The following is a 1,033,094-nucleotide window of genomic DNA, read 5'->3' as shown; positions in this document are numbered from 1 at the left end:
CAGAATGCCTTTGGACGCTTTGCGGGGCTAAAGATAAACACGGACAAGTCAGAAGCAATGCCGCTGCCTCCCTTCTCGACGGAACAATGGAGCGGAAACTTCCCGTTGAAATGGGTGACGGGAGATATGCGGTATTTGGGTATCCGATTGACAGCAGAGATTCCACGGCTATATAGAGCTAATATAGAAGGGCTAATTAAGAACATGGCACGCAGACTACAGCTTTGGTCTACTTTGCCCCTGACAATCACTGGGAAAATTCATTTGCTAAAAATGATGGAGCTCCCTCGCTGGATCTATGTTTTACAGCAATTACCCTTATGGCTGACGAACAGAGAAATAAACACTATTAATAAATTGATTAGAAAATACATATGGGGAGGACACAAAGCACGTCTGCCCTTAGCAGTATTGATGAGACCCAGAGGCCAGGGGGGACTAGACTGTCCGAATTGGAGACACTATAATTTGTCCTGCTTAATGCGCCATATATATGATTGGGTTAATGGGACGACTGTTTACTCTCCGTACTCTTTCATAAGCGCTTGGTTCTACCCATACAAACCGGAGAACCTGCTACAGGTGAGAGGCAACGCAGTGATCGGCTCCTACAAACATAGTTTGGTCCTTCGTTCATGCAGGACAGCTTGGCGTTATTTATGCCGAGTGAAATTGGGGATGAAGGGAACAACATCGCCTTTTATGTCATTGGTGGGGAATCCAGAGTTCCCGGCAGGATTGACGCACTCGATCTTTACAGTCTGGGAAAGACATGGCTTACGAACGTTGGAGCAAGGTTTGGAGCCCATGACTAACCAACTTAAAAGCTTCCCGGCTCTCCAACAACAATTTGGCTTGGAGGTGAAAGATTTCTTTGGATATCTTCAGATGAGACATTACTTTCAGGGGGAATGTGCAAAGACTCCAAACTGGGAGAGGTCCTGGGGTCTGCAAGACTTCCTTAAATTAGGGGGGACCAAACCCAATTCTTGTCGGGCATTTTCAAAACTGATTAAATTACTACCTAATGTTGAAGCTATTCAACAGATACAGTGGAAATGGGAGAAACAAGCTGAGTTTAGACTAACTCCTGATGAAATTGTACACATTTTAGACAAATGTTATGTATATACAGAAAATGTGATGTTGAGGGAGGTGGGGTTTAAGGTAATACAATGTATGTATATGCCAAGAACATGGATGTATGCTGCAAAATTATGTGACTCCAATGTATGTTTGAAATGTGGCCTACTACCGGGTTCCCTGTTTCACTGTTTGTGGGAATGTGAAGTGATACAAAAGTTTTGGAGTGAGATCGGGCTTGAATTACAAGCTATCCTGGGGCAGGTGATTAAAGTTACATATAAATTATGTCTATTCAGATTGTTTGAGGGACAGCTGGGGGATGTGCCTGACCAGATGAAATTATTTTTGGGTAAGGCACTTCTTGCAGGGCTCCAGACAATTATGTCGCTATGGATCACGGCAGATAAACCTTGTGTACCTTTATGGAAGACTCGGATGACTAACCACTTACAAATGGAATATTTGACGGCCAAACAGAAAACAGTGACAGCGTACCAAAAGTGTGAGGACGTCTGGCTCCCCTATTGGTCATCACTTCCGCAGTCTACGAAAGACCATATTACATCTCTTTTAAGGTGGGACTATAAAGCTAAGCAGCCGGAATGATCGGATGTGAGACTGTTGGTTTCTCTTCTGTATTTGTCCTCTCTTCAGGATGGACTGAGGGGGGTGGGTGGGAGGGAGGGGGGAGGTTCACCCTGTTCACTAAAAAAGAAAATTAGGGGGGATGTCTAACACCCGCTTGCTTTGTTACGTTGACTGTGTTCGGTAAGTCTGACATGCATAGAAATCTTGTAACTTTTGTTGGTTTCTTTCATTGTTGTGTTACCATACCCCTCAATAAAGAAAATTTACAAAAAAAAAAAGAAGGTAGACTAAACTGCACAATGTATTAAACTGCAAGGCAGTTCCCAGACTTCTTTTTGTGCAAAAAAAAATATGAAAGGGCAAAAATGCGCAAAATGACATTTGCCAGATATAGCACGCACGATTTTCTCAGTTTTTATGCAGAATTTTTAGCTTTTACGAATTGCCCAGCAAAATCTATGCAAAATAGCCCAATGAGCTGCATAATTATGTAAAGCAGTTTGTTGCATTCGGTGGCTTATGAAAGCCGCCTCATTCACCTCCAAAGTGGCCGGACCCATCCAGCGGTCAGCACGCAGTCTCCTGCTCCGAACAGCATCCAGCGTGGCCCGAGATGCCTCCAGCCGCCACTAACGCTGCCTCGCCGCAGCCTTAGGCTTGCATGCGCGCACATGATATGGGCCCTGTGGCGGAAAATGCTGAGCAGCGCCCTCCGATGACATCAGGCTGACTGGCCTATTTTAAACAAGGGCCTCGCAGCATGATCTTGCCTCAGCAACGGGTTTTTCTGCCTCAGCAGTGCGTGCTGCCTTTGAGCTCCTGGTTCCTGTGTCCTGCATGCCTGATTCCTCGTCCAGCCTTGCCTCATTCAAACTTGTCTCTCCAGTCTTCCTTGTCTCGCATTGCCCGTCTCATCCGGTGTTTTCTGTGCGTCTTCGTCTACCCTTGGTCTGACTTCTGGATTCTGACCTCTTGCTAGGACCTAACCACAGTTGCCTGCTATCTGAACCTGATCTCGTGCCTGGACCTGACCATGATTGCCTGTCACCTGGACCAGACTACCTTGGTCTGCCGCCTGCCCCAACCTTGCTCTGCCTCTGACTCCATTAGGCTATTGCCTGCCCTGACTCCTGCGTGCCATTGGAATCTTATTCTAGTCACCAACCTAGGGGTCCTGCCAACCGCCAGAATCCAAGGGCTCAACCAGTGAGGGGGGTGGCTAGCAGAGGTGAAGCTCCAGCCTGTCCTGCTACAACTGCAGCGTAGGCCTTGTAGCTTCACCTGCGAGGCTGCGTCAAGTGCACCGCAGCTCAAAGGCCTCACACCCACCCCCACCCATCACGCAGCTCATTAGCTGTGTTTTCATAGATACATTTCATGTGAAACTTACCTACATCCTGAGTTATTTGCAGTAAAGTCCATGCTTTTGTGGCAAGCTATATTGCAAGAAAACGTTCGCAGAACTGCTTATTTTAATGGGCCATGTTCTCGAAAATAACATATGAAAAGGACCCATTTCTGCAAAAAGAAAAAAATCTACTGGTTAGCACATCACCTTCTACTCGACAGTCAAAATGGTCGTACTCATCAAACCTAATTGGAAACCACAATTTGTCATGCTTAAAAAAAACAGCGAAGCCAGCTGACACTGCTTCAGCACTTTTACCCTTCAAATGGTTCTGTGTCAACTAATGTATCAGCGTCCCATAAATATGCATGTGGCCGTATTGTCCCAGGTCTTGCTATGCGGCGTTAATAGATGGGCCCATCTAAAAATGGGCACTTAAGATAACCGTTTTCAGCTCTTCCCCATCTGACCAGTACACATTTCCCACATTGCATATATTCCCAATGGTACATTGATGGGCATTAGAGTAATTCTTTTTGTCCTTGAAAATAATTTTGAAAGATTACGTTGGAAGAGGTAAAGTGTAACTAAATAAGCAAAAATAAAGTGTCACCTTCTTCAAGTTAATTTTCAGATTATTATTTTCTTTATTGGACAATAGAGTACCTTTTATCCGAAGACTCGTTATCCAGAAAAACTAAAATCATGCTCTTGGCCCTCTTTCTGTTATCTGGAAAACATTGGTTGGTTTCCCATGTTCTTGTTATGACTCCTGCCTGCGGTTCCCGCGAGCAGGCACCTTACCTCTGCTGCTATGCTGTTGCCGTTCCCGACGCGGCCGGACGCCGCCGAAGTCAGGCCTTCTGCGTGGCCAGAGCCGTGGACTCTGCCGCCCCTCGTGGCCCGGATGCGGTCCATCTCGCTCCTCTTCACTGCTGGAGCCGCTGTCAACATTGTTGACATCTTTGCGGCTGGAGGCCGCAATCCCCGAGTTAGCTTGGCGGCTGGAGCTGCCCTTGGGGCCTCCTGCAGCGGCAGGAGTCGCTGCCGTCGTCGGGGCCTGCTTCTAGGCCCAGCCCTGCTTCCTCTATGCAGACGTTGGTGCAGGGCCGCTATCCACAGTCCTGCACAGCTTCCTGCTTCCTCTCTAGGCGCACGGCCGTGCCTCTCTTCAGGATTTAAAGGGCCCATGGCCGGATATGCCCTGGGCCCCACCTTCAGACTGTTTCCTGTGCCAGCCCTATAAAAGGGCTGTTCCTGCATTTTGTCTTCGCCTTGCATTGGAGTTACTTCGCCTCTGGAGGCTCCTGCCTTCCAGCACTCCGTCAGGATCTTTGTGTTCTTCATTGGAGCTCCACGTCTCGTCCGCTTCTTGTGCCATGTCTTCGTCGCCTGAGGTCTCGTCGTCTGATGTCCCGCTTCCTGATGTTCCAGGTTCCTTGGTGTCCTTCTCCTGTGCTCTTGAGCCTTCTGTTCTGCCGGCGCTTTGGATCTCCGGGTGACGCATCTTCATCATGGGAGTTGCCTGCAGTGGACTTGTGTCCTGCGCTTCTGAGCTTTCCTGTCCTGCCAGCCCTTGTGGTTCTCTGGATGACATTGGCTCCGTCGTTGAAGTCCCGCCTCAGCTGGATTCCTTCCTGCGCTTGTCCCGCTTTCCGCATGGTCCATGACCAGCCTTCTCGGGCTGTGTAGGGTGCATAGTGGGACATGGTGGTCCGCGACCAGCCCATTGAGTCCACCCGTGAAGGTGGGCTGAGTAGGGCGCCCTGAAAGACAGTGCCAATGTCTACCTTCCCAGCTTCTTGTCTTGCTTGTGATGCCGTCGCATCAGTCCTTCATCTGTGATGCCGTCGCCTCAGTCATAGTCTCAAGTCTTCGTGTCAAGGCCTCCATCTGCCCTCATCCTCAGGCCGGCCTGCTGCTCCATGCCGATTCTAAGTGGCAGGTCTGAAAGGGCTTGGAACGGTCGGAGGACTGTTCACCTTCCACATCATCTTGTTGGCCCCGGGAGCTTGCAGGCCTGGCAGAGGGTAAGACCGTGTCTCTGCCATGCTGGGACACGCCGCCAACGCTCAGATCAGTCCTGGATCCGTCTGGGGTCGGGCCGAGGCCCAAGGGCACACAAAAAACCCACATGCAACAGTTCTGGAAAAGCTCCCATTGTCTGAAACTTCCATTATCCAGAATGAGCTTGTCCTGAGCCATATCAGATAAACCTTAATCTGCTGAGTTGGATTGTTCCTTCTCCCAGTCCCAACATGATGATGATCTCTAGAATGTCACATTTCCTTCAGGGGCAGACGGTGTGCATCCATGTGTACCGTACCATCAGAGAATGTGCACGTTTCTGAACATCCTGTTCTCAAGTCTACCACCTTCTCATGCCAGCCTTTGAAGATAGGAGTCCAGCTTTCATGCCTATAATCCGCAGCAGGCAAGAAGCCAGACTTTTGACGCCACTAGGATCAGTAGGGTGATGACAGCATGATAGTGAGAAGAATAGGTTGCATTTCTAGAATCCCCCAGTGTTCTTACTGAGTCAGATACTCCAGTAGATACTCCAGATACTCCAGCAGGCTGCAAACCAGGGAAGCAAGGGCTCAAATCCCATGGACACTCTTTGTGACTTTAACCAAGTCACTTCAGTCGCCGTTGCCTTAGGTACAAACTTACAGACTGATGCAATAATCTTGATGCTAATAAAATGTGTGCTGGTTTTCAGCACACATTTTAAATGCTAAGATAAAACGCTCATTCACCAGAACTTACTATGTCAAGGACACATCAACTATAAGAGGAAGATGAACAGAAGTGTTCAACCTCCCACGTCATCTTGCCGATGGCTGCAGAGAAGCAGTCCTAGAAGCCAGTGTCCTCCCTGAATTCCCATACCCAGTAATTCTTGGTCGGGATTATCCCCATTTTGCATTCATATGGAAACAACTTGTGAGCAGTGGGGACAGTACAACAGGAGGGAGAGTGCACTGGAAGCCAAGCTGGAATGTACCCCGGGCACATATGGATGCTCAACCTGACAAGGCCAAGCTAAAGGGAAGGGTCTGTGACAGAGTGTACCGACAACTCCCTCATTCTACCTTAAGGAGCCTGGTTTACGTATCTAACCCAGTCATCCTTAAGGCAGAATGCCGCAAGGGATTCTGGATGAAGGGAGGTTCCCTTCATTCTCCATAAGAACCCAGACCTACGGGCTGATACAGTACAGTGCGCTCCGATGGAGCGCACTGTTAACCCGCCATTGGACGCACGTTTTCCCTTACCCCTTATTCAGTAAGGGGCCGAAAATGCGCGTCCAATCCCCCGAACCTAATAGCACCTGCAACATGCAAATGCAAGCCAAGCCACACATTTTGCTTTCAGAAATTATTTATTTATTTATTTATTTATTTTGGAGTTTTTATATACCGACAACCGTTTGCACATCGTGTCGGTTTACATATAACTTGTAACTATTCGGCAGTGCCTTTACATAGAACAGAAACTATGCGTACAATAAATTAACAAGGAAATCTAGAAACAGAGTAACTATATACAGTATTCAAAAGGTATATCGTCCTTAAATTGGTTAGAGCTAGAGTCCATCAACTGATTGATTATCTGGGAAGGCATAAGAGGGCTACAGTATTTGCAATAGAACAATATGGTAACAGAAGGAGGTTTCAAAAGAGGGTTTAGAAGAGGGGGGGAGAGAGGGGAGGAAGGATTGGTTTAACTAAGTGTTGGCACAGAGGGAGGTAGGAGCATATTGCAAAAGGTAATACAGTACGAGGGGCGGTAGAAGCATATTGTAAAAGTGATACAAGACGAGGGGAGGTAGAAGCATATGGTATAAGGTAATACAAAGTAAAAATACTATCCGCAGGTCAGTGGGTCGTCAGGAAGGTGGTTATCATGGGATAACCACCTCATGGGAATTAGCGCCTACCCAAAGGTAGGCACTAATTTCTTCGGGCACCGACTTAATATCATGGCGATATTAAGTCGGAGGTCCCGAAACTTTCCAAAAGTAAAAAAAAAATAAAAAAATTTGAAGTCTGCCCTTGGCTGTCGGGTCAAAAACAGGATGCTCAATTTTGCCAGTGTCTGGTTTCCGAGCCCATTGCTGTCAGCGGGCTCGAGAACCGACGCCGCAAAATTGAGCGTCGGCTGTCAAACCCGCTGACAGCCGCCGCTCCGGTCCAAAAGGAGGCGCTAGGGATGCGCTAGTGTCCCTAGCGCCTCCTTTTACCTGGTTTTACCGTCGGGCCTAATTAGCATACTGAATCGCGCGCACAGGAGAGCAGGAGTTCGCCCGCTCTCCCACGGACTTTACTGAATCGGCCCGCTAGAGAGCTAGAATAGACCTCAGGGGATCTGGTATGCTCCCATGGGATAGCTGTATGACTACCTAATATATGTGGCTGATGCAAGGTGAGTGATTACTTTGATTTATGCACTTGTGATGTTCTGTAAATAAATAATTGCACCTGAACCAAGTCTTGTGGTATTCCTGAAACTGTTCCTGTGGCCGCAGCCAATCTGAATACCTACAATTGCTAATGCATTGGGTGTTAAAAAAAAAAAAGTAAAACTGTAAAATGTGTGTTTGGCAGAGGCCAAATGCATTTTTAACTAGGGAAGGGGGCAGAAGCATCCTTGACAAGCTATCCAGGTAAGTGACGGCAGCCATGGTTGCCACTTCCCCAGATAAATCAGTACATATGTGGGGAAAGTGCCTGCAGCTGCTGCAACTTACCCAAATAGTTATTATCTGAGTAAGTGGAGGTGGCTGCCAGCAGTTACCCACAGAGGTGTTTTTTTTTACTATTTGTTAAACTTTTTTAAAACTTTGTAAATTCTATTTTTCATAGCACTGAAAATTAACTCCAGCTCTAACCAGGGTTAAGTTTCCAGTGCTAAAAAAAAATGTGCACTGGCCAGATGCAGTCTCTCTGTATAGGGAGGTGATGCTTAATGCCCTCATTTACATGGGATTTCCTGCGAGGGCATTAAGCAGTGTTTTTGTGTGGAAATGTGCATTTTCTGCGTGCAAAACTCCTTGCGGCATTAGCGGTACGTTTTTTGCCCGCATGAACTGCGCACAGACAGGTGCGTTTGGCTGAACGCTCCTTTCTGCATTGGCCTGATAGATTGTAAGCCCTCTGGGGATAGGGAAATACCTGCGGTATCGGAATAAAATCTGCTTTGAAATGTCTCGAAAGGCAGAATATGCATAAAAAAAATGCTGATAAAGGAAGATGCAGATTGTGTTCTGCTGGAAACCGAGAAGAGCCTGGTGATCTGGGCCAATGCTTCCATTAGGCAAACGAAACGATTGCCCCTGGAGCACCAAATTTTGGGGGCGGCAAGTTTCCACCAGTGTGAGGCCCAGGGCTGTTGGTGGAGCCCATCCCTACAGGAAGAAGCTGGAGCTACCACATTGGGAGGAGAGAGAGAGAGAGAGAGACATGAATGCTGGGTTGCACGATGATACTGCGGACTGTAAGAACAAATAAATAAGTGTAAGGGTGGAGAGAGACAAGGTGCTGGGTGCAGAGAGAGAGAGAGTGTGTGCTGAATGGGCGGTGAGGTAGAGAAAGCAAGAAGGTGCTAGGCAGTTGGCCAGTTTGGGGGGGGGGGGGAGAGGATGTTGGATGGATGAGGAAGCAGGCACTATTTAAAGAGGGCAAAGAGACTGGGGTGATGCCGCTATGCTGGACACTGAGTGGAGGGGGTGAGGAAAATGTGCTGGTGGGAATAGAAAAGACATTGTGCAGGGGATTAAAGAGCATGGATGAAGGGCAGGGGGCAAAGAGATGAAAGGTGGGCTCTGCTACGGCCCATGCTGCCAAAGAAGGGAGCGCTGTGCTGGAGCTGCCGTCGGGATGTAAGCTGGGCGCAGGGGCAGCAAGAGTGAAGGTTCGCTTGGAGTGACTAATGCCCTGCTGGTGATGGACTGAGGCAGCTCCAGAGGGGAGGCAGAAGGGGACCCCCACACACACACAGACAGGAGCTCGCCTCTCTCCAGCTGCAGCCCCCACCCCCAGTCTGATTGGACCACTTTTGTTAGATGGCGGGGAAGGCAGCTGCCGCTGGCCTATCCTGAACTTCACTGTACCCTACCCTCCTGTATGCCCTCTACATAGAAACATTCCTGGGGCTGCCGCTGGTGGGACTGAACCCAAACCAAAAACTGAACTGGTACACCAGACTGGGCAGGGGAAATTTGCCTCAAACCAAATCACCAGAACGATTCCTATGTTTTCTTTTATTGAATCCAAGCAGGAACTCACCTGGAAGATTGATGCAAAGTTTTGGGCCGTGACCAGAAGTTTTGTAACAGCAGGTTCAAAATGCATTTTGAATCAAGAACTTTGGTTGGCATGTCAGTTGACATCAGTGCATAGAAGCAAAAGTCAACGTACATGTTTTTTTTGATTGCCTTCGTTACTTAGATTTCCTTTTGTGCTGACCTCATGATGGCAGCCTGACCCCGGAACGCTGGCCATAAGTCTTGCATTTTTTCTGATGTCTGTTCTGAGGGCAACATCAGTCTCAAATGATTTGATCTGGAAACCAGCATGAGACTGAGACTATGCTATGCCCCTGTGGACGAATAAAAGCATATTGTATGCTTTGCTTTGTACAGCGTGAGTCAGCTTAATCTGAGTTATCCCATTTGGATTACTGGAAATTCATTAAGTCTGTGTTTACTTTTCCTCCTTCACATAGGAGGGCATTTTGCTTCCTCTGTTTTAAAGGAGAATCCTTGAAGGATGGCCCAGTTAAACATGATTTGACACAAATCCATGTTGAGGTCCAATACAGTTTGGCACACTGGAGCTTCCATTAATTAGCAAATTAAATGCTGGTGACAAGTCCATGTGCTGGATGTCACAGCAGATAAGGAAGGGAGAGCAATTAACGACACAAAGCACAAGTACAGTCCCTACTCTGTATCCCTCTGCCTAATTGTTCACGTGTGTCAGCACAGTGAGGAGGCATGACAGGAAAATCAGCCTGTGCGGGGCCACCCTTCACATTTGCTTTATGATTAAAATGAAGTAAATGTTCTCTGCCTGCTAACCTGCAGAGGAGGGGGAACCTCTGACTGCCTGGCAGAAAATGCACAAAAGTGGGGTTTTTTTTTGTTTTGTTTTTGGTTTATTTAGCCTCATTTTGATTATTTGAAACAAAATACACATAAAGGAATGAAAACCAAAAATAAGAAGAGTCCGGGTTCCCCTGGCTTGCCAGTACCCTTTCCCAACCTCCCAGGTCCATCTTACCCTGACCTTGCGTCTTTAGAAATAAAAATGGGGCAGGAGCAATCCTCTGTTGCTCCTGCCTTGCTGGATCCTTATTCAAAAGGGCATGAACCTCAAGGCCAATGGGCATCATTTTGAATAAGGACCTGGCAAAGCAGGAGTGATGGGGGGAATCACTCCTCCTCCATTTGAATTTCTTAAAACCCACAGGCAAGGTTAGATGGGTCTGAGGGAGGGTGTGGGCTTTAATTTTACAATGTTTATGGAGTGCTGGTGCAGATTTTTTTTGGTGTGGCATGGGGGAGGACCAGGGCTGGTAGATCCTTTTGGGAAATGAAAACAAAATGAAATTTGTGTTTCGGTTTTGTTTCTGAAACGAAAGGAAAACACTTGCTTACCATCTGGTGCCATTCCCAACCTCTTACTGTTTGAACCCACAAATGTATATGGGTCCCAGAATGGTTCAAACTGCAAAAGGCTGGAGTGGTGCCAAGTGGCTAAAAGGTGGGGGGAGGGCCCTTGCATAGGTGAGTGGGAACATTACTTGCTGTGATGTCGAAACACAGAGCACTCCAAAGAACGAGGCACAGGTACTGGTTGCCCCGTTTTTTTGCCATAATCTAGGGCTAGCCCTACCGACCTTTGGAGACCTATGTACTTATGGTATCACTACACATTGTGGTACTGTACAGAATCATTTTTTTCTGTATACTGGAGACATTTAAAGTATGTGTGGATGCGAGTGTGAGCGAATGGGAAGGGGGAACTCACCAGAAGGCACAAGGTGAAAGTCTGATCCAAGAGCAGTATTTCTGCCCAGAGAAGATGTTCTGTCCTTGCCAATTTATTCTGCATCAAAACTTCTGAGAATCCAAACTTAAGCACCAACTCCTGTGGAAAGGCCTAAGGTGGGGGTGACCTGCCAGCACTCCTGGTTTTGGCCTCACCCAATCCAGTAATAATATATCAACCCTGACAGGATGCAGAAGCGCGCTGACAGCCCCTGGACGTACTTTTTGCATTTTTCTTGGCTCCTCGGAGTTTACACAGACACATAATTTATATCGAGGTGTGTCCCTGATTTCAAAGACTTCTGAAAGAATCCAGAGAGCCTTTACTTTATTTATTTTTTTTACCAACATTGTTCACGAACATTTCAGTTATCCATATATTTAATGCTGCTTATTCATGTATCAAGCAACCTTCCCTCAGCATTGCATCGACTTTACTAAGTAGTAAAGGAAACCAATAAGTGACCAAGGGCCTTATTTAATAAAGATTTTTTTTTTCAGATGCATAGAACGGGACAAAGTCCTTTAAAACCCCCCCCCCCCCCCAAAAAACCCAACATAAGGCCTCTCTTCGGCTCTGAATCCTCGATGAACCTGCAGTCGGGGTTTCTTCCCTGGTCCGTTCTTTGCTTTTAGTTTCAGCGCCGCGCAGATTTTCACAGACACTGGGGCCGCATGCACGGGGTGCCTTCGGTCCACAGCGAGCGGGACAAACAATTCTATCGGCCTGAGCACGAGTTGTGGGTTCATAATCCAGGCGAGTGCCAGCAAGAGAAACGTACTGCCGGGAAGCACAATGCCAATCAAGGTTAAACAGTGACATTTTGAGAGGCTGAAGAAGCTTTTAATAATTTAGTAGTACTTAGGATAAACGAGCATAATATCTTTGACTTGCATATTATTTTCCTGGCATGTCAGTTTTAAGGAGTTGGTGGTAGAGGAAAATAACACTTCTGCACACCCATGTGCAGATATTTTAGTTCCAGATATTTTATTAGCTTTACTTTTGGGCACTATCAGCACCAGTTTGGAAAGAGAGAAACCCGTTGAATTTATATTGCTTGGTTTCTAGGTTACAGTGTTGTCTGCTTTCTCGTGCCTTGCCACCACTCGCTCCCTCCAAAAGTAAACTCAATTGCTACATTAGAGTCAGTTGGAGGGCCCTCCGATGCATGGAATCCCTTCTCCTTCCCCCAAGACCCCTACACCATCAGTGCTGAGCCCTTCCAAAATCAACAAGTGGGATTAGAACCTCTATGCTCTCTTAAGATTGTGCTAAATTTATTTATTTATTTATTTATTTCTTTTGTATACCGACATTCGATCGAAATATCACATCGGTTTCCAGATAACAGGTTGAATAGGGCGAGAACTGCCCTATTTTACATTGTAACAAGATAACAATTAATTAATTAAACAATTAATACAAGAAACATTGTAACAGCTGAATATACTTAAATGTGGGTATAGAGAAATGGCCTATAGCCTATATAAAAATGTACAATATGATTTGGTTACGAGTAGAGAGGGAACAGGGAGGAGGGAGTGCAGGGAGGGGGAGAGGGAGGGAAAGGAGGGGGGAGCGGAGGTGAAGGGGGGGGAGGGGGGGTTATGCGTTAGTGCAGGGTAGTAGTCAAGCGGAGAGGCTTTCAAGAACATGTATTTTAGGATGTTGGGGTTCAGGAGGGAAGGCTTTTAAGAACAGCCATGTTTTGAGCTGTTTTTTAAAGACTTGGGGTGAGGGTTCGTTTCTGAGAAGTGTGGGGAGGGAGTTCCACAGGATAGGGCCAGCAGTTGAAATGGCTCGTTTGCGTGTTGCATTGAGGTGAGCATTTTTGAGATTTGGGATGGAGAGGAGACCTGAGTTGGAGGATCTGAGAGTTCTTTGTGTGATATATGGTTGGATGGTGTTGTTTAGCCAGACCATTTTGTTGTTGTTTATTTTTTTGTGTATAAGGGTGAGTGTTTTATACTGGATTCTTTGTGTGATGGGCAGCCAGTGGAGGTCTTTGAGAGTGGGAGTGATGTGTGAGGATTTTCTGTGGTTGGTGATGATTCTGGCGGCGGCGTTTTGTAGGACTTGGAGAGGCTTGATGTGGATTTCCGGAAGTCCAAGGAGGAGGGAGTTGCAGTAGTCGAGTTTTGAGAAAATAATTGATTGCAGTACTGTGCGGAAATCATGCGGTTGGAGGAGAGGTTTGAGTTTTTTAAGTGTTTGAAGTTTGAAAAATCCATCTTTGATTGTATTGGAGATGTGTCGTTTAAAGTTGAGTTGGCTGTCGATGGTAACTCCTAGGTTTTTTGTGGATGGTGTGAGAGAAGTTCTTGATGAGTTTGGCATCCCCGTGTTGTTTGAGCTTCCTGGATCGTTTGAGGGGGTGCTCTCGAGGGGGGAAGAGGGACGGTCGTCCTGGATGTGAATGATTTCTGTTTTAGCTTGGTTGAGGCAGAGTGATAGTTGGGATAGCAGTTGTGATAGTTTTGAACTGAGTTTGTTCCATCTTTCCATGGTGAGTTCAATGGATTTGGTTATGGGGAGTAGAATTTGAATGTCGTCTGCATAAACGAAGAAGGTGAGGTTGGCATCTGAGAGGTATTTGCATAGTGGAAGGAGGTAGATATTGAAGAGGGTCGAGGATAGTGAAGAACCTTGAGGGACGCCATGGGTGAGGGGCACTTGGGAGGATTCAGATGAGTTTGTCTTGACAATGAAGGATCTGTTAGTGAGGTAAGATTTGAACCAATTGAGTGTAGTGTCTTGCAGACCGATTTCTTTAAGCCTGGTGAGGAGAGTTCTGTGGTTGATGGTGTCAAAGGCGGCTGAAATATCGAGGAGGATCAGGAGGAATGTTTTGCCACTGTCACGACCTCTGAGGATGGTGTCAGTGAGGGTGAGGAGGAGAGTTTCTGTGCTGTAGAATTTTCTGAAGCCGTGCTGTGTTGGGTGAAGAAAATTGTGGGCGTCAAGGTGGTCTGTGAGTTGATTGTTGACAGTTTTCTCGATGATTTTTGCTAGGAATGGGAGGTTGGAGACTGGTCTGTAGTTTGCAGGATCTGATTTGTCGAGTTGCGGTTTTTTGATGATAGGTTTGATGATGGCATTTTTGAGTTTGTCTGGGAAGATTCCTTGCTCGAGAGATAGGTTGATGATTTGAGTTATAGGTTTGGCAATAATCTCTTTGATGAGTTTTAGAGTTTTGATGGGGATGGGGTCTACGGGGTGGGAAGCTGGTTTGGTTTTTTTGATGATGGGTTCAATTTCTGTAGATGCAACGGGTGTGAATTGGGTCCATGTGTGGGTGGATGGAGGGATGTTTGTTGAGTCGTTGTGGGATTGGGGAATCTTGGCAATGATGTTGTCGACTTTGTCCTTGAAAAATTGAGCTAGTTTGTCACTGGAGATGTTGTTGGAGTTTGGCGTTGTGTCATTCTGGATAGGGTTGGTGAGTTCTTTGACGTATGAGAAGAGGGTCCTCGGGTTGAATTGGTATTCATGAATTCTAGATGTGTAGAAATTGCGTTTTGTTGTGTTGAGGTCAGCTGTATATTTGTGAAGTAGTGTTCTGTATTTGTCTTTCAGGTTTGGTGTAGGTGTTCGTCTACATTGTTTTTCGGTTTGTCTCAGTGTTCGTTTGGATGTTTTCAGTTCAGGGGTGTACCAAGGAGCATTTTGTTTGGTAGATGGTCTGATTTCCTTTTTTATTGTGGGGCATAATGTGTTGGCTATGTCAGCGTTGATGGAGATCCATGAGTTTGTAGCTGAGTTGGCATCATGTAGGTTAATTGCTTTTAGTGCTTCTGGGAGCATCTCTGCTAGGTCTTCACTGGAGCAAGGTTTGGTGTATTCAATGAAGCAAGAGTCTGCTTTCGCTGTGGTCGATTGATGTTGAAGCTTGGCTTGAATGAGGTAATGGTCGGACCATGGAGTTGGGGTTGTAGTGGGTGGTTCAGTAGTAGATATTTTATTGTTAATGAAGATTAAATCAAGGGTGTGCCCAGATTTCTGAGTGGGGGTGTTAATGATTTGGGAGAATCCGAGGGCAGTCATGGTGGATAGGAGCAGTTCGCAGGTGGGAGATGGTGGGTGGGTGTCAATGTGGAGATTAAAGTCTCCTAGTATGATGGCTGGTTCTTGTAGGTTGATGTGCGTTGTGATGGCTTCGACCAGGGGGGATAGGTTGTGCTGTAGGCAGCCAGGTGGAGCGTAGAGGAGAAGTATTTGAAGATGTTTCGATTTAAATAGGTTGGTCTCGAATGGAGGAGGTAAGTTTAGGGGGAAGGAGGAGAATTTAAGTTTTTTATGGGCTAGGAATAGTAGTCCACCTCCCTTTCTTTTGCTTCTAGGTATGGAGAATATGTTGTATGTGTTTCTGGGCAGTTGATTGAGTAGGACTGTGTCAGTGTGTTTGAGCCATGATTCAGTTATACAGAGTATGTCTGGTTGGTGGTCTGAGAGCAGGTCATGAATGACTGGGATTTTTTTGGTGATAGACTGAGCATTGATGAGGAGTAGAGTGATGAGTGTGAGAGTATTAAAGGATATTTTAGGGTTAGTGTGGACTTTGGTGAGACGTCTGGTGGCGGGAGTGTATTTCGGAGTGTGGTGCTTGTTGTAGTGGTGGGGAAGTTTGGGAATGTATTGGATTAGATCCATTGCGTGTGTTTTTGTTGTGTGAGAGAGCCTGCTTGATTGCTGCGTGGCTGTTTAATGATGTGGGAAAAACTTTTGTTAGTAGCGGTTGCATGGAAGATTTCAAGAGTTGAGAGAGGGTGGACGGGGTAGGGTAGGTCGGATGTTTAGGGTAGTGGGGAGGTCTGTGAGGAAGTCTATGATGATTGGGTCACATAACGAGGTTGTAGAACATAGAGGGAGTGCACAAAGGGAGTGCACTAAGGAGCGCACAAAGGAGCAGGCTCCTTTGTTGTGCTCCTTAGGCGCGCGGCGCCTGGGTGACTCTCAATTTAAATTTAAAGTCTAATCAGGGCTGTCCCCTGATTGGCTGTGCGTGGTCAGCGTTCCCCTCGGAGGCGGAGGAAGGTCCGGAGGATGGCGTCAGCGTCTGCGGCTCACGGAAGACGGCAGGGGCTGCCTCGTGGTCGGGGTCGGAGGCGGCCGTGGGTAAGTGAAATAAATCGGGCCTTACCCCGGCGGTAAATGAAAGGTAACCGAGGAAACGACTGCAGATAAAGTGTAAAATGGTCCAGCCAGTCTGCCCATGTGAGATGCATCCGCTTTAGGTAAGTGTGCATATCAATTCTGTAATGCAACCCAACACCAACATCAACTCCCCGCCTTGCCCATGTCTTCCTCATCTCTGGCCCGAGCATGACCAAAATGTGTTTAGAGGTGGCCTACTCCAGTGCTTTCTGGGAGCCCTGAAATGGGTTGAATGTAACCGTTTTTGATCAAGTCTGTCATGAAACAATAGACACAGCTTCTTCTTTCAAGAAGATATTTAAGATAAATGGACTTTTAAATGCAAACACAACTTTTTGTTTTTGGAAAAAAAACCTTTTATGTTGTTGAAACCGATGATTAGTAGATATTGAGAGCATGATGGAGTCAGTTATCATAAAATGAATCAGATAATACTGGTGCAATGCTCCTATAATATGCTCAAGTTGTATAACAGTCTTTTTGTATGATTTATTCTTGTGATTTTATATTGATTCTGTGTAACTGGAATTATTTTTATTTTTTATTTCAAGGTTCTTTTTACTTTACATAAAAGAGCATGCTAGTCATCATAAGCACCAATTGTCCCACATCAACACACAAAGGCCGCTTGTGCTGATTCCATAATATGTCAAATAAGCCCCCTATACATCTGACACAGAATATTAGTTGCACTCATTGACTAATGATGCCAAAAGCTTGTTGAAAAAAATCAAAGTCCACGTAAAGGCACACACATCATGCCACATCAACAAGTAGCACACTACCCTTCTTGGATGCACAGGGCAGTCATACTACTCGGTGCAGATTACTCTAGGGATTCATTACCATCCTCTTTTCACTAAGCATTCCCAGAGGCAAAAGTTATCCTTAATATTCAGTGGGATAAATGTCCTGCTGCGTATCCTAAATAAAGTTAATCCAAGTAAACCTACTAGGATAGCTTCTGTAACCTAATCAGCTATTGGTTATCTTTGAATATCACCTCGCATGACGACAGGAGCTCGGAGCTTCTGGATGCACCAGCTTCTGGTGCATCCAGCCTTGCTCTGCCAGCAATGCTGATCACATAAGCAACCAGCATTGCTTCTTTCCAAAGATTGTTTTGAAAGCAATGTTGGTTGCTTATGTGACCAGCCTTGCTGTCGGAGCAACACTGGATTCACCAGGAGCTGGATCAAGCCATAGCTGCACTAGTCCCTGTGCAGAAACTACATTTTTTTTTTTTTTATCATAAGGTAGAATAGTTGCTAAATAGAACCAAGATGGTCTCTGAGAGGAACTACAGTGCCCATCTTCCCTTGCACCTAGTTTCTCAGCATGTGCAGGAGAGAGCTCAGTCACAATGCCTCAGCATCATCACCCTAACTGGCTGCCAGGTGTTATAAGACAGGTGAGATTCAGAGAGAGAGGAAATCCTCAGGCAGCAAGCAATCCAGTTCCAGCATTCTTGGAAGGCGAGGAGGATTGTGCCTAGGCATTAATTTGGCCTAAATCTAAGCTATCCCTAAGATGACTTTTCACTTCCTATTATCCCTGCATGTGAGATAAAGGGCAAGGGTGCCTGCTTAGAGCCTCTAGCACTGTTTCACCTGAAAGGGAATTGTGGAGGTTGCTAAGAGCCTTAAGAAGTTAACATGATAGTTTGGGGATATTTTACCATGGCTATGAACCCTGCTGGGAGATTATGGAAAAGGATTATTGGTACTAAACAATTGGAGCTGTTAAGGAAACCAGAGCATGTTTAGAAAGCTGGTACCATTAGTTACTATCTTGGGGAAAGTTTAAAACACTGAAGGTTTTATTTTTTATTTTTTTTAAATTTGGAGACGATAATTGTGTCTAAGCAGCTAAACCAGCAACTACTAAGTTTTATGCAGAAGCAGCCTATGTCGCCTTAATTTTCTCTTGTTTTAGTGCAATTGTGAATACAAAGTTTGGGAGCTCCAGCACGTTGCAGCAGTGGCTCTTAATTACTATTGAGATGATATTTGAGAGCTGCAACTGTCAGTGGTTTTCTTAACTTGAAAGCGTATGTGCAAGAGTTAAATGTCATGGTAAGCTTTAGATGAAAGTGAAACTTACACTAGCAGGACAGTTAGTGGGGTTGAGTGCTACTGCACACTTCATGTTAGGAATTATAATTAAGACTCGGGAGTTAACCTGGTGAATTCCTGAAAATAAAAAAGTGAGACCAAATATTTAACCTGCGTTACTAGATGCTTATCTGTGGCAGAAGAGTGAACATAGGAAAAGAAGGCTGATGTTTTGCTTTAATGAACTTAATGATCAACAGTGAGTTAGAAGATAGGAAACCAAAACTCATATCAGTTAGATGATTTTGGTTGTGCTGTATATTGTGCAAGAGTCTTGGCATTTGTTTTGTTAGTTCATATGGGGCATCACTCTATTTATACCAGCGCAGTAGAGGATAAAAAGGAGAATCCTACTCTGGGTATTGTGAGGAATCCTATAGAGAGGAAATTTAAGTCCTACCCCAGCAGTTTCTCTCAGTGAGACCATCCCAGTCCATATAGCCCTCTTGCATAGAATCCAGCGTATCCAGCCTCACCTACAGGGGGAGCCGCAGTGTCATCGCCAAGACTCGCTACAAGATAGCATGCTACAGGGGGCAGGCGTGTTAAACTGGGATGATGAGGGGAGGATTCCCTTATGTTGGCAACTTTGTTTGTTGTTTATTACTTGATTAATCGCAATTAATTACATTGGTAAAACAAAGTGATGTACAAATAAAATTTGAACAAGACTTACAAGTTAAAACTAGCAAACATTTACTGGCTTAATAGATGTTTGGAATTTTATTTAGTGGGGGAGGAGGTAGAGAGGCTTTTGTTCCTATGAGCATGCAATATTTGATAAATGCTGGAGATATTCAAACATCTGTATCTAGCTGGAAAAGTCACTGGTTATCCAGCTAACTGCCTTAGAAAATCAGCTCTTCTGTGTTTATCTCACCCTCCTTAAAATTCTCTTCCAGTTTTCACTGACCCCTTTCTAACTAATGGGCAGGAAGCCACTGCATTTATGAATGACAATTCGCCATCATTCTTGGAAAATACAAGACTTTCCTTATGGAGCACAACTGTGGCCCTGTTTGCTGACACCGGAATTGTATGTCTTATATTGTTAATGTTTACCTAAGATGATATCAAGATCTTCGCGAGGCTCGTGATAGGTGAGATTTTTTTTTATATAAATATCAGTACATGTTTCTTATACTGATTTTGGGGGTTTTTTTTAGTCTTTGTTTTTATAACATTCTATATTTTTATTAAGTTGTATGTGTTAAATTATAAATCACCTAGAACTTCGGTAAGGTTATAAAGTATTTAGTATTTGCATTTATTCATTTTACAGCACTTCTGTTCCCTCTGGTCCTAATTTCCACCTTCAGCAGATTACAAACTGAAAACATAAACCTTCAGTTTCTTGCTATAAAGGTACGATGTGGTAATCAGGAGCTACTGCAATAGTTTCCTTCCTTATGCCTTTCTCTTAAGCTGCTACTTTGCTGCATGCCCCAGGGCCACAGCTAAATCTGAAATGCTGACAACAGAAGAGCCAGCGCTCTGGTGAAGTTTGGGGCTTGTCAGCAAGACGCATGGTTTTCCATAATTTATGGTTTAGCGGGAGAGCGGTGGTGCTTCCTCGGAATGCAAATGGCGGCAGCAGCAGCCATCTGGGATAACATAAATTAGGTTGCATTGTTCTCCTCTGGCCGATTCTAGGCTCCCCGAGCAGTGCACTGCCTTGAAAACCAAAGCGGAAGAAAGTGAAAGGAAAGCGCCACAGAGCGCCGAGAGTTCTAGAACGCTGCCCTGGTAAACTCTCTGGGCGTCTCAGGACAGTAGGAAGAAAAGCAGAAGCCTTGATCCTTATGAAGCATCGGCCACTATCCCTTCACTTAGGAAAATACTTCTCTCATAAACATGGGGGACCAAAGACTCACGTCCTGCTGACCTCTTGAAATGTGTAGCTTCGGAGTTCCCAGTGCCAATACTTTAAATGCATCCCGCCAGACAGCAACTCTGGTCCATTGCTGAGTAGCAGAAGATATTTAGAGTATTCTAGGGGTGTGCAGGAAAAAAAACTTGTTTCTCATTTACCTTTGTCTCTATGTATTTTCAGTTTTTCTCTTGTTTTGTGTTTTATTTAGTGTACTTTAAAACCATTTAATGCACGCACACATTTTTTTTTGTTTGTGCTAGAATGATTCAGCAGGCACTAAATTTTATTTTTTTTTTTTTAGCACATATCAATCAATATAGTTCCAAGTTACTGCCCTACCCTTTCCCATCCCTTCCCTCCCCCCCAGTTATAATATCAGTTACAATGTAAAGCCCTGTTGGCTGAATTTGCTGTTATCTGGAAACCGATGTGATGTCTCGTGCGAATGTCGGCATAGAAAAATGTTAAATAAATAAATAAAATAAATTTTAGCATATGCTAAATAACATGAATGAAATGAAAGCACATCTTTAGTGAGATTCTGGGAGAGAACACAGCTTGGGATATTAGCCTAGAGCACTGCAAGGATATCCGGCTGCTTAGGCACTTGCGTGCTAATCTTATTTGCATTCAGAAGAATGTGACTGAATGAAAAAGGTCAATATGTACTCATTACATATACATACCACATCTGCAGCAGGCTCGCCAATAAGTAGTGCATTTGTTTTTAAATGATATGAAAAAACACTCTGAGGCCCACGTGCTTTGTTTTGTTTAAAACCAAAATAAAACACCCCTCCCATCCAAAATTTGGCTTCCTTTTGTCAAAATTCCCCCATCCCGCAATCCCCAGTTGCTCTTGCCATTCTGGCTTCCAGTTCAAAACTGGTGCCAGCTGGCCCTGAGCTGGCCATAAAACAAAATGGGGCCGGTGTCAACAGCTGGAGGCCCAACTGGCGCTATTTTTGAACCAAGAACTAGCAGGGCAGGAGTGATTGTTATGGTTAAGCGGTGTTTGGCTGGATTCTTGGTACTGAGGCAGATGACCACGCCCACGGGGAGGAGCCCCGTGAGGCGCCGCAGTACCGGGCTAAACGCAGACGCACAAACACAGAGTTTAGCTCTTTTATTAAAGAGCTTGTAGTGTACCACCAGAGGTGGCAGTAGTGAGGTAATCTGGATGTAGCAGTCTCAGGACCCTCGGCAGAGGGGACCCTTCTCACCCCGTTGGTAAAGGGGGATTCCGGTGAGGATTTCCCAGCAAGGCAGCACTGTGGATGAGAGAGACTGAGAGATTACTCACAAAATGGTTGCTGTTAGTATGCGATTCCACCAGGCTGAAGAAGTTGGTAGCGGCACCGAGGCAGGGAGAGCAGGCCCTCGAGGAGCGAGTACCTGATCCCTGTAAGGCACCTGAAATAAAGCAGAGGGCCCCTGAGGAGCGGGTACCCAGGTTAACAATACCCCGAAGGGCAGAGAGAGAGCTTCCAGCGGCAGCACGGAAGCGGCAGAGTAGCTTAGACCGGCCGAGACCAATCCTTTGCTAACTCAATGAGCTAGCAACAAAGTACAGGTTATATACCTCGATGGCGTGACGTCAGTAGAGGGGACGCCCCCGAGGTTCACGCCAATGCTGGAATAAAGATGTGGGTGGCATGCGTGCGCACACCCTGGTAGGCCCTTGGGAGGAGCATGGCGGGAGGCAGCACCATAGCCCTTCCGGGGACGCCAGAGAGGTCGGCTTGTAGACGCGCGGTGGCAGCCATTTTCCCAAGGGAAGCGGGAGGAGACGTGAACAAGGTGAGGCAAACAGGACGAAGCCGTCTAGCACCGACGGACGCAACAGTGATCAGGTATTACTTCTGCCCCTTTCTACATCAGAGACCCCAATGGAAGGGGAGAAGAGAGGATAGGTGGGACCATTTTTGGTTTTTCTTTGGAGGAGTGATTTTAATTAAATTACTTTAATTAATCAAACCCAAACGACCCCCAATCCCTGAACCAAACACATTTTTTTTTCTTTTCACATCCTTACTAATAAGTGAGTAGCTATCAATAAATTCTTTTTTTTCTCATTTTCCTAAAGCATATTACTAAGAAGTCCTGTCGTAAATTATTCAATGGCAAACTAAGCCAGAATTTCAATAATTTCTAGGGTTCAGGGCTACCATCTACTTGCTATCAAAGCAAACATTTCATAGCTGCATCAGAATGCATGTCTATTTCACCCATGGATAATCCTAATATATAATTGTGTTTGGCCTTTCCAATGTACATGAACTAAAGACAATCCACAAACAAGAAGCAAATACTAGTATGTGAAATGCACCTCAAGTTCTGCATTTTACATTAGTGTGTTGCACGCTTCTTGTTATTATTTTTGTTGAATCAACGTTTAGAGCATTTTAAAATCGCCTGGGTGTGAAAAGTCTTGGAAAATGGAAATTTGGTGGATCGTACATTTGGTTGTTCTATGAACTCTGGTCTGCGTCCAGTCAGCTACTTATTCTACAGTCCATGTTTACTGAAAAAAAACCAAAACCCATGGAACATGAAATTCAGAATTAGCTTTTTCAAGGAGGCGAACCCAAAAGGCGAAAGAATGCAGAATAATGCTATTTCCCGTCAATAATGAGGCATGTTTTCAGCAACTCCATTGGCTTAAGTTTATTTTGGTGGCCATTGATGAGATATAAGACCAATCTTTGAATTCAGATGAGAGCCCAAGTAAAATCTGCAACTGATGGCTTGCGGAGTTGGCTTTTCTTCTCTCATTCATTTCCTTTTGCGCTTATGTTCGCTTGGTTTCTAGGCTTTGGACAGCCAAGTGCCAACAGAGCTGTCTCCACCTGTCCCTGTCCTATCAACTGTTGAGGTCTAAGTTTCTGACTTTTAAGGGTGACTATGAAGCTGTCCTTGAATCTAAAGCATGGTCTTTCCTGTGAGCTGCTGAGCAAACAGAAAAAGGTTGGATTCAGACTTGCATCCTAAAGCAACTATCTAATTGGTTCTGTGCACACCTCTTCTTCTCTCTGCATGCTATATTTCAGTAAAAATATTAATTGTTACAAATAACTTAAGTAGCTACTCCTCAAAGTTACAGAAGGAGGATCGGCGATTTCCTGTTTTGATTGCCACAGTTTTAAGGATGAGCTCACCTCTCCTGCTAACAGGAGCTGAAAATGCAATTGCACAACTTGGTGCATCAGGATGTAAGTGCCGGTTATCTACGTCCCGCCTTCCCTCCTGCCTGCATTCTTCTTCCCGCTCCATCCACGAGCTCGAACTCTGGCAGCGGGTCACTGCATTTGGGGCCGTTCCCTCCCATAAAGATGAACTCACATGCTGGCTTTACGACAAGGCACATGGGGCAGTCTGGTGCCAATTTGTAGCAATGTGGGAACCTGACCCTGCCTCTCGCCCTGGCATGCTGCCAGCCTTGCTGACGGCGATCAGCGCACAGCTGTCCCGGATCTGTCCCCTGGCCTAAACCAAGAGGTTCCACCATAATAACGATCAGACTTAAAACATTTAGAGGAATAATACACATGCACAGAGCTCCCATAAATAAAGAGTCATCTCCTTTTGCACAGGATGACCCTGAGCTGTGTACAAGCCATTTACCGTTCCAGTAAATAAGGTTATTAATGAGGGACTGTGAGCAGTTTTGTTCCAGACAAAAGCAGATGGAAGGCAATAATTCATAAAACAAATTAAGAGCAAGGACGTTTAACGGGAAGAAATGCATCTGAATGCATGCTGCTGCCTCGGAGGGGTGCATGCGCACGTCGTAGCCTGTGCTTTGAGAGCACTGTCCAAGAGCAGGGAACAAAGCAGCTGCAGTGCAGCTCCTACAGAATCGATTGTTCTGCTTTGGGCTCAGGGTCTGAATTTCTGGGCTGCAGCACGGCTCCTAAAGAATGGATCATAAGGCTGTAGGGGTCGTAGGCTGCAGCATGGCTGCTACGGAGTAGATTGAGCATTAGGTTAAGGGTCCGGGAGCCTGGAGTGTAGCTCATACAGAGTAGATCATTTTTGCTTTGGGGCAAGGGTGCAGGAGTCTGGGGCAGCATCACATCGGTCTCAGATTGTCTTTTGAAGTGACAGTGCATGCCTCCAGGTAGGCCCAGGCCGGAAAGCTGCACCCCTAAGGAAGACTGTTGAACAAATTCAAAGAACAAAAAGGAACTTGAACTGTTATTTATATGATTTTCACCATATCCTGGGCCACTGAAAAATTGCAGAAGTAAAGCTGCAAATTTTGTCAAATATCTTTTTACATTTTTTTTTTATTACTTTCTAGCTATGGCAATCCCATTGTGTGATGTGTTGTGTGGTCCGCAGGCTGCTCCCACCCCCGGCCGGGCTGGCCCTGCTGCTCCCCGACGCTGCGAATGCTGTTGGCCAGCCTTACAGCTGGATTCCGCTCTTTAACGCAGCGAGATGCTGCTGACAACACAAGCCGCGCCTCCCCCTAGGCGTGAGTGAGCGCCACCTTCTGGCATTTAAAGGAACCATGGCAGGAAAGTCCCCGCGGCCCCTAGTGATGACATCAGCATAGCCCTATGTAAGGGCAGCTCCCCAGAAGCAACTCACCTCAGCCACAGGTCCAACTTCTTCCTAGTAGTGCGTGTTGCTTCCTGCGTTCTAGTCTTCATCCAGCTTGTCTTTAGTCCTCGCCCTGCTGCCTCAGTTTGTCTTCTGTCCTGTCTGTTCCATCCACGTTGCTCGCTTGGTTCTTGTTCTTGCCTGTCTGCCCTGCTTCTCTCAGACGGATGCCGGGTTTTTACCTCAGCCTGGACCCCGGTTATGACTGACCGCCGCCTGCCTCTGACCATTGCCTGGCCCCTGGATATGACTGACCGCCGCCTGCATCTGACCATTGCCTGGCCCCTGGATATGACTGACTTTCACCTGCCTACAACCCTAGCAATCTAGGGACCTTCTCTTCTGCCTTCAGCAGAGACACCGCCTGAGTCCTTTTGGCCCCGGCACCCAAAGACTCCACCTATTCCATCCCACATTCCCCTTGGGTTAAGGTCCTGACAGGTCTCTGCTTCGCTTGGGTCTGCCTGCTGATGGTGGGAACCTGCAGGGCTCCTCCCTGCAGGTAGAGCCAATCCTGCCTCAGCCCAAGGGTCCACAGATACAACGTCGTACTTATGTCAGATCATGCTCCAGGCTGTCAGCCCTCGGTGAAAACAAATGCATGACTGTCTTAAAAGAAGAAGATCCTCAATGAATCCCCACCATGAATTTTTCTTGGAGTTTTATGACAATTTTCAGCTATTCCATCGTGGCTTTGGTCATGGTTTCCCATGGCCTAGTACCTACCTGGATGACCTTTAACCTTCTCTGGGCATGAAGGGAGACTGACCTGAAGAACGGCACTTCCCCAGATCCATCCGGAAGACTGAGAAAAGGGCCAAAAATAATTCTGCTGTAGAGGAAAACGAACTTTTAAAAATGTTAAAGTTAACCCTTTCCTCAGTAATTGGAGCACTATACAGTCCCAGCTGTGCACCTTGCTTTCTATTATTCATGCCTATGCTTTAATCATCGTTATTAAACAGGTCTGGATACCTGTGTCAAAAAGGGACTATAGAAAAGTCACAGGCAGTTCCAACAAATTGTATTTCACAAACACTTTTTAAGGATATATTCCAGAGGATCATGTCCTCATCTCAGAGGGTTTTTTTTTTTAAAACTTTGTATTTGCAGGACTCCCAGAAATGCATAAAAATGATTAGACATTAAGAATACAGTGCAGAAGGTATAATAACAGTAATCCTTAATATTGACTATTACATAAAGACTTGCACCAAGGCCAATATTTTCCCCAAACTTGTTCATATTCTTCAGATTAAGCCATCTGTCCCTCAGCACGGCTCCCGTGCTGCTGTCTTCCAATAGAATGCAATGGTGATTCTCACTGTGTGTGGTGAATGAGATATCAATTGTTTCATACTGGCAGCATCCTCGTATAATTCCCATCTCCTCAATAAACAACAATTGCACAGTCAGAAGAAACGAATGTTCAGTTATTGATTGCATATCTTTCTGTACCTCTGCCCAGAATTTAACTACCACTGTACAATCCCACCTCCTATAAATCGTGTACCAAACTTTCTCCAGCACAAAGGATTGGAATTGCTAAATATAGAAAAGATGAGCAGATATCTATACATTCAGAGGGTAGCTTTCAAAACTGCTTGCGTGCGCCCATCAGAGCCATAGTGTGCCTGTAGCCAATATGGCCACAGCCCTAGGCACTGCTACCAAAAGGTGCCATAGCGCTGCCATGTGCCAACAAGAGCAGTGCAGCCGGTGGGTCCTCAGCAAAAGAAAAACCAGTGTGGCCCCGTGAAAATCAATGGACTGGTAAACGTGGCCTTAGTGGAAAAGCAGCGTGGCCCCACTGGCAATGCTGCTGATACTGGCGGGGGCCACGCTGCTTTTCCACTTACTAAGGCCACGTTTACCACGCCATCAATTTCGGCCGGGCCGTGCTGCTGCTGCGGAGTAGGAGGAGGTGCGTGCCCTTCCCGAAGTAGAGCTGGCTCTGCCCAATGGCCGGAAGTCGATCCCTTGGCCATGAGGGCTGAAGAAAGAGATTGCTGCTGCCTGCTAAGTCAAGGAGGAAATGAGAGAGAGCATGTGTGCATGTGTATGACAGGGAGCATGTGTGTGCACAACTTACCCAGTTACTCACTGCCTGCTAATCCATGACAATTTCAGGGCATCTGGAAATCAAAAGTTTCAAGGTATGGATAACGGGGAATTTTTTAAAATCCTTATTTTAATTGTTGAGTTATTTTATGTCTGTTCTGCAATATTTTAATGATGTTTGGAAGATTTGTAAGAGTTTTTTAAATTATTGAATGTTCTATTCATTAAGGGGCAGATTTTTAAAAAATACGCGAGCGCGTACTTTTGTTCGTGCACCAGGCGCAAACAAAAGTATGCTGGATTTTATAAGATACGCGCGGCTACGCGCGTATCTTATAAAATCCAGGGTCAGCGCGCGCAAGGGGGTGCACATTTGTGCAACCTGCGCGCGCCGAGCCCAGCGCGAGCTGCACGTTCCCTCCGAGGCCGCTCAGATTTCGGAGCGGCCTCGGAGGGAACTTTTCTTCGCCCTCCCCCCACCTTCCCCTCCCTTCCCCTACCTAACCCACCCCCCTGGCCCTATCTAAACCCCCTCTTACCTTTGTCGGCAAAGTTACACGTAACTTTGCGCGTGTCGCCGGCAGCCCCGCTCCATCCTCCGGTCCCGGGGGCTGGTCCAGAGGCCTCGACCACGCCCCTGGGCCCGCCCCCAAAACGCCACATCATTTCGGGAACGCCCCCGGACACGCCCCTCCCTCCCCTTTTCGAAAGCCCCAGGACGTACGTGCGTCCCGGGGCTTTACGCGCACCGGCGGCCTATGCAAAATAGGCCGCCGGTGTGCAAGGGCCCTGCGCGCATAAATCCTTCCGGATTAACGCTCGCGGACCTTTTAAAATCCGCCCCTAATTGTTTGAATTATTCTTTTTATTGGTATGGTTTTACTAATTTTGTTTTGAGGAATGGTAATGGTTTGTTTTTTACATTGTTGCAGTGCATACAGAATTTGGCTTGTTGCAGTTTCCAGTTCAGTTTTTGTCTGTACATTTCTATTTATACTGTATGGTCTCTTTATTCTGTATTTGAGAGTCTCTCTGTATTTTTCATGTGTGAGTTATTCTATTAGTGTGTAGCTTATATGTAGGAATCTATAGCAGCTTGGATTGTTCTGTTTTTCCTAATAGGGGGTTTATTACTATTTTAGACCTGGTGTAATATTTATAGTATTAACTTTCATAGCTAGAGTTGTTGCTGTTTGAGTGCTGGCAGTTAGTGCTGTTTTGATATAGAAATTTTTTTCTCGTGGCTCTCTGAGGGTCATGCCCATGCCCAAGATGCATTACAGTAGGCCTAATAATATATAGGTTCCAAGTATCTCTTGCTTTTTTGCAGGGTTTTCTGGTTGGCGCCTCAGCAGTGCATGTAAATATAATATACATATTGTAAGTGATATTTTTACCTCGGAGGATTGTACTTTGAATCTTCTTTTTTCATGTAAAATCTGTACTATAAATGCATAATCTTTAATTTGTTTGCAAGGAGGAGGGTGTGATGGAGTGCAAGGCTGTAAAGTTGTCCTAGGGCCTCTAATACCCTTACACTGGCCATGGGCACTGCTGTACAAACATTGAACAGAGTCTCCCAACTCGCGGTGTCATGTCTTGTGTAAAGGGGGAGGGCGCAGATTTTCACTTGGCCATAGGCGCCAAATTGCCTGGCTCCAGTTCTGGTGCCCGTATGCGTGTGTATGCGGGTGCACGATAACTTAATACCTTATTTTATACCTGCACGCAAATGATATGCACAGGTTACCAAACAAGACTACATATTTGTGCACACATGCTCACATATGTAAAAACCATGAATGGCGCAAGTTCAGACTTATCCGGCTAAAGCAGTATATAGCCGGATAAGGACGCAATTTATCCGAATAAGTTCAAATTTGCCTGTCTAATTAGCGGGAAAGGTGCTACTTAGCTGAATAAATTGGAAATTAGCCAGATAAGTGTATGCAACTCCTATAACCACACATTTGCCCTTCTAATTTTAACAGGATGCATGTGTAGATTTTAATTGCATTAACTTGACATCGTTACCCTGCCATGAGTTGGCTTTTACATGTGTACTGTATGTCAGGAGATTTTCTAATATGCGCAAGGCAATGAATTAACCAGTTTTACCAATTAGTCTACCAGTTCTCCCAGCCCTCCTGGTTCTTCAGCCTGAAGACCCCCCCCCCCCCACGCTGTCATTTTTTCCACTTTTACTATGCTTTCAATCACTTTCACCTGATATTGAAATGAAGTAAATATATGCAAATAAAAGCCATAGATGCATCACTTTGGCAGGTTCTTTGTGTGAAAGCAGGCCCCGCCCCTTTTTCTGTCCATGCTGTTTTGCTCACTGTTCCAGAATGCATGCGCAGATGCTGCCATTTTTAAAATAGCGTATTCTCGTGTGTGCGCCATCTTACCCATGCATGGGCTCTTTTTTGCTCGCCCATCTTTTGAAAATCTACCCCTCTGTGTAGTAGTTTATGCATTAATTCTTCGCCTTTGGTACAGATTAGAAATCTTGGGGACAGAACACCAAATTTCTTTATTTTTTTTTTAATTTTCAAATTTTCACATAATTCACTTGTAATATTTCTCATATAGAGCACGGTATATATACTCAAAACATAAATATTTCCAAATGTATTTCTATACCATATATAACAATTCTAAGAATATATATACCTGTTGCGGTCCCGGTCCGTGGACCATTTCCCCTGCCTACCTTTGTTGCATTCGTGCCTCTTCTCGCCCCTCACTCCACCCTCTCTACCGGGGATGCGACTCCCTTCGGCTCTGATGGACAGTGCAGCCGCGGCTTCTCTCTGCCTCCATGGTCCCGGTTCCCCCGGGCTGGCCTGACGCTACGGATCCGCCATGTTCCCGATGACATAAGGGCGCGCATGCGCTCCAGACTTTGTACCAGCAAGGGCGCGAACCTCGGGGGCGTCCCCCCTTAGTGACGTTATCCATTTGCACTTTAAAAGATCTTTGTTTGCTAACCTCTAACGAGTTAGCAAGGAACTCCAACAGGACTTGCTTCGGCAGTCCACGATACTTGCAACAACGATCCGAGTCAGCTGGGGACCCTGTCCCCACTGCTCTGCCTTTTCAAACTTACCAGGAGTACCCGCTCCTCGGGGGTTCCACTCTCTCTTCTTGATTTCAGATTGCCAGAACACTCGGAAGACTCCTCAATTCCTGGAAGCGATTGCGGTCGTGAACACAGTGAGTTCTATACATAGGAATCGGTACTCGCTCCACGAGGGCCTACATTCCTATTGCTCTGAAGACTCCCTTCTGTCCAAGACGTTATCGCAGGTACAGAGATCAAGAGTTACATTGGCAAGATTACAAGAATCTTATACAGACTCTCTTCTACTTTAGAAGACGTTTCATATACAGCAATTGTGAGTTCTTATTACAGATTGTTTGTGGGAACCAGTGCTCGCCTATGGCTCCTGTTCCTGAAAATACTGAAGACTCTCTGTGGCATAGAGACCATTGCAGACATCTACTATTGTGCGTGTACCATCATGGATCCAGTATACCCTGTCTACTCACTACTTCTAGTCTCTCTCTACAGCTCAGCGACCCAGAGATTATATTCCAGTCTCAGAAGGACTTCTGCCTTGCCGGACACAGCGACTCACTACTGCCACCTCTGGTGGTCCAGCTTCCAGTCTAATAAAGAACTATTGTGTTATCTCATATTCTAGCCAGCCGGTGGTTCCTCTCAGGATCTCCTCCTGGGGGCGCTGCCATCGGCCCAGGGATTCACCATTTCCTCCAAGTGGTCATTCCTTTCACTATTGTCACCTTGTGGGAGCCAATCACTACAGACCACTGACTCATCTCACGGAAGTATTATATAAACAGCTACTCCTCTTTCTCTGAGACTTGCCAGCATACATACACATATACAGATTGCTACTCCGTAGCGGGGGGCATGATAGATTGCTATCTCAATAGCGAAGTACTATATACCTATTACCAACTCCTCCTCCTGGGATAGTTGATCCATAACAGATTGCTACTCCTTAGCAGATTGATACAGCTTGCTACTTCCTTTCCTTACAGGAGTATCTACAGCAGTTCGCTAATAGAATTACAGATAGCTAACTCCTCCCCTCTGGAGGAGCAGGTCATGTCATATCGCTACTCCTTCCCCTTTCAGGAGCACAGCAGAACAGCTTGCCAACTCCGCCCTCCTGGCGGAGTGAGCGACGGCAGATTACTAACTCCTCCCCTCTGGAAGAGGTGAGCGTAACAGATTGCTAGCTCCTCCCCTTTGGAGAAGGAGAGCGTAACAGATTGCTAGCTCCCTAGCAAGTCTACAACAGATTGCTAACTCGCTAGCCAGTCTGCAACAACCTTTGAGCCACTCTGAGCAACCGCAGTATTTATGAGGCCTGTTTGGACCTGGCTGGCCCCTTCTCATGGCGCTCCCTCTGCAAGGGAGATGTTCTCTGGCAGGCCCCGCCCTTCTAGGTGCACGCGCAGGGGCTCCAAAGTTAAAGGGACCAGCGCGGGAAAGATGGCTCCGCCCCCGGGAGGACTTCAAACGCCGGCTATTCTCTAAGTGAACTTAATAGCAGGTACTGGACTTCTCCTCCAAGAACTTATCCAACTAGTCCAAATATTCCCTAAGGTAATTTTCTCAGGCTGGCCAAGATGGATACTCACAGTCCCAGGGTTTGGCTGGTCTACTCTCACCTCCCCCGGAGGTTCCCAGGTGCTCCATGGCCATCGTTGTTCCTATAGGCCTCTTTTGACTCTTCGCTCCATGAGAGCCAAACCTCTGCTCAGACTGACTGTCTCCTCTTCCCGGTGTTCCTCCTCCTTCTTCCCCTGTCGCGGTCTCAGACCGGTCAAGCTCCCCGTCTCCTTGATGGAACTCTTTCTGGGGTTGTGTTGTTCCCGGGGACTCCTCGGTATGTGCGGGGTGCACCGGTGTAATCGGTTCGCCGGGGCTCAGAGTAACATCCAGGGTCAGAGGGGACGGCGTTCGCTCCATTGCCGCCCCTCCGGCATTCGAGCAGCTCCCTCAGAGGAAAAAGCCCTCAATGCGTGTCTGGAAGGGGTCCGCGTCGGGTAAGCCAGACACTGCTCCCCTTACTCGCCCCTTCCTCTTGGTATGAGGTATTTTGTTTTCAGAAGAAAAGGGTTATAAGGATAAAACGCCAAGAGCCTCCTGCCCCAGCAGCCAGAACACCAAATTTTACTCCAGTCATCAAGATCCAAGGAAAGATCAGCATTCCATTTTCCAGTTAAATTGATACTGGTTTCAATTGTCTCTACCTTCTGCATAAATTATAAATTTGGGAGGTTATTTTTACCACTTTTTTTTTTCCCAACTCCATTATTTTTCCTTAAGGTATATAATTTTCCCCTTTGATAAAAATGTCCCTTCAGAGTTACAAAAAACATGTAAAGTGAGTGGGCTGGAATGCCAAATTCTTCTACTAAGTCGGGGAAGGATTTAAAATTGTCCCCTTTCCATATCTGACCTAAATTCTTGAGCGCTCTAGCAAACCAGCTCTGCAAATCTAACAAGAGCATAGTCAGAGGGATTTGGGGACTGCATATTAATAATCTTCTCAGAGTTTACTGCTTTCATTATTCTGCATAGAAACACAGATTCTGACAAGGACTGGAAAGCCTATCTAGTCTGCTCAGTTTATTTCCTGTTACAATGCCAGGTGATTTCTGGCTTGCACTTCCCACCTGAAAATCCTTTTGGCCAAGCCCATGCTTCTGGAATTATGTATCTGTTTTTCGTTTTTGCATCCACCACCCTTTCTGCGACTGATGGCTTTGCAGGGTTAGTAGTCAGTTCTGGAGGCTTCAGATAAACGAAAATTCAGCACTTTACAACTTAACAGTGGAAGTCACTCTGGCTTCCATTTCAACAATGGGGATTGTATGACATCCAAGTGTCAAAAGAAGGCATTTTCTATATTCTGAGAAAATGTTATTTTAGATTGTGGGTGACTGATGTCAAAGAGTTTGACACATATATACCAGCTGAAAAAGGTTTTTTATAGCAGGAAAATATATCAGCAAAATATCTGCATAAGATGAGTGATTTCACATGACTAGTTTAGTCTTAGCAGAGCTGCAGTCACAAGGTTTGCTGAATGCTCAGGTTTGCTGTAAACTCAGTCCTTGTCTGCAGCCATTCCTTGTGCCTATCATCACCCTGGGTAAAGGTTTAACTACATCAGGGATTCATGCCAGCATTTGTTTTTTTAGAAAAATATAATCCTGATAGCTAGAAAATCCAGGGATCCTAGAACATGTTTCTCAACCAAAGAAAAAATATCATGGATACTTGTGCTCATGGAAAAACCTGGTGGTGATAAAGTAATAGGGATGTATATTCATTTTTAACAAATGCCAAATATACCATGAATGAGGCCAGTCTTGGTTTATTCCAAATATAGCAAACAAAAAATAGCCACTTATAAAAATACCTGAAAATTTTCAGATATTTTCTTATTTGTGGTATACTAAAAAAAAAAAAAAACAGGCCTGCAGTGGCTTTGGCTGGGCCTTCCTGGTCAAAAGAAAGCTCTGGCTGGCACAGAGGCCTAGCGCCGAACCAGGCCTGATGCTGAGGTGTAGACCCAGTGCTGGGCCTGGGACTTGGTGCTGGGGTCTAACCTTTGGCTTGGGCCTAAGTCTCTGTGCCAGGTCCAATTTGCACCTACTCCTAGGCCCCTGTGCCAGGCCATGCCTGTTTTTAATTTTTCTTTGGTTTTTAATCATTTTTATTTATACATTTCAAGCAATTATACAAGATTATCCTTTTGTTTTCTGTTGAAGGCAATGGAGAAAGCAATCCCTAGGCCAGGGCCGCGGCCTGAGCACCAGGACTTGCCTTGGTTTTGGGCCTCAGCACAGGGACTCACCCTGAGCCTAGGTCTCTGTATTAAGTAAGGGGTAATAGCGCGTCCAAAACGCGTGTCCACCCCCCCCCCCCCCCCGAAACTAATAGCGCCCGCAACATGCAAATGCATGTGCAGCTTGGCTGCACATTTTACTTTCAGAAATTAGTGCCTTCCCAAAGGCTGGCCTTAATTTCTCTCGGCACTGGGAAAGTGTACAGAAAAGCAGTAAAAACTGCTTTTCTGTATAGCCTCTGACTTAATATCATGGCGCTATTAAGTCAGAGGTCCCAAAAGTTAAAAATAAAAAAAAATAAAAAATTTTAAATCAGCTCATGGATTGAAAACCGGACGCTCAATTTTGCTGGCGTCCGGTTTCCGAACCAGTGGCTGTCAGCGGGTTTGAGAATCGACGCTGGCAAAATTTGAGCATCGGCTGTCAAGCCCGCTGACAGCCGCCGCTCCTGTCCAAAAAGAGGCGCTAGGGCGTTTGCCCGCTCTCCCGCAATTTTTACTGTATCGGCCTGTATGTGCAGAAAGGTCCTTTTGAGTTTGGAAACAAGTTTTCCTTTCTGTATTGCAATTCATAAGAGTTAGAAATACATTATCAGAACATTAAAGGCCGGCTAACCTATAGCTTGGGCAATTACTTCTCTGGTGCTAAACCCAAATATGTCTATGAACCAAACTTACTGGGAGGAATGAATCCATTGTAAAAGAAGTCCAGAAAAATTAAAAAAAAAAAAAAAGGTAACCACATTTTGCTCCCTTTGTCTCCCAGCTGGAATTCCTGAGACCTTGTTGATGTTTTCATAATTCATGATTTTATCAAAAGGCGCTGTCCCAATTTTAGCATAAAGTGGATGACATCAAGGACTCCGACAAAGATTTGATTTGTTTCTCCTTTCCTTACACATCATAGAGCAACGTTTGACCTGACGGGGACATCTACTTTTATGGCACCCAACTTTCAAAACTATCCAGAGTACACAACTTGTGCATGCTAAGTGGATGAGCGCAGATTTAAGCAAGTGATTTACAAACTGTGTGGCTGGTACCGTATAACTTGTAGAATATTTGTATTTTTGTCCTCCAAGTACACCTGCATGTTGTAGTAAATGCAAATATTTCCCATACCGGAGCATGCTTACTTTCTTTACCTATTTTATAAACATACGTGTGTGTATATGTTAGGCATGTAAAAATATATAACGTCTGCTTAATAGCCTTGGTTTTAAACACCGAGGCAGCCACTTTGCAAACCCTCTGAGAGCATGGACCCATGACCTGGCTTGAGAGTAGGATGACCCACTGAAGAAGCCGACAGTGGCGCTGGGAGGTGGAACTGGACTAGGAGACCTGACAGGAACTTCACCTATACCAGCCCTCGTTCCCCGCAGGTTGAGCCCTTGGGTGCCGGGGCCGGCAGGATTTAGGCACAGGTCCCCTAGAGGAGGCGGTCCAGTGGTCAGTCCGAGTCAAGGCAGGCGGAAGACAGGAGAGATGAAGACGGTCCAGGAGTCGCGGCGGAGGAACAGCACAAGGAGCAGGCCAGAGGTCGGGGCAGGCAGCAGGCAAGCTGCAGACAGGAAACACGCCGAGGGTCAGTTCAGGCAGCAAACAGAGGAATCCAGGAGCCAGGCCGAGGTCAGAACCAGAAAAACAAGCGAACCCAGGAGCGGAGTCAGGAACACAGGAACGCTGAAGCAGGAACAGCAACTAGCTTACTCAGGGAGTCGACCTGTTGCCAAGGCAAGGTAGAGGTGCTAGAAGTGGCCTATATATAGGCCTTTGAAGATGATGTCAGATTGGGGGCCGGGCTGAGGTTTCCCGCCACGGCCCTTTTAAGTTCAGGACTCCTGCGTGCGTGCCTAAGGGGCGGAGTCCCCAGAAGCATTCGGTGGTGTCTCCCTTGTGGTGAGGACGCCGAAGGAAGGCCTCACCGTGGGTCTACCCGGCACGGGGAAGACAGCGGAGAGCCTCCGGGACTTCGGGTATGGGAAGGGAGGGCCCGACCGCGGACCACCGCAGCCGGGTTTCCCAACACCCTCTGATAACATTTACTTGCACATGTACTTCGACTCATCAGTTGGCCAATACCTTCACCAGTTCACCCAGTCTTTCTCTAGGCCCTCTAGCACTCCACCCCAAACTACAACCAGTTCAGCCAGACCTCCCACCCAAAAACTGCAGACAAAAGACAAGTCCAATTTTAATTGCAGGTGGAGAAATATTCAGACAAGTTCATAATATATGTGCATATACCTCTTACAAAATAGCAACTTGCAAGCATACTTCTGAAGCCCACTGTGTAATGGCCTTCGACTGCCCCTTTTTATCCCCAGTAAAACACATGTCATACTACAAGTATGTGTGTACTCGCTAGGTTTATAAAATAGCATATATGTGTGTATATATGCTACTTAAATGCATATATGCTATTTTTGCACACAAAACCCCTTTGAAAATTCACTTCACCAATTCAAGACACCACAAATTGTTACTTTCGTCAATTTTGCTCACTTTTCTGATTGGTAAACTTTTGTAAATTTGAACGAATGATTTCTCATAAAACATTTAGAACAGTAAGGTAATGTTCTGTATGTACTAAGTCAGAAGCGTCTCTGGATCATGCCATATTGTCTAGTGAATATAAGTCATGTGGGTCTGAAGGCTAAACACCACTTGACTACATCCCGTAGGTTGCTGGCACTATAATAAATTGCCAGGGCTCTTTGTGCGTCAAGAACGTAGGCATGCCTAGAGCATAAATATCTCTAAGAAACTGAATAAAAGTTGAAGGTTCTCAGTGAGGCTTTCTGTGATGCAGGGAATCTCATTTTTAGCTCTCTGAAGGAGAAAGGACAAGGCTACAAGATGAGATCTTGCGTGCTCGGATAATGATGTTGTCATAGCTACAGGCACATAGCATTCATAGGCACTGAATTGCACAGCTGCCTAATTGCAGATTTCAGTTTCTACACAAAAAAACTCAGAAGTCTGACATCAATGGGTGTTAGAATCCCTCTGAAATTAATAAATAAGGCTGAGCTGAGATAACAAATGGGATGAAACCGTTCTCTGTCTGAGGCTAGGATTCTGTTATTTATAAAGTGCTATTGATCTACTTAACCCTGTACAAAGTAGAGACAATATACCCTTGAAATAAAGATAGTGAAGTCCTACATAAGAAGCAAAAATCGAAGAAGGAAAAATAAGTATTAGGTACCTACAATACTACTCAGTGGAGGACTCCTTCTGCATGGAAATGAGAATTATCATTCATAAAAATGGTTGGAGTACTGTCCAGATTTAGAGTGCATCATTTTTTTAGGGTTTTTCTTGGGGGGGGGGGGGGGGAGCAGGAACCTTTGGCCTTCCAGATTAATTGGAATGGAGCTCGGGATCTGGCATCATGAGCCTTGACTTGGAGACTTCTCATTTTTATATATCATTGTTGCGTCCGTCGGTGCTAGACAACTTTGCCCCGTGTGCCTTACCTTGTTCACAGCTCCTCCCGCATCCTTAGGGAAAATGGCTGCCGCTGCGTCTACAAGCCGACTTCTCTGGCGTCCCCGGAACGGCTATGGTGCTGCCTCCCGCCATGCTCCTCCCAAGGGCCTACTAGGGTGCGCGCGCGCACACCACCCACATCTTTATTTCAGCTATGGCGGGAACCTCCTGGGGCGTTCCCCTCTTCTGACGTCACGCCATCCGGGTATATAGCCTGTACTATGTTTGCTAGCTCATTGAGTTAGCAAAGACTCGGATTCGTCCTGCCTAAGCTACTCTGCCACTTCCGTGCTGCCGCTGGAAGCTCTCTCTCTGCTCTTCGGGGTAACTGCTAACCTGGGTACCCTCTCCTTGGGGGCCCTCTGCTTTATTTCAGGTGCCTTACAGGGATCAGGTACTCACTCCTCGAGGGCCTGCTCTCCCTGCCTCGGTGCTGCTACCAAACTTCTTCAGCCTGGTGGAATCGCATACTAACAGCAACCATCTTGTGAGTAATCTAACTCTCAGTCTCTCTCATCCACAGTGCTGCCTTGTTGGGAAATCCACACCAGAATCCCCCTTTACCAACGGGGTGAGAAGGGTTCCCTCTGCCGAGGGTCCTGAGACTGCTACATCCAGACTACCTCACTACTGCCACCTCTGGTGGCACACTACAAGCTCTTTAATAAAAGAACTAACTGTGTTTGTGCATCTGCATTTAGCCCAGTACTGCGGCGCCTCACGGGACTCCTCCCTGTGGGCGTGGTCATCTGCCTCAGTACACAGGAATCCACCCAAACACCACTTAACTATAACAATCATCTTGCAGTTCATCCATCTTAGTCATTGTAGCAACAGCTTGGGGGGGGGGGGTGACATGCCAGGCTCCCCTCTGGAATTGCAGCTCTAAATCTGGTTACTAGGGGATGTCCGTGCATGCTTGCTGTTAGTTTGTTTCTCCAGTGGCCGTGAAAACTGCCTCCGCACCATCACCAGCCCCGGCCACCTGGAGAGGAGATGACCTGAGTTGAGAATGGATCTCAAGTCCTCCACATGGCCGTGCACTGCTACTGAACCATGTGACTGGCCCAGGCCCATAATTTCTATTTTGGTATTTACATGGCGCACTACCCAACGTGCCCTACTAAACAGTGCATGTATATAACCTTTGAGGATTTAAGCAGGCAGATAATATCTTTGCAAACTTACAGGGCCATTCATCAAAATGCGTTATGGCGTTAATGCATGTGACAGCATGTTAATGCATGCTTTAACGCCATAATGTATGCGATAACGGTAGAGCACGGCACGAACGCACATTTTTGGAAGGGGTGGGATCAGGGAGGAGGTAAGGTTGGATTTAGGAAAATCAGAGACAATATCACACAGTTTTAATGCTGGAAATAACTACACCTTTTTTCCAGGCATTAAGCTGTGCAATATAGCCATAATGCAATTTGTGATAAATTTGATAAATCTTTAGAATTGCATTTTGGCCATTTCTGAGAGAGCCTCTAGGGAGGCCCTTACAGTATGCAATTATTTATAGCTCTATAGGAGGGCCATCTAATAGCTCGAGGTGAGGTGTTGGTGGTTTAGGGGCCAATTTCTCATGTAGTGTGACATATGAATAGCATAGTACACCTCTGTGAAGATTTGATGTTATTTGGAGTGAGGAAAGTCTACAAAGATGAAATTTTGTACTATGCTATCTCGCCCTAGCTTGATGGTACCCTGTTATAGAGTCCATCAAGCTAGGGCGAGAGAACATAGAAGAAAGGCAAAGCGGTATGTTATGCATAGTGTGGTAATTGTAAAATTTCCATAAACATGCCCTTTTTCTTATCATGGGCGTTATCCATGGGGTTAGAGCCTGATTTACTAAGGCTTTTCACCCTTTCTGCATCTATGGGAAAAATGCTTAGTATATGAGGCCCTCAGAGAATATAGTGTGCTGCCAGTGTAGCACAAAGCTATAAACACAAGAGATCTCAGTTCAAATTCCACCTCCTTCATTCTGTTTGAGACTGTTAACAAGTCGCTTAGCTTCCCTGTGATGAAAGTATTACAAGCTGCAACAGTTTGGACACACCTGAAGGAGTAAAGAAAATAAGCGATCTAAGAAAGCTGAAGGAATGGTTAAGGTCTGGCAGCTGGGATTCAATGCCAAAAAGTGCAGAGTCATGCATTTGGGGTACAGTTGTTGTGAGAGGACTGCTAGGAGAGCGATCCCATCTTGAGGAGATTGTGTGCCCAAGGGCCTCAGCACGACCCCAGAAGACTCCAAGACAGTGCCGAGGGTTGGTGAGGCATGTCCCAGCATGGGTGAAGACAAAGTCTGACCCTCTGCCAGACCTGCATGCTTCTGGAAGCCACAACACTGTGTTGGTTAGTGAACAGTCCTCCGACCGTTCCCAGGTCGGAGGACTGTTCACTAACCAACACAGAAGCAGCAGGCCAGACTGAGGATGAGGGCAGACGGAGGCCTTGTGATACAGAAGACTCAAGACTAGATGAGAAGACTCTGGATGTGGACAAGGAGCTTGGAAGACTCTGGACGAGACAAGAAGCTTGGAAGGTTCGGACATTGGCACTGTCTCTCAAGGCACCCTACACAGCCCACCGACACAGGCGGACCCAATGGGCTGGTCACGGACCATCCTGTCCCACTGCGCACCCTACACAACCTGAAGAGGCTGGTTACGGACCATGTGGAGAGCGGGACAAGTGCAGGAAGGGAATCCAGCTGAGATGAAACTCCAATGACAAAAACAGGAACAGACGAGACAGATTTACCCCAACAAGGTGTCATCTGGAGAACCAAAGGAGCTGGAGGGTCAAGAGGACTCGAAACAAGCGAAGGAGGAACGAAACCTCAGAACATCAGGAAGCCTGGGACATCAGGAAGCCTGGAACATCAGGAAGTGGAACATCAGGAAGCCTGGACTAGGAACCTTAGAACATGAAGACATGGAACATCAAGAAACCACAGGAAGCAACGAAGACTCAGGAAGGAAGACGAGACATGGAGCTCCAACAAAGAATGAAGACCTGACGAAGCGCTGGAAGATGAGATTTCCAGGAGTAGGAAACTCCAATACAAAGCAACACAGGAGTGCAGGAGAAGCCTTTATATAAGGCTGAACCAGGAAACAGTCATTAGGTGGGGCCCGGGGCAATCTGGCCTTGGGCCCGTTAAATCTTGTGAAGAGGCGCGGCCCGCGCCTTAGGAGCAGGAAACAGGAAGCTGTGCAGGACCATGGTCAGCGGCCCTGCACAGACGCTGATGACGGAGAAGCAGGGCTGGGCCGAGGAGCAGGCCCCGATGCCGGAGACGGCTCCCTGCCTCAGAAGGCAGGCTGAAAGGTGGCTTCACGTCGCAAGGGAGCCTGAGGACCACGGCCTCCAGGCTGCGAAGTGGAGGAAAGCATCAGCGGCACTCCCTGTCGCTATGAAGAGCAGAAACTGTGGCTCCTGCTGCGAAGAATGCCGACGGCCCTGCAACATGCAGGAGAAGCAGCGCGGCCAAAACAGAAGTGAGAAGCCTGCTTGTGGAGGGAAACTCCACGGGCAGGAATCATAACAGCAGTAATCCAAAAGAGCTATCGGCAGGAGGGGCTGAAAGATCAGTGGGCATGGACTGGGAGAGAGACCTTGGGTGATAGTGTTGGACAATTTGAAGGCAGCAAAACAATGCAGCAAGGCAGTGGGGAAGGCCAGAGGGAGGCTGGGCTGTACAGAGAGGCATAACCAGCAGGAAAAAAGGAGGTGATAATGCCCCTGTACAGGTCATTGGTGGGGCCTCAGCTGACATATGGTGTTCAGTTCTGGAGACCTCATCTCAAAAAGAAAAAGGCAACCAAAATGGTGTGGCGGCTGCACCGAAAGCTGCAGACTGGATGGACCATGTTGGTCTTCATCTGCCGTCATTCACTATACTACCATGTTACTTTCAGACTTTCTTGGGACAGGGACCTTGTAACGCTGGGACTTATTTTTCTGCCATCCTCTGTGCAACAGCAGTATGTCAAAAAAGCACGAGTTTAGAGAGGCTGGGATCGGCTTTCATTCTAGGAATGATGATCTGAGGGGCGGGGAGATCCAGGCGTAGTGCAAGAATTTATTTGTTCGGGAGGGTGGCGGCTGAAAAGAGCCAGCCTCCCCCCCCCCCCCCCCCCATAGAAGTGAGAAAACGGTATTGGAATTGCATTTCCAAGCGGCCTGCCTCATTAACGTGAAGTTCAATAACAGATGAAACTCGTCAATGGCACTTGACTGTTTAAAGTTAAACAAATGGAAAACAGCAACGTGAATCATCGCTGTTTAGAACATTGATTATTTTTAAAGTGCCCCCGGGGCCGGACATGCGATCCTCTTGCGTCCTGATGCACTATCCCTCGTTGTCTCGGATTTAATACTCAAGGGCTAGCGTGAGATGTTAGCTGCTCTGCTTCTGTTTCTCATTATTATTAGATTTCAAATCTGAGCTCTCGGAATGAAAAACTTTAGACTAAGTCGGATCATCTTGCGGAGGCCGAGTCGGGACTCTGCTGACAACGAAGGATCAATCATTGCATCCCTACAGTGAACTGCTAATGTTTGAAATATGAGTTTCTTCTTGTGTAGTGCCCAGCAGTGCACCGAAAAGGCTGATAAAATAACTAAAGAAAAATCGAGCACTGCAGTTTGTCATTGTGCGACCCTGCAATGAAAAAGTCTGCAGACCACAGGCTGGCTGAACCACACATCTTGGTTTACCAATAAAAACAGAAATGTCCTAGGCCCCAATCTTTAATTAGGAATATATATTTTTTGAGGATTCTCAGTCGGGATCCACCCAAGAGTTGTTGCTTCAATTATGCGGTAACCACAGGAAGAGAGCACAGATCTGCCTTTGCCCCCAGCAGGCAATGTACATGATAGGAGCTATGCATGCTCTTCTAATTCTGCACTCTGGAGAAAGAAACGGATGTTGAATATTACAGAAAAGGCAGTAAATATCATATTTTATTATAGCATGCATCAAAGTGCTTTTTCAAATGAGCCTTCTAGAAGATTTCAGTTAAATACACATCTCCTATCCAATTAAAATTTCCAAGTCCTAGTTATTTATCTATTCATGTAGTCAGTAGGGGAGGCTGCAGGAAGAGGCACTGCGAATCATTCTCTTTGATTTTCCATTGAATCCGGTACTTGATCTGAGCCCAAGGATTTGAAACACCCAGCTTTTAATGAGATCTGAGCCTGCAGCTCTGTAAAGGCAGTGACCTTAAGCAGCCTTATCGGCTGACGGCGCATTGAAGGCTGCACAAACGTTCAGTTGCAGGGAGTACTGAATAATATATTAATGCTACCTCGCAGTGCTGATTTTCTGCCAGCTTATCGACCTGATACTTCTTTTCTTTTAAATCACCACGGTTTCTTCCAGGAAACATAGAATCAGGATTCATCCAGGACTGGCTGAGGTTGTCATTCTAATAAACCTCTTCTCTAGCTTGGAAGCAGCAACTTCTAACCTCGTTAACTTTGTCTTTGTCTTCCCCAAGATTACATTTTGCTGCTGCATTTGTTTTTCAGGGAAAGGCCTGGTACCTATAATATCTGAGTCTCGTACCTAACTACGATCCTGTGACCTGAGGATCTTTGCAGCATCAGGAACTGAATTGAACACACTAATAGGATCATTTATCAAAATGCATTATGGCGTTAACGCGTGCGAAAAGTATAGTAGCGCAAATGCAAATTTTTGAGGGGGGTGGCCTCGGGGGAGGAGTTTGGGTGGTTTTGGTTAAATTAAGGGCCGGGGGGAGGGGGGGGGGGAGAGAGAAACTTTAGGGAAGGCCTAACTGTGTGCACCTATTTATATCTCTATAGGAGGGCCACCTGATAGGTATGGGTGAGGTGTTAGTGGTGGTTTAGGGACCAGTTTTGCATGTAGAGTGAGACGTACAAACAGCACAGTACATCTTGGTGAAGATTTGACATCATTTAGAGTGAGGAAAGTCTCAAAAAGATGAAAATTTTTACTATGTTCTCTCACCCTAGCTTGATGAAAATAACTACATCTCCCTCAAATGTGCTAAAATAACATGGCTGACTTTTTTCTAAATCAGCTCCATGATTTTTTTAAATATAGAAACATAGAAATGATGGCAGAAAAAGACCAATCGGCCTATCCAGTCTGCCCAGCAAGCTCCCATACTTAGCTGTTTCACCGACCACCAAATTCAGGGCCCTTGTTGGTAACTGCTTGATTCAAATTTCCTGCCTCCCCCTGCCATTGATGGAGAGAGTAATGTTAGAGTTGCATCAAAGATGAGCATAAGGCTTAATGGTTAAGGGTAGTAACCGCCACATCAAGCAAGTTACCCCAATGCTTGTTTGTTTACCCATACTGCACAGATCAATACCTTGTTGGATGCTGTCTGAATGTATATCCTCTTTTCCACATTTCCCCCTGCTGTTGAAGCAGAGAGCAACGCTGTATATGCATTCAAAGTGATGTATCAGGCTTAATTGGTTTAGGGTAGTAACCGCCACAATAAGCAAGCTACCTGCACGCTTATTTGTTTACCTATGCAGAAACTGCATTGCATGCATTTAGAAATTTTGTGCATGAAGAGCAGCTTTTTTCGATAGGAGGAGCAAATCTTCTGGTGTATTGTGTGATAAACAGCACAACGAGCAATACACGCTGTTTAACTCATGATTTCGCCATATGGCAGCTTAGTAAATCTAGGCTTATTTAGCTGGGATATTCAGTGGCGTTAACTTAGGTCTGGATTCATCATTTCGCTATAATTATAGTGAAATGATCGCCTGTGGGGGAAAAAGGGGCGGGAGGGCGAAAGTGAGCAGGCCGCCGCATTGCGGCGGTGCATTATCGCCTGCTGCAGTTGCAGCCACGCTGCACACTATCGCCCCGAAGCGCCAGTGAAATAGCTGTAGCTATTTCTAGCGTTTAATGCAGGCAATAATTTGCGACACATTATCGCCCGCAGCACTACAGGCCCTTAAATTTCCTAAACCCCACTCAAACCCCTCCCCTTTCTCTAATTTGAATTTCCAAATCATGATAATGGCCCATTGCAATTTGATTAATGACCCTATTAGCCAGATAAGTCTAAATATCTGCCTGATTCACTAAGGCTTTCTTTCCATTCTGTGTCGGTAGAATACTTTGATGAAGCAGGTTACGTAGTTCCTCCCCCATATTGTTCCTGTCCCACCTACCTCTTAGCTGGCTAAATACTTACGGCTCGATCCAGTAAGGCCGCGGTAAAAACAGTGAGGTAGTGTCAGGCGCACCCTTCCTCCCCGCACGCACAGTTCTCTTCACTAACTCCCCGATACTCTCCTCTAATCGCATGCAAATGCATGCCGCGGCTGTGAAGCGTTAGGGAAGGGTTATGCCCGCGCAACCCATTTTACTGTATAGGCGCTGTAACAGCGCCTATACAGTAACCTGGGTGCGCTGGTACCTGTCATTTCAAATGACATTTGAAATGACAGGCACCAGGAAGTGTAAAAAAGTTTAAAAAGTGTAAAAAACAAAAAACCTGTGTGTTATATTAAAAAAAAAAACAATTTTAAATACCTGTCGGAGGGCCGTGGGTCCAGGCGGCCGGCAGCCATCAGCGGCATCCGGTAGTCCCTTCTCCCTTCCTCCCTCCCTCCCCTGCCTGGATGAGCGCCAAAATCGCACGGGCGGGTTGGCAGCGGGGGGGGGGGGGGGGGGGGCGGCAGCAGGATCCGGGAGCGGCGGGTAGGCAGCAGCGGGGTCCGGGGGGGTAGCGGCAGCGGGGTCCGGGGGGGTGGCAGCGAGATCCGGGGAGCCAGCAGCGGCAGCATGTTCGATCGAGCAGGCAGGTAGGTGGCAAAGTAAAGATGGCCGCCTGCACGGGAAAATCGTGCAATTGGCCGCTGAAGACGTGACGTCACACCCCGTGACGCCAAACGTCGTGACGTCACGTCTTCAGCGGCCAATTGCACGATTTTCCCGTGCAGGCGGCCATCTTTACTTTGCCACCTACATGCCTGCTCGATCGAACATGCTGCCGCTGCTGGCTCCCCGGATCTCGCTGCCACCCCCCCGGACCCCGCTGCCGCTACCCCCCCGGACCCCGCTGCTGCCTACCCGCCGCTCCCGGATCCTGCTGCCGCCCCCCGCTGCCGACCCGCCCGTGCGATTTTGGCGCTCATCCAGGCAGGGGAGGGAGGGAGGAAGGGAGAAGGGACTACCGGATGCCGCTGATGGCTGCCCACCGGCCGCCTGGACCCACGGCCCTCCGACAGGTATTTAAAATTGTTTTATTTTTTTATATAACACACAGGTTTTTTGTTTTTTACACTTTTTACACTTACCATAGCAGGCCCGAGCCTTGCTACTTTTTCGTTTGTTTTTTTTTCCCTGGTCCCGTCCGGTCTCCTGCAGCCCCGTCCGGTCCGGACGGGGCTGCAGGAGACCGGACGGGACCAGGGCGGGTAAGCAATGTTTTTACCCTACACTACACTACACTACACTAACTCCTACTAGGGGGAGGCGGTAAACTAGCAGGTTAAGGCCGCGGCAGAACAGCGGGTTACGGAGGAGATAATATCAGCGCCCGTTACAGTATCGCAGGGGAATAACTAATTCCTTCATTATACAGCTTTTTCGTTCATTTACATGCCGGGTGCGGAAAGGGTTATGCGTCTGTTTTCAGAAGCGATACGGACGCGTGAAACTGGAGACTGTATCGCCGAATTGCCTTGCGCGCCCGAATTGTGCGCTACGAGCACGTTACAGACGGGCAATCCTCGAGCGGACGATACTGGATCGACCTGTTAGTTATTAAGTTATCCTGCTAAGTGGCACTGCTGAACGGAGCCAGATATTCAGACTCTGTCACTTAGCTGAATAAATGCCAACTTATCTGGCTAAGTGGTGGTGAGTATCAACCTCATTCATTTTTTTCCCCAAAAGTATCTTTCTTTGTTTGTTTTGCAATGCATTGAAATGAATATATTTGTCAATAGAAAAATGTAGAGTTTTAGTTACCTTTTTTTAAAATCTTGTACCATTGAAATTGTATAAAACTAAATAAAAGCATCCTGAGAGTGAACTGATATTTTCCCGGGTCCAACTTTCGTATCCTTTTCTCCTCACTCCTGCTTCTGACAACCTGCTTAAAATATAACCAACAGGAGCTCTCTCACCCACTCCCACCCACTCCCTGCCTGCCTTTAGTGCAAGAGACTGAGTCACTTTCAGTCTGATGTACTAAAGGGGTTTTTCCCATTTTGTGTCTACAGGGAAAATTCATAGTACATAGAGTCCTTTTTTGGATCTACTCAACCTGTACCCATAGGACCAGGGCTAAGCCAGGGTGGGGGGTGTCTTTCTGGGGGGGGGGTGTGACTGGTGAGAGGGGAAGTGATGGGTGGGTGTATGGGGTGACGGGTGGGAAGGTGGTGACTGGGGAGGTGGAGGCAGCCTGGTGTGTGTGTGGGGGGGGGGGGGGAGACCTGTCATTCCATACAGTTACTCCAGGCACCCCCCATACACACACACCAGACTGTCTGTCTCTCCCACGTCACCCCAGTCACTTCTTTCTCACCAGCCCCACCCCATACACAACAGGCTGCCTCTCACCAGTCAGCACCCCAACCAATCCCTATCCCACCTGTTACCCCAGTCACTCCCCCTCTCAAAATTCACCTCCACATACCAGGCTTCCTCTCTTTCATCAGTCACCACCTCAACCAGTCTCTCTTCCCCATCTGAGACACCATACAGTCACCCCAGTCACTCCCCCTCTCACAAGTCACACCCTACATACTAGGCTGCATCTCTCTCACCAATCATCAGTGCCACCTCAACCAGCCTTTCTTCCCCACTTGACACACCATAAATACACTAGTCACTCCCCCTCTCACAGGTTGCTCCCCACACACAGGGCTGCCTCAGTCTCGCCACTCACCACTCCAGCCGGTCTCTCTCCTACCTGCCATTCCATGCAGTCGCCCCAGTCGCTCCCCCTCTCACCAGTCACCCACACAAACCAGGCTGCCTCTCTCTCTTACCAATCATCACTCTAACCAGTCTCTCTTCTATCAGTCATCTCATATAGACATCCCATTCATTCCCTCTCATCACTCCAGTCTTTCTCCCACCTGTCACACCATATAGTCATCCCAGTCACTCCCTCTCTCACCAGTCAACCCCACACACCATGCTGCCTCTCTCTCTCACCAGTCACTACTCCAACCAGTCTCTTTCCCATTTGTTATCCCATATAGTCATCCAGTCATTCCCCCTCTCACCAGTCACCCCCACACATACCAGGCTGCCTCTCTCTCTCTCTAGTCACTGCCACAACCAGTCCCTTTCACACCTGCCACCCCATACATTCACCCCAGTCACTTCCATTCTCACCAGTTACACTCCACCCCCACACAAACACACAAATACCGGGGGCATTGGGGGCATGTATGGCCTGGGGTGCAGAGGCCCCTTTCCTGAAGTGCAGAGGGACTGGAAAATTTGGGGTGTGCATTTGCATTGCGTGCTTTTGCAGATCGGAAGTTGGTATTGTTTGTTTGCATTTGTTGCCAGGCACTGGCCATCCCCCCATAGGTATCACCTTGCAACCTTGGCAACACAAACAAGTAACTATGGGAGTGGTCCCCAAACCTGTACTGGAGGGCCACCAGCCAGTCGGGTTTTTGGGATATCCACAATGAATATGCATGAGAAAATTTGCGTGTTATGGAGGCAGTGCATGCAAATTTTCTCTCATGCATATTCATTGAGGATATCCCAAAAACCCGACTGGCTGGTGGCCCTCCAGGACAGGTTTGGGGACCACTGAACTATGGGAATGTAGAACCATGACTCTGAGAAGAGTCGGCTGAGGATATGATAGAGGTCTTTAAAATCACAAGAGGTCTAGAATGGGTAAATGTGAATCGATATTTACTCTTTCAGATAATAGAAGAACTAGGGAGCACTCAATGAAATTAGAAAGTAGTACATTTAAAAGTAATCGGAGAACATTCTTTTTCACTCAACACACAGTTATGCTCTGGAATTTGTTGCCAGAGGATGTGGTTAGTGCAGTTAGTGTAGATGGATTTAAAAAATGTTTAGATAAGTTCATGGAGAAGTCCATTAACTGCTATTAGAGAATAGCCACTGCTATTACTGGCATCAGTAGCATGGGATCTACTTAGTGTTTGGGTACTTGCCAGGTACTTGTAGCCTGGATTGGCCACTTTTGGAAACAGGATGCTGGGCTTCATGGACCCTTGGTCTGACCCAGTATGGCAATTTCTTATGTTCTTATGAGGATGGGTTCCTCTCCAGTAATGAGGTTGAGGACCATCTCCCTCCCATGAAGTGGCTGTCTGTCCCATCCCCCTATGATACTACAACTTACTCTCACCGCAGCAGCGCTAACAGGAAACCAGCAACATCATGGCACCCTCATGCCCCCCTGGCTTAGTGTCTCAGGCAGGTGTCATCCTTGCCCATCCCTTCTGACCACCCCATTTACCCATTTTGGGTTCTCAAATATTAACACTGAACTTCAGTGTCTTCTGTTGAGTTAATAGAAGGGCCTGATTGTGTCAGAAAAATTTGCCATCTGAGTGCACTACCTTTGCATGGTTCCTCTTTTCCAAGGAGAAATAGATGTATTTAAAGTAAAAGATGCCTGAGATTGAGAGAAGACTCAAGTAGCTTGATTTAAAGATTCCCTTTTCTGAAGAACAGTAATGCTACAAAAACAGACTTTTGCTTATAGCTATTTACATTGGCTTGCCAGAAGGATGGATTTGCATATACGTAGTTAAGCCGGATCTGAGTGGGTTTATGACGCAAAGGCAACAGAGTTGATAGCATAGAGACACACATGATCACTTGAAGTCTTCTTTCTGCCATGACAGCAACTATGTTTATGATATAAAAAAGGAAATTGATTGAAAAGGTTTATGTGTGCCCAACACAAATGAATCAAATTATACTTGCTTTATCAAAAGGGCAGTCCAGTCCTATGGATTTGTAGGGACTAGATGGTAGGGCACCACTTGAGAACTGCCTCTTCAAAGTTACATCACACACCCTTTGAAAAGTCCTCTTCTGACTACTTTCCGAAGGAAAAGTTTTATGAGATTGCTATGCATCTATGTGCATGTGTCCCCCTAATACCTGCTTTTGCGTTTGGAGTCCTATTCACACCCAATTTTCAGGACATGTCTAGTGGGACATGACTGCTCTGACAGAGGTGGGGAGGTTTTTTTGTATCCACACCTAGCCATGGCCTACAGACACGTGGAAAACAGGCTTCCTTACATCTGGGTGTAGATTCTTCTTATAATTTTTTTATGCAGCTACAGCTGGATCGCTCAGCAACAAAATGGGAGGAGGAGGAGGGAAATATCAGATACTTAACTTCCTATGTAATTCAACATATCCCAACCAGGCTGAATTTTGGCAGTCAGGAGCTTGTTTTTCGGATATAATAAGTTATAATCCATAAAGAGCCATTAGAGTATTGGAATTCCTTCACTTTCCTCCACAACATACCATGCTGGTTTACCATTCTGTTTTTCTAATTGTTCATCTGCTACTTTTCTAATTTGTGATATTATATTAAATCTCTAAATTTGGGACAAAAAAATGAACTGAAAAAAATTTCAGCTACTAGGAAGTCACATAAGTGGAGTACTACTGCTTTATATTTTTAAATTATTGACCCAATATATGCAGCTGTCTGATATTCTCACTGTATGTAGGGTAATCAAATAGACTGACCATATTTAAATTGATTAAAAAGTTGCTGTGCACGTACAGTCCACTACTGGAATTACTATTAAACAGTAAGGACCATTATCATGATGACCATTTATTTTGATTATATAAAAAATAATTTTACATTCACAGTAAATGTTGAAAATGGGCCCCATGTGCTAGAAGCCAAGGGTACACTCAGCTTAGCTTATTTGCAAAGACAGGGACCAACTCGGTTGGAAGAACCTGCTGATGGCTTCCTTCAGTTTGGAGACTGTGAGGATTCTCTTCATAAAGTGCACTTTTCATTGCTGGATAAAAGTCAGGAGATGTAAGATCGGGTGACCATGGTGGCCAAATGTCCTTTGAAACTAATCTGGCACCATAGATCTTGTAGAGCAGCATCATGGAGCCCTGCCCTCGGTTAATTTTTCTTTATTTAACTGTCCAATGAAGGGGAAGAGAATTAATTCACAATAACGTCCCAGTTGATAGTCTCATCGAAATTATCTGCCCACATGACATTACACACTGCACGCCAAATCTTCTGATCCTGTAATGGTGTCTTCAATATCATGTATGGATTTTCCACCTGCCGGAACAGGGAGCGTTCACAACTGAACCAGTTTGATGAAATTTGTCAGTTAACTGCTGTACTGCATCCTGATGGTGAAAGTCACTGCTGGACAACTTCTCTGCAAACTTCAGTCTGTTACACCTCTTGTTCTGAGAGGGCATAACTTTCCAGCGTGTTTATTAAGATAAAACAAGGGAGGGTAACTAAAACAAGTGCATGTGCGTCCATATATACATATACATGGGTGCGCGGCAACATGAGCTGAAATGAAAGATAGGTCTTGCACGTGTATGTGTGCTCCTAATTTAAGCATGGACACGAATAGCTGGGAATTGTCGGCATTCACATGCATAACCTAGGAAATTTTATAAAGTGCGCGCGTGACGGAAATGACCAGTTTAACCAGTTAGTCCACCAGTTTGTCCAGTCTATATCTAGGTCATCAAGACCTCCCCCTGGTTCTTTAGCCTTCACGTCCCAGTCTACCTGGATCCCTCAAGCACTTCATATGTGGCTAAAAATAGTTTTATTCAGACTTACCCCTGATCAATAGCAGAAGTACATTTTGCAGAGAAATGAACCCGAAGCGCGCATATGCACATATCTTTTGGCCCCGCCCCGGAACGCCCGTGACCCACCCCCATTCCACCCCTTTTTTTTTTACTCGATGTGAGATATTCACTCATCGGCATTTGTGCGCGGATGTGACAGGCTTAAAAAAATCAGCTGGTGGCAAATAAACGATACGCACGCATGCATCTCCTACTTTAACGCGTGTATCGCTTTTAAAACTCACCTTTAAGTGCGTAACTGCCAACTCCACCCCAACTGTGTTTCCCCCTCCCAGAAAGCCTTTCCTCAGTTCTCATAAAGTATGTGTGCAACCCGGTGGTTCAGACACTTCTGCACACAATGATCCCGGGTCAGTGTTAGAATAGCCATTTGCACACATAAAACTGAGTTTTATGTATGTATAACAGCTTTGAAAATTACCCCTGTAAGTCTAACTGAAAAAAAACATCAAGGCAGAGAAGCCAGATAAGGATGCACCAGCCATGAGGCAATTGCTTCCATGACAATAGTGCAGTAATTCAACTTTCATTCACAACCCTGTGCACCTGACTTGAAGAAATCGTCCCTTGATCTAGAAAGATAGATTTGTGCTTTGTATGCCCAGCTCAGAGAGAAGCAAGAGGATAATAGGACAGATACAATTGTGTTAATCAAGGGGTTTTCTATATCTAGCTTGCTGCCTAAATTGAAGCGAGAACAAAGAGTGGGGGAAAAAATATTTGTGATTAACACATTATGCCATGAACCACCTGCAGATGAAAAACGGGGACCTGGGGTTACCCCTATGTGCCAAAGAGTCAAATGGAGATAGTTAATTTTGGAAAAAGCAGCCTGTCGCCCTGCACTAAAGTGACTCGGGCAGATTCATTTAAGACCAGTTACATTAGCTTAAAAAGGCAAAAGCTCTCCGTTAATGTAGTATGTCTCAGGGCTCATTTGTAACTGCTGACACTTCCATCCACCGCTTTATTCGAGAGAACAATCTGGCCGACTGCAGACATGATTAGTCATTGTCACAGCAGTCATTCACTGGTCTGACCTTTTCAATGCCCGTAACTTGTACTGAAGGAGTTATTGGCTTGTATTGTATCAGCTAACAATGTCTTTCCCTTTTTCTTTAATTCCTAGGATTCTTTTAATTTGCCTAATTTTTACAGGTCAGACTGTTTGCTGTGACTATGCTTAAGCTGGTCTTATTATTAATGCATTATTCACTTTACTGCACCATAGAGTTGGCCAAACAGGAGTTGAGTTCAGAGGGATTTGAAAACCTGGCTCTATCCCATGTGGAATGTAGCGAAGGGTCAAGTGCCGACTTTGCATTAAGTGTAAGACCAGATCTTGGCCTTAAAGGGATATGGTAAAGGAAAACTGAAAAGAAACAAGGTCAGGAGTCTGTACAACAGAGTAAAAAAAAAGAATGGTTGACATGGACAATGAAAGAAATTGCTTACAATAAAATGTCCCCATAGTATATCAGAATATATCCCAGATATAAATATTCAAAGGCTCTCAAAAGCTAGGTTTGAAGGCGAAAAGAAAGGAGATATATATTTTTCTTATGGAAATATTTTGGTTCTGCAAAGACCCTCTCATTCTCTGGAATTGTCTACAAAGTTCATTTAAGAATCCAGAAAGTCTTTGCTGTAAACGGTGAACTTTTGCTCCTCTCTTTATCATTACCAGTTCTTTAGTTCTACACAATTAATGTTTACTGCGTGAAAAACTTGAGCTCACTTGTAAGAGAGAGAGAACATGAATCCAGGCATGTCAGAAGGTAAAGGTTTTATTCTCCTTTGGATATCTCGAGAGGCTTAGAGAGTTGATTTCACGGTTGGTAAATTATTGGTTCACTACGTTGAAATGTGCAGGATTTATGAAGTTTCGCGTTACGATTGCAAAGGGATTGTTCTATATGGAGATGTGGTTTGATTGATTTTGTTTCCATGGGAAAAAAAATGCTTTAATCCAGTGTACGGTTTCAGCTTTTTCATGGGGATGAGTACTGGAAGGGGGTTGAACTGATTCCTGATGATTTTAAGCCTTCTCAACCCAAGTTTCAGGTAAAGATCCATCGTTGCGTACTCAAGACTTCTCTTACAAGGGAAAAAAATTAGATCACAATGGAATTAACTTTCAAAGGCATGTAAAAGGCATGTAAAAGTAATATATACCTGCATAAGTAGCTTGTAATCACATACATGCTATTGTATAAATATAAAACATTTGCATGTATTTTCAGATTAACGCGCACATTTACCTGTGCAAAAAAGGGGTGGTCTAGGAGCTGTCTAGGGTGGGACCAAAAGGAATATTCATAAATCGCTATTTTATAAGAGTTATATTAGGCAACTTGTGGGCCGGATTTTAAAAGGGTTACGCGCATAAGGAACGCGCGTAACCCTTTTAAAACCCCCCTGCGCGCGCCGAGCCTATATTGCATAGGCTTCCGGCGCGCGCAAAGCCCCGGGATGCGCGTAAGTCCTGGGGCTTTCTTGGGGTGGGCGTGTTGGGAGGCGTGACGCGGACAGCGCATCATCGGGGGGCGGTGCCGCGGGCGTGGTTTCAGACCGGGGGCGTTCCGGGGGTGTGGCTGCGGCCTCCGGACCAGCACCCGGACCGGAACACGGCGCGCGGCAGCCGGCCTGGCGCACGCAAAGTTACGCATGCTTCGAGCAGGCGTAAATTCTGCGACAGAGGTGGGGGGGGTTTAGATAGGGCCAGGGGGGTGGGTTAGGTAGGGGGAAGGTGGGGGGATGCGGAAGGAGGGAATGGGCAGCGCGTGCAGGGCTCGGCGCGCGCAAGTTGCACAAATGTGCACCCCCTTGCGCGCGCCAACCCCGTAGCCGCACGTATCTTATAAAATCCGGTGTACTTTTGTTCGCGCGCACGTAGAATTATAAAATCTACCCTTATATGCGCAATTTTATATCTGCTAATTATCTAGTTCAACTGATATCACACTCATCTGTTGCCAGCTATTGGTTAGGCAGGAGGTCTGGTTGAACTGAGGGGAGTTCACGGTGAAGAGCTAGGAGGGCCTTAATGACCTGGAAAAGGACTGGGTGAACTGGTGTTGGTATTAGCAAACTGGTGAGGTCAATTATGTTCGCATATTTTAAAATATACCAATTCTGCAAATAAATCAGGGTTTTACATGAGCAAGTTACATTGTTTTTAGTAGTAGGTTTTTAGTAGTAGGTAGGGTAGGTATGTGCTTTCAGTGCATTGCAGGTATTCACATGTAATCAAATGTACGTGCATATGTTGGGGATGGGCATGTGCCTATTTTATAAAATATTGTAGTAGATCTCTGCACGGCCATATACGTGCGTATATAGGACCATGCAGTTTTTTTGAAAGTTACCCTCAACATGTAGATTTTCAGAGACTGTTTACTATAAACAGGAGGCTGGACTGAACAGGGGAAGATTCCTATTTCCTATAGAGTATGGTGGCAATTTTCAAACAGTTCTCATTGAGACAAAATCTGTGGGTACTTTCTACCAGTGAGATTTGCACCAATTTTCAAAGTTTTAATCTTAGCTCTTATAATCCTGAGAAGATATGATCCATCTTATCTGTTTAACCAGTTGTCTTTTAATATTCCTAACTGAATTTTACATTTCTTCTTCAGTAAACCCTTTCAGAAGTTGCCTTTAGGAAAATAATTCTTCCTTTCAAGCAGTTGCACATCGGTGTGTTCTGGAGTTGCTCCTCAGGTTTGGAACTCCCTGTCTAAAGAGAAATGCTTACCTGAAGATCCCTTTCAGATAAAAGGTTAAAACATGTTTGTGAGCTGGCTTTCAAAGGTGTTAACCCTTCATATGCCTACCTGCTGTTTTCCAATTGCTGTTGTGGTTCTCAGGTTTTATTGGTGTTCTGTTATCCTTTTAATTGTGGATGTTGTTCTATGTATTTTGATATGCTTTATTGTGTTTTTGAGACATATTTTTTAGGCATACCATGTTTTACTGCAATATTTTGCAACCCTCTCCTGGAGGCACACCTAACCAGTCTGGGTTTCAGGATATTCACAATGAATATGCATGAGAGAGGTTTGCATATTCATTGTGGAAATCCTGAAAATACGACTGGCTAGTTGTATTTAACCTTCCCGAACTCCACCTAACAAGCACCATCAATAATTTCTCTGCTTAGGAGCTGTATATAGTGGACTCCATATTTATATTGTACATAATTAACCTCCTCTATCTTTCTTTATTTCTTACAATCCCAGTTCATTAGCCCTTGTTAATTGTAACTGCATCTCTTCATCACCTTTATTTATGTTTTTGGTTGTATTTCTCACACCCCTGTTTTTCTGTAAACCGACATGATGTGAACGAGTTCTTGAATGCCGGTATAAAAAAACCTTAAATAAATAAATAAATATATATATATACATATATTTTTTTTTTTATAGCAACAGTGGAATTAGGCAGCGCTGCACTATGGTGATACGTATTCAGGTACAATAAGTCCCTTCCGCAAAAAGCTTACAATCTAAGATGGTAACTTTCAAAGCGACACCACATGGGCGCACATGTTTGCATGTTTGTCGGCCCACGCCTGGGACGTGGCTATTTTATAACATACTTGTGTATATGCGTTCATGTTATAAAATAGTCTTCCTGTGCTCACATGTGTGCTCAATGTTAAGTGGACGTACGCGCAAATCCCTCTTCAACCATGTAAGTGGGGAAAATTTTAAAAGGGATGCGCGCCATCATGATTGACCGTTTTCCCAGTTTGTTCCCAGTTTGCCCAGTTAAGGGATAGGACTTCCAAACCTCCCTTGTTTAATAGCCTCCCTTCTCCCCTGTTAGCCCCAACCTTTAAAACCTCACTCTTCTGCCTAGATGTTTTTGTTTTATAAGTTGCACATCATCCCTAGCAGAAGTAGAGTTTATGTGGCAGGGGACCCTGGTGTGCACCAGAGCGCGTAACTATTTACACCCAGATTTCATGGTAAAATCCCAGAACGCCCATGCCCCGCTCCTTTTTATTTGTGTGCACAGTGGCATGTACGCGAATATCCCGGCGGCTTTTAAAATCCGCTTGGCGTGCGCTGACCCAACATATTCGCACAGCCCCTAATTGGTGCACGAGTCTGGCTTTTAAAATTCACCTTTAAGTGGGTACCTGAGGCAACAGCAGATGAAGTTACACGCCCAAGGTCACAAACCGTGGAAGGTGGGCATTGATCCCTGGCTTCTGCTGGTTTTCGGACCAGTGCATGAACTGCTAAGGCCGTTCTCAGAAGAAATGATTTGTTGGAAAAAGCTACCCGGGATTGTGAAACTGCTTGTGAAGTAAAGACTCTGTTTCAAGTTTTCTCCGTGCTGAATCTGGAAAAGAGGCACCGCAGAGTCCGAGCAGCCTTGGCACTAATGTAGAGCCTTGGGTCAAAAAAAAGCCTCCCCAAAACCAGAGCACTGTCACAGCCCAGCTACCAGAACCTCTCAGCCCCTGAAGCAAGAAACCGGACTCTGCTTGGTTATGCTTGGAAATTTCATGCACTTAGAAGGCTAGAGGGCTTGTTACTTTTATTCAGTCTCTTAAATAAAACATTCTGGCAAGCACTGGGACTTCCAGTTAGAGCGGTCTTGGCTATTTCCTTTCACATGTTCTGGGAGTGGCAAAGGACATTCTCTTACTGCTGCTCTACAGTACGCTGTGTTACAGAACCCTTGGGGCGCCTTTCAAGCTACACTTATCGCTAGGATATTGGATTTAATGGGTTTCTTAGTTTTATATTTTATAAAATATTTATGTCTGTACCTATTTCTTTTTTTAAAAAAAATGTACCCATCATCAGGACGGCTTCAGTTCTTCGTGCCGTTTGCTGCTGGAGAGAGTGATGAAGGGGGAGATAATGGGACATGCAGGGCCTGAGATGAGCCTGTCCGTCTTCTCTCAGGGCTGCTTCCTGCAGGTGGGATTATCAGGCCATCTTTCTGGTTGAGTATGAAAGACCTGCAGACTTCCTGGGCCCGTGCACACAGATTTCAGCTGCCTCCCATGTCCAGATGCTCGGCTCTTATGAACGCCCAGTTGTCCGTCTGAGCCAGGCAGAGGAGATGCTGCCATCTTCACCAAAGAGAGATGCAGGTGGAGAGCCTCAGTGTCCGGGGGGGGGGGGGGGGGGGGGCGGGCGAGGGGAGAAGACAGGCCTGGATGATGAGAGAAGGAAGATTGTGCAACCACCCATATGCATACAGTTACACATAAGTACAGGTCATTGATATGCAACCAGAAATGGTTTCAGCTCGTGTTTGCAGTTTGTCAGGGTGCGACATGTAAGGATGCCTGTGGGCCCTGGAGGCATCGTCAGAGCAGGGCATGGCCGTGGGGTGCTGAGGGAAGGAACCTTGTGAGGTCAGCTGCAGCTATGTTGTAAAGGTCAAGGATCACAAATCTTTCTAACAAAAATAATCAAGGCAATTGATAAATCCCCCCCCCCCTGTCTTATAATTTTCATTTATAATAAACCATTTCATGGTTTACTGGTATGACCTTTTTAATTCTTAAGACACTTAACTTTTGATCACCTATCTCACCATGCACCCGTGATATACAGCATTGTAATACTTAAAGAATAGTAAGAGAGGTCACGTGATGCAGTGTAGGGGAAAGCCGTGATTTTCTCCCTCGCAGCGCCGACCCTCCTGCATCCAGCCTCATCCACGGCTAATTTGGCTTAAGCACACTACGAGACCTTTGGGGAACACGTCCTGATAGTTAGCCTGCCCGAACGAGCGCCATGGCGGCCCGTTTGAAACAAAAGGACAAGGAAAAAGATAAGCCGCGAGGCTCCGAGGTACAAACCAATATGGCGCCGGCCACCCCGCTCCCACCGACAAAGGCGGCGATCACTGAAATTAAGACTGCAATTTCGGAACTGCTGGGTCCGGAACTGAAGGGGATCTCCACTAAACTTACAGAGCTTGCTGCGGCGTTTGCGGGCTGTGAGACCCGCTTTTCGTTGCTTGAGCAGAGGGTCTCTGATCTGCATGATGGCGCGCACAACGTGGAGGCCGAGGTGACGGCCCTAAAACAGGTGGTAGCAAAGCAAGCAGACCGTCTGGAAGACCTGGAGAACCGGTCTCGCAGGTCCAACCTGCGCTTCCTGGGCCTCCCGGAGTCTATCCCTGATCGGGAGCTGGTGACATTTCTGGAAGGCTGGCTGCCTAAGGAATTGGGCCTTACACAAAAGCACGGGCCCCTGCGTGTTGAGAGGGCACACCGGCTGGGCCAAAGGAAGGCATCAGATCCCAGACCGCGTATTATTATAGCAAAAATTTTTAATTTTGTGCACAAAGGGGAGATTTTACAGGCGACCAGAGCGGGTAAACCGCTGATGTAAGATAGTAAGAAGATAATGGTGTTTCAAGATTTTTCGACTGCCCTCTCTGCGAAGCGCCGCGTTTTGGCCCCGGTCTGCACCCAGCTCATCAATCTGGGATATCGTGCCACCTTGATATATCCAGCTCGGCTCCGCGTGGTTACCCGTGAGGGGGTCCGGTGGTTCACCGAGCTCACGGAGGCGCAGGAGTTCGTGCGCACATCGACCTCCGGGGATCACCAGAGCTCCCCCAGCGCCAGCGAGGACCCCGATTGAGCGCAGTGGAGTGGCTAACCATCGTTGTTTGGAGACCTAGCTGGCTACATTGGGGGTTTCTTTCCCTTTTTTTTTTGGGAGTTTCCTCCTTCTCCTGTTGCAGTTATTGAGCTGTGCTGGGCTGTGGTTTTTTTTATGCCCTGGACTTTGTTACAGCGGCTCTTGATATTGGACTTCCCCAAAGTCTATTCGTTCTTCAGTTTTGTACTACTACTATGTGTGTGTCAATGTATGGACCTCAGGGTCCTTGCTCGCTTATACCTGTGTGGATGAGGCTGGAATGCGTCGGGTAGGGGGGGGTGGGTGTTTGTATGCATGGTGGTGACTTCTTCTATTGTACGAATGTTGGGGTGGGTGGGTACAGGGAACGGGGGGGGGGGAGGAGGAAGGGAGGGGGATATGGGGATGTTCATATTGGGTTCAGTGTGGGTTCCATGCACGTGGTTTTGGGGGTTCAATATGGTCCAACTAAGGGATTGTTTTTACAGGGAGGTTTTAGCTGGGAGAACCTTCCTGTTTCTGTTCTATGTCTAATCATTGCACTGTTTGTTTTCTGTATAGGTCATGTCAGTTAGTGGACTAAGGTTCATATCCTGGAATGTCTGTGGTATCAATTCGCCTGTTAAAAGGTCAAAAATATTGAATCATCTTAAGAAAAAACAGGTGGACGTAGCTTTCCTTCAAGAGACCCACCTTACCGATGTGGAACATTCCAAACTTCGCAGAGGTTGGGTGGGGGATGTGTATTATGCCTCGGCCTCATCTAAATCTGCAGGGGTAGCCATACTTTTTGGTAAACATGTACCCTTCACCATATTGCGGGAGTTGAAAGATCCGCAGGGTCGCTATCTGCTCTTAGTTGTAAAATTTTCACTGTATCAATAATACTTTGTAACGCTTATGCTCCAAATAATGATACGGTGTGTTACCTACGGGCCCTGCAGGGTCTACTGCTTCCCTACCTTGATGATTTTATTATCCTGGGGGGAGATTTCAATGCGGTTCGTGATTTGCATCTTGATAAATCCACTAGTGTTCCGAGGGATCGGGTTGTTAGCTCTAGTCTAGCACAGCTTGAGCAGTCGATACATCTTTTGGATGTGTGGCGGATCTTACACCCGTGTGAGAGGGACTTCACTCATTTGTCTCGCGCACATGCGACATGGTCGCGTTTGGACTATTTCTTTATTAGTGATAAATACTTTACAAAGGTTAATGATGCTTGTATTGGCGATATCCTTATCTCCGATCATGCTCCTATTTGGTTGGATGTGCAGGTCTCCCCTTCTGCTCCCACCTCACGACAATGGCGGTATCCCTATTTTTTGGCTGATGATCTTCCCTTTCAAGAATACTTACGGTTACGATGGCAGGATTATGCGACTCTAAATGAGGAACATAAATCTAACCCTGTACTTTTCTGGTACACTGCTAAGGCGGTGCTACGTGGAGATATTATCTCCTATGTTGCCCGTCGACGGAAAGTACTGGATGCGAGTCTCCTTACTTTAAGCACCCAGTTGAGACAGCTTAAACGGCGTCTAGCTAGTACTAATCTCCCGGAGGACAGGGCGGCCCATCGGGTATTACAAGGGAAAATTAACACTCTACTTCACCAAAGGGAAAAGAAAAGTCTGCTATATTATCAATATCGGATGCATAAATATAGTAATAAGTCGGGCAGGCTGCTTCATAACTTAGTGAAGGCATCTCGCTCATCCAAGCACATTCCCGTAATCCGTTCGGATGCGGGTGACCTGCACACGGATACTAAAGCAATTCTCACCCAGTTTCAGACTTTTTTCTCTCGCCTTTATACTAAGGGGGATTGGGAACCGGATGCCTGTGCTCAATTCTGTGCCCAGCTAGATTTACCAGCTCTTACATTGGCACAAAGGGAGAAGCTGAATCTACCCCTTGAACAGGAAGAAATTCATAAGGCGATTCGGCAGTCCAAGCGGTTTAAAGCGCCAGGGCCCGATGGGTTCACTGCTGAGTTTTATAGAAGCCTGGTGGACTTAGTTAGCCCGGTCCTGGCTCAGACGTTTACCACCCTAATCGCACAGGGACAATATCCCCATCATGTTAATCAGGCTCATATCACACTCATAGCTAAACCGGGAAAGGATGCCACTTCTGTGGCTTCCTATAGACCCATCTCGCTCCTCAATGTTGACCAGAAGCTATTGGCAAAAATTCTAGCCGACCGACTGGCGGAGGTGCTTCCTTCTTTGATTGGGGACAATCAGGTGGGCTTTGTGCGGAAGCGTTACGCTTCAACTACTATTAGAAAGATTCTGGCGGCTATGGAAATGAGTCAAATGATGGAGGAGCAGTATCTTCTGGTCAATTTTGATGCGGACAAAGCCTTCGATCGTGTGGAGTGGGGTTATCTCTTCTTTATTCTGCAGGAGTTGGGATTTGATGGCTGGTTCCTAGATGCACTTCGTTTATTGTATCATGAGCCCACTGCTGTTATCGTAGCCAATAATGCTCACTCCGAGGTGTTTTCTATAACCCGTGGTACCAGGCAGCGGTGCCCCCTGTCACCATTGCTCTTTCTCTTACAGTTAGAGCCATTATTACTGTCCATCCTGGGCACGGGGCAGATACGGGGTATTCGTATGCACCATGAAATTCTTAAATATGTAGCTTTTGCTGATGATGTGATGCTCTTTTTGTCTCGGCCACAGCGCTCTTTACCTCCCTTAATGAAGCTTTTTGCAGAGTTTGGCTGCTTTGCGGGCCTTCGCCTTAATCCTACTAAGTCTGAGGCATTGGCCTTTCCGGCTACCCTTAGAGAGAGCTGGCAGGGTGCTTTTCCCTTAAAGTGGGCTGATGGCTCCCTTCGATACTTGGGGGTGACCCTTACATCCCCTCCCACCAACCTCTACGTGGCTAATGTTAAGCCTTTACTTCAAGTGACCCTGGATAAACTCCGCACTTGGCATGCCTTGCCTCTCTCCCTCTGTGGCCGTCTTAATTTATTCAAGATGGTCCTTTTGCCAAAATGGCTATTTCTTTTGCAAAATTTGCCACTTTTGCTTGGTCGTCAGGATCTTAGATCCATTGACAAAGCTCTACGTTTTTTTTTATGGAAGGGAGGTAAGGCGCGCATTTCGTTGATGGACCTTAGGGAGCGCTGGGGAGAGGGGGGATTGGGAGTCCCGGACCTGAGACTCTATAACCTGGCATGCAATCTCCGTATTATCAGGGACTGGATGCTAAATCAATCTTCCTATGTTCACATTACAGCGGAGTCGGCCTTGGTGGTGCCTTTTGCTCTTTCTTATGTTGTTCAAGCTCCTGCCCGAGAACTCCCTACCGTGTTACTTCAATCTTCAGTTGTTACCCCGATTAGAGCTACGTGGCGACTGGTCACCCAGTTGTTGCGGCTGCCTCGGTTATGTGTGCCCCTGCTGCCTATTCAGGGGAATGGTGCTTTTTTCCCGGGCTCCCAGACTAAGGGGTTTCAAGATTGGCGGGCGCAGGACCTTACTCGTCTGGGCCAAGTAATTAATGACGATGGTCAGTTGCTTTCTTTTGCTGACCTGCGATCTAGGTTTGGGTTGACTATTTCACATGTCTTCCCGTACCTCCAGCTTAAGCATTATTTTCAGTCCCTACCATTGGACCCGGGCCCGGTGGAGGTTCTTACCTCCTTAGATAAGGTGTTGCGGTTTAACGCCCAGAGGGGCCCCACGGTGTCCCAGTATTACAAGATTTTAAAAAGTGTCACGAGAACTGAACCATATGCACTATTGCTTGAACGCTGGAATAAAGATGGGATATTTGCTCTTACCATCCCCATATTGAAAGCAAGCTTTGGACGTATTAGTCACATTACGGTTAATATGTATTATAGAGAGATGCATTATAAGTTTCTGCGAAGGGCTTATATTTCCACGCAATTGGCTCATCGCTCGGGGCTGGTCCAGAGTGAAATTTGTGGTAAATGTCATGGAGCTATTGGGCATCTCTCTCATGCTTTTTGGGCTTGTCCAAAAGTCCGCAGATTCTGGGGACGAGTCGCATCTTATCTAATGGATCTTTTGGGGGTTTGATTGCCTATAACGCCACTACTTTTTCTTTTTGGTCATTTCCCACGGGTTTCCTTGAAGCAGGGTCCCCGCTATTTCGTACACAAGGCTTGCTTGGTGGGGAAGAAGGTTATCTTATTGTACTGGCGGGATGCGGGTCCCCCCTCTTTTTGGACTTGGCGTAACCATTTGCATCACTTGTTACGCATGGAGGAGATGGGCTCCCGTGTGGATCCTCGCTCCCGGAAGAGATTCTTACTGATTTGGGACCCTTATTTGCAATCACTATCTCATCGGTCCAGAAGTTTGGTTATCAACGATTGCTGAAGTTGCTGTGGACTCCACCTCTTGAAGGTTCGCCTTGACCGGCCGGCGTCGGGGTCCCCCACCCGGGGGACCGGCGTCGGGGTCCCCCACCCGGCGTCGGGGTCCCCCACCCGGGGGACCCCGACGCCGGCCGCGATCGCCGAGGCCGTTTCCGGCGAAGGAAAACCTAAAAAAAACCACAAAATACGCGCCTAGGCCCGCCCTGCAACTGAAGGCAGCCAACCAGAGAGAGCCCGGCAGGGCTTTAAATCCTACCCTGCTCGGCGCCCTCTTTCTTTCCTCTCTCCTCCACGCGGCGACCGAAGACCTGCGCGGCCGGCGCCGGAGCCCCACCGGGGGAAGGTCAGGTCAGTTTTCGGCCCCCCCACCCGGGGGACCCCGACGCCGGCCGCGATCGCCGAGGCCGTTTCCGGCGAAGGAAAACCTAAAAAAAACCACAAAATACGCGCCTAGGCCCGCCCTGCAACTGAAGGCAGCCAACCAGAGAGAGCCCGGCAGGGCTTTAAATCCTACCCTGCTAGGCGCCACGCGCCGAAGGAGCGCGACAAAGGGGCCTGCCCCTTTGTCTCGCCCCTTCGTAGAGCCCCTAGGAGGCCCCGAGCCACACCCGCGGAATAACCAAAATCTTCAACAAAGGCAACAGCCAGCAAAGATACAGATTTAACCGCTTCAGCCATAGGGAATAAAAGTCCGCCTCGCCAGCAAGCTCTCCAGCAAGCGTCCAGCATTCATCCAGCCGCTCCAACAAGCATCCAGCATTCATCCAGCCGCTCCAGCAAGCGTCCAGCATTCATCCAGCCGCTCCAGCAAGCGTCCAGCATTCATCCAGCCGCTCCAGCAAGCCACAAACATTCATACAACATAGACCGCACAAATGGCCCCATTTTTCACAATTCCAATTCTCCAACATAATACTCCACCTAAAAGAACTTCTTTCCGACTTGCCCAACAACACAACCTTAAATCCCTCTCTTCAATTCCAGTCACTCCTTCCACACAACTTCTAGGCCTCACCCTTTTCTCTTTAAGCCTCTTCAATGCTCAATCCCTTACGAAAAAGTCTGTAATATTGAATGACTACCTCATCGATGTGAAACCGGAGATATGTGCAATCACCGAAACATGGTTAAAACCATCAGACACAGCAATAATTAATCAACTACCTACAGAGGCGTACGACTTCTTCTCGCTACCTCGTCATAAAAAAAAGGGAGGAGGCATTCTCTTAGCAACTAAAAAGGACCTCAGATTCTCGCTACAGCAATCCAATTCCAACTCAAAACTTGAATTCGGCTTCTTCACCTCAGACAAGCTTCAAATCCTCCTCGTATATGCTCCCCCAGGACTCTTGGAATCAGATGCCTCTCCACTGGTTGAACTAACCTCTTCCCTCATCAACTTTGACTCGCCAGCCATCGTTCTAGGGGATTTCAACATGCACGTTGATAACCCTACCCCATCACCTAACTGTGAAACCCTCCTCACAGCTCTCACAGCGCTAGGCTTCACTCAAATAGTTAATAAACCTACCCACAAAGCCGGCCACACGTTAGACTTGATCTTCGTTAACACTGCAATCAAGACAGTATCTATACCTAATTGCACAAAGGTCCCGTGGTCAGATCACTATCTCATAACTACTTCATTCTCTATAAAAGATACCAACCCGGCCTACATTCCTTTGCCCTCCTTCAATTACAGGAAAACCTGCTCCCCAGAAGACCTTAATAATCACCTATCTCCACTACTCCACCAACTGGACCTGACAGATCCGAACGCAGCACTTCGATCATGGAACACAATCACCGAAACTATAGCCAACAAACTATGCCCTCTTATTACAAAAAAACCACACCAGAATTCCTCCAAAAGACAGCCATGGTTCTCAGCAGAATTAAGAAAGCTCAAACTCCATCTAAGACAAAACGAGTCTAAATGGCGCAAAAACCCAGGAACCAACACCCTTTCAATCTACAAAGCATCTCTGCATCAATACAAATCAAGCACCCTAAGATCCAAGAGGGACTACTACGCCTCAAAGATACACGACCTTGTTTTCGATGCCAAAGCCCTCTTCAGCTATGTAGCCAACCTCACACAAGTTAAACAACCTGAGATCTCACATGACCAAGCTCAATCAAAAGCAGAAGAACTAGCTCTTTTCTTCAACAATAAAATCAATACTCTCCTATCGCAGCTCCCCACGAACCCCACTGTTCCACTAACCACTCCTCAACCCTCAATCAACTACACTCGTTTAGAAGAACTCGACACAACTTCATCCGCTGAGATCCAAGGAATCCTAAGGAAAATGAAACCTTCCTCTCATCCTTCGGATCACATCCCAGCCAAACTACTACTAGCAATTCCAGAATCTATCTCCAAAACCCTGGCAGACATCATAAATTGCTCCCTCACACAAGGACTCTACCCGGACAACCTCAAACTTGCCTCACTCAAACCCCTTCTCAAAAAACCAAATCTCGACCCAAACGATCCTAAAAATTTCAGACCGATAGCTAACCTCCCATTCATAGCCAAGATAATGGAAAAATTGGTAAATTCACGACTCTCAAACCACATTGAAGACAACAACCTTCTATTTCCATCACAATACGGATTCCGTAAAACCTTAAGCACGGAAGCCCTCCTCATCTCTATGACTGACTACATCATCCTAGGCTTAGACAAAGGACAAGCCTTCCTTCTGATACTACTTGACCTCTCGTCTGCATTTGATACGGTCAATCACTCCCTTCTCATCAACCAATTATCAGCCATAGGTATCTCAGGCACTGCCCTATCATGGTTCAGAACCTTCCTCAGCAATAGAGGTTATAAGGTCAAAATTCATAATAAAGAATCCTCTCTACACCCCGCAGCAGTAGGAGTCCCTCAGGGTTCATCCCTGTCTCCTACCTTGTTTAACATTTATCTGTTACCCTTATGTAAACTTCTCACTGACCTCAATCTCAAACATTTTCTATACGCCGACGATATTCAGGTACTGATCCCCATCGAAGAATCGCTCGCAAAAACACTGTTCTACTGGGAATCCTGCCTCCAAAATATCAAACAACTGCTTACAAGTCTCAACCTGATAATAAATTCATCAAAAACGGAACTTCTACTCATCACTCCTGAAAACAGTTCCATCACATACACTCATCCTATCGTACCAAGCACTACACAAGTGAGAGATCTTGGAGTTCAAATTGACAATCACCTAAACCTGAAAGCCAACATCAACAAAACCACCAGAGACTGCTTTTATAAGCTCCAAGTGCTGAAAAGAATACGACCTCTCTTCCACACACATGACTTCAGAACGATCCTACAATCAATCATTTTCGCAAAGCTGGACTATTGTAACACCATCATGCTTGGTCTCCCTTCATCACATACCAAACCATTACAAATGGTACAAAATGCCTCCGCCCGTATACTCACCAACACCAGGAGAAGAGAACACATAACACCCATCTTGATGGACCTCCATTGGCTGCCCATCCACTTCAGAATAATCTACAAGGCCATTCTCACCATTTTCAAAAACATTCATCAATTAGCCCCAATCGATCTCCATATTCCTCTCCGATTACACCATTCCACAAGACCGACAAGAGATGCTTACAAAGGATCACTTCAAGTACCTCCAGCCAAGACTACCAGACACATCACGCTTAGAGATCGGGCATTCTCCACAGCCGGTCCAACATTATGGAACTCCATTCCCCCCGATCTTAGAATGGAACCCAACATTTCAACATTCAAGAAAAGACTCAAAACGTGGCTGTTCACACAGGCCTTCCCCAACTCCAACTCCATCTAACTCCCTTCATGCAACAAGCTCCGCTAGCATTAGCGTTAATAACCACCTTTCACAATGTTATTTATACTTGTATATAACTATCTGATCTTCATTTCCTCTCTCATTCCAAGTTATTGTTTTCCTTGTTATATGTAACTGCTTTTCTGCACTTTTGTTTAAATGGTAAAGTTTATTATAATTTCACCCCTGTTTCTTGTGAACCAGCATGATGGGACCACCGTCCTGAATGTTGGTATATAAAAAACTTAAATAAATAAATAAAAATATAAAAATATACCACAGGAGATATGCGTGCATGGACTTTGCCCTTGGACATTTATCCTTCAAGGGGGGGGGGGGGGGGGGGGGGGGGTTTGGGTGTTGTTGATGTTTGTGTGATGTGGAACAGATGTTCTTAAAAGGTCAGTGTGGAGGTAAGTGTGCCACCTCCCCAGACCAATATCTTGGTTATATGCTTGACTATGGCGATTGCATAATAATAATAAAAACCGTTTGAAACTAAAGAATAGTAAAGCTACTCTCTGCTTACACTGATAACTTAAGGGTATGTATAGTGTTACTACACCATGAGCACTTACTAGTAAATCATATTTTGTTTGCCTTTTGACATTTTCTTTGGATAATTCAGTGCTCCATGTTTTGCAGGGTTACTGTTGCCTTACAGAAAGAATATATTCTTGTTCCGTTCATATAACTGTGCAAATGTAAACAAGCCCTGATGGCAGTTATTTGCAGAATACTAGACCCGGCAGAAAGCGTGCTGGGAGGCAGAGTGGATGGGTACAGCCTTCTGTCCCATGTTAGGATGTTACCTTAATTCAATGACCTGCAAGTGAGAGTGTAAAACTCAGACGAGACAGATCTGAGAGCTCGGGAATCAAGGAAATCTCCAACATTGAAGGTGAAATAGTCTAAGATGAATGGAGAAGAGCGTAGGAAGACAGACGTGTTGAGTTTAATTGAATTGTAAACTAAGGGGCAGAGAAAGCTCACTAGAGGTGAAAGTACGAGATAGACCGAGCCACAGGTCAGGCTCGAGACTCACAGCTAAGTTACTCAGGGACTGCATATCCCAGAAGAGTTTGCAGCACAAACAGCCTAAAAGATCCATAGAAGCGCTGGGCATAGGCAGAAGGGGTTGACAACCTCTCAAAGATGTAATTAAGCTTTGCCCGATATTTAGTTATGCATAATTAACATAAGAACTTAAGAAATTGCCATACTGGGTCAGACAGAGGGTCCATCAAGCCCAGTATCCTGTTTCCAACAGAGGCCAATCCAAGTTACAATCACCTGGCAAGTACCCAAGCATTAAATAGATCCTATGCCAATAATAGCGGTGGCTATTCCCTAAGTCAACTTGATTAATAGTTTATGGATATAACCTCCAGGAACATATCCAAAACTTTTTTAAACCCAGCTACACTAATTGCACTAACCACATCCTCTGCCAATGAATTCCAGAGCTTAATTGTGTGTTGAATGAAAGAATTTTCTCTGATTTATTTTAAATTTTCGACTTGCTAACTTCATGGAGTGCCCCCTAGTCCATGTGGTTCCTGTTCCTGGTCTCCTGTTTCCAAATCTTCATTCCTGGTCCAAGTCTTCAGGGTCCTGTCCACGTCTTCGCCACTGGTTCAAGTCTTTGGAGTCTCATCTGAGTTCCTGAGTCCTGCCCCTCGTCTCCAGAGTTCTTGTTCCAGCCTCCTGCCTGTTCCAAGCTTTAGCCCTTGTCTTGTTCCTGTCTCAAGCCTAGTGGCTGTCTTCAAGCCATGCTTCAGCCTTCATCATGTCCAAGTCTTTAGTGTATCAATCACACACTCTTTTGGCTCTCACACCTTATGTATTCCGGGCACCGAAATTGTAAACAATATCCCAAGATGCTGGTACACCTGGTTTCTTCTTTAAAATTTTTGGGAATCTTGGGATATTGTTTACAAGTCTTTAGTGTTACATCCAAGTCTCCAGCATCTTGTTCATGTCTCGAGAATCACCTTCGAGTACCCTGCCTCGGTCTATCCTCACACTCAAACTGTTTCCAAGCAGCAGTCCAAAATGGCTTTCGGAGTGGCCAAAGGGCTATCCCAGAGACCAGCATGAGCTGCTGGTTCTCTGTTCCTGGTGCACATTGGATATCCAAGTTTTCCTGTTCCAAGTGAAAAGTGTTCTTGTTCCAAGACAAGTGTTCATGTTTCAGCCAGCCAATGCCCGGATGCGCTTGTCTGCCAGCGACATGGACCATGGTCAACCTCAGGGTTGTGTCAGTCATGTCACGGCACAGGGGCTCCCACTCTAGAGTGTTTGCCTGTGCTCACAACAGTCATATTCTTTTCCAGATCATTTATAAATATACTGAAAAGCCCCAGTCCAAATACAATTCCCTAAGGCACTCCACTGTTTACCTTTTTCCAGTGAGAAAATTGACCATTTAATCCTATCGCTGATTCCTGATTTTAACAAGTTTGCAATCCATGAAAGGACATTGCCTCCTATCCCATGACTTTTTAGTTTTCTTAGATGTCTCTTATGAGGGACTTTGTGAAACGCCTTCTGAAAATCCAAATATACAAAATTTATGGGTTCACTGTTATCCACGTTTATTCACCCCTTCAAAAAAATGAAGATTTGTGAGGCAAGACTTCCCTTGAGTAAATCCATGCTGTGTCTCATTAAACCATGCCTCTATATATGCTCTGTAGTGATTTTATTCTTTATAATAGTTTCCACGATTTTTCCTGGTACTGAAGTCAGGCTCACCGGTCTATAGTTTCTCGGATCATCCCTCGAGCCCATCAGGGTTACATTGGCCATCTTCCAGTCTTCAGGTACAACAGATGATTTTAATGATAGGTTATGAATTTTAACTAATAGATCTGAAATTTCATTTTTGAGTTCTTTCAGAACCCTGGGGTGTATACCATCTGGTCCAGCTCATTATCTGTATTGTTTAGCAAGCATGTGAAATCGTGTTTGCGAACTTCACTGGGCTTTAGTACGTCAGCCTTGATATTTCCTGGAATGGGCGAAATCAGGTTTCTCAATTGTGGCAAACGAAATAAGCCACTGAAAAAAGTTTCCTCCAATTTGCGTTTTGTTTCCGAATTCAAACAGCTTTTCTTCGGGGGCCGAATGAGCACTTGAAAATGATGCAGCACCGCACCACACCATGCTGTCATGTCAGGACGACTGACGGCGATGAAAACACAGGGAAGAGTGTGTGACATTAATTAATTAATTTGTATTCTATGCTGTTAATGACACTTTCCCTGCATATCTTAAGAAAATTCAAAGAATTTTAAAGGTTAAACTATTTAACTGAGTGAAAGACCTTTACTGAGCATTTATTATCTTGGACCTCAGTTAGTGCTGCTCTGCTTTTCATAAGCAATAGAAAGTTGTATACATGCTGCTGAGTTCAAACATGTTTCTTCTGGATATAAATGAATGGAGCAGACAGGAAAAGATGGAAGCAGAAGAAGATTTAGTCTTCTGAGTCACCTTGTGATCTTCATTTCCCTTGACTTGTAGCCCACAACTTCCAAATCAGTTATTTGGCATGGATGACGATCAATAATTTTCAAAATCAATAAACAATAAAATAAAGCAAGATTTATATATATATTTTGGGGTTTTTTTTTAGAGTGGATGCTTTTTTCGGTAAAACTGTGACATTTACCCTCAAAGTGGTCACTTGAAGCATCTGTGTAAGGCAGGGCTTCCCAAACTGGCCTTGAGGACCCTTCAGCCAGTCAGGTTTTCAGGATCTCCACGGTGTCGATGCATGAGATTAATCTGCACATGCTGTGTCTCCAATGTAGGAAAACATATCTCATGCACATTCCTTGTGGATATCCTGAAAACTCAACTGGGTATGGCATCACCAGGACAGATTTTTGGTATAGGAAGTGCCCACACAGAAACAGTAGGTGTTTGTTATAAGGTACCATGGACAAGGCATCGTATAAGAACCCAAATTATTATTATTATAGACAAGCTAGGAAAGCGACTTCTGCACTGCAATTAAATCATTCTTTTCTCTTCAGATTTCTCTGGGACAGAAAAAAAAAAACCAGAGCATAAAAGCTTCTGACTCATCCCAGTGCCTCCTCATCCTTCTGACTGCTGAATCTCAAGGACTTGCTAAGTGATCCATTCTTGGGCGGGCGTCCCAAACTGTAATTAAAAGCAAGGCTACTATTTGTTCAGGATGTGTAGCATCATGCAGTTTGTATCATTTAGGGCCAAATCTTTCAGGATTGCATTTAAGTGCAGGTGCATAATTTTGAAACCCGCAGAAACCAACTCGTTTTGCGGATGAGAAGATACGATCCTAAAACGAGACTGAATGCAGAAGCATAGGTGTACCTTTCTACTTCTATCCAGCACGGGGTGTAAAAGTTCTGTGAGATAAGAGAGGGTCATTTTGAAAGTGATTTCCATGGGGGTAGAGCCTCACCCATAGAGACAGGTGACGGATTCACGTGCAAAATCGCCCGCAGCCACGCTACATGCGCACATTTCCACGCACACAGGAGAGAGACATTCAAGGGGTGAAGACGTCTGGCTGGAGTTGGGCTTATGTGCATGCTTTCTGATTTTAAAGTTATGGCATGTGAATTCTTTTGGTAAAAGGCGTCACGGTGAGCATCAAGTTTTACTGGGATCATTTTCAAAGTCAAATTAAAGACAAAAGTTCTCTTTGAATGCGGGTGTAACGTGGGCACACAACAACCTGACAATTTTATGCGGCCTGTTATAATGTTACCCATTTAGCGCGTTGTTAAAAAGAATTTTAGTTACCCGCCCAATTTCCTAGTGTGCCCCAAAACAGCTCTCCCTCTCCCGCCCCCCTCCCAGAATGCCTTCTTTTTATGCAGCCAAATTCATTTTGTTGTTGAATGCACTTTTGGGTGACTTAAAATCCAGGGAAGTTCCTCTGTTTTCTTGCAAGTTGTATGAGGTTTTACGTCGTAGTCGATTTGTTCTATTTTTTAACTGTGGTGATGGAAGAGGACCTTTGTGCTGTGGTGTGGTTGGTGCAGCCCAGGGAGCAAATCCTCTAGGCCTACACCAGCAGCTGGCAAACGTGCCCTGGGACAGGACTGGGCGGAAGCTTCATTTTTACCAGCCCCTTTCCTCGCAGGTTGAGCCCTTGGGTTCCAGTGGCCGGCTGGGCTTAGACGATGGTCCCATAGGGCAAGGAAAGAGAGAGAGTCCGGGGCCAAGCTGAAGTCTGGGCAGTCAGTGAGCAAACGTAGTCCAGGTCCAGGCAGAGATCGGTGGCAGGCGGCAGGTAGAAAATTAGTCCAGGTCCAGGCAGTGGTCATTCAATCAGAGAAGACAATCCGAGGCTCTGGCAGCAGCAAGACAAGGAGAACTAGACAAGTCAGGGCAGAAGGAGGAGGAGGCTAGGACTGAACAGGCTAAATGAGGCGAAGACAAGGCAGGCTGGACGAGGCAGAGCAGGACACCTGTTGCTGAGGCAAGGAGAGGAGCACAGTGGGGGTTTAAATACCCCGCCGTGTGACATCATCAGGAGACGCTCAGATGAAGGGTTCCTGCTGCAGAGCCTTCTTTAGTCAGCGTGCGCCATGTGCGCAAGCCTAGGGACCAGGTCTGCTGGGCGGGAAGAGCCCGAAGATGGCAGCGTTCATGCCATGAAGATGCTTTGGTGAGGGCGGCTGGTCATGGAACACCCTGCAGCCTGACTAAATGTTACAACTATGTTATGTTTTGTGACCGGCCTTGGGGCCATGTAGGGGAAAGGCATGGTGATCAATAAATATCTAAGTAAGGAAATACAACTGACTCACTTGCCTGCGCTCCCGTTTTCACATGACTCAAGCTTTTGGAAATTTACCCCCTCAGGTACTGTCACTTAGCACAGTTTCGAGCCAGCACACAGCCTCCAGTCCAGCTCTGCAGATGGGTGCCCTGAGTGCAAGCCGGTCTGGGATAAAGCATCCCCCCTTCCGGTGCTCATGGCCACAGTAGGCCACAAGTCATTTCTGCTTCTGAGTTGCTATGTTCGTTTTTCTTGTGAGTGGTTTGTTTGTTGTGATCCACGTTGGACAACGGTATTGGAACCTACAAATACAATCAGTCAATAAATAAAGATGTTCTCAGTCCTCAGGGAGTCACATACCTGCCACAGGTAACCCTACTGTCATAAGAAGTGGAATGGTATAGGAAGGACAAAGGGAGTGGACGTGTGGACATTGTCGGCTGTGTTAGGCTTTAGCAAAAACTCATGAACAGAAGAATAAGGATAGATATTGTTTTTTCATCTCCTTTCCCCCCTCCCCCCCCCCAATTTTTTTTCCTGCATGCTCTCACCTAAGGATGGCTGTCCAGTGTAACCTGGACAATATTGTCTCCTGGTTTGAATCAAAATGTTGCTTAAGAAAGAGAATGAATACAGCTTGATGACTTCCCCCCCCCCCCCCCCCCAGGGAAAATAAAAGCAAAAACCTCTTAGCCTGGCTCAGATAATGTGTTGGGGTTTTAGTTTCTCCTTATTTTGGCTAAGAACTCTCCACATTTCTAGTCTGAGTGATTCTGCTGCTCCTTGCAGTACACTGTGAGCTGTTCCCCCCCCCACCCAGTGAACTCTCTGAACTGGGCATTATCATTCTTTCCAGGAGGGACGTCCTCAGCTGTTGCTTGCTACAAGGAGCTTATGGGCCTCAGCATTTCTAACCCCGGCTTTGCTGAACGGTTTGCTAATTTTAAAATGTTGAGATTATTTCCGAGCAAACTGGCATCTGACAGAGTGTTATGGTTGTGAGGTGTTGGAGTGGATTCTTGGGTACTGCAGTGATGGCCACTCCCACGGGGAGGAGCCCCATGAGGAACTGCAGTACCAGGCTTGACTCTTTGCACACAACACAGAGAAGATAGTTTTATTGTACAGCAGGGTGGCACTGCCCGGGAAGCGGACAGCAGTGGTAGATAGCTCCAGCAGTGGTAGTCCAGGGATCTTCGGCTGAGAGGACCCGTCTCACTCTGTAGTAGGTGGAGACAGCGTGGAGAGCAGGAACAAGTCCCGGATGTAGAGCGCTGAAGCTGTAGAGGAGATAGACTGGTATGTTAGTACTCACTGAAGCAGAAGCTGTATCTTTGAGAGTCCTGGCAGGCAGAAGTTGTAGAGTGGCAGGCACCAGGTTAGGGAGAGCAGGCCCTCGAGGAGCGAGTACCTGGGATCCCAGGATAGGCACCTGAAAGAAAGTAGAAGGGCCCTCGAGGAGCGGGTACCCAAATTAGTAGAATTACCCAAAGGGCGAAGAGAGCTTCCTGCGGCAGCTAGGAAGCGGCAGAGCAGCTTAGACCGGAGCAATTCTAATCCTTGCTAACTCGGTTTGTTAGCAAATGAAGGGCAGGCTAAATACCAGGACGTGCTGACGTCACTCAGAGGGGACGCCCCCGAGGTTCCCGCCATGACATAGATAAAGACGTGGGTGGCGTGCGCGTGCACCCTAGGAGGCCCTCAGGAAAATCATGGTTGTCCGATTGTATTTGTAGGTTCCAATACAGTTGTCCAATGTGGATTGCCGATCCGGGGACGCCGGAGAGAGAGGCATGAAGACGCGACAGCAGCCATCTTCCCAAGGCTTGAGGAGAGAGAAGGAAGAAAGGTGAGGCACAAGGGTCAAAGCCATCTGAGACCGACGGACGCAACACAAAGAGAGTTACGAGGCCCCAGAATTTAAGTGCAATAACATCAGCATATAATATATATTTTCTTGTAGTCCCAATTAAAGATACCACAGAATAACTGAAGCATCCTACTTTTCCTGGCAGCAATATGGCAACCAACATTTTGATTCATGACAAGGCTAATAAAGTAAGCTTATACCTATCGCGCTGCAGCAGGTCAGATTACTCACAGCCATGCTTTCTCTGCTTATTTCATCATTTTCTCCAGCTCGGTCAACCTATGGCACAGGGACCTCCCATCTTTGAAGGGTCTCTAGGCACTTGCCTTTTGGGTAATGCAGCACTGCAGTTACAGCCCAAAACAGCAATGATATGGACTGCATTCTGCTTCCCAGAAAGTAGGGGGTCACCCACCTGGAGCAGCAGTTACAGCTCTAGGAGGCGCATGAGGAAAGGGGAGCGAGTGTCTGGTCCCATGGGGGAATTTGTGTTCACATTTACCCAAAGTGGGCAGGTTGCTACTGGGCAGACTGGATAGGCCCATGTTGGTCTTTGTCCCCCATTCTCTACTATGTTGCATGTTCTTCTGTTAAGATGGGTCTCCGATTCCTACAGTCCTGTGCTGTAGCCATAACCTGATGTCATAACGTATACGGTTCATATGAAATCATTTTGCACAAACTGGTACCAACTGCCAGCTTGGCGTCGCCATGCGAAAAGGGTTTTGTACCTGAAGCCTTTCTGAAGTGTATGCTTAATGCAATCGAGTTGATTGTTTTGTAAAACTGGATTTCCAGTCCAGATGAGCTAATTTTTTTTTTTACTTTTTTTACTTCCACTATTCATCATGTGCTCAATGATAAGTCACTAACACAAGGAAATTCTCTAGGGAGTAGGCATGACAAACCCATCAGACTATTACATTTGTAAATGACATCCTTCCCATCCAGAATGAATGCATTCCACTGCAGTTGGTCTGCTATATGCTTTGTCATCTGATGCTGGATGCAGTGCACGCAGATGAAATGCTTCCAGTTCACAAACCTTTTTACACAGCAGTTTCCTGCTCCTTTGTACTTCCAGCTCACTCGGAATCAGGGCTGGGATTTTGCACCATGAGCCCTCATTTGCAACTATTACAGGATTTTTCACCTATTTTATATTACCTCCCCCACACCTAACCTGGTCATTATAGCAGTAGTACTGAGCCAAGAACCATACACTAGGGCCCCTTCGAGAACCCTACAGTCAGGAGACCCGAATTCAGATGTTATATTATGTTATCCTCCTCAAAACAAGTATAAACCAGGGTGGTATACGTCAAGCAATAAACACAATAATCAAAATACACCATATAAATAACAAAACAGCAATAAAATACACTATATCAATAATCTAGAAAATATATATATATATAAAACAAAAATATATATATATAACAAATATATATATAACAAAAAAATTGAAAACAAAAAAACACTCCTTACAGAGTGGGATACAAGCACATACCAATACTTTTATACAATTTCTATATCACAAAACATTTTTATTATTATTCAAAAGGTCTAATACATACAGAACAAATTGCACTTTACATCCATTAAATTTGTGATTATCAAATACCCTCAATCTCCTTTCACCATACATACTCACACATACTAACAACGCACCCATAAAACTACCGGTACTCACATATCCATATTCCATAAACAATGATGAAACTACCCTCTTTTTATAACTTTTTTCTAATTACACAATATTAAGCAAATTCATTCAACTCGCCTTATTCATGCGACTATTATTTCTTATACATTACTTAAATAGCATATCCTCAACGATCTACCTAGATCCCTGATACCAGTTTCATATTAAACATCATTCGGTCCTATTAGTAATCATTCATTTAGAATCCCCAATTCAAATAATATATCAAATATTACTAAATCCCAACAAGGCCCTTGTTTCGCCTAGCGACTTCTTCAGGGGAGTTTTAAATCGATGAAATTAATTGTTGGCTTTTGTCAAGTAGCAGGAACAACTTCTCCACTCATTTCTTTATAATAATGTATAAAAATGGCAAGTCTCGCTTGAACACAGGCACCACTTTGATTGTGGACAAAACCGCTCTGTTCAATCCTTCGGATTATCTTTAACTCCTTCGTCGTCCTATTTCTTCTAATCTCGGTTTTTCAAACGCAGGAACGGCCTCTGCTTAACACCACTGCTAAACGGTCTTCGTTCTCCAAACTCAGCTTCACCATTTTCCACAATCAGCTTCCAATTTACCACAAGATTATTCCTGGTTATTCCTTGCTGAATTCGCCATTACTCTCTGTCAAAAACACTCACTGAGCTTAATATTGTGTAATTAGAAAAAAGTTATAAACAGAGGGTAGTTTCATCATTGTTGATGGAATATGGATATGTGAGTAGTTTTGCGGGTGCGTCGTTAGTATGTGTGAGTATGTATGGTGAAAGGAGATTGAGGGTATTTGATAATCACAAATTTAATGGATGTAAAGTGCACTTTGCTCTGTATGGATTAGACCTTTTGAATAATAATACAAATTTTTTGTGATATAGAGATTGTATAAAAGTATTGGCATGCGCTTGTATCCCACTCTGGAAGGAGTGTTTTTTTTTGTATTAATATAAAAATAAATCATCAGAGCCACAATCCACCTAAACATTTATCGGTATAACTACTTCACTTGACCATCCACTGTAATAACTCTCCTAAAAATTCACCCCCGTACCCTCAGACAATTCCAAAGGAGCTCCCAAAGGCTGTCTCCTTCCAGCAATGACCACAGCTCCCTCCCCTCCTGGGACTGTAAATGCTGCTGCCACGGTGAGCAGAAGACCTGGTTCTGGGGGTTTCCACACACCAGCTAGGCCATCACTAATCATTTTTGACAGCTGGGAGCCCAAACATAAATACCTTTATATTGCAATTCATACTTATTAAGGATCCGTATATCTGGCTGGCATTAAAGGACAATACGTAGGATTGGCATCATGGCATGTTTCTGGAAAATTCATAAATCAATCCTGAAAACCATCAAGTTATAGAAAGATCTAGAAAATCACGGATAAGATATTGGATGACAGGTTAGAACTGGCTTTGTTCTGCAATCTTTGTGTTCAAACCACCTACAATCCATCTGAAAAAAACAAAAACCTTCGGAAAAAGTATCAGTTCTTTAATGTATTTGAATAAATGTGCTTTGGTTGTTATTAGTAAAGGGGACAACTTTCTCAGATTATTTTGGTCCCTGGAAGGGATCCCTTTCTCCCACTAAAATTATCCCCAGTGACTCAAATTAAACAAATTAAAGGGCTCCTGGGCCTACCCCCCCCCCCCCTTTTCTAGACAGTGTTTACCCCATCTTTAGCCCAATTGAGGGGCAGGAACGATCCCCACTCACTCACACTGAGGTCAGCACCATGAGGGGCAGGAGCGATTCCCACTCGCTCACACTGAGGTCAGCGCCATGAGGGGCAGGAACGATCCCCACTCGCTCACACTGAGGTCGGCACCACGAGGAGCAGGAACGATCCCCACTCGCTCACACTGAGGTCGGCACCATAAGGGGCAGGAACGCTCCCCCATTCGCTCACACTGAGGTCAGCACCATGAAGGGCAGGAACGATCCCCACTCGCTCACATTGAGGTCAGCACCACGAGGAGCAGGAACGATCCCCACTCACTCACACTGAGGTCGGCACCATGAGGGGCAGGAACGATCCCCACTTGCTCACACTGAGTCAGCACCACGAGGAGCAGGAGCGATCCCCACTCACTCACATTGAGTCAGCACCACGAGGAGCAGGAACGCTCCCCACTCACTCACACTGAGGTCGGCACCATGAGGGGCAGGAACGCTCCCCCATTCGCTCACACTGAGGTCAGCACCATGAGGGGCAGGAACGATCCCCACTTGCTCACACTGAGTCAGCACCACGAGGAGCAGGAGCGATCCCCACTCACTCACATTGAGTCAGCACCACGAGGAGCAGGAACGCTCCCCACTCACTCACACTGAGGTCGGCACCATGAGGGGCAGGAACGCTCCCCCATTCGCTCACACTGAGGTCAGCACCATGAGGGGCAGGAATGATCCCCACTCGCTCACACTGAGGTCAGCACCACGAGGAGCAGGAACAATCCCCACTCACTCACTCACTCACACTGAGGTCGGCACCATGAGGGGCAGGAGCGATCCCCACTCGCTCACACTGAGGTCAGCGCCATGAGGGGCAGGAACAATCCCCACTCGCTCACACTGAGGTCAGCACCATGAGGGGCAGGAACGATCCCCACTCGCTCACACTGAGGTCAGCACCACGAGGAGCAGGAACAATCCCCACTCGCTCACACTGAGGTTGGCACCATGAGGGGCAGGAACGCTCCCCACTCACTCACACTGAGGTCAGCACCATGAGGGGCAGGAGCGATCCCCACTCGCTCACACTGAGGTCAGCACCATGAGGGCAGGAACGCTCCCCACTCGCTCACACTGAGGTCAGCACCACGAGGGGCAGGAGCGATCCCCACTCGCTGACACTGAGGTCAGCACCATGAGGGGCAGGAACGATCCCCATTCACGCACACTGAGGTCAGCACCACGAGGGGCAGGAACGCTCCCCACTCGCTCACACTGAGGTCAGCACCATGTTGCTGTTCAGATGTACAGAAAGATATCCATGCCTGATGATTTTAATTCATCCTGCATGGGTTGGACATTGATAATGTCCACAAAAATATGGTAGCTGCATTCTAGAATTACTGATACTTGGCCAGACTGCAAAGGGCATTGAAAACAAATCCAATCCTGGAGGGATGGTGAAAACAGAGGAAGATTTTAGGAAGCAAATTGTTACTGAAGAAAATCTTTTGAGCTAAAGTTGTATTTTGTCTCCCCTCAGGGAATCTTGGAAGGTCAATATTGACTTATCATAAAAATTCAAGCATTCATTTGCATCTAAATCCATTATTAAAAGATAATTAAAAAGTATATGTATATTAGCTAAGACTATTATAGTCATTAGCAAATAGCGAGGTAAGTGTAATTTTAAAGATTTATGATAATGAGCCAATAAATTATTCTAGTCTTTGGGGTCATGGTATGTAAATGTACTGAACTAAACATTTCTAGTATCTTGAGGCAATGTAAGGAGAATTTATTTAGCAGCCGCAAGCTGTAGGCCCTGTGATTTCCCATAAGAGTCTCAGAAAGCATATTCATAATGCAGTCTACATCAAAAAAATATAACGAGAGGTTTTCATTCCATATCTGCAAGCTGGTGCATTCTGCTTTGCAATACATAGTATGCCAAAAAAATAAGTGTGCTTGGGCAAAGCTCAAGCACTGTGATTTATCAGAGAACATCATGTGATTATGCATGTTCTATGTATTTAAGGAGAACCAAAGCCACTTTTAAAAAGTATTCCTGTTACACGCGCTGGCCGCAGCAGACCTGCGGCTCAGCCCCCTCACCTCTTTCAAAGTGATCCGGCACCTGGTCCCTCATCTCTGGCAGCTGTGGGCCACAGGCTCCGTCTTCAGGCCGCCCCTGGGGCCTCCGGCTCTGCTACAGCTCCTGATGCTCCGTGTTGGGCCTCTCCACGTGGCCCGCAGAGAGACGCCATCCCGACTAGTGCTGCACCCCTCCCTAGGCGCGCGCGCGCGCACAGCTAATCCTTTAATAGGGCCTGGGATGGGAACCTGGCTGCGGCCCCGGATGATGACATCTGCTGAGCTCCGGTATATAAGCCCGGGCTTCGCTCTCTCAAATTGCCTTTGCAACAGGTCGCCTCACTAGTTGAATACTCTTTGCTTCTTCTGGTCCTGGTTCCCGATCCTGATTGCCTTTGTTCCTGTTTCCTTGTTCCTGTTCCTTCGTCTCTCCTTTAGATTGCTAACCTGGTTTGACCTCTGCATCGCCTGAATACTCCGTTGCCTCTCTCCTGCCCCAGACCTCTGCATTGCCTGACTACTCCATTGCCTCTCTCCAGCCCTGGACTTCTGCTTCGTCTGACCATCCTTTTGACTTTGTCCTCGTCCAGACCTCAGCCTTTCTTGCCACTGCTTCCAGACTGCTGCCAGCCCTGATCCCACTTGCTTCAAGACGCCTTTTCAGCCTTTGTCCTGGACGTTGTCCATTCAGGCTTCGGCCTGCTCTTGCTCCTGCGCCCTCTGTCAGACTGTGTCCCTACTGGTGCCCGAGTCTCCGGGACTCCGCCTCATCCAGTACAGATGATACCTACACTAATTGCTGCCTCTGGGCTGACTTCGATCCACTGACGGAGGCCACCTAAGTGCAGCCAGCCCCTGCACCCAAAGGCTCAATCTGTGGGGAACGAGGGCTGGTATTGGTGAAGCGCCAGCCGGTCTCCGACCGTCAGCCCTCTCTGCCTGCCGACGGTGGGGACCTATAGGATCCCTCCTACAGGTAGCGTCAATCCCGCCTCAGCCCAAGGGTCCACCTTCGGCGCAACAATTCCTTATTTCACAGGCCAATGCAATAAAGTGTGCACATCCTAGCAGACAGATTTGTGCGTGGTTGGATGCGAGTTTTGGACGCGCTAGACTAGCACCCAATGCAATAAGAAGATAAGCGCATCCAAAACATGTGCCCAAACAAATGCATAGCCAATAGCACTTATCACATGTAAATTCCATGTAGATGAGGCTATTAGCTACCACCCCCTGATGCAGGAAAGTGCTGGGCACTCAACACACCCTTTTTAATGTGGCAAATTTAACTCCAGCCCCAGTGGTGGAGTAAAGTCTATCTGTGAAAGGTGTCGTAAGAAATGTAAAAAATACTGTCCTCTGTGGTTCCTCCTACTTAGTAGCATTGTAATAATTAAATCTACTGCTTGCACTGTTAAAGAATAATGGTATAATGCAATGGCTTGATGGAAAAAAAAATTCACACAATATTCACGTTCAATAGATACACACCAGGCTGATTTCATCCCTTGCTATTCTACGTGTATACTGTGTATCCAGAATGTTTTTTTCATCAAGTCGTTGCATTATATGACCTGAAGCAGGATAAAATGGCCACTTGCATTGAACACCTATTGCAATTCTGGGCGCCCGATGTACTTGACTGCTAGGGACGCATAATTCTTGCTTAGCGCATCCTTTTTACCGCAGCAGCTCATTTAAATATTGCATCGGGTGCCCAGAAGATGTGGCTATGCATGGGTTAGTGTGGGAAATATGCGCTTGCCAGCAAGCCATTTCATCAGGGTTAAACACTAACTTCCCTTCTCCCTGACATTTGCCTGAATAAAAGCATCACTTGTGCTTAAGCCTCTCTGCCTAGGAGAGGATACCTGACTTCATGTATTTCTCTGGCCTATAATTAATCCTGTTAGCCTGAAAGAAGGGCTGGGTTTTCCCTAATCAGAGGCAGGACAAAGTCAGGAGGTGTAGATTTCAGCAGCCAATGAAATGATCCGTGCACACCCCCTGAGCCAAAGCCAATGGTGTTATGACTCTTCTGTTGCTATGGGAAAGTAGCCAATCATGTAATGACACATCACCTGCCTTTGTATGAATGTACAATAAAAGGAAGAGGCTCTGAGGACAAACCCTCTTTGCCTCTTTGCCTTCTCTCTCTGCCTGCCTGCCATGAAAGCTGTCTGATGGGCCTCTTCATTACTGCTATAGTTAGGAAAACGGGCGCTCAATACGAGCGCCTGTTTTAATGCGCATCTTATTCAATTGGCCCCATAGTTAGGTTCAGAATGTCTACTGCCAACCAAGGAAAGACAGGAGATATGGGAAGGCACCAATCGAAACATGATCAGCTTGGCTGAATGTCTCAAGTTGTTTTTATGGTTTACTGTACTTGTGTTGGCCATGGAGAAAGTGGTGTATGTTCAAGCCATATATTGCAATAAGTTTTATACTTGATTTTTTTTTTACAAGCTAAGGGCCAAATTCATTAAAGCTTTTCTCCCATTTTGTGTCTATGGGTGAATCAGATACTAAGATCCTAACTTTCAAACCTATCCGCAGTTCGGGATTTGTGTGCATAAATGGGTGCACAGAGATTTATCCTAGCATTTTATAAACTGTGCGGCGGGTTGCACAATTTATAAAATACAGCATAATTCTGCTCTGAAAGTACGTGCGAATATTTGCTTACTTTCTCTACCTATCTTATAAGCATACACATAAAAAAAAGAGTATACATAAAAACCCTGATTTATACATGGGGCAAGAATATTTTAAAGTGTGAGCATATACGGATGTGCAGGTGCCACAAATAACTGGGCACCCGATGCATCCATTTATTTATTTATTTATTTATTTATGTACGTAAGAGTTTTTATATACCGTCATTAAGTTCTTCACCATCATAACGGTTTACAGATGGGCACCTATATCAAAGGAAAATATAGTTCAAAAATAACATGGGTGGTGCCATTAGTATTCGGTAACAAATAAGAGTTAATTTCAAAAGACATTGCTTGTGGTTGAGTGTTTAATAGAAATTCATCCTGCTGGTTGATTACAGTTAAAATAAGTTGAACATTTGAACTAATTCCATTAGTCGCCGGAATTAAGGCGTTGGGTGCTTTAAGCCGCTATCCCTTAATTAATTTATTTTCTTTAATTGCCTACGACGTTCTCCTTCTTGAAGGCTTGTTTGAAAAGCCAGGCATACCGGTTGGGTGTGGGAGGGGGTCGTCGTGTGTCCCCCCGCGTGATGGCGATGATGGCGCCAGATAGTGTGGTCAGAGCCCCGGGGGGCGGTGCTCCCTCCTGCAGAGGCCGCTTTGATCATTGATGCTGCTCCTCCTGGTTGGTCTGGCTTTGGGCGCAGTGACATCTTAATGCGCCCCAACGCCAGGCCACTTGATTGGACCAGAGCAGCGGCGCAATGACGTCCTTGGGGGGAGGCAGCCGATGGGAAATTTAAAACCTTTTGGCTTCCTTTTGTTTGGCCTCTTCCTCCTTGGCCCGATGCAGCGCGATTCAACGTTGCTCGCTGAACTCGCAAGATCACGCAGCACTTTCCCCATTCCTAATCTTTAATTAAATTTAAAAAAAAAAAGTGATTTTGTTTAAGCAGCAGGCTTAATTTAGCTGTCTGCTTATTTCACCCCGTCTCCCCATGCCATTAACCATTTTCTGAGGCCTCCCTATTCCGCATCATTCTCGCTCCTATAAAAAAAAAAAATAATAACATAAAATAATAATTTGGGATTTGGTTGATCTGAAACGGGCTTATGCCTAATCGAAGCGGAGGTAATGGCAGTGTTTGACACAGATGTCCCTGAGGTCTAACTCCTCATCTGTGGCTCGGCAGGCCCCAGCACAGTGTGCTATGGAGGTTCTTGGCATCCCCATCATTGAGGTGCCCATTGGGCCAGAACCTCAGGTCCTGACCCTATGGCCCTTCCGCCCACTGGCGTTTCTGACCAGAGGGGAGCTAGAAGCCGGGGAGGAGGTAAGGCATCTGGGCCGCCTCGAGGAGCAAAAAGCGGGTGCAAAAGGTCCGCAAAATGTGGAGAAAGGGTCAGAAAGACTCCGAAAAGTAAACACAATACGGCTAATTCTACGAAGGGGGGGGGGGGGGCCAAGGAGGAAGAGCACAGGGGAGATGTAGCAGCAGTTCTGGTGTGCTCAGCACCGAGACGCCACAGTTGACATAATCAAGGACCAAGTGGTTCTCTCGCTGGAAGTTGTTCTGCCACTCCTTCCTACCCTGGTACTGGAAACAGGTTCACAAACCCCGGCCAGCTGCGTAGAGCACCTTCTCGTGAGCCTAGCGTTAGGAATACGTACAGCCTAAGGGAGAAATCGCGGTACAGGTCCCCATCCTGGCCGGCTTCCCGTTCATCTTCCGAACGTTTCCAAGGATGTCCTAGTTCGTGACACAGGGCCTCTACCTGAGGTCAAACGACAGCAATTACTCCCCAAGAGATCCGGATGGTTTTAGACATTATTGGAGGTATAGGCCTTTCAATTTTGATACCTGGCCCATGCAGGAAGAATGGTCTCATTACCCCCAACCACCTTCAGATCTTATTACTACTGGGATTTCTCGCCCTATCCCGACAGTGGTAGGGAGAGCCCAGTCACTGCAATCCTTATCACCTGAGGCACAGGCGTGGTTGCAAGGAGGCCCCTTCAGAGCCTCCAAGCAACTCACATCAACCTAACGATGACGATACACGCAGTCGGCGTAGGCATACGTCATTGGAGTGCTCAGTCGAGCCCCATCTCAGCAACACTGGTAGCAGATCACAGACACCAAATCCGCTGGCAGAAATTCCCACACCAGCCAACCGACAAGCATAGATAAGGTTTCTCGAAAGGAGCACAGAAGAAGGGATAGGTGCAAGCGCGTGAATCACAGGCAGTCTTCGTCTTCCTCATGTACTGGATCATCCAGATCGTCTTTCTCTTCTTCCAGAAATTCGTGTTCCTTCACTCTATCAAGTAGATTAGACTGGGATGACACTATACGGCCCTCAGAGCTGCCTGGAGCAGTGCATGAATTCTGGGAATCTGTGCCCAAAGCCCTCAGACATCGTCATGGACATAGGCACTACATTGATTTGTTCTGGTTGTTAGAGGGACATAGGAAGCGGGGCCACACTAAATGGGAGAGGAAAAGAGAACTGGATGCAGCCAAGCCCAGATAGATAGAGAATATCAGCTGGGTATGTGCATTCGCACAAATGGCTTCTGTAACTGTGCATGCAGAGCCCGCTGCAGTGCAGCCCTTTTCACATACTTGGACACTATCTTGGGCGCTTATAAAGAGCACAGCGGATTCGCATGGCTTAATTAAGATGAGGCCTTTCGTGAGAGAATGGCCAGTAAAACTGCTACGTCTTGGGGATGGCTCACAAAAATGACGGTGCGGGCGTTTGACTCCAAAGCGAGCTCACGGTGCTTTCGCAGAAAGCAGGTGCGTGGCAGGCAAGCCAAGCGCAAGCAAGTCCCTAGTGACATTTTCTGGAGATACAACTAGGGAACCTGCTCCGCTGCTGATTGCAGATTTAAGCACGTCTGTAATCGGCACGCAACATTTCATCGAGGTAACAAATGCTCGCGAAAGGATAAGTAAGGGGTGTGGCCGGGTCATCACCCCAACTCCGATAAATTGGCAGGCAATGCTTCCATGGTTGGCATGTTACCCCGATAGAGTGGGGGCAAATACTGTACTGAGCGGTTTCTGAGTTGGTTTTCTTATCCCCCACACAGGTCAGCTGCAATCCATTTAAGGTGGTTAATGCCCCTTCAGCATACAATCTGGCCTGCATTATCAGAGAAAAACTCAGAAAGGAGGCTCAGCTGGGGCAGATTGCCGGCCCTTTTGCTGAGCCTCCACTGGAGCATCTCGTCTTATCCCCATTAGCAGTCGTCCCAAAAAAAGGAGCCTGGAAAATACAGACTTATACATAACCTTTCCCACCCTATGGGGGCTTCTGTTAATGACCATATTCCCCCTGAATTCTGCTCAATATAGTATGCATCCTTTGATATCGCATTGGATTTACTATGATCCTGTGGACAGGGCACTCTCATGGCGAAAGTGGACATTGAGTCTGCTTTTCGTCTACTACCAGTACAGCCAAGCAGTTTTCCACTACTCAGATTCCATTTCGAGGGGGCTTTCTATTACAACAAGCGTCTGCCAATGGGATGCTCTATTTCGTGCACCTACTTTGAAACATTCAGTACCTTCCTACAGAAGGTCGCATCTGGGCTAGTGATCCTAGCCCAGATGCGACAGAAAAGGCATCTGGGTTAGGATCACTAGTTCACTATTTAGACTATTTCCTGTTCATAGGAAGAGGGGGGTATACTTGAATGTTTTAAGTTGTTTGACACATTTTATGAACTGGTGCACAGGTTTGGTATCCCTTTGACAGAGGACAAGCCTTAAGGCCCAACAACAACAACTGTTCTTACTTTCCTGGGGATCGAGCTTGATTCCATGCGAATGGAATCCAGGATCCCAGGGACAAGCTAGCGAAACTGACCAATTTGGTGTCTATCACCATGCACAGCAAGAAAGTATTGCTGAAGCACATGAGGTGCCTTATAGGCAGCCTGGCTTTTGCCATGCGAGTTATTCCTATGGACAGGATTTTCCAGCACCGCTTAATTCAGTCCACGGTAGGTCTGGTTTGCGACCGCCAGTGTTTGTGGATAAGCAGGCCAATTAGGGAAGACTTAACACTATGGTCTAAGTTCCTCAAGGACTTTAATGGACAGCACTGGACAGCAGGCGACCCAACCAAGAACATCACATTTCTTGAGCTTTATCCCATTGTAGTCACCGTACACATCTGGGGTGCGGTGCTTAGCTGTCAACGGGTGGTGTTTTGGTGTGACAATGCAGCAGTCAATAAACAAATAGAATTCCAAGTGCCTCCTGGTGTCAGAGTTGCTGAGGGAGATTGTTTTATGCTGTCTGAGCTTGAACATTGTGGTGCGAGCGAAGCATGTTCCTGGAATGATTCTCTCTCTCATTGCAAGTGGTCCCTGTTCAGGAAGCTGGGGCTATAAGCAGAGTCGATTGGCAGAGAGGTCCCAGAACAGCTATGGTCCTTCGGAACCGGACGGCGCACAAGATGCTGCAAAGATCACTCGCTCCAGTCACCGGGTTCCAGAGGATCTCTTGATTAGCTATATAGTACATGCCAAACAGCAAGGGTGTCCAGGAACATGGTTCGTTCACACCTAGCCGCCCTAGCATTCTTCTCGAAGCTGGAAACGGGCTGCGCAGAAGAGAATTTTGCCTTTAAAAGGGTAATGTTGGGCTGGGCCAGAGAATCCTTGCTTCGACATGACACGTGGTAACCGCTGACCCGCGATCTCCTGATGCTGCTTTGGCACGTTCTGCCCTCAGTAGCAGTTGACGAGTTTGAGACTACGCTCTTCCTGGTTGCCTTTGCTCTAGCATTCTTTGGAGCCTTGCGTGTTAGCGATTTTACAGCGCTATCGCGAAATGCATCACAGCTATAGGGCTTACTGTGGGAGAACATCAGCATCTCAAATGGTACTTTATACCTAAGATTGAGACAGTCCAAGACTAACCAAGGGCATGTGGTCAAGTTATCACATTGACAGCAGTTAGAAGTTTAGTGACATGTCCGATTGTAGCCATGACTCTATACTTAACCTTATGCCCAAAAGGGGGATGGTTTGTACTTGCTTCACCGGGATAAATCCCCATTAAGCAGGTACCAATTTTCGGCAGTCTTCAAGAAAACTTTGGCGAAAGCCGAGCTGCAGAGTGAATGTTTTGGCACTCATTTATTCCGCATCGGAGCAGCTTCCTGTGCTGCCTCTGCTGGTCTCCCACGGGCTGTCATACAGCAAATGGATCGATGGAGGTCTGGAGCTTTTGCATCATATATTAGGCATGATAATGGTTCCCCTGCGCTGGCGCCTAGTCAGGTGCATACTAAGATTTAAGATTTCCTCTCACTGCTGCCATCCGTCGTCATTCTGCGTGGATCGTTGGCCACTCATTCATCCAGCATGCCCTTAAAAGAGCCACGAGTGGGAAATTTGGGCATGACCTTGGGTTGTCAGGAAAAGGTTGGACCATCGAATAGCTGGGTCAAGGAGTCATGCATTGGCACCAACTTTGGCCCATGTTGCAATTGGGAAAAGTGGGTCTTGCACCACCAGACCTCTTTATCATACACCTTGGTGGCAATGATTCGGGAAACGATGCTGGCCTCACTCTATTGAACACAAGGATGACTTGAGCTGCCTTGCCTCATCATGACCATCCTCAAAAATCTGCTGGTCCAAAATCTTACCTCGGTGGAAATTGTTGGGCATTGGATGATGGGGAAGATACTGTGCCAAGTTCAATCGACCTGTAGTCAAGGCCATTCAACGCATGGGTGTTTATCATTTTTGAGGCATGAATGGGTGGACGTGCATTGTGCAGAATTGTATGCTCCAGATGGAATACATTTGTCAAATATGGGAAATGATCTGTTTCTGCAGGCTATTCAGAGGTTGATCATTGATTTGATACATGAGCCACAGCTGTTTTGTATGGAGGGAGCCCATCCTGAGTGGGCAGAAGGTACTTCCTGGCCCGCACATGATGGGATCCCTGTGGCGACGGCGGCGACAGAGTCCAATAAAGGTTATTGTAATACGGGAGGCATTAGAAGGAAGCAGGGAAGTGCTGCTAAAGAAGAGAGGGGCCTTGGGACCACCACTCAGCGTTTGGCCACAGATGATGAATGTCAGGCCCGGGGATTGGGCCTTGATGGATTAACGGCCAGACACGTTTGCAAGGGGCTCTAGTGGGGCCTGCTGCGTGGCGGCCTTCCTGGGACCCCTCCGGTGAAGGCGGTCACGATGCCTGTCTGGGGCTCGCAGAGAGTGAGACCCCTCAGTTCTGCTTGGGTGGAAAAAATCTGAGATCGGCACCTGCCCGGTGATTGAGAATAGTCAGTGGTGGCAGGACTCAGCACCTAAATTAGACTCCCCTGTTAGGGTGCTCTAATAAATGGCTGCAGCCATTTCACCCAAGTTATGTGCCATGTTTTCATATTGTGTGTGTGTAATGTTGCGGTGTTCAGCCGGGATGGGTGGGGATTGCCCAGTTAATGAGATGACATCCCTTTGCGACAACCAGCAATAATATGGCTATCTTCACTTCATGCTAATGCTTATTTTGTTAGGTTTGCTTTGCTGGGCTCTCCTTATCCCTGTTAATAACTTGCTAATAGATAGCTCAGAGAGAGAGGTTAGTAATTTGTTATAAGATTCTTGGTTTCCAGCTCTGCCTTGTGCAGAAAGCAACATTTTTCTGCTTTTCCTGGCCCAGAGTTGTTCCGGGTAATCCCCAATGTATTTCTCTTTGCAGTGACTTCAGCAAAGAATTCAGGGTTGGGGGATCAGTCAACTCTGCTTTAAGACCAGATATGTCAGTCGATAGCAGTGATGTAAGCTGAGATGATATCGCAATGAAGCGCCAGCAGTTCAGTAGAAAATCCATGTGCTTTTCCAATCAAACAGCTTTAAAAGAATGAAAAATTATACACTTTTTTCTGAAAATGTCTGTGGAAAGTGTTCCACTGAAGTTGGAATGACTAGTTAGTTTGCCAACATATAATGGGGTTAGTATGTTACTACTCATGCCACCTTGGGAATCACAATCCCTCTGCTCATTGCTCTCACCAGTCGTGTCTTGTTAGACTGGTAGTATAATTAGCACCTAAGAGTCCAATTCAGTCAAGAGGCTTATTGTTGGCATAAGCGCCTCCTTACAGATTAGGACTATTAATGAGGTAATGTAATTTTATATGATCAGACAAAAGTGTTTGTCTTTGAGTTGTAAACTTTTATCTAAATGTTGTTTGACCGTATTTTGTATACACCCTTGGCCATTACCTTGTCTGTAGTGGCAGTGCACACATATAGGAACATTAGGCACGTGACAATGGAATTCATGCTGCAGGCCGCTCTCTGTTACCACCATGCACCCTTGCAGGATTGTAAACCAGGAAGCTCATTACAGAAGCAAAGAAACTGTGGCACTCAAACCGGGCAGGATTTCAGCCTGGTTGGAGGCCATTGTGAAAACTTGGCTGTTTATTTTTTGCAGCGCTGCTTGGCAAATCTGTCATTTTACTGGGGCAAATTGGAGGGAGGGAGGGAGGGTGGCTCGTGTGGTGGATCCAAAGCAGATCCCGCCAAACATGAAAAGAAATCCCCAACTTCAGGTTTTCCAATAATTCGCCCAAAAAAAGCCCGTTTGAAATCCATTTGAATTTACATAGCCAATTGTAAGAATCCTGAAGGTTTTCAGGTTTTGCAAGAAGAATCGCAGCTTTTCCATTAAATCAATTGCTGAAACGTTTGTGTGTGTTTAATGAAAGCATCTGAACAAAAATAGGGAGGGTAATTTTAAAACAAGTGCATGTACACCCACATAATATGTGCATATGGACGTGCGGCAACATGAGCTGAAATGTTGTTATATTCTTCACGCAGGTACGCATGCATGTTAAGATAGACCTTGCGCATGTATGTGTGCTCCTAATTTTAAGCGTGTCTGGGTATTGTCGGCATTTACATGCATAAGTGAGCAAATTTTAGTTTAAATATCTTTATTTTAGCCACCAGTACATAAGAACAGTAGACTGTCATCACATAATTACAGGCAGTATTGATAACAGTACAATCTGACTCTGTAACATTATCGTATAACATGCTTCATAGAGGATTAGTTGGATGCACACTTTTTTGTTTTTCTAATCTCCCCTTCTATCTTCCACCCTATTTGTGCATTCAAAACGGTTCAGATGTCTTACATCTTGTACATCTATCGAACATGAGTCCCTTTATAAGGGTGGGAATTTTAAAACATACGTGCATGAAGGAAAAGAAATGACCAGTTTAACCAGTTCATCCACCGGCTTGCCCAGTCTATATCTAGGTCATCAAGAACTCTCCCCCCTGGTTCTTTAGCCTTCACGCCTCCCAGGTCTTACCCAGACTCTTCAAGCACTTCATATGTGGCTAAAAATAGCTTATTCAGACTTACCCCTGATCAATAGCAGAAGTACTTTTGCGCTGAAATTAACTGTGCATGTGCTGCATTCGCCGTGCTACTTATGTGCATGTCTTCTTGGCCCATACCCTGCCCCCATTCTACCCCCTTCTTTACTCAACGCGAGATATTCGCTCATCGGGACTCGTGCGCGCATGTGGCAGGTTTATAAAATCGATCGGAGATGCGCATGTGCTACATGTGCACACATCTGCGCTTGTTGACGTGCTCACCTCTTTTTTTTTTTTTTTTTTTTTTAATTCACTTTTAAATGCTTTATTCCAGTCACTGGTAAACACATTTAATTGCCTGACTTTTTAATGTACTCTGCGTTCCATAGAATGAATATGCAGGAGATAAATTTGCATGTACTGGGCCTCTAAATGTATACAAATTTACAGGGCTTTCTTTCAAGGGTTACTTGCCAAGTTACCAAGTACCAGCAGCTTTTCTCTCTCCACCTGCTTGAGTTGCCCTGTGGGGTCTCAAAAAAAAAAAAAAAAGAAGCATCCTATATGTGACTGGTTGTGGAGTTGCCAGGATGGGTCCTAGCTCTGTGTCGAAAGGCTGAAGTTTAGCTGCACTGCACAGGGGGGGGGCGGCGGCCCTGGCTCTTCCCACCATGGAGATCTATAGCCTCCCTAGATTTTGTTAAGGATTTGACACAGCAGCACCGGCACCCCCCCTCCCCCCCCCCTCCGATTTTCTTTGATTCACGATGGTGAGTACTGTTCAAGAGCTCGGAATGCTAATACCTCCCAGAGGCGCAGGGCAGAAATTAAAATGAAGAACGCGGCTCGTAATGGTCTTCTCTGCTTTAATTGTCGGCTGAATTACCCAGAGCATTTTTAATTTTGATGGTAACTGCTGTTTTTTTGTTTGTTTTTTTTAAATTCCTGCCCTTCTCTGAATGACATACGAGGAGCCCTGGTTATGATTCTTGGCCTAACCAACCTGCCAGAGAGTGACTCCCAGCTGAAGGGAGTCCTCCACCTCACTTCGTCTGTGTGCTCAGGCAGCGTGTCAGTCAAATAAAGTAATATTTATGCAGCCTTTAAATAGAAGGGTTTGACTGCATCATTAGTATAAAACAGATTTAGTGAGAGAGCGTGTGTGTAAAAAAAAAAACAAAAATCCCCTCAGCCGACAGATAATTTTTCCTCCAAATGAGAAAACAGACTACAATGATGGATAAGCAAATTCGGAGAAATGATCTTCCATACAGAAATCTAATCAAGGGAAAAAAATAGAAAGTCAGACGCCCAGACTTTGGGGAGAGAATGGAGGCTATTGACAGCTGGGATCCTGGGCCTCACCAGGATTGCTAGCACAGAGCATGATAATGTTTATACAAGAGAAAAATACATTTTGGCACACGATAATAAAGGTTGTGTGTATGTGGGGGCTTTGGGATGCTCTAATTTTTTTTTCTAAAATGACATTTTCGTAAGGGATCTCATCTCTCCAAAGACAGCTTCCAAAACCCATTGTGCTCCATGCCAATATCTTCAGCAGTCAGAAGAAAACAACTTCAGCAAGTCAAACAAGCATTTGAGCAAACACCATTTAACTACGGATTCTCGGGGGGTGCTCTGGTGTTTTAGTTTTTGACTTGGCAGCTCAGACAGAACCAGGGCTGGGCTCCTGGTACCTTGAGCCCTCATTAGCAACTACCCAGGGATTCTCCCCCCCCCCCCCCATTGCCCTTCCTCCCAATCTATTCATTCCCCTTCTGGAACCCTGCAGTCAGGGACCCCCTCAATATGCCCACAAGGTGTTTGCCTTCAGCAAGGGCAAATGTCTCCTTTCCTAGCGTGTAGCCAGATGGACTCATGACCAATGGGTTTATGCTCCCCTGCCAGCAGATGGAGACAGTCAGGTTTCAAAGCTGATGTCCTCTCACATTTAGCCCTGCAGTGACCTCAGCTCTTCAGTATTCTCTGTCTCCAGCAGATGGTGGACATCCCTCTCCCTAAGGGGATTGTTATATTTTTGGAAGGAGAAATTCTACATTTTAAATTGAAGGAAACTGAGCCCTGCTCTCCTGTGGTGATACCTAAAGGTTCCTCCCCGAGTTGAGAGAGAGTGGAGGAGTAGCCTAGTTCTTAGAGCAGTGGGCTATGAACCAGGAGACCAGGCCACAAGTCCCACTGTTGCTCCTTGTGGGCTTGGGCAAGTCACTTTACCCTCCATTGCCTCAGGAACAAACAGATTATAAGCCCTCTGGGGACAGGGTAATACCGCTTTGAAGTGCTGTGAAAAAAGCAGAATTCCTCAGGCAATTTCCGAAATCCCTTGGCCGGTAGCTGGTTCCCAGTGTGGACTTTGCTGCTTAAGCTGAGCACCAGTGACTGCCAAAGCCTTCACACCCCACAGCCAGAGACTGTCTCTGCCTCAGCCAGTAAGCGCTAAGCCCAGGTAAGTTTAAAAAAAAAAAGACAGATTCCCCTCTATCTCTGTGCTTGGGGCACCGTACTGATATCGTTCTCACTTCCGTTGAGGGTAAGGGGAAGTGAGCTTCTGAGCTGGTTGAGCTAGGCCCTGATATAGGCTTGGTCGGTAGGCCGCGGCGGCGCCATCTTCTGTGTGTTTCTGTCTGCCCTGTATTGTCCTCCATAGGATGTTACTGTGTGCATAATGTTGGGTGAGTACCTGCTGCGCACAACTTTGAAAGCGCACGATATAGGAAGGGCTGTGCATGAACCCTGCCCAGACACTGAATTTGTATGCATAACTTTTTAAGTGCGATCCGACAGAACACGCAACTACTGCTGCCAATGGTGCCGCCAACCAAGAAAACTAAGCAGCACTGCGAGGAAGCCCAAGGAGAACTGGCTTCCTTGGACTTTGCTAAGCCAGGCTCCTCCCATTCAGATGATGGGCTGGTCAGTGCCTTAACTTGAATTACGCCAGACCTCTGCCCCTGACTGGATCATCCGTGGGAGAGGGAAATTCAACTGGTCCCACCCCAGTAGCTCCTGGATTAGGCATGGATCTGGCTGCCTTTCCCTGGATGGAGTTTTTCCAGGGGCTACAAACCTTCGTGCAGGCGCAATCTATTGCCTCTCTTAACCCTGTATGAATGGAACCTCAGCCGGTGGCTCCTCCCTCTCCCACTCCTATCGGCAGACCCTGAGGTATGCCTCGCCTTTTTGAAGGGTATCAGTGGCAGGGACTGGGACGGCACAGATGAAGAGGAGGATACAGATTCCTCGGAAGATGGGGAAATCCATCCTGGGTTAGAACCGTATCGGACCATGTTATGGTTCTTTCATAGAGACAAATTGCCGGCCCTGGTTTCCCAGACCCTAAAGATGCTGGGAGTTCCTGGGGCGGATTCTATGATGGAACCAAAGAAGAATCCCATTCTGATTTCCCTGCAGAAGGCCTCCTACTACTTTCCAGTGATGGATGCCATCCAGGAGTTGATTGTTCTGGAATGGGATTGCCCCAGAAGCAAGTTTTAAAGGGAGCCAAGCGTTGGAAGCTCTATACTGCCAGCAGTAAGGGAATGTTGGTATTTCCCTAAAGTGGATCCACTGGTGTATGCCATCTGAAAACGAACAACTATTCCAGTGGAAGGAGGAGCAGCCTTAAAAGATGCGCATAATAAACGGATTGAGTCTTTCCTTAAACAAGACTTTGATGCCGTAGCAATGACCTTACAGATCACTTCTTGTTGCGCTCTGGTGGCTCGTTCGTGTCTACCTCTCTCTCAGGAGATTAATGACTCAGGGTGAATTCCAGAGTGGTTATGGAACCCGCTGCTGCCTTTTTAGCAGATGCAGGCTCTGATTTAGTCCGTACTTCTTCCAGAGGAGTGGCCTCAGTGGTGGCAGCCAGACCACAGCTATGGCTGTGGAACTGGTCAGCTGACGCAACCTCCAAAGTTAATCTTACAAAGATGCCCTTTAAAGGATCACGCCTATTTGGGAGCAAGTTGGAAAAGCTGGCCAGTGAATGGGGCGAGTCTCCAGTCTCCTGGTTGCCGGAAGATAAGAGGAAGCAACTACAGTGCCCCTTACCTATGAGGGGTCATTCCAGGGGTTCCCAGTGTTTTTGTCCCTATAGAAATTTGACATTTCAGAAGTCTCGACCCCTTGGGAGGTCCCAGTAACCAGCAGCCCAGGAGAGGGGCAGGTTCAGGTTCAGGCTCGTCCCGAACCCCGCCAGTGAAATTTTACCGACCCACCTTCGGGACAAGGAGATAGGGGGTCGCCTGTCTTTCTTTTACCAATAGTGGGTCGAGAATACTTCGGACAAATGGGTACTGGAAGTCATATGAGAGGGATATGCACTGGAATTCCACAGCACTCCTTGGGATGTATTCATGATATCTCCTTTCCACTCCCAGCACAAAAAACAGGCAGTGGAGATTACACTTCTAAGACTCCTCAGGATGAGAGCTGTGATCCCAGTACCTACACCCCAGGAAAATGCAGGGTGTTATTCCATTTATTTTGTCATACCCAAGAAAAAAGGTTCCTTTTGCCCCATCCTGGACCTCAAGAGCGTCAACCATCACTTACGAGTAACTCATTTTCACATGGAGTCCTTATGCTCTGTGATAATGGCCATAGAATCGGGCGAGTTCCTAACCTCCCTGGATCTATCCGAGGCCTATCTACATATTCCAATCCAGCAGGAACACAGTTTCCTATGCTTTGCATCTGGGTCATCATTACCAGTTTTGAGTGCTACCCTTTGGCTTAGCCACCCCCCCCAGAGCCTTCTCCAATATCATGGTGGTTATGTTGAGAAAAGATGGGATCCTGGTGCAATTCTGTGGAAGAGAACCTCCTGGTAACCAACAGAGTGATCTCCCTGTTACAGAAACTCAGTTGGGGGTAGTAAACCTGGCCAAGAGAAGCCTCTAGCCTTCCCATTCCTTGGAGTATCTGGGAGTCCAGTTCAACACCAGGTGGGGCAAAGTCTTTCTTCCATCCACACAGATACAGAAGTTAATGTACCAGGTGCATCAGTTGTTGAACATGGTATGCCCAACAGTGTGGCGCTATCTCCAAGTTCTCGGGTTGATGGTGGCAACCCTGGAAGTAGTGCCATGGGTGAGCGCACACATGCGATCTCTTCAACGCTCTTAGTCTCAAGGCTATTCGATTCATCTCCACCTACCAATCAGAGTCTGCTGTCACCTCCAGTGGTGGTTACAGGAAGCTCATCTGAGCAAGGGTGTGCCCCTGTCCTCTCCGAACTGGCTGGTTCTCATGACAGATGTGAGTCTCCGGGGCTGGGGAGCTTACTGTCAGGAGCTGATGGCCCAGGGACAGTGGACAGAAGAAGAGGTCCTCTGGAACATCAATCGCCTGGAGGCCTGGAAAGTCAGATTGGCGTGTTTACAGTTCAGCCACAGACTACAGGGTCAGGCAGGCCACGTGATGTCTGACAATGCAACAAAGGTATCCTACATCAACCGCCAGGGACCAAGAGTCACAGGAGATAGACCTCTTGATGGAGTGGGTGGAAGTACATCTACAGATGATCTCAGCTTCCTACATCATAGGAAAAGACAACGTCAGAGCAGATTTTATAAGCAGGGAGAGTCTGGACCCAGAAGAGTGGGATTTGTCGACCAAAGTGTTTCAACTGAAAGTAGATCATTGGGGCCTCCCGTCAATTGACCTGCTGGCCGCATCCCACAGTGCGAAGGTTCCTAGATTCTTCAGTTGCAGAAGAGATCTGTGGTCCCTGGGAATTGACACTCTCTCCAAATCTGGCCGGAAGATGAGTTGCTGTACGTCTTCCTTCCATGGCCCCTGCCAGGCAGGGTCATTTGAAAAATCAAATGCCACAGGGGACTAATCCTACTGGTAGCTCCAGATTGGCCCAGGCGTCCATGGTATGCGGACATACAGAGACTCCTGGTAGAGAACCCCCTGCGCCTCCCACTGCACAGGGACCTGTTACAGCAGGGACTGGTCCTTCACGAGGATTCAACTTGATTTTGTCTTACGGTAGGGCCCTTGAGAGGGCTCGCCTGATGAAGCGGGGATATTCTGCATCAGTAATCGTCAGCTTATTCTGAGCTTGGAAGTTCTCTACATCTCTAGCATATGTGCAGCTCTGGAGGGTATTTGAGGCCTGGTGCGTGGAATTCAGCGTCAACCTTCAGGTGGTCAAAGTCCCCCTTACTCTGGAATTTTTGCAGGACGGATTGAATAAAGGTTTGGCCCTTTCCTTGAAGGTGCAGATAGCCGCTGTCTCCTGTTTCAGGGGTGAGGTGAATGGGGTCTCCCTGTTGGCTCATCCGGAAATGGCTCGTTTTCTGAAGGGAGTGAAGCACCTTTGGACTTCCTTGTGGTTGCCAGGTCCCTTGTGGAATCTTATCTTAGTGCTGGAAGTTTTGGCAGGTCCTTCCTTTTGGCCAATGTGCAGTCTTTCCTTGCGTTTGTTGACCTCGAAGACTGTGATCCTAGTGGCTATATGCTCGGCACGTCGCATCTGTGAATTGCAGGCATTGTCATGCTGGGAGCCATTCCTCTGGTTGACTCCAGGGACATTACAGCTACGTACTGTTTCATCTTTCTTGACCAAGGTAGTCTCAGAGTTTCATTTGAATTAGTCATTTTCATTGCCATCCCTAGATAAACTCAAGGACGCGGAGGAATATAGTCTACTCCGTCATTTGGATGTCAAGAGACTTCTATCATGGTATCTGGAAGTCTCAGAACCAGTCCGAAATGGTAGAAGGAAGCAGGGTGAACCAGCTTCATGGGCTATGATAGCTCGCTGGATCAAGGAGGTGGTCATGGGAGCCTATGTGGAGGCTGGAAAGCCATTACCTTCTCAGATTAGAGCTCATTCCACTAGGGCTCAGGCAGTCTCTTGGGCGGAGGCCAGACTGCTGCCTCCCATCAATATTGGCTGGGTGGCGACATGGTCCTCCTTACACACCTTCTCCAGGTTTTATTGCCTGGACGTACAGGCCCTAGAGGATGCTGCCTTTGCACGGGCGGTGTTGACCGGACCATGGGCAGCCTCCCGCCCTGATCGGGAGTAGCTTTTTTACATCACATTGGTTCTGAGTCCATCTGGTTACACTCTAGGAAATGGAGAAATTACTTACCTGATAATTTTGTTTTCCTTAGTGTAGACAGATGGACTCAGCAACCTACCCTCGACTGCCCAAGATCTACGCCATGGGTTTCCCTGTGAAATGAGCCTCGAATCCAAGGGATTACAAATAAGTGTTCATTCAGTCCCTAGATTAAGGTATCTATATTCTTAGTGGAGTTCAGCATTTATAATTGGTTGAGTATAGTTACGGTTATCCATTTTTTAATCATATTTCAATTGTCCTTTCACTAGTATGTCCACAGTGGCTTTTGAAGAGAATATTGGAGAGCTGAGGTCACTGCAGGGCTATATGTGAGGTGATGTCAGCTTTACAACCTGACTCCATCTGCTGGCAGAGGAGCATAACCCATTGGTCCTGAGTCCTTCTGTTTACACTAAGGAAAACAAAATTATCAGGTAAGTAATTTCGCAATTCCCCTTCCTCCAGGGGCTTTGAACACTGCCTCTGAACCATCTCCTGCTAACTAGAGGAGCAAAAGACCCAGCTGTGGGATTAAACAAAGGACCTTGCATGTGGCACTGCGTGGCGCTGCCACCGAGCCTGGATTCTCCAGTTTTTGCTGTGGTTCCTGGCGAAAGCTCCTTTCTTACAAATAAAATTAAAAAATAAGCACCAGCTGGGATAATCACAGCGTGATCTGCCACCTGGCCACCTAGTGAGTATCAGTGGAGGTGGTTCCTGAGAGAATTGCATCTGTGCCTCTCTTGCACAGTTCAGAAAGTGAGGGTTGTGATTTGATCCAGACTGAGGGGCACCAACATGAAAGCAGGCCACTTTAAGAGTTGTTCGAGCAGTCCAGGTGAATTTGGACAGGTGAATTATCATGGCGATATTAAGTCAGAGGAACCAAAAGGTTAAAAAAAAAAAGTTTAAAAATAAATAAATAAATAAATGTGCAGGCGGGTCAGGTTAGGGAACCGGACGCTCGTAAAATTGAGCATCAAACCCACTGACAGCCACCTCTCCTGGGCTTCCGCTGCTAAGGAGGCGCTAGGGGTGCACTATTTTTTTTATTTATTTATTTATTTATTTATTTATTTAACAACTTTTTTATACCGACATTCGTGGGTACATCATATCGGTTTAGCGCCTCCTTTTTAGTGCGACCCTTCGTCCCCTCATTTAAATACAGTATTGCGCGTCCAGGAGAGGTTGGCTGGGCGCACGTAAGGAAAGCGGGTGCTCAGCACTGAGTGCCCCCACCCCCACCCAGATCTTCCAGGAGAAAGGGGAGGAAAAGAGCAGGTTACAGGGTCTGGCCCAATGGATTTGCAAGGCTCTCTTAAAGAAATTGGCACATTCGCACTTCTCTCTCACCTTCCTCTGTCATAGACTCTCAAATAAGCTTCACTGCTTCCAGCTAGCTCACTCCGGGGGGGGGAATCCACAAAAAAAAAATAAGGCTTATTGTATGAATGTGAGGCTATAAAAGGATGGAGTAAGGAAAGCTGACCTTCTAGGTACAGATTAAAAGAAGAAAATCTATTTCTAAACTGTAGCATTTCATCATTCCAGTATCAAATCCAATTACCAGTTGACCGTGGAATGGAGTCTGGCTGGTGAGGCCATGACATAAAGATTGCGTGACTTCACCTTTTTCAATGCTGACTTGCTATGTAATGTAACAGTACACACTGTTATTTACACATTCAGGACACATCAGTTTTGTGACAGATGAGATACTTAAGTACTTTGAGGAGAACAGAGTGAAAGCTCTCCAGGGGAGCCTGTGTTCTTTTGCCATTAATTAGGTGCAAACATTTAATCCAACTTAACCAACTCAAGAGGAAGAAACGACTTTTGCCCTTCATCAGCAAGATAGATGCTGACTAGTGGAAAAGGAATGTTTACCTTTTTTTAATTAAAAAAAGAGGTAACCGAAGAGAACCGATTCTTTTTTTTTTTTTTAATGTCATAAACCCCAATCCTCAATGGGTTTGTTCAGTTCTCAGGAAGTCAACAAGGCCTCAGCTCTGCAGAATTAAAACTGCAACATCTTTTTCTCATGCTGTAAAAAATGTTTAAAAAAATGTATATTTGGGTTGGTTTGAGGGTAGAAGGGAGGGTATTCAGCAGTACCCTGCCCAGATTAGCTCACGTGCATGATTTTTCATGCATCTCCAAATCTTGCACCCTAATGAACATTTGTCCTTCTAATGGCCATGTTAGTCCGAACGTGTAAAGCCAAGAGCTTCAAAGAGTTACTGGTGAATCAACAAGTTAAGAATTTTGCTGAAATCATTCAAATGCATGGAAATCTATATAATATATATACATGTAAAATCTTCTTTTGCTGTAAAATCACTCTGTAACAGAAGTGGAAAGTGCTTCAAGCTGCTACACTCCAGAAGCCTTTTTGTGGAATATGGGCATAGATACAGAAGCAAAGCTGATTGAAAATTAAAAAGATAATGTTCAAAAAAGATTTAGCCTGGTAACGTAAGTTGTTATGCAACTGGAAGGCCCCGATTGAAAATTCTTCCCGTCAACATGGAGTGGAGGAGTAGCCTAGTGGTTAGAGCAGCAAGGTTCAAATCCCGCTGCCACTCCTTGTGACCTTGGGCAGGTCAATTCCCCCTCCAGTGTCTCTGGCGACAGGGATGTACCTACAGTGCATGCATGTAATCTGCTTTGAAGTGCCTGAAAAGCAGAATATAAAACATGGTTAAAAAGAGGGGGAGAGGATGGGAGCATAAACAATGCCAATGCATCTTTGGATTTTCAAATCCCCCTGCAGATATAGGGGATGCAAAGTACGCGGGCATCTCTGTGGCAGTGGAGCATGCAGGCAGTTCTGTGCAGTTTCCCTTTGAAAATTGGCTGCAAGGTCCGAGGGGGGACAGAAGAGCCTGTGCACTTTGCAACAACATTGGGCTGCTGAAAGTTGCCTGGAAATGACACAACATCACTATCTCTGTCATCGTCCTTGTCTTAAGGCCTTTCCATGTCGTCTCTTGAAGTGCCTATAAAAGTACTTCACGGCGTGCTGTAAATATCAAAGCCCATCACTACCACTTACCTTGGGTATTTAGATAATCATGTAGCTTTGACACTAATTCTTACCAGATGAATTTGCTGCGATTTGTTTGAACTTTTGGTACTCAGTCGACTTACAATTACCCCTTGAAAAAAACGTTATTGGGCATGAATGGCGAGCTCAGAAGTGGCCGTTGTTTCCGCTCTGGCTGTGGCATTATATTTCGCCAACTAGCGGTTGCTGTGATGGCTGGGTCATCTCCTTTGAGTGGGTGGAAAACGAATTTGCCTCCACTGGAACTGCTTGGCTCTAGGATTTTCCTTCCCTGCTTTATCAGCGGTTTCTAAGTGTGTTCTTCTCTATGGTGAAATTGCTGATTTGCAGATAGCCTTATCAGTACTTGGGTGCACGTTGGCACGCTTTACATCTTACAATTTAGAAAGCAGATTCCTCGCAGCACAACGTCCTCGCTAGAGGAGAGGTTTAGAACCGATCAGATAGGCAGAAGCCTCAGAATCAAAATGTGTGCCTTGATACAAGGATTGTACAGTAACAGGGGAAAATGTTGTATGGGAACCATCCTGTTGTTATGACTGTACCAGTAAAAACGTGGGGGGTCTCTTTTTGAGGTTGGTTTCAAGGCAGAATCTTTGTTAAACCACCCCCACTCCCTCCACATAGTTAGGATTTAGTGTGTGTCTCAGCCGAGGTCACTAGACTAAATAAAATTTCCTTTAAATGGAATGGAAAAAGTTTAAATATGAGTTGGCTGCATTACAAGATGACATTAAACATTTGATAGTGTGTTCTAATGGCAGGTCTTTATGTTTCTAAGCCACTGTCAAATGGCTGTTTAAAGTAATAGAAATCAGAGTTAAAGGCGGATTGCACCAGGGCTGAGAGTTTCCGGCTATTTCTGCTGGCTTTCTAACAGCTGTGGTTTTAACATAGCATGCTCCTGCTCCGCCCATGAGCTGTACAGATGGACTGAAGAGGACATGTACCATAACTGCTGTCTGCACCAATCCAAGAAAGTGAAGAGAGAGGACTGGGAGGGAGACTGGAGAGGGGAGGGTGGGTAGAGCAGATGAGAGAGGGAAAGGAGAAGGAAGAATAGTAACGTATATAATAAAAAAAATTGACCCACAGTCTGTTTCACTATTCCTGTCCACACTGTTAAGGCTACATCCCAGTTGCCAGACATAGAAGCTGGATCATTGTAGGATATTGATCCTTTATCAAATAATTTTGTAAAATCTTCTTCTTTGGTTCTCTGTCATTTTGGGTAGATGAGCATGCAACTTCCCATGCTTCATCCAACACACAACAGCAGAGCCGGTAGAAGAGTATTTGGTGCTCTAGGCTGATCTTCAGTCTCGCACCCCTCACCCCAACTTTCCTATGGGTGGGAACTCCAGCACAGTGCTCCTTATTCTTGGGAGAAGCAGCTTGGAATCTCTCTACCTTTTGGGATCCAACCAGATACTTGTGACCTGGCATGGCCATGGTTGGAAACAGGATGCTGGGCTTGATGGACCTTGGACTGACCCAGTATGGCACATCTTATGTTCTTTCTTTTGTAGGATTGACTCTTCCCCTCTGGGCCTTATGCGGGTGGGATTTTGTTACACCCCAGATGTTGCTGCTCTAGGCGACTGCCTGGTTTGCCTAATGGAAGCGCCAGCCCTGCCCAGCAGTACATCTCTCAGCCCTTTCACCCTGTCTTACCACCAAGCTCTGTAAGAATGAGAGACTGGAAGAGAAGGAGGGAGGGTAGAGAGGACGAGGAGTCCCTTTGGGTAGGAGAGAAACTGCCTGCAGCAAGAGAAGTTACAGTCTAATAAGGGAGAAAAGGAACCAAAGGGAAAAAAGATTTAAAAGGCAAAATAATTCAGTCGCACACAAAAAAACAAAAAACTTTGATTTTTTTTTTTCAAAAGAAAAATATTTTTAAAAATTATTAAAATTTTCAATGAAAATTTTTTTCCCTATATAATTCTGTAATATCCAACTCCACACAGAATCTTGAAAACTGGGTCCCAGACTGCTGTAGTACATGAACTGCTGCAGAAGACCAGGGGCCTTGCCTAGAGAAATATTACACCCCCACCTACAAGTCTGCTCCTCCTATCTCTGTTTGCTGTCTTTTTGCAGATAAATAAACAGCATGCACTTTGACAGCAAATCCGTGACAGCAGCCGATAAATGCAGATAATCTTCTTTTTGCTGGTTTTGCTCCCTGTGAGTAATTGCAGACGGTTTCAGTTCCTTCAGCTTCTCTCCCTTCCTCCCTTTTGAAAGTAGGAAAGAAATCTGAGAGGGTCAGAAGTCTGGCACAGGATCCTGTTGTCTGCTGTGTTGTAACTCAGGCCTTGAGTCACCCAGATTCAACAATTTCCAGCAGAGAAGCTCTTCCACGACCAGCAAATGAAAAAGAAACCCTGTGCTTGACAAAGACGCCCTCGAAACCTTCCCAGGAATCAAAATCTCTGGAAAACTGAATAAACCCCTTCCAGGCAGCCCTTGCTCTGAATCGATAAATACTTGATCCATTTTATTGCGGAAGGTACGATGTCATGATTCCTTTCCTGATAGGCACAATCGCTCTGATGACATCACCAACATCTGGAACTGGGTGGAGGATGTGCACCGTGCAGGCTCGTGGCATAATGTCAGCTTGAACCGAGAGAGAGAGAAAATTAAAACACTCATCTGCACATCAATCCCACTCTCCTAACTATGTTCTGAGATGCTCATGCACCCTCAGACAAGGACATGGCAGATGCAAGCAAAAGTATGAGAGCTGGTAGACATGAATAGCAAGGCGCATATACATCTGTGAGTGGAAAAGGCATTAATGAGCCAGGTCTGTAGGCTTCATCCTCTGCAAACGAAAATATGAATATACATTACTAGCAAAAAATGCATGGTTTTGCTCAGGAAGTCTAGCATCTATAATAGCCTATGTGTGTGTGCTTGTGCCTGTATGTGTTTGGGGGAGCATGTGTGTGTGTATGCACCTGTGCGTATGGGGTCCTGTGTGGATCCTATGCCTGTGTATGCTTGTGTATGTGTGTCTGGGGGAGCACGTGTGTGTATGCCTGTGTGCATGGAGGGCTGTGTGTTTAGGGGAGGCTGTGTATGTGTGTGTTTGTGTGCGTGAGGCCTGTGACTGTGTGTCTTTTTACCTGTGTGTGTGCTTGTGTGTAGGTGTTTGGGGGAGCCTGTGTATGTGTATGCCTCTCTGCCTGTGTGCGCCTGTGCCTGTATGTTTCTGCCTCTGTGTGTGGGTGCCTGTGCCTGTCTGTGTCTGCCTCAGTGTGTGGGCGAGTTCGGACTTAGTTGGACAAACCATGTGATTTAAAAATCCTGCTGATTTGACCACCCTTGACATAGTCAGATATGTTGTTAGCCAAATAAAAATCTATCCAGCTATGTCAGGGGTGTTCCAGGCTGGAGAGGTGTTATCTGCCTAAGCCGGATACATTTGTCCTAAAGTTAGCTGGATATCCGGCTAATTTTTAGAAAGCTGGTTATATTTACTGCTGAATATCCTGGCTATATTAGCTAGAGCAGCGATTCTCAACCAGTGTGTTGCGCCACGTCAGTGTGTCACCAAGCACTGGCAGGTGTGTCGTGGCTCCCGGTGTCTCCCAGCCCCAGTTGTGCTTCCCTTCTCCCCAGGGTCGGTCTAGTCTATTAGGGGATCGATCATCCCCTGGTGGGCCAATGCAGTTGGTAGTGGAGAGCCACTGTGTGCTGCTGCCAGAGGCCAGACTTATTGGGCCAAACAATGAGAAGAGGCTCAATGTGAGAGAGGAAACTTGCTTTTGTGTGTATGTGTGGAATGAGAGTTTGTGTGTGTGTGTGGTAAAATGAATACCTGGGTGCGTGAGTGGCAGGGAGGAAGACTTAGAACCAATGTCAGGAAATATTTCCTCACTGAAAGGGTGGTGGATGCCTGGAATGCCCTTCCGGAGGAAGTGGTGAAGACTAAAACTGTGAAGGATTTCAAAGGGGCATGGGATAAACACTGTGGATCCCTAAAAGGCTAGAGGAGCGGCAGTTATTACCCTTAAGAGAAACATGGGGGTAACCTGCACAGAGCGGTAGTTACTACCTTTGGAAGCTTGCTGGGCAGACTAGATGGACCATTTTGGTCTTTTTCTGCCATCATTACTATGTTACTATGTGATAGAATGGAAGCAAGAGCATTTGTGTGTGATTGAGAGCTTGTATGTAAGTGAGAGAGCATGTGTGTGACTGAGAAAGAGACTGGCTGGAGGTGATGTGTTTCTGTGTGAGAGACAGAGACTGGTCAGGGAAGTGACTGGTGTGTGTGTAAGAGACAGAAACTGGTCAGGGAGGTGACTGGTGTGTGTGTGTGGGAGACAGAGACTGGTCAGGGAGGTGACTGGTGTGTGTGTAAGAGACAGAAACTGGTCTGGGAAGTTACTGGTGTGTGTGAGAGACAGAAACTGGTCAGGGAGGTGACTGGTGTGTGTGTGTGTAAGAGACAGAGACTGGTCAGGGAGGTGACTGGTGTGTGTGTGTGTGTGTGTGTGTGTGAGGAAGAGAGACAGGTTAGGGAGGTTACTGGCGTGTGTGAGACAGAGACTGTGTGTGAATGACTGGTTGTGGGCCCTAAGGAAGAGAACTGTGAGGACAGAGCTTCAGCAGCCACTGCTGCTTCTGGTGAGTTATATTGGCCTGCAAGGGAAAGGAGTAGGAGAGTTGCTGGAGAGGGTAAATCAAAGTGGCCTTTTAAGTTTATTTTTCTTGATTGACTGCCATTTTAATTATTGGGTATTATGTGATCTGTCTGCTGTTTTTAAATATTTTATTGATATTTGGACAATTTTAAATTTTTATGAGTTTTTAATTGTTGGATATTGTTCTGTTCATCAGCTGTTTTGTAACTTTTATTAATATAGTTTCACAATTATTTCTGTGTGAGGATCTTTAGCAGCTTGGCTTGTTCTGTTTTCCTAATAGGAGGTGTATTAGTGTTTAGGGCCTGGTTTAATAGTTGTATTTCTTAAATAGGATTGATACTGTTTGAGTGTGTTCCATAATGTAGGTGTAACTTTGTACTGATAGTTTGTGTGCATTATTGCAGATCCTGGGACTATGTTAGGTGCTATATTTCTCTTTTCATTTCTCCAGGTTTGCACTGCATGCAGAGTGGCTTTTTTGGTTTTCCGTTCCAGTTTCTGTCTCCATATTTATAATTTGTGGTCTTTTTGTACTTGGTGAAGGTCAGTTCTGGTGTGTAATCAAGGTGAGGTATTTTACTAGCTTGTAGGCATTTGTATCAGTCTTATTTGTTGTGTGTTCTCAATAGGACATGCATTAGTGCTAAATTATTGTCTTTTCATAAGGAAGGCTATTGTGCCTGCCAGTAAAGGGAGTTTGTTTTGTTTTTACTGAGATGTCATCAGAACCAGAATATCGTTTTTTTGTATGGTGAGTTGGACGGGGTAATGCCCTAGTTCTGCTCTGTAATCATTGTTCAGGGTCAAGGGGGTTCCTGAGGATTCAGAATGTATATTTACATTTAGCCCCATGACGGTCACATGTTCAGTGTCACGCATGTGAGAACCATCTGTCAGGTGTGTCCCGGCCGAAAAAAAGGTGGCGAACCACTGAACTAGCGAAGAGGAGGCGGGAAGCTGGGCTTGATGGCTTTTATTTTGTTCTTATGTTAAATGAAATGAAAAACCAAATAAATCAACATTATGGCCTCTGGAGTAAGGGACGTGCATGGAAACAAAGATATTGGCTGACCAAGTCTATAGTGTAGGGGAATAGTGTGCACAAGGCGACCACAGGTCTACTGCCAAACGTCAAGGCTGGATTTCCTGGTGCACAATATTGCCTGATAAAGCAATAACTCAAACCTATTGATCTTGTCAAAAGAAGTAATTCAAGAAAGCAATTTAAATTCATGAGAGGAAGCATCTGGAAAAGATTATTATTCATTTTTTGTTATGGCAGTAAAACCAAAAGGCAGTCTCTTTCGTACATAATTTTTGTGTGGCTGATTAGTTTCTAGAATGGCTTAGATTCCAGCAAGCGGATCAGTTTTTACATTGGGGGTGGGGAATGAATGAAAATCATGCTCTGAAAAATCTGGATCCGTAAGTGCTGGGTTCATGTCAAGCATCTTAGATTCATATTGCATGTAATCCAGATATATCCCTACAAGGCACATATCTTTCCTTAATATATCAGTCCATAATATTATTATTGGCGCTACATATATGGCTTAGTATCCGGAGAATTTTTTAGCCCTTCAGCTTTTTTATTCTCATGTTCCAAAAAGACTGGAATATACTGATCTGTGTCTTGTAGAGATTTACATCTGTGCATAATTTTTCACACACCTCTGAATTTCACAGATTAGAGGCCATTTTGACTTATGAGAATGAAATGGATTTTCTTTTTTTTTTCCCCAATGTTTACACTAGAATTAAAGCTTGGATGAAATTGAAAGTGCAGTTCTATTGACTGGTAATAACACTTCTACATGGCAGGAAAAAATGCATTAAACCTTCAGTACAAACTGAATTTGTTGGATCTGAGCAAAAGAGAAATTCATCCTCTAGTATTTGCATGGATTATACTTCTAAGGATGAACAAAAAGTTAAATCTTCATTTTGTGACTAGAGTGACTATTTTACAAAAGTCATGCATTAATGAAACTATCTCTGTTCCCAGACCTTCTTGTGCTAGTCTGCTCTGTATTGCATTGTGTGGCGATATCAGTGTGTGCTACCCTAGGAGATGTGTGGTGGACCCTAATACTTCTTTGTTGTGGAATGCAGAGAAATGTTATTTATGGAGGGAATGATGCCCCTTGATGAGTTGGTTTTTTTTTTTAAAGCTTGTGCCTTTAGTGATCTTTGCTGCTTCCGGGTACGGCTGCTCTGGCCTGTATTTTAGGTAAGGCATGTATCTCTCAAGGTAGTGATATTAGCCCAGAGTCTCCTAAACCTGGCCTGGTGACCCCACAGCTAGTTGAGTTTTTTGGATATACACAATGAATAGGCATGAGGTAAATTTGCATATACTGGTCTCCAATGTATCTCAGGCATATTCATTATGAATATCCTGAAAACTCAATTGGCAGTGGGGTCACCAGGACAAGTTTAGGAAAGTCTTGTACTAGCCAGACCCTTTCCAGGGTCTCTCTGGCCTTAACCCTTTTCCCCTTCCCTCACCTAAGTCTTAAAACAAGTCTTTTATTCCTTCTAAAGGAAAAAGCCCTATCTTGGAGGGGAAAAAAGAGGGAAATCAGAGTCTTGGGCCGCTTGCTTAAATTTTGATTCTGCTGGGGCCCTTTCCTGTACCCTGGATCCAGCTGCTTTCTGTTTCCCCCACCTTTTGCACAGCTGGATTTTGTGTCCCAGCCCCCCCCCCCCCTCACCTTAGGACTCCACTCCCCAAGGCGCTGCTGTGCTATTCTCCTGTTTCTTTACCTCTTGTCTTTCTCCCCAGGAGCTGCAGTCAGGAGGTTTCTACTGCTCTGGTTGGCTGTCTCTTATAGCAAGGGGGTGGAAACTCCCTGCAGTATTATGTAACATCATCCAACTTTTCACACCATCCTCAGGCTACCCTTGGGGCTGGGAATCCCACACCCAGGGACCCCACTGGGAATACAAAGCACAACTGCCAGCTGTTTCTCTTTCCCCTCTGTAGGCTTTCACCCAAGTCCTTCAGAAGGTCTTGAGGACAATGGTCTCTTCCAAGGCAGGCTAATCTCTTACCGAGCTCTGCTGGAGACCTTCAAGCAATGTGTGAGATCACCTATACTTCTCCCCCCAACACCCAATGGGAAGTTTAAGCATGTATGTGTAGAGCATGCCCTGACCTTGCTGATTGAGGGGAGCTGATCCTACCACGAAGCAGAGCACCATTTCCAAACCACAGGGCCTGCAAATTGTGTTTTGCGACAGCATTTCAATGAAATCCTATAATAGGAAACCTGAGTCCTCACAGCAGTGAAAACACAAAAAGAAATGCTGTTTCCTACCAGTCTGGAAAGCAGCGCATGCTCTCGAAACAATCAGATATACTATGCACGATTTTGGGTGACTCTTCAAACGGATCAAGGTAAAATGAAACATTCCCATTCTTCCCAGTTGAGTACACGGTCATTAAATCTGCTCAAGCCAACTGCACACAACTGGTACTTTCTGTTGTCAGGTGAAATTAAACTGAATCACCTTCTACACCCCAAACTCCAACAGATTATTAAGCTTCCGAGGCCTGATAGTCCCTCAAATTTTGATGTGTCATGCGGTTTCACAATTCTTCTCCTATCCTGATTGGCTAAGCTTGACTAGAAGAAGGAGGCCATCCATCTTCCTAGACAGAGGAGTGAACAGCATGAATCACAGCTCAATGACAAAAACAAAGCTTGAAAAGGAGTTTCTTTCACTTGATAACTAGGAAAATAACTTTATATCGAGAGAGGCATAACTGACAATTAAAGCTCTATAAAAATATGAGAACTATTCTTGGTAGAAGTGATTCATTTGCCATTTGGGCTTCTTTACTGTGACAGTATTGACTGACTTCTGGGGTTAGAATTCCTATTTACAGACAAGAGTTCCACCAGGCACATCGACAAACTTAATTGTTTAACTCTGACCATTCACACAAGACTTTTTTTAAAAAAAATCTAATTTCTTTATTTATTTATGATTCACCCTTTCCTGATTTAGAAAATCACTCAGAGGGATTTACAGAAATAGCACACAATACAATAAACATATAATACTAAAAGTGAAAACTAGCACATTACATAATGACGTGTTTCTGTATCCGGTCGACATACAGGACGCTTTCAAGCAGAAGTCTTTTGTTAAAGTTTTGGACCACAGGCGTCTGGATGGTGGCTAAAATCAAATAATGTCGGGGGGGGGGGAGAAGAACTGAAGGGAGAGACATTTCTGGAGAAAGCACCGGGTGGAGCCTCCAAGCAATGCTCTCTGTCCGCAATAGCCCTCCGGAGAAACTAAGCAATAGCAACTTCTTTTTGCTATGAAGTTTGATCGTGATTTATTGCTTCGGTATCTCTCCAGCCTGGGACCAAAGAGCATATTAAATCAACCCCTGTGCGCTCTGAACTGACTGGGAGGTGGTTCACGGCATTTAGGCCTGCACCTGGCTAATTTATAGCCCATCGTCCTGGAACGTGTTAGCTGGAGTGTAGCAGACACGTTTGCCCTCAAATTATCGCTCGTAACTGGTTAAGGAATTTCTTTTTCTCCATAATAATCTTTTTCTTCATTGTAATGAAGAAACCTATGTTACTGGATTCCGTAGTAACTATGTAAACCGGTGTGATAACACTAGTTGAACATAGGTATAGAAAAACAAACAAACAAATAAATAATAAAAGAAAAATTTGTAAATCAAAAATGTCACAAATGCTTTTATTCTTTTAAAATAATCTACAACTGCAATACTTTAACAACTGTGATAAGCTTGTGACTGATGATAAATTGCAAAGGCACCTATTCTCCCATTTTGTGTCTATGGGAAAAAAAATGCCCAAATTTATTTAGGCTGCTTGCATATTTGTTTCTGTCTTTCTGGAGCTTGGTGTTATCAAGAGATTTGGTGGTAGCAGTTTTTTTGCGGTAATTACTATTTGGTTATTATTTCCAGAAATTAGCATGCAGTTGCTGACTGGAATGGCTTGCTTCTTAGCATTCTTTTTTGGTACTTGCATGGTTTACAATCCTGATAAATGGTAATCATGCCAGAAAACCCATCTAATACAGGTTTTGTGTAGACAACTCACTGAATCCTGTTTAAGAAAGAGCGTTAATACGAGCATAGGTATTAATACGTGTTAAACCTACATCATTGGTTAATGCACAGAGTTCCCCATTAACGCATTGAAAAATACAATTATGCAAAGTAGCAAATGTAAATGTAGCATGGATTATGTTTAATGCATGCCTCTGCAGTAATGCCTCCATTAATGCTAAATTTTAAATTCATCTCTGCAGGTGTAGTTAAAGTTATTTTTTTATCCCAAATTTTAATGCATGTTATTTGCAACGTATTTAACCCGCTATTCATGGGAAGGCTTTTATGCTCTTTAGACAATAGCTCATTGAGCATAATGCAATAAAACACGATTAATGCATTTTAGTAAATAGTCCCCAATAGTTTCATAATTTTCTTTCCTCTGCAAAAAAAAAAAAAAAAAAAATTATTTGATGAACTTGAATAGCTTGGATACTATCAGGTCCTTCAGTTTTAGTTATACCCCACTCACTTTAGCTGCCAGGGCATCTGTTCTGAGGTCTTGGCATGTCAAATGCCCACCTTTGAGCACAATTTTATTTGGCACATGGCTTTCTCGATAAATGCCCTAGGTGAGAATACAGCGTACACAAATAATAATCTCTAACTGGAGGGACAGGACCGCATCCAAGAACATAAAGGCGGTGAAGGGTTAAAAACTGTTCCCCCTAAATAATTAGGTTGAGTCATGCCTTAAGTCAGCTAGGCCTGCAGTAAAAGCGTCAGGGCTCATCCCTTCTGCTTCTGAAGAGAGGAGCTTGTCCTGAAATATTAAGGAGGGAGATGAACAGTTGTTCGTCTGCTCCTTCCAATCAATACCACAAAAGTGGCCCACGGGATTCTCCTGGGGAATAGAAAGAAGTCTTTATTGCTATTGGCATTCTCTCCTGTGTGACCAAATAGCACTTCAGAGGAAGCAAAGCCCAGACAGCGGGGTTACGTTTTATCCCTCCTGGGCTCTTGCACCAATCCAGGCCAGGAAATGTGTGATTATTCCACCCAGCGGTCAGTCTGTGAAAACAGAGGAATCAGTCCTGACACCCAGACACACTGCAAGGGCTTTCATCCTCTCTGGCAGGAAGACTTATGCCATAAGCTCCTGGAAGGGCGCCCAGGGGAGGCTGCCAGTCCAAGGCCCTTATTACTTCCTTGCCGAGATGAAAAAAAGCCAGAGAGCCATTAGCTGAGAGCATTCTGCACAGGAGAGTGCAGGAGATGAACCCCTTTCTCGCTTTAATTCCAAGAAGGTAATTTAAGAAATAATAACAATATTAATAACGATGACAGTGCCGATTACGCTGCACATCAATCACAGGGTTTCACGGGCTGTGCGCCCCCGAAGAGACTGCAGTCTTAGCCTGAGCACAGGTACGGCGCTTTCAAGGTAACGCCGTGATCCATGGAGGTGAAATTTTAAGCCTGAAGCCCGCACAGCTCAGCTCTTTAACCACTGGGCTTGACTGTAAAAGAGGCAGAAGGGATGTCTTTAATACACATCCATCTATTTACTATAAACAATTAAAAAACAAAATCCCTTCTCTTTCCATTGGTTTTATGGTTATTTAAATACATAACACGGTGTTTGGAAATATGCAAAATATTTTCAAGGCCTGCAAAACAAACCCAGTGCTTTCCTTGTCAAACTTGCTGTGTTGTGGTGGTGCAGTGCCATGTGAGGCAGTTCCGTATTAAATAGTAACATACTAATGAAGGCAAAACCCCCCAAATGGTCTGTCCCGTCTACCCAGCAAGTTTCTTAACGGTCATAACTGCTGCTCCGTGCAGTTATCCCCCACCCCAGCATTATGTTAAGGGAAGTAACGTTTTCACAGGGTGAGCAGCCTTCCTGATAATTCAGACTGCTGTTTGAATGTGCTTTGCATTTGGATTTGGCTGCAGAAGCTTGTTCCCTATCAGTACCACCGGACTGTAACAGTCAGGGCCTCCCACCGGCTGTTGCCTGAATCCAGTTCCTCCCTTTGCCCCTACCCTCGAAGCAGAGAGCAATGTTGCAGTTCCGTCAAAGTACTCCACAGTAACACCAAAGTGAAAAGAAACCAAAAGCAACGTCTTTATGAGGCCATCATAGAAAAAAGAGCCCAGTGGTGTCCACATAAGAGTGGTTAGCCAGTGTTTTAAGTAACACACTACCACTTAAATGACATATGGCCCCAACTTGCCAGTTGCATCAAGAGCATCAAGGCTAAATGGTTAAGGGTAGCAAGCCCTATGCCTTTTGTTAAGGGAAATAACTGCTGCTTTGGGAAGGTTATCCCCTATGACCCTTTTTCTTCATTTTCATCTTCAAGCCTTTAGGGATCTGCAGTGCTTATCCCATGCCCTTTTGTATTCGTTTACTGTTTTCGTCCTCACCACCTCCTCCGGAAGAACATTCCAGGCATCCACCACCCTCTCTGTGAAGAAATATTTCCTGATGTTGGTTCTGAGTCGTTCCCCCCAGAGTTTCATTTTGTGACCATTAGTTCTACAGTTTGCATTCTAACAGAAAAGGTTTGAAGTTTATGCATCATTAAAACCTTTCAGGCCTGTATCATATCTCCCCTGCACCTCCTCTCTTCCAAGGTATAAATATTCATATCCTTTAGTTTCTCCTCATAAGGCTTCTGATGCTGACTCCACACCATTTTGGTCGCCCTTCTCTGGACCCCTTCCATTCTGTCTAAGATACGGGCTCCAGAACGGAACACAGTACTCCTGGCGAGGGCTCACCAAGGACCTGTACAAGGGCATTATCACTTTTTCCTTACTGGTTATTCCTCTCTCTATGCAGCCCAGCATTCTTCTGGCTTTAGCTATTGCTTTGCCATCTTCAGATCCCCAGACATTATCACTCCAAGGTCCCTCTCTTGGTCTCTGCACATCAGCCTTTCACCACCCATCACATACAGCTCTTTTGGATTACCACATCCCAGATGCATGACTCTGCACTTCTTGGCATTGAATCCCAGCTGCCACATCTTTGACCACTCTTCAAGTTTTCGTAAATCACTTTTCATTCTCTCTACTCCTTCAGGCGTGTCCACTCTGTTGCAGATCTTTAGTATTGTCCACAAATAGACAAACTTTATCTTCTTCTATCCCTTCCGCAATGTCGTTCAAAAAAGATATTGAACAGAACTGGTCCCAAAACCGATCCTTGTGGCGCTCCACTTAACACCTATCTCTCTTCAGAGTAGGTTCCGTTTACCATTACACATTGTCTCCTGTCAATCAACCAGTTTGTAGTCCACTCCACCACCTTGGCACCCACTCCCAAGCTACCCAGATCCAGGAGGGAGACTTTTTGGACAGTCCTGGTTTTGAATTTATATTGTAAAGCAGTGTGGTATTTGCAGTCCCTGATTTTTATCCACTGAAATCAGTGCTGCAGGTCTCATAGTGCAGCAGAATGTGGTGGTCGGAAATCCAGGACTTGCCTAAAATCTCCCTCCTGGAACTGGGTAACTTGGCAGCCATGCGAGAACTGGAATGACAGAAAGACCAGTGAGACAGGCCTGAAAAGGGATACATGAAATAAACAGAAGCTGCATCCAATTTGGTTCAATGACATCCTTGAGTCTGCCTGAGATACAACTGGAAGATCCATTGGCTTTGCTCTGGTGAATCTCGGGAAGATCTAAAGCAGAGCAGGGGAAATGCACAGCAGGACCGCCAAGTTGCACGGCCCCCACTGAGGTTCTTGCACCTTGGTAGAGACTGGCAGGCAGACTTTTGCAGCTCTGCCATGGATTTTCAGTTTGCCAGCCATCTTTTTTTACAAGGAGATCCTCTAAAGCCACCTGACAGTCTTGTGAATTTGTTTGGCCGATTTGGCAAATTGGTTCCGATCTTTCTTTTAAGAAGTGTACACGTCCCATAGATCAGAAAGGGGAATCGTGGCTGATCACTTGCAGAGGTCAATATACAAAAGACATACAGGGTTTCACCACAGGCCATGATCACATGCAGGCCTGGATTTCCCAGCTGAGGAAGCTGCCTAGGGGCATGGGTCGGTGAAAGAGCATTTGAGTATTTAGTGCCCTAGGCGAACCTTCAGTCATGCACCGCCCTCCCCCAACTTACCTAACGGCAGCAGTTTTAGCACATCGTTCCCTCCTACGGTGACAGTGGCTCCAGCACGGTGCTCCTTTCTTTGGTGTTGGCTTTGGCGCAGCACCCCTCTAGGCCCTTTGCTGGCTGGATTTTGCCACCCGGAAACTTTGGCATTCTAGGTGACTGCCTTGCTTGCCTGCTGGAAGCACCAGCCCTGAATGGGCACCGGGCTGGAAGGAGCCCCTCCTCCTCCATCTCACTGGCACTTTCTTCTGACGGGTTTTCAGAATCACTGCAGGTCCACCCCCGAGCTTTCATGGGGGGACAGCAAGTCCAACAGGAGGCTACTGCTAGCCTTTTCAGAGAGAGGGTTGCCTGAGGGAGCCTCTTTCTCCATGATGCTTCCTTAGGGGTGGGATGGGCAACCCCTGCGTGCCTAGGGTTGCCCATCCCACTTGTGAGAGAGAGTAGTGTGAACCGTGTGCACTAATCTGTGCAAAGGAACACGATTTGAGGCTTTGTTCACTAAATACTTCTTCCCTATAGGTACAGAATGTGGAAAAGTTATTTCTGAATAAGGCTCTTGATGTGAAAGCAGCAAGCCCTGAGCTGGGGTTTTTTTTGTAATTTTAGTTAACGAGGCTTCAGAAAATGAATGCCCGTCCTACACGGATCCACATGCAGACGAAATGAGCTGATGTTGTGCGCTCCAATAGTGAACCAGATGTTACAAGCGATTCTGAACCTTGAGGCATTTCAAAATCAGCATAAAAAGGTAAAAGTCCACGTATGTGTCTTTCAAGCTGCTTCATTACGGTTTTCCTGGTATGTTTGTCTCTTTCTCATTTTTTTGTGTGTGTATTGGGGAGGAGGGCTTTCTAGAAATCTTTTAATTAATTCCAGGGTTATTGTGCTCCAGTAGCTGGCGACTGATTAATGGGGCAAGGGAACAGCTTCTGGTTCAGGGGGCACATCCGCTGGGTTAATGAACCGTGATCTTTTACCCTCCTGAGGACACAGCAGAGAGCGAGGAGATTATTGCCACCAGGCTGAGCTGCCGGTATTAACATGACAATGCCCAGATGGGATGTGAGCTGTGCATACAGAACAGGTTCATCCTCTTACATAAGCCAGCAAACGGTCGTATGCCATTTGCATATTATGCCATTTGTATATTGTATATTAAGTATAGGATATCATGTATATATTTGATAATATTCAGTCCTGAGTACAAGTGATTATTATAGTCCTAAGTATATGTCTAGATATTATTTATTTCTGAGACTAAATATTATTTATTTCTATGTTAGCCATGACTCTGGCTTTTCCTCCTCCCAGTTCAAGTGCCCCTGTTTTATTGTAACTTTCATTCACTTTTCTCTCTTCATCTATTGTTCACGTTGATGTTAATGCTATTGCACCGCTGTTTATTGTAAACCGATACGATATGATTGGTATCATGAGTGTCGGTATAAAAAAAAAGCCCTAAATAAATAAATAAATAAAATAATGCCCCTCGGTCAGTTTCCCAGCCAGGAGGGGCAGAGCTGGCCTACCTCCCTGGCAGTTTTCCTGCCTTAGCTGAAATTTACAGGAGAAGACGCCATTGCCAATAAATCAGATTAGGAATACGTAGTTTTTGTAGTTTGCACCAAAATACTGCCGTGACTGTTTTTCTTCCCCTTATATAATTCAGTTGTCAATTGGAATGAAAGAAAAAAATCTCCCAAACATTGACAGATTTTGAGTGGGTAGGGTTAGCCGCATATAGGAAGGGAAATAAAACCAAAAAGTTACTTATAAGGGCCAAGAGTAACAGCTAAGTATGAAAAAATAAGTGCGAAAGTTTGCTGGGCAGACTGGATGGGCCATTTGGTCTTCTTCTGCCATCATTTCTATGTTTCTATATTCATCCACACAACCAGCTGCTGAATATCCATGTAAAGATAACCAAGCAAATTTATCCTGCTTGGTGAATTTTTTTTTTAATTGACCCTTATGTGTTGGAATTAGAGCTGCACGTGAACAGTTTATTCATTTTCAATTGACAGATTGTTTTGTGGTGGCTCATGCAATTATAAGCTGGCCCGTGTTCCTCCTCATTGCAGTTCCCACCACCAGACTCTCTGTGGGAGGGCAATGGAGCCTTTCTGACATCCTAGCATGAAGTCAGCCTGCAGCTGACCTAGATCTGACCAGGTGGGAACCAGAGGGGCTCTGGACCACAGCTGGGTCAGTTGGACCAGTCATGGGTGTACACTGATCGCTCCTTAGCAAGTTATGGCAGAGGAAGGGGACCCAGCTTATATCAGAATTTTCCCATCCTTCCTTCCCACTTCTAACTGCAAACTAATTACATATAGCAGGCGAGATATAAAAGGAAAAAAAAAACCCTTCCTATTCACTGTAATGCAAGTCGCTACCTTGAACAGACATCAGCTTAGTTCAGGTTATTTCAGAGCTGTGTGCTCAGTGCAGTAAACCTGAAAGACAGTGTCTTCAATTGAAAGTTATTAGTGAAGGATCATAGTAATCCAATTTCACATGTAGTAATATAATTTTCTTTCGACTCTATGCTCCTATATTATTAATAAAACTGGGCAGATTGATGCGCTTTCACTACACTTATAAGTCTCAAGGAATGTTTTGGATGAGAATCCTGTGATCTCATTGGTCTAAACCAGTGGTCTCCAACCCCTATCCTGGGGGCCGACCAGCCATTCGGGTTTTCAGGATATCCACAATGAATATGCATGAGAGAAAATTTGCATGCATATTCATTGTGGTTATCCTAAAAACCCGACTGGCTGGTGGGCCCCCAAAACAGGGTTGGGGACCACTAGTCTAAACAGTTGGGTTTAAGACCAGCAAAGGTAAGGTACAGTAGAGGGTTTTTTTTGCTTTCACCGTTCGTTCTTCCCCATCCCTCTGTCTTCCACCAACCCATGGAGTATTGGCCTGGGTATTCTCCTTTCAGTTAGAGCAGGCTGAGCTGAAGATGGATATGGTAGGGAGAGTCATTAGGGGTTGCAAAATGACCTCAGTTATGACCACACCGTGTTGTTCCTTCTGCATTCTCCTTGTGTTACGTACCAGAAAGTCTAGAATTTAGTGGTTAGCAAGGATCTCATCTGCGTCAACCGTCAGACCCAGTCATAGAGCAAAGGACTTTCCCGAGACAGGAAAAAAATAAATGTATTAAATAAGCAGAACTTCCCGGAGGCCCAGTTCCTGGGGGAGACCTTAGACTGAACCTGTCTATGCGTCCCCCGCCCCCGGCTTCTGCTGCTACTTCTGCTATTAACTATTTCTATAGCAGGGTCAGATGCACATGAGAGTCAGTCCTTGCTCTAAGATAAATTTGTTCTTCAAAGTCAGGTGTACCTGCGCATTCACATAACCTGCATTCACACCAGCTTTTTAAAGAGAATTTACAAGAAAAAAAAAAATGAACAACATTTAAACAAAGCAAGTTAGCTTGGCTTGTAAGGGTTTTGGTACTTGTAGTGCTAATTTCACAATAGAAAAAAGAGAACTCTGAATACCACAAAAGCCTGAACCAAGAATAGCCAAAAGTCTCCCTTGAGAAACTGGGTCATTTAGCAGCTCGGAAACAACATAAGAACCTGCCATACTGGGTCAGACTAAGGGTCCATCAAGCCCAGCAACATGTCTCCAACCGTGGCCAATCCAGGCCATAAGAACCTGGCAAGTTCCCAAAAACTAAGTCTATTCCATGTTACCATTGCTAGTAATAGCAGTGGCTATTTTCTAAGTCAACTTAATTAATAGCAGGTAATGGACTTCTCCTCCAAGAACTTATCCAATCCTTTTGTAAACACAGCTATACTAACTGCACTAACCACATCCTCTGGCAACAAATTCCAGAGTTTGTTTTAAGATATCCAAGAGATTTCATATCCGTATAGAAGTCATTGCCACTACCCAAGATAAAATATTGCAATCTTATAAAGTTTTATCACCATTTTCCCATCTTTCTACAACCTTCCTACTGATTTTGTATAATACTTATCCTGTATTGTTCTCAACCAAAAGTAATGTTCCTTCACTGGAATGACCTGATTCCAAATACATGGGTTCATAAGTTGATGGGAATTGGAAGATCCCTGACAGGAGTCTGGTGAAAAGATTTGCTGGTCACATACTCAGGAAGGTCTGATGTTAAACCGGATCATCTAGTGCTGGATGTCATGGTGGAGGGCAAAAAACATCAGCTGGTTAAGATCTGGGAAATGAGGAAAGCTGAGCCCAAAATGAGATATGGCACACCAGAGTTGGCATCTCTATCACCTATGGCTTAAAACCATTCATATTAGAACAGAGGCAGCAAAGCCATAAAAAGTGTCCTATATGCAAATTGTCCTTGAGACAACATTGTCGGCAACTTGTAAAACTAAGCAATGGAGTTAGGGAAAATAGAAAATTCAAAATGGTCAAAACGATGGACATAGAAATGCCCCAAAAAGGTATCACTTTGCCTACTTGTAACATAAGTGAATTTAAAATTCACATCACAATTGTTTAACCAAATAAAGAATACTAGAGTAGCCATTTCACATAATAATGGAGGTGGGAGCCCCGTCCTCCTCCCCATGGAGATCCAAAATCTCATGAATAAACTGAATGGCACTATCCCGAGGAACATTGATATACGCTGAATATGAATTGCCTCTAAGGTCAAGTCTAGCGCTATCTGTAAAGTCTTCATGATGCTATCTGCCAAATCCCTCATAAAAAAAAAGGGAGCCTGAGCCCCAACAGAATGCAAAAACTTAATAAATATTAAAAGTGGTTCCAAAAGAGAACCCTTAGGAAAAAAAAGTTACATTGCGTTCTGGAGGATTATCCAGCGATTTGTGAACTCTGGGTAAAAGATATAGCACAGGCATAATCAGAAAGTATTCTTTCAATAAAGAACATCCTTTTGCCATGAGAAACCCAGCCTCCTGAGCTTTATTTAGCATCACGTTTGCTTTAATAATAGTTGTCTGATCATAATCCAGCCGCTCGTAAAATCTTGTATCTGCTAGCTGACGAGACGCCTCTGCAACACATAACTCTGTTTATTCCTCACAATAAATTGAACCTCCCTTATCAGCAGATTTTATAACAGCCTGTAAAGAACCATCGGTCATCATAGGATAAATTCAGCAAATTAGGTTTGGAGATGGATGGTAAATGAATCGTATTCCCTGCATACAAGCTGATAAAATGCACGTATGCCAGAATCCATAGAACTGAGATGTGCAAATGGTTTTACATGTGTGGAGGCTTTTGAAAATCAGGCACTTTATAGGGAGCTTTCTTTACTTCCTTTTTTTTTTTTTTATATAACTTGAGAAAAGGATTTTGAGGTCCACATTCAAAAGCATTTAGCTGGCTAAATGGATATTTGGGCACACATCTGGCTGAATTCTAGCTGGCTGATAAGTTAGATGGGTAGAATTTAGCTGGATAGGTCAGGAGCGTTCCAGGGGTGTGACTGGGAGGAGCTGTTAGCCAGCTAAGTCTGCTCAGGCAAAAGAGCAGTGCTTAAGTTAGATGGTTATAGTTAGGCGGCTAACTTAAGTAGTGGTGCGGCAGCACTACTGAATCTACTTCCAGGGTTAGCTGGATAAGCTTATCCGGACTGCATCTGAATATGGACTTCTCTGTTTTTTTTTCTTAAATAGCAAAAACCACCTGGAAAAGAGAGCCAAAAATAAAAGAAAGCTGAAAGTAAAGTTGACCTTCCCTGTTTGTTCTTGGAACAATTAGGGATCATTTTCAAAGCCATTTGCGCATAAGACACTGGTTTATGCACACAAATGACTCTTTATAAACCCGCATGAGGACTGTGCACACAAAAGTATCGCAAATCCTTTTATGTGCATAAGACAGGCGTTGCAGTGGGCGAAGCAGGGATTTACACGCATACCTTTGATGTTAAGCAATATGGGGTTGTTTTAAAAGGACCATGTGTGCAGTTCCCGGCATGCGCACATGGATGCATTGATTATATAACATGCGCGCGCCAGTACTCAAGCTAGCTAGAGTTCCAGCCCCATAGAACCTCGCTCAAATTCTTTTATGGCCCCACCGGAGTGCAGCCCGCTTCTGGAGGTGGGGTTACATATGTGTTTTAGCAAGGCATAAGTTACGTGGGTGGTTATCAAAATGAATCCTTTCAGACATTTCATTTGTCTCATTTATCAAATTGCTATAAGGCGTTTTCGCATGTGTTAAGGCCCTTTAACTCCTGCGAAAGCACCATAACGCATGGTGCGATGCAAAGCAGAAAAAACTGTCAGGGCCCTTCTACAATGAGAGAGAGCGAGCATCTAGCCGTAGTGCCCTCACACTAAGTAGATATTTATATCTCTATAGGAGGCCCATCTAGTAACTCGAGGTGAGGTTTAGGTATTAGTGTAGGGGTTAGGGGCCACTTTGACATTCAAAATGAGGCGTGCGAACAGAACAGTGCTCTCTTGTGAAGATTTGATGATCTTTGGAGTGAGGAAACTCACCCAAAGATGAGATTGGTGCAATGTTCTCTCAACCTAGCTTGATGGACTCTTGATGAAATTTCATCTTTGGGTGAGTTTCCTCACTCCGAAGGTTATCAAATCTTCACAAGAGAGCACTGTTCTGTTCATACGTCTCACTTTGAATGTCAAAGTGGCCCCTAACCCCTACCCTAATACCTAAACCTCACCTCAAGTTACTAGGTGGGCCTCCCATAGGGATACAAATACCTACCTAGGATGAGGGCATTATGGCACCAGCCCCCAGTTGATTTTCAAAAGGTGATTTATGTGCATAGACAGAATTTTATGCAAATAAGGCTTTTTGAAGATAAACACACCCTCCCCCAGCCCCCAGCCCCCAACAATGCATGCTGTCCAAAGATTTGGTCACAAAAGAACACAATATATCACAATTTCACCAATTTTTATTTTTTTTAACATGTTTTCATAGTTATTTAGCAAAGTTTTTTAAATTGCATTTCTTGTAGGATTGTACCAAGTAGAGCAGAAAATGTTCTTGCACGCTGAATACTTCCTATGCTCCATTCTGTTCATATGTTTTCATTCCTAATACATACTGGTTTTCTCATGTTTTAGGGGATAAATGCCCATCCCCCCCACATAAAGCTGATGTGTATGTCCTGAGTGGGCAAAGAGCTTATTCCATACTATGAAAATCACAAGGTTTCTTCAGTCATAGGGTTGCCAGATGACTCCAGGTTACATAGGTCAAGCTGAGAAATTAGAACCATTGGCCTCTTATGCAACTGGGGAAAGTCCGGGCTGACCCATCCTGTCTCCTTTTGACCTCATATCAAAGCACAAGACTGAAATTGATGACACTGGGGATGCTAGGGGTATCCAAGCCTGTTAAAATAATATGAGACTGATTTCCAATGAGCGAGTGTCACTCTTAATGAGCTTGACTGCAAACGCCTGTAGGAATCAAAGTCTGGTTTTGTCTGTGTGTGTTCAGGTCCAACAGGTTCTCAGTGGAAGCAAATCCGTTACTCAGACTTTCAAGTCATAAACCGTGACTGTGTACACAAACCCGACCAGCCCAAGACAGATGAGAGGCCCACGAGTGAAAGACCAAATGGTTGAACTGACCCCTGTTGCCACCCTAACAAAAACAAGAGCAGGACTTCCCTTCCCTTTCTCTGTTTGTTTAAAGAGAGCAGGCTTCTCACCGTTTTGTTGCCCATCAGGGCCGGCTGTACAGGAGCACCTGAGGAGCTAGGCATGAGCACCACTAGCCGCCGGAAAGAATGAGCCTTTTTACTGCACAAGATTAATACTGCAGAAAGCTCCGGCAAAGGCATATGAAGCAGAATCTTCCTGCGTCGGTCTTCTTGACCTCAAACGCTGTGTGTCCTAAGAGCAGACCAGCAAAATTGGGGAAATCATCTGGAACTGATGAACAAGTACCTGAAGGAAGAGGCTGGAAGTATGAACTGGATGAGCTTAAATAATGTTTTACTTTCCATTTATTTATTTATTTTAAAATGTATAAACTGTGCCATAAGTAAAACTATCAGCGTGGTTTACAATAAAACATCCTAAAAAATATGAAAACAAAGAACAAACATAATCACTGCTAAACCCTTCCCCCCTGCAACCCTACTCACTCAAACACTAAGGAACAGGAAAGCCTTAACCTGTTTCCAGAATTTTTTTAAGAATTCAGTTACGACCGCCCTGCAATTGGTGACATCTTCCATGCTTGTGAAGCTGTGCTGATAAAAGCTCTTTTACAAAAAACACTGCAACCAAAATTCCTATCCCATTGAAGTTGACAATGGGAAACCCTGCAAAGCCCGCAAGGCCCAACCTGATCATACCATTCCAACTTATCATACAAATAGTTTGGACCATTACTCCGCAAACAGCAAAAAGACACTGTTAATAATTTATTCTCTCCATTACTGGTAACCAGTAGAGGTAAACTAACATTTCTTCACTTACCACAAATTAGCATAGCCATACTGTTTTGAATAAGTTGGATATTCTTGATCACAGCAATCGGCATCCCTATCAATGAAACATTACAATAATCTAATGCCCCAAGAACTGAAGATGAAACCACTGTCTGGAAAATAAAATTATCCAAATAGGGCTTCAGTGGCCTAACCATTTGTAATTGCAAGTAGGCACACCAAGCCACCTGAGAAATGTATGGTACCAAAGAGAAACTGGAATCTAACTTCACCTCCAAACTTTTAACACTATCCGAAATCTCTATAACACAGGCATCCAAGACAGGCCATACAGTCTATCTCTTCAAGCCATCAAACAACTTCCCTATTCCAAGAATTTTGGTTTTGTCATTCATCCAACTAAAGATCCTTGTCAAATAGTTATTAACCAGATCAACAGTTGCAGCTATGATTAAATCAATAGGCAGTGGGCCATACAAACTGGATGTCATCTGCATAAATATATGTAGTGACATCCAGCTCCTGAAAAAGAATAGTGTTATGGTTATTGCTGTTTGGGTGGATCCTTGGACACTGTGGCAGCTAACCAAGCCCACGGGGGGGGCAGTCCCATGAGGGACCACAGTGTCAGGCTAAACTCCAGACAGACAAACACAGATTTGAATCTTTTATTAAACAGTATTTGGAACCACCAGAGGTGGCAGTAGTGAGTAGTGGTTGTAGAGCCCGGCTAGGTGCGTCTCACACAGAATGCTGGAACGGTTCCTCTGTAAGCAGTGTTGTAGTGGAAAGAGACTGAGAGTTATGAGCACTCAATAGAATTAGCATTCAGAGTCCCAAGTAGAATAGGAGAGCTCCAAGACAGGGAGAGTATTATGATCTACTCCTCCAGAGGGGAGGAGTTAGCAATCTGTTGTAGAGCTGAAGCCGAATGGGCGGAGACATCAGATAGGAGTTAGCAATCTGTAAAGGATCTGCTAGGGAGTTAGCAATCTCTTATGCTTCGACTCCTGAGAGGGGAAGAGTTAGCATTCTTGTTATGTGCGAACTCCTCTGGAGGGAGGAGCTAGCACTCTGTTATGGTTAAACTATGAAGGGGAGGAGTTAGCAATCTTGTTAGGAAAGCTCTGTGTTAGAGCTAGGAGTAGCAAACTGTTGTATACTAGCTCCTGAAGGAGGTGGAGTTAGCAAGTGTTATGAATCTGTTGCTGAAGACTCCTGGTAGGAAAGGAGTATCCATCTGTACCAGCAGAGTGCTTGGAGAGGACACTCGGCTGTAGAGGAATGTAGATAGGTGAATCCTTGGGCCAATGGCAGATGACTGCGCCCCCAGGAGGATATCCTGAGTGGGACCACTGGCTCGGCTTCAGTATGGAGACAGACACAGAATTCTTTTATTAGACAGGTAGTAGAACCACCAGAGGTGGCAGTAGTGAGCTGCTACGCCCAGCAGGGCTGAAGTCCCTCAGGTACTGGAACCACAATCCCAGGGTAGCTGAGCTGTAGAGAAACTATAGATAGTGAGTAGACAGGTATACTGTGTTCATAGCCAGAACTGGATGACAGATCTCATATAAGGTCTTTAGAAAGCTCAGTAGCTGGAAAGGGTTAGGCCCTTGGAGAGAGTACCTGGTTCCAGGGAAAGCTCTGAGAGAGCGATGGTAACTCACAATTGTCTGTATCTGTGATAGCTTCCAGGCAGTAGAGAATCTTCAGAGTGTTCAGGAACATGGGCTCTCGAGGAGCGAGTACCGGTTCGTATCGGCAATCTGAAATAGAGAAAAGAGAGCGAGGCTCCCGAGGAGCAGGTACCCCTGGTAAGTCCGAGGAGGCAGAGTAGCTTAGGTATCGAAACCCTTTGCTAACTCGATCTGTTAGCAATTTCTGAGACCTTTTATATTGGAAGCAGATGACATCAGTTCAGGGGGACGCCCCCGAGGTTCACGCCCTTGCTGGTATATCATTCGGAGCGTGCGCTCTACATCATCAGGAACATGGCAGATCCACAGCGTCGTGCCGCTCCGGGGACGCCAGAGGAAGACGCAAGAAGACGCTGCGGCAGCAAACCATCCATCAGGCCCGGAGGGAGTCGCCACAGTGGTAAGGAGGGCGGAGTGAGGGCATCGAGCAGCGACAGACGCAACAGAGAGCAGGCCCTCGAGGAACGAGTAGCTGATCCCTTAGAGCAAAGAGACTCGGTAGCATTGTACTCACTAGCAGTAACCAAGATTCCACTAGACGAGAGGTCTGGCACCGGAGCAGGCGGCAGGCCCTCGAGCGAGTACCTGATTCTGGTGAAGTGGTACTGTAGAGAGAGATGCTTCTTGTACTCACAGATGATGACTGTAGTTAGTTCTTCCAAGTAAAAGGTAAAAGTTGCAGGCAACGACACAGGGAACATGGGCCCTCGAAGAGCGAGTACTGGATTCCTGATAGCACCTGAAAGAAGCAGAGAGGCCCCTGAAGAGCGGGTACCCCGTTAGTGACCCCGAAGAGTAGTAAGAGTTCCAGTAGAGAGCTGGAGTGGCAGAGTAGCTTAGGAATGGAGAGCGAATCCCATCCGTATGGATTCCATTGCTAACTCAATGAGCTAGCAAATGTAGTAGGCAGATATACCCTGGAGTCGTGACGTCAGAACAGGGGGACGCCCCTGAGGTTCGCGCCAACTTGGAAATAAAAAAGAGGGCGGCGTGCACGTGCGCGCCCTAGAGGTACCTTGAAGGAGCATGGCGGGAAGCAGCACCAAAGCTGGTCTGGGGACACTGGAGAGGTTGGCAAATAGTCGCCACGGCGGCCATCAGTCCAAGGTGAGCGGGAGGAGCTGCAAGTAGAGAGAGGTAGGCGGGGTGAAGCCGTCAAAGACTGATGGATGCAACAAATAGCTACAGGACACATGAAAATATAAACAATAAGGGTGAAAGGCAGGAGCTCTGAGGAACCTTTATCCATAAAACCACTGGTTACAAATATGCCCTTGCCACTTGCACCACCTGTCTCCTTCCTTCCATAAAGGAAGCAATCCATAATAACACCTTCCCACTCAAGCCCAGCAGCTCGCATCTCCCCAAGAGTAACTGGTGGTCTACCAGATCAAATGCACTGGAAAGATCCAGCAAGATCAAAAATACCGACCAACCAGCATCAAGGTAGCGAAGGACATCATCTGCTAAGGACATCATTACCAGTTCTGTGCCATGTCCACATCTAAAATCTGACTACCTATCCAATAAGCCACCAGAACCAAAAATTCTGATGATTGACGAAGGACTATCTTTTTCTATGATCTTCCCTAAAAAAGCAAAATTGAAATTGGCCTATAGCTTTCACATTTTGTTGGATCCAAATGAGAGTTCTTCCAAATTGGCTTTACTACAGATCTCTTCAAACTCTCTAAAGGACAACCTCCCTCCATGACACAGATATAATCTTAGTCAACCATTCTAATCCTGACAAGTTTTTAAATTAAATATGATGTGTACCACTGTACCAGACAGAAGAGAACTGTGACTAAAGTAGGGCCGAAGTGGAAGAAAAAAGAAGGGATATATTCACCCCCTTCCTCCTGGGCCCTAGGACCGACACTGGGATAGTAGACTAAGCAATGGTTTAGGTGCCTTAGCAGCTGAAGATTCACTTTTTAAAATTATTTTCTATGTAGCCTTCCCTCTTTTCCTCTCTCCCTCCCTCCCTCCTCCCACCTACATAGGATACCCAATGGGCTAGCACCGCCTCTGTTAGGCCCTGTAATCTCTGTTCCCACCTTCTCTCTGTCTCTTACCCTTCTGACTCCCTCCCCCTCCCCTCCCCACACACATATTATCAGCTTCTTCCTTCCTGTCCCTTTCTCTCACCCATTTTTTCCTGCTCCTCACTCACCCCGATCTTCCCCTAAACCTCTGCCTCAATCATTCCTCCTCTGCTCCCCTTCTCACTTGATTTAAGTTACATATTTATATTCCACCTTCCCAAGCTGGTGACGCCTTACGTCTTATGTCTTAAGACAACCATCCATGAAAACAATAAAACTGACCCACCCACCAATACATAAAAGAAAAACCCAGCCCCCCACAATAAAATAACATAAGACCTAAGCTCATATAAAAAAAAGAAAATAGCTAACATAAATAATAAACTTGTAAGTCGTTATCTATTTGACTAAACATACCATATCATATATAACATTATCCCCGTCCCGTTTTAGTCAACCTACCACCTTAATGACTAACAGACTGACCCAAGTTTATAAAATATTTTTTAAACATTAAGAGTAAGCCCCCCTCACTCAGGCATCCTCCAGATGATATCTTCCCATCTTAAAAATTAGCTTAAAAAACCCACTGACAATATAACTTACTAATCTGATGCTTAGTACATTCCTTCTTCAACATGAACCTATTAAAACAGCAATATTTAACTTTTTGTATTGACTTTTGCTGCTGCCTTCTAAGTTTTAGTAGTAGTGTAAGGTACACGCAGCTAAAACCCAGGGTGGTTCTCTCCAACGGGGCCTGTGTATTAAACATGGTTCCCCATAGATGCAAAATGGGAACTAACTTTCAGCACATCAGTCTCACCATTTTAACTTAGATTTAAAATTAAAGTGCATATTGAGAACAAAAAAAATATTTTTAGTTTAATTTGAGATGATTACAGTTTGTCAGTAGCACCTCTCAAATAATAATCGTCTTTTGGACTGAATTATCCAAAACATTTTATTCATCTATTTATTGATAGCACCAATGCTTTAACTGCTGGGGTCCAAATGGTACTTTGTAATAGGAAACGTAACAATATCCAGTTGTTCCAGGCATGGAAACATGATCATCGCACCCTGCCACAGCGGTGACAGGTTAATTATTGTTTTGACTGGGTTCAGTGAGGCTATGTTTGCTTTGGTGCAGCAATTTCTAAATGCTGTTAATTGTAGATTTCCCACATGGAACAAATATATATATATATATATCATAAAAGGAAGCAAAGAAATGGTGCCTGATCTAGACTTAGAACTGCTGGAGTCACTAGGACAGGCTACTGCTAGGAGCAGGGAGGAAATCACTTGTGAATTTTATTACCACATTAATAACAGGCAAGACAAAAACCACCAAGGCTGTGCATGCGAGGGTTGGAAACTGTCCGACCTGCAGATTTTACACTTGGGTCACTGGGGAGTCTGCGTAGGATTTTGGTAATGTCGTATTTAAGTCAACCAGATAGCTGTGCTATGAGGGGAGAGGCTGAGTCAGTCCCGGCTCTTCTTCCTCAGATCTGGAAATGTTTGCAAAAGTCTTGGCAGCAGATGCTGTGAGCTGCAGTTTTGTCACCGGCCATGACCTGGGAGGTTTTTTTTTCACACCTAATTCATCTTTTCATCCAATGCTGCTGCTGCCTATTTTAGCTTTATAAGAAAGCAAACAAATTTGACAAATAAAGTATCTGTTAAGACAGGAGAAGGATGGCATTTTCCATGGCTATCCCATGTCATCATGGGATGGGTTTCAAGTTCTCCATCGTCTGCCAACTTGGAGCAAAACACCATAAAGGGAGGGGTCTTAATACAGCAATTCATCTCAGCTCGAAATTTCAATTCAGTGGATCCCTGCCCAGATGTGGTTTTGGCCGAGCTAAGTAGAAAATTGCAGTGGCAAGACTGTCTACACAACACCATCTCGATTTTTGTTTTCAGGGAAAATTAGATGAGGGCATTGGAACCACGTTAACTAGAATAATCATGATTCAAGGCTATGATGGAAAAACCCCACTGAGCAGGTAAGATAACAGGGTAAATGTAACTGGATATCTGTATATGGAGAATCAAAATGTATTAAGCTAAACTGACTACCACTATTATCCTAATTCTCCAAGCCACAGGAGCACAAAAGAGATGCACAGTACGTATTCAGTCTTAGAGTAGGCTACATCCATTGAGGTATGTGGACATGCTGGAAGTCATACAAAAAGGAGTTAAGCAGAGTGGTGCACGGTGTAGACCATAACCTATGGGAAGTCTGTAATGACTTAAATGCCCATACCCTGGAGGAAGCAATGGAAAGAGGACCACATAATGTAGAAATGGAAAGCAAGTTTTTCAGGGAAAAAGATATTCCAAAACAAGGGGTCATGAGATGAGGCTGGAAGGGGATAAACTCAGCAGGAGTGAAATAAAGAAATATTTTTCTTTTCCCAAATATATGGAACAGCCTCTCAGAAGATCTGGTGGAGCCAAAACTTTGGAAATTTGCCTGGGCTGTACCTTGAAATGGGGATAAAGGCATTCACTAACACAGAGAATGTTCGAGCTGGAAAGGAAGATGTCGTCTCTGGCAGTAGAAACTCCAAGGGGGTAGGTTCAGGGGCAACAGCGGGAAGTATTTCTTCATGGAAAGGGTCATGGATGCCTGGGACGCCCTCCTGGAAGAGGTGGTGAAGAGAGGAACAGTAATGAAGTTCAAAAGAGCATGGTATGAGCACCGAGGATCCCTGCTGGCTGGAGCAGCCATTCTCAACCAGGGTTTCTCGAGAGATCAGGATTGTAAAAAAATGAACATCGGTTTTTTCAACTTCACACGTCATCCTTCTTACGTGCGTGAGCAAGCTTTTTCTTGTTTAACAAGCATCAAGAATAAGGAAAGAAATCTCATTTTAGTTGATGATGAAATCAGTGTGCGCTTATCTCGTTTGACACAGAATTAAATATTTGTGCAGCAGTAAACAAGCACAGGTTTTACATTAAAGAAGTAAATTTCATTCTTTATGTTTAGTTTTCAGAAATAATTTTTATGCATATATAAGCCTATGCTGCCAAAATAAACAGAACTACAGAAAAATATCCTTTTCTATTTAATAGAGCACTGACAATTATTATTGAATTATTATATCTACAACTTACTAACATACCAAGAGCTGTAGATATAATAATTTTGTTAAGCCCCTCACCTCTGATCCAAAGCGACTCCAGCATAGCCTTCGGCAGCATGCTGTTCCTTGGACCCGGGGTAGAACTTCCTCTAACTCTGGACTGCCTTTATAGGTCCCCTAGCCAGGACTTCCTGTGGTGCTGGCTGATGATATCACATCCTCCAGGACTATATAAGGAAGTCTCTTGCATCCAGCCAGTGTTTCAGCAGGTCTGCTGAACAGCCTGTTTCTCAGTGTGTGGTGCTAGTTTGTGACCCTGCCTTTTGCTCCTGTATTCCAGCTCCTGGCTTGTCTGGTGTCTGCTTCTTCCCTGTCTCTTGTCTTCTTGTGCATCCTGCCTCTGTTTCTTTGGATTGACTTCTTGGACCTGACCTCGGTTTTGGTCTTGACTACTGCTTGCCCGCTACCTGCCCTGACCCTGGTTTGCCTCTCAGATTCTGCTTTCTGCTGCCAACCCTGACCTTTGCTTCATTCTCTGGACTTCCTTGTTCGCTGCCTCTTGACCTTTGTTTGGACCTGGACATTCTCCCTTGCATTGCCCCTGGGATCCGCCCAAGTCCAACTGGCCGTCCGCACCAAGGGCTCAGCCTGCAGGAATGACGGTTGGTATAGGTGAAGCTCCAGCTGGTCCCTTCCCGGCACTTCCGCCCGTGGCGCGAGGAGCCACGCGGCACGTTCCATTACCTCACCACACAGGGGTCCACATCACTTCCAGTCAGTCCGAAAGGCTTCACGGATTGGCTGGAGGGCCACCTCTCAAACAAAGTTTTATGCAGATGTCCCCTGAGACCTGAAAATTATTTCAAGGGGTCCTCCATTGAAAAAAAAAAAAAGTTGAGAGAGGTTGGACTTGAGGATGGAAATGAAGAAGTGGGGTAACCTGTGGTTATATTTCTTCATGGGGAAAACCTGCAGGGAGTAGCAGTTACCACCCTAAACAGTAGGCATGGGGATAATCTGCAAGGAGAAGCAATTACAGCCCTAAATATTTTGCTGGGCAGATGGACCATTTGGATCTTTATCTGCTGTCATTGACTATGTTGCCGGGGGGGGGGGGGGGGGGGGGTAGTTGCCAGAACAGAGTCTCAAGTTACCCCTCTGTGGGTAAGGAACTCTCTGGTGTAGCTCCCTTTTTTCCTGTGGTCATAGACAGAGGTGTAGCTCCCTTTTCCTGTGGTCATAGACAGAGGTGTAGCTCCCTTTTTTCCTGTGGTCATAGACAGAGGACTCAGAGTTCAGGGACCGAGCTTATGTGGGAAGTGTGAGCAGAGTGCCAGGGGAGACCACTTGGTGAACCAATATGGGGCCTGAGATTCTGTAGGGAAAAAAAACCAAGTGTGCCCTGGGACCTAATGAGAAGGCAGCTGACCCTAAAATCTGGATGGTTCCCACAACTGCAAGCCAAACTTTGAACATTAGAAAAGGAAAGTGATGTCTAAGCAGTCATTAGGCAAGGAGAAAGTGGGTCTGGAGATTTTGCAGCAAGCGATCTGTCTCTGACATCCACGGTCCCCTGCAGTGGGAAAAAGATTTATGCTTTTCTGTGAAAAGTAATTATAATTTTGTCTCAGTTCAAGTACTGTAAGAGAATGCATAATTTGTGCCTGTACAGTAACTGTAAAACCATCCTGCTCTATGCTATGGGAACAGGAACGTAATTTAACTGGGACCTGTAACTATTTTCCTTGTTGCAAGTTTCTTCTGTAAGAAATATATATATATATATAATTTTGGGAACCACCACCAGCGTGTTGTTGGAAGAGAGAGACCGTTGAAGTTTTTTGTGCATGCTGTCCCATTTCACCGGACAATGATACATTTACATTCTGCCCCACAAGAGAAAGAGCCATGCACAGAAAAAGATAAATTTTTCTGATGGACTGACCAGATGGTTGCATTAAAAAGGCCAGGGGGAATTCTAGAGGTGCCAAAGCGACAGATCAAGCAGGGCCTGTGGTATTGCAGTAGGAAGGGGAAATGGCCTGGTAGTCTTTATCCACAGTCAGTTTCTATGCTAATCGTCACTTTTCTTTTTAACAACGCTCGGCTGAAAAGGACACTTGGTCTCTGACATCCCAGTATGTGTGCTAGGCTTGCATGTCTCTGCCTGACTTTCTTTTTCACGTGTTAAAGTGTGCTGAGATCAACACTGGGGCCTGAAAGTAAACCATATGGGTACGTCATATGAACAGTTGGGTTATTGTATTCACACAGTATGTCTCTGATTGCTCGATTCTCTTTCCGCCTTTGTAAGATGAGTCACACAAATCTATTATGTTTCACATTTGTACTTTCACTAGAATAAAAAGATTTAGAATGGTGTAAAAAAAAAAAATCAAATTAGATCTACACAAATATGTTTCAAGCTTTATCCCCCATCAGGAAATCTGCTGAATGAATCACAGGAAATTGTTCCATGGAAGGACAGCCACTATGGGGGCTGATGCACTAAAATTTGTTCTCACTTTAGGGCTAATTCCTCCTGATGTGCCTGTGGGGAAAATGCTTAGTGCAGGGCTTCCCAAACTTCTCCTAGGATTTTTAGGACATCCACAAGGAATATGCATGAGATAAATTAGCATATACTGGGCTTCCAGTGGAGACAAATCTCTCCCATGCATATTCTTTATGGGTATCCTGAACATCCAACTGGTCCCCAGGAGAAATTTGGAGAGCCTGCCTTAGTACCTCTGGTCCTATATTTGCAACCCAGCCACTTTTTATCTCATAGGAGATGTCCGAGAGTCCTATAACTTAAAAAATCCTAAGTTATATTCACCACAGTAACTAAACAACTTCTGCAGAAAGTCATAATCATTCAGAATATTTATACACGCCAGTACTCCCATCAGTGTTATAAATGTAGAACTCAGGCATGTTTTCAAATGCCATGAAGGTTAAGTTCATATGATTTGTGGCATGTCACTGATCCTAAAGTCTTATTGGTGGGGGTTTCTTATTTCAGAGAGAGTTTTGTTTGAATGTCACCTGCAGCTTTGCCTTATATTTGCAATTCTTTGTTTAAAGCATTAATTTTAATGAAGGGATAATGGCAGCTCTTGCATAGCATTTCAGTACTTCCAGCATACACTAAATTATCCCCAAATAGCTAGCGATAGGCAATAAGATCGGTCTTAAATTGGGATCATTATCTCTGCTATCATCTCGGTGCTATGCTATGGATCTGGATTGCAGGAAAAGAAGAGAAGGAAAATAAGTTCCCAAGCAATCTGGGGACTTTGCTATTTCCCTCTCCCATTACTGATCATCGTCGGCCTCTCCCGTGGGCTGACACAATAAGATGCACATTAAAACAGGCTCTTGTATTGAGCACCCGTTTTCCTAATGTGGGCACAGCCACATCCCTTGGGCGCCTGATGCATTATGTAAATGAAGGGCTGTGTAAAAAAAGGACGCACTAGGGGAGACTTGTGAGTCCCTAGCGCTCAGTTGCATCGGGCGCCCACGGTTGCAACAGGCGCTCAATATGAGCGTCCATTTTTATCCCACTTCTGGCCGAATTTGCTGAGGTTGTTGGACGCCCATAGTTAAGCACTCTTTGCTACTGTGCATGTGCATCCAGAATTTTCTTTTAAATGTAATCAAGCCCATATACCTTTAATTTTAAATACCACAAGCAGAAATGTAAATGTCACAACGATACAAACTAGGAGGAACCATAGAGGACTGTAATTTTTCATTACTCATGAGCCCTTTACTCGCAAATTGACTTAACACCACCTTCAGGGCTGGAGTGAAATTTGCTGCGTTAAAAAATGTGCATTGGGCACCCAGCGATTTTCTGCATCAGGGCGGGTGATAGCTAATAGCATCATCTATGTGGAATTTACATGTGATGAGCACTATCAGCTACACATTTGTTTGGGTACACATTTTGGATGCGCTAATCTCCTTATTGCATTGGGTCCTAGTCTAGCGCGTCCAAAACACGTCTCCAACCGCCTGTAAACCTGTGCGCTAGGCTGGGAGCACTTTATCGCATCAGCCCCTTGGATGGCAGTTTAAGACTAATCGGAGAAAATTCTTTTTCTCTCAACGCACAATAAAGCTCTGGAATTTGTTACCAGAGGATGTGGTTAGTGCAGTTAGGGGCGGATTTTAAAAGCCCTGCTCGCGTAAATCCGGGCGGATTTACGCGAGCAGGGCCTTGCGCGCCGGCGCGCCTATTTTCCATAGGCCTGCCGGCGCGCGCAGAGCCCCGGGACTCGCGTAAGTCCCGGGGTTTTTTGTCGGGGGCGGGGCCGATCGCGGCGTTTTGGGGGCGGGATGTGGCGTTTCAGGGGCGGGCCCGGGGGTGTGGTTTCGGCCCAGGGCGGTCCAGGGGCATGGCCGCGCCCTCCGGAACCGCCCCCGGGTTGCGTCTCGGCGCGCTAGCGGCCCGCTGGCGCGCGGGGATTTACTTCTCCCTCCGGGAGGCGTAAATCCCCGGACAAAGGTAGGGGGGGGTTTAGATAGGGCTGGGGGGGGTGGGTTAGGTAGAGGAAGGGAGGGGAAGGTGAGGGGAGGGCGAAAGAGAGTTCCCTCCGAGGCCGCTCCGATTTCGGAGCGGCCTCAGAGGGAACGGAGGCAGGCTGCGCGGCTCGGTGCACGCCGGCTGCCCAAAATTGGCAGCCTTGCGCGCGCCGATCCTGGATTTTAGCAGATACACGCGGCTACGTGCGTATCTACTAAAATCCAGCGTACTTTTGTTTGCGCCTGGAGCGCGAACAAAAGTACGCGAACGTGCCGTTTTTAAAAATCTACCCCTTAGTGTAGCTGGGTTCAAAAAAGGTTTGGATAAGTTCTTGGAGGAGAAGCCCATTAACGGCTATTAATCAAGTTTACTTAGGGAATGGTCACTGCTATTAATTGCATCAGTAGCATGGGATCTTCTTAGTGTTTGGATAATTGCCAGGTTCTTGTGGCCTGGTTTGGCCTCTGTTGGAAACAGGATGCTGGGCTTGATGGACCCTTGGTCTGACCCAGCATGGCAATTTCTTATGTTCTTATGTTCTTATGTAATAAACGCCATCCAACGCGACACACTCAGACAATGTGTGGGATTTAGGGTCACAATCATTTCACCATCATTGCCAATTGCAACACAATTGCCTCTAAGCCTCATCAACTTCTGGGGACTGTCTTTAATTAAACAGCCATTCTCCTCATTATAGAACATCTCTGGTGGTGGTTCCGATAGGGGATCTCTGAGGGAGTAGTAGGGATTGTAGTTGGTATAGATAGGCAGATTAGATAGGCCGCATGGTCTTTTTCTGCCTTCCTGTTTCTATGTAACCTGTGATCTGCTTCCAATTTGTATGTTTTTGGAGGGAGAGAGAGGAGCTGAGAAGAAAGTTGCACTGCGCTTGTGCAACATAGCGCACAAATAGAGAATAGTGCTGTGAGTAATTGTGCTAATGCTTGATTGTTAATTTCCCCACAGCGTGCCCTTAAATTTTTAGAGCCTAACTTTCATACCTATCCATGGTACAGCATTTGCTGTACCATGGATATTTATGAAACGTAAACTTTCTCTACCTATTTTATAAACATACATGTATGTTTTAGGGTAAAAAAAAAAATGTGACACGTGTGCGTAATAACCCCGATTTAGATGTGGAGGCAGGTATTTTGTTAACTATGCGTGCATACCATTTTGAAAAGACTTACTTGCATTTGTATCTGAAACCACCAGTTTGCCGCTACCTCCGCCGATTCACTCAGACCCCTCTATCACTTCATGCTGAACCCCCCATTAACTCACACAAAGCTCCCTCACAAAAGCCGCAGCAATCAGGCCAGTTTGATTTCATTTGCGTGAGTCCATTAGCAGGTGTAAAAGTGTACGAATGTTTGGTACTGTATATCTCTTGCAAAATAGCCAGCTACTGTGTTTACTTCTGAACCCCACACTGGAACATCCGTAGCCCATCCCTTTTCTGCATCAGTAATATGTGTACATTAGGGATGTGAATTGGGTGCCCAATCGTTCCCACTTTCGGATTTGCCTGGCCGTGGGAAAATCTCGTTTTCCCGTGGATCCCCTTTTTTTTTCATGAAAAATCGTTTTTCTGGTTAGCGCGCACTAGCAAAAAGTAACAAAAAATAACAAATAAACTGTTTTTTGTTAGTGCGCGCTAACCAGAAAAACGATTTTTACGAAAATTCGGGGGGAAAAGTTATTGTTTCTTTTTTTATCCGATATATAACGAATTTAGAAATATCGTACGATATTTCTAAATTCGTTAGAAAAACGATTCACATCCCTAGTGTACATGCAAAACAGAAAATATGCTCATACTCTCGATGTTTATAAATAAGCACATGCACGAGTATATGCGACTTACCTGCAGAAATGCTATTTTTGCACATGAAACCCTTTGAAAATGTACTCCTTAGTGTGCACGTTAACAAACGTGGAGCTTTCATTTTAGCTAGTGCGCCCTCTGCATAATGTTCTAGCTGTATTAAGAGGTATTTTCAGGGGCATGTCCAGGTCAGGGAAGGAAATTGTAGTTGTAGATGACATTTCCAACTCTCCATACATAATTTTCCCTGAAAAAAGTACCCGTAGAAAAAACAGAGGCAAATGTCCACGGGTACTTTGTATCCACAGCAAGCTTCAAAAAGAAAGAAAGTGTTGCCTTTCACTTTGAAAACTGGAGAACGGTCTGCGGGTTGTAAGCACTCACAGGTTTACTCCTAATAAATTAGATTTTGAAAAAAACCGCATGGGCGTCCATGTGCGCGCGGTTCCCAGCGGGTGCACAAGGACACAACTATTTTATGACATGCGTTGGCGTGCGCATGTTATAAAAAAGGATTCCCACGTGCATGTGCAGATGGATGGCCTCTCCTGTGCGCAACGGGGGGTATTTGAAAAAAAATACACACGGCGGCATGAGTAGGGTTTTCCCAGTTCTCTCCTAGTTTGCTCCAATTAAGGAGCGGACTGGGAGGGAGATTCCCTATGCCCCTAACTAGGCTTCCTACCTTTTCCCCTCTCCTCCCTGACCCCTATCCCCTAACTAGCTAGTTAACATTTTTTGGTTTTAATACTTACTGCTCCTTTGGAGCAGAAGTAACTTCTGCGCGCCAGCCGGCTGCTGGTGCATGCTTCCCCGGGACAGGGCCTAATAGCCATTGTCCCAGTCGGTCCCCGCTCCATGTCTTTTGCTTGGCCTGGCACTTCTGCGCGTACCGGGAAATATGTGCGCACGGCCAGGCTGTTTCTAAAATGCGCTCAGCGTGCACACAGCCCGGCCACGGGTGTATCTCTCAGATTTTACGCCTGCTGGGCTTCGAAAATTTGGACGAATATGGAAAGTGTGAAAACTGTCCTCTCATGACATAGAACTATGCCTTTGTCAGCTGGAAGAGCTTTTTAGTGACATTCCATAATTTCAATGTGTAGTTGACCTACATAAGAATCTTTTAGCTTAAAATCAGAAAAGAATAACAAAAGCTTCAGGAATTATAATTAATAAAGCACTTTTATAGTTGATTAATGATAAGATAAAACCCCTGGGGGCTAGGTATTATACTGAACTCAAAGTTAACCCTCAAGGTGCAGGTTACGAATGCTATGAAGCTGGCCTTTTTTAAGCTAGACATTTTTAAATCATTACAGGCTTTGCTGTCAACTTATCTTTCTACATCTGCATTGCAAGCGCTGTGATTTGCACAGCTTGATTACTGCAACAGCCTGTATGTGGACATGCTGAAAAATGAAATTTGTGAGTTACAGTTAGTGCAACATGCTGCTGCGAGAGAACAGGGCCTAGAGAGCCCGACTCTCCAGTATCACATAGCCCACATTGACTTCCTGTAAAATGCAGAATCCAATTTAAAAATTCTTGTAATAGTCCATAAGTTGCTTTACTCACAGGCCATGTTCCCTGGGGTCTCAGTTCCAATTATAGGTCCCTGCACATCTTCTGAAGTCCTCTGAGACCAAATTGCTATTTATTCCGCCAAACTGAGAACATAGGCTGCAACAGATTCCAGCTCGGACTTTTTTGCAGCTGAGATTCGAGGTGAGGGTGATATCAAAAGCTTTAGGAAAAAGGTAAACATGATTTATTTTACTTGGGCATATGTATGACTGTATGATGTTTGGCTTTTATCTCTGTAATTTTTCAATACATGTGTGCTTTGTATAGATTTGTATCATTATAAATGTTTTTATGTTATTTGCTTATTTATGAATGTATTTTATGTAATGTGCATTGGACAATGAGTTGGAAGAAGTGGCATATAAACATTTTAAATAAATAAACTGTGTGTCAAATGATCTGCAACACATAGCATTTCATGAGGCCAACATATGTGGAAAAGCAGCATTTAGAAGTTCACTGTTGCTTTCACTGATGGTCTGTCATTGTTCTGTTCATCTTTCCTGGAGCAGTGGAGGGATCACTAGTTATGCAAATGATTGTGCAATGCCGCACTGCAGATCCCCCTACCAAACCAAGGAATGCTCAACCAGTCGAAGAAGCTAAGCCGTGCGCATCAATGCGAGGGATGCGCGTTCGTTTTAAAACAAATGGTAATCCAACTCAAAAATCCGGCATTTGTGTTTTAGTTCATTTTACCCCAAAATGAATGCATAATCCCCCCCAAAATTTGGGATTTAGTTGTTTTGGAAAATAGTGTGCCCTATTTGCAAATAGGGCACACTATTTTCTGAAAGAAAACTATCTTAAAACAAGAAGAACATTTCCCTGTACATTCCTAATGCATGCAGGAGGGACTTGAAGAACTTTCTGTACAAGACTTGGCCTGCAGGACCGGAGCCAGGGCAGTTTCGGGAGCGTCTCAGGAGAAACAGGCACTCTCTTACATTCCAGAGAGTATTACCAAGTGACCTAATTTTCTACGGAACAGATTCAAATAGAATTATTTCATTCAGCACATAGGGAATGTGGTTTGGCTATCAGTAATGTTAACTGCAGAGAGGAAGTTAAACACTCCACTCCATTTGTTGAGCGAGTGGAAAGGTAGAGGAAAAAGCCAACAAAACAGAATGACTTAAAGGGTAGCAAGCTATCCAAGACTGGGAGTGGTGTCTGCATTAGCATAGTGGTAATGTCTTGCATTCCACTCCTGTCTAAAGCTGAGACCTAAAAGGCCTGGGTCATGCTTTTGAATCCTGTGCCCTTCTATTCCACATCAGACAGCAGAAAATAAAAGGGAGACGGACAGATTGCTGGCACAGAGGTGACCCCCCCCCCCCCCCCTTAATCTAAATAGCAGAAATAAAAGATCAACCAACAAGGAGGCCTTTTGAGTGGACACAACTGAATGCATTTCACATTGCCCCAGTGAAGGTAGCAAAAGTTCTTCAAAGCTGGTCACCAATGTATTCAGCTGGGTCCAATCCAAAGATGGCGCCTGCCACTTGTCGACCCCACTTTCTACCTGTCCAAGCGGACTAACACGTCAACCGCCATGCAAGCTAAATAGCAAAAGGAGACCTCCCTTCCAGCTCTTTCCTACCACATCTTGGTTAATCTAAGGAAGGTTAAAAATAGGAGAACATCAACAAAAAAACACCCTCCCCCCCCCAGAAACATAAAGAAATTGCAAATAAGCAAGACCTAACTTCTGTATTTTACGAGGGGTTAGAGAAGAGGGAAGGTTGTTGGGAAATACTTGCACATTCCCGTTGTGATGTAAAAGCATCACTCACTATTTGTGGACAAGCATAATGCCCCAAAAGAACAGAATATTTGCTTGCATTTGAGAAAACCTTTTTTTTTTTGCCTGTTACCCGATTTAAAGAGGTACAGCCTGCCTAAGATCAGCCAAGTACAATCTGCAGCACTCAATCCATTAAAGCAGAAGGAGTTTAATTTAAGATGCGCTTATTTGTGTTGATGTGTTAGCGAATTATTCCTTGGGAAATAGCTCGGTGGGGAAATCATTGAATTGGATCGTTCCATCCCAGCTTGGTCTGCCTTGGTTTTTACACTTCCTCCCCTCTCCCCCCCCCCCCCCCCCCCCCCTTCTCCCTTTGGTTGCCAGTCATTATTCAATAAACTCAACTCCTGTGTGCTGGCCGGCCAAAGCTCAACATTGATGTGCAGCTGATGAATTACAAGAAATCATTCCTAAGGCAATTACAGGCAGAATGTCAGCACAAAGCATTCTTCCCAGCTCTGGATTAATTGTCAATGAGGGTTGGGAGTCTGACTGCGTAGTGGTATTCTGCACTGCCGTGGATATATTCAGTGCACTTGAATGACCTCTCTTTGAACAGATGGCAGCACACTCTCCTGCAGCTTTCTTCATATCCACTCGTTTGCAGCTGTAGTTGGGGGTGATATGTGAGCCATATGAAACCAGGAGGAGGTGTTAAAAGCAGAAAGCTTTCTGAGACTAAAAACGTCAAAAGTCTGAGATGTGAGAAGGCATTTCTCAGTTTATTTTTTCCCAATCTGATGCTTTTCGAGAGGCTTAAAAACCTTGACATGGATAGCTCAAAGTGACAAAAAAAAAACCAACAAAAGAAAAAAAAGCTGTTTGCTATCCTAGGATGGTAATATCTAATCCCACTACTGCCTGTAATGCTGCCAATTGCTGCCTGAAAGCTACATTATAAGATGAAATGGGATCGGCCCATTAGCTGTGGTGCCAGAGCCACTGCCTTCTCAACTGCTGCCTCCTGGTGATCTTGCAGCACGCGAGATGGGCAAGGCCCTGCTTTGTTCCAGGATTCTCACATGGCCAGGGGTGGTTCTATCCATAAACAGAGTGAGGTGGCCTCTTCAGGTGGCAACATTTTGAGGTAGCAAAACTGCTCCCCCCCCCTCCCAAAACACTTCTGCGGCAGCCGCCTCACCCAGTAGCCAGATACAAAATACCCGCAGCAGGAAGAACACACCAGTGGCTCAGAGGTGCACATAAATCCCACACATTTATGACGCATCCGCGGGGATCCCAGGACCCACGGGTAGGAAGATGGCGGCAATCGCGTACCTTTATGAAGTGCCTGAAGGGATCCCAGCCCTCATGAGCGGGAAGATGGCAGTGGTGGCACGGATATGTGATGCGCCTGCAGGGATCCCAGGTCCTGTGGGAAAGAAGACAGAAGCAGCTAGAATAATGGCAGGCCCTTGGGGATATCAGGACCTGTGGGGCAGAAAGAAAAAACCTCTGGCCAGCGTTGGATTGTGATGTGCCCGCAGGGTTCCCAAACCCTGTGGGCAGGAAGAAAGAAGAGACCCAGTGGGTGGGATGTGAGGGAAGGGAAGGGGAGAGGAAGTGAGGGGGAATGGCATGGGAGAGGAGGTGAGCGTGTAAGAGAGCGAGAGGGGCATAAAGTAAAGGGGGTGAGTGAGAAGGGAGAGAAAGGGAGAGGTAAGAGTACATGAGAGGGCAGGGAAGGAAATCAAAGGTGGCTCAAAGACTGAGAGGGCATGAAAGAGAAGGGGGTGAGTGAGAAGGAAGAGTGAGCGTGTGAGTGAGAGTGTGTATGTGAAAGCATGTGAGAATGTATGTAAATGAGCTTGTTTGTCTGCGAGTATGAGAGTGTGTGTGTGAGAATGAAAATATGTGTATTAGAAAATGTGTGTAAGAGAGAGTGAACAAAATTTGTGTGTAGCCTCTCCTTCCCCCACTAAACCAGGACAATTTCAGGGTGACTAGAAATAAAAAAAATTCATAGATATGGAAAGCTGTAAATTATTTTATCCTTATTAGTTTTAATTATTATTCAATGTTGTTTGATGTCTGTTTTGACATATTTCATTGCTTTTTGGGAATTTTAACATTTTTATATGAATTTAATTTTAGAATGTTATTCTATTCATCAGTTGTCTTGAAATATTTATCTTTTTTATTAGTATGGTTTACTATTATGACTGTTTTGTATTTCCTGACTTTTATTGTTTTATGAGGAATAGTAATGTTTTTGTTCTTCCATTGTTCCATTGCATACAGAGTGTGGCTTTTTGTGATTTCTAGTTCAGTTTTGGTTTGCATGTTTCTATTTATGCTTTATGGGCACTTTATTCTGTATTTGGTGAGAGTTTGTGTTCTGTGGCAGTGCCAGTGCCGAGGGTCTGCTGCCGCTCCAGGCGGTGATCACGTGATAACATCACATTCTCTCTCTCTCGCTCTTTCGTGTAATATTGCATTTTCATGGGTTGGGTTCTTACTGTTTGCGTGCTAGCAGTAAGTGCAGTTTTAGTATGGAAGATGTACTATATTGTAATTGTAGTTCAGTTTATCCATGGCTCTCTGAGGGCTAAGCCCAAACCAAACACACTTTACAATAGGCCTAATACCATATTCACTCAAAGTGCCTTTTTTGCAGGGTTTCCTCATTGGCATCACAATAGTGCATGTAAAGATAATATCCATGTTGTTATAAGAGATATTTTTACATCACAAGTCTGTACTTTGAATATCCTTTTCCATGTAAAATCTGTTGTTGTTAATCCATAATTTTTAATTGTGTGTGGTGAGAGCTGGAGGAGGGCTTTAAGGTTCACTGAGCACCTAATACTCTTGCACTGGCCTTGAGAGAGTGCACCAAGCACCCATCGCCTACTTCCCCAGGGTGCAACCCCTGGGTAAGGGTGAGGCTGGGCTCTGAAGAGTGCGGCAGGATGGCCAGCTTCCTAGAAATATTATCTCTGACCCTCTTATCTGACACGCCTCTGACAATCTGACCCTATCTGCCCCTTCTCCAGCATTTGTAATCATCAAAAGGGTCAGACTCCAAGGGGGGGCACCACCTCCTTGTCATCTCGGGGATTTCACCTGCGCTGCGCCTCGGAGGGAGGGCCAGGGGGAGGAAGTGCCATCTCGTCCCTCAGCTCAGGCTGCAGATTGCCTTGAGCTGCCCGTCTGCATGGCAGCCCTTTCTCAGTGAGAGAGTGACATCCTGCCATCTCTTAACCCAGAGCTTTCCAAACTTTTCATGTTGGTGACACACTTTTTAGACAAACATAATTTCACGACATGGTAATTCAGTCTACTAGTAAACCAGAGGTTAAAGGTTAAACAAACGAAACATATTTCGACAATTTATGTATGTTTCCTTAAATATATACATAAATAAAATGTTTCACGACACAACCTATCTCATGAAAACCTTAAATTTATATTAAAAATATATATTCCAAGATTCATGTTATTGTTATAATTTATGAGAAACAATAATAAAACAAATTGTCTGTCCCCCTCACACTCATCTCTCTCCTCCCCCCAGCACATGTCTGGCCCCCACAGACTCATATCTCTCCCCCTCAAGCACATGTCTGTCCCCCCAGCACGTTTGCCCCCCACTCACTCATCTCTCTCCCCCCAGCACATGTCTGGCCCCCACACTCATGTACCTCGTCTTTTTGATTGTTGCCAGTTAAGTGCTTCACTCCCTTCCATGATCACCAGACACTGCTGCTTGCAGTCAGTACTCCTCATGGCCAGGCCTCATCGGCAGCAGCAGCCAATGCAAGGATGGCTGGGCTCGTTCCACCCACCAAGCCCCCCCAAAAAACGCGATTGACAGCAAAAATCACCCAATAATAAGCAACCCATAAACTGAAAAAAAAAAAGTGAATCTCTAGAAAAAAAAAAGCCCAAACTCGCATCAGAGTTGACCAGGCTTGCGCGACACACCTGCACACTGCAGGCGACACACTAACGTGTCCCGACACACAGTTTGGAAAGCTCTGTCTTAACCACAGGCAATAATGTATTAGAAGGTAAAAGAATCAGACATTTTATCTGGACAATGTCATGCCCACGTTTTTGATGCCACAAAGCCTCCCTTCTTCGTGACTGGAGTAGGGCCCTAGGGTGGCTTTGAGTGCTTATGTTCCAACAATTCTTCCATTGGCTCAATAAAAGGTCTGGCAGTGGCAACCTGCAAAGAGCCCAGTTTTCTCCTGGACTAATGTGTCTACTATAGGGGTGGGAAATTCCGATTCTCTAGGGCCGCAAACCGCTCTGGTTTTCAGGATATCCCTAAGGAATATGCACGAGAGAGATTTCCACGCATTCTGCCTCAGCTGTATATAAATCTATTTCATGCATATTCATAAGGGATATCCTAAAAACCACATCGGTTTGTGGCCCTCAAGAAAAGGAATTGCGCCCCCCCCCCCCCCAACCCGGTCTACTAGAACAAAGCCAACCTCAAAACACAGAATTCAAGCAAAAAAGGGGTGAATGCTTTTGTCAAAATTTCACTTTGATTACAATTCACCCCAGCAGATTTTATCCACTGAAGACAGAATAGCAAAATAGGTTGTTTGGGAGGGGGGGTGGGAATGTTTAATAGCAAATTTCATGAAAGGAGAGAGCCGCAAGAAATTTGTCACAGAAGAAGAGATATTCGTCACAACCTAATGAAAGTTGGCCAACCAAAATATGCTTGCCCCTATATTTTGCCAAGCGGCACGCTCACCTTCATCCCAATATGTGTATGCGTTTTATTCTGGCAGCTCTCAGATATGAACATATTAGCTCCTGCTTCAAGCTGGCATAAGTGCAGGCTAGGAAACTGCCTCAGCTATGAAGCTGCCATCATATTTCTTGCAGGAGTAATTTTGACATTTGAAAACTCTCTTTATCATCTCTCTGTGTTAGGTTAGATGAGGAAATACCTTCCACCACTCTAGTTCAAATTGCACTGCATATTGTTAAAGTGTTCTCAGTTAATTAAGGAAGTAACCATTATTTGCATTTCGGTAAGAAGCGAAGAGATCTTTCCTATGGATGTTGCACTCAGGTGAAAATAATTTGAATACTTTTAATTAAGTGAAATTATGAAAGTGGACCCATGTAACAAGTTGTCTGCTTCCCATTGCATAGAAGAGATTAATCATGACCCTCAGAAGTAATAATAAGTCTTGTCACCTGGGTCGAATTTAGGATCGTTACACCAAGTGAACAGACGTGGTCCGCTTTCTCTCTTTGCAGAACCCAGGGTCTATAACATCACAAGACATTACAAGCACAGCAACTGTGGACTGTTAGCACTGCAGTGCCAAGCATCAGAACCTGAAGCAAAGACCAAAGCGATAAGCTTCCTTTCCTACACAACGAGAATTCACAACTGCCACAGACAGCACCAGAGAAGAACAAGGCATGAAATACCCGGACTACAAAAATCTGTTAAGCAACAAAATAAATAAATAAATGGTTGTATTGTTGCAGGATGAGCGAAACCACAAATTATACCTCCCAAACGTAGCCCAGGCAAAGAAAAGACCCATAATGTGAAAAAACAAAGTAACATCTAGGAACACATGCAACCATGCAAGTGGTCAACAAAGGATATGAAAATAGTACACGCAGGGGGGTAGAAAACACCATACCATACGCATTCCCAGAGGACACAGCATCTCCCTTCTCCCTTTTCTACCATACAGGTACTCTCCCACTCTGCAGTTGATCCACATTGTTCTAGAGGGGAAGGGATACTCCTGCACTATCAGGGTGCCCCCGAATGGTCTTCCTGTGCTGCTTATAAGGAAGTTAGGTCAAGGCAAAAGGATATATGAGAGTTTGCATTAACTTCCTTCTAACCATGACTGTGATTTTCAATCAAAAAATGAAAGATTCTTGTGTTTCTTTTGGTTATCTTTTGTCCCATTGATTCTTAGAAGTTGGGATGGATAATTATTTATAATATGATATATATTATTTTATATTATATGAAGATGCTTAAGTGCTCTTCAACATATCTGAGGGAAGCAATGTGGTGACTTGGCGCATACGCATCATTTTTTATTTGTCATCATAATGCGAGCATGCTCATTGTGCTCCCTCACTCAGTTCCAGATGTTGATGACATCAAGAGAGTGACTGCACATTTGAAAAAAGGAAAATGAGATTGATGTATTCTGTGGTGAGGCCAAGAATGTGTTGCACAAGTCAGAATAGGGGCTAGATCTAAAAATCTGAATGTCGCAGGATGGTTAACAAAATATTTTCAAGCTATGCAGGCCCTCTGAGTCATCCCTTTTCTAAAGATGTAATTATTTTTATTCCACAACTTGCCAAAGATCTGTTGGTTATAATTGTTCATAAGTCATGATCTTGGGTGAATACATTAGTTAATTGCTTGACGATTACACATTGAACATCATGATCGTGTGCTCTTGAGAGATTTCTGTTGAAAAGTAGCATATGTTCATTAGAAAGCAAGAACTCGCATATCAGAAGGCTTGTATACATAAAAGAAAAAGGTGGCATGGCTTTATTCACTGGAAACTATGTAAACATAACACTGATGTATCAAAAAAATCAGTGGCAGCACAACTCTAACAGAATAGTGAATACAGAAGTTGTGATCACCTGGGACATTCTTAATCCAACTGATAGGAAGATCGATGCTAGAAAACCAGATATTGCGGTGAAGAAGAAAAATACAAGAATGGAATTGCTGTTAGAGGTGTCAGTACCCAGTGATTATTCTGTGAACTGTACAGAGAACGTGAAGATCCTCAAGCACCATGAGATGCAATCGGAGACCATGAAAATGTGGCAGAAAGATACAGAAATAGTCCCAATTATATTGGGTGCCACTGGCCTGATTAAGAAGAGTTTCCAAGTTCACCTTGATAAGTTGCCTATAAAAATAACACCCTATGAACTCCAGAAGGAAGCTCTCTTTAGTAAAGAGATTGAGATCATTCCCAACATTAGGATCACTGTCCCCAAGAGAAAGACAGGGTAGAATTATTTGACGTTAACTGCTAACAAACGCTTCTTACTTATAATCTGAACAGCTGGAGAATTCCAGTTCTTGCATTGTTATTCTGGCATTATTGCTTGTTATGTCACCATTGCTGGGGTGATTCTGTCATTCAATAAGGTAACAGTATGTACCAACACCACCACAGTATGGGGGCAATTATTAAAATCCCCACATTAGGAATGAGGGATAATACTAATAGATCCTTTTCCTGAAAGGATGCTAGGAATTCGTATGTATAAAATGTTTAATTCTTGTCACCATTAGTAAAACTTCAACATTACGTCTAATCAGGACCTGCCAAATCTTGTATCTAATTGGTTATCTGTGATACTCCATTCAATTTAATTTAAAAATGTTTAGACTCTATTCAGAAAAACTGCCCAGGGCAATATAAACACCAATAACAAATACATACCCATAATAAAACATAAGAACATAAGATATGCCATACTGGGTCAAACTAAGGGTCCATCAAGTCCAATATCCTGATTCCAAAAGAGGCAGTTTATAGACTTCTCCTCCAGGAACTTACCCAAACCTTTTTAAAACCCAGCTACACCAACTGCCTTAACCACATCCTCTGGCAATGAATTCCAGAGCTTAATTATGCATTGAGTGAAAAAGAATTGTCTCTGATTTGTTTGACATGTGCTACTTGCTAACTTCATGGCGTGCCCCCTATTATATGAAAGAGTAAATAACCAAATCACATTTACCCATTCACGTCCTTTCATGATTTTGTAGACCTCTATCATATCCCCCTTCAGCCATCTCTTCTCCAAGCTGAACGGCCCTAACCTCTTTAGCTTTTTCCCATAGGGGAACCGTTTCATTCCTTTATCATTTTGGTATTCCTTCTCTGTACTTTCTCCAAGGCAACTATATCTTTTTTGAGATGCAGCGACCAGAATTGCACTCAGTATTAAAGGTGTGGTCTCACCATGGAGCAATACTGAGCATTATGACATCCATTGTGTAACTACAGCAATTTGTACACCCAGTCTTCCAGTCTCACAAGGTCCTCCTGCAATTTATCACAATCCATTTGTGATTTAACTACTCTGAATATTTTGTGTTATCTGCATATCTGATCACCTCACTCGTCGTACCCCTTTCCAGATCATTTATATATATATTAAAAAGCACCAGTCTAAGTACAGATCCCTGGTGCACTCCACTGTTTACCTTTTTCCACTGTGAAAACAGACTATTTAATTTAACCAGTTTGCAAGCCACAAAAGGCATCTCCTTTTATCCCATGACTTTTTTTTTAGTTTTCTTAGAAGCCTTTGTCAAATGCTTCTGAAAATCCAAATACACCTCAGTTCATCTTTATCCACATGCTTATTCACTCCTTCAAAAAAGTGTAGCAATGGGGAAACAAGATGGCAGTTTGAGGTCTATGAGTGAAGCTGTACCTATCTTGCTCTCCTTCAGTTTGTTTTCTTGACTGGGTTATGCCTCCTAAATGCAAAGGGAAGGCGAAAGTTTTCACTTCTGAGCCCTCTCGTCTTCCTTTTCAGCTTTCAATATTATCATTCATGGCCCAGAGCCTGGTGTTAACAGGGGCCATGTTCTCCATTGCAGACACGGGTGGTGGAGCACCCAGTTCGCTTGGAGATGAGGTCTCTCTCAGCCCCTGTTGTTGTGAATCCGAAGGAGGACCCCTGTTCCAAGGTAGAGTCAGCGCTACCTAAAAGGAAAGGATCCCCTTAGGTCTCTATCGTCGAAGGGCAAGGCCCAGTGCTGTAGCTGTAGAATGAAGACTTCGCCCTGGAAGCTCAAGATCCCCCCAGGAGAAGCCCGTAGGGACCCGGCCGCTAGGACTTAGGAGACTCCCTTGAAGACTGAAGAAATGTCTGGATGAAGGCGCCTCCAGCAGGTCATGGTAGTCTTGAGGACAAAGTCACAGAATAGTCCAAAGCCGGTCCGAGGGTTCAGTACACAAGAGGGGTCGAAGTCCAGGCCAGGATCAAAACAGGAGAAGGGTCCAAAGCCAGTCCAGGAGAAGTCAGGAGAAGAGTCGCTAGCTGTACCAGGATCAAGCCAGGGAAACACAAATGCCAGTCCAGAAGTCAGAAGCCAAGAGTCAATCCACGGAGCAGGGAAGCAGAGCGGGACAAAGAACCAGGAACAAGAAGCTCAGAGCCAAACACAGCCTGGAACCTTGATACCAAGGCAAGGCCTGAGGATTACACCTTGCCTTAAGTACAGGAAGTCAGGGGAGGAGCCCCAGGTGGAGCCATGACTATTTCCTGTCATGGCTCCTTTAAGAATAATCCTCAGCTGTGCGCGCGGCTCTAGTGAAGGCAGAGGGGGAGAAGCCGAATCATCCACGGAGCCACGCTGCTGAACCTGGTCATGGCAGCGGTCGCAGGAGAACGCTGAAGAGGGCTGCCTGCACCTGCAGGAGCCCTCGACGATGCCTCAGATATTTCTTTATTTCACAGCCGCCGACCTGACCCTGGTCACAGCCCGCTGTGGCCGGCGGCCATGACACCCGGCCGCGGACCATTGCGGCAGCCCGCCGTGGCCAGGAGTCCTAACACCTGTGATCGCATGCCATCGCTGATTGCAGGACGCACTTTACTGGAAGGGTCTGACGGGGCACTGGAAGATAACGTCTTCAGCGTGATGGAAGCAGAGGGGATCCGCAGCGTCTCGGCATCCTTGCAACTTTCAGCAACATCAGGGAAAATAGATGCTCATGGGTTGTGTCCTGTTTCAGTGCTTCAATCGTCAATTACAGAAGTGGGAGAAATGGACTTTGGATCTGGAAGTTGTTTCCTTCTGCAGCTGCTTCTGTAAGTTTTGACTTTTCCTGTGAACTTTCCTTCTTTCTCCCCGAAAGACTGGCTGTGGTTACTTTGGATTCAATTTGGGAACTGGTCTCAAGTTTCAGGAATTCCCTCAAGCTTTGTGGAAAGAAAATTGATCATATTTCTGGTTGATTGGAGCCCCTTGTGCTTCGACATCAAGGGTTGCTGGAAAGCCATGGCGTTAGAACAACTCAGGCGGAAAAGGTCAGTATTATTCATAAGTTAAATACTACTGCGATAAAAGAACAGGAGTCTTTATCTCGAAGGACTGAGTTCTTGGAAAATCAAGCTAGGCATTTGAACTTGAGATTACTTAATTTTCCAGAAATTATGGGAGAACTGCCTCTTTTCACTTTAAGGAAATATTTTTCTAATATTTACAAATTTCCTCAACTGATTTTCCTGCTATCAATAGGGTGTTTTTCCTTCCCAACTGTTCAACTGCTCAATCCTCGACTCAGTTTTCCTCTAATGAGTTCAATTTAACTGCTTTTCTAGAGGCTCAATCCCTCCTGAAATTATTGAACGTTCTGCTCTGTTGGTTTCTTTTATCACTGAAAAGGATTTGATTATGGTTATGAAAAATACTTTCAAAATATGAGCTTTCAGGTGGCAAACTCCAGTCCTCGAGGGCCACAAACAGGCCAGGTTTTCAGGATATCCACAATGAGTATACATGAGATAGTTTTGCAAACATTGGAGGCAGAGCATGCAAATCTATCTCATGCATATTCATTGTGGTTATCCTGAAAGCCTGGTCTGTTTGTGGCCCTTGAGGACTGGAGTTTGCCACCCCTGTTCTATACTGACCCACTGAGGAGAGGGGAGCTCTTAAAGCTGGTCACAAGTGTGTTTAGGGGTACTCTGCATATTACCAGCATAGCTGCCAAGTCCCCAGGTACTTTTTATCCAGGGACCTTGCAACAGTTTGCAAAGGGAAAGTACACGATGGACTTTCACTTTGAAAATTGCCTATAGAAAAAGTGGAGAGTCTCTCTGAAAGGCGGAATATAAATCAAACACATAAATAAATATCTACGGTCAGATTCTTAGATCGAATTATGAATGTATGCAAATGATGCACAAAAGTCTTGATGATTGGCGCTACTGCTGACAAGTTTTGAGCTTATACTAATTCAACCCCTTGTTGTGCTTGATAAAGGGCAATCTCCTACTCTCTTCCTAGCATGAATACTGAGCAAAAGTACTTCTTTAAGATTTTTGTTTTCTTCTCATCCTCCTCTTCACTAAACCAGACCTTCCCTTTTAATTCTTACTATTCCTCTTTTGATCTTCCTCCTTTCACTTACTGCATGTATCTAAAAAACATTGTACCCTCTGCCTTTACTGATGGGTGATATCCTCCTTCAACCTTTGCCTAATTACCATTCTTATGTTTCTCTTGGTAATTTAGAACCTCCTTTTTTAGTTTATAGTTAAGTTCAATATATTTATTAAGTGGTCCAGAAATGAACAATATACAACAGGCAAAAAACCATGGTATCAACTAATGATACAACAAAACAATGAAGCACAATATAATTACCTTGCACATTAAAGCATATGACTACTCTACAATTTTATCCCAATGAAAGGCATGTCGCAGCTCAACTCCATTATATCTGGAGCCCTAGTATCTGCCCCTGTATTCTCCGGGCTCCATTAAATACCCCACAAAGAGTGAGACATGCCCCCTAAAGTTCCCTCCTCCAACCCCCCCCCCACCCCCCCTATTCAACTCCAGAGATCTATAGCCGTAAAACAAATAATTCCAGGTTACATCCATATGAAACAGATTCAACTATTAAGCACCAAGCTCCGAGCTCTGTAGGGTAAGCATTGGATATAAGCATCCCACGTCTGAAAAAAAGTGCGTCGACGTCCCGTTGAAGTCCGAGATGCCAGATTTTCGAACTGCATCAAATGATGAAAATGGATTCTCCAGGTCCAGAATGAAGATCCTTTCTGATCCCGCCAATGAAGGAGAATTACTTTTTTCCCAACTAGTCCAGCTTTTTTTAACAATGTCCTAGGTCCAAAATTGGGTACCAAATATTGCGTTACACAGTGAAACAACCACAGGTATGGCGAGAGAGGTAAACGCACCCCAACCAACACTTCTAAATATGCAGTAATTCGTTGCCAATACCTTTGAGTGTTTGGACATGACCAAAAGGCAAAACGATTACCGTCATGGTTAAAAGGTGAGGTGAAAGAGGCTATTTTAGCCAAAAAATCATCCTTCAAAAATTGGAAGAAAGATCCATCTGAAGAAAATAGGATAAAACATAAGCATTGTCAAGTTAAGTGTAAAACATTGATAAAACAAGCGAAGAGAGAATTTGAAATGAAGTTGGCCATAGAGGCAAAAACTCATAATAAAAACTTTTTAAAATATATCCAAAGCAAGAAACCTGTGAGGGAGTCGGTTGGACCATTAGATGACCGAGGGGTTAAAGGGGCTCTTAGGGAAGATAAGGCCATTGCAGAAAGACTAAATGAATTCTTTGCTTCCGTGTTTACTAGTGAGGATGTTGGGGAGATACCAGTTCCGGAGTTGGTTTTCAGGGGTGATGAGTCAGACGAACTGAACGAAATCACTGTCAACCTGGAAGATATAGTAGGCCAGATTGACAAACTAAAAAGTAGCAAGTCACCTGGACCGGATGGTATGCATCCCAGGGTACTAAAGGAACTCAAAAATGAAATTTCTGACCTATTAGTTAAAATTTGTAACCTATCATTAAAATCATCCATTGTACCTGAAGACTGGAGGGTGGCCAATGTAACCCCAATATTTAAAAAAGGCTCCAGGGGTGATCCGGGTAACTATAGACCAGTGAGCCTAACTTCAGTGCCGGGAAAAATAGTGGAAACTATCCTCAAGATCAAAATTGTAGAGCATATAGAAAGACATGATTTAATGGGACACAGTCAACATGGATTTACCCAAGGGAAGTCTTGCCTAACAAACCTGCTTCATTTTTTTGAAGGGGTTAATAAACATGTGGATAAAGGTGAACCGGTAGATGTAGTGTATTTGGATTTTCAGAAGGCGTTTGACAAAGTCCCTCATGAGAGGCTTCTACGAAAACTAAAAAGTCATGGGATAGGAGGCGATGTCCTTTCGTGGATTACAAACTGGTTAAAAGACAGGAAACAGAGAGTAGGACTAAATGGTCAATTTTCTCAGTGGAAAAGGGTAAACAGTGGAGTGCCTCAGGGATCTGTACTTGGACCGGTGCTTTTCAATATATATATCAATGATCTGGAAAGGAATACAATGAGTGACGTTATCAAATTTGCAGATGATACAAAATTATTCAGAGTAGTTAAATCACAGGCAGACTGTGATACATTGCAGGAGGACCTTGCAAGACTGGAAGATTGGGCATCCAAATGGCAGATGAAATTTAATGTGGACAAGTGCAAGGTGTTGCATATAGGGAAAAATAACCCTAGCTGTAGTTACACGATGTTAGGTTCCATATTGGGAGCTACCACCCAGGAGAGAGATCTAGGCGTCATAGTGGATGATACATTGAAATCGTCAGCTCAGTGTGCTGCAGCAGTCAAAAAAGCAAATAAAATGTTAGGAATTATTAGGAAGGGAATGGTTAATAAAACGGAAAATGTCATAATGCCTCTATATCGCTCCATGGTGAGACCACACCTTGAATACTGTGTACAATTCTGGTCGCCGTATCTCAAAAAAGATATAGTTGCAATGGAGAAGGTACAGAGAAGGGCAACCAAAATGATAAAGGGGATGGAACAGCTCCCCTATGAGGAAAGGCTGAAGAGGTTAGGGCTGTTCAGCTTGGAGAAGAGACGGCTGAGGGGGGATATCATAGAGGTCTTTAAGATCATGAGAGGTCTTGAACGAGTAGATGTGACTCGGTTATTTACACTTTCGAATAATAGAAGGACTAGGGGGCATTCCATGAAGTTAGCAAGTAGCACATTTAAGACTAATCGGAGAAAATTCTTTTTCACTCAACGCACAATAAATCTCTGGAATTTGTTGCCAGAGGATGTGGTTAGTGCAGTTAGTGTAGCTGGGTTCAAAAAAGGTTTGGATAAGTTCTTGGAAGAGAAGTCCATTAACTGCTATTAATCAAGTTTACTTAGGGAATAGTCACTGCTATTAATTGCATCAGTAGCATGGGATCTTCTAGGTGTTTGGGTAATTGCCAGGTTCTTGTGGCCTGGTTTGGCCTCTGTTGGAAACAGGATGCTGGGCTTGATGGACCCTTAGTCTGACCCAGCATGGCAATTTCTTATGTTCTTATGTTCTTAAAAGACATGTGCCAGGGTCCCCTTCCCTGTCCCACACCGCAGACACTGATCAGTCGTGGTTAGGCCTGATTTGAATGCAATGTGAGGTGAGACATATGCTCTACGCAAAAATTTTAAATGCATCTCACGAAAGTACATATTACTAGTAACAGGTAAGATCCCCCGCACACTGCCCGCAAAAATACATGGCGTCAACCTAAAACTACCATCTTTATTCCAGCGGTCTACTGAAAGGGTATATGTGTCCATGAAAGTACGCCTGGCGAACCCCCGATAATACATGGAGAGGGAAGGTTCCTTATGGGCATCAAAGTGAAAGAACCCATCAAGCGCCTTGAAGGTCGCCAATTGCTGATCTGGCCGCCCTAGGGATCGAACATAATGACTCAATTGCATGTAGCCAAAACAATGTTTATCGGGGATCCCATACAGTTCCTGTAAATTCGCAAAGGACATATAACTCCCCTCCACGTCAAACACATGACCCAGATACACCACCCCCTTGGTCTGCCAATCAACAAAATAGGTAGTAGTGGATCCAGGGAGAAATCCGGATTACCTCTTAAAGAGGTTAAATAGGTACATTGTTTAGTTACCCCTAGAAGTTTAGTAAGATGAGCCCACGTCTTTCAAAGGGGAAGTACCAGTGGATGACGAGTCAACAAAGGTGGTATTTTATCCCCTTTCCCCATTGGTACATAGCTTAAAGACAAGGGGTCAGTGAAAGTAGTTTCCGCCAATATATAGTTTATAGTTATATTTTTCCTGGTTTTTTGTCTATTGTTGGTATGTATATATTTTGGGGTAGATTTTATAACATGCATGCGTGGCGTTCATATGCGCGCTACACGGCGCGCGCACATGTACAACTAATTTTATAACTTGCACGTGCTGTTATAACTTACTCCCGCTGCTCTCCTCCGTTCCCTCCCAGGCCGCTCCTAAATCGGAGCAGCTTGGAAGGGTACTTCCTTTCCCCTTAACCTAACCTTCCCACCCCTTCCCCTAACCTTTCCTTCCCCTAGCCCTACTCTAACCCCCCCAAAATCTTTATTTCACCTTTTGCGCCTGCCTGGAGGCAGGCGCAGGTTGCGCATGCTGGCAGCCTGCCAGCATACGATCCTTTGACAGAGCGGAAAATAGCCACTGTGTCAGAGGGCTCTGGCCCCACCCCGCCCAGGACCGCCGATTCTCCGCCCCTTTTTGCAAACCTCGGGACTTACACGCGTCCCGGGGCTTTACGCATGTCGCCGAGCTTTTTGAAAATAGGCCCAGCGCACGTAACCCTTTTAAAATGCGGTGTACAGGTGCGCGCGCTACCTGGTGCACGCACATGTACACACGATTTTATAACTTGCGTGCGCAAGTTATAAAATCAGGGGTTGGCGCGCGCAAGGGGGTGCACAATTGTGCACCTTGCATGCCCTGGGCTGCACTGCTTTCCCCCATTCCGTCCCAGGCCGCTCCAAAATCGGAGCGGCCTGGGAGGGAACTTCCCTTCTCCCTAACCTGACCTTCCCACCCCTTCCCCTAACCTTTCCCTCCCTTAGCCCTACTCTAACCCCCCCCCCCCCAAATTTTTGTTTTACCTTTCGATCATACCTCCGGGCAGGCGCAAATTGCGCGCACTGGCCGAGTGCCAGCACGCGATCTCTGATACAGCGGCAAATGGCCACTGTGCCAGGAGCTGCTGACCCCGCCCCCGCCCCTTTTTGCAAGCCCTGGGACTTACATGCATCCCGGGGCTTTACGCGTGCCGCCAGACCTTTTGAAAAAAGGCCCGGTGTGCGCAGGACCGGTTACGCGCATAAATCCTCTGAAAATCCGTCCCATCATGTTTTGTAATCCGACATGAATTATTATTTGTCATATATGCGAACAATACATTTTACAAAATACTAAATACTAATACTCCTTTTCTGGATGTTCCTATTTCCTGAATGCTATTCTGTCTGCATCTAGTTCTTTATTGAACCATCGCAATTTCTTCATTCCCTTCCCCTTGCTAACACAACAGTTTCTTGCCATCGCAACAACAGCACACCTTTACCAGGTTCACCGGGGCTTCTTGACGCTATGTTTTCCAGTCTCATGTCTTTATATTTATTATTTTTAAATTACATGGTCTTGTTACATGTTTCAATGGCATTCGAGGATGAGGAGGTGGTAGGCTCTTTACACTGTTTGGCACTTCTCCAGCAAGGTCTATTCATAAGCCGGGATGGAGTCAGAATAAGGTATCCAAGGAGAAGGCATTGTAACATTCATCTAAGTCATATGTGCCACAAGGTTTCAAATTCTTTTTTCAACTTGACCATGAGGTGTAAGCCCTATAGCAACAGAAGTACATGCAAGTATATAAATTTAGTCAAGAGTGAAAATGCACCATATATGCAATTGCAGATTGACCGTTTATCTTGTTGGTTCTAATTATGTCAGGAAAGTCATTATAATTTTATGCCTTCTATCTAGATTAACATTGTTGCTCAAGGGCACCATAATTAGTATACGGTTTGTAGTTTAATGATGCTAGGCAGAGTCTAAACAAAGTTTTGGCAGTAAATCAATGTAGGGGATTCAGTAGAGTGGAGACACACCACCAAAGCTATAAACTTGGAAGAAACCTTTATTGCTCTGCAAAGGAAGCTTGATTTGTAACGTTGTAAGAACAACAGATAATCATTACAAAAGAATCCTAGAACTTGCACAGAGATAGAGAACATTACTGCTATCAGTGCATGGTTCGGAGGGAGATATCTTCAACAGAGAGGTTCCAATAAAAGCAAACATAGTCCATGTGCCTGTAAGTAAAGAATCACCTGAGCTAAAGGATTCTAAATTATCCTTATCAACTGAAAAGCAGGTTGTTAATACAAACAAAAAACACACTTTGAAATGTCTGTATGCCAATGCCAGACATCTAAGTATGATGGGAGAATTAGAGTGTATAGCAGCAAATGATGAGATTGACATAACTGGCATCTCAGAGACTTGGTGGAAGGAGGATAACCAATGGGACAGTGCTATATCAGGGTACAAATTATATCGCAATGATAGGGAGGATCAACTTGGTGGGGTTGTGGCACTTTATGTCTGGGAGGGTATAGAGTCCAGCAGGATAAAGATCATATAAGAGATTAAATGCACAGTAGAATCTATATGGATAGAAATCCCATGTGTGTTGGGTAAGAGTATAGTGATAGGAGTATACTACTGTCCACCTGGTCAAAATGATTAGATGGTTGATGAAGAAATAAGGGAAGCTAACCAATTTGGCAATGCAGTGATAATGGCAGATTTCATTTACCCCAATATTGACTGGGTAAATGTAAAATCAGGACTTGCTAGAGACATAAAGTTCCTGGATGAAATAAACGACTGCTTCATAGAGCAGTTGGTTCAGGAACCAATGAGAGAGGGAGCTATATTAGATCTAATTCTTAGTGGCATGCAGGATTTGGTGAGAGAGGTAATGGTGGTGGGGCCACTTGGCAATAGTGATTATAACATGATCAAATTTGAACTAATGACTGGAAGAGGAACAATATGAAAATCTACAGCTTTAACACTTAGGGGCGGATTTTAAAAGCCCTGCTCGCGTAAATCCGCCCGGATTTACGCGAGCAGGGCCTTGCGCGCCGGTGCGCCTATGTTCCATAGGCCTACCGGCGCGCGCAGAGCCCTGGGACTCGCGTAAGTCCCGGGGTTTTTCGAGGGGGGCGTGTCGGGGCATGTCGGGGGCGGGGCAGATCGGCGCGGCGTTTTGGGGGCGGGACGCGGTGTTTTGGGGGCGGGCCCGGGGGCGTGGCCGTGCCCTCCGGAACCGCCCCCAGGTCGCGTCTCGGCTCGCTAGCGGCCCGCTGGCACGCGGAGATTTACTTCTCCCTCCGGGAGGCGTAAATCCCCTGACAAAGGTAGGGGGGGGTCTAGATAGGGCCGGGGGGGTGGGTTAGATAGAGGAAGGGAGGGGAAGGTGAGGGGAGGGCGAAAGCGAGTTCCCTCCGAGGCCGCTCCGATTTCGGAGCGGCCTTGGAGGGAACGGCGACAGGCTGCGCGGCTCGGTGCGTGCCGGCTACACGATATCGGCAGCCTTGCGCGCGCCGATCCTGGATTTTAGCGTACTTTTGTTTGCGCCTGGTGCGCCAACAAAAATACGCGAAGGCGCACTTTCTTAAAATCTACCCCTTAATTTTCAAAAGGGAAACTGATAAAATGAGGGAAATAGAAAAAAAAACGGAAATGTGCAGCTGCAAAGGTTAAAAGTGTACAACAGGCATGAACATTTTAAAAAATACAATCTTAGAAGTGCAGTCCAGATGTATTCTACGTATTAAGAAAAGTGGAAAGAAGGCAAAATGATTACCGGCATGGTTAAAAGGTGAGGTGAAAGAGGCTATTTTAACCAAAAAAACATCCTTCAAAAAATGGAAGAAGGATCCATCTGAAGAAAATAGGAAAAAGCATAAACTTTGTCAAATTAAGTGTAAAACATTGATAAGACAGGCTAAAAGAGAATTTGAAATGAAGTTGGCTGTAGAGACCAAAACTCATAATAAAAACTTTTTAAAATATATCCGAAGCAGGAAACCTGTGAGGGAGTGAGTTAGACTGTTAGATTACTGAGGAGTTAAACGGGCTCTTAGGGAAGATAAGGCCATTGCAGAAAGACTAAATGAATTCTTTGCTTCTGTGTTTACTAATGAGGATGTTGGGGAGATATCGATTCCAAAGATGATTTTCAAGGGAGATGAGTCAGATGAACTGAACAAAGTAACGGTGAACCTGGAAGATGTAGTAGGCCAGATTGACAAACTAAAGAGAAGCAAATCACCTGGACCAGATGGTATGCACCCCATGGTTCTGAAGGGACTCAAAAATGAAATTTCAGATCTATTAGTTAAAATTTGCAACCTATTATTAAAATCATCCATTGTACCTGAAGACTGGAGGGTGGCCAACGTAATCCCAATATTTAAAAAGGGCTCCAGGGGTGATACGGATAACTATAGACCAGTGAGCCTGACTTCAGTGCCGGGAAAAATAGTGGAAACTATTATAAAGATCAAAATCACAGAGCATATAGAAAGACATGGTTTGATGGAACACAATCAGCATGGATTTACCCAAGGGAAGTCTTGCCTCACAAATCTACTTACTTTTTTTTAAGGTGTTAATAAACATGTAGATAAAGGTGAGCCAGTAGATGTAATGTATTTGGATTTTCAGAAAGTGTTTGACAAAGTCCCTCATGAGAGACTTCTAAGAAAACAAAAAAGTCATGGGATAGAAGGCGATGTCCTTTCATGGATTACAAACTGGTTAAAAGGCAGGAAACAGAGAGTAGGATTGAATGGGCAATTTTCTCAGTGGAAGGGAGTGGACAGTGGAGTGCCTCAGGGATCTGTATTGGGACCCTTACTGTTCAATATATTTATAAATGATCTGGAAAGAAATACGACGAGTGAGATAATCAAATTTGCAGATGACACAAAATTGTTCAGAGTAGTTAAATCACAAGCAGATTGTGATAAATTGCAGGAGGAGCTTGCGAGACTGGAAGATTTGGCTTCCAAATGGCAGATGAAATTTAAATTGGACAAGTGCAAGATGTTGCATATAGAGAAAAATAACCCTTGCTGTAGTTACTCAATGTTAGGTTCCATATTAGGAGCTACCACCCAGGAAAAAAATCTAGGCATCATAGTGGATAACATATTGAAATCGTCGGCTCAGTGTGCTGCAGCAGTCAAAAAAGCAAACAGAATATTAAGAATTATTAGGAAGGGAATGGTTAATAAAAAGGAAAATGTCATAATGCCTCTGTATTGCTCCATGGTGAGACTGCACCTTGAGTACTGTGTGCAATTCTGGTCACCGCATCTGAAAAAGGATATAGCTGCAGTGGAGAAAGTGCAGAGAAGGGTGACCAAAATGATAAAGGGGGCGGAATTGCTCCCCTATGAGGAAAGGCTGAAGAGGTTAGTGTTGTTCAGCTTGGAGAAGAGACGGCTGAGAGGGGATATGATAGAGGTCTATTAAATCATGATATGGGGTGGAAAGGGTAAATGTGAATCAGTTATTTACTCTTTTGGATAACAGAAGGACAAGGGGGCACTCCATGAAGTTAGCAAGTAGCACATTTAAAACAAACCAGAGAAAATTCTCTCTCACTCCTCACAATTAAGGTCTGGAAGGGCCGGGGGGGGGGGGGGTTATTGCAAATTTTAACTAATAGATCTGAAATTTCATTTTTGAGTCCCTTCAGAACCATGGGGTGCATACCATCTGGTCCAGGTGATTTGCTTCTCTTTATTGTTGACAGAGAATGTGCACGGGTGGCTCAAGGCAATCTGCAGCCTGAGGCGAAGGATGAATTGGCACACCCCTCCCCCCTCCAATGGCCCAGTGCAAGTGAAATCATCGAGGATCAGGGCAGGGGGAAGGCAATGGAGGGTGAAATGACTTGCCCAAGGTCACAAGAAATGGCAATAGGATTTGAACCCTGGCTTCCCTTGTTTGCAGCTCACTTTTCTAACCACTCAGTTTTTGGGCCTGTTATTTATTTGTTCTCAGTCTTCAGTGTCCACACTAGGGGGCACTGGAGAAATGTTTAATGGAGCGGGGCAACCTTTAGTCGCTCCATCTCCTGGGTCTAGAAATAGAACTCCTGCATTCCCTATTGCCTGCCTCCCACCCTTCTCCAGGATCTGCCCCCTGGGGGTGTAAGAGGTTGGTGAATGGTGGAGTCTGTGTGTGTGTGACACACTCTCTCTTAGGGCTGATACAAGGGTATTAGATGCCCTACACACACCTTACAGCCTTTCATTCCCTCTTCCCTCCCTTCCCCACATAATTAAACTTATGCATTCTTTTCCATTTTAAAATGTATTAACTCCCCCAACCTAAAAAGGCAGATTGTACTTTGAATGTCTATTTTCCATATGCAATCATAGTGGATAATAGATTGTAGATAATACATTGAAATTGTCAGCTCAGTGTGCTGTGGTATCAAAAAAGCAAACGGAATGTTAGGAACTATTAGGAAAGGAATGGCAAATAAAACGGAGGATGTGATAATGCCTTGTATCGCTCTGTGATGAGACTCCACCTTGAATACTGTGTGCAATTCTGATCACCGCATCTCAATAAAGGACATAGCTGCACTGGAGAAAGTGCAGAGAAGGGCGACCAAAATGATAAGGGGAATGGAACAGCTCCCCTATGAGGAAAGGCTAAAGAAGTTAGGGCTGTTCAGTTAGGAGAAGAAACGACTGAGGGGGAATATGATAGAGGTCTACAAAATCATGAAAGAACCTGAACAAGTTAATGTAAATCGGTTATTTATTCTCTCAGATTTTAGAAGGACAAGGGGAACTCCATGAAGTTAGCAAGTAGCTCATTTAAAACAAATCGAAGAAAATTCTTTTTCACTCAGCGCATGGTTAAGCTCTGGAATTCATTGCCAAAGGATACAGCAGTTGGTGTAGCTGGGTTTAAAAAAGGTTTGGATAAGTTCCTAGAGGAAAAATTCATAAACTGCTATTACACTAATTAATAAACAGGACTTGCCAGGTAATTGTGACTTGGATTGGCCACTGTTGGAAACAGGATACTGGGCTTGATGGACCCTTGATCAGATCCAGTATGGCATATCTTATGTTCTTATGTTCTAATCTTCTGAAGAAAAATATCACTTACAACAACATTTATATTCTATAGGCATACACGGCAAAAAAACACACTTTCAATAATAATAGTTTAATAGACTTAATAATATACCTTTCTCATAGTAATCAGGGCGGTTTACTGGATCCCATAGGGTATTAGGCTTATGGTAAAGTGCACTGGGTGTGGAATTGGCCCATAGAAAGCCAGGAATAAACTGAAGTACAATTCCAATATAGTAAGCCTTCCATATCATAATTGCCAGCACTCAACCCTTGAAAAAACCATGCTGCAAATATTACATCAAGCCCTAAACACCAATACACCTCCTATTGGGAAAACAGATTAAAGCCAGATTGTTGTAAATCCCTACACAGAAATTACATGCTAGCAGAATACCTAAAGCCTCAGTCACACAAGCAGAACACAGATAGACTCTCACCAAATATAGAATAAAGAGATCATAAAATATAAATTGAAACATGCAGACAAAAACTGAACTGGAAATCACAAGAAGCCAAACTCTGTAAGCAATGCAAACACAATCAAGAAATATAAAACATTAAACATACCAATAAAAAGAATGTCAAATCTGCTGATAAATTCAGCCAATTAAAAATATGTATAAAAATGTTTAAAATAATACCAAACACTAATAAAATATTTCAAAACAGCAGATACATCATATCCCATATTCCCCATGTTCTTTTATATCTCTTGTTAACAATCCTCATATTTAAATGTTATGCAGTTGCCGGTTCCAGGCCCATAGCGTCCACTGGCCCTACTTCCACTGCTCGTGACCCGGAGGCTTCCCTCTTCTGCCACGAGCAGGAGGGGCTCTGCTCGTGGCTGCTGATTTCCCGGCTTGCACCCCTCTCCTGGCTGTCATCCGGGGTGGACCGAACCCCCCCCCCCCCTTAGTACACCACTGTCATTGGATCCTGTTTTTGCTGGCGGGGAGTGGGAACATTTCTTATGCTGGCGTGGAGTGGGAACCCCGCCAGCATGTCGCTGCTTCACGTCGCCAGCACTGCAGGTTTTCCTGCTGCCAGAGTTTTCCTAAATGAAGGGTGAGGCAGCTGTGGCAGGAAGGTTTCAGTGGCAATTTTACCGCCTCAAAATCTTGCTGCCTGAAGCAGCCGCCTAACCCTGCCTCATTATAAAACCGCTCCTGAGGATGTGGTTCGTGCAATTAGTCTGGCTAGGTTTAAACAAGGTTTGGATAAGTTCTTGGAGGAGAGGTCCATTACCTGCTATTAATCAAGTTTACTTAGGGAATAGCCACTGCTATTACTGGCATCAGTAGCATGGGATCTTCTTAGTGTTTGGGTACTTGCCAGGTTCTTATGGTCTGGATTGGCCACTGTTGGAAACAGGATGCTGTGCTTGATGGACCCTTGGTCTGACCCAGTATGGCAACTTCTTATGTTTTTATGTTCTCAACAGCAGAGCTCCTAGGGTCACTCTGATTATATCATACCTGTGTACATCTGGTTTCCCTAGTTTTATCTTTTCATAGATTTGCTGCTGTTGGGACAAACCTTACTTAACCATTATATAACTGTATCATGTATACTTTGTTTTCTCTATCTTGTTTGCCATGTGAATGAACTCTAGTTCATTGACTCTGTGGGGATTCCCCCATCTCCTTCCAGTGTTGTGTAAGCTTAATGTCGTCTGAACATTATTAAAATCATTGTCATCTACTAACTGTAACATTAGGGGCTGCTTGAGAAAATAGCTAGGAAAACCGGTGCAGACTACTCAGTCACATAACCCAACTATAATAAAGAGGAAGTGTCCTGCACCTGTATCGCCGCTATGGAAACTGAGCTCTGCCCCTCTCCCTTCCTAAGCTCTCCAGCCCTTCTTTCTGTAGGGGAATTGAGCCCTGCTCTTCTCTTCAGCTCTGCCTCGCTCTCCAGCTCCACCCCTCTCTCTCTGTATTGTCCTTTTCATTAGACTACCACATATGGAAATTGAGCTCCGCCCTCTCTCTGTCTGTAATCTCCAGCTCCGCCCCTCTCTCTCTGTATTGTCCATTTCATTAGACTACCACATATGGAAATTGAGCTCCGCCCTCTCTCTGTCTGTAATCTCCAGCTCCGCCCCTCTCTCTCTGTATTGTCCATTTCATTAGACTACCACATATGGAAATTGAGCTCCGCCCTCTCTCTGTCTGTAATCTCCAGCTCCGCCCCTCTCTCTCTGTATTGTCCATTTCATTAGACTACCACATATGGAAATTGAGCTCCGCCCTCTCTCTGGCTGTAATCTCCAGCTCCGCCCCTCTCTCTCTCTGTATTGTCAATTTCATTAGACTACCACATATGGAAATTGAGCTCCGCCCTCTCTCTGGCTGTAATCTCCAGCTCCGCCCCTCTCTCTCTCTGAATAGTCAGTCCTCTCTGCTACCACACAGTACACCCGAGCTCTGCATGCACTCCCTACTACCATACATCTCAGTTAGACAGTTTCTACACTTCACAGTTCTAACCCGGCCCTTGGATGGGCTTTCACTACTAGTATAAATATTATATGGGCTGCAAGACCTGATTAGCTAGGGGAACACCCCATCTGCACATACGGACAATCCACATGATTTCCCTTTGGCAGTGCCTTAAACGCATGGCAACCCAGCGATAATGAATTTGCAATTATGCAAATCTCTCTAGTAATTACAAAATTCATGCAGACCATTCGATACGGTAGGCTTGGGATCCCATACACTGATATTAAAGTTGGCCCTGAGGTTTTACATAACTTGTATTAAATCTGGCAAGTTTTGTCAGATTAAGGGGCCTCTGCAATGAAATCCAAGCTAAAATATTTTCAGTGGCCGATTTGCTAAAAATGTAACATGCACAGGAAAGCCCCACTTAACATGGCATCCAGTGAGTTTTACCAATTGCATGTTACATTTTTTGCATACGTGTGCCAGGGGGTGTGCAGGAAACATTTTTCTCCATTTCACTTTTTATTTTATTTTTTTTTTGGGGGGGGAGGGTTATTATTATTTTTTTTAATGTTTATTTTGCTTTGTATCATTTACTAAGCCAAAATAAGTATTATATTCAAAAACCTCTCAAAACAGAAAAAAACTGTCCACCTAGCACCCAAAAAAATTAAAATTATCTCCCCCCCCCCTGACCTTCCACATAAGTCCCCCACCCGCTCACCGGAGGTAACTTACCCCTTACTAGGGGGGGGGGGGCGGGGGGCGTTCAACTTGCCAAATAGAAAGCAACAGGAGCCATCTTCAGTTGCTCCTGCCCCACCGGGTCCTGGTTGGAAAGTGGCATCAGCCGGGCCTGAAGCCAGCGCTGCTTGGTTGAACCTCCAGGCCGGCTGGTGCCATCCTCCAAGCAGAGCTGGCGGGGACAGAGCAACTGGGGATCAGTCCTGCCCCTTTCCACCTGGCAAGATGTCACACCCAGCAAAAGCTTAGGTACCTCTGGGAGAGGGCTGACGGGAAGGCTTGCGGGGAAGGGAGGGAATTAAATTTTCTGGCAGCTCTTTGGATTTTTTGTTAACTTTTCAAAACAAAAGTCAATAATAAAAATAAAACCTGAATTTTTTTTAGTGGGGGGAGGTAGATTTTTAAATGAAACAAAACCCAGGTGTTTAAAAGCTTTCCGTGCATATCACTGCTATGCCATGAACGCTTGCTACCTGCCACAGTCCCCTATATTAACCGTCCCTTTCACTTCTGGCCTGTTAGCTCAAGGAATTCCATCCCTGGCAAACAGAAAGTTCCCCCTCCTGAACTGCACACCTTTCCCCTGGAATAATAGGAAGCCCCCCTCCAAGAGGCATAATTCTCCCCTGTCCCCAAGAGGCATCTCTCCTCCTGCTCTGAGAGGCTTCTCCTGCCCCTCCATAGCAGAACCTCCCACCCAGCTCTCCTGAAACAGGCCTTAGGGGCGGGAGGAATGTCAAAATCCACTGCAGCCGCCACCAAATTAGCATTACAACCTGCAGCATTAAATATTTTAGATCTCAAGAAGTCGATCCCATAATGAGAAGAATATATAATCCAAATTATGCTCTTATGCCAGATAATGTTTTGATTTTATGTCAGAGCAAAAGAGAAATGTTGGATAATGCCTACCCAATAGCCTTAAAGCCAAATCAATTGACCATTGTTCCATACTTATCAGTTACAACATCAAGTAGACTCTCTTTCTCAAAGTAAAAAGCATTTCACCTTGAAACTGAGGACATGAACTAGAATTTCCTCTGCCTGCTTAGCATGCATTTCACGACGCTTCGTTTTACATGAGTTTATCATAGTGATAAATATTGGTGTTGCACTTGTCCAGGGTTAAATATGTCATGAGCTAAGAGACTCATGTAAATAAACTGGTGAGCAATTTCAATATCCAGTGGTTAATGCTTTGTAATTTGGTGTAGTAATACATGACAGAGAAAGAGAAACTTCTAATAAATCACTTATTTTTTTTTTTGTAAATATCCCTGTGGGTTGGCCTATTGGTTTCAGTGTACTTTCAGTGGTTTCCTGAATCCATCACATCTCCACCTATGAAACCCTCCTGCCAGTTACATCACCCCCCCTCCAGGCTCCTCGCTCACTCCCTCCGTACCCCCATTCCTGCCCCCCTGCCCCCTCACCACCCCTCCCTACCCCCCATTAACCGTCCCTCCCCTTCCCTGCTCACCTCACCCCCACCCCCCTCAGAAGCCTCCTCCCCAAGCCTCCCTATGCCTCCTCCCCAGTCCTCCCCCTCCCCACTTCCCCAATCAATATCTCCTTTTCATTTTAGAAATGTTTCCCCCAGTCCTAACACAAACTACCTTGTTGCAATGTAAATTGTTAACTACATTGTATTTCCGTATTTATTTTTATTTTAAATGTTATATTAAATACTATCACTTTAATATCTTATAAATGTTAAAATCCTTTAAATGTTAAAATATATACCCTTCTCGACAGTTCCTTGACAAGTTACCATGTTACAATGTAAAATAAGGCAGACCTTGCCCTATTCACTCAGTTATATGTAAACCGATGTGATATCTCGATTGAATGTCGGTATATAAAAGCAAATAAATAAATAAATAAATAAATAAATACTAAGCCTAATAATGTAATATAGCAACAATGCTATCTGTAATTATTGTCTTGGTAACAATATGATCCAAGAAAGTGAATTCTTTTCAATTTTATTTTATTGTTATGCTTTTGTTTATGAATCCAAGAAGGCCCAGATTTAACTTTACTCTGTCAGTCTCCAATCTGAACTTCAGATGCTTCCGCCTTGATTCCACGAGAGAGGTGATATATTAAGCCTAATAATAAGCTAAACTAATAGAAGAGAAATACATCATACGTACAGAAGAGGAGGAATAGCCTAGTGACTGAGAACCAGGAAAATCGGTGTTCTCCCTGTGACCTTGGGCAAGTCACATTAGCCTCCATTACCCCAGGGACTAACTCAGGTCGTAAGCCCTCTGGGCCAGGAACCTACTTACTGTACCTGAAATTTAACTTGCCACAAACACGGAAGACAAGTAATTAAATCCAATATCCAGAAAAGAAAAAAGATACACTGCCATACTTTCACATAGGTCTGTGATCCAAAGAATAGTAGCTTTTGCAGTAGCAGAACAAAAACACAATGAAAGAAGTGCCTTGGCTGAACTGTAATTACCATACAGGATCCCAAATATGGTAATGATAGCAATGCTCCCATTATGCTGTTACAGATGAAGCTGAGGGGACAGCACACAGTTGTCAAGCTGTAGGCATCATAGCATTATTGCGGTGAAACGTGCTGTACACAGATGTATGTGTGAATATTAAAATTGGAAGCTCTGGCTTGTTGCCTCCTGCCATGGAATATACATCAGCCGCAGACACTAAGATGTCTTGTCTTTCTTGTTACCAGCACTTAGTGAAGTACACGTGTGAGGTATTAAATTTATTACCGCATGGCTTTAGGCCTGCCACACATCTGAAATCTCCAACTCGCTCATACTGGTGTTTGGTTGTCAATTGTTGCATAAACCACATATCCAGTAGACTATGTATCATACACGTCTACTGAAGACTGGCAATGCTTCATCACTGCTATTAATAGTTGTCTTTGAATAAACTCCTTACAAACAGATTGCTTTATCTATCTATATGCTATAGATACATATAACATATAAAGCTACTATAGTTTACATCTAAGAGCTGGTAAAATTATGTTCCCATTTTCTATTATGGAACGGTTTACTCCGGGATCTTCGGTCTGTAATTTTTTTTATGTTTAGCCCATAGTACCAGAACCAGAACTGTGATACTGGCACATGGAGCTTTATTCCCAACCACCCAGGAGAATTTAGCATTGCGCTAATTGTGAGTGATTTGTGAAACAGATGAAAATAGCTTCCCGTAGGCCATTTAGCATAATCTTTAGATGAGGTGGTCAATGAGGTCATGTTAAAGATTTTGTGGAAAAGTTGTTAGAAAAACTACAGTGTGCTTTTTCCACTGGGCTTGTTTGCAAAAAAAAAAACAACAAAAACCCAGTGCGTGCTATTTATTTGAGGGTGCCCAAAGTTCGGAGCACATTAGTGCATCAGCCTCCCTGAGTGAAGAAATATTGGCATCTGAAAGGATTCTGATTAAATGCAATTTCAGCGCACTGTATGTTTAATTTGTCTGATTGCTTTTCGCTGTGCTATGGTGCTATTTCATGCGTGGGAAAGGCGGTTACGCTGATAATGAGACGTCTGTCTGAAGCACCATTATTGACAATGCTGTGTGACAGGAGGAAATCTTTGCCAGCAAAACTGTGCATGAAAAGGGCTAATCTGGGCCACTGAAAGGAGGAATTGCGGTCTGGTGGTTCGAGTAAGGAATTTAAGGGAAGTGTCCTTTGAGGCTTCTTTCTGCTGCTGATTCATTTTGTAACCGCTGGAAAGCCCCTTGCTTTCCATGCACACCAGTCTGCCTTACTGTATCTGGGTCAGAAGAGGAGTCAGAAGAGTGAATGCTGGCTCCGCTCCTTTTGGGAAGCTCACACTCAGTCTAGAGCAGAGGTTCCCTACTCTGTCCTGAGAATGCATATTCATGGTGGAGATCCTGAAAACCCGACTGGCTGGGGGTCTTCCAGGACAAAATTGGGTACCACTGGTCTAGAAAAACAGAAGGGGTATCACCACTCCCTGAACCATCAAACCCGGAGGTGGCTTCGGAGGAGTCCTGTTTGGGTGGGGGTGGAGGGGAGCCACATTCAGCCAAACTAGTGGGTTTGTCATTAATTTTATACTGAGCGCCAAACACTAATTGTAAAGCTTACAAACTGGAGCTGTTTGGTGTCAAGAGTCTTGGTAGTTTCTGTTTGCTTAGTTGCTGACAGAATTCAACAATGCAATTAAATAAGGGAACAAAAGCATTTTTTCAACTTAGTGCATCTAATGATCTTCATGTGACTTTATTTTTTAAGTGCAACACTGTTTACAATCTACTTTGTTTGTCAACATTTGATGATTGTAATCATTAATTTATCAAGTGCTGCTTGTTACGTTCCAGACTACAAAAGAAAACAAAGAGAATCCAGGCATAGGGGAAAGAAGCATCTTGAGATTCATTGTAAAAGATAAAAAGGGAAAAAGCTAACTAACAGAGGGGAGCTGGAAAAAGAAACATAAACAAAAGTTCTCAATTTTGCATCTTTTCTGCAAAATGTGAATATTCATGGCATGGGGTCATTTTCAAAGCCACTTACATGCACAAAACCTGGATTTACATACATAAATGGCAGATGCCAAATCGTCTGGGGCTCTGTTCACCCAGCAGTTGTGCCCTGCGTGGAGGAGGTGCAACGTTAAGCGCCTGAATCTCTGCGTGTAATTCCAACACGAATGGCTGCGCACAAGTTTGCTTCAAAAAGCTTCGGTATAGGTCTCCATGTACGGTGGCCATTAGCGCTATACGGGTAGTGATAGATTTCCATGTTAGGGGGCGATTTTGAAACTGATCGCATTGGGGATCAGGACTGCATGAAGTATTTTACCTATCAGCTTTGCATCAGTTTTCAAAATTAAAGCGCATGTGACCACTTGCATCTGTTTTATTGAGTGGGTAGATTAACAGGTTTATGAGCGGCTGGGTACGTGTTTTGGGCATGCAAGACTAGCACCTGATGGAATAAGGAGATAAAACGCGTCCAAAATGCACGCCTAACAAACGCAAACCTGATAGCACCCAACGTATGCAAATTCTCCAGTTCCTCTCTCCTTTTCTTTCCCTTGACTTCTGGTTTAATTGCAGTGTTCCCCCCCCCCTCCCCCCTCCCCTTCCCTGTTCTATGTACTTTCTACCTCAGGGTCACCCACACAGTCTCATACCCCACGGATGCGTCCATTTCCGCAACTCAAAGGAACTGTTATTCGACTAATTGCTTAATTCATATACTCTATGTAAATTTGTACATGATTCTTATTATCCTGTAAGCACCCTCTCCTGCTTTTTGCCCTTCTCTCCAGTTAGAATTTGTTTAACCTATCTTTTCTCTAACAGCCTAGTTCCACGTTCCCTGTTATAATGTAACTTTTGCTTTCTCTGTTAACTGGTTTCCCCTAGTTTATTGTAAACCGGTACGATAAGACCTGGTCTTGAGCATCGGTATATTAAAAGAATTTAAATAAATAAAATAAATACCTGCAGTTCTATGTAAACTGATATGATGTAACCCACTAATATCGGTATAAAAAAGTTTCTAAATAAATAAATTGCCCGATGCAGGAAAGTGCTGGACACCCAACGCACACTTTTTAATACAGAAAATTTAACTCCAGCCCCAGAGGTGGAGCAAAGTCAACTCACAGTCAAGGTCTCATGAGAAACATTACAAAACATGGTCCTCTGTGTTGCGATAAATGTGTCCTCTTCCTTGGTATTATCCCGGCTCTTGAATTTACTGCTTGCAATGGCGAAAAATAAATGTATCTTGATTGGTTCAAAAAGAAGTGCATGTTTCTTAGGATCGCACAGTTTAGACATCCATAGTTAATGGACGCCTGATATCATAAACTGCAGCATGCAAAATCAGCGCCTCAGCAAAATAACCAAAGCAAGCGTGATCACAACAGACGCTCATATTCAGCAGCCATTGCAATTGTGGGAGCCCGATGCAATGACCTCTTTTGCGCACCAGAGATGCACATTTTCCCATAGCGCACTCCTTTTTTTTAAGCTGCCTCTCATTTACATATTGCATTGGGGCAAACAGGGATTTGGCTGCGTGCACATTAGGAAAACAGTTGCTCAATACCAGCACCCGTTTTCAGCGCGCATCTTATTGCATTGGCTTCAAGTAGGCGTAAAGATTTGAAAAAATGCCGTTGATGCACATAACCCTTCCTTCCCCCACCTCAGCACCCCGCCCTGGGAATGCCTCCTCCTCAGTGAGGCTGAAAAGGTACCCACATTGTTCCTCCACACATAAACTTTTAGTCTCATTGAAAAAGGGCAATTTTTTACACAGTTACCCATCTAAATCTTGATGGAAACTTTCCTGTAAACCATCCACCACAGATCTTGAAGGAAGAATTTCCAAATGAAAGGAAAACTATATTTGCTAGTACTGGAATATATCATTGGGTTTGCTTGTATATTTTCCAAAAGGAGAGCGTTCACACATGCAGGGAAGCAGGGGAAGTTTCTCCGTTTTATTTTTTCCCGTTTAGTTGAAATGTTCCTCTTGGTTTGTACGGTGGAAAACATTCACTGACATAGACCTTTTATTAACGGAGACTTACATGGATGTGAAGGCTCTCTAGCTTTTGCTGAGAATGTTTTCACACATCTCTCCTAACCAGTACGACATTAAAAAAAAGAAATGTCCAAACTTAGCCAGACAGGCCCCTGGTGCACAGCTGGAAAGCACCCCTGGTGTATGGATCCTGTAACATGGCACAGTGTAGACGCTTGGGTCAATGTGAGGAGGGTGTACCATGAGATGACTCTCTCCCCTGTGGCAGGCTGCAGGATGATAGTAAAGCAAGATCAGTCAAAGTCCAAGCTGAAGTTGTAGCAGACAAGGAGAGGTCAGTGTCCAGTCCAAGGTCGAGGCAGGCAGCAGGAAAATGCATAGTTGGAGTTCAGGCAGGGTCATGGCAGGTGGTAGGTAGTGTCTGGAAAAAGAAATGAAGACCAGGAAGACACAGGTGATGGAAGACTGGCATACGATAAGGCAGGAACAAGGTAGGCTAAGAGCACAAAGCAATTACCGTAGTACTACAGGCAGGAGCATAGTAGGAGACTTGTTGTTGAGGCACTAGGTGGCAGCACTGAGCTTCCTTTTATACTAGGACTGAGATGACATCATCAGACAGCGCCATTCAGAAAGTGCTGGCTGTATGGCCTATAAAAGGGTTTCCAGAAGTGCAGGCAGTTTCAGCCAGGCCCTAGAATGCAGCATGCTGCGGAAGGCTACGCTGACAGTGTCCAGAGGGGCATTACAGAGCCCCCTGGTACAGGCCTCTGGACTGTTACTGCAAAGACCAAACTAGAAAGAGTGGGAGGGTAGGGTCTGTTAAAAGAGAAGGAAAAATCCCCAGGTAATTGCCAGTGAAAGTTCATGGTGCAGTTCCCAGCCCTGGTTACGAATGAGCTGGAATAAAAAAAAAAAGAGAGACGAAGAATTGCTGGGCCATAAGATAAAAAGGATATTAAAGATAGGTGTCACCTCCCCATGCAAGATCTGTGATTGGGTTGCACAGCCTCTTAGTTTTACTGTGCTGGAGAGTGAAAAAAAATTCTTTGCAAACGGCGGAAAAAAGCCTCAGGCACAACCGATTCAAAAGCCAAGAAGTGTGTTTGTCTTTGTAGGCACAGTTTAGTGTATCAAAACATGCAAATATGTCTCAGTAACTTTTGAGACTAAAGGTCAGGTTGTAGTGCTTAGCAATTAGTAGAGACAATGACTAAGTGCTTAATTTTCATTGTGCAAATTGGTGGGAGAAACGTTTGGATCCCTTGACACCAAGGGGTGCTAGCAAACACCTTGAGATAACTGTGCAGATGCAACACGCAGCAAGTTAACCGGAAGAGCTAGGGCATTGGTCTGTGAATGGGGTTAGCCTCCTCGCCCAGGAGAGACTGAGCCAGTTTTCATTATGTCCCATTGCACTGCATGGTGCTGCGGTTCTGACAGAGAAATGGGGCAAAGTCGATGGGACGAAACCAGGACTGGTCCAGCCTCTCTGGCTTGACCTAGATGAGGGGGCAGCCATTTCCAGAAAGGACCCTGATCACGGTGGCCAACACAGAGTCTGAATCCTAAAGGACTTTTCCCCATTCTGCACTGGTGGAAAAAGGATTTATTACATAAGACCCAATAGATAGATAGAGGGGGATGGGGACCTGGGAAGGCATCACTGTGAACCAAAGCAGTGAATCCTTACCTACAGAAACTTCATAGTTAAGGGGGAATGTCCCAAAACGTTTACCTAAGTTTGTTCATAACCTACCCCTACTACCCCTAACATAACCTACCCCTACTACCCCTAACTAATCAAGCTAGATATTTCAATGGTGGGGGTGGAAGGTAAATAGAACCAAGAGCTAAGAGAAACAGATAAGTATGAGAGAAAAAATGTGTGAAGCTTGCTGGGCAGACTGGATGGGCCGTTTGGTCTTCTTCTGCCGTCATTTCTATGTTTCTATGTTTCTATGTTTCTATTAATGAAACTGGATTGCAAAGGTTGATCAATGGCATTAACTATAAGGCACCCGGTTCAGAAAGAGACAGATTGGGCTGAGGTCTGACGCAGAAGACCAGGCCTTCTGAAAGGTCTCTACACTTTACACATTTCGAGGCATTTAAAACATATTTTTGTATTTGCTATTATTTTTGGAGAGGCTCACAGTAACCTATGAAAGTTCAGTATGAATGGCCTCGCTCTATGCATATGATTCATGGAGGATATTTGCCACCTTGGTCAGGGTGGGAGATCTTCATCCACTGTTGATTTTTTTCAAACTGGAAGCATAGTTGTATTTTGAGCGCGTGTAGAACTGGCTCATTTTCAGAGAAGAACCAATTGGCTAGTTTCTCTTTAAAAATTGTTAGGATAAAGGCCGTGCACTAAAAGTGGCTGGGTACTCTGTGCTGCTATTTGTGCAGGTGGTGGAGGGGGAGGGGAAGGGGGAAGGCGTACAATAACGTGCACACCAGCTACACACACACACCCGGAAAAGCATCTTTTATAACCAGCTAAAAAGCACTGTGGAGTCCCACGGGTGCCCTTTAAGTGGGTAAAAAGGGGCACTATTAAGACAGACCAGTTTACCGGGGTAAATAGTTTTGAAAATTGTCCTGCATGCACGACTTCTTTTTATAAAAAAAATTAATTTGTTTACTGTTTCTCTGTAACGACTATCCAATACCCCCCCCCCCCCCCAGGTATTAATCAGCAAAAGCTTGGTGGGGTGTTTTTTTTTTTCAAGTAAAACAAAAGTCTGCACTTCTCTCTCCCATCTCTGAATGCTTTCTGCAGTTCGGTCAACACTGCACATGACAAAGGAGTGCAAGGACTTCAATCCAGAAATATCAATTAGCACAATCTTTAGCCAAAACAATGTGCGGTTGTTTGCTCCTAGCACTGGGGTTGCCAATGAGCTGATATTTGGCCAGCTTTGCTGCTTTTGCTAAAGGAAGGCCAGCAGCCGGCATAACTTGAAAACCAGCAACGTAAATGCCACTAATTTTCTGACCGCCCTTAAGTCAGATGACACTCCTCCGACTCGCCAAACCTTCCACCCAAGCCTCAGACACGGCCCTGCTTCTCCCTCCCCTTGTTCAGCTCTTCCTTCTGGCCATAGCAAGGGGGCATGGAAGCCCGGTGATGGCTCAGAGGCCCTGCAATGGCTCAACCCTTGCCCCCGTGTGAGTTTTTCCTATTGGAAAGGAAACCCCATTTCCACACCACCCCCCCCCCCCTTGCATATGTAAGTAAGTTTGCTACCAACCCATATGCCTTAGCTTAGCCTCATTGCATTTGCACTCCTTATGAGAGATACCACAGTGCGCATGATACCCAGTGCCAACTGAAAACCTGAATTTTCATCCAGTTACGCTACAGTCCCAACAACCTTCTTCCTGATAGCCACCAAAAGTTACGTGACAGACTACAGAGGGCCAAACCCCTGAATCTGCAGACTCCACTTCCAACAAGGGACCAGAGCTTTTCCTCAGCGCATCCTTGTAACCTGGCTTCCATCATTCTGAATGAATTATATCTGCTGTTTCAATGCTGTCTGTACTTCATGCACTGAATTTATTTCCTACCTTACCACTGCAAGCTTGCACTGAATCTCTTTCATGGATTTTAATTTGCTAGCGACTCGGTTATGTGAGACGGTTTTCTCTGCTATTTGTTATCCGCTATCAAGTGGCTGCCTAGTCTTTAAAGGCGGAATAGAAATCCAAAAATGAAACTAAATGAGTAGATTTGTATTTGTATTCTTTTGCTCATGTGACTCATAAGTGAACCACACATACGCCTCTGACTTGGAGACATTTCAGCCTTGTCCTCCACCTCCCTTATTCCTTCTTGAGTTGAGTCAAATTCAACTAAAATCCAGACACCTTATGTCATCATTTTAAAGTCTCAATCCCATTTTCTCCTTGCTCTTACAGCAATACACTGTCAAGGCTCTCAAAGCTATTCTGCTTAGGACTGTAATTTAGGTAATGGAATATCTGATTATAAATGTTCAAGATCGGCAGCAGCCGCCTGGAGAGGTCACCCATCCACAGAGAGAATGAAAAGCGGCCTATTCAGGGGCCTCAGGCCCATACGTCTGAACACAACAACAGCAACAAAAAGAAATCGTGAGCGTGGGGAAGGAGGAGAGGACCTAATGCATTTTGAAGTTATAACCTAAGCATTGCCTTCGGGCTGTTACTGAGAGAAAAGGTGCGGTTCTGATTGTCCATGGGGGCGTGCGCAAAAGGGCAGTTAGGACACCATCAGACCCAGGAAATCTATCAGAGGGATAGATAGATCACGCTTGCAGGGGAAAAAAAAAAAAAGGCGTATAAAAAAAAAATGGTTCTCACAAGTGATGGACTGCTTCCATTTACACTTTTCTCCCTGGTATGTCGAAGAAAGAGCATCCAGCCCCGGAGTCCCAGGGGAATGCGACACTTTCATCTCATGGGTGATGTCTGCTGCATGAGCTGACGGGACCTCGCCAAACCAGCCCCCCCCCCGTGAACAGTCGCCACGAGGTAATTGACTCTGACAGGGAAAGGGAGATTTGGCACTTTCCCTTCCACGCCCCCTTGATGGGAGATTTGTTCATCTGTGTTAGTATCCAATGGATATTTACTGGAACTGGACTGCCTAAAAACCCAGAAAAGCATTAATAACTGTCCAAAGGTCAAAGAGCACAAGGCTGTTATAGTGCAGTGAAAAGCCATCAAAGGGTTGGAGATCCTCGCTTTAAAGCAGACTAATTTGATGAGGAAAGGAAATTAGTTCAAGACCGTTTTTTTTTTTTTTTCAGTAGGATCAGATTTTTGGAAAAGCTTGGGGATGTCCCTGAGGTAGAGCTTCAGGGCATTTGGTTCCAGGGGTAGGCAATTTCCAGTCCCCATGGACACTAATCTGCTTGAGTTTTCAGGCTATGCTTGTGATAGCTTTTCATACAATTGAAGTCTTATGCGTGGAAATCTATCCCAGGCTTAGCCTGAAAATCCAAGTGGACAGGTGTCCGCAGGGCACTAGATGTTGCCTAACCCTGTCTGGCACCAGCAGGATTTGCTCTTTATTACTATTACTACTACTACTACTACTACTCCTCAATACTTATATAGTTCTACTCAACGCATGCAGCGCTATACAAAAACCATATAAAAGACAGTCCCTGCCATGTAGAGCTTACAGTCTAATAAAGACAAACATACAGGGCAAAAGAGACTGCAGGAATTTCATTTATTAAAACAATGGTTAAAAATTAATAAAGCTATAAGCGGGACAATCAGGAGTTAAGATTTAATAGCAGGAGGGGTTTTATACAGGATTGAAATAAGGCAAGAGAAGGAGTATGCTGCACCAGCTCAGAAGTCTATTCCAAGTATACGGTGTAGCTAAGTGGAAGCACGGAGTCAGGAATTGGTGGTAGAGGAGAAGGGCATAGATAGGAGTGACTTGCCTGATGAGCAGAGTGCATGAGAAGGGGTGTAGAGAGAAATATGAGAGGAAAGGTAGTGAGGAGTTGCAGTCTGAAGACTCTTGTAGGAAAGAGGAGCTTGAATTGTATGCAGGAACAGATAGGGGGCCAATGTAGTGACTTCAGAAGAGGGGTTATATGGCCATCTTTGACAAACGATAAGTCATGCAATTGAATTTAGAATAGATTGTAGTGGAGAGAGATGGCTCACTGGGAGACCTGTGAGGAGCAGGTTGCAATAGTCTAAGTGAGAGGAGAAGAGAGATTGGATAAGTTTCTGGTAGTGTGTTCAGAAAAGAAGGAACAGATTTTGGTGATGTTATAGAGAAAGAAAGGGCGCATTGTAGCAGGGTTTTGGGTATGCACAAAGAAGGAGAGAGAGGAGCTGAAGATGACTCCAAGGTACAGACTGAAGGAACCGAGATGATGACCTTGTTATCCACAGAAATAATGAAAGGAGGAAGAATGGAGATGGTCTTGGGGGGAAAGATAAGGAGCTCTGTCTTGGCCATGTTGAGTTTAGAGTGATGGTGAGACTTTTATATTCCACTCTTTGGCACTTCAAAATGGGTTACATTCAGGTACTGTAGGTATTTCTATATCCCTTGAGAGCTTACAATCTAATTTTGTACCTCAGGGTAAAGTGATTTGTGCGACAGCAGGATTTGAAGGTTGGTTTGCCTGGGTCATAGCCCACTGCTCTAACCACCAGGCTACTCTTCCACTCCAGCCACTGCCGCCAGACAAGCAGACTGAGACCTGGGCCTGGCTTCCTGATGAAATTTCTGGCGTAGAGCGGTAAATCCGGAAGTCATCAGCATAAAGATGATACTGAAAGCCATGAGAGTTTCCTGCCTGGGCCTCAGTTTCTCCAAGGTCAGCTTTGTTGTAAAATAGATTCTAGAATTAAAAATCCTGGAACTTTTCATGACAAGTAGCTGATATCTCTATAATAAGGAACTGTAAAGGTCTCAGGAAAGATGTTCAAACCTCTTCAGAACAGGTGCATGGAGTCAATTCCACAAACCTGGAAAAAAATCTGGAGGCTGGTTTGATGAACCCTTTTGAAGTGAATTCTTTGGAATCCACTTCAGGACTTGAAAGATCCAAAACCGATTTCAGCAAATTGGCTGATCCAGATTTCTCCCCCCTCCCCAACCCAGTAGATCTGGAAGAGATCCAAAAACTCCGTGAAACTCAAACCAGGCTGAAATTCACCTCTTTTGAGTCCGACCTCAAACTTTCTGCGCATTTGCAGCTGTGGCATTATTAACAGCACTGGCTGTTAAAAGATCCACCCAGAAAAAAAGGAGCCATTCAGTAATCAGGCTACCAGATGCTTCTGGAACAGCAGTGCCAGGATGGACCAGTTTGCTTTTATGCAACTGCACATTAGGAGATCTGAAGTCATTTGAAATGACTTTGGGGAAAAAAAACCAAACCACGAAATGGCATTTGTTGTTTCATTCCGTTTCCAACCCGAAACGACAGAAACATTTCTTTCATTAAAATGGTTTAGTTCATGGTAAAACGCAGAAACAAAATGAAATGAACAAAAAAATAGTAAAAGAGAAACAACATAAAACTTTTTCCCCGTACAAACTGCGATAGCACATTATGGGAAAACAGGAGAAAAAATTTTTTTTTTTTTGTGACTAACAATAGACTCTTCCTTTGAAGGGGAAGGAGCAGAAAGCCATTCAATAGCTACAGCAAGTCATAGGTATAGCAGCTTTTCCTTGCTATAAGTTCCTTGTCTATTTTTGTAGGCTTTGATGACCATCGACAAGATACTGCAGAGACTTGTGTTCTGTAGCCCCCATCACCTGATTTTCCTAGGTGGTGTCCTAGCCAGATGCTACCTAGGCCCAGCTCTGCTTAGCTTCCAGGATCACATAGCCTTGGGCTCACCTAGAGCAGTATCACTGGACACCTTGGTGTAAAGTTAAAATACAATTGGAGGCTACATTAATACTGAAGGGGTCAGCAAACTCAACCACTTGTCCTCATGGACACCGATCCACTTGGGTTTTCACAATGTACCTAATGAATACGTGTCAGATAGATTTGCATACGACAGAAGCAATCTGCACACAGACATTTATTTATTTATTTATTTATTTATTTAAAGGCTTTTATATACCGATGTTCATGTGCTGGTACATATCACGTCGGTTTACATAGAACCAAAGTTGGAAATTACATCGAACAAGAGGGTACAAATAACAGGGCTAACTTCGTAAGAACTTATAGATAAAGTTGAGAACGACTTAAAATTATTACAAATAACAAATAAATAACAGTCAACAAATCAGATATATCTCATGCTTATTCATAGGGACATCCTGAAAACCCCAGCGGATTGATGTCCATGAAGACTGGAGCTTGCCCACCCTTGCATTATCAATGTAGCATCCAGCAGCATTTTAACTTTACATCGAGGTATCCTGCGGATACACTGCTCTGAGTAAGACCAAACCTCGCAGAGGATTGGAGGTTGCCTACCCCTGATAATCTGTATCAACAAGTTCTTAATGGGCTCCTAGATGCTCTCTTATCTGAAAGTATAAACGACAAATGGAAAAATAAGAATAACGGGCTATACTAGCAAGCTGTGTTGTCAACCAGCTCCATTTTATTCAGGAGGGGCTGCACCAGTCCATGGGTTTGTTGTTCTGATTTCTCCTAGGCCAAAAAGGACCACAGGTGATTGTATGCCGGGGGATATAATCATAACTGGATTTTGACTTTCTTGAAAAAAATATATAACAATTTGGTGGCCCTACAACTAATACAGCCATGTTGGCATCAATGGATGGCATCAACCATCTTGAAAGTTTGACATGTGTATCAAAATTTCATCTCACCCAAGGGTAATTTCTAGTCCAACCTTTTTTTTCCTCATAATATCAGTTCTATTTCCAATGGTATAATCACAAAATCGTAACATACTATGATTTCCGCGATTAAATATTCATAGCTGGCTTTTGACACATTGTGCCTGACCTTTGTAATTGGTAAAAAGCTGGCACTTGCCCCTGATGGAAAGCGTATGCAAGGCAGCTGTGGTGGGTGGGTGGGTGGATGGAGGGGACCCAGAAAAGGCAGCTTACATGACTACCTATCCTATCCGTAGGCACTAAAGGTCTAAAGAGCATCCAGATCTGTTGCAGTTGGGTTAAAAACATAAAAAGCACTAAGTGGATAAAACGCTGGTGCTGATCTTTTTTTTGTTGTTGTTGTTTTACCACATTCCTTTTACTGTAACATTGTGTAGGAAAAGAAACTCAACGTTCACAGGCCAAGAATAAAATTGTGATTCCAGCAGAAAAGCTGGATCGTAGCCTAAAGCCGCAGCTGTTACATTTTTTTGTGCTTATCTCATTGGAAAGCTGCATAATGCATGTTTTATTGGAAGTACATGTCTGTGGGACTCAAGTAAAGCGCCTTCCACTTACAGCACTCTTCATTCCTCACTGCAACCTGAAAGTACAGTTTTCAGAACGGACGTTTTGGAAAATATTAGCGCCCTCCCCCCCCCAAGTCGACAGCATGTGTAGATTTCAATGGTACATTATATTCTCCCTACCATCCCCACTCCCATTCCCTTCCCCTGCTCATTTTCTGTTGGTGAAAAGCTTGGAAAGCAAACACTTCCTTGGTAGGCTTAAGGGTTCCTGTAACTTTGCCTGTCCCCATCCCCCCCCCCCCCACACCCACATCTGGAGTCCCCCTGCAGGGTCTGTTCGTGCAGGCAGGATTCTGTGCTTCAGTCCAAAAAGATCAACCATGCGGAAATGCTTGACAGCTGGCAGAGAGCACGAATATCTAGCAACCCACATACTGTGGGAGAAAATAGAAATTTTAGAAGTGAGAGCACACACGAGATTCAGGGGATTTAGCAAGAGGAGTTACGCCTTTCGTCCAAACCCCTTACCTAACCTCTATTACATCCTAGCAGCAGACAACCTCTGAGCTTCTTGGCCAGGGTCCACCAGTGGGCACTGCGCGCCTCTCGACTAGCGTCCTCACATTGCTAGAAAGGTTTCAGAGGGTCGTGTGCAACATTATCTGGGTAATTCTTGCATTGGTCCAATGGAAACAGGGCCAAATTTAACTTTCACTCACCCTAGAAGGGGAGGAAAAAGCCCCCACTCAAAGCTGCAGGAGTGAGGGAGGAGCAGGTGTCCCCCTCACAAGCTGGTAGAAGGGGGAGATATGCTCTGAACAACAGGCACTTCTCCCTCCTCCTCCTCCTCCTACTCCTCCTCCTCCGGTTTAGCCCTCTCTCCCCCTCAGACAGCAGGGGCCCCTTCTTGCTCGTTGCCAAATTTCAAGGGAAGAAATAACGGTGCCGTTCAGATCTCGAGAGAGGCACTGATATATCACAGACAACGTAACCCGCTTTCAAGGGATCTAAAGCAGGGGCGTCTTCGAGGGCAAACAAACCGGTCTGCTTTTTCAGGATGTCCCTAATGAATATGCAGGCACTGCCTCAGTTATATGCAAATCTCTCTCATGCATATTCTTTCAGGATATCCTGAAAAGCAGACCGGTTTGTGGCCCTCCACGACTGAAGCAAAGCAAACTGGTAGCTTACTTTCTTCTTTAATCTCACTGTTCCTGTAGATTTCCCCATCTGGCCCTGAAACAGTGAATGGAAGAGTCTGCTTAGGTGATAGACCGCATGCTTACCAGAAAGCCATGTCTGAACATATTCTGGAATGGATTGTAATATCTAGCCCCCGGCAGGACAGCCTCCATGTTTCAGATCTGAGTACCCTTAAAAGTTAAGTCAGATAGAGCAAATTGTTTATCACACAGTCACATGTGGGATAGGGTAGGGTAGAGCAGGAGGACCCAGTCGTCCCAATACCTAAATTAACCGGGTATAACTTATCTGGCTAACTTAGAAGGGATATTCAGCGTCAAGGATAAGTTCTGGTAGTCGGATAAAATAGATCTGGCTATCTTTAGACCTGCTTTTGAGCAGGTCTAATTTATTTGGTTAACTTAACCGGATAAGTCTGAATATTGACACTTATCCAGTTAAGGTAACTGGATAAGTAGCCCCGCCCCAATCCACCCAGTAGCCGCCCCCAAGATATCTGGCTATCTACTTAGTGACATAAATACTGAACATGACCAGATATTCAGTGGCTACCACTTGGCTGGATGAGTCCCTATTTATATGGCAATTCTGCCATTCTGAACTCACACAAGTGCAGAGGAAGATAAAACCTGTTAAGCGAACATCGTTTTACAACCTCGTGAATGCCGACGCAGAACCCTTGGCTCTTGCTGGCTGTCCCTCGCCCAACAAACACGTGCACTCGAGAGGCCGAAGGACAGAGCTTCCGGCAAGCTTAACTCTTCCCAGGGAGCCGGCAGGCGCTTTCCTTGTATTTTAGCAGAGTCACTTCCAACTTAAACGAGCTCGCTCGGGGACTCATCACCGGTAGCCTGGGGAGTGAGCTTTCCTCCATTCCAAGTCATTAAGCTGTCAGGTTGCAGGGATGTACAGGCCACGAAAGAGACATGGAACCAGCTTCAGACCGCATTACTTTTTAATTTACACCAGTTTCCCAAAATAGAAGTATGCATTTACTTCGTATCCGTGAAGGTTTTACGGCCCATTTTTTTCCCCCGGGCACTTTTTCCACAATGCGAGATAATGTGCATTATTTTCTCACCCCCACCCCCCTCTAACCTTAACACACCTCCTCCTTATTTGGCTAAAAGTCTGCGCACCGTGGAGCCTCGGGCTTATTTTTAGCTGGGCTCAGGGTGGGTGGTTTTCAGACTGCCCTTTTAAATTGGTACTTACCTGGGTTAATGGCTTTTGAAACTTGCCTTTGTTACATCATTGATCTGTAAAGAATGCCTACAAGTCGTTCCGAAATTACCAGGAACTCATTTTAGCTAGAGCGTTAAGTCCAGGCAACCCAGAATGTTGCATTGGAAATAATTTAGGATTTAAAAAAAATAATAAAAAAAATTCATATTTTAGGATGCCCAGGGCATATAAATTATTTCAAATTCAAAGCAGAATTTGTCAAGAAGTATCACAGCTTCAAATCTGCAACCACCAGCCCTCCCCATCCTGAAGTTAATTTCAAATAAAGAATTAAGTCTGCAGTGGTACAGTTCCCGTCTCACAAAAGAAAATCTTAGCGTTGTACGGTTTCCACGTCGCAAAGGTTTATAATAGTTATATTGGAAAGGAAAAACTTGAGAAAAAGCCACTTGAGGAATATACAGCGGAGTCTGTTCAGTTGTACTATTTTTTTTTTTTTGCCATTAGACTGCATGATTTATGGAACAGCATTTAGGGTTATAGCAAGGGCTGCTCCATGCGGATTACCCCAGCCTTCTTGGAAACCTAAAGCAATTGTGCTGCTGATGTTAGGATTATACCCATGGCTGCTCCGTGCAGGTAACCACAGCTTTCTTGGAATACAATCCCATGTGGGGTTTTTTTTTTGGTTTTTTTTAAATCGGTTGCAATTCATCTCCTGCTTGTCTGACTCAATCAAATGTTCAGAGTAACTCTCAGCAAGGGCAATAATAAGACCAGACTCGCTGTCAGGTGTTTTTATCACCCTGTTGGTAGAATTTTGACATTCATACCCTGTTACAAAAAGCACACGCATTCATAGTGCCCCCAAAGAAAGAATACTCTGCTAGACCTTTCCTATGAAGTAAAACATTGACTATAGATAGCAAAGTAGACAGGGCCAAAATAATGACTCACTTTTCCTTTCCAGGCACCATCCAATTAATTTAAGCCGGGCCTCTTCAAGAACAAACCAGACTTTGTTTCAGTTCGAATTAATCCAACTCCTCTAGGCTTGTTTTTTGCTGGTCAATAATTTCATTCAGGTCGCCTGCCCCAGCAGGGTTTCCTCTCTGCCAGGAAGACTCTATTTTTACATATCGAGCAGCGGAAAGTGAGCAGCCCCCTCTCTATTTTCTGCATGTCAGAGCAGAATGAGAGGCAGATCCTGCCTGGGCAGAACTGCAGGAAGCCTGCCTGGAGGCTTGGTCACTTTTTTACAGGATTTCATGGTGCTCCACAGGAACCCTAGGCAAACCTTCAGTCAGGCACTCCCCCACCACCAGCTTACCTATTGGCAGCAGCTCCAGCACAGTGCTCCCTCCTACGGGTAGCAGTAACTCCAGCACAGTGCTCCCTTCTACAGATAGCAGTAACTCCAGCACAGTGCTCCCTCCTACGGGTAGCAGTAACTCCAGCACAGTGCTCCCTCCTACAGATAGCAGTAACTCCAGCACAGTGCGCCCTCCTACGGGTAGCAGTAACTCGAACACAGTGCTCCCTCCTATGGGAAGCAGTAACTCCAGCACAGTGCTCCCTCCTACGGGAAGCAGTAACTCTAGCACAGTGCTCCCTCCTACGGGTAGCAGTAACTCCAGCACAGTGCTCCCTCCTACGGGCAGCAGTAACTTCAGCACAGTGCTCCCTCCTACGGAAAGCAGTAACTCCAGCACAGTGCTCCCTCCTACGGGTAGCAGTAACTCCAGCACAGTGCTTCCTCCTACGGGAAGCAGTAACTCCAGCACAGTGCTCCCTCCTACGGGAAGCAGTAACTCCAGCACAGTGCTCCCTCCTACGGGTAGCAGTAACTCCAGCACAGTGCTCCCTCCTACGGAAAGCAGTAACTCCAGCACAGTGCTCCCTCCTACGGGTAGCAGTAACTCCAGCACAGTGCTCCCTCCTATGGGCAGCAGTAACTTCAGCACAGTGCTCCCTCCTACGGAAAGCAGTAACTCCAGCACAGTGCTCCCTCCTACGGGTAGCAGTAACTCCAGCACAGTGCTTCCTCCTACGGGAAGCAGTAACTCCAGCACAGTGCTCCCTCCTAGGGGAAGCAGTAACTCCAGCACAGTGCTCCCTCCTATGGGTAGCAGTAACTCCAGCACAGTGCTCCCTCCTACGGGTAGCAGTAACTCCAGCAAAGTGCTCCCTTCTTTGGCAGTATTAGATATGGCACAACACCACTCTGTGCCTCACACTGGCAGGATTTTGCCCCCAAAATTTTAGTGCTCTAGGCACCTGCCTAGTTTGCCTCGTGGAAGCACCATCCCTGGTGCTCCTCCTGCGGTAAAGTGCCTTCTGCAAATGGCTTATCAGCTCAGATGCAACGGGTGACTCTTTCTGACAAGGAGAGGCACCTTATCCCCTTTCTCTTTATCTAATCAACAAGGAGATCCACCAGCAAACCTACTGCTGGTAACCAGTAAATTGGATTTAAGATCTATATTCCGCCGTAGACCATTTGGGCTCCTCTGCATGCCCCAAGGGTTGTTAGGTTTTCAGCAGCTCCCTTTGACTAAGTTTATTTATGAACTGTATCAGGTGACCTGATATAAGAGGCAATCCTCGACCCTCAAATGAGACCACAGTTGATGCAGGTGTTGAGCAGTTAACTGCATTGCCTCTTGCTGCAATGTAACAGGTTAAACCCTGATGCAGGAAGGCCTCCATCCTACATATTCAGGGTCTGAAACACGCCAGCATGAGCCACAGATGTCTTAAAGTAATTAACAGTCCTTTAAAAATGGATGCTAAAACCTTTCTGCCTGCATTGCAGGCAATAGCGTGTGGTGAGGTGAGGGATTGACATGCCAAGGGAAGGGGTGCCTTGGCAAAGTATAAAAAGGATTTCAAGTTATCAACAGTTTAGAAAAGCAGAATGCTGCTGGGCCTTATTTTAGTAAATAGATCTATGTGTGTTTGTGCTTTTCCTGCTCCTGACCTCGAGGTAAATTATCTGACCACTGAATGTTGCGAAAGCAGAGGAAAAGGAATGCAAATCAACAAGGCCTCCAAAACTTTACAAAGTGCTCTGGAATCTGAGCTATGGGTCTCTGCTGACCTGCCCCAGGCTTCCCCAGCAGATGTTAAGAGTGCTGAACATAGAGGAATGTAAAGTGTAGAACTGGACTTGGAGCCAGCACTAAGGCAGACAATCGGGCTCTAATTAAGAAAAAAAACAAAAGGATAGAACAGACTAATTCCGAGGTCTCCACTATCCAGTCAGTCCCTAGCTTACGCTCTCGGCAGGGTGAGTAGTTTGCAGACCGTCCCTGCAGGCACCTCCACAGAGGCGTGTCTGGATTGGTCAGCAGTGTTCCATAAAAGCAGGTAGTGCCCGTTGGAGAAGTGGGGCATTCTGAGTTGGCATTTGGTACTTCGAGTTGCAGTTGTGAGTAGCAGGAGGGCCCCATTTTTGGGGCCCCATAGCCAGATACAGGGGAGTGGAGTTTTGTTAGAGTTGGAGAAGAGGAAAAGTGTTGGAGAGATTTCCCATACTGGGCCCCCAGCCTGCAATAGGGGAAAAGACTTCCACACCCCCCACTCCAGCCTGAAAGGGATTGTGTTAGAAGAGCGAGAGAGGAGTTTCTGAGCAGAGCCGTTTGTTTTCTGAGGGATTCTGATTTTTGGGAGCCTGCTCCGGCCTAAGGAGGATTTGTCACCCTGCCTTGGGAGATTGGGATAAGGTGCTGTGATTCCTTCTGCCCCAGCTAAGGAGGGAGAACAATGACTTGCCAGAGAAGAGAGAAGTATTTTTGCAGACAGTTTTATTCTTGTGTTTTTGGGAGGAATTCTTGTGCGACCAGTTCCTGCCCACTGAGAAGGAGGAGATTTCTTTGGATTTTGAACATTTTGGGGCTTAGGCTGCCAGAGAGGGAGTCAGGAGATCCCAGTCCCCACTAGGAGTGCTGGGTTTACCCTGGTGCCTGCCCCTTCAGGGACACAGACTCTAGCAGAACTGAGAGGGGAGGCACATTTGGCTTCATTATTTTTGTGAGAAGATATATTGGAGAATTTTTGTTGTGACTTGGTCTTCAACTATTTGTGGTTGCAGAAAATTTTTGCTGAGCCCCCACCAGAGCGTCCAGATACTTTCTTCAGAATCAGAGGTGCCCTAAAGCAAGGACATCAGAATAGTAAGTTCACAAAGGTGAGAGTGCAACCGAAGAGAGACTGAGGAGGTCCCCACTCCCATAAGCTTGGGGCCTCAAAGTTTTATCCTCCTGCCCCCTGGAAAGAACCTGGACTATGTTTGATGGAAGAAGAAAGAGAGTTGGGAGTAAGCGTGGTCCCGGGGACAACAGTGTGCCCCTGCATTCCAGGAGGTCCCTGAAGAAGGGGTTACACTGCTTATTAACAAACGTAAGGAAGAGTTATTGGAGATCCCCCTTGACAGACTTCCCTCTAGTCTATATCAGTTCTTCTCAACCCGGTACTTGGGGCACACCTAGCCTGTCAGGTTTTCAGGATATCCACGATGAATATACGTGAGAGAGGTTTGCATACAGTGGAAGCAATGCATGCACATATTCATCGTGGATATCCTGAAAACTTGACTGGCTAGGTGTGTCCTGTGGATTGGGTTGAGTAGCAGAATGGATGAAATCTACAGGCCAACGTGTGCCACTTTCATACAGGCCGATACAGAACGCTGCGCTCAGCCAAGCACACCGTTTAGCCCCCATTTGTTTTATACTGTAAGGGAAAATAGCGCATAGAAAATGCGCAGCCAACCCCCCTGAAACTAATAGCGCTCATCACATGCAAATGCATGTTAATGAGCCTATTATTTATCCCCGTGGGATTCTGAAAGTAAAATGTGCGGCCAAGCCGCACATTTTACTCTCAGAAATTAATGCCTGCCCAAGGGCAGGCGTTAATCACGGACAACACCGGGAAAGTGTACAGAAAAAACCAGAAAAAACTGCTTTTCTGTACATTCTCTGACTTATTATCATAGCGATATTAAGTTGGAGGTCCCAAAAAAAAACTTTAAAAAAAAGGCTGTCCACTGGCCCGCGGGTTGGAAAACGGACGCTCAATTTTGCTAGCGTCCATTTTCCAAACCCGTGACTGTCAGCGGGTTCAAAAATCGACGCCAGTAAAATTAAGCGTTGATTGTCGGATCCGCTGACAGCCGCCACTTCCACTAATGATGCACAAGGGACGCGCTAGTATCCCTAGCGCCTCCTTATTAGCGCGGGCCCTAATTGAGAATCACGCGCCCAGGAGAGGTGCCTGGGCACTTGTCAGGAGAGCAGGCGCTCAACACGGAGTGCCGGCTCTACCACAGGGTTTTTTGAATCGGCCTGATAGTCTCTTTCCATAAATGATTGCATATCCTAAAGCAAAAGGAAGATCACAGGGCATTGAAACTCATTGTGTAGCACCAATGTGGTGCATACTCATTTTTTTTCTCTGTTAATTTAAATATTAATGAGGTACATACATTCATAACACTTCATCAGCATGATAATGGCACTGCTGCGAATGGCGTGCTATAACTGATAACTGGCAAGGTACCAATCTGTCTCCTTCACTTTATCCAGGAATAAAATAGCAAACCCGTTTAACTCCAGAAATGCTAATCATCACAAGAAAGGATATTGGCAATTGTGAAATGATGATCTGGGGCTTTTATTTATTTATTGAAACATTCCCCAGGCTGATGCCCATCCAAAATGGCCTACAAAGCTGACATCAACATAAAAATCCATCCTCACCTTACAGGTGAGGTTTGTGAAATTTTTGACTTTACATTCAAATACTTTACTATATCTGTAACAGAAGTGGACCCTTGAACCAGAGGCCATCACCGCCTTTTGAGTCCTAAAGGATTCCTCTAGGTCTTGCAGGCAGTTGGCACTACCTGCAGGGAGGAGTCATGCAGGTCCCTACCATCGTCAGGCGGAGCTGGTTGGTGCAGGGGCCCAATTGGAGCTTCACCAATGCCAGCCCTTGTTCCCCTTAGGTTGAGCCCTCTGATGCCAGGGCCAACTGGGCTTAGGCACAGTCCCCTGTGGACGTGAAGATCCAAAGAAGCAAGGATGTGACAGGCCAGCAAAGCGTGAGACAGGTCAGACCAGCAGCAATCGACAGCATCAGAACAGGCGAGGATTGGAGGCAGGCAGAATCCAGTCAGAGTTGAGGTCCAGGCAGAAGGTCAGGGCAGGTAGAGTTCAATCAAATCAGAATCCAAGCAGTGATCAGTGGTAGGTGGAATTAGAGTAGAGGCCGAGGTCAAAATCAGAAATCTGTCCGCAGGGCAACAAAGGGTGGAGAGAGGGACAGAGGGCAAGGAGCAGCCCAAGCAGGAACAAAGACACTGAAAACAAGGACCAAAGATTGACCACAGAGAGAACAGGAACTAAAGGAGATGAAACAGAGGAACCAGGAAGAGCTCAAGAACACCAGACGGAAGACAAACCAGGAACCAGAACAAGCAAAGGCAAAGTACTACTTCAAAGAAGCTGACCTATTGCCAAGGTGCTGAAGGAGTGAAGGCCCCAGTCTTTTATAAGGCAGAGCTGTTGATGTCATCAGTAGGCACCATTGGGAACTTCTCACCACTGGCTCAATAACAGCTGAGCCGTTGGCGCTCGCACACCCAAAGGGGGGCTGGGTTCCATAGCTTCAGCGGCCCTCCACCACACGGAGAGAGGATAGCCTGTAGTGGCAGCACAGTGTGGCTTGCCATGCACAGGAGAGGCAGCGTGGCACCAGGAACAACGACAGGGACCCAAGGGTAGATATCACGATCACCTGCGCTCGCACAATGAGGCCGGCCGCGATGCTGGGAAGGCACTTGGTCAGACCCGAGCTGGAGGTAAGAGCAATGGGCCATGGGTTGGAATAGTGGCCCACCAATTGCTACAGTATCCTCTCAGTCCCGTGACACAGCCAACCGAGGTCAGTAATGTCAGTCCATGAGGTTCAAGGCTATATTCAACAAACCCATCTACAGTGATGTAATGAGGTTAATTAATACAGCACTAAGAGTTATAAAATTCACAGCCGTTCAGACCTCTGGTGTTGAGTTTGCTGGGCAGTTTTATAATGTGAGCAACAGCCCTTTGCAAATTAAGCACTTAAACTGCTAACATAGTTCAGAAAGGTCACCTGTGCTTCAGTTTTATAACAGTCTTTAGCTGGGGGTGATAAAATAAAATCTATGTTTCAAATGCTTTCCTCTGGAAATGATCAACCACCCAAAATATTAAGCAAACAAAAAGAAGTCCTAATTTCTTTTAAGGCCAAAAAAGGATAAAATCCATTTCTCTAAAAAAACTTCTTCATACTTTCTGTTGGGCCACCATGAGAATTCCCTATAGATGACATTGCTCATGGTCTTTCAGGACCATGAAAGGCTCTTCTGAAGAAAGCTCATGACCTTAACATTGCCTCTGCAAAAGATATATCAATCTGCAAAACATCCAGGATACAACTGCAGGAGCATCCCAGTTTGTAACTTGTTTTTGTACCTTCCTGTTGTGGAAAAGATGGAGCTGTGTGGCCTCCACAGCCATACACTACAACGGCTGTGGTTTTGTTGATGTTATGAAAAGGGTCATAACGTTCAAGGATTCGTGTTCTGCAGGTTCAAAATGGCTGCTTTCCCATAAGATAAAATGTTATGGTGAGAGATGCGTGAACAAATCAGACTTGAACCATGTGGATTTTAATCCGATTCAAGGCTGATTGGATTTTTGGACTTTGCCCAGATCTGCTGGGGAAATCCATCTAATTTTGACTGGCGAATCAGGGGAAAATTTGAAAGAAATTTGAGAGATCTAAAGCAGGTTGTAAAAATTCTCTTTGGTTTTTTTTTTTTTAATTTGATTTGAAGCAGATCCACAGTCTTATTAAGCTCTCATCCTTTCACTGAAAACCCAAGGTGAGTTACATTCAAGTACTGTAGGTATTTTTATGATTTGTTTTCTATGGTTTATGCATGTGATGATTGTAAACCACTTTGGATTGCTCTTTTTAGAATTGGGAAAGCAGTAAGTAAGACATTATAAATAAATAAATATTCCCTGTCCCCAGAGGATTTACAATATAATTTGTATCTGAGGCAATGGAATCTGAAGAAAATTGCTTCCATTGTTTTAAAAATCTGAAGGAAACTTTTCAAATTTGCTTCTGATCTCTTCGAAAAGGTTAGATGAACCTTTTTGAAAATGTCCAGATTTGTCGAATTGCTTGCAGGAAGGGAGAAGGTTATAGCAGCAGAGCCTTCCGCTCTTCTCATGAGCGAGCTGTGAGGATAAAAATGGTATTCCAGCGTTCACCGTGACATACTGTTTTACACCAGAGGGCACTAATAAAATAAGTTGCTTTAATTGTTCGAATGCAGCAGTTCACCGAGTTTAAAGGGATCCCATGGTGAAATAATTCAGTGCGCACTGGAAAATGGAGAAGTTCACCCATCTCTAGCGGTGGGTTCTTCGGACCCACAAAGGGTCTATCAAGAGGTTGGAGATAAGACGAAGATCGCGGCTGTCCCAGGATGGACTTAGCAGCTACAACTGAAGCAAACTAGGGCGGTTGCTGCTTAGCAAATGGAGGTGGGGGGGAGGGGTGCTCTTTTTTTTATGGGTTGGACTGCTGTCTCTAGAGTCTAGGGATGTGCAGAGCAAAATTTTATGTTCATATTTTTTATGTCCGAAAGGGGGTCCCACTTGCGGCCAATATGGACATAAAAAAAATCCAATGAGTTGGGTATATGTACATATGTGCAAAAAAAAAAATTAAACCCCCTCACCCTCCTTAATCCCCCCCCCAGACTTACCACAACTCCCTGGTGATCGAGCGAGGAGTGAGGACGTCATTTCTGCAATCCTTGGCGAGAAGCATGTGACGTCGGTGGCATGTCGAGTGACGCGGCGTCACGTGATTCCCGGCTCGTTCGCGCCGGACGGCTCGTTCGGCCCAAAAAGAACTTTTGGCCAGCTTGGGGGGGCCTCCTGACCCCCCCAAGCTGGCCAAAAGTTCTTTTTGGGCCGAACGAGCCGTCCGGCGCGAACTTGCCGGGAATCACGTGACGTCGGCGTCACGTGATTCCCGGCTTGTTCGCGCCGAACGAGCCGTCCGGCGCGAACTTGCCGGGAATCACGTGACGTCGCGTCTGAGTGACGCGGCGCCACGTGATTCCCGGCTCGTTCGCGCCGGACGGCTCGTTCGGCCCAAAAAGAACTTTTGGCCAGCTTGAGGGGGTCAGGAGGCCCCCCAAGCTGGCCAAAAGTTCTTTTTGGGCCGAACGAGCCGTCCGGCGCGAACGAGCCGGGAATCACGTGACGCCGGCGTCACTCGACGTGCCGCCGACGTCACATGCTTCTCGCCAAGGATTGCAGAAATGGCGTCCTCACTCCTCGCTCCATCACCAGGGAGTTGTGGTAAGTCGGGGGGGGGGGATTAAGGAGGGTGAGGGGGTTTATATTTTTATTTTGGCTCAACAATCGCGATTTCCCACATATCGAACATATCTATGTTCGATATGTGGGAAATCCGATCGTTTATGTCGAATCAATTTTTTAAGTAAAAAAAAAATATGAGTTGCGTTTTACTAATGCGGTCAATCCGAATGCACACCCCTACTAGAGTCTACGCCAGAAGCTTGCTGGCTCTGGGCCCAGAGGAGACGTTTCCTCACACCGGGTTCCAGACTCTCCTCTCTTTGCTTCTACCAAAGAACAAGCAGGTCCTTTTCATTTGGACCCAGAGGGAGGGAAAAACTCAAACAGCCAAGGCTTTCAGATCTTTCTCAGTATTCCACACACAGGTCCTACTGGTGTATCTAAATATATTTTTTAAATGTAAATCAGCTAGGTAGGGAAAATATGTGCTCCATGGAAGTGGTTTACAGTTATTCATCTGTTTTCTTTCTTCGCACAGTTCCTGGTAGCAGAAGCGAACGTTCCCTAGATATTTGGAGTTCGTCCATATACATCTTTATGTTACTACTCCCGTCTGGCTTTCATTTCATTCCTGCTTTTCTGTTTCTTTTTTTTTTTTTTTATTTTCTCCCAAACAGTTCTGGGAACCAGCAGGTCGGAATCTCTGAAATTACAGTCAGAGACCAAAGGAGCAAACATATCTGACATTTCAGTCTATTTGACTCTGCGGTAAGAACACATTCTCATTATCTCAAATTGACTGGCAATCAACGAAAAATCAAGTTCCCTACAGGCAAAAAGCCCACATCATATACAACGCAGAAGTAGGCAATCCCTCCCCGAGGAACAAGCAGCTACCCCCCCCACACACACACACCCACTGCCCCCATAAGCCGGACCCAGCAGGATGCCAGGAATTCAAGTACCAGAGAATTAATGACCTGTCAGTTTCAGGGTATCACTATCACCAGGACAGGGTGTGCTCTCCACAACAAAGAAATCTATTTTTTACTTTGCTGTTTGATTTATCAAGTTGCACGCTGTTCTGTCTCATCCTTAGGGATCAATGGAATCAGGATTTATTGATTTTTTTTTCCACACAGAAATTCTTAGGTGATTCATTTAAAAGCAGTTTTTTCAACAAACTATGTCTTGATATTCGTTTTACTTAACACATGGAAAATGCTTTGCTCTTGAGGATGTTTGCATTCTGTGCTTATATATATATATGTGTGTGTGTGTGTGTGTGTGTGCTGTGTGATATTTTTATCTTCAAGGTTTATAAGTGCAGGAAGGGAGAAGGTTATAGCAGCAGAGCCTTCCGCTCTTCTCATGAGTGAGCTGTGAGGATAAAAATGGTATTCCAGCGTTCACCATGACATACTGTTTTACACCAGAGGGCACTAATAAAATAAGTTGCTTTAATTGTTCGGATGCAGCAGTTCACCGAGTTTAAAGGGATCCCTTGGTGAAATAATTCAGTGCACACTGGAACATGAAGCTCTGAATGGGTCTGTTAGGAGCTGACCTCATCAGATGGTAGGAAGACTTCTCTCCAGTGATGGCAAGTCCTGAAGGAATCATCCGATGCAACTTTGCTAGGCAGTTTCTCAGCATGGGAAAAATTTTATCTCGGAAAACAAGCGAGCAAATACGTCACAAAGATGTCTCATGTAGGCTACACAAGGTCATGTTTTTACAAGTACACATAACCCTTTGCTGGGGTTGTGCTGGTTCCCTTAGGGCCTTAAAAGTATTTATAAGTCGGGACTGCAGGGGGTGAGTTCTTTCTTTGGGGGGAGAGAAAAACCTCTGTGGCCCAGGTGATGGGGAGTCCCTTCAATGGTGTGTGTTTCTCTCTGGTGTGGTGTTCTCCTCAAGGACAGACATGCTGGACCCAGACTGGGTGTTCAAATCATATTTACTGATCATTTCCAAACGGGCAGTTACTGACCCCCAAACATTCAACAACTCAAGCTGTACAGTTGAATTATTTACACGGTGTCTCTGATGGGGTGCTGGTGTCCATCTCTCTCCAGCTCCTGGGAAGGAGCTTGCCACTGCCTACTCATCCGAGCAACAGCCCAGTAGAGGGGGAATCCTATGGGGAAGCCCCACACCATGAAAAGATCCTACCCGAGTCCAAAGTTCAGTCTGACGCCCACAACCTGTGTCCTGGTACCTTTGGCGTGGGGATCCCAAGGCTTGATGGTATAATCTTGAAGGACCACTCGGGGAGAGAGGCCAAATGTTCCAGTTCAGCTTACAGCTCTCCAGGTTGTGCAGATGGGGTGGGGAAAAAACTCCACACGAACAAAAAGGGGAAAAATCCAAAAGTCTCAATCCAAAAGTTCTCACTCTGGGTAGTGCTGTCACTGGTCTTGCTTCCTCTATGGGCTAGAGTGGATTGCTCTCAGGTCTCCAGCCCCTGCTCTCAGGATTAGAGGGGGTTGCTCCTTTCCCAGGGCACAGGGAATTCCTTAGAATAAGAAAACTTATCAAAACTGGACCAAAATCTACAAAAACCTTAACTCTTTACAAAAAAGGAGGCAGACCCTCTCAGACAAGGAGTGTATTGAGAAGGGATCTCCATTAAACACAGGAAAAAATACCAAGCTGGTTTAGTGGGCCCAGATCAGCAGGGAGAAAACAAAAACCGTTCCTTACTTCTCAACCTCTAACTCAAATTGACCACACTCTATAATTTTCTGCTCCGCTTTATGCCCCTGGAATAGCCAATCACAGTCAGCTCAGTGGAGAGACTGAAAGAGAATGGAAAATCCCATGCTGTTACCAGTCCAGATGGTAAGGGACCTAGGACCATCTAGTGACAAACAGAAGGGTAGGTCACATACGCCTTACCTTGATTGCCATCTTTTTCTAAGTAGGACAAGAATGACTCTGAATCCCCAGCTCCAATAGGCCTGGAAATGATTTGGCAGAGAGAACTAAGCAACCAGTAGAGGTGTTTTGAGTTCTGATGTTGTGTCCTGCCTCTGCCCTTGCTCCAGTAGGTCAGTCATGCACTGTGTGCCTCCTGGTTTCTGTCAGAACAAAAATGCTCTCCCATCAGCACCAAAAGAAGGAAAACTATTTAAAAGTCTTTAGGGGCTAAATAAAGTGATTTCATTGTCTATCAGTTATGGAAGTTTTACACCCTTGGAAGGGGTGTGTATTTTTTCAAAGAAAATAAAGTGGAAGAGAAGGCAGAGTTTAGAACTGAAATGGTGCTATTGATTGGTCCGTTCTGCCTGTCATGGGACCAGGATGGTGTGGAATTAGGCTAGTAAGATGGATTCTTACTGGCTGATCTGAACTTTTCTCTGCTGGTATAAACGTGATCACTGATGCATGTGCAGGTGTAATATACCAGCGGCCCATAATCAGGGTCTTCTGAAATAGACAGATTAATGTTAATGTAATAAGAAGAAGAATATTTACATCCGGTTCTATAGTATAATTGCATACACAGAATCTCTCCATACTCACAGGGGACTTGCCTGGATAACTTTTCGAGTTACCTGGGCAAAACCCGAGACTTTAATATTGAGCCAGATAAAAGGAGGCGGGGATGGCGGTGTCCCATGGGGCGTGGTTAAATTTGCGCCGATATTCAGCACTGCCCAACTAGAGTCAGCCAGATACATCTGGTTAGAAAAAATACCCCAGTATCAAAGTTACCTGGGTAGCTTTATACAAGCAACTTGATCCGGGTGTATTCAACAGACCACATAATCCAGCATTGTTCCGCTGAATATCTGGGTAACTTTCCCTTTCCTCAGGCCTGCTGAATATCAGCCTCTGGGTGTCTATCTATGCCAGTTTTCTCCTAAGTCCTTTGGGCTTACAGCTCGGTATGAAGCAGCTTCCACCGGGGCTGTGATGCCACGATCCTCCATGTACAAACTATCAGGCGTCTTCCACCCATTTTTTTTTAACCTCCTCTCCCTCACCCATCTAACCCAGACATTGTAGAGATAGCCCTCGGCTGGGGGAGGCCCTCCGAAACCTTTCACCGATGCACCATGAACCTGGCCACCAGGTGTTGCCATTGTGTAATGGCTGAGTTTCCTCCCCTCCCCATTTCCCTGGCCCTGGATGCGCATTTTAAATGGTATCCGATCTCATGGGTGTGAGGAGGGTAGACATGACAGTGCCTCTATACAATTTAATCCGTGCAGGTTTGCATCGTAGTAATGAGGCTGGAAGTCGATATGTAATAACCAGACCTCTCTGCGCAGCTAAAGCACAGAGACCCCAAGCCAGCAGCAAACTGAAACTGAATGTAACCCTGGGGGTCAGAGGTGAGAGGGGCAGGAGATAAGAACCACAGGGAAATCCCATCCGTTCAGTGGAACCGTAAGAGCTTCCCAGAGCAGCTCTGGGATCCTCTCTTTAAAGATGGCAGCGCGCTGGGCGAAACGGGTGAAGAGGAAACATCGGTGCAGAGTAATTAGAATTAACCCCTGCAACAGCGCGCTGCGGTCCATATTAGCACGATAATGAATGTTCTCACTCAGAGCTTGTAATTATGTTGTGTGCGGGGGGGGGGGGCTTTCCCTCCCCCCCCCCTTCTCAAAGCCTAATTAATTATGAATAGCTCAGGATCCAGTACTGCACTGCCACATTTTTTATTCTATTTCTGGATGCTAAAATATTGATGAAGGGGCTAGAGCTACACTTGTATCCCCAGAAAACGGTTTCTGCAGGCCTACAAGTCCATTTGAATTCCTGTAGGACATATTTAAGGATGTGCTTTTTGAATTATACCATCTGACGTATAAATCTACAAGGTGGAATATTTTGGGCGGAGGGTCACGTCTGCCACCTGACTCACAGCACAGGTTCTACAGGCTCACGGTGAAAGGATGCACTGTTCTGAATTATCTTTCATAGCACTGGCAGTCACCAGAGGGGAGCATCTATTTATTTTTTCTGTTTAGATTACTGAAGAAAAGAAATCAAAAGGCCAAGTCCCTGGCCAGAAATCTTTCAGACCACGCTTTTAATTCGTTCTTGACTAGAGCAGGTAAGCCCAGGGGTCCCCAGGCCTTCCAGGGCAGTGACAAAGGGAACATGGACGATACAAGAGGAGGCCAGAGAAGGAGGGAGAACTAAAGCACAGCGAGACTAGGGGTTTTTATTTCATGTTTAAATACCGACCTCTAATTTAGCACTTTCAAAAAAATCACATATATTTGTATGTACATTATTTAACGATATAATCAGGCAAATGGCAGGATTTGAAAAGTCCTGCTGGCTGACCGCCTTTGAGTTCACTGGCTAAGCAGTTAGCAGCAGAAAGCTTAGCTGGATAACTTGAAGGCATTCCAGGGGCATTACCCGAGCGGATTGAAGTTGGCCGGATAAGTTATCAGGCTGACTCTGAGAGTGCTGCAGAGTAGCACTAAAGTGAGCCGGATAAATTGATGCGGCTAACTTTAAAATAGTCAGATAGAGTCAATATTTGCAGCCATGCCACTGAATAATATCACGCCAGAATCAGCCGGGTAAGTTTATCCAGCTAACTTCGCTTGCCGGGCAGCGGCTGGAAATGGGCCTTTGCATGTGCTGTTCTTTAATTGTTCGAAAATGATAGCTGTGGTAAACGACGTGCGGCTCCGTGCCACTCTTTTATTTTGCAAACAGTGAGAGGCCGATGCAAAACAGTGTGTTCAGCCACGTGCACTGTTTAACCCGAGCTTGGACGCGCGTCCACAGTCCAAAACCCCCACGAAACTAATAGCGCTCATCACATGCAAATGAATGTTGATGAGGCTATTAGGGATTCTCCCCAAATCTAAAAAAAAAAAAAAAAAAAAATGTGGGCCCGACCTGCACATTTTTATGCTCAGAAATTAACGCCCGCCCATAGTTTCTGAGCAGCCCAAAAAAAGTGTCCATCCTCCGACTTAATGTCGTGGCGATATGTGTACCAAATGTGCGCCCCTAGCACCTCCTCGGCAGTGGGCTCCCATGAGAGGTGGCTGTCAGCGGGTTAGGAAAATAAACGCTCAGTTTTACGAGCGTCCTTTCCCTACCGTGGCGATATTAAGACGGAGGAACCAAAAGGTTAAAAAAACAGTTTTTAAAAAGTGCTGGCGGTCAGGTTAGAGAAACGGACGCTCAATTAACGAGCGTCCATTTTCCTAACCCGCTGACAGCCACCTCTCCCGGGCGCCCGCTGGCGAGGAGGCACTAAGGGCAGGCGCTAGGGGCTTGGAGCCCACCGGGCATCCCCCGGTGGGCCGGTCGCGCTAGTCACGGACAGGGCCGCGCTCAGCAGACCACGTGGTATCTCCTGGGCCGGCCTGGGTGGCGAATCCCCGGGCCGGTCTTCATTGGGAATCCGCCGCTGGCTGGGGGGGGGGAGGGGGGGCCTCCCTGATGTCAACCATCCAAACTTTGGGCTGCCTGCTCCCGTCACTGGATCTTGTCCTCTGCCCATGACTGCAGTAGGTAAAAAAAATGAGAAAGGGAAACGGGGTGGGGGTGGCCAGCGGCGAGATCACCGGCCCCCGTTGCAGCTGGCCGAATCTGGGGAAGAACGGCTCCACCGCCGCCCAACTGGCGAGGCTGTGGCGAAGCGTTTGCTGAAACCTAAGCCTGCTAGGATGCAGCTGGTTATCTGCTGGGCGGCTTACGGAAATCGCACCCCTTAACTCTTTTACCACAAGCATACATAAAAGAGGCAGACCTTGGCCATCTTGTGCTGGTCAGTGTAAAGAAATCCGACTTTGGTGGCTGGACAGGAGGAGAAGACGACCGTCCTGCGGTGGGGCACAGCTTATCTGTGGTTTCCTTTCACAATGCAAGTCGCAAGGGAAGGCGGCTCTCTGCTTCTTTTTTTTTTGCCTGGGCTGCAAGAGCTTTTTGTCATTTCTACTAGCTTGTTAGCAGGTTAGGTCCTAGGCAAATAAAACATTAAATGCATCTTTCTGGTTCATCAAGGTTTCCTGTGGAGCCAGAAGCCCTTAAGAGTTCTGAGCTAGAAAAACCAGGAGGAGAGCAAAAACAAACTTGGCCCCTTAGGTTAACAAACTTACCCTAATACGCTGTAGAAAGAGGTAGAAAATGAGGGAAGCAAGAATCTTAGAAACCTCTGTTGTGTGAGAAAAGCAAGCGATTCAGTGTGTTGCATGCCTTTAATACCCCACTCGAAATCAGGAATTTTACAGGACCCTATGGACAACAGGCCACATGTCCAGCCTCCCCTCATCAAGGTGTCTGTCTGAGAGTCAGGCTCGCCAGGGTTTGCACCACTTACTAGACATGAATACTAATTAGTTTCTAGGACAAAGGAGAAGCAAAGCAAAGCAAACAGTAGCACACCTCAGTGTCCAGGGAGACCCAGGAGCTCAAGCAGGGCTTTATTCTTCCAAGGCTCTATTTCACAGCAGCTGTCTGGATGCAAGTGCTCACTCTGAACAAGGAAGTATTATACTGTGCAATGCATTAAGTATGGCAAGACAGTTTACTTGGCCGCCAATAGAAGGGTCCTGGTGCACTACCAGTTGCAAAGTTTCAGGCCTTGGAGTAAAATAATAGGCACATGCTAATTTTGTTAACGCAGGCCATATGTAGCAGCCACAATCACAAATATTACAGTCCACTGGGCAGTAACTTTATGGCTTTGTCTCCAGTTGTATTCCCTTAGAGGCCCTGATGTTGTATCCAATTGGTTGGTCTGTAAAAGCAAGGAAAGTCAATAGCTCTTTGCACATGGTCCCAAGCTGCCTTGTAATTCTGCCAGGGCACAGGGCTATGCCCAAGTGACTTTTCAGCTCGGGAAGCGTTGGAGTGGTCAGATTATTTCTGATGTGGAGTATCTTAATGCTACTAACTATGCAAGGGATAATAATCCAAAAATTGTACAGTTTTAAGCTCTATTTTGCAATGTTTCTTTTCCAGGTTTATACAATGGATGCCTTCAGCTTTATCAATCAGACCTTACATGTCCCTGAAATCTGAGTTATTCCCTTTTTCTAGTCCCTGTTCCATTGGCTTTTTGGTCCTGCTGAAGTGGGAAGTCTAGGACCAGAATGCACAGTGGTGAGAGTCAGAAAAACAGGACTGTAGTAATCTTACCGAGCACCCATTTTACTCAGTTAAAATGTATCGGCTCAGTACATCCCCAGGTTTTTCCAACTGAACTTAGCCGGACAAATCCTTTGGAATGTGGATCTCCACATTTTTAGCCTTTTTTTCCCCCCCTGAGGATCAGATAATTAAGTTCCACCATCATACCAGCTAGAAGACCATTCCGCAGAAGCAGGGCTGCAAGTGACAGCACCCTGGTCCTAAAACATGACCTTACTGAAGGAAGGTTCAAAAAAGCACCTTGGCTGGACCAGAAAGGATGACTGGGGATTCACCACTGCAACCTCTTAAAATAGAGAAGTGGCTCCATTGCCCTTAAAAACCCCAAACCCCAGAATCATGAATTTGGTACACTCAGCAGTAGTGTAAGGAACTGCGTGGCTTAGAATCCTTGATTTTGTGTGTGATGTGAGGCTGAAGCCCTGCCGTAGGAGCTATGCTGGCTCATGAGGAAGGGGGCGAGCAAGGGTTTAGTAGTATCCCAGGTACTGTGGGCGGAGCCAGGCCCGCCCAGACTCCCATTGGCTGGGAGTAATCCCACCCCAGTTACACAGCTGTGCTTAGCCTGCAAGGAAGTGGCACTGCTGGCACAAGGTCTCCTGAGGATTTGCAGTGGGCTTTGAGTTAATGTAGCACCAGAAGGCCAGCTAGCTAGCTGTTCCAGGTCTTTCCCTCTCTACCACTGGGTAAGGGACTCTATACCTTGTCTCCCATTCCCTCCTATAGCCATAAGTCGGGAAATATCCGTTTTGTGTTTCCTGCTTTAAAAATTCCGTGCAAGTGCAGCTACTGTGATACTTTGTTCCCAGACAAGTAGAAAGTCAGTGCAAGCTATATAACAAGGGAGTGGCACCGGGACACCCCAAAACCAGTTTTTACACCATATTCTGGACTACCTGCACTCTATGTTGAACACATTTTAAGCAGTCAGACTGTAAAAACATCCTAATGAGATGTTGATGAAAGTGTAACAAATCCCCATGGTGCAAGGCAAAGGCAAACACTGAATCAAGAAGTCAGTGGAGAAAGCCAGGTGAGGAAATGCACATCTTACCTACGCACGTGCAGTTGTGTATAGGAGCTATTGGATGCACACACATCACGGAGGTGGATTTATTTATCTGCTCCTCTCATATGTGCTAATGTCCTGTACTGAAAATAACTTTGGGGTTTTTTAATTATTTTTGCATTTCTGGAAAATCCCAGCCTGCACCGTACACGGCCTGTGGTTTCACAGCCTTCTTTTAAAAAATCAGAGCCTTGTCAGTGAACATTCTGCATGCCCTGTTTTTACTGCCCTAGTCTCTTGGCATGGTGGTTACGGCAGAGCTCTTTCCCCTTGTCCTGGCAAGAAGCCTAGATGGAGCCCAAGGAGAGTCTGTGCTTTCATAATAGAGCCCGTATTATGCACCCCCGTGGGATGAAAGCACTCTGCTCTCTCCACAGACTGCTTGGATTTGCATTAAAGAAGTTTGCCAGTAGACCGTTCATTAGAAAAGACAGTGCCCGAACAGAGCTCCCCAGCTGCCCCTCTTCACATTCACTCTTGTCGCCTATCCTGCACAACAAATGGAGGGAATATGAATAAGCCAGCAGCTGGACATGCCACCAAGTCACTTTTCTGTCTTATAATAAGAATCAAAAAGCTAAATAAAGTTATTCTCTTTTTTTTGGGGGGGGGGGGGCCTTTATCCCTTTTTCAATGCCCTCCATCTTTGACCCTCCCCCAGTCACCAGATTTTCAGAACAGACTGATCCAGTCCTGGTTTGACCTCACTGCATTCAGGGACTTGTAGTCTTGATTTTCTTAGGGACTGCAATAGGGAAAATCTGAACTGTAAGTCCCTACTCAACCAGTGGGGTAAAATCGGGACCGGATCGATCCCATTTAACAATCTGAAGCCAGTTAACAAACTTTGCCTTCCCCCTCCTCATCAGATGGCATGCCTAGGCAGCTTTGGGAGCCTTCGTTGGCTGGAGGCCTCCTCCGAGGTACAGCCTAAGCGTCATCCATGGGCCACAGTTACAAGAGCCAGCGTCTCTCCCACCCAGGCCTGACCAACCTTGAGGGACAGGGCTGGTCAGCCTCGCAAATCTTTAAGAAAGGCCCCTTCCCCTTCCTCCACATCTTCTTGCTTTAAAAATAGTTCTACTAAGTGGCAGAATTGGCGGGCAATAACATGTTCCTCTAACAGGATAGAAAAGGATAGAAAAGGGGGAGGTGTGGCTCTTTATGTCAGAAACAACATCCAAGCAACTGAGCTACAAGGAAGTTGGGGTATTGAAGAAGCTCTATGGGTCGACCTAAAAAACGATGACGGAGCATCCATTTATATTGGAGTGGTTTACAGGCCTCCAAACCAAAAGGAAGAGCTGGACAGAGATCTGGTTAAAGACATCCATAAGATAGGTAAGAAGGGAGAAGTGGTGATCGTGGGTGACTTTAATATGCCAGATGTAGACTGGAAAATCCCATCTGCAGAAACTAAAAATAGTAGAGCGATAGTGGATGCCATGCAAGTATCTTTGTTCAAACAAATGGTGTTGGAACCCACGAGAGAAGGAGCTATACTCGACTTAGTGCTCACTAATGCAGATAATGTCTCAGATGTCCAGGTGGGCGCCCACCTCAGCAGCAGTGATCATCAAACGGTATGGTTTAATATCACTAAAAGAATAGGGAAAAGAACCACAAAGACCCGAGTTTTACAGTTCAAAAACACAGACTTTGAGGAAATGGGGAACTACCTGGAGGAAGAACTTAAAGGATGGGAGAACGAGAGAGATGTGGATCAGCAGTGGACCATCTAAAAGGAGCAATCACCAAGGCAACTGCTCTATATGTTAGAAATGTAAAGAAAAGCAAAAGAAAACTGAAACCTATCTGGTTCTCAATGGAGGTGGCTGACAAAATTAAAGCTAAAAGAACAGCATTCAAGAAATATAAAGGATCCCAAAGGGAGGAGCACAAAGAAGAATATTTGTATCAACTGAGGGAGACAAAGAAATTAATCAAGTTGGCAAAGAGTCAAGCGGAAGAGAGGATTGCCAAGGAGATAAAAAATGGTGACAAAACATTTTTCAGATACATCAGCGAAAAGAGAAAGGTCCAAAGTGGTATAGTGAAATTGAAAGGTGGTAATGATCAATGTGTAGAGAGAGACGAAGAAATGGCAGAAATATTAAACGAATACTTCAGCTCTGTGTTCACTAAAGAAGACCCTGGAGAAGGACCATCTCTAAACAACAAGAAACTGGAGGGAAGGGGAATAGATGAAAATCCTTTTACAGTAGAAAATGTGTGGGAAGAACTAAAGAACCTGAAAGTGGACAAAGCCATGGGGCCTGATGGGATTCATCCAAGGATATTGAGGGAACTCAGAGAGGTTCTGGCGGGGTCCGCTGTGTGACCTGTTCAATAGATCCCTAGAAAACGGGAGTGGTGCCGAGTGATTGGAGAAGAGCGGTGGTGGTCCCGCTTCACAAGAGTGGGAACAGGGAAGAGGCAGGCAACTACAGACCGTGTTAGCCTCACTTCGGTGGTGGGAAAAGTAATGGAGTCACTGCTGAAAGAGAGAATAGTCAACTATCTACAGTCTGGAGAATTGATGGACCAGAGGCAGCATGGATTCACCAGGGGAAGATCCTGTCAGACAAATTTGATTGACTTTTTTGACTGGGTAACCAAGGAATTGGATCAAGGAAAGAGCACTAGATGTCATCTACTTGGATTTCAGCAAAGCTTTGATACAGGTTCCGCACAGGAGACTGGTGAATAAAACGAGAAGCTTGGGAGTGAGTGCCGATGTGGTGACCTGGGTGGCCAAATTGGTTGACGGACAGAAAACCAATGTGTGATGGTAAATGGAGCCTTCTCTGAAGAGAGAGCGGTTTTTAAGTGGTGTGCCGCAAGGATCGGTGTTGGGACCGTCCTGTTCAATATCTTTGTGAGCGACATTGCAGACGGATAGAAGGTAAGGTTTTGTCTTTTTGGCGGATGACACTAAGATCTGCAACTAGGAGTGGACACGCCGGAAGGAGTGGAGAGAATGAGACGGGATCTAAGGAAACTGGAAGAGTGGTCGAAGATATGGCAGCTGAGATTCAATGCCAAGAAGTGCAAAGTCATGCATATTGGGGAGTGGGAAATCCGAATGAACTGTACTCGATGGGGGGGGAAATGCTGATGTGCACGGAGCAGGAGAGGACCTTGGGGTGATAGTGTCTAATGATGTGAAGACAGCGAAACAATGCGCCAAGGCGATAGCAAAGCCAGAAGAATGCTGGGCTGCATAGAGAGAGGAATATCTGAGTAAGAAAAGGAAGTGATTATTCCCTTGTACAGGTCCTTGGTGAGGCCTCACCTGAGTACTGTGTTCAGTTCTGGAGACCGTATCTACAAAAGACAAGGACAAGATGGAAGCGGTACAGAGAAGGGCGACCAGGAAGGTGGAGGATCTTCATAGGATGACGTACGAGGAGAGATTGAAGAATCTAAATAATGTACACCCTGGAGGAGAGGAGGAGCAGAGGTGATATGATACAGACTTTCAGATACTTGAAAGGTTTAATGATCCAAAAACAACGACAAACCTCTTCCGTAGGAAAATAATCAGCAGAACCAGGGGTCACGATTTGAGGCTCCAGGGAGGAAGATTCAGAACCAATGTCAGGAAGTATTTCTTCACGGAGAGGGTGGTGGATGCCTGGAATGCCCTTCCGGAGGAAGTGGTGAAGACCAGAACTGTGAAAGACTTCAAAGGGGCGTGGGATAAACACTGCGGATCCATAAAGTCAAGAGGCCGCCAATGAAGAGTGGGTGACTCGCCAGAATGATGGCGTATGACACAATACCCTTATTAAATAAACCATAACACATGCTTACTGTGACTCCTACATCGCTCTAAGCTTCAACAGCAAGAGGTAATGGAAAAAAGGATTTGCACTCACAAAGAGGGGAGTAGCTGGCTTGTTACGGCGGTTACTACCCCAACCAAATATGCCTGATACTTCACTTTCAATGCATATACAGCATAGCTCTCTGCTTCAATGACAGGGGAGAAGAATAACTGATACTTCACACATCCAGCAGAGCTCTCTGCTACAACGGCAAAGGAGAAGAAAAAGGGTTCGCACTCAAAACGCGGGAGTAGCTGGCTTGTTACGGCGGTTACTACCCCAAAACCAAATGTGCCTGATACTTCACTTTCCATGCATATCCAGCATGGTTCTCTGCTGCATCGGCATGGGAGAAAGACTGATACATCACGCATTTCCAGCATAGCTCTCTGCTTCAACTGCAGGGGGAAAACAAAAACAAAAACAAAAAACTGATGCTTCACGCATATCCTGCATAGCTTCAACGACAGGGGTGAAGAAAAAAAAAGGATTCACAATCACAAAGCGAGGAGTAGCTGGCTTGTTACGGCGGTTACTACCCCAACCAAATGTTGCCTGATACTTCACTTTCAATGCATATCCAGCATGGCTCTCTGCTTCTACAGCAGGGAGAAGAAAAAAAAAACCAACAAGAGCTGTACAAACATAGTCTAGGTAAAACAAAATAAGCATGGTTGTAGCTTGCTATCGCGGCGGTTACTGCCCCTACTACCCCTAACTAATCAAGCTAGATATTTCACTTGCATGCAGCTCCATCACTGCTCTCTACATTAATGGTGGGGGTGGAAGGGGAATAGAACAAGGAGCTAAGAGTAACAGATAAGAATGAGAGAAAAAAATGTGTTGAGGCTTGCTGGGCAGACTGGATGGGCCATTCGGTCTTCTTCTGCCGTCATTTCTATGTTTCTATGTTTCTATGTTTCTATGTAACAGTTGCAGTTAACGAAGATCACAACAAACGAGGAAAATAGGGACGTGCATCCATACTGGCAAGATAATTAACAGATAATTTGAAAAGAAGCTTGCCATAAAGTTAAAAAACAAGTAATACAATCATTCTCAACTACATTTAAAGCAAAAGGTCTGTGAGAGAGTCAGTAGGGGGGGTCATAAGATGACCAAGGGGCAAAAGGGGTCATCCATGAGGACAAGGTAATAGCACAAAAACAGGGAGGATAACTTTCAAAACTACTCGCATGCAACTGAGGTGCTCAGGTTACAAAATACGAGTACATATGCGCATATACACTCGCATAAGTCTAAGAACCATGAGGGCGCAAGTTCAGACTAATCCAGAAAAGTAGCTGCATTCATCCAGATAAGTTCCGATTTATGCAGCTAAATAGTTGGTCCTTACCCAGGAACAGGTCTGAAGCAAGCATACTTGACTGTTTTAAGTAGCATTTTTCGGACTTTATCCGGGTATGTTAGATAGCCAGATAAGTCCTAAAAAAAAAGCACTACTTATCCAGATAAGTTCAAATTTCTCCGTTAAGTAGCAGCAAGGATGCTACTTAGCCAGATAAGTCAGAATCTAGCTAGATAGCGTGCCACAAATGATATACCCCACATATTTGTACTTTGAATTTTATAGGGATACATGAATGGATTTTACTCGCGTTATTTAGACAAAGTTTTTCCCCCGTAAGTCTGCTTTTTCACATGGAAGTCAGGAATTTTATAACATGCACATGGCAATGAAAATAACTAGTATTTAACCACTTAGTCTACCAGATTGTCCAATTCATCTGCAACTCGTGAAGACCCTTCTGGTTGTTCAGCCTGAAAGTCCCCCCATGTTACCCAGACCTACCCTACCCAGTCATTGATCATTTTAAAGATGTTTATGATCACACCAGATAATATTGAGCAGGAGTAAATATATGCAAGGCTTACATGCATCATTGTGGCATGTTGTAAAAACAGCATCTTATGTACATAAATGGTGTCCCCTCCCAGAATGTCCCTGGCCTGTCCCTTTTTTACACACACACACATTTATTTGCAGTCCACAATGTACACATGTATGTTGTGGTTTTTAAAATATCATATACTCACATATATGTCATTTTATGAGCACATGTGCTATTTTTTTTAATACATGCATCTTTTGAAATTCTACTCTAATTCATTATTTGTCTTTACTGAGTAGGATGTAGGGATCATACCCACGCGGGAAACATTTTTTTGATGGTGATAACTCTGAGCAAGTAGATGGAAACTGGAGGTCATCATATCTCAGACTGACAGGACTAAAGAGTAATAAATCACTGGGACCAGATGGCATTCACCGCAGAATTCTAAGAGAACTCGAAAAGAAATTGCAGACCTATGTCTGGTGATTTGCAAACTATCATTCAAAACAGCCATGGTACAAGAAGACTGGAGAGTGGCAAATATGATGCCAATTTTAAAAAAGGCTCCAGGGGTGATCGGGGAAAATATAGACTGGTGAACCAGATGTTTATGTTAGGCAAAATGGTAAAAACTATTCTTAAAAATAAAATCACTGACCACATAGATAGACATGGTTTAATGAGGAGCAGTCAGCATGGTTTTTGTAAAGGGAAGTCTTACCTTACCAATTTATTCAATTTTTTTCAGCATATAAATAAAATGCCGATAAAGTGAGCCGATTGATATAGTGTATTTGGATTTTCAGAAGGCATTTGACAAAGTCCCTTATGAGAGACTCTTCAGGAATGTGGGAGATCATGGGATCAAAGGCAGTCTCCTATTGTGAATTGGTAACTGGATAAAATACAGGAAACAGAGGGTAGGAATAAACAGTCAATTTCCATATAGAGAAAGTGAAGTGCTTCAGGGGCCTGTATTGGGTCCTGTGCTATTTAACATATTCATAAATAATCTGGAGAAGGGAAAGATGAATGAGATCACCAAATTTGCAGATGATTCAAAATTGTTTCAAGCCGTTAAAACAGCAGTGGATTGTGAAGAACTGCAGAAGTATCTTGTGAGACTGAGAAACTGGACTTCTAAATGGCAGATGCAGTCTAATGTGGACAAATCAAAGTAATGCATGTAGGGAAAAATAATCTCAACTACAGGCACACCATGCTGGATTCTGTGTTAGGAGTCACCACCCAGGAAAAAAAACTCAGACGCCTTGTAAAGTCTTTGAAATCTTTGGCTCAGTACGCAGCAGCGGTCAAAAAGGCAAATATAATGTTAGAAATTATTTGGAAAGGAATCGAGAACAAAATTGAAAATATCATAATGGTTTTGTATAGCTCCATGGTACGACTGCACTTTGACTATTGTATGTAGTTCTTGCCACCCAATCTCATAAAAGAACATAAGAAGTTGCCATACTGGGTCAGACCAAGGGTCCATCAAGCCCAGTATCCTGTTTCCAACAGTGGCCAATCCAGGTCACAAGCACCTGGCAGGATCTCAAAAGTTTGACAGATTCCAAGCTGCTCATCCCAGGGATAAGCAGTGGATTTCTGCAACTCCACCTTAATAATGGTTTATCGACTTTTCCTCCAGGAACTCGTCCAAACCTTTTTTAAACGCAGCTACACTAATAGCATTCGCCACATCCTCTGGCAATGAATTCCAGAGTTTAATTATGCACGGAATAAAAAAATATGTTCTCCTATTTGTCTTAAATTTATCACCTAATATCTTTATTGCATGCCCCCTAGTCTTTTGAAAGCGTAAACAACCGATTCACATTTACCATTTCCACTCCACTCATTATGTAGCAGACATAGAAAAGGTACAGAGAAGGATGATAAAACTGATAAAGGGGATGGAAAAGCTCCCTTATGGAGAAAAGCTAACTAGATTAGTGCTCTTTAGCTAGAAAAGAGATGACTGAGTGGGGAATATGATTGGGATTTATAAAATCTTGAGTGAGGTGGAACAGGTGAATAGGGAACGGTTAGTTACCCTTTCAAACAACACTAGGACTAGGGGATGCTCCATGAAACCAGCAGATTTAAAACAAATCATAGGAAGTATTTTTTCACTCAGCGCACAATCGAGTGATGGAATCTGCTGCCAGAGGACGTGGTCAGGGCAACTAACAGTGGAGTTCAAAAGAGGATTGGGCCAGGTCCCTGAAGGAGGCATCCATAAACAGTTATTAGCCAGGGAGAGTTGGGAAAGCCATCACTTATCCCTGGGAGTGAGATACAAGGAATAGATCAACTATTAGGGCTCTACCAGCGTAGTTGTGACCCAGACTGGCCACTGTTGGAGACAGAATGCTGGGCTCGATGGACCTTGCTCTGATCCAGCCTGGCATTTATTTCTTATTACACCGCCTAACAAGCTTGCTGTATATAAAGCAGCCTTTTGACTACCGATTTCAGATGGGCAGAGTATAACATAGAAACATGATGGCAGAAAAAGACCGTATGGCCCATCCAGTCTGCCCAACTGCTCAATTAATTTAGCTTTATAATTTCCACACTTCCTCAGACATCCTCTGTATTTATCTTGAATTCAGGTCTTCACCACTTCCACTGGGAGGCTGTTCCACACATCCACCACCCTCACTGTAAAGAAATATTTCCTGAGATTACTCCTGAGTCTACCCCCTTTCACCCTCATCCCATGACTCCTCATTCTAGGCCTCCTTTCTGTTGAAAGAGGCTCACCACCTCTACATGAAAACCTTTGAGACATTTATTTATTTATTTATTTAAATGTCTTTATCATGTCTCCCTGTCTCACCTTTCCTCTATGGTGTGCATGTTTAGATCTCTATCCCCCTATGCCTTAGAACGAAGACCACTAACCATTTTAGTAGCCACCCTCTGGACCAACTCCATCCTCTTTATTTCCTTTTAAAGGTGTGGTCTCACCAGGGACCTTATACAGGGGCAATATTACCTCCCTTTTTCTGCAGCATCCTACATAGATTCCTCAGTCCCAATGCAAATGAAAGCAAATCCAAGGAGGCAAGAAGCAAACTCTATGCCATAACCCTGCAGGCGATTAGTTGTGTTGTACTGAATGCTGGAGCTGATGCACACTGATACGTTAAGTGCATGTTTTTGTTACCTCTTGACCGCTTGGCTTCCAGCCCCAGTTAGAATCCAGCACATTACTGAAGACCCACCTCGGTGCCAGCTCACAGAGGAAGTGCCATGGCATGGCAAAGCAAAGATCTAAACAAGCTTTGGCTATTATTTTAGCAAACTTTCTGTAAAGAGGAGCACTAGGAAAACACCTTGCAATGACTAGGAAGCCACCAAGCTTCCTCCTCAGAAGATTTGCTGAGCGGGTCTGCTGAAGATCTCTCAGGTGTGACTAACATTTTGATTGAAATTTCACTTTAGCAGGTATTGCATAACATCTGAATATATCCAGGCCATTATAATAGGCATAAAATGAAACAGGGTTGCAAAGCAGCAACTTGAAAGAGTAAATTGAGAGGTGCCACCAACTTTTAAATTCAACTAGACTTGTTTAAATATGGTTGGCAGGGTTCTGAAATAAACAACATTCAGAAGGAACTACATATTTACATATAAGTGCCAACATGCTGTTAAATTCTGATAATGCTGTAAGCCACTTTGATCTTATTTGGAAAGGCAGCTGAAACTGCAAATAATAAGAATAATAATCATGGGGGAAGAAAGCTGTTTCTCGTGCAAGTAGTAGCTGCTCACTTCTTCTTGTAAACAGTAACAACAACTTTGCCCAGCAAATAAATCACCAGTGGCAAAATGTTTCAGAAACTGCTCCCTTTTCTCCAGCTCTGAGCCCCTGGATTGTTGCATTCCGCAAGGTGTGCATTGGCCATTCATTCAGCACATAAACAATCCAGTCCTTGTCAATGTCAGATAAATCACAGGCTGGCAACTCAGCAGTGGAGTTTCCTGCTGCTAACTTAATTAAAGGCTAACGGATTTTTAAAACCTCAATAGAGAAAGGTATTTGCAGGCCCACAGGCTACCCAGCGAAGGCAGAGTACGGGATCTGATTCAGGGCCGCCGCGTCCTATTAGGCGAACTAGGTGGTCACCTCAGGCGCCAACCCTTAGGGGGCGCCGAAGAGCAGCCATGTGGGGCCGCGAGGGGAGCCGATCCCGCTCGCAGCAGAGGAATAGAGATTCAGTGGGCCGCGAGCAGTGCCCATCCTACTTGCGACCCAAAGAAGCATACACTTGGCAGGCGCGAATGCGTTAGGAGCCGAGGCTGAGACCAGGGAGTGGCGCGATGGGGGGGCAACACGACTGGGGGGGGGGGCAGATGAGACCGGGGGAGTAGGTGCAAGGCAGAAGGCTCGCCTAGGGCACCTAATACCCTTGCACTGGCCCTGATCTGATATGAAACATGGTCATGCCAGAAAAAAACATATCTGTTGAATTTGCAGAACCTGTCTTGTCATCCTATCGGATTCCTGGGATCGGGCTGAGATAAAGACAAGGGAAAGTGTTCAGAGAGGGACACGCTAGTCATGGACAGATGTAAGGAACTCCATCAGGAACTCTTCCTCAGGTTTCAGCCAGGAAGCATGCACAAACAGGTAGTGAGATATTACTCCTTTCTTGCTTCAACTACCTAGCAAATATTTTTTTCCTTTATTTTTTATTAATTCCCCCTCCCCGCCAATACACACACACACACACACACACACACACACACACATTGCAACAACAGTACTGAGGCTAGGAGTTATGCATCAGTGTAGCTTCCCAAGTCTTACATCCTGAGCTCTAAATGCAACCACTAGGTGTCACCTTTGTTTGATGACCATGACTGCCCCCTCCCCACCCCCCCCCCTCCGCCAGGGGCTACGAGCACTACCTTAACAGCATCCCCAGTTCAGTTGGTCTGGAGTGCAGATTTGTTTTGGGTACGGGGCCACCTTTTCTCCACCTGTCCATCCATAGATAGATAGATAGATATATAAGGTCAGGATGTACGTGCATAATACCGAGTTTTACATGCGCAAATGGGCTTTTGAAAATTGCTACAATAATATATGCTACTTTTGCGAGCGAAACTCCTTTGAAAATTCACCCCTGTTTATATACACATCTTTTCCTGATCTGCTGGCCAGTATGAAAACATTCTTTTTTGCAAATCAACTACTCAAAGTCTAAATATCTCTCCCTGGAGGATCTCCCTCTATATCTCATCCTGTTCAATATGTTTTATTTCTGGCCAGTGGTAAGATATCTGTTGATATATCACACAGAGAGCGCAGAAAATAACAAATGCCACATCTGACATCTATGATTCATTTTATAAGACCTTCTGCTCACAACGATATTTTTATCTGCTTAAAAGAAAATGTCCTTCCAACTGGAATCGTGTGGTAGGTTTTAGAAAAAAAATCCTTGAGTACTGTAAGAAACCTTCGTGAATGATATATTATGTAAAATACCTGAAATCCTTTGAGTGCCTCTTCAGCTTTCCTGTGTCTTTGGCTTGCATTTCTGTGGGAATAATTCAGGCTCAGTGTCTGGAACATATTTCATCACTGACAATGTTATCTCAAGCTTGGTGTTCCTTATGTAGAATAATTATATTACACTTTGATCCAATTTTTTTTTCCATTCCCTGCTCCAGTTTTCTAAGGGCTCAGCTCTTCAAAATTCCTTTCCATGTGAAAATTTATACACGGAAATGTTCAGGGGAAGGAAGGAAGCTCCTGTGAACACAAATATTCGGCACTCGGTTATAATGTCATTAAAGGTGCCCTCCGTGCTTTCCATAACTGCCCTGCTCCAGCTCTCAAGCGTGGGATACATTAGCAATCCCATTTCACTCTCTGCTCCCTTCAGTATGAAGTACATGATAGGACAGAAAAAAGACCAGCTGGCTCATCCAGTCTGCCCACTTATCTGCTATCCACACTGCCAAGGATACATCCCAGCTGGCAGGCAATAGAGCACGACTGTTTGTAGGATATCACCTCTTATCCAGGACAGATATGGCTTTCCTCCTCTTTGGTTCTCTAGCATCCTGGGGGAAATGTGCATGCAAGTTCCTAATCTATCTCCATCGCCCAGCCCTTGCCCTCCTGTGTGTTATCATGAAGATTTGAAATATTCTAATGAGCTTGCAAAACTAATCAGGCTGTTGCCTACGCATCTCACCTCCTAGGTCTCCCATAACCTTGATTGGACAGTACCTGGCCACCATCAACCTGCTGGATCAACCCGGTTGGTTTCTGGAGACTTGTAGCCTGCTAGTACCAACCTGGCTCCACCACTACCTGCTGTGTCATGTGCCCCTTCCTTCCAACCTTGAAGACATCATGCACATCTGGAAAAGGGGTGGAACGATGCCGCTGAGCACGCCTTAGCTTCTGAAGGCACCACGTGGTAAAGGCATGAATTAAAACAATGGTTATTGCCCATATCTGAAGAAAGAATGAGAATTTTCTAATTTTCTGCTCAAAGCACGGGTGCATAAGAGGGGTCGCATTATTTGGATTACTAGAGATAATCACAGAGCTTAATGCATGCAGGTGCCCATTTATACGCCATGTCATCTTGGTTATCTGTCCATCTGGTGTCACATGGTTCCCATACTCTGAGACGATGCCACCTAATAGTGTGCCCCGGGAGATTTGCAGGGTGGCGTGACGAGGCAAGCTGTCGTAGTCAGAAATGGTCCAAAGATGTAAGGAGGATGGGGCATATAGAGCTACAGAGGGCACTGCACGGAGGAGCCAGGGCAGGTTTTGGTGGAAAAGACAAAAGTAAAAAAGCACAGCAGACTTCTGGGTGGGGCACAGATTCAGCCCCCAGGGACTGACCCTTTTGAATTCCATATCGTTTTGTTTGGTCGGCTTCATTTGGTATTCAATGCATTCACTCACCTTCTAAGCTATTTGATTGACCCTGAGCTCTTCTATTTCCTTAGTTATGAGCTTCTACCTCTTTGCTTTTTTTTCTTTTAGTTTCCCTTCTATACCTGCTTTACTAGTATCCAACCAGGGTGTTTTAGAGTCTTGTGAATCATTGTCTTTTATGTATGCAGTATGTTCCATGCTTTCTGGTTTTTTTTATGATCATGGTGTTCATCCTCCATTGTTGGCTATCCTGCTCTCCTAGATCCAATGGCATAGTTACCTGTACGTGATGTGAGATCATTATTGGTTGAACTGATGTCTACGAGGGCTGACTGTGATTTTATTTAGCAGGAATAAGCCTAGTCCTGAGAAGGTGTTGTCTCCCTCCCAATAACACATGTAGTCCCTCACTTTCCAACTTTTCTAGGTGTTTCTTTTTGTAAAAGGATTCCTTTGGGCTGTTTAGTGCGTATAGGTTTAATACAGATACTTCCTTGTCTGCATTCCTTCTGTTTGCTGTGTCTAGCATAGTTTTGCAGTGAATTTCATGCATACTTTTTAAAATCGAAAATTGCGCTTGTAAGGTCCAACTCCCTCACAGACTCCACCCCTTGTAATGCCTCTCACAGGTGACTTTTCAAAGGAGTTATGTGTGTAAAAGTAGCAGATTGTTTTGCAATTTTCAAAAGTCCATTTATACACATAAAATCTTTTGAAAATTCAGCCACCAGGAATGAATTTTCAAAGGAGTTAAATGTGTAAAATTAGCAGTTTTCAAAAGCCCATTTACATGCATGAGGTCCATTTACGTGCCTAAAACTCGAGTTTACGTGTGTAAATCCTTTTTGAAAATTACCTCCATAGTATGCACATAATTTTACATGCATATCAGTTGCAATTTTCATCAATAATACTGCTTGCAACTCATTATAGGGAGGTTATTTTTCAAACAGCCCATATTAAGAAATCAGCAAAAACACAGGTGAGTGAGTCAAATTTTCGAAGAGGACTTACATGCATTATCCCACAAAAACTACCCTTCATGAGTTACAGCTGCTGTTTGGTGTGCACAAATGTTTTAAAATAAAGGTACACACATCTTCCTAAATTTTTTAAAGAAAGCATGTAAATCCAAACTCCTCCCCAGCTCCACCTCAGAAGCACCTCTCAAATCAGGTAAACTTACGCATGAACATGACATATGCCCCCCCCCATCCCATTAAGATTATTTTTGTCAGGACCAGCAGTAAGAATGGGTGCTTGGGTGTTTTAATATTTTTATTATATAGATGTGCACAGGTGTTTTAAAATATTTATTTTATGGTTACTTTTGTATTGTATTTATTGTTTTATTTGTTTTTGTATTTTCTGTTGTACATCGCTTTGGACGATTTTATTGTAAGATCTGGAAAGTGATTCATAAATTTTAGAAATAAATAAAAGAGTTTGGTGGGCTATGTCAGGGGCAGGCTGGTTTGCAACCTCTGGCTTTGGTGAGCCCTAGCACAGTGGCACATGGACAGTATTGGCTTGGCTCCTGCAGAACCCACCAGCCCTCCAATTTAAGGTGCTGGTGGTGATGGCTGTAGGTCAAATAAACGAACCGAAATAAACATCAAACAAAGGAAAAAATATATATTTTTTCCTTTGTTTGATGTTTATTTTTTCACCATAAACAAACTTTGTTTCACCATAAACAAACTCGCTACTCAGAGACTGTACATATGAGACACCATATTTATATTGAACTTTTGTATATAATTATTCTCCTCTATCTCTTTCTATTTCTTACATTCCCAGTTCATTAGCCCTTGTTAATTGTAACTGCTTCTCTTCATCACGTTATTTATGTTTTTTGGTTGTATTATCCGCACCCCTGTTTTCTGTAAACCGACATGATGTGAACGAGTTCATGAATGCCGGTATAAAAAAACCTTAAATAAATAAATAAATAAATATATCTTTACATGCACATCCCTATCAGTGTTACAGCTTTAGGGCATCCTGGTGACAGATATGGAGGGTAGAGACAGAGTTGAGATTTGATGAGAGGAGAGTTGGTACTGAATTGTATATCAAATTCCCCTGTCTCTTTGTCCTATATATTTGCCTTGATTAGATTGTAAGCTCTTCAGAGCAGGGGCTGTGTACATTGAGTAGTGCTATAGACGTGATAAGTAGTACTGTTATTAATTTATCTGTTCATTTACACAGCCTTAACTAGGCAGACTGGATGGCTAGTTTTGGTCTTTATCTGTAGCTATTTACTATGTTATGTAAGTCGATGTGCTCCCGAGTTTTCTGGCTTTCTTGCTGTCAAGACATATTTTATGTTTTAATGATGGTGCCTCAAAGGAATACCCACTAGTGTGAAGGGGTTTGGAAGAAGGTTCTCTGCAGTCAGCTCTTGCTGTGTCTCTTCTGATATCCAGTGTTATTTATTGAATGGTTAACAGTGCCAGAGCTGAGCAAGCTCTCAAATGCAGCCATCACTTCCTCAAGGGACTCTGAAGAAGTGTCCGGTCAGCACATACCCAGTAGGTTACCGATAAAACTTAGCCAGAAGAATATCTCAGCTTTAATGTCAAGAGTACAGCAGGCTGAAAAAAAAACCAAAAACGTGTGGTACATGCTTGGAAATTGTTCATCTTCTACGTAGGATGGTTTGTCAGATTATGATGTGATGGTAAAGCACATGAAGGGTGAGCAGGGAGAAATAAAGCACATAGTTTTTAAACATGATATAATGGCCTAAAGCATAAGCAGTGTAAATTCAAGCACTTTCCCAATCTAAGAAACTGCTGTACAAAGCGGTGGCACAGTCACAAACATGTCAACGCGAGCTAAAACGGCAAATAATGTGCTACATGCCATCTAAAAAATGTCCCCGTTGTATCTGACCTTTGAACTGGATGTGATTCCCTTTCCAGTAAAAAATAACAAAACAAACACTGGTGCCTGGTCCATCCTTTCTCTTTCTACACAGAGAAGTGCTACGGCGTATGAAACACTTGGAAACTCTTCCAAACTCAAGACCCAGATATGGTGCGCTCTGCGTTCACAAACCGGGCCCGGTTTTACTAAGTTTTTTTTTCCTATAAACACAGAAAGGAAGAAAAACCTTAGGCTGAATGTCCTCACTTTTCTCGCCTACCTAAAATCAGTCACTCCCATCCACTGGCCTGCTACTCAAAGGAGCAAGATGTGAAAGCAACTGGCTTAGCTATTGAAACTACCTTATCTAGTAAAAAAAAATGTATAGCTACTAGGTTCACAATTGAGGTGAACGATACAACCTCCAACCTAGCAGTGGCTTTCTTGTTAATCTGACTTTGGGCTAAACTTCCAGACTCGTGAATTACCGCGTGGTTGTCAGCAATGAGCCCAACTGCTTCCTCTCCGAGGCCATGCAAATGAGGGGAAAACTTGGCCAAGAAAACATTGCCAGTGACAATAGTGAACAATCTTTAACCGTTTGGCTTATGAATCAAAAAGAAAAAAAAAAAAGCTAAAGCTGTAAGTACTTTGTCCAAAATGCATCAGGTTGTAGTCGCGGCGAAAGGAAGGACAAATCGTGGAGCCGTCCTCATCTTGCCTAAAGCAACACTTCATTTCACATTCTTATCGTGAAGCATGCTGGGAAACGCACCATGCGAAAAAAAAATTGAAAATCAATATATAAATGTTGCCAATCTTTAATTTGTATATTATCTCATGAGCACCAGCCACCGAGCACCGCCGATGTTGAATTCCAGCTATGTAGCTTTCATTATTCATGTGGCACCAGTGGTAGCAGCCGGATTGCTCTGATTCCAGAACACAATCCTTCTCTGCAAATATTGTAATGCAAAAAATTAGTATGAAGCACAAACTCTGCTCTTCAGAATCCCTCTTGGGAAATCAAAGGAAATCATGGCACACTTCAGGGAAGAAAAATGAGGCTGAAAGAGCCCCTGCCAACGTATTACCGATTCCTTCCTGCATAATTAGAGGGGGAAAGTAAATCATTTTTAACAGACTTGGTTTGTGTGCAAATGCACAGAAGGACGTGGTGGTCATTGTGGCGCCCTCCAGATTCCTGGCTTGCTGCGGATCCTGAAGGCCAGCATCTCCAGGAGAGACACCCACCACCGCTGCACCACCACGGGCTGTCCTGATGTCGTGGTCTACCTCCCCCCCCCCCCACCACCACCCCCTTCCTCTCTGAAATTTCACAATAAGATCAGCATGAGCTGAGGTCAAACACCAAAAAAAAAGTAATCGTCAATGTCACAAAGACCCCTGTTTTCTATCGATAAATAAATAGAACAGTTCCAAATGTGGATACCTGAAATGACTTCCGAGTATTTAAAATTTAACTCGACCCCCAATGGCAATGTGGAAGCGCAAGTGGAATGAACTTGGTTAAGCAGAAGGCTGTCAGATTTAGTCCAAATCCGAGGAGTTTTCATTCTGGTAACATTTGCTCTGTTTCTCTGCTATTTTTCAACAAGTTACATATAATGAATGTGCCTTCTTTTTTTTTTTTAATAACAGAAGGTTTAATCCTTCCAGTCTGGCCATGGGCCAAAGAGCTTTGACTCCCCACCGGTGTTAGGTGGCAAGGCGATGGGCCCCTCCTCCCTAACTATATGGTCAGAAAAAGGCTAGGGAGGACTCTGACGGCGCCTTTCACATTATATCAGTCTGGGATCACAGAAGTGATTTTGTCACAAGAAAATGAGGGATTGTGAAATCAGGATGACAAAAGCGGCCAGAGGTGTCGCTTAAAAACAATATTTCTTTTTCCCAGAAAACAAAAAAGCAACTCACGGCTCAGCCTGCCAGGCAACAACAACCACAAAAATCTCAGTCAAAATGGCTTGACTGAGAGCCAGCCCAATGGCCCAGGTGGTAAGGGCTGTGCACCTCCATACAGAAGATCCGCTGGGTTGGGTCTTCCGCTCTTTGGGTCAGCTGGGGCTGAGGGGGGGGGGGGGGGGGGAACGCCTTCCCAGTCCTTGGAGGGGGGGGGGTTAAGGGTGACATTGCTTAAGGGTGACATCTAGTGGCTGGATTCAGGGCCACGAATTGTAGAGTTCCCGAAGGAGACCTGGCCCCCAGCCCAGGACCCACCACTGCAAGTTGGGAGTAGATGGGGGATAGAAAATAGGGGGGAGGCAAATCGAAGGCTCATGGAGCCAGATCTCAGAGAGAAGCAGGAGGAAATTGCCAGGTGACACCCCCCCACCCCCCGACAGCTTGAATATCAATCAATCGTTAATGAATTAATAATAGGACAGTCAGATCAAGTTTTAGAATCTGGAAATGATATAGTGACAGCACGTGTAGGCAAATTGGGGATTGTTCCCTCATAATTTTTGTGAGTCAAAAAATGTCCATGGGTCACAGCATATTTGTTTTAAAATATATCATAATATTATGTTAATGAAGACATTAACTCAAGCCAATACCTGCTGGCTTCTCTTTCTGGCTGGGGGATGAAGAACAGACTTTTTGCATTTTATGGAAAAATTCATGAAAAAGATACAGAAATGAAGCTCTATAAAGCTGGCATATAAGGTGATACTTTTTATAGGACTAACAAAGCATTTTTTAAACCAGCTTTTGGGAACTGTACTGCCTTCCTCGGGCCCGCTTGCAGGAAGGGAGTCAGTTCCCGAAAGCGAGTCCAAAACTGCACTGCTAGTCCAGTAGAAGAGGAACTGCCTTATCTGCCTTTCCTGTTAGTCTTTAGTTAGGTGCATTCAAGGGAGTTAAAATGGAAACCACACTACTTTATACACAAAAAAACTGGAATATTTCAATGACAAAATCAGTGAAGTTTACCCTTTTTGTTGCTTATCTAAACTCTCTTCCCACCACCCAACACACGCATACATATATATATATATATACATGATGCTTTGATTCATTTAGGCTTAGAATTGGTAAGGCAATGAATAATTATAATGAAATAAATAGAAAATAGAATAAACACACAGGTTCAATTTTTGGCTCAGGTATTCTGCTCAACAGGTGGGCAAGAGATGCAGCATTTGCAGCTCCCGGGAGAGGGGTGGTCACCAGCTTCGGGCAATGGCGACATCTTGTGGTGGGATTTTGGGTCCATGATTGCTGGGTTCCAGGAGGAGCCTTGAGGTATGGACCCCGGCCGAGGACCCCGTCACTGCAGTGACTGAGCTAAAGGTGTTGAGAAAGGGGGTGTTTAATGTGCCCTTGGGCCTCAGCCTGACCCCAGACGAATCCAGGGCCGAACCGAGGGGTGACGGTGTGTCCCAGCATGGCTAAACACGGTCTTACCCTCTGCTGGGCTTGCAAGCTCCCAGAGCCAACAACAGATGATGTTGGTAGGAGAACGGTCCTCCGACTGTTCCAAGCACTTTCGGACCTGCCGCTTGAATCGGCAAGGAGCAGCAGGCTGGCCTGAGGTTGAGGGCAGACGGAGGCCTTGACACGTAGACAGGACTAAGGTCGATGCGACGGCATCACAGATGAAGACACTTGGTTGATGCGACGGCATCACAGACGAAGACACTTGGAACTTGACAACAGCTGGCAGGAAGGACATTTGCACTGTCTCTCAGGGCGCCCTACTCAGGCCACCCGCAGGACTGAGTCGTGGACCACCCTGTCCCACTTCGCGCCCTACACAGCCCTAAGGCTGGTCATGGACCATAAGGAGAGCGGGACAAGCGCAGGGAAGACCCAGGCAAGGAGGAACTCCAATGACGGAATCGATGTCACCCGAAGCTCCATCTATGGCTGGTGGGAACAGAGGCTCCGGAGCACAGGGACCAATCCCACCTGCAGACCGCTCCATTCTCGGGCACCCACCATCCGAGAACCACAGCTCTACAGGAACAGAAGGCTCAGGAGCACCAGACGAAGATGCAGGGAAGAACATCCTGGAAGGCAGACACATCAGGAGGTGGAAGATCATGATGAGACATGGACCGGGACCTCAGGCAAGACATCAAGACACGAAGACGTGGTAGAAGGCAGACGAGACGAGGAGCTCCACGAAGATCAGAAGACCTTACTAGGCTCTGGCAGGCAGGAACCTCCAGAGGGGATGACACTCTGATGCAAGGCCTCGACAGACTGAGAAGACAGCCCTTTTATAGGGCTCAAGCAGGAAGTCCACTCCCTAGGTAGGGCCAGCACACTTCCTGTGCCAGACCCTTTAAATCATGCAGAGAGGCGCGCGCCGGCGCCTAAGGAGCAGGAAGCAGGGCTGTGCAGGACCGTGGACAGCGGCCTGCACAGCGTCTGTGCATAGGGACGCAGGCAGGGCCTGAGAAGTAGGCCCTGACGTCGGCAGCGGCTCCAGCCACTGTGGGGAGCCCCGGGGGTGGCTCCAGCCGCCGGATGGAACCGGGGCTTGCGGCCTAGCGCCGCGAAGATGGCAATCCCGTCGGGGCGGTCCCGGCCCCGTAGATGGCAGGAAAGTCCGCAGCTCCGGCCGCGGTGAAGAGGACGAATCCGGGCGGCCTCCGGGCCGCGTGAGCCAGGTGAGACCGCGGCTCCAGCCGCGTGGGAGAGGCCCGACGGCAGTGTTCTTGCCGCGTCGGGAGAACAGCAGCGTGGTAAGTGAGTCTGCTCACGGGGGAACCCGCGGGCAGCACAGTCATAACAAAAGGAAGTTGGAAGAGGATGAAATATAGGAGGGAAAGACGCTTGGGTGATTGCAAATGAAGGCTTCCAAGGCGCTGGATTGCAGCTCTGGTTGCGATTGAGTGGGAAGCCTTAGAGGAAAGTGGTGAGTGAAAATAAGAAAACAAATGCTGTGGGACTTGGCAATCGTGCCATGTCCCATCTTTCATGGGAATGCTCCTGTCAAAGTCAACGGTGAATAGTTTTTCACGAGACCCTGAGCTTGGATACCTTTCCGGATAACACCAGTGGGATGTGTGACAGATGTAATCTGTAGTTGGGAGGTTGCACAGGCACGTTTCAGTATGTGTAATGAACCCGTTAATGTGTGGTATTGCCACACCGGAATGCAAATCCCCACCCCACAATAAAATAGAACCAATAACCTCTCTCACAAAGTTTTCAATCATATTATTCACGTCTTCGGAGTACTCATGTCTAACCTCTCAACCTCCACCTCATTCTGTTTGGTTTGCCTGCTGATAGTAGGTCACAGACAGAGAGATGGACAGGATCCCTACATAAGGCATTCTTGCCTTTACTCCTTACAGAAACGCCTACAAAAATTACAGAAAAATCTTAAATGAAAAGATTATAAACAAACCATCCCTTCAAAGTGAAGTTCTTGAATCGGTAGATACAGCTTGCTTTAGTGCACATCTTAAGATTTGGCTTTTGAGATATATATATATATATGAGGTCAATATTCAAAAGTCATTTAGACGGATATAACCTTTAAGTTATCTGTCTAAATGGCAAAACTGGCACATTCAGCCATTTATCTGGTTAAATTATAGCCAGATTAAAAAAGGGGCATTCCAGAGGCGTTTTGGGGAGGGGTTGAGTTATCCAGCTAACATCGCCAAATATTGAGTATATCCCGCCGGATCACTTTAGACCTGCTTCAAAAGTGGCTTAAAAGTTATGCGGCCCTGTGTGACCAGATAATTTTCTATGTAACTAGATTTCTTAAAAGATATCCAGTTAAGTGGTGCTGTCAGTATATATTTAACTGTCCTGTCGGGCCCAGCGGCCCTCAGCCCCAAAACACACTGGATCCCTCTCCAGCCGCCTTTCACTGGTTTGAATATAAAAGTTCCAATCGGTGGCCCCTCCTCCACGGTCACCCCCAGACTCCACATCCCCCCCCCATTGCCAAAACCGATCCCTGCTGGGAGCGAGAGTCTTACTCATCCGCTCCCGGCAGCTCCAGCACTGATTCTGCTAGGAAGCGCTGGAAGTGCAAGCTAAGCTCAAGCTGCCGAAACCTCAGCTTGAGCCTGCCCTTGGTAAGACCTGCCCACTGACCACTGCCCACTATTACCTTAGAATCCATTTGGGAGGCCAGAGAAGGATTGGGACTTTCTTTAATGGCTCTCAGTTAAACCCTCTTGCCCACTAAATGCTCTGACTTGGAAGCTCGGGTCCAAGTTTTGGAACATTTTAAAATAAATACTGGGCAGCAATCTGTCTGACCTTATTCAAGAACAGGACCCCATTAAATCGCTACAACAATCTATTATACAAGAAAATCTGTTTCTTTTAATAAGATGGAAAACACTGATCGTTCTGCAAGAGCCAGGAGTTTGAGATTCATGAATTTTCCTGAGTCATCTCTTATTCCACCTAGGGATACGATCAGAAGATATTTCCTGGAAATGTTGAAGGATTCTGAACAGGTTTTGCCTGCAGTCTCTAAGGTTTACTATTTACCTCCTTTTAAACATGATTCTGGTGTACGACTCCTGCAGTTGAACTGGATATTATATCTCAGCACCACTGGATGCCTCAGACAGTGAAGGGGTAACCCCTGCAACTTTAACCGTCTCATTTGTGTTAAGAGCCAGATAGAGCCTGGATATTGAAGTTGTTCTTTAGACACCGGGCCGGGACCTTTTTCAATTGCAAAGTTAGAATTTTTCCAGAGGTGACTAAGCAAATTCAGAAAAAGAGGCAGCAGTTTGTTGTTATGAGACCTAGGGTGCTTCTGACAGGTGCCCTTTTCTTTCTAAAATGTTGTGTTAGATATAAAGATGCATCTTATGTGTTTTTTCAGCCTGCCCAGTTGTCTCAGTTTCTAAGTGATAAGACGCCTCTTGGTGATGTGCTTCCCCAGTCCACAGTTATGTGAGTTTCTTTTTGGATGGTAGATGAAAGAGCCCTTATTATTATAGAGCACCTGTTTTGAATGCTGCGTATTTCCTTTTTACCTTATTGTCCTGGAATTGTGTCTGGATCCCTTAATTTGTGGACTTGGATGGAAAAGACATGTATTATTACTTGATTTATTTTCAGTTTTCTTATTCTGTAGATTTATTTCTGTTTTCAGCTTCAAGAAATTTTCTTGGATACTGTACAATATATATGCATAAATAAAAAGTAAAAAACAAAAACAAAATATACTCCACACCATTGGCACGGCTGATCCGAATCTTTGACATAAGAGCCTACATGGATGTGGATGATATCCAACTCATGCTACTGATGGCACCAGATCCACAAAGAGCTATAAATAATCTAAGCACTGAGAGGTAGATCTTCAAAACATACGTGCGCGCGAACAAAAGTACACCAGATTTTATAAGATACGCACGTAGCTGCGCGTATCTTATAAAATCCGGGGTCGGCACGCGCAAGGCTGCACAAAATCGGCAGCTGGCGCGCGCCGAGACGCGCAGCCTGCCTCCGTTCCCTCCGAGGCCACTCCGAAATCGGAGCGGCCTCGGAGGGAACTTTCCTTCCGCGTCCCCCCATCTTCCCCTCCCTTCCCCTATCTACCCCACCCCCCAGCCCTACCTAAATCTCCCCTCCCTACCTTTGTTGGGCAAGTTACGCCTGCTTGAAGCAGGCGTAACTTGCACGCGCAGGGCCGGGGGACTCGGGACCGCCCTCCCGGCCCGCTCCCGAACCATCGCCAAGCCCCAGACTGCCTCCTGCCCCGGACACGCCCCCAGACACGCCCCCTCCCGCCCCTTTTACGAAGCCCCAGGACTTATGTGCGTCCCGGGGCTTTGTGCGCGCCGGCGGCCTATGCAAAACAGGCGTGCCGGCGTGCAGGGGTTTTAAAATCTACCCCTTAGTGCCTTCCAAAATGCACAAAACAACCCAACAAACTCCATCTGAACCCCGACAAAATGGAGATTCTCTGGATGCAAAGCATGCACAGGCTAGTTCTGGACCTCAAAACCCCATTTGGAACCTATAAACTCCAGATAAAAACACAGGGGTAGATTTTAAAACCCCTGCGTGGTAAATCCTCCTGGATTTACGCACGCAGAGCACTCACGTGCCGGCGTGTGGCATAGGCCGCCGGCGCGCGCACAGCCCCGGGACGCGCGTAAGTCCCGGGGCTTCGTAAAAGGGGCGGGAGGGGGCGTGTCCGGGGGCAGGGGGCGGTCCGGGTGGGTCTTGGGGCATGGTGACAGTTTGGGGGCGGGCCGGGAGGGCGGTCCCGAGTCCCCCGGCACTGCGGCCTGTGCCGGGGGATGCCGGGGCAGCACGCGCAAGTTACGCCTGCTTCAAGCAGGCGTAACTTGCCCAACAAAGGTGGGGGGGGGGGGGATTTAGGTAGGGCTAGGGGGGGTGGGGTAGATAGGGGAAGGGAGGGGAAGGTGGGGGGACGCGGAAGGAAAGTTCCCTCCGAGGCCGCTCCGCTTTCGGAGCGGCCTCGGAGGGAACGGAGGCAGGTTGCGCAGCTCGGCGCGCGCAGGCTGCCGATTTTGCGCAGCCTTGCGCGCGCTGACCCCGGATTTTATAAGATACGCGCGGCTACGCGCGTATCTTATAAAATCTGGTGTACTTTTGTTTGCGCCACCGGCACGAACAAAAATACGCGCGCGCGTATGTTTTGAAGATCTGCCTCACAGGTTTAAAGCCTTGGTATCCTACTGGACTCTGAACTCACCATGCTCCCCCAAATCCAAGCAACAGTAAAGAGCTCTTTACTGTTGCTCTTTGTGAAGACAAATCTGCTCACAGCTAGGCAAGTGGCATAGGCTGTGGCATAGGCATAGGCAGTGGCATAGACTGTGGCATAGGCGCGTGGCCTATGCCACAGTTGTCGATAAGTTGCAATTATGCAACTTATCGACGACTGTGCCCGCTCTTTGTGAAGACAAATCTGCTCACAGCTATTCATGCCAGGGTTACCAGACGGTTGGATTAGTGCAGCTCATCATGCAAGTACCTAAAACAGCTCAGGTCCTCCACAAGCTCCAGATAAGACAAAACTCTGCTGCAGGACTGATAAAAGGATGTAAACGGCACAAGCACATCACATCGGTCCTACACAAACTACACTGGTTACCAATACTGTAGAGAACGAAATTCAAATCTTTTGACACTGATATTCAGGCTCTCAGAGGAGATAGGCCTATCTGGTTGTGCAAAAAGCTATCCTTATATATGCCTTCCTAACCAGTACACTCTTCATTCAGAATCAACAATGTCAATTGTCATTACAGGAAATAAAAAAAATCCAAAAATCAGACACTGGCAACAGCCCCAGCAGGGGATCAGTCCCTGCAGTTTGGATCTCCTTCCTAGAAGAGCTCTGACAAAATATATATGATTATTCCACTTTCAGGAGGCAAATAAAAGCCTGGCTCTTCTGTCAGGCCTTTAATACCCAACTCGAAGCTGCTAAAATGACTATGGAGACTACAGGAAACTGCCAGCATCATCCGAAGTGGCTTAAACGTGCTGCTAAAGACTCATGTTTTGCCAGGGTGCTATTTATTTTTTAGTTATAGTCACACGTATTCTCGTGGGCTGCTGGTAAACCTTAATCAGTATTATCTATTTAAAGTTAGCCCTTGTGGAGCACCTTTAAATTATCCTAATGTGATTTTTTTTTGCTGCTATTTTAATTTGTTAAACGTCTTTTTTTTTTTAAATTTATTGCGAAGCTGCAAACTACTTTTGCTGGTCTGCTGCTATTCTAATATGCTATAATCTGCTAATCTAATATCGCCTGCATTTATTACACGCCTATTCAAAAAGGCGTGTGATATAGTGCATGAATAAACGAGAGAGGTGACAGCAGGCAGTGCTGCAAGCGTGCTGTCCGCACAAGCACTGGCACACAGGGGTGACCCTGCCAAATGCAAGCGGGGATTTAGATATTAATGCGATCCTTGCCAAGGGCCAGCGAATAGTTTGCTTCGCTGAAGGGACATCTTAGGACGGAAGTCAGCAGCGGCAGGTCTCCCGGCCGGGGCGCGGCGGCCCCTTTAAGAAGCCGGCAGAGGGGGAGGGAGCGGATCTGTGTGGTGGAAGCCGCGCCGGGAGCTGGAGCGCTGCTGCCGATCTCTTTCAGAATCGCAGGAGGAGCGGCGGAGGAGGAGGAGGGCGAGGAGGAGAAGAGAGCGCGCGAGAGAGAGAGACACCCCTCCCCCCCCAAGAGCGAAGCATGAGCGCAAACTTGCGGCGGCTTCCTCAGGGCTCAGAGCGGGGGAGCGGCGCAGGCAGCGAGGAGAAGCCGGGGCTGGAGGCGGCGGTGGGCGGCGGAGCTTAGGATTCCGGGCAGCGCTCCCCGGCCCCCCCCACCCCCGTGCGGGGAGATCTGGCTCTCCTCGCCCGGCACTTTCCCGTATCCCCGGCTGTTGGCTTCGGATTAAGTCGAAAGCCCCCCCCCGATGGCAAGGGAGCCGCTGCTCTTCGCTTTCCGAGGTAAGGAAGCTGCCGGCGGCTGTTTTTTTTCTTTGCGGATTGTTTGTCGATCTTTCCGGGCACAGAAACCAATAATAGGAATAATTCTGCAGCCAAACGCTAGCGCCTCTTGGACGTATTTGTGGTGGAGGGGGGCAGGTGGTGCTGGTGGTGATTATTTTGTATTTTTCGTTCCTTTTGCAGGGCAGAAAGGATCCGCCGGGGCTCAGGAGGGGGAGTGCGAGATCGTAATTTAGGAGGGTAATTAGGGGGGGGGGGGGGGAGGCTGGGACGGAGAGCAGACGAGATCGGGCTCACCCCGTCTAGACGAAGCCCTGGGTGTGATTTCCAGGATCAGCTGCTCTGCCGCCTGCCTAACTCGGAACCAGAAAGTCCTGCTCTGCTGCCAGCAAAAGTGCTGCCTGCCCTCCTCTCGTTTCTAAGTCTGTCAGGACACAATGCAATGTCTGACCGAGGGAGGAGGGGGGGTGCCTGTTACAGTTTTGCCAATGGGCAGCCTGTGTGAACTGAGAGAGACTTGGCAGGGGCAGAGCTTGGCACCCGTCCACGGTAGTATCCCGGTGGCACAATCGCTGCTCTCCTGCCTCTGGGAAGGCCTATTGGGAAGGTGGCACCCTGCGAGCTTGGGGGAGTGGAGAAACGAACGTGAGCCACTCATTTAGTATCTGGCGCCCGGAATCTTGTATGCCACATGTTCTGTACACGGACTCATACGTGCCACACATTTTGTATCACACGCACAGTCTTGCATACACAGGGCCAGATTTAAGATCTTAGTGCCCATAGGCAGCGTGCCAATGTGGCACCCTTTTTGAAGCTCTGAAGTAAGCAGGCACAGGCTCTTCTGTAGGCATTTGATCCCTTCAAAATTTGGGGCTCTAGACAGTTGCCTGTGCTTAATTTCGAGCCCACGCACGAGGAATCTTGCAAGCCAGGTGTTGTCACATGTGCAGAATCGTGCATGCCATGTGTTAGATATATATATATATATATATATCTATCTCAGGATCATGCATACATGCATGTACCACAGAAACAGAACTGCATACACAGAATCGTGCCCGCCACGTGTTCTGCATCACTCACGGGGTCTTGCGTGCCACGCATGCTGTCACACGCAGCCTGACTGTGCATGCGCACACAAATACTGTCCAGTATGCATGTGATCACGCATCCACGTGGATTCTCAAATGTTAGGGACTTTTTAAAACTTGGTGGACATGAGGGTCATCATTGTAAAATCCCATTAAAATACACCAGATTTAATTTTTTTTTTTTTTCACATGACAGAATGAAAAAAGGGTCATTTATTAACTAAAATGAGAACTGGCCTTTTCAAATGCAGGATGCTATCTACCCTTATACGCCTGTCCAATTTTGGTAATCACATAATTACTGAGAGCTCTAAGACATCCATTATAAGATGTGTGAAAGGCCTGCTAGATACAAAGCACACATTTTAGCTACAGTAAAGAGTGGCTTTAGCGACTTAAATACTAATTACCATCAAGAAATAAAGGGGGAGGGGAGGAGCTGTAGATCTCGTTAGTTTGGTGGGAGGCAGAAGGAAAAGGCCCTTGTCAGACTGGGTTCCTTTAACCATTCCCCAAAGTTGGGGCTGGTTCTGCTGTGCGTTTACTGTGGGAGGCTCTGACAGGTACTTTATCCTTTTGTGGTAATGCAAGGAAGCACATGGCCGCTTTGCTGCTCTCAGGAGCATGCATGTTCCTCTCTCAGCCGTCAGATTTTGAAAATAGGGCTTTAATTTTCACTCTAGACGTGTGTGTGCTTTGTCCAACGTTCCCTGCTTGAGAGAAAAAGCAACCCCACTCTTTATTGCTGTAATCATTTAAAATTATCAGGATTTTACTTGAGTTGATGGAAACTGGTAATTTGTGGCCAGGACCAAATGCATTGCTTTTTTGAAATGGTCAGGGGTCGATATGAAATCTCTCACTCTCTCTCTCCCCTGAGCAGCTTGTACGTTTCTAAAACCTGCTTCTGCTGCCCTTTTCGCAGCTCCAGGGAAGTGTTGTTTCTGCTCTCCTGTGCTGGAGAAGGCTTGGCTTCTTGCTCCTAGGTTAAATGTTTATATCTCTGTGAGCTCCTGCTGCAAAAACACTTGACTGGTAAAAAAAAACCCCCAAAAAACCACTCTCCCCCCCCCCCCCCCCCAATGGTTAAGGCTTCTAATTGTACATGCCAGCGGCTGCTTGTTCCTGTGGTTGCGGTGTCCATGCCACCCATGGGCATGTGAAAGCGTGAGCCCCAACATGCTAAGATATTTATCTCTTCAGATACTAAATCTGCTGTATCTGACAGGGCTGCCGGCTCCTTCTTTTGCAAGTGTAATCTCTTGTAGCCAGTTGACAGAGGCTGTAAATGGCAGTCATGATGCTGAGCACCACAGAGTCCCGCGCACCTTCCTGTGTTGGTGTGCATTAGTCTTCCATCCCGTGTCACCGATGACTTCCAGAGCCGGTTTATACATTGCTCCTTTTTAACTATAATGCTTAAGTGCCTTTTTTTTTTTTTTACAAGTGTTTAGTCCTCCTTGCTGCCAAGTTGTCGAGGGCAGGGGCCTCTACAAAGGGTGGCGTCATGCTGGTCGCAGGTCAGCTTAACTGCTCGTACTCTTGTGCTGTGGCTCCCCTTCGCTTGAGGGTGTGGGCAACACTAGGGAAGCCTAGAGCTTATAGTAGGATAAACATATCCCATTCCCATGATGTTGACCTCAACGTTCTATGTTGACACTGAAGGGTTTTTTTTTTTTTTTAATTTTTGTCACACTGAAGTTTCTGTGGTTCAGAAGGGCCAGGTTTTAAACATTTTTCTCCTTAATGCCTCCTGAAGGTAGCCCTGTTTGAGTAAAGTCAGTAGGCATGCACTGGTCGTTGGTTTACCTTTCCGCTGTCATTGTACGAGTCTGGTGCCACATCAGGACAGCAGTGTGTTCAACTCTAAATAAGTTACTTTGGTTTTGGCGATCAATATGATTGATGGGACCGTATAAAATTATAATACAGCTGTCAGCTGTTGAATAATAAACGATACTCCCTTTCCTATCTGTCATCACCGGGTTGGTTTTATAAAGCCTTCTCTTGTAATCTGTGTACACATTTTGTGACCTTAAGTGAACCGGTTCTTAGATAGCTGCTGTCTAGGGTTTTCCTATTATGATGCACGTTAGTGTATGTGGCAGCGTACGAGCTAGAAGCATTGAACTTGAGATCCTGCCCCAAGCAGTTATTCTCAAAACTGAGAGCGGGTCCTGTGGGTCCTCAAGTCAAGCCAAACAGTAGTTGGGAATTTTAAGTATTGCAATGATAAACTCCATTGAGAGCCATCATGTACCTGCTGTAGGAAGGCCTCGTGTACCTGACGGTTTGCCATTCTGTAGCTTTTCATCTGCACATGTGAGGACATTTAGATATGTAAATTTCCAGGCTGCAGAAAATTACACAGGTAATATAAAAGTTTTATATATATATAGGTTTTCATGCAAAAGCAGATTAAAACTGGTATAGAACAGCTGGAGTGCACATGCACACCCATGAATCCTGAAAAAAAACCCCCCAAACCCACCACACAAATGTATCCTTATACATCCTCTACGTATACCCTTACCCACGCCATCTGTACGCTTACTCCCCAGTGCACACACCATCCCCAAAATAAAGAGAGGGACACCCACACTCCCAAATGCATCACATACAAAGATGGAGAAATGTATAAACGCACGCTTATATTCTCCAGCATGAAGCCATGGTCTTCCTACCCATCCAACCTTCACAGTACATTCCACACCAAGGAGAGTGGATGAAGGGGGAAAGACGACTGCACCAGGGAAGGGTGGGGGAGGGGGAATTAGGGAAAACTACATTTGCCCTGTTCTCCAGACAATCAACTACCCTTAAAACGATTTGTGGGAGGGTCAGCAACAGAGGTACCTGATGAGTACATTTAGGTCCCTTGGAAATAACTGCTGGTGGTCATGAATGCCTTTGGAAATTGTGTGTAATCCATGGCATAGCAAATCACCCGGGCCAGATAATATAAACCCTAGGGTTCTGACAGAACTCAAAAATGAAATTTCAGACCTGTTACAAGTAACTTGTAACCTATCTTTAAAATCATCCATTGTACCTGAAGACTGGAGGGTGGCCAATGTAGCCCCAATATTTAAAAAGGGCTCCAGGGGTGATCTGGGTAACTATAGACCAGTGAGCCTGACTTCAGTGATTGGGAAAAATCATGAAAACTCTTATAAAGAATAAAAACACAGAATATATAGATACACATGTTTTAATGGGACACAGCCAGCATGGATTTACCCAAGGGAAGGCTTGCCTAACAAATCTTCATTTTTTTGAAGGGGTTAATAAACATGTGGATAAAGGTGAACCGGTAGATGTAGTATATTTGGATTTTCAGGAGGCGTTTGACAAAGTTCCTCATGAGAGGCTTCTAAGAAAACTAAATCGTCATGGGATAGGAAGTGATATCCTTTTGTGGATTACAAACTGATTAAAAGACAGGAACAGAGAGTAGGATTAAATGGTCAGTTTTCACAGTGGAAAAATGTAAACAGTGGAGTGCCTCAGGGATCTGTACTAGGACTGGTGCTTTTTTTTTTTTTTTATTCTTTATTTCTGATTTTAATTCACAAAATAAAATCAAAACATTTGTTATAATTCCATACAATGAAATTATTTTCGAGGAAAGGGGTTAACATAATTCTGATAACTTCCCAACAACTCAAATTTAACATTACGTAAAACGAATCTCCCCTTTCCAATTACCAAACAATATTGGGGAACTGTTAATGAGCATAAATTCTAAGGAAAAATTAGTACAATCGTATAATAACAGAAACATGTCAGGCTAATTGACTAAACCAAACAGTTATTGCTGGCTAACATTACTTTCCTCATCACCTCGGGCCCTTTGCCCTTCTAAGAATTTTTCCAAATCAGAAGGTTCATAATAAATATATTTTTTTTCCTTCACCCACATCACACATTTACAAGGAAACCTTATTACAGTTCGTTCCCATAAGTTTTAGCAATATTTGCTAAAGTAATAAATTTTTTCCGCCTGACTTGGGTATCCCTTGCTATGTCTGGATAAATCCAGATTCTCTGGCCCAGGTAGAGCGAAGTCCTATTTAACATATAAACCTTAAGAATTTTATCTCTGTCCTCGGACCGAGAAAATTTAACCACAAGGGGTACCCCTTTTCTCCACTTGGGCACTAAGAGATGTCTCAATTAATTCTGTGACATTTAAAGTTAACTCCTGCTGATCTTGATTTATATTTCCATTTTGGCTACTCTGTGCTATAAAATAAGCTTTAGCAATAGAAGGTAAATCTTCAGATGATAAAGAAAGAACATTCAAAAAGTAATTTTTTAATTGTTCTCTTGATGAGATTAATTTACACTTGGGAAAATTTATTATCCTAAGATTTAAATATCTTACTTCATTTTCCAAAGACTCCACTTTTTTAGCTATATAATTTTCACCTTTGATGATACTGGCCTGTACATTTTTTACCGATTTTTAATTCTTCTTCAACTCTTACTAATGTTAAACTATTGCTAGTAACCAATGGATTTATATTTAATATCACATTTTGCATCTCCTTAATATTCCCGACGGGAGATCTAAAATTGCTGGAGAACTTATTTCCTCTTCCGATATTGGGAACTTTGACAGACAAGAAACAATTGTGCAAAATGTTTTGTCCTCAACTCCTACTTATACATTGTCACCTCCCAAACAGGTTTCCCTAGAAATGCTATGGCAAGCAATAACAGCTTTACAGACTAATATTACAAATTTAAATGTGACTGGTGCTTTTTAATATTTATAAATGATCTGGAAAGGAATACGATGAGTGAGGTGATCAAATTTGCAGATGATACAAAATTTATTCAGAGTAGTTAAATCACAAGTGGATTGTGATAAAATGCAGGATGTGCGAGTCTGTAAGATTGGGCATCCATATGGCAGATGAAATTTAACGTGGACAAGTGCAAGGTGTTGCATATAGGGAAAAATAATCCATGCTATAGTTACACGATGTTAGGTTCCATATTAGGAGCTACCACCCAAGAAAGAGATCTAGGCATCATAGTGGATAATACATTGAAATCGTCGGCTCAGTGTGCTGTGGCAGTCAAAAAAGCAAACAGAATATTAGGAATTATTTGGAAGGGAATGGTGAACAAAATGGAGAATGTCATAATGCCTCTATCGCTTCATGGTGAGACCACACCTAGAGTACTATGTGCAGTTCTAGTTGCTGCATCTCAAAAAAGATATAGTTTTGTTAGAGAAAGTACAGAGAAGGGTGACTAAAATGGTAAAGGGCATGGTTAGGACGGTTCAGCTTGGAAACGAGACAGCTAAGGGGGGATATGATAGAGATCTACAAAATTATGAAAGGATGATTTACTCTTTCTGATAATACAAGGACTAGGGAGCATACCATGAAGTTAGCAAGTAGCACATTTAAAACAAGCCAGAGAAAATTATTTTTCACTTAACACAGTTAAGCTCTGGAATACATTGTGGTTAAGGCAGTTAGTGTAGCTGGGTTTAAAACAGGTTTGGATAAATTCCTGGATAAGGCCATTAACTGCTATTAATCAATAGGGAATAGCCACTGCTTGTTGCTGGCATTAGTAACATGGGATCTATTTAATGCTTGGTTACTTGCCAGGTACTTGAGACTTGGATTGGCCACTGTAGGAAATAGGATATTGGGCTTGATGGAGCTTTGGTCTGACTCAGTGTGGCAGATGTTGAGTTCTTATGAGTGCACCTTGCCGATCTTGTTTTTCCTGCTTAGCCACTGTGGGTGTCATGCACCCCGACTTAGGAAGCCTTGCTCTGCCCTCCAGATCAGAAACTGGTGCATCATGCTAAACTCTGCTGCTGCTTTTCACCATTCAGGCAAAACTGGATGGGCTAATGGAGAGGGGGAGGGCTCAAAGGGGTCCTTAGATTTAGATGCTCACATTTTTGGCATTTGATGTTTTACAACTTTTGTTTTTCTTATGGCCAGGGACCTGCAGACTAAGGCACGAGGAGGTGAGGAGGATCCGGTTGTACCACATCTTCTGTACACTTTGTTATATTGGTAAATATCCGAAAACCTTCAATAGCCCTGTGCTCTGCCACCTGTGTAGGGTTATCCTGCTTCAGGAGAGGTGAACGGCTACGGAGTGGCTTTAGTTATTTTCATGCAGGTACCTAGTGTTTCTCTCCCCCCCCCCCCCCCCCCCCCCCCGTGTTATTTCTCCTCAACCTAACTACAATCATGGCAGGCACATCCCTCCGCCGAGGGCCACACACCAGGGCTCCTTCTGCAATGGTCATCAGATGTCTCCTTTGCCCAGTTGCCATGACTTCCTCTGTGAACGCTGCCTCGGAAGCATCTGCAACCCCGGTTGACTTGGGGAGCAGAAGACCTCATCCGGGAATCAGAACTCAAATCCTTCCAAATAGCAGTGCCCAGCACTGCGACCGTGCCATCAGCCTGGCCTTTGTGTTAAAAAGTTGTTTGTTTTGCAAAAACTTTTTTTTTTTTTATACCACCTATCTGGACCTTTATCAGAATGTCCGAGGTGGCTTATACATGCAATATAGTGAATAGCATGCAAAGAAAAATACATTAAAGATGTCATGAAAATAACTGCAATTGCTGTAAACATGAATGCCATAATGCGGGGATTCAGTTTGTTTTTAACAGTTTGCCTGCAATTTAAGAAAAAGGAACAGTTTTTAGCTGTCCTTCATAGCATAGAAGAAAGTAATCCAGAATACTGTAGCAGCATTGTCAGAGTCATGGCTATGTGTCTACTTTTAATCTCTGTTTTCTGCCTTGCCTGATACCGGGTACTTCAGCTGCTGTTATGGATGAATTATCCCCCCAAACCTAGAATTACTTGGTAGGATGATTCATGAGCCTGACTCATGGGAGAAGAGGACTGAAGTGTGTGTGTGTGTGTGTGTGCGCGCGGAGAGAGAACCCACACCCACTGACCCTGGAGAAAACCGGAGGCTTCGTAGGTTGCAATACAACTTTTTATTTTACGATGGAAGAATTATCCAACGATGCGAGAGTTAGAGGGACGGCCACCTCCAGGGCTACAAGGATGGCTGGTTTTCAGACTGTCCGCCGTGAGCAAGCATCAGCTTGTGAAGGAGACCTGCTGATGTGGTAGTGCATGAACTTTTGGCTTTGCAACACATCCCTTCAGATGCCCCCAGCACCTACCACCGTATTGTGGATTACTTGATCCGATCGACGGGCATCATGGCCTGCAAAGAATCCCAGTAAAAAAAAAGAAGATGGGGTCTCTGGCAACCCAGGAAGGCATTGCAGGGAAAGTCCACTGGACCCAACATATCCTTATCTGGAGAAGGGGCCTCTCTGGTTAGCTCGTTTGCTGATCTGTTGAAAGAGCCCAGCAAGGAAGTGCCGGATCTTAAGATCTCTGGGTGTCACCTGCATGGAGTGACCGGCTTGGAACTCAGACTTTAGAGAGCATGGGGAGGCTGGATGTTTTGGACAGCGGCTTTTCCATGCTTTAGCAGCTGTGTGGATTATTACAAAACTTGGCAATAAGACACATAAAGGAGATACGGTTGATGTCCTTTTCCTCTATGATTCTTACGAAATCCAAGACCTGAAATGGCCCTAGCAGTGGAAGTGGTGGAAGCCAGGACTCGCAGATTCTGGGCACAGTTGGGACCCGATAATGGAGGGCAGGGGTAGGAAAGGGGGTGAAAGTTCAGGTAAAAAGGCATTAGGGGATGGAGAGCAGAGTATAGGAATTTGTCTGTCTGCACATCCACCTCAAGTGGAAGAACTGCAGCTGGGCAGACTGGCTGGGCCAGCTTGGTCGTTTCCTGCCATCCTCTGCTGTGGTAACAGCAGTGCTTCTCAGCTTGGTCTCTCAGGACCACCCAGCGGGTCTGGTTTTCACGGTATCCACGTTTGCGCGTGCCGTCTCCATTTATATCCAAATGTATCTCGTGGATATCCTGGCAGCCAGCCTGGCTAGGTGCCTGCTCCTCGAGGACCGGGTTTACAGCAACTGCTTCACGAGATTACAGCTGGCTCCTGAAACTCCTTGGAAAATATCTGCTGGTTCTTGTGACTGACAGTTGCCATGGCCTGCCTGCCTGCTTCAAAGATGCTGGGTCCAAGGCATACATTAATCTCCGTATATAGGGTGGTTGTATTTTTCTTTAACAAAAGTCAGGTCAACCGGCTTATGGCTTCAGCAGAGGTGCTGTGCACTGTGCCAGGGGAGGCCTGAGCTTGTGTGTCCTATCCCGACTGGACCGATAGGGTTCACGCGTGCTGCAGAGGCCCAGAGAGGAAGGGAAAGATGGCTGCCACGCCTCTGGCAACCCTGCCAGCCAAAGAGCAGTGTCGAAGTTAGGACGCCTCCTAGTTAAGGGCATGCACGGAAAAAACTTGCATTTTCTGTTTGTTCTAGCGCATGTTAAATGAATGACATTTCATTGTTTTTTTTTTTTGGTTTTGTCATTTTTGATGGGAAATGACATAAAACAGCAAATGTCATTATTTTCGTGTTTTTTAAAACACTGCATCCCTAGATGATGGTGGGACAAATTGGAAGGGGAGGGGGAAATGCAAAGATTGCATAGGTTATAATGGAACTTATGTTACTTTTTTAAACTTCCAGATTCATGAGCACCCTTTTTGTTTTATTTTCAACAGTTAAAACTGTATCCTCCCCCTGGTTGGAGGAGTAGAAATGACTGGAAGGTTTTTCCCCTCATTTTCGCATCAGCAACTCGGGATTTTGATCCATGGGTGCCTGCAAGCTTTATCCGCAGGCAAACTGCATGCTTAACTTGCTCAGTTTATAGTCTAAATAAAATTATCCAGGCAGTGCCAAAAGCCGACCTCCTGCAGCGTACCAGGGCTGTGGGAAGGGGGAGATAACTTCCACTCAAGATTTCTTTCCTTAGCTTGGAAAATGCAGCTTTGTGCTGAAAACCCAAATCGCCATCACCTCATTAGCTCTGCATGAGCATCATTTTTGTAAACACGCTTTCTGGCACATTTAAGTTGCCATGAAAGGTTTCTTGGAAACCCAGTACCTTGGGCATCCAGCTGGATGAATTTTCCCATCTTTTATCCCTGCCAACCCTGTGGGCTCTTAGCCTGCATCTGCGATGCCTTCCGTGCTTGTGGCTAGAGATCCGCTGGCCCCTGGGGTCCGTCTGGATGCCCGTAGGAACTTGCTGGCAGGAGGGAAGCTGGGTGCTTCACACCCTGGGTGGAAGCACACTAGTGCACGGAATCGTGAAATCCTCTCTTTGGAGTACAGTGCCAGTGTTGCAGAGCGAGGAGGAAGGTGTGGCTCTACTTAAAGCAGCAGTGCCCGCTTGCTCACAGACAAGATTTCAGTGTTATGATGGTTTTGTAGCTCTTATTGTAGTGAAGGAGAAGGAGTGAACAGCGTTTTGAATTCATTATAAAAGTCAGTTATATTTAAAAAGGCTGGTTCATCCAGTTTCCAGGCCACAAAGCAAATTCTTCATTGATCTACAGGGCTTCCAAACGTTAAGGAAGAATGGGGGGTGCTGATGGTGCAGAGGTGCGTTCAACTGCATCTCTCTCTGTCGCTGACCGGTCACCGGGAACCTGGGAGGCCGGCGGAAGCATTAGGTGAACCAGATGGGTGGTGGCCTAGCCAGGGCTGGCCCGACACGGACATAGGTAAGCCTTGGGTGAGCCAGGCTATTTTATAACTTGCGTGCATAAAATAGCTGCGTATCTGGGCGTGCGCCAACACAAACACACAACAAACTGTGCCTGCGTGCTAGTTTGAAAGTTACTGTCCCTATACAGGCACTCTTTTTTTTTTTTTTTCATGGAAAATCACGCACTTTCAGGCCGATGCAGTATCTATGCGCATAAAACGGGCACTCGTGATCCACCTCTCCCAGGGCCCTGATTTTAAATGGGCTGCCGCAGTAAGGAGGCTCTAGGGGAAATTGATGCCCAGGAGGCGATAGGGAGGCACAGACACCCAGGAGAGGTGGCTCTCAGTGCAGGTTAGGAAAACGGATGCTCGTTAATTGAGCATCAATTTTCCTAACCTGGCTGCAGGTGACTTTTTTTTTTTTTTCCCCGTTCTTTTTTTCATTTCCTCCGACTTAATATCACCATGATATTAAGCCAGAGGAACTACAGAAAAGCAGTATTTTTCTGCTTTTCTGTTAACTTTAGGGGCTCCTCAAGAATTAATGTATGCTTCGGGGCAGGTGTTACTTTTTGAGAGCAAAAGTTTGTGCATCTGGCGTGCCTCTTTATTATTATTAATTCACATGTGATGAGCTCTATTACCTACGCGTTGCTTTGTACATGCATTTTGGACTCGCTATTCCCCTTATTGCGTGAGGGGTTTTGGAAGCGCGTCCAAGCGCATGTAAAACAGTGTCCTCTGCTGAGCGCACAATATTGCATCGGCCTGATTAGATTTTTGAAAAATAGCAAACCACGTGGATACTTTCCTCCCCCAACCTAAAAATGCCCTCCATTTCCTGGAATATCAAGGTTGTGGAAGAGCATGTGGGCTTTTAGCCAAACGTTCCTCCTGGGTGTCATTGTGACCGAACACTGGAGCTGGGGTTTCTGTCACTTCTTCCTCAATCAGGGGTCATGCCCTGTCCTCCTTCATGACTGGCTGACAAGTGCTGCTGTCCTCTGCTGCCTGAGGATTTACTCTGATATAAGAGAAAAGAAGCAAGTGTACCTGACGTCCCTGGTGACTGCTTTGCTTGGGAGGCTAGAACAAACGCCACCGCCCGAGCTGGGATGCGCTCAGCTAGCTTACGCCTTCTGAATCCACAGCATAGCACTTTACAGAATGAGCACTGCCTGGACACCAATAGGCCCTCGTCTGAAAGTGAAAGTTCTTTCTATCCTTCTTTGCTATTAGGATGTGAAAAGACTCTGCCTCCCTCACTTCCCCCTTTGTGGCTTCTTTTTATTCATGAGCAAACCTCCTTTTATAACACACGTAGAGGTGTGGTTGCTCAGTCTCATGAGTCAAGAACATGCTAGGTTTCTTGCTTCTCCGGCCATGCTTTCTTCCCATTTTCATTCTTTTCCTATCTGGCCCTCACCAGAAAAGTCTTTTTTTTTTTTTCCTTTTTAATTTCAGTGGCTGTCTTCATCCTGTTATGATGTTCATTGACGTGTCTCTTTGCTCTCTTTCTTTTCAAGCTTAGTCATTGCCACTTGTAGCAGTATTGGGTAGGGCACCCATCGTTGACTTGTGTGTTCTCCTATTGATTCTAAATGGCATAGTCAGATCAGGCGGTTGACTTGGTCACCACGGTTCGTGTGGTGGCTGTCTAAGGCATGCCAGAGATTTTAGGTACTCCGCCACTGTGCTCAGAATTTAGTAGAGAGATACTGTCTGACGTTGCTGGGGTTTGGCATCCGCATTTGCTCAAAAGTTAGGGTATAGTAACCACAGTAGAGTGCGTGATCCGGTATAGCATGGCTTCCAGTTGGGTCAGGGCCCTGAAAGGGCCGTTAAGGAATTTCTCCTCAGTTCTGTGAAAAGTTTTGAAGAAAAGGAATGCATAGAGGTAGATCTATTGTGAACAGAGGCAAATGTTCCCCCAATCCAACCTGCACAGCTTTTTCGTAGCTTGCGGGGGAACAAAATAATGCCCCAGGCTGACTATCTCCAGGTATGTGGCTTAGGATTTTTTCAGGTTTGAGACCGCTGTGAGCTGCTCGCCCCCACTGCACTGCAGCAGGTCTTGCTATTTCCGAGGTTAGCAACATGTAGATTTATTAATTAATATGGCCTCTTATGGAGTTGCAGAAGTAGTAGTGCAATACGCCCTCCCGAAGCATTTCAAGAATGGTGAAGGAATAACAGATGCAGTTCATGCTAGCTGCCGTGTCTATTGGTTAACGTTCTCAGGCCGATGCAATATAAGCGCGGCCCTTCCACCTCTCCGGGGTGCGCGATGCAACATGCTAATGAGCTGCTGCATTAAAAAGGACGCGCTAGGGATAAATTGTGCGTCCCTAGCGTGTCTTTAGCATTGGGCACCCAGAGGATGTGGCTGAGGGTTAGGGAAATGGATGCTCAATACGAGCGTCTGTTTTATCCCGTGGCTGCTAATTGAGCGGCACAATATACATGGCCTGGAGTGTGTATATTGTGTGCCCAGGAATTCAGGGTTTTTTTTTTTGTTTTTTTTTCAGGCAAGCCTTTATAATTTTCCATGGTGCTGCTTTCTGCGATGATACTAAGTAGGAGGAACCACAGAAAAGCAGTAGTTTTTTTTGGCTCTTAAGTTGAGCCCTTGATGCATGGCAAGACTTTACACCTGCTCCGGGGTAGACGTAAAAGTTTCAATGTTCAAAAGTGCGCGTTGGGCACACGGCAATTTTTTTTTTTTGCATTGGGATTAATAACTAATAGCCTCATCTACGTGGCATTTCCATGTGGTAAGCGCTATTAGCTGCACACCCGTTTGGACGCACTAACCACATTACTGCATCGGGAGTTATTCTGGCGCATTCAAAACGCGCATCAAGCTGTGCGCCAGGCTGCGTGCACTATATTGCATCGGCCCCTCTATGACTCTGGCTAGCTCAGTGACTCAGGTGGCTAATGCTCTGCACTGCCATGTGGCAGGTCCCTGGTTCCGATGCCAGCTTGGGTCTTCTGGTCCCCAGGGTGGTTGGGAATGACGATGCCAGCAGGGGGAGGAGCAACTGGGGAGCCCAAGATTTCAGGTAAAAGGGGGAGTGGTTAGGGAACTAGGTTGCTGGGGAGGGCAGCAATTTTAGACTTTAGAAGTGAGGGTGAGCAATTTGGGAAAGGGGCAGAGCTTCATGGACATTTCTTGGTTGAGAGAGGGCGGGGGGGGGGGGGGGGGTGAGGACCAAAGGGTCATTGGCATTCTAAGGGGACTCGTGGAAAGGGGTCAGGACCTTTGCGTTTTTTTAAATTTAATTTTGCATTTTATTGATTTGTATAATTGTAATACTTTATAGGATTATTTGATGATTAGTGTGCAGTACTACTCTTTTTTTTTTTTATGTATTATGATTGTTTTGCTGTAAATCACTTTGATTTTATGGAAACGTGGTATGATAAGATATTAAACTAATTTAAACTTTAACCAGTAGAGCAATGGTGCCAGGAGCTACATAACTTATAACAACATTTTGTTGTTTTTTGTGTCATTTCCGATGGAAAACGAGACAAACCGAAATAACAAATGTCATTGGTGTGTTAGTGTTTAAATGGCACATCCCTTCCTGGTTGTGCACTAGTGGACATATCCATAAGAGGACCATTGAAAATAGGTGTATTATGAGGATGGAACAAAAATTGCTGGATTAGTCGGGGTTTTTTTTTCTTTTTGATGCTGTTAAAACTTTTTGTAGAAATTTTACAATCTAGGAAGATCTGACTTAGTGAATTTTGTTTATAATTACTCAAGGTGAGATGTTTGAGTACATTCTATACCTTTCTCTTGATAATAACAGCAAACAAGGGATGATACATAAAACTGGAGGAAAAATATTGACACAGGAAAAGGCCTTGGGTGCAATAAATATTAACACATCCAATTCATGAATTCTGATAGTTTAAATTTATTAAACCTTTCCGTATGTAGATCTAGGTCAGATCAGATATGTAAGATGTGCAGAACTATAATTCTGCCACAACCAGGTTTCAAACTGACTTAAAATACAGGCGAGTTATGTCCAGTCGTAGTCCAGCTTGAACACCTGCAACAAATCAGATTCACTGGGGGGGGAAAAAGCTAACATGAGCACAACACAAAAATTTGTTAAAATAAAAAGATTGTGAACTACTCCACCGCGCTTGCATTGTGATGAAGGCTCTGTCTCAAGTGTGTGGAAATAGCAGTTAGCAGGGGAGGTCAACAACTTGGTTTGCCGGTGTCCCACAGGAACCACAAATCCATTTTTCTTGGCAAAATATTGTTTTTCTTCTTGCTAATTTATTCAGGGGAAACTTTCTAGCCCAGCTTGATCGGTGATTTGTAGGGACGTCCTATAGTCTTGAGAATGTCTTATCTGGTTGGATCACATAGCGGAAAAAGCGTTTATTTAGCTAAGCAACATATGAATCTAGTTATTATTGTTCTGTTTTTATATTTTATCTGTTTTTTCTTTCTTTTTTTGATAATTTTACAAATGTTCGTTTCATTTTCTGCTGCCTAGAGCTAAGGCAGTAAATCCTGGTAAAGAAATAAAATACTGTGTGCCGAGATCCACAGTGGTAGCGTGTTAAAATCAAGTGCAGAATGGCAGAGATATTGCAATCTGTGGCTGGTAATGGGTGAAATATACGAGATTCAATCTATTTGTGCTACCTTAACATTTGTAGCATCTCACGATCATATGAACGACCAAACCCTACTATTAACGGCTGCTTAGTTTTACATAACAAGTAGTGGGCATCAAGACCTCTTTGAACCCTCTCTTCTGTGTTTTTTTTTTTTTTTTTATTGTCTTAATGCAAATAGAGAGAAGCACAGGGAGAGTCCTTTTAAGACATTTCCCTGGCAGAGGAGTTCCTGGGGAGGTTTTGGACTTGACGTACATATTTTTGGTTTTTCATAAAATATGCCTCCACATTTCCCCCCTCCCGCCAAAGAATCTGTGCATAAGTTAGCAGGTTTAAATGTATTTGAAGAATTTTTGATGGTGTAATTTTGAAAAACAAACTTTACAAAGCGATGTAATTTATTTGTGTCTCTTCCCTCTTGCAAATCCAGTTACCGGGGGGGGGGGGGAGGTAATTTTGTATTGGACAGTCTGATTGGTGGGGGGGGGGTCTCATGGCTATCCTCAACAGCTCCAGGCAAGTCTGGTTTTCAGATCCAAAAATGTATTATTGTTCCTGATTTCCTTCCCAAGAAACCATTGTACTCTGTATTCTTGCTGGTCTACAACACAAATAATAGAAGAACTACTGAGATTCTTCTTGGGTTGGGGTCCCTGACTTAAAAAAAAAAAAAAAAAAAAAAAAAAAAAAAAGCGAAGAACTTCTTCCAGGGAAGCCACTTTTACTTCTCTACAGGTCAACAGATCCACCCAGTGGCATGCGGTCAAGGCCTTCAAGGGAGTCTGTGAATCCCCAGCCCATAGGCAAGCGTCACCCCCAAATGTATATATCTCATCGGGCAGGGATAAACCAAAACCCTGCTCGATCCAATCAACTGAATCACATCTAGCTAAATCTCCCCCTCCCAGTGGGCAGCAGGAGTCGCGTTTATCCAAACGTCATCTCCTGCTGCTGCGGGGCCAGTCTTGTAGCTCTTACCGCCAGACCGGCCCTGGGTCTTTCCTGGGTAGAGTTGATGCTGTTGAGTCCAGGGAGTTAGTGTTGTGTTGAAATGGTAAATTAGTCTCTTGGGGTAAACTGTATTCTTGGCAGGCTGCGATAGCTTTTATTGGAGCTATGTAAGTAGACAATATAGGACCTGTCTTTTAAATGTGACTGTCTTTGATTTGACGTTTGAAGAAGGGATTTGCGTTGTGTTAAAAGCTTTTGTACAATATTTTTAGGTACATGTATTTTAGGCAGCCTGGCTTGTTTAGTTTTCTAAGTAGGCGGTATATTGGTGTCTTAGAGCCCCCTTTAATATTTGCAGTGTTGCTTTTTCATAGGAAAGATTTACAGTTTGAGTGCCGGCAGTAGTGCTGTTTTTGGTATAGGACGTTTACTGTATTGTAATTGTTTATTCAAGGCTTCCTGAGGGCCAAGCCCAAGCCCATTACGTGTTACAACAGACCGAATGCCATATGGGTTCCATGTGTCTCTTGAATCTAGGGGAGAAGGATTGAGGCTGCTGCAGACTGGGGGGAGGGGGGGGACAGGCAGCGTGTGTAGGAGAAGAAAGCAGACTGAGGGAGTGAGACTGAGTCCCCTGCTATAAACGTCACTGCCTGCCACTGGATTCACCACTAGCAATGGCTTCTATAAAATATGTACAGTGTGCAGATCCCCAGAAACAAGTTTGATTGAGGAGTGGGCATGAAATAATTCCGGTTGGAAATGGTTATTACTTTTCTACACACTCACACCCTTTACCCGTATGAAATCCAAGCAGCTAATGGACTGTAAATGACAGGCAAACGGGTTTGCGTGCACAGCGCGGCCATAGGCGTGAGTCAGGATCCATATATTTACTTTCTTGTGTAATGTGGTACCTTCTCTTAGCTTGCAGCTTTGTTCTAGCACTCGTGGCTTATTGAGACATCAGCGGCTTGTAGATAAACAGAGTGACCTCAGTTAGCCCATCAGCTGGGTGCTTGCATGTTGCTGTACAGATAGCAACACAGGCTATCTCTTCTAAACCTTTTTGGATTTCTTCACTGGTTTTTTAACTAAGCTGCAGGGCAGCATGGACTAATTCTTTGGTTTTGATTTTTTTTTTGTCTGAATCACTTATTGTTAAAATTACTGCCCTCCACTCTCTTCTTCCCTCCCCCCCCCCCCCCCCAAAAAAAAATATAAATTTCTGAATATTGTACAGGCAGCTGAAGAATTGGAAAAAGAGCTTTTTAGAACATAGAGCAGCCGTGAAAGGAGCAGATTGATATTCAGAATTTAGGGCCAGAGGTACTGCAGGGCGTTTTTGTACGTCTGGCCCTCTTGCTAATACTGCAGCTTGGAAGTGTGTCGTTTTACCTTAAATAAGAAGAGACGCAATTCTATTTATCTCTAACTTCAGGCAACCCTTAAGCTCTTTTTCCTTGTCTCTTCAAGCTGGAACTTGGGGGAATTCCTAAGAGGATTATCTGGCTTTACTTCATACAGAACCTGAGCTGGAGAAACAGCTTATCGGCGAGAGTATCCCCCCACCCAGTAGAAATGAATTACACGACAAGGAGTGCTCTGAGAGCAGTCCCCAAAGGCCTGCCCGTTCTCTGGGCATGCTCCCTCTGCATGATGGCAGTGTCTAATGGCATGAATGGCTTGGCATGTTCCCTACTAGTACAAATTGTATCAATTTGTTGTTTGTAGGGGGCACCCTAGATGTGAGGCTGGAGATACAGGCCCTGGGATGGATATCTTGGGGGGGGGGGACACGACATTTTGCACACAGCAGGTAATGACTTTTTTGAATTCATCTGAAAGTCTCTATGATTGGCAGGGAGTCGTCATCAGTACTGGAATACAAATTAGTGCAGGCTAGAAATTCTGATAACTAAATATCACTATCTTCAGTTCTAGGTGGGCAACTATTTTGTATTCCACTGCCTCCAAATAAAAAATGTTCAGAGCAGATCACAAAAATAACACCCATAAAATCATATAAAAACAGACAGTAAACATAGCATCCATGAAATGAAAATGCATACAGTATAAAGCCTAACATTGTAGACAAACCCCCAAGCCCTTTGCTGGGTAATTGCTCGGCATTGCCAAATAATAGTTCACATACCAACTAACGCATGGCCCTTATCCACCTTTTATCTCTAGACTCTTCCATTGCCATTAAATCACAGCCCATGATCCAATGCTCAGTACTAGCAACTGTAACATGGAATAGACTTAGTTTTTGGGTACTTGCCAGGTTCTTGTGGCCTGGTTTTGGCCACTGTTGGAAACAGGATGCTGGGCTTGATGGACCCTTGGTCTGACCCAGTATGGCATGATCTTTCCCATCTATCTAGCTTAGCAAATGATTGGCTAAATAGGTAAAGACTTTAGCTACTTATTAAATGTGTTGAATACGTGATCTTATGGCAAGGAGCTCAGGAAAAGGGGGCCGGTAACCACAGGCATTTTGGCAGCTATGACCAAGTGGGGAAAAAAAAAGAACCCTCACTCCATACACAACATAAGCTTGAAGGCTCTCTTAATTTTTAACTTAAAATTTAATAATATTAAATTAATCAGGAAAATCCTTAATCAGGAAAAGACTAAAAACATGGCTTTTCATGAAAGCATTTCCTGACGTAAACTGAACCTTAATCAGTCTTTGACTAATCACTAACTCCACAGCATTAGGGCAATTCGTTATTACCTCAAATGCATTGATAGGCATATATGTATCATATGTATCTAGTTAAATACCCCTGCTTCTTTTCTCTGCTCCAAGTTATATTACTACCTTGTTTTATTGTAACTGCAAACCTTAACTTTCACTTGTATATTGTTACTATTACTACTACCTTTTTAATTTATGTTATTTATTGTTATTTATGACCTCTTGTTACCTTTTCACTTGTTAATTGTAAACAGACATGATGCGATACCCATCGCGAATGCCGGTATAGAAAACTTAAAATAAATAAATAAATATTATTTATAATCTATAAGTTAGATATGTGACCCTGATCCCAGAATTGTGACCCATAGGTCTGTATGGATCTGACCCTTAACCCAACTGATTATTTATTAATTTATTCTTTCAATCTAATATACTGCTTGTTATAAAAAAAAAAAAAATAATAAAAAATCTCTAAATGGTGCCGAGTAATTCTAAAATCTGCAACCCATTCCACCGTATTTTAAAACAAAACGAATCTTTCTGGTATATGCAGTCATGCCTTTTTCTCTTCTATTGAATTGTAGGATTTTTTATTATATTAAACTAATTAGGGTCTATGTACTTATTTAAAATATTTATCGTACACCTATACTGGCCCACACCATGCTAAGCAAATTACAGTTCTAAATGCATCACAAATCCTAAAACACGGACATCAAAACTCTGGCTCCACCACCAGGCATATTATGATGCACTACAAGACCTTGCTAAAAACATCCTCTGTAGCAAACTGCCATACTATAACAGCAAGAACCTTCCTTATGAGAGGGAAGCACTACAATTACTACTTCAGGCCCTAGAACACCAAATTACCTCCTACTGGGAAAAATAGACCAGGCTGTAGATCCTTGCACAGACGCTACAAGCACAACACAGGCTAATCCCTACCTAATACAAAATAAGGGCCCAAAGAAGAGTCAGAAACATGCAGACAAAAACAAAATGGAAACCACAGCGCAACATAGAAATGCAACATATAGAGATAAGAAATGGGCATTCCCAGAGCTTGACACATTCCTCTCCTCTTGTTAAACTGAAAATAAAATGTTTTGTGTGGGCAGTTGAATTTGGCTCTGGTCTCCCAAGTTCTCCATTTTCCACTTCTTCTCGCTCCTCCTGTCTTCTTCCTTTCCTTTCCTACATCTGTCTCAGACACTGATCTTTCTCTTGTATCTTTATTCTTGATTTCTCTCTTCTCTACCCTCTAATCTGACATATCATTCAATCCTCCAGCTTTCCATCTCACTCTCATCCCTTCCCATTCCTTCCATCTTTCATGCTTCCCCAGCCTCTCATTCCTTTTCTGTTTTTCACCCATTCTTTAGTCCCGCATTTCCACCTTCTGTACTCACATCCAACCCAACCCTCATCTACCTTCCTCTGCCTCTCTGCTCCAGCTCCCTTCCTTGTCACACTTTTCCTCCTTGGGCCCCTATGTTCTGTCTCTTGCCCCTTACCAACTCTTCTCTTGCTCCTCTTTCACTGCCTTCTAAGCCCCTTTCCCACCCTCTCTCACCTTCACAACACCCAACTCCTTCTCCATAGCCTGTCATACTCTCTCCAGTACTCCAGGTTATTCATACCTTCCCTAGCTCATCTAATACACCCCAACTCACCCTCATCCTAATGACTACTCAGTCTGTGTCCCTGCTCTTGGCATCTCCTGCTCCTCCCCATCCCCAGTCACTGAGTTCCTGCTCTTATCCCATGGTCACAGAGTTCCCATTCTCTAAGTCCCTGATCTTCCCCACTTTCCCACCACCCAGTATCTGAGTCCATATTCGTTACCTGCTCTTTCTCCCAAGTCCTCAGTGACAGTTCACCCCATGCTCTTCCATTCTTCCCCTTTGTCCCACATTTCAGTTCCCTAATCCCCACCTGAACTCTCCCATGGCAATGGACCACATGATGAGACAGTCTCCACTCCTCCTATCTTGCTGTCCCCCAGACCCCATTCTTCTTCTGCTCTCTCACTCCCCATTTCCCCAGTCAACATTCTTCACCTTATCTTCCCATAAATCCCTACATCCTTTGTTTGGCAGGCTTCTTCCATTATAGATACTATACCTTTTTTCTTCTTCCAGCCCGCAGTTGAAACCTCAGCCCCGTAATTCGAACTGCGGGGCTCTGTCTCTACGGGTTCAAACTGCATGTGTTTATGTTTGAACCCTGTGGGATTCTGTAGAGACAGAGCCCCGTAGTTCAAATAGTGGGGCTAAGAAGTAAAATGTAAGACCCGCACACATGTACGCGCGTTTGCTGGTGTATGTACATAGATACGACTATTTTATAAAATAAGCTATCTATGTATATATGTGTACATATGTGCGCAAATGCTGTCTAGAGTGCATAAGTGGGGGGGGGGGGGGTTGTTTAGTAAGTACGCGTGGAGATGCAATAGGCTTCTTTACCAGTTTGCTCCCAGTTTGACCCAGTAAAGGAGAGGTCTTCCTAAACCACCTAGCTAACTTGCCTCCCTTTTATCCTATTAGCCCCAAGCCTTTCTTGACTTACGTGATGTCCATAGCAGAAGTAAAGTTACGCGTTAGGACCTCTGCCCATGTTTGTGCACGTGACTACTTACGTGATGACGTCATGGTTCAGTCCTGGCCTACCCGCGCCTCGCCAGACCACGCCCACCCCTTTTTGAGAACCTTTTTATGCGCGTGCCAGGAGATATGCGCCTGGCCGTGGGCCTCTCAGAATCTGCCCGGTGCACGTGAGTCAGAGTCTCATGCATATCTCCCGGGTCTGTTTGCCCGCAAGCCTTTGAAAATAAACCAGTAAGGTTTTAGTCGCGGGGTGGGAAAAAGCCGACTGCCAAGGTTGGGGTGGGAAAGGGAAAGCACACGCTTCTCTGGTGCCGCCAGCCCCGCTATGGATTAGTCGTTCCCACTGTGGGCTGGTGGCGCCCTAGAACAGAAGCACCTATGGCCACGGCCATATTGGCCATAAGCTAACTACTGCTGGTAACTGCAAGCACCCTAGTTTGAGTTTTGCATAATCAGAATAAGCGCATAGATGGCACATCCAGCAGGATGTGCTCGGAGGATCTTAATGCATGTTCAGATATACGGGTTTGCAATATTATGTTGAGACACATAGGGGTGTCTCCACTCTGAGCTTTACAGATAAGAGTCATAATTTTGGATCTTATCCACCATTGATCTGGAATCCAGGGCAAGACGTACAAGACTGAAGTGCGATCTCTGACTCAGAACACCTGTCCGGGAGCCAAGCAGCAGCATTTTGAACGGCCTGTGATGCTTTCACAGTTGTTGTGGGCAATCCGAGATAGAAAGAGGCCTGATTACTACAGGGGCTTGAAAGACCATCCTGAAATCGTCCGCCATCAAAACGGGTTTCGATGGTAGCGCGTGCTACTTGAAAGAAGCGCTCTTTACAATGGATTTTTGAGGCTGTTACTAGATTGTTGGGGGATGAGCGATTTCAGAGGAACTTGTGTATTCTATTTAGGAACAGCAGCCACTTAAACCACTCAAGCCATCCTCTGGCTAAAATAACAGTAATGGCACTACGCAACTGATTTATTCATTTTTTGTGCATTTTGATATAGCTTGCCAATCTGATGTATACCTCTTTTTTTTTTTTTTTTTTTTTTACCTTTATATTGGAACGAAGTTCATGGAGTTGAACTCCTTGCACAGTAGCTGCCTCACGAGTGTGCAGTAAGTCACAGTTGATTTTGGTGGTGGTGAATCTTTCGTACAGGAGCTTTCTTCAAATGGAAGTTATCTATTGCCAGAATTCTCCGCAGTTAAAAGGGTAATCCAGAACAGTAGTCTTCAACTTGATCTCCAGACCACCCAGCCAGTCTGGATGCATGCACGGTATGCAAATAATATCTCATGCATATTGCCTAGTAGATATACCATGAAAACCTGATTGACTGGGTGGTATTGGCAGACTGGGTTGACAAGCGCAGGTCTAGAACAACAGGATGGAGACTTGTTAACTATTATGCAAAATAGGGGAAGTGCTGCCATTGGATCAGAAATGCTGCAGAATTGTCAGCTTGTGTAAGGAAAACGCTAGCTCTTAATCAAATTACTCCCCTCTCTTCAGGCACCAAGGGTGCATTCTTATATTTGGAGATTTTGATTGACTTAAATTAGTTGTTTCTCATGTGGAAAGATCAGTTTCCATGTCTGAAATCTCATTAAAAGCATGTACGAAAGAAAACGTGTCTGAGATGCACACATTTCTGCTAGTTCTGCATAGTCTCGGCATAATACTTGATGCGACTGAGTCTCTGCACCCACAACTCTTATACAGAAATTGCTCCTTCCTGCTTTATCTTAAGACCCTCTTAAAATGAAATACCATTTATGGTGGTTGCAGAAAAATACTTTTGCAACCTCCTGTTAAATTTCTAGCACCTCCTTCCCTCCGCTGCATATCCCTACCAAATAAATGTATTTAGGTAATCCATACAGTTTTTGTTTTTTTTAAGCTAGACAGTAACTATGGCCTCACCATTGCAGAAAAGTATTTGAGTGCCCATTAAATCTTTTTCAAACAGTATTAAACAAATGTTCAGGAATCATATTATATTATAAATCAAGCTTTTTATTTTATGAAAATCCTCAAATATAATACCCCAAAAAATGTTTAAAACATCAAAATTCCTACACAGTGCTCACTGTTTCTGAAACGGTGGCTACCAGATTTAATAATATCCTGGACTTTTTAGCCCATTGAGAGTGCACTGAGCCCTTGGATGTGCTCTGTCGCCGGGACCCAGCGGAGGTGGCAGGGCAGAATCAAACCGGCATTGGAAGGCCTGAATACTGATGCCCTTAACACTGCTGGATTGGCTCCTCAGTGCCCAGCAACCAATGGGGGGTGTGGATGGATGGAAGTGGGAGGATGGCATTGACTGGATTCCATGGCAATGGACCACATGATGAGAAATAGATCAATATGGCACACTAAAGTCCGAGGAGTACTGCCCGTAGGGTGCCAGGTCATACGGCTGAGCATGTGAGAAGACACACTGCTGAAGAATTTGTCAGCAGGGTCTTTTGATAGCCAAGGCACTGAACTTCATTTACAGAGTGCATGTGTGAAAGTGTTGTGTACTTCCTGGCGGCAACCATCCAGCTTTCTCTGCCAAATTTGTCAGGCCTAGAAAACCCAAGGAATGGGTGTCGCTGACCAATGTTGTTTTGTTGCTGCCTGTTTGGTTATGCCTCATGCGTTTCTGTTAGCCCTCTGGCTTTCTTTAACCATTTTTATTAAAAAAAAAAAAAAAAAAAAAGTTCTAACTCTAGAGGGCCACTCCCTTCGCAGCTGACAAAATTTGGCGCAACAGCAGAACAGGAAGTGGCTTAGCATGCGAGCCAGTCCCGTTCCTTCAATTTTGCATATGTTTGCTGCTGTGCTCTGCTGGCAAACCAATGTCAGCCACTACCAGTTTTTTCTCTGTACCCACCTTGACTGTGATCCTTTCTCAAGAACCTTCTCCCCTTCCTTGTGTATTTAATTTATTTGAAGGAATGGCCGCATGTCTATGCTTCTCTCGTTTTTTTTTAATTTTCTTCTCATGCCATGGCTGCTGTTGCTGCTCTGGCAGTTCCCACATGGCGTCTGGCATGGTGCGGAGGCGTGGAAGGAGGGAGCTGGAGTGCCTCTGGGCTGTCTTCTCACGCCTGGGCTAAATTTACCACATTAAAAAAAAAAAAAAAAAAGTCTGACCTACTTATAAAGTACCAGGATTATTATTTCTTCTTTTTTTTTTTTTTTATTCTGCACTTCAGCTAAATCTGTCCGACAACTCATAGCAAATGTTAATTTTGCTTCAGATATGAGGCATGAATGTTATGTTACATGTATCAACTGATTTTTCTGGACTGGCAGCAAAAAATAAAAAAATTAAAATGTGAACACAACCAAAATCTACTAAGGCACTGTTTCAGACCATTAACATGGCTTCTAATCAACTGATTGTCAGGACTTTATTTACCAGGAAAATCTAAATTGCACTATTCATGTGAAATGCATGCACACTAATTTTTTATTTTCATCTTCATTTTTTTTTTGTTTTTCAGAGTTTTTGTGGCTTTTATTTATTTATATAATGCAGCAGTTAGGCCATATCCTGAAGTGTTCTAATACAATGCTACAAACATTTCATGAAAATTCAAACACTATTGCATCATTAACAAAAAAAAAATGTTCTCATAAAAACTATTTTTTATTTTTATCTAAAATAAAAAAACATTGTATAAAAATATTTTGACACAAAATTCAAAAATAATAAAATGCAAAATAATCAATCCATAATATATTCATCTCCTTATCTTTAAAAAAAGAAATGGAATCTCTTGTAAAATGACAATCCTGTACAATCCAATAGAATAATATACACGCGCTTTACTTGAACAATAGTTATTCTTCTGTATATTGATTAAATTTGCAAGAAAACATAGAAATGACAGCAGAAGAGGACCAAACTGCCCATCCAATCTGCGCAGCAAGCTCTCATTCTTATCAGTCTCCCAGACTGCCAAGGAAAGGGCTGTTGGTTATTGTTTGAGTCCAATTTTCCCTCCACCCCCTAATCGTTGAAGCAGAGAGCAATGCTGGAGAAAGTGCTCTTCTTATTGTATTATAAACAGTGTTGTTTTATAAATTTCATCATTAGCTGCTGTGATGGAGACTTTCCTCTACTGTATCGATGACTTTCCCTAGGGCCCTTTGTTGTGCTGTGCCGGGGCTTCATCAGGAGGTGAGAGAATCCTAGTATGGAACCAATTCATTGCAACTGCGAGCCAAAATGTTTAGATCTCAGTATCTCATCTAATTATTTAAAAGATTTGTATCAAAACTTTTAAATATGCACCTACCATTTGCAACAACAAAACTGTAGACTGCAAATTGGGTACATACAGGAGAACAGATGGTCAACAATTGTTATAGTTTCTTCACCAATGTTTAAACCGAAGCCTATAAATGTAGCAACAATAATGAAATTCTTACAAAGTCTTTTACAAGAACGAAACTAAAAAAAAATAGGACAGGCTCATTTGTATAAGAATTGCATCAGCTTACCTTCCTTTGGCATTCTAAATAAGAAAATCACAATGAGGCCTGTGAATACTAGAGCTAACTGATATTTATACGCATTGGGATACATTTTAAAAAACAGCACGCGCGCGTAATTTTGTTTGCGCACCAGGCGCAAACAAAAGTACGCCGGATTTTATAAGATACGCGCGTAGTTGCGCGTATCTTATAAAATCCGGGGTCGGCGCGCGCAAGGGGGTGCACATTTGTGCAACTTGCGTGCGCCGAGCCCTGCGCGCGCTGCCCGTTCCCTCCGAGGCCGCTCCGAAATCGGAGCGGCCTCGCAGGGAACTTTTCCTTCCTCCTCTCCCCACCTTCCCCTATCTAACCCATCCCCCTACTAACCTTTATCCGCGAAGTTACGAGTGCCTCCGGGCAGTCGTAACTTACGCATGCCAGCTGTCTGCTGCCGCGGCAGGCCCCAACACAGGCCGCTGTGTCGGGGCACTCTGCCACGCCCCTGACCGCCCCTTTTTGCAAGCCCCGGGACTTAGTGCATCCTGGGGTTTGCGCACGCTGCTGAGCCTATGCAAAATAGGCTCGGCACGCGCAGGGGTTTTTTTTAAGGGTTACGCGCATAACTTATGCGCGTAACCCTTTAAAAATCCGGCCCATTGTGAAATACGGCTGTTAAAGGGCTCTGAATGTTAACAAGGAATTACGTGCTGATATAAATGATGTCATTGAGCTCAGTAAGGTACAATATACTGAGGGTAAATTATACTTCCAGTTCTCTCTCTGAATAGTTAAATGAACAATAAGAGAACTACAAAATCTATCCACATTCAATTTCAACAAAATGTTTGTTTATTCATAGGATTGTTTTTATATATATTTCTATCTAAACAATAAATGCTCTCTAGCACAATCATTCATCCATACCTCAATCATGCAACACATATATAAAAACATTATATCATAATATGATGCACCATCCCCAGGTTATAATTTCAATCCTGCTAACAATATAAAGTGTCTCATGCAATCTAATGTAATCTAAATTTAAATATATTTTTTAGAACCCCGCCAACATATTCGGTTCTTCAAACTTTTATCTACTCATATTCCGGCAATGAACACTTTTCCATTCCAATCATCACAGCCATAAAGATGACACCGTCCGCTGGACCTGTCCGACAAGGATTCCTTGTTTCGCCCGACTCATCTGGGCTTCATCAGGGAAATTCTCGCCAACTGTTCATTTCTAATGCGTTCTTCTCACGCTGTGCAATTTATCACCGCTTAATACATACAACCACCGTTGTCAAAATGTAAATGCTCTTTAATCCATTCAATTTTCAAAGTACTGGAAAAGATAACTTCACATCTAACACATCACTTCGCTAATCCCGGTAGCCAACCGCTTCCTCCGGAACTGACAACATCACGTACATGCCGCTGGAAAATCTTGCTTTGACTTTCTGGGGGAGAAACTGACTGATTTTGTGGTTGAGGGGAAATCCAAACTTTCCCAGCAAACTTGAGCCAGACTGGAATCTGCCTAGCTTGAGGTTGATTTTAAGTTGTGTGCATGCCTCTGCTTCTAATCTTACTCCAGATTCAGTGTTATGAGCTAGAATGTAACCTGGTTACAGGATCATGGCAGAGCTTTGTAACTCCCAGAGCCCACAGTTATTCTGTATGTAACATTGGCCTAACATTGAGCATCTGTTTCAAAGCTATGGCTCATCTTGCAAGATTCTGACACACACAGCCACATAAGTGCTTTGCTGCATCGTTGTAACATCTTCATGAAACACTGATTACGCAGAGAGAGAGGCTCTCAAAAAAAGCTATTTATTTATACCACTATAAGAGGGGGCACAAGTAACTCTGGGTGAGGTTTTGGGGGGCAGTTTTGTATGCACAGCCATATGTACAAACAGTTACCATCGGTGAAGATTTTATGTGATTTGGAGTGATGAAAGGTGAGAGTAGATTTGTACCATGCACGCTCTACCTAACTGCAGTCACGATAGGAAGAGAGAACATGGTACAAATCTATTCTTTTACCTGTCATCACGCCAAATCACATTAAATATTCACCAGTGGTAACTCTGCTGGTTGTACCTATGACACTGCATGTAAAACTGCCCCCTCTTAGAGTGGTATAAAAAGTTCAAATATAAGCGAGCCTCCACAGAGGCTTTCTTCCCTCCGAACTGTCATTTGCAATAAATACCGTTTTGGCTAGAAACGCACAGCTAACGCAGGCATAACGCAAAGAAAAAAAGGTGTAGTTAAATCCCGCAATAATATGTGTTACTTTATCGCACGCCACGTTAACTGACCCTCATATCCCTTTAACTCCATCCAAACTCCTCCCACTCAAATACTAATTTTAAATTTGCATATGCATTTAACGAAATGGTATTATGTGCACTAGGGCCCTATCGCGTGCAATAACGCCCTAATGCATTTTGATAAATGAGCCTGTTTGGCAGCGGCATCCATGCTCTGTGACGTCAACTTGTTTTGGTTGGTAACGTGCCTTTGCCAAACCTTAAACCAAGTGGTGATTCATGTACGTGCTATCTGCATGTAAAACTCCGTAATGGGTGCTGCGGTGCCACCAACAGATCACATGGTGAAGCTGACTTTTTTTTTTTTTCCTCTGAGGTCTCCTAAATTAATTCAGATTGGCTTCTGCCTTCTGAGCACCCACTAGTTTCTGAAGTCCACATTTTTTACCTTTCCAGAAATATATATTTTTTCCCACCATATGAAGCAGCCTCAAGTTGGTATCTTACGCGCAGGGCGTGTTAGATGAGGGATGTCAAGCTCTAGGTCGTAATTCCCTGAGGGCTATCTGCTACAGTTTGTATTGTGTACATATGCAGGGAGAGAGTGAGAGTGTATAGATAGCAATGTTTAGCTTGCATAAATCACAAAAAGACTATAAATGACAAACAACAAATGAAAGAAAAAAGAAATTAAAAAAAACAAACAAAAGGATATCACTGTTCCCTCTGATCCCTCCAAGCCACCTACTTCTAGGCCTTCCTCCTGATTTTCCCTCTTACTAAACTGATGTTCTTCACAGAGGAGCAGCAAGTCCTGCTTGCTCCTGCCCTGCAGACCAAGACTGGTGCCATTTTTAATTTCTTCCATACAAAATGGCACCAGCTTGAGCCAGGTTCACCACCATTGTGTATAGAGGAAATTTTAAAATGGTGCCGGCCATGTTTAATTGCAATGCCAGCAGGGCAGGAGTGAACCAAGATTGCTCCTGCCCCTTGAAGAACAACAGCTGGTAAGAGGATTCTGGGAATAGAGTTTGGTGTCATACTTTTAATTTAAAAAAAAAAAAAAAAAAAAAAAAGGATGTTGAATGTAACTTTGTTCATTCTTTCATTTTTATTTAAAAAATGAATTGAAACAAAATGGAACATTTTTGTTAATTTCACGTTTCATTTCAAACACGAGCAAATCTCTGATCTCAAATATAGCAAGTATAAATGTACATATGCAATAAAAATGTGTGCATATGTGTATCTATATAAAGTATATGTCTAATTTACTATGTATCTGCACTAGGATTGTCAATTGAGATCTGAATGCTGATCAAGTACCGTCTCCTACTCCGTCTTCCATCTAGATCGCCACCAGTGAGAAAAAGGTTAAATGTTATGGGAATTACCAAGGGAAAACTGCTGCTCTTCCCCTGGGCCTGGGCTCTAATGAGCAGGACGACTGAAATATTCACTTATCCCCCACAGTGCCCTTCACATTGTGCCGGTTTAGTGCCACAGACCCTGTCCTCTTGTCGGGTTAAACTTGAAGCCTGCGGTGTATCCGGTAACGGGCCCTCCGTGCTGGAGGTTGCTCTTTCGCAGCTTAATTGCGTGATTCCCCTTTTATGTTTCCTCGGCTCCACAGCCCTGTCTTCTTTTTATTTTCCCTCTAGGAACAGATCATTAACGGATCTTTGGAGCCGCTGTCTGGCAGAAATTGCTAGCATTGACTGCTGTCCAAAATCCACTATTTCTTTTACTAGATTGATCTCTCTGTATCTTTATGGCTAGGAGGGTAGACTCTGCATGTGTGGGGGAGATGGGGGAATGTTGTGAAGGATTATTCTACCAGGGAATTTCTTCCTTCACCTTTCAACAAGGAAAAATATACCCTCCCTAAAGGCTGCCAGCCATGTACCTGAGTGTGACGGCGCATTCAGCCTGAGGGCCTTAATTTTGCACAGGCACAGAATGGGGCAATATCGGGGGGTTTGTTTTTTTTTTTAATAAGCCCCTTAATCGCCTGTCTATATCACTGGACAATATCCAAAATAAAGCAGGAAACTTCAGGCATTGTAAATCATTCCTAGCCACTAGTCCAGCTTAAAGGTGGTATGGCTCTCTGTCACGTTTATTTTTTTGCTAGGGTAGAGTCATGGTAAGAATATTTCTAAATATTAACAGGTGAATTTTGAAAGGAATTACAATTATCGCAAGTAACATACAATTGTAGCAATTTTCAAAATTCATTTACGTGTGTAAAGTTCATTTGCACAAGTAAATCCTATGGATAATTCATAAGAACATGCCATACTGGGTCAGACCAAGGGTCCATCAAGCCCAGCATCCTGTTTCCAACAGAGGCCAATCCAGGCCACAAGAACCTGACAAGTACCCAATCACTAAGTCTATCCCATGTTACTGTTCCTTGTAATAGCAGTGGCCATTTTCTAAGTCAACTTAATAGCAGGTAATGGACTTCTTCTCCAAGAACTTATCCAATCCTTTTTTAAACACAGCTACACTAACTGCACTAACCACATCCTCTGGCAACAAATTCTAGAGTTTAATTGTGCGTTGAGTGAGAGAGAACTTTCTCAGATTAGTTTTAAATGTGCCACATGCTAACTTCATGGAGTGCCCCCTAGTCTTTCTACTATCCGAAAGAGTAAATAACAGATTCCCATTTCCCATTATAGACCTCTGTCATATCCCCCCTCAGCCGTCTCTTCTCCAAGCTGAAAAGTCCTAACCTCTTTAGTCTTTCCTCATAGGGGAGTTGTTCCATTCCCCTTATCATTTTGGTAGCCCTTCTCTGTACCTTCTCCATCGCAATTATATCTTTTTTTGAGATGCGGCGACCAGAATTGTACACAGTATTCAAGGTGCGGTCTCACTATGGAGCGATACAGAGGCATTATGACATTTTTCCATTTTATTCACCATTCCCTTTCTAATAATTCCCAACATTCTGTTTGCTTTTTTGACTGCCGCAGCACACTGAACCGACCAATTTCAATGTGTTATCCACTGACACTTAGATCTTTCTTGGGTGGTAGCTCCTAATATGGAACCTAACATTGTGTAACTATAGCATGGGTTATTTTTCCCTATATGCAACACCTTGCACATGTCCACATTTAGTTTCATCTGCCATTTGGATGCCCAATTTTCCAGTCTTACAAGGTCCTTCTGCAATTTATCACAATCCGCTTGTGATTTAATTATTCTGAATAATTTTGTATCTGCAAATTTGATTACTTCACTCATCTTATTCCTTTCCAGATCATTTATAAATATATTGAAAAGTAAGTGTCCCAATACAGATCCCTGAGGCACTCCACTGTTTAACCTTTTCCACTGAGAAAATTGACCATTTAATCCTACTCTGTTTCCTGTCTTTTAACCAGTTTGTAATCCACAAAAGGACATCGCCACCTATCCCATGACTTTTTACTTTTCCTAGAAGCCTCTCATGAGGAACTTTGTCAAACGCCTTCTGAAAATCCAAATACACTACATCTACCAGTTCATCTTTATCCACATGTTTATTAATCCCTCCAAAAAAGTGAAGCAGATTTGTGAGGTAAGACTTGCCTTGGGTAAAGCCATGCTGGCTTTGTTCCATTAAACCATGTCTTTCTATATGTTCTGTGATTTTGATGTTTAGAATACTTTCCACTATTTTTCCTGGCACTGAAGTCAGGCTAACCGGTCTGTAGTTTCCCGGATCGCCCCTGGAGCCCTTTTTAAATATGGGGGTTATCCTCCAGTCTTCAGGTACAATGGATGATTTTAATGACAGGTTACAAATTTTTACTAATAGGTCTGAAATTTCATTTTTGAGTTCCTTCAGAACTCTGGGGTGTATACCATCCAGTCCAGGTGATTTACTACTCTTCAGTTTGTCAGTCAGGCCTACCACATCTTCTAGGTTCAGTCCATCTAAATCATTACCCATGAAAACCTTCTCCGGTACGGCTTATTTTATAGCAATTTTCAAAAGCCCACTTACACAAGTAAAGTGCATTTGCATGTGTAAAACCCAGTTTTAAGCATGTAAATGCTTTTTAAAATCAGGCCCTCTTGAGTGTAGATGTAATTAGAGGTAATGATATAAACGTGCAAGTGTTAAACTAGGAATGACATCTTTAGGATACAGGACCCAGTCCACCTTGGTTTATGGTATGCCTTTATGGAAACTGAGCTGGTGTGGCATCTTTCCAGCCCAGACCCCTATTCAACACAAGGGGCCCAGTGGGTGTTTTGCATCCGTTGATTGGGTAACTTGTCCTTGTGTTTACAAGTGTGTGGCTCGTAAGGCACAAGCTGGATTCTTCCTCTACCTACCTCTCACCTTGGCACTGCGAGCGTGTCAATTAAACCTCCCTCCTCCCGCACGAGCAAAAAATGTTCTTTTAATTTGACGAGTAATGTCACAAGACACTGCTGCTGTTTTGTTTTTTTTTCTTTGAAGACCCTTGGTGTAAGATTCAGTGCCAGCGTAGTAATAAAAATAACCCTCCCTGTCAAATTTGTACAGATGTTTTGTGAAAAATTAATAAAGTGAAAGGGTCATTGATAACATGTCTAGGAGTCTGAACTGAAAACTTAGCTAACAAATTATAGTATTTTGTAAGGGCAAACCCTTCAGTTTGTGTTACTAGCACAGACCTTGCAGACGTGACTTTGTTCGTATTGTATAGGACTCTTGCAAAGAAATATGTGCTGCAGCATATATTCATGTACAAATTGCGCATGTGATATGAATGTGTTGAAGCCACGTATATCAATGCACTGAGCGTGTGTGTGCTTTACCAGTCTATTTTAAAAAATATACATGCGTATACTTCATGTGTGCAAATAAAATAGGACTTTTGTAAATCGACTTTTACACGCTGAAGTTTTGCTATATTTTAAAACATATGTGCCTGAGTGAAATTACCAGTTTGCCCAGTTCTTTCACAGCTCATAGAGACCCGCCTGGTTCTTCAGCCTGAATTCCTCCCCCATTCACCCAGACCTCCCACCCAACCAATAGTACAGAATAAACGTTTTCTTAGTGTCCAGTCAGATGAATCCAGAACAAGTGGGTTATGCACCTCTACCAGCAGGTGGAGACGGAGCAAACTGAAGTCACAGTACATATACCTCTGCAGTGACATCAGATTGCCAGTATTCTCAGTCTCCAGCAGATGGTAGACGTGCATCTTCCTATTAGGGATTGCTTCATTTTAAAGAAAAGGAGAATTGATTAAATGAATTCTCCCTGCTTTCCTGTGGTGATAGTTCTCCCACAGCTGAGAATTCCTGAATTGATCTCCATGGTCCTTCAGATGAGTGCCTTGGTCCGGGAGCTGGTTTTTCAGCTGGCGTGGACAGCTGTTTAAGCAGCTAGAAAGCAGAGTGCGGCAGTGACGGCAGATGACCTCTCCCCCTGCAGCTGGAGACAGTCTCTGTACTCAGCCAGGTAAAGCTGAGTGCCGGTAAGTTTAATTTTTTTTTTTTTTTTTATACAGAGACTTGAAGGAGTTTTTTGTTGTTGTGTAGGACTTCCTCCTTCCCCCAGTCTCTGTGCTCGGCGCTCCATGGAAGGTCGAGGGATGTGGGCAACCTGGCGGGTTGAGAGGCCTCCTTAGGCTAGGCCCTGCTCCGAGGCTTTTCGTTGCACACCAAGTGGTAGGCCACAACAGCATTTCACACACCTTTCTCTGGCTGCCCTGTACAGGATTGTCTGTCCTCCATGTGCTTCTAGTTGTACATCCAGGTTGTGTGCTCAGTTTCTGGATGCACAGTTGGGCCTTGTAGTCTGTGCATCCACGTTAAGTGCTGCCATAGTGGCCACATGCTTACCTCTGTGCACAACTTGTACTGTGTGCTCCAAGTTTTTTGTGCCGCTTATTTTTGAGCGCCTAGGTGTATGACGCCTAAGTGTTGGATGCATAATTTTGTGTGCCTAGGTTGAATGTACATATAAAAAAGAAAACCAGCTAGATGTATGCTTCTGGCTGCCGCTCAGTGCACCGTCGGCTATAATAGCTCTTGTGCCTCGGAAGGCTTAGTGTCCTTCTTGCACTACTTGTCATATTTGGGCATCTCAGCCTAGGAGTGCCTGCTAATTTGTGCCAAACCAATCAACCACACAAATGTAGATCTTATGGATTTCACTATATATAAATCAACTATCTCAATTATATCACCTCACTTGGTCATTACTCAAAATTTAATTAGTTAAAAACAGCGCCACTTAGGCCCTTATGATTTTACTGCATAAAGTTGAAAAAACTTTGAAAAAAATATTTTAAAGGAAGTAGTGGAAAGTTTCATACATTGCCTGATGGTAATGGCAATGCAGTAATGTGCATCCACTTTATAATCATGAACTATCCACCACCAACCTTTTTATTTGATTGTTTAAAATGTGGTCAATGTACACATTGTCACGATTGCATTGAAGGAGCAAATTGGATTGACCCGGTGACAAAGTATAGAGTCTTGCCCAAGTCGCGCACCACCTGTATTTCCACCTTTGTGGTTTATGCCTTGATTTGGCCGTGCCCTAAAGTTTGTCGGGAGGACTACTCGCAGTATGTGGACGCGTTTGAATGAACACAAATCTCGGCTGAATAAACAACAATTGACTGCTCCCATTGTATCACATTGTCTACAGCATCAGCATTGTTTGTTTTTCACAACTGAAGTGGACGATTTTGGATCAAGTGAAGATTTCATCTAGGGGGGGTGATCGTACACACACTTTGAATTATCAGGAGTCCTTTTGGATTTTTACATTGAAGACCCAGATACCATCAGGTCTAAATGAAGAACTGAACTGGAATTCTTTAATCTAAGCGGGATGAGTTGATGGACAGAAAGTGGGAGTATCTGTGTTAAACTGACGTAATTTTGTATGGTGATTGGATAGTTTGAAGCAGGCAGTAGAGTATAAGGATGCCAGTAATTTTGATGTGCATGAGAGAGTCTTGAATTTGAAACCGGAGGCACTCGGAGGAACATGTGGGATGGTGACAAAAAACCTATGCGCTATAAGGAACTGGTAAAGCTTCAGACTGTATTAAGCAGGCTGACATCTCCTGAGGAAAGACAGTGAGGTCTGAAACGTGGCCCCGTTGGGCGGACGGTAGTATCACCAAATTTACGTCTGTATTGAATACTTAGAGAAGCGCATACTATATATGATTTGGTCAAGTGTAGACTTGAGCTTTCAGCGCTATTATGGTAACACTATCTCACCAGTGTTATAAAAATATAAAACTTAAAAAAAAATACACTATTATATACAAGAATATGGAAACCTTTTTTGAAGATTTTTTTAAAAAGTTTTTTGCACGCTCAAACAATCAAATAAAAAGGTTGGTGGTGGATAGTTTGTGATTATAAAGTGGATGCACATTGCTAATTTGTGCCAGCACTGTTTGGGGGCTCAGGGAGACTTCTTCCTCTGATTTCACTGTCTGGTTCTTCCCAGCTAAATGTGAGTCTGGGTAAAGACGACTCAAGTGGGGTGTCTGATTTTTGAAAATTCCCTTAACTGGTTCCTCAGCAGGGGATGGTAGCTCAGTGAGTATTTCTCAGGTAAGAACATAAGAATATGCCATACTGGGACAGACCAAGGGTCCATCAAGCCCAGCATCCTGTTTCCAACAGAGGCCAATCCAGGCCATAAGAACCTGGCAAGGTATTTCCTGGTCTGGATACTTCTACTTTTTCATGAGTACAATTTTTTTCAGAGATTGCAATCCTTTTTTCAGGCATAGTCCACAGCCCTGTCCAATGTAAACTGTTTGGTATAAAACTTAACGACAGTATAGAAAAGACTTTAAATAAATAAATGCTCCCACAGCAGAGGTGCAGGAAGGAACTTTGCTGGACCTTCTGTTAAACACTGGAGTACTCCTAGAGCAGCAGCAAGACCTTCGGATTGAGATCTGGATGGCACGGATGATGACACTGATCCCGACTCTCTTGAGGATAGTGAAATACCCCCTGGATTAGAACCATATAGAACTATGCTACGGTTCTTTCGTAGAGATGTACTGCCAGCTCTGATTTCCCAGACCTTGAAAACGCTTGGAGTTCCTGAGGAAGATTCAGTGTCTGAGCCAAAGAGAAATCTGTGATGGAAGTCATTCAAGAATTGATTGATCTTGAATGGGGTGCCCCAGAAGATAATTTCAAAGGGGGTTGGGTTTTGGAAGGCCTATACCCTCTGAAACCAGTGGTAAGAGAGCATTTACGTTTTCTGAAAGTAGGTGCACTTGTGTATGCAGTCTCCAAGTGGACCACTATTACTGTGGAAGGTGGAGTGGCCTTTAAGCTCATGATAAAAAGATTGAGACTATCCTTCAGCAAGCATTTGAAGCAGTGGCAATGTCCTTGCAGATCACTTCTTGTCCTTGGTGGCTCGCTCTTGTTTGCTTCTCTCTCAGGAGGTTGATGTCCCCTGGGGTAAATTCTAGGGCAGTTATGGAACCAGCTGCTGCCTTCTTGGCAGATGCAGGCTGTGATCTGGTCCGCACTTTAGCCACTGGGGTGGCTTTGAAAGTAGCAGCCAGGCTACTATCAAAGCCTGGCTGCTACTAAGTTGAGATATTGGTCAGCTGATACAACCGTCAAGGCTAGCCTCACCAAGTTGCCCTTTAACGACTCACTTTCGTTTGGAGCAAGTTGGAGAAATTGAACAGTGAATGGGGCGAATCGCCAGTTCCTTGTTTGGAGGATAAGAAGCAGGCACAGTGCTCCTTTAACATGAGAGGTCATGCTAGTGGATCCAAGCATTTTTGACCCTATAGAGGAGCAGACTTTCAGAGGACACTGCCCTTCGGTAGGTCTCAGTCCTTTTGTCCCCAACAACCCAGAAGATGTGCAGGCTCGGGTAGTGGAACCTACAGAGTCTCTCAATAAAAGTTTGTTGACTCACCCCTGGGAACAGGAGATGGGGGGGGGGGGGGAGGCCTTACTCTCTTTTCAGAGGTGTGTCGCAATCACATCGGATCAGTGGGTCCTGGAGGTGATATGAGAAGGATATGCAATGGAGTTTGTGTTCCTTGGGACATGTTTATGGAGTCTTCATGCCATTCACCACAGAAGACTCAGGCAGTGGAGGGTACATTAGCAAGGCTCCTCACTCTGAGGGCTGTGGACTCAGTGCCCAAGTCCCAAGGAGATTCAGGACAATATTTCATTGTGCCAAAGGAGGAGAGATCTTTTCATCCCATCCTGGACCTCAAAGGCATCAAACGTTCTCTGCGAGTGAAGCATTTTCGCATGGAAACTTTGTGCTCAGTGATAATGGCTGTGCCGTTGTGAGAATTTCTGACCTCTGTCCGAAGTGTATCTCTGCATTCCTATCTGACTAGAACACAGTTTCCTGCAGTTCTAGGATGCCATTTTTAGTTTTGGGCACTGCCTTTTGGTCTGGCCACCGCTCCCTAAACCCTAAAGGTAATGCTAGTTGTTGTGGCAGAGTTGAGAGAGGATGGAACCCTAATATACTCATATTTGGATGACTGGCTTATTAGCGCCAAGTCACTGGAAGAGAGCAGCCTGGTGATTCGGAAGGTGATTTTCCCTGTTGCAGGAGCTCGGCCGGGTATTGAATCTGGCCAAAAACAGTCTTCAGCCTGCTTAGTCATTGAAATACCTATGGGATCGGTTACTCTCAAAGTTGGGCAAGGTTTTCCTACTGGAAGCTTGAATTCCGCAGTTGCTGCACAACTCCGTCTGTTGGACACTCTGTGTCCAACCATGTGGTCTTACCTGCAGGTACTTGGCTTAATGGCAGCGACCCTGGAAGTGGTGCTGTGGGTAAGGGTGCATATGCGTCCTCTGCAGCACTCCCTGCTGTCTCGGTGAAACCCGCAATCTCAGGACTATTCAAATTTGACTCCACTTGCTGATGGAGGTCTCCTCCCAACTGTAGTGATGGCTGCAGGCGGATCTTTTAAGAAAGGGAGTCTCCCTAGCCCTACCAGACTGGCTAATACTGATGATTGATGCGAGTCTCCTTGGTTGGGGAGCTCACTGTCAGAAGGTGATAGCACAAGGACGCTGGAATGGAGAAGAGTCTCTCTGGAACATCACTCATCTGGAAGCCAAGGTGGTCCAGTTGGCATATTTACAGTTAGGCGACGGGTTGCAAGGTCAATTGGCCTGAATAATGTCAGGCAATGCAACAATTGTGGCAGAAGTGCATCTCCATATGATCTTAGCCTTGCACATAGCAGGAAAAGACAATGTAAGGACAGACTTCTCAGCAAAGAGTCTGGATCCAGGAGAGTGGGAGTTGTCTGACAAGGCGTCTTACCTGATTCTGGATCACTGGGGTCTTCAGTTCCTAGAACTCCTGGTGACTTCGTGCAGTGTGAAAGTTCTGCGATTTTTCAGCTGCAGGAGAAATCCAAAGTCATTGGGGATTAATGCCCTGGTGCAGGAGTAGCTGGGAGACAAGTTACTGAATGCTTTTCCTCCCTGGCTCATGTTGGGCAAATTGGTATGAAGGATTGAGCACCACAGAGGGATGGTGCTCTTGATAGCTCCAGACTGGCCCAGGAGACCATGGTACGCGTATCTGTGGAGGCTCCCAGTGGACTTGTCTTTTCGACTTCCGGCACACAGGACCTAGTTGCAGCAGGGACCTGGCTTCACAAAGATCCGACTCAGTTTTGTCTTATGGTATGGCCCTTGCAAGGGCTCGCTTGCTGAAGCGGGGATACTCTGTGGTGGTGAATTCCATTTTACTGAGAGCTAGAAAGTTCTCCACTTCCTTGGCCCATGTGTGGCTTTGGAGAGTGTGTGAGGATTGAGGTACTCTTCCTTCCTTGGTCAAGATTCCGCTCATTTTGGAATTTTTGCAGGATGGCTTGAATAAAGGCTTGGCTTACATTTCCTTAAAGATGCAAGTAGCGGCTCTTGTCTGTTTCAGGGGTCAGATAAATGGTGGTTCCTTGTCGGCACATCCTGATGTGGCCATTTTCTGAAAGGAGTGAACCATCTTCATCCTCCCATGCAGTTTCTGGTGCCCCTTGGAGTCTTAATTGTTGTTGGCTTTCTTGGCAGAACCTATGTTTAGACCACTGTGTACCTTGTCCTTGAAAACTGTGCTCCTTGTGGCAGTTTGCTCTGCACATAGGGTTTCTGAATTCTGGGTCTTGTCTTGCTGTTTACCATTCCTTCAGGTGACTCCAGGAGCAGTACAGCTGCATACAGTTCTTTCTTTTTTATAGAAGGTGGTTACTGAGTTTCACTTGAATCAGTCCATCTCCCTGCCATCTCTGGACAGAGAGAGATGCGGAGGAGTATTTTCTGGTGTGACCCTTGGATGTCAAGAGACATATTGTCAGGTATCTGGAGGTTGGTTTATTTATTTATTTATTTATTAACTTTTATTTACCGACATTCGTGAAGCACATCATGCCGGTTTACAAAGAACTCAGGTGGGAGATACAATGAAACAATATAACAATATAATATAATATAACAATAAAACAATAAAACATTATAACAAAGTGAACAAATAAAACAGTACAGAAAAAATGAAGCCATGGGAGCCGAATTGAGGGGGGGGGGGGAAAGGGGGGGAGGGGAGGGGGAGGGTGGGCAAGGGGTAGGGGAAAGCATAGTTAGAAGGAGGTAAGGGGAGAATACAAAAAGAATAGGGTGAGACTATGTACAGGAGAACTGTATAGGTGTCATTTAACTACGTAGAATTACGGAGACATCGAAAGTTGGGGAAGGCGGTAAAACTGGGAAATAGTTACTTCAGAGGGTGTAAAAAAAGGGGGGGTGGAGGGGGGGGGGAAATAAGGTTTCTAAGCCTTTCGGAAGTCTGATTGCTTGCTTGTCCTTCACGGTGGTACTAGACAGGGAGAGCCAGCCTTGCATGCTATGATAGCTCGCTGGATTAAAGAGAAAGTCACAGCTGCATATGTGGATACTGAGAAGCCATTCCCTAGTCAGGTTAGGGTTTATGCCACATGGGCAGATTGTTGTCCCCTGTCAACATTTGCCGAGCTGCAACGTGGCCCTACTTACATACCTTTTCTAGGATGTTCAGGCCCAGGAGGATGCGGCCTATTTGAGAGTAGCTTGGGTACATCCCACTTGTTCTGGATTCATCTGACTGGATGCTAAGAAATGAGAAACTACTACTTACCTGAATTTCTTTTTCTTTAGGACAGTCAGATGAATTCAACCTCCCTCCTGTGGCTGCTAAATAATTGCATAATGGTCCTTCTGTGGGCCTACGTGTTACATGGATTACTGGTAAGCGTTAATCCGGTCCCTAGACTAATGTTTATATGTTCTTGACTGTGCTCAGTGACTGTTAGCTGAGTATTCAAATGGTTACTTGTTTTTAATCAAGATTTTTGCTAGTCTGTCAATAGTTGCTTTTGAAGATAGTACTGGCAGGCTGATGTCACTGCAGGGGTGTATGTACTGTGACAGCTTGCTTTGTCTCCATCTGCTGGTAGAGGTGCATAACCCACAAATTCTGGATTCATCTGACTGTCCTAAAGAAAAGGAAATTTTCAGGTAAGTACTAATTTCTCATTATTACTTAAGCCAGATAATCAGCAGGTGTAAATGTATGTGAGTTAAAAATATACGTGTGTGTGTGTCTTTTAAAATAGCAACTTTTGCATGTAAGTTTTGATTCCACCCTGGAACACCCCCATCCAGCCCCTTTTTTACATGACTCGTGTGCACCTGAAAGCGACTATATGCATGTATATTTTAAGCTTATAAAATACAGACTAAACACGAAGATGCTAATTTTATGCCCCTTACGTTTTGAAAATTCAGCCCTAAATGAGAATTTGTAATTCAGCTCAAATCGCTTTCCTTTAGGAAGGCTGAGCAGGATTTTAGCTTTCTTTTCGGTTTCAAAGGACCGATTTAAGGTAAGTCTTTTTTTTTCAAAAGTTTAGTTGCGGTCTACGTGGGTAAAAATGGGAGTTGTGTGGGTAGCAGGGCTAGTTGAATCCACCTAAATGAATTTTCAGTTGCCTAAAAGTGTATTCATGCTTTCAGTAAGCAGCAGCTTTTAGCCACTGTAGAGGCATTGCGGGGGAAGGGAGGGAGTGTTTGAAAATGGCACGTTCCTATTACATTTAACAAGTATGAAAGATGTACCAGCAAGCGTGTGGGGAAATGGCGCGCTCGTACTCTGGGGTGTTCTGCACACCCCCCCCCCCCAGTCTGTTCTGCTATCTGCTTACCTTCCCTGTGAAGTTGGTGGAGTTTGCTTCTCTCTCCAAAATTTGGCATCATAGGCAATTGCCTATACCTACTTCCGAGTCCAGTATACTATTTTTTTATCCATATAATAGGCCGATCTACAAACACAAACTATTGTAGATACTTTGGTGTTTGAGTATCCGGCTGGTTTCCATAATAGAAAAGTCCATATTTGCTTTTGTTGGGTGCCTTATTAAAAAAAAAAAAATGTAACCCATAAAGTTAGTCTGTGTAAAGGGATGGATTGAACTGCAGGACTGGACTAGATTATAAACAAATTCAGTCTGTCATCAAACCAGACCCAGTTGTCCACACATTTTACTCTTGTAACAAACTTTCCCCTTTTGTTTTGCTCTCACATTTTTTGCTCTTATTTTAAGGAGCAAGAGAGAAGCTATACAAAGCTTTCTAGGGAAGCAGTCAAGCTATGAATTTTCAGCCACTTACTACATCCATGTTTCCCATCCCGGTCCTGGAGGCAGACCTCACCGCTCTGGTGCTGTGAACGGCCACAGTGAATATGCAGGCAATGGATCTCCAGAGTATGCCAGGATAGCTCATGCACATTCATTACAGACACCCTGAAAACCAGACTGGTCGGTGCACCTCTTAATTCAGGATGGCATGAAATCGTTCATTATACCAACAAATGCGTTCCTTTCATAGCTGGCTATTAAAACAGTCGTGAGCCTGTTATCTCTATCAGAAAGCACAGTGGAATTTAGATAAGAGGGGCTAGCCTAATTTTGATCCAATACCAGTTCATGTGTGAAATATTATTTGCAGTTTAAATTTCAGTGTATTCATTCAGAACAAGATAAAAGCCTAAATATGACCGAGGGGAAACCCGAAGACCCATGTAGTCAATCTCTGTTCCCTTCCTTCTGCAATAACACAGATCCTACTTGAATTTTCCTTTTATGTCATGCTTGCTCCAGTTAATATATGTCGGTAATTATGAATTGTCCATTCTAACAATCGATTTTGTCTTTACTGTACATTTGTAACCCCTGTGTGATATGTTTGAAGTATAAAGTCCATTTGTGGTCCCACACAAATCAAATCCAAAGGGATCTGCTGATCAGCTGTAAAAATATAGAAACATAGAACATGACCGAAGATAAAGACCCTAAGGGCCCATTCAGTCTGCCCATCTGTTTCTCTGTTCACTTTTATATAGTGCCTTCTTCTCCTTCACAGATCCTCTGTGCTTCTTTCATGTTTTCTTGAATTCTGATAATGGTCTTCTTCACTACCTTCACAGGGAGGCTGTTCCATGCACCCACCACTATTTCTGCAAAGAAATATTTCCTTAGATTGCTCTCTAATCTACTCACTTTTTCAACCTCATCCCATGATCCAGAGCCTCCTTTCTGTTGAAAGAGGCTCACTTTCTGTGCATTTATTTCTTGGAGGTATTTAAATGTCTCTCTCATATCTCCCTCCTTTCCTCCAGAGTATAAATGTTTGTTTAGATCTAGTTTGTCCCCATATACTAAATATTGAAGATAATTATTCAGTATCCTGAATGGTACATGGTAGTACAAATCGGGTCTCAGCAATATCACCGCCTCCTTCCTGTCCTTAACTAAACATTCTTCTTGCTTTCACTGTTACCTTAGCTACCTGTTTGGCCACCTTAAGGTCATCAGATATCACAGTACATCCTGCTCTTGTTATGAGCATAGAACAACTTAACCCCATATCCCAGGTATCCCCAAACTATGGCCCATGGGCCAGATCTAGATCGTATGTTTTTCTGATCTGCCTTCCTGCCTGGAGCAAAGTATCCAGTGTTACGTGGCCTGGGCAGGTATATCATAGCACATCACAAAACGCATCCCTTTTGCTTGCAGCCTGAGCAATATATCGTTGGAGGGTGTATCATTGGAAGGAGATTGCCAGGAAAAAGGAAAATTCTGCTAAGGGAAGTAGAAGGGAGACAAATTTTATATAAAAAAAAGAAAATTAGGTCTTTGCAAAATTTCTATCATTCATTTCAGCCCCCACCTCGGCAAGCTCTGAGGGGGTATTCTCTGTCCGTCCCACTCAGTGGTTTGAAATATATTTAGCCCTTCTGAAAAGTTTGAGAACTCCTGCTCTCTCTTGGGTTTTTGCAGTCCGAATGCATAACCCTGCATTTTTTTTTCAGCATTAAATCTTAGCTCTCAGACCCTTAGACTATTGCATTGTTTCTGCTTTATTAAAGCAATAATTTTACACTGAATTACCACCATCCTGTGTATTCAGTGTTCAACGTTTCCTAAGCTCTCGTAGTACAAGGGCCAGAACCATTAAATTTAAGGAATGATAAACAAGTAGGGTACAGGCTTGTCGGCTCAGGCCTGCAAAGACCCAACAGTCCTTTCCCTGTCTTCTCATTTGTATAGCACAGGCTGGTGCTTGCTACCTGGGCGGAAGGGGGTAAAAAAAAAACAAAACAAGCTTCTGAGGACGAAGGAGAGTGCTTCGAGATGAAGCAGCACTTCTCTCCCGCCTGAAAGTGTCACTTTAGCATTCTGAATAGGATTATGCCAGCGAGAACGCCTTTGAGCTCCTGGGCTGCTCTTTTTGATTAGGGTAATACGGTGGAGAAGCTACAGTATTCCCTGAGGGGAAGCAGCTTGCGAACATCACTGTTCAGTCAGTCGGAAAAGGTCTATCACAGAAAAGATTTAAGCCAGCCCCTGCAGATTACTGTGCAGAGCGGAGCCTTTTCTGCAATATTTACGTCGGCAAGGGAGTGCTGTGGATGGAAAGAGCTGGCTACAATTAATTTTTTGTCTAATTTGTTTGACAAGAACAGAGGTTAATGCACATTGGCTAAAATTTGCCCACCAGGATTCTGTGTCTAGTATTTTGAGTTTTTAAGCGTATACTTTAAGCTGCATTACTTTTTTGTATGATGACACTTGTTTCTGAGGTAATATACATGTCACTCTCTTAACCATACCTAGAAGTGCCCACGTACTGAAAGAAGATCTTACAAACTCTAGCCTTTTTTTTTTTTTTTTTCCTTTCCTCTGGAAAAATTCTCCAGTGCAGGCAGCTGAAATAGAGTGCGATTTGCTGAACCTTGAACATAAATTTGCATTTGATACTTATTACCCATCTGGATGAAGACTTGTCTAATTTAATCTCTGGAATAAGCCAAAACTTTCTTGTGCTCTTGCTGTCAACAAATCTGACAGATATGTAATGAGCTGGCGCTGAGTTCTCATAGCGGTGGCAGGGGGCAGACTTGATTCTTGGTAGGTTACAATGCGATTTTATTATTACACCAGTGTAAGAATTATTGGTTGGTGCTTTTTGTGGTACCTGATCTCTGAAGACCATGCATGTCCCTTCGTAAATATGTATTGAATCAAGTGAAAGCAGAATGGATTGCTGACTAGACATAGTTATTCAGGGAATATTGCACTTTGCGGCCAATGTACTAAACTACGGTAACGTAAGCATCACACACATGTAAAAATGCTTGCGTTATCTATTGCATGCAGCTAATGCACATTCATGGCTTTGACGCGCAAATTAGCTTGCATTGGCATTATCGCTAAATCTGTGCGAACAAGGTAAGGAAATGGCACAGCAAACCATAACACACTTACCACTCGCAGAAATTAATGCAAACAAACCTTAACTACACCTTTCTACCCTCACTGTGTGTACTCAGGTCTGTGTTTAACATGTACTTCAATTGCATATCGTTAACATCGCTGGTCAATAAGTGCGTTAAACCCTGTGTTAATGGCATATCTTAAGAGTTGAGTTCATTAGTTAGATATACAAGTTAACTCTGGCTCCTGTGTGGTAACAGAAAATTTGTTAGTTTTCGTTTGCCTTTACATTCCACAGCTTTTTTGCTTTCTGTTTTTCTTTTTAAATTCATAGTGGTCCCTATAGCTCTACTCAGCGAAATGTCTTCCATGACACATGGTGCCTTAGTCACTCGGTCAGAGAGATTATTAGGAAAGCTATCTGGAGAGCTTCAAGAGGGGAGCAGCGAAGGGGCCAGTAATAGCCCCTACTTCATGCTGCCGGAAAGGCATCATTCAGATCTTCCCCCCCCCATCTGTGATTACAACCATCCAGGCAGCTGCTAGGGAGACTTGAGAGGCGAGAGAAGGTGGGATGAAGATGGGAGTAAGAGAGCTCCATTTGATAGACAGAGTTAGGGTTGGCGATGGCATTGTAGTTTTGATATAAGTTGCATCTTATTTGGAGAATTTTTCTCCCTTTTGCATGTATGGAAATATCTTTATGAAATAAGGCCCACTGAATGCCACTTCAAAGAATGATTGGAAAAATTGCTAGTCTGAAATAATGTAATTTCTAATACAGTGCAATGGATAGTGCACTTAATTCACTAGGAATGGTGAACCTCTCTCCTCCTTACCTGCCCCCATCAAGTCGCCTTCTACATGACTGTTCTGGTTAATTTGGGTCATGTTATGTTACTTCTTTTAAGCATGCTGTTTTGTATTGTTTGCTGAGAATTGTGGATCATCGGGTTACAAATTTTTTTTTTTTTTTTTTAAATAAATAAATGCACCTCTGTATTTGACTTCGCTGCAAAATGACTGATACGCAAAGAAGCCATGGCATTCACTGCCTGATCTAAAATAACAAGTTGGAACAAGTTATGCATTGACTAGCATACAGGCACATTTAGAATTGGGCTGATTCCAAAACCCAACCAATCTGAATCAGTCTGGATTCCCCCACAACTTTCAGCATACAACTGTTCCAGTTTTCATGTGGATTGGCATAGCAATTGTGTCACTGCAACATCATGGGGATGGACGAACAGATGGACCGGTCGTTGCCCATAGGTTTTTTGCACTGACCAGTGAGACTAAAAATGACTTAATTGCCTGATGTTTTGATGTGAGAGACAGCAGAAATTATATTGCTTTTTCCTGTAGCCCTGGGGTGTGTTGTCATTCTTTATTAATGATTCCTTGTCTCCTAGTACAGTAAGCATCCAGGCAGAGAATTCTCACCATACAGCCTTTTGTTTGCCTTCCATTTCTCTTTATTAATACTACTGTGAGGGAGAAAAAAAATCCTCTTTAATGCACATAGTCAAAATAGCGCCACAAAGTACAGAGGCCTACAACAAAGGGAGGTGAAATAGGCATTTCCAAGAAGCCTGGAGTGTGGCTTTTGTACCAACTCAGTCCAACAATCCAATATGTGAACATACTCTTCAGAAGTACATATCCTATCATTGGCACAATAAATCTCTGGAATTTGTTGCCAGAGGATGTGGTTAGTGCAGTTAGTGTAGCTGGGTTCAAAAAAGGTTTGGATAAGTTCTTGGAGGAGAAGTCCATTAACTGCTATTAATCAAGTTTACTTAGGGAATAGCCACTGCTATTAATTGCATCAGTAGCATGGGATCTTCTTGGTGTTTGGGTAATTGCCAGGTTCTTGTGGCCTGGTTTTGGCCTCTGTTGGAAACAGGATGCTGGGCTTGATGGACCCTTGGTCTGACCCAGCATGACAATTTCTTATGTTCTTATGGTAACCCTTATCTCTCCATCAAAGCCATTCTAACGTCAACAAAATTAAACAATATGTGTTATGCTCAGAACATCTGAAGAGTACTCGCAAACAACTTAGTTCATCATACATTGAAATGCCTTCTAAACCTTTGATACAGTAGATTTAACAAGAGTCCCATTCCAACAGGATTAAAGGGATGACCTACATCCTTCCTCCCGAGACACTCACTGGTTCTTGTGTAGAAGCAGAGTTAATCTGTCAAAATCAGTCATATGTGGGTACTTTCATAATGAGTATAATATTGTCGTCGTCCCCCCCCCCCCCATTTAAAAAAAAAAAAAAAGTGCATTCCAGAGGAAGGTTTGGCGCTATGTATTAGATGTATGCACATAGATAGCGTCCTCCTAATATATAATTGTTTCATTCTGCGCAGGCTTTCAAGTACTCGCACTGTCTTTGCAGTTTCTCGCCTTGCTGGCAATTTACCCCATATCCAGTGTACTAATGGGAGAAAAACGTTCCACGGTATTCGGTGTTTTAGTGTGCAGAGTGGACTTTGCTACATTTTTCATTCTTTTGTACATTGGGCTTATTGTGTGGAACTTACCATGTGGTGTTGGGGGAATATAATCTAAAAATGATTTCTAATGCCATCAACCTTTACTTTTCTGTTGAGTTTTGTGTGTGTGTGTCCACATGGTTGCAAGGTTTCCTTATGTTGTGTTTTTGTTCATTTTTAGTAATTCTCTAGTATGGAGTGGGGGGGTGGAGTGAGAAGTAAGGTCACATGGATTCTAGTTTTAGGCTGCAGCGGGAGGAATGCAAATGATATTAAAGCAATTTCCTTTTCTGAATTTCAGGCTCTCTTTTTCATGGTAGTGTTTGTTTAAACCCTGGGTGAGAGACCTTTACTTCAGAAGATGCAAAATTGACTCAGGGTTGCCTAATCCTTATCTTCATTAGAGGAATCGGGGAGTCTCCTACCTGCCAAGCTTGTGTAGGCAAAGTAAACCCATCTTCTTTTCCATTGAGATCCTTGCATGCAGGTCCCAGATTATATTTTTCCGGGGTCCCGCCAAAAAACAACAACCTGTGGCTGCTATTTCACAGCGTGAATGTAGATTACTGCCTTGGAGTGCCGTGTCAAGCAGATGTGTGCACTGTCAATTGGAAATACCTTTTGCTTTGTTGATGATGCTCCAGTGTCGAGCCAAGGATTTGCTCTGCATGCCGCATGGGATGGGCATAGCCTTTAGAAAACGTTTGTTTTTAATTTTTACCTGAGGAGCATGAGTGACTGAAATTTCACAGGATCTTTTACTTAGGGTTTCCTCTTTGGTAAGACCAAACATGAATTGTCTTGGTACTCAGTTACATTGGCAGTTTGCCTCCGTGGGCCTGACTTACAAAGCTTTTATCCTGTAGATACTGAATGAGAGAAAAACCTTAGTAAATTTAGGCCTTCTATGTTTAAGGAGTTTTCCAGTGTATCAAGTCAAACTTGGGGTGGGGAGGGGGCATCTTAAGATTTATTTCTAACACCAGAGTCCACTAGGATCAAGGAAATTCATTTAGACAACTGCTTGGCTTGCTTCCATGCTAGGATTAAAGCCCTCTCATGTGGTTTGGCCGTGCAAATAACTTGAGTGACACGAGTCCCAGAAATGGGACTCATGTAACCAGAAGATGAGCTCAAGAGAGCCTCGGTACTTGCACAGCAGAGATGCTATTAATCTGCCCTCTGTCTGAGAACTGAGTAAAGAATTACACTAGTCTTTGTCAGGTCACTCTAGCTTGGGGGTGGGCAGTTCCAGTCCTCAAGAGCTGCAAACTGGTTGGGTTTTTAGGATGTCCCCGATGAATATGCATGAAATAGATTTGCATACAGTGGAGGCAGTATGCCTGGAAAGCTCTGTCTCCGTCATGCATATTCGTCGGGGGGGGGGGGGGAAATCCTGAAAACCCGACCGGTTTGTAGCCTTTGAGGACAGAAGTTGCTCATCCGTATTCAGGCTACTGCCTTGCTGTCAGTCTCCCCAGCATTTAAGCAGATCCACATTTTTCAAATTTACACCAAGTGAACGAGAAGTGCAAATGCCTACAAAGCACTAAAGTAATTGTAGTTGTGAATCAATGGGTGTTTTCATCATCTGTCTTGCCTACAGGTAGGTCTTTCCATTCTTTCTATAATTATGAAATTACAGAATGTTCACATGAGAGCGTAAGTGTCATTAATCATATTCAGGTTCAGTCTAGCTCAGCTCTTTCTGGGCTTCTAGTCTTTTGCCCTTGAGGGCACAGCATATTCTTCCATTAACTGCCTCCTTTTCTGTTTATCCAACTAACTTTTTGACTAAGGAATATAGTACCATGGGGTACTTCTTCCTTAAAGAGTTGACTGGAAACTCTAAGGACCCTGTGTACAGGGCATTTACCCCAGAGGAGAAAATGTCTAGACAGATCCCGTTTGAAAGCCTTGTATAACACTTTTTTTTCTCTCCCTGTCTTGCTGTTGAAACAATGCAGAATACATTAAAAAGCATAAAGCAGATTTGTTTAGCAAAATATCTGTCCAAAATAATACATTAATAAAATCACTTGCTTTACTTTGTCTTATTATAGTTCTGTGGTTAATATGTTAGGAAATAGAGACCAACAACAAAAATCAGAGAGAAATATTTTCATTCTTCTTTAATAGCTGGAAGCTGTGATGCATGATGTCCTGAACTCCCATCTTTGAGATCCTCAAAGAAGCTATTAGACTACACTTTTATACAAAGAGAGCTCATGAATATTAATTGTTCCTATCCTGAAAACTAGCCCTAGTTTTGGAAACCTGTGGTATCAAGTATGATTAAAAAGGGGTTAGATAGGAGGTTGAAGGATTGGTTAACAGCTAGCAATACTAAATTCCTACCCCCTCCTACTTGTGAAACAATATTGATATACAATGGAGTTTCTTAAAAAAAAAAAAAGTCTTAATTCCATTTTCAGTGAGAAACTGCAGCTTTGGACTTTATATTCTGTAGTTATGGATTGGCTTGCATTTGGAAGATACTCTAGAAAAAGCCAACGTTGTCCATGCCCAAATACATTTACCTATTAATGCACCTTACAATCATTGAGATTCATATTTTAATAAGAAATAACAGCTTCTAGGTCCTTCATTAAGTAAAATCCCTCTCCATTTATCTTTACTGTTTAAATTTAGTCATGATAAAAAGTAATCCAGTCAGGGTCCCTATTCAGGGTTGAATTTTCAAAACGTTACTTGGGTGACAATTAGGATATATGTGCAGAAGTAGGATCTGCTTGCGTATTCTGTATTTTATAAAATTGGAAAATACGTGTGTTCACTGGCCAATATACGTGGAAGTTGAGATTTTTTTAAAAGACACGCACATACATTTCCCAACTTACTGGCATATTTTTACACCTGCTAACTATCTGGCGTAAGTGATATTAAACGTGTTAATTTTGTAGCACTGACTGGGTGGGGGGCATGCTGAAGAGCCAGCGGGCCTCTGCCCTGGAGAAGGACTGGGTGAACTGATTAATTTCATTTATATTTAAAATCGACCGATTTGTGTGCGTAAATCGGGACTTCAGTAAGTCCCACTCTACTTTTGCCCATAAAACCTATGCACATGTATATTTAAATAGGTAGTAAAATTACGGTTTAATGAATTGCTGTGTGATTTGAATGCATTGTATGTATATGTGTGTAAGCCTACCAATTATGTGTATCTAATAAAACATGTATGTCATATGCATGTGTTTATAAAATACTTGTATAGATCTGCTCGTGGTCATATACGCACATATATGCCACTGCACACGTTTGTTTGAGACTTATCCTTCCTCTGTATTTGCTAAATAAAATACCTTTTGAATTATAAAGATGCAAAATGTTTAGCTCTCTCCACCTCCAAAAGGAAAGATTAGTACTTTGGAGTGATGTGGAACCCAGGAAAAGGATCTTGGTATCATCGTGGAAATCCTCTGCACAGTGTGTGGCAGCAGCCAAGAAAGCTAGGAATTTATAAGGAAAGGCATGGAGAATAAAACAGAATTTCATAATGCTTCTGTATTACTCCCTGATGCAACTGCACCTTGAGCATCATGTGCCGTTTTGGTCACCAAATCTCAAAAAAGATATAACAGACTTTGAAAAATATAGAGAAGGGTGACTAAAATTGATAAAGGGGATGGAATGATTCCCCTTGAGGAAAGACTAAAGAGGTTAGGACTCTTCAGCTAGGAGAAGAGATGGTTGAGGGGAGATATGATAGAGGTCTATAAAATAATTAGTGGAATGGAACTAGTAAAAGTTAATTGGTGGTTTACTCTTTCGAAAAGTACAAAGACTAGGGGACATGCAATGGAAGTTAAGACAAATAGAAAATATTTTTTTATGCATATATTTTTTTATACATAATAAAACTCTGAAATTTGTTGCTGGAGGATGTGGTAAAAGCTGTGTAGCTGGGTTTGAAAAAGGTTTGGACAAACTCCTGGAGGAAAAGTCCATAAATCAGTATTAAGGTGGAGTTGCAGAAATCCACTGCTTATCCCTGGAATAAGTAGCTTGGAATCTCTCTACCCCTTAGGATCCTGCCAAGTACTTGTGACCTGGATTGGCTGCTGTTGGAAACAGAATACTGGGCTTGATGAATCTTTGATCTTACCCAGTATTACAAAGCTTATGTCCTTTATATTCTGATGATTTAGCATGGGCACAATTGTTTTTTCTTGGCAAGAACCAGTAGAGAAACACAGGTCTTTATGCTAAAATTGATTTGGTACAGAGAACAGGAATTTGTGATTGCAGGGATTTTGCAGAGCTTCCTCAAGATCCATATCAAATTCCTCCTTTTGTTTTTAAAGAAGAATCTTAAGAAAATAAGGCTCAAGATAACACCAAAAGCTGCAATATTTAACTATTAGGATAAATAAATTCCTGTTGGTCAATAAAAGAAAAACAATTTTAGTCAAACTAGTTGTAGATGGTACCTTCTTATTGGACTAATTCAGTACGGTACCGAGTTAGTCCAATGAATAGATCTCGCCTACGCTTTGTTTCCCGACCCTGATTTCTGTGTATATAAATGGACTAGCACGACAGCCACAATACGTTTACTTTTTAATGAGCCATTTTTCCAAACTGACTAAAATTTGGAAAGAGCTTTTTCGTTTCTCCAGGCTTGCTCACAGAATGCTGTTTTAGAGCTTGCATTTCTGCTGGGCCTGCATGTAAGGAAAGGTGGCTATTTGCCTTAGTCAGACGGTGTGTGTCTTATCTGTCTGTGACCTGTGGTTTGTTCTGCTGCTGTCTGCTGGCTCATGTCCTCTCTGGGGGGGGGGGGAGGGCAGATTGCAAAGATGAAGTCATGTGCTGGGTGTGGGAGCCATGCAGGGTCACATCCTGCTGACTCTGGTCTGGGTGAAATTCTGCTGCTGTGCAGCCCGGATTCTGTTTCTGATAACCACACATTAAACATGACCCTGGAGCACTGAGCGCTTCCAGGGGTTCATTGTCCTCCCTCTTCCTCCCCCATTTAGCATGCATAAGGGGTGTCTGGATTTAAAGCGGCAGCCTCTTTGCAGGGGTATTTGTTTCGTTTCCACCAGACAAACAGTGCCAGACCTTGTCAGGGAGACCTTTTTTTTTTTTTTTTTTTTGCCATTTTTAATTAAAACCAAATAAGTGATTATGGCAAAACTGACTTTTTTTTTCTAAAAAGCAGCAAGGTCTCTCGCTTCCAACTGTAGGCTGAGCTATGATTTGACAGTCAAAAGGCAGTAGTGGTCCAAGGTGAGCAAGTGGCTGTGCATGCTCTGGCTGCTGTCTCCTTTTGCACAGAATAAACACAGGGAAGGTAGTTTTTAAACCATGCTTTGTCTGCGGAAATGGGCTTGCTTTTTTTTTTTTTTTTTTTTTTGCCGGCCTGATATGTTGGTAAACTTATATGAATTTTGTCCTGTTTGCGCCATAAGTTTACCTGCAGTGAGCAGACACATTCCCAGGCTGGGGTGGGATTGGAATGGGGGCTTGCACTTACACGCCTGCTTCTGAATTTTCACAAGCAAACATAGAATGGTTTCCCCCCCCCCCCCCCCCCCGAAAACAAAAATAAACTACATGCATCCATTAGCTGGTGTAAAAGTGTGTGTGTGAGTAATTCTTCATGGGATAATTTCCTTAAGGGAAGTGCTGTGGATTTCCCCTATTGAAGGTGAGTGTAAAGCCTGTGGGGATAGCAGTGCAGGCTGTTGTAAAATTGCCCTGAGAGGGCAGTATTCAAAGCCCTTTGGTGGGTAGGCATCGTTCATGGCCTTCGGGAGGGAGTCCCAGGTCAGCGTTCAGTGGCGACCTCTAGTGGCTGGATTTTGAAAGGAGCTTTGGTAAATGGGCCATGGCCAAGGATGGTCACTCTGGTTGCTGGGTAGAGTGAGTTGGGAGGGGGGCTAGAAAGAGAGGAAAGAAATGCCCTTTGTAGTTGTGAAAGAAGGCTTATGGCACACTGGCCCAGTAGAGGCTGGAACCCCAAAGGAGCAAAACGACACTCCTTGGTGGTGGTGGGGAGGAAGAGCAAGCACCATGTTGGGCAACTGTGAGTCCTTCTTTTTAGCTAGCGTATTAAAGGGAAGTTACCCACATGTCCCCAGAATTACCCGTGGACCTTTTTTCACCTGGAGTAGCTGCATGCTAGGAAATGTGTGCTTGAAATTGAAAATCCAAATCTACCTACCTGGTTTACCCTCTTCTGACTCATTCTTGCCCCTGGGATTGTCTCTCCCCCCACCCCCCCATCCTAAGGGGTGCAACCGAAGAATCGGGCCCTTAGAATTTAGTCATCTGCCCAGTCGGCCGACGTTCTGGCTTTGCTTGAGGGCCCCGAGCCTTTTCAGGCATACGCATTCCACGTTTCTTGTGAGTCCGCAGGTCCGTCAAGTCTTTCAACCGACTTGCACATTTCACTCTGGTATTTATAGAAGACAAATTGTGAGCTAAGCTAAAACCAACTCGCTCAGCATTCCAGTGCTTGTATTTTTGCCTTGGGGCTGCCCTCTCATCTTCAAATTAAAAAGTGGCTTTGAAAATGGAAACCTCAGCAACGCTTTGTTTTCATAAATACACATTTCAGGACTTGGGCTTCTGTGAGGTGACTTATGTGGGTTGTCATGCTAGTGGCCCACTGGAGTGCCATTAAACTTTTTTTTTTTTGTCTGGAAACGGTTAGCATTCCTGCCAGGGGAATCCATCACATTAACGGAGAGAGAGAGAATAAAAAAAAAATAAAGTTCCTTTCAAACAGGCTTGCACTATTCATTGCTGTGCAAATACATAAGCTAAGAGACCTTCCATCTCCCTCCCATCATTTGTATCTTCTCCTCTGTCCTGCAGACTGTAAGGAAGAAATTCGTTGTTAGGCTTGAGTATGGGTGGGATTATCTACCAAGGAATCTAATGAAACCTGACAATTTGCCAGTAGAAGAAAAATATATAAAACGACAGTAAAAAGAAAACTGAAAACTTCTGTATGCAGGATATGTTTTCTGTTGGACTGTGTGAAGTCTTACCTGAGGAGGCCAAGGTTGAGGTCTTTCTCAGACCTGCAGTGGAGGCAGAGTTTGACAGCCCCTGGGAGGGAAGGAATCTGTCATTGCAGAATGATGACGCTTGGTGGCTGCTGTAGAGCCCACAGATGCAGGATTTCAGAAGATTGCCCCTAGATAGTAGATAATGAAGGCTTGTGGGGCCAGATCCCAGCCCTGGCTTCAATTTGAGCTGGAATTACAAAGGAATGGGTAGAAACTAACCAGCCACCTTCCAAGATCTTCAGACCTACAGAGTGACCTGTACTTATCACTCAGGTTATTGAGAGAAAGCAGGCCAAGGTAATCATTGTGTTCCAATTCATCTCTTACATAGAGAACCCTGTTATTACAGGACAGCCTGGTAGTTCTTGCTCTTGTAATCGACCTTAGCGGGAACCATTGCTTCTATTTTGCTCAGTATGAAAAGGTGTTTGGGACATTTTCTTTTCTTAATCTGCTTTATTCCATTGCACTGGAGCTAAGAGATGTTAGCACCAGGTGTTACAGTGCCATTATCTGTGGAGGGGTCTAGAGACCTTTTGCTTTTAATTGATGTTCAGAATTGGCTACAGATGTGCAGGACGTTTTTGCTTTCACCTGGTTTGCCACCTAGGGAGAGCTGACGGAGAAGGCTGGATATGATAGACCGCTGGTCATCTTTCAAACTAAGTTCATATGTTACTGGGTCAGTAGTGAGACATCCAAGAGAGATTGCAGAGCCTCGCAAATGTTTTCCTCAATAAGATCTCTCTTGATATAATAAGGCCAGCTTTCTGGGCAAAGGGTCATTGGCGTCTGAGTTATGACATGTGACTTTCTGTTTGGGATTGCTCCTGGTGTGGCATAATATTGTCATAGCTCTGACAGATAATGCTGAGTAAAGTGAATTGAGTCCTAGCCAAGCTGATTATTACTGTCTGCTTTACCAAGGCCTTTATTTCATGATCCTATCTGAAATAAAAAAAAAAAATAAAAATTCCCCAGTTTGCAACAACAGACATGTTTGTGTTCTGGCAAGTTCTACAGCTCTTATCTGCATGTGTTCGACATAATTCTGATGTTGCTTACCTGCAAGGGTGAAAAAGCTGCTATGCATACTTTATATCTGTCTGGAGGCTTATCGCCTTCTATGTACTCTCTCGCACACTGAGCATTGCTGCCTTTGCATATAGGCTGCTTTTTATTCTCTTGCTCAGCAGTGGTTCTTTAAATCTCTGCCATGCCTTTTGGTAATTCCACGTTGACCAAACAAAAGTGTTCATTTCATTTTCTGAACCCCGGGACACGAAAACCGGTTTCTGATGTCTAAAGCTGCTAAATAAATTAGTCTTTAGCGTGGCGGAATGCATGCATTTATTTATATTCCGCTTTTAAAGGTGCTGTGAAACCAGCTTTAAATCTGTGGTGAGAAATGAGGACTATGCTGTGCTTGTAGCATTTTGTGACCTTCTAACTTGAGGTAATGTTTTGAACTGCTTCATACCTGTGATAGTCGTGATTTTTCTAGTGCAGAGAACCAAATTCAACTCCGTATTTATTGCCCTGTGCTTACCAAAGAACTCGCATTAGTCTCCAATCAATCAAACATTCAGCACAGAAGTGCTAAGTACAAATCAACTGCTTTGAAATATAAATCAATTCCTGTTGTGGGCAGATTATTTTGGTGAATTCTTTTTTAGTTTTATACAATGGGATGCTCTGAAAATCTTAGTTGTCGTTCCTAAGAAGACACCACTCTCTCTCTCTCAAGCAGTCCTTAGGGAAATGTGTGTCGTGGAGCATCATTTTCTCGTTGTAAAACAGCAGCTAAAGGGAAGGAAGAAAGGTGATGCAGAGTAGTGATCGGACAAAGTTCTTGGATGTCATAGCCTCAGTTCAGTCGTGTCCTTAACTTCTATTTTTTCTCAGCAATGCAAGATTAAAGAATTGCCGGTGTCAAGAATGGTCAGCAACTAGGGTAAGGATTTTGGATTTATTAGGATTTAATTATTCGCCTTTCCTAATACTTGCTCAAGGTGAGTTACACATTCAAGTACAGCTGGCGGGCAATCTAAGGCCCTCATTTACTGAGCATTTTTCCCATAAACACAGAATGGGAGAAACGTCTTAGTAAATCAGGCCCTTAGCTTGTACCTGAGGCAGTGGAGGGTAAGGAAACTATTTGTATGGTGTCATACTATGCCTGCAAACTCCCCTGCACCCTCGCCTCCAAAATGTGAAACTCCGCAAATCGATTGTCGCGCTTTGTTTTCAGCCACTGATTGGCCAGCAAAGTTAGCAGGATAAACCTATCCAGCTAATTTTGATGGAATATTCAGTAGCACACCTCACCGATGAATATGCCTGTCTATCTTAAAGACAGCCGGATAATTTTAGGTCTGCTCTAAGGTGTAATCAGTTAGCTAGGTAACTTCTCCTATTGACTTAACTCTTCCCGAAATGCCCCTATATAATCTGGCTAAATTTTAGCCAATAATGAGTTGCAGTTGGCAAGCCTCGTTATTTGTGCGAGGGTGGAGTGGGGGAGGGGGAAGGAAAGAGGGTGGCAGGGGCACAGCTCGGCCTGGCCTTAGTTTACAGCCCCCTAGAAAGAGCAACATTGTGAAAATCCTGGCCTCTAACGATCTCTCCTCCCCACCACTCCAAGTAATGGGGTAGATTTTCAAAGGTACGCGCGCTACTCGGCGTGCACGTTATAAAATCGGGGGTCAGCACGCACAAGGGGGGTGCACACCTAGTGCATCTTGCGCACGGCAACGCCCACGGCCTTCCCCCTAATCTAACCTTCCCAACCCTTCTCCTACCCCCTCCTCCCCCCCCCCCCCCCCCCCAAATTCCTTTAACTTACCTTTTGCGCCTGCTCTGGGCAGGCGAAAGTTGCGTGTGCCGGCAGCCTGCTGACACGCGATCAGCAAATGGACGCTGTGCCGGAGGCCTCTGGCCCTGCCCCTTTTTCGAAGCCCCGGGACTTAGACGCGCCCCGTGGCTTTATAAAATAGGCCCAGCGGGCGTAAGGCTTTTAAAATCCAGCCCAATTTGTATGCCCACACGTCTCCACTCAGATATTTTCTTTGTTACCGCAGTTGACGAGATACAAATACAAGCGCAGTTGCTGCTAAAGAATGGATATTTTTTTCATAACTTGAGTGGAGGATAATAATCTTAGGTTCTTCCTTTTTATGATTAATGCGTCTGCATCGTTCATGAAAAAGTAAAGGTGTGCATATTGTGTTTGTTTTTTACTTCTCAATCATGGTAGATATGAAGTCAATTAGATTTTCAGCTTTTGAATGTTTTGTTTTTGGACTTGGAGTTAATCTCCCACCTTCCCCCCTGCAATCCACTGTAAACAGTGCCACGACAGTCCTCCAGCTGAGAGCCACGGTTCCTTCTCAAACCAGGCACAAGTGTGCTCTTCACCCAGTGTGGTAGATGTTGCCATTTTGCAGGGACTGAAACTCTACAGTGGGGATCTTCATAGAAAAAAAATTGTCATTTTTGGATTTATGACTTTTTTTAATTCATTTTTTTTACATGTATATCGCTTGTTTTGATGTGTGCTGTATCTTTTTTTTTTTTTTTTTTTTTTTACAATGCACACTCTTTTCTAACGGCACATACTAAAACAAATTAAATTTCGTTTTGTGCCATTATTTTTTTTTTTTGTATCTTTTTTGATGGGAAAGGATGCAAAACGATACATCAAATATTGTTCATGCTTTTAAAGGACAGAACCTTCCAACTCTGCAGCATTCCCAGCCCCAGGCTACCTGAGGAGCAGAACACCTAGAAAGGAAATCCATTCTGGGTCTCTCGACTTCAGCTTTTACTCCTGATTTTTTTTTTTTTTTTTTTTTAGACAACCGGTACGCTTCTAGACTACACTATAAAGATCATGTGGAGCAGAACACATCCTAACATAACATTTACTGTATATATACACCCCTGTTTATATGTAAACCAGCATGATGTGATCGTTTCATGAATGCCGGTATATAAAAATCTTAAATAAATAAATATACTCGTGTATAGGTCAATCTCATGTATAAGTCGATGGGCGATTTTAAGACTAAAATCTATTGAAATCCATTGGCCCATGTATAACTCGAGGTTTAAAATGAGTGATCAGGAAGATAAGAATTAAAAAAACAAAAAAACAAAACAAAAACACCCCAAAATTTACCCCAACCCTTCAAATTTCATTAAATATAAACTCCCCATCTCCCCAAAACTCACACAAAGTCCCTGGTGGTCCAGCGGGGGGGGGGCCTGGGAGTGATTTTTCCGGGCCGTCTGTTGCCAGTAATCAAAGTGGCACCGGCGGCCCTTTGACCTTACCATGTGACAGGGGGCCGTCATATAGGACTTCTATGCACAGGTTTTTTTGTGTCCACTATAGTATGTGTTTAAGTCGCATCAGCTTTTTTGGGCTTATATTTTGGCATACATTTCTCGACTTTTATACATGAGTATATATGGTAATTGCTGATAACTGAAAATCACAGCTGTGGTGATAATGATAATACATAGGGGAATTTCAGTGGCAGTGGAGGTACGGTTCTAGGTTTCCAGCCTTCAAGTGCTATGAATCTTATAACTCGCGCAATACAAGAATTCCATCTGATGTGCGGGACACACAAATATCCTTTTAAAAAATAAAATATTACCACCCTTCTTTCTTTCAAATAAATCTAGCTGAATGACTGATTTCATGATGTATTGGACACTTTATAGCCTCACAATTTAGAGCTGGTTCTAGCCCCTGCCTTGGATGTCTTACTTCAATGTGTTAGAGTTATGAATTGGCAACTGCATGTTTCCTGCCTGCATTTAATCCGTCTGACCCGTTTTGCTCATTGGAAGCCTTGAGCTTCAGAATCATAAGTTGTCCCATTGTGTGCTCTGTGCCTCCTGAACACATGGTCGGTTGGGATATACTCAATAGGAAGGGACTGCTGTTGAGGGCAGTAATAGCTGTCAGTTGCCCAGAGAAATTTCCAGAAGCTTATAAAGTGTTTGTTTGTGTTTTGTTTTTTGGGAGGGGGGAGAACAGCAGCAGCTGGTATTTTTTCCTTGTGCTTGAAGGTTTATTTATGTGACAATAGATCTGGACTTATTTAGCAGTGCTATCGACTTCTTTGCCATTTGAAAGGTAACAATATATATATATTTTTTCATTAGAAAGATTAACCCTTCAGGGACTGTAGAGGAGTGAGCCTGCCGACTTGCCTGTTGGGTGCAGGGGAGTTTTCTGTGGTTCCTTTCATGGCTGTCCTGGGCGTCTGACGTCGTCATCCTGGGATGCCAGGAGGGGCCCATAACTACAGACCTGCAGTGGTGTGCAGTCACTGCTGGCGCACGCGGCTTTGTGAAGCTTTTGGATGCTGTTCTTCTGATTTTCTTCAGAAGATTGTTTGTGTTTTTGTTTTTTCTTTTCCTTCAAGTAAACGTTTTTTTCCTCTGATGTTTTTTCTATTTGCTGTCCCTCCTAGTCATATGGGGAAGAAGAGAATGGGAACAGTATGATTTCCCCCCCCCCCCCCCCCCCTCCAAATCCTTCAGTTCCCTCTTTCTAGGACTCGGCCAACTATCGAGGGATTTCTGCAACCATCAGGCTCTAGTACTCCTCCTTCAGGGCTGGCTCAGCTTGGCACAGAAGCGGCAGGAAGACACCTCTCCCTCAGCCCTGATCTCCGCTTAGCACAGAATCTAATCCAGGGGCTATCAGGCTCTCAGGTGAACCCGGTACACTCTCAGGATGTTCTGAATAATTCACCTGGGGGGGGGGGGGGGTTGGTCCTGTTTTGATGGCCTCTCAGGTTTTAGCTGGGACAACCAAATGATATTTTGGAGATCCCTGCTAGTAGCAAATTGACACCAGCCACCTTTCCTGCGAGACCTGCACAGATAACTATGGAGGCACTTTGGACTGCTACTAAGGGTTTGGAGCAAACTTTAGGCTCTAACTTTGAAAATGTAACTGCTGCTGTTGGCCAAATTCAAAATCAGGTTAACGGGCAAGATCAAGATATAAAGGGGACCACACTGCGTATCTCTCTTTTGGAGAAACAGTGTGAGTCATTGGGCCAAACCGACGTGGCCGTGATTAAAGGTCAGGAATGTTATCAGCGAAGACTAGAAGCTTTAGAAAATAATTCTAGGAAATTACACCTAAGACTACTTAATTTCCTAAATCGGCTACCATTTTCCTAATTGAATTGCTCAGGAAGTCCTTAAAGTTCCTCAGACTTCAGTTCCACCAGTTACCAAAGCTTTCTCTACACCTTCTAGACAGGTGCCTTTATCATCTTGTAGCTCTTCTTTACAACCCAATCCTACCGATTAATTTAACAGCTATGCTCCAGGAATCTCAGATCGATATTCAAGGTTCCGGTACTTTGCTTGTTGCATAGGCCTTAGAGCCTGATAAAATATGGACTATGAAAATGTTGTTTTGTGTTTTCTGAAAAAGTTTTCTTGGCCAACAGCTGGCAATCTTTCCTGATGTCGCTAAAGCGACTCAGCTGAGACGGAAAGCTTTTATGCTGTTAAAAACAACGTGCGATTGATTATAGGCGCATCATTTCTTCTTCTTTCCTTGTAAATGTATTAAACTCTGCACACTTAAGTACCTTTTCTTTGATCCTAACCAGTTAGGATTTTTGCAGAATAGAGAGACCCTAGGCTGTATCCCCTTAGCTTAGTTTTTCCATTTGTGTCCATGATATAGCACAATAGTTATTTGTGAGACACTTTTCTCTTATTTGTTTCTGTTTCCTCTATTTAATGTGTAGTCTCCAATTGAGGTCTTATTAGACACATTTTGTTTATATTTTCTTTTTTTTGTGGAATGTTTATTCTTTTTACTTTGTTAGGTTGTCTAGCGTCTGTAAATGTCAATTTTTGACTTAAAATGTAAAAATTTGGAAAATAGATTGATAGGTTAATCTTTCTTTTTTTTAATTGATTTGAACCCAGTTAGGTTATATAACACAAAAAAATAAGAGTGGGCCCTGTGTATTAAAGGCTTTCTCCCATTTTTGTCTCTCTGGGGAAAATTGCTCCATGCATAGGGCTTTATGCACTGTGAACCTGGTACGAAGGCTGCTTATTGGAGCAATTTCGTCAAGATGTTATCAAAATACTACTCACCTGGTTGTGTTCAAGGCCTGTGTAAAGATCCATCTTTAGGAAATTGCTTTTTAAATCTAAAATCCTCAGCTGGTCCTAATGTTGAACTTCTCACATTAAACATTTTTACCTTTGTATTTAAGTGATTTCTAGAAATTATTTTTCTCAGTCTCTCAAACCAATTTTAAGTTCCATGGAGCAGGGCCATTCTATTTTATGTATGCTGTGTATGACTAGTAGCACTATATGTTAAGTAATAGTAGCCTTTGTGTCTATGGGAGGCAAGAGAACATTTTTTTATAGGTTCAAATCCATCTTCTCCCCCAGGTTTGAGGTCGTTGCCCTCGCTTTTGTTTGGCCAGACTGGAAGGAAACTAGTGATGAAGAATTTGACCTCTCAGGTCCTGTACCAGCGAGAGCGCCTGCTCGCATAATGCCTCTGTGTTGGTTTATGTGTGATCTGCTGCTGTGAATGTAGTGCAGAGTTCTAGTAACCTGGGAGAAAATGCCCTCTGTCTTGAATGTCTGTGTACGTCATCTTTCGATAACTGTTACTGTGGTATGGGAATGGAAGCATGCAAAGAAGCCATCTTATGGGAAATGTTTTTTTTTTCTCTAGCTTTTGGAAAGGTTTCCGTGTTTAAATTAATTGTGTTTAATTGTTTATAAGCTGAGATGGTGCATTTTTCCAAATTTATAGCTTATGGTCGCCTTGCTTTTTATCCACTTGTCTGCGATTGAAAAGTAGGATTATCAAATAAACGCAGGTCATCAGGAATGTATTAAGCAGCCCTGTTTTTTTTATGTCCCACCCTATTTTATGAACCTTTTTATGTATTCTTAAGCAACTGTAGACGGGATGAAGTATAAATAGTCTGTCTCTCCTTCTCTGATAACCCAACTTTATTTGGTAATGTCTGCCATGAGGTACCTCCTTATTATATAAATGTTGCCTTCATCAGGTTAACAGCTAGCTACAAGCCATGAACATTGTTTTTTTTTTTTTTTTTTTGAAGTCTTAATTTGGAAGCATTCTGTAAGCCTACGTTTTTGTGCTGACAAATCCAGGGTTACAAATCCCAGCGCGATCACAGATGTGATGAGTAGAGAAGGTTATGAGCTCTGTATGGTTTTCTCCAGATGAGCCCGTCACAGCTGTACGGATGTTTGCACCACAGAGACGTCTTCTGACTTCTAACATCCGTGTGTGGTTTTTATTTTTGGCGGGGAGGGAGGTGGCTGGTGTTTCCTGGTATTTTGATACTGCTCTAGTTATGAGAAGTATTGCTATTTCCGGGTTTTTTTTTTGGTTTTTTTTTTTTTTTTTTTAATGTGACCTAGAGGTAGATAAACACAAATGTTTGCCATAGCTACAAAAAGTGGTGGTGTGCTGTTTGTCCAGGATATGAAGTGCTGAATATTGCACAGTATGGCTTGGCCTATGCGGTCTTCTCTAATATTGGCACCTTCTGGAGTTGAGAAGCACATGGTGGGTTCGTTCTTTCTTTCTGGTAAGTAAGCTCATTTGGATAAATCTGTGATCAGTGTTGCTCTTCTGTGCAGAGGCTTGACTGCTGGCAAAATGGTTGACATTTCTGCCATTTTACTTAACCTTTTGTTAAGAAGTCACATTTTCAGAAGGATGTGGCCAGGTAACTAAAAGCATTTCAAACCTAGCTCCAGCAGGATAAAAATTATTCCCTGCTGAGTGAGTAAATGTATTGTGGGGGGGTGGGGGGGAAGGCTGTTCCAAGAGATTCGAGGGTTATGGAATAGGTTCCTGCATGGGTTTAATTTTCAAATATTTCTGCATATTTTCAAGCATACAGCCGACCCGCAGAGACGAACAAAGCATGCAGATGCCTTTCGTAGCTAAATTTCAAACAGGCCGATACAGTAAAACCCGTGGGAGAGCCGGTGCTCCGAGGCGAGCGCCCGCTCTCCCGACGCGCGCACAGGCCACTCTCCTGTGCGCGCGATTTAGTATGCAAATGAGGGCCCGCGGTAAAAAGAGGCGCTAGGGATACTAGCGCGTCCCTAGCGCCTCTTTTTTTTTTTTTTTTGACAGGAGCGGTGGTTGTCAGCGGGTTTGACAGCCGACGCTCAATTTTTCCGGCGTCTGTTCTCAAACCCACTGACAGCCACGGGTTCGGAAAACGGACGCCGACATAATTGAGCGTCCGTCTTCCGGGCCAGGGGCCGACTTCAAATTTTTTTTTTTTTTTTTAAATTTTGGGTGCTCCGACTTAATATCGCTATGATATTAAGTTGAAGGAAGTACAGAAAAGCAGTTTTTCTGCTTTTCTGTACACCTGGTGCCAGCAGGTACACCTGGTGCCGGCTTTTCTGTACACCTGGTGCCGGCAGAAATTAAGTCCAGCCTTTGGGCAGGTGTTCGAAGCCGCACATTTTGCTTTCTGGATCGTGCGGGAATAACTAATAGCGCCTGCAACATGCATTTGCATGTTGCGGGCGCTATTAGTTTTGGGGGGGGGGGGGGGGTTGGGCCGTGCGTTTTTGACGCGCTGTTACCCCCTTACTGTATAAGGGGTAAAGCTAGCGCATCAAACGCGCAGCCAAACCCGGTCTAACAGTGCGCTCCACCGGAGCACACTATACTGTATCGGCCCATAAGAGAAACAACCCGGCTATCCCTTACTTTGTGCCTAAAGTTTAAATTCCGAGGCTGAGCATGGATACTGGATTACCCGGAGGTGCGCACGAATACAACCGAAGACCACATGCACGATGACAAAAGACCCAGAATGACTTAAATGAAGAATATATGTGAAGAGAAGCTCAAAATGATGACCTTTTTTAAAAATGATTTTACCCGGGTAAAACCCTCTCTGGTGCAGCGTAGTTATCTTTTCACCCACTCCGCAAAAGGACGGGGGTGAGATGAGGGAGGAGCTGGCAGACAACAGGTGGAATTCAAATTTTTTGAAATCCTTGCCAGTGACTTACAGCGTGCAGTTTGCACCTGTCAAAGAGGTACAGTCCTAGCCATGTGCCGGGCGGCCCGGAAGTTTCAGAGGAAAACTCTCTGCAGAGAGATTCCCTATGGAAAATTTGCTTGCAGACCTGTGGGTACAAAATGCTAGCAGGCCTACAAGCAGCGTGGACATCTTTAAAAATCGCTCCCCTGTGTATTCTGCTGCCAAGCTACAGATGCAAAAGTAGTCGCATGAGCCAAATGTAGAAATCTTTTAAATTGATTCCAGAGACGATCTAGCAGTTCTGAGCCACTCGCCATATTTGGGGGTTGGGAAGGAATCTTTTTTTCTTTGCTCCAAATCGACTACAAATGCATGGTAGTATTTCATTGTCCTCTGGATTGCCGTATAAAGAGGTGCTAGGCAATTGGAAGAAGGCCAGAGTTGATGGACTTCAGGTCCAATGTCTGTCTAACCCAACTGTGTGTTGGTGAACCCGACACTGTAGAAGGTTAGCAACTGGAAGCGAAAACGTTGACACCAGAAGCGAGACGCACAGAACATAAGGGATTTTTCACCTCTGTGCATTATTTATAGAGTGAGCATTTTTCATTTTATAAGACTTCTCGTTTCATTTTTATTTGCTGCATCTTTTTTCTTCCCCCCCATATCGTCTGGCAGTTTTCCTCGTACTTTTTTTTTTTTTTTTTTGGGATCTGGTGCCAGGTGTTAGAAGCAGACTTCAAACCCCTCAGTCTGTCATGCTAATCACTTGGCTGCTTCCAAAGGGTCACGTTGCAAATTAAGCTCTGAAGGCAGGACCTGTTGCCTGTCCCGTTTCCTCCCTTCTCTTTCCTGTCCACCTGCCATGCACAGGGACTTTCCTTTTTCTTTGCTGAAATATTTTGGGTTTAGATGGAGCGCTCTCTGAGAACAAATGAGGTATTTTTGCCACTTTGGAAAGATTCCAGCCAGCTCCCTTAGAACAGAAATGAAAGACAGGCCCGCGTACTATGTACTGTGGCAGTAAAGAGACCTGCAAAAGGAATCCTTTTTATAGACCCTGGCAGTAAAACAGGCATTTTGCTGAAAACTAGAAACTTGGATTTGAAAACTGTGGCGCTCCCCTCATTTTGTTGCTTTTGAGACTCTTATCTGGGCGTCACCACTTAGCAAACATGAAGATACTGTGGGACGAGCACAACATAAGAACATGCCATACTGAGTCAGACCAAGGGTCCATCACGCCCAGCATCCTGTTTCCAACAGAGGCCAAAACCAGGCCATAAGAACCTGGCAAGTACCCAAAAACTAAGTCTATTCCATGTTACCATTGCTAGTAATAGCAGTGGCTATTTTCTAAGTCAACTTAATTAATAGCAGGTAATGGACTTTTCCTCCAAGAACTTATCCAGTCCTTTTTTAAACACAGCCATACTAACTGCACTAACCACATCCTCTGGCAACAAATTCCAGAGTTTAATTGTGCGTTGAGTAAAAAAGAACTTTCTCCGATTAGTTTTAAATGTGCCCCATGCTAACTTCATGGAGTGCCCCCTAGTCTTTCTATTATCCGAAAGAGTAAATAACCGATTCATATCTACCCGTTCTAGACCTCTCATGATTTTAAACACCTCTATCATATCCCCCCTCAGCCGTCTCTTCTCCAAGCTGAAAAGTCCTAACCTCTTTAGTCTTTCCTCATAGGAGAGTTGTTCCATTCCCCTTATCATTTTGGTTCCCCTTCTCTGTACCTTCTCCATCGCAATTATATCTTTTTTGAGATGCGGCGACCAGAATTGTACACAGTATTCAAGGTGCGGTCTCATCATGGAGCAATACAGAGGCATTATGACATTTTCCGTTTTTTATTCACCATTCCCTTTCTAATAATTCCCAGCATTCTGTTTGCTTTTTTGATTGCCGCAGCACACTGAACAGATGATTTCAATGTGTTATCCACTATGACACCTAGATCTCTTTCTTGGGTTGTAGCACCTAATATGGAACCCAACATTGTGTAATTATAGCATGGGTTATTTTTCCCTATATGCCTCACCTTGCACTTATCCACATTAAATTTCATCTGCCATTTGGATGCCCAATTTTCCAGTCTCACATTGGAATCTTTCCCTCAGTCCTGTGGGGACAGCTCAGTCTTCTGCTTGCTTAGACGATCTTGTATGCTCAGGTATTTTAAGAGTTTTTTTTTCCTCTTGCTCGCATGATTTAATTTTTTTCGCACAAGGTCCTTCGTGCAAAGGTGAGAGGCAGCGTGTTTTTTTTTTTTAAGAAGTCTTCCACCTGTCGGCCTATCACAAGGATGCAACATCAGTGATGAGCTTGTATCAGCTTTATACCACCTTGGCTTAAGGATTGCGCTAGCCCTCCAGAGAACGTTCAAGGCCATTTATCATCAAAACTCTTGGATGCAAGATCAAATGAAAGAAAGCAATATCTTTAGTGCAATGGGCGAGGCCTTCTGGGTTGTTATCTCTTCTCTAAATTTTGGCCTGGCAGTTTCCTCCTGCTCCTTCTCGACTTCCAAATCTGGTGCCTTGAGCCTGCGTTCACAGAACTTTGTGATTTTCTTTGTTCCCCGTTTCCTGTTCAGTCATGGCAAAAGTCCTTGCAGCAGGTCTCCCTGAAACTACAGGCCCTAAACCTGGCTACCAGGTGTCGCTGTTGCAAAATGACTGGGACTCTGCATGTTGCTCTTTGACATGGATTTATGAGCTTGGAATGATGGCTATTCTTCCTTTTGTGGCCTGGTAGTTTACTCCTTTTTTTTTTTTTCTTTTTTTCTTCCAATTGTACCAGAATCAGTACTGGGATTCTGGCACCTTGGGCCTTCATTCACAGCTACCTGGGGATTGTTCCTCCCATTTTAATAGACCCACACCCTCCTATGGTCCTGAGGCAGAGAGCTGTGCACTGGGCCTCCTGCCAGAATCCCGCATCGTCGGCTCTAAATCTGGCCACCAAGCGTCGCCGTGGTTGGCGGCCGTGACTCCCTCCCATGCCTAGCAATCAAACTGGGGGCCCTCCACATGGCTGCGTAGAGCGCGGCCACTGACTCGCCAGGCCTGCCGACCAAAGACGTCCTAAACAAGGAAATCTCCGTGGTGGCCAGAAAGGGCTGCAGGTTTCCAGGTTGGGAATTCTTTTCCCTGGCAAGGCTCATTGCTGTTAAACAGGTAACATGAAAATGCATTTCTCTAGTGTTGAATAATTAAATGTTAACACTGTCCTTGACCAGTTTAACTCTTAATCATTTGCTAAGTACTGAAGAAAACCAGTAGAAAACGTTTGCTAGGATAAATCTCTTAAATGGAAAAGCATTCCGTGAAACTAGCATTTGAAGGCTTAATAGGACAGTTTGCCTGTATCAACATTTATTAAGAAAGTTGAAAGCAACTTTTGAGGCTGATGAATAACACAGCTGGTGGCAGCTCCCTGTAATGCACATGCAATTAGCATAGGCAGCTGATTTCCAAGGAGCTACTTGAGTGCTGCCTTCATTTAAGTATTCATGTTCCCACACTCACTCTCTCAAAATTATTTGGCTTTGCAGTCTGTTTTGATTTGAAGCATAATATTTTCATAAGGAAAAATACTCACATGGCATAAGCCTAATTAACATTTTTTTGCTGCTTTATATTCTGCTATGGCCTCCAAGAATTTTTTTTTTTTTTAATGTTTGCCATTTTCATGCTTTAAAGCTGCAGTGCTTTCTAGAATCTCATCCAGAATAGTAGTTCAAATAGCTTTCTTCACCCTGAGTAGATGAGTAGAGGTCTTGTGTTCTCGCACACTTTCTGATTTTTAAATTGTTGCCTAACTTTACATTCTGGTCATTCTTGGTGGTGATTAGGTTTTGTTATTGTAGTATTCCTAAATTATCTCCAGATTCTGTGGTTAGCACGACCAGGCATGCAAGCCCGTCTGGCCCACATTGAGAGCTGGTGGACGTACCCCCTCAACGGGCCAGACAGAAGCTTCATTTACATCAACCGTCTTCCCTGCAGATTGAGCTCTTGGGTTCTGACAGCCTGGCCTTAGAGTCCCAGGGGAGGTAGCAAGTGTGTGAGTCCAAATCCACACTAAGGTCAGGGTAGGCAGCAACCCAGAAGACAGGCCAGAGGTCGGGACGGGCAGCAGACAGGCATATAGGTCAGGTCCAAAGCAAAGAGTCATGTGCAGGAAGCAATCGGGAGGGCCAGAGGTCAAACAAGGAAGTCAAGCCAAGGGCAAGGACAGGAACAGACCACAATCAAGACCTAGCAGGAAAAACAGACTGACAAGCAGGAACACGGGAACCCAAAGAAACAGGAACATGGGCAAACGATGCAGGAAGAAGCAACATGCACTGAGGAGCAGAGTAATCAGGAGACCTGTTGCAGAGGCAAGGAATGCAAGGGAGAGCGGCGGGTTTAAATACCAGAGATGGGTGATGACATCCAAGAGCAACTCCTGCCCTTTCCCGCATCGGTGCGTGCGTATATTGTGTGTGTTCTTGTGTGCGTGCCTATGGTGTTTGTCGAGGGGGCCCCACAGTCTGTGTGTAAAGGCAGCATTCTGCTGTAAAGACGGGGCTGGACGCTGGGGGAAAGCATCTGGGAGCTGTGGATTCAAACGCTCCCGACTTTGAGAAATCTGCCCAAAATACCACACTTTTGCCAAAACAGTTCATTTTTATTTTATTTAAAGAAAATCCAGGTTGGCAACAAATGTACTCCTTAGATCTGCAATTGTCCAGAACAGATTGAACTTGGCAGCCCCCAACTTCTTTGGATTGTGGAAAATCAGCTTTGGTTTCCGCCCCCCCCAGATCCACTGGAAAAAAAAATCTGACCCATCTTCCCGCCCCCTCAAAGAGGACTGAAAACTGCCTGATTTGTGTTCGCACTTCAAATGATGTGTGCGCTCTTAATCGCGTTTCGGAAAGCTGAAGGAGAGGCAGGGCTGCAGACTGTAAAAATCCGAGAAGTGCAGTTACCTTGGCTCCATGGACGCCGCTCGCTGCGAGGCAGCTGTGCGAAGCTCTTGTCCTTGCGAAGTGCCTGTGCACCGTTTTGCAGTGAGAGAATTGGTGGTGGGGGGGGTTTTCTTAGAGGGTCAGGTGTTCATCGTGGGTCTACCAAAATCAATCCCGTTGGAGACCGGGCAGGTGTGCTCATTTCCCAGTCACAGGTTTGAGCTGCCTCCTGGAATTTCTTCATTTATTCCTGTGATCCGGCAGAGAATCCGTTCCGAGGTTATCTCAGACTGTAATATTTTGTGCCTACCTGACTCCCTTTTTGGTAGATCTGTTGGATGTGTTATATTCTGTTATGTTTGTAGGCCCTGGATCGGGGTGAGAGCTGACTCCACCCACAGGGAGGAGCCCTGAGGGGACTCACCACAATAGGCGTGGCCTTAGCTGAGACTGACATAACAGCAAAGAGACTTTATTGTACTGGAATGTAGAGAAACCACCAAGTGGGAAGAGAGAGACACAGTCCAGAGGGAATGGGTAGCTCAATGATGATATCCCCGGTAGTGGCCCATAGCGCAGGGTACGCAGAGAATCACAGGAGAGTGTTAAGAATAGAGCAGGAGGTCAGTAGAGTTGAATAGAAGACGGTACTCACTCTGACGTGTGCAAGGAAGGTTGCTGAGGCGATCACGGTAGTGGCTCAAGGCACGGGGTACACCGGAGGTTCCATTAGCTGAAGGTAGCGAAGTCACAAGGCTGAACCAGACAGAGTAGATGCAGAGAGACTCCAGGCAGGAAGGCCCTCTGAGGAGTGGATAGCCAGAACATGACAAGGCCCCCGAGGTACCTAAGGCGTTCAAGTCTCTGGGTCAGGAACGAGTTCAGCGGAGTGGAGCGAAGCATCTCCGAAGGAGTGGCATTCACCAGGAAGGAATTCCTTGCTAACTCGTAGGTAGCTCAGACCGGCTGGCTCAAATACACGCAGGCAGATGACGTCATGTGGAGGGGACGTGCCCGAGGTTCCCGCCATGACGTGTATAAGATGGGGCCTGGCGCACACGTGCCTTAGGTAATCCTCGATTCAAGATGGCGGACGGGATTGCCCACGCCGTCCCAGGAACGCTGAGGAGAGCGGCATGCAGAGGCAGAGGTCTCCAGTTGTCCGAGAATTACTGATGCAGGAAAAAAGGAGGTGAGCAACAGAAGTCGCAGCCGTCTGTGACCGGGCGCAATGGGATGATAAGTAATTTTAACTTGGAGTTTACTAATCTTCTTGCTTGCCGCATTCTTTGTGCCTAAAGTTCATTATGAAGGTTTTGTATAGTGTTGGGGTGGTGCCAAGTTGCTCAGCTCTGCAGTGTGTAGCCTAGGCATTCTTTGGCACCACATCCTGTTCCATGCAGGGATACGTTCTGTGTACGGAACTGCATAGAGTATCCTCTTTATTTCTGTCTAATCTGCTAATATAATTGAAGTAACAGTCTCTTATTTTCCCATTGCAGTTCTAGTTCTGGTTAGGTGTGCATAGTGTTTGCTTGTCCATTGGTGGCTTCCCTCCTGAGCTCCTCTGTCAGCCAGTGCTGTTCTAGTGCATTGATCTTGAGTAGACCCAGGGGCGGATTGGCCTATCGGGGCTTCGGGCATGCCCCGGTGGGCCGGTCACCCCAATCACGTGATAGGTGTTGGTCACGGCGACCATTTCTCCCCCGAGGCCCTCCGCTTAAGTGCTGCTTTTGTATTTTCCCCGCGGCACCAGCCCCGGTTTCATGGGCTTATTCCCCTCACTTCTTCCGTGCCCCATCATCACAGAGGCCCCGCCGCCTCCATTCGCGCCTGCCCCGCTTGCGTTTTTGCCGGCGGGAGGCAGCCAGCACACTTCCTGCTGCTGCCTCACCGCGGGCTGAATGCCTGCCTCCCAGCTCCCACAGCTTTCCTCTGCGGCAGGCTCCTTTAATTCTCAATCCGCAGCAAAAATACATATAAAAACACGAGTTTCAGACCTCGGGCCTTCCCACACCAAATGGCCACCCCCTCCCTCTAAAGCAGCGCTTCTCAACTGGTGTATCACGTGCTACCGGTCTCCCGCTGCTCTTCCCCCCCCCCCCCCCCCTTCCTTCACTGAGCGAGAGAGGGACAATCTTCCACTGCTGCCGCCCGGGCTATCAGCACAATCAAGCCTGGATGGGAATGGCAGCAGTGTTAGTGGAGGCTGGCAACTGTGGCTGGGCCTTTTCTTCTTCCCGCACCTGCCCCCTGGCCCGGAACAGGAAGTGATGTGCAGTGGGATGCGCGGGAAGAAAGACCGATGCTGCACCAAAAAGTATCGTCGGGCAACGTTGGCCCCAGGCAATAGCGTGGGCCCAAATCAAAATCAGAAGCAGTCAGAAATCGGCACAGGAGACAGCAGAATTAGCCTCTCGTGGCCGATGAGATTCTTCTTTCTTGGCCTGCGGGGGCTAGAGAAGAAGACTGCTGCAGCTACCATTTGTGCTCGGGGGGGGGGGGGGGGGGGGCAGGAAATGAGAGAAAGAGACAGCCAGCCAGCCTGTCTGTAAGTAAGAGAATGTATGTGTGATTGATGTGTGTAAGTGAGAGCATTTGATTGAGATCTATGTAAAGTGTGTGAGAGAGAGCATGTGTGTGTGATTGAGAGAAACTGGTCAGAGAGGTGATGTGTGTGTGTGTGTGTGTGTGTGTGTGTGTGTGTAGGAGAGACAATGGAAGTGACTGGTCAGGGAGATGACTGGAGTGTGTGTATGTGTGTGAGAGAGAAAGTGATTATGGGAATGAGAAGCCTGTGTATGTGGAGAGAGCTAGCATAGGAGTGAGAAACATGGGTGTGTGTGAGACACAGCATGGGAGTGAGAAGCCTTATATGGGAGTAGGAAGCCTGTGTGTGCATGTGAGAGAGACTGTTCAGGAAGGTGACGTGTGTGTGTGTGTGTGTAAGAGACAGAGAGACTGGTCGTGGGCCCTAAGGAAGAGGACCATGAGTACAGAGCTTCAGCCACTATTGCTTCTGGCCTGCATGGAAAAGGAGTAGGAGAGCTGCTGGAGGGGGTTAGTAAAGGTGGCTTAAGTTTATTTTTCTTGATTGACTGCCATTTTAGTTACTGAATATTATGTGATGTGACTGCTGTTTTGAAATATTTTATTGGTGTTTGGAGAATTTTAAATTTTTATGAGTTTTTAATTGTTGGATATTATTCTGTTCATATTTGTTGTGAAACATTTATTCTGCTTATTAGTATAGTTATACAATTATTTCTGCGTTGGGATCTATAGCTGCTTGGCTAGTTCTGTTTTCCTAATAGGAGGTGTATTGGTGTTTAGGGCCTGATTTAATATTTATAGCGTTGCCTTTTCATAGATAGGGTTATTACTGTTTGAGTGCATTCCATAATACAAGTGTAACTGTGTGCGGATTAGTTTATGTGCATTACTGCAGATCCTGGTAGTATGTTAGGCTGGTTCTGTGTATGTGACCAAGGTGAGGTATTTTACTGTATCAGTCTTATTTGTTGCATTTTCTCAAGAGAACATGCATTAGTGATAAACTGCTGTCTTTTCATAAGTAGGGCTATTGAGCCTGGTAGTAGGAGTTTGTGTTGCTGTTACTGAGATGACACTAGAACCAGAATATCTTTTTGTAAGGTGAGTTGTATGGGAAATGTCATAATTCTGCTTTACATCCATAATTGTGGGTCAGGGGGGTTCCTGTGGATGCAAACTGTACTTTTACATTTAGCCCTATGATGGTCATGTGTTCAGTGTGTCACGCATGTGAGAACCATCTGTCAGGAGTGTTCCGACAGAAAAAAGGTTGAGAACCACTGCTCTAAAGCCCACTCAGACTCTCCTCTCTTAGGCCCTGCCTGGATTTTCCGTGACCACCAATGTAAGTAAAAATGTTTTTTTTACTTATTCACAGACAGAGGGGGAGGAAAGCAAACATAAGTGAGCATGACTGAATGTATGAGGCAGTGAGGTTATGTATGTCAGCATGTGTGAGCGTTAAGAGTGCAAGTGTGTCAGTGAGCATGTGTGCAAGGGAGAGAATGACAGCATGTGAGTGTGCATAAATCTGAGCAAGTGTATGAGCGTGACTGGACAGATGAGTCAGAGTTTGTGTGCCACTGAACATGTGTGAGTGTCAGTAAGCTTGTGTGTGAGGGAGAGTGAATGAGTCAGCATGTGTGTGAAAGCATGCATAAGGCCATGAGTGAGAGCATGTGTGTCAGTAAGCATCTGTGTCAGAGCAAGCAAGCACATCAGTGAGAGAGGGAGACTGTGTGTATGCATGAGTGAGCATATGAGGGTGATGTGTGCTAGAGAACAACTAATTCATGACCATCTCAAGGTGACGGGAATTAAACGTTCCCAGGAATGGAGAACTGGGGATTTTTTTTCTATCCTTATTAGTTTTAATTATTGAATATTATTTGATGTCTGCTGTGTTTGAAATATTTTATTGGTGTGTTATACAAATTTTTGAAAATTTCCCTAAGTTAAATTACTGGAGGTTGTATTCAGCAGCAGTTTTGAAATATATATTTTTAGTATGATTTTCCTATTGTGATTGATGTTTTATAGTTCTTGATTTTGTTTGATGTTTTATGAGGAATGATGGTATTTTCTGTTTTTCCATTGCTGCATTACATACAGTCTAACTTGCTGTGATTTGCAGTTCAGTTTGTCTGTGCATTTCTGTGTATATTTTATGGTCCCTTTATTCTGTATTTGGTGACTCACCAAATTGTATGTGTAATTGGGTACCCATGGGCCAGTATGGAGAATTGGGTACCCCCGGGCCACTATTTTCCCACAATCCGCCCCTGAGTAGACCTGTGTGATGAGCAAACTCCCAGGTTTTCAGCCTCTGTCAGTAAGCTTAGTATCCTTTTGTTTTATTGTGGTGTGGATTTTGAATCTCATTTCGATCGCGCGCGCGTGTGTGTGGTTTGTATATCTATATATACACACACATGCATTCTCTCTATATATCTATCTATCTATCTATCTCTATCTATCTACATATATACACTGAGATTTTTTTTTTTACTATTGCCCACTCTGTACCCCAGTAGCCCAGCAGTGCTGGCACTCTTACCCATGTAGTTCTGGATGCATTCCTGGGGTGGGATCAAGTCAAACAAGACTGGCAGGCTGTTTCTGATTTTGCCCGAAATAAAGCACCCGCTGAAAAAATAGGCAGAAACTTGCATGGACGCTTTTTTTTTTTTCATGGAGGTAATAATCACAGTAAAATTACCCACACAGGTTTTATCCAGGGAAGGTTGCAAAAAAACTACCTGAGGGGCTTGCCTAGATTGTGTTCTTAAAATCTGGTCAGAGGGATTTTGTGTTTTTATATTTCAGATAAAAGTAATTCTAATCCCAAAAAGAAGTGATGCTGTAGAAGTCAGTAGAGAGAGAGGGTGATTACACTGGTTCAATGAAATATAAGTACATAGAGTGACTGCTGGATAAGAATGTGTGCAAAAACGTGACATTTTTCATGTCACAGACTGCATCCTTGATGTGGTACTGATGGAGGGAGGCAGGAGAGCAGAAACTTTTTAAAATTGCCTTCATTGGTGCAAAGGCTGAGGATACTTTTTATACCCGCAGGATATGTGCACAGATTTTTAAAGTGAAAGCAGATGCATGTTTTGACTTTGAAAGTTATGCCAGCTAAAGTAACTCACAATCAGTTCAGGTAGTCGTGCGATCGGTTCCAAGCTCCTTCTCAGCTCTGCTCCCCCCCTCAGGAATGCCTTGTTCAAGACGCAGACACCCTGTGCCCATACCTCTACCCACAGAAATCCGTTTTTAACATTACCCTCCAGTTGTGCAAATTTTGTGAAATTATTTGCCATGGACTTTAATGAGTTGATATTTACCTTGAAAGGCGGAAAACTGAAATTCTTCAGGGTTTCACTGTTTAAAAAAAACAAAAAAAAAAAGAGGGGCAGTCTGTGATCAGTGCAAAGGGTGCTTTGCACCATCTTGATCAAAATGCATTTATTTTGGATTTAGGTCTCACCTTTTTCTCAGAAGCTTAGGGCGAGTTATGTTCCGGTAGAGTAGGTATTTCCTCGTCCCCCAGAGGGCTTACAGTCCCAACATTTATGCATGCGTAAGCGGATGCATACTGATTTATCGTATTTTATAAACTCTGCCGAAAGAGCTGCACTGTTTTATAAAATACCGCGTAGTTCTGCTTAGAAAATACATGCATATGTTTCAGCATACACACAAGTTTCCAGTGCAAGAAAATGGCTTGCTTTCTCTACATATTCTGTAAATGTACACATGTAGATTTTAGGAGCGTACAAAATATAGCCTGTACGCATATTAAGCCTGACTTACAAAGAATATGCATAGACCATTTGGAAAATACTTGTGCACGTTCTTGAAATCACCAGTTTGCTAATATCTCAGAGTTCCTCCACTCCTCCCTTAAATTCATCTGGACTCTAGCACTTCACCCTGAACCCCCCACCAGTTCTCCCACCCAAAAAAATTGCAGACAACAAATCAGTTTGATTTCACTTGCGTGCGTCAATTAGCAGGTTTAAAAGTCTACAAAATACTGTAAGTTCAGCAATGTATATGCATATATCTCTTACAAGATAGCAACTACCGCATGGACTTCTGCCCCTTTTTTCCACTGGTAGAATATATGCGTGAAATGGAAAATCCGCCCATATTCTTAGTGTTTATCAAGTAGCATATCTGTGAGTACATGCTACTTAAGCGTGAAACCCCTTTGAAAATGTACACTCAAGTTTCTTCCTGAGGCAAGGGAGGGTGAAGTGACTTGTCAGAGGTTACAAGGAGCAGCAATTCTCAGCCTGCCGTTCTCACCATGAAATGCTAGCGTGAAAGTGTTTGCAAGAAGCAGCCTTTTTTTTTTTTTTGCCAGCTTTCTCACAGATCCAAAAAAGCCTGGTATTGCTTTTGCTGCAAATCCTTTTCACAACACATCTAATTACATCCTGTGCGATGACTCCTGCTTTCACGCTTGCTCCAGTTCTGCCAGAAAAGGGACTCTTTTTAAAAACGAAAGGAACTGGCATGCATCGAACGGAATGGGAACTGTTCAGGTTGGTTTATCTTGGCTGCTGATTTAATCAGATCCATTTTGTGAGCTGTTGCTGTAGTCTGGGGCTGCACTAGATACAGTTTTTACTTTTATGACCTGTTGCTTTTATAGAAACATAGAAATGATGGCAGAAGAAGACCAAACGGCCCATCCAGTCTGCCCAGCAAGTTTCACACCTTTTTTTTTTCTCATACTTATCTGTTACTCTTGGCTCTTAGTAACCTTTTGGTTCTATTTCCCTTCCACCCCCACCATTAATGTAGAGAGCAGTGTTGGAACTGTATCTAAGTGAAATATCTAGCTTAATTAGTTAGGGGTAGTAACCGCCACAATAAGAAAGCTACACCCATGCTTATTTGTTTACCCAGACTATGTAATTCAGTCCTTGTTGGTTGTTGTCTGTATATAGATCCACTTTTCTTCATTCCCCCTGCCATTGAAGCTGAGAGCTATGCTGGATATGCGTTTCCACACAGAGCTCACAGATTCCAGCATTTTGAAAGCTGCAAGAGAGCGATTTTGGAGTAGAAAAGAGCGGTGGTCTCCTCAATATTATATTCTGAAATTTTTTGGGCAAAATAAAAAAAAAATCAAAAAAAAAAATCAATCTTTTGGCCCTGGAAGAGGGGGAACCTTTGTCTTGTTTATTGCTTTAGAACACTTGGAGCTTTCTGCTGCCAGTTTGCGTGATTTGCTGTCTGAACTAAATAAGCCGCCTTGAGAAAAATAACGCATGAGCCATGAAAATAACAGCGAGGTCTGCCTCTCTCCCCTCCTCCCGGATGGAAAGGAAACCCTGGTTGAGTTGCAGTCCTGAGGATGACCTCCTCCCGGCAGAGGGCTCCACATTCCACCAACCCCTGGGGGTGGGAAAATGTTTAGAAAACTTAAGAGGTAAACTGTAAGACCCGCGCGCGTTTGCTGGCTTGCGCACATGGCTGCGGCGACTTTAACACATACATGAGTGTGTGTGCGTATTCGGGCGTGGCTTTTAAAATCTGCTATTTGTGCGCACATGTGCATGCAAATGCCGCCTTGCATGCGTGAGCGGAGGGGGATTTTACTAGACACGCATGCAGACACAATTACCTCTTTTCCCTGTTTGTTCCCAATTCGCCCCAGTAAAGGAGAGGACTTCCTACCCCCCCCCCCCCCCCCGTAGCTAACTCTCCTCCCTTTTACCCTATTAGCCCTGACCTTTAAAACCGCGCTGCCTAGCCTAGTTTTTTATTTCACAACTTACCCGCCATCCATAGCAAAAGTAAAGTTACATGGTAGGGGACCCTGGTGCGCACCTGTGCGTGTAAAGACAATGTCCCACCCCTTTTTGTGAAAAACTTTTTTTTTTTTGTGCGTGTACCCGGAGCTACGCGTGTACTTGTGTGGTTTTTAAAATCCGTGCAGTGCGCACCGGGCCGAGTCGCGCGCTTATCTCCCAGCTTTGGTGTGTGCAGGGATTTTAAAATCAACCAATTAGGAGCCAGCAAAATTTTCCCTTTTTTTTTTTTTTTTTTTTGGCTTTTTTGTTTTTACTTTTACTTTAGTTTTTTCTTTTCTTTTGCTCTCTCCTATCCCCTTCTCCCCCTTTCCAGACCATTATCCCCCCTGCTCCTTGCTTCTTTCCCCCCCTTCTCTTCCCCTCTACCCTTCCCTCCTTTTCCTCTCCCCATTCCCATTTCAGTTTCCTTCTCTCCCCTGCTGATGGCAGCAGTAGAATCTCAAATGGGCCTCTCGTGACAGTGGTGGCAGCAGATTCTTAGGCCAGCCTCCGACAGCAGTGGTGGCGGCAGATTCTTGGGTCAAGCCAGGCCCCCTGACATCAGCGGCTTCTCCTCCACTTGGACCTGTTTCCAACAGCAGGTGCCCGGCACTGAATTGTAGACACCTGGGTGACCTGGTGCCTAGGTCTTTATCCCTCTTGCTCTACAGTCTGTAACTGCAAGTGCATGCCATCCCAGGAGGGGTGTAGAGCAGAATGAAAGCACAGATCTGTTGAAAGCTGCAGTGTGGGAAGTAAATGTCCCTCCCTAATGTACCATGCAGTTGAGAGAGAGAGGCAAAGTATGTAATGTGCATGAATTTTCTTTCTTCTTGATCTTAACATCCATCTGGCATTTTACGTTTCCTTTCTCTCTTCTGCTTCCTGTGGAATTGGAGCACGTAAGTGCTTTCAGGCTTATAAAAGTGAGGCAGTGTGGGCAAATAGTTTGGGTTTCTGACCTTTTAGGCCGAGCTGATATATAATGGAGCATTCTTTCTGTGCTGTTTCCGTCCAGCTGGTGACGAAAGGAGAATGACTTCCTATTAGGGAAGGGATAATGAGTTGTGCATATTATAATGAAGCTGATAATGCGTTACAGGAATCGGGTCTGGGGGGGGTGTTTAGCTACAGAAGGCCCCTGAGAGGTTGGGGTTTTTTTGTTTTTTTTTTTACATAGGTTATGGTTTTATTTATATTTACCTAAGTTTATACCAGAAAACGTGTCAGAGGAGGATGTTGTGCTTCTCTGCCATCACATTGTGTCACCCATCTTTTAGGCATCCAAATTTAAAATTCAGTCTTGCCCATTTTCAAAATAGGAAGGAAATGGATAACGAAGAAGGTAGAAAAGATTAAATTCATGCTTCTTCTAATAATTGGTTGGAAGAATTAAGTAGGTGGATAGAAATGGAGCTTTTATCATCTAAGTGGGAAATACTGGGGGGTGATTGTTTTTTTTTCTTTTTCTTTTTTTAGATAAACTGAATGTAAAGCACCTTTAGAAAGTAGAAGACAGCCTGGTGCTTTTCTGTAGTTTATATTTTAGAATTCTATATCTTGGGCGGGGATCGGTGAGGTGGTGAGGGCTGGTGGGTGCGGTGGGAATAGATTTACGAAGATGTACTGGTGAGTTATTCCAGTTGTATTTGAACTCATATTTGCATGCTTCGGGTTCTCCTAGTTGCTGGTTCTCGGCTCGATGTTGTATCATGGACATCAATGTGCCTTGATGTTATGCGCTTCATATTGAATTTGCTCAATAAACAGTAAGTTTAAAAAAAAAAAAGTAGTTACCTATGAGATAGCTAATAGGGGGTTATTGAACAGAGCTATAAAAAGGCTGAGGCTGTATTTCAGCTCATCTAGTGTCTGCTGGAAGCCTGCCAGTGTTCCCATGGTTACCTGAAACTACTGGGCCATGCCGGAGATAGAAAAAGAGCTTTGGTTTGTGGCTGGAAATCCACAGTGTTTATGGGCTGAGACTGGCTGCAGTTCTCAAAAATATAATTACAGGGTCATCGTTTTGCTTCCAGCCTGTTCTTAGGCTGTGTCCTTCCTAGCTTGGAGTTTCCATGATATCCACTTGTATATTGGCAAACGTGCTACTTCTCACCATCTGATGTAGGGGGCAAATGCATCAGAACATAAAAAGTGCCATTCTGGGTCAGACCGAGGGGTTCACTCGAGCCCAGCATCCCATCTCAGACAGTGGCTAGTTCAGATCTCTAGAAAGTATCCATCAGATACCCCATTCCCACTCTCGGGGAAAAGCAGTGACTTTCCCCAGGTCTATTTTTAATTACTTTTTAAAATTTTATATCCCACATCATCCTTTTTAAACTCAACCAGGTTGAATGCCTTAACCGCATCTTCCAGCAATAAGCTCCACAGTGAGTGGGAAAAAAACAAAAACCCTTCCATTTGTTTTAAACCTCCTGCCATTTAGTTTCATGGTGTTCCCTACCATTTATACTATTTGAAAGAGTAAATAACCATCCCCTATTTATCTGTTCTATGCCATTCAAGATTTTATAAGCCTCCATCATATTCAGTCTCTCTCTTCTTTTCCGAGCAAATAGCCCCAACCTGTTTAGCCTTTCTTCATAAGTGGGTAGAAATCCCTTGTGTGTTGGGGAAGAGTATAGTGATAGGAGTATACTACCGTCCACCTGGTCAAGATGGTGAGACGGACAGTGAAATGCTAAGAGAAATTAGGTAAGCTAACCAAATTGGTAGTGCAGTGATAATGGGAGATTTCAATTACCCCAATACTGACTGGGTAAATATAACATCTGGTCATGCTAGAGAGATAAAGTTCCTGGATGGAATAAATTAGTTTTATGGAGCAATTGGTTCTGGAACTTGACTAGAGAGGGAGCAGTTTTAGATCTAATTCTTACTGGAGCACAGGATTTGGTGAGAGAGGTAACAGTGGTGAGGCTGCTTGGCAATAGTGATCATAATATGAACAAATTTGAATTAATGACTAGAAGGGGGACAGTAAGCAAATCCACAGCTCTCGTGCTAAACTTTTAAAAGGGAAACTGATAAAATGAGAAAAATAGAAAAAAACTGAAAGGAGCAGCTACAAAGGTTAATTATGCAAGAGGCATGGTCATTGTTAAAAATACTATCCTAGAAGCACAGTCCAGATGTACTCCACACATGAAGAAAGGCAAAAAGATTACTGGCATGGTTAAAAGGTGAGGTGAAAGGGGCTATTTTAGCCAAAAGATCCTCATTCAAAAATTGGAAAGGATCCAACAAAAGAAATAAAGATAAAGACAGGCTAAGAGAGAATTGGAAAAGAAGTTGACTGTAGAGGCAAAAGCTCACAGTAAAAACTTTTTAAAATATATGCGAGACAGTCTGTGAGGGAGTCAGTTGGACCGTTAGATGATCACGGGGTTAAAGGAGCACTTAGAGAAGATAAGGCCATCATGGAAAGATTAAACTATTTCTTTGCTTCGGTGTTTATTGAAGAGGATGTTGGGGAGATACCTGTATTGGATAATGATTCAGATGGACTGAACTAAATCACAATGAACCTAGAAGATGTGATAGACCTGATTGACAAACTGAAGAGTAGTAAATCACCTGGACTGGATGGTATACACCCCAGAGTTCTGAAGGAACTAAAAAATGAAATTTCAGTGCTATTAGTAAAAAATTTGTAACCTATCATTAAAATCATCCATTGTACCTGAAGACTGGAGGATAACTAATGTAACCCCCCATATTTAAAAAGGGCTCCAGAGGCGATCCAGGAAACTACAGACTGGTTAGCCTGACTTTAGTGCCAGGAAAAATAGTGGAAAGTGTTCTAAAGATCAAAATCATGGAACAAAGTCAGCATGGCTTTACCCAAGGCAAGTCTTGCCTCACAAATCTGCTTCATTTTCTTGGAGGGATTAATAAACATGTAGATAAAGGTGAACCGGTAGATGTAGTGTATTTGGATTTTCAGAAAGCGTTTGACAAATTCCTCAGGAGAGGCTTCTAGAAAAAGTAAAAAGTCATGGGATAGGTGGCGATGTCCTTTCATGGATTACAAATTGGTTAAAAGACAGGAAACAGAGTAGGATTAAATGGACAATTTTCTCAGTGGAGGGGGAGTGGGCAGTGGAGTGCCTCAGGGATCTGTACTAGGACCTGTGCGTTTCAATATATTTATAAATGATCTGGAAAGGAATAAGACGAGTGAAGTAATCAAATTTGTAGATACAAAATTATTAAGAATAATTACATCACAAGCGGATTGTGATAAATTGCAGAAGGACCTTGTAAGACTGGAAAATTGGGCATCCAAATGGCAGATGAAATTTAATGTAGACAAGTGCAAGGTGTTGCATATAGGGAAAAATAACCCATGCTATAGTTACACGAGGTTAGGTTACATATTAGGAGCTACCACCTAGGAAAGAGATCTAGGCACAATAGTGGATAATACATTGAAATCTTTAGCTCAGTGTGCTGCGGCAATCAAAAAAGCAAACAGAATGTTGGGAATTATTAGAAAGGGAATGGTGAATAAAACAGAAAATGTCAATTCCTCTGTATCGCTCTAGTGAGGTTGCACCTTGAATGCTGTGTACAATTTTGGTCGCTGCATCTCAAAGATATAGTTGCGATGGAGCAGGTACAGAGAAGGGAGACTAAAATGATAAAGGGGATGGGTAATTGCCAGGTTCTTGTGGCCTGGATTGGCCACTGTTGGAAACAGGATGCTGGGCTTGATGGACCCTTGGTCTGACCCAATAAGGCATATCTTATGTTCTTATGAACAGCTCCCCTATTAAGGAAAGACTAACTAGGTCAGGACTGTTTAGCTCGGAGAAGAGACGGCTAAGGGGATATGATAGAGGTGTTTAAAATCATGAGAGTCTAGAATGGGTAAAAGTGAATTGGTTATTTACTCTTTCGGATAATAGACTAGGGGGCACTCCATGAAGTTAGCATGGGGCACACTTAAAACTAAACGGAGAAAGTTATTTTTCACTGAATGCACAATTAAGCTCTGGAATTTGTTGCCAGAGGATGTGGTTAGTGCAGTTAGTGTAGCTGTGTTTAAAAAAGGATTGGATAAGTTCTTGGAGGAGAAGTCCATTACCTGCTATTAATTAAGTTGACTTAGAAAATAGCCACTGTTATTACTAGCAACAGTAACATGGAATAGACTTAGTTTTTGGGGACTTGCCAGGTTCTTATGGCCTGGATTGGCCACTGTTGGAAACAGGATGCTGGGCTTGGTGGACCCTTGGTCTGACCCAGTATGGCATGTTCTCATGTTCTGCTTCATCCCATCCCTTATTGGTTTTTGTTGCCTTTCTCTGCCCATTTTCTAGTTCTATGTTTTTTTTTTTTTTTTTTTCAGATGGGGCAACAAGAACTGCACACAGTATTCAAGGTGCAGTCACAGCATGGATTGCTGCAGGGGCATTTTTACATTAATAGTTCCTTTCATAATAATTTTCTGTTTGTGTTTTTGGCTGCTGCTGCACACTGAGCTGAGGATTTGAATGGCTCCAAGGGCCTTTTCATAGGTGGTGACTCATAAGGAATGTGGTATTTTATATCTGAAGTTAGGTATATTCTTCCCGGTGTGTCATTATGCACTTGTCCACATTAAATTTCATCTGCCATTCAGATGCCCGGTTCCTTAGTCTGGTTAATTTAATTCTGCAGCTCCTCACATTCTGCTTGTGTTTTAACTATTTTGAGGCCAATATTTAGTACTACTTAGCCTTCTTGGTATGTGGACTTTGGAGAATGTTTTATGTCCTCGAGATTATGAAAATATTAGAGTGGCTCTGAAAAGATTTAAATACCTTCCTCCGTTTTTAAACACTAGCTAAACTTTTCCATGCAAAAGTTGATTTTTAAAGGGCCAGTGCTGCATTTTTTTGCCTGGCTTGCAGTACATGATTTTTTATAAACTCTAATTTGGCTTACCCTAACATCACTTAGGTTATTCTAGCAACAATGGCTTGTAATTCCTTTCACTCATAATTTTACACGCTCTGTCTCATATATTCTTGTATTCTCATGCCTTGCGCTAGCACTTCATACATTTTGTACATGCCTACCCTTTCAAAGATATACATCTTTCATCTTATCTAATACATAGCATGCATCCATGGCGGCATGTACACTCAGGACTGTTGGAAGCTCTGAAGATACATAAAATATTGTTATACAGTAATGCTGTGTTACCAACAGTGATGCATTCAACCTAGTGACAAATAGCACTGCTATTCACTATCGTTTGTTGATCACACAAATAATGATGTAAATATAATTTAAAAAGTTAACCTCTTAAACTATTGAAATTTAAATGGTTAATTTAATTAAATGATAAATACAGTGAAGATTGAGCCGCTTGCAGCGGTAGGAGGACAGCCTCCTGACATGCCATGTGCTCCCTGGGCAGGCCAAGAGCAGCCCAGTCTGTTCCAGTGTAGGGAGCTACACGGCACACCAGGAACAGAGAACCCGGAAATCGGTGGTGGGGCCAACCCGAGTAACTCCCCAGCTCATGGCGGCAGGCGTTAGCGTTTTAAAAGATTTGAAATGGTGACTTATTCATGACCTACACCCAAGCTAAATTACCTGTAAATCATTCGCCACCATTCACACCACACACAGTTAACCACGTAATATTTTCAGTCGTGCCCAGCACTGCAAGAAACACATCATAAAGAAACTTGACATCGTATATTAGAAAAAGAGCTAACATGAAGCGCACGGGAAAAGTGAAAATGAAAATGACACCATTAGCTGCTTTTTAGGACATGGTAGAAGGGAGCACCTCTGCTGTTGGACCCTTTTTTTTTTTTTTTTCCCCTTACATTTTCCAGACTGGAATGATGCTTGGAAGTGCAGGTCCGTCGCAGATCGGTTGAACCCGGTAGTCTGTAACTTGGAATGGTAATCGGTAGTACTTAAAAGAAACAATTTCAAAAACAATGGAATTCTGGGACAGTTGCCTTCTACAAATTAAACCTCTTCTCACTAACCTAAACCTCATACTCAATGCTTCAAAAACAGAATTCTTGCTCATATCACCGGAAAACAATAACACACTTCAAAAACCACCCGCACTCCTGCAAACAGTCCACGTAAGAGATCTAGGAGCTATCTTAGACAATCGTCTCAACCTTAAAACATTCATTAACCAAACCACCAAAGATTGCTTCTACAAATTACATATTCTGAAAAGAATTAAACCACTTTTTCACGCTCAGGACTTTAGAACTATATTGCAAGCAATAATCTTTTCCAAACTAGATTATTGCAACTCATTGCTACTAGGCCTCCCAGCTTCCTATACCAAACCCCTACAAATGGTTCAGAACTCTGCAGCCAGAGTCCTTACAAATTCCAGGAAAATGGACCATATCTCCCCTATCCTCAAAAACCTCCATTGGTTACCAATCCACTATAGAATCATGTACAAATCCATCAACATCATATTCAAGACCATTAACCAACACACGCATCTCGATCTACAAATACCATTCAAAAAATACACCTCCACCAGACCCATCAGGGAATACTACAAAGAGTCACTCCAAATTCCAAAAGCCAAAACCTTCCAACATAAAGCCTTGAGTCTCAGAGCCTTCTCGTCAGCTGGTCCAGCGTTGTGGAACTCCATCCCTCCTGATTTGAGACAGGAGCCATGCGCTCTAACATTTAAGAAAAGACTTAAAACTTGGCTTTTTAAAAAAGCATTTCCAAGCCTTGAATAAAACCCTTACTCATCTTCATAAACTTGTTTACAATAACTGGATCTAATCAAGAATCCACCTACCATAAACTTATACTCCTCTTTACCTGCTGAGGACTATCGTCTTTACCTGCTGAGTATTATCATATCATTACCTTGCACTACTGTGTCTTATTTATTTATTCTCTTGGTTACTCACTACCGTTTCATTTTATTATCATATCTTTCCAGGCACTACTGTGTCTTATTTATTCCCTTGATCACTTATTTTACCGTCTCTTATTTATGTACCATCACATGTATCCACATAGGCTTATTTATTTACTCTACTATACTATTTCATTAATTGGAAGAAATGTATATATTGCATTGTTCAATTTTCCCCCTATTCCAGCTCCAAGTTAATTTTCCCTGTTTTATTGTAACTTTCTCACACACGGTATTGATACACTGTATTTAAAGTTTCACAGTTTATTGGGAATATACGTTACGCTATGCTTTACACACATTGTTAATTGTAAACCGGGTTGATGTGATATCTGTCATGAAACTCGGTATAACAAAAATAATAAATAAATAAATAAATAAATAGTACCTTGAGCTCACTGCCCAGAGCAAACAGAAGTAATATTTTTAGCCTTTCCTGTATTACAATTGCAATAACGTTTTTGGTAGGGAGGACAGCAGGCTGCTTCTGGCCAGAGGCCACTTGTTGATTAACCAAACCCCACCTCGTCTTTGCATTTCATTATTCACGTGTTGGAGCCCCATGTTTGAAAGTGGCGGAGATTTAATTCTGTACATTTCTTTGTAATCTGGAAGGGTTATTCCCTTCTGTGAAATAATCTCTCTCTCTTCTTACCACAAGTTCATTCTTCCTACTGGCATTTCCTAATTGCAGGTTTTAAAAATGGGTTTCAAGGTCAAGCATAGCCTAGGATCCTTAAAAGACCTTTCTCTCTGTCATTGAGCTGCACAGACCTCTCTTGTTCCCAGATGTGAAGAGAACTGCCTCATGATCCCCAGGTACGTACGCTGCCTGGTAAGACAGCGGTGTGTTAAGACGCATTATGCCTGCAAGATTACATTTCTTCTTGCTCTGAAGAAAAATGGATGCCAAATGTCTGTTACAAAAAAACCCAGGCTACTCTGAAGCTTACTTTCTCTTATTTTTGAAAATCCAAACTACTTAACTGTAGAATAATGTCAGACTCTGCTGCATAGCGTGTGCAAGCTGATAAGGCAAAACGGTTTAATCTCGCTCTGTGCTTTGCCAACATGCAAATTGTGACGTGAATATTTCACGGCTTTATGTGAACTGGAAATCTAGTCTGGACCCTAGTTTGATTGCTTTAATAGGGGCCAGTATTTCACGTCTAGAAACTATTACAGCAATCATGAACAGTAACACTCTGCTGGGAGTTGGTGGGTTTTTTTTTGGTTTTTTTTTTAAATATATGATAAATTCTCTGCTGATCAATCAGAATGTGATCGTAAATTTTCAGTGGGCTCCAAAGACCCAGCCTGGTGTATAGTAAATTGGTAGTGCTCCTTGGTGTTGGCCAGGACATCTGACTTCATCTTGGGCTCTAGGGGTCGCAGGACTTAACAGTGAGCTTCAGAAAATGTCTAAGCTTGGCCTGGTGGGTCGGTGACGGTCCCAGGAAGAGGTTTGTGCTCATTACTCCAGGGTGACCTCTAGGGTTCCAGAAGGAGCCCTAGTGCAAGGCCCCTGCTAGGCACGGTTGCTGCAATGTCTGGATTGTGTATGATTTAGAAAATATAAACTAGGGAAAAAAAATCCCTGGGTAATTACAAACAAAGGTTTTTGGCACCAGATACAAGTCCTAGTTAGAGGTTTATAAGGAGCAGGAGGAAACTTTCAAGTCCAAAAAAAGTAAAGATGATAAACATAAGTGGATCTGCCCAGGTTGTGGGAAGATAGAGACAGCTAATGTAAGTCGTGCACCACGCGGCCCCCATGCTGTATACTCTGCCCTCCCCACCTCCAGACATATGCATGGGGGTGGCCACAGGAGCTGCACGGAGGAAGGGAGGGGTGGAGAGGCGCTGGTAGAGCATTGTCTGAGCAGCATGCTGGCATTGTCATGACTTTGTTCCAAATTGTTCCACATCTTTTTTTCCCCATCTTTCTTGCATCCATGTTGAAGTCAATGACGAGATGTGCAGCAGAATTCACAGACTCACAGGAGTTGGATAGGAGCCACAATGTGAACGCTTCTGCTCTGACACCCGCAACTGACCTGAAGTAACCGTCTTGTTTCACGTAGCCCATCGGAACTGGGATTTGAACAGGGGGCCCTAGAGGTGAAAGTCCTTGTAAGGCTGTGATCATTGCCCTGCACCATACATTTTTTTTTTTTTTTCCCCCAGTAAAAAATGCCTGAACATCCTGAAATCCTGAAGCTTTTTTTTTTTTCTTTTTTTCAGGAAAAAAGGGTAGAATTTGAAAAGGAAGGAGCTTGTTGACGCTCAGCCCTATTGACTCCAGGGTTTAGCCATATGATGCTGTGTGGGTAGGACAGAAACAGCCAGAAATTTTGATCACTTTCTGAATAGGTCACAGTCCTGTACAGTAGGGTAGATTTAATAAAATTATAGCAGGGGAATCTAGACACCTCATTCCCAGCCCGAGCTCACAATAAAATAAGATATAGAGGCTATTTCACAGGATCGAGCCTGGAGATTTTGTTTTGGGCATACAGGAAGTAAAACGGTTTCCCTTTTGGTTTTCCCCTCCTGGCTGCTTCGTAACCCATTCAAGCATAGCGCATGATTGCGTGCGTGCCTGTGTGTATCAAGAAGAAACGCGGAGAGGGGAAAGCAGGAAAGCACAATCCCACAGTCCCAAACAAATATGGACATATTGGTTTAGTATCCAAATGTTTAGTGTTCTTGAGTTTTCTGATTTAAACTTATCTTGGCAGCATAAAGGTGGAGTTGATCTTTGACCCGACAGTTCGCTCCTGCTTCTTTTGGGCTGCCGGCTCAGTTGGAACCAGGCCTGGGATCCTGGTGCCATGAGCCTCCATTTGTCACCACTAGGAGGATGCTTCCCAAGTTGTGCCCTGAATCTGTCCAGTAGGTGTCACTGATGTGTGGTGAGTGGGGCTCCCTTACCACTGTGAATGCTGCCCCTATATCAGTCTAGGGCTGGCACAAGAACTGGAAGCCCCGAGCCGGGACTGGAACCCAGGTCCCCCGCATGCAGCAGGGCGTCTCACTGCTACAGAGCCACCTGAATGGGCTCAACAGTAGCTTGCAATGACCAATGCACGTTAGGTGCACGACATCCCTTGTTCAATAGGAAAACCATTTGTGGGCCTCCTCAAGTGGGTATCAGTTCAGAGACTATTAATGTTCAGTTTATGACATTTCATCCCACCTTCGCCTCTTGACCCGCTCCAGGCTGTAACATGTGCTGGAAATAAAGGACTCCAAAAAAAAAACGTGATGTCTGTTCACAGGAATGCAGCATGGATCTGTGCTTCGTCTTGGGTACTTATGGACGGGCACTGCTAATGCTATTGATTTTCCGCGCCGCCATGATTTACCTGCAGGTACTCTCCAGCTCTCTACAATTGTGGCTGTTGCGGACGCACAGGCACTTCCAGCTATAAAGCACCCGTTCCTTTGCTTTGCTTCTGTCACTGCTAAGCTGAGGGGATTTTCTGCTGCTGCTGAGTATGAAAAGACCAACGCTGTGCATCCTAGGAGGAGAGAGACATTTAAACCTCACGCTCCCCTTGTAGTCCTTCCTCTGGCTTCCCGCCCCCAGTAATCCCACGGATTCTGGTTCAGTAACGAGCAGTGGGAGCTGTAGAAATCGCTTTCAAGGAAAGGAGCATCAGAGCCGTGTAATGATCTTCCCGAGAGAGAGCCGAAGCATTCCCTCAGGCTGTAATAGAAATACAGAAAGGGTTCTCTTTCTCCTCCCTTCTCATACATTCATCTAATTTTTATTTATTTTAGTACAAGCTTCCCCCCCCCCCCCCCCCGCGGGGTCTCTCTCTTAAACTGCAGAAATAAAAACATCATCAAGATGTCTGAGGCCCTAGTCGGGTAAAGACTATCAGTGTTTTGACACCTGGAGGAGCAATTTCTATTAGCTTTTATATAAAAACAACAGCGGCTTTGCCGGCCCAGTCTGGTTAAATAATGCATGAGGGCTTTGCTTCTGACAGTGAGCATCCTTCTTGCAGCTTCGCAGATGGGTTCTTGGATAATGGCTTCAGCCCTTGGCGGCCGGAGCTGGGGCGCGCAGCTGAGGCGCTGCTTACCTCCTTGTGATGGAACTGACTCCTGGGCTGGTGAAGGCTCTGCCGTCTCTCTCTCTCTCTCAATCTGAGCGCCCCCACAAAAAATGTTTCTGGAGGGGACTGCAGTAGGAAGCACAGAATTAGATGTCATTCCTGGGAGAAGCGCGCACAGTGTGAATCAGGGAAGGAAAGCCATGGAGGGGAAGACTTGAAAGTCTCTAGTTAGTAAATGTCATAGGATGGAGACTGCTGAGTTATCAGCTCTTTGATGAAACACTGCTAGTGGGGAAAAGATTGGGGATTTATGGTGGGGGGGGGGGGGAGTCTGTGACAGCGAGTGAGCCTATGGTTGACCCTTGAGCAGCGTTTCCTCTGCTTTCTGAAAGGCTTAAGGCATGCAACGATTTTCTTTTTGTGCAACTTTTTACAAGCGGAGCTGAAACGTGTGTGCTGTGAGCCAGTATATAGTGCAAAGACTATTGGGATTTCTTGCGCGCGCGCTATGTTTTGCTGTGTGCGCAGGGTACATGGCCTGTGTGCAGAGCTCAGAGGGCACGGTGCCCTTCGGGGAAGTGGTAGTGTGCCCCAATCCTTTGACACCCCCCCCCCCCCCAAAATGTTCCTTAGTGCAGAGCTTACCGAGCCTGTCCTGGTGACCCAACAGCCAGTTTGATTTTGAGGATATCCACGATGAATGTGCCTGAGAAAAACCTGCAATACCAATAAACTGGATGCACTATCAATTATATACAGAGGGATATATATCTTAAGACTCAATTCCACAAAATATCACCTCTTTTTTCTAATTTTTTACATTTTTTTTACTGTATATGTTTGTCTTATCGATCACCCACGTGAATGTATACTTATGAAACCTCTCTTCTCTTTCCTTAAAAAATGTTTTTTATTATTTATTATTTTTATTATACCGAGTTTCATGATAAGAATCACATCAACCCGGTTTACAATTAACATGTGTGTGGAGGCAGGGAGTAACATAGTGATAAACATTTCCCAATTCAACATTAAATATAGTGTGAAACTTAAAAAATATTAAAACAATAATTAGGACGTGAGAAATTTGAATGTCACTTAAAAATAGTGTAAAAAGATAAGTATACATCCACGTGGGTGATCGATAAGACAAACATATACAGTAAAAAAAATTTAACAAACATTTAAAAAAGAGACGATATTTTGTGGAATTGAGAAAAACCTGCAGCACGTTGGAGACCCAGTGAAAGTTCACAAAATGTGACTGGTGGTGGGGTTCACCAGGCCAGGTTGGGGAAGGCCCTGCTCGAACTATTAATTTTACACTCGCACCTGCTTCCTGACCACGAATTCCACAAGGTTCTCCCACTTCTGGGCAACCTTCATCTCACGGATTCTTAATCTCTCTCACACTGCTGGTATTTAACTTTTAGATCTATTTGTTTAAAAGGTCTTATATTCTGCTTATATTGGACCTGCCGTGCTAGGTGGATTACAAAACAAACAGAGACAAAATTAAAACTTATGCCAAAGACAACTACAGACCTACAAGCTTGCACATTCCCAGCAATAAAACCTATCACTCTACCCTGTACGTCCAGAAGCTGGTCTGCAGCCATGCTCTCGTGAAAAAGCAGTGTCTCTTAACTTTTTCCAAAAAGGTGTATTGAATGAAATTCTCTTTACAAAGCACTCCATAAATACAGGTCCTGTGTTTAAAAACGCTTATCGACGGATTTGTTGACGATTGACCTCTTGTATGGTGTCCAAGAAGTTGCTTTTCCCCTGAACATAGGGAGTATAAAGGCATGTAGCTAGAAAGAACGGCTAGATAGGATGGTTCGTCCACCAGATATAGAACCCTGAAATCAATCTGAAACAACACATATCACTAAAAGTAAAGGAAGGGTATGCAAAGCTCATGGTACTCAGAAAACTTAAACCACTACTAACTCAAAATGACTTCCGAACAATACTACAGGCATTAATTTTCTCCAGCACGGACTACTGCAACGCCCTTATGCTAGGACTACCTAATATGACATTAAGACCACTGCAAATACTTCAGAACACAGCAGCCAGAATACTAACAGGAAAACGAAGAAGGGACCATATAACTGAAACCCTAGCAGAGTTACATTGGCTACCAATTGAACACAGAATTTAAATACAAAACTCTTTGTATCATTCACAAACTAATTTATGATGAGAAATCAGATTGCACCCGTAATGCTGTGTTTAACCACACTCCACACAGGAACCTCCGATCAGCAAATAAAGCACTCCTAAGCATTCCATCAGTTAAAACAGCAAGACTGACGCAAGTGAGAGAGAGAGCCCTATCACTAGCAGGACCCATAATCTGGAACACAATGCCTCCAGAGATCAGACTACAAAGTAATCTCAAGGCATTCAAGAAAAGTTTAAAAACATGGCTTTTTATACAAGCATTTTACAAAGAGACAGGAGAATAGAGAGAAATTATTCAGGAAAAGACAGAGAGGCACAGACACACAGTACTTAGGACTTTACAGTAGATTAGTCTATGAACTCTACACCACAACAAACATAACTATAATACTAGGTGTGATAAAACTACCCTTGTAAGTACCTTGGTACAACTGGTCATGAACTACTTCGCTAAATGTCTATGTCTAATGATATATTGTAACCGAACCTTTAACAGCACCTGTTAGAATGTACTATAGTACACTTTTATTGACATTAAATATGTGCCTACATGTAAACCGTTGCGATGGTATTTAACTTAGCAACGGTATAGAAAAGTTTTTAAATAAAAAATAAATAAATATATGCAATTTATACAGTATGCAGTTTATAATTTATTCCTACCTAATGTACCCTACTTCTTATCTATTTCTTTGCAATGTACCTCATATCTGTACGTATCTTGCTTATGTGCTCCGTGCCATGTTACTTTATGCAATACACTGTGGGCCTAATTTTAGAAAAATGTTTATAAATATAAATGAAAATATAGAGGCCAATATTCAATAGGCCTTTTAGTGGACAAGTTATCCTGCTAAAGGTAGCCAGATAACTTGTTACATATATTCAGCAGGATAAACGTCCTGTTGAATTTAACAGCTTAAAGTTATCCGGCCCCCTACAGCTGGGTAGGTTTTTAGTTATCTGGCTTAACTGGACATCTTTTAAAAAATATCTGGCTAAGTAGCGCTATCAGTACAGAATGAAAAGGAATACACAAATGGGCCAGTGGCCTAATCCCCCTCCCCATCCAAAAAAAAAACAACTTATAAAGGCCCTATCGGGCTGTGTGCAACTCACCCCTAAAAGCCGTCCAATTTAGAAAGAGACCTGGCCCCCCCCTTCCTTCCCACCTACCCATCCTCAAGCATGGAAAACATCGTGGCGACCCATCCCACCCCCTGATACCTTTCTATCCATTGCCGGGAGCAAGGGGCCCTGCTCCCAGCTAGAAGCAGCGCTGGAAGCGTAAACGTGACAAAAGCTTACACATCCAGCGCGGACTCCCTCGGAGCAGAGCGGGAGGCTCCCTCGCTCCCGGCAATGGATAGAAAGGTATTGGGGGAGGTGGCCACGATGGTTTCTGTTTTATGTTCTGCGTATTTTCTTTACAGCTTGACTTCACTGTTGGGTAACCCACTTGATTCACTGGTGATTGAGTGGTATTAAACTAATACCACTTGTCCAACAGCATAATTAATTTTTAGAGTGGAGGAAGAAGAGTTTATTATGGCCTGAACGTTAGGAATAAAATCTCCCTGCGCACTTGATTTACAGTAAACGCTTTGGCTGGTTATGGGATGGCCCGCGACTGGCTGCGCACACACTCCCCGCTTTGCAGCTCACACTCGCCGCCAACACGACTGAACTGCCGCGCTAGTCCCAGGGTCTGCTAGGTGCGCATGTGCAATGCCTCTTTTAAAGGCTCCACGGTGGGAAACCCTTCACTTGGCGCTCACTGATGATGTCACGTGACTGGGTATTTAAACCCCAGCCACGCTATGGGTCAATGCCTCATCTATAGGTCCTCTTGTTCCTGCAGTGTATGATGCGGTCTTGTGCTTACCTTGCTTTGTTTCCCTGTCGTGCCCCTGATGTCTCTTTGCCTCTCCTTGCCTTATTTGTTCCTGCAGTGTCTTGGTCCCTCTGCCTTTTTGTCTTGTCTTGTCTGTCTGTCTCTGCCCAACCCTCGCTTTTGACCCTGGCCTCGGACCCAGAGTACGCGTCTGGATTGCTGCTGCTCCTGACCTTGGCCTGGACCTTGATGTCACTTGCTCGCTGCCCAGCCTGACCTTGGCCTGTACCTTGATGTCACTTGCTCGCTGCCTGACCTGACCTTGGCCTGGACCTTGATGTCACTTGCTCGCTGCCCGACCTGACCTTGGCCTGCTATTCGACTTTGTCTGACCGCTCCTCACAGGACTCTTGCCTAAGCCCTGCGGGGCTGGTATAGATGAAGCCCCGGACCCAGCCTTGCGAGAGTGAGTCCACCTGCTGTTTGTGTGGGCCTAGTGGGTTCACTTGCTAGGGCCGCGTCAAACATGCCACAGCCTAAGGGCTCACATACCTGACATGTACTTTGTAGCAAAAAGGGTTTCATTTTAGCACACAGTTCATATTTTCAGTTGTTGTCCTTCTGTGCCTTAGTCCGGTCAGTGATGTTTTGGCATAATTTAATAAGCAATGCATGTAGAGGAGGTGCAGGAAAACAAATCAGTATCATTGCCTTGTTCCTAAAATATAGGACTGGCAAGGGGGTCCATTGTACCGTTGGGGATGTTACTGCCTTGCTGCAAAATCCTACTACCAGGCTAAAATTAGGGGTGGGGGACAGGCAGGACCTATGTATGCCCCCCTCTTCCCTCCATGTCGCAGTTTCCAGCTGCTTGGGAGCAGCGTGAGTCGAGGTGGTGGTTGTTCTGGAATGTTTCTTATTTCATAAATTAATGAGAAACCCATTAAACATGGTGACACAGTGCCAATCAGAGGACCAGTTGATATTGTGAGGGAAATGTGTGCTGCTTTAGCTTTAAAATGCTCAGTAAGCGAAAGCTCTTAAAACTAGGCTAGGACTGGCCCGTTCCTTTCTCTTCTGCAGTGTCGTCTGTCTTTAGCATTTCCTGTTCCTTGCTGGAAATGACGGGACAATTTGGCAGCTCTGCATGCAGCTTTAATGCTATAAGCTTGGAATATGGTATTTGACGTTTCCAGCCTCGCAGGCTTCATTGTACTCCAGATCCAAACTTTTATCTTGGAGGGAGATCCCATCCTGCTGATAGTGGAGTCAAGTCAATTTGCAGTGGCAGGTCAGCCAAACTCTGACAATCCTTCCCTTTTAATCAAGGAGAGTTATGACTTCATCTTGTAGTTGTTAGTGGCTTTGGCTGGTTTATTGTGTGTGTGTGTGTAATCATTTGAATGTCGTTTTGCAGAGTTTTAAGCATGTCTCTGATCACTGATGTAACAATATTACTCAAGGGAATTTCCTAAAGAAGACTTAACGCGATGTTGAGTCATCCATACCTTAGACCGATTACAGAGAGCTAGCTGTAGGGCTTTCTCTTTTTCCTAATAATTTCCAATCACTTGGGTTTTCAGTTTGAGCATCATCCAACAGACCAAAGTTGTTTGCGTTGGCAGTCGCAGTGCATCCTCTTTAGAAGACAAAACAAGAATTTGCACCTGGCATTAACGGAGCCCTTCTCAGCATGCTTGCATCGGCATACGTACACGGATGGCAAAGAAAATAATAACCCCTGTCGAGATCTCCGTGGACACATCCTGAACATTTTGATGTGGATAAAACCCAAGACACACGCACACAACCTCTTAAGCCTTCTTTTCTTTTGGAAAGTAGGCTAAAAATAAATTTGTTATAGTTTTGTGGCTAGAATATCCATGTGGAATGAATTTCTAAATCCTCAGCCTAGATTTTTCCAAAGAATTTCCTGAATCAAAACCTGATAGCATGATCTGGAGACCGGAGTAACAGCAGAGTTGCCAGTCAGGATGGAGGTATGTTAGGAGATTTGCTTGAGATTGTTAGCGCAGACCAAACTCATTCACTTGCTTAAGAAATGAAAAGACGTTACCATCTTGACAGTCACTCACAGGCCGATACAGTACAGTGAGCTCCGGAGTGCACTGTTAACCGGCATTTGGACGCACATTTTCGACACGCTAGCTTTACCCCTTATTCAGTGAGGGGTAATAGCGCGTCCAAAACATGCGTCCAACCCTCCGAACCTAATAGCGCCCTCAACATGCAAATGCATGTTGAGGGCCCTATTAGTTATTCCTGCACGATTCAGTAAGTAAAATGTGCAGCCAAGCCGCACATTTTACTTTCAGAAATTAGCGCCTACCCAAAGGTCCCCGCAGGTTGAGCCTTTGGGAGCTGGGAGGACAGTGGGGCTCGGTTGAGGCACTGGTACATCTTGGTGAGTGCTGGCAAAGGAAGGAGCTGATACTGGAACAGAGTGCTGGTAAGAACTGGATTTTAAATGCAGGCAAGGACTGGAACCGGAGCTGGAGTGCAGGCAAACAGGCCAAGGACAGGACACATAATACAAGGAACATCGAACATAAAGGCTCGAAGGCACACTGGGTTAAGGAGGCCTAGATAGGCCGCAAGGCAAGGAGCGAGAAGGCCAGATGCCCACAAGGCAAGTGGTAAGGGCAAGGAACCAAGGCAGACTTGATATGAAGACATCGAAGCAGGGAACAGCAAGGTTTATGTAGGGCTGAGGCTTGGGTGTGGTGCAGGCAAGGAGGAGTTTGGCAAAGCTGGAGACAAGGTTCGCCGAGGACTTCTGATGGCTAGGAGGCTGCAGCACAGGCTGAGTTGAATGAGCTATGAGGAGCTGATGTGGATAGCATGGAACGGAGCTCCAAGGAGACCTCTGCTGGTGCGGAGGTGTCATAGTCGGGATGCGATGAAGCTGCTTAGCAGATGAAATTGTAACAGTATCCCACCTCTGACATTTGCCATTCCACTGCAGGTTTCTGCTTCCTTTAGGCTATCCACAGAAGATGCACTTTCTTTTTTTTGGGAAGACACTTGTTTGTATGAAGAAATATCTTCTTTGGGTGCTCTACTTTGCCCTTCTGAGACAGGTCAGAGTTTGCAAGTATCAAGATCTGAATTTATTGATAGAGGTCTCATCAGGTCCCAGTTAAAGACCAACATGGTTTCAGAGTTGAGAAAAGGCCTAACACATTGGAGGGCACAGGAAAAGTCTGGTCTGATTTTTATATAGCGCTTCAGTTAATGTTGTATTTTAAGATATTTTATGTAGTTGGCATTTGCATGTGCAGAGAGAGAGGAAACCAGGCCAAAGAGAGAGGCACATCTGTTGTATCCATGATTCCTGGCTGTGTTCAGGAAACAGCAAGGGGTCTTACTGTTTATCTTGCATGGCTTTGCCAATAGCTGCCATTCAGCCAATGGAAATTCAGTTCATATTAGTTGATGGCTCAGCTCATCCCATTACGTTTAGGTAGCAGTTTTGAGTAGAGCCTACGATGACCCTCAAAGTGGGGATCCTGGTAGAGAGGGGTGTGGAGTGAAAGCAAGGCCCAGATTTACCTTTGTAAAGGAACCCGCTTCATGCAGGAGCAGGGTCAGCTCCCTTCCGAGAATGCAGGCTGGAGTTCCATTCGAGATTGTAAGAGTTGTGGTGTCTTCATGCGAGCATGCATTGTTGCCGAAAAGGTCGCCTTTTCCCTCTGCCTACTGGCTGCATTTCCTCATAAGCGCTGCATAGTTTGAGCGGCAGCGCCACATCAGACCCCCATCCCTCATAAAGGTGCACAGCCAGCAGGCGGCCTGTCTAGTCTTCAGTGCCCCAAATGCTGCCAGTCCGCAAACCCCTGCGCTTTTTAAGGAGGGGGGCAGGTCTGATGGGGCATTGCCATTCAGGCACTTTGATTGCGAGAGAGTGCCGCTAGGAGGTGGTGCCCCCTTTCGGCCAAATAGTTGAAGTAAATTTGACGTGGAGATGATGATTAAAAGGACTTTTGACTCTGCTTTATTTGAAAAAGAGTTTCATTAGTGTAAGACCCTATCTGAGCAGCAACTTGCCAAGCTTAATGTTGTACGGTGGGATCTGCGTGGTGATTTACGGACAAGGGCCATGGGATGGACCTTTGCTACTGTTAGGGATGCAGTCTCTGATGTTAAAGGAGCAGCCAGGATCTGATGAAGGACCCGGAGCCAGGGCTGCATTTGTACAGCACTGCTTGTCTGATGCCAGCACTATAAAATCAGTAATGACCTGTGTGGAAGCCTGGGATCAGCTAAAAACCAGGACCTGACCAGCCGTGGGTCAGCTGACGTGAGAAGCGATGTGCTCACTGCCTCTACTGTGTGCTGAGTTGGATGCAAAGCTTCATGCATACTGCAGCCTCATGCTGCTGAATATTCTGTGAAGGTAGATTGTTTGAAGTATTTGAAGTGAAGGGGAGAGGAAACATTTTGGTTGTGAGTCACTTTAATTTTTTTCCCTTTATTGTGCAAATGAGATTTGGCCTTTAGTTATCCTAGGAAGGGTAAAGGACCTTGCAGTGGTCCCTATGGAACTGAAATGGACCTGGGTCTTTGATTGTACCCCTCTGTTCCCTGCCAGTAGGCTACACCCCAAATTAATGGTGCCAGTCTAAAGAATTGAACTAGTTTTAGTTTATAAGACATTTAGGGTTGATATACAGTATGTTTTGTGGTATCAAAGTGCTGTATGACTCATTGGAAGTGCTAAAATGCATTGCATATTTTTGAGGAAAAATCAGCAGTGGTGGTGATGGTGGGGGCACTGATGCAAATTTGTACTACAGCATTCAAAGCTTAGGCTATAAATACCTTTATGTTCCTAAAAGTCCTATGTAGGGCATTTTTGCTTATGTTATGATCGGTCACGAATAGTGTATGGTACCAGGTGACAAATGGGAGGAGACGGGCAGAGGATAGAGGGACAATGGATGCATGATTCCTCGGTTGAGTTTGCCAGCTATTATTTCTTTGCCAGATGCTTCTGCAGCTTGCTATAATGAGAATTAAATGGGATTATTAGTTTTTTCCTCAGGAGCAAACAGCCAGAGAAGTACGGGAAACGTAATGCTAGACAGCAGCAGGAACAAAGTAACCAGTGGGTTTCTGGTGCTAGGTTGCAGTGGCTCTGATGGATCACTGCAGATGGGCAGTTTTGGGGGCAGTTTTGGGGGTTAGCTGACCGTTCTGATTAGGGTTACTGTACTTGCTGATGTGTGGGGGATCTGGTTCTTGCTGCATGGAAGGTAGGTGTGAAGAGTCGGCCAGCCAGTGATTTAATGTCCTTTTGGCACCCCTGATGCAAGCTTTTTTGCATGAGCTGAAACATGGCCATGTTTGGGGGTTCATTAAGATGTGCTAACTTTTTTTTTTTTTTTTTTTCCTCACTGCAATGAACTGAACGACGTTTCAGTGCAGCGGAAAAGTTTCTGCGCATTGTATTTCTAGTGTTTTAGGATTTTGCCGGAGGATAGAGCACTGTGGGGCCGATGCAGTATTTGTGCGTAGAAAACGGGCACCCAGCCACCTCACCTGGGTGAGGGATGCAATATTTAAAGGCGCGGTTGCCCTAAAAAGGAGGCGCTAGGGGAAAATTGTGCGTCCCCGGTGCCTCCTCTGCCTCTGGCACACAGGAGAGATGGCTGTCAAGTGCAGGTTGGGAAAACCTCGATATGAACATCCATTTTCTCTGTAGTTCCTTCTACTTAGCATCACAACCATACTAATAGGAAGAATCACAGAAAATAGGATTTTTTTTTGTTTAACAATGAGCCCATGAGTGTGGCAGACCTTTACACTAGGCCCGGGCTGCCGCATTGCAGTGGGCGCATTGGCTGCGCGGGAAATGTTTTGCATCGCGGGTTTTAGCTAATAGCCTCATCTACATGGAACTTACGTGTGATGATCATAGCTATGCAGTGTTTTGGATGTGCGTTTTTTGGACACGCTAATGCCCATTTATTTTTTTTTTGCATCGGGGGGGTTATAGACGCACGTCCAATCACATGTTAAACAGTGAGCTAGCCCTTGCGCGCGGTATTGCATTGGGGGTTATGGCCACACGTCCAAAACGCGCATCCATTTGTGTGTTAAACCGCGCACTAGCCTCGGCGCATGATATTGCATCATCCCCTGTATGAGAAGGGGGGTCAATGATTTAAATGGGGTGGAAGCAAAAACAGTAACAGAGTTTGAGACGGCACAGGATAGACAAAGTATTCTTAGTTGCAAAGGGAAAGCTATAGATCAGCTGGGGTGCATGGCATTGTAACAGGAGGTAATCTGGGTAGACTGGGATGGCCTTAACGTTCCTTATACAGCACCATATTCTGTATGAAATTTATAAGCCACCGTCTTATAACCACAACAGTATTCCATGTGCAATAGGATATACTTGTCTCTTATGACTGAGAGAGCTTTATTTTATTTTGTGTTTTTGGACAACTTAGGCCAATGTAAAAATAGCCATCAGATATGATATTTGAATTTTTATGTTCTATCTATTGTACACCACTCTGAGCGATTATCGTATTGGGGAAAAAAAGTCCCTAAAGTACTAATTTATCATTATTAGATGATGCAGATAATACGTGATATGTTCAGACCACATGGTGGGTGTCATTTTCAGCTGCGACTGCAAGGCTGAAGGAAAGATTTATGTTGTGGGAGGTGAATTTCCATGCTAGAGGTCTTTGGCAGGTGTCAAGTGGAGATTGGATTAGTGCCAATTAGTATCAATTAGCAGAAGCTTAGTGACTGCATACCTTAAGAGGTACTGGGTATTAAGATAAGTTTCTTATTAGAACTGAAGGTGTTAACAGCTCCCATGAATCCAATGTCTCTGTTCAGTTTATTATTTTTTTAATCTAATAGGTGACTCTCTTCCAGTATTCATGGTCTCCTTTCTTGCCTGTTTTTAAAGCTGTCTTTAAGAATCAGTACAGATAAGTCGTAGACCGGGTGTCATGATCAGGAGCAATACTGTCCCCCAGTTGGGTTTGGGGGGGGACCTCTGCAGAGGTCCCCATCATAGTCGCAATTGCCTTTCTTTGCTGGGCAGACTGGATGGACCATTTGAGCCTTTTCTGCCGTGAATACTGTGTTGCCATGTTTTTCCTACAAGTGTGGCACATTACTTCTGTGGCATGCCGTGTCGCTCAGGATACTGGGACCGGAGGCTGCCATCACCCTGTAAGGTTGGTAGTCCCTTACGTTTCCAGCTGAGGCAGCTGTTTTGTACTGCATGAAATTATTCTGAGCAATTTAAAAAAAAAAAAAAAGAAAGAAAAAAAAAAAGCCTGTTTTGCCACGTTTAGAGAAGATTGCTCATTTAAAGGGCAGCTAGAAGTGGAAAACACACTTCTCTTGGGGATGCTCCTAATGTAATGTTAAAGAACCTGGAAAACTCGAGGCTAAAGTTCGCCAAATACCAGAGAAGAAACCGCTCCACTTTGTCCAGCGTTCTTTGGGCCTTTATGGGAAGCAAATAGTTGTCGTCATTTGGATATATTTTTTTTTTTGGTCTTTTTCTAGTAATATGAAGCCATGGTGCTGCTAGGTAAGGACTCTGCTCCTGCCAGTGCAAATGCCAAAATCTTTCTCCCCCCTCCCCCCGTTTTGGTGTTTATTTTTTTTCTCCCCATGCTTTTATTGGAATCTGTTTTGCTCTTAGCACCAAAGGATGTGAATCTCACCATGAACTGTGCGGAGGAGGCACAGGTAACAGAGGGGAAGTCTGGTTCCTTTTTTTTTATCCACCTTACAATCGTTTCAGCGGCTCCGCCGGTGTAAGGCTCGGCGTAGCAGAGGGTTACGCGCTGACGTTGTGGGATGTGTGGTGCATGCAGTACGCTTTCTGCAGAGCCTCTTAAGGGGCTCTGGTGCCATGGCCTTCCCTTTCCGAGTTGCTGCGCAGTTGTGCCCCTGCTCTTTGGCACTTATAAAAGTTTGGGGGGTGGAAATGAGCCGTGCAGATTTTGAAAATGCAACAGATGAGCATTTTTTATTTTCTGTCCACCTCCGAGCCCCCAGACTTAAAGCTACCCCTGGGATGCTCCGCCCCCCCAAAGCAGGGTGCGTTGTGGAACACCGTGCATATTTAGCTCGATTGAGGGGGGGGGGAGATATTTTCAGATACAATTTATGCATGTAAATGGTTTTGAAAATTGCCCTGTACAGACAGCACAAGGAACATGCAAACAGTTCAAGATCAAACTGTCAGCCTCCTTTGAGTTTGATAGACTTTTTGGATTTTCCCCAGTTTCAATGGGAAAAATCTAGAAGTGTTTTTTTTTTTTTTTAATTTTCTATTTATACAATTTACTAAGGACCCTGTTCGCTTTGTTCGCCAACCTTGCCAGAGAGGCGAGCCGCTCTGGACTGTCTGTGCCCCGATGTTCAGCATCATTTAGCCTGCTGAGTAAGGGGCGGGGTGGGAGTCACTCGTCTAGCTGTCGTAAGCCGTATAAATGCTGATTATTCAGGGTTATCTAGCTTACAGGCCAAGCTGCACATTTTACACTCAGAAATTAACGCCTGCCCAAAGGTAGGCGTTAATTTCAGCCGACACAGGGAAAGTGCACAGAAAAGAAGTAAAAACTGCTTTTCTGTGCACCCTCAGACTTAATATCCTGGCGATATTAAGTTGGAGGCCCCAAAAATTAAAAAAAATCTGCCCACGGGTTGGAAAACGGATGCTCAATTTTGCCAGCGTCCATTTTCCGAACCCGTGGCTGTCAGCAGGTTCAACAGACGCCGGTAAAATTAAGCGTCGGCTGTCATACCCGCTGCCAGCCGCCGCTTCTGCCAATAAGGAGGTGCTAGGGACGCGCTAGTGTCCCTAGCACCTCCTTATTGTTCAGAGCTGTGGCAGTTGGAAGGATCCCACTCACAAGATGCATGAATCACTATCAGATTGATTTAAACCCAGATTTTATTTCTTCACTTCTTATGATCCCACCTGATGGGGAAATTCTGTCTCTTTATTTTGGTTTGCATTAACAGATTGTGATGTCTTCTGTAGCCTCTCATAGCATTCTCCAAAATGGATTTGCTTGGTAATTTTTTGGGGAGTCTTTTTTTTTTGCATAACCAGAATGGTCTTAGTTGTCCTATCTTAACACTGTTCCATAGCTCCTGTCCTCATTCCTTGTACCGATAAGCTGCTATGTTTCAAAGGGCTGCCTAGATCCATATGAATATTAGTACTGCCTGGAAGCTGCTGGTCGCCTAGCGGAGGGTTACAAAGTGCAGAAAATTAATGATCATGGAGAGAAACAGCCGAACGGCTCCTAGGGATGGATCCCTGTGTCCCAGAGAGCCAGAGCATGCTAATGAGCACGGCCAGTGACTCTGCATCCGTGGGTGCCGCAGCTCCTCCTCGCTGTTTGCTGCATGCAAATGTAAAAATGGTTTTATTTTAATTTGGCTGCTTATTACTGAATTGTGAACCAGAACATGTGCTGTAATAAACCAGTTCTTGATTAGTTTACAGACTTGACACCTGTTTAGATCTATTTTAAATGACCACTGACTGCTGAATTTTATTTTATTTTTTTAAGTCAGGTCAGTAGAATTAGAGAAGGGGGTAATATTTTGTACATACACACGCACACACACACACATCCATCCCTACTCGTCTGTGTTATATGAAAAGACTGCTACCTCCTGTAGGTCATAATGGACTGTGGTATGGGGTATTCAATTCTCAGGAACACTCGATATCCACAGCCTCATTATCATTTTTCCCGCACATGCTTGATTGATATCCACAGCCTCATTATCATTTTTCCCGCACATGCTTGATTGATATCCACAGCCTTATTATCATTTTTCCCGCACGTGCTTGATTGGCTGTCACAAGGTTCTATGGATACCCATGGGCTTGGCCAGCTCCATGAAGAGCAGTGGCACCTCCTAGGTTTTCAAGCGTTATTGAAACTGCTTGTTTTCATGTTGTCCTAGCTTTTAAGGCTTAACAGAGATCTCCGTTCACAGGGCCAGGTGCACTGAACATGAATAAACTTACCTGTTCAGGTGCAAACCATTACTGGTTGTTTATTATTATTGTTATAACACTTTTTGTAAGCAGCTGTAATAATACATTCATGAACAGAGTCAATTTCTTTGCCGTTTTGTGTAAATGCTGAACACGTGCGTGAAGCATGAAATTGAGGCGTGGTCTATTGTCACATGATGTCCTATGTGGTAGTGTGCTCGCAATAACGAAGGAAAATAACCCTGAAAGGCTGAAATACAGAGAAATCCCCAGATCTGTGCAGTGATCCCGGCGGAAGGAAAGATCACTGAGGATTTATGCAGGTTGTGACTGTCGCCCTTTAGTCTGGAAAATACACCCTCGGTGATGTTGATGTCTCCTGACGAAAGCCAGGGTATACATACATTTACAGCCAAGTTTAAAAGGAGTTAAGGGAGCTATCTGCTTGTCAATTGATTTATTCATCCCATGCAAACCTATAACATTATTTAAAGCCACCAGCAGGAGTTTAAACTCTTGAGTACTTACCAGGCAGAATTATCAGTCCATTTTTTCTTCTCTTTGTTTTGTTTTGGAGGAGGTCAAGGAGAGAAATGCCAGTGGTTTAATTCTGAATCTCAGATTTTGAAAGTTAAAATTATGTAAACCGTTATGATGGTAAATAACTTAATGACGGTATATAAAAACTCTTAAATAAAAATAAATAAATAAAATGATAATTCCACCCCTTAAATGGACGTCATTTACATCCATGCTTGACTTCTGGGACTTTTTAATTAATGCACAGTTTTGTAAGAAATCTCTGGGGCGGGAGACAGCAAAGCTATGACTTGAGGTCAATGTGTGATTCTCTCAATTTTTTTTCCCCTAGCAAAATGGTGGCCTGTCCTTTTACCTTGGTATTTATACTGGCAGTCTCCCTTGTCCCATGTCAGTACGGGCTTCGGTGCTGGGACCTTGACATGTTGTGACCCTAGTAGGAAGCGTTTCTTTGCATGTGCCGTGGAGAAGTAATACGTGCTCTTCTTTGGAACCTGCTAATGAGGCAGTGGTTCGTTTTTATTTAGCGTTTCCTTGTTGCTCTGCGACGCATAAGTTCATGGTTTGAATTACAAATGGTTTGTCAATACCTTTTTTTTTGTCCCCACTGCTCCTATTGCAACACAGTAGTTATCTTTTCAGGAAATGGAGTGACAGTCTGTCTGGGTTGAATAGGAAAACATGCCACACTGGTATCCACTGATTAAAAACTGCCACGGTTTATGTAAGCTATAGCTAAATTTTGCAGAATTGCAGATTTTTGTGGCCCTTAATCTTTGTTCAATGCTGCTACAGTTCTGTAATGCTATTAGGTACATGCAGCACTATACAGATACATTAAAAGTTCCTGCTCCATAGAGCTGGTAATTTAATTGAGAAACACAAACGAGACGTAATTCCTAGCAATCACTTAAGTATGTTTAATGTGAGAGAAGATCAGGAAGCTGTCGGGCGGGAGGGTTTTGGATTTGAAAGCAATCTGGGAGGTGGGGCTTTTAAGTGGGAGCACAGCCAGAAACTGAGCAAGACGCACCAACTCGGGAAGATTGTTCTAGGCCCTGGATACCACAGGACGGGCATCGAGGACTCTGGAGCTGGCAGTGGAGAACAGCGCAGGAGCAGCTTGCCTGACTGAGGGCACAAGGGTGGCCACAGGGTGAGATAACGGAGCTAGCGTGGAGCTGCAGAGAGAATGCACTTGTAGGGGAGCAGTGGTCTGAGCTGAATGCAGAAGCAGACAGGGAGCTAGTTTAGGGCAATGAAAAGAGGGCCAGCATGGTGGTAACGATGCTAGAGGAGCACGGTTTGCATAGCGGAATAAAGTCAGGAGTCTCTCTAAGAATATCTGAAGTCTTAAACGGGCTAGAATTGTTCTATGGCAGAGAACGTGAGATGTTAAAAACTCCATCAGGTCGACTGGAAAGAGTTGGTGTCTTTGTACGAAGGTTTAATACTTGGCAAAATGTAGACTTGCCTCTGCTTCTAACCTTGCTCCAACCTCTGCCCTCTATATCTGTCCCAAATGCACTTGAATTCTGTCATGCTTCTTTTTGTTACTACTTTTGGCCCAAGCATCCATCACCCTCTCAGTAAAGAAATATTTTCTAATTTTTTTATTATTAAATCTTCCTCTTTGCAGCTTCAGATCATGACACCTCATCCTAAATGGAAACTTTCTCCTTCCAGCACTTTATTGAAACCTATTAAATATTTGAATGTTCCTGCCGTATCCCTTCTTTCCTTGCCTCAGTATATTTTGGGGTGTTTTTCAAGACTCTTTTTGTAGAGTTTGTACTGCAGGCCCTGTATAATCTCTTATTGCCCTTCTCTGAACCATAGTAACATAGCAAATGATGGCAGAAAAAGACCAAATTGTCACATCCAGCATGAAACTTCCCCTACTCCAAAGTAACCCCAGCTCCCCCCTCCATGTCTTCACCTGACTTTTCAACCCTTTCTCCCACCGCCCTCCACACCAGTCCAAAGCAAACCCAGAATCTGTCAACATGCTGGCCTCCAACACCACCTCTGCTTGACCATTCTAATCCTGGTCAGCTTCCTCTGTGATCCATGCAACATCCAGGGCCCCTACTGTACCTTATTACCAAATTTTCTAATAATCTGCATAGTTGCCAGGACTAGCGAAGCCATTATCCCAAACATCTGGCTTTCTCATGCTCATTGAAATTTGGGTTTTAATTGTGGTCATTCCATGCAGGTCAACTTAATGCCACCTTGGAAACCCTGTGTAGCCATACTGCTGCTGTCGGGGCTGTAACCGCTGCCCCATGCTGTTTACTCTGCCTGTTTGTGTGAAGGGTGGCGTGGGTGTGAGCCGTTTTGTGCTGCGGCCTAGTTGATGCAGCCTCGTAGGCGAACCTACGAGGCCTAGGCTGGCAACTGGTGAATATGCTGTCTAACGGGACAAAGCTGAGCCTTTGGATGAGGAACTCAAAGGCAACACGCACTGCTAAGCAGGAGACCCGTTGCTGAGGCAAGGTAGTACTGTGAGGCCCTTGCTTAAGTAGGCCTATCAGCCTGATGTCATCGGAGGGTGCCGCTCAGAGGATTCTGCTGCAGGACCTATATAATGTGCGCGTATGCACGCTCGCCTAAGGGACGGCAGGGGGAGCAGCGTCTGGTGGCGTTTTGGGCTGCGCTGGGCAGTATTCGTAGACGGAGGCTGTGTGCTGACCATGGGATGGGTCTGGCCACCTCGGGGTGGGGGGGGGGGGGTGAGTGAGGCGTCTCCTTGGGTCTTCCCGTGAGCCACTGAATGTAACATTTTGGAAGCATTGGCTGTTAAAGTAATCACTGCCACTCACTGCAGGTTACCCCATCATACCACTGCTGTTAGGGTCATAACTGCAGGCTACCCCTAGGTTAACCCCATAACCCGTTGTGCCACTAGCTCATGCTACTACTATCCCTTCACTTTTTGCAAGTAAGGATCTTCTGTGTTTATCTCCTGTTTTGAAGTCTGCTACTGTTTTCGCGTCCACCACTCATTTCAGGAAGGTGATTCTATCCTCTCGATGCCCTTATAGCCTTCAGAACTAAATACAGTACTCAAGGTGGGATTTCACTATACAAAAGCAATATTACTTTTTTTTTTTTCCATACTGATAATACCCCTACTTATACAACCGAGCATACTGCGAGCTTTGTGCATCTTGCTGTATACCATTGCTTAATCTATGCCGGGGCATTTCAACACAAGTAACCTCATTGCATAATTTTCTTCTGGAATCTCTCATAAACTCTTTGTATACAGTCTTTGTTCTCTGAGGGCACGGACTTAATCTCTGCATTATTCCCAGTAGTAACAACTGGCTCTATAAGATCCCCATTAAAAAAGCCTTTAGTTTTTAATTGAATGAGAAGTCCAGCAGAACTCACTCTGATCATCCTGCTTTAATTAATATTGATGAATTTTAAAATGGCTGTTTAAGTCTGGGAGCAAGACTATTATACCAAATTATATTGTGCTGGAAGTTTTATTCTTTCAGAAAAAACCCCCCTCCTAATTGGATTTGTGTGTGAATCCCTGCATTTGAGATGGGAATGAGTTTAAAACAGCATGGCCATTGGAATTCCATTACAAATGCATTAATAACCAAGTGCCCCAATCAAGCATATGTCGTGATGATAAAACCATGTCTTCTGCTATGCCCAAAGCAGATATGGTAAGATCTTAAGATTCATTGTAGCAGATGGGAAAATAATGTAGATTTTATTTTTTTCATTACAGTCTTAAGTTTGATAGCAACAGTAGAACTTCGTGATGTACTGGAAGGTGTCGAAGTAGTAATATAGAAATCTCACCGCATAGGAAAACACCTCTATGGTGGACAGGGACACAGCTCTTCACAGTCAGTGATGGGTGACTACATGATTCTTTAGTTCAGTGTTGGGCTGGAGACACAAAGCACTGAGGTTGCCATGTTGGGCCACTGAATGTGTAGAATTAAGCCAACAAACAAAGTTGTAGATGAGACATTACCAGGCCGATGCAATACCGTGCACTCAGGCTAGCGCACAGGGTTAACCCGCGGTGGGACGTGCGTTTTGGACGCTCTGTCCATAACCCCTTGTGCAGTTAAGGGGATCAGCGCATCCAAACCAGCACGCGGCTAATGGCGCTCATCACATGTAAATGCCGTGTTGATGAGGCTCTTAGCTAGTACCGCCTTATGTGAAAAATAAACGTGAGCCCGATGTGCACATTTTTACTCTCAAAAATTAACGCCAGCCCCGGAACTGGTATCCAAGTCTTGAGAGCCCCAAACATTAACAGGCAGAAAATACTGCTTTTCTGTAGTTCCTTCCGACTTAATATCGTTACGATATCTAAGTCGAAGGAACCGAAAAAAGAAGTGGCGTAAAAAAAAAAAAAAATTCTTTCTGGCGGTCAGGTTGGGGAAAACGGACACTCGTGAAATCGAGCGTCCGTTTTTCCAAACCCACGCGCAGCCACTTCTCCTGGGCGCTCGATGCCGCGGAGGCGCCAGGGACGCACCATTCCCCCCTGGCGCCTCCTTTTTTAACGCAGCGGCTCATTTTCTGCCTACTGCACCACGTGGACGGGTGCAGTAGGCGTGTTACGGAAGCAGGCGCTCCATCACGAGCGCCCGTCTTTCGCGGGCCGACACTGCGTCGGCCCGTGCACGTGTGGCTAGCTTTTGAGAGCTATGCTCACCTGATACAGGCATATGTAGGGCTAGTCCAGACACCAAAACCAGGGGGTCAGTGGCATTGCTTGTCAGAAGGGTCGGTTTGTAGGCTTTTAAGTATTCACAGATTCAGCTTGTGTTCTGTGTGAATTTAAATGAAATTACAGAGTGGTGAAAAGTGTATGCAATCCCAGCTGTCTTTTTTTTTCTTTACGAGGAAAGGATGACGCTTTGAGTACCAGCTGCCAAGTTCCATTGATGAAAATGTTTGCGGTTTGGTGGTTTTTTTGACTAAAAGCTATTATTGCCCTGATCTGCTTCTGATGGAAATATGGAAGGCTTTCAGGTTCAGGAATAGGTTTGGCCATTGATGAATCATAGGTGAAACCCATTAGCTAATTTGTTCCTTAGCATATGAGTACAGGCATTGGCCTGAAATGACCATTCAGATGGGAACTGCTCCCCTGAGCTCCTAAGCCCAACCCTTTTTCTTTTAAATCTGTTATCACATCTGGCTTTTAAGGATGATGAGGAATCCCGTTTGCTGACCTGCCAGATTTAATTTTAGAAGAGAATGGAGGTGGTTTGGCCTGCTAATGGAACCCCTTGGGGGCAGGAGTGTAAAAAATTGATTTTTTTTTTTTTTTTTTGCTGGTACATGCTGGACCAGCTCAGTAAATATGAAATGTGTCTGAAAATTTGGTTGCCCAGTGTGCTGCCAAATGTAAAATAATTCATCTAGGCTGGCCCTGTGGCTCAGAGCTACAACTGGGGCAGATGGGGTTCAGGTGAAACCTCAGTCTGGATGTGCTGGGTGCTCCCAAGGGAGGGGAGGAAAGATTTTATCTTGTAGAAGCAAAAAGATGCTGAAATGGTTCAACTATGAGGGTTCTCTTCAGCCCTTGACCAGAAAGGGATTTTTCCTGCCCACTACAAGCAGTGGGTGGGGGGCGCAGCCTCCCTGGCAACCCGTGCATGCAGTCTAGCGGTTGATCCCCCTCGCAGGCGTGGAGTATGTGGAGATTTGGGGTGAGGGCCCTGTGGTGGGAGGCTAAAGGGAAGGATGGGTCAATACCTTAGCTTCCTGCCTCCCTCCCATATTACTGTAACAGCTCTGCCTACCCTCCCTTGACTAGGGGGTCCCATCCTTTGGTTGTTTGTGTGTTAACTAAATTGTTGCTGGTTGGGTTTCACTCACTTACTATTCTCATACTTGACAATTGTTTCTAATTGATACTTCGTTTGTTTTTGTTTAATGCCTGTACTTATTTGTTCTGTTGCATGAGTTTGTTTGTTTGTAGCTACAGGGGGGCAGGGGGGTATGCAAGCCAAGGGGGGGGGGGAGGGTCTGAGCAGTTCACTGAGTGGAGCGCCAGCCAATGACAGGACAACGAAACCACGACTCAGGCATGGTTGTGGTTTAGCTGTTGCCGGGGCCAGCTTGACCCTGACAGGGTGGTAGCTCAGTTGACCGCTGTTGCTGCCATGGGCTGGCAGCCTTGCTTTCTGAGCAGGGCGGACTGTCTGCCAGTGCCCAGACATGGCAGGCCTTGGGAGCGCAGAAGAGGCTTGCCCTTGCATTACCATGAGTGGGGCGAGAGTTGGGGGAATGAGGAAGCATGCAAGTGAGAGAGGCTCTGCCATCTGGGCTTGATTCTCTCTCTTGTTAAGTAGTTTAATAAAGCCATGGCCTTTATTTTCTACACCCTTAGTGCATCGGGGTGTTTATCCGTGTCCTGTATTATTTGATTGATGAGGGTTAAGGGAGGCTAGGCTAGACTGTTTCTCATTTTAATAGAAATCAGAATCTGAGCATTGTATGGTTTGAAGTTGAGAGTCCTGCTGTAGTGAGCCCAGAAGACCCTATTTCTGTGGAGGGTTGCAGACGGGGGGTAGTTGGGTGATTTTGAAACTGCAGACAGAACCACCCTTAAGCGTTTTTTCTTGCGGGCGCTCCTCATCTGGTTGAGCAGGGAACATTTGGAGTTCATACGTGAGCCAGGGATGCAGCAGGCACTTCAAGCAGTTCCTAACAACTGCAGAGCGGGGAAGCCATTTCCAACCCTGAAATTTTAAGAGAGGAAAAATGCTTTTTGCTGTGAGCCAGCAGCTGAAACTTATTTGGGGTGAGGGAAGGGGAGACGGGCAAAAGACGAACCAAAGGAAAGATGGTTGCCTGCAAGGACATAATTTGTGCTCCTTGGCGTCATCCTTTTTGTCCTTTTCTATGGTTGGGTTTTTTTTTTGTTTTATTTTCTGAAGCTCTGTTGCTTTGCAGCACTCGAGCAGGAAAGAGAAAACTGCACATACTTCAAACAAACGCTACCAGAGAGAGGTTACTCTACTCCCGTATCGGGGTGCCAGCAAAATCGCCGCTGCTGCAGTTTTTCAGCTGCTGGTTTCAAGATTATTTTGACCTGAAATGAGTGAGAAGGAAATTCCTTATTTGTGTTCGGCTTTACGTAATGTAAGCTGCATTCCTTCAGGACTGATCAATGGCTCTTTATGGAAGTGCAGCTCAGGTGGCTCTGGGGAGAGTCACGTCCACGGGTCAAGCTTCCCTGTACTTGGCAGCAGGCAGCAATGTGCCTGGGGGCCTTGTCTCAGTTCTTCTGGAAAGGAGCAAAGAGACCGAAAATTAGGAGGGGAAGCAGCTCGGAGGTCACGCCTTAAGTGTTTCATTACAAAACTGTCAGGCTTAAAGCGCAACCTGGGAAGAAGGCTCTGATCAAAGTGTGTGTGGGTTTTCCTGAAAGTTCGCTTATGTTCTTCTTCTTTTGCTCCATAAGTGAACCAATTAGATGAGTTTGGAAGGCGGCGCCTACGTTGATACTGGAGGAAAGTGCGATCCCTTTTAAGGAACCTTGAACGTTCAGGACCTCAGAGGGTCCCCTTCATGAGATGCTTTGTGGAAGAAATGCTGAAGTCCTGCCTCTGCGTTATTACCTTGGAGCAGCATTGTCAGCTGACTTTCTTCCACCGTTGACCATTTAGTGGCCTGTTAGTCAGGCCCTAGCCATAAACCATAGAGCCCACGCGACTTGAGACACATAACCACCCTCCTTGTGTTCAAAATACACCAAGGGACGCCCCCAGACATTTTAAGAGCAGTCAGATGTTCAATGTTTGTAAAAAGAAAAACCAGCAGTGAGAAGTGAGCAGATTCCCCAAGACCCTCAAAGCCTGTTGCCACTCTCTCTCCAGGATGCTTCTGGACAATTTCCAGCAGGCCGTTGCTACACACTGAGCATTAGTTCTAGTTTTATTTGCTGTTAATTGTATAGATGGATGTCCCCCTCGCCTCTGTTTTGATTCCACTGGTTCATTGTATCGCTCCCGGGCGAATGTTGCAGTTACATTGTAAACCGATGTGATTTGTATTTTTTTACAGGAACGTTGGTATAGAAAAGTTAAAAATAAATAAAGAGCACAGTAGGGGAACTTCTAGGGCAGGCCTAGTTTTCTTTATGGTATGTGAGAACGTCAATGCAAGAGCAGTAGGTGTTGAGGTAGATGTTTGCCTTCCAGGTGTTTTTTTCGCTACCAGGCTTTGCTCAGAAGTGTATGGCTGTGCGTGTGCGTGTCTGCGGTTGTCAAGATTGTTGAGGCAGCTGACTTAGCTGCCTTTTGCCCTAAATCTCTTGTCAAAGATGATTGGCTCGTTTTTCTTTCCATTTCCAATCCTAATTAAATTAGCCCTTTGCATGCCTGCTCATAGCTGATAACCGAGCAGTTTATCAGCAGCGGCTGATCTGTGGTTTAAAGACAAGCTTCCTCTTTTTCCTTGGTTTTGCACGCCAACTGCTGTTTTCAGTTGTAACTTGCATTGGTCTGCGCTGCTCTCGGGAAGGTTAGCAGTGGCTGCTGCCTGTGTTTTTACCTGGGGGATCACATCCTCGTGTTGGCGAAGCGACAGACTCCTTCTAAGAAAGGTTTGTGAATGCTGTACGTTAACAGGTGATAGGGAATTTGAAAGTCGCGGAGATAAATTTTAGCAAGCCACGAAAACTCTCCGGCCGCTTTTCATCCTAAGTGAAACCTGATGACTTTATTTCATTGCATTTTTAGTGGGTTTTTTTTTGGAGGGGGGTGTTTGCATTTTAAAGTCATGGGTGGATAGATAAACATCATGTTACTGGCATCCACTAAAACAAAAAAACATAGGGGGCAGCTGGGGATTCAGTAATTTAACAAAGATGATAGGACTGATGTGTGATGGGGCAAGCATTTAACAGCCATGTGAAGCTTCAATTCTGTTGCTGTGTGAGAAAAGCTGCTGTCCTCCTCCGTAAACTTTTGATATCAAGCAATTTTATATTTTCACACATGTTGTTGTTTCTTAATTTTTCAGTGCTCTTTTTCACAGTATAAATGTTTATACAGTGGAATCTTTACATGCATTTATGTAAGTAAAACCACAGTCATCCTCTCTGGAAGAGTTTTTTTTTTCTTGTTAAGACTGTGAAAGTGAAAGTTCGTCTGGATGCGTGTGTTAAATTGTTGGTAATTGTTAGCATGGTTTGGAAGGATCACCAGCATTACCACAGCAGAAAGAACAGAGGCTGGGTTGATAACCTGTTTGGAAGCTGATGGAGATGCGAGACCTATGTCTCCTCGGTTCTTATGCCTCTGCTTGCAGGTGTCTTGTGCCAAGGCATGCAGAAAAGATCGTACACAGGAATAAATCTCCACAGGACACAAACATCTCTTGAGCCGGCATGCATACATTTTTTCTTATAGATAACATTGCTGAGGGCTGAATGTCTGCAGGTATTTGACTGAGCAATGCAAGAATTCTGTAGACTTCATTTAAGAGGGTATACATTTCCCACTTGCCCTGTTCTCCTAGTTAAGAACGCAAGCTGTTCAACTGACTCACTCCCCATATAGAACCACAGATGGTGCACTTCAGCTGATATTCCTTCTCCATGCTTCCGAGAGATAGCTTAGCCCCGCTGTCTTCATACCGAAAATTATTCCAACAGATTTACCTTCCCAAGTGAAGGGGTGCCAGTGGGGTCCTGTCTACTCGGTTACCTCCAGTAGGGTACCTTCCTCTGCCTACCAGTGGAGTGCTGTGGCTTCTACTCTTTTCCAAGTGAGCCCGATCCTGGGCTGATTTAGTAGTGTTGAGCTTGCATGGGAGATTACTCATAAGCATATCCTTGATCTCGCTTCATATGGCACGATCAGCTCCCTCAGCCTCTTTCTGCTATGTTAAGATTCTTCTCTTCTTCTGAGCAGAATTTCTCAATAGACCTCTCTTCGGGATCTCTGTGTGATGTAATTGGCAGGCTCACTAATGGATCTCCGCTAAGACTGCCAACTGAATCTTTTTTTCACACTCTACGCGACGTAAGGTGTCTGTCTCTCTTCCAAAGGGACTCTCCTTTTCCCTTTAAAATCTCCAAATCCCTGCTCTCCACCTCCCACCCTCCCCTACTGGACAATTACAGCTCTTCTCAATTTAATGGGTGTGCTGGTGACCCCAAAACCCTGTCTGCAGCCATTGAGGAATAAATTTTTAAACATCCATAAAAAAAAAAAAAAAAAAGATTTGAAAAAAAAGTAAATTGCCAAGGGTCCAACAAACCCAGCATCCTGTTTCCAACAGTGGCCAATCAGGATACAGGTATCCAGACATTAAATAGATCCCATGCTACTGATGCCGGTAATAGCAGAGGCCATTCCCTAAGTCAACTTGATTAACAGCAGTTTATGGACTTCTCCTCCAAGAACTTACCCAAACCTTTTTTTAAACCCAACTGCACTAACCACATTGTGATGGAGTGCATGGGAAACTCCCTCAGTCTACCTTAAAGGACCAGGCAGAGATATCCCTCCCCATCCTCCTTGAGAGAGACCCGCAGGGAATCCTGGTAAAGGGAAGAAGCCGTCCCCAGAGCATAAAACCGGAGACCCTAGAAAGGTTAGATAGGCCCTGAGGAGCTGATACGTCTCAAGGTTGATAAAAGAAATTTTCCCTTGCGTAAAGACTTCACTGCGTGAAAATCTCTGTTTTGCCTGAGACTAAGGTGAACTGTTATCGGGTTTTTCTTTGTTTGTACTGCTGTTTTGAAAATACCTGAAGTAAAGGTGCTGCCATTTTTGTTAATCTCACTGTAAATAAAGAGCACTGAAGCACAGCCGGAGTCTGCGTGTGGTGTCCTCTGGCTGTGCGCAAGCCTCTTGCCGCTGGAGCTGCCACACACACATCCTCTGGCAATGAATTCCAGAGCTCAATTGTGCGTGGAGTGAAAAAGAAAGCTTTCAGTAGTGGCCGAGTCGTGCCTTATTTGTTTGCTGAGCGGGCAGATTCATCATTCAGATAGGTGCATGCACTAATAGAAATTGCACAGTTTGTGAAAAATAAGTGTGGAAGTGGCCGAGGGACCTGTAAAACCTGGCCTGTTTCTTGAACATTTAGTTTGACTTCCTTTGGGAAAACAGAACCCTAAAAGGAAGTTAAAACCTCTTTCAACATTTGTTTGCTTTGTAGTGTATCTTATGGTTCATTTATAATACAAAGAAGAATATCTTCTGTGAGATAAACTAAAGAATTGCCCAAGACATTCTGCACGCCAGCTGGCCCTGTACCCTTTCTCTCTCTATACAGCTAGCCAGAAGCTTCAATGAACTTTCCGACATTTCATTTTTAAGTTTTCTCATCAGTCTCTTTGGACTTTGCCAATTTTATTTGGTTCACTTGTTGACTTGAAGGTCCACTGGCGTGTATGATGACATTTTCAGGGGGTTGAAGGTATGTCTATATCTCAGGAAAACAATATTCAAACAGACCTAGCTGGCTAATGAAGGAATTGCCCTGCACAGCACAACAGTTGCCGCTCAAAAAAAAATAAAATAAAAAATCCAAAAACAAATGGGCATTTCTGGAGGCCGACTTGAGCTGGCAGTAAACCACATTGCCTATATTGAATTTTTAGATATCCACGCATAGTGTAACTCCAGCTGCTGATAGTGTGAGGGTACTTTTGTATCCACGTTAGCGAATTGTAAAGAGAAACTACCCAGATTCAAAAGGACCCACGTATCTTTGTCGCTAGACCGCGTAGTGAAAATTGTTGCCCTCCGCCGACTAAGTGTTCTGCTTGTTAGCCCTTCCTCAGACTAGTGCACAACTCATGGCCCATGGTAGAACCTTTGGAAGCCTTTTCCCTTAAAACAAAGTGTGTGTATGTTTTAAATACAGGGTACTTGATGTCTGAAGTAGGCATCACAAAATGTAGCCATTGCAGGATCCGTGAGTGGCATCACAGCAGAATGCATTGATCCTTTTACAATAACATTTTTGGATACTAGAGCTCCATAGTTAGCAGAGCTCTTTCCATCAAATATTTGCCTTGTCTGACAGCTTATGTTGTCAGTAAGGTCATCGCTAAGTAATTAGCCTTATTAAGCAACTCTGTCCTTTGACGTAACCATCACGCTTGGAGCTAGTCTCTCCAAATGGGTTTGTTTTGTGCATACCATGATAAGAGGAAACCTCATACATAAGCCAGGTACTGCCAATGCGCTTCTGAATACTTGCATTCCATACATATAGTATTAGGGATGTAGTGATGCTCTGGACATGAACTGAATTTAAGCATAAAGAAATGAGCTGATAGGTTTCAGAGAGCTCTTAAAGGCAAAAGGGAAGTTTATTAGAACAAGAGGTGCAATTTGTGTCACATGGTGTTGAACTGGGAAATAACCATCTTTGCATTTCTGTGTCTTGCAGCTTTCCTGGTAACATGGTCATGAGTTGACTGATAAGCGAATCTCAGCTGTCCCAGCTCAAGGTCTGGATTTTAGTCGGAAGCGCCTTGTACCTAATTTGCCAGTATGTCCGGATCTACTCAGCCTGTGACCAAGAGCCAGCGGACAACAGAACCACGTTATCCACCACATGCCATGTCCTATCCAATTCAAATAATGCGACCTCATGCGGTAAGTCTTCCTTCTTGCTCTGTTCCTTTGCGCTTCCCCTCTCTCTTGTACTGCTTTATGTCCTAATTGCTGTCTTCATGGCGTGTACTCATTTTGTTGACCAAAGCAAGATAATATTATTTAATGGGGGGGGAGCAAAAACCATAATACAGTAAAATGTGGCTAACTACATTTCTAGAACTGTACAGACGGGGGTGAGAGATTGTGATCCTCAAGGGCCACCAACCAGTTGGGATTTTAGGATATTTCTAATGAATATGCATGAGCTAATTTGCATACAGTAGAGGCAGTGTGTGCAAATTTACCTCATGCATATTTATTGTGAGTATTCTGAAAACCAGACCTAGCAGTGGCACTCCAGGACCGACGTTGTCTTCCCCTGGTATAATTGTTTAATAATTTCTTTATGTATTAGATCCACCATTGCACTGGCAGCCAGTGTAGTGATGATGATTTATTTATTTATTTAACAGTTTTTTATACCGACCTTCATAGTAAATTACCATATCGGATCGGTTTACAGTTTAACAAAGGGAAAAACTAGAGTAACAAATTCAAGTAAAAACGAAAGATAACAATAAGTAGGAATAAGTCAGTTACAATCAACAGGGGGAGAGAACTTGGAAGCTTGCAACAAGCTGGAAAGAAGAAAGGCCGGTAAAAGTATTTTTACCATAGAGTGTACAAGTTAAAACTTAAGAACGGTGCTTTAACCTGAAAGTCTCAGAGTCCATTTATTTATTTATTTTCTTTGAGAAACGGAGTGCCAGACCGGGTAGGAATGAAAGGCCAACTAGTAATTGTCTGGTGGTTCAGGGAAGGCTTGGTGAAAGAGCCAGGTTTTAAGTCTTTTTCTGAAAGTTAAAAGGCAAGGCTCCAGTCTGAGATTTGATGGGATGCTATTCCAGATAGATGGGCCTGCTATTGAAAAGGCTCTGTCTTTGGTTGTAGCGAGGCGTGTGGCTTTAGTGGGGGGAACATTAAGAGTGCCTTTGTAAATGTCTCTAGTTGGTCTGTTAGAGGAGTGGAGTTTGAATGGTATTTCCAGGTCAAGTTGAAGTTGATGATGGATGGTTTTGTGGATTAAGGTGATTGATTTGTATAGAATTCTGAAATTTACTGGTAACCAGTGTAGGTTCCTGAGAATGGGTGAGATGTGTTCGTAGCGGCTGGTACTGGTCAACAATCTTGCTGCCGCATTTTGAATCATCTGCAGAGGTTTGGTAGTGGATTTGGGGAGTCCTAGTAGAAGGGCGCTGCAGTAGTCTATTTTGGCAAACAGTAGCGCTTGGAGGACTGTCCTGAAGTCATGGAAGAATAAGAGTGGTTTAAGTCATTTTAGGACCTGTAATCTGTAGAAGCAATCTTTAGTTGTTGTGTTGACCATTTTCCTTAGGTTTAGTCTATTGTCTAAAATCACCCCAAGATCTCTAACCTGCTTACATGTGATGTGAGAGTTGAGTGGTGATGGTTGGGAGATATTGTTATCATTTGAGGAGATGAGGAGAAGCTCTGTCTTAGAGGCGTTGAGTAGATTGGTGATGGATAGTAGGCAGTTATTCCAATGGGTGAGCGCTTTTGAGATTGATTCTGTTATGGGGATTAGAATCTGTACGTCGTCTGCGTACAGATAATGAATTAGGTTGAGATCTGTTAACAGTTGGCTGAGGGGGAGGAGGTATATGTTGAAGAGGGTTGGGGATAAAGAAGATCCTTGTGGTACGCCAAGATTAGATTTTGTTAGGGGTGACTCTTTATTATTGATTTTGACTTTGTAAGTCCTATTGCTGAGGAAGGACTTGAACCAGTTGTATGCAGATCCGGAGATGCCGATATCTGCTAGGCGATCGGTTGTATGATCTCTAAGAACATAAGAAATTGTCATACTGGGTCAGACCAAGGGTCCATAAAGCCCAGCATCCTGTTTCCAACAGTGGCCAATCCAGGCCATAAGAACCTGGCAAGTACCCAAACACAAAGAAGATCCCATGCTACTGATGCAATTAATAGCAGTGGCTATTCTCTAAGTCAGCTTGATTAATAGCAGGTAATGGACTTCTCCAAGAACTTCTCCAAACCTTTTTTGAACCCAGCTACACTAACTGCCCTAACCACATCCTCTGGCAACAAATTCCAGAGCTTAATTGTGCATTGAGTGAAAAAGAATTTTCTCCTAGGAGAAACAGGATGGTAGTCCTCACACATGGGTGACAGCATGGGATGGAGCCCTGCACTGAAATCTTGTTTCTAGGGACTTTGACTGGCATTCTGAGCATGCCGCTATCCACACGTCCACGCGGGATCCTTCTTCAGTCTCTTCTTTTCTGCGGAGCTGGCTTGCGGTTGTGGAGCTTGTGCTTTTTTCTTTTTTCCTTCGGAAAGTGATTTTCCTGTGCTGGGTCCCTTTCCTTCTCTCCCGGCCTTAGCGGGCCGTGCGGTAAGTTTTTTTGTTTTTTTTTTGTTTTGTTTTTTTGCCTTCTGTGTGGTCTATTCCCAGTAACGGCTAATGAGGTGGAGACTATGAGCAGTATACAAAAAAAAAAGTGAAAACCACACTAGTAGACAATACAGCGCTGATTAAGCTCATGGAACCTTGTCTTAGCTGGCTCAATAGATGAGACTTAGAATAGAGTTGATTTCAACATATTCATCGTTTATTCACAGTTGCTTGAAGAGAAAAAATTTTTGGTTTCCCGACACGGACCGTGTTTCGCCACATGGGCTGTGTCGGGAGGGACAGGAGCCCAAAGGATAAACAATGAGGCCAGTTGTGTAGGCATGATGAATATGTAGTGGAGCCCTGCGGAGGGAAATCAGAAGAGCTTACAGCATTAAAGAGCAAGTGCAGCAGTGTCTCATGAGAGTTATTTTTCAAGTTTAATCCGATATACAAGGGACGCTAGCAAAATTTATTCCAAGTGAAGTAAACACCATAATGGCTCCGCAGGGCTGGTAACGACATCCTCCGGTCTTTGCTGGTCATCGACTGCTCGCCGGCCTTCTTTTCGTCATGGCGTCATCGGGTTTTCATAGATGTCCCCAGTGCCCTCAGACTATATCCCTTATGGATCTGCACGAGGTGTGTATCCTTTGCTTGGGGGCATCGCACAATGTCTGTGGCTGTCGTTTTTGTGACCAGATGATCCCTAAGGGCCGCCATGCTCACCTGGACAAGATGGAGAAGCTGTTCTGGTCCAGGAAATCCAAACCCTCGTCACCGGCATCGGGGGCATCTACGCTGAAGGGGCAAGGAGAACCGATGGACACCGATCCCTCTGTATCCACCCCACCTTTGGGGTCTCTGGTGGAGAAGGATCGGCCTTCATCTGTCTCCTCTTGCTCGAGGACTTTGGAATCATCCCCTTCATCCTTGGTCCTGGAGAAAGACTGGGCCGACCACCGTAGGAAGTCTGAAAACACCGCCACTGGTCTCCATCCTTGCATGGTGCTAGGCTCAGGTTGGCACTGGCGCCTGCTGTGATGCCCCCGAAGTGACCATGTGGTGAGGAGGTATCTCCCTCCATCGAGGCGGGAGTCTGAGGCATTTCCCACTGATTCGAGTGCCAGTTGCTGATTCCCCTCGGGGGATCTTGCTACGCCTTCTCCTCCTCAGGCTGTCCTGTCCTCAGCGGCCCTTGAGGAGAAGCTTGAAGTGCGCTGTTGGCGGTTGTTTGAGCCCTGTTTGGCCCCACCAGTGCCGGAGCTTGCCCCTTCAATGTTGGCACCGCTGCTGGAATGCCTCGAGGCTCTGCATTATCCCCATGCAGCCGATGCCAGTGGCCATGGTGCCATCGATGCCTCAGTGGCCACTGGTGCTGCCTCCTCTCAATGCTATCCCCATTGTGGGGTCCTCTGAGGAGGAGGGGCCGTCGAGGCCCTCTGTTCCACGACTAGCATTACCTGGTCCAGCTCAGAGTCTTTTGGGATCCTCTGTGCTGTTGGGACCAAGCCATTGGGCCTGGGAAAGCCTCCCCCTCAGGTGTCTCTGGGCTATCTTAGCAATGATGATACCCTTATGATCCGTGGGGGGGGATGATATCTCAGTCTTCTTCCAATGACTCCGGTGACCTTCCCTCAGTCTCGTCTCTTCCAGAGGAGTGGCGCCAGTCCCCGCCTGAGGACTTTACCTTTGCTGGTTATGTGCGGGCCATGACTGAGGCCATTCTGTTCCAATTTCTTACAGAGGGGGATGCCAGACACAAGATGCTGGAGGTTCTCCAGTTTGTGGATGCCCCAATGGAGGTGGTGGCGATTCCTGTCCATAAGATTTTCAGGGAGTTGCTCCTTAGAATTTGGGAACACCCCGTCTCTGTGCCTCCGGTGAACAGGAAGGCCTATGCAGTGTATTTGGTCTAGCATGCTATGGGGTTTGAGAGGCCTCAGCGTCCTCACCAGTCGGTTGTGGTGGAAACCGCCCTTAAGAGGGCCAAGTGCTCTCGTACCCACACCTCTGCCCCTCCAAGACTGGAGCACAGGGCACTGGATGCACTGGATAGGAAGGTGTTTCAGGGTGCCATGTTAACGCCTGGATCGCCTCCTACCAGCTTTATATGCTGCAGTATTCTTGGAACCTCTGGAAGCAGATCCAGGAGCTGACAAAGCGCTTGCCTCAGCAGTAGCAGGATGCCTTTTTAGCGGTCGTCCAGCAGGGTCTGGCATGCGATAAGCATGAGGTGCATTCAACTTATGTTTTTGAGATGGTGGCGAGGGTGGCAGCTGCAGGAATTGATGCCCACCGGATGGCCTGGCTTATGGCCTCAGAAATCCACCCAGAGGTGCAGGAGAGGCTCGCAGACCTGCCCTGTACTGGCGACAACATTTTTAGTGACAAGGTGTGGGATGCTGTGTCTCAGTTGAAAGATTATCATGAGACCCTGCAGCATCTCTCGGCCAATACGTCAGACCCACCATCTTCAATCAGGAAATCCTCACATCAGGGCCCAAGGAGGTCGCTCTACCGTAAGAGGAAATACTATCCTCCCACTTCTCACATCTGGGCCCAGCGGGTAGGTTCTAGGAGCTGCTCTAGACAGAAGTAGACCCCCAGACCTCAGCCAGTGCCCTAGACCAGTCCTGCTATGGGGTTTTGACTGGCTGCGAGGGAGCATAAGCCTACTGCCCATACCCTCCAGTCGGGGGCTGACTACTGTTCTTCCTGGCCCATTGGCCCCAGCATTACATCAGACCAGTGGATTCTGCCCATTGTGTGTCAAGGGTACTGGCTAAACTTTCTGGGTGTCCTTCAGACTCTCCCCCGTGCCCCTCGGGGTCAGTCCTTGCATCAGTAAATACTGTTGTCTGAATTTGCCATCCTTGTAATGGCCAGGCCCTCAAACCAGTTCTGCTGAATCAGCAGGGGTGGGGGGTTCTCCCGATATTTCCTGATTTCAAAGAGAACAGGGGGACTCCATCCCATTCTAGACTTGAGAGCCTTGAACAAATTTCTAAAAAGAGAAAAGTTCAAGATGGTTTCTCTGGGCACCCTGATTCCCCTCCTGCAAAGAGGAGATTGGCTTTTCTCCCGCAATCTAAAAAGATGCCTACACCTACATCGAAATCTTCCATGGTCACAGGAAGTATCTGCAGTTTGTGGTCAGTGAGCAATATTTTCAGTAGAGGGTGATGCTGTTCTGCCTGCCTCAGCTCCATGTGTCTTCATCAAGTGGCTGCTATGGTGGGTACGTACCTCCGCAGTTTGGGGGTGCATGTGTTCCCCTACCTGGATGATTGGCTAATCAAGAGCCCCACCCAGGAGGGAGCGGTATGGTCTCTGCACTTGACCGTTCATGTGTTTAGAGTCCCTGGGGTTTATTATCAACTACCTGAAGTCCCATCTCGACCTGTCGCCTCAGTTGAACTTCATTGGTACCAGGTTGGACATGGCTCAGGCCAAAGCATTTCTTCTCCATGATCGGGCACTCACATTGGTGTCCATTGTGGGAATGATCCATCAGAACCAGCAGGTTTCAGCATGCCGCATGCTGTGACTCTTAGGTTACATGGCAGCAACCGTCCATGTTACTCCCTTAGCTCGCTTGCGTATGCACAGTGCTCAGTGGACTTTGTGGTCCCAGTGGCGACAGGCCACCCAGGACCTCCACATCTGAGTTACTTTGCTTCTCCAGGACTCCTTGTCTTGGTAGGAGAGTCTGGCCAACTTGGAGCAGGGGGTGCCTTTTCAAAGACTCCCTACCCAGATTGTGCTCACTATGGATGCGTCCAACCTGGGGTGGGGTGTCCATGTGGAGGGGCTTCACACCAGGGCTTGTGTTCCGCCCAGGAAGTAATGTGTCAGATCAACTTCCTTGAGCTCTGCGCGATCCGGTACATGCTCTGGGCGCTCAGGGATTAGCTGATCAACAGTGTTTCTGATCCAGGCAGACAACCAGATGGCGATGTGGTACATCAACAAACAGGGAGGTACGAGGTCATTCCTCCTGTGCCAAGAAGCCATTCAGATCTGGTCTTCGGCTCTGTCGCAAGGTATGGTGCTTTAGGCCATGTACCTGGCCGGGATAGAGAATGTGGTGGCAGACAGGCTGAGTCAAGCCTTCTGACCCCATGAGTGGTCCCTGAAACAAGAAATGGTAGATCGGATCTTCCACCTCCTGGGAACCCTGGCCATGGATCTGTTCTCAACCCCCTGCAACAGGAAGGTGGATCAGTTCTGCTCCCTGAACAGAATGGATGGCAAACCAGCTTCAGATGCCTTTACCCACCATTGGGGCAAGAGTCTTCTGTACGCATCCTCTGCTTCCCCTGGTGCTGAAGACTCTCTCCTGAAGCTTCGACAGGATAGGGGAACTATGATCCTCATAGCCCCTTGTTGACTGAGGCAGATCTGGTTCCCACTCTTGCGGGATCTCGCACTCTGGGAGTTGATCAGTCTGGGGACGCTGCACCATCCCAACCTCCGAGCCTTGTACCTGATGGCCTGGCTGTTGAGAAGTTTAGCCCCCTACCTCTTGTGTCTCAAGTCTTGGTGGCTTCCAGGAAGTTTTTCACTAGAAAGTCTTATGGCCTGAAGTGGAAGAGGTTTTCGATGTGGTGTGAGCACCGTGGCCTGGATCCGTTCTCCTGTTCTACACCGAAGCTTCTTGATTACCTCCTGCACCTTTCGGATGCTGGCTTAAAGACCAACTCCATTAGGGTGCACCTGAGTGCGATCAGGGCCTACAACCGGGGTGTGGATGGTTCACCCATCTCTGTGCCACCGATTGTGGGGCACCTTTTGCGGAGCCTGCTTCAGCTGAAGTCTCCCCTGCGGTCTCCTCTGTGTCCTGGGACCTCAGTGTAGTGTTGGCTCAGTTCATGAAGGCTCCTTTTGAGCCACTGCATTCTTGTGACCTCAAGTACTTTGACCTGGAAGGCCATGTTTGAGCGCTGACTGTGACCGCAACCAAAGAGTCCGTGAGCTTTCAGGCCTTAGTGATGTGCCCACCCTAAACGAAGTTCTTCCATGATAGGGTGGTTCTGCGTATGCACCCTTCCTGCCTCAGGTGGTGACAGATTTCCATCTTAACCAGTCAATCATCCTGCCCACCTCCTTTTCCCAAGCATCATTCATACCAGGGCGAACGGGCTCTCCACAGTCTGGATTGCAAGAAAGCCTTAGACTTCTACTTGGAGCAGACAGCAGGTCATAGGCAGTCTCCGCAACTCTTCATCTCTTTTGACAAGAAGAGATTAGGAGTTGCGGTTGCTGAGCAGCCAATGTCCAACTGGCTGGCAGATTACATCTCCTCCTTCTGCACCCAGGCTGGACTGCAACTTGAGGGACATGTCGAGGCTCATTCTGTCAGATATGGCAACCTCAGAGGCCCACTTGAGAGCGGTCCCTGTGGACAAGATCTGCAAGGCTGCGACTTGGAGTTCTCACCACACTTTTCCCTCTCACTACTGTCTCAACAGGGATGGCCGGTGCGATAGCAGCTTCGGCCAGTCTGACCTCCAGAATCTTTTTCAACTGTAAAACCCAACTTCCTACCTATGGCCCTTTTTTCGTGTTCAGGCTGTCTCCCTTTGTTACCAACAGCACCACTGTTGTTGTGCCCTTTGGCACATGGTTAGGTGTCTGTTGGTCTTTGTCTTCGGGGATAGCCTGTAGCTAGGGATTCACCCACATATGAGGACTACCATCCTGCTTGTCCTAGGAGAAAGCAGAGTTGCTTACCCGTAACAGGTGTTCTCCTAGGACAGCAGGATGTTAGTCCTCATGAAACCCGCCCGCCACCCCGCAGAGTTGGGTTTCGTTATGTATATTTTATTTTGTCATAATTCTATGTTACTAGACTGAAGAGAAATGACGTTGGATAGTGGCATTTTAGGCATGCTCAGACATAAGTTTTCTGTGCCAGGCTCCATCTGATGATGTCACCCATGTGTAAGGACTAACATCCTGCTGTCCTAGGAGAATACCTGTTATAGGTAAGCAACTCTACTTTCTTTCTGACTTGTTTTAAATGTGCCACTTGCTTATGTCATGGAGAGACCCCTATCCTTCTATTATTTGAAAGAGTAAATAACTGATTCACATTTACCCATTCTAGACCACTCATGATTTATAGACCTCTGTCATATTCCCCCTCAGCCGTCTCTTCTCCAAGCTGAACAGCCCTAACCTCTTTAGCTTTTCTTCATAGGGGAGCCTTTATCATTTGTCATCCTTCTCTGTACCTTCTCCAATATCTTCTTTGAGATGTGGCAACCAGAATTGAACACAGTACTAAATGTGTGGTCTCACCGTGGAGTGATAGAGAGGGTTTATGACCTTTTCCATTTTAATCACCCTTCCCTTCCCTAATAATTCCTAATATTCTGTTTGCTTTTTGACTGCTGCAGGACACTGAGCTGACGATTTCAATCTGTTATACACTATGAAGCCTAGATCTAATATGGAACCTAACATCATGCAACTACAGCATGGGTTATTTTCCTCTATGTATATCACCTTATACTTGTCCACATTAAATTTCATCTGCCATTTGGATGCCCAATCTTCCTGCTTCACACGGTCCTCTCGCAATTTATCACAATCCGCTTGTGATTTAACTACTCTGAATAATTTTTTCATTTGCAAATTTGATCACTTCACTTGTATCCCTTTCCAGATCATTTATAAATATATTGAAAAGCACCAGTCCAAGTACAGATCCCCGAGGCACTCCACTATTTGTTTTTCCACTGAGAACATTTACCATTTAATCCTACTCTGTTTCCTGTCTTTTAACCAATTTGCAATCTTTTTCGTTTTCTTAGAAGCCTTTCATGAGGGACTTTATCAAATGCCTTCTGAAAATCCAAATACCCCACATCTACTGGTTCACCTTTATTCACATGCTTATTCACCCCTTCAAAAAAAGTAGCAGATTTATGAAGCAAGACATCCCGTGGGTAAATCCATGCTGGCTGTGTTCCATTAAATCATGTCTTTCTATATGCTCTGTGATTTTGATCTTTAGAATAGTTTCCATTATTTTTCCTGGCACTGAAGTCAGACTCATCGGTCTATAGTTTCCCAGATTGGTGAGCCTGACTTCAGTGCCGGGAAAATGGAAACTACTATTGAATATCCTAGAGTGGAGTTCTGTACTATTTGTAAAGCATGGAATGAGTTTACTTGTGTTTAGGCCTAATGGCAGTTACAATAAATAACCAAGTCCATTCAATACCAAAGATTGAAGGACAAATCTGAAGTCATGTGCCTCGAATAAAAGTTTGTCTTCTCCAAAGATATAATTTTGTAAAAAAATAAATAAATTTACAATAGTTCTAATTTGTGCTTTCATTAATAAATTTGTATTGATGATCACCCCTAAGTTTCTTACATTCAAGGCCTATGCATCCCGATTGCATAGGCCTTGAAAGTTAAACACAGACGGAATCTTAAATAAGGGAGATTTGTTATTAGTAAGAATAGTTATTTCAGTCTTTTTGACATTGAATTGTCATCTGTTATGAAATATACATTCAGTAGGTGTTGGCTGAATAATGAAACCAAATTGAAAATGTCGGGCCAAGAAAAATTGTATGGAACAAAGAATTGGATGTCATTCGTGTAAACTATAAAGTTTTCGCCAGACATGACAATACCTTGCATAATGGTGAGCGATAAATATTAAATAGTACTGTTAACAGGGATGACGTTTGTGACACTAGTAGCGCTTTTTGCTGACTCTTAAAGACATTTTCTCGACTGATTTTTTTTTTTTTTTTTCAGATTTCATTTCTTGACGCCATGGTGCCGCATTTATTTAGTGTTATTGTGCCAGACACCAGTCGTGATGAACAATTAAAAATTAGCATGTTTCTCCCCACTTTATACGGTATTTTCCCTCTGGAATTTGAGTTATTGTATCTTCTGTTTCGGGAATCTTAACTCCGTCCGCATTTCTTCCGTGTGAGTTTGCAGCTGTCTCGTTTGAATCGTCCATTGACGCCGTGTCATTAGCTTCGTGCTTCAGTCCCTCCTGATGCAGCCTTTGTAGCAAGACATCCGTGTTGGGGGACCGAGACAAACTGTTCCTTGAATAAATGATTTGGAAATACTCCTCAATGAGTCTTAATTCTCATCACTTCTAGAAGGATCCTAGAACTTTTAGCGCTATACTGCGCACATATGGTTTGACACTAATAGTAATGTCATTCCAGTTTGGGACTGTTTTCCTGATTCTGACTTGTTGGGGGTGGTTAGTTAAGTAGGAGGTAAAACCATTTCAGAACTGTACTGGATATTCCATAGCATTGAATTCTAGAGAGTAGTATTGAATGATTTAGCGAGTTGAAGGCCACTGATATGTCAGACATAACCATTACATATTCAACATTCATGTAAAATTCTCTGATTGTATCAAAGCTCGAGAGCAATAGTGTCTCTGTACTGAACCCCTTCCTGAAGCCAAACTGAAACTGGTCAATAGTAACATGTTGGTTATTGAAGGTGGTAAATTGTTTTAAAACAGCTGACTTAATGATCTTTGTCAATGGCAGATTGGATGGAAGCTAGCCAAAACAGATGGGTCGGCATGTGTGGGGTTTTTTTTTGTTTTTTTTAAATATAGGCCTAACTGAGACTTATTTTACTGAGTTTGGCATAATTCCAGCCAATAGAGAGAGGTTAGTGATTCTGGCAGTAGAACTGCAAATATCCTGTTTGGCAGTTGCAGTACAGCAATGGGGCAGTGATTGATTGGACAAAAGAATGAGTTCATTTTTGTAATAATGGAAGGGACATGACTGCTGCTCACAGGCTCATAATAGCCGTCTTCTCTCCCAGCAGCAGGCCTCTGTCTAAAGTCTTCTACAGATGACATGAAGGGGGCAGCTTATATCATGGTTTAACGCAGCCTTGAGATTGGCCAGTAATACAAGTAATGGGCATCCTATATTCTTATGAGTACACTTTATTTACTGGAGCATGCATTGTCAGCCAATCAGTTTCCAGGATTTATACATCCATATTATAATGTACAGAGTTGCTTTGAGCTTCGGAAGACCCAAAAGGATTTTTCAATCTTCGTTCTAGCCATCAGCAGTGTCTCATCTTTTTTTCTTTCAGGGCATTTGTCTTTAAATTCTACATTTTTTTTTTCTCATATTGAAAATGGATGTGCTGTGCACATGCCAGGTCTTTTTTTTAAAACGAGGAGCCCTGTAGTGCCACTTTTTCAGTGATCTTGAATCTTTTCATGTTTTTTCAGTGTGGTGTTGGCAGTAAATATGACACTTGCGGCCCCCTTTCTTCAGAACTCAAATCCTCGGGAGTGGCAGGCATGCCCCGTTCAGAGAAGCGGTCCTCTACAGTGTCCTGAAACGTGACCTGCGCTGGTTCCTGAGTTGCAGGGGAGATTTTTCCATTTTGATTGTGCTAACACACACAGAGCATTATAACGTATTCAAGGATTCAAAACCCTCTTCTGCCTCATTCTGATGCTCATGCAAATCATGCTCTATAGTGTGTTAGACTGAAGCAAGGTTTGTTAATAGACTTCTGATAGAGGAACGACTTCATCCTGAACTGTTCAAAGGGCACAGAACATGTTTCTAAAGCTGTTCTGCAAGCTGTAACTGTTCTGGAAGAAAGCCACTGTGCAAAGAATATTTATGCGATGCCTTAATGTTGCTAATGTGGCCTTTCAGTGTGAATTACGGGGAAAACTTTCTAACAAAGGTGCTATAGACATAACCCCATGTTCCAGCTTATAAAAGGACCTTTAAAATAAAGTGATAATTGAATGCCGCTGGAAGGTAATTGGAGAACCGCCTTGGTGCAGAGTTAAATGCCACCTGTGTTTAGTGGTATGGAATTGGTTCTAGCATAGATTAGCGCTGTGCTGATCCAAGCTGAAAGCTTTTGGCTCGCTAGGAATATGCTTCCCCCACTGGGGAAGAGGTTTCTTTATGACTGTATGATGCTGGGGGTTCTAAGAGCTGATTGATTTTTTTTTATTTTTTTTTATTTTAGACGTTTTTATTTAATGGGCTTATGTAGGTGTATGTATATCTGTATTATGACTTCTGTCTTAAATGTCTATACTTGTTTGTGTTTTACTGTACCCACCAGGAACCAGTATTTAGGACTTGGCAGTTTAGAAATATTTGAAATAGATAAGCTGATGATTCCCAGGGATGCTCCACTGGGTGCCATCTGCAGTTGACCGCAGGTTCCTACGGAGATCCATAACTACTTTAGCAGCCACGTTTGGAAGGAAGATTGCAAGAATAAAGAACCAAGCAGTCTGCCTGTGGCTCTTTTGTGATAACATGTCGGAGAAAAGACTATTCCCCCCCCCCCCACCCCCCATCACCCAGCGTTATTAAGGGATGGTAATCCTGGGACCTGTCGGCCAGAGGTTTTGTGGCACGTCCCATCCCGAGTTGGGAAGAGTGATTGTTTTTATAATTTGGTGTTAACATAAACCTGAATTCCACTTGCGCTGCATCCTAGTTACATTTCTTATTTTACATCTGCCTAAGGTTTTCAACGTTTATAATTGTAAGACCAAGTTAAGTCACAAGGAGGGGAACTTTCATAGAAACATAGAAATGATGGCAGAGAGCTATGCTGGATATGCGTGAAGTGTTGGTCTTTCTCCCCTGCCGTTGAAGCAGAGAGCTATGCTGGATATGCATTGAAAGTGAAGTATCAGGCTAATTTGGTTTGGGGTAGTAACCGCCTTAACAAGCCAGCTACTCCCCGCTTTTTTGTGAATGCAAATCCTTTTTTCCACATTTCCTCTTGCTGTTGAAGCTTAGAGCAATGTTGTTGTCGCATTAACCGTGTGTGTGATTATTGAATAAGGGTATTATCTCCACGCAGTAGCCGTCATTCCCACAAGCCACCCACTCTTCATTCATGTCCTCTAGACTTTATAGATCTACAGTGTTTATCCCATGCCCCTTTGAAGTCCTTCAGTTCTGGTCTTCACCACTTCCTCTGGAAGGGCGTTCCAGGGCATCCACCACCCTCTCTGTGAAATACTTCCTGACATTGGTTCTGAGTCTTCCTCCCTGGAGCTTCAAATCGTGACCCTCTGGTTCTGTTGATTTTTTTTCCGACGGAAAAGGTTTGTCGTTGTCTTTGGATCATTAAAACCTTTCAAGTATCTGAAAGTCTGTATCATATCACCTCTGCTGCTCCTTTCCTCCAGGGTGTACATATTTTAGATTCTTCAGTCTCTCCTCATAAGTCATTTGAAGACCCTCCACCTTTTTGGTTGCCCTTCTCTGGACTGCCTCCATCTTGTCTCTGTCTCTTTGGAGATACGGTCTCCAGAACTGAACACAGTACTCCAGGTGAGGCCTCACCAAGTACCTGTACAAGGGGATAATCACTTCCCTTTTCTTACTCGATATTCCTCTCTCTATGCAGCCCAGCATTCTTCTGGCTTTTGCTATCTCCTTGTCACATTGTTTCGCCGTCTTCAGATCATTAGACACTATCACCCCAAGGTCTCTCTCCTGCTCCTTGCACATCAGCCTTTCTCCCCCTATCGAATACAGTTCATTCGGATTTCCAATCACCATATGCATGACTCTGCACTTCTTGGCATTGAATCTCAGCTGCCATATCTTCGACCATTCTTCCAGCTTCCTTAAATCCCGTCTCATTCTCTCCACTCCTTCCGGCATGTCCACTCTGTTGCAGATCTTAGTGTCATCCGCAAAAAGACAAACCTTACCTTCTATCCCGTCCGCAATGTCGCTCACAAAGATATTGAACAGGCCCACTCCCATCACCGATCCTTGCGGTACACCGCTTAAAACCGCTCTCTCTTCAGAGAAAATTCCATTTACCATCACACATTGTCTTCTGTCCATCAACCAGTTTGCAATCCAGGCCACCACCTTGGCACTCACTCCTAAGCTTCTCGTTTTATTCACCAGTCTCCTATGCAGGACTGTATCAAAAGCTTTGCTGAAATCCAAGTAGGTGACATCGAGTGCTCTTCCTTGATCCAATTCCTTGGTTACCCAGTCAAAAAAGTCAATCAGATTTGTCTGACAGGATCTTCCCCTGGTGAATCCATGCTGCCTCTGGTCCAGCAATTCTTCCGACTGCAGATAGTTCACTATTCTCTCTTTCAACAGTGACTCCATTACTTTTCCCACCACCGAAGTGAGGCTGACTGGTCTGTAGTTACCAGCCTCCTCTCTGTTCCCACTCTTGTGAAGCGGGACCACCACCGCTCTTCTCCAATCACTCGGCACCACTCCTGTTTCTAGGGATCTATTGAACAGGTCACACAGCGGACCCGCCAGCACATCTCTGAGCTCCCTCAAAGGGACTTTTATGGATAGAGCTGTGCTTTACCCACAAAAATGGTGCCTTTGAAAGCTGCGTGCCTGATAATTACACGCAGATAACACCCTACATGCGTGTAATTTTTATGCATGTAGTGGGGAGGCCTTCAGGGGTTGGAAGCTGGGTGGGGATTTATACACAAGCTTTTCCGTTTTGAAAAGCAATGTGTGTCCGTTTTCTCAGACCCTCCCCCCTGCACACACACACACGGATTAGCAGGTGTAACTTGTGCGGGGAGTGTTGCTGGGGTAGGCTCGCATTGAAAACTGGTGTGATTTAATGTCAGCTCTTACAAAAGAGCCCCCTCCCCTTTCCCAAACCATCAAAGGCGCTGGGTACTTTTTTTGATGCATTTTGCATCAAATTTCAAAGGGAAAATACAAGCATTTTTATTTTTCCCATTTTAGGTCTGGGTGGGTAAAAGTATCTCTGACCCAATGTAAACATAATTTTCCTAAATTTAAAAAAAGTTAAAGAAGAAGAAAACCCCAAAAACCAGGAAAGATTTCCAGTAAAAAATAGGCAGGAGAGACTTTAGGCTTCAAGAAAGGGAATGTGATCCTGGGGGCCACCAGTTTTCAAAGGCCTCCGACCTTGCTTAATTTGGATAAAAGCAAGTGTGGTGTTCTAGAGTGCGTGCTTTTAGCTCCCCCGTGCATACCCAGGGAAGCGTTTTGAGCATCTCCCAAAACTTTCACAGGTAGGTTGAAGCTTCACATCAACATGAGCTGGTTTTTCAGCAAAATGCCCTAGTTTTGAAAATTGCCCTATGAGAGATTTGTTCGTCGCATGCGTATTTTGTGAGGGCCACAAAAGTGGATTCAACTCGCTGCCAGTATCGTTTAATTCTCATTCACTCCGTGGCCCTGTCAGAAAGTTGTTCTCCCCCGAATGCAGGAAAGTAGACCTCACGCCATGTGTTTAACACAGAGGACCTTTTAAATCTGTGCACTTCCTTACTGCTCCTGCCCTTCTCTGCACACCTTTCCCTTTAACACTGTTTCTAGGCACCCTGTCTCTACAAATTAGGGGTGGTCGAAAAGTTGTGACTCTGTTAGGAATGTTACATATTTCCAAGGATCTGGAGTCGCAATCCAATAATTTCTGCGGGAAGGTTCCCAAGATTGTGGTGTGGCGTTGTAGAGTTGTTTTAATACCAGGGCTTTGAAATTGCAAGCTGGAGCTTGGCAGCGTGCACATTGGTACGCATTGGTCTGGACATGGTGGCCCATGGTCATTGGGTTGCAGGCTCCTACAAGCTTCTGCTTCTCCACCAGGTTGGAGATCTTGCTTCTTTCCTCTTGCCAAAGTCTCTTTTTATACGTGCTCTGTGTATGCCACAGTTGATGCCACTTTGTAAATTGCAAAATAAAACAGCAATCAGGAAAAAACAGGTGGCCGTGTATAGCTGGACCTGTGCTACTGGGCTCATCCGTGCTGCTTTCCATGCTGCACCATGGGCAAGTGAGAGCTCAGGTTTGATCACCGGAAGGGGATAAAGGGAGACGGCAAGAAAAACTTCAATTACTTTTTTTCTTGGGGGAGAAAACGATTGTGTTTCCTCCTCCTGCCCCCCTTCATAATGAACTTGAACATGAGAAAAATTGAGGGGTCTTGTACAAATGAATTGTCTGCCTAGAAGGCTGTTTGACGTAAATTGGTCAGCATGTCCCGGTGACAGATTGGATTAATGCAGCTCTTGTGGTTCGCAGAGCAAACTGTCTCAGATGGGTTTTTTTATGGTCTCAGAAGTCGGGAATCGTTGAAGAGCCCGAGCGGTCTGGTGAGACCCACACCACTGTACAAATGTAAACTGCCTTTATTGTGGAAAACACTCTGCCTGGCTTCCTTTTGGGACAGAAAAAAAAAGTAACTAGCCGTAAAGCATCGTTTGACTAATACGAACCTCTCTAAAAATACACGAGTTAGTCAGACAACGGTAGAAGATATTCAGAGCCTGAGTTATGAGGCATTTTATCTCATTCTGTGACCATGGGAAAAACCTTGATAGATCAACCCTTCAGTAAACTATTTTGTATAATTTATCCACAAGCTCTACTGAACTGTGTCTCTCTTTTTTTTTCCTTTTTTGGCCCTGTGGCTAAACTGAATCCTGAAGATAAAAGCCTAGGTGTTAAAAAATGGACTCTTATTCACATCTCCCAGTAGTGATGAGAAATAGCAAAGGAGGGAGAAGATGTGAGGTAGGGGGAGTTGTTCTCCTGTAGTCACCGCACAAGTCAGTCTGTGGTTGCAGGGCCCATAGCTGGTATTCATGGGAGGGAGTGGAAATGTGAGATCATGATCAGAGCTTAACTAGCACCAGACTGCTGCTATGTGTGTAGCCAGGGTGTTAAGTGCCTTAGGTGAATAATTTCCCTTGAGCCCCCAGCCCCTCCTTCTGCAGCGTAATTATGATCATTACCACTCTCCCTCAGTTCACCTCTGGCCGGCAGGATGAATCGCAGGAGGAGCAGCGGATTCTTGCCGCCTCTGCCAGCTGCCAATTTGCTATAAAGTCGCAACCCCGCGGAGCCCCATAAATCTGGTGACTCCCATGCATTCCAAACTTTAGATGAGAGGCAGTTTATCAGTAGAGGAGGCGGCAGCAGGTAATTGCTGCCTCATCAACTCCTCCTGCTGGCTGGAGGGGGTAGTGCAGAGGGGGCAGGAAGGATACACTGTGTTTCAGGTGGCTGTGACCTATGCCTTCACCTCCTGTTCTTCACTCTGCGTTTTCAGCAATTTCGCAAGGTAGTTTATGCCTCCTTCCACATTTGGGCTGCAATGATCATGCTTTCCTTATCCCTCCTGGGGTGGGGGGGGCCTGGGCTCCTTGGGCTGCAAATTGACCCGGTCTTTTCACAGTTCTCCTTCCTACAGGAATATTTTTCTGCGGCTACCACCCCCCAGATTCTGGCACTCCAGGTGATCGCCTCGTTCACCTAATGCTTAGGCCGGCCCTGTGTGTAGCAGAAGGTTTGAGTGCACATGTTGGTCTGCCGCAAAACAAATATGCCGTCCCATTATAGATTAGCGATGCTATGAATTTTCCTCCCTATGCCAACCTGTAGCCTTTTTTTTTATGTATTTCACCCTTTGTTTTGTGTTATCTCTTCCTGTCAAAAGCAATTTCACATCAAGCACTTTCTGTTTGTTTATACTCTGACAACAAAGTAGATTGCAATGCAAATCAATTAAAATAAAGAATTTACATACATACATTTTATAACTAATATAATTTGTAACATTTCCAGCCTCAGTATAACCTGCATTCCTTTACTCACACCAGTCCTCAAACACATACAGCAACCCAGTACCACCTAATTCACAAAAACTTATTCAACTATGAATGGTATTAGGCCTCAAAAGCCTGATCATAGAGCCATGCCTTTTGACACATTTCCAAAAAAAATGCAAATGGTGGTTTTTGCATTCGGATATTGTGAGGAATCGTATTCCAAATAACTGGAGCCACATAGTCGAATGCTAACTTAAGCACAGTGTCCAGCCACACCATGGAAAGAGGAGGGACTACTGGCAGGTCCTGCTATAAACCAGACTAAGGAGGTGACAGTTGGGCTGTACAGCCTTGACTGTGACATCTCTGGCATGCATTACTGATCTTCTGACAGCACCTCTCTAAGCTGCTCTCCATGCTTTCCACGATGGGAAAGACAGCGTCCGACAGTGGGTTAAGCAGTGCGCTCGTGTGAGCGCGCTGTATTGCATCGGCCCCTATGATATGCCAAGTGTATGTGCTGTTTTTGCCCCCTCACCCCTGACCTAAATGCCACCCTTCCCCCACCCCTGGCTCGCCTTCTCTGGACGCCTAAATGTTTGTGTGCAGTGAACCTCCCGTGCGTGCCAGAGTTTTGCAGATGGTCCCGGGTTTTCAACCAGGTAATTAGCAGCTCAGCACAGAACATTTTGCTCCTTACAGGGATTTCTGACTGGCCTTTTTTATTTGAGACAACTTGGTAGGTGGGGGGAAGATGCGGGGGTGCAGACAGCATGCTATCAAAACATCAGAATATTTCCATGGGGGCCTCTGTGCTGCTGGAGGCTCTCCCTAATGCCGAATCCAGCCTCTTTTCTTAGACAGCCGGGACTATTGTACCAAAATGAACCTGACACTTCCGGGTTATTCAGGGTCAAGAGGACTTATACCCTGGAGAAGAAAAAAACAAACAAACAAACAATCCCAGGCCCTCACTGCTCATTGAAATATACTTGCAGAGGAAGCTAAGAGAACAAGAAGCTTATTGTAGCCTGGCCAAGGACACCTTTTTAGAAGCATTTCAGATCTGATTGCACCGCAGAGCTGTGGTAGCTGCCAGAATCATTTGAGCAGCTTACAGCATCACGTTTGACACTGGAGAAGAAACAGAGGCTACATGATTTTGTTATTTATTTAAAAAAGAAACAAAAGAGTTCATTATAGACTCCCTTTGCCCCCATTTTGAGAGGTTCGGGCAGGAGCCACTGGTGCAGGTGACATTGGAACACACAGTGCTCGTATTGTCTGGCGCGTTGGAGGCTGGGAGTGCCTCGTTTGCCAAAATTAAAGCCTGCCAGACGTTTTCATGCTATTTATATACGGCAATGCAAAGCTGGCGGAGGATGGAGTAAGCGATTTGATGGATATCCTTCCAGAGCGCACGGTGCAGGGGTGGGTGCTCCGCTGGTGTCATATTGTGGAGCTCCAGAAAGAATTTTAATGTTTGAAGACCAATTTTATCAAGATCTGGATCGCCATGGGTGGAAGAAGAGGCGGGAGGAGGACGAGGGTGCGACGATTCTCAACCCACTTTTTTGGGAGCGCCCGGCTAATTGGATTTTCAGGTTGCAGTTTGCATATATATTCACAGTGGAATAGCCAGGAAAACCCAACTTGTTGGAAGAGCCCTTAGGACCAGGGCAAGGGCTCCTGGTTTGCTTTGTTGTCATTCCTCAGGAAAAAAAGTTAATTCAAACTCTCTCCATGCATGTAAAAGGTCAATATTCAAAAGCCCAGTGAGTAGCAAAGTTATTTGGGTAACTTTGCCCGAATATTCAGCGATGCTTGTCTGGTTATAAATGCCCACCGAGTATACTTGGCTAAAGTTCCTCTAATAAAAACTATCCAGGTTCACTACTGCCACTTACCAGGCTTTTGAATATTGAACCCACAATAAAGTAGTGGGCCATGGCACTAGAACTGCCTTCCTTCTTACCCCTTAAGAGACAAAAATGTATTGGACCGAGCCGCTCCAATCCCTCCATCTGAAAAAAGTGCCCCCAAAAACCCAGCAGGATAATGACAGGCTTGGCTCACTACATAATTTTTCTCATTGGGGGGGGGGGGGGGAGATCAGCGCTGCATCCTCCCCCTCCCCCCCCCTCCCCTGCATCTGTCTCGCTGGGCCCTGCTATATATTTTGTTTTCCTCTTGGTTATCCAGCTAACTTTAGGCTCATCATCGGCCTGACCAGAGTTACCAGTGTAACTTTGTCTGGATAGCGCAGGGAAATATCTCCAGCACGGTCTCTCTTTATCTGGCTAAATTTTGCACAGGTAATGATTCCCCCAGGCAAAACGTAGCCAAGGAGCAGGGGGGCATTTTCAAATCTCAGGTTTTTGTTAGCCAGACCAAACACTTTGAATATCGACCCGGTCTCCAGAAAAGTGATCTGGATTGCTTAACGTGTGATTCGGTTGACTTGACCTACTGGGTTGAGTCTATACCAGACCTTTTGATTGACATTGAAGTGCGCAGGTTGAATGCGCTAGAAGTCTTGAGTGATCGTTCTAGCCCGCCAAGATAAAACTGGCATTCTAAGTTCGCTAAGGTTTATTAATATAATTTCCCTGGTATTTATGCGGTTTTATTATCCACATTTATAAAGTTTTAAGTCTGTCTAGGTAATTTTACACAGACATTCCTTGCAGTTTTTATTCCTGTTATTTTCTAAAATTATTCTGGTAATTACGGGACCCACTGGACTTGGAACCCCAGTGCAATTGGATCTTATTTACCTCCATTAATGTAGGGCTGCTCTTCCTGTCCCCATGGTACCATAGTTTCTGGTGTTGCAGACTGGGCACCTCCATGACATTTAGTACGGTTTAGTACATGTTCTAGGCTGGAATAACCTCCCACCATGTGTTTGGCAGCCAAGGGCAGGATTTCTTCTCCCCCCCCCCTGTGTCACTGTGGAGGACTGGAAAGCAGTGGTGTAGTCACTGCCCCCTCATTTTTGGCTCAGGGTCATGTCTCATCTCAGTCATTAGAGGTCTGGAGGCAGTGGAATGGCAGCCAGGCCATGTCCCCCTGTGCCTTTAAGGGGGGAATAAACGTGGGGGAATCCCCCTGCCTCTGGGCTAGACAAGTACAAAGTTGAGGCCATCAAAGTCTTCCTGTTTACTTTTGGTAGGAATTATCCCCCTCTTGGCAGGCCTTGAAAGTTCAGGAATGCTGGGGCTGGGTGGAAGGCTGGAAGTCTATTTACATAATTGCTCTTCAGCAGCCTGTGAGATCTATCTTGTATTAAGTCTCTGAACTTTTTGTTTTTAGATTGGGGGGAATATGAGAATGAATGAAAGTTGCTGCATTAACCACAGAGGGAGAAACAGCAGCAGCAAATCAGGGAGAGGTTGAGAGCCTGGAGGCGATCTTGCCAAGTGGGTTATGCAGGGGAAGTGTTAACTTGAGGGAGCAACAAGGCACTTCCCATCGCTGCAGCCTCAAATTCTGGGCCACCGTGTGCTTGGGGTAGGAGCCGCGCGGCAGACCCGGTGCCTACTGAGCGCTGCCGCTCGTGCAAGCGGTTGGATTTATCGCGAAAACAGGGACCCTTCCAAACCAAAGCAAACGTCTTTGTGGTGAGGCTTGGCTGAATTAGTCATGAAACGCTCTGCTCAGGGCAGTCTTAAAAAAAAAAAAAGAGAGAGAGCGAGAGCGGGGAAAGGTGACCTGAAGCTGAGAATCAAAGACCGGGTTGTATTCTGCTTGAACTGCCTTTGCTTCCCATGGCCTCCTGAAGCCTTCGTGCCGCGCTCTTAATACTTTTCTACAGTTTTAAATGTGGTTTCTTTAAAGCCATTGTTCAAATGCTTTCGGAAGTTGCTGCTTTTACCAGACCCTGGGACTTCCTAACTTGGCAGTATTCGGGGGGGGTGGGGGGGGGGGGGTTTTCTTTTTGCTTATCATAATGAAGCAAAACCGAAAGGTGTTATTGAGCAAACCCCGTACCATTTTTTTTTAATTTTTTATATTCATTTTATTTCAAAGTACCAATTGACAAACAATCAGGTGCTTACAAAAACAATACATATTACCAATACAAAGTCAAAGTACAATTACAAATACAAGTCCGAATACAAAGGTAAAATACGTATATTGTAGTAACTCTTGAGCAATATACAAGTAATGCTGGGCAAGGATAGTAGATATCTCCGTTTGCCTCTGGCATATCTTCTTGCTGTGTGCCCTCTAAACCTCCAGATGGCAACTGAGGAAAGCTAAGTGACTCTTGGATATTGGAAACACGCCTAGGTGTATCTCACCGGAGCAATGCTATACAGAAATAGCCCATTTTTATATAAGATAGACACCATTATAAAACCCCGTTATAAACATGTTGGTTAAATCCAATTCAAGACTCCTGAGTTTAGTGGGTGTCTATAACTGTCAGGATTGGGTATTTCTCTTTTTTCTTTTTGTTTTCCACCCTGTATTCCACCAGATGTTTCTCTCCCCCCCCCCCCCCCCCCCCCCCCCCCCCACACACACACACTTTCACCATCGGTTAAAGGAGATCGAAACCTTATATTGGAGGATTAATAGTAGAGTAGATTTAGAAAGACAGCCATTGGGAATGAGGTTACAACCTGGGGTGTATTTAAGTTTGCTTTACATAAATCAGCTTAATCTTGGGAGATAGATAATCGTATAAAGGCTTCCACACTTGCAGCAGAGATTGGAGCCGCTTAGTGGAATGCTGTTGTGCCGACATATATATTCTAGAGTGAAGAGTCTAATCAGTTTTTGAAACCATGGTTCCGCTGAAGGTGGGGGATGCCGAGATCCATACTAGTAATATCTTTTTTTTTTTTTCCCCCCAAAAGACTCATTTTTGCCAGCAAACTAAGTTGTGCCCGCATCCTATCCCCCAGCACCCCTGGGGGCTGTTTAACCAAATAACCATGCATTTGGATCTAGGGGGCACTATAAATTTCAATAATGTCTGAGCCTTCTTTTGGATCTTTTGCCAGAAAGAATGAACCATGTTTACACTTCCAGAACATATGAATATAGTCCTCCTATCTCCATCTCACATTTAGGACAACAATTCGTCTGGGATGTCCGGGCTTCAGATGCACTGAGAGGTGTCCCATAGAAACTGCCAAAGAAACTTCAGCTGTGTTTCTCTAAGGGCCACATTCTCCGATATTTTGGGGAAATCTGAAAAACAACTCTGAAACTCTGGAAACGACAAAGTAAACTTTGGCCAAGTCCCCCATTTCTGAAAGAGTAGTAAGATCTGTACTTGGGATGGCCTGTGAAAGGTTTTTCCGGATAAAAGCAATTGAGGGCCTCAAGGATGTTTTGGGGCTCATAATATTAAAGTCCGCAGAGCTAAAGAAGATGGAGATTCACTTAATGTCATACCAGAAGATTCCGCATATGTGCCTCGCCTGCAGGTATCCATAGAAGTGTTTAGGAATGTTATATTTCTCCTGCAAGCCCTTAAAGCTAAAAAAAAATTGGTGTGTCAGAAGAGTAGAGTTGGTAAAAGGTAGGTTAGTCCCAAAGCTTTCCACTGGGGAAAAATGGTTGTGCCCATCCCCGGAGGAGAATCCGGGTTATTGCTTATTATACTCGGTGTCTATTGTAGGGGATGCAAACTGTATTAACTGGCATAGAAACCTCCTGCATTCCTCCCCGCCACCAGTAAGATGTGGGCCCCGCAAATGTCATGCAAGGACCCTGAGTTTGCCAAGAATAAAGAGGTTTGAAGTGAGACTTCCCATACCAACTGTGCATATGATTGATAGGGACAGAATTGTCTGTGTAAAACCAGATCTCTAACCCATCGTAACATAGCAGCTAAGTTGTAAAGCCTTAGATTTGGGCAGCCCACTCTCCACTGCGTAATGGGCTTGGTTAATTGCCTGAGCGAAACCCAAGCTCGTTTCCCAGACCATAAGAATCTATTGAAGCAACGGTCTATTTCCTTATGATTATTTTTTGTAATCCATATCTGTGCCATCTGAAAGTATATATAACCATTTGGGTATAATAATCATTTGAAGTAGCTGTATTTTCCCCCACAGGGAAACTGAGGGAGAACCCAATTGTTTCAGGGTAGCCTCAGTAGAGGTTGTTTCAGGGTAGCCTCAGTAGAGGTTGTTTCAGGGTAGCCTCAGTAGAGGTTCGTAAAAGTTAGTAACATCTGTCGGAATTCTTACCCCTAAGTATCTCATATCGTTCGTTACCCATTTCAAAGGGAATGTCCCGGGCCCAATTGCTCTGCACTCTGCCACCCACATCTAATGCTTTCGGACTTGCCTTTGTTAATTTTAAGGCCTGCAAATGCCCCAAAGTCTTCTTGAATATGCAGCAAACGGAGAGAGAGAATTGACCTGGGTCTGTAAGGAATATCAAGACATCATCCGCAAAAGTGGCCACTTTAAATGTAGCCCCATTCCGCACTATGCCTTTGATATCTGTGCCATTATCTTCCTCAGTAGAGGGTCTATTGATAGTATGTACAACAGTGGTGAAAGGGGGGCATCCCTGCCTCATTCCCCGACCTATATGCATGGCTTGTGATTTCATTCCATTAGCTAGTATATAAGAGATAGGCGATTGGTATAATAGAGAGATGTAGCATATGATATTTCTTTGAAAAACCGAAGCAGTCCAAAACCGAGAAAAGATAGGGCCAGGAACTCTATCAAAGGCCTTCTCTGAATCAAATCCTATCGCTAAGGCTGGTTCTTGTTGGAATTGACAAAATGTCATAGCAGAGAGTAATTTGAGAATGTGAGAGCTAGCGGATCTGCCCTTGACAAAACCCACCTGATTGCCCAAGATCAAAGAGGGAAATATGGTACTAAGTTTATTTGCTAGCACTTTAGCCAATATTTTACATTCACAATTTAGTAGGGAAATTAGTCTATAGGAGGCCGGGTTTGGTCAGGTCCTTCCCAGGCTTGGGAAGAACTGTAATATGTGCAGTGTTGCATGCATCGGGGAATTTCTCAGCTGTTAGCACAGACCTAAAAAAAAAAAATCTGTGAGTAACGGCGTAAGGTTGGGATTAAGAATTTTATAAAAATCATAGTATAGGCCATCGGGTCCCGGGGATTTCCCAGATGTAGCTTCAGCAATGACCTGAGAGACTTCTTTTTGGAGAATGGGCTTATTTAAACTATCTAACTGCTCTAGAGAAGAGTTGCGGGATGCCCAAATCATGAAAAAACTTATCTTCCTCTGGACGACCTCCCAGAGCATCATCTGTATATAGGCTGGTGTAAAACGCTTGGAATATTGCACAGATTTCAGCTTTAGAGTCTGCTTGGTTCCCCATTGTTTTCAGTTTGGGTAATAATTGCATTACTCCTCGCTGTTCTTCACCACATTAGCCAAACATTTGCCTGCTTTGTTCCCATGTTTAAAAAATGTTAGCTCAGAGGCTTGCATGGATTGACGTGTTTAAGCTTTCTAAGGCCGTGAGGTATCTGTCTATGGTTCTCATTAGGATCAGAGATAAACACTAGCCTCACAAACTTGTTCTTGAAGCTGTAAGATCATCCCATTTGTTCTCTTCTTTCTTTTACTCAAGAAGACAATAATTTCTCCTCGCATGACCTCTTTCGTGGTTTCCCATAGCAGTTATGGGTTGTCATCATGTACTTTATTATTTAATCTAAACTCTTCCCATTTATCCCTCAGGAACATTTGAAATTCCATATCAGTACTCAAGTGACTGGGAAACCGCCAGTTAGGTGTCTGAGCTCGCTCCCCAAAGGGAAATAGTTCAACTGCTATGGGGGCGTGATCTGATATCACAGGTTGACTAATAACCGCTTTCTTAATTATAAAGAAGGAAGCCTTAGATATCAAAATATAATCTATACGGGATGCCGTGGCATGGGCTTTGGAGACATGTGTTAAAGTGCCTTCCTCCGGGTGCATAGTTCTCCATATATCAAAGCAGCCCAACTTATGACATAAGTAATTCGATCCTTTATTAAGTAGTGTTTTTCCCCCCATGCCCTCCGGGACACTTATCTAATTGAGGGTCCGCCGCCCAGTTGAAATCTCCTAGCACAAATAAATGCCCTTGAGAATTTAACACGAGTATATTAAATACATGTTTGGAAGAAAGTATGGGTACTTATTTGGGGCATAAATGTTACAGATGGTAAATTCCTGGTTCTGTAACTTTCCTCTCAGAAGGATGTTACCAGCCCTCTGGATCTGATATCGTGTGGGATACCTGCAAAGCCAAGTCCCTATGGATCAGGATGGCACCCCCACTTTCCTGCCCCTTCGCCGCTGCATAGTGACAACTCCTGAACCATTCTCGCTGCAATTTTGCACTCTCCCCATCAGAGAGATGAGTCTCCCTGCAAGCATGCTATGGAAGCAACCCCTGTTTTCTGAGATGATGCAGTATTTTCCTTACGTTTTATGGGGAATGTAAACCAATTAACAGTCCATGAAATATTTGGACACTCATTCCTCCTTGTGGGATTCCCCTAATGGTTCTGAATCTCTTGAATGGGGAGGTCTCCCAGTTAAACCCCACCGTATATACCTCGGGTCCCCTGCTATTGCAAATCTTGAGTTTATGTCATCCCAGTGAACACATACATAGCCCAAAGACCGTTTCTCTCTCCCATCGCAATCTTGGTATTATCTGTGCAAACCCATGGTATCTCCCCCCAACCCTCACAGCCCAGTTTGGTCTCTTCTTCATGTACCCTCACCTTATGTTCCCCCTCCTCCCTCCCATCCACCTTTCCCTCATCTCCCCACATGTAGAGCTCTTAAAAACCGCAAGATTAGAGCGCCTTGCTCTGTTCTCCAAATCATCGATTTTTAGAGCCTGCTCCTCTAATACTTTCTCCATTTTATGAGTTGGTAGTATGATTCAAGCATCGTCTTCCATGGAGGATAATGCGTCCCTCCACATGGTCCATCCTGGGCCCCAGGTCAGCCAGCGCCCGACTTCACCTCCTCCCAGTTGGGTTGCCGATAACCGGACAATTTTTTATCCAGCGCTGCATGTCAGATTTCTTAAATTTCGGATAGCAGATGTTCCATGCGATTAGGGTTTTCTGGAGGCTCTTTCACAGTCAGCATGCCAGTCGCCATTTTATCTTCCGGCGCCTTGCTTTTTTCTTTTTTCTTTCCTGCCTCCCCGAGTGAGTTTTGCTGGCGGGGTTTTGGCTCATATATAACTATAGACATGAGCAACTAATCTCTCCTTCCAGAGGTTAAGTAAAGCAGCTAAACAGCTAGGTTAATAAAGAAACTGTGGCGTGGCGTCCAGAGCTGTGCAGGGAGCGTCCTGCTCAGCTCATTCACATCACGTGACTCTCAATTTTTCTTTTTTGCTACAAGTTTGCAAGGTTTGTGTATTTTCCGGAGAAAGATACGTTATGTAAGCGTCGCCAAGTGGATGCATTACAATTCGAGGGTCATTTCTTTCCTATAGCAAATAAGCAGCATAGGCTTGAAAATAAAATAAAAATTCGTGTAGATTTTATTTCCAATCTCATAACGCGCCTCCCGGGAATGCACACATGCACTTGCGCTCTCCTTCAGTATGGCTACATTTATCACATAAAGCCAGTTTTGCCCACGCCATTCTTAATTTACAGGGTAAAATGACTTTGAAAATCGCCTTCTCAAGGCTTTGCCCGCGCAGAGTTAACAGCGGCCCCGACGGAGTAAGAAGTCTGCAGGACTGCACGTGGAATCTTCCTAAATGGAACCTGGGTGAAGTAAAACGTCGGAAAGCATTAAGATGTACGCGCTTATCAGGCCAATATTCGAAAGTTCTAGGGTGCCGATGCATACAGTGCGCTCAGCCGGGCGCACTGTTAACCCGCAATCGGACGCGGGATAAATAGGCACTAATCCACCCCTAATGCAATAGCGAATTGAAAAAAAGTACAGCAAAGCAGAAAAAACTGCTTTTCTGTACTTTTTTTTTTTTTAAAGTAAGAATTAATAAATAATAACTCGGCAGACCGCTGAGTTATGAAGACAGGACGCCGGTAAACTCTGTGTCCTGTTTTCATTACTGGCAGACAGACTGGTTATGAAAACTGAGGCAGAAGTTTACCGGGTCAGTCTTCATACCAGCAGCTGCGGCGGTCCGCGTTAGGAAAGAGGCAGTAAGGTCGTGCAAGTGACCCTAGCGCCTTCTTCCTAGCGCGGACCCCCTAATTTGCATATTGCATGCGTTAAAAAAAAGCGGCATCGCCCCTAGGTGCCTAACTTGAGACGGGCTCCAGAAGTCGCCCTCCCGCTGAGGCGCCTGTGTTTAGGAGTGAGGGGGGTGGAGCTAGGGCAGGAGAAGTAACTCGCCTAGTGTTGATTTTCAGACTTAGGCTCCTATTTAGCTGCATAATCGAGGAGAATAAATTTAGGAGAATTTTCAGCCCAAAACTTACTTGCAGTGTTCAGCTGAAATGTCTAACTTTTAGGTTGGTTGAAACCTAGTTTAGGTGCTCAGCTTTCTTTAAATTCAACCATCTAACGATGCATCTGAGTTTTGCATTCCAACACAATCAATTAAAAAGTCAGCCATGTTTGCATTTAAAGCAGTGAGTATTCTACGTATTGTATCATTTTATTGCATGGTATTGTATAATATTCATTATACACATATTGTAGGTAGAATTAGATGTGAAAGCCTGGAGAAAAAAATGGAAAAATTGAGAAAAGCACAAGTGGAAACTTTTAGAAAAATTAAAAACAAAACGAAAAAAACCTTTTCAAATGCTTTCTCTCTTAGAACCACCTGAGAAATATTTTTGATTTTCAAATAGCATCACTGCATGCTCATTGCTCTTTAAAAATGTTCATTAATCAATGGAGTGAATTTTCAGAAGAGTTACATATGTAAAAGTAGCACATATCGGAGCAATTTTTGAAAGCCCATTTACAGGGGTGAAACTTTTTGAAGGTTCAGCCCTGTGGAGTGGATTTATAAAAGTTACATGCATAAAAATAGCAATTTTCAAAGGCCCATCATCTTCCAATATGAAGATGCAAGGACCATGAAAAGTATGAGATACTTTATTCAGGATTGAAATATTAATTATTGTAGTTCCTGTGTTAGTCCACTAGAATATATAACAATAACAGTGACATGTTTAGATTGGACTAAGTTAATATATCTGTGATTGGCTTGTAGGTTAATCTCTAGCATTGGACACATTTGTAAGAATTTTTTGATATTTGTATGAGCCCAATTTTCAGTAGTTTAAGTCACCAGTACTTGTATAAGTGGGTGCATGGAGATTTATGCTAACAGGAGACACATAGTTTTAAAAGTACTATGTATTTCTGTCCTAAAAGTATGTGCATACATTTGTAATGCAGGGAAACATATATGTTCTCTATCCATTTTATAAAATTATGCACAGAGGGGCCTAACTTTAAAAAGCAATGACACACTTAAAAACTGGGTTTTACACTTGTACATACACCGTACTTGTGTAAGTGGGCTTTTGAAAAATTGCTGCAATATATGCCATTGAATTGTCCATAGGAAATTCACGTGTAAGTGCACTTTATGTGCGTAAATGGCTTTTGAAAATAGCTACGCTAGTACGTTACATTTATATGTGTAACTCCTAAAATTACCTCCTTATTTTTTATACGCGTAACATGTGCCATGGCCTAACCCCCGAGTTATAGACAGAAGCAGGTGTTTTATGAAGAAAGCATGTACATACCTGCTATTACCCCTACCGCTTCCACCCTGACCTCCAGGCAACCTTAACCCAGACCTTCCACTCAAAAACTGCTGAGAGAAGGCCAGGGTGTTTCAACGGCACAAATCAATTAGCAGGGTGTAAAAGCGTGTGGACAAGTTTCAGTGAAGTGTGCTCGTCTACTGCGTACAGTACAGCAACTTGTGTGTGTGCACTTCTGAACCCCGCCCTCAGAATTGCCCCAAAAACCTTTCCCATAAGGACATAAGAAATTGCCATGCTAGGTCAGACTAAGGGTCCATCAAGCCCAGCATCCTGTTTCCAACAGAGGCCAAACCAGGCCACAAGAACCTGGCAATTACCCAAACACCAAGAAGATCCCACGCTACTGATTCAATTAATAGCAGTGGCTATTCCCTAAGTCAACTTGATTAATAGCCGTTAATGGACTTCTCCTCCAAGAACTTATCCAAACCTTTTTTGAACCCAGCTACACTAATTGCAATAACCACATCCTCTGGCAACAAATTCCAGAGCTTTATTGTGCATTGAGTGAAAATTATTTTCTCCGATTAGTCTTAAATGTGCTACTTGCTAACTTCATGGAAATGCCCCTAGTCCTACTATTATCCAAAAGTGTAAATAACAGATTCACATCTACTCGTTCCAGACCTCTCATGATTTTAAACACCTCTATCATATCCCCCCTCAGCTGTCTCTTCTCCAAGCTGAACAGGCCTAACCTCTTAAGCCTTTCCTCATAGGGGAGCTGTTCCATCCCCTTATCATTTTGGTTGCCCTTCTCTGTACCTGCTCCATCGCAACTATATCTTTTTTGATATGCGGTGACCAGAATTGTACACAGTATTCAAGGTGTGGTCTCACCATGGAGTGATATAGAGGCATTATGACGTTTTCTGTTTTATTAACCATTCCCTTTCTAATAATTCCTAACATTCTGTTTGCTTTTTGACTATTGCAACACACTGAGCCGTTGATTTTAAAGTATTATCCACTATGATGCCTAGATCTTTTTCCTGGGTGGTAGTTCCTAATATGGAATCTAACCCTTGCTATAGTTACACAGTGTTATTTTTCCCTATATGCAACACCTTGCACTTGTCCACATTAAAATTTCATCTACCATTTGGATGCCCAATCTTCCAGTCTTGCAAGGTCCTCCTGTAATGTATCACAGTCTGCTTGTGATTTAACTACTCTGAATAATTTTGTATCATCCGCAAATTTGATAATCTTGCTCGTCGTATTCCTTTCCAGATCATATCTATATATTTTTTGCAAGCACCACTTCTGTGTTTACTAATGAGGATGTTGGGGAGATATCAGTTCTGGAGATGGTTTTCAGGGGTGATGAGTCAGACGAACTGAACCAAATCACTGAACCAGGAAGATGTAGTAGACCAGATTGACCATCTAAAGCGTAGCAAATCACGTGGACCAGATGGTATGCATCCTAGGGTACTGAAGGATTAAAGGGATCCTACTCTCTGTTTCCTGTCTTTTAACCAGTTTGTAATCCACGAAAGGACATCTCCTCCTATCCAATGACGTTTTAGTTTTCGTGAAGCCTCTCATGAGGGACTTTGTCAAACGCCTTCTGAAAATCCAAATACACTACATCTACCGGTTCACCTTTATCCACATATTTATTAACCCCTTCAAAAAAAATGAAGCAGATTTGTTGGGCAAGACTTCCTTTGGGTAAATCCATGTTGACTGTGTTCCATTAAATCATGTCTTTCTATATGCTCTACGATTTTGATCTTTACAATAGTTTCCACTATTTTTCCCAGCACTGATGTCAGGCTCACTAGTCTATAGTTATCTGGATCGCCTCTGGAGCCCTTTTTAAATATTGGGGTTACATTGGCCACCCTCCAGTCTTCAGGTACACTGGATGATTTTAATGATAGGTTACACATTTTAACTAATAGATGAGAAATTTCATTTTTGAGTTCCTTCAGTACCCTAGGATGCATACCATCTGGTCCATGTGATTTGCTACGCTTTAGATGGTCAATCTGGTCTACTACATCTTCCTGGTTCAGTGATTTGGTTCAGTTCGTCTGACTCATCACCCCTGAAAACCATCTCCAGAACTGATATCTCCCCAACATCCTCATTAGTAAACACAGAAGTGGTGCTTGCAAAATAGCATGTATGTGCCTGTGTGCTACTTACATGTGTATATGCCGATCTTACACATGTAGCCACAACATAATGCTCTGAAAATTACACCCTTAAAGTATAAATGCCTTAGTGGTTTTTTTTTTTGTTTTGTTTTTTAATTTTATATAAACTTAACAACTTTGTGATAACTGATACAAATATAGGCAGTGGGCTGGATTTTAAGACTTACGTGCGGGCGTAGATTTGTGCGTGCAACCCGGCACGCACAAATCTACGCCCGATTTTATAACATGCGTGCGCAGCCACGTGCATGTTATAAAATCTGGGGTCAGTGCGTGCAAGGGGGGTGCACACTTGTGAACCTTGCGCGCACCGAGCCCTAGGGGAGCCCCGATGGCATTCCCTGTTCCCTCCACCCCCCCCTCCAACCTTTATTATTTAAGTTTCGCCTGCCTCCAGGCAGGCATAGGTTATGCATGCCAGCCGAGCAGGCCTTCGGAGGGCTCTGGCCATGCCCCCACCCCCTTTTCCAAGCCCTGGGACATATGTGAGTTCTGGGCCTTGTGCGCGCGCGCCGAGCCTATGCAAAATAGGCTTGGTGCACAAAACCCCCCTGCACCCTTAAATCCAGCCGTATTTACATGGGCAGGGTTTTAAAATCTGCCCCATTGATATTTAAAATATCCATTTTTGTTTTCAAAATTTCTGGAAATTTTACATCTCTAGTTAGAAGATAAAACAGTTTTGCAAAACCTTCTCATCCCCTGTGTTTTTTGGGTTCAAGCGTGAACCAAAGACAGTTTCTCCCCGTTCCTTGCGGATCTGTGACTCAATCAGGGCGCCTCTGATTGATAGGGGTTAGAGAATTGGGGAGGAAGGGCGGGAAAGGTGAAATACACGCACGCACTTCATTTTAAAATCTCTGTGTGTGCTCTACTGCACTAACTTATGCATTTGTGTTCCCCGCTGACCCTGACTTTTCACAGAAAAATACCACGGGGGGGATATGGGGTTTCCCTTTTGAAAATCAACTTCAGAATTGCCCCCTAATAGTTTCAAGGTGTGTTTTGAAATAACACCAGGTTTATTTCAGTCTTTATCGTAGCTACTCTCTAAGAACCTGTACAATATATACTAAAGAAAATCAGACCTAGGAACAGGTGGGTCTGCCACGACCTTTCTCTTATTTTGGACAGGGAATGGGCATCGTCTTATCCCTTCCAGAAAAGAACTGGAGACGGTGCATCCACCGCCAATCATAGGAGCCAACTTTTCAAAATGGTAGGGGGTTGCTAAGCTCAACGCTGAACTCTGTGAAGGTGCTTGCTGGATATTGAGGGGTGCTCAAGCACCCACAGAGCTGGCACCTGTGCCACCAATGCTTTGCTTCCCACCCTAGACGGTCAGAGCCTGGAGAGGCAACCAGGTTCCCGCCAGTAGATCTTATGGTTAAATGAAAGTGTTAAGATGGGAATGAACATCCCAGGCAGCTGTACACCTAAAACGACTTATTTTACTAAGGATTTTACTTAATTAGACAGAACAACAAAGCGGTTCTGAGGTGCATGCTGATGTACTGTGCAGTGGAGAATGGAGAGTGACTGAGGGAGGAGGATGCTTGTGGGACGTCTCGCCCTTTCCCAAGCACGCCTCTGTGCCACAGGGCAACGAATGGGTTACTGCCCCGGGGTACCCTATTTACCACGAACATAATAATCGTTTGGTGAGCTTCCCTCCCCCTCTCCCGTAGGATATTTTGCTAGGGTGCACTCTTGTTAAGCAAAGGGCGGGCTTTGGAAATGTTTTGTATTTTTCTTGGCGCCGGCCACGGGACTGCCCGAGGCTCTCTTTCCTGGTTTTCCATGCGGTTGCCGTACAGGCATGTTGTTTTGCCTCATGACATCCCCACAGTTCTGCACTGGGATGTTTCCTGACATTTTATGCTAATTGGCAGTCCCAGATGGAGCTGGAGCTTGGCCTTTTGCCTTTTTCTAGTTTCTTTTCTGGAAAGATATAGTCACTGGTGCCAAGTAGATATTTCTTTTTCGGACCCCTTGTCCCGGGGTGGTTATGCAGGCGGGGGAGGGGGGGGGAATGGGGATCTTTCTTAACTTTATAGAAATAAAGGACCTGATGAAGGGAGTATGTACAGCTCCCAAAAGCTAATGAAGAAATGAATTAAACCAGCCCAATAAAAAGGTATCACCATACATATATATATATATATATATATATATTTTTTTTTTTGTTTTATTAACCTTCATTTCCGCATATTCAAGTGGACCTACACTACTGTTCCTTTATTTCAGAAAACAAGCTGCGTGCTCCCTTTTTATTTGTCCTTTAATAAACCTACATTTACATTTCTAAAACGTATTCATTTCTCCGTTTTGCCCAGAAGATTCTTCCGGTAAGAAGGACCAGCTGGTGCCCTTTCTTTTCCAGGCAGGCTGATCCTCTCCCACCCACCCCCTTTGGGGCAGATGCAGTAAATGCGTGTAGAAAGCGGGTGCTGAACAGTCGGTGTCCGCTTTCTTATCGCGCCCCCAAGGGGGGGGGCGCCAGGCAATATTTAAATTAGGGGGTTTCGTTAGCAAGGAGGTGACTTTATCTGTGTCTGTTTTCCTAACTCTGCTGTCCGCTGGTTAGGTGTGTCTGTTTTTTTTTTGTTTTTTTTTTTAAAGGTTTCTTTAAGTTTTTTTTTTTTGCTCCTACTTAATATCGCAATGATATTAAGAAGGAGGAAGTACAGAAAAGCAGTTTTTTCTGCTTTTCTGTACTTGTTTTAAATGCGATCAGCTATTAACGCCTGCTCCATCGGGATGGATTTGCATGTGATGAGCACTATTAGGTTCACTCCGCGTTGGACGCGTGTTGAATGGGCGCAGTGTATTGCATCGGCCCCATTGTATGCTGGGACTTGTAGTGCTGATTGTATGCAGTGGAGTAGAAGATGCACTGCTCAGTCTGTTCCTGATGGACAGGAGGTGTAATAACTCTAAGCAACTTTCACCTTGCCTTCCTGTGCAGAGGTAAAAATTCAGTAAGTTTTCCTGTTTCAGTGGAGGGATGAATGCAACATTTTAAAAGATTATTTTTTTTTTTATCCTACACCTTCCTAATGATCCAGGAGCATCTTGATTGCTACTGGAGCACTCATGCATGTGTATCTTGTTCCCACCCCCCCCCCCTCCCCCCACTCTTTTTTTTTTTTAACCCTTTCTGCATGACAGCAACAAATCTCATCCAAGGGCCATTGAGCACACTCTGGAATCCAGTTCACATACACCCTGAGCCTGGCCAGTAAGATGTGTGTAGTGACTGGAGACCCCTCCCCTCCCCCCCCCCTCCTCCGTCAGGGACTGTGAACTCTCCCTCTGCAGCAGCCCCAGCCTCTACCAGTCAGAGTACGGTCGCCGTCTATTACAGGTCAACCCTGACAGGTTGATCCCGTTCTGGATTTTGTTCCCCCCCCTTTAATCTATTGACTTCCTCTTCCAATTTCTCTACGAAAGGGGGCTGGGGCTGCAATACAGCGAGCCAAAACCAGAACTGGGTTTGTCTGCTGGGTCCGACCTGGGTCCAAGTGGGGAGCCGAAGGTCCCACTTGACCCAGGGAATCAAACCCGGTTTCTTGTATAGTAGTTGAGCCATTAGGCTGGGCCCCTGCACTGTGCAGAATTGTGCAGAGAGCCATAATGCTTAGGATTTCACTACAAACCAAGACTTGTCTGCTTTTTGCTAGCATTTTACAGCCCGAAACAGGTAAACTAACTCATGAGATTTGATGCTTGATCTTGGAGTACACAGTTGTAACCATAAATATGTTTATCCTCTGATTACCTTGAGTCTGCTAACCTAATTTCTTTTTCTTGTTTGTGCAGGATGTCAGCCTCCTGGAGTATCAGCACCATTCCCGGGATTACAGTCCTCACATGGCACATGACCTATCCTGCAGCCCCAGCGAAGGAGACCTTCTCTGCTCTCCGAATTCCAGCCAGGGGGTGAAAGGTAAGGTTGGACAACTTCAGGGAGCACTTTCCGGGCTCCTCCACTTATTTTTTCACTCTGGACGGGCTCGGATATAAACATGGCCAACTGCCTTCGGGTGCCAAACTCTGAAGGAGCAAATACCAAGGCCAAATAGAACCCTGCTCCCACCTGCACTGGTGCCACCTTTAAAGGGGGTAGCACCTTGGCGCTCTACCTTTTCCCCCCCCCACTCTGCTCTTTGGGGACTTTCCACCCTACTCTCAGGTCCTGCCTTGAGCACCAAATTCTTAAATCCAGGCGTGACGCTATAACTTTCTTATAAGGTTTTCAGAATCCAGGCCAGGTGCAATCATTTTTATGAAGGGGGTGAATAAACATGGATAAAGGTGACCCGGTAGATGTGGTGTATTTGGATTTTCAGAAGGTGTTTGACAAAGTCCCTCATGAGAGGCTTCTAAGAAAACTAAAAAATCATGGGATAGGAGGTGATGTCCTTTCGTGGATTACAAACTGGTTAAAAGATAGGAAACAGAGAGTAAGATTAAATGGGTCAATTTTCTCAGTGGAAAAGGGTAAACAGTGGAGTGCCTCAGGGATCTGTACTTGTACTGGTGCTTTTTAATATATTGATAAATGATCTGGAAAGGAATACGACGAGTGAGGTGATCAAATTTGCAGATGAAACAAAATTGTTCAGAGTAGTTAAATCACAAGTGGATTGTGATAAATTGTAGGAGAACCTTGTGAGATTGGAAGATTGAGCTTCCAAATGGCAGATGAAATTTAATGTGGACAAGTGCAAGGTGTTGCATATAGGGAAAAATAATCCATGCTGTAATTACACAATGTTAGGTTCCATATTAGGAGCTACCACCCAGGAAAAAAATCTAGGCATCATAGCGGATAATACTTTAAAATCATTGGCTCAGTGTGCTGCAGCAGTCAAAAAAGCAAACAATGTTAGGAAGTATTAGGAAGGGAATGGTTAAAACGGGAAAATGTCACAATGCCTCTGTATCACTTCATGGTGAGACTGTACCTTGAGTACGGTGTACAATTCTGGTCGCCGCAATCTCAAAAAAGATATAGTTGCACTAGAGAAAGTACAGAGAAGGGCGACCAGAATGATAAAGGGGATGGAACAGCTCCCCTATGAGGAAAGGTTAAAGAGGTTAGAGCTGTTCAGCTCGGAGAAGAGACGGCTGAAGGGAATATGTTGGAGATCTAGAAAATCATGAGAGGTCTAGAACAGGTAAATGAGAATCTGTTATTTACTGTTTTGGGTAATAGAGGGATTAGGGGGCACTCTATGAAGTTAGCAAGTAGCACATTTAAAACTAATCAGAAACAAATTATTTTTCACTCGGCGCACAATTAAGTTCTAGAATTTGTTGCCAGAGGATGTTAGTGCAGTTAGTGTAGCTGGGTTCAAACAAGGTTTGGAGAAGTTTTTGGAGAAGTCCATTAACGGCTATTAATCAAGTTGACTTAGAAAATAGCCACTGCTATTACTGGCATCAGTAGCATGGGATCTTCTTAATTTTTGAGTACTTGCCAGATTCTTATGGCCTGGGTTGGCCACTGTTGGAGATAGGATGCTGGGCTTGATGGATCCTTGATCTGACCCAGTATGGCAATTTTTTATGTTCTTAATCATTACAGCATTGTACTTTAGATGGCAATGTCGTTTTTGGTTTTTTTTAAACTTTTTATTTGGCAAGTGCTTTGATTGTTGGCTGATATACACTGGCTGTTTATCTGTTGATTTTTAGATTTGTTTCATCAGTACAATGACCCTGTTGCTGTCACTAAGGGATGACCCTTCTGTCATGATTCATGTATCAGGGGCTCGCCTTGAATGAATTTGGCTGAAATTTGGTAGGAGAATCTGATACTGAGGTTCGGGCACTCCTGCCAAATCTCCATCAGTCTGCACATGGAGAGAGGGCCCTCCAGAGGTGTGCAGGGAGGGCAGGTTGCTATTCCCTAAGTTTGCAGGAGCGGGCGGCACTGGCACTTACAATACAAGAAGAGGGCAGAGAGCTCCGCCTGTTAATTATCTCTTAAGCATACATGTCTGCAAATTGTCTTTGTTCATTTCCCTTCTTTGTCGTCCATTGAGAAATCCATCTGGGGCCAGCCCAGTGGCTCAGCAGCAGCGCTGCCATGCGAAGGGCTCCAGGGCCTTCCTCTCTCCGGGTCACGTTTCCCAGGGGGGAGGACGGCAGGCGTCGTGGTCATCGTGCACTGGTAGCACCTGATGATGGAGATCTGGAGTCCTGGAAGAGTGTTACTGCCCTTACTAGGCTAAGTGAGTTTGGAAGGAGCAAAAAGCAGAAGGAAAAATCGCCTGCGAGCTCATGATGCTGGATTCCGGCCCTGGTTCCCACTGAGCTGGAAATCCTGAGGGAGGAGGAGGAGAAAACTGCAGGGTCTACAAAAAAAAATTAGAACTCACCTAGACCTGATGGTCCGGAGGCATTGGGCATGAAGGTGGATTGTCCTGTTAATGAAGGGAAAAGCTTCTCTCTTTCACTTTACTTGGATAACAAACACCACCTATTGGGGAAACTTGTTCGAAAAAAACTGCTTCCTTTAGGATATTCTCAGTCTTGTAGAACCATGAAGTTTTTTTGTATGCATGTTTATTTCTTTCGCTATTTACATGGGGCCTTTATCCAGGCCATGTTTTGTTTGTTTTTTAATTTCTGCCTTCAAACGTTTTGATTTTGCTAGCCATGCAGTACTAAAACAGGGAAGGAAAAGCAATCTGGATTTATGTAAACATTAGTGCTGCGTCCCAAGCAGAGAAACACAGGTGAGCACGGGCAGGATGAGGTCAGGGCTGCAACTGTTTTCATGCCTCTGTGTGCAGAGCTGCCCGGTTCCCACAACCTAGGGAATTGCTCCAGTCATATACATTTAATCTGGATCAGTTATTCCTGCCAGACCTCCAGCAGGCAGTCAAGAGGACCGGCTAACAGCTGGGAGATCACCTTACCCCAGCGGATGGTGGTAAGGGCAAGCAAAAGTGATAATCAGAGTGAGAGCAGTGTAGGGAGAAAAGTTAGAACAGCTGATAGCTGGGACATATCCTTAGCAAGGGCAGTATGGGTTAGAGGGTAACCAGTAGGGGTGGGAATTCATTTGCAATGAAAAAGGAAATACTGATATTTTCTATTTTGTTGCATTTTGGAAATTAAAAAAAAAAAAAACTGATAGGAAAAAACACAAAATTATATATTTTCCTATCAGTTTTTTTTTTGAAGGGGGGAGCCAAAAAAAAAGCAATACTTAAAAAAAAACAAAAACCAAAAAGAAACCCAAACCAAAAATCCCCTCAGAACCTGCCCCCAACCCTTCCTATGTATTAAAATATTGAGATCCCCCCACCCCCAGGACTTACCCAAAATGCCTGATGGTCTAGCGGGGGTCAGGAGCAATTTCCCGCTCCCGGGCTGGTGGCTGCCATTATTCAAAATGGCACCAACTGCCCTCTGCCCCTGTCTTCTGACAGGAGCTACCAGTGCCATTGCGCAGCCCCTGTCACATGGTAGGGGCAATAGGCAGGCCATGCCATTTTTCAAACGGAAAAAAAAAATGATATGGGGATGGACCCAAAATGACCCCAGTCCTAGAACAAAAACAGCACGAAAAATGTTAGTAACCAGGCAGACTTCTTCCTGCCTTTTAGGACCATATTCACAACTAATTTGTTTCAGTTTGCTTTCCCTTGCAACTCTGTGTCTGTGTGTGTGAGTGAGTGAGTGAGTGATTATAGAGAGAGAGATGGAATCTGCAGACCCAGCAGAGGAGATTGTAATCTGTGATGGGAATAGCTACTGGGGGTCACGTAAAGTTGTCCTGTTATACTTTACTCTTTACATCGTCCCCTTGAGCGTGTCCTGATGGTTGGATCGAGGCATTTCAAGTTGTTGTAGTTTCTCCTGTTTATGTGCACTGAAATTGATTCACATTGCTCTAGTTTTTCTGTGACTCAGCTGATGACATGATTGAAGGGACTTGGAGGAACATCCAGCTTCAGGGAGATTTTAGTGCCAGCAGCTGGCTTTTTAACGATTGTTTGTTTATTTATTGGATTTTATATACCGTCATTCATGAACCGTCACAACGGTTTACAGCAATATTGTGTGCGCAGAATGTTTTTTCTTTAGAGCAGTGGCTACCAAACATAAGAACAGAAGTGCCATGCTGGGTCAGACCACTCAGCCCAGCATCCTGTCTCAGAGTTTGTCACTGGGAAGTACCCAGTTATGCCAGAAGTAGCTCATCTAGCAAGGTTTTGCCCTGGCATCCTTTCATATACATTTTAACGCTAGAGTCCTGGCTTCTGTCCAGTGATCTGGTTGTGGTGGAAGGATCAACAGACTTCCTGTTAACTTGCTTAGTTCCTGTGCCACGTAAGATGCTGGAGCTTAAGTTCAAAAGATGTTTTTGGATCAACTGTTTGCACGAGGCATGCCAGGACTATGCACGAAGGAATGTGCTGGCCTGCTTACCACGCTCTTGATTTGTCATCCAGAGGACTAATTAAGAAAAGGTTTTTTATTTTATTTTATTATTTTTGCAGGCCTGTCCTGCAAATCTAAAATACAGATTTTTTTTTTTCAGAAGATGGAGGCTTGCCAGGGAACTCCTGGAATTAAGAACATAAGAACATAAGAAATTGCCATACTGGGATGGACCAAAGGTCCATCAAGCCGAGTATCCTGTTTCCAGCAGTGGCCAAGCCAGGTCACAGGTACCTGGCAGGATCCCAAGGGGTAGAGAGATTCCAAACTGCACGTGATTGCGTGTGATACAGAACGCGTGGCATGCAAGATCCCGTATTTAGCCATTTTTTAAGTTAAGATAGAAGCGTTATAAACTTAAATTAGCCATTGCATAAGGAAAACGATAGCAATTGAACCTTGTTTAGAGTGACATCTTGCTGTCATAAAGAAATGTTCTCTTTAATAGGCTGTTCCCTTTTTTTTCAGAACCATTTAAGGTCTGATTAATGCATCTAGTAAGCAGACTCTGATCCATCTCTCAGAGCGTACCTCAGATACCAGGTTTGCTTCTCTAATCTAGAATAGATAGGTCCTATAGTGTGGCTTGTTTAATTATAGTAATCTGTTGCATAAAAGACAATCATTCCGACAGTTTTCAGTTGCCCAGCGTACTGTAGTGCAGTGATGCTATTAGATGTTTGTTTAAAACAAGGGAAAATGTTGCTTACAAACAGAAGTTGAAAAGTTCAAACCGGGGCTCGCTGCAATAGAAATGGTCCCTTCACGACCAGAATTCTGAATCCCGCCTGGCCAGTTGCGTTTTCAGGATACCTGTAATGAATATGTTGGAGATTAGATTCGGCATGCATTGCTTCCTCTGTAAGCAAATGCATCTCATGCATATTTATTCATGGTGGATATTCTGAAAATCCGACTGGGTAGGTGGGGCACTCAAGGGCCAGGTTGAGAACAACTGTTTTTAAAGAAACCTACAAACCAGGCTGCACCTTTTGGCCAGTTTTGACTTTCAAAAATATGTCTGTTAACAGCTGGCACGCTGGCGAATGCAGAATGCTTCCAACCTTGGATGAAGCCTAGATCTACAGCCTCGCTTTCCATTGCCTCCCCAACTGTGTGGCAACCCTGTATGTACAAATTAATCTAATGCATATTCATCGTGGCTACCTGGAAAGCCAGGTAGGTTTGCCTTCAGGCCTGGGCGGAGAGCTGCTGCCTTCATGGTTACTCTAAGCCAGTGGTACAGCCCATGGGGATATAACCCTTAGAAATCAAGAGCTCTGGGACTTTTCTCAGTAAGAGCCATACTAAGCTTTTTTTTTTTTATTTCCCCCCTCATAACCACAGAATGGGGGTAAAACAACCATGGTAAATCAGCTCTTAAAACTGTCGTACCACAAAAACCCATTCCCTTCCTCCCTCCCCCAGCATGGTCTTGTGCATCACTTACGCAATGCTCTGCACTATTGGCTCATTCTTAGCAGCAGTTGAGTTGTCAATGCCCTCTCTCTCTCCATCATTTTTAGTGCAATATGTTTCCTTGTTAATAATTATATTTAGTAAACACTAACCAGCTGTTCTGTTAACTATAGGCGTTTCATTATCCCATGCAGTAAATTACATGCATGACCTAATTTTTTTTTTTTCCCCTTGTCGGTATGGTTAATTCTCTTGATATAGAACAATGTGTGTTGCCCCATGTCTAGAAAGCCAGTGCAACACATGGATAAGGAAGTGCTCTGTGACTTTAACTCATTTGCACCACATGATGAAGACATTTTGCAAATTGTTTTTTGACATCCATTTCTACTGGTTTAAATCGCGCTGAGAGTAAGAGATTGTAGGACACTTGGAGGTGAGCAGGGTTTGATAGGTTAAGTGGGAATGTCTTCACCTCCATGCTCTTGGAGGTTTTTCATGACCACTGCTCCTTTTTACTGGAAGGACGGGGGAAAACAGGTGATGGCAAAAGCTGTTGACATCTGAGCCATTTCCTAGCTGGTAGCATTCTCTTTCAACATTACACTAAATTTTTTTTTTTCAACTTTAGTGGGCTTTCAGACACCTAACTATTTAGCTATGAGCGGTTTCCTCTTCCTTCTCTCTGAAGGTTCCATCTTTATTTTATAGATTTTATTACAGTTGCGTTCTTTACATTTTTTATGTTGCTGGTCCAGTTGGAAGAGCAGGATGTAAGAGACCAGCTCTTGCTACAGATATTTTGGATCTTCCATCAGAAACGCCAAGCCTGTGTGTAACCAAACAAACAAACCCGAGAGTTCGTGGAGAAGATATGGGGCTAAGCTGCGCTGCAGTTGGTTCTTCTGCCAAGATCCAAATTGGAGTTGGAAACCAGAACTCTTCTGTGATGAATGATCAGGCTGTTTGACATCGTACTGAGTAAGCACCGTTTGTGTGCTGACGCAGTTCTTGCTATCAGTAGGGTTCCCAGCTCTCTCGCTCTGTCTGTGAGGGTGACGCGCTCATAGTAAGACCCTCGGTCTACCCAGACTTCAAAGGCATCATCTTGTTTTGTAGCAGACGCCTCTCTGAATCATGCTGCCTTACTGTTGGGGGGGTGTAGGGTGTATGCATCGTTGAACGTGAGCGTTGAGATGCTTTGGGAAGAGGTTACCTGATGGGGGGGGGGGGGAATGACCCGTCGGGACACAGCAGTTTTTCATGCCCTGGGTTGCTGCTTTTCTTTCCCCTTACTTGGTACTGGTCGATAAGCTCCAAAGTGAAAATAATAACAAGAGGCTGAAGAGAAACACGCAAGGGGGGACCAGGTGAGAGATGTAGAGGAAACCATCACATGATTTTCCATGAGGTGAGATGGTTCAAAGAGAAAGCTGGTGAAATGGCAACCAGGAATAGTTGACTAAGGGTGTAAAGTGAAAACAGAAGTGGAAACGGTGCCCACGGGCACTGGAGCGCTTGCTGGTGGTTTGCCGTGTGGTGTCTGTCTTTCAGCTGTGGCTGGAAGCTTTGCCCCTTGACGTACGAGCGCAGGCATGCTGGTGCACTGCACAGCACAAAGGCGTGCGCTGCTTGCAGGAAAGGTCACATCAGTTGAGGCATGCCTTAACACCTCCCACCCCCGATTAATGATCTGTACTCCTCCGGAGGGGGGGAGAAGCTGTTTTGATTTCCAGTGTTAAATTCCTTGCATGCCATGCCGATGTTTCATTAGCTGTACAGCTATGTTTGAATTGTACTTGCAAGAAGAACTGAATGAAGAAATGTTATGGTAGTGTACTCTGCAACTATTTTATTCTCTGGGTCTTACCTGTAACCCTTTTCTACCTGTTTTGCCACCATCTTACTCCCGTTTCATTCCAGCAGAACATTAATAACAACAAGTGAAATAATGTGTCCCCTCCGTGCATAGCTGAGCCCTATCTTATTTACCTTATTAATCGTAGGTTCGGTATCTGGATATTACAATATATGACTTTAAAAAAAACTTATAGAGAGACATCTGTTAGTGATACCACGTGATAGTGTGAAGATGAAATTATATTTTGGGTGACCTCACCAAGTAGTAACACTGGCTCAGATGTGCATGCATCCTCTTAATGTTGTTGGCGCCTCTGTAATTAAATTGCACTCATGGCTCTTGTTTAGCTGTAGTACTGAAAGCGCATCCATATAGAGTGATGGACTTGCGGGAATTAAAAGGATGTGGGTTACTATGATGAATCATTTTGGGATTTTTTTTTTTTAATTGTGCATTTTTAGCCTGTCTCCTGGAATGACGCTTAAGGTGGCTTACAGCGGTCATTAGTAATTCATAAGTCCTTTGCCCCAAAGAGTTTACAATCTAAGACAATAACTTTAAACAGGTGCGTGGGCGTACATGTACGCGCGTATGGCGGCTGACGCGAGTGGACGTGGCCATTTTATAGCATATGTGCGTATGATATAAAATCGGCTGAATGCACGGACATGTGTGTGCAATTGTGTATGGATGCGCGCAAATGCCGGCTTTACCGTGTTAAGTGGGAGATTTTATTTGATACACGTGCCGACTTTGATACACGTGCCGACACAATTGCCAGTTTTCCCCACTCCCCAGGTAAAGGCTCCCGACTTCCTAACTGCCCCCCCCCCAAATTAACCTTCCTCCCTTTTACCCAATTAGCCCTGACCCTTCAAACCCTGCTGACTAGCCCTATTTTTTATTTTAAAACTTACACAACATCCATAGCAGAAGTAAAGTTACCCCGGCACACGCTTATGTGCATAAATACTTGCGCGCATGTTTCAAGTCCCCTTCCCAGAACACGCATGTACTCGGGCGCTTTTAAGATCTGCGCGGCGTGCACCAGCCAGAGACACATGCCCATTTCCTGGCTTTAGCACGCGTAGGGCTTTTAAAATCCACCTTTAATATGGTAACATTTAAACAGGCGCATGTGCGCGCATTCATCGGCACGCGGCCATTTTATAACATATGTGCGTATATGTACGCATGCTATGAAATAGTCTGAACACATGCGCATGGGCGTGCAATTTGAAGTGGTCACGCGCCTATGCATATAAATGCCGCTTCTACCACGTAAGTGGGGGGATTTTAATAGATAACGCATGCCGGCGCAATTACCAGTTTTTCCCAGTTTGTTCCCATTTTGCCCAGGTAAGGAACAGGACTTCCGGACCCCACTAGTTTAAAAGCTTCCCTTCTCCCCTGCTTACCCCAAGCCCTTAGACAGACAGCTTGGCTGGATTTTATCTTTTATTCCATACACGTCCTCCATAGCAGAAGGAGAGCTGTGCGGCAGGGGACCCCAGCGTCTGCCCGTGTGCTTGTAAGTATTTACGAGCTGGTTTTTGAAGCTGAAATCCGGGAACGCCCATGTGCTGCCCAGACCACACCCTGCCCCTTTTCTGGAACTTTTCATTTCTGCACACAGCGGGAGATAAGGGCCTACTCAAGCGGCTTTTAAAAGCCACTTTGTGCATGCCGGCCTGACATATTCACGTAGCTCCCAGATTTGGCGCGCGTTGAGCTTTTAAAATTCCCCTTTATGTGGGTGCCTAAAGTAGTGAGAAATAGAGGGACTCGCCGAAGGTCGTAAAAAGTGGCTGGTGGAGGAGGGGGGCAGGATTTGAACCTTGGTTTCCACCCACTAGGCCACTCCTTCAGTAGACCAGAAGAAAAATATCGCATGCTGTTTCTTTGTTGATAAGGAAATGTTACCTTTAAAAATTTGTTTTTTTTAAAATCAGATATGCCCCCTTCTAGTCTATAGACTTTTTTGTGTTGAAATAGGATATCTTTGGACTAAAGTGACTAGTCGCTCTGCATTTGGAGGCGCAGGATAATTTTGGGGTTAAAACATGAACATTTTTCTGCTCTGCTCTAGACAAAAACTCAGTCCAGAGAATTTCAGTGGATCTTAATCATACATTTCCCTCCCCCCCCCTTTTTTTTTCTGTGTGCAAGGTCCAGAATATCCCAAACATCACCTCGAGCGCTGTGCACTGCAAATTGGGTATTTTTTTTTATGAGGCGAAAACACTAACAGCTCTTATTGGCCTTTTGCTTGATTGTTAAGAATGCCAGAGGGATAATTGAACAGCGTTGGCGTGTGCCTGAACCACAGAAATTAGGTCCTTAGCAAGGAAATACTAAAGCGAGAAAGTGGTGATGGTGGTACAGAAGCCGACAGAACGATCTTCCGTGCAGTATACCCAAGATAAGGCCTGCACGCACATTTATTTCCACTGTTGACAGTGAATGGCTCTGTGCTGCCACACACTGTGAAGGTTTAATGTTTGCAGCAGAGAGAGGGGGGAAGATGAATAATTTAGACAGCTTATGTAGAACTCTTTTGCACACTCATTTTTAAACCGGTTTTTCAGCGGAGAGGGCGAATTCGTCCAAGTCGGAAGCAGAAGAAAACAGAGGGGTTTGTGCTCAGATGGCATCACCTGCCCTTTTAGTAGGACGTCCGGCGATGGCCTTTGAGGTGGAGAACATGATACTGCCAGGGGCTGGAGGCAGTAGAGCATCTGCTTTGTGCTCCCGATTCACAGGCCGATATGGTAAAGTGCGCGGGAAAGCGGGCGCTCAGTGTTGAGCGCCCGAAGATGGAGCAGGCCCCATTGAGAGTGAGTGTGTATGTGTAAGACAGCGAGCCTGGGGGATGAGAGAGAAGGCATGTTTGAGGGTGTGTGGGTCTGGGTGCTAGAGAGAGGGAGCTTATGTGATGAGATTGTGAAGGAGTGTGTATATGTGTGTGAGAGATTGGGAGCTGGTGTGTGTGTGAAAAAGGGATTGTGTGTATGTGTGAGGGTGCTTGCTTGTTTGTGAGAGAGGGTGCCTGTGTGAGGATGGGGCCTGCTCCATCTTCGCCACAAGCTGGTCGGCCTCCGCTCGCGACACGCCGGGGCCCTGCTCCATCTTCGCTCCACATTAGCGCAGAATTCCCCCAGGACTAAAAGGTGATACTGCATCCAAGTTTCAGACGTGCTAATTCAACCCCTGTATGTGTAAATACACCAAAAATGGCTCTTAAGCTAAATATGATGAACTTGGATTGTGACAACTTCATCAAATTAATTTCCTGAATCGCTTCTGGAGAATTTTCCACATTTTCAACAGTGATCAAGTGCTGCTGGAGCAGGAGGCACACGTAATACCACCTCTTCCCACTCCGCCAATTACCCAGCACATCTGTATGGTCTTGGATTCGGAGGTATAAAATCCATAATCTGTGATTGTACTGCCTTTGCTGCTACACCAGAAGCACTAATAGAACATCATAAAAGGAAATAAAATCAAGGAAGTGCGACAGATCATTGCTCATGGCCTGCCCTGGATTTCTGCCAGATGGCCGGAAACAGCTACACAGTCAAACACTTGCAGTGAAGTAATTCCTCCATTTCCTCTGATAACCTGTCCTTCCCGAGGCAGAAATAAAAAAGTTCCATTCCCTGTAACCGCAGGGCCTGCCTGGCAGTACAGTCCAGCTTCCTGTGTGCAGCAACCAGATGCCTTTCTACAGCGCCTTGTCCAGGCTGCTACATTTGGCAGGATGACTCTTAGTAACATAGTAAATGACAGCAGATAAAAGGCCAAAAAGGTCCATCCAGTCTACCTAGCAAGGTGTATGGCGATGTAACTCCACTCCATGCAGGTTACCCTGTACAGAAATGTTATTTACAGAAATTACCACCCTGTCATCCACAGATATCACCACCTATGTAGGACCTTTCAGCTTATGTGGAACCCATCTTGTCAGACCACAGCCACTCCTGGCTCCCTTACATCAGCTGCCTTCTCCAGTTTTTCCAAGGCACTTTTGTGTGAGTCTGTGTGAAGGGATATGTGTGAGAGAAAGAGAGACATAGGTAGCCTATGTGAGGGTGTATGTGTGAGAGAGAACATGTGTAGGGATGTGTGCAAGAGAGAGTCAGGAGCCTGTATGAGGGGTTGTGTACGTGTGAGAGAGGGAGCCTGTGTATGTGTGTGAGAGGAACAGAGGGAGCCTGTGTGAACGCAAGTATTGAGAAAGGGGCAAACTCTAGGAATGGAGATAGAGTGGAAGAGGTTGAGCCTAGATGGGAAGGGGAAAGATAGTGGCAGGTGTGCTGTGGCCGTCAAAGAAGCAAACAATGTTAGGATTTATTAGGAAGGGAATGGTAAATAAAACGGTGGATGTTATAATGCTTCTGTATTGCTCCATGGTGAGACTACACCTTGAATACTGTAAGCAGTTGTGGTTGCCGCATCTCAAAAAGGATATAGCTGTACTGGAGAGAGTGCAAACAAGGGCGACCAAAATAAAGGGCATGGAATGGCTGCCCTATGAGGAAAGGCTAAAGAGGTTAGGGCTGTTCAGTTTGATAACGAGACGACTGAGGCGGGATATGATAAAAGTCTACAAAATCATGAAAGGACTTGAACAGGTTAATGTAAATCGGTTATTTACTCTCTCAGATAATAGGACTAGGGGGCACTTCATGAAGTTAGCAAGTAGCTCATTTAAAATAAATTGAAGAAAATTCTTTTTCACTCAGCGCATAGTTAAGCTCTGGAATTGATTGCCAGAGGATGTGGTTACAGCAGTTGGTGTAACTGGGTTTGAATAAGTTCCTAGAAGAAAAATCCATAAACTGCTATGACAGTAATTAATAAGCAATAGTAGCTTGAGATCTGTGTAATGTTTGGGTACTTGTGATTTGGATTGGCCACTGCTGGAAACAAGATGCTGGGCTTGATTGTCCCTTGGTCTGACCCATTATGGCATGATCTTATGTAGGTGGAGGAGTTGGGGCCTGAGAGGGTAAAGTGAAAGGAGCCTGGTCAGGGGAGTAGGGAGAGAGGGTGGAAGAGATGCTCTTACAGTGAACTTGTAGGGAAATTCTGCTCAAAATATTTAAAACTGCATCTTTAAGAAATAACTTTTTTGTATTGCATTTTAAATTAATTACTTAGACTGTCTTGCATATTTTTGTTCTGACCAATATAAAGTATGCAGAATTTTGCAGAATTTTAAATTTTTGTGTGCAGAATTCCCCCAGGAGTAACCTTTCACATATTTCCTGCTAGTACTACAGTTTCTTGCTGGACAGACAGGCACACGGACTAACAGCATGTGCAGTACACAGTTGTATGTAAAAAATTTAAACACCTCTGATCAAATTGTATGTTTTAGTGCTCTCTAAGTGAACAGAAGTTGACACAGCCTTTGCATGGTACAAAGTTAAATGGCATTTTTCTGCAATTTTTAATTCAGAACTTACTATTTAGGTGCAAATTTTAACAGACTGAAAATAAAACTGTGGCTCTGGCATGTGCAAGAATGTGGTCCCTTCCAGTTCATCCATTACTACTTTCCTTAAAAAGTTGTTGTGAAAAGTCCATAAAGTTTGTTTGTTTATTTAATTAGAAGAGTTTATATACCGAGGTATAGCAAGCTGCCTTCACTCCGGTTTACATTTTAAACAACTTATTACAGGAGAAAAATATAATTGAGAACATTAACGCACAACAAAAGTTGATTGATGCATTGGGTCTTCAGCTAGGTGACGATCATTCCACGGCTGACTCGCAGCTTGTGATTGTTGTTTTGTCTGCTCTCGACAACCGTGGGGCTCCTCTGAGCAAGGAATTGATACGGAATGCGCATACTCCCATTTCTGAAAATACTTGTGCATTTGCCTGGAAACCCCAGTGCGCCCTCTCCTTTGGCACCGCCTGCCACCGGAAGAGACAGGAGAAGTGCCCTTTCCACGCTGTGACTCCATCAGCTGGCGTAAAAGCATGCAGGCGAGTCTGGTAATGTGTGAGGGCATGGACCACTTGCAAAATAGCAACTTGGAAGTGAACTTACGAATTCCAGCCTTAAATTGCCCCTAATCCCCTCTTGTTTTCCTTTCACATCTACGCGTGGCATTGCTAGTATGCACCTACTTTTTTTTTTTTTTTTTTTTTTACAAGCTACTTGCACATGGATTGCCTTTATGCACTGAGAACTTTTCAAAGTTCACCCCAATAGTATTTTAAAAATACGGATAATGGTCCTGATGCACTTAGTTGGAACAAAATAATGTGATCTGCCGCTGCTTTTGGCAAGGATGACACCCTGGCTATTCTGCACTCCTGGTAACTTGGCTGTGTTAAAAAAAAAAAAAAAAAAAAAAAAAAAAAAAAAAAAATCTGTTTACATTCCCTCACCAAGGTGTGACTGGAATAATATTTTTACATCCTCATTGTGCTGCAATTGCTAGTGTGAAAAAAAAACAGACAGAGGAAAAGGACAGAACACTTCAAAGATGACATAAGTAGGACTTGGATTTCTTTTGGCTGGTAGGAGTTTGGCATTTGAATCTGGCTTTCTAAGCTCCTCTGAGATCTACAGTACGAAAAGTGACAATTAACCTATGATGGAAAATGTTTCTTGTTTCCTGTTCATGACTGATTTATGAAACAGGTGCATTGGGTGCAAAATAAATTTAATTGTTTTTAACGTATACTATAACGATCATGATTAAGTGCTGACATTAGTGACAGCTTCAGCTAGAACCTGTTTGGAAAGTAGCAGGATAAGTTTCTGTATTCAGGAAAGGTTCTGGTTCCGCTTTGGGGGCCTTGATGATGTCAGAAGTGGCAGAGTTGGGCATAGAAATATAAATGCAATATAAAAGCAAGAAAGGAAAATGCTGTGCATGCATTTTCCAACCATACCCAGTAGAAAAGAACCTTGGATGGTAACTTTTAAGTAGGGGCGTGGGGTGTTCATTGGCCCATGCACAGGGATGCGGTCATTTTGTAACACATGCGCGAATATGTGCGCATGTTATAAAATAGCCTGACCATGCGCATGTGTGAGCAATTTTAAGTACAAATGCTGCTTCTACCACATAAGTGGGGGGATTTTAAGAGACGTGCACTGATGCCATTAGCTGTTTTCCCAGTTTCACCCAGTTAAGGGATAGGATTTCCAACCTCCCTTCTCTGTTAGACCCGAACCCTTAAAACCTCACCGATCTGTCTGGTGTTTCACAACTTGCATGTTCTCCATAGCAGAAGTAAAGTTACATGACACTTGCGCCTGTAAGTATTTATGTACTAATTTCAAGTTGAAATTCAGGAACGCCCATGGACCGTCCAGACCATGCCCTGCCCCTCATTTGGAACTTTCCATTTTTTTCCTAAGATGTGCAACACACACCAGAGTCTGCATATCAATCTGTAATGACCCTTGGTTTGATAAACACACCTGTTGATGCTTCCTGTCTGTCCACCATAGTCCTGCCCTTCCTGGAACTATATCTGCAATGCAGGTTTCAGGACTCCTTTGTCCTGCCAAGATGATTTACAGTCCCCAGAGGTTGAATTTAGGGGGACTTCCATAGCATATGGATTACATTAACCTCTACTAACCCCCTCACACCTAAAGCACCCTACCCCAGGGCAGGCTGGGAATCTTGAAGGCGTATGCTACTTAGATAGAAACATAGAAATGACGGCAGAAGAAGACCAAACGGCCCATCCAGTCCTGCCCAGCAAGCTTTCACACTTATTTTTCTCATACTTATCTGTTGTTCTGACCGTTGAAGTCAGGGCCCTTATTGGTAACTTTTTGCTTCTAATTTCCTTCCAACCCCTGCCATTGATGCAGAGAGCAGCAGTTTTTCAGTAACCTGCGTGATCATAAAGTCTGCACACACGATTAATGCACACACACACTTTGTAGATGTATTTTGAAGAGAAATCTCCCCAGGTGGTTTCTTTTTAAAAATTCTCTAGTGTATAAGGTATGTGCACTTAAATTGGCCCTCATAGTATCCATCCAGATAGTTTTGCTTTCAGTGTTGTCCCCCCCCCCCCCCCCCCCATCCCATCCCAGGTAAGAAAAACAAATTACCCAGAGAGATTTGTACTTGCTTTCTCCTTGGTTACATTTTTCCCACGTCTGATTTTGATTATGCAAAACTACATGTGGTGTTGCATCGCCTGCCTCTCCCCTCAGCCGGGAACACCATTGAGTAGTGCGGACTGTGGATGTAGAACAGTATGGGTCATTTGTTTGCACTGAGGGGGGACAGTTTGTCAATGCGTCCATTTCCCCACAAGTAAAATGTGTTTTTGTTTAATTCTTAACCCATGAAAATGGCTTTGAAAATTGCCTTCGTTAGCGTGTTTATAAAGCACTGCTTTAGTCTCAACGGTAGCAAATATATTTCATTTTTGGTATTTTGTGTGTTGTATCGTGCTTATATTTATTGATCTGTATGTTTAAATATTTATGTTTGGGCTGTATGTTTTGTTTTTTTTTTGCATACATTCATAAATTTTTTTTTTTTTTTTATTGCAAAACGTGTTGAACACTGGCTCACAGTAAAAAGGTATGACCCAAAATGAAATAATATTATCATTATTTGATATTTTCCCTGCATCTTGCTTCCATGAAGAATGGGATCCTAGCAATAGAAAACAAAATAGGCCATTTGAAAATTTGCGGGTTGCTCGGGCTTTTGAGCAAATGAATGTGGCCATCTGGAGGCCTCCCTAGACCGTTTTTCAGCCTGGTGCCCACTGAGAAATCCTGTGGCTTTCCAAGACGGCAGCTGCCATTTGTCTTTCTAACCTTGTTCTCCCTTGTCTCCTCTGTGCCCAGGTCTCACGATCTACACGCCAGATGCGACCCACATTCCTACCTGTCTGACCTGAACAAACAGTCTGAGCTGGACTACGCAGAACGAAACGGCCGCGGCTGGAATTGTTGCAGGACCAGTTCATGCGTCACTCTCCTCTGCTTAACCAGAGTCAGCGTGGAGGAAGCGAAAACCTTTTGAAGGTAAAGGGTCACATCAGGGTTCTGGTGGTCACAGCCCATGTTCCAGGTGTCCTGTGTGGTTAATTCGAGATACCAGCAGCCCCTGTCAGACCACTTACATTCTGGTAATGGTTTCTTTCTTACCCTTTGCTGTGAAGCTGCAGGGTTATAACCTTTGCAGTGATGCATTCCAGTTAGTAGCAGAAGTCAGGTATTTTTCTTGTTATGCTGTAGCAGACCTCATTAAAGTTCAGAAACTAGAAATTATTGTTCCCACAGGAAATTGGGCCTTCCATTGATATCAAATGACGTCGTATTGGCAAGAGCTTCTCGCTGGGAATTGACCAAGCTTTGTAGGCGTGGGACTGCATCTCTCAGAATACCTGCTTACATTTTTCTTGATTCTCTGACCTCCTTCTCCAACTATTGCCCTGTTTCTCTTTCGGGGTTGGCTTTTTTTTTTTTTTTTTTAAACTTGCTCGCGATTCCACATCCTCCTGCCCTCTGCCTCCTTGGGCATTTTCATTTGTATGGGAGAGGCAGCATTAATACTCTGATGTTACAGCCACAAACGGTACAGGGATTTCTAGTTTTAAAAAATCACAGTTAATGAGGCTCAGGAGTGAGATTCCTTCATAGAAAAGGAGGAGGTTGCCTGGAAACAGCCTCCTGGTGGAGGTGATGGAGGCCAAAAATCCCAATTAAAGAAGGCCTGGGGTGAGTCCAGAGGATCCCAGGTTGTGAAGTGAAGGGGGGGGGGGGGAGGAGAAAGGGGTGCCAGGAAGTACATTGGGCAGACTGTATGGGTCTTATAGCCCTTTCCTGTATCATACAGTGCTGTGCTGATGCTAACTCAAGAGCTTCCCAGAAGGATAACAGTTTATTGCCTCATCTCAGGATTGAAATGTCAAGCGAAAAAATTCATCCTTACAAAATAAAAGATATTCTGCTGCATTAAAGCTGTCAATCTCTTGTCTCTGCACGACTTCAAGGATCAGGAGAGCTCAGAAGGGGGGGGGGGGGGGGAAAAACAAAACAAAGAGTATTTTGGAAACGGCCATTTAAGAAAACCGAAATGTTGGAAAGGGTCCTCTGGGACCTGAGGCAGTGCCAGTGGCGGGAGGGGGTCATCTTCTATCCGCCTTGGATTCTGTTGGGGTAGCGGGCGATTGGCGAGCCGGCCAGTGACCCTTCATGGAGGAACTGAGAGAAATCCTCCCCCCCTCTCCCCCAGCTGATGCCTGATAGAAACAAGATTATTACTTTTTAAAAATGATGTGGGTTTTTAAAGAGGTTTTTCCAGATCCGTTTCTTATAATTGTAGCTCGGATATGGTAAACGATGATCTTGTAATCTTTTGATCTCCTAAGCTTCCTGCTGTCTGGGAAGCTGCTGCTTTAAATGTTTTGTTAGTGGCTGTAGTGCTGGGGAAGCGGGTCATGGGGGGGGGGGGGAGGGGCACGGTGTTTTGCTGAAGTGTATGCAGTGACCTTGCTGCTGCTGATAAAGGCACCAGCTTGCATACTTGCTTCCCCGTCTTGCCTGCTTGGCTTTGATGGCAGTAGTGGGGCGAATAGGGGAGATCTGATGGGAAGCTGGTGCCTCTCAGTACTGGGGGGGGCGGGTGCTTGAGCCTCCACGAAGCTGAGGCCATCTCATTTCTGCTTCTGCCGGGATACGTAGCCGTTCTGTGCAGGCTTGCCATTAATTATTGACTTGAATGGACTGCTGGATGTGTGAGTGTAGGTTTTTACTTCAGCTGAATCTGCATTCAGAGAGCGTAGGAAAGGGAAGACTCTCTCTCTCTCATTAAAAGCCGCTTGGTGTGCGGATGGAGGTGGAAAGCGAGTGGGGGATAGTGCAAGCTCTTTTGAGTACTTGCATGAGAACTGAACAATAGGACCAGTCTCGCTTTTCTTTGCGATGTCCTCCTTTGCGGATTAGTTTACCGATGTGCAATTTGAACCGAGTTTGCAGGTTGTGTGGTGAAAAGTCCTTTCATGTTTCTTTCGGCTGTTGAGATGCTAGAATGCATGCGGGTAAATTATCAGAAGCTTAGTCAGCACTCGGGCTTGGGGGGGGAGGATCTTGGAGTTAAGGGGGTTGCATGCATGTAACTCGGCCCTGCCCGCTCGGTTTAGATTTTCACCCCTCTATGCTGTGGTGCCATCACTTGCAGAAATGTTGCCTGCTCAGAACAGGGGGCATTCCGGGGGGGGGGAAGGAGGCAGAGTAAATGGTTTGGCAGTGCATTTAAAGGTTTTCTGCTCACAGCTTGAATTTTCAAAACCGTTTTGCAGCAGGTAGGGTTATAAGCTTGGTATCTGGCCACTTAGCAACCCAAAGTCAACGTGCACATGACGCCTGCTGTTTGAAAGCTGGGATGGTTTGGTGCATGCCTGAGAACACGCGTGTCACGCCGGCAGGCAGGGCCACAGCTGAAGCTTGATGAACTATGGCTTGGTTGGGCATAGAACAACCATATTCATTGTTTGAGGTGCCAGAGGGTCATTAATGGAGGTGAGGTTAGCACCCCCTGGATAGCGATCTCCTGGCACAGTTGTTTTGCTTTGTAAGGCCGCACTAAGTTATTGCTTCAAGTTTAGGGCTCTGCATGTTTTGAGGGGGGACCTCTGCTTTCCCCTCTGCCCCCTCCTGATGGCACCGCTGATTTTGAATATAGGCTTGTTAATGGGTTGCAAACGCGTCGTGAACATGACTTTGGATACGTGGACTTTTTTATTTTACTGTCTGAGGACTGAATTCAAGCCAGCCCTGTGGTGCTATTTCTTCAGGTGGCAAGGAATTTGACAGGGTGGTAGGAGGGCGCAGAAAGATTATGAATGGAGCCTGGACATTTCTTGCCCTGGCACGAACTGTTTCCTACAAGCCCCCCCCCCCTCCCTTCCCCGTGCTTTTTCTTCCTCCGTGAAAAGCAGCCCTCCCCGGCAGTAGGCGGCGGGACGGCGTGCACCCGAGGATCCCGTAATCGCTTAGCTGGAAAGAGAGCCCGCTGTAGGAGTTGAACTCCTTGACCTCTCAGATGCCAAAAGCTCACCCCACCGAACCGCTGGCAGACTCTGTGAGAGAGAGAGATCCTTCCGCGGGGCCTGCCCTGTCCTGTGAATGAGAACAAGTGGCGGGCTGAGCCGGGGCTATCGCAGACCTTGTCACGCTGGGACAGAAAGGCTGGCCAGGCCGATCCCCAGGGCGCTATTTCTGCTTTGCGGCCCCGCAGCGTAGCTTTGTTATGGGAAACACTCTTTAGTTGCTGGGATTGGAAGCTCTCAGAGTTTCCAATGGGCTGGGTCTCGCAGCTATTAATGAAACCGGCTGGAACTTGTGTTGACCTTGGCAGGCATCCCAGTTGGCTAGGAGGGAACTGGCAAAAGCCTGAGCTCTAATTGAGTAATCTAGAGAGCAGGGAGTGGGGCTGCCGCAGCGTTTTAAACTGGTAAGGCAGCAGCGTTCAGACAGGATGTGTGGGAGAGAAGCATTGGTAAACTAGTTTGTAGCAGCCAAACCTGGATTCAAATGTGGAGGAAAAACGAAGACAGTAGCTCCAGTTATGGTAAAGCGTTCACGACGGTTTTTTAAAATGAACTTTGGAGCAGTAAATGAAAAGCTGGGTCGGTGACATCAGTGCTTCGCATTAAAAGCCTAAGTAGTCCATATTTACCAGGACTTAGTTGTGTGCTCTCCTTTTTAACCATCTGCATTGGTTTGTGGCAGTGTAATATTAAAACCTCTGCAAATTAGATAAGTTTAGAGCCAAATGAAGGGTGTGTGTGTTTGCTTTATTTTTGTTTTTGCAATCTTCACAAAGCCATCTACTGGCAAAATAGACCAGTACGTCTGTACCTCTGTATCTTTAGCACATTTTGGGAGTCTACTTGGCTATTTGCCTCTTGAAAATTCACTAATATGTAAGCAGATGTGAAAGAACCCATGCACCTTGCCCCAGTTGTGTCTGCGGATTGGGGGGGGTCAGGCAGGGGAAACTGCACGCGTCTGTGGAAAGGTTTCATAGACCTGTACGGTTTTCTCCTCTGACCAAGTTACACCCCTGCGAGTGCCTGCCTTCAGAGGACTGTTTCATGAAAGACATTGACACCACATGCTAATGCAGTGCTTTCCACCCGATGTTTCTTTTTGAAAATTGGTGCAAAGTTGGAGGTAAAATGTCCCCAGATAGTTAGAAAATTCCGTCCCCCTCCATAGTGAATACTGTGATTAAAGCGGTTTTACCCGAAGCCAGTAGCATGTACACGTTACCAGATGCTTCCTTCCTCCTCACTCCCATGTCCATGAAAGGTCATCTCTGGCAGGAACAATCCTGCCCCTGCCTCCCCCTCCCCCAGTTCAGAAGGGGCCGCTGAGGGCGCCGAGTGATTCCTCCTCCCAGGGTGGAGCAATCATCACCCCTGAGAGGTGTTTAATTGGGTTCCAGGCTCACTACCCCCTCCTACCTCACATATGCATGTTCCCCCCCCCCCCCCCCTCCACTCCTGCCTTTTACTCCCATTTCTAGGGATGAGCGATCCCCATTTCCCCCTGGCCCATTTGCTCTGAGGCATCAAACTTCACTGCTTTATCTGATGGCTCTTGTCACACAGTTGCAAGCCCTCAGTTTGCCTACATGGTGTGAATCTCGGTTTTTCTTAAATAACAACTTAGGCAGCCTTCTTACGATTAAAGAACTCTTATTATCGAGAGGAGTAAAGGAAAGAAACTCAGAAAAGTAAATTTACGAAACGCCGCACAGTCATTTTCTGAGGTCCTGGAATCAGATCGCTGCCTGCAAAGTAGCAGAGAAAAGGATGCCCGTCTGTGGAGCACGACTTATACCGTTTCTTCTCAATATTCCACCTGCTCCGTATACGGTATTACTTCCCGTTCTTTCTTTCTTCTTCTGTATTCCTGCTTCCTGAGACACGTTCATCACAGCGCTTGTGTGGTACTTAGCATGCTAACCCTTGGCTATCCTGGCCTTCTTCCTGTGGGGCTCCTGCTTCCTTTCAGGCTTTCGCCCCAGCAATTTCCCTCCCAAGAGAAATTCTCTTCTCTTTAATAAATCTTGATTGGCCCCCACCTGCTTCCCAGTACTATCACATTCCTCTTGGGTCAGTTCCTTTCCTCTTGGCTGTCGGTTAAGACTCTCTGGGACTAACCACTTCCAGTATCCTCCTGTTCTCTGTGTTCCTCTTGAGACTACAACTCCCAGCGGCTTCTATTTTCTGTTCCTCACTGAAGTTCTCTTTACAGCACCCTCTGTGTCTCTGGCTGGTTACTTCTTCTCCATCTTGAGTTTTTCCTGGCTGTGTGAAGTATCCCCTTCATCGCAGACATCCAGCCTAATCTGCCGTTCAATTTGTGGCAAAGGAATATCCTTAGCCTTCATACTCCTGTGTTGCCTGTAATTGGAAGATATATTGTTGCATTTTTTGTCTGTGTTGGGGAAATGTCATGAGCTGTATTTTAAAACTGGCGAAACATGCAGTGCACAGAATGCTACTTCAGGGTCTTGCAAACAGCTGGTGTGTAGAAGGCTTCCGAGCTTTGGATATATTGAGATTATGGATGATGCTTAAAATATCTAAGCAAAGCCATATATTATTTATTGGCACCAGTTAGACTAGGTATTGCTTTATTTAAATTTAGCTCTTGCCTGTTTATTGGTTGTTAGCAGAATTTGCCGCCTTTTCGCAAATGTCACAATTCAGCCAAGGCAGGGGAGGACTCTTTTATTTTTACTGTTGGTTTTTAATGAAAACTGTATTAGTTTAATGCAGTGACTGCTTTAGCCACTTAATAGGACATTTTAAAAGAGGACTTCCCATGCCAGAGACCCAAATTTTTGCTGGTGTTCTGGAAAATAAATCCTGGCATCATATTAGACTGAGATGCAACTGGAAGATGGTTTTTGCAGTTGGTGTTAGTCTGCAAATGAGGCCTGTAAACATTCTGTAACAAAATGGCTTATCTTCAAACAGCAGAAGCAGAAAAAACCAAAGATGGTGTGCCTTGTGTGCCGGGAATGCTGACTCAGCGCATGGTTGTAAAGACATTGATTTCAGGACATGGTTTGTAGTGTCTCATGAGCATGAGGCCTTCGAAAATCCAAAGTCAATACGAATGAATGTGCAAATCCTCAAAAGATCAGTTCCTCGGAAGAAACGAGCCCAACAGGAAATAGCAGTAAACAGTGGAACTCCCACTGAATGGGTCACTGTGTCGCAAAGAAAATTCTGTAACTCTGAAAAGCTTCACTTATGTATTACGCAGAAAAGTAGGTGCGCATCTTGGACACGTGGTAACAGACAAAGGGGTTGAATTTAGCACATGTTTGAAATTTGTGTGAGGTAGCACCAGATGTCAAGGCTCCTAGCATTTTTATAAGAGGATTGAATTACAGATGTCTTATGAAAATGAAAGATACGCGAATGGACAATAGCCAGGTAGAAGAAGCCTTGACAAATAGTTAGGGACCTTCATTTTCAATTTTTTTTTTTTCCCTGGGAGTTTCAGTATGTATTATAACAAAGGATTTAGCCAACTAAGTGAGGACTTAGCTGGCTAAATCAAAGCCTTTGAAAATTGGTCATAGTTGGCAGCTAAAGTTGACAGATGAAAAACAGAGGGGAGGGGATCCCAGAGACATGGTTGGGTGGGAGATAACTTAACTGGCTAATACCAGCCCTAAATGTATCTTTGTTTTGCTGGCTATGTGTATTTGGGTGACTATTTTTATTTAGCTGGCTATCTTTAATCATTATCTGTGCTTAACTGGCTGTCTTTAGCCAGCTAAGAACCACAGTAGATGGCTAAGCTTTTGAAACCAAGTGTGAGCACTTCCATTGCCTTCAGCTTTTGTTCTGAGAATCAATAAGTTTGCTATAGCTGACTTGTTATAATATCATTTGACTGGCATAAGAAATACCAGATGACACTACTTTTGGGAGGATAGGACTTTGTTGTTTTATACTGTATGTCTTGCTAAGAGTAAGTAATATTAATATATAGTAGCACTGCTTGAGTCTGCATAAGAGCTCACCACCCCAGAGTGACATGAAGCACTATTTAAAAGTACACAGTCCTGGATTGAAGTGGGCCAGTGTTTCTCGAAAGACTCGTGAGGGATATATCCCTCATGCTGTTTTCCAAAACGTTCATGGCATCATGTCATTCTTGGCAGGAACTATAAGTGGATGCAGTCGTTAGCACAGGAAAAGTAACCGCAGGTAATTTTTTTTTTTTTTTTTTTTACATGCCTGCCAAGCCAAAATGAAAATTCTTGTGGCAGACTGCTGCCTCACTAGCTGATAATAACAGAATGCTTGTTGGTGATCTCCTCAGTAAGAAATTATCTTTTTACTTGGTCAGGAAAGGAGGCTTGGAGGGGTGGTAGTTTTGCTGGAAACGAACATTCCCACATTTACCGGGTTCTCTTCTCTCTCACTATTTCAGATCTCCGGTGTTTTTCTGCTTATCTATCAGCAAGAGGAAGTGGTTGAAATGCCACAGGAAGTGCTATAAGCCAAACAGTGCAGGCATTCAGATTGGGGTTGTGTTGACTTTTTTTTTTTTTTTTTTGTAATTTTAATTATTATTTTTCAGGTTTATCTCCATGGCAGACCACAAAATAAAAAGTACAAATAACGAAACAAATTTCCACAAAGTTTTGAGTGGGCTTTGCTCTCGCCACTTCTGAGCATAATGTGGTAATATTAAAATGCCTGATTGCTCAGGCTGAGATTCTCTTCCAACTCAGACAAGCAAAGCAAAATGCTACAAGTGGATACAACTTAACTACTTGTTAGTCTGTGCTTTATTTTGTTTTCCTCTTTAAGAATTGACAAGCATGCCAAAGAAAAGATGCACGTTTTAAGAGAGCCTAGCTATGCTGGCATGCATGAATATAAACCAAGAATCTTTTCTCTCTCCCTAGACCCGTTAGAAGTTTATTAAGATGCTGTCCTTTAATGGACAGAAACCCTGTTTGGTTGCCGCACTATGACATAGGTACCCAGGATGCTCTCATTCCTCCCTCCACCCTCCTTACAATGACACCCCAAAAAAAGACAAACGCAATTCCTCTTGGGATCAAAAGGCTGCAGCTTTAACACGATAAAGATAACAAGCCAACAAACATCTAGTTTATATGTACCCGAGCTTGAAAGCACAAAAAAACCAGCCCCAGTGGTAATCTACCACCCCACCAGCAAATGCAATTCATACCCAGGCCCCAAAGGCCTGTAGGCTCAATGACAGCACTAGCTTATCCCCAAAGCAGTCCCTGCCCACAGTCCAGCAAGGAAACTGCCCACCCCCGAGTGACCGAACCCAGTTTCAGCAAAGAAGCCAAACTTCATCTCTGACCAACCAACTATCCAGCTGCTTGGTCTCTGCAACCTAATCAGTAACCCAAGCTTGGGTAACCCGCCACAGGCATGGGAAAGCCAAAGGCTTTTCCTATGAACCCCCCCCCCCCCCCAAATAAGACGCGGCCTATGATTCCTGAAATAAAATTTCCTCCAAGGCCTCCTGCACGTATTAAAACATAAATCAAACCCAACGTCAGACAGGTGAACACCATCTGAATGATAAAGGCCCATATGGACATCCCATGCCCACATGTGCATAATATGCCTCCCCCTTGCGCACACAACCATGCATCAATCTGTCAATGCCCCCACAAAACAAGTTTTGTGGGGGCATTGACAGATTGATGCATGATCCATCATAGCAGGCCTTGGAATGATATCAGACCAACAAACAGCAAATGGAAGCCAACCCAAAACCACAGAAAAGTCCTTACACAATATTAAACCAACTGTGACAGCAAGACCACTGGCCCAAATCATTTCCAATAAGATGGATCAGCATACATCTGGTGAGGCCCTTGAATTTAATAACCCTTGCAGGTAAGGCAGCAACTCATTCCAATGCATTCCTCTGCGACCCAGCCAGTGTACCACTACTCCCCTAACAGCCAGTCCAAGATGAGGGCCATGTGGACGCTGATGGGCATACTTATGGGCCTGAGCCGCATAAAAATGCCCAACGACCCGCACTGTGCAGTTGCCAAAAGAAGAAACTAAGAAAGACAGTGAAGGTATCTATGAATCAACCAGTCCCAGCCTCACATATTCTTCCACTTGCCAGTATTTGGGTGACTATTTTTATTTAGCTGGCTATCTTTAATCATTTTCTGTGCTTAACTGCTGTCTTTAGCCAGCTAAGTACCACAGTAGATGGCTAAGCTTTTGGAACCAAGTGTGAGCATCCTAAATCTAGCCAGCTGACTTTAGGATGATTTTCAGCTGAAACTTCAGTAGGTGGCTAGGTTTGGCTGAAAACGTAGTTAATGTAGCCAGCCAAAATTTAGCTGGTTAAGTTGTATCCTCGATGCCCTCTTGAAATTTGATCCTCAAGTGTCTTAAGACTTCCATTGCCTTTAGCTTTTATTCTCTGAGAACCAATAAATTTGCTGTAGCTGGTTTGTTATAATTGACTGGCATAAGAAATACCAGACGGCACTACTGCTACTTCCACCTACGAATCCTGTGAAACACTTCACCCGAAAGCCCTGAAGCAGCCGCCAAAGTGGCAGCACCAATTTGAAAAGAATGTGTGCCAAATCGCGCCACCTCCAAACCAATGGCCTCTAACACTCTCTTCAAAATAGCCTCAAACTAATATCACGTTAAAGGTTTCAAATTCTTATGAACTAAGTCATGTACCCCCGTTCAGGTCTGACCCGCCTTTAATTCCATGCATTGAAAACCGGACAAGTTTTCAAACCTGCCACTGCTCGCAACAGCTTGGCTGCTTTCCCTTGCTGATCCACCTAAGACCTGTGAATCTTCAACTTAATGTACGTAGTCCTCATAAAAAAAAAACACATGCTGACGAAGAAGACCCGTGTTCTCCGCACTACTGCTAGCCCTAGCCACCAACTCCCCAACCCAAAAAGCCCCAAGTAAAGGCAAACTGAAACAAACATGACTCATAATCTGAGACACAAACGCCTAAGACCGCATAACCCAAGTCCTGCAGAACCTCATGAGTAACGGGCAAACGCCATTCACATGCCATGGTGGAAGATCTCAACTCCAACCAACAATAATTTATGTATAATGAATCGACCTGCAGGAAACCCCTAACCATGTGCCTGAATAAAAAAAATGAAAACCCCGCAATATACCTGCTAACTGCTGTCTTATTAAAACCTGACCTCTTAGCATGATCGGTATAGTCCATTAACATTACTTCAGGAACTGGACCCCAAATAACCAAAGCTATCACTATAGGAAATAATTCTAAAAAGGTAACATTCTTTGTGACCCCAGCTAAAACCCACTCCTATGGCCAAATACTAGCACACCAAGCCCCCTGAAAATAAACCCCAACATCCTACTTCCCGGCTGCATCCGAACACAATTCAATATCCTGACTAGACACCGGATCAGCTTGCCACGTGGAGATACCATTAAATTCCACTAAAAAGGAACTCCAAACCACTAAATCTTCCCTGGTTTGCTGTGTTATTCTTACATGATGATTCCTTTTCTCATCCCCCGCCATTGCCCCAGCCAAACGTCGCAAGAAAATTCAACCCATGGGTATCGCCCTACATACAAAATTCAAACTCCCTATCAAAGACTGCACCTGTTGCAAGAACATCTTCTTACTAGCTAGAGCTGCATCAAACAATTGTTTCAACTTAAATACCTTATCCTCCAGGAGTCTGGAAACCATCTCCACCAAATCCAGTTCAGTACCCAGGAAAACAAGCTTAGAGCAAGACTCTTCGGTTTTGTCCTTTGCTATAGGGATTCCAAATAAATGCGCTACTTGGAAAAAACTTTACAATATGAACACACAGGACTCTGCTCCATCCTGACCCACAAATAAAATATCATCTAAATAATGTATAATATTGGACACCCTTGCAGTCACCCAGTGAATAAAAGTACTAAATAACTCAAAATAAGCATAGGATACCGAACATCCCATAGGCATGAACCTGTCAAATAATACTTACCCTAAAATGAAAACCCAACAGAGGAAAACTATCCGGATGAACCCTGCCCCCTGTTTGGCTGTGCCAGCTGGTATGGCAACCGACCGAAATGTCTGGACTGAAGTACCAGACACACCCTCGACCAAAGCTACCGATGCAGCTCCCGATCCTATCAAAGGGGCCCCAGCTGCCTTATTGGTCATTTATTTGAACCAAAGACTCACATCCTGCTTACCCCAGGTCATAAACTTATTCTCCTCCATCTTGTCCCTGAAACGCTCATTGTAATTAAGCCACCCCCAACCTGCATAATCCTTATGAGCCTTGAGAATTGTATCTGCATAAGCTAGCAAAGCTCTATACGGAGATGGATCATGATACCCAATAACGTTGGCAAACACAAAAACAATGTACCCAATTCAATATCATCCTGGGCACCCTATTTTTTGTACCCTTAAAACACACTTTCTCCTTCTTACCACTCCTCCTACTCCCTCTTTGGCCCTCAACAAACAAAAAATATCAATATATTTCCCTGTGAATTTTTCTCCAAAAGGACACACCCTCCCATGACTCCGACAACACTACCAAATCAGGTGCCCCCTATCATCTCCATCTTCCTTCCTAACTACTGCCTCCTTCCCTCCACCCTTGGAGGATAAGCTAGAAGAAGACGATGAAGACGAACTGGAAGAAGTCGCGCACTCATGTTTACCACGATGTCTAGACTTGCCACGCTTTTTTTCCCTACAGACCCAACTTTCGTATCCCCTCCCAAAGACAACCCCTGCCCTTCCCCTTTCTTCACTCACCCTACTCTGAACCGACATGCCCTCACTGGCACAATGCTTGCACTCCAGCATTCCCACCTACGACCGCTAGAGAAGAAGTACCATCAACAACTGCCCCAACTCCACCAAGCCCCTAGCAGCACCATCCACAGCCACAGTGCCCCTATCCACCCTGTGAACCACCACCCCAGTATCATCATCGCTAAACCCTGCTTCGTTCTGAACATAGCTATCGCCTTCCCCAACTGCAGACTCACCCGGCCTCTGTGCTACAACTGTGGTCTGTAATCCCTCAGACCGTGAAGCCTGCAGTCCTGCTGCACAAGAAACCTGGGGCTCCCTTTGGTCCTCCTGATCGGATGACTGAGATCTGCGCATCACCTCCCTGGGGTGACTTCTCCAGGTCTCTCGACGAGATGTACCAGGTTCCTCCGAACCTCCCTCGGCGACTCCCCCCATGAGCATCCAACTGACGAGGAAAAAAGGAAACAGCAGGCACCGCACCACCACCCCAGGGGCTCCCTGAATGTAGGCCATAGTCTTGACCCCCCCCCTCCCCGGGTAATAAATCCCATAAGGCTGTCTGTATCCTGAGCCCCAATCCCCTACAGCTCCAAAAAGCATCTGCGTCGCCCACTCACCCTGACCAGGACTCCCCCCAACACCCATCATGCCCATCCCGCCAGAAAAACTGTAAGCAGGTCATCCCCATCCCCCCACCATAGGCCACATTTTCTCAGGCCATGTCCCAGATGACCCCCCCCCCCCCCCCCCATATGCACACGTTCGTCATTTCCTTTAGGGCTTGGTTGTAGAAGCAGTCCTGTGCGTTTTTCCCTTATGTCTGCATATCATTACCCCAGACTGTAGAAATTGGGGGCCCTCTTGGTGGTTGTCTGAATCCCACTTCCTCATTCACCTACTGTTGAAGCAGGGAGCATCTGTTAAGGGGAGTAAATGCTGCACCAGCAAGTTACCCCCCAAGCACGCATTCTTAATCAAAAAAAAAAAAGAATCTGGGAAAAAAACCTCCCCAACCCTTCAATTTTACTTTTATTACAACCACCCCACCATCCCGATCCCTCCCCAAGACTTACTAAAAGCCCTGGTGGTCCAGTGGGGTCCCGCGAGCGAGGTCTCCCTCTCGGGCCATTGGGCCTACCATGAATCAAAATGGCACCGGTGCCCTTTGCCCTTACCATGTGACAGGGGTTACCGGTGCCATTGGTCAGCCCCTGTCACATGGTAGGAGCAATGGACGGCCGACGCCATCTTAGAAAATGGCACGGGCCATCTATTGCTCCTTCCATGTAACAGGGGCCCACCAATGGCACTGGTAGCCCCTGTCACATGGTAAGGGCAAAGGGCCACCGGTGCCATTTTGATTCCTGGCAGGCCAGATGGCCCGCGAGGGAGACACCTTCGCACCAGGTAGGCATGTTAAAAGGCAATCCTCACACCCACCAGCCACCCGTTTACATTCCTAATAATCAAATCACCAACTATGATGGCTGATCTAACCCTTCCCTCCTGGGCAGTAGCCCTGGGAGAGACATCCTCTGTGCGAGAGGACAATGCACCACCTGGAGAGCAGGTCCTTGCTACAGGATCATTTCCTGCTGCACCAGGTTGATGCTCTCAGATCATGACTTTCCTCCACCAGGGCTGCCAGACTGGAGTTGGGACTTGGTTACTGCGTCCCTGAAGGTCTCATCAATATACCTCCCTGTCTGCTTCAGGTCCTCCAGGTCTGCTACTGTAGCCTCCAGAGATCGGACTCGTTCTGTGAGAGATAGTTGCCCTTCTTTATATGGTTTCTAAAGGACTTCTTGTGTTCTGAAATGGTAGCAACTTTTTTTTTTTTTTTTTTAAACCTCATGGAGAAATATATTACTCCTGCATACGCGTGTGTGTGTGTATACACACATATATGCAGAGTGATATTACTCTAACCTTTTTTTTTATTCTTATATGCGATCATAAACCGCTCTGAGTTGCAATTTCTCCAGAAAATGCAGTCTGTGAATGTAAATGTTGAAATGAATCTTTGTATATTTTCACAACCAATGTTATATGTATATTAACTGAATGAAACAAACATTTTTAAAGATGGAAGTCAATCTTTTTTTTTTTTTCGCATCATCTAGTATTTATTTATTTATTTAATGTATTCATTCATTCATTCATCTTATGTTCTGTGTATTCCAGTACAATCTGTTCATTGCGGAAACCAATAAAACGTACACAATCAAACATACATGACAACACTTAAAACAAATCTTCACCATAAACTTGTTGAAACAACAAAATTGCTTTAAGATGTTCCCTAAAAGGAAGCAAATCAGTGTCTTCACGTAACTCCTTTCCTAACTTATTCCAAAACACCAGAACCATGATTGAAACTGCTCTTTTTCTAGTCTCCTGCAATTTATAATTGAGGGTACTTCTAGACGCTTCTGATCCTGTAGGCACGAGGCCTGTGCAGCATCATAAGGCATAAACAGCCATTTCAAACATGTCCCCTCCTCATATAGAGCCTTGTGTATTAGTGCTAGCACCTTAAATTGAATTTATTCTTGTGTGGGTAACCAATGCAATCCTTATACTTACCCCCCCCCCCCCCCTTGATAACCCTAGCAGCTGCATTTTTTTTTTTTTTAATTTTTTATTTCTCAATTTTCATTATTTTTCACATACAGAAAATTAATTACAATAAGTATTAACAACAGACAAGAAATTAACTTCCTAATACCAATAAACAAGTACATCTTTTCTGTTTTTAACTTCATAAAGTAAAGAAAAGATCCAGTAAAACTCTGGAACATACAATACAAAAAGTGGAAAAGGAATAAGAATTAACGAGAGAATATCAGCACCTTTTTCCTATTGGCTCTGAACAACTTGGGTTATACTGGTTTCAACTTTACAGTTATCCAAAAAGCTTCTTAATTGCGTAGGTTCAAAGAAAATGTAACTATTGTCTTTAATTTTCAACATACACTTACAGGGATACCTTATCTTTATCTGAGCTCCTAAAGATCTTGCCTCCTCACACATCCCGAGAAACAATTTCCGTCGGGATTGAGTAGCCTTCGTTATGTCAGGGTATACCCACACTTTTTGACCATAATATATCTTATTTCTGTTACGAAAAAAGGATCTTAGAATCAAATCTCTATCAGAAGAGAAAACGAAGGAAACTAATAATGTTCCCCGTTGGTCCACCTGTTCCTCTACTGAGGTTTCTAAAAAAGTGGTTAAATCAAGACCAATATTCTGAGCCTGCCCTGATGATGATGATGCTATATTCATTGGATTTCTTGATATAGGGGAAAAATAAATCCTGGCTATTGGGGGAATAGCTTCAGATGGCAACATAAGTATATCCCTTGCATATTTTTTAAATTGCTCTATCGGCGAAATTAATTTAATAGATGGAAAATTTAATATTCTGAGATTTACATATCTCATACTATTCTCAACATTTTCAATTTTCCTAGTGGTAATAACATCTGATTGAATCAATTTTACTTGTGTTTCCTGTATCTTTGTAATTTGTGTATTCATTTCTTTAATTTGTACTTCATGTAATTTTACCATTGGTTCCATTATGTGGATTGTTTTTTGAGAAGCATTTATTGCTAGAGTTAGAGGAAATAGAATTTTCTAAGGTAACCAGGGCACTCCAGATTGATTCTAACGTAATTTCATTAGGCTTGGATATTTTCTGCATTGTGATACCAGTAATTTCCCTATGTTCTTGACAGGCTTCCGAAACCAAATTTGTTCCACCTGCCAAGTCCACTCCCCTCTCCTGAGTAGTGGATTTCAAATTTGGAACTGGTACAATAAGTTCTCTAAGCGTTACATTCACTTCTCCCCTTTTACTCTCCATTACTCGAGTAGATGATGTTACCGAATCCTCCATAGTAGTCTCCTTTCCCACCTCTGCTGCCGTCGATTCACCAGCAATTTGCCTTAGATCTCTAGCATGGTCCTGGGGATTACTTTGGGATGGAGGGGAGGGTGTTTCTGGGCCACCCGGGCTCAGAGAGGTCAATTCGTCCATGAGGGGTAGGCTATGTTCCCGTCCTATTCCCTCAGCGGACCTTATTCCCGGGGATGATGCTGTCACCGGCGAAAAGAACCCTTCTATCAAAGGTTGGGAGGGTATAGGAGTAGAGGATGCAGAGGAATCTACCCGTACTCTACCCTTCCTCTTCGTATGCGGCATTACTTAGAAGGAACTTAAAGTCAGAAAGGCTTACCCTTCGTCGGTCTCTCCTTATACTTAATTCCTGGATCTTTTCGTGGAGGCAGAGGGGAAGATTAAACTTTGTAAAGAAGAAATGCAAAAAGTCCAACAAAGCCGCGCGCCCCTTAGGGCGGAAACAGCTGCGGGTGTAATTGGCGTTTCTCTCCTCTCTCCTCCACCTCTGGAAGTCAATCTTTTAAAGTTTACAAAATACTTGTGCTGTCCCGTGTCAAAGAATATCCCACGGAAATGTCCCGCTCATAACTGTCAAACCCGACATAGCCACGTTTCAAATAATGAATCCTTCAGCAGGGGAAAACATTTCATTCTGGCAGATGAGCAGCATTCCAGTGTTGCAAATTATTATGAACATTTGATGACGTTTTAAAAAGAATACATTTTTTGACACAAACATTTTTTTTTTCTAAAAAACATAAAGATATAAATTTAACTGCATGAAAGTAGGTGGTTGGTTGGTTAATGATTAAGAATAAGAGCCACGGTAAACCTGGATGCTACCGTTTGGTTTTTTGGCCATGTATGAAACCCCTGCCTTCCGTCTAAAACTTCTTGTTTTCATTCAGTTAATATACATATAACAATAAGGAATTGATTGTGATAATATGCGGGAGTGGAGTGGGTTTCTCTCATTAGGGTGGAGAGTTGTTGGTTGGAATTAATTTTTGACCATCGTTCACAGTCCAGGAAGGCCGTCTTCCATGATGGGATTATCTGCGGGTCCTAAGATTTTAATCTGCACCCTCCCCTGGTATATGCATCTACTGATACCGCCATCTGCTTCCATGATTGGAAGCGGTTTGGCATCCAGCGGACACCCTGCTTCACACGGCAGAGGGCATGTTTACGCTTCATCCGTGGTAAAACTTTACAAGCTGTTGCTGTAATAACAGAGGAGCTCATCTGCTGGAATAAGCAACCAGTGAGGGAACAGTCCCACAAAAACCCATCCAAACAAACCAGTCTGAGAACAGTCTTCGATAACTGATTAGATTAACAAAGCACTGCAGCTAGAATCTTTCTGCAAAGGAACAGTTCAGGGAAAATACATTTCTTTTATTTTCGATTGATGTACTTACACAGGGGACTTGAATCAATTCTAGTCTGATTATTGTTGCTTAATAATTAAACAGAAAAAGAAAGAAAGAGACTATCTTAGTCTTCTTTATGCCCCTCCGGCTTCCCACCTCAGTCTTGCCGGTCAGAGCTGGTTCGTAAACTCCATGTTGCAAGCTCGATGCAGGGTCAATGTTCAAAAGATTTGACACCGTTAAATCCAGCTTTTAATTGCACAAATCTAACTTGTTAAATCTCCCTCCCCCCACCCAACCCACTCCCAGCTGTCTGGCTAAAGTTTGTCCATGCAAAATTGCTGTTTGGAGCTACCTCAATGTGACTCGGTCAAAGGTTTTCGAGAGCTTTTAAAGACCTTTCTGTTTGTCAGCCTATTTTTAATGTTTTATTATTTTAATTAGCTTTTTAACTGACTACATTTTATCTTAATTTTATTGCTTTTTGTATACTGTATATTTTGTCATATTATTGTTTGTTTATTTTTTTATGTTTTATATGTATGTTTCCTTGTACATCACCTAGACCTATTTTTAGTGTTAGGCGGTTCATAATTTTAATAAATGTAAATTTAGCCGGCCAGAGAAGGAACAGGATCAAGACAGGCTTTTCAGATTTACCCAGGCAGCGCGATCTTGAGGCTTAAGTGGCTCTGTATGTGCAGATAACTTTCCACGCACAACGGTAGTCCTTAATCTATCCGCAAAAATTTTGTTCCATCCGATTTAAGCTGATGTTCAGCTTCATTCTTAACTAATTCAGGGAAAATAGCCAAGCAGGGTTACCCACTTAAAACTTAACCGGTTACCTTTCTCTTCCCTGCTCCTGCTGAGTATCAGGCCCTTAAGGAAGTGTAGCTTTTGGTTGGTTTCTTCTGCACAATATCAACTTTGCCATTTCTTCTGCCTTCTGAGCTTGTACCTGTTTCTTTACCCATCCCCATGCTCTTACTTTTTCCCTTATGAGCTGTTGCCTCTGACTTCTGTTGCAGAAGATGACTGTTCTGTCCATCCCATGCATGAATATTTTCACTCTTCCCCCCCCCCCCCCCCCCCCCCCCCATGTACCAACTTGCATCCTTAGCCAATCAAAAGCCTTTTATAAGTGGTGGCCCTTCCGATTGGACTCTACGGTTTCAAAAGGCAGAGAGATTCTAGGAATCATTTTTCAGACTTCTGCTTTGGGATGAAGCCCTTGGATGCTTTTTACCCTCAAGCTTGGCACCAAATTTCAAAAAGGGAAGTGTGCACAGTACTTTGGACTCCGCATTTGTGCAGTTAAGAGTTTCTACAGCGAATAACATGCATAGACTTGGGAACACAATCCATGCATATTATTTTCTGATTTTATCTGCCATGTTCACTTTTCTTTTTATGTGATTTTTAAGGCTTTGTAAAATGTATGTATTTTGTATGTAAACTGCATTTGGTCTTTATCTGCCATCATTACTATGTTGCTATGTTTTTTGCCTCTTCAAGATGCCAACCACAAAGGTGAGATTCCGAGGGAGAAGTGGAAATGCAGGAGGGAGATAGTTATCTGTTATTTATGTTCTATATATAGGTTGGTGTGCCTAATCTTGATGTGCAGATGTATCTCGTTGAACACAGAATATCATGAGCTGCTGGATAGACATTGTATAGAACTTCAACTTACTCGTAACTCTGCGAGACTGGGAATACCCTTGAGTATCCATAAAGCCGTTTCAGCTTCAGGCATATCTACACATCACATTTTTTATGAAATCTGTGTGTGCTCAGGGCACATCCTTTTGCAGTTTAAACTAAACTCTAGTTTAATGTGTTATGTAGTAAGTTTCCTTTGAAAGTTGGTAACAGGTGACTTTTATACTTTTTAAAGATCTCAGGGATGAAGTCTCCAAATGGGTTAGCTTTTTCACATACCATGACGGGAATGAACCTTGCTCGTAAGCCAGGGCATGACCTCAGTCTCTCAAATCTACTGGCAATGCCCTTCTTAAGACTTGCATTGTTACAAAGTCAACCTGAAACCAGGTGGATCTGAGCCTGCTTTGAGTCTGACAAAATCTGCAGATCTCTTTTTGAGGTCCACTGGAAAAAAAAATCCATTGTATTTTCCCCCCCCCCCCCCCCCCCTGTTCGTTTGGAGACAGTCCAATCCAGAGCAAGGGAAATCCACATTCGATTTGTTTGTCTGTCTTGGATTTCTGTGGATCTGCCACAGATTTTGTCAGCAGTGGGGGTGGGTTTTCTTTAAAAATTTAAAAAAAAATAAATTATCGCATTGATCTTGGAGATTTTCTGTGAATTTGCTGAATTGAAAAGCAAATGTATTTTTTAAGAAGATTGTGCTTCAGTATATTTCTCGCTCTGCTGCCTTTCTCAGACTTCTGCTGAGCCCTATTGGAGAGTTTGTTCTCCGTACGTTGCTACCTGATGGGCCTCTTCAGTCTGAGGCTTGCCCATGTTGATGAAATAGAACATCTGAAAAAATGTGGTGTTCACTTTTCTAATACCTGTTTCCCCCTATGAAGGTCTTGCATCAGGGCATTATAATGACAAAAAAATAGGAACAAAGGTGCATACACCTAGGAGAAACTTCGGTTAATGAGTCATAAGCATGCATCGGGCTTTGTAGCTTGAATCTAGTTTCCTTACGGCTGTGTCATGTTATTCAAGTTCAGGATCTGTCTTCTTTTTATCATTACCCCGGAGCTGGATTCAAGCTCCGGGGTAAACATAATCTATATGTTAGAAAAGTAAAGAAAAGCAAAAGAAAAATGAAACCTATCTGGTTCTCAAAGGAGGTGGCTGACAAAATAAAGGCTAAAAGAACAGCGTTCAAGAAATATAAAAGATCCCAAAAGGAGGAACACAAAGAAGAATATCTGGTAGAACTGAGGGAGACGAAGAAATTAATCAAGATGGCAAAAAGTCAAGCGGAAGAGAGGATTGCCAAAGAGGTAAAGAGTGGTAACAAAACATTTTTCAGATACATCAGTGAAAAGAGAAAAGTTCAAAGTGGTATAGTGAAATTGAAAGGTGGAAAGGATCAATGTGTGGAGAGAGACGAAGAAATGGCAGAAATATTAAATGAATACTTCAGTTCTGTGTTCACTAAAGAGGACCCTGGAGAAGGACCGACACTAGTTAACAAGAAACTGGAGGGGAATGGAGTAGATGTAACTCCATTCACAGTAGAAAATGTATGGGAAGAGCTGGTGAAACTGAAAGTGGACAAAGCCATGGGGCCTGATGAAGTTCATCCCAGAATACTGAGGGAGCTCAGAGATGTGCTGGCGGGTCCGCTGTGTGACCTATTCAATAGATCCCTAGAAACGGGAGTGGTGCCGAATGATTGGAGGAGAGCGGTGGTGGTCCCGCTTCACAAGAGTGGGAACAGAGAAGAGGCTGGTAACTACAGACCGGTTAGCCTCACTTCGGTGGTGGGAAAAGTAATGGAGTCACTGTTGAAAGAGAGAATAGTGAACTATCTACAGTCGGGAGAATTGCTGGACCAGAGGCAGCATGGATTCACCATTGGAAGATCCTGTCAGACAAATCTGATTGACTTTTTTGACTGGGTAACCAAGGAATTGGATCGAGGAAGAGCACTCGATGTCATCTACTTGGATTTCAGCAAAGCTTTTGACACTGTCCCGCACAGGAGACTGGTGAATAAAATGAAAAGCTTAGGAGTGAGTGCCGAGGTGGTGGCCTGGATTGCAAACTGGTTGACGGACAGAAGACAATGTGTGATGGTAAATGGAACTCTCTCTGAAGAGAGAGCGGTTTTAAGCGGTTGTACCGCAGGGATCGGTGTTGGGACCGGTCCTTTTCAATATCTTTGTGAGCGACATTGCGGAAGGGATAGAAGGTAAGGTATGTCTTTTTGCGGATGACACTAAGATCTGCAACAGAGTGGACTCGCCGGAAGGAGTGGAGAGAATGAGACGGGATTTAAGGAAGATGGAAGAGTGGTCGAAGACATGGCAGCTGACATTCAATGCCAAGAAGTGCAAAGTCATGCATATGGGGAATGGAAATCCGAATGAACTGTATTCGATGGGGGGAGAAAGGCTGATGTGCACGGAGCAGGAGAGAGACCTTGGGGTGATGGTGTCTAATGATCTGAAGTCGGCGAAACAATGTGACAAGGCGATAGCTAAAGCCAGAAGAATGCTGGGCTGCATAGAGAGAGGAATATCGAGTAAGAAAAGGGAAGTGATTATCCCCTTGTACAGGTCCTTGGTGAGACCTCACCTGGAGTATTGTGTTCAGTTCTGGAGACCGTATCTCCGAAGAGACAGAGACAAGATGGAGGCGGTCCAGAGAAGGGTGACCAAAAAGGTGGAAGGTCTTCATCAAATGACTTATGAGGAGAGATTGAAGAATCTAAATATGTACACCCTGGAGGAAAGGAGGAGCAGAGGTGATATGATACAGACTTTCAGATACTTGAAAGGTTTTAATGATCCAAAGACAACGACAAACCTTTTCCATAGGAAAAAAATCAGCAGAACCAGGGGTCACGATTTGAAGCTCCAGGGAGGAAGATTCAGAACCAATGTCAGGAAGTATTTCTTCACGGAGAGGGTGGTGGATGCCTGGAATGCCCTTCCAGAGGAAGTGGTGAAGACCAGAACTGTGAAGGACTTCAAAGGGGCGTGGGATAAACACTGTGGATCCATAAAATCAAGAGGCCGTCAATAAAGAGTGGGTGGCTAGCCAGAATGACGGCTACTGCCTGGAGACAATACCCTTATTCAATAAACATACACATGGTTACTGTGACTCCAACATCGCTCTAAGCTACAACAGCAAGAGGAAATGTGGAAAAAAGGATTTGCACTCACAAAGTGGGGAGTAGCTGGCTTGTTACGGCGGTTACTACCCCAAACCAAATAAGCCTGATACTTCACTTTCAATGCATATCCTGCTTCAACGGCAGGGGAGAAGAAAACCTGATACTTCACGCATATCCAGCATAGCTCTCTGCTTCAACGGCAGGGGAGAAGAAAAACTGATACTTCACGCATATCCAGCATAGCTCCCTGCTTCAACGGCAGGGGAGAAGAAAACCTGATACTTCACGCATATCCAGCATAGCTCTCTGCTTCAACGGCAGGGGAGAAGAAAAACTGATACTTCACGCATATCCAGCATAGCTCTCTGCTTCAACGGCAGGGGAGAAGAAAAACTGATACTTCACGCATATCCAGCATAGCTCTCTGCTTCAACGGCAGGGGAGAAGAAAAGAGGATTCGCACTCACAAAGCGGGGAGTAGCTGGCTTGTTACGGCGGTTACTACCCCAAACCAAATAAGCCTGATACTTCACTTTCAATGCATATCCTGCTTCAACGGCAGGGGAGAAGAAAAACTGATACTTCACGCATATCCAGCATAGCTCTCTGCTTCAACGGCAGGGGAGAAGAAAAACTGATACTACAAGCATATCCAGCATAGCTCCCTGCTTCAACAGCAGGGGAGAAGAAAAACAACCAATAAGGGCTGAACAACACAGTCTGGGTAAAACAAATAAGCATGGGTGTAGCTTGCTTATTGCGGCGGTTACTTCCCCCTACTACCCATAACTAATCAAGCTTGATATTTCACTTGGTTGCAGCTCCATCACTGCTCTCTACATTAATGGTGGGGGTGGAAGGGAAATAGAACCAAAGAGCTAAGAGAAACAGATAAGTATGAGAAAAAAATGTGAAGCTTGCTGGGCAGACTGGATGGGCCGTTTGGTCTTCTTCTGCCGTCATTTCTATGTTTCTATGTTTCTATGTTTCTATGTTTCAAGCATAGGCAACCTCTAAGCAGGCAACTATGGTGCCAAATTCTGAAGACACCCAAAAACTAGGACTTCCTATGCTGCTCCCTGATTTTCAAAAGTGAACCCCATTCCCCTCCCCCCCCCCCCCCCCCCCCGCCCAAACCCCGTGCTCTGCCTATGGGCATCATCACAATGTCAAATCCGGCCCTGGTGCGCACACAACCGATGAGTAAACTTAGTTGCATTTCTTTTTCAAAGGTGTGGCCTTGTGACCGTGGCTGATGACCACGAGGTTCAAGCGTGATTAGAGGGCCTGCGAAAATAGATTGGTAGCATTTGACTTGGAAGCCGTGTACGGTTTTACGAGTACAGAAGTTCCTGCCTAGGAGTCAAGAGATCACCTTTAAAGGGTGTGGAAGGCAGCTGTTGTATTCTGGGTCTGCCGGTGTCTCATATTCTGCTCAATCTTACCTCACGTGGCTATCTCTTATCTTGTCAGCTTGTTTGTGTGTGATATAAAGTAATGTGGCTTCCTGCTGGTCCGCATGGATACGCGGAAGGTGAAAGCTTGAAGAATTAGTCGTAGGCAATACCTTTTTTTTGCTGGACTGACTGAATACGTTTGTGACAAGCTTCCGAGAGCTATCAAAACAAAATTGAATTAAGGATTTGCATTTAATGACTGGATTTTTTTTGACCACCTTTTCAACAGCTGCCCAAGAAGATGTACAGAATTAAAAGCCAGACATGTCGGTTCGTTTTGACATGATAACGTGAGTGTTGCTCTTGAAAGCTGCTCACAAATGGCACTGTCAGGCTGATGTCTCCTTTTTTTTTTTTTTTATTTCTTCCACAGTGGTGGAATTATTTTACAGTCTTATCTCTTTTTTTTTTTATTTAATGAGAAGTATTTTAAATTGTACATTTTATTTTTGGAGCCTGGTTTGAGCATTTGGACAGAAAAATGGGATAGCTGAATGAATGAATGAAATTGGAAGTGGTTTATGGGAAGCAGAATTCTACTGGACGTGAATAAAACGATCCGTATGAAAGCAATGACACCCTAAATGTGTCAGCACAATTAAATAATGGGAAGGAAGGGGACTGCACCCTGTGTAACTTATTGCGCCTGGGACATTGTTCCTCAGAACTTTTCGGTCATGACCCCCTTTTTTCCTCTAGAATTGTTTTAGGGTGCCCCCACCCCCAGTAAAAAGGTCAGATTGACTTAAAAAAAAATAAATTGCAGTACAGCAATCAAAGTGACACCAAACATTTTGGGCCATCTCCGCTGTTCCACAATTCCGCGTGCCCCCCCCGCTCCTACATGTTTTGAGAGCCATCAGCCCTGGGGGGGGGGGGGGGGGGGGGGGGGAGGGGGAGAGCGTTTTCTCTGACAGCGACAGTAAAGCATCTTCTGCCCTTGTGAAGTGAAAGCATGGACTGGACGGTTGCCTGTGGGAAAACCCAAAAACCTATGCCAAGAGCATCCGATCCCTTGGCAATAGAGCTGAACCTGCGGAGAACGAGGAAGGAGGAAGGGTCCTGTGAAACTGAAATGTGTTCGTCATTCAGGATTCAGCAGAACTGAAGCGGGCTGTGTTTTATTTTGGGGTTTGGAAAGTACTGATTGCTTTGGGCTCTGAACTTGATTTTCCTAACGGGACGTTATCTCCTCGTGTCTCATCGCTCCTCTTCCTGCCCCACCGCGGTGCTTGCTCTTGTCCTTCCAACCCATCGGGATGCCCCCCAGTGGCCAGGGTGCACATGGTGCGAGCTATTCACAGTGAGGTCCACATGTAACGGCTTTCTCCAGCTAAGAGTGTGACTTAGCTGAGCAAACCCCCCAGGTCTGGAATCTCCTCCCCCCTCACAGCAGATAGGTTTTAGCAGGGTAAGTCATTACCCGGATAAGAGGCGGGGCAAGGTGTTACAGGAGTGGGGCTTAAACCTAGCCGGGGTAATACTGATATTCGCATCAGGTAAGCCTGGTTGTGGAGGAGAGCAGGTGTAACGTTTTTCGGGTAAGTTATGCACGGTTAAGTAATTACTTCCCGCTGAATTATCTCGTCTAAAGTTTTATGCAGGCCATTTGCCACTCATTGTGCCACTGATTATGGAGATCAGAGAGTACATGCAGTGAACATGCACTCTGTGCCCGGGGCAAACGCACACAGCGGCCCTGAAACATTCAGACTGGATGGCCAGAAACATAGCACAGCACAAACAGGCACAAAACACCTTTTTACAGAGACACGGATTAGTTTTTGGAGGACTTTAGATTGTGACTGGCTTCCAGGTTTTTTTGCCCTTCCACTTTTAGTCTTCCCCTGTAAATTGACAATCACTTTTGTGCGCTCTGTAGAATTTGTCTTAGAAAAAGCATGCATGACATTTTCAGTGTTGATGCTACCTCTTGCTCTCTGCTGTTTGCATAATAATTCTAGATGCCTTGTAGGTCTTGCACAGTTTGCCTTGGCCTTTTCTCCTTATTACCTCACACAAAGGAGGTTTTCAAGTCAGTGCATCCTTGAGCTGGATATAGCAAATCTAGCATTGCCTTGCCACACAGCTTCTCGCCGAGTGTCTGTGTAATAGGAATTTAATTTCCATATTTTGCAAAGTTAAGCTGCCTTTGATGGGTGCATTCAGCTGGAGAGTTGGATTGCAGGATGCTACACGCAGATCAGATCAGCTGTCTCCTGCCACAAGGGCATCCTTCAGTTTAAATCTAAATTTAATATTGCCCCATATGGATTTTCTGAAATCATAACCCAACTGTCTTCCGTAATTAGCATCTCTCACCATATGGGTGTGTAAGCAGGGGAGGAGAGGGTGAGAAATGCTTTGCATGTACAACATTGGGGAATGTATTGGTGGTGGACTGCTTTTAAAATCCTGTGCATGGTGCTCCAGCAGGAACCATGATGGATTGTTACCTGATGTGCACGGCAGCAGAGAACAGGTAAGTCGCTTGCTAGGTGGATGCTAAACCTTTCAGTGCTCCTGTTTGGAACGTCTAGGAGTGGCTGTATTTGCAGATCACAAAGAAGTGCGCATGTTGTAGAGGGGAGAGAGTGGCTAAAGGGACCAGTGATGGTGTTAAGGGAGCGGGGACAACTTGTATGAGAAATAGTGTAAGGGTGGGAGCCTGGGAGGAGCTTGGGGCCAAAGAGAAGAAAAGGCGGAGGAGTTTGGTGTGGATGCATTTATGAGCAGAACAGACGTGGATGCCATTAAGATCGGCTTGATTTATTGGCAATATTTCACGCGGCACTGGGGACGGAATATGCACAAGAGCTGTTCCCCCTAGGATTTGTGTTCGGATTCCTCCTAGATTTGCTGCTTGCCTGTCTCCAGGACCAGTAGCTCTGTAATCTCGCCTCTCACGACGCCGAGCTGTTCTGGTGTAGGCTGCCGTCAAGCTGTTATTTATCTACTAGAGGACAAGGATGGCATTGCTCAGAGTGCAAACTCACTTGTGGGATTTTTTTTTTTTTCTGGTTGCACCTACTCAAAGGATAACTAGATACAGAACAAAATATGAACTGGATCTCTTCCCAGCTGGTTTTCTCCCATGCTGCTAATTGTTTTATTTTTCCTTTTTTTTGGAACTGCAGCAGCTGTTAATTCTGGGGACGCTTCAGACTAGGCTCCTTGCCCCCCCCCCCCCCCCCCCATGCTTCTCCTTGTTATCATACAAATCACATAATAATAAGGCCAGTGATAAACAGCAGCTAGTTGTTAACAGCTTATAAAAACAAATCACATGAAACAGTGTAATTACTGTGAAGGCACCGAGTTGAGTAATGAAGTAATTGTTTTCTCTCCTGCAGCAGATTATTCTGACTCTTCACACCACCACTGCTGATCTTGGGAGTCCATGCCTGCGGGTTAATAAGAATCATTTTGCATGGGCTCACCTCTTAAGCTCATGAATGCAGTATAATCTTCCAGGGTCCCCTCTTTTACAGCTCATTTTGCAGTGGCTGCTTTGAAGTGATGGTTATGTTACAAAATATTCAGCTTGCTAGCCTAAAGTCAAGTGTTTGGGCTTTGAGAGCAATACCATTCTTCAGCCTTACCCTTGCACGGCCCCCTCCCCCACACCCCCCCATTAAGCTGGACTTTTATTGGGTTCACTTTGTCCAATCTTTGCTATACAGTAATGTGAAGATCAACTCAAGATCGCACATAGCTCTTTAGGATTTCATTGTAATGATACAGAGTAGAGGGGGAGAGAGAGAGAGCACTACTACTACTACTACTACTACTACTACTACTACTACTACTACTACTACAACTACACATTTCTATAGCACAACACGACATACGCAGTACTGTACAAACATACAAAAAGACAGTCTCTTCTCAATAGAGCTTACTATCTACTAAGACATACAGGACAAGAGACTTGGGGTATTTCATAAAGCAAGACAATGGTTAAAAAGAAAAGAAAGTTAGTTAAAACTAAAAGCAGACAATGGTTTCAAAAAAGTGGGTCTTTAGATGGGATTTAAACATGGCAAGAGAGGGAGCATGACGCACGAGTTCAGGAAGATCATAAGAACATAAGAAAATGCCATACTGGGTCAGACCAAGGGTCCATCAAGCCCAGCATCCTGTTTCCAACAGTGGCCAATCCAGGCCATAAGAACCTGGCAAGTACCCAAAAACTAAGTCTATTCCATGTAACCATTGCTAATGGCAGTGGCTATTCTCTAAGTGAACTTAATAGCAGGTAATGGACTTCTCCTCCAAGAACTTATCCAATCCTTTTTTAAACACAGCTATACTAACTGCAGGAACCACATTCTCTGGCAACAAATTCCAGAGTTTAATTGTGCGTTGAGTAAAAAAGAACTTTCTCCGATTAGTTTTAAATGTGCCCCATGCTAACTTCATGGAGTGTCCCCTAGTCCTTCTACTATCCGAAAGAGTAAATAACCGATTCACATCTACCCGTTCTAGACCTCTCATGATTTTAAACACCTCTATCATATCCCCCCTCAGTCGTCTCTTCTCCAAGCTGAAAAGTCCTAACCTCTTTAGTCTTTCCTCATAGGGGAGTTGTTCCATTCCCCTTATCATTTTGGTAGCCCTTCTCTGTACCTTCTCCATCGCAATTATATCTTTTTTGAGATGCGGCGACCAGAATTCTACACAGTATTCAAGGTGCGGTCTCACCATGGAGCGATACAGAGGCATTATGACATTTTCCGTTTTATTCATCATTCCTTTTCTAATAATTCCCAACATTCTGTTTGCTTTTTTGACTGCCGCAGCACACTGAACCGACGATTTCAATGTGTTATCCACTATGACACCTAGATCTCTTTCTTGGGTTGTAGCACCTAATATGGAACCCAACATCGTGTAATTATAGCATGGGTTATTTTTCCCTATATGCATCACCTTGCACTTATCCACATTAAATTTCATCTGCCATTTGGATGCCCAATTTTCCAGTCTCACAAGGTCTTCCTGCAATTTATCACAATCTGCTTGTGATTTAACTACTCTGCACAATTTTGTGTCATCTGCAAATTTGATTATCTCACTCGTCGTATTTCTTTCCAGATCATTTATAAATATATTGAACAGTAAGGGTCCCAACACAGAACCCTGAGGTACTCCACTGTCCACTCCCTTCCACTGAGAAAATTGCCCATTTAATCCTACTCTCTGTTTCCTGTCTTTTAGCCAGTTTGCAATCCACGAAAGGACATCGCCACCTATCCCATGACTTTTTACTTTTCCTATGATGATAAGATGATTCCAAGCACACAGTGCAGCAAGGTAGAAAGCACGGAGTTTGAAATTGGTAGTAGAGGAGAAGGGCACAGATAGGTGTGACTTATCCAATGAGCAGAGTGCACGAGGATAGATGTAGAGAGAGATAAGAGAGGAGGTGAGGTGCTGCAGAGTGAAGGTATTTGTAGGTGAGGAAGAGGAGCTTGAACTGTATGTGGGAGCGGATAGGGAGACAATGTAGTGACGTCAGAAGAGGGGGTTATATGAGCAGAGAGACTTTAGAGAAAGATAAGTCGTGTAGCTGAATTTAGGACAGATTGCAGTAGAAAGAGATGGCTTGCCAGGAGACTTGTGAGGAGCAGGTTGTAATAGTCTAAGTGGGAGGAGATGAGAGAGTGGATAAGGGTTCTGATAGTGTGTTCAGAAAGAAATGATTGTTTTTAGCAGTGTTATAAAGAAAGAAATGACACATTTTAGCAGTGTTTTAGATATGCGTAGAGAAGGAGCGAGAGGAGTCAGAGATCTCTAAGATTACGAGCTAATGGGACTGGGATGACAGTGTTATCCATAGAAATAGAGAAAGGAGGAAGAGGGGAAGTAGGCTTGGGGGGGGGGGGGGGAGAGATAAGGACCTCAGTCTTGGCCATGTTGAGTTTAAGGTGACGGTGGGACATCCAGGTAGCAATGTCAGACAAGCAGGCCGAGAGCTGGGACTGGATTTCTGGTGAAATTTATGGTGTACAAAGTAGATCTGGGAGTCGTCAGCATAAAAATGGTATTGAAAGCCATGAGAGGAAATCAGAGCAGCAAGAGAATTAATATATAGTGAGAAGAGAGTCCAGGACAGAACCCTGATGCACATCAATTGATAGTGGAATGGCAGTAGGAAGAAACCACCAGAGGAAACACTAAAAGTGCTATGGGAGAGGTAAGAAGAGAATCGACAGGACAGAGTCCCGAAATCCAAGTGAGGACAGAGTATCAAGGAATAGGTGGTGATCAATGGTGTCAAAAGCAGCAGACAGGTCAAGGAGGATGATAACAGAATAAAGACCTTTGGCTTTAGCTATAAACAGGTCATTGGAAACTTTGGCAAGGGCTGATTCAGTTGAATGTAGAGGGCGAAAACCAGACTGGAATGAATCAAGAATGGCTTGAGATGTAAGAAAGTCAAGACAGCGATGGTGAACAGCATGTTCAAGTAGTTTGGAGGGAAAAGGGATATGGGACGATAGTTGGCAGGACAGGTAGGATCCAGTGAGGGTTTTTCAAGGAGTGGTATGATTACAGCATGTTTGAAGGCAGCAGGAACAGTAGCAGTGGAAAGTGATAGATCGAGGATGTGACAGATAGAAGGGATGACTGCAGTGGAGATGGAGCCGAGGAATCAGGTGGAGACAGGATCAGAGGAACAAGTAGTGAGTTTGGTGGAAGACTAGCAGTTTTCTCTGCTGAGACTTCATGAAAGGAGGAGAGAGTGTCAGAGGCTAGGGGAAGGGTAGAGAAAAGAAATGGAGGAGAGGCAGGTAAAGGTGAAATAGTTGAGAACTCATAGAAGTAGTCAGCCATAGTCTGGGCAGAGAGAGAAGGGGAGGAGGGTGGCGAAGGAAGTTTGAGGAGGGAAATGAATGGCAAAGAGACGGCGAGGATTGGATGTAAGAGAGTTTGTTAGATGGACATAATAGTCTTCTTTGGAAGTGCAATAGCATACTGGAAAGTGGTCAGCATGAATTTTGAAGTGTATGAAGTCTGCATGGGCAAGGGATTTTAACCAGAGATGTTCTGCAGAGGAACGTAGGTATTGAATTCTGGGGATGAGCCAAGGCTGGGGTTTAGTTTGCCTTACAGGTCGGGTAGGAGGAGGGGCAGGAGTATAGTGTTGTAAGAAGAAGAAACTGCTTCATCAACAGATTCAGACAAAGTTGAGGAGGAAAAGAGTGATGACACAGCAGTGGAAAAGATGAAAGGGTCGACAGCTTGGAGATTTCTAAAGGTGTAAGTGGTGACTGGATGAGTCTGTGGGGGAGGGTGGTTTAATGTGAAAGTTATCCAGTGATGACCTGAGATCGGAAGAACTGAGGTGGTGAAGTCTGAGCGACAGCAGTTGGAAGCAAAGACTAGGTCAAAGCAGTGGCCATGCTGGCGAGTAGAGGTGGTAGAGCAGAGTATGAGATCAAGTGAAGATAAAGAAAGGAGTTTTGAGGCATAAGAGTTAGAGTGGTCATCAACATGGAGGTTAAAGTCACCAAGGATAAGGGAAGGGGAAGATGAGTCAATGAAGAAGGAAAGCCAGGAATCAGAATATTGCAGCACGCATCCTAGCAGGTACATCTACACGAAACCATATCTCTCCTGTACTTCAATCTTTCCATTGGCTCCCTATAAAATCAAGAATTCAATACAAAATTTTAACAATAATCCATTCGCTCATATATAATTCCTCAGCTACTTGGTTATGCTCTACTCTCCATATCTATCAACCGGCTAGACACTTAAGGTCACTATCAAAAAACCTCCTGGAAATTCCCTCACCAAAACTTGCCAGATTACATTTCACAAGAAAACGTGCTTTCTCCATTGCAGGTCCTTTTCTTTGGAACTCCATACCCAACTCACTCCATCAAATATCCAACAGAAAGCAATTTAAAAAATCCCTGAAAACATATCTCTTTCAGATAGCATATAAAATTCCAATAAATGGGAACAACTCCAATGAAAATTTAAAGTGTATTTTAATTTCTAATATAGTTCTTAGGCACCAGCTTTCTTTTGTTTTGTAAAAAAAAATAAAATAAATAAACGTACTCTTATTTGTTTAATCAATTTTTTAAAATTTTTCTTCAGTTTTTGTTTTTATATTTTTTTTACACTTTTTTATAAACAGTTTTGATCAATTCACTTGTAAAGGCGGTATATAAACATTTTAAAATAAATAAATAAAGCCAGTGAGAGAGGAGGAGGGAGATTTATCAGGGGGTCTCTAGATGACAGCTACCCGGAGAGGTAGTGGAGTGAATAGGCAGATGGAATGGGCTTCAAAGGAAGAAAGAGTTGGGACTGAGGTGGGAGAAGGGGTTGAAATTTGCAGGAGAGGGAGAGCAGCAGTCCAACACCACCATCACAGCCTACCGGGAGAGGTGTGAGGGAGAAAAGAGAACCTCCATGACGGAGAGCAGCAGCTGAAGCAATGTCCTCCGGTCTCTGTTAAGGCAAGGAGATGAAGAAAACGAGAGGTAGAAAGGTCATGGATAAAGGCTTCTTGGCGATGGAGTTTGCATTCCACAGGGAGCAAGAGGGAGGGAGAAGGGGAACAGTGATGAGATTGGAATGGTTACAGCTTGATATGGGATGATGGAGTGGAAATTGCCTTGAAGGGCCAGGATTGGGATTGATATCCCCAGCTGAAAGTAAAAGAAGGAGCAGGAGAGTTCGGAGAAGATGGGTAGAGGTGTCGGGGAGAGTGGAAAAGGCAGGACGAGGGGAAGAAAACTTTGAAGTTCAAGAGCAGTGGGCAGTGCAGATGACAGAATGGCAGGTGAGATAGAGAAGGTAGGGATAGGGGAGGGTGAACTTGCTGGTAGTTGTGGTTTGCAGCAAGGAATAAGATTAGGGAGGATTAGCAACAGGTATAGAAAATATATTGGAGACATAGGGAATAAGAAGAGGTCTGCAATCATTTCAGAACATAAGATGTACCATGCTGGGTCAGACCAAAGACCCATCGAGCCCAGCATCCTGGCTCCCATAGTGGTCAGTCCAGTTCAGGAGTATCTGGCAGATATCCCACAAAGAGTAGATCCATTCCTTGTTTCTCACTGCCAGGGATAAACGGTGGTTTTCACAAATCTACCTGGCTAATAATGGGTTTTGTACTTTTCCTGCAGATCCTTGTCCAAAAACCCTTTTGAACCCCACTCTGCTAGTCACCTTGACCAGGTCTTCCAGCAAGAAATTCCACAGCTTGGTCCTGTGGTGACTCTTGATTTGTTTTAAATCTGCTGGTTGTTAGTTTCATGGAGTGTCCCCTTCCTTAGTGCTATCTGAAAGTCATAAAGGTGCTTGAGATCTTGGTCATTTTTATTGCACCTTTAAAATATTTGCTTTCATGGTTTACATTGTTGACTGGCAACATGGTGCTTGGATAGAGGAGCCTGATGGCATTGTATGTTTATATTTATTTATTTTAAACCATGTATTGTCCACACACATCACAAGATAGGTTCATGGTGGAGTGCAGGGAGATAAAACATACATAATTATGTTAAAAAAAAACAAAAAAAAACCCCACAAACAAACCCAAACAAACCTATGATAAGAGAAACGAGAATGGTCTTCATTAATGAAGGTTCTACCTACTAGAGATGTGAATCGGAACTGAAATCCGAACCGATTCTGGTTCCGATTCACATCTCTACTACCTACATTCTTATCCTACTCTCTACTCGGAGAATGCCTGTGTAAATCGAAAGGTTTTCAGAGCCTTCTTAAAGGTCTTGATCCAGAGCCCAGGTGGAAGACTATGGTCTTTGTTTCCAAGCTCAGCAATCAAAGCAGCAGCACCTTTCCAATTGCACAGCTGCTGAGAAAGGAACATCTAGCGTATCCAGGCATTCAGCTTTTCGTTCGTTAGTGGCATAATATTTTTTGATTGGTTGTTTGGGAAGGAGTTTGTACAAATTTTTTTTTTTTTTTTGTCTGCCATTTTGGCTTCCTTTTCCTTCTCTACAGAACAAATATTTTAATTACCAGGCTTAGTGGTGAAACGTCATGGGAGATCCAAGAAGTTCAGCTGAAGCGAGCTCTGCAGATTCACCCTGCTGGACATGGTGTTTGCCATTTTCTTTCTATTTTAGCAAATTTACTTTGACAGAGCACAGTACGTGGAATTTAAGGCTTCCTCTATTCTCTGAATGGGATGGACCAGTATACAGAGATTTGTTCATTTAGGTTGTGGGTTCGAATTCAGGTCAGCTTGGTGATGACCGAAAGAACTGTAATAAGATCCCTGAAGGTTCAGTCTGAGATGTCGTATTAAGGTGCTCTTGACAAGCAGATAAGAGATTTTCCATTTAGAAACTTAAATAGTAGCAAAAACCTTGGTACTCAGCTATTTATAAAGTCCTCTTTTCTAAAGCATTACTGTGTGTCAGTTACAGACTGGCATTACAATTTGGCTTGCCAGTACCTGCTTTAATAAATAGAAATATGGAGGGCAGTTTATGTGGGTAAATTGGCCTGTGTGGGAAAAATTGCTGCACTCTGCAGGTATAAAAGTACTTGAGCACTTTGAAAATCGATTGCAATGTACATTGCAGAAAACGCGAGCTATGTAAAACTACCCTGCTGCTGTTTATGGGGGAAAACGACGTTCAAAAGCTGTTTATTATAGTACATTTTTTTTTCTTTTTTTACTCTGGTGAACTGTACAAAAATTGCCTCTCCTTAGCCTTGCAAAAAGTGTGCACAGGGTTCCACTGCACGCGCACTTTTTAGCCGGGTTAAGGAGGGGGGAGGCATTCTCGAGGACATGTTTTGGGCGGGATTAAGTAATCGTGCATACGAGTGCATTGCATGTTCAAATGTACCCCCCCCCCCCCCCCCCACTATTTCACAGCCAGATTCAGCCCGCACAGAATGTGTGCAAAGTCCAGGGACCAGCTGTGCCTTTTGGGCAATTTTCAAAAGGGAAAAAAGCAGATGTGAACTTTGCTGCTGGTTGGGCTGCTGAAAAGCTGTCTTGGCTGCCTTGAAGCCATTTTGCTGGCCTTTGTGAAAATGAATTTGGGGGTTTCCGGAGCAACTTACGATGGCCAGGTTATATCCGTGTGACGTCAGTCATCTCTCCTCTCTCCGCTGCAGTCCCAGCACCTTCCTGTGGCATGAATTGATACCTTTATTGTATTTTATTATTATTATTTTTTTATTTTTTATTTTTTTTGCAGTTTCAGCAGGGAGGACAGGGATTGATTTGAGCGAGGAGACTGAATTAAGCTTTTGCCTTCTAGATGAGCTTCATCCTGAACATGGTCCCAGCACGCTAACGTAGAAGCGTAGGGAAGCTTACGTCGCGGCTGGCTGCGCGCTCTTCTTCTATGGAGGTTTTTGTTTTCCAGTGCCATCAACTCGCACATTCTACCAGCGCATAAACATTGGTCGAGGGCTAAATAGATTTTTTTTTCTTTTGTTTTACATCTTTATTACGTCTTAATAAAACATGTACATGACGTAGAAGGCAATTAAATCAACATTCACAGTACTTACAGGGCACAGTACTAGATATGAAAAACAAGTGTTTATATTTCAACATTTGATTTAAAAAAAAAAAAAAAAAAAGGCTAAATAGCCAACTTTTCATAATGAGGTCCATATTCAAAAGCATGTAGCCAAATAACCCAGACGTTAACTGGCTAAATGAAGATTTGAGCACTTACCGTAAAATAACTGCCTCCCGCACATGCCTGTAGTAAATACCTGCACGTGTTATAATTCTTTTGCACGTAAAATACGTGCGTGTAATTTTATAAAATAGCTGGTGAAAGCGTGCGGTTCTCTGCATTAAAATAAAAACGTGCACTTACTTTTGGGGGTAGAGATATGCGGTATATTATAAACCGTGTGACTCCCATCACACTCAGTTTATAAAATGCTGGCATAACTTTACGTGCACGTTCTTGCGCCGACGTCTGCATAGTGTGCAAACTACACTCGTGAAGCCTGGTAAATGACCACTTATAAAATAGCCCAGGCCTCTGTGCACGGAAACGTATGCCCGTAACCCAATTTTGCCGATACTTTACATGCACTGGGGAGAAGCATTCTGGGAGATGGGAGTTGAGATGGTCATGTTTTGTTTTTGTTTTGTTTTTTTTATTTGTTTTTGTTTTAAATTATATTGCGCACAAATTAACCAACTCAAATTACACCTTAGACAGAGCAGGTTATAACTTTGCACTGATAAGTTTGTTTGCGAACCAGGGTACTTATGCAGACATTTTCAAAGTAGATTTATTCAGTTCAATTTGAATTTGACTACCCTTCGATAATGGCGTCTTCAAAACTCATAAGTTCTTTTAGAAATTGTGGGACAAAGTCTGCATGTAAAAATTGCGTGCAGATTTTCACCCCTACCAGTCCAGCCATAAAATGGCCCTCCCCGAACCAAAGAGGCTGTGCAACTTGAGCTCTTTTGAACATTTTGCATGGTTTTTAACTTTGATTCGGTGTGCCTAACTGCCTGCCGGGAAAGTGTTCTTCACGCTTGATTAAAAACATTGTGTCTGAAGAGATGAGGCCATGATAAAAACAGACAAAACAGACCACCGTAGTGCAACCAATTTAGCATCTGTTCCTTATTTATTTATTTCTAATGGTTGGCAATCTTGGATCAAAATCTGATTTAGAAATTCTTTTCTTTTCTTTTTTGAAGTTGCATTCGAAAAACATGAAAACCTATAATGGTGGTAATGTGTTTCGGGGGGGGGGGGGCGTAGATACACATACAGTTTTGGGCATGTGGATTGGTTGCTCAGAATGTTCATTAAAATAATTTTCCTGAGAACGTTCTACAATAAATGTGTATTTACATTACTGAGCTGCAGTGTTTTTTCTTTGGGACTATTCCAAGTTGTTATCGGATAGAGTTCATCCTGATTAATGCCATTAGTACATTCCAGAGAGGTTAGCAATGACTAGTTCGTGATAGAGAAGTGCTGCCCATTTTACAGTTAGTACTGTTGGCATCTGGAATCTGATGTAATCTTTTTAGAAGGCCAATCAAGTCAAGAAGTTGACGTCGTACAGTAGGCGAATGAATAGCCCACCTGTTGTTGATCCAACAGTGTAGACAATCTGGCAGTATTCCAAAGAGGATGATTCACAGAAACAAAAGATGCTTTCTGGCAGAATGGTGAAGCTCTATTTGGCCCTGAAGAACAATAGTAGTCTTCATTCCACTCCAAAAGCTGTTCGAATTAAGGTAGCAAGTAGGGTTGACTTCCTTTACCCTATGAATGCAATATTACTGCTCCATTGTAGCTTGGCTATCGTGCACTCTACACCCTGAGCTTTTATAGACAAAAGTCAAGCTATTTTTCCTCCTATATTGTGTCTTTTGCCCTCATATTGAATTGGTAAATTCACTATTTGCAGTGGTAGGTTGTAGCAGTCAGTAAGCTAACAAGTCATTTTGTTGGCCAAAACATACATTACAAACAGGCCAATGCAATACAGTGCGCTCAGCTGTTTAATCCGTGGTTGGATGCAGGTTTCCTAATCTGCTGACAGCCACCTCTCCTGGGTGCCCACTGCCAAGGAGGTGTTAGGGGCGCACATTTGTCCCTAGTGCCTCCTTTGTAGGGACAAATAGGGACATTTAAATATTCGATCTTATGCTCAGGAGAGGTGGGTGTGCATTAGGAAAGTGGGCACTCACCACTGAGTGCCCGTTTTCTGGGCAGATTTATTGGATCAGCCTGTGTCAATAATGATTAAAAATCTAACGAATTGACTAATCACATTTTCAGTTAATCTTATTTCAGGCTTATTTAAGGTGCATTATTTCTTTGCTGAAGACAGAATGCGATGAAAGCGTTCACACAATTAATTTTTCTATTTCCCTTACAGATCTCCCCAGTGCTAACAGAGTTTCAATTAATAATGCTAATTATTTTATTATGTTAAATTGTTCTAGCAAGGAGTTAATTTGGAGGATCTTGCTGAATGGAATATTTCCTCCCACACCTTTTGTGGTTTTCATTTCTGTAATTGGAACCTCAGCTTCTGTTCTGTTGAACGGTTGATTATGGTACTAGAAAGAAAAAGGCCTGATTGAATGATGCAGTTGTTCATAAGGTGTTCGGCTTATTAATGAAATCTTTATTGTTACTAAGCGAGTTGTAGAATGAGGCATTCAGAGAGAGAGAAAAAAAGGCAGATTAAATGAAAACTTCTGAAGGCTTCTTCCTTTTGTGCACAGGACCAAATGTTGTGACTCCATTGCTGCCGTTGCTTCCTTTCCCCTCCTTCTAGGAGAGTTTGACCTTTAAATCTCTGGAACACAGAACTGGAAATATTTTGTGTGATCCAGTGTTCATGGAAGGTAAAAGGATTTTCCGTTGAGTGCAGACATGTCAGGCATGGCTCCTTTGCTGTTAAAGGTGAGACAGGAATAATTAGGCCCATCCCTAGGTCTAAATACAGAACATCTAGAAAGGATTCAGAAGTCTTAATGAAATGATCTTTCAGTAATGGGCAGCATTGACGCATGAGTGTTTGCCTTTAACCTCTTCATCCTCTCTTCTCCCCCACTCTGTGTTCATGGCAATTTATTCAGAAATGTGTGGAAACGGCATATTTACTGTTCTCATTTTTTGGAATTTCGGTTTCCCTCCTTCCATCACTCTCTCTCCAGAAGGTTTGCGTTTTCTTCCATAGCCCTTTACCCTCAGAGTACCACCTCCTGGACCCTTTGGAGTAGGATTCACATGGTTGTTTATCTTGTGTTGCATAGGCACTACCAATTTATTTCATGTTCTCTAAGCTTTTCCTCCAGCTCAGATGTAGCAGCCAAAACTGAACTGAGACAATCTGTCAGCCAGAAAACAGGGCTGGGCATGATGTTCCAAACCGTAGACCAGTCAGTAGGTGATTGGGACATCATGTACGCGATCTTCCTTCCATATGGATTGGGAGAAACTATTTTGGAAGTAGAGCCCATCTAGTTTTGCATTGTCCATCATGATCTTGAACCAGTAAGGTTCATGACAAAAATGAACTGAATACACATACAAGATGCTATGTAAATTAAAGGAGCAAATAACGAGGCAGCTGCCAGACACCAAAAAATGTGAGAAGATGTTAAGATACGTTCAGTGAATGTCAATGTCTGTGAAATAAAGTGGATGTATGTTTCATTTTACCTTCCACAGGATCGTGGCCCAGCTGGCAAGCTGGAGCCTGTGTCCCCTGTTAGCCCTGGCCATCCTGAAGGTGATCTGGACCTGCTGCCCTCCAGATACTCAAAAGAGGAGTTGATCCAGAACATGGATAGAGTAGATCGAGAGATTACCATGGTGGAACAGCAGATCTCCAAACTAAAAAAGAAGCAGGTATGTTGTTATAATGTGGTGTTAATTATCTTTCATCAAAGCCCCCAAAATGCAACAATCAAACCTGGATCACAGTGAAAAAACAAACCAAACTTGGTTTAGCGAAAGGGTGAAGGCACAGAATGAGTGAAAGCAGAGTTTATTGCCCCTGGAGGAGGGTAGGGAGGGAGTTGTGGTTATCAACAAAGGTGACGCACAATGGCCGGCTTCAGAGCCCATTACAGAACGGACTTCTAATCTGCACAGTTGCTGCGATAATCAGACTAGGAACATTGGAAGGGTGGGTTCTTAAAACAGGGGGAAAATCCCCAGGTTGCTTGTGAATAAAGGCTCAAGGTGCCAGAATGCCAGCACTCATTATGACTAAGCTGGAAAAAAAAAAGTAGAAAGGAGCTACAGGGCCAAAAAAAAGAATAAGTGAAAACCTTTATATCAGATCCGATGGGGTGAATTTTCAGAGGTACATGCATAAAAATTAGCATACATGCGCGTAAATAGCCTGTATTTGCATAATTATTTTATTTAAAAAATTGCATGCACACGTTTTTGGTTTTGCACGCACACGTGTGCATGGAAAGATGGTCTAGGGCATTTCTGGGATGGGGCAACAGTTGCGCGCGCAAGTTGCTATTTTATAAGAGACTTTTGCTGCTTGCTCCTGTAATTTTGCACTTAATTATCTTGCCTGATTGATATCAAATGTGTTTGTGTAGCACTGACCGGGTGGGAGGTCAGGCTGATGAGCCAGGAGGGTCTTGATGACCTGGAGGAATTGGGGGGGGGGGGGGGGGGAACTGGTTAATTTCAATTACGTGTGCGTGTTTTAAAATGTGCCAACTTCTGCACGTACATTGGGTTCTTCGCGAGCAAGTCCTACTTTATTTTTGCCATGTAAAATATGCGCGTGTGCGTTTTTTTAAATCGGTAGGAAACTTATGCGGGTTCAGTGCATTTGAAACATTTGCTCTCACTGTATTTCGTGTATTCGCGTGCAAGCACACACATACGCTTGTGTTGCGGGGTAGAGTTATACGTATTTAATAAAATGCGCGTCTTTGATGCGTGCGGGTTATCAAATGCTGTCTAAGATGCCCGTGTGGTCGGATGCGCACCTGCATGGGGTTGCGCACAGAGTTGCTTGAAAGTTATCCTCCCTGGGTTTCGACCCAGTGTTTATTTTAAGTAATGAAACGAGTAATGATGGTTTTAGCACTGCAAATTGTTTAACTTTTTTTCTTGCTGATCAAAATGGCTGAGTTTGTGTTTTTGAAGTGTTGGACAAGCGAACAAAAAGTTCCATCTTGCAATTCCAGAATGACCTTGATTGTACCCTAGAACGGGGGCGTCTTTCTGGGGTTGGAGCTATATGGCTGATGGCCATGGTGTGATATTGAACATTTCTTCCTTGGATGGCGACTGCGGCCTCAGGTAATACTTCCTCTGGCAGCATGTCTTATTATTCCAAGGGTCGCTGCACCAGTTCTTGCGAGCCAGAGATGGCGTGTAGTCCCACACACAACAAAAATGTAAAAGAGGAGACGTCACCATAGCACAGCATTTATGAATTTTATATTTGTGGCTACTCTATAATATTTTTCTTTAAAGCAAATGGCTGCTGAACCCCCCGCTTCCACCTCTGCCTGGTGATTTACAGCAGTCAGTCATGAAGCAGCAAAAGCAGCTCCACCATAGGGATAAATAGGACTGGATAAATAAGAAATTAGATGGTTAGTGTTAGGTTTTTTTGGCTCGTGAGCATCAAATTTGATTAGAAATGGAGGCATTTCTTTCCCGTGACGTGGCGGTTCGGCCTTGAATCCAGTTTGGTAGCCTGTGAAGGCGGATCCCTGGAAACCTTCCTAAAACACTGCTAGCGACAGGTACCTCTGCGGGCAGGCCCCCGGAGAGCAGGAATTAAGGGTTTTTGGGCCCAGGTACGAACAGACAGGTTCCGGATTTCCAGGAGAAGGCAGCTTGTGCAAGAACTTGAATACTGAAGGTAAGCCATCGATGTTGGACAACTTGCTTGTGGAAAATAAAGTTTTTTGTGAGAAGAGTCAGTTGAGCAGGTGTCTGCCCTCTAGGAAGCTACAGACCGGGTGTGCTGTCTCACATAGCCTATGTGTATAGGTTTTTTTTGTTTGTTTTGAGATCTGGAAGTTCTCAGGGTGTTATGTGCTGAGAAGAATCTCAGTTGGGCAGATTGGATGGGCCAGTTTGTTCTTTCTTTGCTGTTACTAAGCTGAGGACTGGATTTCCTAGTCAGCATGCATTGCACCAGAATCTGGATCTGAATGAGTGCCATGTGGAAGGGCTTTGGAAGCTTTTCATCTTTGTCTTGGTGCAGGAGCATGCTGCTTTGCATTAAAATTGAGAGTTTAGTGGTTTGGGAAGACATTTATTTCTTTAATACTGAGACACTGCCTAGGGGGAAAAAAAACCCAATAAAAAAATATGAGTGACAGTGTGAATGATCTTGTTGAGGTGCAGAATGGTAAAGCTGCCTTCCAGAGGACATTGCCCTGGTTGCATCTCTGGATTTGTTTTCTTTTGAGAGGAAGTCTGTTTTAGCCGTCCGGGAGCTGCTCCGATCCTTGCCTGTCCTGATCCGTTCAGAATTCAGCCACTGATGGAGGCGAATGCTGGTTCTCCGCTAGGAGAAGTAAATGAATGTTGACATTGTGAGTTTTGCCTCCCCCTGTGTCATTACCAGGGCATTGGCAGAGAGGCCGGTGAAGAAGGCTGCATGCTGTTGGATTTATTCCTGTGCAGACGTTTCTCTGCGCTTCCAAATTGGCAAGCGTGAAGAAACATAGAAGCAAAGAGGCAATCGGAGTACTGAAAATGTATTAATAGATTGCTATTGCTGAAGTCGTCATAATGGTTTTTTTGTAAGCTGACAACACGTTTTTCCTTTGCATTTAGGTGCATGTATTATAGGTAGAGTTAAGGAATAGTGACATCTAATGAACTTGTTGGTTAACTGCATTGTATGGTTCTTTGTATAATTGTACCAGAATGCTTTCTGTGTGGTGTGTGCTAGTTCCTGTGCCCTGACGTGACTTACAGGGATGTCATGAGTAGAGTAATGAGCATCTCTTGTTGCTCAGGCTTTCTGAGCACCAGGAACACCAGGCCTCGGGGAATGGATGGGGGGGGGGGGGAACGATACCAAGGGCTCCTTAATATGCCGAGACAATCGCTGGTCCCGCGTGCATATGCTGGGGCTGGGAGGAAAGAACCAGGCCGTCGTTGTTAAGTGTCTCTGCAATTTCTGAATTAATGTGCTGTAAAACTGGAGCTGTCGTGCGGGTGAAAAATCTCGACCAATATGTCTTCTGTAGGGAAGATTCACAGTGCCGGGTCTGCTCTGGCATTTCTCAGAAATAATTCAGCCTCAGCTGAGCGGGGCAAGAAAAATGAGCCCAATAAACCAGTCCCGTCTCCCCGTAACTCTGCATTGAAAGAAGTCCATGTTTTATGTAACAGCATTTCACAGCAGCTTTGCTGATAATGGATGCTCGTCCACTGGAGGCAGAATGCCTTGCGCCTCCTTCCCACGAAATACACAAACACTTGGCAGTTTGGTGCGGGTGATTTCATCGGGCCAGGGCACCTGTTTGGTTGGGGGGGGGGGGGTGCATTCATCAGAGGGGCATTAGAGAGCAGTATGAAAACCTGGTGTGACTGAACTGCAGCTGGAACATCTGGCATGGTTAGACTGGTTGAGGGAGGGGGAGGGTTGGGAGGAGAGGGTTAGACATAAAAGGGGAGAGGTGAATTGGATAGGAGAAGTAACTGGATTACCCAACAAGCGCAAAGCTCATTTCTGGAAAAGAAAACCCAACTGCAGAATAAAAGCTTTTAACGTGAATCTAAATCCCAGTACAAATTGTGCTGAGGCATTCCTTATTGTTATTTCCGTAGTACTTATTATCCCTGAGCAGACAGCAGTACACCACAGTAATGAATAAACGTGCCGTTCACATCTTTAAGCAGAAATAAAGCAAACCGTGGTGCATGGGAGAACAGAATCATGCATCAGCGCCACCCTTTTGGTGACTGGTGCCCCATCTGCAACGGGGAAGGTAAAGCAAGCTCCTCTTTGCTGAATATTGTACGGCAAAATGATTTCATTTAACATCCCTTGCACAACCACACACACACACACACAATGCAAAGGGACTTTTGGAGGAGACGGGGCGGCACCAGGGCGGACGCCGCGAAGACAGCGTGGACGGCGAAAAGGTAAGGAGCCTTTTCGCTTCCAATTTCGCGCCCAATAGCACCACCTTTTACGATGGCACTATTGGGTGTGAAAGCCGGCAGTGATCGCACCGCGGAGGTGTGATCGCTGCCGGCTATCGCAGTCCCGCCCCGATTCACGATGCCGCGGTAGGTTAGAAAATCTAGGCCTAAGTCTTAACGTAGATGTGTGTCACGACAGGGACGCTCTCTGATCAGTCACGCCGGACGCAAGCTTCTAGTCTGCTTATATACGGCAAGGCTTCAGTGATGGCCTCCCCTACCCCTTCTTCCCGCCTCTAATCCACTCTCCACTTCTGGGGTCTCTCTCTTGGTGAGTGGTCACACCTCATCTCTCATCTAAGTGCCATCCTGCTCCTGCTCGTGCATTGTTCGTCCCTGTTAAAATCCTCTCGTGTACGCCCTAATGAACTTCAGGCCACTGGATGCATCTGCTCTACCTTTCACCTCAGCAACCCCGAATCAGATGTGGAAATTACATGATCTGTGGTTATATTCATCTGCTCTAGTATCTTCCCCCCCCCCCCCCACTCCCCGTTTTTTTATTTGTTTTTTTTAAGACGCAGGAAACTTTTTATTTTTATTTTGGGTCACTAAGACTTGCCCGAAAGTATGTCTGTCTCTGTTTTCTCAGTTGTTTTCTTACTGTTATATGTAAAACACAATTGCGGATTTTGTTCTATGTACACAGACGTGATATCTCTGATGAGCGGCGGTATATAAAAACCAATAAATAAATAAATAAATGTTCTTCCCCATTTGCACAACTTGTTCTAGTTACCTGTCCCATGGCCTTCCCAACCTCCAGCTCCCCCAGCAGGCTCTGTTGTGTTTTGATTGCATTCCTTCTCACTTTTAATTATTATTTTAATTGTAGAGCTTGCCGGTTTATTTTAAGGGCTGGTGATATGGCCTCTAGCACCCTGAAAAATGCACAGAGCATAACATTTGGCTTTAGACTGGTCAATCGATTATGCTCTGCCTCAGTTATATTTAACCCTACCAAAAAGCTGTGATAGACCTGTGCAGTCCCAGCACCTAGGATGTCCTGCTCTAGTAGATTGCCTCGCTTGATGCCATGCTGGAGGTGCTGATTCTGGACGGGACGTCCTTGTCGCTGCCATCTCACGTCGTGTTGTCTCGGCAGAGCTTTGCGTTGCGCTGGTACGGTAAGAGACCTGTCCTTTGTGCAGGGCAAAGCTTTAAAATCTTTTAGCGTGTGCCATCTTTCAGTCATAAGGCCACGCACGGGTGATCCCAAACACATTGAGCCTTTGTCTTATTTGACAGGCAAGAGAGTCAGTTTCCTAAAAAGGGCTCAGCGTTTCACTTAGGCCCCTGAGTTTTCAGCAGACAATTTTCCTAACTTTAGGGGTCTGGTGCTGAGAATCAGCTCTGGTTACCTAACTTTCGGGCCGATACAGTAGTTAGCCTGCTCTTGGACGCGCGTTTTCCCTTACCCCTTATTCAGTAAGGGGAGGAAAACGTGCGTCCAACCCGCAGCACCTAATAGCGCCCTCAGCATGCAAATGCGCCAAAGGTAGGCGCTGATTTCTTCCGGCACCGGGAAAGTGCACAGAAAAGCAGTAAAAACTGCTTTTCTGTGCACCCTCCGACTTAATATCATGGCGATATTAAGTCGGAGGTCCCGAAGAGTTAAAAAAGTTAAATAAATAAATAAATAAATTTGAATTCGGTCCATGGCTGTCGGGCCGAAAACCGGACGCTCAATTTTGCCGGTGTCCGGTTTCAGAGCCCGTGGCTGTCAGCGGGCTCGAACAGACGCTGGTAAAATTGAGCGTCGGCTGTCACTGTCACTGACAGCTGCCGCTCCTGTCAAAAAGGAGGCGCTAGGGACGCGCTAGTGTCCCTAGCGCCTCCTTTTGCCTGTTTTTACCGCCGGGCCTAATTTAAATACAGAATCGCGCACACCGGCGAGTGGCTCTCCCGCGGACTTTACTGTATCGGCCAATGAATTTCTCCGCCGTCCTCCCTCCCTCCTGCCTTAACTTCACCCATCCTCCATAGCCGCTCACTTTTTTAGAAACCTAAATTTTAGGTGCTCAGCCTCAGGTAGTTTTCTAAGGGGCCAAGTTAAATGCCTGTCTGCCTAAATTGGGCATCCAAACCTCTTTTTTTTTTTTTTTTTTTAAACTGAGCCCTGAGTGTTTTATTTGCAAAAGTTTTGAAGGCGTCTGTCTCTGGAAAGGTCAGTATTGGTGTTGGAAAGCATAGAGACATGGATATTGGTAAGTACCGGAGGGAAGTATCCAGAAAGGGTTAAACCCCCAGCACTTCTTTGCTTGTAGCGGTAATACACAGCGGTGTAGTTTTTGTTTTTTTTCCAGTGATCAGTGGTGGAAAACTCTGGAAGGCGTGCAGCGTTCCCACGATGTTTGCTTCGTTTCTGCCGTTGTAGGAGAAAAGCCTCGCACATCTGGATTGGGGGGGGAAATGACTGTGAAAAAAAACATGTGACGGGAACGTTTTGTCCAGCTGTGCGTCAGTAACCACATCATCCACGCTAGGCCTCCCCACCACCCCTCCAAACCTGCCGCCTCCTCCCCTCCCCAGCCTCTGCAGGGAGAAAAATAATAAATATCTGCAAGAGATCTTTCTCTTCCAGGGAAGAGTGAAACACAGAGAGGTCATTGTGTACCACTCTTTTTCCACTTCCCTCCCCTCCCTGCACTCCGCAGTCCTTGGGAGGCCGCCTGGAGATAATTAAATGCACTTGTGTACTCCCAGCCCATGCAGAGAGCTCAGTGCATCATTCAGAGTCCCAAAAATGGCCAAGAAAGCCAGGGCATGGGCTTGGCTGGCAGGAGGTGTTCGACAAAACAAGTTACTTGGCAGCCTGACGTGTTCTTTCCTAAAATCCTGTGCAGCAGAGGCCCCCGGGCTGCTTTGTTCTGAAGTCTCTCCACTTCATTCAGAGGCCCCTCTCCTTTCCAGTGCATGATTAAGCTTTGTGGCCTGATTTTTACCAAGCATTTTCCCATAGGCCCAGAGTGGGAGGAAATCAGAGGGGATAAAGGGACTTTTTTTTTTAGGGGAGAGGGGAAAGTAGTTCCCCTTTTTTTTTTTGGTTCATTTCCCGCTGATGGTCATGGTGGGTGATCCAAGGTCACAAACTGACTGATGGTGTTTCCAAGGCTGCGGTGTCTGTCTCTTGTCCATCTGTGGTCACTCTTACAGGCGTGCAGACTCATTTTGGTAGGGCTGCTTGACATACATACCTAGGTGTTTTCTTGGAACGACTGAGGAGCATTCTTGGATTCCCTGTGCGGGCAGACCGTTCCTGCTCTTCATTTAACATTTGCTCGTGCTTTGTTGCTATTCGTATTTTCAGAAAAGTCCCAGTATATTCATAAGTTCTCACTCTCCTGTTATTTCTGTCCTTTACTTCCCGGCTACTCTAGCCCCCAAGTTCATTCTCCCTGTTATTTGTATCTGCGCTTTGGCCTTCCTGTTATACGGTTATATTCAGTTATTCCCTAAGTTTCATGTAAACCGGCCTGATATGAAGCTTGTCATGAAGTTCGGTATAGAAAAATGTTAAATAAATAAAAATAAATAAATCTCCCCCAAGGCAGTGTCCAGGTTCTTTGTACTCCTTGTGCCCGCCAGCGAGATCAAGTGGCAGCTTTCTCATCGTGCCCAGAGTTGTTATCCAGGGTGGAAGAGACCTGCCTTCACAGGAAAGCAGATCAAGGAATTTCACAGGGCCGGACCCATGAGTGCCCTATTACCCTTCTCATTAAGAAGAAACTCTGGAAGCCATCGCGGTGGATTTTGCTCACAGAAATTGCCGAGCATGGCCAGAAGAATGTGAATAATCCCTCCTCCACCTGAAATGCTCCCCAAAAGCTCACAGCCCAGAGGATTAATTGCAACAGCTCTTCAACGTGGGACTGCCTTGACCTGTTCCACTTAAGCCAGCTCATCTGCTTTGTCCAATTATGAATTCTGCTGAAAGCCGCTGGAAGGTAGGACCTGCCAAGGTCAGGTTTTAATCATCTCACCAAGCAAGAAGAGAGCTGAGGCTGGAGGAGAACTCTGTCTCCATGTGACCGCTGGGCTGCCTGGTTATTAAGTGCAGATTATTACACCGTAAAGGGATAGGATACAGACACTGCTCACTGCATTGCAGCTATAATTAGATTTGTGTTCAGCTTTTAATGAGCTGCCTTTAATGAGCCTGAGCTTACTGGCAAACTTTAATTTCCTGATGTACCACCAAATTTACTGACTTAAACTAATTAGAGCTGTAACCATAGGTTTCTACACTTTCCTTCCTTTCTTCTTGCTGTTTTTTTTTTTTTTTATCGTCATTTCTGTCTCAACTTTCTACAATTCTGTGGTGTCCCTTTTTTGTCTGGGGACTCTTGGATTTTGTGCTGCAGTAAGCCATTCGGCCTGAAATAGCCCAGCACTTTTCGCTGTTGGCTTAGGAGGCCTGACGAAGAGGAGTCTAGCGACTTTAGTTCTCCCGCCTTTCAGCCCACTTTGGCGCAGGTGGACTTTGCGCAGAGAAGACTCCGGATAATAAGCGCAAAGGATATGAATTTCGACTCAAACCTCCAGAGGAGCAGAGGTAGAGGAAGGTCAAGTGCAAAATACATGGGGCAGAACTAGCAGAGGAAATTGGTTTGCTGCATCACTCAACTCTGTTTCTCTCTAAAAATATCTGTGCTACTGATCAAGGAACAGTAATCCTCTGGGGGCCTCCTGCCCTGCAGCAGCCAGATGTTCGCAGCAGAAGATTCTACTGATGAGAACCTCTGTTGTAAGAGAGAACATTCTACTTATGAGCATTACTTAAAGTCCAGGGAACTTCAATGTCTTAGCTTTTCCAGGGATACAGAATTGGAGGCATGGCCTTGCAAAAAAAAAATTAGCTACATTTTAATTTAAAAAATGCAAAGAACCTGCTACCTTAAATGGGGGAAAAAAGAAAAATAGAGCATATCAGTATTTTGGATCACATGAATTTGGCATGCAAAATTCTTCAATTTTAAATTAACATGCCCTTGTTTTATAGGAATGCTCTGAGTTACTGACAAAGTATATATATTGTGTTTCATCCAAAAATACGCCATATTTGAGCTGCTTACCTCCAGTCTTGGTAGTTGAATTTGTCCTGGGGAAAACCAGAGTCTTCACAGGTTGTCATGTCTTCGATAGGGCCAACAAGGTATTGTAGTGCATGAGCTCTGGAGGCTATCGCCATCTGCCGTTTCTTCTCCAGAACGGACCTGTGTGTTCTCCAGAACTCATGCACCTCAATATCTTGTCGTATCCTACAAAGAATCCAGCTGCTACTTGTCGATGTCATCAGAAGTCATTTGGAAAGCAAACACCTGAATCAACTCTTTCTTGCTAAATTAGAAGCAGAAAATGAAGGCAGAAAAGGACCAATGGTCCATCCAGTCTGTCCAGCAAGCTTCCCATGGTAGTATCTGCTGCGCCGTGCAGGTCACCCCCATGTATCAGTCAGTTTTGCTTCACGTGCTTTGCTTATGGACTTGGCCGTAGAAGCCGTCCCTCAGAATCCCAGACTGGGGAAAAAAAAAGTCATGGCTCGTGTTGGTTGTCCCTGAATCCAAATTTCTCTTTTTCTTTCAGCCCCACGCCCTTCTTCAAAGCAGAGAGCGATGTTGCAGTTGCATCCAAAGCATCATTGCTCTCTGCTGTGAAGGAGAGGGTGGGGGCTGAAAGGGTTAACACGAGCCATAACTTTTTTTGGTTTTTTTTTATTTTACAGTGTAGGGTTAACATGTTGTTGGTTTTTTAAGCAATGGGGAAATCATAACACGTGTTTCATCTTGTGTCATTTTCTACCCAAAACAACACAAAGACAACACAATTTCCTTTATTTCAGATATTTAGTGCATGCTAAAATGCAAAAATAAAACACAAAAACACAGAGGTCAATATTCAGATATAACCAGCTACATAAGAGAGCACGGTTATGCTGCTGACTGTCGTCATATTTGCCGCTACTTAGCTGGATCAATCTTATCTAAGTTTAGACCTGTTTATGGCGCAGCCCTAACTTAGCTGCTTAACTTAACCAGATAAGTCTGGAAATTGCTACTCATCTGTCTAAGTTAGCCAGATAAAGTAACACCATCCACTGCCTGCCCACTGACTATCCAGATAGGTAGCGATGGCTGAATGTAGCCAGATATTCAGCAGCTGCCACTTAGCCGGATAAGTCTATGGTTATCCAGCTAAGAAGCATTTGAATATCGACGACTTAAAAAAAAAAAAAAAGTAAATGAAATCAAAATGTAAAGAGTTTTGTTTTTCTCCCCTGCACATATCTGCCTTCTGCTGAACTTTGCTTTCATGGTATTTTCTGAAGCCCAGCGTGAAAATATTCGAGGTGTCTCTCCATGTCAGCCACCTGAAGGTCTGCTGGGGGCAATTGTTTACAGCTGGCCCTGGGCTCTGTGTTAAAAAAAAAAAAAAAAATGCCTGTGGAAGGGGGGGGACAGCTTGTGGGCTGAGCACTTCTTATCCACCTTATGACCATGTTGGTTTTCTTTTTATCCCTCCCCTTTAGCAACAGTTGGAAGAGGAAGCAGCCAAACCACCAGAACCCGAGAAACCCATCTCTCCGCCCCCTACCGAGTCCAAGCATCGCAGCTTGGTGCAGATCATTTACGATGAAAATAGGGTGAGTGTCTCTGCGTGACTTTTACTAAGCTGTGGTAACGAGGGTTTAGGAGCCACAGGGTGACACCCCCCCCCCCTCTCCATGACTCTTTCTAGTAGCATCAGCCCATTCCGGTTTCCAGATCCTTCCACCCCCCCCCCCCCCCCCCTGCTCTTTTAAGGGATCTGTTTACCAAGGTGCATTAACAGAACTGGCCTCGATTGAGTTAGGGCCGTAAGACTTCATTCACAATAACGCAGCGATGTCCCTACCCCTTCTTCTCAGCCAGGAGGCCATAAACTGTGGCTTCGTTCAGAACCCGGCTAACGTGGACCCCTAAGTCTGGCCACTAGGTGTCACCATTGTGCAATAGCTGAGGGACTTCTGCACCATTCCCGGTCCCAGCCAGCTCAGAAGAGGAGCTCTGGCTTGGGAGCAGAGCCCAGTCCTTCTGCTCAGCACTGGCCACTGAGTTGCCCTGAAGAACCCCGTGCTTGCCATGCTGTCTAACATATGTTTGAAGGTCATGCTTAGGTCCTCTGGACACCATCCTTTCTGCTGCTGCTGCTGCTGTGTCTGATGGCTTCTGCTTTCCTGTTTGGGCATGGCCTTCAAATGAACATCTGTCTTTACATTTGCATTTGAATGACTTCGCACCTGAGGGTGGGGGTGGGGTGGGTGAGTGTAAATAAATAAAGGGTGGGCTGACAGTGCTCCATTCTAAATGCAGCAGCAGGAGGAGGAGGGGACTCGACGGGCGTCACTTGGTGATCAGGCGGCAGCTGTTTGAGGTGTGGGCGAACTAAACATCAACGTTTGAAGATTCCGCTGTGGCTTTTTACTGCAGGAAAATCTCTCCCATCCACTTTCAAAAACACGCCTCGCGGTGTGAGCATCATATTTATGAATCGCGCACTTCTTGCAATCGGCCATCTTTTCAAAGCAGACAATTTGCCTTTTGTTATGAAGTGTGCACTAACAGAGGCGGCTGCCGGCTTCCAGCTTGCGTTTCTCACAGCACTTAAAATGTTCTTCTGATCCGATTTTATGACAACAGTTGCTTTCCCCATTGCAACCGTTCTTTGTGACTTCTAATTAAAGGAAAAGCCGCCAGGCTGGATATGGCATTATCCTTCAAATTACGGGTTTGTGGGTGGCCAAGGACGTGCATGGCCATGTACAGTGAATGTGTCTAAAAAAAAAAATAATAAAAGCAAGCTGCAATTCATTCATAGAAGTGTAGGAAAAATTATATGTAAAGCCTTATGGGGGAGGAGAAGGGGGTTGCCATAGGGTAGTACTGAAATAGTCAGGTGGCTTGTGCAGCAGCACAGAAGGTACCAGTGCTCTTTTGGGTGGAGGAGAAGACCATCGGTCCTGGTGCACCAGGGGCACCTTTTGACCTGCGCAGACGGAGAAGCTCTGGGTTGGATCCAGTGGGTTTGGGTGGTACTTGTTGCATGGCCACTAAGGGGAGGGTCATATTCAAAGCTATTACCAGAGGTGAAACAGTGGTTTTCTCCCAGAAGGGTTAGGTCAGGACTAGGATAACAATGTGCAAAGATTTTTTTGGCCGGAAACTACCTGCAGATAAAACAGGATCTCTGCAGATATTTTTTTTCCCAGGGCAGTAATCCAAAGCAGAGCAACCTGTGTGGTTTTGCTTTGGTTGTTAGTGCAAAATCCGTAGGTGAAACTTAGCTGGCAGGCAGGGTCATTCTTTATTGCGCGATGTGCCGGTATCGCGTGCGGTATTGTTGAAATTAGGGGAAGGGGAGGAGTTTGGGTGTGGTTTTTTTTCACATTATTGCCGGCAGCACCACCGGAAATTAACTGCACCTTTTCCCGTGGCGCTATGGGGGCGATAGTGTGCGGTGTGGTCGCCCCGTGGTGGGCGAAACCACACCGTCGCGATGAGGCCAGCTGCCTACTATAGTCTCGCCCCATTTTAAAAATTTTTTTTTTTTTACACGACAGTACAATCTGCTGTAAATATAGCAGAATGATGAATCTAGGAGAGGTGTGCACCATTGTGGGCAAGTGATTCTTACCCCTATAGAAATAGTCACCCATTGTGGCCTTAATACAGCCTATTAGAATCAATGCCTAACATACTATAGTGCGTAGCATCTGACATAAAGATTTTACTTGCTGAGAGTGGCACTGATATTGACATACCCCCTGGATGCCCAGTTCCTAGCTGCCAATTCAGATTTATTCAAACGGAGAGATCATTCCCAGTTGTATTTCGGATATGAAAAATCACATAGTGCAGACATGATTCACCTTAATTAGTTATGGCAGCATGCTAGATGTGATTGGCATGCATCGAAGGCACATTAAGTTCAAAGGAACTGAAGTAAACTTTAGCCATAGCCAAAAAAGTGCTGATTAGTTAGCTCATCAAACTCAACATGTGGCCATCTTGTGTGGCACAGAAGAAATTTGTGAACCTGAAATCCATGCCTTTTTTTGCTTCTGCCAGCATTCTCCAGCTGGTTTGGGGGGCAACTGTAAGGGGTCTTCAGCTGGATGACTGGTAGTAAAGGCCAAGGAAAGGTGATGACCATCACAGGCCATTCTCAAGAGCGGCCCTGCCATGAGAGAAATGAAGACAGAAGGAGAAGGACTGACCGTGATAGGGAAGACTAACTTTTGTCAATGTGCTCCTTTTCCCGCTTGAAGGATGCCCGGTGCTCTCCGCTTTGGGTTCCTGCCAGCCTCAGCAAAGGCCTGCCTCCCTCCCCCTCCCCCCCCCTCCTATGGGTGTCATTACAGGGCATCCTCGGGCGGCCTGCTCTGAGGGCGGGGGACGCCTCTGAAGGGAGAGTCTCTGAAACTCATGCCAAGTACAACAGGGTCACTGGACTCCTGGGCTGACTGACTTAGTCTTGTGCTGCAAGAGCTCAGGAGAGGATCAGCTGCTACCACAGCATGCACCTTTCAATGGCTCTTCTCTTCGTTTTGAAGGGAAAACCTATCCAGTTTATTGACCAAGCACCTAGCAGTTTGATCGCCTTGAAGAGAGTTGAGCGAGGAGCCACGGCAGCAGCTTGCTCGGTCCAAACCATGATCTGCCACACGTTAACTCACGGTGGCTTGATATTTTGCTGTTTGATGAACCTTTCTGCTTCTGAGGAAGGACTTCTCAGGTCATGCAAGTTATTAGCACAGTACATGCACTTCTTTCACACATTAGTGCTTCCCGCCCTGGGGATCTTCATCACTGGAACATCTTGAGTGATTCAAAGGAATCTGCTGCTAACAGCTGCAGGAAAATTGCTGCAGTGGTTTGCTAATGGATGGAAACCTACAGTGCAGTCACAATGATCTAAACAGACAATTAGTGATCATTAAATTTAAACTGTAAGTGGGGGGTGGAGGGGAGGTTTATACTCCTTTCAGGAAGAAACCTGGTACATTTATGTTTGATAGAGGCACGAGGTGTTATTTATTAATTTTCCCGCCAAGTAGCAGTGTGAATCCTGTCCAAAGGAAAAAGAAAAGGATGTATATCAATACAAAAAGAAGCATAAACCAATAAACTTATTGACATCATGGACTGCTGCAGACCAAAAATGTTCAGTGTCTTATCACAGAATCATTGTCCAAAAATGCCCGAGTGTACCCTCTCTCATACATCTACAGAAAGCCTTGATGGGAGGACCGCCATGTTGGTTGTGCTGTGGCCGGCAAGACAATTTGTCATCCCTAATCTTATAGGCACAGGAATGAAGGTTAACAAATCAAAACAAAAAAATGTACAGTGTGATACCTGTTTAGTGGACTAAATTGTCATTTTTTTGTTTGTTTCTCTGCATTCAAGTGGACTAACACGGCAGCCAAAATTAATGTAACCTTATGAGGAAACAGTTGCGAAAAAGGAAGAGTGTCAGGCATTGTGGCAGTAGGAAAAGAAATATTTATATAGGAAAAAAAGACCAAGTGTTGGATCACAGACATTTTGTTCCCACAGCTACGTGTCGTGTCCAGACAGATGGTTTATTGCTCACTCTTTTAAGAAAAGGAAAATAATTATTGGATGGTGCGGAAGTGTGATTTGTGTGTTACATTTGATTAGCATGTTGATTTGATGACAATCTGCTTTAAAAGGGGGGGAGGGTACCCTTGTAAGCACCAGTTTCTTCTTATTGTCATTCCTGGAAATTACCCCTTTTGGGGTTTGTCCAACCTGTGTATGAGGTGCACTAAATTTGCTGTGCTTGGAGACATCGTAGCTGTATTCTTTGGGAATACTGCATATATCAACATATATCAACAGTGATTAATACTGCATGAAATAGAAGGGGATACGAAATTGAGGGTCAGCTTGAGCCTAGTAGCAGCATAGAGGTGAGGGCTGTGAACAGTGAATGTATCTAGTTTTGTACACATCACTCAATGGATGTTAAGTTATTGTTTTACATAAAGTAAATATTGGGTCATATTAAAAAATTGTGATTAATATTAAACGTGAGAATGTTTTTATAAAATTTATAATCAAAACAATAAAATGTTTTGTATATAACAATGATACATTTTTGATGTTTGGTGTTCATAATAATATAGATTGAAGTGCTTTTTTCCATTCTCCATTGGGGGTAATTGTTTGTGTGTAGCAATAAGCACTAGTTAGGTATACACATTGCCATTTTTGTGATATATATATATATATATATACATACACTCGTGGACTTGGTCTGAAGCTGTTTTGCTTCTTTATTTAAATTATTTTTTTTTAGTGGAAAGCAAGAGAGGAAGCTGCTTTTCAGCTCGAATTTTAAGGCAGAAATGTTTATTTTCCATGCATACACAAAAATTAGCATTTGCAAAAATATATCTAGGGACTTTCGTTTTCAGTTTTAATTTTATTTTTTTCCTGGGAATTTGTCAGTGTTTATAATGGGAAAAAAATGGGAGAAAATTAGTGGGGGAAAAAATGAATTGTCTTTTTCCCATTGATTTTTATATGTTCTAATAAACACTGCAAAATTCCTAGGAAAAATAAAAAAAAAAACTGAAAACAAAGGCCTTGAGAAAATCCAAATACCACTATATCCACCAGCTCACCATTATCCACATCTTGGAGGAGAAGTCCATTACCTGCTATTAATTAAGTTGACTTAGAAAATAGCCACTGCTATTACTAACAATGGTAACATGGAATAGACTTAGTTTTTGGGTACTTGCCAGGTTCTTGTGGCCTGGATTGGCCACTGTTGGAAACAGGATGCTGGGCTTGATGGACCCTTGGTATGACCCAGTATGGCATGTTCTTATGTAAAGGTCTCTAAATTTATAATACCTGAGAGATATTTGAGAGAGTTTGGTCAAATTTCTTTAAACTTACAAATGTGCAGTTGACTTTAAAATTGGGCTATCATTGCTTGCCAAGGCTGTGATAAGGTGCTCTGATATATAGGGCATGGTACTAGGCAGTACAATGAAATTAGGGGTATTTCTACCTAATTTTTGGTCTAATGTTTGTGGAATGTTATTAGGGACAAAACTTTGAGAGGTTACTTGTATTATTCTGCCCTGTGTCAGGGGAATATAAATTGTTTGTTACACTAGATGTTTATGGAGGCTTATATATGTCTCTTTCTCTGTTGGCTCCCACTAAAAAAAAAAAAAAAAAAGTTTGTTTAGCCTCTTCCTGGCAGCTTCTTCAGCTCATTTGGAACCAGCATCTTTTTGGCTACTTTGACTTTCTTCCCATGTCTAATCCCCCCCTCCTCCTAGCCCAGCCATTGCAAGGATGGTCCTATGATGGGCAGGCATGGGGCGTGGCGCGAGTGTGTTCTCAGCCAGCCAATGGGAGCTGCTGGTGTACAGTGCGCCAGACTCCCTCCTGCCCAGGAGCCCTGAGTGCTGTCTCTGCGGCGGACCCAGGCATCCCGAGGAGCAGAAGACCAGGTTGGGGGAACCGTAGACGGGTCTTCTACACGGCAGGGCTCGTTCCTACCGAAAAACGTTTAGGCCAGGCACGGGGCTGTTTTTTTTTTCCTTTTTTTAAGTATTTGGTCGAACTGATAAAACTGGCAGCAGCAAATACGCAACAGCATTAAAAAAAAATCATGGAAGTCAAGGGTCTGGAGGGATGACCAGCCTCCCTGAGTTGATGATCTGATGAAGTGGGGTTCGTAAGGGTACCATTGTTGTATTTTTGTTTATCTCTTTGGGCGTTGGCTGTTTGGGGTGCAATGCTGTGGTTGTTTGAGTTGTTTCATACCCTTGACTCAATAAAAATTATTTTGCAAAAAAAAAAAAAAAAAAAAAATCATTTTAATGTTACAAAAAGTTGCTAATATTGCTTTAGTATCATGCTGGGTTGTATTTTCTTACTGCGAGAGGTCTGACATGAAGAGTTTGAGTTTTGCCCCTTAGCCGAACGTAAGGTATCTGTCGCTGGATGAGCAGTGCAGTTTACTGCCTCCTCTGAGAACCATTCAGGAAAGCTGAACTTGGTTTTCTGATCTCGGTGCTGTGGGAAATCATTTCGGAAGTTCAAAAACAGAAACTTCCCACAGCTCGGAAGATGAGAACATAACAGTGCCGTGCCTGATACCGGCTGGAGCTAATGGCTGCATTTCTGTCTTTTTTTTTTTTTTTCTTCAGGCTAATGCAGGGTTCCCCACCGTCCTGGAGCATATAAAGGTCTGCTGTGATGGATTAGGGTGGGAGGGGGGAATAGAAAGAGGCAGAAGAACGAATGTGGAGCAAATTAAAAAGTTTCAAGCATTAGAGTGGATTATATAGCTCCCCCCAGCCGCCCCTTTCTTCCTCTCCACACCCCCACACCCCCCAATCCTCCAACAGGCAAACTAGAAAAAAAACATTAATTTCACACAGAGTATCTGTTACTAGCTGTTAGAAGCAAGGTTAATGGAAGTAAGAGAGAGACTGCTGGGTGGTGATGGGGGATGGGCCAGCACCATTACTGCAATGCATGGAGGACATGGCCATTGCATTTTAGGACCGTGGATTAAATAGGGCTCCTTTGAAATAATCTTGTTGCACTTTGCCTCTCTTCCCCCCTAAATTTCTCCGGTAGGGTTCACTCTGTGGTTTAACAGACGCCTGTTCTCGAAAGTGTTGCATGAATGCCACTGGCTGCGCCGCACAAAATAAACTTTACTAATTTAGAAATGTACATACATAGGGTTAAGGGTTTATTAGAGCAGACCAGAGCAATCCTCGGGGCTATGTCGTTCTGGTGACGGGTGCCTAGCAGTTTTTTGTAATTTTGAGTGGGGTGGGTGTTCGCGGAGCTCTCTGCTGTTTAAGATCCTGGAAAATTTCAGGGGTGCAGTTTTTCAAACTTTGGGACTAAATCTGTGGATACTTTGTCTCCCAACACCCGCCCCCCCCCCCCCCCCCCCCCCCGTGGACTTTGCAGTGTTTCAACGTGTGAGTGCGCTCACACTTTCATTTCCATTCTTTCCATGGGGACGTGGTACCTGCTGACACTTGCACCACGCATTGTTTTCCAATCCTGTCCCAAAGTGCACCCCCATCGCCGCGGGGAGCGCCTTCACTCCATCAGGCAGCCGACATGTTGCCTTTTAAGCTGTATTAAAGGAGGGCGGTTTCCACATGGCCTGTTTTACACGCCTAAATGGCTTTGAAAGTTGTCCTGTTAAACTGGTCTAAGCTCTTCGACTTTATTACGGATGGATCTTGCACGTTATCCCAGAAACGTTAAGTAATGCGTCGTCGTAGCTGCTGCGTGCATTATGGCAAGCTGGAGAGCAGAAACCTGCAGTTCAGTGTAAAAAAAAAAAATAAATATAATAATAATAATAATTGAGTGGTTGTACTTTTGCAGCTGGAGAATTGCGGGCATGGAGTTTTGCGGCGAACGTCATAGGTCGCGCATTGGAAAAAGCAGCCGTTAACGAATTCACCTTCCGTGTGGCTCTTTTTTTTTTTTTTTCTCTCATGGTCCTGTCCCCTCTCCCCCCCCCTTCCTCTGGCCTCACGGACATGCAGCTGAGCCTGGCTCTCTTTCTCTGAATGCCCACCCTTGCTCTGTGGGCTGCCCTTTTGTATGTCTCTTGGACCAAGGTTGGAATGTTGGCCGTGGGGGGCAATGCCGTTAGGCAGCGGCTGCACGTAGGATGACGAGGAGACTTCATTCCTGCAGGCCGGCATTCCTTTATTATAATTAGTTGAGAGTGCAGAGGTGTGGGCATGGGCACCACTTTTAATGGTTTCCTTTCGTGCGTGTGTTCGCTTACAAAGAGGAAATGAGATCCATGGGCTTCAGGCGCTGCTTCCTCTTTATTCTCAGCAACAGACTCCTTTGTGAGTAATTTATTTAGGACCTAAGCACTGTGCTAAAGGTCATCCTTACTAGCGGTTATCGTCTGTTTGGCAAACATGCCACTAATGAGGCTTCAGATGAACATGGGCGTTCTAGATCGGGACCCGAACCAGCCTTGGCTGAGACTGGGGAGAGCCACTAAGCGACCAAAATGATAAAGGGAATGGAACAGCTCCCCTATGAGGAAAGACTAAAGAGGTTAGGACTTTTCAGCTTGGAGAAGAGACAGCTAAGGGGGGGATATGATAGAGATGTTTAAAATCATGAGAGGTCTAGAACGGGTAGATGTGAATCGGTTATATACTCTTTCGGATAGTAGAAAGACCAGGGGGCACTCCATGAAGTTAGCATGGGGCACATTTAAAACTAATCGGAGAAAGTTCTTTTTTACTCAACGCACAATTAAACTCTGGAATTTGTTGCCAGAGGATGTGGTTTGTGCAGTTAGTGTAGCTGTGTTTAAAAAAGGATTGGATAAGTTCTTGGAGGAGAAGTCCATTACCTGCTATTAAGTTCACTTAGAGAATAGCCACTGCCATTAGCAATGGTTACATGGAATAGACTTAATTTTTGGGTTCTTGCCAGGTTCTTTATGGCCTGGATTGGCCACTGTTGGAAACAGGATGCTGGGCTTGATGGACCCTTGTGTCTGATCCAGTATGGCATGCTCTTATGGAAACTTAAAATTCTTCCCCCCCCCCCAACTGAAGGCAGATCTGCAAGCTCATAGCTTCCTTACAAGTCGCAGGTCAGTGCAAATCCAATGGTGTCACCTGCACAAATATCTAAGACGGGGCTTTTCTTCTTTCTGTGCTGCGATCCCTTCCCTGCGCTGCTGGGCTGATTCTCAGTGCTTCTTACTGCGCTCTCGGATGATTCTTTACTTTCATGCCTTTCTCCATTCCATGGGCCACTCCAGTTTTTCTATATCTCCTGATACTGGACTCTCCTGTCTGTAGAAATAAAGGCCTGAAAACAAGAGATAGGCGGATACTTGGACTAACTTAATATATTTGTGACAAGTTTCCGAGCATTACTCTCCCTTCATCCGGTCAGTGCAGAATAAGCGAAGGAGGATCTTCTCTGAACCTACAGGTAAATTGTAGGTTGGATCAGTGTGTTCTTGTGAAGGATGTAAAGAGATGTGTTTGGAGGAAGGGGAATCGAAAGACCTGGCATGGATCTGCCTCCGTGGCTGGATTCGACACCCAGACCCTTTCCAGTCTTTTTGCTTTACGACATTTGACAGATTTAAAAACAAACACAGATGTTGTAATGCTACTAAAATATCATCCTGAACTCATTCTGCAATGGCGTGATGAATAGAGCACAGCGCTCGAAAGATAGTTACAAATATTAGTCCAGACGAAAGGTATCGCCTAGTACTTGCTTATTGACTTTTATTCCTTCGTGTCTTTTTGGCCTTAACATGGCAAACACTCTTCAGAAATTGATTGTACAGACAGATGAGCAGTGGTGAGAGTGGAGCCTACTTTTAGAGTTAGGTTGTGTTTTTAGAATCTTGCTAATATTTGCATAAAAATTGAATTAAAAAACATAGGTGGTTGTTTGATTTGTTCTGTTTCAAAGAATTGTGGTTGCCATGTTAGTCCACTTGGATACGTTTTTTCCAGGACCAGCATGGCGCCTTGAATTCTGCTCTTTGCTGAGCAGCGGAAACGTGAAATACACCTAGTGCACACATGAGTTGCCAGGGGATGTGGTTAGTGCAGTTGGGTTTAAAACAGGTTTGGATAAGTTCTTGGAGGAGAAGTCTATTAACTGCTATTAATCAAGTTGACTTAGGGAATAGCCACTCCTATTACTGGCATCAGTAAAGTGGGATAGACTTAGTTTTTGGGTACTTGCCAGTACTTGTAGTCTGGATTGGCCACTGTTGGAAACAGGATGCTGCGCTTGATGGACCATTGGTCTGACCCAGCGTAGCAATTTCTTATGTTCTTATGAGTAAAATGTCAGACTTTCTGCATGACTATGCGATGATTAACTATAAATATGTATTCATCGGTGAAAATATATGCAGTCCACATTATGCTTCACATGCAGATGTTTCCATTTTCTGTACAAATTTAGGTTTGGAAGAGCTGCGCTATAACTCTCTAGAAAATGGAGATCAGTCCAAGAATTGCCCATAACCCCCAGTTAGTTCAACAGTTCAGTAACTGCGGACCTGAGCTTGGGAGGTGTCCGCGACAAATTGTTTAAAGCGTGCTCCATAAAACGTAAGAGATTGTGATTCTGCCCTGTTGCCTTGCCTGAGGTGGCTGCGTAGGGAGTGTGGGATGGCCTAGATTTTATTTTATTGTGTGCTCTTCTTCTGTTATCACAAGACTGGCTTGATGCAGATCCCCTCGGGCATGTCGGAACGTGAATGAGAATGCTTGCCCTTTAGCATGGCCAGAGCCCACTGCTTGTGTACTTTCTGCCTACAAAGGGCTATAAATAAAAAAAAATCGCAGAGTACAGTTCAGCAGCCCATAGGTATTTGTGGAATGACGGCTGGAACGCTTCCAAGCACGGACTTCCCTTTAATTTCAGGGCTGCTCTGGAAATAGCATTGCAATTTCTCAGCTTTCTTTTGCTTTCAAGATAGGATCATTTAAAGGGACACCCTTTCAGTTTACATAAACAAACAAACAAAAAAAAAATAGACTGTTTGGTGTCCTCCCTTGGTAGTTAGGAGCTGGGGAGAGGGGGTAGCAAGAAAGTGGGAGATTGGGTTGTGGGGACTCTGAATATTTTTGTGGGTGGCCATTTGCCCCTGCTTTTTTCGGCGGGTACATTTTAATGGAACATGACATGCATACATTTGATGATAAAGTAATCTTACACTCGACCTAAACCAGGACCCTGGGAACTCTGCCTCTAAATGCGGCGAAAAGTCTGCACGTGGATCATCGAGGCAGGGAAATTCTCAGTTGCTGCTCCTGTGCACGTAAACCACCATTTCACCTGCGGGAGCGGCTTCGGAAATTGCCCTCTCTAAGATGTGAACTTGTGGGATGGAGATGGACTGAACCGAACCTTGTGGCCTGGGGTCCTCTTCTGTGGGCCTCCCTGCCAGGATCCATGTGAATCTGGTGGCGCTGCCTTGCATTAGACGACCCGTGGACTCCGATAGGCGATGGACGAGATTTCATGCTTAGCCATTTGTGGGTCCTGGTTGGTGACTCTCAGATCACTTTGGGGAGGGTGCGTTTTTTTCTTGAATGCCGTTCTCAGACCGGCTTCACAGGAGGGCTCCTGAGAGTGCAGTTGTTGCCGATGGACTCTGTCTGCTGTCTCTCACCTAAAAAGTTAAAACATCGCTGTGCCGGTCACCAATTCTCTCCACCTTCCTCGTTGGAGCTTTGAACCACAGGCGTTATGTGGCATAATTGCACCGCAGTGACAGGTTTAGGATATTTGCCCCCCCCCCCAGCACTGATGGTGCTGTCGCTCCCCACCCCTTCCCCCAGTAAGGGAACAAGGATAGCGCGGAGTAGGTGTAAAGCACAGTCCTAGGGTTTCCTGCAGCAGTTCAGGGATAGGCTCTGTGGCAAAAATGTGAATATTCACAAGTACAGGGACAAACTCTTCCATCCTTTACATTCCATCCATTCCAAACCTTGCTGATGCCTATAGAATTTATTTTCCTATTAATGGGTGAGGAAAAGGGATCTCATGTACAAAGAGGATATCTCTGGGATGGGGAGAGGAGAAGGAGAGAGGACCGGAGATGGGAGATGAGGAAGAGCAAAGGTGGGAGCAGATCAGGAATCGGGCGGGGAGGAATTCTGGGATTGAGGAAGGGTTGGGGGTGGGTTCCAGGATCTGGGGGGAAGGATCAGAAGCTCCTAGATCTGGGGCATAGGATGGGGAGGGGGGGGGAGGTGAGGAGGAGGCAGGTGTCCCTGCCGTGCTCATATCTTGCTCTCCTGTTGCATCCCCTAACCTCTCCCTAAATCTGGCATAGATACCCACACCCAGCACCATCCCTTCTCTCTCACGCACAGAAACACTGCCCCCCTCGCTCTCGCACACACAGATACATGTATGCATGTACTCAGGCGGATCCTTTCTCACCCGCCAGCGGTTACCCCCTCATTTCCTCCTAGCCTCTCTGAAATGATCCTCTTTGTTAGGTCTGCTCCAGGCTCAGGCCCTCCTCTTCTGCTTCCTGCAGGCTGCCTGGGCGGAAAGGGGCTGGAGGAAGAAGCAGAGAGGGCTGTTCTCTGCTGAGTGCAATTCGGCACAGCTGGAAGGCAGCAGATCTTCAAAGGGGCCCTGCTGCCCTGGCACAGGCAAATCCAGGCCTGGTGGAGAGAGACCCAGATAATGTGGGAACCGACGAACTACTGGGAGGCCTCTGTGCCTGTAAAACAGCTCGGAGGTGACCCAGAAACTCAGGCACTGAGGAAGATTTTATAGAATCATGGAACTGAAACTTCATTTCCATTTATATTTATGTGGGTTTGTTTTTTGTTTTGTTTTGTTTTTTATAAATAAAGGGAAAAAGACACAAAGGAGTAGAACCAAAGGCAGCGATGGCGAGAGTGCAGCCTTGTAGGCAAGCTGCACAACAGATTCACATCTCTATAGATGTGAATCGGAACCAGAATCGGTTCGGATTTCAGTTCCGATTCACATCTCTAGTGGGCAGTAGGCCTTGGGCAGTAAAAGAGAGCCACTTTTGAACTAGAACATTAGGAAGGACCATGAGTTGGGCTGAACACTTAGTTGAGAGGTGCACCAGGGCCAGCCTGAGAGAAGCTGATGAAGCTAATTAAATGAGCAGGCGTGCTTCCTGGCAATAACTTCTGGTGCAGTTTTGCTGTAATTATTGGTGAAAGCCTGTGGGTAAAAGAAACTTGTGGAGTTTGCACAAACACAGGCACTTTTGATTATCAACCTTTTAATGCTGCTAGATGAAGATTTATTTTGTATTTTTTTTTAAACCATTTCCTCTTATTTTTTTTGTATTGATTGTGAACGAAGCTCACTGCTAGCTTCCATTCGTGATACAGGGAGAAGCACGGTATGATCTCAGATAACTCTGTGTGACAGTTGTCTTGAGGGGGCGTAGCACTATGTTGCAGTGCTTTCTACCCACAAGGATCCTTTCTGCCCAGCCGATTTTTTTTTTTGATGTGTGCAGCAGCAGTGGTGGTGGGGGGGTTGGGAGGGGGATGCGAGTGTCATCCTGTTGAAAGGCCTCTAACAGATGTGCAGGCGATGCCCTTGCTGTCTTGCCGCTGGGTTTTGATCCGAAGCTGTGTCTTTCCCTCGCAGTGCAAAGCAACGTGGATTTACTGAGCCATTGGGCAGGATTCTTGAGAACGGGTCTCTTCTAGGAAGAGCGTCGCTCGTGGGAACCATATTCTTGTACCCAGAGTAAACCTGGGTCTTCTCCTCATTATATGTTCCTCTTTTGTTTATTTTTCTTATTAAAGCACAAGGTAGATTGTGTGTGTGAGATGATAATCCTAGAAAGTCCTCTCTCTCTCCTCTCTCTCTCTCTCTCTCTCTCTCTCTCTCTCTTTCTCTCTCTCATAGCGCTGAAGTAAACTGGAAATCCAGCGGTTCAAAATCGGAGACAGATTTTTTTTGTCACTAAAAGATAACAGTGCTCTGAAACGAATGGATAAGGAAGTTCAAATTCCTGTTAATGCGGAGCAAGGTGCCAGTGTTTCGGCTCTTTAAAGCTAGTGCCAGGTGTTAGGAAGTCTGTGACTTTTAATTAGAACTTAAGCAGCACTGTTTGTCAGTACGGTGGATTGAAATAAGAGCTGTGTCTGCTGAGCTGCTGTGAGCAGTTCAGGGGTCCTCCTCCTACCTGCCATGTATGGAATTCAGTACATTCTACTGCTTCTGTTGACGTAAAATTAGGCATGCAGTTAAAATAATGCTTTTATTCTTGGTCTTTTGTTTTATTTTGCAGAAGAAGGCAGAGGCTGCACACAGGATACTGGAAGGACTGGGTCCCCAAGTAGAGCTGGTAAGCCTTGCATTACTTCATTCACGCGCTCTTAGAAGGTGCTCTAGAAACCTGGAGGAGCTTTGCAGAATGAATCTTGCTACTGTATATTGACCATAAGATGGAAGTGTTCAACCTCGTCAGAATATCCTGTTAGAAAGAAGCAGAGAGGCTATCAAGAGAGAGAGCAGTCACAGTATTGAGCTTTAGGTTGTGTTGAAGCTTTCATGGTCTGGACTTCCTTTTCATAATCCTGAGCTGTGGTGAGGTGAGGCTGAGGACGGGAAGATGCTGTATATGGGCGGGAAAGGGGGGAACGTTAGCAGGGCCTGGGCTTCAATTAGGCAAATTAGGCAGTCGCCTAGAGTGCCAACATTTTGCAGGCGGCAAAATCCCATCAGCACAAGGCCCAGAGGGGAAAGCCCACGCTGCCAAAGAAGGGAGCGCTGTGCTGGAGCTGCCACCAGTAGGTAGTAACTTGGGGGCAAGTGAAGATTCACCTAGGGCGCCATATACTCTTGCATTGGCCCTGGGCGTTAATGTAAATGGCTCCTGGTTGCTAAGAGGAGATAAGTTGCATTCAGACTTTCTGCTTCTATGCAGTGTGGGGAAATGGTAGGACATATTGGATTTGCGTGTTAAGTAACTGAAAGGTCCTGTTTACAGTTTCTCCGTAAGGCTAAGCATGTGAACTTTGCAGCTTGTAGGGCTGAGGGTACAGTGGGAACACGGATTATATATGGGAGGGGAGGATTATAGTGAGAACATGGTAATATTTAAGAGTTGTTTCATGATAGGGACCTTAGTGAAGAGTTTGTGCTTGCTCTTCTTCGCACTGTATTCGTTTATTTTTAAGTTCTTGCCTTACCTTCACTGTTTTAATTTCCCTCACGCAGCTATTTCTGGCAAATGGTAAAGCCTATGGGATTTTTCCACTAAATAACTTAAAACTCCTTACTTGCTAGGGCCCAGCCTGTCTGAGACACAGCACGAGGCACGTAAGCCTTGCAGTGAGCACCTGCCGCCTTTGAAAGTACGTGAGAGGGATTATGGAAGAGGAGATTCCACAAAAACATCGCTCCCCCTCCCCCCCCTTCTTGAGGGGGGCTTATGTCATTTTTTTTTTTACTTCCGATTTCTAGTGTTTGAATTGTTGCAGTTGGGCCGGCGTGATCCGACCAAATCCTTCCTGATGGCGAATGCTCAGATAATGGGCGCGCTTTCTGATGTCCGATGGCAATGTTTTGACCCGATCTGTTTGCCTAGGGCCTTGGTTGGGCCACATCTCTCACCGATGGGATACGAAAGAAAAGCAAAGGCAGCCGCTCCCTTTTCCAAAACTGTAGTAACAGATGAGGTCTGACATCCCAAGGAGAGACGCTTTGTTTTGCTAGAAGCTTGTGAGGTCACTGTAACGCCTTCCGTGCTGGGTCCGAAGGATGTGACAAAGTACAATGTTTGTTATTTTGTGAGGAATTGCCGCCTGGTGAAAATGTTTGCTGAGGAAGGTAACACAGCATTGTTTGTGCACAGCTCCTGAAATTGCTGGCAGTATTTTAATGAAAAGTAATGAGATATCAGTGGGCTAATGTAAGATGGTTTTGTGGATATGCAGAAAGGGGCACTTTAGTTTGCTCAGTAACTCTTGATGGTAAGAATGCCATTTTCGTACGCTTCACTTTTGGTGCAAAAAAATAGTTCACCTCTCTACTACTGGGCAGGTAGAGTAGAGAATCTTAAAGGGCAGGATTTGTTCATGTCCTGTCTCATTGTCTTCAGCTCTGCTTGCGAGCAGTAAGGCTTGGCCTTTGACCTTTAGGTCAGCTTGGTAATATATGATGGACCGATGCAAATGGTCTCTTGCTGTAGAAGAGGAGCGATATCTTAAACCTTTTCTATGAAACATCACATTGACTTTGTTACACCCATATATATCTCTGGGAAATTGGAATACTTGACATTGAAAATGCTAACTTATGCTCTCTAATATATTAAGCTATGGCTTGTGACTTTTTTTGCACGCTGGATCTGGCGTCTAAAGTGCATTTGCTGTCCTGTTTCCTAAGAAAGGAGCAAGTTGCGAGATATGGCGATTGAGCCTTTTGAGGACCCTGAGGCCGGTGCAGCCTCCGGGAGATCATGACACCTGATAGGTGGGATGAGCTGTTGGGATCTGCTGTCCCTCAGTGGCTTGGTTACAGGATGTACACTTGCGGGACTCTGTTATGCCCCTGCATTTACTAGGGGTGTGCATTCGTTTGCAACGTATTGGCAATCTGCAACGTGTATAGGGCCATATTCGTTGTATTCGTGGGGAAGCGAAACGTATCGCGATTCCCACGAATACAACGAATCTTCACCGAATTGTTCGGCCGTCTAAAGTAGCAAATTTAAACAAACCCTCCTGACCCCCCCCCCCCCAAGACTTACCAAAACTCCCTGGTGGTCCAGCGGGGGGGGGGGGGGGGGTCCGGGAGCCATCTACTGCACTCACGCCATCGGCTGCCGGTATTCAAAATGGTGCTGATAGCCCCTGTGACATAGTAAGGGCAAAGGCTATTGGTGCCATTTTGATTACGGCCGAATAATTCGGTGAAGATTCGTTGTATTCGTGGGAATCGCATTTACACGCACGTGCAAGAGGCGCATTCTGGGGGGAGGGCGAGGAAAGGATTTACGCGCATACATTTGAAAAGTCCTCCTGTAGGCCTGCCCGGGAGCAGGTGTAAGCTGGTGCGGATGTGTCTGTGTGCATGGGGGGCCCCAGAATCTTCCAAGCTTTTTGAAAGTTTTGAGCTGTTTTGAAAATAACCCTCCCTGTTTGTAGTGCTGTCGGCCCCGTAGGTCTCTTCATCTCCATCACCACGTGCAAGCGGGTTGGAGGCCGGTTTACTAAGCTGTGCCGCGTGACCGCATAACGGGGCCTCGCAGCTCAAACTCCGGAACACGTAGACGGCTCAAAGCAAAAATAAATAAATGAAACCACCTGAATAAGAGTAAAGCTCATCCTAATGCCAGAGAAGAAGGGGAGAGGATTGGGGGAGGGGGGAGATCTGCTTTGTTGAAAATGAAGATGGTGTCCTCGGGTTAAAAACAAAAACAAAAGTCTCCTGGTCCAGCTGGAATACAGCAGAAGAGAGAACCGAGCCAAAACTCTCCCCTAGCTAAGAGATGAGAAAATTAATAACCGCTGTCCGTGTCAGCCCTTTTAGCTTTTTGTAATTGCTGTTTTTATTACTTTAATCTGAAATATAATAATCACGGATGCCCCTTGCGGTCTGAATTTTTTTTTTTTTTTTTGTGAAATCTCTTATTAGATTCCAGCAACCTTGACGGATAAATATTGCCCACCCCCACCCCAGCAACAAACGTAGATGATGCCGAGGAGCTGATTTTCAAAAGGGTGCTGAGCGTTCGGCACAGCTGGCTAAGAAAAGATCATTTTCATCCACAGCCTTTGCCACCTCAAAATGATCAAATCTAGCAGGGGGGTGGAGGGGGGGGGGCTGTAGCCTCCCAGACTTAGCCCCTCAATGCCGGCGCTCGGGGTAAACGTAGCTAGTTAATGCTGAAAACCTGCACTAGTCAGCTAAGTTCTTTCTCTCCCCCCCACCTTGACCTGACCCTCCACCTCCTGTCTTCAGGGAGAATCTCTCCCTGAAGACAGGAGGTGGAGGGTCCCCCCCCCAGGGATCTAATCACTCCTCTCCATTGCTAAGCAGCCAGATCCCTTTGAATATCCACCCCCAAGGCGCCGGCACGTTGAGAGGGGAGGGGGGGTGGACTTCATCTTTTTCATCCTCTTGTGTGCCACAGCCTCCCAGCTACTCCTTTTGCTGCCTGCCGCCTGGCTTTTTCGCTAAGCAAGTAACGATCAGCTGCTCGCCTTCGCTGTGCTGAGTGTTTCCGAGCTGCCAGGCAAACTGCTGTCCTGAGCCTGCTGGGTTGGACCTCTGTCCGTCTCCCACCCCCCCGTGTGACTCACTGAGCATTTGTCTGGTGCGAGTGAGGAGAGGCTCTGGGAAGAGGAGGAGGAGTGGGATCCGGGTAGGAACAAAAGTGAGCCGTGGGCTGGCACCTGGACCCTAACATTATGGCAGCGAGTGCTGGCATTGTGCTCTCCAGGAGACGAAAAATTACCCCCACGGCTGCAGCAGTGATCTTGACAGGTTTTGCTTTCTAAATGTCAGCCTGTACCATTTATACCTTCCTTTCTTTCCCTTTTTCTTATTTATTCCAGCCGTTATACAACCAACCTTCAGATACCAAGCAGTATCATGAAAACATTAAAATGTAAGTATACAGCAATAAAAGCATGTTTGAAATGTCATGTTTTGCATTTAGCTGGCATAAAAAGGAATGGGAGACCAGTTTTCCCCCATTAAAGCCTGAAAGAGCCGCAGTTACCCTTTCTGTGCTGCTGTGTTTCTGCCGTTGGCAGCTAGGGGTGGACGAAGGGCATCACCGAGGAACCATCGAGTGACCAGAGATGCTTAGGTCTATCTTTTGCTTTCTCGCTGTGGCTGCCACAAACTCAGAGGTGTGACCTTGATAAATATTATTTGGGTAATATAGTCAGTATTGTTAATCATTTTTTTCTAACCATTGTATAATTTGGGTTCCTGTGGGGGTTTTATTTTGTTTGTTTTTTAAATATTTTTGAGATAGAAATGGATGTGGTCGGAGGAGGAGAAGTTTTTTAATGTGGGGGAAAACAAAATGTCCCTGTCGTCGTATGGTGTCACCGAAGGAAGTGGCCAAAGGGAGACTATGTCTGGGGAAGAACGTGTCCTCAGGGACACCCCCCCCCCCCCAGCTGGTTGGGTTTTCAGGATGTCCACAGTCCATATGCAGGAGACACGCGTGTGCATGTAAATAGATCTCGGGCGTATTCATCGAGGATGTCCTGAGAATGCAGCCAACCGGGTTGGGAGGCCCTGAAGGGAAGGTTTTGGAAGCACTGACTTGGAAGCCTCGCACCTGGGGTGCCGGACCCCATTGCGGTCTGATGTCGGTAGAGGTCAGCGTTGGGGACGGGCTGTGAAAATCAGCATGAAAAAAACCTGAAATTTTAATTAAAAAAAAAAAAAAAAAGGGTAAAAAGATGCAAGGCTTTCTCTTGGACATTCGCTAATGCGGCATAAGATGCAGACAGGTTGGTACATGCTGTGGTCCTTGGGTGCATGTATCTGTGAAGAAAGAGACTCCCCCCTTCCCCAGCCCCCCACATAACAGCATAAAGAGCCTGCCGTCCTCCAGCCCTCCAGCAGTGGCAGCCGGCGGGTGCTGAGGGGGACGTGTGTAAGAAGCGCAGCCTGGCTGGCGCAGCTTGCTATCCTAGTCTCCCCAGCCTCCAGCAGGGACCTGCTGAAATGAACCTGGGAAACGCCAGGCTTTCAGCCCCAGTTTGCGGTGCAAGCGGGCGCACTTTTTTTTAGGACTCTGACCATGTACCGCCAGTCTCCCTAAGGGAGAACCATCCTGTCATTTCCCCCTGGGAAACCAGCGGCATTCCCCCCCTCCCCGAAATGCCTCCCCCCCCCACCTTGATAAAAGTAGTTGGATGCTGTGGGAGCTTGGGGGGTGGGGGGAGGAGCAATTTTCAGAATGGGCTACTTTCCCTGGGTAAATGGCAATGAAAAACCACCCTCACCATGCGTAAGAAGAGGCAACCTGGAAAGATAAAAATGAAAAAGCATTAGGAAATAAACACCATAGAACTGGGGGGCTCCCCCCACCATATAACGTAGAATGCCAAAGATTAATGAAAGTATTCGCTGCATTTCTCCTGGACTAGCTGTCCGGGCAGCCTCGATGTTGCCATCTTTAATAGAATTTGGAGTCCGTAGCAACTCCAGTTAAGCAATAAGTAACCCTGCTTCTTTTTCTCTTGCTCCTCTGAACTCCCAGCTTAATTGCCACAGTCCTCAATTCGCAACCTACTTTATATCACCTCCCAACTTGCTTTGGTCCGGTCATTACAGGAGTGCTCCTTAGGTGGGGGGTGGGAATGGAGGGGCCTTGCACAGAGGCTGCAATTATGGCCTCCAAACCTAGGCACTCTGTGTTGCCATTGCATGAAAACTGTGACTCCCTCCACTGGGGGGGAGGGGGGATGTGAATGCTGCCTCTGCAGCATCCCCCCAACTCTAGCTGACCCAGTGAGTGGGGAAACAGGATCCGGGAATCGAACCCAGGTCCCTCTGCATGGCGGTGCACAGTCTGGGGCCGGCCCAGAATTCCTGTGTCTTTTTTTTTTTCAAGGCCAGAGGTGGCCCAGAGAAAGGTGACCAGAACGGTGTGGGGTCTGTATCAGAAGACTTAGGAGGAGAGGCTGAAGGATCCAATATCTACACCCTGGAAGAGAGGATGCAGACCCTGAGATACCGGAAAGATTTTAATGATGCACACATTTCAAACCATTTCTGTTGGAAAGCAAACAGAACTTAAGGGTCATGACATGAAATTTCAGAAGGGGACGACTCCCAACCAAAGTCTTGGAAATTTTCTTCACACAGAGGGTTGTGGATGCCTGGAATGCCCTTCTGGAAGAGGTGGTGAGGATGAAAACAGAAAACGAATTCCAAAAGGATTGGGATAAATACTGTGGGTCCCTGAAGGCTGGAATTGGAAATTAAGAAAAGGGTGCATGGGGCGGGGTAACCTGCATGGAGAGGCAGCTCCTACCCCTAACAGAAGGCACGGGGATGACTTCCCTTAACCAATTACCTTACATGATTTTGATGCAACTGCAGCATTGCTCTCCGCTTTGAAGGCAGGGGGTGGGGGGAGAAGGGGAATTGGATTCACACAGCAGCCAAGGCTGAGCCCTGACTTTTACGGTCCAGGATACTGATATGCAGACATTAGGGAAAAAGCACAGAACTGCTTCTACAGCCAAGTCCAAAAGCAAAGTAAGTTCAAGCAGCAGCATTGTCTGAGTTATCAGGTAGGCTGCTCATCCTGTAAAATGTTGCTAGCAGTAATTTTTTTATGGGTTTGACAAATGTTTGGTTTTTATTTTTAATATTACTACCCTTAACATAAGACGTGGGGGTAACTTCATGGCGTGGCATTCACTACCCTTAACAGAATCATGGGGGTATCTTGCATGGAGCAGCAGTTACTACCATAAGAAAATTGCTGGGCAGGTTGGCTGGAGTATTTGGCCTTTTTTTGCTGTAGTTACGGTTATTTACTCTTTCAAATAATAGAAGGACTAGGGGGCGCTCCATGAAGATTGTATGTGGCACATTTAAAACTAATCTGAGAAAGTTCTTCTTCACTCAACGCACAATTAAACTCTGGAATTTGTTGCCAGAGGATGTGGTTAGTGCAGTTAGTATAGCTGTGTTTAAAAAAGGATTGGATAAGTTCTTGGAGAATTCCATTACCTGCTATTAATTAAGTTGCCTGATTGACAAACTGAAGAGTAGTAAATCACCTGGACCAGATGGTATACATCCCAGAGTTCTGAAGGAACTAAAAAATGAAATTTCAGATCTATTAGTAAAAATTTGTAACTTATCATTAAAATCATCCATTGTACCTGAAGACTGGAAGATAGCAAATGTAACCCCAACATTTAAAAAGGGCTCCAGGGGTGATCCGGGAAACTACAGACCGGTTAGCCTGACTTCAGTGCCAGGAAAAATAGTGGAAAGTGTTCTAAACATCAAAATCACAGAACATATAGAAAGACATGGTTTAATGGAACAAAGTCAGCATGGCTTTACCGGGGGCAAGTCTTGCCTCACAAATCTGCTTCACTTTTTTGAAGGAGTTAATAAACATGTGGATAAAGGTGAACCGGTAGATATAGTATACTTGGATTTTCAGAAGGCGTTTGACAAAGTTCCTCATGAGAGGCTTCTAGGAAAAGTAAAAAGTCATGGGATAGGTGGCGATGTCCTTTCGTGGATTGCAAACTGGCTAAAAGACAGGAAACAGAGAGTAGGCTTAAATGGACAATTTTCTCAGTGGAAGGGAGTGGACAGTGGAGTGCCTCAGGGATCTGTATTGGGACCCTTACTTTTCAATATATTTATAAATGATCTGGAAAGAAATACGATGAGTGAGATAATCAGATTTGCAGATGACACAAAATTGTTCAGAGTAGTTAAATCACAAACAGATTGTGATAAATTGCAGGAAGACCTTGTGAGACTGGAAAATTGGGCATCCAAATGGCAGATGAAATTTAATGTGGATAAGTGCAAGGTGATGCATATAGGGAAAAATAACCCATGCTATAATTACACAATGTTGGGTTCCATATTAGGTGCAACAACTCAAGAAAGAGATCTAGGTGTCATAGTGGATAACACATTGAAATCGTCGGTTCAGTGTGCTGCGGGCAGTCAAAAAGCAAACAGAATGTTGGGAATTATTAGAAAAGGAATGGTGAATAAAACGGAAAATGTCATAATGCCTCTGTATCGCTCCATAGTGAGACCGCACCTTGAATACTGTGTACAATTCTGGTCGCCGCATCTCAAAAAAGATATAAATGCGATGGAGAAGGTACAGAGAAGGGCTACCAAAATAAGGGGAATGGAACAACTCCCCTATGAGGAAAGACTAAAGAGGTTAGGACTTTTCAGCTTGGAGAAGAGACGACTGAGGGGGAGATATGATAGAGATGTTTAAAATCATGAGAGGTCTAGAATGGGTAGATGTGAATCGGTTATTTAGTCTTTCAGATAGTAGAAAGACTAGGGGGCACTCCATGAAGTTATCATGGGGCACATTTAAAACCAATCGAAGAAAGTTCTTTTTTACTCAACACACAATTAAACTCTGGAATGTGTTGCCAGAGGATGTGGTTAGTGCAGTTAGTATAGCTGTGTTTAAAAAAGGATTGGATACGTTCTTGGAGGAGAAGTCCATTACCTGCTATTAAGTTCACTTAGAGAATAGCCACTGCCATTAGCAATGGTTACATGGAATAGACTTAGTTTTTGGGTACTTGCCAGGTTCTTATGGCCTGGATTGGCCACTATTGGAAACAGGGTGCTGGGCTTGAGGGACTCTTGGTCTGACCCAGTATGGCATGTTATGGTCTTACTATGTTACTTATAGGCAAGGCCTGTGTTGGCTGGTAAAACTGTAGAACCATTACATCAGGGGCACTATGGGGTTTGGTTCATTAAAGTAGACATGAGGATGACAATGAAATGATTACTGGGCTCGACAATCTCTGAAATGGAGCGCCGCTGCAAGGCTGAAAGATTGTCTTGTTAAAGAAGATAACAGGACAGGGTATTCCACAACTCAGGATACTTAAACATCCCCACCATCAGAAACGCTCATCTGTCAACTACACGAGAGAGAGCCTTTTCCATCGCTTCCCCCAAACTTTGGAACACCCTACCCAAAGCCCTGAGAATCCAGCACAACCTAAAAACATTCAAAAGACCTAAAAACATTTATTTTCCGCAAATTCTATACTAGCTCTCAGACGTCTGATCATCCCAGCTCTCAACCGAACTCGCATCTATAATCCTCTTATTTCCTGCTCTCCTTTGAACCTCCTTACCCTCCCCATTCAACCCCTCCTTGCTCTCTGACTTGATGCATTTTATATTTGAAAATGTTCACCTTACTTTACTGTTACAAATCTTATATGAAAATGTATATTGTTCACAAGGTTTTACTGTGCTCAACTGCTATAATTACATAATCTGTAAACCGTTATGGCTCTTCCGAGTAACAGTATATAAAACTCAACAAATAAATAAACAAATAAATAAATGCTTGAGCTTCGCTATGTGATACCGGATATTTGGCTGGTTTTGGGGGGTAGATTGCAGTCTTTTTTTTTTTTTTTAACAAGTTTGACTGAGAGAAACAGAGAACCAGAAAGCAAATGTTAGGAGATGAGACATGCTTATCGATCACGTGATGCAAATTGATAGATTCTCTATGCTCTTTGGTAATTTGATTCGGTGCACTTTTGAATGTTTGTTTTATTTTACCTGGGTAAACAGCAATTTATGCAGGAAAAGGGCTTTTGAGTACCACCCTCTATATGTAAATGTATCTATTGCATCTTGATTGTGGATATTCTGAAAAACAGAGGCTGGAGGCAGGGAGGGACACAGGACTGTGCAGTTAAGCACAGTACTGCACCGGTTAATCTTCATGGGCATGCCAGTGGAAGATGATCTTCCGGGCTATCTTGGCCTATCTTTTGTGTACAACGGTGAAGATGATTCTCTTAATTTAGATGCATCAAAGTTCTCATGAATAAAGGTGTTGCACTGGTCTCTGTGCTCCAGTTTCTGGGGCGAGGACATGGAACTGACCCAGTCACTCCTAGTTTAAACGTGCTATAGAACCAGCCCTCACTTTAAATACTCAATAAGGCCTTTCACAGAACGTGACGTTTTTTTAAAATTAATTTATCACAAATGAAAGAGAGATTCTAAAATGTCCTGAACTGCTTTCTGTGTTTGCCTGCCAGCCAATCAGAACACCAGGGTTATCCAATATTTCTGTAGCCATCTAATGCAGGGTCCTGGTCATTGTACAAAAGAGCCTGTGAAAAGGCTGTTATGAGCCCTGTATTTGTCAGACATCTTTCGTTTAAACCAGTCAGACGCTTGATAGAGTTCCAATGTTTATTTGCTTCCTGTCCCCTTTTAGAGCAACTCTGGATAATCAGAAAGCCAGAGCCACTCTAATACTTAAACAGCGGAAAAACAAAAATGTTAGCTAACTGCTTTCCAAAATATATGAAATGCTTCACGTAGCCTCCCAAAAACAACTTTCCTGTAGACTCCAAGCCTTCCCTGTCTGGCTGGGCAGCGGTTCTCTGCAGCAGGCTACAGGTCTGTCTCTTCACAGTCTCACAAACGTCAGCAAAGACACTTTGCTTGGAAACCAGAAACCTCTTCCAAACAGAACGACCTTCCTCCAGTCTATTTCACCTACTCTTTCAGAATTAACACATTTTCTGGCAGGAGCCTGTTTTTCTCACTGTTGGGGCTGCAGAGACCCTTTTCCAAACTCGATGACTGATTTTTCTATTCACTTAATCCCGATTCTCTACATTTGTTGACCTCCTTTACTCTGAATCCCGGCCCAGACACCCCCCAGACTCTGTAACTTGACAGGCTCTAATCTGAAGCCTTCTTCCTTGGGGGTTGCTGTAGCAGATCTTCCTGCAGTGGGACTGTTTGAACTTTGTTATCGAGTTACCCTGTGGTCTTTTATGAAGGGTTATGTGTATCCCCCACCACAGAACCTTTTGGCAGAGAGACCAAACTATATTTTTACATAAATTACTGCACTGATCCCCTTTTACTCAAAAATATTTGAAAGAGGAGACATGGAGGTCAGTGTTCAGCTGCTGCCCGGCTAGCAATGTTAGCTGGATAAGCGTATCGGGCCTACTTTAGGATTACTCTTTGGCAGTCGTAAACTTATCTTATCTGGCTATGTTAGCCGGATAATCGGCTCCACCCTCAAGCTAGCCAGGTAACGTTTTAGTTGGCTAACATGTCATCCGGCTACCGTGTAGGGCCGGTCAGTGTGGTGGGGTTTTTGAATCCCACTGTTTTGCCAGCTAAGTCCGAACTTAGCCAGACAAATTCTGCTGAATGTGGACTTCATGGTCAACAGAAATAGAATTCTAATTGTAAATTTTTCTTGGGATTCAAATAGTGACATATCCTTGGCTTCTGTCTTTGTTTATTACAAGATTTGTTTCTCATAGAACCTGCCATAAGCAGCTTTTAATACTTCATATTATATTTGTAGGTATATATTATTTTTCTTGTTGTAAGGTTCTGTCTGGAATACTTGTAGGTAAGTGAACTCTACAGAAGATTTTTCAAACTTTACTAGGCCCCTGCAAGAAATGGAGGTTTTTAAAAGAATGGAATTTGAAAGCTTTTGTTGCACTGGAGAAAGTGCAGAGAAGGGTGACCAAAATGATAAAGGGCATGGAACGGTTCCCCTATGAGGAAAGCCTGAAGAGGTTAGGGCTGTTTAGCTTGGAGAAGAGAGACGGCTTAGGGGGGATATGATAGAGGTCTACAAAATCATGAAATGACTTGAACGGGTAAATGTGAATCTGTTATTTACTCTTTCAGATAATACAAGGACTAGGGAGCACCCCATGAATTTAGCAAGTAGCACATTTAAAACAAATCAAAGAAAATCTTTTTCACTCAACACACAGTTAAACTCTGGAATTCGTTGCCAGAGGATGTGGTTAGGGCAGTTAGTGTAGCTGGGTTTAAAAAAAAGTTTGGATAAGTTCCTGGAGGAGAATTCCAAAAACTGCTATTAATCAAATTGACTTAGGGAAGAGCCACTGCTTGTCGCTGGCATTAGTAGCATGGGATTTATTTAATGTTTGGATATTTGCCAGGTACTGTAACTTGGATTGGCCACTATTAGAAACAGGATACTGGGCTTGATGGACTCTAGGTCTGACTCAGTATGACATGTCTTATGTTCTTATGGTTGCTTTGACCAAATGTGTTTCTCTTGGTTCCATATTGAACATCTGAGAGGTCAACTGTAATTGCCACAAGATGAGCAACATTTCCTTATGTTACAAAACACATTCCACGAGAGGAAAGGAATAATAATCATCATGATTTTAAAAAAAGACTTTTTACTGATGCAATGATGGAGAACTCACTGTGTTGAAACAACTGAAGCTGGCTATGTGCGTCTTCCTGGTGCAATTTAGCCTTCATGACCTTATTATACATTTCTTGGAAGATAGTTTCCAGTTTGTGGGAGTTTTCAGCTTTGAAGCCTTTTACTTTTTAATTTCCTTTGGAGTAAATTTATGAGCTTTGAGGAGCCAGGAGGGCATTGGAAATGCCAAAGGGGCAAGAGGCTATCTTGGAGTTTGGCATTTTGTTCCCTTGAGCCCATTTACCAACCTCTCATTAGTGTGTTGGTGCAGTCATTCACATATAATTCGAAAGAGCTTTGTGTTTAGGTAGTCCCTAATTAAGACATGATAGCCTCTAATTAAGACATCTTGATGGTAGTCCTGAGATGGGCCGTTTTTATGGCAGTGTGTAGAATTGCTTCATTAGGCTCATTCTGCAGTTTAGGCCTGTATTACAAGTTGTACACACATTCATCGCAATCCTACGTTCTTCTTGTCCTGTCACCCATGTGCCAGTTTTGCTGGAAGAAAATGTGCAGCCAAGTGAGTTAAAGATTACCAGCTTTTCCCAGCCCTTCTGTAATGGTCTCCTAAATACTTTATTTGGGATATGCAGCACAGCCGAGTCTTTTATAGGAAGTCTCTGTCCCCTTTCATGTAAAGTTCAGTTACTTTAAATACTTAAAAAAGGAGACCTAATAAAATAAGTTTGTTTATACTGGGAAGTGATTATTTGGATTATAGCAGCTCTCTGAGATGAGATTTCTTGGTTATGTCAAAATGTTGGCTTGCAAAATGTCCTTGTTTCAGCTCTCCAGTACATTTTCTTTGCTCTTCCAGCCTTTATCCTGCATTAGGTATGGGAATGAATTCAGTGCCATTGCTCTGAGTAAACGGGCCTTGTCTGAAAGCCAGAGTGGTTAAGATGTCTGCGGGGGGTGGGGGGGTCACAACATGTGGACATTAAGAAGGGGCATCCCCCTCCCGGCAGGGTGTTCAGGGAGTAAAACGAGCATTTACTTGGCATCTTCAATTTAACACATTCCAGTTTTGCTCCCCTGTCCCCTGCCACCCACACAGATAGCAGGCGAAAGGTATGTGGGGGGGTGTTTTTAGTGTGTATATTTTATGCAAGCTAATTTTTGGTGGGAAATTACACGCTTAGTTCCCTTTTGAAAGTAAATACAGTAAAAGTAACTCCCCCCCCCCCCCCCTTTCTCAGTGTTCATGTCTCCTGCTCTCTTCCTTGTTCTCTGCGCCTTATCTGTCCTGCTACACTCCACTCACCTCGGCTGAGCTATTGCGCTGATCCTTGCGTGCAGGCCAGCAGGCACAGAGTCAGCGTGAGAGTACTTTGCACTTCCATGAAGGAGGAGCAGCCATGGGGACTGAGAGTCCTTGCTGCAGCCTCTATCGATCTCCTCCTCTCATTATGGCTGAAGTGGGGTGGCACGAAATGCCAGCCCAGCACCCTGATCTGTACTGCCCCAAATCAAGCTATGCTGGCTGCCAGAATACCCTTTAGGTTTGTGGTTGGTGAGCTCCCTCTTTCCCCCAATCCCAAATGCACTCCATACCTTCTGCTTTGTGTACTAGTGTTAGGAATAGCGGTACTAGAGGGTTTTCCCCCCCCCATTTGTGTCTATGGGAAAATTGCTCTTTATGTCTGATTCTTAGAGATATATCATGCCTGCCTAACTAGTTTCTTTTATTATATCAATAAGTAAAAACTAAGCTCTTCCCCCACACTTGGTTACAGGCCTTGTCTATTGGCTTGATACCAAGCCTTTAGGACAGGAGTGGCCAATTCGGTCCTCGAGAGCCAAAAAATGGGCCACACTTTCAGGATATCCATAGTGAATATTCATAGCGGTAGTAGTTACATGCACTGCCTCCATTGTATGCAAATCAGTCTCATGCAGCTTTAAAACTAGAGCAAGGGGAAAGCTGACAGTCGCTCAGCAGCACATGGTTCAGAGGGCCGCCATATTTGAAAAATACTAATAAAATAGAGTTAGGGGCATCCCAACAGAGTTTCCAGTAATCAATAAGGAATAGCCACTTGCTTGTTACCAGCTGTAGTAGCTTTAGATCTATTTAATGTTTGGGTACTTGTGGCTTGGATTGCCACTGTTGGAAACAGGATACTGGACTTGATGGACCTTTGGTCTGACCCAGTATAGCATATCTTATGTTCTTATGTAGTCCATATGCCTATAAGTAAAGAACTACCCGAGTTAAAGGATTCCAAATTATCCCTGCCTTTTAAGTAAAGAGCAGACAGAGCAGAAATATTCCAAATTTCCCTTGTCGGCTGATAAGCAGGTTGTTAATACAAACAAAAAACATGCTTTTGAAATGTCTATATGCCAAAGATTGTTTAGCTGCCTAGGGCTTCTTCATAGGCGGGTTACAAATAAAGATAACCATAACCAATGCTAGAAGTCTAATAATAAGATGGGAGAGTTAGAGTGCATAGCACTGAATAAAAAGGTAGATATAATTGGCATCTCAGAAACCTGGTGGAAAGCGGAAAACCAATGGGACAGTGCTATACCAGGGTACAAATCATATCGCAGTTAGAGTGGATCAATTTGGAGGGGGGTTACATTTTATGTTTGGGATGACAGAGTCCAATAGGATAAAGATAATGCAAGAGACTAAATGCACAGTAGAATCTTTATGGGTAGAAATCCCATGTGTATTGGGGAAGAATATAGCAGCAGGGGTATACTACTGTCCACCTGGCCAAAATGAAGCTAACCAATATAGTAGTGTAGTAATGGGAGATTTCAATAATCCCAATATTGACTGGGTAAATTTAACATCAGGACATGCTATTGAGGTACAATTCCTGGATGGAATAAATGACTGTATTACAGTAAAATTCCATTTTAGAAGCACAGTCCAGAAGTATTCCTCACATTAAAAAAGGTGGAAGGAAGGCCAGATGACTGGTTAAAAGGTGAGGTGAAAGAGGCTATTTTAACCAAAAACTTCTTGCAAAAATTGGAAGAAGGATCCATCTGAAGAAAATAGGAAAAAGCATAAGCATTGGCAAGTTAAATGTAAGACATTGATAAGACAGACTAAGAGATAATTTGAAGAGAAGCTGCCTGTAGAGGCAAGAACTCATAATAAAAACTTAAAAAAAATATATCCGAAGCAGGAAGTTTGTGAGAGAGTTGGTTGGGTTAAAGGGGCACTTAGAGAAGATAAGGCCATCGCAGAAAGACTAAACAAATTATTTGCTGCAGTGTTTACTAATGATGATTTTGGAGAGACGCGCAATCCAGAAATGGTTTCAAGGGTGATGATTCAGATGAACTGAACCAATTCACAGTGAACCTGGAATATGCAGTAGGCCAGATTGATAAAATGAAGAGTGACAAATTGCCTGGACCAGATGGTATACCCGCCAGGGTTATGAAAAAATGAAATTTCAGATCTGTTGTTAATAATTTGTAACCTATTATTAAAACCATCCATTGTACCTGAATACTGGATGTAACCCCAAAATTTAAAAAGGGCTCCAAGGGTGATCTGGGATATTATAGATCTGAAAGCATGACTTCAGTGGTGGGGAAAAATCACAGAACATATAGAAAGTCATGGTTTAATGGGATACAGCCAGCCAGGATTTACCAAAGGGAAGTCTTGCTTTACAAATCTGCTACATTTTTTTGAAGAGGTTAATAAACGTGTAGTTGGATTTTCAGAAGGCGTTTGACAAAGCCCCATATGAGAGACTCTCAAGAAAATTAAAACATTATGGGAGAAGAGGTGTAATGTCCTTTTGTGGATTGAAACTGGTTAAAAGATCAGAAACAGAGAATAGGATTAAATGATCTGTTTTCTCAGTAAAAAGTAGAGTGCCTTGGGGATCTGAACTTGGAATGGTGCTTTTTAATATATTTATAAATGATTTGGAAAAGGGAGTAACAAGTGAGGTGATCATATTTACAGATGGAACACAATTTTTAGAGTTCTTAAGAACATAAGAAATTGCCATGCTGGGTCAGACGAAGGGTCCATCAAGCCCAGCATCCTGTTTCCAACAGAGGCCAAAACCAGGCCACAAGAACCTGGCAATTACCCAAACACTAAGAAGATCCCATACTACTGATGCAATTAATAGCAGTGGCTATTCCCTAAGGGGCGGATTTTAAAACGCCGGCGCGCGTGAAGCCCGGGGCTTTCGAAACGGGGAGGGAGGGGGCGTGTCCGGGGCGTTCCCGAAACGCCACGGCGTTTTGGGGGCGGGCCCGGGGGCGTGGTGCCGGCCCGGGGGCGTGGTCGAGGCCTCCGGACCACACCCCCGGGACCGGAGGACGGAGCGGGGCTGCCGGCGACGCGCGCAAAGTTACGCCTGCTTTCAGCAGGCGTAACTTTGCCAACAAAGGTAAGGGGGGGTTTTAGATAGGGCCGGGGGGGTGGTTAGGTAGGGGAAGGTGGGGGGAGGGCGAAGAAAAGTTCCCTCCGAGGCCGCTCCGAAATCGGAGCGGCCTCGGAGGGAACAGGCAGGCCGCGCTGGGCTCGGCGCGCGCAGGTTGCACAAATGTGCACCACCTTGCGCGCGCCGACCCCGGATTTATAAAATCTGGTGTACTTTTGTTCGCGCCAGTGGCGCGAACAAAAGTACCGGCGCACGTATTTTAAAATCCGCCCCTAAGTAAACTTGATTAATAGCCGTTAATGGACCTCTCCTCCAAGAACTTATCCAAACCTTTTTTGAACCCAGCTACACTAACTGTACTAACCACATCCTCTGGCAACAAATTCCAGAGCTTTATTGTGCATTGAGTGAAAAAGAATTTTCTCAGATTAGTCTTAAATGTGCTACTTGCTAACTTCATGGAATGCCCCCTAGTCCTTCTATTATGCAAAAGTGTAAATAACCGATTCACATCTACTCGTTCAAGACCTCCCATGATCTTAAAGACCTCTATCATATCCCCCCTCAACCTTCTCTTCTGCAAGCTGAACAGCCCTAACCTCTTCAGCCTTTCTTCATAGGGGAGCTGTTCCATCCCCTTTATCATTTTGGTTGCCCTTCTCTGTACCTTCTCCATCACAACTATATCTTTTATGAGATGCGGCGACCAGAATTGTACACAGTATTCAAGGTGCGGTCTCACCATGGAGCGATTATAGAGGCATTATGACATTTTTCGTTTTATTAACCATTCCCTTCCTAATAATTCCTAACATTCTGTTTGCTTTTTTGACAGTTGCAGCACACTGAGCCGACGATTTTAAAGTATTATCCACTATGATGCCTATATCTTTTTCCTGGGTGGTAGCTCCTAATATGGAACCTAACATCGTGTAACTACAGCAAGGGTTATTTTTCCCTATATGCAACACCTTGCACTTGTCCACATTAAATTTCATCTGCCATTTGGATGCCCAATCTTCCAGTCGTGCAAGGTCTTCCTGTAATGCATCACAATCCACTTGTGATTTAACTACTCTGAATAATTTTGTATCATCTGCAAATTTGATAACCTCACTCATCGTATTCCTTTCCAGATCCTTTCCAGAGGCACTCCACTGTTTACCCTTTTCCACTGAGAAAATTGACCATTTAATCCTACTCTGTTTCCTGTCTTTTAACCAGTTTGTAATCCACGAAAGGACATCTCCTCCTATCCCATGACTTTTTAGTTTTCTTAGAAGCCTCTCATGAGGGACTTTGTCAAATGCTTTCTGAAAATCCAATACACAACATCTACTGGTTCACCTTTATCCACATGTTTATTAACCCCTTCAAAAAAATGAAGCAGATTTGTTAGGCAAGACTTCCCTTGGGTAAATCCATGTGACTGTGTTCCATTAAACCATGTCTTTTCTATATGCTCTATGATTTTGATCTTGAGAATAGTTTCCACTATTTTTCCCGGCACTGAAGTCAGGCTCACTGGTCTATAGTTACCCGGATCGCCCCTGGAGCCTTTTTTAAATATTGGGGTTACTGTAGGAGGACCTTGCAAGACTGGAAAATTGGATATCCAAATGGCAGATGAAATTTTTGTGGACAAATGCTAATTGCACATAGAGAAAAGTAACTTGTTTTGTAGTTACCTGGTTAGGTTCCATATTAGGAGTTACCACTCAGGAGAAAGATCTAGGCATCATAGTGGACAATACATTGACAACATCGGCTTAGTGTGCTGCGGCGGTCAAAAAAGCAAACAGAATGTTAGGAATTATTAGAAAGGGAATGGTGAATAAAACAGAGAACATCATAGTACCTATGTATCACTCCATGGTGAGTTCACATCCTGATTATTGTGTGCAATCCTGGTCACCGCATCTGAAAAAGATATAGTTGCACTGGAGAAGGTACTGAGAAGGGTGACCAAAATGATTACAGGGGGATGGAATGGCTCCCCTGTGAGGAAAGGCTAAAGAGGTTAGATCTATTCAGCTTGGTGAAAAGATGGCTGAGATGGATATGGCAAAGGTCTATAAAAAATCATGAGAGGACTAGAATGGGTAAATGTGAATTGTACTCTTTCAGATAATACGAGGACTAGGGGGCACATTTAAAACAAACCGGAGAAAAATCTTTTTCACTCAGTGTACAATTTAAGTTCTGGAATTCATTACCAGAGAATGTGGTTAGGGCAGTTAGCGTAGCTGGGTTAAAAAAAAAAAAGGTTTGGACAAGTTCCTGGAGAAGTCCATAATCTGCTATTTATCAAATTTCCCTAGGGAATAGCCACTGGCATTAATAGCATAGGATCTTTTTACTGTTTGGGTACCTGCCAGGTACTTGTATCCTGGATCAGCAACAAGATGCTGGGCTTGATGGCAACGTATGTTCTTATTTTGATATCCTGAAAACCTGGCCTGTTTGTGGCTCTCAAATTCTCTTTGCATTCAGGGTTAACTTGCAACAACTCAAAATAGATTAAAGGTTCAAGGTAATTTGTGTCATGGTGTGCCTGTTACAACTTGATTTAACAAGATATAAAATATAGACGTTGCTTAAGTGAAGCAAATTCATCATTGCTTTGGTAAGTGCAGATTGCTGATGCTAGACAATGTGCTATGGTTTATTAGCAGAAATTATGGATGACTAGTTTTCATTCTAGAAGTATTTTCCCCTTGAGGAGTGCAACTGTAGAGAATTACAGCTGAGTGTACCCAGAGCACCACAAAGCTAGCACTACTGTGGTTTCAATAATTTAAGCATCATTATTCACCTCCCTTTTTCTGGTTCCTGGTGTTCATAGTTATTGTGCTTCCCTAGAGTGAGCAGATATGCTCGGGGAAGGGTTGGTGAGTGTGCGGGTTGTACTTCCTTATGCGTTAGCTTAAGGCACTTCATTTCTTGGCGTGCATGTCGTAGGGAAGCCGGCTGCTGGGGTTCGTTTATGTCACGGGTGACCTTGTGAACGATCTTCCCTAGAATGCTGGATCCTAATCATCCCACCAAGTGGCTAGTTACCTGCAAAGTAAGGGCTCGTTTTGAATGGAGACAGCACAGTCTACATTTGGAGGAAAAGCTGAGATTCCCTCTAGCATGAAAGTGAACAAATCTGCCTTTTCACATTGTCTTTTCTAGTATTACCTATCGGGAGTTTGATATGTCAGCTTTTATCCTTGTCACATGAATGTTAAATCTACTGCAGGTCCCTTGGCTGCCTGGGAACTCTTATCATGCTGGTGATTTATGAAGTCTAGCAATCAGTTTATGCTGCTCAGGTTAGAGGCAGGATTTTCCCATTGACCTGCTTCTGCATGATAAATGTTGCTGGTTGATTAGGTGAGGGTTCCAGCTCATACACCTTGACTATCCTGCCTCCTTTTTGGAGCTGATCCCTGTCTTTGTTGGCGCTTGGCCAATTCTTGAAACAGTTCCAGTATTGTTAAATATCGGAGACTAGCTTTGATCAAATGACAAACAGCTGTTGTGCCGGTTTGGCTCAGACCTCGGTACGATCTGAAATTCGTCTTTCATGCGTGTCCCTCTAGCAGAATTACTCCAATAAAAGCCAGACAAGCCCTGGAAAACATTACAAAAGGCACTGAAAATCCTAGATACGCGAGAATATGAATCAGAAACAGCAATTCCTCCTATCAAAAAACATTGTGGTTTGACTGCTTTAGATGGATTATGATCCATAACCAATTAGATTTATCATTACCCACTGTTATTCTGTGATCCTGTTTGCTAGCAGTAATTTGTCGATCCCACTTTTGAAACATACATGATAACTTTGCAACGATCATCCTTTGTGCAAAGATGTGACTTCTCAAGTTTGTTTTGAAGTCCTAATCTCTGTCCTATCTATTACAATGCCTCATTTTTCTTTTGCACATTTGAAAACAAAGGTACTGATGGTCCCTCGGAACATTGTCATTCATTATCTTGAGAAAGATCAGACCTCCTCTGAGTCGTCTGTAAAGTTATACTCACAAACAAGACACATGTTTGTATACATTTGGAATTAGGAATGTGCTGTTGTTTTAAAACGGGAAATGGCAGCATCAGTTGTTTCCCATCTGACATGACACAAAAAAACCCAATGAAATGTTGTCTTGTTTCTGTTTTAGCTCCTATTAAAGCAACAGAAATGAAATAAAAAAAAAAGAAAGAGAACGACTAGAAAGCAAAATGAAACAAAAGATTTTTCTGTACTTGACTCTGTTTAGGATTCATTTGGCAGTTCTGGTCACAACACCAGACGAGAATCAACAGTTGAGAGTACAAAGGTGGCGACTAAAATAGTACATGAACAAGGACAAAGACGCCAATAACCTTTGTTGTCTGCTATCAGTATTTCTTTTGCTACCTTCCAGGATGCTATTCTTTTTTTTTTTTTTTTTTGGCAGGTATGGGGAGTGGGAGTTGTGCCGCTTAATTTAAGGTGGTTGGCAAGAATAACATCTAAGATCCTTCATCACCTTGTGACCTTCAGAAATCTGCTCCTGGAGTTTTCTTCCCTGGCTGTCTTTGCTCCGTATTTATGAACGGTGAATCTAATGTAACAACTTCCATTCCTCTCGCCTGCAAGCCTTGCTGCGTCATTCTCTGTGTTCTCCGCTAGGTTTTATTTGAGATGAATACTGGCGGAGTGCAGAAAATTTGGGCGCATCCTGTTACGTTGATTTACGTATGTTTGATGCTTCACTTGGGCCATAAGCCAATATCAGTCACTGCCATTTTACTGACATGATGTCCCTTTAAATTTTGTCTCTTGAGAGATCAAAGAAGATAGTTGATCATTAAAATTTACGTGGATATCCTTGCTGGCGTAGCACCGCCAGACATCTGAAGAGGTGTGGCCAAGTTGACAGAGGGCATTAGATACTGCCACCCTGAGCCCAATATTCAAAGACAGTGAGCCGGATAACTCAAATTATCCAGCTAAGTGCCGACTTTTCAGATTTGCCTTTTGTTCTGTCCGTGGCTTGAGGACGACCTCTGCGCAGTGCAGGATCTTGCTGAGGGCCAACTCATGAGTGCTCAGAGAAGAGTCACTTGCCTCTGCATTTCACAGGGGCCACAAAGAAAGGGAAAGAAAGTTCACAAATCCTAATGGCAAATATGCAGTTACTTTCAGGAGCTTTGAAGTTGAACTGCCATTAAGCATGTGCCTACCCTGCTAGTCAAAAGGTCAGATACAATTACGGCTTCTAATTTTAGCCTTTAACCAATAAACAGTTATAAAACCCTCCAATGTAAATAAATAAGTAAATAACATGGGTGTTTATCCAAGAAACATCAGAAGAACATCACTTTCTCTCATACTCTATTGCCCTTCCCTTTACTTGACGTGAATCCTCCATTCTGGTTTTGTGCCTTTTTTCCCATGCGGATGATTCCTGGGCTGCACAAATTTGTGTTTGATTCATCTGGGAGAGGTACCCAGCAATCATATGCACCACAAAAACCCTGAGGGAACACTGATTTTCTAGCACCCTCAAATCCTTGATTAGCTGGAAAATAAAAACCTAAATTTACAACTTCTCAACGCCTGAGAGTTAGAAGCCCCAGACAGAATGCAAGCCTAGGATTTCTCCTCCAGCTGCCTCTCAGCTGCCCGTTCTTCTCCTTTGTGCTCCCGGCACTTTGGCACAGCACCCGCACGCACATACAAATGCGCACGGTCATGCTTTTCTATCCGGGCAGAGCTTGCCAAGTCTCTGCAGTTTAGAGCTGGAAGAACTGTCAGTGCATACTGATGAGCTTTGCTGTGTCTGCTCCAGGAAACCTAGGTCAAAGCAAAGAGCAAATCGTAATGTCTTTGAACCACTGAGGACCTCGTGTACTAAGCATTGTTCTCATAATCTCAAAATGGGAGAAAGCCTTGAATGCATCATGTTGGGAATATGAATATCTTAATATACAGCAACTCACTCCTTGATCCTTAAACCATCCAGCTAGTGACTCCAAGCTTGCAAATAAGAAAATACCATATGCCATGCTGGGTCAGGCCAAGGTCCCTCAAACCCACGAGTGGCCAGTCCAGGTCGCAAGCACCTGGCAGATCCCAAAAAGTAGATCTCTTTCTACTCTCAGGGATAGTGATAGCTTTCTTTAGTCTACCTGGCTAATGTCTTATGGCCTTTTCCTCCAGGAACTTGTCCAAACCACTTTTAAACCCCCCTATGAAAGTTGTCTAGACTATGCCTTTTGGCAACAGATTTCACAGCTTGACGGTGTGCTGAGATAAGTCAGGGTAAATAACCGTCCTTTATGTACCTGTACTACCCTGCTGTCCGGTCCCCTCTCAGCCGTCTCTCTTCCTAGCCTGCGTAGCCTCTCATCATAGGGGTGCCGGTCCATCCCATTTTATCAGTTTCGTTGCCCTTCTCTGCACCATTTCTAGTTCCACTGTATCTTTTTTTCTTGTGATGTGCGCAGTTCTAGGGCGCCCCAGTACTTAAGGTGGTGGTACGGAGGCAGTATGATATTTTCTCCGTTCTTTTTTGGATCATTCCTACCATTCCGTTTGCCTTCTTGACCGCCACTACGCCCTGAGCTGAGGATTTTAGTGCATTGTCCACAAGGACTCAGAGGTCCTTTTCCTGGATGGTGTCTCCCCATACAGAACCCAGCATTGTGGACCTGTAGTTGGGATTATTTTTCTCAATCTGCGTCACTTTGAACTTTCCAACACTAAATTTTATCTGCCATTCAAATGCCTTAAGTCTCACATGATCTTTCTGCAGTTCCTCACAATCCGCTGCTTTGATTAATTTTGCATCATCGCAGATTTTATCACTTATCTTGTCATTCCTTTTTCCAGATCATTTATGAATGTTAAACAGCACCGGTCCCAATACCAATCCCTGTGGCGCTCCACTAATGACCTTCCTCCATTTGGAAAACAGACCATTTAGGTCTACCCTCTGTTTCCTGTCTTCTAACCAGTCGCCAATCCACAGTAAAACACAGATTCCTATCCTATGACCGTTTTAATTTGCTGAGGAGTCTCTCATAGGGGAATAACTTCAGAAAATCCAGATAATGTGTAGGAAATGGCTCACCTTTTCTCTACATGTCTGTTTATACCTTCAAAAAAATCTAAATGATTGGTAAGGCAAGTCACTTTACTCTCCGTTGCCTCAGGTACAAACTTAGCTTGTAAGCCCTCTGGGGACAGGGAAATACCTCCAGCACCTGAATGCAATCCGCTTTGAAGTGCCGAAAAAGTGCAAAAAGCGGAATATAAAAATCTAAATAAATAAAGTCTTCCCTTTGCTAAAACCATGTTGACCCTTCTCCATGAATCCATGTCTATCTATATGAACAGTGATTTTGCGTTTAAGAATAGCTTCTACCATTTTGCCTGGCATTGGCATCAGTCTCTCACCGGTCTGTAGCTTCCCAGATCATCCCTGGAGCCCTTTCCAAAAATCGGCATTACATTGGCCAATCTTCAGATATTGTGGCTGTTTTAAGTCAGTAGTATAAGACAGCATACAAGTGATTCGACCTTATGTTCCATTAATGTAGGAGCAAGGGTGGGGGAAGTTCCGATCCTCAGTGGCCACAAACTGTCCGGGTTTTCCAGATGTCCCTAATGATTATGCACAAAATGATTTGCATACAATTGAGGCAGTGTGCATGCAAATCTCTGTCGTGGGACATCCTGAAAACCTAACCTGCTTGCGGCCCTCAAGGATTGGAGGTTCTCCAGCCCTGAGGTAGAGGATATGGTAGAACGTCTGTGCAATGCTAACATTTAGCTATTCTAGATATCTCCACACACAGCAGTGAGCCGGTCTGTCGTTCGACATCCAGTTCTGGTCATTGTCGGTGATTTCAACTCACGCTGCTGTGCCACATCATGCTGACAAATTTGTAGCAAGTATCTCGTAAGAATAGCAAAATTTTACCACCTGGTAAATATTCAAAACCAACTGCACCTATGTGAAATAGAATTCTTCAAACCTATGCGATGGCTACAGCCACTGTCAGACCTCCATTAATACAAATGGGGGGGGTGGTCAGTGCCTTCTTGGGGAAAATGCAGACATTGGCTCACGTGAGACATACATGAGGGCCAGCCCAGCGGCTCAGGAGCGCTGCTGTGCATTGCCATGCCAAAGATGAGGGCTTGATTCCCAGGATGGACCTCTGGTCCCCAGGGCTGTCCGCATGCTTTTATCTTTTCATCTCTTTTCTTCATGTCATTTGTTTGCCTCAAAGTACTGAAGTGCTTCTATAATGATGCATTAAAGGTGCACGCTGCTCGGTCCATGTGCACAGAGTGGTTCATGTTAGCTGGAGAAATGTCAACCCATCAGGGCATGTTCCTTTGAAGTATCAGTAGGAGCCTTTTTCTGCGCAGTGTACAAGCTGGTGGGATTTTAGATCTAGCTCAGACAGTTAGTGTAGCTGCTGCTGCTTTTTGATTTAAAAGGATCAAAATACCGCATTGAAGTAGCAGATTGGAAAATCAGACAGTTTGTGTGGCACGTAGACATGCTCTATGCAAAATCCAACCCAGCATTCAAAGCAGAGCTGGGCTGCTACTTAGTCGTATTTGACCTGTTTGTCTTGAATAAGAACATGAGAATTGCCATGCTGGGACAGACAAAAGTCCATGAAGCCCAGCATCCTGTCTCTGACGGTGGCCAATCCGGGTGGCAAGTACCCAGCAGATACCATAAAGTAGATTGTAAGCTCTACGGAGCAGAGACAGTCTCTTATGTGTGTTTGTGCAGTACTCTGTAAGTCTAGTAGCCTTATAGAAATAATCAGGAGGAGGAGTAGTGACAGTGTGTAGAACCACGCAGCCCCTGAGCCCCACTACTCCTACTGCAACAGTATGAAAAAAAAAATATTTGAAGAAAATGTGCACCATCAAAAGAGCTAGGCATCCAGTCTGTTCTGGCAGACTCGGAAATTCCCCGATCACTTCTGCAAAGCGGGAGCCTCACCTATTGTACAGCTAGGAACTGCATCATCCTGGAACTGCAGTCCCGGTCCTGGTTTCTCTAAATCCTTACCCGGAATTGTCCTGGTGCACATAATTTCTGTTTGCCCATGGAAAGGACTGCCACATTGCAGTGGGATGGGGATTTAAACCGGGGATGACAGTGGCAGCTGATATTAGGGAAAGGATCCCTGTCGCTCCCACCTTCTCCCCCCCCCCCCCCCACCTCTCTGTTCCTACTGAGTCCTGTAGCTGAGGATTCGCTGTATTTATTTTGAGGGACATATTCAAATGACATTTAGACAGGTAACTCAATAGTTACCTGTCTAAATGGCTTACCCAGCGCTATTAAGTCGGGGGCATTCCGGGAGGGGTGGAGTTAGCCGCATAAGGTAACGGGCTGATATCTGGAGTTAGCCGCATAAGGCAACGGGCTGATATCTGGAGTTAGCCGCATAAGGCAACGGGCTGATATCTGGAGTTGGCCGCATAAGGCAACGGGCTGATATCTGGAGTTGGCCGCATAAGGCAACGGGCTGATATCTGGAGTTGGCCGCATAAGGCAACGGGCTGATATCTGGAGTTGGCCGCATAAGGCAACGGGCTGATATCTGGAGTTGGCCGCATAAGGCAACGGGCTGATATCTGGAGTTGGCCGCATAAGGTAACCGGCTGATATCTGGAGTTAGCCGGTTAACTTGCGCGGATAACTCTGGTCGGGGCTAACTTTAAGGTAGCTGGGTATATTCAGTGGTGTGACCGTGCCGCTGGATATGGTTATCTGGCTAACAAGCTGAGTCACTTGGCGGCTGAATGTTGCCCCCTTTATTCATGATCTGCTTTTCGTTACATTTCAAAACAGAATACGTTCAGGTTCTGTCAGAACTGGGAAAAGGGAAGCTTTTATTGGAACTTTCTTTTTTTTTACCTGAGAGGCCATTGGCCCGGCGCTGTCTGGTGCTCTGGTGACTCATCTTAATTGCAGACTTGCCACAAGGGTTCAGCAGCAGTGAAAATCTGTATAAAGTCTGCAAAGACCCCGCAGACATCACATCTGGGGGAACTGTTCTGGACTGGGTACATATGAAATGGTGGGGGCAATTGCTAATTTTATATGAAGAATCGTGGTGTCGGATCCCAGCCCTGCTTCCAACTGAGCTCAAAGCCCACAGGTTCAGGCGGAGAATGACAAATAAAAAAAAAAAAAAGTGTATATGTGTGTGTGTATGTATGTATATATCTCCAGAAACTAATTGTATGTGGCTCATCTGACAGGACAAATGTCCATTACCCAGGTAAAAAAGCAGTCTAAGGATGATCAGCTCCTGCATTTATCCATAACATAAATGCAGCATCTGTTTTGTTATCAATTTGGAGAGTAAGGGGGTGGGATGGGTTACATGTTAATCTCTAAAGGTTTGACCATTGTTTATAGGCTATGATGTGTGTATTGTGATTGTTTGGAATGCTCGCTTTAAATGGTCAATAAAACTTCATATTTACAAAAAAAAAATCTGAAAAATTGCTCCCCCTGTACCCAGGTTAAGAGTGTTGCACAGCGGATGTGCGAGGCTTGTAGCTTTACCCGCTGGAAAAGCAGGCGGGTTCAGAGGCAGGGTTAGGTCAGGAGAGGCAGGTAGTTTGGGCTTTTTCAAAACTTATGTGCGGTTTTTTTTTTTTCAGGGGAAGAAAATATATCCCCAGAAAAACACAGGTGCAAATCCCTGCGGATACTCCCCCTCCCCCCGGGCCGTTTTTTTAAAGGGAAGGGAAATCCTTTTCCTTTTGAGAACCAGTGCAAAATCTACAGGAGGACAAAGCACCGAGAAACTTTGCAGCAATCCACATGGTTTTGAAAATGGTCTCCCCCGCCCCTCAGTTGTGAGTTAAAGGGCGGTGAGAGCCGGATGAGGATGATGCAGGAGCCACAGTGACCAAGCACTAGCTAGATGGAATGTATTCAGTGGAAATGTGCACCTCCTTGTGTCTGCTGTTCTTCTTCTTTTTCTCGGCTTCATTTCCCCTTTCCCTCTCGTGCCTTTCAGGGTGTTTAGCACAGTAAGCTGAGTTCAAACGTATATTGACATACCATGACCCTTGTTCTTTATTATTATTATTTTTTTGAATCTAGAAACCAGGCGATGCGGAAGAAGTTAATTTTGTACTTTAAGAGGAGAAATCATGCTCGCAAACAGTGGGTAAGTCCAGCCCTTAACGCTCCTCGCCAGCCGCAGAGGTTTACAGCCATTAGAGAATGAATGTGCCTGCCGATCCGTGCTGTGGCCATGCTGCCGCTTCATCACCAGCATTAATCCAGTGACGAAGGTAGCCGCGCGACGGTACTGGGTGCTGCACTCGGTTTCTGTTGCGCCATGTTGCTTTCCCGTTGCTTTCGCTAGCGCTTCCCTTACCCTATTGGCACAGTCCGTCATTGGGTTTTGTTTGAAGCAGACGAAAACTGTGGTACTTAAAGCTTACCCGAAAGATTGTTCCTTATGTTGCAGGAAAATAACAGAAGTACGCGAGCACGATTACTAATATAGAAAAGATATACAGCTCATCCAGCTGCACTGGGCCATTGTGTTATGGGATAGATTTGTAAAGGGTTAGTCGGGAAGTATGGTTGCTAAAATTGGGGGTTATGCAGGTAGAATGACTGAATTCACCGACGTGGAATCTCCGTGAGGCTAAGAGTGCATGTGCACCTTCATAAAGAGCATGCATTTAGCTGCAGTGCGAAAAACAACAGAGGCATTCCCGGGAGTATGTCTTGGTCAGGGGAAGGGACTGTGTGTCTGCATTTAGTTTTTAAAAGTGTGTGTGTGTGTGTGTGTGTGTGTTTGTGTGTGTGAGTGTGCGCAGAGTCAATGCTCACGCTTGACTCTTCCATCTGAGGCATCTTAAAGTAGGCTTGTGATCTTCAAACAAAACCGCAAGGGTAACTTACAAAGCCATTTACCCGGGTTAAAGCAGCCTGGTTTAGAATTGCCCACCCCTGGCTAAAAGTATAACTGTGCTTTCCCCTCATTGGAAAGAAGCATTCCCTTGTGTGTGTGTTTAGGTCGGCAGAGACTAATGGTGTGCGTACGTCAGATTTTCAAATGCGTGTCTGTGTGTTTTGTTTTGTTTTTTTTATCCCCTGGTTGTGGCCGGTCCTTGCAAAGAGCAGATGCAGAGTACCTGCTTTGCTTTGCGTCTGCTTATTTTCAAAGTGTAGCAACATGGGTGTTTTCCTGTGTTTTAAAAAAAAAACCAAACAAACCTGCAGCAGTATGTGTAGGTTGAAAGCCTCCGCAGGTGTTGCAAGTTAAAATTGCCCCCTAGGAGGGTAAATTTGTGTTGGAAGGTCAGCTTGGTTGGGGCGGGAACTTATTGAAGACGTCCCCTTTATAAGGTATGGGGGTGAGTGATGAAGCTGTGCAGTGTTATTGCTCCACCTGTAAAGAAGGGCCTACGTGCTCTCCGCAACACGTCAGGAACTTTATTCCCAGATATTTCACCTTGTGAAGTCGCCGTTTTGGTCCATGATTTCAACCTTGCAATTCTTCTTTGGATGCCCTGCCCCAGCCCAGGATTCAGAAGGAGTTTGAGATTTATTTATTTTTTTTCTTTTTTCATTAAGCAGCTGCGTCACTTGGCACATCTCGCCCTCTCTTGCAGGATCTCCTTCCAGTAACACTTACGCTCGGTGTAATAGTACGTGTTTAATTGCACTTAGATGTGTGAAATCAAACAGAGTCATCAAGTAGCAAGTGTTCTTTTATATCTCGCAGACGTTAGCTGCACCACATATGTAAGTAAAACAAGCACCTTGCATTTACCTTTCCTTAAATAAATCCACTTTTATCTTCTGCACCCCTAAAGTGTTGTGGCCTTTTTTTTCAGTGGAAGGCTCCTTCCAGATTGAGACCAAGGACTCTGCCGCTGACCTAAAGCAGCAGCACCTCTGACCAGGACAGATTTGGAAAGCCCTGTTCTTAAACCTTTACGCTCTTAGGGCTAGATTTAAAAAAAAAAAAAAAAAAATACACGCGCGCGTCCATATGCACGCGTTACCCGGCGCGCACACATGGATGTGAGATTTTATAACATGCGCGCGTCGTTCTAAAATTGGAGGCAGAGTGTCGGGGGGGGGGGAGGGGGTCGACTGTGGCCACTTTCGCACGGCGATGCATCAGGGCCTCCGCCAGTTCTCTCCCTTCCCCTCTCCTCCCCACCCTCTAAAATCCTTTTTTTTTTGTACTTTTTATTTTGCAAGTTACTTCGGAGCCCAACCTGAAGTAACTTGCGCGCGCTGGCAGCTGGAACAGCAAGGAATGGCGCTGTCCCAGGCCCCGGCACTTACTCGCGTCCCGGGGTTTACATGCGTGGCTGGACCCGTTTGAAAATTGGCTTCCGCGCGCCGGGGTTTTAAAATCCGGCCGTTAGTGTGCCAAGAGGAGGCACCATAGTGTAATACGTTACCTCCCCGATGCTATGGGGTCAATACTGAAAGCTCTGCTTTCCAGTTAAAACACAGCTGACTGAACAGGGCTCGCTTTCAGTCACAACACAACAGGGGGTTGCAGCCGAAATTGGGCTTAATTCTAGCTGGCTGAAATCTAGCTGATTAAATTTTAAGCCTGCAGTGTCACCCATCTAGGATAACAGGTGGCTATCTTTACCTGCTCAAAACACGGGTGGTCCCGGGGGGCAAGACTGTCATGGGGAAAGGAAGTTAAATCTCTGGTCTCACTACATTTCTCTAGGCAGCTATCTTTAGCAGCTTAGCACAGCTGTATTTTCAAATGGCTGCTCTAGTCGGCTAACGTGGCTAGTTCGTGGCTGTCACGCTTTGCAAACTCCCTCCCCCCCCTTTATGTCCAGACCAAAGAATAAGGCCCCCTGAAGCCTTTCTCCTGAACAACATTTTCCCCCTTGTGGGAATTTGTCGCCGCTGGGCTGGCGTGCCGATGTAACATTTCCTGACTTGTGTTCCAGCACCCTCCGCCCAGCTTGCCCTGATGGTCTGCCTCACGACATATAGCAATTACTTGATCCAGATTTCTCCAGTACTTAAATTCTCTGTGTAGGCGATGCGAGGTTTGAAATGAAATGGATTTGGCGCTGTGTGGGTCAGCTGTCTTCAGGTCGTCCGCTGGAATGGAGCCCTGCTCGGCGATGCAAGCTCTCTGCCATGGCCATTAGTGCCCGAGGAGATCCGTAGCCACCACAACGGGTTTTTTTTTTTTTGCTGTTGTTTTTAAGTCCTGCAGTGGTGGGCGTGACATCAAATTAAAAAATAAGCAAAAATGGAAGCCCTGATTAGCCTCAGAATAGATTATGAAAACAAAAAAAAAAATACTTGAAAGGAATGTTCTAGAGAACTTCTGGAATGAGGACATTAACAGGATTTGGCCTAATTAGTGCCTGGTATGAAAGTGCTATTTTTAAGAAATGCCGTACAAAAAATATTTTGTTTTCAAGTCCCTAGCAGAGTGGCTGTTCTCAGTACACAGAGTGTAGGTGAGAAATGCGCTGAAATAGCAGAATTACAAGAATCTATAATTAGTCATCGAAGACTGCATTCACTTGGGCTTCAAAGCGTGCTGCTTCTGCAGTCCGGGCACCCTGGGGTTGGCAGCTCTCCAGTGGGCAGGAAATAAAGGAGACGGCATTAAGATGACATTGACATTGACCCATTCTGCAATCTGCCAGCCTAGGATTCTCTCACATGAGGTTACTGTGTGGAGTTCTGATCCCCCGAGAGAACCGGATCCTTTGCAGGTTTATCATGTGATTGGGACGTGAGAATTGCTCAAAGGTATCTGATTTGAGTAGGAGTAGAGGTCAACAGGCAAATTGTAAGTGATACTTCTTCATTGGACTAATTCAATAGATGTGTGACTGACCTGATGAAGGGAGATGCACTCGTTAGTCCAATTAAGTTTTCATTGACCCCTATTTCTACATATTCAAGCAGACTAACACAGCAAACCACAGTACCTTTTTTTAGGGGCAAGATTTTACTGTTTTTATTCCTAATGCAGCAGGCTAGAATTTTTTGTTTTTGTTTGTTACTCAGTCCATTGCCTTGATTTTTATCAGACAGGCGATTCATTAGATATAATAAACTAAACTAAGGCGCTTCTAAGCGAATAGCAAAGCACTGAATGCCTCTGTGAGTGCCCTAATACAGCAGTAATTTCTCTGTGTTGCCAAACTGAAATAAAGAGAAACAAACAAAGGTATTTGGAGAGCTCCATAGTACGGGGTAAGGGTCAAGAGAGAAGTGGTGGCTGGGATGGGAAAACTGGCCCTGACATGCACTGCCTTCAGCTGACCTGCTCCTGCACCCGTGATCCCCAGAAGCTTGTGCCTGCAGATGGACGGGGCAGCTTTTTTGACCTGTACTTTGTTTTAAGCTCATTTGTAGTGAAAGGGGAAATCCATGAAATGGAGGGGATAAGATTTGGGGATCAGCTCATCAGTAGGAAATGCAGCGGCGTCAGCCACGCAGGGTTTTGGTGCCAGAGGGAGGACCAATCTTTCAGAGCATGACCGGACCGGATGCTGAACCTGTGAGATGTACAGGGAAACCGGTTGGAAGTGGAACAACCCCGCTTGTCTGATCACTGCACCCAGCAGGGCTAGCGACGATACGCTGTTGCCTTTCGGGTGAGCTTTTCCCTGTGAGAGATGTACTTCACCCCATAGACAATTAATTTCCACCAATTCCATAAAATCCAAAATGCAGCCTTTAAAGATAATTAACTCAACTCTCCAACCAGAGCTGGCTCTTCCATTACGGGTATGTGTGGGAAGAACATCTTTTGTTCGATTTTTCTTTTCATTTTCTATTTTTTAGCATCATTTTTGTTTCATTTCTTTAGTTTTAGAGTACTCTAAAATGAGAGAACAAAACAAAATGACTTTTTTTGTGTCATTTCAGATGAGAAAAGACAAAACGTAACAACAAATGTTTCCCTGTTGTTTCAAAATTGCAGCATGTTCCCAGTGACGCCTTACCTCATCACCCAGTTGCACATTTTCTGTGAAACACTGTGTTCACGACTGTGGAGTATTTTATTAATTCCTTGTGCTCTTTCATTTCTTAGAGCCTTAAACCAAGGCGGCGTTTAGTGACTGGCCGACGTGGTTTTCGTTTGCCCAAGACAAATAATCAAACTTGAGCTCTTGCAACACACAAACGGTCAAAATAGAAAAGGGGGGGTGCATGGGCCGGAATTAAACTGTGATGATAGCACATGTTCAAAGGGAAAAGCTACACGTGAAGAATTTCCACCCGAAAACTCGCTAGCATGCCTTTTCTTTCTTCGACCCTAGATTTGTAATGTTTGGACAAAGTTACTTGGAGTGTGACTAATGAAAAATCACAGCTGATAAGCTATTTCAAAACAAGCTAATGTAACAAAAAAAAATATGATGTGGGAATTTTTCAGTTGGGTATCTTATTTTTATTTTTTTCCCCTTCCTGAAGCCACGTCTGTTTTCACTTCTCAATTTTCTCCAGTGACGAGTTTCACTCGGACTGAAATCCTCTGTGTCCAAGGCCTAGTTGCGTTTTTCGGTGCTCCCTTCCCTCTCTGCCCGTTTCTCTGCTGTTTAATGGTGAGTCTTTTTTTTTTTTTTTCTCTGCGCTCTGAATCTCATTCGCTTCTCTTTGATTTTTACTTTATCCCTTTCTTCTCTCTCTGTTCATCTTATTTTTGTCACTTATTTATTTTCTTTATGGCAACATTTAAGTTTCAGATCACCTCAGTCAATCTCCCCTAAAGTATACATGTATTGTGTGATGGGCACCTGTGGGTGAAGCCCCCAGGTAAGATGAGCCGTGCTAGGCTGCTGGTTTGGCAGTTCTGTTGTTTACCTGGCTCCCGGGTGTAAACCTCCCTCTTCAGGGTGCTCCCTGAAATTATTATTTCAAGAACAGCAGAGCCAGGTTAGGATTTTTCCACTAGGGGTACAGCCTCTGCCGTAAGGCCCAAGAGGAATCACACACAATCAATAAAGAAAATTCCTTATGAAGATATGTTGATCCGAAGCAGACGGTTCAATGATGAATAATAAAATGGCAGAAAACAAAAGAATCCTTTCCAGATTTTTGGATTCTCCCAAAATTACAGTTTCCAGTCCAAAAAAAAAAAAAATGCAAAATTGCAGGGCATTCCAAAGAAGTTCCAGGAGCTCGTTTTTGGCTTCCAAGACCTCCCCCCAGATGCATTCTTGGCTTTGCTGTTAGTCTTACAGATTCTCACAGGTAAGACAGTGGCTCCACTCGCCTACGTTTCTGAGCTGCAAAAACCCGATGAGATTGAAGTCAAGTGTTCATTTTCTGGCCCTTTTGATATGACAGCTGTGTGGACACAACAAACATGCGCGCACGCACACACAGCATACACAGAAGCATTACTTGAGTTTCTGAAGAAGTTGTGTAGGTCAGCAATGCGATGCTTTCCCACAAGATCGGCGGTGGAAGTGCAGAATCCATTCCCTTTTAATGGGGGCGAGAAGATGGGCATTAGGATGGGGGTGAAAAGCACGCTCATGATTTTAGAGGGAGCAGAGTTGCAGATTGCTTCTGTGAATTCTGTAATACTGCAGCAGTTTTATGTAGTAACACAGTAGATGATGCAGAGAAATAAAGATTTACAAAAAAACAAATTTAAAAATATGTAAGGTGATACACAAGTTAGTCCAATAAAGAAGTCTCACATATATATATATTTTATTTCTTTTATTTATCTTTGTCATCTTTTATTTCTGTGCATTCACGTGGATTAATATGGCAGCCATGCTACTTTATAGTAGGTGATGGCAGGAAAAGACTAAAGGGCCCATCCAATCTGCCTGCTTGTCTTCTATCCTGGTTGTCTATCAATTTAGATAGAAGAGTATATAAATTTGCAAACATAAACCAACACCTGATCCTCCTTCCCCCCCCCCCCCCCATGGTTTTTATTTTTTTTGCCTGACCTCTCAGCCCTGTTCCACCCAACGCCTATATTTGCGCCATGCACATTAAATTCCGTCACAGCGCTGGCCTGCATCATCTCTGCTGGTAGGCCATGCTAGGGCTTCTCCACCTGTAAGCTCATGTGTCAGTGGATGCCCCCAGGATATAGCACTTACAGATGTGGTCAGCCTTGCACACCAGAGAATGTTCCTACAGGGCTGCCTTAAATAAATAAATATCAGTTCTTAATTTTAGTATCTGTGGCTCAAACTATAACCTGCCTTGAGGCATTTAAAAAATGAGAGTAAAAAAAAAAACAACAAAATTGCAGCCTTTCAATGTGTCAGTTCAGGACAAATTTCAGATGGAAAGTAGCATGGTTTAAAAGTAGATAGTGCTTAAGAGAGATTCCTTACTGGAGATTAATAAAAACACACTGCGGTACGAGGAAACAGCTTCTTTATCTCCTGTAGAGAGGGTCTGGCTGACGGCTTTGGCCTTCGTACCAGGTAGTGGGATGGCAAGACTCACTGACCATCTGAAAGAGGACAGAGGCTAGCGAGACCTTCGTCTGCGGTTTCTCTGGACCCTCGGATAGCGCCTGGCACTGACGGCTGTATTTCCCTTGAGTGGGGATGATGCGCTTGGTTACAGTGGGATGAGGGGGGGGGGGGCTTCGTGTTATGCTGCAAAGCCCTGCGGGCTGACGGTGTTTGTATGCAATTCCATTTCTGCTTCTCCGGGAAAGGCTTTTACCAGTGTGCTGTGGCCTCAATAAAGGCTCGAGTTTCTTTTTTTCAAAGGTTCATTCTCTTACCGTTGTTTTTAATGAATAGATTTGTTCTAATTTTTTTTTTTTTTTGGGAACATTATGTTTCCAGGGCTATATTTAGCATTTTAAAACCAACCCACGTACAAGTTTTGTATGGAACAAGACATAATGTTTTTCTTTATGCACATACGTCTAATATCTATGTTTTATGTTTGCCTGGAAAATATTGCATAGGCTTCATAAGCTGCTGGATCAGTCATAGGACAATATGGGATATACTGATATATTGTACTTTGTTGACTGGACCCCTGGCCCCCCCCCCCCCCAGTGAGACCCTGGTTCTTTTCAGGACCAGCCAACCTTCTTTTGGCCTGGCGTTTATTGTATTTAGTGGGACTTGATATCTAGAGTTTACAGATTATTACTCCTGGAGTGGGTAGAGGTCGCCTCCTGTGGGAATGAGATGCAGGAGCAGCCAGCCGGGTGTAAGGAGGGTGTGCAGGTGGGTGCGTAACATCTCTGGCTCAGTGATGTGCTGGAAGGAGGAAGGGAAACCTAGGGATGTTTGGAAATCCTTTTTTTTTTTTTTTTTTTTTTTTTTTTAAATTAATGAAAACAAAGGATGTCTCACCTGGTGAAGGAGAGCGCACCCCCCCCCCCCCACCTCCCAGCTAAGAAAATGATCCATATCAATGGTCAAGCTTTGTCGTGATCTCCCTAATCCTTTTCTGACCGTTGCCAGAGATTAGGGGGGCAGCTGACAACAAACGGAGAACCTGGTGATAGCCAGAAGGGAGCTTGCTGTCCCTGATATGGTGGTTAAATTGAATAATAAATACAAGGCAAATAAAGAAGAAAAGCTGCCCATAGAGAGAGCAAGCAAAGGGAGCTGCACAGATTCCCACACAATTTCACCAAGATGTTTTTATTTCTATTGTGTGATGCCCTCAAAATGGCAAATTCCGTGACTGCATCTAGCATGAAGTAATCTGTGCCAGGCGAGGCTGACCTTAAGAGTGAGCCGGGCCCATGGCAGTCTCCCCTAAACTTCCCTCTCCCCACGAGGATGACCCTGAACAGAGCCACCGTGTCTATGCATGTAGGGCCCAGCTTTATCATGAATACTGTATATTCTAAAGGAAAACACAGCTGTAATAGTTAACTTTGAGACTTTATTAGGGAAAGACAGAGACAAAGGGAACAGAGACAGATACTGGAACAAAGTACAGATAAGTTTGTTCCAGGGAGCGACAGGTCCATACAAATGTATAATCACCAAGTCACTCAAAGTTCCAGTAATGTGTAGAACCTTTTATACCTTCCATACTGACCAATCAGAACATACTGAGAGTGTTATTTCTAGATAAGTGCAGGGCTTCTGATTTGGGAATATATTAGACCAATCAGCTAATGGGTCTGGGGTGTTGGCTGGCTGCATTCCAGCATGTAGTCAGAGTCCTTTGTTTCCTTTAATTTCAAACTAGCATTCTTGAATACAGCAGAGATGAGGTACTTCAGAAAGTCAGTGCATAATATAATATAACATACAATACTCTGCATGGCCTTCCTCTGCTCTCATCACATCTTCGTGCCAAATAGGGTAGCATGGTCTTCGCCTCAAAAGATAAAGCATAATTATTATTATTATGATTACACAATTATATTTGGCGAGTCAGTGGCAAGGCGAGAATTAGAACGCGCAAGGAGGAGATGGTGTGTCTCCCAGTTCTGCAGAGCATCCAGAATCCCTAGGGGACTTGATTTGGTCTTACGCGGTCTGTGTAAATGATTATACTTACCCAGCACCAGTTAGGGCTTCACCATTCAAACCAGTGGCCTGATGGCCCCCTTCATTATCTTCCCATACGGTTTCTGTGGCCCAGCTGCAAAGGAGCTTTCCCCCTTGTCACGCATTTTAAAATTAAATCAAGTAGGAAAAGCCTATCAATATAGATTTGTAGATTGGGGGGTGTGTGCGAGTGTAGGGAGGGTGGTGGTTGTGGAATAAAGGGTGTAGGTAGGTTTGTGTGTGGTGGGGATGTACACATGTGCACATGGGTGGTGAAGAAATGTCTTAGGATATAAGGGGGGTGTAGGGCTGTGTGCAGTGTAGAAGGATATCTGGGTGATGGGGAGTGTGTGTGAGGCTTTTTTTCCTGTGGGAAGGGGTTTGGTGAAGTTTGTAGAGGGGTTCTGTGTGTATGGAGGTGGTAGCGTGTTCTTTTTTTTTGGGGGGGGGGGAGAGTGTGGCTATGTGTTTGTATGTAGTGGATGTGGTTGTGAGGGAGTGTGTGAGGGTGTGTGTGGGTTGGGTTACATATATGCATGGGTGTTTGTGGGGGGATTGGGTGCATGCGGTTGTGATTGGGGCAAGTGTGTGTATTTGGGGGATGAATTCAGAAGCTGTGTCATTTATTTTCTTTGGCTCTGGGGGGGGCTGAGGGTAGGGTTGTTTGGGATGTGTGTGGATGGTGGTGGGGCTGGGAATGTGGGGAGATATGTGGGGATAGGGTGTGTTCATATGTACTTTGGAAGCATCTTTTTCTGCCATTCTTTGCCAGTTGCTTATTTTCCCCGTCTTTGTCTCTGTCTGCCTGTGTTGTTGCTGGCAAGGAGAAAGCATGTGTGCGCGTGCGTGCGTGTGTGTGTGTGTGTGTGCGTGCGTGTGCATGCGTGTGCGCGTGTGTGTGTTGGGGGGAGATTGTATAATGGAGTGCTGCTCAGCATTCTAATCGTCTGAGCAGCTTCTAACAGTCTCCCATACAAAAGCAATGGGGATTTTTGTTTGGATGCTTGGTTCTCTAAAAATACCGACTCAATGTTTCTGATTTTCATACTCATCCAAGATATTCATATTTCTTAGCATATGGACAGGTGAATTCAAAACCAGTGGGTTGTGCACCTCTACCAGGAGATGGAGCAAAGCTGACATCACAGTATGTATCAGCCTGCCAGTATTCTCTGTCTCTAGCAGATGATGGCCATGTATCTCCCTACTAGTTTTAGAAGGCCCCGCTCTCCTGTGGTGATACCTTATGGTCTCTCCCTCAGTTGAGAATTCCTGAGGTGACTTCCTTAGCCCCTCAGATGAGTGCCTTGGTCCGGTAGCTGGTTTTCCAACTGCCATGGACTTAGCTATTAAAAAACCAAAATAAAACACAGCTGAAAGGCAAGCAAGTGCAGGAAGCTGAGCATGGCAGTGACAGTTTATGCCCTCTACCCCTGTAGCCGGAGACCCTGTAGCCGGAGACCAAGCTTGTACTCAGCTGGGACAGGCTGAGCTCAGGTAAAGGGTAATTTAAAAAAAAAAAAGATAGAGAAGGGGAGTTGAGCAGGAATTCCTCCCCCTCCCCGTGCTCTGTGCGCGATCCGACGGTCGTTCCCGCCTGCGTTGGAGTTCAGGGGATGGGGGGCAGCCTGGCGGGTTGAGCAGTCTTTGCTGCTGTGCCCTGCTGTAAAGCTCGTCTGGTTTGCCATGTGGTAGGCCAAAGCGGAGTTTTCTCACATTTTTTGTGCACAGCAGACTGCCCTCTTCGGTTTTCGTCTGATCGTGCTTGTGTGCCTTACTGTGCGGTCCATTTTGCATTTGGGTGGGCACCTAGTTGGATGCCTAGTTAGGCATATAGGAGCGCCTACCAGGACATGCATTTGTGCATGCACGTGTTTTTTTTTTTTTGCGCGTATTATTTGATTGTCCTGGGGGAGCTCAGTTTGGGTGCTTATATAGGCATAGTGTTATGTGCCTTTTTTGTGAGCACCCATAGCAAAGAAGCCTAAGCGCCTGGCCCTATGTTTTGCTTTTCATATTCGGGCATCTCAGCCTGGCGTTCCCTCTAATTTGTGTCCATGCTGTTTAGAGGCTCAGGTAGAATTACCTCCATCTGATTTTACTAAGTCTGGTTCTTCCAGACCTGGTGCGGGAATGGAAAAAGAGCTGCCAGAAGGGTCGCCTGATTTCTGTGGGCATAGGTCAGTTGCCCCCTGGTTTTAGCATGGATCCTTCTGCGTTTTCTTGAGTAGAATTTTTTTCAGGGACTGCTTCCTTCAGGCACAGTCCCTGGCCGCTGCCAATCTTAACAAGTCATGATTGTAAGCTGTGAAATCCCACATGCCTGATGCTGCGGGTAAGCATTAGGGTACACCTGGAGCCAGTCTTCCCAATAGGGACCCCGATGGCATGGATGATGAGACCGATCCTTACTCCCTGGAGGATGGGAAAATTCCTCCGGGACTGGAACCATATACAACTATGTTAAGGTTCTTTCATAGAGATGAGTTACTGACTTCGATTTCCCAGACGTTGAAGATGCTGGAAGTACCTGGGACTGTATCCATGTCTGAGCCAAGGAAAGATCCCATTTTGATTTCCTTGCATAAAGCCTCATGCTTCGTCCCTATTATGGAGGCCATTGAAGAACTTATTGATCTTGATTGGGGCATCCCGGAAGCTAATTTTAAAGGGGGACGAGTCTTGTAAGGACTGTACCCCCTGGATCCAATTGCGAGAGAGCAATTAGTTTTCTGAAGGTGGATGCGCTTGTGTGTGCTGTTACCAAGCGGACGACTGTTACTGTAGAAGGGGGAGTGGCCTTGCACAGGATAGGAGACTTGAGGCTATCCTTAAGCAGGCCTTTGAAGCAATGGCAATGAATTTGCAGGTAGCTTCCTGTTGTTCCCTGGTGGTTTGCTCTTGTTTACTGCTCTCTCGGGAGATAATGAATCTGGTGTAAATTCCAGGGCAATGATGGAAACAGCAGCTGCCTTTTTGGCTGATGCGGGCTGCGATTTGGTCCACATTTCAGCCAGAGGGGTGGCTTCAGTAATAGCGGCTAGGCATCAGCTATGGCTGAGAAATTGGTCAGCCGATACGACCTTGAAATCTAATCTTAGGAGGTTACCCTTTAAAGGCTTGCTCTTATTTGGGAGTGAGCTGGAGAAAATGGCCAATAAGTGGGATGAGTCCTCAGTTCCTTGATTACCAGAGGATAAGTCAGCACGAGAGGTCGTACTAGGAGGTTTAGATGTTTTTGACCCTACAGAGGAGCAGCTTTTCAAAGGAGCTCTGGATAGATATCAACCCTTTCATCCCAGGCAGCCCAGATGGAGCACAGGCTCATTTAGTGGAGCACCTCGACCCTCCTAATGAAGGTGTGCCAACCCACCTCCGGGATCAGGAGATATGAGGTTGCCTCTCTTTTTTTTTTTTTTTTTTTTTTTTTTTTTTTTTTATCAGAGGTGGGTCGAAATCACCAGACCAGTGGGTTCTGGAGGTGATAAGAGATATCTATGCACTGGAGTCTCGCAGTGTTCCTTGGGATGTGTTCATGGTGTCTCCCTGCAACTCTCCGCAGAAGAGACAGGCAGTGGAATGTATGTTGTCAAGTAGTTCCAGTGTCCATGTCTCAAGAAAATATGGGCAGATATTGCATTTATTTCATTGTGCCCAAGAAGGAAGGCTCTCTTCGTCCCATCCTGGATCTCATAGGAGTCGACCATCATTTGCATGTGACTTGTTTTCACATGGAAACCTTGCTCTCAGTGATAATGGCAGTACAAGCAGGGGAGTTCCTGACATCTCTGGATCTGTCTGCATACCTGCGTATTCCCATCCACTAGAGCTTCAACGATTTCTGCGTTTCATGGTTTTGGGATGTCATCATCAGTTTCGAGCACTACCTTTTAGTTTGGTCACTGCACCCAGAACTTTTTCCAGGGTTATGGTCGTGGTGGCGGAGTTGAAAAAAGATGGGATCCTGGTACACCCATACTTGGATGACTGGTTGATTTGGGTCAAGAGTCTGGAGGAGAGCCTCTGGGTCTCGTGCAAGGTGTTCTTGTTGCAGGAGCTAGGTTGCTTTTGGCCAGGTTTACCACCCAATCTTCAGCCACCACAGTCACTAGAGTATTTCTGTGTTCAGTTCGACATGAAACAGGGCAGGGTGTTCCTGCTGGAGGGCCGTATTCAGAAGCTGATGGTGCAGGTGCGTCTATTGATGAACACAATATGTCAGACAGTGTGGTCCTATCTTCAGGTGCTTGGATTGATGGTGGTGACCCTGGAGGTGGTACCATAGGCAAGGGCTCATATGTGTCCTCTTCAGCGTACTCTGCTGTCTCGTTGGAGCCCACAGTCTCAAGACTATTCGATTCGGCTCTACCTGCCAATGGAGGTCTGCTCTCAACTACAGTGGTAGTTAAAAGCGGATCATCTAAGAAAGAGAGTTTCCCTAAGATCACCGGACTGGCTAGTACTCATGACAATTGCGAGCCTCCAGGGTTGGTGAGCTCACTGTCAGGAGCTGACAGTGCAAGGGTGCTGGAGTGTGGAAGAGTCTCTCTGGAACATCAATTGCTGGAAGCCCATGCGGTCCAGTTGGCATGTTTGCAGTTTGGTGACAGATTGCAGGATTGAGTGATCTGGATAATGTCTGACAATGTAACAGTGGCTTACATCAATCGGCAGGGAGGAACCAAGAGCCAGCAAGTGTAGCAGGAAAAATAGTCCAACTTATGGAATGGGCGGAAGTGCATCTTCAGGAGATCTCAGCCTTGCACACTGCAGGAAAAGACAATGTAAGGGCGGACTTTCACAGCAGACAGTCTGGATCCAGGAGAAGGGAATTGTCCAACGACGTGTTTCAGTTAATAGTGGATTGCTGGGACCTTCCTTTTCTGGACTTGATGGTGACTTCTTGCAATGCAAAGATTTCTCGATTCTTCAGTCGCAGAAGAGATTCAAAGTCCTTGAGCATTGATGCCCTCATGCAGCTTCTGTGGCTGGAAAACAAGCTGCTGTATGCTTTTACCCCGTGGCCCATCTTGGGCAAAATGATTCGGAGGATCGAGAGTCACAGGAGGATGGTGCTTCTGGTGGCACCAGATTGGCCCAGGAGACCGTGGTATGTAGGTCTGTGAAAGGTCCTGGTGGACTCTCCCCTTCGGTTTCCAATGCACAGGGATCTGCTATGGCAGGGGCCAGTTCTTCACGAAGATCTGAATCTATTTTGTCTTATGGTATGGCCCTTGTGGAGTCTTAATCTAGTTTTGTATTTTTTAGCGGGCCCTACTTCTTAACAGAGGCGTAACCTTTCCTTGCGCTTACTGACCTTAAAAACTGTGCATCTTCAGGATGCACAAATTGCCACAAGATGTGTTCTTGTGGCAATTTGTTCTGCGCGTCAAGTATCTGAACTACAGGCCTTGTTTTGGTGTCAGCTTTGCTCCGTCTCCATCTGCTGGTTTTGGATTCACCTGTTCTTTGTTAAAGAAAAGGAAATTATCAGGTAAGTAGTAATTTCTCCTTTTTCTTCCTGTATGCCAAATATGGTGAATTTCTGTCCCTATTTTGGAGAGTTATTGTGCTTATGGGTAGACAGATGAATGTGATATATGTTTTGAATGTCAGTATATAAAAACAAATAAATAAATAAAAATAAATAGATTGTGTGTATATCATTCTTTCCAAAATGTTGAATGTTGGAAAGCATAAAAACACCATTTACGTATTATACAAACCCAGAAAATGTAGAATTCCTAGGTGCTTGAGAAGTTAGTGTGTGTCCAATGTACAGTATTTCATGCTGTATAAGAGTGTTAGGTGTACACATGTGGCATACAGAACCCAAATGTATATGTAATAACACTTCAGCATAGGAAAAGGCACCATCTGCAGTGCAGATTAAACTACAGAATATGTTTCCTTTCTTGAAAAGCTCATGTATTTTCAAGGTTGTTTTTTCACATTGCCTGCAAAATATATCTGTGTTTATATCTATCTAGCTTTTGATACAACAAAGTAGGGTTCTGCATTTGTTTCAAACAAATGGATAATCTGAACCCAAAACAGCCCATTTTCGGTTTGTTACCAGAAATGAAAGGGCCATCTCTCCGAAAATCCTGACCATTTTCAAGTTTTTTTTTTCTTTTTTTGAGAAATAGTATTCACTATTGATACAAAAAAACCAAGGCGACATCAAAATTGGGAGCCCCAGACCCCCTCCAACTCCCACCACTGTCCAAGAATAAGCAGTTGAGGCCAGAGTCCTCCTTCCCTTCTGTGGGGATTCCGTGAAGGTAAAGAGGCAGGAATGATGCCCACTCACCTTTGTCCCTGTTGGAGCTCTTTAAAATGGCACTAGGACCTGAGAGCGGCACCAGAGTAAAGTTACTGATCTTGGGGGCCAGCCAGTGCTCTTTTCTTGCATGGCTGAACTTGATTACTTGGCACCTACATTTAAGGGGTTAATTTGTTATTAATATGTACCTGACAGATGGGTATTGTTCCTCTCGCCTCACTGTAGCACTGAAGCAGGATGTGTGTGTATATGTTGGGAAGATAATGGGTACCATTGTTCCTCAAATGTTCTATTCCACACAGCGCTGGCTGTTTTTAAATGTTTCTGAGTATAGTCAGATACTTTCGCAATTTCAAAAGAGCATTGCTTCTATTAAAAGTGATTTGATCTGAGCATTTGTCATTTTTGGACTCCTTTGCGAGCATGGTGGTGGGTGTTGTAATACGTCCCGGTGCTGCTGTCAGCATCTTGGCTGGATTTTGTCAGACAATCCTTCGGGGGAAAAGGACCTGAGGAGCTCAACTGTCTGGAACCCATGCTGTGATCTCTCCTATTGTTTTTCTCCCCTTCCAGGAACAGAAGTTCTGCCAGCGCTATGACCAGCTGATGGAAGCCTGGGAAAAGAAGGTAGAACGCATTGAGAACAATCCACGGCGGCGCGCCAAAGAGAGTAAAGTGCGGGAGTATTATGAGAAACAGTTCCCAGAGATCCGAAAGCAGAGGGAGCTGCAAGAACGCATGCAGAGGTTGGTATTGAACAAGTTTGGATGATGAAGGTGGGGAAGGAGTCAGGGATGCTGCTGGATGGATGAAGGGTACAGTTCATTGGAATGTTCCTTGCATGCAGGGCTTAGGAGCTCAGTATAACGGCGTAAGAGCACGAAAGGAGGAAAAGAGCATACAGAGGTTGGGATCTGACCACTGTGAAGGAGCCATGGAATCTCTCTATATGCAGATGTTAGAATCCAGACCTTGTAGAGGGGGGTGTTAAAGTATCCTTTGCATGCTGAGTTTAGCATATCAGATCGTTATGAAAGACCATGATGTGCAGAAATTAGGGTGACTATGACAGTATGGACTGGGGAAGAATTCAGTTGGCCATTAAGAATTTGTGTTAAATCATAAGCGCTTTCTGAGGACAAATCCCCCAAAAGTTGTAAAACTGCCTTTTCTTGTGCTGGCCCTATGTTTTGGACATGGCACTGTTTGTAGGAGACTCAGGTTTAAGTCTCCTTTCCAGTGATGCTTGGGTAGGTCATGATAGTTTCATGTTCAAGCTCTGGGAAGGTGGGCAGGTGGCTGTGTTAACCTCTTGCTGGTACAAGAGCAGTGATGAGAGTTCTTCTTGGAGAAGGTTTCCCTCCAGCCTCAGCCTACAAGGGTTCGAAAATGTCATGTTGGAGGCAGGTGTTGACAGCCCAAGGTAGAGAAGGTATTGTATGCAGTTCGCTGGTCCAGCAATCAACAAATATGCTCTCCCAAAATAACCCTCCAAAAAACACAAACCCCAGAAAAGCTTGCAGGATGGTGGTGAGATGGGGAGAAAGACTACTAACCCTGAAATGGTTAGTGGGTGTTCTCTAGAACAAGAGATGACATTTTAGATGAAATCTCTCCCAGGAAGCAGAAGCAGGAGGAGCCTGTAGGAGAAAGAGCTGGGCTGTCTCGGAAATTGCGGTCTGCGTTGTGAATACAGTTAACCCAATCCTGGCCGCAGTGAAGGCATGGAGAATTGACGGGCTCACCGTTGATATTATATGGACAAAGTGCAACCTAAAGCAAATGGGAAGAGACTGGACAAAGCCGAAAAATGAATTGGCACGTGGGGAAGCAAAGCCAGAAACCTGAAACAGAGGAACCAAAAAGTTTATAAAGGAAACCAGAGGCACAAATCTCTATAAACCAGATGGTCTGGTGAATGGATCAAGAGGAAATAATGTCAGGTTTACAGGACACAAGTTCAAAATCGGAGTACTGCTTTAAAATAGTTTTTGCTGATCCAGAAATTGCAGATCTCTCCCCCCCCCCCCCCCCTCTCAACCACATCCATCAGGTGCTGAGACAGATAAGTGCAAGGATCTTTAACTTCAGAGCGAAGGTGAAATTTCTTGCTCTGGCTAGACACGGCAAGGTAAACTGTTCCTTAACGCAGCTTAAATTCTCTCTCTATTCAGATTTTTTTCTGCTGAGGTGCAGAAAGAAAAGGTGAAAGTTTGACAAGGTTAAAGAGCCACTGGGAATGTACTATGCTATTTCCTGCCCACCTCCGCATGGAAAAAAGTGCCATGTGGATTTTTTTTTTTTTGTCAATACTGCAGAAGACTCAGTTAACTGGATTGAAGCCCAAGTGTACCTTATTTCTGCAGGGAAAAGAATGACTTTGTTGTTCCCGAGCCTCTCGGGTCATAGCACTGGGAGAGTGCAGTTTCCTCATGAAGTTAATCTTTTTTTCCCTCTGTGATCGCCGGACTGTGGAGCTCTCTTGGAAGAGGTACACCAGAGACCCGAAAGAGGAAAATGAGAAAGATAAGGAGTGTTCTCCCATTAGCGGTTGAGTTTCCATGGCTGACAGCTGGGGTATATCCTTTGCCATGCAGAAATATGCAGCAGATTGATGGAGGCAATTGGTCCTTTATCTGCCACCATCTACTGTGTTATGTTACACCGAGATACAGCATTTCAGTTGTTGAAAGGACAAAGTCCTGATGTGATACTCCTACAAGAAACCCATCTCGTTAAATAGGACGGTCCTTTCCAAAATAAAGGAGTGAATAAGTCATTCTGTTTGCTGAACTTATATTGCTAATTCATTAGAGGTTACCTGTTTAATTCAGTAAAGCATGCATAATCAAAACCTGATCCGGAGAGATGATCCTATGGTAATATTATAGGAAAGGGACTCGCTGTTATGAATATATATATATGCACCTCCTCCTTTTTCTGATTTTCTTAAAAGAAATTTTGTAACGTAATGGCAAGCATTCCTTCAGAGAATCTGTGGACATTTAAGTGATTTTTTAACTCTGTCGTGAACCATTCCCTCAATCGGGCAAGGATTTTCAGAAGTCCGAGTACATTTAAAATATTTGCTGGCAGATGCCGTGCATTCCCTGAGACTTTAAAGTCTGGCGTGCTCGGAAGCCGGAGATAAAAAGCGTATTTGGATTTCTCTGTCTCTTGTGATTCTCAGTCACCATTGGATTGTGTTCTGTGCAACCCAGTAATTGAAGGGAAGTACAGTCAGCCTGCTGCTTAAGCAGGGGTGCACCTGATCATATGCCTTTGATAGCAGAGGCATTGGTTTATTGAGCGCACACCTCTTGTGGACACTGCAATGTTATCAGTTAAATGAAAGGGGAAACGCATAGACGGCTACACAGATGCATTGGGTTATATTTTCCAGAACATAAACACAGTATTAAAGGAGGGGTGTCTAATAATTTCATTACCAGCTTCAAAAAAGAAACATAATATGCATTGCTTGATATCCTATGAAAAGGAGTTGTCTCAGCTGGAAACTAATTATATTGTGGACAAAACCATGATCGATCCATGAAGCATGCGAAGGAAACAGTGCTAAGAAAGCTCCACTGAAGCGTGAAATAGAAAAAGATTTGGATATGCTTCTTTAAAACAAAAATATCTTCAGTTCAGGTGCACTTTTATTGGCATATAAAGAGTTTTCTGCATAAAAGACCTGTGACTGCTTCAGTAGAGCTTCTGATACAAGGTGGTCCACATAAGCCTCTTCCAGAATTCTGTATTGGTGTTGAACAATGTAAAGGACGAAGCTCCTCTTAAAGAAGAATGGAGTTCAGATGTTGTGTGCAACTGTCCGAATGGAGGTAGCTAGAAGTTTTTGCTAGTGCTGGAAAGATATTGATCCATGCTCACTTTAGATTAATTCTCTTTAAATGCTTAATTTTGATTTATTATCGTCCATTAAGAGACCGTAAAAGGGATTCATTTTGGCCACCTCTCTTTGTGGGAAGTGTGAGGGAGAAGGTTCTCCTATTCTTCATCATTTGGCACTGTGTTAAAATAAAGAAGTTCTGGGAAAGCAGTACTTAACAGATATAAATAATATATTAAAGCATAAAATTGAATTATCCACCCCCCCCCCCCCACTACTTTGTTAAGCTTTTCTGAAAATACTGCCCTGAAAGGTTCTAATGTTACATTTATCAATATTGGCCTTATCTTGGCTAGAAGCCCGAAAATAGGAGGGCCCATTGCCATCCTTGGCGGAGGGTTGGATATCTGATGTTTTGGAGATTCTACCTATGGAAAAGTCTGTTATATTATAGTAGAGCTTATTCTGATGAATTCCCAAATGCCTGGGAAAGTTGGTTTCCTCTTTTCAGATGAACTGTCTGCAGTCACCGGAAACCGTGCATGATAATACGGGGCTTTAAATTTTAATAACCCATATCGTGTTTATAGCTTATCTGTGAAATTGAGGTTCCTTGTCTCACTTTCTTTATTTTTTATTTCTATGATTTTGAAAAGCAGTAACAAAAAAGAATGTTGATTCTCAGAAATGAAAGCACCAGAAGCGCACACAAAACTTAACTTGTGTGCGCTTCTGGTGCTTATCATTAGCTGTACAAAGTGCGTTGGTGCTCCAATGTACTATTGGAGATTCTCAGAAATATGCCATGCAAAGGCAATAAACTCGGTAAACTTTGTTTTGTAGCCCCATATATCTGTTTGCTAAAGCATTTTAATGTTTTTTGGAAGTTTAACTAATAATCATTCCTTTAATGATGAAAAAAGAACAGTTTTTGTTCAGCATGTTTTTTTTCTTGGTAAGTGAAAAATGTCAGAAACCTTCAAAGCGATGGTTGACCCAGAACCATGCACGAGTGTCTTTCTTCTCTGAGGTGGACCCGTGTTTGCTGCTTTGATGGCACATGGGAATCGTTTGGCCTTACAAAGACCAGAGTCATTGGTGAGGCTCCATGCCAGGCGCAGAATGGCGAAGACCCATGTTTCAGTCTTCCATTCCCATTTCCCAGCAGGGTAGGACAAAGAGGCGGCAGCCTGGCCATATCTGCAGCACGAAGCGAACATGAAGTGTCTGAAATTATTGATGGACTCTCGGAACAAGAGGTGAGGCCTGTCCAAAACAACTTCTTTCTTTCTCCTACTCTTCCTTCTTTTATTTTTTTTTTTGTCCTTCCACCCCTCCTTTCCAGGGAAATCAAAAGGCCAGTATGCCAAAGTTGTGTTGATGTTGCATCAAATCAGCATAAACCTGGGATTAGGTAAACATTTGTTGTGAAAACTGTCTCTCTTATTTTTTTTTTCCAGTAAACCTTTTCAAGTTATTACAAACATAAGGGAGAAACTGTTGTGAAATACAACATTTTGCGTTGCCAGGATTTGGAAGCTGCCCTTTATTGTAACCTGAAAATTAAACGTTTGCCACTTTGGCAGGTGCAAGGCTCTGAGCTGTTCACGTAACTTGCCCTAGAGCACTTCCTTGTATCTCTTACACCTGGTCAAGTATTTGCCGCTGCCTTTGCCAAGAGGAAGACGGAATGTTGGAAAGACACCAGCTTCTTCTGCGTCCTTCTGTTTAACATTGCCGCATTTATAACCAAGGAAGATCTGCTGTTCTCCAGATTTTTTTTTTTTTATTATTTATTCTATTTTTTTTATATACCGACATTCGATCTGAGATATCACATCTGTTTACATTCAGGTACTGTAGGCATTTCTCTATCCCCAGAGGGCTTACAATGGAGAGCGTCATAATATGATGCCTGTAGGATGATTGCTATGGAAAGATATGAGATTATAGATACTAAGGGTTGGGAGTGGGGATGGAATGGGATGGGACAGGCACTCTTGGTGATTCACAGCCATCTCTTTTCCCTTCCCATCTGCCTCCAGTTTCTGAAACATTCCAGGCACTGTCTTCCCTGACAGACAACCCCACTATCTTTGCGATGCCATACTGCTGCGATACTGCCGTCACTTCGCAAACCTTTAAAGCTAGGAAAATCAATCAAAATGCTATATTTCATAATATTGCCAGTTCATACTTTGTGTGGGCTCTTGAATCTTCTGGCCTCAGAATGCAGATGTGCTTTTAGTGAACAAGTATGTGTCATAGTATAGTAGTAATGGTAGTAATCCATAATATTTTCCATTTCTAGTTTCCCTTGTCCAAACACGATGTTATCTTATTCAGCTCTTTTTGATCTGGCAGTTTCCTTCCACTCTTTTTTTCGTCCTTCTAGCTCCATCGGAACCAGGGTTGTGATCGAACACGATGAGCCTGTCCTCAGGGAATTTTTCCCTCCTATTTTAAAATATTTTTTAAAAAGTGCTGGGACACTCTTACAAGACACACAAACACAATTAAAAAAAAAAATCTTTGGCATGATCATATCTTAGTTTACAATTGCATTTAAATCATGCAAAGCCTTAAAAACAATCATATCATATTCTGGTCTCAACTGGGATTTATAGGTGCCTTTGGGAAAAAGCATTGGAGGATGGATCTTCATAACTATTTTGAAGAAGGCCAATCTGGTGTTGAAGCTGATACTGTGTGAAGAGACAACATTTATTAAATAAGTTCTTTTGGATGTTGAATTTTTTTTTTTTATGAAAGTGGACATTTGTGCTTTTTTTTTTTTGGGTGGATTTATTTGGACACCTGGGTGGTATACACTTTTTATTTATAAAAATGGACTAATATGACAAATGATTATATTGTAAGGCTTCACATGATTTAAATTTGATTTCAAGACAATGCATATGATCCTGCCAAAAAGAAGTATGTGAGTGTTCCAGCGCTTTTCTGATTTTTGTTTTAAGGTTTTTCTCCTTTATTTTGGGGTTTTTTTTAATTGAATGTTTTGGAGGTGCCATCCTTATTTTATTTTTTGCTTCTTTTTTGATATTTGATATGGCATATATTTACACATCTTGGGACAGGCACTCTTGGTGATTCACAGCTGTCTCTTCTCCCTTCCCATCTACCTCTAGTTTCTGAAGCATTCCAGGCACTGTCTTCCCTGACAGACAACCCCACCATCTAAGCACAGAAATAAAGGTTAACAAGCAAACAGATATTATAATATGATACCTTTTTATTGAACTAACATAAGACATCTGTTGACTAGCATTCGGGATCTGTATGCTCTTCATCCAGTCAAAACAAAACGAACACGTCAGAGCAAAAGATGATTACAAAAAAAAAAGTGAATCACAAAATGCATTCCAATGATAAAAACTATATGACTTTTCCCAACTTCTAGGGAAATGTTAAATCTCAAAAGGTGCCCCAAGTAATCGATTGCATAAACCTTGATCGTAGAATGGAAAGGGAGGTAAATGCAATTGATTCCACATATCTGTGGCTAGCCCTGATCAGGTTATGCTAGCCAAAGAAGTTGGTAGCTTGCAGGAATCTTAATTGGGATAGCCTGGCCCACACCTTTTTCCCCCTTTGTCCTGGCAGTTTCCTCCTGTGACTTTGGCCTTCCAGCTCAGTCAGAATTGACTTCTACTGAGGTTTCAGCACTATATGCCTTCTCCTTTTGCACCTTTCAGTTAGGAGCCACGGATTGTGGTTCCCTCTGGAACCTGCTCTGCATTTAGCCTGACTGTGGCCACTAGGTGTCACCACTGCACAGTGGCTGGGACTCCATCCATCCTGAATCTGTGAATGCTGCCCCTGCAGTATCCCTGGCCCCAGCTGGACAGAGAACCAGTAGCAAACCCTGATCTCCCACATAGCAGCTTGTAGCACTCACATTGAGGCATTGGCTGTTTAATGTTTTATTTACTGTATAAAAAAAACATACATTCTTCATTTCTATTATAAAGAAGAACTAGAAATCCTAGTGGAAACACAGGCACTCAGGTCTGTTGGGTAGTGTGTGCCGGGGACCTAGGAGGCTCATTCGTAATGGTAGCTCTTTAGACCAGGCTGTGATGATAGAATCAACCTAGCAGCTGGGTCTCTCTGGCAAGAAACACAGGGGATCTAGAAGATTGGATGTTTGGACAGAGGCCATGCTAGCATAGCTGGTTATTTTGATTTTTTTACAAAGCTTTGTGGTTCGGTATGGGATAGGTGGGCATTAGAAGGAACTACATGGGGATCTTGAATACTCTTCTAGCCAAAGTGGGTAGAGTACACAAGAGGGAGACAAAAACGAGGCCATCCTGGATAAGGAGAAAACTTGTGGGTGGTCATGCTGTGTGGCTGGCGGCTGAGGTGAATCCTTAGCAGTGTGGACAGGATAACTGGGCAGACTGGATGGGCTGGTTGGCCTTTTTCTGCCATCATTTCTTGTGTTGCTGTGTACATGGTGTAGCTGCTGTGTTAGTCCACGTGAATGCATGGAAATCAAGGTATCTTGGTATATCCATCAGAGAACTCTAAAATAGAGTAAGTAACACCACTAATGTTTTAAATGATTTGAAAGATGCTTAATGTTGCAAGCTTTATTACACAATGGCAAAGGATATCAAAACTATTCAAAAAATAATTCAAAAATTAAAACTGGCACATTAACGCATACATTTATCAGCTGCCCTAGTTAAGCATTCCTCATTCACACTGCTTCTGAACTCTCTGTAGTGTTATGCCTGTATAACATGTATAGATATCGCCATAAAACATTGTCAAAATATATACAAAGTGCTTGTAATGAAACCATGACACTTGCAATAGAATTGGACTTCAAGAAAGATACTTTGTGAATTGCAAATGAGTCACATGGAAGATACTGTCATTAAAAAGAGGATACAGTTGAATCACAATCCACAAGAAAGGATACTTTGTCATTGTTTCACAGGACTGTTCCAATGATTCTGTAGTCTCTGTTCTACTTCTGCTGTATCCTGTATTCTCTCTGTCCCTACAAAGGCCTCTGTTTCGCTGCCCAGACTTCCTCAGGGGAAAATATTGTTCATAACTATTCATGCATTGATACCATGGACTGTATTTAGTGAAGAGGACTCTATCTCTTATTGTTGTTTCTATTTTATATGTCGATTTGCCAATTCAGAGTCTTAAGACTTCAACTGTTAATTAACAGCTTGCTAAATGCAGCTTAATCATCTGTGAATTTCCAATGTCATCTTAGCATGTTAGAAACCTTTTCAAGTCTCTTTGCTGGAACTGTATCTGAAGCACACTTCAATACCTCTTTGCAGTACAGATGCTGTGATGATGGTCTATATATATATATATATATATATGTTAGTCTATATCTATCTATCAATATATATGTGTGTGTATGTGTGTATAATATATATATACACACATATACATATACACACATACACATACATACACTGGACTATATGTATATGTGTATATATATATATATATATATGTGTGTATGTGTATATATATATATATATATATATATATGTGTGTGTGTGTATGTGTGTGTATATATATATATATATATATATATATATATATCAATAACTTAATATCATAGCGATATTAAGTCGGAGGCCCCAAAAGTTAAAAAAAACATTTAAGAAAAAAAATTAAAAATCGGACTGCGGGTCGGAAGACGAATTCTTAATTATGCTGGCGTCCGTTTTCCGAACCAGTGGCTGTCAGCGGGCTCGAGAACCGACGCCGGCAAAATTGAGCGTCAGCTGTCAAACCTGCTGACAGCCGCCGCTCCTGTCAAACAGGAGGCACTAGGGATGCGCTAGTGTCCCTAGCGCCTCTTTTTACCACAGGCCCTCATTTAAATACTGGATCGTGCACCCAGAAGAGTGGCCTGTGCGCTCGCCTTGGAGCACCGGCTCTCCCGCCGATTTTACTCTATCGGCCTGATAGGTCTTCCACTCCACCGTCAATCTGCTGACTGGAATACTGATGTCAGCAAAGAGATTTTTAAATGCCCATGGCTTTGCCGTGCAGGTAATCCAGTAATCTGAGCGAGAAATCGCATCATCCTGCTAATCTGGCTTAAAAGCTCTGCAGAGAAAAAGCCAGGAAACCTGGTAGTGTGTGCAGCGTAAAGAATATTTATTAAAAAAAAAACCCAAAAAAACCCCCCAAAAAAAGAAACTTCACTCATTGAGTAAGAAGGGGGGAGGCTGCTGTGTATTCACAAAGTCATTTCCTGTTGCTTAGAAATTCGGCATCTCTCCTATAGGAAAGGAGCTTGATTCTTAAGCACATACATGCCTCTGCTCTTTCCTCTGTGCTCCGCATGACGTTTCTAGGAGCCCACCATGTCGAAAACTACAAAAAGTGTGTAAATATGAAAATAGGGTTTTAGTGAACTTAAGAACAAAAGTGAGAGAAGAGTGCAGCCTTTATGTGGGTGATGCATCGAGTAGCTAGAAAGTGAGCAGGACATGAACGTGATTAACAACAATAACTTAAGACCCCCCACTGGATCTACTAGAAAGACCAGGAAATGCTCACGATAGCCTATGGACAGCTTCTTGTCTTTGAAGATCCTGATAAATGAATGCACATGAGTGAACGTAGAAACTTTTCAGCCAGTTTATCTAGATGTGTCCTGGTTGGTTAGATTGTGCCTGTGTATGTACCTCTGCTGATTTTCTGTCTGGAAATATCTTTTGCATTCTGGTTGCAGATAATAAAAAAAATAAATCTGAGCTAGTGCTCACAAAGGTATGGATGGATATAGCTGAGTTAGTGCTTTCCTGCCTCTGCTCTCATGCTGAGTTGTGATGGGGAAGCCTTTAAAGTTCACTTCTTCCTTGACTTCCTGCAACCTCGGGTCATGCACTTTCATGGTGCTTTACAACCCTCCGTTTCCAAGTGGAAGATTAATGGTTTCCCCTGCTGGGAAGGAAAATACAGTGCCCCCCCTCCCCCTTTCAGCTTGAATTTACGATTACTCTGACAGTAAAACAAAACTGTCTGGCTTCCTTTAAATCCTCTGATTCAACAGCGCATCCACTTTTTGCTGTGAAGCAGCTGTAAGCTTTAAGCCTCCAGTGCCGCGTCAGCACGATGACTCGAGTGTTTCTTGCTTGCTTTTTGAAAGAATCTGGAGAAGCAGATGCGGCAGCTGGCTGTCATCCCCCCCATGCTGTTTGACGCGGAGCAGCAGCGCATTAAATTCATCAACATGAATGGCCTGATGGATGATCCCATGAAGGTGTATAAGGAACGGCAAGTCATGAACATGTGGAGTGAGCAGGAAAAGGAGACCTTCCGGGAAAAGTGAGTTAAAAACTATATATATATATATATATTTGCTGCTGTTTACCATTAAGATGCTCAAACCTTTATTGCTACCCATTAAAGAAAGGAATAGATGTGTAGCCCAAAGGTTTTCAGTTCATTTTTTAATTTGGGGTTTTTTTTAATTTTTTGTATTTTTGGTTCATTTTAAGGTTTTGCTTTTTTTTTTGTTTGTTTCCCAAACCAAAAAGCCAAAAAACACCCAAAGCAATATAAATCCAAAGTGGGCATCTCTGAGACCCTACCACTCACTCCTGCCCTGCAAATCAAACTTGAGGACTGGGACCACACAGCTAGGCCTTCATGGCCCCTCTGACCTTCACTCGACCCAGTAAAAAAAAAAAAATCTAGCCAGGGCCTGGGCTTGCTGAACCCAGCTGCAGCCTCCCTAGGCCTTTCCCGCTCCTGTCAGAAACGCGTGCCAGGACCAGGGACCTCCACCACTTACCCCCTTCCTCGGCTCCGGCTGGGAGGGAAGCCCACCTGCTGCTGCTGCTGCTGCTGTTGCTGCCCCGATGCCCTGAATATTAAAAAAAAAAATAGCACAAACGGTCCTGGCTGGATCTGGGCCATGGACTTTTCTTCGATGGGTGAGAGGAGGTTAGCGATCCTTCGGGGAGGCCCACTTTTTTCTTTTTTGCGCTATGTGAAAACACAAATTCCTCAAATTTTTAGGTATTTTTGTGAGAGGCCATTTTTGGTTTGTTCCATTCATAATGAACAAAAAAACGGCCTCATTCATCCCAGGTAACAAAATTGTTTATAACAAATGCATGCCTCGACGAAGGAATATAGTTTTTCAGTGTCTCGATGGAGAGGTTGAGAAACCACATGCAGCACGAGTGGTTTTATGGTGACTGTTACTATTTATAGATCGATATCCCAGGTTTACAATGGACAACTTTGTACTATAGGCAGCCTCTGCTGTACAAACTGTGCCCATAAGAGCTTTACAAGCCAGGATAATCTGCAGCTGTCGAAAAGCTCACAGCAAGGGTGAGAAGAGCACAAGAGGTGAGAGAGAATTCTAGTGGACTATCCGTTCAAAAAAAAAAAAGAAATAGAATAGACAAAGTAATAGAATAGAAATACAGTTAAGTGCAATAGTGGAGACCTGCATTTTGTCATAAATTCCCGTGTTTACAAATAGATATTCTTATGACATGCTTCAACACAGACAGTATATTCGTAGGGCATTGAATCCAAAGGTGCATCCAGTGGAGCGCTATGGATTTTTTTGCCAGGATACACTAGGGTCACCAAGTTGAAACCTTTTTCAGCTGCAGCAAATTGACTCCTTTTCCCCCGCTGCGTTTGGAGATAGAGACTGCCTGATCAGGTACCTTATTTCCCCCCACCCCCCCAGAAAGAATCAATTGCAGTGAGAGATCTCATTAGCCAGGTTTCCCTTATTGACAGACGGTTGTATGCAAATAGATCTCAAGAATATTCATGATGGAAATCCTGAAAGCCTGACTGGGATGCATTTCTTAAGGAATGAGTCTGGAGACTCCTGGTTGAATGACTTCTCCCTAAGGCTTTTATATAAAGATCAAAAAAATAAAGGGGATACTATATGATAGTGCCGACAGTCAAGAGCAAAAACAAAATCTTCCATAGTGTTGAAAAGAGATGAGGACAAAGCCCTGAGGCAGTTCTTCAGTAAAGGTGGCTGAGGGATGTAATAATACAAGACAAGAAGGCCGTGACATAAAGGAGGCCATGGGACAGAGCACAGTCTCTCTCCTTGCTGCCCAAGAATCCTTTTTTTTCATCAAGAAAAGTCTCTGGACCTGATTTAAAAAAAAAAATGTGCGCTCAGTTATTTTAGCAAGAAACAGAAACTGGTCTAAAATTTTCAGGCTGAGTAGGATCTAGAGAGGGTTTTCTTTTTTGAAATGTTGGCCTAATGACAGCTTGCTTCAAACATGATGGGGCTTGGCCTTCTCCCAATGACGGATCAACAATAGTTTTTAACCAGTCAGCTAGTCCAGAGCCAGCAACTTTAATTAGCTAAGCCAGGCCAGAATCCACTGTGCTGGAGGAGGGGTTTTAAGAAAGAGAATATCCTTATTGATGAATAATGCAAAAACAGTCAGAATCCCATGTGAAGCCGCCTTTAATAAAAGCATTGGAAAATTGTGATTGTCTAAATCAGCAAGTGTTAGCTACTTTCTCATTTAAAAAAAAAAAAAAAAAGGGTAACCCTTTCACAGTTCTCCTCCTGAGATGGTGACAAAGACCTTCCTTGACTTTGAATGCTTCCTTAGTAGGATTTGTAGCGTTTGCTATCTGATGGGAAAAGAACGTGATTTTTTTTTTTCCTTATTGTAAATAGTGACTGTGCTTATTCTCCAAATAGAAATTCAGATGTTGACAGCAGAGAAGGGTAGGCCCATCTAATCTGGCCATTATCCCCTAATTACCAGCCTGTGCTCTTGTTTTCTTGCCGCTGAGGAATCTCTCTTTACTCATCTGTACAGAAGGTAGACTTAACCCCTTAATTAACAGAGCACTTCCGCCTGCTTATGAACGAGCTCATGAGAAGCTGAAACGAACCAAGAAGAAACAGGGTGGTTCTCTTGATTGGGGCTGAGGTTAACATGTAAGGATCTTATTATCCTTGCAAAGATGGGAGAAGCGAGGTATCTGGTATATTTACATACAAGTGTAGAGGCGTAATCCGTACCCGGCCACGGCACAGTACAGCAAATAATCAAGACCTCTGCACTCCACTGTAGATCTAACTAGTTTTAGCTAGACTAGAACAAAAAAAAGAGGAGGATTTTGGTTTTATAGCCTGATAAATTTAATACAGGCCCTGTACAGAAAGGATTAGGATTGGGGAAAATACCGTGGGTGGAGGGAAGAATGGTAAACGGTTAAGCATAAGGGGATTTAAAAGACGGGTTGCATGTCTTACAGGGGTGGGTAAGACTTCCATGAACATTGCTTTCCAGGTTTCACAATGTCACGCGGTGACCTTATGTCCGTTGCCAGCCCCAAGTCTCGTGTCGGCTGAAGTACGGCGTCTGTAACTTATCAGTCAAAGAGCTGTTGGAGACGCGTCATGAATGTGGGGGGTGTTTACTCGTACGTGGTTATGGTCGGGGGATATCTGCTGGTGGTGTATTTCCTTTGTCCTGATTCAAAGCACTAGTCTGGCCTGCCAGTGCCATGGTTTGGCAGCTCGTGAATGCTGCTTCTGGCTCTTGAAATGACCAGAAATGAACTGAAACTCTGTCTTCCGCTAGAAGTTTTATTCTTTAATTACTCGCTGCCCTGTTTCTTTTTTTTCAGCATTATGAATAGAAACAACTGAGTGAAGAGACTAGTAAGCGACTCTGACTGTACATCCAGCCAGACAGGTTTAATTATGAGAAGGATTAGGTCCCTTTATCTTCATTAGAATGAAATGATGTTTTCAGATTGCTGCCTTCTGCCACCCGTGGTGGGAATCCCAGCGTTATACATTTTGATGTGCTCTCTAAGTCCATTATATCATTGCCTCTGATTACTGTGGGTAATGTTTGATTATCGGCGTAACTCGCTGGCCTCTGATTATTGCATGGCGCGCTGTAAAGAGGCAGTGTGTGTATCTGATGCTGGAGCATTGCTTTAGGATTCGTGCTGAAGTTGAATGCCCTGCAGTATTTCGTCAAGGACAAGGGCGGTGAAGGGAATGGAGGTAGAAACAGTAACAGAATCCAAGAAAGCCGGAGATAAGCCCAGAGGATCTCCCCCCCCCCCCCCCCCCCCCCGTGCCCAGGGAGTGACGGGAAAGCCAAAAATCAACTGTGGTCCATGGCACTGCAAAAAGGAATGAAGAGATGGCTCTCTAGGGTCCTGCTCTGCCTCTGCATTCATGTTTATCATTGTTTAAAAGTATCCACGCTGAAAATGGGTGCTGTGCTGGATTCCCCACCCCATTCTCGCATGAGCATTTCATTCCTGACCTGGATTGCTCTTGCCGTTGCCTTCTGATCTTTCTATTCCCTTTTGTTGACAGGTGAAGTGTCACAGGTAGACAGAACCGGTTTATGCTTTTTCGTTCTTTAATGTTTCGCATTACTTCCTAAACTTTGCACATGGGAATGCCAATTTCTCACGTTCAGACTTTTTTTTTCAAAAATATAATCCTGCTGCATTTTGGCACTTGGAGTCCCAACAGCAAAACAAGATTGCAAAGACCTACAAAGTACTTGGAACATGGATTAACCCCACAAAGAATTACCGTAAGCCAGGGTGGCGGTGTTGCCCCATGAGATGGTTTTGGCTCTTAATAGTGAGGGTGGAATCTCTGAGGACTTCACCTCTAGGCACAGAATGGGAGACCCCCTTGATAAATTAAGCCCGCAGGTGCCTTTTTTTTGGGGGGGGGGGGGGGGGAGGGTCACGCAGATTATCATTTACAGAGGCTTCACAATAGGAGCATGTGCGCAACAGGATCCAGTCTCTTTCTCACATCCCCCAGAGGAAATGCTTCATGGCTCTTGGCAGCTGTCCAGTTTGAAACGATAGGCTAGAACAAGATCTTTTTCAAAGTTTTAAGCTAGGGAGGGAAAAAAAAAGACAACAATGAAACTCCTTCTGTAGCAAATGACATAAATCCACAGTAAATAGCTTGCATGGCATCGTGCCCACCCCTGTGAGCACATGGTGGTTCTAGTTCAAGATGGATGGGCTATTTTGTAGATTGGCTCTACTCTTGAAATTCCCTGGGGTACTTTAATGGGGCTGTGTTTTTCTGTCTTAGAAAGCTGGAGTAGCAATACCAGCATGGTTCAGAAGGAAGGCTGGAAGTAAAAAAAAAAGTTACAATAGCCTGTACTGGTCTGTAATATATCTTGAGGTCCGATATCTCCATTAGCAAGAATTTTACCTTTCTTGTCAGTCAGTGTGACGTGTTTTGAATCGCTCTGCAGCCTTTTGTGGGATGACAGGTATATAAAATATGAAATGAAAACTAATTCATGGAGTCATTCAGATTACAGTGCTTTTTGGATGCTCTAAAACAATTCTGATGAATGTTATTGGGATCCATGGGTTTTGTGGACCCTTGGCCCGAGGTGAAGGTTGTTACAGCCTATGGGGTGGAGCCCCACAGGTCTACACCGTCGGGAGGTGAGGTCAGCTGCAGCAGGGAACCAGACTGTAGTGCACTGGAGAGAGAACGTCCTGCGTCTCTACCACATGATCGCAGAGTAGCCCAGAGCTGTGCCGTGAGGCAGACCCCGAGGAGCGGGGAGCGCAAGGACAGGGTCTACTGTAGGCGAGATGCAGAGACTGTCCCGAGGGGTGGGACAGCATAGTAACAGAGTCTCTGGTACGATGACGTAGGTGCTGCCCCGAGGAGCGGGGAAGTGCAGTGTCAATCTCAGCAGTAGGGACGTAGGCTGCCCCGAGGAGCGGGGAAGCGGGAACAAGTCATTCGTGTAGAGAATGTAGGAACTGCCCCGAGGAGCGGGGAAGCGGGAACAAGTCACTTCGTGTAGAGAATGTAGGCACTGCCCCGAGGAGCGGGGAAGCGGGAACAAGTCATTCGTGTAGAGATGTAGGAACTGCCCCGAGGAGCAGGGAAGCGGGAGCAGGTCTCTGGTGTAGATATGAAGGCACTAGGGATGTGCATCATTTTTTTGACAAATGAAAATATTGTACAATATTTTCTAATTTGTCATGTATCGGGGATCCCCGAAAATCATAGGAAAACCCCCTCGAAATTTCGTGAGGTTTTCTTATCGTTTTGGAGGGGGGGAGAGAGAGAGGGCACACAGGGAAAAAAAAACCCCACCCCAACCCTTCAGATCTAATTATTTACAGTCCCTGGTGGTCCAGCGGGTGTCCCGGGAGCGATGTCCCCCTCTCAGGCTGTCGGCTGCCACTATTCAAAATGGCAGCCAATGGCCCTTTGCCCTTACCATGTGACAGGGGCTCTCAGTGCCATTGGCCGGTCTCTGTCACATGGTAGGAGCAATGGATGGCTCGTGCCTTTTTTAAGATGGTGCCGGCTGTCCATTGATCCTACCATGTGACAAGGGCCGGCCAATGGCACCGATAGCCCCTGTCACATGGTAAGGGCAAAGGGTCACCGGCACAGTTTTGTTTATTGGCAGCCGACGGCCCGAGAGCGGGAGATCGCTCCCGGGACCCCCGCTGGACCACCAGGGACTTTAGGCAAGTTTTGGGGGGTTGACTAACTTTCTAAGTTGACATAGAAAATAGCCATTGCTATTACTAGCAACAGTAACATGGAATAGACTTAGTTTTTGGGTACTTGCCAGGTTCTTATGGCCTGGATTGGCCACTGTTGGAAACAGGATGCTGGGCTTGATGGACCCTTGGTCTGACCCAGTATGGCATGTTCTTATGTTCTTCTTACCCCGAAGAGCAGGGAGTGTAGAGCAGGAGTCTCTTCAAGGCAGTTCTTAAGGCAACCTAGAGGAGCGGGGAGGCCAGCAGCAGGACCTCTGGAGAGGCGCAGGGTCCACCCCGAGGAGCGGGGAAGTCTGGAGACAAGTCTCCCAAGGAAGCACATGCAGGCCCCCGAGGAGCGGGTACCCGAACCAGAGTCCAGAACCTCAGGGAGAGATCCAAGAAAGGCACCATCGTCCGGGGGAGACAGGAGGAAGCACCAGTAGGCGAAGGAACTCATTGCCAAGTCGATTAATGTAGGCCAAGGGAGGTGCTTATGAATCCCATCTAGTGTCATCAATCGGGGACTCCCCTGAGGTTCCCGCCCTAGCATCTTCAAAGAGAGAGACTCGGTGGGGCGCGAGTGCGCGCCCAGGAAGGCCCGGAGCAGGCATGAAGGCCGGCGGCGCCCCAGGCGCCATAAGAAGTCCCAGGAGGCAGACGGCATGCGGCAGCAGCAGCAGCTAGCCACGCCCGCGAGTTCACCCAGAGAGGAGAGCAGGGCAGCACATGACGTGAGTTGGGTCGGCCGCAGACAGCCGTGGCCGACGGTCATAAGTTATTGAATTAAAAAAAAACAAAAAACCCTGTAGAAAACGAAGGTCTTAGAAACATCGTGAAATCCATTGTTTCTGCAGGCCTCTTTATGTAGCAGGCCAGCACTGTAGGGGCAACAAAATATTTAGCCTGAGAACCCTTGGCACAGAAACAGGGCCTGAATTTCTGCTTCAAACAGCAGGGCGGTGGTCTGTTGATATCACGTTTTAAAGATCTGAATTGCCATTGTAGTGCACCCCTGGGGGTGGCCATCTTACAGAGGAATCGGCTTTCTCATCTGACAGACATACAGATGTCAATTCCAGCTGTTTTTCCATTTATAGCCAGTGTTACAAGGGATCCTTCAGTAGCTCAGCTCCGTAAAGCTACAGTAGCATCTGGAATCCTTTTGAAGAACCACTTCAAGGGCATTCATAGTAATGCAAGAATCAGTTTACTTGGAATAGCTGGATTGAAATGAAACAGGCCATTCACGGCTTTCGTGATTAGTATTACTCTTCTAGCATCTACGTTTTTAGCTTGAAAAAGGTACAACTGTTGCTGGCTGTGTTATCATCTACCACAGAATCAATGCCGGGGATAAACACAGTTCCTGAAACCTCCGAATTGTCTTGGCTAGATTGTAAGCTCCATGAAGTAGGGACTGTTTCTTGCGTAAGTAGAAGTAATAGGCGTGGTGGTAGTAGCATGATTACTGAAGGAGGGAATGGAGACAGTAGTAGGAGGGAGGAGGATTGTTGGTGGTAGTAGTAGTAGGAAAGTTAGTAATAAGAATTGAAATGGTAGGGTATGTACAGTGAGTTCTGTAACTAGACTAGGGACCCCCACGTTTGGGGCCATCTTGAAGATTAGCTGCTAGCGTCCGCCACCCCTCGGTAGTGAGTGTCCTTTTGAGGCAGTGCTCGGAAGCTCCCCTGGCTCAGGGCTTCCCACACCAGGTCCCCGGCCACCCCCACAGCCAATGGTGTTTATAGGATAATCCACAAGGGAACATCATGGAGACTGAGTCTATGCAAACGTTATGGATATCCTGAAAACCCGACTGGCTTGTGGGGGTCCCGGGGACAGGTTTGGGAGGAGGCCCTGCCCTAGCTGGTCTGTGGCTTTCATGCTGAATATGCAAGAGGTACACGTGCTGATGTATGCAGATACGACTTATTCATATTCATTGTGGATAAGCCCGAAAGCCACACTGGCTCGGGCATGCCCAAGGACTGAACAGGGAGCCACGCTGCTCTGAGGGGGAGGAAGGCAAATCAAGGCTGTACAAGGAGAAGGGAGGCTTTCGGAAGATTTTAGCTGGGTAAAATTGGGTGTTGAGAATCGTCCTCCCCCCACCTCTGCAGGTAAAAATGTTCCTGCTCGTTCATCGCCCTGATACTTTTACCTGCACTGCAAAGCGCAGGACTGGCAAGGAAGGCGCAGGGATTTCATTTTCAAACGCCGAAAGTCCATGGGGGAGAGTTTACCTTTGAAAATGTGCTTGCAGGGCTCGTCAGTACAAAGTATCCATGGGCCCGCCAGCCCTGCATTACATTTTAAAAATTGCCTCATTAGTGTGGCAGGGCCAAGAAAGAGCGGTCGGTAAATTAATTTGACAAACCTGCATATCTTGTGTGAGTTCCTCAGATTAGCAACAGTCCACATGTCCCAAATGCTCAGGACGATTAGATGGAATAATCTGGCGGCCGGCTTTACAGTATTAAACATAACATTAGAATCTGATAAGATCGGATAAGGACCAACTTTTCCTTCACTGCTAAAGATCCTCCGTGCCTATCCCGTGCTTTTTAAAATACTTTTACTGTTCCGGTCTTCACCATCTCCACTGGGAGGTGGTTTCACGCATCCTGAAATGTTTTGTGATGTTGCTCCTCCATTTTTACCCTCTGAGTCGTAATCCCTTTTCCTCTTTCTTTTACTTTTTGACCAGGCTTTGTAGGCACTTACTGTAATAAGTTGTACCTGAACCGTGCACGATCTTCCTTTCAGGAAGCTAAAATACCTTGTGAAATGTTAGAAATGAAATAATTAGGCAGTCTGGCGACATTGGTGTGTTGGATGCCAGGCATGAATGCTCAGAGTTCTAACATAAGATGAGCCGTGCTGGGTGAGAGCAAAGGTCCTTCCAGCCCAGGATCCGGTTTCCAACAGTGGCCAGTCCGGACCCTTAGGAAGTACCCGGTAGATCCAAAATAGATCCAGTTCCTTGTTGCTGACACCCAGGGGTAAGCGATGAGTTTCCCCGAGTCCACCTGCTAATAATGGTGTATGGACTTTTTCTCCAGGAACTTGTGCAAACCTTTTTTTTTTTTTTTAAACCCAGCTGTCTTGAGGCAGCAAATTTCACAGCTTAATTGAATGAGGGAACTCCCCCCCCCCCCCCCCAAACTGTCTCCAATGTGTTTTAAATGTGTTTACCTGCTAGTTTCTATGAGTGTTCCTTTGGCATTGTGTTATCAGAGTAACCGTTTCCTATTTACCTGTTCCACCCTAATGATGCATTTGTAAATTAAGCCTGTCCTTGCACTTCTCTGCTGTGTTCACAAAGAAAATTACTATAAGGACTTTTCTTCCTTTCCCACCCTCTTAAAAAAAAATGTTAAAAAAAAAGTAACCTAGGTTAAATGAATCCCTTTGTGTTTTGCATTTCCCTGGAAGCACCCAGCATTTCTTCCTGTGAGTTCCTGGTACAAATCTAACCCTGTCTTTGAGTTGATGCTGTGATTTAGAGCACAATGAACAAGACTGGCGTAGAAAAATGAAGACAGCAGCAGGCAGGACCTCTTCTGATCTCTCTTCTTTCTTGACCTTGTAGGTTCATCCAACATCCAAAGAACTTTGGCTTAATTGCTTCATTTTTGGATAGGAAGGTGAGTTAATTGTCTTATGTTTATTGATCAAATTGGGTCCACAAGCACTTGAGAACTGTCAAATATTTCTACCGCAAAAGCAGGGGCTGGGGAAGGTTCTGGTTAAAGTGACTGCTGCTTCTGGTTTTACTCTGTGCGGCCATCTACCTGGATTGGGTGAGCATTTGTTGACATGAAGTAAGGAAAACGCATATTACCAGTGGAGTGCAGGGATGTAAACATTTAAAAAGGTTAATTTTCGAAGGACTATAAAATTTAAGAGGGCGGTTTTTTTTTTTGGTTTTTTTTTTAACAGCCTGCCCAAATTTCAGATCAAATGCTTGTATCAGCTCCACCAGTATTCAAAGGGAAAACACAGGTACCTTCCCTTTGAAAGTTTTCCCACCGTAGCCCCCTGCACGCAGTCTCATCTGCTAATTTGTGCACAGCAAAGCTTTCAGGAAGACTTTTACCTGCACACTTTTGAAAATGGAAAAGTATGTGTGCGAGTGCAAAGCCCCGCCCTGCCCCGGGAAAGCCCGCAGCTATAAACGAAACTCCAGGGAGGACGACTCAGAACCAGCGTCAGGAAATATTTCTTCACGGAGAGGGTGGAGGATGCCTGGAACGCCCTTCCAGAGGAGGTGGTGAAGATGGAAGAGAGTCAAAGAATTCAAAGGGGCATGGGATAAACCCTGTGGATCCCTAAAGGCTGGAGGATGGGAATGAAGAGAAGAGTGCATGGGGGTAACCCGCTCGGTGTGACAAGTTATAACTGCCCTCAGCAGAAGCATGGGGAGTACTACCCTCAAACAATAAACCTTCAAACTGTCGAGGCAGCTCCATTATTATTCTCTGCTTTAACGGCAGGGGGGAAAAGGGGAATTAGATTCAGACAGCAACCAGCAAGGACATTGAATTGCAAAAGTCTGGGAAAACAAGCACGGGAGGAACTTGCTGATATGGCAGTTACTACCCTTAACCAATAAGCCTTAATGCTGCTGATGCAACTCCAACAGTGCTCTCTGCCTCAATGGCAAGAGGTAGCGGGAAATTGAACTCAAACAGCAACCAACAAGGGCCCTGACTTTGACAGTCTGGGAAACTGATAATTATAAAGGTGGCTTGTATGGCCAGCAGTAACTACCATAAGCTTGCTGGGCAGACTGGATGGATCATTTGGTCCTTTTCTGCCAGCATTTCTGTGTTTCTAAACGTGCACCCCTATGTTTACCTGCATATCAGGTGAGCATTTTTCCCTGGGTAAAGCACCAGTTTGCCCATAGAAATACCTTTGAGAGTTACCATCCCTACGGTTCGCCATTTAAACGACACGGGGAGGTGACAGGCAACAGCACTTTTTTTTTTTTTTAATTTGCTGGCAGGGAGCCCTCGCGCAGGAAGGAGGCGCGACTTCGGACGCGCCCAGCACGAGACCTGGAACACGCGAACGGGAAGTGCCAAGTCTGGGCCAGACTCACTCCCGTTGCAGATAGGGCCACATTTCGGCAAACGGTTAAATGGAGACAAAATGGTAAGACGTTGAGGTACCATTTAACCGTTTAATATTTAATATCCCTAGCATAGGGAGAGGTCTCGCATGCTGTGCACAAAGTGGGATTGTTAATGTTACATAAACTGGCTGCCTCTTGGTGCTGATATGCCTTGTTATCTGGTCGGACAAAAGTCAATTCATCATAATGAAATTGAACCAAGCTCCACTGAGCAAGGTGAAACTGCAAACAGCTGTTATAACCGCTCACTCAACTCCTTGCTTTTTATTAATATTGCTTCAGCGACTGCTGCACTGTAAATCAGGGTAGATAGCTTTGAAAATTAATAATGGCAGGCTCTATTTATATAGCAAGGTCAACGTACCCATGGTTCCCCAAGGTGCTTAAAGTCTTAAATCTGAGTACACTTATATCGATGATAATTGACTTGCAAATACTCGCACAGACAGTAGTACCAAGGGTTCTCAGTTCTCATTTCTGTGCCATTCCTACTGGAGTATAAGACCAGCATTTCTGTTAAAACGGTAATACAAGTTTTAATGCAGGGTTGTATTCTCGTTCCGGATGAGAAACTGGTAACTACAGTTTACTTGCTGTGTGAAATTTAAAATACAAGCTTACTGTTAAGGTGTCAAAGATCTCATGCCCCTTGCATTCATATAGCTAATAAAAGTCTGCAGGCCAGCATAATGCCATGCAAATTTGCGATCAGAGGATGATAGATTAATTCTGAGAGGCAGGCTTCCAAAACGCATGGGAGAAATAATGCACAGGTAGAGGAGAAAAGCATTGTATATGTGGAATTGCCTGTAATATTTTAGATACACAAGGGAAGAAACAATCTGTATGTTTGCTGTCTCCTCCTAACTCATAGTATTGGAGATGTACTACTTGTATCCATGGCAAAATGTTCCATAATTTCATCACCGAGTAAAATCTTAAGGTTGCTGTTCGTCCATTTGGATACTTGAACATGGGGTCAATAAACAAATTGTAGGTGACCCCTTTCTTATTAGACTAACTCAGTACATGTGGGACTAGCTTTCCAGAACTATGCTTTCTTCATCACTTGTTTGTTGACCATTGTTCCTACATCCACTAAGTGAAGAATCCCTGCTGAAAATGGTGAGCCCGGAAGAGTTCATAGATAGAGGTACTGAAAGTACACAAGTGTAGGGAAAGGTTATATGTTGCATAATCTGTAACTAGAGATTTGAGTATTCAGTTCATAGGAACATAAGTGCCATGCTGGGTCAGATCGAGGTCTATCCAGCCCAGCATCCTGTCTCCAACAGTGGCCAGTCCAGGTGGCACTTACCAGCTGCTCCATTTTCACTACCCTGCCAGTCCTGTGCAAGCTCTGCAAAAATCTATGCAAGCATCACCAGCATTCTTCAGAGTTGAGATTTGGTTTGGGACTTGGAACTCCCCCATGTCCTGTTTGTTCCCAGGTGTTCTGTTGTGTTTCCTTATCTGAGCTGATCATGGTGCTGTGGCTAATGCTCCACTTTTCTTTTTGGCTCCTGAGAAGGTGGCCCCCTTTGTGTCCCTTATATCCAAGGCTGAACCTTTCTGCACACCCATGCTGAGTCACCATGTGAAATCTGTGTGAGTTTCACTTGCTATAATGAGAAATTTCTGACATTCATAACTCAACCAATCTAGGCCCTCCGATATGGGATAAAGAATTGAATACCTAATGCACTCAGTCTGTATTCAGTTTCTCAGTACCATGTCTTATTAAGTTATAATGTTGGCTTTTTATAGTTTTGTGGCATTTTACTGGTATACTGATGTGTTTTCCTTATATTAAAACCTGTATGATTTCTAGGTCCAGATGTACTATAGGTTTTGTCCTGCCTAATAATACAGCCCTAGGGGTCCATTTATCAATGTGTTAGTCATGTGTTGATGTGTGATTTTAATGTACAGGCAGTGCTTCTAATGCATAAAAGCTTTAGAGAAACATGCATTAAAAGCATCACCTTGTGTTAATTAATGCATCTATTTTAACTAATGCATCCTCATCAGTGTTAACAAAAAATACTCAACATTTAAATGATCTGATTTACACATTTTTGAATTGTATTGGCTCATTTAAAATTTTAATGCGGTAATCCATGTTAATGTTTACGAAAGTGCATTAAATGCATTCAACTCATAATAATGCTTGCATGAGTGCTAATGTGCTTTGATAAGTAGACATCAAAGTCATATATTTCTGGGATTTTTGCTATTGGATTCAATGCTGATGAATAATGTAGTTAGGTGTTTTTTTTGTTTACAGAGAGATACCACTGAAGTCTCTGTAGGAGAATGATGTGGTTAGAAGTGGTGATTGTTGTCCAGTGAGGATTTTATTACTCATCTGTTGAGGGTGAATTCAGGGAAAGAAAAGCATGTTTCATATTTCCCCGGCTCTGAAAGCCCCGCAAAGGAAAAGAATGAATGAGTTTTTTCTTGAGTAGACCAAATGCCTGGAGAAAGAAATGATGTGATAGCATCTCCCTAGACCCAGCAAAGAGTGACCTGGGTGAGGAAACGGGGCATTAAGATTTACAGGGGAAAAACATCCTTCATTTGATTTATTTTTGATTGAAACAAACATTTCCTGTATTCATTTCAAAATGCCCAGTCATTCTGTTCATTTTCAGAAGTATTTGTGCATAAAATTTGATTTGTACAAACTTAATGTGCATAAAATCAAATTTAATACACACCAAAGAATATACATGCACAAACTGCCAAAAAGGACCAGAAGGAAAGCACAATCACTTAAGGGCATTTGCTCATGCAGTATATTGCCATAAAATTCAGCAGTCCTATAGCATTCAGTTGTGTCCGTGCTCTAAAGTGAAGCCAGCCAGTAACGCATTTGTGCTGCTGGTGTGTTTAAAAGCAACAGTTGCATCTTAGACCAGCCCCTCTGCTCTGCTGACGTCCTTCTGAGTCACTTCCTGGCTCTTTTATAGAACTGTACAGTCACAGTAGAGTTCACGAGGTCCATGCCATCTAGTGCTTGCAGAACATTCTACAGTTATTGTCATAACCTATGGCCTTTAATAAGTTGAAACTGAACTAACAGAGCATTAAAATGGAATAAACCATTGCATGGCTGATGATACCACAGTCTGATCATCTGCTTTACTGAGTTTTTTTTTTTTCAGTCATTTCCCCATCAGAGGGTGCCAGCTTGTTTGCTTGGAGGAGCTTGGGAATTAATAGTGTAGTCATTTTAGCTATTTTTTTTCACAGTAAGATTTTAAATCCACAGCAACACAAGAAGGGAGCCAGGCTTATATTTTGAGAGAAAAATGCCTTTTATACTTGAGTCTATTGTGCTTTTGAAACTGAAGACATACAGTAAAAGAACAAAGGCGGTAATATTCTGGGCTAGTGTTTTGGATCAGTATTCCCTCTGAGCTGCAGAACCGCAAAGGGGAACTCCCGGCTCTGGGATTACATCTCCAGTGCCAGACAGGGGTGTCAGAACAGGGCACAACAGCACCAGGCGGGACCTGTGCATAGTTCTACCCCAACTCCTGGGTAATACCCCAGGTCAGAGGCCGGGGTGAGGAGTAAATTTTACCTCTACAAATTTAATGCTAAGGCAGGTTAACAATAAAAAAAAAATAAATTAGTATACGCAGATATATAAAATATAATCAATTACTAAAATAACAAAGTAAAACTCTTGATCACCTATGGGACATGCACAGAGAAAAATATATTCCTTGGCAACACTGGTTAAATATTCATGTTTTGAGCATTTTTCTAAAAGGAAGATGGCCATACTCCAACTTCATTTCCAATGGGGAAAAAAAATCCTGAATGCTGTGCGCCGCATGGCCACCAATCTAGCAGCTGCTGCTGTACTCTGGATAGTCAGCAAAACTTGCTGAGATGATGATCTAAGGAGCCTTAATGGCTCATACCAGGTCAATAGGTCACTCAGATATTTGGGACCTGTCAAATGCAAACATTTAAAAATCAATGCAAGAACTTTAAACTTAACTCTGAATTTGACTGGAAGTCAGCGCAGCTCTCTTTAAAAATAGGGGTGATGTGATCAAATGGCTCTTTCCCTGTCAGCAGCCTGACTGCTAGATTCTGGATGAGTTACGCTTTCTTTATCGTCTATCAGGGGCGACCCTGATAGAATTGCAAAAATAAACGGGGCATAGCTGATGAGTAAGACACGGTGCCAGAAATGAGCTGCATACTGCCAAAATCAGCGGGGGTTCCACAGACACAGGCACTCCCCCGCCCCCCAAGGTGCGAAGATCTCCCTAAAAGTACTCCCAGAATTACTGGTGGTAGAGTCGGTGGCGAGGCTGTCCTGCTTATCCAAAGAAATTCTGATATATCTAGATACAGTTTGAGCTTATGGACATCTAACCAGGGGCTCACTGCAGCAAGACAGGGGTTCAGATTAGAAACAGACGGTAAGTGATCCTTTTCCACCTCCTTTTCCAATACACAATTGGATGTTGTCTGCAAAAAAAAAAAAAAAAGGTCATTCATTCAACGTTAAAACTTTTTGATATCAGCGAGAGGCCACAAATGTTAAAAAGGACAGGGGGAAAGCATCCCTCCCCTCCCCCCCCCAACTCCTGGGTAATACCCCAGGTCAGAGGCCGGGGTGAGGAGTAAGTTTTACCTCTTAAAACGCTGTCAGAGTCCAAGTCGACAGTAAAAGATTCAAGCTGTGGGACTGTAAGTTGTAACTGAGGGGTTCTTGCACGAGCAGACTGAAAAGGAGGATTGCGTTCAGCCTGTGCTAATTTGTTTGGCTGGTCTCTTTCTAGACTGTGGCGGACTGCGTTCTTTATTACTACCTGACGAAGAAGAATGAAAATTATAAAAACCTCGTGAGGAGGAGCTATCGCCGCCGTGGGAAGAATCAGGTAGGTGGGGGCGTGTCTCCAGGGACATTGGAGGCGGGGGGGGGGGGGGGCTTCCCATTCTTGATAATCTACTATATTGGAAATAAACTGGCCTTTGATAACAAGAGAATTATATATTTTGTCCAAGCAATTTGTAGTGAGCAAGGGAAACTAAACTATCCGGACATTCCAAGAACATAATGAATAGATCGTGTTTGGATTCGATTTTTGCCATGTGAATGGAGTCGCCTGGTTAAAATAGTGATACAGGAATAGAGCACCGTTCATGCAAACAGAATCCCTAAGCACATTTTAGCACATTTGAGACACGTGCACTGTAAGCTTGCAGGGCGGTGTTGGTGTTTATATTATTATCTCGTTCTGTTTTGGAAGACTGAGACACGAGCGGTGGCTGGCCCAAGGTCACGCAGAGTCGGTAGCAAAGGGCAGACTCAAAACAACATCCTGGGACGCAATGCCCACTGGACCACATCTCCTCTGTGGATATGCCCTATAGTAGTCTTAGAGTATATGACATCCCCGAATGCTAAAATTGGCATCTGCTGAATCATAAAACTAGAATCAGTCCCGGGCCTTCCTGGCTCATCCTGGCATCCTTCCATAGTCATTTGCTATTCCCTAGCATTATCAAGCTTTCATGAGCTGCCTCCCCGTGCCGCATGGAGATTTTGGAAGTTAGTGCAGCCTGCCAAACCAGAATTTCAAGTTAACGTTGCTAAGATGGGATAAGTGGCACTGAGACTCCGCCAGCCGTGAACTCTGGACAGAAATAAGCCAGAAAAGTAAATGCACATGGCATGTGCTCCAGATAATAGCATCAACTAAAGATAAAAGGGTAAACAGAGCATGGTTTTTGCAAACTAATATTAATTTAAGTGCTGCTTCATAGAGGTGAGCTCATCTATTGCCATAGAAAGATGGGATAGGAAGACAAGTCACCATAACTTGACCTGTTTTCTCAATTTGTACATATGAGAATGGGCATTGTCATACGGCTGATATTGCATAGGATAGCAATTGTCTTCTCCGTGGTTTCTGGTTCAGAAACGGCTCTGTGAGATCATCTTGGTGATTTTGTGATAGAGAGCTTTGGTTTCTTTCTCTGTTACGCAGCAAGTTAGGGAAACAAGGAGAAAATAATGTAGTGTCTTGAAGCATTCATCATTTAATAGCGTATTTTACAGAGAGACACCTCAAAAGTCTTTTGTAGGTGAAAGACGTAGACAGAGAAAGGTGGCTGTCTTCCGGTGAGGACATTCAGGAGAACTCTCTGTGCTTTTTGTTTGGAGTGCTGCCTATAACCTTGTCCTTCCAAAGCTGATTTAAATTTTGAAGAGCTTTTCTTTTTCCTGGAAGGGACTTTCAGTTACAAAGTTAGACCTGACAACGAAGGCTCATGGCCATACCTGCAAGCCCCTCTGATATTCTCCAGCAGGGTGCAATGTAGGCTCTCTGTAAGGAGCCTTGGGATATTGTGGAATAGACTTGAATAAATTAATTCCTGAACTGCCTGTTCCTGATGTTAGAATTTAAAATAGCTATGGAGATGCAAATTGACATTTCATTGTGTATTTATTTTATTTAAAAGGATCTATAGCCCACCTTATCCATCATTCAAGTATAGCTTTCTTTTTCTCTCTTCTCTTTCAACCTGCAGTCATGGTCTTATTGACAGGGTTTTGAAGCCACATCTCTCTCTAGGCCGTAACATTGTGAGTTTCCATGTTGTTTCTGAAATTCTAATTGAAAGCAGCACTTGTAACGTGGTCATCTCAAAAAAATGCACCCTGCAGATCTTTAGTGCTGTTTCATAGTGCACTGAACCCTTTGGAGGAAAACCACTATGTTAACAAAATGAATTGCTTAGTAACAGATTTAATTCTGAACGCAATGCTACCAGCTGCCCTCTGGCCTCCTGCTTGGTCTACTCGGGATAACCTTCTATACAATAATACTTTCTGCTGGGCGCAGAAGGAACTTATATTGCTAGAGATCTTAGGGCAACAGCCCATTCTTTAGGACACAACATATATTGTGAAAATTATTTTACAGACATAGCCACACAGTCTTTCACAGTTCTGCGCCCACAGGAGAAAAAGCTGCCACAAAATAAAATACCAGCTATCTCCCTCCTCATGGAATCAAGTAGATTGTCGGCATTGTGCTAAAGGTAGCTTCTCCCTGTCCTCTGCCATGTCAGCAGCAATACTTCGTTGCGGGCCAATTGTCTTTCATCCAATCAGATTCCCAACAGTGGGGGGGGGGGGGGGGGGGAAGAGCCAATCAGCGTAGTTAGGAGAGGGAATTCAAAACAAGGGCGCAATAAATCGAATAAAGGGGAGGCAGGCTGTCAGTATTGCTGCTGACATCTAGTGGTCAGAAGTGAGAATTGTAGCTCATTTGTGCTACAGATGCTGATTCATCGGACGTGAATCATGCATACTGCTTTTGCGAAATTATTTTTGCTACTTTTGTTACATATATTACTGAAAATTAACGTGTATTTTTACATACTGCGTTCCTTTGGTCTCTTTCCCCTGCTTTTTTTCTCTCAGCAGTCTCTGCCAGTCCTTACATTCTCCCCCCCCCCCCCCCCCCCAAAATGTCATAGCCAAGATGGTTTGAAGGACCTTCATTGCCCAAAGGCTGAAGAGCTGCCTCCTTGCCCTTTCAGCACCACTGGTTGGTCGGTAATGGTGGCCTCAGGCGTGTAGCAGCCTCTTTCCTCAATCCCTGTGGGATCCCCTGCAGCGCAGCTCTAAGCATGGTGGCTTAAGCCCCACACGTATAGTATTTATTTTATGGTTTGGCACATTTGTAAAATTCTTTCGGTAGTGGTGTGCGTGTGTGTGTGTGTTTGGGGAAGATGGAGGGATACTACTGACTGTGCTGTTTTTTTGTTTTTTTTTTTAAATGAAGTCTTTCTATTTAAAACATACTTTAGTTATTTATAATGTAGTGTGATAAATTCATTCAAGAGAAAAATGGCATTTCACAAACAAAAATCCACAACTTTATTGCAGATCTTTACTCGCTAACTAGTATATAGCTGTGATATTATTTAATGTGAAAGATTTCTTAGTAAAAACTGGCTTTTTTTTTTTTGTGATGTAAAACCTTATGTAAACGTCTGCATATTCATCACAGAATCTTGAAGAAAAATCTCCTACAGAATTTGCTGACCCTTGCCGCAGAATCTGCCAGTACTTCAGCTGCTGAGGTTGAGAGCACTTTTTGCAAATTAAAAACATCTTTTTGCGTTTTAGATCCTTGTCCTGTGGGAGCTTTCTACACTAGGAAAAGATTTATTTCTTACTGTTTTTAGTTTCCTTGGTTAATCAATCACAGGAAGGAATATTTCTTGTTCTAAAACGTGGTTCTCTTTTAGTAACCGATTGTGCCAGCCACAGGCCTGTTTTCTAATTTGCCTACCATTGCAAAACTGATTGAGAAGATTGTACGGACGGCAGTTCACTGAGTTTCTGGACCAACAGAACATAATTAAGTCGGCACCAAAGCAGTTTTCGCAGTGGACAAAGCATGGAAACTTTGTTTCTGTGTCTGATTTCCTCCTGCGTAAGATTGACATTAGTAAAATCATTGCGGTATTGCTAGACATCTATTCCGCATTCGATACTGTTTGCTGCTTTTGCAAAAACTTAGCAACTTGGGTCTAGGAGGCCAGGTGTTTCAGTGGCTTGCCTCTTAACTGGTAGACTATTTCAAATCTGAGTTGTTGATGATTATTTCAGCTGGCAGGAACTCAAGGTTGGCGTTCCCCAAGGCTTTGCACGATTGGCCCACCCTTTTTAATGTTTACTTATGCTCCTTATGTCCAGTTCTCGGTCAGTTCCTTTTTTTAATAAAATGTATGCTGATAATATTCAGTTTTTTTCCCAATATTGATACTACATTGAGCAAAGTGTACTGTTGCTTGGAACAAATAAAATTATGGATGGAGACTAATCACCTGATTTTGAATTTACGCAAGACAGGGGCCATGTGGATTTCATGCACTTGTTTCCAGTCTGACATTTGATGATATCATTCCATTTGTTGATTCTGTTCGTGATTTGAGTTTTCAGCTTGACGTGAATGTCTTATTCACGTCATATTAGACAGCATGTACAATTTAGGTTTTCACAAACTACACACTTTACATCATTTTAGCTACTTATTGCCTTTACAGGATTTTAGGGTTGTACAATCTTTTTGTTCTGACCGCAACTGATTATAGCAATTCTCTGCCTGTTGGGTTATCTAAATATAGACTTCATGCTTTACAATTGCTACAAAATTGCTGCTCATTTAATAAGTCATAGTAAACTTAGAGATCACATTTCCCTCCTTTTGTTTCAGTAGCTCAGAGAATAAAATTTAATATACTGACTCTTGTTTTTAAAACTATTACAGGGGAAAGCTCTATTTATTTCCTTAACAAGTTTGATTAATTTGTTCGTGCTACCATGATCTGTACGCTGTCAGGATGATTTGTTATTAGCCGGTCCTTCCTTTAAGAATGCTCAGGTGGTTGATGTGCGTGCCAGGGCATTCTCTGTAATTGGGCTAGCAACGGGGAGCGCTTTCACCATGCCAGTTGCATTTATTGCCTGATATTAAGCCCTTTCGGAAGCATTTGAAAGCATTTTTGTTTCATGAAGCTGTTAGTACTATTTTGTGATTTTTATGTAATTTTATTTCTATTCCTTTTACAAATTTGTTATGTTTGTCCGATTAAATGCTTTATGTGACTTTGTACACCGCTTAGATCAATTGATTGTAATTAACAGTATATAAGAAATTTAAGTGAATTTAAAACTGCAGAAAAGGAGCGGGATGGGGGAGGGGAAAAGAATTGGAACATAGTGGACTTAAGAGCATTATTGTACTTCTGCTCTGAAAAGAAATAAAAATGTGAAAGCAGTAGAGGATTCTTGCTGGATTGCCTTAAGGACCGAATGGATTATTAAAGTAGAGCTGACAGCGCCAATGTATGCAAATTGAGAGTTTAGCATGCAGGGCAGTGTTTTGAAAATGCACACCAGAAGCAATACTGCTCACCCTCTATTAATTAGAAAGTTTACTATCTAAGGCAGGCCTTTCCAGATCTGTCCTGGGGAAACCCCACAGTCAGGTTTTTGGGATCTTCACAATGAAAATGCATGAGATCAATATGTATGCCTTGGAAATCCAGTTTACTGAATGCTGATTCATCTCATGCATATCCATCATGGAGATCCGGGGATCCGCAGGACAGGTTTAAGAAGCCCAGATACAACTCACTCTTTTTAGCTTAATTTCATACAAGGAAACTGACTTTGCACAATCACTAGATCTGCCCTCGCTGCCCGCCCCCTCCCCGTGTGTATCCTGCATAACTTTTGAACTATTCATACAGTTTCATTCAGATTATTGCCACATAGTCACATGGGAGATAATCTCAGAAAAGGGCCAAGTGACCCATCCAGTCTGCCCTGTTTCTGTCCATGCTGCTAAGTGTTCTGTGGTCAAAACAGCAAATAGAATCTTAAGAATTGTTTGGAGGGGAATGAAGAATAAAACTCTCATTATCATAATGCCTCTGTGCCGGTCCATGGTGTGACCACATCTTGAGCACTCTGTGCCGTCCTGGTTGCCCCATTTCAAAAAAGACATAAAACTAGAAAAGGCTCAGAGGAGGGCAACAAAAATGATGAAGGGGATGGGACAGCTCCCTTATGGAGAAAGGCTAAACAGCTTGGAGGAGATATGATAGAGGTTTATAAAGTCATGAGGGGGGTAGAAGAGGTAAATAGGGAAGAGTTATTTACTCTTTCAAACAGAATTAGGACTAGGGGACACTATGACAATAGCAGATTTAAAACAAATTATTGAAAGCTTTTCATTTAAAGCACAAATCATGCTGTGAAATTTTGTGGCCGGAGGTATGTGGTCAAGGCATCTAGCCCAGTTGGGTTTAAAAGGGGTTTGGCTAAGCTCCTGGAGGGAAAAAAAAAATCCATAAACAGGATGATCTTGGGGAAAGCTACCACTTCTCCCTGGGGATCTGCTGGGTATTTCCTAATGACCAGGATTGTCCATTGTGTGAGAGAGGATGCTGGGCTTGACCCCGACCTTGGTCTGACCCAGCATGGCACGCCTTAGGTTCTTCAGTGTCCCAGCTGCCAGCCACAAAGCATGACTGCTTGCAAGATCCCTCTCCTTATCCAGGATGGCGTTGGTCATAGTCTTCATCTGTACACTGCCATCCAGATGAGGTATATAAGATTCCCCCACTTAAGCAACTCTTGCTTCCTACATCTGTCCACAAAGCTGTGCAATAATCTGAATAGCAGGATGTCTGTTGCCTGAGCATCCATCAAACTAGGACCCTTGTGTACCCTGCCAGACAGACTTGACTAGGTGAGCATTTGCGTTTCCACAAAGGCTTCTGGTTATTACTGTACTTGTAGTCAGTCAGACAGGCTCAGCTGCTACTTTCATTCTATCATTGCAGCCTAATCTAAATAGCTACCAATGCTCGTGTGGCTTTTCCCTAAACATGCAGCAGCCTCCCTCCCCTACGCAGCACCAGCTATCTGAGTGCTTGTGTTTCCGCTGGGATTTCTAATTCTTGTACGTGCAGTCTCCCAGACAGACCCCACAGTGTGGTCGCCTGTGTTCCTGTTAGGACTTCTAAAATTTAAAATTTCCCAGTTTGCCATTCATTCTGACAGACCCAAATCTAGTTGTTTAATTATTCATGTAGGACCCTTTAGCGGCCTGTGTTTAAATGCTTAGATTGTCTCTTTACTTTTTGCAACTAAGGATCCTCTGCTCATCCCCTGCCTTTTTTAGGGTGTGAGTTTGGTCCGCATGGGAGCAAAGTCCATAGGTATCTTTTAACTGCAGACTTTACACTAAGTTTCAAAGTGAAAATATGTGCATGCTTTCACTTTGTAAAATTACCTAGGAAAACTAATTTGTGTGGGCAGTTTTCTGGGGATGTGCATACCTTTGAAATGAAATAGAAAATGCTGTTGACATTTTCTGTTTCGTTTCATGATGTTTTCAAAATGAAATGGAAGAAAAAAATCCTCTATGGGTCAAAACTTGCTGTCCCTGAGGCCCACCAACCGGGCCCTCCTATTCTCCTCCCCCCTACCTAGGAACCACCTCGACCCCCCACTTACCCTGTCCATGGGAGTCCAAAGGTACAGGAGGGATGCCCACTTGCCTCCTGCCCTGAGGTCATCTGCATGCAAAAAAGCTCCAGGCAGACCCGATACCATAGTGTGGCATCAAAATGGCACCTTCTCAGGACCAGCCGGCATTATTTCCTGGTACAGCCATACAAGAAAATGGCGCTGGCCTGAGATACGAAGCATGCACCAGTAAGAGCTACAAAACTTTAAGCAAATATGTGGAGGAATTTTAAAAGCCTTGAATCAATGGGATCGTTTAACTGGCCTTTAGTTTGTGGTATGCTTTGAAAAGGTTGTTATCCCTGTAGATTAAGTGATTCATGGATAAGCAAGTGGCAATTCAGAAAGAGGAAGAGAATTAACACACCCTGAGTAATTTCTAGTGGCTCTTTTTTAATGTTTGATACCACAAAATAAAACATACTTGATGATTTAGTCAGAATAACTGAGTCAGTTCAACTTTGAATTTACCTGTGAGTCAGATGGGGGCTTTTCCCATCTTTGCAGTACTAATATATCATATTCCAAGACAGAGAAGGGTAATATTGTAATTACTGTACACATAGTACTCCTGTCTAAAGCCTTACAAACAGCAGTGCATAATTATTGTCAATCATAATCATCAAAAAGAGGTAGTGGGATGGAAGTAGGATTTAAGGATGGATGGTCTATATCTAAGCTTGAGTTGGATTCTCCTAGTAAATGTGAGGGCTTACATTAAGTGTTTGATGCCTGAGGTAATAGGGAGTGTTGAGGTTTTACCCTTCCAAGGTTATGCAAGCTACTTTGGATAGCTTGATGGAAGGTTTTGTATTGCATTTGCTTCATTGCACTCGCCAAAATTATTGCTGTGCAATTTTAATTTGAACACTAATGATTTAAGTTGTTCTAGGGCTCAAACTGTTTTAACCTCACTAGCTGATGTTGATCTGCAGTGGACTGATTTAGGCCCCATACATATGGCTGGATACTCGCTGGATTTGGTGCTTGGTTTGAGACCATTTAAAAAAAAAAAAAAAAAGATGGATTTGCAACTCTCCGAGTGACCGTTTTGTCCTCTCCTTCTCTTTCTATGTAGGGGGAGGGAGGCTCATGATGGATCTCAGGAAACTGATTCAAAACTAGAGGGACTGATCCACTGAAGTTCAGTGAGGTTATACAAGAAAAATTGTAAAAGATTGATTACTGCCAGCGTCTGTACTGGTAGATGAATGATGTGAGACAGTCACTAGAACTCTGCTCCTTGGAAGCCCCCAGTTGAAATAGGTGCAGAAGGAGGGCTTGCGTTTTAAAGATGAAGCCTACCATTTAAAACGCCTATGGGTCAAACATCGTGCATTAGAAATTAAGCAGATGTAGAGAAAGGAGGGTATCAAATATTACTTGGCAGTTACTAGGGCTAAAAAGAATTTTTTTTTTCTAAACTCAACTAAATCTGCAACCTTGAGTTCTAAGAAGATTACTGTTATGGAAAAATTATTGGGGAGGGAGGTGATACATCTAAGGATGAGTTACCACATAGTGCAGCTTTTGCACTTCATTTTTCTAAGAAAATTGCAGAGATTTAGGCCTAATTTAAAATCAAAAGATTGTGTTAATGGTACCCACTGAATGAGAAGAAAGGAAGGTTAGGGAAGTTTAGAACAATCTGTAGAACCAATGACCTTCAATATTTTGTGCAAACATGGGCAACCTTTGTTAAATATTTGCCCAACAATGGTCATTAAGATACTGCCGCATGCAGGAGTGGATCCCATATTGCAGATTATCAGCAGATCCATGGAAGAGGGATATGTTCTGTCTAGCTTGTGTGCATCTTTCACGACTACAATTCTTAAGAGACCCTCTCTGAACTCTTACGGTTGTGTAAAATATCATCCAGTGGCACCAATTCCTTTCTTGGCTAAAAGTTTGGGAAAGCTGTGACATCGCAGCCGACTGTGGTTTTAGAAGAGGGGGGAGAAGCTTGACTCTTTTTTTTTCAGGCTGGGTTTTAAGCAGGTTACAGCCCAGGGGACCATTTAGTCTCTGGTGAATGATGATATTCTACCAGTGGTAAACAGGGAGGAGCTACTGATCATTTTACTGGACCCCTCTCCTCAGCATTTGGTCGTGTTGATCACTCTCTTACTGGATCACTATATAAAGGGTTAGGTCTTCGGTGGGGTGTGTACCTTTGGTTATCATGCTTCTCTGTCAAGTAGCGGTGAAAGCTATCCTGGCTTCAGTTAAGATTAAGCATTGTGGGGGTCCCTCAGGGATCACCCCTTTTTCCCATTCTTTTTAATATTTGTATGCAGACATTGAGCAACCTGATACATAGGTGTTAAGAGGACTTCTGTACACAAGTGTTATCTAGCTTATACCACTGGGGCAGCAGGATGCTGTTGTGCAAATGATAAATGACAAACTGGCAATGGTAGCCGATTGGCTGGTATAGAGCAAGCTTTTGTTAAATTCATCCAAAACACAAATTTTAAAGATTGGCCAATCAACTCCATTGGCAAATCCCCTCACTTTTTAAATAGAAGCTGGATAAGTTATTGTAGTAGATTAAAGATTTGGGAGTTTTTCTTGATGTCTAATTTGTTAGGTGGCTAAGATGATCCATACTGCCTTTTTAAAACTATGAATAGTGCAAAGCTTACATCATTTTTTGGATTAAAAAAGGAGTTTAAAACAGCAATTCACTTGCTGGCGGATTCCCATTTAGATTACTGTAGTGGTCTGTGCATGGCCCTTCCTCAACAGCTTGTGCGTAGGCCATAAATGGTCCAACTGCGGGTAGTTTTAAACTCCTTCACGAGAGATGCTTGGCGCTTTGCACTGGCTCCCTACTGTAGCTCAGATTCAGGCACTTCTTTTTAGAGTTTTACAGGGTGGCAGACTGCTCTGCTGGAGGAACTGGAGTGGTGTTATCCACAGCGGTGTTTTAGGTAGTACCGGAGGGGGGGGGGGGGCACTACTTGAGGTTCCTTCTTTAAGGGCGATTCATAAAGCTCAATACAGAGCGAAAGCTTTTTCTATGGCTACGCCCATCTTGTGGAATAAGCTACCGATTGACATCAGACATGGAATTAAATTACTTTACTTTTCGAAAAATGATGATAACATGGCTGTTAAGTCTTGAGAACCTATTTGTACTGTCCCTGAGTGATATGGCTAGGATGTGGGTTTCTAGATTGATCAATTTTTTATTTTATGCTTTCTGAACAGGTTTCTCTGGGGACTTAATTGCTCTGGCTGTATTGGTCTTTTAGGTGGGTGGGCTATCCTATTTTTATGGGTGGGCTTTATTTAATATGGGTTGTTGAGCTACTTACTATGGCTGGAGAGCATTAATTGGCTAGTAGCTTGTTTACATTTGTAGAATTGTATTTTATATTTGAAGCGGTACACGACTCTGGAAGATATAGAATTTGAATAAAATAGATAAAATAATTGTCACCCTTTTCAATTGGCATTCATTCCATCTGTCTCAAAAGGCTAAGATGCTATGATGGATTATGTGTATTTTTATTATAACTTGTCTTGAGGTATATTGAGACAGGTGAGTTTCCAAACTGAAATAAAATAAATAGGAAGAAGAGAGCAAGATGTTACTTGGGAAGGCCAAGTCTACAAGAATGTTAGCCTTTTGACATCTGAGCCATCCCCTAGGCTTTGATAATGGGTTTGTCTCTGACAGTCAAGCTGGATAAGATACTGTGCTTAAGAAGGTGTTAACTTTAAACATAAAGCATTGCCAACTATCTCCAAGTCGTCTCTCCATGTGATCTCTCTAGTTTTAGAACATCACACTGGCACAATCAGCCTGTGCAACACGACTGACTTATTCATTTGTATGTGTTGGGGAGTGAAAAAACTGATATGCTCGAACTAGGAGAGAGACACTGGCATGATAGTGTCTGATGATCTGAAGGTGGTGAGGCAGTATGACAAGGCAGTTGCTAAGGCCAGGGGTATGCTTGGAAAGAGGCATAGTCAACAGAAAAAAAGGTGATAATGCCCCTGTACAGATCCTTTGGGAGGCCTCACCTGGAATACTGTGTTCAGTGCTGGAAATCTTATCTCAAAAAAGGTAAGGACAGAATGGAAGCGATCCAGAAAAAGACAAAATGGTGTGGAGTCTCTGGAAAGCCATATGAGACTTGAAGGACCTTAAGCTATCTCTCTAAATATACATTCCTGAGAAGATTTGGAGGGGAGGATTTGATAAAGACCTTCAAAAACCTGAAATTGACACAACAATTCTGTTATGTGATAGAAAGGAAGCTGTAAAACTAGGGGTCATGATATGAAACCAAGGGGGAACAATGTGAGGAAATATTTCTTCATGGAAAGAGGGTGGATGTATGGCGCACCCTCCCACAAGAGGTAGTGAAAGCAAGAATGGCAATGGAATTCAAAAAGGCATGGGACAAACACAGAGGATTCCTGCTGGTTAGAGAATAGAAATGAAGAAATGGGATAACTTTTTTTCTATTATACCTAAAGTTTACATTTCTGCCTGCGATAACCTGCACAGAGAGGCAGTTGCTACTGTCCTTGGCAGACTAGATGGACCATGGTGGTGTTTATCTGCTGTCATTCATCATGATACTTGTTGTTAAACTCCAATAAACTATAGTATCACCAGGTCAGTATTGTACCTTTTTTAATAGCCTTTGGGAGGTATTGGGGGGAAAGGGGGTGAGATTTTATGGTATAGCTTTACACTCATCTGCAACCTGAAAAAGTAATTACACAAAATGCTTAGAAAAAAAAAATTGTGATCATTCTTTTATTTATGGTAGGTGGGGGTGCAAATGAGCTGCTGGGAGGCTATGTATTTTATTTCAGTTTCTACCCTAATCCCAACTGCAGCAACCTTGGCCAGAGAGGTTCCTTATTAATACTCTCCCTTTTCTGTGTAAATAAGCCTCTCTCTTTTCCATTCCATAAAACTTTCCGATGCGGTTCCTAAAACTTTATGCCCTTGAAATGTAATAGCTGAGAAGCCCGTCCGCGTGGTATTTTCTTTTTTTTATTCGAAACTGGCCGAGAAAGTGGTGGAGGGAGCGTAGTTCCTGTGAGACTTCCAAGTCTGAGGCAGAAATAGCAGAGCCGTGCGCTGTTGTGTAGGCTAGAAGCTTGGCTTTCCCCAGAGATTAATCACCGTCGCTGCGAGCCAGCAGCGCTGAGAAGCCCGGTGACGGAAGAGTGTGGTTTATAGATCATGATTCATCAGGCACGGCTCGGCGAGCAGCGCGTTATTCCAGGAGATTGCAAAATCAGAGCAGCAGCAGCAGGAATGCCGCCGCGGTCAGCTTGACGGCCCGCACTAACATGCAGAAAGCCGGGAAGCGCCGGAGCCGCGGAGCGCGAGGCGCTCGGGAGTTCTAGGACGGGCGGCGCGAGCTCCCCCCCCGCCCCAGGAGAGAGAGAGAGAGCGCGCGCGCCCCGGCGGTGGAGATTCTGCTATGGGAGCGGAAAGTCCCAAGAAGCGGAAGAACAGGGGGGGTTAAAAGGTAAGCGGTTAGCGCGCTGGTTTGGAAGGGGGGCGGGGGAGATATGGCTCTACCGTCTCCTGCCAGCTGTCTCTTCGTGAGGAACGAGCCCGTATGCGGTAGCCGGCGTTGATATCTGTGGGCTCGGTGGATAAGGGAAGCTCGCGCCCGCGCCCCCTCCCCCTCCCCAGAGTAACGCCGTCTGCGTACGATGCCGATTCTTGTTTTGCTTCCTGCCTGTTATTTTTTTTTTCTTCTACGGGATGGCTCGCGGGTGTCGCGGATCTTTACTTCTTTCTGTTCCCCAGAAGAAGATGTTTGCGGGGGGGGCAGAACTCATTTCAGGCATGGGGGGGGGAGGAAGAGGTTGTCTCGGGCCTGACTTAAGTTGTGCCTGAATCGGGAAGAAGCCGCGCGAGTAAACGGAGGCGTCGAAGGTCTTGATGAAAGGGAGGGGGAGGGGGGGGAGTGGCGCTGCTCCTCTCTGTACCCCCGGTGCTACTCCTCGGGAAAGGGGGGGGGGGGGGGGCGCGCAATCCGTCAGGAAACTTGCACGGAGGCGTCCAGCGCTCCGACCTAAAATGGGATAAACATATTAACTGTCCAAACAGCCCAGGGCCTCACACTTTGTTCCCCCCCCCCCCTTTTTTTTTTCTGTAGCCGATGAAGCATTCTGGCAAAAACCCAGAGTGTGACTTATAAAACAGCCTCGCTAAATCAACCTGTCAAGATTACTGCAAACCCATGTGTGGCCGGGGGGGGGGGGGATATTTTCTTTTTAGTTGATGATTACCCGACTGCCACTTGGGATATCTGCTTTATTTGTAAGGTTTTCGAGCGGAGCATATAATGTAATAAAGTTCTACCCTTAACAGGTGCTATCCGTGAACAGCAACGCAAACAGCCAAACAAGTGGCTGACGTCTGCCCCCAGCGACGAGTTCGGGCATGCTCTCCATATATGGCTCATAAAGTTCTGGCTTCAGATTCAATAGAGTAGGACTTGGAATTATGGACGAAAAGTATTGGGAATGAACCAGTAGTAAAAAATAACTGTGATTATCGTTATGGCTTAAGACTGATAATTTCCATTCACATATCGAAGTGTTCAAGATAAGTTGAAATTTCTAATGATGGATTTGCACAAAGCATAATATGATTTCGGGCTGAACACAGCCTATGATTTTGCGAGTTTTAATTGCATAAGAAAAAATATTAAAAAAATTAGTTTCATCAATATGACCTATGATTATTTATAAGGCCGAGTTGAATAGGCGAAAGCCCTTACGAGGAAGCCTAGTATGATGGTCATCTCTGAGATTTGTAAGCTGTGCAGCGTCTATAATATCCTGTTTAAGGTGAAGAGCACTGGGTTATTTTTTACTCATAAAGTTCTGGAACATTTAAACTGAGCATGCACCGGTGTTCCCACCAACGATGCTGCATCCTCACATCCTCAGTTTAGTCCAAAAATGCTTGCGACCAAAGATCTTTACGTATTTGTCCAAAATATCTTTCTTTTCTCGTGTCTTTTTTTTAAACTTTCCAGGGAGGTGGGAGGGATTGTGTTGCTATCCACTGGAACTTTATTTTCTCCGTGGACAAGCATGCAACACAGCTACACAAGTGGGACTCCCAGGCTGTGGATGCCGAAGTGTTGCTTTTTCTATGCCTTCCTCACTTCACAAGCCAGTGGCTACATGGAAAGTAGATTCAAAGTCCCTGTTAAGGAACTATGCTTATGCAGTGCTTCAACCAATTGGAAATTGTTTCAAGATTTTCTGACCTTTCTTAAGATCGGAATATGATATGAACAATTGTAAAGATTTCCTGTAGGGTTGCATTCTTTTTAGGTAGAAGATAAGGCCTCTGCTACAGTTTAGGTTGTGGTATCTGTTGATTCTTCCTGTAGTGAGGCTTTGGGTAAAAAAAGGGGAGCTCTATGGGTTGATTGATGTGAAAATTTGCAGAAATTTGGCATTTGTTCTTAATGTAACCCTATTATCATGAAAAATTATGTAGGGCGAGTTAACAACTAAAGCCTGAAGTTCACTATTCCACCTGGCGGTAGTGACTGCTAGAAGAAAAGCCAATTTCCAGGAGAAAAGTTACATCAAGATAGATTCAAGAAGCTGGAAGTGTGCTGTTAGTCTTGTTAGGACAAATGAAAGGTCCCAGGCTGGCATTGGAGGTTGCAATGGTGGCTTTATATTTGCTAGTCCTCTCATAAATCGTTGCACCAAGGGGTCTTGTGAAATAGGTTTCATGAAAAACGAATTATGATATAACGAAATTGCACTCAAGTGCACTCTAATGGTGGAAGTTAGATTCCCCACATGTAGGTTGTATAAATATTGAAGAAGCTGGTGTGGGATGCAGTCATTTGGTTGAATCTTGTTGGAGATGCACCATTCGCAGAACATTTTCCATTTGTAGGCATAAGCTCTCTGAATTGATACTTTCCTTGATGCCTTCAATATATGTGAAGATAGGTTTAAGGAATCATAGAGGTGCATGTTAATTTCCATGCTGTTAGAGCTAGGTTCCTGATGTTTGGATGTAATATTGTTCCCTTGTGTTGCGTTATAAGGTCTTCTCTGAGTGGTAGATGATGTGAGTTGGTAATCATTAGATGGTTGAGCCATGGGAACCATGGTTGCCTTGGCCAGAACAGTGCTTTAAGAATCATTGTTCCTCCTTCCCGTTTTAATTTCGATATTTTCGTAATCAGAGGAATTGGGGGATGAGCATACATGAAACACCCTGTCCGTTGGATTGCGAAAGCATTTAGTGCAATTGACTAAGTACAGTCTTGAACAGAACTTGGGTAGTTTCTTGTTGTAGGGGGATGCAAAGAGGTCTGTTTGTGGGGTCCCCCATGTTTTGAAGATAGATCGTAGAACAGTGTTGCTCATCTCCCAGTCATGAGTGAGCAGTCTGCTTAATTAATTTGCTAGCATGTTTTCTTTTCCTGGGAGATAGATTGCCGTTAATGTTGTTTTGCAGTGTGTGTAAGATTCCGTCCCTCCTTGTATGTTGACATAGAACATGGTGACTTGATTGTTCAGATCTGAACCGTGGAGTTTGCTATGTAAGGTTTAAATACTCTCAAGTCGTCATATACTGCAAACAGTTCTAGGTGGTTTATGTGCTGAGTTGTTTGTTGTACTAACCACCATCCCTGGGTGTTCTTGCCCCTGTAATGGGCACCCCAGCCAAGGAGAGATGCAACTGTGGTGCTTACATTCTGCGCTTATGAAGATGCATCTGGTATCCACAGGTTAGATTTTCATGATTTGTCCAACAATTGTAAAGATTCTGTTAGGTGATTGGCAATTGGAATTACAGTGGACATGGTTTGCGCACTTTGCTGCCAATGACTGCAGAAATGCCATGGCATTCTTCTCATTTTGAGGCATGCAGTTGGCACTATATATATCATGGAAGCTATATGGCCAATTAACTTTAGTAATTTTTGCCGTGATCATTTTTTTCTTGAACAGTGGATGTATTATGTCCACTATAGCATTTACTCTTTTTTTCTGGAAGGAAAATTATCATGCTTCTGGTATTTAAAAGAACGCAGACAAATTCCAATACTTGGGTGGTCTTGAGTTGGGATCTTTCATAGTTTGACAAACCCTAATCTCTGTAGTAGACTCAACACTATTTTGGTGTTGTGTATGCATTCTGATTTTGTTGATGTGGAAGTCAGCCAGTCGTCTAGGTATGGTGTCAGGAGGATATTTTGTCTGTGTAGTGAAGCCACTATTATAGCTAAAACATTTGTGAATACTCTGGGTGCTGAGGATAGGCAGAAAGGTAAAACCTGATACTGGTAGTGTGAATTTCCCACTGAAAACCAGAGATATTTCCAGTCTTCCTGTCTTATTGGAATGTGAGATTTAAAAGACACCTACACTATGGTGGCCATCCAGTTGCTACTTTGGAGAAGAGGTACAATGATTTGTAGTGAGTGGATATGGACTTTTTCTTTTTGTAAGTGCTTGTTTAGGCCTCCTAGATCCAGAATTGGGTGTAAATCTCCCCTTTTCTTTGGAATTAGGAAGTATTTGGAGTTATATCTGTTCGGAAATAGGCACATATGCTATTGCTCTTGATTTTACCAGAACTGAGATTTCGGTTTGCAACGTTGCCAGTTTTAATTGGAATGATGGGACTGTTTTGCAGTAATGGTTGTTTGAAAATCTCTTGAAATTTAGGTGACAACCATTTTGGATTATCCTGATCTTATGGTGCTCCAATATGGTAAAACATTTTGTAATCATTGTCCTGTTAGAATGTTGTTTTTTTGGGGCATATTTCAAAAACTTGACTGGGATCATTGCTGTGATGATCCGGACTGTTAGCTATTATTATTTCCAGTTGGACTGACGGGGTCTTTGATTTCTCTGTATGTGACCTCTGTGCTGTGTGTAGTTAGTATATTGATGTGGCAGTTTCTGTGGGTAATTATAATAATGGTATTGTCCTCCTTAACTATTGGAATAGATTGGTCATTTATAGGAATAGCCATTCCCTCTTCGTCCTTGGTTGGGTTCTGTTGATGTTGAAGATAAGGATTGCAATGCTGTGTTCTGCTTCTTCAGAAGCTCCACAGCTTCCTCAGCTTTTTCCCTGAAGATATTATCGCCTTTACAAGGTGTCTGCCAATTTTTCGTGGATATTGTCATAAGAACATAAGAAAATGCCATACTGGGTCAGACCAAGGGTCCATCAAGCCCAGCATCCTGTTTCCAACAGTGGCCAATCCAGGCCATAAGAACCTGGCAAGTACCCAAAAACTAAGTCTAGTCCAGGTTACCATTCCTAATGGCAGTGGCTATTCTCTAAGTGAACTTAATAGCAGGTAATGGACTTCTCCTCCAAGAACTTATCCAATCCTTTTTTAAACACAGCTATACTAACTGCACTAACCACATCCTCTGGCAACAAATTCCAGAGTTTAATTGTGCGTTGAGTAAAAAAGAACTTTCTCCGATTAGTTTTAAATGTGCCCCATGCTAACTTCATGGAGTGCCCCCTAGTCTTTCTTCTATCCGAAAGAGTAAATAACAGATTCACATCTATCCGTTCTAGACCTCTCATGATTTTAAACACCTCTATCCTATCCCCCCTCAGTCGTCTCTTCTCCAAGCTGAAAAGTCCTAACCTCTTTAGTCTTTCCTCATAGGGGAGTTGTTCCATTCCCCTTATCATTTTGGTAGCCCTTCTCTGTACCTTCTCCATCGCAATTATATCTTTTTTGAGATGCGGCGACCAGAATTGTACACAGTATTCAAGGTGCGGTCTCACCATGGAGCGAAACAGAGGCATTATGACATTTTCCGTTTTATTCACCATTCCCTTCCTAATAATTCCCAACATTCTGTTTGCTTTTTTGACTGCCGCAGCACACTGAACCGACGATTTCAATGTGTTATCCACTATGACACCTAGATCTTTCTTGGGTTGTAGCACCTAATATGGAACCCAACATTGTGTAATTATAGCATGGGTTATTTTTCCCTATATGCCTCACCTTGCACTTATCCACATTAAATTTCATCTGCCATTTGGATGCCCAATTTTCCAGTCTCACAAGGTCTTCCTGCAATTTATCACAATCTGCTTGTGATTTAACTACTCTGAACAATTTTGTGTCATCTGTAAATTTGATTATCTCACTTGTCGTATTTCTTTCCAGATCATTTATAAATATATTGAAAAGTAAGGGTCCCAATACAGATCCCTGAGGCACTCCACTGTCCACTCCCTTCCATTGAGAAAATTGTCCATTTAATCCTACTCTCTGTTTCCTGTCTTTTTTTTTTTTTTTTTTCATTTATATTTTATTGAAATTTCTTCATCATTTTTACAAAAAAAAAGAAATAAGAATATTGCTTCACAATGAAATAATATATATTCCACAAACATAATTAATACCTTCAAAATACCATGTGAGTCACAATATACAGCCCTCTTAGAGGGGAGCCTCAATATATATTTCTAAAGGAAAATTTTCATAATAATATTATGAGTAATTAGGAGTGAGCTTCTATTTCTAACCAGTATATTCCCCTAATTCAGGAGGGTGGACTACTTGCTCAACCACCTTTATCTAAAATGTTTCCTGTCTTTTAACCAGTTTGCAATCCACGAAAGGACATCGCCACCTATCCCTTAACTTTTTACTTTTCCTAGAAGCCTCTCATGAGGAACTTTGTCAAACGCCTACTTTGTCGTGTATAGTAGAGGCACAGAACCAGATTAGCCTCCTGGCCGCTATGGCTACAACAGATGTTCTACTTGCAACATCAAAAGCAACATATATAGATCCTGTGAGATGCTTGACAGCCTCATCCGATTCTTTCAGAAAAAGTGTATTCCTCCTTTTTATCCTCTGGAATGTAAGTCAGAAAATCTCGTACAGTGTTAATGGAATTGTACAAATATTGTACTATTTGTACTAGATGTGCTTGAATTTTTGCCTGTAGGGTAGCAGCAGCGAAGACTTTTTTTTTCCTGTATTATCCAGGATGCGTGGATCCTTCCCAGGTGGTGTAGCAGAATGAAGCTTAGATTTTTTTTGGACCATTTTAAAGCAGATTCTACGATTGAGAATTTGTGTGGCATACGGGCTTTTGTATGCCCACGGCATGGTTTAATGACATTTTATTGATACATTTTTTGGAGCTGGTGTGATTGTTTGGGGAAAACTCCCATCTATTGTCTTGGACATACAGGAATGTATCCAACATTGGAACTGTCTTCTAGGTTTTTTTGAGGTTGTATAAACTGAAGAACACCGGATTCTGTTGGTGTTGTCTTTTTTCCTCTTCAACTCTAAATTTTTTTGCCATTTTCTTTATAAATGATGAATAATCGTTATTGTCTGTAGGTGTAACACTTCTGGTGATATCTGGTGATATCTAGTGATGGTGCCAATGGCAAATCTGAGGAAACATCTGGTATTGGCCATTCAGGCGAGTCTACAGTTGAAGAGGACTTATCTGAAGTAAAGGTTTGACAGGTATCCTCCATTTCATAGTGTAGATCTTGTTGATGGTGCGTTTTGTTTGTTTGTTTTGGAAGGCATCTCTTCGCGTAATCAGACTCAGAATCTGAAAGTGTGATTGTAACGAGACTTTTTTTTGCCTTGGTATGGAATTCAGATTCCCCTGAGCCAGCATTAGGGGAATGCTTAGAATTGTCACTAATTGGGCTTAACTGAGGCGCCGATAGGTCATCTGCATTATATCCTGATCCTGGTGGTAACCTAGTCTTCTGCGCTAGTGATGACACAAATGTCTTAGGCACCGATGCGCCTGACGCAGATATTCTCTGCGTCGATGTATTCTGCACAGATGGTGTCATGCTCCGTGCCGGTATCGATCTTGAAGTCTGTGCCATAGTGTTCAGTTTCGGTGCATAGGTGGGTTCACTTCGCGTCGATTCTGCTCAACTTTGTGCCAATGTTTGTCTTGGTGAGACCTGCACCGAAGTTGGCATCAAGGTTCGCCTAGCTTTATTTGTTGACACTTTTATATGGTGCAAGTTTTTGAGACAAAGTTTATTATTGGAATCTCTAATTGGGGATTCTAATTGTCTTTTATGCTTTAATGGTGAACATCCCCTATGTTCTTCCCTTAAAGTGGAAGTGTGGGATGAGGAGTGAGCAGGCAACTTTTTCTTCGATCAGTCATGTTTTGTCTATTTTCTATTTATTTATTTATTTATTTTTAAGAGGTCTTTTTTTTCATTGTTCAGCATCGCTGGCATAAGCAATCTCATATCACATTTTTAATTCTCTGTAAACCTGGACTGTAGGTAACATTCTGTCACAGGACTTAGTTTCTGGAATTGTAGTCTGGTCCGACATAGAGGAGGCCTAGTTGGGTGTCTCTGCTAGACATTTTTTTACCTACAGCGATCACATAATTTAAAAGGCTTTTCGCCTTCCTTCGTAGTCTTGCTGTGAGAGAGAGTTGGAGCAGTACCCTGTGTTTGCGAAAGTGGACAAAGTAAAACTGTCGATGTGAGGATACAGGATAGTTGGCGGGAACGCCTGCTCATGCTCAAATGTTCAAGAACTTTCTGAGCTATATATGGAGAGCATGCCCAAATTTGTCGCTGGGGGCTGACGTCAACCATTTGTGTGGCTGTATTGTGTGCTTGTCCGTGGAGAAATATTTCTTTAAATATGAGGGCAAAAGTCAACAGATGTTCTGAATTACATGATGCTTAATAATAGAAAGCAGGGGGATGAAAGTTAAAGGAGAACAGCCCTTGTATATTCAGGCTGTATCTGGGTAAAATAAATTGTGGATGGCAAGAAACAAGTTTCGGGCAAATAAATAAAGTAATCATCGTTCATGATTTTATTTTATTTTTTTATATGAGTTTAGTGCACGGTTCATCTGTAATACACGGATGTGCCCTGCTTACTGTGTGCTGGGATGAACCTTGCTAAATCAAAAATATTAAATCTTTATCAAAGTGCAGTCCCGTCCCACCACAGCCTCCTCCCAAAAAAAACCCCATCAACATTGTCTTAAGATCTGTCCTTGTAGTTTTAGGAAGGAGCTGGGTATCTCTCACACTGCATTTAAGGTCTTATTTTAAATTGCTGGCTCACGTAAAAACCGTGAGAGACGTGTGGGGCCGGGCACTGTCCCGGTGAAGCGCATGCCAGCAGCTGGGACAGTGGACTGGTAGGGAACTGGGGAAAGGCCTTGTCGTGTCCGTGTGCGTTTCTTAAAAGCTTCCCCCCTTGCTTGCGCGAGTCGGCTGACGTGCAAGTGCATGTGGGTATCGGATTTTATAACATGCGTGCGGCGACGCACACGTTATAAAATCAGCGCGTCCATGTGCATGCCGTTTTTAAAATTTACCCATTAGGTTTCAGAGTGGGAAAAGGATACACACTTCCTGAGGGGGGAAACTTACATTGTAAGTGCTCTTGGGCAGGGAAATAACGACCTTACCTGAATTGTAGCACACCTTGAACTCAGAATTGGAGAGGCGAGTAATTAAACCTAAAATCCTAATCCAAAAAGTGATTAAAAAAGGGTATTTTCTTTGTTTTTCCAATCCTCGTCGTGAAAGGGGAGACCAAAGAGACCAGTCTACGCCCTAAGAAAACAACACATTCTGGTTAATTTCCAGTTCCAGTGCAACCAGCTTGATCCTGGAGCATCCACATATTCCTCCCATGAAGGATTTTGCATATCATGAAAAAGAATACATCTCCACTAGGGGGTCTAAATGCTTCATACTGTGATTATTGCATTAAATGAATGAACACTTTTTTTTTTTTTTTTTTTAGAAAAAGCATGGGAACATTTCTTTGCTTTAAGGAATCTTCCCCATAAAGTGCAATTCCACTGTTTGAACAGATTAAAAGGGAGCATGTGTGCTACAGTCACGGTGCATCCACGCTGCTAGCACATTTCACATCTTAGATTCTGAGGAACCTGAAAGGGCACCTACAGCAAAAGATGGAGTGTGTATACCCAGGCAACTGGATCTCTATAAAAACATAACATCATAACCTTCAGAGGGATAGCCTTGTTAGTTAGTGTAGCAAAAAATGACAAGAGTTGGGTGGCACTTTATAGACCAATTTATTGAAGCACGAGCTTTCGAGGACAGTGTCCACTTTGTCAGATGCATGAAGTGATGTACAGGAGATGGGTACAATATATACAGAACAAAGAGAAGGCACTGGATGAGGCAGAACATGGTGTGGAGAGTGTTAATAGCATTATGGTATAGCCTACTGAAAACTGAGATAAGTGTGAAAAGACAATGATCTGATAACAGTCAAGTTCATATTTAATTTGTTAAAATTGTATATTCTGCCTGTCAAACATGTTATTCAGGTGGTAAAACAATGAAAATCCTCATACATAGAGGGGTAGATTTTAAAAGGTGCATGCCGATTTTATAACATGTGCGCTCATGTTATAAAATCTGTGGGCCGCGCACACATGCGTACCAGATTTTGAAAACCGCTGGGGGGGGGGGTGTTTTTAGTACATTACGTGCGGCAATGAAATCGGGCCTTCCCTCGTTCCCTCCCCCCTACCTAATGGCCACTGTCCCGGCCATTCTTCATCCCGTCCCTCCCCACTCAGATCACGCTTCCGTCCTCTTTTCAGGGCCTGGCAATTATATGGGTATCGTCACGCGTTTGGCCGGGCCCTTTTGAAAATGCACGCAGCGTGTGCGGGGCCTGGGCAAGTACGTAAGTGACTATATTTGCGTGCGTGGCCGATTTAAAATTCGGCCGAAAATATCTTAAAATACTTAAACAAATTAACATAAAAGTTTGCTCCAACAGACCATACAAATTAATATAAAAATAAGTAAAATGGAGCAACAGTCACAACACTGGCAAATTCATTGAAATCAAGAGGAAGCAGAAATTGAAAATAATTAAAAAAAAAAAAAAAAGCAATACAGTAAAGTTCCTGTATTAAATTATGGAAACAAAGTCAGCATGGCTTTACCCAGGGCAAGTCTTGCCTCACAAATCTGCTTCACTTTTTTGAAGGAGTTAATAAACGTGGATAAAGGTGAACCGGTAGATATAGTATACTTGGATTTTCAGAAGGCATTTGACAAATTTCCTCATGAGAGGCTTCTAGGAAAAGTAAAAGGTCATGGGATAGGTGGCGATGTCCTTTCGTGGATTGCAAACTGGCTAAAAGACAGGAAACAGAGAGTAGGATTAAATGGACAATTTTCTCAGTGGAAGGGAGTGGACAGTGGAGTACCTCAGGGATCTGTATTGGGACCCTTACTTTTCAATATATTTATAAATGATCTGGAAAGAAATACGACGAGTGAGATAATCAAATTTGCAGATGACACAAAATTGTTCAGAGTAGTTAAATCACAAGCAGATTGTGATAAATTGCATGAAGACCTTGTGAGACTGGAAAATTGGGATTCCAAATGGCAGATGAAATTTAATGTGGATAAGTGCAAGGTGATGCATATAGGGAAAAATAACCCATGCTATAATTACACAATGTTTGGTTCCATATTAGGTGCTACAACCCAAGAAAGAGATCTAGGTGTCATAGTGGATAACATATTGAAATCGTCAGTTCAGTGCGCTGCAGCAGTCAAAAAAGCAAACAGAATGTTGGGAATTATTAAAAAGGGAATGGTGAATAAAACGGAAAATGTCATAATGCCTCTGTATCGCTCCATGGTGAGACCGCACCTTGAATACTGTGTACAATTCTGGTCGCCGCATCTCAAAAAAGATATAATTGCGATGGAGAAGGTACAGAGAAGGGCGACCAAAATGATAAGGGGAATGGAACAACTCCCCTATGAGGAAAGACTAAAGAGGTTAGGACTTTCCAGCTTGGAGAAGAGACGACTGAGGGGGGATATGATAGAGGTGTTTAAAATCAAGAGAGGTCTAGAACGGGTAGATGTGAATTGGTTATTTACTCTTTCGGATAGTAGAAAGACTAGGGGGCACTCCATGAAGTTAGCATGTGGCACATTTAAAACTAATCGGAGAAAGTTCTTCTTCACTCAACGCACAATTAAACTCTGGAATTTGTTGCCAGAGGATGTGGTTAGTGCAGTTAGTATAGCTGTGTTTAAAAAAGGATTGGATAAGTTCTTGGAGGAGAAGTCCATTACCTGCTATTAAGTTCACTTAGAGAATAGCCACTGCCATTAGCAATGGTAACATGGAATAGACTTAGTTTTTGGGTACTTGCCAGGTTCTTATGGCCTGGATTGGCCACTGTTGGAAACAGGATGCTGGGCTTGATGGACCCTTGGTCTGACCCAGTATGGCATTTTCTTATGTTCTTATGTTCTTAACTCATGAAAAACTTGATTAAAAAAGCCAAGTTTTTACAGTCTCTAAATTTTAAATTTGTTTCCAAGATGAAGAGCCCTAACCTCTTTAGTCTTTCTTCATAGGGGAACTGTTCCAACCCCTATATCATTTTGATCGCCCTTGTATGTACCTTTTTTAATTTCACTGTATCTTTTTTGATATGTGGTGACCAGAATTGCACATGTACTCATGGTTTGGTCTCACTCTGGAGCAATACAGAGGCATAGTGATACACTCTGAGGATCAATTACATTTATATTCTCGAAAGCCATTAAAAAGAATAGGGCAGCTTTGTTACGGTTTGTGGACCCTTGGACCAGCCAGCGGATGGTGGAGAAACGCTGAGGAGAAGTCCGCAGTAGATGTATTGACCGGGAGGCGGAACGGAGCCAGGAGACGAGTCAGGAGATTCACCACTGGAAGCTCAAGGTCCCCCCGGGAGGAGCCCTTGGGGACCCGAGGCGCTTGGACTTCTGTGCAGTCTCCCGGAGAGAAAACTTCAACAGGTAATCTGGAAGCTACGGTGGAAGCAGAGAAGCAGAACGTAAGGACAGTTCGAGGGTCGGGGCTGGCAGCAGACAGGAAATCCAAAAGACGTACTGAAGTCAGCAACCAGGAAGACAATCAGGAGCAAGGCTGGATCAGGAACAGCATCTAGACGATTCCAGGGAGCGAACCTCCTTGCAAGGCAAAGGCTTGAAATAGCAGCTGAGTTTAAATACCCTGCCGACTCCTGATGTCATCCAGGGGGCCGAGCGAGTTTCCTGCCAAGGTCCCTTTAAATCTGAGCCCCTTGTGCGTGCCCGCGTGCACCTAAGGGGCAGGGTTTGGAGAGGAGAGCTCGATGGCTTCTCCCTCATGGGGTCGCCGCCTCAGAGAGGCCTACCAAGGCCCGGGGAAGGTAAGAGCCCGGTCGCGGGACCCGCAGCTGGGATCACAACACTTTTGCTATAGGAAAGAGGCAGAACTTCTATTTTCCAAGAATAGTTTTAGAAACATGGTTGTAGTAGAATTGATAGGGAGCCAATGAGCCTTGTAGTTCTTCCTCTGCCCTTTTTAAAATTGCCTCAGCTACTAAGAACATAAGATATTCAATACTGGGTCAGACTAAGGGTCCATCAAGCCCAGTATCCTGTCTCCAATCCAAATTACAATTATCTGGAAAGTACCCAAGCATTAATTAGATCCCATGCTATTAATGCTGTCAATAAGCAGTGACTTATTTCCTATTAATTAATAGCAGTTTATGGACTTCTCCTCCAGGAACTTATCCAAACCTTTTTAAAACCAGCTGCACTAACTGCCTTAATCAAATCCTCTAGCAATGAATTCCGGAGCTTTATTGTGCATTGAGAACATAAGATATGCCTTATTGGGTCAGACCAAGGGTCCATCAAGCCCAGTATCCTGTTTCCAACAGTGGTCAATCCAAGTCACAAGTACCTGGCAAGTACCTAAACATTAGATAAATCACAAGCTACTACTGCTTATTAATTACCATAATAGCAGTTTATAGATTTTTCCCTTAGGAACTTATCCAAACCTTTTTTAAACCCAGTTATACTAACTGGGTTTAAATGCATCTCTTGCAAGCAAGCAATCTGCACCCTGTGCCTGTGAATGGAGGTTAACATTTTAGCTCGTTTCACTGGGGATCCCAAGCCTGCTATATTCCACAGGAGTACCCTCAGATTGTCAACCATATTTAATCCAAAAGTAAGAACAGTGAATACTGTTGAAACTCCCTTCTGTAAGACCCACACTGATTTCCCTCCCCCCCCACCCCACCCCCCAGCCTACGGAACCAGCAATTCCAAAAACAGCTCCAAGCCACCACAAAAAAAAAAAAATAATAATTCTCCAATTTGCTTTAAGTGTGCTACTTGCTAACTTCATGGTGTGCCCCCTAATCCTTGTATTATTTGAAAGAGTAAATAACTGTTTCACATTTACCTATTCAAGTCCTTTCATGATTTTGTAGATCTCTATCATTTCCCCCCCCCCCCCCCCCCCCAAGTTGTCTCTTCTCAAAGATGAACAGCCCTAACCTCTTTAGGCTTTTCTCTTCGGGGAGCCGTTCTATGCCCTTTATCATTTTGGTCACCTTTCTCTACTTTCTCCAGTGCAGCTATATTTTTTTGAGACACTATGACCAGAATTGCACACAGTATTCAAGGTGCGATCTACCATTGACCACTACAGAGTAGGGATGTGAATCGTTTTTTCTGATGGATGAAAATATTGTACGATATTTTCTCATCCGTCAAGTGTCGGGTGGTCCCTGAAAGCGATAGGAAAACCCCATGAAATTTTCATGTGATTTTCTTATCGTTTTGGGGGGGGGGGCGGGGGAGAAAGGGCACACAACCCCCCCCCAAACTCACCCCGACCCTTTAAATCTAATTATTTAGAATCCCCCCACCCTCCCAACCTCTCCCAAAACTTTCCTAAAGTACCTGGTGGTTCAGCGGGGGTCCCGGGTTCGGGACAGCCAAAAAAAAAACGTCTGGACCGCGGAAACAAAGATTTCCCGCAGATCCACGATGCCGAAACTGGAACCGATTCCGAAACCGATTCACATCCCTACTACAGAGGCATTATGACATTCTCCATTTTATTTGCTTTTCCCTTCCTAATAATTCCTAACATTGTTTTCTTTTTTGACCACCACAGGACACTGAGCCGATGATTTCAATGAAGTATCAACTATGACACCCAAATCGTTTTCCTTGGTGGTAGCTCCTAAAATGGAACCTAGCATTGTGTAACTACAGCATGAGTTATTTTTCCCTTGCATTTGTCCACATTATATTTCATCTGCCATATGGACACCCAATCATTCAGTCTTACAAGGTCATCCTGAAATTTCTCACAATCCGCTTGTGATTTAACTACTATGAATAATTTTGTGTCATCTGCAAATTTGATCACCTCACTCGTCGTACCTCTTTCCAGATCATTTATAAATATATTAAAAAGCACCGGTCTACAGATCCCTGAGGCACTCCACTGTTTACTGTTCTCCACTGTGAAACCGACCATTTAATCCTACTCTGTTTCCTGTCTTTTAACCAGTTTGCAATCCACAAAAGGGCATCTTTTCCTATCCCATTAGAAGTCTGTCAAATGCCTTCTGAAAATCCAAATACACTATCTATCAGTTCACCTTTACCCACATGCTTATTCATCCCTTGAAAAAAGTACAACAGATTTGTGATGCAAGACTTCCCTTGGGTAAATCCATGCTGGCTGTGTCCCATTAAATCATATATTCTGAGATTTTATTCTTTAAGTGTTTCCACAATTTTTTTTATTATTGAAGTCAGGCTGACTGGTCTATAGTTTCCTGGTCACCTTTCTGGAGCCCTTTTTATATATTGGGGTTACATTGGCCATCTTCCATTCTTCAGGTACAACTGATATGATAGCTTACCAATTACTTGTAATAGGTCTGAAATTTCATTTTTTGAGTTCTTTCAGAACCCTGGGATGATACCATATGGTCCAGATGATTTGCTTCTTCAATTTGTTAATCTGGCCTACTATATCTTCCAGGTTCACTGTGATTTGGGTTAGTTCATCTGAAACATCCCCCTTGAAAATAGTCTCCGGAACAGGTATCTCTCCAACACTGAAGCAAAGAATTCATTTAGTCTTTCCGAGATGGCCTTATCTTCCAGAAGTGCCCCTTTAACCCCTTGATCATCTAACGGTCCAACCGACTCCCTTGCAGGCTTCCTGCTTCAGATATATTTTAAATTGTTTTTATTATGAGTTTTTGCCTCTGTGGCCAACATTTTTTAAAATTCTCTTTTAGTCTGTCTTATCAGTATTTTTTATTTAACTAGCCAATGCTTATGATTTTTCCTATTTTCTTCAGATGGATACTTCAAATTTCTGAAGAAAGATATTTTGGCTAAAATACCCTCTTTTACCTCACCTTTTAACCATGCTGGCAATCGTTTGGCCTTCCATTTTTCTTAATGTGTAGAATACATCTGGACTGCACTTCTAAGATGGTATTTTTCTTAGCAATGTTCACACCTGTTGGACACTGTTAACTTTTGTAGCTGTACCTTTCAGATTTTGTTCTATTTTTTTCATTTATCTGTTTCCTTTTTGAAAGTTTAGTGCTAGGGCCATGGATTTACTTATTGTCCCCCTTCCAGCCATTAATTCAAATTTGTTATAGTGTTATGATTGCTATTGCCAAGCAGCCCCACCACCATTACCAGTTCCTACTCTAGACTAAGAACTAGATCTAAACTAGTTCCCTCTTTTGTCTGTTCCCTAAGCCAATTGCTCCTTAAAGCTGTCATTTATTTCATCCAAGAACTTTACCCAGTCAGTATTGGGGTAATTGAAATCTATTATTACTATACTACCAATTTGGTTCGCTTCCCTAATTTCTCTTAGCATTTCCTTGTCCATATCATCATTTTGGCCAGGTAGATGGTAGTATACTCCTATTTCTATACTTTTCTCCAACACATTTGGGATTTCTACTCACAAAGATTCTATTGTGCATTTAGATCCTTATCCTGTTGGGTTCTTTTGAAGTGGCCAGGTGTCATGACAAGATAGAGAGGAGGAAGAGAGCAAGGCTGAAGGTCCGCTGGTTGTTTCTGTTTTAAAATGGAACCTATTTTGGACAGAGATTTATGCAGCTGTGCTCCCTTATTACATGAAAGGTTGATGACCACCTCGTGGCAGATTTTAATTTTGTCCTGAGCAGAAATGAAGAATGGAGCTGATATTTTACTGCATGGGCCTTGTCAGCACACTATGATAAAATGAGAAAAAAACCCCAATTGATATCTAGAGTAGGTGATTTAAAGCCAAAACCCCAATTGATATCTAGAGTGGGTGATTTAAAGCCAAAGAAACTCCATCTCCTAAAAATAGATATTTTGTTTGTTCTGGAATTAGAATGACAAGCACCAATAAAAACAAGAAGTCCATATCTTAAAGTACGGTGAGTGGGTAAGTTATCCAGCTGAAATTAGTTGGATAAGTTAACAGATGGAGTACTGACATTTAAGTGCTTTGCTGAATCTAGCCAGATAAAATCCTAGTTAGCTAAATAAAGCTATCCAGTTAACTTTAAGATTGCTCTCCAACCTGACTAAAGTTAATTGGATGAGTTAGCCAGATAATGCTTAACATTGGTGTTACCCAGCTAATATAACTGCACCCCAAAATGCTCCCTGAACACCTCCAACTTAGCCAGATTAGTTGGAGCCAAGTTAAAAAAAAAAAACCACGGTTTGTTCAGGTTAAGACCGGAACGTAGCTGGACCAACTGAATATGGACCTTTAGAATATTTACTTCAAAGTTAGGAAACAGGTTCTAAGGGGGGATGAACCATGAGGACATGTTTATTCCATTCACTTGCTAACTGTACAGTCGTTTTTAGGGGGTCTACCATCAGACTATACCTGTCAGATGGCAAATGCTAGGGTGAGCCCCAGATCTTGTGCTCCTTTCCTCCATCAAAGGAAATACTTTTACTACCTCAGGTGGCCAAAATGACCATTCAGTTGGAATGATTTGAAATCTCTTAATGTGCGATTCTCTTCTATGTAGGAGGGATACACTGGCACGATGTTTTTATCTTATTGACGTACAATAGAGAAAGAACATTGATGAGGAGGAGCTGAAGTATTCTCCAAGCAGGAACCATTCGTACAGGGAAATATTTGTGAGGTTCACTTCTAAAATGGCAGAGACCACAGTGGGAATGTGCCACAGATGCTGGGGGACTTTCAGTAGGCTCCCTGAACAGAGATGTGAAACTATGGTTGATTTCTTCCAGTCCTCGGGAGGAGGTGAAGGCAGCATTGTATCAGCCAGGCCGGCAAAAAAATGGAGCTAGTCTGGCAAAACCCCCTCGAGTAATGAAGGATTGAAGGATTTGTTTCCCATTTTGTGTGTAAAGAAATAGCATAGTTGGGCTGTCCCTTTGTGGTTTGCAGTACATACTATCAGCTGCCTCTCCTGTGGTATTTTTCAGCAGAGACAATTGATATTTTTCACCTCAACTCACTAACAACAAAAATACCATTAGTTAAAACCCCCCAAGTGCCCACTGCGCCCAAGTAATTATTAAAAATATTTATTCTGCTCTCTTTTAAAATATGTCAAAAGTAACACAAAGGATATGCCCTAATGTGTACCTATTTGTAGAATCGTAACAGCTGTTTATTTTTGGAACACTAGTTATTTGCCTGGTAATTGAGTTAATATGTCTCTAGCCAGCCTGATAAGGATTACAGCTGAATACACAACTGCATTGTTTTTCAAAGTGACATTTCTGGAGTCTTGTCTTGTTACCAGAAATACCCTAGTGTTCAAAATCATGATGGTTGCAAGAAAACAGAAATGTGACAAGTTCTATCTATCTATATTAACTCCAACTTAATAGAGACGTCATTGCTTCTGTGCCTTGTTTTCTCCAGTCTTCCTTTAAGATTTCCACAGTCTACTTCTTTAAATTGAGCAGCAGCAACTGTGGCCCTGCTATGGCTTCCTTTTACACCAATGGACCATACAGCCAACAGAAGGTTGAAACGTAACAAATTTCCTCTGTGCAGCAAAGTTAACTAGATAGTCAGATTCACCTGTGTGTCAGGGAGAGGATAATGGAATAGCATGAAGTTGGCAAGTAGCTCATTTAAAACAAATCAAAATTCTTTTTCACTCGGCACATAAATCAGCTCTAGAATTCATTGCCAGAAGATGTGGTTATAGCAGTTAATGTAACTGGGTTTAAAAAAGGTTTGGATAAGTGTTACTCGTGCCGTCCGCAGCATGCCTGTGGCGCGGCCCTCTCACCTTTCTATACAGACTCCAGCTTCTGGTTCCTCCTCGCTGGCGGCGGTAGACCGCCAGCTCCAACCTTGGCCGCCACTCAAGTCAAGATGCCATTGCTCGACGGGCCTCTGTGTGGCCTGCGGAAAGACTCCACTACACGCGCCACGCCCCTCCCTAGGCGTGCGCGCTTCACTGATCCTTTTGAAGGGCCCGCGGCCCCGGATGATGACGTCAAACTCTTCAGTGTATTTAAGCTCAGGCCTCTCTTCATAGCATTGCCTTTGCAACAGGTCTCCTCGCTGCTCAAGTACTCACTGATAGGGAATCGTCTCTACGCTTTGTTCCTGACCCTCATTGTTCCTGATTCCTGTTTTCCTCGTTCCTGTCCTGTTTGTTTTGGATTGACTGCACGGATATAGACTTTGCTTTGCCTGACCACGCTTCAGCTTATCTCCAGACCCGGACCTCTGCTACGCCTGACTACGCTACTGCCTATCTCCAGACCTGGACCTCTGCTACTCCTTACTATGCTACTGCCTATCTTCAGACCTTGATCATTGCTTTGATTGACTCTCGCTATTGACTTCTCCATGATCAGATCTCAGCTTTGCTTGCCACGACCTCCGCTTTGCCACTGGCCCTGATCCAAGCCTGTCTGACGCCTCTCCTAGCCTACTCCTTGGATGTGGACTTGTTAGGTTCCGGCCTACCTCTGCTTGAGCGCCCTCAGCCAACCTCCGTTCCATTGGTGCCCGAGTTCCAGTACCTTACCCAGTCCAGAGTAGGACTATGCCACCTATCGTCTGCTGTCTCTGGGCTGCACCAACCATTCTTGCTAACCAACCTCGAGGCCCACCTAAGTCCTGCCGGCTCCGGCACCCAAAGACTCAACCTGCGGGGAACAAGGGCTGGTATAGGTGAAGCACCATCGGCCTCTGCCTATCAGCCCACTCCACCTGCCGACGGTGGGGACCCATAGGTCCCTACCTACGGGTTGCGTCAATCCCAGCTTAGCCCAAGGATCCACCTCCGACCCAGCAATAAGTTCCTGGAGGTAAAATCCATAAACTGCTATTATGGTAATTAATTAGCAATAGTAGCTTGTGATTTATCTAATGTTTGGGTACTTGCCGGTTACTTGTGACTTGGATTGACCACTGTTGGAAACAGGATACTGGGCTTGATGGGACCCTTGGTCTGACCCACTATGGCATATCTTATGTTCTTATATTCATGCCTTGGACTCCACAGATTTGGGAAAGACCACAAAGAATTTTTACTTGACCTCTCCCTCAAGGCAGAGGGGATGCTGTGTTGGGGTTATCAGGTAGTACTTCAGGCAGTTGATTAGATCTAATCATTTCATAGCCCAAGACCATGGCAATGGAGATCAAAAAGTGAAGTGGAGGAGTAGCCTAGTGGTTAGAGCAGCTGGCTATGACCCAGGAAAACCAGGGTTCAAATCCAGCTGTAAGCCCTGTGGGGATAGGGAAATACCTATGCAATCCATTTTGAAGTGCCAAAAGCAGAATATAAAAATCTAAATAAATAAAAAAATAAAATAAATACATAAAAAGGTTTCTACTCCCCTCCCCCCCCCCCCCCCCCCCCCCCCCCCCCCCCATACTCATGGAGGAGGGAGGAAATTGCAGACTGTGCTTTTAGAATTGGGGCTTTGTTATCTGAGTGTTTTCTCTCTTTCTCTCTCTCTGAATTGAAGTTGCAGCCAAGAGGGCTCAACCTGTTTGATTATACTAGATATCCTCTCTGCTGGCTTTGCAGGTATCCAGGGAATACTGCATCTCCCAGGGAAGAGGGCATGAAAGAGGCAAACCTTGGAAAGGTGGAAGATCAGGGTGTCCAACTGTACATCCCCAACATCTTGACTTCCTAGCCAACTGGTTGAGCGTAAGGTCCCTGTAACAGGCCAACAGCTGGGCCATGCACAACAGTTTTCTAGAACACACTTCTTAGAGCTATCCACTTTCAATCATAACAGCTTTATTCCATGTATTAGGGTTTTTCTTAACATTTTAAACCTTCCAGGTTTTCTCCTGAGACACCGGGATCCCCCTAGTAAGGTATATTAATAGGCTAGTTCAATATCCTAGACCATACAGCACACATTTCCCAACTGTATATGTTGCAGATTTAAAAGCCTTAAGTGAAGGCTGCAGGCATCTCTGCGTCAGGGTCCAGGTAAACCCTTTCCCTCTTCTCTCGTCATCTGTCTCCCTCTGAAAGGCAGTGTTCTGTCTTTATCTAAGGAGGATGCTGATTCTGTTATTGGCCTCTGTCAATCTTTGTTAGTAATACACCTTTCTCTAGCTGCTACTTGCATCCTAATTAATTCTCTTCCAAGGATCTCAAAACTAGAATTCCCAGCAGCCCTGTGCTTCGTCATTACAATCCCCAAGCCAACTGTTCATGTTTTTTCTTTTCCCGTTAAAGCAGTGTTTCCTCCCTTTGGCTCCTTCTGGAAATTGTCGAATTAGCAGGAAGCGTGGCCTAGTGGTTAGAGCAATGGCTGAGAACCAGTGAAAGCCAAAGTTCAAATTGAATTTCTCCCTCTTGATACTGGTCATGATTTTGGGCAATTCATTTTATCTCCCATTATCATACCTGAGTACTTATCACCATTGTACGGTGCTGCATACGTCCACTAGTGCCATCAAGATGAGTAGTAGTGTACTGTTCAAGGCATCGTGATCATAATGAGGGTAATTTTGTAACATCGCAGATGACTTGTATGGCATAGATTTGCATTGAAAATTATCAAAAGCCCTCTCAGAAATTCACCTGTTCTTTGCCATGTGTAATCCGTGCATGTAAATCAAAACTCTCTGCCCCTGTAATGCCCCTCTTTTTGTGTGCATACAAAACCACAGGCAATTTTATGTGCATAAACCAGTATAAATACTTTTGGACATTCATCCCGAGAGGATAATTTTCTAAGGTTATGGGTTGAACAGCTCTTAACCTTTGAAATAGCTTGTTTTAAAATTGCCCATCCTATAAAAAGGGGGGTAAACTCACGTGCAGCATGTCCAATATGCTTGTAAGTTTACCCGGCGTGAGTGAAGGTGCTCCTGAAAGCAGCAGTGGGGAAGAGTTTGGATTTAAGCGTCTGTGTTTGAGTTTTCAAAAATACACTCGCATGGATTTCCCTGGAAAAAGTGTGCAGAAATGCGCAGGTTGTAATTGTGTGCAGGGTAGTTTTTGGTAGGCTAATTTTCAAAGTGAAATTGGGTGTGAAAGTTAACTTTGCAAATTGTTGAAAATTAAGTGTACACTTGCTGACAGATTTTTGTGGGCTATGAAGAATAACCCGTTAAGGTTGTTTTGAATATAAAAGGCATTTTTGTATTCCCCACAGTGTTTGCAGTTGCACTAAGAAGATAAAGTGCAGGAGGGGTAAACCTAGCACTACCTCGGCTTGTTACTTCTGACACTAAGCTTGGTCTTGTCAGTTTAAGACCCTGGAGTCTTTGGATTATGGCATGAATCCATGCTGGGGAATACAGACAGTGTGCTGTGTTTTGTAGCTCCTATTGGTTTGGGAAGTCACTGAATTTCTGAAGGTGTTGGTGGCTTTGTCAGGAATGTTGCCCTGCTGGCAGCAGAATTTGGTCCAGAATCTGGGCTGAAGCCACCAGTAATGCCCTAAAGAGTTCAGTTTGTTTTTCGGGGGAGAAGCATAAATATACAGTGCTTCCCCAGAAATAGCACAAGATAGACTGCGTGATGGGTTGGAGGCATGTCCATTTGAAATAAGTGAGCGGGCCATACCAGTGCCATCTTAATGGTTCCCATATGCTCACATCATGACTTTTGTTTCTAAGCAGAAGAATACTTGAGTGGCCCACTGTACCATTTCTAACGATGCTGCAGTAAAGGTCCTTATTCTAATGTTCCTGAAAGCATTTTTTTGGCCCATTTCTTACTGTTAGTTCCTTCCCTCCTTTTGCTGTTAATCACCTCCCACCCCAACGTTTTCCAATATCTGCAAGGCCACCTTTACATGTTCAGAATGACAGACCCAGATTTAACCAGGGTTGCATTGTACAAAGGTGCAAGCTGGCTTGATTATGATATAAAGAAAGGCAATCAATCAAATACTAAAATAATCTTCTGCTAAAGTATGGAGAGCAAGTTCTCCTTTAAATTTAGGAAGACGAATAAAAAGTGATGCCACATTGTGTTAAAAGTATTCCAGCCTTGAGGTCTGCAGTAACTTCCCTCATCAAAATAGTTCACCTCTGTGGCTTGCGAAAGAGATCAAATGGTGTTTGTTAGCAGAATCCTTAAGCGACATTCAAACATCCATTCATTTAGCCATTGATTCAGTGAGTACTCTAAGTACTGTGCAGTATTTCAGAAGAGCATACAGCAGCGGGGGGGCTGAAATCCAACCTGTATCAGTCAAAAACTTTGCTGCCAAGCCACTGGCTTTGAAATGTCTTTATGCTGCAACCCTCCCACCCCCCCTGCCTCAGTTTTTGAGATCAGCTATTTCACAGAAGCAATATATCTTGTTCTGTCACCAGCTGATTTTAGAACAGTTGTGCAATTGCTAAGTCTTAAGTGGCATTGATTATTGTAACTTGGTCTATCTAGGACTCTCGGTGTCTTCTTAAGGGGCCTTCAGCTCTCTCAGATCTTGGCCTCCCAACAGATTACAAATGGTAGAATTCGGGAGCATATTTTTCCCAGGTTACACTCTCTCTCTCCGTTGGCTCCCAGTTGCCTTTCCAATTCAGTTTAAGGTTTTAGTTTTTAAAGTCCTTAAAGGGGAAGGCTTGAGCTATTTGAGAGCCCTTTGCACAACAGTTATTCTACCTCTCGCTGTATGAGGAGGGTACTACTGACAGATCTCTCTCTCAAAATTTCTCATCTGACTGAGACCCAAAATCGAGCCTTAACTGTGGCAGGTCCAACCATTTGGAAAGGCCTAACTGCTTCCACTTAGGGAAGAAACTGACTCTTTCTTATTCGGGAAAAAATTGAAGTCCTTACTTTTTCTTCAAGCTTTTGGCTTGTAGTTTTGACTAATGTTCTTAGTCTGGACCTGTAGGGTATTATTGTACTTGCTGAATGCTGCCGGGGTAACTGGGCCATGCTTAGGAGAATGATGTGTAAAGGTTTTTGAATGATGCTTTGGCAAATCGCCCTTCTACTTTTGTTTGCTTTGATATGTGGTGATCTTTGCTTTATGTAGTGCATTTTATTTTTCAGTTATGCTCTGCTGAGAGCATTTTGTGAATTGGCAGAATATAAATATTGGAAATAAGTAAATAATAAATAAGTGAAATTAGCTTATAGGGAAGTGTCATTGGAGAGGTCCAGGAAGTGTTTACAATGTCATTTATGACATCGTGGCTGTGTACAGGCTCTGATAGATCCAGTTTGAATAAGATCATTTGCAGCATTCTTGCTAGCGGAGCTGTCTCCAGGGTTGTACAGGAATTGCTAAGTTGATGCTTAAAGAATGTAGAAAACTGTAATTTAGTGGTGGTGTTTTTAATTGGTATATGGTAATTATTATTAGAGCAATTTTCAAAACCATTTGCCCCAGTAAACAGGCTGGCTGAAAATTGCTCTCCTTGAATCCACCTAACAATGTGTATAGGGGTCATGTAGCATGTAGTATTTTTTAGATGGACTGAGGGGAGGCATTCTTGGGAGGGGGGAAGGGAGCAGAGTGAGGGGCCTGGTTTAGGGAAACAACACGCGTAGATTAGATGTTCAAATCTCCATGCATTGTTTTCTAGAAGACGTTTGCTCACAGAAAAAGCAGATTCTCAGAGGACAAGCAGGATGGTAGTCTTCTCACATGGGTGACATCATCAGATGGAGCCCAATGTGGAAAACGTATGTCAACATTTCTAGAAACTTTGACTAGACACATTGAGCATGCCCAGCGATGAGCCTCGCGGTTGATTGAGTCTAAAAATCTTGGCTTTTGCCTTGTGGAAAACTTAGTTTTTTGCGGTTTTTCAAGTTTATTCTCTTCAGGTCCGTTGAAGAGTCCCTCTCAGTGCCTTCCTGCAGTGTACCCCAGTCCAGGTTTTTGGCATTCGGGCAAGTTTCTTTTCGCAGTTGGTCGTGTGTCGTTCCCCCCCCCCCCCCCCCCCCCCCCGTGGTGGTGGTGCCTCTGTGCCCGCCAGCAATCGTCACCCGCCGCCATCGTTCCATTCTCCTTTATTTTGCCCCGTCATGGCCACATTCAGTTTTTGCCGATGCCCCCAGTGCCCGAAGACCATATTGATCACCGATCCTCATGATGTTTGCATCCTCTGCCTGGGGACATCACATGATGTCCGTGGTTGCTGATTATGTGCCCAGATGACCCAGAAGGGACATAGTCTTCTTGATAAGATGGGTCAGCTCTTTGGGTTGAAGAAATCAGAGCTATCGGCATCAGAGGACCTCTGAGCTGCACTGATGGACACCAAGCCATCGACATCAGTGGGACACTGTCCCATCAAGGTTGCCGATGGATAGGGATGCCAGAGACTGACCACTGTCTATCTCCTCCAGTCCAAAGAAGCTGGGTTCATCGGCCTCAGCACCGGGGAAGGGCTGGGCCGAGCATCGAGGGAAACGTAAGAAGCTTCGGCACCAGTCCCCGTCAATACAGTGTCTGGCATGGGGATGCACCGGCATTGCTGCGATGCCCCCGAAGCGACCCCATGGCGAGCAGTGTCCAACCTCCAACAATGCTCAGGGTCCGCAATAGTCTCCACCGGTCCTGGTACCAGTCGCCAATCCCCCTTGTGGGTCAGAGGAAGATCTGGCTAACATTTCTTTCTCCCACTCGGTGTTGGCATTGGCAATGTTTGAGGAGGAGCTGGAACGTTGAGTCCAGCTGGTGGTGGTGAGAATGCTGCAGAGCTTCGGTTCCATGGCACCAGAGCCAGCCAGTGCCTCCGTCCTCATACCACTTCTGGAGAAGCTCAGTGTTCTTATTTGTGCGTTACCGACCCAGCTGGCGCCTGTTCCTGGGACAGTGCTTTTCTGTTGCAGGGGGATGCGAACAGATCTACATCCAGGCTCCCCCAGAGGTGTAATATCTGATTCGCTAACCCCTGGTCCAGAGACCCTTGTGGGGTCTGAAGGCTCGACTCAGCCTGTCTGCCACCATGTTCTCTATCCCAGCCAGGTACATGGCTCTGAGCACTATCCCATGAGACAGGGCACCCAACCAAGATTTGGACCGGTTCCGACACAGGAGGTACAATCCCGTGCCTCCATGCTTTTTGACAGACCATATGGCTACTTGGTTGTCGATCTGAATCAGGATAACTTTGTTGGACAACTGATCTCTGAAAGCCCATAGTGGTGAACCTGATCACCTGGAGCTCCAGGAAGTTTGATTTGACAAGAATGTTCCTGAGCAGACCACAGACCCTGGGTGCCGAGCCCATCCACATGAGCTCCCGTGGTTAACACAATCTGAGTTGGGAGACTGCAAAAGGGAATCCCCCATTCCAGGTTAGACAGTACACGCTACCAGGACAAGGAGTCCCTGAGAGATGGGGTGACTCGGATGCAATCCTGGTGGCTCTGAGTGGCCTGGTGCCACTGTGACCTCAGGGTCCACTGGGCACTGTACATGTGTAAGTGTGCCAAGGGAGTGAGATGAACGATCGCAGCCATGTGGCCCAACAGCCTCAACATGTGCCAGGCTGAAGCACACCTTATAGCCCCTCATTGGCTGAGACAGGTTGGTTTCCCACTGTGGGAGCTGTTCCATCTGGAAACCGATCAGTCTGGGGGACTTCCCCAGATCTAATCACGCAATATCAAGGCAGGCAGCGGCATCCCAACCTCCAGGCCTGTCGCTCGCAGTCTAAGATGTTGAGAGGTTAATCCTGCAGCCGCTTCATCTTTCTGAAAATGTCTCAGGTCCTGGTGGCTTCTAGAAAGCCTTCCATTAGAAAGTCCTATGGACTGAAATGGAGGAGTTTTGCATGTGGTGTGGGCAGAAGGCCCCAGATCCATTCTCCTGCTTCACTCAAAAACTGCTTGATTACCTTCCAGACCTTTCAGAGATTGGCTTAAAAACCAACTCCATCAGAGTTCATTTTAGTGCAATTTGCACATACCACCACGGTGTAGATAAGAACATAAGAAATTCAATACTGGGTCAGACCAAGGGTTCATCAAGCCCAGTATCCTGTTTCCAACAGTGGCCAAGCCAAGTCACATGTACCTGGCAAGTTACCCAAACATTAGATAGATCACAAGCTACTATTGCTTATTAATTGCCATAAATGCAGTTTATGGATTTAACCTCTAGGAACTTATCCAAATCTTTTTTAAACCAGTAACACTAACTGCTGAAACCATATCCCCTGGCAATGAATTCCAGAGTTTAACTATGTGCAGAATTTTCTTTGATTTGTTTTAATTGTGCTTCTTGCTAACTTCATGGCGTGTCCCCTGGTCCTTCTATTATCTGAGAAAGTAATAACCAATTTACATTAACTTGTTCAGGTTCTTTCATGATTTTGTAGACTTCTAATATATCCCCCCTCAGTCGTTTCTTCTCCAAATTGAACAGCCCTAACTTTAGCCTTTCCTCATAGGGCAGCTGTTCCATGCTCCATATTATTTTGGTCGCCCTTCTCTGCGCTTTCTCCAGTACAGCTATATCCTTTTTGAGATGCAGTGACCAGAACTGCACACAGTATTCAAGGCAAAATCTCACCATGGAGTGATACAGTGGTATTATGACATCCTCCGTTTTATTTTCCATTCCCTTCCTAATAATTCCTAATATTCTGTTTGCTTTTTTGATAGCCACAGCACACTGGGCCGTCAGTTTCAATGTATTATCCACTATGACGTCTAGATCTCTTTCCTGGTTGGTAACTCCTAAGATAAAACCTAATGTTGTGTAACTACAGCAATGGTTATTTTTCCCTATATGCATGACCTTGTACATGGCCATGTCCACATTATATTTAATCTGCCATTTGGATGCCCAATCTTCCAGTCTCGTAAGGTCATCCTGCAATTTATCACAATCCGCTTGTGATTTAAACTACTCTGAATAATTTGTATCATCTGCAAAATTTGATTACCTCACTCATCATATTCCTTTCTAGATCATTTATAAATATATTAAAAAGCACCGGTCCAAGTTCAGATTCCTGAGGCACTCCACTGTTTAACCTTTACCACTGAGAAAATTAACAATTTAATGCTACTCTGTTTCCTGACTTTTAACGAGTTTGTAATCCACAAAAGGACATCGCCTCCTATCCCATGACTTTTATTTATTTATTTATTTATTTATTTATTTATCTACAAGATTTTATATACCGACATTCATCAATGATAGTTTTCTTAGAAGCCTCTCATGAGGGACTTTGTCAAATGCCTTCTGAAAATCCAAATACACTACATCTACCGGTTCACCTTTATCCACATGTTTATTAACCCCTTCAAAATAATGAAGCAGATTTGTTAGGCAATTGCCTTCTGAAAATCCAAATACACTACATCTACTGGTTCACCTGTATCCACATGTTTATTAACCCCTCCAAAAAAAAAAAAATGATGCAGATTTGTGAGGCAAGACAACCCTTGGGTAAATCCATGTTGACTGTGTTCCATTCATTAAACCATGTCTTTCTATATGCTCTGTGATTTTGATCTTTAGAATAGTTTCCACTATTTTTCCCAGCACTGAAGTGAGGCTCAATGGTCTATAGTTTCCTGGATCGCCCCGGAGCCCTTTTTAAATATTGGAGTTACATTGCCTACCCTCCAGTCTTCAGGTACACTGGATGATGATTTTAATGATAGGCTACTGTAATCCACTTTGGAGTGCCGAAAAGCAGAATATAAAAATCAAAAATAAAATAAATAAAATATTAACATACATAAATAAATATTAAATATTAGCATACATAAATAAAATACAATTAACTCATAGATCTGAAATTTCATTTTTGAGTTCCTTCAGAATTCAGGGGTGCATACCATCCAGTCCAGGTGATTTGCTACTCTTTAGTTTGTCAGTCTGGCCCACTACATCTTCCAGGTTCACAGTGATTTTGTTCAGTTCAACTAATTCCTCACCCTTGAAAACCATCTTCGGAACCGGTATCTCCCGAATATCCTCATTCATAAACACGGAAGCAAAGAATTCATTTAGACTTTACATGATGGCCTCATCTTCCCTAAGAGCCCCTTTGACCCCTCTGTCATCTAATGGTCCAACTGACTCCGTCACAGGTTTCTTGCTTCAGATATTTTTTTAAAAGTTTTTATTATGCGTTTTTTGCTGCTACAGTCAACTTCATTTCAAATTCTCTCTTAGTCTGCCTTGTCAATGTTTTACACTTAACTTGACAATGCTTATGCTTTTCCTGTTTTCTTTAGATGGATCCTTCCAATTTTTGAAGGATTTTTTTGGCTAAAATAGCCTCTCTCACCTCACCTTTTAACCATGCCGGTAATCGTTTTGCCTTCCTTCCACCTTTCTTAATGCGTGGAATACATCTGGACTGCGCTTCCAAGATTGTACGCCCATCTCTGTACAGCCTGCAATTGCATACTTCATACGGGGCCTGTTGTAATTAAAGCCTCCCCTAAGGCCTCCTGCTGTGTCTTGGGACCTCAACGTGATGTTAGCTCAGCTGATGAAAGCTCCTTTTGAGCCGCTGTGCACCTGTGATCTGAAGTAGATGACCTGAAAGGTCATATTTTTGGTGTCTGTCACTTCAGCACACAGGGTCAACAAGCTCCAGGCCTTATTGACTTAAGCACCTTACACTAAGTTTTATCAAGACAGAGTGGTCTTGCATATGCACCCTAAGTTCCTGCCTAAGATGTTGATGAATTTCCATCTAGTCAATTGTTCTACAGTTTTCTTTCCCAGGCCCCATTCCCTCCAAGGCGAACAAGCAGTGCACAGTTTGGACTACAAGCGAGCCTTGGCCTTCTATCTGGAGCGGACAGAAGCCCTTAGACAAATCTGCCCAACTTTTTGTTTCTTTTGGTAAGAATAGATTGGGCATTGCCCTTTGCCAAACAGACAGTATCCAATTGGTTGGCAGATTGCATTTCCTTGTTTTATGCTCAGGCAGGACTGCACTTGGGGGTCATGTCAAGGCTCATTCTGTCAGAGCATGGCAGCATGGCCCGCTTGCAAGCAGTTCCCGTGGAGGAGATCTGCAAGGCTTCGACATTGCGTTCTCTCCACACTTTCACATGCCATTACTGTCTGGATAGGGATGGCCGACATTATAGTAGGTTTGGCCAGTCTGTCCTCTGGAACCTGTTTGAGGTGTAGAACCTAAGGCCCATTGTTTGGGTTCAGGCTGTCTCCCCCCCCTCTTTTACCAACAGCACTGGTGTGTTGTGCCTTTGGCACTTGGTTTGGGTCCCTTTTGTGTTGGGGAGCCACCTGTAGTTAGGAATTCACCCATGTGTGAGGACTACCATCCTGCTTGTCCTCAGAGAAAGCAGAGTTGCTTACTTGTAACAGGAGTTCTCAGACGACAGCAGGATGTTAGTCCTCACAAAACTCGCTCACCTCCCCGTGGAGTTGGGTTTCTCTTATTTTTTTATTTTATCGTAATTTTATATTACAAGATTGAAGAGGGGACCCCGTGTGGATGCGTGGCATAGAGCATGTTGGGCATGCTCAGTGTGCCTAGTCAAAGTTTCTAGAAATTTTGACATACGTTTTCCACATTGGGCTCCATCTGCTGATGCCACCCATGTGTGAGGACTAACATCTTACTGTCCTTGGGGAACACCTGTTACAGGTAAGCACTTCTCTTTGTCACGTCCTCGGGTGTTTTGTACCCGTGGGCCACTTTGGAAGGTAAAGCACCAGCCTGGTTTTTCTTTGGAGATTAGATACAAGCTGTACCCATTTGCTTTGAAGCTGCATAGACTGTCTAGAAAATACTTATGCTTTTCGGGCAGACTTTTGACATATTGCCTAACACCCAGAGGGTATAAGGTTGTTTCCAGGTTTCTTCCCACCACAATGTTTTTCAATACTTTTTGGTTTTGTAACAGCACAGCAGCAGCAGCAGCAGCAGCAGATGCCCCGTAGTAGCCAAGAAAGAAAAGGATGAAAAGGAAAAGGAGAAAGATGCAGAGCGGGAGAGAAGACAAGCAGGAGGCTAGAAGCCGAAAAGGAAGACATAGTCAAGTAAGCTTCTTCCTTTTGCTTGGGCTCCCCTTCCCCCCCCCCCCCCCCCCCCCCCCCCCCCCCCCGAAACAAGAGGAAAATGTGATGTCAGGCCTAAACTGTGTACCTTGCAGTCCATCCCTATAGCATGGAGAGGAGGATCGCAGAGCACAAAATGGTCAATAGGTTGGAGAGCCTGGCTCCAATCCCAGTGCAGGTTGACCCTTTGTACAAGTTCCCTTGAGGCATTGAGCCAGCCTGTCTTTGATAACGGCGCATAACGAACTGGACCTATTCTTAGAACTAATGTTTTTTTTTTAACTTTCTAGAAGTCCTCTCATTTTGTTTTGCCGTTACTGATTAATGTGAGGGGCAACAGAGGTATGAACACAGCAAGCCTTGTTCATCTTATTAAAATCTACTAAGCTAGGATGGGTCTGTGGCTTAGTGGGAGAAACCTGGATTCAATTCCCAGATTGGGTCTCCCCACTTTTTCGGGTCGCGGAGGCAGCGTTCATTGGCTCCTTTGTTAAGGAGAGGAAGAGAATCCTGATCATTGCTTAACAATTTGGTACCTAGGGCCGGCTCTCAGGGCCTCCGATTGCAAGGTTCCAGAAGGAGCCTTGGTGCATGATCCCCAAGCCAAGGACTTTCGTTGGCATATGGGAGTAACAGTAAGTTGGGATGGGATATAAATGGGGGGTGAATCTGGAGTAGTGTGCCGAATGAAAGCTCCCAGAGCTTGTTCACGTTTGAAGCGGAGGCCCACAAGAGCAGGAGAGAACTGTTGGGGTCTAGCAAGCCTCTCACTTTCAAACCATTCATAGCAATCATGATTGATTGAAGATTGTGTTGCGCTTTTTCAAAGGTATTCCCTAATTTAACACGTACACATGTATTTTTTAGCAGCACACAAACTCGTCTGATTTTCAGACATAATGTTACCTCATTATGTGGTAGACAGCATGTAAGCTTGAGCGGTGTTGAATGAAGGCGTAAAATGCGCACAGTGTGTGTACATTCATTAAAATGACATGGCGTGCATACAGTCCCCAGCTATGTCTCTGAAACACTCTCCAGTGACCGCCTTGTTTCCAAGGACTCAGTTTCAAAAAAAAACAAACCAAAACACTCAGTGCTTCACTTAGGTGCCTATGTTTCAGGCACCTAAATTTAGGTCAATTTTCATCCAGATTTAGACCCCTTAAATTTAAGCCTGCAATTCATTTTCCTAGATTGTGGCTCCTAATTTAGGGGCATAGAATCAGTGCTAGGCCCTAACTCCACCCCCATAGACACCTACCTTTTAGACACTTAGGGGCAAATCTTTAAAGGTACGCGTGGGCGCAGATTTGTTCGCACAACCCGGCGTGAACAAATCTACGCCCGATTTTATGAGATGCGCGCGCTGCTGAGCCGCATGTTTGTAAAATCCTAGGGTCGGCGCGCGCAGGGGGATGCTCAATTGGGCAACCTGCGCGCGCTGAGCTGAGCAGCCTCCCTCATTCCCTCAGAGGCCGCTCCGAAATTGGAGCGGCCTCAGAGGGAACTTTCCTTCCGCCTCCCCCCACCTTCCCCTCCCTTCCCCTATCTAACCCACACCCCAGCCCTATCTAAATCTCCCTCCTAAACTTTATCGAAGAGCAGGCGTAACTTACGCACGCCGGCTCTCCATCCCCCGCATGGCGGCAGTGCCGGAGGCCTCGGTCCCGCCCCCAGAGCGCCCCCCTTTTGCAAGCCCCGGGACTTGCGTGCGCCGCCGAGCTTATGCGCCAGTGCATGCATGTTATAAAATTGCGGGCGCTGCATGCAAGGGGGGGCAGACTTAAAGCAAAAATCAGGCGGCGACGCATCGTCAGGCTTCCCCAGTTCCCTTCCCCCTACCCTAACCTCCCTTCCCCTTTCCTCTCCTACCTGCCCCCTTATCCCTATTCTAGGTCCCCCCCATTTTTCTAACTTACATTTTTGCTCCTCTGAAGGAGCCGGCTCGCGATCCCCCTGGCACAGCCGGCAAATGGCCGCTGTACTGGCGCCTTCAGCCCCGCCCTGCCTCCCGGACCGCCCCTTTGCGGAGGCCCGGCTCTTGTGCGTGTAATCCCTGTGTTTTACACATGCGGGACATTAAAAATCAGGCCGTTAAGGTTCAGTGCTAAGCCATGGTCAGTTTTCAAAGGGGCTGATTTAGTTGCCAAACTCCGTAAGTTGGGCTCCTGAACCCTTTGACAATTGACCCTTGTCAACGTAAGCTGTACGAGTGAAGGCACGCTTTTAGGCAGCTGAGAATCCACTCAGGTGGATTCAGCCAATCTACCAATGCAGCTCCTTCAGCAGGTGCCAGAAAAATGGCTTCTTAATGTACGTATGGCTGTTTCAGAAACAGCCGGGATATGCCTGGGTACTGATGTCTGGAGCCACCTTTTTTTTTTTTTTTTTTTTTTTTTAATTTGGAAAGAATGTTTATTGAAGATCAGATAACAATGTAACAAAGAGTTAACCAATACGTCAAAATATAAATAACACCTCTCCTCTGCCCCGTTCAACAACATGCTGGAAAGAGAATTCCCACTAAAATAATACATTAAATTAAACATACAGTAAAAATAAATTAAATAACAAAATAAAAATTCCTTATATATAGTCATTCAGAAAACTTTGATCTAGGAGATATACTCAGTCAACCAGGACAGACTCCCACCTGGAATCCAAGCTTCTTGAGGGGGTACAGTAGGTTTAAATACAGAGTTACCTGGGTACATCCCTTTGAAAATTATCTTCTGTATTGCTACCATTTGAAGTAGAGTATAGCAAAAATAAATAACATGGTATGTTAAAAATTCAATTGACAGACCGACACAAAAAATGAATTGAGACGTTCGTTAAAATAAATAAAAATTAAAAAAGATTGCAATGCGATATACAAAAGAATGACATGACTTAGATCTTCAGCTTTCATGTTGTTTGTATCAAGTCAAGGGCTTCCAGGTGAAGAAAAATTCTCAGGGAGATCGATATTCTAAAGTTTTGGCTGACTAACTTTGAGAGTTAGTGAGACAAACCTTGCTCGCTCTATCCTAGTAACAGGTTAATTTTGTCCGGACAAATTGTAGTTTGTACAAATTTAGCCAGACAAAACGGGGGCCCTGGCACAGTTAAATCTTGGTCAGTCAGCCCTGATATTCAGCGCTTGGCTGTCCATGGTAACCCGGTTACCTCTGGTTGCCCAGATAGCTGACCTAAAGTTAACCAGGTAACTTTGTTCGGTTAGTGTTAGGGCAGATATTCAACCTATTCTTGTTCAAGCTTAATATCCAGACAAAGGTGTCCGGTTAACTTTGTCTGCCCAAGGCCAGCTTGGTTTCTGGCACCAAAGTGTATGCCTACAACTGCCTCTGTGTCTGCCCTCAGAGGAGTTTGACAGGGAAGATGCTGAGCTTCTTGTTGGGAAGGACTAGTGAATACTTCATTGGGTGTCTGTAATGGGCTTAAATGTATGACTTAAACAGAATATTTAGCTTCATCATGTAGAGGCTGTCCAAACCTTTCCCAGCAGATTCCATTCAGAAAGATAAATTAGTAGGCGATTAGGCTGAATTTTGGATAGCCTTGTCTTAAAAAAAAAATTAAAAAATCTGTTTCCCACCAGTCGCTGAACTTTCTGATGGTGGAGGTGTATTAGTCTGCTAATATCTATAAGGAAATGGCAAAGTGCCCCGTGCTGCGTCATACAGTTTCTTTTCTTTCTGTTTTTTTTAGGGAAAAGAACGACGAGACGTCCGGGGAGGACAATGATGAAAAAGAAGCCCTGTCCTGCAAGGGTCGTAAAACGGCGAACAGCCAGGGCAGACGCAAAGGAAGGATCACTCGCTCCATGGCAAATGAGGCCAACAGTGAGGAAGCCGCTGGGCCTCAGCAGAATGCAGAGCTAAGTACGTGCGGTCAGATTGAGTTCCTAATCAAACGAGGAGCTTTAGCTGCAAGCTGAGAGGAATGCAGGCCCAACGGTGATGTCACCTGGGCAGGGCAGTGTTTAAAAGATTACGTTTGGATTCTGATTCTCCAAGGCTTCAGGCCACTCGGCCATGCCACTTGTTTTTATGATGTCACTCTTGTTTTAGTGACTAGAATACATCGGTGATACGAAAGGAAAATTCTGGCAGATCTCTGTAATAGTTTGGCATGACAGGTTATGCAGGCCCTAGCCATGGCAGTGTTTTTGGGGGAGGAGATATATCAGTCATTCAGCCTTTGACCTCACGCCTTACCATTCACTTGAAATTTCTTGAAACCACCAATGAACCTTGGCCTGGAGTGTCTTGCAATGGTTTCAGGAATCATTTTCATTAAGACACCCCCCCCCCCTTCCGTTTTCATTTTGGGCTTTTTAATTAGATTCTGAAGAAATACTGGTGGTTAAAGCTCTCTGAAAGCCCCTCCTATTCTTCTGCGACCACCTTTATAGCAGGGGTGTCTATGCTGATGTGTTTCAGGTGTCTATAGGACTGTAGAGTGGACAACCAAAGAGCAGAATCACAGATGGACATTTCTAAGGGCTGGGATCTTTCAACAGAGGTGAAATTTGTGTTCCAAAAAAAAAAGTGATACTGTCAGAAATTTTATATACATATAGAGTAGACTGCAGAAGAAAGGAGGCCATAGAAATAAGACCAGAGTAAGATATAGTTGAGCCAGATTTATAGGTTTGCTAGTTTGAAGACTCTGTGAAATACATTCCTACTGCTCTAATAGCTTATTGGCTGTGTATAAATAGAAGAGAAGAAAAGGGAGACTCGAAAAGCAAACAAAAAAACATTTCCAAATTAATACAAGGAGGGGGTGGAGAAACTTGCAGCTCCTTGTCCCCATAGGGTTTGCGTGCTAGGGGAAAGCCAAAGATGATAAGATTCAGATGGGGAGGAAAGAAAGCTCTGCCCTAATTCTTTTTTTTTTTTTCCAGTGCAGATTGAGGTAGTCATGGTTTTACCCCACTGCATGCATGGATTTGTAGTCTTTTCTTCCTGAAAACAGAGTTATGAATCCTTGCATTCACTGGGATTAAAAAAAACAAGACTGGGCCGATCTGTCTTGGAAAAATGGAGCCAATTGATAACCCGGGCATCCTGCTTGGCTGCTGTGCACTTTGCCCATCCTTCGGAAGCTACTGTGCAAATGCAGCAACAACTAATCTCCATCAAGCACTTAACCACATATTACCCTTGTGCCAGATGTACCATGACAGAGGGATGAACCGGGCAGGCTGTGCCTTGTGCTCAAACATTACATATTAACAAAGGAAGCCCTTGTCATTCAGTCTGAAATCTGAGCCGGGAGGGTGAGCCCTGCATGCATGTCTAGGGGAAGCCACTTCTATTCTCTTAGAAGCCAATAGAGTGTGAAGGATAAGTGAAATGTAAAGAGCGTCAGGATGCCCAATTAGAAACTGGGAGTCTGTACCTCATGTTTGACCAACGATAATAGCAGCTGATGTGAAAGCCGCTTTTAGGGAACACATTTCTTTTTCTTCTTCTTAGAGAGGGAGGGACAGGCACTAAATATGGGAGACCCCCTTCCACGTCACAGAAACCCTATTTGTTATCTTGTTCATTATACAATAAAGAAGGCAATTACCCGACATGGTCCCCCCTTGGGCGTGGCTAATGTACGGGCGGTCTCTACAGCGTGCACACTTTGAGCTGCAGGGAAACGAGGTGCCTCCATGGGTGAATTAAGGTTGGAAGAGTAAGAAGGGAATGTATGTTTTTGGATTTCCAAAAGTCACGCATGTTGTTTTGTTCCCCTCCCCCCCCCCCCCACTCATAAATTGCAGACACAGAGCATGCAGAGACGATTAGTACATGCACTTTGCACTTGCCACCTTTCAAAGAGAGGCGGGGCGGGAACTTCCTCTTTGAAAATCCGCGCATTAAACCAGCTTGCGTAGCTCGCAACTGCATAGGATGCTTGAAGATTGCTTCTCTCCGCACCGCCCCCAATAAAAGAACAGTTACAGGGAGCATGATGATGAAAGCCCTTTCCTATGTTTTATCAGCAGACAGGGGCTTTCTGATTACTGCCCACCCTCTTTGTGGGTAAACGTACCCATGCATGTCAGCAAGGCGGGGCACCTTTACCCGCCTATCTTTGGAGGCATTCCTGGGGCAAGGTTAGTTTTGGGGGGGGTGGGCGGGAGGAGGAGGATGATGCCTAGCTTTGCTTTGATTATTTCATCAACCCTGACCGAATGTGGACAGTCAATTTCTGGTCATGGATCTATGAAAGTTTGTAAGACTGCTTGACCAAGTTTGGCATCTGTAGTAGCTTGATGGTCAAGACAATAGTGGGAAGGGAATGTATGTAGAGAAGACCATGTGGCCACCTTGCAAATGTCCAGAAGAGGAATGTTTCTTAAGTGAGCTATAGAAGTGGAAACTGCTTGCACTTGATGGGCGTTCGGTTGTGTAGATAGTACAATGTTCCGCTTTTGGTGACAGTAAAGGATACATTGAGCGATCCAACTTGATATAGTGCGCTTTGATACTGGTATTCCGGGCGCATTAGGATTAAAAGAGAGAAAGAGTTGAGAAGGTTTGGTATCTATGTTTTTTCCTTATAATATGCTAACGCTCTTTTACAGTCCAGCATGTGGAACAGTTTGTCTCTTGAAGTCTGGTGTGGTTTTGGAAAGAAAGTTGGGAATTCGATGGTTTGATGCAAATGAAAAGCCGAAACCATCTTTGGGAGAAAGGAAGGATGAGTCTGGAGCGTCACCTTATATTTGTAGAATTGTAGATACAGTGGATAGTGAACTAAGGCTTGCAGTTCACTAACTCTATGGGCGGAAGTGACCGCTACCAGAAAAACTACCTTCCAGGTGAGGTGTTTGGGATGCGCTGATTCCAGTGGTTCAAAGGGGAATTTCATTAATTGCTCTAAAACTATGTTTAGATCCCAGACTACTGGTGGTTTGGTGATAGGGGGCTATAAGTGAGTAAGGCCCTTGACGAACTGTTACCATTGGATGTGAGGATATTGACCGATGTTGATGTGGCTTGTGGAAAGCTGCTATAACACTCAAGTGAACTCGTACCGATGCGGTAGCGAGACCTGAGATATATAACGTATGTAGGTAGTCTAAAAGAACTTCTGGAGAACAGTCTGTAGGGCTTAGATGGTGCGACTCACACCAGGTGGAGTAACACTTCCACTTTGCTCAGTAGTTTTGTCTTGTGGATGGCTTTCTAGCAGCCAATATGATGTCTTGTACTTGAGAAGGGATTCCCTGTTCCGTTAGAGACACCCTTTCAATCTCCAAGCAGTGAGATGTAGAGAGGTATGCATCGGATGTAGTAATAAACCGTCGTCTTCAGAGAGTAGGTCGTTGCGGTCTCCTAGGAGAATTGGGGTCATGATAGACAGCGTGAGTAGATGCATATACCGGAGTTGCCGGGGTCATGCTGGCGTGATGAGTATAAGGTTTGCCGAGTCCTGAATGCACTTCTGAATTGTGCGTGATATGAGTGGAATTGGAGGAAATGCATAAGAAGGCTTTCCGACCATGATATGAGGAAGGCATCCTGAGACAGTCTCAGATGACTGGGCAGGATGGAGCAAAGTTGGTGTACCTTTCTGTTTTGTTCGGTAGTGAAAAGATCCACATCTGGTACCCCCCATTGATCGAAAACATTGTCTGTTATTTGTTTTAATTCTCACTCGTGCGGATGAAAAATCCTACTGAGTCTTGTCCGCTCGAGTGTTGGCTATGCCCGGGAGATAAGTCACTTGTAATTGGATCGAATTGCTGTGAGCCCATTCTAGTATGAGGATCGATTCTTTGCATAGGCTCCAAGAACCAGACCCTCCTTGTTTGTTTATGTAATACATTGCCACTTGGTTGTCTGGTATATCATTACTCTTTTGCCCTTCAGATATGGGGCAAATGTTTTTAGGGCATTTCTTATTGCTCTCAGTTCCAGTAAGTTGATTTGGTAAGTTCTCTCTAACGGGGATCATTGACCTTGTGTGTCTAGATGGTCGAGGTGAGCTTCCCAACCCTTGTGCGACACGTGAGGATTGCATTGTAAGGGGGGGTTGACGAATAATGCTCCCTTGGTGAGGGTTCTTCTTTGAAGCCACCATTCTAAATCCCTCTTCATCTGTTGTGTCAGGGGTATGACATGGGATAGAGGCTGTTTATGTTGAGACCACTGGGATTTTAGTCCCCATTGTAGCCTGCGCATGTGGAGACTGGTGTTTGTGACCGTGTAGATGGCCGCCGCCATATGTCCCAGAATTGTAAGCACTAACCGAGCAGACGGTTGTGGTGTAGAATGAAGTTTGAGTAGCTGCATTTGAAAAAGAAGCTTTCTTTCTTTTGGAAGAAAAGCTCTGGTTCTTGTTGTTACTAGTTGTGCCCCTATAAATTGAAGAGTTTGAGAGGGGGTTGAGATGTGATTTTTCATAATTGACGACAAGGCCCAGTTGTAGGCAGTCGATGGTTTGTTGGAGATGCAGTCGTAATAACTGTGGGTCTGAGGCGATGATGAGCCAATCGTCGAGATTAGGAAATAGTTTTATTCCATTTTTTCGTAATTGTGCCACCACCACTGCCATGGGGGCTGACGATAGTCCGAAGGGAAGGACTTTGCATTGGTAATGTTTGCCATTGCATTGGAAGCAGAAGTATTGCCAGGATTCCAGATGCATCGGGATATGAGTGTAAGCATCCTTCAAATCCAGGGAACACAACCAGTTGTTGCGCTGTAGAAGTGGTAGGATCGATTTGAGAGATACCATCTTGAATTTTTCTTTCACTAGGTGTTTGTTCAAGTCCCTGAGATCCAGAATGGGGGATAAACACCCAATTTCTTGGGAATTAGGAAATAGGGGGAGTAAAAACCCAGATTGTAATGGGATGAAGGAATGGGTGTTATCGCTTTCTGGGTGCGAAGATGAGAATTCTTTTACCAGCTGTGTTTGGTTTGTTCAGTTTCCTGAGTTGGTACGGTCGAGGGAGAGATGGCCTGGTAGAGAAATTCAGTTGATATCCCTCCTTGATGATCTTTAGTACTCAAAGATCTGTAGTGATTGTTGACCATGCTTGTAGAAAGCTGGTTAATCTGCCTCTAATGAAAGTAAGGTGTGGCAGTGGCCAGACTCTCTTTAAAAAAGACGACGTGGGGCTTTGGGTTGTTAGTTTGTGTTTGCGTTTACTGACTCTGGTTTCTAGGACGGCCTCGTCATTGGGTTTGTTGAGCTGGTGGATATGAAGTTGTTCTGTATGATTGATACAGTTTAAAAGGATGTCTTTGATATGTTGGCCATCTATATTGGGGTAGATAAAGGCAAGAGAAAGAGATATGTGGTGTAGGGTTGGTCAAGGATTGTACTGCCACCGACTGTTCTTTGAGCTGCGCCACCGTTTCCTGTAGACAGTCGCCGAACAAGTTATCCCCAGTACAGGGGAGGTTTGCCAACTTTCGTGGACGTCCTCATGAATAGCACTCTATCTGAGCCACGCCATTCGTCGGGCTGCGATTGCTGATGCAGAAGATCTAGAAGTTGTTTTGAAGGATTCGTAGATTGTTCTGAGGAGGTGTCTTGTAGCTTCCTCCATATCTTGTAATGATTGAGGTGGCGCCTGTGTTGGCTCCATAGTTGGAAATAGGAGTTTTAGCTGTTATACGCACTCGTACAAATATTGGACAATGTAAAACTGATGCTGGTTGATTTGAGCTGTCGGCATTGCAGATTGGAAGCACTTTCTAGCAAAATCATCCAAATATTTGTGGTCCTTCCTTGAGGGAGCACTAGAGTTTGTCTTTGCTCTTTTTGCTCTTTGAAGTGCCGACTCTACTACTATAGAGGCGTGTGGCAATTGTGTAGGTGTTATAATTAGTGAGGGTTGGGTGGACCCTTGGACACTGTGGCAGCTGACCATGCCCATGGAGGGGAAGTCCCGTGAGGGGCCACAGGTCAGGCTCAGCTTAGGACACACAGAGATTGATCTTTTATTAGACAATGTGGTGAAGCCACCAGAGGTGGCAGTAGTGAGCAGCAGAAGTAGCCCGGCTGGGCTAGTATCCCTCAAGCGCTGGAATAGCGACTCCTCCGGTAGCAGTGCTGTAGTGAAAAGAATTGAGAATAATGAGTACTGTGGAATATGCACAAGGCCCCAGTATGGAGAACCCCAGGATAGGGAGAGCAGGCCCTCGAGGAGCGAGTACCTGATCCCTGAGAGCTGAGAGGCTTGAAGGTAATATACTCACACAGCGGTTCCACGTAGGAGATGGCACTAGGGCTGGAATGGAGGCAGGCCCTCGCAGAGCGAGTACCTAGTTCAGGGAACAGCTCTGAGGTGAAGATGGTAGTTCTCACTGGTGTTGAAGATAGCGAATCCTTCTAGGCAGAAGAGAAGGTAGGAGCAGGCAGCGAGTCAGGGAACATAGGCCCTCGAGCGAGTACCGGTTTCCTGATAGCGACCTGAAAAGCAAGTGAGGCCCCCGAGGAGCGGGTACCCCGTTAGCGTTAAGAGTCCAATGGAAGATTGGAGAGGCAGAGTAGCTGGGTACAGAGAGCGAATCCCATCCTTAAGATTCCCCCTTGCTAACTCAAAGGCTAGCAAACATCGTAGGCTTTAAATATCCAGGCAGCGTGACGTCATCACAGGGGGGGACACCCCTGAGATTCGCGCCAAATAGGAAATAAGAGTGAGGGCCGCGCGGCGCACGCACCCTAAGGTACCAGCGGAGCATGGCAGGAGGCAGTGCCCAAGTCGGTCCGGGGACACCGGAGAGGACGGCAGCCAGGCATCCATCCATAGCGAGAGGAGGTGCAAAGAAAGAAAGGTAGGCAGAGTGAAGCCGTCGGGAAGGGATGGTTTAAACAGTAGGTGAGTAAAATTTAGACTGCCTCATCTTAAATTTGAGATCAATTTTTCTGGAAATGGGAGGAATAGAGAAAGTTTCCCAAGACTTGTGCAACAGTGAGTCCAGGACCTGATGCGAAGGCAATGAAGTTGGTTTTGAGGGAGGTCGAAGATCTTTAATATTCCTAAAGTTCCGTTCTTGGGTCAGAAACCTTGAGTGGCTAGACTTAATGTGGTTCCCACTTTATCAAGAAATTTCGGGTAAGAAAGGTCCTCCAGTGGAGAGTATGGCTCTTGGAGTCCGGGGAGGTAGGAGGAGTAGTGGGGTGTGGAAGTGGGTCTGTAGGGGTTTGTGGATTCAGACCTGGAGATGGAGAACTTCTAGGAGGAGGCGTGGATGGGAGTTGTGGACGTATTGGAGAGGAACAAGGTGGCTCAGTTGGTAACTCCCGATTAGGTGGTGGAGGTTGCGGAATTTTTAGACTGGATTGCAGGGAGGCAAACAGTCCCGTTAGGGCCATAGAGATCTGAGTGATTGCCTGTTGGGCAACATCAGGCATCGCCGGTGCGACAGGGGTATGTGGAGGGGGAGCATCAGGAAAACCTCCTTTACCCTGTAATGGATCGAGCAGATGAATTGATAGGTTATGTCCTCTGGATAGTGCAGAAAGATCCGAGTAGATCTGAATAGACTAGGATGATGATGAGGAAGATAAGGACTCCACATCCCTCCACTCATCTCGTGATTTGGAGAGGGATTGTCTGTCTCTTAGCGCTTCTATCTGGTTGAGACTGAGAAAGAGGAGTAGAAATCCCTTGAGATATAGGTGACAGAGTGTCAGCGCTGATGTGGTGTCGTTTAGACTTCCTCTTTTATGGCTCATTGAGATCTTTATGAAAGTGTAGTGATGATGGTGAAGAAGAAGGTCTAGGCTGTGGATTTAACGGTTCCTTCACTTGTTCCTCTTGTGGATGAGGTGTTCGTGGTGGTACAGGAATTTGTGGCTCGTGATGCGAACTATGGCTCGATTTTCGATGTTCTCGTGCCTCATGTTGTGATTTGTGCATCGAGGCTGACGCACTGTGTGCCTTTTTTGGGTTGGAAGGAGTTTGCATCGACAAATCCTGCTTCGGCGTCGAATGCGCCGGCTTCAGTTGTGTCGGCGGCGAATGACATTTCGACGCTGTCTTTGTCGACGTGGAGTGCGTCTGAGTCCGATGGTCTTGCGTCGACTCCGGTTGCGATTGCGTCTGAGGCTGTCGGACATTTCGGCAGCTTTAAGGACGGCGATTTTGATGGAGGCCTGCTCTCACTTCCTGGTTTTCGCGATGGAGACGAGGTTTTTTGATCAGGTCTGTGGCCTTTTGTTCTATGTTTAGGCCTGCCCTCTAGTGATGGGTCCACAGAGGCCGCCCGTTTAGACATGGCGGCCTGCATCAACGGTGGTCCCGGTGACGAATGCCGCTTCGGAGGGAATGCGCATATGACCCGGTGGCTCCACAAAGTCTTTCCATCTTCTCGGCCCTTAGCCGTCTGGCCCTGGGCAACATTTTCCCACAATGGGGACAATCTTGTTGCTTGTGGTCTGGGCCCAGACACACGTAGCATTGAGAATGTCCGTCCGTGACTGACATTATTTTACCACACAAACAGGGTTTAAACCCTGATGGTCGTGGTGTAGTCTTTTCTTTGTTTTCCTTTTACCTGTATGAAGTTTTTTTTTTTTTTCTTCTGTCTGAGGAGAATAAGTGCTCCGCGTGCGATCCGCGCGCGGAAAAAGATAGACTGAGGAGAATCTGTCTTCCTGCGTGGGAACACACGCGCAGCCTCAGAGCAAAGCTCTGCATACAGCTTTGGAAAAGCTCCGCCTCCTGGGCCTCTATAGACAATCCCATCAACAGCATGGCTAATTCAGCCCTGCTATCGACGGGGAAAAAATAAGTTCAGGTAACCTGCACAGGTCTTGTACCTGTATGTGTGTACTTTCCCTTTAAAAATTAGTGAAAAGACCTCAGGCACAAAATAAGTGCAGGCAGTTTGAAAATTGCCTCCATGATTTTCAAAATGTTGGGTAGGGTATCTACGTGTAATGCCATTTGTATGTCTGTTCCTAGACATAAGTTTTTTAAAGCATTCAAGTAGGAAGACATTTTGACTGGGAATGTTTCTATAACTTAAAGAAACATCTAGTAACAATTTACACTCACACTAAATTAAAAAAAAAAATGTGGTGGTGAACTGCATAAATGTTTTTGTGCTGTAATTCTTCGGTTGTCTTACTAATTCTCCACAAAGCTTCAGCCATGACCAATGGATAATGTAAATGGTTTGCTTAATGGCTTTTTTTTTTTCATTTTATAACTATCATATTTCTTAAATCAGATGCTAATTTGGTTCTCCATCACTTAATTCAGATCTTTGCCATGTGGGTATAAGGAGAAATGGAAAATCTTTTTGCTCCAAGCTTCACAAGGCTTCTTATCATAGTTTTTCTGATGAGAAGTAGGGTCCAGCTGGCCCATTCAGACTGCCAAGCTATCTTGCTATCCAGTTTCTACCACCTTTGGGTAAATGAGCACATAGAACCCAACACTCAAAAGCTATCTGCAGTACATTAGTTTGGGGTTCAACAGATTTATGCTAGCATTTTATAAACTGTGTGGCAATAGCCGTACATTTTATAAAATACCGCTGTGTATTTGTGCCCCAAAAGTGTACACTTTTTTTTTTTTTTTTTGCAGTACATGAGTATGTAATGGAAGAACATGTATTTTCTCTACCCATTTTATAAAAATGCATGCGTATATTTTACGCCTGGAATAATTGTAACAATTCGCATGCAGTAACCAGAAAATTAAACATGGAGGTAGGTATTTTATAAAATATATACGCGTGCTGCACTTTCCGAAAGCACTTACTTGCGCATGTTTGGAATTGGCAGTTCGTCGATGCGCTTCTTCACCCAGACCTCCCACCGGTTCACCCAGACCTCCTACCCAGAACTACTAACTATTCGAGTGTGCTGGAGTCACTAGGGTTTGTTCTCAACTACCCAAAGCCCCATCTCAGTCCGCCACCTCTGGACTTCATCGGAGCCCTGCTAGATACAGCTCAAGCCAGGACCTTTCTGCTGTGACAGATGGCCATCGCTGTGGTGAGCATGTGACAGAGGTGCAACAGAGCCAGCAGGTATCAGCTTAGCACATGTTGAGGCTGTTGGGTCACATGGTCTTGACCATCCATGTCACTCCCTTGGCACGCTTACACATGCACAGAGTCCAATGGACCCTGAGATTGTAGTGGTGCCAAGCCACTCAGAATCTCCAGGATTGCATCCGAGTCACCCCATCTCTCCGGGACTTTTTGTCCTGGTGGCGAGTACTCTCCACTCTGGAACGGGGGATTTCTTTTCACACTCTCTCTACTCAAATTGTGCTAACAATGGATGCATCTACTCTGGGGTGGGGAGCTCATGTAGATGGGCTCAGCACCCATGGACTATGGTCCACTCAGGAGCATTCCTGTCAGACAAACTTCCTAGAGTTTCGGGCAATCAGGTACATGCTATGGGCTTTCAGAAATCGGCTGTCCAACAAAATTGTCCTGATCCAGGCCGACAACCAAGTAGCCATGTGGTATGTCAACAAGCAGGGAGGCACGGGATAGTACTTCCTGTGTCAGGAGGGGTCCAGGGAAGGTGCTCAGGGCTGAGTACCTGGCCAGAATGGAGAATGTGATAGCAGACAAAGCTGAGTTGAACCTTCAAACCCCACAAGTGGTTCCTGAACCGGAGGGTAGCGAATTGGATTTTCCGTCTCTGGGGGAGCCCATATGTAGATCTGTTCGCGTCCTCCTGCAACTGGAAGGTGCCTCAGTTCTGCTCCCTGTCCTAGTCAGATGGCAAACCAGCCATCTGACTAGGACAGGGAGCGAAACTGAGGCAAGGATCTTCTGTATGCCTATCCTCCAATTCTCTTAGTGGCGAAGACTCTCTTGAAGCTTCGCAAGGGTAGAGGGACTATGATCCTCAAAGCCCCTCATTGGCTGAGACAGGTCTGGTTTCCAGTCCTGCGGGAGTTGTCCATCCTGAAACTGATGAGTCTGGGGACTTCCCCAGATCTCATCACGCAAGATCAGGGCAGGCTGTGGCATCCCAACCTCCAGGCCCTGTCACTTACAGCCTGGATGTTGAGAGGCTAATCCTGCAGCCATTTGATCTTTCTGATGTGTCTTGGGTCCTGGTGACTTCTAGAAAGTCCTATGGACTGAAGTGGAGGAGGTTTTCCATGTGGTGTGAACAGAAGGCCCTAGATCTGTTCTCCTGCCCCACACAAAAACTGCTTGACTACCTTCTACACCTATAAAAACCAGCTCTGGCAGAGTTCATCTTAGTGTGCTTGGTGCATACCACCACAGTGTAGATCAGGGGTGGGCAATTCCGGTCCTCGAGGGCTGCAATCCGGTCGGGTTTTCGGGATATCCCTAATGAATATGCATGAAAACGATTTACATACGACGGAGGCAGAGTGCATGCAAATCTCTCTCGTGCATATTCATTAGGGATATCCTGAAAACCCGAGCGGTTTGCGGCCCTCGAGGACCGGAATTGCCCACCCCTGGTGTAGATGGTAGGGCCCATCTCTGTACAGCCTATAGTTTTCATTTCATGCGGGGCCCGCTTCAATTGAAGCCTCCTCTAAGGCCTCCCGCTGTGTCTTGGGACCTCAACATGATATTGGCTCAGCTGACGAAAGCTCCTTTTGAGCTGCTGCACACCTGTGGTCTGAAGTACCTGACCTGGAATGCCATAATTTTGGTGGTGATCACTTTAGAGGCGTTATGTACAGAAAATGAGCATATAAGTATGTAAGCAGCATGTATTCATGAACATGCTATTTTATAAACTCCGCCTGTGCAAAAAAAAAGGGGGCGATCTAAGGGCATTCCAAGCCAGGGCAAAGAGAGATGTGTGGAAGGTTTTTATTTATTTATTTATTTATTTATTTAATTATTTAAATAAGAAATTTTACACAAATACATTGGGTGACTGACTTCAGTAATTTTACACCCGCTAATTAACTAGCGCAATTGATATCAGATTCATCTGTTGCCTGCTAATTTTGGGTGGGAAGTCTGGGTGAACTTGTGGGAGTTCAGTGTGAAGTACTAGGAGGATCTCTGAACCGGAGCTGGACTGGGTGAACTAGCGGAGGGGTATCACCAAACTGACAATTTCAAGTACATGCACATATTTTAAAACATACCTATTTCTGCATGTAAATATACAAGCGTATTTTTATAAAATAGGTAGAGAAAGATGCACTTTCCTCACATTGGAAATCTTCATGCATACTTTTCAGAGCAGAACCATGCAGTGTTTTTTTTTTTTCCCCTAAACTGTGCAGCCACGCGTCCACTTATGTGCATAAATGCTTCACTGTCAATAGTTTTGCAAGCTGTATCCTAGGGTGCATCCTCTCTGGCCCCATGGCTTTGACCACTTTCAGGTTTAGCCAGGTACGCACACACACTCACACACACTCTCTCTCTCTCTCCTTCACTAATGATGTCATATCTACCACTCACCCTTTCGCTTATGTACCCCTGGCAACTATCAATGGTCCTCCTCCAACCTCTTTTTCTGCTTCATTATCATACTGGCACTAGTTTCCTCACCTCTGTTTGAATTCAGATTGGATTGCATCATCTTTGGATTTGGAGCCCGTTTGCTGCGCGTGGGAAAGGTTTGGTTCTGGTTTCCCTGTGGGTGGTAGTGCTGGCTATCATTCTTCATCTGTACGTTGGCTTGCGACGTGAGAAAATAATTGGATTTAAACCTGACAGCCATTTCCGAACTGTGTTACAGGAGGCTTTTTGGCACAGAATTTATTCCTTTGTGTGGACTGTACAATAAGTAAGTTACTTTTTTATGTTGCTTTGAGCACAGTTTCCAAATTCCCAGCACTCTTAAGACAATAGAGATTCAGGCTTTGGCCCCTCTTTTGTAGATGGAGGTGCATGTTTTTGCTTTCCAAAGTGTCTACATTGTATAATTTTATTCACTGCAGGTAATTTTAATTTGCTCTTTCTTTCTCCAGATTATGATTAGTATGAAATGCCCCATTAATTTTGGTAATTGGGGTTCGCACTACTCGGTCAATGTGGATTAGTGGTCGTAGAATCTGACTTTTTTTTTTTTTTTTTTTAATAAAGTAAACTTTAGATCTGAGTAGATATTTCTATTGAATTGCTTAGTGTTTCCCAGCCAGTATGCCATGGCACTTTGTTATGCTATCAGACTGATTAGGTGTGCCATGCAAATGTCACCACTGCCTGATGCTCAGTTCCAGACTAGCACATGGGCCCAGCTCTCAGCACCTTGCAGCAAAAAGAGACACCAGTAGTGGCAAACGTGCAGGAGCTCCTTTTTGAGAATGTGCAATCATGTATGCCTCCTTTCTAGGTACCAAAAACAAAATTTCACTCAAATTAGCAATGCAGCACAATAATATTTAAATATATATTGAAGCACTTTGCATAGATGGACCTCATATAAAGGTTGCGGTATCTTAAGTCTTGTAAACTGGACTAGTGCCTGAGTGTCATTTATAATCACAAGTCCAGAGTAAGCAGAACCATAAATCCCAAATGTGGTTTTGTTTTTTTTTTTAAATGCACTTAAAATAATCTTCTAATCACTAGTGATTAATCCTCAAGTCACTAGTAATATCAAAGGCAAAGTGACCCAAAACTTATCTTAAAGCTCCAGAAGAAGTGAAAGACTGAACTTATTAAATCAGTGAAGTCCACAGGAACTGGCCAGATATTAGAGCTGTCAACTTAATTCCCACGCTGAACCCGATGCTGCAGCATTTTGAATTATTATATCTTTGTCAGGGGTCAAGATTTATTTGTGCTACCGGACAAGAGTCAGTGTTCAATTTATTTCTTAAAGACTAGCACTGATCGTATGTCTTTTTTTTTTTTTTTTTCAAATTAAGTCTTTAAGAAATTTAAAAAAAAATGTTAAAAAGGACGGCATCCAATCTGAAGACATGCAGATGCTATAAGAAACATTTTGCAGTGCAGTAATCCATCCCATTTAATTGCATTAAAAGGCTTTTTTCTTTAGGTGAGGGCTCTAGCGTCTTCTGCTGCATTCAGCTCTGCACCATGTACATTGGATAGAAAAACTGCACAGTATCCCCACCTCAAGCTCCTATAGATGCAAGGGACTAAAGAAAAGGCTAGCCTTTCTTCTAGCTTTTTGGGTTGGTTGGCACTTTGTTTTGCTGCAGGATGAGATGAGGTTGTTCAACTAATCTTCAAGAACCCATAATAAAAAACAGAGAGCGTGAAAGGTCCTTATTGTGTGTGGTGTGTGTCTACATATAACATTGTTATAGGATAAATAGATTGCTTGGATAGAGTCCAAGCAGTGTGATTCACAGTATTAACCCCCTGTAGCTGAGATAAAGGCCTGATACTTGGCCAGGGACCTTAAGCTCATCCATTAGGTCATAACATATCATTTAAGAGTCTATGCACTAAGCATTTTTCCCATAGACACAAAATGGGAAAAATCCCTTTGGCACAGCTGGCCAAAGTGCATTATCCATCCAAGTAATATTGCTTGTTTACCCAAGTAGACTGGGGGCATTGTGCCAGTCCTAACAGCAAGGGAATGGATGTGGTTCCATGGACTCACTGGAGGCCGGGGAGAGGGGGGGGGGCTGTAGTGTTTGTTCATTTTACAGCAGTAGTCTCTTTATAAGAGTGTATATGATAAAAGAAGGCCACATACAATTTTGGGATCTCTGCTACACTAAAATCTTTGTTCCTCTTCCTGACAAAATTCTTCGCCCATGGTGGATGCTGTATGCATGCTGAAACGAAGGGCCCAACTGCACCAGACCAGTGGTGGTGAATCTCGAATGCAGTGTACTGTGCGCGGTTCAGGAAATCCCATCTGGACTTGGCCTTCAGTATTAAGGGAAGTTGAAGGGTCCACTGTGGACTGATGGCTAATGGAGTGAATTAGTAATTGCCTAGGCTTACAGGGGAGATTTGGAAGAAGCTGGGTAACGCAGCACACAATAAGACACCAGTTCTTATTATGACTTCCACGGGTGCCTTTGTGTGTGCAGCACACCCGCCATGTGATGCATGAGACAGAGTGCCTGTCAGGTTGCTTTTACCGCAAAACACTCTGACTCCTCACGTTCTGTAAGGAATCGATTTGGAAGTTCCAGGTGGTGTTCTTGAGACCTTTTGTCTGCCATCTGAGCTGTCTGTGGCTGCCTTTCTCTGAGGAATATCTTCCTTATGGAAGAAGTGACCTTTTGACAGCTTACAAAGAGGTAGAAATTGCTGATCAACTCAGTCATCTGTGAAGGAATTTCCTTTCTGTCACCTGTTAGCTTCCTCTCTGCTGTATCCACCAGCTCCCAAGCTTCACAGCCATGATTGTCTTATCATGTACCTCTGTCATTCTAAACAGTCTCGTAGGATTTATCCAGGTTTTGCCCTTACCTCATTCTTCCCTAGTGACTCACATTAATTGGCATACCGTATTAAATTGAGATGGAGTAATTGAAAGTTACTGTTTCTTTAGAGAAGGCTTGTGCGTGTGGTGGGTTTTTTTTTTTTGTTTTTTTTTAAATAAACTCTGTTTTACAACAACAAAAGATTGTGACGTTTGCAAATAATGCATTCTTTTGATTAACTAGGCAATCAAAACCTGCTCAAGCTTTTCTATCCTACAGGTTACTTGGGAGACGAAGAAAGGGGGTAGAGAAAAGAGGTCACCTGTGGGTCTTCATTAGACACAAACTTCTGTGGAGTAGAGACAGAGAATCCTGTCTGGGAAAAGTTGAAGGTGTGGGGACGGGAGTAAATCTCAGATGACCCAAGGAGTGGTACCTTCAAGCCCCATTCTTCTTAGATTAGAACTTTACTGGTTTCCTGTTCTTTCCTTGCCCTTCTGGGTCCTCTGCCTTTTGGCAATGCAGGTATCGCAGTGACACTAGTGAAGGCGAGGGGCAAGAGACCGGAGTTCCCTTGCAGAGCTCCGGGACGAGAGCGCCCCTTGGTCTTTTGTGTGCTGCAGCAAAGCCCAGCTGCCACTGCTGGATGCGTGGCTGCCCATGGCAGGGCACTGAGGAAGGGTCCTCACTGGAGGCTTCTCATATCAGGATTCTGGGACACTTACACTTTAGGGTACTGAAGGTATTAAAAAATGTAAATAATAGTTTAGTCTGGGCGAAGGTGGGGTTGTTTTTTTTTTTCCTCCTCCTCCTCGGTAGCAGTATTGTAATTGAGATTTCCATTGTTTATAAATTGTTTTGAAAATCTTCCTTAAAAGCTGGCTCTTTTTATGGAGCTCTTCTTCAGGGGAGGTGGAAGAGCTTTCTGGAATGTATGCTGTTAAAGGGAAAGACTTTGCTTAGTAAGGAGAGAGGGTGACAGAAGTGCACAGATTTTGCATTAGCACCATGGTGTAACTGCATTTGCTGCATGAAAGACAAGTTCTGAAAAAGCTTTTAGGCTTAAAATTAAATGCATTAAGGTGCTTCTGTGCTAAGCATTCCCCCCCTGCCCCCCCCCTCCCCCATAGACACTAAAATGAGCTGGGAAAAAAACCCTTCGGTACATCTGGACCTTAATTTGTTGACCTGGAAAGCAATAGTTCAACAAGGTCCTGGAGACACAAAGAAATAAAGTGATTTCTCCCTCTGCCATTAACCCTGTGAGAGCCTGGGCAAACGTTGAACTTCTGAATCAAGACTGCCGTCGAATCACACCACTGCTGTAGCCACTAGGGCCACTGAACATAATTCAGGTGTTGTGTAGGGAGGTCCTTTTGACAGTGAGTTGGACATATAGGACCTGATTCACTAAAGGCTTTTTTTCCCCCCATAGACACAAAATGAGAGAGAGAGCCCTAGTGAATCCAGGCCCCCAAGGGGGTTGATATTCCTCCCTCCCCCTCATCTGGCTGAAATCTGTCTGCACAAAATGGCTATGCTTACAGATTTTGCTGGTCCAAAAGAAAGGGGTCCAGGTCTGGGTTTTCAGGTTTAGCTAATTAGTGCAAAATTTAGCACTAAATGTCTGAATGTGCCCACCAAATACAACCACACAAATGTCTTCCTAAACCTAACTGCGCAAAACTTGTGTGGTTGAACTGAACCGTATATTCAGCCATAACTTTAGCTGAATCACTAAAATTAACAATTAACTTTGCTGCTCTTCCCCCTTAGTGTTTTCTAATGTGCCAGTTGTGTTTAAGGTGATGGTTTCTTTTTCAGCTGCCTTGGAGATGAATGAGAGCTCACGATGGACAGAAGAAGAGATGGAAATGGCAAAGAAAGGTAAAACTAGCCTTTGTTCCTCTACATATATGTCATGGCATTCTATGTCTCCTCTTTCTGAGTGCCTTATGCTATAGCGGTGCCAGTTCTCAATGGGAACCCAGCCTTACTGACTTTGTGCTGTTTTACCAAGTGGCACCAGGATGTACATTAATCTGCCATGAGCTAATGTGTGAGCCGTCCAGTGATGGAAAAAAATTGAGTAAAATTTGCAGCTTTACAACAGTAAAATAATATGGTGTTGAGGGTGGCGAAATTTGTACAAGCCCCATTGGAGCTATCTCCCTCTTTGGTCACTCTAAGGCAGCGCTTCTCAACTGGTGTATCACGTGCTACCGGTCTTCCGCTGCTCTTCCCCCACCGAGCGAGAGGCAGGCTATCTTCCACTGCTGCCGTTGCCGCCCGGGCTATCAGCACGTCCAAGCCTGGATGGGAACGGCAGCAGTGTTAGTGGAGGCTGGCAACTGCGGCTGGGCCTTTTCTTCTTCCTGCACCTGTCCCCCCTCCGGCCTGGAACAGGAAGTGATGTGCAGTGGGATGCGCGGGAAGAAGAAAGAGCCATGCTGCATGAAAAAGTAGCGGTGGCAGCGTCAGCCCCGAGCAGTAGCGTGGGCCCGAAGCAAAATCAGAAGCAGCCAGAAATCGGCACAGGAGACAGCAGACTTAGCCTCCCGTGGCTTTAGCCCCTCTTGCTTGGCCTGCAGGGGATAGAGGAGGAGGCTGATGCAGCTACCATTTGTGCTGGGGAGGGGGGGGGGCAGGAAATGGGAGAGAGAGAGACAGCCAGCCAGCCTGTCTGTAAGTGAGAGAGTGTATGTGTGATTGAGTGTGCGTGTGTAACTGTGACTGAGAGCCTGTGTGTAAGTGAGAGCATTTGATTGAGATCATCTATTTAAAGTGTGTGAGAGAGAGCATGTGTGTGATTGAGAGAAACTGGTCAGAGAGGTGATGTGTGTATATAGGAGAGACAATGGAAGTGACTGGTCAGGGAGATGACTGGAGTGTGTGTGCGTGCATATGTGTGTGTGTGTGTGTGTGTGTGTGTGTGAGAGAGAAAGTGATTATGGGAATGAGAAGCCTGTGCATGTGGAGAGAACTAGCAGAGGAGTGATAAACCTGGGTGTGTGTGACACACAGCATTGGGGTGAGAAGCCTGTATATGTAAGATAGAGCATGGGAGTAGGAAGCGTGTGTGCATGAGAGAGACTGTTCGGGAAGGTGACTTGTGTGTGTGTGTGTGTGTGTGTAAGAGAGAGACTGGTCAGGAGATGATTGGTGTGTGAGAGACAGAAACTGGTATGTGTGTGTGAGAGAAGAAGAAAATGATTATGGGAATGAGAAGCCTGTGTATGTGGCGAGAGCTAGCATAGGAGTAAGAAACCTGGGTGTGTGTGAGACACAGCATGGGAGTGAGAAGCCTGTATTTGTAAGATAGAACATGGAAGTGGGAAGCCTGTGTGTGTGCATGAGAGAGAGAGACTGATCAAGAGGGTGACTGGTGTGTGTGTGTAAGAGACAGAGAGACTGGTCGTGGGCACTAAGGAAGGGGACCATGAGTACAGAGCTTCAGCCACTACTGCTTCTGGTGTGTGCTACTGGCCTGCATGGAAGAGGAGTAGAAGAGCTGCTGGAGGGGGTTAGTAAAGGTGGCTTTTTAAGTTTATTTTTCTTGATTGACTGCCATTTTAATTACTGAACATTATGTGATATGTCTGCTGTTTTGAAATATTTTATTGGTGTTTGGAGAATTTTAAATAATTTTTATGATTTTTTAATTGTTTGATATTATTCTGTTCATAATTGTGAAACATTTATTCTGCTTATTAGTATAGTTATACAATTATTTCTGTGTTGGGATCAATAGCTGCTTGGTTAGTTCTGTTTTCCTAATAGGAGGTGTATTGGTGTTTAGGGCCTGATTTAATATTTATAGCGTTGCCTTTTCATAGGTAGGGTTATTACTGTTTGAGTGCATTCCATAATACAAGTGTAACTGTGTGCGGATTAGTTTATGTGCATTACTGCAGATCCTGGGAGTATGTTAGGCTGGTTCTGTGTATGTGACCAAGGTGAGGTATTTTACTGTATCTGTCTTATTTGTTGTATTTTCTCAAGAGGACATGCATTAGTGATAAACTGCTGTCTTTTCATAAGTAGGGCTATTGAGCCTGGTAGTAGGAGTTTGTGTTGCTGTTACTGAGATGACACTAGAACCAGAATATCTTTTTTGTAAGGTGAGTTGTACGGGAAATGTCATAATTCTGCTTTATATCCATAATTGTGGGTTAGGGGGGTTCCTGTGGATGCAAACTGTACTTTTACATTTAGCCCTATGATGGTCATGTGTTCAGTGTGTCACGCATGTGAGAACCATCTGTCAGGAGTGTCCGACAGAAAAAAGGTTGAGAACCACTGCTCTAAGGGATGCTTTTTCATTGGTACCTGCTGTGATTAGCAGCTGTAGCCAGATGACATGTTTGTTTTAGCGCAGAGAAGTCACAACCATGTGAAATCAGCCTTGGTGGCTAAATTGCTAAGCTGTTGCGAGATAGCTTCCAGAGGTCAACCTAACCTTCTTAGAACTTTGCTGACCAATTGGAAGCCAACATTGTAATCCGCATTTCTATAATAGGAAGCACAAAGCTATTCCATCTTTGCTCATGTTATATCACTTGTCTCGCTCGTAAGCAAATAGCACTGGAGTCAGGCAGAACACTGAGTTCCAATAAAGTTTTTTCTTGTTCACCAGGGCTTTAGCAAAACTGAAAATTTCAGCAGAAGATGCACAGTGATGTTTTGTTACATTAGGATGAAACATTTGGCTTTTACTCTTTACATTGTTGCATTTTTTAATAGAGAGCTACTGGAATTATATTTGGATTTTGAAATACCTAAGTAAAATGTTGTTAATGACTTTGTCATTGCATACAGATCGTGGAGAGTTGCTGACTATAGCTGTTAAGCTAAGAGAGGAGTGTCTGTTTCTGGGGCTAAGTGAAATCCTTTTCAGAGTAACACACACACAAAAAAAGTCTCCTGTATTTGAAACCCTCACTAGCCTTTTGTACCGATGGGTATTTATCCCTGATTTGGTGAAGGAAGCATTGTTCTGAAAAGATAGTCATCAATGTATTGCATTAGTCCAGTTAAAAAAAAAAAAAAATCTCCAGTTCAATTTATTCATCTTTATCATGACAAAAGACTGTCATCCTCCATTGTACCCAAGGTCTAATACTGTGATTACCAAACACTTCTGTTGAGAAGGTTGTAGAGGATGTAATTAAAAAAAAAAAAAAAAAAAAAAAAAGGCGGCTCCGGCAATTTGGTGGCACTGCTGAGATGCTTCCATGCAGAAGACTTGGGTTCGATTCACAGGTCTTCTTGGCTTCAGGGATAGCTGGGCTGGCGAGGGGCTGGATTTAGGGTGAATGCATACTGTAGGGAGCCATGTCATATGCTCTTGATAAAGGACCATCCCTGCAGTAGTTGGACTAGGCTGTGGGATTCATAAAAGTAAAGGGAAAACTGCAGGTAATAGTGAATGTGGAGGTTCCTGGCACTGTAGCCCAGTAGTGACTGGTTCCAGTTAAGCTAGTAATCCTAAAAGAGCAGGCAAAGACTGCTGGATCAAAATGACATTAGCAAGAATGAAGGGGAAGGCTCATGTAGAGATGAGTTGACAACAGAGGAACGCGCCGTGTCATTTACAATGAATTAAGAAAACCCTGTTATGAGTAAAGTATTTCATTTTGTTTAATTAACCTCTGTCAGATTAGGAATTCAGGTCTTTTCAGAAAACTGTGATTTTTCTCTGAGATACCTTATGTTTCCCTGTCATTCATTTCTTTGACCTCTGTGTCAAGCAGGCTTGGATTTGCTGGACGAATTAAACCAAGGCCCTTAGAATCAAATGGGAGAGGGATCTGGGGTTACCAAATTGTAAAGTCTCAAGGCTGCGCATGCATTGGACAGGCAACAAGGAGAACCAGTAGAATGACAGAGTGAAGAGGAACAGCTGGAACTAGAGCTTCTAGTTTTGGGTGCTTATGAATGGTAAATTTAGGCATCTGTTTTACAGCTATACAGGGGTGCAGTGAGGATACAAAAGAAGTCAGTGTCTATCAATGTTTTTGCAGTGCCAGTAGTATTGCTGGGTATCTCTTATTCTGGTTGAATCAAATTCATACTTTTCCATAACACAAATGTATTGGCAAAACAAAACAATACTCTCATTCCCTGTACATACCCAGATCAGTCCAGATGCCTGGGTTTTGCTTCCTGCCAGCAGATGGAGACAGAGAAAGTTTTACTGACACTGCACCATAACCCCATGTGCCACCTGCAGCTCCTCAGTATTTGTCTCTAGCAGATGGTAGATGGTACAAAACCTGCAGTTCTGCATTGTGGATATGATTTTTTTTTGGTTTGGAGTCTTCTTTCCAGGGGGTTTTTGGATCCTAGTAGGTCCTTCCCTGGCTGGTAGAGATGGATGAGCTGGGGGTTGGTGACCCTTTTGTATGCTCGGTCCTTGCGTCCGTGGGGTGTAAATCTGGTGGTCCAGATCCCTCCCCTTCACAAGGTTGCTAAAGTGGCTGCAGGCTATGGAGTTTTTTTCTTGTTGGAGGTCCTTGTTTCCTTTGGCAGTTCTGTTTTTCTGCCAGAGGAAGCAGGTGCTTTATAAAGTTGTTTAAAAAAAAAAATATGCGGGAAGGTTTGGTCAAGGGTTTGGCTTTAAACTCTCTGAAGGTCCAGGTGGCGGCTTTCGGTTGCCTTTGAGGCAAGATTGAGGGTTCCTCCTTGTCTTTCATCTGGATGTGGTGTGTTTTCTCTGTGGGGCTAAGAATTTGCGCCCCCCGCTGAGGAGAGTTTGTCTGTCTTGGAATCTCAATCTTGTTCTCAAGGGTTTGTGTGAAGCTCACTTTGAATCTATCAAAAAAGCAACTCTCAAGGATTTGACTCTTAAGGTGGCTTCCTGGTGGCAGTATATTCAGCTAGGAGAATATCCGAGTTGCAGGCTTTGTCTTGCTGTGATCCATTCCTTCAGATTTCTGACTCCAGAGTTTCCTTGCATATATGGTACCTTCCTTTTTTTACAGAAAGTGGTTTTGTTGTTTCACATGAATCAGATGGTGGAGCTTACAGCCTTCCAAGAGTTGGATGCTTCCGCTCCTCATGCGAGGGAGCTTAAGTTGTTGGATGTGCGCAAGGCATTGTTGAGATATCTCAAGGTTATTAATGCTTTTAGAAAGTCTGATCATCTCTGCGCTTTGCTCAGCGATCCGAGAAAAGGTTTTCAGGCACCTAAGGCGACTGTTGTGAGGTGGCTCAAGTTGGCCATTGTCCGATTCCTGAAGGTTTTGCATGTTCATTCTATGCGTTCCCAGGCGGCCTCATGGTGGAGGCTCATCTAGTTTCTCCACAAGAGATATGCAGGGTGGCAACTTGGAAGTAGCTGCATACCTTTGCCAAGACACTGTCGTCTAGATATGGGAGGTGCAGGGTTCCTGTCCGTTGAAGAAAGTGTTTTGCGAGTGGGACTCTCCAGGTCCCGCCTAGTTTAGGGAAGCTTTGGTACATCCTAGAAGTCTGGACTGATCGGTACATACTGAGGAAAATTGGTTCTTACCTGCTAATTTTCGTTCCTGTAGTACCACAGATCAGTCCAGAACACATCCAATCTGTAGAGGGGAGAGTTGTCCGCTCATTCTGTTTTTCTTGGTATAGTAAAGGCAGTCTTGTTTGGGAAAAAAAAAAAAGTTTTTTTTTTGTTTACTAGTTGGTTTGTTAGGCTTGGATACAGGTCAGTACTGAGGTGGCACATGGGGTTATGGTGCAGTGTCAGTAAAACTTTCTCGGTCTCCATCTGATGGTAGGGAGGCAAAATCCAGGAGTCTGGACTGATCTATGGTACTACAGGAATGAAAATTAGCAGGTAAGAACCAATTTTCCTTTCCCCCATTAACCAGCACAGCGCTTGCATTCCCTCAGCTTATCAGCACGTGTCACCCCACTTCCTCCACCACACCCCCAGCCCCACCACTCACTCACCACCAGCTTGCTTTCCATTTTTTCCCCACCCTGTCCCTACCGCTTTCAAACTTTTCCCCACCCTTTCTCATTCTGTCCTCTTACCACCAGCTCCGTTGCTTGGTGTTGGAAACAGCGGTAGGAGAAGAAAGGAGGCCCATCAGCTATGAAACACTTCTACAGCTGAGGAGTAGTTAGCATAGAAAAGGCACAAAAACAGAGTGCAAGAATTCCAAGTAGGCAAGGGTAGGAGTGGGAGAGTATTGAGAGTATTAGTGGTTTTTCTGGTGTTTATCCAATAAACGTCTATTTAAAAATGTGTTGGGTTTTTTGTTTTGGGTGGGTTTTTTTACCTATGTAAAAACCTAAAATCAGAAACCCTAGATATAATCAGCAGGAGTAAGGCAATCACATCTGTGTTGCCTTGAATCCTCATGTATAAGTATCTTTGGTTCTTATGATCAAATAAGAGAGATCACAGCCTGCAAAGACTCCAGACTCTTCCAAGATTAAGATGGCTACAAGAACTCGACACAGTAGAATTACCCTCTCCTGCTTTTTGCCCTTCTCTCCAGTTAGAATTTGTTTAACCTATCTTTTCTCTAACAGCCTAGTTCCACGTTCCCTGTTATAATGTAACTTTTGCTTTCTCTGTTAACTGGTTCCCCCTAGTTTATTGTAAACCGGTACGATAAGACCTGGTCTTGAGCATCGGTATATTAAAAGAATTTAAATAAATAAATAAACAAATTAAACAGGCACATGCAGTCAAAGGTTTTAATAGTTTTTTTAGGCCGTGTGTTTGTTGATTCATGGTTTATTTTTGGTTATGGATAATTTGCAGTGTAATATTTAAAGATCCATCACGCCTTATTTCCTTATGGGATTGGGGGTGGGGGGGGGGGGGGGAGGGTACGTTCACATCTGGGATGCAGATGTGTCCCGGATGTACTGCAAGTTTGTAAAACTCCCAGGGAGAGTTGTTAGGAGAGAGAGGGTTTTTTCTGTTATGTTTTAATTTTTGCAGGATATCTTTTATAATGAGGCAGCAAGAATTAGCACCTCATTAAGGTAGAAAATGTGCCAAATTCTAGCATCTGCTCTTTTCCAAACTTGGCTTCTCCCTTGACTGCAGCAGACTATGTTGCCATTAAAAATCTCCCAGATGGACTGGGTACCAGAGGAGCTTTGTACATATAGTCCTGAAAAGGTGGATAGATCAGGTAAGCATTCTCAGATTTGCAATCCAGATCTGGTGCAGATGGGCAGTAGGACATCAGGGCAGGGTAATTAATTCCTGAGAAAGAAAGTAGCCAAAGATTAAAGTCTTTTCATGGAAGTTGGAGTCAAGAAGGCAGTTTCATTGTAGCACTTAGTATGTGTGGTCATAGGGGCGGAGTAAGGAGGGAAGGGGCCCTTGGTGGTGCCCCTTACCCCCCCCCCCTCGCCCCACTTCTATTACCCTTGCCCTTAATCTGACCCTCTATGGGCTCCCTCTAGGTTTGGGTCCTGAGTGATGCCCCATTCCTCCACTCAGCCCCCACAACATTAATCCATTTACTCCAAGATGAAACATTTTCCTTTTCTTGGGAAGGGAATGGCGAAAGGGCCAATAAAATCATGCAGCCTAGATTCATACCAGCCTAGAACAGAGTCTGGTAACTGGCGGGATATAAATCAGTGTAAATAAATAAATATGGTGATGGTGGTAAAACGTTAAGTTTGTAACGTTTTACCACCACTCATCACATTGAGTCACCACCTAGAAAAAGGATCTAGGTGTCATTGCATATAATATATTGAAATCCTCTGCACAGACCCCTTGTCTGTGTCAGCATGAGCTGCCTTGAATCTGTAAAACTAAGGATCCCCCAGTGTCACTGAGCTCAAGAAACCAATCTCCCACACTCTTTACACTGCAGTAGGAAGCAAGAAAGTATAGTAGGTAGATGGTATCTATAGTGAAAGAGTAAAACAAATTGGGAGGTAATGTATAACGAATCTGCTGCAGTACTCCTGTATTGCAAAACAGCACTATTCTGCTTCCTGGTCACGTAGGGGGCATCCTCTTGTGGAGGCCTGGGGCTTCAGGAAGTAAAATCTTCCGGGTCCCTTAGGATCAGCATTGTGATTTTATTTTGCTGTTTCTCTTTTTGCCTGCATATCCATGCACATTCCATACACATCTACTTTTCTGCCTCATAGAACTCTGCCGTATGTCCATGTTACCTTATCCTGGGAGAAAAGAGGAATTGTACTGTATAAATGGCATAGAGTGATCATTAGATGCATCTTTTGTATTACCTACAAGTCTATAACACATGGGTGTGCTATTTGCGATGAGCACATACATTTATTGGCAGGCAGTATATATACATGTATATATATTTCATGTATAGTCCATGTTAAAAAATAAAAAAATCAGTTCCCTTATATGTACTTGGATCAGTCCAGACTCCAGGGTTTTGCCTCCCTTCCAGCAGATGGAGACAGAGAGTTTTGCAGGCACTGCCTCTTATCCCGGTGTGCCACCTGCAGCTCTGTCTCCAGCACATGGAGGTGATGCAAAATCTGCAGTTCTGACCAAAAAAAAAAAAGAGAATAGTGACAGGATTTTTTTCTTGGAAGCTCTAATTTTTTTCCAGAGCACTGTGTCTCCCAGGAGGTTGGTAGGTCGGTCCTGGTGCGACCATCCCTCCTGGTAGCAGGCTGGAGCGAGCAGGGGTTGGGGACCCTAAAATTGCTCTGGCTGGAGTGCGGGGGGTGATAGTCAGTGGTCTGGCTCCCTCTCCTCCCAGCACAAGTTCTTCCATTCCTCTGCCATTCAGGAAAGTATTGTCTGTTTTGCTCTGGTAGTTTAAGCTAAATTTAAAAAAAAGGGGGGGGGGGAGGGGGGGACCAAACAGGAGAGAGACAGCCCTGCTGAGCTCTCTGCTCTCTGGATGTTTGCTGCTTCCCGACTGGCAAAGAGGGGCAGACTCAAGATTAGTGGTTCCTTCTCAGCACTACCCCAGCATTTCCCACGGGGGACCCGGGTATGCTGCGTCCCTCTTGCTGCGTGGCCTGTGGGGAGCCTTTCCCACGATTGTCACAGGCCAGCTTGTGCTGTTGATGTCTCCCTGGTGGGGAGGGCTCATCGAGAGGATCTGTGGGGGTCTCTTTCCCAGCGGTGGGAGCCACGTCGGGTTCGCTGCTCTCCTCCTTTTGCCGAGGCCGTCCCATTCCCAATCAATGCGGGAACGGCGGCCATTTTGAATTCTCTCGTGCTCGGAGGAGAGACCAGCTGGGGGAGGGGAATTCCCTCCCCCGTTGTCTCTGGTACATAGCAGCCCTGGGGGGGGGGGGTTTAGACGGCTTGGGAGAGGGGGACCTCGCTCCCACAGAGGGTGATGAGTTGGAATCCACCCCCCTTTTCGCTGGAATTTATTTTGTTAATGCACCAGGCCTTTTTGGCTAGGAGTGCCAAGCGGCCTTTTTCTCCCAAACATGGCCAGTCTGCTCAGCCCCCTAACAAGAAGCCCGCTGCCTGGGTTTTGGTAGGGGCCAACAGGGTCGGCACCGTTAGGTCCCTGGTCGGATATGTTCACACGACAGGGGACATAGATCCGGAGTTGCCTTCGGGGGCCCTCCAAATGACCCTTTACTCGCATCAGAGCAGGACCCAGGGGAGGAGGACCCTGGAACGACACCTCCCCTGGAAGGGGATGATCCCAGTGTGCTGTATCTTTTTCAGTGGGAGGAGCTTGCTCCTCTTATCCTGCATATCTTAGCAGAGCTGGGGATTCCTGTGCCGCAGGGGGAGCAAGACCCAGACTCTGTAGATCCGGTCATAGCTGGTCTGCGAGGTCCAGCCACTATCTTTCTGTTTCATAGGATGGTGAAGCAATTAATAGTCAGGGAGTGGAACACTCCTGAGATTGACCTGAAGATCAACAAGGCCATGGATAAATTATATCCCCTCCCTGGAGGCGATGCAGCTACTTAAGGTGCCCAAGGTTGATGCCTCAGTTTCCGCAGTCATGAAGCGGACTACTATTCCAGTGGCCGGGGCGGCAGCTTTGAAGGACCTTCAGGATAAGAAGCTTGAGGTGTACCTGAAGCAAATTTTTGAAGTCTCCGCTCTGGGTATCAGAGCGGCAGTGTGTAGCAGTTTTATGCTCCACGCCAACTTACAATGGGTACAGCAGTTACAGAGTGCTAAAGACCTGTTGCCGGAGGAGTCGGAGCAAACTGAGCACTTGGAGGCAGCGGTGGCCTATGGAGCGGATGCCTTATATGATCTTGTGCACACTTCTTCAAGAACCATGGTATCTGCTGTCTCGACCAGGAGACTTTTATGATGCCGCAGCTGGTAAGTGGATTTTTTGTCTAAGGCGCAGTTGGGAGCTCTCCCCTTTAAGGGCAAGCTTCTCTTTGGAACAGCTTATCAAAAACTTGGTGGAGAATAAGGTGCACAAATTGCCTGAAGACAGGCCTAAGGTATCCAAGAGTTTCCTTCCACTACGTTCAAATTTTCGGAACCAACAGCAGCCCCGCCAAAGTAGAACTCTGGGCGCAGGACAGAGGCAGGCCTCAGGGAGGTCTCAGTTCTTGTCCCAATCCTTTTGGAACCAGCGATCCAACCGTGACAACACAGGCTATGGACCTTCCAGTCCCAAATCTACTCAATGAGAAATGGCCGACCCACTCCTTGATGCCAGTTATCGGTGGTCGGTTGACCCTTTTTTACGAGGAATGGGTCAAGATTACATCAGACCAGTGGGTTCTAAATATCATACAGGTTATGCTTTAGAATTTGCTTGTCCTCTAAGGAGTCTATTCATAGTGTCCCTGTGTGCTTCCCCCGAGAATAAGACTATCATGCAACAGACCATCCTCAGATTGAGGAACAAGGGACAGCATGTTGTTCCATCTATTTCGTGGTGCCAAAGAAAGAGGGATCGTTCCGACCCATACTGGATCTGCAGAAAGTGAACATGACTCTCAAGGTGCCCCGTTTCCGGATGGAAATTCTGCAGTCGGCCAAAGCAGCCGTGAGAAGTGGGGAATTTCTGGCATCTTTAGACCTGGCAGAGGCCTATTTGCACATTGAAATTCATCTGGATCATCAAAGATAGCTCAGGTTCATGATCCTCTGTCAGCATTTCCAATTTTGCGCTATGCCCTTCAGTCTAGCCAAGGTGATGGTGGTGGTGGCAGCGGCAATGCTCCTGGTCCACCCATATCTGGACGACTGGCTCATCTGGGCAAAGTCAGAGGACCTGTACCGTCAGGCAATGGATTTCGTCATGGACCGCTTGAGATCCCTAGGCTGGATGATCAACATCTCCAAGAGCCATCTGACTCAGTCTCAGGTCTTGGATTTATTGGGAGCACACTTCAACACCCGTCTAGGGAAAGTCTTCCTCACGGAGGAGCAAATCTGCAAATTGCAGTCACAGGTCTGGAACTTCTTGGAGATAAGGGTCCCCAGGATATGGGATTATTTACAGGGCTTGGGCTCCATGGCCTCAACCTTGGAATTGGTTCCTTGGGCGTTTGCTCATATGAGACCTCTTCAGAGGGCACTGCTTTCTCATAGGGATCTGAAGTCTGAGCAGTTTCATCTCCCTCTTGTGCTTACCGAGTCTGCCAGGTCCAGTCTATAATGGTGGCTTGTATAGGAACATTTAAAGCGAGGAGTAGATCTTTAGGTACTGCAGTGGGTGGTAGTCACTACCGATGCCAGTCTCTCCGTCTGGGGAGCCGTGTGTCAGTCCCAAGGGGTGGATGGAAGAAACATCATGTTCAATCAAACTGTTGTAAATGAGGGCTGTGTGGTTAGCACTTCAGGCCTTCCTTCCATTCTTATGTGACCGAGCGGTACGAGTCTTCTCGGACAATGCGATGACAGCGTACATCAATCGCCAAGGGGGCACCAAGAGTCAGGCGGTGGCCTGGGAAGCGGAGCTGCTGATTTCTTGGGCGGAACAGACTCTTACCCTGTTAGCGGCATCACATTTAGCGGGTTCTGTCAATGTGCAGGTGGATTTTCTGAGCCGTCAGCAGTTGGACCCCGGAGAATGGGAGCTGTTGGACGAAGCAATAACCCTTATCTTAAACAAGTGGGGCAAGCCTCACCTGGATCTCATGGCGACCCACAAGAATGCCAAAGGGAGTTCAGGGCAGAAGGAGTGGACCCCCTGGTTCTGCCCTGGCCTCACGAAGTTCTGATTTACATGTTTCCGCCCTGGTCTCTAGTGGGCAAAGTTCTCAGAAGAATAGAGATCCACCCAGGAAGAATGATTCTCGTGGCCTTGCCACCCTTGATTTGCAAATCTAGTCAATTTCGCAGTGGACTGTCCCCTGAGGCTGGGCCATCTGCAAAATTTTCTAAGGCAGGGCCCTATATTTTTCGATCAAGCGGATCGCTTTTGTCTAGCGGCTTGGCTTTTGAAAGGAGGCAATTAGGGTATCCGGAGGATGTTATTGCTACTCTTCTTCGAGCTCGCAAAACCTCTACATCCCTGGTGCATGTCCGGGTGTGGAGAGTCTTTGAGTCTTGGTGTGCAGAGCAGGATGTTACCCCTGCCACAGATCTTAGTTTTTATGCAAAAGGATCTCTCAAAAGGACTGTCATTCAATTCCCTGAGGGTTCAGGTGTCTGCCCTAGGCTGTTTATTAGCAAGGTTGAAGGGGCATCCTTAGCCGCACAACCGGACGTCATGTGTTTCCTCCAAGGAGCGAAACATAGCCCCCTACTCGCCAGATTTGTCCTTCTTGGAACCTCAATCTCGTGCTCAAGAGCTTGGGTACGTGCCTTTTGAAAGGCTACCATAAAAGATCTCACTTTGAAGGGTTTTTTTCCTTGTGGCTATTTGTTCAGCTAGGCGAGTGTCGAAATTCCAAGCCCTATCTTGCAGGGAACTCTTTCTTTAGACTTCGGAGTATCTTTGCAGACAGTTCCCTCTGTCTTGCCTAAGGTTGTTTCAGCGTTTCATTTGAGTCAGTCAATGAAACTTCCGGCCTTTTCGAATCTGGAGACTGATACCCCTCAGGCTAAGGCGTTACGACAGCTAGACGTCAGGAGGGCTTTGTTGCAATATCTGGAAGTCACTAACAGCTTCAGACTGTCGGATCACCTTTTTATCCTATGGAGTGGGGCCAAAATGGGTCAGAAAGCTTCAAAGGCCACAATTGCGCATTGGTTAAAGGAAGTGATTGGTTCCATTTAGATATTGTGCAGTCGTCCTGTCTGGGGAGGGCTTTAAGGGCTCATTCTACCCATTCCCAGGTGACTTCCTGGGTGGAATGTCACTTAGTGTCGCAACAGGAGATTGTTGGGCGGCCACTTGGAAGTCATTGCACGCCTTTGCCAGACATTACCAGTTGGATGTTCAAACCTCCGTCTGTAGCTTCGGTGAGCGTGTTCTTCAAGGGAGACTCTCACAGTCCCACCCCGGTTAAGGAATCTTTGGTACATCCCAGGAGTCTGGACTGATCCGGGAACATTCAGGGAAAGGAAAATTGGTTCTTACCTGCTAATTTTCGTTCCTGTAGTACCATGGATCAGTCCAGAGTCCTGCCTGGGAAAGGGAAGAGCATTGTGGAGAGTCCGCTCGATCTGTTTTTTTCCTCAATATTGGAAATCTTCTATGGCATAGGTTTCTCTTTGAACCTGTTTCAGCAATTTTTACTCTTTCCTTTGCTCATTCAGAGTATTTTATAGTGGTATTTTTGTTAAAAGTTTTGGATTTTCAAATTTTGCTTGGGTATTGATTAATACTGAGGAGCTGCAAGTGGCACACCAGTTAAGAGGTGGTGCCTGCGAAACTTTCTCTGTCTCCATCTGCTGGAAGGGAGGCAAAACCCAGGAGTCTGGACTGATCCGTGGTACTACAAGAATGAAAATTAGCAGGTAAGAACCAATTTTCCTTTCATGCTGCCAGTCATGTTTTTGAGGGATGTAATAATCGCTGGGTTTTTTTTGTTTTTTTATTTATTTTTAAAAAAAAATGATCAGAAGTTTCCTTCTGCTCTTATTGGGCTTCCAGCTCAATCAAAACAGGGGTCTCTGTTAGTCTCTGGCACCATAAGCCATTATTCACAACAACCCAAAGTTTTCTCCCTTTTGGTAAATGCACCCCATTGCTCCCCCCCCCCCCCCCCCCCACTATAATCTAGCCAAAGCATTGCAAAAATGGCACTTGTCCAGGGACCACAGACCATGGCTCCTGCCCCTGGCATGCACCTTGAATCAGACCATTAGGTGTTGCCATCGTTTGAAGGCCAAGAACCATGAAAACTGTCCCTGCTGGACTTTTGGGTCCAGTTTGCTATATGGGAAAAGCATGTGGAGTAGCACATGTTAAAAAGAGTATTGCCAAACTAAGGTGTCGCCACAGCTCTTGCCGGTTCACTGGAGTCTGATGAAGATCAGTGGGATAGGCCCTGGAATTTGATCATGGAAGATCTTGTAGGTGACGAAATCAAGGGCCTGAGAGAAGAACCGAGAGCAAGATGATTATGCATTTAAGTAATTCCCTCTGAAGCGAAGGTGTAGCTTTGACACAAATAAATGTGTGCGCATACTCAGCTAACTGCCCTGAGGATTTTCGAAGCAAATTTAATGTATGCAAGTTCACTTTGAAAGTAACCCCAGTGAAATCTGCATGTGCAATGTAAACAGAGACTTTACCGCCATGCCATTTGTATGAAATTTACCCTCCCTATGTCTGGAGACCCTTCTGCTGCAGCAGGGTTTAATGCAGTCTCTCCATTTCCCCACCAGCATTGCTGTTCTTCCAGTTACTGTATGTGTTTGGCAAGTAGTAGTTCACCGACAATAGGAAAAGCTCAATATTTGGAAATCTACATTTGCCTTACAGGGATTTTCAAATACCTTTCCCCCTTTAACCTTGTTTCTTGTTATACGGGGGCAAGCGCAACTCCCTTCCCCCATCTAAAACAACCCTGCTCCTGCTTGCCGTCCGTTCTTGTGACTGGCACCCTTAAGGCTCAGAAGTTGGTTGGCAGCTTGACTTGTAGTCATGTTGACCCTATATCCTCGAAAACAATGTGCAACTCATCTGGTCTACTGTGCGAATGGCGCCTTCACTCGGGGGCCTATTTTATGCTGAACATGGAAGGAGGGGGCAATTTCAGTTGTTGGTATCTCCTGCTGCATGGGGATCCATTTATGTCTCACTGCTAAGCAGGTGTTTCTTTTGGGATTGCAAGCTCTACGGAGCAGGGACTACCTCTTACATGTACACTGCTGTGTACCTCTTGTAGCGTTATAGAAATGATCAGCAGTAGAAGCAGCAGCGGGCTGGAGCCTCTTCTGGTAAATGTAGAACGTTTACTATGCTCTTTTGCCAGTGAGGAAAGGGTTACAGCAAGGAAAGATAAGAATAAAACTGAGGGTATTTCTTTCTTTTTTTTTTTTTTTTGGGGGGGGGGGGGTGGGTGGGGAGGATTTGTACACACAGCTCTAAAGATCTGAATAAGCTCACTTTTTTTTGCAAGTCTGACCTGCTGCTCTAGCGGAGGTCTCTTGGTGAACCTTGCACAGTGCTGTGGGGGATGGAGGGGGGAGGCTGGAAGAGAGATCCTCTTGGTACATTTGAATAACTCCTTCAGAGCAAATGAAACTGGAAAGCTTTGTTTTCTTGGCTTGCTCGCTTTGCTGACATTCAGATGAGAAGAGAGGGAGGGAGGGAGAGAGAGAGAGTAGGAAAGAGTGCCAAGTTGGCCGCGCCCTTTGTCAACCTGGGCCGGTGCCACGCTGGTTATTAACGCTCCGTCTGGAGGTCACATTCAGACGCGATGAGCCGGTGGGTCAGCCAAGGAAGAGGCTAGAGCTCATTTACCGCAACTCCCCCAGACAGCAACAGCCTCATCTCTTAGCCGCTAGGAGCACATCTGCACTGGGACGAATCTCTGGGTTGTGTGGGGTTTTTTTTTTGGTTTTTTTTTAATGTTCAGTGTTTGGCAACGCCGGGCAAACTCGTCTGGAATCCGCAAAAGTTTCCTGGATCCCCAGGCTGCTCTGAAAGAGGTAGGCGCAGAAGAGTCAGTCTCCTAATTCTTGTCCCTACCCCTATACCTCCTCCCCCCCCCCCCCCCCTACTTTGCCAAAAGAAATAACCAAATGGGTCTTCAGAATGCTAAACAATGCCGAGTTTTGGGGATTGCTGCTTACAAGTCTTGGAGGAGTTGGTGGGGAGTGTAAGACTTCTTCTGGGTCAAGGGACCGGAGCTGCAACTGTAAAAGGATTTTAAAACTCGAGCTAAGGAGCTGTTGTCGTTCATGGTGCCCTGCTGCTAGAAGATGGTAGAAAGCAGGGTTGGATTCAAGAAGCGGATTCTGTTTTCTTCCTTCTCTGTCAAGACTGGGGGAGGTTTGCCCGTGATGTAGGGATGCAAGCGGAAGGGCTGGAATCCATGGGAGCAGAGTGGTCTCAGCTGCTTGCCTGCGATCTGCAGAAAAGTTGTCAGCAGGCAGCATCCGTATCGCTCCTTACCTGCACAGACTTAAATTAACTTTATGCGGAGATGAAACTGGGTTGAGACAAGTGCAGTTTAGGTCACGGTTCAAAATCAGTGGTCATTTGTAGTAAAGATAGTGGAAAGCAAGAAAAAAAATATGAATCCAGTGTGTTTTCAGCACCATTTTGCTAAGGCTCTGATGCAGTTAATTGTGAGTCGCGCTTGTAGTGCTAAAGCAGTGTGTCTGCAAGAGGCATAGATAAGCCGTCCTTTTCATTAATTAATGGATTCATTTCTATCATTTACAGCCAATGTTATTGCATTGCACGGTTTACTGCAAGGTCTTTGAAATCGGGGAGCATTGCAAGGAGTTGCAGTGCTTTAAAGCTGTGAATTCTGCCTTTAATTTGTGGGTGTATGTGCTAAAGATTTTCTGCAGGATCAGGCACTGCCTGTTTGTCAAGAGAGCTGAGGCATTGGATGCTGCTGCCGCCGCGGAGCAGATGCTTGGCATACGGGCAGATGAGGTCTGCCTTTCTCCGGCGAGTGTTCGGAGCAGGGCTGCGTGGTTGATGGGCCCAGGCACTTGCCTGGAAGAAGCAAATTTAAAAATAGACACGTTACCTGGGGGACGCTGCACGGTGGTGTTTTGTTTTCTAGCGACGCTGGAAATAAGGGTACGTGGCGGGAGCCACTTGTTCGACAAGCTCCCGGGGCATTCTGTTTCTTTTGGATTAAAAAAAAAAAAAAAGCAAAGCAACAGAAAATAGGAGACAGACGGCTGCTTGGCACTTGAATTTGACAGTTACCGGCAACCAGTGTCTACCTACTGTCGTCTTGACAGCCAATACAGATGTTTCTGCTGTGAATGTCTGCTAATAAGGTAAATTAGAAAATTGCTCTGGTCTACATATGGATGGAACTGTACTGCAGTTCATTGGATAAAACCCTGAGGTGCCAATGTTCTCCTCCACACGTGCTGCTGGAGACAGGTTAGGGCAGGGAGTATTTTTATGTACAAGCTATGCTTAAGTGCACCTTTAAAATAGCAGGGACCTGATATTGGCACGAGGCACCTGCCTGCAACAAAATTGAACAAAACTGGGTTGGCTGGGGGGGGGGGCGGTGTAATATCAGGGCAGCCACACATAACTTCTCTGCATAAATCAGTCTCTTGAGGTGTTTCATTGCTAACATAATATGAATGAATCCTATAAGCCTCTATTGGAGAAAAACGTAAGGGGCAATGCGCATGATGGGAGGAGGGGGTTGTCCACACACCAGTAAAGAGACTTCGGGCTGATCTGAAGGTAGGAGAACCACACAGCAAGGTGATGGACAGAGCTGCAGGCTGTTAAAATGATGTGGGATTTGCACTGTGAGGGCCGTAGCTATCTGGCCTGGTCCTCCTTAAGTCCCAACGCAACAAGGAATTCTGGGCCCAGGGAGGATCCCTTCAACCTAGAATAAGAAGACAGGGCCCAGAAGGGTTAAAGAGGTCTCCGGGAGCAGGCAGGAGGTCAGCCTATGCTAAAACCAAAACCTGCTATGTATGATGTCTCTGTGCTACCCGAACTTTAAGGTGAGCTGCATAGTTTGTTTTGCTTTGTACTTCATTTTTTGCTCCATGAATATATTGCACTAAATGAAACAGTCAGAGTCTGTTTCTTTATTCCTTCTGGCTGTTTCCAAGCTGCTATCGCCCAAGGTTTCACATGCACCAAAAGCTCTATGAGACCAAAGGACTTGAATTTCCATACCCTAGAGGAGAAGAGAGACAGGGGAGATATGATAGAGACATCCAGATGCTCAAGATGTAAACTTTTTTCAATGGAAAGTTCTAGAGCAAGGGGTCATAATATGAGACCCCCAAGAGGGTAGACTCAGGAATAAGATCAGGAAATATTTCTTCCAAGAAAAGGGTGCTGGATGTGTGAAACAGCCCATCTGAAGTGGGGGCTGGAGGCCACAATGGTAGCAGACTTCCAGAAGGCATGGGAAAGGCAAAGAGGATCCTTTCACAGGAAGTGAATGAGGTAACAGAAGCACAAGCCTACAGCATCACTGGGGGGATGAGAGCCAGGTTAGTCTTGCAGGCCACAAATTAGTGTGTTGGCTGTGTCCGTCTGGCAGGCTGCGAGGAACCAGTAGTAACCTATAAATTAGGGTCCGTCTGACAGGTCAATCGCAATCTCGTCTTTCTGGTAGGCTGCTTAAGAACTAGGAGTAGTCAACTAGACTAAAACTGTGTAGAATCAATGATGATGAACTGTAAGAGTGGGGCCTCAACTTCTGTACAGAAATGTAATGTGACCTGTGATTATATGATGGTTATTAATGTCTAGTAAATGAAGCTGCAACTCCCCAGAGATTGGCTGGGTTGATGCAGTAGTTTGGTGGCGGGCTCCCATCCAGAAAGGCCACAAGGACGTAGGAGGTTGGATGTTTGGGCTTTTAGGTTATTATAAAGCTTTGTGGTTAGATATGGGAAGGGTGTGAACTAAAAGGATGCCGCATGTTCATCTGCCCATAATGGTGTGGTACAGTGGAGGAAGACGAAAGTATCTCAGATAAGGTGTTGATAACTTACAAGTGGTCATGCTGTATGGCCGGAGCTGGGATATGTCCTTGGTAAACGTAGACAGGAATAACCAGGCATTTGTTATAAAGAGGGACCCTGCTACTAAATTCTTCCCCCTTTCCCTTCTCCTTTTGGAGGTCCGTAAAAATTAGTACCCGTTTGCCTTGAAACAGGAAGGGTAACTTTGTGACATTGCAGGTAACTTCTGTGGCAGCAATACGCGTACATTACATCAGTTTTCATACGGGCCGATACACCGGCCCTTCGCCGGTGCGCGCGATTCTGTATTTAAATTAGGTGACGTGGTAAAAACAGGGAAAAGGAGCGGCGGCTGTCAGCGGGTTTGACAGCTGACGCTCAATTTTGCCGGCGTCTGTTCTCGAGCCTGCTGACAGCCACGGGCTCAGAAACTGGACGCCGGCAAAATTGAGCGTCCGGTTTTCGGCCCGACAGCCGCGGGCCGAATTCAAATTTTTTTTTTTTTTACTTTTTTTACTTTTCGGGACCTTCGACTTAATATCACTATGATATTAAGTCGGAGGGTGTACAGAAAAGCAGTTTTTACTGCTTTTCTGTGCACTTTCCCGGCGCTGGAAGAAATTAGTGCCGACCTTTGGGTCGGCGCTAATTTCTGAAAGTAAAATGTGCGGCTTGGCTGCACATTTTACTTTCTGTATTCCGCGCGCATACCTAATAGGGCCCTCAACATGCATTTGCATGTTGAGGGCGCTATTAGGTGCCGCGGGTTGGACGTGCGTTTTCCTCCCCTTACTGAATAAGGGGTAAGGGAAAACGCGCGTCCAAGTGCAGGCTAACAGTGCGCTCCGTCGGAGCGCACTGTACCGTATCGGCCTGATAGTGAGCTTGCACCCAAAAGGTTTGCTTGGAAAAAATATGATAAGCAGCACACACAGTTACGCCTGGTCTTTCAGTCATTCACTTACATAAAACGTAGGTTTAAGCGTGTAAATGGCTCGTTATAAGATTGCCTGAGGGCTGTTGCATGTAACACGATGTACATAACTCAATACCATGCAATACTTTTATAGGTGGCATGTTGGGGGTGGAGCTTTGGATTTACATAGTGCTTTTGATTTCTAAAAAAGAATGTGCAGAAATCCACACGCACAAGTTGCATAGAGTGGGTGTGAGTTTGCGTGCGTGGTGTTTTGCTTCCTTTTCAAAGCAAATTTATGTGCATAAGTTTGCTTTGAAAATGGATGTAACTTATGCTCGTGGCTGGCACGCAAGTAACCTGCAATGTGTGTAAAAAAAAAAAAAAAAAGCACCCTAAGGTGCAATGTGCGCGTGTTAATTTCCACACATAGTTTTTAAAATGAAAAGCATGTGTGTAAATTCAAACTCCACCCCCCTGGGACGCCTCTTTTGTGTGCATAAAATTACCTGTGACACTGGGATATCCAGCGTAATGTTCTGCACACAAACCCTGGGTAATGTTTACAGCAAGCCACTAACAATTGTAAACCCATGTTTTATGCATGTAAATGGCCTTGAAAATTAATTCCCCCCCCCCCCCCCAAAAAAAAGATCCATATTCAAAGGGGTAGTTACCCAGACAAAAACCCTTAATTGAACCTCCCCCGCCACCCACTGGTTTAATTTTAATCTGGTAAAAATAGGGAGGATGGTGCTTGTTATAGAGGAGGGGCCTTCATTTTAACTGGGGAACGCTACCCAGCTATACTTATCCTGGTAAGTCTGGTCTGGAAAAAAGATGTCCTGTCGTAAAGAGATTTCTATTTACTGTTTATTTACATTTATAAATCACCATGCCATATAAGCTCAGGGTGATGTACGGTAAAAAAAAATAAAAAAAAAATTGGTTGTAACATAATACCAAATGGGGAAAGAGTGGGGGAAGCAAAACCTTGCAGCTTCCTTCAGACAGACGTGGAAAGCAAACGGCGCGTGGCGCTCCTCGGGTTTGACTGATCTTAGCAAGAGCATTTTAGTGTTCTCTGTTTTGAGGTTTCCTTTAAGGGTGGTGTGCAGCGATCAGGATAGATCACACACACACACATGCACACACGCCCACAGGAATGCCATTGCCGTAACCTCTCCCTGCCCCAAGCGCCTGGAGGATTTCCTTTTAATTATGCAAATTGTGAGTGTGGGCGGCTTGGTGAACTGGTGTCACCTCCCCATCAAAGCTGACACGCTGTTTTACCAAACTAATTTATAATTAGCTGCAAAAATCATTGGTGCTCTTCTCACCAATGTCCCTTTCTCCAAGAAAGCATGTTTTGAGCAAGTAAATGAAATTGGATTAGTTAATATTGGAATCAGAGAGCAGAAATACATTTACAGAGTATTCACTGGGGCCTCACATCTAGCAATTTCACTTTAATACCACACAGTTTTTTCTATTGTATTTTGTGCACTTGTGCAGCTGTTATTACGATAACAGTATATTAACACTGGGTCTAATGGAAACCAGAATGTATAATGTAATTTACTATTATAAATAAACTAAAAAGAATGTGATCCAGAAAATACAGCTAAAATAGTACAATGTTTGTAGTCAATAGTAGATGTCAAGAAGATTATAAGTGGTTTGTCTTCTTGCAAGAAGCTTCCTTTGGTTTGCTTCCCCTCCGAGCCCACTACCATCTTTTCCTGTCTCTGTTGGGTCTTCGGGGACAGTGCTGTTCTTCATGTGACGTGTTTCTCATCCTGGTTTCATATCCAGAAGGCAGTCACAGACAGGAGGAGCTACCATGACGTACATTTATTGTGTTTATTTTAGTTATTTCAGCTTTTATTCTGCTATTTCCATTTCGTATCTGGCTTCCTTTATTTGGAGATCTTAAAAAGTGCCATGATGTGAAGCCCTAACTCCGTTTTCTTTCTCTGTGCCCCTCCCCATCTCTAAACCTCACCAGACGTATAACAGAGGGTTAGGATACCACCATATCCTACACATGGTGGCCTTTCTCAGTCTAATCCAGCCTGAAGGCTGGCAACCCTCACCCTATACACCACCTCCTAGTGAGTGCCAGCCTATGGGGCAAAAACCTATGTCAGGAACCAGACTGCACTCCTCTAATTGGTATCATGTATAGCTGCTGCAACACAGGCCTGTTTGGCAGACAGATTATGGAGTGTGAGTGATCGCATTGTGTTATGCTTCCTGTCCAGCCAAAAGAATTAAAGGGGTACTTAAAACACCTGCTAGTAAGCACCTGGGAGTTGAAAATGGTAGCCATAAAATCCTAACTCCTAGCCAAATATCTAGATGCTGTATGTGCAGTTGTACCCCCTCTGTTGGTGACCCAGAAGGATTCAGCTGTGGAAGAGCGGGGCTCCTCTGGTTGTGGTCTTCCTCTTTGAAAAGGAAACCTGCGTGTGAGGATGGAGAGGTGCCATACAGGGATCGTGAGCACGTACCAGCTCCTAATCCCACCCTTCCCTGCTGACTGACAGAGGGCTGCCACTGTGCCTGATAGCAGTCAGGTCCTGGGTCACCAGGGCACAAAGGAGGTGAGGGGAATGGGGGTTATGAAGGCAAACCAGGAGGGGGCGAGAGGAGGTGATGGTGTCAAATATGGACTGTTTAGGGCAGACAAAATTATGCCAGCCCTGTGAAGGAGGCTTTTCCTCTCTCCTTTCCCCAAGCGCTTATATGACTGGGGAGCTTGGTTTAGTCCATACGATTGTCACCAGATGGGTGGGAAGAGAGTGGAAGAGAAAGTGAGCTGTAAATTGTGACGCAGATCATTTTAATCTACATGGGCATATCTGTCATGTTTTCATTATTTGTTTATTTGGTAAAGGTCTCCTTGAACATGGGCGGAATTGGTCAGCCATCGCCAGGATGGTGGGCTCCAAAACTGTATCGCAGTGCAAAAACTTTTACTTCAACTACAAGAAGAGACAGAATCTGGATGGAATCCTCCAACAGCACAAACTAAAGATGGTGAGTGACCACCGTGCAACATCTCTACTCCCCCCCGCCCGCCCATGTCTCGTATTGCATCTCGATTCTCTACAGCATAGTTCAGCAGTGAGATTTTTGCAGCCCTCCCTGTTGTGGAGATTAGAGTGGAAAGGGGCAGCATCCATCTTTTCCTATTCATACCCTAAATCAGTCCAGATGCCTGAGTTTTGCCTCCCTATTAGCAGATGGAGACATAAGAGAAATGCTTTACCAACACTGCTACTTAACCTAGCGAGCCACCTGCAGTCCCTCAGTATTTCTTTGTCTCCAGCAGATGGTAGAGGTGTAAAACCTGCAGTCTGGAGTTAAAAAAAAATAAATAAATAGAAGATCCACTTCAGTAAGATTTACTCCCAGTGGGTTGTGAGGTGCTTGGTTAGACCATCCCCCCAGTTAAGGCTATCGAGAAGAGGGTTGGTGACCCTTTCTGGAGGCTCGTGTTTGGACCTGTGGGGGGTTTCAGAAAACTTGTGGTCTGGTTCCCTTGTTGCCCTGGATAGCCCTTTCTCACCAGTAGTGACCTTGGCAGTGCTCCAGCAAGGGAAGTATTCTACCAATTTCTTGTTTTTGTAATTAAAGTTTGGAAAAAAAAAAAAAGGAGCATTGCAGCTATTGTTGGGGACTCAGTGATAAGAGGTGAGTGGCTGTATCTACCAGGATTAGGGATCTCCGCTTAGGCAGGGGAGTCTGGTAAGCGAGTGCTCGTCAGATTGGGGAGGCCATCAGGACACAACAGGTAGCACATGCGGCTCGAGTGGCAATGGTGCCAGCTAAATATCGCGGCATATTGGTCGGACCCAGTATGACATGTCCTTAAAAAGGAAGGAACTTTCTGGTCTATTTTGGATTTAAAGAATGTTAATGCAGCCCTCCAGGTACCACTTTTTGAATGGAAACTCTTTGATCTGTAATGGAGGTGGTCTGCAAAGAAGAATTCCTGGCATCCTTGGATCTAACTAAGGCATATCTGCACATACCCATTTGGCCAGAGCACCAGGAGTTCCTAAGATTTTTTATTTTAGGAGAGCAGTTTCAAGCCCTTCCGTTTGAGCTAGCGATGGCATCACATACTTTCACCAAGGTGATGGTGGTGATAGTGACAGCTCTGCAGAAGGAAAGAGTCCTGGTGCATCCATATTTGGACAACTGGCTTATTTGGGGCTAAGTCGGAAAGCCCTATGTCAACATTCAGTGCAGCGGGTCATAGAGAGGTTGCATTTTCTAGACTGGATGGTGAACCTGGCAAAGAGCAATCTTGGATTATCTGGGGGCCCGTTTTCACACCAGGATTGGAAAGGTGTTTCTTACGGCAGGCAAGGTTGAGAAGCTGCAGAACCAGGTTCACTGTTTGTTACGGCTCTTGGTGCCCAGAGTTTGGGATTATTTACAGGTTCTGGGTTCAATGGAGTCTACACTGGATCTAGTTTCCTGGGCATCTCTGCTTATGCGGCTCCTTCAAAGGGAGCTCCTATCCCGATGGAATCCATTGTCTGAGGAGTTTCAGATTGTTACCTCTTAGAGAGGAGGCCAGGTCCAGTCTTTCATGGTGGCTCTCCCAGGCCAATCTGGAGCAAGGAGTGGAGCTGGATGTCCGGCAGTGGGTGGTGGTAACCACCAGTGCCAGCCTGAGGGGTTGGGGAGCTGTTTGTCAGGGACAGAAGGCTCAAGGCTGATGGTTGACCAAGGAAGCATCGTGGTCTATCATTTGGTTAGAGATGAGGGCGTTTTTGTTAGCATTTCTGTCTTTTCAGCCGCAGTTGCATGGGCGAGCGGTTTGCGTCCTATTGGACAATGCAATGATAGTGGTTTACATCAGCTGTCAAGGAGGAGCAAAGAGTAGAATGGTTGCTCAGGAAGCGCAGGAGCTGTTTTGTTGGGTAGAGCCGCACCTGGTGGCTCTGGTGGCATCTCACATAACTGGGGTGGACAATGTTCAGGCAGACTTTCTCATTCGGCAGAGGGCTAGACCCCAAAGAGTGGGAGCTGGCAGAGGAGGTGATATGCCTCATTCAGACCAAGTGGAGCATATCTCATATGAATTTGGCGTTGAGGCATAACGCCAAGGTGCCCCACTTTTTCAGTCGCAGGAGGGATCATGGAGTGGAAGGAATTTGACATGCTAGTTTTACCATGGCCAGCAGGGATCCTTCTGTACATATTTCCCCCATGGCCCCTGACAGGATGAGTGATACGATGAATAGAGAAACACCTGGACGAGGTGATTCTTGTGGCTCCAGAATGGCCACATTGACCGTGGTTCACAGATTTAGTAAATCTAGTGGTGGATGAGCCATTTAGGTTAGGACATCTGCAACATGTGCTTCATCAGGGTCCAATATTTTTTAATCAAGCAGATCGCTTTTGTCTTGTGGCCTGGCTTTTAAGAGGCATCGTTTGAGACAGAAGGGTTATTCCAAAGAAGTCATTGCCACCTTGTTGCAAGCTAGATGACCATCCACATCCTTGGCCTACATTAGGGTATGAAGAGTATTCAAAACGTGATGTCTTGAGCAGGATGTGCAGCCGATTCAAGCATTGGTTTTGCATATTTTGACATTTTTGCAAAGTGGTCTGGGAAGGGATTGGCTTTTAAACCCCTTTGAGTGCAAGTGGCAGCCTTAGGTTGCCTTTGGGGTAATGTGCATTTAACCAGACGTGGTTCAATTTCTTCGTGGGGTGAAGCGTTTGCTTCACCCCACGAAGAAATTAATGACTGGAAGAGGAGAGTATGCAAATGACTGGAAGAGAAACAATATGCAAATCCATGGCTCTCGTGCTAAACTTTGATAAAATGAGAAAAATTGTTAGAAAAAAACTGAAAGGAGCAGCTACAAAAATAAAAAGTGTGCAAGAGGCGTGGTCATTGTTAAAAAAAAATACCATTCTAGAAGTACAGTCCAGATGTATTCCACACATTAAGAAAGGTGGAAAGAAGGCAAAACGATTACCAGCATGGTTAAAAGGGGAGGTGAAAGAAGCTATTTTAGCCAAATGATCTTCATTCAAAAATTGGAAGAAGGATCCAACAGAAGAAAATAGGATAATGCATAAACATTGGCAAGTTAAATGTAAGACATTGATAAGACAGGCTAAGAGAGAATTTGAAAAGAAGTTGGCCGTAGAGGCAAAAACTCACAGTAAAAACTTTTTAAAATATATCCGAAGCAGAAAGCCTGTGAAGGAGTCAGTTGGACCGTTAGATGATCGAGGGGTTAAAGGGGCACTTAGAGAAGATAAGGCCATCGTGGAAAGATTAAATGATTTCTTTGCTTCGGTGTTTACTGAAGAGGATGTTGGGGAGGTACCCGTACTGGAGAAGGTTTTCTTGGGTAATGATTCAGATGGACTGAATCAAATCACGGTGAACCTAGAAGATGTGTTAGACCTGATTGACTGAAGAGTAGTAAATCACCTGGACTGGATGGTATGCACCCCAGAGTTCTGAAGGAATTAAAAAATGAAATTTCAGACCTATTAGTAAAAATTTGTAAGCTATCATTAAAATCATTCATTGTACCTGACGACTGGAGGATAGGAAATGTAACCCCAATATTTAAAAAGGGCTCCAGGGGCGATCCGGGAAACTACAGACCGGTTAGCCTGACTTCAGTGCCAGGAAAAATAGTGGAAAGTGTTCTAAACATCAAAATCGCAGAACATATAGAAAGACATGGTTTAATGGAACAAAGTCAGCATGGCTTTACCCAAGGCAAGTCTTGCCTCACAAATCTGCTTCACTTTTTTGAAGGAGTTAATAAACATGTGGATAAAGGTGAACTGGTAGATGTAGTATACTTGGATTTTCAGAAGGCGTATGACAAAGCTCCTCATGAGAGGCTTCTAGGAAAAGTAAAAAGTCATGGAATAGGTGGCGATGTCCTTTCGTGGATTGCAAACTGGCTAAAAGACAGGAAACAGAGAGTAGGATTAAATGGACAATTTTCTCAGTGGAAGGGAGTGGGCAGTGGAGTGCCTCAGGGATCTGTATTGGGACCCTTACTTTTCAATATATTTATAAATGATCTGGAAAGAAATATGATGAGTGAGAGAATCAAATTTGCAGATGACACAAAATTGTTCAGAGTAGTTAAATCACAAGCAGATTGTGATAAATTGCAGGAAGACCTTGTGAGGCTGGAAAATTGGGCATCAAAATGGCAGATGAAATTTAATGTGGATAAGTGCAAGGTGATGCATATAGGGAAAAATAACCCATGCTATAGTTACACAATGTTAGGTTCCATATTAGGTGCTACAACCCAAGAAAGAGATCTAGGCATCATAGTGGATAACACATTGAAATTGTTGGTTCAGTGTGCTGCGGCAGTCAAAAAAGCAAACAATGTTGGGAATTATTAGAAAGGGAATGGTGAATAAAACGGAAAATGTCATAATGCCTCTGTATCGCTCAATGGTGAGACCGCACCTTGAATACTGTGTTCAGTTCTGGTCGCCGCATCTCAAAAAAGATATAATTGCGATGGAGAAGGTACAGAGAAGGGCTACCAAAATGATAAAGGGAATGGAACAGCTCCCCTATGAGGAAAGACTAGAGAGGTTAGGGCTTTTCAGCTTGGAGAAGAGACGGCTGAGGGGGGATATGATAGAGGTGTTTAAAATCATGAGAGGTCTAGAATGGGTGGATGTGAATCAGTTATTTACACTTTCGATAATAGAAAGACTAGGGGGCACTCCATGAAGTTAGCATGTGGCACATTTAAAACTAATCGGAGAAAGTTCTTTTTTACTCAACACACAATTAAACTCTGAAATTTGTTGCCAGAGGATGCGGTTAGTGCAGTTAGTATAGCTGTGTTTAAAAAAGGATTGGATAAGTTCTTGGAGGAGAAGTCCATTACCTGCTATTAATTAAGTTGACTTAGAAAATAGCCACTGCTATTACTAGCATCAGTAGCATGGGATAGACTTAGTTTTTGGGTACTTGCCAGGTTCTTATGGCCTGGATTGGCCAATGTTGGAAACAGCATGCTGGGCTTGATGGACCCTTGGTCTGACCCAGTATGGCATGTTCTTATCTTCTTCAGTGAAGTGAATGTGTCCCTTGTGGAACCTTAATCTGATCCTGTGGGTGCTATGTTAAGCTCCAGTTGAACCATTGAAGAGGAATCTCTAAAGGATCTAACCCTGAAGGTAGTTTTTTTGGTGGCGATTTGTTCAGTCAGAAGGATTTCAGAACTTCAGGCATTATTGTATAGAAACCCTTTTCTGCAGATTTCGGAGGAGGGCATGTCATTGCACACGGTGCCTTCTTTCCTGCCGACGGTGGTGTCTTTTCATTTAAGTCAGACAGTGGTGCTCCCTGTCTTTCCAGACTTGGATGCATCTATGCCACATGCGAAGGAATTTCGTTTGTTAGATATGCGTAGGGCCCTGTTGAGTTATCTTAAGGTGACCAACAGTCTTCGGAAATCTGATCACCTCTTCGTATTTTGGCTGGCCCAAAGAAGGAGAGGAAGGCTTCCAAAGCGACTATTGCACGATGGCTGAAGGAGGCACTTAACTTGGCGATTAATTGCAGGGATTGACCAGTGCCCGATGAGCTGAAGGCTCATTCGACTCGGGCACAGTCTACCTCCTGGACTGAATGTCAGTTAGTTTCCCGCAGGAGATCTGTCGAGCAGCTACTTTCACTAGACTCTGCTGGTTGGATACCTGGGCTCTGGAGTCAGCTGGTTTTGGGAAGAGTGTACTGTGAGCGGGGCTGTTGAGTTCCCACCCAGTTTAGGGTGCTTAGGTACATCCCAGGCATCTGGACTGATGGGGGGTATGAATAGGAAAGGAAAATTGGTTCTTACCTGCTAATTTTCATTCCTGGAATACCACGGATTAGTCCAGAGCCCCTCCCATTCTGGAAGCCCGCTCTCATATTCAGTATGTACATAGCGGCAGTATGCAGTTTGTATTCAGTTGGAAAGTTCTATCATTCATATTGGGCGGAAGAGCTCAACTTTCGAGGGCTCCCTCCTTCCTCATGCTCATTTCAAGAGGCGGGGTTGAAATTTTGTATTACTATTATTTTACTCATCTTGGCTTGGGTGCAGGTCATACTGAAAGATTGCAGGTTGCACTCTAGGTTAAGTAGCAGTGTCAGTAAAGCTTTCCTTCTCTGTCTCCATCTGCTGGCGGGAAGGCAAAACTCGAGTGTCTGGACTGAACTGTGGTATTCCAGGAACACAAATTAGCAGGTAAGAACCAATTTTCCTTTGTTTCTGGCTGTGAATCTCATGGTGGAGAGGGGTAGAGAGGCGAGGAGAAAAAAAATCAAGCTTTGCAATACCTGTTCCTCACTGCCTTTTCAGGCTGTGCCACTGCAGCTGCCTTACAGTGGTTGGCCATGGTGAAAGTGATTGCCAGCCACCCCCTCTCTCTCTCTTAAGGAGTACAGTGACTGGTTCTGTGAAAATGATCTCAGTGTCCCCGTTCTCTCCCCCCCCCCCCCCCCTCTGCTGTAAACATATGACTTCCAGGTACCCGATGGTAGTTTATAACTATGACACTTTACTTGGCTTCTCAGGTTTAAAGGTCAGCGGGAACTGCCAAGAAATCTCACTAGCAATGTCACAGGCATGCCTTCCAGGATAAAATTAAAAAAAAAAAAAAGTTTGAGGGCCTGGCTCAAGGTTCAGGCTTTATTAAGAGTACCGTAGCTTAATTTGGCATTGGCTGCTTTATTGAAGGAGGCGTTAAGTTACCGTAAATTATTTCTTGGCAGCAGCAGTGAGGATTTTTTTGGGGGGGGGGGGGAGGGGTGAAGTGTATCTCCTTGCTTGCACACTTATAACCGCTGGTACCAGTGACTGAAATGTGTTCCTGTTTGCAAGTTTAACCGCCGCTCTTAGACCTAAGAATGCCTTGACATCTGAGAGGAAATCAGGAGGAAACCATGAAGCAAATCTCGCTCTGAGGCCATCCCCATTACCTTTACTCACATGTTTATAGAGTCCACAGGAGTTAATCTCTTTTTCTCTTTTGGGCTTAAGAAGTCATTGCACAACCTCCTCTTCCCCCCTAATCCCTTCCTGAGCCACCAGCAGGATCCTGCCGAGCTTTGCTCTTGCCTTCTGCAGCCCACAGTGCCTGCTCTTCCCTGGTGCCTGCCAGGCCCCTGACCTTGCTTAGCTTCCCAGATCTCATGAGTCCTGCCAGTGTTGCCGGGGGCCACACTGTGGTATTCCAGCGCCGGCCGTCTTAATAAAATAAAATAAAATCAGGTTTCATGTAGTAGAACAAACACTAGGCTGGGTCCATCCCTTGTTGCTCAATGCTGCATGGGGCAGGCTTAGCAATGAGGTTTGATGTTCCTTGGTTGACAAGCTTTTTTTTTGGGGGGGGGGGGGGGGGGGTGTCTTAATGAAATGAGTTCCTTTTTGTCCTGGGCCTTCTCATTGCCGTTGGTTGCTGGTTTGGGGACTGCAGAAAAGAAGGGAATTTGAAAATTGTGCCTCCCCATGTCCCCTCCCCCCCCCCCCACCCCTGGGTGGAAAGGGTGGTGTTAGGTCGGGGGAGTGAAAGTACAGCTGGGAATTTAATTTTGAAGCTCCCTCCTCCCTGCCCCACATACTTTGTACCTGCTCTGAAAGGGAGGCTTCCTCGGAAACTGAACTTTCAGCCCCCCGCCCCCCACCCCCAACCTTTCAAATCTGCTTGGGGAGCATGAAAACTGCCATCTTAAAACAGAAACGTTTAGTTAAAAAAAATATATATATATTTTTAGAATTATGAAATGTGCCTTGGAATGGCTTTCAGTAACAATTTACTTGATCATTTTAGACTATTTCCTTATCTTATCAAAGAATTGAGGTGGGAGGCTAAATTTTCTTTCCACAGTTAGCTGACTTCATACAGATAAGGAATTTGTAACTCCTGAAAGGAGCCTAATATAAACTCCTGACTCTTTTTTCTTATGCCGGTACGTTTCCCCGCCCCCCTGACTAGTTTATGGATGTTGGTCGATGAGGTAAGGTTGAACCCGCAGCGTTCTAAGTTTAGGTTGTGGTTGGGCCACTTTTTATGCCCCTAATGGACCACAGCCATCAGTCTTGGTTGTGCTGTCTGCAGAGAGTTAAGAGAAGCAAACAAGCCTGGTGGTGCTTAGACCAGTTCCATGCTGGTCTGTTCCCGGTGCCCAGCCTGAAAACCAGAACCCTCTGCAGCCCCGGAGCAAGGGTGATGGGGGAGAGACTGCTTCTCACAGCGTGGGTGAAGTGAGCACCAGCGGGACTATCTGCTTCTGCTCCATGACGGTGTGGTGGAGGGGGGAGAGAGCCTGGGCTGCCTGTGATACTTGTTAGTGGGAAATGGAGAGCAAAGGCAAAGGTGCATAAGGCAGAGCACCTTTTCCCTGGCCAGGATATACTAATTGCCGAGTGGAGAACGCTACTGTTTGCTGTCTTTTAGGTTTGGTTTTAAGGAATAGCTGGGATGGCTTTATGAGCACTAATTAGTCTAGAGATCATGGGGAAGTGTTCACGTCTTGAGTGCTGCTCTGTTTAGAACAGGAATGGTACAAACCTTGTGGCAAGATGCTGCGTTTCCTGCACTTGACTTTGTTCCCAAATTTCAGGGTTTTGTTTTTTTTCCCTTTTCACTTCAGTTTTGAAAAATAAGCACAGAAGGGGCAGGAACGCTGCCAGCGGTTTTATGTATTTATTTATTTATTTTCATGAGAGCTGCTATCGCCTTGCGTTGGTTCAGCCGGGGGGGAGGGGCTTCAAGCTGGGCATAACTTTTAACAAGGAAACAACTTTAGCCCGGCGTGGAATGCATTGGGGCTTCTTTCCTGCCGTGGGTAGGGTTCTTGGGATAATCTCAGCGGATGCCCCCTCCACCTGGAAGCCATTGTCCAATAGCCGAGGACATGTAAAGCCCTCTGACCCCTGCTGACAGCGATTGCTTTGAAACATTGAGATCCCCCTGGTTGCTTGGGGGAGGTTATGCCGAGACCTGAAACATCGCTTCCATTATGGCACAGGAAGGCTGCAGTGAGTCTTGGGCTGTGCAATGAGCACACATGCAAATGCAGTGTTTAACGTGCGTGTTCGTGCCCGTTCGTGCCCAGTGTGTTCATGGATGTAAAGAAGCACAAATTATCATAGACACTAAAGGGTGCATAAAAGCATTCCCATTGGTGTGGATGGTAACACCAAAACTTTACTACACTTCTTTACCCATGTACTCTACTTTTCCAAGGTGCATTTCAGATTTTTGCATTGATGCATCTGTTACATTTTTTGCATTTTAATGCACATAGTTTTTCGCTGCATTAGTAAGTAGCTGCTTTGCACACTTTGGTATCTACCTCATTAGCCTAGATTGTGTTTACACACTAATGGTGCTGTTCGTATGCATGAACCTGTTTTCTATGTAAACCGATATGAGGTATAGAAAACTAAATAAATAAAATAAATAACACATGGGCATTTAACACATGCTAACACATCTGTTGCCATTAACATGCTTTAGTACACTAACCCCTACTTGAAGACGTCTTGTTGGCCAAAAGATTCACCCGGAATTTTTCGTTCTGATGCACTGAGCTGCTTTCACTGGCGAGACCATTGTTAGCTGAGATCTTTCTGTCCTCCAGAAACACCTGCAGTGTGTAGCAGGACTTCTCTAATGGGCCGATGCAATACAGTGCGCTTAGCCGAATGCACTGGTTAATCTGTGATTGGATGCGCGTGCACAAAACCCTTTTGCGATAAGGGGATTAGCGCGTCCAAATCCCCTCAAAGCTAATAGCGCTAATCACAAGTAAATTCATGTTGATGAGGCCGTTAGCTATTACTTCCCCATGCAAAAAAAATAAATAAATAAAGTGTGCCCAACGTGCACATTTTTACCCTCAAAAGTTAACGCCTGCCCCAGAGCAGGTGTTAAGTTTTGAGGAGCCCCTAAAGTTGATAGAAAAGCAGAAAATACTGCTTTTCAGTAGTTCCTGTGACTTCATATCATGGGAATATTAAATAGGAGGAACTGAAAAAAGGAGTTAGGTAAAAAAAAAAAAAAAAAATGTGCCGGCGGTCGGGTTAGGAAAAGGGTGGCTGGTAAAATTGAGCGTCCGTTTTCCTAACCCGCTGACGGCCACCTCCCCATGGCACCCGCTGCCGAGGAGCTGCTAGGGGCGCACAGTTTCCTCTGGGGCCTCCTCCTTACAGCGGCTGTCCACTTGCATATTGCATTGTGCACCCCAGAAAGTTCGATCAGTGCGCATTAGGAGAGCCAGCGCTCCATCACGAGTCCCCGTTTCCCGCCGTGTCGATATTGCATCGGCCTGTAAGACAGGGACACCGTTTTGTGGTCTGGTGCTGTACCGGTTCTGTTCCCTGTGGATGTCTGTTGCCTTCCCAGTGCTGGGTCCTGAGAGCTTTACAAGTGGGGTATGAGCTAGAGAGCACAAAGACTTCAGTCTGTGACTTACTTTAGTATCCCAGCCAGGCCACTAAAACTGTGAAAACCGCTACGCCTTGATTACAGTTTTAAAGTATTGTGCATGTCGCCTTTATTTTCTTCTTAACGGTGTGAAGGAAGATGGTGGGATGGGCTACAGCCAGGAAAGCCGTACCATAGTGTGTCACTATCTACTCGCCATCATGGGAAGGCGGTTGCGCGATCTCTTTTTATATGTACTTATGTCACCCAAAAATCTCAGTAGTCAGTGACTCTTAAGGCTAGGAGGTCTGAGAGTGAATCAGAAAGATCTCTGGTGGTTATGTGACTCCTAGTTTGGGTAGCGGCTGATGTTTCAGGTGATTTCCCCCCAGTGGTCTGGCTCCACTGAAGAGGGGGATATGGCAGAGGGTAATAACCAGATGGCGGTGTGTGGGACTGAGGATTGACGCCTGGTAAGGAGCCAGATGAGTGGGAGAAGCTGAGAGGTCTTGAAGGTGGGTGATTATGAATAAATTAAAAACAGACTGTTAATTGCTGTCACTTGACACACTTTGCAGTTCCATTTCTAGTTTAGACCAAAATAAACTTGAGCTGACATGTATGGATTAGCTAAAACCGTACAAAGTAATATAGGTAGCTTTGTGGCGTTTTCCACTTGACTTTATCTCTGGTATCTGAACAAAGAAACTTAAAGAAACAGAGCTAGGAAAGGGAAAAAAAAAAAAAGTAAATTTTTGAAGTTAAAACATCCTAAATCTTTATGCCCCTTCCTTTGGGGCCGATGCAATATCTACGCGCAGAAAGCGGGCGCTGAACAGTCAGCACCCGCTTTCTTAACGCCCCCAAGCATCACTCCTGGGGGTGCCATGCAGTGTTGAAATTAGGTGGTCGCATTAGCAAGGAGGCGCTAGGGGCGCACAAGGAAAACAGACACAGTTTATTGGCATCTGTCTTCCTAAACACCGCACAGCCAGGGGTTCAGGAAATGGACGCTTGTCAATTGAGCATCCATGTCTTGCACCCAACTGCTGGCGCTTTTTTTTTTTTTAACTTTTTTTTTTTTTTTTAGTTTGTTTATTTTAGTACAGAAAAGCAGTTTTTTCTGCTTTTCTGTACTAGTTTTAGGAGCACTCAGCTATTAATGCCTGCCCTAGACTCACATTTATTTATTTTTTTGCATTGGGAGTGAATAGCTTATAGCCTCAGTCACATGCATTTGCATGTGATGAGCGCTATTAGATTCACTCCGTGTTGGACATGCATTGTAGAGACCCTAATCCCCTTATTGCATGAGGGGATTAGTTAGTGCCTATACGACCTGCGTCCAGCTGTAGGTTATTCAGTGCGCTCGACCCCTTTGTGTGCTGAAAAAGATACTAGTATTTAAAGTTTCTGAAAGCATCTCCTCCTTATCCACACTCACCATTGTGTTGTCTGCTCCCATCCTCTTCAATCCTTTGAGTGTCAAAGGCCAGGGTAAGCCCTTCCCATTGCTTACCATCTGTATAAAGCTGAGTAGAGTAGGATACTGCTGTACTGATTCTCATCAGAAGCCCATGTGGGCTTAGCACAGCTGGTTGGAGAGGCAGATCAGGCGGGAGATGTAGCCCTAGCGCTTAGAGCAGTGGGCCGAAAGCCAGGGTTCAAATCCTGAGGCCTCTTGTGACCTTGGGCAAGTCACTTCACTCTCCATTTCCTCTGGTACATACTTAAATTTTAGGGGACAGGGAACTATCTACTGTACCTGAATGTAGCTGGCCTTAAGCTACTATTGGCAAGGCATGAGTTAAATATAAATAATAAAAAGGCACACACTTTTCACTCCAAAGCTCTTATTCTCTTACGAAGCACAGCTAAGGGTTAGAGAACCCAATGGGGAAGAAGCAAGTATAGCGTGTTATGTGCGGTCTTTGTACATAGAGAAGCGAGATAACATTTTGTTGCAAAGCTAGTTTTGGGCCCAACTAGTGACTCGGCAGCAGTGCACTGCCAGGAGGAAGGTCCCTGAGTCGGGTCTTCCGTTCCCTGGGTCGTTCTCATCGCCCAAGGGTGGTTCATGACCTGTAATTGCAGGGTGCTAGAAGGGAACCCTGGGGTATGGCCTGGCCCAGGGCTGTCACTGCAATGACCAGACTAGGTCAAATGGGGCTGGGAGAGAAAACTCCCCAGGGAGTTGCAAATGGATGCTCATAGCGCCAGGATTCCAGCCCTGGTTCCAGTAGAACTAAAAGTAAAAAGGAGCAGGAGGAAGCAGCCGGATCAAAAAGCTAAAATAAAACTGAAGCTAGTTTTTTACCTCTGCTAAATATACTGAAGCGCTGCTTAAAAACAGCAGGGAAGTGAGTGCAGTCACACAATTTATGTCCCAAGACAAGGCTGAACGGCACTGGACAACCAGGAAAGATGTCCCTGGATGCTTCAGTCTCCTTTCTAATTCCAGTAGTTATTACTCTAGCAAACGGGATTGCCGATGGAAAAAGGGCGAGATGCTTTGATGTGGGTGATGCTGAAGGTTTTCCATGCTTTAGATTTAGTAAGTACTGTGCCCCATTAAGATGCCATCACCTGGTCATGAATACAAGTTTATTTTGCTGTGGTCTTTTAAGTGGTGAAGGGGGAAGCTGAGGAACATGGTGGGGGTGGGGGAGGGGGGGTGGAGGAGAATTAACATTGCTCAGATCGCTTCTATGCCTGTGAAGGTGTTAGGCATACGCAGTCTGGCTTGCTCTTCGTTATCTCATAGTAGCATAATAATGCCAGCAGTTAAAGACCAAATGGTTCATCCAGTTGCTCATGGTAGTAATTGATGCTCTGTGCTGATTACCCCCATGCAGAAATGTTACTCCTAAAGTTAACAGAGGTTATTTCCAACCTTGAGCCTTTAAGGATTGGCAGCGCTCTTTTGAATTCATTTACTGTTCTCGTCTTCTTCAGCTCTTCGGGGAGGGCATTCTGGGCATGAGGGTGTGAGAACCTGTTGGGATTACAGAGGTTTGTGGGGTGACAGACAGGATGCCAGACGTGGTTTGGGTCTGAGGTGTGCTCCCTCCCTCCCTCATGCTGCGTGTATGTAATCGGTGTGAGTCATGAATAGAGTGCTAAGACTTTCTGAGGTGAAGAAGACCTTTGCCATAGTAACGTGAGTGCTTTTCCTCTGCATCACTGTTATTCCATGCTAGAAATATCTGTGCCTTTCCTCTCTCAAGCAAGACGACAATTACCGTGCTGGTTTTTTTTTTTTTTTTTTTTAAAGTTTCAACTCCCTCCCAACTATCATCACGACCAGGCTGCGAAAACAAACAGCAAGTGATGAGAACATTGGAGAGAGAGCGAGAGAAGCCGAAACAGTTGTTAGCAAGGGATTTTGAGAGGCAGTTGGAGCAATTCTCCCAGATGGCAATTTCTCAAGGGCTCCTCATTGTCTGCCTGGAACATGTACTTGGCATCTCTGCAACGGATGGTCCAGAAAGCTTCCTTCTAGTGGAACAGGAAGCTTTAGCATGCATAGAAGCAGGGAGATGGGGGAGGGTGCGGAAGGGGAAAAATTGGATATTTCTGGCATGCTAAATGTATTGTGGAGAAGAAAAGGAAAGAGGCGGCTTTTCAGCTTCTGTTTAATATGAGGGAAGTTCATTAGCCTTCACACACCAGGCTGGCATCACCCTCTGAACCTCGGGTTTCTCTCTACATAACTAGAGAGATTAAAACAGCTGATACCGATGGGGTGGAGAGAGGTATGAGGATAGAAGCCTAATGTTTTGTTTATCTTCCGAGACAAATTGTTGTTCTAGGTTTGTTTTTGAAATGACTCATTCTTAAATTCATTATTGGATGTGTGATGCGATAATCCCACACATTGCCTAACACATCAGGTAGACTTTCTGGGGAAGTACGTTGTCTGTGGGCCTGGCTGGCTATAGTGCGTTGCTGGACGACTTTAGTTGTAAATAAAGGAACTTATATTTATGCAAGTTGTGAATACCTTTTAAGGCATGAGCCACTTGACTCTCGTCACTTGGGAGGGGACCTCTGCATTTATTAACTCAAGATATAGGGGCATATATGTAATTCCTAGACATTAAGCCATGGTGTGCCAAACTACATTTCTCCAGTTTATTTTCATGCCTGATTCAGCAGGCCTCAAAATAGCAGCATCATTTCTGGTTAGTGGTGTCACGAGCTGAAACAACTGAGACAGCACTTACATAACTGACTGAGTACTTAGGATTTAAAAAAAATTGCATACTTTACACCTAAGAATCTCATGGGTCACATTGCTCTTTCTCTATATACATGTGTGTATGTGTGCAATCTGTTTACTAATAACAAAGACGTAGAAGTATGATTGCTACTTAGACTTTTGTATTGCAGTCTGTAACCGTGGCAGGAGTGCTGGTACAGGAAGGTTCTCCTTAAGTTAGCACTTCATGCTCAGGTCTGTTTTAATCACACCAGTGGTTACAGTCCTTAAAACCATCATTTGTGTCTCATTATGTCTTGATAGCAAGGGTATTAAAGCCTCAAAATGCCTACACCAGAGCAGTTCTGCATCCTCAGAAAACAAAGGTGTCCGTTTTGGATGATTTTTGGGATGCATGGTTCTTTCTTGATTGTAAAGGTCTGTACCATGTGCCCTAGGAGAAAGAAAGGAACGCAAAGCGGAAGAAGAAAAAAGCAACAACCGTCCAAAATGAAGAAGCCACCTTCCCTCCTGCCACAGAAGATGAGGAGATGGAAGTGTCGGGAATAAGTGGTAATGAAGAAGAGATGGCAGAAGAGACGGAGGGTAAGTGACTTAGGAGATTGCATGCCTTGCTAAATGCCTTCCCACCTTGTACACATTAACTCCATTAGAGAGATGGACAAAGCCTATCAGCAGAGTCCTTGGATATTGCTGGCAAGTTTAGATTTTTAATTTTGACTTGGCACTGGAAAGCTTTAGTGTCTCTTCATGAATGCTGAGGTCATAAGGGTCAGATGACCTTCATGAGGTCGACTTGGCAGGCCGAGACAGAGATTCTCTGTACCATGGGTAAAACTCTGCTTTCCTGCTAAGATAATTCCACTGCTAATTTTTCTTATGCCCCTAATTCCCTCAAGTCATGCACAAGCAAGCTTTTTCCTTTGTGAAAGCAAACATCTGCAGCTCGGGAGGATTTTTGGTGGAAATGGACAAGTGCAGACGTGATGAAGGCAGTAACTCCTTGAGCAAATTCCCTTTCAGAGAATAGTAATGAGACAGAAGACTTGTTTGCTGACACCAGTAATAGTAGTCTGTATCTCCGTAATAGAGATCTCTATTTGGAGTCTCTGGCCATTCAAAAATGGCTCCTTTATTGGGCATGTTTCCTTTGTGAGATTATAATTTGTTTTCCAAGTAAAACTCAGCTGCATCTCTCAAGTCATTATTATTATTATTTTTTTTAAATCTCTATTTTCAGATTTGTTGTTGTAGCTTACTTCTGCTTTTGTTGCTTTGCCTAAGTCCTTGATAGGGTAGACAAAGGTGGATATAGTACACTGGCATTTTTGAACTGCATGAAAGGGTTTGGAATGATTTCAGCATGTACAGTAATTAATAGGACAACATATGATTTGTAAAGCTTGAATGAGACTGAGTAAATTCAAGCTGAATAAACTAACCTTGCTATTCACCCTCCTGTCCTGGATGCCGTGTCTCGTTTGTAAATCTCTTTTCCCAGCCAGCACTCTTTATGTGTATACACAGCATTAAACCCAAGTGCAATTCACTTGTAAATACAAATCAAAGTTGGGGGTGGGCATAGAAAGGGAAGTCTGAAACATGGCCCTTGAGTGCTGCCTAACCCAGCAGAGTATTGAGACCCCCCCCCCCCCCCCCCCCCCGTGTGTAGTGGAGAGATGACTGGATTGCTGACAGTTTTTATTCCTGCGGCTGCTGTAAATTCTCCTCCCACTGTATTGTAGAGAGGCTGCGTGCATACTTGTTTCAGCATTGTTGAGTGAAGGAGTTACGAACACCTTAAGGAAGGATCAGATAACTTTGCTGGTTTTGGGGACGATTATACAGAGGAAACCAAAGCAGAATCCTAAGTTAAGGATGCTGTCAGCATTGTTTCACGGTGAATACCTGAACACAGGCCCCTTGAATTAGGCACTGTAACTTCTCTATGCTGCGAATACAGATAATTCTGTAATATTCACTACTAATGGAATTTCTTGACACTTTCTTGCCCTGAGAACCCTCACATTGTTTGATCTGCAAAACTGATTTAAATTGAACATTGGGCAGGGCATGCTGCTTGTTGTTCAAGTATTTGTGCGTATATGTAATTCAGTGTATGTAATTTTCTCTCCTTAACTAAATAAATTCTACATGCATGTTCAAAGCTGTTAGTGTAAGAGGGTTGAATGGGTCCCATTAACCTGGAGGTTTGGTTTATTGGTTAAAGCAGAAATTAGATGCAACTTCAATTACTCTCCAAGTGACTACCATAATTTCTTATTTTGTTGAGCAAGAAGAGCGGAATCCAGTGATGATTTGTTCTTTTAAGATTTTCCTTACCCATCACCTTCCTGATGACATCCCATGCAGAAATAAGAGGGCTGGTGTGATAGTGTCTGACCCGTTAAAATGGTTGACAAAACATTTTTCAGATACATCAGCGAAAAGAGAAAAGTCCATAGTGGTATTGTGAAATTAAAAGGTGGTAATGATCAATGTGTGGAGAGAGATGAAGATATGGCAGAAATATTAAACGAATACTTCAGTTCTGTGTTCACTAAAGAAGACCCTGGAGAAGGACCATCTCTACACAACAAGAAACTGGAGGGAAGTGGAATAGATGAAAATCCTTTTACGGTAGAAAATGTATGGGAAGAGCTAAAGAATCTGAAAGTGGACAAAGCCATGGGGCCTGATGGGATTCATCCAAGGATACTGAGGGAGCTCAGAGATGTTCTGGCGGGTCCGCTGTGTGACCTGTTCAATAGATCCCTTGAAACGGGAGTGGTGCCGAGAGATTGGAGAAGAGCGGTGGTGGTCCTGCTTCACAAGTGTGGGAACAGAGAGGAGACTGGTAACTACAGACCGGTTAGCCTCACTTCAGTGGTGGGAAAAGTAATGGAGTCACTGCTGAAAGAGAGAATAGTGAAATATCTACAGTCCGGAGAATTGATGGACCAGAGGCAACATGGATTCACCAGGGGAAGATCCTGTCAGACAAATCTGATTGACTTTTTTGACTGGGTAACCAAGGAATTGGATCAAGGAAGAGCACTCGATGTCATCTACTTGGATTTCAGCAAAGCTTTTGATACGGTTTCGCACAGGAGACTGGTGACTAAAACGAGAAGCTTAGGAGTGAGTGCCGAGGTGGTGACCTGGATTGCAAATTGGTTGACGGACAGAAGACAATGTGTGATGGTAAATGGTACTTTCTCTGAAGAGAGAGCAGTTTTAAGTGGTGTACCGCAAGGATCGGTGTTGGGACCGGTCCTGTTCAATATCTTTGTGAGCGACATTGCGGACGGGATAGAAGGTAAGGTTTGTCTTTTTGCGGATGACACTAAGATCTGCAACAGAGTGGACACGCCGGAAGGAGTGGAGAGAATGAGACGGGATTTAAGGAAACTGGAAGAGTGGTCGAAAATATGGCAGCTGAGATTCAATGCCAAGAAGTGCAAAGTCATGTATATGGGGAGTGGAAATCCGAATGAACTGTATTTGATGGGGGGGGGAAAGGCTGATGTGCACGGAGCAGGAGAGGGACCTTGGGCTGATAGTGTCTAATGATATGAAGTCTGCGAAACAATGCGACAAGGCGATAGCAAAAGCCAGAAGAATGCTGGGCTGCATAGAGAGAGGAATATCGAGTAAGAAAAGGGAAGTGATTATCCCCTTGTACAGGTCCTTGGTGAGGCCTCACCTGGAGTACTGTGTTCAGTTCTGGAGACCGTATCTACAAAGAGACAAAGACAGGATGGAAGCGGTACAGAGAAGGGCGACCAGGAAGGTGGAGGATCTTCATCGGATGACGTACGAGGAGAGATTGAAGAATCTAAATATGTACACCCTGGAGGAAAGGAGGAGCAGGGGTGATATGATTCAGACTTTCAGATACTTGAAAAACTTTAATGATCCAAAGACAACGACAAACCTTTTCCGTATGAAAAAAATCAGCAGAACCAGAGGTCACGAGCTGAGGCTCCGGGGAGGAAGACTAAGAACCAATGTCAGGAAGTATTTCTTCACGGAAAGGGTGGTGGATGCCTGGAATGCCCTTCCGGAGGAAGTGGTGAAGTCTAAAACTGTGAAGGACTTCAAAGGGGCGTGGGATAAACACTGTGGCTCCATCAAGTCTAGTGGGCATAAATAGAGAGGAGGCAGCAAACACTGCACGGAGCGGCAGTAGCCACAGAGGCATTCACGGAGCGGGATGCCAGTGGCCAGTGGTTGGTGTTCCACCTTCACGGAGCGGAAGGATGGAGGGCTGCCATCTCAAAAAATAAAAAAAAAAAACAAACAAGCAAACAAAACAGGGGTGGGTAAGGGGCAGGGGTGTGGCCTGCTGGTTGCGGCGGTTGCTACCCCTGATTGAGCTGGATGTTCACTAGGATGGCGCTGCTCTCTGCATTGGTGGAGGGGTGGAAGGGAATTGGGGCCGGAGGGTGCTGGAAGCCAATAGAGACGGGTGGGAGGGAGGAAAAAGGGGGGAAAAAATGGATAAACTGCGTAGCTTGCTGGGCAGACTGGATGGGCCGTTGATCTTCTTCTGCCGTCACTTCTATGTTTCTATGTTAATGACTTCAGAACATGGTGCAGAACAGGAAATTGGCGTTTCCAGAAGGAAAAGAGCTGAGAGACTTGGCAAAGTCCTCCAGCTTTGCTTCTTGAAAGCCATTTGGTAAATGAGGTGTTGAGGAATTTGTATTTGGATTGCTTTTCCAGTCTCTTTGATCCAGCCTCCTTTTGAAAGTTGTCTTGTGCTGTTCACCAGGTGTCCTGCCTCAGCAACCACTCGTGCAGGGGTACCTAGCACCCAAAGGCTGTAGTGCATGATAATGGTGAATGTGTGGAGGCATGTGTGTGTTTAATGCTATTTAGTCTTTTTAAAAGAAATAATAAAAAATAGTATATGATGAAAATGTATTAATCACACAAAATGTTCATTTTTCTTACATTTACTTCACAAATGCTTGACCTCCTGCAGCAAGGGGTATCACTGTTCATAGTCTCTTTTGCCTAAACCTTTAACATGGCAAACACTGGGTGGAATATTGTCTCCAGAAATTAATGATTCTGATGAGAAGCTGATGGTGAGATCAATCTGGTTCGCCATTTCAGCTTTCTTTTATTGGAAATTCCCTAGGAGTTTTCCTCCAGGGACGCTTACAACTGCTTCCTGGAGGATTGTCCTTTAATTTCTGGAGAACTCCAGGATAATCCTTGTAAACTGGGAAACCCTATTCCTAGTTTAAGGTTGTTACCTCCTCACCCAAGTCAACCAAAGAGGTTTTATCCAGTTCTCTTTTTTTTTTTCCTCTTTTTTTCCCTCCCAACCCCATTGTCTGCATGGAGTTCCTTCTTACCTAAGAAAAGCAGGAACTACATCTCCATGCATACAATGGGGCAAGTCTAGGACTGGAGCAGCCTCTTCAGGTTGATCTGGATGAGGTGCCAGCTCTACCTCTAGCTGAATGTAGGAAAGAGCCATTGTGACTAGTCCCCTTGTAGCATGTTAATACCCAATGTAAATTCAACTCTTTGCATTTATTTTTTTCAGTGCTGTTCTACAGAAATTAAGATGGACATTTTTTGTTTCTTTTCCTTTTTAGCTGCTATCAATAACAGCTCAGACACTGAGAGTGTTCCTTCTCCACGAGCAGAAAGCAAAGAGAGCAGAGAGGATGCCTCAAAATTGATGGAGCCCAGAAGCGACAGCCATGCTGAGGTCGCTTCCATGGCTGAGGAAGTTGCTCTTCCATCCTCAGAGGCTTCAGACCAGGCCTCCAGCAAGGATGAACCAGCAGAGGAATCATGCCCACAGGATGCCATCAAAACGGAGCCAGAGCTATCGGACAGGCCTTCTGAGGAGCTCGACACAGGCGAAATCAAGCAGGAGGAGGTGGAAGATTGCAAAGAACACATAAAGGTCACTGAAAGGGAGATTGGCATGGAGAAGGCGGAAGGCACCCTGAAAACTGAAAAAAGGCATGGTAAACATTCTGGCAAAACTTCAGGGCTGCGTGCTGACAGCGACTCCAGTGCCACCTGCAGCGCTGATGAAGCGGATGAGGAGGAAGGCACAGACAAGTGCAGGTAATCCAAGTCATGTCTAAGAAACATAATCCACCATTGTTCAGCCTGAAAGCCTTGTTGTGCTCCTGCTCTAGCTGGTGCAGCAGTTTACACTCTGCACCAGTGAGGCAAGACGCACTCTGTCTACATGTGAGAATAGGTGAGGGTCGTTCAGTACAATCTAATCATGTGCTAGGTTAGGATACTCACTCCTACTGATGGCCTGAGTGACTTGCAGCCCAGAGCAACTCAATTTGAATGCATGTCTATTGCAAGTTTACCTGGGTAAACTTATGTAAGCCTTGCAACACTTCATTGCTAATTGATGACTGCTTACAGAGATATTCTTGTGTCTCACAAACAGTGCGTCTGAGGCAGGGATTCTGCCTTACCAGGCAAGCATGTGCGAGACATTCTCCAAAAGGTTTTCACACACTCTCGCTCCCTGCCCACCTGTGGGACAAGCTAAAAGCAGCCGCGGCTGTGACGTGCTGTCACGCGTTGTTTGTCTAGCTGTGCCCTCAGTGTCTCCTTTTTAAGTAGAACTTGAACAGGAGTCAAATGGAGCGAGCTTTCTCAAACAAATTTCAGCAGTGCCGGCTGGACGGAATGTTCAAGCGGGGATATTTACGCAAGACACCAGCAGTGCTGCCCGGGGCGCACTATTATCTGCCTTCTCATTTTCAGATCTCCCTCCCCTATCCATTCCCAGCTTTAAAACAGGAGCGGAGGAGAGAGCCAAACTGAGATGGAGCCAGTCCACAAACCCCATCCTGCCGCTTTACTAAAATTCATTGAGAAAGGGCACTTCGTGCTTGTGAAAATTCACTTAGCAACCAGGCAAACAATCTGTTAAGGATGCCAGTTTTTAACTCGTATGAAGGATTCTCTTATGTGCAGGATGGTTTCCTCCTCCCCACCCCTCCCCCTCCCCCCACCAGCTGCTAAGGGTCAATCACGTAGCAAATGTTTTTTGATAAATCCTTAAAAGGGTTAATGTTATAAGGAACAACGGAGGGAGAACAACAAGAGAAGAAAGAAAAGTCCATATTTACTGTCTGATCTGTGAGGGGGGAAAGGGGGTGCGGAAACAGACCCCTAACAGCCATTTTGCTTATCTAAAACTGAGAACACAAGTTGTAACAAAGAATTACGGTTAACTATTAACCAAATAAAACATGTTATTTGGCCATTTTGCTGAAATCAATCAGTTAATGAGCTGCTAAGTGGTGCGGCCCAGTCAGCTCATGTCTTTCCTCTTTCACCAAACTCCGTTTTAGTTGGGGTTAAAAATTAACCAGGGATCACTGCTCCCCCCCCCCCCCCCCCTGCTTATTATTGTTCATTCTTCTGGGTAGGCTTAATGCTCGGTTATTGAACTGGCCATAAAATACCATTCTTCAACTCTTGGCTGTGCCTGAGGATGCTTGTACCTAGGCCTTCTGCTTTAAATGTAGGCCATATTTCACTGTACTTCTAGGTGTGGGGCTGAAAGAATGAAAGGGCAATAGGAAACCCAACAAAGTTACATGCTCAGTACTTATAGCCAGGCTCACCTCTGTGCTGCTCCGGTTTGTGCTGGGTCCTGCATGCGCAACACCAGCGAGTTCATAATGATAAAGGGTCACACCTAGGAAAACAACCAGCTGGATCAGGAAACCAGCCCGAACTATGGCTGTGGATTTGGAAAAAGAAAAAGGCATAGTTATTTCACAGCCTGATAGCTGTGCACCATGTCTTAGAAGTGTTGGGCTGTGTTACAGCATAATATGCAGATTATTGAGAGGCTCGGGGGGAGGCACAGAATCTGTAGGGAGTTTCTGGGTGACTCCAGGTAGAATAGCCTAGTGCTAGACCATGGTCTACATACTGTGGGGATCTGCCACTTGTGAGCAGCAACCTTCACCCCACTATATTTCCAGTCCCTACAGCTGCGCAGTCACTGTTCCCTGTAAGTTATGTAGGAATCTGCCTTCTGAACTCTAATCACAGGGCATGATGCAGGAATATCACAGTTCCCTGTACGTACCCGGATCAGTCCAGACTCCTGGGTTTTGCCTCCCCTCCAGCAGATGGAGACAGAGAAGTTTTAACTGACTCTGCCCTATACCCTGAGGTGCCACCTAGAGTCTATCAGTATTTCTCTGTCTCCAGCAGATGGTGGAGGTGCAGATCCCTTCAGTCTGGTTTAGCTAGTATTACTTTAATTTTAAGGATTAGATTGAGTCTAGATTTTGGTGTACTTTTTCTTCTAAGGCTTTCCAGTTCTTAAAAAAAAAAAAAAAAAAAAAAGCGGATAGCCTTTAAGCCTCCCAGGGGGTTGTCAGGTCCTGGTGGGACCATTCCCCCTGGTAATAGAGGCTGAGGAGCAGGGGGTTGAAGACCCAGTAACTGCCAGCGACTGAGAGTGATACCGGGGAGCCGGTTCACTCACCCTCAGGAGGGGGCGCAGAGCCTTTAAAAAAAAAACAAAAAAAAACCCCAGGTTATTTTTTTTCTTCATTTCACGGCTGACCCAGTGTCCTCTTCGGCTCCTCCCTCCCTCTCGCCGCCGCTTTGCAGTCCGGCTGCGTACCGCCGAACTCCCGGACTAAATTTAATCCGCTCGTCATGCCGCATGGTGCGGCCTGCTCTGTGTGTGGGGGCGTGCATGCGAGGCGCTCAAGAGCCAGCATTTGCTCAGAGTGCCTCTCGGGAGGGGAGGGAACCTCGGGGAGGACCGTCACTTAAAATTCCCACGGCAGCGCCTCCAGAGTGCGCCGAGAGCCTGGGAGGCTCGATTCTCAGCGCTAGCCCTCAGACCCATTCAACTTAAGATTTTTGAAGTCTCGGCTCTAGGGTTCTGGGCCGCCATGTGCAGCAGTTTTTCGCTGAGAGCCAGCTTCTGCTGGGTGCAGCCCTTACAATCGGTGGCATCCCTTTTCAATGCAGAAGCAGTTCAGGCCGGTCGGCTGGAGGCCTTGGTCGCTTACAGTGCAGATGCGCTTTATGATCTCCTTCGTACTTAGGGCAGAGCTATGGTTTCGGCTGTCTCAGCCCGCAGACTCCTCTGGCTCAGGAACTGGTCTGCGGATGTTTCTTCAAAAGCTCAGCTGGGAACCTTGCCCTTTAAGGGAAAGCTGCTCTTCGGCAAACAGTTGGAGGACATGACTAAGTTTGTGGGTGAGAACAAGGTCCATAAGTTATCAGAAGCTAAGCCCAGGATGAGAGGATTCTTTCCCCAGCGGTCGAGATTCCACGGGAATCGCCATTTTCGTTCTTCCCGATCCTCCGGGTCCTCATCTCGTCAGGGTCCTAGCTGACAACATTCCTGGAATCAGTCCTTTCGAGGCCGACATCCTGGCAGAGATGGAGCCCCACAGGCTCATGGGGGTCTCAAGTCCACACAGTGAAGCGAGGCTGGTTCACTCCTCCATACCAAAGATAGGGGGAAGGTTCTCTTTTTTTTAGAGGAGTGAACCAACTTGACCTCCGATCAATGGGTCCTAAATATAATAGAAAATGGCTATGCTTTAGATTTTGCTCAGCCGCTCTGGGAGCGCTACTTGATTTCCCCGTGCTCGTACCAGCAAAAACGTCTGGCGGTGCAAGACACCCTAGGACGTCTACAGGACTTGGGCACCATAGTACCAGTACCCACAGAGAACTCAGGCAAGGTCGCTACTCCACTTTTTTCGTGGTACCCCAAAAGGAGGGCACTTTCCCAACCCATCCTCTACTTAAGAGGGTCAATTGCACTCTAAAAGTGCCTCTGTTTCACATGGAAACTCTTCGCTCTGTGATAGCGTCCATTCACAGGAGAGAATTCTTGGCGTCTCTAGACCTGACAGAAGCATACTTGCTCATACCTATCCGCCCCGACCATCAAAAGTATCTGCGGTTCACAATCCTCTGACATCATTTTCAATTTTGTGCACTGCCTTTCGGCCTGGCGAAGGCGCCCAGGATGTTCACCAAGGTAATGGTTGTAGCAGCGGCTCTCCGGAAAGAGGGTATACTGGTACATCCCTACCTGGACGATTGGCTGATTCAAGCGCTAAAGAACTTGTTCATGATCTGCCCTTGCAATTCCATTACAAAAGGCAGGTGGTACAGGAAACATCAGCCACTTACAGATGCTGGGAACTATCATTCCCGTTCTCACCAGGGCCAGTAAAGTATTCCATTTTTTTTGGTGATCCCAAAAAAAGAGGGGATCTTTCATCTGATCTTGGACCTAAAAAGGTGAATGTGGCTCTCAAATTTCCTCATTTTCAAATGGAGACTCTGCAGTCAGTTCTTGCAGCAGTGCGCAAAGGGGAGTTCTTAGCGTCTCTGGATTTGACTGAGGTTCCTGAGGTTCATGATCCTTGGGATATACTTTAAATTTAGCGCCCTTCCATTCGGGTTGGCGACTGCTCCAAGGACATTCACCAAGGTGATGGTCGTGGTGGTGGCGTCTCTCAGAAAGGAGGGCATCTTACTTCACCCATATCTGGATGATTAGCTTATTCGAGTGAAGTCAGAGATCCTTTGCATACAGGCAGTGGCATTGGTGCTACAGCGGTTGAGAGCATTTTAATCTACCTTACCTCTTACGGAGATAGCTAGGTCCAGTCTTTCGGGGTGGCTTGGACAGGATCACTTAGGTTGCAAGTAGATTTGGAGGATCCAAATTGGATAGAAGTTACAACCAATGTCAGTCTCTCTCGTTGGGGAGCTGTATGTCGAGACTCAGTCGTCACAGGGCCAATGCTTGGCACAGGAGACGTTGTGGTCTATCAATTAGAGACGAGAGCAGTGAGGTTCGCATTGTGCAGTTGTCTAGTAAGGATTTTGTTGGACAATGCGGTGGTGTCATCTTTCCACTTGAGTCAGTTGGTAGAACTGCTGGCCTTTTCAAATCTGGATGCAGCAACGACTCATGACGACTTTTGGATGTAAAGTGGGCATTGTTGCGATATCTCAAGGTCACTAATAGCTTCCAGCTGTCAGATCATCTTTTTGTGCTATGGAGTGGTGCAAAAAAGGGACATAAGGCTTCAAAGTCCATCATAGCCCGGTGGTTGAAAGAAGCGATAGGTTTGGCTTACATCTGTCAAGGTCATCCTATCCCTGAGGGGTTAAGAGCTCATGCTACTCGATCACAGGTGGCCTACTGGGCCCAGTGTCAACAAGTGTCGCCACAAGAGATTTGTAGGGCGGCTACTTGGAAGTCATTGGCACACTTTCACTGGACATTATCATTTGGATGTTCAGGCTCCAGAGGACATGGGCTTTGGTGAAGATGTGCTTGAGCGACACTCTTGCATTCCCACCCTGTTTAGGGAAGCTTGGGTACATCCCTGGAGTCTGGACTGATCTGGGTATGTACAGGGAAAGGAAAATTGGTTTTTACCTGCTAATTTTCATTCCTGTAGTACCACAGATCAGTCCAGAGTCCTGCTCAATTGATGTGGGGAGAATTGGAGAGTTCACTTGATCTATTATTGTAAATAGGCTGAAGAATGGCACAGGTTTCGTTTGGTTTCTGACGTTGTTAAGGTTGGAAAGATTTTTCCATTATAAGGTTCCTCTTCCTACTACTCGTTTAGGTGGACAGGATTATGTTACTTGTAGTTATGTTCCGTGGTATCTTGGCTTGGGTACAGGTAAGAACCAATTTTCCCATAGTGAGGATCTGCAGCGTGAATTGATTTACAGGCACATAAGAGAAGTTTTAAATCTTTGGGAGCCAATGTAGCGACTTGAGAAGAGGGGTTGACCTGGTGATTCGGAATATCCCAAAAACCTGACTGACTGGAGGTGTGTGGGTGGTGAAGACCGATTTTGGTTTTCACTGATTTAGGAAAATGTGGGGAAAATGCTCAGGATTGTAATGGGAATTATTAAAAATAATAATAATAATAATAATAAAACTATTGATGTTGAAGGATGCTGTAATGTTGGACTTGTAAGTAAACTGATGAAGTCTGTATTTCCACCCAGAGCGATGTGTCAGAGGCCCAGCCTGCTGAATGCCACCGGTGACGGGAGGTCAGGCGCTGCACCTCAGAAGCCACTGGACCTGAAACAGCTGAAGCAAAGAGCAGCAGCCATCCCTCCCATAGTAAGTACAATACTGCTTCCTGCTACTGGGCTGTGGAAAGCCACCGTGTTCACGTGCAATCTTGTGGTCTTAAAAGATGCAGTACCAACAAAAACGGAAAATGCAGGGTTTCCGTGATGCAATTGGCATTCAGACAGAACGAAGCCTTTTTATGTTTCTCCTTTTAGGGTTCATAATTTTATTTCGGCCTCGAAGAAAAAAAATCAAAATTTTTTTTTTATTTATCTATAGTAATTATTACCTGTTCTGGGCAGTTCCAGAATATGAAGCTCATTACAAAAACCAGGCTAAAGACTTAGATTTTGGAGAAAACAGGAAGGATGAAATGCAGCCACAATGCTCAAGGACTAAATTTTGTATGTAACAAAACTCTTTGTCAGCTGTCTACACAAATTTTCAATCTCCTGTATCATTGCTATGTAGAGAATGTAAAAGTTAATTGGTGCTAAACTCATTTGTAAGGAAGGACATTCCACAATTATTATTTTTTGGTCATTATAACACGAATTTACTTTTCCTCGGAGGAAAAAGTTCATATTTCTTATCAAATCCAACTATTTTTTAATATTTTGATTTTTAGATAGACAATATAATACACCAAAGACTTGCAGTCATCAGGTTTTTAAGCTGGCACTGCCATAAATCAGGATTTCAGGATAAGCTCAGAGGAAAAACATAAGAACATGAGAAATTGCCATGCTGGGTCAGACCAAGGGTCCATCAAGCCCAGCATCCTGTCTCCAACAGAGGCCAAAACCAGGCCATAAGAACCTGGCAATTACCCAAACACTAAGAAGAACCCATGCTACTGATGCAATTAACAGCAGTGGCTATTCCCTAAGTAAACTTAATTAATAACAGTTAATGGACTTCTCCTCCAAGAACTTATCCAAACCTTTTTTGAACCCAGCTACACTAACTGCACTAACCACATCCCCTGGCAACAAATTGCAGAGCTTTATTGTGCATTGAGTGAAAAAGAATTTTCTCCAATTAGTCTTAAATGTGCTACTTGCCAACTTCATGGAATGCCCCCTAGTTCTCCTGCTTAGCTGTTCCCAGTCATTCCAAGTTGTCCTCAGAATCTCAGGAAGGCTTCACGCTGGCACATGTGACGTATAAGCGGGGCCACTTTAGCCACTTACAGAGCCCTGGGCAAACCTTTTGTGGATGGGCCCCCCTTCATTGATGTCAGATGCATAGATTTGAGATCTGTCAAGATGGCTGACCACGTGGGATTTGATTGTTTGAACATATAAGCTCTTGACAGATATTGCATCTGCCTTTTTAAAATTTTATATATATATATATTTAGATATTGCATTAAGGGCTTTGCATTATGGGGCCTCCTACTATGCAGGGGCCTGGGGCAGCTGCCCCTTCTGCTCATAGGAAAAAGCAGCCATGAGTGTAAGCATCACACAGGCAGCTGAAGAGTGGACTCAAGGTAGACTATTTTTAAAATCAGAGCGTGTGGCAGTAATAAAAGCTGCATTCCTTTTTATATTCTTATCAAAAAGGTGCAAAAATATGAAAAATGTATTGGTTCAATTTTAAGAGGAAGAAAAGGCATCCGCAGTTACGTAGGTCTTTTTCAGCAGTCTTAGTGGTGTTGGCGTGTGAAGGATCTTTGCTGGAAAAGGGATGATAATGCCTTTCATTTTTTTTTTTTTTTTAAGGAAGTTCTGTTCTGGGAGTAGTTGGGAAGCTCAGCACTCTGGAATGCCAATGATTGCTATTTAAAATCTGTGTCCCATCAGCGTACACAGCCCTACACAGTATTCCTGGGCCTTGCCAAAGAGCTTGTAGCCCAAACTAGGGGGTGGGCGGATTAAGGAGGTAATTTTTAGTGGCCCGTGTTGTTTGCAATGTGCGCAGGGCACTTTTAGACTGCGCCCATTTCAAAAGGGAAAGCTGTTGGGGTGTGGGTTCCCTTGGGGAGAATAAGCAGCCACCGCAGAAACTTGGGCTTGCTTGCTTTGAGCCTGCCGTTTGTGCAGGTGTCCAAAGAGGAGCAAAATAGAGCGAGTACATTTGAAGATTCCCATGCATGTCTGCAATTTTCCTTCCCCCAACCCCAAGCCTAAACACATCCCCGGGAATGTCTCTTTCTAACTCCAGCTAAACGTACATGCATTGAGGAGGTCAGTGATTGCTTTTGGCACTCTTCAGGCAAGCCGTTTTACTACGATCACTTATTTCTATAGTGCTACTGGGATTTTACCTGGATAAATCACTATTTAACAGGGTACATGATTGTGGCTTGCACTTGGTGACACGACAATTGGTAGATAGTTGATGGAGGGGGGAGTGGAATTGAACCAGTGTGTTAAGACTCACAACTTTATGCTTTGACCTTCATGCTGCACCATTGCCTTATCTGAGAATGGTGGTGGAGGAAGAGTGGGTCTGTCTTATTAAGCTCTGCCTTGTGCTTTACTGAGCATCTTATTGTGGTCAAAAACTGCCAAGATGTGGCAGGTGCCTGTGGATAGTCATGTGAAAAAAACATGATCTGGTGATGCCTCCTGATCATAAACAGGCTGGGAGCCACCCAACTAGACAGCTTGTTCTAGCAGAGCTTGAGTGAAAGAATACACAGTACAAGATTCAATTTGAGGATGCGAGGATTTCTGTAATAAAGGTTTGCTGTTTGTTATAAAGACAGTACCTCCTTGTATGAGGGTAAGGGATTATTGTTATTATTTATATTCTCCTTTTTCAGGCACTTCAAAGTGGATTACATTCAGATACTGTAGGTAATTCTCTGTCCCCAGAGGGCTCACTAAGTTTTTACCTGAAGCAGTGAAGGGTGAAATGACTTGCCTAAGGTCACAAGGAGTGACAATGGGATTTGAATCCTGATTTACCTGGTTCGCAGCACGCTGCTGTAACCACTAGGCTGCTTCTCCAATATGTGCGGATTTCAGTGTGCATACTAATGGGGGTAATGCTTAAACAAGAAGAGCCTTGTCTTCCATCTCAAAAACCAAGAAAAAAAAAATTCAGATCAGCAAGATCATTTTCCAAAGCAGCTGTTTAACCTAAGCTGCCACAGCACCATTAAAGCACATAGTAAATTCTACATGGGCTTCTGGTGTTTTCTGACCTATTGCTGGAGCCAGTAATTATTAGGAAAAGAATGAACAATAAAAAAGCAAATGTCATAGTTCTTTTGTATCACTTCATGGTGAGGCCGCGTCTAGCGTACTGTGTGCGGTTTTGGTCACCACATCTCACAAAAGATATAGTCGCATTGGAAAAGGGGGATGTGGAACGGCTCTTCTGAGGAAAGGCTAAAGAAGTTAGGGCTGTTTAGCTTAGAGAATAGACAGTTGAGGGGGATACGATCAAGGTATATAAAATCATGCCTGGCATAGAGTGGGTAAATGTATTTACTCTTTCAGAAAATACAAAGACTAGGGGATACTCCATGAAATTGGTAAATAGCACATTCAAAACAAATTGGAGAAAATATTTTCACTCAATGCACAATTAACCTCTGGAATTCATTGCCAGAGAATGTGGAGAGGCAGTTTGGACAAGTTCCTGGAGGAGAAATCAATAAACTGTTATTAACCAAATAGACTTAAGAAATAGCCATTTCTTACCACTGTGATAGCAGCATGGGATCTGTTTATTGTTTGGGATCTTACCAGGTATTTGTGACCTGGATTGGCCACCACTGGAAGCAGATACTGGACTCGATGAACCCTCGATCTGACCCAGTATGGCAAATCTTATGTTCTTATGATCTCCACTGCTTACCTAGCATAGGGCTAGACTTGATCAAGGTTGGGGGTGGCATCCTCATTATGGCCGTGGGAAAAAGAACAGGTTGGATGCATGCTAAAGTGATTCATAAGGAAATGTGTTCTGGCTGCCGGCACTTTCCTAAGTCTGGAAGCAAGAGCTTTATCGATAAACTAAACTGTGGAGGGGAGGATGGATTGGGTGGGTCCAGGCTCAGGTGTCACCTGTGTAAAGGGGTGGAACCAGGGCCAGGTGTGAATTTGCTCTCTCTCCAAACCTCTCTGGTGTCTGCTTCCTCCAAAGGCGGGGAGGCCATAAATAAACCATTCAACTACTGGCTCTGTTCTGTTTCCTCAGGGGAGCCAGAACTGATGATATACACTGCCGGCTCTGCTCCACTTTCCTGGGTGACTGGAAAAGGCAGAATGCCTTTCTGGGTTGCTCTGCCAGAAAAGAGGCCCTCAGAAATGGACACAAAAAGGGTCGATTTAGCACAAGTTTGAAATTTGTGAGCAGTAGGACCATTCATCAAGGCCAAGGTTAAAGCTTTGACAATTGGCACTACTGCTCACATGTTTGCTATTCTTTGCTCTGAAGTGTCTGTTTCAGTTTCACCCCTTTGTCATCTGTTCCCTGCAATATAGGGGAGAGGGAATAAGATGTGGAGAGACTGGATTAGGGAGCAGAGTGGCTGTTTTTTTTTCCTCTGTGTGCTCCAGGCACAACCCCTCCTCTTCTCTTCCCTGTAGGCTGCCTGGAGGGGGAGGGGCTGGAGCAGAACACTTCTGCTGCTCTGCCTCTTAAGCCTGAAAAGAAGTGCTGGTACTGTGTTCCAGGCTGTTTCCCCACAAATTAAGCCCTTCTCTTATGAGTAGAGGGGGCTCATTTTATGCCACACGCTGAAATATTGCAGGGGTCAGCAGCAGATGAAATGACCTGTTCCCTATACGTACTGAGATCAGTCCAGTCTCCTGGGTTTTGCCTCCCTTCCAGCAGATGGAGACAGAGAAGGTTTTACTGATACTGCTACTTAACCACGTGTGCCACCTGCAGTTCTTTAGTATTTCTCTGTCTTCAGCAGATGGCAGATGGTGCAAAACCTACAGTTCTGCAGTCTGGGCAATTTTTGGTTTTGAGTCTTCTTCCCGGGGGTTTTTAGAACCTGGTGGATCCTTCCCTGTCTGGTTGAGATGGACGAGCTAGGGGTTGGTGACCCTTTAGTACACTCAATCTTTTGCACTCGTGGGGTGTAAATCTGGTGGTCCAGATTTCTCCCCTTCACGAAGCCGCTCAGGCGGCTGCAGGCTCGGGATAATTTTTCCTTCTGAGGCACTCTATTTTTGTGTTCTTGAGCCTCTCTTCCCAGCCTTGGAGGAAGTTTGAATAAAAGTTTAAAAAAAAAAACAAAAACAGAGTCTCAGGCATCAGCACAGTTCAGTGATGGGCCGCGGGTCGGCATGCCGCGTGTGCGGCTCAGCGCGGTTGCGGCTTAATAGGCTCGGCTTATGTTCCGGCTGTTCGGGCAATGAGGATTCGTCTGATGACCGGGTGTGCACAATAAAGAAGCGGAAGGCTCCTGCTCCAGCTTCACAGCGAGGTTCATACTGGGTAAAGATCCCTTCCTGCTCAGCACAGGAACGGCAGCCATTTAAAATTCGCTTTTGGCCATTCCCACATCGGCGGGGAGAGGAAGGGAATGTCCCCCCACGGTTGTCCCTGGCGTGTTCAGACTCTGGGGAGGATCAGGGAGGCTTAGAGGGGGGGGAAAAGGTTCCCATGCTGCCCTTCCCTGGTCCCTCTCCTGCTAGGGCTGGGGTTTCTAGGCCATTTTTGGCTGACTTTGTGTTGCTGCTGCATGAGGCGTATTTGGCCAAGCAGCAAGCAGATTGTTCTAGCATGGATTCCAGGCTCCAGTTGTCAGAGAGGCATGCTGTGTGGCCCAAGCAGAGTTCTTCGGATAGAAAGTGCGTTTCCCCTGTTGAGAAATTGTTGGGGCCTCCATCGGGTTCAGGACCAACTGGCAACGAGTCAGGAGACTGAGGGTGCCTCAGTGGGGACAGGAGACCCTGTGGATCCTGCCGTCAGTGACTTGTCAGTAGATCTGGCAGCAGGAGGTGTGGGTCTGGGGATGACCTGAAGGTAGTTTGGTTTTTTTGTTTGTTTTTTTTTTAGAAAAGAGGAGCTCGCTCCTTTAATTCCTCAGGCCATTCAGGTGCTGGGAGTTAAAGTTCCTCAGGTGGAGTTTGATTTGGAGGGGGAGGATCCGATTCTGGATAGGCTACGGGGTCCTCCAGTGGCCTTCCCTTATCACAAGTCGGTGAGAGGTTGGTTGACAGTATGTGGGGAAACTCCCAACTCAGGTTTAAAGGTGGGAAGGACTGTCTATTGCCTGAGCAGACGCTGGAGCTTTTTGCTCTTCCTAAAGTCCATGCTGCGGTTTCGGCAGTTACTAAAAAGACTACCATCCTGGTGGTAGGATCTGCGGCATTGAAAGACATGTAGGATCATAAACTGGAGGTACACCTCAAGAGGATATTTGAGATGTCAGCCCTGAGTTTGTGCGCTGCTATTTGTACTAGTTTTATGCAAAGTGCTTGCCTGCACTGGGTACAGCAGATATAGAAAAGTCTGCCGAAGTCAGGCGAGGAGTCGGACAGGGCTGAGCGTGTTGAGGCGGCAGTGGCTTACAGGGTGGGTCCTCTGTATGATTTGGTTTTGACGTCCTCTTGGATTGTGGTATTTGTGGTTTCAGCCAGAAGATTGCTTTGGTTGCATAACTAGTCGACAGACATGTCTTCTAAGTCTCAGCTAGGTTTGCTGCCCTTTAAAGGCAGACTCCTGTTTGGGGAGGACCTGGAACAGTTGATGCAGCCTCTAGGTGGTGATAAGGTTCTCAGATTGCTGGAAGATAAGCCTAAGGGCAAGAGATTTTTTCAGATTTGTTCCCATTTTCGGGATGTTTGGAGGTCTCATCTAGCAAGGGCAACGCAAAGTCCACAAAAGTAGTTTTCCCTGCAGGGACAGTCCTGGGGTCAGTCCTTTTGAAGCTCCCAGAGGCCGGAGTGAAGACCTCGCAATGAGGAGAGGCTGGTCCGCTCCGTCGTTCCTATTATAATGGGTCACCTAGCACTGTTTTACGCGAAGTGCGCCAAAATTACTGAGGACCAGTGGGTTCTCAGTGTGGTAAGAGACTGCTTCGCTTTAGAATTTGCTTGTCTGGTCCGAGATTTGTTTCTGGTTTCTCCTTGTGGCTCCATATCAAAACAAGTGGCGGTTCGAGAGACCCTGGATCATCTGCTAAGACTAGGGTTGGTGATCCCTGTTCCTCGCAGGGAACTAGGCTTGGGAAGGTATTCCATTTACTTTGTGGTTCTGAAGAAGGAAGGCAATTTTCGCCAGATCCTCGACTTGAAAAAGGTAAATGCAGCACTTGAGGTACCGCATTTCCATATGGAGACCCTAAGGTCTGTGATTGCGGCCGTTTGCAAGGGAGCGTTTCTGGCGTCTCTGGATCTGACAGAGGCTATCTGCACATTCCCATTCATCCAGACTCCCAGCGTTTTCTGCAGTTCATGATTCTGGGTCACCATTTTCAGTTTCAGGCTCTTCCTTTCGGATTGGCGATGGCACCTCGCACCTTCACCAAGGTGATAGTGGTGGTGGCAGCGGCTTTGCATCAGGAAGGTATTTTGGTGCATCCTTATCTGGATGACTAGCTTATCAGGGCAAAGTCTGAGGTTCTTTTGTCACCAATCTGTTCAGAAGGTAATCGGTATTCTCAAGTCACTCGGCTGGGTAGTAAATTTGGCGGAGTCACATGCAGCCATCACAGTCCCTAGAGTATTGGGAGCCTGATTCGACACTCTGGAAGGCAAAGTGTTTCTCATGGAGAAGCAAGCATATTCAGAAGCTGTAGGGACAAATTCTGTGCTTGTTAGGGTTGCCAATGCCCAAGGTCTGGGATTATTTGCAAGTTCTGGGCTCTGGCTTCAACTCTGGAATTGGTACCGTGGGTGTTTGCTCATGTGAGGCCCTTACAGAGGACTCTCTTGGCACGGTGAACCTGGTCTCGGAGGAGTTTCATCTTCCTTTGCCGCTCAAGGGTGTCGGGTAGAGAGTCTGCCCTAGTGGCTGCTATGCTCCAATCTTGTTCGGGGGTAGACCTCGAAGTTCCGGATTGGGTGATGATTACTACTGATGCCGGTCTCTCTGATTGAAGAGTAGTTTGTCAGCTGCAGTCGGCACAAGGTTGCTGGTCTATGAAAGAATCTGCTTGGTCTATCAATCGTTTGGAGACCAGATCATTTAGCCTTACAGACTTTTCTGCCATTGGTGAGAAGACGGTGAGAAGACGTTCAGTGCGGGTCCTGTTGAACAATGTGACATCGGTAGCTTACATAAATCGACAGGGCAGAACCAAGAGCCGAGCAGAGGCCCAGGAGACACAAAAATTGATTCTTTGGGCGGAGAAGCAAACACCTGGAGTTGGATAGCAGGTGTTTTGACCCTGGCGACACATATCGCTGGGTTCAAGCGAATTACTTGAGTTGCACGATGTTGGATCCAGGTGAGTGGGAATTGTTGGAGATGGCGATGCAGCTCATTCGTGAGAGGTGGGGCTCTCCTCACGTGGATCTCATGGCAACTCGTCAGAATGCCAAGGTGTTTCGGTTTTTCAGTCAGAGAAGGGAGAACGGGTCAGAGGGTGTTGATGTTTTAGTAGTACCTTGGCCTCGGGGGGTTCTAATGTATGCCTTTGCTCCTTGGTCGCTCATGGGCAAGGTTTTGTGTCGCATAGAGAGGCATCAGGGCAAAGTGGTGCTGGTGGCTCCGGAGTGACCACGTGACCCGTAGTTCACAGATCTAATCAACTTGGCAGTCGACGGCCCAATTTGCCTAGATTCCCTATAGGGGCCGGCTTCATCAGGGACCCCTATTTTCAGACCAGGCTGCTTGCTTTTGTCTAGCGGCATGGCTTTTGAGAGGCAGCATTTGAGACGTAAGGGTTATCCTGATGCGGTCATTGTTATATTGTTACAGGCCAAGAGAAGATCTACTAATCATTCATATGTTCAGGTATGGAAGGTTTTTGAGTCTTGGTGTTGCGCTAATGCAGTTCGGTGTCTCAAATCTTCAGTCTCTGACATTTTGTCTTTTCTGCACGGAAGTTTGGTCAGAGGGTTGTCTCTGAGCTCGCTTGGGGTCCAGGTGGCAGCTCTGAGTTGTCTTCAGGGCAAAATAGAGGGCTCTGCTTTATCTGCTCATCCAGATGTGGTTCGCTTCCTTTGGGGGATGAAGAACTTATGCCTGCCGGTATGGAAGGTTTGTCCATCCGGATTCTTAATCTTGTCCTCAGAGGTTTGTATGAGGCTCCATTTGAACCTCTCAGAAGAGGTACTCTTAAGGACTTGACTTTTAAGGTTGTTTTTTCTGGTGGCCATATGCTCAGTCAGGAGAATTTCTGAGTTGCAGACTTTGTCTTGCCGTGATCCGTTCCATCAGATTTCTGATTCAGGGGTGTCCATGCGGACAGTACTTTCTTTTTACCTATGGTGGTTTCTGCGTTTTACATGAATAAGACAGTGGAGCTTCCCGCTTTTCCCTAAGATGGACGTTTCCACCCCTCTCATGAGGGAGCTCAAGTTGTTGGATGTCAGGAGAGTGCTATTGAGATATCTGAAGGTGACTAATAACTTCAGAAAGTCGGATCATCTGTTTGTTCTGTGGGCCGAACAGAGGTTTGAAGACATCTAAGGCTACTATTGCACGTTGGCTTAAGGAAGATATTGGATCCACATATATTACTAAGGGTCGGCCAGTTCCTGAGAGCTTGTGTGCTCATTCTACTCGTTCTCAGGCAGTCTCATGGGTGGAGAAGCAACTGGTTTCTCCGCAGGAGATATGCAGAGCAGCAATGTTTGTCCCCTCACTATTGGCTGGATGTGGGGGACACAGGTTCCCCATCTTTTGGTGAAAGTGTTCTGCAAGTGGGACTCTCCGGGTCCTATCTTGAGTAGGGAGCTTGGGTACAACCCAGGAGTCTGGACTGCTCTGGGTACGTACAGGGAAAGGAAAATTGATTCTTGCCTGCTAATTTTCGTTCCTGTAGTACCACAGATCAGTCCAGAACTCGCCCGATCTGTAAAGGGGGAGAGTTGCTTGCTCATTCTGTTTTTATAATATTGAATTCAGACTGGTTTTAAAAAAAAGAAAAGAGAGTAGGAAAGAAATGTTTTTAAGGTTTTGAAAGTTTTGGAAAGGTTTTTTGTTTGGGTACAGTTAAATACTGAGGAACTGTAAGTGGCACATGGGTTTATGGTGCAATGTAAGTAAAACTTTCTCTGTCTCCATCTGCTGGAAGGGAAGCAAAACCCAGGAGTCTGGACTAATCTGTGGTGCTACCGGAATGAAAATTAGCAGGTAAGAACCACTTTTCCTTTTCTTTCTTTGCATTGCAGATAGCAGAGGGATTCTCAGAGGTAAAGCCTCAGGTGCCTCACCATGCCTTGGCACTCTATCAACAACAGATCACCAAGGCCCATGAGTTGACACTGGATGTTCAGCAGTCCCAGCATCTGCAGTTGGAAAAGGAGCAGCAACCCAACAGCAGCCCCCAAGGACAAAGCAAAAGCCCTGTCATGGGAGAGAAAGACGGTAAGCCCTTGGTATAGCCGCAGCATATAGCTTTTATTTTCCAGGCTGGAAATCTGAACAGATCTGTAACAGCACCTTGGAGCATCAAGTGCGTCTGCAGGTCTGGCTAATTTACTGTCTCCATTAACTAAGAGTGCAGGCCTCATTAAACCTTTCAGAATAGCAAACAAAGGTCAGAGGACTGGAATGCTGTTTTTATTGCTGATGCCTCTCATCCAGTGTTGAGATGGTACAGGAGATGGATTAAAGTTGGAGGAGTGAAACCCACTTCAATTGCTTTTTCCTATTTGCCTTCTGTTGTGTTGCTCTCCACAAAGCTCCCAGTTGAAGGTATCATAAGCAGCACTATCTGGGAGGGGGAGGGGTGTTGCATCCTTTCGGTAGATAGCGTCTACAGCTGACACTTTTGGTGAGAGTCTAGCTGTTTACACATGAAGTCTGAACTGGAAAATGGGACTTTTAGGTTTCTAATGCTACACCGCACTTAATTCATATTAATTCCCGCTGCGGTTCACCCAGCGTCGTCTGTTGACACTGCACAGAAAGAACACAATTAGTCTTCTAAAATCTCTACCCAGTTATAGAATTTCTTAGCGTCCAGTCAGATGAGTCCAGAACAAGTGGGTTATGCACCACTACCAGCAGATGGAGAGAGAGGGAGCAAACTGACATCTCTGTATATATACCCCTGCAGAGACATCAGCCTGCCAGTATTCTCCGTCTCCAGCAGATGGTGGACATGCATCTCCCTACTGGGAATTGCTTCATTTTGAGAGAGGAGAATTAAGGAAATCAATTTGCCCCGCTCTCCTGCGGTGGTACCAAATGGTCCCTCCCCCAGTTGAGAATTCCTGAGGTGATTTCCATTATCCCTCAGATGAGTGCCTTGGTCCAGTAGCTGGTTTTCAGCTGGCCTGGACTTAGCTGCTTAAGCAGCTGAAAGGCAACGGGTGCAGGAAGTTGAGCACGGTGGTGACGGCACATGCCCTTTTCCCTGCAGCCAGAGACTATCTCTGTATTCAGCTAGGTAAGACTGAGCTCCTGTAAGTTTAAAAAAAAAAGTAATATATAGAGACTTAGAAGGAGGCTTTTGTTGCATAGGGCTTCCTCCTTCCCTCAGTCTCTGTGCTCAGCACGGCATTTCTGACATTCAGCCCACCACATGGGAGATTGAGGAACGAGGGCAGCCTGGCGGGTTGAGCAGCCTCCTTAGGCTAGGCTCAACTCTGAGGCTTTTTCGCTGCATGCTGCATAGTAGGCTGCAACAGCATTTTCGCGCTTTCTCAGGTTGCCCTTTACAGAATTGTCTGTTTAGTGTGTGCATCTAGATTGTGTACCCAGTTTTTGAATGCACAGTCAGACCTTATAGTCTGTGCGTCCAAGTTATGCAGTGCCGGAGTGGCCACACACCTGTGCGCACAAGTTGCACTGTGTGATTACGTTTTTTTGGGGCGCTTATCTTTGGGACGCTTAAGTCTTGGATGCCTAGTTAGGCACTTACATGTTGCCTACATGTTGGACACCTAATTTTTGGGTGCCTAAGTTGGAAGTATATATTAAAAAAAACAAACAGCTAGACGCATGCCTTCGGCCACCACTCAGTGCACTGTTGGCCATAATGGCACTTATATCTAAGAAGCCTAAGCACCTTTCTCGTTGACTGCCTGTCATATTAGGGCATCTCAGCCAGGAGTACCCGGTAACTTGTACCAGCGCTGTTTGGGGCAAATCTCTAGTTCCCTCGTTTGCCAGAAGATGAGAAGCAGATGCAGTACTCCTTTAACATGAGAGATTGTGCTTGAGGATCTAGGCATTTTCAACCCTATAGAGGAGCGACCTTTCAGAGGATGTGAGCTTTCGGTAGGACTCAGTCCTTTCATCCCAGACAACCCAGAAGGGATGCAGGTTCAGGTAGTGGCATCTCCCAAGCTTCCCAGTGAAAGTTTGCTGACCCACCCTCGGGAACAAGAGATAGGGGGACACCTCTCTCACTTTTATCAGAGGTGGGTTGAAATCACATCGGATCAGTGGGTCCTGGAAGTGATACAAGAAGGATATGTGATGGAGTTTCACAGGTTTCCTCGGGATGTGTTCATGGAGTCTCCATGCCACTCCCCACAGAAGAAGCAGGCAGCGGATAGTACATTGGCAAAGCTCCTCAGTCTGAGGGCTGTGGTCCCAGTGTCCACGTCTCAAGAAAATATGGGACGATATTCCATTTATTTCATCGTGCCGAAGAAGGAAGGCTCCTTTCATCCCATCCTGGACCTCAAAGGTGTCAACAGTCATCTACGGGTGAAACATTTTCACATGGAAAGCTTGCGCTCAGTTATAATGTCCGTGCAGGCAGGGGAATTTCTGACCTCCCTGGATTTGTCCGAAGCGTATCTTCACATTCCCATCTGACTAGAACATCAAGGCTTTCTGCGGTTCACAATTCTGGGGTGCCACTTTCAGTATTGGATGCTGCCCTTTGGTCTGGTCACTGCTCCCAGAATCTTTTCCAAGATAATGGTACTAGTTGCAGCAGAGTTGAAAAAGGATGGAATCCTAGTACACCCATAATTGGACGAGTGGCTGATTCAAGCCAAGTCGCCGGAAGAGAGCCGCTTAGTGACTCACAAGGTGATTTCCCTGTTGCAGGAGCTTGGCTGGGTGATGAACCTAGCCAAGAGCAGTCTTCAGCCTACTCAGTCGCTGGAATACCTTGGGGTTTGGTTCAACAGGAAGCAGGGCAAGATGTTCCTGCCGGAAGCTTGAATTCAGAAATTGGTAGCTCAACTCCATCTGTTATTGAACACTCTATGCACAGCCATATGGTCTTACCTGCAGATACTTGGCTTAATGGCGACGATCCTGGAAGTGGTACCATGGGTGATGGCGCATATGTGTTCTCTTCAGCGCTCCCTGCTGTCTCGGTGGAACCCGCAATCTCAGGACTATGCGATTTGGCTCCACCTGCCGATGGAGGTCTCCTAAGTGCAGTGGTGGCTGCAGGCAGATCATCTATGGAAGGGAGTTTCCCTAAACCCACCGGACTGGCTAGTACTGACAGAGGATGAGAGTCTCCTTGGTTGGGGAGCTCACTATCGGGAGCTAACAGCACAAGGGCGCTGGAATGCAGAAGAGTCTCTAGAACATCAATAAGCTGGAAGCCGGGGTGATCCGGTTGGCATGTTTACAGTTTGGCGACAGGCTGCAGGGGCGATTTGCCTGAATAATGTTGGACAATGCAACAACTGTGGCTTACATCAATCGGCAGGGAGGTACCAAGAACCAACAAGTGTCGCAGGAAAATAGATCAACTTATGGAAGGGGCAAAGGTGCATCTCCAGACGATCTCAGCCTCGCACATTGCAGGCAAAGACAACGTAAGAGCAGACTTTCTTAGCAGGGAGAGTCTGGACCCAGGAGAGTAGGTGTTGTCAGATGAGGCGTTTCAGCTGATTTGGGATAGCTGGGGTCTCCTGTTCCTAGACCTGGTGGCGCAATTTGAAAGTTCCGTGTTTCTTCAGCTGCAGGAGGAAGTCATTGGAGATCGATGCCCTAGTGCAGGAGTGGCCAGAAGACAAGTTTATGTATGCCTTTTCTCCATGGCCCATGTTTGGCAGACTGATTCGAAGGATCGAACGCCACAGAGGGATGGTGCTCTTGGTCGCTCCAGATTGGCCCAGGAGACCATGGTATGCAGATCTGCAGAGACTCCTGATGGATTTGCCTTTTCAGCTTCCAGCGCATAGGAACCTGTTGCAGCAGTGACCTGTTCTTCACGAAGATCCAATTTGATTTTGTCTTAAGGTATGGCCCTTTCAAGGGCTTGTTTGCTAAAACGTGGATACTCTGTGGTAATGATTTTCACCTTCCTAAGAGCTAGAAAGTTCTCCACCTCCTTGGCCTATGTGCGGGTTTGGAGAGATTTTGAGGCCTGGTATGAGGATCATGGTACTCTTCCTTCCTTGGTCAAGATTCCGCTCATTTTGGAATTTTTGCAGGATGACGAATAAAGGCTTGGCTCTCACTTCCTTAAAGGTACAAGTAGCGGCTCTAGTCTGTTTCAGGGGTCAGGTAAATGATGGATCCTTGTTGGCTCATCATGGTGAGGCCCGTTTCCTGAAAGGAGAGAAAAATCTTCGTCTTTCTTTGTGGTTTCCAGTGCCCCTATAGAGTCTTAATTTGGTTTTGGATTTTTTTGGTAGGCCCTATGTTTAGACCACTATGTATTCTGTCCTTGTGGTTGCTGACCTTGAAAATGGTGTTTTTTCTGGCAATTTGTTCGGCGCATAGGGTTTCCAAACTGCAGGCCTTGTCTTGCCAGGAGCCATTTCTCCAGGTGACTCCAGGGGTGATACAGCTGCGTACTGTTCCTTCCTTTTCACCGAAGGTGGTCACTTAGTTTCATTTGAATCAGTCCATCTCCCTGCTGTCTCTGGACGGAGAGAGAGATGTTGAGGAGTATCGTCTGTTGCGATCCTTGGATGTCTAGAGACATAATGTCAGGTATCTGGAGGTTACTGAGCCTTTGCAGAAATTGCATCACCTGTTTGCCCTTCACTGCGGTACTAGACAGGGAGAGCTGGCCTCGCAGGCTACAATAGCTCGCTGGATTAAGAGAGTAGTCACAGCTGCGTACATGGATGCTGGGAAGCTTTTACCCAGTCAGGTTAGGGCTCATTCCACTAGGGCTCAGGCAGTGTCATGAGCAGAAGTTAGATTGTTGTCTCCCGTCAATATTTGCTGAGCTGCAACATGGTCCTCCTTACACACCTTTTCCAGGTATTATCGCCTGATGTTCAGGCCCGGGAGGACATGGTCTTTGTATGTGCGGTTTTGACTGGACTGCGGGCAGCCTCCCACCCTATTTGAGAGTAGCTTGGGTACATCCCACTTGTTCTGGATTCATCTGTCTGGACGCTAAGAAATGAGAAATTACTACTTACCTGATAATTTCCTTTTCTTTAGGAAGGTCGGATGAATCCGGCTTCCCTCGCTTGGCTGCTGAGTGATTGCATAATGATCCTTCTGTGTGCCTGCGTATTACAGGGATTACTGGTAAGTGTTACTCCAGTTCCTAGACTAGTGTTACATTCTTGTCTGAGCTCAGTGTTGCCTATTGGCTGAGTATTGCAATGGTTATCTGTTTTTAATAAAGTCTTTTGCTAGTCTGTCCACAGTTGCTTTTGAAGAAAATACTGGCAGGCTGATGTTACTGTAGGGGTTTATATACTGTGACATCTGTTCACTCTGTCTCCATCTGCTGGTAGAGGTGCATAACCCACTTGTTCTGGATTCATCTGACTGTCCTAAAGAAAAGGAAATTATCAGGTAAGTAGTAATTTCTCAGTAGGGAGGGCAATGATTGCAGCTGGCAGGGAGCTTGCAGGCCTGTAGGTTCTTTGTTCCTGCGAGCCTGCAAGCAAATTTTCAAAAAGGAACCTCCTCACTGGTTTCCCTTTTGAAAACGGGCCAGCACTCGCAGCACAGTACAAAGTATGAAATCCCGCCCCCTACTTTCCTGAGATTCATGTGTTGTAAGATGCACCCCAGAGGTGGCTGGGTATGCATGTCTCAGCAGATCTGCATTATGAAATGTATTGGGATCCCAATGTGTATTACTTCGTGGATGGTAAAATGCACTCATACCTGGAGGTGGTTTCATTCTTTCCTTGTAGAGAAAGCAGCAAATTTAACGTCTCTCTCTGAGGGGCAGAAGCTGGGCATGGAGCAGCTCACCCTCTCCTCGTGGCCCTCTGTGTTACCCTACCAGATGTCTCCGCGTGATGTGCTAAAAGCTTCTGTTCTCTCGGAGCCCCAGATCTTTCAGTGTAATCTCCCAGGTGAGCTTCTGGGTGCTCCCTCGTCTCGCACATCCAGACCTTGCACCCGCACTGATTTCTCTTTGTTTATTAACATGATGAGCTCTTCCGTGTTTTGTTCCAGTGACCAAGCTTTCTGGTGCTTCACTAAGCGGGGCTGCTTATTAGAGACATTAGTTTAACTAAGATCTTTTGGTGGCTTAGTGAAACAGTAGGAATGATACAAAGAGTGCACCTGCATGAATTTTTCCTTTCGTGCAATATGCATTTTTTATAATGTTCTCTTTTTTATGCCACAGGATTATTGGGGGAGGAGGGGAGACCTGCCATCCTCTAAAATGGGGATATTTAATGCATGTTGGGATCCTGAGCCACTCTTGTTTTCCAAGTACGTTCTGACTCTCTAACTATCTTTATATGCAGGTTATCCAATGCCACTGAATATGCACGAAAATGCTCGACCTGGGGCACCAAAATTACCCAACATAGCCAGTCCTCCCCCCCTCATCTCATCTACCAAGCACTCTGCCGTCTTGGAGAGACCCATGGGCTCCATTTCCCAGGTACTCAAGCCAGAGGGTGAGGTGGTGGTAGTGCTGGGCCCTTAGCTAGCTGCACTCCCTTCTCTCTTGCTCACCAGAATGAAATATATTCCTTCTAAGCTGGTTTCTTAATTTGCTCTGTGGCTGCACAGAGTCACTTATTTGGAACTGTATGTACGACCCCATGATCTTCTTGGAGTGTAAGGTCTGCTTTCTTCTTTGTCTTCTAGGGCATGTCTGTGCAGCTTCATACTCCATACACTTCTGAGCATGCAAAAGTCCCTGTCGGGTCAATCACTATGGGCCTGCCGCTAAACATGGATCCCAAAAAACTGGGTGAGTCTCTAGGTAATGATATGTTACATTAGTGCTTCATAAGCAACTTTAGTTAAAACCTCTGTTAGTAGTAATGAGACCAATATTCAGATAAAAGCTAAGTTAAATTTAGGCATCTGAGTTTCTGTCGAATTGAAAATGTATCTAAATTTAGGGTCTTAAAATGAGTCCTGCTTTCATTGTTCTAGATTTAGGCTCCTGAATTAGGTGCCTAGTGCTGAAAATCAACCTTTCCTTGTGCAGATGTGCAATGTTAAGCAGGGTGGACAGTTTAAAGGTCAGCAGCCATAGGCCTTTGAGCTAATTTCTAAAGATAAGCTTTGCAGGTAATTCCCCTTTGAAAATTAATCAGCTTCACAAGGTCTGTGGGTTGCTCCGCACCTCCTTTAACTGCGGTCAGGGTCCATGTAGGGATTTGAAAAATCTAATCCATGGGCTTACTCTCTCTTTTCCCCCTCCCTTCCCACCACAAAAATGCCCCTGTTTCTCATGGCTAAATTCAGCCACCTTGTGAAACTGGATGGTTAGGTTTAGTCACTGGGGGGAGGGTTGTTCTCATCCCAGAGAGTTACCTAGCTATAATTCTCTTTGAAGGCTGTACTTCCCATGACTGCAACATCAATTAAAAAGTATTTGTAAAGCATTCCATATGGAAAAAATACACAGAATTTATATGGCTGGAGTTGGGATTTTATGACTTGTGATGTGCCGTAAAGCTCATGGGGATTCGTCTCTGCGACTTCCAGCGCATAGGAACCTGTTGCAGCAGGGACCTGCCATGAGCTTGGCAGATAGTCGGAGTGCTTCCGTTCTGTGGAATGAGCACCCATTTCTGGTTGATTGCATGGAACGGTTGAGTGTTCGTTGTAGTGAAGAAGGATTGGGTGCCAATTAGAAAAGCAGGTAATTATATTAATGGAGCACTGATGGGATGCTTTTCAACACTGAGATGAGGCAGTTTGGCTGGTTCAGTCCCAAAGTGCTTTACATTAACTATTGTGGGGCTCTGTTGGGAATAATTTAGTCATTAACATCAGTGGGAAAGTTTTGCATCCTCTGTTTGGGATCCCCTGCGATTGTTACCGGAGAATGTAGATTGCATTGAAAAATTCCTTTTTCTGCGCTAGCCATCTGCTTTCTTGGGATTATCTCAGGCTAGCAAGAGCGCACTGCATGGAGATATCATTCAGGTAGACGCAGCAAAACTGGGATGACATCTCTATATACGCCATGGTATATAACCAAGTCTGGCTCTGGCTGTTCTAAGTGACATGGAGTCATTTGGTTACTCTGTTCAGAACTGATTAAGAATACAGGAGGAGATCTCTGTGCACCGTTGTACACAAGAAGCATTAGTACGATCCAGTTAAAGTGCAGATGGCTCCTAAGAAAGCAGAATCAATGTACATTTCTGGGTCTGTTTATCCCCACCCCCAAATGGAGCTGTAGTCACAGGGGCTGAAGACTTTTCCATGTCTGATAAAATATCATGAGATGTGTTTGGCCTGCCACCAATGTCTGATTACCCAATAGGTACAGAAATGCCATTCCTAGGGTCACCCCAGGGTTAGGAGGCACCCTGCGACCATTGGTTGACTGTTACATAAGCAGTTTTATTGAAAAGAAAAAGAAGAAATTGAGCATTGGGGGCCTGTTTTATAATAATGCAAACTATGAAGGAAACACCCCCCCCCCCCAAAGTCTTGAAGGTGAAGCCCCAAAGATTGACCTGTGCCGTTTCTTCAGAGGCTGTGAATTCTGCAGCAGAGAGAGAGAATCTCAAAACGTTTCAGAGTTTTGTCTCCCTCAGAGTTTGTTCATGCACAGTAGGGGAAAACACCGTCTGGACAAATTCAGCCTCTTGCGCAGGTTCTCATGTTCTCCAGTACAAGTGAAAATAGTAAGGAGAGCTGCTTTTTATTATTAATATTTTGCAGTGCCTTTCCCTGGAGTAAAACAAGAACAGCTCTCACCCAGAAGCCAGACCATCCAACCAGAAAGCCTGGTGATGCAGGCCTCCCAGGAGAGCGGTGTGTTCAGAGGTAAGCCATTACTAGGAAGAGAAGTGCAGTGAGAATTTCTTAATCCCACTCCTCTGGACCCAACAGTTTGGTTTTTTGGGATGTCCACAACGAATACGCATGACACATATTGGCGTGCGCTGCTTATGTTGTATGCAAATATATCTCGTGTATAGTCTTTATGGATGGTCCTGAATGCCAGAGTGGCCGATTGGTCTCAAGGACTGAATTTGACCAGCACTGTATTTGCTGAAGGACCTCCTGCCCCTCCTTTTTCCTCCATAACCATTAGCATTTTAAGAAACAATATGGTCACTTACTGTCAAAATATTGCATGCTCGCTTGCTTTCACTGCAGAAAGAAATAACTTTTCACGGAAGCCATTCTCTAGGAAAAATCATACAAACTCTTAAATAACAAAAACTGCATTTAATTGAAGTAGAGCTGGGATTTACATGGGAAAGTAAACGCCGCTAATGCTGGTTTTCCTCATTAACTGGTATTCCTCTGTGGCCGTACATGTTTCTGGCAGTTCAGTCATGGTAATTATCTGCAGCAGAAATCTCTTATTAAACGTGGAGGAGAACCACAGAGTAAGAAAGTCTGATGTTGATAGTCTAAGCTGTTCGACACTTGCCTGCACAAAAACCAAGATTTGGATTTCCCATCCCCCACCTCCTTTCTTCACTGACCGCATACATTTTGCGCACACAACGTTTATTCAGATAGAAAAGGGAAATCAATGGCGGCATGCCAAGGCAGGGCTAAACTTTAGCTAGTTAAGCACACACATCAAGCATGGTTGGGAAATAGCAGTCCCAAACATATCTGGCTAAAATCTGTCAAGCATAGCATCCTGTTTCCAACGGTGGCCAATCCATGTAACTTGCCAGGTACTTGTGATCTGGATTGGCTACCGTTGGAAACCGGATTCTAGACTTGATGGACCCTCGGTCTGACCCAAAATATACCCGGATAAAGTTGCACACTTTACCCAGTAAAGTGTGCAACTTTATCCGGGTATATTCAATGGCAGACTTATCCAGGAAAATGTATGCATGTAACTATATCCGGATAATGTACCTGCTCGCTGGCTCTCTGGATCTTAGATTGTAAGCGTTCTGGGATCATGTAAAATACCTCCTGCACCTGAATGTAACTTGCCTTGATCTACCAGCAAAAAAGGCGCGAGGTAAATCTAAAAGAAAAAAAACATGTACAGAGGGGCATTTTATAACCGCCCACATAGGCTGAAATCACTTCTTCCTGGATTTATAAAGCAGCTTTCGTGCTTCAAAGATTAGCAGGCCAGCAAGTGCACACATTTCCACTTGCTAGGGAGCAGGTGTAAATGTCCATGCAGGCGTTTCCACGCATGCTTTTTGTAATTCAAAGTTTGTGCATAAATGAGTTCCCTGCCCCTGCTCTGCCCCGGGAAGACATCTTTGCAATCCGTGCAAAAGTACACACAGAATAGCTTCTACTTGTATTTGTACACATGCAATGCCACTCCTGGGATACCTTTCAAAAAGACCCAGCAGAAATGCTTTTGAAAGTTACCCCAATAGAGAGCAAAGGTAGGAATAGAGTTGAGAGTTTGGGTAACAGACATGGTGAGCTGATGTTGGTATAAGTATGAAAATTTTTGTGTTTATCTAACCTCATTTGTAGCCAACCAGAGAGAAAGATAACAGAGCAGACAGGGTGGGATAATAATTGGTCTTTATCTCCTGTCATCTACTATGCTATCATAAAACAAACATTGAAGGGTTTTGTCATGTAATGGCCTCCTGATCTGCTCAGCCTGACCTTGAAAATATAGCTGACTCTGGTGTGGTTTCCAGGGGCATCTCTGGGCACCCCTCCAGGGGGCAGCATCACCAAAGGAATACCCAGCAGCAGAGCCCCTCCAGAAACCCAGATTAACTACCGAGGATCCATCACACATGTAAGTTTTTGCATCGATCAAAGCCTTGACTTCAGAGTGTTCAAAGTTATTTCACATTGTACCTTAATATTTGAAATCTGGCGATGCATTGCATCATTTTGAGCTCATCAGTTGCATGGTAGACTGGCCTTGTTCCTTCTGTGAGTCTTAGCAAGGCATTCTTTCAGCAAGGAAAAGACGCATGCACTGGCAGAGTGCCTTCCTCAGAGACATCGTAAGGAGAAAGTCTCTCAATTAGTAGGGATGTGCTATCGTTTTTAAACAGGGAAATAATGATACTTGTTATGTTGGGTGCCGTTCTCCTCCTCTACGAAATGACACAGAAAACATGAAATATCCTTTTAGCATGTGCCAAAATGAAACAAAAGTTGTTTCCCTGCACACCGCTCTGTCGATTACTCGTTTTAATAAACATCTGTGCTGCTTTACTCGTGGTTTAGCATATGTGCCCCTCTCATTACCTGATGGAAATGAGTCCATCTCTAGATCAGTGGTTCTCAGCTCAGTTCTCAGGATATTCACAATGAAGATGCATGAGATACATTTGCATACAATGGAGGCAGTGCATGCAAATCTCTCTCATGCATCCTCATTGTGGATAATCCTGAAAAACTGACTAGTTGAGAATCCTTGCTCTAGACAGAGGGGGAAGGGATGTGAAACGATCCTTGGAAGTGCAAACATGGTTTTCATAATTGTTACTGGGGAACCGAGGGGCGGACACCAGAAAAGCTTCCAAGAATCCAGTGAATAAACCAACCCTTTTCTCTCGATTTCTTAAATTACAACAGACCAATAGTATTTTGTCTGTTTGAGTTAAGCCACAGCTTTGATCCCACAACTTGCTAACATGTTTAATCATCACATCCACTCAAGCTCAGACAGCAACTCAAGTTCCCCAAGGGCCAACTCGTTTCTTAAATCTACATGGGTGGAAGGCAGAATTTTGCTTGATGGGTTAATGTCCCCTCCCCCATCCTCGATGATATTTGTTTATTTGGCTAAGTTCAAAGTGAGTCCAGTTGCATTGTCTTTGCTTTCTGACTCCCAGACTTATTTGGAAGCCTTCCATGGTAATATGCAGCTCATTACTCTCTGTAATTGTGTGCATAAATAATTAAAGCTGCAGATCTTAGCTGTTGGTCTTTGGGGCAGGAAAAAGCATCATCTGCACACCACCTCCCTTTTGGAATTGAAGTGTGCTTTGCTTGTTACTCACCCTTCCCTACCCCTCGCCATGCTTTTGCTATTTGTTTGTGAGAAGTGTTAATCTGAATCTTGCGGTTTTCCCAAGGGCACCCCGGCTGAAGTGCTGTACAAAGGAACCATCACCAGGATAATCCGGGAAGACAGCCCTGGCAGAGCAGAGAGAGTGCGAGAGGAAGCTGGACCCAAAGGACATGTCATATATGAAGGCAAAAAAGGTCATATCCTGTCATATGATGGTAAGTCTGGAGCTAGCAGGCTGCTCTTTTTTGGGCATTTATATATATATATATATTTTTTTTTTTTATCCAATGCGCCTCACCATTGCATTTAGTTTTTGAAGACAGAACTGGATGCACTAGATGGAAGCATGACAAACCTTTCTATAGGAAAATTGGTTCTATACTGCTAATTTTGGTTCCTGTAGTACCACAGAATCCTGGATTTTGCCTCCCTGCCAGGAGATGGAGACTGAGAAAATTTTACTAACACTGTATATAACATAGTGTGCCACCTGCAGAATCTCAGTATTGACCTGCACCCAAGCTAAGATGAAGGCACCACCAAATAAAACCTAAACGAAACCTTTCCCTTCCAACAAGTAGAAGGAAGCAGAGATTGCTCAAACTGGAAAACTTGTTCCCAACATAACTTGAGACTAGCATTGAAGAGCTCCAACAATTCTGCAGTATATATACCCAACAGAACGAGTGGAAGACTCTCCCCCTACTATTAGGTTGGGTCTCTGGACTGATCTGTGGTACTACAGGAACAAAAATTAGCAGGTGGTAACCAATTTTCCTTTCCCTGTACGTACCCAGATCAGTCCAGACTCCTGGGATGTACCTAAGCTCTCTCAAACTGGGTGGGACCTTGAGAGTCTCACTCGTAGAACTCTCTCACCAAAGATCATGGAAGTCTTCAGTTCCAACATCCAAGCGATAATGCCTGACGAAAGTGTGTAGCAAACTCCAAATAGCTGCTCTTCCAATCTCCTGCGGCTACACTTACTGGGACTCTGTCCAAGGGGTTGCTGGAGAACAAGTTGAGAGAGCTCTCAAACCCTCAATACAGGGGGACTTTTAGAAATATAAGTCGATCTGACCATCTTTCAGCTACCATGAGATTGTAGCTTTGGACTACTACAGAGTACGAGAAGAAGATCCGACTTATGGAAAGCATTAGCAATCTTCAGATAATTTTAAAAAGCTCGTCAAACATCCAAGAGCCTACTCTCCCTTGCAAGAGGCTAGAAGAATTTAAGATCTATCAAGGATGGAAGCTCCACTGCCTAAAAGGGAACACTGAAACCATTTTGGGCAGAAAGGACAGTACCATACGTATCAAATATCCCTGAATCCGAGATCTGTAGAAAAAAAACTCGCAAGTGCTCAAGCTTTTAACATTGCCCTCCATAGGAGTTCAAACAAAGCCTCGCACATTCCTCATAGTACCAGACTAAGATTCCTCGACTGCCAAATCTTCCTGATTGGAGGACACAAATTCTTAAACTCCTGAAGGAAGCGCATGACATCAGGACGAGCCTAAAGGATACCTCTACATCTCACTGCAGAGTCAGCCTAAGACCGCTAATGAGACTCTGAAGAGTTGAAGGCCAGATCTTTGACCAAATCTTCTTGGAGAAAGGTCAAAATATGCGACACAGTGGTCTGAACTAGCTGCTTGTCAGATAGTCACACACCAGGACTCGCAGCCCCTTCAAACTCAAACATATGCTAAAGATGCAGAAGGTTGCCTGGCCTGCAACAAAGTGGAAATAACTGCTACGGAATATCCCCTCAGTGCTAATCTTCTCTTCTTAAAAGCCAGGCAGAACAGCCTAGTGTGAACATATTGGACTCTGATGGAGAACATCCAACAGGTGGCTGAATTTCAGCAGTCTGTCAATGGCCATGTTGAGCAGATCAGCTGACGAGGCCACTCCAGAGTTACAAGAATTATATTGCCTGAATGCTTTACTACCTGGCATTGGCCTGGATGGTCCACTATTCTGGCATAACCCCTTGCCCAATAGAGGCTGAAGAGGGAAGACAAAGAGAATTATTTGGGGCCATGGTACAACGAGAGCATTGAACCTGCACTGTGTTTTCCTTGGCGGCTGTAGCCACCTTGGAATTTTGGTTGGTCATTAAGTCCATATGGGAATATCCTCCTTTCTGGTGATGAGAAACATTGTCTCCTTCCCGGGGTCTAATTTTCTCAGATGGAGAAAATTTGCCAAAACCTTGCATACCCTAAGGATGTGAGACGCCTCCATTGTCTTCAAGTGATACTCCACCCACACTCTGGGCCTCCTTTAGCTCTGCCCGGACAACCAACCACCAGGCCTCCCGAGCCACTGCTGGATGATATAGCTCACCATCATTGCACTGAGTGATAGAATTCTCCTTGCCACAACCCTGACCAAAAGGCAAGCAATGCGCATTGCACCACTCTCGTCTATAACTGACTGACAGAAGAAATAGTCACTTTCTTGGACCAGTGGCCACATGCTGACTAAAGCTGACACACTGCACCCCAGCTCGAAAGGCTGGCCTCGGAAGTGAGTAACCACACCACACTCCAGATTGGTCCTTGCAGAAGGGGAATATAAAAGACCTCCAACCATAGATTCCAGTGGGCACCAATTCCAAGGTCAGTACCACCAACCCATGACTCACAAGAAGTTATGAAAAGAACCAACAGGTGTGTAATCTGACCCTTTAGAACAAAGCCCCCTAGACGTACCAGGGTCTGATTGGAAACGAGATGACTCTCTGCTAGATTCAGCCTGAAGACTTCCACCACCTCAGCATGTTCTGACCAACTGCCTTCAGAGATCACCTGACTTCGCTCGGCAGAGCCAATCAACCAAGCACGGATGCACCAGCACACGCTTCCGACTTAGGGCCACCATCCCAACCACTGTCACCTTGGCAAAGTTGCATGATGCCGAATGGGAAGGCTGAAAAACAGACAATGATCTCTAAAAACAAAACTTCAGAAAACTGCTGGTGCTTCAACCTGATGGTTATATGCTAATAAGCCTTTGTCCAAGCCAGAAAGGCCAAAGTTCTCCTCTGGAAAAGAGGAACTATTAGAGCCACACTTATCTTTCTCTAAACCACAAGTTGGCCGAAAAAGTCCTTTCCCTCTGCGGCACGATGAAAACTAATGGAACATCAACTTGTTCATTGTTCCTCTTGGGGAACAGGCTCTAATGCCCCTGGTCGCCAGAAGCGATCCAGCATCTCCTGTGAAAATCACCTAAGCATCCCGAACCGGACGAGTAAATTCAAAAACATGTAGCCATCTTTTAACACCTTTAGGAATCGCTGGCCCTTGTTAATTTTGGCCCACTCTGCAAAAAACAGCGTGAAAAGCCTTCTGATGGCAACTGACTAGTAGATTGTCCTCATTACACTGTGAGGACCTTACTCTGCCTGTTTCTTTACCTGGGTTGACTCAGGGAGGTGCCTCTCCAGGACTGAGCACTGGCCGCGGTTTGCTTGTGAGGACCTGAAGAATCTTTACCCCGAAGAAAAGGCCCTTAGACCTGTCTTCTGGCAAGTTATGCACCTGCATCTTGGACTCTCTCAGGTGCTCCAGGTCATCCTCAAACAAGAGTCTGCCTTTAAAAGGAAGAGCTCTCAGTTGAGAACTGGACCATCTCTCCCGACCAACCACACAACCACAGCAGTCTCCTAGTCAACAGATGACCTGATCAGGCTGCGCCATACACCAGAGTCGCTTTAACCTTTTTTTTTTGCTGCCACACCTGCCGCAGCTTGCGATTTCAATGCAGACATGTCTGCATAAAACTACTGCAGTCCTTATGCTCAGGGACAAGATTTCAAACATCCTCCTGAGGCGAAGCTACACATCTCTCAATGTAGCAGACCCCGCTACCTAATTAACTTATGAAAAATAAACGCTGTCGCTGGAACACACCAGCCATCCCAGAATGAAACTGCTCTAAGACAGTATCAGCTCTCCACAGGTCAGAGTCCTCCTGTGAACCTTGATGCCCTGCTCCTGGGGAAATCCATCCCCCTTCACCCTGCGGGACCTTTTCATGCCCCTGGCCAAACCTGTCACATCAGGCATCCAGGAATCCCAGGGTGCAAACCCCGTATAATCTGAAAACTCAAAACACGCCAAATGCCTGCCACACACTGTCCTTTGGCTCACATGGGACTCTTCACTGGGACTGAGACCTAGAAAAATCTCCTGCTGTTGCACTTCGCCCCTTATGCCCTAAGCCTAAGGAACACCAAGCAACATGCCCGGAGCAGATCCATCCCACGTTACCCCACAGCCCGCTCCTCCGGCCCCTCATCCAAGGGAGCACGCGGACAAGAAGACAAATCTAGAACACACACACCCCCCGATCCTTTCAGGCTTTTTTTTTTATTACAGGACATGGGAAACTTTGTGCCTTGATGTGGGGACATGAACGATTCCCCTTGCCACCTTCCTGGCTTGAGAAGCCCCAAGGCGCGCTCTTGTGGGACTCCCGATGACTGGGAAAAGAGTAGGAGTGGATCCCCCATATCCCCAGAAGCTCTTATTGCCTCTGCCAAAATGGCTGCCGTTTCCATGCTTGCAGGAAACCAGCCCACAGTTGTCCCTGCGCTTCCCTAAGTTCACAGCGTCATCCCTGAGGCAACCCCGCCAGAACTGACCTCTTCACGGAAACCCAGAGGCTGCACACCAACTGCGCCCGAGCCATGCACGCGACACATCATGAGCTCCACTGCTCCTGCATCGGTTCTTTGGCGCCATTAGCCACATGCACTGACTTGCCGATACGGTCTGACTGCTCCCCCAAGTACTGCTTGAAGCTGAAGCCACCGGCTCTTCAGCACCATTAGCCATGAGCTTTGACTCACCGCTGGGTCTGACTGATCCCCCCTGAATGGGAGCCTGCTCTTTTGCCATGGCAGCAGGTCCCTCACCGCCTGACAAACAGCCAGCACACGACCTTGCCCAATTGTGTTACGACCGAGCCGACCCACAAGCACAGCAGGCCAAGCCTCACACCATGTTACATATGGCTAGGGGATCCTTACCCTAACAGCCACCCACCTCGCGCACACTGCTGCTGAGAAGAAAAACAAAGCGGTCTAAAATGAATACCTCAGCTGCCCCGAGCAGGAAAGGAGAAAACCTTTTTTATTTATTTTTTTTTTTAAACTTTACCGCCAAAACAAGGTAAGAATACTTCCCTAAGTTAGGCTGGAACACAACGCTGCAAGTGGGAACAGGCTGCCAAACTGCTTCACAGAGCCTCAAGTTGCCTCAGCAGCCTCGTGAAGGGGAGGGATCTGGACCACCAGATTTACACCCCATGGATCTTTAGGATCGAGCATACTTAAAGGTTCCTGTTCACACCCAGATCAGTCCAGACAAGTGGGTTTTGCATCCCTACCAGCAGATGGAGGCAGAGAATAAAAACTTCAGGCACTGCTACATAACTGAGAGTGCCACCTGCAGTCCCTCAGTATTTCTCCGTCTCTAGCAGATGGCAGAGGTGCAAACCTGTAGTTCTGACTGAGAGTTGAAATTTGGAGATAAGTTGGAGTAGCTCCCTGAGATGCTAGGTTCCTTTGTGGGCCATCCCTCGGGTCAAGCTGGGCGACCAGGGGGCTGGAAGCCCCTGACCGCAGTGGCCCACTGTGTTCCAGAGACCTTGATAGCCAGGGGACTGGCTCCTTCTTGGTCTCCGAAGTCCCCTCCTGCCAGCTGCTGCCTCTCTGAAGGGGGAAGTAGATTGAGAAGAGACAGGAGAATCGGTCGGCAGCTCAGTGGCTGGGGCAGTCAGCAAACGGGAGCTGCTGGGGTCGGCAGGAGTCTGAGAGGGCCGCATTGTTGGTTATTTTCCCCGGGGGGGGGGAACTCTGTGGTGTGAGGCAAGGTTTGTATGCGCATCGCTTGACCCACTGCGACTTCCCGCACGCTGCTTGCAATCGTGCGGCTCAGCGGAGTGTTCACATGGTGCCGGCCTACTGTGGGACGGCGCACTCGGGCCGCATTGCGTTTCCAACCTCGTGGCTCATGGCGGCGAAACCACGCATAGCCGCGTAAAGGGCCTGCAGGCTTTGGTCAGCTCGACTTGATTCCCGCTCCCTCTGCACTGGTTGTCGACAGGGGTGGAGGGGATCCTCCGCGAGGGGGGTTTAAGGGCCAGGAGGGCCTCCAGATCCTCGGGGACCATGGCAAAGGGGGGGGGGGGCCCCTCCATTTTGGCCATGCTCACGGGGAATCGCGGCCAGGGGGTTCCACCTGACCGGGGACTCTGGTGATTCCCCCTCCTCCACTCTCTCCTGTGGCGCAGGCTGCAGAGGAAAGCCAGGAGGGGGGAGCAGACTCGGAGGACAGTCTCCTCATGCAGGGGTCTGATGATCCAGAGGAGTTTTCTCCAGAATTTGTCCTTCCTGGCAAGGAGGGGGGGTGCAGGAGAGTGAGATCCAGGGGAAAACTGCCATTCTCGCCCAAAAGACCAAGGATGACTTTGGTGGGCAGTTCTGGGGATCTTCTCAAGCACCTGGGGTGCTGGGAGACCCCAGGGATCTGGATGACTCGGATAAGATGCAGGAGGATCCTGCATCACCGCAGGGAGCAAATCCGGATGGGTTCAGAATCCTGATGCGAATAAGAATGATCTGGATCTGGATGAGGGTCACACCTTAGAATTTTCATGCCTGGTCCCACTGCTCATCACGAAGCAGTAGAGGGGACTGCAGATTTGCTAAGCTTAGAAGCCATAGTTCCGCTGAGCAAGCAAGGTCGGGGGAGGTACTCCATTTATTTTGTGGTTCCTAAAAAGGAAGGGTACCTTCCATCCCATCTTGGATTTAAGAACATTCGACTAGAGCGCAGGCAGCCTCTTGGGCGGAGTGTCAGTTGGTGTCTCCCCAAGACATGTAGGGCCGCAGTGTGGTCCTCGTTTCATACTTTCACCAAGCATTACCGGTTAGACGTTCGCGAGCATGTGAGTTTCGGGGAAAGTGTGCTGAGAGCAGGTCTTTCAGGTTCCCGCCCAGTGTAGGGGGTGCTTGGGTATATCCCACATGTCTGGAGTGATCTGGGTATGAACAAGAAAGGAAAACTGGTTCTTACCTGCTAATGTTTGTTCCTGTAATACCACAGATGAGTCCAGAGACCTGTCCTGTGTACTGCCGAAAGACTGATTATCCTGGTGTTTTTGTGCATATTATAATCACATTTTTCAATCTGTTCAGAAGTTGAGCGGTTTATCAGAGTGTTTCTTTTTTGGGAGTATGTGAGCCTCCAGTTCAGGGGGTTTATTCCAACCCAGTTTTTTTTTCTGGTTCACCCTGGAAAGGGGATTGGTATCTACTCTCTGGCTTGCGTACAGGTCAATACTGAGGATTGCAGTCTCAGTTATGTAGCAGTGCCTCAAAAGTTTTGTTCTCTGCCTCCATCTGCTGGTAGGGATGCATAAACCCACTCATCTGGACTAATTTGTGGTAATACAGGAATAAAAATCAGAAGGTAAGAATCAATTTTCCTGTCATCAACCCCCAGCTCATCTGCCTCAAATCAAGGGGCTGGGAGGAAGGCGCTCTCTCTCTATTATCTATTTTTTTTTTTTTTTTTTAAACTGCAGCACTGCAGATTTTGCACCATCTGCTGAAGATAGAACAATACTGAGGGACTGCAGGTAGCACACTAGCAGGCCGATTCAGTAAAGCCCGCTCTCCTGGCGCGCACACAGGCCACTGGTGAATGGTGAATAAAACAGAAAATGTCATAATGCCTCTGTATCACTCCATGGTGAGACCGCACCTTGAATACTGTGTACAATTCTGGTCGCCGCATCTCAAAAAAGATATAATTGCGATGGAGAAGGTACAGAGAAGGGCTACCAAAATGATAAGGGGAATGGAACAACTCCCCTATGAGGAAAGACTAAAGAGGTTAGGACTTTTCAGCTTTGAGAAGAGACGACTGAGGGGGGATATGATAGAGGTGTTTAAAATCATGAGAGGTCTTGAACGGGTAGATGTGAATCGATTATTTACTCTTTCGGATAGTAGAAAGACTAGGGGGCACTCCATGAAGTTAGCATGGGGCACATTTAAAACTAATTGGAGAAAGTTCTTTTTTACTCAACGCACAATTAAACTCTGGAATTTGTTGCCAGAGGATGTGGTTAGTGCAGTTAGTGTAGCTGTGTTTAAAAAAGGATTGGATAAGTTCTTGGAGGAAAAGTCCATTAACGGCTATTAATCAAGTTTACTTAGGGAATAGCCACTGCTATTAATTGCATCAGTAGCATGGGATCTTCTTAGTGTTTGGGTAATTGCCAGGTTCTTGTGGCCTGGTTTGGCCTCTGTTGGAAACAGGATGCTGGGCTTGATGGACCCTTGGTCTGACCCAGTATGGCATTTTCTTATGATTTTATGTTCTTATGTAAATTAGGCCCGGCGTTAGAAACGGGCAAAAGGAGCGGCGGCTATCAGCGGGTTTGACAGCAGACGCTCAATTTTGCCGGTGTCGGTTCTCGAGCCCGCTGTCAGCCACGGGCTCGGAAACTGGACGCCGGCAAAATTGAGCGTCCGGTTTTTGACCCGACAGCCGCCTGCCAACTTTCAATTTTTAAAAAATTTTTTTTTACTTTTTTTTTACTCTTCAGGACTTCTGACTTAATATCGCCATGATATTAAGTTGGAGGGTGCACAGAAAAGCAGTTTTTACTGCTTTTCTGTGCACTTTCCTGGTGCCGGAAGAAATTAGCGCCTACCTTTGGGTAGGCGCTAATTTCTGAAAGTAAAATGGGCGGCTTGGCTGCACATTTTACTTTCTGAATCGCACGCGAATACCTAATAAGGCCATCAACATGCATTTGCATGCTGAGGGCGCTATTAGGTTCTACGGGTTGGATGCGTGTTTTCTGCCCCTTACTGAATAAGGGGTAAGGGAAAACGCGTGTCCAATAGCAGGTTACCCTATCGGCCTGTAGGTTAGGTACAGTGTCAGTAAAACTTTCTCTGTCTCCATCTGCTGGCAGGGAGGCAAAACCCAGGAGTCTGGACTGATCTGGGTGCGTTCAGGGAAAACGTTTTTTCCATTATTGCCAGGCACTTGTGTCCAAGGTGCATACTGTTCTCCAGATATTTGTTACCATTGAAATATCCAATTAGTACTAAAGTAGAAAAGTGTTCTGTGTGCTCTGTCCACCTCTTTTGGACCGGTCCGTAGTTGCATGTGTCCATAGAGAGAGGCTGAGTATCTCCTTAGCCAAGGCTCTTAGAGCACAAGAGTTAGACACCCAGAGAGAGAATGTTTTTTAAGCTTTACTAATTTGCAAGGAAGACAACAAAAATACACTTCCGAGTAGTGGCTTGCACAGTGCAGCTATCTGTTAAGAAAACTGATCACACAGCTGAAAATATGAACTCACAGCAAGCACTACATGAAAACATACCCTGTTGACATAGCTGGAGATCCTCAGCATTTAGTGATCTAATCAATCAACTAATGACTTAAACACATTCAAGCAGATAGTCAAAAGATCCAGGCGCCTACCTTAAGGAGTTAGACATCTAGATATCCCTAAATGACACCCCCCCCCACCCCCCACCACCACCACCATCTAAATTTAGGTGTCTGTTTTTTAGTTAGCACCTAAAGTTAGATCTCTGAAAAGTGGATGGGGTCAGATCAGGGGAAGCAAAGGGTGCTCAGCATGGATTTCCAGTGCCAGGTTCCTAATGTATGTGCTTAACTGTAAGCAGATAAATAGCAGGGCTAATTTAGGAGCCTCAGTTTACAGCGTCTATTTTCAAGTGAACTTAGGGTCCTAAAGTTATGTGCTGAATGACAGCTTTTTTAAAAAATAATCTGCCTCACTGTAACTCTCTTTGACAGCTTTCCCCTCTCTGTGTGTGTTCTTGACATATAAGCAGAATTAAATATGAGTGGTGACTTTATAGTCCAATTGGACATGTAGAAATAAATGTCAGTGTGCAAGCTATAGGTGACCCCTTTCCATGTGGTAAATGAATATGTTTGGGATGAGCTTTTGAGTGCCGTGTTGCCTTCATGAGGTCAGTGCAGAAAGAGCTTGAGATGATGTTGCCCAAATATCCATGTAATTTACGGATTATGTTACAAGGGGTGGTGCTTGTTTTAAAAAGCTGCAGAGAGTTGTAAAGTAAGTAGAATGATGTATTTACAGAGGATTGAGAAAGCTGAGGCTGACAGACAGCAGAAATTACAACTGCAGGAGGACTTTAACTGTTAATGGGTGAAGAAAGCAACATCCCTGATAAGTCCCTTTGTGCTTGTTTCAAAGTGTTTGATCATTTGACGCTTGAATGTCTTATACTGTTGGTGGTTTTTTTGAAGTTTCTTTTTCAGTCTCTTGATCAGAAGATTAAAGTGATGTACCTAGGAGGAAAAAAAGATTTCAAACATTAGGTGCACAATACTGGATTCTAAGCGATGAATCACCACCCAGAAGAAGGGCCTTGGAGACCTTGCGGCGAAATCATCTGCTCGGTGTGCTGCGGTGGTCAAAAAAGCAAATAGATTGCTAGGGATTATTAGGAAAAGAAAGGATAGGATAAAACTGAGAATAGCATAATGCCTCTGTATCGCTCCATAGTGCGACCACTTCTTGAGTGTTGTGTGTGGTTCTGGTCACCACATCTCAGAAAAGATACAGAGCAGAATTAGAAAACATACAGAGCAGAGTAACAAAAAACGATAAAGGGGATGGAATGATGCCCCTGTGAAGAAAGGCTAAACAGGTTAGTACTCCAACTTTGAGAAGAGACAACTGAGAAGGGGATATGATAGAAGTTTATAAAATCATGAGTCGGGTAGAACGGAATACAGGGGATGATCATTTACCCTTTCTAATTCTAAGGCATGAAACTAGCAGGTAGCAGATTTTAAACAAATTGAGAAAGTATTTATTTTCACTCAGCACACGCTCAAGCTGTGGAATCTGTTGCCGGAGGATGTGGTCAGGGCGTCTAGCATAGCGAGTTTGAACAGGTTCCTGGAGGGCAAGTCCGTAAACCGTTATTAGCCAGGTAGATTTGGGAAAGCCACCGCTTGTCCCTGGGAGTGAGCAACAAGGAATGGATCTACTCTTTGTGGGATATCTGCCAGGTACTCCTGAACTGCACTGACCACTATGGGAGCCAGGATGCTGGGCTCGTTGGGTCTTTGGCCTGACTCAGCATTCCAAACATTGTGCGCTTGTGATCACTGGTGCGGTGGTCTGGCCCGGAAGCATTCTGTTCCACACTTACTCTTCCTTGTGTCTGTGAAAATGTATCCTTGTCCGTAATCTGTGACCCATTTCCTCCTTCACTTTTTCTGCATTTTTAACATACAAATAATACCACATTAACAGAAGAGAGAAATGTAATCCACACGAGCATCCTAATTTTTCTCATTTAAGTCAGATGTGATTTTGAATTCCATTTCTATTAACTACTAATGGGAACATTTTGACTGACTAGGTTTAGGAGAATATTCAGCCCTGATCTCTGAAATTTTCCTCCCCACCATCTGTTAGCCCCGATCTGACAACCACCGCCCCCCAGCACGGGCAGATTTGCGCTGTATAAAGTCCAAATACCTTCCATTCCTTCTCTGCTTTCTTTTCTTCTTCTCTCTCTCTCTCTCTCCTCCGTCTGTTGCCCCATGCACCAGTTAATCCTTCGCAGAAGAGAAGTGTTGTTATTCCCTAACCGAAGCACTTGGCATTTGGCTCACATTTGCCCCAGTTGTGTCTTGTGTCACACTGTGCCAGCGAGGAGGATCTGGACTCCAGCAGTTCCTGGCACTGCAGGCAGCTCTCGTTCCAGGGATGGGCCCATGTGTTTATATCACCAAGCCAGGGCGTTTGTCACATAAGCGGGGGGGGGGGGGGGGGGGGGGGCACGCAGCTGTTCCATAAACTTCCTGGTGTATCCGCGGGGCGTGTTGCCCTTCTGAGGAAAGCAGGCTTGAGGAATTTCTGATTAGGTAGAAGACAGGAAAATATGCTCAGCCAGAGCGTGAAGGGTCTGTGCTGTTTAATTTCACTTCATTTTGTGTCAGTGTGTGTGTGTCTGACTTTAAAAAGCAGCATGCATTTTAAAACATTCTTACTGTGTGTGTGTGTTTGATTTTTAATTTTTTTTTTTTTTTTTTGCCTTTTCGTGGATTTTTTTGGAGGGAGGAGGTTTGCAATTGTCCAATATCCCGTATAGTTGCTTCATACACGACTATTTTTACTATGTGTACCTTTTAGCGGTTTTTCAAAGAAGACCTACCTGGCAAAACTTGTCTTTGAAAATCAGATAGCATAAAGTGCTAAAAGCATCCATCTACTTGGCACCTACAGTTTGTATTGTTGGTGAAGAGCAGAGGGGTAAAGTAACTTTTGTATTTTACACCCCTCCCCTGTTCCAAACATACCCCTGGGGGTGCATTATTTATTTATTTATTTTTAACCAGGCTGTCTGCACAGTGTGGAATCCTACATGTACTGTTAGCACAATAGATGAGGATGGTTTCCAGGCAGGCTGGTTTAATCCAGGTAGATAGCTTTGCAGATTGTCTTCTGCTGATTTAGAATTTGCAGCCTGTTTTGTTAAGAAATTTTGACATTTCCATGGAACACTACTGAAATTACTGCTAGCACAGCAGGAGTTAACGCCGAGTTTTGTGGCATGTTTCTTGGTTCACATTTTTTGTCCTCATCTCTGCGTCTCTTCCCCCTTTTGATCATTTCCCAGGCATTTTGCCTTTTTTTTTTTTAAATGCCTTTGTTCATCCTTTTGATACCTTTGCTTCTGTTAAGTTATCACTGAATTCCAGCAAATGGTTGTCACACATGTTGGCTAACCATGGCTTGTACCACATGTATTCAATAGCCAACAGGCCCGTTCATGCAACCAGTAGGTTTCATAGGGACCACCCAGAGGTCACATGACTGCTAGTGCCCAACATTCTTAGCAGGTGACATTGTAGGGGGGGGGGGGGGACATCCAGTTTGAAGAAAACCTATGATTGGTTTTCTTTTTGTTTAGTCTTAATATATCTTCCATTCTGAATAACCATAAATGCTCTTCCATTTCTTTTCCTTTCATGTGGATCTGATGTCTGTGTCTCTTATCTATTTTCAGGTGGTGTCGCTGCTGCTCAGAATTCCAAGGAGGACAGCAGAGCCTCTGGTACTTCCCATGAAGGCGGCGGCACGAAGCGTACATATGATATGATGGAAGGCAGGACCCCACGGGGTTTACCAGTCCGTGACCTCTCATCGTCTGGTATTGAAGGTAAGTCAATGAACGTGAGTCTGCACATCAGCGGGACTCATTTGGAGGAATGCACAGTTGCGGTTTCCCGCTATTGTCCCATAGTTAAGCCTGGAGAACGTACCCGGGTAACTGCTGATTCACCTGAGCAAATTCTCAAGAAAATTGTGCATAGCAATAGTTACCTTCTGCCAGTTTTACATTTTGTTTGGCATTCTTCTAAGGATCAGCACAGCAGATTGAGTGTCAGCAGTTCCTGCATGTGAGGAACTTTACAAATTTTTTAAACTGTTAACAGTAATGGAATAAAATTCAGATCCAAAAGAAGAGGCTGGGAGGAACAGTTTTGTGTTTTAACAATCATGTGAAATCTCGAGCACTCTTTTGAGGGTCTGTTTTTCTGGTACTGTGACGTCCACTTCAAAGAAAATCGTGTTTTCTGCTCTTGCGATTTGAGCACAGCAACCTTTTTCACAATCTGAGATTTTTCTCTCCATCTTAGGTCTCATGGGTCGCGCCATTCCAGCAGACAGACACAGTCCGCACAACTTAAAAGAAGTTCACCACATGCGGGGCTCAATCACACAAGGTAAAGGAGACCATCTAGTACATCCTTGCCCCAGTGCATGTCTGGAGGGGCCCATCTTTTCTTTCCACTTCCTTTTTCAAGTGGAATCTGTGGCTTCCGATGTTGCTTCAACCTTCCAGCCAGTTGGGAGGTTGAAGCAGTCCAGCCAGTTGGATTTTCAGGATATCCCTAATGAATATGTATGAGAGATATTTCCTAGCGTGTAGCCAGATGGTCTTAGGACCAATGGGTTTATGCTTCCTGTCAGCAGATGGAGACTGAGTCAGGTTTCAAAGCTGACGTCACCCTAGATACCCCTGCAGTGACCTCAGCCTTTCAGTATTTCTCCATCTCCAGCTGATGCGGACATGCTTTCCCTATGGGGATCGCTGTACCTTTTGAAAGAAGAAATTCTACTTTAAATTGGAGAAAAGATTGAGCCCTGCTCTCCTGCAGTGATACCTAAAAGTCCCTCCCCCAATTGAGAATTCCTGAGGTGATTTCCAAGATCCCTCAGAAATGTGCCTTGGTCCGGTAGCCAGTTCCCGGCATGGACTTTACTGCTGAAGCAGCTGAAAGGCAGTGAGTGCAGGAAGCCGAGTGCATGGCAACTGCCAAAGCTCTCTTCCCCCCCCCCCCCCCCCAACACACACACAGCCGGAGACCACCTCTGTGCTCAGCCGATAAGTGCTGAGCCCAGGTAAGTAAAAAAAAAAAAAAATTCACCACATGCAGGGCATGTCTTATCGAAACCCCTCCAATACAGAGACATTGGAGGGGTTTCGGTAAGGCTAAAGAGTAGCAAATCACCTGGACCAGATGGTATGCATCCTGGGGTACTGAAAGAAATAAAAAATGAAATTTCTGATCTATTAGTTAAAATTTGTAACCTATCATTAAAATATCCATTGTACCTGAAGACTGGAGGGTGGCCAATGTAACCCCAATATTTAAAAAAGGCTTCAGGGGCGATCCGGGTAACTATAGACCAGTGAGCCTGACTTCAGTGCAGGGAAAAATAGTGGAAACTATTCTCAAGATCAAAATCGTAGAGTATATAGAAAGACATGGTTTAATGGAACACAGTCAACATGGATTTACCCAAGGGAAGTCTTGCCTAACAAATCTGTTTAATTATTTTGAAGGGGTTGTTAAACATGTGGATAAAGGTGAACCGGTAGATGTAGTGTATTTGGATTTTCAGAAGGCATTTGACAAAGTCCCTCATGAGAGGCTTCTAAGAAAACTAAAAAGTCATAGGCTAGGAGGTGATGTCCTTTCATGGATTACAAACTGGTTAAAAGACAGGAACCAGAGTAGGATTAAATGGTCAATTTCTCGGTGGGAAAGGGTAAACAGAGGAGTGCCTCAGGGATCTGTACTTGGACCGGTGCTTGATTGTGATACATTACAGGAGGACCTTGCAAGACTGTGGAAGATTGGGCATCCAAATGGCAGATGAAATTTATTGTGGACAAGTGCAAAGTGTTGAATATAGGGAAAAATAACCCTTGCTGTAGTTACATGATGTTAGGTTCCATATTAGGAGCTACCACCCAGGAAAAAGATCTAGGCATCATAGTGGATAATACTTTAAAATTGTCGGCTCAGTGTGCTGCAGCAGTCAAAAAAGCAAACAGAATGTTAGGAATTATTAGGAAGGGAATGGTTAATAAAACGGAAAATGTCATAATGCCTCTATATCGCTCCATGGTGAGACCGCACCTTGAATACTGTGTACAATTCTGGTTGCCGCATCTCAAAAAAGATATAGTTGCGATGGAGAAGATACAGAGAAGGGCAACCAAAATGATAAAGGGGATGGAACAGCTCCCCTATGAGGAAAGGCTGAAGAGGTTAGGGCTGTTCAGCTTGGAGAAGAGACGGCTGAGGAGGGGATATGATAGAGGTCTTTAAGATCATGAAAGGTCTTGAACGAGTAGATGTGAATTGATTATTTACACTTTCGAATAATAGAACTAGGGGGCATTCCATGAAGTTAGCAAGTAGCACATTTAAGACTAATCAGAGAAAATTATTTTTCACTCAACGCACAATAAAGCTCTGGAATTTGTTGCCAGAGGATGTGGTTAGTGCAGTTAGTGTAGCTGGGTTCAAAAAAGGTTTGGATAAGTTCTTGGAGGAGAAGTCCATTAACGTCTATTAATCAAGTTTACTTAGGGAATAGCCACTGCTATTAATTGCATCAGTAGCATGGGATCTTCTTAGTGTTTGGGTAATTGCCAGGTTCTTGTGGCCTGGTTTGGCCTCTGTTGGAAACAGGATTCTGGGCTTGATGGACCCTTGGTCTGACCCAGATTGGCAATTTCTTATGTTCTTAAGACTTCCACTTGTCTTCTTGCTCGATGTGCCATATTGATGTCATTCCCGATCCCATTGGCGTAAAGGGAAGTGGACTTCTGAGCATGTTGAGTGCCCCCCCCCCCCGGTGGGCTAGGCCCCACATTAAGCTTGGTCGGCACACCACATGGTTGGCCACGGTGGCGCCATCTTGTGCGCGTTTTTGTACCTGTATTATCCACTATAGAGTTTCGGTATGCGCAGTGTGTGTCTGCTCTGCGCACAGGCTGTGCGCATAATGTCATGTGCGTACATATGTGCACAACTTACTAGGCACAGAATACAAGAAAAGCCAGGGGCACGGGACGTGTGTGTGCCTTGCTGAGGCCTGCATAGTCACCCAAAATCTGTGCGCATAAAATTTTAAGCGCAAGCTGTTTGAACACGCAGTTACCATCGCCAGTGGCTCCAGCAGCAAAGAAACATAAGCTCCTTTCTCTTTGCGCTACTTTTCATATTAGGGCTGTACAGTCTGACCTGTTTTCTTGCTTATGTCAGCAGCTAGAGCACGTTTGCGTTTCCCTAAAGTGGATGCACTGGTCTGTGCCATCTTTAAGTGAACTATCCCAGTGGAAGGAAGAGCGGCCATAAAGAATGCGCACAATAGGCGGATGGAGGCCATCCTTAAACAGACCTTTGTCACAATATCAGTGACCTTACATTGACTGCTTCTTGTTGTGCCCTGGTAGCTCGTTCGTGCCTGCTCCTCTCTCGGGAGGTGGATGACTCGGGGGCAAATTCCAGAGCAGTTATGGAACCCGCCACAGTATTTTTAGCTGATGCAGGCTCGAACCTAGTCAGTACCTCAGTTAGAGGAGGGACCTCAGTGGTGGTGGCCAGAAGATAGCTATGGCTGCGGAATTGGTCAGCAGACGTAATCTTCAAGGCAAATCTCACAAAGATGCCCTTTAAAGGATCACTCCTCTTCGGAAGCGACTTGGAAAAGCTGGCAGTAAATTGGGGGAATCTCCAGTACCCTGGCCACCAGATGATAAGAGGAAAGCAGTTACAGCATCCCTCACCCATGAAGGGTCGATTCAGGGGCTCCCACCGCTTTCGCCCCTACAGAAACGAGACATTTCAGAGGTCTCTGTCCTTTTGGGAGAGCTCAGTCCTTTTGGAGTCAGCAGCCCAAGAGAGAGTCAGGCTCGGGTTCAGGTTCATCCCGAACCCCCCAATGAAGTTTTGCCGACCCACCCTTGGAACGAGAAGATAGGTGGTTGACTGTCCCTCTTCTACCAATGGTGGGTCGAGATCACTTTGGACAAATAGGTACTGGAGGTCATACGAGAAGGATATGCGCTGGAATTTCGCAGCACTCCTCAGGACATATTCATTATATCTCCTTGCCACTCCCAGTACAAGAAGCAGGCAATGGAGACTACCCTGTTAAGGCTCCTCAGGATGAGGGCTATAATCTCAGTACCTACACCCCAGGAAAATATGCTGCGTTATTCCATTTATTTCATCATACCCAAGAAGGGAAGGCTCCTTTTGACGCATCCTGGACCTCAAGAGCGTCAACCAACATCTACAAGTGATTCATTTCCGTATGGAAACCCTACACTCCGTGATAATAACCATACGTACATATTCCAATCCAGCAAGAACATAGTTTCCTATGCATTGCAGTACTGGGTCACCATTATCAGTTCCGGGCACTGCCCCTTGGCTTGGCCACTGCCCCCAGAACATTTTCCAAGATTATGGTGGTCGTAGCAGCATCGTTGAGAAAAGAGGGAATCCTGGTGCCGCCCATACTTGGACGACTGGTTGAACCAGGCAAAGTCTGTAGAAGAGAGTCTCTTGGTAATCAACAGGGTGACCTCCTTGCTTCAGGAACTCTGTTGTTTTTGTCCAGGTTTACGACCCAATCTGAAAACCATCCCAGTCCTTGGAATAATTGAGAGTCTGGTTTGACACCAAGCACAGCAAGGTCTTCCTCCTGATTATGTGGATAAGGAAGTTGATATCCCAAGTGCGTCTGTTGATGAACACGATACACCTGACGGTGTGGAGCTATCTTCAAGTCCTCTGATGGCAGCAACCCTGGAAGTAGTGCCTTAGGTGAGGGCACACATGTGACTACTTCAGTGCTCCCTGCTGTCATGTTGGAACCCGCTGTCTCAAGACTATTTGATTTGCCTCCACTTACCGATGGAAGTATGCTCTCAGATCCAGTATTGGCTGCAGGAAGCTCATCTCAGCAGGGGTGTACCCCTGTCCCCTCTGAACTGGCTGGTCCTCATAACAGATGCGAGCCTCCGGGGCTGGGGAGCTCACTGTTAAGTGACAGCCCAGGGGCATTGGACCAAGGAAGAGGCCCTCTGGAACATAAATCACCTAGAAGGCCCGGGCAGTTAGATTTGTGTGTCTACAATTCAGCCACATACTCCAGGGTCAAGCAATCCGTGTAATGTCGGACAACGCAACAACAGTAGCCTACATCAACCGCCAGGATGGAACCAAAAGCCAGCAAGTGTCACAGGAAATAGATCTCCTTATGGAATGGGAGGAAATACATCTACAAATGATCTCAGCTTCCCACATTGCAGCAAAAGATGTCAGAGCAGACTTTCTAAACAGGGAGAGTCTGGATCCAGGAGGGTGGACGTTGTCGGCCAAAGCCTTTCAGCTGGTAGTAGATCACTAGGGTCTCCCATCCACTGACCTGCTGGCCGCATCTCACAATGCGAAAGTTCCCTGATTCTTCAGCCACAGAAGAGATTAGTTGACTCTGGGGATTGATGCTCTTGTTCAGACCTGACCGGAAGAGAAGCTGCTAAATGCCTTCCCTCTGTGGCCCCTCATAGCCAGGGTTATTTGCAAAATCGAGCACCACAGGGGATTAGTCGTACTAGTAGCTCCAGGCCCAGGCATCCGTGGTATGCAGACATGCAGAGACTCCTGGTGGAGACCTCCCTGTGCCTCCCACTGCACAGGGACCTGCTACAACAGAGACCAGTCCTTCAGGAGGATTCAACTTGATTCTGTCTTTACGGTCTGGCCCCTGAGAGGGTTCGCCTGATGAAGTGAGGATATTCGGCGACAGTAATTGCCACCTTATTCCACGCGCAGATGTTCTCTATGTCCCTAGCGTATGGGCAGGTCTGGAGAGTATTTGAAGCCTGGTGCGAGGAATGTAGTGTTTCCCCTCAGATGATCAAAATCTCACTAATTCTGGAATTTTTGCGGGACAGCTTGAGTAAAAGTTTGACCCTTAACACCTTGAAGGTCCAGGTAGCGACTCTCTCCTGTTTCAGGGGCGAGGTGAACAGAACCCGCCTGTTGGCTCAACAGGACATGGCCAGTTTTCTGAAAGGGGTAAAGCACCTCCGCCCACTTCTACAATGGCTGGTTCCCTTGTGGAATCTTAATTTAGTATTGGAGTTTTTGGCAGGGGCCTCCTTTCGTCCACTGCGCAGTCTTTTCTTGCGTTTAACCCTGAAAACGATGTTCTTGGTGGCTCTGTGGTCGGCATGTTGCATTTCTGAACCTCTAGCGTTGTCGTTTTGGGAGCGGTTCATCCACATGACTCAGGAGCGATACAGCTTCGTACCGTTCCATTCTTCTTGCCCAAGGTAGTCTCGGAGTTTCATTTGAATCGGTCCATTTCGTTGCCATCCCTAGATAAGCACAAGGACGTGGAAATATACCGCCGTTTGAATGTCAGTCAGGCTTTTGGTGCAGTATCTGGAAGTTTCAGAACCAGTCCGAAAGACAGACCGCCTGTTTGTCCTTCACGGTGGAAGTAAGTAGGTTGAACCAGCTTCGTGAGCTACCATAGCTCAAGGGATTAAGGAGGTGGTCACAGGAGCCCATGTGGAGACAGGAAAGCCATTACCCCTTCAGGTTAAAGCTCATTCCACTAGGGCTCAGGCAGTCTCATGGGCAGAAGCTAGACTGCTGTCTCCTGTTGACATCTGCTGAGTGGCGACATGGTCCTCCATGCACGCCTTCTCTAGGTTCTATTGCCTGGACTTTCTGGCCTAGGAGGATGCAGCCTTTACAAGGGTGGTGTTAACTGGACCACGGGCAGCCTCCCACCCCATCGGGAGTAACTTTTGTACATCCCATTGGTCCTGAATCTATCTGGCTACATGCTAGGAAACGGAGAAATTACTTACCTGATAATTTCGTTTTCCTTAGTGTAGACAGATGGACTCAGCATCCCATCCATGGCTGCCCAAGAATGGTGCCAAGGATTCGCCTGTGGAGTGGATATCAATTCCAAGAGATTACGGGTAAGCCGTCATCTAGTTCCTAGATCAGGGCATCTATAATCTTACTGGGGTTCAGTATTTGGTTGAGTACAGTTACGGTTATCTATTTAATTAAGTTTTTTCGATAGTATGTCCACAGTGGCTTTTGAAGAGAATACTGAAAGGCTGAGGTCACCTCACAGGTGTATTAAGATGATGTCAGCTTTGAAATCTGACTCCGCCTCCATCTACTGGCAGGGGAGCATAAACTCGTTGGTTCTGAGTCCATCTGTCTACACTAAGGAAAACACAATTATTAGATAAGTAATTTCTCCATTTGCCTACACTGGAGGCAGTGCATATAAATATTTTCATGCATATTCATTAGAGATATCCTGAAATTCCGACTGGCTAGGGAACAGTTGGGGAGGGGGGCCCAAGAACTAGTTTAAGCACCACTGCTGTAATCAGTGTAACTCAAGTCAAGGCATTGGATGTAATTTATAACATGGCAAATGCCAAAATTCATATTAAAACGTGATCCCAGTGTGTGTGGTGTTTAGTAATTTGAAAACACACTGCCATCTCAGCGGGCAGAGAGTAGCGATTTTCTGATGTCCATTCTACACTAACTCAGATTTCCAGAGAGAAGAGAAGGAACCGATACTGTTGTTATCCAGGAACCGGTGTTGAGGTGCATTTTCCTGTTCTTTTGCAAAGAGGATGGGACTAGCAGAAAAGCAAGTGCTTAAACCAAAGAGTTATAGAAGCAAAAAAACCCAGATTCAAATTCCACCCAAGTGCACTTCTGTGCTTGAGACCTCAAGCAAGCCACTTATGTTCTCTGTACTAACTTAGTAATAAGTATTTAGAAAAATTGATTCTGTTGTGCTGGGGGTGGTGTTTCTTACAGGAATTCCTCGATCCTATGTGGAAGCTCATGAGGATTACCTGAGAAGGGATGCCAAACAGCTGAAGAGAGAGAGCACTCCACCACGGGGCCTGCTGGAAGCCTACAAAGTTAGGCCTCACGAGACCCTACCGGCCCCCTTGAAAATGAAAACGGCTCATGAAGCCCTGGTAGCTACGGTGAAAGAAGCGGGGAGATCGATCCATGAGATTCCCAGTGGAGAACTGAGGCATGCACCCGAGGCCCCACTAGCATCAAGGCCCATGAAGGAAGGCTCAATTACACAGGTATGAGGGGAGCACAGGCAGCTTCATAAACAGCATGCTAAATGGAAGGATATCAACTGCCTCCCAATTTCAGGTGAACAGGAGTAAGCGCTCCTGGATTATTCTCTAGGATCTTGTTTTATCAGTAATATTTTTTTTTATCTGTCTTTAAAAAGGTCAGATCTTATTCTGGAAATGAAAATAATTTGAGGGCCTTAATATTTGACTCCCTGGATTGGTCTTTGTAACATCAGGGCTACCCAGATACACTTTGACGCAGTTTAGTAGGAGAGATGGTGGTCCTACAGCTGTGATCTCGAGGTTGTAAAGCCATGGGGAAGTGGGATCTTCCCTAGTTCAACTCCACAAGGAAGCTTGCAAGGCCGGAGCCTCCCCTGGACTTCTTGGGTTACCTAAGACATATCTGCCGTACTAATTTCTTTTATGTCAGTCCCCGGTAGGAAGCATTGCTTATGCCTGAGAACATTGGGTGAGCCATCAGAAAATGGGGCGAGGGGATTTTGGAGGCCATCCTCCACCCTGCCTTACTCGTAGCATCCCAGCATGCGATGCCTCTGTTAGGTCTCTTCCTCTGCTCATGAACATGCAGAGAGCAGGGTTCAGGTTGAAAATGGCCTGTCTTCCCTGGCGTGCACGTTTATCCATACTAAAAAGAGGCATTCCCTTGGGCTTTGTGTAAGATGGGGGAGGAACCAGGGCACATTCCTTTTTTATTTGTAGCTGCGTGCATGCTATTTTGCTCCCCTCCCCCTCCGCCCACGCAAATAGGTGGAAAGCACAGGGCACATTTAACACTGGGGCCTTGCACCTTGCTAACTTTCAAGAAGGAATAATGCTGGTAGTTTCTCTTTGAAAACATGGCCTAAAATATGTGCTCACCTGGCTTGCAGTGGCGTGGGCTGGCTAGAAATTACAGCACCACAGTGTGCACCACCACTAGCGCTGAAGAAGCTTGTGCGCAGTTCAGTACTGTATGTTGTCAGAAGGGGGCGCATTGTCTGCATGTGTGGATGTGTAGCAAAGCTCAGTGGATTTCTGGTGGTTCAAAAAAATTGTAAAATGCACAATTTTGAAAATAGCTACTTGAAATACACATGTAGAGAGTCTCTTTCCTGCCATTTCTTTTAGCAGCAGATTGCAAAACTTCCTCATTTTCTGGAATATTTTGCCCTGTTGTTGCCTGGCCTTGAAGGGTGAATGCCATTAACGCGTTATAAAATAGTTATTAAAATCAATTCTCTTCTCGTTAGTCTCAGGGAGAGCATTGTGAGAAGGCAATTACCCGGGTAAAATGTCCCTGACTGAAAACTGCCCCTATCCAAATGCAGGTTGCATAGCGCACTGACAATCGGCCACGTTAACAGGATGCATTCCTCTGGGTGTTCTTAGATTGGGGGAGGGGGAATAGTGTACATGCATGAGAGAGCCTAAAGCGCACAGGGTTTTATGTGCCTTCTCTCTCCGTCCTCTTGGTTACCCACATACACCGCAAGTGCAAAGTAAGTGGGTGGGGTGGGGGGTATTTTTTTTAGCACACATATTTTCAACCATCTCATTTTCAACGGGAAACACGGCAGGCGGATTCCCTTTGAGGTGTTGTGTGTGTGCAGGTCCAGTCATCCATGTACTTTGAACATAGCCCTGACCATTGAAAACTGCCATCTTACATAGCAAGATATTTCTTTCTTAGCTGAGTTATCTGTGCTAGAAGATCACTCCTTTTATACAAATCAGACAAAATCTAAGAAAGCTCCAGTAAGGTGCTAAGAATCTCTCTTCAAATTGTATCTGATGTACGTTCATGCAATGTGTTCTCTTCTTGGGGTGGGGCTATCTTTTCTAGGGTACCCCTTTAAAGTTCGAAGCAAATTCTTCAACAGTAAGTTCTAAAAAGCACGACGTCCGATCGATCATCGGTAGCCCCGGGAGGAACTTCCATACTGTGCATCACCTGGATGTCATCCAGGATCCCAGGGCTCTGGAGAGAGTGTGTTATGAGGAGAGCCTGAAGAGCAGGCCCAGCCCTGCCGCCAGCTCTGGAGGTTCAATTACAAAAGGGGCGCCTGTGACTGTGCCCGAGCCAGGGAAGCCTCGCCACAGCCCACTGTCCTATGAGGACCATCAAGCAGCCCACGGAACAGCCTTTGGCAGCCATTTGCATAGAGGGTCTCCAGTTTCTATGAGGGAGACGGCACAACGGCAGCACGAAGGTAATATGGTGCCTCACACCTCACTGCTTGTGCTAATAAATTACTCGTGGATTTTCTTACCCTGAACTGAAAAGCAATCCAGGGCCCAGTTCCCTGTATGTACCCAGATCAGTCCAGACTCCTGGATTTTGCCTCTCTTCCAGCAGATGGAGACAGAGAACGTTTCGCTGACTCTGCCACATAGCCTAGTGTGCCACCCGCAGTCCCTCAGTATTTCTCGGTCTCCAGCAGATGGTAGATGTGCAAAACCTGCAGTTTGGAAATTATGTTTAAATCTGTTTTATTGATGATCCAATACAAACTTTCAAACAAGCAGTCTGGAAATTAGTTAAAAAAAAAAACAAAAAAAACCCCAACAACAAAAAAAAAGCATCATATATATAGAGAGAGAGATTTAAAGAAGACTTACTCCTGGGAGGTTGGTAGGTCCTAGTGGGGCTGAAGTGGACGAGCAGGGAGTTGGGGGACCCTTTTAGAGTTCAGTTCTTCACCAGCTGTAACCCCCAGCGGTACAGCCAGTTCCCTCTCCCCCAGGAGGACTTTGCGGAGCCTGCTGCCCTTCTTCTGTGAGGGAGGTAACTTTAAAGTTTAAAAAAAAAAAGTTTTTTTTTTTCTTTTTTTGTGTCAGTGTCGTCCCGGGATGCAGATCGGGGCAGCAGCCTTGCAGGGACTCTGGGCAGCAGCTCTCATGGTGATTTTTTTTTCTTCTTCTGAAGTCCTCTGGGCGGCTACCTGTGCACGTGATCGGGCAGGCTTCAGACATGACGCACAGCAGTCATTGCTTTGTGTGTGGCAAGGCACGCACGGGGCTGTCCTGGGTAGGTTTCTGTCCCCGCTGCCTCTCTGGGGGAGAGGGCAGCTTGGGAACTTCGGCAGTGGCATCGGGGAAGCAGCAAGAGCCTAGAAGGCTCACAAGTGATTCTAGTGCAGCAGCGGGCCCCTTTCCGATTAACATGGGAACGGTGGCCCTTTTGTCTTCCCTCACAGCTGCTTCTGAAACTGTGGGGGTGGGGAGGGGGATCTCCCTCCTCAGCTGTCCCTGGCTGATCAGAGCCCCATGGATGGCTGGGGGCTCGGGTCTCAGTTGGCGGAGGATGAGGACCTCCTAGGGGAGGATTCTGTTGATTCTGCAGCATTTTGTCAGATTTTGTTTTATTGCTGCCCAAAGTGTACCTGGACAGGAAAACAGTGGAGCAGTGTGTCTCCGAACACGTGAGGGGTCGACAGGATCTCGGCCTAGGAAGAAATCCAGAGTTTCGTGGACTAATGCTGCGACAAGGAATTGGCGAGTTCTTGGTAGGGCGACTCAGTTAGACATGGTGAACGAGGCCTCGGAGGATTCTGAGGATGGGAATCCTCCAGCGGATGACCCTCCTGAGATGAAGCCTTCTCCGGATGGACAGGATACAGAGGAAGGGCTGGGACAAGCCCCAGCTGTTGAAGAGGATGATCCTAAGTTGGTTCATCTTTTCCACAGGGAAGAGCTGTGGCCCTTTATCCCCTATGTCCTTAAGGAGCTGGGGATTAAGGTTCCGCAGGAGGAGTCTGGTCAAGAGGAGGTGGATCCAATCATGGATGGCTTAAGAGGTCCAGCGAAAGCTTTCCCCTTCCATAAGTCAGTCAGGAAGTTAGTGGTCAGGGAGCGGGATACTCCGGAGACCAGCTTAAAGGTTGGCAGAGTGATGGATAAGTTATAGTCATTACCAGAGGGCACACTTGAGCTGTTGAGATTTCCAAAGGGAAGGAAGCTGGAAGTCTGTCTCAAAAAGATTTTTGAGGTGTCTGCCCTAGGCATTCGTGCTGCGGTTTGCAGCAGTTTTATGCTTCGGGCTGGACTATGCTGGGTACAGCAGTTGCAGGCGGGAAAAGCGATGTCTGCTTTAGAGGCAAAGCAGGCTGAGCGGCTATAGGCGGTGGTGGCCTATGGAGCGGATGCATTATATGATCTCAAAAGGACTTCCTCCAGAACTATATCAGTGGTCTCGTCCAGGAGACTCATTTGATTACGAAACTGGTCGGCGGATGTTTGGTCCAAGTCTGTTAGGAGCGTTACCTTTTAAAGGAAACTGCTTTTTGGAGAGGACTTGGAAGAGCTAATGAAACATCTAGGGGAAAATAGAGCATAGATTTCCAGAGGATAAGCCGAAAGGTGGGAAAGGATCCTTTCCTACGTATTCTCGCTTTAGGGTGAATAGATGTTTTTAGCAGAATAGGGCTTTGGTGGGGAGCCCAGAGGCAAGTTACTGGGAGACAGCAGTCCTGGAGCCAGTCTTTTTGAGGTCGCAAGCCGAACACGGATGGTTCCGGCCAGGTTGTGGGTGGAGCCAAGTCCACCCAATGAAGCAAGACTGGTCCACTCCTTGGTTCCAGCAATTTGGGGTCAGTTGACTCTGTTTTACGAGGAGTGAGCCAAGATCACAACAGACCGGTGATTCTTAAGTGTGATGAGAAGGTTACATTTTAGAGTTTGCTTGCCCACTAAAGAACTTGTTCATGGTCTCCCCTTGCACTTCCATTGCAAAAAGGTGGGTGGTACAGGAAACAATCAGCCACTTACAGATGCTGGGAACTATTGTTCCCATTCCCGCAGAGGAAGGTATTTCATTTATTTCGTGGTCCCAAAAAATAGGGGACCTTCCGTCCAATTTTGGACATGAAAAAGGTAAACATGGCTCTCAAAGTTCCTCATTTTTGAATGCAGACTCTGAGGTCAGTCATTGCAGCGGTGCGCAAAGGGGAGTTCTTGGCTTCGCTGGACCATCAAAGTTTCCTGAGGTTCATGATCCTTGCGACACACTTTCAGTTTTGCTCCCTTCCATTCAGATTGGTGACTGCTCCAAGGACATTCACCAAGGTGATGGTCAAGATGGCGGAGGCTCTCAGAAAGGAGGGCATCCTAGTTCATCCATATCTGGACGATTGGCTTGTTCGAGTGAAGTCAAAGGTCCTTTGCAGGCAGGCAGTGGCGTTGGTGCTACAGTGGTTGAGATCACTGGGTTGGGTAGTGAATCAGTCCAAAAGTCATCTTTCTCCTACTCGGGTGTTGGAGTTCCTGGAGGCATGTTTCAACACCAAGATTGGGAAGGTGTTTTTCACTAGGGAACACATTTGCAAGTTGCAGAGACAAATTCACAATTTGTTAGAGAAAGCAGTATCCAGGGTCTGGGATTATTTGCAGGTTCTTGGTTCCATGGCTTCAACTTTGGAGCTGGTGCTTTGGGCATTTGCTCACATGAGGCCTTAGCAGTCAGTGTTGCTCTCCTGGTGGAATCCGTTGTCAGAGCTGTTTCATGTGCCACCAACTCTCTTTTGGGATAGGCAGGTCCAGTATCTGTTGGTGGCTTGGACGGGACCACATAGGTCGCGGAGTAGAAATAGAGGTCCCAAATTGGATAGTAGTTACCACTGATGCCAGTCTCTGGTTGGGGAGCTATATGTCAGACTCAGTCGGCACAGGTCAGTGGTTGGCGTAGGAGGCGTTGTGGTATATCAGAGACAAGAGTGGTGAGGTTCATATTGCGTGCCTTTCTACCTCTCTTGCACGGTCGACCAGTAAGGATTTTGTCAGACAATGTGACAATGGTGAGTTTCATCAAATGACACGGTGGTACCAAGAGTAGGGCAGTGGCTCAGGAAGGCCGGGAATTGATTTGCTGGGTGGAACAGCATCCGACTTTATTGGCGGCATCTCACATAGCCGGAATAGACAATGTGCAAGCAGATTTTCTCAGTCGTGAACAGCTGGATCCCGGGGAGTGGGAGTAGTCAGAGGAAGCAATGCATCTTATCCGTTGCAGATGGGGCAAGCCCTGCATGGGCTTGATGGCAACTCAGTGAAATGCCAAGGCACTGCGCATCTGAGCACGAAGCAGAAGGGGTTGATGCTTTGGTGCTGCCATGGCCACAAAGTGTTCTCCTGTACGTATTTTCGCCATGACCGCCAGTGGGCAAAGTGTTGGGGCGAATAGAAATTCACTCAAGAGAAGTGATTCTAGTGGCGCCGGAGTGGCCTTGGTAGCCATGGTTTGCGGATCTGGTCAATCCCAGCGGTGAACGGCCCATTACTTCTCACCCATCTACTAAAGCTTCTACACCAAGACCCCATATTTTCAGATCAGGCTGTTCACTTCTTTCTCACGGCTTGGCTTTTGAGAGGAAGCGAATAAGGTGGAAAGGGTATTCTGAGGATATAATTTCCACTCTGCTGCAAGCTAGGAAGACTTCAGCATCCTTAGCCTATTTGAGGGTCTGGAGAGTTTTTGAGAGTTGGTGTGCAGAGCAGTGTGTTGATCCTACTCAAGCATCTGTGGTGCACATTTTGACCTTCTTACAAAAAGGGTTGGTGAAAGGTTTGTCCTTTAAGTCCCTCACAGTTCAGGTGGTGGCGTTAGGCTGCCTTTGAGGCAAGGTGCAGGGAGCAGCCTGTTGTGGTGCATTTTTTCCGGGGTGGGGGAAGTATTTGCGTCCTCTGGTGCAGAAGTTGTCTCCCTCCTGAAGCCTTAACTTGGTCCTCAAGGGCATGTGTACGGCTTCGTTTGAGCCTCTTAGGAGGGCAACTATGAAGGTTCTCACCTGTTGGCAGTTTATTCTGCTAGAAGGATTTCAGAATTTCAGGCTTTATCATGTAGGGATCCCTTTTTGAGAATTACAGATTCTGAAGTCTCATTGTGTACGGTTCCTTCCTTTCTTCTGAAAGTGTCGTCTTCTCTTGAGTCAGTTGGTAGAACTGCTGGCCTTTTCAAACCTGGATAGCAAAACCTCATTCGAGGGAATTAAAACTTTTGGATGTAAAGCGGGCGTTGTTGCGATATCTCAAGGTCACTAATAGCTTCCGGCTGTCAGATCATCTTTTTGTGCTATGGGGTGGCACAAAAAAGGGTCATAAGGCTTCAAAGTCCACCATAGCACAGTGGATAAAGGAAGCGATAGGTTCGGTGTCCATCTGTCAGGGTCAACCTATTCCTGAGGGGTTAAGGGCTTACTCTACTTGATCACAGGTGGCATTCTGGGCCAAATGCCAACAAGTATTGCCACGAGATTTGTAGGGCGTCTACTTGGAAATCGTTGCATACTTTTGTCAGACATTATTGTTTGGATGTCCAGGCTCTGAGGCCATGGGCTTTGGTGAAAATGTGCTTTGAGCCGGATGCTCATAGCAGTCCCACCCTGTTTAGGGAAGCTAAGGAGTCTGGACTGATCTGGGTACGTTCAGGGAAAGGAAAATTGGTTCTTACCTGCTAATTTTTGTTCCTGTAGTACCATGGGTCAGTCCAGAGTCCTGCCCATTTGATGTGGGGAGAATTGGAGAGTCCGCTCGATCTATTATTGTGAATAGACTGAAGAATGGCACAGGTTTCATTTGGTTTCTCATGTTAAGGTTGTAAAGATTTTTCCATTATAAGGTTCCTCTTCCTACTGCTCATTTAGGGATTGTTTTCTGTAGTTATATTCAGTGGTATCTTGACTTGGGTACAGGTCAATACTGAGGGACTGCAGGTGGCACGCCAGGTAATGTGGCAGTGTCAGCAAAACTTTCTCTGTCTCCATCTGCTGGAAGGGTAGCAAATCCCAGGAGTCTGGACTGATCTGTGGAACTACAGTAATGAAAATTAGCAGGTAAGAACCAAATTTCCTATATCAAGTAGACACATGTGCTGAAGTATATTTTCATTTGGAGTTATCATCTGGCTCCATTTTTGGAGGATAGATTGATCCAGTCTTGGTTTTACCCCACTGCATGCAGGGAGAGGTAGCAGTGGCTTAAATTCTACCCAAGCAACCCCTACAGGGGGGGAGGGGTCCCTCTCAGCTGCCACCTAAGAAGAAAACCAGATTTGATCCACCACTTCAGGAAGTTTGCATTCATTGACATTTGCACTTTCATTTGGTCTTATCTTGTACAAAAAAGAAGAGATGTGGAATTCTCCTGCTGTGCTCAGAATAATTCTTAAGGCTTGACCAGATATCCTTTGTTCAGATTGTCAGTGACTTGCTTGGCTAATTTATGGTCCTATCCACAGGAAGCATAACTACTGGCAAACCAGTCTCCCAGGAAAGGAGGACTACTCCCACGCCAAGAGAACTAACCAATTCCAAGTCTCCTCATACCAATGTGCCAGACCACCACCATCCCATTTCCCCGTACGAACATTTGCTCCGGGGAGTGAGTACTGCCGACTTGTACCGTGGACACATTCCATTGGCCTTTGACCCCTCTGCAATTCCACGGGGAATCCCACTGGAAGCAGGTAAAAGAGCTTATGCTGCTCTCGCAGGCTGGAGTCCAAGGTCAAAATGTGTAATGAGAAGATGGTACTGCAAGGGCTTTGTCTCTAGAATGGGTCTGTTCTTGGAAATCTTTAAAATATTGACATGTGTGGCAAGGAGTAGAGCCCAAAATCTCATGATAGGCCATGGAAAGGAACATCATTGTCTGTGGATCACTTTGGTGTCCATGATCCCCCCAGATCTTCTGCTGGTATTATATTTTAACATGATGCCCTCGTATTATAGACTGGATCAGGGGAAAGGAGGCATGGCTTCTTTTTGTCTTGGGGATGTTTTTACCTTTCAGATCTGTTTTAATCAGTATTTTAATCTTATGTTTGGCCAAGTTACCACTGTTCTAAAAAGAACCACAACCTGCCCTTAAAACCAAGGGGGAACAAGTAAAATTCTGTTGCATCGTGGTTTTATTCATTTCATGAATTCTACTGTGAATTTAATTACTGTAGACAGGCCGTACTTGAATTTTGCATCTTGTCAGATGTAGTCAGGGGATGCTTATAGGACCTGTGTAAATATGGCTAAGCTGAACTGAAAGCAGAAAGTAGAATAACTCAAATTATTGCACAATGGGAGCTTTGGAAGTCTCCCATCATTAATGTGTACCATAAATTTTGTATAGCACTTCCATTTCATGCTAATAATGTCTGAAGATCATGAGGTCAGGGGTTGAGGCAACAGTAGATAAATGTGATGTTCTGTAGAACTAGACCTCAGTAAGCATTGACCATTCATTTTTTTTCTCTTCCAGCTGCTTACTACCTTCCCAGGCATCTTACTCCAAACCCAACATATCCTCATCTGTACCCCCCATACCTCATCCGAGGATACCCAGACACTGCTGCAATGGAGAACAGGCAAACCATTATCAACGACTACATCACCTCTCAGCAGATGCACCACAATGCCGCCACGGCCATGGCCCAAAGAGCAGACATGCTCCGTGGTCTTTCACCTCGTGAACAGTCCCTGGCTCTCAACTACACAGCAGGTCCTCGAAGTATGAGCACTAGCAACCTGTCACTGGCTTTTTGTGTTTGGCTTCTTGAATAGCATGATTCAGGTCCCTGCAGCTGTTCATGTTGGTGCATTGGGCTCCACTTTCTATCATTGGTTTTTTGGCCCAGTGCAAGAGATCAGACTAGAAAAAGTAATGGCATCCCAGTGTAGCGTAATTCTTGCTTTTCATAGAAATATGTAGATGAAGTTTCTTAGATCTTAAATCTTGTCTGCATGTATTGAACTTTATTGATTTGAGTATACGGTACAACTCTGCCAATGCTTGTCAGTAAAGTGATACAGTATGTGTTTGTTTTCTATATGTTTTTGATTTGGCAGTTCCCTCCAGCTCCTTTGGGCTCAGTTGAAACCAGGGCTGGGATCCTGAAGCCGCAACCTTCATTCACAGTTACCCATGGGATTCTATTTTCTTTCTCAACTTAATTTAGTCCAGTCATTGCAGTGACAGTCCTGAGCTGGGGGTCAGGCACTGGAGCTCCCTTTGAAACCCTGCTGGCAGGAGCCCTAAATGCATCCACTAGATGTCGCCATTGCACAATGACTGGGACCCAGGGTCTGAGAACGCTGCCTTCACAGCATCCCCAGGCCCCAGTCAACATGGGGAATGGGAGACCCAATCCAGGATGTGTACCTATTTCCCGCCACATGAGTTGCCCAGCCTGGACAGTTTTATGTTTATTTTAACAATGCCCTTAAATGATCTGGTTAATTAATGATGTATTTACTGAATTTCATAGCAGTTTCTAATTTTAACTATTATTAACATGGAGACACTTCACCCTTACCTTGTCATTCATTGGACAAGCCACTTTACATTAGAAGCACTGACCACCACCCCCAGTTTTAGTCTTCATCACATGTGATCTGGGTTCTGTAATTCAGAACTATCAGTACAGCCCTATAGAAGAATGGTTGAATTTCTTGGACAAACTGTCAATGTTTATAAAAATATTGTTGATTTTTTTTTGTAATTGTTTAACAAATTGCCATGCTTACAGTAGTATGTACAAACCACCAAGACAAAATAATTCATACTTGTGCATTGTACAAGTTCCTGTTCGTACCCCAGATCAGTCCAGACAAGTGGGTTTTGCGTTCTGCCAGCAGATGGAGGCAAAAAACAGAAACTTTGAAGCACTGCTGTATATCCAAAAGTGCCACCTGCAGTCCCTCAGTATTTCTCTGTCTCCAGCAGATGGTAGAGGTGCAAACCTGCAGTCAGAGTGAGAGTAGTTTAAAAAAGAAAAACAGAGGAAGAGAATTTCCAGAGACACAAAATAGCATGGCGTGTTCCCTGAGGTGTTAGATGCCTTCATGGACCATCCCTCAGGTGGAGCCTGAGTGGGGGGTGGGGAGGGTTGGTAATCCCTGGACTGGCTCTGCCCGCACCATCCTGGGGGCCTGATAGCCAGGGGTCCTTGCTCCCAGCGAACAGCAGAAAGTATACTTTTTTTTTTTTTCAGGGTAGGTTTTTTTTTTTTTTTTCTCTAGTGCTCTGGCTCCTTTTGGGGAAAAAAAAGGCAAAAGAAGTGGCCAATCGGGTGGAACTGCTGCTGGTCAGAGATCGCAGTGGGGAGAAGTTTGTTTTGAGTTCCTGACGATGCCGAGGATCCGTTGCAGGAGTTTTTCCATTGCACAGTTTGCATGAGTGTGCCCACGTGGTAGGCCCGATGGCGCCGGCATCTCAGCATGGGAGAGCCTGTCAGGCTTGCATCTTGTGGTGTGCTCATGTTAATGCAGCCGCGCTTTGCAGTGTCTGTGCCTCAGGAGGTATTGGAACCTCTGCGGAGGCTGTAGAGAGCTAGAGGGTCACTCACTCGGCAGGGCCGGTGGCAGATGCTCCCAGGGGGGCTGAGAGCGCAGCGATCTTTGTCGAGGCACGTGGCAGACAAGACAGCGTCTGCAGAATCCAGGGATTCCCCTCCTCCGCTTTCTCCAATGATGCAGTCTTCAGGGAGGATTTTGTGAGGGGAGGATCTGGGTGAGGACCCAGATAATGATCCAAAGGATTTTTCAGTGGAATTTGTACTGCTTCTAGGCCTATTTGGCCAGGTGGGGAGCAGTGGAGAAGTAGCCCCTGGGAGGGGGAAAGCCGCAGTGTTGCTCTAAGAGGTCCAAGTTGGCCCCTGCTGGGGGGTCAGGGACTGCTTCTTACCTGGGGTTGGCGTGCCCCTCGCAGGAGGGGGGTTAGTGATGCTGAGGATTTACAGGATTCAGATGATCTGCTAGTGGCAGGAGATGACCTGGGAGAGGACCTCGTAACGGGCGTTCCGGTTGACGTCCCAGGGACAAGTAAGGATGTGGGTGACCCAGATTAGGTATCGGTTACGGAAGGAGATTACTCAAGGGTTGTCCAGTTCCAGAAGGAAGAGTTGAGCCTCTCATCCTATATGTCTTGGAAGAGCTGGGAATCAAGGTTACCCAGGAGGATTCTGATTATAAGTGATGTACCCAATTCTGGATGGACTGCGGGGTCCGCCAAAGGCTTTTCTGTTGCCCAAGAAGGTGAAGAAGCTGGTGAACCATGCGTGGGATACTCCGGAGGCCAGCTTGAAGATCAGTAAGGTGGTTTTGAAGTTGTATCTACTGATGGAGGAGACCTTAGAGCTCTTGAAGCTGCCAAAGGTGGATGCAACGGTCTCAGCGGTCACTAAGAAGACAACTATCCCAGTGGCAGGATCTGCTGCACTAAAGGATATTATAGCTGCATGCTGGAAATTCAGTTAAAAAGGATGTTTGAAGTTTCAGCCTTGAATCTCCAGGTAGCAATCTGTGCTAGCCTGATGCAGAGGGCATGTTTGCATTGGGTGCAGAAGGCTCAGGAGTATGAGACCAGCTCAGTGGACTCTAAGCAGGCACCCTGGTTGGAGGCTGGGGTGGCCTATGTGGCGGATGCCTTGTATGATTTGGTCTGGATGCCAACCAGGACTATCGTCTTAGCGGTAACAGTGAGGAGACTCCTGTGGTTACATAAGTGGTCGGTGGATGTGTGCGCTGGTGGCCTATGTGGCGGATGCCTTGTATGATTTGGTCTGGATGCCAACCAGGACTATCGTCTTAGCAGTAACAGTGAGGAGACTCCTGTGGTTACGTAAGTGGTCGGTGGATGTGTGCTTTAAGTCTCTTCTGTATAATCTTCCTTTCAAGGGAAAACTGTTTAGAGAGGACCTTGTGCAGCTGATGAAGCATAGGAGAGTCCAAAGGGAATAAGTTGCCAGAGGATAAGAAAAGTGTGAAGAAGACCTTTCCGCCGTGGTCCTGTTTTCGGGATATGAGGCAGTTTCGGTCTGGTAGGAGTGCTGCAGTATTGGATCAGGAGCAGACCTCAGGAAGACAGCAGTCCTTTTGGGGGTCCCATAGGACTCCAGGGACGGTTCCGGTCAGGGGACTGGAGGAGGGAAGACCTTGCAATAAAGTCAGGCTAGCCACTCTTCAGTGGAAGCTGTAGGAGGGAGGTTATCCCTGTTAAAGGAATGGATCAAGATCACATCGGACCAGTGGGTTCTAGAGGTGATAGAAGGCTACGCTTTAGAATTTTCTCGTCCAATGAGAGAGGTCTTCATGGCATCCCACTGCGTGTCCTGAACCAAATGAGAGGCAGTATGGGATACATTGCACCTCTTGCAAAGTCTGGATGCATTTGTACTGATTCTTCCACTGCAAAGAGGGCGAGGAAGGTACTCTATTTCGTCATTCCCAAGAAGGAGGGCACATTTTGGCCCATTCTTGACTTCTAGAAAGTCAATGTTTTCGGATGGAGTTACTTCTTACGGTAATTGCAGCGGTCCAGAGAGGAGAGTTTCTGGCATCCATGAATCTGACAGAAGCCTATCTGCATATAGCCATTCGGGAGGAACATCAGAAGTTTTTGCGATTCATGGCTCTGAGGCAGTATTTCTAATTTCGGGCTCTTTCCTTCGGGCTAGTATTCACGAAAGTGATGGTGATGGTAGTGGTGGCCCTGAGACAGGAGGGGATTTCTTGTCCACCCTTATCTGGATGACTGACTCGTCCAGGCGAAGACTGCAAGGGAATGTCATCAGGTGTGTGCCGGGTGATGAACATGCAGTTGCTGGGCTGAGTGATTCTCTTGTGTAAGGGTCATCTAGTGCCAACCCAGTCATTGGAATATCTAGGAGCTCGCTTTGATACCCAGGTTGGTAGAGTCTTTCTTACCCCAGAGAGGGTGACAAAGATCCAGTCTCAAATAGTTTGTTTCTCATCTTCCAGTTCCCAGGACATGGGATTATTTACAGGTTCTGGGTTCTATGGCATCTATGCTAGATTTGGTGCCATGGGCCTTTGCTCACATGTGGCCTCTTCAGATGGCGCTGTTGTCCCATTGGAATCCATTGCCAGAGGAGCAACAGCAGCCTTTACCGCTGTAGGAAGTATTCAGATCCAGTGTCTCGTGGTGGCTATATTGCCACAATTTGAAGAAGGGGGTGGGATTGGAAACTCCAGACTGGGTGGTGGTGACCACAGATGCCAGCCTCAGTTGTTTTGGGGGTGATCTGTTAGGGGTGGACGGCCCAAGGTCGATGGTCACCTGCGGAAGCAACCTGGTTGATCAATTGTTTGGAAACGAGAACGATTCACAGGGCATTGATGTTTTTCCTGCCTAAGGTCCGGGGACGAGTGGCGAGAGTATTCTCAGACAATACAATGGCATATATCAACCACCAGGGCGGGATGAAGAGCCGAGCTATGACTCGGGAGTCCCAGGAGCTTTTTGTCTGGGCGGAGTAGCATATGGAAGGAATAGTGGCAATGCATGTGGTCAGAGTGGACTATGGACTAGGTCAGCAGCAGCAGTTGGACTCTGGGGAATGGAAGTTGTCAGCACAGGCCTTTGACCTTATTCGTTCCTGCTGGGGCGGTCACCAGCTGGATCTGATGGCATCACGGAGCACTGCGAAGGCGGTGCAGATTTTCAGTCACCGGTGAGAGGTTGGAGCCAAGGGAATAGACACTCTGGTTTTTCCATGGCCAACAGGGATTCTGCTGTACGTCTTTCCTCCATGGCCATTAATAGGCCGCATATTGTGGCACATAGAGAAGCGTTGTGCTGGTGGCACTGGATTGGCCGCATCACTGTGATTCGCAGACTGGATTTCTCTCGCAGTAGACGTGCCCCTCAGATTAGCTCATCTGCCAGGGCTGCTGCGACAAGGACCTTTCTTCTTGAATCGAGCGGATCGCTTTTGTCTCACGGCTTGGCTTTTGAGAGACTGAAGGGATACTCTGAGCCAGTTATTGCCATGTTACTTCAGGCTAGGAGGCCATTCATGCCTATGGCATATGTCAGGTGTGGAGAGTTTTTGAGGCCTGGTTATATGGAGCCTTTGGACCAGCTTTGGTGTAGGCATAATTCAGTACCATATACCATACCCCATCAATATAAATCCAATATCTGTTCCCCGCTCAACTCAGAGTTCATGTCGGGGTCTCTGGATCCGGCCCGAAAACCCATAAATCCCATGGGATATGGACAAGGTGTCAGGGCATGTCCATACTCCCTCTATAAGAGCCGCTGCACACTTCTTATGCCATGTTGCCTCTCTTAAAGACTGCCTTTTTTCGGTTGCCCTCACCTCTGCCAGGTGAATCACCGATCTGCAACCCCTAGTAGGCTAACCGCCTGATCAAATTTTTCACCATGGCAGGGTTCGCTACGTACGCATCCCGCCTTCCTCACTCAAGAGCATTTCGGAACTGTGTTTCGGAACCGCCCACCAGGTTTTTCCCAAAACCTCGAGCCTAACAGGGCAAACTTAATCTCATACGCTGTTTTGTAACAAAACATTCGCTTTTTCACGATGTCACTCTACTTCCGAAATCAGAGCCCCACAGCTCTATGTCTCCTTTAACCGAATGCCCGAAACACTCTGTCTTCAGGTACACACACTGACTTGGATCTCGAATTGCATTCTTTTCTACTATCAACAGCGTACAGAGTCCCTATCCACAGCCCATGACACGCACCATGTCCATACTGTGCTTACTTCACTAGATCATCTCCATGAAGGACCTATCCAGGCACTTTGCAATGCGACCCCCAGGGTCCTCGCTATATCTGCTAAACTCCTGCTACTGCTTCATGGGCAGACTGCAGATGAAGCAAACAAGACAAACACAATTTTCCAGTAGCACATGACTGAACCACAGCGACAACAACGTCATGAAACTGTCCGCCTATGGTCTATGCCTTGAGCGCATTTCCTTGTTTACAACATGTTCATGATATGGGCTATATGCGCTCAATACATTAGCTGGGGACTCCAGACAGCATGGCTAATTCATGCTGCTTATCTAAGATAAAAGAGCAGGTTTACTCGTCGTAAACAGTATTTCCCATAGATAGCAGATGAATTAGCCATGCTGATCCTCCCGCCTCCCCAGGCAGTTTATCACTTGCATCTTGTCTTGCTTTGATACGGACTGAGGAGACTTTGAGGCAGTGTGGGATCATGCAAGCAGGAGCGCCTCACTGACAAAGATCAGTTTTCAGCTTTGAGAGCTCCGCCATCTAGTGGCAAGGAGGATGTCCTAACAGCATGGCTATTTCATTTGCTATCTACGGAAAACTGTTTACGGTGAGTAAACCTGCTCTTTTCAAAAGGGAAGGACCCCCGCAGATCTTCTCTTTCAAAATTCAAACGGCTCACTCAATTTCAATACCCACATGGGAGCAGGTGCAAAGTATGTGCATAGATTTGGACTTTAAATCCCTGCCAGTGCTTTGGCTTCGCTCAGCTTAAGTCTTCCCCTTTTTTTCATACGGATAAAATAATGCGCATTGTAAAACAGAGCCCGTATTTTATCCTCACTTGGGGGGGGGGGGGGTGAAGCACATTTAAAGCTTTTGTTTGTTTGGTTTGTTTCAAGGGTAGATACTCGTTTTTCGCATTTAAAATGTTTTGAATGTTGCCCCCTGCATGGTCAGAATCCAGGTTTCATATCTCCCCATTTGTAAATATATTAAATAATTCCAAAAGAGTAGTCTGTAACTTGAAGCATTTCTGTCCCGATTGTCTAGTTACATATGTTTGTTTATCCTAGCATAAGAGACCAGCAATCGTACTATTAAGACGATGTTCATTATATACATGACTCTGGATTAGACACAATTCACTGTATTTTAGTTCAGTTATTTTCTTGTAATTTTATTTTATAACATCTCTTCAAGAAGCAAATAACATGCTCAAAATCTAACCCCTTCACCTATTTTATATATGTGTTTGTGCTATTCTGGATCACTACTGTTTATTTATTTGTGCTTTTCTATACCGGCATTCACGGTTGGTCGTATCATGCCGGTTTACATTGAACAAGGGGTGAACAATTTATTTATTTATTTATTTAACAGTTTTATATACCGAAGTTCTAGTAACAAAGTTACTAATCAATTCGGTTTACATTGTAACAATAAAAATTGACAGAATATAGAATTATGTCTTACAGAGAACAGGGAAGATTTAACTTGGAAATAAATAAAATAACTTAGTGAGAGCAATAAATAACTTCAATGATAATAATAACAATGATAGTATAACACATAAAACTATACAATGCGAACTATACTGTTCACAGGCAGCCCAGGTTAAACCTTTTTTTTTTTTTTTTAACTAATCTTTTATTGGATTTTTGGATTGGTTTTGTATTTTCAACCTTACGACAAAATCCATAAAGTTGATGATAAATCGTTCATGTGTTGCCCACCTACCGAGCCTTGGTACCATAGGGGAACCTGAATGAGCCAATCAGATTGGTTGGTTTGGGCTTTTCCAGTGTGTAAAGCATCTGACATACTCCTGAATCAAGAGATTTAAATTGAGCCCAAAGGATCTTTCCATTAAAACAAAATAAAATAGCCCAAGTGATTGTCACTCTACTGAGAAAGTAGGCTGTGCCAGTTTTATGCATGTAAATGGGTGTACTAAAATAGGCCACAACTGAGCGTTTGTAAAAGTATGCACGTTTTATACTCAACTCTTGTGCAGACTGAGCAGTGGTGTTTTAAGTGGGCGGAGTTTGGACAAAGTCTGCACTTAACACACATGCTTTCTGTTTGAAAATTACCCTCCCTATGTCTCTCTGAGTTGGATTCTAGTATAATTTTTAAACAGGGAAATGACTGTTTGTCAAGCTTTTTTTGTCTCATTTCCCATCCAAAATGACAAAAAAAACCCCAACCCAAAACTGTTTTGTTTTATTCTATCATGCTAATACACGCTAAAACTATTTAGTATATGCTAAAATACCGAAACACAAAATGGAAAAAAAAAAAAAAGGAAAACAAAGCGAAAAATGAAACATTTTCCCATGCACACCCCAGCTCTAATATGCATTAGTTTGAGTGTTTGTTCTATGCAGAAGAGCCTCAGGATCATCAGATCCAGCCATTTTCTAAGTACCTAACTTATTTCTCAAAGTACTAATTTAGAGGAAAGTAACAACAAAAAAAGCATGCATTTGTAGCCAGTTGTGCAGCAATTATGTGAAATTCCGTTCAGTTCATTGGCTTTATTGTAATTGCAACTTCACTGGTGATAGGAGGCGGGAAGGGTATTAGTGATCCTCCATTTCCTTTAACAGATTGTAGCACCTGTTGAGCATCGTTAATGCATGCCTGTATGCCATCTCATCTTGGAAACCTACTGTGTCAGGAATGATCTTTTTATGTTGACTGTGCTCTAGCCACGGTCTCTGTTTTTGGTTGTCTAACGGGCCATTGCTTTTTGTCTTCCTCCAGGAATAATTGACTTGTCTCAGGTGCCACATTTGCCTGTCCTTATGCCCCAGACTGGCGCATCCGCTGCCTCCATGGACCGAATCACGTACATCCCTGGCGCCCCTCAAGCTTTCAGCAATCGACACGGCAGCTCCCCGCTCTCCCCAGGTAGAGCCCAAGCTGACTCTTTTTCGACTTTGGGGGATTCTGAACTGATGCACAGAATCTGCTGCAGGTTGCTCTACAGCTTTGATCAGATGTACTGAAACTCTTGTGGTGTTCCAGAAGTTACTGCTAAAGATGCCTAACAGTGCTTCACTAGCTCTTGGTTCTGCATGGTGCTTGCATTACACATGCTGGACCAACTGAATTTATTGTAACCTAGGAAATGATGGCAGATAAAGACCAAACTGTCCTATCCGCTCTGCCCAGCAAGGTATTTAGGGTTGTAACTGTAAGTCTTAGGTTACCCCCATACAGAAAAGTTACCATTACATCAGTGCATCATTCCCATCCTCTTGCCACTGGGGATCCTCTGTTTATCCCACATCATTTTGAATTCTGCCACCGTTTTTGTTTTCGCCGCCGCCTCTGTGAACAAATATTTTCTGGTGGTGATCCAGAGTCTACCCCAGTGCAGCTTCGTATCATGACCCCTAGTTCTTCAGCTTCCTTTCTATTGGAAAAGGTTTGGGAGTTTTTTGCATTTTAATACTGTACCTTTTAGGTATTTTAAAGTCTGTATTGTATGTCTCCCCCTCCCCCCCCTCCCCCCCCTCCCCATTTCGCCTCTCTTTTATGGTATTATAATTAGGTCCTCAAGTTTCATATGTGTTTTGGTGCATACACTGCACCATTTTGGTGGCTTTTCTCTGAACTGCTTCTATCCCGTTTTTTTGTTTTGTGTTTTTTTGAGTTGCTGCCTCCAGAACTGAGCACACTACTCCAAGTGAGACTTCACCAATGACCTGTGCAGACCATCTCATTTTTCCTGTATGCAGCCCAGTGTCCCTCTGGACTTAGCCACCATCTTGTCATGCTGCTTTGCTGTCTTCATTTCACCAGACACTGTCTCCCTGAGGTCTCTCTCCTGGTCCATGCACATCAGTTTCTCACCCTCCATCACATTTCTGCACCCCAAATGCGTGACACTGCTCCTTTTGTCATTGAATCTTAACTGCCAAGTATTCAACCACTCCTCAAGCTTTTGTAGATCACTTATTCTATCTCGTATTTCAGGGGTGTCCATTCTGTTGCAAATCTTAGTGTCATCTACAAAAAATCTTTTTCTTCGGACCCCTCCACAATATCGCTCCCAAAGATATTGTGCAGAATCTGCCCTAAAACCAGTCCCTGAGGCACTCCATTGATCATCTCACTTCTCAGTGAATTCCATTTACGACAACCCTCTGTCAACCATCAGCCAACCAATTTCTAATCCAGTCCTTGAGCGGACCTGCCAGAACCTTTCTGAGCTCCCTTAATATCATGCATCTCATCTAGTCCCATGGCTTTGTCCGCTTTGTGTGTCTTCTTCCATGCAAACTCTTTGGTCTGTAAATAGCACGGTATCTAATCCATTCCCATATGTACCCTTCCCGATCAGCAACAGTCCAAAGTCAACTCCAAAGAACACCAAACAGAAGCATTTGCTTATATTTTCTGCTTTTTCCTCTTTTCTCTTCACACATTGCTTCTTGTCTCCTCTCAGTCTTACAATTCCATCTCTGGCCTTCCTTCTTTCTCTGCCATAACCTGAAAAATGTTTTGTCACATTGCTTTACCTCTTTAGTAAACTTTACTTCCACTCATGCTTTTGTCATCCTGATTTCTTTCTTTGTGTTTTTCAGTTTCCCCAGATAATCTTTCCTGTGTTCCTCTTTTTAAGATCCTTTGTACTTTGTGACTGTTGATCTTTTTGCTTTAATATGTTTTCAGCCACCTCTTTGGAGAGCCATATCAGTTTCCTATTACTTTTATGTACTTTGCTTATAGGTCCTTTTAGTTTAGCCCACTTCACCTATCTTCTCCTAGTCTGCCAGAAGCTCTTCAAGGTACCAAAGTCAGAATTTTTGAAATGCAGGACTTTTGGGCTTCATGTGACTTCTGTCTGCCTTGGTGATTATATATCAAACCATTCCACCTGGTGGCCACTGGTGCTTAGGTGGGCAGTAAGGCAGCACCTGACTCTGTGAGTTCCAGGTCCAGTATCGCCCCTCCCCTCCCCTCATGGATTCCATCACCATTTGTTTGAGCAGAGCTCCTTGAAGGGCATCCACGATCTCTCCACTTATTACCGACTGAGCAGAAGGGATAATCCAATCCATATCAAGCACTTTAAACTCTCCAACCAATGGCTTCTCCCCCCCACTTCATACCCACCTTTTGGTCATCTTGGCGAGATCTCTGTCCAGTTTGTCCACCTGAGTTGGAGGTCAATAGACCACACTGGCACAGATGGAAATGCCATTGCATCTTTTTAAGACGGCTCACTGTACCTCCTCCTTTCCCCATGCCTCCTTGCATTTCAGTTGCTTTGATGCTACATAAGAGCTACTTTTCTCCTTTTTCTGTCATTTCTATCCTCCTTAAATAGATTATAGCTCAATATGTCCCTATTCCATTCATAAAATTCATTGCGCCATGTCTCCATAGCAGCAGCAATATCCAAGTCTGTCTTCACCAGATCTGGAACTTTATTGCCCAGACTAAAAGCATTTGTGCTTATAGCTTTCCAGATATTTTTCCTTGGCTCGTTGATGTTCCCGGTTTCCTTTTCCACCTCTTTGCTGAAAGGTACACTAGTGAGCTGATTTCTTTTGTTGTTTTCCCCACTGTCTTCATGTGTTTGTTGGAAGGGGATTTCCAAATCCATCTGCTGGAAGTGGCCAGGAGGGTAGTGAGGCGGTTTGGGGTGAAGGGGGGGGGGGGCAGGCGGGGGCTCTATGCCTTTAATGTAAATATTTTGGAAGGAGAAAGGAGCCGGCCTTGAGTTACTATAGCCCACATCTTTTTTTTGTTTTTAAGGTGTAGTGTAAGAGGGTGGCAGGGAGGATCAGGCACTATACCTGTGCATATTTTAAAATATTTGGGGGGGGGGGGGGTGGACCCAGAATTTTTTTTTTTTTTAATATATACTTAATCTAGTATATTCTGAAAATAATCTGTCAAGGATCAAGTTATCCAGTTACTCATACATACCCAGATAACTTTAGGATTTCTCGGACGCAGTCCTAAAGTTATCTAACTTAGCTGGGTAGCACTGTATATCTGTGCTATCCAGCTAAGTTACCTGGATAACTTTGCTGCACCCTGAAATGCCCCTGGCCTGCCCCTGACTTATCCAGCTAAGGGTTTAGCTGGCTAACAACTTAGCCAGCTAATTCAGAGCAGTCAAACTCCTTTGAATAAGGAACCCTGTATTTCTGTTATGCTCAGCACTCCAATTAAAATTGTTATAAAGGAAAATAAACTAATGCAGATATTCTTCTTGAAAGGGCAGGACTCATGTAACTAAGGGCATGTTAATATGGCGGCAGGCTTCATGGAGTTCTTTTCATAGCAGGAAGCTCCGCGCATGTGAGCAAACAGACAGGCGCAACTTCTTCCGACCGGGAGCGGGAAAGAGAGCGTGAGAGAGAGAAAGCCATGCTATCGGTGGCAGCTAGCATCGAGCATGCTCCAATATGGCGACCGGGTATGTAGATTTATTTATTTATGATAATCCGCCTCAGTCAATCCTGTTGTACAACACGTATACTCTGATTCATGAACCTGCTTGTTATGGGATGTGCTGTAGTGCAGAGGTATTCTGCGGCACATATACCATTTTCTGCGCTATTTTGTGGCCTTACCTTTTGATAGATTTTCAAAAGGTCTAGCCACCAAATTTCAGGAGTTGAACAGCTAGATAAGCCCCTGTCAGAATCTACCACCGCTGAGTGACTAAACTGTGCCTAATACAACTAGGAGGCTATAAATAGCCATTCAAATTCTGGATGTTCTGGTGACAGGGGTATGTTTGGGGACAGTAGTTAGCCAACTACCTCTAACTGGGATAGTGGATTTAAATATAGCTGGCTATATTTAAGATGGCTAGATTTAAATGAAAATTGGTTCTTATCTGCTAATTTTCATTCCTGGAATACCAGAGATCAGTCCAGACTCCTGGGTTTTGTCTCCCTTCCAGAGCCCGCTTTACATTCAAAAGTTGTAACTCCCTTGCATAAGGCGTTGCATTCAGGTTTGGAAAGGCCAGCAGTTCTACTGACTGACTCAAGTGAAAAGACAACACCACTTTCGGAAGAAAGGAAGGAACCGTATGCAATGAGACTCTGGAATCTGTAATTCTCAAAAAGGGATCACTACATGACAAAGCTTGAAGCTCCGAAATCCTTCGGGCAGAAAAGATTGCCACCAGAAAAACAACCTTCAAAGTGAGATCTTTCATAGTAGCCCTTCTAAGAGGCTCAAATGGAGCCGTACACATCCCTTTAAGAACTAAGCTAAGGCTCCAGGAGGGACACAACTTCCGCACTGGAAGACGCAAATGCTTTGCCCCCCCCCCCCCCCCCCACCCCCGAGCAAATGCACCACATCAGGATATGCAGCTAAGGCCGCTCCCTGTACCTTGCCTCGAGAACAGCCCAACAATGCCACCTGTATGCTGAGGGAGTTAAAGGCCAAATCCTTCACCAAACCTCGTCGCAAGAAGATTAAAATGTACGCCATGGACGCTCGAGTAGGTTTAACCCCCTTCTCTGCGCACCAAGACTCAAAAACTCTCCATATCCTCACATACGCTATGGATGTGGAAGGCATCCTAGCTTGCAGCAGAGTGGAAATGACATCCTCTGAATACCCTTTCCTCTTAAACACTTCCTCTCGTGAGCCTAGCTGCCTGATCTGAAAATATGGGATCTTGGTGAAGAAGTTTTGGTAGATGGCCGAGACGCAACGGGCCGTCCACTGCTAGATTGACCAGATCTGCAAACTATGGCCGCCACGGCCACTCTGGTCCCGCTAGAATCATCTCTCCCAAATGAATCTCTGCTCGCCGCAATACTTTGCTCACCATTGACCAGGGCAGAAACACATACAGGAGAATATCCGGTAGCCATGGAAGCACCAAGGCATCTACCCCCTTCTGCTCTGCATTCCCTTCTGCAACTGAAGATGTGTGGTGCCTTGCCATTTCGCTGAGACGCTATCAAGTCCATGTGGGGCAATCTCCATCTGCAGCGGATAAGGTTCATTGCTTCATCCGACAACTCCCAGTCTCTTGAATCCAGCCATTGTCGGCTGAAAAAATCCTCCTGCACATTGTCTATCCCAGCTATGTGAGATGCTGCCAGTAACACCAAATGCTGCTCTGCCCAGTGAAGTAGTTCCCGGGCTTCCTGAGCCACCGCCCAAGTCTTGGTACCACCCTGCTGGTTGATGTAAGTTACGTTGTCATATTTTTCAACAAGATCCTTACAGGCCAGGCCGATCATGCAAGAGAGGCAGAAAGTCACGCAACGCAAACTGCACCGCTCTCGTCGCTAACCAATTGATAGCCCCAAATGCCTTCTCTATTGACCACTGGCCCTGTGCCGACTGAGTCTGGCATACAGCTCCCCATCCAGAGAGACTGGCATCAGTGACTTAACTGGTCCCGACCAAGCCACCATGACAGACTGGACTGGCTAGCTCCATAAGAGGTAGTGGGAGATGAAACCGTTCCAACAGATTCCACCGGGAAAGCAATGCCCTCTGCAGAGACTGCATATGAGCAAACACCCAAGGAACCAGCTCCAAAGTGGAAGCCATAGAACCAAGAACCTGCAGGTAATCCCAGTCCCTGGGTACCACTCTCTCTCTAATAAACAGTGAATCTTCCTCTGTAATTTGCAAATGCGGTCCCTGGTGAGAGACACTTTCCAAATCCTGGTATCAAAATGTGCCCCCAGGAACTCCAACACCTGAGTTAGGGGGTAAGAAGACTCTTTGACAGATTTACCAGCCAACCCAGGGATCTCAGCTGCTGTAGCACCAAAGCCACTGTCTGCCTGCAAAGGTCCTCTGACTTTGCTCGAATGAGCCAGTCATCCAGATATGGGTGAACTAGAATGCCCTCCTTCCTGAGAGCTCCCACCACCATGACCATCATATTGGTGATGTTACTCAGAGCCATCGCCAACCCAAACGGAAGGGCGAAAATTGAAAGTGTATCCTGAGGATCATGAACCGCAGGAACCTTTGGTGATCCGGTCAGATTGCTATGTGTAAGTACGCCTCTGTCAGATCCAGGGAAGCCAAGAACTCCTCTTTGTACAACTGTACAATGACCAAGCGCAGGGTCTCCATCTGAAAATGGGGAACTTTGAGAGCCACGTTTACCTTCTTTAAGTCCAAGATTGGGTGGAAGGTCCCCTCCTTTTTTGGGACCATAAATAAATGGACTACCTTCCTGTCCCTCACTCCCCTACTGGACGGGAACAATGGCCCCCAGTATCTGCAAACGGTTGATGGTTTCCTAGACCACTTGCCTTTTGGCCACAGAAGCGCAAGGAGAGACCACGAACAAGTCCTTTAGCAGAGAGTAAATTCTAAAGCATAACCTTGTCTTATCACGCTTAAGACCCACTGGTCCGTTGTGATCTTGGCTGACTGTTCATAAAAAAGAATCAACCACCCCCTACCCACCCATAGCCGGAACCGAGAAGTGGACCAGCCTCATTTCATTGGGCAGACTTGGCTCCATCAGCACCCTGGCCGGAACCATCTGTGTTCGGCTTCTGACCTTGAAAGGACTGGCTCCAGGACTGCTGTCTCCCAGTGCCTTGTCTCTGAGCTCCCGCCGAAGCCCTATTCTGCCGAATGCACCTATTAACCCTAGCTGAAAACGTGTAGGCAAAGATCCTTTTCCCCCTTTTGGCTTATCCTCGGACAATCTATGCCCTTTATTCTCTCCCAGATTTATCATGATCTCTCTTACAACCACCTCTCAATTGGGACATTCTAACTTACTTGATTTGCCAATATCCTTAGAAGATAACTCCCTCCGAACCATGTGTGCAGAGCAACTGTTGACTTTCTCCCATGTTCTATGAAATCAGTTACTAATGGGAAGGGGCAAGCATGGGGCTCCCTCTATTAATAGGGAAGTGGTAGTAGTTAGAGCAGCGGGCTATGACCCAGGAAAACCAGTGTTGAAATCCCACTGTTGGTCCTTGGGCAAGTCACTTTACCCTCCATTGCCTCAGGTACAAAATTAGATTGTAAGCCCTGTGGGGATAAGGAAATACCTACAGTACCTGAATGTAATCCGCTTTGATGTACACTTTGAAGTGCTGAAAAGTGGAATAGAAAAATATAAATAAATAAATAAATGAGCTCCTCCAATTCCTCCCCAAAGAGCAGATTCCCTTTAAAAGGCAATGCTCCTAATTGAGACTTGGACCAAACGTCCACTGACCAGTTTCGCAAACAAAGGAGTCATCTAGCCAAGACCACCGACATCATAGTTCTGGAAGAAGTTCTGATGAGGTCATATAATGCATCTGCCCCTTAAGCCACCACAGCTTCTAGCTGCTCCGCCTGCTTTGCCTCTGATCCAGACATCACTTTTTCAGCCTGCAACTGCTGTAGCCAGTGCAGACCAGCCCAAAGTGTAAAACTGCTGCAAACACCTCAAATCTTTTTAAGATGGACTTCCAGCTTCCTGTCATGTATATCCTTCAGTGCTGCAGAACCAGCCACTGGAATGGTTGTCTTTTTAGTGATCGCAGATACTGAGGCATCCACCTTTGGAAGTCTCAACAGCTCGTGTGTCCTCCGGTAATGGATATAACTTATCCATTGCCCTACCAACCTTCAAACCGGTCTCTGGAGTATCCCACTCCCTGAGCACTAACTTCTTATGGAAGGGGAAAGCTTTCGCTGGACCTCTCAAGGCATCCATAACCGGATCCACCTCTTCCTGATCGGATTCTTCTTGCGGAACCTTTATCCCTTGCTCTTTAAGGACATAGGAGATCAGGGGCCATAGCTCTTCTCTGTGGAAAAGAAGAACCACCTTCAGATCCATCCCCCTCTACACTAGAGGCTTGTCCTAGCCTCTTTTTCGGATCTTGCCCTTCCAGAGAAGGATCTGCCTCAGGAGGGTCCTCTTCTGGAGGAGCCTCCTCCGAAAAAGCCTCAGAGACCTCCCCTGCAGCGTTTGACTGTGTTGACATACCAAGGACTCGCCAAACCCTTGTCGCATGGTTAGCCCACGAAACCCTGGACCTTTTCCTGAGCTGTGAGCCCACAGACCCTTCTTGCCTAGAAACACGCCACCCCGTAGCTTTCCTGGCCAGATATGCTTTGTGCATCAGATGCACAAAGTCCAATGAGAAAGCTGCAGAATCAACTGAATCCTCCCCCAGGAGGTCTTTATCCTCACCTGACTGTGCCTCTCGGACTCCCCTGCTCTCCATGGGGCTCTGAGCAACTGGGGACATAGGTGGCGGGAAATCCCCTCCCCCCGCCCCCCCCGCCCCCCCAGTTTCTGAAACAGCTGTGAGTGAAGACAAAATAGCTGCCGTTCTGTGCTAACCGGGAAGGGTGTCCGTTGCCTCACCCAATGCACTTGAGAGCCCTCCAGACCCTTGCTGCTTCCCCAAAACAGTCACAGTCGTTCCCGAGCTGCCCTCTTCCCCAGAGAGGCAGTGTGAACAGAAGTCGGCATTGCTGCGCACGGTGCACTTACTGGCACTCGCCATTTTTCCAGCCTGCCCTGACTGTATGTGCAGTCAGCCGCCAAGAGGACCCCAGAAATGCTGCGAGAGCCGCTGCAGTCAAGCAAGGCTGCTGTTCAGATCTCCTCTCCGGGTTGTCTGACAAAAAGAAAAGAGAACCCAAATCTTGGGGGGGTTTCTTTAACTTTAAAGGACAGACAAAAGCTACTTCCCTGTAGGGGAAGAAAAGCAGCAGGCTCCGTTAGTCCTCCTGGGGGAGCAGGAACTGCTCCCACCAGCTACCTACCCCTGGCAGTGAAAGGACAGAGCTATACAGGTGTCCCCAACCCCCTGCTCATGCACCTCAGTACCAGGAGGGAAGGTCCCACCAGGACCTGCCAACTCTTAGGAGGAAATCTTCAATCTTCTCTCTTACTACATAAGAACATGCCATACTGGGTCAGACCAAGGGTCTATCAAGCCCAGCATCCTGTTTCCAACAGTGGCCAATCCAGGCCATAAGAACCTGGCAAGTACCCAAAAACTAAGTCTATTCCATGTTACTGTTGCTAGTAATAGCAGTGGCTATTTTGTAAGTCAACTTAATAGCAGGTAATGGACTTCTCCTCCAAGAACTTATCCAATCCTTTTTTAAACACAGCTATACTAACTGCACTAACCACATCCTCTGGCAACAAATTCCAGAGTTTAATTGTGCATTGAGTGAAAAAGAACTTTCTCCGATTAGTTTTAAATGTGCCCCATGCTAACTTCATGGAGTCCCCCCTAGTCTTTCTACTATCCGAAAGAGTAAATAACAGATTCACATCTACCCGTTCTAGACCTCTCATGATTTTAAACACCTCTATTATATCCCCCCTCAGCCGTCTCTTCTCCAAGCTGAAAAGTCTCTCCTCGTAGGGGAGCTGTTTCATTCCCCTTATCATTATGGTCGCCCTTCTCTGTACCTTCTCCATCGCAATTATATCTTTTTTGAGATGCAGTGACCAGAATTGTACACAGTATTCAAGGTTGGGGTCTCACCATTGAGCGATACAGAGGCATTATGACATTTTCAGTTTTTTATTCACCATTCCCTTCCTAATAATTCCCAACATTCTGTTTGCTTTTTTGACTGCCGCAGCACACTGAACAGATGATTTCAATGTGTTATCCACTATGACGCCTAGATCTTTCTTGGGTGGTAGCACCTAATATGGAACCTAACATTGTGTAACTATAGCATGGGTTATTTTTCCCTATATGCATCACCTTGCACTTATCCACATTAAATTTCATCTGCCATTTCGATGCCCAATTTTCCAGTCTCACAAGGTCTTCCTGCAGTTTATCACAATCTGCTTGTGATTTAACTGCTCTGAACAATTTAGTATCATCTGCAAATTTGATTACCTCACTCGTCGTATTTCTTTCCAGATCATTTATAAATATATTGAAAAGTAAGGGTCTCAATACAGATCCCTGAGGCACTCCACTGCCCACTCCCTTCCACTGAGAAAATTGTCCATTTAATCCTACTTTCTGTTTCCTGTCTTTTAGCCAGTTTGTAATCCACGAAAGGACATCGCCACCTATCCCATGACTTTTTACTTTTCCTAGAAGCCTCTCATAAGAAATTTTGTCAAACGCCTTCTGAAAATCCAAGTACACTATATCTACCGGTTCACCTTTATCCACATGTTTATTAACTCCTTCAAAAAAATGAAGCAGATTTGTTAGGCAAGACTTGCCTTGGGTAAAGCCATGCTGACTTTTTTTTTTTTTTTTTTAAGATCAAACCTAATTTCCAGACTGCAGATTTTGCACATCTGCCATCTGCTGGAGACAGAGAAATACTGAGGGACTGCAGGTGGCACACCAGCTTATGTGGCAGTGTCAGCAAAACTTTGTCTTCATCTGCTGGAAGGGAGGCAAAACCCAGGAGTCTGGACTGATCTGGGTAGGAACAGGAATCCTGTTTTCAGCTGCAATCTCGCCATTTGTCTTAGTTGCTCAGCTGCAGGCTGTATATCTTTACTCGACATACCCCTGCCTACTGTTTTGTACAGTGTGCATTTGTGTGTAGATATTCAAAGATAAACGTTTAAGTAAGTTAGCCGGCTAACTTACATGGGATATTGAGCAGCAAGGCTATACTATTAACTTTAGACCTGCTATTAAGCTGGTCTAACTTACCCACTGACATAACGAGATAAGTTTGAATATTGGTACATATCCAGCTATGTTAGCCGGGTAAGTAGCTCATCTTTGGAATGCCCATGACCCACACGCCATTTATCCGGCTAAGTGGCAGCCACTGAACAGGACCAGGTATTCAGCCGCTGCCGCTTAGCAGATAAGTTATGTACTTAATCTGGCTACGTAGCGCTGAATATTGGCCTCCTTGTGTTTCCCATTGCCCTTGCTATGTTGTATGTCATTCTTACCTTATCGTGTGCTGTGTTTGTTTTACAGTGCTCTCCCTGAGATAGTGTTAACTGTTTGTGTGTTGTTGGGTTCAGTATTTGCGCTGTTGGGCATTGTGGTTACATTTTGTATGTGCTGTTTACTGTGATCAGTGGTTTCCTTGTGTAACCCCTATGCTAGAGTCCCACCAGAGGACTCCAAAGACCACACCTCAGTTAGGGTTTAAGTGCGTAACTTTCTTTTCCTGAGGTTATGAAAGTCCAAGATTCCCTGTTGGGGGGGGGGGGGTGATATTATCTTCTAGACCCTGAAAGGTGTTCATTTGTACATTGAGCATCCCAATCCAATAGTAGTCTCTTGTAAACAGCACTAATAATCACTCTGGAAGCAGTTAATGGGTTTCAAGTTAAACTTGTACTGACTCATGATGGGAAATTGATGAAAAGGTTCAATTACAAGTTCTTATTGTTTTGCAATCCATTTTGCAGCTTCAGATCTTAAATTAAATTTGTGATTTTCTACTTCCAGTTATTGTATTCTGTTACTAATGTCAAAATACTTCTCTTATCTCAAATCCATTCCAATTAATGGAGTAGTTTTGACTTCCTGCCAGAGTTTGGTGGAGGAGATGGGCTTTAGATGTACTGATTCAAAGTGCCGTGTGCCAGACCTTTACTGCAGTTGTTCAGTATTCTCCTCCTTCCCTTGTTTGTACATGGATGGTACATCCTCACTTCTCTCTTCAACATCTTGGTGGAAATGGGGTGTGGCTTTTACCCGATGGGTACCACAGATCTTCTTCTATACTCCTTTCCCCCAGGAATGAGTGATAATTAACTACAGTTGATCCATTGGGCCTCTCGTGGGGAGAGACAGTACTCCTCTGAATAAGCAGAAGTACAGAGTCCCTGGGCCCTAGGGTGCTCAAACAGCTAGCAAGAACAAGAAAGCTCTTAAGCAAAGGGGAAACCGAAACCAGAGCAAGGGGATGGTGGAAAAATGTCCTCCTAACAAAAGGTTTCTGAAAGGCATGGTTAAATCAGGCAAAGGCACTCGTTCTTCTTCACTCTATTCAGGTCTCATCCTAGAGATACAAGGGTCTTTTTCAAAAAGGAAAATAAACAATACTGCACCACAAAGGAGCATGCTGGCCCTAGCAGGAATGACAGAAAAGTCCACCCACAAAGATGGTGGCAGGATTTTATATACTCTGAGAGAATACCATCTTTGTCTCCCACCTGGGGAGGCTAGCACCTAATGATGTTATGTCTGTTTCCCCTATGAAGATGAAACAATCCTCTTAGTAGAAATCTACAGGGTTCTCTACACTTGTTAAGTGCATATTTAAGATAATTGTGCTATGTTGACAATGCTGTGCAGTGTTTACTTTGTTGTGTGCTGTGTGTTTGTTAATGTACACTATATTTGTTGTTGTGTGCTGTGTTCATTATTGTGTGCTGTGTTCATGTTGTTGCATGCAGTGTTTACGTTCTTATGCATTGTGTTGACATTATTGTATGCCATGTTTCCATTCAGTAATATAATTTGTAAACCCTTATTATAACGGACTGTGACCATTCTGTTTTCTTTTCTTTTTTTTTTTTTTTCTTCTAAATTTTTCTTACTGAAGGATTTCAGAAAACTCTTACAAAAACAGCAGTAACCCCGCTGGAATGGGTCTGAGTCTTTGCAGGGTCATGCTGATGCAACTTATTGTCTGTTTTCAGGCACAGAGCAGAGCGCTGGCCGGTTGTCCTCCCACTCTCAGACCCACCAGCAGACCTCCGCCTCTACCCCGGCCTCATGAAAACGTCCCAACAGCGGCCCAGCGTGCTCCATAATACCAGCATGAAGAATATCATCACGAGTGTGGAGAGCAGCAGCCATCTGTCCCTGCCGGTACCTATTTCCACCCTCCCCTCCTCCCTCGCCACGGTTCTTCCATCTTGCTGCTGGAGGCTTGCGTTGAGAGGGCGTGATGCAGGAACCTTCAGACACATCATGGAGGCGATGGGTCCTGGTGGGTGGGGGAGGGGGAGGAAGACCAACCTGCGCTGTGCTAGGTGTAGGGGGTGAGCCTTGATTAGGGTTGAGAAAATAATTTGGTTTTCAAACTGACAAGTAAATTTTGGAAAAAAAAAAATACAGTTCTTGAAATTAGATTTAAAAGCCTGTCCCTTCTACTGTTTAAAAGCCAATTTTTAAATCCATTTGCTTGGGTAAATAGTGCTTACCCAGGTAAATCAGCAGTCTGACAATTGCCCTCCATCATGAATAAAGGTTTGTACCCCGTTACATGATGTGCATACGTTGAGAGGAGGCATTTCCAAGGGCGAGGAGCAGCAGCCTAGTGGTTAGTGCAGCAGGCTGAGAACCTGGGAAGCCAGGGGTCAAATCATGCTGATGCTCCTTGTGACCTTGGGTAATTCACCTCACCCTCCCTTGCCCTGTTTACTAAGCATTTTTCCCATGGACCCTTTGATAAATAAAGCCCTAGTTTGGGGATAAGGAAGCTCTCTCAGCACCTGAACGTAATCTGCTTTGAAGTGTCATGAAAGCGGAAAATAAATTACACGTCGCTTGCGGTTTCAGTTATGTGCACGTACGTCTCTACTTTTCTAGCAGAAATCTACCTGCAGAAGAAGCTGGTACTGGGGACACACTCTTTCTTTCCATTCCCACAGCCAGTTTCAGAGCAAAAAGTACACGCAGGCTTTCACTTTGAGAATTGGTGGAAAGGCCGGGAGTAAGAAGTACCTGCGATCTTTGTCCCAGTGCAGATAGCTTGAAAAATGCTCCCTTATACTTGTGTTGTAATGAATTTAGAGACCTGGAAATTCTTCTCCTCCCTGAATTTTTTTTTTTTTTTACACTTTCTTTATTTTCTTTCTTACTCTTTCTCCCCCACCTCCGGGGAAACCCTCGTTACTGATGAAATAGACATTAACAGACAGATGGTGTCTTGCTGTAGCCTCACTGTAGAGAGTGCTGTTTGTTGAGTTAGCTGGTGAATTTGATTTAAGGTGACAGCTGTGACAGGGAAAAGCTCACAACATTTCATCCACCTCCTAGGGAGGCCTTACCTTTCATGATACAGAGGAAGCAGAGGCATTGTATCCTGGTTCTCGTCGGAGGATTAACCTTCTGTCACTGAACTGTGATTGCCTCGTGCAGCCATTGGGGAAGGATAGAAAGCAGGGAGGAACAAAAGTCTAAAAATAGGATGATGTAGCATCTGCTTTGTTTTAACTTTCGGCCACAAGATTCAGAATTGACAGTCTGCGGCCAAGGGCTGGTCATCTGGTTCCAGAGGTTGTTTTCACTGAATCTCACCTCCACATCACAAGTCACATTTTTGAAATTCTCTTTCTCACGATAAGTAAGAATATCCCCATTTTTAAGGCTGAGCTTGAAGCATCTGCTCGTTTCCAAAGCTTTCTGGTTTTTAATCATTTTTAACATGTTGATTTTTCAAGGTCTACTTCCTCAACGACCTCCCCGGTGCGGGCGACGGGGTTCCCACCATCCTTGCATCGTTCCTCAGCTGCAGCGGACAGTTACCTGGCGATGCTCGACCATGCTGTGCTGCAGAAAGACACTTTACGGCCACGGGAAGGCAAGGTAGAGCGCCCAGGACTGAGGGTGGCAACCTTTTCCCCTCAAGCTGCCTGGTGGGGCGGGCCATAGAACGATCCTCTTCGCCCAGTAAAGCTGCAGAGTCCCGGCTGCTCCCATCTCTGGAGCCGGGCTCTGCCACCAGTATGGCGGCAAGCAGGGGAGAAGCCAGCAGCACCAGCCCTGGACCAGGCTGCGGCCTCAGCCAGCGAGCAGCTCAATAGGGACAAGAATCAAACTAAATCCTTTTCAATGCAGGAGCAGGAGCTTCGAGCACTCGGTAAGACCACCATGACTGCGGCCAACTTCATAGACGTGATTATCATGCGTCAAATTTCTTGCGATAATGGGAAGCGAGAAAGAAGCTCGCTAAATGCCAACTCCACTAGTGATGGTAAGAAATTCAGGGACTGGTACCTCAAACTTGTGGCCTAAATTTTAATATTTTATACAAGATTTTTTTTTTAAATTTCACGTTCTGGGGATTTGGCTTTTCTAGCTTCCTGATTTGTTTTCAGGATTTAACTATTTGGGGGTTTTTTGTTTGTTTTTTTATTAATTGGTTGTATTTTTAGTGTGTGGTTTTTCCCTTTTCAAGCTATCTTTTTTTCCCATTTGCACATTACCAGTCTTGTTTGACATATATTTGTGTGTGAGTTGATTTACATATAATGGGACCAGCCTTTTGACTCTGGTCTGCACTGCAGAATTTAAAACATGAGCAATTTGTGTCAAACTCCTGATTTCACCTGTAGAGGGCGGCTCTTTAGTCTGCTGGCAACTCACGTTGCTTCATGGATTTATCGCTTCCGCTCCAATGATTTGAGTAGAGCTAGGCTGAGTACATGATTTGCTATAGGAAACCAGAAATTGTCAGCATTTGTAGTGTGTGGCAAAATAACCAGCATTCTGGATGGCTGTGCATAGCCTTTTGGAAGCAGGCCATATAACTCTGTGTTGCATGTTGGAGATACCAACCACCAAGTGTACGTTCCAGCAGTGCAGGGGCTGGCAGATTTCCCCCGTGGTTCTGCACCTTGGGTGGTTATGATGACAAATTTATTTAGAAATGCTATGTCCTAATTTTAACCTTCAGATATACTCTCTGTATAGTATGAGGATAGGCCAGAGCACTGTATGACTCAACTTTATGTACACATATGATTCGCCTTCTATAACTGTCATAGTGAGAGGTAGGATAAAGCACTATGTGACTCATCCTCATGACACTGTCATGGTGCGAGAGAGGGTGGCGTGCCTTGTGACTTATCCTTGTTTGCACTACTATGGTGAAAGGAAGGGCAGAGCATTGTGCAACTCATCCTCATGTACACTATACTATGGTGAGAGCTGGGGCAGTGTGCTGTGTGACTCATCCTTGTGTACACTATACCAGCGGTTCTCATCCGGTGTGTTGCGACACACCAGTGTGTCCCATTCCCGGTGTCCCACTGCCCCACTTGTGCTTCCCTTCTCCCCGGGGGCAGGGCTGAAGAGCGGAGAGATGTTGTGCGCCGCCGCCGGAGGCCAGGCCGGCGCAGCTGAAGAGTTTGAGAAACCCTGTGCGCCGCTGCTGGAGGCCGGGCCGGCGGTGGCTGAAGAGCAGAGGCCAGGCTTATTGGGCCAAACAATAAGAAGAGGCTCCATGTGAGATTGTGTGCATATGAGTGGCAGCTTTGTGTGTGCCTGTGGTAGAATGGGTGCCTGAGTGAGACTTGTGTGTGTGGTACAATGGGTGCGTGAGTGGCAGCTTTGTGTGTGGTAGAATGGGAGCAAGAGCATTTGTGTGTGATTGAGAGCTTGTATGTAAGTGAGAGAGCATGTGTGTGATTGAGAGAGAGACTGGTCAGAGGTAATGTGTTTCTGTGTGAGAGAGACAGAGACAGGTTAGGGAGGTTACTGGTGTGTGTGTGTGTGTGTGTGTGTGATGAAGAGAGAGACTGTGTGTGAATGACTGGTTATGGGCCCTAAGGAAGAGAACTGTGAGGACAGAGCTTCAGCAGCCACTGCTGCTTCTGGTGAGTTATATTGGCCTGCATGGGAAAGGAGTAGGAGAGTTGCTGGAGAGGGTAAGTAAAGGTGGCTTTTTAAGTTTATTTTTCTTGATTGACTGCCATTTTAATTATTGGGTATTATGTGATTTGTCTGCTGTTTTGAAATATTTTATTGAATTTTGGACAATTTTTAATAATTTTATGAGTTTTTAATTGTTCTGTTCATCAGCTGTTTTTTAACATTTATTAGTATAATTTTACAATTATTTCTGAGTGGGGGTCTATTACAGCTTGGCTTGCTCTGTTTTCCTAATAGGAGGTGTATTAGTGTTAAGGGCCTGGTTAAATATTTGTAGTGTTGCTTTTTCATAGATTGGGTTGTTACTGTTTGAATGTATTCCATAATACTTTGTGTGGGTTAGTTTGTGTGCACTATTATGTTAGGTGCTATATTTCTCTTTCCATTTCTCTAGGTTTGCACTGCATGCAGAGTGGCTTTTTTGGTTTTCCATTCCAGTTTCTGTCTCCATATTTATAATTTGTGGTCTTTCTGTACTTGGTGAAGGTCAGTTCTGGGTGTGTGACCGAGGTGAGGTATTTTACTAGCATGTAGGCATTTGTATCAATCTTATTTGTTGTGTTTTCTCAATAGGACATGCATTAGTGGTAAATTACTGATTTTTCATAAGGAGGGGTATTGTGCCTGCCAGTAAAGAGAGTTTGTTTTGCTTTTACTGAGATGTCATCAGAACCAGAATATCTTTTTTTGTATGGTGAGTTGTATGGGTAATGCCCTAGTTCTGCTCTGCACCCATGGTTGGGGGTCAAGGGAGTTCCTGAGGATGCAAAATGTATATTTACATTTTGCCCCGTGACAGTCACTGTTCAGTGTGTCATGTATGTGAGAACCATATATCAGGTGTGTCCCGGCCGAAAAAAAGGTTGAGAACTCCTGCACTATACTATGGTGAGAGGTGTGATAGAGTGCGATGTGTGACTCACACTATACAATGGTGAGAGGAAGAGCAGAGCTTTGTGTAACTCATCCTCGGGTACACTATACCAGCGATTCTCAACTGGTGTGTTGCCAAGCACTGGCAGGTGTGTTGCGTGCTACCCGCAACTGGCGGGGTAAAGATCAGAGTGCTGGCTGCCGCCAGAGACCAGGAAGACTGGAGCTGTTCAACTGGGGGCTGGTGTGTGTGCATGTGTGTGTGTGTGTGGTGTGTATTTGAGACGGGGAGACTGCTTCTGTGTGTGGTGTGAATTTGAGAGGGTGGAGGGTTCTTGTGTGTGTGTGTGTGGTGTGTTTTTGAGAGGGTGGAGGGTTCTTGTGTGTGTGGTGTGTTTTTGAGAAGGGGAGGGTTCTTGTGTGTGTGGTGTGTTTTTGAGAGGGGGAGGGTTCTTGTGTGTGTGTGTGTGTGTGTGGTGTGTTTTTGAGAGGGGGAGGGTTCTTGTGTGTGTGTGTGGTGTGTTTTTGAGAGGGGGAGGGTTCTTGTGTGTGTGGTGTGTTTTTGAGAGGGGGAGGGTTCTTGTGTGTGTGGTGTGTTTTTGAGAGGGGTAGGGTGCTTCAGTCTGTGTATGTGAGAGAGAGACTGGCCAGGGAGATGATTGGTGTGTGAGAGACAGAAACTGGTCCTGAGGATGTGACTGGTTTGTCAGTTTGTGTGTGTGAGAGAGAGAGTCTGGTTGTGGTCCCTAAGGAAGATGACCATGAGGACAGTCTCAGCAGCTACTGCTGCTTCTGGTGTGGCCTGCCAGGGAAAGGAGTAGGAGAACTGCTAGCGAGGGTAAGTAAAGGTGGCTTTTTAAGTTCACTTTTCTTGATTGACTGCCATTTTAATTGGGTATTATTTGATGAATCTGCTGTTTTGAAATATTTTATTGGTGTTTGGAGAAGTTTTAATAATTGTATTTAATTGTTAGATCTGTTCATCAGCTGTTTTGAAACATTTATTCATATATTTTTACAGCTATAAAACTATGTGGGGATCTATAGCAACTTGGCTTTTTCTGTTTCCCTAATTGGAGGTGTATTGGTGTTTAGGACTTGGTTTGATATGTGTAGCGTTGCATTTTTAGCAGTAGGGTTGTTCCATTTGAGTGCATGCCATAATGTAGGTGTAACTTTGTACTGATAGTTTGTGTGCATTATTGTAAATCCTGAGAGTCTGTTAGGTGCTATATTTCTCTTTCCATTTCTCCAGGTTCGCACTGCATGCAGAGTTGCTTTTTTGGGTTTCCATTCCAGTTTGTCTCCATATTTGTAATTTATGGTCTTTCTGTACTTGGTGAAGGTCGACTGTGTGTGGGTGACCATGGCGAGATATTTAACTAGCATGTAGGCTAGTAAAATACCTCACCTTGGCCTACTTTTATCATTTTGCTATAATTGTAGCAAAATGATCGCCCATGGCCAAAAAAGGACGGGGCGAAAATGTGCAGCCGGCTGCATCATGGCAGTGTGATATCGCACGCCGCATTTGTGGCAGCACTGAACACTTTCGCCCCCATAGTGCCAGTAGAAAAGGTGGTAGGTATTTCCGGTACTACTGGCTGATAAAGATTGGGACCAGTGCTGTTTGGCAGTTAGTCAGAGTTCTGTGTCATCAATGACAGGTGCTGGAAGGGGTCTTGGGGGGGGGGGGGGGGGGGGGAGAGGTACTTTTCTACATCTCTGCTGGGAATGCCTGGGTATTGGGATAACTTTGGGATGCAGTGCTCGATTTTATTGGTCTTCTGGGGGATGTTCAGATTCCTAAGGATCACAAAGTGTGTTTATTGTGCTTGCAAACCACTGTGGGGACAGAGCAATTCCAGCGATGAGTACAGCAGGTGGTTACGGCTTCCAGATGTGAAATTGCAGCCTGCTGGCGCTGTCCTACCATACCCTCAATGCATGATGTGCTTACACGCCTAGATAGGGTGTTCCTTATGAATAAGCTAACTGCTATACGTAATAAGGTGGCCAAATATGAGAGAGTGTGGAGGTCTAATATACATTGGAAGTCTAAGGAACCAACTGATTACCTATCAGATCTGTAGTGGCATTGCCTGGGACCATTATGCCAGATCTGTTCAGGGTTAGGGGGGGTGGTGCCTTTCTTCCTTTGCATTTTGCTTTTTGGCTTGTACTCTTTCCATAGTTGCATATCTGCTTTGGATATACAATTGACCACCTTGGGGTTTCTACAAGGGTGGGGGGAGGGTTGGGGGTATAATAATGAAAAGATAGCACCATTTGTTTACAAGTTTATTTCATGGTAGCATCTCATTTACAATGTTTGTTATCATGGATTTATTTGCTAACCAGTGTTAGTTATTTCGTGCTATTAATAAACATTAAATAATTAAAAAAAAATTCAAAACAGCAGACACATCATATAATACCCAATAATTAAAATGGCAGTCAATCAAGAAAAATGACCTTAAAAAGCCACCTTTACTTACCCTCGCTAGCAGTTCTCTTACTCCTTTCCCTGGCAGGCCACACCAGAAGCAACAGTAGCTGCTGAAGCTGTCCTCATGGTCATCTTCCTTAGGGACCACAACCAGATTCTCTCTCTCACACACACACAAACTCACAAACCAGTCACATCCTTATGACCAGCTTGTGTCTCTCACACACAATCATCTCCCTGACCAGTCTCTCTCTCTCTCACATCACCTCTGAGACCAGTCTTTCTCACGCATGCGCACACACCTCACCTCCCTCTCTCACACACAGACTGAAGCACCCTCCCTCCTCACCACCACACACACACACAGAAGCACCCTGCCCCTCACATACCCACCACACACACACACACCGGCCTCCAGCTGAACAGTTCCAGTCTTTGGCCCCCGCCAGACTGGTCTCCGGCGGCCAGCGCTCCGGTCTTCGCCCCGCCAGCTGCGGGTAGCACGTGACACACCTGCCAGCACTTGGCAACACACTAATGTGTCACAGCACACTGGTTGAGAATCGCTGCTATATACTATGGTGAGAGGTGGGGCAGAGTGCTGTGTGACTCATCCTTGTGTACACTATGATGAGAGGAAAGGCAGAGTGCTGTGGGAATTATCCTCCTTTGTGAGGGTTCAAACAGATTAGCCACTTCTTTGGGGGGCAGTCTTCAAAATTGTGCAGGCAGGTGCAAGGTCCATCGGCACTTTTTACCTGTGGATTTTGCTCCTGTTGTGAAAGGGAAAGTACAAATACTGTTTCCCTTTGAAAACTGCTGAAGGAAAAAGCATACGCACAGGTTTGCTCCAGTTTTTTTCGTGCAGGTGCTTTTTTTTCCTCTGGCCAAAACCAGATGCTGTTTTGAAAATACAAAACTTTGTGCATTGTTGCCTCCCTTGGCCTAAACCTACCATGGGAAGGCCTCAACCAAATATGCAGGAGGAAGGCAGCGTGTTGTGGAACAGCCTGCCTCCCATTACCTGCATATAGAGTGAGCAGTTTCCAGAAACAGCCCTTTTACCAGAGTGAATGTAGCTTTTGGAAATTGCCCTCCCAAAATCTTAGGCTTTGACTTGACATAAAGGAATCTGTTTTGGGGTTTTATTGGGTAAAGTTTAATTTTGAAAATGTTTTCCTGGATAATTGTTTTAACAGGGTTAACCCTAAATCCTCGTTCTGCACAGCTAAGCTTATAACCTTATTTTGACTGGCACATGGATTATGCTTCTCTGCCCTCTGGAACACTCGGGTAATTCTAACTCTGATCCAACGTAATTAAAAATATTCTACTTTCTGTTCTCATAGGGTTTACTGGTGGATACAGTCCTGACTGCTCTGAGAGACTAAGCCCTGTAAGCTCTCCTAGTATTTCTCATGACAAGGGGATTAAAGCAGCAATCCTGGACTCCGAAAGAGGATTCAGTGAACAGGACGTGATGCAGACGCAGCAAGGTGAAAGAACCGATTTGGCATGTACGTCTCGGCCCGCGCTTATTTCATGCAGATGATAAAATGTTACTTTGGCTCACATCAAGGGAGCGAAAATCTCCCATCTAACCACTGATGTGAAGCCAAGCCAGTGGTTGAGAAGTGGTGCTGCATTGTGGCCGACCTAGGGGAACGGGTACCACAGGCATTTTTCCAAAGGAGCCAGCATTGGTCATATTGAGGAAGAGCTCTCAATCCTCCTGGAGTTTGCCCTTGAAATCTCTGTGTTATGCTCGACTTGACCCCAGGATCACCAAACTGTATTATAATCCGTAATATGGGAGTGGCAGTTTGGAAGTGAGGCTCATAAGAGATCAGGTGGGCTGAAGGGTTTTTGTCTTGGGAAGTGGCATCTTTAGATGAAATAAGTGGGGGAACAAGCTAAGTATGGAGCCCTGTTGTGGATGTGATGTATGGGCTCCCTGCTTTTAAACTGCCCTTAAGACACAATAAAAAAAAAAAAAAATTCCCAAGTGCCGTCTGTGCAATTTTGAAAAACCTGGCCAGTTTCTGCCTTCCAATAAAACTGCCATTAAAATTGCTTGATAGTGTCTTTCAGCCAGCTCTTCTTTATGTATATGAGAGTGAAGCCTGGAGTCTTTACAGGAAAGGACAGAATCTCAATGTAAATCCTACACTTCCGGTTCTGAAACCCACACTGCCGCCACACAAATTCCCCCAGCAACAAGCCTAAGACATTGACTCTTACAACTCACCATGCAAAATATATATATTCAGATTCTGCTATCACCTCAGTAACAGCTATACATACACCTTCTGCTGCCAGATACTGTGTGAAGTAACACAAAACCCTGCAAAAAAGGCATTCAGCACCTATATAGCAAATTTATCACACCATAAAGGCACTAACTTTGAGGACTCAAATAGCAACAATCCTACCTTTGGAAAGGCAACATTAAATATTATACTGGGCCATAGAACGGCTATAAACCTCCTATGCAGAAACAAAACACTCTCACATGTATAGCAACCTGCCACACCAAAGCAGCACTGACACCTAGACCTCAAACTGGCCTATGGAATGTTGGCAATGTAAATGTTTACAATATACCCTAGAACACCAATACACCTCCTTCTGGGGGGAGTGCAGAATAGAAAACAGCACAAGCTGGACTGTTACAGCTCCTTACACAGGGATTACACACTAGAATCCTTCACCTTGGTCACACATGCAGGACATGGATAGATCTTCACCTAATACAAAATAAGGGACTACATAATAGAGCCAGAAACATGCAGACTAAAATCGAAATGGAAACCCTGAGAGACCAGAGTCTGTGAGCAGTGTAGTACAAGAGAAAGTGAAGCAGAGATGCATTTTCTCCTGTACTTTGCAAGGTCCAAAACTAGAAAGGGGAATGTGGAGCCCGAAGCATTAACACTGATATTCTTTTCTTTTCTTTTTTTTCTTTTTCTTTTTTTTTTTTTTTTAAGTACTCTGAAGCTGTCAGCCTCAGAGGGTCACATACAAACATATCCGTTCCGATTCCTGAAGGCCAGCAGTCACCATGCCACACCCAGCAGTCGGCGCAGTATGGCAAAGGTCAAACAGCGGGTCGTGACCCTGGCTCAGCACATTAGCGTAATTATCTTCCTCATGTCCTTCATCTAAACAGCACTAAATACTTTCTTCAGCATTAATTACAGCTCCAGGCCAGGCTATCAGTGTGGATGTAGTGGTTAGTACCCAGGCATGTGAAACTTGCAGCTCCTTATTTCCTCGTCATGGCCACCACTCACTGCCTGACTTTCCATCAAATTCAGATCAAGCTTAGGTTGTAGTTCCTCTGGGCAGTGACCTTGTAACCATATGATCTGTCCTTAATCTGCGGGACCAGTGAGATGTCCTGTCGTGCAGCATTATAATCACTGTCTGTGGTGAAAGGGATCACCATGATACAACATTACTATATTAATGTCTGTAGTGAAGAGGATCACCATGGTACTACAAACACTGGCTTTGGTGAAAGGGATCACTGATACAGCATTTAATCACTGGCTGGTAGTTAAAGGGATCACCATATAATCACTTGCGGTTGTGAAAATGTTTCACCCTATAGTTCACTGCCTCTGGTGGAAAGGATCACTATGATACAGCACCACAGCCTCTTGCTGTGGTGAACAGAGTTATTGTAGGGCCACCTTGCAAACAGTTTTTGGGAAAAATATTGCCGAGTAACATGTTGCAAAGCATCTCCTAAAGGGTGAGTGGAATGATTATGCTGCCGACAGCAGCACCCATTATCCATGTTCCCCCACGAGAGGTTAGGTACACGTGCTGAAAATAATGTGAGCTGGTCCTGAAAATGTCATGGCCACACGCCTTAGCGTTGATCAGTATTCCCACTGTAATGCGGCCCAACCACACATGGTCCTTAAAAAACATAAGTTCCCTGTTCGTACCCAGAGTCAGTCCAGACTGCTGGAGTTTTGCCTCCCTTCCAGCAGATGGAGACAGAGAAAAATTGAAGAGCAATCCCTCTTAACCTAGTGTGCCACCTGCATCTCTTCAGTATTTCTCTCTCTCCAGCCGATGAAGGTGGTGCAGAACCTGTGGCCTTGAACCAATCTCAAGATTAAAAAAAAACAAAAAACAAAGAGAGAGAAAATTAGAAGTAAAGGAAGATCAGGCACAACAACAAGAAGTGGAATTTCCTCCCAGGGGGTCGGCAGGTCCTGGTGGGACCATCTCCCCTGGTAGTAGGTCTGGTAGAGCAGGGGTTGGATACCCTACGAGGCTCCACGTTCTAGTCAGATGCCAGAGGTAATCACGGTGGTCCGGTCCATCCCCCCTCCACCAGCCCGGACCCGGAGCAGCCTGATTGCCGTGCCGGTAATCTTTTTCCTTTATTATGCTCCACACTTCAAAAAAAAAAAGAAAGGAGAATAAGAGGCTATATACAGGCTCTGTTACTGTTTGCTGTGCAGCAGTGGTTGTCATTTGCGGTCTGAGGCTGTGCGGGCAGCTGTGACTGCCCGTCAGGTCCCCAGAGCCCCTCCTCTGATTTGTTTTCGCAGCAGCGCCTTCCCCAGTTGCTCCCTCTGTGCCCATGCCGTGCTCTGCGAGCTGCTCGGCTTGCGGAGAGGCCGCGTCACGGCTCTCCAGCAAGGGTCTGCGCATTCGTTGCCTCCCCGGTGGGAGGGATGTTTGGGAGGTGTGTCGGGGTCAGCTACAAAAGCCTGCGGTGCAGGAGAATGGCCCGCTGTGCAGGAGGCACAGGCCTGCATATTCCCACTGAGTGCGGGAATGGTGGCCATTTTGAAAAATATTTCGGCAGCTCAAGCTGCGGCGGCTGGGGGAGGGGATCTCCCACCCGATTTACCTCCTATCGAGTCCTGAGGGCCCTCAGGACTCGCTGCCTGACCTTCCTAATGTCGATCCTGATCCTCTGGCAGGGGGTGTGGGAGACCCAAGACTTTGTGCTATTAATTTAAAAAAAAAAAAAATTGTTTTTTCCTTGCTGGTCAGCTGCTGCACAGCAGTGGGTCACTGCTCGGGCGGACAGAGGGTTTCTCCCAGGACGGTCCCTCAGCTGCTGGAGCCGCAGGGATCTCTCCGGGTCCAAAAGATTCAGGGCCCATCACTGCAGGGAGACTTGAGCCCTACTTGTGGCATCTCGGACCTCCGTGGACATCCTGACCCTCCCTCGGTTCCTCCTCTTTCCGGCCCAGACGAGGAGCTGGGCAAGGCTTCACATCTGGAGGGACACGGCTTGAGGGTTGATCGCCTGTTTTCAGAGGGAGGAGTTGGACCCTCTCATTCCGCATGTCCTGGCAGAGCTAGGAATTGTGCTTCCTCCGGATGTCTCTGTGCAGGATTCGGCAAACCCGGTCCTCGCTGGTTTGAGAGGTCCAGCCAAGACTTCCTGTCTCATCATATAGTTCAGCAATTAATGGTCTGGGAGTGATACTCCGGAGTTTGACCATAGCCCAGCTCACTCTTAGGTCCAACTGTGTCCTTTGCCCGAGGAGACCGTGGAGCTTTTTGTAGGTTCCAAACGTGGATGCTTCTGTGTCAGCTGTCACAAAAGAACCACTATTCCAATAGCAGTTGTGGCGGCTCTTAGAGACCTTCAGGACAAGAAGCTTGAATTACCTCTCAACAGGATTTTCGAAGTCTTGGCCCTTGCCATTCAGGCTGCCAGCTGTCGCAGTTTCATGCTTCGGGCATGAAACTGTGACAGGGATCTACCGCCTCAGGACTCAGCGCAGGCAGAGCGCTTGGAAGCGACTGTCACATATGGGGAGGATGGCCTCCTTCGTACCTCCCCCAGGTCTATGGTCTCCACATTTTTGGCAAGGAAGCTCTTATGGTTATGCACCTGGTCGGCTGATGTCGCCTCTAAGGCCCAGCTTAACGCTCTCCCTGTTGAGGGCAAATTCTTTTTTGGTGAGGACTTGGGCAGCGGATTCACTCTCTAGGCGACTATAAAGTCCGTAAGCCCCCAGAGGACAAACCTCAGCTATCTACAGGTTTCTCCCAACCCGCTTTCATTTTTGGGGGCAGACACACTTCTGACAGAGCAGGGCTCCTGCTCCAAGCCAGCGACAAGCCTCGGGGAGATCTCAATCCTGGTCTCTATCCTTTTGCAGCCATAGAGCGACTCGAGAAAGTCCCCCCAATTAGATGCAGCTAGCCCATTCCTCTTTCTGGCTGTCCCTGTTTTTGTGATGAAGGGGCCAAGATATCTTCCCACCAGTGGGTCCTACGTAACATAGAATACGGCTACACGTTAGAATTTGCTCGGCCTCTCCAAGACCTGTTTATCATCTCACCATGAAAAGACAGATTATTTGGCAGACCCTACACAGGCTGCATTATCCCATCTATTTCGTGGTGCCGCAGAAGGAAAGCTCTTTTCGCTCAATCCTGGACCTGAAAAAGGTGAATAAAGACCCTCAAAGTGCCGCACTTTTGGATGGACACCCTACCTTCGGTTATTGCAGCGGTCCACAGCGAGAAGTTCTAGGCTTCCCGGGATCTGACAGAAGCTTGCCTACACACCGGTATCCGCAAAGATCACCGGAGGTTTCTTCAATTCATTATCCTCGGAATGCATTTCCAGCTCCAGGGAAGACTGGATCCCCGTACTTGGATGACTGGCTTATTTGGGCAAAGTCGAAAGAAGTCTGCGAGCTGGCGGTCAGCAAGGCCTTACACCTTTTGCAGTCCCTCAGATGAGTTACCCATCAGGCCAAGTGTTCTCTTCTTCCTTCTCAGGTCTTGGACTTCCTGGGAGCGTGGTTCGACAGCCAAGTGAATAAAGTCTTCCTACAGGAGGAGCAGATTACCATGTTAATGCAACACGTTGCAGCTCCTCGGCTCGATAACGTCCACTCTGGAATTGGTCCCATGGTCACTTGCTCATATGAGGCCTTTACAGTGAGCGTTACTATCCCGTTGGGATCCGATGTCTGAAGAGTTCCAGATACCCTTACTGCTCACAGCTTCTGCTAGGTCCAGTCTTGGTTAGTGGCTCGCCCCAGAACACTTGAGGTGCCTTAGTGGGTGATCGGGCCCACGAATGCCAGTCTCTCCGATTGGGGAGCAGTGTGCCAGTCTCGTTTGGTCCAGGACCAGTGGAGGCGCACTGGTCCATCAATCGCCTGGAAATGAGAGTGGTCCGTTTGGCATTACAAAATTTTCTGCCTCTTGTATGCAACCGGGCAGTGCAAGTTTTATCAGACAATGTGACGTCTGTAGCCTATATCAACCATCAAGGAGGAATCAAGTCGTCCGGTAGTCTCAAAAGTGGTGCAGCTGATGGCCTTTGCAGAACAGCATCTAGCCTTGCTAGCGGCATCACTCATGGGGACCGACAATGTGCAAACGGATTCTCAGAGCTGGCAGAGGCTAGACCCTGGAGAGTGGGAAATCTCAGACGAAGCGTTGAACCTCGTCTCTCGCAGATGGGGTCCTACCCATCTGGACTTGATGGCGACTCAAGGGAATACCAAGGCTCCATGCTTCTTCAATCGCAGTGGAGAACACAGTGCGGAAGGGGTCAACACACTGGTGCTCCCATGGCCGACCGATGTGCTCCTCAATGCATTCCTTCCGTGGCCTCTGGTAGGCAAGATTCTCCAGAGAATGGAAGTTCATCCTGGGATGGTAATCTTGGTAGCCCTGGAGTGGACCACTCTGCCCTGGTTCACGGACCTAATCAACCTTGCGGAGGACTGTCTCCTGAGGCTAGGTCATCTTCCAAATCTCCTTTGTCAGCGCTTTATATATTTCGACCAGGCAGATCGCCTTTTGTCTAGCAGCCTGGCTTTTGAAAGGCAGCAATTGAGGAAGAAGGGTTATCCAGAGGATTGATTACCACACTACTTTCATGCTCGAAAGACCTTTACCTCTTTAACAAGTCAGGATGTGGAAGGTCTTCAAATCGTGGTTTTGTGAGTGGGAGGTCCTCCCTCATTAAGTCCCCAGTGGCGCGGATTCTGATATTCTTACAGAAAGGCCTAAGTAAAGGGCTGTCTTTTAATTCCCTCCGGGTGCAGGTGGCGGCCTTGGGTTGCCTTAGAGGCAAGGTTCATGATGCGGCACTACCAGCGTATCTGATGTGGTGCGTTTCCTCCGAGGGGCAAAGTTTTTGAATCCCCCAGTCCGTTCGGTATGTCCGGCCTGGAGCCTTAAATTTAGTCCTCAGGGTCTTGGGTGAAGCTCCTTTGAACCTCTAGGATCTAACTCTGAAGGCGGTGTTTTTTGCAAATCTCTGAATCCGGAGTCTCTCAGAACGGTTACGTCTTTTTTGCCAAGAGTTGTCTCGGCCTTACACTTGAATCTATATGTGGAACTTCCGGCTTTACAAGGTGGAGGCGTCTTGCGCTAGGAAGTTGAGGAGTCTAGATGTTAGAAGGGTGCAGTTGCTTTATCTTGAGGTTATGAATACCTTTTTGGGTTTCGGATCCTCATTATGTTTTGTGGAGCGGCGCTAAGAAGGGTCACAAAGCGTCGAAGGCAACTATAGCCTGTTGGTTGAAGGAGGCCATGGCTTCCACTTACATTTGCTGCGGACGAACTGTCCCTGATATTTTGAAAGCGCATTCGATTTGGTCTCCAGCTGCTTCCTGGGCAGAGTGCCAGTTTGTCTCGCCACAAGAAATTTGCATGGCAGTGACCTGGAAGTCTTTACATACTTTTGCCGGGCACTACCGTTTGGACATCCAGGCACCGGACATCAGCAGTTTCGGGAGCAGTGTCATTCGAGCGGGACTCTCGCAGTCCCACCCCAGATAGGGAAGCTTTGGTACATCCCAGCAATCTGGACTGATCCGGGTACGTACAGAGAAAGGAAAATTGGTTCATACCTGCTAATTTTCATTCCTGTAGTATCACGGATCAGTCCAGATGCCCTCCCATTGGGGGGATAATCAGTCTGTTTCTTGAGTCCGCTCTAATTGTTCCAAGCACTGCAGAAGGCTACAGGTTTCTCCTTATCCTGTACTCAGGTTTTCCAAGTTTATGTTTACTTTTGCTTGATCTGTACTATATCCTTTTATTATGTTCTGCATTGGTAATGTTCATACTGAAGAGATGCAGGTGGCACACCAGGTTAAGAGGGGGTGCTCTTCAAGTTTTTCTGTCTCCATCTGCTGGAAAGGAGACAAAACCCCAGCAGTCTGAACTGATCCATGGTATTACAGGAACGAAAATTAGCAGGTAAGAACCAATTTTCCTATGTACCATGCTGGGGTAGACCAAAGGTTCATTGAGCTCAGCGTCCCATCTCCAGTGGTGGCAGTATCTGAAAGATCCCAAAAACTAGATCCAATTCCTTGTTGCTCATGCCTCTTGTGATATTAAGGGAAGCAGAAGGGAGAACAGTAGTAAGCTGCACGTGGAGAGTATGAAAGTGAGATGTAATTATCTTGCTTTTTACCTCTGCCTCATCACTTATACATATTTTGACTTTTCATTCTGTTGAATATGTTCCTGTGCTGAGCCATTAGATAGACCTCCTGTATTTAAGAATACATTTGTCTGTTTTATAGAGGATGGTTGAGAAGTTTTAAACCTCTAGTACGTTTTGTCACAGAGCTTACCAAAATAACCTTTCAGATGAGCTTGTTACTGTAGGTCAGTCCCTGTATAACCCGCCCTTTCTCCATGTTTGAGTAGACTTGAAGGTAGGAGAATCCAACATCTTGGAGAAGTTCTGTAAGACTTTTTGTTCTTGCAGGAGGTAATTACCCAAGATTACACACGTAACCACCCTCAGCAGATAAATCCCCAGCTTCAGGCACCCATATATTCCTTTCCGGGGGCCTCATGCCCCATTCTGGACCTGCGGAGAACTCCCAGTGATGGACTACTCCAGCAGCAGGAGATTGGACAAGCTGCAAGGATCTCCCCAAAGACCGAAGGAGATAAACGGTAAGATAGGGGAACAATACGATGCAGTCTAGCCTCAAAGAATGGAAGCCCAACCCAAGTTTAGCAGAGGGATTTATTTTTCCCTAGGTACATGGTGGGAGAAAAACTTTATCGGTTTAGTCCAAAGAGTGCCAAAGTATTTTGTGGTATATTAAGCGGTACTGTATAATATAACATACGATTTTTTTACTGTCTATTGTGTTGGGAATTTCTACAAAAATGGATTCCTGACTGACATGTATTTAGTTAGGGTGGTACATGTGTGACATGCTGTGGCTTCTGCATAGAGAGAGACACCGCAGTGTATGATGGAATAATGTTCCTGCCTTCTGTGCCCCCTCCTCTCCCTCCCACTTAGGTCTCCTGAGCAGAGGAAAGCTTTAAGCGGATCAGAAGATGGCATTGAACCTGTTTCACCACCTGAGAACATGGGACAGTCTGAGTACGCAAGAAGTGCCATGTATCCCAGTTTGCACAGGGAAGGAGAGCAGTCCGAGCAAAGGTGAACTATGCAGGGACTGGGGAAGGTGGCCTAGCCAAGGCTTTTTAGCCCTGTTCATCTCTGAGTTATTTCCTTAAAATAATTTCAGCATGCATGTGCAGTAATTATCACGTCACCCTTGCCTGCATTATTGATTTTGGATTTTTTTGTTGTTGGACATTTTGCAGAATGGATTCCAAGTCCCCGGGAAACAACACACAGCCTCCTGCCTTCTTCAGTAAGCTGACCGAGAGCAACTCGGCTATGGTTAAGTCCAAGAAACAGGAGATCATTAAAAAGCTTAGTTCAGCCAACAGGAGCGAGCCCAAGTATAGTAAGACTTTCCATGTTTCTTCTACTGCGGCACTGATTGGATGCGGGGGGAACATTGGGATACTGTGCTCCGTGGCTCAAAAATTACCACACCCAATAGAAAGCAGAAAATTTCAGAGGAGACCAGTTCAGTGGCAAGTGCTGCCATGTGGAAGGGTCCCCAGGTCAATTTCTGGATGGGTTCTTCTGTAGCCAGGGTCAGTCGAGGCTGGGGAAGCAGCAGAGGAAGCATTCACAGCCCCTGGTGGTAAGGAAGCTGTGGTCATCAATAGAGTGACACTTGGTGACCCTATTTAGAGCTCATGATACAGGGTTCTTGAAGGAGCCCCTGGTGCACAACTCCCGGCCTCAGGACTATTGCTACAATGATCAGACTAGTTGTAGTGGGTGGGAAATAAGGGGAGGGGGGAATTTCCTGGGAAGTTGTGAATGAAGACCCGTAGTGCTAGACCCCAGCTCTGATTCTGACTGAACCACAAGCTCAAAGCAAGAGGAGGAAATTTCCCCTTCCACCCTGCTGCCCTCCAAAAAACAAGAAAAATAAAGGAACCTTTATTGTTTTCTGTTTGGTTCCTGTTTGGTGCATTGCTGAACTGCAAAGGCCTTTATTTTACTTGCTGGTGGCATCAGCCAGAATTAAACCAGTTGTCTGATCATATTATGAGGAAAGAAAGCACAGGTTAAATTCCATAGTGCATTAACTGGAAAAATGTATAAACAGAAAAAAGCAACACGAGATGAAGGTTTATTGTAAAGTGTCATTCTGGTCAGTTTTAGCCATTAAAGAAGAAACTCAGATGTGAAGGGTGGGTATAACTGAAAAGGGCAAACAAAATTTAAGCAACAGCCCCAGCCAATAGTAAATGCTGCAATGAGAGGGATTATTGCCATCGCAGGCTAAACTTCAGAAGTTTTAGGGATTATTGTGAAAACTAGGTGTGGTTAATGTTCTCAGCCATTGGGATTCTGTCCTAGAACTGTGTCCAGTCACTCATTCGCAATCAACAGTGTGAGATAAGAGTTTAATTTAATTCTTCGAAGATAGCAGGATGTTAATCCTCATGCATGAGTGACATCATCAGATGGAGCCTCGAAATGGAAAACTTAATGTCAAAGTTTCTAGAACTTTGGCTTGCCATACTGGGTATGCCCAGCATACCCTACACCATGTGTCCACACGGGGTCCGTCTTCAGTCTCTCTTTTTCTGTGGAGCTGCAATATCGCAGTTTGTGAGCTCATTTTTGGCTTCTGTTGAAGAGCTGATCATATTTTTTCTGCTTTCACATGATTTTCTTTGCCTGCATTTCATGCTGGGTCCCTCTCTGTCCTCCCCATAGTGTTCCAAGTCAGGGCTTTCAAGGTTTATTGGTAAGTTTCCTTTCGCGGTCAATTACCCACGGTGAAGCTGGGCTTCAGTGCCCAACAAACATCGACATCTGTTGCCATCGATTTTGATCTTGTTTCCCATTTATTTCATAGCTGCATCTGGGTTTAAGCGATGCTCTCGGTGCCTGAGGACCATGTCTATCACAGATTCCCTTGATGAATGTGTACTATGCCCAGGGGCATCACATGACATCTGGGGTTGCAGCAAATGTGCCCAGATGACCCTGAAAGGACGTCATCTTCGGCTCAATAAGATGAGCGCCTTTTCAGGCTGGAGAAGACTAAGCCATTGACATCGAAGGACCACAGAGCTGCAACAATGGACACTGAGCCATCAACATCAGTGGGACCATTGGCAGATAGGGGCGCCAATGTCTAGCTCATCAGGCTTCTCCAGGCTGAGGACGTCTATTTCCTAGTATTCGGCCTTGGCACCGGGGAAAGACCGTGCCGAGCATTGAGGGAAGCCAAAGAAGCATTGGCATCTGTTTCAGTCTATGCATAGTGCCAGGCACAGGGATGCGCCAGCCCATGCTATGATACTCCCAAAGTGACTTTGCGGCAAGGAGTGCAGTCCTCAATCGAGGCTGGGGGTCCGTGACGGTCTCCACCAGTCCTAATTCCAGTCACCAGTCCTCATCTTGGTTCCAAAGGGGATCTGGCTACCCTCCTTCCCCCAGCCAGTGTTGGCATTGGCAATATTTGAGAAGGAGCTTGAGCAGCGAGTACAACTGGCAGTCAAGTGGGGGCACCAATCTTATGGCACAGACGGCACTGGATACGGTACCGTCCATCTTGGAACTTCAGTTGGAGAAGCTCCATGTGCTCACTGGCGCATTATCGATCCAGCTGCCATCTGTTTCTGGGGTGGCAGCGTTGCCCGTCAGGGCACCGCAGCCTCCACCTGCCAATTTGGTGGTCGTGGCCAGTTCCTTGGAGGAGGAAGCTCCACCTAGGTGGGCTGAGACACCAAGGCCTGCAGCCCCCTGTCCAGCTCCGCCGGTGCCTGCACCTCTGGAGAAAGGCCAAGCGCCTAGGGCCCCATCCCCTGTCAATTTCAGTGAGGATGAGGTCCCCTTTAGCCCTTGACAGGATGACACCATGGTGTCCAACTCTGATGGCTCTGAGGATCTCCCTTCAGAGCCTTCTCCAGAATAGCAAAGGAAGTCTCCACCTGAAGACTTAACTTCACAGGGTTTGTAAGGTGATGGTATCCTGTTTCAGTTACTGACGGAGAAGGATGCCAAGGCACAAAATGCTTGAAATCCTCCAGTTTGTGGAGCTTCCTAAGGAGATCGTGGAGGTCCCGGTACACAATATCCTTAGAGTTACTACTGAGGATGTGGGAACACCCCCTCACAGTGCCTCCTATGAATAAGAAGGTTGACGGGCTTTACCTCATCCAGAAGGCTCTTGGGTTTGATAAGTGACACCTTTCCCACTAGTCGGTGGTAGTTGAATCTGCTCTCAAGAGAACCATGTGGTCTCAGACCCATTCCTAAGTGCCCCTGGGGAAGAATCACAGAGCGATGGCCACCCTTGGGAGGAAGGTTTTTCAGGGAGCTATGCATATTGCCTGCATAACTTCTTACCAGCTCTAAACGAGCCAGTACTCACGGGACATCTGGAAGCAGGTGCAGGAGTTGGCCAAGCAGTTGCCTCAGCAGCAACAGGACACTCTCATGTCGCTGGTGCATAAGGGCCTGGAGTGCAGAAAACACGAGATCCAAGCAACCTACTGCATCGAGAGTCTCTACAGCAGGAATCGGTGCCAGCAGAATGACATGGCTGTGGGCCTCGGATCTTCGACCAGAGGTACAGGAAAGACCCGCTGACATGCCATGTACTGGGGAGAATCTCTTTGGAGATAAGATGTATGTGGTGGCCTAGCTCTGGGACTAACATGGAACCCTCCAATAACGTTCCACCAGCACTCCGGACTCATCCTCCTCTGCTATGAGGTCAGCGAGATCAGGGCAGAAGTCTTTCTTTCGCCAGAGGAAGTACTGACCTCCTCCCACTCGCTCCCATCAGCAGCATCAGGGCTCCCGCAGCTGTCCCAGGCAGCAAAGAGCCCCCAAGGCCCAGCTGGCGCCTCAGTCAACTCTAGGGACGGGGTTTTGACTGGGTCATAGGGAGCATAGTCCAGTTACCCATACCCTGGGCTATGGATCTGCCAGTTTGGGACAGGCTGCGGTTCTTTACAAACCAGTGGACCAGTATATCCTCAGACCAGTGGGATCTTTCCATTGTCCGCCAAGGGTACTGATTGAATCTATTGGGTGCCCCACCAATTTGCCCTCCAAGCCCGTTTTGGGGGGCTGGTTTCAGGAGGTACTTCTTATGGAGCTTTTCTCCCTCTTAACAGCCAGAGCTGTTGAGTCCGTACTCCCAGGGCAAAGAGGGTGGGGATTTTACTCTAGGTACTTCCTGATTCCAAAGAAAACAGGAGGACTCCATCCCATCCTTGACCTAAGAGCCTTGAACAGATTTATCAAAAAGGAAAAGTTCAAGATAGTTTCCCTGGGCACCTTGATCCCCTTTTACAAAAAGAGGACTGGCTGTGCTCTCCCAATCTAAAGGACGAGTACACCTACATCAAGATCTTCCTAAGTCACCGGAAGTATCTCAGATTTGTGGAGGGAAAACAGCATGCCGAGTATCGGGTGTTGCCATTTGGGCTAGGGTCAGCCCCACGGGTCTTCACAAAATTCCTGATTGAGGTGGCAGTGCACCTCCACAGGCTGGAGATATGTTTTCCCTTATCTGGACAATTGGCTGGTCAATAGCACATCTCAAGCAGGGGCCCTCAGGTCATGCGCTTGAACATCCGGATGTTGAAGTCACTAGGATTTGTCATCAACTACTCAAAGTCCCATTTCAGCCCATCACTTCAATTGGACTTCATAGGAGCCCTGCTAGACACGGCTCAGGCCAAGGCCTTCCTGCCTTGTCAAAGGGCCATCACTTTGATGACCATTGTAGTAGAGATTCAGTAGAGCCAGCAGGTGTCAGCCTGGCACATGTTGAGGTTGTTGGGCCATATTGCTGCAGCTGTCCATGCCACTCCCTTGACACAACTGCACATGCGAAAGGTCCAATGGACCCCGAGGTCACAGTGGTGTCAGGCCACACAAAATATCCAGTATCGCATCCAAATCACCTCGCCCCTCCAGGACTCTTTGTCCTGATGGTGTGTACTTTCGAATCTGGAACGGGGGATCTCATTCCAACATCTTCCTTCCCAAATTGTTCTAACTATGAATGCGACCAGCCTGGGCTGGGGAGCTCATGTAGATGGGCTCGGCATCAGGGTCTCTGGTCTGCCCAGGAAAGCTGTTGCCAAATTAATTTCCTAGATCTCTGGGCAATCAGGTATGCGCTGTGGGCTTTCAGATATCTGCTGTCCAACAGAGTTGTCCTGATTCAAACAAGTCAACAAGCAGGGAGGTATGGGCTCATACATCCTGTGTCAGGAAGCGGTCCAAATCTGATCATGTGCCCTATCCCAGGGGTTGGTGCTCAGGGACATGTATCTGGCCAGAACGCAGAAAGTGTTAGCGAACAGACTGAGTCGTGCCTTCAGACCCCATGAGTGGTCTCTGGACCATGCAAATTGGATATTTTGCCTCTAGGGGAAACTGGACATGGATCTCTTCGCATCCCCTTGCAACAGGAAGGTGCCTCTGTTCTGCTCCCTGTACAGGACAGACAGCAAACCAACCTCGGATGCCCTTGCCGGACATTGGGACAAAGATCTTCTGTATGCATATCCTCAGATTCCCTTAGTAGCGAAGTCTCTCTTGAAGCTTCTCGAGGACAAGGGGACTATAATACTCATAGCCCCTTATTAGCTGAGACAGGTCTGGTTTCCACTCCTGCAAGAGTTGTCCATCTGAAGGCCGATCAGTCTAGAGACTTCCCTAGATCTCATCATGCAAGATCAAGACCGGTTGAGACATCACAACCTCCAGGGCCTGTCACTTACAGCCTGGATATTGAGAGGTTAGTTTAACAACCATTCAATCTTTCAGAAGATGTATCTCTGGTCCTGGTGGCTTCTAGAAAGCCTTCCACTAGAAAGTCCTATGGACTGAAGTGGAAGAGGTTTTCCATGAGATGTGAGCAGAAGGCCCTAGATCCTTTCTCCTGCCCCAAACAAAAACTGCTTGATTACCTTCTACACTTGTTGGAAGCTGGCTTGAAAACCAACTCTGTTGGAGTTCATCTGAGTATATTTGGTGCATACCACCATGGTGTAGATGGTATGCCCAGCTCTGTACAGACTATAGTTGTACACTTCATGTGGGGCCTGCTTCAGTTGAAGCCTCCCTTAAGGCCTCCTGCTGTGTCTTGTGACCTCAAAGTGGTGTTAGCTCAGCTGATAAAAGCTTCCTTTGAGCCACTGCGCACCTATAAAGTCATAGGTGCACACCTGACCTGAAAGGTCATATTTTTGATGGCAGTCTCCTCAGCATGCAGGGTCAGTGAGCGCCAGGCCTTAGTGACATTCACCTTACACTAAGTTTTATAATGACAGGGTGGTCTTGCGTATGCACTCGTAAGTTCCTGCCTAAGGTGGTGATGGGACTTCCATCTTAACTAGTCCATCGTCCTGCCAACATTTTTTCCCAGGCCCCCGTTCACATTAAGGCAAACGAGCCCTGAACAGTTTGGACAGCAAGTGAACCTTAGCCTTCTATCTAGAGCAGACAGAAGCCCATAGACAATACACCCAACTTTTTGTTCCTTTTGATAGGAATAGGTTGGGCATTTCCTTTGCCAAACAGATACTGTCGAATTGGCTAGCAGATTGTATCTCCTTCTGTTATGCGCAGGCAGGATTGCTTCTTGGCAGTGATAGCAAGGCTCATTCTGTCTGAGCCATGGCAGCTTCGGTGGCCCACTTGCGAGCAGTTTCCATGGAGATCTGCAAGGCTGTGACGTGGAGTTCTCACCACACATTCACATCTCACTATTGCTTGGATAGGGATGGCCGACACAACAGGTTCGGCCAATCTGTCCTTCAGAATCTATTTGAAGTGTAGAACCCAACTCTTTCCCACCTAGGGCCCATTGTTTGGGTTCAGGCTGTCTCCCTCTCTGTTACCAACAGCACCATTGTTGTTGTGCTGTTGGCACCTGATTTGAGTATCTGTTGGTCCCCTTTTATGTTGGGGAGCAGCCTGTAGCTAAGGATTCACCCATGTGTAAAGACTACCATCCTGCTTGTCTTCTGAGAAAGCAGAGTTGCCTACCTTTAACAGGTGTTCTCTGAGGACAAGCAAGATGTTAGTCCTCATGAAACCCACCCGCCATCCCGCAGAGTTGGATTTCTCATATTTTTTTCTATTTCTATTTAATTCTATGTTATAAGACTAGAGAGGGATCCTGCGTGGACGCTTGGTATAGGGCATGTTGGGCATGACCAGTGTGGCAAGTCAAAGTTCTAGAAACTTTGACATAAGTTTTACATGTCGGGGATCCATCTGATGATGTCACCCATGTATGAGGACTAACATTCTGCTGTCTTTGGAGAACACCTGTTACAGGTAAGCAACTCTGCTTTGTGGGATGCTTGAAAATGAAACTCTAATTCAGGTAGGTCACATTTTGCCACCAATGGCTTTGGATAAAATGCTCCCCTTAAATGATATCAGAATGACCCCCTTTACTGGCAAATGACTGTTCCTAAAGGAAGGGCTTCCCAAACCTGTCCTGAGGTCCCCAGAGCTGTTCGGGTTTACAGGATTTCCAAGCATGAATTCCTGTTCATACCCCAGATCAGTCCAGACAAGTGGGTTTTGCATCCCTACCAGCAGATGGAGGCAGAGAATAAAAACTTTTCACGCATTGATCGATGCTGTGGTCCATCCTTGGCCCTCAAGATTTCTGCTATACATGTTTCCCCCTGTGGCCTCTCGTAGATCGAATGTTAAATCACATAGAGTAACATCCAGGCAGGGTGATTCAGGTGGCACCAGAGTGGCTGTGTCAACCGTGGTTTATGGATCTCTTTCACATGGAAGTAGATGGACCACTCCGATTGGGGCACCTGCAGGGTTTTCTGTGTCAGGGCCCATCCTTTCAAAGCGGGTGGATCACTTTTGTTTAGTGGCTTGGCTTTTGAGAGGTAGCTATTTTCGCTTGAAGGGATATTTGGGGCCGGTATTTATGACTGCTTCAAGCTAGGAGACTCTCCACTTCTCTGGCATATATTCGGGTATGGAGAGGTTTTGAGGCTTGGTGCTTGGAGAATTATATAGCTCCTTTGCAGGTAGATGGTTCTCAGGTCTTAGCCATTTTGCAAAGTGGACTGGCCAAGAGTTTGGCTTAACTCACTCCGAGTGTAAGTGGCAGCTTTGGGCTGTTTTCAAGGCAAGATTCGAGGGAGACTGCTGGCAATTCTTCTGGACATTGTTTGCTTCCTCATAGGGGTGAAGCTTTGCATCCTCTGATATGTAGGGTTTGCCCGACGTGGAGCCTTAATCGGGCGCTTCAGGTCCTCTGTGGCATCCCCTTTGAACTGCTGCGAAGGGTGTCTTTAAAGGGTCTTTCCCTGAAGATAGGTTTTTCTGGTGGCCATTTGTTCAACTAGGTGGATTTTGGAGCTCCAAGCCTTGTTATGTAGGGAACCTTTTTTGAGAATTTCGGTCGACGGAATGTCACTATGTATGGTTCCGTTATTTTTGCCAGAGGTGGTGTCCTCCTTCCATCTCAATCAGACGATGAAGTTGCCAGCGTTTCCACATTTGGCATAAGATGCACCCTAGGCAAAGAGTTTCACTTATTGGACGTTCGTCGATCACTGTTGCGTTATTTAAAAGTCTCTAATGACTTTAGGAAGTCTGATCATCTTTTTGTTTTGTTCAGTGGATCAAAGAGAGGATGCAAGGCTTCTAAGAGCACGATTGTGCGCTGGCTGAGCGAAACAATACTGTCTGTCTATATCTGTGAGGGACGGCCACCTCCAGTGGGATTGCGAGCACATTCTACAAAGGCACAGCTTCTTCCTGGGCAGAGTGTCAGCTCATTTCTCCATTGGAGATTTGTCGGGCTGCAACTTGGTCATCACTGCACACATTTACCAAGCATTACCACCTGGATTGATGGGCACCAAAGGAGACAATGTTTGGGGAGAATGTGCTGCATGCGGGTCTTTTGGGTTCCCGCCCATTGTTGAGGGGCTTAGGTATATCCCACTTGTCTGGACTGATCTGGGGTATGACTAGGAAAGGAAAATTGGTTCTTACCTGCTAATTTTCATTCCTGGAAAACCACAGATCAGTCCAGAAGCCCAGCCCCTGCCTTTGTCCAAAAGACCTTCCTCGCTTCTGAATTCTGATTATGCTGACATTTGTATTTGCAAAATTTTTGTTAGATAGTTAAGGTTTGTCTTTTCTCTCATCTTGAGAAGAGGGGATCTCTGGTTTTTCAGGGAGCTTCAACTTCCTACTTTGCTCAACCGACCCAGATGGGAATCATTTGATGGGTTTTGGTTTGGAAGTATTCATCTTGGCTTGGGTACAGGTCAATGCTGAGGGACTGCAGGTGGCATTCTTGGTTATGTAGCAATGCCTGAAAAGTTTTTATTCTCTGCCTCCATCTGCTGGTAGGGATGCAAAACCCACTTGTCTGGACTGATCTGTGGTAATCCAGGAAGGAAAATTAGCAGGTAAGAACCAATTTTCCTATATCTTGGCATGGCATTAGAAACCCAGTTTTTGCTCATTTATTTCATGTGTATCAGATATGTATTTGTTAATGAATGCCAAAAATGTGACGAATGAGGCCATTTTCTATTTGTTCTGAATGGAACAAACTAAAAATAGTCTCCTACAAAAATACCTGAAACATTTCGGGTTTTTTCATATTCATAGCATTTAAAAAAAAAAAAAGAAAATTGGCCTCTGGCATCCTTGGCTGGGCTTTCCCAGTCAAAAAAAAAAAAAATCCGGGCCCAGTGTTGGGGTGTAGCACTTGGCTGGGGTCAGTGCTGAGTCCTAGGCCCAGTGCCGAGGCCTATGCGTGGGTCAGGGCCTCCAGTTTCTTTTCATTCTCCCATCACTTGAAAAATGATGCTGTCCATCTGGAGAATGGCGCCAAATTGATATATGGCCATAGAAATGTACAACCATACAACAAAATGGCACCGGTTGCACCAGTGGAAGGTGCCATAGTGACATCACTTCAGTGCCGTCCTTTGTACAGATGCCATCACTTTTCAAGTGCCAAGATGAGGAGCAGCAATGGTATGGTCCAGGCCTAGGGCTCGGCGCCCTGCTGGGCCCATAACTGAGGCTTGGCCCTGGAGCTGAAGCTGAAGCTTAGGCTCGACATCACCTGGCACCTAAGCCTCAATGCCGGGCCTATCTCAGGCCTAGGCCTTGGTGCTGGACCCGGGCAGTGTTTTTGCCCAGCAAGGCCCTGCCAGGTTATCAAAGCCTGGCTTTTTGTTTTGGGTTTTTTTTTTAAAACATTTCCATTTTGTGTTTTTGGTTTTTCTTGTTTCCTTTTATTTTTTGGCAAATGAATTGAACCAAAAATAAACGTTAAACAAACCAAATAGAAAGAACTAAACAGAAAATTTTAGGACTGCGCATCCTTAATGCATATTCATTGTTTATATCCTGAAAACCCGACTAGCTGTGGTGACCCCAGGACAGCCCTGGGCTTAAGGAACAAAAAATTTTAATCTTTAGCCTTTTTCATCCAGAAAATAAATAATAAACATGTTTTAAAAAGAAAAATACACATTTAATGAGAAACGATATTATTCTAAGGAAAGTTACCACCAAGTCAAACAACTCAACCAAATGGCAAGTATTGGTGTAGCACTTTCTGTTGCTGAAGGTTTCTCCACTGCTAAACAGAAAGCCCTTCATCCATGTCATGTGCTTCCAAAACTCCCCACCAATTGAGTTGTTATCGTGTCTGAGCTTTTCTATCCCAGACACAAGAAGAGAACAAAAACCCTGTAGCTCAATCTGGAGAACCTCAAGAGCTTTCAGGTCACACTGTAGTGCAGTGTTTCCCAACCCTCTCCTAAAGGTACACCTACCCGGGCTGGTGTTCAGGATATCCACAATAAATATGCAGGAAGAATCATATGCAATTTAAATCTCATGCATATACATTATGGTAATCTTGAAAACCCGACTGCCTAGGTGCACCTCCAGGAAAGAATTGGGAAACACTGCTATAGTGATTAGACCCACTGGAAACTGATTTCCAAGACACATCTCTACTACTGACCCTGTGTGCTTCACTTTCTCTATATATGTGTTGTTTTTTCCCCAAACAGTGCACAAAGTCCAGAGTGTCCAGTTTTTATGTACTTTCTGCCTTAGGATTAAAGACATGCGTTTATCTCTAATTATTTGGTGCTGATTGCCTTATAGCAGCAGGGCTGACTTAGTACCATTCTATGGTTTTAACTTTCAGTACAACTGAAACTCTGTGACAGCCTTTCAGGGCCATCAGAATAATGCCAGATCCAGATGTGCATTGGTCACATTGCATGCAATTCTGCAAAGTTGGAGCTATACATTCTGCAACCCTTCCCATCAAAGGCTACATAATTTAGAAAAGTATTTTTCTTGTTAATTTCAAGAAATATCCTGGAAAAAGTAGTGTGGTTGCCATTTTGGCCTACTTGAATGGGCAGAAATTAAGGTCAATAAGCAAAATAAAAAGATAAAAGGTGACAATTTTATATTGCACTGACTCAATTTCAGGAGCTCACTCTCCCTTCCTCAGATCTTTCTGGCCCAATGAAGTGAGTGTTAGCTTCTGAAAGTGAGTCAAGAAATGTAATGTTAGTCCAATAAAAAGGTATCCCCTTATCTATATTTTTATTTGACCTTTTTATTGCACAAAAATATATATAATAAATTGGATTTTTAGTTCACCTTTCCAAATGATGCTGAAGGCTCCATACAGATTTCAGAAAGTATCATATTGTAATGTTATAATGAGTCACTCCTTTCTTTCCTTGCAGTAAAGGTTAGTAAAACAGAGATGAAAAAATATATAAAAATACAAATCTCTCAGCCTTGGATAGACTGTGCATGGCAGTTTATGTGCTGTAAAATGGAGCTTCTCCTTATCTGTCTTTTCTAAACCATATCTCAAGTTATTTTGTCTTTTTTTTTTTTTTTCCCTTTCCCAGATATAGGACAGCCTGGGACCGAGATTTTCAATATGCCAGCAATTACCGGGACAGGTAACTTTCCTAATTAGTTTTATTGTGGCCTCAAATCATCCTTGCTTTGACGGGTCCATGTCTCTTTGACTTTAACAAACCTTAACACAGTTAAGTTTTTCTGAAGTCTGATGACATGCATGAAACCGGGTTCTCTATAGCTTAAGCATGAAATGCTTTTCTGTCTTTAGTAACAATTAATCTTGTAATTTAGAATAATATAGAGCATTTATCTCTAGAGCTTTCCTCACTCAACCCTGGCTCTTTATATAATGTAAGGCCCAGGCTGGCATGAACTCACTAAAGTAAAGTTATCTCACTAGCTAAGTTCCCAAGTGCAGGCCCATACACTGGACTGAGCAGCAATTCCTATCTCAATATTAAATTCACTTTATAAACCTTTTGCATTGTTATGGTAGCCACCAGGATTGCCCTCAGCAGAAATGTTTCATGAAAGCTGGTCAGCAGCAGCCTGATCAAAAAAGGTTTTTGTTTCATCCCAGAAATAGCTTAAGGGGAAAAGGCACTCGCCCTTTGTCAGCGCGATGGTTCACCTGATAATGAGAGACGCCTATTACCCATAATGAATTTATCAGTGAAGACAGTTTACATGCAGGGTTGATGCTCTCTTCCCTGCTCAGACAGCTTTCCTAGTTTCTCCCAACATCTTTTAGAGAGAGCTACAACCTCAAAATAGCAACAAACAACAAAAATCAATTATTTGATGTGTTAATGTAGTCATAGTGGGCAAGAGAAAAAGGATTCAGGCCATAGAGAAATATCAGATATTACAGGGGGCAGTGGTAAAGGTGGGTAGATGTCCCGTGATGGGAGTATAGTCTGCAGCGACACTCTAGGGAAGTGAATGAACTGGATGAGCCAAGGGCTTCTTATCTGCCTGCCCATGACGAAATTACTAGACAGAAAAGCCCCAGACGGTTCTGCTATTAACAGCAAGGTTTTAGAGTCCCCAGAATAGGCTTTTGGGTTTTCTACCTGTTAGCTTGAACCCTGAGATTTCCCTGTGGGCCAAAAGTGTTTGTTTCCTTTTCCCCACTGATGAGCCTGTATCCTCCCCTCGCCTGTTACAGAGTCCCACTGCAGTATCTGCTAATAATACCAATCTTGTTGTCTTGCTTCCAAGAACACTATCACATTTCAGGTATTTGCCCAAGAAAGATATTAGGATGCCAACTATAGCTGCCCCACCATAATAACCTTTTAGTTTTAAATTTCAGAGACTTTAGTGGATAGCAGTGTGGTAATTTGTTCTTTCAACTACCCATTCCACTTCTATGAAAAATTCTCCTAGGGAGTTCTAGCTACAGAACTTGTTTTTTGTTTCTTATTTTGTGTTCACACTCAGATGATGCCTTGTGCTTTAGTTTAATAATTTGAAATACTGCCTTTCCAAATAAAATCAAGGCAGTTTGTACATATGAGATTACACTTACGAGATATTGAAAGCTGTGAAAGAATGAGCCTGTTGCACTAGAGTTTAGACTCCATGCAGTACATCATCTCTCTTGACAGGGGAACCCTGTAAAGCATTTTGCTTGTGGATTGTTTCTTGGTGGTTCAGTGATGAAAGATGGGAAATAAACACATGCTGGTTTGTAAGTAGAGGGGGGGACAGGCTTTTCCAGAGGTTAAATGGGGGGGAGGGGAGGAAAAGACATCAACTTTGCCTCAGAAACACTAAGCATGGATGAACAACAAGGTTACAAAAGAAAGAGAAGGGTCATTCAGGATCTTTGTCCAAAATAGTTTAACACAGTTTGCTTCACCCTTTTTTCTCAGGAAGACAAATGGCTGAGTTGACCATGTTGAATTTAAACCTGAGAACCTGAGGCCTGCCCAGATGTTATAGGCAGATATCATATACTGCGACCCACACACTTGCCCAGTTCTATGTTCCAATTAGGAGAACATGTGCGGCCTTGGTGGGACCAGAACAAGAACCAAATATACTGTAGTAATTCTAGGCAAGACGGGTCGTCTTCTGTCTTATCCAGCAGAAGATATTCTCTTTATCTGTAGTTCTGATGTCTTGTCTTGTCCTGGGGAAAGTTACAATGCACCCATTATGCTGACCAGAAATTCAGGTGACAGTGAGACCTTTCCACTGTTCCATTTGCTAAGTGCACCTTTAGCACAAACAACCAGAACCTTCCCTAGACAGCTTTCAGTTACCAAAAGTTGTCAAAACCCATTAATTCATTCTGCTTATGCTTTTTTAAAACTTATTTTAATTTTTGTTTCAGTTGTATCAGCTGTGCAAATTTTTGGTAGGCTTGGAAATTTAGCACACAGAGCTCAAAAGGTCACCAACATTCTTGGGCTTGTGCTTGTATTTCTAGAAACAATCCCCATCCCCCCCCCCCCCCCCCCCCCCCACCCCCAGTAAGTTGTTTTTATTTCCATAGGCTTTCTCTAGTGCACAGCCCCTGGCCTTGACGGCACCCTGAAGCTGAAAACATATGACAGTTTGTTGCTTGCAAGAATGCGCTGACTGTTTGTTTCTTCCCTCCCCCCCTTCTCTCCGTTTCTTTTTCTTCCTATTGGCTCCTCTTCCTTACTTCCTGTCTCCCAGGGCCAATCAGTTGTAGAAGCCAGGCGGTCCAAGAAAATTCCAGCACCAACATGGGGTTGGAGGCAATTATTAGGAAGGCCCTAATGGGTAAATATGACGAACAATGGGAAGAGCGCTCGCATCTCAGTGCCAATGCTTTTAACCCTTTGAATGCCAGTGCAAACGTGCCTGCTGCTATCCCCATAACCGCTGCTGAGGAACGGAATGAGGAGCTTCACTCCTTGCCAGGTCTGCAGTTCTTCCTGCCTATGCTGTTTCTTAATGTCATTAATTCTTTTGGTTTTGTTTTGGTTTTTTTGTTTTGTTTTTTTCCCAAGCTCACGAATTTAAATTTGCTAATCCTGGTATGTTTTATTGCCTGAAAGGTGCTGCTGCTTTTTTTAAAATTTTTGTTTTGTATCTCCTAAACCACTTACAGCGCTCTCTTCCTTTCTCCTCTCTTCCTAAGACAAGTGAAATTTAAAAAAAAAAAAAAAAACCCCTAAAAAAACACAAACTGTGCAATAAACATGTGGGGGAGAAGCGGAAACGTTTAATGGTGTCCTCGGCGAAGGTGGCCTGTCTGGCAATTCCCAGCCAAATTCTCAGGGTTCCAACCAACATGCCATCCCTGCTCCCAAATGTCACCACGGCTTTATAGAAATGAGATACATGGGGCTACCTGTGTCTGACTGCTGTGTGAGGAATATTAAAGAGCGTCAGAGGATAACCATAATTATAAAACGTCCAGGGGCAGTGAAGAAATGCATCCTCCACACGTTAGGGATCATATTTGAAAGATATATATGGTTAAAATCAACTGAAATTAGTCTGCACAAAATTGCTCTGCACACAGATTTAACAGGATAAAAAAGGGGCACACTCAGGGCTAAATTTGTGCAGACTGTTTAGTTGGCACAAATTGCTGTCCTAAATCTAACTTACACCCATTTTTGTGTGTTTGGATTGAACCGCATATTCAGCTCCGACTTTAGCCAGTGAGCTGCAGTTCTAGACAAAGCTTAACCAGTTAACTTCGTCACTCAGCAGCGCTTTGAACATTTGCATCTCAGAGGACAAGTTTCAAAGTAATTCACAGGGGGGAGGGATAAAAGCAGTTTTATTGTGTTCATTCCCTACCTGGAAATTGCCCCCCCTCACCCCTGTTGTGGCTGGAAGTGTACACCGCGCTCCACAAGATGTGCGCCTTTAGCCACTCCAAGAGCAGAAAAGTGCACATGGAGAATGCACTTTAACCTCTGTGCGCCAACTTCTCGAGCAAATGTTTACCCGCAGAAAAAGACACCAGCGCCCCATGCACACTGCACGCACACGGCAAGATTCAAAGCAAAAGTGTCTGCAGACTTTAGTTTTGAGTAAAAGCATCCACAGACTCTGTCCCAGTGCGGACAGTTGGAAAATTGCCCCCAATATAATGCAAAATAAAGTAAAGATGCAGTTTGGCATCTTCCCTGAATCTGCATCCTAAAAGCTCAGTAAGACAGATTACTCCAAGTAAAGGGATAGTTTCCCCTGCACAGCAATGCTTAGATTCAAAATGCTTGATCCTTTCAAATGACATCTTTTTTTGTTTTCTATGTTTTTCTTTATTGGCAAAGTGCATCTATCAGATGCAGTGTAACCCCAGTGGCCCTTCTCTCATGAATTCTGGTTATGGCTGCTCAGTTTTCCCAGTTATAATCTTGTTTGCGTGTTGCCCCCTTGGTAAGTGCACGGTGCAGATGGCTTGCAGTGCTTAGGATGGCCTCTCTTTAAGGCCAAGAGTCAACATCTAGAGGCTGTTGCTGCCCTGCAGCTTGAGGACGTCAGCAAGCACACAGGAGCATCCTTCCATTTTCTCCCTCAAGTAACAGAAAGGACTGGGGAGGGAGAGACAAAAAAATTTACCATTTAATTTCATATTTGTATTCTGTGTTTTCAAACAAAAACCTGTACAAGGCAGATCACAATGTTGCAATAATAAAAATGAGTATTACAGTAGCGGCATTTACATGAAGGAGTTAATAGAGGTGGTGGTCACTAAACAGCCACAATACAGAAAATCCGTTAGTCTAAATTTACCTCGCCAACCACACATCGCCTTCTTCATTATAATGATCCCTGTACATTTGTGTCACTCAAAGAAAATCATTATGTAATATGGGGAGGTGAAAGTATTTTGTTTGTTTTTTCCCCAAGGGTCAATTTTCAAAAGGATTACCCGGTTAACTTTGAGAGGTAGTGGGGGTAAGCCTCTGACATTGAAAACTTGTCCTGTCAGATTTCACTCAAAATTTTAACTGATCAGAGAACGAGTGGCTTTTAGATCCAGCCAGGCAGTGCGGATTTCCAGCGCTGTTTAAATCTAGCTGGTCAGAAGACATGGGGGTAACCTGCATGGCGTGGCAGTTATTACACTAAGCAACTTGTTGGGCACACTGGGTGTACCATTGTGCTCGCGATTTGCCGTCATTAACTGTTACAATGGCGACTCCAGTGATACAAATAGCCAGCCTAAATCTAGCCAGACATATTTTATCTAGCTCGATTCAGGTGCACTTCCAGCCACAAACAAAAGGTGCTGCTTAAAATTCGGCTGAAGATAACCACGTAAAATTACTTAGTCGTCGTCTTTGCTACTCAGTGACTTATAGAAGATTCAGTCATCAATGTTTTAAGGGCTTATTTTTTTTTCAAGGTTTTACATAGTCCATGCTGCCCCTACCCATTTTAAGGAGCCTGTGTCAGGAGCATTCTTGATAGGTTCAGCATGAGTGCTGCTCTGGGGAGGGGCAGAGTATGCAGTGGATAACCAAGCTTGAGAATTACAGAAAATAGAGCCCTCTCTATTGCATTACTGTTTTTCCTACAGAAGATTATGCACTGCTTTTATTTTAGTGATGTATACCCTCGGGGAACTTTATCGTCTGGCTGACCTCTCAGTCCACTGGGTTCAAGAGCCACTTCCTCCACACTCAGGCAGGCCAATCCACACCAGTGGGTTATGCAGTCCTACCAGCAGTTGGAGACAGAGTAAAGCTGACTTGCTGACATCACGGACATATAGCCCTGCCCTGACATTGGCCCACCAGTATTCTCCATCTCCAGCAGATGGTGGACATGCATCTCCCTACTGGAGATTGTTTGTGGTTAAAAAAATAATAATAATAAAGAGAAGAAAAATAGGAGAAGATAGAAGATTGACTCACTGCTTGAGCTCCTGAGGTGACACCCGTTTGCTCTCTCCCTCAGTTGAGTGGTTTGTCAAGGAACCTAGCCTGGTGTAGATGTAAAAGAATGTATATAAAAGCAATAGCAAGGATGAGGGGACTGCTTGCTGGAGAAGGCTTGTACCCTCTCCCCCTGTAGCCAGTGACCCAATCATGCTTTCAGCCAGGGAGGGGCTGAGCTCAGGTTAAAAAAAAAAAAAAAAGAGAAGTTTCAGTTCCCTCTTTTTTCCTTATTGGGTCCTTCTTCCTCTGTGTTTGTTCCTTGGTATCTCTTATCCCCTTTTCTCTCTCACTTCTCTGGGGAGTGGAGGCGATTTGAGCTCGGTGGGTTGAGCAGCTTTTGAGCTAGGCCTGCTCCTCTGGCTTGGTTTGGTCAGTTGTGTGGTAGACTTTGGCAGCGATTTTTTTTTTCCCCATGTGCATAGGTGTGTGCGCATGCATTCTCACCACATGGAGGTGGCCTGCTGTTGCCACGCATGTGCATGATACTTATGTGCGTAAGGCCGTGGCCTAGAATTGAGCATTTATTTGCATGTAGGAGTGTTTGTGTGCGTAAGACCACGGCCTAGATTTGAGCACATGTTTGCGCATGGGGTTACTTGTGTGCAAAGCCACGGCCCAGTTTTGGGCGCATATTTGTGTGTGTACACCTGGTCGCAGTTAGTATGCGCACAGGAGGCTGCCTAGAGCCGAGTGCGGGAAAGCTATGGCTCCAGGCACAAAAAGGTCAAAGTGCCTTGCTATCTGTGAGGCTCAGCAGTCCAGCCATTGTTTTCTTTCAGCCTGTATCAGTGCTGTTTAGATGCTTGAGACGATTTGGCTGCTGCAAAGTTTGGCGATGTTGGAACATCCCCTCGGGCTATAGTGACTCCAGAGGGGAGAGGGGCGGAAGGTGACACAGTGGTGAGGTCCTCTCCCCTCCTTATTCCCAGTGACAGAGGCATCTCTGAGGAAAGATTGGAGAGTGTCATGTTTGGGACTGTGGGCCCTGGAATGGATCCATCCTCCTTCTCCTGGATAGAAATCTGTCCAGGGCCTGCAGACTCTTTTCTGCAGGGGCACCCAGCGGGGGCGAACCAACCTTTAAAGAAGGGTTCGTGTGCTTTAGGGCTACGACTTGTCAGCCATTATGGGCAAGCGTTGCAGGGAGGCTGTCCTTGGAGATGTTCAGGGAGATGTGGGTCATAATACGTCGGATGACTGATAGGGGCTTGGATTTCTCTCCATAGAAAAGGGAAAAATTCCACCTCATTTACAGCCACATCAGACTCTACTCCGTTTTTGTTTTTTTTACAGAGATGAGCTGTCGAGTCTGTTGACTCAGACTCTGAAGACGCTTGCTGTGGACGGAGCTTAAAAAAAGAAACATCTCATATTGGTCACCTTACACTAAGCATTCTGTTTCTTTCCCCTTCTGGTTCTAGTTTGAGTTAATTGATCTTGAGTGGAGTGCCCCAGAGGCAAGTTTTAAGGAGGGGGGGCGTGCTTCATGGGTTTGTACCTCTTGGATCCGAACGCAAGGGATCATTTGCAATTCCTGAAGGTGGATGCCTTGGTATGCTGTTCCATTTATTTTGTTGTTCCCAAGAAAAAATGTCTAATTTTGGAGGGGTCTTTTTGGCCCATCCTGAATCTGAAAGGGGTCATTCGACATTTGTGCATGACTCATTTCAGAATGGAAACTTTGCATTCCATCATAACAGCAGTGTACAACCAGGGGAATTTCTCACGTCTCTCAACCTAATAGAGGCCTATCTGTATATTCCCATTCGCCAGGAACATCAGTGTTTTCTACATTGCCATTCTGGGACATCATTATCAATTTCAGGCCCTGCCCTTCGGGCTGGCTACAGCACCCAAGATCTTCTCCAAGGTCATAGTGGTAGTAGCAGCATCTCTAAGCAAGGAGGGCATTCTGTTCCATCCATACTTGGCTGACTGGTTGATTCAGGCCTAAAGTGCAGAAAAGAGTCACTTGGCTTCTCACAAGGTGATCTTCTTGCTCCAGAAGCTAGGCTGTGTAGTAAACTTGGCCAGGAGTAGTTTACAGCCATCTCAGACACTAGAGTATCTCGGCATGTGATTTGATATGGAGCAGGACAGAGTGTTCTACCAGAGAGTCGCATTCAGAAGCTAATTACTCAAGTTCAGACCCTGAGAAGGACTATTCGCCCAACGGTGTGGTCTTATTTGCAGGTCCTGGGATCAATAGCAGTCACATTGGACGTGGTCCTCTGGGCAAGGGCACACATATGGCCCCTTCATTGCATGTTGCTCTCCCAGTGGAATTTGCAGTTCCAAAAGTACACAGTGAGACTGCACTTTCTTTTGGAGGTGAGCATCCAGTTGCAGTGGTGGTTACAAGCGGATCATCTCAAGAAGGAGGTTTCCTTGGAGACACTGGACTGGTTAGTGCTCATGACAGATGTGAGCCTTCTGGGTTGGTGGGGGGGGCTCTCTACCAAGAGTTGGTGGCGCAAGTCGCTGGAATGCCAAGGAACGGCAGTGGACCATCAATCGGTTGGAGGTGTGTACAGTTTGACTGGTGTGCTTGCGGTTTGCTGAGCGACTGGAATCTTCAGCAGTAAGGATGATGTTGGACATATCCACCTCCCCCATTGCTGGGAAGGACAATGTAAGGGATGACTTTCTCAGCAGGCAGGTCTTGGATCCAGGAGAGTGGAAGTTGGCAGACAAAGCCTTTCAACTCAGAGTGAAGTGTCAGGGTCACCCTTACTTGTATTTATTGGCAACCTTCGGCAATGCGAAGGTACCACAGTTTTTCAGTTGTAATAGGGATCCAAGAGCACTGGAAATTGATGTTCTCATTCAGGTTTAGCTGCAGAATGGGGTGTTGTATGCCTTCTCACGATGGCTGATGAAAGGCAGGGCCAAAAGGAAGATTGTAAATCACACCAAAACTGTACTTCCGGTGGCTCCAGATTGGCTCCGGAACCCGTGGTATGCCGATTTTCAGAGGCTACTGGTGGACAGTCCTCTCAGACTACCACTCAGGAAGGATGTATTGCATTAGAGACTGTCTTACAGTTGGCCTTTGAAAGAGGCTCACTTGCTGAAGTGTGGCTATTCTACAGTGATTTCTATTTTGTTCCAGGCCATGAAATTTTCTACATCTCTAACTTATGTTATAGTTTGGAGAGTGATCGAGCTGTTGTGAGGAGCAGGGTTCTTATCCACTCAAACTTGAAATTCCACTGATGTTGGAATTTTTGCAGGAGAACTTGGTTAAAGGCTTGGCCTTTAACACTCTGAAGGTGCTGGTAGCAGCTCTCGCTTGCTATAGGGGGTGAGTCAATGGTGTAACCTTGTCTTCCCATCCAGATGTGTCCAGGTTTTTGAAAGGAGTTAAAATTCTACGTCCTCCCTTGTGGCTCCCGATACCTCTTTCCCTTAATCTGGTCTTGCATTTTTTGGTGGGCCTTACATTTAGGCCACTGCGTGGTCTCTCTTTGTGACTGCTCACCTTGAAAACAGTTTTTTTCGTGGCAATCTGTTCATCATGATGGGTCTCTGAGCAGCAAGCTTTTTCTTGCTGTAAGCTGTTTCTACAAATGGCTCCAGGGGCAGTACAGCTTTCGACTGTACCTTCCTTTTTGCCAAAAGTGGTTTTGGAGTTTCATTTGAATCAGTCTATTTCCTTGCCCATGCTGAACAAGGATACGAATGAGCATGATTATCATCTGTTGCATGCCTTGGATGTCAAGCGGCATCTGGTGCAGTACTTGAAGGTTATGCGCTTTTTCAGAAAGTCTGATCAACTGTTTATGCTCCATGGTGGAGGTAAACAAGGTGAACAGTGACGTAGGCAACTATACCCGTTGGGTGAAAAGTCATCAAGGCCACCTATTTGGGTGCAGAGCACCTTTTACCTAGCCAGGTTAGGGCACATTCCACTAGGGCTCAGGCGGTTTCGTGGGCAGAGCTTCAGTTGTTATCTCCCGTCAAGATTTGCCAAGCAGCAAAGTGGTCCTCCTTACACACTTGATCCATGTATTACCGTTTGGACATTAGGGCTCAGGAGAACGCGACTTTTGCACGTGTAGTGTTGACAGGACTGTGGGCAGCCTTTCTCCCTTTTTGGGGGTAGCTTTTGTACATCCCACTGGTGTGGATTGGCCTGCCTGAGTGCAGAGGAAGGAGAAATTATTACCTACCTGATAATTTCCTTTCCTTTAAGGAAGGCAGGCCAATCCACACCCCCCCCTGGGCTGCCTACTTGCTTTTAGTCTGTTCTTTATATGCAGACAGCAAAGAGTGTTATTTCTGTTTGTTCGTTTGAAGGACTGGTAAGTGACATAACCAGCCCTAAGTTTAGTGAATGTTAACTTTCTGGCTGAGCTCAGTGTTTCCCAATTGGCTGGAAACATGAGTGGTTGACTGTTAATAGTCATGTTCAAGTCTAATCAGTTTGGCTTTTCTAGAAATACTTAGGAGTGGAGGAGTAGCCTAGTGGCTAGAGCAGTGGGCTACAAACCAGGAGACCAGGTTTCAAGTCCCGCTGTCGCTCCTGGTCAGCGAGTCAGCTTTACTCAGTCTCCATCTGCTGGTAGGAGTGCATAAGTAGTAATTTAAAATAAAACACCCATAGATACCAAATCTTGCAGAGGAGCAGCCCTACTCATGTAAAGCACTATCCACAATAACCCAGAAAGAGATAACATGCACAAAAGCTGACCCACAACAGCAAATTCAGGTCATTCAGAGCCCTCTGGTGACTACACTCAGAATGCGCATGGTCTGTGGCCCCTGCTGCAAGGCAGGGCTGCATTGCTGGGAAGAGATCCCAAGTAGTTGAAGAAGGCTCTCAGTGCTGTAGCCTCCAGTGTTAGCTCAAAACAAAAGGAAAGTCCCCAGCCCCTAAAGCGTATTAAACAAAAATCTGTCTATAAAACCTAAATGATCCCAAAACCAGAGAAAAGCTACCTGAAAGGCAGTGGAAGGTGCTGAAGAGAACTGTAGAATGACACAGTCAGCGAGACCCGGAGACTGATTCTTTGCCAGTGAATGCAAAGTGCTCATAATAGATGAATTCCTCCCGCCCCCTTCTCTCACTGAATACCTCTGTCAAATTAGCCGGATAACTTGCTCAGCCAGATAGTAGGGGCTTTCTTTTTTAAAGTTCTGTGTGTCAAACTGCCCAGGAGATCTTCCTGCATGCAACATTTTCTCTCCAAATGTTTCTGCTCTTCATTTATGAGGCAGACTTGGCATTTTACAGGCAATCTGAGCCTGATGTCATATGATTTGTTTTTTAACCTATCTTGATACATTTGGTCCTTCCCTTCCAGAAACACAAACTGGTTCGTAGGCCTCTTGGGGAAGCAGCCTCCTGCAAACATTGTGCAGGTGGTGCTATAGGGCCAGCTTGCATGTGGCAAGCTTAGATTGTCACCCACCAAAGAAGAGAATGCATTGTGGTGGGGCTTGGAGAAAACAGGACTTGGCTCACAGTCTCTGGTGGCTTGACGGACCCTTGGGGTCTGTAGCATTATGGACGTGGATTTAGATTCTCTGTTCAAAGCTTCTTGGCCCTTTCGTTGCTCGCTTTACAGCACAAGTCTAATAAAATACTGACAGCCAAGAGAATAGCTCATCCTTTAAAAAAAAAAAAAAAAGTGTCTCCTGGTTTGCTTTCTGGAAAGGAGAAGTAACGCGCACAGAAATAACAGCTTGCCATCTGACTGCTGCAATGAAAAGGCCTGCTTAGTTAATGGTCATGTGACATGTAGAAATACTTTTCTGTTTCCAGGGAAGCCAAAGATTGCTGCCAAACCGAACAGCAGAAAGGCCAAGTCTCCGGCACCAGGCCTGTCCTCTGGGGAAAGACCTCCATCGGTTTCCTCTGTCCATTCGGAGGGAGACTGTAACAGGAAGACGCCTCTGACCAGTCGTGTTTGGGAGGACAGGCCTTCCTCCACAGGTAAAGCTGCACTGCTGATTGGAGCCCCAGAACTGCTGCAGCATCTAAAGAGCACAGGGCTTAAAGTGAATAGCATGCTAAGCGACCCGGCTGGGCCCTGGTTCTCTTGGGCAGCAGCCGTGTGAGGCGCGCAGAAGGTAATTGTCAGTGGCCCATGTAAGGCTAAAGTTTGCACGTACAGATTTTCATAGTGAACTTGTGCACCTAAGTGAGCTATGAAAATTTGCGGGTGTGCACAGAACCAGAGCTGACATGCATTCATAAAGTTGCACCTGCGGGATGTAAAGGTATGCATGTAGATTTACCTGCAGAAATAGTTCCCCTACCTCTAGAATGCCTTTTTTGTAGTGCACGCAAAAGTGAGCACAAAACAGACTTATGAATGTACTTTTATGCACACCGGGCTCTGATTAATTTTTCAAAGCACCACTAATAGGGTTTTATGGACACAAGTTGCTTTGAAAATCAAGCTCAGAAAATAGAAGCAATCATGCAAAAGATTTCACAGTAAGGCCACAAGTTTATTGAGAAGTTTTTGCAGGCAATGCTTGCATGATAACCAGGGACCCATGAGTAAAGAATTGTCCCTCCCTGATTTAATGCAGTTCTGTGTGGTACCAGCTCTGTCACCAAAGAGTAATATTTCTAACAATTCTTTTTTTATTTTTTGCGCTCCTTTAGGTTCAACACCATTTCCTTGCAATCCATTGACAATGCGGCTTGCGACAGGCCTAATCACAACCCAGTCCCCGGCATCCATTCCACAAGGTAACTCCGGCAGCCAGCACCGGGGCTGGGAGGAGGAACCCAAGCCCTTGCTATGCTCACAGTACGAAACTCTCTCGGACAGCGAGTAAAGGTAGTCGCAAACCAGTACAGTGCAAGGTAGCAGGCCAAGTGAGGGAGCTTCCGGCCACATGGCGTCCCAGCCCACAGAGCCCGGCGAACTGGGTCCTCCAGCTGAGCCGGGAGCAGCGTTTCAGACCTTCATTGATTCTCACAACTGGAAATCTAGAGGATCTTCAATCGGGGAAGGTGGGTGTGGGGGGGATTTCTCAAAGCCTTAAAATGAAACCCAGCCTAAGCCATCCCCCCCCTTCCAGTGTTGGGATCACTGAATGCAGCCTCCAGCAGAAGATTGTTCATGAGGGGCAACTGATTTGGAAGGGTATGAAGCCTTCGTGCAAGCGGTCACTGAATTTCAATCTAATTACTCAGGGGATATATCTGCCTGCTGCTCCTTCGATGTGTTGAGAAAGCTGAAATCCGCGTGGGAAGCTTGGTGCATGTGTGTTTATTGACGTCTCTGGGTATGCAGTATCCTCGTGCGCAGTTCAAATACCAAGGATGTTCTTAGAGGGTTCACAGATTGCCTGAAACTTCCTTTCTCTGCCAAACCATCTTGATGCAGCTGAAGAGAGTCCTTGCCTGCGGTCGTCAGCTGGCTTGCCACCTTACCTGCTGCTGCACCACTACTGCAGTAACTTTATAGTGTCTGATCCCCAAGGGGGAAGGCAAGGGGAGGGGGTAAAAGACTGCAAACATTTTTCTTTTTTCAAAGGTTTTCGAACCTGTGCTGACCCACCTGGAATTGCTGCAGGTTTGCAGGCAGGGATTGCATGTTTGTATTATAAATGTGCTCAGTGTCCTAGGGAGACTTTAAAAGCTGCAGATTCTTGGTGGATATTGGGGGGGGGGGGGGGGGGGAATTGAGAGGTGGCTAAGGTTGGGGAGGGGAGGGAGTGCAATCCGTGGACAATCTGATGGTGCCCCCAGGAAACGCCACTGGTTTTCATAGAGCCGGCTGTGGATCCTGCAACACTCCTTCCAGAATTCTGCAGCTGTTAGTGGTCTGCCCTGTACTGTTTGAACTATAGGCCCATATTGCTAAATACTGGATACTACAGTGTACTCCTGTTATACTGCAAGTGAAATGGAAACGAGGCACAAAATTCTGATGTAGAAGTACATTACAGTGGTTATAATCCATTGTATGAATTTTACACAAAGGCCTCCTGCGTTTTGGAAAAATCTTAAGTCTCTACCTGCTCAAGAAGGAATTGCAGTTAAAAGAATATTTGAATTATGGGAATGGTGTTCCTCTGGTTACAACAATGTGTCCTTGACATGTTGAGGGTGAATACAGTGATGGCAGGATTTTACTGCACCAATGAAATTAGAAGTGCCGTTTGAAAGTATTGGCTTGTTTTGCAGCGATTGATGGTAAATTTGCACCAGTGCTCACTCCGCGTACTGTGCCACAGCAGCCAGTCGTGCGGTTCCCTATCCATCCGGGCTTCCAGCAAACTGTGCAAGGCTCCGAGTATGCTCTAGCCATCTAGTGCTTTGAACTATTTTGGGCTGGCAGATCTCCTGAGGCCACAGGGCCTTAGTGTGGTTCAGCCACAAGATGGCTGGAGCAGTAGCAGGTGGTGAGGTGGCAGTTAGAGGCCTCCCCTGCAGATTCATGAGAATGTTGTTACCAGTCTGCCTACTGATGGTAAAGAAAAAGCAAGAGTGAAATCCCAGTTGTATCTCTCAAATCCCAAACTGAGGGGGGGTCAATGAAAATATCTAGTTAAGGAAGTGCTATGTAAATTATCTGTTTGTGGTGCAGGAAATATCAAAGAATACGTATAAACAATCTAAAAATCACCACAACTCCATAACTAGCAGCTATCACCTGTGGTTTCAGAATCCAAGCTCCTGCCTCGGTTGTACATTTTCTGTTTAACCATTAAGTAACTTCAAAGCATTCTTCAAAAGGAAATCAGTTTCAGATTATCACAGCTCAACTTCAGAGAATTAAACAGGACAGCATTGTTTCTGCTGGGATCACCAGTGAAGTATAGCCAATGTACCCAAATACATGAACGTCGGCCGTGAATATTAATTAACTCATATTAATGACATGGAAATTCAGTTTTGTGTTAATTTGCTAGCCTTAGAGTAAGCACATTGAAGCGGATGTTATCGCAATATCTGCACCTTTACCGCACATTTACATTTGGCAAGGCATTAGCACACGCTGGGCCATCCACCTCAAAGAGTGGGGAATGCGGAGAATGATTCGGACCCCTCCAAGGGTGTTTATACCTTTTCTCTTTTAGTGTGTTGGTGATTTTTGTATTTTTGATTTTTAGATATATTTAAAAATAGACTTTTTTTTTTTTGGTGGGCATAGGATTATGCATATTAAACATCTGAATAGGTTACCCCTACATTATTAATCATGTATGTTGTATATACTGTATACATGTAGGCTTGTATAGATAAATTACACGGCACTTTGAATGTTTCCAGTGACCCTTTAGTTTGGGATTTATCTCATATACTGTACTTAGGTGGATACTGCATACCTATGTACAGAAACCTGCATTGGTGGGTATTTAAAACTTGAAATGGGTTTAAGAACCTATCCGACACCTCCTCTTATGGTTTTACTGTAAAAGTCTTCTCTTTTATCAATTGGGAAGTGAAGGAGAGAGGTACTCCCACCTCATTTTGCAACAAACCTTTTTATTTATTTTTTTAATGTATCTTGGAACTTTAAAAAAAAATGTCCGGTCAACCAGCGAAGTTTTTGGGGTCCCCCCCCCCCCCTTACAGACTGACTGCTATTCTTATGAGGAAAGGTGCCGGGCATGGCTGTACATGTATTAGCAATGCACTGTGAGGAAGTTTGTGATAACAGGAGCAACAACCTGATAATCCCTGAAAGAGGCCCGACAGGGCCAGAGAAGTTCTGAGGTTCAGGGAATACATGAGGTGACCACAGTTTCCCCCATGTATTTACCACATTCTCCCCCCCCCCCCCCCCCCCATAGACGTGTAGCAGGAGAAAAGCCTTAGTAAACCTTGCCGTTAATTGCATTGGAGGTTTAAAAAAAAAAAACTAAAGCCAACAGTTTCTGAAAATAGGTAAATTATTGACAATTTGTCCTGGTGTTCCTTGTGTGATCTTACCTACAGGACCTGTCAGTGAAATGAAAAGGTCTTGGACACCAGTTGATGAAGCGTGTCTGTCCGGCTGATGCTGCATCGCTTGGAGAAAAATAAATCCAGTTTTATGTTGATTAACCAGGAGAATCCCCCCCTTATCAAGCTGGGTTACCAAACTGCAATTGGGAGACTTCACAGATTTTATCACCTTGTCTCAAAAAAAAAAATTAAAAAAGACAAATACTGAATTATGTGTTGGTTTACAGGGTATATTTTGATACCTTCATTGAATACTTTCAGATTTTTTTTTATGAGGATGTTCTTTAGCTAAACAGTGTTATCTGCTGCTCCAAGGTGACTGCGTTCATAAACCAGATTCTGTCTAGAGATGCTATAGAGATGCTGCAGAGTTTACCATCATTTGAAGAGTACGAACAGAGTCCCATCAACAGTGATTGAACAGAATGTGTGGCAGTGATGGCCATCATCATTACTTTTATGCTACCTGTCAAGGTGCAACATGTTGCATCTCCTCACCATAACTAATCTTTGTAATCATCATTACAGCAGCCATTTACCATAGTGCACTAAGATGCATTATTTTCATGATACGTAGTCACAGTAATAATGCACCATGGTGCTTAATTTTCACAATATCTAGTTACTATAATACTGTACCATGGTGAATGATTTTCTTTACAATAAATACTGCCCTGTGATGCATCATTTTTCCCCATAGTCTGCCTTCTGATCTGGTTTAGTGATCAGTTTTGTAATTCTGCAGCACAAATAAATACAGCAGAGAGAGCTGATTAGTTCTTACTGTGGTTTTTACAGAAAAACTAATCAGCACGGCTACAGAATGTCCTCACTATTATGCATATTGTTCATATTAAAGAAAAAAAGCAGCAAAAAAAACTTATGTAAATAAAATATTTTTATCCAACTTGAAAGGTTTTTGAAAAAACTCTTTCAGGGAATTTTTTTTTTTTTTATAATTGTTGTGTTATAAAATTCACAAAACAAAAAAAAAAAATAAAGTAAGTCTAGGTCATTATGAATCTTTTTATACAGATGACACAAGAGCCGTTCCTTACCCTTCACGTTTTGCTTGATTTTCATAGCAGTAAAAATTGGTCCGAAAATAATGGCAGCTGTCTGTTCACTGCAGCTTCCTGGATCTTGAAAATGTGGAGCACACCATAAGCAAAAGACCAGTCCAGTAATCTCCCTAGCTATGTGTTTGAGTTTTTTAGACCAGGAAAGATTTCACATTATCACACTACCACCCACTTCTGGTTTGTTTGTTTTTTTTGTTTTTAATTTCTTGGTTATGTTTCAAAGCAAATGGCAGGTGGTATTTCCTGTTTAGTGTACAGTTAAATGTTTGGTGTTGGGTTTGTCTGCATGTTTAACGTACAAATCTTGGAAACTTGAAGGTTCACCCTACTGAGTTTAGGAGGAAATTTGTTTTCAAAGCTGCGAGTTTCATAGGCCAGGGATTGGCCATTGCTCACGTTCAACCCGAAATGTCACTCTCCTGTCCAGGTCTCCCACTCTCATGCCCAGGTCTCTCATTCGAATTCCTAGATCCTCCGGTCATCTCTGGATTTCCACACGTATCACCAGGTCTCGTAGAAACCTGCATGGTCCAGGGATAAAAAGGATGATCTCTTCTATTATCTCTTCCCTTCTGCTCATCTTCAGCACTCTAGACGTTCACTAGAATGTTGCTGACAGTCCAGTCGCAGGTCTCCAGTGACTGAAAATCATCACTGTCTGGGGACCTTTGTTGTGAATTGAGCTGGTAGTTTTGTTCTTGTTCTTAAGACATTGTTATGGAGGAGGTTTGCTCTAGTTGGTAATTTAGATTGGTGACTCAGAGCCAGGGGAGCTCATAGAAATCCGCAAGTACAAATCCATCTCCATTGCAGATTCATTGTGCAAACCAGAGGAAGTTCCCTGTCTCCCTCTGCTTCAGTTTACCCAACTGTAAATGGGTGGTAATAGCATCATTTCCTTCTCCTCTTTCTTCTCTTGGAAATGTTCACATCAGGCACCAGGCAGTTTGTATACAGTCATTGGATAGTGGAAATGGGGAATTAGGGTTATCACATGGCTCCATGAAATAAGGAGCATGCTAGTTTTTACCTGTTACATGCATGGACTTGTAGTTCTGCTTTTCTTAAGATAGATGCATTTGCTGACCAGTGGGTCTCTGCCCCTCCAGATCATGTTTCGCATTTTGAATATTTAAGTTCCTTCTCATGCACTGCTTTTTGATGTGCAGTCATGACACTGGTAGTTTTCTTTTGAATTTTGGTGCAGACCGATCCTTCCTTAGTCCTCTGTTTAAGTTGGTTGTCATGAATAATGCCTAGGTGGAATGAGTTAGCACTCACCTAGAATATTCTTGCTCTTCGTAAGAATGCTCCTTGCATATAATGGGGTAAAAACAGAACTGCACGTGCCCGTTGCTTATATTATGGAGCCATATAGTGTGTGTGTACTAGTTGGCTTATAAGTACAAAGTATACAGGATTTATATTTTCCCTACCATGAGTAGAAATAGCATGTTTTTCCTTTAGAATTATTACAAAAATAAATATAATTCTTAGAATACTGTGGATGGAGGTAGTGAATAGAGGAATAAATATATTTAAAGGCAGAGGTACTAATTTGCAACAAATCTTTTAAAAAGATTCAATTATATTCAGTCAGACCAATGGATGTATTTTCTACTTGGTGGGTACTGAGATTACTGTGGTTAATTCTCTCAGCCCTGGCAGAAAATTCACTCAGACCTCTCCTATGGGGCAGCGTGTGCTATGGGTTCTTCTCTGGTCTGCTCTCAACTTTAGTTGGACCCAGTTGACCTGAACACTTTCTGTTAGGTCTTTCCATGAAAATAATATAGGGAAAGGAATAATGCACTTCTGAAAGACCCGATTCATCAAGCGATGCTGCGCATAATCTCAGAGACCACATAGGGAACAATGTTGGAAATCCCAGCATTGCTTGCAAGGCCTGAGAGTATTTTGTGCGTGTGAACTTACAAGCAACCTCCTGATGAGTTTTCCCTGTTGAAAACGTCAAGGGACAGCCAGAGCTGCGGGTACCCAAGCGAGTGCAGTGAAGCGCACACAAGAATGGCAAAATGAAATCCCTATGTATGGCCTGCTGGCCTTGTCCCCTCTGTGGGGCAGATAAAATGAAAGTGTGGATATTTTTAACCCTGGGAGAGAAGGGGGGGGGGGGGGAAGAGTGGTTTTTAACCTAGGTAAAATCATTTGAAAATTGCCCCCCCCCTGGAAAATACAAAGTTTCAGTACATCTGACTCTTAGTTACTTTATTACAATTTTAGGTTAAAATTAAAACAAAAAAAAGGTCTCTGATGCTTCTTCTTGCCCCCGCAAAGAAGTAAAACAATATGGGGGGGTTCTGTGAACCTACTGCTCAACCCATCTCAAGTCCTTACAAGAACTCGGCTTTTCAAACATGGACCTGTGGAAGACAGCACCCATCATTGCGCCCCCCCCCCCCCCCCCCATGCATCAAGGCTCATCTGTTGTGTGCCTAGTAGGACCCCACATATCAACACTTCCTTTAAAATCCCTAACGTTTGTGGCCACCTTGTTCTTTTTGCATGTTACTTAAGAAAGTGACTGTTAAATCTGTATGCTGTACCTGTGCCAATGGATTTATCACCTGATTATTTAGTGTTTTGCACTACAAAACTGTAGTAACGGCATGATTGGATATAAAATGGAAAAGTGAAAATCTGCCATCTGCCTTGAAAAAGAAGAGGATGAAATAAAACTGTATTATTCTAGTCCAGTCTTGGTTGTTTTTGCAACCGCCTCATACCCATGGCAGGAGGGTCCATTAATGTATTTTGTATCGTTAGAGCACTTAGTTTTAGGTAATTGCCTGGTGTGCAATGGTTGACTAAGAGCAAGCCAATGATGCCACATGTATGTGTGTGGAGGAGTGGGCTGTTTACACCATCTTGTCACAGGATCAAAATGTTTCATGGTGGTGTAATCCCAGCTTCCCATGTCCCTTGCGAATAATGAGACTCGTAAAAGAATTTTTATTTTGTTGAAAAATTTGAGCTTTTTGTTTTCATAATGGAAGAATACAGTACTTTGCGCACAGTCAGAGTTCATTCAACCCAGCACCTGCGTGCTAATATGTTTAGTAGCTGCCAGTTATCATGCGGACGTGATACAACGTGGAAGAGGTTGTTGAAGAATTGTAAATAGCGCGCTGATTTCTGATACTGTCCAATGCTTATTTATTTATAGTGGGCTTCGCCAGATAAGTCGAGGCAGAGCACTGACAAATGAAACCATTAGCAAGAATTATATGCAAGATAATCAAACAATACAGGGTAATTGATGAACTAGAAATGAATTTTAAAAGTGTAAAAAAAAAAAAACATTTTAAATTAAAAAAAAAAAAAAAACAAAAACTTTTGTCTCATGCTATTTTTTTGAATGTGCACAGTTTACACAATTTTCTCTGCTGGAGAATAGAGGACTCTGGTGCACATTCCATGTAAGGCTCCGAAATGTCTTTTGTTTTAGAAAGTGTGACATTTCCGTGTGCCTGCATCTTATCGCTGTGTGTTCATGTGTGCGAATGCAAAGCATACATGTACCCTAGTCTTACATGTGCCTGAATTAATGCTAAAGGAGAGGGGGTTGATTGCCAAGTTCTGATTAGGCGCTAGCTACTTTCGCTTTCCATGATATGAAAAAGATTTTTTTTAAATTGTGAATATATGTCAAAGCCTGGACTTCAGTGAGTCAGGTTCACCAGTATTGAGTTAAAAATTTTCTTGGGAAGTCGTACTTTTCTTCACCTCTGTTGGCTTAGAAAAGAGAGTTTCTTCATCTTAAATTGTGCACATATGCCCTATGTCCATTTTTAGTGGCATCTGTTTTGTTTTGTTTTTTTGTGCTACCTGCTATAACTTTCTTGTTCGTGCAATCATAAGGGAAACTGTTAAACTATATATATATATATATGTATACATATATATATTTAAAAAAGTTAGTGTTACCAACTTTGCAATTTGTACAAACAGGCAAACAAAAAAAAAAAAGACAATGTGTTGTTTGAACTGTACAAGGAGAAAAATCTATCTTTTGTACAACTGAATTGTGCATAGCTGTCTTAACCTAAGCTGTATAATAGAATGGGCTGTATATAAACCTGATGAGTTGTAAATATTTATGGAGCCTGCTAAAAGGTTTTCTTCTATGGAAGGTGAAGGTTTTCTTCACTGTTATTTTAATCCAACACACCCACCAGCAAGTATTGTGGGTAGCAGTGTAAAACCACTGCTGTACTGTTTAAATAATAATAATAAAGATGATAAATGCTTATTGCCAGCAGTATGTGCATAGTGTCTCTTAATTTTCCCAAGTCATAACACCATCCAAAGAAGACAGTGTTTCAAGTCTTTCTGAAATATGCATTTCTTAAACTTAGAAGTATCCACACTCCCTGCAGATCTTAGTCAACTGGGACCATGATGTTTCTTCTGTAAACAGTGTCTTCTGCTGTTAATTTAGGTGGTTAAGCTACACTGTCTTCATGCTGCAAATGCATTTTTAGATTTTCACAAAACAGCTACAGAAGTTCTGTTCATCACATTGTCAGCAGATAACTCTATGTAAGGTAAAGCACACCTGACATTGGATATGTAAGAGTGAAATTAAAGAAGATGGTAGCAATATGCATTAATTTGAAACACATGCTGTTTTTGTAATGAAAAAGTTGATTTTCATTTCGTTGCAAGTGGAACATACCCAAAAATATTTAAGCTTTTTGGTTGGTTATGATTCATTATCAAAATACACAAAAACGGGCACCCCCGGCCTCCACTTACCCTTTTGAGGGGTTGCCTTCCATGTAGAAAAGGGTAGAGGTGATCCTCAGTCACTCCCTCTCCACTAGCTCCTGTTGCAGAATGGCGCCGGCTGGTCCTGAGACTTTGGGTCATTTTGCCTTACAGCCATCAAACATTGGCAACAGTTATGTATCAGGAACCCGTGGAGCAGGGATGACTGGGGATCACTCCTGCCCCTTTCTACAGGATATTTGGGAGGCCCTGGCTAACGGGTGGGGCCCTGGTTCATTCAGGCAGCAGCACAGGTGGGTTAGGGCGGCAACCGGGGAAGTCCCCGTTTTGACTTTTTTTTGTTTAATTTTGGGTGGTTTAATGTTTCTGATTCAGCAAAAAAACAAAACATTAAAAGAATCAAACCCCAAATATTTAAAAAAAAAAAAAAAAACCCTCGAAAATGAAAAATTAAAGTAAACTATAAATGTTCCTCCTGCACATGCCTGGAAGACAGTTATTTCTGGACCTATGACGTATCGTATTGCTTCTTGCCCTTTTGGCTAAGCTCCAAGGCCTGGGCTGTCAAGTGAGGATGTTCTTTATTGACCTTTTGGCTGAGATTGGGAATCTGCATTTTATAGGAGGTTAACACCCTGCCACCCAACCCCAAGCACATTACAGCTGTGGGCAAAGCAGGAGGATTAAAAATGTTAAATAAAATTGTATCGCACTTAAAATGGCCAACACACATGTCTGAAGAATCAAGGGTAGTGTAGATTATAGACAAGTGAAGGATTGATGGAAAGCCAGAGATTAATGGCCATGGAACTGCACCGGGAAGGAGATTGGATAGACCAGAAGGCCCTTGTGGTTCTTATCTGGCATCATATTCTCAGTTCCTATGTTTTAAAACATTTGTTTGCAAATTCAAGTTTGAATTTAACAGCACATTGTACTTGGCTGGTAGAAACCTGTCCATGGGAATAAGTGTATCCGGAATTCATGTGAATAGCACATGTTGATGTTCAGAGAGAGCCGTGTTAGTCCAGAGTAGCATCCAACAAAGTGGACTCTGTCCTCGAAAGCTCAGGCCTCAATAAATTGATTAGTCTATAAGGTGGTGATAGAATTCCTTGAGAGAAACTGGGAAGTAAACATAATCCCAGGGATGTCTCAAAGAAACAAAAAACAAACTCTTAAAATTCTTGAAGCCAAACATTTTACTTTCCTGAACAAATTTGCCAGACTTTGTGTAATTCAGGGGCCCATGCAATTTAGGGGTGGATTTTTAAACTTGCATGTGCTTCCCAGCGCGCGCACATGGAAGTGGCTATTTTATAATATGTGTGCATGTTATAAAATATGAGGGGCGTGTGCACGGGGGGGGGGGGGGGTAATTTTTTAATTTATGCGCAGCGACGCTATGGTCCCTTTTCCCAGTTCCCTCCCAGTCCGTTCCAATTAAGGAGCAGACTGGGAGGGAACTTTCCAAACCACCTAACCTGCCACTTCCCCTCTCTTCCCTACCCCCCTATCCCTATCCTATCTAACCCCAAAATTTTTTGTTTTACCCATTGCTCCTTTTCCGGAGCAGTAGTAACTGCACGCGCCGGCCAACTGCCAGCACGAACTTCCCCGGCACAGCAGCAAATGTACCGGCCACCTCCAGCTCCACCCCTCCCTGCCCCCCAGACTGTCCCTTTCTCTGGGCCCGGCACTTCGGTGCATAACGGGACCCTTTGAAAATGCACGCAGAAGGCCCAGCCACACACGTAATCCCCGTTTTTTATGCGCACGGGGGATTTAAAATTCAGCCAATAGTGCGCTCAGCCTAGTGCACAGTTTGATGCACAGACATGCATTTTGGATGCACTCGATAACTCCTGATGTAGTAATGGGATTAGCACAGCCAAACAAGTGCATAGCTAATAGCGCTCATCACATGTAAATGCCATGTAGATAAGGCTATTAGCTGTTACCCCAATGCAAAAAAATCGCTGTGTGCCTGACGTGCTTTTTAACATGGAAGATTTAACACAGGGCCCAGAGCTGGCGTTTAGTCCGGCCGCGCATCATGGGCTTAACTAAATCAAAAATGCTGTTTTTCTGTGGTTCCTCCTACTTAGTATCATTGCAGTATTAAGCAGGAGGAACCACAGAAAGCAGCAGCATGAAAAAATAAAAAGGCTTGACAAAAATATTTTTTCAAGAGGCACAATATACACCCACAATATAGATGCTTCAGGCCACCTCTATTTTGCGTGTGTATTGTGCTGTTAAATTTGCTGCCATGGGATAAAATGGACGCTTGTATCGAGCATCCATTTTCATAACCGGCACACAGCACGTCTCCTGGGCACCCAATGCCAAGGACATGCCAGGGATGCACAATTTATCCTTAGAACATCCTTTTTAGCGCGGTAGTTCATTTGATTATTACATTGGGTGCCCAAGAGAGGTGGATGTGCTTGCATTGAAAAAAACCGGTGTCCAGTTTGGAGACACGATTTTAGCACATGATATTGCATCGGCACCTCAGGTCGGAAAGCAGAATGAGTTTCCCCCATCCCTCTGCTGTGCATGATCTTTTCACAGATAGGTCACCAGAACTCGTGCTGGATTTTAGTTTGCATCTACTGTAGATGGCAGTGCTTGCCCAACGGAAACTATTTCTGGAAAAATCTTGCATGCTGTATTTTCTTGCAGAAATGTCAATATCTTGTGACAGTGGTCCCTTTTTTTAAATTTCTATCCTAATATGTTTATTGAAAGGGGAGTTGTAAAATGGGAATGGCTGATGCTGGACCATAACCATGGTGCACTAGTAAAAATACAAGTTGAAACAGGCAACAAGGCCTCAGCTGCTGGAGTTTAGCAGTTGGCTCAGTGGAATCGCTTGACTAATCCCGTTGCATCTATTTGCATATCTTTGCCATACCAGGGCTCTAAAACCTAAAACCTTAAAAGATTTAGTGCAGACTAGCATAGCAACCATGCTACTTTATTCAAAGTCATACCTAAATATCTGGTAAATAACAGCAGGGTCACAATATGGATCTTTCATAGAGGTTCAATTTTCCCTGTAAGGGCCATGAAAAGGATTCCATCTATGCCACAATTTGCCAGTCTTTTCCCATTGACACGGATTTGGAGAAAAGCCAGAGTCTACACATGCCTGTCCTATTCATTTAATAACAGTCCCCAAGTTACATCAGGTAATAATGCCTCTACTGCTAGGTTCAAAGTCCAAGGAAGGACAGATATCGGGCTGAGATTTGGTGAAGAGATGGCTGAGAAGGGGATGCAATAGAGACATTCAGGTATTCTGGTGTATAACAGCCTGTGTGTCATTGCAGTGGGTGTGGATGCCTCTGTCTATGTGTGTTGGGGGGGGGGGGGGGGGCCTGTGTGTGTATCCGCCTGTATGTGTGCCTGCCTATGCATGTGTGAGCTTGTGTGCACTTCTGCTTGCTTGTACACCTTTTGTATGTAGGGAATGGTTATTTATCCCTTCAATAGAGAAAAGCATCTCCAAGCCTGGAGTGCTGCAAGCAGATCTGGTTTTCAAGATATCTACAATGTATATGGATGAGGTATATTTGCATGCACTGCCTCCGTTGTATGCAAATGTATCTCACGCATATTCATTGTGGATGTTCTGAAAATCTGACCTGTTTATATGGCACTCTAGGAATGGAGTTGCCTAACACCCCCCCCCCCCCCCACCCCCAACTAGGACACGGGAATATTCCATAAAATTATCAGGTAGCAGATTTAATACAACTTGGAGAAAGTATTTTTCACCCAGCATACAATTAAGCTGTGGAATTTGCAGCCAGAGGGTGTGGTCAAAGGCATCTAGCATAGCAAGATTTAGAAGACAAGTTTCTGGAGGAAAAGTCCATAAACAACTATTAGACAGGAGGACTTGAGGAAACCCACAGTTTATCCCTGGGAGTGAGCAACCAAGGAACTGGAGCTACTTTGAGTTCTGAATTACTTGTGACCTAGATTGGCCACTGTCGGAGACTGGATGCAGGCTTTGATGGACCGTTGGTCTGACCCAGTATGGCATTTTCTTTTGTTCTAGAGCAGCGTTTCCCAACATCTAACCAGGTTGGGTTTTCAGGATTGCCACAATGAATAATCATGAAATAGATTTGCATACCGGTATGCAAATCTATCTCATGCATATTCATTACAGATATCTGAAAACCGAATTGGTTTGGTTAGGTGCACTGTTCTAGAGTAGTAGCTAATGGTATTCCTTATGTGTGCATTAGTGTTTACACACTTTAGTGCATTGGCCTCTAAATGTCTCATGATAAGGCAGTATCATTAACATAGTGCCCACTAGCATCATGAAGTGACAGACATTTCATGTCTGGCTCAGAAGCACAGTTCACCAACTCTACTTTGTGCAGTATCCAGATGTGACCAGAGGGTAAGTTTCAATTGCATCTGCTCTGTTGAAGGATGAAAGGACCTTTTTTTAAAGACAGTGATCATTTTAACAGAAGATGACAGTCAAACATTAGGTTACCTTTGGGACTAGTGGCTATCATTTATGTATGTATCTGTTATAATGATAGTTTGTTTGCTTTGCACTCCACTTGGAGCATTGTATTTTAAATAGAGAACTAGAAATTAATTTTAAAAAAGTTAGGAAGTAGAATGGGTATCTAAAAAAGAAAGCAGGACTGAGCAACCCTTTCCGGGACTGCAATTGCATTCTTCTGCTTAATCCATAAACCAGAACTAAGGTTACTCATAGTCCATGGGGGATGGAGGGGTCTGGTCTTACCCTCTTCCCTGAGTACACTTTCTCTCCCTATGCATGGAGAGCTGTAGTTATTCCGAGCCCTCTCCTGTGTTCTCTTCAGCTTTTTCTTTCTAAATGGTTGCTAGAAGGGAAGGGGGAGTGACTGTGTTATTGTATCCCCCACAATGCCCTCCTGAAAGGAAGGTTTGGCTGTGATACATGGGGGAACAATGAAGTACAGATTTCATCCTTTGCTGCTGCTGTGTCCTGCACCTCGTGATGGGCCTAGGCTGACGTGCACATGTTCACATTTTCCTTTTCCTGCTAATTAAACTTGCAGAAGGAGAGGAATGAGAATGAATTGAGGTGACTGAATGCTGCATATTTTTCTCCTGTTGTGCAATTATCTATTGAAGCATTGTTTCACACTATTTATTTTTTCTGTTGGGAACCCAATTCAAGAGCTGTTGAATAATCCCTTTTAAAACAGGCCCCCAGCCCTCCCCCCCCCCCCCCCCCCCCCGATCTCCCCCCTCCCCATCAGGATGACTGTCTCAGGAATCACAGGTCCTCTTGTTGCCCAAGGCCCATAACAGGAGTCTTCTTCGAGACTTAAGCCCCTCCTCACATAACTCTTGAAATGCCTGGGGTTGCCTTTTCCACAGCAGACCTTACTCCTCCTGCCAAGCCCGAGCCACTCCTGCTGCGCTCCACCCAAATCCCATCAGCCCCCTATGAGCAGGACCTTCAAACCAGCCTCTTCTGTGCCATAGCGCCGCTGCCAAGCCGTAGGGCTAGCTCAAGTGCAATCTTTATTCTATGTGCATATATTTTAATTAAGAGTCAGAACCTAGGCCACATTCAGAGTGATGCCTTACAGACATGCTTTACTACAATGCATCCCCGTGTAAGGAGAAAGAGAATTGGGTTTTGGGGGGTTTTTTTTAGATAGTGTGATCTCAGTCTAAGAGCTGTCCACTCCATTCCCACCGGTGCTGTAACCCATTGAGATTCTTCTGGTGTTTTAATGACTTCAGCAAAGAGGTCTGGGGGCAGCTGGGACCACTTGCTTCAAGAAGGAGACCCCGACCCCCCCCCCCCCCCCAAAAAAAAACCAACTTTTCACAAATAACATTTTCCTACCAAAAAAGAAAACTCCACAGAGTGAAGTGGCAATCATATCACTCACAGAGGACCCCAAAGTAGAATCATTCCTCAGTTACTGAGTCAAAGCTTTTGTGCTTTGAAATGTACTGCCCACAGTTTTTGACTCTCTTGGATTCTACTGAAGGGCACTCCCTGTCTGCTAAATTTGTTCTTATTTCACATCATTTTATTATGTCTGTCTCCTTGCCTTTTGCTGACTTTTCATCCAGATCTGCAAGTTTTTTTCCTAGCCATTTTCAATGAAGTCGTATCTGGGTATTTGTTTTTGGGTTTTTTGTTTAATTTAAAAATACTTTATTGGTATGCTAAATAAGTACAATAAGTCAGCAAACACAAAATAGAACAATTCTATGTAAAAGGAAAAAACACAATAATTAAACTAGTAAAAAATGTAAAACTGTTAAAACAGATCTATCATGAAACTTAAGGAGATGTAACCTGGATTGAATTAGGAATAATACAGGTAAGTGCTAATATATTACAAGACTGAATAGGCAATTTCTTGACACACACATATTCAGGGCCAGTGCGTCCTATTAGGCAAACTAGGCAGTCACCTCTGAAGGTGACCATTAGGGGGTGCCAAAGAACAGCCATGGGGGGCCACGAGAGAGTCTATCCCACTTACAGCAAAGAGGACTAGAGATTCGGTGGGCCACAAGCAGTGCTCATCCTACTTGTGGACCAGAGAAGTGCACGAATGAGGTAGGAGTCGGGGACGAGATTGGGGGAGGGGGTGGGGCGTAAGCCAGAAGGTTTGCCTAGAACACCTAATAACCTTGCACTGGCCCTGTATATAATATAGTTCATATGCATTTTTAGACATTAACTCCACTCTGCAATACCATCGTGATCATGCATGTGAGTAAATAATGAAGCCACTTTTGACCTAAAAGGTTTCCATTCTTTTGGAGCATCATATCAGTATTTACTCACCAGGAAGCCATTGAGGGAGCTGTTGAGGATCTCCAGTAGCAGGCTATGTTACACTTTGCGATTGCCAACATAAGGATATGTGTTCAATTCCACTTCTTGTGGTGCATTATTTTAGCCTCATTGGTCATGGCTTAGCTCTGAAGCATTGCTCCTATAACACAGCAACCTGGAGACCAATTTTCAGACTAAGCTGAGCATCTGGCCTAGGTACCTAACATTGGCTGAATTTCAGTCAAAGCAGGCAGCAAAGTTTTATGTGGAAAATCCTCCTAAAACTGAGGCTCCTAAGTTTAGGCCTGCAATTTCTTTGCCAACATTTAGGCACCTCAATTAAAGGCCTCATGCTGGAAATCAGCTTCTAACTTGCTTCCCCTGCCCTGTTCCTGGCCCCGCCTGCTTTTTAGGCATTTAAATTTGGGTGTTCAGTAGGGGGGGAATTTTTGTGTATGCAGATCTAGGCACCAAACTCCTTAATAAGACACCGAGATCTTTTGAATATCTGCCCCCCGGAGTAAATGATGGCAGAAAAAGACCCAACTGGGCCCATCCAGTCTTCCCAGTTCTTCCACTTTGGTTAGATAAACATAAATTCCCATGCTCATCCCAACACCAGCTCCCTTCCCCGTGCCTTCACCTGAACTTTTAAACAGATTCCTTCTGCAGCCCTCTAGTTCAGTCCCAAGTATCTCCAGAGCCTGTTGAAGTGCTGGCCTCTACCACTTCCATTGATAGGCCACTTTAGGCCTCATCATCTTCCTCTGAGTTTTTGAAGACTAACCCTAATTCCGATACCCAAGTGCTGACTTCATTCTCAAGGCTTCTAATAATCCACTCAGCCGCCAAAACTAGTAAACGCCATTGTCTAAAATGTCTGACTTCCCTTGCTCATTGCTCCTGCTATTTGATCCATGGATGGTTTTATAGCATTCTATATAATTTAATATTAATTTTCAAAAGTAAAGTACAACAAGGTGCTGAACCACTGACTGACTCTTTTCAGTGTCCAGTGCAATGTACAAATATATATATATATGTATATATATATATATATATAAATTTTTTTTTTTTTTTTTGTCATTCAAAATCATACTCCTTGCTCTAGGAGATAGCTTATAAGTATGGATCCAAATGCACAAGAGGTCTTTTCTTTTCTTGAAGATGTCTATTTTTTCCACATATTTTTCAAAGATACACATCGAAGAAGCTGATTTCTCCATTGTGTAATTGTTGGAGGGTCTTCTGCAAGCCAACATTGTAGAATATGTTTCTTTGCAAACACGCATCCATAATTTAGTGGACTGACCTCGAAAGCAATACCTTGGAGATTATCAAAAAAGGACTACTTTAGCATTGAAAGGCAACATTACTCCTTATTAGTGTAAATATGTACCTTACTATTTTTCATCAGTATCCATTAATATTTGACAATCCCAAAATTCGTGTCCTAAGGTCCCTATTATGGAGTAACATTTAGGACATTTATCTGTGGCAGAAAGTTTTATGACAAAAGCCCTAAATTAGGAGATATAGTATTGCATCAAGAATTTATATTGCAGTTCATGGAGGGTCACATTGTATGTTATAGATTGTATCCTTATATATTGATTTTATTTATTTATTAGATTAATATACCGTTATTCTGTTTAACAATCATAACTTTTTTCAATTATAAACAATGAAAACCATATAAATTTTAATATAACAAATAAAATAAAGAGTTTAAAATAAGGCAATAGAATAATACAATTACATAATAAAATATAAGGAAATTAAAACAAATATAAAATAAAAATACAATAAAACAGAAATAGAATAGGTGTTCTGTCCCCAGCAGTGGGTACATGTTTGTATCTGTATATACTGTAGTTTAACAATGTTTAGTGTAGTCCTTCCTTCTGAGGATTCTTGATATTGAAACACTTTTTGTAACCCATGATAAAAGTCTGTGAGCCTTGCCTTTAAGAGGAGCTTTTGCCCTTACAAGGAGCTCCCTCTCCTTTTCCACTTTCACTATTGGAAGAGCTTGAATGCCCCTCAATCTAACTTGTCTTCCTAGGTGCCTTATAGGCTCAAGGGACTGCCCTTCATGGTTCCCCCTGTGTCACATGGTTCTTAGGCTCGCTGCCATTGGACCTTGCCCCCCTGCCCCCAGCTTATGGAGGCGTTTCCTTTAGCAGCTCTCAAGAAAGCTCAGTCTTGCCCTTGCGGGCTTCAAAGCCAGCAGCGCTCTATAAAACTCCTTGAAACAATCGAGTTTTCACCTTCTTTTTTACTGCCTTCTTCTGAAGACTAAATCAGCCCCATATCCCTCAAGCTCCCTATCTCTACCATAAACTAACTCCTGCAACTCAAGAGACTTCCTTCTCCCTCCTGCTACCCTGTCTCCAGTTACCAAAGATCTTTGCCTTGGGGCTCACGTTTGAGATGCAACAATTGTAAGTAGAAATCTACCTGTACAATAAATAATTTCAAACTTAAAGAATCTTTGTCTTGAGGACTGATTGGAAAGAAAGTTTATCTGCCTGGATGGCAAACTCGGATGTCTGTCTGATCCAGATCAATAGGCCTCAACCCTTTTCACATGCAATACGTTTTCCTCTGGCAAGAATGTTATGTAATCATTGAACTTTCATATGCTTGTTAAATAACCATGTTTAAGATCTTTTTTAAAAGCTGCAAAATATCTTTGAAGTCTTAATTCAATCGGCAGAGAGTTCCATAATTTTGGGCCTGCTACAGATAATGCTCTAGCCCTAACCTCACTCAGATGTGCTGATTTAATTGATGGAATGTTTAATAAACCGTTGTTTGATCTCAAATTTCATTGTGGAATGCAAAGATGAAGGGAAGCATTTAACCATTCAGTATTGTCCTTGTTAATAGATTTATGTAGCAAACATAAAATTTTTAAGTGAATCCAAAATTTCACAGGTAACCAGTGTAAGGAAATTAATGTTGATGTAATGTGGTCAAATTTACTGCCTCCCACCAGAACCCTAGCAGTGGTGTTTTGTATGAGTTGTAAAGGCCTAATAAAATTTAAAGGTAACCCAAAAAGCAATGCATTACAATAATTCAAGCTAAAAAAGCTCATGTTTTGAAGAACAGTATGAAAATCGTCACACTGGAGTAGAGGCTTTAAACGTTTAAGAATATGAAGCTTTTTGTAACCAACTGTTTTTTGTACTAATGTGTTTCTTCATATCCAGTTCCCCATCGATAATCACTCCCAGGTCATGGGCATGAGCTGTCAATTCAATATTTATATTGTCAGTCAAATAAATTGGTGTGCTGAGATGTAATTTACAGTTCAGCAGTATAATTTCAGTTTTTTGAGTATTCGGAACTAATTTCATTGGCGTTAAACTATCTTTCCACAATTCAGAAACTTAACAAGCTTCAAACCTTTTTCGATAGAATCTTCAATGGGTACTAAAAACCTTACATTATCTGCATACATGTAATAGTTGATGCCCAGCCTGGCTAGTAATTTATACAGAGGCAACATGTATACATTTAAAAAGAGTTACTGATCGGACTGATCCCTGTGGAATGCCTGATTCCATATTTATTTTGTCTGAAATGGAATCTCAATCTTTTAAATAAGAGGTAAATCACTTTAGAGTTTTACCACCAAGACCGATTTCAGCTAACCCATCGACATGGTCAACAGTGTCAAAGGCCGCAGACAAATCTAACAATATTAGTAAATAAGATTGTCCAAAGTTAAAACATCTCAAGACAGTATCTGTCAAAGATAAGAACAAAGTCTCAGTGCTGAAACCAAATTGTGCTGGAAAGGCCTTTTACCAGAATAGAGTCTAAAGGATGGGCAGCTGGATTCATTTTCTTTCTTAGATTCAATTTCTAAAGACGGACTATCAAAAATTGTCCAAGGAGATACGTCCAGGGGTCGCATGACTATAGTTTGATTAGAATTTATAGGGAAAGAATTGTATACTTTTGAATTTTATCTTTGAAAAAAATGCTAACTTCTTACATGTTTCATTAGAGTTAACAAGCATTTGCTCTTCTGACTTTGAGCATGTTAGCTTTTTAACCATAGTAAAAAATGCCTTGGGGTTAAACTTCAAATCGTGAATTTTTTTAGAATAATATTCACGTTTTGTAGTATTTATCAAATTTCTGTATTTATGCAGCAGGGCTCTATGAATTCCTACACTATTATTGGAGGGATTCTTTCTCCATGCTCTTTCTTTCTGCCTTAATTTTCTTTTGAGTTCCCTTATTTCTTGTGTGTACCAGGGGCTGCTGGGCCTATTATCCTTCAATGTTTTAGTTATGGTTGGGTTAATAACATTAATCCAGGTAGAGACTGCAGTAACTATTGACGCAATAATACTCCACCTTATTCAAGGCTTGTGGCAACTTATCTACCAAGTCTTCTATTGAAAAAGGCTTGCGATAAGAGAGAGAATGTAGATTTGTTTTAATAGAATAAGATGTAGCACTGTATGTATGGTAGTAAACATTAATTTATGATCAGACCAAGGTATTGGCTTTATAACTGGTGCAGGCTCGTTAACATCATTAATCACAAAAATCAAAGCCAGCATGTGCCCTGCTCTATGCATGGGTTCCTGTATGATTTGTGACCATCCTAGGGCTGAAAGTGTGTCAATAAATGTCTTGCACGCCTGAGCCCTTGGGAAAACATCTATATGAAGACTGAAATCACCAAAAATAATGCCCAGTACATCATTAACAAAATTATTGGCTAGTAGCTAAATCAGGGGAGAACTATTATGTTCTAGTAAACCTGAAGTCCAGCATGCTACAGAAACCTGTAAAGGTTTGGATTTGAATAAAACTACTTCAAAAGATGGTGCAATGGAGAATTGAATCTGCATCAGGTTTAAAATTGTCTTGGTGATTACCATAATTCCCCTTTCCGTTCTTTTTGGGGAATCAAATAAATCGTACAATGCTGGTGAGAAAGTTGGTTAATTATAATACCTAACAGTACCTGAATGTAATCCGCTTTGAAGCGCTGAAAGAAGTGTGAAAAGCAGAATATAAAATTAATTAATTAATTAATTAATTAATTAAAACTAAATCTGATTTTTTAAGCCAAGTTTCAGAAATACAACAAAGCGTAGGAGCATATTCATCTAATAAGTCTATAATGACTTGGGAGTTTAACTACAGATTGCACATTAATAATACAGTTAAAAGAAAACAAGTCAATAAAGAAGTATTGATAGCTGGAGTATGCATAATGTGACTTCACCTCTTTAGGTTTATGATATGTGAACCACTGGCATACCTTCCCAGACTAGTGATTACATCAATATGGTTGTGAAGAGATTCAGACATGATGGAAACTCACAAGCAGGCCACAGTAGTGTGCAAAGGATACTTTCACTCATTATCCAGGGTAGGCACAAAGGGGCCGTCTCCTTGTGCACGCTCCTTCAGAGCACGGTTACTCCGGCGTGGCCGATGTGCCTAAGCACCCGGGCCCCCTGATGATGCCAGATGGGGGAAGGGATCAATGTCCCGTGGGTTCCTGGGTAGCGTAGGCGCTCTTTGTAATTTGAGCAAGAGTTTCTGGAGTAAGGTAAACCTCGTCTGGTAATTGAGGCAGTTCTTACGGGAGACAAGGAGTGGAAAATTGTCTCTGGCACTTCCCAATTCCCCCTCTCAAGCATCAGGACCTTGGCATGGCTACAAGACTCTAATATTCCTGTCAGGGTACAATATAGGGAAGAGATAGAATGATGAGGGAGAGAAAACAAGCAGAGCATTCTATATTAACTCAATACGATTCTGGGCAGGCACTGTCATTGCTAGGGTCAGTGACTTCAGAAAGGCTTCACCAGGTCGGGCTCCATGCCTTAGCAGTGGTGCTGCTAACACAGTAGACTTGGGTCTGAATCTGGCTTCTTTTGGTCAGGCTAGTAGTGGCCAGGAGCACTTTGGAAGAAAGTACAGGGATTCTCAGCTGCAGGAGAGAATGCCATTCTTTGCTCAGAACTACTCCAGGGAGGAAAAAGAATCAGGTTAAAAAAAAAAAAAAAAAAAAGACCCAGAATTCAGTGGCAGACTTAAGAGAGCACACAGGATATTCTACCTGAGCACAGCGGACGGTGACTGTGGTGAGTCATGCCGCAAGACGGATGTATAAAAGCTGCATCTGCCCTTTTGTAGAACAGGTGTGAGACACTCTGGTTCCTTACCTCAGGAAATTTTTCATATTTTCTGAATAACCATCATGTCATTCATGGCTTGCTCTGCAATGTTACACAATGTATGATGTTTCTGTTTATGGAACAAGCATATACATTTAAATGGTAATTTTAACAGCATGCACAATTCAGCCCATACATGCATAAGTAAGTGCCCCTAAGCTTATGGTTCTATTTTATGAACCGTGCAACAGGAGCTGAATGGTTTATAAAATACTGCAAATCAGTGCTCCAAAAGAGCGTGCATATTTTTTAAATGGATGGATCCGCACCTTTTATACACCTATTTTATAAAAGTGCGTGCTTATATTTTACGCATTGAATAATTGTAACGTGCACGGAATGACCCTCTGTTTATGAGCAGAAGCAGGTATTTTATAAAGGTGGCTGATGTATGCATGTATCTCGCTTATGAAAATGCTTCCCTGGTGCAGTTTGCTGAGACCTCCACTAGCTGACCCAGACCTTTACCCACGCTCTCCATCAATTGCTCCAGACTGCCCCCGTCTAAAAACTGCAGGCAAAAGAGAAGCCAGATTAATTTCCGCCCTTTGATTCAGCAGAGTAAAAGCCTGCGCGCCTGTTTGATGACATACACGTGACCTCAGTTTGTAAAATACCCCATTCCTCGTCGGGTTGCCCTTGAAACTCTCTCTTTCAGATCGATACAGTAAAGTGCGGCCGCGGTTACCCTGCTCCTAACTCGCCTTCTACTCACTTTCCGGCCGCATTAGCCCTTCCCGCGATACACTATCCCCTTTAACTCATCCCTAGCACCTCTTAAAATCCCCGGGTGACCCCTTCCGCCCGCGGCATGTATATTAAATGTAAACGAGCGAATTAGCTATTCCCTCCCTTACAGTAATGCGCGCCCCGACTATCGCTTTTTTACCCTGCTGTTTTGCCGCGCGTTTACCCTGCTAACTTACCGCCTACCCTTACCCCAGCATTAGAGGCAGGGGTAAGGGTAGACGGCAAACTTTCCCCCAGCCCCCGCTCACCTGCCCTGGCCGCGTCCGGTCTCCGGTGCAGCCCCAGTCCTGTCCCCTCCTCCCGAAGCAAAAAAAAAACCCTGAAAAAAAAGTAGTAAGAGAGCGAGGGGAGAGACGGGCAATCCTACACTCGGGCCTGCAGTCCCTTGTTCTCTCCTCCCGAAAAAGGGCGCGAAAAGCAGCCTTGCTCCGGGAGGAGGGGGAGGGGGGCAGTTTAAAGCGACGAAGCGACTTACTTTTGCAGCCCCTCCGGACATCAGCAACGACGACCGGGCAATCTTAGGCTCGGGCCTGCTAGTCCATTCTCCTCTTCTCCCGAAGCAGGGCGCAAAAAGCAGCCTTGCTCCGGGAGGAGGGGGGGGGGGGGCAGTTTGAAGCGACTTACTTTTGCAGCCCCCCCCCCTCCGGACATCGGCGACGACCGCGGCTCCAGCCTCCAGCTGTCAGACAGACGCATCGCACGTGGGAAAGCAGCCCCTATGCGTGCAATTGGCTGCTCAAGACGTGACATCACATGCCGTGACGCCAAACGTCGTGACGTCACGTCTTGAGCAGCCAATTGCACGCATAGGGGCCGCTTTCCCATGTGCAATGCGTCTTCGCTCCCAAAAGCTGAGCTTGGTGGTGAGATAGGTGAACAAGGCTCAGATGATCAGCAGAAATATCAGCATGGGGGGAAAAAAAAATCCGGGATATCACTTACTTTTATTACTACTACTTTAGTTCCGAATACTGTTATTGTTTTCCATTGGAAATGTAAGTCAACAGAGCTTACCCTCTGCTGGAAAGCTGCTATGAAATTGTATTTCTGAATTGGCAATGCTATCAGGTTTTAGGAGCCTCACTGGGTTCAGTTGTTAGGCCATAACGTGGCCGCATGGCTGGCCCAGCACGGCATGAAGATGGGAAGGGCTCCCGCTCATATCTGCTGATGCGTCTGCTGACACGCTGGAGGTGGGACTTCCTTGCCGTAGCTTAAAGGGAGGCCGCATCGAAAGTGGCTTCCTATTGTCCGTGGCAGCCCGAAGGAAGCACCCGACCACTCGCCCCATCATTTGGCAGAGTAGATAGGCGAGTTATCAGTGTTATAAAATCGCGTGTCCATATGCTCGCCGGGTAGCGCACACACAAAGGGGGTAATTTTCAAAAGGAGTTACATGCGTAAATGTAGCTACTATTGTAGCAATTTTCAAAAGCCATTTACTCACGTAAAGTGAATTTACTCCAGTAAACCTGGTTTTTACTCGAGTAAATGCTTTTTAAAATCAGGCCCAAAGCGTGCGCGTATTTTATAAAAATCTACCCGCCGGTGTTTTGAAATGTTTTATTGGAGTTTGGGAAATTTTTGATATTCTATTCATTTACTGGTTTGAAATTATTTTTATTAATATGATTTTACTATTATGAATATTTTATATTTCTTGATTTTATTATTTAATGCTTTATTGTTTTATGTTTTATTTTCCATTGTTGCTCTGCTTGTTGTGGGTTGCAGTTAAGTTCTTCTCAGCATGTTTCTGTTGATACTTTCTGATCTCTTTATTCTGTATTTGGTCAGGGTCTCTCTGTGTTCTTCATATGGGACCGAGGTGAGGTATTTTGCTAGCATGTAATTTCTGTGTAAGGATCTGTAGCAGCCTGGTTTCCTAATAAGAGTTTATATTGGTGTTCTAGGGCCTGGGGTAAAATGTGCAGTGTTGCCTTTTCATAGATAAGGTTGTTAGGGTTGGTATGGGAGATTTACTATATTGTAATGGTAATTCTGTTTGTTCATGGCTTTCTGAGGGCCAAGTTCACACCCAACAGGCATCACAAAAGGTCTAATTCCATAGGAGCTCCAAGTGTCTTTTTTGCAGAGTTTTCTGGTTGGTACCACAGGAGTGCATGTAAATATAATATGCATGGTGTAAGTGAGATTTTTTGACTCAGAAGACTGTACTTTTTCCTGTAAAGTTTGTTATAAATGCATAATTTAATTGTGTGGGGGGGGAGGGGGGGATGTTGTGTGTGCAAGGTTGTAAGGTTTGCTTAGGGTACCTCATACCCTTCCCCATCCATGGATTCCTGGGTGGGTGGGGGGTCAATTTTAGATTGCAGATTCTTGGGTGGGAGGGGGTCAATATAGATTGCAGATCGGAGCTGGCCTTTGATGGGCCAGGGACAGGCACTGAATGAATCGGGGGAGAGGCAGCACAGTACTTTTTCCGCACAGGGCAGCAAAAAAATTAGCATCAGCCCTGGCTAGCAGCGCTCCTCCCATTAGAAACTGCCTGTAGATTTATCAGGGGCCATAACGCCAAACCAAGAAACAGAATTAACTTTCCATAAGAAGTTGGAAATTGAACTGCTTTTTAGTGCTGACCATAGAGTTATGAATCAATCCCTCTTTAAGATGAGACCCTTCCTTTACAAAGCAAGATATTACTGCTTTCTGCTCTTCTACCTGTTCCACTAATGACCTGCAGTCTGTGGATTTCAAATGCTGGTAGAGACGGACACCTTCCTTGTGAGTGCACAGGATGTGGGCTGTATAGGTGGCCCTGCATGATTTAGCCTTAGGCCGCTCGCTTATTTCCTTTCTCAGTTATTTACCACGTGTCAGTTTCAGAGCTTCCACCCTTCACTGTTTGATTCCTCCTGGGCTTTGCTGTTGATTCCTGCTGAATTTACCAGTTCACAGTCCCTCCTCCTCAGAAGTGAGAACATTGGATGAAGAAAGAGAATTTACGAAATATATATCCCTAAGGCACTGATAGATAGCATGATGGACGTGATCTAAGGATGGCTGTATATATTCACGGTCTAGTTTTTATTAATTATAAGATGGATTGCCCTGTCTTTGAAACACATTAAACTTCCTCCATAGGAATGTCTTGTTCTTTCAAGTTTTACGATGCCATCTTGGCATTGTGGACGGGGCCATAATTAAGATGTTAAGGGCCCCAGGCAATGTACTTTGCTAGGGATTTCCTCTGCTTCCAGATGGTGTCCAGGTGTGGATGAGGCTCTGTGGTAATCTAGGAATCTAACCTGGCCCTGTCTGGGAGGAACAGAGCATGAATCTGAGCACAGTCTTTGCTCTGCAGCTCCAGGGGGTCTGAGAAGGCCATGACGCACCATAGGTGTCATTGATACCGGTCCTGTTTCTGACTCACAGAGAAGCGTTTAGTGAATTTTAGCAACAAATGGAAAGCGATCACCCCCTAAAATCTGCACACGTGGCACGAATTGCCACTAACATTCATTTCCGCAGAATGTTTTTCAGATGTTAATGTCTAGCAAATCTAACCAGGGAAGACACAAAGAGCCGTCTGTTGGCCACAAGAATTCACTGGACAAAGAAGAAAGTGCTGCGTATTCTGCAGCTTTCCCTTACCGGAGCAGAAGTTCCAGTGATTTAATTAGCACAGAATAAAAGTAAAAAAAAAAAAAAAGTGGAATTATTTAGTTCCATAATTCTTGTAGACTGAGAAAAACCAATGAATACGTCACTGTTTATTATTACTCGTCAAAGTATATTTAAAGGAAACAGGCAGGTTTCAGCACTACATTTATAACTAATTTTCTGCTGACATTTTCAGCATCTATGAAAAATGGGGTATTGCAGTGTTGTTATTACTGTGTGAATAAACAAAGTCATTTGACTGTGAATCCTAAGGGCTGAGCAAGCCTCCTGCCATCCTGTAGCAAAAGATGAGGCAGCTTATTCAGGAGGAAAAGAACCACCATCGGATTCATTTTCAGCCGCTGAGCAGCTCGGCTGGGTAGACAGACCGCCTTATCGGGCTAACCAGCAGGGTATGTTCAGCCGTGCAGAGGACCCGTTAAAAATTACGCTGCAAGAGGGCGATTTTTTTTTAAAAGGGACTTCTGCGAGTAAAGCGATGGGTTTTTTTCCTGCAGAATTTCCTTTTACAATACTGTCCGCCCGATGTGCTGGTAAACTTACCCGGCGCCTATGCCATGTTCTTATGTAACTTTGCTTGCACCGTGCGGGGACGTGCCTGGAGTGGAGTCGGGGAGGGGTTTAGACTTGCACAGATAAGGGTAGATTTTAAAAGGCGCGCACGTCCCATCCATGTGCGCGCAGTTCCCGCTATGCGCACGCGTTATAAAATAGGTTTCCCGCGCGTACGTGCGCGCCAGATTTTAATGTCCGTGCACGCATGTACTGGCGAGTGGCTTCCGCGTGCAAGGGGGGGGGGATATTTTAAAAAGCAACGCACGGAGACACAAGTAGGGCTTCCCCAGTTCCCTATCCCCCTACCTAACTTTCCTACCTTTTTTCCCCTCTCCTCCCCGACCCCTAACCCTTTCCTACCTATAAGATTTTTTTATTTTTGTTATTTACCTTGCTGCTCCATTCTGCGCACCGGCCGGCTGCCGGCGTGTGCTTCCCCGGGACAGCGGCTAACGGTGCTGCCCCGCCCCTTTTTTTGAGGCCCGGCACTTCACCGCATATTGGGAGTCGTGCGTGCGGCACGCGCAGGGCCCGGCACATGCGTAACCCCCCCCCCCCCCCCCCCGAATATTACACACGCGGGCCTTTTAAAATTGGCTTGAGGCTTTGTAAAATTCAACCGTATGCGAGTAAGTTTTCAGGGAAATATTTTGCGCACCAAACAGCAGGGGTAATTTTTGTAATGCGTGCTTAACTCCAGCCCACCAGCGACTCAGGGGGCGGGGCACCAAGCTCCTTTGATGGGCGCATGCCTGACAGACGGACACTGTCTTTTATTATAAAGGACGAGGGCAGATAAGGACTGTAAGGCCCGTCTAGTCTGCCCAGTGTCATTCCTGGAACAATGCCAGCGCCCCCCCCCCCCGCTGATCTCTGGCTTTCCCCTCACTTCTTTGCCACTGTGGATCCTGGGTGCGTATCCCCGGCTTTTTTTTTTTTTGTCTCCATTAACTCCATTGGAAGGGGCATCCACCACATTTTATGACGTTGCCCCTGCATTCTGCCCTTTGGCAGCTTCAGACCGTGGACCCTTGTTCCAGCACAGGTTTCCTCTGCCTCATGCCTGATTTATACCTTTCAATGTCTTATGGCGAAGAGGAAGGTCTCCGCAGGGCCCACCAGGCTCGAATCTGAAAAAGCTGCCAGCTGTACAGAAAATGAAGCGCAGGCGGACAGAGCTGAATATCCCCTGATCCAGCCTCATCCCCTTCTGTTTTCTCCTGGTCGCACGTCCTTAGCTATTCCTGCAGAGGCAGACATGCGGGGGGTTGGGTTGGAGGGTTAGGAGAGCTCCCCTGAGCCATGGCTACATCCTTTCCCCAAATTCCGCCCACTGGTTTTCTAAGACAGAATGACCAGGGAGCCAAAATTCCCATCCCCCACGGAGAAAGTTCTGAAAGAATTCACAAAGAGGTTCCATCTGGTCGCATAGAGGTCAGGATAGGAACAAAAGATATGGAAGGAAAAACAAGGTACAGATTTGGGACTCTTCTGGCTTTTTATAGGTACCATCAAAGGAAGCAAAGCAATTATTTAGCTTATGAAAAACACTCAACTGATGTTTTTCATTTTAAGGTTAACCACACCAATAAAATATGAACTTAAATTTTTTTACCAGTGTCAGACACTGACATTTATTTCTTTAATCTGAAGGACTACCATGCTGTGTTATATATATTTTTCTTTTGCTGCAGTTGCAGTTTTAAATATAAAGTATAATTTATGCAGGGTGGGTACTCTGTCATAGACCAGTTTTGTATACTATACAGTAGTACCTTAAGGCAAAATACTGTCCTAATTTACATTGGGTAGTTAGAATTATGAATTTGCATCCCAGATGGGTTTTCCCTATGGGACTTGGCCATGCCAATAGCTCTTGAAAAATTTGGGCTTCTCTGTTGTATTTAGTGGAGACCTGGTTATCCTTCATGGTGGGACCAGGGGTAGAGACACCACTCCACTTAGGTATTCAGGATATTCCTCATGAATATGCATGAGGTAGACATGTACACTTAAAACAGTGTACAAACAAAATTATCTCACGTATATCCCCTAGGGATATTCTGAAAACCGAAACATTGGTTTCTACAAGGACTGGAGAGATTGCCTTCCCCTGGATGGGACACAATGCTACATGGAAGTAGTTCATTGTGTAGGCTGCATTCTGAACTGGAGATCAATACTGTTTGAAAATGCAGAAGCCATGATTACTCTTACAGAAAGTGTACAGTTTAAGCCAATTGTTTTACAAAAGGAGTCATCCATGTCCTGATCCTTTTAAAGCATGAGGAATATCTTAGGAACAAGAATGGTGGTGGTATGAAAAACAAAATGAAACCAAGCCTTATCGCTCACCCATCTTTATACAGCCCACCCTCGGGAGTTAGTTTGAATACTCTATGTATACAGCATTCAGTAAAATGGTGACTAATACTGGCTGTACTGCTGCTGCTCAGGCTAATCAAATCCTGGTTTTTGTCCCATTGCATGCATGGACTTCCCTAAGGGAAACAGGACCTACAGATCCTTGCATGTAGTAGGAGTTGAGAGTGTAAAACTAGGATTGGATCAGTCTGACCAGCAGAGATGGAGTTGGTTGGCAACCCTGGACCAAGCATGAGAACGAACAGCATTACAGATTTAAGATTCAGTTGAACAACACTGAAAAATTGTTAGCAGTCAAGAAAGCAAACAGAATGTTGGGAATTATTAGAAAGGGAATGGTGAATAAAACAGAAAATGTCATAATGCCTCTGTATCGCTCCATGGTAAGACCGCACCTTGAATACTGTGTACAGTTCTGGTCGCTGCATCTAAAAAAGATATAATTGTGATGGAGAAGGTACAGAGAAGGGCTACCAAAATGATAAGGGGAATGGAACAGCTACCCTATGAGGAAAGACTAAAGAGGTTAGGACTTTTCAGCTTGGAGAAGAGATGGCTGAGGGGGGATATGATAGAGGTGTTTAAAATCATGAGAGGTCTAGAACGGGTTAATGTGAATCAGTTATTTACTCTTTCACATAATAGACTAGGGGGTACTCCATGAAGTTAGCATGTGGCACATTTAAAACTAATCGGAGAAAGTTCTTTTCACTCAATGCACAATTAAACTCTGGAATTTGTTGCCAGAGGATGTGGTTAGTGCAGTTAGTGTAGCTGTGTTTAAAAAAGGATTGGATAAGTTCTTGAGGAGAAGTCCATTACCTGCTATTAAGTTCACTTAGAAAATAGCCACTGCTATTACTAGCAACAGTAACATGGAATAGACTTAGTTTTTGGGTACTTGCCAGGTTCTTAAGGCCTGGCTTGGCCACTGTTGGAAACAGGATGCTGGGCTTGATGGACCCTTGGTCTGACCCAGTATGGCATGTTCTTATGTTCTTATCTTACCGCGTGAACTGTAGTTGCCTTGCCTAATGTTTTGTGCAGTACCCACTGCAGCCACAGGCAGGGTGGAAGCTGGATTTGCTTGTGCCAGGCCAGCATCACAGCTGGGTGGCAGAGATCTAAATAACCAGATATGGACTCCTGAACTCTCTGCCAAGAAAGCAAGTTTTCTGCACTTCACTGTTTGCCTACCGAACAACACAAGAGAACACTTGATCCCCTTAAGCAGCTGTAGTTTAGAATGTTTTCACATTTAAAGGTGAATTTTCAAATGTTACATGTGTAAAAATGAGCACATACATGCCTAAGTACCCTTTACTCTGTATTTTATAAAAGTCCGAAATACGTATGTATTTTCACTTTAACATGCAGATATGCATGTGTGAAAAAAGGGGGTAGTCTAAGGACTTTGCTGGGCAGGGCCAATACTTATGACCATAAATTGCTATTTTAAAATTCACTTATGTGCATATATTTACCTTATTTGCATATTTTTACATCTGTGATAGTAAACGTGTTTATTGTGCAGTACTGACTGGGTGAGAGGTTCAAATGAACGGGGGGAGTTCAGGCTGAAGAACCAGGAGGTTCTTGATGACCCGGAGAACTGGGCAAACTGACGGACTAATCAGTTAAACTGGCAATTTCATCTGTTTACTCAAGTAAGTCCTACTTTATTCTCACACACAAAATATATGCCAAACCGACGCCGGCAAAATTGAGCGTCGGCTGCCAAACCCGCTGACAGCTGCCGCTCCTGTCCGAAAAGAGGCGCTAGGGATGCGCTAGTGTCCCTAGCGCCTCTTTTTACCACGGGCCCTAATTTGAATAAATGTATTTACTGTATCGCGCGCACAGGAGAGCGGGCACTCGCACGCTCTCTCGCGTTTTTTACTGTATCGGCCCGTAAGTGGGGTACTTTGGTTTCCAGTGTGGTTTCCAGTGTGGTCAGTTTGGTACTTTTCACGAACACTACATTTGCAAAGAGTGGAAGAGAAATGGAAAAGAAGAGAAAAGAAAGGAAAAGAAATGGAAAAGAAGAGAAAAGAAAGGAAACCCCCCCCCCCTCTACAGACAGATATCATCTCCTATAAAATAGTGAGAGCAGAAATACACAATAAGCAGCCAGATGTCCAATCTGTGAAAATTTGTGTAGAATCAATATATGCAATGAGCCCGACTCCAGCCGAGTTTCGCCCTCTTTCAATAGGGCTGCATCAGGGGTATTTGCATATGTGAATGCTAAATCTTCATCAAAATGTTGCAAGCTTAAACTATTATCGGTACAAAATTTAGAAACCGACACGATGTTCTATTAATAGATCTATTAATAGATCGCAGTGATTTTGCACTACTGAGATTCGGAGCATTCTATCTGCCAAAAGTGCTGCTGAACATCGTGTCGGTTTCTAAATTTTGTACCGATAATAGTTTAAGCTTGCAACATTTTGATGAAGATTTAGCATTCACATATGCAAATACCCCTGATGCAGCCCTATTGAAAGAGGGCGAAACTCGGCTGGAGTCAGGCTCATTGCATATATTGATTCTACACAATAAATTTTCACAGATTGGACATCTGGCTGCTTGTTGTGTATTTCTGCTCTCACGGCTTTATTAAGCAGCCTTCCTTGCTGTTTTGTCAGTCCCTATAAAATAGCGAAGCAGACATAAAAAGTGCCATTCTGGGTCAGAGCAATGGGCCATCAAGCCCAGTGTGCCGTCTCTAACAGAGGCCGAGCTGGGTCACTTGAAAGAGTCCAACAGACCCTAATAGCAATCTCTCTATTATTGCTCACTCCCAGAAACCTGGAACAGAGACCCCCGGTTCTATTGGCCCCAGCCTCAGGAACGTGATTTGGTTCTCTCTGTCATGCTGTTAACCCTATGTGGGTATTATTTTAAAGAATTACTTTCTCCTGGGCATATACTTTTGGTTTTAAATGTATTTCAGATTATTGTCAGTTAAGATAAGCTTAGAAATCAAATAACACTTGAATGAACTCTTGCTAATTAGAATATTCCTTTTCTTGCTTTTGCAGGCGTTTATCCTAAATTGTTAACAGATAAGTTTTCAAATTCTCTTTTTACTAAATTTCTGAGTTAATATATCTTTTCTCTCTTTCTTTTATAGGTACATTTTTTTCTATAGTCTTCAGTAATTTAATCAAGACAGACTAGTAGGTAAGTTCTTTCTCTCTCTATATATATATATATCTATATCTATATAGATATATCTATATATATATATAATTTCTAAACTTTTAAAGCTATCTGAGTTTGTAGAATTTGATTCTTTTCTAGGTGTTAAACTGTAAAGATAAATATTACTATAAAGAATTGTAATTGTTAGTATCTCAAAAATATGGTGGCATAATTTTTCTTAGTTAACCTTCTGGCCAGAGGATCAGGGGAATTTGCTGCTCGGCTTCGTTGGCATGCTTAAAGAAGTGATGTTCTGCTCTATGATTGGTCCTCATCCGGGTACAGGGTCCCTTCTTCTGCTTCTGTTGTGAAGTACCTCCTACTGTTACGTTTTAGGATGGAAAGGCTGGGCACATATCCTATTATTTGATCAGTGTATAGATCATGTACCCGTGTGGTTATAGCCCACTTGGAGAGCAGGAGGGTAGGCAATTTGTCTACAGCCGTGTTATACCCATTCACTCTGGCACCATGCACTCTCTCTGGCACAAATTGAGAGACTCTGAGATAATGTATATAATATCCTTTATTGCTGATTGGAATAGGTAAATTTATATTTTATTATATATCCAGTTGTTCGCTTTTCAGTTTCCCAGACTGTATGCTATGCATTTATGCAAATAGTTTCTTCCCTTTTCTTGCAGCTCCTGAAGTAAAGTGTCTTGTAGCATAGCCAGCAGTCCATGTTGCCTCCGCATGACTCCTTAAAGGTCTGAGTCCCACCCCTGCATGGTCTGTTCTGTCTCCTTCTGGTCACATCTGCGGCTGGGCTGATTACTCTGCTTTGGGCTAACGCTGGCAGTCTGGTGGTATGCCCAAGGTCTGGTCATATGTCTAAGTCGTGTGCGTTGGGCTGACTGGATGCCTTGGATGTTTGCCCTTATTGTTTGTGTTGGGGGTGGATGCCAAATTCAGGTCTTGGCATCAGTTCTTTTATGGGGGCTTTCTCACGCAACAAAACAAGAAGATTGTGTGTCTCTCATCTCATTGGTTGGATCCGAGCACGAATCCACACCCCTTAAAATGTCAGAGTGTCTCGGTTGTTCGGGTCACAGACATCTCATGCTGTTTACCCCCTCCCCATGTGGTAAAGGGGGTATAGAAAGACTCTGGATGTAAGAACTTTCCTGATTGGATGCTTTCCTCCATATGATGCTTCTATTAAAACAGTTCTACAGCTCTCATCAGCCAATCAATATGTGGCAATTTATTGCAACTTTAGGTTCCTTCCAGTCATCATCTCAGTCCATAGATAAATTGCCAAGCTCCACAGGACTGTGTATGTTTGCTTTCTAGTGCAGGGTCCACGCTCCTCTGCAGCTGAAACTGCCTCTCTCTTACAGCTCTGAATTTTAAACATTGGAAAGTGTTTCTTCCAGCAGAAGGCCCAAAATGCTGGAAAAGTCTCTAGGCCTTCCTTTTGTAGTTTGCTTAATATATTTAAATGTCCATTTTATTCTTAGTATGCCCATTGCAGAAACATAATGGGCCGGATTTTAATAGCTACGCCCGATTTTATAACATGCTTGTGCAGCTGCACACATGTTATAAAATCCGGGGTCAGCATGCGCAAGGGGGTGCACACTTGTGCACCTTGCGCGCGCTGAGTCCTAGGGGAGCCCCGATGGCTTTCCCCGTTCCCTCCACTCATCCCCACCTTCCCCACCCTTCTCCTATCTAACCCGCCCCCCAGCCCTACCTAAATCCCCCCCACACCTTTATTTTGTTATTTATGCCTGCCTCTGGCAGGCGTAACTTGTGCGCGCTGGCCGGCTGCCAGCACGCAATCCCCTGGCATGGCCGCTGTGCCGGAGGCCTCAGTCCTGCCCCGGGACATACGTGCATCCCGGGGCTTGCGCGCGTCGCCGGACCTATGCAAAATAGGCTCGGTGCGCGTAAATCTGCCCCAATCTGTTTTGAGTTTTAAATGTCCATTATTCCGTGCATTTTAAGAGGCTTATGTGGTAGGCCAGAATAGAAATGTCCAAATGAGAGGCTTATAGTAGACAAATAGGACATTATTCAGGAGCTTATATATTCCTATACACTAATCTATATGTAATTTCTTCACCCCCAAGTTAATCATAACAATACCTAACACTTGAACACTCAAAATTGGAAGACTACTCGTATATATTTTCTTCTGCAGTTTCTGTAAGTCAGTGTGTATGGCCTCGCTTTTATTTCAGGATTCCTACGGTGTGTTGTGAGATACCAGCTGTACTAAAATAAAAATATAACTGAAAGTGCAGCCCTAACTATAATCACCGTTTTTTTCTTTCTCTCTTATAATATTTGAGAACATAACTGTCAGCTTCAGAGATGTTTCTGACCAACCTCTTTAGTAACGTAAATTTGTGTTATCAAAATTTTCCTTTGAGGAATATTTTTTCCTCCTCTTTTATAAAACTTTTATCTCCATGAGATATTCCACCCTAACCCTCTCTGGCTCCCCTCATATATTATTAGTCCCTCAGCTACTTTCAGAAATGTAATTTCTTGCCACCAATTTTAAAATTCTTTCAGAGCTGGGGGCTCTGCACTGTATCTCAAGTGGAGTTTACCATCAAGCCTTTAGTGGCATAAGGCAAGCTGCAGCAGGCACAGGGACAACGTTTCTGAGGGTGCCGAGTAGGCCAGCCCGAGATTCTAACCAGCTTCGGACAGAGTTTTCTCACTTAGTAATTCCCGGAGTAAATTCGTCTCTTTGTCTGTCAGTCGGCTTCCCCAGGCGCTCTGTCAATCCACTAAATAAGGCAGAAACAACAACTCCCATGCTTCTGCCTTCATTTAACATTATCCATGCTTCTTTCAATCCTTTTCTCTCTCCCCTTCTCTCACAAGCTGTTAGCTTAACTTTAGTTGCCACTTTCATTAATAATGTTAACAAAATGATCAAACACTCACTCACTTCCTTTTAAATTTAATTGCCCAGAAAACCTTCGCGCCACCTTCGGCAGCTCCCATGTGTTAAATGTTTTAACTTTCTCCAGATTTATTTAAGTTTTTCAGAAGTAAAGTCAGATTCCTGAGTAATCCACCTTAGCTAATTTCTGACACATCTTCCCTCCCTTTGTCCCAATGTGCATCAACTTTCATACTGTAACTTAGATCCTTGCTCTGCTTATGTCATTTAAAAATAGTCCCACTTTCAATCCCCTCACATTCCTATGTTCACACTTATGATAACATCTTATTCATCTTCCCACCTATAGATAATTAGTTTACTTTGGCATTTGTTTTCAAGAATTAAGTGAGCCCTGAAAGTCTGAAGAAAAGGTCCCCTATTCCTTATGTGCCCTTCCGCCTGGCAGGTTTTCCAGCTGACTGACTCCTATGTAGGAATTGGCTGTGCTGTCATTTTTTTTTTTTATTTGCATTAGCCATTCAGGAGAACTGAATGAGCACGGAACCTTTTATTTGCCAATGTTTGTTTCCCTACCTCCATTTATATCTATGGGGAAGTGTCCCTTTATAATGTAACACCATTCTTTAAGTGCTCTTTAAGAGAAGGGCAACAGAAATGATAAAGGGGAAGGAACAGCTCCCCTATGAGGAAAGGCTGAAGAGGTTAGGGCTGTTCAGCTTGTAAGAGAGACGGTTGAGGGGGGATATGATAGAGGTCTTTAAGATCATGAGAGGTCTTGAACGAGTAGATGTGACTCGGTTATTTACACTTTCGGATAATAGAAGGACTAGGGGGCACTCTATGAAGTTAGCAAGTAGCACATTTAAGACTAATCGGAGAAAATTCTTTTTCACTCAACGCACAATTAAGCTCTGGAATTTGTTGCCAGAGGATGTGGTTAGTGCAGTTAGTGTAGCTGGGTTTAAAAAAGGTTTGGATAAGTTCTTGGAGGAGAAGTCCATTTCCTGCTATTAATTAAGTTTACTTAGGGAATAGCCACTGCTATTAATTGCATCAGTAGCATGGGATCTTCTTAGTGTTTGGGTAATTGCCAGGTTCTTGTGGCCTGGTTTTGGCCTCTGTTGGAAACAGGATGCTGGGCTTGATGGACCCTTGGTCTGACCCAGCATGGCAAGTTCTTATGTTCTTACGTGTGTCTGAAGCCTTTAAAAATGCTAATTTTTTAAACATTTTATTAGCCATGGTGCTCCCGCCCCTCCCTCTGTGACAGCTCCACTTCCCTTTCAGGGTGGGAGGCAGTCAGGAGTGCTCTCACTACTGAATCACCCTGCCAGCAGTGGCTCACATAACTGGCACCAGCCCTCACAAACCTGCCACAGCAATAGGAAAAAAAAAACCCAATGGGACTCTAAAAAGAGTTTGAAAAGCCCTGCAGAGCCCTGTCCCATCTCCCACCACAGACCCTCCTTACACCTGGGCTGTGATGAAGACAAGTAACACAACAAAACGAAAAACAAGGAGGTGCTCCCAGCCCTGGTGCTCAAGGAACCCCAGGGTCCCACTCACAGAAAAAAACCAAAAAACTTTTATATTCATTTTTTTCTCTTCTCCGTTACACTTGTCCAAACCTTTTAAAAACTCGGCTATGCTACTAGCTTTGCCCATGTTCTCTGGTAACAAATTCTGCAGCTTAATTGTTTGACTGGAAAAAAAAAAAAAGCTTTCTACAATTTGATTCAAATCTAGTAGTTAGTTTCACGGGATGTCCCCTAGGCCTAGTGTTGATAGAGAAACTAACCGTCCCCTATTTACCCATTCATGATTTTGCAAACGTCCATCATATCCTCCCTCCGCCTTCTCTTCTCTAAGAAGAGCCCTGATCCTCGTAAGGGAGCCCAGTTCTAAACATATGTTTTCGACTGGTTCCCAGTGTTTATAATGCTTTAAAGAAAATAGTTCCTGCAAGCAGTGGAAGAACGTGTCTAAGTAGTCATAAAATATTTTGAGGGGTGAAAAAGAAATCGGACCACTGAAAAACAGTTTGTAGCGTTTTATTAAGATAGAAAATAATTTAAGAAAATGTGTTTTTGTTTTTTTTTTTAAATCAGTTAAACATGAAGGTGTTACTGAGAAAAATAATATTACAGAACAACAGAGCATTACCAAGAAGTACCAGCTCGCAACGTATACAAAAGGAAAGAAAAAAATACTTTACAGGCCCACTACCGAGAAGAGAGAAAATAAAAAGTGACATCACATTTTTCTTTCTCTGACCATCAATATCTTTCCAAGTCATGGGATATTTTCGACAGCCCTTTTCAGATGGACAAAACTTGGGAGGATTTTGAGGAAAAATGGCAAAACAATCCAAGTGATAAATTTAAAATAAATTCAAGCCCAATGCAAACCAGAGCAAATTATTTGTCTTTTTTTTTTAGCTGAAGGAAGATTAAATATTCCACAGTTTTGGCATCGGGAAGTGGGGGCAGGGTTCCAAAATTCAAAGCCTTTTCCAAAGATAAACCAATGCGTTACCCATGGAAACGAGCTTTCACAAAATGGCCTTCTCCAAAATATGGCTAAAGATACTCGCACGGCACCGCCAGGCAGTAGGGGGAGGCATTCTGGGGGGACAGGGTTTGTAACTACACACATACTAGTTTAACAATGAAATGTATGCTTGCATTTTTAGTCAGAACAATTGCTGGCACAAAATTACAAGTGTAAAACGTGTATTGGAAGGGAGGAGGAGAGTTTTCTTTAGACAATTGTCAAAGTGAAAGTATGCAGGAGCTTTCACCGTGAAAATGAGTGCAAAGTCCTCTGGGGAACCCGTAGCCCTGGGCTTTGCAGCTCTGTGGCCAGTCTAAGCATTGCTCCCCTAAGTGACCTGGTGAGATTGTCAGACGTGTAGGAATTCAGGAGAAACTAAGGAGCTGCTGCTGAGGCCTTTCTTCTGCATGCTTGCAATTTATGCTCCCTTCATCAGCTCAGAGCAAAGTGAGCTACAATTGGGACTCTTCCTGCAATGACGGGGGAACAGCACTCAAAAGCTGGTCTCAGCTTTACTAAGTTAATCCAATAAAAACTGTAGCTTTTGTGTACAGCACCTGGCAGGCAATAGTTTTATGTCAAAATGCAACTGCTAAGTCTTTTTACGTGTTGGTTTTTTTTTGTTTGTTTTTTTTTTTTTTTTTAAATACAGCTGCCCTGGAAGCCTGACCCTTGGGCAGCAGTCATACTTAGCAAGAGCAAGTCCTGAATGACCTCACTCTCCCTGCATCAAATTGGCCCAGCGTGACTACGTCACAAATTACATCACCCAGCCCAATTAACCAGTCCGATCGCATTCTATACCAGGACCTCCTGGTGTCAGGCCTGGATGCCATGGATTCAACAAGATGGCACAAGAGCAGATTAAAGAATTTCAGAACGGATCATTTAGTGGTAATTTTGGTAGACAAAGGGTGCTTTACCATCAACTGTCAAAGTGAAGTTCATACCCAGCCTTTACACCATATGCATACAGAACACCCTTTCATCTCTGTTTCAGTACACGTTCGACCTTTCACCACCAGTTTCTCTGTAATTACATTTTTTCTCTCAAACATTAAGTAGAGATGAATAGCAAATATGTCATTTTCTGTAACTTCCTGTAAAATGCAGCTCTCTAATCTTTATTTTCCCCCTAAGGCCATGAAGCATCCATTCAGGCATTTAAATTCATTTTATAACATTTGTTGTAAGGAAGCAAAAGACCATAAGAAGTACCATGCTGGGACCATGGACTCCTGCATCCTGACTCCGACAGTGGCCAATCCAGGTTATTTGGAAGTATCAGACAGATCCTAACAGGATGTAAGAGGATGCAAGGGAAACATTTTATTCCTAAGAGCATAAGAAGTTACCACACGGAGTCAGAGCGAGGGTCTATCTAGCCCAGCATCCTGTTTCCAACAGTGGCCAGTCCAGGTTACAAGTAGCAAACAGTAAATAGATCCCATGTTACTAATATCAGTAATAGCAGTGGCTATTCCCTGTCAACTCTTGCGTTGGGAGGTACCCAGGGCAGGCCCATGAACCACTGCCCTTATCGGCACCGCTGAGCTTGGCCTCCGGTTCCCTTATATCAGGGCAGACCCTCGAGGGAATGTGCAGCTGACCGCTGCATTCCCCCAGCTCTGGCTGCCTCCGCTGACACCGACTCAGCCCCTCTTCTGGGCACACAAAGGGCTACTGTGCCCTGCCTTCCTCCAACAATGCCAACACCAGCAGGGGCTACCCCTAGGCATGTGCACGGCCAACCGACCTTAAAGGGCCCATGGTGGAAAATTCCCTGCAGTGCCCTCTGATGACGTCAGGTCTCCCTGCCTACAAAAGGCTACCTTGGCAGCACTTCCTTGCCTCAGCATGTTCCTGGTCTTTGTTCCTGTGTTCCTGGCCTTTGTCTTGTCCGTTCCTGGTCTTCCTTGCGAGTTCTTTTGTCTTGACTTCATGGCCAGTCTTTAGTTCTTTGTCTTTGTGGCCACTCTTTGGTTCTTCAATATCTTCTCCTCCTGTTCTCTTCCTTGCCTGCCTACCCATCTGCTGTCCATGGACGGATCTCTGGCTCTGACTTTGGCTTTCCTGACATTGACTCTGACTCTGATTGCCTGCCACTGACCACTGCCTGCTTCTTGTCTATGACTGAATACTGCCTGACTCTGCCTGTATTCAGCCTGCCCTGGACCCTGGCTTGTGACTCAACTACTGATCTTCACCTCACCATCAGAGGCCCAGCAGCCAAGAGCTCAACGTAAGGGGAACAAAGGCTGGTATAGGTGAAGCTCCAGTTGTGCCTCTGTCACAGCCAACTCCGCCAGCCAATGATGAAGACCTGCAGAGCTCTCCCCGCAGGTTGCACCAACCCCACCTCGGTACAAGGTCTATGTCCATGACATCAACTTGATGAAAAGCAGTTTAGGGACTTCTCCTCCTGGAATTTGTCATTTCATTTGTTTTACTTCATTTTTCTTGCGATTGCATTTTCGAACTTCATTTTGTTTCATTTGGTTACTTAATGCATGTAAACTGCATTTTTACATGCACACACATTCATGTGTACATGCATAAAATCAGTTTTATTGCGTCAATGCAATTGTAGGCATGCAATAAACCTTATGCGCATAAAGTAACAGAACAAAGCAAATGTACATCCCTAACAGGAAGTCTTGTCCATGCTTCCCGCTCCCAGGTGCCGACATCCAAGTCTACCTGCCTAATCACTGCTAATGGGCCTGCCCTCCAGAAACTTGTCTTAACCCTTTTTAAACCCAGCTAGGCTGCCAGCTTTGACCCACATTCTCTGGAAAACATTCCACAGCTTGATTGTGCATCAACTGAAGAAATTACTTTCCCTATTAATCTATCTCTCAACACTTGTGATTTTATAAATCTCTATCCTATCCAAACATCGAATACCTAATGGCTGTTCAATGCAGAACCTTGGTTATTCTCTGTAAAATAAGAGATGAATAAGTAATTATAAAAATACCCTCGCCCTCCCTTTTTATTTCAAAGGATCATCGTTAGCCATTGCCAGCTATGTGGGAATTTATGAGGTTAAGTGCGAGACTTCCTGTGTGGAGACACCTGCTTCCCACTTTGATCTCACGTTGCTAAAATTAGAAATTTGGTGTCCCGATTCCAACTATATTTCATGGTTGATCTGCAGCCAGGCATCTTGGCTTTACTTCTCGTGGGGAAAAGGCTGAATTGGCCAATCAGAGTGGGCAAGTCCTACTCGTCTGGCAGAAAAAGGCCAAGATGAATGAACGGTAAATTGGCTGGGGACGGGTAGTTTAGACTCAATCCCTTAAGCACATAAAGCTGTCTGATGCTAGTGTTTGCTTTAGCGAAATTATTCTGCAGTCCGCATCCAGACAGGGAGACAGCCCATGGCAGCTTTTGTTCTGTCAAGCCTTTGCACTCGCTACCTTCTGGAATTTTGGATCCCAGATCTGTCGTGCTTAAGTCTCTGGCAAGACTCTTGGCGTCCAGACAGATGCCACAGCAGCAGCAGCAGCGCTGGAGAGGTCTGAACGATATTAGGGAGGAAAAATAAGACCTACAAAAACTGCATTTTTTAAAAAAAAAAAAGATTTTTATAATATTGCCTTTTCCCAGAGCTCAACTGTGACCCACAGCACTGCAAAAGGAAATAAATTGAACTGATTAGATGGCCCTTATCTGCTGTCAGGCTTGAGTTAAAAGTACCTTGCATGAAATTAGAAATACTTTGACGTATTTTAGAAACTGTACAGCATTTTCTGAATTCTTCATGCACAGCAAAATGACACGTCAACCCAATAAAAGCAACTGCAAAGAGGCATGGTTGATGATCTCTTCACGTTCATTTGATATTTCTAAAGATTTACCAGTTTGCATAGCAAACAAAACAAGGTGCACGGAGAGGGCTAGCAGGCAGCAAACATTTAGGAATCATGATGCATTTAAATGTGGCTTATGTCAACAATTATTTAAGGATGGTTTTATGCAAATAGTTTTGAAAATGTGCCTTCTGAGAGCAGAATAACCTTTGCAACTGAATTCAGGAAGTGCCATACTGCATACCAAAATGATGAGAGCCAGGTTGAATAAGTAAAGAGACTGTATTCCTGCATGCAATTCAAGAAAAAGCAGACAGTGATACTTTTGATGCAACTCTAACATTGCTCTCTTCTTCAATGGCAGGGGAAAAGGAATTACACAGCAACCAATGAGGGCCCCAACTCTTATGGTCTGGGGAACTGATCAGCAGAGGGGTAACCTGCACAGAGCAGCGGTTACTGCCCTTAACCAATAAGCCTGGATGCTTTTGATGCAACATCGCTCTCTGCTTCAAAGGAGGGGGTGGGGGTGGAAGGAAAGAGGAATTTGGATTCAGAGACAGCCAACATGAGCCAGGGTTTTTTTTACAGTCCGGGGCACTGATGTGCAGACGTTAAGAAGTAAAAAAAACCACAAGGCTCCTTCTACAGCCAAGTCCATAGGCTTAGTACGTCAACCTGCACAACACAGCATGGGAAGCTTGCTGGGCAGACTGGATGGACCATTGGTCCTTTTCTGCCATCATTTATGTGTTTCATGGACAATTAAATGTTGAGTGATTAAGCCAGAAAATGAAGTGTTAATTTCTTGACAATGTCACATTTCATAAATGCAACCGTACCATGTGCCTGGTAAAGATCTAAATAAAAACAACAAAAATAAAACAATAAATAAATCAAGTTGTGCCTTAAAAACATTAGCTCCAGGGTAATTAATAACAGCAATTGTACTTTGTAGACTAAAAGGTGCTCCCCATTGGACCTTCATGTCCCAGACTGTGAAATGAGGAATAAATGCCATTATGACCATTTCAAATTATATCGCAGGTTCTCCTGCACCTTGTTGCCACAACTAAAAATGACACCACATAAGAAGAATGACGAGTCCAGTATGGGTAATGCACAAAAGAGCCAAGTTAATTTTCTTACTTTTCAGTTTAAGCATGTATGAAACATTCTGCACCGTTCTAGATCCTTTGGGCTCTAAGAATTCCAAGCGTGATTCTTCTTATGGAAGACTTGGCCATCACCATGGCTAGCTATTAAAATTAATGTGACGATAACATGCCGACGTGCACATTATAAAGCCCTTGTTCCATAAACAAAAAAGTACTACTGTGTTCTAGATGAGTGGTTCCCAAACCTGTCCTGGGGGGATGATTTCCCCCCCCCCCCCCCACCAGAAAGTCGGGTTTTCAAAATATTCGCAGTGAATATGCATGAGATAAGCCTGCAAGCAATGGAGGCAGTTCATGAACTCAACTGACTTGGGGATGGGAAGGTCCCTAAGACAGGTTTGGGGACCATTGTTCTCGATCAGGGGTGGGCAATTCTGGTCCTTGAGGGCCACCAACCAATTGGGTTTTCAGAGTATCCTGAAGTAATATACAAAAGGCATAATTGCAAACAATTGATGCAGTGTGCATGCAAATCTATCTCCTTCATATTCATTAGGGATATCCTGAAAACCTGACTGATTGGTGGCCCTCAACCTCCAGAATTGCCCGCTCCTGTTCTAGATGACTATTTAAGAAAGTGGTTTTAGACTTAAATGAGGGAAGCAACCTACCCACATAACCCTTTTGTTTTTATAAAAAAAAAAAAATGGTTGTATTTGTTCCTTTTTCAACTTATTCAAGAATAACCATTTACCACAAGAAGAAATATGATAGCAAGCACATATTTTGCATTATAGGAATGAAATTTCATTAACAAATTACCAGGAACAATTGCTACTCATCTTTTCTAACTTTCTTTTGGCATCAGTATCAGTCTAGAGACTGTGGTTGGGCGTTGGAATATTTTTCTTTCGAGTTTAGGTTCCAGGGAAAACAGCTTCTGGGGTTAGGAAATGATAGCTATCATTGAAAATCTTAACAAAATTGCAAAGGTGGAACAAATCTGTCTGCCTATATGCTTTCTTTTGTTGGGAACATAAGGCTGAAAATTAGAGAGATATACAAGAAATTGAATTTCTGGACTGTGATAACAAATGCCATTCAAACTTCAGGTATTTCCTGGCGGGCAGGGGTTTCATGATCACGTCACATTCCAAAGTTGCAGTAAAACAATTCTGGAAATGCTCTGCACTTTGACACGGGTTCATCCACGTTCAGATCCCCATCAGTGCTGGGGCTGGTTGCGCCTGAGGGCAAGGCAGAGATGGGTGGGCTCAGGCCTAGAGAGGGCAGGAAGATGGCTGTCACTACGCTGGTGGCCCCTACGGGGCTACCAGCAGCTCAATTGAAGAAGTGCCTGCCTACCCCTGTTGCTAGCATGGGCTAGTTGCCGCCCAAGCAATACCATCTGAAGAGGATGGTAGGGATGGCAGAGACCATGAAAGGAGACTGGAGAAAAATATAAAACTGCAGACAAAATAACAATATGTTTCCGATTTGATCAGAGTTTGTAATTGTGGTTGAGGACTGTACTACTTCTCTCTCCCTAGTAGAGTCTAACGCAGAAACACAGTTTGGTATCAGTAACACACAATTACCTTCCATTATGACTGGAAAACGTAACCCTAAGATCCAACTTGAACTTTAGCCAAAAAACCTCTTCCAAATCCAGCATTTAACTCAAAACTGAATCTGCCCGAACATCGCACGCTGCTTTAAGGTGTTTGAAAAGTCATCAGCCCTCCTGCACATCTATTTAAAAAGAAGTTGTTTGCTCTTCTGCATCTGCAACCTCGCGCTGTTTCCCTAGTCGCCAGACTATTTCTGTTCACATTCTGAACAGCACGTCACAAGCATGTAAGAATGTCCCAGATGGATTAATTAACCTCTATTGTCAGCTACATCTTGATTACACGACTTGAAGGGGTTTTGGCAAAGCTACGGCAGATGAAATATCTCATTTACAGAAATCCCTTGTTCCCTAGAAAGAGAAATATCCTGGATAGTAAACTGCACCTGTAACTGAACTTATATTTTTATTCTATTACTAATTTTTATGGTGTGAAATAGCAGAGTTTGGGTTCTAGAAGGTTTTTAAGACATTTTTATTCTATTTAAAAAGGAATGTTATCCTTCTGAAACAGATGCATGGAAAGATGCTGAAAAAGCCCACATGCCTGGCTCTTGCTCATAAACCAGGATTTGGTGATCACAATCCAGAATCATAACTCCAGCCATGAGCAACTAGACAGAAAATGTCCAGCATTGACACATGTCAACAGAAAAAGACCATATGGCCCATCCAGTCTGCCTCTCTGCCCAATTAATTACCATTATAATTCCCAAGACTTCCTTAGAGATCCCTTGTATTTATCCCATGTTTTCTTGAATTCAGATACTACTTTTGTCCATACCACCTCCATTGGGAGGCTGTTCCACGCATCTACTACCTTCCTTTCCATTGAAAGAGGCTCACATCCTGTGCATGAAAACCTTTGAGATATTTGAATGTCTCTATCATATCTCCCCTATCTTGCTTTTCCTCGAGGGTATACATGCTTAGCTCTTTCCTGATATGCTTTAGAACAAAGACCACTGATCATTTTAGTAGCCACACTCTGGACTGACTCCGTCTTGTTTCTATCCCTTTGAAGGTGCGGTCTCCAGAACTGTACACAGTATTCCAAGTGAGGTCTCATCAGGGACCTATACAGGGGCAATGTCACCTCCCTTTTTCTGCTGACCATTCCTCTCCCTATGCAGGCAAGCATCTTGCTGACTTTTCCCATCTCTTTATCCACCTGTTTGGCCACCTAAGATCATCGGATACACTTACCCCCAGATCCCGCTCTTTCTTCGTGCTTAGAAGAATTTCACCTCCAATACGGTACCTATTTCTTGGGATTTTGCAACCTAAATGCATCCCTCTGCATTTTTTAGCATTACATCTTAGCTAACAGACCTTAGACCATTCCTCGAGCTTCACTAGATCCCTCCTCATGAATTTCACAACTTCCTGGATGTCCACCCTGGTATCATCAGCAAAAAGACAAACCAGCATTCATAATCATGATCCAGCATTACAATTATTCAGTTCACAGCTAGAATAATACTGATCCTATTTTACTGTTGTATGTGGGTCTCTTCCCTTGCGTTTCCTGTTTGATAATGGTACTGTGCAACTTCACTGTTCATTTCCAGCATCCGAAAGTCCGAAACCAAGTTCAAATATTACCAGAAAAATCTGCAAGCATCCAACTTCCCAGATCAGCTTTGTGGGAAGCTGGGCAGTGCACACACTGGAAGGCAGGGACCTCCTCCAGGGGGGTATGGGAGGGATGGCTAGGAGAAGCAAGATGTTAAAAGTATTGCCGAGCAGAAGAAAGCTATGCCATTGGTTCTGTGCTTCTGTTTATGGGAGGGGAAGCTGAAATATCACCACAGCCCCTGTGAATATCTGAAATTCTAGAACTGCAAAAATATATACCCAGTCCAAGAGGACTGTATATTATTCTCCCTCGGCACACAGAAAGGACGAGCAGCTATCATCGTATCATTTAACATCATCTTCCGGGTGCCTATGTAGCATTCCACCAAAAATCTTCACTCTAAGAATATTTATGCTCCCCAGGGTGATTTGCAATTTTTTTCTTCTCCACGGTTTAAAGTACCATTGCAGATTATGATGCGGAGGGGGTCAATGTCCGCAAAAAGCTGCTGTGCCTTTACATATAGGGCTGCTGTTTATTTGTCTACATTGAAGTGTCTAGTGCTGGAAATCAGCACTACATGCCGACCCTACTTCTCCTGACTTGACTCCGCCTACTTTTAGTCAAATCTAGACACCTAGGTCCGGAATAGTGGCCCCATAGATTTCAACATAAAGACTGGTGGTCAAAGACAGGCACTGTCCACACCCTCAGCTCAGCAAAAACTCCCAGTACAGCTCAGGGCTGTCATTTCCTGCATGTTTTATGCAATAAATTAGGAAACAGTATAGTTTAAAAAAATAAAATAAAATGAAACAACCTTTGACTAGCGTTCCTTTAAATATGCATGCAAGGTGGTAGCAGTATGAAGAAAGGACGTACTGGTATCCGGTCATATAGGGACCAAGTTATTGGTACAGAGTGGCTGATCTCTGTGATATTCCCGATGAGGAACCTTGGCTAGAGCTGCTGAGGTGCACAGAGGACATCCAGGATAATATTGCTAATTGCACACAAGGCATCTCAGCATAGGTTCTGCTTCTTAGCATAATGGACTACTCTGGTACTCAGCCTCAGTTTCTGCTCTGATCAGGCAGCAGCCTCACTACTTAACTGCAAGGCCATAGCATGGAGCAAGGTCATTTCTAGAGATGTGCAATAGTTTTTTGACGATTAGGAAATTTGTACGATATTTCCTAAATCGTCATGGATCGGGAAACAGATGAAACTATTGCATTTTCCCCAAATTTCTGTAAAAAAAAAAAAAGTTTTTCAGCTTAGTGCGCAGTAACGGGAGTTAGCGCTCACTAAGCCGAAAAATGATTTTTCACGAAAAAAAAAATGCCGATCCGTGGGAATACGAGATTTTCCCGCAGCCACACGAACCCGAAAGCGGAAACGATCAGGCACCCAATGTACATCTCTAGTCGTTTCACTATTACGCTCCATCACATCGATCTCACTAATCTGCAAAATGTAAAAGGTGAGAAAAGTGTTTATACACAGGAGTAAATCTCTGCAGAGCAGAGAGGATTAATCTCATTAACCCGATGAACCTTATGTTATTTTGGCAGGACTAGATAAACATGTCTAGAATTTTATGGTAAGAATGTGTTTTATGAAACACAAAGTTATTTTTATTAAACCATTTTTCAGCCCCTCTACCCTCTATATCCCCCCATCCCTGGCTCTCTAACCTCTTCCACTCCGCCAGCATTCTCATATACCTTCCAGCATCCCCCCCACATCCACTCCCCTCACCTCCCCTGAGGCTCTCTTGTACTCTTCTCCTCCCAGCTCTCTGGCATCCCTGTCAGCTCAGTCTCAGCATCTCCTCCGACACCCTTGGCTCCTATGCACTCCATCCTTCCTTTCTCTCACAGCCCCTGTACTCTCCTCCTCCCCACCCCACGCACAGCAAAGAGAAGGGAAGCTTACTGTCCATGGCCAAGTCCTGTATCACTGTTGCCTCTTGCAACCCGCCCTGCCACAGCAGAAAGAAATCTCTGCACAGGCCTTCCCTCCCACTCCCCCCCCCCAGTCTGGCAGGAGGAATGCTGCTTAATACAGGGTCAGCTTCCTCTACTGCACTGAGCACAGTCTCATGGCACAGAAACAGGACTGCTGAAAAAAGACCATAGCCCCTAGCTAGTTTGCCCATACATAAATCTGAGCCACACAGGTTCCCATAGATCTTGCAGCTCATACCGCAACACTGGTCCAACGGGGCAGAGGGGACTGACACTATAGGGAGTGCCACTCCTCCTGCTGGGCGGGGTGGAGGGAAGATCAGGAAGGGAGGACAGAGCTGGAGTTTGTTTTACTGGGACAAGAAGGGGCTGTAGGGTGTGCATGAGAAAAACCTTTGTATCATTTCAGCTTTGTATCCTTTACTATTTGTTTTGCTTAATTTCTGATTTTAGCTTCTGCTAATAAAATGAAATAAAAATGTTGTTGCTTTTTGTGCCATTTCAGTTGGGGAAACCACACAAAAGAAGTGTTCTCTGGTGTTTTCCTGGTCATTTTATAGGACTGTGCAGCCCTAGAGGACTGGAAGGTGCAGTGGCAGAGCAGAGTTCGGCTGCAGATGGGAGCCACCCTAACTCCAGCGCTGTGCTTTATATTATTGGTTTGTCTGCTAGTCCCTGCCTGTGATGTAATACATCACAGACAGACAGACTGATAACATAAGCATATCTTCCTTTAATAAAATGCACTAAAAACACAGTGGGCTGAGTAACGCCAGATATTTGGCTACTTATACGGCTCAGGAATTGTGCAGAACTGAGCTCGTCATGAGCGCCAAGCATTTTACCTACAAAACAGAGTGCAGAAGTCTTGTAATTCAGCATTCAAATCATCCTTAATGCAAAAGAGAGTTAATTGCATCTATGGGAACAATGTGAAATACCAGGCTCGGCGCTTAGGGAGCACTAATAGTATAAAATGTTCTGTGGATAAAAGGCGAGTATCTGAGACAATTTACAAAGGTTACAAAATATTGATACAGTCCAGATTTTTTTTTTTTTTTGCATAAAACAAAAAAAAAAAAAGCATCAAGAAGAAAAAGCATTCATTCTATTTTCACCAGATGCTCAAAACCAGCATAAGATGAGGGTACTTGGTATCCTCTGTAGTAGCAAAATATTCGTGCTCATTTGCATTGAATGCTGTCATCCCAGCTCAGGCAGTTTTCACCTTCCAAACAAGCTCTCAGCAAAATCTCTCTGTCTGTGTAGCCCCCCCTGCCGATGTGGAGACAAGAGGACGCTGGTGGTCCCAGCAAGCAATTAAAGGCTCTCAGTGTAGATAACGCTCGGGCCGGACTCGTCACACAGCTCCAGCTGCACGCTCGACCCAAACCATCGCTTGGCCCTTCCCAAACTGTAGTTCAGTGTTGTCCTGTAAGTGTTCTTCGCATGCTTGGGGAAGATGATGGTGGTGGTCTGGAACCTCAGGGCCTTGTGTCGGGGTTCAAAAACCAGCTGTGACTTGTAATTCCGCCATGTGCAATTGGGGGTGGCCATGATGGTCTCGCTGTAGGAGGTGACTGTGGGGAGGGCTGCGTAGAAGATGTGGTCTCTGTAGCGTTTTTCTGAATCGTATCTAATCTCGGAGTTGCATCTGTAAGGGGCAAAAAACAAAACAAAACATGTAAAGAATCTGAAAGTCTGTTTAATTAATACTACATGGAGAAAAAGCATTTAGACCTGCTGCGTAACACAGTCAATGACTGGTGTGTTTTACACAGACACTTCTTTATTAAGGATATAATTGTTCTCTCTTTTGAATGCTTTATTAATTTCTTTTTACCTTACATATTTTAATTAAGGACAAATGATATAGTCATGGTCCTGTCCTTTATAAACAAGTTGTCTTAAACAGCATTAGTTCTTATCAGTGGAAGTATGCAATTAACATTCTGTAATCAAGTGCTATGATATCAGCTTTGCTAATTTTAGTGGTCTTAACAAATAATGGGGCGGAGTTTTAAAAGGGTTAAGCGCGTAACCCCGAAAACCCGCTCCTGCGCGCGCAGAGCCTAATTTGAATAGGCCCGGCGAAGTGCGCAAGTCCTGGGACGCGCGTATGTCCCGGGCCTTGAAAAAAGGGGCGGGGGTGGGACCGAGGCCCCAGAGACAGACATAAATAAAAAAATAAAGGTAGGGGGGGGGAGGATTTAGGTAGGGATGGGGGCAGGTTAGATAGGGGAAGGTGGGGGGCGGCAGAGGGAATGGGGAAAGCCATCGGGGCTCCCCTAGGGCTTGGTGCACCCCCTTGTGCGCGCCGACCCCAGATTTTATAACAGGCACATGCAACCACGCACATGTTATAAAATCGGGTGTAGATTTGTGCGCGCAGCTACTAAAATCTGGCCCAATACCTCTGCTCAATGAAATTTGGAACTATGCAAAAGATGCGTAGGATAAAGTAAAAAAGTCCCCAAACAAGGTTTTTTTTGGACAGAAGAATAGCAGCCCTGGGTCCAATATCTCCACATATTTAGCCATATAAAAACAGCTCAGCAGTTTTACCGAATTCAGGTCAAAATGCATTGCATTAATAGTAATTGCAATTGTATGTATATCTATCTATCTATCTATCTATATGTATATGTATATAGATATATATATACATATATATATATATGTATATGTATATGTATATAGATATATATATGTATATGTATATAGATATATATAGAAACTAATGGAATTTAGGCAACATGAAAGCGAGTAGGAAGTGCTCACTGAACGCTAGATTTTAAAAGGCCTGCATGGACGTCCATGTGCGCGTGGTTCCCGGTGCACGCACATGGATGCGGCTATTTTATAACAAGTGCACATTGGCGCACGGCGCATTTATAAAATGCGATTCCCACGCGCATATTATAATATCCCCAACAAGGCCCTGACCTTATTGACTTAAGCTTGTTAAATAGACCAGTTAGGAATAGGTGTTTCATTGGCATGTTTATTTACAATACCAATCTTAAATCGCATTTGTTTTAATATATTACGTCAAATCTGTTAATAAAGGATATTCTTTTAATTTTGTAATCCCATTTTTGTATTCAGTATATTAATGCTTATCTTCCTTATTGGGAATCTTTTGTTTAAAAAAAAAAAAAAAAATAAATATATATATATACATGTACACACACACACACACACACAAATATATAGCCTTACAACCTGATTCATGAGCACCACACTTTTCTAAAGGGGTCACTGGCCTGGACTGCATGATACCATGGGGGGGAGAAACAGTGCTACTAATAAAGCTATTTATAGCTCGATATATTGAACCACATTTAGATAAACTGACTTGCCCAAGGACACATGAGAAAGGTATGTATGTGCTTCACTAGGGTCTTGGCCCTGAATAATTAAGATCAATGCCATGCAAAAAGCAAAATGTTTCATTAACATCCTTCCCAGCAAAACCAGAAATCGAGCTTGTGCAGCAAAGAAAACTAAATACTGGGTGTGGCCACATGCAATCTTTTTGCTGTATGATCAAAGATACTTCAACATCTGTACTACATCTGTAATTAGAGCTGTCTAGAGGCAGCTGTCTGACAAACAGTATGGGGAATATTTTTTTATGTAGACTATTAGAGAGTTACCGTAAGGGAGCAGATCCAAGTACAGCCAACTGGGGGTCATACCTGTTTCTTACATGCCATGCTGTATGTTCACCCTATAGGTAACTTTTACTTTGAAAGATTAATGAAAGTTCCACTCATAATCCTGAATCTGCAGGTCAGTCCATGCAACAAATCAACCAGAGGGGGCATTGTCTACAGTGAACACCAGACCTCAGACTTATCATCCCATGATAGGGCACATGAAAAACAAGCTTGTCATTTGTCCGATAGTGTTCTTTTTTGGCATGAAGTGCTACACAGGACAACAGCTCTCCAAGGTCGGGATAAATTCCCTAGTCCTCTGGGCCCAGTTAGTCTGTTAGGTTTCCAGGATATCCACAAAGAATATGCATGAGAAGTTTGCATGTGCTGTCCCTATTGTATGCAAATATCTCTCGTAATATTCATTGTGGTTATCCTGAAAATCACACGGATTGAGTGGCAATGTTTCTTCTAAGGGAGGACAAGCAGGATTTGGAAGGGGAGATTTGGGAGCGTTGACTTGTATTGATACACGTGTGCAATAAATTATAATATTGTTGATTTCTGTGCGGTGAGTTTTGTATAATTCTGAGGTTTTAACGTAGTAATTTGCCTCTGTACTGGGGGTTGGGGAAATTAATGGAAATAAAGGTGCGCGGATGACCTCCAACGCCTTTCTCCCTACTAAGGCCCACTCCAGTCATTTCACGGTCTGAACCGCACAGGACGGCAGCTTCTGCCTGGTGGGGAGAAAGGTGAACCGTGATTAGGCATTTCTGATTCATCTACATCCCAGGACGAAAAGAAAGCAAAAGAAAGACATATCTAAGTTGGTTTTTTTTTTGGGGGGGGGGGGGGTGAATTTTCAAAGCCTGGGGTCTGTGGGTGTCAAAGTATGCACAAAGCCCGATTTTGCTCCTATGTTAATATGCACAAAAAAGGCATTCTGGGAGCAGAGGTGGGATGGAGTCTGGATTTATGTGAATACTTTAGATTTTGAAAAGGCATGCATGTAAATTCATAGGCACAAGTTACACATTGCAAAGAGCAGGTTTAACCTTTTGCAGTGGAGTTTCTGAGCACACTGCCGCATAATTTTCAATGTGAACTAATGTGTATGTTTGCTTTGAAGATGAGCTTAACGTATGCATGTAGCTGCCACATAAGTTACCTGTAATGTTATAAAATACCCAGTTCAGAGAAAAAATAATGTTGGAAAGTAGCCATAAGATGTAGGTAAAAATGAACACTGGGCTCGCATTAAATATAGTGAATTCTTTGGGAAAACAAAAACCATGGAAAAAAATCAGCATAAGTGCATACATACCTAATTTCTTGCATAGGTTCGCAGTTAACTTCAATACTTTCACCAAAAAACACAGGATGCATTCTCAATCTTAATTCAGGCCCAGAAGAATTAAGAACGTAAGATGTCTACAGAGGAAAAATAAAAGAAAGCATTGAGGTTGAGAAGATTATTTACTATTGTAGTACCCCCAATATCTATTGTAATGTCCTCTGTGCTAGAACAGCAGGTAAGTGATTCTTCGTGTTGCTGCACGTCCAAGATGTAAAGACAGTTTCTGAAGTATAAGTTATAAAATGTGCAGTAATGGGAGTGTATGTTACTATGGCCAAGAGATCCTGCTTTTTAAATAATGGCTTCTGTTCAATTGACACCTCTATGGCCCCAAAGAAAAGCCACTGGATTTGGTGAAGGCACATCATAGAATAATATTCTTCCCTTCTACTGTAGACCCTACTTGATCTTTGGCTATACTGCAGCTAAGGATCCCAGGTGCTTATCCCAGGCTTTGTTGAATTCTGATACTGTTTTTCCCCTTCACCTCCTCCATTAGGAGGCCATTCCATGCATCTATCAACCTTTTTTTTTTTAATTCTTTTTTTCAAAAAACTTTTACAATTTATAGTCAAAACACAATGACTTACAGGAAATATTGAACCATATAGAAGAATATAGACATATCTTGTACACCTACATTAACCAAACCTCTGTGTGCAGAAATGTTTCTATATGTTACTCCTGAGTCTGCTCCCATTCAGCCTTCTATCACGACCCATGGCTCTATAGCTTCCATTCCTGGCCAGACCTAAAATGGTTGATCTCAGGACTTACTTTGAAGGAAGAATAATGGGATCTCATTCCCCTCCTTATAGTGAACCAGCAAGAACTCTAACTGAGCAAACACCATCCTCCTCTCTTCAAAATGTGTCTAAAAGCTTGATAGCTATTGGGGTCCTGGCCTTGAATAGAATTGCTCCCAAACAGTTCTGATCTGTTGATTTTTGCTTGGATACTTTGATCATATTTTTAAGTCCTTTGATTCATTTAACATTAGACTTTTATTTTTGTTTTTTTTGCAAGGCAGAAAACTCAGTTCATGGCAAGAAGTACTGTGTCCTGTAGATAAACGGTACAGTTTCATTAAGGTTCGTTAACCACTATGGGGATTAGTTGGTAAGCTTTATGTACAGAGGTTGATTCGATCATTGAGAGGCCCAGCAGAAATCTACAGCAGCTAGGGATACCATTCAGATATACACACAGAAACACTCAAAGAGAAATACAGATTAAAGAGAGATTAGGAGATTATATCTGGGTAAATCTAATTAACAAAAATTATTTTGTTCAAAATCTGTGCAACCTCTTATATTGATTCTGTGGATCAGTGCATAGCCTGACCTTGCTGGAACAGAACCAAACTTAACTACACAATTATCAAGAAAGCTGTTTGTGGATGTAAATTGAGACCTGCAACTCTTACTTTTTAACCAGATCAGTCAGGTCAGCTATTGGGTCTTAAGGGGTGTTGCAAATGGAAAAGGAGGCAGTGCAGACAAACCAATAATAATCCAGTTAGCAAACAAAAACAATAGGGTAGAAAAGTCCACATATCATGGACACAAAAAGATCTAATAAGAATCGTACAGCACAGTCAAAACCGCTGACAAAAATGTGTTACTCTAAAGAGAAAAATGGAAAAAGTCAGTTTGTGTCAATGCAGTTGATTCACTCATTCACAGTGCCCCAGGAGCTCTCTAAAGTGGTAGAGTTCAGAGAGATCGAATCACAGGACATCCTTCTCTAGCTATTCGCCATCTGAAGAGGTGTTGACCAGCTACTGCATTTTGCAATTGGAGGACTGGCTTTCCTGTTTACTTGCTACACCTGCTAAAGTAATTAGGATAAGGAGAGAAGAACTAGACATTGATAAAACAGCAAAACAGCAAAACAAACAGACCCCACCCCCCAAAGTTTTCAAACAAACCAAAGGCTGAGCAGAGCTGAAGCCATTGGACCAGAGTGGTAGGAAGGTGCTGCAGTGAGAGCACATCAGGACAGAAACCAATACCAGCGAGAATATAAATATCCTGAGTACGCTAATTTAAGATTAACACATCAGCAGGCAAACCCAGGAACGCAAAACATGGGACCCAAGCTCAATTTGGTCATGAAAACATTTGCATAGGAATACAAGCTACAGGTGAGTTGCACTTTGTTCCTGTTCTGTTTATTTTGAGCGTCAAAGGAGAAAGAATGCGAGATTGCCACACCGTTTGTGCAAACTGAATGCGCCTGTAACTTCTGTTCCCTGAAACAGACTTCTGCGGTGGCTTTTCAAGCTGACAAAGCTACTGGATCTCTTGAAAAGGTTGTCTAAATATATTGATTAATTTAATTCAATGGAGAAGCATCACCAACAATTTGCTTGCTAAATTTTTTCTCTCCCTCCTGAGGAGGTGTAACTTTGTGTGTGTTTGTCAGCAAATTTTCAAAGCCGATTTAGGGACATAAATCCACTTGAAAAATATGGGCTAAAATCTGCAGATAAAAAATATCCAAGGACTTTAGCCTATGTACAATGTTTGAAAATGACTCTCCCCATGCAAAACCAGACTCCATTATAAAAACTGTTTTAGAAACTTAAAATAAGGTAAAGATCAAGGCCAACCCAATGGGTTGGTGGTACACTGTGCATAAGGAAAGAACTGGGTCAGGTATTCTGTTCCCTGAACCGGGGATACTATTGAGGCAGGGTTTACAGCCTCCTGGGGGAAGGGGGGAAAGCAAGCATCCATTCGTTTCAGTGGTACAGGAATATTGCACGAATAAATAGTAGGCATGCAAAATGAATGGAATGCGCATATGTAGCTGGCAAAAGACTGATGCATATGCCATCTGTTTTGTGCACTTACTATCCATTCATGAGATGTGTGTACTGCCAAAACAAATGGAGCAACGAATGCACATCCCTAATCTACAGCCCCATGCCTGCAGGGCTCTCAGCCCAGGACTGTCGCTGCAATGACTTGGCTGGTGTGAGTTGGGAGAGGAAATTAAAATGAGAAAGAAAATTCCCAGGTGGTTGTAAGTGAAAGGTCAACTCTGAGCTTGGAAGTCCACGGGGCAGGAGGAAACTATGAAGCTGCAATATCCTGCCTCCTCCCCTCCATCCAAAGCAAAAGGTAAAGTTCATCAGTGTGGCAAGCTCTTCAGACTGAGGTGTCAGGATTGTAATTTTATATGCACAGATTGTCAATTACTGTAAAGCATGGAAGAGAGTCTGACTTTCTCTCAATGCTTTTCAAACTGCTTTGGCATGCATTGCACATCACTTGAAGACAATTCCCTTTCCAGTCAGGTTTTGATGCCTTTGGGTAACAAGGTTCTGAGAATTGTACTCCCAAACTGTGCGTCTGAAAGTCCCTATGGTAGAGATGGTTTACTTTGTGTCCCAGCGAGCCAATGAATGGAAAAATTACCCAAGTGACTTTACCTTAATAGTCAATGGTGCTTGGCCAGAAAACTCTGCTACTAGATACTCCAAGATAACTTTACAAGAGCAATTGTTCTAACCAGACTTTCCTGGCTACTTTATCTGGCTAATGCTAAATATTGGTGCTAGCTCCTGGAACACCTTCCCCCTCTTTTTATCAGGCTACATTTCAGCTGCACTATGATTTCCATGGGGTAAAATTCTGCCAGTGAGAGGAGCAGGACATGCCAAATCTTGGGGTTTGTCCGGCTAACTTTTAAAGTTAGCCGGACAAACCCTTTGGAATATTGACCTCTTTAAATTTGTGCCCTATTTATTGCCTATTTGTCTGCCTGCCTTCCACGCTACTTACCGCTCTGTCAGCCTATCTGCTGAGCACAACTAGGGTTTCTACAGGAGCTTCCCTTGTCCCAGAACTGAAACGAGTTCCTGGTGCTCCATTTCCAATGGCCTCCCTCTGCAATGCATCGAACAGTTAGTTACAGTAGACTGCAATGTCCTGAGCCCTGGCATCTTTACTGGAGCGAGGCCCAAGCTGCTGCTGCATGCTCTCTTTCCAACCCCACCTGGGTGGCTGGAATTCCAGTCCTAGTGGCAACCTCTTTCTCTGTTTGATGCATGACTCTGTCAAGGTGCAGCATGCTGGTAGGGAAAAATATCATAGCCTCCGCAATCAGTTTAATGGCCTCTCGCTAGATGAAAAGCGCTTAAATTGATTTAAGTAGCATCCTACAATCTTACTTGAGTATAATGTAAGAGGCTTAGCTCAGAAGCAGAAAATGCCTTCCAGGGAGAGCCCAAATTTACCACAGCAACACGATGTTTAGTTACCACACAAGTAATGGAGGATCATTCCAAAACGTGGCATGCCCGCTATAGGAAGCGGAACTAATGCTTTTGTTTCACCTGCAAAGGAACTAAATAATATATTTCTTCCTTTTTTTTTTTTTGTGTCTTGTTTCTACTTCAGTGCTCTTACAGTGTTCCACGTTTGTGAAATTAAACCAGCTCCATGGGCCATAGAATCAGAAAAAACAACAGGGAGGAACTGGAAGTGAAGCTATCCCGGCCACCAAATTTATCATTTACCATGAGTGCAGGTCACGTACGGCAAATAGTGCAGTGTCTGCTGGGTAACGTCCAGACTGTGAGGTCGAGAAACTTGGGTGTGAGAAATATTTGCATTCTACAAGTGGCACCAAGTAGAAGAGTTTTTACTTTAAGATTCAGTTGATATTGGGGAAAATACTGATGGCTACTCCAGTTCGGAGAGAAAAGTCTGTTTGCAGGCCTTCTTCACACCATACAAAATAGTCTCTCTACCTAACCGAACTGAGAGCAATATTGGGCATCTCTTGATCCATTTTAGAAGTCCAATGGTTAGGCTGATCCTGGAGACAAACATGCTAAGCTGTAGCCTTGTTCTTTATATTTACTTATTTAAGCATTTTATATACCGTCATTCCTAGAAAAGATCACAACGGTTCACAAGAGACATTCAAAGATCATGGCTATTCGATAGTTTGTATCAATTATAACCTGCCAAGAATTCAGTTTGGATGACTTCTATGAACTATTAGGTGAATATCTGCAGGCAGAGGAGCCACAATGTTTACATGCTTTTACCTTTAATAACTGCATTTCCCAGGGTGAAATATCTGCTCTGTCCAGCTGACTGTGTGTGTTGTTTAATGGTGTAAGTGGAATGCCAGGGCAAGAAGCTCAAAAGATTTCATATTGGCCCTCATCGTTGAGCATCACCAGGTGCAAGATCCGGGCTTCATTCTGCAGCCGCGGTTGTACTGCTCGGGCCGGACAAGAGTGGGGGGCGCTGCAGAGGCTGGAGGGATGGGGGGAGGGGTGGGAGGGCCATCCCAGCCATCGTCCAAGTGAAACATCTATAGGTTGACCACAGGGTTAACACTCCCTGTGCTCTGAAGGGGGCCGTGCTCAGTGGTCCCTGGTCAAAAGATAGGGCTAGACGGGGGGGGGGAAGAGAGGTGGTTGTAAAAAAAGGAAAGAAACCCTGGTTAGTTGTAAATGGCACCGTAGTCCCCGCAGAGGCCAGATCCAGACACGCTGGAAGCAGAAAGGAGGAAGAGGAGGCTTAAAAGTAAAACATTCCAGCTGACGCTTGAGAGAGAAACCAGGTTGGGATGTGCGCTGCGACACATCTGCAGTGATTGTGCATCTGTCATTAGCCTAGCCACGCCCACTGCCCATTTGAGATCCAAAACCTGACTTCCAGAATGGATGTGCTGATTGCTACATCTCCAAAAATATCAAACTGTATCACAGCTTGATTTTACACACTCTCTCTCTCTCTCTGTCTTATTCTTTGTTTCCTTTTTCTTTCAGGCAAGAGCACGAGCGACAGGTAAGACAAAGGCCTTTCTGGGTTAAAATGTCATTTTCCCTTTCCTTCCCATAAACAAAAGGTGTTTCTTTGTTTGACAGCCTTCTTACATTACTTTTAATTTCCACCTCCGTCAGGGAAGGGATCCACCCATTCAGGCAGAAGGCCTTCTCTAATCAGGCCAGCAAACCTCCCAGCACATTTTTCTACTATTGGGGGTAGATTTTAAAAGAAGCGCGCGTGGCCTACATGTGCGCGCGATTTTATAACATGCACACGCAGGCACGCACATGTTATAAAAATCAGGGCTCGGCGCACGCAAGGGGGTGCACAATTGTGTACCTTGAGTGCGCTGAGCCAGGCTGCCTTCCCCCATTCCCTCCCAGGCCCCTACCCTGACCTTCCCACCCTTTCCCCTAACCTTTCCCTCCCCAGCGCTACTCTAACCCCCGCAAAATGTAAATTTTACCTTTTGCGCCTGCCGGCAGCCTGCCAACACACAATCCTTCGACACAGTGGCAATGACCACTGTGTTGGAGGTCTCTGGCCCTGCCCCTTTTTGCAAGCCCCGGGACTTAGACGCGTCCCGGGGCTTTACGAGCGTCGCTGGGCCTTTATAAAATAGGCCCGGCGCACGTAACCTTTTTAAATTCCGGCCCTTAGGGATAGATTTTAAAAAGGGGCGTGCGCTACCCGGCGTGCGCACATGTACACCCGATTTCATAACTTGCACATGCAGGCACACGCAAATTATAAAATCAGGGACTGATACGCGCAAGGGGGTGCACAATTGTGCACCTTGTGCACACCGAGCTGTGCTGCCTTCCCCCGTTCCCTCCCAAGCCGTTCCGAAATCGGAGTGGCATGGGAGGGAACTTCCTTTCCCTTCCCCCTAACCTGTTCTTCCCACCCCTTCCCCTAACCTTATGTCCCCCTAGCCCTACTCTAAGCCCCCAAAATTTTTATTTTAACTTTTGCGCCTCATATCCTCTGTTAAGGGTAATAACTGCTGTTCCTTGCAGGTTACCCTCATATCTTCTGTTAAGGGTAATAACTGCTGTTCCATGCAGGTTACCCTCATATCTTCCTTTAAGGGTAATAACTGCTGCTCCTTGCAGGTTACCCTCATGTCCTCTGTTAAGGGTAATAACTGCTGCTCCTTGCAGGTTACCCTCATGTCCTCTGTTAAGGGTAATAACTGCTGCTCCTTGCAGGTTACCCTCATATCTTCCTTTAAGGGTAAAAACTGCTGCTCCTTGCAGGTTACCCTCATGTCCTCTGTTAAGGGTAATAACTGCTGCTCCTTGCAGGTTACCCTCATATCTTCCTTTAAGGGTAATAACTGCTGCTCCTTGCAGGTTACCCTCATATCTTCCTTTAAGGGTAAAAACTGCTGCTCCTTGCAGGTTACCCTCATGTCCTCTGTTAAGGGTAATAACTGCTGCTCCTTGCAGGTTACCCTCATATCCTCTGTTAAGGGTAATAACTGCTGCTCCTTGCAGGTTACCCTCATATCCTCTGTTAAGGGTAATAACTGCTGCTCCTTGCAGGTTACCCTCATATCCTCTGTTAAGGGTAATAACTGCTGTTCCATGCAGGTTACCTTCATATCTTCTTTTAAGGGTAATAACTGCTGCTCCATGCAGGTTACCTTCATATCTTCTGTAAAGGGTAATAACTGCTGCTCCATATTTTGACGGTTCTTAATACTGATACTGCACTCTCACTAATATTTTCAGTGTGTTCTGTTTTAAGTCCTATAGAAGCTTTATTTTTCTTTGTTTCTGCAGGCACAGATTTCTATTGAAAGCTCTTCTTTTAAATATATAATAGCAATAATACTCACACTCTAAATCACATAAAGATATATCATAACAGATTACTGCAGTACAGTTCTGTTGGGAACCTTTTCCATTCATTCCCAGATTTTTTGGATTCTTATTATTGTGTGATCTGCAATTGTGACCCAACAAGCTCCACCAGGAGTGAATACCCTGATTATGGGGATGGAGAGCGTTTTGCCTCATCTTTACTCTGTGAAGAAAATACGTTTTTAAAATAAACACCAAACTGTGCCCTAAAAATTCTCTTTGAACCTGAGGAAGAATCATGCACTGGGTCCTTACTTGCTGTCATTTACTATGTTACTATTCCACAAAAAAAATCACAGAAAACAGGGAAAGCCATTACTGTGGGTTTGAAAATTGTCCACCCTCCCCGTGGGTACGATTACCTGTTGTTCATCAACACACCATGCAATTTTACTCGCATTGTTCGGACAAGTTCCTATGGATAAGGGGTTAGGTCAGAGGAAGCAGCAATGTACATAGTTTGGGATTTTCAAAACAAAACCCATTATTTTGGCTGGAAGAATTACCCTCGGAGACAGTTGGTGCATATCTCTGCAGGTTGATTTTCCTGGAGCAATAATCGATGTAAAACTACCTACATGGTTTTGTATTGATAACTGGTCTAAATGCCACAGGTAAACGTGCCCATAGCATCTGCACCAATGAAGGAAGCACATCTTTGCCTTGTTGTGTTTAACATGTTTTTTGTTTTTTTTTTTTAACTCTTCCACTCAACAGAAAGCAATGAGCTCTTGCTCCATCTACCCATGCATGTCTATAATTAAAACAATGTAAAATGTCTATCCAGAGGAATTCTACCCAGGGGTCCCTTCAATAAAAGAACATGAAATTAATGCAGTACAGAGTCCGCTTCTGGTCCAAGAATGCAGGATGCTGCTCAATTCTTCATTATAACTGAGCCATCCTATGGTAAGATTTCATTATTCTTACATTTTGTCTATGGGGCTGGCAGCCAGCACTATCACTGGCCTTTGGTGCCATCTGATTGTGGGGAACTACAAGAGAATAATGGACATTGAAATGGCACATGAAATTTAATGTGGACAAGTGCAATGGGATGCACATAAGAACATAAGAAATTGCCATACTGGGTCAGACCAAGGGTCCATCAAGCCCAGCATCCTGTTTCCAACAGTGGTCAATCCAGGCTACAAGTACCTGGCAAGTACCCAAACACTAAGTAGATCCCATGCTACTGATGCCAGTAATAGCAGTGGCTATTTTCTAAGACTTCTCCTCCAAGAACTTATCCAAACCTTTTTTAAACCCAGCTACACTAACTGCACTAACCACATCCTCTGGCAACAAATTCCAGAGCTTAATTGTGCATTGAGTGAAAAAGAATTCTCTCCGATTAATTTTAAATGTGCTACTTGCTAACTTCATGGAGTGCCCCCTAATCCTTCTATTATCCGAGAGAGTAAATAACCGATTCACATCTACCCGTTCTAGACCTCTCATGATTTTAAAGACCTCTATCATATCTCTCCTCAGCCGTCTCTTCTCCAAGCTGCACATGGAAAAGAATAATCCTAACTATGTATATACAAAGGCTGGGTTCCTTATGAGGAGTCACCAACCAGGAAAAGTCATTGCAGACAACGCGTTGAAATTTTCAGCTGTGTGTGGCAGCAGCCTAAAAAGCAAATAAAATGGGAATTATTTGAAAAGGAAGAGAAAGCAGAGCTTGGCATATAATTGTGCCTCTCTATTGATCCCTGGTGCAGCCACATCTTGAGTATTGAGTGCAATTCCGGTCGCCCCACCTCACAACTCGAAAAAAGTACGGAGAAGGGCAACAAAATGACAAAGGGGATGGAGCGGCTCCCTCATGAAGAAAGGCTAAAGAGGGCAGAGCTCTTCAGCCGAGAGAAGAGATGACTGAGGGGATAGGATAGAGGTTTATAAAATTATGTGCGGTAAGGAACAGGTTATTAGGAAGCCTTTTGTTTTTTACACTATCAATAGGGACCGTCATTTTCAGTTTTAACTTTATTTTTCCTGGGATAAGTGGCTGAAAGGCGGAATATAAATGAAATAAATAAATAATCAGTGTTTCTAATAAAAAAATGGGGGGAAAAAAGTCAATTGTTTCCACAGATTTTCTCCTGTTTTTATTTGTTGTAATAGGGACACTCCCTGGAACTACAAGGTGGCAGATTTACATCAAATTTAAGGAGAACATTTTTTCAGTCAGCCCATAATTAAGCTATGGAACCTGTGGCCATAAAATATGGTTAAGGATAGCGGTATAACTTGAGTTTAAAAAAGGTTGGGCTGAGTTTCTGGTGAACAGGCCCATACGTAAGGATTAGCCAGACAGACTTTGATTTCTCTGCGTCTTAATTCTTGCAGACAGGAACTTGAAATAGACTTCCATACTGGGGTTTGCTGGGGACTTCCGGGCGACCTGGACCAGCCGCCATCAGGGACAGGATGCCGGACTGAAAGGACCATTGGTCTGACCCAGCGTGGCACTTCTTCTGAAATGAGAGGTGTTAGATTGTTCCTGTGACAAGCAAGCCCATTAATTCAAGCAGGAAAAGGAAGAGAACCATTATTTAATGCCAAAGGGCGCACACCCCCCCCCGGGCTGTAACCAGACGGCTTTCTGTTATGAAATCTGTTCTTAATCAAATTGAAAAAAAAAAAAGAAAAAGAAGTGCTGGCCTTGTATTTTTTACTGCTTGACTAAAGATTTTTTTTTCTTGCTTTTCTATCTCTCTGGCCTTCCAGGCAAAAATTGATTGTGGATGCCTAATACTACTAGATATTATTTCCTGTTCCAGATTGAAAACCCCATGATCCATGTAATTATTTCAATAAGTGAAAGACCAGTAATCTTCCGTTTCCTTTAGAAGTAACAGTACCTCAGTGCACTCCTGTAGTCTAGAAGCCTACACTAGGGAAATTATAAAACGCACTGTCCATTTGCCTCTTAAATGAGTCAGATCTGACTTTTTCTTTCCTCTACCTTATCAGCAATATAACCTATTCTGCTATTTAACATCAAGAAGCACAACTCAATGGATAATCAGAAGTTAGGCCTGCATGGCTGATGAAGGTAGGGTTGACGGGTGTTAATTATGGTCCTGTCCTTCCTGGAATGCATGTTTCAGACAAAGGGGTGGGGAATGGGGGTAGGGGGGGGGGAATGGGGGACATATGATTGCCAAGGATAAAATATTACTCAACACGTTCCTGCAATGACAAGTAGATCAGTCAGAGCAGTCTACAAACAGGGTCATGTTAGCCTCGTCTGTAACCGAAACACAGACCTGGACGTGGGAAAAGTCTGCCATATGGTCTGTAGCTTAAGCAATAGCAGACCCCAGCCAGCCCTGCATCCTGGGAGGCCTTTCTAACAGCAGGTGAAGAAATAAGGATAGTTTTACTTCTGTTCAGACTATAGCGGCAGATTGCTTAATCCTGCAGGAAGAGCTTTATGGACCCAACAAGTCAAAAACCAGCTACATCCAAAATAATGTTCCTCACTTTGCAGGTCACTCAGTGTGTTTATTCACATTTCTGAATTTATCTTGCACATGTCATCCAGAAGTATCTCAGCTTATTTTATGGTGGCTCAGAACCAGAGATGCCTCCATGGTGGAGGATTGTATACTCAATGTTGATACCCAACCTACATGACTACATTCAAGGAGAAGAAAATCAGGAACAATGGAATTATTGTTGCTCAGTAACGAGTGGGTAAACTGAGGAGGAAGGCTATTGACACTGACTTGTCCAATGTCCCATGGAAGTGCAGACTCCTGAGTACCAGAAGTTCTCCAGCTTCATGGTTTTCAAGGCCTTTAAAATCACAAGGGGAGGAGATGTCTTCGAAGGGAAAGAACCACCAATACTGCAGGAGTTCACAAAAACAACTTCTAGAGGGGGCGATTCAAGAAACCGGCCACGGAGCTTGCGCTCTCTGGTCACAGTACTGCAGGCTCCTTTTCAAAAGGGAAACCTCTTCTCACAGGGCTTCCCTTGGAAAGTCTGAACCCAGCACGAACAACGCAGATACCGAACTGCCCCCTGTGCTTTACACCTGCATGGGAGCAGGCCGCGAGGCAAGTGCGCTAAAATACACAAAGGCGTTTCAAAATGAGCTCTCCATGTCTAGTTTAGAGTCCCTTGAACTGATCATGTCCCCTTTTTCCCCCACAGGTAAAAATATAAAAGGTTAAATTTTCAAAGGGGTATGTTCCATTAGGTAAATACCTGCTTATACACGTACATCCCTTTAAATATTGCCCTCCCTGCCCTCAGTTTCTTCTACTACTACTACTCCTGTTATTTCTATAGCGTTACAAGACTTGTGTAATGCTGTACAGACACTTTGAAGAGACTGTGCCTGGTTTGTGGAGCTTACAATCTGGTCAAGACTCTCAGACAAGAAGAGCTTATAAGAACTTGATTATTATAGAAATTGGGAAGAACCAATTTTAGGGTTTAGAAGCTGGCTCAAACAAAATTTCTAAATCGAACTAAGTTTTATCTAGACCAAGTGAAAACTGGATTGCTCAGTGTCTTGGTTACAAAACTTCTCGTGAGGGCCCTATTGGGGCAGACCTAGCAAGCAGCCAAGGCTCCAGAGGGAGAATTTTGACCATGCCTGGCTTCTGAATGTACACCCCAGTGAACAGTGGTATTTATAGCCCTGCTTCTTCCATTTCAAACCAGGATGTAAAAAAAAAACACATCAAGGAACTATCAGAATGTTACTTCTGCTTTAGGCCCCCTAAGTTTCCATCGCTGCTATCCAGAGACTCAGTACAGGAGAAGGAGAATGGAAAATACGACTTTAGAATTTGCCTTTATCTCTAAACCTTTGTTTGTATTCCCTGGTTCAGCTCCCTGAATCCATCAAGAGCAGTCTTAAAGTGAAATCTTTAAAGGCTCCATCCAAACATCTGTCTACAGCTGTCACATCTCCCATTTGAAAGAAAAGCAAACCATTAGCTGGATGTTAGTGTGTTGGTACCTGCAGCACTATTATGGATTATGCTAACACCATTAAACCTTGCAAATGGATAAGCTCGCATTCCAGGATTTATAACTGCAAAAGCCAGCATAATCCTTCAGGTTTGTTTTGTCTTTCTGACAAAATGTCAACTATCTTACAATTACTTACGTTGGAACTGTATGATTTTTCCATACAATTCTTGCACAGATGAACAAGCAAAGCATGAAAAAAGGAGACTAAATTCAGGTGAGGCTTCTACTGAAGTGCAGGTAGGTGGAGCAGGGAGCAGATAATGGTGTCAGGCTAGGCCCACTTGCACTTGCTTAGAAATAGATAATGACACATTGCATTCTTCTTTATTTAATGAACTATTATTGCTGTAACCGTGCCCGTACCTGCAGCAGATCTCTGGAAAGAAACGACAATGGCCACACATTTTCATTAGAGTAGGAAACAAACTGTTCTAATCTTGCATTACCAGCTTCTCATTGCCTCTAAGGGATTGGGTGCCATTTGAAACAAAATAGGAAATGTCAACAATATTTTCTATTTAGTTTCATTTTCAAAATAAAACAAAAAGGTAAACAAAATGTTGTTCCTTTTATTTTGTGCCACTATTTTAAAAAAACAAACAAACAAACAGCTATCTGGTTTAAAAGCAGCCATCTCCCGGGCTTTCTCCCATCCATCTCTCCTTCCCCGGCCCCTAGACTCCCCTTTAATTTAGCCGTGAGGCCGGGTCCTCCCATAGTGGTGCTATTTCAAAAATGGCACCAGCTGACCTGAGGTCTGAGCCATTTTGGAGTAGGTGCCATAATTCAAAATGGCGCCAACCTCTGGTCAGCCAACGCCATTTTGAAAACAGCACTGAGGAGGCGTGCCTGGGAATCCCTCTTGCCCCAGGGAGGGACCCCACATTCATGGGTAACATGAGTCTATGGGGGCCCAGGAGAAAGAACAGGGAGCTGTTTTTAAACCAGCTGGCCAGGTTTTGATTTTAGTGTGCGCTACCTCTTGTATGCACTACAACCTTTTAGCTATTGGGAAATAGCAGACACTAAAAATAGAATGAAGCAAAAAAAAAAAAAATAGAGAAGCAACAAAACTAACATTCATTTTAATAGTTAGGGGTGTTAATCAGCTCTTTTAAATATGCGCAGCGCCAGAGCTGAAATAATGCGAGGTATTTGAAACACCCTGCCTTAGGCCATATATCATGCAAAAAAAAAAAAAAGGTTTTTCAAGCGATAAATGGCCTAATGCGGCTTAGGAAATGAGCCCCCTAGCGTTTCATCGGCACGGAGGGTGACAGGTCCCGCTCTAAGGAAGTTTGGAAACGAGGCCTAGCTCTGAGTGTCTCTGCCACAGTTGGAGTTTGCTGAAAAGTATGCTGATTGTGCACATGGATTTAGGAGCTGGAAATCCATTTTATTTTCATGTTTTGTAGTTCGGCTTTTCATGTCTGAAGCTTTCATGTTCTCAGCATAATGAAAGCCATTTCCTCTTTGGGGAAGGGTTGGGGGAGTTACTGAATCATAAACGCATGTGTTATGCTCAGAAAAAAAAAAAAAGTGCCTTCTACTTTTAGCCTCGTGTAAGAAAGGCCAGTTTAAACAGTGCTTTATTTGGGTTTCTTTTCCTGGCCGCATCCTTCTTTCTGTCATTAGCAGGAGGAAAAGAGAAAAGCAGAAGACAAACCTGGCGAGTGGGAGGAAGCTGCCTGAAACCGCTTCTCATACACAGTGCAATGCCTCGGCATCGAAACCCAGCTCCTTAACCAGAAGGAACTTTGTGCACTTAATTTTAAAAGCCCTGCGCTCGCCGAAGGCGGGAGAGAAGTGAGTATCCAGTGAGGTTTTAAGAAACACCCAAGCGCCGTGCATCTCCCGGCACACGTACGGATGGGAGAGACAATAACGGGGGTAAGGTGTGGGCGGTCTGCACATGCGACATGAAATATGGGCAGAAGTCTTCACGTGCACAAGCACGCGCTGGGCTTCCGTACCGCGTAACTTTACTTCTGCTGTGGAAGGCAATGTAAGTAATGACCCCAAAAAGGCAGGCTAGTTACGGGGCTTTGAGGCTTGGGGGTAAGAGGGAGGCATACTAACCGGGGGAGTTAGGAAGTCCTCTCCTTTACCTGGGCCAACTGGGAATGAACTGGGGAAACGGGTAATTGCGTCAGCGCGCGTACATGATAAAAATCCCCCTGCGTACGCGACAGAACTGGCATTAGCGCACACGCGCACGTCTATAAAAAAAAAAACGGTGCCCGCAATAAGTGCGTAAGGCTGATTCTATGTCTTACGCGCGTCCGTTGCAAGACGGCCATGTCTCTGGGCGCAAGCCGGCGTAGGCACGCACAAGTGCCCCCGCGCGGCTGTTTGAAAGTTACCATCACAGCCAGAGTTAATCGTGGGAATGCATAATAAATGCAGATGGCACATAAAAGTGGGTGGGACATATTCCCTGCCAATCAAAAGATGTCTGGCAGCTTGAAGGTCCCGGGGAGGATCTTCAGATTGCAAGGGGATTTTGATGGGGCTACTAACAGCCCTCAGCGTCGGCAACTTTACTTGCCTTGCAATATTTCTTTGTAATTCTAATCTTAAAAAATGGCCACTTAACGCCAGCAAATCAGAACGAATGATGATCAAATCTTGACGAAGTGCAAGAGAGCACCACCAGTCTGGCACTTTTTTTGCAGACTATTATACTCCTTTGTAATGAGATCTATAAGTGCCTGCCTTAGGGAACACAATCTTTCAGAAAGAATTATGTGAGTGTTACCTATGAAGGCTTAAAGAGAACCCCTGCGATGAGAGTGTTATCTAAGTCAGAGCGTCTCAAACCTGTCTTGGTGACCATCCCCAGCGTGTTGGGTTTTCGGAGCATCTGCAATGAATGCACTGGAGACCCAGTATATACAGATTTCTCTGATGCATATTCATCACACCTACCCGGCTGTGAGATCAGCAGAACAAGATCAGAAAGCCCTGATCTGTTCTGTTGGAAACAGGATGCTGGGCTTGATGGACCCTTGGTCTGACCCAGCACGGCAATTTCTTATGTTTTTATGTTCTTATGTTCCTGATCAAATCCTCTCATTATAATTAAACAGAGCAGAGCTGAATACATTTTGAATGAGGTTTGGCTTTTTTTTTGCCTTAATAACAAAAATACAAATAAAGAAAAAAGTTTTTTTACAAAGAAAATTTCTCCAGTAGAGGAGGGATAGACAACTCTGGTCCTTGAGAGGACTGGTTTTCGGGATTGCTAAATGTACAAATGTAACTGAGTTCTAAGATCAAATGTATGTAATTATGGACCCCTGAAAACCACATCTGCATTCGGCCCCTTAGGACTGGAGCTTCCTACTACTGCTCTAGAGATCCTGTCCAACGCTGGTTATGTACAAGTATCCTCTCTAGAGTCTCCATGCAGTTTTGGTGTGGTTCCATGGAAATGTTATACTGTTACAGAATTTCATGGAGGTGTTTACAGGCCATCCTTAATAAAAAAAAAAAAAAAAAAGGATTGCTATAGAAGCTTTCACAGATTGTTTCAACAGGAATTTTAAAGAACATTTTTCAGTAAGGGTATTTCCTTTTCCCAACCACAAGTTAAGCGAAAAGATAAACTGGACCTTTTATATTCAGCCTTGCCTACAAACCCACCAGCTGCCCGTGCTGCCTCTGCTTGATTATTAGGGGGTGACCACACAATCAGCCACGTCTAGGAGAGGCCAATCACGCCACACGTTGCCACCAAATCTCAGCTCAGCCTGTTCTCTGGAGTTCTGGCAACTGAAAAAGTGTGGTGGTACCAGCAGCTTTCTGACCCCCTCCCCTTCTTTTCCACAGCGCCAGTTGTAGGGTTTTGCTGCCCCCTAGACTCTGTGGCTGCTGCCACTCCCCCCTCGCCCCCAGAAGGTCAGACAACAGCCAGTGGAAGGTTCCTGTGCCAGCTCGGGAGGTAGATTCTGTGGCAGAAATTTTAAAACTCTGAAGCACATCGATAATTATTTCGATCTTTGATTTTACATCATAAAGTAGTTTTCCGATCTTTTGTGTCTGTATAATTTAATGTCTTTTTAGGGATGGGAATAATCAGTACAGGGAGAAGATCTCATGGATAGGGAGAAGAGAAGGAGCAGGTGGGGGGAGGAAGGAGGAGGACCATGAAAGGGGAGAGGACTAGGGGGTGGTGAGAAGACTGGGGATGGGATATGGGAACGATTACGAATCTTGGCTGGAGGGCCAAGGAGGGAGGCTCTGGGACTGAGGACAGGAAGTAGAAGGGGGGTGGGGGCTCCAGGATCTGGTCAGAAGGGAGACATTTATTTTATTTAAAATGATTTATAACCGGCCATTCCATTGTTCACACAGGGAGCAATAAAACTTTCATAAGCAAGACGACAACACAAAGCATTAAAATGAGACATCAGTTACCAGAAAATGATGACAACAGCTGATCTATTAAATAACAGGGCTGAGGTGATCAAACAGATAATCTGAAACCTCAATAACCAACAGAATACAGGCAGTCCATTACTCTCCTCAAAGGCCTGCTTATAAAGCCATGTTTTAAGGCCTTTTTAAAGCACCAGAGCTGCTTGTGAACCACAAGTTGTTCAGGATGAGAAATCCATAGTATAGGGCCAGCCACTCCGAAAGCCCGCTCCCGACTAAGCTGCGCCAATCGAGGGCAGGTGACCTCAAGAAAACTTTTATTAGCGGATCTTAAAGTTTGTATAGGGTTGTATGTTGGGGTCCTTTGATTACATATTACAATTTATTTATTTATGAGTAGAGTATTATGCACAACTGATGTGTGCGTAGGCAAAATAAAAAGTCTTTGCTGTTAACTATTATTGACCAGTAGATTATTTGCCACACATTACTTTTATTGCTATTTATCTATGTGTGTGTGCTGTTTACTCTGCCCTTCCTCTGTAAGGTTGTATATACGCCATAAAGAGGGGAGAGCCAGGGTGTCGGTGTATTATTTAGTAATTTAAAGATCAGCATAGTAACCTTGAGCTTGAGTTTCCAGTAAACGGGTAACCAATGTAAGGAGTACAGAACAGAAGTAATATGATCGTATTTCTGAGCACCACTTATGAAGAATCTGTAATGCTCTGATTGTAGTCCAATGCATAAGAAATTCCAATAATCAGTTCCTCGAAATATTCAAGTTTGGAGACCTGATTGAAAATCCCCCATCTCTAATAATGGTTTCAATCTTTGCAGTATACAAAGTTTATAAAAAACAGATTTTATAAAGTTTTTATATGAGCCCTCATTGACAAGTCCAAGTCAAAGATGGCTCCAAGGTTTCGCACCTGCCTCCCAATAGGAATCTCATGCCCCTCAAATTTAAATGTAGCTAGGGCATCATCAGGTGGAAATCTGTTCAGAATGATAATTTCAGTTTCCCAATATTTGTCAGCATATTATAGTCAAGCCAACTAGGCAGATGGAGATAAAACCAATGTTGTCAATCCAAGCTGTTTGCAGGGGAATGAAAAATTGAATATCATCGGCATAGATCTCGTAGTTGCCACCAAGACCAAAGCCACACTATCGGCAACATTATTCAAGATATACCAAACTCCCTTATGAATAATTTTGCCAACAATGTGGCATGCCATGAAGACATTGAATGGGCAAGTGATACCTGCTGACTGCGGTCTCTCAAGAGGAAACTAAACCACTCTAATAAGCTGCTGGCTATTCAGATCTCTTGGAGCCCAACTAATGACATCTAATGATTAAGGATATCATATGTGGCTGAGACGTTAAGAAGATCATGACAAATTTTGAACCCTCTTCAAAGCCATGTCGGATCATGTCCAAGGTGGACAATGGTAAGGTTTCGTTTTGAAATATTTCCTGAAACCAAACTGCTGCTGATCTAGAATTGAATGGTTATCAAGATGGTCAGACAGCTGAGCCAGGACAACATTTCCAATGACCTTTGCAAGAAACAACAAGGAAGATTTAGGGCGATGCCTGGATAGTGCTGTGGGATCATCAATATTTTTTCAAAACTGGGCAAAGAGAGGCATGTTTCGGTGAAATAGGAATAGAGAGAGCCCTCAGATGACAACTTCTTGTAAGAATTTTAACAATCCAGCTGAAACTGGATTTAAAAGGCATGAAGAAGAGTTCATTTTTGCTAATATCTAAACAGAAGTAAATTGACCAAACAAAGCCACATCCATTCTCTTCTCAATAGATTGCACAATATTAATCAAAGAGAAATCATTACATAATTTAGGGATTTTCTCATCAAAAAAATAGACAAGCTGTTCACATTGTCCGACCTGTCTTATGTGCAACCTTGGTGTTAGAGTCGGAGGAAGGAAAGGTGCTTTCAAGATATGGGAGTTAATCCATGATAGGCAAGTGTCCCCACTGTATTTCGATCCTGCATTCTCTTGTATCCTCTCTCTAAACTCCTACCCAATGTGACACACACACACTCCAATCCCTTCTGTTTTCATACAAACATCTCTCCCTTCCCCCCACCCATTTTTTTCTCTCACACAGACACCCCCCAGCTGATCCCCTCTCATCCCTCACCCCTCAGTGATCCCACTCAGCCCCTCCTAACCTTCCCAAAATGATCCTCTTTGCTCTCTGTGCCAGGCTCCCCTCCCCACTGTTTTTGAATGACAGGAGGAGAGGGGCTGGACTGGACTACCTTTTTTTTTTGTGCTCTGCTCTATTTGTTCCAGGCTCACTCCTCCCTGCTTGCTCCCTACAGGTTGGCGAGGAGGGGAGGAGCTGGCACAGAAACCAGAGGGCTGTTTTTGGTTTGTTTTTTTTGCTGAATGAGATCCAGCACAGCAGAAAGACAATAAATCTTCAGCCAGCCTACTGCCCCCGGATTACTGCCGCCCTATGCACAAGCCTTAGTCTGCCTATTGACAAATCCAGGCCTGCTTTTTTTTTTTTTTTTTTTGCAGCTGCAAATATTTACAATAAAACCCCTGTGATTACTTTGCACAGATGTAAAATCTGTTGACCGACTGCCCAGTTCAATGAGAACTGTACACACAGAAGTTGCTGGGCTGGAGTTATTGCATTGCTTGCATTTCTCCTAACCACTGCAGACTGTGGATGCATAACCAGCACAGAGCAGCTTGAGATGAAGAGGGCCTCTGTCCCAAGGCCAATGGCCACCAGCTAAGGAGAATGGTGAAAGAGTTTTGCTTAAGGCTCCCACCATGCCCTGAGCAATTTCCAGTGTAAACACACAAAACTCTACTTTCTTTTGTTCTATTTAATTAAAAGGTCTGCAACTGTAAAATGTATCTTCAGCAAATGAAACCACCCTGCTGCTTAAGAATCCTCATATATTAGGGTTTTCTAAAGAGCCATAATGCTGTAAACCTAATCTCAACGCGCATTTACGCATCAGCTCAGTAGAGGTTAATACAGGTCTGAAGAGAATCTAAGCGATAGCAAATAATGCTTCTCTCGTTCAGCGCACTCAGTGAATCAGCAACTGCTCCAGTTTTGTTTTGCATGCTGGTAGGATTGGAGAAGTAACCTAATAGGTAGAGCAGTGAGTTATCAACCGGGCGAACCAGCGTCAAATCCCACTGCTGCTCCTTGTGATTGTGAGCAACTCCCTCTACCCTCTGGTACAAACTTATCCTAAACCTTTTGGTAATAGGAAAATACCCCCAGTACTTGCATATAATCCACTTTGAAGTGTCAAAAAGGAGAATATAAATAAAAGCCAGATTCAAAATGTGTTGGGTTTTTTGTTTGTTTTTTTTTATCACGTAGTTCTAATTTCTCCTTTTCCTTTGGGATGCTAGTTTCATTGGCAGTAGTCTCTGTCAGATTTATAGTGCCAACTGCTTCTGTGGCAACCCCAGCCCTGATCAGCCTGGGGAGCAGACCCCAGAAGCCTTTCATGCTGGGCCTCTGGGTCAGCCCCTATTAATGCTGAACTGATAATGCAGAGTTGATGCAGCTGCTACAGCTGCAAAAAAAAAAACAAAACAAAAAACAACAATTATTTTCCAAGATATTAATAAAATATAAAAGATTATGAGTTACGAAACTTAGACCTACTACAAAGGCTGCATTTTCAGCCCCTACCCCGGGGACAGGAAGTCTCAGTCATTGCTCAGTGGTGACACCTGGTGGCCAAACTTGGGGACCACGTAACTCGGTTTTATAGGAAGCCACTCTTAGGACAAAGTTGGGAGGAGATACAAAACCTGGGCGGGGGGACACCTGGAGGTGTAACCCAATAGATGTCGGTTCTGAATAAGCTGGAGGAGGTGGAAACTGTGGCCCAAAAATACCCCCAAACAGTTCTACATTAATGAAATAAAACACCACCAGCAGACGTGCCACAAAGTCACCTCAGTCACCTTCATAAATACAGCCATTGTCTCACAGGACCTTTGGTCATAAATCCCAAGCCGTATTTGAAATATATTGCTTGGTTTCTCTGGCAACAGACTAAAATATAAACCAGAAAAAGAACTCTGAAAGCCATCCACTGGCGGGGCTTGCATGAAAGAGCTGATAATAATATTCATCAGCTTACTCTGTGACATCGGCACACGCTGTACTGTGCATGATACGTCGCATGGTTAATATGTCCCAGAGCCGAAGAGTTTCCAATCTAAATCCGAGGGAAGTAAAGCAACGTAAGATAGCCGTGCAGAACATGATGGTGCATCAGGCTCACCCAGTCTGCCCAGCTATTACTGTCTGTGCTGCTCTGGCTCAGGGTTATCTCCCAGCTGTCAGTCACACAAGCCTGACCACCTGCAGGGTATCGCTCTGTATCCATGTTGGTTTTATTGTGACATGATTTGCTCAAGGTCAGCGATGGACAGGGAAAATGAACTTGGTGTCCACGTTCGCAGCTCTGTGCTATCATCATTTTACTTCTCTGCTAGCATCATTCTATTAAAAGGGAGACATCTGGAAAGTCTAGTGGGGCACCACCAACCATAAATAATAAAAAAAAACAAACCCAAATATAATGCAGGATCTGGGTTTGCCCATAGCAGTCTTGTAAAACAATGCAATGCTCTGCGTTCACAGTAGAAATCCACCGACTACAGAATTAAGACACCTGCCTGACCAACTCCAGTAACCAGTTGTGGTATCAGCACTAGCATAGGTGAGAAGATTAGCACAGCGGCCTCCTCGCCCTACCACAGACACCGCCAGCATCACCCCCCTCCCCGCCCCCCGCAGTCTTTATTTAAAATAAACAATGATGTGATCATTTCATTTCAAATACACTAAATGTATATACCTCACTTTGGCTAACTCAAGTCCCCCCCTATTAACTCTGCACAAACTCAGGGTTCAGCTTCCTCCAAAATGAGCAGTGCACTGTGTGCAGCCTAAGTTTCCCGTCCGATACATCCCGGACCTGATGAAGGGAGCTGAGGCAGTCCAATAATGAAAAAAAAAAAAAAAGCCTTCCCCCACATCTTGTTTGTTGACCCTTATTTGTACGTATTCCAGCAGACAATAACAGGGCAACAACAATGATACTTTGTTCTCAAAGTCAGGATGAGCCAACCTCGTGAATAAATCAGACTCCAGATGGGAAGGTTTCATCAGTCCTACCCAATACACCACACAATACCCTTGCCTAGTACATAATACCCACATCACTATCTACTGCCCAAGGATTCCCCACCCAGCGCACACTGCTTTCAGCACAAAGTCCACGGCCCCCAGTGGTTAGAGCTCACCCTACAATAACCACCCCCTCAGCAATTATTGCCCAGTGCTCAATGCCCCGTAGGGATCTAAACCTATCCATGAGTGCCCACTGCCCCCTGCTGCCTACCCAAGCCCACTCGCATCCCTCTAAAACCACTGCATTCATCTGCGTTATTAATATGAATGTTGCCAATGTCGTAAAACCGAAAGCTCTTGAGTGTTTTGCATCTTCACTGGGTGGGTGGGCGGAACCCTTTGGGATGGATGTGGCCCGAGCGGCATAATTCCTCATGTAAGCCCCGCTCCAGCCACCCTCCCTCCCGAAGGAACCAGCAGCTAAGACGCAACACCGGAGAAGCACCTGAAAGGAAGCCGGAGAGGAAATGGAAGAGGGTCTTACCGTTGTGCCCTCCTTGGCGTCCATCCTGTAGCCATGGCCCGAGTGATGGGTGGGAGGGGTGCCGCCCCCGGCTCTGCCCTCCCCGAGACCCGGGGCAATGGAGTAGAAAGGCGGGCTGGGGCTGGGTGGGAGTCCGGAGTCCGGGCTGTCCAACAAGCCTTCCCGGTTCTTCTCTTTCAAGCTGTCTTCCATCTCCTGTAAGTGCAGGTGACCGACCATTGCTAGCGCCAGCGGGACCCGGCTCAAAGAAATCTGCCTGCAGCCTCGCGGTCCCCGTCCGCCACAGGAGTCCTGCCAGAGTCCTCTGCCTGCAGAGAGAAAGGTTAACATTGATATGCTGCTTCCTTGAAGGACGTTTAACCCAAAGCCATCCACAGGCAACTATGAAAAATATCAGATGAAATAAAGCATCGGGAAAACGCGGTTATTTATTTATTTGAGAGCATTTATTGCCTGCCCTTCCTAGTTCAGGAATAAAGACATAGAAGTGCATTCATCGTCAATAACTGAAATCCAGAGCTACCTGAGGACACTTGGAGACCCTCGCCCTCCCCTGGCCCCCACCCAAATTGCCAAGAATTAGTAGGCGAGATGGGGAAAAAAAAAAGGGGGAAACCCTCAGTTCGAAAAATTCTGCAAGGAGCCTGCCAGTGGCTGAAAGGCGATTTAGCACCGGGGACAGGGAAATAGCTAAAGTTCCTGAACGTAATCCGAGCCGAAGTGCCCGTAAAAGTGGGAATCTGACTAAATAAATGAGAATCTTGTAAATAAAGAGAACGGCTCTGATTTCAACCGGAGCCCGAGGGGGAGGGCGCGAGGCGGAAAGCGAGGAAGAAAGGGACCCGGAGCCGGACCGGGGAGGGATGGATCCGAGCTGGGACCGAGCGCGGCGGTGCAGGTGAGGGGGACCCATCCGGTACCGGCGGAGCGCTCCCAGGCTCGGGGAGAGCAGAGAGAAAGGGAGAGGGTTTCATCACCCCCCCTCCTCCCCCCCAAACTTTAGAAAGGGCGCAAAGGAGGCTGCGGATTTTGGCACCGAGGGGGGTCTGAGGAGAAAGGCAGCAGCGCTGCGGGGAAATAAGCGCCACTCACGCTCGGTCCGGACGGAGGCTCCCGCAGCTCTGAGCGCTCGCAGCCCCGGCGCGGCGCTGCCTAACGCTTTCCCCTCCCCTGCCCTCCCCTCCCCGGCTCTTCCTGGAGCAGAGCCCAGCCCCAGCCTGCAGAGAGGGAGGGAGGGAGAGCTCCTGTTCTCTTTCCCAGGAGCAGGCGATCTCCCGATCGCTACCAACCAGCCAAGGCCTGGCTTGGGGGGGTCCGAGAAAGAGCCGGGGGGAGGCCTTTCCAAAAGGTTTGGCCACGGTTTGGTTTTTTTTTTTTTGCTCAGGTAGAAACGAATTGCGCCAGGTGGATGGATGAAAGCCAGAAGTCCCGTTATTTTCAGGTGCAAAACGGGCGCAGGATTCAGGGAGCTGAATGTTCGCACCTCTCAGCAGTACAGCGTCTGGCACTTTATTGGAGGCGCGGAGATTAACGCAGTATTTTCTAAACTGTGCGGCAGGAGCTGCACAGTTTAGTAAAGAATCCCCACATAGTTCTGCTTCAAAAGTACAGGCAGAGAGGTGAATTTTAAAAGCCTGGCTTGCGCAAAAATTAGGAGATGCGCACATAGGCTGAGCTTGCGTGCGCAGAGAGGATTTTATAAGCCGCCAGGATACACGCATGTGTCCCGCAGTGCCCACATCTAAAAAGTTTTAAAAAGGGGGCGGGGTTTGGGTGTTTCAGGGCGTGAACCTGAGATGTGTGTGTGTAAATACTCCAGCATGCGCCGAGGTCCCCTGCCACCTAATTTACTTCTGCTATAGATGACCTGTAAATTAAAATTTAAAGAAACTAAGCAGATCTGGGAGGTTTTAAGGGTTAGGGTTAACTAGGGGGAGTGAAGGCTATTAAACTAGGGGGGGGGGGGGGGGGTTGGAGGACCTATCTCTTAACTGGGCAAACTGGGGCCGAACTGGGAAAACTGGGAATGGCGTCGGCATGTGCCCCCTTTTAAAATCCCCCAATTTACATGGTAGAAGTGGGATTTGTGTGCACATGAGCACAGTCACTTAAAGTTTGGCACACGTGCATGCAGCCAGACTATTTTATAATGTGTGGACCAACGTATGCGTGCTGGTTTAAAAATTACCATCCCTTCTTTTAGTACATGCATATAATTTTTCTGTATTTCCAATGCAATGAAATACATATTTTCTTTATCTATTTTATAGGCATATACATGAATATTTTGTGCACAAAATAATTGTGGCACTGCACAAATAAATAGCCGGAATTAAATGCAGAGGCATGGACCATTTTGAAAATACTTGCGTGAATATTTGGAATCATCAATTCGTCAACTCCTCCACCAGTTCACCCAGTCCTTCTCCAGTCCACTGACCCATTTCACCCTGAGCCCTCATCAATTCACCCAGACCTCCCACCCAAAAACTGCAGATAACAGATGTCCAATTAGCAGGCGTAAAAGTGTGCAGACAAGCCTGCAAAAGTCTATGCATCTATCTCTTGCAAAACAGAAACAGCTGCGTATATTATTTTCTAACCCAATGCCAGAATGCCCCAGCCTCCCTTATTGCCCAATGCCTCCAAGACAGAGCTGCTCCACATATCCTCAAACGAAATCAATATCTCCCCACCATCTCCACACATCTCTCACATTACTTGCAAGCAGGTTAGAGACCTTGGGGTAATACTAGACAATCGTCTAAACCTTAAGAAAATGGTCAACACAACCTCCAAAGACTGTTTCTTCAGATTACAGATTCTAAAACGACTTAAACCACTCTTATTCTTCCACGACTTCAGGACAATCCTCCAAGCGCTACTGTTCGCCAAAATAGACTACTGCAGTGCCCTTTTCCTAGGCCTTCCCAAATCCACTACCAAACCACTGCAGATGTTACAAAATGCGGCTGCGAGATTGCTGACCAGTACCAGCCGCAGCGAACACATCTCTCCCATCCTCAGGAACCTACACTGGTTACCAGTTAATTTCAGAATTCTATACAAATCAATCACCGTAATTCATAAAACTATCCATCATCATCTTCAACTCGACCTGGAAATCCCATTCAAACTCCACTCCTCTAACAGACCAACTAGAGATACTCTCAAAGGCACCCTGAAATTTCCCCCTACTAAAGCTTCACGCCTCTCGATGACCAAAGACAGAGCTTTTTCGATAGCTGGCCCATCTATCTGGAATAGCATCCCTTCAAGTCTCAGAGTGGAGCCTTGCCTGTTAACTTTTAGAAAAAGACTTAAAACCTGGCTCTTTCACCAAGCCTTCACCGACCCACCAGACAATCACTAGTTGTCCTTCACGCTTACCCGTTATGATGATTATACTCACGAATGGACTCTGACTCTCCCAGGTTAAAGCACCATTAAGCTTTAACCCGTACGCCCTATGGCTTCACTTCATATTTATTTCCTACCTTATCTTCTTTCCAGCTTGTTTCAAGCTTCCAAGTTCTCTTCCCTGTTGACTGTAACTTTGACTCATTCCTACTTACTGTTTATCTTTCGTTTACTTGAATAGTTACCCCAGTTTTTTATTCTTGTTAATTGTAAACCGATCCGATATGGTTATTTACTATGAAGGTCGGTATATAAAACTGTTAAATAAATAAATAAATAAATTTCTCCAGTAAAATATATGCTTGAAACCGAAAATATGCACATAATCTAGAGGTTTGTGAAACTGCATGCATGCAAGCACATGCTACTTACATGCACAGGTACTATATTTACATGCAAAATCCCTTTGAAAATTCACTCCTGATTTACGTGATCATCGTTATCATCGTCTCGACCTTGGTTTTACGTTAGTCAGTACTTTGTGGACTTGTGTCTTTAGTCACTTCCTTTGGGATAAAGCCCTCATTTATACCACAGTAGTTGATGGACCTGTGCTGAGACGTCTGGGGAGGGGGGCGAGGGGGCTGTTGTGAGAAATAACTGTAAGCAGCCACTGAACTAATGGCATTTTTTAAATAAATGACTATACCATGAGCCCCTGCCGTACAGCTTGAACAAAGGCAGGGCGCACTTCAAACTAAAGATGGGAAGGCCAATATTGAAACCCTACTTAGCCGGATCAGTAACTTATCCAGGTAAGTAGATAGCTGGATAGATAATGGGCAGGGGATGGGCGGATAGGGCGGCGCTACTTATCCGGTTAACGTAACTGGATAAGTGTCGATAATTCAGAATTAACTGGATAAGTGCCAATATTCAGATTTATTCGGTTAAGTTAGCCAGATATAACTAATTCGGCTAGCTAAAACTTATCTGGATATATTCAGTGGCATAGCTGTGCCCCTGAGTATCCCTTCAAAGTTATCCAGATAATTATAATCTGGATAACTTAAATAACCCAGATATCTTTGGATATTGGTCCCAAGGAACACAGAATACAACAGCTGATAAAGACAACAAGGCCCATGCAAAGCACTGCACATTATGACTCAGAACGTGGTGCATTTTCTCTGTCTTGGTGTTCCTAATGGCCAAGGTGGGAGGCGAGGATGAGGAGTCTCGAGGGGGACACACCGGCAACCGTGAGCAGAAACAGAGAGCGTTTGAGGGTGGGTCCACATGAAAAAGAGCAAGAAGAGACCCAGCAGAACCGAATCACCATTCTTTGCACTGCCCTTGGGAGAGGGGAGGGAAATGACTGGAGGTTGCATCAGGTCTGTGTTGTCACAGTAGGTAGGATTAACTGAGCAGACTCGATGGGGCTGCTATTATTTCCCAATGTGCGGACTTATTTATTTGTTTATATGGGGGTAGATTTTTAAAAACTGCGCGATCGCGTACTTTTGTTTGCGCAGCAGGCGCAAACAAAAGTACGCTGGATTTTATAAGATACGCGCATAGCTGCGCGTATCCTCTAAAATCCTGGATCGGCGCGCACAAGGCTGCCGATTTTGGGCAGCCGGTGCGCGCCAAGCCGCGCAGCCTGCCTCCGTTCCCTCCGAGGCCGCTCCGAAATTGGAGCGGCCTCGCAGGGAACTCTCTTTCGCCCTCCCCTCACCTTCCCCTCCCTTCCTCTACCTAACCCACCCCCCCGGCCCTATATAAACCCCCCCTACCTTTATCCACGCATGCCAGCAGGCTGCTGGTGCGCTGAGACCCGACCCGGGGGCGGTTCCGGAGGGCGCGGCCACGCCCCCGGTACGCCCCGGGCCGAAACCACTGCCCCCAAAACGCCGCGTCCCGCCCCCAAAACGCCGCGTCGTTCGGCCCCGCCCCGACACGCCCCCGACACGCCCCCTTCCGAAAACCCCGGGACCTACGCACGTCCCGGGGCTCTGCGCGCGCCGGCGGCCTATGGAAAATAGGCACGCCGGTGCGCAAGGCCCTGCTCGCGTAAATCCGGGCAGATTTACGCGAGCAAGGCTTTTAAAATCCACCCGACAGAGTATTCATTTACTCATATTACTGGGCTACAAGGCTTAGGTGGATCCTGATCCGATGAGGCCAATAAATTCAGGATATCTATATCTATAATCTATATATGTTGGTCTTTGAAAGGGTCTGGGACTTAACTATTTGTACTCTTATTTTATCAGCTCACATCTGAGCTCAGATCATGAACATCGCCTGTGTTCCAGGAGAGGTTTTGGATTGCAAATTGAGACAATTGTGATTAGTGATATTTTGGCCCAACTCTATACTTAAATGGGTGAGAAGGTTAAAACCGAGCAAGTGAAAATATTTTCATATATATATATATATATGTATTTATTTATTTGCATGTGCTTCTGCATGGTAGTGCTGCATTAAAGGAAGACGCTGCATATATCTCCAGGCGCCGTCATAGAGGTCTGAGGCAACTGAAAGCTGCAAAGATCAAATAATAAAATATTTAAATAAAATGTACTGAGACATGCGGTTTTGGACTAACTGAAGAGCTGGAATCTATGAGATTGCTGTACATGGCAGCCTCTGATGAATTCACCTGAACCATGGTCTTAATTTGAGAAACAACACACTCATCATTATATTAAGTGAGTCTGCTTCTGACATTAACTTTTTTTTTTTAAATTTATATTTTATTGAATTTTAACTCATATCTTCAAGAAAATATAATCTTGATTGAAAACAGAGATACTTCATAATAGATATTTCAAACACATAACATTCTATGAATAATTCCAACATATAACATTGTAATTTCAATCAGGAATTTATAGTTCTTACACTATTAGTATCTCTAATTCAGAGTCCACAATCAGAGATCACAAGGCTTAAACCTAAAGAAAAAAAATTGTATATTGCAATTTACATTAGCATAAGAAAGGAAGCTACATACTGAACTTAAGTACTTAATTTCCCAAGGCGGACTATATATCATACTTTACATTCCCTCAATAGGGGAAGAACTACCTGGGAGGGAATGTTTACCAACAAGAAAAGCTGTAAGCTGACTGGGTGGTAGGAAAACATGAAAATCCTTGGTATTTAATAAGGCACTTACAAGGACATTTTAGGAGAAACATGGCTCCTATTTCCAAGGCCCTAGGTCTCAATAGTAAGAACTGTTTCCTGTTTTTTTTGGGCGGTCTTTGAAAGATCAGGAAAAATATTCACTTTAAGACCCAGGAAACTCTCTAATCTGTGTCGAAAAAAACCAGTTTTAATGTCCATTCTTTATCTGCCTCAAGTAGGTATGAAACCACTAAGGTAGCTGGGACAATGATCTTTCTGGGATGTTTCCAGTATTTCCGTTAAATTTAATTGCAAGGGATCTATTAAAGTGGTATTTTTTCTCTCTTTACCATCCATAACTATGTTATCCTTAATAGGTGGTATGTAATAAATTCTCAATGTTACTGGTAAAGCTTGGTCTGGAATTTTTAAAATTTCTAACATGTATTTTTTCCACATCTCTTTCGGGGATATAAACTGGCTTTTAGGAAAATAAAATAAACCGCACATTTTTCCCTTTCAATACATTTTCCATGTTTTCCAATTTATTAGTCAATATGTGATTATCCTTCATTAGAGCATTTTGAAAAGATAAATTACTCTCCAGATCTAATTTAACTTTAGTAATTCTCTCTTTATCAACAGCTATTTCTTTTTCCATATTCCCAATACGTAAGTCCATTTTTCCCAAATATGTATACACTGGAGCTATCTGATTGTAGATGTTTATATTTAATGCCTGAATAGCGTCCCAAATTGAGTCTAGAGAAATGACAGCTGGCTTTGTCAAATCAGCTTTCAAAAACTGAGGAAACACATAATTCTCTCCAGGATCCTTCTCCTGCGCAGTGTTTCTGATTCCACCCCCAGTAACTCATGGAAATATTGTTGTGTTCCGCGCCCGCGGACAGCCGCGGGCGCGCCCCCCTACCTGAACTTTGTAGCGGCCGCTGCGGCAGCGTCGGGGCAGATTGCCCTACCTCATGTGCCTGGTGCCCCCGTGCATCGGCACAGGCCTCCGGGCTAGCCGCCAGGTTAGGAGCCGTTCCTGCTCCTACCTCGTGGCAGCTAGCAGCTTTCCTCCACGGCCCGAGATCCAAGATGGCCTCCGCCATCTTAGGCCGAGGCCGCGCCTCCTCAACAGAATTAAAGGGACCTCGTCTCTTTAATTGTCTACAGCTGATTCCAATCCATCGGGCCAGAGGAAGTATAAAAGGAGACTTCCTCCGACCATTCCTTGACTTGGCAACTTCCGTGGTTAGTCAGGTCTGCTTGCTTCGGTGAGTTTTTGTGCTTTGGATCCTTGTTCCTGTTTCGTCTTGGTGTTCCTGGTTCCTGACTTTGGATCGGCTAGCAGTGATTCCTGGTGTGTGACTTCGGACTGGTAAGTGGTGATCCCTCGGTTTGTGACCTCGGACTGGTAAGCGATGACCCTCTGGCACTTGACCTCGGACTTCTTCTTGACCGTTGTCTCCAAGGGCCTGCCTAAGTCCCAGCGGCCCGGGTCCCTAGAGGCTCCTCCCGGGGGGACCGCGGGCTTCCAGGGGTGAAGCTCCAGTCAGTGCTTGCACCAAACTTCTTGACCTCTCAAAGGTCCACCTAAGTCCCAGCGGTCCGGGTCCCTACGGGCTCCTCCTGGGGGGACCGCGGACTTCCAGTGGCGAAGACACACTTCCTTCCTTCAACGTCACGACTCTTCGTCTGCTTCCACAGTCGCCTCTGTCTCCAATGCCGAGGGTCAGCTGGTCACGTCTTCTGTTCCTGCCTCGCCACCCGATGGGAGAACCTACGGATCTTCCTCCTAAGGTATTCCATCCTCCCATCGGCCCAAGGGTTCACAAGCCTGAGCATAACAAATATGGAGAGATCAGAAATAGCCTGTGCTGTTCCTCCTCTCCCTCGATCACCTGTAGTTCGGCTGGTGCCCTGCTCCAGTAAATCAGAGGGTTGGGTCTGGGGCCTCATCTCTGCAGGGTTACTTAGGGGTGTCCGCTCTACCGGTGATAAGGTGGTACATAACTCTAGGGAGGGGTTGGGTAAACCTTTCTCCCTTCCCTCTCCCAGCTAGCTTTCACCCGGTTCCAATGTACCTCGGTGTATGTGTGCGTCCATCGGGCCCAGAACAGAGGCATGAGAACTCAGTAGGGCTTCTTTCTCTTTAGCCCTCCGTTTTCTTACAGAGTGAGGCATTTCCAAAAAAAAAAAAATTTAACTAAACTGTTCCTTCTGGTACTACTCACATGCAACTGGTAGGCTTCTATTTAACTTGGATCTCTTTGTCAAATGAGTTGGAGGATTACAGGGAGAAGAATGAAAATTTTATTCCAAATTGCAAATTCAAGAAAATCCATAGAAAGCCGCGCGCCCCTTCAGCATGCGCGGCTTAGGCAGCTCGCCGGTGTGGACTGCGCGCCGCAGGAAGGCTAGTTTTGAGGTCTCTCGACCGGACCTTCCCTAATGACGTCAGATCCAGAAGTAACTGGAATCAGCTGTGCCCTCCGTCGGGGCCGGGTTCGCAGCTTCTCCCCCGGTATGGCCGCTGGTAAAACAAAGTGAGTACCTCTCCTTTCTTTCCTCCAACTCGGAGAGGTACTACGGGAGGGCCGGTTTTGAGGTCTCTCAACTAGACCCTCCCTAATGACATCAGAAGTAACTGGAATCAGCTGGGCCCTCTGTTGGGGCCGGGTTCGCTGCTTCTCCCCCGGTATGGCCGCTGGTAAAACAAAGTGAGTACCTCTCCCTTCTTTCCTCCAACTCCAACTTTTTTTTTTTTTTTTATGATTAGGACTGACTTTAAGGACAACAGCTGACAAGTGATCGCAATTAAACCCAAGCTAGTTTTAAGAGCTTCTCTTTAATGGGTGGTGCACAATATCCCGTGTGTCTCAGCAGTAAGCTGTTCAGAGAAATTCTGAATAGTCCAAGGTGACTGTATAACTAGTAAATAAAGTATTTTTAATGCAGACTCTTGTGGAAAATGGTAAGCTGTCAGGTGAATAAGTTACAGCACAACTGCGGTAGTCTGCATTGGCTCCGATCATCAGCTATGCAATTAGACACAAGGGACCCTTCTGTGATTTTCAGGCTATTGCTTTTGTAGCCTGTCACATTGCCGAGCTGCATTAATTTATGTAAAGTTCACTGTGATATTTCCTTAATAGGTTTCTCTACAGCTCAGGGCTGGAGTTAAGATTTTGTTACCCATAGGCAGAGCACCACTGCCATGCCCTTTGAAGCTGAGCCGGCACATGGCTGTAAAGCAAGCAGAAGCAGGATCCTCTTTGGCCTGGATATTAGGTGCCTCCAAAATTTGGCATCCTAGGCAATTTCCTCTTACCTATGCCAAAAATCTGGGCCTGCTGTAGCCAATACAAAGGGGTGGGGGCAAAGTGCTCCCAGGAATGAAATGCGGAGATACCTGGAAACCTGTCAAGAGGTACTCAGACATTCCGGCACTGTCGTAATTGAACCTACTGTTGCTTACCTGATGACATCACACTTTGCTTTCCTGCCCAAACAACCCATGATGTCATCACCATGGGATATTTTGTTCCTTTCTGGGGAAACCTGAGACATGGAAGGGCAGCTTGCTTTCAGAATTAAATTATGATGTTACTGCTATCCAGCTAAGGAAGGAATGAGGGATGACATATATGATTGACTGTGATGTTAATTTTCAGAAAACTTTGGAAAATCTAAACACTTTATTGCAAAATCTGTGGACATAATGTTACTAATCGCAGCTTCTCCTTAAAAAAATAGTGTAAGAGTTATTAAGTTTCCCTTAAGTGTTTTGCTTTGTTTTAATAAAAATTAAAACAATAAAATACTTGCATAGTGTGTAGTGTTTCTTATGGAATGGTGCATTATGGACTCCAAGTCAAACACTGCAGCAATTTAGATCCCTATTCCTGCTTGCTAAAAGGCAGGAGGTACTCAGGATATCCTGTTGAGAGCCACAAAACTTTACATGTGGAATACATGTGCCTTTTACAAGTTCCTTAATCAGAAAGAAATATCAACTCTTTTCTGTCAGAGATGCAACTTAAAATAAGGTAATTACTACCATAAGAAGCTTGTTGGGCAGACTGCATGGACCATTTGGTCTTTTTCCGCCGTCATTACTATGTTATCTTATGTTAGAAGCTTAAAATTGACATAAGAATATATATATATACATATCTAAGGGCCAGGTAGATACCGCGTATGGTAGCAGGCAAGAGTTGGGGCTTCTTGGATATTCTCCCTTTGGTTCCTTCTTAGGTTGCTAAGTTCCCTTTCAGGTCTGCCTTCCAGTTATAATACACTCTTAAGTCCTCTTTCAGGTCCTCACGCTCCTATTGATAGGCTACTCTCCCCTTTAAGTATTAGTGGGTTTTAAGTTGCAGCAGACATTCAGCAGCCTTGCTCGGCACTCTGACTTCTATAAGCCTTTTTATTTAGTGGGTATATTTTTTGTTTTATTGCTCATTTACAGCCACTGTTTTCTTACTGTATATTTCGTTTGTTATTTTTGGTTCTCTGTTTTGTTTACATAATTATAAACCTCAGAATAGTATCTCTTCAGACACTCCATTTGTCTATATACAATGTTCTTGGTATGTACAAAAGAACATAAGAACATAAGAAATTGCCATGCTGGGTCAGACCAAGGGTCCATCAAGCCCAGCATGCTGTTTCCAACAGTGGCCAATCCAGGCCATAAGAACCTGGCAAGTACCCAAAAATTAAGTCTATTTCATATTACTGTTTATAGTAATAGTAGTGGCTATTTTCTAAGTCAACTTAATTAATAGCAGGTAATGGACTTCTCCAAGAACGTATCCAATCCTTTTTGAAACACAGCTATACTAACTGCACTAACCACATCCTCTGGCAACAAATTCCAGAGCTTAATTGTGCATTGAGTGAAAAAGAGAATCCTTATAGTCAGCTTTTTTTCATATACGGGTAGATTTTAAAATGCAGCACGTAAAAAACAGGTGTTACACGTGTGGCCAGGCCTTGCTCACACCACGCACATTTTCAAAAGGGCCTGGCCACGCGTGTAACCCCTGTTACGCACTGAAGTGCCGGGCCCAGAGAAAGGGGCAGTCCGGGGGCAGGGAAGGGTGGGGCTGGAGGCAGCTGGTACAGCGGCCATTTGCTGCTGTGCCGGGGAAACGTGCGCGGCCCATGGATTTTATAACATGCGCACACTGGCACATGCATGTTATAAAATCAGCACGTCCATGTGTGCATGTGCTTCTTTTATAATCCACCCCTCAATTTTTCACATGTTCCTTTGCATCCTATTGTGTCTGTTGTTCATTAGGACGCCTTGATTCTACAAACTTTGAAAACTATTCAAGTGTATTCAGTGAACATTAGTTTGGTATTGTATTCTTATGCTCGTTCTTCTCAACTCCTAGTTGCTCTTGCTGTTCTGACTGTTTATTCTTTGTTTTCCGTATAGATGTTTTCATTTGTTTGGTAATTTGTTTCCCGTGGGTCCCTCCCAATGCAGCCATCAGGGGACTGAGTTCTCTGAGATTGACGTTTTGAAGCTTTGAATAAATGCCACCTTTGGTTGCACACCATATTCTGAATTAAATGTCTTATTGTAACATATATACACACACACTTATATATACTTATTTGTAAATATGAGTAATCATTTAGGACATGAGTTGTGTGCTGTGAATGAGGCAGCTGTTCATTGCTGTTAGAGATCGTCTTTCTTCTATGCGGACTTTTCCATGTTATTTCCGCTGCCTTACATTTTTATGTCAAGGGCCTAGCGAGCCGAGTACTTGGGGCACAGAAGCATGCACGAACCTGGCTGGTTTTTTAATCACAGCGCTCCCATGTACATCGTGTTTGAATATCAGCTTATACTGTGGTTAAAAAATATGTGCGCATACCTAGGTGATATCGAACGACGGCGCAAAATGGCCATGTGAGGAGCATGTCTGCTGCGTTCCCACATTTCTGAATCTTAAACATGTGCATGCAGTTTCCAGCTGTAGTGCAACCGAAATTAGTGTTTTATATTAGGTGCAGAGATTCTAGGAATAAGCTTTTGAAAGCTTGCCCTTTAATGCAGAGGTTCTCAACCCAGTCCTCGGACAAACGTAGCTCGTCAGGTTTTCAGGATATCCACAATGAATATGCATGAGATATTTTTGCCTACAATAGAGGCAGTGCATATAGATCTACCTCATACATATTCATATCCTGAAAACACGAGGACTGGGTTGAGAAGCACAACTTTAATGTATAAGGGAAGAGGTCACTGGCTCTAAAATTGGCAATGCACAGGGCTGGATTAGGTATTTTCCATTGTAAAGTAAGATTTATTTATTTAATTTATTTAAGGTTTTTTTATACCGGCATTCATGAACTCGTTCACATCATGTCGGTTTACAGAAAACAGGGGTGCGAAGAATACAACCAAAAAACATAATAAAACGTGATGAAAAGAAGCAGTTACAATTAACAAGGGCCAATGAACTGGGATTGTAAGAAATAAAGAGAGATAGAGGGGGTTAAGAGATAGAGGGGGTTAAGAATAAGATCAATTCTTCACACTGTTTGCACTAGCTGTATTGTGAATGACACTGTGCTGAATATGCATATGACAGTTATTTTAAATTCCAGTTTTGCAGGCTAGAGCCTATATGATAGATGCAACAGTATAAAATATATAATACCAAGAGCCACTAGTTGTAGTCTATTGCTTGGGTGATTTTAACTAATTGCTTTAATCATACCTCAGTGAATAACGTGACCCCACATACCCCTTCAGACAGGGGAGTCAGTTTATTCATGCAGCATTAGAGAAACCAACTTGCTGGAGGAACTGTTTGATGGATTTACTGGAATAGAGGTCATGGGGAAAGGCAGGGAGGCTCACGCCCACCCTGGGCCCAAGGAAGCCCCTGATTAACTGACATGATTTGTAGGCAGAGAGCAAACATAGGGAAAATACAGCTGATGCACAAATGTCAAATATTCTGCCCACACAGTAACCTCTGTTAATAAGTACCTTTGACCCATTCCTCAAAATTAGCAGATTGTCCGGTCCAGTGATTTAAAGCCGATTACTGTAGGATCTTTCATTTCCTTCATGGACTGTGCCTATCTCAGAATGCCAGAATAGGCGTAAAGGTCACAATTTCCATAAATTAGAACAAGCCACGCCACCTATATTGCTAACATTCTGTGAACTGGCCTGTGGCAGAAGTACAGCATGCCTATGTAATGTAAGACAGCATTAACTACCTTGTGCATCACAGCCAACCTTACCATGCTGTATTTCAAGTTTTTATGCTTTTATGCTACAATACTAAAACTGCAGCATGGGCATGTGAACTCTGTGGGACCTATGCATTGAAACTTTTGCTAAAAATATTTTAGCATGCACACTTAAATGTGTTGGAGGAATCTCCTAGTACTTATAGCAGCTGACTTCAAGCCCGAGTTCAAATTCTACTGACATTCCTTGTGACCTTCAGCAAGTCACTTCCCTCTCCATTGCCTCAGGTACAAACTTGGGGCCTGATTTTCAAAAGCATTTAGATGCGTAAAACTGGCATTTTGAAGGCTTGGAGCCAAACGATAGTATGGGATCCCAGTGGAAGACCTGTTTATTCTTCATCCTGTGTATATTGATGGCATGTTATGTGATGTGAAGATAATGAAGCTCCGCGTTAATCTTGCGAGCAGAAGTTGTGTCTCAAGTATCCCTGTATGATCTGCCAAGGAAACAAATTACTGAGGAAACTGACAAGAACTGGATTTAAGCTTTGTTCTGTAACACCCTTTACCTCTAATCTGAAGTGCCTCCAGCATATCCCCCCAGCATCATGCTGCATCTAAAGAACATGTTTCCTGTAGCTCTGAACTCCTTTTATAGGTCCTTCAGGCAGGACTTCCTGCGGCACTGGCTGATGACATCACATCCTACATGAGTATATAAGGAAGTCCCTTGCAACCAGCCAGTGCCTTAGCAACAGGTCCTTCTGTTCTGCAGTGCATGTTGTTATTGCTGTTGTCATGATTGTGTTTCTGCCTTGATCCTGTTTATGACTCAAGTCCTTATCTCTGTCTGTGTCTCCTTTTCCTTCCCTGTCTGAGCCCCCTTGCCATGTTCTCTCCTGCCTCCTCCCTTCCCTATACCATTGGCTCCCTTGATCTGACCTCCTGTGCTTGACTTCTGCCTGGTATCTGACTCTGCATGAATGCTGCCTGCCCTGACCACTGCCCGGGATATTACTTTATTGCATGCTGTCAACCCTGACCATTGGCCTGTCCTTGGACCTTCCTTGCTCCTTGGGACCTCACCTAAGTCCTGCCAGTCCGTGAATCGAAGAGCTCAACCTGCAGGGAAAGGGGTTGGTAAGGGTGAAGACTAGACTCAGTCCCTGAGTGTGTCTGCCTAGTGGGTTTTTCCTGCTATGAGTCAATCATGCCTCAGTCCAAAGGCTCACCAACAATGACATGCTTCAACTGTGAATGTTTGCAACTTTGATTGAACTCACTTATTTATCTATTCCTGTGAATCATTGTAAGTCAGATAATAAACCAGCACGGAGACAGCACCTCCAGAGCTGCTTGTATTGCAGAGGTTTCCAACCTGTCAGGTGGGTAAGCACTGGGGCGAGCTGGGAGGGAAGGGGGGTGAAATCTCTTGATTTCCACAGAAGGGGCCTTTGTTATACTTAAATGCTAAAGTTGCACTGGACTCTTTTCAAGGGGATACAATTACTTTGAAATTCCTGTGTCAAAGGCAAGAACATTACTAACAAAATGGCAGCTAGTAGGAAATGCATTCTGGTGAGCCTAGGTGCAGCCTAGATTAGAGGTGGCTGAATTTATGTTGGAAAACAAAATAGCCGTGGGAAAATAATATAAACACACTCACAATAAACAATCTGGTGAGAATGTTGAAGAATTACAGGATTATGTGAGGGGCAATCATACATGCGATGAACTTAAGGGACAGAGTATACAAACTCTTTAGGTAAGTATTCACATCACTAAAATATAATCATAGCCTCACATATAAATGTGCAAATAACAATTAATAAGTGAAAAGATGTATTATATTGTCTGATCATAGATTCTTCAGCCAAGCACTACTTAGGCAATATCAAAGAGGCCAATTTATTGACCAGATAATTTTCTGAGCAGCATAAGGTAAAAAGACTGCATATAATCAATTCTGTTTATATGCAATAATGTTACCAAACATTGCTAAAAAAAAACCCCTAAAAAACCCCAAGAAGTCCATATACAGACACAGTCCAGCTAGCAAAGTTAGCTAGATATAAACTTATCTGGCTGACTTTGGAGGTATATTCAATGGTGAAACCGCACTACTGAATATAGGTGGCTATCTTAAAGTTAGCCGGCTAACTATAGCCACCTTTTAGAAAGCTCTTTGACCTCACCAGACTTTGCTTCCTAAGTCATCTGGCTAACACTGAATATTGCAGTTAGCCAGCTAAGTTAACTGACTAACTCAACCCCTTCCAGGTACGCCCTTAGCTGCCTAACTTATTAGGTGGCTAGAATTTAGCCAGATGTTCCCAAATATTAATTTAGCTGGCTAACTAACAATACATGCAACATTTTATACAAAGAATGGGCTTTAATGGATGCCACATATCACTATTGGATCTTTAAAGAATAAAAAGGCAAAACAATTTTTTTTCAAAAAATTCATATAAGGAGGAGGTTGGAAGTTAATGATTATAAATGTATTAAGGTGCAGGGATGCCTACACGAGTATATGAAACTTTCAACCAACTCCAAAAAATTTTTTCTTTGCATAAATAGTTTTTTGAGGCATGATCACAATATGGCATAAAAGATATATCCAATTACTGTGTAGGCTTAAGAACATAATAACACATAATAATTAAGTCTATAAGAAAAAGTTGATAAAAAAACAATGAAAAAGTAATAATTCACAGTGATTGAATAGTGGTGTTGGTTCTTTGATCAAGAGATAACTTCTGAGTTAGCCAGCTAAATGCTTTTGAATATGGAACTCAAAATGATTATCTTGAAGCCACATCAATCCATGAGAGGTTTAATCTACAAACATTTGCCAACACAGCTGTGGTAAAAGCACCTGCATCTGGGGTGTCCTCTAACGTGATCAATGCAAACTTCCAAGTGCTGCTACCATCTTGAATTTATGTTGGCCCAGTCCAAATCCAGTTTGCAGTCTGCAAATATTTGATTTGGATTTTCTCAGATTATCTGAGTCAGTTTGGATCCAATTTGATTCTGGCTTGGATTTGTCTGTTTGGGTTTACTTGGCTTGGTTCAGATTTATGCAAATATCTGTAGATCTCAACACTCTCAGATGCAGGGCTGATCTTCCAGTATCTTGACTGAAAGCGGAAAGCTGTGAAAATCTGCATCACAAGTGGGCTACAGAAATCCAGACTGGGAACATACAGAGATGCAACTTGATCCATGCCATGGTGAAGATTTATCGCAGGACGAGATATTTTCTCAAATGGTTATCCAAACCTCTCCCCATGATTCAGAAAGGGGTTTGAATCAGTTTCACCCATCCTAGCCTCAGCGCATGACACAGCAGGGAAACACATAGACAGTGATTATCAAAAGCCATTTACGTGCATACATGGCTACTGACACAGGTAATAGGGTTATTTGAAAATTGACCACCCTCTATAGGGTGTATGAAGTTCTCATGTGGTTACCAGTATTCTGGTGGAGGCACTCCCGGTGCAGGATTAGACAGGGGGAGGCAACAAAGCACCATAGTTTTGCATTTTCAAAGCTACACCCGTTTGAGTTTGTCCGAAAAAAATATCCACCCAAAAATCAGGTGACATGTTTCTTTGGGGACTTCTTCCTTAAGCAAATTTCTGCTTATGTAGTCCCCTTGGGAACGGGTGCAAAATCCATGCACGTTGCACCCTGCACAGTTTGGAAAATTGCCCTCAGTGAAACTGTATTCACTAAGGATGTGGGGCTGCTCCCCTGCTAGGGCTTCAGCCAGGCCTGAAAGTGCTGTAGCATCCGCCTGTGTGTGGTGGCACGATACTGTGACTGCCTTGTCTGGGGGCGGGGGAGGAGGGAAGGTGAAGCCTGGTTCTGGTTCCTAATCTATGGAAAATGTCCTGAATACGATAAGGAGGAAGCCCTTTTCGGTAGGGACTAGGTTGAAAAGCATGCCAAATCCTGGCATATGCTTGGTTTGTCCTCATTTGTTTAATTCCAAAACTAAAATACTAAAAGAAATTGCCTGTAAGATTGACCTTTTCATATAAAGCCAGGCAGCTGGGCTTTGACCTCCAGAAGCACACAACCGATTCCAAATATTGGCGTGAGGAATTTCCTGACCACCATAGGCTAAAACTTACTTGTACTTAAATAAATAAATAAATAAATACATTGCATCATTTGACTTATAATTAAGTGGCATTTTTACAAGCTCATTTTTGAGGGTTAAAATGTGCCTGTCGGGCGCACGGTTATTTTTTACATCGGGGTTAATAGCTAATAGCCTCATCAACGTGCCATTTACAAGTGAAGAGCGCTATTAGCTATGCCCTGGTTTGGACATGCTTTTTGGATGCGCTGTTCCCCTTGTTGCATCCAGGGGTTATGGATGCGTGTCCAAAACGTGCGCCCAACTGTGGGTTAACCTGCGCGCTAGCCTGAGTGCACGGTATTGCACCAGCCTGCAAGTCTCTCAGAATGGAAACGGCAAACAATAGTTCTGGATTTTCTGCTAAGTATTTACTGAAGACCATTCAAGTTGTCTGCCGAAGTCTCCATGGTTTGATTTTGTAGGCCAAAATAATTGCTCGACATTTGAGGGGAACTCAGTCTATCTCTCTTCCTGACCTCTTCCCCAGGGATCTCCACACATCTCCCACCACCACTTTCCGGATAGCCCAGCGATTGCAGAGACAGTTCTGTGACCAGCGGAGCCCAATAAAGCTGCTCCCTTAGCTTGATTGTTAAGAGGGTCAATTTTTGACCCCAATGCTGGCATCCAAGGACCTGGAAACTCATTTCTGAAAGGAAACACCCACGGCGATTTCTTTTGCTAATTCGGGCTGGCAGGACTGGCAGGATTGGCAGGATCCACAAGGACCTCTGGGCTTCATGCCTGCTTTACAGCAGGTTAAAAAGTGCGTGCGGTAAAGTAAAGGCATAATTTCACTTCCCTTTCCTAAGCCTGCCCCCAGGCCTGCCCCTTTCTTCCACAGCTAAAAGCATGCACGCCTTACGGGTATATTTCTACCCACAGAGGGACAGGGTATTTTCAGTCCGGGGGATATACCCAGGAAACTGCTTCCTTACCTGCTCAAATTCCTTTCAAAATGCTCCTCTAAATGTCACTGTTGTGTGGCAGCTTTGAGACTTTTCAGTTCCTCCAAACCCCTCTCTCCTCACTTTTTCTGCACTTTGAAGGCTGCCACTGATCCTTCCTCAGCCCCAGCTCCAGCCAATTTTAGGAACAGGAGCCAGGCCTAGGAATTGAACCCTGATCGTGTGCGCTACCATTTCAGCCTATGAGGTTGCCTCTAGGGTGACCATTTTATATCTAACAGAAAATCCCTATGAAAAAGAAAATCTACTGGAGTACTTACCCTGCAATCCACCATGAAATTCAATTTTCCCTTTAAACTGACACAAGCAAAGAAGAGATGATGGAAGAGAAATGCTCTTTCTGAAGAGAAAGAAAAGTAAGCCATTGTCCGGTCTTCATGGGCGCTCTTCTTTTTTATTTGCCCAGGCACTGGTGCGCTAAAAAGATGCATTCCCACGTAGTTTTAACATCTGCAGGCAAATCTCCGGGATCTGCTCAGGCTTTAACTTCATGAGTGGAGTCTGTACAGGTTGCAGTTGGGTCAAAAGTTTGAATTTTTTTGAACAGATGTATTAAATATCACGTCCTGCTAAACAAAGCGCTACTTTTACGTAGCCCTGGTCAAATTACGATCAAACTCTACGGCAGTTTACAGGTTAAGATTTTGACAGCTGAGATTAACAGACTTGCCACCAGAAAGCGTTGTTCTAGGCAAACAATATGCAATTAATGCCCCCTGTCCCAGCAATTTGTGCAAACCCATCCAGATCTCCTGGCCTGATTACATTCCTGAGGAGATATTAGCCTTCAAAGTTCTGTAAACTCCCGCTTCAGTGCTCCCTCCTAAATAAACCCTGGCCCGGCTCTGCTGATCCTTATCAGAGCCCCATGCAGGACAGTACATGCAAGGTGCAAACAGATGAAAAGGAGATTACAGGAAGGAGAGGTTTTGACGAGCAGGGCATGTAGACAATTTGTAGATTCCAAAAGAGTCTATAAAATAAAAGCCATTTTGGAAAGATCTGCTGCTTAGTTTAAGGAATGTTCCAGACACCTTGTGCTTCCAGAAAGGACTAAAGACCTGGCTTTTTAAAGCGGCTTTCAAATGTTACGTTTTTTAAATTATGCTATGCATTTGCGCTGTACTTTCATGTTCTTTGTGCATACTGTTCCTTGCGCAGGGATTTCTGTTTAAAATCAAGCATGAACAAATTGTGAACAAATCAATAAATCACATATTTTCAGACAGAAAGGGCAAAAAAAAAAAAAAAAAAGTACAAATAAAAAGAGGTGGCTTAGGATTAAGACCCAGAGCTAAGGACCAGGCAAGCAGATATTCTGGGGCACCTGGCGTGTGCTGCAGCTTTGAAAATACTGTGTAGAATAAATTATGTGTTTTAAAAGCTGTGAGGTGACATTAAATACAGCAAGGGCAATTTTATTTGCTTTCTACCTCCTGTTCTGTTATTTCTGCAAATTACTTAAAGATATTTTGCCAGTGCATCCTATTGTTTCTTCTTTGTATGCAGCAGTATACTTGAGATTAAGGGAAAAGGGAATTTTTAATTCATTTTTTTTTGTGGCTGCCATCTGTTGAATTGTATGTCATTCATTTCTGTATTTAACTCTAATTTCAAGAGATTTTTTTTTTTAGCCTTGTAGTGCGGATCTTTTATAAGATAATGCAAAGTCTGCAACTGAATCAGAGTCTAAAATTAAATTAAAAAATGGATCATTCAACCCCCAAGCCAATTCTGGGCCAGTTCTGTTTTGCTTGGGGTAAACATCTAAACTGGCTGGAGGGGAGGGTGAGGCCAGGAAGGAGTCAGCCAGCATGGGCCCCTCTTTCAGTGCAGGTCCAGGGATGGTTGCCCCCTTCATTACCCTCTAAGGCTGCTCCTAGCCCTGCAAGATGGATGCTTAACACAAGTAAAATAGGAATATATTCTGAGTGGATTTAAGGATGGAGATCTTTAAAAGCAGGGGGCAGGACATAATACTGCTGCTATAAAAGACATGGCTGGAAGGCTGGGATGAGAATGCCACGTTCACAGTTTCTGAAAGATCAAGCCGAACGCGACATGATGTTGCTGATAACAACCTGCTTCATGGGAATTTGGAACCCTGTCCATACACTCAGTATTTCCCAGTAGGCACAATTAAGTAGACTGTGATCTGAGATATATTTTTATTTTATTTACTTCTATTTGACAAATGCTACTACATAGATGCTTGCAGCAATTTACAGAATGCAAACTACATCAATAAATACCTAATATACCACATACAATATAATTACTGCAGCACAACTCATTATTTAATCCAGATAATTCTTTAAGGGGGAAAGTATTTTTGGAACAACCAAGCTTTGATCTGTTTGAGAAATGCCAACAGCCTAAGCTCCAGAGGGAGGCTGTTCCATAACCTAGGAGCCAAATCAGAAAAAGCACGGCACTTGGAGCAATTGGTTCAGGAACAGCCGAGAGAGGGAGTGATTTTGTATCTAATTCTCAGTGTAGTACAGGGCAATAGTGATCGTAATATGATCAAATTTGAACTAATGACTGGAAGGGGGACAGTAAGTAAATCCATGGCTCTAGCACTAAACTTTCAAAAGGTAAACTTTGATAAAATGAGAAAAATAGTTAAAACAATAACTGAAAGGTGCAGCTATAAAGGTTAAGAATGTGCAACAGGTGAGGACATTGTTAAAAAAAAACTACCATCTTAGAAGCACAGTCCAGATGTATTCCACGTATTAAGAAAGGTGGAAGGAAGGTCAAACGATTACTGGCATGGCTAAAAAGTGAAAGAGGCTATTTTAGCCAAAAGATCTTCATTCAAAAATTGGAAGAAGGATCCATCAGAAGAAAATGGGATAAAGTGTAAGCATTGGTAAGTTAAATGTAAGATATTGATAAGACAGGCTAAGAGAGAATTTGAAAAAAAGTTGCCCATAGAGGCAAAAGCTAATGATAAAAACTTTAAAAAATATATCCGAAGCAGAAAGCCTGCGAGGGAGTCGGTTGGACCATTAGATAAGAACATAAGAACATGCCATAATGGGTCATACCAAGGGTCCATCAAGCCCAGTATCCTGTTTCCAACAGTGGCCAATCCAGGCCATAAGAACCTGGCAAGTACCCAAAACCAGTCTAATCCATGTTGCTGTTGCTAGTAATAGCAGTGGCTATTTTCTAAGTCAACTTGATTAATAGCAGCTAATGGACTTCTCCAAGAACTTATCCAATCCTTTTTTAAACACAGCTACACTAACTGCACTAACCACATCCTCTGGCAACAAATTCCAGAGTTTAATTGTGCACTGAGGGGTAGATTTTCAAAAAACGCGAATAGGCGTACTTTTGCTGGCGCATCAGGCGCCAGCAAAAGTACGCTGGATTTTAGTAGATACGCGCGGAGCCGCGCGTATCCACTAAAATCCTGGATCGGCGCGCGCAAGGCTATCGATTTTGTATAGCCGGCGCGCGCCGAGCCGCGCAGCCTACCCCCGTTCCCTCCAAGGCCGCTCCGAAATCGGAGTGGCCTTGGAGGGAATCCTCTAACGCCCTCCCCTCACCTTCCCCTCCCTTCCTCTACCTAACCCACCCACCCGGCCCTGTCTACACCCCCCCCTTACCTTTCTCCGGGGATTTACGCCTCCCGGAGGGAGAAGTAAATCCCCGCGCGCCAGCGGGCCTCCTGCGCGCCGGGCCGCGACCTGGGGGCGGGTACGGAGGGCGCGGCCACGCCCCGGACCGCCCCGGGCCGTAGCCACGCCCCCGTACCCGCCCCCGAAACGCTGCCGACACGCCCCCGAAACGCCGCGACGACCGGGCCCGCCCCCGACACGCCCCCCTCGGAGAACCCCGGGACTTACGCGAGTCCCGGGGCTCTGCGCGCGCCGGTGAGCCTATGTAAAATAGGCTCACCGGCGCGCAGGGCCCTGCTCGCCTAAATCCGCCCGGTTTTGGGCGGATTTAGGCGAGCAGGGCTCTGAAAATCCGCCCCTGAGTGAAAAAGAACTTTCTTCGATTAGTTTTAAGTGTGTCACATGCTAACTTCATGGAGTGCCCCCTAGTCTTTCGATTATCTGAAAGAGTAAATAACCGATTCACATCTACCCGTCCTAGACCTCTCATGATTTGAAACACCTCTATCATATCATGATCGAGGGGTTAAAGGGGCACTTAGGAAAGATAAGGCTATTGCAGAAAGACTAAACTAATTCTTTGCTTTGGTGTTTACTGAAGAGGATGTTGGGGAGATACCCGTTCCAGAAACAGTTTTCAAGGGTGACAATTCAGATGAATTGAACCAAATCACAGTGAACCTGGAAGATGTGGTAGGCCAGTTTGACAAACTAAAGAGTAGTAAATAACCTGGACCAGATGGTATACGCCCCAGGGTTCTGAAAGAACTAAAAAAGGAAATTTCAGATCTATTTCAATTAATTTGCAACCTATCATTAAAATCATCCATTGTGTCTGAAGACGGGAAGGTGGCCAATGTAACCCCGATATTTAAAAAGGGATCCAGGGATGATCCGGGAAACTAAAAACCGATGAACCTGACTTCAGTGCCGGGAAAAATAATGGAAACTGTTATAAAGAATAAAATCACAAAACATTTAGATAGACATGGATTCATGGGACACAGCCAGCATGGATTTACTAAAGGGAAGTCTTGCCTTACAAATCTCCTATATTTTTGTGAAGGGGTGAATAAACATGTGGACAAAGGTGAACCAGTAGATGTAGTGTATTTGGATTTTCAGAAAGCATTCGACAAAGTCCCCCATGAGAGGCTTTTAAGAAAACTAAACAGTCATGGGATAGGAAGCAATATGTTTTTGTGGATTAAAAACTGGTTAAAAGACAGGAAACAGAGAGTAGGATTAAATGGGCAGTTTTCACAGTGGAAAAAGGTAAACAGTGGAGTACCTCAGGGAACTGTACTTAGATTGGTGCTTTTTAATATTATTTATTTATTTATTTATTTTTAATTTTTATATACCGAAGTTCTTGTAGGGATAAATATATTTATAAATGATCTGGAATGGGGTACGAAGAGTGAGGTGATCAAATTTGCAGATGACACAAAATTATGCAGAGTAGTTATATCTCAAGCAGATTGTGATAAATTGTGGGAGGACCTTGCGAGACTGGAAGATTGGGCATTCAAATGGCAGATGAAATTTAACATGGACAAGTGCAAAGTGATGCATATAGGGAAAAATAACCTTTGTTGTAGTTACACAATGTTAGGTTCTATCTTAGGAGTTACCACCCAGGAAGGAGATCTAGGCATCATAGTGGATAATACATTGAAATCGTCGGCTCAGTGTGCTGTGGAGGTCTAAAAAGTAAACAGAATGTTAGGAATTATTAGGAAGGGAATGGAAAATAAAACAGTGGATGTCATAATGCCTCTGTATCGCTCCATGTTGAGACCACACCTTGAATACTGTGTGCAGTTCTGGTCTCCACATCTCAAAAAAGATATAGTTGAACTAGAGAAAGTGCAGAGAAGGGCGACCAAAATGATAAAGGGCCTAGACTGGCTCCCCTATGAGGAAAGGCTAAAGAAGTTAGGGCTGTTCAGTTTGGGGAAGAGACAACTGAGGGGGATATGATAGAGGTCTACAAAATCATGAAAGGACTTGAACAGGTTAAGGTAAATCTGTTATTTACTCTCTCGGATAATGGAAGGACTAGGGAGCACTCATTGAAGTTAGCAAGTAGCTCATTTAAAACAAATCGAAGAAAATTCTTTTTCACTCAGCGCATAGTTAAGCTCTGGAATTCGTTGCCAGAGGATGTGATTATGGCTCTCAGTGTATCTGGGTTTAAAAAAGGTTTGTATAAGTTCCTAGAGGAAAAATCCATAAATTGTATTAATTAATAAGCAATAGTAACTTGAGATCTATTTAATGTTTGGGTACTTGCCAGATACTTGTGACTTGAATTGGCCACAGTTGGACACAGGATGCTGGGCTTGATAGACCCAGTATGGCATATATGTTCTTATGTTCGTGTCTTTTGTAAATGAATTGCCCCTTTGGAAGGATGTTGTAGCAAGTTGCCCTTCAAAGAATGCAAATTATGAGACAGAGCATAATTCATTAATTTCTAATGTAAGTAAGCAGGCCCTTCCCCCTTCAGGACCTTAAAAGACAATGTCAAGATTTTAAACTTACCCAGGGCTGCAGTTAGCAGCCTAATGAAAGCTTCTCAAAGTGGGAGTGACCTGATCCCTGTGCTTTAGCCCAGCTAAAATTCTAGTTGCCATATTTTTCACCAATTGCAGGCTCTGAAGATCTTTCTGCAGTAACCCCAGCAATCGTGAGTTCACTGAGTTCTAATAATCCAATCTCAACATGACTGAGATCAGACTTTGTATAGACAAGTAGGAGCACAATTGACACAACTTGCACAGATAACCAAAACAGACTCACATGATCCTTGAAATATGATGGAAGGAAGGCCCAGAGTCAAATTTAATTCCCAATTTCTGTGTTATGATGGTAAAAGGAAGAACAGACTCGGCAACACAGATTTTAAAGGCAGGATGAAGATCCACTACTCCTTCCCATAGTAACTCTGATCCGCAACCATTGGGCTATGCAGCTGAGATCTCTGTTGATCCTGTTTATTTCGGATAGGATGGAAATGATATGATGAAACTGGGGATATGTATTTGGAGCCAAGTCCCTGGCCATTTATATCCAGTCTCAGATCACAAGCCAATTAATTCTGCCCAAAAGGAAAAACCCATACTAAAGGTGGTGTTTTAAATCACAAATCAAGATATTTTGCAGTTTGAGGACATGATTCTCAGGACCATTTCTGATCTTAATTGCCTGAAATGCGTATACTTCTAATTATGCTATGGTTTGAATGCTACAATTTTTGCATCAGTGTAGGCTCTTTTAATTAAACTTTCAAGGCTGCAGTGCAGCAATCTCTGGTTTACAGACTACATGGTTTCCAAATTAATCCAAAAAACTACCCAATGTTTGTATTTTATGGTTGCTTAATCCTTCTCTAATTCCCTGCTTTAGAAAACAAGTCCTGAATAGAGATTGATTCACTCAAGGCATGTGAACCATATCCAGAAAAAAAGGGGGAGAATTATTTAAGTTGAAAACACACTGTTCGCACATGAAATTGAAATACAATGCCTCCTTTATCATCAGTCAAAGTAACCGAAGACGACATCGTCAACGTCAAATAGGGATCTCCAGGGATCAAAACAAAAGGCTTAAACCAAAAGCCTTTTTTTTCTGCTCTAGCAACTAATTTTATTGCTGCTGGAGATTATACAAAGCTGCACATTTTCCCGAAATGCAGGAATGCACAGCGTACCCTTCCTGGCAGCCAGAAGGCGAGGGTCAGCGTTTCTTAGCCTGATTTTAGTCACCTTGTAAGGACTGCTGTCACTTACTCTGGTCTACTTCTAGCTTTCATGCTCAAATTGGGGTAACCTGCCTGGAGCAAGTGGTTACAGCCCCGACGCAGCGGTATGACTGTTTTGGGCCTCTAAGAAGGCAGTGGGGGTAACCTGTAAGAACAAAAGAGGAAGATAACGAGGTCTGGAATGGCCTACCAATGGAGATGGTGGAGGCTATCACGCTAACAGATTCTGAGCAGGCTTGGGACTGATATGGAGAGCAATGGTAGGAAAAGCCTTAAAGGATCAGGTAAAAAACAAACAAACAAACATGAAGGAAAAGTAGAGGAACTGGTTTTGGGTTGCATATGGCTGTTATATGCTTATCTGACCAACGTGGCAGAATATCAGCTGAATGGACTGGATGGGCCCATATGGTCTTTTCCTCCCATTATTTACTATGCTACTATATTGTGTTTTCGCTAGATGATAATTAAATATGGGCAGATGAAGCTCCCATATCAAAGCCACCTCCGGTGAAAGAGATCATGCTCGTGGAAGTCAAGAGAGTGTGACTGAATTCTTTTTTTAATTGTGTGGTCAATTACCGAAGAACAATTCATGAACCTTATTCAAGAAAGATTTTTTTTTACCATGGGCAAAGAATGAGAAAATTAGCTTTGGACTAAGATGAAAAGACTGGGATTTGATGCTGGGGAGGGGGGCTCTGTGGAACTCGTGCCTAAGTTTCCAAAGGAAAACACGTGCATACTTTCCCTTTGAAAACTGCCCCCAAAGACCCCGCAGACTTTGCACTTCCTTTTTCTGCTGGGAAAACAGTGCACCCAGGCTGGAAAATTCAATCTCCATGCATCATTGTGCAAGCCTGCACTCAATGTGTCCCCAGGTACACCTCCTCTCAAACAACCTAAGAGCACTTTCAGCCGGATTAAGTGAAGGGCCAAGATAAATGACTTTAAAAATTGTCCTCCCCAACTTTTTGAAATGTTTTAGACACATTGTTAAACATTTTGACCTTCCAGAAATATGTGTGAATTGTGAAGATATATTGCAGAAATCATTGGTTCTTTTAGAAAATAAACTGTTATGTATATGAAAGAATAAAAACTACTGTAGGCAAATTCGAAGTTTCAACCATCTCCTACTGGTCCTCGGCCCATGGTAATAACCAATAACCTGCTCTCTCCCATTGATCCTCAGCCCATGGTAATAACCAATAACCTGCTCTCTCCCATTGATCCTCAGCCCATGGTAATAACCAATAACCTGCCCTTTCCTACTGGTCCTCAGCCCATGGTATTAACCAATAACCTGCCCTTTCCTACTGGTCCTCAGCCCATGGTATTAACCAATAACCTGCCCTTTCCTACTGGTCCTCAGCCCATGGTATTAACCAATAACCTGCTCTCTCCTACTGGTCCTCAGCCCATGGTATTAACCAATAACCTGCCCTCTTCTACTGGTCCTCAGCCCATGGTAATAACCAATAACCTGCTCTCTCCCATCGGTCCTCAGCCCATGGTAATAACCAATAATCTGCTCTCTCCCATCAGTCCTCAGCCCATGGTAATAACCAATAACCTGCTCTCTCCTACTGGTCCTCAGCCCATGGTATTAACCAATACCCTGCCCTCTCCTACTGGTCCTCAGCCCATGGTATTAACCAATAACCTGCCCTCTCCTATTGGTCCTCAGCCCATGATATTAACCAATAACCTGCTCTCTCCTACTGGTCCTCAGCCCATGGTAATAACCAATAACCTGCTCTCTCCCATCGGTCCTCAGCCCATGGTAATAACCAATAACCTGCTCTCTCCCACCGGTCCTTAGCCTATTTCAATAATGAACAAGCTGCCCTCTCTCATCGATCCTCAAGCTACATTTTCTCCCATCAATCCTCAAGCCACATTCTCTCCATTCATGCAATAACAACCATCAACCTACTCTTACTTATCATTCCTTTACTCACGTTCTCTACAATCCATGGTAATAAACCATAAACCCACTTTCTTTGATCGTTCTTAGCTTTTATCCTCTCTCTGGTCATTCTTAGCTTATCTCCTGGTCCATACCCATGATAAATGAGCCGGTCACCAATGCATAAAGCAGACATTGTATAGCCTGGAAGCTTCTGCACCCAATCACTGGCTGTGGAAGGAAGCAGTTCAGATATACTGAGCTGGATGAACATATCTCTGTTTTGTTAATACCGGCTTTAAGATTAAAGAAAACTCAAAACTCAGTGGGTCTCTTAACACAAAAAGTGCTTTGTTTGTTTAACCAAAACTCAAATCCACAAAGTTCTCGTGGGTTTTAAAATTAACAAAGTAAATGCTGCCAGCATTATGAAGTATAACTGTCAGAAAAGAGAGGGAGGGGAAACAGTGACAACAAAGAGAAAATAAGCAAGGAAGTGCAATGACCTGCATGCCACTTATTGAAACAAACTCTCACTGTCGTAATCCTTTTTCTCATTCCAAAAAGTGACTAGTGGGTGATTTTGAAACTGTCTACCTAGTTGCAAAGACCCTGGGTGTTTTGCCGCCTCGAATCTTGTACCTAATGTTCGAAGGGAACGTGACCTTTGCCCCTGCTTTTTTTTTTTGTGCTGCTGAAATTTCCCTGCATTTGCAAACAAATGTGCGTTCGTTGTCATCAAGTCTGCCCTGGCCACTTTCTGACCCTGCCTAAAACACGTGCCCCCGGGAAGGCCTCCCTTCAATCTGGCTAAAAGAATGCAGGCCGAGGAACCCTGGCCAGGCTGAGAGAGGGCAATTTGGAGTCAGCTAATTGACACAGGTAAATTGCAGTTTACCCTGACAAATGCCTTTGACATTTGTCCTCATCCCACCAGGGCAGACTGTGGACATAAAAGTGCCCCGCGGGAGCAAGGGTTGCTATCAGCTGCCGGCTGCCAACCACCACCACCTCCGTCCCTTTCGGGCACACGTGCTCACAGGCTCTCGGACTGACTCAGAAGGGCAGCCACTCTTCTTGGCCCCCTCCTGTGACAGCCCTGCATACAACCCATGCTCTATCATTTGGACCCCTTTCTAAGACCACGCTAGCGAGCTGCTTTTGTTAACAACAACCCCAGATGTAAAAATACCTGCAGAGCCCTGGTTGGGTCGCCCTACATTGTAATGTTTTCTTTTTTCACGGTGCCGTGAATGCTGTCTTAGACAAGCCGAAATACATCTGCCTTGTGGTGGGTGCCCTGTTTTAGGCAAGTTCCTTTTCAAACTTGCACTGACGTTGGGAGGGACTGGTGGAGCTGGGAGCTCACAAAAGGGGCACTGTCTGTGTGGATTCTTTGCGTAAGCCTTGCAAAACCCAGGCGGCGGGAGTTTGCACAGCTGCTGCTGGAAGCAAATGTGTACTTTTAGCTGACCTGTGCCGAAGGCTCTGGGTGTTAAACTTGAGCTTTTTCAGCTGTACAACCCACAAACATTTACAGCCCAGGTAATAAAATTGGTTCTGTAGGTCCCTGGGCTTAGAAGTGCAGTCCATTTAGTTCTAGCAAGATGTTAAGGTTCACACTGGAAATGCGCAACAAGTGTTGTGGAGTCTCAAGATTTTTTTATTTTGGGGGGTGTGTGTGTGAAATGATCAGCAGTTACCATCACCTTTTGCCTCCGATTGGGGAGGGGGGATGCTCGTTCTTCACATTCAAACAAATTCAGCTTATTTTCAAGTTACCGGGGGGGTTTATAGGTTAAGCATTAACTTCAGTAACATTCATGAATTACAAATACTTGGTGAAAGGTCAGGCTAAGCTTTGAAATAAAATCTTTCCTTTCGTCCTCTTTCCTACGTCATTCCATTCATCCATCCCTCTGGCTGTTTGTGAAACCACCTGACAGTTCAGCGCTGTCTTCCTATGGAGCTCGTGCATTTATTGACTTCATTTTTCACCTTTCCATAAAGCATCGTCCTCAGTGTGTTACCCAACACCAGAAGTCTTTCTGCTCCTACGAAACACTTTGATATTGAGAGAAAAGCAAACTATAAAGCACGATTTTAAGGCAGAAATAAGAAATTTAAAGGAAACTTGTAAATGTGACTTTCTCCCAGGAAGTCCGACTGGAAAAATAAAAGGCGTGCGAATGCCTTCCACCCACTAAGGACCTGGGGTAAGGCCACGCCGACCCGTTTTGTAATTATGATGGGATAAAGCAGACATCGAGCTGGCAGGGGGAACCCAGGCCCCGTGGTAGATTCGGAAGCATCCGGTGGCAGGATTTATCTTATTGTATGTACCAAGATGTTCCGTGCAGAACTAATGGCGGCCACTTTCTGAGGCCCGTGCTCACATTTGTGCCATCTGCATGGATCCTTAAAGGGAAATACCCCTATCAGGAACCCCCTGACCTGGCCTGATACTGGATGTGGTTAGCACAGCAAACACACAAAGGTATTAGGGGAGGGGGAGAAAGCGCACACACACACACATGGGGGCCAAATCAAAAAAAATGCACTGAAAGCGGGCGCTGTGCTCAGTGCCCGCTTTCCTAACGCGCCCCCAGGCACCTCTCCTGGGGGCGCCATGAAATATTTTAATTCAGGGTCGCACTGTCAAGGAGGCGCTAGGGTCGATTGCGTGCCCCTAGCGCATCCTTGACAGCCAGCACACTGGTTAACTGAGCGTCCGTTTCCTGAACCTGACCTTTGGCACTTTAAAAAAAAAAAATTTTTTTTTAATCTTTTGTTCCTCTGATTTTTCTGTACAATTTTTTTTACTGCATGCACATTTTTTTTACTGCATGTGGAGTGAATAATTAATAGCCTCATCGACATGCATTTGCATGTGATGAGCGATACTAGTTTCCCAGCGCGTTGGACAGGCGTTGTGGAGTTGCTAATCCCCTTATAGCAGAAGGGGCTGTGGATGCACCTACACAACCCGTGCCCAACTTCAAGTTAAACAGTGTGCTCAGCTGAGGACACTGTATTGCATCGGCCCCATGGTGATCTCATAAGCCTACTTTTCTTCCTTCAGAGAGTAGGCTAAAAGGAGGATATATCCTTAGAATGTCCATTAGTTCTGTGTGCGTATGACCATTGATTGAGTGTGGATTATCCCTGGAGTGGCCTGTGCATGCCCTTGTCAGGATGATAACACAGCATAGTACAATCAGGAGATTTACCCATAGACGTCTGCCAATAAATATCATCTTCACTAAGGAGATCTGAAACATCCTTAATGATCTGATTACATTGGAATGTTCATAATTTCTTTTTAGTTTAAATGAACACAAAAAGACAAGTATTTGGAAACTAAATGAAAGAAAATGCTAATTTCCTTTATAAGGATTTCCTGATGCCAAATCATTCTGACTGTAGATCTTTAAGGACTCATTAGCTGTTGATACGGATGGATTATATGTGGTCCTCAGTACAGCTGTAATTCTTCTGCCAAAAGTCATAGCTTGGATGGAATTGGGATTTTCACTTCTCCCAGGGTCAACCGAAGAGGCCGATCCAGTCCTGGTTTTGTCCCGTCATATGGCATGGATTTGTACTTCCGATTTTCCCATTGAATTTCCTAAGAAAATAGGATTAAAAAAAAAAGTGATATATGCGCCTTCCATAGACTCAGATCCAGAAGATATTGCTTCAAGTTCCAGTCTTAATTTAACTACATTGTTACCCATAGGCTCATTCCTGCTGACTGCTATGCATTTCTTTCACTGAATTGCAGACCTGTATGGATAGTTTAGTAAATGATGCAAGAAGCCAACACCGCCATAGCGAAGGCAGCAGCTTGGAGTGCTGGCACCCTGTCCTGGCGTGGCACACTGACCACTTCCCCCGTCTGATCATCATAATTAAATTAATTAAACCCTTCTTATTCTTTGCCTGTGCTGTTATCTCTGTCGGTCTGATCTGTCTCTTTCAAAACAGTTGGTAACAAAAAACAAACAAACAAACAAACAACAGAATAAGGAAAACAACCCAATAAGACTGACTGCAAGTCGCATTCAGTCTGCTCATTTCCTCTCCTGCTGCAGTGCTGCAGACCCTGCTTGATCGCCAGCATTACCCTTACTTTCCCGCTAATTCTCCATGGTTGTCACATGCCTTCTTGAGTTCCAATAAGCTTTTTGCATCCGTCACTTCCGTTGGGAGGCTTGTCTAAAAATCTACAACCTGGAGTAATACAGGGCAACCATCTTGACAGAAGATATCCTATCAGAGACTCAAAGAAAGAAAACCCCTTCCAGACACTGTAGTTTAAAGAAAGAGCCCTTAAGCCCAATGTTAAAGATGGTCAATAGTCTGGCCAGCTGAAGATGACCAGACTGTATGGATTAGAACCAGAGAGCTGATGGCACCCACTTACCAGGAAGAGGGCCTTTCTCTGCTTCTACTATCAGGCACATGCGTTCTGTCTCCGCAGCTGGAGTGGGTAGGCAGTATTGTGAGCTCATTCTCCCCACATGGAGGCAGAACAAGCGGACAATCCCTCTCTACCACTGCCGCACCTGGTCAAGGCGGTGACTAACAATTATTGCATGCAGATAATTGTTAGTTTTGATTTTCCTAAAAAAAAAACCCCAAAACAAAACACAGGAACTACAACTCCCAGCATGCAATGGGGCAAAATCCAGGCATAGATTAAGTTGACATGGCTAAGTTAGCAGAGAATTACTCAATATTCAAAAGGGCTGGAACGTGTGTGTTTAATGTCAAGGTATGTAAACCCACACCTATATATCTATTTGAGATCCTAGCTCCGTGGTTCTCAACCCAGTCCTTGGCTATCCACAATAAATATGCTTGGGATGTATTTGTACAGAATGGAGGCAGCACATACAAATCTGTCTCATGCATTTATTTCATTTATTTAAAATATTTATTAGTCGCCTGGTGCCAGGTTCTAGGTGACTTACAATAAAAGTTACATTAATAAAATAAAGTTGCAACAAAGCAAAACAACAAAAGAATTAACCAGAAAATTAATGATTGTTAATTTGTAATCCGTGGTGAACAGAAAGGATTACACAGAATAAAAGATATAATAGATAAATAAACCAGCAAAGCTACCAGCACTGCAGATGCCTAAGGTGACATTCCTTTATGCAAAATTCTGCTGAAAAAGATATGTTTTCAGTATGGATATTCATTGTGGTTATCCTGAAAACCTGACAGGCTGGGTGTGTACTCCAGGACTGGGTTGAGAACTCCTGCCCTAGTTTAGGGCTTCCCAAACCTGTCCTGGGAGGGACCCCACAGCCAGTGGGGTTTTTAGGATGGCCACAACGAATATGCATGAAATAAACGTGCATACCATTGGCTACTCAGTGTATGCCAATTTATCTCTTGTGTTTTCAAAGTGGATAGCCTTGAAAACCTGGCTGGCTGTGGGCTCTGGAAAACGATGTTTTGAAAGTAGGCCATTATAAATGGTCTTCATCATTTTTTCAGGACCAGTTGATCCAGTGCTGGATCTTTATCCCCACTGCATGCATGAGTCTGTAGTTCTGATTTTGTTTATTGATTGCAAGTCCATGTATGCCCTGCCTAAAACGAAGACTGGGTCAGTCGTGTCCTGGACAAAAAAAATGGATCCATTGAGCAACCCTTAATCTAGAACTCCGTATCAGCCAGAGCTGGGTGGAAGCAGTTTCTGCTGTGATTGGATGAAACCGGGCTACATGATTGCGAGGATCTGCCACCTTGCCGTAGAAGCAGGCAGAGTTGCAGGCTCTTATCTGCTCCTGTTTCTCCTCTACGTCTGCTGTATTTTTTTTTTTTTTATAAAACATAAAGAAATGAACTGTTTGCTCTCTCTTTGTAACCTGCAAAAGAAAAAGCAATTGTTTGCAATTTGTGGAAAGGAGGCGATAAGAGAATACAAACACTTTAAAATGATAAGTGGATCTTAACTAATGAGAGGACTAGAGAGAAACACAGGTAAGTGAGGGAGGGAAGTGTTTGAGTGTGAGCTGTAAACAGAGCTGGGAGGGAAGCTGAGCACCTTGCTGAGCTTAATAAAGCAGCAACTAGTTTGTCCTTAAACTCGTCATTGCTGGGCATCCACTGACCTGTAGTTGTAGCTGAACTGATTCCTGGTTTTGTTTCCCCTCGTTTAAATTTGCAGCCTGGCCATACTTCCTGATCAGTTCTCTGGCTGCTAAGGTAAGGACTCGGCACCGTTTGCCAGTGGTGAAGGATAGCATTCAAATGATTTTTTTTGTCTAATTTATTCAAAATACAACAAAACAGATAACACTAGACTTTGCTAGACAATTATTCGCCTTTGGGATGATATTGTGATGTGCATTGGATGATAATACTCCCTCTCCTTATCCAGGGCAATAAATCGGACTGAAGTCTAGTCAATTTTCTATGAGAAGGCAAGGCTGGTGTTAAACACACTGGGCCTGCCAGCGCCAGGTGTCCCAGGTAATTGCTCTGCTTGCCCCCTTCCCCTAAAACCGGCCCTGCTGCTGAGTGCAAAAATAAAATCTCCCCCCGGTTCCTTGTGTCTTGGTACAATGGCCTTCCAGTATTTCCAGCCACACCAGCTTTGCCTGGCAGGCAGACTTTGGCTACCCTAACACAGGCTTGGCAGAGTGACGTATTTAAATGCCTATTCCAGGATTGGCCAACTCCAGTCCTCAAGAGCCACAGACAGGCCAGATTTTCAGGATATCCCCAAGAAATATGCATGAGAGAGATTTGCCTGCAGTGGAAGCAGTGGATGCAAATCTCTCTTATCTATATTCATTGTAGGTGTCCTGAAAACCTGGCCTGCTTGTGGGCTCTTGAGGACCAGAATTGGCCACCCTTGGCCTCTTCTGGAGGAGGAGGACATGCTGATCCATGGCGCACACACAGCATGCTCTGTATTTACAGCAAACAATGGTTACCGGCTGCTTGACATCCAGCTAGCTCAGGATATTAATACACACAAGTGTTGTGGTCTTTGTGGTTTTGTGAATTAAAAATATTTACCTCAGTACAAAAAATACATCTGGGTAGTCCTGAAATGAAAGCCAGGAAAGATTAACTTCACTGAGTCAACACAGCCTTGTGGTGTTTCTGCTTACCAGTAAGTACAAAAAATATTTTTCCTAGCATGAAAAGGGCCTAGAAAGACAAAGGGCTCTGTTTAATCACCAGTTTTTCCCAGATAGTATGTATGGGGGTTAAAAATCTTCAGGAAATCAGAAGGCAATGATTATCAAATTCATCTGTTGTTATCCAGCTGCACGATGCTCACTTTTGTCCTCAGTTCTTGGAATATCCTTTGTTGCTTTACAGTAATCCACTCTGCCTTCTGCCTGATCTATACAAGGATTGTAAGGCTGACGAGGAAGCAGCCTCTCCGAGCCCTGTGATCACAGAAGAGATTAGCCAGATCTGCTTTCTCTTCCTGGGTTACATGGCACGCCAGGCTGCTATCTTTCACTTATTAATCCAGGTACCTTGATTGAAGGTAGACGTGCCAACTCGCTTCCTGTGCTATACGAAGCAAACGGGAGGGGGGGTGGTGGGAAGAAATCTGGAGCTCCTCGTTTATGTTGTTCAGAGCACCTCATGCAGTGGACTGTGGAAATCGGGATTCCCATTGTGTCATGTGGTTTGGTTGCAATCTGGGATACCTTCTCTGGCAGGGCTTGCATTAGGGTGCTACTGCAGCGAGGGTGTGGTGTGGTGTGGTGGCGGCTTTGGGGGAGGCACTCTGTGGGACCCAACCCCCACCCCCCTCCTCACCATCACTTGCCATGGAGGCCCCCGTTCCTGCTGATTGCCCAGGGTGCCGCCGGCGCTCTCTAGTTCTTATTACAACTTCCCTCCTAAGATATCCGAGTACATGGTGGCAGAAACCGCCAGGACCGAGTTGAGAACCACTGCCTTAAGGTGACCTTGCCAACATGATGCATTAGGTTTTCATTATAAACGTATTTGGTAGATGATAGTGATTGGGTTTTTTTCCATCTGTGGGTCACTGTCAGCTGGGATCACGCTGAAGTGACTGGAAGTCAGGAACAGGGCGTTTAATGGTCGTGCTGGGGGGCCGTATGGCTTCATGCGATGTCGGACTGGATGGGCCGGTCCTGGGTTTGCTCCTGGCCTTGGGAGTTCCAGGCCCTTAGGAAACACGTTTTGATGCTGAGGTCCCCAGCTTGAGTTCACATAGAAACATTCCCTCCATATTTCTTAAAATGTGGTTTGTGCCTTGAGAAGGGGAGCATCTGAAAGATAAAGCAGCCTTTTGTAGTGCAAATTCTCAGTGCAACGTATTTATTACTTGTGAACAATTTTTTTTTTCAGCTCAAGTAACTTTTCGTTCCCCCTTTTCTTGTACAAGATTCTTTCTTTTCCTAATAGCAAAGTAGTGTTCCCATTTAGTGTCTGAGTTTGACTGTCTCACTCACTCCTAAATTGCTGTACTTATACAGAAGTGTGATAAGCAATCTACAGCCCAAGCAGTATGACAAACACAATAGTACAGACATGGTGAGTAAACATGGAAATAATTTTTCTATTGCACAACCTTCTCATGCCGCTGATTATGTTTTCCATGCTTGGTGGGCTTCATTTAAGCTGTGGCAAAATTTAATTTAGGCTGTTTATCCTCGTTCTACAGTATGCAGCCAATTTCCTAAGAGTAAATACTATGAATGATGCATTCTGCATTGTAGAGTAACTTTTCATTATTTTGTCTCTCTGGAAAAAGAATAATGTGCCAAGCCAGGAACATTGCTTTACAATTCACTGGAATTTCATTTTTTTTGCTAATCCAGCAATAGGGGCTTAACCATTGCTGGAACAGGATGCTTTGACCGCGACGGTATTTCTGAGCAGGCAGTCACTTAACTAGGCAGACTTTGTGCTGAAACCTAGATGGACAGATTGTGTTTATTTATCATCATCGGGGCCGGTGGAAGAGTATTTGGTGCCCTAGCCAAACTTTCGGTCATGCATCCCCCCATCTTCACTTTACCTATTGGCAGCAGCTCCAGCACAGCGCTCCCTGTTTCGGCAGAATTGGCTCTCCCTCTCTGGCCTCAGGGCTGGTGGGATTTTGCCGCTCCCGAAACTTTGGCACTCAAGGTGGCCTGATGGAAGCACCGGCCCTGATTATCATTTCTGCAACTCAAAAGGCTTGGGATTGTAATTTGCCAGAGGAGCCTGGAAGAGCCACCGGGATTCTGTTTCCTTTCAATTTTTAGTCTCAGAATGCCTGACCTAACGTCTCCAGTTAGCCAGATTATAGGGTCATTGGATGGGGTGAAGTCTTATACAAACAGATGTACTCTAAATTTTGTGTACCTTTTTTTTTTACTCAAATGTACTGTACCCTTCTGTGACTGACACTGCCATTTTAATAAGAAATATTGCAGGTTATGCATATGGTATTTTGAAAATAATATTGTTAGTGTACAAAAAAATCAGGAACATTGGAGAAGATAATGCCCATGCCATATAAGCTATTATTTCTTTGTCATAGTGCATTAAGACCACATCCTGTATACGTTGGTTAAACAGTTTTAATAGACCATGAAAAGTCCACAGTTTTCTGTGCATTTAACAGTGAGTCAATGGAACACAGTTATTATTGACCAGCACTCACCTCCGTCAAGCCTCCCACTTCTTCCTGTGTTGCTTTTATTGCCTTCTTGGTATCATATCTGTCCTAGATAAAATTCTAAAAGGCTGATAGAGTTTAAAAAAAGCTTGCAAACGAGAAGAATTATTGATTAGTGCAGCAGCTGGATTATGGATGTGAGTTACTCACCTTTCCAAACCCATGCTCAAGGTGAGGTACAGCAGGTAGGTCCTGCCCCAGAAGCTGAGGCAAGGGGGAATGAAGTGACTTGCCCAAGGTCACAAGGAGCCTCTGTGGCAGAAGCAGATTTGAACCTTGAGCTTCCTTGGTTCTCAGCTGGCAGCTCTGAGTTTTTCTGCATATGGGTCAAGCTGCTCTTACCTTTTAAGAGCTTTCAATCTGCAGCCCCTCATTACTTCTTCTCTCTTCTCTCCTCTCTCCCTACTCCCCTTCTCATGAGCACCACTCACCAGGAAAGTCACTCTTATCTGTACTCTTTCCTCCACTGCCAACTCCTGATTATGCGATTTCTCTCTTGCTGCACTGTATGTAGGTTTGGAACATTATTTTTTTTTTTTTAATTTATTGGTTTTTATATACCGGTGTTTAATATAGAATATCACATCGGTTTACATTGTAGCTGTGTTCAAGAAGTTGAGGTCTTCTTGTTGTACATTATAACATCATCAAATTCTTATTTAACATTGTATTTGTAACTGCATTATAACTTCAGTAAAAATGAATTGAACATTGTAATTAACTCTTATATCACATCATATTTAGTTCATATTTAGCATTTTTATAAATTCTTATTTAGTATTGTAACTTTAAACTTACTTATTTCTTACAAAGGAGATTAGATTGTAACAGTAACGAGAACATGTCCTACGTAGAGTTTTGTTGTTATGGCTCTGCAATTAAATTCTTACAAAGGAGATCAAATGAAATACAGTCATGATATTACATCTTGTGGGGTGTCTTGATGTAAGGTAACATGAATGTTGAGTTGTAACTATGTCCAAAGGGTTATCGTATCGTGTGATATCCTCAGAAATGGGTATTAAACAGTTGTTGTGAAGGCTTTTTGGAAAAGCTATGTTTTAAGTTTTGTTTTGAAGGTTTGCGTTGTTGTCTCCAGTCTTAGCTGTGTTGGTAAGTTATTCCAGAGGGTAGGTCTGGCTATGGATAGAGTGCGTTCTCTTATTGTGGTCAGGTGAAATGCTTTGGAGAGGGGGGTTGGGATGAGTCCAGTGTTGTTGGAGCAAAGGTTCCTTTGTGGTCACGGAAGTAGAGGGATGTGTTCATCCAGTTGAAGTTGTCAGTGTAAAGAGCTTTGTGGATGAGGGTGAGGACTTTCTATTGGATTCTGGATTGAATGAGCAACCAGTGTAGATTTTTAAGGACAGGCGAGATGTGGTCTGATCTTTTACTATTTGAGTAGTCTTGCTGCTGCGTTTTAGAGTAGCTGCAGTGGTCTGAGAGTGGATATTGGGAGGTCAAGCAGGAGGGCGTTACAGTAGTCCAGTTTGGAGAATAAAAGCACTTGAAGGACCATTCGGAAGTCATGGGTGTATAGTAGTGGTTTGATTCTCTTTAGGAGTTGTAGTTTGTAGAATCCGTCTCGTAGTATTGTGTTAATATGCTTTTTGTAGTTTAGTCATCATCGAGGATGAAGCCCAGATCTCTAGCTGTGGAGACTATTTGCTGCTTTGTTTCGGGTGCTGTGCATTTTTGGGTGTCTAGTGTGGTGTGATTGGGTTTTTGTTTTTTTTTTTTAATATGTAGGATCTGTTTTTTTATGGTTTGAAGGAGAGCAACATTTGTGAGAGTAGTTGGGTTATCTTCTGCAGGTGTGTGTTCCAGATTTTTACGGTGGTTTCAAGGGATTCTTTCAGAGGGAGTAGGATTTGGACGTCATCTGCGTATATGTAATATGATAGTCCTAGTTCAGTTAGGAGAGCGCAGAGGAGGAGGATGTAAATATTGAAGAGGGTGGATGAGAGGGAGGAGCCTTGAGGGACGCCGAGTAGGAGGGGGATTGGTTTGGATTCTGATGAATTCATTTTGACTTTATAGGTTCTGTCTGATAGGTATGATTTAAACCATTTAAGTGTGGAGTTGCATAGGCCGATATCCTTCAGTCTGGTTAAGAAGATTTCATGGTTGACGGTGTTGAATGCCGAGATGTGCAGTCGTGCATCACAGACTAGATGTCTGTGATGCATCTGAGCTGCAAGGAAGATGGGGCAATGAAGAAGCACTATAGGCCAACCTAAAAAATGATGGGACATCCATTTTTATTGGAGTGGTTTATAGGCCTCCAAACCAAAAGGAAGAGCTTGTCAGAGATCTGGTTGAAGACATCCAAAAGATGGGAAAGAAGGGAGAAGTGGTGATTGTTGGAGACTTTAATTTGCCGGATGTAGACTGGAGAATCCCATCTGCAGAATCTAACAATAGTAGAGAAATAGTGGATGCTCTGCAAGGAGCTTCGTTCAAACAAATGGTAATGGAACCCACAAGAGAGGGAGCTATACTCGATTTAAAGCTCACTAATGGCGATAATGTCTCTGATGTCCAGGTGGGAGCCCACCTCAGAACCAGTGATCATCAAACAGTATGGTTTCATATCACACAAAGGATATGGAGAAGAAGCATGAAGACCTGAGTTTTGCAGTTCAAAAACACGGACTTTGATGAAATGGGGAAGTACCTGGAGGGAGAACGAGAGAGATGTGGAACAACAGTGGACCAAACTAAAGGGAGCAATTACCAAAGCAACTAATCTATATGTTAGAAAAGTAAAGAAAAGCAAAAGAAAATTAAACCTATCTGGTTCTCCAAGGAGGTGGCTGACAAAATAAAGGCTAAAAGAACAGCGTTCAAGAAATATAAAGGATCCCAAAGGGAGGAGCACAAAGAAGAATATCTGGTAGAACTGAGGGAGACAAAGTAATCAAGACAGCAAAAAGTCAAGCGGAAGAAAGGATTGCCAAAGTGGTAAAGAGAGGTGACAAAACATTTTTCAGATAAATCAGTGAAAGGAGAAAAGTTCAAAGTGGTATAGTGAAATTGAAAGGTGAAAAGGATCAATGTGTGGAGAGAGACGAAAAAATGGCAGAAATATTAAACGAATACTTCAATTCTGTGTTCACTAAAGAAGACCCTGGAGAAGGACTGTCACTAGTTAACAAGAAACCAGAGGGGAATGGAGTAGATATAACTCCATTTACAGTAGAGAATGTCTAGGAAGAGCTGGGGAAACTGAAAGTGGACAAAGCCATGGGGCCTGATGAAGTTCATCCCAGGATACTGAGGGAGCTCAGGGATGTGCTGGCGGGTCCACTGCATGACCTGTTCAATAGATCCCCTAGAAACGGGAGTGGTGCCGAGTGATTGGAGAAGAGAGTGGAAACAGAAAAGAGGCTGGTAACTACAGACCGGTTAGCCTCACCTCGGTGGTGGGAAAAGTAATGGAGTCGCTGTTAAAAGAAGGATTAGTGAACTATCTACAGTCGGAAGAATTGCTGGACCAGAGGCAGCATGGATTCACCAGGGGAAGATCCTGTCAGACAAATCTGATAGACTTTTTTGACTGGGTAACCAAGGAATTGGATCAAGGAAGAGCACTCGATGTCATCTACTTGGACTTCAGCAAAGCTTTTGATACGGTTCTGCACAGGAGACTGGTGAATAAAATAAGAAGCTTAGGAGTGACTGCCAAGGTGGTGGCCTGGATTGCAAACTGGTTGACGGACAGAAGACAATATGTGATGGTAAATGGAACTTACTCTGAAGAGAGAGCGGTGTTGAGCGGAGTGCCGCAAGGGTCGGTGTTGGGACCAATCCTGTTCAATATCTTTGTGAGCGACATTGCGGAAAGGATAGAAGGTAAGGTTTGTCTTTTTGCGGATGACACTAAGATCTGCAATAGAGTGGACACGCCGGAAGGAGTGGAGAGAATGAGACGGGATTTAAGGAAACTGGAAGAGTGGTCGAAGATATGGCAGCTGAGATTCAATGCCAAGAAGTGCAGAGTCATGCATATGGGGTGTGGAAATCCAGAAGAACTGTATTCAATGGGGGGAGAAGGGCTGATGTGCACGGGGCAGGAGAGAGACCTTGGGGTGATAGTGTCTAATGATCTGAAGTTGGCAAAACAATGTGACAAGGCGATAGCTAAAGCCAGAAGAATGCTGGGTTGCATAGAGAGGAATATCGAGTAAGAAAAGGGAAGTGATTATCCCCTTGTACAGGTCCTTGGTGAGGCCTCACCTGGAGTACTGTGTTCAGGTCTGGAGACCGTATCTCGGAAGGGACAGAGACAGGATGGAGGCGGTCCAGAGAAGGGCAACCAAAAAGGTGGAGGGTCTTCATCAAATGACTTATGAGGAGAGATTGAAGAATCTAAATATGTACACCCTGGAGGAAAGGTGGAGCAGAGGTGATATGATACAGACTTTCAGATACTTGAAAGGTTTTAATGATCCAAAGACAACGACAAACCATTTCCGTTGTAAAAAAATCAGCAGAACCAGGGGTCACGATTTAAAACTCCAGGGAGGAAGACTCAGAACCAATGTCAGGAAGTATTTCTTCATGGAAAGGGTGGTGGATGCCTGGAATGCCCTTCCAGAGGAAGTGGTGAAGACCAAAACCGTGAAGGATTTCAAAGGGGCGTGGGATAAATACTGTGGATCCATAAAGTCTAGAGGATGTGAATGAAGAGAAGAGGCATGGGGGGTGGCTTGCGGGAATGATGGCTACTACCTGGAAATGAATATCCTTATTCAATAAACATACACACGGTTAATGCGACTCCAACATTGCAAAACAGGTAGTCTCCATCATATTATTACAGCATTTGCAATTACCACACTTAGTATGTCCTTTATGCTGTTCTTCCCGAGCTGGAACATCCTTTAGCATTGCCGAAACTAAGAAATCCTGAAGGTTTCTTCCTCTGGTAAAGGCAAAGCAGATCGATGTTCTGAAGCACTCATGTAAGGACAAAATATTTCAATGGCACCTAATGATTGAGCATATAGACTTGGAAAAATTCGAGAACTTCAATGAACATAAAAGTCTTAGAGGTAAACTTCCGTTGATTACTGCACTGTAACATTGCGTCCCAATCTGAATACAAAACTCTTTTTTTATAAGCCTGTTTTACTATTTTGATTGGATAGCCACGTTTAATGGGACTGAGTTCTGATTAAATATTGGCACTATATAGTTTCTAACCACTTTCTGTGGGAAGATTTAAGAATCAAATTGGGAGGTGGAGGAGGATTGAACAAATTTCAGTCTACATAATCTGAGGAAATTGACTGAGTGGGAGAAGAAAAAATTCATTGTAATAAGGAGTGCTTCCAGAGTGATTAAGAGATGTTTGCTAGGTCACAAATGTATTCTATCTAGCTGCTGTCTTATTTATTGCTGCTAATCACTTGAATGAGAGTGTAAATATTATTCAGTCATCTGATCAAACTATCAGTAAAAAAGTTGGAAACCACCATTCTTCTCATGTTTTTATTGAATGCAAAGAGTGTAAATTGCAGTGTTGTGAATCAAAGGACGAAAATAGGGCTTTATTGCAAAGAAGCAGGGAATAAGAACTATTGTTCATTCCCACACTCAGGAGCCTGGACCTCTGAGAATAAAGCTATCCAGTGGGTGGAAAGGAGTTTTCATAGAGACATTAGAGCAGTTGTGCATAAAGGGTCCATCTCTATTTTCTTTCTATATGCCCCTGGGTGCCCGTTAAAGGATCTGTCCCACCCAGGGGTTACACTTGGTTTTCAGTTTGTATGCAAATATGAATATTCATTTCAGGTAACCGAAAACTAGATCTGCTTGCAAAGTAATGCAAGACCTAAGTTTGTCATCAGTGGGCTTAGCAGTAAATGCTTATGAATTTGGGGTTCACGTCGGCTCCCTAGGACTCCGTTTATTTAACGAGTGTTAATGCTGATAGTTATAGTGTCCCCTCCACCTTCCCTCTAGCGCTCAGATAGATACGGGTATGTCTCTAGAGTACTACCATTGTCTGGCTGAAGTCTTATTCTGATGGCAGATGCTACATAAATGCAGTTGATTATTCTGTTATGTGCACATGCTGAAGTTTCTTACTACACTTTTGTGTGAGAGTGCATGTGTGACAGGAGTGGAGTCCGGCATACAAGCTCTTGTTCCCAGTAGAAATAACAGTGGCAAGGGCTCCTGAAACGTTCCAACAGGGCCAAATTAAACTGAAGTGAGTCTGACCTGGTTGCACACAGCACTGAATTGCACGTTGCACTGTAAGACCTGCACATGCTTTGCCCAGGTTGGTGAAAGGGCAAACAGCATGGCATATATGAGTACATCCAGAGCTATGGGACAATACTGACTCCATCCAAGGGAGGAAAAAAGGAAATAAATATCATCTTGCAAGCCTTGTTGATGAGCTTGGCTCTTCCTGGTCAACGTTGGGATGATGCATCCCTGCTTTATATTCTGCTGAACTGTTTCACTGGGGCATATCGCAAAGGTCGAAAAATGGAGCCATGCGGAAAGAGTGTTCGGCACTGAATAGCGAAAGGAATTCCAGATGCCGTTGCAGCAGTGCCCCCAAGGAGCAGCAACAGCTGTGCTAAACCTCCACGTGGACATGGAAGAATGGAACAGCAGCTCCCATTCATCAGTCAAGAGAAAAGAAACTGACATTGGGGGGGGGGGGGGGGGGAAGGGGGGCCGGTGGGGGGTGTGTGGGAGGGGTGCACACTGCCCAGGAGCTTCCATTTATAGATCTATGATGTACCAGGGACCGACAGTGCTGCTGTTTGCTCGGATCAACTTTCCTACCTCCTGTGAATCGCAGCTGGAGCTACAATACTGACCTTCCTGACAGGAGTGAAATAAACAAAAGGTAGGAGAGAGAAATGGCATGAAATATTTATCCTTTCTGCTGATTCTAGTTTAACCATTCACTAGCAGAATAGGCAGAGCTACTTAATGCCTGCTCGTCCAGCTATTGGTAAGTATAGTGAAGCTGAAAATATTTGCAATAAATATATTTTACACAGGTTCAGTTTCTGGCCTTCATCACAAAGTATTCAACTTGTCACCCTTTTCATGTTCTGAATAACCTGGTACATTCTGTTAAAGTAGAACGTTAGGATACCATAAATGTTTTCCAGGGGCTGGCCTGCTGGCACAGTGGTAGTGCCACGTAGGTTTAATTCCCAGCTTGGGTTTTCTGGTCCTAGGGTCTGCACAAGCAGTAATCGTAGCTCCTGGGAGGAGGAAGGTCATAGTCATTGTGCATTTGGGGGTTCCTGGTGACCAGATCTAGGGGCCCAGAGATTGCAGGGTTCCAGGAGGGACGCCTGGTGTGTGGCCCCCAGCCGGGGACTATCCCCCATGATGACTCAACTGAAGTAAGCTAGGGGAGGGGGGTTGTAAAATTCGGGGGAGGGGGAGAAGTACCCTGGGTGGTTGCAAGCAGATGCATCTGGCATTAGATCACAGCCTTGGTTCCAACTGAGCTGGAAGCGGAAAGGAGCAGGAGGAAACTGCTAGAACAAAAAATAAAGGTATTTTACAATATACTCACAACCACATTTTTTATTACAAATGTTCTGTAGTGCGCGTTCTACTCTCAAAATCTCTCTGCTGTGCCTGACCTGAGGCCATATTGACAAATGAGCAACTGTTCCGGAACAAATCGACAAATGGTTGATAGTTAAGGAAACTTGACTGAACCACTGGGCTTAAAGAAAAAAATTGGCAATGTTACACTTTGCATAATACTTGTATCTCACATTCATTTCAAAACCCAAGACCAATGGGATGGTCCAGGAGTTCTGTGTGATGTCTGGTTCCAATAATCTACAAAATCCTCTGTATCCAAAGCTGGAAACATTCTGGGTTCTATTTTGAGGTTTTTTGGGTTTTTTTTTTTGGTGAAAGTGAAAATAACCCTCTCCTCTTCCCCCACTAGATTTTCAAAAGCAAAGATTTTGGAAGTTAAATGAACTCATGGGTGCAGTGGAATACTGTGGAATGCAGTGCGGAGGTGACTGTGGAATACTGTGCAGTGCGGAGGTGACTGTGGAATACTGTGCAGTGCGGAGGTGACTTCTGCAGGCAAAGTGCTCTGTTACTATCTATGGAATATTTTCTGCTTTGCCACATCCACAGTTTTATTTAACCTTTTTGGAAAGGGAGGTGCCTAATTTCTTTCAGTTCCACAGTCTGAGTGATGCAGGGGAGTCAGCTTTATGCCCATATATCTCCTCACAACATAGTTGTATTTCTGCTTAAATGCAGCGATCTCTCACTCTAGGTCTGCTTCCCATGAAAGAAAGCTCTTTTCCTAATTGTTTGTATGGTCCCTGTGCCCTTGCTTTGGCTGGGTTGGGTAAATACCTGCAGGATAAAATGTGTTTTACCTTATCCGAGGCTAAATCAGTTGTTGAACTTCAATTTGAGAACTTCCTTTCTAGGTTAACCCAAAGACTCTGTAGCCCTTTTCCTTAACGTTATGACTGAGGGCCTAGGGATCCTCAAGGGATGAGTAAAGCCTGAACTCCCAGTGCCTCGAATGTGGTGTCAAGGATTTATGGAAATCCATAGTTTTGCTGAGCCATTGGCACAACACAGATAGTAAAAATGGCAGAACATCCTGTGCCCTGAAAGCAGAGAGAATGGAATGGTATTTATAAAGGAAATAACTTCTATAAGTTTTTTGAGGATCTTTTTCATCATCATTCTTGTAAGCAGACTCCAAGGTCTTCTTTCACAAATAACGCTTCAGTTGGGGAAAAGTAGCTGAACTCATCTTTCTAGATGTGTACAATTGTTGCCTGCCAAACTCAGACCAGGTGCATTTCCCACCTTGTTCATTTTTTTTGCTGGATTCATTGATGAAAACTTGTTGAGTTTCCCCTGGAGAATGGTGCAAAAAATGTCTAGGTTGATTTGACAGTGTTCACTGGCTTTCCATCAAAGCTGCTGTAAACTTTGGCGAAGCTGACAGGCAATCGGAGCAAGTCAACAAACCCGGTAACTTCCTGAGCATTTGTGAAATTGGCTATAGACATTACCTATAATTTTTGCCCATCATTTATCTAGAAAATATTGGCTCTGAACTTCCCATCTCAAAAGGAAATTTTTTGTCAGGGGAGGAGCAAGATGGCGGCATCAAGCTGACACGCTCCGCTGCTGCTGCCCATTTAGATTTCCTCTCGTTTTTTTTCCTATTACAAAATGCCTCCTAAACGTAAGGGGAAAGCGAGGGTTTATCCCTCGGAACCTCTACCTTCCCCATGGCAGCCTACCATTCCACAGTTCGCGTTGTCTGCATTGGATTCGGGGGCTGTGGTGCCTGTTGCCGGCGTCAGTGAGGGAGAGTTTTCTCCGGCTGTGGCTGTAATACCTTTTAGCCTCCTGCACAACCAGCTTCCGCCCGATATCTGTGGTTCTACTTTGGACATGTCGCCGTCGTAGCCTGATGGTGTCGATGGGCATGCTGACTGAGGGAGCTGAAGGAAATAGAGGCCACGTTGATGAAAGTCCATTACTGGTGGGCGGAAATGGCGGTATCTCAGTTTCGAGTGTAGGGTCAGCAGTTACGAGAAGGGGAGGGAGTCCTCCTTCTGCGAACTATACACTGGCTGGTGCTGTTTCTCTTGACAGAAACTAGCGGGAGTTACTCTGGATGCACTGTGGGACCTTACCTCCAAGCCGGGGCAGGCATTCTGTGAGAGTGCGATGAAGGGAAATGATATTTTCAATAAACTGGAATCTAAGACTGCAGATACAGCCCGACATCAGCAAGAATTCTTTGGCAAGATTTCTTCTTCGGAGAGAGAAGTTAATGCAGTCAAAAAGGTTCAAGCTACTATTATACAAGGACTGTGGAGGTATCTATAGAAGAATGGAATTTATAGAAAAGAGGCTGAGACATTTAAACTTGCGGTTTTTGAACTTTCCTAAAGTGGTGGGGGAATTACCTCGTGTTACCTTAAATAGATATTTTACAGAAGTTTTGCTGTTCACACAATCTCTTCCCCCCACCAATAACGTTCATGGTGAAAGGAATCAACCTGCAACGACTGATGGGGATCTGTCTGCCTTGGAGTCCTTCACGTCTGACGTTATTGAAAGGGCCGTTTTATTAGTTTCTTTTCATTCGGAATACGATTTGAGTTCTGTTTTGAAAAATTATTTTGGGAAATTTGTATTTATGGGTCACACTGTAAGGGTATCTCCTGATTTATCAAGAGCTAAGCAAGGAAGAAGGAAAGCTTTTTTGGCTTTATTTCAGGAAACTCAAGCTTTAGGTGCATCTTTCATTTTGAGATGTCCTTGCAAGTGCATTGTGAAGTTTTTAATAAAGAATATTTATTTATTTATTTTATTCCTGAACCGCTGGAAGCCTTCGTAGACTTTTATGAGATGCACTACCCCGTCATCCAAATAGTCGACATATTGTTTGTATAACACAGAATATACATACTATGCTTTTTCCTTTATTGTTTTCTTTTGGCCTCCCTCAGTCTTTCTGCTCCTCTCTCTCTTTTTGTGGTCTAATGGACATTTGAAAGATTTCCTTTATTTATGGAAGCTTTTCTTTGTACTAATATCTTATTTTCCATATCAAAGTTATATACTTAAGTTATAAACTTTATAAATAAAATACAACAAATTTACTTTTTTTTATATATCTGTCTTTGCATAAGATAGGTAGTAGAGCTCCTATGGACAAGAAGACTCCAGCATTGACCAGAGGACAATAAATACATTAAATTGAATCAAGTGCTTAGTAGTTTACTCCAGCTAGTATCTCTTGTAAGTATTTTCTGCAAGGGTGTAAAAGGAAGCTGAATAATCTTTGTGCATGTTTCATATAGAGATGTCTCTGCAGTTAGAGAAAATGTGAAACACTGTAGCAGTGTTTTTGCAAAGCTGGACTCCCATCCAGGGAGTGACTGTGCCCTCCATGTATTCTGCACGTGCCCCGGACCATTCCTAAGGAAGATTGACTTGTTGAATTCTCTGAGGAGCCTTTGGTGTAGCAGATGAAGTGAGAGCAGTGGTGGCACAATGCACCGTACAATTCATTCCATGGAAAACACATGTTCCTTCATTCGTGTGATTGAAACCAGGCCTTGTCTCTCATTAACTTTAGAATCCATATGGTAACTTTTTCATAAAGGGCTGGTATTATAGCTCTGCATTGTGAGCTCTGAGAGTTGAGACCCAATAGGTTCCGTGTCCTGAATCCCTTACTCTGTGCTCATATTTGTCATCCTTTTTATTTATTTTTACATCTTCTCTCTTCATATATTTTTCTTACTCCTTTGTTTATTTATTTATTTATTTTTTTACTCAAGAGCTGGACGTTTACTTGCTGTTGATTATTGTATTCTGAATGCAGTGTGCAAAATGGTGCATAAGAGGTTTTTTTTCTATGGGTTATGTCTTTGATCCAAGGGTTTGCAATCATCTAAAGTTTGACCACAGGCAATATAGATTGCTTGGTCAAGGTCACACTGTGACTGATGGGCCGACTATGTTGCAGGCAACCAGCACTCAAAGGAGAGATACTTCACCTTTATATTGTACTTCTGGCTACCTTGCAAGTAATTCAACTTGGCTGTTTCTATGTAATGCAACAAGGTTTCATCTCTGTACATACCACAAGTTAAATCTTAAGACTTTTGAAGGAACTTGGAGCCGACATGATTTATGATGATGTGATGAAATAGCTCCACCAGTTACCCAATAATTTTATTCTTCCAGGAACAAGATTTGTACGAATGGGATCATGCACAATCATTTCTCCATTCATCTTAACTCTACCAACCAAATCTGTTTTTGGCTTATCACAGGCACAGGGCAGTTTCCATTCATTGCACAATAGTTTTATGGTAAATTACAATCAAAAACTGCAGTGCAGGGTCATTTTTCAACAAGCTACTCAGCAATGACTTAGCTGGCCTAGTTTACATAGTGTTTCCGGCCACAACCTAGTGAGCTAGAAATGTAGCCCCATGAGATCTGCTGTCTGGCAGAGTCCTGGCTTCCTTTGATTTGGTTGCCCTTTAATCAATGCTTGCAAGGCAGTGGTCTTACAGAGAATACCGGAGTACATCGCAACACACCGCTGCTCTTTCCATTCTGGGATTGATGTGGCAGTGCATGGTGTAATAGCGTTTGGCCGGTCTATCATAACTATTGCAGACAACATGGCTAAAATGTCCTTTTGAGATAAGAAGTTCAGTGCAAATTTTTAATACCTATGTGATCCAGTTCAGCACGGTGTGCTGATGCGCTCAGACCCTACGTGATTTGGCAGCTGATGGCAGTCAAGTATCTCTTGACCTACCCAGTCTCCCTAGTAGTATTAAGCAGGATAAACAGTCAAACGTGAGTACTGGGAGAAGGTACAGTTTGGTGGTGAAGGATAAAAATGTCAGGGAGTGATGCCCTACCACCAGTTCCTCTCTTTCCTGGTCTAATCTTTCTTTCTCTTGCCCCACTCAGTGTTCTCTTCTGCCAGTCATCTCTGTCTCTCCCTGTTGTCCATCTCATTATTTTCTCAGCCCTTCGTTCTCTCTGTATAGTTCCCCCTATCCATCTCTCTCCTGTGCCGTTATTTTTTGCTTTTTTCCCCAACCACCTCTTTCACAGTCAGTCCTATGTCTTCTCTTTTTCAGCTGGAATAGCCGGCTGCCCTCTAGGGTGCCTAAACTGTGAAGAGCACCTGCCATGGCTGCCGCCACCTCTGCCATATGTATAATTCTTGTCCAGGCTGTTTTTAATAGTTTTCTGCTGGGTTTAGCATGTGTGCCATCAAGGTGACAGTTCAAATGAATGGTTAGTCCAAACTGGACAGTAAATAAAATTTCCAAAGTACTGCCTAAGGCTTTAAAAAAAAAAAAAAAAAAAAAAAAGTAGTAAAAATTTAAAAAAATCAGTCTATCCTAACCTAGCCCAGTCTTCCCAGTTACCTTTGTCTACTGGGTCACTGCTGATCTTGCTTGACCTCTGGTCATCTCCCTCCAGTGCACTTGGAAATAGACACGCAAGGAAGATTTTCTAATATAGGCACAAATGATCCAAACTGTCCCATACTTCTGTAAAAAGCATAGGCATCCCTCATGGTGGGAACCTCCAAAGGATTGTGAGTATTAAGCTCTTGGTTTTGCATCTTTCTGCTGTAGAACAAGAGAATTCTTTGTTTTGGTGTTTACTGAAGAGGATGTTGGGGAGATACCCCTTTTGTAGACTGTTTTCAGGAGTGACAATTCAGATGAACTGAACCAAATCACGGTGAACCTGGAAGATGTGGTAAGCCAGATTGACAAACTGAAGAGTAATAAATCACCTGAACCGGATGGTATACCCTCCAGGGTTCTGAAAGAACTAAAAAATGAAATTTCAGATCTATTTCAATTAATTTGTAACCTATCATTAAAATAATCCGTTGTACCTGAAAACTGGAAGGTTGCCAATGTAACCCTGATATTTAAAAGGGCTCCAGGGTGATCCAGGAAACTATAGACTGGTGAGCTTGAGTTCAGTGCTGGGAAAAATCATGGAAACTGTTATAAAGAATAAAATCACAAAACTTCTATATAGCCATGGCTTAATGGGACATGGATTTACCCAAGGGAAGTCTTGCCTCACAAATCTCCTATATTTTGTGAAGGGGTGAATAAACATGTGGACAAAGATGTATCAGTAGATGTGGTGTATTTGGATTTTCAGAAAGCGTTTGACAAAGTCCCCCATGAGAGATTTCTAAGAAAACTAAACATCATGGGAAGCAATATCCTTTTGTGGATTGCAAACTGGTTAAAATCAGGAAACAGAGAGTAGGATTAAATGGTCTGTTTTCACAGTGGAAAAAGTTAAACAGTGAAGTGCCTCAGGGATCTATACTTGGACCGGTGCTTTTTAATATATTTATAACTTATCTGGAAAAGGGTATGACAACTGAGGTGATCAAATTTGTGGATGATACAAAATTATGCAGAGTAGTTAAATCTCAAGTGGATTGCGATAAATTGCAGGAGGAGCTTGTGAGACTAGAAGATTGGGCTTCCAAATGGCAAATGAAATTTAAAGTGGACAAGTAAAAGGTGATACATACATATAGGTAAAAATAACTCTAGCTTGGGTTATACAATGTTAGGTTCTATCTTATGAGGTACCACCCAGGAAAGAGATCTAGGCATCACAGTAGATAATATATTGAAATTGTCGGCTCAGTGTGCTGTGTCAGTCAAAAAAGCAAACAGAATGTTAGGAATTATTAGGAAAGGAATGGCAAATAAAACAGTGGATGTCATAATGCCTCTGTATCGCTCCATGGTGAGACTGCACTTGTGTGCAATTCTAAGAACATTAATTATCATACTTGGTCAGACCAAGGGTCCATCAAGCCCAGCATCCTGTTTCCAACAATGGCCAATCCAGGCTACAAGTACCTGGCAAGTATCCAAAAACTAAGCAGTGGCTATTCCCTAAGGGGCGGATTTTCAGAGCCCTGCTCGCGTAAATCCGCCCAAAACCGGGCGGATTTACGCGAGCAGGGCCCTGCGCGCCGGGAAGCCTATTTTACATAGGCCTCCCGGCGCGCGCAGAGCCCCGGGACTCGCGTAAGTCCCGGGGTTCTCGGAGGGGGGCGTGTCGGGGGCGTGTCGGGGGGCGGGCCCGGTCGTCGCGGCGTTTCGGGGGCGTGCCGGCAGCGTTTTGGGGGCGGGCACGGGGGCGTGGCTACGGCCAGGGGGCGTGGCCGCGCCCTCCGTACCCGCCCCCAGGTCGCGGCCCGGCGCGCAGGAGGCCCGCTGGCGCGCGGGGATTTACGCCTCCCTCCGGGAGGCGTAAATCCCCCGACAAAGGTAAGGGGGGGGTTTAGACAGGGCCGGGCGGGTGGGTTAGGTAGGGGAAGGGAGGGTAAGGTGAGGGGAGGGCAAAGGAAAGTTCCCTCCGAGGCCGCTCCGATTTCGGAGCAGCCTTGGAGGGAACGGGGGGAGGCAGCGCGGCTCGGCGCGCGCAGGCTATACAAAATCGATAGCCTTGCGCGCGCCGATCCAGGATTTTAGTGGATACGCGCGGCTCCGCGCGTATCTACTAAAATCCAGCGTACTTTTGTTTGCGCCTGGAGCGCAAACAAAAGTAGGCTATTCGCGCTCGTCTGAAAATCTACCCCTAAGTCAACTTGATTAATAGCAGTTAATGGACTTCTTCACACCTCAAAAAAGAAATAGTTGCACTCGAGAAAGTGCAGAGAAGGGCAGAGAAGGGCGACCAAAATAAGGGGCATGGAACGCTCCCCTATGAGGAAAGGCTAAAGAAGTTAGGTCTGTTCAGTTTGGAGAAGAGACGACTGAGGGAGGATATGATAGAGGACTACAAAATCAGAAAGGACTTGAACAGTTTAATGTAAATCAGTTATTTACTCTCTCAGGTAATAGAAGAACTAGGGGACACTCCTTGAAGTTAGCAAGTAGCTCATTTAGAACAAACTGAAGAAAATTCCTTTTCACTCAGTATGTAGTTAAGCTCTGGAATTCATTGCCAGAGGATGAGGATACGGCAGTTAGAGTAAGTAGGTTTAAAAAAGGTTTGGATAAGTTCCTAGAGGAAAATTCAATAAACTGCTATTAATCAGTAAGGAATAGGCGCTTGAGATCTATTTAATGTTTGGGATCCTGCCAGGTACTTGTGACTTGGATTGGCCACTGTTGGAAACAGGATACTGGGCTTGGTGGACCCTTGGTCTGACCCAGTATGGCATATAAGAACATAAGAACATAAGAAAATGCCATACTGGGTCAGACCAAGGGTCCATCAAGCCCAGCATCCTGTTTCCAACAGTGGCCAATCCAGGCCATAAGAACCTGGCAAGTACCCAAAAACTAAGTCTATTCCATGTAACCATTGCTAATGGCAGTGGCTATTCTCTAAGGGGCGGATTTTCAGAGCCCTGCTCGCGTAAATCCGCCCAAAACCGGGCGGATTTACGCGAGCAGGGCCCTGCGCGCCGGGAAGCCTATTTTACATAGGCCTCCCGGCGCGCGCAGAGCCCCGGGACTCGCGTACGTCCCGGGGTTCTCGGAGGGGGGCGTGTCGGGGGGGCGGGGCCGGAGCGCGCGGCGTTGCGGGGGCGTGTCGGCAGCGTTTGGGGGCGGGTACGGGGCGTGGCTACGGCCCGGGGGCGTGGCCGCGCCCTCCGTACCCGCCCCCAGGTCGCGGCCCGGCGCGCAGCAGGCCCGCTGGCGCGCGGGGATTTACGTCTCCCTCCGGGAGGCGTAAATCCCCCGACAAAGGTAAGGGGGGGGTGTAGACAGGGCCGGGTGGGTGGGTTAGGTAGGGGAAGGGAGGGTAAGGTGAGGGGAGGGCAAAGGAAAGTTCCCTCCGAGGCCGCTCCGATTTCGGAGCGGCCTTGGAGGGAACGGGGGGAGGCAGCGCGGCTCGGCGCGCGCAGGCTATACAAAATCGATAGCCTTGCGCGCGCCGATCCAGGATTTTAGTGGATACGCGCGGCTCCGCGCGTATCTACTAAAATCCAGCGTACTTTTGCTTGAGTCTGATGCGCAAGCAAAAGTAGGCTGATCGCGCTTCTTTTAAAATCTACCCCTAAGTGAACTTAATAGCAGGTAATGGACTTCTCCTCCAAGAACTTATCCAATCCTTTTTTAAACACAGCTATACTAACTGCACGAACCACATTCTCTGGCAACAAATTCCAGAGTTTAATTGTGCGTTGAGTAAAAAAGAACTTTCTCCGATTAGTTTTAAATGTGCCCCATGCTAACTTCATGGAGTGTCCCCTAGTCCTTCTACTATCCGAAAGAGTAAATAACCGATTCACATCTACCCGTTCTAGACCTCTCATGATTTTAAACACCTCTATCATATCCCCCCTCAGTCGTCTCTTCTCCAAGCTGAAAAGTCCTAACCTCTTTAGTCTTTCCTCATAGGGGAGTTGTTCCATTCCCCTTATCATTTTGGTAGCCCTTCTCTGTACCTTCTCCATCGCAATTATATCTTTTTGAGATGCGGCGACCAGAATTGTACACAGTATTCAAGGTGCGGTCTCACCATGGAGTGATACAGAGGCATTATGACATTTTCCGTTTTATTCATCATTCCTTTTCTAATAATTCCCAACATTCTGTTTGCTTTTTTGACTGCCGCAGCACACTGAACCGACGATTTCAATGTGTTATCCACTATGACACCTAGATCTCTTTCTTGGGTTGTAGCACCTAATATGGAACCCAACATCGTGTAATTATAGCATGGGTTATTTTTCCCTATATGCATCACCTTGCACTTATCCACATTAAATTTCATCTTATGTAGAATTGCATCAGTTTAGGTTGTTTGATGCAACGCCCAGTTCAGTGGCCACCAGCGACCTATTCTGGTTGCCACCAAAGTAACACACTGTTGAGCAATCAGTGTGCGTGGAAAAACAAAAGTTTCCTTTTTTGCTTTGTTTTTTTTTTTATTTCTAGGTTTTCTTTTGTTTTTGTTTTAGTGCACGTTAAATGATTTTAGCACATTCTAAAACCAAGAAATAAAACAATTTCATTGGGGTTTATTGTGTCATTTCAGATTGGAAACAACACCAAATGAAACACATTTCATTGTTGTTTCTATGTCATTTAAAAATGATAGAACATAATTAATTTCTTTTAAAAATTTGTCGCCTTATCAAAGTGTCAGGGCAGCTTACAGTCAAATACATCCATAGTCCATATGAAATAGCAAGAAGATAGATAGATATGAGAGAGAAAATTCCATTGCCTGACATAACTTGTGTACTGGTAATGTCTACAGGTTACCGGTAAGTGCTTCACAAAATAAATGTGCTTTCAGTGAAAACACTAGAATAAGGAAGTCTATTTCAACTCTCAAAACAAAAAAACAAACTGTCACAAAATGGTGGGTTTATGGCGTCCTGTGGCGGGGTCTGAGAATAGCAGAAGAAACTGCCCACGTGCCTGTGCTGGAATGCCATCACTGCCACAAGAACGGTGTGTTCACACTGTATGTACAGGATCAGATTCCCTGCACTGCCTACTGTACAAACAAATGTGCTAATAGTGAGCAGCTGGAAAAAATGTTCAGGCTGGATACAGCAAGAGTTACTGTACTCTGTACTTTGGGGGGGGGAAAAAGCCATGCAAGATCTCGTCTAGTAAACATGGTCACTGTGGCATCCTGCCCCTCCCAGTATAGCTGCCATGTTCACATGGCACATGACTGGTACCTGCAGGTGCCTGATATTCATCCATGCCTAATGTTTATGTTAAAATATTCTGTTTTACGCTTAGAAACTGACGTTCTGGTTTGCTTCTTTGGGTTTGGTTAGGCTGGGCTTTAAAAGGGGTTTGGGGGTTAAGTTCCTGGAGGACAAGTCCATAAACCATTATCAGCCAGGTAGATCTGGGAAGGCCCCTGGGAATAGCAACAAGGAATGGATCTCCGCTTTGGCATCTGCCAGGTGCCTCCTAGTGACCCCGACTGGCCACTGACAAAGACAGGATGCTGGGCTCCAGTGCACCTTGGGTCTGACCCACACAGCAAATCTTTATTTACAAGCATTTAGAACTATTCATGGAGATGGTGCGGATCACCTGAGGACCCTGGTTTTTTTTTTGTATACCCAGCTTGAGCTCAGCTTTCGGTTCCTGTGGCTAAAATGGCTAGGCTGCATGAAACTAGGAATCTGATTTTTTCCTGGGTGGCTCCACCTTTGTGGAATGGTCTCCTCAAGGAGATTTGCCAGTTATAAGAGTATGGTGACCTTCAGGAAGCAGCTCAAGCCTTCCCTGTTTTGGGAAGCTTTTGCATCTACCTCAGGTGTTCTGGTTTGTGTTTTAATGGTTCTCATTGTGTTTTGCATATTTGTATGTAGTCTGATTTTAATTTGTGTATATTGTTTTGTAAACTGCCCAGCACAGGTATTTTGATAATGGGCGGGAAATAAATAGCTATAAATAAATGAATTAAATATCCTGCCAATCTGAAAGAAATGCAGTAGCATAAAACATTAAGAACATAAGAACATAAGAAATTGCCATGCTGGGTCAGACCAAGGGTCCATCAAGCCCAGCATCCTGTTTTCAACAGAGGCCAAACCAGGCCACAAGAACCTGGCAATTACCCAAACACCAAGAAGATCCCATGCCACTGATGCAATTAATAGCAGTGGCTATTCCCTAAGTAAATTTGATTAATAGCCGTTAATGGACTTCTCCTCCCAAGAACTTATCCAAACCTTTTTTGAACCCAGCTGCACTAACTGCACTAACCACATCCTCTGGCAACAAATTGCAGAGCTTAATTGTGTGTTGAGTGAAAAAGAATTTTCTCCGATTAGTCTTAAATGTGCTACTTGCTAACTTCATGGAATGCCCCCTAGTCCTTCTATTATTCGAAAGTGTAAATAACCGAGTCACATCTACTCGTTCAAGACTTCTCATGATCTTAAAGACCTCTATCATATCCCCCCTCAGCCGTCTCTTCTCCAAGCTGAACAGCCCTAACCTTTTCAGCCTTTCCTCATAGGGGAGCTGTTCCATCCCCTTTATCATTTTGGATACCCTTCTCTGTACCTTCTCCATCGCAACTATATCTTTTTTGAGATGCAGCGACGCTTAGAACTGACGTTCTTGTTTGCTTGTTTGGATTTGGTTAGGTTGGGCTTTAAAAGGGGTTTGGAGGTTAAGTTCCTGGAGGACAAGTCCATAAACCATTATCAGCCAGGTTTTGTACACAGTATTCAAGGTGCGGTCTCACCATGGAGCGATATAGAGGCATTATGACATTTTCCGTTTTATTAACCATTCCCTTCCTAATAATTCCTAACATTCTGTTTGCTTTTTTGACTGGTGCAGCACACTGAGCCGACAATTTTAAAATATTATCCACCAAGATGCCTAGATCTTTTTCCTGGGTGGTAGCTCCTAATATGGAACCTAACATCGTGTAACTACAGCAAGGGTTATTTTTCCCTATATGCAACACCTTGCACTTGTCCACATTAAATTTCATCTGCCATTTGGATGCCCAATCTTCCAGTCTTGCAAGGTCCTCCTGTAATGTATCATAGTCTGCTTGTGATTTAACTACTCTGAATAATGTTGTATCATCCGCAAATTTGATAACCTCACTCGTTGTATTCCTTTCCAGATCATTTAAATATATATTGAAAAGCACCGGTCCAAGTACAGATCCCTGAGGCACTCCACTGTTTACACTTTTCCACTGAGAAAATTGACCATTTAATCCTACTGTCTGTTTCCTGTCTTTTAACCAGTTTGTAATCCACGAAAGGACATCACCTCCTATCCCATGACTTTTTAGTTTTCTTTGAAGCCTCTCATGAGGGACTTTGTCAAATGCCTTCTGAAAATCCAAATACACTACATCTACCGGTTCACTTTTATCCACGTTTATTAACCCCTTCAAAAAAATGAAGCAGATTTGTTAGGCAAGACTTCCCTTGGGTAAACCCATATTGACTGTGTTCCATTAAACCATGTCTTTCTATATGCTCTACGATTTTGATCTTGAGAATAGTTTCCACTATTTTTCCCGGCACTGAAGTCAGGCTCACTGGTCTATAGTTACCCGGATCGCCCCTGGAGCCTTTTTTAAATATTGAGGTTACATTGGCCACCCTCCAGTCTTCAGGTACAATGGATGATTTTAATGATAGGTTACAAATTTTAACTAATAGATCAGAAATTTCATTTTTTAGTTCCTTCAGTACCCTAGGATGCATACGATTTTGGTCCAGGTGATTTGCTACTCTTTAGTTTGTCAATCTGGCCTACTACATCTTCCAGGTTCACAGTGACTTCGTTCAGTTTGTCTGACTCATCACTCCTGAAAACCATCTCCGGAACTGGTATCTCCCCAACATCCTCATTAGTAAACATGGAAGCAACAAATTAATTTAGTCTTTCTGCAATGGCCTTATCTTCCCTAAGAGCCCCTTTAACTCCTCGGTCATCTAATGGTCCAACTGACTCCCTCACAGGTTTCTTGCTTCGGATATATTTTTTAAAGTTTTTATTATGAGTTTTTGCCTCTATGGCCAACTTCATTTCAAATTCTATCTTCGCCTGTCTTATCAATGTTTTACACTTAACTTGACAATGCTTATGTTTTATCCTATTTTCTTCAGATGGATCCTTCTTCCAATTTTTGAAGGTTGTTTTTTGGCTAAAATAACCTCTTTCACCTCACCTTTTAACCATGATGGTAATCGTTTTGCCTTCGTTCCACCTTTCTTAATGTGTGGAATATATATGGACTGTGCCTCTAGGATTGTATTTTTAAGCAATGTCCATGCCTGTTGAACACTTTTAACCTTTGCAGCTGCACCTTTCAGTTTTTTTCTAACTATTTTCTCATTTTATCAAAGTTTCCCTTTTGAAAGTTATTTATTACATCCAGGAACTTTGTCTCTAACAAGTCCTGATGTAACATTTACCCAGTCATTATTGGGGTAATTGAAATCTCCCATTATTATTGCACTGCCAAATTGGTTAGCTTCCCTGATTTCTCTTAGCATTTCATCATCTGTCTGACCATTTTGTCCAGGTGGACGGTAGTATACTCCTATCACTATACTTTTACCCAACACACATAGGATTTCTACCCATATAGATTCTACTGCACATTTAGTCTCTTGTATGATCTTTATCCTGTTGGACTCTATACCCTCCCGGACATAAAGTGGCACAACCCCACCAAGTTGATCTTTCCTATCATTGCAATATAATTTGTACCCTGATATAGCACTGTCCCATTGGTTATCCTCCTTCCACCAAGTCTCTGTGATGCCAATTATGTCAATCTCATCATTTGCTGCTATACACTCTAACTCTCCCATCTTACTTCTTAGACTTCTGGCATTGGCATACAGACATTTCAAAGTGTGTTTTTTGTTTGTATTAACAACCTGCTTTTCAGTTGTTAGGGATAATTCGGAAATCATTAGCTTCGGTGATTTTTTACATATAGGCATATGGACTATGTTTGCTTTTAATGGAACCTCTCTGTTGGGATGCCCTAACTCTCCTGTTTCATATACATTTCTCTGAACCATGCACTGCTGAGTGACTGTCGGCTTTCCCCCTTGTTCTAGTTTAAAAGCTGCTCTATCTCCTTTTTAAAGGTTAGCGCCAGCAGCCTGGTTCCACTCTGGTTAAGATGGAGCCCATCCTTTCGGAAAAGTCTCCCCTTTCCCCAAAGGTTTCCCCAGTTCTTTACAAAGCTGCATACCTTTTCCCTGCACCATCGTCTCATCCACACATTGAGACTCCGGAGCTCTGCCTGCCTTTGGGGACCTGCACGTGGAACAGGGAACATTTCAGAGAATGCCACCCTGGAGGTTCTGGATTTCAGCTTCCTACCTAAAATCCTAAATTTGGCTTCCAGAACCTCTCTCCCACATTTTCCTATGTCGTGGTGCCCACATGTACCATGACAGCCAGCTCCTCCCCAGCATTGACATGAAAAAAAAAGGATAAAGGTTAAATCTCAGCAGGACTCTAATAATCTAGCCAAAGGCTTCTGAAGGAAAAAGACCTTTATTTTCTTCCTAAAAGACAGATAATCTAACTCCTAGGCAGTGAATTCCTCACCATAGGACCCAGCAACCTAAAAGGTGCGCACATCAGTCCCCATTAAATGATTCTGCCTTACATATGGAACATACAGAAATATTACAGCTTGAATGTGGCTTACATCAAGGAACATATTCCTGCAATGGCATCTCCAATAGTCGGGGCCCAGCCTATGAATAGCCCTAAAAAAACAAAATAGTCATCTTGAATTTTATGTTTTCCAGTTGTCTCCATTCATGTTGGCACTGCCACATCCCACTCATTGTTGTTTGAAATCCGTGGCACTCTCCTTCCCGCCCCTTCCTGAACAGATCTGGTTTACAGGGTAGTCAAAAATGAGGGTAAATGCATCTGCTCTTTAGAACCAATGCCTGCAAATATCTCCTGAATGATCTTTGTGGATATCCTGATAGGGTCCTGCCTGAGGGGGCACACGCATCCCAGAGCTGAGCACTGAACACTTCAATATATGCTAAATCATTTATACCGGTAATTGCTGTCAAAGTAGTACCTCTAATTCTCTATTGTGCTGGTATTGCTTTAAATACAGGATTTCGAGTCATTTTTTCCACAAATATTTTAACAGAACCAAAACTTGTCACTTTTTTTTTTTTTAAAGCTACAGAGCTATTCATGTGAAAATCCAAGCTTAGAAAGAGACTAATTTTGCCATAAATCTGGCCTGTGACTTGATTATAATCAGGAAATATGAAAGTCTGGTAGCCTCGTCAGTTGAACTTTCTTCTCTTCCCCCCTCTGTCTGTCAATAGTACCTTCCCAATCACCTTCACCTCATCAGTGGATCCTTCCCTTCAGCCCATCAGTGGTATCTTCCCCCATTATTCCTAAGCTATCTTCTCCTTCTGTCCTGTCCTTAGTAACTTCCTCGCTCACCCTGGCGCAGTCAGTGGAAATTTCCCCCTCCCCTTTGTCTTATCAATGGTATCTTCCCTCTATCCTTGCCCCACTAATGCTGTTTTCCCCTCTCTCCACCCCATCTTTATCTCTCTCCCACCTCGCTTTGTTTGTGGTACCTTCCCCTCTCGTCTTATCCGTGCACTTCCCCTGCGCCAGCTCTGCTGCCTTCCGCTCTCTTCTTCCTCATCTTGTCAGTGGTACCTCCCCGCCTCCTTTCTGTCGGTGGTGTTTTCCCTCTCTCGCCTTCAGGGGTACCTTCTCATGCCTGTCCCTTCCTGTTTCCCTTTGTCCTTCTTTCCCTTGCTTTCTGTGACTCTTTCGTCTTCTCCTCTATTTTCCATCTTGCTCCCTTTTTCTTCTCGGTGCCCCTGGGTCCTTCCCCCTTTCCTTTAAGTCTTCTTTTTTTTTTTTTTGATCTGTGCTTCTCTGATTTTCTCCCCACCCCTGTGCTCCTCCTCCTCTCCCTCTGGGGACTGGAAATATGCTGACACACTGACACGTTTTGGCCTCTCAGTCACCGGGTTATGCTGGCACTTTGTGGGCACCGCTGATGCCACAGCCCCTCGCAGTTTTCCGGGGCACAGCGCCGATGGGGCTGCAGATAATTAATGCCATTAAAAAAAATGTCTGAAAGCTAAGCTGTTCCTAGTGCAGATGCTAAGCGTTTTCTCCACTCCCATTGACACTGTTAACTATAAATCAGATTGAACGCATCCCTATAATAATCCATTGAAAGTCTGCATTTAAGACATCAAAACATCCATCACTGTGAATAAATTACCTTCTACCATTTAGACTAGTCTCTACTAGCAAGTCCCATGACATAGGTTGCAATATACCTTCAGGTATCCTTTTCAAGTGTTCTAGAAGCCATAATTGGATTCAAATCATTGTAATTTGCCCTGTGCATACACCCTGTTCCTGTAGTGGTTTTTTTTGGGTTTTTTTTTAACGATGTACTTAGAAGACAAACATTTTCCATTGAATTCAGAACTTCTTTAAAGAAGATCCTCCTCAAGGTTGAAAACATCACCTTGACTGGTTCTTAGGCAATTTAGCTCCTGGCCATGTTGGAAAGGACTTCTGCCAACTCCGTGCTGGAATGGTTCATAAAAACACTATTAACTGAGCCAGTAAAAGAGTTATGCTAAACAGATTTTACTTTCTCAAAATTAAAAATTCCACCAGGAGGAAGAAAAAAAGAGTAAACAGCATATCAAGGCAGATTATTTTCTTGGCCATCTGTAACCTTTAAAGCAAAGGAAATGAGTAAGTGCTTTTCATATATAAAATGGTTGCTTTTCAGAACATGTGAATAATAAGGATCCTGGGTCAACAATGGTGAAGCTGGAAGGAATGGGCATTAGAAGTGATTGTGTGATTCTGGTTTGTAGGTCGTGGGGTTTGGGGAGGTGATCATGAAGGAAAGACTGAGGCAATAGGAGTAAAGGAGTTGGGTTTAGTAGCAGTCAGGGTGCAACAAGGGCCCTGTGATGATCACAGCATAGCAGAGAGCATTGGTATCCTATTTCTGCATCTGTCATCTCTATCGTTGCAGGCAGGATGCTGCAGCAGAAACAGGTATCAAGAGAGAACGAGCACAGTCTCTGCAGTAGCAAAGGCTGTATGGGTTCGAGAACAAATTCACGCTTGGAACAGAAGTGTCTCCTTTCTCTTATGGATTAAATTTCATTTAATTCAGCGATTCGGAAACCTGTCCTTGGGGGGGACCGCCAGCCAGTCATGTTTTCAGAATATTTGAAATGAATATGCATGAGGTAAATTTGCATGTGCGGCCTCATTGCATGCAAATTTATCTCATTCATATTCATTATGGATATCCTGAAAGGTTGACTGACTCGCTGGTGGTTAAACCAGTGATTTAACTAATATCTGTGGTGTGCCAAGCTGTTTATTATGTAACCTTTTGTCTAGTTATGATGAATTTTGTTTGTTGGTTTATGTTGATTTGTTTTTTTTAATTTGATGTTTGTATGTTATTGTTTTACTATATTTTACTGAATTTGTATATTGCACTTAAAAGACAGGTAATTACATTTTAATAAATAAATAGATGTAATCTCTGACTATTGGGCTATAAGCCTTTCCTTAAGGAGCACCCATTAAGTCCTTTCAATTGACTTTTTTCCTCTGGTAGACCAAAAAGTATGTGCTGTGACTACTTTATTGATTTCAATCTTAGGACCAGAATTAATTTGTTTGAGAGTAGGGAGGAATTGCCAAAAGTCTGTAAATTGGTTTATTTGCACATTAATGAACTAAGACAACATCGTTTCCCCATGGATTTCATTTTCTGGTAAATCTGAAAGGAAAATATGTGACAGAAAATTATTGGGCAAGCAACATGCAGTGTAGAATGGCATTGTGGAACTCTTGCTTGGAAGTGCTATATTTTAGGAACTGGGCAAAAGTTTTTAAGATAACTTTGTGCTTGCATAATTTTGGCTGTAGAATTTCTTCCCTTTTGGAAGTTTACAGGAAATTTTCAATCCCTTGAGGAAAAGATGCACTGTTCAGAATTGCGCAATTTGACTTGCAAGCTTTGGGCACTTTTTTGCCCTACGTTATCACAAAAGTTCTCACCCTTGTCTTGTATCGTAAAGAGGTCAGTTTCAAGGGGATCTAGGTGCCTGACCACGGAAATAGGCCCCCAAGATCTCCAAATTAGAATATTGGCCTGAAAAAAAATGGTCATTCCTCGAGTCATGTATGAGTCAGAGAGGGAAAATGTGCGTATAATTAATTTTGAAATGTATGTGCTATTTTCCAGCACGAAGTTGGCTCACAGATTCTACAGGCGTTAGGTACATGGGTACTTTTTATTTTATTTTTATTTTTTTCCATGCATACATTGCACCTAATTTTCCAAGAGAACCTACACAAATAGATTGTATTTAAAAATTACCTACAAGGGAGATACCCATATAACTTCTGCCTTGCTGGCTTTTTGAAAATTGCCTTCAAAAAGATTAATTTCAGCATACCATTGTAAGAAACTTGTCGTCATCACCGATATGAATAAAATGTTGAATTAAAGCACGGAGCATGTAGATTTGGTGAAAAATATTAATTTTGCTAAAAATATCCACAACTTAAAAATCGAGCAAGAGCCTAAGCAATCACATATGGGCCACTGAATGTCAGATCAGATGTTGTGGACGAAAAACTCACATATACATAGCGAGCAAAAAGCATTGCCAGGACTCCATTTGACAATCTAGGTAAGGTAGTAACCTAGAGTGCCACACCTTGGGGGGGGGGGGGGGGGGGGGGAGTCAAAAATTGTGGGAGGAGAGCCAGGCTCACTAGTAGAGCTCCAGCAGCTAAAGAGCCATGGGAGTTGGTGGTGGGCAGGTGCAAGACCAATGGTTGAGTAGGGCACTGAATACCCTTGCACTGCAGGGCTGCTCAAAACATTGTATTCTTGGTCTGTTGCACCAGGGATACCAGAAACCATAAGAAGCTGGCATACTGGGTCAGACCAAAGGTCCATCAAGCCCAGCATCCTGTTTCCAACAGTGGCCAATCCAGGCCATAAGAACCTGGCAAGTACCCAAAGTGTTCTGCTGGATCAATACAGAGATTTAAGTCCTGGACTGTGCCACAGAAGTCAGCTGACGAGCCAGCGGGATTTATTTATTTATTTATTTAGCATTTTTCTATACCGACCTTCATGGTTAAATACCATATCAGTTCGGTTTACATCGAACAGGGGTAGATAACTGAAACGGAAGGAACAACCTTTTGTAATCAAAGAGACAAAAGAAGCAAAAGTTACATTTAACAAGGACCGTAAACTTGGAAGCTTAGGCAGCTGGAAGAAAAAGGCCCAAAGAGGGTATTAAATAAATTAAATACAAGAGTCTTAACGGAATCCGGTGTAGAGTTAGTCCAATTATTAGGGGGAGTGCTACTGCAAATGAAGTATTTAGAGGAGGAGCGAGGTTCCATGGCAGTGCAGAGACACAACAAAGCCTAGGAAGCGTCACGTGGCGCGAGGCTGCTCCAGACCTGTGGCCCTGTTGAGCAGGAGTCATTTGATATGAAGCAAATCAAGAGACAGATACCCTAAGACCTGGAGATGGAAGGGAAGGCCCTCACACGAAGCAGACGGCAGTTGTAGGCCAAGGCACGAGAGAAAACTCAAGGAGTCTAAAGCAATAGCGAGGGAGGTCCAGAGAAGCCAAGGAAGGAAAGAACCAAAAGAGCGATGGTAGCAGGCAGACAAGGAAGGCAGGTGGGCAGAAAGAGTGGCCCTACAGAGCAACGTTTCTCAGGCTGGTTTAAGAAGCTAACCCAACCCTGCCTGTTGTGGGGTTGCTAAGATTTTATGAGTTGCTGCTCGTTATAACCACTGTATTATGAATAATACATAACTAGTATCAATGATTTGCTTCTGCCATTGCTTTTTTTTATTCTTGCAAGTCTTGTGAAATGAAGTTGTGTTCCCAGATAAATGAGAATATACAGGTCTCATCAATACTTACCTGGCATGTGGCACCTCTTGCCTGGGCACGACCTCTCTCTTTGATTGCCGGGCTTACATTATGGCTTTTACTCTCCTTATTTTGAACAGCACCTCTTTTTGGGGTTGTGGTTTGGCATTTTTCATCCCAGGGCAGCTCTCTAAGCAATGTATGGTGCCGTGTGAAAGGCGGCCACTCACTTTTATGACTGGCTTCGGCTTCCTGGGCTTTGATCAGGACGTTAGAGAGAGATGTTGAAGCCAGCTTGGATAGTCCATATTAGCTTTTAAATCTCAGTTTCTCTGGGAGAAAATCCTCTTACTGGATATCCTGTTTGCTAGATTGAAGCTCCGTGAGGTTTCTGTATTTCTTCTCTGAGCTGAATGTATTTTACTGAACATGAAACTGCACGCACCCTTTTGGCTTATGGTACCTAACCTGACTTTAAGACTGGATCTAGTTTTGTAATGCACTGGCTCCTGCGGTTTATATGAGAACTGTATTTGAGCCGCTTGTCAATAGAGGTTGCTCAGTTGCTTACAGTACCGTGTAACTGAGATCTCTCCACGGCCAGTTTTCGCCCTGGTGATGCCCTGTGCAGGCAGCGGGGATCCCCACCCCAGGAGATCTGGGAAGAGGGAAAAGATCCTAGTCTCCTCACTAGAGCAGCACTCACGGTCTCTTTCCAGCTGATGGCTCCTCTCTGCTCCCAAGGTCCTTTTGTTGGTCCTCTCCTCTTCAGGCTGCTAAAGCAACAGTAATAGGAAAAATCAGTGCAAGGGCTGGTGAGGCAGCTCATACTCACAGACCCTGTGCTGGTCCCTCCCCTTCTCTTGCATGGTTTTCCTGTTACCTAGGAAGCTCATGCAAGAGACGGGAGGGCACTGCAAGGCCTGTGAGCTGGAGATAACGATCACTTTTCTGGCTTATGCTCGAAGATCCAGCTGGCGCACCTGTAGGGCCGGCCATGGATCTCTTTGGTTAGACTAGGAGCAGCAGTGGTCTTAGGACAGTTGCTGTTGAAACACACGCCTCACCACTGTATCATCTGGCTCCTTCCCTGCTCATACTGCCCAACACCAATGGACCTGTATCTCATCCAGAAGTCATGAAGCAATAAGGTTTTGGTCTCGTTTTTGGGCCCTCTTTCTGTCTGAAGCCCAGGCGGCAGCCCAGTTCCCCCTTGCCTGTATCCAGCACCTCCAAGTAAAGATGTGGGCGCTAAGAGCTCATCGTTATGCAATTGAGACCTGGGTTACTGGCCATTTTGTCAGAGGTTATCGCATGATACCATGCTGTTTCTCCCAGTGAGTCTCATCATACATTTTTCCAGCAAACAGTGAGATGTATCGTGGCACGCAGCCTCCGTGAGCAGTGATAATGACAAATGTCCACTTGTACGCTCGCCCCTGGGTCACAGCGTGGATAAGAGTTTAGCTGACGTGACCTTCCAGATCTAATGCTTCCTGCTGTGGTAGAACCTGCTGTAAGTCTAAACTGTAATTAGACAAATGACGTTAGTCAGTCTTGTAAATGTAGTCAGAATGATTATTACAGATGCATTATGAGGACAAAAAAATTGTAAGAACAAGACCAGAACAACTTTGAAGTGATATTTAATCACTCTGTCATCCCAGAGACTCTGCCTACCTTACCTCCTGCTTCAAGTCTTTTCTTTCAATGATATTGCCAGGATGTAATTAAATGTAATTGTTTGAATGGGAGTGGAGTGGGTTGATGTACTGAGAGTATTCTGCTCAAGTTAATCTTTCTGTTCAAGTTGATTCCATCTATATGGCACCTCCCAGCCTTTTTTTTTTAAATCAAGCTGTGAAAGTGCCAGATCAATATGAAGTTTTGCATCGCTTGCTGAATTGTAGGTCTTCTGGTGCACCTGGTCTTGATATTGGGTGACGTGGAGGACACACGCTGCAAGCGTGGAAAGAATAACTGTTTATACAAACGGTATGTTCTGGGAAATCACTTGACCTGGACGTTTTGCTGGAGTACACCCTTTTGCCTTTCAGGGAATTAATAACTTCAGAAGTAGGTGGTTAATAGCCGTGCTAAGACTGTGTCCAGGCAGGAACCTCCTAGGTCACGAGACCTGCGTGCTTTCTGCATTACAAAGCACCGTCGAGCAAAAACTGCAAGATACTTCCTGGACGTAGCACAGTCCAGTAGATTGACTCCAACTTGGATTTTGAGGTTCCTAACTGGCCTCGACTTTGCCAGAGAAAGACCTAGCTACTGTTTTGGACCATGAAACCAGGCTCAAAGCTTTGCACTTTTAAGGCTGGTTGTCATGAGAACTTCAGTAATATACAAGCCTGCTCTTGGCACGGCTCTTCTTGGCCCCTTCCAAGACCATAAAAATTCTTGTGTTATTGTTTTTGTCTGTGTGAGTTTGCTTTATCCGTCCACTTTAGTAACTGCAGCAAAAGGCTGTGCTGTGGCTGGGGAACAGCCTGGCAGCAAAAGCTCATATTCTGTTGCTGCACAGAACATTTAGATCTGCAAGAAAATATGCAATTTAGAGTTTCTCACTGACTGTCCCTTGGCTGCCAGATCCAAAGGGGAGGAAATTGAAGTGAAATATTAGAGAGAGCAAGAAAAATGGTGTCATTTAAAAAAAAACAAAAAAAAAAAAAACTAGTGACAGAATAGACCTTTTCAAGTGGACGTACCAGGTTCGCTCAAGTATTTTTCCCATGTTGTATTGTTGTCAGGTCTCCTTGGCTGGGTGTGTGTGTGTTTCGAAAAGCTACTGAGTGACAATGAGATCTGTTTAATTTTGCTTGGTTACGTTTAGTTGAATTTTCAGCCGAAAACTATTCAGCTAAGTGTATGGCTGCAAATTCACCTAATTCTGGCCAGTCAAAATGTGAACGGTTTGATTTAAGTGGTCCTGTCGGTCCAGCCGCTGGACAGTTCAGCTAGTTAGCTGAATAAACGTATCCAGTCTATTTAGTCTATATATTCAGTGGTGCAGCTGTGCTACTGAATATATCCGGCTGTCTTACTTAGCTGGATAAGTCTGTTCAGCTACAGGTAGCTGGATTAATTTATCTGGTTACCTCAGCTCCTCCCACTTACACCCTGAAATGCCTTTGACTTATCTGGCTATAAACTTATCCTGCTAGTATTTAGCTGGATGAGGGCCCAAAATATTCATTTAACTGGATAACTTCTGAACATGGACCTTCCTATTTTTATCTGTCTGACATAGGAACCGATTAATTAATGAACACAAACCTGGTTCCACCCATTTTTTTTTAACTGGCTAAATTCATGGCTTTGCGCATTTAGGAAGATAAATTTTAGCTGGTCATAGGATAAAAGTAAAAAAAAAAAAAAAAAAACAATTTTAAAAAGCAGTAGATTGGTTAAACATTTTGAAAATTGACCCCCTTAGTACATAAGCGCTGTAGTATGCCATTTAAAACAAAAACAAAACAACAAAAAACTGAGCACTTGATGTTCCTGGACACAGGAATGACTTTTAAACATCTGCTTAATACTGGTACATATCATGAGTGTCCGGTGCCCGCTAAGGGAAAACTCCTATGCTGAGCCCCATAGATTTAATCACTTGACCTGCCCTGGGCCCCACATCCTCCTAAGGTCAATGCTTCACCACTGCTTGCACCATGAGCGCGTGTCTGGATCTGTCTTAATGCAATGTATTCTATATCGTTTCCTGTCCTTTGCTTTTGATGGATTCAGAGTTAACGTAACGTGCTTATTCCAGACTGGATAGAAACATCTCGCTCCCTCCAAAAGCCCTCTGGGTTGCAGCGGGCCAGCACCGCATTGTATACAGTTGGTATAATGTGGCGGCGTTGAATGATGCACTTGCATTTCAGCTGTTTCTCATTAAATACCACAGCCACAATTACAGGCCTTGAATGGTTAATGAATAGACAACTTTCCCTTTAGACTAACTTCTTGGTCTGTCATTGGCACCAAGTTCCTTTAAAAAAAAAAAAAAAAAGTTTACAGAAAGAACTGTATATACAAGAGTTTTTCCAGGTGACGAATGCTATTCTAAGTATGAACCACCTGCTGTCTGGTAGAAAACCCCTGAGCAGGAAAGGTAGTATTAGGTTTTTATGTTACTTTGTTACAGCGTATTTCAAGCATACTGTGATGTTCCCCCATCTACCCGTTAGAAACCTGAAATAAGCTCCGATTGCTATCAATTCCTAATGGAGATTCTCTTTCACATTATGAGATAGAGTTACTGCTCTTAAAGGATGTCCTGATATGAATTCTGGCAGTAGTGCGTGTCATGCATCTTGGGTACCACACCCTTGGATGCTGTTTGATTCAGATTGATGCCCTGGAAAATAATTTGAATGTGTGAACGTATTGAGGAGACAAGGAGATTGCTGCCCTGTGCTGTCTTCTCACGGCCCATCTCTGGGAAGAGGCAAGCTTCTGCTAGAATAAAGAAACAGAAAACACATGGGCTGCTTTTGCTGATGGCTAATTTGCATCTGCTTTTATTTAAAGTGGCAGGACTGCTGCCATCCACGGGTCTTAAGACACTACCGAGACAGATATCTGACAAGACAGAAAAAGGCTGGTTTCACAAGTATTTCCCCGCAATAAAATAAGGGAACTTGGTGGGTGACCATAGTAGTTTACAAGAGTCTCAGACTCCTATAGTGGGGCTGCAGCAGGGCTTGAGGAGGATTATCTCTCACTGCCAGGCACGAGCAGATTACACCATTAGGCACAGTAATTGTTGGTGGAGGTAATTAATCCAGGAAATGATAATGGTGAAAAAGAGAAGTGGGCTCAGATTATAGGGGCTTTTTAAGTAAAAGTACAATATTTGACTTAATGAATCTTCAACTCAAGGATTTTATTTCCTGCAGCTTCTGAAAGAGAAAATAATTTCCACAGAAAAGGAATTCTGCCAGCAAAGCCTGCGCAAAAAAAAAAGAAAAAAGAAAAAAAGCACTGCAGGGCAATAGTCAAAAAGAGCAACATTGCTTGCAATTGCTTGCAAAATTTATTGCACTTTTGTGCCCTACATTTGCTCAAATCTTAAATCTGTCCCTTAGACTGTAAAGCTGAGGAATATTGTGATACTGTATCAGGTTCTTCTGTGTTGCTTCCCGTAACAGGAATGACTTTGTCTGCCCTTAATGCTCCTTAGGCATATTATCTGATATTACTGAAGGCAGCCCTGGGGGACTACAGAAGCTGTCTCTGAAATACAGACACAAATTTTATTTAAGAGATGATCAAAGCAGAACAAACCAGAGCTGCAAAATATGAGAAGTCTCAGGAAACGAGAGAGATCAGTTTTAGGTTCCACCCAAGATATGTAAAGGAGGAAAAAAACAAACCTTTTTTTGGGATTTTGCTTGAACGGAAAATCTCTATAAAGAAATATGGCAGGAACAGGTTTTATCTTTATTTAAGACCTCTTTGTTTTAATTTAATTAAACTCCATTACCCTAAATCAGGGAAATGGTATGATCCTCTCCACCCCCGCTGGGAGGCCGTAGATGTTCCAGTGAAGTATTAGGATCTCGGAGAGTTTCTCGACACTGCTCCTGGAGGGCTGAGAGAACCCTCCTGGTTAAGGATGCCCCAGTGTGTCCGGAGGGCTTGAAATCCCTACCACTCCCTCTGTCCAGCAGGGAACTATAAGTAGGAGGCATCTGTGGACCTGCATACCTGAGGTGCCAGTGACCGTGCTCTTATGGGAGAAGGGAAGCAGCCCCAGAGTTTCATCGTTATGGTCGGACAGTAGCACACTTATGAATCTATTCTTGTGCTCTGGGCACGGATGGAGCGTTTTTCTGCCCTAAACAAAAGGATTTCCCCATGGCCTTGAAGGTTCAATGTAGGGATTTTAGTAGGCGGCCAGAACCTTATTTGGGGGAGAGAAGATGTTTGTTTGAATAAACAGTATTTACACAAATTGTGTTTTTGGTCTGTTGTAAATATCTGCTACTGTTGACCCTCAACAATGAATGCAAATCCTTGGGTATACCAACCCCATGCATGGAGTGCCTTTTCACAATACTCTGTTCAACACTGTTACTTATTCGGAATGTTTACCTTATTCAGTAATTAATTTATAATCCACTAGGTTGGCATCTCCAAGCACGTGGCAACAAATTAAATGATTGCACCAATTAACAGTTTCAAAAGCTGTGACAGAAGCATGATTATGCTGTACAGATGACTGTATGTGCTCTTCTTTTCTCCTTTTTTTTGGGGGGGGGGGGGGGGGCGGGGTAGGACTGGGCAGTTTCCTCCTGCTCCTTTTGGGTTTGAAGCTCAATCTTAGTTGACCTCTATGGGTTACTGCTGTTTCCCACCCACCTCAGTCACATGATTTGATATATAAAAAGGATTTTTGGTCACATTAAGAGTCAATTAGGGATTCACATCAGTTTGTAATTAACTGATTTTAGTCCTATTGCAGGTTATTGATAAGCTAACATAAAACACAACTAGATTTGATTAGGCATACCTGTTCCTTAAATGGCTTTATTTAACTTAACAAGTCAACAACATTAAAATGCAGACAGAGGTTCAGCAGTGAGATGGGGGCTATCCAGCCTTTTGCACTAAGTGCCACATATATGATTATCTACCTGTTAAATGAGAGGTTACATAATAACACGGTAAATGATGGCAGATAAAATTAAAACGGTCCAACCAGTCTGCCCAACAAGGTATTCAGAATCTAAACTGCTGTTCCACGCAGGTTATCCCCTACCTTCTGTTTAGGATTGTAATTACCACTACTTGTGGGTTACCACCATGCGGAAATGTTTCCAAAGGTTATCCTCCGAACATAGAGACAAGGTGAAAAAATAGTAAAGAAAACCACCAAATTGTCAAGTATTTATCAGAAAAAAGTTCTTATGTATAACGGGGTTTCAGCAAGCCGGATGAACGTCTGGCTCTAAAAGGCCTCCACCGGTCACCTGAAGCTGACCACTGTTTATTCAGATAAGTGTTTTGGCTAATTTGTTCCCCTAATGCAGTACGACACATGAAGCACTAACTGGTGTCGGGATGTATGTTTGACATTTTATGCCTGTATGAAAATGTGGGGTATTTTTTGGTCAATTTAGATGCGATAGATTTGGTGTTTATGCATAGAAGACACTAGATGCACTATTTATTTATTTATTTGCTTGTTTATTTATTTAGACATTTTATATACCATCGTTCCATGTGTAGATCATAACTGTTTACAAAGTGACGTTCATAATTTTAACTCAACAAAGATTGGTACAAAGGCGGTATTCATAGTCGGGCATTGATATCTATCAATAGAATTTTTCTCGTACATATTAAAATTGATCTAGTATGAATGGCAAGGAGTAGGGATTATTAAAAATGAAATGCTTGTATTCACTTCCTAGTCAGTGAGAGGTTTTGAGAATCTTGCATTCTCTCATTTTATTTATTCTTCATGATTTGATTATTATTATTTTTCTCCTTCTTGTTTTTGTGGTTTAGTTTATTCTGATGTCTTTAAGTTAAATCATATGCATTTTTGAATAGCCATGTTATAGTTCATGTTTAAATGTCTTTCTATCTAGTAAAATACATAACACCTCAGGCAGAGTATTCCAGAGCTTTGGACCTGCTATTGAAAACACTCTGTTTACATCAGATGTGTGCACCGTATTGTGGGAATAGGCAATAGTCCTTTATTTTGAGATCTTAGTGTTCGCTGAGGTTAGCATCACTCCTAGAAAGCCAGTGTTATTGGAGTGAATGATGTTGAATATTATCGTTAATACTTTATAGTAGATTCTGAATTGTACTGGTAACCAATATAGTGATATCAGCGAGGGTGTAATATCATGTTTCCTAGATCCTAACAATAGTCTTGCTGCAGTGTTTTGTAGTAATTGTGGTTTAAGTGACTTGCTGGAAGACCTAGTAGTAAGGAGGTACAGTAGTCAAGGTTTGAGAAGATTAGAGTTTGCAATACAGTACAGAAGTCTGCAAAAGTTAATAATGGTTTCAACCAATGTAGTATACACAACTTGGCGTAACCTGTCTTAATTAATTTACTGATGTGCATTTTCATTGTGAGGTTTTCATCTAGCTGTACACCTAAATCCCGTACTTGATTTGAGGGATTAGTTTTAAAATTACCCAGGTCAAGGGCAGGTGGTTTAACTGTTGACGAGTTTCTACTCAACCAAATGATTTCAGTGTTTTTAGGTTTAATGTCAATTTAAGCTGCGATAGTTCGTTGTATTGCATGCATTCATGCAAGTAGAAAGAATTGAAGCTGTGTTTTCAAATGATCCTGAGAATGAGATGTAAAACTGTAAGTCATCAGCATACAAGTAGAAACTTATTCCTAGGTTCGTCAGTAATTTACACAGTGGGAGCATGTAAATATTGAATAGTGTTGCTGAGAGGGCTGAGCCTTGACGACCCCTATATCACATTAGAAAATGTCAGATATATATGGTTGCTCAGTTTGACTTGGAATTTTCTGTTAGATAGAAATGAAGTGAACCATCTGAGAACCGTGCCATTAAGCCCCATGTTTTTCATCTGATGGCATAATAGCTTATGGTCCACAGTGTCAAAGGCAGCTGTTAAGTCAATTAGCACAAGGCAGTAAGATTAATCTGTGTTGAGCCCTCATAATGAGAGGAGTAATGTCTCAGTTGATTGATGTTTCCTAAATCCAAGTTGATTTGGGAAGAGAATATTTTGATCTTCCAGGTGGTTTACAAGTTGGGATAACACCGCTTTCTCAAGAACGTTTGCTAGGAATGTCAAGTTGGATATTGGATGATAGTTGTCCCAGTCATTAGTTCTACCAGTCTTATTTTTAGGATTGGCTTTATCACCACTTGTTTTAATCCATGTGGTATAATGCCTTCTGATAGTGATTGATTAATTAAGGTTGTAATTGTGTACTTGTTTCAAAGAACTGGCTGGTATTGGGTCATGCGGGTGAGTAGCAGGTTTAATTTTAGTTATGTGGACCACTTAACTATGTCATTTGAGTCTTCAGGTGTTTTTTTTGGAGAACTGATAGTGAATTGTTTTTTCAACTTATTGATTTTGTCTATGACATATTCATTGCAAGAGGCCTTTGTGAAGTTGTAGTTTCTTGAGATGGATGATGTCAGGTCTTTAATTAAATGTTTAACAGTCTCAGAGAGAAGTTTAGAATTAAATATAACTCTGTGAATTTGTTTAGCGTAATAATCATTTTTTGCTTAATGATTATTGTACGGTATTTTGATAGGAAATATTTATATTTTTCTAGGGATTCCGCAGATGGGAGTTTCTGCCATTGTTTCTCTAATTCTCTAAGTTTCTGTTTAGTGCTTCTTAAGTCATCATTGTACCAGGGTTTCTTATGATTGGAGTTATTCCTTTAACAATTTTGTTCTGGACAGGACTGAGGTTTTCAGCTATGTGATTGACCATCTTATCCCAGGAATCAAATGCTGATGTGGAATTATGTAGATTTAGTTTGTGGATCTTATTTTCTAAAAAATTGGACTCTTGGGATTAATGATTGAGACGACCGGCGACAGCCTTTTTAAAGCCGGCTTGCTGAAACCCTATTATACATAAGAACTTTTTTCTGATAAATACTCAACAATTTGGTGGTTTTCTTTACCATTTTTTCACCTTGTCTCGTCTTCGGAGGATTATTGTTATGAGCAAGGAAAGCACTACTTTTTTTTTTTTTTTAATTGATGATGCACCAAATGTTATCACAAGTTACCCTGATTCTTCATTGGGATCTTCTGTTTTTATCCTATGCCCTTTTGAATTCTGGGAGGGCATCCACCATACATTCTGTGATAAAATATTTCCTGATGTTCCTGAGTCTACCTCGTTGGAACTTCATGTCATGAGATCTAGTTCTACCGCTTTCCTTCCTTTGGAAAAGGTTTGATCCTTGTGCATTATTAATACCTTTCAGATAGTTAAGTCTGTATCATATCCCCCCTGCTGTACATGTGAACTTGGTGCAAAAAGCTCCTGGCTTTGAAAGAACAAGACCAATCTCTGAAGGCTAGAGTGGCAGACCTGGTGGAGTTGAGACAGACAGATGTATATAGAGAAGATCTTCAGGGATAGAGTAGAGGAGTCCCAACTCCAGTCTAGCACCCCTTGTGCTGCTTTGGAGAAGCAAGGTCACCTGTAAATAAATCATCACTATGGTATTGCAGGAAGTGATCCTGTAGCTAGGACCTGCCCTCCAGGTGATACCTTATCCTCTCACACTAAGGATGTCTCTCCAGGGGCGTGTGCCCAACAGGGAAGGATTAGGACTGCTGTTGTAGCTGCCAATTAAATCATTAGGAATGTGGATAGCTAGATGGCTGGTGGGTGTCAGTATCGCTTGATAACCTGCCTGCCTGGGGCAAAGGTAGCACATTTCACACACCACCTAGATAAGATTTTAGAGTGTGCTGGGGAAAAGCTGGCTGTCATACATAGGGAAGTTCAGGAGGTAGATTCTGGATGCTAAATTTAGGCTTCTAGGTAGGAAATAGAAATCCATAACCACCAGAGTTGCGTTCTCAGTAATGTTCTCCATGTCAGGTGCAGGACCCCAGAGCTCAATACATGATGACGCAGGAACCAGGACTTTAGATTTGTTAGTAGCTGGAGAATATTTTGGGGAAGGCACAGCCTATTCTGATAGGATGGGCTTATCCTTAACCAAGGTGGAATCAGGCTGCTGGCACTAACATTTAAAAATAGATGGAGCAGCATTTAAACTAGATCATGGGGGAAAGCTGATGGATGCTTAGGATGGTTCGAAGTGATGTATTTTCAAAGGATACCAGCAAAACAGGAATGTTAGAATATCCTGATAGAGAAGCTGTGGTAATGGTTGAAACAGACCAGATGGATTTTAATAAGTAGCACACAGGTATGAATGGTGCCATACTGTCTGTATCATCTGCTAATAAGCAGATTGTGAATACAAATAAAAAGAGAAATACCGACATTTAATGTAAGTTTTTTATTTGTATGTGAATGCCAAATACCTAAGAAATAAGATTGGAGAGTTAGAATATACAGCATGGCATTTAATAAAGATATAGACACAATGAGGTCCATATTCAAAAGCCATTTAGATGGATAATGTAATAGTTATCCATCGATATGACTTATTCTCCTATATTCTGCCCAAGAAAATAGTAGGAAAACTAAATTAATTCTTTACCTCCCTGTTCCCTGAGGAGGATGTTGTCATCCTATCATCCATGTCACAGTCTTCTGTTAGGTAAACAGGCTCACTATCTACCTGGATCTGAAACATTTTTTAAGCTGGGGACATGCTGTTATCTGACTGGGCAATAAGTTGCCTTGAAATCTGAGCCACCCTTTAACACAGGTGTTCCCAAACCTGTCCTGGAACCCCATAGCCAGCCAGGTTTTCAGAATATCCACATTGAATATGCATGAGATAAATTAGCATAGACCGGGAGATTCTCATTATGCAAACTTCCTCCATGCATATTCATTTTGGATTTCCTGAAAACTCAGTTGTGGGATCCCCAGGACAAGTTTGAGAAGCCTGCTTTTGTCTGCCTTGTTCTAAAGGGAGGCCCAAGGTGGCTTACATGAAGCAAGAAGGCATTGAGTAAATAATGAATGCATACAGGAATGAGGTAGATTGCAAATAAATAGATTGCATATATTTAGTAAGAAGTAAGTTGAGCACCTGTTGGCTAGATATAAACCAGAAGTGGGCAACCATGTGAGATTCAGCTTTTGTTATTTCCAATGGCGATTATTTCCTAACTTGAAATTACTGCCATTTTAAAGCCTACCTCTGATAGTCAACCTGTCCAACTGATTCAACTTGCAGGATGGCATCCTCCCTTACAAAGAGTGCAGCAATTATTATCATGTTCCCACTTGTACTTATTAGATCTGTGCAGTAATAAAAAAAAATTAGGCAAATTATTACAGAGAAGGCTTTGAGCTACCAGGAAGGCTATGCCAAGTAACATGTTTGAGCAAGTTGCCTCCTCGGTACAGAAGTTTGTAGGTTGTGGTACTATACTGCACTCTTGGAATATCGGAGAATAACAAGAGCCTACAATATATAGTAAATTCATTTGAGATGATGTGTACTTCTGACAGGCTACTTTCCTATAAAAAGAAGTTGGTAAGTATCAGTTTCAATGAGTTTCTATAGCTCACTGTCTTGGTTAGGTGCAGAGAGTCTGAGGTTCTGGCCATCTGTCTGTTGGTCCCACCATGCATCTGCATGCCGTCAGTGTGATGCGTTCAACGTCTGAGCATTACGGCAGGTAGGTGCGGGTTCTGCACCTGTAGTTGGCTATGCAGTGAAAGGGTTCAGCCTTGGAAGACAGGACACTTGCCTTTCGATGACCTCCAACCGGGTACAGCAATGTGCTGGATCATCTAAGTAGAGGAAGAAAGGGCAGACAAAAATGGGGAGAATGTAGCCCCCAAATCATTATCTTCCTGAAGTTTATTGCTGTGTGTTTCTTCAAAAGGAGTTATCACCAAATAATCTTCCTCTTAAGTAGTACAATTAATAGTAGGATTGCAAGTCTGATCAGTCTAAAGTCAACAAACTAGTCCAAGAAAAAGCACATAAGTTCAAGATAGTTATGAGTTTCAATATATATATGCCATTAAAGTCTATGATGTGTTTAGGTGAGGAAGATTAGATTGAATTCTTACAGGGTAAGGAACTGCTGAACATCAAGGGCAAAAACATTGTAGTTCGTTCTGTACTACAGGTAGCCTAGTAGAGCTTAGGGACTCGCATAGAAGTGCTGGGGCCACATTGTGACTTGTGCTACTGGGTTCTTTTCCCAGCTGGGGACAGGCCTGTAAGCTGTCTGGAGGTCTTCTGCCAAGTCTCAGTAAGAAAAAGAGACAAAAAGACATAACACATCGAGTTGGGTGCTGTTGAAAAAAAAATCCTTTTACTGGCTGACTTGAATGCAGATGAACATTTGCAGCAGGTGCACTTCAGTGGGAAATGCAAGAAATCACCAGTATATCATCTGCACACGCTGGCAGTAAGTACTCTTACAAGGGACCCTCCCTGGGCAGTTCCCTGCATGGCATATACAAACTGAATGCAGTTCCCAGTAAGAAACTGGAAATGTCTCCTGACATTCTTCAGAAGAGCCTCTGCTGAGAGCTTCTTCCAACAGCAACTCTGCAAGTAGGTTTTCTAGTCTGGCAGTTCTCAGACAGACTCCCACAAATCCACTCCTCGCAGCACTTAGGTAATCTCAACACAGAGGGAATAGCTCCCTCTTGGTCCTTTTCACTCTCAAGATTCTCCTTGGATCCCAAGAAAATCTTCCTAGGGCCTGGGAACCACACCCATGGCTCCCAACCACCCTCTCTGAAAGAACAGAATCCAAGCCAACGTGATCTCGTGGGTTTTGCTAAACACACTAGAGATGTGAATCATGTGATCGATCGTCTTAACGATCGATTTCGGCTGGGAGGGGGAGGGAATCGGATCGTCGCCGTTTGGGTTTTTTAAATATCGTGAAAATCGGGTAAATCGAAAACCGGCACACTAAAACATCCCTAAAACCCACCCCGACCCTTTAAAATAAATCCCCCACCCTCCCGAACCCCCCCCCCCCCAAATGCCTTAAATTACCTGGGGTCCAGTGGGGGGGAGGGCGGGAAAACTGCACACTAAGACAACCCTAAAACCCACCCCGACCCTTTAAAATAAATCCCCCACCCTCCCGAACCCCCCCAAAATGCCTTAAATTACCTGGGGTCCAGAGGAAGGGTCCGGGTGTGATCTTTTAGTCTCGGACCTCCGGTGCTTGTAGAAATGGCGCCGGCGCTACCTTTGCCTTGTCATATGACAGGTCAAAGGTAGCGCCGGCGCCATTTTGTTTTTTGTCCCCCGAGGTCAGGAGCGTAGGAGATCGCTCCCGGACCCCCGCTGGACCCCCAGGGACTTTTGGCCAGCTTGTGGTGGCCTCCTGACCCCCACAAGACTTGCCAAAAGTCCAGCGGGGGTCCGGAACGACCTCCTGCAGTCGAATTGTGTTGTCTACGGCCGGCGCCATTTTGCACCGCCATTTTGCGCAAAATGGCGCCGGCCGTAGACAACACGATTCGACTGCAGGAGGTCGTTCCGGACCCCCGCTGGACTTTTGGCAAGTCTTGTGGGGGTCAGGAGGCCCCCCCAAGCTGGCCAAAAGTCCCTGGGGGTCCAGCGGGGGTCCGGGAGCGATCTCCTGCTGCGAATCGTTTTTCCGTATGGAAAAACCAAAGGTAGCGCCGGCGCCATTTCTACAAGCACCGGAGGTCCGAGAGTAAAAGATCACACCGGGACCCTTCCTCTGGACCCCAGGTAATTTAAGGCATTTTGGGGGGGTTCGGGAGGGTGGGGGATTTATTTTAAAGGGTCGGGGTGGGTTTTAGGGTTGTTTTAGTGTGTCGGTTTTCCCGCCCTCCCCCTTCCCCTCCCCACTCCCCCTTCCCCCGATTTACGATTTTTTGACGATAAATCGGGGGAATTGTTATTGTATCGCGGCTCTAATGATTTTTGACGATTTAAAATATATCGGACGATATTTTAAATCGTCAAAAAACGATTCACATCCCTAAAACACACATACTCCCTAACGAGACACCTCCCAATGGGGAGTGTCAGAGAAAACCATACACACCTGTTCTCTCTGATCTCCTACTGCTCATCGCTCTGTTGCATTATAGTAAGGGATGCTTGCGTACAGATTTTTGGTAGATCAGCAGGGTTCTCAATCCTTTCCTTACTTCTGCACAAATAGGAAATAGCTGACATGCTTGAATTTGATCCATAGAGCTGCTGTATGCTAGGAAATCACTGCTGCAAAGGAGCATCAGTAAGGACCTGCCTCTGGTCTGTCTTTCCTGACTGGTTTCACAGAAGGTAAACGTGCCTTCACCAGCGGCAGTCTTGTACCTGGCCATAATGGTTTTCTTTGCTCGTCTTGGTTTGCTCCCACATCTTTAACAGAGATTAGTCTTCATAATTAGGTGAGGCCAGCTGTCGAGCGTGATTCACCACTATGGGCGAACTCTTACACCTCCTGAAAGAGACAGAAAATAGATAAGGGGAGATGGATTTTGGCTGGTTCTATCCTTTTATCCTAGATAGATCCCCTTGGCAGGCTAGATAAGGTGCATTCCTTTTCCTTATTATACATATGTCTCGTTTCCAGGATAAGCAATGCCTGTGAAACCAGGAACTGATAAATCACTTATTATAAATTATGCACATTCCTGGTCAACATTTATTAATATGCAGGTACATTAAGAAAGGAGACAGTAAATTATTGCTGAGGTTTCTGTTGGATATCGTTCACTCAAAGTTTAGTATAAAAGGGCCAGCCTGGTAGCTCAGTGTCTGTGGCCAGTGCTGCCTACGTACATATGGAGGATTTGATTCCTAGGCCAGGACTCTGCTCCCCCAGGATGGCTGGGGATGCTATGGAGGCAACATTTGCAGCCCTTAGAGGAAGGGAATCTCAGGCATTACTTAACAGTGACACCTAGTGGCTAGATTTAGTGTGTGTGTTAGCTGGGTTCCTGAGAGAGTTGCATTTTATGGCCCCAGCCAAGGATCTTTGTTGCAAAAAGTGGGTCGAGTTGGGCTGGGGATTATAAAAAAAAAATTGGGGGAAAAAAATCCTCAGGTATTTGCGAGTGAAGATTTATGGTGTCGTAGCCTGATAGAAGTTAATTCCAAGTGAGCTGGAAGAGCAAAAGAGGAAACTGCCAAGCCAAAAGGAAAAAATTATAATAAAGAGATAAATGCAATTATTTTGGGTCAAAGTAAAATGAGAATATTACCAAAATTTATTTTTTTTTCTTTTATTCTTTCCATCACTATAATGGTTTTTTGTTCTTTTTATGCTAACACCCCCAATAGCAATGTAATCTAACCTCCTTCCATGGTACTGCCACCAACAAAGGATCTCTCCATTTTCATTCCACGTATGTGTGCAACAAAAAGGACTTGCTCCCATTATTATTATTTTTTAGGTTTAGCTTGCATCTTTTCATTGATAGCTCAAGGTGCATTACCTTCAGACACTATGGGTATTTCCTTATTCCTAGAGAATTCACAGCTAAAAGATTGTTGCTGATTTTATAGCCATGGGAAAAATATTTTAGTAAATAGGACCCTACATTTAAACCTGAAGCAATGGAAGGGGAAGTGATTTGCCCAAGGTCACAAGCAGCATCAGTAGGATTTGAATCCTGGTTTTCCTAGCTCTCAGCCTGTTGCTCTAGGCTGCTCCTCCATTCTAATTCCACAGAAGTCATGCCATACTCTTGCCATGTGAGTGCCACTGAAAATTGCCAGCTCCAGCCTTATTCCCTCGGAATGCCACCAAAAGAGCTTTAAAGCACTACCAAAAGGCCTTGTCTTTGTTGTTGTATGCCAACACAATCAAAGGGGCTTGTTCCCTTTTTCTTCAGTTGTAAAGGCACAAAAAGGGGAAAGGGAGTTTCCTTCTGCCACTTAACCACCTTGATCACTTGGAGGATACTGCTAAGCACTCACCTGTGCATCTGCAAGTACCTCGCTCTACAAGCTATCCCCTTGGTGGTTTCTAGAAACACAAAACTTTATGGTTATACACCCACAGACCAAACACAAAAATACTGGGATCACAAAGGGACTCATTTCTCTGGGTTACTAATCAGCCACAAAGCTAACAAACTAAACAATTTATTAAGAAAGAGGAGGTTTGGTGATCTAGAGAAAATATAGCCCACAAGTAAGGAAAATAAATGAGCTTATATAGTTAATTTGTGCTGTAATTAGCCAGTGCCCAGGGAAGTTCCGGTAGCAGTTGTGCAGGGCTGTGACAGGATCTTGACTACAAGTCTGATCTGTTGCACTTCCCAGTTATGACTAAAGATTTCTGGCAAATTCTCATCCAAATCCTTCTAGTGACTGTTCCATAGGACCAATCACTGACTTCCTAAACAACAACATTAACACATTTGCAGAACATTAAATTGTTGCAGCTTTTTGCAGGCAGTCCAAGCAACCATTTGAGGATACAACAGGTTTAACCCCTTCAGTCCTGGCTAACACAAAAGGAAGCCTCCAGACTTCTAAAGACTACAAAACATTGTAGAATCTTGCACAAATCAGGATAGTACTTGCAAGGCAACTGAGGGGATTACAAGAGGAGGAAGTCCCCATTGGGGAAGGTAAAATAACCTGAAGCATAACAAGGAATCCCAATATGCACCTAAAACTCCATTTTATCACGCCTTTCTTCTTTGTGAATTGTTTCTGGAGGTTAAGTATGGTTGCCCATAGATACTATGCAAAGTAAATGTTTTCCATCCTAACATTTTGTCCTGCAGCGGTGAAGAGAACATGCCCATATATCCATGGAAACTAGTTAATGAGTTGGCCACTACTGACAAGATCGGAAATAAAAATTGGTGGCCCATTGCATATCTTGGTGGGAACTGCTTGTATTGAAAACACATTAATTGTCTTAGAGCAAAGACAGCGAAAGGCAAAATGATAGGGCATCCAGGCACCGTACAAATACCTTAAACTGCCCTGTAACATGTGCTGCACCGATACATTTATCCAGCTTTCCTTTCATCAGCTGTCTTCAAAATACCCACAAGAATGTTTCTTGATCTCTGCGCTACAGGACTCTCTGCAGCTAAGAACTGTATTTAAAACACAAAACATTTGACAAATATTGTATGCAAATTTGGCATATCAATTTCATAGGACTGGCACAGTAAGCGCTCAAGGGCTAGAGATCCTGGTATATAATCCATTGTACATAACCGTTGTATATAATTTAGTACATAATTTTTCTGCTACTTTCTGACCTCCTAACTACTTTAATCTCATTGTAATTCTGACCCCCACCTCCAAGTTATTTCCCCTGTTCATTGTAACTTTGCCTCTTTGTTACTCGAGTTCCATGTAAACCGATGTGAAATTCTATATGAACGTCAGTATAGAAAAGTTCTAAATAAATAAATAAATACATAGTACCGCTTTGTAAATGCTGGAAAGTTAAACTAGCAAGAATCTGACTACTGAAGGGGACAGTCAAGACGGCCAGCACACGTCCAAGTATTAGCAATAATTGTGCCATTAACTTTATGGAATAAAGTAAAAGCAAAGGGGTGGATTTTCAAAGGGTTACGCGTGTAACCCCGAAAACCCGCTCCTGTGCGTCGCCGAGCCTATTTTGCATAGGCTCGGCGACGCGCGCAAGCCCCGGGACGCGCGTATGTCCCGGGGCTTGAAAAAGGGAGCGTGGCGTGGCCACAGCCTCCAGGCACAGCAGCCATTTGCCGCTGTGCCCGGGATCGTGGGCCGGCCGTCGTGCACAACCTACGCCTGCCCGGAGGCAGGCGCAACTTCGCAAACAAAGGTGAGGGGGGGGGGTTTAGATAGGGCTGGGAGGCAGGTTAGGCAGGGGAAGGTAGGGGGGGGGCGGAAGGAAAGTTCCCTCCAAGGCCGCTCCAAATTCGGAGCGGCCTCGGAGGGAACAGGAAAAGCCATCGGGGCTGCCCTAGGGCTCAGCGTGCGCAAGGTGCACAAGTGTGCACCCCTTGTGCGCGCCAACCCCAGATTTTAAAATATATGCGCAACTGCGCGCGCATGTTACAAAATCGGGTGTAGATCTGTGCGTGCCGGGTTGCGCGCACAAATCTACGCCCGCGCGTACGTTTCAAAATCTGGCCCAATATGTACTGAGCATCAAAGTGCTATGACTTGCCTTCTAGAAACTGGTTAAATAAATACTAATTAGATCTAGAAGGAGAAAACAGGTAGACATTTACCAGGGTTAAAGCAGATCATGCCCCAAAGTATTCCACCAGGAAAAGAAAATTCAGAAAATAATCACACTGCAACATATTTTAGCCTTGTACTTTTGCATTTAGAAAAGGGAGATAGAAGAGGGGCCAGAAAAAATGAAGGCAGTAATTGGCATTTTAGGTGCATTTTCAAACAGCCTGTCCAGGGACAAAGTCTGCAGCTGTGGATCTTGTCCACGTGTACTTTTCTTTTGAAAATTGCTCAGCAGTGCAGAGGACCGGTGGACTTTGCAGTTGCTTTTTCTGCAGATTTCAGGTGTTCGCACTTCACTGGAAAACATTGCACGTGCATTTGAAAATCAAGTCTACATGTGTTATTTTCCAATTCCGCCATAAACTGTTTGTTGGTTTGTTCATTCGTTTTGTAGGTCAGAGTCATTCGTCGGGTTTGTTTGAAACAAAAGAAAAATGTTTCTTCATTTTATTTGTTTTTATTCTACATTGAAGTCAGTGGGGAAAAGTTTTGGGCTTAAGCCTGGGTCTAAGCAACTAGACCTGGCCTTGGGTCAGGCCCCAGGGATGGAACTAGGCTGAGGCTTGGTCCCACTGGGAGCCCATATTTTTTATTTTATACAAATATGAAAATACCCCCAAACTTTTGGGTATTTTCATTCAAGGCTAATTTTTGGTTCATTCATGCAAACCGAAAATGGCCTCATTTATTTAAAATGAATGCATCTCCTACCCTAAAATGCCCCAAGGAACATCTCGCCTGAATACAGCTAAAAATATGTACACTATAGAACACTGCACATGCTTTTAGTTAGAATGTATGAGTGCAATTTTTAGACAGGCCAGTTTACACGGGCAAATGGCTTTGAAAACTGTCCGTGTAGCTTTTTAATTAAAAAAAAATTAAATTATTTTTTTAATATCCCAGGAGCTCATTCTTTGCTGTTCCCGATTGCACCAGAAGAACCCTGAGACGCACAGTAGTCAGTCCATGGGCTTAGGATATTTGCTGGAAAATGGCACCCTGGGTGAGGGTTGCTGTAAAATACCTTTCCTCTACACCACTTATCCTCCTTGGATGGCTGTGCAGCTCTTGTGGACGTCCCCCTATTGGTGCATGCTGAGCTGGGGAGTGCGTGAGCATGACCAGAGGAGAATGGGAACATAAGGCCATGGAGTACCTGGCTCCTCCTCTTGCATCCATCCTTCTGCTTTCTCCTTCCTGGCTAAATGCCCAAGTGTTTCCCATTTTGGTCTTCCTATACAACAGTCCTGCATGGCATCCTGGGATAGCTTTCCCACAGGATCCTGTGGAGAAGATTTCTCCATAAACACATGATAGGTTTGCCAGCTGACCCCCATGAGAAGCGCATACAAGCATAGCTTTACTTCACTGCCTCGAAAGACTTGTAGCTCTGATCTCCTTGAGAAAAGTAAGACAAGTCCATGTGTGCAGTGGGGGCAGAACCAGAATGGTTCAACCTTTTGGGAAGAAATGGAGCCAGGTGGCAATCCCACTGCACAGCCAGATTTGAGGCTCCTTGGAGCAGCTTTGGCAGCTACAAGAAGGCAGCCACAGGCCTAGAAAAATTACAAAGCGAAAAGAATGCTCCCTGAACCTTCCACCCTGTCTCCTCTAGCCCTTTTTTATGGCCTTTTAAAAGTAATGCAGAGGCCATCGAAGGCATGCTATAAAGTTGTTCTTTCATTTAACTTAATGTAAAATTCTTTTTTTTTTTTTTTGTACGACCTGTGTCAGGGTGCCCCAGTCCAAACATTAATTACAGCATAAAACGGTCTAGAGATTCAGGCAAAGTCCACTGGTTTTTAACAAGGGGGTTCAGATATGGGACGCTCAAGTTAAACTGCCAGAGACTCCGCTGCTGATTGTACATTCAGCCTAAGCCGCTGCACCCGCAGTGCCTCCGTCACAAAGGGCCCCGCTTGATAACGAGGCACAGTACTGTCGGCCTCACCAGGGTTGTAACGTGCACGCTGTGCGACACTAAAAAATCTTCCATTTTGCAGCTCATTACCCACCTAAGGTTTCAAGCCAAATGCTTTCATCTTCATGTCACTTCTAGAGAAGGAGAAATGCCATTGGGGGAAAAAATGTACAAGAAAAATATGCACAAAGCAATATGGGACTTCCAAATTTTTGGACAAAGTCCCCCCTGATCGCTTACGTCTCTGTTTTTCCACAGCCCTTAATTCTATCCCACAATTTCCAGTACTTCAAGCCTTTCTGTTTGAAGGAATATTCCATTAATCTGGAAATGCTGCTTTCTCCACAAAAAATAAAAATAAAAATCCAAGAAGCAGATAAATCCACCGGCGCTCCACTGGCCATGTGCCTCCTTTCATTTCATAGAAGCTGGCCAAAATGTTGTTAGTACTCTGACAATAACACACACACAAAAAAAAAGAAGCAAAGTTCTCCACAAAAATAAATGCGGTGAATAGCAGTGGATACCATAATGAAAAAATGCATGAGTGGAATCAAATACAAAAGGGCTAGAGAACGCATCAATCAGCTTAAGCTCTTAAAGTGTAAATGCTGAGCATGTTCACTAGCATATTTTGTATTTGCATCCACTCGCACATTTGTTCATGTTGGTACCCAATGTTATTTATATTAATCCGGTAAATGCAAGATGCCCGTGGTTGAGTAATGACATGGTGGCCATGAACTCTTGCACAATGTAAGGACGGGCAACCTGGCTTAGATTAATTATAAACCCCAGCCAGGTTTAGTTAAACTAGGAAAGGCTGTGAATTGACTGGAAAACAGTGCTAATGGAGGGGAGGAGGCGGGTCCAGCAGTAGGGTCAGGAACACCGCCATAAAATGTTTACACTGGAACAAATTAAAGCAGGGGGCCATAACCTGAAATTAAGAACGTGCACGGTTTAGATTAACATGAAGGGAAGAGGTCTTCACATCAAGGGTTGTTGCCACATGGAATAGGTTAGAGCACTAAAGTAAACCATTGTGTTGGATTTGTTCTCTGGGTTCATGAATAATTCAGCTGCATTTTCTGCAGACAAAGAGATCTAGATGGGTCTGTGTAACGGAGACAAATACCATAGGAATCAATCACTTGATTTTGTCCTCTGGAGGTTAAATAACGGGAAATATTCAGGTTTTCCTGAATAGTAAAAGGAGATATTGTTTAGCATTTTAATAACTGGGTATAGGGCATGAGTGGGTGAAGTGTGTGGGGTTTTAATTTTTTTTAAGATATAGCTGATGCCTTCTCATTGGCAACTCAAGGTGAGTTACATTCGGGTTTTGTAGGTATTTTTCTGTCCCCAGAGGGTTTACAATCTAAGGGTCTCATTTACTAAGCCATGCTTCCATAGGCAGAGAGTGGGAGAAAAACCTTAGTAAATCAGGCCCTAAGTTTGTAGCTGAGGCAACGGAGGGTGAAGTAACTTGCCCACGATCACAAGGAGCGTCGGCAGGACAGGAACCCTGGCTTCCCTGGTTCTCAGTCCGCTGCTCTAACCACGAAGGGGTTTGTATTTCACATCCCTCTATTTGTTTGAATTGTTTAGATTGCCTATGACATGTTTGAGAGGTTGAGGGCTCTTTCTGTTCATCAGGGATGTGAATATCTGGTCCTGGAGATCTCACGTTATAAGAAGTGTTAAGTGCAAGGTACAAGCTATTCACCGCTTCCCCTACGGAAATCCCAGAGAGGCTTTAAGTCGGGGGTGTCGAACTGCAATCTCGGAGGGCCGCAAACCGGTCAGGGCTTTCTTATTCGTTAGGGATATCCTGAAAAGCAGACCGGTTTGCAGGCCTGTGGGATTGCAGTTTGACACCCCTGCTCTAAGTAGTAGCAGGTTGTAATTGGATCAAATGCTACAGAACAGAACTAGTTTGCCTGAAAGATGACAGCATTTCAATGTCAGTCTTCTTAAAAAAAAACCAAAAAAAAACAAAACCCTAACATGTTTGAGCCATTATTTGTTTGTGCTGATTGAGGCGAAGGCGAGCCATCCAATTATGTTTCTTAATCTCATAGCAGCTATGTTGCTTAAAATAATCAGTGTTTGTCTTGTTACATTACTTCACAGGTCAGGTCCCTGCCAAACCAATCTACACTGGTAGAAACAGAAAAACATTTCTTTGCAAGAAGACACATTCAGGAGCAAATTAAATTGCAGGCAAGCAATCGCTTCGGCATGCTATTTGATTTTTTACTTGCTCGTTTATAGGGAGATGAAATAACCTGTTAATCCAGGGCGTCTCACTAATTAAGTCAGTTTATAGATGTTGTTTTTGTTGCTACAGGGAAGGTAGAGCAGTACAGAGAAAGCACAATGGTGACAATTCATTTTGACTGAGGCAGCTAGTTATCAAAGCTACAAGGGTTATTCCCGAGGTGGGTAAAATGCAATGGGTGTTCGTGGGCAGAGTGAAGAAAATCTATGATGCTATCTTTTCCTACCCTATGAGCTCTGATGATTTTCTTTTTTTTTTTTTTTTGTGCTAGCCGTCTGATGCACATCTCCTTATAATTTTGTATTTAAAACTTTTTAATTGAGAAAATGTCAAGGATAAAGGACTTTCTAGAAGTTCAAATCACATGGTTCAAAAAGAAACAGAACCCATTAAAAAATACAGCCATTCTACATTTCTCAATAAGTTCAAATTGCTCCAGGAAAAAGTACCCGCAGAGATTTCATCTAGCTCTCTCTGTGGGAATGGTTTCCAGCCACAGCAACCTGGGTAGTTTTGAAAATCCCAAACTATGTGCATTGCTGCCTCCCCTGACCCTAACCCCTTATCCACAGGAACTCACCCAAACAATGCGAGTAAAATTACGTGTGGTGTTGAACAACAGGTAATCTTATCCACGGGGAGGGTGGACGGTTTTTAAAATCCCGTTTCTGCTTGTGAACCCGTGAATTTTATCTGCAAACATGTCCTTTCCCTATTTTCTCTGATTTTTGTGTAATAGTCATATGGCAAATGACAAATAAGGACTCGTGTGTTTGTTTCTCAGTTTCAAGAGAGTTGTCTAGGGTATAGTTTGGTATTTATTCTGAGAACATATAGGGTGAATTTTCAAAACATTTACACGTGTAAAATTTGCATATACGCACGTAAGTGGCTTGCAGTTGCTTATGCTCTGTTTTAAAAACATCAGAACCATGCGCATATTAGTCTCGCACGCACATTTATATGTGAAAAAGGGGCAGTCCAGGGCGTTCCAGGGTGGGGCAAAGAGTTACGCATACAAGGTGCTATTTTATAAGACACTTGCATGGGTACATTTGTGAACTTCTTCCAGTAATGGTGCACCTGCTGTATCTTGCTTAATTGGTATCGGACTTGTTTATTATAAGAAAATTATTCCTTACCTGCTAATTTTCGTTCCTGTAGTACATAGGATCAGTCCAGACCGTGGGTTATGTCCCCCGTCCAGCAGATGGAGTCAGAGCAAACTTCCGAGGGTGCTGACATATAAGCAGGTGCACCCTCTAGGGATCCTCAGTATCGAGAATATCAAAGCCCAGAGAAAACAACACTAGACAGAAAAGTAGGATGGATCAAGCACCAATCAAAATGTAACCACAGAACATCTAACCAATGCAACTTGCAAGGAGAACTGTGAAGAACAACAACAAAACCTCAGAATGTAGGAGTTGGAGGGACAGGAGATAGAACGTACACGAGCAGGTGTCTGACCATTACTTAAGAAACCCGGGTGGGCGTCTGGACTGATCCTATGTACTACAGGAACGAAAATTAGCAGGTAAGGAATAATTTTCTTTTCCCTGTACGTACTAGGATCAGTCCAGACCGTGGGATGTACCAAAGCTTCCCTAAACCGGGTGGGTCCCTGAAGACCCTGCTCGAAGAACCCTGTCCCCAAAGGAACCCGAATCACCTACCGGCAGTTGCAACCGGTAATGCTTCGAGAAGGTATGCAGCGACTTCCATGTCGCCGCGCGACAGATTTCCTGAATGGGAACATGTTGAGACTCAGCCCGGGACGTGGCCAGGGCACGCAACGAATGAGCCCGGACTACCTCCGGGGGCGCCTTCCCGGCGCCGATGTAGGCTGAGGAAACCGCTTCCTTGAGCCAACGTGCGATAGTCGTCTTAGACGCCTGCTGGCCTTTCTTATGACCGGACCAAAGCACAAAGAGATGGTCGGAAGCCCGGAACTCATTGGTCACCTCCAAGTAGTGCAGCAGAGAGCGCTTCACGTCGAGACGCCGGAGGGCCTGAGGCGCATCCGACGGGAAGGCCGGCAGTTCCACCCACTGGTTCAAATGGAAGGACGACACCACTTTAGGTAAGAATGAAGGCACCGTACGTATAGAGACTCCCGAATCCATGAAGCGGAGAAACGGTTCCCGGCACGAGAGCGCCTGAAGCTCGGAGATGCGTCTCGCCGAGGCAATGGCGACCAGGAACACCGTCTTAAGTGTGACGTCTTTGAGGGAGGCCTGCCGTAGTGGTTCGTAGGGAGCCTGTCCAAGGAGACGGAGAACCAGGTTGAGATTCCAGGAGGGATAGGGATGACGCACCGGCGGCCGCAGGTGCTTGACTCCCTTGAGGAAGCGCGAGACGTCCGGATGAGACGAAAGGTCTGGATGTCCCGTGGTACGAGCCAGGGAGGCTAGAGCCGAGACTTGCACACGCAGGGAGTTGTAGGCGAGACCCTTCTCCAGGCCCTCCTGGAGGAAGGCCAGGACCTGACGGAGCGAAGGCGCCGTCGCGGAGGCCCCATGTCCAGCACACCAGACCTCAAATACCTTCCAGACCCGTACATAGGCGACTGAAGTGGATGTCTTACGTGCCTTGAGAAGAGTGTCTACCACGGCTACTGCGTATCCCTTGCGCAGGAGACTCTGCCTTTCAAAAGCCAAGCCGCGAGACAAAAGTGTTCCGCCTGGTCCGAAAATACCGGACCCTGATGGAGTAGCCGCGGAAGGTGTGACAATCGCAGAGGTCCGTCCACCACCAGGTTGAGTAGGTCCGCAAACCACGGGCGCCGCGGCCATTCTGGCGCCACCAGAATGACCTGCCCTGGATGATCTTCTATCCTTCGCACCACCTTGCCCACCAGGGGCCACGGCGGGAAGACGTACAGCCGAACATGAGGTGGCCAGGGTAGCACCAGGGCGTCCACTCCTTCCGCCCCGTGATCTCTCCTCCGACTGTAGAACCGCGGAGCCTTTGCGTTGTCCGACGTTGCCATGAGGTCCATGGCAGGAGTTCCCCAGCGCCGCGTGATGAGCGACATTGCCTCGTCGGAGAGAACCCATTCCCCCGGGTCCAAAGTCTGCCGACTCAGGTAGTCCGCCTGAATATTGTCCACGCCTGCGATGTGGGAGGCCGCCAGGCGGTCGAGGAACCGCTCTGCCCAGGCCATGAGGCGGGCCGCTTCGAGGGCCACCCCCGGGCTCTTGGTGCCTCCCTGTCGGTTGATGTAGGCTACCGTGGTCGCATTGTCCGAGAGAATCCGGACCGCACGCTGCCGGATGAGAGGCAGGAATTGGATGAGCGCCAATCGGACTGCTCTGGTCTCCAGGCGGTTGATCGACCAGGACGCCTGTTCCTGTGTCCACTGCCCCTGAGCTGAGCTTCTGAGACACACTGACCCCCAGCCGGTCAAACTGGCATCGGTTGTGACCACAATCCATTCCGGCGACTCCAGGGGACAGCCCTGCGCCAGGTTCCTGGGATCTAGCCACCAACGAAGGCTGAGTCTGGCAGCCGGCGGAAGAGGTAGTATCGCCTGATAGTCCTGCGAGACCGGTTTCCACCGCGAGAGTAGCGCCATCTGTAGGGGCCTCAGGTGTGCAAAGGCCCAAGGTACCAGGTTGATTGCGAAGGCCATCGAACCCAGGATCTGCAGGTAATCCCTCGCTATTGGGACCTGGAGAGCGGCAAAATGGAGGATTTGCTCCCTCAGCGACTGGGCCTTGTCCGGCCGCAAGAAGACTTTGCCTTGAGCTGTGTCGAAGCGTGCTCCGAGAAAGTCCAGCTGCCGAGACGGAAGGAGACTGCTCTTGCCGAAGTTGACTACCCAGCCGAGAGACTGCAGAAATTCGACCACCCGGTCGACCGCCTGTCGCCCCTGCGAAAGGGACTTCGCTCGGATGAGCCAATCGTCCAGGTAAGGATGTACTAGAATGCCCTCCCGTCGGAGCGCAGCCGCCACCACCACCATGATCTTGGTGAACGTCCTGGGTGCCGTTGCCAACCCGAAGGGGAGGGCCTGGAACTGGAAGTGCTGTCCCAGTATCTTGAAGCGGAGGAGCCTGTGATGGGCCGGATATATCGGAATGTGTAAGTAGGCTTCCGTCAGATCCAGGGAAGCTAGGAACTCCCCCGGATGAACGGCCGCTATGACCGAGCGGAGGGTTTCCATGCGAAACCGGGGTATCCAGAGGACCTTGTTGATTTCCTTGAGATCTAAAATGGGACGGAAGGATCCATCCTTCTTGGGCACCACGAAGTAGATGGAATAATGACCCGAGCCCACCTCTCCGGAGGGGACGGGTGAGATGGCCCCCAGGGCTAGGAGCCGGTCCAGCGTGCTTTGTACTCCTAGACGTTTGTGACTTGACCCGCAGGGCGAGAAGACGAATCTGTCTTTGGGGCGATGCCGCAAATCCAACGCGTAACCGTGCCTTAGAATATCCAGGACCCATTGATCCGTGGTGATGTTGGCCCACTCCTCGTAAAACCAGGCTAGTCGTCCACCGATCTTCGGGAGGGGGGAGTGGGCCGGCCTGACATCATTGGTTGGGCTTGCCGGAAGCTCCCTGCGCCGAGGAATCCCTTGGTGGTCTGCGGCCACGAAAGGACCGGGTCCAAGACTGAGACCTGTTCGAGGGGTTTCTCGGACCCTGGGGCTTGGAGCTCCGAAATCGCCGTTGAGAGCGGGACCGATTCCTGGAGAAGGAATTGGACGGACGATATGACCTCTGGCGGTCCTCGGGTAACCTATGTACGGAGTTTTCCCCCAGGGATTTAATGATCTGGTCAAGATCCTCGCCGAAAAGGAACCTACCCTTAAAGGGTAGAGAACCTAGGCTGGACTTGGACGAGGCGTCCGCCGCCCAATTCCGAAGCCACAGCAGTCGCCTGGCGGAAACAGCCGAAACCATGGTCCTCGCCAGGACCCGCAGCAAGTCGTGGAGAGCATCGGCCCCGTAGGCAATGACGGCTTCCAGCCTGTCCGCTTGCGCCGCTTCCTCAGGTGGCAATTGCTGTGAAGTAAGGAGCTGCTGCACCCACCGTAGCCCCGCACGCTGGGTGAGTGAACCACAAATAGCTGCGCGGACCCCCAGCGCAGAGACCTCGAAGATCTTCTTGAGGCAGACTTCCAACTTCCTGTCTTGGACATCGCGGAGGGCCGTTCCCCCTGTGACGGGAATCGTGGTCCTCTTGGTGACGGCAGAGACTGCCGAGTCGACCTTGGGTACTTTAAGCAGGTCCAAGAAGTCTCCGGGAAGAGGGTAGAGCTTGTCCATGGCTCTGCCCACTCTGAGCGACGCCTCCGGCGTGTCCCATTCCCGTACCAAAAGGTGTAGGAAAGACTCATGAATCGGGAACGTTCGCGCCCGGGGACGTAGGCCCGCCAGGACAGGGTCCCCTTTGGAGCTTGCTGAGGCTACGGAGGGAGCCGGAGGCCCAGGCGGTTCGACGGGCGGGTCGAGATCCAATTCCTGGAGGACGTGTGGGATGAGGTCAGACAGCTCCTCCTTTCGGAAGATCCGGAGCACCCGTGGGTCGTCACACTCCAGGTGCGCTGCCAGGACCGAATCCTCATCAGCCGTTGAAGCCGGGTCACTTCCAGGGTCCTGCGGTGGGGTCGCTCCGCTGGGTGGAAGAGCCAGGAGCGTCTTCTGGCCGGCCCCCGAGGGCGCTGGATTGGCCCCCCCCACCCCCACCAGCCGGGGCATCTTCGCGGGCGTGGGGTTCGCTTGGCCACCGCCGGGCGACCCCCCCACCGGCTGCAGGCTCTGGCGGTACGCCTGGTGCATTAGAAGAACAAAATCCGCCGTAAACCCCCCTGCCGGTGGGGGGACGGCGAGGGCAAGGTCCGTGGAGGGGCCCGAAGCGATGGGGGGAGAGGATGGGGCTCGAATCGGCCTCAAGCGCGGCGAAAATCCATGCTGTGACTCCTCAGCTTCCGAGTCAGCAGCGCTCTCTAGCTCCAAGATGGCCGCCGCTCCCGCCAAAGGAGGGGGCGGGGCCCTTCCCTTCAAGCCGCGGCGCTCCGAGCCTGACGGCGAAAAAGGCGGGGAAGACGGCCCGGACTCCCCCCCGGGGAGAGCGACGCCGGAGGAGACATCCCGCGATCCGCCCTGCCCCGGGTCGGCGCCGGGAGCCCCCTGAAAGCGCTGCATGGCGTCCGGTCGGGAGGGAGAACCCCTTCAGGGACTGCCCCTGGGGCCGGATCCGGGGAAACCGCGCCGCGGGAGGAGCGGGCTCGTCCGCCCAGGCTCAACTCCGCGAACCCTCCCCTCAGGAGCAGCAGGGGAATGGGACTTCCCTGCTGCCGCGGCCCCGGGGAATGAAACTTCGCAGGGCCGAGGGGGAGGGGTTCGAATCGCGGCGCTCCGAGCAGGGGAGAGACTGGCTCCACCAGCGTGCCCCTGAGCCGTTCGACGGCGAAGCTGTGAAGAAAAAATTAACAGCAACACAAAAACTTACCGCCGGAGAGAGGAGGAAACAACAGAAGAACAGAAGGCAGACAAATGAGAAAGTAGTCCCGCTGGCAAGCTAACCAGGGCTGCGAGACCCGGGCAGGGGCTCAGAGAGACTCCCTGAGAAGAGAAAATTTTTTTTTTTTTTTTTTTTTTTTTTTTAAACTCTATTTAATAATTTAGAACCCAGGCCTGCTTGATCCTGTCCTGAAAAGAAAAGATAGAAATAGTGGGGCAGAAGCCACCAACTGGGGAAGCAAAGGTTCCCCCACTCGCATCTGCTGGAGTCAGAGAGATACTGAGGATCCCTAGAGGGTGCACCTGCTTATATGTCAGCACCCTCGGAAGTTTGCTCTGACTCCATCTGCTGGACGGGGGACATAACCCACGGTCTGGACTGATCCTAGTACGTACAGGGAATTACTATTGGTTGGGTGAACTGGGGGCAGTTCAGAGTGGTCTCGTTGACCTGGTGAAGGACTGGATGAGCTGGATGAGTTGCTGGACTTTTAACAAACTGGTGACTTCAGTTACCCTCACGTGCTTAAATAGGGTTTTACACACGGTCAAGTCGCGATTTTATGGTCGTGCAAAATATACGCACGTATGGTTTTAAAATAGGTAGGGAAAGTTCATGCTTTCAATGCACGGAATTATGCGCTTTCAATGCATTGCAGGTATTCGCGTGTAACCAGACGTGCACACTGGTTTTAAAATACTGTCATAGATGTCTGCATGGCCATGTTACAATATATCTTTGTGATTTAGAGTGTATTATTCAGTAGTTCTGTGCTTGCAGAAATAAAGAAAAATATGAGACAATTTAATTTTCAATAGGACTTAAAACAGAAAACACTAAAAATATTAGCGAGAGTATAGTACCTGTTCAAGAACAATTCAGCTTTGCAAATAAAGTGTGTGGTTTAGTAAGCCGCAGAAAATATTAGCTGCTGTAATGTGCATTAATGACAGATTTTAGTGCGGCTTACATTACAGTGCATGGAGTTTGTTGACTAACGTGCATTAATAACACCTGGTATTGCACAGTAACTCGGTAGCACACTTTAGTAACTCAGCCCCAGAGTGCACGACTAACAAGGAAATCAGGATGCTGAGCCCTGACCATGGCTGTGAGTCAGAAAAGTGATCATCATCATCTTTGGGCAAGAAGACGCTGGAAGAAGTGACTTCTGTTGTCTCGAAAGCTCGTGCACAACAATTTTTGGCAAAGCAGAATGGATATCTCTTTCAGCTCCGAATAGTCGTACAAACTGCCCTAAAATTGACTGGTTTTAACATGGCCTATGTGGGAACAAAGGGGTCTTATTTTCTAAGGCAGGTTGACGCTGTAGCACACATTAGTACACCAGCCCCTAGTGTTATAAAAGGTTCGAGGATGACCCCTTTAAGGAAAACAGTGAAAACGATGTCATTTTGACCTGCCAGGGCTCTGAAAGCCTATTAAGCTTCATTGAAAGGTAATTATTTTTGTCCCCTTGGTGTGACATGGCATTTGAAGGGATGATCACTTTTTCTTTAAATGAAAAATCTTCAAAGTTGGCTCGAAATAAAAGAAAGTAGTGTTTATGCAGAACACCAACATTTATGAAAAGTCCTTTTTATTTTCCCCACTGAGTCACAGCAACTTAAAAATCATAGGGCACACACAGAATGTATTGTGAGAGTATTTGTAGCAAAAATGTGTTTTATATTCCATTGTGAATAGTCAACTGTCAGCCAATTGGATTTTTGCCATCAAAATCTTCAGAGGCCAAGTCGCAAATAACTAACATTTCTTTCTTGACGATTTCCCGGCAGGACTTGGGCAATGTGTGGACAGAAGGTTAGTCAGCCTTCTTGAAGGGCAAACAGTGTTATATAAAGGCACATTTTAGGGTTGACCACAAGAAACTGGTTTCCTATTCCTCTATGAATGACCTACTCAGCGTTTGCTAGCCATGTGAACTGAACTTCAGGTTCAAAAAACCAACAAGTGATGCTGGCTGGCATCTCTCATTTTGGTTTTCTGCTTTCATGTAGGAAAACATGTGAGAGATTTTAGGGTGTGAGCTACAGCTTTACTGTCTTTAGGCTTAAAACGTCTAATTGTCTTCCTGTTAGTTTTTCAAGTCTCCAGTAGTAAGGTGGATGGCAAGCAGCTCTTCAAACAGTCCATGGACTATTAGCGCAGACTGATTATTTTTAGGGACTTAGCAGACTGAACACATTGGGGCAAAGTCTGTGGGCACGTTTCACCCACAGATTTAGCATCAATTTTCAATGAAAAAGTGTGCGTGTACTTTCATTTTGAAACTTGCCATGGATCCAAAGTACCTATGGGCATTTGCACTCCTATTTGTGTGAGTACTTTTAACTCTACTCCCATTATTTTTCATGGAAAAAGTGTACTCTACACACATTTGTTTTCCTTCCTTGACCTAAAAATTGTATCCTCTAACTGTGATTAAAATTACACATGGTCTTTTGGCTGCAATGAGGGAGGGCAATATTCATACAGCTGGTTAACTTGGTTAAATTGCTATTTAGGAGCGTAACTGGCTTATCCTCTTAGTGTCTTTGTACACATGTTGACTGGGAATAGCATTATGCAGGAACGCAAGAGCCTGAAGTTATTTGGGAATATTCCAAAACATGCAAGAGGATAGCAAGCCTTTTCTTGCTTTTGTATATGTAACATAAAGCAAGGTAGAAGGTATACATCTAAAATCAGAAGGAGGTAGGGGAGATGTGGTGGAGACAGACACCTCACAGTAATAAATAATGCACGAGTAACAAATAGTTTCAGTGGAAAGGAAGCTCTAGAACACAAGGTCATATTATGAGCAAAGGGGAGGTTTCAGGAGTAACGGAAAGAAGAAAGGGTGATGGATACATGGCATGGCCTTCCAGGGTAAGTGGTGGAGGCAAAAACAGAGTTCATAAAAGCTTATGATAGGCACAAAGGTCCCTATTGGGAAGAGAATGCCAGAACTCAATCATCTGAAGTCTATGGCATTTGTGACAGGAAGTAATTTGGACGGATGAGATGGGCCTTACCATCCTCGTGTGCTTTGACAGCCTATGGTTCTCTCCATTCGAGAGTATTTACCATTAAAGGTGTAATTTTTAAACCCTGCGGCTCACTTGCAGGCAAACTTACCCAGGTAAAGGCCCCACCGAGTTTCCCTTTGGAAATCACGGGGGCGGCCGACACTGTGGGTCCTTCGAAGAAGGTGCAAAGTTCACACTGTGTATCACAGGCAGGGATTTCAAAATATCTTCCCACCTCCTCACCCCATGCTGTCTTCTGGCTCTGCGCTCCCCTGGCCTCATCTCTCTGCAGTGTGGATAAAACAGGGAGAAGACAATTTCTCAGTTGAAGATTTTATGTGGGTAACTGCATATGTTTAAAAATTCCTGGAGCTAGCCCTTTAACATAAAATATGATTTTATAGCCAACATTAATTATAATTTTTAACTACATCATTTTGTTAGGCCAATAATATTAAACACAGGTATTGCAAAAATGAAATACTTTTGAGCTTAATATTAGCATGCTTCCCAGTCAAATAGGAACAAATTATGTGAATTACTGGAAGCTTTTCCATTTGGCATTGAATAGAGTAACATTTCTGAATAATCAGATCCTGGACTCTAAAACTAAGCTTCTCAAGAAGCAACTGTGAATAAAAGGTTGCTGGGGCTGTTCCAGAGCTAAGAAGCTATGATGCAGGAGACTCCTGTCCTGCAGAACCAGCCGAGCTCCGAGCTCCGGCCTGTCGCAGAAGCCATGTACTCAAGTCCAAAGAGAAGGGGAGAGAGAGGGAGGGAACCCCTACTGTTCATTAGCAGCCCCGAGGGTAAGCTTCATCGGAGACATCCCCTCCACTCTCTGGGATGGCAAGGGTACTTCTGTCACCCAGCAGGGCCATCTGAGGCGGAAGATGCTATAAGGAGGGGGAATATAAAAAATAAAAGCTATGGTAAAACATAAAAAAAGATTCTGCATATTGAAAGTGGCACATGTGCCATAGATGAAGAAGATCAATATTATTACTAGATGAGCTAAAAATGTTAAATATTCGGATGCTTCATTTTCTCTTCATTTTAGTGTTTTGCACTCTGGTTCAGTTATCATAGCTTTAATGGGATCTCATGCTCAGTTCCTTGAAGGCTCCCAGCAGGTCTGGTTTTCAGATTTACCGTGTCAAACATTCATAACATACAGCTGCATGCATTTGTTCTAATAACGAGGTTAGTTTGCATATTTTGGCTATGCTGAAAAACCAGACCTGTTTCAGGATCTTGAGGATCAGAGTTGAGAGCAACTGATCGCTTTCCAAAGACCAAAAACGAAAGGCCTTAATTAATGAGAATACAAGCACCACCCTATATAATTGCCTATTTTCTTGAGATTTACTTTTCTCTTGTTTTATTCTGTTAAGCTCTGCCAAAGGTTTCTCAATTAAGAAACCCAGTTTGTACAACTTTATTAAGACTAAAAATAAACCCAATTCCAATCCATAATTAGTGAGGTGTCCCTGATGTGGTTAGGTGTATGGCCCGAGCTGAAAATAACCATCCTATGTAAATAAAGCCAACGTTGTTATTTTGGGTTAGTGACGGAAAGAACTGACAGTAGCAACGTCAAACAGAGCATGCCTAACTATTCTTACAGGACTTCTCAAATGCATGGTAGATAATTTAGTCTTAAAGGTCATTAGTCATGTCAACAGAAACAAAATGCTAATGAAAGAGAGTAATTTAAATACATAAATGTGAAAAAAAACCCTTTCAGGATCATTTATTTTCGTGTGTGTTTCAAGCCTCTGTGAAATGGGATTCAGAGCCAAGAATAACGTCTCTGTAATAGGATGCCTCCTGTTCATTTTATAACTTTCAAATACCTTTGTGTTAGAATAGATTTTAATAACTGTTAGGACCAGAAGATCCTGAGAAGCAGCAACGTCCAAAGACATTCTCATGTTGGTGCCATTGGTCATTCTTTAGTCTTGCCAATATGTTTCACTTAGGAATATCGTGGCATCTACAGTATTTACATTTGCCAAGTCAACGGAGACACTTGGTGTGCCCCAACCAGGTCATGTTGGAAGCCATTAGATCACTACTAGTCCATGGACCATCATTTGAGTCTGGCATGGGTAAACAGAAATAGTAAACTGCTTTTATCTTTGCTGTGCATCTGGCTTTGTGCCAATACATGTTTACTGCATTTTTAGCAGTCTGATTGAAAACCCCTTCGGTTAATAAGCATTAATTACCCGCACTAGAACATGTTAAGAAAGTATGCTTGACATTATATTACCTGAGAGCCTTTATAATTCTTTCACCATCTGAAAAACCTTTGTAATTGGATAGCATATATATATTGTGATTATATATACAATAAATCTTGTTAGTTGGGTATAAATCCTGTGAAAATAGCTTGAGGTAGTTAAGCATTAATAATAAAGCTGGATGAGGTGAGGACTGCCTGTTCATTCTCGGCACCATAAAATTTATCCAGCTTGCTGAGCCCACAAAGAGGGCAAGCTGCCAGGCATTTCCATGCATAAAACAGCCTCTATGAAAATTGAGAGACTCAAGTTGACTTAACTTGTCCCTGCAAATAAAGGGTGAGAGAAAGTGGCATCAATGTGCATGGACATGGCTTTTTCCCTGAACCTGTCGAGCCAATAAGGCAATGCCACTGCCATATTTAAAGCTTCATTTGTGTTCCAGCCTCCAAAGAAAAGAGTGGAGTTTGCTTTGCAGATGTTTGTTGTACAACCAGTAGTTGGACTAAAGAATTCTATTAATAGGCTGATGGCTTGCCATGGGCGTTGACCATTTACTATGGTGGTTCTTCCTGTCAGTAGGGGTTTTTTTTTTTCAAATTTGGCAGGCGCAACAAAGGAGAGAAAAAGGACTTCTACAGATTATATCTGTGGGTGTTCTCTTTTAAAGCCCTTGGGCACCAGATGGAGCGGTGCTGAAGCTTCCTATTATGTTAGGGAAAATGCTTCAAGGAGCTGCTTCTGCAGTCGGCATATTTTCACATGTGTAACTTAATATTTCTTGTCCTGAGCAGAATGCATAGTTTTCACAGGTTTGAGCAAGTTTTAAAGCATCTTTATTCCCTTGTCACTCTCTGAAAGTTACAGTTCTGTTCAGACAAGCCGGGGGTCTGACTTCTTGTCATAAAATCTGTTGGGATAAGCTTAGCCAATCCATCTTGCGTATTCCTACAGCCTCCATCACACCACAACAGTCTGCTCTTCTCCCACCTCCAATGTAAGCCAAGTGGGGTAACCTCACCTTCCATATTCAAAGGCCTGCTGAGTGGGTAAGATCACCAGCTCATTTCTGGTCCTTCTATGGACATGAGGGAGGGAATGGAGAATCCCCAATTCCCATTATCCTTTTACGGACACTTGCAATAATAGAGGTGGGGGATCTCTGGCAGGGCTGTTTTTTTGACAGCTGGGAGACCAGGAGAGAGAGGAGGTGGTGCAGGGATTATGTTTTTTAAGTTTTAGGGTGAGGGGACATGGGAGGAAAGGTGAAGAGGGTCCAGCAGGGACATTTAGGTTTCTTCATGATGAAACCATGGGGCGAGGGAGGAGGTGGCCTTGGGTACTTTTTTTGTGTGTTTTATAGTGAGATAGGATGCAAATGATAGGAGTGGGGGGTTTAAATTACAGTTGGGAGGGTAGTTGGCCAACTAAATTTAGGCTTGCTCTTGTAGCACCTAGATTTGGGCACCTAACTTTCTTCTCCCTGCCCTAATCCCATCTTCAGGCCTGCCCAGAATTTAAGTGGATAAATTCAACTGGTTAGCAAGGTTAGCTTTCAAAGTCTTTACTTAGCTGGCTAAATCCCTTTTGAATATTGAGCTCATTGAATTCAATGAATTACTTTTGTGAACTCTTTAAATATCTCCACTGTCTGTATTTTTTCTGCCCTGATAGGGGTATGCATGATAGCAAGAGCATTGCCAGGAACACTGCAGAAAACCCAAGCAACTAGATAACAATCTGTGATAATGGGATTGAATTTCTGGCAATCTGATAATGATGCACAATCAATAACAAACCTTTTACCATCGGAAAGAAATCAGTAGAACTAGGGGGTCACAAAATGAAACTCGGGGTGAAGGGCTCAGAACCAACATAAGGAAATATTTCTTTATGGAGAGGGTGGTGGATGCCTGGAATGCCCTTCTAAAGGAGGTGGTGAAGACAAAAACAGTGAAAGATTTCCAAGGGGCATGGGATAAACACTGATCCCTAAAGGCTAGAGGATGGAAATGAGGAAAAAGAGTGCAAGGGAGTAACTTGCTGATGTGGCAGTTACTACCCTTAACTAATAAGCCTTCATACTGTTGATACAACTCCATCATTGCACTCTATTTCACCGGCACTGGGAAAAGAGGAAAAGGGGAATTAGATTCAGACAGCAACCAACAAGGACTGGAAAAACAAATAAGCATGGGGATAACTTGCTGATTCAGTTGTTACTACCCCTAACCAATAAACCTGATACTTTTGATGCAGCTCCAACATTACTCTCTGCTTCAACGGCAAGAGGTAACGGGGAATTGGACTCAAACAGCAACCAACAAGGACCCTAACTTTGACGGTCTGAGAAACTGATAAGTATGGGGGTGACTTGTATGGTGCGGCAGATACTACCATAAGCTTGGGCAGAGTGGATGGACAGTTTGGTCATTTTTTGCCATTTTGAAAGAGTAGATGTGACTCGGTTAGCAAGAAGCACATTTAAGACTAATCGGAGAAAATTCTTTTTCACTCAATGCACAATAAAGCTCTGGAATTTGTTGCCAGAGGATGTGGTTAGTGCAGTTAGTGTAGCTGGGTTAAAAAAAGGTTTGGATAAGTTCTTGGAGAAGTCCATTAACGGCTATTAATCAAGTTTACTTAGGGGCGGATTTTCAGCGCCCTGCTCGCCTAAATCCGCCCAAAACCGGGCGGATTTAGGCGAGCAGGGCCCTGCGCGCCGGTAAGCCTATTTTACATAGGCCTACCGGCGCGCGCAGACCCCGGGACTCGCGTACGTCCCGGGGTTTTCGGAGGGGGGCGTGTCGGGGGCGTGTCGGCCGCGTTTTGGGGGCGGGTACGGGGCATGGCTATGGCCCGGGGGCGTGGCCCCGCCCTCCGTACCCGCCCCCAGGTCGCGGCCCGGCGCGCAGCAGGCCCGCTGGCGCGCGGGGATTTACGTCTCCCTCCGGGAGGCGTAAATCCCCCGACAACGGTAAGGGGGGGGTGTAGACAGGGCCGGGTGGGTGGGTTAGGTAGGGGAAGGGAGGGTAAGGTGAGGGGAGGGCAAAGGAAAGTTCCCTCCGAGGCCGCTCCGATTTCGGAGCGGCCTTGGAGGGAACGGGGGGAGGCAGCGCGGCTCGGCGCGCGCAGGCTATACAAAATCGATAGCCTTGTGCGCGCCGATCCAGGATTTTAGTGGATACGCGCGGCTCCGCGCGTATCTACTAAAATCCAGCGTACTTTTGCTTGAGTCTGATGCGCAAGCAAAAGTAGGCTGTTCGCGCGCCTCTTAAAATCTACCCCTTAGGGAATAGGCAATGCTATTAATTGCATCAGTAGCATGGAATCTTCTTAGTGTTTGGATAATTGCCAGGTTCTTGTGGCCTGGTTTGGCCTCTGTTGGAAACAGGATGCTGGGCTTGATGGACCCTTGGTCTGACCCAGCATGGCAATTTCTTATGTTCTTATGCTATATTATTTCAATAGTCAGAACAATTTTTTGAAGACAAGCAGGATTATAGTCCTCACACATGGGTGACATCACCAGATGGAGCTCTTGATGCGGAAAACTTATGTTGAAGTTTCTTGAACTTTGACTAGGCACAATGAGCATGCCCTAATCCATGTGTCCACGTGGGGTCCCTCTCCAGTCTCTCTCTTTCTGTGGGGCTGTAAGACTCATGGTGTAAGTGAGCTCACTTCTGGTGATTTTTGGCCTCGTGGAAAACTTTCCTTTTTCTCAAGGTTTTTTCTATGCTTTCCTTCGCTGGGATCCTCTCGCTGCCATTTTCATAGAGCTCCTAGTCAGGGTTTTTGGTGATTTAGATAAGTTTTCTTTCATGGTCGATTACCCCGTGGCGGCAGTGCATCAGTGCCTGCCAGCCATTGACACCCCGCCATCATAGTCTTTGGTTTGTGCCACTTTCTTTCGTCCTACGTAGCCACGTTCAGTTTTCGGAGATGCCCCAGTGCCCAAGAACCATGTCCATCATGAATCCGCATGAGATATATGTCCTCTGCCTGGGGGCATTGCATGAATTCCGGGGTTGCTGCTTATGTGCCCAGATGACCCCAAAAGGAAGTCTGCTACGACTCGACAAGCTGGAACAGCTCTTTGGGTCGAAGAGGTTTGAGTCATCGGCATCGATGGACCAAGGAGCTTCATCAATGAGCCATAGACATCAGCAGGACTGTCGGTTCTGTCAATACCATCAGCAGACAGGGGCACCAGAGACCAACCATCTTCAATCTCCTCCAGGCCAAGGATGTCAGGTTCCTCATCATTGACCTTAGCACGGGGAGAGGCTGGGTCGAGCATTGAGGGAAGCTGAAGAAGCATCAATATCGGTCCTTGTTGATGCATGGGGAAGCACAAGATTTTGCTGTAATGCCCCTAAAGCAACCCTGAGGTGAAGAGTGTCAAACCTCCATCAATGCTAGGGGTCCACGACGGACTCCACCAGTCCTGATGCCAGTCACCAGTCCACCTTGTGGGTCTGAAGAGGATCTGGCCACCCCCTTCCTCCCAGTCAGTGTTGGCATCAGCAGGGTTCGAGTAGGAGCTGGATTATAGAGTCCATCTATTGGTCGACCAGGTGCTGCAGGGCTTCGGTCCTGTGGCACCAATGGCACTGGACCCGGTGCCGCCCATCCTCATATCGCTTCTGGAGAAGCTCAATATGCTCATCGGTACATTACCAACCCAGCTAGTGCCAATTCCTGGAATGGCATCAGTGCCCAGTGGGGCACTGAGGCCTCCCCCTACTGATACGATGGTCATTGCTGGTTCCTCCAAGGAGGAAGCCCCACCAAAGCCAGCAGAGATACCGAGGTTTTCCACTCCCCATCTAATTCTAGTGGTGCCTGCACCCCTGGATGAAGGATGCTGTGACCCTGTGACTTACATACATTGAGGATGAGGAACCCTGTGACCTCTGGTGGGATGATGCTTCAGAGGCCTCCTCCGAAGGCTTTGAGAGTTTTCCTTCAGAACCTTCTCCTCCAGAGGAGCAAAAATAATTCTCCACCTGAGGACTTGATCTTTGCAGGTTTTGTGAGGGTGATGGTGAAAGCCATCCCGTTTCAGTAATTGACTGATGAGAATGCCAGGCACAAATTGCTTGAGATCCTCCAGTTCGTGGAACCTCCTAAGGAAATTGTGGTGGTGCCAGTATACAAGAGGAGGAGGTGGTGGTGCCAGTATACAGGGAGGAGGAATAGCCTAGTGGTTAGAGCAGTGGACTATGAACCAGGAGACCAGGGTTTGAGTCCAGCTGTCGCTCCTTGTGACCTTGGGCAAGTCACTTTACCCTCCATTGCCTCAGGTACAAAAACTTAGATTGTAAGCCCTCTGGGGATAGAAAAATACCTACAGCACCTGAATGTAAACTGGTGTGATATCTCAATTGAGATCAAATGTCAGTATATAAAAAAAAAAAATAATAATAAAATAAATAAGATCCTTAAGGAGCTGTTGCTGAGGATTATGGGAACACACCCTCACAGTGGGGCGTATTTTAAGAGCCCTGCTTGCGTAAATCCGCCCGGATTTATGCGAGCAGGGCCTGGCGCACCTATTTTCCATTTTCCTATTTTCGGAGCGGCCTTGGAGGGAACGGAGGCAGGCTGCGTGGCTTGGCGCGTGCCGGCTGCACAAAATCGGCAGCCTTGCATGCGCCGATCCTGGATTTTAGCAGATACGCGCGTAGCCGCGCGTATCTGCTAAAATCCAGCGTACTTTTGTTGGCGCCTGGTGCGCCAAAAGTACGCGAAGGCGCACTTTTTAAAAATCTACCCCAGTGCCTTCAGTTAAGAAGGCAGATGGGGGGGTCTACCTCATTCAGAAGACTGATGGTAGAGTCCACCCTCGAGGGCCAAGCACACTTGGACTCATTCCTCAGCTGCCCCGGGGAAGGACCATAGAGCAATGGTCACTCTTGGGAGGAAGGTGTTTCAAGGCACCATGCTCATTGCCCACATTGCTGCCTATCAGTGCTACATGAGCCAGTACTTGCAGGAGGTGGCTGAGTAGCTGCCTCAACAGCAGCAGAACACCCTCATATTGCTGGTGCATAAGGGCCTGGAGTGCGGAAAACATAAAGTCTGTGCAACCTATGATGTTTTCAAGGTGGCATAGAGAGTCTCTGCAGCAGGAATCTGTGCCTGCAGAATGGCATGACTGTGGGCCTCGGATCTTTGATCAAAGGTACAGGAATGACTCACTGACGTGCCGTGTACTGGAGAGAATCTTTTCGGAGATAGGATGAGAGATGCTGTGAACCAACTTTGAGACCATCATGAAACCCTCCCAACAACACTCTGCCAGTACTCCAGACCCTTCCTCCTCTTCTAGGAGGCCAGTGAGACCGGGGTAGAGGAAGTCTTTCTTTTACCAAAGGAAGTACTATCCTTCACCACCTTCCTCCTGTCAACACCATCAAGGCTCCCATGGCCATCTCAGGCAGCAGAGATTCCTCAAGCCCCAGCTGGCTCCTCAGTCACCTCTGGGGACGGGGTTTGATTGGGTCATAGGGAGCATATGCCAGTTGCCTGTACCCAAGATGATGGACCCTTTTGTTGGGGGAAGGCTGCAGTTCTTTGCGAACCAGTGGCCCGATATAACCTCAGACCAGTGAGTTTTGTCCATTGTCCATCAGCGATACCAATTAATCCTATTGGGTGTCCTGCCAGATTGCCCTCCGTACTCTTTTTTGGGGGTCGGTAGCTCATCAGGAGGTAGAAGAGTTCTTCTCTCTCTTAATGGTCAGAGCGGTCAAGCCCGTAACACCAGGGCAAAGAGGGTGGGGATAAAGCTCCAAGTACTTCCTGATTCCAAAGAGAACAGGAAGACTCTGTCCTAAGCTAGACTAAGGGCCTTGAACAAATTTCTAAGAAAAGAAAAATTCAAGATGGTTTCCCTGGGCACCTTGCTCCCCTTTTTGCAAAAAGGGGACTGGCTATGTTCCCTCGACCTAAAGGATGCATACATCCCTATCGAGACCTTCCTTGGTCACAGGAAACATCTCCAATTTGTCGTGGAAAAACAACACTTCCAGTACAGGGTGTTTGCCATTCGGACTCACGTAGCCCCCCAGGTGGCTATCTGTGGTGGTGGTGCACCTCCGCAGGATGGGAGTGCATGTTTGTCCCTATCTGGATGATTGACTGATCAAGAGCATGTCTCAGGCAGGGGCCACCAGGTCTATGCGCTTGACCATCTGGGTGTTGGAGTTACTAGGGTTCGTTCTCAACTACCCAAAGTCCCATCTCAGCTCAGCACTTCAATTGAATTTCATTGGAGCCCTGCTAGACACGGCTCAGGCCAAGGCCTTCCTGCCTTACCAGAGGGCCGTCACCTTGACAACCATCGTGGCAGAGATCCAACAGAGCCAGCAGATATCAGCCTGGCACATGTTGAAGTTGTTGGGCCATGTGGCAGCAAACGTCCATGTCACTCCCTTGGCACATTTACACATGCACAGGACCCAATGGACCCTGAGGTTGCAGTTGCAGCAGGACTTCAGGATTGCATCCAAGTCACCCCGACTCTCCGGGACTTATCCTGGTGAGAGGTACTTTCAAATCTGGAATGGGGGATCTCATTTCAAAGTCCCCCTACCCAAATTGTCCTAACCATGAATGCATCCACCATGGGATGCGGAGCTGATGTAGATGGGCTCAGCACTCAGAGTCTCTGGTCCGCCCAGGAACGCTTTTGTCAAATCAACTTCCTGGAGCTTTGGGCAATTAGGTATGTGTTATGGGCTTTCAAAGATCAGCTGTCCAACAAAGTTGTCCTGATCCAAACCAGCAACCAAGTAGCTATGTAGTATATCAACAAGCAGGGAGGCATGGAATCATACCTCCTGTGTCAGGTAATGGTCCAGATCTGGTTGTGGGCCCTGTCCCAAGGGATGGTGCTTAGGGCCATGTACCTGGCTGGGATGGAGAACGTGGCAGCAGACAGGCTGCGTTGAGTCTTCAGAGCCCATGAGTGGTCCCTGGACCGGGGGTAGCAAATCGGATATTCTGCCTCTGGGGAATACTCTCTTGAAGCTTTGCGAGGACAAGGGGACTATGATCCTCCTAGCCCCTCATCGGCCGAGACAGGTCTGGTTTTCATTCCTACAGGAGTTGTCTATCCAGAGACTGATCAGTCTGGGGACTTCCCCAGATCTCATCATGCAAGATAAATGCAGGCTGTGGCATCCCAACCTCCAGGTCCTGTCGCTCACAGCCTCGATGTTGAGAGGTTAATCCTCAGCTGCTTTGTCTTTCAGAGGATGCGTCTTGGGTCCTTGTGGCTTCTAGAAAGCTTTCCACGAGACAGTCCTATGGATTGACATGGAGGAGGTTTTCCGTATGGTGTAAGCAGAAAACCCTAGATCCATTCTTCTGCCTCACATACAAAAACTGCTTGACTACTTCCTACACCTGTCAGAGTCTGGCTTAAAGATTAACTCCATTAGAATTCATCTCCGTGCAAATGGTGGTGTAGATGATACGCCCATCTCTATACAGCCTATAGTTGTACGTTTCATGCATGCCTGCATCAATTGATGCCTCCCCTAAGGCCTCCCGCTGTGTCTTGGGACCTCAGCATAGTGTTAGCTCAGCTGATGAAAGCTCCTTTTGAGCCATTGTGGGCACCTGTGACTTGAAGTACCTGACCTGGAAGGTCATATTATTTGGTGGTGGTCACTTCAGCGCATAGGGGTAGCAAGCTCCAGGTCTTAGTGACTTATCCACCTTATACTAAGTTCTGTTATGACAGGGTGGTCTTGTATATGCACCCTAAGTTCCCACTTAAGGCGGTGATGGATTTTCATCTTAATCAGTCAGTTGTCCTGCCAATATTCTTTCCCAGGTCCTATTTGCACCAAGGCGAACGAGCACTGCTTAGTTTGGACTGCAAGTGAGCCTTAGCCCTCTGCTTGGAGTAGACAGAATCCCAGAGACAGTCTACCCAACTTTTTGTTTCTTTTGATAAGAATAGGTTGGGCATTGCCGTTGCCAAACAGACACTATCCAATTGGCTAGCAAGATACATCTCCTTCTGTTATGCCCAGGTGGGACTACATCTTGGGGGTCATGTCAAGGCTCATTCTGTCAGAGCCATGGCAACGTTGTGACTCACTTGCGAGCAGTTCCTGTGGCAGAGATCTGCAAGGCTGCAACATGGCGTTCTTTTCACACATTTACATCTCATTACTATCTGGATAGGGTTGGCTGATGCGACAGTAGGTTCGGCCAGTCTGTCCTTCGGAACCTGTTTGAGGTGTGGAACCCAACTCTCCCGCCTGGGGCCCATTGTTTGGGTTCAGGCTGTCTCCCCCTCTGTTACCAACAGCACCAGTATTATTGTGCCTATTGTCACCTTTTTGTGTTGGGGAGTAGCCTGTAGCTAGGGATTCACCCATATGTGAGAACTAACATCCTGCTTGTCCTTAGAGAAAGCAGAGTTGCTTACCTTTAACAGGTGTTCTCAGAGGACAGCAGGATGTTAGTCCTCATGAAACCCATCTGCCACCCTGCAGAATTGGGTTTCTCCTATATTTTATTTTAATCATAATTCTGTGTTACAAGACTGTAGAGGGACCCTGCGTGGATGCATGGAATAGGGCATGCTGGGCATGCTCAGTGTGCCTAGTCAAAGATCTAGAAAATTTGACATAAGTTTTTTGTTTCTGGGCTCTATCTGATGATGTCACCTATGTGTGAAGACTAGCATCCTGTTGTCCTCGGAGAACACCTGTTACAGGTAAGCAACTCTGCTTTGTTTGAGAACATGCTGCTAAAATACCAGCTTGGAAGGGACACTTAACTCCTACAGAGTGAATGTATGTATGTTTATGGTAGTGTTACTGCTTACCATGTGAATTCCAGAGACACTGAGCAGGACACAATAAGCAGAGGGTTTCTTAAAAATGTGTCCCATATTGTAAACAATTTCTGTCAGTGTTCTTTTGCTAAACAATCACCGGTATGGTGTGTTTACCTGTAAAGTTGTGCAGGGATTGCACCAGATTGTTGAGACATGCAGATGGGGCCAGCCCTGCTGACTCTCCGCTGTAGGTCCCTGGAGATGGGGCTGGTGGCAGGTAATTCTGGATGTCTTCCCTTCAAATGTTTAAATAACTTCTCCTGTTCTTGCTTCTGGAGAATGCCCATAAAAGCCTGTTGGTGTCTGTTCAGAATAAGATAATGCAAACCATAAGTTATGCGGCCCTTCCAAAAGGAAAAAAGAAACAATCCAGCTCGAAAAATAAACTCAGTGGATCTCTGTGTGAAGTTATGAGGCCACCTTGTTTACACAGGATGCTTTTTTAGGCAGTGGCAACATACAAGAAAATATTACTGCTTCTATTCACAGTGTGGCCAAGAACTCAAATATCTTCTAGCTAGAATGATCTCTGGACTGCCCAGCCTTAGACCCATATTTAACAGTGACCACTGTTAAATGGAAATGTCTGGGATTTCATTCATCTGAAGATGTTGCCATATAAATTGGGACACTAGGCCAGTATGCCTTAGTTTAGTTTATTAGATGTGATATACTGTCATTTATAAAATCAAAGCAGTTTACAATAAAAACAGGTATGACAGATTTATAAAACAATAAAATAAAGCAATCATAACAGAATGCCAAATAATACAGTTGATGGCCTGTTGTCAGGGTTGGCTTTCCCATTAGGCGAAGTAGTCAGCTGCATAGGGGGGCCTGTTCTGTGAGTAGCTGGGGACACCACCATAATGAAGCTGTACCTGCTTTGCCCCAGAAAAAGCAAGCAAGGACAGTTTTTTGCTTCTTCGGGGATCCCACTTGTTTCTCTTGGACATGGTCTGAATTTCGGAGGGCGGCTCCCTCCTAAGCATAGAATTTGGAATTCGGAGGTGGACTCCCCCCAGCCTTTCTTCTGTCTAGGGGCAGGGCAGATTTAAATCCAAAACTCCAACGCTGCCTGTTTTGGTGTTTTCTGTACAAGTAAAACCTGCTTAGCAGTCTTCACCATCACCAGCTGCCATTTTACCATCTGACTTAAAATGGCACACTGCATGGCCTGCATTAATTTCAGAGGCACTATCAATAAACAGCAATATTGCATTAAAGGTAATCTGAGCATGTCCTATAAAAGGATCATCATTTTATCACTGGCTAGCTGGTACTGTAAAAAAAAAAAAAAAAAAAATGCAACGAACCCCCCCAAAATTGAAATGTTAAACTCTTGTAGCTCTCATATTTGCACAAGTTTTAATATTTTTGATATGTTTGCAATATATTTTGAACCTATTTTGGTCTATCAACATATTGGTCCTTTCTGTTAAGACGCATGCAATTTGATCAAAATTATGCTAAAACCAGTCTTGCCTTCCCTTAACCTAGCCTTAGTCAGAGAGCATAAGATGAAGATTAAGTAAAAGTGTAAAATTCTTATGTGTTGCCTCAAGTTTGCTGCCAAGAAAATCAAACTTCAGTTTTGGAAGTCTTACAATCATGCGTCAGCTAATCGCTGGCATATTTCAGCCATAAATCTCAAGATTATTGAACTCCCTGCATAGCGGAGTAAGTTAGAAGCCAAGCATCGCAATGACATCTGGGGTAGGTGTGCATTGTGGATGGGTATTCTTCGGATGTCACCTCGGTACAGTAGGCAGGACTGGAGCCCCTCTCTGCACAGTCACTGGTTACTGTACTTGTGTCTCTTGTGTGCGATCTGAAATCTTGCAAGGTTCAAAGATCATCTGTGACAAATGCTGAACTTGGTGGCTGCACTAACTGCTGAAAACAGCTGCCAAATCAAGCAGGAAGAACTGCCACTCACTCCCCCCAATAATCCACACTTTCCCTCTCTCTTCCTGACCCCCCTCCTCCAGGGATGACGCCAATATTCATCCCCTGCCTCTCTCCCTGACCCCCAGGACTCTTTGCTCACACTGCCCCGTAAGTCACAGCTCCCTGACTTGCACACCCTCACTCTACTCCCAACAGAGTGAGTCCCGAGTCCTAGAATCACGGCTGCAGACTGAGCTGTGTGTGGTGCATCTCCTCTCCGGTTTCTCCCCACAAATGATGCAAATTCACTGAGTCTCCAAGTGAAATCTGGAGAGTTCCCAGGTGTGTCCATGAACGTCCTCCAAGCAGATGAAAATTCCTTTGCAGGGCTGACCTTCCCTGGTAGGCCATTGCCCAGCGTTTTTGTCTTCCTCTACGGTTTTTACAAGTCCCCTGCTTAATCAGCTGCTCAATCCCCCTCCAAGGTTTTATCATCCAAGCAGCTTCCAAAACTAGTGAGGCCGTTGTCCGAAACATCTGATACAGAAAGTACAGCTTTCAATTAGGTTAGGAAAGTGGAGAAAGATAGGGTTTAGAAAGTTATAAACGCCCTTTTCTGATTTTTCAATATTCTAGACCTGCCCTGTTTGTAGAAGAGAGAAGAATACCCATCCCAGTCTAAAACTGATGCAAGTCTCTACAGGGCAGAGCATTTTGGGCACCCAAATGATGTATTCTGCAGTTTTAAGTATCTCCTTAATTTAACGTGGGGAAGCATTCCAGACATCTTTTACTGGTTTCAATAGGCGACCCTCTGCATCATTTCTGTATGTTTTATAGGCATCCACCAGGGCCCAATAAACCATACATAGTACTTAAGAACCATGAACGGTACCGTTTTTTAAAATCTCCTAAGATCTTCAGAATGCCCCGGCTTTACTTATTTACAGCAGCTGCATGTGTGCCTTGTAATGCAGAAGACGGCTGGAGTAAATACATGGTGCACAGCAAGAGTTTGTTTTGCATTAAACATTTTTCCATCAACATTAGGCTGTTCCTTCTTGTAAGGTCTCACTCCACCTGAGCAAATAACAGCAGAGCTGTATATAAAGTGTCGATAGAGTAATTCCTCAGAAAAAATTCATAAATTAGATTGATTTATGGGCCTGAGAAGATTGGGTCTTAAATGTTTTCATTAGAGTTAAACAGCCCGTTACAAAAACAAAAGTAGTAAAGTTATAGCTGAAAGTTGGTAAACCTCACTGTTTATTCTACAGGCTATAGAGAAGGATTTTTGTCAGAGCCTGGAACATCTAAAACATATGAAGGTATCAGAAGTCATGTCATATCATAATCTACTGCTTGTAATCCTAAAGTATGTTAACACACTGCTCTGAAGATTAATGTCTAGGATGTATTGAGTAGATGTAAAAAATATAACGGGGAAACTATGACACCAGTGTGAAGTTAAAGGCTGGGATACTGTAAGCAGACCTCCATTCTGCAAAGTTTCTGCTCAAATATTAGGAGGGATTTTCCCTGCAACTTTTTTTTTCTCATATAGTCCCAGAAGATTTTCAAGTTCATTTCTGGCATAAGAACATAAGACTTGCCATACTGGGTCAGACCAAAGGTCCATCAAGCCCAGTGTCCTGTTTCCAGGTCACAAGTACCTGGCAGGATCCCAAGGGGTAGATAGATTCCAAGCTTCTTATCCCAAGAATAAGCAATGGATTTCTGTAACTCTCCCTTAATAATTGTTAATGGACTTTTCCTCCGGGAACTTGTCCAAACCTTTTTTTATTTTTTAAACACATAAGAAGTGGCAGCTACAATAACAGCTTTCACCACATCCTCTGGCAACAAATTCCAGTGCTTAATTATGTATTGAATAAAAAAAAATATATTTTCTCTTATTAATTTTAAATGTATTACCCGGTAACTTCATTGTGTGTCCCCTGGTCTTTGTACTTTTCAAAAGAGGGCGAAGGAGGGAAGAAGGGAGGAATATTTGACTCCACATGGGATTCTACCCGCTACCAGCTTTCACAAAATGGAGGCCATAGGCTCAGGGAAGGCAATTACTTGCAGGGTTTTACAGCCTGACTGGAAATTGCCCTGCTCAAGTGCAGTTAAGTGTGCTTTCATCCTCTGGCCTAAACGGCACACACCCATTGCATTTTCCAGCAATGGTGTGCTATTCGGCCCCTCACTCTGCCACCTGTACAAACAGGCAGGTACACAGCATGCCACTGTTTTTAGCGCACACACGTTGCACTTTCTAATTTTCCACTGGAAACATGGATAAGTTTTTTGTTTTTTTTTTTAATTATGTCTAAATTACCCGCATCGGTGGTGCTCGTGTAATTTGCAAGTAAGCCAGATTATTTGGAAACAGGCCCCTAGAAACTCACGTGTCTCTTGGTGTGCTGGAGAGAGAATTCTTTTAAGGCAGAGGTGGTCAACTCCGGTCCTCAAGAGCCACAAACGGGCCGGGTTTTCACGATATCCACAATGCATGAGATAGATTTGCATGCACGGCTTCCACTGTATGCAGATCTCTCTCATGCATATTAATTGTGGATATCCTGAAAACCAGGCCTGTTTGTGGCTCTCGAGGACCGGCGTTGGTCACCCCTGATTTATGATATGCCTTTCCAAGGTTCAAAAAACAAACAAACCCCGAGGAATGTGGATTACAATAGATAGCATAAAATCCACAACACAAGTTGACAAATAACAAAATGTCATATAACAATTTACAACTCATTACTCTTATACAATCAGAAAAGTAATTTAAATATTCATTTACAAATCCACCATTACAAAATGTATCTACGTAGTATATCTGCATCTATGCTGTAAGGATTTCTTTTCTTGTACTGTTGCAACGTGGGTTTTAAAATGAATGTTTCTTTCCACTGTTTCTGTATGTTACTTATATCTTATTGTCTGCATAGGGGTCCAAGCATCGGGGAGAGGAAAATTCACTTTGAATTTTCAATATGAGGGTGGCATTTCTTGTGCAAGATGTATGAAATCCTTTTCTTTAGGTCAGAGCTGCTTTCCTTCCATATGAGGAAGATGGAGCTGTGCCTTGCGGTTGCTTCTCTGTACCACAACTTATTCCCCTTCAGCCTGACAGAGTAGATGATTGCAGAAAAAAGACCAGTCAGTTCTTCCTGCCCATCGGGCCTCCCCTAGGGCTCGGCGCGCACAAGTGTGCACCCCCTTGCGTGCGCCGACCCAGGATTTTATAAGATGCGCGCAGTAGTGCGCACATGTTATAAAATCGGGTGTACATTTGTGCGAGCAGGATTTAAAATCGGCCCCATTCTGTTTTGTTCTCTTTTCCTTTCCAAATAATTCCTAATCTTTGCCTTTTTTAACAGTTACACACTGAACCGAATCTTTCAAGGTACTGTATTTATTTTTTATATTCCGCTTTTCACACTTTATTCAGCACTTCAAAGCGGATTACCTTCAGGTGCTGTAAGTATTTCCCTATCTTCAGAAGGTTTGTACCTGAGGCAATGACTTGCATATTGTCCGCAAGGACTCTGAGCTCCTTTTCCTGGGTAATGATTCCTAACATGGAGCTCAGCATCACATACCTATAGCTGGGATTATTTTTCCCCATGTGGATTACTTTGCACTGGTCCACATTAAATTGCACCTGCCAGTTAGAAGCCCAGTTTCCTAGCTTCACGAGGTCCTTCTGCAATTCTTCACAATCTGCTGCCGTTTTAAGGAATCAAAACAATTTTGTGTCATCCACAAATTTTATCACCCCACTTGTCATTCCTTTCTCCAGATAATGTAAGCTAAATAGCTCAGGTCCCAATACAGACCCCTGAGGCACTCCACTAATGACCTTTCTCATTTGGAAAACTGATCATTTAGCCCTTCCTTCTGTTTTCTGTATTTTACCCCACTGCCAATCCAGCTGACAAGTTTTGGAAGTTCACAGTCCTCTCCTCCAAGACATCCCAGAACGATGACCTACTATTCCAAAGTTATCATGCAAAAGTGAACTGGACCCTATTTTAATTCTGATGTGGTATTTTCACAAATGAAGGGGAGGGGCTACCATACACCTTTTATAGAAACAAGCACCTGCTATGGAAAAGACCTGCATCGATATGAAGCAAGGCTAAGACATGGAACGAACAACCTCATGTTACTAAACACATTGCTGTACTCTCTGTTCGATTAGCATTCTTTAGGCCAGTATTCTAGTCTCTGTGTGGCCATAGCACATGGTACATATCGTAGCTTAGGTTGGTTAACAATAAAGCTATCGAACATGACAGGAAAAGAGGCATTACCCAATGTGGCTGTTCTTTGCAGAGACTGGATGGAAGCCATCTTCAACTAAATGTCAGAAACAGGAAGTTCAGGATATACTTTTGAGGACTAATGGGACACTGTACCGTACTGTTCAGATCTTTCAATAAGCAACAAGCTTGCACGCAAAGCTTCATTGTTTTGACCCCCATCGGTTAACAACGGCACAGACTTCACCTTCCACCTTTACCAGGCACATTGGTGAGCAGAAGGCAACTGGAAAAAAAGAGCTAATGCTGTTATACATTTGAATCCATGAGGGATAAAGAAAACGCAATCTGTCTCTCCTTGTAGTACCCTGTCCCTTCCCATGCTCATCATGCCACTGTTGTTGATTATGCTTTGCTCCTCTCATTCAGCCTTGGGGGGTCTCCACACCACTGTGCTGCTTTTCCCCTCTCGCAGTACCTTGGGGTGTTCGTGGCACTGTTTGTGCTGCTTTGCCCTGCGCTTTGTGTGTCGGGGGTGCTGTTACCTCTGCTGTTGATGCCTGCCTGGAGTTTCATAAAACTTGGCTGGAGAACTCCAAAATTAGTCAAAAATAGGATGCATTGCTTCCTCCTTTGACTTGAATAGAAACTACTTCAACGACGTACATAACATAACGTGAGAAACAAAACAAATGAAAGAACACAGAGTGGTAAGCAAAATGAAATGAAAAATGTTTCCATGCACAGATCTGTGCTTGTCAGGCACATTCCAGGATCAGCGCGGGTAGGAGTCTGTTTTATGAAGTCCACTGCCAAAAGGAGAAATTTGCTTTTAAACTGAAGCAAAAAAAAAAAAAAAAGCAAACAGGGAAAGCGCAAACACAGTCCATCACTGCCAGTTTTGCAGTCAAGTTTCCCGCACATGGGGAAATAGCAGGATTCAGCACGCCTGAGTGCCGTGGTTGAGCCTCGTTGTGGAAGACCACCATCAGGATCATGGTCAGTCTCCCCTGCTGGTTAAGTAGGAAGAAAGATCCAAGGCCTGGTGGATTAGGTGGCAAGTGCTGGTATGCTAAAGGTCACCAGGTTAGTTCCCAGGTGCGCTGCCAGGTTTAAACTCAGATAAAGAGTCTCTTAGCTCCCAGGCCACAATTATAATCAACTAAGCCAGGGATGCTTAATGAGAGCCACAAACTGGTCAGGATCTCCACACTGACTATGCTTGAGATAGATTTGCATGCGCTGCCTCCATTGTATGTAACTCTATCGCATGCCTATTTGTTGTGGATATCCTGAAAGCCTGGCCTGATTGTGGCTCTCAGGAACCAGAGTTGGCCATTCTTTCTCTCAAAACAAAGTCCCAATGTCGCATGGCTATGGACCTCCACAACAGTAACATCTTTAATAGTATGTACAGCAATCCCTCATTATATGGCAGTTTACTGAATGTAAAAGGTGACGATCGGAGGAGTCTGAGTAGAAGAAGCAGGGATTGTTTTAGAGATCCACAACTGAATCTCTGCCCTTGGGAACACAAGACACAGGCTGGGGAGAGACCAGGACTCTGTTGGAATGCAGCTATGATTCCTTTGGGCTTGGAGGATCCTCACATCTAGGTTTTTCATGCCAGGCTGGGACACTTGCTCATTAAGAGTAGGAAGGGTTAAGCAGCCTCCTGGAGAGTAGCACCAGGGGCACTTACACAGAGGACAGTGGGAGAGTCCACCTTGTAAATAACCAATTGGAACACAGATGTGAAGAAGAATAATTATCTACGTGATTGGACATTTTATTCTGAACACCCGCACTGTCCCGCTTGTTTCTGCAGCACCAACACCATCAAAGAGTACAGTAACACATTACAGAGGAAACAATTCCCCCCCCCCCCGGGTCTGGGCCTAGAAGGTTAGCCTTACCCCCGCTATCAAAGAACCCACTCCTTGGGATCCTGAGAGTTGGGGAAGTGGCAGGAGTTAGCGCCAGAAAAAAATTATTTTATGGACCCCCAGGATATAGTAAAATACTTTAAAAAAAAGAATCAAACGTGACTGAAAAATCATGTGCTATATTAATTTATATCCTCCAGGAGGTACTCTTGTTTTTGTCAGTGTTTTAGAGGACTTAGAAATGTGCAGGTCCAAAATTTTTGTTTTGGGGAAGGGAATGTTCATGTTTCAATTCATTTAATGCTTTTTTCACATCAATTAGTTTCCTGAACTGAAAAAAACATTAAATAACCAAAAAAACCCAAAACAAAACCAAACAATATGGGCCTTTTTGAGGCCTTCCAATTCCTCTCCCGGCCTATAAAATCAAGCCTGGGGCCCAGACACAGGCCCACCTGGCTTTGCTGAGTTGGGTACAGCTGGGGCCTACCTGGCCGCTCTGACACCCCCCCCCCCCCCCACTCCTGTCCTGTAAAAAAAAAAAAAAAAAAAGAAGCCAGGGCTGGGGACCTCCCTGGCTCCCACTTATCCTATCCAGGGAGGGTCCACATAGTTTGAAGGGCAAGAGCAAAGCCCTTAGGCTCTGTACTTTAAAAACGGTGTCTGCAGCCTTCACGATGTTATCAAAGTGATGTCACTTTGATGTCCGTCTCAAGGACAATCGGTGCCATTTTGTTGTATGGCTGTACAAGAAAAGAGGTTGGTGTGAAAACTGAAGCGTGCATCTATTGTGAACGATACATATTTTGACCTGAATGGTGCCCACAGTTCAAAAAACATGTTTCGTAAATGGTCAATCGATTTTTGCACTGTTATCTTGTTGGAACTAGTTTTTCAGTTCTCGTAGGCATCTTGGTATTCAAATGGCCACAGATATTCTTCTATCAAAGGGACTGCATTTGTTCATTTGCATGACAAAGTGCAGTGCTCTTTAGATTTTAAAAGATGAAAGTCATTCATACATGGAAATCTCCTGAGGATGGGCCTGATCTCCATAGAAGCTGACATGTGCTTTCATCTGCATGTTGTATGGCCTGTAATTATGAGCGCAGAGAAGTTTTGAAAAGGAATCCTATCCATCACAGATCAAATCCGATTCCAGTCTTTTTTTGCTTTTCTTCTGGACAAGTAACATCAGAAAAATACTACTTCATGGATGCGTGGAACAGCATCACATGGTAAGTGGTGAAGACAAGAAGTAACAGATTTCAAGGGAGGCCAGAATACGCAAAGAGGATCCTTAATTCTGAACAACCGAGGGGAAAGCCAGAGATTTACTGGGCTCAATGACATTGCATCAGGAATGAAATTAGGTGGACTAGATGGGCCTTTTCTGGCATCATATTCTCTATTTCTCTGTCATCTGTGATGCTGCTTTGGTCCTGCTTTGTCATGAGTTCACCAGCAACGTCTTTGTGGCTTCTCTGTGAAAAGCTCTTTATACAAAAATACCATTAATGGCGCCCAGTTGCATCGAATGCAGTTTTACTTACTGTAGCATATTTATCAACTCTCGGCAGGACGAGGAAGCATGATTTACAGTACCCAAGGAAAGTAGAGAAACAACGCCCACTCCCCACCTGGAGAAATAAAAGAGGAGCTGTCTTTTTTTTTGGTTTGTGGCTCTTCCAGAGCTGATTTTTTTTTTTAATTTTAATCTCATCCTAGAAGAGTAAAGCAGTGTGCCTGGGCTTGTACAAACAGTGAGTTGTTCTCACTTTGCCATTTGACCTCTGCCAGATCAAACACGCCCTCTGGAATCCTGGCCTTAGTTAATCCCAAATGCCAGCCCCCATAAACCATTTCCCCCGTCTCTGTGTGGGAATATGGGAAAGTTGATCTCTTGCTAATAAATATGCTCATGGTAGCTGAGCTGCCCTAGCACCGGGCATCAAGAGGCATTCGTTACTTGGCATTTTCCCCTTGTTTTGGGGGTGGGGAGTTATCTGATGACCTCTTGGCTGTGCTAATTCTTGCTTGGATTTTCATGAAACAAATTTTTCCGTTTATGTTGTTTTCAGTACCTCTGTAAGTAATTGTCAACCACACTGACACCTCAGGCCCTTTTTAATTTGATTAGTAGAAATAGCTATAAACACAGAAGCATGATGGCAGAAAGCGACATATGGTTTATCTAGTCTGCTCATCCAAAGCAAAGCAAGCCACTTCAGATAGCAGGAAGGAGCCATTGGCTCCAATGCAAAAAAAGAACACAACCCTGAATATGATTTGCCTCTCTTCTGGCAGTATGGAGGCCCCTTGGGATCTCTACTAGTAGGTGCCCTAGCCTGACCTTTAGGAGTTGGGATATACCACTTTGCTACAGCACCCCTTAAGTAGTTGCTGGAGTAGTGGGCTCCTGCCTGTGCATTTTAGTGCAGCTTTTGAGAAGGAGAAGGCTGTTTTGTGGTTCTCCAGTTCCAGCGTGGCTGGGCCTTACATCCTTGGCTATACAGAATAAAGTAGCATGGTCTAAGTTTATACTTGAGGCAACAGAGGGTGAAGTGACAAGGGCATCAGCGGGATTTGAACCCTGGTTTTCCCTGGCTCTCAGCCTGCTCTTCTAACCACTAGGTTGCTCCTTCCCTCCATTTTTCTGCAGATTTTAATTTTTAAATCTTTTATTTTTTTTTTTTTTAATCTTGAAAAGCATGTCGCACTGTGGCCCACAGCAGGAAAGATTGACATGTCTGGAAAACAAACGCAATTGTGGCTGCCTTCATAAAGCTTACATTATACCATGCCCTCTGCTCTAATCCATCTTAAATATCCCCTAAAGACTGATACTGTCAGCATTCCCTTTAATATCAAGCAAATGCAGCATTGTAGTAATAACTGACAACTGCTAGTTAACTTGAGTTCAGACAGAGTACAATAAACCTAAACAAATGTTCCTCGGTCATTTTCCTTTTCGATTGCAGTTACGCTGGGAGTCGGTGGCTGTACCGCGCTATGCCTTGCTGTAATTCACGTTGTTGAATGAAGCAAAGCATTGCCGGTGATCACCTGAAGGAAAAGGAAGTGGCACTGTGCAGCATTTCTAGGATTATCCTCGGGCTAACGCTAGTCACACACAGAGTACGCGCACCAAGTCATGCTCAAGAAGGCGCTAGCTTCACTTCTGTGTCGAGATTTGGCGGCAAGAGAGCAGGGAGTCCCAAGTTCATTTTTGACTCCCTAAAAGTTATCTCTGTGTGGGAATTAAAGGAAGGGGAAATGAAACCCATGATGCAACAAAATGTAAGGTGTTAGGGGGAATAAAAAAAGATCTATTGAATCTCTCACAATAGCGCAATTGGGCATGGCCTCCTAGCTTCTCCTTGTTCCACCTCCTAGCTTCTCCCATGCTTTTCACACACTACATCCAGATTCTGCAGTGACTTTAAGGAGAAGGTATTGTCCAGAGCTTATAGGGTCTGATATTCAATGACTATTTGCCTGGCTATTTGCCAGTCTTAGCCAAACGAATGGCAGGATTTGAAAATTCCCACCAGCTGACCGCCTCCAAGTTATCTGGCAAAGTAGTTAGCTGGATAAAACTTAGCTGGATAACTTGGAGGGGTTCTGGGGCTGTTTTGGGCCAGAGTTAAGTTGGATAAGTTACGAGGGCTAATGCTGTAAAGCTGGATATAAGTTATCCGGCTATCTTTAAGATACTCTGGTATATTCAACGATGGATGCGTTTATCCTGTTAACTTTGCTGGCCAAACAGCAGCTGAAACTGGACCTCACAGTGGTCAGTATTTGAAATGAGAGGCTGGCATAGAGGTTCAGTGGCAGGGCTGCAGGAGGTCAGCAGGGGCTGACAGTGCTGCGAAGGTGCTGTGCCCAGTCCCTGGGAGGAGGGAGAAGTTTTTGCCGGTCTCACAATGGCGACACCTAGTGGCCATGCTAAGGTTGCATAGGTACTGGGTTTCAGAGGAAGCCATGTTCTGTGGGCCCCTAGCAGAGAGCTATCATTGTGGGCATTGAGCAGTGGGGAAGAAACCAAAATAGGCTGATGGTGCCTTAGCCCTAAGTAGATGCTGCTTCTGATGGAGCTGGAGATCCAAAGAAGCAGGAAAAACTGCCCCCCACAAGGCTAAACCTATACATCCAAGTTGGATGTATTCTAAGTATTGTATAAAACACTGCATTCAAATAAAGAATAGTTAGTTTAAAAATCTTAACCACCCCACTTCCACCTCTTCCCCCCCCCCCCCCAAAAAAATCCCTTTCCTGCCTCACTTTTTGTGCCTAAATTTATAGAAGTAAATGATAAAGGCATAATTGGCTGCAGGTTATTTTCTGCAAGTTCTTGCTATAATTCTCCGTTTTTCCATATCGTACGTTGCAAGCAATGGCCGAGTTAGCACAAGTCTGGAAGCGGCGAGCAGCAGCAGCATCACCGCTTACGCTCTTCCACCCAGTTTGCTGTTACCGCATCGATGGGCTTTTGTTGTATTGCAAAAACATTTAGCAGATCGTACCATCAGATCCTACAGCGGAAGCCTTACAGAAAGCCAAATCATCACTAAACTCCCGAGCAAGAGAGAGATTCGCGTTTCGTGCACCCTGGGATTTTAGTTTAATTAAAACATGTGAATCGGTTCCATCCCGTGCCGCCTTAACTTGGCCAACCATGTGTTTCTGAGTTCCCTTTGCTGCAAATATTTAAAGCTGGCTTTAATTAAAGTAGAACTGAAAAGTGAAATTTAATTTACTGGTTTATCACTGGCTCGCCCAATCCACCAAAGCACTTTGGGATAAAACATTTTAGCTCCACAATAAAAGAAATAAAATAGTAATTCTCCAGCACTGAAATGTAATTACAAAGTTCAAAGGCGTCAGAAGTAATTGATTTTCTCTTGGGGTATATTAAACAAAGCAAAAAGATAGAAATCACTCAGTGCTTGAAATCCTTCAGATATGTAGGTGACACATGAGGCATGTGTTGAATATGTGAGGAATCTGTGATTTCTTTTTTTAACCCACAGCTCACTTTTTTTTTTTCTCCTGTTTTCTTCCAGCTCAGTCGGAACTTGGACTGGTTTCGTGGCTTCCATGAAGATTTATTTGCGCCTGGGGACTTTTCCCTATCCCCCCTCCTCTGGCCCCACCCCCAGCTCACTTACGGGCCGATATAGTAAAAATCGTGGGAGAGCGGGCAAGCGCCCGCTCTCCCAGGACGCGCACAGGACACTCTCCTGACACATCCCTAGCGTCTCTTTTCGGACAGGAGCGGCAGCTGTCAGCGGGTTTGACAGCCGATGCTCAATTTTGCCGGCGTCAGTTCTCGAGCCCGCTGACAGCCACGGGTTCGGAAACCGGACGCCGGCAAAATTGAGCGTATGGTTTTCAAGCCGCGGGCCTATTTCAAATTTTTTTTTTTTTACTTTTTTTTTTTAACTTTCGGGTCCTCCGACTTAATATCGCCATGATATTAAGTCAGAGGCTGCACAGAAAAGCAGTAAAACTGCTTTTCTGTGCACTTCCCCAGCACCTGCAGAAATTAACGCCTACCTTTGGGTAGGCGCTAATTTTTTAAAGTAAAATGTGCGGCTTGGCTGCACATTTTACTTACTGAATCGCACGGGAATACCTAATAGGGCCATCAACATGCATTTGCATGTTGCGGGCGCTATTAGGTTCGAGGGGGTTGGACGCGCGTTTTCGACACGCTATTACCCCTTACTGAATAAGGGGTAAAGCTAGCGTGTCGAAAACGTGCGTCCAATCGCGGGTTAACAGTATCGGCCTGTTAGCTGGGTCATGGCGCTGAGCATGCTCAGCTAGGGTTTCTTTTGCGAGATCGTTGCAGAAGCTGGGACATACGTTCCATAGTAGGTCTCCTGAAAAAAATAAATTAAAAAACGGTTTGATTTTATGGGCCAGACTGTTTCAAGAAATGTGCTCCTGATCTCGGGGTGAGCTTTGTTTGATATAGACGGTAGGGGGGGGGGGGGGGGGGGTCGCCATTATCACAGGAAGTGGAAAGGAGGAAAGCTCAAAAAATATTTTGAGGAATTGCTTTGGGTTCACTGAGAGAGGTGCTAGACACCGGGAACAGGCTTAGGAGTCAAAACGGTGGCAGAACTCAAGCACACAAGGACTGAACACAGAGGGGCCTCTGTTAGCGGAGGAAGGGAGAACAGATCAAGTAAGACCTGTGACAGCAAGGAGGCAGAAGCAAATGATCCTTTTCTATCACCATCTTCTCCATCCCTCTGTTTCTATCTTCAGCATGCCCTTTTAAGTTTATGCAAACCCCAACAGACCTAAACATTCAGCCTTTCTGGAGCATCCTTTAAATGTGATGTGCCGTGTCACTGATTAAGAGAGGACCCTGAGCTACAATTAAGAGTCAGGGTCCTCTCCTGTTTGAAGCTAATAGATGCCTGAGATCGATGTCGGGTCATTTTCTGAAAGTTCCCGGGGTTAAAATGTTTCGGCATTCCTGCCTGAAAGAAAGATCTTTTCCAGAAATGATTCCTCTGTTATAGAATAAGTTGCCATCTAATGTTAGAGAAGAGACTAATTTGCTTAAATTTAGGAAGCCTTTTAAAACCTGCTGCTTGATGAAAGAATGTGTCTAGCAAAGATTTATATTTTATTTTATCATATTTTAATTTTACTTTAATTTTTGTATATGTCTAAATAATTGTTTGAATTATGTTGTAAATGGCTTAGGAAGATTTTTTTTTCTGTTAGGCGATAAATGATTTTAAAGTAAATAAATAAATAAATGCTGCCATATGGAGGACTGGGTTTGATACTCCATGTCAGATCTTCTGTTCCGAGGGTCACCGCCTGGGGCTGGGAATGCTGTGCAGGCAAAGCCCTTTGCAGTCCGTTGGAGGGAGGAATTGCTGCTCATCACACAGCAGCATCAAACGTTAACCTCTCAATTTTCCCTGCAGTTGGTACATTCAGGGCAGGAGATTTTAGGGTTCCCCTAGCTCCTATCACTGCTTAGCATTTCTGTAGTGCTATTAGATGTACCTGGCACTGTACGGGTACATAAAATGGAGACTCTCTTCTCCATGGAGCTTGCAATCTATTTGAGACACACAAAGAAGATAAATCATTTTTAGTAATCACTTAAGTATTACGGTGAAAATATATTTAGTGTGAGAGGAACATGTTCAGGAAGAGTCAAAGATGTAAGATTTTAAGCGGGACTCGATCACAACCAGAGTTGGAGTAAGACTCACCATCTCAAGAAGGCCGTGCCAGGCACACGGCGTCACGAGAGAGAGAGAACATGCAGAGAGCGGAATTATCATTGAAGGAGAAAGGCACAGATAGGAGAAGCTTGCCCAACAAACGGAGGTCACGAAGGAGGACGTAAGGGGAGCCATGACTTTTAATGTTCTAACACAAGTTATCTGCTAGTCCTTAGCTCCAAAATAAAATATTGTATTTACTTATGATGACATTTCACCATATTAGAGAGTTTAAGGATTGCCTCAAAACAAGGCCAACTGGTCTTCAGACTCGGTATTTGCAAATACCACCTGGCGCCCTTTAGGTAGGTTCCTGTTATTGGGCTTATTAATGACAGCCTGGTTACAGCCCGTTGAAGTACTGGAAATACAACAGGGAATGCAAAAGAGAGGACGGTTTCCACTGTTGGCCTGTTTTATAACATCAAGAGGATGTGTGAGGATTTATGCTGTCCTGCCAGAAACCACCATGTGGATTTTGTTCAATTATTTACATAACAAAGCAATACGATATTCTGACAAAACTGCTATTTTCCACTCCATTTCCTCAGCACAGTTTTATCCCTACGTGAATAGCATTCCTGACCGGGTGATCTAAATCTACCAGGCACTACTGCTACAGGGTGGTCCAACCAGTACAGTCTCGTGGCTCTCTCTAAATTTTCATCTTCTAAAGAAAAGATTGGAAGAAGTGTCCATCAGACAAGATATGTCTGTATTATAGCAACATGAATGCTCTGTCTTAGAAGGCATATTAAGCTAGAGAAATATAGAGTCCTTCTTCAGCACACAATGAGCTGCTCCAAACACTGCTGCCTCTCTACCCCTCTACTTCTCAGCCTCTGCATCATCCAGATGTACATGGCATTGATTGGCCATGACCCTGTAAGACACTCCAGCATATATGATAATGGTGTCATGTCAATGCTATAGAATGGCATCGTCAAACAAGAGGAGTTGGCCCTGGCTCTTTGCTTGATAAGGAGAAGTGGTACCATCCTTGCAGGAAAGCGCACCTTATGATTCCTTCATTTAAGGTTGTATGGGGAAACAGATAAGATCGAGGACTTGTTTGTTATTGGCCCCTTCTCTGTAGAATAAGTTGCTCATAGAAGATTCAACAAGAAAGCGGGTTATTTAGGATTTTGAAAAAGGCTTAAGTTTAAGGCTTTTTCCCTAGATGAGTGCAGAGTAGAGTGGTTAGAACATCATTAGCGGGCTTTAATGGGTGGGGTAATGGCCTGAAATGAAGTTACACCATTTCTTTGCAGGCACAAGAGGCAGAGCAGCAGGGATGCTCTCCTCCAGCCCCTCCCCTCCAGGCAGCCTGCAGGGGAGAGGAGAAGAGGAGGTGAGCCTGGAGCAGCCACTCCACTCTCTAATTCAGCCCTTCCACCACCCGCCCACACCCATTAGTCTGCCTTGTGCCTCTTGTTCTGCAGGAAACAGGAGGTGAGTGTGTGATCCTGAGCAGACCCTGCAGCACAAAGAACAGACCCAAAAGGGGGTTGAAGTAGGACAGCAGTAATGCCAAGCCCTCAACCCTGGCCACTGTGCTATTGCTCACAAGTTGCAAACTTCTAATTCAGCTCGCTTTTGTGTTTGTTACGCAGGACTTAAGTTCTGGTGAAATGAGCTAGAATGCTTTTCTGCCACCTTTTTATCAGGGCCTGAAGAAGTGGAGCAGAGCCAATGGTGCGAATTAATACTGGTGGACAAAGGACGGCTGAGGGTTGAGCTGTGGTTGGGGGCTGGGGATGGAGGATGGAGGGTGACCAGGGGGGAGGGAGTTCACATCGGGTCCTGGCCCCATCCCCTGGCACAGGTCACACCTGGCCCTGGCCTTGCTCTCTGCCGCCCCTCCTTTTTGTCTGCAAATTAAGCCCCGATCATTAGGACGAGCAAAGTTTATCCCTGAGATGTTGGCTGACAATCATTGTGCTGTCTTATTCGTATGTTTTAGTTTTGCACTAGTTTAGTTGTATGTGATTTTTGTTTTCACATAATTTTCAGTATTTTACATTCTGTATTTTATTCGATTGTACACTGCTTTGATTGGTCCTCAGACCTGAAGGCAGAATATAAAACAATTTAAAATATAAAAAAAATTAAACATTTAAAATATTGCCAGTAAAATATTGCCCACCAAAGCAAAAGCACTAGTAAAAACATTTAGTAAGATTTTGGTTGACAAAACCCAAATTCCCCTTTTTGATACGGTTATTATTTTGTCTCTGAAGAGATGATAGCGTTTATCGGTTTTTGGGAGCTCTTCTTACCCCACCATTCCCACTGTTATACTGCTAAGTAAAGCAGGGTGCTGTGGGTCCTAACCCTCATCGGAAAACTCCATGCAGGCAGCACGTAAAGAGGTTTTGGAGCATGGACTCCTTGTCATCGTCAAGTGCCGTCTTTCATATAAAGATTAGCAACTGTGGAGAGCTGGTTCTCGCCGTGCTCGGCTTTCCTCTTTACTTCAGCCATGTTTTCAGATCATGATCGCTCCTTGATGGCATCAGGGATGGTGCTTCTGTAAGGCAAACTAGGAGGTCACCTAGGGCAGCAAAGTCCCACCAGCATGAGGTCCAGAGGGAGGCTGTGCCAAAGGCAATGTTGCCAAAGAAGAACGCGCAGTGCTGGAGCCACTGCCGCCGGTAAGAGGGGGCACCATGCTTGGAAGTAAGTTGGAGGAAGGGAGAGCATGACCAAAATTTGCCTAGGGTGCCAAATACTCTTGCACTAGCTGTGGATGTCATCACTGCAGACCTCTCTCTCCTGCCCTGTGTCATGCTCTCCAGTCCAACGTGGATTTAGGGAAAGAGAAACCTTTAACGTAAAGGTGACGGTTACCATAAAAGCCATGTAACTTTTATTGCGTAAAATCTGAGACAAAAAATGTATTCGGAGGAAAAGGATAACGCCAAATTAAGGACACAACAGAGCCAAGGCATAGGAAAGCCAACAGGTAGAAGAATCTGGCTGGGATCGCCACTATAAAACACAGTACGGAACTTGGGTTTCTTAATGTCCATCATTAGCAGTTTTATAGACTTTCTTTTGGTTTTCCTCACTCTGTTGCCCCATTTGTCCTAAAACCTCCCATCATTTTTCAGCCTCTCTTACAGTTATTCTTTTTTAAAATATTTTGAATGATCATCTCCAGCTCTCTTTTTTTTTTTATATTTAATCAGAACAGTGATACAGTTTTCCTGTTTGGCAGATCACTAAAAGGTTTGCAGATGTGGTGCACATACATGGATAATTAATGGTATGTACCCGCGGGGCAGAACTTGCTACACTGACTGAATGATAAAGCTTTCTGAACTCTGCGCCCTTGGATTGCACTGCTCTGCTTTACAAGAATGCATTTCTTTGATTTGCCAGTGCACGTTCCCCCAGGGTATATCCAGTTGGAGCCAATGAAACTTTTAGATGGTATATTATTTTACAGATAATGAAATAAGAGCACAGCATGCACCTAAATCTTTACAGATAGCCAAAATCAGCAGAGATGTACAGAGAAAAAGCAGTGAGAAGAAAGTTATTTGCCCCACTTTTCAAAAGGATGATTCCAGTTCTACATCTCCAACACAAACGTCTTTTGAAACCAGGACCCAATAAGTTTGGCTCCTTCCTTCAAGTTTCCAGGCCATGCACTGAAGCGACGTGAGTCTCAGCAGAGTTCCTGCATGGCCCAGACCTGAGCGGTGATAAGCTGGGCCTGACATTTCAGCACACTGGGGTTTTAGCTTGACCCCCTTTCTCCATGATGACATCAGCAGTTGAAGCATGCTTAGAAGTGTCCCCTCACCTTATTCATTGGAAAAGGGGGTGCCATGTCCATAAAAGGAACAATTAGGAGATGAGTGTATAATGTGCTGGATAGTGTAGTCCACAACCAAGAGCACGATCAGGCTAGTAGGCACTGGAATAACACTGTTGCATGCTTTTGCTGGGATACACAGCTCCCATCTGATACTAAGTTTGGTCTTGGTATGCAATTTGATTCATTACCTCTCAAATGTGAATATGTTTGTTTGCGAAAACCTTAGTGTGACAGAATGTTGCTCGCTCATAGGGACATAGGGATTAATAATGAATATTATTATACTAGGGCTGATGAGTAAAGGTGGCCGGTGCCATCTTTAAAGATGGCGCCGGCCAGCCAGTGCTCCTACCATGTGACAGTGGCCGGCCAATGGCACGGATACCCTGTCACATGGTAAGGGCAAAGGTGCATCGGCACCATTTTATTTTTAGAACAGCTGATGCCTGGGAACAGGAAATCTCTTCCTGAGGCCCCCCTGGATCTCTCCTCTCCCCGAGGCCCCCTGGATCTCTCCCTGAGGCCCCCCCTGGACCACCAGGTAATTTTAAAAGGTTTTGGGGGGGTTGGGGGGGGGGGGCGATTTAAAGGGTCGGGTGGGGTTTTTTTTTTTTTTTTTTTAGCGGCGCGGGCCTCACTTTAAAAAAAAGGGTCGGGAGGGTGGGGGGGGTCGATTTAAAGGGTCGGGTTTTTGTTTTTTTTTTAATCGGGCCATCGGCGCCATTTTAATTAGTGGCAGCCAAAATGGCACGAGAACGGGATATCGCGCCGGGACCCCCCCCCCCCCCCACTGGACCACCAGGTAACTTAACATTTTGGGGGGGTTCGGGAGGGTGGGGGAGGGTAAGGAATTGGTTTTAAAGGGTCGGGGTGGGTTTAGGGGTTTTTTGGTGTGCTGGTTTTCTCGTGCCCTATTTAACGATACAATACAAATGCCCCTGACGATAAATCGGGGGCATTTGTATTGTATCGTGCACTCTAACGATTTTGGACGATTTTAAAATTATCTGACGATAATTTTAATCGTTCAAAAACGATTCACATCCCTACTGTTTAGTGGACCCTTGGGCCAACCTGCTGGAGACTGGGAAAGGAGGTCAATGTCTCTGGTACACCGCAGGCCGGGAGGCAGATTTTCAGGCGGGACGAGATGCTCTTCACCCTGGAAGCTGGTACTCCCCCGGGAGGAGCCCGTAGGAGCCCAACTGCTGGGACTTAGGTGGCTTCACCCTTGGAAGCCGAAGCCCCCCCCCGGGAGGAGCCCGTAGGGGCCCAGCCGCTGGGACTTCGGTGGGTTGTGGATCAAGACAGGTAATTGGAACCAGACTAGGACAATAGCAATACTGTAACTGGGCTCAGGTTCTGGAACAAGGCAGGAACTGTAGCAAGACTTGGGTACTGGAACCAGGCAGGAACTGTAGCAGGAACTAAGCAGGTACTGTAGCAGGCAGGCAGGAACCAAGCAGGTACTGTAGCAGGCAGGCAGAAACCAAGCAGGTACTGTAGCAGGCAGGAACTGTAGCAGGAACTAAGCAGGTACTGTAGCAGGCAGGCAGGAACCAAGCAGGTACTGTAGCAGGCAGGTACTGTAGCAAGAACGGACTGACGAAGCAAGGTGAGTCACTCCGGGGCACAGCGCAACAGGAAACGCGGCCGGCTTATCAAGGCCGCGGCATCTGATGTCAGGAGTTGGGCGGAGTCACCTTTGGCGGGAAACGGCCTAGAAAAGCGCCCAAGTGACACGCACGCGTGCCTAGGAGCCGGGCATCCATGGGAGACCTTGCAGCGGCGCAGCCCCAGCGGGGACGCTGCCAAACAGGCCGCAAACCAGGCTTCTGGAAGCGTGAGCAGGTCTGAGAGCCCGGAGGTAAGGGCCTGGCCGCGGTGCTTACTATAAACTTCATATACACAGGCGATTGCATCCTTATTTGAAAGACACTGACCTTAAAACTGTAATCCTCTCCCTGGTCATGTCATCAATTGATTATTGTAACTCGCTGTATTGGGTCTGACTCAAAACTCTATACGGGCTCTGCAATAAATTCAAAATTCTGCAGTTAGAACCATTGAACGAATAGCAAGCCATCAACACATAACTCCATATTTGATGAAACATCATTGGTTGCCCATATTATGATGAGTGAAGTTTAAACTGCTCATGTTCGTTTTTAAAGGAATCAAGGGAATTGCCCCACACAGTTTTAATGCTGCCTTGAAATTATACCGTCCAGCGAGATCATTCAGATCAGCTTCCCAAATACTTCTATATATTCCATCTTTTAAAGTAGTTTGCCTAGACCAGAGGTTCCCAAACCTGACCTGACCTGAGGGACCCCCAGCCAGTCAGGTTTTCAGGATCTCCGCAATGAATATGAATGAGATAAAATTTGCATTCTATGGAGGCAGTACATGCACATTTTATCTCCTGCATATTCATTGCGGAGATCCTGAAAACCTGACTGACAGGTTTAGGAACCACTGACCTAGCCAAATCTTGAGATCACCTTTTCTATATACAGGGCTCTAGATAATGGAACACATTACTGCAGCAGTTGAAAGGAGAAGATGTTTTAATCAGGTTTAGAAAGATGCTGAAGGCCTTCCTGTTCCAGCAAGTGTTTAACCTTTTAGTGAGTAGTAACTGCAGGAGTCTTAAGCATCTGATGTTATTTTAATGGGTTATTTTATTTGTTTTATTTTTATTGCCGGTTATAATTTGTTTTATTGCTTGTTTTATTTGTCTGATGTTTTATTTTGGTATTAGTATTTGACTGACTGTGAATGTTTTTTATGTAAACCACCTAGGAATGTTGATAGGTGGTTTATACATTTTAAATAAATAAATACTCTCGTGGCCCTAAGGATTGTGGCTCTTGGTAAATGAGGTCAATAGTTTGCATAATTTCCAACTGGAGCTTTCCTTGGAAAGTTTGTGTTTGTGAACAAGCAGCACTGCTGAAGCTGGAAGTATTGTTTCATGCATGGATCCACAAAAAAGTGTACTTTATTATATTTTTTATTTTGCAAGTAACTCACAAACATGAATGCTTCGGTTTATCATGCTTTTTCAATCTCAGCATGAAAATGTTCACCCTCCTCCAAGCCCAGGAGGAGGATGCAGTTTGCTGCAGCGTGGTTATCAGAATACAAATGGTCCTCAGTCAAGACATTCGAGTTACGACGATTCAAAGTTACTGCATCTTTCAATTGGCAGCAGTTATTTAGCTTTACAACCTACAAGTGCCTCTCAGTGGGTCACATGGTGCACTGATTACTGTGAAGCCTAGCAAGGTGACATCAGCAGGAAGCATTCTGGGGACTTCCTCTCCTGCAAACAATGTCAGGGCAACGTTCTGTGGCAATACCTTGCCTCTTCGGACATAAAAACAATTCAGTGCTTTTGAATTTGTCTGTGCTAGTCACAGTCCTATATTTAACTAAATAAATAAATGCCTGGCCCCTGATTATAGAACCTGGAACATGCTGCTATAACGTTGCTTGCTGAGTTGTTGTGCATGTTTCAAGTTTAGTCATATTGCTGATCTATTTCATTTAGTCCTTACTGTTCATCTCCTGAACGTGCTACTGTCTCCAAGTTCAGTTCTTTGATTAGTTGTAAGTTTAATCCTCTTGAATGTGCTGCTACAAATTACTGGTTTACAAAGATGCTGTGCATTTATTCAAGCCTAATCCAGCTGGTGATTTATTCCAAGTTGAGTCTTACTCTACATCTTTCTCCTTGAGACTAGATTATTAGAATTGGTAGGCTGCAATATCTATTGGTCTCTGACTAAACGTTACTGTTCTAATATGTTGTACCCCACCCTTGGATGACATTCTTATTCAAAAAGGCAGGTGATAAATGAAGTTATTTTGGTGAAAATAGAACATCGAGCCTTAGGTTGGCACCAGCCCCCCCCCCCCCGTTTATAACATTGGCCATATGGGTCAATCAGTTTGAAGTTATGTTTCAAAGTAAGCTGCACTTTTCAAGAACCATTTGAGTCTTAAGTTCATGGACTTTCTACACGGTTTCCCAATAGATGCTCTGATTTTGACAGTGTATTCTCCCATTTCAAGTGTTTTGCACACAAATTCCTGCGTTGTTACATTTTGACCTCTATACTTTCTGGAAGCTCTTATGATTATCTGTGTATGAGTTTCTTTCTCAAGTAATTTGCACAGTTCTGGTGTAATACTAATTAAAATCTCCCTTTGACTCCAAAAGAATTTGGTGGAACCTCATGTTCTTCAGAAGTGGTAAGTCTGTCTATACTATAAAATGTCTAAAACTAGGAAGTTTAGTTTTCTTCTCATGAGTAAACCCTTATGATTGTACATTTATGGTCAACAGCATTGTAGCAGCCCAACTGGATCATTTTATTAGAGGCTGAAGTTTATAAAGTCATTTCTGATTTAATAGCTATTTTATAGTAAGTTAATCTTAACTTAAAAAGAATGTTTCAAGATGAGATACCTGTCAATTGCAAAGAAAGGAAAGCAGACATCTGGTAGTAATTGAATTATAGGAGGAAGAGACAGAAAACCATAAAGCAAGCACACAAAAATTCCATTTACTTTTAACTAGCTTAATTATTTTAGTAAGCTGGACATAGACTTAAAATGGAAGACTAGATGTTATTTTGTTCAGTTGGTTCATAGATGATTTATCTCTGTGCATCAGACAAAGCCGATTATGAGCTGATATTCTTCTATCTACAGCATGTGCAATACCCTCTCTTTCTCTGGTTTCTTGGGTGTATAGGGTGGTCTCATAGAGAAACAGATTTTTATATTTTAGACGATGCATTTTTTAATGCACTTCCTAGAAAACTATAGGGGGAAGCACCAACATTTTCTTTTTAGTTTGTTTTTTATAATTCCTCTTTCATTTCATTTGTTTTTCACCCTCATTCCTCTCCAGTTCATCCACCACCTTCCACCAGGTGCTCCAAACCCCCTACCCAAAACGTGCAGGTATAAGAGAAGTCACATCTAGACTTTCTGTGATTTGATTAGCAGGTTTATGTGTGCGTACTCTGTTTTCTAAGATAGGTAAATCTTCCTGCACTTCGAAGCTTCACTCCCAGAATGCCCTGGATACGCCCTCTTTGTATATGCATGCTTTTTGTGCAGCAGCAACAGTAGTTATTTATATTCTGTGCATATTCCAAATGGTCAAGGCACATGACATAAGAACATAACATAAGGCTTGCCATACTGAGTCAGACCAAGGGTCCATCAAGCCAAGTATCCTGTTTGCAACAGTGGCCAAGCCAAGTCACAGGTGCCTGGCAGGATCCCAAGGGGTAGATAAATTCCAAGTACTTAGCCCAAGAATAAGCAGTGGATTTCTGCAATTCTCCCTTAATTGTTAATGGACTTTTCCTCCACGAACTTATCCAAACCTTTTTTTAAACACAGCTACACTAATAGCTTTCACCACATCCTTTGACAATGAATTTCAGTGCTTAATTATGTGTTGAGTAAAAAGTTTTCTCTTATTAGTTTTGAATGTATTACCCAGTAACTTCATTGTGTGTCCCCTCGTCTTTGTACTTTTCAAAACTGATTAACGTTTACTCATTCCATTCCAATCATTTTATAGACCTCTATCATATCTCCCCTCAGCTATCTCTTTTCCAAGCTGAAGAGTCCCAACCTCTTTAGCCTTTCTTCAGAGGGGAATTGTTCATCTCCTTTATCATCGTAATTGCCCTTCTCTCTACCATTTCTAATTCTGCTATATCTTTCTTGAGATGTGGTGACCAGAAGTGAACACAATACTCAAGATGAGGTCACACCATGGAGCGACACAGAGGCATTATGATATTCTCTGTTTTATTCTACATTCCCTTCCTAATAATCTCTACCATTCTATTTGCTTTCTTGGCTGCTGGCACATACACTGAGCAGAAGATTTCAACAAATTTTCTACAATGACACCTATATTCTTTTCCTGAGTAGTGACTCCTAATGTGGAACCTTGCATTTTGTAGCTACTCTTCCATATGTGCATCACTTTGCATTTGCCTACATTACATTTCATTTGCTATTTGCATGTCCAGTCTCCCAGTTTTGCAGTGTCCTCTTGCAATTTCTCACAATCCTCTTGTGATTTGACAACTTTGAATAATTTTGTCATCTGCAAATTTGATCACCTTTCTTGTTCCCTTTTCCAGGTCATTTATAAATATATTAAAAAGCAGCGATCCCAGAACAGATCCCTGGGGCACTCCACTATTCACCTTTTTCCATTGGGAAATGTTACCGTTCAGCCCTACTCTCTGTTTTCTATCTTTTAACCAATTGGCAGTCCACAATAGGACACAGCCCCCTATCCCATGACTTTTAAATTTCCTAATAAGTCTCTCATGAGAGACTTTGTCAAATGCATTCTGGAAATCCAGATACGCTATATCAACTGGCTCACCTTTATCCACATGTTTATTTACACAAACAAAAAAAATGTAGATTTGTGAGGCAAGATTCCCTTGGCTAAATCCATGTTGGCTTTGTCCAATTAAACTATGCTTATCTATATGTTCAGCAATTTTGTTCTTTATGATAGTTTCTACCATTTTGCCTGGCAAAGACGTCCGATTCGCTAGCCTGTAATTTCCTGGATCACCTCTTGATCCCTTTTTAAAAATTGGCATTACATTGGTAACCCTTCAGTCTTCAGGTACCATAGATGATGTTATTATAGTTTACAAATTTACTATAGCAGGTCTGCAATTTCTTTTCTCAGTTCTTTCAGCGCTCTGGGATGTATACCATCTGATCTGGGTGATTTGCTACTCTTTTTAGTTTGTCAAGCAGGACATTCATAAAATCATAGCATAAATAACATACAATAAAAATACATATTAAAATATTAAACATACAAAACATAAAATATAAAATACATAAAACGATCAACATGCTACCAGCAACTGCCATCTAACAATTAAGACATTATCTGAACACTTAGTCAAAACATCACAAATAAAATACATAAAATGATCAATGTGCCTGCAAAGGCTACCTTCTGAGGAAATAAGATTACATGCACACCTCAACTTGGATTTCTTTACTGCGAATCGCCAAAGGCTTTTCCAAACTAATATCTTTACTGCCGTTTTAATAACAGAAATGCAGGTTAACAATCTGATGGAGTCTGGAAGTTCATTCCGTAAATGAAATGAGTACGTGTACTCCCACCCTTCTGAAAAGTCGCTTACTATGTGCAGAGGCTGCTTACGTGCATCTATCGATTTTACACGTACAATCTTCCAGCTCCTCCCACCCCAAAAAAATCTTTGAAGATGTACTCCTGAGTACAGCCTGACATATTTTATGTAATTGCTAAAGTTAAATTGATTTTGCTAACTCACATTAAAGTTTGTGATTTATATTCATAACCTGGCATACATTGGTTTCTTATGTAAATCAAGTAACTATGCATACAATTCTTGTTTTCATATTTTCATCCCCACCGCACAATTGAAACTGAACTTTTTATTGAGGAACACAAATAGGCAGAAGAGGTGGAAACAGGGCGGGGCCAATTAGAGCATGGTTTAGGCAGGAAGAAAAGTGCCTTGGAAAAACTGGAGAAGGCAGCTGATGAGAGGGAGCCAGGAATGGCCGTGGTCTGGCTGGATGGAGTCCACATAAGCTGAGGTCTTACTTAGGAGGATAATGGGTGGTAATTTTGGTGTAACATTTCTGCATGGAGTAGTCCTGCAGGAGCAACAGTTTCAACTCTCAACACCTTGCTGGGCAGACTGGATGGATGTTTTTAGTCTTTGTCTGCCATTTACTACATTACCTGATGAACATTTTTTCCTTCCGCACACTAAGCAAGAATACAAATAAATATCTTTTCCATATATTTCAGTCAAAAACCAATGCATACACAGTTGCTTGCTAATCATAATTCCCCCTGCACTACCCCCACCCCAGACCTCTCTCAAATCTAAACAAAACCCCTTAACTCTGCGGTACCTTATAAAGTTCCCACTTCCCTCTCCCCTTTGTCCTCCAATTAATAATCCTTGGCACTGCAGCCCAAACTTATGTTATTTATAGATCATTGAGGATTTCATTACGAGCCCTTGGTGCAAGCTGCTGTAAATGTGGCTCTCAGGTTGCCAGAAGGTGTGTTTGATGCCAAAAATCATTTCCAATCCCAAGGCTTTCCATCACCTTGGGATTGGAAATGGTTTTTGTCATAGTCTAGTGCTTTTTATAGTGGTTAGAGCAGCAGGCTGTGAATCAAGTAAGCCAGGGTCCAAATCCCACTGCCACTCCTTGTGACCTTGGGCAAGTCACTTGACTGTCCATTGCCTCAGAAACCTTAGATTATGAGCCCTCTGGGGCCAGGGACATAACTACAATACCTGAATAGAATCTGCTTTTAAGTACCTGAAAAAGCAGAATATAAAAGAGTATCCTTTAAAAAAAATATTATGCAACATATTGCGCCAAAGCCATAAGGATGGAGAATCAACTTCCCTGCAGGCTTTGCCATCACCTTTTTCCCCCACTAGAAAGCCCTTCCTAACAAATCACCTTTGCCTTTGATTGGCAGCTCTGACACATCATCAAAAAGCACTGCCGCAACTTGTTGGTGGATCTTTTGACTAATTATTTTTCTCAGATAATATATCTCTTTCTCCCAGAATCTTTTCATTTGCCAGAATAAATGCCCCAAAACCCCCTGCTCTGTTTTACATTTTATACATCTGACAATATTATTTTGGCTCTAAACGCCCTAAGTGGAGATACAAAAGCTCTCAGTAGAAACTTGTATTGTGCTTCGCATAAGGACTATATTACCTGATAGTTCTTTAAAAACATAAGAACATAAGAAATTGTCATGCTGGGTCAGACCAAGGGTCCATCAAGCCCAGCATCCTGTTTCCAACAGAGGCCAAACCAGGCCACAAGAACCTGGCAATTACCCAAACACCAAGAAGATCCCATGCTACTGATGCAATTAATAGCAGTGGCTATTCCCTAAGTAAACTTGATTAATAGCCGTTAATGGACTTCTCCTCCAATAACTTATCCAAACCTTTTTTGAACCCAGCTACACTAACTGCACTAACCACAACCTCTGGCAACAAATTCCAGAGCTTTATTGTGCATTGAGTGAAAAAGAATTTTCTCCGATTAGTCTTAAATGTGCTACTTGCTAACTTCATGGAGTGCCCCCTACTCCTATTATTCGAAAGTGTAAATAACTGAGTCACATCTACTCCTTCAAGACTTCTCATGATCTTAAAGACCTCTATCATATCCCCCCTTTAATTCTATTAAAACATTTTTGCAGAGTTGCAGCCATAAGATTCACAGCCATCTCTTTTTTTTTCCCATCTTTCCAGCAACTTCTCATTTGGTGTGTTCCCTCCAATTTCTTTCTGGCCTTATGCTGTCCAGAGAGAGGGTGAGCTCCTCCAGTTCCTCCACCTGAGAGAACTGTGTCAAATCAGCCCCTGGACTATGATTTAAGAACCGCGTGACTAAAGACTCCACATAATGCCTCAATTGTAGCTGCGTAAAAAAAAAGTCTTTATTATCTAAATCATATTGCTCGTTAAGGCTCTGAAAGTCCCACATTACTACTTCTTCATTAGTCACAGGGAAAAATTGCCTTCTTTAAAAGCACACGTGCCATTTTCCATCCCTCTCCCACTGCCGCTCAACCACCCACATAGCGGAGCTGGCGCAAATGATGTGGGAGGCTCTAACATGCCTACCATGCGTGAATTCTCAAGGGGAAAGTACCTGCAGGGTTTCCTGTTGAAAAATCTGGAAGAAGTACATGTGTTAAAACCAGTCACGTTTGTGAGCTGTTTGAAAAATGCCCCCTCCATCTGGAAATGTTAGGGGGAAAAAAAAAGCAAAGCGTGGCTTTCAATACAGGTACGAGTGAGTCTCTACCAAAGTACATGAGGTTGATGATAAGACTGAGAATGAATAATCTTTGTGTTATGACTTCTTGTGGTTTTTCAGATGTGAAAAGGCCTACTGACTGGACATATCACATGAGGCACTTTAGGGGACATCTAAGGGGGCCGCAATCACACCACATTCACCCATCAGAGAAAATAACCACAAATTGATCCCAGGCAGTTGGTTTTATTAAATGGTTTGGTTATACTAACAATGCAATAAGAAATGATGCTTATGTAGGTGATAACACAAATAATACTGTGTAGTACATTCATAGTTAAATCTGCCAAGTGCAGCGGAACACGGTTTGTTCCTCAGTCCATCTGGATGGCTGCTTCTTTCTTCTTCCCCTTCTCCTTTGCTTGGGTCAGTCCTTTTACTGTCAACACATCCAGCCATATAACTTGATTCCCACTCCATCTCCATCTCCCAAAGTTTACAAAACTTGGGAGTCACTATTGGCCCTTCTCTCTCCATGCGCAACCATATAAGAAATATCATGAACTCCTCCTTCTATAAACTACGACTGCTACATTACCTCAAGCCCCTTCTCGAATATGCAGACTTCAGGTCGGTCCTTCAATCCCTTATTTTCTCAGGGATCGATTACTGTAACTCCCTCCTGATGGACCTACCTCTATACACCACGTGCCCTCTTCAGATCATACAAAACTGGGCAGCAAGACTCCTTACCAACACTTCCATGCGTGAACATATTTCTCCTGAACACAGATCTCTTCACTGGCTCCCCACCTCCTACTGAATACAATATAAATTTGCTATGATCATCCATTTCTCAATCCATAACTTACTCTTCATAGCTTGTCTCAACAATAAAAATCCACTCCCCCTCCTGACAACTCAGATCATCTAACCAGATGCTACTAGTCTCTCCATCTACAAAGCTTACCCATTTCGAGGAAACCTGACAATGTGCATTCTTCTCTGCTGGACCACTCCTATGGAACAGCCTACCTAAGACAATAAGATGTCTCCGAGAAAGATCTTTCTTCAAAAAAGCTCTAAAAACTTTCCTCTTCAAGACAGCATTCCCCAACCTAGATGACAATGGACTATCCCCATCTCATCCCCCTTCAGTTGATGCTACCTACTCTTCTAGTCCCCTCTCCGCTAACCCCTAGTACTACTGAACTCACTTCCTCGATAGTTGTCTGTTCTCTCCCTTCCTTAAATTTTGTATCACCTTTCCCTCTCTATTGTCTGTATATGTTCTATATTGTACCCCACTCTGAACGTAGAAAGGGTGGGTAATAAGTGCTAATAAATAAATAAATAAATAATTAATGCTTTGCTGTGTTATTGGACTTCCACATAGTAAGGGCTTGTGTCAGAGGCTGGTTAAACAATATCCTTAAATATATGTATCTTTCTGCCAGTTTGTTTCAGAGGTTGGTTACCTTATGACCTCTGTATAGTGTCTTTCTGCTAGCAGAAAGCCATTGTGTGGAGATATGTAAACAGAAGGCGATTGTGTGGGGGGATTAATCTTTTAACATCAGAGATGAGCTTGGCTACAGCTGTGCCAGGGATGAGACTAAGGCCATGCCTCTACATGTCTCTGTATATTCTCAAATTGCTGTGAGGGTGTCTGTGTGGGCTCTGAGTTCAAAGGGTAGCCAGACTGGGGCTAAATAATTTCATTACACCTTGTACATGGTGAGAGAGAGCAGGCATGCCTTGGAAAGCAGGAGGTTCCTTGGGGTGCTCAGGGACCAGAATATTCCTCTATTTTGCACTTGCTTTAATCTGTGCCTGTCCATTAGCTCTTGATAAACACTCTGTACAGCAACGTGCAGCTTTGTCAGCTGTCACAAAGTGAAGACAAACATGGATTTCTTAGCAGGATGCTGTGCTGACAAGGTATGTAGGGTGATCCACTAGACTGCAATCCTTGATAAGTTAATAATAATTGCAGTATGTAATACAAATGCGATGAGCACTGGTAGCTCACATCCCCATAAAGCAGTGAAGGAACCTGCGCTTCTTAAGACTTGACTTGTCAGATGCAATGCAGCAATAGGCTCGGTTTCGTCTTATCAGGGTATGCAGATATGATTTCTCAGGCAAGGCCATTAGGGCTGTGCATCTGGCGGAGTCGGTTTACAAAGCTAGCTCTGAAAAATGAGAATCCAGCTGAGGAGAGACAGGAGTGCGTAACTCCCGGCTCTGCCTCGTGCACCCTACACTAACTTGCCTGACTATATGTTTGATCAATAGCCATGAAGCTGAAGGAAAACCTTCTCATACTTCAAAACAGTAGAGCTTTATTTGCATTTCAGAGGCAGAAATGAGCTTTTGGCATTGTGCAGGCAAAGATCGTATTTCTTGCTGCCAGAAATGCACATTCTCTAAATCAAGAAGTATCAATAAGAATCGTAGAAAACCGGTGATGGCTTAATATCAAAAAGAGGCCTGGTTTTACATCTGGAGAAACTTGAGACGCTCAATAAATTAAAACAAAGACTGCTTTCTTATACAGAATTTGAGCCACACAAAAGACTCTAGAAAGGGGGTAGCTAGAGTTGTAGGGTAGAAAACAGGTTTTGGGAGGCAGGAAGTAAATGGCCAAATAGAAGTTGTCCTCATCTTTTCTGAAAAGATTGGGTTCTGTCATTTCTCTGATTACACTACAACCCCCTAAATGATGAGCTCTTTACTGAGTTTCCTTCGGTCTCTTTTCAATGTCTTGTAAACACTTTTATTTGAACTCTCTGCATTGCTTGTTGTACATCCAGACACTATTCCTAGACAGAAGTGACCCCTAGCGCTGGACAGAACCCTCATATGTGACTACCGACACCCAAAAACCAAGGTCGATGTCTTATTTATAATCATAGGTCCTAATTATAGATGTAGTGCATATTATCCTACTTTAAAAAAAAGTTTTTATATTGCAAATATAACCACAATCATAAGAGTTTAAAAAATTGCAAAACAGGACTTAGCTTAGACTCAAAAGATGAGCTGTTTCTCCAAACAAGATGAAAAAATAGCCTACTGGGAACTTCATTGCGTTTGTGGTATATACGATTCAATGTCCATGAGCATTATATATATATATAGGTTATATGAAGAGACCTGTTTGTAAGCTTCTTATTGAATACTGTAGTTCTTTAAGGCAAGGCAAGGCAAGGCTGGCCAACTCTGGTCCTCAAGAGCCACTCATGGGTCAGGTTTTCAGGATATTTACAATGAATATGCATAAGGCACATTTGCATACAATGGGAAGCAGTGCATGCAAATATACCTCATGCAGATTCATATAGGATATCCTGAAAACCTGACCCGTTTGTGGCTTTTGAATACTGGAGTTGGCCACCCCTGGTTTAAGGACAAATAAAGTTACTGCTGCTAAAATACAACATTGTATAGACCACTCACATACAGCTTACATGGTCGATACTTGAATCTGTTCCTCTCAATTTGCGAGGAGGGGACTCTGAAGCTATACTTTGTAAAAACTCAATTTGGACTCTTTCTTATGATTGGCTCTTAGCCTACGTGGTGATGTTTATATGGTGCCTTTTGCCTTGTAATGCATGACTGTTTGGCATTGACAAGTCTGAGTCAGGGGAAAGTTTCTCTATGTGCCTCGACAAACGTGATTCTGTGGTGGGACTTTTGGACTTTATAAATAGATTTATATTATGGACCCTCATGCTGCAAACTGAACGCTAGTTATGAAGTTCCCCATGGGCTATTTTTTCATCACATTTGGAGTAACATCTCATCTTTTGAGTCCAAGCTACGTACTGTTTCACAATTTTTTAAGTTCTTATTATTGTAGTTATATTTGCAACACATTTTTTTTTCTGAAAAAAATGAGTGCAGGATAATATGCTCTGCACCCATGATTATAAATAAGACATCGGCCTCCTTGGCTTTGGATTTTGATAGTCACGTATAAAGATCCTGTTCAGCGCTAGCGGTCGCTTCTGTATGTGGATAGCGTTTGGATTTATGGTTATCTGTATTCCTGTCCCAAGCGGTTGTTTTTGGTAGTAGTCTTATTACATACATGTCACAGTCCTGCTCTTTATGACCCTTTAAAATACATCTTGGGGTTTTTTAAATTTTGTTTTACATTTTACATCATTTTTCCAATGATAGCTCAAGGTAATTTCATAGGAAACTGCCCAGAGCATAATTTGTATTTCTTGTCCATTGAGAGATGAGGCAAACATTTTCAGCTGGTGGCTCAAAACGTTATAGGGTTATCGACATGCTCTGACACCATAGCTTCCCAATGGAATTTGGTAGAATTTCTTCCAGAGAATCAAAGCACACTACATGGAACAAGAAAGTTCGTTTTATAGTTTTATTAATTCTTTAAAAATCTGCTGGTTCAGCTCAACCAACTAATCAATCGCAGAACAAGCCATGTCTAACATTTTAGAGACGTGGTTTTGCTTCCCTGAGGTAGTCCTCAGAACACTTGGTGAGTACCATAGGGATCTGTTCCCTGTTGCTGAGTCCTCAGAACAATTCCTTGTATCACATGCTCTGCTTTCACAGTCTCCTTGTCAAATATACAGCAGTTAGAACCCTATACAGCCACTGAGATCTCCTGAATTTGTAAAGTAGTGTGTCTACTGGGCTTAAAAATGATGCTGTCTTTATGTCAGATTTCTGTGTAGAGTCTCCATGTACAGCAGTTAGCATTTATACTGTGGCTTTGATGAACAGAGAGGAAATAAAACTGTTCATTGGGCAGGTGGTAATTTTAAAAATGGTTTTAATAGTTTGAAATGTGAAGATGCTTGTAAGTAGTAATATGATGATGGCCATGCCATAGTGCTCTAGTTGTGCAGCGAGAGAAGAGCAAGCAATGTCCCCAGTATAGCATGTCCTAGGTTAGCAAAATGCAAAGCTGGAATCCGATACCAATGGGAAGAACCATCATGGTTAGAAGAAATCGTGCGGCTCATCCAGATGTTCTCAGAAAGGAACGTTGAACACGGCGCAGAGCAATCACAGCTGACTGTCAAAGTATTTATTTATTTATTTATTTTTAAATTTTATATACCGATGTTCCTGTATAGGATACATATCACACCGGTTTACATAAAACTTAATGGTCGCCAAAATGGCGGATACAATGAAACATGTGGTACAATGAACAAGCGGAACAATGAACAAGGTACAATGGACAAGCAGAAGCAATAAACTTGTGGAACATTAGAAGTCTACTATAAAATTAATGGAAAACATAGGGCAATACTTGATGAAACTTCCAAATAATCTTTAGGATAGCCGGGTGAACTAATTTGACCCGCAGGAAGAGATCCACAAAAAAGTGCATTAAGAAAGATTCATAGAGGGACTAAGTGATTTCTAGCTGCGTGTAGATCCACGGCTAGGTTAAGGCATTATTATAGTCTTTGTCTCGTGGAGTAGTTAAGGATTTGAGGGATATGTGGAGTGCCGGTAAGGAAAAGGGTGCTTGGAATCGCACATCAGGTCTATAGCTGGACATAAACCGGGGGAGCCTCAATGCAAGGACTTATCAATCCGAAAAGGCCTGGCTGAAGAGCCAGGTTTTCAATTTCTTTTTGAAAACCAGAGGGCAGGGTTCTTGGCGAAGGTCCGGTGGGAGCGAGTTCCAAAGGGGAGGCCCAGCTGTGGAAAGGGTGCGCTTCCTTAAAGATGTTTTTGCAGGTGGGGTATACAGCGTGTCTTCTTCTGATGGGTCTGTCTGAGGTGTGCGGCCGTAGTTGGAAGGATAGATTGAGTGGGGAGATATTATGCAGGGCCTTGTGGATCATCATGAGGACTTTAAAGAGAATCCTGAATTTGATTGGTAACCAGTGAACTTTCCAACCCGTGCAAATGAAGTCGATGATCTCAGTCCGGATCCCAGTCATGTCACAAGAAAAGGAAACCGTACCACAATTGGTCTTCATCGGTGCACCTTTAGCTACCCTTAGAGATTGGGGGACATGGATGGGATGATGCAGACATTTGGTGGGCACATGGAGAACTTTGTTTCCCTGCCCATCTGGTGCTTACTTCACAGGTAAACAAACCCCATTTAAATTTAAATAAATAAATGCATGCTACAATTTGGAAGAAATAAGAGGAACGTTTAGGCGCACTAAGAGAAAACCAGTGGGCACCATGCTACTCTCCCATTCCAGTTACTGCATATTATGATTATGATTGTTGATGCCGCAATATTCTTTATTCAGTGAGGTGAATTTTCGAAACATTTATATGGGTAAAATTAGCACATATGCGCATAAGTAGCTTGTACTTGTGTGCATGCTATTTCAAAAACATCAAAAATACAAGCATATTTTCAGTCTTGCATGCAGATTAACATGCGGAAAAAAGGGGTGGTCTAGGGACATTCCAGGGTGGGCCAGGAGCTACGTGCCCCACTTATGTATGTATATTTGGCAACTTATTTGCATAATTTTACACCTGCTAATGATCTTGTGCATTTGATAGTGGACTCATCTGTTTATTGTTGGCTGGGTGGGAGGTCTGAGTGAACTGGTGGGGGGACTACTACAGTATGAAGAACTAGGAGGGTCTTGATAACTTTGGAGAAGGACTGGCTGAACTAGGGGTATCAGCAAACTGGTGATTTCAATTACGCATGCATGTTTTAATATATACTGACTTGTGTGTGTGGAAATCAGGATTTTACGTGTGCATGTCAGTTTTTTTCGCTTGTAAAATATGCACCTGTATGTTTTTAAAATAGTCAGGAAAAATGTGTGCTTTCAAGGCATTGCACATATCCATACGTATGTGTGTGTTTGGGGGTAGAAATATGTGTATTTTATAATCTGTACGTACCTCATATGAGCAAATTATAAAACACTATGTAGGTCTACGTACGACCAGATGTGCACGTATATGGGGCCACGTGGAGTTGTTTGAAACGTACCCTCACTATGAGTATGTCAGGGGTCGGTGTGCCAGTAAAAGGGGTAACCCCCAGGATAGGAGCGGTGGGTAGGCTGGATTCAGGGATAGGACTAGGACAGGGTAGGGCTGGAGCAGGACCAGGACAGGAAGGAGTCTTCCCCTATATCGGCCACCTCCCCCTCAGGTTGAGCCTTTGGGTTCCGATAACTGGCAGGACTTGAATTGCCTTAGGGCAGGAACTTAAGGGCCACCCTCAAGAGCAGGGCTAAATGCAGAGCAAAGGAGACAGAACAAGATGGCCGACAAGAGACAGACAAACATGAACCAAACTAGAAACAAAACACAAGCAAAGGACACAGAGAGAGCAGAACACTAAGAACAAGTCAGGAGCAAGGGACAAAGCAAGGCAGGGCTAAGAACCAGAGGCCAAGAACCTGGCAACCACAACTAGAGCTAGAGAGACCTAAACGGAGGCAGGGAGCAGCATGTGAGGCAGGCTTATATGGCAGTGGCTGAGCTGTCTTAGGGAGCCTGCAAGGCATAGGCCTGTGCAGCTCAGACTGCAGTCCACTGAGGGCCCCTACTGGAGGGAGGGCTGCACAGCTGCCAGGATCCTCACAATGTAATCCACAGCTATCTCTCTATTAAGATTATCTGTGTACTCTATAATATTTTGAAATAATGCATATTAAGCAATAAGGCTCATCAGCTGTCAATTAAATCATTTTGTCATTTGGGGGGCGACCAAAATGATAAAGGGAATGGAACAGCTCCCCTATGAGGAAAGACTAAAGAGGTTAGGACTTTTCAGCTTGGAGAAGAGACGGCTGAGGGAGGAATGTGATAGAGGTGTTTAAAATCATGAGAGGTCTAGAACGGGTAGTTGTGAATCGGTTATTTACTCTTTCAGATAAAGAAAGACTAGGGGGCACTCCATGAAGTTAGCATGGGGCACATTTAAAACTAATCGGAGAAAGTTCTTTTTCACTCAGCGCACAATTAAGCTCTGGAATTTGTTGCCAGAGGATGTGGTTAGTGCAGTTAGTATAGCTGGGTTTAAAAAAGAATTGGATAAGTTCTTGGAGGAGAAGTCCATTACCTGCTATTAATTAAGTTGACTTGGAAAATAGCCACTGCTATTACTAGCAATATGATGAATGAAGCCATTTTTTGTTTGTTCCAAACGAAAAATAGCCTTCAACAAAAATACCCCCAAATTTTCAGGTATTTTCGAATTCATTGCATTAAAAAAGAAAAAGAGCCTGTGAGGAGCCAGTGCCGGGGCGTAGCCTTAGGAGCTGCCTGCAGACAAGTGCTGGGGCTGGGGAGACTTGTCTTTTGCCAGTCTTGTTTTTCTGGCCACTGTTCATGATTCATATGGATTCCAGTGGATGTTGATGCAAATGTTGGTATTTCATTTTTTACATTTGCAGTCCACCCTAGATGGTTTACAGCATTTAAAATACAATAACAAAACCAATACAGTAAAATATCACTACAAAATATGAGCATAGAAAATGTAATCTATAGCTTAACTCCAATCCCCAATCTCACTAGGGGCAGGCTAGATCTCTGGAATTTATTGCCTGAGGATGTGGTTAAAGCAATTAGCTTAGCTGGGTTTAAAAAAGATTTGGACAAGTTCCTGGAGGAGAAGTCCATAAACTGCTAGTAATCAAGTTGAATTAGGGAATAGCCACTGCTTATTACCAGCATTAGTAGCATGGATTTATTTAATGTTTTGGTACTTACCAGGTACTTGTAGCCTGGATTGGTCACTGTTGGAAACAGGATGCTGGGCTTGATGGACCCTTGGTCTGACCCAGTATTGCAACTTCTTATGCGCTTGTGGTTTTATAATATCACATAACATAGCATAAAATAACATGTATGCATTTTTTAAAAACTTTCTCCCCGTAAACCCCCCCTCCCAAAGAAAACTGTGTAAACACCCTTATACTACACAGGGTGCCTGGACTCCATCACGCCCAAAGGAACGCCCCAAGGAGCAACTCTTAAAACCTGCCAAAGGAAAGGGACTTCTAATGGCAAAGATGGAGGAACAATAGGATCCCAAGAGAGGAGGTGTCCTCCAAGGAGAAAAGTATTGTCAACAGAGAGAAAAATGCAGGTCCTTCATTTCAATTTGTTTTAAATTTCCTGGCATTTATCTGTATTTCATTTTCAAACTTCAAATCTGGCAGAAAATTAGCAGACAGCAGACTTTTTTAAAAAGTAAATTTGGGGTATCATTAATGCACTTAAAAACAGAGCGCAGTTTGTTAAAATTTGATCCACTTGGGGACATAAAAATGAATGGGCGATATGTTTAGTTACAGACACTCATGTGTAAAGCACACACCCTGAGCAAATAAACAGCATTTCATCCAGGGGCCGACAGGAAATAACAGAGCCTTTAAGGAGGTGATTTATTTAGATTCAGGGCAAAAGTTACAAAACAGGGGAACATTTTATTAAAAAGGTAAAAACAACCTTAGCTAAGGGCAAGTCAAAAATGAGGAGCAAGGGCTAAGAGAGAGAAGCTGAACTGGGCAGCTTTAAGGGGATGAGGGAGTAGCGAAAAGTTGGATCCTTGGAAACAGAAAGCATAGAATTTAGAAATAGCAGGCGATCACACAACCTTCCTTTTACACGCAGTTTGAACCTGATCAGTCTGCTTCTAAGAAGAACGTATTGTGCCTTTTGGATGGAGAGGCGGGTGGATTCAACCACCACATAAGTGCTTTCCAGACAGGATGAAAAATGCTAGAAGTTATGCAGGTTTCTTAAAATTGAGCTTTCCTAACCACTTCATCCTGCCCAGCAAGCTCTGAGTACAGGAGAGGGGTTCACTTGGAACAGGCAAAACCTTTCAACAACAATACATTTCTTCAGAGTTCTTCAGGATTTTACTCAGCTGCAAATTTTGCATAGAGGAAAAGAAAAAAAAACAACAACCCATAACCACAGCAAAGCCTGGTTTTGTTATTCAGCAACCGTGATGCTGGCTCAGAGTTTTACTGAAACAGCAAAATGAAATAGTTTTAATTCTTTGCACAGACATAGAAATATATAAATACAGTTTATCAACACAGGTAGATTAGCCATGATATGATGTATACAAAAAAGAAAATAGGGAGGCCGATATTCAGTGCCATTTGTCTGGCTAAGTTCACACATTACCAGCCCTGAGATAGCCAGCTAACAAGTAATCCTGCTAAAACGTTATCCGGCTAGCTCGGGAGTTCTGGGGAGGAGCTAGTTAGCCAGCTAAGGGGGTCATTTTCAATAGCTTTCACATACGAAAACTCCCTTTTTGTGTGAAATAGGGTGATCAGGGCGGAGTCTGCCCAGGAAGAGGAGGAGTCAGGACGGCACCGGAGCCGCCGCTGCGGAGACATCACTGGCGACGAAAGGTAAGGACCCTTATCACCTCCAGTTTCGTGGCAGCATGTTAATACTCTTTGAGGTCCCTATTCAAAAGCATTTAGCCAACTAAATTAATATCTGGCTACCTAATAAGTTTGGAGGCTAGAATTTAGCCAACTAAGTGGGAGAAGTTTGCATACAGGTAGAGAGTCCATCAAGCTAGGTTGAGAGAGCATTGCACAAATCTCATCTTTGGGTGAGTTTCCTCACTCTGAAGGTCATCAAATCTTCACAAGGGAGCACTGTTCTGTTGTACGTCTCACTTTGAATGTCAAAGTGGCCCTTAACCCCTACACTAATACCTAAACCTCACCTTGAGTTACTAGGTGGGCCTCCCATAGAGATATAAATACCTATCTAGTGTGAGCATATTATGGCTAGTCTCTCTCTCTTTCTCTCTCCCCACCCCTTTTCCTATCGCATGCAATATTTAGTGCATTTTGATAAATCCAAGGCTAAGTTAACTGGCTAACTCCAATAATCAGTTACCCAGATGACTTAGCTGGCTAAGGCCTAGATCAGTGGTCCCCAAACCTGTCCTGTAGGGCCACCAGCCACCAGCCAGTCGGGTTTTTGGGATATCCTCAATGAATATGCAAGAGAGAAAATTTGCATGCACTGCCTCCATAATATGCAAATTTTCTCTCATGCATATTCATTGTGGATATCCCAAAAACCCGACTGGCTGGTGGCCCTCCAGGACAGGTTTGGGGACCACTGGCCCAGAAACAGCACCCACAATTAAAAAAAAAAAAAAAGGGGGGGGGGGTGGGCATGGTTATGCTAATTTCCTGTCTATGCCATCGGATAGGCAATTTGCGCATTGCGTCAGCATGTCATTTTACGCGTCTTGCATAGATTAGTGTATGGCACATTATTTTTCTGGTTTATATATATACTGGCTTCCTGCAGTTGCCTCTTTGAGGGTGTGACGGCGCTAGGAGAGTCGGTGAGTTGGTGGTAGTTGGTTGGAGATAGTTAGCAATTTCTGAGTGCGATGTCCTGTGACTTGTTTCTCATCTGTTTCCCTTTCCCTTGGTCTATTGTCTTGATCTGTGTGTGTGTGAAAGTTTTTGATAGTTTGTTCTGTTTGTCTGTCTGTCTTTGTGTTTGGATGAGGCTTAGGAGGAATGATGAGGCGTGGTGGTGAAAAGGAGGAGGAGGAGTGTTGAGGTGGAGGAGAAGTGGTGAGGCATGGTGGTGTTGAGTGGAGAGGATGAGCATGAGGCAGGGGTGGAGAGGAGGGAGGACAAGGGCAGGAGTGCTAGGGGAAGGAGGAGGAGAAGAAGTAGGGATGGGGGAAAGGGTTAGGAGGAGGTGGGAGTGGGACATGGATAGATAGATGAGTCCAGTGGGAGGAAGACAGACTGGGGGAGGAAGAGGGCAGAGGGGAGGGAGTCTGTAGGGCCAGGTACAGGAGGGGGGGGTGGAGGAAGGGAGGGGAGAGAGGATTGAGAGTGAGGAAAGGGAGGACACTTCTCTGGAAGCAGAAGTAGCACCCCCTTCAGGCAGCCTGGCAGCAGGGCACGTTCGTCTCAGGGCATTGAAGTTCAGCCCGGAGGACAACAAAATGATCATTGCCAAGGCCTGGAAAATTGCGACATGCTGTTCGGCAATTGTGCGGCCAAGATCTCGAGAGCAGCCAAGGGCCAAATCAGGCGCACCATCGCCCAGGCAATCTCAAGGTGCAGTGGCGTGAGACGCAATGGGCTGCAGGTGGCCCACAGATACCAGGATATAAAGGCCCAGTTAATGACCAAATTGGTGAACCACAACAGTGTCCACCTGCACCACATACGGGCATAGCTAGTGTGCCTCAAGAGGGCTGTCAAAGGCAGACCTAGGTCATGTGTGACCAGACGGCAGCCCACACTCAAGCGCTCACCATGGTGGCAACGTTTATAAATAACTTCACTAGCATCCTCACCCAGATTCTACAAAGAATGCCGGTGCCTCCACCAGTGCATTCACCAAGACTCTATGCTCCGTAGCCTGTCCTGGCCTGATAGATGACCCAGGGGTAGGCCACCAAAAAACATGCCACCCCCAAGTGGCAAGCTACAGTGTGGCAAAGGGCCATGAACTTTCCCAACTGAGTGTAATGCCTAGAAACAAGACTTGTTGAACAAGCCTCTGGAAAGAGTTCCTGTGCTGGCTAGATGGAAGAAGACTGCTGGGCCTGTCCTCACTACAGAGTTCTTGTGCTGGCTTGCTGAAGGGGATGGTCAGTTGTCTGCCACCGTTGTCCTGTTGCCTAGTTCTAAAACCCTTCTCGATGCTCTGCCCATATTCCAGCCTCCTTGATGCGGTCTCCAGTCATGGTTAAGCTGCTGCCTCTTTGCATCATGTCTCATCTCCTGCTCCTGATGCTGGTGTCTGTCTAATCTCATCTCATTTCATCTTAGTTCATCCTGCTAATTCCTCCATGCTAGTGTCTCATCTTAGCTCATCCTGCTGCTGCCTCAATGCTGGTGTCATTTCTTCTCAGCTCATGCTGTTGCTGCTTCCATGTTGCTGAGTCTTCTCCAATTGCTGCTACCTCCATGCTGCTCTGTCTTTGCCTGGGGCTCCTGCCTCCAAGCTGGGCTCGCCAGTCCTGGTCCTGCTGCTTGCTACTTAACCTTTGCTGCCTTGGCCCTTAGCCAGTCCTCCCTTTGCGCTCTTTCAACATGGTCTGCCTGGGGCTTTTGGTTTACAGCACATAGTTTGCTGCTTTCAGCTCTAACACTAGAGCTGTACTATAGCTATTGGGATGCCACTTCTGCGTCCTAAGTTCTTGGCTGTAATCATGAATGTGCAAATGGATAAGATGCTAATACTGTATATGTAATGTTGGTATTAGTAACAATGTATGCAGAGGTCTACAATCAATGTGCTATTCATTTCAGTTATAATGTCAACTGCAAATACATATTTTGTCGTTGCAGAATGTGATTACCAAAGATGTTGATTTACTTTCAATATATTGACATTCGTTGTGTAATAAAGTGGTCACAGGTTTGAAAGAATACTTTCTGCTTGTCTGTTTTTATTGTGTGCTTTTTCTCTTAAGAGTTCACTAAGTGAAAGTTTTGGGATTCATATGAGCTTGCATGATAGCATGCCAGCGGCCATTCTAAGTAGGCACTTTTCTGGCAGGCAAGACCATATAGCCTACGGCATATAACCAAAAGCTAATTATATGCTCTCAAGTAAAACAGCAAGAGCTAAACATAAAGCTTCTTACTGTGGAGTTTCAGTATTGGCTCCAGCTGCCTTCTCCAGAGAGCACACTCTTAGCTAACTGTTGGGTACATGGGTCATGTATGTGAGCTGGCCACTAGCTAGCTGGTGTTCATCTCCATATGCAGTCTGGTGGAATAGGGGTAGAAACATTTGGTTAGAGGTGGAATAGCTATGTCTTCACTCTGTTGTGGACCAATGTGTTGTCTAGCTAGGCGAAGGTAATGGTGCACCTATTACAAACGATTGGCCTGTAACATTGCGAAGAGATATCACCTCTGACCAAGCAATGGCCCTTCTCTCTGGCTCTTGCACTGAATGCTCTCATGACATAAGTCTTCAGTCAGAGGGCTACTTGAAAATGACATAAATCCCTAGGTGTGTTTTATCTCTAGGTAGCATAATTGTGCAGCTGCAGGTGTCTGGGAGAGAGAGTAAGTAATGTAGATGTAAACCCTGTGTGGTGTTAAGGGCAAGTAACAGGAATCACCGCACCAGACTTTTCATTGGGACCCTTACTTGGGTCCTCTCTCCACCTAAAAGGTAATCTGGACAAAACCAATTTTAGGTTCCACACTAAGAACATAAGAAATTGCCATACTGTGTCAAACCAAGGGTTCATCAAGCCCAGCAGCCTGTTTTCCAAGAGTGGCCAATCCAGGCTATAAGTACCTGGCAAGCACCCAAAAACTAAGTATATCCCATGCTACTGATGCCAGTAATAGCAGTGGCTATTTTCTAAGTCAATTTGATTAATAGTAGGTAATGGATTTCTTCTTCAAGAACTTATCCAAAACTTTTTTAAACACAGCTATACTAACTGCACTAACCACATCCCCTGGCAACAAATTCCAGAGCTTAATTGTGCGTTGAGTGAAAAAGAACTTTCTCCAATTAGCTTTAAATGTACTACATGCTAACTTCATGGAATGCCCCCTAATCCTTCTTTTATCCGAAAGAGTAAATAACCGATTCACATTTACCCATTCTAGACCTTGCATGATTTTAAAGACCTCTATCATATCCCCCCTCAGCCATCTCTTCTCCAAGCTGAAAAGTCCTAACCTCTTCAGTCTTTCCTCATAGGGGAGCAGTTCCATCCCCTTTATTATTTTGGTTGCCCTTCTCAATCGCAACTATATCTTTCTTGAGATGCGGCGACCAGAATTGTACACAGTATTCAAGGTGCGGTCTCACCATGGAGCGATACAGAGGCATTATGACATTTTACGTTTTATTCACCATTCCCTTTCTAATAATTCCCAACATTCTGTTTGCTTTTTTGACTGCCACAGCACACTGAGCCGACGATTTTAAAGTATTATCCAATATGACGCCTAGATCTCTTTCCTGGGAGTAGCTCCTAATATGGAACCTAATGTCGTGTAACTACAGCATGGGTTATTTTTCCTTATATGCATTACCTTGCTCTTATCCACATTAAATTTAATCTGCCATTTGGATGTCCAATTTTCCAGTCTCACGAGGTCCTCCTGCAATTTATCACAATCTTCTTGTGATTTAAACCATTCTGAATAATTTTGTATCTGCAAATGTGATTACCTCACTCGTCATATTCCTTTCCAGATCATTTATAAATATATTGAAAAGCACAGATCCTAGTACAGATTCTTGAGGCACTCCACTGTATACCCTTTCCCATTGAGAAAATTGTCCATTTAATCCTACTCTTTGTTTTCCGTCTTTTAACCAGTTTGTAATCCACGAAAGGACATCGCCACCTATCCCATGACTTTTTACTTTTCTTAGAAGCCTCTCATGAGGAATTTTGTCAAATGCCTTCTGAAAATCCAAATACACTACATCCACCAGTTCACCTTTATCTACATGTTTGAAGCAGATTTGTGAGGCAAGACTTGCCTTGGGTAAAGCCATGCTGATTTTGTTCCATTAAACCATATTTTTCAATATGTTCTGTGATTTTGATCTTTAGAACACTTTCCACTATTTTTCCTGGCACTGAAGCCAGGCTAACTGGTCTGTAGTTTCCCAGATCGCCCCTGGAGCCCTTTTTAAATATTGGGGTTACATTAGCCACCCTCCAGTCTTCAGGTACAATGGATGATTTTAATGATAGGTTACAAATTTTAACTAATAGATTTGAAATTTCAGTTTTGCGTTCCTTCAGAACCCTGGGGTGTATACCATCTGATCCAGGTGATTTACTACTCTTCAGTTTGTCAATCAGGCCTACAACATCTTTTAGGTTCACCGGGATTTGGTTTAGTCCATCTGAATCATTACCCATGAAAACCTTCTCCAGTATGGGTATCTCCATAACATCCTCTTCAGTAATCACCGAAGCAAAGAAATCGTTTAATCTTTCCGAGATGGCCTTATCTTCTCTAAGTGCCCTTTAACCCCTTGTTCATCTAATGGTCCAACTGACTCCCTCGCAGGCTTTCTGCTTTGGATATATTTTTAAAAGGTTTTTCTGTGAGTTTTTGCCTCTACAGCCAACTTATTTTCAAATCCTCACTTAGCCTGTCTTATCAATGTCTTTCATTTAACTTGCCAGCGCTTATGCTTTATCCTATTTTCTTCTGTTGGATCAGTCTTCCAATTTTTGAATGAAGATCTTTTGGCTAAAATAGCCTCTTTCACTTCACCTTTTAACCATGCCAGTAATTGTTTTGCCTTCCTTCCACCTTTCTTTATGTGTGGAATACATCTGGACTAGGATGGTATTTTTTTAACAATGTCCACGCCTCTTGCACACTTTTTACCTTTGTAGCTGCTCCTTTCAGTTTTTTTCTATTTTTCTCATTTTAAAAAAGTTTCCCTTTTGAAAGTTTAGCGCTAGAGCCATAAATGTACTTACTGTCCCCCTTCCTGTCATTAATTCAAATTTGATCATATTACGATCACTATTGCCAAGCAGCCCCACCACCGTTAACTCTCTCACCAAATCCTGTGCTCCACTAAGAATTAGATCTAAAATTGCTCCCTCTCTCGTCAGTTCCAGAACCAATTGACCCATAAAACTGTCATTTATTCCATCCAGGAACTTTATCTCTCTAGCATGACCCGATGTTATAGTTACCTAGTCAATATTGGGGTAATTGAAATCTCCCATTATTACTGCACTACCAATTTGGTTAGCTTCCCTAATTTCTCTTAGCATTTCACATTCTGTCTCACTATCTTGGTCAGGTGGACGGAGTATACTCCTATCACTATAGTCTTCCCCAACAGTTTTCCCTGGGTGGTGGATGCCTGGAATGCCCTTCTGGAAGAGGTGGTGAAGATGAAAGCAGTAAATGAATTCAAAGGGTCATGGGATAAACATTGCAGATCCTTTAAGGCTAGAGGTGGAAATGAAGGAAAAGGTGCATGGATGTAACCTGCATGGAGCGGCAGCTGCTACCCTCTAACAGAAGGCATGGGGATCACTACCCTTAACTAATTAGCTTTCATGATTCTGATGCAACTACAATATTGCTTTCTGTTTCGACAGCCAGTGCGGGGCAGGTGAATTAGGATTCAGACAATCAACGCTGGGCTCTGACTTTTATGGTTCAGAGTACTGATACACGGATATTAGGGGAAAAGTGCAGGACTGCTTCTACGGTCAAGTCCAAAAGCAAAACATGTTCAAGCAGCATTGTCTGAATTACCAGGAAGGCTGCTCACCCTGTTAAAATGTTGTTTAGCAGGTATCGCCTCAGTTCTCAGGCTACCCTGGAATTATATTAAGAAATAGAGGGAATCTGGATCCAGTCATGGAAAGGTCCCACGCTGTGCCAGGCCTCGCCAAACAATTGGCCACCCTGCATTTCATGGCAAGCGGCTCCTTATGAACGATAGTAAGGGTCATGGGTGGAATGTTCCAAACCATTTTTTCCCGCTGTCTGGACCAGGTCATTACAGCTGTATCTGACTGCATGAATCGCTACATAGAGTTTCCTCGGGACAGGCAGGACTTGATAGAATTGAAGAGAGGCTTTTATGCCATCGCTAACTTTCCCAGTATTCTGGGATCTAGCAACTACACTCATGTAACCATCATCCCACCCCGTGACAGGGAGGAGATCTTCCGCAACAGAAAGCTTTTTCCACTCCTTCAACGTGCGAGTGGTCTGTGACACTCGAATGCGCATCCTCGACATGGTGGTCAAGTACCCGGCAGTCGCTCACGATTCCTTTACACTTAGGCAATCGGACCTCTTTGAAAAATTTGAGGATTGCCTCAATGGTTGGCTCATAGCTAAGACAGATGCTGCTTTCTCTATTCCATCTCTGGCTATGTGTTTGCAGCAAATGGCACAGACATGGGGGGGGAGCTGTGGTGGATGTAACAGTGTCGTTGGACATGACAGGTGGCTTGTACAGTTAAGTGTGCAAAGCCCTTGTGCTAGGGCCTGTCTTTCTCTCCCCCTGCTAATCTGCGTGGTGTGTGGGCAGCCACTACACACTTTCTATGGGTTCACTATAAAAAATGCCCTTTTCCAATCCTCCCATTTGGACCAGAAGAAATCGTACTGCAATATTTCTGTGAAGAAATATTTCTTGACCTTAGTTCTGAGTTGTCCCCCCTGTTGGGGAAATATTCCAGATAACCTCTTCCTTCAGAGTCCAATGGTTCATAGAAAGGATATTTCTTTCTTCCAAAATATTAGAAAATATTGAGTTGTATTGCGTGGTTTGGTGTCCATGCTTGGGCAGAAATGAAAGTCTTGGCCAGTCTCCAGGAAAACACATTTGGATGTCGGAGCCTTGGAACTTTGCTCCTTCCTCCAGGCCTATTTGTTGTAAACAAATTGAAGTTCAGTCTTTGGTTTCTCCTCCAAACATGCTTTGGATTTTCTCATTGTTTGCTTAATTTGCATGCATTTGTTTGTTTGTATCTGTGTCTGGTTAGGGAGTTATTCTAACTGCCTTAACCACAGATTCCTTTCCGTCTGTGAGTCTTGAAACCTGGTAAGTACAGACTGTCTCCTCTTATGGCTTCACAGTATTAAGTAGAAATGACTTAATTTGCTGCAACCTAATTCCTAGATTGGGCATCAGTCCTGTCATTCAAAGTTGGTGCAAACGTTTGAGCCATCTGGACAGTGCAATGGGAAATCTGAAATGCTGTTGTGTTGGATCAGAGCTGTATAGATAGAGAGAAATATGTTTCTCTGTCTGTCCTGTGAGCCTGTAAGACTTTTATTAAAGGAGATTTGGAAAAAATAGTTTCTTTAATAAATTGTGAAAAAAATAGATCAATACCAGATGATGCACCAGTAATGGTATGCAAATACTGACCTAAATTCTTGACTTGGTTCAGTTCAGTTCATAGAGCAGCATACATTGATTTCAAGATTCTTCCTGTAATTGATTTCAGGGGTGGCTCGAGGCAATCTGCTGCCCGAGGCGAGGAAAAAAAAAACCCGCCTCCCTCCCCAAGGCATGGTGCAGGTCAAATTACCAGGAGAGTGGGAATGGATCCCTTTTAGAGTCGAGCCCTTTTGGTGATTTGAAATGCTGGAGAACAGGGGAGACAGGTGTCGGGGTTCCCAGAGGAGTGGCAGATAGAGCGCTATTGATATTTGCAGGAAGTTGGTAAGCTTGTCACGCTCCCAGGAACTCTGCCACCTGCCTCCTACCCTTCCCCAACGTGTGTGTGTGTGTGTGCACGCCCAGCCCCCCCTCCTCCCCCTGGCCCTTCCACACACAATGACAGATTAGGCATTTATAACATACGTTACATGAAATACAGTCTTTTGAGGTAAAAACATCACTTACATCAGGTATATTATATTTATATGCACTATTGTAGTGTCAGCCAGAAAATCCTGCAGAAAAGCAAGACACTTGCAACACATATGGTATTAGGCCTATTATAAAGTGTGAGCTTGGCCCTCGGAAAGCCATAAGTAAACTGAATTACAAATTATAATACAATAAACTTTCCATACCAAAACAGCACTAAACAAAACTTAACTGGAAACTGCAATAAGCCAGACTCTGTATGCAGTACAACGATAGAAAAACAGAATTATCGCCATTCCTCATAAAACAAATACAATGATGTTTAATATTTTTTGATTCTATTACAAACATACTAAGAAAATGAATATTTCAAATCAGCTGATAAATAGAACCTTCAGTAAACTCACATAAAAATAGTTAAAACATTCTCCAAAAAATCAATAATATATTTAAAAACAGCAGAAACATCAGACACCCAATAATTAAAAGTAATAAGGAAAAAATAAATGCCATACCTGTGAACTTTTGATCTCCAGTCACTCAGATTGTTCTGGGAGGAGGGGAGCTGCACACAAACGTTGTCCTCTCTTTTATTAACACACACACACAGGCTTGCTCATGCACACATTCTCTCCTCCTCTGAAATACGCCAGCTGTAGCAATGTCCGCCTATAGCCCTTGCAGTCAATAGGCTTACTCTTTCCCCTTGGCAGGAGGCTGCTCCTGCTTTCTTCTGGCCACATGGGCCAACACTGCTCCTTCTGGCTTCAGTAATTGTGCCTCTTTCTTCCCATCCATGTGAACCCACGTGACAGCTTCCTATGTTGGGACCACGTGGGTGGGAAGAACAGGGAGCTGCAATAGTCGCAGTCTTGCCCCCGCTGTATCACCCCCAAAACTGTGGCACTCTAGGCAGCCACCTACTTCTACTGGCCCTGCATTCTCTCGCATTCACATCCCACACAATACGTGCTTGGCTTGCTCCTTCACTGACGGTTGCCGCCTTTTATCTCCCATTGCCTCGGGTACCTACTTAATGAGGGAGCAGCCTAGTGGCCAGCGCAGCAGGCGGTGAACCAGGGAAGCCAGGGTTCAGATCAAACTGCCACTCCTTGTGACCTTGGGCAAATCACTTCCCCCTCCATTGTCTCAGGAACAAACTGCAGGGATTTATGTTCTCAGCTGCAGTACTGTCTTCACAGGAAAAGGGGGTATTTGGCAAAAGGTGCAGAGTTTGCAGGTAAGGGACTATGAGATTTTATTTATTTTTTTTTTTTACCACCATTGGGGCCACCTTGACGATGGAGGGTAGGACAAACGGGTTTCACCAGACCTCTAGGGATTGTTCCCCCGCTAGGATGCTAAAAGTACGCATGCTATGGAAGCCCATGCCTACTTATAGATGGTTTGTGTGTGCAGGTCATTTCGGCGCAGCCCTCTTACCTGAGTGAATCGCCGTTTGCCCACGTACGCAGCTCTGAGATTTGCTCTCTCTGGTGTTATGCCAGAAGGTCAGAGCATGCAAACCGGTGTGTGGCTTTTATGGGGCGCGCATGAGAAAATACAACGAGCACTTAGCAGGTGGTGACAGCACTGCCATCAACAACTGGCCAATAACCAAGGGCATTTCCAAAGTCAAATGCCATGCGCACACGTGAGCTAAGGCTCGGGAAAGTCAGTTGATACAAACTAATTGCAATGCATTTTCTGCTGGCGTGTAGGAGGGTAACCACTTGCGCAGGCACTTCTTTCTTCGTTCAGTTGTAACCGAGGATTATCACATCATTTTTCCTCTCACAGAAAAGTGCATTCTTTGTTACCCAAAGCTAAAATCTGTAAACGCCAGAACCATAATCTCTTGAGAAATGGTTACTAGGCAGCGTCAGGCACCACTTTGAGGACTGTGCAATCTACAGGGCGTTGCTCTCCAGCTTCTAATCGTAAGCGTTACAAGAGGCAAGGTGTAATTGGACAGAAAAGAACTGGTTTTATCACAACTGGACTGTGACAAGAAGAGGAAGCCCGTACTAAAGCCAAGTGCTTGATTTCCTACTCTCAGCACATGCTTCACGGCAGGAATCAGCAGAAAGCACAAATAGATTTACAATTCAAATATAGTTATGCCCTGGAGTTTAATGCCACAGCAATCTTTTAACAGCCTAAATAATGATTGTAGTCCTAAGGCACTCCAATACTTAGTTAAAAAAATAAAAAGAAAAGAAAAGCAACAGATAGGCCTGGCCTGGTAATTGAACCAGGGACCTTCCATGCAATCGTGCTGTGCACGACTGCATGGAAGGTCCCTGGTTCAATCCCCGAGTTCGGTCTAGGAGGCAGCATTTACAGCCGACAGGAGGGGGAGAGAGTCTCGGCCATTGCTTAACGGGTGACGTTTAGTGGCCAGAGTCAGGGCCCGTGACTGCAAGGTTCCAGAAGGAGCCCTAGTGCACAGCTCTGGGCCCGAGACCATGGCTGCAGTCACCATCAAGCTATGTTGATGGAGGGAAGGATATTATAAAAGCAAGGAGAAAAAAAGATGGTCATGACCATCAGGTCAAACCAAATGCAGCCTACACAGGAGCAGATAGATAACTAAATTCAACCAGGGCCAATTTCTCTACTTACTGAATGGTAACTGACAGGCCTTCAATATGTTAGGATGTTGTAGCACTGACCAGGTGGTATATACTGTATATGTCTTGTGGTGCCTTTCATCTCTGGCCACATGATTAGCCATTCACAAGATAATGTGTATGCTTAGGCTGGCTGTGACACACATTAGGAAAATAGCACAGATAATCCACAAACAACCAAAAGAATTGGCTGTGGTTATTCGGTTACTTTCAGCTTGGCTCAGACTTGTCTTCTTTGTTGCTGCACTCAGTGAAGTATTGCTGAAATTTAAATAATGCCTGCTAATTTTGCTGCAAAAAAAGAATGTTTATTTTAACTGATGATCCTTTCTCGCTGGGTTGTATTAAAGCAGATTTGGTGCCAGAGAAGAAAACAATTTTTTTTTCTCATTCCTATGATCTACATCAGCGGCGCTCAGACTGGTCCTGGGATTCCTTTCCATTCCCTTCCCCTCTCCAGCTCCTCCCAGCCAGTTAGATTTTCAAGACACGGCTAACAAATATACATGAGAGATACGTGCATACATTGGTCAATGCATGAAAATGTATCTCATGCAAAGTCATTAGTTAGGGGTAACCTGACTGGCTAGGGGGAACCCGAGGACTGATTTATAGGGCTTCTTTCATTATCTGCCTCTAATAGCTGTTACTAAAAGTCGACATGCCTGGATAGAAATGATATATTTTTGAAAATATATCTGTTGTCTGCTTTCTAAAAATATTTAAATGTGCATAATCTATATTCCTTTTGCCTGTCCGCTGCTTGAATTTTAGGCCTTTCTCAGTCGTGGCTTTCAGTTCTTGTCAAGCAAAGAATACACCAGATAGAAATTCAGTGGTGAGCTCTTTTTCTGGCAGCCTATAAGGCAGCCTCCTCCTGAAATGTATTTTTTCGTGGTTTCCCTAACCTTCCTTATGCAACTGAGTTAGGGGACGTTCCAAGGTCCACAGATCACAAAACTCACTTGGCAAGATATTTGACAGGCCAAGATTAGAATCTTGACGCTGCAGTGAAAGTAGAGTAACTTCCGCAGCATCTCCAATCCAACTCAGTGGCGAGGAGAGGATTTTCTTTATGCTAACAGTTATCAATGTCAGCTTTGTTCGAAGCAGGAGGTACCAGGTCTGAATGCTTAACAAGCTCTTGTGAAGCCTGGTGGTGTTAGGTTGTGCTGTTTCTGTTGTGTATTTCGATAGACTGGCCCAGCCAATTCCATAGACACTTTCAGCTGGAGAAGAGAAATGTAGTCTACAGCCTCATCTTCTGTAATCTTATTTGTCTCTACCCGGCAGCACAGAAAACTGGGATAGTAAGGTAAAGCAAAACCAATAATAAATGGAGGCCCGCAGAAATACAAAGCATGGCATAGCCACTTTGCATGGGTACTGGTGAAACATTTAAAGAGTGCATTCTACTGAACTCAGCATCTGTTTAGTAAAAAAAGACCTGAGGATCATTTAAAAAAAAAAAAAAGGTCTGCATGCCAAGCCCTACTTTTTTGCATATTTCTTCTTCATCAGACTTGGAAAAATAAAATTCTGGCTGTGAAATGTTTCTGGTGGGTGGCGGTTGCCGATGCTGCATGAAGCACACAGATGACTTTTCTCTGCAACTAGGTTTATTCTGCCATGGTCCCGGCTGACAGAAAACTGCTTTGACTACTAGCAAACCCAGCAGACTTGGCAAGAAAATGATGTGGGAAAGATAGCTGTGCCTTTATTTTGTTATTTCAGTATAACTATGCTTTAACATATGGGCAGCTCATAATGACCATTAATTCTTGGGGCAATAGTGTGGCAGACAGAATCTTTACTAGTTTAGTGGATCATTTTGTGACCAGTGTTAAGGTTCGTCCAATGTTGGGGCAATCTGGCCTGTCTCGCCCTCCCTTTTCCTTTTTTCTCTACTTTCTCTTCCAGACGGTTTTCTGTCACCATCTTCCTCGTCCCTCTCTATACCTGGCAGTTCTGTCTTTGGCAGCTGTGGATCTCCGTCCTTTCCACCAGAGATGGGGGCCACGGCATGCTGGTCTCTCCAGTGCTGCTGCGTCTCTGCCAGTGAGGGTCCCTGCCACCACTCCGGCATCTCCAGTGCCGCCACAGATCTATGCAGGGTTTGGGGCCTGCTGTCAATCACAGCCTGTCCTTAACGGCAGTTCCTAGGACTGCTCCCGCCTGCTGTCAAATCACAGCAACTTTAGGGGCAGGTCATATTTCAGAGGCTGGAGAGCAGACGAGCTCATTTGTCAACCATGGCAATGAAGAGGTGGGTAACTTTTCAGGGGGCGGAGAGCATTTGCATACTGGCCATGCGGATTCAGGGCAGCTTTGCGTAAGATAATGCAATGCTCAAATAATGCTAACTTATGAAGTCGGACCGCCAGTATATCTTCCAGTCTGCAGTGACTTCCAGCAGAGAACTGTAAATGCATCACAGCAAGCTTACTCCAGTTACTCTATTTCACTTTGAAAGCTACTTCTCAAACATCCTAAAAATGATAATGCCTTTCCAAGGAGCAGCCTTCTACTATTCAGATCTGCTGGTCTATTTACTTCTTATAAAAGGAGTCATTGTGTGAGCCGGCCCTTTCTCTGTTAATTTAAGTTAATGTCCCAAAGCCATGGCGACAGTTGTGACAAAGCTGAACCCACAGAAAAGTGCATCAATAATTCCAAGCATTCCTCCAGCATTCCAAGCAACCTCTCTGCTGATACGATTATTAAGGGGCTACACATTGTTTACCACGTTGGTAATTCCTGTGAAAATCTCCCAGGAGCTAAGCAGCTTTTAAACTAGAACAAGGGGGAAAGCTGACAGCAGCGCATTGTTCAGAGGGAGGTATCTTCGAAGGATACTAATGAAACAGGAGAGTTAGGCACCCCAACAGAGAGGTTCCAATAAAAGCAAACGTAGTCCATATGCCTATAAGTAAAGAATCATCTGAGCTAAAGATTTCCAAATTATCCCTATCAACTGAAAAGCAGGTTGTTCATACAAACAAAAAACACACTTTGAAATGTCTGAATGCCAATGCCAGAAGTCTAAGAAGTAAAATGGGAGAGTTAGAGTCTATAGTAGTGAATGATGAGACAGACATAATTGGCATCTCAGAGACCTGGTAGAAGGAGGATAACCAATGGGACAGTGCTATACAGGAGTACAAATTATATCGCAATGATAGGGAGGATCAACTTGGTGGGGGTGTGGCACTTTATGTCCGGGAGGGTATAGAGTCCAACAGAATAAAGATCATACAAGAGACTTAGGGGTAGATTTTCAAAAAGCGCGCCTTCGCGTACTTTTGTTGGCGCATCAGGCGCCAACAAAAGTACGCTGGATTTTAGTAGATATGCGCGTAGCCGCGCGTATCTGCTAAAGTCCTGGATTGGCGCGCGCAAGGCTACTGATTTCGTGTAGCCGGCGCGCGCCAAGCCGCGCAGCCTACCTCCATTCCCTCCGAGGCCGCTCCGAAATCGGAGCGGCCTCGGAGGGAATTCGCTATCGCCCTCCCCTCACCTTCCCCTCCCTTCCTCTACCTAACCCACCCCCCCGGCCCTGTCTAAACCCCCCCCTACCTTTGTTGGGGGATTTACGCCTCCCGGAGGGAGAAGTAAATCCCCGCGCGCCTAGACGCAACCCGGGGGCGGTTCCGGAGGGCGCGGCCACGCCCCCAGACCGCCCCGGGCCGAAACCACGCCCCGGGCCCGCCCCCAAAACGCCACGTCCCGCCCCGAAAACGCCGCACCGATCTGCCCCGCCCCCGACACGCCCCCCTCGGAAAACCCCGGGACTTATGCGAGTCCCGGGGCTCTGCACGCGCCGGTAGGCCTATGTAAAATAGGCGCACCGGCGCGCAAGGCCCTGCTCGCGTAAATCCAGGCGGATTTACGCGAGCAGGGCTCTTAAAATCCGCCCCTAAATGCACAGTAGAGTCTATATGGATATAAATCGCATGTGTGTTGGGTAAGAGTATAGTGTAGGAGTATACCACTGTCCACATGGCCCAAATGATGAGATGGACAATGAAATGCTAAGAGAAATCAGGGAAACTAACCAATTTGATAGTGCAGTAACAATGGGAGATTTCAATTACCCCAATATTGACTGGGTAAATGTAACATCAGGACATGCTAGAGAGGAAAGTTCCTGGATAGAATAAATGACTGCTTTATGGAGTAATTGGTTCAGGAACAGACAAGAGAGAGAGCTATTTTAGATCTAATTCTTAGTGGAATGCAGGATTTGGTGAGAGAGGTAATGGTGGAGGGGCCACTTAGCAATAGTGATCATAACATGATCAAATTTAAACTAATGACTGGAAGGGGGACAATATGTAAATCTATAGCTCTTTCAAAAGGAAAACTTTGATAAAATGAAGAAAACAGAAAAATACTGAAAGGTGCAGCTGCATAAGTTGAGTGTATAACAGGCGTGGACATTGTTTAAAAATACCATCTTAGAAGCACAGTCCAGATGCATTTCATGCATTATGAAAAGTGGAAGGAAGGCCAAACAATCACCAGCATGGTTAAAAGATGAGGAGAAAGAGGCTATTTTATTAAAAAAAAAAAAAAAAAAAAAAAGTCATTCAAAATTTGGAAGAAGGATCTATCTGAAGAAAATAGGAAAAAACATTGTCAAGTTAAATGTAAAACATTGATAAGATAGGCTAAAAGAGAATATGGAATGAAGTTGGCCATAGAAGCAAAAACTCATAATTAAAAACTTTTTAAAATACATTCTAAGCAGGAAACCTGCAAGGGAGTCATTTGGATGATCGAGGGGTTATAGGGGCTCTTAGGGAACATAAGGCCATTGGGGAAAGACAAAATGAATTTTTTGCTTCCATGTTTGTGAATGAGGATGTTAGAGAAATACCAGTCCGGAGATGGTTTTCAAGGGTGATGATTTGGATGAACTGCACCAAATCATGTTGAACCTGGAAAATGTAATAGGCCAGATTGACAAACTAAAGAATAGCAAATCAACTGGATTGCATGGTATACACCCCAGGATCTGAAAGAAATAAAAATGAAATTTCAGATCTGTTAATAAAAATTTGTAACCTATCATTAAAATCATCCATTGTACATGAAGACTGGAAGGGGCCAATGTAACCCCGATATTTCAAAAGGGCTCAAGGGGTGATCCGAGAAACTATAGAACATGGAGCCTGACTTGCCAGGAAGAATAGTGGAAACTATTCTCAAGATCAAAATCACAGAGCATATAGAAAGACATGATTTAATGGAACACAGCCAGCATGGATTTACCCAAGGCAAGTCTTGCCTCATAGATCGGTTACATTTTTTAAAGGGGTGAATAAGCATGGGAATAAAGATGAACTTATTTTTTTCTCATACTTATGTTACTCTTGGCCCTTATTAGTAACTTTTTGGTTCTAGTTACATTCCACCCCCACCATTGATGTAGAGAGCAGTACTGGAGCTGCATCTAAGGGGAGTATCAAGCTTAATTGGTTAGGGATAGTAACCGTCGCAATAAGCAAGCTATTCCCATGCTTATTTGTTTACCTAGCCTGTGCAATTCAGTCCTTTTAGATTGTTGTCTGAATATAAATCCTCTTTTCTTCACCCCCTGCCATTGAAGCAGTGAGCTGCACTGAATATGTATTCCAAGTGAAGTATCAGGCTTAATTGATTCGGGGTAGTAACCGTTGTACCAAGCAAGCTACACCCACGCTTATTTGTTTATCCAGACTATGCAATTCAGTCCTTGTTGGTTGTTGTCTGAATATAAATCCTCTTTTTTTCATTCCCCCTGTCATTAAAGCAGTGAGCTGCACTGGATATGTATTCCAAGTGAAGTATCAGGCTTTATTTGGTTTGGGGTAGTAACCGCTGCAACAAGCAAGCTACTCCCCCGCTTTTTTGTGAATGCAAATCCTTTTTTCCACATTTCCTCTTGCCGTTGAAGCACAGAGCAATGCAGGAGTCACATTAATCGTGTATATGTTTATTGAATAAGGTATTAGTCTCCAGGTAGTAGCTGTCGTTCCCGCAAGACCCCCTATGCCTCTTCTCTTCATTCACATCCTCTAGACTTTATGGATCCACAGTGTTTATCCCACGCCCCTTTGAAATCCTTCACAGTTTTGCTTTTCACCACTTCATCCGGAAGGGCGTTCCAGGCCTCCACCACCCTCTCCGTGAAGAAATACTTCCTGATATTGGTTCTGAGTCTTCCTCCCTGGAGTTTTAAATCGTGACCCCTGGTTCTGCTGATTTCTTTCCAACGGAAAAGGTTTGTCGTTGACTTTGGATCATTAAAACCTTTCAAGTATCTGAAAGTCTGTATCATACCACCCCTGCTCCTCCTTTCCTCCAGGGTGTACATATTTAAGTTCGCTGGGGAAGAGCCTGGATGTAATTTGTTGGAAAGCACCTTGGTTCTGGTGCTAAACATGCGGAATCGGAAGTGCATTTTTAAAGAGAACCACCCGCCTCCAAACCTGCCAATCAGATGGACCGGACTACCCTTTCACATAAATACGGACCAGTCAACTTCCTTGTTTAGTCCCTCAGGATGGACCATTCTCAAATTAAATATCCATCGTTGCTCACTTTGCAACCACCACAAATTTGTATCACCAACCCTGATGTTGCAATGCAACATTTCCAATACTGTGCAAAACAAATCCTCCAACTGATGATTAAAGGACAGACCATGCTGCACCAAAGGCGCTTCTTACACTTCAGGGCACTCTATGTTCAATCAATCGTGTTTTTAAGAGCTGCATTGTTTCCCCTACATATACAGTAGCTGGCACAGACATCAAACCGCATACACAAGTCTGCTAGAAACACATGTCGTTCTCACCCTGGGTTTAAACCCATGCAGCTTATGTAAAGGTAAATCAGTACTGGAACGCGATGGTGCAGAGTACTGCAGATATTAAGTGGATGTTGGAGAAATTAAAACGGAAAGATAAGTAGTTTTAATATTAAATAAAAAGTGTTGTGATAGGTGTTATGAAAAGATTTAAATAACAAGAAATGAGTTTTGGTAGGAATGGGAAGAAGTAAGTGACGTGAATACAGTGCTCATTTATGATGCTGGTTGTAGCCCATTGCGGGCAAGAGCCTGTAGATTATACCAACAAGAGCATTCAGTCTGATACAGAGTCCCATCTTTTAAGTGTTTATTTCCTCATGGTCACGTGGGTGCTTTTTTGTGTTTGATTTCGTGAGGTGTATTTGCCATTTTTAATGTTTGATATTCTTCATGATCAGAGTATGTCATCCAGCAGCTGAAGCTTTTGGTTGAAGACGACAAAACTGATTTTCTCAGTCTACCAAAATGCCCTAAAACTGCTCAGGGTAATGACTCCTGAGGGCTGTGTGTGTACACACATGCACACGCACACGCACGCTCACACGCCATTTTTGTCCTGCTGGCTTTGAGCATAGACTGTAGATGTTCCCGGAGCCCAGACATACCCGCCAAGATGAGTGCCAACTGCACGATGGGGGCGAGATGGCACGACGGTTATGTTTAATGGAAAGGAAACCTGACCAGGGGTCGCAGCCACTTAAAGATGCTTCATCCTGTCCACGTTTCTGATGAGATCTGTGCGCCCCTTTTTGAAGGCTGTATGTGGGGCAAAAGAGCAAGCGGAAGTGAAGACATTTAAATGCTGCGGAAGAAACCCAAACTTCTTCTACTATACAGCATCAGCATGGTTAGATATATACATATTCAGTGCTTCCTAAAGCTTATATACCTGTATCACGGGCTGTGAACCATAGCATGGGATTAATGGTTGAATGTTCTTCTGTGGAGTACAGTGGCAGTTCTGTAGAGAGGAACTGGACTACTTTAGGTAATAGAATTTTGTGGGTAGTATTTCATAATTGGTTAAGTGCTCTAAAACAACATACTTTAGTCTCATATATCAAGAATGTCTGTTTTTGACTTATAATTGCCAAGTTTTTCAGGTTTTTTTTTCTTTCTTTTTTTTTTTTTAAAGAGGGAGGTGATCAGTAAAGACGTGAAGTTTTCAGAACAATGCCAGTAGACAGTGATTTGCTAATAGCATGTGTTAAAGCAGGCACCAAATCAGCTTAAAATCATTGACACAAACTTTCTTGAGACTTGATCAAAGCAAACTATGGTGTGTTTCATCTCTAGAGGTCGAAAGAGAAAAAAAAAATCTGCAAAGTAAGAGCTGAAAAGTAAGTTTGTAGCAGTCACGTCTTGGAAAATGTTGGTAGCCGGCCATAACGCCTTGAAGAACAACAGGCCAATACAGTACAGTGCACTCCGAAGGAGCGCACTGTTAACCCGCCACTTGACGCGCGTTTTCCCTTACCCCTTATTCAGTAAGGGGCGGAAAATGCGCGTCCAATCCGCCAAACCTAATAGCGCCCGCAACATGCAAATACATGTTGATGGCCCTATTAGGTATTCTCGCGTGATACAGAAAGTAAAATGTGCAGCCAAGCCGCACATTTTACTTTCGGCGCTAATTTCTTCGGGCATCGGAAAAGTGCACAGAAAAGCAGTAAAAAATGCTTTTCTGTGCAACCTCCGACTTAATATCATGGTGATATTAAGTCGGAGGTCCCGAAACTTTCCAAAAGTAAAAAAAAAAAAGAAAAAAAAAATTGAAGTCGGCCGGCGGCTGTCTGGTCGAAAACCGGACGCTCATTTTTACCGGCGTCCGGTTTCCGAGCCCATGGCTGTCAGTGGGCTCGAGAACCGACGCCGGCAAAATTGAGCGTCGGCTGTCAAACCCGCTGACAGCCGCCGCTCCTGTCAAAAAGGAGGCGCTAGGGATGCGCTAGTGTTCCTAGCGCCTCCTTTTGCCCGTTTTTACCACCGGGTGTTATGTTGTGAAGAAAGTTAATAGTGGACCCTTGGGCCGGCTGATATGGACGACGTCCACAGTTGGTAATGAGCCGGGAGGCGGAGCTTAGCTGGAGCTGATGGATGACGTCTTCACCCTGGAAACCCGAGACCCCCCCAGGAGGAGCCCGTAGGGGTCCGAGTCGCTGGGACTTAGGAGAATCGTGAAGAAATCCGAGAGTCGTGGCTGGCTGATGATAAGGAGAATCGTGAAGAAGTCCGAGGATCGTGGCTGGCTGAAGACAAGGAGAATCGTGAAGAAGTCCGAGGATCGTGGCTGGCTGAAGACAAGGAGAATCGTGAAGAAGTCCGAGGGTCGTGGCTGGCTGAAGGCAAGGAGAAGCGTGAAGAAGTCCGAGGGTCGTGGCTGGCTGAAGACAAGGAGAATCGTGAAGTCGGAGCTGGAGTCAAAGGCACAGCAGGAACAAGCTGGAACCCAAGCTGGAAGCAAGGCACGGCTGGAACAAGCAGGAACCAGAGCTGGAAGCAAGGCACGGCTGGAACAAGCAGGGACCAGAGCTGGAAGCAAGGCACGGCTGGAACAAGCAGGGACCAGAGCTGGAAGCAAGGCACGGCTGGAACAAGCAGGAACCAGAGCTGGAAGCAAGGCACGGCTGGAACAAGCAGGAACAAGGCAACTAACCACTCAAGGAGCGACCACGTTGCAAAGGCAATGTAAGGCAGTCAGACGCTGGTTTAAATAGCCAGCCAGCGTCTGACGTCAGGAACGGGGCGTTTCAGCACTTCCGGGTGCTGGACCTTTAAGAGCCCCCTCCTCGCGCGCGCGCGTGCCCAGGCAGTGGGAGGAGTCAGGCTCGGCCTTCGGCGGCGTCTCCACGTGGAGGGAGACGCTGCCATGCGGCCCTACAGGCCCCAGGCGCGGCGGATCGCGGCAGCCCCGGGGGAGTCGGCAGAAAGGTAAGGACCCGGTCGCTAGCCTGGCGACCGGGACCGCAACAGTACCCCCTCCTTTACGCCCCCTCTTCAAAGGGCTTGGCCTGTCAGGATGGTCTTGATGGTATTGTTGCAGGAGTGTCTTGTCCAAAATGTTGCGGGCAGGTTCCCACTTATTGTCTTCATTCCCACAACCTTCCCAAGCCAACAGATATTCCCAACGTCTGTTGGCGAAGCGCGCATCAAGGACCTCTCGTACCTGGAATGTAGGATCCTCAACCGTAGTGGTGGAACCATCATCGAGCAGTCTGGGGTGAAATCTGGAAAGAATGACTGGTTTCAAAAGAGAAACATGAAAGACATCATGAATGCGTAGAGTGGTAGGGAGTCGTAGGCGATACGAGACCAAACCTACCCTCTCTGCTATGCGGAAAGGCCCACAGAACTTGGGTGAGAGTTTTTTGGACGGTTGCCTCAAATGAATGTTCTTTGTACTGAGCCACACTCGATCGCCTGGAAGAAAAGAGAATGCAGGTTTTCGATGACGATCGTAGTGGTGTTTAGCAGTGCATGCGACTTTATGGAGTCGATGTTGAACAGAGGACCAAAGTTGACTCAGTTGATCTGCGGTAACCTGAGCGGCAGGTGAGGAGGTTGGTACTGGTAGAGGTAATGGTGGTTTGAGTTGTTTACCATACACGATTTGAAAAGGCGACTTCCCTGTCGCCGTATGTATTTGATTGTTATATGCGAATTCCGCCCAGGGCAAAAGTTCTACCCAATTGTCTTGTTTGTGATTAATGAACGCTCGTAGGAACAACTTCAATGAACGATTCATGCGTTCTGTTTGCCCATTACTTTGTGGGTGGAAAGCGGTAGAGAAACTCAACTGGATCTTGAACTTTTTGCATAAGGCTTTTCAGTACCTGGCTGTGAACTGAGGCCCCCTGTCAGACACAATGTCCTGAGGCAGACCATGTATACGAAATACATGATGTGTGAATAGAGAGGCCAATTCAGTGGCGGAAGGTAATTTGGGCAAAGGCACAAAGTGAGCCATTTTAGAGAAGCGGTCCACTGTGACCCATACCACGGTTTTGCCTTGCGAAGGCGGAAGTTCCACCATAAAGTCCGTGGCAATATGGGTCCATGGTTCTGTGGGTATGGGTAATGGTTGCAGAAAACCTCTCGGAGAGCCGTTTAGTGGTTTTTGCAGGGCGCAAGTAGGACAAGAGTTGATGTAGGTGGACACGTCACGGCGAAGACCAGGCCACCAATAGTAACGATTTATAAGGTCCAAAGTTCGTAGCCTACCAGCATGCCCCCCGGTCAACGAGTCATGTCCTCAAGACAAAACTTTCTTCCGTAGTCTCTTAGGAACAGTAGTTTTATTTGCGGGGGCAATGGAGGTGATACTTAGTTGAACACAAGCAGGGTCCAGGATGGTCTGTGGCGAGTCCTCCTCCTCCTCCGGCTGAGAAGTACGAGAGAGGGCATCGGCCCGCACATTCTTCTCTGCTGGTCGAAACTTGAGGAGGAAATTAAAACGACTGAAGAAGAGTGACCATCTTGCTTGCCGCGGGTTTAGCCGTTGAGCTTGGGCTAAATACAATAAGTTTTTGTGGTCTGTGTACACGGTTACCGGATGATTAGCCCCCTCTAGCCATTGCCTCCACTCCTCGAAGGCTAACTTGATGGCTAGGAGTTCTTTGTCCCCGATGCCGTAGTTACATTCGGCGGGTGAAAACTTTTTAGAAAAGTAAGAACATGGCATCAATTTGCCGGAAGCATCGTGTTGACTGAGAACGGCGCCGACAGCCAGGTTCGAGGCATCGACCTCCAAAATAAAGGGACGTTGTGGATCTGGGTGTCGTAGGCACGAGGCTGTTATGAAAGCTTGTTTTAACGCTTCAAAGGCCTCCGAGGCGGTAGTGGACCAGTCGTGAGCGTTAACTCCTTTGCGTGTAAGCGCAGTGAGGGGAGCTACCTTCTGGGAATAATGCGGTATAAAATGTCTGTAAAAGTTGGCAAAGCCAAGAAATCGTTGTAGAGCCTTCAGACCAGACGGGCGAGGCCAATTGGTAATGGCTGCCACCTTTTCTGGATCCATCTGGAAACCGGACGAGGAAACTATGTAACCCAAGAACGGAAGGGACTCACACTCAAACTGGCATTTTTCAAATTTAGCGTATAGATGATTGTCCCTTAACGCCTGCAAAACCCGTTTGACGTGTTGGCAATGGGAGGAGAGATCTTGGGAATAGATCAAGACATCATCGAGGTAAACAATGACAAAGGAATGAAGCATCTCCCGGAGGACCTCGTTCATAAGATTCTGGAAGACAGCTGGGGCATTACATAAGCCGAAAGGCATTACCAGATATTCGTAATGTCCATCTCGAGTGTTGAACGCTGTCTTCCATTCGTCACCCGGACGAATACGAACAAGGTTGTAGGCCCCACGCAAGTCCAGCTTTGTAAAAATCTTAGCCCCTTGAAGTCTATCGAGTAACTCCGGGATTAGAGGCAAAGGATAGCGATCCTTCTTCGTGATGGAATTCAGGCCTCGATAGTCTATGCATGGCCTGAGGGAGCCGTCTTTCTTGGATACGAAAAAGAACCCAGCTCCTGCAGGGGAATGTGAAGGGCGAATAAAGCCCTTAGCAAGGTTTTCCGTGATGTAATCCGACATTGCACGGGTCTCTGACAGTGACAGAGGGTACACCCTACCCCGTGGTGGGGTGGAGCCTGGTAAGAGATCGATGGCACAGTCAAAAGGCCAATGGCATGGGAGGAGTTCGGCCTTTTGTTTAGAAAACACGTCAGAGTATTCTCGGTAAGGCTGAGGAAGTTCTAGGACTGAGTGAGAGAGTACTATCTCAGAACTTGGAAGAGGATCCAGGCAATTCTGGAAACAGTGAGAACTCCATTGCGCAATCTGGAGGGAGTCCCAATGGATCACAGGAGCATGTTGTTGCAACCAGGGAAGTCCCAAGACCACAGGGTGCACGGATTTCTCAAGTAGTAAAAAAGAGATTGTCTCTGTGTGAAGCACACCAGTTCGTAAGGTGAGAGGCATCGTGATTTCAGAAATGTATCCCGGTAACGGGGTTCCCCGGATAGAGGTAACCCGTAATGGGGGTCTTCGGTGCTTAGTAGGTAGTCCGAGCTGGTGTACCAGTTCTTTCCAGATAAAATTCCCTCCGGCACCGGAATCAATCAAAGCTAGCGTCTGGAAGGAACCTCCAGGATACTCCAAGGTTATAGGAACTGTACATTGAGGAGCAGGATTGACACAGCCTAGGGGAATCTCCTCATTTCTCCCTAGACTCGACCATTTCCCGGTCTTGCAGGACATTGAGCAAGGAAATGACCCTTAGTACCGCAATATAGGCAAAGACCCTGGATGCGGCGTTGTTTCTTCTCTTCCTCGGTTAGAGGCGCCCTTCCAAGTTGCATAGGTTCCTCCGAGGAACTGCCGGTGGCCGATGATGTTTTGTGAGGTACTACCATAGACCTGGAGAAGGAAGGTGCCAAGGAAACGGGGCGACGAAGCACTCGAGCCTCCTTGGTCCGTTGTTGCAGTCGTCGGTCTATCCTCCCTGCTAAGTCTATTACCCCATTCAGGGTGAGGGGCAGGTCGCGAGCCATCAACTCGTCCTTGATACGACCTGCGAGTCCTTCCAGGAAAATACCCCGTAAGCAGTCATCCTGCCAACCGAGTTCCATTGCCAGAGTACGGAATTCAATAGCGTATTCTGCTAGTGAGCGGGACCCTTGTCTTAGCTGCAGGATTTCAGTGGTAGCGGTAGCTGCACGAGCTGGCTCGTCAAAAGTCTGTTTGAAATGAGTCACGAAATCCTGCAAGTTGTGTAGCATGGCGTCTTGTTTCTCCCACATGGGAGAGGCCCACAGCATGGCCCTCCCATCGAGCAAAGACAAAATGTAAGCTACCTTGACGGCATCGGACGGGAACTGCCCCGGTAATAAGGTGAAACGGATGAAGCATTGGTTCAAAAACGCCCTGCACGATCTGGCATCCCCGGAATAACGTGTAGGCGCTGGAAGCTGAGTCTGCGCGGGAACTTGAGCTGCCGGTGGAGGCAGAGGTTGTGCCACCGGTGGAGGATTGGCGTCCAAGCGACTGGCTAGACGATCCACCGTAGCAGCCAAGACTTCTAGGCATTGCTGTTGCTGCTGGATTCTTTGAGCCATGCCAGGGATGGCCTGCACAGGAGAGGAGTCCGCCGAGTCCATGGCCTTTGCAAACTGTTATGTTGTGAAGAAAGTTAATAGTGGACCCTTGGGCCGGCTGATATGGACGACGTCCACAGTTGGTAATGAGCCGGGAGGCGGAGCTTAGCTGGAGCTGATGGATGACGTCTTCACCCTGGAAACCCGAGACCCCCCCAGGAGGAGCCCGTAGGGGTCCGAGTCGCTGGGACTTAGGAGAATCGTGAAGAAATCCGAGAGTTGTGGCTGGCTGATGATAAGGAGAATCGTGAAGAAGTCCGAGGATCGTGGCTGGCTGAAGACAAGGAGAATCGTGAAGAAGTCCGAGGGTCGTGGCTGGCTGAAGGCAAGGAGAAGCGTGAAGAAGTCCGAGGGTCGTGGCTGGCTGAAGACAAGGAGAATCGTGAAGTCGGAGCTGGAGTCAAAGGCACAGCAGGAACAAGCTGGAACCCAAGCTGGAAGCAAGGCACGGCTGGAACAAGCAGGAACCAGAGCTGGAAGCAAGGCACGGCTGGAACAAGCAGGGACCAGAGCTGGAAGCAAGGCACGGTTGGAACAAGCAGGGACCAGAGCTGGAAGCAAGGCACGGCTGGAACAAGCAGGGACCAGAGCTGGAAGCAAGGCACGGCTGGAACAAGCAGGAACCAGAGCTGGAAGCAAGGCACGGCTGGAACAAGCAGGAACAAGGCAACTAACCACTCAAGGAGCGACCACGTTGCAAAGGCAAGGTAAGGCAGTCAGACGCTGGTTTAAATAGCCAGCCAGCGTCTGACGTCAGGAACGGGGCGTTTCAGCACTTCCGGGTGCTGGACCTTTAAGAGCCCCCTCCTCGCGCGCGCGCGTGCCCAGGCAGTGGGAAGAGTCAGGCTCGGCCTTCGGCGGCGTCTCCACGTGGAGGGAGACGCTGCCATGCGGCCCTACAGGCCCCAGGCGCGGCGGATCGCGGCATCCCCGGGGGAGTCGGCAGAAAGGTAAGGACCCGGTCGCTAGCCTGGCGACCGGGACCGCAACACCGGTATCGCGCGCACAGGAGAGTGGCCTGAGCGGGCGTTCGCCTGCTCTCCCGCGAAATTTACTGACTTGGCCCGAAAATGATCCTTTGCATAAGGGGGGAGGGGAACAGTCAAAGGCATTTCAGTACAGATAAGGGTAAACACCGGTTTACCTATATAAATGAGTATTTTGATTATTGCCATCTCTGTATGCAATTAAGAGTACACGTTTTACAGCAACGTATGTACTTCCATCAGCATACTGTGGAGGCACTCCCAGGGGCAGGAGAGGGTGCAGAATGGAACAAAACACTCTATTTTTCTTTCAAAAAAAATTGCCTACAGAGAAAGCTGGCGCATATTGGTGTGCGGAATTTTTTGTTAGGCAGAAATCAAAGCAGAATTACTGATGTAGTTTTGCTTTGATTATTTGTGCAAATCCCAAAGGAAAAAGTACTCACGAAGTTTGCTTCAGTGCAGGCGCTTTTGATTGTTGCCCTCTAAATGAATAAATTATGGTACAAAGTGTATGACTTCCCTTAACCATACTATCAGAAAACAGACCCATAAAGATATTACAAAAAACCCTCTCTGTGACACAGTCTGTATTATTCACCCATTGCATCTCACGACAATTCAGATGATACATACGTTTTGCCATACCGAGTCAGAGCCAGGGCCGGCACATCCGTTAGGCAAAACTAGGCGGTCACCTATGGCGCCGACCAGTAAGGGGAACCTCATCGAAGAGCAGCCATGTGGTGCCGCAAGTGCTCTGCTCACGGCAAAGAGGTAAACAGATTCGTCAGGCCTCGAGCAGCACACACTGCTCGAAGCTCTGAGAAGGAGGCAGGGGCGGCACGACCAGGACGGGCACAAGGCAGAAGTTTCGCCTAGGGTGCCTGCCTACTACCCTTGCACCGGCCCTGGTCAGAGCAAAGGGCTATCAAGCCCAGTATCCTGTTTCCAACAGTGGCCAATCTAAGTCACAAGTACCTGGCCAGATCCCAAGGGGTAGAGAGATTCTAAGCTGCTTATCCCAGGGATAAGAAATGGATTTCCCCAACTCCATCATAGTAATTATTAGACTTTTCCTCCAGGAACTTGTCCAAACCGTTTTTAAACACAGCTATACTATTAGCTTTCACCACATACTATGGCAACGAATTCTAGAGCTTAATTGTGCATTGAGTAAAAAAATGTCTTCTTATTAGTTTTAAATATATCACCTAGTAACATTGTTGTATCCCCTGGTCTTTGAATTCTTTGAAAGAGTAAACAACCGATTGTTTACTCATTCCATTCCACTTATTATTTTATAGACCTCTTATTATTTCTCCCATCAGCCTTCTCTTCTCCAGGCCAAAGAGTCCAAACCTTTAGCCTTTCCTAATAAGGGAATTGTTCCATCCCCGTTATAAGAACAAAAGAACATAAGAAAATGCCATACTGGGTCAGACCAAGGGTCCATCAAGCCCAGCATCCTGTTTCCAACAGTGGCCAATCCAGGCCATAAGAACCTGGCAAGTACCCAAAAACTAAGTCTACTCCATGTTACCATTGCTAATGGCAGTGGCTATTCTCTAAGTGAGCTTAATAGCAGGTAATGGACTTCTCCTCCAAGAACTAATCCAATCATTTTTTAAACACATCTATACTATCTGCACTAACCACATCCTCTGGCAACAAATTCCAGAGTTTAATTGTGCGTTGAGTAAAAAAGAACTTTCTCTGATTAGTTTTAAATGTGCCCCATGCTAACTTCATGGAGTGCCCCCTAGTCTATTATCCGAAAGAGTAAATAACTGATTCACATCTACCCGTTCTAGACCTCTCATGATTTTAAACATCTCTATCATATCCCCCCTCAGCCGTCTCTTCTCCAAGCTGAAAAGTCCTAACCTCTTTAGTCTTTCCTCATAGGGGAGCTGTTCCATTCCCCTTATCATTTTGGTCGCCCTTCTCTGTACCTTCTCCATCGCAATTATATCTTTTTTGAGATGCGGCGACCAGAATTGTACACAGTATTCAAGGTGCGGTCTCACCGTGGAGCGATACAGAGGCATTATGACATTTTCCGTTTTATTCACCATTCCCTTTCTAATAATTCCCAACATTCTGTTTGCTTTTTTGACTGCCGCAGCACACTGAACAGACGATTTCAATGTGTTATCCACTATGACGCCTAGATCTCTTTCTTGGGTTGTAGCACCTAATATGGAACCCAACATTGTGTAATTATAGCTTGGGTTATTTTTCCCTATATGCATTACCTTGCACTTATCCATATTAAATTTCATCTGCCATTTGGATGCCCAATTTTCCAGTCTCACAAGGTCTTCCTGCAATTTATCACAATATGCTTGTGATTTAACTACTCTGAACAATTTTGTGTTATCTGCAAATTTGATTATCTCACTCATCATATTTCTTTCGAGATCATTTATAAATATATTGAAAAGTAAGGGTCTCAATACAGATCCCTGAGGCACTCCACTGTCCACTCCCACTGAGAAAATTGTCCATTTAATCCTACTCTCTGTTTCCTGTCTTTTAGCCAGTTTGCAATCCAGGAAAGGACATCGCCACCTATCCTATGACTTTTTACTTTTCCTAGAAGCCTCTCATGAGGAACTTTGTCAAACGCCTTCTGAAAATCCAAGTATACTACATCTACCGGTTCACCTTTATCCACATGTTTATTAACTCCTTCAAAAATGTGAAGCAGATTTGTGAGGCAAGACTTGCCCTGGGTAAAGCCATGCTGACTTTGTTCCATTTAACCATGTCTTTCTATATGTTTTGTGATTTTGATGTTTAGAACACTTTCTACTATTTTTCCTGGCACTGAAGTCAGGCTAACCGGTCTGTAGTTTCCCGGATCACCCCTGGAGCCCTTTTTAAATATTGGGGTTACATTTGCTATCCTCCAGTCTTCAGGTACAATGGACGATTTTAATAATAGGTTACACATTTTTATTAATAGGTCTGAAATTTCATTTTTTAGCTCCTTCAGAACTCTGGGGTGTATATCATCTGGTCCAGGTGATTTACTACTCTTCAGTTTGTCAATCAGGCCTACCACATCTTCTAGGTTCACCGTGATTTGATTCAGTCCATCTGAATCATTACCCATGAAAACCTTCTCCATTACGGGTACCTCCCCAACATCCTCTTCAGTAAACACCGAAGCAAAGAAATCATTTAAGCTTTCCACGACGGCCTTATCTTCTTTAAATGCCCCTTTAACCCCTCGATCTTCTAATGGTCCAACTGACTCCCTCACAGGCTTTCTGCTTAGGATATATTTTAAAATGTTTTTACTGTGAGATTTTGCCTCTACAGCCAACTTCTTTTCAATTTCTGTCTTATATTTAACTTGCCAACGTTTATGCTTTATCCTATTTTCTTCTGTTGGATCCTTCTTCCAATTTTTGAATGAAGATCTTTTGGCTACCTTCTTTTGGTCACCCTTCTCTGTACCTTTTCTAATTCTGTTATATTTTTTTTCAGATGTGGTGACCAGAACTGCACACAGTACTCAAGATAAATTCACACTATGGAGTGATACAGAGGTATTATGGTATTCTCTGTTTTATTCTCCAATCCTTTCCTAATAATCCCTAGCATTCTATTTGCTTTCTTGGCTGCTGCCTCACACCCAGCAGAAGATTTCAATGTATTTTCAACGATGACGTCTAGATCCTTTTCTTGAGTGGTGACTCCTAATGTAGAACCTTGCATTGTGAGCTATAATTTGGGTTTCTCTTCCCTTTGGGGTAGATTTTAAAAGAAGCGCGATCAGCCTACTTTTGCTTGCGCATCAGACTCAAGCAAAAGTACGCTGGATTTTAGTAGATACGCGCGGAGCCGCGCGTATCCACTAAAATCCTGGATCGGCGCGCGCAAGGCTATCAATTTTGTATAGCCTGCGCGCGCCGAGCCGCGCTGCCTCCCCCCGTTCCCTCCAAGGCCGCTCCGAAATCGGAGCGGCCTCGGAGGGAACTTTCCTTTGCCCTCCCCTCACCTTACCCTCCCCTCCCCTACCTAACCCACCCACCCGGCCCTGTCTACACCCCCCCCTTACCTTTGTCGGGGGATTTACGCCTCCCGGAGGGAGACGTAAATCCCCGCGCGCCAGCGGGCCTGCTGCGCGCCGGGCCGCGACCTGGGGGCGGGTACGGAGGGCGCGGCCACGCCCCCGGGCCGTAGCCACGCCCCCGTACCCGCCCCCAAAACGCTGCCGACACGCCCCCGGAACGCCGCGACGACCGGGCCCGCCCCCGACACGCCCCCCTCCGAGAACCCCGGGACTTACGCGAGTCCCGGGGCTCTGCGCGCGCCGGGAGGCCTATGTAAAATAGGCTTCCCGGCGCGCAGGGCCCTGCTCGCGTAAATCCGCCCGGTTTGAATAATTTTGAATAATTTTGTGTCATCGGCAAATTTGATCACCTCACTTGTTCCCCTTTCCAGGTCATTTATAAATATATTAAAAAGCAGTGGTCCCAAAACAGATCCCTGGGGCACTCCACTATTTTCCTTCCTCCAGTGGGAAAATTTACCATTTAGCCCTACTCTCTGTTTTCTATGTTTTCTTTTAACCAGTTGGCAATCCACAATAGGACGCTGCCCCATCCCATGACTTTTCAATTTCCTAAGACTTTTTTTTATGAGAGACTTTGTCAAATGCTTTCTGGAGATCTAGAGATCATCTTTATCCACATGTTTATGTACACCCTCAAAAAAAATGTAGCAGATTGGCGAGGCAAGATTTCCTTTAGCTAAATCCATGTTGGTTTTGTCCCATTAAACTATGCTTATCTATTTGTTCAGCAATTTTGTTCTTATTTTATTTATTTACAGGCGTTTATATACCGACCTTCTGAACACAATCAGTGCGGGTTACATAATAAAATATACACAATATAAAACTTAAAAATTAATACATAACAACAAAAACATAGATGACAATAAATCTCAAAATACACTTTTACATATCTTTGTTAGTTTTTACTAATTTGCCTGGCACAGACGTCAGATTCACTGGTCTGTAGTTTCCTGGATCACCCCTTGATCCCTTTTTAAAAATTGGTATTACATTAGCAACCTTCCAGTATTCAGGTACCACAGACAATTTTAATGATAGTTTACAAATTAATAGCAGGTCCACAATTTCATTTTTCAGTTCTTTCAGTACTCTGGAATGTATACCATCTGGTCCATGTGATTTGCTACTCTTTAGTTTGTCAATTTATCCTATTACGTCTTCCAGGTATACTGAGATTTGTTTCAGTTCATCTGAATCATCACCTTTGAATATCATTTCTGACATGGGTATCTCTCTTACATCTTCCTCAGTGAAGACCGAAGCAAATAATTAATTTGCTCTCTCTGCTATGGCTTTGTCATTCTTTGTCATCCCTAAGTGCCCTTTTTACCCCTTGATCACGTAAAGGACCAACTGATTTCTTTGCAGGCTTTTTACTTCAAATGTACCTGAAAAAGTTCTATTATGAGTTTTTGTTCCCATGGCAATTTTCTTTTCAAATTCTCTTTGCCTTTCTTATCAATGCTTTGCATCTAACTTGCCAGTGCTATGACTGTTTCCTGTTTTCTTCAATCAGGTCACTGTCTCCAGCCCTCCAATCCATTTGTGCCTGATCAATAACAAAGAAGTACATTTTCAAAGAGTTTAGGGGCCTTTTAAAAATGTACTAGGGCTGAGTATCTAAATTTAGGCTGCTAGTTTCACCAAATCCCTAATTTTAAGGTCCTAAATTTAGGTCTGTGGTGGACGGTGCTAGGGTGGGGAAAAAGTTAGGTGCTTAGCACTGATTTTCAGCACTAGGCATCTAACTTAGGACCTAACTCAAAGTAAATCAATAGGCTTAAATTTAGAAGTCTGAGTTTTAGATCTAAATTTAGGTAAATTTTCATCTGAAAATAAGTTCCTAAATCTAAGAGCTTAGCTTTTTTTTTTTTTTTATATTGACCTCAAAGCATCTAGTCTCCTCAAATAAATGATTGGGTGATCCACAATGCTCAACCATTGATCATGCGCAAATAGATTAGAGAGGTAGAGATGGGGGAACACCATTTGGATTGTCATGATCAACGTTGGATTTTTCGATTCAACTCTGATTTTTGGATGGAATGAACTCTGAAGCTGAATAGGAGGAAGGGGACAGGATGGAAAATGTTTCACAGTTTAACAGTAATGGAATACAGGGCAACAAAACTCTTAGACCCTGGAGCTTTTGACAATATCCTCTTCATTTGGGAAGTCTACATCCAGTCTCTTCTTCACAAAGCAAGACATTTAAGACTGAATAATTAATGAGAGAAGTGTAATATTGAAAGAATTGCGAGGATAAGCCATCAGATCAATAATTTGACATTTGCAAGATTTGCATGGTTTCATTGTGATAGGAGGATAGTTCTCTTGTTTATCCTTAGTATAACTCCCTTACCAACCTTTTAGATTTTTTTTTTGAAGGTGTAAATAAGCATGTGGATAAAAGTGAGCGGATTGACAATGGTGTATTTGGATTTTCAAAAGGCATTTGTCAAAGTTCCTCTAAGAGGCTATTCAGGAAATTAAAAAGTTATAGGATAGGCGGCAGTGTCTTCTTGTGGATTGGTAACTGGTTAAAAGAGAGGAAACGGAGGGCAGGACTAAATAATCAATTTTCCAAATGGAGAAAGGTTGTTAGTGGAGCGCCACAGGGATCGGTACTGGGACCTGTGCTGTTTAACATCTTCATAAATGATCTGGAAAAGGAAACAAGTGAGGTGAACAGATTTGCAGATTGCATATAATTATTCAAATTTGTTAAAACAGCAGCGGATTGTGAGGAACCACAGACCGATCTTATGAGACTAAGAGACTGGGCATCTGAATGGCAGATAAAATTTAATATGGAAAAGTGCAAAGTGTTGCACATATGGACAAAATACTCCCGACTACAGGGACACGATGCTGGGTTCTGTATTGGAAGTCACCATCCAGGAAAAGGACCTTGGAGTCCATGTGCACAATACACTAAAATCCTCAGCTCAGTGTGCAGCAGTGGTCAAAAGGCAAACAGAATATTAGGAAAGGAGAATAAAATGAAAATATCACATTGCCTCTGTATGGAGCCATGTTACAACTGCACCCTGAGTTCTAGTCCCCCCCCCCCCCCCCCCCCCATCTCCGAAAAGTCATAGCGGAACTAGAAAAGGTGCAGAGGAGAGCGACAAAACTGATAAAGGGGATGGACTGGCTCCTTCTTATAAGAGACTACACTGGTTAGGGCTCTCAGTTTATGAAAAAGACTTCTGGGAGGGGACATGGATTGAGATTTATAAACTCATGAGAGGGGTGGAACAGGTAAATAAAGGACTGTTATTTACCCTTTCAAATAATATTGAAACAAGGAGACATGCCATGAAAATAAATCATAGAAAGAACTTTTATTTTTTACTCAGCGCACGATCAAGCTGTGCACCTCTGTTGCTAGAGGACGTGATCAAGGTCACTAGCATAGCAGGATTTAAAAGAGGTTTGGACCAATTCCTGGAGGAAAAGTCAGTTAAACATTATTAGCCAGGTAGACTAAAGAAAACTATTGCTATCCCTGGGAGTGAGTAGCAGGAATTAGATCTACTTTATGGGATCTGCCAGGTACTCGAGACCTGAACTGGCCACCGTGGTAGACAGGATGCTGAGTTTGATAGACCTTGGTCTGACCCATTTCATCGCCGACAGCAAAGAGCATTCAAAGCTAGCTACAAAGGTCTAAAATGTTCCAGGGCAGTCTATGAGCATACAGTGCCTTGGTGGGGGTGGTAGTTTCCAGAGAAGAAAGCTCAGAGTCTAAGTTTACATATATAAATGGGTATTATTTACAGTATAGGTTTGCTAAAAGTGCAAGAGAGTTTGGAATATACAGAATTTACACTGACAATTTTATATAACCCGATTTGCCTATAGATGTGAGAGCTTTGGAGGGGCAAAATTAACAATACAGAGCGTTGGAACTAGGACTGGTAAAGGGAGTGAAGGGGGTGCTACTGACAGAGGGTTTGGGGAAGGGGCGGAAGAGGGCACCAAGCTGTAACATGAGAGGTGCTGGGTATTTTGGGAGAGGCCGAGGTTTGGGGAAAACAGAGGCGGAAACAGGTAGAGTGGGAACAATATCAGCAGTGGGGAGGGCGCTTATTAAGGTGCAGACCTACAGCGGAGTTAAAGAGCCAGCGCCTCAGAAAGTTATCTTCCTGGTGCTTACTAAGGTGTAGTTCCTCGAGGGTAGGGACTGCCAGGCAGGTCTATGATAGTGAGAGTGGCGGGATGCTGGGACAGGGATATGGGGGAGGAGGGGGTGCCCTGGGGATCAGCCACATCTACAGCTCAGAGCCTTGACTTCTTCCTCTAGGACCTGCCCAGGCTGCTGTAAGTTCCTGGCCGCACTCCCCTCAGCTTAGAAACCCCGTACAGGTCAGAATGTACACTTTCAGTTTAAAATTCACGTTTTTGCAGTTGCACTTCTTGAAACCTAGTGATCAGCGCTGGTTAAATTACAGAACAAAAAATGCCCGGCGTCAGCCTTTAGGTGTGCGAGAGACATTTGTTCTCTCATATACAGACGCCGGGCAAGGGCAATGGGGGTCTCAGCGGGACTGTGTGTGAGAAATGTCTCTACCAATCTGCCCTATAAAACAGAACAGCACTCTCTATAAAGCTTTTCTTAGACCGGACTGACCCCTTCCGCTGTCCAGTGCAAGCAGTCTGACGAGAGCTCCGTTTAAAGACGTCTGCGATCTGAAAACGAAGCTGGGATTCCGCAACGAGAATATTTAGCATGTTTAGTGCTGAATATGGAAGGGCAAGCGTAGATAATTTTTTCGTGATGTACAGTAGCCAAAGAATAAATAGTTTCCCCCCCCCTCTTCTGCAGCTATTTCCTGTGCAGACAGAGCCTTCTGCAGCTATTTCCGGAAAGATCCTTTTAGCCTGTTTTTCTGTACTGTGATTTATAATACAGCGGCTCGGGGAAAAAAGGCTGCAGAAAGCATCTCCACAGGCAAACAAGTAACATTTAATAGTAGTAATTCAGTCCTCCTCCCACCCAGCCCGCACCCACTCCTTAGCTCCAGCGCACGGGTTCCCTGCGAGTTTGTGCACCACGAGCTGGCGAGCGTCACCGTAAGCTCCAAGGAAGAACGAGGAACATTTTTTTTCCTTTAGGAAATGCAAAGAGATAGATGCCTGTAGTCTTTTTCAATTCCTTTATTGAAGTGGAGACGTTAAAAATGATAGCCCGACTCTGGCCGAGTTTCGCCACTTGTGACGGCTGCCTCAGGGGCTTGTATGTACAATCATGGACTCTTGATTTAATTCAAGTCATGGACTTATTTGTTAATTGTGGTTGCATCTGTATAATCCGCAACAATGTTCAATCAAACATTGTTCAATCAAACAAAGTAGCCACAGCGGCATTCAAACACTGCACGGAGCGGCAGTAGCCACAGAGGCGTTCACGGAGCGGGATGCCAGTGGCCAGTAGTTGGTGTTCCACCTTCACGGAGCGGAAGGATGGAGGGCTGCTATTTCCAAAAAAAAAAACAAAACAAAAAATAAAAACAGGGGTGGGTAAGAGTATGGGGCAAGGGGGTGGCCTGCTTGTTGCAGCGGTTGCTACCCCCAATTGAGCTGGATGTCACTTGGATGCAGATTCAAAGCTGCTCTCTAAATTGGGTGGAGGGGAATTAGGGCTGGAGGGTACTGGAAGCCAATAGTAACAGGTGGGAGAGGGAAAAAGGGAAAAAAATGGATAAAGTGCGTAGCTTGCTGGGCAGACTCGATGGGCCATTTGGTCTTCTTCTGCCGTCATTTCTATGTTTCTATGTTAATCTTACAATCCACTATAAAACACAGGTCTCCACTTGTAATGCCAACAAAGGTTTGGCATTACAAGTGGAGACCTGTAAGATTGAACATTGTTGCGGATTATACAGATGCAACCACAATTAACAAATACGTTCTTACAATCTAAAGTCAGCTCCGTATCTTTATTCTACTGTTTTGCAGTTTGAGCAATCTATACATTGGGTTTATTATTTGTTTATTTAAAAAATCTTATAGCCCACAACTTCAATACAATTATTCAGTGCTGTTTACAAGTGTATACATATATTACATACATGACCATATTTAAAACAGTAATAATGAATAAACATTACATTAAACATACGTAATAATGCAATTTCCTAAAAGCTTCATTAAAAAGCAATGTTTTAACTTAAGTTGCCAAACTGGATCAGACTGAGAGTCCATCAAGCCCAGCATCCTGTTTCCAATCCAGGATACAAGTATCAGGCAAGTACCCCAACATTAAATAGTTACCAATCTACTAATGCCAGTAATAGAAGTGGCTATTTCCTAAGTCAGTGTGACTAATAGTTTATGGACGTCTCCTGTAGGAACTTGTCCAAACGTTTTTTAAACCCGGATAAGTTAACTGCCTTAACCATATCATCTGGCAATGAATTCCAAAGCTTAATTGTGCGGTAAGTGAGAGAGAATTTTCTCCAATTTGTTTTAAATGTGCTACTTGCTAACTTCATAGTGTGCCCCCTAGTCCTTGTAATATCTGAAAGAGTAAATAACTGATTCACATTTACCCATTCAAGTCCTTTCATAATTTTATAGACCTCTATCATATCCCCCCCTCCTCCCAGCCATGTCTTTTCCAAGCTGAACAGCCCTAAGCTCTTTAGTCTTTCCTCATAGGGGAGCCATTCCATTCCCTTTATCATTTTGGTCTTCCTTCTCTGTACCTTCTCCAGTGCATCAATAGCTTTTTTGGGATGTGGTGGCCAGGACTGCACACAGTATTCAAGATGCGGTCTCACCATGGAGCGATATAGAGGCATTATGACATTTTCTGTTTTATTTTCCATTCCCTTCCTAATAATTCCTAACATTCTGTTTGCTTTTTTGATTGCCGCAGCACACTGAGCCGACCATTTTAAAGTATTATCCACTATTGACGCCTAGATCTCTTTCTTGGGTGGTAGTTCCTAATATGGAAGCTAACATTGTGTAACTATAGCATGGGTTATTTTTCCCTATATGCAACACCTTGCACTTGTCCACATTAAATTTCATCTGCCATTTGGACTTGTAAATCCTGCACTTCCCGAATTTCTAAAGGGAGCTTTTGCAAATGGAGGGCACCATAAATGAAAAAGCCCTCTGTCTGGTATTTTGCCAATATCTGTGACTCTGAGAAATGCAAAGCCAGCACCAGCAGGTACCACTGCAGTCTACTCCCAACTGAACACTTATACTCGCTAAACAGTAGTTTATGGATAATAACCAACAGTTTCAATTGAACCATTTGAGATTTTACATTATTCCTATTTAAAAAGCAAACCTTCAAATATAATGAAGGTATAATATAAGAAAAAAAATGGCCACTGAAATTAGAACCCTTTTAATAAATCACTGTGGAGTGAAATATACGTCGGGTATCAAATAATGCCTGTGACTGTGCTATAGACCAGGCAGTCAATCAGTTCCCCTGTAGTTACTGCAAAAGAGAGAAACCTGAGGACTCTACCAATAAGAGGCAGACACCTATCTGACTTGCCCAATAGTTTTCTGCCAGTGATTAGTTCGTGCCCCCTGGCATTCTACATATTCACCAACTTATGGGGGTACCCAGAGTGAGAGCACTGGGGCAAGAAGAAGGTCAAGGTGCAAAGCCAATCTCAAAGATGACTGGAAATCAGGCAGGGTCTATGGCGACGCCTGGGCCCAAGTGACCCTTGTCTGCCAACGGTCGCCGCAACACCTGGTTGTCTCTCTTTGTTGATCCCTGCCCTTTGTTTGAAGCTTTACTATGGGTTTTCTTCTTTTAGACAGTTAAACGTTATAATGCTAGGCAGCTGGTACTGAGAGAATGTCCAGGAATGTTAATGAATGAATAATTTGCTTCCCCTGGTCACCTCAAAGGGTCCCTGCTTGCACAGTATTTTCAAAAGGTTTTCTACCATTTCTGCCCCAGGGCAAGACTCTTTTAAAAACAGGGGCCCTTACCGTTCAGTAGAAGGTATATTCTGACATTTAATAAAGGCAGCACCTAACACCCTCTGCCCAGACTAGACTCCCCCACCTCCGAAAACTTTTAAGCTCAACACAGTTGTAAGCAAGGGCAGAAAGCAATATCCGTACCTATGGTTTCCTTTGACTGTGTGGTTCTTTTCGAGCAAATGACTTCCAGATGCTGTACTGAAGTTTTGAAACATCATGGCACCTGTGTTCATCTCTTTGCTGTCAGAGACATCATCTGGAACTTAATTACAAGGAAGGCGTGTAGACTTAAAATTACAGAAGCACACTGAAGGGGGTGACAACTGCAGGAAGTTATGGCCAGAGAAAAAGATTATGATCAAAAAAATATTACCGTGATGAAAGGAGCATAGAGCTGGGAAAGCAGAGATCTCTCCCAGGTCCCACTAAAAGAGCTTATTCAGTAAGCTCAGAATGGCAGAAAAAGTCCACTTCAAACAAGGCCCTGGCTTGATTTACTAAGAACCCCTCCCATTCTGCGATCTATCGGGACAAATTTTAGTGAATTGGGCCTCAAGTATCCAGGAGCATTTATTCTCCCATGCTCAACCTCCACCTACCTGGAAGCAGCATGGAACGAAAGCCAATAGTGTTCCCTCACGCTCTCTCTCTCTTTCTCTCGCTCTCTCGTTCACTCTCTAGCATAGGGTTGAGTCATGTGGACAAAGCAGCATGAGGATGTGGCCTCAGCCCTGGTCATGTTGTACCTGTTCCGCAGACAAACAGAGGAATTGGTTACTCCACTGCTGTTCATCCAGAACCTTAAATTCATATGCATTCAGCTTGCTAGTTGGAAATAAAAAAGATAGACTTTCAAAATACAGTCAGAATAATGTCAGGCTGCAGGAAAGGATGGCTATAGCTCTCATCTAAAACTCCTGCCTGACACATGGATGGGTTGCTGAAATTCATAAAATAATTCATTATCAGCCGGATTTTAAATCGGCCGCGTGCGTAGAAATCGCCACTTACGCGCGTGGCCGGGCCCTGCGCACAGACTGCGCGCATTTTAAAAAGGGTCCGGCCACGCGCGTAAGTGGTGATACATGCATAAGGGCCAGGCCCTGACAAATGGGCGGGCAGGAGCCTCGCTCGCCGGCCAACTGCCGGCGCACACAAGTTACTTCAGGTCGGGCCCTGAAGTAACTGAAAGAAAAAAAGGTAAAAAAAAAAAAAGGGATTTAGAGGGTGGGGAGGAGAGGGGAGAGGTTAGGGTAGGGGCTAGGAAAGTTCCCTCCGAAATTGGAGCGGACTGGGAGGGAACTGGGGGAGCCCCGATTTCGTCGCCGTGCGAATTAGCGAACATTTACCCACGCCCTTGCGCGCACCGTCTGCACATACGTGCGCAGATTATATAATCCAGCGCGTATGTGCACATGGCCCATGAATTTTATAACACGTGCGTGCATGTTATAAGATCAGCGCAGTCCATGTGCGCGCGCACCTTTTAAAATCTACCCTTACGTGTTTTAAAGGGGGAGAGGGGAAAAAACACAAAGCTGTGGAAAATGGTAAAAATGTAACATCTGCAAATCGATCGTGCACCGTGCCCAGCACTCCGCACGCGATTCACGAATGGCGCGCAGCTTTCCAAGTTTAGGGGTCGATGCAGTATTCGAGGGCAGAAAATGGGTGCTCGGGGTTGAGCGCCCACTCCCCTAATGCGCGCCCAGCCGCCTCTCCTGAGCGTGCGATGCAATATTTAAATTAGGGGGTACGCTAAATAGAAGGCGCTAGAGAAAATTGTGCATTCCTAGCGCCTCCTCGGCGTCGGGTGCACAGGAGAGGTGGCTGTCAGCGTGGGCTGGGAAAACGGACGCTCAATCTGCGAGCGTCCGTTTTCTCCTGCTACCGGCACAGACACGCACAAGATACACGGCCTGCACCATGTTTCTTGTGTGTGAATTCTGGGCATCCAGAATTTTTTTTTTTCCCCAGAAACTTTTTTTTTTAAACTAAATCTGCTTTCTTTGGTTCCTCCTACTTAGTATCACTACGATATTCGGGCCAATCCTGTAAAGTGCGGCTGCATTTACCCTGCTCCTAAGCCGCTTTTAACTCACGTTCCGGCCGCGTTAGCCCTTCCTGCGATCCCGAATCCCCTTTAACCTACTCCTACCGCGTCCTAAATTCCCCGGGTAACCCCTTCCGCCCGCGGCATGTATATTGCATGCAAACGAGCGAATTAGCGCGATATTGCATGCAAACGAGCGAATTAGCTATTCCCCTAGCATCCCGTAACCCGCGCCCCGACTAACGCTACCTTTCCCTGCCGCTTTGTCGCGCGTTTAACCTGCAAACTTACCGCCTACCCTGACCCAGGCGGTAGAGGCAGGGGTCAGGGTAGGTGGCAAGCTTTCCCCCAGCCCCCGCTCACCTGCCCCGGCCGCGATCATGGGTGCCGGTCTCCGTGGCAGCCCCAGTCCTCCCCCCTGCCCCCGAAGCCAAAAAAAAAAGCTTTTTTTTTTTTTTTGGCTTCGGGAGGAGGGGAGAGGACTGGGGCTGCCACGGAGACCGCTTTCCCCCGTGCAAGTAAGTTGTTTCGCCGCTTGTCTCTTCTCCCCCCTCCCGGAGCAGGGCGCGAAAAGCCGCCTTGCTCCGGGAGGAGGGGGGACACTGACAGCGGCGAAGCTTTCCCCCAGCCCGGACACCGGCGAAGCCAGAAGATAGCGGCGGAGAAACGGCGAAACGACTGTCAGTGTCCCCCCTCCTCTCGGAGCAGGGCGCGAAAAGCCACCTTGCTCCGGGAGGAGGGGGGACACTGACAGCGCACAAGCAGCGATGGAGAAACGGCGAAACGACTGTCAATGTCCCCCCTCCTCTCGGAGCAGGGCGGAAAAGCCGCCTTGCTCCGGGAGGAGGGGGGACACTGACAGCGGCAAAACTTTCCCCCAGCCCGGACACCGGCAAAAAACTTACTTTTTTGCAGCCACGAGCACGAACACGATCTGGCCTGCCTTAGCTCCTCCCGACAAGATGGCCGCCTGCACGGGGAAAGCGTGCAATTGGCCGCTGAAGACGTGACGTCACGACATCACGTCTTGAGCGGCCAATTGTACTCTTTCCCCGTGCAGGCGGCCATCTTGTCGGGAGGAGCTATCGGAGCCAGATCTTCGCGTTCCTGCTCGTGGCTCATGGCTGCAAAATTGTAAGTTTTGCCGGTGTCCGGGCTGGGGGAAAGTTTTGCCGCTGTCAGTGTCCCCCCTCCTCCCGGAGCAAGGCGGCTTTTCGCGCCCTGCTCCGAGAGGAGGGGGGACACTGACAGTCGTTTCGCCGTTTCTCCGCCGCTGTCTTCTGGCTTCGCCGGTGTCCGGGCTGGGGGAAAGCTTCGTCGCTGTCAGTGTCCCCCTTCCTCCCGGAGCAAGGCAGCTTTTCGCGCCCTGCTCCGAGAGGAGGGGGGACACTGAAAAGTCCTTTCGCCGTTGCTTCTGCGCTGTCGCCGCCGTTGCTTCCTGGTATCTGTCATTTCAAATGACATTTGAAATGACAGATACCAGCGTGGCGTGAAGCCTTAGGCCCGCGCACCCAGGATCCTGTATAGGCGCTCTATCCAGTATCCTGGGTTGCGCGGGACTAAGGCTTTTCGGACGCGGCTTACATTTACATATAATTAGGCTTCAGGATCGCGCGGTAGGTGAGCTGCTCTGTGCGGGCGGTAACCGCGGGTGCCGTAGGCACTAACGCAGCTCTTC

General features: G+C 44.6%; 2 protein-coding genes, 1 long non-coding RNA gene and 1 other non-coding gene across 10 annotated transcripts; 1 reads left to right on the top strand and 3 right to left on the bottom strand.

Moving 5' to 3' along the window:
• The first annotated feature begins 227,217 nt into the window (after positions 1-227,217).
• Positions 227,218-773,083, top strand: NCOR2 (nuclear receptor corepressor 2). Its single transcript, XM_029571687.1, is given in 54 exon segments — positions 227,218-227,610; positions 344,857-345,065; positions 380,850-380,907; positions 380,910-380,976; positions 397,625-397,704; positions 397,707-397,804; positions 436,387-436,566; positions 447,404-447,517; positions 461,764-461,820; positions 466,040-466,092; positions 489,968-490,034; positions 506,213-506,385; positions 510,658-510,751; positions 516,658-516,836; positions 526,645-526,699; positions 533,001-533,099; positions 576,526-576,641; positions 580,374-580,546; positions 597,793-597,855; positions 620,728-620,870; positions 635,943-636,090; positions 641,121-641,604; positions 647,551-647,671; positions 657,883-658,078; positions 663,748-663,912; positions 664,315-664,454; positions 664,664-664,769; positions 666,707-666,811; positions 668,635-668,738; positions 670,033-670,183; positions 683,102-683,254; positions 683,736-683,822; positions 691,278-691,561; positions 693,405-693,771; positions 699,792-700,019; positions 700,808-701,056; positions 709,832-709,978; positions 713,376-713,507; positions 722,667-722,731; positions 722,734-722,834; positions 724,416-724,567; positions 724,570-724,668; positions 724,671-724,736; positions 724,739-724,948; positions 731,299-731,445; positions 732,947-733,047; positions 733,049-733,084; positions 739,689-739,882; positions 740,241-740,384; positions 740,552-740,697; positions 752,255-752,308; positions 754,881-755,108; positions 763,860-764,030; positions 764,712-773,083. Coding segments are annotated over 53 exon segments (7,431 nt in total). The 5' UTR covers positions 227,218-227,610; positions 344,857-344,960; the 3' UTR covers positions 764,888-773,083.
• Positions 773,084-813,857: 40,774 nt separating this feature from the next.
• Positions 813,858-849,839, bottom strand: RFLNA (refilin A). 3 transcript variants are annotated; one of them, XM_029619597.1, is made up of 4 exons: positions 849,495-849,839; positions 840,760-841,067; positions 817,973-818,079; positions 813,858-814,637 (listed from the first exon to the last, which is right to left on the bottom strand). In XM_029619597.1, the coding sequence occupies exons 2-4, from the start codon at positions 840,976-840,978 to the stop codon at positions 814,304-814,306; spliced, it is 660 nt and encodes a 219-aa protein (XP_029475457.1). In that variant the 5' UTR covers positions 840,979-841,067; positions 849,495-849,839; the 3' UTR covers positions 813,858-814,303. The 3 variants fall into 3 exon arrangements, with proteins under 3 accessions (XP_029475457.1, XP_029475456.1, XP_029475455.1); XM_029619596.1 differs by lacking the exon at positions 849,495-849,839 and adding an exon at positions 841,852-841,917; XM_029619595.1 differs by lacking the exon at positions 849,495-849,839 and having other exon boundaries at positions 840,760-841,772.
• A 67,781-nt stretch (positions 849,840-917,620) lies between these two features.
• Positions 917,621-1,032,359, bottom strand: LOC115073117. 5 transcript variants are annotated; one of them, XR_003851931.1, is made up of 9 exons: positions 1,032,322-1,032,359; positions 1,029,963-1,030,109; positions 1,029,505-1,029,625; positions 972,399-972,487; positions 951,426-951,614; positions 939,307-939,483; positions 924,213-924,339; positions 921,318-921,719; positions 917,621-919,056 (listed from the first exon to the last, which is right to left on the bottom strand). It is a non-coding gene; the product is annotated as an uncharacterized LOC115073117 (long non-coding RNA). The 5 variants fall into 5 exon arrangements; XR_003851930.1 differs by lacking the exon at positions 924,213-924,339 and having other exon boundaries at positions 917,622-919,056; XR_003851933.1 differs by lacking the exons at positions 924,213-924,339; positions 939,307-939,483 and having other exon boundaries at positions 917,622-919,056.
• Positions 958,343-958,503, bottom strand: LOC115073567. The gene has a single exon (XR_003852052.1). It is a non-coding gene; the product is annotated as a U1 spliceosomal RNA (small nuclear RNA).
• Positions 1,032,360-1,033,094: the final 735 nt, after the last annotated feature.

Source organism: Rhinatrema bivittatum, chromosome 11 (assembly GCF_901001135.1).
Source record: "Rhinatrema bivittatum chromosome 11, aRhiBiv1.1, whole genome shotgun sequence".
In the NCBI taxonomy this organism is placed as follows: domain Eukaryota; kingdom Metazoa; phylum Chordata; class Amphibia; order Gymnophiona; family Rhinatrematidae; genus Rhinatrema; species Rhinatrema bivittatum.
The sequence above is the reverse complement of the archived record's forward strand: the minus strand, read 5'-3'. Positions and strand labels throughout refer to the sequence as shown.

Coding starts and splice junctions, on each gene's coding strand:
- RFLNA (XM_029619595.1), bottom strand. CDS start 841,089: ATGTTAACCTTTCTCTCTGCAGGCAGAGGACTCTGGCAGGACTCCTGT. Junction 818,080..840,759: donor ACGCCAAGGAGGGCACAACG/GTAAGACCCTCT, acceptor TTTCCTCTGTAG/ACATCTTACGTTCTTAATTC. Junction 814,638..817,972: donor GAACCTATGCAAGAAATTAG/GTATGTATGCAC, acceptor TGCCCCTTACAG/ATGCAACTCCGAGATTAGAT.